Source organism: Mus caroli, unplaced genomic scaffold, assembly GCF_978045245.1.
Source record: "Mus caroli unplaced genomic scaffold, Mus_caroli_1 scaffold_9, whole genome shotgun sequence".
Lineage (NCBI taxonomy): Eukaryota > Metazoa > Chordata > Mammalia > Rodentia > Muridae > Mus > Mus caroli.
The window spans coordinates 25,354,084-26,507,516 of NW_028227264.1; the positions used below are offsets into that span (position 1 = coordinate 25,354,084).

A 1,153,433-nucleotide genomic window follows, 5' to 3' on the forward strand; every position below is an offset into this window, starting at 1 on the left:
TTTCTTTCGTCAGAGACTTGAAGTTCTTATCATACTGATCTTTCACTTCCTTAGTTAGAGTCACGCCAAGGTATTTTATATTGTTTGTGACTATTAAGAAGGGTATTGTTTCCCTAATTTCTCTATTAGCTTGCTTATCCTTTGTGTAGAGAAAGGCCATTGAATTCTTTGAGTTAATTTTACATGTACATACTTCATTGAACCTGTTTATCTGGTTTAGGAGTTCTCTGGTGGAATTTTTAGGGTCACTTATATATACTATCATATCATCTGCAAAAAGTGGTATTTTGACTTCTTCCTTTCCAATTTGTATCCCCTTGATCTCCTTTTGTTGTCGAATTGCTCTGGCTAGGACTTCAGGTAAAATGTTGAATAGGTAGGGAGAAAGTGGGCAGCCTTGTCTAGTCCCTGATTTTAGTGGGATTGCCTCTACCTTCTCACCATTTACTTTGATGTTGGCTAGTGGTTTGCTGTAGTTTGCTTTTATCATGTTTAGGTATGGGCCTTGAATTCCTGATTTTTCCAAGACTTTTATCATGAATGGGTGTTGGATTTTCTCAAATGCTTTCTCACCATTTAAGGAGATGATCATGTGGTTTTTGTCTTTGAGTTTGTTTATATACTGGATTACTTTGATGAATTTCCGTATATTAAACCATCCCTGCATCCCTGGAATGAAACCTACTTAGTGAGGATGGATGATTGTTTGGATGTGTTCTTGGATTCCATTAGTAAGAATTTTATTGAGGATTTTTGCATCTACATTCATAAGGAAAATTGGTCTGAAGTTCTCTATCTTTGTTGGGTCTTTCTGTGGTTTAGGTATCAGAGTAATTGTGGCTTTATAGAATGAGTTGGGTAGAGTACATTCTACTTCTATTTTGTGCAATAGTTTGTGAAGAACTGGAATTATTTCTTCTTTGAAGGTCTGATAGAACTCTGCACTAAACCCATCTGGTCCTGGGCTTTTTTTGGTTGGGTGACTACTAATGACTGCTTCTATTTCTTTAGGGGATATAGGACTGTTAAGATCATTAACCTCATCCTGATTTAACTTTCGTACCTGATATCTGTCTAGAAATTTGTCCGTTTCATCCAGGTTCTCCAGTTTTGTTGAGTATAGCCTTTTGTAGAAGGTTCTGATGGCGTATTGTGTTTCTTCAGGATCTGTTGTTATTTCACCCTTTTCACTTCTGATTTTGTTAAATAGGATGCTGTCCCTTTGCCCTCTAGTGAGTCTGGCTAAGGGTTTATCTATCTTATTGATTTTCTCAAAGAACCAGCTCCTCGTTTGATTGATACTTTCAATAGTTCTTCCTGTTTCCATTTGTTTGATTTTGCCCCTGAGTTTATTTCCTGCCATCTACTCCTCTTGGGTGAATTTGCTTCCTTTTTTTCTAGAGCTTTTAGATTTGTTGTCAAGCTGCTAGTGTGTGCTCTCTCTAGTTTCTTTTTGGAAGCACTCAGAGCTATGAGTATTCCTCTTAGAAATGCTTTCACTGTGTCCCATAAGTTTGGGTATGTTGTGGCTTCATTTTCATTAAACTCTAAAAAGTCTTTAATTTCTTTCTTTATTCCTTCCTTTACCAAGGTATCATTGAGAAGAACATTGTTCAGTTTCCACGTGAATGTTGGCTTTCTATTATTTATGTTGTTATTGAAGATCAGCCTTACTCCATGGTGATCTGATAGGATGCATGGGATAATTTCAATATTTTTGTATCTGTTGAGGCCTGTTTTGTGACCAATTATATGGTCAATTTTGGAGAAGGTACCATGAGGTGCTGAGAAGAAGGTATATCCTTTTATTTTAGGATAAAATGTTCTGTAGATATCTGTTAGATCCATTTGTTTCATAACTTCTGTTAGTTTCACTGTGTCCCTGTTTAGTTTCTGTTTCCATGATCTGTCCATTGATGAAAGTGGTGTGTTGAAGCCTCCCACTATTATTGTGTAATGTGTGCTTTGAACTTTACTAACTTTTTTTATGAATGTGGCTGCCCCTGTATTTAGAGCATAGATATTCAGAATTGAGAGACCTCTTAGAAGATTTTACGTTTGATGAGTATGAAGTGCCCCTCCTCATATTTTTGATGACTTTGGGTTGGAAGTCGATTTTATTAGATATTAGAATGGCTACTCCAGCTTGTTTCTTCAGACCATTTGCTTGGAAAATTGTTTTCTAGCCTTTCATTCTGAGGCAGTTTCTGTCCTTTTCCCTGAGATGGGTTTCCTATAAGCAGCAGAATGTTGGGTCCTGATTGTGTAGCCAGTCTGTTAGTCTATGTCTTTTTATTGGGGAATTGAGTCCATTGATGCTGGCGAGGATGTGTACAAAGAGGAACACTCCTCCATTGTTGGTGGGATTGCAAGCTTATACAACCACTCTGGAAATCAGTCTGGCAGTTGTTCAGAAAACTGGACATAATACTACCGGAGGATCCCGCAATACCTCTCCTGGGCATATATCCAGAAGATGTTCCAACCAGTAAGAAGGAGTACTACACAGCTATTAAAAGAATGAATTTATGAAATTCCTAGGCAAATGAATGGACCTGGAGGGCATCATCTTGAGTGAGTTAACTCAGTCACAAAAGAACTCACATTATATATACTTACTGATAAGTGGATATTAGCCCAGAAACTTAGAATACCCAACATATATGATACAATTTGCAAAATACATGAAGCTTGGGAAGAAGGAAGACCAAGATGTGGATACTTTGCCCCTTCTTGGAATTGGGAGCAAGGCACCCATGGAAGGAGCTACAGAGACAGAGGTTGGAGTTGAGACGATAGGATGGACCATCTAGAGACTGCCATATCCGGGGATCCCTCCCATAATCTGCTTCCAAACGCTGACACCATTGCATACCCCAGCAAGATTTTGCTGAAAGGACCCAGATATGGCTGTCTCTTGTGAGACTATGCCAGGGCCTAGCAAACACAGAAGTGGATGCTCACAGTCAGCTATTGGATGGATCACAGGGCCCCCAATGGAGGAGCTAGGGAAAGTACTCAAGGAGCTGAAGGGATCTGAAATCCTATAGGTGAAACAACAATAAGAACTAACCAATACCCACCCCCCCCCCATTGGAGCTCGTGTCTCTAGCTGCATATGCATCAGAAGATGGCCTAGTCGGCCATCAGTGGAAAGAGACTCCCATTGGTCGTGCAAACTTTATATGCCTCAGTACAGGGGAATGCCAGGGCCAAGAAGTGGGAGTTGGTGGGTAGGGGAGTGGGTGAGGGAGTGTGTGGGGGGACTTTTGGGATAGCATTGGAAATGTAATTGAAATAAATACCCAATTAAAAATATGGAAAAAAGAGAGATTAAGGAAAAGTAATTGTTGCTTCCTATTATTTTTGCTGTTAGAGTTGGCATTCTGTTCTTGTGGCTGTCTTCTTTTTGGTTTGTTGCAGGATTACCTTCTTGCTTTTTCTAGGACATGGTTTCCATCCCTGTATTGGTTTTTTTCTGTTATTATCCTTTGAAGGGCTGGATTCATGAAAAGATAATGTGTGAATTTGTTTTTGTCGTGGAATACTTTGGTTTCTCCATCTATGGTAATTGAATGTTTGGCTGGGTATAGTAGCCTGGGCTGGCATTTGTGTTCTCTTAGTGTCTGTATAACATCTGTCCAGGATCTTCTGGCTTTCATAGTCTCTGGTGAAAAATCTGGTGTAATTCTGATAGGCTTGCCTTTATATGTTACTTGACCTTTCTCCCTTACTGCTTTTAATATTCTATCTTTATTTAGTGCATTTGTTGTTCTGATTATTATGTGTCGGGAGGAATTTCTTTTCTGGTCTAGTCTATTTGGATTTCTGTAGGCTTCTTGTATGTTCATGGGCATCTCTTTCTTTAGGTTTGGGAAGTTTTCTCCTATAATTTTGTTGAAGATATTTGCTGGCCCTTTAAGTTGAAAATCTTCATTCTCATCTACTCCTATTATCCTTAGGTTTGGTCTTTTCATTGTGTCCTGGACTTCCTGGATGTTTTGAGTTAGGATATTTTTGCCTTTTGCATTTTCTTTGATTGTGGTGTCAATGTTCTTTATGGAATCTTCTACACCTGAGATTCTCTCTTCCATCTCTTGTATTCTGTTCCTGATGCTTGCATCTATGGTTCCAGATTTCTTTCCTAGGGTTTCTGTCTTCAGCTTTGCCTCAGTTTGGGTTTTCTTTATTATGTCCACTTCCCTTTTTAGATCTAGTATGGTTTTGTTCATTTCCATCACCTGTTTGTATGTGTTTTCATCTTTTTTTTTAAGGACTTGTAACTCTTAGCAGTGTTCTCCTGTATTTCTTTAAGTGAGTTATTAAAGTCCTTCTTGATGTCCTCTACCATCATCATGAGATATGCCTTTAAATCCGTGTCTAGCTTTTGGTGTGTTGGGGTACCCAGGACTGGCTGAGGTGGGAGTGCTGGGTTCTGATGATGGTGAATGGTCTTGGTTTCTGTTAGTAAGATTCTTACGTCTGCCTTTTGCCCTCTGGTAATCTCTGGAGTCAGTTATTATAGTTGTCTCTAGTTAGAGCTTGTTCCTTTTGTGATTCTGTTAGCCTCTGACAGCAGACCTGGGAGACTAGCTCTCTCCTGATTTTCAGTGGTTAGAGAACTCTCTGCAGGCAAGCTCTCCTCTTGCAGAGAAGGTACACAGATATCTGTTGTTCGGACTTGCCTCCTGGCAGAAGATGAAGGCCAGAAACAAGGCCTGTCCCAGAAGCTGTTGGCTTCTGTTGTCCACACTCTCGCCTGTGCAGACTAGTCTTGGCAGGATCCAGGAAGGAAGATGGCTCCCACAGATGCTCCAGCAAAGCCCTCCCGGGCGGGGTGGACACCTCTCATCTGGCAGTGAAGGTGCCCGGATGTCTGGAGCCTGAAATGGGGCCTGCCTTAGAAGCTCTGTGGCTTCCGCCTGTCCCAGAAGTTGTTAGCTTCTGTAGTCCACACTCTCACCTGTGCAGACTAGTCTTGGCAGGATCCATGAACAAAGATGGCTCCCACAGATGCTCAGGCCTATTTATTACATTTGATTCCACATATGTCTCCAAGAAAATCTGGGGGGTTGGGGACTGGCAATGCAGTTTGTGATATTGAAAGGAAAATCATTGGTTTTACTTGTTCGACAAGACTCTCTGCAGCAATTATATTTTCATCAAATTTCCCTTCACAGCAGAACATTCTATTTGCCATCTATGTAATGTTTTCACACTTATATCAAAGGTATCTTACTATGGGGAGTGAAAATCAAAATCTAAGTTCTACAAGAACATGTTTAAACTTTCAATGGTGAATCAAGCTCCTCTTGTGCATATCAAACGGAGAGATGTACAGGTGGTCCTTGAAAGGATCCTAAATAAAGCATGTTATGCTAAGAAATGTCTAATGATGGGGGAAAAAAACAAGAACACTGTTATATATAAGTAAATCATTTTTTTCAAAACCTTCGTTTACTGTGAACTAAAACAATTGGTTAAACTGCTTATTAGCTTCTTAGAAATTATCATTCGTTGTTCTTTCCACTAAACTAAATAGTTTGTCAACCTTAAAATGTTTTAAATATGTGAATGAAGCTACAGGGATGCAGATCACACAAACAAATATAACCCCAAAGCCAAATTTTCCCTACACTTGTTAGGCAGCATCCTGATTGTAATATGCACTGGAAATCTTGCTTGCCTCTCAAAACTTCTTCTCTGAAAACTTTCCATGTATCCAAAAGGAGAAGAAAAAAAAAAAGAAAAGAAAAGAAAAGAAAAGAAAAGAAAAGAAAAGAAAAGAAAAGAAAAAGAAAAAGAAAAAGAAAAAGAGAGCCAGAGGACAGTGACCTGCCATGCAGAGAGCGCCATCTTGGCTCCGGGACTCCGCCGAACTTAGTCTGTACAGGTCAGAGTGAGGACCACAGAGGCAGACGGCTTCTGGGACAGGCGGGAGACACAGAGCCGCTGAGGCAGCACCCTTTTGGGGCTGCAGACATCCGGCACCCTCCCAGCTGGAGGACAGTGACCTGCCCTGCAGGGAGCGCCATCCACCGAACTTAGTCTGTACAGGTCAGAGTGAGGACCACAGAGGCAGACAGCTTCTGGGACAGGCGGGAGACACAGAGCCGCTGAGGCAGCACCCTTTTGGGGCCACAGACATCCGGCACCCTCCTAGCTGGAAGACAGTGGTCTGCCCTGCACAGGAGCCCTCTGCCTCAGGAGCAGGGAGCACATCTTGGATCCAGGACTCTACTGAACTTAGGAACTTAGTCTGCACAGCTGAGAGTGTGCACCACAGAAGCCTACAGCTTCTGTGACCTGCCAAAGCAACACAGCATCTGGGAAAGGTCCTGTTTTCAGCCTTCTTCTTTGGCCAGGAGGAGGTCCAAACGCCAGATATCTGTACACCTTCCCTTTAAGAGGAAAGCTTGTCAGCAGGGAGTGCTCTAACCACTGAAACTCAGAGGAGAGAGCCTGTCTCCCAGGTCTGCTGACAGAGGATACTCAGAATCACCAGAAGAACAACCTCTGAACAGAGACAACTATAACAACTCCAGAGATTACCAGATGGCGAGAGGTAAAGGTAAGAATCTTAATAACAGAAACCAAGACCACTCACCATCATCAGGACCCAGCACTCCCACTTCGCCCAGTCCAGGGCACCCCAACACACCTGAAAAACTAGACCTGGATTTAAAAGCATATTTCATGATGATGGTAGAGGACATCAAGAAGGACTTTAAAGAACTACAGGAGAACATGGCTAAAGAGTTACAAGTCCTTAAAGAAAAACAGGAAAACACAACCAAACTGGTAGAAGTCCTTAAAGAGAAACAGGAAAACACATCCAATCAGATGATGGAAATGAACAAAACCATACTAGACCTAAAAAGGGAAGTAGACACAATAAAGAAAACCCAAAATGAGGCAACACTGGAGATAGAAACCCTAGGAAAGAAATCTGGAACCATAGATGCAAGCATCAGCAACAGAATACAAGAGATGGAAGAGAGAATCTCAGGTGCAGAAGATTCCATAGAGAACATCGGCACAACAATCAAGGAAAATGGAAAATGCAAAAAGATCCTAACTCAAAACATCCAAGAAATACAGGACACAATGAGAAGACCAAACCTACGGATAATAGGAGTGGATGAAAATGAAGATTTTCAACTCAAAGGACCAGCAAACATCTTCAACAAAATTATAGAAGAAAACTTCCCAAATCTAAAGAAAGAGATGCCCATGAACATACAAGAAGCCTACAGAACTCCAAATAGGCTGGACCAGAAAAGAAATACCTCCCGACACATAATAATCAGAACAACAAATGCACTAAATAAAGATAGAATACTAAAAGCAGTAAGAGAAAAAGGCCAAGTAACATATAAAGGCAAGCCTATCAGAATTACACCAGATTTTTCACCAGAGACTATGAAAGCCAGAAGATCCTGGACAGATGTTATACAAACATTAAAAGAACACAAATTCCAGCCCAGGCTACTATACCCAGCCAAACTCTCAATTAACATAGATGGAGAAACCAAAGTATTCCACGACAAAACCAAATTCACACATTATCTCTCCACGAATCCAGCCCTTCAAAGGATAATAACAGAAAAAAACCAATACAAGGACAGGAACCACGCCCTAGAAACAACAAGAAGGTAATCCCTCAACAAACCGAAAAGAAGACAGCCACAAGAACAGAATGCCAACTTTAACAACAAAAATAACAGGAAACAACAATTACTTTTCCTTAATATCTCTTAACATCAATGGACTCAACTCCCCGATAAAAAGACATAGACTAACAAACTGGCTACACAATCAAGACCCAACATTTTGCTGCTTACAAGAAACTCATCTCAGAGAAAAAGATAGACACTACCTCAGAATGAAAGGCTGGAAAACAATTTTCCAAGCAAATGGTCTGAAGAAACAAGCTGGAGTAGCCATTCTAATATCAGATAAGATTGACTTCCAACCCAAAGTCATCAAAAAAGACAGGGAGGGGCACTTCATACTCATCAAAGGTAAACTCCTCCAAGAGGAACTATCAATCCTGAATATCTATGCTCCAAATACAAAGGCAGCCTCATTCATTAAAGAAACTTTAGTAAATCTCAAAGCACACATTGCACCTCATACAATAATAGTGGGAGACTTCAACACACCACTTTCACCAATGGACAGATCATGGAAACAGAAACTAAACAGGGACACAGTGAAACTAACAGAAGTTATGGATCAAATGGATCTGGCAGATATCTACAGAACATTTTACCCTAAAATAAAAGGATACACCTTCTTCTCAGCACCTCACGGTACCTTCTCCAAAATTGACCACGTAATTGGGCACAAAACAGGACTCAACAGATACAAAAACATTGAAATTGTCCCATGCATCCTATCAGATCACCATGGACTAAGGCTGATCATCTATAACAAAATAAATAATAGAAAGCCAACATTCACGTGGAAACTGAACAACACTCTTCTCAATGATACCTTGGTCAAGGAAGGAATAAAGAAAGAAATCAAGGACTTTTTAGAGTTCAATGAAAATGAAGCCACAACATACCCAAACTTATGGGACGCAATGAAAGCATTTCTAAGAGGGAAACTCATAGCTCTGAGTGCCTCCAAAAAGAAACTAGAAAGAGCACACATTAGCAGCTTGACAACACACCTAAAAGCACTAGAACAAAAGGAAGCAAATTCACCCAAGAGGAGTAGATGGCAGGAAATAATCAAACTCAGGGGCGAAATCAATCAAGTGAAAACAAGAAGAACTATTCAAAGAATCAACCAATCAAGGAGCTGGTTCTTTGAGAAAATCAACAAGATAGATAAACCCTTAGCCAGACTAACTAGAGGGCACAGGGAAAGTATTCTAATTAACAAAATCAGAAATGAAAAAGGAGACATAACAACAGATCCTGAAGACATCCAAAACACCATCAGATCCTTCTACCAAAGGCTATACTCAACAAAACTGGAGAACCTGGATGAAATGGAGAAGTTCCTAGACAGATACCAGGTACCAAAGTTGAACCAATATCAGGTTAATGATCTAAACAACCCTATATCCCCCAAAGAAATAGAAGCAGTCATTAATAGTCTCCCAACCAAAAAAAGCCCAGGACCAGATGGGTTTAGTGCAGAGTTCTATCAGACCTTCAAAGAAGATCTAATCCCAGTTCTTCACAAACTATTCCACAAAATAGAAACAGAAGGTACTCTACCCAACTCATTCTATGAAGCCACAATTACTCTGATACCTAAACCACAAAAAGACCCAACAAAGGTAGAAAACTTCAGACCAATATCCCTTATGAATATTGATGCAAAAATCCTCAATAAAGTTCTTGCTAACCGAATCCAAGAACACATCAAAACAATCATCCATCCTGACCAAGTAGGTTTCATCCCAGGGATGCAGGGATGGTTCAATATATGGAAATCCATCAACGTAATCCAGTATATAAACAAACTCAAAGACAAAAACCACATGGTCATCTCGTTAGATGCGGAAAAAGCATTTGACAAGATCCAACACCCATTCATGATAAAAGTCTTGGAAAGATCAGGAATTCAAGGCCCATACCTAAACATGATAAAAGCAATCTACAGCAAACCAGTAGCCAACATCAAAGTAAATGGTCAGAAGCTTGAAGCAATCCCTCTAAAATCAGGGACTAGACAAGGCTGTCCACTTTCTCCATACCTATTCAACATTGTACTTGAAGTCCTAGCCAGAGCAATTCGACAACAAAAGGAGATCAAAGGGATACAAATTGGAAAAGATGAAGTCAAAATATCACTCTTTGCAGATGATATGATAGTATATATAAGGGACCCTAAAAATTCCACCAGAGAACTCCTAAGCCTGATAAACAGCTTCGGTGAAGTAGCTGGATATAAAATTAACTCAAACAAATCAATGGCCTTTCTCTACACAAAGAATAAACAGGCTGAGAAAGAAATTAGGGAAACAACACCCTTCTCAATAGTCACAAATAATATAAAATATCTTGGCGTGACTCTAACTAAGGAAGTGAAAGATCTGTATAATAAAAACTTCAAGTCTCTGAAGAAAGAAATTCTAGAAGATCTCAGAAGATGGAAAGATCTTCCATGCTCATGGATTGACAGGATCAACATTGTAAAAATGGCTATCTTGCCAAAAGCAATCTACAGATTCAATGCAATCCCCATCAAAATTCCAACTCAATTCTTCAACTAATTAGAAAGTGCAATCTGCAAATTCATCTGGAATAACAAAAAACCTAGGATAGCAAAAACTCTTCTCAAGGATAAAAGAACCTCTGGTGGAATCACCATGCCGGACCTAAAGCTCTACTACAGAAAAATTCTTGAATAGAACAGCAATGGCTTGTGCTGTAAGATCGAGAATTGACAAATGGGACCTCATGAAACTACAAAGCTTCTGCAAGGCTAAAGACACCATCAATAAGACAAAAAAACCACCAACAGATTGGGAAAGGATCTTCACCTATCCTAAATCAGACAAGGGACTAATATCCAATATATATAAAGAACTCAAGAAGGTGGACTCCAGAAAGTCAAATAACCCCATTAAAAAATGGGGCTCAGAACTGAACAAAGAATTCTCACCTGAGGAATACCGAATGGCAGAGAAGCACCTGAAAAAATGTTCAACATCCTTAATCATCAGGGAAATGCAAATCAAAACAACCCTGAGATTCCACCTCACACCAGTCAGAATGGCTAAGATCAAAAATTCAGGTGACAGCAGATGCTGGCGAGGATGTGGAGAAAGAGGAACACTTCTCCATTGTTGGTGGGATTGCAAGCTTGTACAACCACTCTGGAAATCAGTCTGGCGGTTCCTCAGAAAATTGGACATAGTACTACCGGAGGATCCAGCAATACCTCTTCTGGGCATATATCCAGAAGATGTCCCAACCGGTAAGAAGGACACATGCTCCACTATGTTCATAGCAGCCCTATTTATAATAGCCAGAAGCTGGAAAGAACCCAGATGTCCCTCAACAGAGGAATGGATACAGAAATTATGGTACATTTACACAATGGAGTACTACTCAGCTATTAAAAAGAATGAATTTATGAAATTCCTAGCCAAATGGATGGACCTGGAGGGCATCATCTTGAGTGAGGTAACACAATCACAAAGGAACTCACACAATATGTATTCACTGATAAGTGGATATTAGCCCAAAACTTAGGATACCCAAGATATAAGATACAATTTGCTAAACGCATGAAACTCAAGAAGAATGAAGACCAAAATGTGGACACTGTGCCCCTTCTTAGAATTGGGAACAAAACACCCAGGGAAGGAATTACAGAGACAAAGTTCGGAGCTGTGATGAAAGGATGGACCATCTAGAGACTACCGTATCCAGGGATCCATCCCATAATCAGCTTCTAAACGCTGACACCATTGCATACACTAGCAAGATTTTGCTGAAAGGACCCAAAGATAGCTGTCTCTTGTGAGACTATACAGGGGCCTAGCAAACACAGGAGTGGATGTTCACAGTCAGCTATTGGATGTATCACAGGGCTCCCAATGGAGAAGCTAGAGAAAGTACCCAAGGAGCTAAAGGGATCTGCAACCCTATAGTTGGAACAACATGATGAACTAACCAGTACCCCGGAGCTCTTGTCTCTAGCTGCATATGTATCGAAAGATGGCCTAGTCGGCCATCACTGGAAAGAGAGGCCCATTGGACTTGCAAACTTTACATGCCCCTATATAGGGGAATGCCAGGGCCAAAAGAATGGGAATGGGAGGGTAGGGAAGTGGGGGGCGGTATGGGGGACTTTTGGGATAGCATTGGAAATGTAATTGAGGAAAATATGTAATAAAAAAAAAACAGTGAAAAAAAAAAAAGAAAAAGAAAAAGGCAGAAACTACAAGCTCCAGAATACAAACTGTATCTTGCTTCTTTTGTCAGTCTAGCACCTTGATTAAAGTGCATCTCTACGTAGGTGAACCCTTGAGACAGTCTGAGACATGGAGCTCAGAAGGCTCAGTAAAGTATATCCAGTTGTCTCCTTTAATTCTCATTAAGTAGAAAAATATCTGTTGTGTAAAAATAGTCATTCACAATACATACTCCCATTTAGGACCTCACAAGAATATCTGACTGGTCTATTGATAAGCACATCAATTATTGTGATGACTGTTCCATTTCTTTCATCTTTTTTCTCCTAGTTTCTTTCTTATCTTTTGCAAACTTCTCTTTCTTGCATAGCCATTGTTTTCTGGTTATTTATTCCCTCAGTATTATATCCCTGACATTTGAGTTTTGAAACTCATTTATGGATTGTACTCTCATGTTTGTTCAGCTCTCCAGGACACAGAACACATTCACCACTGCTCTTATTTCAGGAGAGGGGACATCTTAGCTTTCTTTATAGCTCTCACAAATGGAGAGACATTCATGGAAATCTTGGTATGAATCAATTCTTAGCATTTCTACCTAATTCTTAGTTTACTATTTCAGCAAGTAAGCATGGTAAGATCTAAACTTTTGAAGTTTACAAGGAAGACACTGTGATTTTCCCTATAAATGCTGTAGATCCTTTAATCTTCTTAGTACACTGTTGTGTGATTTCCTGCTATGATGGCTATTTTTGCCCTTCAACTTGATTACATATGAAATTAACTAAAACCCAAGTGCCCGGGTACACCTGAGAGGGACTTTTCTTAATTAAATCATTTGAAGTGGGAAGATCAATCTTTAATCTAGATCTTCAGTGGAAAGATCCACCTTAAATCTGTACCACACTGTCTGCTGACAGTTTCTAGAAAGGACATGAAAGAGGGACGTTTTGCTCATTGCCTGTTGTCCCTCACACTCTGGCAAGTTCATTCTTTCACTGGTATTAGAGCCTTCTTCAGGATTCCAGCATTTACTGAAGATCGGTTGAGATATACAGCCTAGAAGACCAATTAGCCACAGGAATCTTGGGACTTTCAATTGTAGGCAGCCATTATTGGACTACCTGGACCACAGCCTGTAAGCCACTATAATAATTCCCTCATTATATAGATATGTATAATATATATGTGTATATAGATGACATATTATGAGTATGTATATATAATCCATCTCTCTATATATTCACATATACACATACACGTGAATATATTTTTTTCATTCTATCAATCAGTGCTGTTCATAAGAGTACCCTGACTAATACACCTGGGGAAATGTAAAGAAACTCCTATGCACACAGACCAACAGAGAAAAAAACAGGTTCCATCCAAATTCATCTGGAGAATCAACAAGTTTACAGAAGAGAATAAGCAACTCAAAGCAGATATATGGATGCAAAGCCCCATGCCCAATATGGGTGACCCATGGAAACATTCCCCATTGAAGAGTGCAACCCCTAATTAGTTATCTTTCTCCCATACCTTCAAGATATACATAGCTGGGACAGGAAAAAGTGGCATGGGATCTCAGGAGCCCCTGACCCTCCCAGTTCCTTAGACTAAGAATTGCCAACAGTCTCCACCTCTTTACCACAGTCTTAGCTGTTGGCTCTCTTATTCTGCTATTCCATAGCCAATCTGCCTTGGGTATCTCCTGTGCTTCATGGCAGTCATGGACATATCAGGTTTACATGAAATAGCTTCACTGCACACTGCCTCTAAGAAGTTTATATTCCAGGAAACAGAGCTGCACAGAGTTGCTATATGTGTTTGTGCAGTTAATTTACAAAATTTAGGTTTTAAAACCATCCATGGTCTTAACCACATAGAATGGCATCTATAATCATCACATCACAGGGGCCTTCAGTACTCTTTGCCCTAACCTTCCATAAAGGAAGAAGAAGAAGAAAGAAGAAGAAGAAGAAGGAGAAGAAGAAGAAGAAGAAGAAGAAGAAGAAGAAGAAGAAGAAGAAGAAGAAGAAGAAGAAGGAGGAGGAGGAGGAGGAGGAGGAGGAGGAGGAGGAGGAGGAGGAGGAGGAGGAGGAGGAGGAGGAGGAGAAGAAGGAGAAGGAGAAGGAGAAGGAGAAAAGGAGAAAAGAAGGAGAAAAGGAGAAAAGAAGGAGAAAAGGAGAAGAAGAAAGAAGAAGAAGAAGAAGAAGAAGAAGAAGAAGAAGAAGAAGAAGAAGAAGAAGAAGAAGAAGAAGAAGAAGAAGCATTCACACCTAGAGAATATGGGCTTTAAAAAGAATGGTGGCAACTTTTATTATTTGGGCTTGCAAGGCATGAATAGAAAGGAATGCTAGTCGTTTGAAAGTGATTTAAATTAACCTTGGACCTAAGGGCCTAAGACAAAAAAAAAAAAACTGTAGTCAAATTAAAATGCAAATAAATATAGCTGTTCCATGTTCCCCTTTGGCTACAACTGTGCATGCTAAAAATGTATAATGTTTCTGCATCCTTGAATATGGGGGTGGGGTGGAGTGGGGGCTGGAGGAACTATTAAATTAAACCTCTCTCCCTCATTACATTTTGAACTCGAAGAAGGAATCCAAAATATCGGATGTTAGCATTGTTGCTAACAGCACTAAATTAGAGGACTCATCTAAATCTATAACTTATGGACTTTCTGGTACATGCTCATACTCTAAATTTCAGAGGGCTTGAGAGTTTGGCAGACTGCCTTCTTCAGCCAGCTGGAAGCTGCTCTGGCCTGACTTGGTGTGACAAAAACACAGAAATCATGAGAGGTTTTCACATTCAAGAATGCAGAGCAGGTGGGGTTATTACATGCTCACTGCTCACCCTTAGTTAAATTAGCATTTCCCACAAGGAAAGATGGAGTCAAGAATGGAGAGGGAGACTTCCTGCAGTGTTCACTGAAACTGTTACAAAGCCTACCAGGTACAAATTTGTAAGAAAGAGTTTAACAAAAGCAAGGAAAATGCTTTTACTTGCCATCTCCTTGTAGTAAGTAACACAGCACTGCACATGATGCATGTCTATAAATATCTGAAACATCTGTATAATGATGACACAAAGACATGTATATGTGTGTGTGTATGTACATAGACATACCTTTCAAAATGCTTATGTTATTCTTAAAGACTACTACAGAGACTTATTTAAATCACAGCAAACTAATGACATTTAAACAGTGGATATAATGACTACTCCCAACCTCAGCCAACCCAGATTTTTAAAAGGATCATGATGTTTAAAATAATATGTGCCATGGAAGCATAAAGCATATAATTATAAAATAGATGAGAATACTTAAGTTTTTCAACTGTTTCTCTTGCATAGACACATTTTCATTTAGTTATTTTGTGAATAAAAATAGAAAAATCTTTATGGCAATAGTATCACATGATTTCAACTCCGGTGGCAAAATCCAGACAAATAAGGTCATATTTTAAAGATTTTGACAGGGCTGGAGAGATGACTCTGGGGTTAAAAGCACTCACTGCTCTTGCACAAGACCCAGGTTCAGTTCCCTGTGCCCACATTGGCTATCCAATAACGGCCTGTAACTCCAAATCTAGGGAAGTCAACATCCTCTTCTGACCTCCTCAGGCATAAGAACTACATGGACACTAGCAGACATTTACATACAAATAAATCAAATATTTTCTCTTAATTCAAAAATATTTTGACTGTGTATAGGGAGGATTCTTGCAGCAACTGATACCTGGAACTTCCAAACATACAAATCCTAGTAACAAATGCTTCCCATAAGCCCAACTGCCACTATCATAACAAAAAAAAAAGATTAAATCATTTTATATAACCTTTTTGACCAAATTATATGTTCTCCATTGACACAAATGATAATTACATTTTATATATTGATATTTATTTTAATTTGAATTTTCATGACAGGGTTTCTCTTGTTGTTCTGGCTGTCCTGAAAAATCACTCTGTAGACCTAGTTGGCCTTGGACTCACAGAGACCCATCTGCCTCTGCCTCCCAAGTACTGGGATTAAAGATGTGTACCACCGCACCCAGCTATTGAAATATATTTCCAACTAATGCTTAACAGCACACATGGTACATATTTAGGGAGTGCCACATGGCATTTCCATACATGCTCATACTGGGTAGCTCTTAAGTAATTTACACTAGTGCACAAATAAGTACTACAAACAAATACTTGTTCATAGTTATTTATCATACGCAAAAATTAGAAACACTACTAATGTCTATCAGCTGAAATCTGAATAGATAAATATAGTATATCCAAACATAGAAGGCTAAATCAAGCATGGTAATACATGCCTATAATCCTGGCATTTAGCCGACTGAGGCAGTAGGATAACTATGAATTTAAAAATCAGCTTGGGTTAAATACCAAAACCTGGTCTCAGACAGAGGCAGGGGTCGGGGGGCAGAGAGGGAGACTGAGATAAAGATGGAAGGAAAGAGGGAACAATCTAACTGCCCCATTAATAAAGGGAGCCAAATGTTAATACATCTAGAACTTGATAGTTCAAAAACATTATATATGTAAATAATTTGGACATAAGAGACTTTGAGCTACAAAGGTGTCAAACATCAATTTTAAGTGGTATTCTAACAAGAGATGAGTTTCTGGGCTGCCTCTCTGTACAATATAAACCTATCTCTCTATGGCCTTTCAGGTACAAGTACTCCAAAGATTGAAAGCAAGTGCAGTTGTTGGGCACTCAGCTTAGGGTCCTAGATGACACTAGGAGTTAACTTCCCTATTAACTGAGTCTCCACCACTGTATGTGAACCAATGTCCCCACTTAAATTCTAACTTTACAATTCATAGAATGATGCAGTTAAAAACTATAAAGGAATTGGAAGGACAGAGAGTGTTCTATGGATTCAATGTTCTCTTCACTTATGTCATTACATCACTCAACCAGATGGTATCACTAGCCAATGAACTCTCAAGCACTGTCAACTATATAGTAGCATAATCCCTCTTCCATTTTTGCATCTCTTCCCAATAAGAAGTCTTTTTTCAAGTCAGCCACTTCACTTTAAAGTACTGTCTTGGTTTCTTTCTGACTGGAAAGCATGAGGCACAGTGTATTAATTATTCAGTACAGAATGTCAATCTCAGTGGGTCCTCTTGACTCTCCCTCCTTTGCACTCCATCTGTCAGAGTAAGATGCAGCTTGTCTTTAAATACTTCACTTTCCCAATGTTCTTAAATTTTCTCTGAAGTCAAATATAGCCAAGGATGAAATATATAAAGTATCAGAACATCTCTGTGTAACAGCGGGCCATCTAAAATTTGTGTGGTGATTTGAATGAGAAACGACCCCAGGGGCTCATATACTTAAATGCTACTGGAGACACTTCTGCTATTTGAAAGGTTTTGAAGCTAGAGACTTGCTAGAGGAAGGGGAGCACTAAAGACAAGCCTTGAAGATTTTGAGTCCAGCCATACTTCCTGTTGGCTCTCTGCTTTCTGAAAGCAGGTGTAGTGTGGGCCTGCAGCCTCACTCCTGTCTTTCCTATAATGATGGGATGTAAACTCTTAAACTGTAAGCCATAAGGAACGCTTCATTTCTTAAACAGCACCTTGTAGTTTACTTTGTCACAGCAGTGAGAAAAGGGACTAATATGTCATAATTAAAAACAAAAACCTGTAACTGGGCTAAAATAGAACTTATTTAATACATTCTCATGTGTCCTGAAAAGAAGTTTAAAATTTACTGTGGAAAACTATTTTCAAATCTGCTACTGTTCAAATGTTTCCTAGGCCACATGTTCATATGAGGATCCTGGATAGGTGAATTTAAAGACTACATGTCCCACTCAGGAGACAGAGTTGAAAGAACTACTTGAACTCAAGTACAAGGCCAAGTTGGTCATGATGGTTAAGCTAAACTGTCACCTTGATGCAATCTAGTATCATCTCTGAGATGGGCCCATAGCATGACTGTGGAAAAGTATCTGAATTGGATTAATTGATGTGGGAACCCCTAGCCATTGTGAGTGCAATCATTCACTAGGAAAGAATCCTGGACTGTGTAAAAAGAAAAATGAAAGCTGAGTACAAGAAGTCATTACACTGCTTCCTGACTATGGATGTGATACGGCCAGCTGCTCTCCTTGGTAAATTGTATCCTTGGCCTGCAAGCCAAACTAACACTTTTTCTCTTTAGCTATGCTTATCAGAGTAAAACTATGACATTCGGCAATATTTAGCATCACAAGGCTACAAGTATATAAATGAACCAATTAATGAGTGAATGAGCACCTAGAGAAAGTAGATCAATGAGAATGCCATCTGAATAGAGCTGAGGCCATTGGCAGAGAGACACAACAAATATGGTGGCCTGATTAAAGATGGATTTGAGAAGCAAATGCCCCAAAGCTCTTGCTCCTTATTCTTTCAGCCTCCTCAAATGTCTCATTGAGATAAATACAACCGGGAACCCAAAGATAGGGGCACTCGAGTACAAACGCCATAAAGCCGTCATTGTGCAGCATATAGAAGGTTGGACAATGGTTTGGAAAGTCAAATGGTAAAAATTATTCAAAATGGCATGAGTTTCAAATAGTAGTTATATAAAAGAAGAGAAAAAATATTAACAAATGTAGTTCTGACTGAATCTGATAAAACAGAGAGAGACACAGATAGAGAGACAACCAAAAAGAAACAGAGGAAGGGCATGTTTATGTACACATACACAAATATTTACCAGTGGTGTTAACAAAAACCCAAAGACTAAAGCAAAGTATACTATATCCTATTTTCAAAACCTTGTCTCTCTTTAACAAAATTCTTTATTAAAGAATTGATAACTGATATTTCATGAAGATTGATCAGTGGTATACCAGGCACATAGTAACTAGTTTATCTGATTCGCAAACAGCACTGTTGCTAAACAACAGACCTTTCACCTCTGTGTCCCCATTTGCTGAGCTACATGTTTATGGAATAGATCTAAGTTTATGAATAATAAAATGAGTGAAAGCAAAGAGTGAGTTAACTTTGGGGTATACTAGTCAAAGTTTTTTGTTGCCCATATGTTTAGGGCTAACTACTGAATAACCTACTCCTCTGAAGAAGACTGGTTTATTCTGGCTCTGACTCTCTGGTTGTATCTTTCTTCCCCATCCCCACTGCCTGAACTCTATCGACTAATTGCCTACATATAGCATTGCATATAGGGATAGGACCCTGGAAATGTCCTCTTCCGTGTTGGCATCGCAACACATTATTGTGTATGCTTTGTTGATTCCATGTTTGCCATTTCCCTGTCATATATAGATGTTATCTTACTGTGGCCTTCATGGTTCCCTAGCCCTTACAGTCCTTCTGGCCCTTCTTTAGCAATGTTCTCTGAGCCTTGAGTGGAGGAGTTACATTGTAGATGAATCGACCGAGACTGACCTTACAGTCAGACATTCTCTACATTTCAATTAATTAGACTGTATACGTACGTATACGTGTGTGCATATATGTAACATTAATAAGTAAAGAAGAGGTCATGAGCTGAAGAAAAATGGAGGAGACATAGATTTGGAGAAAGAGAGATGAAAGGATGGAAATCATATAAATACAGTAATTATGTATGAAATTCTGAAAATAAAATAAAAATTATAGAAAAATAAAATGATAAAGGTTTCCTTAATAACATTTTCCACATCCCCAGTACCATTTTCCTCTACTGTCGAATGATTCCTGAATCAGGCCCTACAATTCCATGCTGCTCTGTGTTCTTTATTTTTTACTAGGTAATTCTTTGTTTTGGAAGATTCTGTGTGTGTTCTCTATCATCCTTCCAGATGTGAGGAGCACTTTCCCTAATGGGACAGCTAAAGAGGTCTTCAGACAGTATTACATGTCATATGGTCTGGAAGATTGCAAGATTGGGAATCATAGTTCTAGAAAATTATTCCTCTCTTTTTATCTATTAATTATAATGGGATATCAAAACGTTGCCATTGCAAAATTGTGTGGTTCTCAGAATTGCATGATTTTTGTGATGTTAACAGCTCATGTTCTATGTAGCACCTGTGTAGCAACTGTGTAGCACCTGTGTGTTACTTTCCACCCTGACTTTAACTATTTGACACTTTGCATCAGATATAAGTGTGAGAAGGCTACTGTGCTCTTCAATGTAGCTAGTGAAGGCTCTTTCATAGGCTATGGTGTTTGTTCAGTATTTGCTCTAATAGATGAAGAAGAGATCTGTGTCTTCATTCTCAGAACAGCCATTGTCTTGAGATGCTCTCTTTGCAGATACAGGTCTTTTTTTTTTAAGTTAGGTATTTATATTATTTACATTTCCAATGCTATCCCAAAAGTCCCCCACACCGTCCCACACTCACTCCCCCACCCACCCACTCCCACTTCTTGGCCCTGGCGTTACCCTCAGATACAGGTCTTCTAACATGGATGACTTCTTATGACTCTGAGCCCATAGCAATACTTGCACCCTTGCTGGGCTCTGAGAGATGCTGCAAAGTTGACAACCAGGTTTCATGGCAATATTTCACACTTTTCATAAGCATCATTTTAAAATTTCTAGTTAGCACACAAATGAAGCATGTAGAAATAACTTGAAGAGACCAGATAGGGCTTTTGTTAGTTAATATTTACCATAAAAATTCACCTTCAATAATGAAGTCTATTAAATTGTTTTAGCTTCAAAGTTCTCTCAGGCATTAATTAATTATGGCAAGACTCCTGTGCAGTAAATAATTAAGTATTATCATCACTCCATTTATTGATGGGAAAATCAAGATAATAGATTAAGAACTTTCTCCAATTTATTTAGGTCAGCCACAGTGTAAGGATCTGATGACTTTCAGCATCCCCTTCTTTCATTCTATATGCTAGCATAAGAGCCACTTTTATGCAATATAGTTTTACAAAGTTTGGTAACAGAAACCTCAAATAATTTCTAATATCAGAGCAATAAATAATAAACTCCTATTCCCAGCAAATATTAAATCAAACTTCAATCTTCTGTCTTCTGGCTCCTGAACTATAAAGCTTTAAGAAGTGGTGAGTGCTTTTTAGAATTACATTTCCACCCCCTCAGCATCGTTATTAGTAACTGCATGCACATTTGGGACAAAATATATATGTAATCTTTTCAAATTCTAGTTTTTAAAAAGTGAAGCTCAAAAACACAGTTGTTGATATTCTAGGATTTACAAACTCAGCACTTCCTTTGGGAATTAAATAACAAGAAATTGACTGTGTTGTCATCTTTTGTAATGTATTCAGAAGTGAGGTGTCAGGGAAGTTTTGCACTTTCTCTCAATGTTCTGGTTGCAGTTTTTCTGTTTCTAGTGAGTACTAGGCTGTAGTGATAGATTTGGGGGAAAAGGCCCTGTATTCCCTTACATCCACAGAGGGTATATTTGGTTTAGTGTGTGTATCATTGTCCCATGTATACTGGAAATGACAACTACAGCAGCACAAATTGGACCTGGGTCTTCTCGGAAGTAGAAACTTGTCTGGGCCTCTTTTTCTCAATGGTCACCTAAGGAACAACTGTGAAAATATACTTAAGGCTTACCTTCTGCTGACTAGTATATGCTTTTTTTTTACAAAGGATGTCACATGACAGCCCTGTCACTCTGTAAGGAAGCAAAGTCATCTCAGCCGAGTTTTACAAAGCCAGAAACTTGTAATGCAGGAACTTAAGGGAGAAAGCTCAGAGTTAGGCTGTCAATGTAACCATGGAGAGGAAGGAATGTGATAGGCAGCACATGGTTGCTATGGGAACAGGGGATGTTTTCAATGATGTGATGTCTTCCCTAGTGGGATTCTTCTGGAACTGACTCTATTGAGGTCATGGCTTCTGGTGGAAGGGAACTACTGTAACTATTCACAACAGTCACTTCCAAATGCCATCCAGAAAAGGCCCTTTTATTACATTCTTATTCTTCTACTTTTAGACATCTATGTATGGGTTGTCACTAGCAAGTTAGTCAGAAGGGGTAGTAAATGGAATTGGCAGTGGAACAAGAAAATATTCCTGGGACGTTACAGACAGAAACCAAACACTAACATTCTTCCTAAACTGACATTGGAAATGGTCATAGAGAAACCCTTGGATCAGGGAGTTGCACCTTCTAGAGGTGTGGCCTTGTTGGAATAGGTGTGACCTGGTTAGGATGGGTGTGTCACTGTGGGTGTGGGCATAAGATCCTCACCTTAGTTGCCTGGAAGTCATTCTTCCACTAGCAGCCTTTGGATGAAGACAGAACTCTCAGCTCCTTCTGAACCATGCCTGCCTGGATGCTGCCATGCAAATGCAAAATGCATTTAGTAAAACTTTCAGTGTCCTTATGGTCTATAGCAGTCTCAACAATGTTAAAAGTACAAAGTCTCTTCTGAGATTCACCCAATCACTTAACTGTAATCCTCAAAGAAAGACAGGAAATCAGCTGGGCAAATTCCAATCTCTGCATCTCCATGGCTGATGTCAAAGTGGTCTTCAGATCTTCACTCCTTTTTCATCTTTGTTGACTGCATCAAACTGCTTTCTCCTGGGCTGGTTCCACTTTCTGTTAGGAGCTTTCCTCACCATGTATCCCATGGCTCTGGCATCTTTAACATCTTTGAGTCTCCAAGGAAATTTCGATGTTACAGCTTCTTGTTTCAGTGTCTGGGATTCCACTTGATCTTTTGGGCTCCTCCTAAGGGCTGGCATCACTTCTCCAGCTCTGCCCTCTGTAGCTCTCTAACCTCAGGTAGATCCATTCCACTACGATTGCTGTTCTTGGTGATCATCTCATGGTACTGACATCTCCAATACACTGGGGAGTTCCACTCCAACTAGGCTTCACCAATAGCCTCTCATAGGCTCTCTTCATGGTGCCAAGCCTCAAATCCTTTGCATGACCCCTTCAGTCCTGGGTCATCAACTAAAACTGAGGCTACACCTTCACCAATGGCCTTCCATGGCCTCTCACAATGCCAAGCCTCAGCTGCTCTTCATAACCCCTTCACACTTTCAAAACCAGTACCACCTGGGTGACTCTTACACATTACCAAGTCCAGCTGCAGCACAAGGTACAACCTTGGCTATCTCTGGAACACAGCTTCTTTGTGCTCCCAGAAAACACTTCCCAGATTTCACCTCAGTGATGCTGGTCTCTTCATAATCACTGCTAATTTCTTAGCTCCATTTAACCAGGATCAATTGTCCCAGTAGTTCCTTCCATTCTTAACTCTAGAGCAAGAGACACATGGCTGAAGCTGCCAAGTTCTGCTGCTTGCAGGAATTAGAACATGACCAGCTTGTATCATTACGTTGTCACTGGCTTTCTGTTTTCCAAATCCTTCACTGCCTAAGCTTGGCTATCCTGGGTCTTGCTCTGTAGATTGGCCTTGAACACAGATCTAAATTTAGCTGAGTAAGATCTTGCACCAAGGTCCCACACCCTTAATCTGTTATCCTAGAACATAGGATTTTGCTCCATTTCACTTTCTGGTACCCCTTTAATACTCAAACCATATATTTTATATTTTTCCTTTCTAAGCTTGCTATGTGTGTTCAAACTTTTCTTCATAAGACTTGACCAGAAAACAACAGTCTTTGCTGGACTTCTTGGAAACTTTCTTTGTCAATGCAATTAGTCTGAGTCTCTTCACCTTAGCCTCGGGCAGACTTTTCAGTCAAGGGCAAAAAGTAGCCACATTCTTCACCAAAATACCACAAAAACAGGCTTTATGCCACATTCTGAAATTCTTCTCCTATGAAATCTCTTGGGCCAGGTCAACACAGTTCGAATCACTCCCAGCAACAAAGTCTTCCATATTCCTACTAGGATGAACCATTAAGCCACATTTAAAGCATTCCACTGCATTCCAAATCCAAAGTCCCAATTTCCACATTCTTTTAAATAAAAGCATGGTCAGGCCTATCACAGCAATACCCCAGTCGTTGGTATCAATTTCTGTCTTAGTTAGGGTTTTACTTCTGTGAACAGACACCATGACCAAGGCAAGGTACCCCTTTAATACTGCCTGCCCCAATTAAATGTTGTCTTTATAATAAGCCTTGCCTTGGTCATGGTGTCTGTTCACAGCAGTAAAACCCTAACTAAGACAGGGAGAAAAAACAAACTTACTGTCTTCCTCATGGACAGCTCTGACAAGTCACACAATGCAGTTAGTTTTATCCTGTAATTATCACCTGTCAGGCAGCTCAGAATTCCATCAGTGTTACACATTTCCCAGCCAACGTGACAGTGTGGATTCATATTAATTCTTCACATGTTTCCTCGGTTACATTCAATGGCTTATTAAATTCTAAGAACTACATATTACATATACAGCCTTGTATCATTCTTGAAGTTGTATCCTGTATGAAGCTATCATTTTCCATATAATTTATTATTTAGAAGATGGTATCCATTATTATTCATATGAATTCAATTGCCCTCTTAAAAATCAATTAAACTTTTATGACAGTAAACCCTTTTTATTTCACCTTCTGTAGAAGCATTACATGGCATATAACTACAAGGGCCAAAAATTATATCAGTTTACTTCGTCATGTGAATATTGAGTTTTAGAAAGTATTGTTGATTATTTAAAAAACAAAAAATTTAGAAAAATGTTTTCTTTTTTTTACTGTCTTTCATGTTTTTTATTTGTTTGTTTGTTTTAACAAGGCTCAATTACCTTAAACTGACCTAAAACTCCCTACCTAATCAGAGGTGACCATGAACTTCTGATCCTCCTGCATCTCCCTCCCAGTTCTGAGATTACAGGCATGACTACCAAGTCACTTTGCACTGCATGGTGTTAGACATTAAACCCAGGGCTGCATGAGCATTAGCTAGCACTAAAATTTCTTATAGTGAGAAACATACAAAGCAACCTAGTCCATCTTAATTCTGTTTCAATAATTTTGAGTAATTTGAAAGTGTCCATGAATCAGAGACAAGATCTTTTGTTGATTGAGGATGCCATTGCCATCATGAAGTTCTGCTGTTGATTGGGGACAAACGCGAAGCATCAGATCTCCAGGCAGTGTTTCTGCAGTGTTGTTTGCAAGAAACGTTGCTCTTCCTAGTGTACAATTTAGAAACTGGATCAGATGTGTGAAACAAGGCAGAACACACAGCAGCTTGAACAGAAAATAGTCCCATTTGCTTTTGCAGGCAACACTTGTGAAGGAAAGCAATGAGAATTTATGTTTTTGCTTTCTTAAAAAACTATCCCAGAATGCACTTCCTGTAGTCAAAATTAGCTTGATAGGGGGAAAGAATGAACATGCTCTTAAAGATTTGGCAGAAATTCCATATGATATTAACATTTATGCATGATTCAAAGGAAACCAGCCACATACTTATACTAACCACAAGCAATGGATCAAAACTGTTCTTTGGTCAAACAAAGGTCAATAGCTTATTTTTACAATGAACAAGAAAAAATGGACATATCCAGTAGAGTACTATCTTTGAGGTTTATTTTTAATACATTTTTATCATTTTTTAGTTATGTGTATGTATGTATGGTGAGTGAGTGATGTGTGTGTGTCTGTGTGTGTGTGTTTGTGTGCTCCATGGCTGAAGTTATAAGCAGTTGTTAACTACCTCATATGGCTGCAGAGAACCAAGCTCTGATCCTCTGCAAAAGCAGTATATGTTATAATCACTAGGCCATCTCTCCTGCCCTGTTTTTAATTTTAAATACTATTCTTTAAATGCTTTTTCCAGTCACTTGTTGTACTCTTTCTTAAGATGATGGTTTTTATTACCAATAACTTCCCTGTCAGTGTCAGGGTCTTGCAAGGCAATATCCATCACCCAGTCCCCCTCCCCTCTCTTCACATGCCTATTTTCATTTGTGCATGGACATTATACAGTGATCGAGACAATGTACCAATTAGATTCATTTTTTTGATTGCTTTGGTTTAGGTACAGGACATGGAAAGACTTCATTCCTTACCCACTGTTATTCCTAAGTTAAAAGCACATAATTAATCTCAAGTCACTGGATTATTGACCTGAGGTTATATTCTCTAAAGTCATATTTGATAATTCACTTTTTCTTCTAAGTCTAAGGTAGAGGGTGACAGACCTCATGATAAGTGTATTTAGTCACTACATACATGTGAGATACTCAGTAAAGTCTCTACCCTAACTTGTATCTGACATCATAATAAGCTGATCAGAATGTCAGTCTATCCCAGTAATATAGTTACTCTTCCTAATACAAACATACAGATTTTATATACCTATTACATTGTTTAATGAATCAAATATATTTCTTAGCAGACTAGTTTTGTAGATTAATCATTGTTTGAATTATATTTTCTTTACATGATCCAAGTAAACTAAATGTGATGATATTTAAAGTATGAACAGTAGAGAATTATATGCATATATATTTATATAAATATTTATATCACAAAGAAGAATCATAATCAGAAAAAATATGGGCATTCTTCAAGTAAGTTCTAAAAGTAACCCAGCTTAGACACCATCAAACATCCCTTCTCCTAGTCCATGTCTAATGTACTTTGTCTGAAATGTTTGACATGTATATCAGAACTTAAATGTTTCTTGGTTTTGGAGCACTGGCATATTCATAACAATATATGATAGGAATGGAACTCAAGTAAAAATACAAACATGATTCATGACACATACATTCACTACTACAGTTTGCATATGAAATGTTCCCCAAGATCTATGTGGTGGAATATTATCACTAAGAATCATCCTATTGGGAGTTTATAAAACCTTTAACACTTGAGGAGAGATCTTTGGGTTTCAGGACATGCTGTGGAAGAAATAGTTGAGTGACTAATGTGATGACTAAGGGGTAAAGGCCTTTTCCACCAAGCCTGGGTAAATCCTCAGGACCCACATAATGGAAGGGGAGAATTTACTACTATAAGTGGTCCCCCTACCATATGTTCTTCCAGCTGGGCTGCCTTATCTGTCCTCAGTGAGAGAGGAAGCACCTAGCCTTGTAGAGACTTGATGTGCCAGAGTGGGGGGATACTCATGAGGCCCCACCCACTAAGAAAAAGGAGATGGGGAAGGATTGTGGAAGGGGTGACTGGGAGGAGGCAGTGAACAGTGTTTTAAAGTGAATAAGTAAAAAAGTCGCCCCCTCAATCTTCACAGGAACACATGACACAGATGCAATTAATTAATTAATTAGAAATATCTCAACCATAACTTCTTCCTTTCTTCCTCACTATTTAGTTCCTGACCATAAGGTACATGATTTTGCAAAGATACTTGTTTATGCTGACATACCAACATGGACCCAAAGTAGTGGGTCCATAAATCTGAAATTTCTGAAGCTGCATGCCACAGTAAAACTTGTATGGTTTTAACTTGCCTGTCAAAGGTTTGTATTTTTGTGACTGAAAGATAGGTAATATATTGCTCAATCACATAGCCTAACAGCAATTTTGAACAATGCTGCTATTATTTTTGTACATAAAATGAGGTTTTATGGTTTCAAGACTTTTCATGTATAGAATCAGGTCAACAGTCACAAACCTTTGGGAGCTGGACCATTTCAGACTGAGCATAATTTGACAATGGATATTCAGCTGTACATACAGCACCCTTGCAGTAAGAATTACTAACTAGTCTGTTTAGACTACAGACACATGTTGTGTTGCTTTGTGAAGAGCTGCAATGCTGATATTTATAATGTTCATGAAGACAGTGATGAGGGTATCTACAGATTTGAGTTGAATATATATCAACATTGTTTAAAGATGTTACATTTATATGCAAAATTTTCATACCTTTGATTACAGTTCTTCCCTTGAAAGTTACCTTGAATTTGCTCAAAACTTCAACTTGATAAAAAGCACAAATGATCAATTAAGGAGAAATGGAACAATCAGAAGACAAGTTAATTCAGCCAAATTTTCCTTGTTGATTAATGCACTAATAAATGTCAATAACAAGTCTCTTTTCTATCCAGTGAATTTTTTAAGGTTGTTTTGTAGCATCATCCTTAAGGACTAGCTTTTGTTTAGCAGAAGGCACCATGCAAGCTTCCAAATAACAGGAGCAGCCAATAGTCCTTCCTAGCTATGATGCTTATGAATCACATCAATGACCAGCATAGCATGAAAACCGGAAGGTTGTAGTAGTGGTACATAAATCTTGGCAGTAACCAAAGATCTCTAATTGGAATCCAGACCTGCGAAACAAGAGGGAAATCATATCTGATGCTGAAAACGTAAACAACTACCTAAGGCTAGTAAAGTCATATATCGTATAGGAGAACCTATAACTGCCTTCTTACTAAAGCTACATAATCCCTAAATGCATTCTAAATATTTGTCTTTCTACCCACACATAAGTGTAGTCTTCACCCTTATTGAGGAAACCTCTTTTTTTCAATACCACCCCAGAAAACAGCAACTGATTAAAATACAGAGTTGTGGAGCCCATTCCCAAGAGATAAACGACCCCCATACCTCACACTCTGGAATCACTGTGGAAGAGTTGGTGGAAAGATTGTTAAAGCCAGAAGATAAGGGAGTAAGGGTGTTTTCTATGATATTGTGTCTCCTACTAATATCGGAAGCCATACCCATTAATTCTCAACAATAAGGCCATCTATATAAGAACTGAATAAACACAACAATAATAAACATGCTAATGTGAATAAGGGTTTATCACAGGAGTCTTCACCCTACATAAAAACACTGCAGACTCCTAAAAAATGCTGAGAATAGAAGAAATCGTCTTCCTCATGGATGAACACACCATTTGGTCATCCAATACAAAATGGTCAGCCCTGAAAACGTACATACAAGAAACATTATATAGACTAAGCAGGTTGTATTTACGTATCTAGGAATATATGTGTACATTTCTATACATATATATGAAACATTAATGAAATGCGGTCATGAATTTTAAAGACAACAAGGAAGGGCATAGGGGTATATGTGAAGGTTTGAAGAGAGGAAAAGGACAGAATAAATGACAAAGTATTATAATCTCAAAAATTAAACATGCTTACTAGGACATGTGCTACTTAGTATAGCTATATCCTTATTAGGACATGTGCTACTTAGTATAGCTATATCAAAATAAATAAAGTTTGATGGTCGTAATATACAATTTTTGACCTGCCTGAAGAGTTACAAAAGGTATGAAATAAATATCACATTGGGAAACTACAGAAAAAGTACTTAACAATTCTATGTTCCTAAAACTTGTATGTCACAGAGTATGCCTATCTGACACTAAAGAAGATGAAAAGATCAAGTTTCCTCCACTTTGTAAAAGAGTTTATAGGTTGAATGGCTTGAGAGTGACAGCCATAGGTAATTTTTCCATTGGTAATTGCTTTCAAGTGCCCGGGATGACTCTCCAGAAAGACTTAAATATATGTAATACCAAATCTCATACTTCTTAGCTGAAGCAAGCACCAGATCTACCGATTGTAGCCTTTAAAACTCTGCCAAGGAGCAAGTAGAATGTCTCACTGGGTAAGATCACATAATGTTCTTGCAGAGGACCTGAATTAGTTCCTAATACAATTCCACTTCAACAGCTCACATAACATGCAACTCCAGGACCCTCTTCTGATTCCTGCAGGTACCTGTATGCATGTGTACATATACATGCACAGATACACATTCACACACACACACACACACACACACACACACTTCAAAATAATGAAAAAAATCTTTCAAAAATTTACATGTAGAACAATAATGTGTGGACAATATAAATTAGGATAATATTCATTAAAAGAAACTAAAAGAGACAGATTACAATATAGCACACCCTATCCAAAAAGGAAAAAAGGAATTATCTCTTAATGTATGAACTAATAATTATAAGGACATCAGGATAGGTCATCATGGGATCTTTTTGTCATGTAACTTATGTATTATCAAATGGCAAGTCATCAATTTCCACTAGGAAAAAAGAAAGAGAAAACATTTCAGGCTAAAGAGCATGTGAAATCTACTCAGAGACTAAAGTACAAGGATTTTTCTCTTAGTGAAACACATCAGAACTTAAAAGAAGCTGATGTCACCAGCACACACCTCTACTTCTGGACCTAAATCATGATTCCTATCTGCAGTCCTGAGTATCCCTACCTCCCTTCCAATTTTCTCCTAAATAGATAAAACACATTTTCATCATCTAGCATTCTTTCAACGATTTTCAAAAGTCAGTAATGAGCCACTGTAAAATGCTTTTGTGAAATACTACAAAAACAAATTATATTTGCTGGGTTTGCCATAATTAATTTGGATAACAAATGATCTATTCTACAAAGGTATTCCTTGCTTCAGTACTTTTAACTCTTATCCTGTTACACTATTCAACTTCCATTTGTAGAATGCTTTTCATTTTCCCAGGCTCCCTCATTGATATTCATTTTCTCCATGAGATAAGATAAATATGGCTTTTTTCTGAAGATAAAGAAAATGAAGCACAAAAAAGATCACACAACTTAACCTAAGTACACAATACACCTCACGTTTCCCAGTTCATTAATAAGCAACTTAAAGATTCTGCTCTGACCCAACAAAGCCATCAACATTAACCACAGTATTTAATATGGATGATCATTACACATCCGTGAGACTTTTACATTAATGTTATTATCTAAGAAGCTCAAAAACTCTATTTGTGCACCATCATAACTCTTGGACAAAGCATAGTCTCTCATGACTTGGAGACACTCAATGGGTGTCTACTGCATGAATAGTAGAAGATTTTTATCAATTTAATGGTACATAATCTTTGATCCTTATAATTAGACTATAACTGTGCCTCAATATTTGTTCTGTAGCTAACTGTACCTCTTATTTCACTGGCACAACATTGCATTGAATTACTTCTAGATTTTTAACAATACATGATGGTCAAGAACCTAATACAGGAGCTTGGACACATAGCTGAATGGCAGTACACTTGCCCAGTATGCAAGAGGCCCAGGACCCAATCTGTTCTTTTAAGATTGATTGATTGATAGATTGATTGACTGATTGATTTAATGTATGAGTACACTGTTGCTGTTCACAAAAGACACACCAAAAGAGGCTATCAGATCCCATTACAGATAGTTGTAAGTTACCATGTGGTTGCTGGGAATTGAACTCAGGACCTCTGGAAGAGCAGTCAGTGCTCTTAGCCACTGAGCCATTTCTCCAACCCCCAGGACCCAATCTTTAGCATACACAAACAGCAACAAATACAAAAACATCAAAACTCAAACACATCATCTCACCTTTCAATACAAGTAGACGTCTCTAGTTCCCTCAAAATGAGAATCTTCTTAGGCCAGGATCATAGACAAAATAAATAGTGAGCACTCATGCTTGTGATTTCAACTCTGAAATTTTTGTCGATATATTAATTTTGCTATTACTCCTGCTCTCACATGTAGTCCCTTCTCTCTCCCTGATTTTCTCTCTCGCTCTTTCTCCTCTCTCTCTCCCTCTCTCTCTCTCTCTCTAGCCCTCCCTCTTCCTTCTCATCCTCTTCTCTTTCTTTCTCATCTTTCTAGCTCTCTCTTCTTCCCATTCCATCTAAACTTCCTTCCCTTTCCTTCCTTTTTCCTTCCCTCCTTTCTTCTGTGTCTTTTCTGTTTTTTAGTAATCTGTTTTCCTGACTATATATCTGAGCACCCTTGCAAGATCAATGTGTGCCCTGAGAGTTGCTGATTTGCCCCAGAATGGTTGAGTTTCTTTGAGAAACAACAGATGTTCCACTTAAGATGACTCAGGTCATCTTTGCTGCTTGTTTGATGATTGGTTGTACTTTAGCTTTGCTGCCATCTTAAGATACAACTACATAGTAAACTTATGCCCATGGGAACCCTGTAGTTTCTATGAACATCCCTATAGAGAGCTAAACATGATGAAGTAGAAAAGGAAAGAGAATTTCAGGAAATAATCTACCTACTTACTAATTCATCTGACCCTCCCTACATTATTAAAAATAAGTAGCCCTGTTTCTCCTGTAAATAGAAAAGGGGGAACTGACTTGAAAGATTGACTCCAAGTCCTTGCCATTCACTGACCACTAAAGATCTTCTTGCTCTATTGATATCTGGTATGGTTTTGAGGTCAGATAAGAAGGTTAAAGAAACAAGATTTGACTCAGTAAAAACTGGGTGATATTCCCTGTACTGGCTAGTTTTGTGTTAACTTGACACAGCTGGAGTTATCACAGAGAAAGAAGCTTCAGTTGAGGAAATGCCTCCATGAGGTCCAACTGTAAGGCATTTTCTCAATTAGTGATCAAGGGGGAAAGGCCCCTTGTGGGTGGGACCATCTCTGGGCTGGTAGTCTTGGGTTCTATAAGAGAGCAGGCTGAGCAAGCCAGGGGAAGCCAGCCAGTAAAGAACATCCCTCCATGTCCTCTGCATCAGCTCCTGCTTCCTGACCTGCTTGAGTTCCAGTCCTGACTTCCTTGGTGATGAACAAGCAGTATGGAAGTGTAAGCTGAATAAGCCCTTTCCTCCCCAAATGCTTCTTGGTAATGATGTTTGTGCAGGAATAGAAATCCTGACTAAGACATTCCAGTATGTTAGTTCCTTTTCTCTTTGAGGCAACAAAGTGTCTAAGAGCAACTTAAGTAAGAAAGAGTTTGTTTCTGTGGTGATTTTAAAGCCCACCAAGTTGACTATCAGATTAACCATTACAGCCTGGAGTTGGGCTCACTGGTTTCTAGGTTCACTGAAAGGTGGACATTGTATAACAGCTTTCTGTGTTTGCCTGTCATCAAGGCTTACACTTGAAAGTGAGAAATGTCAGAAGCAGAAGTCCTGACCTAATGTTCTACAGAAGTTATCCCTCAGGCAATGAGAAGGCTGAGCATTTCCAAATGATTCCACACACCTCAAAAGGGAGAAGTGACATTTTCAGTCTCTGCTTCTCAGTCAGAAATAATGTCTTCCCAATTTAAGGATCAAAAACAGTCACCATTCAGAGACATAAGAAAGGTCAGCAATACATGACGTAAAACTAAAGTCTGTAAAGAATCACTACTGGGAAAGGATAACACTATCCTCTCAGTCTTCAAACACACTAATTAAAATCATATCTTTTAAAAGAAGAGAGTGCTAAGTCAGATGCTCCACAAAATAACAGCCTAGTTTCACTGAAATTCAATTTCATACAGCCAAGAGGTTTTTAAATGTCACTCAAACCCCCACACAAATGACATCAATAGTGATGTAAAAAGAGACGTTTAAGATTCACATTCTAACTCCCAGGCTTCAGTAATGAGGGTTTGAACTCCTATGTCTATTTTAAAGAAAAGCTGGGGGTCCACCACTCCACTAAATTTTAGATAGAACCATATTTATTTTTATACCTAAAATATGGCCTTATGCCCTATGCAATTTAAGTTTCTGATTGCTTGCTTTAGATCTTTATGCACTTACGCTCAGAAGTCATAAAAATAAGAAAATTGCCATAATTGGGACTTTTTCCATCATTGTTTTATCTTGGTTGAAAATCTGCTGGTGTCAAACTCACTTCTTAGCTAAGGATGGCATTGAGCTTGTGATCCTCCAGCCTTTCTGTCAGTGCTGGGATTACAGGAGTGTACCAGCATGTTGTTGAGGGTGGTGCTGGACCAAAAGCCCAAGTCATCATACAAAAGAATTTTACTCCTTGAGCCACATCTTCAGCCCCCATATTTCTTTTCATAATTTCTCAGCTTACATAGCATCTTAGTCTAATGATGATGAATATTACTATTATCTATTGATACTAACAATCAGCCTCTTATATGAAAAACACACATCCTATCACTGAGCTACTCCTCCAACCTTCAGTTTTGTTTCAATGATGATTAAGACTTGCTTTTAGTTTCTGGTTTCTGTCTGCAAAAGTAAGACCATCACTTCTGCTCCAAGGGACCTTCCCTGAATCTTCAGGACACAGGAACTGAGGAGCAACATGGGACAGGATTCTTCCAGTTTCCATCTCTGCCCAGAGCTGATCCTGTGCCACAGCACTTCATACCCAAATACTGCCTGGAAAGAGCTGGTCTCCCAGGAGTGCTGGCACAACTGTGAGCATTAGTAACACTACCACTTCTGCTCAAATTCCTGTTCCAAGAGGGACCAGCCCAGAGTCATCAGGACAGAGAAACTAAGGAACAGCCAGGGACAGGATCCTTCAGGCTTCCATCTGTACCCCGGAACTGAACCTGTACCACAACTGTTCATACCCAAATTTGTCCTGAAAGGAACAGGTCTCCCAGGAGTACTGACACAGGCTTGCAGGAGGGACAAGCCACAGTCAGATTGACATAATCCCATGCATCCTATCAGATCACTATTGACTAAGGCTGATCTTCAATAGCAACAAAAACAACAGGAAGCTCACATACACATGGAAGCTGAACAACACCCTACTCAATGATAACTTCTTCAAGGAAGAAATAAAGAAAGAAATTAAAGACTTTTAGAATTTAATAAAAATGAAGCCACAGCATACCTAAACTTATGGGACACAATAAAAGAAAGCAGTGTTAAGAGGAAAACTCATAGCTCTGAGTGCCTCTGAGAGAGCATGCACCAGCAGCTTAACAGCACATCTGAAAGTTCTAGAACAAAAAGAAGCAAATACACCCAAGAGGAGTAGAAGGTGAAAGATAATCAAACTCAGGGCTGAAATCAACCAAGTAGGAAAAAAAAAAAAAAGAACTATACAAAGAATCAACAACCAGGAGCTGGTTCTTTGAGAAAATCTTTTTCTTTCTTTCTCTCTTTCTTTCTCCCTTTCTTTCTCCCTTTCTTTCTCTCTTTCTTTCTCTCGTTCTTTCTTTCTTTCTCTCTTTCTTTCTCTCTTTCTTTCTTTCTCTCTTTCTTTCTTTTTTTTAAACTCCTTAAACTTTATTTATTTTTTTTTCAAATCCTGATTCTATTTCTTTTTTTTTAATTTTTAATATTTTTATTACATATTTTCCTCAATTACATTTCCAATGTTATCCCAAAAGTCCCCCATAGCGCCCCCCACTTCCCTACCCACCCATTCCCATTCTTTTGGCCCTGGCATTCCCCTATATTGGGGCATATAAAGTTTGCAAGTCCAATGGGCCTCTCTTTCCATTGATGGCCGACTAGACCATCTTTCAATACATATGCAGCTAGAGACAAGAGCTCCGGGGTTCTGGTTAGTACATCATGTTGTTCCAACAATAGGGTTGCAGATCCCTTTAGCTCCTTGGGTACTTTCTCTAGCTTCTCCATTGGGAGCCCTGTGATACATCCAATAGCTGACTGTGAACATCCACTCCTGTGTTTGCTAGGCCCCGGCATCGTCTCACAAGAGACAGCTATATTTGGGTCCTTTCAGCAAAATCTTGCTAGTGTATGCAATGGTGTCAGCGTTTAGAAGCTCTTTCTTTCTTTCTCTCTTTCTTTCTTTCTTTCCTTCCTCCCTTCCTTATTTACCTCTCTCTCTCTCTCTCTCTCTCTCTCTCTCTCTCTCTCTCTCTCTCTCTCTCTCTCTCTCTCACCAAATATAGTCTAACAGCGTCAAACTGAAAAATGAAACTTCAGTTGAGAACATGTCTCCATCAGATTGTCTAGTAGGCAAAAGATCATTGAGTGTTTTCTTGACTGATGATCTACAATTACAAGTGCCGTCCCTGAACAGCTGGAATAAGAAAACAGCCTGCACAAGATAGTAATTCTATGCATTCATGACCTCTTCTTCAGTGCCTGACTCCAAGTTCAAGTTTGATTTCCTCTCCTTACTACCATTCATAATGTACTGTAAGATATAAGATGAAATAATCTCTTTCCTCTCAAACAAAAAACAAAAAAACAAAAAACAAACAAAAAAAAACAAAGAAAAAAAAAGACTTGCTTTTACCTTTGGTGTGACAATTATGATCTGTAAATATGTCTAGCATGAAAACTAACACCACATTCCAATTTGCTGTGGTTCCTAGAGAACATAAAATATAGTGGCAATCCAGAGTAAAAGCTTCAAGTTTGGGCTCTGAGAACAGAAAATGAGATGGGTGGTACGTGAGGCAGGATGCTAAGGGAGATCTAAATATGCCACTTTGACGTAATAGTGTCAAAATAGTTCACTTTGACATAAGGATTATTTTGAGCTGAAATGAATTGGAAGCAGCAGGAAACATTCTCTAGCCCTCCCTTTTGCACCTTAACTCAAGGACATATGTTTCCCTTATGAAAAAAGCCCAAATCTTCTTTGCCAAGGTGTTCCCATTGCTTGTAGCAAGGAGTGGCTGTGGATCTTCCTTGTGTAACCAACAGGACTAACAGATCCTTGTCTACTGAATGATTGATGCTTTCCTACAAGCTACCACTCCTATGAGCTGGAATCCCCCTTTTCATTATTTAATTGTTGCTTTATCATTTATTGTCCATTTATCTAATTAGTGTGCCCATGTGTCTACATGCCTCTGGGTTTCATCTGTTTTCTGAGACAACCAATATACACATATGTATTTATATCAATAAGCCAATTATATATCCAAAGTGTGGAAGAATAAAGTGTTTTAGCTCCCATTCTTGTAAACTCTATCACAGAAGAATTTGTGGCCCAAACGGGTTTTCTTTCTTTTGATGCTATTCCAAGGGGGGTTGGGGGAATGAGGAAGAGGATAAACTTACACTGTCCTGCTCTGTCAGGATTAGTGCTTCTCACCCAGATCTGGAGCCTCTAATCAAAGTACCTTTTCCTGTACCAGTTCAATGTTTCTGTGCAAGGTGGTCTATAAATCATTATTAGTCATAGACTTTGAGACAAAGTAATAAAAATAAGGATCTAGAGAAACTATTCAACAGTTGAGTTCTATCTGTTCTCCCTAGGGATCAGCACCTAGATCCTAGCACAGACTTCAGGATGCTCACAGCTACCTGCCAATGCAACTCAGGAGGTCAGACACCCTTTTCTAACCTCCATGAACACATACACATGCACACAACTAAAAAAAAATATTTTAAGTAATAAAAATACTTAGAAACAAAATTGAGTAAGGAATATACAATGAAAATGAAGTAAATGATATCAAAATTAAGGAAATAAATCTAGTTTATGTATAAAATTGAAATTGTCAGTAGCTAAAATAGCCTATTACAACCATGTAGTTTTATAGATGTTTCATGACAACCTCAGAGAAAGCTTGACAGTAAATAAATGTCTTAGAGTTCTTTCTAGGAGGAAAAGGCTTATTTTAGTTCAGTTTCACACCATTGTCCATCATCAGGTCAGGGACTCAATCAAATAGGGCAGGAACTTGGAGGCAGGAAATGAATTGGAAGTTATTGAAGAGTGCTGCTTACTGGCTGTCTCTGCCTGCTTTCAGATAGATAGTGTCTAGAACCACTTGCCCAGGAGTGACAACACACATAGTAATCTGGGCCCTCCCGTATTAATTATCAATATTTTAAAAACGTGCCACAGCCTTGCCCATAGCTAATATGCTGGGGGCATTCTCTCAGTTGAGGTTCCCTCTTTCAAAAATGACTCTACTTTCCACTGAGTTGACACAAAACTACCCAGTATAGTACATAAGAAAAAAGAATCAAATATTTCATTACAGAAAAGTTAACAAAAGACAAATAAAAACAGTAAATCAAAAAAGAGGAATAAAACAAAAACACGTGAGACATACAGAAAACAAAATAAAAACTATAAGCTCATAATCATTAAAAAATTACTATAAATGTTCATGGATAAAAGTCAGAAGGTAAATATTTCATAAATGTTAAATAGATTTAAAAATTTACCATGACGGAAGCATTTAAACCCTACCACCAATGAATTTTACATTTCAGAACACAAGTACACTGAAGGTAGGGTGTAAGAAAAAGCATTCCTTGTACCAAAAAAGAGTATGGATTACTGTACTTCTATCCAACTAAACAGACTTTAACTCAAACAAAACAAAACAAAAAACTGCCATAAGATTCAAGAAAGATCATTAAGCATTTGTAAATCAGTTATTTCAAAAGGAATATATAAGCATAATTATATAAACCATCAACATTAAAGCATCCAAATACACAAATTATTGACATTTCAAAGCAGAGAAATAAATGGTAATCCAATAATTGTGATTTCAATTATGCCGGCTTATGCCAAAATGTAGTGTTCCCATAATTTTAGGCAAAGCCCCCTACTCCAAAAATCCCTATGGTGTTGATCCAGTTCTTGACCCAGTATGCCAGTTAAGTAAATGAGTCATTGCAAAGGGTAGAGAAATAAGACTTAGTGTAGCCATGTGAGAAAGATAACAGAGTCTGGTGATGCCAAGTTCTCCTGCAAAGTACAGACATGAGCTTTAGGTTTACATAAAGAGAGAACTGGGGGTAGGGGAGCAAGGGCTAAGAATAATTAAGCAGTCTTGGTGAAGCTGTGGTCTGGTGAATCACTAACTCTGATAATGTGGGAAGATCCATTTGTTCTGTCGGCAGGGCACATTCCCTAGGCAGGGGTCCTGAATTATTTATAGAAAAGAAAACAGCTGAAAGCTGGTGTGCACGCATTTACTTTTCAACTGTTTGTTTGTTCCCACGATATCTGATTCTACAAGGTAATTCAAAGATGTCCTTACTGCTTATGAGGACAGGCTGAGTCTATGAAATGAGTCTTCCTGCTTGGGGGTGATCTCATCTTTGGGCAATCTGTCATGAGGTTCCACTCTTTATAGAATCAAATGAGGCTACAGATTTAGGACAATGGCTGGAAATTCTGAAGTGCTCTTTTATAGAATGGGAGACTTACTATAAAGCAGACAGTAGGATGTCTGCATTACTTTTATCTGTGTGCTTTTGCTCTTGAAGGGAAGTAAGACAGATTAGATGTCACCAGCATCTCATGGGCACTCCTTGTGTGATTAACATACCTACATTCAGTTTAAGCAGGGTATTGGCCCAATATTTTAAGATGAAGATAATAGATGCAACTCAAATGTAGGGAGACCTGGGCTCTTTTTCCTGATTGTAGTTACCTTGTGGCTCCCAGTGAATAGGAGTCAGTGTGTCTTATTTTGTTTTCCTGCTTCTATGCCAAAATACTTTTACCGAGCAATTTAAGGGAGTTTATTCTGGTTCACAGTTTAGGTTACAGTTCATCATGGTAGGGAAATCACAGCATAAGAGAGAGCTTGAGTGGCCTGGACATATTTCATCTCTAGTCAGGAAGTAAGGCAAAGAAATGCATGCATACCAGCAATCATAAGTTTTCTCTTCTTTAAACAATTCAGGACCTCTGCCTAGGAAATGGCCCCTGCCCACAATACAAGTGGATTTCCCACATTTATATGAATTAGGATTTCTATTGTTGTGATAAAATAGGATGCCCAAAAGCAAACTGGGAAGAAAGGAGTTTGTTTCATTTTATATTTCCAAATCATAGTCCATCACTGAAGGAAGTTAGCTAAGGCAGGAGCTTAGGAGCAGGAATTGAAGCAGAAGACACAGTGGAATGCAGCTTAATGGCTTGTGCTCATGGATATTCAGCCTGTTTTCTTCTATAACACAGGACAGCATGCTCAGGAGCTGGACCCAGCTCCATCAATTGTTAATCAAGGCAATATGCGACAGATTTGCCTACAGGTCGATCTTATGGAAGTATTACCTTAATTAAGTTCTGTCTGCCCAAATATGTCTACATTAATATCAAGTTGATAGAAACCAAAGACCCATCTTTCAGGTAACTATAGATTCTACAGAGTCAACAATTAACACTAGCCATCAGACAATGTGTTTTTTAAAAGTTACATATAAGCTTTCAAGTACATATTACAACAGTTGTGACCTCATTGGGCATGTGCTTATCCACAGACTCAGCAAGTTGTGAACATTAACTATGTTCATCTTGAATATCAATCAATACTATGAATTTCAAAAAGATGAAACATAAATTCTTTCCACTTACTAATCTGTCTTCTGTCAGTTTGATTTGCAGGATGCTAGGTAATGAATCTAAAGGGGTAAAGGATATATTCTCCTCTCCTGTAATGCTTTTTTACTCAAGAACTGAAAAAGCCATTAAAATGGCACTGGCCTCCATAAAGATATTTCTCTGTGTTATACAGAAGTTAGACACTATTTCCAAGAGAGGATGGCCAACTGGTCAGTTCATCAGTCTGTGTCATCTTGTGTAATGTGTCCTGCCATCTCTTCCACAGGTCATCATTAGAATGGAGATAGGGGTCCGCAGGCTTGCCCATGCCAACAGCATAGGTGGAGCATTTTCATAGATCCCCTCATTATATAACCATATCCCAAAGCCAGGAAGAAAAGAGGGCATCTTCTTTTCCTTGTACCCCTAAATATCTGTCCCTGTAGCTAAAACTGTCCCTGAAGTTAGCTAAATGATGTCTGTCATATCTCACTTGCTAAATTCTGTCTCGAGCCCATGCCATGATGAATCACTTGGCAGGGCTATGGCATTGCCATAATTGGCTGGGACAAATCAGGCCTCCCCTGGAATTGGGGAAAAAGCCAAATTCTTCTGGGGCTCAGAAACCATGGGCAATAACAAAGGAAATAGATGCATGCATGCATGCTACCATGAGCACAGCCTATATTCATGGCTAAGCCAGCCCTTCGTGCCACTCATCCATTTCCCCTTTTCTCTCCAATTTTCATTAAAATCTACAAAAAAAATCCTGACTTATTTGTTTAATTTTACCGCCTAAGTTGTATCAACAGCTTAAAGAATTCCCTCTAGATCTTATTCCGGCATGTCTTACAAATAGGCGAACATTCAGTTCAGAAAAGGAGCACTTACAAGCACGTTAAGAAATGCAGTTGTTCATTTACTTTCCACTCCTTGAGATGAGTAGTATAATTCCCTCAACGATCCTGGAGGGCAGGAAGTGGCCACAAGACACCCATGATTCTAAGCTGTAGTTCTTCAGCCTTGAAGATTGCTGTATCTGTGGTGCATTATAAGCTCCTCAAGAGCAAGAATCACACTCTCTGCAGTGACACGTTGTGGGTGGTTAGTAAATATATATTAGATAAACCAAACTGGTGTCATTCCTTTTGGAACTCTCCTTCACACTCTTAACTTATAAAGACTGTCTTTTGGAAGTTCTTTAAACCTTCCATGTCTGTTTAGTCCTTTACCTGAAGAAATTAGAGTCATCCTCTGAAAGGGAGTCCTATTTGAAGTGAGACCGCAGCATCCTATTTCACAGTACCTCAAATTTAGGTTCCTGCTTGACATTCTATGTTTGGTGAATCTAGTAACAGCCTTCTTTCTTCTCGCATATCAGAGCTCAAAGGATTCCATGCTTCTCATGAGCTGTTTTTGCTACAATACTGGCTTGTGCCTTTTGACATCTACACTGGCATCCTTCCATTCTGCCTCCAGTTCACTTAGCATTCTACAGATTATGATGCTCCCGTGCATTGACTCATATAACTGATATTGCTGGAAATGGTTTGATATATGATTTCTATCTTCTAATATTCTTTTGAGAGTCTTTCCCCTGTCAGCTTGCCAAATATCCTGAAGCAGACTTAGATGTCTTCTATCTAAATCATTTTATCATTAAGATTTAATCATACCTTTGGTTGGCTTTTTAAGTAATGTTGTTGTTGCTGCTGTTATTATTGTTATTATTATTATTATTATTATTATTATTATTATTATTACCTGAGTCTCAAGGGTTACTCACAAGCCAGCAGACTTGTGCTGAAAGTGAACAGACTGGCTAAGCCATCTTGTCAGCCCCTTGGCTTTAAAATATATTTTTCACCCTCATTGATATCATCAAATTCTTAGAAGAAAAATTTTTGTGTCTTGCTTTTTAAAGACATCTTGTTCCCTGTTTGCAGCTTTTAAAATAGGTTTTGGTAAATATGTGTTAATTAAATTGTTAAATTGAATATAAATATACACCACACAGGGAAATTTTTACCAATTATTTGAGGACTGCTGTTGTTTGTGACTTTTATTTTCTTTTCGGTCCTCTCTGTGTCTTTCCAGCTTCCTTGACACAAACACTCTAGAGAAAAATGCGTTCTTTGGTTAAATCTAACATTAACAACACAGTTGACAGTTTCTTTAGGCTATGCACTCATGTGGAGTAGAGACTTTAAGTAGGGAGTGGGGAGAAGGGTAACAAAGAAGAGGGATGAAAAAGGATAAATAACACTAGGGATATTTGAAAAAAAAACATAGTTTAGGTTTTCTTAAAAATACAAACATGATACATATAATTTTATATTTTTTGCAAATGAAGTTATCCCACTTTGGGTGATAATGTTCCCTCCAAGAAACATAGACTTATTAGGTAATAAGTGTCAAAACTTTAAGGTAAGACCCTACCACTGAAGACACCACAAACTGAAAATATGACTTTGCAAAATCAAGCTGAAAACAACCTGAAAGCCTCTAGCTCTCATAATATCCAAAGCTGCTATACAAGATAACAAGGGAGAAAAGCAAGCAATATATCTAATCAGTTCTGATGCTAATGAACCACACAAGTGACTACCCTGCCAAGATATCCCCAATGGTGCAATAGCAGCTCTAATATCTTGGGAGTCACTAACTGAATCTAAGGCCTGATCAACAAGAGAGAGTTTGTCTCTGATATTGTAAACCTAACCAGTTGTGCGCGACTGGAGAGGCCAGGGTCCTACAGCTGGTGAGCCCATGGAGCCTATGGCTGGTAAGACCAGGGAGCCTATGGCTGGTGAGGCCAGGGATCCTGGTAGAGAATTGCTTATGCTTCTTTCCTGAATTATTGTCATTTCTAACTACATTTTCAATCCTTGTCTTTATATCCACTGACAAGGGTAGCTCTCATCCCTCTTTAGAGAGCCTTTTTCTGCATGACATGAACAAATCCACAAGTGGCCAAAATGACGAGAACAGAAAGATCATAGTATCTTCACCCCAATTGATTGAAACATCTACCACACAAACTTATACCTAAGGCTGAGAACACACCATGGAAGAGGGGACATAAAGATCATAAGAGCCAGAAAACCATGACATCTGCTATGAGATAATACCTCTATACATCAAAAACATGGTCACCTAAACAAGACAGCACCAGTTAACTCAAATTGGGGAAATTTCACAAGGCCTCTCCTTTAGATGAAAAGTTTCAGGCAATTAATGGCTGCTGAGAGAGGAAGAATCAGTTTTCTTCAGGAAACCTGATAGGTTATCCAATCCAAAATGGTCAGCCCTACACACATATACATATGAACAACACTAAATGAACTTAGCAGGTTGTATATATGTTCTTGTATGTGTGTGTGTGTGTGTATACATACATATATGTGTATATGCATATACATATGAACAACACTAAATGGACTTAACAGGTTGTATATATGTTCTTGTATATGTGTTATGTGTTTGTGTGTGTATGTGTGTGAGTGTGTGTATATATGTATACATACATATATGTGTATATGCATGTGTGTACATAAATACATATGTATATACTGTATAATAATAATCAAAGAAGAAACAGTCAATAATTTGAGAGTGGAGCCACAGGAGAAATTGAAGGGGGAAAGGGAAGGGGGAAGATGTTGTAAATACAATCCATGTGCATGAAATTTTAAAAAAATAAACCATTAAATTAACTAACTGGATAAGTTATTTTTAAATTCAGTAACAATTTTAAATTTAAAATGATGTACAACTACCACTTATAAATAAAGCAAAAAATATATTGTAAAAAAAAAAAAACAAATAGTTGGAAACCTCCAGAAACTAAAGATCTTTATTTTACAAATATAATATGAAGTCAGTCAAATGCTGCTCCCTGGCTGTCTAATACACTTCCAACTTTTCTCCATTTCTTTATTGAACTCCTCCTTCTGTTTTGTTTTTTTTTTTTTTTTTTGCTTATTTTTTAATCAGGCCATTATAGATCATTGCAATTAATGAAGAATAAAACTGTTTAGAAATCATTGTCAATATCAACATTCAAGTTACTTTACTTTTTGTTCCAGTGGAATACTAATGCAAAATAATACATTCTCTTCCAAACTTAAACAATCAAATTTCCTGCCTGTTGTTTTTGCAGTAAAAATTAAGAAGTGTCTATAGTACTTTGCAAGATTTTTTTTCCTCACAACTTGTATGCCACTGCACTGTGAGTGTCACACTCACCACAAGGTCCTCAACATCTTCTTTTCCATGGCCCTGCAACTGTCATACTCACTGCAAGGTCCTGAGCATCCTTTATGCCATTCTTCTGTGACTCTCACACTCACTGAGAGGTCCTGAGCATCCAAGCTCAGGAGTTACAGCTTTGCTTTCTCAGTCTTGTCTTTCAGGCTTCTAAAGGTCACACAGCTCCAAACACAAGCACTTGATCACTTCTTGCAGTGGATAGGGAACTTATGGCTTCTCTATCCAGACAGAGAACACACTTCAGTTTTTCCCAGGGATGGAGGGATGGTACAGCAGCGAAAAGCATGTGTGATGCTTTCTAAAGACCCAAGTTCATTTCCCAGCACCCATGCCCAGTGAATCAAAACCTCTTTTAACTTCATGTCCAAGGTCTCAGGCACCTCTGTCCCCTATTGTACTCAGGTGCACAGACTCATATACAGAAAAACTCATATGTGAGCAATTTTGAAACAATAAAAACAAATCATAATATCTACCAATTTTATATCTTTACAGTTCCAGATCTATTTTACATATGTAAAATTTATCAGTTTCAACTTTCAAAAACATTGGAATACTGCTTCATATAGATATTTTAACTAGAATCCAAAGCCTACTGGAATCTGGGCAAACTTCAATCAGACATAATTGGAGGTATTCCCAAATTTTTAAATGCATTTTCTTTATTAAATCAATTTCAATGCTTTAATTCATAAAGTGTTGTCCATTTCCTCTGTATGTGTCTCCACCTTTATTCAACTTTTATGATTTTACTTTCAGGTTTACCTTACTTTCTCACAAAAGACAGTATCAAAACTAATAGTATAAGTATTTTTATACATGTCACATTCTGAATAATTGTGTGTGTGTGTGTGTGTGTGTGTGTGTGTGTGTATACTTGAGTTCAAAATGATGCTCACTCTCATTCTAATTTAAGGAAAAACACTTCCCCAAAAATATTAGCTATGGAAGGACCAATGAAGATAAACCCTGATCATCAACATTAACAGAAAAGAGTAGTGTCCTCTCTCTGTTTTATTGGGTTTTAGACTCAAGATGATGAACAAGGAAGACAATTAAAGAGAAAGCAATAAGTGAGGATATGCATGGTGAAACATTACAGTAGATAGGCTTGAGGCTTAGCTGCTCTGTGCTGCTAGCCATTTTGCCATATTCTTGTTTCCCCAAGATAACTATAAACATAATTTTAAATCAATACTACACATAACTGCACAGAAGCAACATATCCAGCCATTAGGCCAAAACTACACTCAAATGTCTAAGTGCCAAACTACAACACTGGATTTCATTGCAACCTACTGGTCCCATCCTGAGGTAAACAGATAGACTGCCTTCAGACCTCCCTCCTCTACTCCAAACTCAATCTTCCAGTCTCATCCCCAGCTCTTTCATAGACTACTAACCATGGCTTTTTCTCCCTCTCTGCCCCCATTCTCAAGTGCATAAGCAAAGTGGGCTCTCTCATCCCCTCCCCTTCTGACCCATCTTCGTCCCTAAGTTCTGAATACCAAGAAACACATTATGACAAACCACAACAATAAACCTAGAAATCATACCTGGCAAGATCTCTGAAGCATCCCTTACCAGGCAACTCCAAGGCACCACCCTCTCTGAAGAAACAAAAGGAACAAGAGAAACCAAGGAAGAGAATGCCAATTTAAAAAATTGCAAGATCAGATATCAACACCTAGGTTACAAAAACCAGTTGTCAGGACATCTGTGCAAAAACATAATCAGTGATAGCTACGATTTTTGTCGCTGTGTCTCCACTAGAGCCCAGCAATCCTACTACAGTAGGCCCTGAGAAACGCAACACAGCTGAAGCTCGAGACTTCAAAATAATTTGTAGGAATAGTTTAGAAATATAGAATATTAAGAAATTTACAAAAACACAAACAAATTATATGAAGAAAACACTTCAAGATTTGTAAATGGAAATAGAATCAATTAAGAAAATACAAGCTGAAAGAAAACTGGAAATGAAAATTTAAAAACTCGAACAGGAACCTCAGAGGCAAGCCTAACCCACAGAGTGTAAAAGAAGAGAGAATCTCAGTCATTGAAGACTCAAATAAATTCCACAAAAATGAGAAACAATGCCAGGTTTTCTGCTCTCTCTATACCTATTTAATATAGTACTTGAAATCATAGTAAAAGCAATAAGACAAAAAAAAAAAAAGAAGACCAATGGGGATACCAATGGAGTATCTTTATTTCCAGATGATATGATAAAGTGACCATAAAAATTCCACCAGGAAGCTCCTACAGCTGAGAAACTCTTTCAGCAAAGTAGTGGGATACACCATTAATGCACAAAAATCAATAGCCTTCCTACATACAAATGATAAATGGACTGAAGCAGAATTAAGGGAAACAGCACCAAACAGCCTCAAACAGTATAAAATATCTTAGGGTAGTGCTAACCAAGCAAGTGAAAGACCTGTATGAAAAGAACTTCAAGACACTGAAGAAAACTCAAAGATGGCATCAGAAGATAGCATGCTCCCCCATGCACATGGATCAGGAGGATGAATAAGTAGAAATAATCATCCTACCAAAAGCTATCTTTAATTTCAATGCAAACACCATCAATTCTAAGAAAATTACCCTCAGATTTTGAAAGAACAAGGTTCAGCTTCATTTGGAAACACAGAGAGAGAGAGAGAGAAATCCAAGGTAGCTAAAACAATTTTTGAATAATAAAAGCACTGCTTGAGGTATCGCAATCTCCCACCTCAAATTGCAGAGCTGCAGAAATAAAACCAGCATGCCACTGACACAAAAAGAGACATGTTGACTGATAGACTAGAACTCAAGACCCAGTCAAAGTCCAAACACCTAGGAACATCTGATGTTTTATAAAGAAGCTAGAGTTACACATTGGAAAAAAGATATCTACAAAACCTATCTACACAAATGATTTACTTGCTTTTAAGATACCATTTCAATGGTGGTATAAAGCCTGTAGAATTACCTGGTTTGAGTTACTAGCCTACTCTATAAGATGAAACACACAGCTGATACTGTTTGGTTGGCCACGAATCTGAGAAGCCCTAAACAAGGTGTCCCCATGATATCCCTCCCCTCAGGGTTCAGGGAATTTTGGGGAAGAGGAAAGAGAGTAAGACCCTGAGAGGATCAAAACACCACTACTGATGCACATATGAACTGAGAGAAGTGCACAATGTCCTCATCCCTAACCCAGAAGCTGTGTCCAACTGATAGTTTTCTCTAAGAGATTCTATCTGAGGAAATAGACCACTCTTGGGTAGGCCTCAGGCCCAGCAGTAGATGGTCAACACAAAACAAACTCAGGGGTTCTTTGTTTCATAATTTTAAGTCAACGCATTGTGTATACGTGTATGTGCTTGTGCATGCATGTGTTTGATGGCTTCGTTTGGGGAGTTTTTATGGGATATGTGTGTATGTGAACATTTGTGTCTGTTATATATGTGTTCCTTGTGCTGTTTCTTTAGGGAGGTGGGGAGGAACTGGGAAGAGTAGAGGGAAGGGAATAATAAGAATATGTTGCAAAAATATTAAAAATTAAAAAAATAAAAAAGAATATATTGCATGAAAAAATTTATTTTCAATAAAAGAAAAATAATTTGGTGAAGACTTTTAAAATTATGCATGCCATCATGTTAAAAATTATAAGACTGGAGATAGAAGACAACAGATGCTAGAACTAGAGAGAAAGACAGAGAAAGAGAGAGAGAGAGAAGGACTTCTAAAGAAAGTGAAGTAACTCCATAATTTCATGGAGAGAAAGATGTTTTAAAATCTTAAATTGATTTATTTCATGTTCCACAACAATCCTCTCCAGAAGAAAGTAAAATCCCATCTCTATTTTGATTTGTTTCTGAAATTTTATCTCTACTATTATAAATAAGAAACATTTTAGCTTTTTAATACTCAGCATTCAATTTGTAGAGAATTCTTAGACTTGAATGAAGATAAAGCCAGTTTCAAAGGAATGGGTAACCATATTAGGAGTCTTCGGCACGAATATACTTGTCTCACTCAGAGTCTACAGCCGAAATAAACAAATTCAGAATATACAAAAACCCATTCATCACTTTGTTAAAAGCATTAAATAGTCCATGTGGGGAGGAAATCTAGAGAGAAAAACCCAAGAGCAATGTGTAACTCTGGAATATAAAATCAGTTTGGACAAATCATTAGAAAATATACTGTAGAAAACAATCCCTGTTGTTCCCCACAGACTGCTCTGGCATGACATAGAGGGAAATTTGCATTTCTGTCATCAAGAGAACTCTCTCCCCTTAGGATACCAGAATATGAATCAACTGCTCAAAAGGACATTAACCATTTCTTAACCTGCAGTACTCTGAAATGTCTGAGTTTTTCTATACATTTAGACTCTCCAAATAGAGGTATAGATGCAAAGATCGAATGAGACTTTCAAATATCTGGATGCCTAGTTGCTATCCCCTAAAATTACAAATCATTAATGAGTCAAACCCAGGTATCAACCTCTCTGACAGCTGTCAATCTCCAGTTCAGCTGTTGTGTTGGTCCTGTTTAGAGTTTCTGTGTGCATCTAGACTTTAGAGTAACATGCCTCTTTCAGAAGCCCATATATTTAACCCTAAATATTTGTTGTCAAGATTCTGGGGGAGATGCATTTGCTCTGGTTGTACTGCTTAGGATCTAACTGTCCTTTTCCTTTTAGAAAGAAATTTAATATTTTACAGAGCATGAGCATGAATTAGTCTTGTCAAACCAGAGAAAATAAATGAAGACTTATGCCTCCAACTACTACCTTCAGCCTATGGGTCTCATTTAAACACTAACCACCATGCATTTACTCTTTATCCTACAGTAGTGACATTTATTATTTGTGTCATGAGAAGTTCATTTATAAAATCTTTTTAAAATAAATATGATAACATTACTATTGGTTAAGTATAAACCTATGAGGTGGCCCAAATTTTTTTCTACTTTGAATATAATAGCACTAAGGCAGAGAGAGAGAGAGAGAGAGAGAGAGAGAGAGAGAGAGAGAGAGAGAGAGAAGAAAGAAAGAAAGAAAGGAAGGAAGGAAGGAAGGAAGGAAGGAAGGAAGGAAGGAAGGAAGGAAGGAAGGAAGAAAGAAAGAAAGAAAGAAAGAAAGAAAGAAAGAAAGAAAGAAAGAAAGAAAGAAAGAAAGAAAGAAAGAAAGAAAGAAAGAAGAAGGGGTGGTGAATAATTTCTCCAAGTCCCATGACTTGTGAGGAACCAAGCTAGGATTTGAATTTAGGTGAATTTGACATCCCAGTATGTCGTCTTGACTCCTATGGACTCTGAATTTTCATTCTCATTTTGATTCCACAGTAGCCCTAATCTCTCTCTCAAAGGAAAAAGAAAAAAAAAATAACAACAGTAACAGCTAAACAAAACTAGCCTACTCACAGTCTGCTCAAGCCCCTGTGGTCCAACAAATATCCACTGTTCAAGGCACAGAAAGTCACTTAGTTTCTCTCTAGGAAATTTATCCTTTCTGACAACCAAAGGCAGGATTGCCTCTCTGCTCCTCATGAGTCATACCTTGATTCTGCACCATGCACTCTTTCCTTGTGAGGGCTGGAGGTCATGCAGAGCAGCAATGTATTAGTATTTCCTCCCTTGAGTTCCTGTCTAAAGGCAACTCTCCCCTTCTGGCAACTGGCCTGCAGTGTGTACAAGATTCTTTCTAGCCAAGCCAGATCTTGTGGCTGGTCCTCCTGGGCCAGTTTTGTCCTATGTAGTTACTGCTGACTCATACTGTCTTCTCTCCAAGTGCCAGGCTGCCCATCAAATGTTGCTCAAGGATATACTCAGAAATGATTTCATCTAGGAAATATTTTCATTATTTCTAAGAGCACACAGTTGCCACTGGGCTACCACATTTTGCACTCACTAATCGCTCAATAAGAAAAGGAGAGAAGCAAAAAAGAATTTAATAGAGGTCAGAGAAAACAGGACAAGGAGAGGGAAAATAACAAAGTGGTTATTTGTTGAATACACTGATTCAAAGGATAAAATTTAAAGCAAATTTATACAGTTAAAACAGCAACTGGTAATTTTAATTTAATCTAAACTTTGACATTGTAAAGACAATGTGGCAATTAACCCTTCAATTATCTCTGTGGCCCAACAGATATAATAAAATATAAGCTGGGCTAATAGCTTCCCCTCCATAAAAACTTTTAACAACCTTGAACTCCACTTTGAAAGCCCAATCTTTTAAGTAATGATTTAATTTTTATCATTTCTAGAAATGTTACTCCAGGGGGAAAATGAGACCCAAAAAGAAAAATGTTAGCAATTAAACTAGAATCTTCTAGCTTAAGCTAGATGGTGCATTTTAAAGCTACATAGAAAAATATGAATCATCTTTATGACAATTGTTACAAGAATCATTAGTACTAGTCTTACATTAAGTAAGGAAATAAATTGCTTTGCTTAAAATTTAATCCAACTTTCCCTTTACATATGCACGGAAGTGAACAACATTTTACATGCCAGAAGAGCAACTAAAGACTCTATGTTGCTTGCAGCAAACAATTAGTATGCTTTATCATAAGAAAACAGCTAAACTTTGACAGTGTAATTAGACTAGATGTGGCATAGAGGATTGTCTGATTGTTTTGATTGACCTGGCCTGTCAAATCAAGTCAAAACCATCAAATATACTTGACATAGACAAATAATCCCACACACAAGAATACCATATTTTTTAATACAATGAGGTGTGAGTTTGATACTGTGTTGGCAAGACAATGGTACAAAATGAAGGCACCGGATCCACCAGTAATAATTATCTTCATACAAAAGTTTCCACTTTCTGGTAAGAATCACATGTTTCCTCCTGTGTGGATATTCTGAATGATCTCTGTAGCTGTACTTTTGGTTTCAAGTGAGTGAGTATATCAAGTATGCATCAAGCAAAAGTCAACTGGCAAGTAGCAGACTGACGGACATAGCTGCTCAATAACAAAATATTGTCTGACCAGACACTTATGACATCCAACAGAGATGACTAGAGAAGACTAATTGAGGGAGCATAGATATCATCTTGAAATGGAGCCTTACAACCTACAGCAGAAACAGACTTGAGAAGCCGAGATATAAGTGTGACACAGCTTGTGACTGAAGGACTCAGCCAGAGCAGAACAGTCCATCTGTGGATAAGCTTCGAGCTTCCCATTCTCACCACAAGCCTTTTATAACTTGGCTTAAGCAATAGTAACTTCTGTGGGAGATGCCTCACTGTCTCCCTGTTCTTCGCAACCTTTTCTGCTTGCTGTTTTTCCTCTCCCTGCCACGAAGTTAGTTAGGGAGACAAAATGTCATAGACCTTGCTTGCATGGTTAGAATAGCCTTCCCTTCTGTTTTCACAAGAAATACATCACCTACTCTTGTTTTCACCGTTTCCCCTTTAAACTTCTTTCTATCTGCATCTTATACAGACACACACACACACCTGCACACCTGCACACACATGCACATCACCAAACAAGGAACATTGGAGATAAATGTTTGAGACCAACATGCTTGGGTTTGAAAAGGTAGTTGGAGCCGGGCGTGGTGGCACACTCCTTTAATCCCAGCAGAGGCAGGCAGATTTCTGAGTTCGAGGCCAGCCTGGTCTACAAAGTGAGTTTCAGGACAGTCAGGGCTACACAGAGAAACCCTGTTTCAAAAAAACAAAAAAAGAAAGAAAGAAAAAGAAAAGGTAGTTGAGGTAGTTAGGTCAGGATTCCTACTCACCCTCTAAGACCTCTTTATCACTAAGTATAAGAAGCACATGGTAATTTACCAAAATAATGCACATTGCAGTGTGTGTGTGCATGTGTGTGCAGGTGTGTGTGTGTGTGTGTGTGTGTGTGTGTGTGTGTGTGTGTGTGAAAGATGCAGATAGAAAGACGTTTAAAGGGGAAACAGTAAAAACAAGAATAGGTAATGTATTTGTTGTGAAAGCAGAAGGGAAGGCTATTCTAACCATGCGAGCAAGGTCTATGACATTTTGTCTCCCTAATATCCTAATAAGTTTTAAAGTAATATTATTTTTCATTGTGCTCCACATTTATATACCTTTCTTTGGTTGCTTGGTTTTTTTTTTCTTCTGCATAAAATTGACTTTTGAACATTGTTCTAGCAACTTTCATCTTGTTATTTTTAAGGGCTAATAAGGCAAAGGAATCAATTTTTTTTGTCTTTTAGATACAATTTTGATCAAGGAAATATTAAGTTTTTTAAAGAGTTTCACACATAGGAACTGCAGCTAACTTACTTATACTCTTCTCTTTACCCTGAGACAAGACCTCTCTAAGTATCAAGGACGGCCTTATTCCCGTTATAATCAATGTTCACCTCAAACTCATGATGTGCCTGCCTTTGTCCCTCAAGTGCTGAGTCACAGGAATATGTCATCAATGTCAGTCCTTTCTTACATTTGAAACAGAAATTCAAATGAAAATCCATGAATTCCCATGAGTCTCTGTTTCAAATATTAGTTTGTTCTCTGTGCCTACATGGCAACATATCATGCCAATAACTCCTCTGTCAAGCTGAATTTGGGTTCTCAGGCCCCTACTCTACTTTCCCACTATCTTCTTGACTATCCTAACCACAGGGTCTTGAACTTTGAAGACATCTCTTGATTTACTGTGCTCTTTCATTCTTTCTGTTGGAGTGGTCTCTACTTCTAATCTCCGCCAGTATGCATATGATAAAGCATTTGAAATGAAAGAGAGAAGGGGGGAGAGAGAGATATGAGATGACTAGATCTTTTAGCCTTGGGAACCATGAGGCACGAGGCCATAGACACTGAGCTATTCTGACCCAGTAAGGGTGGGTTCTGCAGCCTACTAGATGCTGTGAAGATAATAAATGAAATCGTCATAGGCCCTCCCTTACTATTACTACCTGAAATGAATGACACAAGGCCACATCCTGGGCTATTCTTATGATACAGTAATTATAACAACTGACTAGCTGCAAACCCATTCTTCTTCCTTCTGACACTTCAGATGACCTGTAGAGAACAAAATTCTAAGTGAATAGAAGTTTGTCTCCCTGGATGATCATCCTCAGGTAAATCTGAATATACTCTTTCCGGGAGTGTTCAGGTAAAAATGGCTGAATATTTAGCTTCGATATTTGGGACTGAGAAGGACAAGTGAGAATGGTTGGAGCCTGCCAGCATGGGGACTGGTGCTCTCAACAAACTGACTTTCAGCCAGACCATAGTCCTGCTCAACTTGTACCAGAATCCATAGAACACAGCCCAACCCCCAATGGAGGAGCTAGAGAAAGCACCCAAGGAACTAAAGGGAACTGCAACCCTATAGGTGGAACAACAATATGAACTAACCAGTACCCCGTAGCTCTTGTCTCTAGCTGCATATGTATCAAAAGATGGCCTAGTCGGCCATCACTTGAAAGAGAGGCCCATTGGACTTGCAAACTTTATATGCCCCAGTACAGGGGAACGCCAGGGCCAAAAAGGGGGAGTGGGTGGGTAGGACAGTGGGGGGGTGGGTATGGGGGACTTGTGGTATAGCATTGGAAATGTAAATGAGATAAATACCTAATAAAAAAATGGAAAAAAAAAAAAAAGAACACAGCCCAAACTACAGATGGATCACACTGTCATGTGAGCGATGTGGAGGTGCAAGAACACTATGATAACTTCTTTGAGGAGGTATTCACAGAACTGCAGGAGAAGTATGGAGAGATTGAAGAGATGAATGTGTGTGACAACCTTGGGGACCACCACGTGGGCAATGTCTATGTTAAGTTCCGGCAGGAGAAGGATGCAGAGTGGGCTGTGGAGGAACTCAATAACCACTGGTTCAACAGGTAGGCTGTGCATGCTGAGCTGTCTCCTGTCACTGACTCCGAGAATCATGCTTCCGGCTGTATGAGATGAGGGAATGCACCTGAGGTGGCTTCTGCAATTTTATGCACCTACGACCCATATCCTGGAACTTGCGCTGGCAGCTCTATGGGTGAAGACTCAGGCACAGGTCACCTCCAAGGTCCCATACAGGTCACCGTCCCCAAGAAAAGAACCAATGTTGTTCCCCAGACTACACTGCTAGTCCCTTCTGAGGCTGGTTCTCTTGCTCTCCACCCAAGGGCATAGATGTTCCTGTCCAGCATCCCTTTTCAAAAGTGCCCTTCACTTTCCAGTCCCAACATCCGCAGGCTTCAGAGCTTTATAATATAATCTGTTCAACCCAGGAGCCTCCTCTTCCTCCTATCCTTCCTTCAATAAAGCTTAAGAATTTTTTCAACCAAAAAAAAAAAAAAAAAGAATATGCTCTAATATGCTCTTTCCACTCACACATAGTATATTGGATAGTCTTTATCACTGTAATAACAACTGAACAAATGGGCTTAAAGAAGGAAGCATTCATCTTGATAATTGTACTGGCTGGTTTTGTGTATCAAGTTGACACAGGCTGGAGTTATCACCGAGAAAGGAGCTTCAGTTGGGGAAATGTCTCCAAGAAATCCAGCTGTAAGGCATTTTTCTCAATTACTGTTCAAGGCGGAGGAGGGTGGTGCAATCCCTGAGCTGGTAGTCTTGGGCTCTATAAGAGAACAGGCTGAGTAAGCCAGGGAAAGCAAGCGAGTAAGTAACATCCTTCCATGGCCTCTGCATCAGCTCCTGCTTCCTGACCTGCTTGAGTTCCAGTCCTGACTTCCTTGGTGATGAACAGCAGTATGGAAGTGTAAGCTGAATAAACCCTTTCCTCCACAACTTACTTCTTGGTCATGATGTTTGTGCAGGAATAGAAACCCTGACTAAGATAGTAATGCTTCTTAGTTCATGGCTTACATGTTCTGTGGCTGCTGTTCTGCAGTGAAGCAAGAGTACACAGGAGAGGCTATTTACCTCGAAACAGCCAAGAAGCAAAGAGACCGAGACAAAGAGTTGGGAACAAGATCTCCTCTTCAAGAACATACCTCCAGTAGCCTTCTTTTCCTAAGGAAGGCTCACGTTTTATTAACCCATTTAGTTGTGAGCTTATGGGCTCATGATTGGTGATCTAAGTAACCTCCACACCTATCCCTTCTCAGCAATATCACAGACAGGAGGAATTGAACATTCAATACAGGATTTGGGGACACTCAGTGTAGCTCAGCCTGCTTCCTTGCTTTCACATTGATACACCCTTCTAGGGCCATGGACTTGACTAGAGTCCAACTTGACTTCATGGAAACCGAGAAAAACTGGTAGTTATTCGTGATCACTGGTGTGTGCATGACTCAGAGAACTGAGTGGGAAAGGGTCTCCTTCAGTGTAATGCTGTTCAACACGATGGAACCTGGGGGAAGCCTATGCACAGATTCTCCCTCCCTCCGAAGAAGTTGCCTTTATAAAACTGGTGCTGTCAAAAAGAGAGACCCACAAGGAGCACACAAGTTACAGGAACAGCCGAGCAGTCTGGGACAGGATCCTTCCTATCTCCATCTGCACCTCGGAGCTAAGGCTTCTGTAGTCAAATCCAGCCAGTAGAGAGCTGGTCTCCTGGGAGCACTCTCACGCCTAAGCACACAGGTGAAATCATCACGTTTGCTTCAATAACTCTTCAAAGAGGGATCCTACAGGAACGCACAGATCACAGAAAACACTGAGCAGCTGGGAACACGAGCTTTCTGGTCTCCATCTGCACTCCAGAGATAAGGCTATCCCAGCCGGACGGTGGTGGCGCACACATTTAATCCCAGCACTTGGGAGGCAGAGGCAGGCGGATTTCTGAGTTCAAGGCTTGTCTACAGAGTGAGTTCCAGGACAGCCAGGGCTACACAGAGAAACCCTTTCTTGAAAAACAAAAACAAAACAAAAAACAAAAACATAAAACAACAACAACAACAAAAAAGGCTATTCCACAGTGATCCATAGCCAAATACAACATGGAGAGTGCTGGTCTCCCTAGGACACACCTAGGATCTAAGGCTCACAGGCCCACAGGAGGGCAAGCTCCAGTCAAACACAGAAAAATCAACTAACACCAGACATAACCAGATGGCAAGAAGCAAGCTCAAGAACCTATGCAAAAGGCTACTTCACATCATCAGAACCCAGTTCTCCCACCACCTGAATACCTCAACACGCTGGAAAAGCAAGATTCAGATATAAAATCACATCGCATGATGATGATAGAGAACTTTAAGAAGAAAATGAATAACTCCCTTAAAGAAATACAGGAGAAAACAGGTTAACATCTAGAAGCCCTAAAAGAGGAAACACATAAATCCCTTAAAGAAATACAGGAAAACACACCAAACAGTTGAAGGAATTGAACAAAACCATCCAGGATCTAAAGAGAGACAACCCTGGAGAGAGAAAACCTGGGAAAGAGATCAGGAGTCATAGATGCAAGCATCACCAACAGAATACAAGAGGTAGAAGAGAGAATCTCTGGTGTAGAAGATAACAGAAAACATTGGTGCAGCAGTCAAAGAAAAGGCAAAAGGCAAAAAGCTCCTAACAAAAAACATCCAAGAAATCCAGGACACAATGAAAAGACCAAACCTATGGATAATAAGCATAGAAGAGAGTGAAGATTCCCAAATTAAAGAGCCAGTAAATATATATTATATATAATATATATACATATATATATAACTTCCCTAACCTAAAAAAAGAGATACCCATGAACATACAAGAACAAGAAACCTACAGAATTCCAAATAGATTAAACCAGAAAAGAAATGGTCCCAAGAAAAAAGTTGGGGCAACCTTTATAATATCAAATAAAATCAACTTTCTACCAAAATTTATCAAAAACATAAGAAATACATTTTATGTTCATCAAAGAAAAAAAATCTACCAAGATGAATGCTTAATTCTGAACATCTATGCTGTAAATCCAAGGGCACCAACATTCATAAAAGAAACTTTAGTGAAGTTCAAAGCACACATTGCACCTCACGCATAGTAGGAGACTTCAAAACCCCACTCTCAGCAATGAACAGATCATGGAAACAGAAACTAAACAGAGACTCAGTGAAACAAACAGAAGTTATGAATCAAATGGATTTAACAAATATCTACATAACATTTCATCCTAAAACAAAAGAATATACCTCTTCTCGACACCTCATGGTATATTCCTCAAAATTGACCATATAATCGGTCATAAAACAGGCCTAAGAAGATTGAAATAATCCTATGCCTCCTATCAGATCACCATGGGCTAAGGCTGGTCTTCAATAACAACAAAAACAACAGAAAGCCAACATACACATGGAAGCTGAACAATGCTCTACTCAATGATAACTTCATAAAGGAAGAAATAAAGAATTTAAAGACTTATTAGAATTTAGTGAATATGAAGGCATAATATACCCAAATTTATGGGATACAATGAAAGCAGTGCTAAGAGGAAAACTCATAGCTCTGAGTGCCTCCAAAAAGAAAATGGAGAGAACTTACACTAGCAGCTTGACAGCACACCTGAAAGCTCTATAACAAAATGGAGCAAATACACCCAAGAGGAGTAGATGGCAGGAAATACTCAAACTCAGGGTTCAACTCAAACAAGTAGAAACCAAAAGAACTAAAGAAAGAATCAACTAAACCAGGAGCTGGTAATTTGAGGAAATCAACAAGATAGATAAACCCTTATCCAGACTAACCAGAGGGCACAGAGACAGTATCCAAATTAAGCAAATCAAAAATAAAAAGGTAGGCATAACAAAAGAAACCGAGGAAATTCAAAAATCATCAGATGCTACTAAAAAGACTATATTCAGCAAAACTGCAAAATCTGGATGAAATGGACAATTTTCTAGACCAAATATCAAAGTTAAATCAGGATCAGATAAACCATATAAACAGTCCCATAACTCCTTAAAAAAAAAAAAATAGAAGCAGTCATTAAAGGTCTCTCAACCAAAAAAGCCCATGACCAGATTGGTTTAGTGCAGAGTTCTATCAGACCTTCAAAGAAGACCTAATACCAATATTCTCCAAAATATTCCACAAAATAGAAACAGAAAGAACACGAGTCAATTCCTTCTATGAAGCCACAATTATGCTTATACCTAAACAACACAAAGACCCTACAAAGAAAGAGAACTTAAGATCAAATTTCCTTATGAATATCAATGCAAAAATACTCTATGAAATTCTCGGAAACCAAATCCAAGAACACAGCAAAATGATCATTCACCATGAACAAGTTGACTTCATACCAGAAGTGCAGGGATGGTTTAATATATAGAAATCCACCAATGTAATCCATGCTGTCATTTTTCCACTGGATGGTTTTAGCTGCTTTGTCACAGATTAAGTGGCCATAAGTGTGTGGGTTCATTTCTGGACATTCAATTCTATTCCGTTGATCTACCTCCCTGTCACCATACCAATACCATGCAGTTTTCATCACAATTGCTCTGTAGTGCAGCATGAGGTCAGGGATGATAATTCTGCCAGAGGTTCTTTTATTCTTGAGAACAGTTTTTGCTATAGTAGGTTTTATGTTATTCCAGATGAATTTGAAAATTGTTCTTTCTAACTCTATGAAGAACTGAGTTGGAATTTTGATGGGGATTGCATTGAATCTGTAGATTGCTTTTGGAAAGATGGCCATTTTTACTATATTAATCCTGTCAATCCATGAGCATGGGAGACCTTTCCATCTTCTTCTGAGATCTTTGATTTCTTTCTTCAGAAACTTGAAGTTCTCCTCATATAGATCTTTCACTTGCTTAGTAAGAGTCACACCAAGGTATTTTTTCTCATTTGTGGTGGCTATTTTGAAAAGTATCATTCCCCTAGTTCCTTTCTGAGCCTATTTAACCTTTGAGTAGAGGAAGGCCACTGATTTGTTTGAGTTAATTTTATATCCGGCCACTTTGCTGAAGTTGATTATCAAGTTTAGGAGTTCTCTGATGGAATTTTTGGGGTCACTTAAGTATACTATCATATCATCTGCAAATAGTGATATTTTGACCTCTTCCTTTCCAATTTGTGTACCTTTGACCTCCTTTTGTTCTCTAATTGCTTTGGCTAGGACTTCAAGTACTATATTGAATAGGTAGGGAAAGAGTGGGCAGCCTTGTCTACTCCCTGATTTTCGTGGGATTGTTTCAAGTTTCTCTTCATTTAATTTGGTGTTGGCTACTGGTTTGCTGTACAATGTTTTTACTATGTTTAAGTATGGGGTTTGAATTCCTGATCTTCCCAAGACTTTTGTCATGAAGGGATGTTGGATTTTTTTAAACGCTTTCTCAGCATCAAATGAAATTATCATTTGTTTTTTTTTTGTCTTTGAGTTTGTTTATATAGTGGATCATGTTGATGGATTTCCATATATTGAACCATCCCTGTATCCCTGGGATAAGGCCTACTTGGTCGTGATGGATGATTAAAAAACATTGAATTTGTGAAATTCTTAGGCAAATGGATGGAACTAGAAAATATAATCCTGAGTGAGATAACCCAATCACAAAACACATGCAACTCACTGATAAGTGGATATTAGCCCAGAAGCTAGGAATACCCAAGATACAAATCACAGACCACATGAAGATCAAGAAGAAGTAAGACCAAAGTATGGATATTTCAGTCCTTCTTAGAAGGGGAAACAAAATACCCATGGGAGGAGATACAGGGACAAGTATGGAGCAGAGATTGAAGGAAAGGCCCCACCTGGGAAACTATCCCATATACAGTCTCCAAACGCAGACACTATTGTGTATGCCAACAAGTGCTTGCTGACAGGAGCCTAATATAGTGGTCTTCTGAGAGAATCTGCCAATGCCTGAAAAATACAGAGGTGGATGCTCTCAGCCAAACATTGGACTGAGCACAAGGTCCCCAATGGAGGAGCTAGAGAAAGGATCCAAGGAGCTGAAGGGGCTTGCAGCCACATAGGAGGAACAAGAATATGAACCAACTAGTATACCCAGAGTTTCCAGGGGCTAATTTACCACCAACCAAAGAGTACACATGGAGGGTCCCATGGCTCCAGCTGCATATATAGCCAACAGTGGCATTGTCTGGCATCAATGGGAGAAGGAGCCCTTGGTCCTGTGATGGCTCAATTCCCCAGTGTAGAGGAATGCCAGGGTGGTGAGGTAGGAGTGGGTGAGTGGTAAGGGGAGCATCCTCATAGAAGCAGAGGGAGGGAAGTTGGAAGGGGGAGTTCTGGATGAGAAAATGGAAAAGGGCATAACATTTGAAATGTAAATACAAATATCCAATAAAAAAAAACTGGTGCTTTCATCATCGGGTATCAAACTTCAGAATATTCAGCATTTGAATGCATTAGCCTTCAGGCAGTTTCTTAGACGAGGGTTACATGAGGATCCCTCTTATTCAGAAGCTTCTCGGTTCTTGGACTGAGCAGTTACTGGATTCCCTAGCTCCCAGTCTAAAGACAACTATTGGGTAATTATTCTCTGACCTCATAAGCCAATAAAACAACTGCCATCCAAACTAATATGTGTATGTGTATGCGTATGCGTATGTGTATATGTATTAATATCTATATTAAGTTCTGTATATTTGGCTCTTCTGGTAAACCTGGATTAATATGACCCAATATAAATATTTCCTCCTTCTAAAATCAAACAGAACTTAAAGGATGTGAGTCTTACTTCTTTCTCTTTTTTCCAAGCACACATTTATTTGTAATTATTATACCTTACAACAAGCTGTAACATAAATACTGCTTACAAGTACTGGGGTATTGTATTAGTTGGCTCGTTGTTGCTATGCTAGAACAGCATGACCAATAGTGAGACTTTAATGTAGCTTCTAGTTCTAGAAGGTGAGTCCATAACACTTGGCAAGGCATGGTAGCAAGTGGCCAGAGTGTGTAGCTGAGAGATCACCTCTTCAACAGTAAAGGTGATGGGCTGGAGAGATGGCTCAGCAGTTAAGAGAGCACTGATTGCTCTACCAGAGTTTCTGAGTTCAATTCCCAGCAACCACATGTTGGCCCACAGCCATCTGTATTAAGATCCCATGCCCTCTTCTGTTGCGTCTGAAGAACACAACAATGTACTCACATACATAAAGTAAATAAATAAATCTTTAAAAAAAAAAACAGTACAGGTAACACAGAGAGTGAAGAGAGGCTAAGCCAGTGTCCCAGTGCTAAACTTTTTATAGTAAAATCACACTTCCCAAAGGTTACATAACCTTTCCAAACAGCTCATTCCCCAGGGACCAAGTGTTCAAACATAAGCATATAGAGTGCAGTCCTTACTCAAACTATAACACGTCTACCAGTGACAACTTGCCATTTTTGTTTAACTCATTACCTCATGGATGTCAGATTGTGTTTAGTTGAGAATCCAGTTCATTGTATGGGTTTTGTTGAATGGATATGTTAAAGAATTCCATATCTCCATATAACATGACACCCTAAAGATATTCTTCAAATACATAGTGTGATTTTATTTTACCACATTTAGTTTACTTGTTGTGTGTTGGAGAGTGAGTATCACATCAGATCTCCTGATATATGAGGCTAGCTTAAGAGAGCTGTTTCTCTCCTTCTACCATGTGAGTCCCGGGGATTGAATTCAGGTCTGAATATTGGGAGATGGTCTTGTGCACTTAGTATTCAGATGCTGATTTCTATATCCAAACATATGTCTACTGTCTGGATGATGGTATGGTCAAGAATCTCTGGTCCCAATGTTATATAAAAGTTGTTTTCCGTTATCGCTGATTGGTCAATAAAGAACCGATTCAGCCTACGACTGGGCAGAGGAGCTAGGAAGGCTAGACTTCCAATCCCAGCCAGGGGGCCCAGATAGAGAGAGAAGTAAGAGAAGGACCACAAGGGAAAGAGGAGAGGTGGCATTGAGTCAGACGGTGCAGGAGGAGTCATGATGAGCAGGTCACCATGAGATTCACTTTGAGGACACACAAGCCAGGCAAGACTTAAAATGCAAGTAACACAGGACCTATGACTGGTAAGTAAATAAATTAGAGAGGTAGAATAAATGAATATCTGCCCAGCCATAGTGCTTAAAGCTTGTTCATGAACTTCATAGGTCTTTATGTCAATTATTTGGGAGCTAGAACAGGAATAGGTAAGGATATCTTTCTTAAATTACTGCTTTCATCATTGGACTTGGCAGCAGGTCCATTGACTAACTAAGCCATGTCACTGACCCAAAATATTTTAATTTTAAATGAAAAAACAATGACCAAGATGAGTTCTAGTTTAGGTATTTTTTATTTGCCTGCTCAAAACAAATCTCTAATCAAGGATTATATATTATGTATATTTTCAATACAGCTACAGAAATTAGAAATAAAACATGCCATCTTGAATGGTTTTTAAATAAATTATTTGGCAGGTGGAAAGAAATAGTATCAAGTTGGCAATGCTAATCATATTAATGTATTTTTCTTCATTTTTTACATGATCAATGTTGTAGCCAGTCCTTTTTAACCCTATGAGTTTGAATAAAAGGCAGGGCTGAGCTATACTAAAATTTCTTGCCTGCTTTCCTGTACTGTAATTTCAAAGAGAAATCCCACAGGTGGTCTCTTAAAACAAACCATAAAGAAAATATAAAGGGGGCATAAAATAAAAGAGATTTTTTTAAAAACATACGTCCCCTGCCATGAGTAATGAAAAATCGATGAAACTGAAATAAGCCTGAGAAAGATCCAAAATAAGCCATGTGGTGAGTGAAGCTGATTGAGGGGTTAGATGAAAAAAATACTACTAATGCAGATATTAAAGATATTTACTCCCATGTATCCAGACTGTAATACACTTTTCGTGCAAATAGTTAGCAAATATCTTCCCTAAACAGTTTGAGAAATTATCACTCTGGTGGAAAAGTCTCTAACTCACATATGCTGGATAAATATGGCGTTTTCCCATAAATTATCTTTGAATTAAAGGCACGTCATTAGCACTCAAAATCAATATCTGAAAGCAAATTTCATCTTTTTGCAATAATTACACACTCACTGGAAATCTACAGAGGCAGAATCCTAATCTCTACAAACTCTAGATAGAGCAGCTGAATTCATTTTCTCCACACCAGGGTCTAGACCAGTGTAACCCAAACATATTTTCACCCTTGGTTGCATACAGCCCTTATTTAGTAGGTAATTTTTTTAATTATTCATGATATGTCCCAGCAAACAATATTGGAAAGAGGAGAAATGTATATATACTTTGTGTGTGTGTCCTCTCTAGAGAAAACATTTCAGATTTATGACATGCACACCATTTAGAGGAGTCCTGTGTTATAATTCTAGATGGCTGCTTAGTTTTATCATTAAATTTATTTCAAAAATCTTCAAACATTTACCACTGATAAACTATATTGGCAAAGATATATGTGACTGATTAAAATTGATGCTTATAGCAGGTGGCCAAATTACACAAATCTGCTTTGCCATGAAGCTGCATTAAAAACACCACACATAAAACTAATAGGCCATTTTAAGAAAGCAGTTGAAGCCAACCCAATAGCTGCTGCTTTTTAAAAATTTGACCATTTTGCTGGACATCCCCTACCAATATGCTAATATCCATCTGGGACAGATGCCATTAAATAATCCTAAAATGCCAAATGGAATGATCCCCAAATATCTTTATTTGCTTCCTAAAAGCAGTAGGTTAAAATCACTCTTTTTTTTTTCCGGTCATCATGTGTATATGTATGTGTATGTGTATGTGTATGTGTATGTGTATGTGTATGTGTATGTGTATGTGTATATATGTGTCTGTGTCTTCATATGTGTGAATTAGGGTTGACTGGATGCCATGGCAGGCATGCAGGGGACAGAGGAGACCCTGGGGTAATGGGTCCTCTCCTCCAATGTAGTTTAAGACATAACCTCTTATGGGTTACCACTACCTATGCCAGCCTAGATTCTGAGAACTGTTCCAGCTTCCCATTTTTATCTTAAAAGCACTGGGATTGGAAATGGCCACATGCCCTGCTTTATGTGACTTCTGGGAGTCCAGGAGAAGGTCTTCGGGTCTATAAAGCAAGTGTGTTATCCTCTGAGCTATCTGCTCAGTCCCTGGAAACTCTATAGAGTTGTATTTTCCTCATCTCTATCATGTTTAATTCCATACCTTGTAAGGAAATTGAAAGACAAATGTCATGTTGACATCCAAGTCCTCTGCATGCTATGTATCTGGATCTGTGCCATGCACTTGTGTGAGACAGGGGACTACTTCCCCATATGCCACCTGCCCACTGCAGTCTCCAGAACCAACACTATTTATAAAGATTTTATCTATGGATTAACCAAATCTCATAGGCTGTCAGAACCAGATGATAACGGGTTTGCTTTGCCCATCTCATTTTTGATGATAATTCCTGAGAATGATAGCACAGTGGCAGGATTAAAGACCAAGACCTGCTATCTATAGCTGGACTGTAATATGCTAACATCAGCAGTACATATAAGTAGTACCAAGTTGTAATATTTGTCAGAGTTAATTACTAAAAATAAAATACATCAAAGCAAGCAAAATTGAGTAACTTGTATTTTAAAACTCTGATCTTATTTAAAGGAACAATTTATAAAACCTGGATTTATGGCACAAGTTTAGTGAACTAGTATTTTATAACATTTTCAAAATCTTGTGACTTGGAATATTTAAGACTATCATATTTACATAAATTGCTCTATATATGTGTGCATATGCTTACATATATACCACACGTACATATATGTATATCTCAAATATATATTTATATTAATATACTGTATATATGTAGCATGTTCATATGAGTATGTGTATATACAAATACACACACACATTCATGTGTGTGTGTGTGTGTGTGTGTGTGTATGTATGTATGTATATATACAGAGATGAAAATTGAGGGTTTTTTGTTTAGTACTTTTTTGTTTGGAAATTTTTGTTTGTTTGGAGTTTTATTTGTTTGGTCAGACAATATGGCTCAGTCTAGCCTAGAAATCACTATACAGATAAGTTTGACCTGGAACATCTAGTTCTCTGAGTACAAGGGTTGTGTGTGTGGGAGAGAGTGCATGTGTATGTGTGTGTGCTCATGCACAGTTTTATTTACTATTGAGGCCCCATACCCAGAGCATCACCCATACAAGGTGAGCATTTTTAACAACTAAGCCACACCCCAAACTCCTTGCACATGGGTTTGATTGCTTATTATTTGATATTGCCTTGAATTCACTGGTTTAACAGAAAGCCTTTAAACATCAGACAGAGAATGCTAAGCAACATTGAGGAAGATGGACTGATAATACTTCACACGATCCTGAGCCACCAAATTTATTTACACATGCAGAGATCTTGCTATTTCATTTTTGTATGAAACTCAGGCTACTGCCACTGTGAAATTTCACAAAAATATTGAGATACATGGTTTAGAAAGATTCTCTTTAGAGCAGTAAAATTATTTCTGATTCCCATCTAAGAATTTGAAACTTAGCTCTATCTACCAAAGGAATTTCTGTTCACATCTATAGGAAACAGCACACCTTGTCATTGACAAGATTAAAGCTCTGATCACTTGTCCTGGGTTCATTCCAATTTGTGCCTTTCTCTGTTTTCCCACTGTTAATGACTGCATTTGTCTCTGTTTCCCTGGGTGACTATCCATACTATGTTCATTTAACCATGAATACCATATTGTACATTCAGTGTGTATTTGCTGGCATGCACACACACACAGCTTTGTTCCAAGTTACATGAGCCAACACACAAGCTTGAAATGTGTATTTATGAGAAGACAGCAAGCTTGTAGTGGTAGAGACCTTCTCTTTAATCTTTTTAAATTGTCTCAACAGGTTTCGAAAACGATCCACAGAAAGAAGAAAAATAAGTGATGTAAGGAATTATAGGATGTGAATGTAATATGCTACATGTGATATGAAGGATTATAAGAAGCTAATACAATATGTTACATGTGTCCTTTAAATGGGTGTGCATGTTCAACCATGTTGCTACAATGTACAAATATTGTGAGCTTCATGCAGTATAATTTCTTTAACAATTTTTAAGGATTCATTTTATTGTATGTGTATGAGGGGTTAGCCTAAATGTATATATTTAGGCTGCCAGAGGTCAGAAGATATCGAATCTCCTAGAATTGTAGTTATAGATGGCTATGGACCACTGTGTGAGTACTAGGAACTGAACTTGGGTCCTCTATAGAGCAACAAGTGATCTTAACCATTAAGCCATCATTTCTCTAGCTCCTAATTTCTCTCTAAATCCAATTTAAATGGTAGTTCTGAAAATTGCTAAATGCCTTGATTCTCTCTATCAGCATTACTGGGATTATAGTTTCATATAAAGAACATAATATAATTTAAGTCATGTTCTCATTCTGACTTTCTTAATGCTATTAAGTACTTTTACAGTGCTGGATCTCACAGTTTAAACCTTCTAGAAGCCGTATTTTTCCTAATATTTGTGCACAATGAACAAAATTCATGTAGGTAGAATGTCTCTTACTATGTCCTATTAATCAGTCATTCAGTATTCTCTGTGATAAATTATTATAAGATCATTATAACTGATTCAGAATGTTATGCTTGGAAACCAAGAACAGCTGTTGTAGATGGCAGTATACAGAAATGCTCACTAGTCTTTTACAACAATCCCCCCTTTCCAGCCTATTCCACCCCAGCATGCCTGGCACACACAGTGGCAGTGCTCCCGACTCATCCCTTCACCTGCCTGCTTGTGTAAAATTCTGTTTCTTCAGAAAGAAAATGGAACATGCCTAAAAAGATCTGTATTCCTGAAGGTAGGAATCCAAAAGATTGAGTAGGGCTTAATATTGAAAAGAAGCCTTAAAATGAAACCATCTAAGGCAGGGGTTACCCAGCCTTCCTAACACTGTGGTAATTCCCCAACCATAATATTAGTTTCGTTGCTCCTTCTTAACTGTAATTCCACTACTGTTATTAATCATAATGTAAACTTTTTTGGAGACAGATTTGTCAAAGGGGGGTGCAACTCACAGATGGAGAACTGCTGACCTAAATGCCACTTTCTTGTTTCTTCCTTTTCTCACAAAGAGTAAACACAGTGGCTGTTATGGAACACACATGCATGGGGTCGGGAGAAAATACAGCTGCTTTCCTTTTACCTCCCATACCCTTGAGTCTTATAGGTACTCACATTATCAAGAGGATGCCCCCTTCCCAAGGCATCCATCCTCCATGGTGGAATAAGCTCTTTACACCAAAGCTATTTATCGCACCAAGCGTAAAGGTTAAATTTTAATATAAAACAATACAATGCCCACAATGTAGCATAGGCATGAGTAGATGTTACTGCAAGTCACAAAAAAGACGATGCTGTTAAAAGCCATCATACAGCATAACATTTAAAGAATGGAAATCCTCTCACATTTTAGTAGGGCATTCTGCTTTTCAAAAATCCTGCTGATAATTAATTTAGAGTTGTTAGTCAGCTTATCAGTTTTCCTTAGTAGGAAGGTGGGTAGTCAGTTAAGTGGACGACATGGAGAATGTAGTCATGTTGTGTTTAATAATCAGGGTGTTCGTTACACTGCTAAGTTCCTATTCAGATAATTTATTAAGTTTTTATTTGTGATGTGTACAGTCCTCTACTTTAAATTACAAAGACTTTATACAAAGTTTTCTATAAACAATGTTGTTGAGTTGTTTTATATAAACAAAATCTACTGCCAGCATGAGTCCCAGCACTTCTCTGAGAAACAAATGACTCTAACCCGCCTTGACTTGGCATTTCATCTGCAAGTATGTAGCCCCCTCTTGTTGAAACCTGAGAAGAAATGATGGGGCAACATGAAAATTAATAAGACTTTTGTCCCTCTCCTCCTACTACAAATAACTGTATTATCAAAGATACTTAATGTCTGCTGTGGTAAATGTGTTTGTCAGGAAACCATGAGGACAGTATCAAAATATCCCTGATAATGGGATGCTTGCTTCCATTATCAACCTCTTAAAGGGGCCACAAGAACAGTGAACAGTGCCTATGATCTTCTATACCACTTGTCTTGCTAGATACCAAAAGGAAGGCACACAAACACAATTTCTGCATCAATATTCCACTCAGGCAGTCTAGGAAGAGAAGTGGCATTTTGTTCTTGTCTCCTGCTAAGCTCTACCAAAAGGTATTAGTAGCAAACTCTCTTTAAAATATATTACCTTTGCTTTTTTTTTTCAGTAGTGTCTACCACAGATAAGTTACATTTTTAAATAAATCCAACGTCTTTTTTTTTAATCAAGGAATGGAATATTTATTACTTAACTGTAATCATGGAAGATATGACTCAAGGTCACGTGCCTGTATAGTTTCCTGGGTGTAGTTTAACTATGTCTTCCATCTACTTTCAGTGTTACCAGATGCTAAACTAAGCCAAAAATGGAATTCTGCATAGAGTCCTTAGCATTTAAAATGTATATGGTCCTAAGTTCTACTATTTATATGGAGGCAAAGGAAACATTGAATTACTGAAGATTGTTTTGATTAGAATAGAAAAGTATAAGGCATGAAGGCTTGTGGAAATTGAAGAGGGTATTGGATAGTCTATAAGCTCAACATTCAAGAGATAATAGATTGTGAGACTTTAGTTACATGAGTAAGAAATTGGTCTATTCCCTTGTCCTGGGGCAGCTTTTCTCCATCTTTTACTCTTGTCCAGAGAGTCACAAAGTAGCTCCTAACAGCTCTAGGACAAGCCATCAGCCTACAGCAAGCACCCTGGAAAAAGCCTTTCTTTCTCACAATCCAACTGTGGGACTGCCTCTGCAAAACAGGATATGTCAGTTATTGTTCCCCTCTAAGTAATGTCCTGTGTGTGCAGGAATTGAATAGTATTGCTGGCATTTAAATTCTAGATTGGTTGGTTGTCATTTCAGACTACAAGTCATAAAGTAGTGATCAGCAAATTTGCTTCAAGGAGACACAAGGAAAAGAATATTGTGCCAAAAACCAAAATATGCATCAGGCAGAAATAGTAGAAAACCAGCTGTAAATATATGAAAATAGATATTTTTAAGATACAATCTAAACTTTTCAATTAGAATAGAAAGAACATGTGAATATACCAGTTGTGAGTTGGGTAGTGCCAGCTATGCTGTTAAGTCCTGGGACAACAGTGAATAGTATTGCCACTTCAGCTGGTCCAGAATATTCTCCAACAAAAACAGGAAGCCTGATCTACTTCTGCACAAAGCCATCCTGGTCCCACTTTAACTTTTTGCCTTAACAAATAACTTCCCAACCCTTTCACACAAACCCCAAACTCCACATTCAACATTAATTCTATCTCTATATCATTCCTTCATTGGTTTATCAAGCCTTTATAGAAAGGCAAAGAGAGTTCCATGTGGACTGGAAAAGAAAATATATGGGCTGTGTATGAGTGCACACTAGACAAACTAAAGAAAAATCCATATACCATTTCAAAAGAATAAATTCATTTTTCTCCTCCCAGAGGTCTATTAGATAAAGTACTACCATGATGTGGTAATAACAGTGGCTGTTGGCACTGTATGGAAGTACTTGGCTAAGAGACTTGGGGAAATCAGTCTCTGATAATTCATCTAAAAATAGCCTAGCAATTAGATGCTTTCCACAGAGCTCTGAAAGGGAAGATGGTGGTCTCTCCTTTACAAAGGACCTCTGGAGACCAAAAGAGTAATTCTTTTAGGTCAGTCTGAGTGCTGTTGAGCAGCAGTCAGGGAAGGAGACACTTCCCCAGCCTATGATTCAGACAGTCAAACTGCTCAGTGATGGGATAATCTACAACCCAATTGTTAGATGAGACAGCTGGGGATGGGCTAAGTGAAAAGAGAAAAGACAAATTACAGGGTAAACTCTTAGATGGCTAGAAGATGGAGTCTTTTATCCAATTTACCTGTTGTCTGGCTATTTTACTAGTTGTTATGTGGTAGATTCTCTTTGGGGGGAAAAAGGATAACTTACAGTATGAACTATTGTGGAAATAAAATGCCCTGTAAAATTTGTGTGATAGTGTCTTTATTTCTTCAGGGATCCAAATAGCCTGAGCTTTTAGGCTTGCCCATGGTTTCCTCACGTTAGCCTTTCTCTCCAGAAGGCTTTCTTTCACCCAAGAGTTAGGTTTTCTTTTTTCTCTCCCAAGGGTTAGAGTTTTTATGTTTGTTTACTCTTTCTGCCAAACCTGGACTGATTTCCACATTTAGCATTTGAAGCTATAGATGGTGTATGGCTTTAGTCTTGACTGGCCTTCTGTTCTGGGATTTAGATTGCTACGAGTTTTGGGGTTCTCGTTGTGGGTCATTAGAAAACCACACTAGTTAACATATTTTTTTCTCTTTTCTTTTAAAAAGACTTGTCAAAACTGTCCTTTACTCATTTAGGCAATGTTTTAGTTCCATCTGCCTCAAAATGGATCACAGAACAGGTTTTAGTAAAATTACACTGCTATTAATTTTGCAACATAAAGTTCAGTATGCTTCTACATAATTCTTACAGTATGAAGAGTATATGTCGTATCAGCTGCCTTTAATCCCAACTTGATTTCCCAACTGTTCTATAATAACTCAGAAAAGAATGTGACGTCTAACTTATTCCATTATGAGCTTGAAGCATAATGTTCACTGCATAGTACCACATGTTTAATCAACACTCAATGTCTTGACACACAATAACATCTTAAACATTTGTTAATAAAATGAACACAAAATTATGTAGTCTGTGTACAGAATTAATATTCAACTACAGGTATATGTTATAAATACTGTGTAGAAGATTTGAGAATAGTGGCAAGATGCTTCATCTAGATTTTTTAAAGATAAGTAAAAAAGAAAATTCTGACCTTAGAAAAACTAAAAGTTTATATACAAAGCTGGCTTAAGTAAAACAATGAAAGTGATCCAAAGGAGAATAATTACAAATTGTCAAATTTTGGTACATATCTTATTAATAGGCTCAATTAGTCAGACCTTAGTCTGAGAAAATGAGGTCAGTTGTGAATTGAATGTAATAGAAATTATTTTAGAGAAATACTCAAGTGTTCATGTCTGTCTAATTAGGAAAAAACAGATGACCCAGAGGTTGGACTTGTTTAATCCTAGCAGCAGGTATATTCATAATATACAGATAGATGTGTAGTATTACTTTTAGGTTTGTCAAACATCATGGCACCTGATTGGACTAGAGAAATAGCTTAGTTCTTAATGAGCTTGCCATGCAGTCATGAGAACCAGACTTCAGTCTACAGAATTCATAAAAAAGGCAGATGTGATATTATAGCACACTCAGGTAATTCCCATACTGGGGAGATAGCAACAAGAAGATCCCTGGGACCTCTTAGCCAATGAGTTTATCCTAATTCATGATCTCCAATCCCAGTAAAAGCTCCTCTTTCATTAAACTAAGTGATAGCTATCTTGACGAACAGGTCCCAGAGCTGTCTTCTAGCCTCCACATGCACATTCACACACATGAACATGCCACTGCACATAAATGTATGCAAGCACACGGGAAAATGCAAGTCAAATATTATCACTAATTCTCATGTCCAGTCAACTAAGTGTTTTTATTGTAGAAAATATGTAATCCCAATCAAGGGTTTCTACTCCACCTGTGATAATTTAGTTCCCAAATAAAAGAAACACACATAGCACCTTTAAGTCATTTATTTATTTTTTATTTATTTATTTATTTATTTATTTATTTTCTGAGACAGGGTTTCTCTGTGTAGCCCTGGCTGTCCTGGAACTCACTTTGTAGACCAGCCTGGCCTCAAACTCAGAAATCTGCCTGCCTTTGCCTCCCAAGTGCTGGGATTAAAGGCATGTGCCATCACCACCCAGTGACCTTTATATTTATGATAAGCCCTTATTAGCATTAAGGCAGGGTAACTAGTTATATATCCTCTATGCTATTAAAATCTATTTTCCGTTAATAACCCAAATTATTACTTACCATGTTTCATCTGGGCTGCTCTTAACTCCAATTGGCCAGTCCTCAGAGCCATGCTTTCTTGACTCACACCTAGAGTGTCCTTTTCCTCTCTCCACCTTCTTCTCTCTCCTTGTAGTCCCTCTGACCCCAAGCCCAGGAACCTAAGACACTGACTATCTCTCTTCTGTCCAACTGTAGGTATCTTTATTCGCCAATAAGGGATAACTGGAGGGTGGGGGTTAAGATTATACAGCATCACTTGTGTGCTTGCAGACACTCTAGTGCCTGGGAGCAACCAGGCCTTGGGTACCAGTACTTATAATTACAATACATATCAAAAGATCAAACCTCAACATGTCTTTGGCTCAGGGGCCATGCTAGATTACAGGCACAGAATGAGCTGCAGTACCCAAGAGGGTAGAATTGAGTTGAAATACTGAAAATAAAATGTTATTTGAAAGGTAATATCCTCCTGGGCATATATCCAGAAGATGTTCCAACTGGTAAGAAAGACACATGCTCCACTATGTTCATAGCAGCCTTATTTGTAATAGCCAGAAGCTGGAAAGAACCCAGATGCCCCTCAACAGAGGAATGGATACAAAAAATGTGGTACATTTACACAATGGAGTACTACTCAGCTATTAAAAAGAATGAATTTATGAAATTCCTAGGCAAATGGTTGGACCTGGAGGGCATCATCCTGAGTGAGGTAACCTGATCACAAAAGAACTCAAATGATATGTTCTCACTAATAAGTGGATATTAGCCCAGAAACTTAGACTACCCAGGATATAAGATACAATTTGCAAAACACATGAAACTCAAGAAGAACGAAGACCAAAGTGTAGACACTTTGCCCCTTCTTAGAATTGGGAACAAAACACCCATGGAAGGAGTTACAGAGACAAAGTTTGGCGCTGAGACAAAAGGATGGACCATCGAGAGACTGCCATATCCAGGGATCCATCCCATAATCAGCCTCCAAACGCTGACACCATTGCATACACTAGCAAGATTTTGCTGAAAGGACCCAGATATAGCTGTCTCTTGTGAGACTATGCCCAGGCCTAGCAAACACAGAAGTGGATGCTCACAGTCAGCTATTGGATGTATCACAGGGCCCCCAATGGAGGAGCTAGAGAAAGTACCCAAGGAGCTAAAGGGAACTGCAACCCTATAGGTGGAACAACAATTTGAACTAACCAGTACCCCGGAGCTCTTGTCTCTAGCTGCATATGTATCAAAAGATGGCCTAGTCGGCCATCACTGGAAAGAGAGGCCCATTGGTCATGCAAACTTTATATGGCCCAGTATAGGGGAACACCAGGGCCAAAAAGTGGGAGTGGGTGGGTAGGAGAGTGGGGGGGGACGCTATGGGGGACTTTTGGGATAGCATTGGAAATGTAAATGAGGAAAATACCTAATAAAAAATATTTAAAAAAAAAAAAAAGAAAGGTAATATCCAAGGGAAAATTGAAAGCAATGTTCATTAGTACAAAACAACTAAACAAGTGGAGACAGTTAAGGGGGAGGGGGGTTCAGGATGAAGCTAGAAAACCAAAATGAAAACAACCACAACATTTCAGGGAGGAATTGGGTCTACATTCAAATAATGTCTGTAGCCTCAGATGAGAAAGAAATACCTATTTGGGGATGGCTATTCCATGCTTTCCAGAGTTTTATTTAATAAAATTAATAATCATATCATTTGCAGCCTTGAGAAATCTAGCTCTTCATACATTTGTTGTGTGTTTGCTAAGTATTTGGTCCCAGGGAATATTTTGATTTTCCTGTGATTCAGGTCCAGAACTGGTAAGAGTCAGGCCAAGTCTTGAGGAGAATGAAAAGTACTAAGGTATACAACAACTTCCAAGTCAACATCCTGCCAGACAACTATTATGGTTCAGATACTGGAAGTATTTTAGGAGATGATGTGACTGTTAGGAACTGGGGCCCAGGTTTAAAAGGGGGGGAGGGGTTGGAGGAGAAAACATTGATACAGGCATGCACGCCCAACCACAGAACCATCTTCCCCAAAGCCTTTCCCATGATGATAGACTGTGCCCCTTTCAACTGTGAGCCAGGATAAGTCCTCCTTCCCTTATGTGCAACTTATCAAATATTCTGCCATTGTGAAGAGAGAAGTAAAAAAGTAAAATATATTTTTCTCCAAACATGAGTTTCTGTGTTATCTTGGGTGAGTCATATTTCCTCTATAAGAATATGGACTCTGTCATTTTCAGGATCATTTTTTTATGGTAAAATACATGAACAAATAGAATTTTCACAGCATGTGTGTGTGTGTGTGTGTGTGTGTATGTATACACTATTGTGTGCATGGAGATCAGAGGACACCTTGTGGAATCTACATTTTCTTTGCATCATGTGAATGCTTGGAATTGAACTCAGGTCATCAGACTTGGCAGCAAGCACCCCCACCAACTAAGCCATCTTTGCTGGCCCTGAAGTCTTGATTAAAGAAAAATTGCCAGACTCGGAATACTTCATTGTATTTTCTTCCCATTGTTGCTAAGTATATTATCAAGGAACAGCCAACCATGACTAGTAAGCAAGTGCATTGTCAGTAGGGTATTGACTACAGAACTTCATCATCAGACAAACTATTCAACTGCTTCTTGTTGAATTGGCTCTGCCTGGTATGTAGTACTGGGTAACAGCATTCTAGCTTCCACTTTAGTAAGTCATAACAATCTGACTGGTGTTGGCATGATTGTTCACACCTTTAATCCCAACACTCAGGAGGCAGAGTCAGGTGGATCTCTGGTGTTCAAGACCAGCCTGGTTTATAAGGGCTACACAGAGAAACCCTGTCTCTAAAAACAAAACAAAGAAAACAAAAAGAAAGAGAAAAAGAAAGAAAGAGAGGGTAGGGACAAGAAAGATAAAAAGAAGAAAGAAATCTGAGTAGCCAGTAGCCAGATGAAGTTAGATGTAGAAGGTTAAATTGTGTTAATAATAGAAGTGGTTCACAGGTTCACCATTTTAAATAAAACATTCCACACAATACCTCCCTGTCTCACTTTAGACAAAGTCTTTGCAAAGTCTCTGTTGTCTTGAGGGAACAAAACTCAGGGCTTAACTTTTTGCAAAGTTCAACTTGTCAAAGTTTCACTTGTAGCCAGATGTTGTGGCACCAGCCTGAAATCTTAGCACTCAGGAGGAAAAGAGAGACAGGGACAAGACCCTGAATCAAAAAATAACAACTTACCTCATATCTGTGGAAATGGAAAGCTTAGTCACCAGTGGTCTTATTTCACTGATTAATAATGGAAGGGAATGTATTCCTGCCAGTGCTTGAGGATAGGAAAATGAAATCACTGTGTAAGGACACATTCGCTATTCAAAGAATTTGTATATGAAATCCTTCATGTCATTGCAGCTTATGGTTTACCTGGAGAAAGGCTGGAGTTTTTCAAATTACTCAACAGTTCAAAAAGTTCCACTATTAGAAAAAACAGTTAATCAATCAATTGGAATCCAGGAACCTGTCAGTCCAATTCAGCCCAATCTGTCCAAGAAAGAAAGAAATCAGTGTCATTTCCTGCATTTGAAAGAATTTTTTGATAGAAATACATAAACTAAAGTCAATATATGGCCTTTAAGGCAAGCATAGTGGGGCACACCTTTAATCAAAGCACTTCGAAGACAGAGGCAGGGGATTCTCTGTGAGTTGCAGGCAAGTTTTATCTACAAAGTGAGTTGCAGGCCAGCCAGGGCGACAAAGTGACACCCATTGAAATGAGTAAATATTAGTTAAGATTCTTAAACTTTTCAAACAAAATATGATAAATACAACTGAAAAAGTATTTCAAACAATTACATTTATAAAATTCTTGAATGCATGAGGGAGAAAGGAGCATGAAGGTAAGACATACTACCTATTATTCCAAAGTACACCTTTATTCTGCTGAGAAAATATCCCCTGTATTGAGGAAGATCATTCAAAGGTGACAGTATGAAGATGAACACTGTCCAAAGTTGCTAGTCACAATTTTTCATCAGTGACAAGACTTTCTTTTTTGATTTGTTTGTTTGTTTGTTTGTTTTGCCATTTTGCACAGATGAATTTATTTTTAAATTTTTCTTCAGCATTAAAGGGAAAGAAGACAGTTTTGGAGACTTTCTTACCTGGAGAGAGAGAGAGAGAGAGAGAGGGAAAGAGAGAGAGAGAGAGGGAAAGAGAGAGAGAGAAAGAGAGAGAGAGAGAGAGAGAGAGAGAGAGAGAGAGAGAGAGAGAGAGAGAGAGAGAGAGAGAGAATTGTATGTGACATTCTAGATCTTTTAAGTACAAACAGTTCTGTCTAGGCATCCGGCAGCTGTTGTACAAGACCAATGTTGCCACGGCAACTATTGATAAGTTATTTCTCTGTTGAAATGAGCCAATTCAAGCTGGATTAGATTATATTAAACAAAGGTTTATTGGGAAGCTGCTCTCAGGCTGGTGAGTTTACTGGCTCCAAGGATCAAGGCCAGGGAAGCTGCAATGGAAAAGTGGGGGGCAGGAAGGGGTGAAGAGAGAAAGAAAGAAAGAGCATGAACAGGAAGAGAAATAGAGAGAGAAGAAAGAGCAAGAAAGAGAGGAGAAACCAAAATCTCTGGATTATATAGACAAGAGAGAGCCTCTGGGGAAGGGTAGCCCAGCCTTTGGGCTAGAAAGTTCAGGCTTGGGCACAGGGTCTCCCAGGTACTGACTGAGGGATGCTGGGAGAACCTGGAGGCTAGGTCTGCTTTGGTGTGTAAAATATGCACCTAAGTCCCTTATCATGGGGTTTGAAACCAAACAACTATCAACTGTAAAGACTTTGATCTCATTAAAGATTCATCTAAGAAAACAACTCCTTAGGGCCTTGATCACTAGTTTTCTTTCTTTTTTTTTTTTTATTAGATGCTTTCTTCATTTACATTTCAAATGCTATCTACTTTCCTAGTTTTCTCTCCAAAAATCCCCTAAACTTCCACCTCCCCCTGCTCCCCAACCAACCCACTCCCACTTCCTGGCCCTGCTATTCCCCTATACTGGGGCATAGAAATCTTCAGATGAGACAGTCTCTTGTGAGGCCATGCCAGTGCCTGGCAAATATAGAAGTGGATGCCCACAATCATCTACTGGATGGAACACAGGGCATCCCAATGGGGGACCTAGAGAAAGTACCCAGGAGCTGAAGGGGTCTGCAACCCTATAGATGAAACAACAATATGAACTAACCAGTACCCCCAGAGCTCGTGTCTCTAGCTGCATATGTAGCAGAAGATGGTCTAGTCGGCCATCATTTGGAAGAGAGGCCCCTTGGTCTTGCAAACTTTATATGCCCCAATACAGGAGAACACCAGGGCCAAGAAGTGGGAGTGAGTGTGTAGGGAAGCAGAGTGGGGGGAGGGTATAGCGGACTTTTGGGATAGTATTTGAAATGGAAATGAAGAAAATATCTAATAAATTTTTTGAAAAAAAAAGAAAAAAAAAGAAATCTTCACATGACCAAGGGCCTGTCCTCCCATTGATGGCCTACTAGGCCATCCTCTGTTACATATGCAGCTAGAGACACGAGCTCTGGGGGTAATGGTTAGTTCATATTGTTGTTCCTCCTATAAGGCTACAGACTCCTTCAGCTCCTTGGGTACTTTCTCTAACTCCACCATTGGGGACCCTGTGTTCCATGCAATAGATGACTGTGAGCATCCACATCTGTATTTCCAGGCCCGGGCATAGCCTCACAGGAGACAGCTATATCAGGGTCATGTCAGCAAAATCTTGTTGGTATATGCAATAGTGTCTGGGTTTGGTGGTTGTTTATGGGATGGATCCCCGGGTGGGGCAGTCTCTGGATAGTACATCCTTCAGTCTCAGCTCTGAAATTTGTCTCTGTAACTCCTTCCATGGGTATTTTGCTCCCCCTTTTAAGAAGGAATGAATTATCCACACTTTGGTCTTCCTTCTTCTTGAGTTTTATGAGTTTTGCAAGTTGTATCTTGGGTATTCTAAGTATCTGAGCTAATATCCACTTATTATTAAGTGCATATCATGTGTGGTTTTTTTTTCTGATTTGGTTACCTCATTCGGGATGATATCCTCCAGATCCATCTATTTGCCTAAGAATTTCATAAATTCATTGTTTTTAATTGCTGAGTAGTACTCCATTGTGTAAAGGATACATTTTCTGTATCCTTTCCTCCGTTGAGGAACATCTGGGTTCTTTCCAGCTTCTGGCTATTATAAATAAAGCTGCTATGAACATTGTGCAGCATGTGTCCTTATTAAAAGTTGGAACATCTTCTGGGTATATGCCCAGGAGTGGTATTGCTGGATTTTCTAGTAGTACTATATTCAATTTTCTGAGGAACCATAAGACTGATTTCCAGAGTAGTTGTACCAGCTTGCAATCCCACCACCAATGAAGGAGTGTTTCTCTTTCTCCACATCCTTGCCAGCATCTTCTGTCACCTGAATTTTTGATCTTAGACATTCTGACTGGTGTGAGCTGGAATCTCAGGGTTGTTTTGATTTGCATTTCCCTGATGATTAAGGATGTTGAACATTTTTTCAGGTGCTTCTCAGCCAATTGGCATTCCTCAGTTGAGAATTCTTTGTTTAGATCTGTACCCTATTTTTAATAGGGTTATTTGATTTTCTGGAATCCAATTTCTTGAGTTCTTTATATATATTGGATTTTAGCCCTCAATCAGATTTAGGATTGGTATAGATCTTTTCCCAATCTGTTGGTGCCCTTTTTGTCTTATTGACATTGTGCTTTCCCTTACAGAAACTTCGCAATTTTATGAGGTCCCACTCATGGATTTTTCATCTTACAGCACAAGCCATTGCTGTTCTGTTCAGGAATTTTTCCCCTGTGCCCATATCTTTGAGGCTCTTCCACACTTTCTCCTCTATAAGTTTCAGTGTCTCTGGTTTTATGTGGAAGACCTCGATCTACTTAGACTTGAGTTCTGTACAGGGAGATAAGAATGGATCAATTTGCATTCTTCTACATGATAGCTACCAGATGAGCCAGCCCCATTTGTTGAAAATGCTGTCTTTTTTAGCTCCTTTGTCAAAGATCAAGTGACCATAGTTGTGTGTGTTCATTTCTAGGTCTTCAATTCTGTTGCATTGATCTACCTGCCTGTCACTGTACTACTACCACGTAGTTTTTAATCACAATTGCTCTGTAGTACAGCTTGAAGTCAGGGATGGTAATTCCACCAGAAGTTCTTTTATTGTTGAGAATAGTTTTTACTATGCTAGGTTTTTTGTTATTCCAAATGAATTTGCAAATTGTTCTTTCTAACTCTATGAAGAATTGAGATGGAATTTAATGGGGATTGCAATGAATCTGTAGATTGCTTTCGGCAAGATGGCCATTTTTACTATATTAATCCTGCCAATCCATGAGCATCAAAGATCTTTCCATCATCTGAGATCTTCAGTTTCTTTCTTCAAAGACTTGAAGTTCTTATCATACAGATCTTTCACTTCCTTAGAGTCACACCAAGGTATTTTATATTATTTGTGACTATTGTGAAGGGTGTTGTTTCCCTAGTTTCTTTCTCAGCCTGTTTATACTTTGTGTAGAGAAAGGCCACTGATTTGTTTGAGTTCATTTTATATCCAGCTACTGCACTGAAGTTGTTTATCAGGTTTAGGAGTTGTGTGGTGGTGACAAGACTTTTTTATATCTATAGCTTTGTTCAGTTTCCAAATATATTACATGAACATAGAATACAATATTGAGTTCTAAAAAATTACATGCTATTAGATTTGATGCAGAAAACAAAACAAAGAAGTCCTCAGCTACAGTTTTAGCTCAGTGCAATTATAGTCAGAAACTGTTCAAAATGAGACTGCAACACAAAGAAATCTTACTGTCACAAACTGTCCAAAATGAAGTTATACCATAAAGAAATCTTGCTATACTTGTTTCCTTGCTCTCTCGAGCTTCACAAGTTAGGCATGCACAGCTGTCATTTTACCATTGCGCCCTAGCCACACAATCCAATTGTCTCTTAGACAACCCAGTTACCATAAGCCACCTTTAAAATAATCCTATTTCTGCTAGCTGTCACAACTCCTAATGCCTTAGTATCCTTTCTGGCTAAAGGAACTGAAGAAAGAAAGTTCCATCATATTGGGGAAATCAGAGTACCATAACTTGAAGCAACAAGTCACAACACATGAATGAATGCGTACATAGTAATGCTCAACTAGCTTTCTCTACCCCTGTACAGTCCAAGATTCCTTCCTAGGGAATCGTACCATCCATGATGATGTATTGAATCAATGTATTGGATCGCCCCACCTCAACTGACATAATAAAAACAGTCCCCCATATACAGAAGCCCAGGTGATTACTGCAGTTAGTGAGATTGAGTATCTTTGCCTAGTGTTTTTCCAAGTCTTTCTGGCTTCCACATGTGGCTGCTGAGAGTGTAAAGCAAGACAATAAAAATCTGAATGTCTTTAAATGTGAGAGGCAGTGTTCATCATGCTATGTTAAAATTAGCTTGCAAAATTTCACTTGTGTCCACTTTAGGTGCTGTATCAGTTCATTGTGTATTTCTTCCTCACCCCTAGACATTGCTTTTCCTATCTTTTGATACATTTCCTTTTCAAGATTTACATTTTGTTTTACCTTCTTCTGTAGTGTCATATTTTCAAAACCTCATCTCTATTTACTCCGACTTGTTGTTCCTATTTGAACAGCCCAAGCTTCCAAAGACATTCTCACTATAATTTATACACGTTATTACTCAGACTTGACCCTACTTGTCCCAACTCCCCTTAAGTACAGTTTTTAAAAGAGACCACAAATAATATTCACATTGTAGTAGGTTCTCACCAGAACTTCCAAGTCTGGTGCTCGTGGTTTATGTTCCTGCAGCACTGTGTACACATAACTGGAAATCAATGGGAAGTTAATGGAAAACAAATACCACAAGGAGACTCGGGCACTGCACACAATATTCTTACAGAGCAATGGCTGAAAACAAGTTTAGAAGTTTGAAGATAAATGGATTGGTTGTTTTTATGATGCTTCCCTTTAGGGAATCTATAACTTGAATTTGGGTTCAATATGCTTGAACTTCTTCACACTTAAAAAAAATGCCTATTGGGAAAACATTGAGAGAAGCATCTTGATTGAGTCAATTCACCAGGGCATACTAGAAGGTTCATATATATTTTCATTCTCTGAGTTCTATGAAATGAGCTCTGAAAGGTCTGAGTACTTTCTAAAATCATGAATATAATGAGCAACTAAAATACAGATAGTTCTGCTTGTTCTAAGTTGATATGGACCCACACATACCTATAAACAGGAAAGCAGACTAGATCCAGCCTCTTCGGTACTCCCAATGACCAAATACTGCTCTTTAGAAATCCATGGGATGAGCTCCGATAAAAAGTGCAACCTGGCATGGTGATACAGGTTGTAATCTCAGCCACTGAGAGATGGAAACAGGGAAATTACAAATTCAAAGTCTGCCAGCCACTTAGTGAGGTGCTGTCTTAAACTAAAACCTTTTTTAAAGGTGGGCTGCAGCTCAGTAGTGGAGGACCATCTGCCTAGCACATATGAGAGAGACCCTATGTTCACTCTCTAGAACTACCAAGAAAATCAATTGTTAATGACAAATGAACTGTTTATAAGCATTTGCTGAGTATGTTTTATGTGCATAATAGTTTGATGTTTATATATTTTAATTATTCATTCAATGATTGGTGCCAAGGCTTCTCGAGTCAGAATTTAAGACCCACAGACAGATAGGTTTCTGCGCCTACTCCATCTATGTTACCATAAGTATATAAATATTTAGTCTTTAAAGCACAGTGCTTAAAATACTTAAGCACAGTGTTTATATAATGAAAGTAATCCAATGTTCCTCCTTGAATTAGGTATAGAAAACATCCCTACCATTCAACTATTACAAGTTAGCTATGGAGCCACAGTCACCCTGATACCTAAACTAAACAAAGACTCAACAAAGAAAGAGGACTTCAGACAGTTTTCCCTTAAGAATATTGAGGCAAAAATATTCAATAAAATACTTGCAAACTGAATTCAGGAACACATCAAAAATATCATTTCCAATGATCAAGTAGGCTTCATTCCAAGGATACAGGGATGATTCAATATATGAAAACCAAACAATATAATCCACCATATAAACAAACTGAAAAAAATTCACATGATCATTTCATTAGATGCTGAAAAATCCTTTGAGAAAATCCAAAACCTCTTTATGTTTTAAGTATTAGAGAAATCATGTATATGGGAAATATACCTAAACATAATCAAAACAATATAAAGCAAGCCAAAAGCCAACATCTACCTAAATGGAGAGAAACTTGAAGCAATTTCACTGAAATTAGGGACAAACAAGGCTGACATCTCTCTCCTTATCTATTCAATATACTACTTGTTTTTCTAGCTGGAGCAATTAGACACCTAACGGAGATCAAAAGGATATAAGTTGGAAAGGAAGATGTCAGGGTGTTGCTATTTGAGGATGATATGATTGTATACATAAGAGACCCCAAAAATTCTACCAGAGAATCCCTAGAACTGATAAACAGCTTCAGCAAAGGGACTGGATACCAAATTAACTCAAAGAAATCGGTAGTCCTCCTTTATACAAATGATAAATGTGCCAAGAAATTAGGGAAGTATCACCCCTTACAATAGCCATGAATAATATAAAATATGTGGTGTACCAAACCAAGCAAGTGAAAGATCTGTATGACAAGAACTTCAAGTCTCTGAAGAAAAAAACTGAGGAAGTTATCAAAAGGCAGAAAGATCTCCCTTGCTCATGGATTAACATAGTGAAAATGACCATCTTACCAAAAGAAATCTACAGATTCAACGCAATCCCAGTCAAACTTCAACTGCAGTTCTTCACGGATCTGGGAAGGACAACTCTCAACTTCTCAGGATAGCTAAAACAATCCTAACAATGAAAGAACTTGTGCAGATAATCACTGTCACTGACTTCAAGCTGTACTACAGAGAAACAGTAATAAAAATTCAGAAATAAACCCCTACCTCTATAGACACTTGATTTTTAACAAAAAAGCTAAAATCATACAATGAAAAGGGAGAATATCTTCAAGAAATGGTGCTGGTCTAACTGAATGTCTGCATGTAGAAGAATGCAAATATACCAATATTTATCACCCTGCACAAAATTCATGTCCAAATGGAACAAAGACATCTACATAAGACCAGACACACTTAATCTAACAAAACAGCAAGTTGGGAATAGCCTTGAACTCATAGGTACAGGAGACAACTTCCTGAACAGAATACCAATGGCTCAGGCATTAAGGTCAAGAAATGGGACCTCATGAAACTGAAAATCTTCTGTAAATCAACTAACACTATCATTATGACAAAATGATGAGGGAAAGTTCTTCACCAACCTTATATTTGGCAGAAGGCTAATAATCAAAACATATGAAGAATTTAAGAAATTAGACACTAACAATCCAAATACCCCAATTTGAAAAATGGGTACAGAGCTAAAGAGAGAATTCTCAACTGAGGAAACTCGAATGGCTGAGAAGCATCTAAAAAAAAAAAGTTCAACACCCTTAGTCATCAGGGAAATGCAAATCAAAACAACCCTGAGATCCTACCTCACACCAATCAGAATGGCTAAGATCAAAAATTCAGGTGACAGTAGATGCTGGCAAGGATGTGGAGAAAGAGGAACACTCCTTCATTGCTGGTGGGATTGTAAGCTGGTATAACCACTCTGGAAATCAGTCTTATGGTTCTTCAGAAAATTGAACATAGTACTACTACCTGAGGACCCAGCTATACCACTCCTGGGCATATTTATACCCAGAAGATGTTCCAACATGTAATAAGGACACATACTCCACTATGTTCATAGCAGCTTTATAATAGCCAGAAGCTGGAAAGATCCCAGGTGTCTCTCAGCAGAGGAATAGATACAGAATATGTGGTATGTTTACACAATGGAATATTACTCAGCTATTAAAAAACAATGGCTTCATGAAATTTGCAAGCAAAGGGGTAGAACTTGAAAATATCATCCTGAGTGGGGTAACTCAGTCACAAAAGAACACACATGGTATGACTCACTGATAAGTGGATATTAGCCATCTCAAATACAGTCACCAAATCCCGGACAGTATTGTGAATGCAGGAAAGTGCTTGCTGAAGTGTGCCTAATATGGCTCCTGAGAGGCTCTGCCAGAGCCTGACAAATAACAGAGGAGGATGCTCACCGCCAATCATTGAACTGAGCACTGGGTCCCTGATAGAGTAGAAGGGACTGAAAGGAGGCTGAGGGGGTTTGCAGCCCCACAAAGGCAGCAACAGTGTCATAAGGCCAGACCCCCCAGAGCTTCTGGGGACTGAACCACCAAACAAAGAGTACATATGGAGGGACTCACAACTCCGGCCACATAGGTATAGGGCAGCTGGGGCGCAGGGTCTGCTGACACTCCAGCTACCCACAACACCCACCACAGGATCCTAAGACTTCTGGTGAGTGGAGCACAGCTTCTGCTCCAATCCAATTGCGCGGGACCTGAGACTGCATTAGTTAGGGAAGCAGAAACCGGCCTGAGTAGGACCACAGGCCTCATCCGGCTGGATCAGCGCCAGGGTAGCTGGAGCACAGGGTTGCCTGACACCCGCCAGCTACCCACGACCCCCGCCGCAGGATTTTGGGACTGCTGGTGAGTGTAACACAGCTTCTGCTCCAATCCAATTGCGCGGGACCTGAGACTGCATTAGTTAGGGAAGCAGAAACCGGCCTGAGTAGGACCACAGGCCTCATCCGGCTGGATCAGCGCCAGGGTAGCGGGAGCACAGGGTTGCCTGACACCCGCCAGCTACCCACGACCCCCTCCGCAGGATTTTGGGACTGCTGGTGAGTGGAACACAGCTTCTGCTCCAGTCCAATCACATGGGACCTGAGACTGCTCTGGTTGGGGAGAGAGAAATCCGGCCTACATAGGGCCACAACCCTCTTCCGGTCAGAAAAGCACCGGGGCAGCTGGGGCGCAGGGTCCGCTGACACTCACCAGCTACCCACAACACCCACCACAGGATCTTAAGACTTCTGGAGAGTGGAACACAACTTCTGCTCCAATCCAATTGCACGCGGGACCAGAGACTGCATTAGTTAGGGAAGCAGAAAAACGGCCTGAGTAGGACCACAGGCCTCTTCCGGCTGGACCAGCACCGGGGTACCATCAGCTACCCACGACCCCCGCTGCAGGATATAGAGACTGCTGGTGAGTGGAACACAGCTTCTGCTCCAATCTTTAAACAGTGACAACGATAACAACTAACCCCAGAGATTACCAGATGGCGAAAGGTAAACGTAATAATCTTACTAACAGAAACCAAGACCACTCACCATCATCAGAACCCATCACCCCCACTTCGCCCGGTCCAGGGCACCCCAACACACCGGAAAAGCTAGACACGGATTTAAAAGCATATCTCCTGATGATGATAGAGGACTTCAAGAAGGACTTTAATAACACACTTAAAGAAATGCAGGAGAACACTGCTAAACAGGCAGAAGACAATAAAGAGGAAGCACAAAAATCCCTTAAAGAATTGCAGGAGAACACTGCTAAAGAGTTACAAATCCTTAAAGAAAAACACGATAACATAATCAAACAGGTAGAAGTCCTTACAGAAAAACAGGAAAACACATCCAAACAGATGATGGAAATGAACAAAACCATACTAGACCTAAAAAGGGAAGTAGACACAATAAAGAAAACCCAAAATGAGGCAACACTGGAGATAGAAACCCTAGGAAAGAAATCTGGAACCATAGATACGAGCATCAGCAACAGAATACAAGAGATGGAAGAGAGAATCTCAGGTGCAGAAGATTCCATAGAGAACATCGGCACAACAATCAAGGAAAATGTAAAATGCAAAAAGATCCTAACTCAAAACATCCAAGAAATACAGGACACAATGAGAAGACCAAAACTACGGATAATAGGAGTGGATGAGAATGAAGATTTTCAACTCAAAGGACCAGCAAACATCTTCAACAAAATTATAGAAGAAAACTTCCCAAATCTAAAGAAAGAGATGCCCATGAACATACAAGAAGCCTACAGAACTCCAAATAGACTGGACCAGAAAAGAAATACCTCCCGACACATAATAATCAGAGCAACAAATGCTCTAAATAAAGATAGAATACTAAAAGCAGTAAGAGAAAAAGGCCAAGTAACATATAAAGGCAAGCCTATCAGAATTACACCAGATTTTTCACCAGAGACTATGAAAGCCAGAAGATCCTGGACGGATGTTATACAGACACTAAAAGAACACAAATTCCAGCCCAGGCTACTATACCCAGCCAAACTCTCAATTAACATAGATGGAGAAACCAAAGTATTCCACGACAAAACCAAATTCACACATTATCTCTCCACGAATCCAGCCCTTCAAAGGATAATAACAGAAAAAAACCAATACAAGGACAGGAACCACGCCCTAGAAACAACAAGAAGGTAATCCTTCAACAAACCTAAAAGAAGACAGCCACAAGAACAAAATGCCAACTTTAACAACAAAAATAACAGGAAACAACAATTACTTTTCCTTAATATCTCTTAATATCAATGGACTCAACTCCCCGATAAAAAGACATAGACTAACAAACTGGCTACACAAACAAGACCCAACATTTTGCTGCTTACAGGAAACTCATCTCAGAGAAAAGGATAGACACTACCTCAGAATGAAAGGCTGGAAAACAATTTTCCAAGCAAATGGCATGAAGAAACAAGCTGGAGTAGCCATTCTAATATCTGATAAGATTGACTTCCAACCCAAAGTCATTAAAAAAGACAGGGAGGGACACTTCATACTCATCAAAGGTAAAATCCTCCAAGAGGAACTATCAATCCTGAATATCTATGCTCCAAATACAAAGGCAGCCACATTCATTAAAGAAACTTTAGTAAAGCTCAAAGCACACATTGCACCTCATACAATAATAGTGGGAGACTTCAACACACCACTTTCACCAATGGACAGATCATGGAAACAGAAACTAAACAGGGACACAGTGAAACTAACAGAAATTATGAATCAAATGGATCTGGCAGATATCTACAGAACATTCTATCCTAAAACAAAAGGATATACCTTCTTCTCAGCACCTCATGGTACCTTCTCCAAAATTGACCACATAATTGGTCACAAAGCAGGCCTCAACAGATATAAAAATATTGAAATTGTCCCATGCATCCTATCAGATCACCATGGACTAAGGCTGATCTTCAATAACAAAATAAATAATAGAAAGCCAACCTTCACGTGGAAACTGAACAACACTCTTCTCAATGATACCTTGGTCAAGGAAGGAATAAAGAAAGAAATTAAGGACTTTTTAGAGTTCAATGAAAATGAAGCCACAACATACCCAAACTTATGGGACGCAATGTGTCCCGCGCTGATTTTCCCGCCAGCAAGAAACAACGCGGCACACAAACAGGATCCTTCTGTAGCAAGCTTTAATGCGTCTTGAGAGGGAGAGCATCAGCTTCACAAGGCGGAGACCCCAAGCCCGAAAACCGCCTCCCTTATATAGGAGATTTCTCTCGCCTCGGACGTGGCGATTCTCTATAGGCCAAATTCTTGTCACCCGAGGTGACGTTGTCAGGCGGGCAACTGGCACCATGAACGGTTAATGCCAGCACATGCGCGGATCACTTGTTCATCTCCAGAGGCAGGCGATGTCGGTGCCATCTTATAATGGCGACGATGTGGGGTGGCGCCCCACATCTCCCCCTTTTCTATACAAAGGCAAGCCAGCCACCCATTCAAGGAGGGCGGAAGTAGAGGCCGAATCCCCAAAGATAATTTAAAAACAAAAGATATGTGCAGGGGTCTTGTCTAGGCTCTAGGTGGGACCCGACATACTCCTGACCGATCTCTCTGTCGTTTTTCTTGAGGAAGGGACACTAGGACAGGCAACCCTTTTCAAGACGGCATGCTTCCCAGAGAGAGCGGGGGTATCTCTCTGTGCGATGCTTAGCTCAACAACCCTCATGGGCTGCTCAAACCGGGCACTCATCCTCGTGCGACGCATAGAGATGCTGAGGGTGCAAGAGCTGCCTGGCCGGCGACCGGCTGCTAACATCTACTGCCGTTTTAGTGCCGCAAGCCAGACTTCCGCTGACCTTCCATGCTCTAAGGCCATGAGTGCCTGAGTTATCATAATTTTTTCTCTCTTGCTTTTACTATAAATTTTGCAAATTAGCCAAAGCATAAAGCCCAGTCCGAGGCAGAAAAAGGCTCCAAACATTCCCACCCCCACCCACTCTTTAAAATAAGAAAATGCTGAAGAAATCCAGGAGGCGAGGCCTTTGGTGAGGGACAGGTCTAGGCGGGTGGAGTTGACTTGTAATATCGCTGTTCGGAGTTCCCGCAGGGTCTGGTCAAATTCAACTGTCCAATTCTGTAACAAATGCTGGGATAAAACTTTAGAAAGATTAGCAGCCCGTGTGAAATTGTCATACTGTACAGAGGTCACACAAAGACCTGGCAATCTTCTTTCGCACCCTAATTGGGCAACTTGCCACAAAACATCTAATTGCTCTTGGACTAAATCTATGCGTTGATTCACTAGCAATAACCTGCCTTGAATCTGGGTATAAGCTAGATGTCCAGCCTCCATGGCCGTGGTCACCGTAGAGGACAATTTATTTATGGTGGCAGCCGACCGCACCGTGCCCGAAAGGGTCAGGGCCGAAGCAGTAACCGATGCTGTTACAGCGGTGGCTGCGATGATGCCCACAATTACGGCAGAAATTCCAAAATCTCTCCTTTCTCTGAATAATGCCATTGAACTTGGGGCCTCCACAGGAACAGGCACAAATCGGGGCAGGCGTGCTACCAGGGCCAAGGGGAACTCAGAAGCATTCCAGCACAGAACATAATAACATGGTTGCATCATACAATCAAGCTTATCGGAATTACTTGGCAAGGAAGCATTACTAACAATCTAAAGAAAAGGGGGCCATACGCATATTGGCATCCTGACCAAGGCAAAGGGGAATGCGAGTCCTCCTTTGCATGGCAGAACGGGGCCAACTTTGGTTGTCTGAGACCTTCAGAATAATTAGCCCAAATAATTCTGTAAAATTCCCGCCCCAATGTGTAGCATTTGTCCATCCATTAATAATATTTGACATAGATTGAGTATGTAACCCAATATAACTGGGCACCATCCCATTGATGCTAAAGCATAGGCTACCCAGAAGGTAGTGAGTTCTATTATCCACTACTCGTTCTATTTGAGAATCCCAGGGCAAAAACGGAAGGCCTAATTCTTTATCAGTAATAAACAAGCGAGGGAAAACTTGGGCGTTATACATCACCGGCATTGGAAGTGGGAAGGTTGACATGATTCCCCATCGAAACTCATGTGTCCTTATCGTTGGCGCTAGGGTTATCCACAGAAAGGTCAGGAGAATGATCATCTTCTTGGTTTATACTTCGTGTTAGCCGCTCCGGGATCCAAAAAGGATTTTGTTCACTCTGTGGAAAAACACAAACAGCTCCCCTGGATCTTATTAGGATAGGATCCGGGCCTTTCCATTGATTAGTCAACACATCCTTCCATTTTACCAATTCTTTTGGTCTCTTTGGTTCCGAGCAGTGGCGCTCTGCAGCGCTCCTTCCTGCATCGTCCAGGTTTAAGAAATTTAGAGTAAAGAGTGCCATGGATAGTGCCACTCTTGGGCCAGGGGGCAACTCTGTTATCGCTCCCCCTTTCTGTTTAAATAAATAGGATTTGAGCGTTCGATGAGCTCTTTCAATGATGCCTTGTCCTTGAGGGTTATAAGGAAGTCCAGTGATATGGGTCACCTGCATTTGTGCACAGAATTGTTTGAATTTATTTGAGGTATAAGCAGGTCCATTGTCTGTCTTAAGACATTTTGGTCTACCCCAGGCACTCCAGGCCTCGAGGCAATGTTGAATTACATGAGATGTCCTTTCTCCTGAAAGTGGAGTTGCAAATAACACACCAGAACAAGTGTCAATAGACACATGAACGTATTGTGTCTTACCAAAAGATGCAATATGAGTGACATCCATCTGCCAAACTTGTAGGGGGGAGAGTCCCCTCGGATTGACACCATAATGAGGTGTGGGCAGAAACTGACAACAGTTTTGGCACTGTGTGACTATCTCGCGGGCTTCTTTCCTTGTTAAAGAGAAGCGCCTGCGAAGTGTTTCAGAGGTAACATGAAACTTACTATGAAAATTTTTGGCGGCCTCTAGTGGTGAGGATAGTGCTGTGGCCACAAGTCGCGTAGCCTGATCTGCCAGCTCATTACCCTCTGTCATGGGGCCAGGGAGTCCAGAATGGGCTCTCATATGTACGATATAAAAGGGATGTTTTCTTTGTAATAGAAGGTTTCTAATCTGTTCAAAGGTTTGTGCTACCCTACTAGAAGGTTTTATTAGGCCCGCAGTTTCTAGCAGGCGAACTGCATTAACCACATACAAGGAATCAGAAATAATATTGAGCGGGCAATCAAATTGCTGTAAAACTTCTAATACTATCAAACACTCAACAATTTGAGGGGAAACCTCCGAATATTGTCTGATATGGGTAATGTTATTAACTACATAGGCCCCTTGCCCGGTTTTGGAGCCATCTGTATAAATTACAAGACCATTTTTAAGTGGGAAATGACTTGTTACTTTGGGAAAAACTAATGGATGGGTCAGGGCAAAGTGTAACAATGGGTGCTTTGGATAATGATTATCAAATTTTCCACTAAATGTGACACATAGAATGGACCAATCATTAGAAGCAGCAGCTAACACCTGTATTTGATTAGGGGTATAGGGAATGACAATGATATTAGGTTCAAGGCCGAAGTATTTGATTGTCATTTTTAATCCCTTTAATGCTAATTGTGCTACTGCGGCCGGATACCAATCGATAATCTTTGCAGGGGAGGCTTGTGGATGAACCCAGCATAGGGGCCCCTCTTGCCAAATGACAGCAGTTGGTAAGCCTCGAGTGTCCAAGATACATAACAAAACCGGCTTGGAATAATCTATTCTAACAAGCTGCGCTTGACTTATTGCTTTTTCTACTTTATTAAGTGCCTCCACTGCCAAAGGATTCAATTTTCTAGGAGAGGTGATATGAGAATCCCCTTCCAAGATATCAAACAGGGGTTTCAATTCTGTTGAAGGGATTTTTAAAAAAGGTCTAAGCCAATTGATATCTCCCAACAATTTTTGAAAGTCATTTAAAGTATGTAAATTATCCATCCTGATTTCTATTTTTTGTGGCTTAATAATGTTGGGCTGTATAAAAGAACCTAGAAACTGTCCAGAGTCTGCCAATTGCACCTTTTCAGTGGCTATCTGTAGCCCCCATTGCTCTAATGTTTTCTGTAACACAGGAAAAACCTGTTGCAGTACAGATGGATTCTTATGGCAAAGCAGGACGTCATCCATGTAATGGATAGACACTATTTGTGGAAATTGTCTCTTTATCGGGGCGAGTGCTTGGTCTACATACAGTTGGCAGATAGTAGGGCTATTGGCCATCCCTTGGGGCAAGACTCTCCATTGATACCTCTTATCTGGTTCTGTATGATTGATAGAGGGGACACTAAAGGCAAAGCGAGGTCTATCCGCAGGGTGTAACGGTATGGAAAAAAAGCAATCTCTGATGTCTATAATGAGGATGTTCCAGCCCTTAGGAAGGGCGGACAGCATAGGTAATCCTCTCTGTACAGGCCCTAACAGGGACATCTGTCCATTTATAGCTCTTAAATCATGTAACAGACGCCATTTGCCAGACTTTTTCTTTATTACAAATATGGGGGTGTTCCAGGGGGAAGTAGAGGGTTCAATATGGCCGAGTTTTAGTTGTTCTGCAATAATTTGTGTTACAACGCTCAATTTCTCGGAGGTTAGCGGCCACTGAGGAACCCACACAGGATCCTCCGTTTTCCATGGTATAGGTCGTACTGCCTCAGTGGCGCCTAGGAAAAACCCAGGCCTGCTCTGTCCTTATTGGCCTTGTGTGAGATTGGGCGCGGTTCGCCTTGTTCATGGCGTCCCAAACCCTGGCCTTCTTGATAACCCATTTTCTCCATCATTTCTCTAAGACGTAATGAATAATCATTGGTCAGAGTCAGTCCTAAATCTGTCATGACATCTCTCCCCCAGAGATTTACAGGTAGGGGTAGAACGTAGGGGGAAAAGCATCCTTTTAAACCCTCTGGTGACGTCCAGACCAGCCGGTTGGTACTAATGTCTGGACTGGATTGATACCCCAGGCCTTGTAAAGAATGAGAAGATTTTGTCACTGGCCAAGCTTTAGGCCACCAATGTGTGGAAATAATACTCTTATCAGCTCCGGTGTCAAGAATGCCCTCAAAATTTTTACCATTTATGTTAAGGATTAATTTCGGGCGCGAATCAAGTGACAATGTCAAATAGGCCGAATCCATTTCTGAAGATCCCATAAGTTTTTTATCTTGATTGGGTAATTCTCCCAGCAGCGGGAGGAGGAGGAGCTGAGCAATCCTGTCCCCTTTTTTAATAGAAAATACACCATGAGGGCTGGAGCATAGAATCTGCATATTTGGGATGTGTTGATTATCTGTTATGCCTGGATGGACTATTAGTCCGCATGCGGTAAGGGCACCACGGCCAATGATAAGTCCCACCGCGTTGTCCGGTATGGGAGGCCCTAAGGGCATGGCAGGGACAGGTTGAACCCCCATCTGAGGTGTTAATAAGATTGAGGTGGTGGCGCACAAGTCCATTCTTGTGCCTTGGCTTGATCTGCCTCCTCGCTCAGGGGACTGGTCCCAGCGAATTGGGTCCCGTATTTTTGAGGGCCCCGGGGCCGGGGGCCCGCAGGCCCGTTTTTTGGCTCCTGTCTAACAGGGATAGCAGGCGGGAGGAGGTTGCCTTTAATGTCTCTAGTTGATCTGCATTGACTGACTGGATGGTAACCCTTTCTACATCGGGAACATAGGGTAAGAGTTCTCTGGTTTTGCTTAGGTGCTCGGCAATCTTTTGCGAGATGCCCTGATTTCCCACAGTTGAAGCAGGTGCGACTGCTGCCCCCCGTAGGGGGAGGTCGCCTTTGTGCCTGTAAAATGGCTGCAGCGAGCCCAGAGTTACTCAACGGTCCACCAATCTCTCTACATATTCTAAGCCATTCTGACAATCCCTTGTTTTTCCTCGGCGCTATTGCACTTCTGCACTCCTGAGTGGCTTGTTCAAAGATTAATTGCTCTATAAAGGGTCCGGCACAATCAGGATCCCCGAAAATCTTTCCTGCTACCTCCATCATCCTGGCCACATAGTCTGAGAATGGTTCCTGAGGTCCCTGTATAATCTTGGTGAGCTGATTACTAGTTTCTCCTTTACGGTTGAGTGATTTCCATGCTCGTATAGCAGTACTGGATATTTGGGCATAAGCTCCCCAATGATAATTGACCTGATCTGCTGCATAAGGACCCTGTCCTGTAAGGAGTTCAAAGGTCCAGTCTCTTTGCTCTGGGGTCAGGGCTGCGGCATTATTCCTAGCCTGGGCCTGTGCCGCCTCATGCCATAGGGCCTTCCATTCCATGTATTGTCCCATGCTTGGTAGCACAGCTTTCGCCACTGTTTGCCAGTCACTGGGCGTCAGGGCGGTTAATGCCAGTCGATCTAACTGCATTAGAGTAAAACTGGCATTTGCTCCAAACTTTCTAACTGATTCTGCAAGCTCCTTTATTGGGTTATAATCAACAGGAGCATATACTCTCCCACCATCTTGCTCATAGACAGGGTAAGCGAGCCTGAGCTTGCGATGCACCTTTTCAGGTAACAATGAGAAAGCTTTAGGGCGTATCTCATAAGGTGGTGGGGCAGAGGGAACTGTCTGTACGGGATTCCTGGGTAAAGCATTAGGTTTTGTTGAAATGGCAGGTTTAGAGGTCCGTTTATTTAACGGCCTCTCATCAGGATAATACCTCTCTCTCTCATATCTGGTTGCTTCCTCATCAAGTTCTTCCTCTTCCTCTGTATCTAGTCTCCCACTCTCTGCTCCGGATGACTCTTCAGAGCTTTGAATATTGAGTGCTTCAAGCTCTTGGGTTGGGTACAACCCAGGCTTAGATATAGGTTGAAAAATCGGTACTCCCTCGGAGTCCGATTCCTCATGTGGGGAGGCAGGTATACTGCTTGTTCCCCTCTCTCCCGCCCTCTTAGGCTTCCTGGGAGGTCCTTTTTCACTTTTATTCTTTGGGATCCTCTTCCTAGTTTGTGCACGTGCACCCATCCTCTCACTACGCTCAGATTCTGACATGCCATCCTGAACGGTCTCCAAAGCTATTTGTCCCTTTTTTCTGACTTCCTCACATGTTTCATCCTCAAGGCAGTTTTTGATCATCTTCCAAACTGCTTTGGTGCCCATACGTAAGTCGGGGCACAAATCAAGATCCTTCCCCAATTTTTTCCATGAGGCCAAGGTCAAGGAGCCAGAAACGGCATACCAAGGGGCAACTCTATCTACCTCCTCAACAAAGTGCTTAAGAACCTTGTCCCCTAGCTTTAGGTCTCTTTTCTTAAGGAGATTTTCAAGTGATGTTTGGATTGACTGTGACGACCCCATAACGGGTCAAAAGTAACCGCAGCTTATCTACGTCCGCCTTAAGTCACTGTTAGAATCAAAAAGATGTCTTGGCGCGGCCCACGGCTTATCTACGTCCGACTTACGGCAACAGCGAGAAACCGAAAGTACGGCTCGCCTTTCTGCTCTTTCATTTACAAGAGACTAATTTGGCGCCGCGATGGAGTGCAACGGACTACAACTACAACTACAACTACAACTACAACGACAACTACAACGGACTGATGTGCTGTTGGAAACTTGTTAACACCACCGCCTATGTTCACAGATATAACTGGCCAGGAGGAAGAGTAGAAGAGCTAAAATAGCGATGATAATGGCCTCTGGAAATCTAAACCACAATCCGGACAAACCCAATACCTGGGAAAGAGTTAAAGAAAAGAGTTCATGTTCAGGCATACCTTTCCGATGCGTAGTCTAGCCACAGTTCTGAACCCTCCCCGTCGCCAAGGGGTCTCCGAAGGTGCTGATGATGGTCTGGTCACAATTCCCGGGTTTTTCGGCACCAAATGTCCCGCGCTGATTTTCCCGCCAGCAAGAAACAACGCGGCACACAAACAGGATCCTTCTGTAGCAAGCTTTAATGCGTCTTGAGAGGGAGAGCATCAGCTTCACAAGGCGGAGACCCCAAGCCCGAAAACCGCCTCCCTTATATAGGAGATTTCTCTCGCCTCGGACGTGGCGATTGTCTATAGGCCAAATTCTTGTCACCCGAGGTGACGTTGTCAGGCGGGCAACTGGCACCATGAACGGTTAATGCCAGCACATGCGCGGATCACTTGTTCATCTCCAGAGGCAGGCGATGTCGGTGCCATCTTATAATGGCGACGATGTGGGGTGGCGCCCCACATCAATGAAAGCATTTCTAAGAGGAAAACTCATAGCTCTGAGTGCCTCCAAAAGGAAACTAGAGAGAGCACACATTAGCAGCTTGACAACACACCTAAAAGCACTAGAACAAAAGGAAGCAAATTCACCCAAGAGGAGTAGACGGCAGGAAATAATCAAACTCAGGGGTGAAATCAACCAAGTGGAAACAAGAAAAACTATTCAAAGAATCAACCAATCAAGGAGCTGGTTCTTTGAGAAAATCAACAAGATAGATAAACCCTTAGCCAGACTCACTAGAGGGCACAGGGAAAGCATCCTAATTAACAAAATCAGAAATGAAAAAGGAGACAGAACAACAGATCCTGAAGACATCCAAAACACCATCAGATCCTTCTACCAAAGGCTATACTCAACAAAACTGGAGAACCTGGATGAAATGGAGAAGTTCCTAGACAGATACCAGGTACCAAAGTTGAATCAAGATCAGGTTAATGATCTAAACAGCCCTATATCCCCCAAAGAAATAGAAGCAGTCATTAATAGTCTCCCAACTAAAAAAAGCCCAGGACCAGATGGGTTTAGTGCAGAGTTCTATCAGACCTTCAAAGAAGATCTAATCCCAGTTCTTCACAAACTATTCCACAAAATAGAAACAGAAGGTACTCTACCCAACTCATTCTATGAAGCCACAATTGCTCTGATACCTAAACCACAAAAAGACCCAACAAAGATACAAAACTTCAGACCAATATCCCTTATGAATATTGATGCAAAAATCCTCAATAAAGTTCTTGCTAACCGAATCCAAGAACACATCAAAACAATCATCCATCCTGACCAAGTAGGTTTCATCCCAGGGATGCAAGGATGGTTCAATATACGGAAATCCATCAACGTAATCCAGTATATAAACAAACTCAAAGACAAAAACCACATGGTCATCTCCTTAGATGCGGAAAAAGCATTTGACAAGATCCAACACCCATTCATGATAAAAGTCTTGGAAAGATCAGGAATTCAAGGCCCATACCTAAACATGATAAAAGCAATCTACAGCAAACCAGTAGCCAACATCAAAGTAAATGGTGAGAAGCTTGAAGCAATCCCTCTAAAATCAGGGACTAGACAAGGCTGTCCACTTTCTCCATACCTATTCAACATTGTACTTGAAGTCCTAGCCAGAGCAATTCGACAACAAAAGGAGATCAAAGGGATACAAATTGGAAAAGATGAAGTCAAAATATCACTTTTTGCAGATGATATGATAGTATATATAAGTGACCCTAAAAATTCCACCAGAGAACTCCTAAGCCTGATAAACAGCTTCGGTGAAGTAGCTGGATATAAAATTAACTCAAACAAATCAATGGCCTTTCTCTACACAAAGAATAAACAGGCTGAGAAAGAAATTAGGGAAACAACACCCTTCTAAATAGTCACAAATAATATAAAATATCTTGGCGTGACTCTAACTAAGGAAGTGAAAGATCTGTATAATAAAAACTTCAAGTCTCTGAAGAAAGAAATTATAGAAGATCTCAGAAGATGGAAAGATCTCCCATGCTCATGGATTGGCAGGATCAACATTGTAAAAATGGCTATCTTGCCAAAAGCAATCTACAGATTCAATGCAATCCCCATCAAAATTCCAAATCAATTCTTCAACGAATTAGAAAGTGCAATCTGCAAATTCATCTGGAATAACAAAAAACCTAGGATAGCAAAAACTCTTCTCAAGGATAAAAGAACCTCTGGTGGAATCACCATGCCGGACCTAAAGCTCTACTACAGAGCAATTGTGATAAAAACTGCATGGTACTGGTATAGTGACAGACAAATAGACCAATGGAATAGAATTGAAGACCCAGAAATGAACCCACACACCTATAGTCACTTGATCTTCGACAAGGGAGCTAAAAACATCCAGTGGAAGAAAGACAGCATTTTCAACAAATGGTGCTGGCACAACTGGTTGTTAACATGTAGAAGAATGCGAATCGATCCATTCCTATCTCCTTGTACTAAGGTCAAGTCTAAGTGGATCAAGGAACTTCACATAAAACCAGAGACACTGAAACTTATAGAGGAGAAAGTGGGGAAAAGCCTTGAAGATATGGGCACAGGGGAAAAATTCCTGAATAGAACAGTAATGGCTTGTTCTGTAAGATCGAGAATTGACAAGTGGGACCTCATGAAACTACAAAGCTTCTGCAAGGCTAAAGACACCATCAATAAGACAAAAAAACCACCAACAGATTGGGAAAGGATCTTCACCTATCCTAAATCAGATAAGGGACTAATATCCAATATATATAAAGAACTCAAGAAGGTGGACTCCAGAAAGTCAAATAACCCCATTAAAAAATGGGGCTCAGAACTGAACAAAGAATTCTCACCTGAGGAATACCGAATGGCAGAGAAGCACCTGAAAAAATGTTCAACATCCTTAATCATCAGGGAAATGCAAATCAAAACAACCCTGAGATTCCACCTCACACCAGTCAGAATGGCTAAGATCAAAAATTCAGGTGACAGCAGATGCTGGCGAGGATGTGGAGAAAGAGGAACACTCCTCCATTGTTGGTGGGATTGCAAGCTTGTACAACCACTCTGGAAATCAGTCTGGCGGTTCCTCAGAAAATTGGACATAGTACTACCGGAGGATCCAGCAATACCTCTCCTGGGCATATATCCAGAAGATGTCCCAACCGGTAAAAAGGACACATGCTCCACTATGTTCATAGCAGCCCTATTTATAATAGCCAGAAGCTGGAAAGAACCCAGATGTCCCTCAACAGAGGAATGGATACAGAAATTATGGTACATTTACACAATGGAGTACTACTCAGCTATTAAAAAGAATGAATTTATGAAATTCCTAGCCAAATGGATGGACCTGGAGGGCATCATCTTGAGTGAAGTAACACAATCACAAAAGAACTCACACAATATGTATTCATTGATAAGTGGATATTAGCCCAAAACTTAGGATACCCAAGATATAAGATACAATTTGATAAACGCATGAAACTCAAGAAGAATGAAGACCAAAGTGTGGACACTGTGCACCTTCTTAGAATTGGGAACAAAACACCCAGGGAAGGAGTTACAGAGACAAAGTTCGTAGCTGTGATGAAAGGATGGACCATTTAGAGACTGCTGTATCCAGGGATCCGTCCCATAATCAGCTTCTAAACGCTGACACCATTGCATACACTAGCAAGATTTTGCTGAAAGGACCCAAATATAGCTGTCTCTTGTGAGACGATGCCGGGGCCTAGCAAACGCAGGAGTGGATGTTCACAGTCAGCTATTGGATGTATCACAGGGCTCCCAATGGAGAAGCTAGAGAAAGTACCCAAGGAGCTAAAGGGATCTGCAACCCTATTGTTGGAACAACATGATGTACTAACCAGAACCCTGGAGCTCTTGTCTCTAGCTGCATATGTATCGAAAGATGGCCTAGTCGGCCATCAATGGAAAGAGAGGCCCATTGGACTTGCAAACTTTATATGCCCCAATATAGGGGAATGCCAGGGCCAAAAGAATGGGAATGGGTGGGTAGGGAAGTGGGGGGCGCTATGGGGGACTTTTGGGATAGTATTGGAAATGTAATTGAGGAAAATATGTAATAAAAATATTAAAAAATAAAATAAAATAAAATAAAATAAAATTATGTCAAAAAAAACTCAAAAACATTTAACATTCATTTATTGTTTGTTTGCACAGACATGCTTGCATATGTGCATGCATCTGTACACAGCACATATGTTGAAGCTATAGGGTAATCTTCTGGGAGTATATTCCCTTCTTCTACTATGTGGGTCCCAGGAAATAAATCATGTTTTCAGGCTTGGTAACAAGTGTCATCATGGTCTGAGCCTTTGCATCAGCCTTAAATGACAGGTGCTACTTTCTTTTTAATGAAGGAATCCCTGTTGTCTCTGCTTCTACAGCCATGGATACATATCAAAGGTGCATCCAGTTCTTGATTCCTATGTACAGAACCCCTAAACAAGCTGCTTATTTTCGCTAAGCCTACCCCCTCCCTTTTCTGCAGAGATCCAGACCGCTTGGCAATCTACTGTTATTGTCTCTATTTTGGCATTAGAGGGCAATCCAAGCCTATGTTTATACACTGACAAAGCACTTTGGAAGAAACCGAAGAATACCCATAAAGGGTCCTATTTACTCAGAGGCATCACCCTATAAGCCGACTGGGGACAAATGTTTTGTCTAGGGACAGACCTGTGGTTAGGCCCTTCAGGATTCTATATAGCCAAGAACAAAGTCACCCTGCCTGGACAAACCATGTCTCTATGTTATCTCTGTGGTTATAGTACAAAGCTTCATGACACCCTGAATCTACAAGCATGTCATTGCAATCAGACCAAGATTTCACAGCTGTGTCTTTTACTTTAAGCTCAAGACCACTGCAGCTAGCCACAGGCAGTGATTATTAGAATTCATTCAGCTTTGTGTCTTTCCCTGGTACTGGAGCTATTCTACAAGGCCTATGGGCAAGCCTAGAGTTGGGGGGCCATGAAGATAACTCAAAAGTTAAGTTCTACAATTCTACAGCTAAGCTGCAAACCACTCTTGCACTTATTCCTATCAAGTGCATGGGTTCTCACAGAACATTATGATGCCCAAAAAGAAGGAATAAAGTCAGTCCCTTGGTCATAATGAAGACTCTGTCTAAGTCTTTTGGATGCAGGATCTTGCACAGCTCACAGTCCCAGTGAGAGGACAGGGGAAACTCAGGCTCATTCCAAGATTAGAAATTAGTCCAGCTCAAACTTGACTCATTCTAGAAGGTAGATGTGGCTCTGGCTAATGCTGGATCTGGCCTAGAGGCTCTGTTAGTACAGACCCCTTCTGTTCTGTCAAATGCTGCTGTTAATGTGAAAACCCTGGTGCTGGACTTTAGGATAAAGCCTTTTGCAAGCAGAAGCCTTGGCTACCCAGTGGGTGAAGTGCTGCTCCAAGCACTGCAACACAAGGCAGGGGAGAAACAGTGGTTGTAATTAGCATCTTCCTGGAGCAATTCCACCACTTTTTAGCCTGCCTGGCTATAAAACCAGTGGGGTTTAGTGGAAAACTTGGTTTCACTGGTTGGGCCTGATACAAGATTTTAAATCTATAACCTATATTTAAATCTCCATCTCTCTCACAAGAAGTTATCTCTCAGTGTTCTGGGATCCTTCAAGGTGGGGAGAGGTAATACCTGTCTTTCCTTCCTGCTTTCTATAATAGTCTTTCCATTTTGCTATATTAAAAAAAAAAAAAACAAGCAAAACACACACACACACACACAAAAAAAAAAAAAAAAAACACACACACACAAAAAAAGAACAAGCACTCTTGTCTCTGGCCTGGCTTTCTTGGCTCTGGCAAAGATAGTCTTTATAACTGTTCCCTTTGTTGTCTCTGTAGATAACATAAAGTCAGAGGGTTTTACTCAGGCAACATCTTGCTCTGCCTCTTCATGTTGAAATCAGGTACTAGTTTCATAATAAGAGAAAAGGATGAGAGATGACACAGCACCATAACACATCTGGAAATTTATTTTTTTAAATACAGCAAAAAATAATTTAATGTCTTTTTCAATTTTCTGAATTAAAGATGAATTCATGCATAGGAACTGAAGTAGAAAAAGAGCATTAAGTGGAAGCATTAATGGTTTTCCCTATGTAAGAATTTCTTCATAATCAAATATAACCAAAATAAGGCCAAATGAGAAAATACTAGCATATACATGATATTCAAAAAGTTTGAGATTATAAAAGAACTAGTGCAAATAAGATGGAGAATACTAGTAATATGTCCAGCAGTTCTTTTTTGGTTTGGTTTGGTTTGGTTTGGTTTTTGATTTGTTTTCTTTTTTCGAGACAGGGTTTCTCTGTGTAGCCCTGGCTGTCCTGGAACTCACTTTGTAGACCAGGCTGGCCTCGAACGCAGAAATCTGCCTGCCTCTGTCTCCTAAGTGATGGGATTAAAGGCATGTGCCACCACTGCCTGGCATGTCCAGCAATTCTTAAATCACAACAATTGAAGTCATATGTTTACAGTGAAATTCATCTCTGTAATTTAAAATGATTTTTAAACATCAAAATATACTTACCCAACTACTCCATGACAAGAGTGATTCATTTACCTGTCAGTATTTGTAAATAAAGAGTTTTGGATATTTCTATTGTAAATGCATTGGCGTTTTGCCTACATGTGCCTGTTGGATCCCCAGGAACTGGAGTTACAGATAGGTGTGAGCTGCCATGTGGATGCTGGAAATTGAACTTGGATCCTTTCGTGGAACAGCCAGTGCCCTAACCACTTTCAATTCACATTAGCAATTAGCAAAAATTATAATGTGGGTAGAAAAAGAAAGGTATGCAGTTATTACTAAAGGGAACATGCATTAGCATGTAGCAAAGGACAGGGATACGAAGAGAGGCAGGCCCCCAGGGAGTGTCTAGCCATGTCCAGGGGAGAAGAGTTCATTCAGCTTGCCAGACTTTTGCTGGCACGAGAGATTGGTGACAATAGGTGGTCCCCTAAGACTGAAAGATGTCACAACATGTCATTTCCATTCTGATGTCATCATTTTAGTTACAGTGTATTCCCTGGTCAGCGGCTGAAGTATCTTTGGAGAAGCAGGTATTTTTCTGGTCAGAGTATAAGAGGATAGAGTTGTACGAAGAAAGATACTGAAAAATCATGGATTTCTACTCCTCCAGGCTTTATCAAAATCATGATTAGTGAATCTCTGTGAGGAGAGTCTCTGGGCATGAAAATGAACAATCTGTAATGGCAGTCTCCATCAGATGGTCATACATGTGGAACATGCAGCAAATCAAAAGTCATGAAACCCGGAAAAGCACAGATAAGGAAGACAAGAGGTTAGAGGGATGGGAGACAGGAGGTTAGAGGGCTGGAAGACAGGAGGTTGGTGAGGATGGAAAGGATATCATCAAGCATGCATGGAAAGCAACCAGAATCCATCGTACACATAAGTGAGACCATCAGATAACTAACACACAACAATAACAAAGAGCAACCCAGGAGCACTGGAAGAGGGAGAGGAAGGGTTCTCTCAGGACCAAGTGCAGTTTTTCTCAACAGTCAGAGGAGAAAGCAAGACTTTGGGAAGAATGTGCATATGCATCCATAGAGTGGAAAAGACTAGCTGCCAGAATCCTTCACAACGAAGATTAAAAACAAGGGAGAGAACAACCAATCATTTTTCAGGTAACTTCAATATGTGCCAGAACAAATCTCAAAAACATTGATAGTAAGATGAATTTCACAAAGTTACTGTAGGGAGAGAAAAAGAACAGGGGAATCAGACTCATAATGAGTAGGAATATACATCAAAACTGGCTCCCAAATTACACAGGTTATAGAATGTGTAAAGAAAGGCAATAAATCAGTTAATACAGAGCGGAGCAAACAAGGAAAGATTTGAAACAGAGGCATTCATGATACAGAAAGACAAAGTAAACTAGAGATGGGCAACAGTGCAAGAGCCATAAAAGTCCAACACTGGGTACAGGAGAGATGGCTCAGCAGTTAAAAGCACGAACTGGTCTTCCAGAGGTCCTGAGTTCAAATCCCAGCAATCACATACAAATGGTGGCTCACAACCATCTGTAATGAGATTTGATGCCCTCTTCTGGTGCAACCGAAGACAGCTACAGTGTACTTACATATAATAATAAATCTTTAAAAAACAAAAAAAAAGAAAGGAAGGAAGGAAGGAAGGAAGGAAGGAAGGAAGGAAGGAAGGAAGAAAGAAAGAAAGAAAGAAAGAAAGAAAGAAAGAAAGAAAGAAAGAAAGAAAGAAAGAAAGAAAGAAAGAAAGAAAGAAAGTCCAACACTGTAACTGACAGGAAAGAAAAATCACACCCTTGGGGCTGGAGAGAAGGTTAAGACCACTGGCTGCTCTCCCAAAGGCCACAGGTTCAGTTCCCCTCCTTCACAGCTATCTATAACTCCTGTTCCATGGGAATCCAACACCCTCTTGTGGCCTTCATAAGCATTAGATGCATGTTATGCACATGCATACATGCAGACAAAACACTTATAGATATTAAATAAATAATTTTTAAATCTTTAAAAAAACTTACAACCCAAGTATGAAAGTTAAAATTAGAGAATTTCTAAAAAATAAAGCTTCGGAGAAATTCTGTGACTTTGATACACTACTTTCATTGCCTTGGTTACTGGTGTTACATGATATATAGCAGTAGAAGCTGAAAAGAAAAAAAGTCAATCATTGTCTTTCATCAAGATTGAATTGACTGTCCTCTGAAGAACTATGTTGCAGACTGGGAATCAGCAATCATAATAGACGCATTTGCGGAAGGTAAAGTTTTTATATCACCAAGATAACCAGATAGGCATTTCATATTCAATAAGTATATGAACTAGTGAAACATCACCAACCAGTATAAAAGTGACTTTGCTATCACTAAATACGTAGCAAAAATAATATTGTCTAAGTCTGATGAGGCAAAAGAGTGACAAGACTGTGAAGTGATGGGCTTCTGTACACAGACCCCTGATGGGACAAGGAAGTTTTATAACTATCATTTTGAAAACTCTTTTAGGCTTCTTTGTAAAAGGAATTGCACGCTAAGTGTTTAAAACTGTCATTCTAGTTCTAAACTGTACTTAGGACAGCTCATAACCCAAGAATGCCCAGCATGATGACGGGACAATGAGCTGTAGCATGTCTGTACCCTGGAATGTTCTATAAAAAAAAGTGCCCCTTCTGAAGATCATGTGTAAAGTATACATTTGTCAAAATACATCAAATTATAGAGTTAAAATGGACACATTTCCGAATAAAAATTAAACATCAATCAAATTTCAAATTTTTAAGAGTAGATAGTCCGTCTCCACAATTACAGGAATCTGGTTCATTGGTCACTTTTTCTTGCTCTGACAAACAACTGAGAAACCCAATTGAAGCAGGAAATGTTCTTTAGGGATTCCTGGTAGCCAAGGTCTCAGTCTGTGTTCCCAGGCTGTGTTTTACGGGGCCTCTCTGTTGAAGCAGGACACCATAGATATAGCAGACTGTGGAGCTGGTAGGGCAGAGCTTCTCATCTTCGTAGCCAAAAAGCAGAGAATGAGGAAGAGGAAGAGTCCAGAGACCTTCTTTCCATGGAGCATCTTAGATGATGATTCCTCCAATAAGGTCCCACGTCCTGAGCATTTCAGCAATTCTGAATTCATCAATACGTTAGACCACAGATGAACTTAGGACCCAGTCACCTCTCAACAGTGATGCCAGATGTGAACCAAGCCTTCAACATCACAACAAAACTTTGGGAAGATGTTTTATGTTCCAACAACAAATAAAACTGAGTTAGTCCTAGGAATGTGTGTTCAAGAAGAGGATTCAGAAGTCTCACACAGCTTTGGCATTTATTCTCCTTCTGAGTAACCAACGCAGAAAATAAGACTTTGGGTACAATTTGAACTGACATAAAAAATTAAGACTTTAAACACCAACTGTCTGTACTAGCAATTATATCTGATACTACACCTGAGAATTGTGAGGGGTTCATGATCAAGTCAATTCTGGCTTCAGATATGTCCAACAATCTGTATTAACTGTTTATAATTGATGTCTATAACATAAGTCCCCAGGTGCAACAGTCCTTAAGAAGACTAGAGAAAGAGATCTTCCTTGCAGCCAGAACAGCTGCTTCTATCTGTTTTTTGCAAAAGAGAGATCCACAATAAACAATGGATAATAGCTATTGTGTGCCTTCGGATTTTGAAAGAACCAGCATAAGGGATTGAAAATAAAAAGTAATGAGCAAATGTGAATGGATAAGAGTTTGAAATTGTGCTTCAGGTTACTGCTTACAAGACAGTGTCACCTGCAAAGCATTTTCATAGTCCTTCTGTTGATACTAAGGACCCTATAGTCACTCTACTGTGTCCAATGGGCTCACAAACAAAACAGTCAAGGCACCAGGTACAGATGCTATGCATTTACATAGCTCTCCCTTAAACAAGTCTGTTCTCGCTACCACAGTTGCTGGCTACCTAACATGCTGATTCAATTTGTTGGTGCCATTCCCCAAGGAATCTTAGAAACAAGTTGACTATTTCCATCATAGAAGATGAGCAATGGGCTTCACCAAAATAAACATAGATATTAAAGGCCTTCCCTGGGTGCTCTACTTTTATGTTAACTACTAACCATGGGCTAAAGGAACGTTTGATTTTCTCAGATGATAGCTACTCAACTTCACCTGCAGCCAAAAACCACACATACCATCCAGGAATGAGAGAAAGGCTCACTGCCATACAAATCATTTGCCTAATCATATACCACATTAGCGTGAATTAGCTTGCAGCAGACAGCTATAGAGTACCATATGAAAGTACTGTTTTGAAAGATTGCTGACCCAGCAGTCAGTATGACACTATCTTTCCCCCAGAGCCAGAAGCACATGGATCAAAACATATAGCGCTGAGAATGGAGGTAGTTCCTGCCCCTCTCTTACCTTTAAGAAGCCAATCACAAGATTCTGAATTCTTCTTTTCAATGTTTTAACTTTGTAGGCTTAGATATTTTGTTTTCTAAAACAAATAGAACTTATAGATTAAACTATACCACATAATGTTGAGTTTTTTATACCATCAAACCACAAGAATTTCCTGTACTAATTACAGGAATAGTGCTTATTAAAGCAAAGCAATAGCCAAAAGAAAAACAGAAAAAAAAAAAAAACCCTACCTGTACTGATTAGTGATCAAGGGGGAAAGGCCCCTTGTGGGTGGGACCATCCCTGGGCTGGTAGTCTTGGGTTCTATAAGAGAGTAGGCTGAGCAAGCCAAGGGAGGCAAGCCAGTAAAGAACATCCCTCCATGGCCTCTGCATCAGCTCCTGCTTTCTGACCAGCTTGAGTTCCAGTCCTGACTTCCTTTGGTGATAAACAGCAGTATGGAAGTGTAAGCCGAATAAACCCTTTCCTCCCCAACTTGCTTCTTGGTCATGATGTTTGTGCAGGAATAGAAACGCTGACTAAGACAAATTGGTACCAGCATAGTGGGGTATTCCTGTGACAACCTGACCATGTTTTGGGGAGGACTGTGGAAGGACTTTGGAACTTTGGGCTTGAAGATCCATTCATTGTTAAGAGCTCTGTCAGATGTTGTATAGGAGCTTGGAAGATAATGTTAAGAACAGTGCAGAAGATGGAGGCCTGGCTTGTGAAATTTCAGAGGGAAAATTAAAGACTTTTTCAGGGCCATTGCTGTTTTGATTGTGAAGATTCTGTAGTTCTGGTTAGCTGGGGCTGAAGAATCAGCTGTGATTAACAAGATACCAGAACTACTAAAGCAAAAACTTTGCATTACTGGGACTATTGATGCTGGTTAGCTGGAGCTAAGAAATTAGCAGTGATTAAGAAGAGACCAGCATTATTGAGGTGACATCTTCTGGGAAGTGTTTTCTGAAAGCACAAAGAGGCTGTGTTCCAGAGATAGGCAAGGTTGTACTCCTTCTGCAGTGGGACTTGGTAATGTGTAAGGGTCACCCAGGTGGTACTGGTTTTGAAGGCATGAAGGGGTCACACAGCAGTTCAGGCTCAGCACTGTGAGAGGCCATGGAAGGCCATTGGTGAAGGTGCAGCCCCAGTTGTAATTGAAGGCCCAGGACTGAAGGGGTCACGCAGTGTTTTGGAGATGCCAGTACCACGAGATGACCACCAAGAGCAGCAGCAGCAGTGGAGTACAGGCATCTGGAGCCCAGAGGACGACGTGTGTGCTACAAAGGGCATGGCTGGAGAAGTGACCCAAGCCCTTGGAGGAGCCCAGAAGATCGTGAGTTGGATCCCAGACATTGGACGGTTGGAGATTGATTTTTGCTTTGATTGTGACTGTGCCCTGATATTTTCCCTCTTGAAGGAAGAAACTGTTTTAGTGGAGCCCACAGTTAAGAGACTTTTAATTGTAAAAAGACTTTGGATTTTAAAAGAGATGGATATTTTAAAGAGATTGAAATTTTAAGAATATGTAAAGACTGTGGGACTTTTAAAGTTATTTAGATCTTGGGGATGAATAAGAATGTAAGGGTTGAGGCTTACTAGTGATGTGTTTGTGTGTCAAGTTGACAAGGGGTCAATTGTACTGGCTATTTTTGTGTCAACTTGACACAGCTGAGTTATCACAGAGAAAGGAGCTTCAGTTGAGGAAATGCCTCCATGAGATACAACTGTAAGGCATTTTCTCAATTAGTGATCAAGGGGGAAAGGCCCCTTGTGGGTGGGACCATCCCTGGGCTGGTAGTCTTGGGTTCTATAAGAGAGTAGGCTGAGCAAGCCAAGGGAGGCAAGCCAGTAAAGAACATCCCTCCATGGCCTCTGCATCAGCTCCTGCTTTCTGACCAGCTTGAGTTCCAGTCCTGACTTCCTTTGGTGATAAACAGCAGTATGGAAGTGTAAGCCGAATAAACCCTTTCCTCCCCAACTTGCTTCTTGGTCATGATGTTTGTGCAGGAATAGAAACCCTGACTAAGACACTACCTAAGAAAGGTAGGACTCAAAGAATTTTTAAAATATTCTCAGTATTCATGTGTCCAGTATCAGAGGCTAATAAAGGAATAGTTAACCTAATAAAGCCAAGGCTTTTATTCCTCCAGTCTTTAAAACTTAAGTTTTACAATTACCTCATCAGGAAAAAATCAAGACCGGACAAAGAGTGTTTACTAAAGAGGGAAGGAATAAGTAGTAAAAGGAAGAAACTAAAGATACTAATTATGGCATCTTACTGATTAGCAGAAATAAGGCCAATGAGTACGAAGTTCATTTCTTTTCCTATTTATGAAATACATATGTGTGTATACTTATGACATTTATGTGTATATATATACATATACGATATATATATACATATATATACATATATATATATATATATGCCATATTGTGTCGTTCCCTCCCTATCTTCTACATCATATAAAATATGTTATTAGTCAGGGCCTTATTCTTATGCTTCAGTCATAAGTTGTAGGATATCTGGCCTCTGCTTGTAATGTCCATACATATACGTATCATGCACATACATATCACATACAAAAACACATCACATGCACATCATACACATCACATAATATACGTCACACACACATTACACACATAAACATAGATATAATTAAACAAAAAGTCTAAAAGAATCTTTTCTAGGTCACCTGGCCACTGGCAAGTATGGGTAGGCTTTCCTGACAATCAATCCCAGAGAAAGCTATAATTATATTTACAATTTCAGTAGCAAAACTATTCCTATTGAAATTAACAACGTGGCTTCTGATTTCTTGACTAAAATCTACCTGTTCGGTAAAACCCCCAATTTTGGAAATGGTTAATTGTGATAGAAAAGTATCTTGAACCATATCAGCACCATTCTGGTACAGTCCTGGGACAGCCTCCATACTGTATAATTGAATTCCTCAAGTTCTATGTATATGGAGAACAAAAGAACTCTTACCTTAAGAATTAATTTAAGAGCCATAAATGGTGATGCATACCTTTAACCTCAGCATTCGAGAAGCAGAGGCAAGAGGATCTGTGAGTTTCAGGCTTGTCTATAAAGTGAGTTCCAGGACAGACAGGACTATAGAGACTATAGACAGAAGCACTGCCTTGAAAAGCAATATATGTATGTGTGTGTGTGTGTGTGTGTATATATATATATATATATATATATATATAATTTTTAATTTAAAACATTATTCTTCTCTACTTATACACTATCTTGGTGGAAAAGTATTCCATCACTTAAACAATGAGGGGTCTTTTTTTCCTGGTCTTTGCTGTTCTGCTGAGGGTAAACATCTAAACTCATCTTTCTCTTAGAGTTCACAATTAATCTCCAAAAATTTGTTATTGATTATCTCAGATTACTATGTTTAATCTACAAGATTCAATTTCTTCAGAACAGATTTGGTATATTTAATAAATTCTCATCATCTTAGAATATTAAAAAATTGGCATTTACTCCCTAATATTAGGTGACATTAAGCAATGATTAGGTTAGTGAGAAAACAAATTATCATTTCTCTAGTTAAGAAACACTTCATGCAAGTGACTAATTTAGCTTTTTATCCCAAAGCTAATCATAAAATGAATTCTCATTTATAGGTGATTCATATTCATACAACAATTAAGGAAAATATTTCTATGGGCAAGCCAATGAAAAGCTCATTTCTAAGTATTGAAAGTTTAAAATGAAAACTCTCTGTGTTTGTGAGTTTTATTTGTAGCTTTAAAAGACGACACTCACTTAATAGGAAATTCTCATGAGTGTCAAAAAGAAACGTTATGGTCGATTAATGCTCCTAAGAAGAGCATTTAAATATTTCATTGTTCCGGGGAGCCATCATTCAAACCACTGAATATTTATTCCCTTTGCATGTGTTAAAAACAAGACTAAATTGGAGCAGCTTTTCAATAAAGATCTATTTAGCCTATAAGATATAAATGAAGCATTTCAAACTAAAAATAACCTTGGCCTCTTGATACATTTTTAGCACGCTAGCAAATGACATTCTGATACAACAAGAGCTAGACAGCTATAGTGAACTCAGTGTGTCTTTTGGCAAAGAGTCAAACAATGTTGTGTTCTATCAAGCAACACTTCTGTCTGGTATATAACATGACACCTAAATCTATCCACTATATCATATTCAGCTTCCAGATAAGTTTCACTGTTGACATGTTCTTAGAATCAAGTGACAAAAAGAAAGTGTCCAGTAAAGTGTTTGGAACTGCAAGCACTTCAGAGGCACGGCAACCTAATCTATGTTCAATTGCAATTTTTGGTCAATTTTAAAAACGTAACCAGTGGTAACAAATTGTGGTAGGAGTTGATTCTAAGGCATAGAGAACAGACTTCCTCAAATGGTTCCTCCAACAGGTCACAGCCTTGAATGAAACAAACCAAATAGGTGGAAAAACCATCAGTGGGTCATAGCAAAACAACAATATCTGTGAGAGATGGAGTCGACGCAAAATAATATGCTTGAGAAAAATGGGGCAGCGGGGAGAAGTTTATAAGCAGTAAATTGTATTAAGGAAGTATGTTCTGATGGACAGAAATCAGAACACAAAGAACAAATGGGGCATATTTTATGCAATATTATGTAACCATGCCCAAGTTTCTGAAATAACAACTCTGAAGCTGAATTACTTTTGAACAAATAAATGCCCAGGCCAAAAATGTTGGCTCGATCCTACTAGCTTGTAACTCAGTCATCCCATTTATTCTATTCTAAGTCCTGTCATGTATCTAGTTACCTCTCCTTAGGTTCAAGAGACAGTCTCCATCAATGTTACATGGAATATCATCCCATGCTTGGTTCTATCTCAGGGTTCTCTCTCCCACCTCCTATTTACTGCCTAAACTAATTGGACAATCACCTTTTTTTTATTGGCAGGTGATGCCTCCACACAATACACAAAATATTCTCTATCTACAATATTATTTAGTTCATTGGAAAGATAGTGCTTATATGAGTAGCTTCTAAGCCTGAAGATTAGGCTCCATTAGGGAAATGCTTGACTAGCATGCACAAAGGCATGTGTTTGATTTGCCCCACAATACACACTGCACAGACAGATAATCCTAGGACTTTGAAGGCAGAGATAGGAGGATCCGAAGTTCAAGGTCAGCCTCTGATACAAGTGAGGTAAGAAGTCAGCCTGAGACACATGAAACCCTGTATAAAAATAATAATGATGGTGATACCAATCACCATTATTTTGAAACCTATGACAAACCAGGCACTCTGTCATCATAGGCATTCTATTTAATCATCTTAATTCTTTTATTTTAAACCAGTTATTTTTTTAATTAATTTATTTTTTACACTCCATATTCCATTCCCTGTATCCACCTACCCACCCTGCATCTGCTCCACATCCCATACCTCCTCCCCACCCACACTGTCTCCATGTGGATGCCCTTCCTTCTCACCCCACCTAACCTCTAAACTCCCTGGGGACTCCAGTCTCTTGAGGGTTAGGTGCATCATCTCTGAATGAGCACAGACCAGGAAGTCCTCTACTGTACGTGTGTTAGGGGGCCTTATATCAGCTAGTGTATGCTCTCTGTTTGGTGATCCAGGGTTTGAGAGATCTCGGGTGTCCAGATTGAGACTGCTAGTCCTACAGAATCACCCTTCTCAGTTTCTTTCAGCCTTCCTTAATTCAACAACAGGGGTCAGCTGCTTCTGTCTATTGGTTGGATGTAAATATCTGCATCTGACTCTTTCAGCTGCTTGTTGAGTCTTTCAGAGGGCAGTCATGCTAAGTCCCTTTTTGTGAGCACTCCATAGTCTCAGTAATAGTCTCAGGGCTTGGGACCTCCCCTTGAGCTGGATCCCACTTTGGGCCTGTTACTGGGCCTTCTTTTCCTCAGACTTCTCTCCATTTCCATACCTGTAATTCTTTCACACAGGAACAATTATGGGTCAAAGATGTGACTGTGGGATGGCAACCCCATCCCTCACTTGATGCCCTGTGTTCCTCCTGGAGGTAGGCTCTGTAACTTCCATCTCCCTACTGTTAGGTATTTCATCTAAGGTCCCTCTCTTTGAGTCCTGAGAGTCTTTTAACTCCCAGGTCTCTGGTGCATTCTGTAGGGTCCCCCCAACCTCCTATGTCCTGAAGTTGCCTGTTTCCATCTTTCTGCTGGCACTCAGGGCTTCAGTCCTTTTCCCTCACCCAATAACAGATCAGGTCTCCTCTCCTCCCCCCACTCCATCCCCCTGGCCCACTTTCCATCTCAAGTACCTCCCTCCTTCCCCACTTTTGATTGATTTCTTCTCTCTCCCAATTGTGATTGAGATGTCCTCACTTGGGCACTTTAGCTTGTTGAACTTGTTGAGTTTGGTGGACTGTATTTTGGGTATTCTGAATTTTTATTTATTTATTTTGGCTAATATCCACTTATTAGTGAGTATGTACCATGCATCTCCTTTTGAGTCTGAGTTACCTCACTCAGGATGATAATTTCTAGTTCCATTCATTGGCCTGCAAAACTCAGGATATCCTCATTCTTCTGTTGTGGGACATCTGGGTTGTTTCCAGTTTCTGGCTATCACAAGTAAGGCCGCTCTGAACATAGTGTAATACATGCCCCTTGTGGCATAGTGAGGCATCTTTTGGGAATATTCCCAAGAATGGTGTCTTAGTTAGGGTTTTACTGCTGTAAATAGAGACCATGACCAGGGCAAGTCTTATAAAAAACAACATTTAATTTGGGCTGGCTTACAGATTCAGAGATTCAGTCCATTAGCATCAAGTGGGGAACATGGCAGCATCCAGGCAGGTACGGCGCAGGAGGAGCTGAGAGTCCTCATAGTCTATAGCAGTCTCAGCAGTATTAGAAGTCCAGAGTTCAAGGTCTCTTCTGAGATTCATTCAATCACTTAACTGTAATCCCCAAGAAAAACAGGAAACCAGCTAGGCAAACTCCAAACTCTGGATCTCCATGGCTGATGTCAAAGCGGTCTTCAGATCTCCACTCCTTTTTCATCTTTGTTGACTGCAACAAACTGCTTTCTCCTGTGCTGGTTCCACTCCCTGTTAGCCAAAGCAATTTCAATGTTACAGCTTCTTGTTTCGGTGTCTAGGATTCCACTTGATCTTTTGGGATCCTCCTAAGGGCTGGCATCACTTCTCCAGTTCTGCCCTCTGTAGCACTCTAAGCTCAGGTTGATCCACTCCACTACGGCTGCTGTTCTTGGTGATCATCCCATGGTACTGACATCTCCAATACACTGGGGTGTTCCACTCCAACTAGGCTTCACCAATAGCTTCTCATAAGCTCTCTTCATGGTGCCAAGCCTCAAATCCTTTGCATGACCCCTTCAGTCCTGGGTCATCAACTACAGCTGAGGCTGTACCTTCTCCAGTGGCCTTCCATGACTTCTCACAATGCCAAGTCTCAGCTGTTCTTTATAACACCTTCATGCCTTCAAAACCAGTACCACCTGGGTGATTCTTACTCATTACCAAGTCCAGCTGCAGCATGAAGTACAACCTTGGCTATCTCTGGAACATAGCTTGTTTGTGCTCCCAGAAAACACTTCCCAGAAAATTTCACCTCAGTGATGCTGGTCTCTTCATAATCACTGCTAATTTCTTAGCTCCAGTTAACCAGGATCAATTGTCCCAGTAGTTCCTTCCATTCTTAACTCTAGAGCCAGAGCCACATGGTTGAAGCTGCCAAGTTCTGCTGCTTGCAGGAATTAGAACATGACCAGCTTGTACTATTATATTGTCACTGGCTTTCTGTTTTCCAAATCCTTCACTGCCTAAGCTTGGCTATCCTGGGTCTTGTTCTTTAGATTGACCTTAAACACAGAGATCAGCATGCCTGTCTCCTGGGATTAAAGGTGTGCACCACCATGCCTGGATCTAAATTTAGCTGGGTAGAATCTTGCCTCAGGGTCCCACTCCTGTAATCTGTTATCTCATAGAACAAAGGATTTTGTTCCATTTCACTTCCTGGTATGCATTTAATTCTTGAACCATACATTTTATATTTTTCCTTTCTAAGCTTGCTATGCTTGTTCAAACTTCTCTTTGTGCAACTTAACCAGAGAACAAAGTAACTGCTGGGCTTTTTTGAAACTTTCTTTGTGAATGCAATTAACGCAATTAATCCAAGTCTCTTCACCTTAGCCTCAGGCAGACTTTTCAGACAAGGTCAAAAAGTAGCCACATTCTTCACCAAAATACCACAAAAAACAGTCTTTATGCCACATTCTGAAATTCTTCTCCTGTGAAATCTCTTGGGCCAGGTCAACACAGTTCAAATTATTCCCAGCAACAAAGCCTTCCATATTCCTACTAGAACGACCCATTAAACCTCATTTAAAACATTCCACTGCTTTCCAAATCCAAAGTCCCAAAATCCACATTCTTTCAAATGAAACCATGGTCAGGCCTATCACAACAATACCCCACTCCTGGTACCAACTTCTGTCATCGTTAGGGTTTTACTGCTGTGAACGGACACCATGACCATGGCAAGTCTTATAAAAAAACATTTAATTTGGGCTGTCTTATAGATTCAGAGGTTCAGTCCATTACCATCAAGGTGGGAGCATGGCAGTATCCAGGCAGGTATGGTGCAGGAGGAGCTGAGAGTTCTACATCTTCCTCCAAAGTGATGGAGGAAGATTCACTTAGGGTGAGAGTATTAAACCCAAACCCACAGTGACACACCTACTCCAACCAGGTCACACCTATTCCAACAAGGCCACAACTCCAAATGATGCCACTCCCTGGTCCAAGAATATACAAACCATCACAAATGGTATAGCTGGGTCTTCAGGTAGATCTATTTTTAATTTTCTGAGGAACCTCCAGATTGATTTCCAGAGTGGTTGTACCAGTTTGCAATCCCATCATCAATGGAGGAGTGTTCGTCTTTCTGCACATCCTCTCCAACATGTGTTCTCATCTAAAGTTTTGATCTTAGCCATTCTAATGGGTGAAAGGTCAGGTTTCAGGGTTGTTTTGATTTACATTTCTCTGATCAATCAGGACTGTGAACATTTCTTTAGGTGCTTCTCAGCCATTTGAGATTCTTCAGTTGTGAATTCTCAGTTTAGTTCTATACCCCATTTTTTGATTGGGTTGTTTGGTTTTTTGGTGATTAAATTCTTAAGTTCTTTATATATTTTGGATTTTAGCCCTCTCTCAGATGTTGGGGTAGTGAAGATTATTTTTCCCAATCTGTAGGTTGCCAATTTGTCTTATTGACTATCTCCTTTGCCTTACAGAAGCTTTTCAGTTTCATGAGGTCCCATTTATTAATTCGTGATCTTAGAGAATGAGCCATTGGACTTCTGTTTAGGAAATTTCCCCCTATGCCAATGAGATCAAGGCTCTTTCCCACTTTCTCTTCTATTAGATTCAGTGTACCTGGTTTTATGTTGAGGTCCTTGATACTCTTGGACTTCAGTTTTGTGCAAAGTGACAAATATGAGTCTACATTCATTTTTCTACAGACAGACAGTGAGACCAGCACCATTACTGAAGATGCTTTCTTTGTTCCTTTGTATATTTTTGGCACCTTTGTCAAATATCAAGTGACCATAAGAGTGTGGTTTTATTTCTGGGTCTTCAATTCTATTCCATTGATTAACGTGTCCGTCTCTGTAGCAATACCATGCAGTTTTTATAATTATTGCTCTGTGGCAAAGTCAGGAATGGTGATTTCCCCCTAGCTGTTCATTTATTGTTAAGAATTGTTTTTACTATTGTGGGTTTTTTGCCTTTCAGGATGAATTTGAGAATTGCTCTTTCCATGTCTTTGAAGAATTGTGTTGAGAATTTGATGGGGGTTGCATTGAATCTATAAGTTGCCTTTGGTAGGATGGCCATTTTTACTGTTAATTCTGCCAATCCATGAGCATGGACGATCTCTACACTTTCTGAGATCATCTTCAATTTCTTTCTTGGGAGACTTAAAGTTATTGTCACACAGGTCTTTCATGTGTTTGGTTAAGGTTACCCCAAGATATTTTATATTATTTGTGGCTATTGTGAAGATAGTTGTTTCCCTAATTTCTTTCTTAGCCTTTTATCCTTTGTATAAAGGAAGGCTACTGATTGATTTGAGCTAATTATATATCCAGGTCACTCTGCTGAAGTTGTTTATCAGCTGGAGAAGTTCTCTGGTAGAATTTTTGGGGTTGCTTATGTATACTATCATATAGTCTGCAAATAATGATATCTTTATTTCTTCTTTACCAATTTGTATTCCCTTGATCTTTTTTGCTGTCTTATTGTCCTAACTAACACTTTGAGTTCTATATTAAATAGATATGGGGAGAGTGGGCATCCTTGTCTTGTCCCTGATTTCAGTGGGATTGCTTCAATTATGTCTCCATTTAACTTGATATTGGCTGTTGGTTTGCAGTAAATTGCTTTTATTATGTTTAGGCATGGGCCTTGAATTTCTGTTCTCTCCAATACTTTTATCATAAAGGTGTGTTGGATTTTGTTAAATGCTTTTTCTGCATCTAAGGAGATGATCATGATTTTTTTCTTTGAATTTTTTTATATAGTGGATTACATTAATGGAATTTTGTATATTAAAGCCTACGTGATCATGGTGAATGTTGGTTTTGATGTGTTCTTAGATTTGGTTTGCAAGAATATTAATGAGTATTTTAGCATTAATATTCATAAGCGAGATTGGTCTGAAGTTCTCTTTTTTGGTTGGGTTTTTGTGTGGTTTAGGTATCAGAGTAATTGTGGTTTCATAGAACGAGTTATGTAGTGTTATTTCTGTTTCTATTTTATGGAGTAGTTTGAGGAAAAGGGGTATCAGCTCTTCTTTGAAGGTCCGGTAGAATTCTGCAATAAACCCATCTGGCCATGGGCTTTTTATGGTTGGGAGGTATTTAATGACTTCTTGTATTTCCTTGTGTGGTATGGACCTGTTTAGATAGTTTACCAGCCCTTGATTTAACTTTGGTATGTGGCATCTGTCTAAAAAACCATCCATTTCATCTCGATTTTTAGTTTTGTTGAGTATAGACTTTTATAGTAGGATCTGATGATTTTTTTTAAATTTCCTCCTATGCTGTTGTTATGTCTCCCTTTTCATTTCTGATTTTATTAATTTGTATACTGCATCTTGGCCGTTTAGTTTGGCTAGGGGTTTATCTGTCTTGTAGATTCTCTCAAAGTAGCAGCTTTTGGTATTGCTGATTCTTTTTATTGTTTTCTTTGTTTCTATTTGGTTGGTTTCTCCCTGAGTTTGACTATCTCCTGCCTTCTACTCCTCTTGCGTGAGTTTGCTTCTTTTTGTTCTAGAGCTCTCAGGTGTGTTGTTAAGTTGTTAGTGTAAGATCTTTCCAGTTTCATTATCAGGGTACTTAGTGCTATGAACTTTCCTCTTAGCACTGCTTTCATTGTGCTCCATAGTTTGGATATGATGTGTCAACATTTTCATTAAATCCCAGGAAGTCTTTAATTTCTTTCCTTATTTCTTCCCTGACCAAGTTGTCATTGAATAGAGAACTGCTCAGTTTCTAACTGTATGTGGGCTTTGTGTAGTTTATGCTGGTATTGAAGACCAGCCTTAGGCCATGGTGGTGATCTGATAGGATGCATGGTATTATTTCAATCTTCTTGTATCTGTTGAGGGTTGTTTTGTGACCAATTGTATGGTTGATTTTGGAGAAGGTACCATGAGGTGTTGAGAAGAAGGTGTATCTTTTGTTTTAGGGTGAAATGTTCTGTAGATATCTGTTAAATCCCTTTGGTTCTTAACCTCTCTTAGTTTCACTGTGTCTCTGTTTAGTCTCTGATTCAATGACCTGTCCATTAGTGAGAGTGGGGTGTTGAAATCTCCCACTATTATTTTGTGGGGTTCAATGTGTGATCTGAGTTTTAGTAAAATTTCTTTTATGAATTTGGGTGCTCTTGCATTGGGAGCATAGATGTTCAGAACTGAGACTTTCTCCAAGTGGATTTTCCCCTTGATGAATATGAAGTGTCATATTTTCATCACGCTTGATAACTTTTGGTTGAAAGTCTATTTTATTGGACATTAGGATGGCAACTCCTGCTTGTTTCCTGCGACCATTTGCTTGGAAGACCCTTTTCCATCCTTTTACTCTGAGATAGTGCCTGTCTTTGCTATTAATATGTGTTTCTTGTTTGCAGTAAAATGTTAGATCTTGTTTGTGTATCCAACCTGTTAGCTTATGTCTTTTTATAGGTGAGCTGAGTCCATTAATATTGAAAGATATTAAAGAGAGATGACTGATGGTTCCTTATATGTTTGTTTTTGTATGTGGCTTTATGTGCTTGTGGTTCTCTCCTTTTGACTTTGTTGTGAGATGCTTATTATCTTGTTCTTTCTTTGGTGCAGGTATCTTCCTTGTGTTGGAGTTTCCCTTTTAGGATCCTCTGTAGGGTTGAGTTGGTAGATAGATAGTGTTTGAATTTGGTTTTGTTCTGGAATTTTTGGTTTCTCCATCTATGTTGATTGAGAATTTTGTTGGGTGTAGTAGCCTGGGCTGGCATTTGTGTTCTCTTAGAGTCTGCATGACCTCTGCTGGCTTTCATAGTCTCTGTTGAGAAATCTGGTGTAATTCTGATAGGTCTACTTCTGTATGTTACTTGGTCTTTTTCATTTGCAGCTTTTAATATTTTTTCTTTTCTCTGTGCATTTAGTGTTTTGATAATTATGTGACAAAAAGATTTTGTTTTCTAATCCTATTTATTTGGTGTTCTATAGGCTTCTTGTTCCTTTATGTCCATCTCTTTCTTTAGGTTGGGGAAGTATTCTTCTATGATTTTGTTGAAGACATTTTCAGGACTTTTGAGCTGGGAACCTTCATTCTCTATTCCGATTATTCTTAGATTTGGTCTTTTCATTGTGTCCTGAATTTCCTGGATGCTTTGGATTAGGAGTTTTATTATATTTGGAATTTTCTTTGACAGTTGTGTCAATCTTTTCTACCGTATCTTCTATACCTGAAATTCTCTCTTCTATCTCCTGTATTCTGTTGATAATACTTACATCTGTAATTCCTGACCTCTTTCCTAGGTTTTCCATTTCCAGGTTTGCTTCCATTTGTGTTTTCTTATTGTTTCTACTTCCACTTTTAGGTCTTGGATCACTCTATTCCATTCCTTTACCAGTTTGCCTGTGTTTTCCAGTATTTCTTTCAGTGAACTATTGATATCCTCCTTAAAGGACTCTATAATCTTCATGAGATAGGAATTTAGGACAGATTCCTGATTTTCAGGTATGTTGGAGTATTCAGGGCTTACTGTGGTGGGAGAAATAGGTTCTGTTGATGCCCATGTATTTGGCTTCTGTTACTTATGGTCTTGCACTTTCCTTTTGCCATCTGGATATCCCTTGTGTTTGTTGGTCTGGGTGACTGTATGGAGTCTGCCTCTTTTATTCCTGGGTTGCTTCAGGTCTCTTGGTAGACCTGCATCCCTGGCTGTATCCAACCACCTGTGGGGCCTTCCAAATGGGGCCTCTTCACAGGGGCAGAGAAACTGCTGATCTGTTGCCCTAGTTGCAGTAGATCTCCTAGGAGGCCTTCATCCAACTGCTCTGAGTACAGCTGGTCCTCTAGAATGGATTGGGATATGGAGTCTTCATGGGAGCAGACCAACTAGGAGTCTGCCCCAGCAGCAAGGACCCGGTAGAAGGGGTAGAAGGGACAGATGGACCACCTTACTTAATTTTTAAAACAGGGCTTTAACTTAGTCATTATTATCCTCATTTTACAAATGAGAAACTAAGGTTCTAAGTTAAATGAATAGTCAGAGATCACATGGCTAACAAGATGGGGTGTTAACATTTGTTTCCAAATCTAAGTCCACCCACTCTTCCTATTGAACATTTATGAACCTTGTATTGATAATGCATATGCCAAGACATGTGTACACAGATTCTTCATCCACATACTCCAGGGCATGCTGAAGACAGTGTGCAGCACTGTAAGAGTAAACACCTATGTGGACCTGTACTCAGCCATGCACCACTTCACCTTTAAAAGCCAAGAAGGCATAAATTCAAGAAGGAAATTGGAGGCATGTTTAAAAGAGAAATAGTCTCAAAATGGGTTTAGACGATATAAAATGTTTGAGTAACTTTTCTGGGATTTTCATAGTACTGAAATAGTCTTCCTAAACAAAATAGATGCTAAATACAGTTGTTATAAACTATAAGGAAAAATATTTTATAGGTATTCCTCAAAAGGGAACACTATCAATATTCAAGGAAATTGTAGATATCTCGGAGAAATTTAAAACTGTCTTGGTATTATTTAACATAAAATAGCCCTCTGTGGGTGTGCTGTAAATACAGGGTAAACACATAGAGCAATTGACCAAATATTCAAGAACCTATAGTTTGACTTTCCAGAGAAAGAGATGAAAATATACTTCTGTGTTCAACAAAGAAATCACAGGATACAGGTAGATATTGCTATTGACTTTTTTACCTCAAGTTTGAAAGTAAAGATAAAGGGTTCTGAGACTGATCATTCAATCAAATTATTTGGGCTCCTCTCCTTTTTCAAGATTTTTTTTTCTGTTCTCTATGTTTTAGTAAACGTAAGAGTAGATCAGACTATCTGATGAATTTCCCTGGTAGCTGAAGACAGGAAGCTTGGTGAATAATCACATCTGTGTCTATAGGTGATCTGAGAACACAAGACCTTTTTCTTACTAGTTGTGTAGACTGGTCTCCATGGCCTTGCTTGAACCGTATTGTCTGCTGCTACTAAATAAGAGAACTGAATTAAAGAGCATCTAAAAAATTCATCAGCTCTTCTGTGATTTTTGTATATCAAGCTGTTAACTGTGGCTGGGTCCATGGAGTGGACATTTATGGAAATGACCCCTTCTATATTTTATTTATTTTGTTTTAAGATGAACCCCCTATTACTTTTGAGAATATAAATTGCATTATCAATTTAATTCATTACCTTATGATAACGGTCATGACGGAATTTTATTAGCTTTGGTGCCTATTGTGTCAACTATCCTTCAAGCATTTTCTAGAAATAATCTCCCATGCACAAATCTTAAATACCTGGCATAGTAGCCTCCTGTTCTACTCTTTCAGAGAGGATTAGTTTCATTGCTCCTTTCAGTAAGTAAATACCCCATTATTTTCTATCTTTTCTTTCCTTTCTCCACTTTATTTTATAGACTCTAAGAAATGATTTGCCAGGGCCCCTCACACTATCTGACCAAACTCAGCTGAAAAGAAAACCTCTGCATTTCCCTTTTGATCATGTGAAGGGTATGTCAATCCCTTTCTTGTTCTAGCAAGAATAAGGCTCGCCCGCTGCTGCCAAGTCATTATCGAGTTTCTCTTGCTTTTGTGATAAGCGTTTGGGATTTCAACCAACTGTGGGAGGACTCCCTGAGACTGTTGCTGCAGCTGGATTCCCTGGATGATCTTCATCTGCCCCACATCTGAGTGCATCAAAGAAGCTAGGGCTTGACAACCAGACTATAATGTTGCCTTTGTGTAATGCACTGAGGTTGGCACCCACAGGGAACTGTGAGGAAAGATTGTTTGGGAGATGTCTCTTCTGGGTTTTGAAGTAGCATGATTAGTTATATATGTGTGTGTGTGTGTGTGTGTGTGTGTGTGTGTGTGTGTGTGTGTAAAACATATATGTGTGTATCTGGCATACATCAACAGTTTATATATAATAACTCATAATTTTGAAGAATAATTCAAAATTTAGGCAAATACTATAGAGATTCAACTGTAGTTTCCATGAAATAATGTAACCAAAAATCATCTTCTTGGGGCTAGAGCATGGTTCATCGGTTAAAGGCCCTTTATGCTCTTCCAGACAACCTGAACTCAGGTCCAAACACATATGTCTGTCACCCCATCTACAAGAGATCTAACATTCTCTTCTGACCTTGTGGGCACCCACACACATGCGGTTTCAGACAAACACACACACAAGCACACACATTTGTAAATGAAAATAAAATACATTTTTAAAGTTTAATCTCATCTGGGTGGTCAGATATGTTGATAAGAGGTTGGGACTCTGAGAAAGGAAGCTCATTTTAATTACCCAATACTATTCCATAAAAGCTGCTAAGATCACCCTTAGCAATTTTATCAATTCCAACAGCTACTACCCACCTTCCTTCTATACCTTATTTTACCTCTAACCAGCATACTACATAGAATTACAGCCATTCAGCTAGCTGAACAAGGACTTTTTCAATTCATGTGTTATGTTAGTCATCGTATTCATTTCTTAGGCTGTAATAACAAACTTCCACAAAACAGACAGCTTTAAATAACCAGACTTCATTCCCTTACAGTTCTCAAAGGCAGAAGACTAGAACAAAACGGCACAGACCTGCACTCTTTCCTTGGGCTCTGGCATTTTTTTTTTCATTTCTTTAACCTCTTAGGACACAAAGCATTTCACCCCCAATCTCTGTTCTCATCTCCATGTTGTCTCTTTCTCTATCTCATCCTCAACTTGTCTGTGAGCTGTCCCTCTGCCTCCGCCATGTAAGGACACATAATGATATTCACAATCTATCTAGGAAACACAGGTAAGTGCACCTGTTAATCTAAAATTCTTATGTCATATCTACAAAGTTTTTTTTTTTCAAATAAAAGAATAGGATACATTTTAGGCTTCAGACTTGCTGTCTTTGTGCTTATAATCGACCTATATCTGTTAGGAAAGTTGGGAATTTACATTTCTACCTTCAGATTCTTAGCAGAAACAACTTACTGTTGCCTTTTCTGAAGAGTTAGGGTCAAGCATCCCCATGTGCTTTCATCCCTATCACTACATGCTTCATTTAAGTTTACTTACTAATCTTGAATATTTACCAAGATACAGTGCTCTGTTCAGTTTTCCCTACTACAGAATGACCATCCTATAGATTTCATGTCCTTCTCAATTTCTACCTACTCTCTGAAAAGCTCTATGTGTTCATTTTCATTTTACCAGTAAATATACATATTACACAGACACAAATATTTGATTCTTAATGAAATATTTCTCAAGTCCATTTAAGTTTCCAAGGTCTCTGAGAGCAGCTCAGAATAATCCCATGGTTCCTCAATTTTAATTAGCTTTGGAGTCATATTGACATTTTTTTCTTTGTATTTTTTTTAGATATTTTATTTATTTACATTTCAAATGTTATCCCCTTCCCTAGTTTCTCCTCTGAAAATCCCCTATCCCCTCTCCCCTCCCAATTCTCCCCGATCCACATACTCCTGCTTCCTGGTACTGTCATTTCCCTATACTTGGACATAGAACCTTCACAGGACCAAGGACATAATTCTTGCTGCTCAGTGGTGGTGCATACCTTTAATACCGAAGTTGTGAGGCAGAGGCAGGTGGATTTCTGAGTTTGAGACCAGCCTGGTCTACAGAGTGAGTTCCAGGACAGCCAGGGCTATACAGAGAAACCCTGCCTCAAAAAACCAAATTATTATTATTATTATTATTATTATTATTATTTTCCATTAATTGAAAATACATTCCTTGCTCATACAATATTTCCTGTTGACAGTTTACTCTTCACCTCTACTCTTCTTATTTCTTCTCCAACTTCCTTCCTTTCTAGATCCACTCCCTTTCTTTCTCTCATTAGAAAAAAAAAAAAAAAAAAACAGGCTTCTAAATGATAGCAACCAAACATGACAAAATAAAATACAATACGGTACTTCAAAACTACCATATCAAAGTTAGAGATGGCAATCCAACATATGGATAAGAGCCTACAGAGCAAGCACAAGCATCAGAGACCCACTCATTCACAAACCCAGAAGCTGTATAAAAACACTAAGCTGGAAGCTCTACTATATATGCAGAGAACCTGGTGCAGAAACCCTGTGCTTACCATTTCAGTCTCTGTAAGTTCATATGGGCTTTGCTCAGTTGATTTAGGGAACCTTGTTCTCCTGGTGTGCTCCATTCCATCTGGCTCTATTAATTGTTCTGCCTCTTCTTCTTAGGAGTTACCTGAGTTCAGAGGAAAGAATGTAATAGAGGTCTCCAACATAGATTCTCTTTCTCCACTATCAGAGCAAGTGTCTCTGATGATAAGACACTGATATATGAGTATGGAAGAGCATTATTTAGAGTCACTTTATTGATAATTTTTTAGACTACTAGTATTTGGTTTCCCCTAGGTTCTGGGCTATCTAGTCTCTAGTTCTTATGTAACATAAGCAGTGTTGGGTACGGGTGCCTTCTCATGGAATGGACCTAATTCAAATCAGACTTGGGTTGGCTACTTCCACATGTTCTATGCCATCTTTGCTCTAGCATATTTTGCAGATGGGACAGATTGTATGTCAAAGGTTCTCTGGGTAGGTTAGTGGTTAGTAACATTTCTCTTTCAGTAGCCTACAGAGTACCTTCCTACACCAAAGAGACTAGAACATAGTGGGGAAGGCTACATGTAGGCACCAGTGTGACTTCTTCATGTTCACTGAGACTTGTGGGTAATGTCCTAAGCAAGGGGGCCCACTGTTAGTTGGCAGAGAGCAATAATTTGCCTTAAAAACAGTGAGTTGTTTGGAGATTTTTCATGAGACCTCCTGGGCCAACAACTCAGTTGAATACAACCCAATCCCATCACTAGAAGCCTTTCCTGGCAACAAGAGATAGCCAGTTGATGCCCCACATTCCCCATCATGTCAAGTCCTCATTAGGAGTACCTTCATACACTAAAAGAAGTTTCCACTGCCCTAAGTAAACATTCTTATACCCCACGTAACCTAAATTCCTTCAGATAGACAGCAGATATGTAAAAAGCTATAGTAAAATGGAAAATAGCTCATATCTGCTAGATCTCCTGAGCCCCAAATTTCCAGTACTTATTGGAACACCCAACATATAATAGAAAGTCATGAGAGAGCACCTTTAGTAACTCATGATGCCAGCAGAGTATCAGTGAGCAACTCCTGACACAATGGAGTAACTTAGCTCCAAACTGAGCATCTCTTTAGACTCAGGAGCTGGGTATTTGGGGGTACTGAAGATCTAAGGGGAGAAACAAGAACTTTAAGTCTAGAAAGAAATCTAATACGGACAGCTACAAACAGAGAAAATTCTTTTCTAATGGGCAGGACTCTCTACTGGCAATCTTTTTTTATTATTGTTGTTGTTTGTTGTTAATATTATTATTATCTATTTTATTGTATATGTTTTGCCTAAGTGTGCATCTGTGTTCCATGTGCACTTCTAGTGCCCATGGAGGCCAGAAAAAGGTATGGGATAACAGAAGAGTGTGATCTACCATATATTGTAGGGGTTTTTTTGTTTCACATTTTGTATATAGAAATGACAGAACAAATATGTATTATACAATTTTTATAGAGGTAGTCAAATGTTACTACAAGTTCATATACATAGGGACATGATTGGGAAAATTAGCACCCCTAAGAGACTTGGTATATAGTAAATAGTTATTGAATTATATGTAAATAACAGTATAGTTTGAGTCATATAGCAAGTACTTAGGTAATGTTAGTTAAGTCTTACAAACTTCCTATTTTAAAAAAATTATAAAAGCTAAAATTCTTATTGTCATATTCATTTAAATGTCAATTTGTCCAAATCATTTCTCTGGATAACTGTTGAACTTTGGGGGTGGGTCTCAAGTTCTGATCATACCCCAATGCCAAATATCTATTTCAATGTTCTCTGGTGACTTCAGGTAAGGTGGTAGCTGTATAGCAATTTCTCTAGACTGAACCTAACTATTTCATGAGGAACAACCCATCTCTAAACCTGACCCATAGGAACATATGAGGCAGATGACATTTTCTCAAATGTAGAGGTGAAATAGAAAGATGGATATTCAGAAATAAATATATATCCCACACATCAAAATTATTCTAGAGGCTTGGTATGCTCTACAGAATAACTCCATTTTATCTAAACCTTGCCCATTGAGAAGTTTCTAGGGTTGATAGATATTTCCCAAAGCACTCAGCACTTTGTGGCTAGGACCCCTGGCTTCTCCTCCCACATTTTGAAACAGGTTCAGTTTAATACATGGCTTAGTATTGTAGTTGCCTTGTACTTGACTATAAGGATGATTTATAAGGGTCTCTTACACATGTGTGCTGTGCATTCCAAAATAGCTGACCTTTGGTCAGTATTAAAATTGGTAAGAAATTAGCTCATTAAAAGGCAATATCATATCCCTATTCTACTGTCATTAAGATAAACTTGAAATAAAACATATTTCAAATCCAAGTTTATGTTCTTTCCAGGTCTATGTTGAATATTATAATTTATACTATTACAATTTGTAGCTGAGTGTATTTAGTGTAATTCTGTAATATTTCACCCTAATGTTGTTAACAGTGAAGATTTATTTATCCTACAAAAGAAACTGTTCCTTGAATTTGAAGTTTCATTGTGACTTTCTCTTGTTTTATCCCTAGGAGTACATGTGGCCAATATCCAAGTCTCAGCATGGCCATTACAGGTGAACACTGTGCAAAATCATTACCTATACACATTACATTGATTAGAACATTCATTTCAGTTTGAAGGTCATGGGTGGGGTTCTGGCCCCAAAGCACATAATTTTCTACAGCACAAGCTATTCAATTTGTGAATAACAAAAAGACCATAGATGAGTATTTGAGGTGTATTTATTAAGTAATGAGAAATATTAACCTGTGATCTTAACATAACATGGTCTAGGCAGTAAAAACACATCTTATTCATCATAAAATGTGCTTCAAACAGAGCATTTCAGAGACTGTTTTTTATTAAAGGATATAAATAAAATAAGGAAGGGAAGAAAATGGGAGAAGGATAAGAGAGAAAGATTAAAAACAAAGGAGAGAAAATGGAGGAAGAGAAGGAGAGAGGAACGGATGGAAGGAGGGAGGGAAGGATGACAGTTGTTGGGCTGATAAATTGTAATCCCAATCACTTTCCCTGGTCTGCTGTATAGAAAGGTTTCAGTTTTATTTTTCCAGATTCTTCTCTGTGCACCATTGATTTTGTTTGGGATTTTCTAAACTAGACCTTGATTAAACTTGCCATTTAAGCAGAAAGAACCAAATTCCCTTGTGTTAAATATTAACCTCACAGTAATTGCAGCTGCACATCTTTTCCAAAGAATCTATACTCAGACTTCCCAAGAGCTCTACATCTTAACTTCTCAGAAAGAAATTATAAATACCTTTATGATTTTTTGATAGCAACCAGTAAAACTCAGAAAATATTCTGCTGTTCACTTTGGGAAGGTCTTTCATGTGTGCACAAATAATAACTAGATTAAAGGTAAGCTATAATGAAATGTAAACTGCACGTAAAGAAAAGCCAAGAGTAAATCTGGAGTTTCTGGCCCCTCTCTCTGCTTCACACACACACACCACAAGAATATCTGAAGGGCTATAATGATGGCTCAGTGGTTAAGAGCACTGCCTGCCCTTCCAGAAGACTCAGGTTCAGTTCCCAGAACCCACATGACAGATCATTCCTATCTATACCTCCAGTTCCATGGCTTCTGACATCCTCACACAGACTACATGCAGACAAATCATCAAGGAACATAAAAAATAAATAAATAAATGCTTGAAATTTTCTTAGAATTAAAAACAATATCATTGATAATGGTAAGAAGCATATGACCTGAGACAGCAAATCTATGTTACAACTGTGTGACATTATTATATGTAACTTTAGAAAAAGAGATATATTTTTAAATAATACTGAAGTACACTCATTGTCAGCTCTTAAGAGTAAATGAAAATTTTAAGTTACCTATAATCTACTACCCTGAAATAAATATAAAAACAATGTGACCAAGTTCCTGTTTTCAACATGATTTTTTAAATTTTTTTTATTATATGTGACCCTTTATTTGTGCTTTATGGCTTTGGTCTTGTCAAAGTGTATATACATACACATATGCAATTTAATACTCTAGTTTTCCCCTTTTATTGAAAAATAGATTTTTTTTCTCGTACAATATATCCTGATTACATTTTCCTCTTCCTTTACTCTGCCCATTTCCTCCCCAGCTCCCGTCCCTACTTCCTTTCTGTCTCTCATTAGAAAAAGACAGGCTTCTAAGAGATAACAACAAAGCATAAGAAAATGAAATATAACCAGATAAAACAAGAAACCACTTCTTCAGTATTAATCAATTCAGTATAACTCAATTAATGGTACAACATTATTATTTGAAGATTAATTGCTAATTCCTTGGTATTTCACACCAAAGTTGGCCAAGGCACACCAACATAAGGAAAATAATCCCAAGAGAAAGCAAAAGAATCTGAGACTCACACATTCACCCACACTCAGGAGTCCAAAACAGAGCATTACAGTGAAAGCTGTAACATATATGTAGAAGACCTGCTACAGACATGTATGGGGCCTGTTCTGGCTGTTTCAGTCTCCGAGTTCATATGAACTTTGCTCAGTTGTCATAGAGGGCTTTGTTCCCCTGGACAAGTTCCTGAACAGAACACCATCAAGAATTGACAAATGGGACCTCATAAAATTGCAAAGCTTTTTCTGTAAGGCAAAGGACACTGTCAGTAGGACAAAACAGCAACTAACAGATTGAAAAAAGATCTTTACCAATCCTACATCCGATAGAGGGCTAATATCCAATATATACAAAGAACTCAAGAAGTTAGATTCCAGAAAACTGAATAATCCTATTTAAAAATGGGGAACAGAGCTAAACAGAGAATTCTCAACTGAAGAAACTTGAATGGCTGAGAAGCACCTAAAGAAAAGATCAGCATCCATAGTCATCAGGGAAATGCAAATCATAGCAACCCTGATATTCCACCTCACACCAATCACAATGGCTAAGATCAAAAACTCAGGTAACAACAGATGCTGGTGAGGATGTGGAAAAAGAGGAACACTTCTCCATTGCTGGTGGAGTTGCAAGCGGTACAAACCCTCTGGAAATCAGTCTTGTGGTTCCTCAGAAAATTGGACTACCTAAGAACCCAGCAATACCACTCCTGGGCACATACCCAGAAGATGCTCCACCATGTAATAAGGACACATGTTCCACTAAGTTCACGCCAGCCTTATTTATAATTGCCAGAAGCTGGAATCAACCCAGATGTCCCTCAACAGAGGAATGGATACAGAAAATGTGCTACATTTACACAATTGTGTACTACTCAATTATTAAAAACAATGACTACATGAAATTCACAGGCAAATGGATAGAACTTAAAAATATCATCCTGAGTGAGGTAACTCAGTCACAAAAGAACACACCGTATGTAGTCACTGATAAGTGGATAAGAAGAAAGTGATAAGAAGAAAGAACAAAATGTGGATGCTTCAGTGCTTCTTAGAAGGGTGAAAAATTACTCACAGGAGGAAATATGGAGACAAAGTGTGGAGTAGAGACTGAAGGAAAGGCCATCCAGAGACTGCCCCACCTGGGGACCCATCCCATATACAGCCACCAAACCCAGTCCCTATTGTGGATGCCAGGAAGTGTTTGCTGATGGAAGCCTGATATGGCTGTGTCTAGAGAGGCTTTGCCAGATCCTGACAAATCAGAGTCAGATGCTCACAGCCAACTATTGGACTAAGTGCAGGCATCCCAGATGGAGGATTTGGAGAAAGGACTAAAGGAGCTGAGGGGGGTTGCAGCCTCATGGAGGGAACAAGTGTCAACAGGCCTAACCCCCCCACCCCCCAGAGCTCTCAGAAACCACCAACCAAAGAATACACATGGAGGGACCCATGGCTTCGGCTGCATATGTGGCAGAGGATGTCCTTGTTGTAGCCCTTGGGCCTGAGTGTGTTCTATGCCCTCAGGGTAATGCTATGGTGGGAAGACAGGAGTAGGTGGGTAGATGGGGGAGCAACCTCCTAGAGGCTGGGGGAGGAGGGATGGGAGAGGGGTTTTCCCCAAGGGAGACCTGGAAAGGGGAAAACATTAGAAATGTAAATAAGGAAAATATCCAATAAAAAAAAGAAAAAAGAATGAACAAAAATATATTAAGCAAAAAGAAAGTTACGACATATATACAACTAGGGAGACTTAAAAACTTTTGATGGCAGAGTTTAATATCACATTTCCTTGAATCATGTCCTGAAGCAAATCTCAGTATCATATGTTATGTGTTCTTATGGATATAAGCAGTCATTTCAAAGGTGACCTGAGTCAGGTTCACAGTGTTAGATTATTGAAATATTTAGGTGAAAATTTAACTGGCTTTCTAACTAAGAAGAATATAAGTCAATTGGGAAGTAAGTAATGATGACCACGTCCAGCTCCAGGCACATTTTGTGTATCTAAGCTGACCTTTCTGATTCTGAGGAGACAAAGGCTCTCCTGTGTCTCTCAACAGAGATTAGCATTCTTCACCATTCTGAAACTCTTCTGGGGATGAAGCATCCCAACCAGCTCTGCTCAGTTTCTTAAAAGAATGGGAGCCTCATTTCTCAGTCTTGCCTCTATCTTTGGTTGCAAATAGGTCCGAGAAAGGTGAATATGTCTACTCACTCAACAGTACACTTATATAGAAAGTCTTATTTCTTCTAAAGCTTCATTTACTAATGGAAGAGATTTGGGTGATGAGAAACTTCAGCTCTATAAAATGCCTAATCGCTCTCTTTTTCAGATGTTGTTTTTCTAGAAAATACTACTCATGCCCATTACAGGAAGTAGAAAGCCTTGGAAGTATCTCATTGTTTTCTAAGCTCAAAATATTATTTCCATTGCCACTTTTCCCCAGACCTTTCTCTTCTCATCTTAGCATCGGCTTCCTGGCTGTTGTCGCTCTCAATATTGTCTGTGTCTATTTTGAGCTTTCTGTGGTTACTTTACTTTGAAGTGGAAGTTGACCTATTGTTTAGAATGATATTGTTGGGTAATAAAGGGAAGCCATATTTCATTTCTCTTTCCTGTCTCTGTTTAGATCAGATTCAAACTAAACTTCCATTGTTTACACAAACTTTTTTTTTTAACTTAAGGTCCTATATTTAAAAGCTAAGCTGGAGGGCTAGCACAATGACTCAGTCAATAAAGGGGCCTACCACTAAACCTGACAACCTGAGTTTGATTCCTGGGCCACCTGGGCTAGAAGAAGGAAACACCTCCCATAGGTTGTTCTTTGTCTTCAACACAAGCTAGGGAGATAGATAGATAGATGTTTGATAGACATAGATGTGTGTGTGTATATGTATGTCTGTGAGTCTGTATGCATGTACGTTCCCATACACGAAAAAAAATGTAATTTTTGAAGATGTTAAAACAGAAAACTGAATCAGAAAGAAAATCATTCTTGTGGGACTCTATAGATATATAATAGGTCAATCCAGAGCCCTCCTTCATAAGGGATGCTATAAAGTTTGGAGGAGTTATTTTATAGTTTTAAAGTTAAATTATCATCTAGGTTCATCCAAAGTTAATGTTCAAGTATACCTATAATCCATATATTACGGACCCAGAGGTATTAACACTATTCTAAAAAAATAATATTGTAAGTCTGTATGACATAAAATTTAAAAAGTGGAATATAAGTAATATCTGAAAGGATCTAAGTAGATAATTGGGGCCAATTTTATCATTTCAAATATTAGAGACCTACAAAATCAACAACTTACTTAAGTGACAAAATTGGATGCAGGAGGAGTTTAGGAGCCTCTTTCTTCCTTTCTTCCTCTTTTTTGAAGGGAGGGTTCATTTTCAATGACAAAAGATCTTGCAAAAGTTAAGAAAAATATGTGAAATGAAAGATTTTTTTATATCAATTTAATCAGTTTAGTATTGGCTTTGCATCTCAAAAAGAAATCTTACAAACTTATTCTCGAAGGTTTACTGGGACTGGGTTCTCCAATTCTGCATATCAATTGGTTGTTGTTTTCTGTCATCAAAGAATTCTACCAGCAAAGAAACCGATGCAAGCTGAGATATTAGCTGAGCAAAGAGGACACCAATGAGCACATGAACCTAGATGGAGAAAATCCCATAGTGCCTCAACCCTATACGAAGAATCCTGAGCAGCTGAGTAAAGCTGAGAGTGGAAAAGGAAGTCTTACCAAGGGAAGAGCAAGCAATTAGCTGTCCAGTGCCAAATGGTCATTTCTGACAACATATATACCAGAAGCACCATATACACTATACATACTACATCCACTATATACCCTATATACATATATGTTTATATATATATATGTATATATATATGTGTGTGTGTATATATATGTGTGTGTATATATATATACTATAAATACACATACACATGCAGTAACAATTGAAAATTAGTCCATTAGTTTGAAAGAGAGTGAGCAGGCCTACATGGGGGTATTTGGCAGTAGGAAAGGGAAAAAAAGACTGTTGCAATTTTTTAAAAAAGAAAGAAATCTTTTTAGCTTAACAACAAATCCTTAAAGTGCTACTTGACTGTAGCCACCTATGATTTTGTAAAGCTCAGATTAAATGACCCATGCAAGTCATCATCACGGTTGACCACTGGTCACGTTGAACTGTCTCCTACCTCAGAGTGATCCCCGACATTGTCACCTGAGATTCTTTAACACCTTTGCTCCTGCTTCTCTAGTTTCTGATCCCCACTTGTTTTATGATTCCTTTTCCCTCTACTCTGTGTAAAGAGAAGGTTTTCCCAAGGCTTCCACATTTGACCTCATCTAACTCCACTTAACAGAGAGTAACTGTTCTGTCTTTGCCATGCCCCATTCAATCAATCACCAAGTTCTATTGATCCAAAGTCTTCAGTATTTCTTACACCAATGCCATTTCTTCAGCTGCTGCCCCTACTCCAGCTCAAGCATTAATCACACCTACCTGCAGTATTCAATAGCCTCCTAACAGTTCTCTCTCTCTCTACCATGTGAAGCACAGCCCAGGCCCTCAGGTGTAGCAGCAGAAAGCTGTATCCAGTAGCCATCATAATGGCTGTGCCTTTATATATGGAAGGAATTCCTTTACTTCTCAACACGCCCTAATGAAGTCCTTGCTGTTTTTATCTACCTTCTCAATTTATAAACTTCTTGAGAATAAAAATCACATTTTCCTGATCTACACCCCCATTATCTTGCCTGCTGTTTTCATAAAGCTTTTCTAAATACTATTTAACAACTTTCAGTGCTTTAGTGAATTAGAAATAAAAACTGGTTTTGCAATGCATTTTTGTTTTGATATTTTTATGTTTGGTATTCTCAGCAGACCTTAGAATCTATCAGGTGACACTTCTGTCATATTCAGAAGATAGCTATGGATTCCTAAGCCAACATTAAACTTTATTCAACTGGGCTATGTAAGTCTAAGGTATCATGAAGAATGCCATTAAAGAAGACATAAAAAATCCCATGTAATTTGATTCTGAAAAAGTAGCTGGTTAATTGATTAGGCTGAATTTATCTGATGATTTTTTTTAATTGGTCTTAAAACTCAAGTTTATAAACCAGTAAGTAAAGCAGATAGATTGCTTCTTGTAGATAGTATATAAAGAAATTAGTGAACGTATTAAACAAATTTAACAAGTATGAATAAATTAAGCTACAAATTGTTCTAGGAAACCTACTAAGAAACTTGCTATCACTAGATAAGATGGTCTTTTATTATCTTTATTAATTGTGCTAAATATTATACAACTAACTAGGTGCACAGGTGTTTTTGAGCTTGTTCATATTGAGCATATACTTTAAAATACCTTAGACTGAGAAATTACGATAATGTTACATTTATAATCACTGTGAAAATATGCTTAGAATGTCAGATGGTCCGCCAACATCTCTTCCATGAAAGAATTAAACCGGGAGCTAGAGAAATGAAAGCACCCGTTGTTTAACGCTCTCCTGTCCTCTTTCAGAATTCGTGTTCATGCAGCCTGTAATCTGACCTCAAGGTGAGATAACTCCCTGTCGCCAACACAATCAAAGCAAAGAGTCACCTTCTAGTCTTGCCATGTTTCCTATCACTGGGTAACATCTGGACACTCAGGAACCCTGGTATCCTACAGGGTGTCAATCAGGGCAGAGAGGACAGTATCCTCCATCGGAGTCTCCATGTCAAGCCTTGTAAATCTCCATGGAATCCTGGGACTTGTTTGTCTAGGTATCTACTAGATTCAGTAGTCATTCATTCAATTCTTCTTTATTTTCAAGAAGTTCTTAATTTGTTCTTTCAAAAACTGGGCTTGTCATACTTGTTCTATGCAAGCATAGTGTCATATGCACAGGGTACAAAGGAAACGAGAAAAAAAGATTTGTTTCTCAAACACCTCAAGGCTCTCTGTGTATGACAGATCTGACAATTTAGCCACCTTTGAGATTTGTCAAAAGAATAACTGTCTTGTTCACAGGCATTGCTCAGATATGTCTAAATGTTTTTAATATTGATATACATGTTTTCATTATGAGTATATCTTCAATGTGTGCAATAATCATAGAGTGGTAAGACCAGAAGTTTGTTGTTGATGTTATAAATATGACAAAAGAAATATTTGGGCCATTAAATGGCCTTACAGTGGGCTGTTGGATCTAATTCAAATTCTAAAGCTATAATCAAACTGTACTAAAGATAGGGAGAAATAAACATTTAGTTTAGACTCCTTTTGTGAGAATTTGTGACCAGAGCTAGATAGAAAAGAAAAGGAAGAATTATTTTTAAAATTTCATGGTTTTCCCAAAGGATAGTAATAAAGTTGTCTGGTGGGAGGTAATTACCAGGCACAAAAGTGGCCCAGCGCACACTTGCACTACCACATTTCTATGCCACAATAAGATTCAGCCACATCAGCATGATATTTAAAGCATTAAACCAGTGTCCACTGTCAAAAACATGAAGCTGATCAGTTTTGCATATGAAGCAAATTCTGTATAAATATTAATTTGACAACTGTCAGCTCCACATACTCAGAGTTAGTGTTACATAAACTATCAACCCACGGGCAGGTTGGAGTGGGGGTGGATATACTCCGGGGAACCCATCTCACCCGCTCTGCCCCACAATATTTTTGAAGGAAGTGCTGAGAGAGACAAGGGCAAAGTACTGAGAGCTCCAGAATTTATAGTTCTTCTGAGCTCAGGATTATACTACTAAAGAGCAGAGGCATCCTCAGCCTGAAGAGTCCACTTTGCTAACACAAATCCAGGCATCAGGATTGACTTGCCAGTAAGGACAAAACCAAGTAATAGGTTTGAATTTAGAGCACAGATATTTTTTCCCCAACTACATAACTATGCTTAAGTCACTCTCGTCAAGTACCAGGGTTTTCCCAAACTTTTTGAAACTTTTGAAGCAACAATAAGACCCCAAGGGGGGGAGCAAGAAAGGCAAAAAACTGAACAGCACTCAGCCAAAAAGAACTGTGACGAGATACCTACTCACAAAGCATTCAGGGAGTCGAGCTATGCCTACCTCTGCCTGGCTGCTCTATTTGACTTGTGCCAGTTGAAGTCTCCCTGATAAAACACCTGCCTCGTGCATCCTGGGGTCCTTGATCTAGGCCCGCTGCAACTTCTCGGCCCTGGCAAGGGGCTAGGTCAATTCTTAGCTGAAACCCCATTCCCTCTGGCTAGTCACTGTTCTCTCAATGATTCATGCTGGTCCCACCCATGAGAGGCTGTCAAAGTCACAGACACAAGTAGCTACTTCTAGCTTTAAAAAAGCATAAACATGTACACAGCGAATACTTTCTGCACAACCTTAGCCTGAATGTGCAGCTCTACTTGATCCTTTCTTGGATCAGCTGGAAATCTTTGCAGCAGAAAGGCTTGAAATCCCTGGCTTCTTTCTACAGAGTCTTTCTGCCAAGGTCAACAATATCTTACTAGACTGGATCATTTGTTTTTCCCTACCAAGTCCTGATGAAGGTTTTCTACCTCAATACCATAAAACACTCAAGGAGACACCCTACAATAGTTAACTTATCTGTGTGCATCCTACTTAACAAGGTTATACTGAAATACTGTATTTTATTTGCCAAAGAACTGGGAGGCTGTGTTACTATCAATTGTGGCAGGATGGTAATAAAAACATGGCACCCTCCGCAAATAAAGCTTGCTAAGGCTCCTACTGAGTTAGGAGGCTCTACACTGTCCACGCCACTGTTACTTTCCTGTATGATTGGCTATTTGCAAAGCTGATTTACAATGTGAGCAAATCAGTAAATGGGAAGATATATAGCTGCAGAGATGCTTTGAGAATCGCCATGCAGGCACTATTCTCAAGTGCTGGGCACCATAAATTCTCAGAAGATAACATGTAGAGCACAGGAAGCAGTGGGCCATTTTCTTTATTTCCCTTCCTTTCTGCCACAATTCTAGAATCAAAATAGGGAAGGGTGAACAGGACCTACTAAGGACAGGTCTGTGACTAGCTGTGTCAGAACACACATGACCTTGGACAAAGCTCCTCACAGTCCCAGCTCCTTTCCATGGCTTACTGTGTTTCTGAAAGACAACATTGTATAATATTCTATAATTGTCATATATCAACAAAAAGAATATATACCCTTGTGAGATAAAATTGCATCACTTGGGATGTAATAAAGTATATATAAAATAATATCATAAATGAAGTATAGTTCTTGAAAATTTTTATGCTAATGCTAGATATACAATGGGCGAGTTTAATATTAGTTTCTGATATTGTGAGTTCTCCAAATATATGAGAATTCCAGTATAGCATGTAAATAAAACTATTCGCAATCTTTCTAATTTTCTTACAAACAACAAAAGAAAAATTAGTTGTCTTTGTTATTATTACTTTTAAGACAGAATTTCTCCTATAGCCAAGGCTAGCCTCAAAATCCTATTCCTCGTGACCCAGCCTCCTGAAGGCTGGGCTTACAAATTCCACTCCATACCAGATTTAAGAATGGAATGTATAAGTATCATTTTGTGTATGTGTATTGAGAGGGTTTTCAATACCAGTTGTTTGACAGGCATCGTGAGACATACAGAGAATCTGAGCAATCGGAAGGCCTTGCTAGTTCAAGGCTTTCCTGGGATACAGAACAAATTCAGGGGCAGTATGGCTTACAGATTAGAACTGTCTAAAAAGACAAAAAAAGAAAAGTGGGGATGGAACCAGTTAAAGTATCTAAGAGAGTAGAAACACATAGCATTTGAAATTCTTGAGCCAATTGATTCTCAGGTGGATGAACATGAAATGATCTTTTAAAAGATGTATAATTAAAATAATTCATACGTGCCTATGTGTGTATGTGTATGCATGCATACTTATTTGTGCTTAAGATGAAGTGAAGTGGCTTAGAGGCTAAAAAGCTTGCCTGAGTTCAGATCTTCAGGAACCCACATAGAAAGTTAGATACAGTAGCAAGCACCTCGTCTTGAATCCCAGCATTTCTATTATGCAACAGGAGGCAGAAATAGGGAAATTGCCTGAAAGCTCACAGCCCAGCTAGCCTGTAGCACATAGAAAGTGACAGAAGAGAGATCTTGCCTCACCATGGTGAGATACGAGAATCAACTCCAGCTTCTGAGAGTTGTTCTCTGACTTCTGTATGTGTACCCTGGAACATGCACCTCACACCCACATGCACACATCATGCACACACCTTCATACATATACATTTACACATATACCATACACACACATCATATATGTACACATATCATGCACACATATTCATACATACACATCTACACACATACCACACATATGCATATATAAATGCATGTATCATGCACACACATTCATACATACACATATGCATAAAACACATCATGCACACATATTCATACATATGCATTTATATGCATATCACACAGAGAGACATATCATATACATATACCCATACAAACACACATTCATACATATACATTTGCATACATACCACACATACATCATACATATACATACAACACGCACATACCTTCATACATACAGATTTACATGCATACCACACACAATTCATATATACACATTTACACACATACCATACACACACATCATACACCTACACATCATGCACAACCTTCATACACACACATTTACATGCATACCATATACACACCGAGACACATCATACATAGACATACATTGTACACACACCTTCATACATATACATTTACATGCACAACATACACATCATACGCATAGACACACACCTTCATACATACATATTTACATACATAACACACACATACACCCTCATGGTGACACAGACACCAATGCCAAAGATTGCAGAGCAGTAAGAGAAGAAGTACAACCAGGTGCAGTTATAAGTCACAGGAGGATTTCACTGAAGTCTGTGAATGTTGACACATGAAAAGTGTATCTGCAAATAAACCACACAAGAGAGTCCTACACTGTAATCAACATGTACTGAATGTCTGAAATAGTCAGGGAAATCCTAGGCAGGGGAGATGTGTTAGTTGAAAAGACAGACCAACTTCCTATCCTTCCCAACTTAAACCAGTAGGGAGTATACACATTCAGAAGCTGACTAAGAGGGCTAAAGAAGTGATTGCAGTGCATAACGTGTGCTGAGGGTCACAATGACGTAGGCTCTCTAGACAGAAAAGGGAGGCTTTAAGATGTAATACTAGGGACTGCAATCACTTGAGACTTCTAATTCAGGGGGTAGAAATTATACTGTCAAGAGAAAGTAGAGTGGGCTGGATCCAGAAGACTGGGCAGTGGACCTGGCGGCTTTTCAATTTAGGCAGCACTTGAGAGTTAGTTTCAACAACATGACTCAAACATGGTCCATTGCTATACATCCTCAAGCTTATGGTGTTATGAATTCCAAAAATTTAGCAGGTACAAGGCAGAGGAGAAAGATGTCTTGGCTGCTGATTCTAACCTGTACTCACGTCTTTTTGGCACAAGGTTCTGAAGTTAATATATACAATATAATTGCACCTATTCAAACAGAAACATGTTTTTCTCCTAATGGTAAGCTATATACCAATTTTTTACCTTAATAGCATACAGGGTGAAATAAGATTGAATGTTTTAAGATATAGAAAGACTTTTTTATGTAAGTGGCTTGATGTGACCTGTGAAAATGGTTTAGGACTTGCTTGACAAAGGAAACACTACAAAACCATGCAACTCAAAAGACTCAAATCTTGAGGATGGAGAAATGGCTCAACACCAGTTATTCTTCTAGAGGACTCAAATTCAAATTCCAGAAACCACATGACATCTTGCAACTGTCTGTGACTACAATTTCAGGGGACCCATGGCAACATATATTTTTCTATTTGTAATCTGATATATATATTGCATATATATATATATATATATATATATATATATATACATATATACAAAATACCCATACACATAAAATATCAATTAATCAATGAATTAATAAAAAAGAGACTCGAATTCTCATGTTCACTTTAAGAACATCAATGAGGTCTCTTGCTGCAGCAATGTGCATGGGAACATCTGGAGGACAAGCTCTGAACATAGACTCCACTAGTCCTTATGAAAATGGCAGAGAAGCTTGAGAAAAATAAGAAGCTTCAATAAAGCCAAGCTGAAGAAAACCAAGATTGTAGAAGAACACCTTCCAACCAAAGAGACTTTTGAACAGGAAAAGAGGAGTGAAACTTCCTGAAAGTCTAGAGGGATTTCCCCTCCCGTCATCTCCTAGACCCTCTAGAAATGTGAAAGAAGAACCTCCCGCAAAATGTGAGCCACAGGGGCACTGTGAACCTGAACACTCTACACCAATGCCCCTGCCCTGCAGGTCTTTCCCTGGGGCCTTGCACACATGCTAATTGGACTATCAGATTTCACTGGTTTACTCTTGGATATTATAGGAAATTATCTGTATGATTGATGGAAATAAAACACATGTCATAGCAAAAAAAAAAAAAAAACAATAACAACAACAACAAATCAATGAAACTGTTCAGCCCATCAAGGTCATATGCATAAGAAAAAAGCCACCAAATTCTGAAAGGGGTCACTTTCGAAAAGCAATATGGAGGAGAGAAGAAAAGGCAGAAAGGGTGTAAATACAGTGTCCCATGTATAAAAGTCTAAGACACTGTTATTCAAAGGAAGAAGCAATGTGTAGATACTGGTGGTTTTATTGTACTGCCTATAGATGCACCCAAGCCAAACAGTGGCACTGGACACAGGATTGGAGTTCCCAAAAGAGTGCCAAATGTTTTCTGCACATGCTTAAATGCTGACTTAGCATTATCATGTAGATTATCTAGTCACTGACAGGAGGTAAGCAAGCAGCCAGTGTAAACCACTCAATGTGTGGAGAGAGCATGGTCAATTAACCCATGCATGAGCTCCTCTGCCACCGAGATGAGCCCTAGTACAAGGAAAAGCCTGCTCTTTCGTCATAAAAGGAGGAGGCACAGACGACAAAGAAATTCCAGAATGAACAGAAGAAACACAACCTTATGGCATGAGACTAGACTCAGCATAAAATAAATGCAAATCAAAATTAAAAAACAAAAAGAAACTTCAAAACAACTGCATTCCTAGAATGTGTCTCCTAACACCTGCACATGTACAGTTTCTAAGGACGACATAAATTTACTCACATCTGAGTTAAGCAGCAGTCCAAAGGTTTTAGGGAAGTACTTTGCATTATATGCCCCAGTTCAGTTACTAAGTGGCTCTTGGTTCTAAAGTTACTGAATCTTTTCAAGTCTCAGTATCATCATCTATAAAACAGAGTTTACACTTCCTTCAGAGAGTCCAACTGTGAAGTAATAATACTCTCCTAATCTGTTTTCTGTTGTTCTAAGTGAACAACACTGAGAGTTAAAGAACATAGGAGCAAACTCTGGTGCGAGCCACTTTATTATTGTTAACATGGCAGAAGACATCCGGGGGCAAAGCTGAGCAAGCTTCCTAGGCCAGTTCTCTTTCCACGTGATCTCGTCGATTCCTATTTTCCAAAGCCCCACCTCTACACGTGAATAATATGTGCCTGTGGGATCAAATTGTTATCAGATGACTAGGAGAACCCTTCAGAGGTTGTGCTTGCCAAGTGGAACAGAACGTTCTTTCTTGATTCTCATCCTAAAGCAAATCAAGGAAGGAATGAAGGAACAGAAGATCTCTCTCTCTCTCTCTCTCTCTATCTATCTATCTATCTATCTATCTCTCTCTCTCTCTCTCTCTTCCTTCCTCCTTCCCTCCCTCCCCTCTCTCTGTCTGTGTCTGTTTCTGTCTCTGTCTCTCTCTCTGTGTTTCTCTGTCTCTGTCTCCTCTCTGTATCTCTTTGTCTCTCTCTCTCTCTCTCTCTCTCTCTCTCTCTCTCTCTCTCTCTCTCTCTCTCTCTCTCTTTCTCCTCAATCTTTTTTGCAGTAAGAATAATGGATGAAAACAAATGTACATTTTTGCCAAGTAGGAAGGGCTTTGAAGGTTAGATAGAGAATTCCTGCCTCTAGTTGAGTAACAGAGCACTTGTTTAATAAAAACTGGATTAAGTAGGATGAAGACAGGGACAATGCTGAGAAGCTGAAATGAGTCTATGAGTGAACCAAAGGTGAGGAGGGCTCACACACTTTGTACTCCTGCAAAAGTCATTTGGGATGCTATTTCCTTCTATCTTGGATGTGTTTGACTTTGGTTATGTGATATAAATGCACGGATAACATTTAAGATCCTTATACGTGGAAAAAACCATTGCGTTTTCTGAAAATATTTTCTTCTATTTTTATGTTGGCATGTTGTCATAGTTGAGTAGTTTATAAAGTGTAACTGAATTGAGCTGTAGTTATGAAGGCTGAGCAGGCTCATACAAAGGGACACATATCCTGAGATCCTACTTATTGCCTCGTCCCAGGAAAGAAGGCTGAAAGACAAAAGAACATCAGAGGAGGACACCTGAATTTTAATACTATACACTTACCATAAGGAACCTGCTTCTGTGGTTAGCAACCCTCTCCCTCACGAACATCACTAGCACTGGGCATGGTAACACAAACCTTTGATCCCATCACTGGGAAGCAGAGGGAGGAGAATCTCTGTGAGTTCAAGGCCAGCCTGGTCTACAGAGCGAGTTCCAAAATTGCAGAGGTACGCAGAGAAATCCTTTCTTTCTTTCTTTTTTTTTTTTTAATAGCACGACTTATTTTTTTTATTAGGTATTTTCCTCATTTACATTTCCAATGCTATCCCAAAAGTCCCCCATACCCTCCCCCCACCCCCCTACCCACCCACTCCCACTTTTTGGCCCTGGCGTTCCCTTGTACTGGGGCATATAAAGTTTGCAAGTCCAATGGGCCTCTCTTTCCAGGGATTGGCTGACTAGGCCATCTTTTGATACATATTCAGCTAGAGTCAAGAGCTCCAGGGTACTGGTTAGTTCATAATATTGTTCCACCTATAGGGTTGCAGATCCCTTTAGCTCCTTGGGTATTTTCTCTAGCTCCTCCATTGGGGGCCCTGTGATCCATTCAATAGCTGACTGTGAGCATCCACTTATGTGTTTGCTAGGCCCCGGTGTAGTCTCAGTAGAGACAGCTATATCAGGGTCCTATCCTTTCTTGAAAGAACAAAAGAGAGAGAGGATCCTCTGCCACAGGGCTCCATACCCAAATAGCACTGGGAGGGAATGGGCCTCCCAGGTGTGAGGACAGGCCTGTGAGTGCAGGTAGGACTACCACTGCTGCTCAGACCAATTGACCTAGAACCCTCAGGACACGGGAACTGAGTGGCTGCCTGAGACATGAGTCTTCTGGACTCCACCTGAACTCAGAGCTGATCCTGTGCCACAGAACTACATACACAAATACCACCAGGAGAGAGCTGGCCATCCAGGCATGCCTACACACTGCAAGCACAGGTAAGACAACTGCTTCTCTTCAAATTCCTGGGACAAAAGGGTCCCTCACAGAGCCATCAAGATACAGGAATCAAGGATCAGTTGGGAACAGGTTCCTTCTGGTCTCTCTCTGCACCCTAGAGCTGAACCCATATCACAGATCTTCATACCCAAATTCCTCCCAGAGAGAACTGGTCTCCCAGGAGTACTGACCCACAGGCTTGTAGGAGGGGCAAGCCAAAGTCAGAGACAGCAAGGCCAGCTAACACCAGAGATAACAAGATGGTGAAAGGCAAGCACAGGAACATAAGCAAAAAAAACAAAAAACAAAAACAAAAAAAACAAAGACTACTTGGAATCCTCAGAACCCAGTTCTCCCACCACAGTGAACCCTGGTTACCCCAACACACCAGAAAAGCAAGATTCTGTTTTAAAAATTACATCTCATGATGATGATAGAGGAATTTAAGAAGGATATAAATAACTCCTTTAAAGAAATACAAGAGAACAGAGGTAAATAGGTAGAAGACCTTAAAGAGGAAACACAAAAACACCTTAAAGAATTATAGGAAAACACAACCAAACAGGTGAAGGAATTGAACAAAATCATCCAGGATCTAAAAATGGAAATAGAATAAAGAAATCACAAAGGGAGAGAACAATGAAGACAGAAAACCTAAGAAAGAGACCAGGAGTCATAAATGCAAGCATCACCAACAGAACACAAGAGATAGAAGAGAGAATCTCAGGTACAGAAGATACCGTACAAACATTGACACAACACTCAAAGAAAATGCAAAATGCAAAAAGCTCCTAACACAAATCATCCAAGAAATCCACGACATAATGAGAAGACCAAACCTAAGGATAATAGGTATAGACAAGAGTGAAGATTCCCAATGTAAAGAGCCAGTAAATATTTTCAACAAAATTATAGGAGAAAACTTCCCTAACCTGAAGAAAGAGATGCCCTTGAACACATAAGAAGACTACAGAACTCCAAATAGAGTGGACCAGAAAAGAAATTCCTCCTGTCACATAATAATCAAAACACCAAACACACTAAACAAAGAAAGATTATTAAAAGCAGTAAGGGGAAAAGGTCAAGTAACATATAAAGGCAAACCTATCAGAATTACACCATGGTGCCCCAGGAAGTAACATCTTCAGGAATGAGCGAAGACCCCCTGTTACAGGGAGGATTCAGAACTGCATCACGGGGAAGGAGTGGTTAATGAAGTGTTCCCGCAACACAGACTGTTGAGAAGGATTCAACTGCGTGGATTCAGAACTCTTCAGCTGGGGAACAGTGGTACCAGTAAGTAAAAAGAAATTAATGTGAGTCTCTGAGAGGTATGCTTTCTTACGCAGTAGGTCCAGTAATTGTCACTTGCCTTGATAAGGGTAGCAACTTTTGCAGGAGCACCAGGGAAGCATATCAGAAACAGAGAGAAATGAAAAAGAAGGCATGCGCAGAAATATAAGTAAAATAAGAAATATAAGAAGAGAAAAATGAAAATAAGCCATTTCAGAGCTCTCCTAGGGACAGAAGGAAAACGGGAGACGTCCTGTTTCCTCTCTGGCTCCTATGGAGATATTCTTAGCTCTGGTTAGGATACCTGGGTCCCTTTGAGACACCAAGTTCTATTCCCTGCCTGTCTATTATCTGTTTTTGGTGCACCAAATTGTCCATATGTCTGTCAATTCGTGTTTGTTTTTGTTTTGTTGTTTTAGAGGCAAATATAAAGTTGCCAGGAAGCAGGCACAAAGTAATGATAAGGTTCCTGATTTTGGGACAAGTTAAGGTTCATGGTTTTGGAACAAGTTAAGGTTCACAGTTTTGGGACAAGTTGCACCAAGCACCCTGGGGAATTGAGGTTTGCAGAGGAACAGAGGGTTTTACCAAAAGGGGTTTTGCTAGTCTGGAAGTTAGTGAGAAATTGCATAGAAGATAGAGAAAGATGTGGCACAGAACTCCAGAGAGGTAATGAGGCGCTGAATCAGGTGAGAGAGGAGCACTCTCAATTGGTTTGGGAGAGAGGGTCTGTTTGTGTTTCCTCAGGATCATCGACAACAGCTTCAGGTCCCAGAGTGGCTGACCAGAGCAACTCAGGGCAGGTGGAGCTGTGAGGACATGGATGTTCCTGTGGCTGGGAATGCTCCGGCTAGTGAGAACTGAAGAGCTATGTTGGGGCTGTGTTCCTGAAACCCATGTCATTGACGCATTCAAGTGTTTCCTCAATTCTTTACATCTAATGCTTCACTACAATTGCCTTTTTTATATGCTGCTTCAGCTAAAGGGATTGTTGTTTTCAGATGATTCAAAATATTTCACAGATGAGTGATAGTGTTCAGCTGTATCTACTAAAGTTAATGCTACCTGGATTCGAGGGGTGTGGCCTGCCAGTATATCCAAGGGCATTGGCACTATACCCTCCCAACCTAGATGGGCCCCCCTTTCCTTTTTGTAGGAGTGTTCCTGATTCCCTTCCACCTTGGGCAGTGCCCCTTATATGTATGGTTGTTATGTGGGGTGAATTGTAGTTGCACTGATCTTTCCCCCCTAAGCATGGTGGCGGGAGGGACCTGGGATAATGCAAATTTTATTGGAATGGTTCTAATGTGTTTGAAATTTCTGTATTTCAATTTGCTGGAGGAAGGAATGTTTCTTTTCTGGCTATGCCTGTTTGTATGTGATCTCCTTTTGTGTTTATTGTTTAGAAGAATAATGTTAATTGTAGTAGTGATATTCGTTATATCATTTGGCTGTTGTGACTAGGATGCCTTGCTTTGTACCTTTGCCTTTTCAAGTTACTTTGTTTACAAACTGTCTATCCCTTGCTTCAGGGCTGATGAGCGGGGATGGGAGCCCTGGGATGTATGCTTGTAATAGTGTGTGTGTTGTGTGTTTGGCACATGTGTCCGGTGCAGTGTGTGCAGGCCCGGCATTTTCGCCATGGTAGCATAGGCTTTTGCTGCAGTGGAGGCGGGACAATCTCCTCAGATTCGGTTTGCCACTCTAAAAGAAGTTATGCTGCATTATGCCATGGGTTGCGAGGCTAAGCACTGCACAGAGGATAGCTTGCTGTTGACATCCTGTGGAAGGCATGTCTGATTGCATGAAGGTTCAGTGTCCTAGTTCCCTTCCCCCAGGAAAAACGACACAGGAGCTGGCCAAAACCTCTCTGGGTGATGAGCCCAAGGGATGGTTTTGTGTAAGGCCCCTATGCTTGCACACTGGGGATCAGACCTCTACCTTCACCCATGAGGCTTGCTTGCAGCAATTAAGATCTGGCCATAGATTAATCAACATCCTGGCCTTTTGATGCACCTGCCGCAAGCAAAACACAATCTCCCCAAGGGTGGCTTGGCATGACAGAGAAGTAGTCAGTGATAAGACTCCCTGGGCATGTCACCAACCTAAGACAGGGATCAAACCAATGCTGTTTGTCTCCCAAGGACGGGTAAGGGGCATGGCTGCGGGGGGCTATCTACAGACATTCTCTCTGCCAAAAAAGAAAAAATGGGGAGATGTGGGGAGCGGGAGTAGCGGCAGTCCCAAAGGTGCCAGGGACTGCAGCTAAGTCTTATGACTTGCACCTGACTTCCTCATACATCTAGCCACAAACATCGTGAGAGCCGCGCAGGTGTACCACATTACTGGCAAAGCCATTTTGGTGGAGATATGCCCCTGCTGCCCTGATTAGCTGAAGCTGCTTACCTGGTGAGGTGATGTGGCCTGCTGTGAGTGGATGGGAACTGATAGTATATAAGATTGAGAGGCCCAGGGCTCGGGGTCTTTCGCCTACACATTCAATGCTCTCCCAATAAACGTGTGCCGAAGGATCCTATTGTGGTGTCTTTCTTGCTGGCGAGTCGGGCGTCCCACAACACCAGACTTCTCACCAGAGACTATGAAAGCTATAAGATCCAGGGCAGATATCATACAGACCCTAAGAGAACACAAATGCCAACCCAGACTACAATACCCAGCAAAACTCTCAATTACCGTAGATGGAGAAACCAAGATATTCCATGACAAAACCAAATTTACACAATATCTTTCCACAAATCCATCCTTACAAAGGATAATAGACAGAAAATACCAACACAAGGAGGCAAACTACACCCTAGAAAAAGCAAAAAAGTGATCTTCTTTCAACAAACCTAAAAGAAGATAACTACACAGACATAAAAATAATATCAATAATAACAGGGAGCAACAACCACTATTCCTTAATATCTGTTAACATCAGTAGACTCAATTTTCCAATAAAAAGACATAGACTAACACACTGGATATGTAAACAGGACCCATCATTTTGCTGCATACAGGAAAATGTCAAAGACACTGTAAAGACAAACACTACCTCAGAGTAAGGGGCTGGAGAACAATTTTCCAATCAAATGGAATCAAGAAACAAGTGGGAGTAGCCATTCAAATATCTGATAAAATCTACTTTCAAGCAAAATTCATCACACTTCATATCCATCAAAGAAAAAAATGTACCAAGAACCCTCAATTCTGAACATCTATGCTCCAAATACAAGGGCACCCACATTCATAAAAGAAACTTTACTAAAGTTAAAGGCACTCATTGCACCTCACACAACAAATGTGGGGGACTTCACCCCACTCGCACTAATGGAAAGATCAGGGAAGCCACAAACAGAGACACAGTAAAACTAACAGAAGTTTTGGATCAAATGGATTTAAAAGATATCTATAGAACATTTCATCCTAAAATAAAAGAATATACTTCCTTCTCAGCACCTCATGGCACCTTCTCGAAAATTAATCATATAACCAGTCACAAATCAGACCTCAACAAATAGGAAAAGACTGAAATAATCCTATGCCTCCTATCAGATCACAACAGATTAAGGCTAGTCTTCAATAGCAACAAAAACAACAGAAAGCCCACATACACATAGAAGCTGAACAATGTTCTACTCAATGATAGTTTGGTCAAGGAAGAAATAAAGAAGGGAATTAAAGACTTTTTAGAATATAATAAAAATGAAGGCACAACATACACAAACTTATGGGACACAATAAAAGCAGTGCTAAGAGTAAATTCCCTTCACATAAAACCAGAGAAACTGAAACTTATAGAGGAGAAAGTGGGGAAAAGCCTTGAAGATATGGGAACAGGGAAAAGATTCCTAAATAGAACAGCAATGGCTTGTGCTGTAAGATCGAGAATTGACAAATGGAACCTCATGAAACTGCAAAGCTTCTGCAATGCAAAAGACACTGTCAATAAGACAAAAAGACCACCAACAGATTGGGAAAGGATCTTTACCTATCCTAAATCAGATAAGGGACTAATATCCAATATACATAAAGAACTCAAGAAGGTGGACTCCAGAAAATCAAATAACCCCATTAAAAAATGGGGCTCAGAACTGAACAAAGAATTCTCACCTGAGGAATACCAAATGGCAGGGAAGCACCTGAAAAAATGTTCAACATCCTTAATCATCAGGGAAATGCAAATCAAAACAACCCTGAGATTCCACCTCAAACCTGCCAGAATGGCTAAGATCAAAAATTCAGGTGACAGCAGATGCTGGCAAGGATGTGGAGAAAGAGGAACACTCCTCCATTGTTGGTGGGATTGCAAGCTTGTACAACCACTCTGGAAATCAGTCTGGCGGTTCCTTAGAAAATTGGACATAGTACTACCCGAGGATCCAGCAATACCTCTCCTGGGCATATATCCAGAAGATGTCCCAACCGGTAAGAAGGACACATGCTCCACTATGTTCATAGCAGCCTTATTTATACTAGCCAGAAGGTGGAAAGAACCCAGATGCCCCTCAACAGAGGAATGGATACAGAAAATGTGGTACATTTACACAATGGAGTACTACTCAGCTATTAAAAAGAATGAATTTGTGAAATTCATAGCCAAATGGATGGACCTGGAGGGCATCATCTTGAGTGAGGTAACACAATCACAAAGGAACTCACACAATATGTACTCACTGATAAGTGGATATTAGCCCAAAACTTAGGATACCCAAGATATAAGATACAGTTTGCTAAACACATGAAACTCAAAAAGAATGAAAACTGAAGTGTGGACACTATGCCCCTCCTTAGAATTGGGAACAGAACACCCATGGAAGGAGTTACAGAGACAAAGTTTGGAGCTGTGACGACAGGATGGACCATCTAGAGACTGCCATATCCAGAGATCCATCCCATGATCAGCATCCAAACGCTGACACCATTGCATTCACTAGCAAGATTTTGCTGAAAGGACCCAGATATAGTTGTCTCTTGTGAGACTATGCCGGGGCCTGGCAAACACAGAAGTGGATGCTCACAGTCAGCTAGTGAATGGATCACAGGGCCCCCAATGGAGGAGCTGGAGAAAGTACCCAAGGAGCTGAAGGGATCCGCAACCCTATGGGTGGAACAACATTATGAACTAACCAGTACCCCGGAGCTCTTGACTCTAGCTGCATATGTATCAAAAAATGGCCTAGTTGTCCATCACTGGAAAGAGAGGCCCATTGGACATGCAAACTTTATATGCCCCAGTACAGGGGAATGCCAGGGCCAAAAAAAAAAATGGGAATGGGTGGGTAGGGAAGTAGGGGGGAGGGTATGGGGGACTTTTGGGATAGCATTGGAAATGTAATTGAGGAAAAGATGTAATTAAAAAAAAAAAAGAGTAAATCCCATAGCCTTGAGTGCCTCCAAAAAGAAATTGGAAAGAGCAAACACTACCAGTTTAACAGCACACCTAGAAGTTCCAGAACAAAAAGAAGCAAATACACCCAATAGGAGTACATGGCAGGAAATAATCAAACTCAAGGCTGAAATCAACCAAAGAGAAACAGAAAGAACTATACAAAGTATTGACCTGGTTCTGGTTCCAGGAGCTGGTTCTTTGAGAAAATCAACACAATAGATAAACCCTTAGCCATACTAACCAGAGGGCACAGAGACAGTACCCAAATTAACAAAATAGAAATGAAAAGGGGGATTTAACAATGAAAATCATGGAAATCCAAAAAATTATCAGATCCTATTACAAAAGCCTATACTCAACAAAAATGGAAAATCTGGATGAAATAAACAATTTTCTAGACAGATACCAGGTACTAAATTTAAATCAGGATCAGAAAAACAATCTAAACAGTCCCATATCCCTTACAGAAATAGAAACAGTCATTAACAGTCTCCCAACCAAAAAAAGCCCAGGACCAGATGGGTTTAGTGCAGAGTTCTATCAGACCATCAAAGACCTAATACCAATTGTCCTCAAACTATTCCACAAAATAGAAAGAGGAGGAACTCTACCCAACTCATTCTATGAACCCATAATTTCTCTGATACGTATACCACACAAAGACCCAACAAAGAAAGAGAACTTCAGACCAATTTTCCTTATGAATATTGATGCAGCCTATGGCCATACCACCCTGAACGCACCTGATCTCATCTGATCTTGGAAGCTAAGCACGGTAGGGCCTGGTTAGTACTTTGATGAATGTCGATGCAAAAATACTCAATAAAATTCACACAAACCAAATCTAGGAATACATCAAGAAGATCATCCACCATGATCAAGTAGGCTTCATCCCAGGGATGCAGGAATGGTTTAATATATGGAAATCTATCAACGTAATCCACAATATAAACAAATTTAAGAAAACAAAACATATGATAATTTCATTAGATGCTGAGAGAGCATTTCACAAAATCCAACAGCTATTCATGATAAAGTCTTGGAAAATTCAGGAATTCAAGACTCATACCTAAACATGGTAAAAGCAATATACATCAAATCAGTAGCCAACATCAAACTAAATGGAGAGAAACTTGAAGCAATCCCACTAAAATCAGGGACTAAGACTGCCCACTCTCTCCCTATCTATTCAACACAGACTTGAAGTTCTAGCTAGGGCAGTTAGACAACAAAAGGAGGTAAAAAGGATACAAACTGGGAAGGAAGAAGTCAAATATCACTATTTGCAGATGATATAATAGTATACTTAAGTGATCCCAAAAATTTCACCAGAGAATTCCTAAACCTGATAATCAACTTCAGCAAAGTAGCTGGATATAAAATTAACTTAAATAAATCAGTGGCCTTCCTCTACTCAAAGGATAAACAGGCTGAGAAAGAAATTAGGAAAAGAGCATCCCTCACAATAGTCACAAACAATATAAAGTATCTTGGTGTGACTCTAAGCAAGTGAAAGATCTATATGACAAGAACTTCAAGTTTCTGATGAAAGAAATCAAAGATCTCAGACGATAGAAAGATCTCCCATGCTCTTGGATTGACATAGTAAAAATGGTCATCTTGCTGAAAGCAATCTACAGATTCAATGCAAATCCCATCAAAATTCCAAATCAATTCTTCATAGAGTTAGAAAGAGCAATTTCCTATTTCATCTGGAATAACAAAAAAAAATCTAGGACAGCAAAAACTATTATCAACAATAAAAGAATTTCTAGAAGAATAATCATCTCTGACCTCAATCTGTACTATAGAGCAATGGTGATAAAAACTGTATGGTATTGATACAGTGACAGGCAGGTAAATCAATGGAACAGAATTGAAGACCCAAAGATGAACCCATATACCTATGGTCACTTGATTTTTGACAAAAGCACTAAAACCATCCAGTGGAAGAAAGACAGCATTTTCAACAAATGGTGCTGGTTCAACTGGCAGTTAGCATGTAGAAGAAACAAATTGATCCATTCTTATCTCCTTGTACAGAGCTCAAGTCCAAGTAGATTAAGGACCTCCACATAAAATCAGAGACACTGAAACTAATAGAAAAGAAAGTGGGGAAGAGCCTCTAGGACATGAGCATAAGGGAAATTTTCCTGAACAGAACACCAAGAGCTTATGCTCTAAGATCAAGAATTGTCAAATGGGACCTCATAAATTGCAAAGCTTCCATAAGGCAAAGGACACAAAACGGCAACCAACAGATTGGGAAAAGATCTTTACCAATACTACATCCAATAGAGGGCCAATATTCAATATATACAAAGAACTCAAGAGGATAGACTGCAGAAAACCAAATAACCCTATTTAAAAATGGGATACAGAGCTAAACAAAGAATTCTCAACTGAGGAATAACAAATGGCTGAGAAGCACCTAAAAAAAAAAGTTCAACATCCTTAGTAATCAGGGAATTGCAAATCAAAACAACCCTGAGATTCCACCTCAAACCAGTCAGAATGGCTAAGATCAAAAACTCAGGTGACATCAGATACTGCCAAAGATGTGGAGAAAGAGGAACACTCCTCCATTGCTGTTGGGACTGCAAGCTGGTACAACCACCTCTGGAAATCTGTTTGCTGGACCTGGGTATATACCAGAAGATGCTCAAACATGCAATAAGGACAATGCTCCACTATGTTCATTGCAGCCTTATTTATAATAGCCAGTAACTGGAAAGAACCCAGATGTCCCTCAACAGAGGAATAGATACAGAAAATGTGGTACATCTTCACAGTGGAGTACTACTCACTATTAAAAACAATGAATTTATGAAATTCTTAGGCAAATGGAAGGAACTATAAAATATCATCCTGAGTGAGCTAACCCAATCACAAAAGAATAAACATGGTGTGCACTCACTGATAAGTGGATATTAGCCCAGAAGCTCAGAATACCCAAGATACAATTCACAGACCACATGAAGCTCAGGAAGAAGTAAGAGCAAAGTGTGGATACTTTGGTTCTTCTTTGAAGGGGGAACAAAATACCCATGGGAGAAGTTACAGAGACAAAGTGTGGGGCAGAGACTGAAGGAAAGGCCACCCAGAGACAGACCCATCTGGGGATTCATTCCATATACAGTCACCAAATCCAGACACTATTGTGCATGCCAACAAGTGCTTGCTGACAGGAGCTGTCTCCTGAGGGGCTTTACCAGTGCCTGATAAATACTGAGGTGGATGGACGCTCACAGCCATCCATTGGATGGAGCACAGGGTCACCAATGGAGGAAATAGAGAAAGAACCCAAGGAGCTGAAGGGGTTTGCAGCCCCAGAGGAGATACAACAAGATGAACCAACCAGTACCCCCAGAGCTCACAGGGACTAAACCACCAACCGAAAAGTACATTTGGAGGGACTCATGGTTCCAGCTGCATATATAGCAGAGGATAGCCTTGTTGGTTAATGGGAGGAGAGGCCCTTGGTCCTGTGAAGGCTCTAAGTTCCAGTGTTGGAGAATGCCAGGGCCAGTAAGCAGGATTGGGTGGGTTGGTGAACAGGGGGAGGGGGAGAGGATATGGGATTTTTGAAGAGGAAACCAGGAAAGGGGATAACATTTGAAATGTAAATAAAGAAAATATCGAGACTGCTCTAGTTGGGGAGAGAGAAATCCGGCCTACATAGGGCCACAAGCCTCATCCGGTCAGAAAAGCACCGGGGCAGCTGGGGCGCAGGGTCGGCTGACACTCGCCAGCTACCCACAACACCCGCCACAGGATCTTAAGACTTCTGGTGAGTGGAACACAGCTTCTGCTCCAATCCAATTGCGCGCGGGACCTGAGACTGCATTAGTTAGGGAAGCAGAAAACGGCCTGAGTAGGGCCACAGGCCTCATCTGGCCGGAATAGCGCCAGGATAGCTGGAGCACAGAGTTGCCTGACACCCGACAGCTACCCACGACCCCCACCGCAGGATTTTGGGACTGCTGGTGAGTGGAACACAGCTTCTGCTCCAGTCCAATCACATGGGACCTGAGACTGCTCTGGTTGGGGAGAGAGAAATCCGGCATACATAGGGCCACAAGCCTCATCCGGTCAGAAAAGCACCGGGGCAGCTGGGGCGCAGGGTCGGCTGACACTCGCCAGCTACCCACAACACCCGCCACAGGATCTTAAGACTTCTGGTGAGTGGAACACAGCTTCTGCTCCAATCCAATTGCGCACGGGACCTGAGACTGAATTAGTTAGGGAAGCAGAAACCGGCCTGAGTAGGGCCACAGGCCTCATCCGGCCAGATCAGCGCCGGGGTAGCTGGAGTGCAGGGTTGCCTGACACCCGCCAGCTACCCACGACCCCCGCCGCAGGATTTTGGGACTGCTGGTGAGTGGAACACAGCTTCTGCTCCAATCTTTAAACAGTGACAACGATAACAACTAACCCCAGAGACTACCAGATGGCGAAAGGTAAACGTAATAATCTTACTAACAGAAACCAAGACCACTCACCATCATCAGAACCCAGCACCCCCACTTGGCCCAGTCCAGGGCACTCCAACACACCGGAAAAGCTAGACACGGATCTAAAAGCATATCTCCTGATGATGGTAGAGGACTTCAAGAAGGACTTTAATAACACACTTAAAGAAATACAGGAGAACAATGCTAAACAGGCAGAAGACACTAAAGAGGAAGCACAAAAATCCCTTAAAGAATTGCAGGAGAACACTGCTAAAGAGTTACAAATCCTTAAAGAAAAACAGGATAACATAATCAAACAGGTAGAAGTCCTTACAGAAAAACAGGAAAACACATCCAAACAGATGATGGAAATGAACAAAACCATACTAGACCTAAAAAGGGAAGTAGACACAATAAAGAAAACCCAAAATGAGGCAACACTGGAGATAGAAACACTAGGAAAGAAATCTGGAACCATAGATACGAGCATCAGCAACAGAATACAAGAGATGGAAGAGAGAATCTCAGGTGCAGAAGATTCCATAGAGAACATCGGCACAACAATCAAGGAAAATGTAAAATGCAAAAAGATCCTAACTCAAAACATCCGAGAAATACAGGACACAATGAGAAGACCAAACCTACGGATAATAGGAGTGGATGAGAATGAAGATTTTCAACTCAAAGGACCAGCAAACATCTTCAACAAAATTATAGAAGAAAACTTCCCAAATCTAAAGAAAGAGATGCCCATGAACATACAAGAAGCCTACAGAACTCCAAATAGACTGGACCAGAAAAGAAATACCTCTCCACACATAATAATCAGAACAACAAATGCTCTAAATAAAGATAGAATACTAAAAGCAGTAAGAGAAAAAGGCCAAGTAACATATAAAGGCAAGCCTATCAGAATTACACCAGATTTTTCACCAGAGACTATGAAAGCCAGAAGATCCTGGACGGATGTTATACAGACACTAAAAGAACACAAATTCCAGCCCAGGCTACTATACCCAGCCAAACTCTCAATTAACATAGATGGAGAAACCAAAGTATTCCACGACAAAACCAAATTCACACATTATCTCTCCACGAATCCAGCCCTTCAAAGGATAATAACAGAAAAAAACCAATACAAGGACAGGAACCACGCCCTAGAAACAACAAGAAGGTAATCCCTCAACAAACCTAAAAGAAGACAGCCACAAGAACAAAATGCCAACTTTAACAACAAAAATAACAGGAAACAACAATTACTTTTCTTAATATCTCTTAATATCAATGGACTCAACTCCCCGATAAAAAGACATAGACTAACAAACTGGCTACACAAACAAGACCCAACATTTTGCTGCTTACAGGAAACTCATCTCAGAGAAAAGGATAGACACTACCTCAGAATGAAAGGATGGAAAACAATTTTCCAAGCAAATGGCATGAAGAAACAAGCTGGAGTAGCCATTCTAATATCTGATAAGATTGACTTCCAACCCAAAGTCATTAAAAAAGACAGGGAGGGACAATTCATACTCATCAAAGGTAAAATCCTCCAAGAGGAACTATCAATCCTGAATATCTATGCTCCAAATACAAAGGCAGCCACATTCATTAAAGAAACTTTAGTAAATCTCAAAGCACACATTGCACCTCATACAATAATAGTGGGAGACTTCAACACACCACTTTCACCAATGGACAGATCATGGAAACAGAAACTAAACAGGGACACAGAGAAACTAAGAGAAATTATGAATCAAATGGATCTGGCAGATATCTACAGAACATTCTATCCTAAAACAAAAGGATGTGCCTTCTTCTCAGCACCTCATGGTACCTTCTCCAAAATTGACCACATAATTGGTCACAAAACAGGCCTCAACAGATACAAAAATATTGAAATTGTCCCATGCATCCTATCAGATCACCATGGACTAAGGCTGATCTTCCATAACAAAATAAATAATAGAAAGCCAACCTTCACGTGGAAACTGAACAACACTCTTCTCAATGATACCTTGGTCAAGGAAGGAATAAAGAAAGAAATTAAGGACTTTTTAGAGTTCAATGAAAATGAAGCCACAACATACCCAAACTTATGGGACGCAATGAAAGCATTTCTAAGAGGAAAACTCATAGCTCTGAGTGCCTCCAAAAGGAAACTAGAGAGAGCACACATTAGCAGCTTGACAACACACCTAAAAGCACTAGAACAAAAGGAAGCAAATTCACCCAAGAGGAGTAGACGGCAGGAAATAATCAAACTCAGGGGTGAAATCAACCAAGTGGAAACAAGAAAAACTATTCAAAGAATCAACCAATCAAGGAGCTCGTTCTTTGAGAAAATCAACAAGATAGATAAACCCTTAGCCAGACTCACTAGAGGGCACAGGGAAAGCATCCTAATTAACAAAATCAGAAATGAAAAAGGAGACATAACAACAGATCCTGAAGACATCCAAAACACCATCAGATCCTTCTACCAAAGGCTATACTCAACAAAACTGGAGAACCTGGATGAAATGGAGAAGTTCCTAGACAGATACCAGGTACCAAAGTTGAATCAAGATCAGGTTAATGATCTAAACAGCCCTATATCCCCCAAAGAAATAGAAGCAGTCATTAATAGTCTCCCAACTAAAAAAAGCCCAGGACCAGATGGGTTTAGTGCAGAGTTCTATCAGACCTTCAAAGAAGATCTAATCCCAGTTCTTCACAAACTATTCCACAAAATAGAAACAGAAGGTACTCTACCCAACTCATTCTATGAAGCCACAATTACTCTGATACCTAAACCACAAAAAGACCCAACAAAGATAGAAAACTTCAGACCAATATCCCTTATGAATATTGATGGAAAAATCCTCAATAAAGTTCTTGCTAACCGAATCCAAGAACACATCAAAACAATCATCCATCCTGACCAAGTAGGTTTCATCCCAGGGATGCAGGGATGGTTCAATATATGGAAATCCATCAACGAAATCCAGTATATAAACAAACTCAAAGATAAAAACCACATGGTCATCTCGTTAGATGCGGAAAAAGCATTTGACAAGATCCAACACCCATTCATGATAAAAGTCTTGGAAAGATCAGGAATTCAAGGCCCATACCTAAACATGATAAAAGCAATCTACAGCAAACCAGTAGCCAACATCAAAGTAAATGGTGAGAAGCTTGAAGCAATCCCTCTAAAATCAGGGACTAGACAAGGATGTCCACTTTCTCCATACCTATTCAACATTGTACTTGAAGTCCTAGCCAGAGCAATTCGACAACAAAAGGAGATCAAAGGGATACAAATTGGAAAAGATGAAGTCAAAATATCACTTTTTGCAGATGATATGATAGTATATCTAAGTGACCCTAAAAATTCCACCAGAGAACTCCTAAGCCTGATAAACAGCTTCGGTGAAGTAGCTGGATATAAAATTAACTCAAACAAATCAATGGCCTTTCTCTACACAAAGAATAAACAGGCTGAGAAAGAAATTAGGGAAACAACACCCTTCTCAATAGTCACAAATAATATAAAATATCTTCGCGTGACTCTAACTAAGGAAGTGAAAGATCTGTATAATAAAAACTTCAAGTCTCGGGCTGGTGAGATGGCTCAGTGGGTAAGAGCACCCGACTGCTCTTCCGAAGGTCCAGAGTTCAAATCCCAGCAACCACATGGTGGCTCACAACCATCCGTAACGAGATCTGGCGCCCTCTTCTGGAGTGTCTGAAGACAGCTGCAGTGTGCTTACATATAATAAAAATAAATAAATCTTTAAAAAAAAAAAAAAAAAAAAAAAAAAAAAAAAAAAAAACTTCAAGTCTCTGAAGAAAGAAATTATAGAAGATCTCAGAAGATGGAAAGATCTCCCATGCTCATGGATTGGCAGGATCAACATTGTAAAAATGGCTATCTTGCCAAAAGCAATCTACAGATTCAATGCAATCCCCATCAAAATTCCAAATCAATTCTTCAACGAATTAGAAAGTGCAATCTGCAAATTCATCTGGAATAACAAAAAACCTAGGATAGCAAAAACTCTTCTCAAGGATAAAAGAACCTCTGGTGGAATCACCATGCCGGACCTAAAGCTCTACTACAGAGCAATTGTGATAAAAACTGCATGGTACTGGTATAGTGACAGACAAATAGACCAATGGAATAGAATTGAAGACCCAGAAATGAATCCACACACCTATGGTCACTTGATCTTCGACAAGGGAGCTAAAAACATCCAGTGGAAGAAAGACAGCATTTTCAACAAATGGTGCTGGCACAACTGGTTGTTAACATGTAGAAGAATGCGAATCGATCCATTCCTATCTCCTTGTACTAAGGTCAAGTCTAAGTGGATCAAGGAACTTCACATAAAACCAGAGACACTGAAACTTATAGAGGAGAAAGTGGGGAAAAGCCTTGAAGATATGGGCACAGGGGAAAAATTCCTGAATAGAACAGTAATGGCTTGTGCTGTAAGATCGAGAATTGACAAGTGGGACCTCATGAAACTACAAAGCTTCTGCAAGGCTAAAGACACCATCAATAAGACAAAAAAACCACCAACAGATTGGGAAAGGATCTTCACCTATCCTAAATCAGATAAGGGACTAATATCCAATATATATAAAGAACTCAAGAAGGTGGACTCCAGAAAGTCAAATAACCCCATTAAAAAATGGGGCTCAGAACTGAACAAAGAATTCTCACCTGAGGAATACCGAATGGCAGAGAAGCACCTGAAAAAATGTTCAACATCCTTAATCATCAGGGAAATGCAAATCAAAACAACCCTGAGATTCCACCTCACACCAGTCAGAATGGCTAAGATCAAAAATTCAGGTGACAGCAGATGCTGGCGAGGATGTGGAGAAAGAGGAACACTCCTCCATTGTTGGTGGGATTGCAAGCTTGTACAACCACTCTGGAAATCAGTCTGGCGGTTCCTCAGAAAATTGGACATAGTACTACCGGAGGATCCAGCAATACCTCTCCTGGGCATATATCCAGAAGATGTCCCAACTGGTAAAAAAGACACATGCTCCACTATGTTCATAGCAGCCCTATTTATAATAGCCAGAAGCTGGAAAGAAACCAGATGTCCCTCAACAGAGGAATGGATACAGAAATTATGGTACATTTACACAATGGAGTACTACTCAGCTATTAAAAAGAATGAATTTATGAAATTCCTAGCCAAATGGATGGACCTGGAGGGCATCATCTTGAGTGAAGTAACACAATCACAAAAGATCTCACACAATATGTATTCATTGATAAGTGGATATTAGCCCAAAACTTAGGATACCCAAGATATAAGATACAATTTGATAAACGCATGAAACTCAAGAAGAATGAAGACCAAAGTGTGGACATTGTGCACCTTCTTAGAATTGGGAACAAAACACCCAGGGAAGGAGTTACAGAGACAAAGTTCGTAGCTGTGATGAAAGGATGGACCATTTAGAGACTGCTGTATCCAGGGATCCGTCCCATAATCAGCTTCTAAACGCTGGCACCATTGCATACACTAATAAGATCTTGCTGAAAGGACCCAAATATAGCTGTCTCTTGTGAGACGATGCCGGGGCCTAGAAAACACAGGAGTGGATGTTCACAGTCAGCTATTGGATGTATCACAGGGCTCCCAATGGAGAAGCTAGAGAAAGTACCCAAGGAGCTAAAGGGATCTGCAACCCTATTGTTGGAACAACATGATGTACTAACCAGATCCCTGGAGCTCTTGTCTCTAGCTGCATATGTATCGAAAGATGGCCTAGTCGGCCATCACTGGAAAGAGAGGCCCATTGGACTTGCAAACTTTATATGCCCCAATATAGGGGAATGCCAGGGCCAAAAGAATGGGAATGGGTGGGTAGGGAAGCGGGGGGCGCTATGGGGGACTTTTGGGATAGTATTGGAAATGTAATTGAGGAAAATATGTAATAAAAATATTAAAAAAAAAAAAAGAAAAAAAAAAAAGAAATTATAGAAGATATCAGAAGATGGAAAGATCTCCCATGCTCATGGATTGGCAGGATCAACATTGTAAAAATGGCTATCTTGCCAAAAGCAATCTACAGATTCAATGCAATCCCCATCAAAATTCCAAATCAATTCTTCAACGAATTAGAAAGTACAATCTGCAAATTCATCTGGAATAACAAAAAACCTAGGATAGCAAAAACTCTTCTCAAGGATAAAAGAACCTCTGGTGGAATCACCATGCCGGACCTAAAGCTCTACTACAGAGCAATTGTGGTAAAAACTGCATGGTACTGGTATAGTGACAGACAAATAGACCAATGGAATAGAATTGAAGACCCAGAAATGAACCCACACACCTACGGTCACTTGATCTTCGACAAGGGAGCTAAAAACATCCAGTGGAAGAAAGACAGCATTTTCAACAAATGGTGCTGGCACAACTGGTTGTTAACATGTAGAAGAATGCGAATCGATCCATTCCTATCTCCTTGTACTAAGGTCAAGTCTAAGTGGATCAAGGAACTTCACATAAAACCAGAGACACTGAAACTTATAGAGGAGAAAGTGGGGAAAAGCCTTGAAGATATGGGCACAGGGGAAAAATTCCTGAATAGAACAGTAATGGCTTGTGCTGTAAGATCGAGAATTGACAAGTGGGACCTCATGAAACTACAAAGCTTCTGCAAGGCTAAAGACACCATCAATAAGACAAAAAAACCACCAACAGATTGGGAAAGGATCTTCACCTATCCTAAATCAGATAAGGGACTAATATCCAATATATATAAAGAACTCAAGAAGGTGGACTCCAGAAAGTCAAATAACCCCATTAAAAAATGGGGCTCAGAACTGAACAAAGAATTCTCACCTGAGGAATACCAAATGGAAGAGAAACACCTGAAAAAATGTTCAACATCCTTAATCATCAGGGAAATGCAAATCAAAACAACCCTAACATTCCACCTCACACCAGTCAGAATGGCTAAGATCAAAAATTCAGGTGACAGCAGATGCTGGAGAGGATGTGGAGAAAGAGGAACACTCCTCCATTGTTGGTGGGATTGCAAGCTTGTACAACCACTCTGGAAATCAGTCTGGCGGTTCCTCAGAAAATTGGACATAGTACTACCGGAGGATCCAGCAATACCTCTCCTGGGCATATATCCAGAAGATGTCCCAACCGGTAAAAAGACACATGCTCCACTATGTTCATAGCAGCCCTATTTATAATAGCCAGAAGCTGGAAAGAACCCAGATGTCCCTCAACAGAGGAATGGATACAGAAATTATGGTACATTTACACAATGGAGTACTACTCAGCTATTAAAAAGAATGAATTTATGAAATTCCTAGCCAAATGGATGGACCTGGAGGGCATCATCTTGAGTGAAATAACACAATCACAAAAGAACTCACACAATATGTATTCACTGATAAGTGGATATTAGCCCAAAACTTAGGATACCCAAGATATAAGATACAATTTGATAAACGCATGAAACTCAAGAAGAAGGAAGACCAAAGTGTGGACACTGTGCACCTTCTTAGAATTGGGAACAAAACACCCAGGGAAGGAGTTACAGAGACAAAGTTCGTAGCTGTGATGAAAGGATGGACCATTTAGAGACTGCCGTATCCAGGGATCCATCCCATAATCAGCTTCTAAACGCTGACACCATTGCATACACTAGCAAGATTTTGCTGAAAGGACCCAAATATAGCTGTCTCTTGTGAGATGATGCCGGGGCCTAGCAAACACAGGAGTGGATGTTCACAGTCAGCTATTGGATGTATCACAGGGCTCCCAATGGAGAAGCTAGAGAAAGTACCCAAGGAGCTAAAGGGATCTGCAACCCTATTGTTGGAACAACATGATGTACTAACCAGAACCCCGGAGCTCTTGTCTCTAGCTGCATATGTATGGAAAGATGGCCTAGTCAGCCATCAATGGAAAGAGAGGCCCATTGGACTCGCAAACTTTATATGCCCCAATATAGGGGAATGCCAGGGCCAAAAGAATGGGAATGGGTGGGTAGGGAAGTGGGGGGCGCTATGGGGGACTTTTGGGATAGCATTGGAAATGTAATTGAGGAAAATATGTAATAAAAATATTAAAAATCAAAAAAAAAAGAAAATATCTATTTAAAAAAAAATAACCAGAAGAGAAAGTACATCAATGAAGAGAATCCTTGTGAACTAAGTACATCTTCATCTTCTTCCTCTTAACACTGTGGCACTGAGAATTATCAAGTCAAGGATTGTATGGGACAAATTCATACCATAGCAACAGGTGACTCCAATACAACTCAAGCTTTACCAGGAATAGAGTTTCAACCATTCTATGCTAGTGTGTGGACACCCCATATACACTTATTTGAGAACAAGAATCTCATGGAGCCTTTGACAAATGACTGATTATTCCTTATGTTGTAGTCAGTTTGTTAATGAATGAGAATTAAATAATATAATCCTCTATAGCTCTTGCCATAAAGTCATTTGTGTTAGAAAATAATTGTAGATAGGTTTGAAGTGCCATACCAATTCTTACTGAGAAACAGAATGCCTGGTCTCTCTGTCAATATTTCTGTCTCTGAAACCCCATCATTATTTCTGCACCACAGAATCAGAATCTCACACATTGACACTCAGGCTACAGAGTCCTTTTGGAAGTCTAGAAAAACATTGACAAGGCACAAATTTTTCACTTTCTGTTCATATATAGGCTGTGACCTTTCAAACTACTCCTTCTAATAGAGAAGGCAAACCAAATGACACCCTTGCTTGAGTGTAATCCAGCTGGTTGCCTTTGAAAAGTACAACCCACAAACCCTCATTACTGTTCTCAGACCAGATGAGATCTCCATTCTGCCTTTTTTGACTTCAAGAAGAATGAAGTTTAGATGTGATGCATTACCTTGCAGCCCCAATATACCATGTAAGTGAACATTTTTTGTAAACTGATGCTCTCATTGAATGAAACTGTATATTACAGGAGTTATATTGCACTATAATTAATTCGTTTAAAATTGATAAGTACCAGTTTTTTCCTTCTAAAAAGCACAAGTAGCTAACTACTACATCCCACAAAAATACATAAGTATATTTATATATTGGCCTGTTCTACTATTTTTCTATTTGTACTCTGCTATCAATTATTTTTTACTATTATGGTCTTGATTTATTTTATTGCTCAGTTAGAATGCTTCCTTCTTTGCTTGCTTTTGAGGCCAAATCTCTTTTTGTAGTTCAGCTGCTCTGGAACTCACAGCTCTCTGGCCCAAGCCTGCCAAGTGTTTGGATTAGAGGCCTAGCCACCCTGTCCAGCAATTTTTTTATATCCCCCAAAAGTTTTACCACTATCCCCTCCCTACATCACAGTTTTTATTCTACTTCCTGCACCAGGAAAATCAAGTTCAAATGTAAAAACAATTAAAAGACCATTTTATCACCTACAGGCATAAATACATGTGGTTTCTGCATTATTTGCTACATAGAAATAAAATCTCATTGTGGACACTCTCCTTACTGTCTTCCAATTCATGCATTGTTACCTATAAAACTTTCCCAATTCTTTTACAAATTCATTTCACTGGGTGCAAGATACTGAATTAGATAGATTCTTTATCCCAGTCATTACAATGAATATGACTGCCTTCAAGTTTGCTAATCAAGTGTCCTTGTGGATAGATATTTGCATATTGATGTTTGAAGATCTACTTCCTCAATACCATATAGATATCCTTATAGTTTTAAATCTTAACAACTACGCCTAGTTTTTTAAAATCCAAAATAATATTAATATACCCAATAACAGTATTTGCAAATAGCACTTTCCCTTAGACCAAGAACTAAAAAAGACATTTTCATAATTTCCTTCAGTGTTATTTAGAGCAACATCTTATTAATACATTAAGTTATGATTTCTGGCTTAGCAAATTTGGTCATTTCATATAATTTTTGATTTTTAGGTTTTGGTCCTGTGTTTTTTGGAGATGTATACCCTCAAGAATTTGAAAGAGATGTCTAAAAATGTACCATTTAAGAAAGAAAAAAAAACACCACAGCCTTGTTTATGATAAATGGCTTGTTACTATGAGGTTTTTCCTAGTTTTCTAATGATGAGCATTACTATAAATCCCTAACACATATTTATTTTATTTTTATTTATATATTTGTTTATTTATTTATTTTAATTAGGTATTTTTTCATTTACATTTCGAATGCTACCCCAAAAGTCCCCCGAACCCTCCCTCTTCACTCCCCACTCCCCACCCCCCCAAAACACACACACTACTTGGCCCTGGCATTTCCCTGTACTGAGGCATATAAAGTTTGCAAGACCAATGGGCCTCTCTTTCCACTGATGGCCGACTAGGTCATCTTCTGATAAATATACAGCTAGAGACATGAGTTCCAGCGGATACTGGTTAGTTCATATTGTTGTTCCACCTATAGAGTTGCAGAACCCTTTAGCTCCTTGGGTACTTTCTCTAGCTCCTCCATTTGGGACCCTGTGGTACATCCAATAGCTGACTATGAGCATCCACTTCTGTGTTTGCTAGGCCCCGGCATAGCCTCACAAGAGGCAGCTATATCAGGGTCCTGTCAAAATATCTTGCTAGTGTGTGCAATGGTGTCAGCGTTAGGAGGCTGATTATGGGATGGATCCCCGGGTATGGCAGTCTCTAGATGGTCCATCCTTTTGTCTCAGCTCCAATCTTTGTCTCTGTAACTCTTTCCATGGGTGTTTTGTTCCCAATTCTAAGAAGGAGTAAAGTGTCCACACTTTGGTCATCGTTCTTCTTGAGTTTCATGTGTTTTGCAAATTGAATCTTGTATCTTGGGTATTCTAAGTTTCTGGGCTAATATCCACTTATCAATGAGTACATATCATATGAGTTCTTGTGTGATTGGGTGACCTCACTCAGGATGATACCCTCCAGGTCCATCCATTTGGCTATGAATGTCATAAATTCATTCTTTTTAATAGCTGAGTAGTACTCCATTGTGTAAATGTACCAACTTTTCTGTATCCATTCCTCTGTTGAGGGTCATCTGGGTTCTTTCCAGCTTCTGGCTATTACAAGTAAGGCTGCTATGAACATAGTTAGGCATGTGTCCTTCTTACAGGTTGGGACATCTTCTGGATATATGCCCAGGAGAGGTGTTGCGGGATCCTCCAGTAGTACTATGTCCAAATTTCTGAGGAACCACCAGACTGATTTCCAGAGTGGTTGTACAAGCTTGCAATTCCACTAACAATGAAGGAGGGTTCCTCTTTCTCCACATCCTCGCCAGCATCTGCTGTCACCTGAATTTTTTATCTTAGCCATTCTGGCAGGTTTGAGGTGGAATCTCAGGGTTGTTTTGATTTGCTTTTCCCTGATGATTAAGGATGCTGAACATTTTTTCAGGTGCTTCTCAGTCATTAGGTATTCCTCAGGTGAGAATTCTTTGTTTAGCTCTGAGCCCCATTTTTAATGGGGTTATTTGATTTTCTGCAGTCCACCTTCTTGAATTCTTTATATATATTATATATTAGTCCCCTATCTGATTTAGGATAGGTAAAGATCCTTTCCCAATGTGTTGGTGGCCTTTCTGTCATATTGACGGTGTCTTTTGCCTTACAGAAGCTTTGCAATTTTATGAGGTCCCATTTGTCAATTCTCGATCTTACAGTACAAGCCATTGTTGTTCTATTCAAGAATTTTTCCCCTGTGTCCATATTTTCTAGGCTTTTCCCCCACTTTCTCCTCTATAAGTTTCACTGTCTCTGATTTTATTTGAAGTTCCTTGATCCACTTAGATTTGACCTTAGTACAAGGAGATAGGAATGGATCAATTCGCATTCTTCTACATGATAACCCCCAGTTGTACCAGCACCATTTGTTGAAAATGCTGTCTTTTTTCCACTGGATGGTTTTAACTCCCTTGTCAAAGATCAAGTGACCATAGGTGTGTGGGTTCATTTCTGGGTCTTCAATTCTACTCCATTGGTCTATTTGTCTGTCACTATACCAGTACCATGCAGTTTTTATCACAATTGCTCTATAGTACAGCTTTAGGTCAGGTATGGTGATTCCACCAGAAGTTCTTTTATCCTTGAGAAGAGTTTTTGCTATCCCAGGGTGTTTGTTATTCCAGATGAATTTGCAGATTGCCCTTTCTAATTCGTTGAAGAATTGAGTTGGAATTTTGATGGGGGTTGCATTGAATCTGTAGATTGCTTTTGGCAAGATAGCCATTTTTACTATATTGATCCTGCCCATCCATGAGCATGGGAGATCTTTCCATCTTCTGAGATCTTCTTTAATTTCTTTCTTCAGAGACTTGAAGTTTTTATAATATAGATCTTTCAGTTCCTTTGTTAGAGTCACGCCAAGGTATTTTATATTATTTGTGACTATTGAGAAGGGTGTTGTTTCCCTAATTTCTCTCTGAGCCTGTTTATCCTTTGTGTAGAGAAAGGCCATTGACTTGTTTGAGTTAATTTTATATCCAGCTACTTCACCGAAGCTGTTTATCAGGTTTAGGAGTTCTCTGGTGGAATTTTAGGGTCATTTATATATGCTATCATATCATCTGCAAAAAGTGATATTTTGACCTCTTCCTTTCCACTTTGTATCCCCTTGATCTCCTTTTGTTGTCGAATTGCTCTGGCTAGGACTTTAAGTACAATGATGAATAGGTGAGAGAAAGTGGGCAGCCTTGTCTAGTCCCTGATTTTAGTGGGATTGCTTCCAGCTTCTCACCATTTACTTTGATGTTGGCTACTGGTTTGCTGTAGATTGCTTTTATCATGTTTAGGTATGGGTCTTGAATTCCTGATCTTTCCAAGATTTTTATCATGAATGGGTGTTGGATCTTGTCAAATACTTTTTCCGCATCTAAGGAGATGATCATGTGGTTTTTGTCTTTGAGTTTGCTTATATAATGGATTACGTTGATGGATTTCCATATATAAAACCATCCCTGCATCCCTGCAATGAAACCTACTTGGTCAGGATGGATGATTGTTTTGATGTGTTCTTGGATTCGGTTAGCGAGAATTTTATTGAATATTTTTGCATCTATATTCATAAGGTAAATTGGTCTGAAGTTCTCTATCTTTGTTGGATCTTTCTGTGGTTCAGGTATCAGAGTAATTGTGGCTTCATAGAATGAATTGGGTAGAATACCTTCTGCTTCTATTTTGTGGAATAGTTTGTGAAGAACTAGAATTAGATCTTTGAAGGTCTGATAGAACTCTGCACTAAACCCATCTGGTCCTGGGCTTTTTTTTTTTTTTGCTTGGGAGACTATTAATGATGGCTTCTATTCCTTTAGGGGATATAGGACTGTTTAGATCATTAACCTGATCCTGATTTAACTTTGATACCTGGTATCTGTCTAGAAAATTGTCCATTTCATCCGGGTTTTCCAGTTTTGTTGAGTATAGCCTTTTATAGAAGGATCTGATGGTGATTTGGATTTCTTCAGAATCTGTTGTTATGTTTCCCTTTTCATTCCTGATTTTATTAATTAGGATGCTGTCCCTGTGCCCTCTAGTGAGTCTGGCTAAGGGTTTATCTATCTTGTTGATTTTCTCAAAGAACCAACTCCTCATTTGGTTGATTCTTTGAATATTTCTTCTTGTTTCCACTTGGTTAATTTTGCCCTTGAGTTTGATTATTTCCTGCTCTCTACTCCTCTTGGGTGAATTTGCTTCCTTTTGTTCTAGAGCTTGTAGGTGTGTTGTCAAGCTGCTAGTGTATGCTCTCTCTAAGTTTCTTTTTGGAAGCACTCAGAGCTACGAGTTTTCCTCTTAGAAATGCTTTCATTGTGTCCCATAAGATTGGGTACATTGTGGCTTCATTTTCATTAAACTCTAAAATGTCTTTAATTTCTTTCTTTATTCCTTCCTTGACCAAGGTATCCTTTAGAAGAGTGTTGTTCAGTTTCCATGTGAATGTTAGCTTTCTATTATTTATGTTGTTATTGAAGATCAGCCTTAGTCCATGGTGATCTGATAGGATGCATGGGACAATTTCAATATTTTTGTATCTGTTGAGGTCTGTTTTGTGACCAATTATATGGTCAATTTTGGAGAATGTACGATGAGGTGCTGAGAAGAATGTATATCCTTTTGTTTTAGGATAAAATGTTCTGTAGATATCTGATGAATCCATTTGTTTCATAACTTCTGTTAGTTTCACTGTGTCGCTGTTTAGTTTTTGTTTCCATGATCTGTCCATGGATGAGAGTGGTGTGCTGAAGTCTCCCACTATTATTGTGTGAGGTGCAATGTGTGCTTTGAGCTTTACTAAAGTCTTTTTAATGATTGTGGCTGCCCTTGCATTTGGAGCATAGATATTCAGAATTGAGAGTTCCTCTTGGAAGATTTTTAACTTTGATGAGTATGACGCACCCCTCTTTGTCTTTTTTGATAACTTTGGGTTGGAAGTTGATTTTATTCGATATTAGAATGGCTAATCCAGCTTGTTTCTTCAGACCATTTGCTTGGAAAATTGTTTTCCAGCCTTTCATTCTAAGGTAGTTTCTGTCTTTTTCCCTGAGATAGGTTTCCTGTAATCAGCAAAATATTGGGTCCTGTTTGTGTAGCCAGTCTGTTAATCTATGTCTTTTTATTGAGGAATTGAATCCGTCAATATTAAGAGATATTAAGGAAAAGTAATTGTTGCTTTCTATTATTTTTGTGGTTAAAGTTGGCATTCTGTTCTTGTGGCTGTCTTCTTTAGGTTTGTTGAAGGATTACTTTCTTGCTTTTTCTACAACATGGTTTCTGTCCTTGTACTGTTTTGTTTTGTTTTGTTTTCTGTTATTATCATTTGAAGGGCTGGATTTGTGGAATGACAATGTGTGAATTTGGTTTTGTCATGGAATACTTTGGTTTCTCCATCTTTGGTAATTGAAAGTTTGGCTGGGTATAGTAGCCTGGGCTGGCATTTGTGTTCTCTTAGTGTCTGTATAACATCTGTCCAGGATCTTCTGGCTTTCATAGTCTCTGGTGAAAAGTCTGGTGTAATTCTGATAGGCCTGCCTTTATGTGTTACTTGAACTTTTTCCCTTACTGCTTTTAATATTCTATCCTTATTTAGTGCATTTGTTGTTCTTTTTATTATGTGTCGGGAGGAATTTCTTTTCTGGTCCAGTCTATTTGGAGTTCTGTAGGCTTCTTGTATGTTCATGGTCATCTCTTTCTTTAGGTTTGGGAAGTTTTCTTCTATAATTTTGTTGAAGATATTTGCTGGCCATTTAAGTTGAAAATCTTCATTCTCATCTACTCCTATTATCCGTACCTAATACATATTTTAGAAGGCATTTTTCACCCTCTATTGGCAGAAAATTGATTAGTTTGTTTAAATTTCTCTTATGTTGAATCTTATATTAAATTCTGTTGCCAGGCCTCCTGATAATAAATGATCATTTCTAAAATAAAAATGCTATCATAGCATATTAGTATACAACTCTTTGATAGATTATAAACTATTTTATCATCTAGTTTATAATTTTACATATGTTAAATAAAACTGGTGTACTTTCTCTATTTAATTATATAAAATGTTATACTTACAGTCTTGTGGGTATGCATACCATGTCACTCATACAACATTGTTTTATTCAAAACAACTTTTAAGTGTTTTTCTCTCTGGAACTATTTCAAACTAAAACCATATTATAAAATTTCCTAATAAATATAAATTCAAATATCTTTTAATTTAATATCTAATGAAAGTTTATTTGTATACTTAGTTCTGTATTTGGCACATAAAAATTTTACAGTAAGTATATTTCTTCATAAATAGTAATTCATTAGTATTTATTATTCTTCTTTATCCTAATTATAATAGATATCCTTAAAATTCAGCTTCTCTGATATTTAAATTACCACACTGGATTTCTTATGTGTTTACTTTTATCATAAATCCCTTGCTCTTCCCTTTGATGTTAAGTGGTTCTTGTGAAGGCCATACATAACATGTTTTCTTCCGCAGCCTAGTATCCTTTCTTATAAAGAGAGATTTCCTCAATTAACACTTTCCATGAAGGGGAATATAATTTCTTACTTCTTTCAGTATCTGTATCATATACTAAATTTGGTTTAAAACATGAATTTGTTTTTAATCATAAATGGTAAGTTTGAAAAAATTGAACATAAAATTTTAGCTGCTAATGAATGGCTGAATTTCAATTTTCAGGAAAATTGGACAAAAGCAGAGAACAACACTAGGTGAAGGCAGCTCTGTCAGATTGACAGAAGAGCGCCCCCCATCCCCCAGCTCCAAAAGCCAAGATGCTGGATGTCAGAAACCCTGAATAGCACCAACCACAGCACCTTTTCCTATGCATGTCTGTGTGTGTGTGTGTGTGTGTGTGTGTGTGTGTGTGTGTGTATGCACACACACACACATAAATTAGGTAGAGTGAGATGTAGAAATGTAAGCAATAATAACTAATAAAATAGAGTAACTATAACATATTTTAATATATTGCTTATGGGCAGGGGTATGTTCTGGGAAAATGTGTCATAGACAGTTTTCATTGTGTAAACACTATAGAGTACACTTAGACAAACCAAGGTGGTAAACTCTTTTACATACTTAGGATAATAGTATATAGGGCATACCCTGTTGTTCTGGGGCCATTATAAAAATAACATTAGCAGAAATAAAAGATGCAGTCTTAAGACATAGCATATGTGAGACTATCCATAGAAAAGCAGGACATACTATAGTGAATCATGTTATATGTAGAAAGAAAACTCACTACAATAGTGATAAAAGCACAGCATAGCAAATATATACTTTAGCATAATCAATTACTATCATTATTAGATGAATGTAACTTGATATATTTGTTTACCACAGCATCATCAATAAGAGAACCTTCATACACACGATTCATTGTTGAATAAAGCATTATTCTGTGGCACATGACTCTGCTAGAATAAAATAACCTTCGATGCCACTGAACTTTGAGGCTATTATTAAGTAACATAATAATTGCTTGCATACAGGTCAAATATCACCCTTTGGTGATGCCTCATAACTTTCATTGTCATTTAGTGGCTATAGCAAACAGCATATACACTATTGAATGCTAAAATCAGGGAAGACTTAGGTTCTAAGTGGAAGAGAACTGGGGAGAATTTCTTCATTCTGAGAATAATATATATTTTAAAATACATCAATTGTTAATTTCTGGACTTTTCCATGTGTGACAAAAAGTTTTATACCAACTTGACACAAGTTAAACTCATCTGAGAGGAGGAAACCAAAATTCATAAAATGCCACTACAAGATCTGACTGTGGCCAAACCTATAATAGGGCATTTTCTTAATTGGTGACTGATTTGCAAGGGCTCAACCCATTGTAAGTTATGTCATCCATGGGCTAGTGGTCCTGGGTTCATTACAAAACCAAACTGAACACACCATGAAGAGCAAGCCAGCATGTAGCAAGTCTCCATGTCTTCTGCATCAGCTCCCACCTCCAGATCCTCACCCTGCTTGAGTTCCAGTCCTCTTTCCCTCCCCAACTTGCTTATGCTCATGGTGTTTCATCACAGCACTAGCAATACCTAACTAAGACAGCAGGTAATGTGTTTGGATCTATAGACAAGGAAAACTACAAATAGTGAAAACATCAGCTATTGGATGGATCACAGGGACCCCAATGGAGGAGCTGAGACGAAAGGATGGACCATCTAGAGACTGCCATATCCGGGGATCCATCCCATAATCAGCTTCCAAACGCTAACACCATTGCATACACTAGCAAGATTTTGCTGAAAGGACCCAGATATAGCTGTCTCTTGTGAGACTATGACGGGGCCTGGCAAACACAGAAGTGGATGCTCACAGTCAGCTATTGGATGGACCACAGGGCCCCCAATGGAGGAGCTAGGGAAAGTACTCAAGGAGCTAAAGGGATCTGCAATCCTATAGGTGGAACAACAATAAGAACTAACCAATACCCCCCCTCCCCCGGAGCTCGTGCCTCTAGCTGCATATGAATCAGAAGATGGCCTAGTCGGCCATCAGTGGAAAGAGAGGCCCATTGGTCGTGCAAACTTTATATGCCTCAGTACAGGAGAATGACAGGGCCAAGATGTGGGAGTGGGTGGTTGGGGGAGTGGGTGGGGGACTTTTGGGATAGCATTGGAAATGTAAATGAAATAAATACCCAATTAAAAAAAAGAACATTGAAAAACAAAAGTGAAGCCGGGCGTGGTGGCGCACGCCTTTAATCCCAGCACTGGGAGGCAGAGGCGGGCGGATTTCTGAGTTTGAGGCCAGCCTGGTCTACAAAGTGAGTTCCAGGACAGCCTAAGCTACACAGAGAAACCTTGTCTCAAAAAAAAAAAAAAGTGAAGCCAGGGGAAATAAAAGTTTGAACAGATCTAGAGGAAATGTATGAGAGTAGTATACATACTAGCATTGGTATGATAGTAGTTACCACAGTGAATATATATGGCTGAAAATTCACATACTGAAACAAAATGGGAAGAAAATCAAAGCAAAAGTCATCAGGACAGAAAGTCACACAACAAAGGTGAATGAGAAAAGGAGGAAGAAATAAAGGAAGAACACAACAATAGAAAAAAATTACCTAAGGAGTAGACATGGATCTTTATTTAGCAATAATAATATTGACTGTCCCCAAATAAAAATGTTCTGATGGAAAATATGAAGAAATAACAGACAATATGCTTATTTATAAGAAATCACTTAAGGAACGACTTAGTGAAAATGGAAATATTAATAAAGTTTTACCACACAGATAAAAAGCAAAAGTGAACAAGAATACCTAGCTTCATATTAGTCACCAGAAATAGCCTTTATGTCAGAAACCTAAAATAATGATGAGCATATACCATATAATGATATGTAAATCTCCAACCCAAATATGCCCCAGCAATGTAAAAACAACTCAGTTAATATGAATACATGCTGTGTGACTAGAATGGGCAGATCTACCGCTACACTACCATCTTCCACCTCTATGAGACTACTTTGAACTTGCGGTTTCTCCAGGCCATGTGCTTCTGCTCTGCTTTTCTTCATTCTCCTCCTCTGAGTCCTCTCCCTCTTCCGTTTTCTCCTTCTTCTCTCAGGTTTACATGAAATCACCTGAGTGCTGTACTCATTCCTTGTTCGCAACCACTCACAGGAGAACAGAATTAACATCACCCCAGGGCTATCTACAACAATAATAAATGTCTCATTTCAATGGGAAGAAAGAATCATTGTAAATAGATGCACCCCAGTGCACTGCAGCAGTTGGTTTAATTCCAGTGCTAGTAGACTGGAAAGGAGATGTGGGTGGCATTCAGTGGTCATCCTGCAGTCATTAATGGATAAGTCATCCAGATTCAATCTCAGAGTCCATAAATACACATCATAATTAAACTATGTGGAGATCAAATGGACACAATAGACAGTTCAAAAATATTTCCTGCAATAGCCATGATACACTTTCTCTGATTTCCTCATGAAGCATTGCCCAGGATAGACTATGTGACAGACCACAAAGATTCAATAAATCAAAAAAAAAAAAAAAAATTAAGTATGTGTCTTCTCTAGTCACATTGAAATAAAACTATAAACCAACTTTGAAACTTACTTTAATCTGATCAATAAGGACTTTATACATGTATTAAAATGCATAATGTCCTATAAATATAGAAAATTAGGAATAAAGACATATTTTTAAAGATTCCAATTCTCTCTCTCTCTCTCTTTCTCTCTCTCTCTCTCTCTGTCTCCCTCCCTCTCTCCTCGTGTGTGTGTATGTGTGTGTGTTTGTGCATGTGCACACATGCCACAGTGCACATACAGAAGTCTGACAGCACAATTTTTGTCTTCCATTTTGTTGCTAACTATGTAGCCCAGGCTGCCACTTTTATGAGCTGAAGAGTCTGTCTCCCTGCCTCCCATCTCACATCAGACCACTGGCATTACAGAGACATGCTATCAAAACAGGTTTTATATGGATTCTGAGGTTTGAAGTCAGTTCGTCACCTTTGCTCAGCAAACACTTCACCCTATGAGCCACATTCCCACCATATAAGATTGCAGACTGTGATGACCCTTTGTCTCATAATTTTATTGCTGTGAAGAGACACAATGACCACAACAAGTCTAATAAAGAAAAACATTCAATTGGGGCTGCTTACAATTCATAGATTTAGTCCATTATCATTAAGTCATGAAGCATGGTGGTGTGGAGACAGATACAGTCCTGGAGAAAGAGTTGAGAGTTCTACATCTTGATCCACAGGCAGCAAGAAGTGAACTGAGACAACAACAAGACCACGCCTAACCCAGCAAGACCACATCTCATAATAGTGTCACTTCCTGTAAGCCTATGAAGCCCATTTTCTTTCAAACCACCACACCGTTTTTCCATCACTTCATTATAGCTTACCAGCTGAAATCTTTTAAATGCCTTTTATAAGGAAACTGAAGACTTTCAGAGGTTAAGGTATCCTCTTTATTGTAATAGTTATATTTATATGTATTTTATGTATTTTAATCATTTAACACTCATGACTATATGTATTTTAATCATTTAATACTCATGACTATTCTGCCATTTTTATAAGATACCTATCTTTTTAAAATGACATAGGCACAGTTTTCAGTGTTGTATTTATAATATCATTTTCACTTTAAATTCTACCCTTTATGCATTGTGATTTTGTCGAGGACAATTGTTCTTATAAGCAGGCATGCAGAGTTGTACTAGTGATTAAATTATACATCATCTTTTCCCTTTTCATTTTACTTCTGGTTAGGCTTTTATGATTTTATCATTTCATGTATGTTAATTGGTTTATTTTATATCTTTCCTATTTTAATGGTCATACTAGTGATGTCCTTTACAGGACATCCTTCCTCATCTCTCTAGTATTTAAAAATAATCTGTTGACTAAAACTGTAGCTCAGTTACCAAAGAGCTTCCTTACCATGCAGGGAGCTTTGGGTTCAGTCTCCAGTACCTTGTCAACTTGGTGGTGATCTTAAAGACTTGTGATTCTAGCCCTTACAAAATGGAGTCAGGAGACTCATATATTCAAGAGAATCTCTGATTAATTAGGAAATATGAGGCCAGTTTGGGCTACATAAGACTATGAGTAAAAAGCAAAATTAATTAAAAAAAAATCATATAATAATCCTAGCCAAGATGCTACAATTTTTCCATGACTCTTGCTTTCCCCTACTGGCAACTGAACACACACACACATGGACACATGGACACACGAACACACGGGGTGAGGTTGGGGGGCTCAGGATGGACCCCCTAAGGCAACCCCTCCTGCTACCTCATGCTGCTGTGTGACAAACATATCAAATGCCCTTTGCAATACGTATTTACACTTTCTGTTCTGTTCTACTAGAGTACACTGACTAGCACAATATAATCTCTTTTTTATGATAATTTATATCATTTCATCTTAAAATACACACATCTTGTAGGATATTCAAGAGTGACAGAGGATCGAGTGTCTTTCTATATTTGCTTTTGATGACTGAGAATTCCATTGACAGACTTTGTAATTTTCATTCTTTTTTAAAGCAAATGTTTATAAGAAGCTCTCTTTAAACATTTTATCAAGAAACTTTTATGTACAGCAATTTTGATGTCAATTTTTCTCCAACATCAAATATTTGTGAGTCTCCATTCAAGGCAAAGAGGATTTTCCTTGGCCCACAGATAGTACAAATGCTTTTGCTAAAACACCTACTCTTCTCAGAACACATACCTGAATATACGCAGCAAGCCTAAAGATGGCCATATTATCCTTACTTGATTTTTTTACAATATTGATTTTCCCCCCTTTGGAAGATTATGAAATGGGAAGTTACAAACATTCTAGATATCTTGTCTAAGGACAGCTTGGAGGATCTGTTGATTAATGACTCTGGTAATTAGCTTTGATTATCAGTGTAAGAAAACTTAGAATGACTTGAGATATGAGCCACTGAACATGTCATGATTACATTATTTGAGGAAAGGAGACCTGCGCACTCCAGGTGGGACCATTCCCTAGGCAACAGATCTTGGATCACATAAGAGTTGATAAAATGAGCTGAGCACATATATATAAAACTAAACAATGACAAAACACACACACACACACACAAAACTTTTCTCTGTTAAATTGCTTTTTTCAGGGTATTTTATCACAAGCTGGGAAGAGAAACTCATCCTATGACCTAGCCCAAGGCTCTGAGTCTCAAAGGCCCTCAGCTCAGCAAAGGGAAAGAAACAAACACCTCCTTTCACTCAGCCAGAAGCTGTCTTGGGAAAGGTAGACAATTGGAATTAAGTTAAGTTGTGAAATCTAGAGTACTCTATTTAGGTCACTGTCTTCCCCAAATGTCTGATGTTGAACCTGTTCGCCTTAACAAGAAAGTTCCCAACAAAGAAGTTCAAGTTAAATCCTACGTGCCTGTCTCACAAATATATACAGAGAACCAAAATTTTGAGATGGCTTAAAAGAAATGCAGCTCCAAGTATATAACACTAATATTGTCAGATCCAGAAGATACTTTGGACAAAGGGCTAACCTTGGTGCCTTTTAGCATACCAAAGATATGCTGGCTTCCAAGCTTCCCCAGTATCAAAACAACCTGTGGCTCTTCTCACTTCTTCTCACCCCCTACCATCCTACCCTAACTACCCTAACTACCCTAACCACCCTAACCATCTCCAGCTCCCGGACTTTCCTCCTCATTTCCTCAACGGCTACTATTTTAATCTCTCTCTCTCTCTCTCTCTCTCTCATACTCTCTTTGTCCTCTTTGTCTTCCTCTCCCACTCACCCTCTCTCTCCTCTCATGTTTGTCTACCCCTCATATCTACAATGAAAACCTTCCCCTCCAGGAGAAGCAGTTGGAGCAGTCATGCCATCGATTTATACAAATATAAAGTCATATTTGAATTTCCTGAGAGTCAGCTTACTGTTACTATAACGTTACTACAAACACCTGAGATAATAAACATACACAGCAAAGGTTTCTTCCACCTTGTGCTTTAGAGGTTTCAGTCCATACTCTCTTGGCTGCATTGTTTTTGAGTCCGTGATGAAGCTATACATTGGAGAAAATGTGTCAAAGCAGACCCACACTCATAACCAGATGTACTAAAAGAAAAAAGGGACTGGACTCCCATTAACATCTCAAAGGGCTAATCACCATTGATGATCTGAAAGTTCAAGGCAAGAATATGGCTAGTAAAGGCTCCACATCTTGCAAATAGAGCCACACTGAGGACTAAGTGTTAGTGTTCTGTCTAAATTCCACCCCACAGTTACCTGGCAATAGCCAGGTATGCTGATCCCCACAATTACCTGGTAATAGCCAGGTAGGCCAGGCTCACTATAAAAGGGGCTGCTTGCCCCTCCTCCCTCTCTCTTACTCCTGCTTCCTGCTTGCTTCTCTCTTGCCCTCTTGGTCTTTTCCCTTCCCCCTTTCTACCCCCCACCCCCACCCCACCCCCCCCCTGCCCACCTCTCTATGTGCTCATGACCAGCCTCTACTTCTCTACTCTCCCTCTCTCTGCCTTTCTCTGCCTCTACTACTCTCTTAACTCCCCTCCCCAAGCCCTGAATAAACTCTGTTCTATACTATACCATCCTGTGGCTGGTCCCTCAAGGAAAGGGAATGCTTTGGCATAGGCCCACTGAGGCATCTCCTTACCCCAAACATCACCACACCCCCTTAAAACACATTCTTATAGCTCTCACTCTTTTTATAATCACAACACTCAGTCTTAAGCATGTGTGCTTTTAGAGGACATTATAGATCCATCCCGTGGCATTAATAAATCCAGATGTCATTATAAACTCTCCTGGAAAGCTCTATCTGCAGAGACTGAAACTGCCATACTCTGGAGAGATTGTAATGGCGCAGGTCCAGAGGCTAAGTACCTTACCGTGGATTAGTTCTAACCCTTCAGAATAGCTATTCTTTGACCACCTCTTTGTCAGAACTAACATCTTGTGTCCAATGTAATGAAAACCTTTGGAATCTATTAATTTTTGCAGACGGCTGTCTTCCACCAACCCAAAAGCTAAGAATGCCATCAGATGGCATCTTGGACCCATACATAGTGAAGCTTTCCCAGATCTTGCTTACTGGGCTTTCTGATTCACCCCTCAATGTATTTTTAACATCCCTTGATTTACGACTTTTCTTGTGCTTTGAAACTATAAAATTTAACAAAACTGCTTCCACATTTGAGCATGTAATTTGAGGTAAGCTAAATTATATTCCCAGGACACAGTTACTCAAAATGGCTCTAGAATAAACTATCTCTTATTCCCTTTAAGATGAGAGCTATGTTTTTTGTTGTTGTTTGTTTTTACATCAACATATTCATGTAGCTAAGTAATTGTGACTCTTTTTAATTGGTATTAATTCTATAACCAAGACCCATACCTTGTTTGCTATTTCTCTAAACACTGTAAATAGATTTTAAAAGTCCTCTAACAAACCGTATTACCATTGATTTTTACAACAAATAAATGAAATGTCATGCTAAACTGTATTTTACAACGTTTAAATAATTGACAATTCAAATTAATGAGACTTTTAGTCTAAAAATAAAATATTTTAAAAGCTTCTCTATAACAATAATATTCTTATAACCTTGTGTTGGATTTTAGTAGCCAGTTCTTCTAAGATCTACTTCTACTAATTACTTACTAAAATAATCCTAAATAACAAGATCATTTTCTGCTGTCTAGAATTTTAAGAAACACTTATTATTAATAAATTAGGTTAAAAAAGTCCATTATTTACCTTAGAGCAAAGAAAGGGGCTTAGAAAGACCTAAAAGAGTTGTTCATTTTGATTGGAACAACAATTATCTTTTGCTTCCCTTCACAGTTTGTTCTGTCCTACCTTCCAAACCAGGGTTTGATCTTTTAGGGGAAAAAGAGAGAGAGAATTAATGAAATAATTTCTAAGAAACCACCTCTTTCTACCACCAATTCAAAGGCCAAATGACAACTGTATTTATTATGGGATAAACTTGTAATTTTTAACAATGAACCCAAATTTTAAAACATTCAGTTCATTTGATTTTCCCAGGAAGCTTTCCATAATGGAATTACCTTTCAGATTACACATGGTTATTATTCAGTTTTACTAAAATACTGCTGCTGTGTATGTTCATTTGTACAAACCACCATTGCACTTGGCACTGATAAAAATACAAATAATAAATTATAAACTTCAAAATCACATCTACATTTGAATGCTGGTCTAATATTGATCACTCTTTACTCCAAAAAGAAGGAACTCTTGGTTTATAATTACTAGATAAATATATAACATTTTGAACCTACCATACTTCCTAAAAATGAGAAAACCTTGGGCCAGTTACAAGATCCACTCACTTACAATTATAAACACTATTTTTTTTTCTGAACTCTCTCCTTTGGTAGATAGCAAGCAAAAAATTCAAGGGAGAGGGAGAGGACAGTGTGCACTGATATATTTTAAATGCTTTTAAAAACTATAAAGTCAGTTAATAAAATGGTCTGGCACTTGGGGAGATAACAATAGGGAAGTTGTTTAATATGCATCAGAATTCTATTCCACAAGGTGAGAATACTTGTGTAGGTAAACAATAATGTTGGCACATCATTATGAATTTATTTAATGCTACCATACTGGATACTTTAAACTAGTTCAGGGGGTGGAGTCTCAGTTACTAAATTGCTTGCCACACTAACATGAACCTGAGTTAGATCTTTAGCACCCATGTAAGAGCTGGGCAGAGCAGCCTTGCTATAATCCCAGAAGTGAAGCACTGGCAGAGATGGCAAGATTCATGGTACTTAGTGGGCAGCTAGTGTTGCAAGTCAGTAAATTTCAGTTTCAGTGAGAGATTCTGTCTCAAAATATAAGGAAGATATTCTGAATCATATTTCAGCCTACACCCAACTGTGCTAAGAACATTTGTGCACATACAGACAGATATATTGTCCTAGAGACCAAAACTAATTTGAGGACGAAAGGGCTTGTTCATCTCGCAGCTATAGTTAGGAAGGACAACACAAGAGCCTACAACTCGTAGAAAAGAACTAAACCAGAGACCTTGTGGAAGCACAGCTCATCTTGCTTTATTATATTACGCAAGACCACCAACAATGGTGGTGTCCCCCACAGTGGGCTAGGTGCCCCCCATATCAACCAATAACCAAAAACTGCCCACAGACTTGCCTATACACCACTCTGATGGTACTAATATCTCAGTTGAGGTTACCTCTTTCCAGGTTGGCTACAAGTTAACAAAAACTAGCCAGTACATGGTATACATGCATACAGACCCACACAAACACAAAAGGGTTACAATGGAAACATTTGTGTTGTGTTTATCACATCACAGTTTAAAAATTGGGGATGGGGAGGTCTGAGTCAAAATTAACTTGAGAAAATAACAGTATGGACTAAAAGTTAGAGCTTGTGGGACCTCAAGAGATGGTTCAGCAGTTAAGAGACCTGAGTTCTATTCCCAACACACCGATGGTGGAGCTGTAACTCCAGTTCCTGATGGTACAATGCTCTTTTCTGACCTCTCCCAGCATGCATATGGTTTACATATGTGCAGGCAAACACACACATACAGTAAATTAACTAAAAGTTTGTGAAAAAACTTTGGGGACTAGTACTAGTAATGCTAGGACAAACTAAACCACAACTTAGTGGAGGGGTAGCATGGCCATGCCCATTTTAGTCCAACAATATAACTTAAAATGAAGTTGTATTCAGGCTGCAATGAGAGCTATACATTAAGATTACAGCAGTTTTTATAATTATACAATTTTAGATGTTAGTAGTTTAGCATTACTTATGCCTCTCCTTTGCAATGGTCCTGTGCGTGAATGGCTGTTTGGGCAGAACTTTCTGAAGAAATAGATGAGAGATACAGGGTACATGTTTCCAATAGCTCTTCCATCTTCAACCAGTGGCTCCTAAGAGTTCCTTTAGAGGGTTCTGTAAACTGGCCACGGAAATTGAGAAACACCGTAGAGGATCAAAACTAGCGGGAACTTCCTATGGCTGTGCCAAACAACTTGGGCTGAGAAATCTTTTAAGTTCAGTGTCAGAAGGAAAAAGGGATATAGCACAGTCTGCACAAATGGAAAGGACTGATGGGAAATTTCACAGAAGCATTAATCCCTCTGCTGACTATAAATGATGTATTTTACAGATGGAAGGGCCATGGGAAAAAGCATTCAGTGAGGTAATAGCTCACCTAAAGACAGGAAATACATGAAAGACTAGGGAACAGTCTGAGGCATGCACGGAAGAGTGGCTGTTCACTGGAGCTAGAAAACAGATATGACAGTCCTGACACATAAGCTGAATAAGTGAGCCCTCTCATTTAGATACATCTTTAGGATTTTAAATGACATTTTAAATTGCTTCCCATTCAGTAGTGATCCAGAGAAACAAATCATATCACCGTGATTAAGAAGAAAGAATTCAAAATTATCTGAAGCGGGCAGGGAGCAATGAGGAGGAGGGTGTGAGGAGTCAGGTAGAAGGGTAGAACAGAGGTGGGGGAAGGAGGGATAATTCACTCTAAGAAGGTTTATGTTTGAAAAACACACATCATATACACCTATTAGTTTATGAGTTTCCCACATGTGTATATCCATATAGAAGAGTTTGATTAGAATTGTCTACGAGGGATTATGCTCACTCTAGAATCCACAGGTTGCCAAAGTAAAAGCCCTCTGCCAGGTGAGCAGGTATGGTATGCCTCTCCTGGAACTGTTGGTAGGAGGTATATTCAGGAGACTCATAAAACAATGCAGGTTAATGCCGTTGTGCTTAGTTGCCCAACAGAATTTGTTGGTAAGATTTTATTGCTAAAGACATCATGCAATTCAGTCACAGAACATGGAGAAATTAAACTGGTACCACATGGAAGCTTCCCCCTGCTGGCTAGGTTGTTAGTGCTGTACATGTTATACAGGCTGCTGGTGTGTCATCAACAGTCTTACCCCAGTTGTGAACCCTAAAAGCTATAGTAAGGACAGACCTGGCAAGATACCATCATAGGTGCAATAGTGGCACAATGTTATGAAATTACCTATGTGTTTTCTGACATGATTTAAGGTCCATTCCAAAGAAGGAAACACATCCCTGGTACTGTGTGGGAGTTCATAGGCTCCAGAAGTAAACCAGCTACAATTATCATGTTAAATGGACATAGTCCATATCCAATTGTCTTCTAAATTCATATCTTACTACCCACAGTTTAGTGCAGAGCTCATACTTCGTCAGAGACATTGACTTGTGAATTACATAGTGGTTAACATAGAAGCTCAGAACTTGTCAAAGTAGAGAAAATAAATGGCTGAAGATTACTCAGCTACAAATGGGACCTCTGTATCATTCATATTACCAAAGGCATGGAACCATATTGAAAGAGGGCATACAAGATTGGAAGAGTCAGATGTCAGGAGAATTGGAGCAAAACAGTGTCCTCTGGACGTGAGAAAACCAATGAACTCATGAATGCACAGCAGCTGTGCTTCCTTACACAAGATCAGCCCAGTCAACATTCTTGCATGGAGTGGGAAGGGTTGGGTAACCCCAAACCCTAACCAAAGAGCAATGGGCAAATAACAACTGTGGGAGAGGGAGAGTCAGTTTTCCTTAAGGGTGTGGTTCTTGGTAGGTTGACCATGCTCCAGTGGATGGCTCCATACTGAGGAGCATATGAATATCAGAAATTGGAGTTGACGGGTTAAACTTGAAAATAAATGAACAAACAAACAAGAAGAGAACATGAAGTTGAGGTGGCTGAGAAGGTATAGGCAATGTGTCAGAGTTATGGGCAAGAAATTGGGGTGCGCATGATCCAAATACATTGCAGAAGACTCTCAAAGAAATATGAAAATGTTTTAAAAAGTAAAAAAAAAAATGACAAAGATTCTAAATATATTCAAGATAAGAGGAATCGACCAATGAAAAAGAAAAGTACAAAATTGTTTCCAGAGTTCTTCCAACAGGGAAAGAATTGGAAGACTATAAAAAGAAATCTGTATAAAAAAAACAGGAAGAATTGATTACTAAGTTTGATTTAAATTTTTTTGGAGTTACAATAACCCACAATGTATACATCTCAAGACTTGCAAGTCTTAAGAATCTCCTACATAGATGTAAAATTTTCCTGAGTCAGTCTTACTATCAGTAAACCCCATCAATTATTCGCTGCTTTGCAAGAATTTTCACTCAGATGTCTTCCTACTAAGTCAGTAAAACACATTTTTATTCTGCAAATTGAAAGACAAGCAAAGAACCATCTCAAAAATCCCTATTCAGTTATCACATTAAACAAGTTCAATGTTTGTAAAACAGAGAAAAGACTTCCTCTCCTCTGTCCCATCACAAGGATGATCTTCTCATTGGCAAGATTAATATATCATGTTCACTCAACCTATACTTTTCTTTAGGATGCTAAAGTTTGGCCATTCCCTCCAATTAGCCCTATCTCTTGCTTTGACCCTGGTAAGAATGCTTACTTCTTTTCTTGTTGGCTATGTTTCTTCTAGACTTCCTTCAGAATTCCTTTCCCACTGTCCCTTCCAACCTCCTTCCTTGTGTATTCGCATAGCAACTTCCTCTGTCTCTACAGCCTTGGCTGTGAACATCATCAGGACCTCAGTTATGCCTGATTGGATTCAATGCTCAAAAGCTTTGACTGGAAACAGGAAGCCCAGAGGAATGGGGAACCAGTGTATACATAATCCATGTACAAGTAGGTAGTCAGTTCTCAATATTAATTAATTAACTTATTTATTTATTTACATTTGCCACATAAAAACGTAAAATACAGCTTCTAGATAGCTCTTCATTATTTAAAGAAAGGCTTTTAAAACTATATTGTGATAGTAAAGTTGTCTATGTCATGTTAAATTCTGCAATGGAAGAAAGCATACACAAACCATTCTTCAGTTTGAGCATTTTGGACTCTCTGACATTTGCAAATGAATTTTGCAGGATTTTCTCCAAACCTGAGTATGTCCTTATGTACAGACTAGAATTGCAAATGAGACGTCTCCATTTTGTCATCATGCAAGCACCTCAAGTTCAACATAGTCAACACTGCGACATAGGCATTCTGGAAAATCCGGTTTCTCCTCTCCCTGCAATCTGCTTCAGGACGTACTTGAAATCTTTCATGTCATTGCCCTCATTTTCATGTCTATGATAAAGTTCAAAGATAATAGTAGAGCTAAATTCAGAACTCTAAATGACTTAGATGCAATCAGGTCATCACAGTGTGGATTGCCAAGTTGTAGTAGTTGCTGTAAGATGATAATAGGCAGAGTCTACTCTTTCTATTACTTCATTAAGCAGTGTGGTAAGACTTTTACATAAATTAACATAAAGAATACACACAAGCAAAAAATAGTACTATTATTATTGCCAAGTTATAGAGGAAGAACAAGCACCAAAACAGACTATGAAGTAATCTAAGCAATGCATTGATGCAGATAGGATCCAATTAAGATATGACTAACTGCAGAGCCTTACAAAGTGTGCTCAGCATCCATCCAACCTAAGCCAAATTATGGATGTTGAGATTGATGTTGAAGATGTTTTGAGTAACTTTAACAAGAGTTCTGTCGTCAATAATTCATCTCTTCCAGAATGATTCTGTAGAAAACGTGACATTTAGACCCAGGCAGGTAGTTTACTCTGTGTTTATGGGGACTTGTGCAGTTTCAAGCCTCTTTTCCTTTGGAGGATTGCTGTTAGAGTTGGTGATTAGGTAAACAAAGAAAGGACTTCCCCTATCACCTAGCTCACTACAAGATATGAGTTTAGTCATAACCAGAGCGGCAGGAATCACCACTACTTTGTTAATTTGTACAGAATAGAGTAGTATGTATAGTTTGGGTGGAGGGGATAATAAGGAGATGTTAGCCAAACCATCAGCTAGAAAACATGAATAAAAAAAATTTAAGATCTACTGCTCAATACAGTGAGCCTACTCAGTAATATAGTATGTCATATTCCAAAATAACTAAGCAAAAGTATAAATGTTCTTACCATAAAAAGGAGTGACCAAATTAATAAATGAATTGATTAGCTTGCTTAATTATCATATTATATATACATAAACATGACATTGTACTTCAAAATATACACAGTTTTATTTGGGAATTGACTCCTTTAATTGTTGTGGGTAAAGAAGGTTGGGTCCTGGTTCCTGAAGTTCAGCATTCTAAGAATGATACAGGTTGAAGCCCATATACATAACTGTGGAGCTTCCCCTGACAACCACATTGGGAAAAGCTCTTTGGGGACTAAAATGAACACAGACCAAAACAAGCATGACAGGTGAAAATGGAAGGAGATTTCAGATGATATTATTTGATGCCACCTTTTTGGCCAAGCTGCACATAAGAAAAGCCTGCACTTTTCACTTGAGGCAGTACATGTGTGGTTTTCCCACTAATTCAAGCTAAAATTCTGTCCCTTGCAACTGAGAGGTGCCTCCTGGAAAACTAGCTGTCTGGCAGTATAAATCTTGCACACTGACAGTTTCTGTTGTACAACGAGTCAATCATAGATCACCACATATTGCTAATGGTCCATGTCTCTATTTGGAAACATTATAGGACATGTTGTTTGGAGTGAGTTTCACACCAGGTGACCACAGACTACCTGCTCCCAGATTGTTTGCTGTGTGAAACTATGTAGGTGGGAAATGGGAAGGGGCAGAACAGTGATAGTAGATGATCCTTGCTTCATAATGTGAGAATGATTTAAATTGTTCAACTTTTCTACTAAGTTCTACCAACATATCCAGCTTAATATCAATAACAAGAGTAACATCAATGAGTAATTCACAAAAGACCATTGACCTCTCTTACCAGAGAAAGGTGTACACACACACACACACACACACACACACACACACAAACACACACACACATGGCACAGGAATGGCCATGAAATTCAATCTCTCCCTCCCCTTGATGCATATTAGATTTATATTCCTAACAAGACTTAACGATTCATGTGATTTTTTTTTATGACTAATGGGGCTGTGAACATAAGTGATATTTTCACGCAGGAGCCAGAATATGAAATAGTAAATTCCAAATCCTCTAGAACTATTCTAAATAGGATTTCAGAGGAGGGCAATACAGACCACGGTATCCATCTCACTGAAAAAGGTAGGGGGCTCTGAGAAAAATATAATCCCAAGTTGTTCTGTGTTACTAAAGTTTGGGAGTTGATTGCTACAATGGACGCCATAGCTGGTCCTGGGTAAAATAAAATGTGGAAACTCTCAGTGGCCTACTCTTTACAGTGAGAATTCAAATTACATACTTACATACTTTTAACAGCAGGATAAATGGAGTAAAGCTTTCTAGAGAGTATTTTGGCAGAATGTCCTAGCACATTATTAAATTGTTTATTTTTCTCCTGGCAATAGATTCCAGACAAAAGCAATAAGGAAATAGAAGAAAGAAATGTCAGCATTGACAACCAAAGTTCTATTTTCTAAGAGATGTGGTAGCAAACTTGTTTAATACTATTAGGGTGCACTATAGATTAAGAGACCAAATTCAGGTCCTTAATTCCAATCCCCTTCTCATATTGGTTGCCATTATCTTTACAAAGCTTTAGTTTTAAAAATTGGACCCAGGAAAACTTGTTGAAGAGTTGGTGAAAGGATTGAAAGGGTCAAGAGCACCACAAGACCTACAAAATCAACTAACCAGGAGTCATGGAGGCTCACAGAGACAGAACCACCAACCAAAGATCATGCATGGGCTGGACCTAGGCCCCCTACAAACTTATAGCAGATATGAACTTGATTTTCATGTCCGTCCCCTAACAGTTGGTGTGAAGGCTGACTCTGACTCTGTTGCTTAACTTTGGATTCCCTTTCCTTAGCTGGGCTGCCCAGTCTGGCCTCAGTGGGAAAAGATATACTTAGTCCTGCTGTGATTTGATGTCCCAGAGCAGACTGGTATCCATGGGGGTTTTCCCCTTCTCTTTGGAGGTAATAATGGGGGAAGGGTTATGTGAGCATGAGACTGGGAAGGGAGAGATAAAGTGGATAAAAATAAAATGCTCCCATGGCTTTGGAATCTAGCTCAGTTGGTAGAGTGTTTGCCCAGTGTACACAAGGCTGCCAAATCAGCCAAGCTCATACTTGTAATCCCAACCCTGAAGAGGGGAAGGCAGGAAGACCAGTTCAAAGCCATCCTTGGCTCAATAATATTTTTCAAGACCAATCTGGGTATTTGGAATCTATTTCAATGTTTTTAAATTAACCTAAAGGAACTGGAGATATGGCTCAGTGGTTTAGAGTGCTTGTGCACTTCCAAAGTATCCAAATTCAGTTCCTAGCACCCATATTGAACAAATCAAATCTTCCTATATAACTCCTGCTCTAGAGGACTGCAGCAGCACTGGACACCATGAGCTTGTTATGCTGCCACCCTCCAACCGGAAAATGTTTCGACTCTATTGTTCATTGTGATAACCAGGAAGCTGCTGGCCCCCTGCTATGCTAGGGCAGGCTCCTTCTTAAATGTCAAAGAGCAGATATTAATACACCTTCTTTTCTGACAAATTGCAGAAAAGGAAAGGGAAGGGTTTCATTCATTGTATTAAATATCTTACATGCTCAAAATGAGGGAACTTTCCCTCTCCCAAAAACGGTGGGAATCAGGATTGGGGAGAAGTTTTGATGAGATCCTTGTGCAAGTTCCTTGCCACTAACATGTCAGTCCTGAAAGAAACACCACATAAAAACATGAGAAGGCTTGGCGTTTCTCCCCAGACTGTAGAATGGTTTCAGTTTTGTTTATTACAGGAATGTGTGTGGTTTCTCACTCATAAACACAAAGGTGTTTATAATGATTAAGGTGTGAATCTTTAATACCAGCTTTGGAAACAGCTTTTCTTTCTTCTCAAGTTCAGGGCTCTCACCATTTCCAAGATTCGCATAAACAATTTATTTTCTGCAGCAGAATTTTCCCCTAATTGATTAGAATAATAAATACAAGAAGCCAATCACTGGGAGAGAAGAAGGTGGGACTTCCAGGTCTGAGAGAGGAAGAGGGAAGGCAGAAGGAAGGAACTTCCTATTGGACTGTGGGATCAAGGAGTCATAATGTAGAAGGCCAGGGGCTGTTAGTTCAGGTGGTCATCTGCCACTGGAAGATTTCTAACATAGAATTGTTGATAAACAGAATGCTAGGTTCTGCAACCAGCAGTTGTGTTATCTGTTGCCTCTAACTAAGATTGTCTAATCTAAACTAAGATTGTCTGGTGTCTTCCTTCTCGCATAGATTCAACTGAGCTCCAGGGAAAGGTAACCACAGCCGAGCATGGGATTGCAACAGTGCACCCCAGCTAGCTGCAGAAATGTGAGAGTGCTGAGCAGATTTGGCAGCAGCCAGCCATGGGGTAGAGAGAGCAATCTCAATGTCCTTCCATGCCTTTTCTCCAGACCTAGTCCTTTGTGTTTTAAACATGAACCTTAGATTCCTGGGATGACCATGAGAGGGTAATTAGGGCCATGTGCTCAAAGTAATCCCCACCTAGATTAGACAATTCCACCAGAATGAATCCAAAGCTACAGCCTGAAGGTGGCATTTGTCAGCTCATGTTTTCACAGTTCCATTAGTCTGTGTCTTTCCTTGAAGCTCCGACTGTCTTTGTTTTGAGGCACGCTTTCTTAACTCGTGATTTGCTCTGTCAACTCTCCACTAGTAACAACTTTGCATCCTCTAAATCCATTCAGCAATCTTTCTTTGAAAGATTTATGTTGCCTTTCCTTTCTGAAGTCTTTTGAGATGGGCAGTAAGATTTAGTTTAGTTGTCTCACCTTTAAGGTGGTGGTTCCCTAACCACTGGCCCTTCTAGGTGATATTGGAGGGGACAGGTACTCTAAGACTCATTCTTCCCTGAGGCCTAGAATGAAGAGGCTCAATGCTACAACAGTGCCTAGACTGCCTGCATTTCCAAAGACCTCTCTTTTGAAATCAAAGGTTTAATACAAATGGGAATGGAATCCTTCAAAGGAAAAGAGCAGTCTTTGAATGCATGGCTTTGAGCCTTGGAGCAGAAGCACATCATATAATTTGCACATGTTGCCAAGAAGATGAGAGGTGTTCTAGATGAATATACCTGACATGCATTCCAGACACGTGACAGAATTAGCAATGATGCAAAGCTTTGGCATTTTGTGGTTTTCATTTGATTTTCCTGGATACGTTCATCATTTGTTTGTAAACCCCAGAACATTTAGACTTCAGGAATAATAAAAGAAACTCTATGGTTTACTAGAATAGTTCAAATTGATTTTTCTATTCAGGGGCAAAGATAAATTGTCTTGATTCATAAAATCGAGTCACAATTTTATTATGCTTATATCTATTTTCAAATATCATAAATGTTTTGTAATAAGTACAGTAATCAGTTTTTAAAAATCCCAAACCTGGGCCCTATCAAGCACAGAAATGATGGTGTCCCTGGGGAAGTCAGGGTTCTCTTTGGGTGTTAATGTCATTAGCAAAAGAATTTAGAAGAAACTTGGAGAGAAGCTGGAGGACAATTTTATTAGAGAAAAGTAACAGGGCAGGAAAGCTATAGGCTTGGACGGCTGCCAGAGGAAGAAGATGGGATGGTGAAAACAGAAAGCCGTTCCTCCTTGCATATCCATGGAAGAAATGCTGCTACTCTGCCTTCTTGTATTGCATTAGATGATAGATCTGAAAACCCACAAGTGTAAATTTTTCCATATGGATCAACCTATTACTTTTGAAAATTGAATAACCAATATAAATAGATATAGGGAGATTGATATATATTAATATATACTCTTTAGTTTACTGCAAGTTGATAGACTACACCAACCCCAGCAAAAGCAAAGGAGGGTCTCAAATGTGAACATGCAGTTGTTTCCTTTTTAGGTGGGCATTTTATGTAATTTCCATGATACCACCATATAGAAACCAGAACTGGAAACAGGTAATATTTTCTGTGTGCTTTACTAACAGTTCTCAGCAGTAATTACATGGCATCACCCTCTTAAATACACTGTAAACTGTATCATTACCCTGAGTCTGAAGAATGTTTCCCTGGCATAGATTTTAGAGCTTTTGTTTATTTATTTGGTCATATAAGAGATGCCAACTTTGTGGCTTCACCCTGTACAACTGGGAAACAGGATGTGGTTCATCGGTTCTACCAGTTGCAGTGAATCAGTGATAAAAACATATTTCCATGGTAACCCTTCCCATCCATTCAGTGGGAAGACTCCCATTATGCCCACAAGGATTAATGATGGAGCATTAACACTGATAATCATAATGAAGACAGCTGTCCAAGAGTGGAACAACTCAACCCTGACATTTGGGATGAAACAGGAAGGAGTCTAGTCTTGTGTTGAAGAAAACAATACTGAAGAACTGGGAGATGAAATCAAATGCTTCTGTCTGCTGCCAGAAGAATACTATGGAATCTAGTATGGGAAGGGTCTCAATTAGGACCAAGTGGACATGAGAAAAAGTGACTCAAAGAAGAACCAGGGGGACAGAGAGTGGACAATGCCCAGGTCAAAACTCTACTCTGTTGGTTTATCTTTTGATAGGAAGTTATAGGAAACCCTTTGAAAGGACTTTTTTCAACTGCAGCTTACCCTTGTTTATAGCTCTATCACTTAGGTCCTTTCTGAGGAAAATGTATCCTTTCACAATGTACTACCAGCAACATTCCATTCTGCTGTACAGAGATGGGGGCATTGTACAAACCAATAGTGTGAAACCTAAAGAGCCAAAGATATGACTCAGGTACCAGCCTTAGGAAAATTACAGACATTAAAGAAAGGCTACTACACCTTCCTGCAACAGGGTGCAGACACCCCCATACTCACAAGGGATCTTAGCAGTTACTGGATCTTGGTTATTTAGCTAGCTGTTAACATGGTAATCTTCTATATTAAATTTCAAGATTCCATGGAATAAAAACTTTGTCTTATTCACCTATGTCCTTGCCAGTTCACCACTAACACACACATACAATTACCCAGATAAACATATGCAAAATAAAGCTATCAATGCAAACACTGACTTGGTATCCCATTTAAATGCCACACCCCACATTACTACATGTCTACTCACTGAGCAGATCTATTCCAAGAAGTATTATGTGGAGCCATTAAGCATTGTATATAGTGTTTAGAAATCCATGGTCAAATTTTAATGGTAACACTATTTTGCTCTTTTAAAGGTTCAAGAAAGTAGACTTGACACAAATACAATAAAACTTGAGGGGCAGTAGGTGAAAAAATGTTTTAAAAAAAACCAAGAGACTTTCAAAACAGCTGGACTATTTATTCATACTGATTAAATGATGCCCAGTGAATACTGGTGACTTAGAGGTACCATGGCATCTCCTAATCCACTGAAAATTTATTGAACACCTACCTTAATAGCTATGTGCTCCAAACAGAGTACCATCCTTACTGCCTATGAAGGGTAACTTATTTAATCTCCTCAAAGAAAGAAAGACTGCTATTCAAATATACATTTTTCAGATAAATGCACCAAAGTAGAAGTCATTGAATAGCTCTCACAGATAGTGGGAGTGGAATTGTAAATTGAACCAAGGAGTCCAAGTTTAGATCACAAGTTCCTAAACACTGTGAAATAACAATGCTTGTCCTGCCTGGGAACTAGGGAGGTGACAATTTCCAAGGAGCATATATGTCCTGTTTTTCTAAGGTTGAGAGTATACAGGGGAGACATGCTGAAAACCACCTCACCTCACCAATGGCAAGTTCTGGGAGATCTAGGAAAGAACTCTAGTGACAGATAAACATAAACCATGAGGCTAGTCAAAATGAGGAAGAGAGAAAGGACGTGCTATTCTCCCACTCACCTTATTTCCTATTGGCCTTTAATGATGAAGTAGGAGGGGCTAATCAAGACACAGTCAAGTCCAGTAAGGAACTCTCCTAAGAAATTCCAGACATCTCAGACGTACCTCTGGTAGGTGTGTTCCAGGCACAGTGCTAGCATTGACTCTCAGAGAATGCCTACTAGATTGAACTCATCAACTAGATAGACTCTGGGAGGGATGGTTCTTCCAGTACACCAAATGTGTATCCATAAACTTTTTAGAGATCAGGGCAGGCAACAGGGTTTACTAGCTCTGGAGAAAGTGTGTGTTCAAGTCAGGAGAAACTGTAGGAAGCTGAGGCTATGCTAAGAATATCTCTTTAAACACCAGTCTAAACTTTAGCTGTTCATTACACACTTTCATCACTGATTAATCACAATGTTTAGTAGAGAGAGAGAAATTTCTATGCACACAGTTCTACAGTAAGTTTGGAGATCGGATGATATTACTACTATTGTGTAAGGACATTCAAATGTTTCTTCTGAATATAGCTGAATAAAGCTATAACAAATTTATCTGATCAATTCTATGGTTAGGCTTGATGAAGCATGACCATCTGTATAGAAATGTAAGTAAAAAATGGTATGATCTCATAGTAATAAATAAAATAAAAACCCAGTAAGGCCTCATCTACTGAGTGAATTCCAGAACAGCTGAGATTACATAGAGACACACAATCTCAAACAGACAAGCAAAGCAAAACCTAATCAGTACAATGAGGCAGGTTAGAAAATATCTTCTGGTCAATTTTTAGTCCAAAAGGTAAGGGAAAATTAGAGTTAATATTTTCAGAGTTTGTATCTGGTCTTAGACAAAAGGTGGTAGCGATTTTTATGATCCACTGCTGGGAAGGGAAATTCTAATTTATATGGCTTACCCCATTAAGAGGAAAAGGGGTGAGAAACAGGATAGGAGAAGGTGAGACAAAGGCTTTGCTTCTGTCCCTTCACTTTTGGGCATAGTTTTCTAAGCCCCAATGATGCTGTACCACTTCTAGTTATGACATCGCAGAGCTGGGCCTAGAACTCAGCCCTGTCATCCCAATGCCAGAACTTATATGGTAACTCTGGTTTATCTCCAAAATGCTGGCAGATGTTTGCATCTGAAGCAATACCAGTTCACAGGAAGAACTAATGACTCATTGAGTATGAATGCAGAGCTTGGCCTTAGACCTTTGAACAATCTTCTCGGGAGAAAGAGTGCCACTGAATGCCACTGTTTTGTCTGTGTCAAGGGTGAGAATCAAACCTTTAGAGAAACAATTGCAGGGGTTAGGGGTTGGGGGGGAGGTGATGCAAGATATTTTTTTTTTCTCACTCCCAAGGAGTGTTTTATGAATTTCAAGTATGGGCTGGTTAGCTTCTTTCACCCAATTTTAATTATGCCAGGATGTATTGAGTCAGGTCAAAGAGGATCTGGGATAAAGCTAAATCTTGGACAAACTACTTATCTTAATATCAGGGAAGTGGGTGAGCAGAAGAATTGCAGGGGTGGTGGAATGCCTGCCTGGCATGCACAAGGCAGTGGGGCCAATCCAGGAATAGCACAGATAAGCGCAGAGTGATGATAGCCTTTTAGTGGAAGAAACTAACAATCTGTCTGACCATCTTAAAAAAACTCCAACAGGGCTGAGAGAGGAGGACAGTGTCCAAGTGCAGAGCTGGCAGTCACTAGATTGGGGAGAGGGGGCGTTGGGGGGTTGGGAGGAGACAGACAGACAGAGACAGTGTCAGAAAGGAGAGAGTTTTAAAGGCCTGGCAGTTTCTGAAATGAGCAAGGGAGGGAAAGGAAAAAAAAATCTAACCAAAATGCAAGTCCTCAGAATCTGTCCAGACAGCCAAGAAAATGCAGAGAAAGAAGAAAGAACAAGGCAAGACATGTCTGACCAATAGCAGGATGGCTCCTGCTCAGCTTCCTGCCCTCAGCCCAGCTTTTTGCATTCCCTCCTACTTTAATGAAAGGGCTTGAGAGCTTGAGACCCAAAGTTAGCACCAGGTGTCAATCTGTGGTGGGTGGGTATGTGTGCCACTGTGAGAACAAGGAAGTGGTTGTAAAAGTGACTGGCAGTAGTTTCTTAGAACAGATCTCAAGGGGTCAAGTGTTGAAGATAACACAAGAAGAAGAAGAAGAAGAAGAAGAAGAAGAAGAAGAAGAAGAAGAAGAAGAAGAAGAAGAAGAAGAAGAAGAAGAAGAAGAAGAAGAAGAAGAGGAAGAAGAAGAGGAAGAAGAGTCGGACAAAAAAGAGACTCATAAGTGAACCATAATATATAAAACTTTCTAGAATATTCCTTCTACATTTTCCCATGTGTCTTGCTTCCCACATGCTCTCTCAACCACCAAAGATCAAAAGGTGGCATGTCTTGACATCTCAGACAGGACAAATTGTTCCCCATGTCACTGTGGAAAGAAATACACATTACACATGGTCTCAGTTGCACCTTTATATTTGACTACAATTACAGTGTGGCTTATCCATTAGTTTATCTTGCACCATCAGTAAGATTGCTAAATATTGGCAAGAGAGAGGTTAGCACTCTTTATAAAGCTTGGCAATGCTTAGATAAACATCTTTGCAATTCCAGGCATGAATCTCTTCAGCAGTACTATTCCTTCTTCCCTCTTTTTAGAAATATGTTTAACCTATGGTTTATTCAAATAATGGTCTTACCCCTTTGAAAATCCATATCTAAATGTGTTTCAAGGTACATGCTCAAATGCTCAGATGGTAACCATGTGGTCATGCAGTAGTTAAATACATTTTTTTTTAAAAATTTCCTAAAAAGAAGGATTTGTAGCCAGTGTAGTAACCTAGAAGGTATTTGGGGGAAATTATAGGGGAAAAAATTACTTCTCTGTATAAATCTCTGAGGACTAGTTGGTAACCTGGGCCTCGTGCTTCTGCCTGGCATACTGGGGATTTCATACACTGCCTGTTATCCTCTTGGGTCCTGTCACATCTTCACATTCCTGAGAGGTATGTGTGTATACGTGTCTCTGTGTCTGTGTGTGTCTATGTATATGTGTGCCTATGTATATATATGCTTTAGAGTGTATCTGTGTATGTGTGTGTCTGTATATGTGCATGTGTGTGTGTGTGTGTGTGTGTATGTGTGTGTTTGTGTGTGTGTGTGTGCATGTGTGTGTTTCATGGTATCTGCTTGATTTGGACTCCTTCTTCAGTTGCTTTTCTTTTCTTCCTCTACATACAAAATGTCTTCTTGTCTTTCCAGCATTTCAAAAGGCCTCCCCAGTGACTTGAATTTGAAGAAAGCTACAGGGCCGAGCTCCGTAGAAAGCTTAGGAAGGCAGGGAGTGTCCCTGAGCAGGGACTGCTCTCTGAATAAGGAAACCTAAAAATAAAAAGCTATCAGCAGCTGGGACGGAGTGCGCAGACAACTAGCACAGACGCCCAAAGGGAATCACACACATAAGTAACAACAGCCTTCCTAGAAAGGACTCCAGGGTTAAATGGGCACTGAGGTAGAAGCCTGGGCACGGCCAGCGTAATGGCAGGTAGTTGAGCACCCACAGATAGACGGGGGGCTGTGGAAGTTTGATTCATCTAAGAATTGAGACCCCAAGACTGCAAGGATGCATCAAGAAGCAAGTCAGCTAACCCTGCCTCACCCCCTTTTGCCTTTCGTCATTCTTGCTTGCTTACTGGCTTTGTTTTCCAACAATACAACATTTCATCAGTCCCAAATCTGAACTGCATCCCCATCTGCTTTCTTCTCTTATGCCACAGCTCCATACCATCCCAGCTCCCTGCTCTTCACTCCCTCCGGACTCTGACCTCTGCTTCAGAGTGCCCTGATCTCCAGAGGTTTTGCCCTTTCCCTCTAAACCCTGTCTGTCTATTAAACTTGCTAGCTTCTGCTTCCTTCTCCCTTGTCATTACGTATTTGCACTCACTGGACTAGATTCTAGATCTTAAATGGAGTATCTGTTTGCAAGCTGCTCAATGGATCTAAAGAAATAAAAAGGTTGTGGTTGCTAAGGAACACTCAGGCTCCGCCTCCCCAGCCAGAAAGCAGAATTGGGAGAAGCGTGGGGTCTAAATTAGCATATAAGAGACCCCAGACTGGACACCCCTCTGCGGCTAGGCTGACTCAACCACACACGTTCAGAAAAGCTGTATGCTGTGCTAATTTCCCTATAAGATTCTTCTTTGCAAGAGTTCTCTTTATAAATTGTCTGTTCGGCCACTATCCACAGGCCTCTGCCCTAGGGTCTTATTCAGAGACACAAGAATCTGAAAATCTTCGCAAGTGCCCGCAGACCCTGATACCAGGTTATTCTGCCTCCAATTTGGCAGCTCCACTGTCCTCTTCTTGTAGTGTTCCCTCCTCTTGGAGATTTCCTCTGCTTGTAGAGTCCCTCCACTTGGAAAAACACACGCTGCTTTCCGGACTGTTCATCAAACTGAGCAATCCACATCTTTTGTATCTTTTGTTCTGTGAGTTTTCATAATGCTTGCCTTTAAAAAAACAAAAAAAACCAAAAAAAACAAAAAAACAACAACAACAAAAAAAAAAAAACAGCAAGGCTCTGACCCACGACTAAAATTGACCTGTCCGCAGGGACATTTTCTCCTTTTAAAGCAAGCTTCCTGGAGAAGTTCTCGGACAAACACTTTGTATTTAATCTCCCTCTCTCTCATTTCCCCGGGTTATGTTAGCATGCATATTTAATTTGCAGGAACAAAAGAAAACCTCTCAAATAGGTGTTCCCCCTACGGACCTTTTCTCCTTTCTTGTGGCCTTTTACTAAAAATATATATATTTATTATAGCAAGGCATGGTGGCACACACCTGTAACCTCAGACCCTAGGAGGCAGAGGCAAGCAAATCTCTGTAAGGTCAAGGTTGGTGTAGTCTTACAAAGGAAGCTCTAGGCCAGCCAAGACAACACAGAAGGATCCTGTATATATGGTTAAATAAAATCTTTTTAATACGGGTTGAGAGAACCTATGTTTGGTTCCTAGCATTGACTTCAGGTGTCACAACCCATAACTCCAGCTACAAGGTATCTCCTGCCCTCTCTGGTCTTCAAGGACACTAGGACTCATCTGAATTACCCATATACATACACACAATAAAAAACAAACAAACAAAAAACTTCTAAATTTTTAAAATAAATAAAATCTTTTTAACTACCTACCTTCTTTATCTGCTTATTTACGTGCACATATTTAATAGCTTTCAGATGTAATTTCTTAAGTCATCAGTATTGTATATAGTAATTTGGAAAGACAAAGTCTGCAGAGTAAGAATTTGTGGACAGACCAGTGCTCACCACAATTCTGTTTACTGTGGGGCCTCTCTTTCAACATTCAGGCCACCTGAATCTCATCGTGTCACTAATTCTTTTTGGTAATGGACTGTGGGGGGAAGGTTCCCACATTTTTTTGTAATTTTTTTTAAGTTCTTAACTTTATATTATTATTTATTTATTGCTTTGCTTTGGTTTTGAGACAGGATTTCAAGTAGCCCAGGCTAGCCTAGAGATTGCTTTCAACTTATTTTTTTTTTAAAGATTTATTTATTTATTTTATGTAAGTTCACTGTAGCTGTCTTCAGACACTCCAGAAGAGGGCGCCAGATCTCGTTACGGATGGTTGTGAGCCACCATGTGGTTGCTGGGATTTGAACTCTGGACCTTTGGAAGAGCAGTCGGGTGCTCTTACCCACTGAGCCATCTCACCAGCCCCTCAACTTATTTTTTTAACTGTCATATAAAATATAATAAGATGAAACAAACCCATCACATTGAAGTTGGACAGAGCAAACCAACAGAAGAAAAAGAGTTCAAAAGAAGGCACAAGAATCAGAGACCCAATCATTCTCACACGAAGCGTCCCACAACAACACTAAAGTATATGTGCAGAAAATCCCTTGCTGACCCATGCAGACTTTGTGTTTGCTGCTTCAGTCTGTGGGAGCTCAAACAAGCTTTGCTTGGTTGATTTAGAGGACCTTGTCCATCTGGTAGCCTCCATCCCCTCTGGCTTAATATTCTTTCCATCTTCTCTTTCATGGGGTTCCCTCATCTCTGAGGAAAAGGGATTTGATGAAGATGTCTCCTTTAGAGCTGAGTGTTCTAGGATCCACCCCACGCCCCTGTGTCTCTGCACAGTGTTTGGCTGTGGGTCTCTGGACTTGCTCACATCTACTCAGGAGGAAGCTTCCCTGATAGCAGAATAAGGCGCTGATGTATGACTACAACAGAATATCATCAGGAGTCATGTTATCACAGTTTCGGTTTTACCCTAAGCCTCTGGAATATGTAGCCTCTGGATCTTGGTCATCCAAGCAGTGTTATATATGAGTTCCATTTTGTGGACTGGGCCTTAAATTAAATTAGGCATTGGTTAGCTACTCACACAGGCTTTGTGCCACCACTGACAATGGGGTCTTGCTGCCAGTTTGTGAAAAGCAACCCCAACTGCTTTAACAACAGCCTGAGTTGTTTGAGTATTTCTATGGGACCCATTTAGCCAACAACTCAACTGTTTGTAACAGGATGAAGCAGTAGAAGTAGTGGAAACTTCATTTGGTGACAAGAAATGGGCAGTTGTGACTGTCTCCCCCAGTATTTGGAGATTTCATTAGGATCACCTTCATATATTTTAGGAAGTTTCCACTATACTAAGTTTCCATGCAACTCATGAAAGGCACATCAATTCTAGCTCTCTCTCTCTCTCTCTCTCTCTCTCTCTCTCTCTCTCTCTGCATTCCCTCCCCCTCCCCTGATCCTACTGTTCCAGTCCTCCTCTGCTCCTAGTTCTTTCATAAAATCTAGTTATTTTCTCTTCTTAGGGAGATCCTTGTCCCCCTCCCCCTAGTCCCTTTCTCTATACCAAAACTCTCTGGGTCTACAGGTTGTAGCTTGATAATCATTCACTTAACAGATAATATCAGCTTATAAGGGAATACATACTGTATTTTCTTTCTGGGTCTGGGTTACTTCACTCGGGATGATTTTTTTTCCTAGTTGCCCCATGTAACTGCAAATTCCATGATGTCATTATTTTAACAGGTATGTAATACTCCATTCTGTAAACATATCACATTTTCTTTATCCACTGATGGACACCTGGGTTGTTTCCAGTTTGTGGCTATTGTGAGTAGAGCAGCAGTGAACATGGTTGGGCAAGCGTCTCTGTGGTTGGATGAAGTGCCTTCAGGTACATTCCCAGGAGTTAACACTCCTGGTATTTGGATTCTGGCAATTGGATCTTGAGGTAGATCAATTCCCATCTTTCTGAGGAATCACCACACTGATTTCCATAGCAACCATGGAAGGGTGTTCCCCTTATTCCACATCCTTATCCACATGAGCTGTCACTTATATTATTTATCTTTGCTATTCTGACACGTGTAAGGTGAAATCTCAAAGTAGCTCTGATTTGAATTTCCCTGACAGCTAAGGAGTTTAAGTGTTGGTTCCCAGCCATCTGAGTTTCCTCAATTGGAAATACTGTTTAGAGTTGTGTTGATCCTTTCCTGCCCTTAGGACAGGGTCAGCAGATTTGGGCCTCCAAGAGTGTCAGTAGCAGCCCTAGGCATTGTTTGTATAATAATGTACCTACTTTACATTTCTCCTTTAAGCAAGGTCCTCTTTGTTAACATGAAGAATTCCATGATAATTAGACTGCAATAGTCCCGGAATGTGGCTAATGACTCAGCAAAATGGTAAATGCTGGGACCCTCAGGACAGCCCTTAAGGCTGTGGGGGGAAAAAAGTCTAAAAACATGTGTTCAGAAAATATATAATTTCTCAAGGATTCAAAAATATAAGGATGCAATATGAATTGGACAAGGGGCTTCATGAATCTGAAGAAACAGAGGCAGCTGCATTAATTAGCCAGCTTATCAGAAAGATATGAAGGCAAGCAGATTCTTGAGTTCAAGGTCAGCCTGGGATACAGTGACCCCAGGCCCAGGTGTGGTAGAAATGGGTATTTCATGACAGAGTTCCACCCAGCTTCTAGTCTGTGCTTAACAGACAGGCAGATCTCTGAATTCTTTTGCAATGTTGAAAGAAAATGTGTGCTTGCTGTCTCCTAAAAATTAAGAGGTCATGGGATGCTACTTCATAGGATAACCAAAGGGAACCTGGAATGAATAAATGAACTGATATGTAAATAAAAATTGGGCTTTTGGTCTGCATGAGATGAGTTAGCAGAAAGCAATAGCAGCTCTTCTTTATAATTTTCCTCTACTGAGAGCTGAGCTGCCTGAAGATCTCTGGAGAGCAAAAAGAGCTCTTCAAGAACTTTTTTTTTTTTTTCCTAACAGGATTTCTGACTTGGTCAGAAGGCCCAAGAAGTTTTTATACCAGCTTTTCTGACTTTGGTCAGAAAACCATGAGCTATCCAGAGAGCTTTTAGAACTTTTACTAGAAGAGAAAGCATCTGAACCAGAGAGTTTTTGAAATAATAAGAAAAGGCTGTCTAGAGCACAGCAGAACACAGAGAGAACACTCTGGAAGTCCATTTCAGCAAGACCTAGACTTCTAGCTTGAACCCACAATTTGACTTCAAGTTGTCTGTTTTGCCACTCCCAGCACCCTTCTCTCAGGAATATAGACCTAGCTGAGGCTGGTCCTTGGCAGAGATGTACCCCACATTTAATTGGATTGTTTGGGTTTTTTTTTTTTTTTTCGATATCTAGTTTCTTGTGTTCCTTTTATAATTTGGATATTAGTCTTCCACCAGATGTAGAGTTGGTAAAAAAAAATCTATTCCCAGTCTGTAGCCTGACATTTTACCTGAATGACCGACATCCTTTGCTTTACAGAAGCTTTCCAGTTTTATGAGGTCCCATCTATTCATTGTTGATCTCAGGAAGTCTTCTCCTGTGCCAGTGAGTACAGAGCTATGGCTTTCAACTTCTGATTCATTTACCTTCACCTCTCAAGGTCTGGAATCACCAGCATGTGCCATCATACCCAGTTTATGTTAGATTTTCAAGTTTCCACAGAAGGGAAATTTCTGGGTGCCTGTGTTTCTAACGTATTGCTCTGCTGTTCTCGGGCTTGGCTGGGAGGCAGTCAGCATGTGGTTCTCCTTGGAAATTGTGAAGACAGGACTCTATCTATCCCTAGCATCAGGGACAACTGTTGAGCATTTCAATATCACTCTATCACTCTAGATTCGTTCATTGTTGATAGATTTGTAAAAAACAAATTTAATTTATTTGCATGTCATTATATTATGTGCCTGTATACATTTATGTTGTGTGTGTCAGTGTTGCGGAAAACTTTGACGAATCAGCTCTTGCCTCCCAATGTTTTCCCACCTCCTAGTCTGTCTTGGGTGTGCTGGCTAGCAACTGTATTTTGTTTGTTTTTGTTTCTTTTACTGTGGATTGCAAGGAGAGACCGAAGTCATCAGGCCTGTGTGGCAAGTATTTAAACACATTGAACAATCTTGCCAGCCCCATGAAAACAACTAGTAAACATCTAGAAGAGTTTCAGGATAGCAGATCTTCTTCCTAAGTCATTTGAAAAGCTCTCAAACTGAAGCCTTAACATCTGCACTTCAGTCTTTACCCTTGAAGCTGGCCTGGTCTACAGAATGAGTCCCAGGACAGCTATGGCTACAGAGTAACCCTATGGCACTCCAGTCTGTTCTGCAGAATTCAGCCCACAGATCCATAAGACTGCATTGGCATAGGGCTCATTTACATATCTACACTACTTAAGAATTCTACTAATGTTGCTCAGTTGTTCCAACAACATTTATATTTAAGGGGTCCTGATCAGAGCCACCACAGTAGGTCTCTTACTCTTCCTTAGTCTGGAAGCATTCTTCACCTCCTTTTGACTTGAATTACCTGACAGTTCTGTAGAGGTTAGACCTTTTTATTTATTTTTTTTAAGCTTTTCTTCTGGGTTTTTGTTGTTTCTACTGTTATGTCAGATTACAATAAGTTCGGGCTTTGTATTTCTTGGCAGGAGGAGCACAAACGTTACAGAATAACATTTTCATTATATTGTAATGGTTTTTCAATGCATAGATTACTTTGTCTACTCTTAAAGTTTTCTTGATCATTTCACTAAAACATGCGTCTTGTGCAGATAACATTTTATTTGATGCAGTCTGATAGTTCTCACCATTTGACAGGACTACTGAGATCATTGGAATTAATGTAATTATTTCTATGGTAACATTTAACTTAACTTCGTACTTTGTTTTTTCTTATGCTTTGCTTTTTTCTTCTTTGTTATTTTATTTTCTTTCTTTGGTTCTTTATATGGCTTCTTCCAAGGTTTATTTTATTTCTAACTGTGAGTGTATGTGTATATATATATTTGTGTCTATATATGCTCATGACTGCAGGTGCTACAAAGCCAAAAGTACTGGGTTCCTGAACTGATTGTGAGCCTCCTGTGCAGGCTCTGGGACACTAAGGCAGGTCCTCATCAAGAACAGGACACATTCTGCTGAGCTTCTCTCCAGCCCATTTTTTTAAATTCTGAATTAGATGACCACACTTTAGAATACCATCTCAACTATACTGAATCCTTAACTACACATTTAAAAAAATATTTTAGTAGTTTCTCTATAGTTCATAATATGCATCTTTATCTTGCCAGCATATGCTCCTATTAAATTGTTTCAATGATGTATTTCATAAAGAATACCCCCCTCTCTCTCTACTTTGTGCTCTTGTTGCTGTGTATATATATATGTTATATATGTTGCTCTTATATATGTTACAGATACAATAGCACACTGTTACTAATGAAATGAAAAAAAGGCATTTGAGGAAAGATGAAGGACTTCTAGAAATGGATGGTAGTTGTGGAGTGAGATAATGGAAGTGCATCTAACCCCTTCAAGTGTTAAAATGGTGAACTAGTAAATTTTAATGTAATGTATATTTTACCACAGAAGGTGTTTTTTTTCTATTTACTTCCAGATATCTAGTTAATATCATTATTCTTCATCTTTAGGAAGACTGTTCGTTTGACATTTCTTATTGTTAGATCTCCTGGCAGGGGCCGGAAGGATGGTTCAGGGGTTAGGAGCACATACTACTTTCACAGAGGATCAGACTTTGGTTGGCTCCTAGCACTCATGTCAGGCAGGCCACAACTCCCTTCAGCTCCAGGAAATTTGACAACGTCTGGACTCTACTTTACCTTCACATATATACTGTCATACACACATACACATGAATAAAAATAAAACACTTTTAAAAATTGCTGGCAAAAATCTTTTCCACTTTATCTAAAAAGTCTTTACTGTCCTAGTTAGATTTAATTGTCAATTTGACACAGCCTAGAGTCATCTGCAAGGAAAGCCTTAACTGAAGAATTGCCTTGATCAGATTGACCAGTACGAATGTCCCTCGGATACCCTTTTGACTGTGAATTGACACAGGAGGGTCTAGCCCACTGTTGGCAGCACCATTCCCTTTTCTGTATAAGGAAATCTAGCCAACTATGAGCCTGAGAAAGCTAGCAAGTCCTCTATGGTCTAGGCTTCAAGTTTCTTCCCTGGCTTCCCTTAAAGACAGACTCTAACCTGCAAGCTGAAATAACCCCTTTCTTCCTCTGAGTTGTTTTTATGTCAGATTGTTTTTAGCAAGCAATGGAATGAAACTAGAAAATCTACTTTGAAAAAGTTATCTCATGTAGAACAGACATATTTTTTAGCTTTTTTCTATAACGTTTGGACTTACATTGAGTTTTTTTGTTTGTTCCTTTAGTGTTTGTTTCTCTGTTTGTTTTAGAGTTTGTGATAATTATTTTGCACTTTTTTATTCTCTCTAGTTGATTATGAAAACTAGTCAGGTGTCATCCAATATAAACTATAAATTTAAATATTTTATAATTAGAATTAAATATTATTTGTGTAATCTTTGAAATACTATTTACGGTCAATCACTTAATTTCCAAATATTTCAGACTATTCTATACATTTCATTTATTTCTAACTTACGTGTATTTTGGTCAGGATATATTCTTTGCAACGCCACAATTTGTTTAGACATGTTTAGCTCATGACATCTCTGACATTCTGTGTGCACCTAAAAACTGCATAGCGTGCTACTTGTTTTACGCTGGGTCACCCACATTCTTGGTCTTCTTCTTTCATTGCTTCTCCTTCCACTTTGCCACATTTAGGCTTTAGTTCCTCAGCTGTCCTTTAAAATACACATCATTGCACTGTTTTTTTCAGTGCCTGTTGAAGGAATCACAATATGTGTATCATGAATTGCCATAGTTTCTTTAGAACCATTTTTATAGTACATTAAATAAAAGCTCTTTAAAAACAACCCCTCTTTTAATCTTTTAAAATTTTTGTCATATTTGTTATTTTTTAAGACTTATTTTATCTACTTTGTGTGTATGAATGCTTTTCCTGAATGTATATATGGGCACCATGTGTGTGCAATGCCTCAGGATGCTAGAGGATGGCAATGACTGCCTTGGAACTGGTTGTAAGCCACCATATGAGTGCTGGCACCAAAGCTGAGATCCTGATCAAAAGTAGCAGGTGCTGTTCAGTACTGAGTGCTCCTGCCATCCCACATTGGTTCCTTCGGTGTCTGTTCAACCATATTCATTTCTTCAACCATCTAGTATGTTTCTTTCAAAAGAAGAAATTATATCTTGCACTCTTTTTTTCCTGTTCAACATTGCTGATTCTTTTCCAGAATTGCTAGTTATTGTTGCCTTAATGTCATATTAGTTGGCCCCTGCCTCAGTCTTGAGCCTTCTTAGTTTTAGCCAGGTTAACTGCTGCCCTCTCTGAATGGCTGTGTATTTGCCCATCCTATGCCTCAACTCCTCCATGGATAGCACCTTTGCCCACTGACCACCGGGTATAACATACCACTGAATGCTCAGCTCAACTTCTGGACACTTTTACTTGCCTCTGTATCATCACTACCTTTCAGATGGTAAAATCGCTCTACTTACATAGGTTATGACCTTGCCCTCTCTATCACATTGCCTTCTTTACCCTAACCGTCAAATTCATTTGTTTGTTAATCTGCTTTTCATAAGCATTTTTAGATTACATCTCTTCCCTTCTTACTCCAGATTTCTACCATAATATCTGCACTGGAAGACACAAGATTAACTTAAACATGGCTATTGATCACATGGCAGAAGGAAGAAAGGAACATAAGAGTGTATATTAAGCAACAGTGCATAATTTTAAGAAGGCATCTATACTATTTTAATAGGAATAATATCTTAAACTGTGAACATTAACTTGGCATGAAAATGTTAAGACTGTATCACAGAGATAGAGTAAAATTGACTATCTTAGTTAATTAGTGTTTTTCTGCTGTGAACAGTCATGATCAAGACAACTCTTATAAGGACAACATTTTAACTGGGGCTGGCTTATAGGTTCAGAGATTCAGTCCATTATCATCAAGGCGGCAACATGACAGTGTCCAGGCAGACATGAGACACTGAAAATTCTACATCTTCATCAGAAGGCCCCTAGGAGAAGACTGTCTTCCAGGAATCTAGGAGGAGGGTTTTAAAGCCCACACCCATTGTGACACACTTACGCCAACAAAGCCACACCTCCAAATAGTGCCACTCCCTGGGCCAAGCACATTCCAACTACCATGTGGACAAAAGTTTTGACGTGAAATTTCTGAATATAAATTTACTCTGTAAACGTGCTTTACTAACTGTCTTAGAAAATACAGATTAGTGAGCAATATATTAGTGTGGGATTCTCAGACATTTTACCATGCAGAAGAAGCCAGAAAGAGAAAGGTCAAAGGGAAGATTACCATTTCTGGACAGATGAAATGCAATGAATGGGCTCAATCATGTCAGAAACTAGTCAAGAATTTTAATTTCTAAAAGAAAAATTTCAGTCCAAGGCAGAGATACAGGGGGAAATGTCGTTTTTAAAAAAACAGCATCTTAATGATGAACAATTTTAACCAATTAAAGTTTAGACTAATTGCTATGGTGATTTGTGGAGAAGAATGTGGCTAATGAGTTTTCTGACTGTCAACTACAATTTTTGAGTGCTTTTAATTTGCAATCTTTTTATTTAGTGGAGAAAGCCTTGGAGACTCATTTTAAAATGTATTGAAACTGTATTTTCATTTTTTTTCCAGCTGTATTTTGTGAAGGAATTCTACTTTACCATACAATATCCCACCAGATTTTTGGAAGTAAAATCTCCAAAAGTCTCCCTTAGGAGTGTCAAATCATATGCTCAGTCTGATTCTAAAAATAACTACGCAATGATATACAGGATAAGCATCCGGCCTTATGTACTAATCCTACAATTTGGAGGGAAATGGTTGACAGGTTGCTGGACCTGGAGATGCATTCAGATACCTCTGCCAAGAGAAATGACCCTGCCATTTTTTTCATCTAATTTTTATTCTTATCAATTTTTACTGAAAGAAACTTTGGGGAAACGCCTAAGGATTTTGAAATCACTACAGTCTGTCTGTTCCAGTTAGATAGAAAGTAATCCTTCTCTCTCCCACTTTCTCAGAAGCAAGTGGGGAAAAAATAAGAATGGCAATTTATCTGTTCCTTCTTGCTTTCCTAGCTGTTAATTGCAATAGATATAAAGATATAGAAGAGTGGTCTATACATTAAATCTACTTCTGTCTCAGCCTTTACCTGGAGATCAATAGATAGAAACCAGGCAAACTAAATACACACAAATAATTGGTGCTCAGCCTGATGCTGGCAGGCTGTGCTTTTCATGGGCTGGTATTGATGCTTACAGAGACAGCAGCAAATGACTACAAAGTCAAGTGAGCCAGTCACAGAAGCCCAACCACACACAGGAAAGAAGTAATGAGCTAGTTTTGTCTCATTTCCTCTTTGCATCCCTAACCTGTCTTTTTTATTTATTTATTTATTTATTTATTTATTTATTTATTTATAGCACTGAGGTAATATCTGATAATGGAAATTCACCAAAATGAAAACAGGAGAGCACAAAACAAAGGGGCATCAAGACCCGGATGACTTCCTGTGCCTGCATTTCAGATCCACGCAGCCAATTATTTCACACCTAGGAGACAAGAAAACTCCCAACTCTGACGTGTACCGTGGTTTCCCTCAGTTGTCAGGGCAGCAGACAGCATGACAGCAATCAGGAAGAATCTGTATGTGCAAAATTTTTGTGTTTGGTTAATGACTCACTAGTCTAACATTTGCTAAATGAACTGTTGTGGGAAAGTCTCTACCTTGCGACATTGCTCTCCCTACCCGGCATTGAACAACTCCAGCAAGAATCACCACTAGATCATTAGGTGATGTGCACTGGATTAATTAACAGCTTTGACTTTTTCAGTCTAACTCAGGGGCACCAATCCTTGAAATATGTTTTACTCCAGATAAGCACACATTCTCTAATGAGTTTAATATAATTAGATGAGCTCCAGAGGTCATTGAATTTAACACATTTTATGTAGATAATGATGCATATTATCTACAGATCTATTCTTATAAATCAGATAGTGTGTGTGTATATGTGTGTGTGTGTGTGTCCACTACAAATATTCATGTATTTTCCCTCAATCAGTATTTGAGGAGCATTTACAGTCTTTGAGAGAAATCAAACCCCTTTCTGTGATTGGTTATCACAGAAGTAGGACAGAAATGCCTCTGAGATTCTTCAACGTAGCAGCCCAGAGTACAGTGCACATTCAAGACATTTTTTAATATAAGCATTGATGAAATGTTTACAAACAAGGGCTTTGAAGGCCTTTTTTGAAGACAAATTTCTTTGTTTGACATGAGAAAAAGTAGCCCTTGAGAGAGGTGGCCTGCCCAGGGTCAAATCTTGAGATCCAAAGCACCAGACTAGAAAGACATTCATAATGAGTTGTGCTCATGGGCCCTGAGTCCCACTGAGGAGTCAGGATATTCTCCTTGTCTTAAATATTCTTGTTTTTCTCAGCTGTTTATGTTTATAGAAATGGCCTTTGAGCCTGGTGTGGTGGCGCACGCCTTTAATCCCAGCACTCGGGAGGCTGAGGCAGGTGGATTTCTGAGTTCGAGGCCAGCCTGGTCTACAAAGTGAGTTCCAGGACAGCTAGGGCGATACAGAGAAACCCTGTCTAGAAAAACCAAAAAAAAAAAAAAAAAAAAAGAAAGAAAGAAAAGGAAAGAAAAGAAGTGGCCTTTGGTGAAATATTTTCTCATGCATTCCCTGAAATATAACTTTTTATTTTCAAATTTTGAGATTCTTTTTTTGAGATTCATTTTGTACATTATGAAAGAATAACTTAAAATTGGGAGATTTACTTGAGAAATTTATATACTTTGTTAGTTTATAGATGATTTCAAAACTTAGTTGTCCTTCCAGATGCTCATGCATGAGAGATTTAGAAAACTATTCATACTATCAGAAGTTTGTATATGTTAATACACTTATTTCTAGGCTTTTTTTTTTTAAGTTTCATTTAAAAAATTGTTCGGTATTAACTAACAAATACAAGACTGAGAACATGGTAGGAGAAAAAGAATTTTTTAATGATATTCATATTTCTTCAGTTGTTTTTATGAACAGTTTTAAGAGAAAAGATCCAAAATGCATTATTTCTGAAAAATGTATCAAGACCATTAGCTTCATTTGGGGGACAGGAACATGCATACTCATGCATGAATGCATGTGCTTGTTATTCTGAGCACATGAGCAAAACTGCTTTACTTTGGAAAAACAGTATTGTGTTGGTTATGGAAGACGGATCACCTGCTGTGTCCTAGACACTAAGCAAATGACAATGAAAGTCAGTTAAGGGCGTTGCTTCTGACGTTATCATTGTTTCAAAGTATAAACTCTGTTGGCCTACCACACCCAAAGTCCCGCTAATGAGACCTAAGATTTAAAAGATCAAGCCATGGAAAGTCTACCCCAAAAGTTCCTCAATTAACAAATCTATTAACTGACACATTAATAATCCAATTTACTTGGCATTCTCTGTAGTAGACTTAGCTGGTAGTTAGAACCACAAGTCCACATGTACACATGATAGCCTGGAGTTCAACTACTAAGAGACATGCACAAGTGATTGTTTCAAAGTGAACAGCTGTGACTCTTTCCTTTTCCAGAACAGGTTCAACTGTCACTCAGAGACAGTAGCTGCTTTTCATGGGGTGCGGCTTTGCATGTAGCCTCGCACCTATAATGGTGCTTTTTATCACGATCACAAAGCATTTAATTGCACAGACCAATTTAGAAAACAGTTCAGGTCAAGACAGATCATAATCTAAGACAGATACCGCTGCTGGAAAAGCAGAGAGGCTGCACCACCAACAAAATAATAAGCAATGAATAATCACAGAGATAAAACTTCAGAGAGCCACTATGTTTTTATTTGGAATTAATGTGTTCTAGAAAAGTCACCTTTAGTAGCTAAGTGCTTTAAAGGGCCATTGGGGCTGTTACTTCTTTTCTACGCTTTCATTACTACAGAGGTCAGGACTCTTCACCACTGTGTCATAAAATAATAGATTTTGGGAAGAACATCAAGAAATAAACATCATTGTTTATTGCAAAAAAGTGGATGCAAAACATCATTTGCTCAAAAAGGATTGGATTTTTGGTTATGTTTTTCTTGGTTGTTTGGTTGGTTGGTTTTGCTTGTTTGAGACTGGATTTCTCTTTGGATCCTTGGCTGTCCTGCAATTCTCTCTGTAGACCATTCTGGCCTAGAACTGATAGAACTCTGCCTCCTGAGTTTTGGGATTAAAGGCATGAACCACGATTGCTTTGCTTATTATTTATTTTTTTGAAACAAGTCTCACTTTACAGACTTCCTTGGCCTTAAACTCATTGAGAAAACCAGGCTAGCCTGGAATTTATGATCTCCTGTCTCTATCTCTCAAGTGCTAGATTTCACCACCATGAACTGCTCAAATTTCTGTCTTTTGTTATACAAATTATTTACCTATGTTCTTCTTGTACACCTTATGGATCGGAAGACCATCTTGCATGCAGATCTGAAATAACATCCTAGCATATACTCAGTTTGGAAGTTGATCTGCCTACCAGGATTCTCGGCTTACAGGATCTTGCATCATGATATCACACTAATTTCTAAAGCTCGGGAATGTTATCTTTAAAAACAAGAAGGGAGTTATAAAACATAATTACTTTACTCAACTTTCTGGTTTTAGCAATGGAGCGTGTTTTCTAAGAATGGAAAAGAAAATGCCACTGAACATCGTATTCTGTGTAGGTCAGCAGGAAAAGGTACTGTCAGAGAGAGATGTGTCTCTTTAAAACCAAAAGAAATTCTAGTCCAAATGTTAATCCACTTTTTATCTTTTCAGTTGATGCTTCTTTCGCTGTGGTCCTCATCCCATATTAGAAAATCTGTACAGCCTCTGAAACTTCATTAACAAGAACAAATCCAGTATCCATTGATTTCTTCCTGAAAGGCACTCTAACCCATCAGATAACTTAGTTTCATTCCTGAGTATAATCTAGCCATGGAAAAACTCAATAGAACACAGACAAATGACTAGAAAACAAAATCTGTTGAGTTTTAGAATGTCTGAGGCACTAAATAGATCCAGGATGATGAAGGCTATATGCCCCCCTTGTAAAAAAGAAGCCAACTCTATTGAGGTTCAGTGAATAAGTCCTCTCAAGATAAAGACTGTCTTCAGAGTGCATCATTCTGTCCACCAGCATGTGCTCACAGCGTATGATCTTGAGCCTTGCCTGGGACTTCCTTTGCATTGGTGTGTGGTTGGGACAGACCTGGCCTTCAAGTGCTATGCACCACTTCCTAGGGTCCAAGTGCAAATGTTGACAGTGTGTGCAGAAAATGCCCACTATAACTTTCTCCTCCTGGTGGCTTATGGTCTCACAGACTGACCCCTTGCCAAGGTTAATTAAACCTGTGTCCTTGTTCAGCTCTATATAATAACTCTGTCTCCTTGATTATCTATATGTAATAACCCCGCCTTCTCACTCATCTGTATGTATTAACCCCACCTCCCTGCTCAGATACATGCATCCCACCTCCCTGTTCAGCTGTCTGTAATAATCCTGCCTCCCTATTCAGTTGTATGTAATAGCCCCGCCTCCCTTTTCAGCTATATATAATAGCCCCACCTCCCTTTTCAGCTATATGTAGCACCCCTGCCTTCTTTTATACCTGCACCTAATAAACATGTTGCTCTTCTGGGGTATAGCTGCTCCTTCATCAGAGAGCCCAAGTCACCCAATCCCAGCTTCTTTGGACATGTGTTTGTGTCTGTCCTCTTTTCATCCCTCCACCACCCAAGTCTGGCCATGTAGTACAAGGCACTAAACTATGAAGGCAACAAATAACAGCAATATTGATGACGATAAGGAAGAGACTCAGGTTTGACCTTTTGTATGTGGGATGTCAAGTTTCTCATGTGTTTGAGATGTTCTTTTGACACATATCAACAAAGTTGGTTCTGTGTAGAGAAGGACAATTTGGTCAATTTTTATGTATTTGTCTGTTACTGTCATACTTGATTAACAAAGAGTGATAGTACTAAAAATACTGAAAAAGCAAAAGAAATGTAAATTATTTTTGCAGTGCTTTTGAGTAGAGATTCATTTAGTTTATTATCTAAATTATACAATGTACATTTGAATAAAGTGGGTCAATATGAAAACTGATACAAACACATACACACAAATTGAGAGAGAGAGAGACAGAGAGAGAGAGACAGAGACAGAGACAGAGTCAGAGACAGAGGGGTATTTAACAATCTCCTATTGCCCAGGCTGACCTAGAATTAATGTAGCTAAATGTTCTACCGTTATTTGATTCTGTGGTGAAAATAGACTGACAAAAAGCAGCTTATGGAAGAAATAGTTTATTTTCACTTACAATTCCAGGGTATAGTCCAACAGAGTAGAGACGTCAAGGTTGCACAATCATAAAACATTTGGCACATCACAATGACAGTCAAGAACAGAGTAAAACAAATGTATGCTTGTTGCTTAAATGTGCTCAACTCCATTTCTCCACTCATACACAGATTGGGATCCAGCTTAGGGAGTAGTACCACCCAAAGTGGACTGGGTCCTACCACATCAATTAGCTTAATTAAGGCATTCTCCTACAGATATGCCCTCAGGAAACCAATGTACACAATTCCTCAGTGAGACTCTTTTCTCAGGTGATTCCATGTTGTGACAAGTTGACAAGAAACCAGTTATCACACCAAGTATGTCTGTGAACCTTTGAACCTCCAGCTTCTACCTCCAGAACCCCAGAATTACACTCTAGTGCAATTCTGTCCTCTACCATGCTCTTGATAAATATTTTAAAGCCTGTCTGCCGTAATGATAAATACCTCAAGTTCACTTAGGTGTTACTATTTAAAAAAAAAAAAATGTGATTGTAGAAGAGAATGTCCTGAAATAGGGCTATAAAAATTGTTAAGGTTCGTTCAAGTTATACTTTGTTCGCTTCATGGAAACCCAAAATTTCCTAAAATTACACAGATGTACAAAACAACACAATATTGGAATATAATACCCATGAAATGTCAAATAACATTAAAATATATATATATATATAACAAGCAAGGTGGTAGCATTAAGGGGTAAAAATACATAATTTGCATTGGACAAGACCTGAAGTTTATTTATGAGGGTATCATAGCTTTGTGAGTGGGGATGAATTGGTAGAAGAAAGTGTGAAGTCGACGTAAGAGCTGTATCACTTCATGTGGCTGTGTGAGATCCCTTGCTTGAACTGGTGATATATGAATTGAAGTTTTCTGGTATGCCCTACAATGCCCGGTTCAAATGTATCATGTTTTCATGCATTCACCTACCTTGTCTAGCCTATAAAATAGTGTGCACTTAAATGCAAATTTCCCTTATAACAATCTCATTCCTAGTACACCAGTGACTTTGGAACAGATTCAAACTTTAAAGGACAAATAATTACAGTAGACTAACATATAATGTTGGCCAATTCAAAATGCTATTGCTATGCACAAAACATGACAAGAAGGTCATTTATGTTGTGTTCAGTTGTCTGACAAAATATCATGTCAAATATTAATTAATTAATTAATGGATGTGAGAGTGGACATGATCATAAATCAATGATTATCAAACTTTAGAGTAATTGAAGCCAACTCAAAGCTGTTGAGGGTTGGTTTTTCTATAGAAAGAAAATAGCATTTACTATATTGGTTAGAAGGCAAAAGCTCTGTGATTTCTTAGGTGGTGTGATGTTGAATATTGATTGTTAGCTGGACAGCATCTACATTCATGAAACAAGTCTCTGGGCACACCTTTAAAGGACTATCTTGATTAGGTTAATTGAAAGTAGGAAGACCTGTTCTAAAGACAGACAGCATCATTCCCTCTGCATGATCCTGAACTGCATAAAAAGAAGAAAGCTAGCCAAGCAGGAACATTCATTTCCCTCGGCTCCTAGACTAGATGTCATGTGACCAGCTCTCGAAAGAGGCTGCTTTCGTGGCTTCCTCGCTGTGATACAATTTACCACACGTGGGGGCCAAAATAGACCCCTGATCCTTAAATTATTTAGCAGAATATTTCACTACGGTATCAGGAAAAGCAACAAGTGACTCGGGTTGGTTGCTTGGTGGGTTAGCGGTTTTGTTGATTGATTGGAGTGGGGGGAGGGGGGAGTTGGCTGGTTGGTGTTTTGGCTGTTTGTTTGGTGTGTGTTTTGATTGATTGGTTGGTAGGTAGGTTGGGAGAAGGAGTGTACTACAGCTAGGACCCAGGTGCTCATATTTGCTAGCACTTAGAGGAAGCTCTATGTTATACCACCTGAGCTAGTTGATTGGAAACGAGCAACCTCCATATTTGGTAGTGTGACATGAAATCTCAGAGCTGAGTGTGTCAGAGGGAACTAAGTCATCAGACAATGAAGCGGCAGGAGAAACATGGTATTTCGAGATGTATTCACCAAAACACTTTCTTAGAAGACTTCTACCTGTTGAAATTGTGGCCCAACTTACTCCTGTTGGCCAAGAACAGTAATAATCTCAAACCACTGAGTCTGAAAAGGAAAGGCACTTTCCCAGCCTCTGCAGAGACTGTTCCTGCTGTCTTTCAAACAGGGAAACTGCCACTGTTGGAATTGACATCCATCACAGACAATGTACATTCTGAGTTCTATATTTACAAGGAGTATGCTAATGGATAGGTAGCTAGAACTCTTGGTTTGTTTTGGTTTTCTGGTTGTTTTAACCTTGTTTTACCACCTGCCATGTAGTTTTCTAAAAGCCTGGCCTGGATGATAGGTTCACTTAAGAAAATTGTAGAATATACTGAAAAGCCAAATGTGTTATTTAACAGTTTGGTGATTTTTGTGGCTTTGCTCCTACCTCTGTTGCCTCCGTGTTTAAATTGCACATACTTGGGGGTTGTATGGAACATATGTTGAAAAAAAAAAAACTCCCTGAGAAATTCATTTACAATGTATTTATAGTAAATTCTTAAAATTCCATTTGCCTATAAGAATATAAATATTAAAGAACCCACTGGTGTCATACAACTTAACATACAGAGTTGATATGTTTCTAATTTTTTTATGCACTTAATTTATTTGTTTTGTATGTGTGCTCACACAGTCATGGACATATCATTGTACACAAAAGGATGTCAGACAGCAGTTTGGAGGGACAGTTCTTACCTCCCACCATCTAGGTCTTCGGGATTGAACTCAAATTTTCTGGCTTGGTGGCTCAGAGGCCTGTATCCTCCCAGCCATCCCTCCTGCTCTGGAGTTGATTGCTTCATGAATGTTGAATGGCTTCTGTTCTGCCCTTAGCAGCTGTCTGATCTTGGGCTGTGATTCCATACCAGACAAAAATGCAAAGAAGAATCGTCAAGTAGTGGACTGACTTGTTTGTTATTGCTGTTGTTGTAATAGCGGTGGTTTGGTTTTGATTTTAATTTTTTGAGAAAGGGGTTCTCTGTAGCCAACTGTCCTGGAACTCACTCCTTAGACCAGGCTGGCCTCAAACACAGTGATTCGTCTGCCTCTGCCTCCCAAGTGCTGAGAGTAAAGTTGTGCAATACCACACTTGCCCTGCACTCACTATTATGAATTACCAATTAAATAAAGGACGTGGGTAATGTTTTGGGGGTGTTTGGGTTCATGTGGGTATCAATATGTTTATTTGTTTAGTTTCATTCAAGACCTCCCTTTGTAGACCAGGCCGCCCTCAAACGCACAGAGACCTGCTTACCTTTGCTTTCCAAGTGCTGGGATCAAAAGTTAGGGCCAGCATGTGGGGCTTAGTTTTGTTTTGTTGAGATAGTATCTCACTATGTAACCCAAGCTGGTCTTAAACTCAAGACTGTGGTATTTCTACCTACCAAGTGCTGGCTTTTAAGTCTGTACCATTACATAAAGACTACTAATATATATTAAGTTATAAAATATTGAAGGAGCTTCAGAAGCTGTGGATATTCAAGTATAACTTCTGTTACTTATGCCTACGTAGAAGTCTGTACTCTACGTCTACCTATGAGCTCTGGAGATGACCGTCAGTTTATCTGGCTTAACATCAAGTACCTTTACCTGCCAGGCTATCTCTGAGTCCCTTATGCTGCTCACAGATAAGCACAACCCACATTGTTGCTCAGAGTCTGCTTTCCCAGCCCAAGACACAGCTAAGAGAAACTCTGGCCAGCAAATCCAGAGCACAGCAGTTGAAGCCTCAAGAGCACAAGGCATACCCTCTCTGTCAGCTTTTTTTGCTTGAACTACCTTACCTGAATTCTTGGCTAGAGGCTTTATTCTGCATACCATGCAGAGACCTGGCAGAGCTACCAAAGGAAGTGTGCCTGGTCTTAACCTATAGCATAGCACCGCATCCTCTCTTTATTGCAACAATAAACAACCAAAAGCTTCATGGGAAAAAAATTCAGCCAACATTACATGCCTGCTGCTTCCAGACTTGAGGAACTGAAACCAGGAGCCATTGACAGGAAAACAAAAGCACAATCTAAGCTGACTGGTGTCCTCTGTGAAAACAGGTTTTACTGGTACAGCTGCAATTCTTGTACTACAGAAGTACACCAGCTTCCTCCCCAGGCATGTCCCTGGGGAAACTAAAATGGCTTTCTACTGCTATCCTCTTCCAAGAGGACATGTGCCCCTGGTATACATTAGGATGGTTGGGGAAAAAAATTATTTTACCAAAATAAACTTTTTAAATTAAAATTCGTGATTATCTCTTTAATATACCCCAGTGGGTGATGTGTTAGCTTTGCTGTCTGTTAGTTTCCTATTACTATTCTAGGGACTGGGAAACTATTGGGAACTAGCTGCAGGGTAGGAAAAACATCGAAACTGGAGCAGCATTGCCTGAGCAATAGGGAAAGGGAAAAAGAGGAGCTATAGTGGAGGGATCCCATACCGGCTTGGCCTTTACGGCAGTGCCAAGGACTAGCCTAGGCTTGGGGAAGGGTTCTGAGAGAAAGGGTGTTTGAGAGCAGTGAAACAAACCAAATGACTGGAAGTCAATTCATGAGTCCAAGCTGACAGCCTATCTTCTGCTCAAGATGGTCGTCCAAATTTATTGCTTTCTCTCTCTCTCTCTCTCTCTCTCTCTCTCTCTCTCTCTCTCTCTCTCTCTCTCTCTCTCTCTCTCTTTCCTACTCCAGACAACTTTCTGTGTTCTGCTCTGCTACAGACAGGTTTCTCTTGCTATTCTAAATAGCTCTTCTCTTGCAAACTGAAAGCCCACTCTTTTATGTTACTTAACAAATCTTTATCTTAGGTGCCCTCTTGATTATCCCATGAATGAGCATCCCATGACCCTAGCTCCTTGATTCTTGGGAGACAACAAGAACATTTTGTTAAACATTGCAAAAGAGTTCAGAGATCTGCCTGCCTCTGTACAGCCGATAAGCTAGCTGGGTGGGACCCTGTTCTGAAGTTACCATTTCTTGCACCATTTCTAATCTTGGTCTATCTCAAGCCGACCCTGAACTCAGGAATCTGCCTGTCCTTGTAAATTTTAACAGAAAACTTAGTTTGGTGAGTGATTACAACTCCCTAAATCTCTTTATCTCCTTCCTTAATATCTTTCTGACAAGTTGACTCATAGCACAGCTGCCTCTATTCCTTTAGATCTGTGAGGCCCCTTATACAATTCCTATTTCATTCTTATATTTTACGGAGTTGAGAAATTATATATTTGCAAACTCATGTTTTTAGAGTTCTTTTGCACAGCCTTAAGGGCTATCCAGAAGGTCCCATGTTTGCCATTTTGCTAAAGACATAGCCACACCCTCAACTCCAGAACTCATTCTTTCTCTAATTATCATGGAGTCATTAACATTAACAGGGAGGACATTCCTCAAAGGAAGAATGTGAAAATATCTACATTATTATACAAACAAGTCTTATGCCCAACAGCACCCGTGGAGGCTCATGCCTAGTTGGCCCTGTTCCAGGGGTGAGAACCATGTCATTTTCCCCCTACCAAGGCCATGCCAAACTGGACAGAGGAGGAGAATATTGTGTCCTGTGTAGTCTAGGCCACATGGGAACTTCTGTAACTCTGGAAGAAAAAAATGAAACTCTCCAAGTTGTGCCCATTCAGGCTCTCAAAGCCCAAAACACCACCAAGAAGCCCATTCTGACACAATTACACGAGGGTCTTTTTTTATTCAAGCTTGGGCTTGGGCTCACTGCTGACCCTGACCAGCAGGATGGGAGGGTGAAGCCCCAAGTCCAGTTGTAAGCAAGCATTTATAGAGGCAAGCAAGCAAGCAAAGGAGTTTTCAGCTTGGCACACATCTGATTGGGGGGCTATTATTGCCCTTTAAAATGGTTGGCTGGTGCTGGAAGCCAAACCATAAACTTAACTTCTGCTTTCCTCCTGGTTGGTGGTTGTTAGGGAGTGACTTGGAAACTAGTGCTACGTCTACACCTTGTTGGAGAGTAACCTGGACACTAGTGCTAGATACAGGATTGTTGATTAACTCCTGTTCAACCTTAGGTCAGGTTCTCTAAAATGGAGCCAGAACCCAAGATGGAATTCGTCTGGTCTTTCAAAAGCAGATTAAAATGCAAGTAAGATCTGCTTTGAGAGGTGAGTGGTCCAAGCCTTTAATCCTAGCACTTACTCAGGAAGCAGAGACAGGTGAGTGGTAAGCCAGAGCTACATAGTAAGACCCTGTCTCAGAACAAAAACCAAAACACTATGTGCTTAGATGCTGCCAAAAAGTTTGCACAAATGTTTGGCTGTGTCGTAGAGTTTTATTGCTGTGGACACCAAGACCAAGGCAACTCTTATAAGGACAACATTTAATTGGGGGTAGCTTACAGGTCCATTATCATCAAGACAAGGCAGGGACATGGCAGCATCCAGGCAGGCAGAGCTGAAAGTTCTAAATCTTCATCAGAAGGCTAGTAGCGGAAGACTGGCTTCTAGGTAGGTAGGATGAGGGTCTTAAAGCCCCATGCCCACAGTGACACACCTATTCCAACAAGGCCACACCTCCAAACAGTGCCACTCCCTGGGCCAAGCATATTCAAACCACCACAGTGTGCTGTTCTTCTCTAGTCTTTACCTACTCTGCACAGCACTCATCTACACTTGCATGTGTGCATGCAGTGTTTACATTGTCCTTCCACCTCTCCTGCCACACACTGCCTAAGGATTTAACTTAAACAGTCTTAGCTCAGGCTGTCCTTGAGCTCTGGCAGTCACTTAGCATAGCTGTCCTTATTTAGAATACAGCTACCCTACCTTTCATCTCTTTCCCAAAGTAATCTCAAGGGGACAGATGCCTGTCTTGTTGATCTCAGCATTTCAAAGTCTAACTCGCCACTTCACATACATATTAAGAACTGAATTGGTTTATGAACAAAGAATTGAATGAGACAAACTACTTCTAACCAGACCATTGGTCTTTTGCCTTTCACTTTATTTGGGAGATTTCTTTTCCTCTGTAAATAACCTTGTATTCTATTTCCATTATTTATAAAATTATAGTAGCTCTGGGAATATAACAATGGTATGGACATTAAGTAAAACAATCCTGGGAGAATGGCTTGCTTTTTTCTACACCAGAAAGAAAGTTGTGAAGATATGTGAGTAAGCCCCTTCAGGTACTCACTGATACTTTCCCCTCCCGTGGGTATTGTTGAGTGGCAAGTACAGAGACCACACTTTAATTAGAAGGTACATTTAGACCTCTAAGATATTATTTGGATACTTCTTGCTTAGGACATTCAGGATATAAGACTTCCACAGTTTATTTTTATTTAAGTTTTTCTGAATGTTATGGTGTCTTCTTTCTGTCCACAGATAGCAATTGTTGAGGGACCCTAAGGGCTTTTTCTGGTCACACACCCTCCTTACAGCTTCCCCCTCCTGCCCGAAGTCAAGGTGAGGCCAAGTTCCATTCTCCACCCACAGGAACATTCTTGAGTAAAAATTTCTCAGAATGGACTGACAGTCACCTGACCTTCGGGGAAGTCCCAGGTAGAGTTCATGCTTGCTAGCCAATAGATTTAAATGTCAATATGCTTAGCCAATAAGTTTGAACTATAACCTTACTGATGTAACCTGTGCCCCTAAAAGGTATTAAATCTGCTTGTAATAGCCATTCAGGATCACCTTCTCCTCACTCTCCTCAAGGGACTGATTGAGGGTTGACCCTGATGCAATGGAAAATAAACCTCTTGCTTTTGCATCCATTTACATCTTAGTGTCTCACTGGGGGCATCTCAAAATAAGTACCACTGACCAGAGAGTTGTAAGGAGCAGGGTTGGGGAGGGGGATGTTTCACAACAATAGCCAGCATTTTCCTAACAAGTACCACTCACACCAGGCCCACAGTGTCTTTAAAGATAAACAGAGAATAGAGGAGGGGAGGGAGACTTGTTGGGAGAGAAACATTTGGCGTTGCTTTAAGAGAGAAATTAAAACAAATATGACAGGTGTTTGTTTTTTCTTATTGCACCAAGAATGGAATTTAACTCCATTTAAAAAATTTAATAATTGAAGAGAATAAAAACAACCCTGAAAATTTCTATTTTAAGAAGGATTTATACATAAACAGTCACCATAAACTTTTGGCAGATACTGGTGGTATTTCACCAGTAATCATATAAACAGAAATTAAAAGAGTTACAAAGAATGCAATCGTTGTTTTTTTTAAATGTGTCCAAATTATTATTTAGGAGTCAAGAGAAAACTAGGACAGATTCTTAACATTTTTATGCACAGAATTTTGGTTCTGTTTATTTTGGATTTGAGTTTTGCTTTGTTTTCATTATTCCTCTGTGGAACTAACAAACTATATTTTTCTTTGATAAGCTTTACTTCCTTCTCTGGTCACAGACCTGCAACAGTTCCTTAGTAAAACAAATACTGAAATGGCATGCAAGGTCAATATGTTCATTGGCAGCAGCACGACAACATGGCAGCATCTGCTGTGACATCCAGGGTAGCTGCAGATGGGGATGTGTGGTGCTGAACAGGTATTTTTGGACAGAACACTTCAATTAGCCCTGGAGAAGTTTTTTCAGACAGTTCAAGCTGTCTGCTTCCTGGTTCTGATACAACTGTTCTCCATATTAATACAACCAATACCCTTCCCTTCCCTTCCCTTCCCTTCCCTTCCCTTCCCTTCCCTTCCCTTCCCTTCCCTTCCCTTCCCTTCCCTTCCCTTCCCTTCCCTTCCCTTCCCTCCCCTCCCCTCCCCTCCCCTCCCTTTCCCCTCTCCTCCCCTCCCCTCCCCCTTCCCCTTCCCCTCCCTTTCCCCTCTCCTCCCCTCCCCTCCCTTTCCCCTCCCCTCCCTTTCCCCTCTCCTCCCCTCCCCTCCCCCTTCCCCTTCCCCTCCCTTTCCCCTCTCCTCCCCTCCCTTCCCTTTCCCCTCCCCTCCCTTTCCCCTCTCCTCCCTTCCCCTCCCCTCCCCTTCCCTTCCGTTCCCCTTCCCCTCCCCTCCCCTCCCTTTCCCCTCTCCTCCCTTCCCCCTTCCCCTTCCCCTCCCTTTCCCCTCTCCTCCCCTCCCCTCCCTTTCCCCTCCCCTCCCTTTCCCCTCTCCTCCCCTCCCCTCCCCCCTCTTCCCTCCCCTCCCCTTCCCTTCCCCTTCCCTCCCCTTCCCTTCCCCTTCCCCTCCCCTCCCCTCCCTTCCCCTTCCCCTCCCCTTTCCTTTCTCTTCCCTTCCCTTCCCTTCCCTTCCCTTCCCTTCCCTTCCCTTCCCTTCCCTCCCCTCCTGTCCCCTTTCCCTCCCCTCCCCTCCCCTTCCCCTCCCACCCCTTCCCCTCCCACCCCTTCCCCTCCCTTCCCCTCCCTTCTCTTTCTTTTTCTTTCTTTCTTTCTTTCTTTCTTTCTTTCTTTCTTTCTCTTTCTTTCTTTTTCTTTCTCTCGTTGCTTGAGACAGGGTTTCTCTGTAGAGCCCTGGCTGCTCTGGAACTCAAGCTAGAGACCAGGATGACCTCAAACTCACAAGAGATCTGCCTGCCTCTGCCTCCTGAGTGCTGGGATTAAAGGTGTGCACCACTGCCACCCAGCTTGGCAACTGTCAAATATGAAGGTCAAACCCAAGTGGTTTTATGAAAGAAGAAAAGGGAACAAAGGAAGGTGATGAGGAAAAGGAAAGAGAGAAATGCAGGCAAGTAAAGTAGGGTATATCCCAATTGTGAAGTTATACATTTATAATAGGATATAAACTTAGATTTTATTTCAGTGTGTGAAAGTGCATGCCTAACTCCACTGGAAGATATATAGAATTGCCAGGTGCTTAAGCTACATGAAATTAATGACATCCGATTAGTAACAGGGGGTGGCAATGTGAACGCATTCTGTACAGCCATGGGGAGATGAAAGGGTGGGGGTATGTGTTACTACTAACAAAAGCTGTTGTTAAAAAACATTCAGTCGGGGAAAGAATACCTCCCCCCATCCCTGGAAGTGATAAATGTTCACATTCCTGCCCCCAGAATGCATGAATGGTACAGAGCAAAGAAAAAGTAGATTCGAACAGATAGAAATGAGATGGTTAACCTGAAAATAGGATTGTTACCCTGAGTTGTCTGGGTGGGCTCTATACAATCCTGGGGTAATTAAAAGTAGAAGAAGTATCTGAAGAGAAACAGATGTGGAAGCAGAAGCCATATCAGAGACATAAACATGTGAGGCAGACAGATGGAGCAGGAGGCCATGAGATAAGAAATACTGGAAACCTCTAGAAGCTAGAAATGACAAGGTGGCCGGCTCATTTTCCATGCTTTAGGAGTGCGTCTTAGGGTTCCATTGCTGTGAAGAGACACCAAGGCCACAGCAACTCTTATAGTGGACAACATTTAATTGGGGCTGTCTTATAGGTTTTGAGCTCCAGCCCATTATCATCATGGAGGGAAGCACGGCTGTGTCCAGGCAAGCATGGTGCAGACAGAGCTAAGAATTCTACATCTTCATCTGAAGGCTGTTAGGAGAAGCCCAGCTCCCACATGGTTAGGAGGAGGGTCTCAAAGCACACCTCTACAGTGACACACTTACACCTCCTTAGAGTGCTACTCCCTGGGTCTAGCATATTCAAACCACCACAGAGGGGATGCTGTCTTGCCAATGTCATGGTTTTAACCCAGAGAATCCTACATCCAAAACTTGACCTAAGAACATGTAAGAGAACAACTGTTTGTTGCCTGAAGCAGGAAGGTTGTGGTAATTTACTACAATAAAAATAAGTTGTAGGGTAAGGATGACAAATGACAATTTCCATGGGAGTGGGAGTGGGAGGATGTGGCATGGGACCATCATAGATGAGCCAAACTTTTAACAGGTAGAGTCAAAGTCAAATAATTCCTTACATTTTGTCATGAAATGACACCGTGGCATGTGATATTTCTGGAAGCCTGAAAACTTGCCAGCGGGTATGCTAGGTTTCTAGCATTAGAACTTAAAATGTGGGCTGGAGAGATGACTCAGTGGGTAATAGAGCTTGCTGTGCAAACATGAAGACCTCAGTTTAATCCTTAGCATTTATATAAAAAGCTAGTGGCTATGCATGCCAGTAACCCTAGCACTTAGTGGTAAGGAGAGAAAGAGAGGCAGGCACAACTAGAAGATACTGCTCAAATGGAAAGAAAGTGGAACATAGATGTGTTTGGACCCAACAGAACAGTGATGGATGGAAAGATGAATGTAATTTTGAAAACTGTTTTTCAAGCCGAGCAATTGAGGTGCACACCTTTAATCCTAATACTTGGGAGACATAAGCTGGCAGATCTCTGGGTTCTACATCAGTTTGCTCAACAAACCAAGTTCCAGGACAGCCAGGGCTGCACAGAGAAACCCTGTCTCCAAAAAGCAGAAAGAAGAAAAGAAAGAAAACCTTTAACAATATGTGATAATGCTCCAATGGTCCTTTCCTCTATTGCAGTGGTTCTCAGCTTTCATAATGCTGTGACCCTTTAACACAGTTCCTTATGTGGTGACTCCCAACTGCAACATTGTTCGTTGCAACTTCATAACTATACTTTTGATGCTGTTATGAATTGTAAATATCTGTGTTTTCCCATGGTGTTAGGCAAAACCTGTGAAAGGGCCTTTTGACCCCAAAAGTGTCATGACCCACATACTGAGAACCACTGTTCTACTGGGTACAAAGACATCTATGCTCTATCCCATTTGACTGGTATCTTCTAGCTGTGTCTTTGTTCCTCTCAGAGCTTTTCGACTGGGGACACTGTGCTGCCACATGTTGTACCCTTTTGCCCATATCTTTCCATTTTTCTCTCCTACCTTTTTGCAGTTATCAGCACAGATTTCACTTTTCATATGCCAGAACGGTCCCAAACGCACTCCTTAACTTTCAAATCATCAACCCTCTTTTTAAAGTATTTGCACAATCAGAAAAGATCTTAATTTACTTTTTATGAAACAAGGCTTCAAATAGCCTGACTGGTCTTGAACTTTCCACATAGCTGAGTCTGGCCTTGGACTCTTAATCTTCCTGCCATCACAGCCACTACAGATGTGCATAACTACTCCCAGAAGAAAGGACTTAAGGCTGTATATACATTGTTATCTGATCTCTTCTTTTTTCCATGGTGTCTTTTGGGCTCTAGCATTCTAAGTTCTACATATTTGTCCCTTCTCCACAACTCCACAGTTCTGAAGGTCAGAACTCCTGTCTGCCCGTGGAGGCTTCTCTGACCAGTGCAGAGAACAGAACTAATTACAAACAAATAACTAGGAGGCAGTTTGTTTACTCCTCCATTAGAAAAAGCACACAATGTTGTTAATGTAGTGTTTCTTTGTATGAGGGAAGTTAAAATTGTTTGGGGTTCTTTTGACTTTTATTTTTTGAAACAAAGTCTCATTTCACCCAGTCTAGGCTCAAATTCACTCAATTATCAGATGCAAGGTCTGAAATTTCTGTGCCACTTGCCTGAGTGCTGGGATTACCAGTGTGTGTGTACTCCTGCCTTCTTATTTACTTTCTTTCAACCTATGAATTACGATGTTCGTCAAATTTGGAAAAAATTTTAAACATTGTTTCTTCCAGTATCTTTTTTTTTTTTTTCTGTCTATTTTGTGTACTAAGAAAACTCTAATTGTCACTATGGCATATGACAAACTATGGCACTTGACACTTTCCTGGAAATAACTGATATATGACTTGTGTGTGTGTGTGTGTGTGTGTGTGTGTGTGTGTGTGTGTTCATGCATGTGACCAGAGTAGAGGTTGAGTGTCTTTTTCAATTGCTTCCCGCCTTGTCTTTTGAGACATTGTCTCTCACTGAAGCTGTAGCTCACTGATCTGATTAGACCAGCTGTCCAACCAGCCCTAGGCATCTTCTTGACTATGCCTCCCCAGCACAGGGATTACAGGGGCATGACCCCTTGCCTAGCTTTTTACATAGGTGCAGAGAATCCAGACAAGTTCTTATGCTGTGTGGCTAGCCCTTCCCCTTCTGAGCTTCTCTCTAGAACTTGGTTTTGTTTCCATACTGGATCATTTCTGCTGCTGTGTCTATGGGTTCATTACTTTTTTTTTTTAATGTGATGCTTCTTTTATTGTTAATATCATTCCACGTATATTTTATCTCTGATATTGCATAGATAGATAGAAATTTTGTTTAATGCCATGTTCAATTGTCACATTTTTTTTAGTTTTTTTTCAGTCTGTCTACCCACTTTAGCCATAACAATGCTCATGTGTGTCTCTTCAGTAAAATCCTCCTGACATCATTTATGATATTTTTATCATACCGAATACCTGAAGAGTAACATTATAGAAAATTCATTTTAAAATCAGTTTCCTTATCTTCTTATAAAATATCCTTTCATCATCTTTTTGACCTAGTAGTTGCTCTACTAGAAGCTGATCTCAAGTTTGGTGTTATATTCTTTATTGCTATTATGGTCTGGGAATATTTTCATATGTATATGGTGTGAATTTGGGTACCTACTAGCTTTTCTGTCACACACACACACTCATTTCTGCATGGATTTTCCAATGCCTTCCCAAATGTGTGTTTTATATCCCTATAATAAAGGGGGATTTGGGGATATTTTGATTCATGTATTTGCTATAAATGGAGACTTATCATGAACTCCCTGATATTATCCATAGCAGGGTAAATGTTGACCTACACATATGACTTTCAAATATCAACCATTTATTTGGGTTCTGGTTGCCTAGTTTCTTTTCCTTTGGGATCTGTAATCTATGTGTACTGGCTGGGTTTGTGTGTCAACTTGACATAAGCTGGAGTTATTACAGAGAAAGGAGCCTCACTTGAGGGAATGCTCCCATGAGATCCAGCTGAAAGGCATCTTCTGAATTAGTTTTCAAGGGTGAGAGGGCCCATTGTGGGTGGTGCCATCCCTGGGCTGGTAGTCTTGGATTCTATAAGAGAGTAAGCTGAGCAAGCCAGGGAAAGCAAGCCAGTAAGCAGCATCCCTCCATGGCCTCTGCATCAGCTCCTGCTTCCTGACCTGCTTGAGTTCCAGTCCTGACTTCCTTGGTGATGAACAGCAGTATGGAAGTGTAAGCTGAATAAACCTTTTCCTCCCCAACTTGCTCCTTGTTCATGATATTTGTGCAGGAATAGAAACCCTGACTAAGACAGTATGGAAATGGTTGAAGTGGCTGTGCTCCCCAACCAAGATGCTGTATTGTTCTGAGAGATCATCTACACTAAGGTCAGATGCCGGACTCTGCCATTAGAATTGTTTATGTGAGTTCTTAAAACCATAAACCCAGTCCTACCATCTATCAACTAAGTAGGCATGTACACAGTGGAAGATAACTGCCAGTTGGATTTCTTGTTTCTTTTGTTCATTCGTCGTTGTCCTTGTCGTTGTTGTTGTTGTTGTTGTTGTTGTTGTTGTTGTTCTTCTTCTTCTTCTTCTTCTTCTTCTTCTTCTTCTTCTTCTTCTTCTTCTTCTTCTTCTTCTTCTTCTTCTTCTTCTTCTGTGGCCAGGTGATTCCAAGGGGTTTGGATTGAGATATAATTTTCCAGTTATACTGTGTTTCCTTTCAGACAATGAACAAATGCCCCTGTGATAATCCAATAAGACTGACAAAGAGATCTAGACAACAAACAAAAAACCAAACACAAACAAAAACCTCTATTCTCCCCCAAACACACACACAAACGCACACATACATAAACACTCACTCCCAAATAGCAAGTTAAATTCTCATTTTCTACCTTTAATAATCTTGGACAGAATTAGCATCAGTATAAGACTCTTTTTAGAAAGTAACTGTTAAGCCTGGGCTGCTAAGAGAACCAGTTCAAAATCCATGATACACTCTGAACAAAACCAACTGCTGGGTAGGGAGGCATCCGATATTCCCATTTCTTACAGCACAGTGGGTATTTTCACTGTGCAACAAGGTTGAGTACCACTGTCCTCGTAATTTGGCTAATGAGGGGTGGTGGCACAATTCCTGTGGTCAGATTAACCCACCTGTTTCTCTTAACTAAACAGAAGAAAAAAACTGATTTACTGTAGGAGTGAAGGTTCTGAGTGCAGATTGGCAGTTGGCACTGTTTGTCCCCAGGTAATGGAGGCCAGTGGGTCAGCAACAGGACAACCCAAGTCCAATCCAATATTACCAAGTACAACTGGGTGTTAGAATTTCCTTTCTGTTGCCGTGATAAAACGCCATGACCGAAAGCCACTTGGGAAAGAAGGGTTTACCTAATCTTCTAGGTTATAGTCCATCCTTCAGGGACTTCAAGGCCGGCACTCCAGCCTGGCAGGAACGTGAAGCACAAACCACGGAAGAATGCTGATTACTGACTGCTTGCTCCTTGCTTCTGCTCAGCCAGCTTTCTTGTGTAACATACAGACAGCTGCCCAAGAGTAGCACTGCCCTACAGAGGTGGAGCCACCTCCTCCATCAACTAGAAATCCAGAAAATCTTTTCACAGAAGTTCCTATAGTCCAGCCTGATAGAAATGGTTCTTTAACTGAAGTTCCTACTTCCAGGTGTGGCAAGGTGATAACCAAGATTAGCTGTTTCACTGGGTTTTATATTCTTTAGGAGACAATTAGCAAGGGCAGAATATTACCAAAGCTCAGTCAGGAACATGGTAAAAAGTTGACAGGAAGGAATATGCCACCTGATTATCCTGTACCAAATGCTCAGCATGAAAACACACAAACAACATTGTACATATTGAGCAAGTTGTATTTATGTACTTAAGAATATATATGTTGGGGCTGGAGAGATGGCTCAGTGGTTAAGAGCACTGACTGCTCTTCCAGAGGTCCTGAGTTCAAATCCCAGCAACCACATGGTGGCTCACAACCATCTGTAACGAGATCTGATGCCCTCTTCTGGTGTGTCTGAAGACAGCTACAGTGGCTGGAGCAAGCAGGGCCAGATTGAGAAAAAAAAAAAAAGCTCTAAAAAAGGGAATATGCATGCTTATACGTGTGTGTGTGTGTGTGTGTGTGTGTGTGTGTAATAATTAATGAAAAAGACACCATGAATTGGAAAGGGAGCAAGAAGGACTGTAGGGGAGGGTTTGGAGGAAGGAAAGGCAACTGGGAAATGATGTAACATATTACAATCTCACAAAATAAAATAAATAGGTTTTAAAAGAATAGACAGGGAACACACAGGTAACGCACAAATTAAAGAGTGTCTTAGTTACTTTCTACTACTATGATGATGTACCATGACAAAGATGACTTATAAAAGACATCATTTAACTGTGGGCTTGTTTATTGCTTGAGAGTATAAGTCCATGACCATCATGGCAGGAAGTTTGGCTGGAAGCATGGTGGGAAGCATGATGGCAGGCAAGTAGGTCTGGTGTTGCATCAGTAGTGAGAGCTGATCCACAAGCATGAGGCTGATGAAAAGAGCTACCTGGGAATGGCATGGACTTCTGAAGCCTCAAAGCCCACCCCCACCCTTGTGGCACACCTCCTCAACAAAGCCACACCTCCTCAACAAGGCCACACCTTCTAATCGTTCCCAAACAGCCCCATCAACTAGGGGCCAAGTTTTCAAATACATGAGCCTATAGGAACCATTCTCAATCAGAGCACCATAAAAAGGAAGTGAGGGAAAAGAGATTGCAGGAAGACATTTGGGGATCAGTAAACACCATTTAGTAAATTACTAAAGAAGACAATAGAGCCTCCCAATGGTGGCATACTCCTTTAATTCCAGCACTCAGGAGGCAGACATGGGTGTACCTCTGAGTTTGAGCCCAGCCTGGTCTACAGAGTGGGTTCCTGGACAGCTAAGTCTACACAGAGAAACCCTGTCTCAAGAGACAAAAAACAAGGTACTGGAGAGATGACTCACAGGTTAAGAGCACTGTCTGCTCTTCCAGAGGACCTGAGTTCAATCCCTAGCCATCACATGATGGCTCATAACCATTGATAACATAATCTGATGCCCTCTTCTGGTGTGCAGGTGTACATGCAGATAGAACACATATACATAATTTGAAAAACAAAAAGCAGCAACAACTAAACACCAAAGGGAAAAAACAATCTACAACAACAAAAAAGAAAGCCGTAGCAAAGTCGCATGAGAGGAATAATAAGCAGAGACCAGAAGAGAAACATTTACCTGAAATAACCTGGGCAAGCCTTTCTGAGGGTGGGTCCCTACAAAACCACACACCCAGCTGCATCTAATCTGAAAGCCTCTTTCCCTGTAGTCTAGCCTTTGGGATATCAGAAAATACTCTGCGAGCTTCCAAGGGAGGGGGCAGTCCTACCAAGCTGCAGCACCTATGGACCATCAAAGTGAGGACCACAAGATATATCAGACAAGGGGCTATAAGTGGCATTCTCCTGTTGGTGGCAACTGCTGTCTAATTGGACTTCAGGCCCATTCAACAGGAGGAAAGTGATGCAGTTCTTACATTTTAAATTTACACAGGGGTTCTGCCATGCTCTCCCAAATGTGTATAATAATACAATAATGGAGGAAATTGAAATATTTATTCATAGCTCATGTATTTGTTATAAATGGAGAATTGTCATGAACTCCCTGAAACTATCAATAGCAGGGTAAATGTTGACAAAATGGATAGTTTTCCAAGGATTAGAGAAGAGGAAAGAAATTACTAAAATATTAACATTTAATGATTCCAGGGACTAAGGTAATGGACAAAATATTGAAAATGGAAAACAATTTGGACAAAGAAGAACATTGCTTAGGGAATAGAAAAAGCAAACAGGAACACGGTGTGCTACTGCAATAATAATATAATGGTGATTTTATTTTCTTAATCTGCTGACAACAGTTTGAGAAATTTGGGAATGCCCCTGTCCTGCATTCTCCTCTCACACTCTTTGTGCCTCTTGTCACTTCATAGCAACAGATGAGCCAACTACCATCAGGAGTAACTGAGTGTAAACATTTCAACACATAAGGCTTTCTGGGGGAAAAAGGTACTATATTGTTTATTACTGGATATTATTACAAGCATACACACAGAGAGAGAGAGAGAGAGAGAATTCAGAATGTTTCATATGACATGTCATAAAAATGACTATTTTATAAACACAAATTAAATTAATTGTCACACTACTATTGGTGATATGTGAAGGACAAACTACACAGCAAGCCCACAGTTCTGAGATTAGTAAACATGTCGAATGCTAAAAACAGTGTGTGATCTCTAAGCATCTCCGCTCCTGTATAGCTCTGGCAAAATGACTTTCAACCTTCCAATTTCATGTTTGATTAATAAGCTGAAAAAAAATAATTGCCTGATTGTTTTCATTAAATTAGTACACAAAGATGAAGTTAGGGTTATAATCCTCTATTGTTTCAAAAACTATTCATATTAGAGGGGGGTCTAATATTGTGCCAATTTATATTTTTCCAGGGCACTGTGTGTTTCTGACTTTCTTCTAGTCACTGTGCAGTTTTGCTTTCCTCTTCTGGATGTACTCTGTCATTCTCTAATTACTTTGTGCTCTGTCTTGTTCTGCTTTCTTTCTCCATTCAAACCAATACAAGATTCTGTCTAGATCATAGATGCTTTGCTCTCTTGGTATGAGGGGATTCTAGTGTTTCCAAGCAATACTGCAAGCTGACACTAGACTGTAATAAGCCAAGTTAAAGAAAAAGTGCGGGGGACAGCCAAAAAAAATAGTCATTCAGTAATAACTTACTTACTGGTTCTGGGAATTCTGGCCATAACATTATTTGAAATTTCTACTTTGTGGTCTCTTATAGTTAATGATTCTCCTTGCTAAAAAATATATTTTATTGTATGTGTATAAGTGTTTTGTGTATTTATGCCTGTGCAACACATGCATGTATAGTCTCCTTGAAGATTGAAAAAGGGTATTGCATCTCTTGGAGCTGGAATTATAGGCAGTGGTGAGCTATCGAGAAGATTCTGGAATGGAAGCCAGGTCCTCTCCAAGAGCATCAAGTGCTCTGAAAATCTGAGTCATCTCTCCAGCCCCAGGGGAGAATAATTAAAGTGGACATCTTTTCCGTTAAGTAGTCGAGAAGGGGATAATACATTTTCTTTCCTTGTCTAGAGTTTCACTTCTTGAGAAACATCAAAATAAAAATCTATGACTGCAGTATTGTGCATTGGCTTTAGCCACTGGAGGGTGAGTAGGTGTCCTCTAGGATCCACTACAAGTTTGTCTTCTACCCCTTCAAAGTACTACAGCCCTGTACTGCCTGCTGAAGCCTGCGCTCTACGGAGCTTCTGGAATGTAACCTTCAACAAGATCTTGACTCAGACGAGTGCCACATAACCTGAGGACACTGTGCCAGCTCCCTAAGGTGGCAACTGTAAATACACCCAATAGCATGGTGAGACTCTAAAACACAGAGTAGGAGTATATCACAGTTTCAGAGGCTATGAATCAACATCACACGTTGGTAGGACCAGGATTTCAGTGTGGGCTCTATGGAAACGCTTTCCTTGGCATTTTCCTGTGTTCTGTTGATAAGTGGTAATACTTAGGACTCCCCAGCTTGTGGTAAAGTGACCCTACCTCTGCCTTCCTCTTGAAATAACTTCTTCCCGTGTGTCTGCCTATCTGTGTTTCTTTTTTGTTTGTTTGTTTTTTGTTTTTTTCAGGACAGGGTTTCTCTGTATAGCCCTGGCTGTCCTGGAACTCACTTTGTAGACCAGGCTGGCCTCGAACTCAGAAATCTGCCTGCCTCTGCCTCCCAAGTGCTGGGACTAAAGGTGTGCACCACCACACCCGGCATATCTGTGTTTCTGAATAACCATTTTCTCTTATAAGGAACCCTGCTGTTTTAGAGTCATTTAGAGGAACAGAACTATTAGTTTGAATATGTATTTGTAAGAAATATGAGTCTTTTCTATCAAGTACTTAGGACAAGGAGTCCAAGACTTTAATGCAAATATTTTAATATCCCCACCCAGTAAAACGTAGCATCTACTGCATTTCAGGAATTTGATGGCCTGGAGTATTGCCTGTTTTCCCATGGAGTAGTAACCCCTTTTTCCTTCCTCCTTCATTTTCTGTCCACTCTTTTTTTTTTTTGATTTTTAATATTTTTATTACATATTTTCCTCAATTACATTTCCAATGCTATCCCAAAAGTCCCCCATAGCGCCCCCCACTTCCCTACCCACCCATTCCCATTCTTTTGGCCCTGGCATTCCCCTATATTGGGGCATATAAAGTTTGCAAGTCCAATGGGCCTCTCTTTCCATTGATGGCCGACTAGGCCATCTTTCGATACATATGCAGCTAGAGACAAGAGCTCCGGGGTTCTGGTTAGTACATCATGTTGTTCCAACAATAGGGTTGCAGATCCCTTTAGCTCCTTGGGTACTTTCTCTAGCTTCTCCATTGGGAGCCCTGTGATACATCCAATAGCTGACTGTGAACATCCACTCCTGCGTTTGCTAGGCCCCGGCATCGTCTCACAAGAGACAGCTATATTTGGGTCCTTTCAGCAAAATCTTGCTAATGTATGCAATGGTGTCAGCGTTTAGAAGCTGATTATGGGATGGATCCCTGGATACGGCAGTCTCTAAATGGTCCATCCTTTCATCACAGCTACGAACTTTGTCTCTGTAACTCCTTCCCTGGGTGTTTTGTTCCCAATTCTAAGAAGGTGCACAGTGTCCACACTTTGGTCTTCATTCTTCTTGAGTTTCATGCGTTTAGCAAATTGTATCTTATATCTTGGGTATCCTAAGTTTTGGGCTAATATCCACTTATCAGTGAAAACATATTGTGTGAGTTCTTTTGTGATTGTGTTACTTCACTCAAGATGATGCCCTCCAGGTCCATCCATTTGGCTAGGAATTTCATAAATTCATTCTTTTTAATAGCTGAGTAGTACTCCATTGTGTAAATGTACCATAATTTCTGTATCCATTCCTCTGTTGAGGGACATCTGGTTTCTTTCCAGCTTCTGGCTATTATAAATAGGGCTGCTATGAACATAGTGGAGCATGTGTCCTTTTTACCGGTTGGGACATCTTCTGGATATATGCCCAGGAGAGGTATTGCTGGATCCTCCGGTAGTACTATGTCCAATTTTCTGAGGAACCGCCAGACTGATTTCCAGAGTGGTTGTACAAGCTTGCAATCCCACCAACAATGGAGGAGTGTTCCTCTTTCTCCACATCCTCGCCAGCATCTGCTGTCACCTGAATTTTTGATCTTAGCCATTCTGACTGGTGTGAGGTGGAATCTCAGGGTTGTTTTGATTTGCATTTCCCTGATGATTAAGGATGTTGAACATTTTTTCAGGTATTTCTCTGCCATTCGGTATTCCTCATGTGAGAATTCTTTGTTCAGTTCTGAGCCCCATTTTTTAATGGGGTTATTTGACTTTCTGGAGTCCACCTTCTTGAGTTCTTTATATATATTGGATATTAGTCCCTTATCTGATTTAGGATAGGTGAAGATCCTTTCCCAATCTGTTGGTGGTTTTTTTGTCTTATTGATGGTGTCTTTAGCCTTGCAGAAGCTTTGTAGTTTCATGAGGTCCCACTTGTCAATTCTCGATCTTACAGCACAAGCCATTACTGTTCTATTCAGGAATTTTTCCCCTGTGCCCATATCTTCAAGGCTTTTCCCCACTTTCTCCTCTATAAGTTTCAGTGTCTCTGGTTTTATGTGAAGTTCCTTGATCCACTTAGACTTGACCTTAGTACAAGGAGATAGGAATGGATCGATTCGCATTCTTCTACATGTTAACAACCAGTTGTGCCAGCACCATTTGTTGAAAATGCTGTCTTTCTTCCACTGGATGTTTTTAGCTCCCTTGTCAAAGATCAAGTGACCGTAGGTGTGTGGGTTCATTTCTGTGTCTTCAATTCTATTCCATTGGTCTATTTGTCTGTCACTATACCAGTACCATGCGGTTTTTATCACAATTGCTCTGTAGTAGAGCTTTAGGTCCGGCATGGTGATTCCACCAGAGGTTCTTTTATCCTTGAGAAGAGTTTTTGCTATCCTAGGTTTTTTGTTATTCCAGATGAATTTGCAGATTGCACTTTCTAATTCGTTGAAGAATTGATTTGGAATTTTGATGGGGATTGCATTGAATCTGTAGATTGCTTTTGGCAAGATAGCCATTTTTACAATGTTGATCCTGCCAATCCATGAGCATGGGAGATCTTTCCATCTTCTGAGATCTTCTAGAATTTCTTTCTTCAGAGACTTGAAGTTTTTATTATACAGATCTTTCACTTCCTTAGTTAGAGTCGCGCCAAGATATTTTATATTATTTGTGACTATTGAGAAGGGTGTTGTTTCCCTAATTTCTTTCTCAGCCTGTTTATTCTTTGTGTAGAGAAAGGCCATTGATTTGTTTGAGGTAATTTTATATCCAGCTACTTCACCGAAGCTGTTTATCAGGCTTAGGAGTTCTCTGGTGGAATTTTTAAGGTCACTTATATATACTATCATATCATCTGCAAAGAGTGATATTTTGACTTCATCTTTTCCAATTTGTATCCCTTTGATCTCCTTTTGTTGTCGAATTGCTCTGGCTAGGACTTCAAGTACAATGTTGAATAGGTATGGAGAAAGTGGACAGCCTTGTCTAGTCCCTGATTTTAGAGGGATTGCTTCAAGCTTCTCACCATTTACTTTGATGTTGGCTACTGGTTTGCTGTAGATTGCTTTTATCATGTTTAGGTATGGGCCTTGAATTCCTGATCTTTCCAAGACTTTTATCATGAATGGGTGTTGGATCTTGTCAAATGCTTTTTCCGCATCTAAGGAGATGACCATGTGGTTTTTGTCTTTGAGTTTGTTTATATACTGGATTACGTTGATGGATTTCCGTATATTGAACCATCCCTGCATCCCTCGGATGAAACCTACTTGGTCAGGATGGATGATTGTTTTGATGTGTTCTTGGATTCGGTTAACAAGAACTTTATTGAGGATTTTTGCATCAATATTCATAAGGGATATTGGTCTGAAGTTTTCTATCTTTGTTGGGTCTTTTTGTGGTTTAGGTATCAGAGTAATTGTGGCTTCATAGAATGAGTTGGGTAGAGTACCTTCCGTTTCTATTTTGTGGAATAGTTTGTGAAGAACTGGGATTAGAACTTCTTTGAAGGTCTGATAGAACTCTGCACTAAACCCATCTGGTCCTGGGCTTTTTTTAGTTGGGAGACTGTTAATGACTGCTTCTATTTCTTTGGGGGATATAGGGCTGTTTAGATCATTAACCTGATCTTGATTCAACTTTGGTACCTGGTATCTGTCTAGGAACTTCTCCATTTCATCCAGGTTCTCCAGTTTTGTTGAGTATAGCCTTTGGTAGAAGGATCTGATGGTGTTTTGGATGTCTTCAGGATCTGTTGTTATGTCTCCTTTTTCATTTCTGATTTTGTTAATTAGGATGCTTTCCCTGTGCCCTCTAGTGAGTCTGGCTAAGGGTTTATCTATCTTGTTGATTTTCTCAAAGAACCAGCTCCTTGATTGGTTGATTCTTTGAATAGTTTTTCTTGTTTCCACTTGGTTGATTTCATCCCTGAGTTTGATTATTTCCTGCCGTCTACTCCTCTTGGGTGAATTTGCTTCCTTTTGTTCTAGTGCTTTTAGGTGTGTTGTCAAGCTGCTAATGTGTGCTCTCTCTAGTTTCCTTTTGGAGGCACTCAGAGCTATGAGTTTTCCTCTTAGAAATGCTTTCATTGCGTCCCATAAGTTTGGGTATGTTGTGGCTTCATTTTCATTGAACTCTAAAAAGTCCTTAATTTCTTTCTTTATTCCTTCCTTGACCAAGGTATCATTGAGAAGAGTGTTGTTCAGTTTCCACGTGAAGGTTGGCTTTCTATTATTTATTTTGTTATTGAAGATCAGCCTTAGTCCATGGTGATCTGATAGGATGCATGGGACAATTTCAATATTTTTGTATCTGTTGAGGCCTGCTTTGTGACCAATTATGTGGTCAATTTTGGAGAAGGTACCATGAGGTGCTGAGAAGAAGGTATATCCTTTTGTTTTAGGATAGAATGTTCTGTAGATATCTGCCAGATCCATTTGATTCATAATTTCTGTTAGTTTCACTGTGTCCCTGTTTAGTTTCTGTTTCCATGATCTGTCCATTGGTGAAAGTGGTGTGTTGAAGTCTCCCACTATTATTGTATGAGGTGCAATGTGTGCTTTGAGATTTACTAAAGTTTCTTTAATGAATGTGGCTGCCTTTGTATTTGGAGCATAGATATTCAGGATTGATAGTTCCTCTTGGAGGATTTTACCTTTGATGAGTATGAAGTGTCCCTCCCTGTCTTTTTTAATGACTTTGGGTTGGAAGTCAATCTTATCAGATATTAGAATGGCTACTCCAGCTTGTTTCTTCATGCCATTTGCTTGGAAAATTGTTTTCCAGCCTTTCATTCTGAGGTAGTGTCTATCCTTTTCTCTGAGATGAGTTTCCTGTAAGCAGCAAAATGTTGGGTCTTGTTTGTGTAGCCAGTTTGTTAGTCTATGTCTTTTTATCGGGGAGTTGAGTCCATTGATATTAAGAGATATTAAGGAAAAGTAATTGTTGTTTCCTGTTATTATTGTTGTTAAAGTTGGCATTTTGTTCTTGTGGCTGTCTTCTTTTCGGTTTGTTGAGGGATTACCTTCTTGTTGTTTCTAGGGCGTGGTTCCTGTCCTTGTATTGGTTTTTTTCTGTTATTATCCTTTGAAGGGCTGGATTCGTGGAGAGATAATGTGTGAATTTGGTTTTGTCGTGGAATACTTTGGTTTCTCCATCTATGTTAATTGAGAGTTTGGCTGGGTATAGTAGCCTGGGCTGGAATTTGTGTTCTTTTAGTGTCTGTATAACATCCGTCCAGGATCTTCTGGCTTTCATAGTCTCTGGTGAAAAATCTGGTGTAATTCTGATAGGCTTGCCTTTATATGTTACTTGGCCTTTTTCTCTTACTGCTTTTAGTATTCTATCTTTATTTAGAGCATTTGCTGTTCTGATTATAATGTGTCGGGAGGTATTTCTTTTCTGGTCCAGTCTATTTGGAGTTCTGTAGGCTTCTTGTATGTTCATGGGCATCTCTTTCTTTAGATTTGGGAAGTTTTCTTCTATAATTTTGTTGAAGATGTTTGCTGGTCCTTTGAGTTGAAAATCTTCATTCTCATCCACTCCTATTATCCGTAGGTTTGGTCTTCTCATTGCGTCCTGTATTTCTTGGATGTTTTGAGTTAGGATCTTTTTGCATTTTACATTTTCCTTGATTGTTGTGCCGATGTTCTCTATGGAATCTTCTGCACCTGAGATTCTCTCTTCCATCTCTTGTATTCTGTTGCTGATGCTCGTATCTATGGTTCCAGATTTCTTTCCTAGGGTTTCTATCTCCAGTGTTGCCTCATTTTGGGTTTTCTTTATTGTGTCTACTTCCCTTTTTAGGTCTAGTATGGTTTTGTTCATTTCCATCATCTGTTTGGATGTGTTTTCCTGTTTTTCTGTAAGGACTTCTACCTGTTTGATTATGTTATCCTGTTTTTCTTTAAGGATTTGTAACTCTTTAGCTGTGTTCTCCTGCAATTCTTTAAGGGATTTTTGTGCTTCCTCTTTATTGTCTTCTGCCTGTTTAGCAGTGTTCTCCTGCATTTCTTTAAGTGTGTTATTAAAGTCCTTCTTGAAGTCCTCTATCATCATCAGGAGATATGCTTTTAAATCCGTGTCTAGCTTTTCCGGTGTGTTGGGGTGCCCTGGACTGGGCGAAGTGGGGGTGCTGGGTTCTGATGATGGTGAGTGGTCGTGGTTTCTGTTAGTAAGATTATTACGTTTACCTTTCGCCATCTGGTAATCTCTGGGGTTAGTTGTTATCGTTGTCACTGTTTAAAGATTGGAGCAGAAGCTGTGTTCCACTCACCAGCAGTCCCAAAATCCTGCGGCGGGGGTCGTGGGTAGCTGGCGGGTGTCAGGCAACCCTGCTCTCCCGCTACCCTGACGCTGATCCGGCCGGATGAGGCCTGTGGCCCTACTCAGGCCGGTTTCTGCTTCCCTAACTAATGCAGTATCAGGTCCCGCGCAATTGGATTGGAGCAGAAGCTGTGCTCCACTCACCAGAAGTCTTAAGATCCTGTGGCCGGTGTTGTGAGTAGCTGGCGAGTGTCAGTCGACCCTGCGCCCCAGCTGCCCTGGTGCTTTTCTGACCGGAAGAGGGTTGTGGCCCTATGTAGGCCGGATTTCTCTCTCCCCAACCAGAGCAGTCTCAGGTCCCGCGTGATTGGACTGGAGCAGAAGCTGTGTTCCACTCACCAGCAGTCCCAAAATCCTGCGGCGGGGGTCGTGGGTAGCTGGCGGGTGTCAGGCAACCCTGCGCTCCCGCTACCCCGGCGCTGATCCGGCCGGATGAGGCCTGTGGCCCTACTCAGGCCAGTTTCTGCTTCCCTAACTAATGCAGTCTCAGGTCCCGAGCACTTGGATTGGAGTAGAAGCTGTGCTCCACTCACCAGAAGTCTTAAGATCCTGTGGCGTGTGTTGTGGGTAGCTGGCGAGGGTCAGTCGACCCTGCGCCCCAGCTGCTCAGGTGCTTTTCTGACCGGAAGAGGGTTGTGGCCCTATGTAGGCCGGATTTCTCTCTCCCCAACCAGAGCAGTCTCAGGTCCCGCGTGATTGGACTGGAGCAGAAGCTGTGTTCCACTCACCAGCAGTCCCAAAATCCTGCGGCGGGGGTCGTGGGTAGCTGGCGGGTGTCAGGCAACCCTGCGCTCCCGCTACCCCGGCGCTGATCAGGCCGGATGAGCCTGTCCACTCTTTTTAGACTAGCCAATTGAATAAGACTGTGCTGTCTGCTTCCAGCCAACGGGGAAGACATTGTCACTCCCTTAGTTCAAGTGCATTTCCTGTCCTGTGCCCTCTCCAGACACTTCAGTTTGGGTGATGGTCTGTTTCTTTGTAAACCCAAACCTATTTCTAACAGCTGTGTGTTTATGTACTACAATTGCTTATGCAAGACAGTCAAAACATTAACATCAGCTGTCATACACTTGAGCGGTTGAAACCCCTGGTAGTTGTTCAGCCTACAGAGCTGAGGACACCTCTGCAGTCCTCATCTTGCTTTGTGGGCACCAGGGTTCCTGGAGACCTACTGATCCTCAGTCCATGAAGAAAGACTGAAAACATTGCTGCTGATGTCAGAGAGGGAATCAGCAGCAGCAACAATGGGTGTGTGCATGAACGTGTGCGTGTGTGTTAGCACCATGGCAAGAGGCAAGGTCACGTGAGTCAGAGATAAGGAATCTCCTTCTGCTAAGTCCTTTATCGTCTGAGCAGGTACCAGAAGGAGCTGCCCACAGGAAGCAAAGAGCTGGTCCAGGTGGCTCTAAATTGTGGCAAATTGACCTTAAAACCAACCATCATCACACCAGAATTATATCAGGGACCAGTCTAAGATGAACTGTCCTGCCTTTTTTGATGAGATTAAAACACACACACACACACACACACACACACACACACACACACACACACACTAGGTTGTTTTTCTTTTTTTTTTTCTCACTTGAAATCACATTTTGAATTACCTAACATGAAGTCACCCTGAAGATGATGTTCAGCTCAAAATATTTAATTTCTTTTCCTCACTTAGAACATTTTTATTAGTAGTAACTTGATTGTAATGGCCATTAATAAGAAAACTATGATAGAGGGTTTTCAGCTCTCATTTGTAAAATACAGATCAAAATATACAAATTCTCGTGATGAAGAAACTTAAAAGTGGTACTCATACAGCAATTTTGCTTTTACTTTTAACATATTTTTTTTAGAAACACAAAAACTCATATATGACTATCACTTAAAACGGAACATGTAACTCTGCTGAAATATCCAGAAGAAAGTTGAGTTATTGTCCTGGTATGGGTTTAAACTAGGCCTGCTTTGAAACAAACTACACAACTCAGTTTTCACTTGAATAGGGAACAGATGTAAGATTTGAATATTCAATAACCAGTAGGCAGAAAGAGTAAACTTTTTTTTTTTTTGGATTGTTTTGTCTCAGCTAATTATACTAATTAAAATTAGAACATTCACCATAAAAATTACCTGCAGCTGTATGGCCCTCACTACTAAGATGAGTGTACAAAGAAAATACTCCAACAGAGGGCATCAGGAATTGTTTGTGACTGACACACCCACACAATCCTGTCACTTCAGAAAGACTGCAGACAGAATAATTAATAAAGTTATTGTGTGCTTTTGAAAGAATAATACCGTGTTTGAAGACAGCGTATTAACCTTGTTGTAAAGTATTGATTATATCTGCCATAAAGGCAATGGAGGAACAAAGGCAAAGCGTTTTTAATTCTTCCTCTGTTTGCTCTTGCTTGTTTCATTCCATTTCAATTTACACCTATCTCAGAGAACACTGAAAGTGTGTCATCCCATGTCAAAGACACTTTAATTTTCCTACACACTTTGGCAACAATTTTGTTGCGGTAAATCTCCAACCCAAGTATGCCCCAGCAATGACAACACTACTAAGTTAATGTGAATACATGCTGTGCACCTAGATTAGGCAGATCTATCACTACACTACCATGTTTCCCATGTTATAAGACCCCTTAGAACTTATGATTTCTCCAAGCCATGTGCTTCTGCTCAGCTTTTCTTCTTCTTCCTCCTCCTCTGAGTCCTCTCCCTCTTCTATTTTCTCCTTCCATCTCTCCCCTCACCTTCTGCTCCATTTTCCCTTTTTCTGCCCAATCTTCAGCTCTCCTTTATTTTACAAATTAAGGTGGGAAGAAGGTTTACAGGAAATCACCTGAGTGCTCACTCATTCCTTGTTCTCAACCCCTTACAGGAGAAGGAATTAAAATCAAATATAATTAGCCCCAGGGCTATCCACAACATTTCTCCCTTTCTGTCCAATTAAAAGACTATTTGATCTCAGATATAATTGAACATAACTATTACTATTTTGTAATTTATAAAGTACAAGAAACCTAACAACCAGTCCATCATCTTTGTTAATTAAATAGAACCTCTGCCATCTATCCTTACTAAAAAGGCTATAGTTCTGTACCTGGCTATGTCTTGGCTTTAGATTGAATGCCATCTGAAAACCATCCTCTCAAATCTGTTCTTCTCAAAGTTAAAAGCCTGGATTGTCTAGGAGACTATGTAGTTTTTCAACCCCATCAGAAATCCAAGAACGACTGATATTAACTGAACAGCTGATATTAACTGAAAATATATAGGAAGCCTAACACAGCTTCCAAATCATAGCCAATTTACAGAGACCACTGGTCACTTGGACAGTCCCTTACTTCAACATGTTGGAGCATCAGTCTTCAGCCTACTGACCAGGGTCATCTGATAAGACTTAGAGAAACAGGAATATTAAGGACTAGCCTATTCTGTTTCTGCAGAATCAAGCTGTCCTGACCTGTAATTGTGTCCTTTTTTGGACAGTATCATATCTGTATAATACTGTATAACAGTATTATATCTTTAGATGAAATGAGGCAATTCCATCTTTAAAACAATTGATTTCTAGTTTCCTTTCCTTTTCCTTTTCTTTCCTCTTTCCTTTCCTCTCCTCTCCTTTCTTTTCCTTTCCTTTCCTCTTTCCTTTCCTTTCCTTTCCTTTCCTTTTTTATATTCTTTCTATACCTGCTTATAAGAGGCAGCTTATCAAACCAGGATTTAAACCCAGAATTCCTGTGGAGCCCACATTAGACAGAAGATGAGTCACCTGTAAGACTTATTAGAACAATATATCTTTATACCATCCTTAAAGCAATTAATTTAAACTTCCACTAATATCTATAGGAAGCAGAGAGTTTTTAATTGTTAAGCTCTCTGCCTAGAGCAGCCATTCTGTTATGCCATCCATCTGTTGTGCTCTCTACCAGGAGCCACAGACATTTATTTATACCATCTATCTGTTGTGTTCTCTACATGGAGCCACAGATGATTATCATTACTCTAGTCAGTGACTAATATTCCCTATCTAGTTCTGAACCTTTATCTCAGGTTAGTTGAATTCAAAATGGCCATGTTGGGTGCCATTTTGTTGTGGTAAATCTCTAACCCTAATAATTTGATGCTTTAAAGAACAGATGTGAAATCTAACTAAGAGAGTGATGGGTTAAAACATTCTATCTCAACTAGCTATGAGCTGAATTTGCTGTTTGATTTGTTTTTGTTGTTGTTGTTTGTTTTTTAATAGAAGGAGACAACATAGGTTAGAGTGAGGAAAAAGAGAGAAGAGACAGAAAGAGAGAGATAAGGGGGGGCAGAGAGTGAATAGAGAATGTTATTGTACCTTTTTGTTGCTACCTTTGAGTATTTCTATTGGTTGTCCCATGACTATGCCAAAATATTTCTAAAATTTCAAGTTTTAAGTGAGGAGGTTTTATGATAAACCTGTCCTCAGCAAAGATTATTGATGCCATGGCTGAAGAGATGACTCAGTCAATAAGAGTGTTTGCAGCTCTAGCAAAGAATGTGTGCGGGTTAAGTAATTAGCACCCATGGCAGCTCACAACCACCTGTAGCTCCAACTCCTTTCCCCTCTTCTGATCGTCATGGGTTCCTGTATGCATGGTGCACACACACACACACACACACACACACAAACACACTAGAATAAGTAAGTATTAAGAGATCACTGGGACCAATAACTACTAGTCAACAAGTTTCGAACATAACCTAGAGTGCCTCACATTTGAAATCAAGTTCTCTCAAAGATAACATAGTGTGAAATGAAGGAAAAACAGAAATTATTTGAAGTTTTTTATTGGAAACAAGAAACTTTCAATTGAGTCTGCTGCAAATAAAGTTACAATGTACTAGCTCATCCTTTACCACATTATTATAGCAAAATCAGGATGTATATAAAATAAATAATACTTATATATTGAATGTCTCTATATCCATTGCTATATAACAGGTTTACAGAGTGTGGCTCACTCTGTATTTTTGTGAAAAATAAATGGATTTCACATAGATAAAAAAAGAATGTATGAATTTTGAAACCTTTAAGATTTTTAATGAATAAAGTCATGATTGTATGATGTACTTCTGTTTTGCATTGCAGTTGACAGACATTTCATATACCATTTATTAATAATAAATGTATACTTATGAATCAGATAATAAAACCCCCTTCCTTTTCATGGGCATCATTTAAAATCATCTTTGGGAGGTGATCTTGGATGTGCTAACTCATCTTTGCTGAACCATTTCTTTTAAGAACAGAGAGCCTATAATTGAATTTCCATCATCCACTCTGTCTCTTTATTTTATTTTGTTTTCTCAATGTATCTGTAAAGACATGTGGCATCTCATCAGAAAAACAGCAGCTGGAGAAAGGCCTTCCTACTCGCTCTGTCAAGGGAACTGCACGTTTAGGTGGGGTTTTTAATAGATATCAGGATGCAATGGCATAACCTAGATTGCAGGCTTTTGTCCTGTTATTTGTGCCTTTTCTCTCTTAATGGAAATGAAAATGAGTATAGACAAAAAGTGATAAAGGTTTCATTGAGAGTACAATGTTAAAGTATCAGCTGACAAATTCATATAAGGTAGGCATTTCTACATCTGATGACACCCATTAAACTTAGTTCCTTTTCCCCACTTTGTGGGACTGTCTGTAAAAGCTGATGCATGATAATAAATCAGTGACATCCTACAAAGGCCAAGGAGGGCTTTGTTTGATTTGGTTTAGTTTTGTGTGCATGTGTCTTGTGCAAGCTTGTGTTTGTATACAATTGCATATGTGTGGGGGCAAACATGTGGGGAGCTATGTTGTGCATGCAGAGATCCAAAGTTGATGTGGGGTGAGGGGGTCCTCAGTGTCTCTTTACTTATTGAGACAGGGCCTGTCTCTCACTGAACCCAGAGCTTGCCAAGTCAGTTATTCCAATTAGCCAGCTTGCGCTGGGGATGCCCTGTCTCTGCCTCTCTTAAGTTCTGGGGAATCTGAACTCTGATCCTTGCATTTCCGTAGCTTTATCAAGTAACAGTTTTTAGATCTGTTACTGGCTATGTGCCTTTTTTCACATTTCCAGTATTAGTAAACTTTTTCTTTCCTAAATTCCCTATCACTTGGGGATAGGGGAAACCTAGACAAACATTCTTAGAATGTAACCCCGTAGATTCCCTCTGCTTCCTGTGGACAGTCCTTCAGTGTGCCATTCCACAAGTAGCAGGCTCAGAGTCAAACCATGTAAAGTCAGGGAGGGAACTGTAAAAAACACCATCTCTGGTAGGCTCGGTTGAATATACGGCAAATGGACATTATAAAGCTGTCAGCGTTGGCTGTGTTTGATTCATGCTTAATTAAAAATCATGGCAATAAAGAAATGAAGTAGGCCTCACCTGTCAAATTTGGCATTCATTTTAAAGTAACTTTTAAATTTTAAAATGACCTCATATTTCTTGTAGTAATTTGGGGAAACAGGTTTCATTTCAGCAGGCCAGACTGAGCTCTGCCGTTTATTTCCACTCCCTCTAGAAATGAAAGCACTGAAAAGTATTGCTAATAAAAAAAATAATAAACCTGCAAGGACAAAGAGTTAGAGAAAAGACAACAGCAGGTGAGAGATGTGAACAAAATTTTGGAAGATCAAAAGCAGATGGGAAAGTTAATCTAATCAGTAGTATTAAGGAGTAGCTAGCTGAGTCATATTTCAGGATCCTGGACCCGCTTCTCCTGCAGAAATGTTCCTTGAAATCCACTGACCTCACAGATTGCTTCCCCTGCTCTAGCAAGATACTGGTACAGACAGGGAATCTGAGACATTGGTTTGAAGTAAGAAATTGCTTAAATGAAACATTTGCTGAGCAGTGAGTATTAAGCCCATCCCCAACTAGACAACTCCTCTTATCCTGTCAATATCCCAAACATCAACAAGCCATGACTCCAACAAGACAAAACTAACAACTTACCCTGAGCAGACCGACTCACAATGCTAATTTTCCCAATCTGGCTTTAGTTTTTGACGTTTGTGGATTTCAAAACAGTTATCTTTGGCATTGGTAAATGGCTCAGTGGACAAAATGCTGGTTGTGCAAGCCAGAAAACCTGTTTGGAGCTCCAGAACCCATGTAATAAACCCAAGTGTGTCTCTGTGTGATTGTATTTTCAGACCTGCAAGTTTAAGACAAGAGGATCATGGGGTCTTCCAGGCCAAAAATCTAACCAGTGAATGAGCTCTAGACTCAAGGAGAGGACCTGTCCAAAAACATAAGGTGGATAATTAAAGAGAAAGCTCCTTAACTTTGACATTGGGTCTTTACATTCACATGTGTGTTGCTGCTCACACTTGTGCGTGTGTAGATACCCATATACATGATTATCGATACATACGTGCTGCCAAATACTCATTGCTTCAAATGGCATAAAAGATTATTTGCTCACAGTTGTTCATTTTCCTTTGATTACTAATGGCTGAGAAAAAGGGTTTTTGTGCCTTTGTAAGTCTGATATTTTATTCTTTGATGCTTTTTGGCCCTTAAGTGTGTTAGTCATCATTGTAAGGGACCTGCTAAAACTTCAGGCTTTTTTTTCTTTTTGCCTGTCTGTTGGTTTTAACTTATTTGATGCTATCAAAGCAAATAGAAAAGGCAGTGTGCACTCACAGTGAATTCTAACCAAAGAAATTACAGAAAAAAAAAAACAAATTAGAAGGATTATATGGCCTGATTTATACACAACAAAAAGGCATATAAAATCAACCAGTGCAATCACTGCTGAAAGACAGAAAAACATGTCAGGAAGGAATGCTGAGTTGAGTGTTTTTTAAAAGGGAGAAGGGGATTCCACTAATGAGCATACATTCTCTTCACCAATTGTGCTACAACAAATTGGTACCATCATAGTGGGGTATTCCTGTGACAACCTGACCATGTTTTAGGGAGGATTGTAGAAGGACTTTGGAACTTTGGGCTAGAAGAGCTATTGGGTATTAAGAGCACTGTGGGATGTTCTGTAGGAGCTTGGAAGATAATGTTGAGAACAGTGCAAATGATGGAGGCCTGGCTTGTGAAATTTCAGAGGGAAGATTAAAGACTCTTATCAGGGCTGATACTGTTTTGATTGTGAAGATTCTGTGGTTTTGGTTAGCTGGGGCTGAAGAAGCAAAACATTTGCATTATTGGGACTATTGATGCTGACTAACTGGAACTAAGAAATTAGTAGTAATTAAGAAGAGACCAGCACCATTGAGGTGAAATCTTCTGGGAAGTGTTTTCTGAGAGCACAAAGAAGCTGTGGTCCAGAGATAGTCAAGTTTGTATCTTGTGGTGTGGCTGGACTTGATAATGTGTAAGAGTCATCCAGGTGGTAATGGTTTTGAAGGCATGAAGGGGTCATGAAGAGCAGCTGAGGCTCAGCACTGTGAGAAGCCATGGAAGGCCATTGGTGAAGGTGTAGCCCCAGTTGCCCAGGACTGAAGGGGTCATGCAAAGGCGAAAGACCTTCATGGTCTTGGTACCAGGAAGAGAGCCTATGATAAGCTACTGGTGAAGCCTAGCTGCAGCAGAAGACAACAGAGTTTTGGAGATGCCAGTACCATGAGATGACTACCAAGAACAGCAGTAGCAGTGGGGTACAGAGAGCTGGAGCTTAGAAGACAAGATGTGTGCTACAAATGGTAGAGCTGGAAAAGTGACCCAAGCCCTTGGAAGATCATCCAGACATTGGATGGTTAGCGTTTGATTTAGATTTTGATTGTTACTGTGCCCTGATATTTTTCCCTCTGGAAGGAAGAAAGTATTCTAGTGGAGCCCACAGTTAGGAGACTTTGAATTGTAGAAAAGACTTTGAGTTTTAAAAGAGATTGTATATTTTAAAGGGATTGAAATTTTATTATGTAAGAATTTGCAAAGACTGTGGTACTTTAAAGTTATTTAAATCTTGGGGATGAATAAGAAAGTAAGGGTTGAGGCTTAATAGTGATATGTTTGTGTGTCAAGTTGACAAGGGGGTCAATTGTACCAGCTCGTTTTGTGTGTCAACTTGACCAAACTGGAGTTATCACAGAGAATGGAGCCTCCCTTGAGGAAATGCCTCCATGAAATCCAGCTGTAGGGTATTTTCTCAATTAGTTTTCAAGGGTGTGAGGGACCATTGTGGGTGGTGCCATCCTTGGGCTGGTAGTCCTGGGTTCTGTAAGAAAACAAGCTGAGCAAGCCAGGGAAAGCAAGCCAGTAAGCAACATTCCTCCATGGCTTCTGAATCCACTCCAAGTTCCTATCCTGTGTGAATTCCTGTCCTGACTTTCTTTGGTGATGAACAGCAATGTGGAAGTGTAAGCTGAACAAACCTTTTCCTCTCCACTTGCGTCTTGGTCATGATGTTTTGGTCAGGAATACAAACCCTGACTAAGACAACAAAGAAAGGAAAGAAGGATGGTGAGGGATGGAAAGGAAGGAAGAAAGTAAGGAAGGAAGGAGAGATGGAGAGGGAGGAAGGGAAGAAGAGAGGGAAAGAGAGGATAGAAATACAAAGAAAGAAAGAAAGAAAGAAAGAAAGAAAGAAAGAAAGAAAGAAAGAAAGAAAGAAAGAAAGAAAGAAAGAAAGAAAGAAAGGAAGAAAGGAAGAAAGAAAGGAGAGATGGAGAGGGAGGGAAGGAAAGAGGAAATAAGGGAAAGAGGGAGGATAGAAAGACAAAGGAAGGAAGGAAGGAAGGAAGGAAGGAAGGAAGGAAGGAAGGAAGGAAGGAAGGAAGGAAGGAAGGAAGGAAGGAAGGAAAATGGAACCTTTTCATTGTGTCTTCTAGTCCTGTCTTAGTTACTTTTCTACTGCTATGAAGATACACCATGCCCAAGGGAACTCATCAAGAAAAGCATTTGATTGGAGCGTAGAGTTTGAGATTGTCAACATACAATAATGGAAACCTGAGCACTCACATCTAATCCACAGGAAAGAAAGAAAGTGGCATCCCTCCTTCAACAAGGCAATCCCTCCTAATCCTTCCCAAATAGTTTCATTAAACATAGGATCCCATGGAGGGAGGCTGTTCTCACGCAAATATCATCTCAGTCAGCACAGTCCTTTAAAAAATGCCAGGCAATTTTAATCAAAGGATTTATTCTAGGAAATAAAGTATCTGTATTCCTCAAAACTGTCAGAACTCCCAGAAACAAAGTAAGTCTAAGACACTGTCAAAGGCAAAAGGCCTAAGAAAACCAATGGTACCCGTGATGTGAGATTCTGGGTCTTGGCCAGAGGTAGGCAAGAAAGCACAGAGTGAATATTTTAATTAGTGATTAATATGTCAGTATTACCTCATTCGACATAACTAGTAAAAAACAGCAGTATAAACAGAAGATGAAATGGGGCACATGGTATACTGGAATTCTTTAGTATTTTATCTTAATTTCTTTGTAAAATGAAAGGGTTCTACATAAAATAGTCTGCAAAAAAACTGAATAACTATTTTACAAAAAGAAAGTATATAATATCCATATTATATTAATATCCCATAAAGATTGTTAAGATCATTACTTATTAAATAACTACAAATTAAACCACAATTAGATGCCTGTGCACCTTTAATTTTTCAACATGAAAGACTGAGCTTACTAGGAGTTTATGTAGACACAGAATAATTGGGACTCTCCTGTGTTTCTGATAGAATTCCAATAACTACTCTGAAAAACAAAGTGTCCATCTTTTGAAAAGTCAATGTTTGCCTATCATATGGCCCATTGACCAGACTTCTAAGCCTGTCTTGAGAAAAATGAAAACCTATCCATATAAAAATATTTACAGTAACCTTATTCATAATACAGAGAACTGGAATATACTCCAGCTGACTCGTGAACAAGAGTATATATAAAGATGTGTCTTTTGGCTGGAGAGATGAGATAGTTCACTTCAGTTCAGTCCATATAAACTACACTGGGTGGCTCACAACTTTCTAAAACTCCAGCACCAGGGGATCTGGTCTTCTTAAGCACCTACATGTGTATGATGCTTATAAACTCACGCAGATAAACCCAAATGTACAAATCAATATTTTTAAATGCTGTTTTTTACATGCAATGTGATCTTCTCATCATTAAAAATAAATAAAATATTATTTGCTAATAGCATGAATGGACTTCAAAATAATTCTACTAGATGATTAAAGCCATTTAAAAACAAAGAAAATACTTTTATGCACATATGTGTATTACGTATTCATATCTATATAGATTTATCATAATTTTTCAAATTCTGAACTGTAAAGTTGTAGAGGTTTTTTTCCTCACTAAAAGAGATTGATGGGGGGGGGGTAGAGAGAAAAAGGGAATGATTGTCTCAGAGTGGGAAATGAGACAGAGAGAGAGACAGAGACAGAGACAGAGACAGAGACAGAGATAGAGAATGAGAGAGGGGGAAGGACAGAGCAAGACAACAGGAGTTGTAGAGTTTAGTGAAAGATGTTTTCATTCTTCTGACTTGAGTTGGAGATTTTACCAACTTACTTGCAAATTTCTTATTAAGTTCATAATGTATAGAAGGAATCTCTTGTGCACCATGTAAAAGCATTCACCTGTCAATGAAAAGTTCTTTGGCCAATGAGCTAAGGCAAGATTAGAAGAAGGTGGGACATCCAGTATGGGTGGGGAGGGAGGGAGGGAGAGAGGGAGGGAAAGAGGGAGAATTTTGTGAAATAGTCAAGTGTAAGAGATTCGCCCTGGGAACGCTGGTGGAAACAGATCTGTGAAAATGAAGGAGATATAACATGCAATGTGGCACTCTCAGACTAGAATAATGGGATGATTAAATTATGAGCTAGTCAGGAAATAGGCATTTACTAATAAATAAGAGGTCTCAGCATATTATTTCAGAGAACAAGGAGACCAGGTGGAAATGCAGGAGGTTACAGATTGTACCAACTACAGTAACATATGCCATTAACATTTCAAGTTTTCTAATTGATATTAATTGTTTCATTTGACCTAATGTTATTAAAAAAGCATTTTGACAATAAATGTCCATATAATTGTTTTGTTTAATAGAGGTATGGATGTAAAATTAACTTATATATGAAGTAAAATAGTGCTGTACTTCATACTTGATGTTTCACAGAAGGTCCAGAGTTAATACACGGTATTTAAACATAAGAACTCCATGGGTATAAAAATTCACTGTGTGTATTAGAATTGAAGAAAGTACTGAACAGTCATTTTTTTAAAAAGGAGGAAGAAAGGGGAAAAGGAAGGGAGAAAGGGAAGGAATGAAAGAAAAGAAAAGGAAGGAAGGAGGGGAGGAAAGGGAAGGGAAGGGAAAGAAAGAAGCAGGGGGTGGGAGAATGGTCAGGGATGAAGCCCCCTACCACAGGCCCAAACTTTTACTCTCCAGTATCAGTAGCTTGAACTTCAGAAATCTCTTGCAGAAAATACAAAGTCTTTTATTTTTATGATCAAAGAAAATAAATACAAATACTCAGGATATGTATGAGCTATGGTCCTAAATGGGAGTTAAATGGACCAGGACAGTAAACAATTACATGACTCACAGAGCAGCGTGGCAGACCAGTAAGGACCATCCATCAGAAACTTTGAGAATAGTTGATTACTATACAGATCATAGGCCTCTGCTGTCTGAGATGTGTTAGTAAAAGGAAACCTCTACATTGAAATAAATTCATCTCAAGTTCAGCATTTTCTTTCATGCTATGACAAAGATTGTCTGGTTGTTTTCCAATGCATACTTCTGAAGGTTTTCTTTTCTTCTCTAATGGAAATAACCTCTATTTTGCTGTTTAAAATGTCTTAGGGTTTCTATTGCTGTAATAAAAGCACCACGATCCAAAGAGGCTAACGGAGGAAAAGGTTTATTCAGCTTACAGCTCTACATCATCATCATTGTCTGTCTCTGGGGAAAGTCAAGGCAGGAACCTGGTGACAGGAGTGGAAACAGGCCATGGAAGTATGATGCTCACTAGCTTGCTCCCCATAGTTTGCTCAGCCTGGTTTCTTATACCTTCCTGAACCATCTGCCCAGGGTTGCCACTGCCCCGCACCCCCATAGCTGGGCTTTCCCAGACCAATCATTAATCAAGAAAATGCACTACAAGCATTCCTACAGGTAGATCTTACAAAAGCAATTTCTAAATTAAGAGTCTTGCTTCCTAAGTGACTCTAGCTTGTATCATGGTGACATAAAACTAAACAGAATACAATTCACAAGAGGTTATGAACAACCAGTCTCTAATCAATTCTTAAACTCAGCTGATCTTTTTATTATTTTTTTAATTAGGTCTTGCGCGCGTCCGACTCGACCAGCAAGAACGACACGGCACACAAGTAGGATCCTTCTGCAGCCAAGCTTTAATGCATCTTGAGAGGGAGAGCATAAGCTTACACACGGATGCGAAGACTCTGAGGAACCCAGCCCTGTGCCTTATATAGAATTTTTGTCCCGCCTCTGACGTGGCGCATCCTCACAGGGCCATTTCCAAACGGACAAGATAACGTACTTAACGGATGTATGTCCTCGCGGACAGGGACTATCCAGAGACATGTGCAGTAAGCCTTTTTACTTGTTCAAACACCCAGCTCATGTGCCATCTTGTAATGGCGAATGTGGGAGCGGCTTTCCACATCTCCTCCTTTTGTTTTAATTTTAAGGCCACCCAAGCAATCGAGAGTGAGGGTGGAGGTCAAATTCCCAGTGTGCAAGATAGGTCTTACACAGGGTCCTCCTCTTAGACTCTTCGCCCAGAGGAACCCTGGCCTGACCCTATGTCGTTTTTCCTGGGAGAAGGAAACTTGGACATATAACCTTCGTATAGATGACACGCCCTCCTGGAAGAGGTTTTAACAGCCGCTTTGCCCCTTCCACTGCAGTGCTTAGCCTCGCAACTCTCCTTGGGCTGCTGAAGCGCACTCACTCTGTCCCGTGCAATGAGACTAGCCTCGTGGGGTGCAAGAGCTGAGTGGCCAGCGACCTTTTACTATACATACTGGGTCCAAGTTCAGCTCCACACTTCTCTAGAAGGTCCCCATCCAAGCCTCATAAGATATGGTAATAGTATCTTTCTTTCTTTCCTGACAAATCTTGAAATTTTGAATGCCCTGTGAGTATTGGCCACGCTCAACCACCAGGACAATCCTATTCAATCCACCCTGCCTCCCACAATCCCTTTCTTCGTTTTTCCTGTCTTCATTCTGAGGTAATTCCAGGTTTCTGCAGCCTCAAGCAATTTCGCAATCAATGCTGGTTATTCTTAATATCCTCTCTCTCATAGGCAGCAATCCTATTTTAGCAACAAATAAAACAGCATCATTTAAAGGCGTTCATACATAGCCATTATCTCAAGCACTTGTACACGTTCCCACAGGAGAGACACCACCTTTTTAAACAGGCAAGATCCTATCATAAGTATCAAAAGAAGCATCACAACTGATCCCACGAGTGTGGAAATCAAAGTTGTCATCCAGGGGGACTGACTGAACCAGCCCTCAAACCATCCTTTATCGGCATCAAAGATTTTTTGTCTCTGTGCAAGGCGAGTTCTCAATTTTGCCATGCTGTATCGCACTAATCCGGTCTTATCAACCCAGAAACAGCATTCTTCTTTTAGGGTGGCACACTTCCAAAGAGGATAAACTCGTCTCTAAATTAGTAATTGATTTTTCAATTTCCTTTATATCCTCATGCATAGCTTGTTGCAAAATTTTGAGCTGATGAATATTATTAAGCGCTACCGCCCCTGTGCCTATACCAGCAGTGATGCCGCCTGTGGCCAGGCCTCCCAATAACACCGCTAAGGTAATAGAAGCGGGATCTCTCTTAAGACGTCGGGGGGCCGGCATTCTCATAGGCTTCCACAACATGACTTATGGGATGATAAATAATCCTAGGCCATAGGGTTACCATAACACAAAGAATACTGGTAAAATTTAAGGTAGCAAGGGAAACGCAGGGGGTAAGGCCAGCACTACAGGCCCAATAAGTCCCTTCTGGCGGGACAAGATAGCCAGAGGACTGGGAATGAGAAGATATATTTGTATAACTTCTACTTATAGAAAAAATGGCGACCGGATCATGACCGGTACGGTACAATCTCAGACCCCAACTTTTTGGGCCATCCCAGTTAGCTTTCTTTCCTGCCTCAGTAAAGGTAATCACCAATGGATTACATCGGCCCCCAGGGGTGGCTCCGATATGGCTAGTTTTTAAAGAATCATAGCAGGGGCCACAATCAACCCTCCTTCCATCCTTCGTGCATTTCCATTTTCCTCTCCCCCCATAAGTATAGCCAGGTGTATTTCCTCTCTTAACAGTAATGAAATCCCATGTAGATGAGGGATTCCAATAGGCATGCCCCGTGGTCTCACACCCCCATACTTTACTATAGCCCTCTGCTGGACCCCCACAATGAGGTGACACCTTATGACCAGGGCAAACATAGATGTCAAATTCTCTGGTAAATTCTCTTTGATTAATATATTGGCATCCATAATCTCCAGATGGATCATGATCAGAGGGATCCCATTCATTACCAACCAGATCACACAAATCTACATAAAGGGTTGGAAAAGCCTCTTTTAGGGCACCCTGCAAAACAGTCTTATTAGCAACAACTCCTGTTAACAAATTAGAACTAGTCCAAGTCACATTATAGATCTGATGTGGGTTACTCCCTGATCTTTGAGTTCCTCCCAGTGTCATCATTTCCAGAAGTAGGATCATCCATGTCCAGCTCCGTCGCAATGGGTTCTTCTACCGCCTGATGGATTGTTCTCGTAAGGCGGGCAGGGATCCAAAAAGGATTGGCTTCATCCTGTGGAAAGACACATACGGCTCCCCTGGATCTGATCAATATGGGATCCGGGCCCTTCCATTTGTTATTCAAAACATCTTTCCATTTAACCCTTTCTTTGGGCCTATCTGGCTCTGAGTAATGACGTTCAGCCGCAGTATGGCCATGAGCATCAAGATTTAAAAAATTGAGTGTAAAGAGTGCCATAGACACAGACACTCTTGGTACTCGGGGTAGAGCCTCCTCGACTCCCCCTTTCTGTTTTATTAGATAGGATTTGAGGGTGCGGTGCGCCCGCTCAACAATACCCTGTCCTTGAGGGTTGTATGGAAGTCCAGTCAAGTGGGTCACGTCCATCTGACGGCAGAACTGTTGGAATTTTTGAGATGTATAAGCTGGACCATTATCAGTCTTGAGGAGTTTGGGTTTCCCCCAAGCACTCCATGCCTCAAAGCAATGTTGAATCACATGTGAGGCCTTTTCTCCAGTTAGGGGAGAAGCAGACATGATACCCGAGCACGTGTCAATGGACACGTGGAGGTACTGAAGTTTGCCAAAGGAGGGGACATGGGTAACGTCCATCTGCCAGACCTGTAGGGGTCGAATGCCACGTGGGTTAATTCCTACGTGGGGTTCTGGCAGAAACTCACAACAGTTTTGACACTGAATGACAATGTCACGGGCCTCCTTTCTTGTCAAGGAGAAGCGACGACGCAGAGTTTCAGCCGTCACATGAAATTTGTTGTGAAACCTCCTGGCAGTTTCTATTGGAGACGATAAGGCTGCAGCCACCATTTTTGTAGCTTTGTCTGCCATATCATTTCCCTGAGCCATGGGCCCAGGCAGGCCCGAGTGGGCCCTGACATGAGTAATATAGACTGGAAATTTTCTGGCTAATAGGACTAGCTGTATTTGCTGAAAAATATGGGCAACCTTGCTAGATGACCTAATCACCCCAGCCACTTCTAAAAGATTTACAGCATTAACCACATAATGAGAGTCAGACACAATATTAAGGGCTCCTGAAAAGGTTTTTAAAACCTCCAGGACCACAAGACACTCCACTACTTGAGGAGAATTCTCACCAAACTGTTTAGAGGTGACCTTCCCATTGTGGACATAGGCACCTATGCCGGTTTTTGACCTATCAGTATATACCACAGCCCCATCTTCAAGTGGGGATTTAGATGTCACACGTGGAAACACAACAGGCTGATTCTGGGCAAACTGTAAGATGGGATGCTTGGGATAATGATTATCTATCTGTCCTTCAAAGGAGGTAACCAAGACTGCCCAGTCATCGGAGGTGGCTGCCAGAGTTTGAACTTGTACAGCGGTGTAAGGCACAATTAAGGTATCTGGGTTTTTTCCAAAGTGGGTAATAGCTGCTTTCAGGCCCCTAAGGGCAAGCTGTGCAACTGCATTAGGATACCATTCTATTATTTTAGCAGGGGAAGCATTTGGGTGGACCCACAGTAGAGGTCCACCCTGCCATAAAACTGCAGTCGGCAATTGGGTTGTCTTAAAAACACACAAATCAAAAGGTTGAGTATCATTAATGCGATGCAATTGGGCCTCCTGCAAAGCCCCCTCAACTGCTCGCAACGCCTGGTCAGCAGCTGGAGTAAGGGCTCTAGGGGAGGAAATATGAGAATCCCCTTCCAATATTTCAAATAAAGGTTTCAACTCCGCCGAGGGGATTTTCAAAAAGGGTCTAAGCCAATTAATATCTCCCAGCAACTTTTGAAAATAATTTAAAGTATGAAGATGGTCCCTCCGTATTTCTATTTTCTGGGGTGCAATCCTGTCTGGGGTAATTATCGACCCTAGAAACTGTCCTGTATCAGAAACCTGCACCTTTTCTGCAGCTATTTGCAAACCCCACCGTTGAAGAGTGTCCAACAAACAGGGGTATGCCCTTTTTAATAGGCTCAGGTCTTTGTGACACAAAAGAACATCATCCATATAATGTATTAAAATTAAAGAAGGAAATTGTTCCTTTATTGGGCTAAGAGCCCTTTGTACATAAAGCTGACACATGGTGGGACTATTGGACATGCCCTGGGGCAAAACTTTCCATTGATATCTTCTATCTGGTTCCATATGATTGAATGAGGGAACTGTGAAGGCAAAACGAGACCTATCCTCAGGGCATAATGGTATAAAAAAAAAGCAATCCTTAATATCTATAATAATTAAATTCCATTTTCGCAGCAGGGCAGATAACACCGGCAAACCACGTTGCACGGGGCCAAATAACTTCATTTGTGCATTAATGGCCCTTAAGTCATGAAGCAACCTCCATTTTCCAGATTTCTTTTTAATAACAAATATGGGAGTATTCCAATGAGAGACAGATGGCTCGATGTGTCCTAAATTTAACTGTTCTTTTATTAATTGTGTTACTGCCTCTAATTTTTCAGAGGATAAAGGCCACTGAGGAACCCACACCGGGTCCTCTGTTTTCCATGGTATAGGTTGTGCTATCTCAGCGGCCCCTAGGAAAAACCCAGTCCCTGTTTTTTATAATTTTCCTTTGGTGCAATAGGCGTTATTCGTCCCTGTCCTTGTGCACCCAGTCCCTCCCCATCTCTATAACCCATCTTGGTCATGATATGCTTTGCTCTATCTGAATAGTTGCCTTCTAAGGAAACTGTCTCATTAGACAAGACGAGACTCATGTGCTGCATGATATCCCTTCCCCAGAGGTTAACCGGGAGCGGGAGCACATAGGGTACAAATTTTCCCTGCTGACCTTCGGGGGATCTCCAGGTTAAAGCAACAGAACTTATAGTGGGACAGGATTGGTATCCCAGACCTTGTAACGAATGAGATGATTCTGTGGTGGGCCAAGTTTTGGGCCACCAATGTGTGGAAATTATACTTTTGTCTGCTCCGATATCTAGAATGCCCTCGAATTCTTTCCCATTTATCTTAAGGCGGAGCTTAGGTCTGCTATTTAACGATACCACTAAGTAGGCCGAATCACTTCCGGAGGAACCCATTTTCTTCACATCCTGTCCCACAGGCTCCTCTCTGGCGTTATCAGGGAGGAGCAATAGCTGGGCAATCCTGTCCCCTTTGTTAATAGAGAAGACTCCCCGAGGGCTGGAACATAGGACTTGAATCTCAGGAGAGTGTTGGCGATCCACCACTCCTGGGTGTACCACCAAGCCTTGTAAGGTGAGCGAACCTCGACCAAGAATAAGGCCCATGGTCCCCGGGGGCAAAGATAATACAGACTCCACCGGGACCGGTTGAATGTTCATTTGGGGCATTAGTAGGAAGTCAGTGGCGGCACGCAGGTCCACCCTTGAGGGTCTTCCTGGGCCTCCTCTCTGGTTGCTTCCTGGGTCCTGACAAATCGGTTCCCATATCTTTGGGGGCCCTGGGACCGGGGGCCCGGTTTCCCGTTTTTTGTTACACGAGGAAACTCTTTAGTATCATTAGCCTCCTGTGGTGCAAGTAGCCTGCCATTGATATCTCTGACAGACCGACATTGATCTGCCCTATGATAACCCTTACCGCACTTGGTGCATAGGGTAAGGACCCTCCTCTCACGAGGAGGGGCCCTACAGTCTCTTTTGAGATGGCCAGGCTTGCCACAATTATAACATGTTTTATGTCCCTTTTGTCTTGTTGCTTGCTTTTGTGACTGAAGAATTGCAGCCGCCAGGCCTGCATTAGTAAGGGGTCCCCCCAACTCACGACAAACTCTAAGCCAATCCTGTAAGCCTTTGCTCTTTCTAGGGGCTATAGCTGCTCGGCACTCCTGTGTGGCTTGTTCAAAAATTAACTGTTCTATTAAGGGGTTTGCGGCCTCAGAGTCCCCAAAAATTCTCTCAGCCGCTTCTGTCATTCTTGCCACAAAATTGGAGAAGGGCTCTTGGGGGCCCTGAATAATTTTTGATAATTGTTGATTGGCCTCACCCTTGTTTGATAGAGCTTTCCATGCCCTAATAGCAGAATGTGCAACTTGCGCATAAGCTCCCCATGCATAGTTGTTTTGATCAGCCGCATACAGGCCCTGCCCTGTTAACAGGTCGAAGGTCCAATCGCGTTGTTCTGGGGTGAGTGCTGCCGCATTAAACCTAGCTAGATTTTGGGCTGCCTCATGCCATAGGGCTTTCCATTCCATATACTGTCCCATGGTTGGTAAAACAGCTTTGGTAATCATCTGCCAATCTGAAGGAGTGAGCGGATTTATGGCCAATCTATCTAGTTGCATCAATGTAAAGCTCCCTGTCACCCCATATTTCCTTACCGACTCCGCAAGTTCCTTAATTTGATTATATTCTATGGGTGCATAAACCCTACCTCCTTCCCCATTATCGAAAACGGGGAAGGCTTGTGTCACTTTATGGCGGGTTTTTTCAGAAAGAAGTGAAGAAGATGCGGGTCGTGCCCCATAAGGGGGTGGGGCAGTAGGGGTAAGCTGCATGCGTTGTTGGAGTGGGGGCTGTTTTTTATTTTTATACCTTGGGATCCTTTCATCAGGGTGATACCTCTCTTCTTCATATCTAGCTGCAGCTTCCTCTAAGTCCTCTTCCTCAGAGGAGTCAAGTTCGTCGCTCGAACTTGAGCTAATTATCAGTTCTTGAAGTTCCCTTACTGGGTAGATACTCTCCCCTTTTTTCTTATCATTATTAGAAGGGTGATCCAACCTTATAGGTTGATCAGGCTTCTCTCCCCCTTTTTTACCTTTTCCGGGGGGTCCCTTTTCTCTTTTCTTGGATATCCCTTTTGTATGTGCTCGAGCACCCAACCTCTCACTCCGCTCGGTTTCTGACATGCTATCTTGGACTGATTCTAACGTGTGCTGGCCTTCCTGTCTTACTGGACCGCAGGTTTCATCCTCTAGACAGTTGTTAACCATCTTCCAAATGGCCTTGGTCCCAGGGTGAAGATCGTCCTCTAACAGTTTTCTATCTAGATCTTTTCCCAATTTTTTCCACGAGGCGCGGGAAAGTGATCCGGAGCAGGCGTACCATGGTGCCACACGGTCAACTTCCTTCACAAAATTTTTAAGTGTGCGGGGTGCAATCTTAATGTCCCTTTGTTTAAGAAGGTTATCAAGGGCTTGAACCACAGATTGGGACGAACCCATTGTAGATGGTGCCTGCGGTTTATCTACACCCGACTTACGTAGCACGGCAGATTTCTACCTCCTCGCGGCTTATCTACGTCCGTCTGACAGGAGATCTGACAGGAGATTTGACAGGAGATTTGACAGGAGATCAACGGCCGAAATGTCAACGGTCGCAGGGCCGCTTATCTACGTCGGACTTATCCGCAACCCTCAACAATACAACACCAGGAAGAAAAGGAAGAAGACTCCGATCACTAACACCGCCGCCTCGGGCAAACCCTCCCAAGGTGGAGACAGTTGAAGACCAAGATTAGAAAAAAATCCGACACACCTCTCCGGGCGGAGTCCACTGCAGTTCTGAATCCACCTCAACGCTGAGGGGTCTCCGGTGGTGCGAACGATGTCTCGAAGTCCCGGGTTTTCGGCACCACTTCTTGCGCGCGTCCGACTCGACCAGCAAGAACGACACGGCACACAAGTAGGATCCTTCTGCAGCCAAGCTTTAATGCATCTTGAGAGGGAGAGCATAAGCTTACACACGGATGCGAAGACTCTGAGGAACCCAGCCCTGTGCCTTATATAGAATTTTTGTCCCGCCTCTGACGTGGCGCATCCTCACAGGGCCATTTCCAAACGGACAAGATAACGTACTTAACGGATGTATGTCCTCGCGGACAGGGACTATCCAGAGACATGTGCAGTAAGCCTTTTTACTTGTTCAAACACCCAGCTCATGTGCCATCTTGTAATGGCGAATGTGGGAGCGGCTTTCCACAATTAGGTATTTATTTCATTTACATTTCCAATGCTATCCCAAAAGTCCCTCATACCCCCCCCCACTCCCCTACCCACCCACTCCCACTTTTTGGCCCTGGTGTTCCCCTGTACTGAGGCATAAAAAGTCTGCAAGACCAATGGGCCTCTCTTTCCAGTGATGGCCGACTAGGCCATATTCTGATACATATGCAGCTAGAGATGGGAGCTCCGGGGGCGGCGGGGGGGGGGGGGTGCTGGTTAGTTCATATTGTTGTTCCATCTATAGGGTTTCAGCTGACCTTTTAAAGTAATATAAATTTTCATGAGTTTTAAAATACTATAAAGAACAAAAAATACATTGTTGAGAGTACTGCTGAAGGAAATTCAAGGCTGTGATCTCCTTCCAGAAATCTAGGGAGAGGGAAGGTATAGCAAATTGAAGAACATGTGAGTTTAAAACAGAGGTGAGACTGAAACTGAAAAATGTCTGAGCCCTTAGGTATCAGGGGCATGGCTATAGCCTATGTTAGCAGGAAGCCATGAATCATAGGTACCTACATGTTGAGTCTCAACAGGGTGACCATTGGTAAATTCTATAAAACCTCTTGGTATTCAAGTTCTATTGCGTTTTAGATTTCAAACAAGGCTTTATCAGCCTGCGATCTCAATACCTTCAAAATCAGAGCAGACCATGTGGCTTGATGCTTGATGCTCTTCTGAAGAATCTTCACTGGGAAAATATTACATAGACACAACTCAGCACATTTCTGCCACTGTCAAAGAATTGGATGACATATGGCTGGTAGAAGGTCAGTTACTGTGTCTGAATGTTGTTGTTTTTGAATGGCCATGGAGTTTCTGGATTGCAGCACAACTGTGGAGTTGTAAAACCAATGTTTATGTTTTGCTCATTAGAGATTATAATTAAATAATAGCTGGTCAAATAAATGATCTGGCCATGCATCCTAATATTGGCTGTAATCTCAGGAATTAGTAGATAGAGACGGGTGGACGAGTATTTCAAGGCTACCCTTGGATACAGTGAGTTTGAGGCCAGCCTGGGCTCTAAAGACTCCCTACCCTGCAAATAAATGAATAGGTAAATAAAATAAACATGTTCTTGCTAAGTTTCTGCTCACATCAAAATATAACCTTTTTTTTTCAACATACATGTGTTTTGAATTAATTTTAACATGGCAGTATTATTTTTTAAACTCAATTAAGATTATGTTGCACTTATTTGGTAAGAAATTATATGTACAAGTACACACATATATATTCACCCACCTGAACTCAGAGATAAGAATAACTGTCTTAGTCGAGGTTCTTTGGCTGGGAAGAGACAACATGACCAAGGCAAACTTTACAGAACAAAGCATTTAACAGGGGCTTGCTTATAGTTTCAGAGATTTGGTACATTGTCACCATGTAACAAAGCATGGTGTCATGTAGCCAAAGAAGTGCTGGAGAAGTTACTACTTCTACATTTGGATCTACAGGCAACAGGAAGAGAGAGCCACTGGGCCTGGCTTGAGCTTCAGAAACCCCAAAGGCCATTCTCAGCGATCATGTTCTCCAACAAGATCATACCCCCTTACCTGTCAAGTAGCTCCCCTTCTAATGACTAAGCATTCAAATATATGAGCTATGGCGGCCATTCCTACCAACGTAGTAATACAAAGCAACAACACCAGCATCGTTACAGACATCACTCTCATTCCATGGTCTACAGAGTGAGTTCCAGGACTACAGAGAGAACCCTGGATTGGGGGGCGGGGGAGGGGGGAGGAAAGAAATGTACTCAAGTCCCCGACATGCAATGAATTTTCTATATTTAGATGGCAGCCTGCTGACATCAGACTTGGTCCTTTCTTCATCATGCCATAGATTGTTCTGTAGAGTTGACTAATTATTTTTCTGAATGGTTAGAGATATGTGGGATTCATTAATTCGACAATTCCAAGTTCAACATATACAAACATTTTCTTGGCATTTGTGACAATAAGCCTGGCCTATTCGATCAGAGCTGCCTGCAGATTTATCACCAAACCGACCCTGCCAATTGTTCAACTCTTCCCCTATCTGGAACTGAGGATTCTTCACACCCATCCTTTTGGTATTTCTTGATTAGTCTGGGGCCCTCTGAGCCAAAACTAAGTTAAAAATGTATGAAAAGCTCTGTCTTTGAAATGTTGTGTTCGTATAATCTATATTTCCCCTTCTCTGGCCAGAATGTTCCACCGACTCCAAGTCGCACCCAGATATCTGGAGACCTCTGATTAGTGGGAGCCATCCCTGTGAATATGTGTGTGTTTTATTTTGGGATGTGTGCTGTGGCTCTAGCTGCTGCTCTAAAGCTGTGGGTTGTTCTTTCCCTTTTGCCATAGGAGTTCTTTATAATTTCAGTAAGATTCTCTCTGCAGGAAATAATGTCCTCTAATGCAGATTTCCTGCAGCCATCCACAAATACTTCTCTGTGGGGTTTTATGTTTCAGCCACTTCAATGTACTCATATCACTTTAAAATTCATTTTTACTTGTGTTCTTATGATTTTCACCCTGACTAATAATTTTAGCCTTACACAGATTTTTTTTTTCATGTTCTCTCTAAATCTTAGAGTCCTGGAAGTCTGAAAGATAAAGCAAAAATGTTCCCTTTCCTTGAACCTTATTTCAATGTACAACAACTTTTCGTATGAATATTAAGTAAAAGTGAAATGCTTCCTCGTTGCTAATGTATTTATCTTGGCTTTTACAGTAAGACAGACTACTTCTTGTTAGCTGAGCCCTGGCCGCAGGTAAAGCAATGCTCCTGTTGGGTTACCACCTACAAATGCGTAATCTTCCTAGACCCTTGACTGGTTCTTTGGTTTAAGCTTTTTTTAATTCCAGTCCCAGTTTCAATAAACTTTACTAGCACATCAAGGAATGCAAGCATGACTAGAATCCATAAATTATGTTTGTGGCTTTAGAGTACCAAGTGTCACAGAGGTAATGGGATTTTTTTTTTCTTACATCTTCATTTTCTATTAAGAGAGGAAAATGGAAGAGAACACTCTAGCTCCAGAAAGACAGGGAAGACAGGGAAGTGGGGAAACAGAGTCTTTGCCACCTGAATGCTTTCTGAATAGAGTCGTGAGCAGGAAGCAATTATTCTTTCAGAAACTAAAAGAAATAACAATTCAAAATTTTATTGCAAAGTAAAATTTAAAGCTCAGATAACATTGAAGATTTGATAAGCTTAAAATGCATACAACATCACAATCCTTTTTATAAGAAAATGAATAAATTTACACATTCAAAATGAGTATTTAAAATAGTAAAAGGAACATTACATATATATATATGTATATATAAAATTTATTCTTTCACAATTTTGTGATACACACACACACACACACACACACACACATTGTCTTAGTTAGGGTTTTACTGCTGTGAACAGACATCATGACCAAGGCAAGTCTTATGAAAAACCAACATTTAATTGGGGCTACCTTACAGGTTCAGAGGTTCAGTCCATTATCATCAAGTTGGGAGCATGGCAGCATCCAGGCAGGCATGGCGCAGGAGGAGCTGAGAGTTCTATGTCTTCATCCAAAGGCTGCTAGTGGAAGACTGACTTCCAGGCAACTAGGGTGAGGATCTTATACCCACACCCACAGTGATACACCTCCTCCAACCAGGTCACACCTATCCGAACAAGGCTACATCTCCAAATGATGCCACTCCCTGGCCCAAGAATATACAAACCATCACACACACACACACACACACACACATACACACACACACACATTCTGAATGATATATATATATATGTTCTGGTTATATTTATTCCTGCCCCCTATTTTATGCCCCCTCCTGATTATTCTTCCCTCCCCCTACTAAGCCCTCAGAGCACCTACAAATTAAGTTTTAAAGTTGAAAAAGAATATGTCTAGCATGGTGGCACATAACTTTAATTCTTGGAAGGCAAAAGGAAATAGATCTTTGTGAGTCTGAGATCAACCTGGTCTACATAGTGGGCCTCTGACTCCAAAAAAGAAAGAAAGAAAGAAAGAAAGAAAGAAAGAAAGAAAGAAAGAAAGAAAGAAAGAAAGAAAGAAAGAAAGAAAGAAAGAAAGAAAAAAATAGTGTGTATCTGTGAATATATTGAAATGTGTGCATAGGTTCTGGCAGAGTACAGACTGGATGTAAGAGCTACAGTTACAGACAGTTATTATCTACCTGGTATTGATCCTAGGAATAGAACTCAAGTCCTCAGAAGAGTGTTCTCAACTGCTGACATATTTTTCAAAGCAGAAAAATAAACATAAAGTTAATACATTTTAATTAATTACTTAATTGTCCACCATGGTCAACAGTATTTTCTCAGGCTTTTTTTTTTTGTTGTCGTTGAGCAGTGGATTATTTATTTATATGAAGATTTCTGTAATATTCTCTTGTAGCTAGTATAGAAGTTGGTTTGTATTTTTAACATAATAGGTCAAGGGCTGGAGACATGGCTCGGTGGTTAAGAGCACTGACTGCTCTTCCAGAAGTCCTGAGTTCAATTCCCAGCAACCACACGGTAGCTCACAAGCATCTGTACTGGGATCTGAGGCTCTCTTCTGGTGTGTCAGAAGACAGCTACAGTGTACTCATATCAATAAAATAAATCTTTAAAAAAAATAGGTCAAAATACATTTTAAGTTAATTGGAATTTAGGAAACTCTAAACACAATTATTGGTATTTCTCTGTATTTTGGAACACATTAAACACATGTCTTGTTTATTCATTTGTTTCTCTACATAGATCTGGCTGTCCTGGAATTTGCTAGGGAGACCAGACTGTCCTTGAATGCACATAGATCCACCTGTGTCTTTCTCTGCCTCTCTGCCTCTTCTCTCTTTTCCTCTCTGCCTTTCTGCCCCTGCCCCACTCTCCCACTTTCTCTGACTCTCCCTCTCTCCCTCTCTCCCTCTCTCCCTCTCTCTCTCTCTCTCTCTCTCTCTCTCTCTCTCTCTCTCTCTCTCTCTCTCTTCTCTCTCCCCCTCTGTCTCTCTGTCTCTCTTTCTACCTCTGCCTTCTGATTAAGGCCTGTGCTATCATGCCCAGCAAAACACATGACTTTCATAGCACCCCTGTATTTGTACCTTATAGCCATGGAAGTTCTGTCCATTCTGTTCTACACGATTTTCATTGACCAAAGAAGAAATGTAGTGCATTCGTAATGGTACAAAATGCATTGTTATATTGTAGCCAGAAGATGATTTGTGGTTTTCAGTAGTCACCTTTCCCTTAATTCCCTTAATTGTACAGGTGTTTGGAAAAAATACGTGAGACCAGCATCTGCCTTACTTCAAATCTTTTCCCTTAGCACCTGTGTATGTCGGATGCCCATCACCAAATGGCAAGTTCATGTAGTGATGTAATCTCTAGTCTGTATGTCTACATCACGACATTTGGAAAGTCAACACTTCCCCAGGGTGTCCTGGGGAAGCCAGATCTATACTCAATACTGCCTTCTACTAACTAATGGTTCTTCTTTATACTACAGACATTTAGGGCTGGAAAATCTGTACTGAACTTGGGACACTTTGCTGTTTCCAGAATATTTGGCAGCAATCACTTTTTTTATCCAGAGGATACCAGCAGAAGAGAGTAAGGCAAAGTCTTTAGCAGGAGGAATATTTTTATTTGAAAAAAATTCAAGAAACTCTGTTCATATAAAGATATTCTTGTTTATTTGGTTGGATTTTGTTGTTGTTGTTTTGGTTTTGTTTGGGGTTTTTGGGTTTGTTTGGTTTTTTTTTTTTTTTTTTTTTTTGGTTTTCTATTTTTTTGTTTTTTAGACAAGTTTTCTCTGTGTTTCCCAGGCTGTTCTGGAACCCCCAACCAGAGTGGTCTCAAACCAATTGATTGTCCTGCCTCTGCCTCCCGAGTGCTGAGATTAGATGTGTGCCCTACTACCTACATGTATGCAAAGACATTCTTAAGAACCGTACAAGGTTTTATTGTTGTTATTTCAGGGGAGGGACAGAGCATGTGTGTTTTTCTTTTTTTACCACTATCTATTTATGAAGTCCAGGCTGCTTTCTAACTGGTAATTATCTTGCCTCCATCTCCCAGCAGCTACTGGGATTACAGGTATGAACTGCCACATCCTATCCCAGGCAAAAAGTTTGAAAGGATCCATACCTCCATTTTGGTTAACCTCCATTAACCTAATTTCATCATAAATCAGTCTTTGTTAGTTTTCAAGACAGTGAAGGAAACAGCTATCTGGGAGGGGTATGTTTTTATGTTCTGTGATTTAAAGGCTGTCTGAAATGAGACATAATGCTTCTTACAAAGAGTGTTTAACACTTCACATCTCATCAGTGGGGAGGTGAGAGGACAAGCTGCAGGATTGGTTCTCTCCTTCCACCATATGGATCTTGGAACTAATTCAGGTGGTTGAGGGTCCTGACAGGCATCTTTATTCAATGAGCCATCTTAAGGGCTCAGATGTCATTTTTCTAGCAAGCAGTGGTTGGTTACATTGTGTCGAATAGGAAACAGCTTAGCTCAGTGGACAATTCCTCAGGTTTCTCCCTCATTGTTGCTCCTCTCTCTCAGTAGGGTGTTATGGTTTAAGATCAATCTCTTTATTACTGGGAAAGCCCAGCTTTCCTCTTTAGGGCCTTAAGAATGTTAAATCCTTAACATTAATCACATCAAAGTTCCTGGTCTAGACTTCTCTCCTTCCCTGTAAGAAACAATTAAAAATAAGAGATAACTTAGCTCACATTTAAGTCACTTGCAATTAGGAAATGAAACTTTGGTTCTTTGAGTCAGTAAAATACTTCCAGAGACAATAAATTTGTTAGAGTCTGAAAATCCAAAGCAAACCAAACAGTCAGAAGAGTCCATGCAAAGCAAGATCTCAATTTGAAGTAGGAAGCAAAAATTGACCATTTAGGGACAGCAGCACAGATTCAGACGCTGAGTGGGTCCCAGAGCCAGAATGTTGTAGCTTTTAAGCTTGAAAACCACAAACATTATGTGTTATGGTTACATTTTCCACCAATCAGGATTTAGGGAGAGAGGACTTCCGTAGAAACATGTCTCTCTGGTACACTTACTCTATTCTCATTGGTTAGGGTATTCAAGTGTGTGTGTGTGTGTGTGTGTGTGTCGGGGTGGGAGAATGACTTGCCTGGCATTCATGTCTCAACTGGCTGACCAAAATGTCAGTGACCCTTGTACATGTCTCTTTCTGCCAAGCAGGATGTCAGTTACCCAGGGAAGTAGCTCTTGGGAACTTAAACTTTATTTGATCCCTATCCAAAATGGAAGTTTTGTTCAAAATGACTTCAGTTTAGTTTCTTCTTATGAAATGATACTACCAGGGAAAGGAAAGAAGGCATAAGCCACTGGTTGATGGTAGTCATCAACACTAAAGTACAGAAAGGTATTTTGGTGTTATATTTCTCAAAATGCAGGTACATGAAGCGGGAGAGACAGTTGTGCAGTTAAGAGTCCTTGTTGCTCTTCCAGGGGGTCTGGGTTCAGTTCCCACCAACCACGTGGTGGCCTACAACCATCTGTAATCCATCTTCAGTGAATCCACTCCCTCATTTGTCGTCCCTGGGCAATGAGCACGCTTGTGGAACAGAGACATACATGCAGGCAGAGCATATAAAAATGCATTAAAAATGAAATAATAAAAATATAAGTTAAAAATGTAAGGTACATAGAGACATATTCTAGTCTGATATGTAATGTACTCATATCAATTTTCTTGAAACTTGCTAAAAAGTGGTATGAGGACCATCTCTTCTGTAAAAGCCAAAGGTATACTACTTACACTGCACAATAAAGTAGTTAGGTCCTTAAAATCTTCCAATCCCTTTCTTCTTTATCAATATTAACTGTGAATTAATATTATTATAAAAGGGAAATTAATTTAGTTAAGAAAATTATCGCCCAGTGACATTGTCTTATAGATTTATATAACCCTCAGAAACCTGTTAAGAAGCTGACTGTTAGACACAGGCAATAGACTTATTTTGGTTCCCAGATAATACACATTCCCCTTAGCCTGCAATACTCAAGCCATGAGCATAAACCTGTATCAGTCAGAGGTCTGATTTTCCCATTACCCCTGTGGTTTTGGTCATAGACAGGTAAACTTCCAAGTTTTTCCTTAACCAATTTCATTCTTCAAGAAGAAAATGTCACTCAGATAAGTTAAGACATACTCTGCAAACAGCAGTAGTTAAAAAAAAATAAAGATTTGTTTATTTTTATTTTACCTATGTGAATGTTTTGCCTCCATGTATCTATATGCACAATGTCTGTGCAGTGTCCATGATGAACAAAGGGTATTTATTTTGTCAACTGGAGCTAGGGTTGCAGATCATTGTGAGGTGCCATGTCCTGGGAAAGAACAGCATGTACACACACACACACACACACACACACACACACACACACAGTACTTCCTTTTTAAAGTTCTTTTCTTTTCTTCTTTTTTTTTTTCACAGCTCCATATTCGAATCCTCTTGATTCTTTTTTAAAATTTTCTTAATGTTTTATTGATTCTTTATGAGTTTCACATCAAACATCCCAATCGCACTTTTCCCCTCATCTCCCTGTCCCTTTGCATCCACCCTCTGCCCTTGCATCCTCCCACTCAAAAGAAAATAAGAAAAAAAATTTAAAAATAAAAAATACCCAAAGCATAGAACATTTACTTGTCCTGTGTCACACTATGTCCTGCAGTACACTCCTTTGTCCACACGTGTTTATTTGCAAGTATTCATTACCATAACTCATTGACCTGGTTTGAGGTTTCTGGATTCTACTACACCAACACCATCAATACTGTATCAATACACTATCCTCAGCAGACTCCTCTTGGTTATGCTGGTGTTGCCCTGTGTCTTGGAGATCCTGTACCTTTGAATCTGTGAGACACGCCCTTTCTTATACTCTAGAAGTTCATAGATGTGATAGATTTTGGAATGGGCCAACTTTTGCTCCGAATCTAGGCCTGGGTGGTAGCAAAGCTGAGCAGCCTACCAGGTCTCCAGCACTCTCATCACCAGGGCAAGCACTCCAGGACTACCCCACTTAGCTCACCCAATGCCACAGTCAACGTGGGGAATGGCTACCTCTCCTGCTCTCATGACCTGGAGGCCAACTCTCCTGACTACCTCAGGTGGAAAGGGGGACTGGGGAGCATCTCCCTGACAGGATCAATTCTCCTGTCCTCATGCCCTTAAGGGCTCTACTGTGTTTGCCAGTTGAGGTGCAAGACCCACTCTCTGGAGGGCTGTAGCCTTTGAGGAGCAGGGCCAGCTCTCCCACTTGTCACAAATGGTGAGGGACAAGGCAGGGAAAGTCCTTTTCTTTAAGAAATAAGACTAAGAAACTCAGCATTCGATTGAGTTAATCTTTTTTTTTTCCCTGTAATGTGGAATTTCTCAAGTGTAACTAGCAATGAAGCCATTTTATCACTGAATTTTACTTGAAAAATATTTTTGCTGAACACTGGTACAGTGATAAGAGTATTTGGGGGCTCAGATCTTTACTGTCAAAATTGTTGTGATAAACTCCACTAATGTCTCCAAGATGCTGAAATCTCAATACTCAAATCAAACAAACTCTCAATGGCAAAAATTCAAATAATTTGCAGATTATCTTAGAGTCTTCCCATGACGCTTTCTCTGTTCTGGAATTTTCTCCCTAATGAGGAGTCTACCTCCTCTCCCTATCAGAACTGCCTGCTCCCTCTCTGGGCTTCCTGAAGTTTTTGTCTCAGTCTTCAGCCATGTTTTCTCTAGGCCCTGGTTTTCATTTTTCCCCCTTCTCTTATTCTGGTCAACTCCAAGTTCAATTAACAATTTATCTCATTTCTGGTCTTCTCTGAAGGTTTTACCCAATGCCCAGAGCAGTGTGGAGGGTTTTTGATAGAATTATTACATTAAAACTGCAATTGTGTTTTTGTACTCATATGCCTCTCTGGCATTTGAGTTAGCTGCTTCATTCTTTCTTTTGAACCATCTTAACATATTACAGTTCTGAGTAAATGGAGTAAATGGAGGTTGAATGAGCGATTTACCCTACCCACCTATGCTTGTGCTTAGAAAATAATGATAATATGAAATAATTTTAATCGAGAGATAAATGACTTAGAGACCATATCCTAACACAGAGATATAAGACTCTTGAAAGGTGCAATTTTAGAGGAGTGTTATTAAATTTATAATACATAGGTAATGGGCCATCTTGATACATAGATTGGTCTGTATTAGCCAGGACAGCCTAGACCAGACACGTCTGGGAAAGCAAAAGCAGAACACAGGGGTGGGATGGGGTTGAGAAGAGGTTGGAAAGCTGGAAGAGAGAGGGGGAAATGAGAAAACATGGCAGCAACACCCTGGCATCTGGATCCATACACCCATGAGTATTAGTAGTGCCTGCAGCAGTTATTCTAGATCGAAAATCAGTCACTAAATGGCTGGTCCATTATTTGAAGTTAAATACAGTATCTACTGTGGTTGACATCAGAATAAATTTCATCCTCCACATTTTAGTAGCAAGTCCTGAAAACAAAGATTCCCAAATTGTCCCCATTAACAGTGAGAGAAACAGATGGAAGAAAAGCAGATCGAAGATATTTGTCACCTACCCTTGCTAGCAAATGACAGAAATTAATTGCTCCTGCATCTGTGTTTTCACAGCAGGGTATGTGTGGCTCACTCATGCCTGTGGGCTTGCATTTAATCTTAATTCCTTGTCACATGCCAATCTCTTTCTCCCTTACTTTTACCCATATGTAGTGATATGCTCTGGGAGGTGGGAAATCACCCTTTCACTGTACCCTCAGTGCCCCCCACAACATTTTATATATAGGGGCAAGGAGAAAAGATGTGTGGATGAATTGCCACCATATTTTGTAGGCACTAGGAAGCATGACCCAGAGAAAAGGATGGAGCTGAAGGATGAGCTGAGTGAAGAAACTGAGGTTGGCAGTTAAGAGGAGGAAAGGAGAGACGAGGGTACTAGGCAAGCTGCAAGCCCTACTTGGGCTCACTTGGATTTTTCTGTGCAAGCTGCAGTCTTGAAAAGCCTACTGCTAAGATTTATACTGAAGTAGTTAGGGACAGCTTTTCCAGCTGTCCCACTGCTAAATCTATAATCTACTCCCATGGGCTTTGGTAACTGATCAGCTACTATGTTGCTGATCATAAGACAAAATGTACAATCACAAGACGGACAAAAGAGCTCTGTGCCCAGTGTCTCCACTTAACAGCTCGGAGTCAGTTTTCCTTTGAGAAATCACGGCTTTGAACCAGGGCCACATAATTGCTTTTTAATAAAGAGGTAGGTTGGGGTCATTTAGGGGTATTTCAAAAAGCCTCCTCTGTCTCTTCAAACGTGTGTGTGCACTCACTATGATTTGTAGATTCTGTAGCCAGTTTTCTTCTCCACAATCTCGGTGGGCACTTAGAGGTCTCTGTCAATCTCCTTAATTTCTTTCCCTTACAAAAACTCAAAGATAACTCTCAAAATATCAGTGTATTAGATTAAAACCTAAAAGGGTTTTAATTTGTAGATTTGTAGATTCTGTAGTCAGATTTCTTCTCTACAATTTTGGTGGGCACTTAGAGGACCCTGTCAATCCCCTTAATTTGTTTCCCTTATGAAAACTCAAAGGTAACGCTCAGAATATAGGTGGATTAGATTAAAACCTAAAAGGGAGAATAATTCTGTGACTTAATGATGAATAGCTTTATATTGCATTTTTTTAAAAAAATGTCTTTTTGATTTATTTATTTATTGTATGTAAGTTCACTGTAGCTGTCCTCAGATACTCCAGAAGAGGGCAACAGATTTCGTTACAGATGGTTGTGAGCCACCATGTGGTTGCTGGGACTTGAACTCAGGACCTTCGGAAGAGCAGTCGGCACTCTTAACCACTGAGCCATCTCGCCAGCCCTATATTGCATTTTAAATTAAAGTGTTCACAATGGAGAAGTAATTCTACCTTCATTTTACCGTGGCAATCTGAGAGACTGCCAGTTCTCACAGTCAGCGAATGAGCCATGTTTGTGGGTCCACTGTGAAACCTTGGTGTCCCATGATTTGGCTTTAAGATTCATTCAGCCCAGGCTACCCTCAAATTTACCATGTAAATATGGATGGCCTTGATCCTCCTGCCTCTACCTCCTCTGTACTGCAATTACAAGTGTGTGTTAACACTGCCCAGTTTATGTGGTGCTGTGAACTGAACTCAGAGCTTCATGGAAGCATTCTGTCACCTGAGCTACACTCCACTATCTAACTTTCCATTTGTCTTCAAAAAGATTTAAGAAAAGGATACAACCATTTGATTTGCTCTAGGAATCTATAAAGGTTATGTCCCTGTCCTACTAGGGTAGTTGTGCTAACTGGCCAAGGAGAGTTAGCTCTTGAGTTATGTCAAAAATGAATTAAAGTGAGAGGAAATTCAAGATAAAATTGTAAATAAGTCCTCCTAGATAGACTGGAAGTATAGTCTAAAACAATACAGACTTATAAGTTGAACCAATTATTATGAGAGCAAAATTAGACTTGAGTTTCCTAGCAGCCAAAGTAAAAAAGGAAACCCAGATGGTTACACAATTATTCACAAAATATAAATATCCACAGGTTTTTTTTTTAAAGTATAATCTATTCACCATACATCCTTTTTTCACACTGAGCCCAATTTTACTTTGAACAAACATAATTACAGTAAAACTAGTCTTGGTTTGGGAAGTGAAGTCCAATAAAAGTCGGCTTCTTTTCTGATAATTTCCATATATTATAATATTATACTGACAATTACTCCTCCATTACAATTATACCTACACTCAACGTCTTTATTTATTGTCCATCTCCCTCAACTAAAATGTGAAAACCAAGCAATAGTGTCTCTCTGCTTGCTGCCTCCCAGTTGTATAAGCAGTAGCCCCAGTAGTGGCCGGCTCCTATGAGGCTCACAGACACTGTATCTAAAACCGAATTTCATGGAATAAGCTGCAACAGGCTGGGACAAGCTGGAACAAGCTAGGACAAGCTAGTAGCAGAAAAATCTTAGTCAGACTCCCCCACCTACAGTCTGATCAGTAAGGATCTGTATTCCAGGACCTCTGACCTAGTCATGATTTGTTTATTGAAGAGAGCGGTGCACCTTTCCTTTCTAGCATCTAGGAGGAAGGAGAGAAAGCCCTAAAGCTGAGATCAAAGGTGACACAAATGTTTCTGCAAGCTCTTGGCATGCTTCCTCACTGTATCCAGGATGTTTTGATTTGGACTCACAGCTCCCCTGGTCCCAGTAGGAACACGGTACAGTGAGTCATGACAATGAACCTTCGGTGTCCCTGGGTGTTAATAACTGGTGTTCATTGCTATTTGTCATGCACAAAGAAAATAGCTCATCAAACAAAACCCAGACCGCATATACAAAGAAGTAGCAGTGTTAGAGCTGTAAACCAAACAATACATTGTGCAAAAAAAGAAAAGGTAGACATCAGCACCAGGTTGATGATGTATGCGCTTGCATGACCCCCTCCCTTGTGTGTCTATGACATACATCTGTACCATGTGGGCATGTGTGACTGTGTGTTTTACTCTGGACCTGGAGCTAACCAATTGGCCAGACTGACTGACTGACTGACTAAAGAGTGAGTTCCTGTTTCTGCCTCCCCAACACCAGATTATAGACATCCTCAATTACCACACCCAGCTTTACATGGGTACTGAGGAGGATTCGAACTCACATCCTGATGCTTGCTGAACTAGCTAGCACCTGACCAACTGAGCTAGCTGTTCAGCCCCAGCAACATATTTATCTACTTCTAAACCAATGAAATGGCTGTATGAATTCAGTTTTTTCTTACCTTGTTCTGTGACTATTACAAGCAATTTTTTTTTTTGAGACAAGAACTACCCTTATAAGTCTTGCTGGTTTGAGACTCCTTGGCTTAACTGATTATCGAGCCTTAGTCTCCCTAGTCCTGAGACTACAACTTCTTATTCAATTATTATTCAGTGTTAGGACTTAAACCATGGGCTTTACATATGGACAAGCACTTTACCACTAAGCCACATATGTCACAAACTTCAGCCTCTATCGTATCAGACTGGCCTGGAACTCACAGAGCTCCATCTCTTCTGCTTCCCAAATGCTGGGATTAAAGTCATGTGCCTAGCCAGCCTCTGTCTTTTAAGTTTTATTTTGAGACAGACAGCTAAGATTCCTGAACTGTCCTTGAACTCTGAGGCAAAAGCAGGCTACCTGTGGTCCCACTGCCTCTGCCCCGAATAGCTGAGATATATCTACAGCTACAGGGTTCCTCTGTGTAAGGAGAAAGCCTGATTCCTAAAGGAATGGACATCATCAATGACCAGCCAACCCCTAAGGACTGTGACTACAGGGAAGTAGGAGGAAGGTCAGTGAGCCTTATAGAACACTGTGAAGCACTGGTCTCAGCTCTCAGTAGTTTACAGTCCACATGGAACAACGTCAGAATAGTTATGGCAGGAAATATACCAAACATACATGATGATTAGTCTTCAAAACGACCTGTCCAAGGCTAGCTCTTAATTCAGGTCCTCTTCTGACTTAATGATACAGCTGTCTTAGAGTCTCTCTATTGCAGTGATAAAGGCCATGACCAAAAACACCTTGGAGAAGAAAGGGCTTATTTTGCTTAGAGGTCATAGAGGTCATTGTTATTGGGGGAAGTCAAGGCAGGAACACAAGGCAGAGAGTGCAGAAACCCATAGTGGGTTGAGTCTCCCCACATCAACCATTAATGAAGAAAATGCTGGACAGACTTGTCTACAAGCCAATATTTTCTTTCTTCTCCCTGCTCTCTTATTTTTATTGAGATAGGGTTCCTCTGTGGTAGTCCATATGCATGAACTTTGTCCTGGGTGGCCTGGACCATGCCTTGGACCTTGGAGATCTGCCTGCCTCTGCTTCCTGAGTTGTGAGAGGTAGCCAAAGGCATGTGCCACCACTGCTCAGCTGAAGGAATTTTCTTTTCCTTCCCCCCACTTTCCTTTCCATTTATTCATTCACTTGATTGTTGGTTGGTCGGTCGGTCGGTTAGTTTCTGAAGACAGGGTTTCTCCGTGTAGCACTGGCTGTCCTGGAACTCACTCTATAGACTATGCTGGCCTTGAACTCAGGGAGGTCTGGGATTAAAGGCATGAGCCACCACCCACAACTGCCCGATAGAGGAATTTTCTTAATTGAGAGTCACTCTTCCCAAATGACTCTAGATTTTGTCAATGTGATATAAATTCAACCAGTATAATGGCTACACACCACCATTATACACAGAAAATTACAACTGTAGTCAGTAAAATTGCACAAATACGTGGTCACAGTGTACCTTCATGTATTAATTCAATGACTAATTTGATAGCAGTTCTGAGGCTTGGCATCAGGGTCTGGTGCATGATGGAGCACTGAACTGCATCCCCACCTGTCCTACTGTATTCTTATGAGTCTAAGTTTGCAGGTTGAAAAAACATTATCTCTATAGATGTAGACCATAAAGAGAGAGCACAGATTTGTGCTTTAGCTCCATCACTTAAATATGTGTGAGCATAAGTTTTCTCACCTATGAAATGTCTTTACTACTCATAAAAATCAAATGAGGCAGTCCAAGTACATGAGCTTCCTCCTACTATTGTGGTAAGTAATTATAGATGTGGTGAATTAAAAATACACAAGTTTATTATCTTCTATGTCTGTTGGTCAGAAATCTGAAAAGGGTTTGCAAGGTAAAATGGGTAGGGCATGTCCTGGGGACATGAGAAAAGAGGGAGGAGGCCCTACCCTGGAATAAAGTTAGAGCTTTACACCAGCAGAGAAGAAAGAATTCCAACAACGACCAACTGCTTAAGGCTATTCCTCCTTTCCATGAAAAACCATGCAATTTTCTCGGAATCTCACCAGAAACCCAATTTAAGGGGAAAGGACATGTAGTAACTCCTTGCAAAATGAACTGGCTCCTGACTTTCCCTTATCAGATTAGAATCCCGTCTAAGCCATCTACAAAGTCTTCTCACTAATCTCAACCATCATAAAATGAGGCAGGGAGGGAAAAAAAGAGGAAGGTTTCTTACCAACCATGTAGAAGTAGCTTCGGAGGGGCCAAACTGTGTGTTGCTAATGATGAAGCAGCGAGTGCTCACTGTCCTTCAACGAGCTGCTGTCTACACTTGGGTACATCTTACTTCTCTCGACCCTTCTTTGAGAAGCAGAAACCCCACTTGGGTATGCCACTCTTCTGAGCACCTCTCTCCTAACTCTGAATTTATCCTGGCCTGGGTCAAGGTCCCTAAAAGATTGGGGAAAATCTTGCCTCCTGGGTATACCAGCCGGAAACTGTTCCCATCCCATCTACTGACAGACTTCCTGCAGTACAGTCAAGGAGATGACAACAGGGGTGTGTTTGATTTGTAGACTCCAAGAGAAGAGCCTCTCCTTTTCACTCTTTTAGCTTCTAGAAACTGCTCTCATTCTTTGTCCCAAAGCCTACTTCTTCGTTTCCTTCCTCTTCCTCTTCCTACTTTGTTTAAATCTACATTTATTTGCTTCTATGTATGTGCCTGTGCATATGTGTGGAAGTCAGGGACAACTTGTGGAGTCAATTCTCTTCCTATATTATGTGCAGTCTGGGGATCAAATTTAGGACTTCAGGCTCAGCAAATATTTCTATCCAAAAGTTATACAGCCTTACCCCAGCTCAAATGTGTGTGTGTGTGTGCATGCCTTCATGTTTGATGAGTATATATATATATATATATATATATATATATATACAGATATATATATATATATATATATATATACAGATAAATATATTGTCAGGTTGAAAAACCCTTGGGGACCTGATGCTGTTCACCAGCGTTCATTGTCCTCTTTCCATGGGTATCCATGGGTGTCCTAAAACTTCCTCTTGTTGATACAGAATTCTTCAACCTCAGCCAATGGATCACCCGTCCCATTGCTTCAAAGCCTTTGTTATCCTTTGAAGGAACAGTGTGGGCTATGAGTCCTTCAAGGTGGTTTCTGAGGCTGCCCCCATTTGTAGTGATGATGGCTTCCTGATTCAAAACAGGTTTCCCTGGGTCCTGAGGGTGTGGTTTATATGAAAATCATGAAATTCTCTCCTCTATTGAAACCATATTTGTAAATGAAATACTAGTAGGTGTGGATTCCATTTTCTTCTTTATGTGGTCAACTATAGAAGGTTCTGGCAGAGTATGTGTTGGTTCTTGCTTAACCCATACAGGATCATAGCAGGGAAGGCAGTCCCTGCTCTGTGCTGGGAGGCTCTGTCTGTGAGCCACACCCCAACACCAACCATGCTCAGTTCATAGGGGATGGTGTTTCTGCATTGTGCAGCCATAACAGTTTCCTAAGGGAGATCAAAGACAGGCTACAAAGTCCAGATCTTCATTCTTAATGCTACTGCCCAGCTGCCCAGTGTCATTCTGGAGACCACAATGCTAGAACATTCATAAGTGATTTTTCCTAGGGTAGCCAGACACCCTTGAATTTCTGTTTGTGATGACTTTAGTTGCTGTCCTCGTGTCTTCTCTAACTCTGCTTCTTACTCTTCCTAGGACTCCATGGGTTGCCCAGAAAATTCTTGCCATGGAACAGGCCTCCATAGCATCTACAGAGTTCCTGTGCCACATGAACTTCTACATGCATTAGGTCATAATTAGCACGGGTGTGTGTGGGTAGTGACTATTATTTTTAGCATTATCCCATATAAAGCTGTTGCCTGACAAAACTTTTCGAGAGGAGACACCACATACATGTCTACGGACCACAAAAGGGAGCTCATGACAAACCCACAAACCCATTGTACTGAGGTTACTTACAGGAATATGGGTGAGGGGTTAACTTACAGGAGCAGAAATGACTCAAAGACAATTGAATCACCAAAGCCCATCCCAGCATGGTGACAGCTCACAAGTGCTGGGAACCCTGGAGTGTGTCGCATAGCCTGCAGGCAGTTCAACAGCTTCAAGAGTGTCCTTTCCAGGTGTCTTAATTGCTCTGAGACTCTTCCTAGGCAACTGGTTTGGTCTGAGAGGCTTCTCTGCAGCTAAACCTTCTTACATCTGAGAAAGACTCTCAGCTTTTATTGTTTACCCTGGCAGGAAATGGCATAGTGAATATGGTCAGTTTCAGAGAACTACCTGCCTCTGCCTTTTGAGTGCTGGAATTAAAGATTTGCATCACAACACCAATGGCTATTTCTTAATGACTTCCTTGGGCTTACTAGGTTTTAGAGAACTATGATTCTTTAAATAAATGTTACTTAATGTTATAAAAATATACTATACACTTTATGCGTCTTCCAACAAAGCTTTTCGGGTAATTTTGAAATTCCTCAATAAAAGGAGAATACATCCCCAAGATTTATCCCCAACATATCACAATGGAAGACATACTTTGGTCATTTATCAAAAGTCAGTAACTTTTCCGGAAGCCTGTTCAAGCAAGAAATTCATGTTCCAAAAATGCAATTTGCCATAAGTATTATATGAAATTATTATGTTATACTATACCATGGTATATATTCCACAAGTATCACCTCCTTCAAGGGGTTATAGTTTGAATAAGAATGGTCCCCATATACTCATGTGTCTTAATGTTTGGCCCATAGGGAGTGGCACTATCAGAAGGTGTGGCCTTGCTGGAGGAAGTGTGTCACTGTGGAGGTGGGCTTTGAGGTCTTATATGCTCAAGCTATGCCCAGTGTGGTATATAGTCTCTCTCTGCTGCTTGCAGATCAAGAGGTAGAACGCTCAGTTCCTTCTCCTGCACCATGTCTGCCTGCAAGCTTACATGTTACCCTCCATGAAATAATGCACTGAACCTCTGAACTGTAGGCAAGCCCCGATTAAATGTTTTCCTTTGTAATAGTTGCTTAGCAGCAATAAAACCCCACTAAGACAAAGGACTTGTAAAACTTTGACACCCTTTCAAGTTTTTTTTCCCTTCCATTCATATGTCCACAGTGACTTTATGCTTTACATTCTTTCCTAAACAGCTTGAGGATGCTTTTATTCACATAATATCTGTGGAATTACATGTGCGTGCACACACCACCAAGACTTATTTATCTATATTCATTTATCTTCCTCTTCCCTCAAGCAGCTTGTTGTCTCTTATTTATTTATTTATTTAGTCTGTTAATCTCAAATGCAAACCACTAATTCTCCCGTATTTCCTATAGGGTAACGAGCACTGTGCTGTGCCCTTAATAAATGCTTGCAAATGACAAAATGAATTCTTTGCCTTGGTTAAAGAGGACTTCTGCATGGAAATGAGCCCCTGTGTTTGTATGTAGGCTCCAATGGTTCATTTTCCTGTCAGACTCCCTCGGTATGAAGGCGGTGGCATCATCAGCCGTGTTAAGGGAGGATTTTTGTGGAGAACATTTGGAGGATTGGAAAATCCTCCAGAGCTCTGGAAGCAGCACAGTTTGTGTTTAGACTTCTATTTCATTCTGTCTCAAGACCAGAATAGGCAGAGAGGAAAGATGTCCAGATCCACAGGGTTCCATATGTGAAGTCATCCCCTAACCTGCTTCAGAAGTAAGTGGGAGGAAGGAAGGAGACTAATCACTAGAGAATATCTCAGCTCTGTTCATTCTCATCAGCCTGCATCTTTGCAATGGATTCTCTTAACCCCACACACTGTATCACTGAATGTGTGATGTACTTAACTAGTTTGAATACTTTCTTTTTTAGTTTTTCTAAAATAAAGAACATCTTAGGATCACACATGCATTCAAACCAAAGGAATTCAGACAGCAATCAAGTGCATGCCAAAAGCTGGGTTGCTGTCAGCCTCTTTGTACTGAATTATTTTCACTGTGTGTGTGTGTGTGTGTGTGTATGTGCTTGTGTGTATGTGTCTGTTTGTGTGTAGGTACGTGAATAGGAGTGTGGTTGCCTGCAGAAGCCAGAGAGGACATCGAAATACCTGCAGCTGGAGTTACAGCCACCTCTGAGACACCTTCATGTGGGTGCTGAGAACTGAACCTGGGTCATCTTAACTCCTGAGACATCTCTTTAGCCCCTAGGCCTTTTCCTCCTCTTACAGTTAATCTAGAGAAACAAAGTACATTTTCAGTGGCAAGGAATGGAGAATATTCAGTAGTATAAAAGAAGAGAATAAGGCATGTTTGTAAATATCCAGCTTTATCAAACACGTAATAGGTTACTGTAAGGCCACAACCACCCCCCTCCCCATTCCTAGTTTAATCTTTCATAACATCACTGGACTGATTTCTGAAAAGGAGAGGCTGTCTCCTATGAGACTATGCCAGCTCTGGAATTACTGTCCCTTTCCCATTGCTCCACCTCAATCCAATTCACACTTTTATGATTTGCTTCCTTTTTGACCCAGGCTTGTTAATTATATCCAGCTGTAGGCAAATTGCTCTTCCAAATTGGCAACTCTGAGCTCTCAAGCTGCTTGCATTTTTTTCTTTCCCTTGATAAAACCTTTGGAGCATGCATTTTCTTGACTAGTGTTTCTGAAATAATCCCCAGTTATGGATATTTTAAAGAGTTCAAGGGACTTATAAAATAACTCTGGGTTTGAATGCAGTGTAGCTTTTTAGCTTGATCCAAACTACCCAGGAACATAGACAGATGAGGGTTTCCCCAGGGATGAGGCAAGCTACCTCTCCATCACATTCCTTTCTTTTCTAGACACTGTGATGTAGAGATTCAAGTCCCAACAGGTCAGACCACCATTCCCAATACCAGTGTGGGACAACAGCTCTCTAGGGGGAGCAAAATATTTTTATTTTTCCCTCAGGAGTTTCCTACTTGGTCCATGGACTTTCTAGTTCAGAAATTCACCATCTCTTTCTTCCACTGGGTTTCTATTAACCACACATAAGCTTTTTTGGGGGACGGGGTATTTCAAGACAAGGCTTCTCCATGTAACCTTGGCTGTCCTGGAATTTGTCTTGTAGGCCAGGCTGGCCTCAAACTCAGGGATCCACCTGCCTACTGAATGCTGGGGTGAAAGGCTATCAAGGACACACACACACACACAGAGGATTACAACAATTTTACTGTAAGGAAAACTTACTGTGGTTTTAGTTCTTTTTGTTGTTGTTGTTGTTGTTTTTCCATTTTCCAAAGGAAAAAAATCATAAGTTCATTTCCACCTCCTAGCCCAAGAGGCTCTACTTGAGAAATTGGACAGTGAGAATGAGAGAGCACATGGAATATGCTTTGTAAATAAATAGCTTAACTAACTAGTCCTTATAACAAGCTGACATTTTACTCTGTGGATTATAAATGTCTGTTGTGTATGTAGTCATGGTCTGTTCATGACAAGATAAAATTTTTGTGTGCTGGGACCAGATTTGCTCTATGAACAAGAGGAAGAAAATAAATAGATATAAGTATATGTTTATATATATTTATATATCACATATATATCATATATATATATGTGTGTGTGTAAGATATATATATATATATATATATATATATATATATATATATATATTCATTTGATTTTCTGGAATAGATTTAGTTGACCAGTTGATTGCAAGTTCATGACTGGCCTGGGTTAGAGCCATTATGTATTCCAGGTGGTACTTTCCAGATTTTGTTCCTCTGTAACCCTAGATGTCTTAGCTATTCTTGTGTCCCTGTGAGACATCACTGGACACAGCAACACCAAAGAAGAAAGGTTTATTTTTCTCTTGGTTTCAGACGCTTTTGTGTCCAATACAGTGGGGAAGTGTATAGTTCAAGGCAACTAGAATGTGTCCTGGAGATGCCTTGTGCAATAATTTATTAAGTCAGAGAAAGCAGGCAGGAAGCAAGAGTATGTTTATATAATTAATTCACCAAGGCCAAACTCTAGTGACTTACATCTGCCAGTCATACCCATCTCTTAAAGGCACTATAGCCTCCAAAATAGCACCACAGTGTGGGAACCTGTTGCTCAGAATGTGATATGGTTGGGGCAGTTTCAGATTCAAACCATAACGCTGGTTTTGAGAGATACCCAGCTCTGAATCCTGAATGGCCCCCAAGAACTTATTTATAGATGGCTTGGTCTCCAGCCCATGGGCGCACTGAGAGGAGACAGAATATTGAAGAGGTAGGAGGTGGTCAGGTTCTGGGAGGGGTCTGTGGTGTCTTGGCTTCTTTCTCTTAGCCATGGCATCCTGGCAACAAATGAGCGAGTGCGTGCTTCCCCACGTGCTGCCTCACTACTTCCTACTTCCGGCCTCTGCGCAGGGCCAAGCAATTGGAGACTAAAGCTTTGATCCAGCACAAACTGTTCAGAGTTTTAAAAAGTTGATGACTCCAGCTATTTTGTCCCCAATATGGCTAACACCGTACTCTGTGAGCGCTCTATGGTCCCAGACTTTGAGAAGCCTGTGCTCTCCCCTCTATCGAACACATGCACAACATACAATTCCACATAGAGAATCATGCTAAAAGGTTGTATAACGAAGAAACCAGTTTAGGTTTTCTTAATTCTTAGTTCTATAGACATACCAATCTCCAGTGGTTATTTTTTCAATGACTCTTATTAACATTTGACAGAGCTGGGATTCTACTGGAAGCATTTTGTCAAACGCAGGTCTAAGTTCATGATTGTAGCTAATAGGTGGTAAATCCACAAGCATAAAAGACATTTTATGGTTCAAAGGGCAACCCCAGACCAGCAATCCTAGAAAGATTGTTACAAGTGAGTTCCAAGTCAGAAACAAAACAAAACAAAATAACAGCAACAAAAAACCCAAATGAAGCTAGTGACCTTTCCATTTACTACAAACAACTATGTAGCAAAATAAATAAATAAATAAAATAAATTAGGACCACCACCACCAAAAACAAAAACATCCCAGGAATATAGGTACGTGCAGCTGTAAAACTTAACAAAGCTAAGTTAACTGGTAATTGAATTAATACTACTTCCCCACCCTGTGACATTGAATCTGGAATGCAGGGATTTGAACTTGCCAGAGGACTGTTCTGCCACTGAGCTATGCCAAGTTCATGTTTTCTTGTTGTTGATGTTGATTGTTTTAATTAGTCCTTTATGTCTTGTGTTGCATTGTTGTTTTGCCTACATTATGTCTGTGTGAAGGTGTCAAGTCACTTGGAGCTGGAATACAGATAGTTATGAGCTACCATGTAGGTACTAGGCATTGAATTTGAGTCTCTGAAGGAGCAGCCTGTGCTCTCAACTGCTGAGCCATCTCTCCAGCTCGCAGTTCTTTGCCTTTCTTTGTTTGTTCTTGACTGTAGAATTATGTCCTGTCACGGCTTTATTGTAATCCATTACGAAGAACATAGACTTTACCATATTACCCACTTTGAGTGTGTCATTTGTTGATACTAAATTTATCCACACAGCCTTACAGCCTTCACCACTAGCCTTCCCTTTCCAGGTTTTTTCTTCTTCTTTTTAAAAAAAAGATTTCACTTTTTAATCATGTATACGTGTGTGTTCGCTTGTGCGTGTACGTGTGGAGTGTGTGTCTGTATGTCCTGGTGTGGCACTGTGAATCATGGAACTGAAGTTAGAGGTGGCTAGCCCTCTGATATGGCCCCTCAGAACCAAATGCTGGAAGAGCAGAAAGGGCTCTTAACCATTAAACCCTTTCTATAACCCCCAGGCTTTTTCTCTCTAACCTGAAAGTTTATATTGTCTTCAGCTAGCCTTCCCCAAAGTTTGGTCATAAACACTCTTCCCTCTGCAGTTTCCTTTCTCCATAAAATTCCATTTTGTATACTATGAAAGACATCTACTAAGTAACACGCTTTATAAATGGAGTTGGCCTGTAAGTAGACATTTAATTATTTTCACTTTTTTTTTTTTTTGGTAAATATCTTAGTTCCTAAAACATTTTTTTTTTCATATTTGGTGTTAATGTTTGGACAGCAACTAGATAAAAGAATATGAACATTTCATTGTTTTCTTAAAATAAAAAAATGCTGAGGTAGGAGAGTGGCAGGTTCAAGGCCAGCTTACTACTAAAGTGATGCTAAGCCCCCTGGTCCATGTTTGTTATGAGCCCTAAGGATAAAGCTCCAAGTTGCTTGCCCAAAATGTTACTGCATTTCTTCTGGGTTTATTGACATGGCATCTCTATTAATTCCTTTTAAGGATTTCCTTCTCTCTCTTCCTTTTCCCTCCCTTATTTGTTTGGGTAAATTACTTTATCCCTAGTCTTGTTTCCTTGTATGTGTACCATGAGGTTCTTGCCTGAACTTGATTCCTAACTGTGGTAGTGTCCATTTAAGAAACCTGGTACACTTTAGGCACCCTCACAGCATTTTCGTACTGTTATTTCTCTACCATAGAGAAAATGAACCAAATTCTTTATCCCTTGACCCAGGGAATGACTATGACAAGAAGTGAGGTTCTATTCACTATCTGTAGGTCTCGGAAAAGCTTTGTTTGCATGCTTACTCAAACAAATTGCCAAGTGATGAACATTTTTCATGCAAGAATAGACAGACAAATTCATATATGGACAGACAAGTTTCCTTTGCCTTTACTCTGGCAAATTACTGCTATTTTTAGAAAGTTTTGCTAAGTCTTCAGAAAAGAAAATAATAGGTTTTTGGTTACCTGTGATCGAATAAAGCTCTTTAGTGTAAGAAATAAGGACCCTTGGTAGAGTGTGCTTAAAGTTATAGGTTAATGAGCTAAGGAACATCGACATTGTACCCAGAGGGAGATGCCTGAACTATGCTGAACTGAATTGACAAGTGTTGGGCTTGTAACAGGTACTAATGAGCAGTCATCAAGGGTGTAGCTTAAAGGACTTTCTATCCTCAGCAAATAAAAAAGAAACCCACTTCCTCCCTTCTTCATCTATATGTATAATATATGTGCATAGATGTGTGTGTGTGTGTGTGTGTGTGTGTGTGTGTGTGCGTGTAGTATACAGTCACTTGCATCTATTCCAAACCTCTTCATAACAGCATGTATTAATTACAGAAATATGTGGCTCGGTTAATGGTGAGAATGTTGTATTAAATTGAATTTCACTTCATTTTGATTTTAAAAGGCTAAAGACATTTTGAGTGACTGACAGGTGCCAATCAAGACTATTATTAGCAGTTGCATATATAGTATCAAAATTCAAAAAAAAAGTTAGGCTTATTCAGTTTTGGTCATACTTACATGTGTCATAATTTGAAGACATGAGTAAAAGTAAGCAACTATACAGCGTTGCTACAGAAGCAAGTGAAGGTGGCATTTGGAGAAATCACACCAAGCTGCTAAGGTAGCAAAACTGACTTCCTGGCTGTAACACTGCACACAGCATTGGGTTCCTTCGGAGCAACCATGCTGTGCTCATTGTTGGGATAAACTCCTTTTATTAAATGCTTATTTCTTATATAGCTACAAGACAGTAAAAAATCAAAACAAAACCAAGCCTTGCTCTACTCCACCAGGCTATGCGAAAGCTGAGCGGCTGGGAGCTTCCCAATGACAAATAAACCAGAAACGAGGCATGCCAGCTGTTCACACTGGAAACTTACCCAACATTTTATTTTGGTCCAAGTTTTATTTATTTCGTGAACAAACGAGAGTAAGTTTTCAATGGGGTAGGGAGCCTTATTCCTTATCCTATCAATAAGGAAGAGTGAAATTTCAGTGCAGGTCGGCGTTTTAAAGGTCACATCTACGCTCCCTTTTCTTCCTACCACCAGCCGCTCTGGTGGGACCGCCACCTTGGGGGCAGAACCCCAGGACACCTCTCCTTGGGCGCCTCCTCCGTCGTCCGCCCACAGTACTCCCACACTCCTGCCTCTCAGAGTTGAATCTCAGGGATCCGGCAGGGAGCTGCGCCACGTCCCCCTTTCCCGCTCGCCGCCGGAGAGCCGCGCGGCCACCGAGCCCAGGTGGCGAACAAAGGCGGCGCGGGGCGCAGGGCGCGGGGCGCGCGGCCCGGCTGGCGCGCGTCTCCCTAGCAGGAGGCGGCAGTGGCGGCGGCGCGCACCGGAGCCCGCATTCCTCCGAAGCTGCCGGAGCCCGCGGGGCGACGTCACCCCAGGCTCCGCCCCCGTCCCTCCCAGAGCAAACTAACTCTGGACTACCCTGAGCAGCCTCTGCCTAGCATGGAGAGCGGCGACCGCGGCTGGCGGGCGACGCTGGAGACGCTTTCGCCCGCGAGGTAGTTGGCCGACGTTGCGCAAGGACGAAAGTGCTGGCGGGTGGCCGCGGCGTCCCCGCTAGCCCCCCGACGAGGCCGGGCGGGCTGCTGGCTGGCGGATTCCGCCGCGATTACCCCGGAGGCTCTTTGCAAAGCTGCTTGAAACTTCTCCCAAACTCGCCATGGATGTGGCGGCCGCGGCGTTGCCTGCTTTTGTAGCTCTCTGGCTTCTGTACCCGTGGCCTCTCCTGGGGTCGGTCCATGGCCAGTTCTCAGCAGGTGAGAGGTTGGGGGTGGTCTGTGTCTGTGTCTGTCCACAGTCTTGGACTCAGGCAGGAAGGACTGACTGATTGCTGGTGCTGGGTTCGGGGATCCAGGGGGCGTCCGCTTAGGGTGGCGGGGTGGTAGTGGTGCAGGTTGGAGCTAGGTCTATCCTGGGAGTTTGTGTCAGGCGGGACGCAGGGCCAAGAGCTGTGCGCCCCCGGGCGCAGGTAACTTTTACGTTCTCGACCCATTGTTTCCGAGGCTGGTCCGGCGCGCAGACAGCCCAGGGTGTGCTGGATGGAGCGTGTGGCGACCTTGCTTTTCCTGGGTGTTCTGTTTGCCCAGGAGTCGGGAGCAGTCCACAGCATTAGTTAGGGAAGTGAGGAAGAAAAAGTACTTAGGGCTCCCGGGACCACGATTTTATGGCTCGCTGAGCTTGGCTAGTGGCTCTCTGTCGCCAGACTGTTCAAAATTTCCCCGGGAAGTCTTTGTGAGAATTGTGGAGACACATAGGGACCGACCTCGGTGTGTTCTGCCAGGTGCTTTTTGTCCCGGGCATAGCCTCCTCTGACTATTGTCCAGCTACTTCCCGGTGCCTCCTGGAGGCTCCTTCCTCCTCTGCTGAGGGTTCAGAGTTGCTCCTGGATAGATTACAGAGCACACAGCGTGGAGCACGTTGGATGTGTATATTGGCAGAGTCCGTACGACGTTTGCAAATGTAGCTCTAAGGGTAGATTCAGAGCTGTCCTGGGCAGCGAGTTCTGGGCTCCCATTCCCGGAAGGCTTACCCTGTTTATGAGGCGAAGCCACCACAAAGCTCAAATCTGGCTCCATACCACCCTGAGTCCGCCTGGGTGCCTGGGCTGGGAATGTTCGCTGCTCTCCTGGACAACCCGGGAGTTTGACGTGATGTGATATTCCAGGCTATCCCTTTGAGTTCTAAGTAAAACCGCTCAGATAAGTCCCAGGATTCTGGGTCTTTCGGACTGGTGGTTTCTGTTCCCGTCCAGTTTTGATATCCTGCCTGTAGGTCGCTGGCTTCTATGTATCTGCTGGCTCTGAAGTTTCACCAGGTGGACGCTGGGGAGCGGGCTCCCAGGTTTAAGCCTCTGCCTCCCACAGGGCTTTACAACTTTTCTGGTTAACCCACCCAGCCCAGCAAGGTTGGAGGGCGCATCCGCTGCTGCCTTGGTTCCCAGTGTTTGTGGAAACACAGAGTGGCCAGAGGGTGACGGGAAACGCGACAGCCGCGCTCCTGGCTGAACCAGCAGGATGGGAAGACAGAACTTACTTTGTACTTGATAGTTTCATTGTTGAGACTGCCCGATTTCCTGGAAATACACTCACCATGATGTTTTCCGGAGCAAATCCCCCCTTAGCTTTTCTTAACCCCTCCCCTTTAGGAGTTAGACCTCGGAATCTGGAGCTTGAGTGTATCCTCCTCGTAGGCAGAGACTATGAAATGGTAGCAGGCAAAGGAAAGACCATGTGTGGGGTGGTGTGCAGAAGGCACCAGCTCTATGCAATGAAGTCCGACGACTTAATTTAATTTTCTGGTTTCTGCGTTACCGAGTGTCTCTGCCATACAATGCTGTTAGTATTGGAACCATGCTTGATGTAACTCATTATATGCAGCAAGTTGGAGGGAGTATTGATTTCTACATGGTGCTTGTCGCTTCACAGAGAGCCTTGCTTGAGGAGGCATGTTATTTGTTAATTGAACTTTACCAGTTACATGATTAAACACATGTCTTTGGAACTGGAGACTAGTGATGTCTTAGCAGCTGATGGATGGATTTTCAACATGTGAGAAATTCTTCTCTTTTAAAATGTTATTTATCATTTAATCACTGTGTACCGAGAGTGCCTCATCACAGTGTGCAGATTTGTTTCTGGGAGTTTATGATGAATGCAGGCTCCACAGATCTGGCTCTCATCCTTATGTTTGCCCACAAATGAAGTCCTTTTATCTCTTGAGTTTAAAGTCGGATTGCGCACCTATCTGTTTTTCTCCAGAGATTGAAAGTTGGTTTTTTGTAGACATCTCTTTTCTTCTGGTTGTCATAAATCATTTGGTATTGTAATGTCATTAAACTCTATGGCATATTTGTTAAATAAAAGCATTGACTAGGGACAAGAGGTTGGAAGTGCTTTGTTTTTTTCCTTGCTTCCTCCTTCCCGCTATTCTATTTTAAATGAGGAACGTTTGGAGGCATTTAAATGAACATGCTTTAAAGATCTGAAGAGACATATTTCCTAAATTCTAAAATACTTCATCCTACTATATATGCATTTTATAACAGGATCACCAAGGGTGGCTCACCACTTTCCAGGAGTACTCTGTGGTTGTTAATGTAGGAAACATAACTATACATTTGGGAGGATAGTGTAGTTGGGAATGTGTGTATGTCATATATACATTGGATCTCTGTGTGTGTCTCAGTCACACATTTAACACTTTTAGAGTGCAACCTTCTCCTTTCTGTCTGCAGTTCAAGTGTAGAAGTGCTCCACAGTAAACATCTTTAAGGCCAGGACTTTATCTATACATTTTACCTTTTACTTGAGTCTCTGAAAATGACACTTTTATCTGTATTCTATCCAGGAAAACTGAAGTGTGGGAAACCAGTCTGCTACTCCAGTCTATTTACTAGGCTCTGTAGCTGTTAATGTTGGTATCACTGTGGAAGCAAGCTTATTGTAGAACTCAAACCCGACAAAACCAGTCTCACTTGGAAACTCAGCTTTCTCATCTATAAAATGGGGATAATAATACCTGTCCTGACCTTTCCACATAGTTTTTATGAAGATCAAGTGAAGTCATTTATGTGCACTGTCAACTGTAGAGCATGGTGCAGCAACCTGGGGTGTAATCATCATAAATTATGGTAGCCCAGTGCCAGAGTTTCAGCTTTTATGGCTTTTAAACTCTTAGAACTCTCTTCTCAGCAAGTATAGGCTGTTCAGCAAGGAGTGTGTGTGTGTGTGTGTGTGTGTGTGTGTGTGTGTGTGTGTGTGTGTGAGAGAGAGAGAGAGAGAGAGAGAGAGAGAGAGAGAGATCTTCCACTAGTCATACATTTTCACCATAATTGATTCTGACCATGAGTTTATGGCAGAAATCATCTTTGATCAATTTTTAGCTTAGATATGCACATCTTTCAAAAATTATACTTATGCAAGAGTCACTGTTAATACGTCTAGTATCCTAACTACAGGAAAAATACCTGTGAATCTTGTTATTTTAAAGAAATTTCCTGGTTCAGCATTTTCTCAGTGCAGAGAATTACATGTGCCTTTGGATGCAGTCTTATCAATGACCTAGAGAGGGACTATTGTGTCTGTATGAAGTAAGCCTGAGAAAGCTGCTTTGGAAGAGGTCCTGGCATATCATCCTTCTCATCCCTTAGGAACTTATAACTCATCTGACAGAACCACTTGCCTTGTGTCTGTCTTCTTGTCTCTAGTTCAAACTTAATTTTCTCTTATTATTATTGTCTACTGGGAGGAGACTCGGAGCCAGTCTGTGTTAAGGCTTGCCATTTCTTTTTCTAGCTTTGATTGACTGGTATCCTTCAGTGTCTCAATACATTAAAATTTCAAACTGTACTCCAGGTCTGCTTTTCTCTCCCACTGGTTCCCTTATATCTGAATTTCCTAGCTCGAGAGATGTCATTTTGTGTCTGGCCCGCCCAGACGGGAAGAGGCAGGTTTCGCTGCTGTTTGGTCATTGACATGTGTGTTACTGACAGCTCTTCTCTTTGTGTTCATGAATGTGAATCTCAAAAATAAATCAATAAATCAACCCCTCTGCTCCTCTGTCCCTCTTCCACACTCCTCCCACGCCTCGCTGGTAACAACTAAGCCCCACATGCATATTCAAAAATCAGAAGCTTTTGGTTTTCATCAAATATCTCTAGGAGCTGCTTTATATATGTTCTTAAATACTAGACATATGACCAGTCCGCTACCCAAATCTAAGACAGCTCCTTTGTTCAGCATTGATGTATTAGTATGTATTTTTTGGATCCTTAAATAGTATTTACATGCTATAGTTCCATGTAGAGAAAGTGTGTGGGCTCCCACTAATGTTTGTCCACTGCCTTTTACTGTTTCTGCCCGAGTGTGTTTCTGTGTGTTTCGACAGAGTAGGTCATGCTGAGTGTGAATCTGCACTGTTTCCATTTCCTAGACTTGTTCTTCATTGAGGGGAGGACAGAGAATTGCTGAAGGTTGAAAACAGGAAAAAGCAAAACTGTTTACAGTTAAAATGCAGTGTGTCTCTCTGTATGTGTGTGTGTGTTTGTGTGCTTGTGTGCCTATGTGTGTATGTGTGTTTATGTGTGTGTATGTGTGTATGTTTATGTGTGTGTGTTTGTATCTTTATGTGTGTGTATGTGTGTGTGTGTTTGTGTGCTTGTGTGCCTATGTGTGTATGTGTGTTTATGTGTGTGTATGTGTGTATGTGTGTATGTTTATGTGTGTGTGTTTGTATCTTTATGTGTGTGTATGTGTGTGTGTGTGTGTTTGTGTGCTTGTGTGTCTATGTGTGTATGTGTGTTTATGTGTGTGTATATGTGTATGTTTATGTGTGTGTGTTTGTATCTTTATGTGTGTGTATGTTATGTGTGTGTGCATACTTATATGAGATCATTTACTCAATTTTCAGAAGAGGGAAAAGATTCCTATTTTCTGAGTTGTTTATTAGAATCAGCCTTTGCCTTTGTCCAAACAGATTCATTTCCTATTCTGCGAATGTAAACATCTCCCTGTGTGCATCCCCCTCAGACTTTCCCTGTTGATCATGTGTGTCTCGTCTGTGTTCCTTTATCAAATGGTGTTTCTCTGCCTAAAAAGGTTGTAATTGCTTTTGAACATGATTTGGTTTTTCATCAGAATCTATGCTGTTTGTCATAGTTACTCAAGAATTATACAAAGCATATCAAGTCACCATATATCTTAAAATGGTATTTGATTACAAGGTAATGAATAATGCATCAATCAGACTACTTTTTAATTTCAACTGAAGCCCAAACGAGCCTGCATAGCCATTGAATAATTTTATTTTAATGGCACAGACTGTTTCTTGCATATATCTGTTTCTGATGCATGAAAGACTTCATAGTCTTTTTGGTAAGAGGAGGTAGAAAATTTGAGTGCCAGGTTGACTGATACTTTGAGATAAGTAGAATAATTTCTGTACAACTGTACTTTGGAAATCTTTTTGGAAGTTGCTACATTTGGGTGTTTATGGTATGAAGGCTATGGTAGAAACTTTGCCAACTTCGGACTCCACTTGGTACAAACATGACATGGAAATACCCGTGAAGTATCACAGCTACTCATAAGACACGTGCTACAGAGTCTGTTGTGAGAAGTGTGCCTGTCTATAGTCTTTAGTTCTTATGGGGACCTTTCGATTGTGGTTAATGCTTTGGTAAGTCTGCTACTGAAAACTCAGTTTCCCTAGTCTAAACCTCACCTTTTGTGATAGGCTTCAGGCAGGTGGTTGAGGTTCTGGGAAAACACTGAGGCAGAGGATGCAGGGACTGTATCGATCTTGCTGTGGAAGATTGCCATTTCCCCACTTAACACTGGAACAAAGAAAGCTTTTTTTTTTGCATTCTGCTGTCTTGATAATCCATGAAAATTATTAATGGCTTCTTTTTTTGTCATTTACAATTGTTTTAGGTGTAAAGTAAGTAGTCTTAAGTGAAATAATTCATGTTTCCACTTAAGGGACGGCAGAGCTCAGTGTATAAGAAAGTGGTGAGCTGGGTGATGCTGGCTGAATCCTCTACAGGCATCACTGAGTAGGGGTCCAGGAACAAAGCCAAGGGAAAGTCTTCTGGTTGAGTTATAGTTTGCAGTTATTTAGTTGGGAGAGCTGAAAGCTTTAAGTATGTATGTCTTAATGATAGTGTGAACTTAATTGCTAAAGACTCATGCTCGGAAGAAGCTTAGGAATCAGAAAGATGGCATCGACAGCGCCTACTTGTATTCCTGGAAAGACTACTGGACATGTTTCAGTATTTTTCCCCCTATTTTATAGATTGAGAAACTGATTTTGGTAGGAGGTGAAATATTTGTTTCATTTGTATATTACACTTATTAATAGCTATGCAATAGACTTCCTAGATTGGCCTCTGCATATTCAGCTATCCCAGTGCATCCTGCTCCTGAACCTATTGTCTAGGCGGATGCTCCAAACCTTGTCCAAGGTAGCTCCTGGCATGGCAATAGAAATTATTTTAGTTTTAGTTGGGCAGGGGGCTGTTCTAGCAGCTGCTGAAGTGGGAGTCAGGTCATACCTTTTTGGTGTGATTTGGCAGCCAAGGCCAAGAAGAAGGGAAGAAGCCTAATCAGGACCAAAATGTCATGACTGATTGTTTTTTGGTCCTTGTGTTCCTCTACTGAAAGGTATCCTAACATTTGGTTGGTTTGTGGGACAGCAGCTTTAGCATGGCTTAGGACCATGTGGTGATCTCTGGTCAGACCCAGTCCTACACACACTGAACTGGAATTAAATTTCCATCAGCTGATTTGCTTGACTATTTTAGTTTTTGGAAACACTGCATTAGAACACACAGAAGTGAGCTAAAAAAGATTGTCACGTGCGCTTTATTCCAGAATTGCCAGAGTTTTGTACAAGGGTTAAATTATGATATAAACTCAATTTCTCTGGGCTTATAACTCTTTCTTATAGAGTAAAAAAAGATTTATTATTTTATTTTATCCATGTGAGTGTTTTGTTTGCATGTATGTCTGTGTGACATGTGCTTGCTTGGTGCCTGTGGAAGTTAGACAAGAACATCAGATCTCCTGAAACTGGAGGTTTGGGCAGTTGTGAGCTGTTGTGTGGGTGCTAGGAATAGAACCCAGGTCCTCTGAGAAACAAGTGTTCTAAACTACTAAGCCATCTGTTTAGCCCAAAATTTATCATTATTATTTATATTTACTTGATAATAATCTAGCATTCTAGACATATCAAAGCAATTGTGATTATATAGATTTTCTTTTGTTCCGTTTAATGAACTCTCAGGCTTGAAAACAACTTTTTTTTTTTTCATTAGAAAACAAATACAGAGCTAAATAGTCTTACTTGTTGACGTTATTTAAAAGAATATTTATAGGTCCACACTGCCTAAGGGACCAGAAATGGTATGTGTAAACTATTTTTGCTTGATTTAATGCTGGTAGAGGAAATAGTATTCCCCCTGACTTTGGCACCAGTAACCTCTAGCTTTACTATTCTCCTTCTTCCATGATCTGTGTAATAAGGATTGCATTTGTAGGCCAGTCAGATTTCGTGAATGGGAGTTAGTAGGTAGACTATATTAAATTTCACAGGGGTTCTTTTTACTGTCTTTTCTGCTCATATTTAAGAACAGAGATTCTTGTCAGTTTTCTCAAGAGAAAAATTATGATGTAATAGACAGTGTACACTATTCATGTCAAAACACAATTTTCTTGCATTTTATAGCTTGGTTTAGCATTCTTCTAGAAAATGAATTTCCCCAGAAGACCTAATTGCCTTTTTATTAATGAGTCTGTGTGGTGTTCTTTTTTTTTTTTCCTCTCCATTTACTATTCTAAATGTGTCTACTTTTGCTAGCTGTTTCAACAGTGATGTCTCTGATTAAATCACAACTGCTATATTTGTTTTTGCTGTTCACTAGTGATTTGGAAAAATACTGGCATAATGACATGGTTATAGCACTGAGTGATGAAAGGCAAGAAGTGTAAATTAATGTTAACTCCTGATCATCTGTAACACTGTGATCTTAGAAGCTAGAGTTTGGGGACAGTGGGTATCAGTGCTTTTGATACTGTAAATCAAAATCTATTTAGCCTACAGTGTGTTAAATGTGAGAAACAGAGCTCTCGAGATTGATACATTCCATATCTATTTAATACTTGGAGTTCAAGGGGAGATTAAATTAGAGACAAACCATAGACGTGGAAAATCTTAAAGTTTTTCACACACAGTCCAGAACTTTGGAGTTTGAATGTTCTTATCAATAGTTTTTTCTAATTTTATTCTAAATTTACTAGGTCTACTGTTATTTTTGCCAGCCATTGTTAGGCTCATTTGTTTTCTTACCTATTGGAAAAGAAAGACTTTCCCAAAGCAATGACAACATTAGGATCTGCCATTTGCTGATGTTCTATGATCTAGGAAGACCTAGAGTCAATGTGTTAAGTAGTATTTTAAAATCTCCACAATAGTCTTTTTGTATCTGTTCTACACACAACACAGGCTTAGAGAAGAAAGCCACTTGTCACATTTGTTCCTATGAAAAACTGGCTGAGACAAGATTTATTTTCCAGTGACTGTACACACATGTAGTGATTAGACACTTTAGTTGCACATTATCGAAAATGCAGCAAACTGGAGAGGCAGCTACTGTGTCACTTGTAATGTAATTAAGTTAGATTTGAACAATCAATAGAAGGAATTGGAAAACCCTGTGTTTGTGTGTGTGTGTGTGTGTGTATGTATGTGAATGTGTGTGTATTTGTGGATCTCTCTCTCTCTCTCTCTCTCTCTCTCTGTGTCTGTCTTTCTGTCTGCTGTTTGTCGGTGTGTATGTGTCTGTTTGCTGTTTGTCTCTGTGTGTTTCTCTGTGTGTGTGTGTGTATTTGTGGATCTCTCTCTCTCTCTCTCTTTATCTGTGTGTGTGTGTGTGTGTGTGTGTGTGTGTGTGTGTGTGTGTATGTAGGAAGCAAGGAGTTAGTGGGGGCTGGGAATGACAGGTGAAGACTTTGGAATCAGATGCAACAACAGGTGACCGGGTGGGGGTGGGGGTGGGGGTGGGGTTTGCAGTGTCAGCCCTAGCTGCTAGGGTGGTGTTGTGTCCTGACAGGTTTCTGTGCATTGCAGAACAGATGTTTGCAGTTGGGTAAATTTTATTCTTTTATTCTCCTTTAAACTCTACTTTAAAGTAGAAAGTATTATTTTTATTGTTTTATTCTCTGTATTTAATAAATCCAACATTAAATTAATGATTTATACATCTAATGCATTTTTCCCAGCATGATCTATCCCGGAAAAACTTAAGCTCTAATTTAGTATTTAAATCTGGGTGTGGTGGTACATGCTTTTAATCCCAGCAGGGGCAGGTCAGTCTCTGTGAGACCCAGGCCAGTTTGATCTACATAGTGAGTTCTAGGCCAGTCAGGGCTATGTAGTGAGACCTTGGCTCACAAAAGGAACAGAGTCCAAACTGATTTAGTATTTGAGTCACATTTGCTACAACACATGTATCATTTTGTTTATTGGTAGTTTATATAGATAAAAGATCTTCTATAGTTATTTCTGTTTGTATCCAGAATTTTTAAAATAATTTAAAATATAAAACACTTTTAACCATTAGGCTTTGATTACTGTAATCCAAAGTGACAATAACATGTAGAAATGAAAGAAACCGTTAGGTAGTTGCTTGCTTTTCAGGTATCCTGTGAGGATTTACTTATGTCTACAGGCATCTGTATAATAGAATTAACAAACAACAAAAGTGTGAGTCAAGCTATGGTAAATGATTATAATTGGTACATCGAAATAAAAGCTGCCAACTCCTTAGCTTTGGAAACTAATATTGAAAACTGTGAAGTCTAGGTAAATCTGCTTGATTTTTGATACGCTCATTTCTGCTATCTAACTGCGATGCATAGCTGTAGAACATGGAAATTATGGAGAGATGCTATCAGAAACATTTAAGGTATTGGGTAATGAATAAAATGAGGAGAAGAAGCAGCATGCCTAGTCACTTGCATTCAAATACAGTGGGTCTCAGCTTGTGAGTTGAAACCCTGTGGGGGTTGCAATCAGATATGCACCTTACAATTCATAACAGTAGCAAAATTAAGAGTTATGAAGGAGCAACAAAATAATTTTCTGGTTGGGGGTCATCACAACATGAACTGTATTAAAGGGTGGCAACATTAGGAAGATTGAGAACTAATGTTCTAGTGAAAGAGTTACCCAGTATCTTAGTTTCACTTCTGATTGTGATAAAACAGGCTGACAAAACCTCCTAAAGTTAGATAGGATGCATTTGACTCATATAGTTAGACGTCATAGACTTGCATCACTGCGGAGGTCAAGTTGTCAGGAACTCACAGTAGAGAATGGGAATACATTCATAGTCATGGACAGAGAATTAATATATACATGCTAAGAGCTCAGCTCCCGTCCTCCACAATCATACAATCTAGGATCTTTTGTCTAGGGAATAGTGCCAACTACAGTGGTCAGGTTCTCCCTTCTAAGCTACTGTAATCAAGATAGTTCTATAGACAAACTTATAGACTAACCTGATCTAGGTTATGCCTCACTGAGATTCTTAAAACGTGTTTCTTTTGGTATTTATTTTTATTTGGGGACAGGGGGTTGCCTAAATGAATGCCTGTATACCATATGTTTGAAGGGCCTACAGAGGTCCCTTGGAACTGCATGGTTGTGAGCCACCATGTGGGTGTTGGGGATTGATATCAGTTCCTCTGGAAGAGTAGCCAGTGCTCTTACCTGCTCAACCATCTTTCACCGAGGTTCCTTTTAGGCGATTCTAGGTTGTGTTAGCTTGACAATTGAAACTAACCATCCTGTCTAAGAGCTTGGTGTTAGTGGCTTAAGCTTTGGGTCGACTGAGGACCATGACTGTGCCAGCTTAGGCAAAGATACTTACATCTCTCATAATGGATGTGTTGGCCTGGGCATCTGGCCCAGCTTATAGAAATAAAGACAGCAAACAAACTGAACATGTATTGTGTCTCCCTTCCACTGGGGCTAATTTTAATATTCCTTTGGCTGTTGGTTTAGAGAAGTCCTTCAATGATCACTCTTTCTCCTGTTTCTTTCTTCTTACTTTGCCTCTCTGTTTTTGTCAGCACGAGTTGTGTTAACTGGGTCTGAATTAATGAAGTTTGTCACATTTCCTGGAACCATTTGTCTAGGTCGAAGCCGATTGCTCATGTTTACGGCTTTACCTAAAGTCACATTTAGATGCTCTATGTCGGTATCAAGAACCAGTTTGGCAGATCCGGCTCCAAACTCAGGAATGTCACACATAGGTGACAACCGCATACCTTCCCAGAGTCCACTTCTCACACTTACCTGCAGGTTACGTCCCAGCCTTAATACAAGGCAGATCCTTCCTCACTTTAGACCCTTTTTTCCTTTGTCTTTCTCTCTTTCCACTCTTTGTCTCCAATAAACCTCTGTCACGTGGAACTGCTTTGGCCTGGTGTAGTCTGTCCAGACGGGAGCCACCACTCCAGCACCACTCAGGAATGAATACCTGTGGAGAAAAGTTTGCAGAGACCTCACTTATGGCAACAAAAGGCCTTGGATATTGGGCCCAGAGCCCTGGGCCTGTAGTAAGTGGGGAACTGTAACTTTCTGAGCCTCAGTCATAATTCCTTTCTATTTAATCCTTCATTTTTGTACAGTACTGTGACATATTACAATGAAGAGTGATTTTAATGTCTTCTCTCGTTATTTAGCCAGACATCTTTAAAGAAGAGATGAGCAATGTATGTGAAAATTCTCCTATAATTGTAAACTCACATAAAATGCAAATGCTGTTAGGGATGTAAACTTTGGTGATAAATAAATTGCTGTTGAAGGCATAGAGAGTGGGTCTGCTGGAGAATGAAAATGAGGGCCATAGATGCTTCATATATATTCATGTCTGAGTTATGCAGTGCCTATGTAAATACCAGGGAAACTGCTATGATAAATAAGTGTGTATATGGTTCTTGTAAACAATGGGAAATTCTGCTGTTATGTACCACCCAGTGTAGCTCCCCCCATTTCATTTTCACATACATATCAATGCTACCAAATACCCAGAAATACGTTTTCTAGCTATGCCAGTAAATACTGTGTAAGATAGTCCTATTGAACATGGGTAAGCATATGTTCTAATTACAGTAATCATGTGTGACATATTGCATGTGGAAGTATTTTTATTTTGGATAGTTATGAAGACTTAGAAAATACTCTTTCTGGGAATGAGGCTGCAGCTCCTTTAGTAGAGTACCTGCCTAGCATGCATACAAAGCCTCGAGTTTGATCCCAAACACCCCATAAAACTGGGTGTGATGGTCACTCTTGATGTCCCAGCACTGGGAGCGTGGCCACAGGGAGATCAGGAGTTTAAGGTCATTTTTTAACACAGCAAGCTCAAAGCCAGCCTGGAGTACATGAAACCCTGTATTCAAAACAAACCAAAACAAAACCCCCTTAAAAAAAAAAAACAGAAAGCAAAAATGCAAACAAAAAAAACAATCCAAAACTCAACCTTTTCCATCTAAGCTGGCTTTTCTAATGACACCTTTACTAATTCTCGTCCTTATATCTTGACCATTCGCTAGGTGTCAGTCAGTTCCAGGCTAGGTCACAAGTACGCTGGTAAGCAAGGCCTTGTCCTGGAGCTTGGGGAGCAGATGTTTGCCACAGGAGTGGACCTGTTTGTAGAGCTTCGTGCCTAATGATTCATAGTACTGCCTGCGGCAGTTTTGTAACTGACCATACATCCATGATTTGGCAAGTCTCTGGGTTCAGGTTGCCTTTCACAATTTGCTGACCCACTTCAGAACTTGCCTAGGATAATTCGAGTCTCCTGTCCTTGAGACTAACCCCTCCCTGTCAAAAGCAAAAGACTGCAGAAGGAGAATCAAGGTGGAAAAAAAAAAAGCCTTCATGATAGTAAAATTCCACCATGTGGAATTTCCCCAAAGTTGAGTAACCCGAAAAAGTCTAACAAAGTTCTTGGACAGGAGAGCACCTTTGTTTTCTAGAGACTGGCAGGGACGACTCTCCGGTGGGGGACAGGAACTGGTAAGAAAGGGTCTTTAGCATAGGCTTTCACCACAATGTACACAATGACACATTTACATCCCGAGCATTCATAGGCAGAGTTCCTGGGGTTTGGGCTGGGTTTATATCTGTTACCCATGGCTTTTGTAACCTGGACTCCCAGGGGCTGGAGAGGCTTTCTCTACTTCACCTTTCATTCCTGTCAGCTAGGAATTAAGGCAGGCTGAAGAAGACCTCTATCTACCCTCTAACTCCCCAGCTAGCCTCTGTAACCCAGAAACAGAGCATGTTTGGCTATCCATTGTGATGGTGCTTTTGGTATTCATATTCAGACACACGTTGTTTTAAAAGGGAAATAGATATCTTGGAATTTCTTTCTTCAGTGAGACCTGCGTGATCTGCTATTTTCGAACTTAGGAGAAAAGCAATTTAGTGATGTGTAAATGTTTTCTAAGCAAAACCCAAATTTCCAAATTGCATAGACATACACACAAAATATACAAGCATAGAAAACCAATCCTTTTTAACTATGTCATCAATACCTTGTGTCTATTTTTTTTTTCATTTTAAAAAATCTTTTTCCAATTTTTATTAGGTTTTTTTTTTCACTTACATTTCAAATGCTATCCTGAAAGTCCCCTATACCCTCCCCCAACCCTGCCCCCCTACTCACCCACTCCCACTTCTTGGCCCTGGTGTTCCCCTGTACTGGGGCATATAAAGACCAAGGGGCCTCTCTTCCCAGTGATGGCCGACTAGGCCTTCTGCTACATATACAGCTAGAGACACGAGCTCTGGGGGTACTGGTTAGTTCATATTGTTGTTCCACTTATAGGGTTGCAGAGACCCCTTCTGTTCTCTAGCTCCTCCATTGGGGGCCCTGTGCTCCATCCAATAGCTGATTGTGAGCATCCACTTCTGTGTTTGCCAGGCACTGGCATAGCCTCACAAGAGACAGCTATATCAGGGTCCCTTCAGTGTCCATTTCTTAATTAGGCAAACACACTAACACTGGCTTCTGTGCAGTGTGGATGATAATGTGGGGATACACAGGCACTGGGCTGCTCTACATACGTTTAAGGATGGGCTGTGACATTTTCTTGATCTTTCCATTAGTTTTCTCATTTGCATAATGGGGAAATCAGGGTATCTGTTACAGATATGTGTCTGAGGAACATTGAGTTTAAGTGCTTAAAGTTGTATCTGGCCCATTAATAACATCTATTCACTGTAACTGTTTCTCTTGTCCTCCGTACCGTTGGACGAACTTAACTCATGTTTGCTGAATAACTAACCCCTTGCTGTTCTTTTTCAAAACCTGAGGCTGCAGCTTTTTTTTTGTTTTTTTTTTTACACTTAAGTAAGCAGCAGAGCAGATGACCTGAACTAAACCCAACATCCAGGCCATGTGCTGCTAGAGTACAGAGAACACTGTCAGAACCATAACTCATAACTCAATGTTTATGAAAAAAGACGCATTTACACCAGTTCTGGAGGCTGAGAACCTTGCAAAATTAACAAACCATTGATTCAATGTTGTGTGTGTGCATCTTTGTGTGTGAGTCGATGCCTGTGGAGTTAAGAAGAGGGTGTTTGCATCGAGCTGGAGCTAGAGTTGTAAGTGGGTCCTGTTTGAAGGGCACAGGTGCTCTTAGATGCTGAGCCATGACCCCAGCTTCAGAATCCGGGTCTTAGGATGAGTGATTGGGAAAATTAACAAGCACATTTAAAAGACATACTTCAAAACAGAACAGCAAAAGTAATGAGTGATATGATGGGATTCCAGAGAAACATTCAATTTTAGGGTTCGTTCTAAGACCTTGGTAGGAGCATTTACAATTTCTTAAGCAGGCCAGACGCTGTGGGAAATTTGAGACCACAGTAAATGACTAAACTCTGGAAACCTAATCACAGCTATAATCTGATAAGTCAATATGGCAAATATGCTGTATTTGGGAATAGTGTAAGAAGTTGAAAATATTCTCTGCTGCCTCAAATCACTGTCTGTCCCAGTAAGACTCATGTCTTGTTTAGGATCATCATGCAGACTCAAAAATGAGGTGGCTGAAAATAAGCAAAAAGGGTGAAACTGGACCCATACGTTTCTGTGGACTTGCATTATAGAGGGAACAGGTATATGGCTGTTTCTTCCTTTTCACTCAGTATGTGTGTTAAACAAATGCACACTGCTGACTTTTAGAATCTGTATTTGCCTGTGGGTTCTCATATTTTGGATTTTATTTTTAAGGGTCGTGTACAGATTTATGCTTGGCACATGAATTAATGAGGTATTTTCAAATCTGTTTAAACTCCCTAACTTTTTTTAGGCCACTGTGTGCCGGATGAAGCTTTTTCCAGTGCCAGCACAGGGTGGTATGGCCTGATAAAATTCCCGACTATTGTTAGCTTCCGTGCAGAGGGAATACTCAGAGAACATCTGCATGGATTTAAGCTCTACTCAGGTTCAGGTTTCTGGCCAGCAGTCTTACCTTTTCTCAGTATCCGTTCCCACTGAGCCTGCTTGACTTTGCCTTTTTAGTGCTTGTGAAAATTTGTGTTTTTCCCTACCTACAAGTCTTGTTATTTTCTATACAGGGGAAGCCCTTTGCACCACAGCCTGGAATCTGACAGAAATCATGCTCGCTTTATTATGTATGTATGTATGTATGTATGTATGTATGTTTGTTTTTCCAGACAGTTTCATTGTGTAGCCCTGACTGTCCTGGCTCTGTGTGGACCAAGCTGGCTACACACTCACAGATCCACCTGCCTCTGCCTCCGGAATGCTAAGGGATTGAAGATGTGAGCCAGCCACCATGCTCAGCATGAAATCATGCTCTTATGGTATTTAACTGACCATATCGGGCTATTTTGTGTCTTGACTGATGGGTCTAATAATTATAGATATGGCCTGGAACTCACTCTGTAGACCAGGCTGGCCTCAAACTCAGAAATCCACCTGCCTCTGCCTCCCAAGTGCTGGGATTAAAGGTGCTCACCACCACTGCCCAGCTAAGGTGGTTCATTTTTATCTGTTAAGTTTTTCAAAGTTTATTTAGTTGTGTTTCTGGCATACTATTTGATCAGCTTCAGAGCTGAAATAAAAAGATCATTAAGGAAAATGGAACAAAGTAATAGCAACAACAACAAACCTTGTGGTACACCTAGTTCCCAGCATTTCCTGCTTGTTGTTTTGTTTTGTTTTGATTTTTTTTTAAGAAAATGGCTCCAATGTTACAAATTAGTATTGATTTAGAAAGCAAACTGCTCTGTACATCAGAGTCAGTGCTACCTGAAAGACTCTGAACCTGACAGTGTCTGAGATGGAAGAGGGACCTGTGGAATGGAAAGACCAATTATGAGGACGTTAACCTTCCTGGTAAGGCTCACAGGAGACATACAACCAGGAACAGTCATAGATGATTGGGAGCTTCCGGGGGGGGGGGGGGAGGAGCGTGACCTTTCCTCCCCTCTTATCAGGAATGCAGATACAGTCGAAGATCTGAGTGCTGTAGGACCCATTAGGTAGGGGTGGAAGTAGGAGACCCCTGCCTTAGCCCACTTACAGTTTGAATCACCCTCAGCAGGTTCTTCACAGTTCCGAGGCTAGATCAGGCACAGATGCTCTGTCCAGTCCCAGCACTCGTTCACAGTCATACCACAGACTCTCCCAGTTGCCATCACTCTGTAGAATCGTGTGTGAGTTTGGCGTGTCCCAGGTTGCTCTCTAAGAGGTTTAGAAAAGGGTGGGGTGGGGACAGCCTGATAAATCAGTATCTAGTTACCTTCTCTGCCACTTGAACCTTGAAAGCTAGGTTTCCTTTGAGGTGGAGACTCTTGTCAAGTCATGCTGCTGGGACTCATACCCATTCATAGGTTATTTTTCCACCAGTGAAATGAGCCACTGCCAGCTAGATTAGATCATACTCAATGCAGGTTTATTGGAAAGCTGCTCTCAGGCAAGTTCAGTAGACCCCAAGGATTGAGGCCAAGGGAGTCACCATGGGGAGAGGAAGGGGGGGAGAATGACTGAAAGGGTTCATGGAGAGAGAGAGAAAGAGAGAGAGAGAGAGAGAGAGAGAGAGAGAGAGAGAGAAGAGAGAAAAGAGAGAAAAGAGAAGGGGGGAGAGGGAGAGAGAGAGGTAGAGGGAGGGAGAGAGGGAGAGAGGGAGAGAGGGAGGGAGGGATTTATAGAGAGGAGCCTCAGCAGAAGGGCAAGCCAGCTTCTGGACTGGAAAGTTCAAGGTTGTGGGCAGGGTAAATCAGTTAGAGACTAAGGGATGCTGGGAGGAGCTGGAGGCCAGGTCTGCTTTGATACATAAAATATGCACCTCAGTCCCTAGTCCTGGGGTTGAAACCAAATGTTGACTTCAAACTTTTTTTTTTTTAAGTGAATCTATGACACACAGGTTATGTCTTTCCTGCACATTGTGACAATAGACTTGAACTTATGACTGCATGTCAAGCTTAATGTCCCCTTTAGCTGGTTAAAACAAGTGATACCACTCTAGGTTATTAACAGTTCCTTGTTTTGAACTCCTTGTTGGGGCAGGAGTCATTGGTTTATGCATTGTTATGATTGACTGTGAGCCCTGCTAGAGTTGGAGGGGCTTGGGAGCAAAGGGCCTCTCAGCTTAGCAAAATGGGCAAGGCTGGGCTGGTCTCATTCTTTTTCCATCGGTTTGGTTAATGCCAAATATTAACTACCTGGTTGTTTTATGTGAGGCAGTGCATACAGCAGAGAAGGAAAAAGATGAAAAAAGAAAACAAACAAACAACAAGAGGAATCAGCTTTTTGCACTGCGGGTTAATGTGGACTGCTGGAGGAGCTAGAGATAGGTTCCTATGGCAGAGTTCAGGCTTGCTGGTCCAAGCCTTTCTGAACATCTACCTTGGAATTTAGTCTTCTGCTTGACTCTTGTCACGTATAACTGCATTTTTTATGATGCTTTAAGTTTTCTCTCTTTAAGGGCTAGTGATTCAAAGCCAGCTACCTCCACATAAAAGGACAAGCTTCAAAGAAATGCATTTGAAATTATGTGACAATTTTGCACCAAGGGAGTTATGTGAATCTTCTTCAGTGAGCACCAGTTTTTGAAGACAGAAGATTACACAGGAGCAGAGAGTTTAAGAAAACAAACCTTTTTCCAAGTGTTTCTCAACCCGTGGGTCGTGATCCCATTGGGGGTCAAATGGCCTTTCACAGGGGTCTCCTAAGATATTTACGTTATGATTCATAAAAGTAGCAAAATTCCAGTTATGGAGTAGCAACAGAAATAGTTTTATGGTTGGGAGTCACCATGGCAGGAGGAACTGTATTAAACGGCCACAGCCTTAGGAAGGTTGAGGACAACTGGTTGACTTGGTGGTAAAGGCAGTGGCATCTATCCTGATGACTTGAGTCCCACCCAACTGTCACTTGTGGAGGGAGAGAATCAACTCCAGCAAGTTGTCCTTTGGCCTCCTTGTGTGACACGCACACACACACACACACACACACACACACACACACACACAGATACACACAGAATAAATAAATACAGAAATGTAAAAACAAATGAAAATCCTGAAATAATATCATAGCCTTAAAATTATTATACTAAAATATTTGTGTGACCCACAAAAGTATCCTATATTCTAGTTATTCAAAAATCTTTTAAAGAATGAACATGTTAATAAATATAAATAGGTTTACACCCAATTTTACTTTTTTAAAATATATAATATGTAAGTGTCCACAGCTATAACATCTGTAGTTCAAAATGAACCTCACAAAGCATAGATTCAGAGATTTAAAAAACTATATGTGTCTGGGTGTTTTGCCTGCGTGGGTGTGTGTGCACTACCAATATGCTTGGCTGTGCCAGAGGCCAGAAGAGGGCATTGCGTCTGGGACTGGAGTTGTACATGGTTGTGGCTACAGTGTAGGTACTGGCTATCAAATTATGGTTCTCTGTGAGAGCAGCCTGCTCTTAAATGCTCTGAAATAGCCCCACCTTTCTCAGCTCAAGGCTATATCTGAGTCTTTAATTTGATGGTTTTCTATTATTATTTTCCCCAAACTTTTTTTTTCATTCCTTTCTTCCATCTCCTTATGTAGCCCACACTATTTTAGAACTCACAATCTTCCTGCCTCAGTTCCCTGAGTACTGGGATTACAGACATACTATACCTTCCGTTTTTATTAGCTCAAGTAAGGTGATTACTTGAGTTTTACAGTTTATTAATGTCTACTGATACAACAGTAAAATGTTATTATAACACTCAGTCTTATGATTATTTCCTGTAAGAGGAGAATAGTACATGTCCTAATAGAATGAACACTATAGTAATTGAAAACACATGCTGCTCATGTATTGGTTGGGCTCTGTGTAACTCTTTTATATGTCAGCATTCATTAGAAAATATTTCCTATGCCAGTTGTTGTGGCTCACGCCTTTAATCTCAGCACTTGAGAGACAGAGGTAGAGATAGAGGCAGAGGCAGAGAGGCAGAGAGAGAGGCAGAGAGGCAGAGAGAGGCAGAGAGAGGCAGAGGCAGAGAGAGGCAGAGAGAGGCAGAGGCAGAGAGGCAGAGGCAGAGAGGCAGAGGCAGAGAGGCAGAGGCAGAGAGGCAGAGGCAGAGAGGCAGAGGCAGAGAGGCAGAGGCAGAGAGGCAGAGAGGCAGAGGCAGAGAGGCAGAGGCAGAGGCAGAGGCAGAGGCAGAGGCAGAGGCAGAGGCAGAGGCAGAGGCAGAGGCAGAGGCAGAGGCAGAGGCAGAGGCAGAGGCAGAGGCAGAGGCAGAGGCAGAGGCAGAGGCAGAGGCAGAGGCAGAGGCAGGTGAATCTCTGTGAGTTTATGACCAGCCTAGTCTACATAGTGAGTTCTAGGACAGCAGAACTGCATAGTAAGATTCTGTCTTGAAACTGCACCAACAACCACAAACAAGTAAACAAACAAACAAAAAAACCAATTTGACATGGCTGATATATGGTGGCTGTTTTTAAAGATTTTGTTTTCACTTTATAATGGTGTGAAATGGGTACAAATATAGTAGAAACTGAGCTTTGAGTTTTGATCTTTTACTGAGCTAGGGTGTGAAATACCTTCCTCCTACAATGGTGGGCACTTTTAGCTTGCAGCATGGAGCCTTGAGGGCATCACCATAAGGGCATATATTGCTAAGCTAAGATTCTTTGTAGCTTTGACATATCACAGGCATGTCTATATTATTTTCCAGTGACAATGGACCTTTTGGAGTATAATGTCATCACTAAGGTGAAGGCCATCTGTATATTAACTGATGTTTCCAAGTGATTAGGATTTGTTTTTTTTTTTGGGGGGGGGTGTAGATTGGGCTTTTCTATGTTTAATTTCTCTAGGTTTTATATAGTTATTTTTTCACGAGTATTTTGAAAAATCTCAATACTTTCTGTATGTATAATGTCCAGAACTTGGGAACAGCATTCTAGCTTGCATGATTTAATGTGATTTCTGATCTTCCTGCCTCTGCCCCTGGAGTGTGCTGATTTTACATGACCCCGAGGGTCAACCTCAGGCCCTCCCTAGATGCTACAGGCCTCATCCCAACTGAGCTGCAGTCCCAGTTATGGACTTCACAACTTTTAAACTTGATTTCATAGGAAAAATTTTGACATTTCAACTCAGTCTTTGAGGAAATGAAGTAGGAGAAGAGAAGTGACAAATATTACTCAAAATTAATGTAAGTGAGGCACACTGCATTGACCGGGACCTTTGATCCTCACACTTACTGTAAGAAGACAATGTCAATATAAAGTCTTAGAGATTTATTGTTAAAAATCACTTTCTTCTGTATAGCCTGAGATTAGTCCACCTTACATTCAATCTTTCATCTTTATCCTTAACACTGTAACAATTAATTGGTATCTAGAATGGTGGCACATACTTGCTGATGTGCCTCTGTTGGACAGATTGTTATTGGTCAGGCTGCTAAGCTACTCCCAGTGGCCACAGGCATTAAAGGGAACCCCCTCCTTCTCTGTTAATCTCATGATTACATTAACCAGGGTGACCCATTTTAGAGCAGATGATTTTGGCAGGCAACCTCTAATCTGTATGGCTTTGAATCCTCAACACTTGTTCTAGTCAGTAAGACCTAATACAGCCCTGTCATTTATTTCTCACTCTTTGGCTACTTATTTACGGAGGCCCCATGACCTGACAGTATCAGGTACAGCATCCAGATGTCACCTGAGTCTGAGTGTAGACCAGGCATCTAGGGCTACTGGACTGTGTATCATTGGGCTGGTGTTTTCTGTCTAGACTGTCATTCGGAGAGCAAATATTACAATATTACATCCCTTTTTAATGCTTTGGGTCTGCTAAGATTATATATATATATATATCTTTTTATGTTTCTTTGATTCTTTGAGTCTAGCACTAGTCTAGTGCTTTATGGGCCTCAGCTTGGTAATTTCAGATTCCCTGGAAATTACTTTTTGTTAATGTTGGACTCAGTTCAGTGGGGGAAAGTACTAGAAAAGAATATCCCCAAAATAGTAAAAATAGCCTAACTGTGCCCCTTCTAGAGGGCAAGCATTGCTGTGTGAAATTTTAATTGAGTGTAGATATCTGTCTTATGTCTGTATACTGGACAAGAGTGTGGAATGAAGAGTTAACCGTGGCTATCCTTAATGTGGGAGCACTGTGGCACTCCTCCACTCAACGCTTACTACAATCCCAGGAGGTGACTGGTCATAGACATCATAGTCTGTATGCTCCACTGTATTGTGACATATCAGTGGACCATAAAAAGCACAGGATTCTTGCTCAATTTAGCAATGAATTTTTGGGCTTAGGAATGCTTTAAATATCACAACTTTCTTAAATAAAACCAGCTAGTCAATTAGTGTTTGAAGACCCTAAGCTCAAGTCATCGCAGTAATAATTCCTCCCACATGTGTGTATCTATGAATTGAATGCTTAGGCGCAAGTCATGTGCTTTACGCAGAACATGCTTTTTGAGCTGGAAAAGGCTGATAGAAATGTAAGGTAATCTCATTGCAAAGACTTGCTGCTTGGTTTCGTCAAATATTAATTGACTATCAGCTTTAACTAGGGAAGGTGGCTTAAGGCTTTTGTAGTATTTCCAGGTCTAGAGATCTACAAATCAATGCTTTCTAGTAGTGGGGATAACTCCAGGAGAACATTTATATATCATTTTATTTCTTGTTTGTGACAGGATATAGGGGAAGTAATGGGAGCTTGTTTTTTCTTATATCCACCTTTTCTTTTGCTGACAAACTAACAGCAGCAGGCAGATGTCCCATGGGTAGACTGGATGGAGCTCACTAGTCACATTTGTCTTCAAACTACCATTGCTTTTTGACATAACGAAATATTTCAAAAATTAAAACAAAGAAAACCTACCTATTTCTATCTAGGCATGTAGTGAAACATTTTGATAGTATGTGCAATTTATATTTCCTCTTTGTCCTAACTCAAGGGTATGGCAATTATATTTGCATTTGGCATCACTTCATAATTCAGAATGCATCTTGAAGGCAGAGACTTCTGGCCATTGTCATCATACGGAGCCATTTCTTAGCATTTAGATGACAGGTTGCAGGGATGCCTGCCGTCTCCAGCATCCCCTTAGCCTGGTCTTGCTAAAAGTGCAGGAGGGTGTCGGGAGGGTGTCGGGATACAAATGAGGCAAAGGAAGGGCTCCTGGCCAAGTGTTGTTTATTGAACTGAGTAAATGTTTCTTCCGTGGATCAAGGGAGCTGGTTAGTGTAAATGGGCAATGAAAGCCAGCATACTTCCAAGACAGGAAGTTTCTCTTTGTGCATCTCTTTATATGCAGGTCCCCAAGCTCTTCAGGTTGGAAAGGCCACTTGTTTGAAGCTACAAATTGGTCACAGTTTGAAAGCCAGCAAGCTGGGACTGGAAGCACCGCTTAGCTTTGTCTTTTGAACTGTTGATGAGAGGAGTGTGTTAAACTGAAAGGACCATTACAGGTCCCTGAGATTTATTTAATTCCCTCAGTAATGAGCCATTTTTACGTTCTTTAAAACTGTGGTTAGAAACAGTTTATTGATCACAAATCATTCAGACTTGTTCATGAGAAGAATTCTGTAGGGGACATACATTAATCAACATGTTTCCTAACATAAAGCGTACGGCGAGGGTGAGGGCAGAATGTTTCGAAATATAAAGACCATGTTCATTTACATTTTTCCTGCAATTCAGATTTTTTAACGTGGTTCCCAGGCACCCCAGTCGTCTTCCTGCCGTGACTATGTGACTTTGAGGGATCTGTGTTAGCTGCCTACCATGGTAAGGAGGGAGAGTAAATAAAACTCCAACCTTTGAGGTTGCAGCTTTGATGGGAGGATGCTTAAACTCAGACCGAGATGAAGAGAACAGGGCTTGCACTGTATGGATGTATTAATATTAAGAGGAAAAAGGGAGGACTGATGGAATAAAATATGAGTGGCATAAAGTGACATCAGCCAGAAGAGGAAGGCAAGGCTTTTAAATGCATGACTCTCATGGATGTTTGCTTGATTGATATGTGACTTTGGGGTTTATTCATTTCAAACCAAGATGCAAGTTAATATTTCAGTCTTATTTAGGTAGGCTTCTTTTTCTTTTCTTTCATTATTATTATTATTATTACTATTTTAGCACCACACATAGCCAGTCATAATAAAATTAAATTTACTTAAAAAATGATGGTTCACTTTCATGTCATATATTCCCTAAACTCCCTGTCACGATCAAACTATTAAGCAGTATTTTGCCATGGCTTGTATATACATTAAAAACAAACAAAAAGAACAAAAGCCCCCCAAACTCTGAGGTTAAACCTTAACTGCCTGAGGAATAGAATCTGGTCATCTCTAATTTTGACAATGGACTTGTGGCAATATCATAAATGATTAACCAAATACCATTGTGTCTGTAGGAGGACTGTGGCTTAGAGCTACCTTGTCTTCAGTTTTTTTTCCCTTTGAGGTGTTATCTTTCTCAGTTGATAACTAACCTTGTGTTTGTCATGGTGGGAGTGGCAATCTTGATTACCCTTCCTCATTTATGGGAGACGCAGCTGCCACCCTCCTGACTTTCTTTGATCAAATGTTTATGTGACACATAGTCTTCAAAGTGAAGACCCAGCGCTCTAAGTGAGGCTGGACTTCAGATCCCAGCATCCACAGAGATGCCAGTGTGGAGCAGACATGGTGACCCTCTTGTAATTCCAGTCGCTTGGGAGGTTGAAAATTGGGATCCTTGAGTCAAACTGGTTATCTAGACTAGAAGAGCTTAAGGTTCAGTGAGAGGCCCTCCCTCAGTGGGTGAAATGGAACATGGTTGAGGAAGATAACCACTGTCTATCCAAAGCCTTTATATCCACTTATATACACATGTGTCAATACATGTGAACACACATGCATACAATGTACATGTGTACTCCCCTCCCCTGAGGAGTCATAGGAAGCTAGGAGAATATCTTTTTAGGAATCAATATCTTATAGTTATTGAGAACCAAACAATGGCTGAGAATTCTTGGTGTAAAGAATGCTTGGCATGAAGCTCTAAGCAAAAGTGCAGCCTAGTGTGTGAAGACAGAAGGAAGCCAAGCCGCACACAGTACTCTCTAAGTAATGCCGAGCTCAAACAGTGCTGAGACCTTGATGGTAGAAGGCTCTCTATCAGCATAAACTATGTGATTCTCAGTGACTATAGGACAAATATTGACCCCTAAAAGACAACTTTCCTAGCTCCCCATGTTTTCTTTGCATGTGGAAAGGAGGGCTAAGGATGGGCGTAGGTGTGTGCATGTATTTATATGTGTATTCACATATGTATATGCAATTATATGTGAAGGCTGTAAGTGGATAGTGGGTGTTTTCTTTGATAATGAGCAGCTTGGAGTTGGGGTGGTTGTACATGAGAAGGATGTAGTAATCTAATAGAAAACTGAGTATTCCTCTAGGTGAGGGAGAGTGGCAGCCAAGCAGGCAAGTGGGGATAAAAGGGCATGCCATTCAATAGTATATGCTAAGGAGGAAGGAAGAAAGGTGTCCCTGAGGACCTAATAGAATTTTGGAGTTCTGTTAGGGGTGGGGTGGCTGTAAGAGGACTTCAAAACAAATTTGCAGGTTATATTTTCCTGCTTTCTTACATCATCTATTTCAGGCAACATGGCTGAATTTTCTTGTCTGTCAAGATGATTTCCGTTTATCTTGTAGTCTTTAGTATGTTTATGAATGTTAAAAACACTGTCATTACACTTAGCCACTTCCGGTCCAAAGTGCTCTATTCCTGCCCTAATACCTACACAGATTCTCTGTCCTTGGAACAATACCTTCTGTGAGTGATAAATTGTGCTGCTTCAATGCCCTTCTCTGTCAACTTCTCTAAATGATATAGCTATAGATATGTTTCCATTGACACAACACTCAAACACACAGTGAACTGATGTGTAGCAAAGGATCAAAGAAGAAAGAAAAGATATATTTTCTTAACATGTTCTCTCCTTTGAAATGGGCACCTTCTCTATCATCTATCTATCTATCTATCTATCTATCTATCTATCTATCTATCTATCTATCTATCTATCTTCTTTTGGAGAATGGCAAAGATGCTTGCAAATTGGCTGTTTTGGAAAAGTTGGAAGAGGAGGAACTCCCTGGTTCCTGCTCTCCACATATTTGGAGAGCACTATGATGTTTTAATGTGGGTTCTAAACTGGGGCAAGACATACTTTAATTTCCTTTCATGCGCTTAAATCAAGTCTCAAGCTCTTTTGGACATGTTTACCGGAAAGGAAAAAAAGAAGAAGAAGAAGAAGAAGAAAGAAAACCATAGGCAGCTTTAAAATGCTTTTGGATTACACAGCTCTATGGTGCCACTTCGATTGAAGGCTTGTAATATTTTTTTTTCCCCTGAATCCTGTAAACATTTTTTTTTCTTCTTCTCATTTTGTAGTTTCTGTTGAAGCATTGTGTTTGGCTCTAACCTTTCGGCCCTGGGAAACAAAAGTGTTTTTTAACTTCTGTGCTCCTGCTGGGTCCTGCAGTTGCCAGGCAGGACTTCCAAAGTTGTTCCTTATTTACACACTGGGATTCCGACAGATGGGAAGGTTTCCCAAGTCTTATCTGAAGTGTAGTATATTACTTTTAAGGGATAAATTTTCAAGGGAACTCTTATTCTGAACTTACAAGATTCCAGCTTTTAAAAATCTTTTAAAATATAAAACCTAATCTAATTTAACCATATTCTTAAAAAATGGTTAGCATGTGTTTCAGTGATCATATAGAAACTGATATACCTCTCAGTGTCTAGTAGCTACTTTTTATTCATTCAACATTAAAACTCAAAAATAGTGAAGAGTACTCTGTGGGTGTTACTTGGGCTGTCGAACTGCTAGGAGCTAAGTCTTGGCTTTGAGAAATGCAGTGTGAAGAAGTATTGTACCTCCCTAAGGAAGGAAGTGTCGTGAGTAGATCTGGTAGGAACTGGCTCTGAGTGGAGTTTGGGGGAAATAGCAGTTGAAGCATTGATGGTAGGGTTATACCTTTGGATTTTAAAGTAAGACACAGAAGAAAAGTGCTGGATGTCAATTTATGCCCCTGTTAAAATAAAACATTTGCTCAGGAGGCAGAGGCAGGCAGAGCTTTGAGTTCAAGGCCAGCCTGGTATACAACATGAGTTCCAGGACACCCAGAATGACACAGAGAAACCCTGTCTGGAAAACTTATCACCACCAAACAAACAAAAATCACAACAACAACAACAACAACAACAACAAATCGAACTTTGTGACTTTTGAAGCTTTTCTTATAATTCTGTGAATTGGTTCCAGCCAAGTGCAGTGGGTGTGCATCTAAGCCGGGCTGGAGACCTTCAAATTCATTTGAAAGAATTTGGCTTCAAGTTTGGCTTTGTAGTAGATTTTTCAAAGTAGAATTTGCACTGGGGAAAAGTAAAGAAGGCAGATATTTGATTTTCCTTTAGAATGTGTTGCCTGGTACCTAGTATTCAGAACATTGTTGTTGCTTAACAATAAAACCACACATTCTATCTCATCTCATACAATGTTACCTAGTCTGCCTTTTTCTTTCTACAGCATCCTATCTCATTCCTACCCATATCTGTCTGTCCCATCCCACCTCTCCATCTCCTATCCCACTTCCTCCTATCGATATGTATATCTCACCCCGATCCTAGTCTACCCCATGGATCATCAGGGTTTATAATTTGGGGATCCACACTATACAATTTTCTGAACTGGAGACACATCTAATGGTGTGGTTTGTAACAGAAGTAACCCACTAGTCTCTTCCATTCTTCCAGAAAACCAGGCCAGGTACACCACAGAGAATGGAGGGAGTGTGTCCAAGTGTGAGAAGGGCCCTGTGAAGAGTCTGGAAGTGGGTGGGGCATTCTTATGAGTTTCCAAAGGTGTAAACCAAAGGAGAATAGAAAAATGAGTATATTTTCAGATCGAGTGACACAGTTTGAGAGTGGCTTATACTGAATAGAGTTAAGGGAAGAAATTAGCTCCAGAGCACGTATGTGAGGGTAACTATTGTTTCTGGGCCATGTCATTTCCTCTCTGAGGAGCACATTAGCAAGAAGAGGTAAGGATGAGTCACAAAACAACTCTGAGTGGCAAAGAAACACAAACTTAGCCACCACCAATGTTGGGATTTGGGTTTTCAGGTTGCTGGCTCAGTTAATCACCTTTCTAAAACAATCAACTTTAAAGGCTTGAGGGGTGTCAGAGCTGCTCCATGGTCAGCTGGCCCCACTGGTATGAGGTCTTTATGTCAAGGCAAAGCATGGTGGAAGAACAGGATGATGGGTAAAGGTGCACACTCATGCCTTTCACGAGGCACCGAGAGACTAGGAAGAGGAGTCCTGTGACAGGGCCTCCAAAGGGACACTTTAAACCACCTGCTTCCTCAGAGATGCCTTACCTCCAAAGAGCCAATGATCTCATGCGTAGTGTAGTTGAAAGACTGAAGCTCTTACGATCCCATTTTCTCTGAGTAGTACTAGCAGCTGAAGGTCAAGTCTCTAACATGTGGACCTTTGAGGGGGACTTTTTCACCATCACATCATAATACTGGCTACTTATGATAATGTTGACAATTTTTCTTTTAGTAAAAAGATGCTTAAGACTGGGCATGGCAATGCCTGCTTTTAATTCCAGCCCTGTTGGGGCAGAGGCAGTCAAATCTCTTCAGGTCGAAGCTATTCTGGTCTTTAGAGCAAGTTCCAGGATAGACTGGACTACACAGAGAAATACTGCCTTGTCCCCCATCCTACAGGATGCTTTAAGTATTTATAATATGATAGATTTAACACTGGTGTTAGGCTTAGGGTATTGTGGTAACACACCTAAGAGGCAAATTGTTCATGTGGAAGGAGACTGATAGAATTTGCTTACAAAGTAACTTCCACATGGAGAGCTAAAGGTATCTGGAGAATAGTCCTGCAACCAGGGCAGATTTTCTTGGCAGATGGAGCACCCTTCGAATCAATAGAATTTGTTCATATCTTTGGAGGTGGTGCCTGTGGGCGTGGCACTTTGGTGAGGGTAGATTATGACGATCACAGGTATTTTCTAAGGATTGGTGACTTTAATTTAGAGGTAATCTGGTGGCACTGAAAAGTTTTAAGTAGATGTTTAATAGGATTAGACTAAGACTACTAGAAAATTAAACAGTAGAGGCTCAGTTCTAGGCCAAGGTGCATTGCCACAAATTGCCTTGATATTCAGGATGAGTACTGAGTGGCCTGGGCTCTAGTTTGCTGCACTTGAGAGAACTGTTTTCTTTCTCTTGTCTTTGTTGGTACCCACCATTCCACTCCCCAACTATCATGCTTCTATTACAGACTCTCAGCCAGGATTGTGAAGGGTAATTGCAAAAAAAAAAAAAAAAAAAAAAAAAAACATGTGGAAAAGGTTATAGATTAATGTAAGCCCAATGTTTATTTTGGTGTTCTCATGAATACCAGAGACTGTCTCTTAATCTTCTGTTCTCTTCATGAACTCCAGCTTGGAATCTGACTGTTGGTAAAATAATTGGGGAATTATTGGTGTGGCCTCAACTGCATTCCAGCTGCCAAGTGTGGACACTGGGGAGCCAGGCTGCTTTGTGTTTGCTTCCTCATAAGCAGTCTTTCTGCATTCTTTATCTGCATATAATCCTGAGGTACAAAAGGCTTTTGTGTCCCACTGGGAATGTGAGAGAGATCAAACCTAAGTATTGGTATGATCCTGGCTGGGAACTATTAATATTTGTGTATTAGCCATCCAGATACTGAGTTGAGATAAATTGTATCTGCAAGAAGTATCCTACAGTTTTTTCCTGAGATATTATCATCCCAGTACAAGAAACCTTAAAGAAAGGCTCTGCTTATTTCCAGCCACTGGATAAAGTGATTTGTGGATACGTATTAGACATGTCAAATTTAATGATGTTCAGCCAAGTGGTTAGCCTTTAATAGCACTTCCCATGTGGTAGACACATTGTATATATATAAACACATTTCTTTATCATGATTATCATCATCATCATCATCATGATGTATGTGTATCATATACTTTTATGGACCTGTCTCCATAGGTTCATCCATTGAGGACCCAATCCTTAGCATATCTGTTTCTAGAGATATCACTATTGCTTAGGTGAGGATTTAAGGATTGAATCTGATGTGTTATAACTACTGCTTTATTACAAAAGAGCCCAGGAGTGGTTATGGATAGAGAGGTTTTTAAAAAGCAGATTGAAGGAAAGGGGTCTTTGTCTGAGAAGCAAGGTGATGCCTCCGGAGAAAACAGCCCCGATGACACCTTGCTCTTAGGACTTCCAGGCTCTAGAACTTCAAGAAAATTGAGAGAGAGAGAGAGAGAGAGAGAGAGAGAGAGAGAGAGAGAGAGAGAGAGAGAGAGAGAGAGAGAGAGAGAGAGAGAGAGAGAGAGAAGAAGAAGAAGAAGAAGAAGAAGAAGAAGAAGAAGAAGAAGAAGAAGAAGAAGAAGAAGAAGAGACCTCCTAATGAGTCCCAATTGACTGGTGTATATTTTATGGCATGGAGCAATGCAGAGATTAAAGATCTGGCTCCCCAGTTTGGGGAATGGCAGGACAAGAACAGAGAGGGAGGGTGCTGACTTCCTTTCTATCTGGTTTCCCCTGAAAACTGAGCTGCTGGATAGCTGGGCCTGCTTGATGTGTGGCCCTGCCCTGGCTTTCCCTTCTCCTCTGCTTCCCCTGCACTCTCCTTGGTCACTCACTCTGAGGTGTACCCTGTACAAGTGACCTGTCTGCAGAATCCCTTCCTCCTGTCACGCTTGGCAGTTTGCTCTGGCTCAAGCAATTTCATGGTTCTGAATGAGCAAGGTCAGCAAACACCACTAAAGTTTTTCTTGTCATAGATTAACTTTTCAAATAATAGCAAACTCACCTTCCTGTTTTTCCCCAGCAGTGGTTTCATTCCTGCTAAAGGCTGCTGCTGGTGTGTAGTCCAGACTGGCAACATTTCGAGAAATAAGTCCTATGTACAGTTGGGAGAAAGGAACCGGGAATCATGAAAACATAGTTATATGAATTAAAGGAACCCTGCTAGTATTTAAGATTATTCTAATAAATTAATTTCAAGCTTTCTTTTCTTTCTTTCTTTCTTTCTGAAAATATACGTGTCTTATTGGTTTTAAATGGTTTCTAAAATTTGATAATATTTTTTAGAACTTAATCTTCAGGAAACCAAAAGAAATACATAATTGTAGAAATACAATACAGGACTGGTTAGGGTAGGATTGTCCCTGAAGATGCAGATAGAGATGCACTATATAACTGTCTATGAGATTGTTCTGGGAAATAATTGGGCCTTTTCCTCATCTTATTAAAACATTTAGGAAAAATTTGTTATTGTGTAGGTTGTTTGGATAGGAAAACAAAATTTGTTACTTGTTCCAGATCTCTTTTCTTAAGACTCTTTTTTTTAAAAAATTTATTTGTTGTGTGTGTGTCCTGTGTGAGTGTGTGTGCGTACATGTGTGTTGTGTAGTGTGTACTGTGGTATGTAGGGTGTGTGGTGAGTTGAGGAGCTGTGCCACAGGATATTTGGAGAGGTCAAAGAAAGACTTTCTGAGGTCAGAGAATGACTTCTCCTTGGTTCCCTCCTTCCTTGTACAAGGAGCTGAACTACATCCAGGGCTCGTAGGACAAGCATCGTACTCCCTGAACTCTTATCCTTGACACTCACTTTGATGATGTAATGAGATGAAAATAATTTTTTAGGCTTTCTAATATCCATTTTGTACAGTTTACTGGGTAGAGACTTGAGCATGTGTGAAAAGAATAAAATTACCTTTTATTGATTGAGATATTTGACATTACATGTTTAAGAGTTACATGGTGAACATTTTAACTTTTGAAACTGTTGCCAATTGAAGAATTGTTTGAATTAGAGGAAGGAGACTCTGTATCTTGTTAAGTGAGAGCAGTTCCTGGCCCAGATACTAGCACATTCCCTATTGTAGTGAATTCCTTGTCCTTTACTCTTAACCTGAAACTCTTGCAAACAAACAAACCTGCCTTTGAAGTGGCCTAAGACTCCCCCCCCCCCCCCATCATGGAACCACTTTGGTATCTCTTCTGGCAGATAAATGCACAGGAACAAATATTCATCATCTTTAGCCATCAGGGAAATTCAAATTAAGTATACACTGAGATTCACTCTAAACACAAGTCAGGTTGAGTATTGTCAGCAAAATAAAACCCATCAAATGGGGATTTATGGAGTTTACAAGTGTCATGTGAACCTGCTGTATTACTTCTGAGTTTATAAACTGAAAGACTCAAATAAGGTACTCACTCTGGAGATGCTGGGTACACAGTCCTGTTTATTATGACAATTCAAGATAGTTGAGCTGTAGATTCAGCCCAGGTACCCATCAATGGATGAACAGATAAAGAGTAACGCACGCACAAAACCCCCAACCCCCAACCCCCACACACATCCACAGACACACACACATCCATAACCACTATAGTTTCACTCAGCCATAGAGAACAAATCGTGTGGCTTGCAGGAAAATGGAAGAGCTGCAGATCATTTCAGTGAAATGACAACATATCATGGTTTCTTTCCACAATTATGTAGAAATTAGGGGTGGGGGAGAGTTTGAACGTAAAGGGGGGCTGTTAGAGAAGCTGCAGAGGAGGAGGCAGAGAGGGTATCAGGAAGTTTGTAAGGGATGATAGGAATGCAGCAGATCACAAGCGTGCGTGCAAATACAACGAACCTCATCACTTTGGGTAAACTATGATAAGTCTATATTCCACTTTCAAAGTGAAACCTTTGTCTTTAAATTTCAGAGTTTTTAATGTTCAAAGGTCGATTTCTCTTTTTATTGCATTGAGATTGATAGTGGGTGGAATGTTTTCCAGACTCCTGCTCAGGAACTGAGAAAAGGACTTTCCTCAACTGTTATTTAATTCTTTTTTTTTTTTTTAAGGTTTATTTATTATTATAATTAAGTACATTGTAGCTGTTTTTAGATGCACCAGAAGAGGGCGTCAGATCTCATTACCGGTGGTTGTAAGTCACTATGTGGTTGCTGGGATTTGAACCCAGGACCTTTGGTAGAGTAGTCAGTGTTCTTACCCTCTGAGTCATCTCGCCAGCCCTATTTAATTCCTTTTAAGTGTCTTCTTTCTTCATGTTTTTTTACTGTGGAAGTAGAGGCATGTGAATTATGGTAAACATTATTTTACCATGCAGTAGATTCCTGCCTTCTCCCCTACCCCCATCAAGAGCTTTGTGTCTTCAAGTACTTTTTTATTTTTTTTAATGTGAGTAAACTTGTTTTCATTTTAAATTGGATGAGAGAGAATAACTCTTGGATTTTAAAATCATAACTGATTTTTTTCTCAGAATTTGCTTTTAGATTTTTAAAGAATTCAATGTCACTTAAATTTATTGAGAAACTTCAATTCCATTACATTAGGTATAATGATTTTTGTTTTGAGCCTCTTCCCATTCAATTTCCACTTTCCCAACTGCCAAATACCTGTTGGCAAAAGTTACTACAAATATGAGGGGTTTGCTCGGAACATCTGAATGAGTAATTTTAGCTGTAATTATCCTGCATATTCAACATGAAAGGTGAGGTGGAGCTTCTGTTTGGAAGATAATTCCCCACTTTTGTTTGTGTTATAAATGGCACATTCTGCCGGATGGCAGAGGGGGCAACTGTGCTTTCTAAATGCCTGATATTTATTCCCCATTGTGAGAGACAGCAGTGTCCAGTTGTTGCTTTTGGAAAACAACCCCTCATTGTATGTAGCCTTTGAAGAACATTCAGTCACAGAATCCTGCCTTCCCTCATGCTCAGCATATGCAGCCAAACCGCGGCAGGCAAGTCTGAATCTGACCCCGGGCTCTCTTAAGCTGTGACTAGGAACGCCAGCAACTCACAGGTGGTATAACTTGGAAGAAATGAAAGGCAAGGCCCCACTGAGGCGATCTTTCCTCCATGAGAAGACAGTGAGAAGAGAGTGACCGAGAGGGAAACCAGTCTGCTCTGCCATGCTATAATCCCTGGTTCTGTGTGTCCCAAGGCCTGGCTTCTTCTGTGCACAGCCTCTGCTTTCTTTACTCAGTATTTCATGACTCCTTATGCTTAGTTGGAGTTCAGTTCCATTACTCAAAAACAAAGGCATCGTGACCTAAAACGTAATATTTTCTTTCTGCGTTGATGTTCAACTTTTTTTTTCATAGATATAAATTTCTTTTAATAATTATAGTCACATCATGGACAAAATTTACTTTTTGGCTAATTTTTAAGCGAACAGAATCCACTAAGGAGTCTCCCCCACCCCACGAAGTTTTTCTTTCTGTCACAAAATATACATATAATAGAAGAGTTGATATCAGATCTTATCATTTGATTCATGTAAAATATTTAAATTTCCTTTTACCCCCTTGTAATGAGTTATTTTTTTTCTCCTGGCTCTAAGATCCCTGAATAAAAACTCTGATTCAAAATATATTTACAAATATCTAAGCCACACATGTAGGCTTGTTCTCTGACTAGCTAATAATTTAAACTAACTCATTTATACTAATCTCCATTCTGCCACATGGCTCGTTACCTCTGCCCAGAGACCATTCATCTATCCACCTCATAACTTCCCTGGTGACTCTTCCTGTGCCTCCTCTGTCGCAGAATTCTTGTTTCCTACCACATGTCCCTCCTTCTATTCTATCCTTTCTTATAGGCCATAGGTCTTTTTAATTGACAACTGATGTATCCGTACAACACACAGGATATTCTCTCTATGTCCCTTTTTCATTACCTAAAAGAACTTACAGCATTATTCTTAGTAGTTTTTAGTTAATTTACACAAGATGCTACTGTGAAGGATCTCACGTGGATTTCTGGAGTGCATGTAATCTGGCACTAATCCAGTCACTTTGTGAGTGGTCTCTGTTACCATGTTGTCTAATTACTCTTTGGTCAACGTGAAGACAGCAGTATACTTTCTGTGTTTGTTACAATGATGACAATGGTGTGTAGATGTTTTTAGGGTATAAAAATGATTTTTGATTTTTAAATACCTGCATTTGGTGTATTTGATACATTCATCCTCATTCTCCCCATTCCAGTCTCTCTAGACCCCTTCTTATTCCCAACAAGTCCCCTCTTACTTTCAGGTCTATTTTTCTTTTTCTTTTAAAGAGACCCACTGTTTAATTAGGATTAACTGCATGAGTATGGGTGTGAGACTAGGTACTGAATGATGGGCAATTTACCAGTGGCTAGCTCACCGAAGAGAAGTGAACTCTGTCCTTTCAGCAACTATTAACTCCCAGTAGCTCCTCCAGATGCTTGCCCCAGGAGCTTTAGCCTATCCATAGTAGAATGAATGATGGTAGGCACAATCTTGTGCAGATACCACAGCTGCTGTGGACTGGTGACTGCAACCACCATGTCATGTCCAAAAGACAGCATTTCACAGTACTCTCTCCCATCCTTCCGGGCACTTACATTCTTTCTATGATCCTAGAGCCTTCCTTTGGGAGGTGATGTGGCTATCCTACTCAGGGATATGTGTCTCTTCCACTAACTGCCTGCCGCTCATGGCTAGAGCCTCTTTTCTGACTAAGGCTGAGGACAGCAGCAGCCTATGGGTGTCTGTACAGATACTTAGAAAGTAGTTATAACAGCACTAGGTTCTTCCCTGGGGCCTGGGACCTGGGAACACTGCATATTGTAATTCATTCAAAGGCATTTTTTTGCACCAATGCATGTCCAGCTCCTGCTAATCTTTTCTTTAGTAGCTTGCTTCTGACAGAACCACCAGTCTTGCTTCTTGCTTTGTGCTTGTTTCCTTCTCTATGTCCTTTCCATGGTGGACCCTACCTCCAGTCTTACTGTTCTTTTAAGGGTTGCACCATAGTTCATCCACAGGGTCTTCCTTCTCTCCTCAGAGTCTCTCACCACAACAGTGACTGTCCTGCCAAGGCTTCTCAGCTTCTCTCTCTCTTTTTTTTCCTTTTGGTTTGTTCACATAGCAAAGAGCTTGAGTTTTCTATGTCTCTTCTCCATGGTCGGAACCTTGCCTCTGTAATAATAGTGATTATCAGTTAGCTAACGATTAGCTTTGTGTGTGTATACACCCTTCCTTCCTTTCCCTTTTTATTCTTTCTTTATTTTATAAAGGGTGTTGATATATATCCCTGGCTTGACCTAAATTCCAGTTCCTCTTGCCTCAGCTTTCTGAGTGCTGGAATTACAGGTGTCCACTATTGGGCCTGGCCATGCATGCATGCCTTTTTATGTGCTCTACAAAGCATTTTTATTAATAAGAGCATTTATAACTTTGTTAGTATTAGGTGCTAGGAAAGCCTCCCTTGTTTTCTCTTCTTCCCATCGTTGGTTGGGAATGGGTGATGGGAGACAGGAGGACGACTCGAAAGCATGATGGCAGCTTACTTGCTTCAAGTCTGCTGATGATTGTCCCTTGTGTTCTTACAAACAACTGGTCTAAATTCATGATATCATTACCTAGGTAGTTTTAAAAAAATGTGATTATCGCTTGATTGTAACAAAGCCATAGGTTAACATTTTTATAGACAACTAGGTATTTCTGATAATTTTTATAATCATGTAGTTGAACTGTAATTATATAGCTTGCATTTATTGGTGGGTTGCATCAAAATTTGATGTAATTTCCACTCATTATGTGTAGCTTATTCTTCTCACTGTGGGTTCAGAGACCCCTATCTAATGCTTCTGATCCGGTGAGCATCCTGTTTGGGACTGTCTGTTGTTAATGAGGAAATTTAATTTTTATGAGGTTTGCATGTATTTTAGAGCAAATTTAAATGACAATACTTTGAGTTGTAGATTTGATTATCTTTTCTGAAAAGACGGGAACTATTGCGTTTAAATTTAAGTTGGCTTGAATCACTCACGGTAATTAAATTTCTTTATTGCTTTGTTTTAAAAGAATTCATTTATTTATTTATCTATCTACTTTGTGTGTTTGTGTATTAGTGTGTACTCATGTGTAGGTGAATTAGAGTGCCCCTGGAGGCCAGAGGCTTGGGAGCCCCTGTAGCTGGAGTTGCAGAAGATTGTGAGCTACTCAGTATGGATGGGTGCAAGGAACTGAACTTAGGTCCTTTGCAAGAGCAGTGTAAGCTCTTACTGCTATCCCTCCAGCACCATAATTAATTTAGCTTACTAAACTTTAAAGATTTATTTGTTCTCTTTTATATGTATGGATGTTTTGCTTACATGCATCTGTGTGTGGCACGTATCTTCCTGCTGAATGCTTAGCCAGAAGAGACTGTCAGATCTGCTGAAACTGGAGTTATGGATGGCCGTGAGCCACTGTATGGGTATGAGAATAGAACCTGGGACCTTTGCAAGAGTAATAAGTGTTTTAACTACTGAGCTATAGCTCCAGCCTCTAAGAGTATTTGTAAGTACATGATGTGTTTCCTGGGGCCTCTTTTTGTTTTTCAGAAGCATTACTCAATATTTTCTTAGCAGTTTTTAAAGTAGAACATTAAAAAAATTATGTCACCTATTTGTGTTTTAAAAGTCTACTTTATGAAAGTTCAGTCAGGAAATGATTTTGTCCCTGGTTTGTTTCCGACCCCGGGAATCACATCCATGTGTAACTGTATTATCACTTGAAAAAGGGCCTGGCGACATTGAAGGGAGGATCACACATGCTTTCTGCCTAGTGTGTTGAGGCTGATGTTGGACACTGACTTTGGAAGCTTGGATGTACAAGTTACCAAAGTTAATGTTTGACTTTATTTGGGAGTGGAACACACCTCTGATCCCAGCCTCAGGAAGTAGAGGCAGGAGGATTACTACAAGTGTAATTACAGCCAGAAGTGCTTGTTTCACCCTTTCCCTGCCTGAAGTCCTGCCCAAAGAAATTCATGTGAAAACTTAGCTGGGATTTTTTTTTTTTTTTTTTTTTTTGCAATAACTTATAGAAAGTAATGCTACTCTGTCAGGATCTTGAAGACCTAACAGTGAAAGTCACTCACTAACTGTTTCCTACTCGTTGTGGGAAAACACAGGTTGGTTAAGGTATAGCTTGTCCATTAAGCCTTCTTGTGTCTGCACATAACTTAGGGTAAAAGGTGGTGAGTAAGCCTGTCAATCTTAAAGGAGAGGAACCCCCCCCCCCACCTCGTTTTGTTTGCTATCATGGCGGCTGTGGAAATCCAGGACTTATGTATTATGGTGAAGGACATTTTGGTTGGTAATTAGGACATGTTTCTGAGGCATCAAAGGATGTGCAACAGGACCACGGAGAGGAGAAAATAGACTGCAGAGGAAATGACTGACCCTGGAAATTATTAGGACATCCTCCGCAGGATGTCATTACCAAATCTCTGTTCCATTATTTGTATAAAGAGATACAAATCTATCCACACCGGAGCACAATGGTGAGCTGAGGGAACTGAGGGAATTGGCCTGTAGACATTTTGTATTACACTAGCTCGTTACTTTTAATTTGACTTTCAGTGTAATTATAGTCTAGTTCTAAACTAGTTGTGTGCAGGGTCTGCCTAATGATGGGGTGCACAGATTTTATTTGGGACTAGCTCTTCCTAACAAAGGGCAGCCATAATTGTTTGCAAGATGACAGTGATTGCAGAGCCTTATGGGTAATGATAACCTGGCCTCCTGGGACCCGTGTCAGCACCTTTAGTGCATTGACTGTCTGTTCCTGTGGGAGTCCCCCACCCACCCTGTTTCCTTGCTTATCTTCAGGAAGTTATTCCAGCTTTGAAGGAATCGGGCTCAGTGTCACTACAGCCAAACTGTGGATTCAGAGTATCAGGGAAAAATGCTCCCCAGTGAATAATTAGACTTTATTATTTTATTAGTTTTTTTTTTTTTAATGAGAAACACTGATTTTTCTTCTGTTGAACAAACTGCCTTGTAAAGTGGTGCACAGGATAAAACAAGTTAGTATGCAAACAAAATCAAAACCAAAACCAAAAACCAAACCCTGTTTTATAGGACGTGAAGAGCCAGGTTGTCATTTAATGCTTATTTTCATGAAAGTGTCTTTGTTTCTCCTTTTAAATACAGCGCTAGGAGCAAGCTGGAAATGAGTCAGTACAGTGAAAACGTTGGTAGGAAAGAAAATCGTGTAAGCTTTAGAATGTAAGAGCATAGCGCTTTGCTCATTTTGGGGATTGGTGGCAGCATTAGGCTCTTCAGATCCCTCATCTAGATACTTAATAGAAATTCACAGGAGCAGAATGTTATTTTTAATCCGGAGTCTTGTATCTAAGGAAGTTATCCTTTCTTGGCTCAGTACAGCAAAGAGGGAGGGGTTGGGTGTTGACGTGTCAAGGGTTTTATGAGTAAGATACCACTGGCTCTTCCTTGCTCTGACTTCATTTGTGACTGGGATAATGAGGACTGCTCATTGGCCCAGTGCCTTTTCTTGTAGGAGACAGATGCTATCTGAGCTCTCTTGTTAGGAGAATTCCCAGAATAAGCTACTCAGAGTAGAACAACCTGTGTCTTATTGATTGAACGGTAGAAGAGGAATTCCCTATTTCCTTGCACCCCACTTTCTGTTCCTGTGTATGCTCTGACAGCAAAGACATGGTCACTGATTGACCAGCTGAGGGGTCCATGGGTAGCTTTCAAAGAGGCACTCCTTTTTGTTTCTTACTGTGTTGCAACAGCCCAGCCTCTATGAATATATATATATATATACACACACACATACATAGCTAGTGGAACATATTGTTTCTGTTGAGCCTGTGTAGCCCTTGCTGTCCTGCAACTTACTCTGTAGACCATGCTGTCTTGTAACTGGGTTTAAAAGCATGTACCACCACTGCCAGCTTTCTATTTGTCTTTTGATACACATTTTATTTAAGCAGGCCTGTGCTTTATTTTATTTTATTAAGTTTTTTTTATTTCAATTATCTGACAAATAAGAATATCACACAAGTAGCTACTCCAACATTTGTCCCCTCCCAAATTCTACACATTCTGAAGCAATGGAGCTTCTCTTAAGGTTTTATACTTTCTGATTAGATTTATTTATTTATCCACCTGGAAGAAAGAAAACAATTACGATGAGTTGAAAGCAGGGGAGAGAAAGTAGTTTTATATTCTCTGCTGACTCATGTGTCTGTTTACGTCCACTCTGTCTGAAGCTCAAAGAGGATAAAGCCCTGCATGTTCTTTCTCTTTCAGAGCTTCACCTTTATGGGACATGCATATTAGAAGGAGTATGTAGGACAGCTTAGGAAGAAAGGAGACCAGGAGAGGGGTCATGTTAGGTGTGGAAAAAGAATAGAAATCAGACAAAAGCATACTTGTTGTGCTTCTTTTCTATTTCCTTTTTGTTTTTTTCTTTTTCTCCTTCCTTCCTTCCTTCCTTCCTTCCTTCCTTCCTTCCTTCCTTCCTTCCTTCCTTCCTTCCTTCCTTCCTCCCTCCCTCCCTCCCTCCCTCCCTCCCTCTTTCCCTCCCTCCCTCTCTCCCTCCCTTCCTTTCTTCCTTCCTTTTTTTTTTTTTTGGAGACAGGTTTTCTCTGTGTAGCCCTGGCTGTTCTGGAACTCTGTAGACCAGGCTGGCCTCGAACTCAGAGCCTGCCTCTGCCTCCCAAGTGCTGGGATTTAAGGCCTGGGCCACCACTGCCTGGCTTCTTTTTCCTTTTTCTTGTGTCAGGGTCTCACCTGTTAGTCAGGCCCAGATTGAACCTGAGCCCTAGGCAACCCTCTTACCTCACAGTGAAAGGATTTCTACTCTGACCCAACACCACCTACCCCTTCCTATCCTGCCAGCTACACTGGGCTTTCTTTCTAGTCCGTTTGACCTTAACTCTCTTCTCTTCCTTACACATCCCATGTCTTCCCAGTCTATCACCTCTGTTTCAGAACATTATGTCTAAAAACAAAAACCAGATGCTTCTAATGCAATATGCAAGATGCAAAAGCCCAGGTAGAGATGCTCTGTAACAGATTGTAACACATTGGAGTGTGTGTTGGGTGTCACAGCCTGGTACTCCCTGCCTTCAGAGGACTAGAGGTTGTTGTTCAACCTCAGCCCATGCCCAGGTCCCTTTAGAGCCCAGGAGCTAGTTTTCTTTAGCCACCTGGGGCAAGTACTTAAAACAGCCAACATGAATATCATTTCATATGACATTAACTCCATTCAGCTCATGCCTGGAAATCCATGGAAGCACAATTCATACATTGTTATTCATTCATTTTGCTTTGAGGCACTAAACTGGCTGAGAATATAAAAAAAAATTTCACATCAGCTAGCTAATCCATTTAGAAGCCCTATTGATGTAGTTAATAAGCCTTTATTGTGTGCTTAATTTTAAAGAGATTTTATGTTATATGTGTTGGAATGATAAAAGAACCATAATATCCAATTATGTTAAGTATGCCAATCATGTTGGAGAGTCTTAACCTGTATTCTCATGAAGATTCTTGGTAGAAGCTGGAAGGACTAGCTTTTAATAATTTAGCGCTAATACAAGTCGAAACAGATGGAGAAATGCTGGTCAGAGTGTCAGCAAGACAAGAAATGATTGTAGCATTGATAAGTCGAGGAGGAAGGATGCTGGGTGTTGATGGTGGCAGTGCATGCCCTTAGTCCAAGCACTCAGGAGGCAGAGGCAGGCAGGTGGAGTTCCAGGCCAGCTTGGTCTGCAGAGTGTCTTCCAGGAGAGCCAGGGCTACACAGAGAAACCCTGTCTCCAAAAACTAAAAAAGAAAAAAAAAAAAGAAAGAAAGAAAGAGAAGGGGTGGGGGGAGAGATGGGAACCGGGGGAGGGGAGGTATGGAAGAGATATTATAGAAGAGGTCAAATCCCCGAAATTCACTGTGGTTGATGCCATCCACACATATCCCGGGCAAACTATGGGTACTGACCCTTCCTGAGCAAGTCCATTTCCATTCATGCAATGCCAACCTTTCATCTCCTGATTAGAGTTTTGCTGGCTTCAAGTTTCTAGCATTACAAAGAAATTAAAATGCAGTGTCTGAGGTACAAAATTGCAAAATTTTAAAGATTTTTTTTTATCGTTTAAAATGGCATTTTGTGTGTGAGCATTAGTGTAGGTATCTACATAGGTCAGAGCAGGGCTTCAGGGTCACCTGGAGCAGAAGTCACTGCTGGGTTCAGGCTTCCTGATTCAGATGCTGGGAATCAAGTCCTCTGACGCTACAGGAATGGCGCATGTTTCTAACCACTGAGTTGTCTTTCTAGTCTCTAGAACGGTATTTTTCTCTTTTCTTTTCTTTCCTTTCCTTTTCTTTTCTTTTCTTTTCTTTTCTTTTCTTTTCTTTTCTTTTCTTTTCTTTTCTTCTTCTTTTCTTTTCTTTTCTTTTCTTTTCTTTTCTTAGCAAAGGCTTTTTTGTTGTTCTTCTAAATATTGACACAGCTAATTGGCTTAAACTTCAGTGGTTTCTCTGCTTTTAGATTTAGCAAAAGGACAAAAGTACAGAAAAATGTGCCTTTTAAAATTACTTAAGATGAGGGCTGGGGAGAGATGGCTCAGTGGCCATCTGTGGCCCACCTGTTCTTCTAGAGATCCTGAGTTCAGTTCCCAGCAACTTTGTGGTGACTCACAACCATCTATAATGAGATCTGATGCCCTCTTCTGGCATGCAGGTGTACATGCAGATAGAGCACTCAGGTGAAAATCAATCAATCAAAAATGTAAAAAATTACCACGAAAGGCACTATTTCTAGTATCTTTTTTCTTTCTTCCTCTTAAATTCTGGATAATTCTTGGATAATTCAAGCCCAATTGCCTCTATCTTACAACTTCATGTTGGGCCCTACATGTTAGGTCTGTTGCATTGTGTGATTTGTGTGTTTGTTGCTTTGGGTGTGGCCAAGAGAGGGCCTTAGGGAAGAGGGATAGTAGTGAGGAGTCCTAAGAACTGAATTCAGAGAACAGTGAAGCATTTTTGATGGCTTGGATTTTGTTTAGGCTCTGTACAGTGTGATACATCCAGACAGGGCTGGTAGGTATCAGGGGGACACCGAGAAGCCTGTGGATGACAGGACAGAGAACACTAGATATAGTGCAGCAATCGGAGGAGATAGAGGTGAGTGTGCGTCCAGATCAGAGAGATGAAGCTGAGGTGGAAACAGTAGTTCAGGGAAGGGTTGAGTGACGAGAAGGGAGAATGGTTAAATGGACTGGCTTGGAAGATTTGCTGGACTGCTGGCTGTGAGAAATTTGTAAACACCATCTTTTCCCCTGGGGGAGGGGAGAATGAGTTTAGGTTTCCACAAACTCAGCCTTAGTTGACATCAGAGATGCCTTTGTGGGCATGGCAAGAGCAAGAGAAAGAGGCAGGTGAGGCCTGGTGAGCCACAAGGCAAGCTGTTTTCAGAGAGGAAAGGGGGTGAGATCATCGAAGAAGGAATGGGAAGAGAGAAAAACACAATTAGTCTAAGGTTTGGTGTTGCAGAGGGAGCTGGGGAACCTCTCAAATAATTTAGACCCAACGGTGTGGAGATCAAAGATTTAGATAAAGAAATGAGCAGAGCCTTGGGAGAGCCAGACAACTCACTGTGTTTGGTGACTCACAAGAAGCTTTGGAGCAAGCTTCAGAATGTGGACATGGGAAGAAAGTGTTTTGTAGATGAAATAGAGATTAAGAGTAAAGTCCTTTTGCTATATATCCAAAAGACATAACGTGGCCATTCCCAGAGGAAAGAACATTACATAATATGCAAGGTGGTTTACCGTGTATTGGGAATTAAGGGGTTTAGCTTTGCCTTACTTGAACAATGGACGGTCAATCCTTTCTACCTTTCTTCTTTAATGCTGCCTGATCCTACTGCCCCTGGTGCCCAAATGAAGCACACAAGTGGACATCAAAACAAGTGAAACAAGCCTCCTCTTACCACAAATCCTTCCCTTCCCAGCCCATTCCTCCCAGGGCACAATCGTCACTGTGGTGGAAGAACAGTGGAATTTGAACACAGGCTGGCATGGAGCAAACTTAGAAATGTTTCACTCTGTTTACGTTGTAGAAAAGAATTGTGAAGACAGATTCCCTCCAGGCCCAGGAGTGAGCATGGCTAAGGTTACTGGTTTCTTTTTAAACTCCTTAAGTTTTAACATCGGAATCATTTCAGAAAGAAACCTTTTCCTAAAACAGCTAGTAGTTGTAGTAGCTTTGTTTAAGTACTTTATTGACACTGAAGAAGTAAGTTTCTTTCAGTAAACTGGACTATTGAATACACACACACACACACACACACACACACACACACACTGAGGCAATACCAGAAGTCTCTAGATCTTCTTGTTTGCTAAACTCTGAGGTGCTGTTTTTTTTTTTTTTTTTTTTTTTTTTAAGTCAACCAGAACAATAGCAGTCTATACCACACTAGTCTAGTCAATGTTTGCTGAAGCTTTACCACCCTCCACTCCTTGTGTAAATCCACCCCTCTGACTCCCCAGGGTTGTTTCTCTACATTCTCCAGGGCTGAAAGCAAGGGCAGGAAGGTGGCGGCAAAGGGGCAAAAGATGGCTAGCACAGAGGGCTCAGGTGAGCTTGGCATGAATGTCCAAATTAACTGTAGTGTGCAATTCTGTAAGGAATTGCTGCTGATATTGTAACGAAGCCATTTACAACCTAGATGTACCTTGACCCACAGTGAAGGCCCATCTTAATTTGCTTGAAGATTACAAAATCAAAGGTGTCTATTTTTTTTTTCCCCCAAGCTAGGCTATGGCATTCCTTGGATGTGGACAGTGAAAAGAAAAGAACTGTGAAACCGACCTGCTGAGTGGCCGGTGGGGCATATTAGCTTTCCCTTTGCTCACAAGCAAGCAGCCCATAGGACTTATGCATTGCTCTTATACTGTCCTTGTTCCAAACTTTTCACATGGCTCCATCCACATGCTTGCTTGGTGGCATTGTTGTGTTTTTCTTTGGTCAGGGGCACCTGTAGATCAGGGGGTTCCCAGCACATTTATATTGAGCGAGAAGTACCGAACAGTCAGCCCCCACAGTGGTTCGAGATGGCATATGCTGGAGGTCTATGTGTGCAGTCCCAGCACGGGGAGGAGAGATGTGGGTAGGAGGGAGGAAGCCAAGAGCCGTAAGTCAAGTCACGTTAGCTGTTTGCTTCTAATCATTGTTCTACTTAACTTGAACTGAATATAGATGTCAAAATAGTGTCTCTCGAGGTTTTGTAGATCCATCGCTTCCAATTAGGTAGGAATGCTGTGCCCCCTATTTAATCAGTTGTAAAAGGTATCTACACAGGTGAGAGACTGATTAAGTTGCCAACAGGGCAAAGTCACTTCTCTAGGTCCTTACCTATAGTGACAGCAGTGACAGAACGATGGCAGGATGAGCAGCTAATTTGTTCTCAAGTGTCTCGGGTTCAGCAGTGCCCTTCTCTCAGAAGAAGCACAGAAGAAGGTGGCTTTTGGTATGAAAATAACTTAATGGAAGAAAATTTGTATGTAGGTTGTACATCTGAATATTTTCTGTCAAAATATGTATCGCAAAGATCAGTTGGCTGTTATGTAACTCATTGCTCATCTTCTTGAAAGAGGGAGATAAGTGTCGTGTTTTCTTGGCTGCTTTTAAATAATATTAGCATTAAATAGTAGTTGTTCTTACAAGCTTAGTGTGTAGACTTTTATTTCTAGGTTATAGAAAATGAGATCACAGGTCTGTGCTGACTGTTGAATGTAACTGAAAATAAACCCTTTTTTGATACTGGGGATTAAACCTCTCTCATATGGGCAGTGTTCTCTTTTGAATTATATCCTATCCCTTAAAAAGTTTTTCTTTTCATTTAAATTAAGAACATTGTTAAAAATGACACACATGAACATTGTATTTACATCATTTACAATCCTAGCCTATCTCTTCCCCTCTAACTTCCATGTGCCCTACTTTCTTCCAAATCCAGAGTTTCTTCTTAATTATTGTTACATCTAGAGAGTCAGGCAGACAGATACATACTTTTATAACTTCAACTTTCTGAGTCCATTTAGTATTGTTCATATTTGTATTTGTTTAGGGTGAACTTCTTGGAAGTGAATAACCCAACAGTGGTCTTATAACTTATCCCTGGGAGAAGACTATTTCTGTATGTAGCCATTAACTGTCTGTAATTTCTCATCTGTGGGCTGGGCCTGTGGAATTTCACCCATCTAAGTTGACTTGTCAACTGGTGTCACCATGGTACAAGTCTCATTTACGTGACCTACTGTTGAGATTTCATGGGTTCAGCTTCCCTAGCACATATAGAGGACACTATCTCACTTCTTCCTGGTCCTTTGGCTCTTACAGTCTTTCTGTCCTGTCTTCTGTGATGTTACTCGAGCCTTAGAGGAAAGGAGTTGTGACGTAGGTGTACCAACTGTAGTTGGACACTCCATAGTTGCTTGTTTTCGAATTTTTACCAGTTGTAGATATCTACGGGTATAAAGGTAAGTCCCAGTGTGCAGTTGGTAATTATACTGGTTTAGGAAAGTAGTGGTAGAAGGCTTTCCTCTAGGGTTTATGACCTCACCAGACACAGGTAAGTTAGCCATGTTACTGTACTAGGCATGCATTTGTTCCTAATTTGTGGTGCTTAAGTCCAATTAGACAGCTCTTAGTTGTTTCCTAGATGTGAGCGCCACTACTTGGAAGTATCTTGCCTTGCTGATTGTGCTTGCCCAGATTGATTCTGAACTCACTCTGTAGTCCAGACAGGCTTTGAATGTAAAGTCCTCCCCTGTCATAGACTCCGGAGGAGCATGCACTATAGGCCTGTACCATTACCACTTTCTCTTTATTACAGTACATCTGCTGATTCCAAAGTATAGAACTATGTAGTCTTCTTTAAGCAAAGGTGTTAGTTTTCTGAAATAAAATTTGCTTACTTTATTTGCTATAAGCTAGTTAACTTTTTGTAAATTTCACTAAGGGCAGTTTCACACCAACTGGAGTAAATATCTTTATTCTTGACTTTTTTGGTTGCCCCAACTTCATACAATGTGAAAATCACATCTTACCATCTTATTATCTCTTTATTAAGTTCTTAGTAAACAAAAATCTATGCAGATATTCTCAGTTTATAATTGATGGCAACAATTTAATAATTAAAAAAAAACCTAAGGATTATTACTTTTCAATGATTAAATTTTTGTTCTTTAACAGACACATTCACATGCGTGCACACACACACACACACACAGACACACACACACACACACACACACACTCACACAGCTTTGGATTACTCTCTTCCCTTATTCTACCTCCCACTCCACATCAAGATGTCTTCCTCATGTTTATATTTATTCTGGTTTGTGATCAATGAGTTTAACTAGAGCTGTCTTAGTGACCATGGGTGTGGAGCTACCCCGTGGAGCCTGGTGGCCTCACCAGTTAGCAAACATTGAAGACAATGACTCCTTCTTTCCAGACCTCATCAGTAGTCAGTAGTTCATTAGAGAAAGATAAGGCCCCCATTCATGACTGGCTATTGTCAGTCTTGGTATGTCCAGTTTAGATATCCACAGATGTGTTTATGATTGTCACAGTTGTGCTATGGCCAGAAGATAGCAATTCACAGCTTTTCTACCTATCTTCAGTATCTTACATTCTTTCTATCTCTTCTCCCCTGGAAATCCTTGGGCCTTAGAAGTGGTAGAATAAATGTCCTCTTTCGGATTGAGTACTCAAAAATCCTATTGTCAGCACCTTGTGCAGCCCAAAGTCTTTGCATTCACTGCTAGTCATTGTGCAGATTCGCCTCTTTGATTAAGTGTACCATTTGTCTGTGGCTATTAGCATGAATATTTGTAGAGTAGTTGGATCCTATGTCTGTCTAGCTATGTGATTGTAATAGGTTCCCTCTATGGACAGCAACCTCCTCAGCCATTGATCTTTGACTGGATTTATAGTAACTGATCTGAATTCCCTTCTGCAGAGGGCATCTAATTTAATTAGAGCAATGTTGGTTGTCCCTGTAGTAGTTGGGCTATTCCTTCACCGAGCACATTTTGTGCAGCTGGGTGGTATTATAGTTTGTAGTATTCATGTCTGCTATCTTTTTTTCCCTGGAAAGTTGCATAGCATTTTCCCACTTTATGAAACATAGCGAGAAGAGAAAAAGCTTTCATTTCTGTTCTTGCTTGACTTCTTTGTATCTTGCAACTTTAAAGTACTCAATCAGCACTTGGGTGTTATCTTCTAGTGCTGGTTTGGAGGACTGGCCAGAGACTGTATTGTTTCGAGGCATTTCGGGCCTCTTTGAGCAAGTTCGTAGAGAAGTATACTGCACCCGTCACTGAGATTCTAGTAACCCATGGCTTCCAGAGCAGCATTATTAAGTTACACAGAAGGTCTTGTTCCTGACTCTGATTTTGTTAACTTATATTGAGCTTAGGAATTAGGAGGTTTCCATATGGATTTTTAATAAACCCATCAGTTTTGGTTACTCGCCTCCCCACCTTGATTTAAAAAACAAAAACAAACAACAATCAGTTTTGAAGGAACACATACTTATTGAGATTTAACACCCACTACACTTTAATATCATATATTTCCAAGCTCCCCAGTAATTAATTATAGGTCTAGTACATAAATATATGATACCTGAAAGCTGTGAAGACAGTTTGCTGAATCAATCCAAAGTGAAATGATGTTTTCTTAATCATAGATGAGACTAAGTTCTTTTTAAAAATTACCAAACCATAGTAAAGGTGAAATAAAACAAAAATCTACATATTTTATATACTCACTGGACTCATTCTGCATCTGTACAATCATTTTATGATTCTACCATTATTATTTGCAGATATTTCATGCATACATTCATGCCTAGCTGAGAGTTAACACTCCTTACATTTATTTTTGTACTCACTGATCTCAGACAAGGTGGGTCCTGATGCCCAGGATATTGTGAATGGATTTGTGACCATACTGAGTTGACTTTTGATGTTTTCTTAGATAACTAGCTGTCAAATGAAATCATATACATTCAGATAATGTAAGGGTGATCTACGTGTGTATACAGTCAAAATCAAATTATTGAAACATCCATCACCATCCAAAATTGGTACAGTGTGTGTGTTTTGAAGGTATGGTTTTAATATTAACTGGGTAGCTCTTGGCACAAAAGGAGGAGTTACTGGTGAGCCCAATGATTTTGTGTGTGTGTGCACGCGCGCACACGTGTGTTCAGATACAGCTACCAGGTACCTGAGTTAGAACTATCATACTAATGTCCTTTGTGAGACTTATACAGAATTAAAACAATATCTGAACTATCATTGAAGATTGGTCTTATCTAAGCAGCATTGTGTATTTATTCTAAAAAAGGACTTGGCTTCTCAAAGCTAGTGTTGGTTTTGCAAAATAGGTGGACTGTTGAGGGAAAGTATTCATATCAGTACTAAATACTGTATGCAGATACTCAACATGGAACGTTTTATTGGAACATGGCTGCAAGCCCTCTTTTATTAGCAAGCACCATCTGTTTCTTCTCTAGAATTAAAAATACTGTTTTCATCTGAAATGATGGCTCTCAGATACATAGTACAGTTCAGCCTTTCCGTTATGCTGCAGATGTATTTTAGAGTTTCTACCTCACAGGGATGCTTTGGAGTACCTTAATCTCAGACTGTTTAAATGTAGTTGTGCTATTTGCCCTTAAGCATACCTCTCCTGCCCCAAAGTTTCCCCGTTTAGCACTGGCTGTCCTGGAGCTCTCTTCTGTAGTCCAGGCTGACCCCAAACTCAGAGACCCACTTGCCTCTGCCTCCCCAGTGCTGGGGTTAAAGGCCTGCACCACTGTGCCCGACCTCTGGCATACTTCTTAACAATCCTTCCGGTCTACCTGCCCAAGATAAAAGCTTGAGATCTGGCTCTGAGTCTCTGATTCTTCCTTATGCTGCAGTTTTACACTGTCTCCCTCAAGCCTCATACTCGTGGTTCTTGTGTATTCTACTACTGCTGTCAGGAGCTTGAATATCATTCTGGGTCACATGGGTCCTCCTGTCGTCTGTCTTGGTTGTACCGATAAGCTTTTCTAGCCCATCTGTATTTCATTGCCTTTCTAAAATATTTTTTTGTCTAATGAAAAAAATCTCACCATGGGAATTTACTCTTAAACTTTTAAGGTTTCTCTGTGTTAAAGCTTTGAGTCATTAAGGTGTTTTTGATTTGTTTTAAAGATATGCTAGCAGCCCTTTATAATCATTTTAGCAATCAAGTGAAGTCGTGAAACTGCCTCCCTTTAAACAAAAGGGGAGAGATATGGGGTCTCAGCATGTGACTCTGGATGCCCAGTTGGTAAATACTGCACCAATTCTCAGCTCTCAATATGGATAGACTCTGGAATGCAGCGAGCAAAGACACTAGGTCCCATTTTAGATCATTACCTGTAACGTGGTGTACAATTCCAGCTTCTGTAAAGATGATTGCTTTAAATCTTAAAGTATGAAATTAACGCACCAAGGCACTGGCTTGTGACCTATGTAAGCATTGATGTTTCTTAAGCTCTTTGTTACACTGAGTGGCCGTTTTGGTTACAATAGTTTTAGATGTATTTGCAGCATTCATTCACGATTGTCCCCTTCCCAGGTCTTATACATTCTTTCCTTGACCTTAGCTTATTGACAGTTGGGGGCATGCATTTGCCTCAGAGAAAACTATAATGGCTCTCACCCTTGCTGTGGTGTTGCTTCCATTTTGCTTCTGCCTGAGGCATTGGTGAGTTTTCAGTTCTTGCAGAAAGTTCAAAAAAGTTAGGGGTGTTGATGGATAAAGCTGTTGAAAGCTTTTTGTCTTAAAGTATGATTTTATGATTTGAACAAAGAAATATACAAATATAAGTATGCACCACAGCCTCATTTGCTAAAAATATTTTGACATTGAAGCCATACTCTATAGTAAACCCTTATATATTTTCTGAGGTCACTCCTTTCCTTTTAAGGGCAAATGGATTACAATTATATATACATATGTATATACGTATACACACATATGTATATGTATATATAATTTTCAAATTTTTTTTCATTGAAAAATGCAGTCTTGGGGCTGGAGAGATGACTCAGTGGTTAAAAGTACTGACTGCCCTTCCAGAGATCCTGAGTTCAATTCCTGGTTACCACATGATGACTCACAATCATCTATAATGGAATCTGAAGCCATCTTCTGGTGTCTGAAGACAGTGACAGTGTACTCACATAAAACAAACAAATAAATATTAAAAAAAAAAAGAAAAATTTAGTCTTTTCCAGGCCACACTTCAGCCACTTATTTATTTATTTGAATGACTTAAGACATGTCTGTTTCTAACACCTCCTTGACAACCCTTACTATTGAGAACAGCCACTTCTCCTGGAAACATTTGGCTCTTCCGAAAACATTTCAAGTTGTTTTTTTTTTTTTTTTTTTTTTGAAAGTATTCTCATACCTCTTTGACTTAAGAGTCCAAATTATATAATTCAATATGGTTAAATATTATGTAGAAAAACCTGCCAGTTACATTAAACAGGACTACATTACTGTTGATTAAGGCTCCAGTCCTAAGCCAGTGATTATTAATTGATGATCTGTGGTCTTGTTAGGTTAAATGGACAGAATGGGGTGTGGACAAACTCAAATGTTAGAGCATTTAAGAAGTATTAGACTTTGTTTTTTGTTATTTGATCTCATTTTTCTCTTTCTGATTTGTACTGCAGACAACAGTGTTCATTCTAGAGTTAAAACCATAGGGATTTGCAATGGATCCCTTTTTGTGTTTTTAGATGATGTTAGTTTAGCAAGATAGGCTGGTGTAGTGATGAATGATATTCTGAGTACTAAAGTCTTGAGAACCCTTGTTGAGACCTTGTAGGGTCAGAAAAACCTTAGGATCTTTACATGTCAGGATTCTGAAACAGCACAGAGATAATTGAAAAATAGCAGCTGTAGAGGAACCATCAAATGGTGGAGCATCAGGTGGCCAGTCATCAATGATGCCATGTTGGATGCTATGATACTGAAAATGAGTTCAGAAAACCACCATGGACCACCATAATAATAAAGACTGACTTGGAGAAGTTCCATCGGGTGTAGAATTGAGTGTTGGAGATGTTTGATGGATGGCATAATATTTGCATAGTCTTGTGCAGTCTTTCTTTACAATAATTACAGGCATTTAAAATAGTGACCGCGAAATGGAAAAAGTAGGTTTGAGAATGAAATCTCTACAGAGGGGCAGACAAGACAGCATGTGCGCCTCACGTGTTACTCTGAGGCAGAGGAGATCTCTCCCAACTGTTTTGGGCTTCAGATGAGATTTTGTAGCCTTATGGCCAAGGATTCATTACTTGAATCTCATTCACTAAGAAACCTCAGATAAACCCCAAAAGTGGAGTAGTCTAAATCATACATGGCCTCTAGTTTTCAAACTATCAAGTTTAAGGAAGACTTAGAGAGATATGCTTACATAAAAGTGGAAAATCTTGTGGGGGGTCCCACTTCTAGACAAAGAACTACAGGCAGCTAAGGAATACTGAGAGCAAGAGAAACAGTCTTCCCCAGTATGATCTCCTGCCCCCCTCCAGTGGTTATCCAATATAGAGCGGTCAGTCCTGAGATCGCATATGTACAAGCAACACTGAGAAGACATTGTAGTTTGTATTTGTATATTTATGTATTTGTATAAATGTGTAACAAACACAGTTAAAGAAAAAGGCCATAAAATGAGAGGGTGGAAGGAGGGCTATGAGATGGGTTGGAGGGAGAAGAGAGAAAGGGGAAACCATGTAATTGTATTTTAGCCTAAGAAAAGGAAAGAAAAATAATAATAGAAAGGGAAAGACATAGAAAGGCTAAGAAACAGGATGTGTGAAGTGCCACTGATACACTGTTTGACTTTGGATTGAATCATGTAGAAGATGCACTTTGCAAGGACACGAATGAATCACTTGGATACGGACTATGAGTCATATGAGGTTGAAGCATGTGGGATCCCCCTACCCCCATGGGAACATATTGCTTTAGGTTTATAAGTTATATTTTTGTCTCAATAATAAGCTACCCTGCTGTAGTTTAAATTGTTGCTATGGATAACAAAGAAAAGAAGTAGGCTAGCTATGTACCAGTAACATCTCATTTTAAGTTGATTGACAAGCCATATTGCCCATATGTTATCAAACTTTGGATTACATAATCACGTTATATCATTGTTCAGTTCTCCATATTTAACATAATATTGTTTTATATGAGAACATTATTTAGAAATAGAAATCACTGAATTTCTGGAAGGCAAAAGACACATCCTGCATGATACAGAAACAAATTGTTTAGAAAATATAAATATGTAGAATAGATGTTGAGGAAATATTGGACCAGATGTGAAAAATTGGCCAACTTGTACAAAGGTTATAAAGTAGTCCTTTGATCTTGTTCTTGTACTTTTTATACAAGTTTGAAATTATTTCCAAATAAACAAATTAAAGGTGTTCCCCAAACTTAAAGACAAAACAGCCAAATCCAGCAAGTAAACGCTCTCGCCCCCACTCTGTGCTTGGCTGCCGTGTACCATCTGCGATAGGCTGAACCATGTGAATAAACAGAAGCTAGCTACAGGACCAGCTTGGAGGGCTGTGCAGATGAAAGGCAGAATTCATGAGGCAAAGACGACCCAGAAAGGAAATCAACAGTTAGGAGGAGACTCCGCAACATTGCCGAATTTCTTGTAGCTTCATCTGCTCTTGGGGGAAAGCAGTTTTAGGGGGCTTTTGCTTTATCTGTTCATGCTGTCCTGGGTCCTGTCTCTCTCTTTCTTTTCTGTACTTGTGTGTGTGTGTGTGTGTGTGTGTGTTTGTTTTTCTCATGTTCCTTTTCTTCCTGTCATAACCTTCCCTATGGATTCACTGCTGATACATTCCTATTATGTATTAACTCAAAATCTTTGCCAAGAAGCCTTAAGTGGTGTGACTGTGTGACAGTCACGTGAAACCCCACTTCAAACTGTAGGGTGACAGTGTCCAGCGCAAACGTCAATCACACCATGTGTCTGCTGCCTTCTGGCTTTGGTTATAAATAGGAAGGAGCGTGCTCCCCAGTGAGGCCATTTGCTTGGTTCATTTCACAGCCAGTCCACTTCCTCTTACTGACGGCTGTGCACTCATTGGTTGTCTTCTTCTTATGAAGTAGTTTTATGTACATTTATCAGATGCACCATCCACCTCCTCTCTGCTTTTATTAATTTGTGTTTGCTTTCCTTCTTAACCTCTACCTGATGCTGCAATCCAGTTCTCCCAGCAGCTGTGTGTGCACCTTGGTGGGCCGACTTCTGTCACCATTGCTTCAACAGGCTTGTCCTAACCCTTTCTGGTTTAATTTCAGACTCTTCTCTCTTTCATTTTATTTTCTTTCTATTTATTTTCTGCACAGTTTCTGCTCAAGATGCTTTAAGCTTTAAAATGCCCTGGGTTGTTGAGTTTCCTTGCAGGCACAGAAATACCTCATAGTGCTCCCACCAGAAAAGTTGTCTGTCTGCAGAACACCTTTATTGCTTGTCGTATTTATGATGAGAGGTTGGGAACACGTTGCATGTATGCATCTGTTCTCCGGCTGTTTCCTACCACTGACCTTGACAGTCATTCCTATCCATATTAAGTTCATTTAAGACTAAGGGAACATTGTTCCATAAAATTAACTTTTAAAAGCTATCTTTCAATATTTATTAAAGGGATTATCATACATTTTAAGAATGTTGTGAGCTTTTGTAGATTTAATTTAGCCCTTGATAAAATGTCTATTTAGAATTCTTTTTTCTTTTTTCTTTTTGATTCTAACACCTTTTCATTATTAAGAGATAATTGTTTATTATAGTTAAAAACAGTGAAAATAATTAGACTTTTTTTTAAAGTAGCAATGCCAGGACTTTTAAACTATTAAAAAAAAAACAAAAAAAAAGAAAAGAAAAGAAAAGGAGAGCTGTATTGTTCCATACTCTAGATAATGCCATATTGATCCAGTAAAGAGCTGCATGTTAGGAATTTAAAAATAAAATTCTATATTGATTTTTGCTTTGGAGTGCTTCTTCTGAGATATTAAAAATGTCTACTCCAAGTACTGGCTGCACAGTTCTCTTGCTTGAACTTGATCATTTTGGATGAGAGAAGGACCAGCGTAAGGCAGTTGTTAGAGACCGCAAGTGAAGGTCACCAGGCTATTATGAATCATTTTGTCAATTTACATCAGCTTTATTTAAACATGCCACTTTTGTGAAAATACCTTATTAGAGGTTAACAGGATGATGTCACAGGAAAGGTCAAATCCCACGCAAAGTTAACACTTCACATTCAAAATCAAATTCCACACAAAGTTAACACTTCACATTCAAAATCAAAAGACAGCAGGCACTTGAGAATGCAAGGAAACTTTCAAAAAGTCCAACAAACTCATCTGTCCGTCAGTCCATCTGTCCATCCACCTATCTATCTATCCATCTCATTGTAGCTTAGTTTTTACTCATAATCACAAACTTAACAATTGAACCCGGCTAGAATTGGTGGGGAATGAGGAAAATACAGAGTTGAGGCAGTGATAGTGTAAAATGGCCTAGTGCCTTGTGTGCAGTGGTCGGGCTTACAGAAACAGGTGATGGGAATCAGGTGTCCCCAGCTGGTCTTTCATTCTTGTGCTCAAGGCTGCTTGGTTTCCACAATGCCCAAGCTAGCTTCTACTTTCCACAGGACAGTATGCTTTCCCGCTCAATTTTGGCAGTTGAGGTGAAAATGTAAGCTTTTATATTTTAGTGTAGCCTTTGGCATAGGTCTCAGTGCTCCCGGATGAAGTACTCACTGGGTTTCTCATGGTCACCTTGCTACCTGTGCCATTGTGGCTTATGACACAGCACTACTATTGGAGAAGCCTGTGACCACAGGAGCTGGCGGATCCAAATCCTTTCCTTCTGGTGCTCAGAGCATGGCAGTGTCAGCTGCCTTTGGAACTTTGCAAATACCTGGGAGGAGAGGCTGCTGGGCTCAATGTCAACTGTCATGTCACGTTAGCGAACCGGGTTGATTGTGCTGGCAGCAGGCAGCTATAGGGGACAACGTGTCTGCAAATCTCTGCTCTGCGTTTTCTTAAAATAGGAAATTGATACTCAAGGAGAGGTCATGTGACTATTTTAGTAGCATTCAGACGAAACCTTTGCCTTTTTATATTATAAGTTATATAAGAAAATATAGTTCTCTATGATTCTTGGACATTGTAAATAAATATATATTTATCATATTATAAACTGACACAAGCAGGTTGGATTCCAGTGTTCACCAACATTTATTATCTTATTTCTCGAGGTCAGAGTTGGATGGATTTCTCTGAGCCCAGAAGGTTGTCTTAGGTCTTTTGCAGGTTTCAGGGAGTTGACCTTCACTTACTTAGCTACCTTCTAGAGTAGTTGTTTTCAACCCCTGTGTCATGACCCCTTTGGGTGTTGAACAACCCCTTCACAGGCGTCACCTAAGACGATCACAATACTTGGACATTTACATTATGATTCACAACAGTAGCAACATTACAGTTATGAAGTAGCAACAAAAACAATTTTTTTTTTCAAAAACAATTTTTATGGTGGGGGGACACACGACATGATTAAAGGGTCACAGCATTAGGAAGGTTGAGAACCAGTGTCCTAGAGGTCAACAAGCCTCCTTTGGCACATGGCCTTTCATCTTTACAGTCAGCAAAATCAAGATAAATTCTTCCTACAAAACCATCTCTCAATTGGATCCTTTTCTACTTCATTCTTTCACATTTAAGACATTTTCGACTGTACTGGGATTTCTTTACATAATCGAGGCTAATCAAAGAAGATTGGGAGGGTGGGGAGAGAGGGTCTTATTTTTACCTGTCAATTAATGTGTTCATGGTACACACATTAAGTAGACCTTGCAGAGTCTGGGAACACTTTTCTGTGGGTCTTTAGTAATCTGGATGCTTGTGGCAGAATACAAAAGTTGGATCAGAAGCAGTGAATGTTGATTTGTTCCATGGTTCTGACGCCGATTGCACATCATTGTTTTATCACTCTTGGGTCTTCTGTCGACATGTTTGTGTGTGAGCATCTCCTTAAAGCCCCTCTAGAAAGTCCATTTACTGAAGTAATGGAGGAATCTAAGAAATGATCAGGATTTGCTTTAATGGTTGTGAAGTGGATTTCCAGGGTCGGATATAAATTTCCTGGGAGAAAGTTGTAGGTTATTAGAAGTTGAGTGAATTGGGCCTGCTCACCTCATGCATGTTCTTGTTAGGCTGGGACGACTGCTCATCTCCTGGACAAGCTGGGAAACCCCGTTTACCCTCCTTCCCCCAACCCTACCTGCACAGAGAAAGCTCTCCTCCTCACTTGGAAAAAACTCCTCTGAGCTAACATGTCATCTTGCCCCATCTCTGGTTACCCATCCACCAGCTGCTGCCCAGGGCCTCAGTTTCTTTACCTTATACAAACATAATCCCAGCTCCTAGTTCACAAAGCAACACTCCCACACTCAAACTTTTATACTCCCCCTTGCTTTAGCCTAGATGTGTGACGTCACTGACCCCTACCTGTAAGATTGATGAGCCACCCTAGAGCTGCCTCCTAACAAACCTGCCTTTATCTGCTTTTAATCTGGTCTAATTTGGATTATATCTGTATTACTGAAGGAGAGAAAACACCTATCAGTCCATGCTTTATTAATTTGAATTGGATCTTCTCTTGGCCTACTTCTACTACTGGCTATGCTACATGGGCTTTTATTTCTTGGTAAGAGACTCAATGCATGCTTTCTGATCTGTTGAAATAAATGAAGGACAGTTACAGTGGTCAAGTCTATCTAATTTTTTCAGGATTCGATGTTGGCTTGATTTTCTTAATCTTTCTGGGGAACACTGTCACCTTGTTTTTCTATAAGTGTGAAAAGTACATTTTTGTTGCTATTTACCAAAGGTACTAGATTATTGGAATTTTTTTGCGAAAGAATATATCCTATGTTGCTGACATCAGTATGTTGAGACATTTTGGGGTGAAAAGGTTTTTAATGTGTATAATGTATTTTATGGGCTTGGGCACCTTTTAACTTTTCAAGGGAGAAGAGAAATCTGACTAAAGTGCCAACTAACAGTTAGGAGAAAGAAAATTGAAACAGGAAAGCACAGGCAGGGATACATGTCTGAAGGCGAGGGACCAATAAAGGATGCTTGACTGCTGCTCACAGAAGTCATAAGATGGTTGCTGCTCTTACTGGAATATCTTAGAACAATTTTCTGCTCATGAGACTATAAGTAAAGGAACTCAACTGAACTGTGAAATAAAAGCCGGGTGATGGTGGTACACACCTTTGATCCCAGAACTCAGGATGTAGAGGCAGGTTCAAGGAGAGCTTGGTCTACACAGTGAGTTCCAAGACAGCCAAGGCTACACAGAGAAACCCTGTCTTGAAAAAAAAATAAAACAAAATAAAAACAACAAACAGACAAGCAAAAAAGAAGAATAATATAAATGTGAACACCGAGAGACTAGTTAAAAGCATATTAGATTAGAAGAAGGCAAACAGGGATGGTATGACGGACATTTAAAATGGCAGAGGACCTCAGCAAATACCTGAGAGATGGGGCTGGAGAGTTGGCTTTGCTGGTAAAGTGCCTGTTGTGTAAGCATGAGGATCCGTGTTCAGATCCCCAGAACCCACTTAATAAACCAGGGCTTGGTGGTTCGTGCATTGCAGGGTTAGGAATGGGGCAGAAGAAGGGAGAATCCCTGCAGCTCATTGGCCAGCCAGCCTACACAGGCTTATAAGCCAGAGGTTTATTGGGAGACCTTCACTGGGAGACTTTGTCTTGTGCTAGTGAGGTGGTTCCACAGGTATGTGTGCCATAGGGCATACATGTGTTGGGGGAGGGGGAGGTTGAAAGAAAGTAAGATGTATAGAGAGTGTGAGCTCCTGTCTCGAAAAATAAGGATAAAGAACCATTGAGCAAAGACTCCAAACTTATCTCTGCCATTCATACAGGTGATCCCTCCCGTACCTACACTAACAAGTATGTAGACCATACCCCCACACCCCAATAACCTATAAATGTAATAGCCATTGAAGAGTATAGCAATAATTAGCTAGAAGCTGTAGATTTATGCCACACTACCATGCTGAAAGTTTAAGCGGACTGCTTGTGTGCTATGTGCATTTATGTGGTAAGCCTGCTAATATTTTGACTCACTGTGATGACTCAATCCTTTGTTTCAGGGGGAAAAACAATCCCTTGTCCTCTCTGAAGGCTCTTTGGTACGTGAGAACTCTAATGTCTACTGATTGCCACATAGTATACTAAATGCTGGATGTCGGGTACAGCTGAGTACAATGGAATTTGGTAATGACCTCATAGAGCTTTTAAGTCCAAGAGGACGGTACATTTTCAACAATTTCACAACGTCAGCACTGTGTGTTTCATGAGAGACAGGTTTATAGTGCTCCACAATTATGGAAAACTTTACTAGAGGTGGAGCTGTTATGTGAAGGATGCTAGGACATTTCTAAAAAGAAAGAGTGTGAAGGAGGTGGTCATGAAGACAAAGTGTTCTCCTGTGAAGGAACAAAATGTGCAAGTATTTGTGTCTGGAAAGTGCTTGGAGTCGTAGGTTCTAGAACAGGATAAAATGATTGACGTGCAGATGGCGAGTCAAGGGAGGCCAGTGTTTGGCAAAGACAGTAATCACTAATGGCTTGTAGCAAAGGGGTCATTGACAACTGATTTCTGATTCACCTTGGGAATGTGAGTGGGTCACAGTGGACATGGAAGGGAAAGACAAGGCCTCCTCATCATCCATGGGGCACATTGGTAACTTGCGAGGTGTTGGAGAAGACAGAGGGAAGGGTGGATTTGTTAAGAGATACAAGGGAAAGTCTCAATACTTTGTGAAGATTGTGTTTATGGATGGCCTTGGAAATACAGATTGAAAGTGCGAATGCAGATTTAGTACATAAATGAAGATATGTTCATGCCTTTAGGAAAGATGACTTTAGAGATCAACTAGGTGTCTGACTGCACAAGACTAAGGAACAAAGGACATATATGAATTTGAGGCTTTAGTGGGTGGAGTTAAGACTAATGAAAAAATCCTGACATCTAATGGCTAACAAGGCTATGAATCTATGAGGTAGTGGCCAGAGTAGAAAACCAGTCAGTATACATGAATCTTGAATGCGGAACCTGAAACATAGGGAGTGAGTACGAGGGTTCAGTTTGATGGAAACAGTGAGGGCAGAAAACACACCATGCAGTAATGGTGGACGGAAGACTTGTCAGTGACCTTAAAATGTCTCTTCCATGGTATTAGCCTGTGCATACTCTTGTGGTGATGCCCTACTTCTGAGCGTGGGTGCCTACTTAGGCTGACTAGACATGGTCACTTGTATGGAATTCTCATCTGTACTCACCATATTCAAGGTATATTTAATTTCATTGTAATTTTAAACATTCATTCTCAAAATCAAGATGAGTGTTAAATATCAAAATAGATTTTTACCATTGTTAATTTTACCATTTTACCATGTGTTACTCTCTGGGGGTAAGAGCTTGAATTTCTTTTTTTTTTTTGATTTTTAATATTTTTATTACATATTTTCCTCAATTACATTTCCAATGCTATCCCAAAAGTCCCCCATAGCGGCCCCCACTTCCCTACCCACCCATTCCCATTCTTTTGGCCCTGGCATTCCCCTATATTGGGGCATATAAAGTTTGCAAGTCCAATGGGCCTCTCTTTCCATTGATGGCCTACTAGGCCATCTTTCGATACATATGCAGCTAGAGACAAGAGCTCCGGGGTTCTGGTTAGTACATCATGTTGTTCCAACAATAGGGTTGCAGATCCCTTTAGCTCCTTGGGTACTTTCTCTAGCTTCTCCATTGGGAGCCCTGTGATACATCCAATAGCTGACTGTGAACATCCACTCCTGTGTTTGCTAGGCCCCGGCATCGTCACACAAGAGACAGCTATATTTGGGTCCTTTCAGCAAAATCTTGCTAGTGTATGCAATGGTGTCAGTGTTTAGAAGCTGATTATGGGACGGATCCCTGGATACAGCAGTCTCTAAATGGTCCATCCTTTCATCACAGCTACGAACTTTGTCTCTGTAACTCCTTCCCTGGGTGTTTTGTTCCCAATTCTAAGAAGGTGCACAGTGTCCACACTTTGGTCTTCATTCTTCTTGAGTTTCATGCGTTTATCAAATTGTATCTTATATCTTGGGAGCTTGAATTTCTTTTGTCCCTCTTACTTAAAACACAATAGTAAAAGTCACTATGTTTTTAGTGTTTTGTAAGAACTGATTCTCAAGTCTTGTTGTTATTAAGATACTTTGCATTTGAATAATACAGTCTTCAATTATATGTAACTTTTTGTATATATGAAGTGACTTTTCTTAAAACACTAAGTGTGTTGCTTTAAATGTCTTGGGCCTTTTCTATTCATCCATATGAATTGCCTATTCAATTTATTAGGAGAGACCACATTGTTCTTACTTGTAATATCTTAGGCTTTTCATTCAAAATTAAAATTATGTATTTTTAAAACATTAAAATTCTGGCTATTGCTATTACTAGGTATGGATTATGAGGACTATTTCTGGTCACCTTGACATTTCAAGGCTTGAAGCATGTCCTGGGACCACTGTTCCCATGAGGCTGCTAGGAGATCCCTTTCCGTTACTGAGAGAGGGTGTGCCAGTTGCAATTGCTATAGTTTCCTATTATGTTTAGTGTGGTGTGTTTCTCTTCGCTACTTCTGTCATTCTATCATCTCCCTCCTCTAAGTCTTAGGTTTTGTCTTTGCTGTGCATTTTCTGATACATGTGTTAATAGGTGAGATAGTGTATACATCCAGAGTGCTTGCCATCTTGGTAAAGTCCTCTTACTTGCAAGTGGGACCGTGGTAAAGTCTGGGCTGCAGACATATCTGGTGACACAATCTGGCATCACTTTCCTTAAAATAGCATTTAATACTTTTCTACCTTCAGTCTAAGAGTAATTCTCAGAACTCAGTACTGGGTCAGGCACCTAGTTGGAGGTAAATGGGCCTGACTTCTGAAGAGGCCAGCAATTATATGGGGTTTTGTCGGTTGGTTTGTTTTTGGAGAAAAGGTTTCTCTGAGGAGCTCTAGCTGTCCTGGAACTTACTCTGTAGACCTAGCTGGTCTCGAATCCAGAGATCTACCTGCCTCTGCCTCCCATAGATTATGATTAAAAGCCTGTGGCACTTTTAGGATGTGGTGCTTGCCACCTTCAAGTTCTTACTAACTTTGTCTTAGATTTGAGCTTTATGAATGAAGCCAAGGGGGACAGACGATCATGCACTTGACTCTTGGACCCTCAGTTTATGTTTGGTCTGTTAGCCAGTGCTTTTTTCTGTCTCACAAGGAGGAGTTTTGGTTGCTCATTCTCTTGTTGCTTTCCAACAACTAAAAAGTACTATGAGAGACCACACAGAAGAAAGGTAATTTTTTCCCCCTGGTTTTAAAATTAAAGGTCACTAATGAATAAATTTAGTTGTACTTAGAACTCTATGGAATTTCTGTGTTATGCACTAAGTTATGAATTTTCCTAAAATTTAAATAATGCATCCTTTATCCCTTCACTGAACTAATAGTAGCAAGTTAAAACATGACTTGGCAAAATTAATACTAAATTCACACTGCTGTATTTTCCCCTGACTTTGTTGGGTAAGTGATATTGCTCATTTGATAGGGTCTTTTTTAGAAATATTTTACTTAGTTAGGATTTAGCAGCTGGAACATCTGTGCTCTGCAGCGGCTGTTCTGGCATTTTCCACTCAGCCTGGAGCCTTTTCTCCATCATTAGTGCCCTCCTTGATCACACGTGTCTTTCACATTTTCCTTTACCCCTCAATCGGTGTAAGTTACCAAACTGCTTCGGTTGGAAATGATAAATTTTACATGATTGCTTTATTGAAGGTCATGTTTGCTTTGAACCGGGGCTTTTTAATATAAATGTGGAGGGTTGCACATGGTGAGATCTTTTCATTATAAAGAAAACAGGGATGGGGAAGAGAGAATATTAATGCCTTAAATGTTTCCATCTGTAACTTATGTGACTTCTGTGGTTCCTACTCCTTGTAGACTCACAATAAGGCTGTCTTCCTCTCCTTTCTTTTCCTCTTTCCCCTCTCTCCTTTTCTTCAATCCCTTCCCTCTTTCCCACTCCCCTTCCTTCCTTCCTTCCTTCCTTCCTTCCTTCCTTCCTTCCTTCCTTCCACCCTTCCTTCCCCCATAGGTTGTTACTTGTGCTAGAGCCACTATGTAAGCCAGATGTGTATATAACATCTGTTACAATGTTTCTCCCCATCTTTGAAGGAAAACTAAAAGCTTCAAAAGTATTTTTTGTGATATAGCATTATAAAAATTATTAATTTATTGTGTTGATTTAGGACCATTATCAGTACAACAGATGTTAGAGATGTGCTTTGGTGACTTGACTCAAATTAATATTTTGCTTTTTTTAATGCCGTGGTTGCAGATCACACAGTTGGGTGTTTTGGGATATTAATGCAGTTTTCCTTTCTCACAGTCCTAAGTATTTTAAGGACCTTGTTTGCATTCTATGACATTATTTATCTAGTTTATGATCTAACACTTTTTTTCTCTTCTTGAAGTTAGACTGTCCCTGAGGCTTTATAGTTGACTTTTAAAGTGATTTCCCAGTCGAGGCAACTACTCAGTTATGTGAGGACATATAAAGCTTTTGTGTTTGTTGTAATCTGGCCCAGTTTTGCTAAAAATATTGTACACTAATGAATGTGTGCTTTTTTATCCCAGACATTGTTTAGTTTATCTATGAGTTTTTCATCAAATTTATAGGTAGGCTCATTTATTTAAAAGAAAAATTTCATTTTCACGAAGAAAGCCCAATTATTTTGTAGGCTAAGTTAAATCTGAATGAAAATACTCTGTTTAGTTTAAAAGTGAATATTTTGTAGCTATGTAAAAGGTACAGTATATAGTGAGCACTGGTTGCTTGCTATAAAGCTACTTATTGATGGAATATCAGTGATGTACAGTGGTTGGAAGATTGTATTCCATGGTAGTGCACTGGCTTTGTATGTGTAATGCCATGGGCATGATCTGTATTGATGGAAAACTATCTGTGATGTGGGAATGCATGCGAAGAAGAACTCTAGGGACCATGTATGTATGGAGCTTTGGCTACATTCAGCATTAAGACTCAATCTGTAGATAAACTGAGACCTTAGTACAGTAAAGAAATGGATTTGCGTTAGAGACAGCCAACATAGGTCAGCAAAGAACCAAGGCCAGGACTGATTATTAATGTGGAGGTGACCTCATGAGGGCTGCCAGGTGATCAGAACAGGGGAGCAGGGGTGGGTGTGAGGGGGAACAAACAGAGGGAGTGCTTTTGGAAGAGTAGATCCTGGGCTCTCACAGCCCTGGCTGAAACCTACCACTTCTAAAGCTTTACTCTGTCCATTTGCCTGTGTCACACAGGGCTCACCACTGCCTCGCACATATTCTTAGGGAGAACAGTATGCTTTGATCCTTTTGTAGACCTCCCTTGACACTAGAATGTCAATCAGCTAATTAGGTGTGCTGCATTGTGATAATTGCATAGACATGGGATGTAAGCATATTTAATGTGGAAATTAAAACTTGCCCGTTCTTTCTCCCTAACAGCTTTTTGGTTCCCCAGTCTTTTTACTTACTATGTAACTAACTCATTTCTCCTCCTTTCTAACCTGTCTCATGTTTTCATGATGACTCTTTCCTGTTACACGATTCTCTCCGGACTGGTGCTGTGTAAATGTGAGACCCTCACCAAAAGAGCCTTGTTAGGGTTATTAAAATGTGGCTAGTTCCAAATTCAGATCTGTAGTAAGTAGAGGTCAAATAGGAGGTAAGGGACAATGTCAACTCATTATCTTTTGTTATATTGTTTACATCTTACCTGTCAATATGTTATGATATGTTATATATGATACTGTTAACACTCTTATCTCGCCCACACCCCGGCAGGGTTTCTCTGTGTAGCCATGCCTGTCCTGGAACTCACTCTGTAGTCCAGGCTGCCTTGAACTCAGGGGTTTGCCTGTCTCTGCTTCTGAATGCTGGGATTAAAGATGTGTACCTTTAAAAGTGTGTACCACTACGCTCAGCTCAAGAGACTATTAAACTTAATATTCTGTGAACATACAGAGTTACTGCAATCACAGAATGAATTATATTTGGACTGAGGAGTGGAACTTTAGATTTTTTTTTTCTCTGCCAGGACACATTTCTGCTTGCTGGGTTATCACCTATAAAAACAAACAAACAAACAAACAAACAAACAAACAAACACAAAACAAAAAACCCCAACATTTTCATGGGAGACTTGGCTTTTGAACACTGAGAAATTCCTTAAACCTATATTTAACCATGAATGTTACATGGAATGTTATTCAGTATACCAAGCAAGTATGCACTGCTTCATGCTCCCATGTAGCTGATACTGAAAAATCTTCTGTTGAGTGGAAGACCCTAGGCATAACAGAGTATACGCTACTGTTTTCTTCATAGGCATAACAGAGTATACACTACTGTTTTCTTGACATCAACAGCTGCCTCTGGTTCTTCCAACCTTTCTGTCCCCTCTTTTTCAAATATCCCTGTGTCTCTTTCTTATTCTCTGCATCTTGACTACTTGAGGGGATCTCTATGTTAACTGCCCTCTCCTACAAAAGGCAATTCCCTCATGAGGGAGGAGAAATGAACTGTCCTGTGTTTCAGAACTTTTATAAGCAGTTGTACTATATTTTGTAAAAATTGGTACCCACACAGAGCAGCTACTTTAATGTAGTTTTTGCCTGAGGGAACTTGTTAGGGAAATGTATTTAAGGGTGATTTTTTTAGTGCCTTTTTATAGCTTTTGCTGATGTCTTTATACTACAATGATATTCCAACATCCATTGAATTGTGTTGTTGTTGTTATTTTTTTTTTCATTAAGACATCTGGATTTCATGTATACAAAATAACAAAAGTCAAAAATCATTTTATAAGGTGCTTACACATACTTATTTATAATACTTGTGTATAAATATGCATTTTATTCTAACAACTCTGGACAATGCAACAGTGTGTGTGCTGAAGAGAAACATTTTGATTAAATTGGGCCATTATCAGAAGTGAAAAAATTATTAGTGTGAGTGATTTTTAAACAGTTTCTTTCAAGCTGTCTTTTTTCCCCCCACATTTTCTTTTAAGAAGAGCTGGAAGATGCAACCTCTTTCATTAATATTGTTTCTGTATTCAGCATCAATATATTGGTTCTTCTATATCTGTCCTCTTTTGCAAGACAGCTTACTATTCTAACCTCCAAGCTAAATAAAACACATGTGCATAACTACGAACCTGTCTAAACTATAATCCTTTTGACCATTAGCAAGGGCAAGCAGGAAATGAGATTCAGCCTGTCCTTACCATCTCGGGCCAAAGTTCAGTGCACTCAGTTGGGAGAGTCTTGGTAAATTGCGATGAATCTTTTTTTCCTGGAGCCAGTGCTTCTTTGTGTAACCTTGGCTGCCCTGGGACTCACTCTGTAGACTAGGTTTGCTTTGAACTCAGAGATTTGCCTGCTTCTGCCTCCCAAGTACTGGAATCAAAGGCATGTGCCACCATTGCCCAGCAATTGCGTGGAATCTTATATCTTGAATTGTTTCTGTAATTTGATGCACAAGAAACACCCAAATGTACAACTGTTATTTTTTATAAACAGTTCATTTGAATGGAAAAAAAAACATTTTGATGGTCTATAGTCAGTATGGTTCTTTATTAATCAAAGACAATTATTTTCTTTAATATAATATTCTGAGAAATAAAAAAGAGGAAAGAAATATATTAAAAATTAGAGGGCTATATTGGTTTTCTGATTGATAGGTACCATTATTGATTTTTGTCTTAGGCACTTATTTCTTTGCTGTGACAAAATACCAAACTTAGTTGACTTTAGCTCCTGACTTTGTTGACGGCAATCCTAGTCTTTGTCTCTGTTTCAACCTTATGATGAGGTAGATGGAGTTGGAAGCATGTGAAAGAGTGCGCTGTCCATCCCATACTGAACAGGAAGTAAAATGGGGCCAAGACACCGCCCTCAGTGATCCTCTTCCTTCCAGATGCTCCTCTCCCCATATCTACCATTTACTTGTCAATAATGTCACCATATCATGACTCTATTAAAGGATTAGTTCTTCATTGGGTCAGCATTTCCAGAATCTAGATGTCTCAGGAGGTGACATCTCAGGTACACTCAGACTTGGGCTTCTCTAATCTCTCTGTCTGATCAGGTAGATAGTCAAGATTAGCAGTCGTATTTTATGAGAAGTGGAAATCCACTGGCTGGTGAAACTGTCAATGGTAGTGTTGGGCCTTGGGTCTGATCCCCAGAAGAAATACTGGCAAGGATAAAAGGCAACCCAGAAGTTTTTTTACTTGAAAGATGACAAGTAGACTTTCGGTCACGTCTGCAGCCTTACGTTCGCCTCAGTGCGGCAGTATCATGACTAAAGCAAGGGAGGGATTTTTTGCTCTTATTTCAAGGGATTTCAGCCTACCCTGGCTGGTGACATAGTGGAGCAGCTCTGTGCATGATGGAGAGTGTATATCATGGGTAAGCTGTTCACATATGACAGAGAGTAGAGCCACAGAATCAGCTATTAACTTCAAGGGCCTTAGTCACTACATACTACAGCTAGGTTCCATCTTTCTAAAGGCTCCGTAGCCTCCTAAAATGATGCCACTATAGCTGTGGAACAACCGGCTAAACATGGAGCCATGAAAGGCATTCTTTGTCCAAATGAAACCCCATCTAAGTAAATCAGGATTAGCCTTTGAGCCCTTGTATGTGTCCCAGTGACACCATTTATTGGAGTAGATTAGCAGGAACTAGGGTAGAAGGTCTTCAATGCTGTCATCTTAAAGTCAGCTTCTTCTTCTTCTTCTTCTTCTTCTTCTTCTTCTTCTTCTTCTTCTTCTTCTTCTTCTTCTTCTTCTTCTTCTTCTTCTTCTTCTTCTTTGTCTTCTTCGTCTTCCTCGTCTTCCTCGTCTTCTTCGTCTTCTTCTTCTTCTTCGTCTTCTTCGTCTTCTTCGTCTTCTTCGTCTTCTTCGTCTTCGTCTTCGTCTTCGTCTTCTTTCTTCTGGTATACTTGGTTAAGTTCTACTACCTTGCCCCAGCCTTTAAATAAATCAGCTGTATTAATTAGTGATAGTTTAACTATTGGGAGATGTTTTTATTTGTTGGCTATTAAAGCTCAAAAGGACTAGATTCACATCCCTGGTTTTTCATGTGAGAATATTGCCAAAGACAGCCACATGGTCATTTTCTCTCTGGGAATTTTAACACCCATCTTAAATGCTCCAGTTTTGAAACTATGAGAATGACTTTATGTGATTATGGTTTTTGCATAATTTCATGCATTTATGAATTCTTTGGTCCTTAAGAATGAATAGAGTTTAAAAATATACATTATTTTTATTTTGTATGTGTTTTATATATGTATTTATTTTATATATGTTATTTTCCTTACATGTATGTATGTAAACCATGTATATGCCTGCAGGAGGTCAGAACACTTACACATTCAGTATATGGCAGATAAATCTATACTAAGAAATCAACATGTTGTCTCAAGAAAGCATAGTCATCTGAATGCTGACCTGAAATAAAGAGGAACCACATTTAAATTGTTCAGTATAAGAACCTCTGCTATAGGTAGCATCTTACTTACGTGCTCTTACCATGCACATATATACAAAATGCTATCTGCCAAGTAAAAAGGTCCTTGATTGTGGTTATTAATACACAGTTTCGCACATGTGCCAAGTCATCACTTTGGCTGTCCATCATGTTCATTGGGGAAAAAAGCCAAAGTCAACGAGTGTTTAAAATGTGATTGCCACAAGGATGCTGTTATAGAAAACCAGTCTTCTCTCTTGGAGACTCCAGTAAGATCCTCCCAGCATCAGCGCTGATTCAGTAGCAGCACAACTTTTTTTAAAGTGACCTGTCAGCATGTATGAGCTTAGTGGCCAGAGGCCCGACTCCCAAATCTGATTTGAATTCTAACATTTCTGATTCTTTTGGAGGTGATATTTCTGACTCTTCCTTTCAGTATGTTGTTACATGAGGCCAAACATGGTAGTTGCTGCCCAGAGCTGTCAAGTGATTTAAGTGTGACAGGGTCCTTTTTCAGGAATGTTAGAGCAAGGGCACACACGTGACCTTTGACAAGTACATTCACACTTTGTTGTCTGAAGTAATAATCAATGGGAGAATGGATAGCTACAAGAACCTATTTTCTGGTCACCATTGTCCATGGCAGTAAAGGCCAAGAAACAGTTCTTCCCTGAAGATGCCTCTCAAAAAACCAATTCCCCAAGTACTAGGCCCGATTCAGTTTATCCAAGAATCATTAGTCTTGTAATGTGATTCCCTCCTTTATGAGGAAAAGGGAAAAGAGATGGAGTGAACTATCCTCATTGATACATCACCTCATTTCCTTCTTGATGTGCTTATTGTAATTAGTCCCTGAAAAAGAGAGGAAACAAAGAGTTTTTACCTGCAAAACTCAAGATCCAGCACCGAACTGCAGTGATGGAGACCACAAAGGCAGAGGCTAACAGGTCTCTGTGAGTTTGAAGTCACAGTGTTCTTCATAGAGATCCCCCAGCCAGCCAGGAGGATTGACATAAGACCCCATTACAATACTATATATATATAATACTATATATATATATAATACACTACTATAAGTGTATATATATATGCACTACTATATATATATACACACTATATATATATATAGTGTATACACACACACACACACACACATATACACACACACACACACCAAAGCAGACATATCCCCTACCTTCACAATCAATCCAAGGTGACAGAGCCCACTGGATCCTGAACACAGTGAGACCAGCCTTATAATGTTACATACCATGAGACATGGTCGGAAAAACAAAAACAAACAAAAAACCCAGAAGTGTTTTTCAGTCTCAACCATATTTGCCAGACATCAAATCTAATTGTCTCCCCTGAGCATTTGCTATAAAGTAAGAGCAGTCTTCTATCTGAAGGAACTGAATACTAAGTACTCTCCTTTGTGACGAAACCTGATACAGGCAAACACAAGCTCTGACTCTCTGGAGTCTATGTGCTATGCAAGATTAACTATGATAACTCAAACCACAGACACAGAGGTTGTACCATTTAATGCTGGGGCACCAGGCCTTTATAAATCTAGTACTAGCCAGAGTACTACAGCTCTCAGTTTTCAGTACTCTGCATTATTGGCTATTAATGGAGTGTTTGTCTTATCAGTCAGTTTTTTATATACACATTAAGTTAAAGTTTTACTTGCAACTGTCACACACAGAACAAGTGTTCTTAATTTTCCCTCTGTCCACATCCAAGGGAAGAACAGAGTTATTCATCTATGTGTAGTGTTGTATTTCCCCCTTTAAAAGTAAGCTTGTTTTTATTTTTCAAAGAACAAACATTATTTCCCAAAGACATTTCTATTTTTCTTCCTTAAAGACTTATGTTTAGTAACAAATCCCAGCCCACCCTTGTAATCCAAATCCTATTTGGTCCTGCAGTGAAGTCAAATATGGGATCCTGACATCAATTTGTTGCCATGGAAATAATAGAGATGTCAGTGTTTCTGCATTATGACTGTACATAGGAACAGATGGGCTGACAAGGGGGGAAATCTTTGCAAATATCTCCCTAATAATTAGCTAAAGTGTGAGGTACTGTTCTAAATTTACATTATTATAAAAATGTGAGTTAGATCCATCTAAACATCACAGAATACAAGCGATTTGAACAACATAATATCCTGGAGGAAAATATACGGGAAGATTCTCACCATATTCTTTTATTTCGTTGACTGTGTTCCTTTGCTTAGTGTATTACTCTGGGGACTGCACAAAAATGTATAGCCAAGTTAACAATAAGTCATATTTAACAAAACATACTTTATGTCACACAGAAAAGTAGCTGGCGATGTTGGATGGGTCAAGGTGAAGGCAGCCTTTGGGCTGCCCTGTGGGGAACTCTGCCATTATCTGGGCTAGCATACAGTTAATGACTTGCAATAAATTTTGGCTACAAAAAATGTTTTCCAGATCCTATGTTTGCCTCTTTCCTATGAGTCTGCCCCAGAAAAATGAAACATCTCATTTGGTAAAGACCATAATTATATCCAGGATCGTCCTAGTCTGTGACCATGTCTTGTAGACAACATTAAGTTGTGACGTTTTAATATTCAATGAGATCTTTTACACGAATTAGTTCACTTAGATTAAAATATGTCAGGAGAGTTTATAGATATGTAGATATGTGCATGAATGCACACAGATCCCCACATCATGAGGGCTAACGCTGACATTCGCTTGATTTTCATGACGTACTCTCATTGGAGCCTCTTACTCTACCTCCCACAGCGAGCCCTTTTTATCCAAACATGAAAACGTTGTTCTTCCCCATCGTGGGCTAATTACACCATCTGTTTAGCCACAGTGCTATTAATGTTAACTCCTTAGCACTCCTACAATGCACTGCCCTTAAACACCTCATACTGTCAAAAGTACAAGTCATAAAAAATGCAAGGAAATTAGTCTCCCAGTTTGCACTCAAAGCTCTCTTTATTGGATCTATATAATGGCCAGTGCAGAGGCTTGAGTCTTTGGGCATCTCTCCATCCATCTTAATCCTAACAGTGCAAATTTCAACATGAGCAATAACCAAGGTGAACAAGTCAGTCTCCCTGTACAAGAGGTAGCGGTTGGGAATTGGGCAGCTGCTTGAGAAAGAGGATAAAGTCTGGAAAAGGAGGACCAGAGAAGAGTCAGTCATGAGACCAGCCTTGCTTATGCCAGAAGTCTTAAACCAGCTAGTTTCTTTATTAGAAAATAAACTTAAAAAAAAAAAGATCCAAATCTCTTCACAGATCATAGGCATTTAATCAACATCGGTTCTGCTGATATTGAGTCAGTTTTTGTCACATTTGGTATTGGAAATCGAGGCAAAAGAGGATCTCAGTATAGCCTCTGAGAAGGAATAGTGGGTCTCACACCTGTGTTCAAGGTCAGAGTACCAGAGAGTTGCCACGAGGCTGAGAAGAAAATGAGTGTCCTCACTGGCAAGAATTTATAAAGAGACTCCATTTGAGCAAATATACCGGTTCTGGATTCACTTAATTTCTTCTTTTTCTGTGTAGCTTCATAACATTGCAATAAAAACTTGCTAATTTAGATGAGTTGTAGGAAACACCTGTCTGGATTAATTGAAAGTCTGAATCACAGAACAATCTTATAGAAATTAAGGTTTATTATTTTTCTGATACGTATAATTAGCCTATCCTTTAGGGGCTGGAAAAATTAAGTCTCTGAGTTACTCACTTAGAATTGTTTGTCTTATATCAGTACCCTCTTCATCTTGTTTATGCTATGAATTAGTTTTTAAATGGTTTAATATTTTCTACTCAGAGTCTCTTTGCAAATGTTTTTTTTTATGTATATAGTGCTACATTTAACCTTTGCAAAAGTCCTTGTTTTTCAGATCAGGCAATTTCATGTAGAAGGTAAATAACTAATTCATTTCCTTCCAGAAAAGTCGGGGTAGCCATCATTTTGCCTCAAACCCACATCTTTTGAATTATCACTGTAGATATTTGTCTGTTTAGCCAACTCTCTTTGAGATGTCACCTACATTTGGTTAACAGTGTCTGGTTAGGTTCCTGTAACAGAATACCATGGACTCAGTGGCTTTTGAATACTGCAAATGCATTTAATCACAGGCCTGGAGAATATAAGGTCCAAGCTCAAGGAGGCAGTATACCCTGCATCTGTAAGGAGAGAGCACAGATGACCATCTTCTTGCCTGTGTCTTCACATGGATGAAGGATGAGGGAGTTTTCCCAAGTCCCTTGTATGAGGGTGTTAGTCCCTTCACTAAGACTGCTTTCATGACTTACACATTTCCTGAATCTTCCATATCAAAATATCATTATACAAGGATTAGCTTTCAAGTTATGCTTTTTCTGGGGGCATCAACATTTAGGCTGTGGCACGAGTAGAAATCCTCCCTTTCCCCCCTTCCTTCCCCTTCCTTCCCTCTCCTTTTCTTCCTTCTTTTTTTTTTCATTCAGATATATATTTCTAAAATAGATGATGTATTTATTGTAGATCTTATTTGATTTTATTTTTTGAAGCTTTATTTTCTCTGTAGTGAAGGCTGCCTTTCAACCTGTAAGTAGTGTAGCCTGGCAATGACCAAGAGTTTCTGCCTCAGCATTGTGAATGGAGACTGGGAAATGGGACTACATACACTAAGGTACCAAGATAGATGCTGGGCCATAGGACTACCTACACTAATACTAAGATAAATGCTGGAGCATGCTCCTTAAGTTTTTGACACTCATTTAATATCATTCATTGAGTTGATATTGCAATTCTAATTTATGCTAATTGGATTAAAGCATTCCCAAGTTGAGATAAAGTATTGATCCTGTTCGCTTTATGAAAATATAGATAAAACATACTAACACAAAACAAATAATTCATTGTATTAGTTTTCCATGGTGTGATAAAACATGACAAAAAGCTAACTTATAGGGAAAAAAGTTTATTTTGCTTTATGGTTGCAGAGGGATAGAGGTAATAGATGACATGTGGCAGGAGAGGCTGCTGGCTTGCTCACATTTCCATCCACAAACAAGAGAGAGAAAAGAGAAAGTGGGAAGAGGAATGATCCAATAAATCCTAGAGGTAGCTCTACCAGGAACACAGTCCTGCAGGAAGGTTCCCCAATACCCTTCCCAATCAGGACCACTCACTGGGCCCAAGTGTTCAAATACATGAGCTCTACCAGGAACACAGTCCTGCAGGAAGGTTTCCCAATACCATTCCCAATCAGGACCACTCAATGGGCCCAAGTGTTCAAATACATGAGCTCTACCAGGAACACAGTCCTGCAGGAAGGTTTCCCAATACCATTCCCAATCAGGACCACTCAATGGGCCCAAGTGTTCAAATACATGAGCCTCAGAGAGACAGTTCTCAAACAACTCACCAAGCCCATGTCTCTCGTTCTCTCTTGCAACTTCCCTTTCCTATTCTTCTCCTTACCTTTTCCCTCTAAATCTCTGTTCCTCTTTCTCCCCTCTTCTCCAAGTACATATGCTCCTTTGCCAGTCTTCTTCCTCTTTTAGAAATCCCCTTGCACCATATCACCAGGAATGACTATCTCACATACAATTGTGCTAAGGTTGACCAGTTATTTCGGGTGGTGAACCTGATTGTTTTATGACAAGACCTATCAACTTTCCAGTAGATGACCACCATTTTATTGGTGATCATCCCTTTATTAGGAGTAACAAAAGAGATTTTTTTTTACTATGTTTTCTTCATATATTATCTAAAATTATTTTAAGTGGAGGAATGCTACCCTCCCTGACAGTGCTAATTTGATAATGTTGAAATAGAGATTATAAAGTCAAACTGGGGCAGGTTCTCCTTGTTCATCTCCCCTAGCATACACTGCATATTTCACAGTGTTTCCAGGTTGATTCCTAAATGCAGGTGGGCTAGAGGAGCACATGCCTAGAGCTTGGATGTACCACCATCCTGAGATTTTATTATTACTTACTGTAAAATAAATGTATAAGATAGATACTGTGAAACTTTACTTTATTCCAAGCATATGGCTTTCATTCAGAATAATTTCTGTAGCAGTGTTTAAGGACTTGCTTGTTTGTATTTACTTACTACCAGCTACAGCAATGAGCCCAAGAAGAAGTGCCCCTAGGACAATTTGCAAGTGATAATACAAGAACTAACATTTATCCAGGGGTTGTGCTTCATCCAAACCCTTACAGACCTTTGACACTCATTACACCCCATAAGTTAAAGGATATAATTCCTAATGTGACAGAGGATGAAAGTAAATTTACTTAAGTTTGTGGGGCTCCCCAAGGCTGAGGCTAGCAGCACAGGCTCTTGGGACACTGCGAACTTATATACAGGAAGGATCCCAGCTCTCTGCTCCACTCAGAGTGGGTACACTGCTCTTGTTTTTCTTGTGTGGATTTTTTTTTTCTACTTCTATTCTGATTTAAAGGAATGAGATGGCGTGTGTGTGTGTTTGTGTGTGTGTGTGTGTTTTGCAGGTACTGTGGGCAACAGTAGAGGGCATTAGATGCCCTGAAACTGGAGTTGCAGATTGGAAGAACAATAGTGCTCTTAATCCCTGAGCCTTCTCTCCAGCCCCTAAAGTGGCCATCCCAATCTTCAGTCTCTGCCATAAGAAAATGGACATTTGCATGGTTCTATTTAGGACCAGGATGCTGGCTTTTGAGTAGATCATTCTGAGTAGCATTTTCCGTTGCTGTGGTTGTCAGAATTCTGTTTTTTTTACACTCCTGGTATCATTTACTCATTGAGTTTGCATGTTAGTAGTCATAAGCTGTTTATATGTCTGAGGATACAGGCTCAAGGAAATGGCGTCCTCACTGTTATGCATGGAACTTTGACCCAGAGCTCAGCTTGTGGGCAGCTCTTTATTTTTAAGCTGAACAAACAGAGGAAACCTTATTAGGAATTAGCAACAATTTAACACTAGCCCTCTCATGAACACAATCTAAGGCCGATTCCAGCTTAAACTGGAGATTCCATATGGCAGTGAACAACGCGAATTTTTAGGGATGAGACCGACTTAATGCTGAGTGTCTGGATTTGTCACTTCTCTATCTTCTGTATTTCATGTTTCAGTCCCTCCCTAGGATACACAGGGCAGGAATCTATTGTCTAGTCACTAGTCGTGGTCAGTATATTTTTCAGTAGGTCTTGCTCGTTATTTGGAGATGAGCAGTGAGGAAGAGAGCTTGCTGTACATTTTATTCTTTTGTGGTTTTGCCTCATTATAATCATAGAATTTGAAGTTAAGAAAAATAAATCTGGATTCTTCTTTCTAATGATTTAAGTTTCCGCTCCATAGGGACATATTTAAAACTTATCAGAGATTTTAAAAATTTTAAGTTTATAAAGAAAATAAAGGGCATTCTTTGGTAATAAAGATAGCAATGAGCAACAAACTAACTCAGGGAAAAGATCGGAAAGTTGGGTATGGTCGCATGTACCACATATTTGATCTCAACACTTGAGAAGGAGTTGCAAGAGGATTTCTGTGAGTGCTAGGTCATCCAGGAATGGGTAGTGAGATGCTGTCTTAAACCAAAACTCAAAACCCAAACACCAAAACCCAAAACCCAAAACCCAAAAGCTGAAAGCCAAGCCCAGACTGAAATCACATCCAGTTGGAGATACCTTCTCTTTGAGACAAATCCTCATTGTGCAATCTAAGTTGGCTTCTGACTCTCCACCTGCCTCTTTCAGCACTCTGAGTTCTAGGATTACAGTTATATGTCAGCATGCCTGGAGTCTCAACGATGGAGCTGAAGTAAGAGGAAGGGAGACAGGTGGCCATGCTTCCTTAACGGGATGGCGATTTTATTCATAACTTTTTTAAAAGCAAGATTTATGTTTACTTACTTGGTATGTGTGTATGTGTGTGTGTGTATATGTGCGTGTATGCATATGTGTAAGTCAGGGGACAAACTACAGGTGTCATTTTTCTCTTTCAACCACATAGATTTTGGAGATCAAACTCTAGTTGTCAGGCTCAACACTAAGCACTTTTACCATCTCAGCATCTTGCTGATTCTGAGGTACCCAGTTATGTGTGCATTTTTAAGTCACCAGATATTCTCTCTTCACACAGCCCTGGAAGGACCTGTCCATCTTACTAAGCGCTAAGCTGTTTGTTATACCTTGACATCTTCATCTCTCACTATTAGACATCACCACAAGGTTTGCATTTGGTCATGTCTCCGTGTGTGGGTGAAAGCCTGAGATATTAATAAGAAATAAGCAGAAGTCAATGATGGTTCTTTGCTTGTGGTACTTGAGATCAAGCCCTTCAGTATGATAAACACATTCTCTACAACAGGAATACTGAAGGATGTATAAAATGTTTAAAACAACAGCAACAACAAAACAACAACAACAACAACAACACCCTCTTCTTCCCTGTTCTAAACTAACATCACTGAAAATAGTTCCTTAAAAACAACAAAAATTTCAAATCTCTAATACGTAGCTTATCAGAGATCAGTTTTCTCTTTTGTTTGATAACCTGTATTTGGTTCAAAATAATATATAGATATATATTCCCACAGAGATATGCAATCAGAAAGAATGTCTCTTAATAAACCTACTAAAACATTTTAGATGACTTTCTTTGACACTGTGCCAGAACCCCAGGGTCTAATCTCTTAAGAGTTTTAATAAAAAGTATAAAATTTCAACACTGAACCCCCTGTTTTGTTATACTGGTGTTTTTCACAATTTGGGTGGATCTTTTGTAGGGGTGTAATTTGTAACTTTATTCATTGGTCAGTAGGAAAATTCTGGTTCATCCTGCTTCCATGCTTCTAAAGTGTTTATACAGTTCATTATGAACCACATAACTTTGAAGAGACTTTAAGGATTAGAAAGTCACAAGCAATGAGTAGTGGATAAAAGTTTTCAAGATATTATTTTTTTTTTCCGTAAGCTCAACTTTTATCACCACCAACAAACACTAGTTGTTCTCCAGCTTGAGAGGTGAACTCATTTCATCAGAAAAAGATGGCTACGGCCCTTTGGGATGCAGTTTGTTATCAGTCATTCACTTGGGAGAACACTGTTTCATGAAAACAGTGGCTAGTTTAACAATTCTTTTCTTTGAGATCACCTTTCCAGCTGTGGTGATAGGAATGAGAAATAGCCCCCATACCTCAAGAATTTGGATGTCTGGTCTCTGCGTGGTGGCTCTGTTAGGGGAGATTATGAAAGGTTTCTGAGATATAGCCCTGCCTGAGGAAGTACCTTACAGGAGGTGGGCTTTGCAGGTTTACAGCGGTCCCCTACTTCCGGTCCCCTTTTTGGAGTTTGTGGTTGAAGGCCTATAAGTCATCTTCCTCTGGGACTGCCTGCTGCCTTTATAGACTATCCCTCTGCAACTGTAAGTCCAAATAAACATTTCTTTCTGTAGATTGCCCCGTTTCATCACAACAACCTAACAGGAACTAACGCACCATCCCATCTGCTAACACAAAAGATTAAGGTAGCATAATCAAGCCTCGTTAGTTTACAAAATGAATTTTACGATTTTGCCAAAGACATTCCAAAATGAAAGATGCGTTTTATTGACTCTGGTTGCACATCAGTGAGAAGTAGAGCTGATGACTATTTCATTTTGTGTCCATTTTGATTCCTGTTCCTGGTATCAGCAGTTTTGCCACCAAGACGTCACCAGCAACCAAAAGGATAACCTGTGTTGGAGTTCCTAAGTTAGTTTTGACTTCCCAGAGCTTGACTTCCCAGAGCTTCCAGCAGGGCTCTTGGGGGCACACTTTTCATTTTTTTTTCTTCAGAGAGTTAGTTACCAATAAGCAGAGAAAAATTTCCAGTATGTATTTCTAAAAGTCAAATTTTTCCCCTTGCATTCCAATAAATGGTTCTGTTAATTGGCTCATTAACAGCTTGGAAAAATTAAATTGCTATTACAGAGAAGAGGATAATTTGTTTTTAATTCTCAAGGAAATTAAGTACAATAACACTTCACAGTACATTTCTCAAGAGTGATCGCACTCTTCGATATTAGGATGTATCTATCCTCACAGGAAATGCGGCGGCTTCAGTTGGTGATGCACTTAGCCCTGTCAAAGCAGCAACCTGTTTTTTTTTTTTTGTTTTTTTTTTTTTTTGCTTATAGAGTTGTTGGTTTGACTTTTGCACCACCAGGATTGAGTTTCATACACTACATGTATGGACAAAAGCAACTGAAGTGCGAATAGATTTGACTCTTCCGTCACTAAATTCACAATGGGCCGACTATAAGAACAAGTATTGAATGTCCCATCCTTTGGTAATTAAAAACCGTAATTTTTTTTATTGAGAAGTTTTATATATAATAGTTATATAATAGTTAATTAAAAGGTGCACTTAACAGAAAGAAAACTTTATTCAGAAATCAGAGATCATATCTAATAAACCTTTCCAGTATTTCTGCTCCTCTACTCTTTCAGACATAAGTCTAAAGAGTTGTGGCCAATATATGCTGCACATTTAGAATGGCTCTGTATATTCCTGTCAAATACCACAGATGATTAAGCAGAAAGTCCAAATAAAGTAATCCACCGAGTGTAGACATTAACCATCTCTGTTTAAGTGATATGCATTTTTTAAGTTGATGCAAATGAATACAATATTTTGGGTATGGCAGTAAAGGGTACCATTTTTCATAGCTCTAGTGTAGAGTGAGATCTCTGCCATGCTCTACACTAGAGCTATGGAAAATGTTAAAGTCACTTGAATACAGACATTTGAACACATCTTATTTTTTATTAGATATTTTCTTCATTTACATTTCATATGCTATCCCAAAAGTCCCCCATACCCCCCCACCCCCACCCCTCCACTCCCACTTCTTGGCCCTGGCGTTTCCCTGTACTGGGACATATAAAGTTTGCAAGACCAAGCCCAGTGATGGCCAACTAGGCCATCTTCTGATACATATGCAGCTAGAGACAAGAGCTCCGGGGTACTGGTTAGTTCATATTGTTGTTCCAGCCTTCAGCTCCTTGGGTACTTTCTCTAGCTCCTCCATTGGGGGCCCTGTGTTCCATCCAATAGCTGACTGTCAGCATCCACTTCTGTATTTAAACACATCTTATAAAGCTGATTTCACAAAGGGCAGAAACCTACCATGATGTGATCCTTGCTACATGGAGAAGGTAAAGCAGCTTATTAGAAGACCCCTTTTAAATACTGTTCCTGACTGATGTTTTTCACACTTCATTAGTGATTAAACTTTGACTCAAAAATGCTAGGCATAATATCTTGCCCCTATCTCAAATTCCAACACAGAATCTTTGCATCTTGAGGGCAATAATCTAGCATGAGAATCCCAATAGTTATTTAGTAACTAATAAGAACCATATGCTGATGTGCTGAGGACTAAGTTTATGGAGAAGAGATGCTCTTCCCGGTATAACAGAAGACAATCTACATGGTAGAAAACGTGTTGACGTTTATAATAGGATCTGTCCTGAGGCCTTGGCCAGAAATCAACCCTATTGCATGCTCTTCTCTCTCTCCCTCTCTCTCCCTCTCCCTCTCCCTCTCCCTCTCCCTCTCTCTCTCTCCCTCTCTCTCTCTCTCTTTCTCTCTGTCTGTGTGTGTGTGTGTGTTTGTGTTTGTCTCTCTTTCTCTGTGGGTGTTAACGTGTGCATGCATGCATAAGAGAGAGACACACAGAGAGAGAGACAGAGAGAGAGAGAGACAGAGAGAGAGAGAGAGAGAGAGAGAGAGAGAACTCACGCACCTACTCAAAAAGCCCAGAGAAGTGTTTGTAGAGCAGCTGGCTCACTATAATTTTATGTACTCAAAAATGCCTGTTTACAACAACAGTCGCTGAAAACATTCCCAGAACTGCAGAGTCAAGGTTATGAAAAGTAGTAGTTCATGCTGAAATCTAGAAAGATAGATGAAGTTTCAATAGCAGTGTTTGTGTGGCATCCCTGACATGAATGCAGTGTTTAGAAGGTGAGATATACAATGGGGCATTTCAGTGGCTGGTGGTCCTTCAGGCTGGGTGTAGCAACATTACTTCTGTGCTTGCTGCAGTATCTAGAGAGATGTTTCCAAATCTGGAATCCTTTCTTTAATTTGTAGGAAGGTAATAGGTTTAATCCACAGATGCCCCTTGTTTTCATGATGTAGATGTTTTCTATCACAGAGGAGCCTCATGTTGAGTTTGCAGGCTGGAGAATGGCCAAGGTTTTTGACGGCCTTAAGCACACATAATGTGTTAATCCTGGTTCAAATCCTACTGCTAATTAGCTCTTGGGTCTCTGGGTAGGTTATGTAAGATTTCCCAACCTGACTTTCTTAATGCTATAACTTAGAGATAAAGATAGTAGCTGACTTCTGGGGTGTCTGTGAACATTTAATGATCTATGTAAAGTGCTTAGCCTGGTGCTGGTCATGTAGCAGGTATGCAATGCATATTAACTGTTATTTTCTCTTAAAGCAACTTAATAAATGCTATAGTTATTGTGCTTAAGAAGGGTGCATATTATACTGACAAATAGGAGACTATTCAAATAGGCATGCTATACAATAATACAGTTTGTTTATATATATATATATGTATTTGAGTGTGTATGTATGTATGTATGTATGCGCGCCCACACGTGCACCCCCCCCCCCCCACACATCCTGAGACAAGATGGGTGCATGTGGTGGTGCTCTTCTTTCAGGGGGACAGAGGCAGGCAGATCTTTTGAGTTCAAAGCGAGCCTTGTCTTCATAGCAAACTTGAGGCCAGCCAGGAATACACACTGAGACCCTGTCTCATACGCAAAACAAACAAGGGTGAGTGTTCCTTAGGTTTCTCTCCTGTCAGCTTTAGATATTCTAAAGAGTAAAAAGCCCCATAAGATTGCAGTTAATGGCAGAGGCTTTTGTTCAAAAGCTGTTTTGAGTGTTTTTTGTACTGTTTTCCTCAGCTTTATTTGCAAGCTGGAGCAGGTATTAAAGATGAAGTGTTCTGGTGGGAGCCAGAGCCCAGGGCGCTTGAAGCATTGCTAATTTCCAACCTTGTAATTTAGTTAAATTGAAACATAACTGCATTTAGATGAATGGGCTGCTAGTTTTCCTTCGCAAAGCAAACATGCCAACCTTTCATTATTTGTCTGTGCTTGGGCTTCTGTGCTGTTCAGGTCTGCTCGCTTACACCACTTGACAGGGAACGAGAGAGAGAGAGAGAGAGAGAGAGAGAGAGAGAGAGAGAGAGAGAGAGAGAGAGAGAGAGAGAGATGAAACAGTGAAGGATGCTTTCTGTAACGGACTGTGTCATTTCGTATTTTGAGGTGAGAAAGGGAGAGAGATTCCAGAGAGTGGTGGTGTTGGGGAGAATGCATCATTCTTGGCTCATGCTTTTACAAACCTGGGAACGAATGGGGGGGGGGCACAGTAGGTCCAATTACATATACAGTTTATCTTCATTTGGGATCCGTGACTTCTATTAAATTTAATTACTTCCCCTGTGGCTTCTATTAAATTTAATTAATTTCCCTAGCAGCTGGTGTGGCAGAGGTGCTGCTGCTAAATGAAGGTGATTGCTAATTGAGGGAGTTTTCCTGAAAGGTTTCGACTCTTTCTCCTGTTGATCTGCAAACCCCTCCACCAGCCTGACACCTCACTATGGACTGAGGGGTTGCTGGTACTGAGCACTTCATGGTTCTGTAGAGAACTCTGGACTGCTTTGGGGAAGGGTGCGATCCTCCAGTTACTGTGTGTGTTGGTGGAGAGGGCAGTGTATGAGCCAAGAAACCTGGTCCAGTCTTAACCTAGACAAGACGGGACCTGTTAGGCCTGCCTACTTGTGGAGGTGTTTGGCAGCTCAAGTAAGCTAATTACTGCTCCATTCCAAAGGCACAGAGAAGCAAGTGTGTATTACTAATTCAACAAAACAGCCACTGTTTCAGGGATTTCTTCACAATTAAAAGTGTTATTGGTAACATAGATGACTTTACTTGGCCTGTAGTATCACGAGGATAAGATAAATACATTATTTATACCTGAAGGTGAGAAAAGTCAAAGCCTTACTAAAAAACGTCAAAACATAATCATTATATATCCATTGTCATTACTCTGTATCTAAAAGTTGAGGCAATATTAGAACAAGTGTATGCGGATTTAATGTGTATGTATTAGACAGCTTTTATTCCTAGGTTTTCTATTTATTACAAGATAGGACTGTAATTTTTCAACATCAGTATATTACTAGAAACTATGTATGCATTGTATTATACATGTAAATCTACATGCCACACATAATGTATGCAATTATAGAAACATGTCTTAATATTATATATCAGTGCATAGTATATATTTATTAGTTAAGCTGGCAGTACAATGAGGTTTTTAATTTCTTTTTTAACATACAAAGAGATGGGACTTAAGGTTGTGTCTTTTCTCTTAATGATTGTATCTGTTTATTCAAACAGCAGCATGTGAATTATACCTCCCTGTGTTCGTGTACCATATGGTTTTTCTAGGAACATCTGTTGTTCTTTGGGAGAACAATAGATGCTCACATGGAATTTAAGCCCTTTAAAAAGTAGTTTCTTTTGTTCGTCACAATCTCATTTTCTGTTTCCTCCGTTTCTCATAGCCCTCTGCATACTGCAGAAAATTTAACCCTCACTCATATTAGAAGGTCACTTTTTTTCATGGATTGCTTAGTTTCATGCTAAGTTTGGTGCTTCTATGATCCTCTTCTCTTTTGCATGAACCTCTTTCCATGATGTTTTGTATAACCCTATAGAGATTAATGTAATGGATAAGCCCATTTGTTACTTTTAGTTTCTATCTCTACTCATCACCTGTTGAAAGGAAACCAGAGCTTCAATGAAGGAATGATTTAAATAAGAGGCCTCAGTGTAGAATCCGACTTGTTCATTAATACTGTTGGACAAGGGTAGATTAGGGAAAAACATACCTAGGAATGTTGTAGAAGTCAGGTCAGTGTGGTCTGGTGTCACCTGGAAAGTAGGAGGAGCTCAGGAACTCCACCAGAGAGCCTAGGTGGGGAATGGGTTCCCACTGAACTGGTGAGTGGATTGATTTATTTATGTTTCTAGAAATGGACTATGTAGGTTGGCAGACTGTAGTGGGATTTTAATCCAGCAGCATGACTACTATGGCTGGAATACAGGCATGCCCTTAGCACACACCTTTAATCTCAAACAGTGAAGATCAAATTGGTTTGTAGAAGGCAGCACTCACGTTTGAAATTGATGTATGAGTGGAAGATAAAGCGATGACTCAGAGAAAGATTTGACAGATAGGACATGCCAAATGTCTCAAGAAGGAGGAAAGGGAAGCTACTTGAGGAAGCAGAGAGAGAGGGAGGAGGCAGGAGATGTTTTAGCAGGAGATGTTTACAGAGACAGGTTGAAGAGAGAACAAGATAGACACAGGTGGAGAAAGAATGAGCAGAGAATGAGAAGGAGCCAGAAGATTAGCACATAATGCCAAAATTAATTTGAGACCAAGCAGAGCAATTCAGTCACAAACTGAGAGAGAATCCAGATTGAATCAGTCAGCTTGGAAAAGAATTTTGAGCCAGAACAGCTGAGTTGAACCAGTGAGTCAGAGTTCAGAAAGAGCTAGAATGGGTAAGCTAATTCAGCAGCAAGTATCAGAGGCTGAAACCATTCTAGGCCTAGATACGATTGTACAGAGGCTGGAAGCTTCCAGGACAAGGCCTATGTTAGTAGACTGGGGCAGTAAGCCCTTGATACAACAATTACATTAGGTGAATAAAAGTTACTTGTACAGTGGACTCGGTGTCAGTTGAGAACAGCACTTAGTATGGGGATAGGAAACTTGGTGAAGAGCATCTGACTGAAGACTCAGAGCCCTTTTCCCACCTTGTTTCCCAGCTGCTCTATAGCATTCACTCCTTCATGCATCCTTCTCTGATAGCCTTGACTCATGGGCTAACACAGAATCTAGCCAAGCAACCTTTCTTCCTTTGTGGTCAGTTCAAGCATTGTATTCTGTTGAGTCCATCTGCACATACTTTAAAACCTATCACTTCACTCACCCTCACCATGTTTTAGTTGATGCCATCTAGATAGCTATCATATTTCTCCTGTCTTAGTCAGGGTTTTACTGCTGTAAACAGACACCATGACCCAGGCAACTCTTATAAGGACAACATTTAATTGGGACTAGCTTACAGGTTCAGAGTTTCAGTCCATTATCATCAAGATAAGAATATGGCTGCATCCAGGCAGGCATGGCGCAGGAGGAGCTGAGAGTTCTACATCTTCATCTGAGGGCTGCTAGTGGAAGACTGACTCCCAGGCAGCTAGGATGAAGGTTTTAAAACCCACACCCACAGTGGCACACCTCCTCCAACAAGACCACACCTACTCATAGGAGGCTACAACTCCTAATAGTGCTACTTCCTGGGACAAGCATATACAAACCATCACATCTCCTTTGCTCTACTTAATATCTTAAATCTTTTCCCTAAAGAGCTTTTGTCTTTGGATTGCAAGCACAACCGTCTTATATTTCCTTCTCGTTCTCCTGTTCTTTTGTGCCTCCTTCTTTTGGTGTGTCCACCCTTTGCCAATCTACCCATTTTTTCCTACCCCTGTTCTCTTCCCTACTTGCCCTCTCAGATATCTTCATTCCTTCATTCTCTGGGTCCTGGGCACATAGGATGATATATGCTTTTATGTTCCAGTAAACTGTGGTGGTTATTAATGACTTAGACTCAGCTTATTTAAAGGCAGTGACCATGAAATCACTTTGAATTGCAAGGAAATCATCTCTTTTTAGAACGTTTTTTCTCTGCCACTTTCTTGGTACTTTTCTGTTGGTATAAAAAAATAAAAAATACCTGAGGGTATTTAAGAGGTTTTCTTGGCTGATGATAATGATTTATGTAAACGTTAAATAGCATAATATGACCTTGTGAGTGCCCCACACCCCAACACAATTTGACAGAGAAGTGCAAAAGGAAGGAGCCAGTTTAGAAAGGGCCACACTCCTGGCTTATTTCTGTGCTTGGATAGCACTTTTCCTAGAATTAATTTGATTCCAAAAGTTATATGAATTCTTCCTGATAGGGAAGAACTAAGTCCCTCTTAAGGACCTATATTTCATGACCAAGAACATACTAATATTGCAGTCTATGAACCTTCTGTAAGGCACACATTCAAGTCATCTTGTCCACTCTCTTCAAGGGATTGATCATTTTATTTGGTGTATTTTTGTTGTGTTTGTGAGGCTTAGTTTTCTTGCTATGCCATGATGCCATTACAACTTAGTGATGATGTTAACCTTGGTTGTCAACTTGATAGATCTGGCAAAGGGACTTGCTAGAACAGATTGGCTTGTGGCCATGTTTGTAGGCCATTTTGATGGGTGATTATCGGGACCAGTTAGCAGAAAGGTGGCTGCATGTGAACCTGGAAGCAAGCCAGTAAGCAACATTTCCTTATGGTTCTTGCCTCACACTTCTTGAGGTTAACCCTTTCCTCCCCAAGATGATTTCGGGCCCTCGGTGTTTATCACAAAAACAGAGAGTAAACTAGAACACTTGATTTTTTATTTTAAAGATTGCAGCAAATGACTGAAGACACGATGCTGTTCTAGTGTACAGCCACATTTAGTAGATATTACCAACAGTATCAGAATTCCATTTTTACAGTATAGCTTCCTTTTGCTACTCAGTCATCAAAGCTGCCAAGTATTATTTAACTGATGCTGTGTTAATATATTTTATAGACTATATTGCAGCTGGGGAGGTACAAGTCAATCAATCAGTGAACAAATTAAATCTTTCTCTTAATCCTTATACGCACCTCACTCTGCTCATGACACACTAGCCTGCCCTGTAGTATGTAGTTTTTTAAAAAACAATCCATGCCAAACCGGCTAAGCACTGGCATAAGTGGTGTCTATTTGTTTCTAGTCTGGTGCGTAGCCCAGCTGAGACAGAGACCGCATATTTCTTCCACAAATGCTGGCTCTGCCTCTCCAGAGCTCTGAGATCGCTCTCTTGGTCCCTATGGTCTGCTGCCAGCCTGTGCTTATCTCTCCTTTGACCAATCTTCCCGGTCTGGTCCGAATTCCCTTTAAGCTATGTTCTTTCTCTTCCGTCCACCCGAGTTGCCTTTAATGTAAAACACAAGACAATTTAGTTTAAAATCAACAGATGACACAACAGCTGGGCATGAGGTCTATCATCCTAAACTCATGAACTATTCTATGCTGGAAATCTTAACAGTTACCGTTCTACATCTTGCCTTCTCTCCTTCCCTGCCTCACTGTACAAAAAGGTCTGTTTCTTCCTCCCTTGTCCCCTCTTCCTCTCTCAGACCCGAAAGGCCTGTCTCCTTTTTTTTGCCCAGCGATTGGCTTTCCTCCACACTGCCCTACTGATTAATTTTTAATTTTTTTTTTTTAACAGTTTAGTTTGCAGATTTGAACTGACAGCATACTGTTCTTCTCTCATGGCTACATGGGAGAAAAAAAAAGAAACGAGGAAGTCGATTCCATGGTTGAGGGTGCAGATCTTACTTTAGTAACAATCAGTTGTGCCTTGAGCTCCATGGTGGCTGGTCGCTCCATTAGGAGGGGCTGACGTTGGCAGTGGTTATAGGTTTGAAGCCAGGGGTTTTGGTTCAGGGCTGTTTTTTGATCATACACATGAGGCATACTCAAGCGTGCACTCACCCTGTACATGTGTACTTGGAGTGCCATTTACTCGAAGTGGTTTTGTGAGTCAGCAGAAGTGGGATACTGAACCAATATATCCCTAGTTGAATTTGTTCCCACTAATATTGGAGGAAAAGAGAGACTGTAGATAGCGATGACTAAGGAAGGGCTACAAAGGCAATATACAGTATAAAAAGGAGATTTACAATGCCTAGAGTAATGAAGCAATCAACATAGTGTTTTTTGGCAGGAAAGTCAACTTACCTAATTTCGTTTTGGGTTCGAAGCTATCTTTTGTGTATCTACTTTTAGAAGTCTGCATCCATGCCAGCATATTGTGAGTAGTTTGGGGGACATTTCTGCCTACCATGTTTTGTCTTCCCACATCTTGCCTGATATTTATTCATGGATTTTGTACCTGAGGTCTGACTGTGTGGGCATGGGCTGATGTCAGTCTGTGATCTCTGAAGGTTTCAGATGTGGGACACACTGTATGTGGTCTCAGTGTTACTGAGGACTGTTGTCTCTTTGCAATAGCATTTCAAGATTCTCTCTTCTGATGCCTCTTTAGGGTCATGCATTCCTCTTCTTTTTTTTTTTTCCCTCTAGCTTTGTAATAGTCAATCAGCCTATGTTTCACATGGAACACTTCCCCCCTTCCCCACCCCCGGTTTATAGATATATACCTAAACTTTGTATTTATTGCTTCTTAAGTGAATCAGTCTGGCTCTCCCTACCCCCAACCCCTTTTAAATATAATACATTTGTTATTTTCAAGGAACAAAGAAATACAGGACTTTCTGTTTCTGTAAATTAACCCTTCCTTTAGGTTGTCTCATGGCGGGCACAAGGTAAGTGATGGAGGAATGGCCTTTGGTTGATCTTGAATTCCTCTCCTCCTGACTCAAAGACAAAGGCTGTTTGTCAGTTGGCATTACTCGGTAATGTTTGGATTTCTCATTCCTAAAAGATGTTTCAGAACACCTAGGCCAGGCTGACCTGCTTTTTTTCTGTTTACTTTTGTCTAGAGAGATGTTCTTCCCACATTGCCCAAAGTTTCCTTTCTAATTTCCTGTTGTCTGAGACATCACTACTTTAGGACTAAATTGGATGATTAAGCCTTTTTCAAAACAAAACAAAACAAAACAAAACAAAACTCAAATGCTTTTTCACAGGTTTAAGTGGCTGCCAAATATTCATACTTTTGTTAAGATTTGAATAAACTATTTACAGAAAAGGAAATATAAACTTTCAAAGACATGAAAAAATGCTTAATTATTCTTATAATAAAAAAGTACGTGTTGAAATGGCAGAGGAATGCCTTTTTCTTCCTTTTGATTGATTTGGCTGTTATCCAGAAATTTTGGGCTACTTTGCTAGTAAAGTTGTAGGAACCAGTTTAACATGCTGTCATTTGTGTAAGGTTCAGTGCATGCTGTGTAGAGCATTTTAACAATATCCATCTAATATAGACTACTCTATCCAAAAACAGCCCCCCCCCCCCCCCCCCGTCGTCGTACTGGCTAGTTTTGTGTTAACTTGACACAGCTGGAGTTATCACAGAGAAAGGAGCTTCAGTTGAGGAAATGCCTCCATGAGATACAACTGTAAGGCATTTTCTCAATTAGTGATCAAGGGGGAAAGGCCCCTTGTGGGTGGGACCATCCCTGGGCTGGTAGTCTTGGATTCTATAAGAAAGCAAGCTGAGCAAGCCAGCGAAGCAAGCCAGTAAGGAACATCCCTCCATGGCCTCTGCATCAGCTCCTGCTTCATGTTCTGCTTGAGTTCCGGTCCTGACTTCCTTTGGTGATGAACAGCAGTTTGGAAGTGTAAGCCGAATAAAACCTTTCCTCCTCAACTTGCTTCTTGGTCATGATGTTTGTGCAGGAATAGAAACCCTGACTAAGACACCCCCCAAGAATATATCTGAAATATCTACATACAAAATATTCATTTTAGCCTTATTTTGTAATAGCAAAAGATTAAACATTAAATAAACATTTTATCCACATAGACCTGCTTCAAGCAATTACAGTGCATTCGTACAATGCAATGTTGCACAGCTGGTAAAAACATTTAGAATGCTGAAGTAGTTGTACATTTACTCATATAGAAAGGTCAAGATATTTTATTAAAGATTTTGAGAACAGTTTATTTTAACAGGATACAATGGATAAAAGCTTTTAAACGGGAGATCAGAAAACACTTTTGTTTGTACATATACACATACACACCACACATACATATGCACACCTATATACATATACACACATACATATACACATACATATACACATACACACATACATATACACACATACATATATATACACACATACATATATACATATACACACATACATATACACATACACACATATACACACATACATATATACATACACACATACATATACACATACATATGCACACATACATATACACATACATATGCACACATACATATGCACATACACACATACATATACACACATACATGCATATATACACACACATATATATGTATACATATACACATGCACATATGCACACATACATATACACATACACACACACATACAGACATACATATACACATACACACACAAGTGCGCATACATACATACATACATACACACACAAGTGCACATACATACATACACACATACATATATATGCACATAATTACCACTATGTTGTTTTTCATTTTATTTGCAATTTTGAAAACGTTATCTCAAAGATTTGACTTCATCAAAGTGGTAACCTATGCCACTAGTTCTAGTACTTAGAAAGTGGAGGCAGAGGATCAAGGGATTGAAGGTCAATCTCAGGCTACATAGTGAATTGGAGGCTAGCCTGGGCTATAGGAGATCATGTCTCAACAAAAATCATAAAGACGAGTATTAAACTTACATATCATAAGGTAGTATGAGTAATTGCATTGTTATCTTAACAACCCTGTGAGATGTAGGTGGGTTTTGATTGGTAGAGAGAAAGAAGTAGGCAGGGCTGCAAGATGGCTTAGTGGTTAGAAGCACTTGCTGTGTAATCATAAGGTCTGGAGTTTGGATACTAACACCTGTACAACAACCATGTATCCTGTGTACATTGTAACCCCAACTCTGAGCTGGGAGGAGACCATCAATGGGGATTGCTGGCTTCCAGCCTAGTCCAGATTCAGGAAGAGACTCAAATAGCTGGAGACTGTTGGAGGAGGACACCTAACAGCCTCCACTTCTACCTTTGGAATGCGCACACTGGTACCCACACCTACAAACATGTTTACAACCCCTCCCCTGTAACACACACACACACATTGAGGTAGGGAAGAAAACTAAGTGGGAGGTGTTAAGCCTTTAGCTGAGGCAAAGTGCAGCAACAACTTCCCATGGCTTGCAGCCTTTGGTGATGAAAAAGCAATCAGGTTACCACCTGATTACAGGAAAACAGGTGACAGTGTTTGTTGTCTAGGGGTCTGGATCAGGTTTGTTTTCTCTGCCAATTAAAGAATTAAAAATCTCAAGCCTGGCAGTGGTGGTGCACGCCTTTAATCCCAGCACTTGGGAGGTAGAGGCAGGTGGATTTCTGAGTTCCTGGACAGCCTGGTCTACAGAGTGAGTTCCAGCACAACCAGGGCTACACAGAGACACCCTGTCTCAAAAAAATCGGAAAAATAAAAAAGAATTAAAAATCTCAAGCTTAACAGGTAGCATCAGAGAAATCATAACAAACAAGAGGAGACAGAATCAGCATGGAAGACGCTTTTATTGGAAGTGAGGCTGGACACGTGGTGGGGGGAGACAGAGAGAGAGAGAGAGAGAGAGAGAGAGAGAGAGAGAGAGAGAGAGAGAGAGAGAGACCAAGGCCCAGCTCTCCTTGAAGGCTTTTTTGTTGTTTGTTTTGCCTTTTGTTTTGTTTGGTTTTGTTTGGTTTTTTAAAGTTCCTGAGAACTGTCTTCCTGTCTTCCTTGCCTACTTTGGGGCTGGCTAGTTTGAAGAAAGACAGGATGGTTGATTAGCCCAAAACTATTGTGTAAACCTGTCCTGGTCCAGGCTTTGAAGTTAATGAGTCAGTCCATCTGCAAGGGACTTACTGGCAGCAGAAAAGTCTACAAGGCCTTTGCTATAAGCTGCCTGGCCTTTGTCTCAGGTTAGGGGGATGAGGAAATCGTCAGCCGGCTTGGAAGTTCACTGCCTTTATTACCTGGTCATCATGGTCATTCTTTCTGTCTGTCTGCCTGTTAGGAAGTCTTTCTAACCTCTAGTCCCTTAGTAGGATGCCAAAGGTTAATTTAAATCCCTTTGAAATGTAGTCTGCAATTCACTAATGTTGAGTGAAGCCAACAGATGGATTGGTGCACCCCAAACTCCTTTTGCTGGGTTTTGTGTGAGTTGGAATCAGTGATTTCGAATCAGAATCAAAACACAAGTAACAGTGAAGCATCTTACACACCGAGCATTTCAGTTGCGTACTTTGAGCACTTTGCTAATTCTGGAAGTTTGTCGCTGTTTTTAAAACCTCATTTCAGTTTTCAGCTAACTGGCTCTCAAACTGTTGGGAAATGTATTAGAGAAGGTGTGCAAGCATTTACAGGCCCTGGACCCTGTCACGGGAGAGCTCTACGCTTTGGCATGTGACCCAGAGTTCTCCCAAGTTTGAGTCACCCTCTCATATGGAGGGTGACTGCTTCAGATCACATCTATGTGAGTGGCTCTACATTTCATGCATCCATTCGCACCTCCATCATGCATGCGTGCATCCATCCATTTATACACTTATTTAAAATATGCAGATATTTGCTGCCATCCAGACACATCCAGTATTTGGCTCTCAAGATTCCGTGGGGAGCTATACAAAGTTACTGTTTTCACTACCTTACATGACACATCACCTATAGATACAGCTATCCCTGCTTTTTCTGTTTATGTAAGTGCCTCGTTTTCATTGTTGAGTGGAAGGGGAAGGGGAAAACGATCCACTTTTCAACATTAAAGTTTTCACCCTTTAAGCTTTTCCTGCCCTAACTATGCAATTCTCTGGGTAAAGTAGTTTGGTCATTTGTTAACATTTTGATTTAAGACATTTCTCCATGTTTTTAAAGATCAGTCCTTGGATTACTGCAAAGTACTTTGTGAGCACATAGAGGTGTGTGTCTGGTATTAGAAAAGAAGCATTGTGTCATGGAAAAATTAAGTGTGGAGTTCATGCTGGAATCCTGATTCATGGCTACTTAATAAGTACATGGTATTAATAATATGAAAATTTTTATTTCCTTTAGTTTCAGCAGCAAAGCCAAAGCTGCCTTCCACAGTTCATCCAGTTAGAATTATTTGCTATGGGCTTAGCACCCTGGGAGCTCTGTAAATGCTAATCATCATTTGGAGATTTATTGAGAATGAACTGGCTGGAAAGTCCTTATGTGGTGGAACTCGTCTTTGGCCACATGTTCAAGTTTCAGTCTTGAAGTCTGATCTCCTTTGTCTTTAAGTGTTAACAGTGTAACTGGCACCCAGGGCACCCAAGCTCTCTCTTTCTATGCTTTTGTAAGGTGACTCTGCATTGCATTTCAGGTGGATAACAGCTCTTTGATTTGATCCCTAAATCAAAGGAGGTGAGATGAAGCACGTGAAGAGAGCTAGAAGTAGTTAGTTGGACAGAAGTGGAGAGATGAATGCTTCCTGGCTTTCTCTGCTCCATTCCCTGCCTGTGGCAAGCAGCCAGCTGTTTCCTTAATTCAAACTTCTGTGTGCCCTGGCAGTGATAAAGCACATTCTTCTTAGAGAAATCTCTGCTGGCAATTGCATTTCAAAGAAGAAACTTAGAGTTGAAGAATCACCATGGCTTTAGAGTGTTACTATGTGCCTAAGAGTCCAGAAGGAACTGAGAAGTCTGAGAAGCCAGGGATGGGTGTCCGTTCAAAAGTGATCTGTCAAAGCCTCACTAGTGAGCACTATGGAAAGACCTGGGGACAGGGGTGGGGTGTGGTTGTCATTCACACAGGACTGCCCTTCAGAGATTGATGTAGGAGTTTGGTTTTAAGAAGTATCCTGAACAACACAATCTAGTAAAACCACTGATGTCTAAAGTAGCCCTACCTTCTGGTGAGGGTATAGGGCTATGCATTTTAATTTTTACTTACTTGTAGTTCTGACCAATTTGCTGCACTGTAGCCCTGGACACTGATTTTGTTCCTCTGCAGGGAATATCAGTCTGCTGTCCAATGTGCTTCTGGCAATTTGCCACTGGCAGGCATCCCCTGTCACCTCATCCCATTCTTTCGTGAAAGCAAGACCACCTTGAGTTTTACTCTTTTTCTCTTGTTCTGTCTTGATTATGCCTGAAGTTCTGGGTTATTAAATACATTCATTTGTGGTGACAAGACTTAACCACAGTAAGTCAATGAATTTTTTAAGAAATTTCTAACTAACCACAATACTGTGAAGCAGATGCCTCTTATCCATCTTGCATATATGAAATGTGTACTGAAGAACCCTCCCCTGTGTCATCCATGGTTGCAGCCAGCATTCTGCGTTCTTTGTGTTCGTGGTAGTTGCGACATTGCAGATCACTGATGAGTGGGATCTTGCGAGTGCCAGGAGGACAAACCCAAAAGCTGAGTGGGTTTCAACCTCCTTCCTTTTTCAGATCTGGAAAAGTTGTCTTTGCTTCCTATCAAGCTAAAATATAATCATGGAAGAATGCAGGTAAAGCTCCCAGCGCGTTATTTCATGTAGGGAACTCACTCTTGTCCTTAGCTGTTATTATTTAGCTGCCAGTGTGCCTTTTCATTAAGTGACAGAAATAATCTCATTTGACAAAATTGTGTCAGCACATACCTAAAGCATGCATTTTTTTTTTAAAAAGAGTTGTTTCCAAAAAGTAGCTTTTTATTCATTTTTTAAAGTGAAAGAAAACACTTAAGGTTCTGTTTAGAAACTTCTCAGTGTTTTTTGCCACACAAAAATCTCATTTTTTCTTTAATCTTCTGCAGGCTAGAGATATATGTAACAGATTCTTCACTCAGATCATCACGCTGTGTTACTTGTTAGTATCATCATTTTTTGTTTGCTTCTTTCCTAGTTTCAATATATAAAATTTAAACTATACCTTAACAAAATAGTATGAAAATTTGAATTTAAAGCCTATCAATACTTTGGAAACAATTCTGAGAAATTTAAGAGTTTTTTTAAAATTAATTTATTTATTTTATGTAAGTACACTGTAGTTGTCTTCAGACACACCAGAGGAGGTCATCTGATCCTATTACATATGGTTTTGAGCCACCATGTGGTTGCTGGGATTTGAACTCAGGACCTTTGGAAGAGCAGTCAGTGCTCTTAACCGCTGAGCCATCTCTCCAGCCCAATTTATGATTTTTTTATTGTAATATCTAAAAAACATTTTTAGAGCCAAACCACAATATGTTTAGATCCAAACAACAATATGTAAATACTCTTTTCAAATAATCAAAGAGGGTATTCGTGTGTTTTATATCATTTGCCATTTTCTTTGTGACTTTCCAAAACTTCTAAAAGACACAATCTTGGTGTGAGTGAGTGTGTGTGTGTGTGTGTGTGTGCGTGCCCGTGTGTATGTCTGGCTCTATGTGATCCTCTCCCAACTCCCTTATTGTAGCCAGTTTACTTGAAGTTTGGCCACTCAGTTGCCTCAAACTGTTTATCCCCAGTGTGGATTTATTTGAAAGCTTGGTTTTTATTAGAACATCTCTGATAACCAGAGAACACACAACTTGCTTTCATTGGCATTTTTGACCAGCAGTTTTTCTGAGAAGGTTGTTTAGCTTCACACCCAGGGTGTGTGTGTGTGTGTGTGTGTCTATGTTATAATCCCTCCCTGAGGGCTGAACTCCTTCACAAACAGTATGCTTGCTCTCTTAACCCTTGTTCATAAATTCCAAGACTCCTCCCTTTAGAGCAGCCTCTAATGGCTGGCTAATGCTTCTTTCAGGTTAACAGATAAGGATCTACTTGAAAAATTGGTGGATACCAAGAGTGGAGAAAGCTATCCTTTGCTTACTTCTCAGATGATTTTAGACTGACCTTTGCCCAGCTTCCTCCTGGATACTGTAACACGAACTCAGATATAAACTGCTGAGTTTGCTGAGATTAACTTGAAGTCATGATAAGCTTTTTTTCTGTAATCAATTAGAATAAAGGTTCACACTGTTATTAATAGGGGAGCAGTGTTCCTCAAGCCAAGCTACTTCTTCTTGAAACAATATCAGCAGCTCGTTTAATTGCACATATGTGTGACACACAGCGGTAGACACTGTAAGGATCCAGCTTACAAGCCAAGCTTTTAAACATTTCAAGTTGTCAAATTGCCGTAAAAAACTCCAGACCCAATGCAGAAGAATCACAAGCAGTTGTTTTCTTGATCTTTGTCATTAAGTAGAAGCTTGGGGAGTCTTCCCCAGGAGGCCTTAAACTCTTTCCTCATGGTGAAATCATTGTCTCTTCATGTTTATTTTGGAATAATCCCAGCATGAGTGAGGTTACTAAGTAGTCCTTTAACTCCCACTTAATATGTGTTTCTAAAGCACGTGGGATTCATTCACTGAGTTCTGTGAGTGCCAGGAATGTTTCCCAGGTGCAGGGACAGGTCTCATTCTGAGTCCTGCTGGGAGTCAATGGACTAAGATTCTAGGATGCCAAGAATTTTGCTCAAGGCCATCTAGCTTCAGGCTGTTTTCTCTGCTCTCTTCATTCAAAAACAATAACAAAAAGCTGAAAGGGAGGTTCAGGGATACTAGTTATGCACTAGTATCAGTTGTTTTGAAAAAACATAAAACTCAAAATTTTAGAGATTGTACGGAATTGTTTGTCCATGGCTGGATGGCCCAGGAGAAAAAGCAACAATCATAATATTGTTCTAAGAGACCAGGATGCTTATTCCATCCACCCACCTTGCCAGTGTGCAAATGGATTTTCTAAGAACAAAATAGTGTTTTTGCCTCAGTTTACCTAGACTTCTTTGTGAGCCAGTTTGTCATCTGCCTACAAAGATAATTTTACCCCTTTCGTTCTGGTCTGTCCCATTAAGTGTTGTCTTAGGGTTTTATTGTGAAGAGTCAACTTTGACCAAGGCAACTCTTATAAAGACAAGCATTCCATTGGGGCTGGTTTACAGTGTCATTATCATCATGGCAGGAAGCATGGCAGGGTGCAGGTAGACAATGGTGCTAGAGAAGAAGCTGAGAGTTCTACATCTTGATCTGTAGACATCAAATGGAGATTGTGTACCACACTAGGTGAAGCTTGAGCATAGAAGACCTCCAAGCCCACCTCCACAGTGACACACTTCTTTCAACAAGGCCATACTTGCTTCAACAAGTTCACAACTCCTAATATTGCCATTTCCTTTGGGCTAAGCGTGTTCAAAGACATGACTCTGTGAGAGACATTCCAATTTTGACCATCACAAGGGATTAGGAGAGTTGGTTGGTCACCAGGGTAATGTTCATTAGGACCAAGTATTAGCCTAAAGGGTCTCCAATTTGAAATGGGGACAAGTTTTATATCAGACAATTTCAAACAGAACCATCTTACTTTCTTCATATGGCCTGTGAGATTTGTTCCTGTGATCTTTCTGCTCTCATCCTCTTTTGTGGTATCTTTCCCAATGATATCAAAATTATAAATACCAAAAAATGTCATGGGAATTGAGTTTAAATAAAGAATAAAGGTTTAAAATCTTTAAAGTGACATTAAACCAGACTACAATAAACCATAGTTACAAAATCAGGATAAGAATATAACTGGATTAAAGAAAGAGGTGAACTATGTCAAATATTAAATAAAAGTCCAAAGTAAAAATATAACATAAAATTTGAATAAACTGTGTGTTCATGTACATGCTTATGAATTCAACATGCATGTGTAGTAGAAGCCACAATAGTTTATACTCACATACTTCATGACTCTTGTCCAGACAATCAGAGTTTTTGACACATTTAGAACCAGGTGTTAGTGGCACATCTTCAATAGTTTTATCTTGGGATCCAAACAGGAACAAGCACAGAGCAGAATTGATTATCTCAATGGTTTGTAGTATATCTAGGCAGCTGAGGATTTTGTATCAAACACGTTACATTGTCAAGTCCCATTGATACATAGGTGCAGGTGGACAGATAGCAGGTCTTCCATGTTTAGCCATTTGTCCTATAGAATGCACTCAATCATGTGATTGTACTTTCAAGTGTGCCAAAGTAAATGATTTATAAGAGGCTCAATTTATGCCAGATTTTTAATGAATAAAACAAAATCCTATTTAAAACATACTATGTTCATATAATCATAGATTATCATAATCTACCTATTTTGTGAGCTAAGAGATGTATTTAAAATTTTTTTTTTCTTTTTTGAGAATTTACTACCAAAGTCCTCTGAGATACTAGCTGTGAAAATGATGATCTATGAGACTTTATTTCAACTTAACAAACTGTATGTGTGCTTTTAAGGTGCTGTGTTTCAGTGAGTTTTATTTTTCTGCCCCTTTCCATCCTCCCTACCTTGTTTCCTTCTCACCCTTACTCTAGTAACAGCAAGAAATTATATAATATCTATTCCTATTTTTTAAAGGATTACTACCTTTTGTATGTAATGTTTGCTCTGCTAACTCTGCTACCATCTTAGGCTAATAATCTTAACCATCTTTATTTCTGCCTTGGTTATATAATTTGGAGCAGCTTTGATGTTAGGTAGTTGCAATTGAAGTCTGCTGTGTGGTGAACTATCATGTTTCTTGTTCATAGTAAGTGATGTTTAATAAGAGAGGCCCTTCTTTAAAAAAGAAAGACAGTTTAATTCAGTGGAAGGCAAAAATAGATGGTGTTTCATGAACATATCTTGAGTCTTTCCAGTTCCTCATGAGGTTTGCCCTACCTGAAATGGTATTTCTTCTCAATTGACTTACTGAACTGTTGACATATGAGAAATTCTGAAACATATATTGAAAAATGATTTCATTTAACCCCTCCAAGGTGACCACTAGTTTATCTGGACAGATTAGAGTCAGGTATATTATTTATCAGATATTTTTCTGCACGTTTACAGAAATATTTTTGTATGTTTTTTCAAAATATTCTGGAAATACTTAAAATGTTTTGTGCCTTAGAGTTTCCACATTTATATGAACTTGAAAGAAAACTCAAGAAGACAACCTGAACATCATGCAGACTTCAATTCTATAAAATTACTTTGTAAGTCACATGTTTACTTGATGTTTACTTAAACATTTGTTTGTGTTTGGGTAGTCTTTGGGGAGGGAGTAGAGAGTGTGTACCTCTTATTTTGGGGGGACAACAGGTCCATTGCACCATTGGAGGTGCATGGTGCTAGCCTATATCCTGGTATAAGCTTGGTTTCTGACTGAATTACTGTTCCTACTTTTCCTGACATAACCTTTCTTGTCTTTTTGTCATGTTAAACTTGAGCTTATGTTCCCAGTGCTTAGCAAAAAGTTCTCTCTTTGCAATCTTTTTGTTTGTTTGTTTTCTGTTTTTTACTCCCAAGCCAGCAGATTTTAGGGAGTGTTTATATATGTTCTATAAACATTTGTGGTAGGGAATATCATGTACCATGACTTATCCTTTCTAACATTCTTGCTGCAATTAAAGTTGTTTTAGTTAGGGTTTCCATTGCTATGAAGAGACTCTATGAACACAGCAACTCTTATAAAGGAAAACATTTATTTGGGGCTTAGTCTATTGCCATAATAGCAGAAAGTGTGGCAGCATGCAGGCAGACTTGGTGCTGGAAAGCTAGTTGGGGTTTCTACATCCGGAGCCAATGGCAGCACGAAGAGAGAGTAACACTGGGCCTAGCTGTAGCATCTGAGTCCTTAAAGCCCACTCTAGTGAGACACTTTCTTCAACAAGGCCACATATCCTAATAGTGCCACTCCATATGTGCCTGTGTGGGCCATTTTCGTTCAAACCACCACAATAGTTATAGAATGGATCACTTTTTGTCATCACTGTGTGCTAGTACTTAATGTAGTACTTTCTAAACATGTTAGATAGTGAATGTTTATTGACTCAAAGAAAATGAGGCAAGATCTAAAAGAGAAAAACTTGTGCAGAGAGTGGCTATAATATCGACATTTCTTGATATGTCTTAATCTATCCACTAGTTACTTTAAGGTGGATACTCAAAGGGTCTTTGAAATAATCTCAGATGAAGAGACAGTAAGCTGGCTAGTTTAATGTCAACCTGACATAGTCTAGAGACTTATTTGAGACATGGAATTAAGGGAATGCTTCTATAAGATTAGGCTGTGGGGCCTGATCCATCCATAAGATGGCAGACATGTAGTGATTCCTTAGTGATTGATGGAATATGACCCATCTGACTGTGGGTGATGCCACACTTGGACGTGTGGTCCTTGATGCTATAAGAAAAAAAGGCTGAACTACCAACAAGAAGGAGCAAATTTTGAAGCAGGACTTCTCCATGAGCTTCGAGTTCTCACCTGGTTTGAGTTCCTGCCTTGGCTTCCTTCAGTGGACAATGACTTGAGTTATATAAACTTCTTCTGTACGCTGCTTCTGGTCACTGTGTTTCATCACCACCATAGTAACCATGACTCATACATGGGGGTGAGTTGATGTAAGAAGCCAGCAGAGGGCTAACAGAGCCCTTCTTCCAATTGTTTTCTTGTGGAAGCTGTGGTCAGCTCCTTGCTGGAACAGGAGTTAACATGGCTTTCCTTTCCTTTGTTATAATTGCTAAACAAGTTGGTTAAGCCTGCCAGTTCATGTCTTACACTTGCTTCCCTTAGCTTGCCCATGTTAAGTAAACAAACACAATTTCAAGAGCTTCCTCCATTGTCATGATCCCTTCAATGAGTAAAATGTTTTATCTATGAAGTGAATTAAAAGGAAAAACAATGGTAATTTACAGTAAACTATGTTGCATTGATAGTTACAGAGACCCAGCTCATTATAGCTGCTGTGTGGATAGCTTCAGTATAGTTGAAATTTATTATTTCAAGTCTCTCAAGGTTATAATGAACTGATTATTAATGCACATCTCCCCGAGTAGAGCAGGTATGCTGCAGACTTCTAGAAGGACTTCTTGAGTGTTTAATTTTTTTAAACAGATTTCCTTTTAAAACTATAAGTTGCTGGTGCATCTTGTTACTATGACTAAGTAGGGGGTGCAGCAGCTTGCGAAGTATGTTACATAGATGCTGGGTAACTTTTCAGTCTTGGTTTTGCTATCATATGGAAAATGGTTACAATATTTTATTTCCTTATGATATATACCCACACTGTTAAAAGTTTAGGGTTTCACACCTGTTTTCTAAGTTATTGATATTGCTTTGATTATTAGGACAGGAAGAAGGAATGTGGAAGGTTTGTAAGGAAACCCATACATATTTGATATTGATGACTGTCTTAAATGCATTGCACACATCAAAAAGTGCATTTTTGCCTAGTTGACTGTAATTTTAAGTCTCTTGTGGGCTCCTGTTTGATATGTTAGCCTTGTTACTGGAGAGTTAGGACAAGGTCTATGTTAAGTGGACAGGACATATAAATACACACTTTGGAAAGGCGACTCCAATGGTGGATTTATGACTGTAGTACTCTGGTGATTTCTAATTGGAAGATGCTGTAGGGCCACCTTTCCCTAGCTTCTAATTTACATATGAAGAAATGTCTCTTGCTATTGGGCTGGAGTTAGGGGTTGATTTTGCTTAAAAAAATGTAGTCTGATTAGTGAGTAGAAATTATACAGCTGGATTGGAGAATGAAATGAATGTCAGTGTCATGCTAGGTAGTGGGTGAATTAATTAGCTTATTATATCTGGAAATCAAATCAAGTTGTGAAGTGTAAGAACTAATGTTAATTATAAAGTACAAAGATCCTCGCAAATAGCCATTTCATTCATAGCTGCTTAAAGATTGCTCCCAATTTCATGTTCTGTTCTAGCAATTTGCATTTACTGTTTGCTTGTCTGGAATGACATAACCACATAGCTTTGTACCGACATCGCTATTCCAGCCGTTCTACTTTTGTGTTGAGACATGAAGCCTTCTCTTTTACCTTCCAGATCTTTCTGCTGTTGCTTGTGAAATGTAGACTCCACAAATATTTCCCTGGCTGTGTTTATCTCAATATGCTTAGAACTGTATCTGTATTTAATAGACAATTACTGAGCAACCTAGATTGGAGCATACTTAAAATGACGGTAGGCATACAATTTTATTAGTACCAAAGATGAGCATCTTGTGATTGCTGTAATTATGTTCTCTGGTTCTAGCAGACAATGCTTATGATGAGATAAACTTGTTTTGCAGTTTTGAGTGGCTAATACTTCAGCTGAAGAGCAGAAATGCCCGCTCTGGGCAAATGAACTCACTGAGTTCTTAGGAAGATTTGTCAGCCCACAATGTCTGTGGGTTCCTCCATGCTTTCTAATTTCAGTGTCTATGGAGAGGACAGTACCCAAGATTTTATATTACATTGTCTTCTTGTCAGCTGACACTGTTGGTGCTGACTGTGGAGAGGCTGGGTGAAGAGAAGAATTCTGAAGGCACTGATTCTGGTTGTCACCTAGGAGTTGACAAAGGTTTCTCTTTGAAGAGCAAAAATTAATTAAGAGATTCATTAAGTCTACTTAATGAATTTATAAATGTATTAATTAAGTCATAAGGATTTGATAACCATATTCCTAATTTCATTGTCTTCCCCTTAGAGGATGTACTCACTTCCCTAGGATGGCACTCAGACAATGCTGCTCTTCAATAGCTTGACATGTTTCCAGCCTCTGGGTAATGGCAGCTAGTGTGGTCCCTGGTAATTCTCCAGATGTTGCCATATTTATTTATGAAGATTAAGTGTAAGAATGTATGGTAAGTATGCAAATGCAAGAGTGTAGGACAAGCTGCCACATGTGTTAGGATTATTGCTATGGTGATTATTATTTTATTTTTGGTAGTGTTGGGTGTTATTCCCAGGGCCCGATTCCTGAGCATTTGCTCTGATACAGAGCTCCAGCCCCTCTTGCTATTATTATCAACGCCATCAGTGCTAGTCAGCAGGCTTAGCACATGCCAGTTCAGTATTACTATGGGTTAAAAAGCATGAAAGGGAAGTACATTAACGTAAGGTTGTAGTCTTTCAAGTTTTTGCTCTGTCACATTTTGAAAGAACATGTGCCACCTTGCTTGCAATGTCTATCAGGTGGCGGATTCATTGGCAGAAAGGTTGGAATTAATGAATGCCCAAGAAGGTCAAGCTCTGGCATCTTGGTTGTATTTCAGTTTATTCGACAAGAAAAATGTCTTCCTCTACGGTTCTTCTTACAGTCAGAACAGCATGCATTTAATTTCAGGCAAAAGGAAGAAAACTGCATTACTGTGTAAAACTATCTTCTTTCAGAGCAAACACATTTCTTTCCTTCCTACTTCCTCTCACACTGCCGCTTCCTCCTACAGAAGTAGTTTCCACTACAGGACGACGTTAGAGGCATGATGGGCACTGGGGATATTAGCACCTTTAGTTCATCTTTCTCTATGCATTTGAAGAAGCTAGATGTGAGATTAGCATCTCTTGGCGTTAGAAGACCTTAGTAGGGTTAGACTTCATTAGAATTTTTCTCGTAAGTCATTAAATTCCACTGTTGGGTGCCAAGAAGAAGAAAAGGGTGGATAAGACTGAGACACTTCATTCAAAGGGATTGCCAAGGTCCAGTGAAATGCTCTGGACATCACTTTAATAGAAATTAGGACACTAGTATGAGAAGGAACTCCAAGCCATTACTCTCTGGAGATGTGACATCTAGCTAGTGACCCCCAACAGGAGCTTTCTTTACATTAATGTTTTTGCTTTATTCTCTTATACAACACTTCCTGACCCACAGCTTGCACTCCTCCCCATTCCCTCCTACCTCCCCACTCTCCCAGATTTCCTCTCCCCTACCTGCCTCCTACCCCTCTCTCTTCATGAAAAAGACCTCCTGGATATATTAGCTGAACATGTTACAACAAGATGTAAGTTCAGGCACAAATTTCACATTCAGGCTGGGTAAGGCAACCCAGTAGGAGGGACCCAAGAGCAGGGAAGAGCCAGAGACACTCCGACCCCCATTGTCCTGAGTTCCACAAAAACACCAAGCTTAACGTGAGCCAGTATTTGAAATTTTAGCCTTGAACCAAAGTAGAATTGCTAAATACTACCATATATAAGACATGGTCAATGGGGTATGGTGTGTCTTTGGAAAAAATATACCAGAACTAAGGACTAAGTCATAGTTTATTTCCCTTAAGACTGTAAGTCCCAAAAGATAATATGTGCAGAAATTTTTTATTTTGTAGTGAAATTAGTTTTAGAGATAATCCATATTGTATTTGCTTCTGGGAGATGCAAGTATTTTCTAAGTATTAGAAACTTTAGGATTCTGAGAATTCTTGTATAAAAATGCACATAATGATAGCTTCACTAGCTGTTTTATTACAAAATCTTTTTCAGTAAAATACAAAAGCTGCTATGAATCAGTTTTTGAGCCTTGTGTTGGAAATGTTTTATAAAGGTAGATTGGAACAAGGTTGCAGATCATTTGAAGCAGAGTGAGGAATCCATCCTATGTACGTTTTCTATTGTGTAGCATGACCTGGCTCTGTTGTTCACCAGGGCTAATCCACGGCCACTGTACAATGAGATGGATTGATGCCTGAGAAGAAGCTGTGAGGCTGTGAGGCAGCAGCTGATTGTGTGGTGGTAACCCGAGGGAAGGGTTAAAGGAAAAGAATCACACGGAGGCTGAACTGTTGCAGTAAATTTCTCCAACCCAAATATGCCCTGGCAATGAAAACACAACTCAGTTAATAAGAATACATGCTGTGCGACTAGATTGGGCAGATCTACCGCTACACTACCATCTTCTCCATCTATGAGACCCCTTAGAACTTGCGGTTTCTCCAGGCCATGTGCTTCTGCTCCACTTTTCTTCTTCTTCTTCTTCCTCCTCTTCCTCTGTGTCCTCTCCCTCTTCCATTATTCTCTTTCTCTTCTTCCCACCTTCCTCCCCACCTTCCCTCTTATCTGCCCAATCTTCAGCTCTCCTTTATTTTACAAATGAAAGTGGGAAGCAGGTTTACACCTGAGTGCTGACTCATTCCTTGTTCGAAGCCACTCACAGGAGAACCAAATTATTAAATATAAGTAGCCCCAGGGCTACCCACAACACTGAACCAGCAGGTCTTTCATATTGGATTGTGGATGTATATGGCTAATAAAAAGTTTTTTACACTGCCCTCCCCCCCAACAGTTGAAATGAGCAACGATCTTCACATTAAGCCACGGTTTGAATGCCACTGTGTTTCAATCCTAGCAGTACACACTATATAACATCAGATTTGGTGAATACTCTTGCTGTCAGGGCTATTCTTGAGGCAAAGCCACCTAAGTAGTTGGAGAGTAACTTGGGATCTCTGATGGTATGATTGTCTCTATTGCTTTTCTGCAAGAAGGTCCTTTAGGCATAAGGACTAATGGAGATGCTGAGTTGATTCAAATACAAAGGGACTAAGTTTAGGAGCAGAATCCCCTCGGGACTCTTTCCTTTTGAAACCCATCACTGATAGGAAAGTACTGGTTGGAAGTTCCTTTGGTCTCTTTCAGTTTCTTATACATGAGCCCAATTTATCCTAAGACTGAACAGCTTGACTCAATGTTAAGCAGTACTCGGAAATGTGGACCTTACCCCTCAATCCTGTAGATGTTTAACTTGAGATGTGCAGGCTTGTCTCCTGTCTCTAAGTGACTTTTCAGTGGCTGCCATTCTTCCTCTGCTTCTTTACCCTCTAGCTGCATAAGAGAACATTCTTTACCCTCTAGCTGCATAAGAGAACATTCTGCAGCACGTTTTATTTGCTGTGGCTTTCTTAAGAGTGACTTAACCTGTCTCTCTCCCTACCCGTCTCTTCTAAAATTAAGATTCACAGGACTGAAATACATTTCTCATTATATGGTCTATATTTCTGATGTAAAGACAAGGAACTGGGGCTGGGGAGATGGCTCCGTGGTTAAAGCATTTGAGTCTTGCAGAGGTTTAGTTCTCAGCACCCACACGGAAACTCACAACTGTCTGTAGCTCCAGTTCCAGGGTATCCTGGAATGCTTCTTCTACTTCTGTTGTCTCTGACATGTGGAGTACATATATAGAGGTGCATGTGCACACAAACACACTCATACATGCCCAGATTAAAGGAGTAAATATTTTTTTTAAAATCCCTGTGTTTATTAAATGAAAATGTAAAAAATTTTGATCTAAGAAATTATTATGAAAAGATAGATTTATTCCACTTGCCTCTGTCTGTCTGTCTGTCTGTCTGTCTGTCTGTCTGTCTTCCTTCCTGCCTACCTGTTCCCCCCTCTGTTCCTGTGTGTGTGTGTGTTATATGCATGTGCCAGATGAGGACTTCAAATTTTCTGCTTTACCATTGTCCACTTTATTCCCAGGGCTTGGGTGGTGGTGCTCGGCACACCCCTGAGAGTCTCTTCCACTCCCCACAGCTCTGGGGTTAGAGGTACATGCTCTGTGCGCTTTTACACAGGTGTAGAAGATGCTAACTTAGGTTCTCATTCTTACAGAGCATGTCATTTTACTGACTCCCCAGCCCTCAGTATACAGCTGGGAAATGTAATCTGGCTCTTATAGAGTCTGTTAGAGTTCCAGGACCAAGTAATTAATCTGGCTCTTATAGAGTCTGATAGAGTCCCAGGACCAAGTAATTAATTAGTAAAACACAATGGGGAGCATGGGGGGGTGTTTCTGACCTGTAGGACAATTGCAGCTGGGGTGTACACCCTGGTGCTTCATGTCACTTCATCTTGCTTCTTCATTTGTCATTTGTTGGAAACAAGTAGATGTTTCTTTTCCCTCTCTTTTTAAAAAGCCACATTTATTTCATTTTATTTTATGTGCATGAGTATTTTGCCTGCCTGCATGCCTGGTGTCCGACAAGGTCAGAAAAGTGTACTGAAGCCCCTGGAACTGGAGTTACAGATGGTTTTGATCTGTTATATGATTGCTGGGAATTGGGACCTGGGTCCTTTGCAAGAGCAAGTGCTCTTAATTGCTGAGCCATTTCTCCAGCCCCAGCTATTTTCTTTTAGGATGATTATAAGGAAGCAGAAACTAATTTCCACCTAGCCATCCTCACGCACAAACACATAAGAAATACATTAGCTCTATAATTTCAATAGCTGGTTACCACGTTGAAATAGAAAAATTAGTCCAACATCCCAATTAAGCATTACCTTTTAGTAGCACATGTAAAGTTTATACCACCAAAAAAGCATGGTAGGCAAGGGGAGAGTCGCTCGGCCCCTGGGACTCACAATTGGTGAGTCACTGTATAACACTTAGCTTTGTGTTTTCATATTGTAATAGGCTGAGTTTCGTGAATCATGAATTATTAGTTTACAAGAATAAGATTATCTATTTGATGACACAGGACTCCCCACACCCCAGGCGTCATTCCTCCACTACTGCTCCAACCTTTGGCCACTAGTTTTCCAAACGTCCTAACATGTAGATTATATTTTGTAAGCTTTGTTCCACATGGTGCTATTTTATACACCCCCAAACTTATTACTTTATATATTTAAGACAATATGTTTCATAGTTTTCTTTACTAGTTAGTGATCTAAGAGTCTAGTAAATCATTATTTATTTTAAAAATGATACTGGGTGAGTAAACCTGTCAAATGTGCATCGACTTTTGAAAAAAAAATCAATGAATTCTTTATCAGATTTAGTATAACCAAATAGCAAAAGTTAATTAAAATTGGACTTCACAAGAGGCAGGCAAGCCATCAGGGTAGTTTACCATGGCATGAAAATTCTCTCACAGGTGTGAGAGAATATGATCATTTTGCCCAGAGTTAAATATAATAGAGCAACTATCTAATTTATGTCATTATTTGCTAGTATTTTCTGGTTAAGAAGCAAGCCACAGGAGGCACAGTCTCCACTTATTCTCTGCACTGCACTGTTCCCAGGGTTTGTGGTCCTGCATTTCTGTTGGCTAAGTATTTTATGGAGTAGCCTTTGTATTGTCCTTTCCTTGTGTTCTTCCTGACTCAGAAAAGCAGATGGGAAGTGGGTTTCCTGCTGTCATGCTGAGTTTCAACTGCAAGGACCTAGCTGTGTTCTGTTATTTTTATCCTCACTTAGATGTTCCCTGGGTGCCCCAAGCTCTCTGAGGGCAACAGAGTCCCACTCAACTGGTACATATATCACTTGTCTAAGGGATGGGCTGTGTTTATCTCCGTGACTTAGTAATTAAAGATTCATGGTTTACAAAGAGGAGATAAATTAGTGACTGTTCATTGCTACATGCTAATTAAGCTTTAGCACTGTACCCTGGCTGATGGATTCCATGCATAACTAAACCAACACCTCCAGTTTCCACCACAGGAAATGCGCAAGGAAGCTCCTTCTCGGTTTTGGTTGGTATTTTTTTTTTTCTTTTTTAATTATTTTTATTTTTCGAGGAAACACTTTGTAAAAAAGAACAGATACTCTTTTTACCATTTTTTTTCAAAGTTTAAGGATTTAATTTCAGATTTTTCTGTGGCTGTAGGTGGAGTGGACCGCATCAGGACCATTCTGTTTCTGCTTTTCTTCTGTACATGTCTCTTAGTCTTAATTTAGTCTAATAGATCCACTGAAAAGTCCGAATCCTAATGTTTCAGAAAATGCCTCTCCCTCACTCATTTCTCCCAAGGTTTTCTGAGCACTGTATAGTAGGATTGTACACCTACTGGCCTTGCTGCTACCTGGGACCCCTGGATGCTTATTGGTCAACAGTTGCATATTTCTCCATAAAGAGGCTTTCTGCAGAGAAGGAAGACAGAGCTCTTTTGTGATTGACAGAGGATAGTCGAAGTATGCCATTGTTTGGTAATCATGGGAAAGTGCTTTGCAAAACTGAGGTGGGAGAAAAACCACGCAGTGTTTCTGTTCTGGAACAGGCTTAAAAATCAGGGATGGGTAAAGTGAATGTTGTGGGTAAGGAGGTCATTTCACTAAATAGTCAGAGACACCCTGTTCAAGATTTAAAACTTTGTAGAAATCTGATTTGTTCAAATCTGTTCTACCTCACTATATTGACTTAGGGGTATTCTAATTGAAGAGATGGCTATAACAGACATGGCTTGTCTCATGTGTTATAGGATACAAACAATTTTTTAATGAGGACTATATTCAATCCTTGTTTTCCCAAAGGAACATTTTTCTTTTAAACATTTGAAATTTTGGGCAGAGAGCTTTTGAATAAACTGTGTATTCAAAAATAACACCGAGTAGGCTTTTTATGTCTATAGCTTCACAATAAATAAGTCTAGACTTGGTGAAGATATACTTTATTTTTTTTTTGTCAAGATATAGGACCCATTAGACTAGAGCACATTATAGAATGCTAGCATTTATCTCTTCATTGAAAAATCTGAACTGAAAAGCAGGCAAGTTTCCTTGTACTGAGTCCTTTCCCCCTGTTCTTTCCATCTCTGGGCCCAGGGAGGAAGCACAAGGCTTATTCCTGTAGACAGTGAAGTGTGAGAGGGGATCACACAAGCAAGAGATGCTTAGACTGTGTCTAGGGGCTTAAAGGACTGTTTATTTTAGCTCACAGCTTGAGGGAGCAGTCAGTCACAGCAGGAAACTGCTGGTCTGAGTGGATGGGGCAGGTGTGGAGGAGCTTGGATGGATCAGAAAATAGGCATAGGATATAAATCTTAAAGTGCGGCCACACCCTGAAATTTGCTTTCTCCAGAAAGATTCCACTTTCAAAATCTCCACAGTGTCTGACCTACTGCTTGCTACCCAATGGGGACCAAGTATTAAAACTCTTGAGTCTGTAGTGGGGGCATATTAGATATGAACTATGACGTCATGTAAATGAGATTCCCTGAGGACTCTTGTTGGTTCTTCAGGAAGAAAAGAGTTCCCTCTTAAAGTTCAATGCAATATTATTAAGAGTGGGAAATGCAAAGAGGGCCAATTGAATGGCCAGTTACTTTTATGATCAAATACAAATATTCTTATAATTAGGCCAATTATGATAGAAGGTCAGATTTATTGTCTAATTATTATTAAGTGTTTCTTCATGAAGTCAGGTAACTTGTAATAGTGATAGGCTCAGAAATAAACCCTAATGATCTACTAGCAAATTAGTTTTCTTGTATTGAAGTGATGATTGCCTGTTAATATTATTAAATGTGCCCCTTGCTTTCCATTAGAGCATTATTGTGTTTTGAATTTTATTACCTTGATTTTTTTTCTATGTGTAAATACTGGACAAACTTCTCTTTGGAGCTTTTGATATTAATAGACTCTCTTTGAATAAGGATGTAGCAAGAACTGCGTAACCCACAAGGAGTTTTGTAATTATATTTGACTTTCTCATTCACCTCTGTATGACCTTTATAATGGTTCACTATATTTCTTGCACATTTTTAACTCCCAATCAGTGTAACCTCTGATGTGTGTAGCAGATATCTTTAATCTTGACACATTTGGTAGTGTAAACATTTGCTTAAGAAGAAAAATGGAGTTATTTTCTATTTTATATTGGAGTACTATATAAAGAGGTAAATGTGAATTTTAAATAAAATTTCCACTTTGTTCTAGACATCAGCAAGCATACATCTGTAGTGTAAGATTGAATTTCTTATGTATACATGCACATATTTGTTGTTTTACATTGTGTACATATAAATACTTATTTTTGTAAGTATGTCTTAGTTGATACCTACAGAATGATGTGAATATTTTTGTTTGACTTTAAAATAAACCCTCTTTCCTCCTTCAGAAGGCATAGCATCTTTATTTTGGAATAAAAGACGTCAGGCAAGGAATTTGAGATTTCTAAATAAGCTCATTCTCCCATGAATCTAAAGAGCAAATGTCCTAAAATATTTTATTCTAACATTTGAATCTCATGTACATGGCTGCATGCATGTTCATGCATGTTTTTATATATTCATACACTCTCTTCTAGTATTAATTCTGAAGTAAAGACAGCATATTGAATATGTAATGAATATATAAGCTGCTTTAGGTGAAAAATATATCCTTACAGGTCTATAGTTTTGCTGTGTTTTTCTCAGTCTCTTGTAATGATGAGACATGCCTGCTGTTTGTACAGTAGATCTAGTTTTAAACCTTCATTAGTTTGGCCCTTCAACCTCAGCTCTTATCCGGACGACTGTTGTAATTATTAATTAGACATTTTTTTTTGTCCTAGTATATATAGTCTTCTAAAAATCACCCTTTGCTTCTTCCTAGTGAGTTTCAGAAACTCAGATCTAACCAGGGGTCCTAAGCCACATGTTCAGACATGCTCAGAAACACTCAGCCTGGCGCGGTGCATGAGAGTTGAGTATTACCCATTGTGTTTTTCTTGTTCTGTTGTTCTCTAGTTTTTCTGTTAATACTTGATCCCTCTCCTACTTAGTACTGTCCTCAAAGTTTAGCTATCTTAACTTTTTTTGTCTGGTGGCCTTCATTCTTCCTTTAAAGTATTACATTTTCACTGAAATCTTTTTGAATACTTATTTAAGTATAATACCTATCAGTCATGCATCCTGTTGCTAAATGTGCACATGGTATATGCATAGTTCTCATATTGTAATTTTTTTAACCCATATTTTCCGAGCCTTGTTGATGACTAGCCACAATGAATATAGTACTAGAATTTAAATATCCTTTTAAACTGGGATATTTGCTGTTGACTCGATGCAGTAAATTTGGATGTCACTTGCAAAAATATTAGCAATCCCAAATATTTATTTAATTTTAGTGCTCATTGATATAAATAATCTGTCTTTAAAATATCATATCTGTACAAATTATTTATTCATCTTATACTAGAATGGATTTTAGACATACAGGCTTTTTACACAGTATGAGCATGTGCTGGATCGTGTAGGTTACTTTGACTGAATAAATGAACAAGGGAAGTCTTTTACTGGGCCCTCCCTGCTAAGGACTGTGGCTCCTGCTGCCCCACAGTCCATTTCTTCTCTCTCCTGCTTCCCATAGAGCTCCTCTACCACCTAGAGTAGTATTGCTTTCCCCTGTTCAGTGGTTCTCAACCTTCCTAATACTCAGACCCCAAAATAAGGTTTCTCATGTTATAACCTAACCATAAAATTATTTCATTGCTAGTTCCCAACTGTAATTTTTCTAGTTATCAGTCATAATGTGAAAACCTATGTTTTCCAGTGATCTTGGGTGATTCTTCTGAAGGTGAGGTGATTCCTCTTTCAGCCCCATAGAGGGTGTGACCCAAAGGTTGAGAACCACTGCCCTAGTCCGTGTTCTAGGAGAGGAAACTTGATAATTAGACATTATCAAGAGGCATGTCCACTAAGGGCTGTGTGAGAATGAGTTTAATCATGTCCTCTGGGTATTATTCCACACCATAAGTCTCCATGGCACTTTCCCACTATTATGTATGAACATAGTTCTTTTCTATTTATTGAAATAAAAGCTAACAGTTACTCATTAAAAGCAAAGGCTTTCTTTAATTGGGACAATCATCTTGTGGCCCTGGCCATGAAGTACAAGTTATTTATTTATTTTTTTTACAGGATTTTCAACAGAATGAGAATCGGCATAATTAAAGCCAAACTTCTTGTTCCTTTTAATTTTCAGAAACTTAATTTATCACTACAGAGTCAGGTTGTCATTTTTTTTTTAAAGATTTATTTATTTATTATATATAAGTACACTGTAGCTGTCTTCAGACACTCCAGAAGAGGGCGCCAGATCTCGTTGTGGATGGTTGTGAGCCACCATGTGGTTGCTGGGATTTGAACTCTGGACCTTCGGAAGAGCAGTCGGGTGCTCTTACCCACTGAGCCATCTCACCAGCCCTCAGGTTGTCATTTAAGGGGGCTCAGAAGGTGACACACTTAGAAGAGCCAACTCTTGCCATCTCTCTTTTCTATCAGATTCAAGTCCTGTGAGAAGAAAACATAAATGAGAAGAATGTCCCCATTTAAAGAAAACCCGGAACATATACACACACACTCACACAATACACATTCATGCACACACACACATAAACACATCCAAAAACTCAGACACACATTACACTCATTCACACACACACACACACACACACACACACACACACACACACACACACTCACACGCACACACACACACACAGACACACACATACAAAAGCCCTCACACACAAACACACAAATACTCCCACACACAACACTCATTCACCTACACACATTCATTCTCATTTGCCATCTTCACCCAAACAAAACCAACAAAATCCAAATCCAAAACAAGCAAAAATTATGTACATATACAAACCTAAACGACGACAAAAGAAGCAGTTATCAATTTCAAAATACTTGGTTGGATAAACTTTCCTAAATCATATGCCTAAATTTTATGTCTCTGCCATGTCCCCTGTGTTGCAGTAAGCAGGCTGGCCGCCATTCTATATAACCAGACACACATTTCAGCCACCTATGTGACCAACTATCCTGCATTTCAGTCTTTTGAGCAATGTTCAGGGATCTTGTTTGTAAGTGCTAAGTAAAGTTAATGTCTACCATATGATATTAAATGAAATTCTAACATCTTCTATGAGGTCCACAGTATGGAAATTTATTTTTGATAGTCAATTAGATAATATAAAGAACCAACTAAACATTTGTAAATATTGAATGAAAGACCCACCTGCAGTGTCAGACAGGTAATACTGGATTTAACCAAACCACTTAGGATATTGTCTTTCTTTTAACAAATTTAATCTTTCTGTGAAGTGTTTGCTTTCCCATTGCTGCATTTAGTAAAAGCTTAGAGGTGGTGTTATTACTTTAGTCCGGTGGACAGGGCAGTGAGAGAACTAATCTCCTTCAGTAGATGAGCTTTTTAATACTAAGCAGCAAAGCAATCCCACTTCTCACTGATTTCTATTCATCTTTAGAAAATAGTAGATGAATGACACATGATAACTTTTATCTTTTAAATTTCTTTTTTAGCTCTATGGAAATTCCATTTGTGCATACAAGTAAAAAGTTAGGAAAGTTAAATTGGATGTCAGAGGCAAGCCGGATCATAAGCACTGCAGGGCAAGAGGCTCTGGAGTGGAGTCTCCCATCAATCACTCACTGGCCCTGCAGTCAGTTGACCTTAAGAGGGTCCCTGGTGTGAGGGGGCTAAGGCACCTTTCCTAGCTGGAAATAGGGAGCTGGCTCAGGCAATCTCTTCACTTCATGTCTAGGTCTGAAACTGAATTATAAGAGGGGGAGCAAATGGGGACACTTTCTGTGAGTATTACACTTACCTAACATCACCGAGGGTCTGAGGAGCTCAAGAGAGAAGCGAATTCTGTGTGGTCTTTTTTTGTTACTAAAAACTAGTTTATTTATTTATTTATTTATTTATTTTTATTAGGTATTTTCCTTGTTTACATTTCCAATGCTATCCCAAAAGTCCCCCATACCCAACCCCCCAATCCCCTACCCGCCCAGTCCCACTTTTTGGCCCTGGCGTTCCCCTGTACTGGGGCATATAAAGTTTGCAAGTCCAATGGGCCTCTCTTTCCAGTGATGGCCGAGTAGGCCATCTTTTGATACAGATGCAGCTAGAGACAAGAGCTCCGGGGTACTGGTTAGTTCATATTGTTGTTCCACATATAGGGTTGCAGTTCCCTTTAGCTCCTTGGGTAATTTCTCTAGCTCCTCCATTGGGGGCCGTGTGATCCATCCAATAGCTGACTGTGAGCATCCACTTCTGTGTTTGCTAGGCCCTGGCATAGTCTCACAAGAGACAGCTATATCTGGGTCCTTACAGCAAAATCTTGCTAGTGTATGCAATGGTGTCAGAGTTTGGAAGCTGATTATGGGATGGATCCCTGGATATGGCAATCACTAGATGGTCCATCCTTTCGTCACAGCTCCAAATTTTGTCTCTGTAACTCCTTCCATGGGTGTTTTGTTCCCATTTCTAGGAAGGGGCAAAGTGTCCACACTTTGGTCTTCGTTCTTCTTGAGTTTCATGCGTTTAGCAAATTGTATCTTATATCTTGTGTATCCTAAGTTTCTGGGCTAATATCCACTTATAAGTGAGTACATATTGTGCGAGTTCCTTTGTGATTGGGTTACCTCACTCAGGATGATGCCCTGCAGGTCCATCCATTTGCCTAGGAATTTCATAAATTCATTCTTTTTAATAGCTGAGTAGTACTCCAGTGTGTAAATGTACCACATTTTCTGTATCCATTCCTCTGTTGAGGGGCATCTGAGTTCTTTCCAGCTTCTGGCTATTATAAATATGGCTGCTATGAACATAGTGTAGCATGTGTCCTTCTTACCGGTTGGGACATCTTCTGGATATATGCCCAGGAGAGGTATTGCGGGATCCTCGGGTAGTACTATGTCCAGTTTTCTGAGGAACCACCAGACTGATTTCCAGAGTGGTTGTACAAGCTTGCAATCCCACCAACAATGGAGGAGTGTTCCTCTTTCTCCACATCCTCGCCAGCATCTGCTGTCACCTGAATTTTTGATCTTAGCCATTCTGACTGGTGTGAGGTGGAATCTCAGGGTTGTTTTGATTTGCATTTCCCTGATGATTAAGGATGTTGAACATGTCTTCAGGTGCTTCTCTGCCATTCGGTATTCCTCAGGTGAGAATTCTTTGTTCAGCTCTGAGCCCCATTTTTAATCGGCTCAATGTATCTGCTCTCACTTTTCCCCAGCTAGGACTCACAAGGCATAGGAAGTTCAGGATTTACAGTTTCTGTTTTTATTTTAATGACTTATTAACCTTTATTAGTCTTTTTGTTTAAAGTCAGGATCACCAGGTCAGAATGCGGAGAGAAAATTGAAGTAGGCAGGCATCTAAGTAAGGAAAAGTTAAGAGAAATAGAACTTCTTTTTCTTTTTTTGTTTTGTTTCTTTTGTTTGTTTTTTTTTTAACTAACTCAAAGTGACTTTGCTAATCTGGGTTGTGGTCTTGGTTAGAATAGAGTGCGTGCATCTTGCCAAAGCCTGTTCTGCTTTTGTATGTACTGGATGTGTGATAAGAAGAGGGAGGAGTTTGGGGAGATCTGATTCTCACAAGTGCCATGACATTCCATAGGAAGAGTGGAGTGATTGCAAAGACACCCTGGAGAAATACCTCAGCCCTTACAGAGACCCTGGCCATTCTTAAGGTGAAGACAGTGGAAAGTTTTTAAGCAGATGCTGAGAGGCCATCTGTCCTGGGACTTTAGAGGACATTCCTCTGCAGGGTGGAGAATTATGCCCTGTGAATCTTGAGACCCTTTGCAGCTTTGCACTTGTTAAATTCCTTTAAGGAAATGAGCTGATGTGGAGCCCTGGGTTTCATTAGAGTGGACTTCATAGAGAAAGGGATATACAGATAGATTTTTTTTTTTTTGCTTTGTTTCTCTCAGCCCTCTGTGTAGATAGGTATTTGACAGTTACTATTGATGGTTTTTTATTTATTTATTTATTTATTTATTTGTATGTTTGCTTTGAACTCAGAAGTCATGCCTGAGTATCACTGTCTTGCCCTGCTTCAGGGATACGTGGGTGGTTTAAATATAGATGCATCCTAAAGAGGCACTTCTAGTAGAGTAAATAAATGCCTTTTACTGCAGAGGAAATATAGGGCTTGTAGATGCTCAAACAAACCGGGTTAAAAATATTCATTACACAAGGAGATACTAAATGAAAGAGACACATATCGTTGCTCTCCTGACAATTCCTTGCTTGGAAGTGACATCTCCCAAAGGCTTCCCAAATTCCTGGTGCAGGCATGGAGAGTAGACAGCTGAGTCTCAGCTGCTGAAAGCATTCCCAGCCTCCCTCCCCTTTGCCAAAGAAGAAAAGGGGAGGGGGAAGGGCAGGCAACCTATGCCAACCACTTACTTCAAGTTACTGGGTTTGAGAAGTGAGTGGGTTCCTAGGACAAGAGCAAGCCCTTCTCCACCCAGCAGGAGTATTTGGAGTATGAGATTCATCTGTCCAGAGAGAACTCTTGAAACTGGCCCCCTTTGTGTAAAAATTACATCTTTCTTCAGAGATCTTCTTTGAATTTGCTGGAAGGACAGTGGTGTCTACTGTTGAGTCTGCAGTTTTGCCTTGCTCCCTCCTGGCTTGCCAGTTGGCTTCCTCCTGCAGTTTGATCTTAATGCTTCCCTTTGAAGTGCTTATTTCCAGCCATTTGAGGAGTGTTTTGAAGTGGTGACTTGGCTTGGACTTGGACCCTGGCTTGGGGCCTTACTACCAGGTTGATCTTGAGTGAGTTGAGTTGTTATTAATCTTAGTTTCTTTTTTCCTTGTTCTTTTTTTTTTTTTAAAGATTTATTTATTATTTACTTTTATATGTAAATACACTGTAGCTGTCTTCAGACACACCAGGAGAGGACGTCAGATGTCATTACAGATGGTTGTGAGCCACCATGTGGTTGCTGGGATTTGAACTCAGGACCTTCGGAAGAGCAGTCAGTGCCCTTAACCACTGAGCCATCTCTCCAGCACCCGATCTTAGTTTCTTAACAAGTAAAATTGGAATCTAAGACAATACATCTTGTGCAGGTATACGTCAAAACACTTGCCTGCTTGTCTTGGCCAGAAAATCTCTAGTGTCCTTGAACCCTTGCAAAGTCACCTTGGCTTTTCACATAGGGTCCTTCCCTGGCCTGGAACAATAGACCCCCTTGTCATTCTTCCCTACTGTTGATAATACATGCATGTGTTTGGCTGATTTTACAGAACTTCTGGGGACTGGACACCCCTCCTAATGCTTGCACAACAAAGCAGGTTACTGATGGAGCTCTTCCCCCAAACTGAACCTACCTTGTCAGAATTAAAAATTAACTTCATTCCTTCATATAAAGTGTTTTGAACAGGGTCTGTCATGCAACAGCCACCTGGTAGTCAATCAGCTGTGTGTTATCCTGTGGATGCTGTCCCTCTTGGGGCTGTTGGCATCTATACTGCAGAAACATCTGCTTCAGTGACCTTTTCTGGAACCTTGCACCCCTCCACTATTGCTCTTTAAATGTCTCAAAAATGTCCTCTAATGGAGGTAGGTGACTCCCGTGTAATACCTACCACTCTTTTTGCAGGAGAGTAAATAAACTTAGAAGGTCCTAATGAGAATGAGCATCAAAGATGAATGGGTGAGCTAATTTGCAATCAACTAACTGCAGTTAAGAGGGAGAGCACTAATAAATAGCATATGTCATGTTCTGTCATTGCTCAGACTGCTTAGAAATTCTTATGGATTTGAGTAATTATACACAGAAAGGAGAAAATAGCGTCACTTAGCAATTATGAATTTGTATTTAGAAGCTCCAATAGCATCGACTGCAAAATTATTGTATTTATTTAGGTCATTAACGAAATGGTTGGCAAATGCATATTTCTAAGGAAGTGGTGGGTTTCCTAAATATCAGCTGTAAACAGCAAGGATATATGATATGGGGGAGGCTTAAAGGAAATTCAAGGCAAAATATTAGCACTTAATCTCTCTGCCTGGTGGGACTATATGTGCACTTTTAAATGAAAAGACCCCTGTTGTTTACTTAGTGCTTCCTATATATGCAAAAATACTTCACATCTTTTAAAAATAGCTGTTGGCTTTACACTTCATTTGTATTCTGACCAAATATTTTCATTAATCTCCTTTGAGATCCAGAGAGCAATTCTGTGCTTTGTTTGTGAATTCTAATGCATTTAAAGATTGTAATTATAAAACTACATTCCAAGTGGCACATATTGTAATTTGCTGTTGCTTATATTTGCTTGGAGCTGCAAATACATGGAGACCAGAGTTGACCAAAGACCTCAGTGAAAGTCTTCTCAATTTAGAGGACCAAACTTTAAAAATCTCTTTGTTTTGATGAATGCAATATTTTTCTTTATTTGGCTAATGTGCAAAGCGTTGGGTTTTATTATGACATTGTCATGTTTATGTCATATGTGGTATATGGATGTGTGTGTGTGGTATATGTGTGTATATGTGTGTGGTTGTGTATATGTGCATGTGTGGTATATGTGTGTGTGGTGTGTGTGTGTGTATGTTGTGTGTGTGTGGGGTGTCTGTGTGCTATATATGTATATGGTGTGGTAAATGTATATATATGTGCATATTGTATTTGCATATGTATATTGTATATATGTGTATGCGTTATGTGTGTACGGTAAATGTGTATGTGGTGTGTGTATGTGTGGTGTGTGTGTGTGTGTGTGTGTGTGTGGTGAATGTGTGTTGTATGTGTATGTGTGTGTGTATGTGTGGTAGTGGTGGTGGTGCGTGTGTGTGCGTGCCTGTGCATGTGGGGTCTTTGAACCTTCGCTTTGCTCTTATTTGCTCCCCTCCTTTGTGTTTCCTCATTCTGCTTCTCCACATGTGTGTCTTTTCTAATATTAGATAAAAGTTTATTTCCAGAAAATTGGAGTAAATTGCATCTTCAGTAAACTGATGTCTAAATAGAAGTCTTATTTTCTCCAGAAATAAAGGGATTGCATTTAGCGTCTTTAAAAACATTATGTGTATTTGTGGAGTACAGTGTAACAACTTGAATATAATCTGCAGTAATCCAATTAGTGAAAGCAGCATTCCCCCCTGCTTAAACACTGCGTGTCTGTGTGCCTGTGTTCATGTGTGCTTGGTGGTAATCCTGTAAACTCTTACAGAGCACACTGGTGCTCATCTCTCTCTCTCTCTCTCTCTCTCTCTCTCTCTCTCTCTGTTTTTTTTACTTTTCCCCTCTCCTTTCTTTTGACTACAAATGATCATTACTCTACATTCTACTTTCATAAAATCAACAGATTTAGCTCCTACATATGAATGAAAATATGTAGGTTTTCTTTTTCTCATTCCATTTTATGTACTGTCTTTCCATTATGTCCATTCCATTCCATGTTCCTGCAAATAATGAGATCTTAGTCTTTTTTTATGGCTAAATCAGAAAACATTGACTCATTGAATTCGGACTTCTCCAAGGAACATTGAAACTTGAAAAAAATGTGCAATGCCTGATAACCTGATTCCTTTGTAGCTCTCATCTGCCTTTCTTTGGAGGCTGTGGTTGTGGTTATAAATCCCTGACTGGAAAGCAAGTTTTGTCATGGAAGGCCCACCCTCAGCCAAGTGAATGATTGACAAGAAGTTATCTTGTCTTCCTGCAATTTTCTCCCCTTGTGATGATGATTCCCCCCTGTGTTTGACAGGACTGGCAAGTTTTATTCACTCTTTCACACAAGCCTCACCTACCTCTTGGAGTCCACAGAGTCAGATTTGGCATTATTCTTAGAGCCTCTACTGTAGAGCTGCATTTTTGTCACAGCAGCCATACTGGGGAATATGGCCACTTGAACAATCTTCAACATAACCATATTACAACCAGAATCTCCAGCAAAAATGCATCCTTTCATCTGTTTCATATGATGCTAAGGGAGCATTTGTGACAAAACAAAACAAAACAAAAAAAAACCCAAACCAACCAACCAACCATCCAACCACCACCACCAACAACAACAAAAAAAACCACAGTCAAGGAACTGAAGGAGTTTGCAGCCCCATAATGGGAGAAACAACAATATGAACTAACCAGTATCTCCAGAGCTCCCTGGGACTAAACCAGCAACCAAAGAAAACACATGGTGGAACTCATGGTTCCAGCTGCATATGTAGCAGAGGATGGCCTAGTCGGTGATCAATGGGAGGAGAGGCCCTTGGTCCTGTGAAGGTTCTATGCTCCAGTAAAGGGGGATGCCAGGGCTAGGAAGCAGGAGTGGGTGGGTGGTGAGCAGGGGGAGCAAGGAGGGGATGGGGTTTTTGGAGAGAAAACTAGGAAAGGGGATAACATTTGAAATGTAAATAAAAAAATATCTAATAAAAAAAAGACAAAAACAAAACAAAACAAAATAAAACAAAACAAAACAACACAGTCAATCCCTTTTGATTATTGAAGAGGAAGAAGGTGATTGGAAAACTACCATCAGTGGGTGATACTTATTGTTCGGGTACAGTTTCTTGTGGATCTGACTTATAGCAGTAACATATTTCCTTCTAGATGTGGTGGTCTCCCGTGGCTTGGCAGTGAAACCTATTGAATAATAACCACAATGCATCCATCAGGAGGCAGAGCTCTGAGTTCGAGGCCAGCCTGGTCTACACAATGAGTTCTAGGACAGCCAGTCCTACACAGAGATATCTTGTCTTGTAAAACAAACAAACAAACAAACAAACAAAGAATTGCAGTGCATCTTAGCTGCATTCTGTGTACCTGCAGGAAGTTCTTTAAGTTACATAACTTCATACAATTTGTGGTTATCATGAACCGACCTTTATTGCTTAGGTATTTAGAATGAATGTCTCAGAATTCCACTATCTGTTCTATCTGGGCCCTCTTACAGGAGTCTCCACCCCTTTTCTCCACCCCGTTTTAGGACTTTCAAGCTTTTAATCTTTAGTTCTACACAGCGTCTTTTCTGTTCTTTTATCTCTGGGTCTCTGTCACTAATGCTTGATAGTCCAGCAGACCTTCTTCAGATTAATTTTAAATACATTTACAGAAACTTAAACACATTTACTTGGAATATCAGCTTTTTTCTTGCCTGAGATCATGAATTTATTCTTTTGTGTACCATCTAGATTAGGGTCAACAACCCATGGTAATACCCAACTATCAGATAAAGTTAATCAGAATATTGAGAGCTGAGAGGAGGGGCTGGGGAGGGATTTGACACTCATTGGTATTTTCCAAAGGCCCCAATATGTTCAAGATGTGACTCCTTCAACTGAGTGTATTTTCTTTCAATCGAAACTATTTCTAGGAGCTTATGGTCTACTGATGTCATGTTATTAGTGAGTGTTATGAGTAAGAGATATGGATAGCCACAGTCATGACTGAAGTATTCCATGTAGACACATGTGCATGTGTGTAGATGAGGCAGCAGCAGAAATGCTATAGATAAATCTAACTCAGTTTCCCCTCCTTCAGTCTACACACTGACTCTGCCTACAGACAAATCCTCAAGTGACCAAAAGTAACCACAGAGTAGACGTGTTATGCTGTCAGATTTCAGAATACCTGGAAGCTGTACAAAAACCATCTCATTTTGATAGTTTTGATTTTGGCCCATGTGCAGTGCCGTTTTTCCTCATCCGGAGCAGTTTATCATCGATGTAAACCATTACCCCTCATAAGCCTTTTCTCTGTTTGTTTCTTAGTGTGTTAAACAGCTGCCTGGTAGGATTGGTGGGTAAAGAGGGATGCTCCTGTGTGGGTGATTCCTGGGATAATTTCTTCTTTCTGATTCTGCATGAGATTAAAGATCTCTAACTGTAAGTCTTGCCTTCATATTCTCCCACTAGTTGGCAAGTAATTACTGCTTCCCATGTGGTTTCTAACACCTGCCTTCTATTCACCTGTTGCTAATGTTCAGCATTTGTCTCTTCTATGACACATCTATTATGTTAAGATAACTCACCTTGTCTTAAGCCAACAGTCAGAGAAAATCTCCACAAGCTGGTTTGCTGTCATTGTGCTTCAAGTTCTTAGGTAGTCCTGTTGTCTTTGGGTGTTGTTGAAATTTGTATTGTAATTTAGGGACTTAGTGGTCCTAACCTTTATAAGGAGAATTCAGGACAGAATACATGCCAATATTTCCATAGAGTATATTTGTGGGGGTGAAACTGTTGGATTTCGTTACCCCAATCTCAGCCATTTCTTCTGCAAATGACATGTATATGCCACTTGCTCTTGTCACAAGGTTTCCTCAAATAAATACTCAATATATATTTATATTTTAATATATATTTAGTATATTAATACATAACTATATACAAATACATTAAACAATCTGAGTTCACAATTATGCCGTAATAATTAGGGCATAAATTAATGTCTTTTTCAAAAGTTTAATTATGTGTCCAGATGTCCTTGAAAGTAGTACACTGAAATACTATGTATTATTTTATTTGTTTTTATGATTTGAAATTTCTGAAATGTGTGCTCTGACTTGGGGTGCGAAATGAGGCATGAAAGCTAGCATTCAGCACAGGGATACTAGACTTCAAATGCCACCTCCACACTGTCTCTGCCTTTCATCTATTATTCAAATCTTATTTCCCAGCTTCTCCTCTTATACAGAAAATTAGAAAGAAAAAAAAGCAGAATTTTCCGTATCTAAATCCCACTCTGAAGAAAGATATTTTCTTTCTTTTCTTTTCTTTCTTTTTTTTTTCAGTAAACCTCACAATTTGATAAATTTTAGAACTGGTTGTAAGACTTTAGGATAATTGTCAGAGAGAAAAATTAATTAACTAGATGACGTTGTATCAGCCAGTTATCACATTTGGTGAGATGATATCTCAAGTCTGTCTGAATCTCTTGCTCCTGTTCGGAGAGGATCTGCTAGGTACTACTACTACTGCAGAAGAGAGTTAGCTTCTTCTATCAGCTATGCTTCATTTCACAGATACCTCTTCTGTACCAACAGTTTTCCGGCATTTTTCTAGCATGTGAAATGCTATTTATTATTGCGTTTTTTCATGAGTAGTTAAGATCAGATTTTTTTGTAAGTTTGTTGATACGTAACTAAGGTCATTTTAAAAACCCAAATATGCCTCCTTTCAAGGCAGAGTCAAGTTTTTTAGGTTTTAGGAATTCTACCAGGGAACAGCCAGTGGCGAGTCCTATCTCTGCTCCTCTCTGGAGTTTATCCTCTCTCATCCAAGTCTCAAATGAAGGGCATAATTGTAAACTCAGATTTTCTTTTCTCTTTTTCCAAATTATCAGTTATTTTGCATTACTAATTGCACACATGCTTAGAGGTATCATGGGAATGCCTGCCAGTGTTTCCTAACCCAAACCCTAACTTCAATCTGCAAGTATACTTAGCTTCTTCTTTTTTTGTTTAATTAGGTATTTTCCTCATTTACATTTCCAATGCTATCCCAAAAGTTCCCCATACCCTTCCCCCCACTCCCCTACCCACCCACTCCCACTTTTTGGCCCTGGCGTTCCCCTGTACTGGAGCATATAAAATTTGCATGTCCAATGGGCCTCTCTTTCCAGTGATGGCCAACTAGGCCATCTTTTGATACATATGCAGCTAGAGTCAAGAGCTCCGGGGTACTGGTTAGTTCATAATGTTGTTCCACCTATATGATTGCAGATCCCTTTAGCTCCTTGAGTACTTTCTCTAGCTCCTCCACTGGGGGCCCTGTGATCCATCCAATAGCTGACTGTGAGCATCCACTTCTGTGTTTGCTACGCCCCAGCATAGTCTCACAAGAGACAGCTCTATCTGGGTCCTTTCAGCAAAATCTTGCTAGTGTATGCAATGGTGTCAGCGTTTGGAAGCTGATTATGGGATGGATCCCTGGCTATGGCAGTCTCTAGGTGGTCCATCCTTTCATCACAGCTCCAAACTTTGTCTCTGTAACTCCTTCCATGGGTGTTTTGTTCCCAATTCTAAGAAGGGGCACAGTGTCCACACTTTGGTCTTCGTTCTTCTTGAGTTTCATGCGTTTAGCAAATTGTATCTTATATCTTGTGTATCCTAAGTTTCTGGGCTAGTATCCACTTATCAGTGAGTACATATTGTGTGAGATCCTTTGTGATTGTGTTACCTCACTCAGGATGATGGTACAGGATATTTAGAGAGTTCTCAAATACTGCATACAGAGTGACTAAGTACTTGGTGAAAGTAGAGAGTAGAAACTCAAGTTGAGTTGTTTTTGCATGGCATAGAAACCAGCAAGAGCCAAGAAGTGGGATTGGGTGGGTAGGGGAGGAGGGCAGGGGGGAGGGTATAGAGAACTTTCGGGATAGCATTTGAAATGTAAATAAAGAAAATATCTAATAATAAAAAAAAGAAAAAGAAAAAGAAACCTGCAAGAGGGTGACCCAGGCAGACCAGAATCTTGGTGTGGCTTAATTTACATGAACCTGATCATGGCTGTCCTACTTGACTCTCTCCTTTACAGTGGAATGGCCTCTCACATCCAGTGACATTTAAATGTTTGTCTGTCCCTCTGCTTTGCTGGTTGGGAGATTTTTATTTTATGGGTCAGTCCCACCAAATTTTAATCACATCCACTTTTCTGAAGGGTGACTACAAGAAGGAAGTTATTGTGACCCATACTTCTTCTGTGAGGTGCTTGTTTGCTCTGGGCCTGGCAGAAAACCAGACTCTCTTCCATGATGCATAGAGTGAGCTAATGGCTTTAATAGCATCAGCTAGCATATTGGCTGAAATGATAATGACGTGCAATTTTCTTGTTATAACTTCAGAAGACGGCAGAAGAAAACCATAACTAGTTAGAATCTGTTTTAAGGAACCTGGGTGGATGACTCGTTGAGTAAGAACAGTTGCTGCTCAATTAGGAAGACCCGAGTTCAGATCTCTAGCATCCATACAAAAAGCTGGCATGGCCCTGCATTCTCTTGTAATCCCAGCACTTGGTGAGCATGTTCTCTGGGGTTTGCTCAGTCTAGGCCAGTTTCAGGACAGACACTGTCTCAATAAAATGAATGACAGGGTAGGATGAAAGATGTTGTCCTGTGGCCTCTCTGTATGCTGGGGTATATGTATCTTCCCACACACATGTACATACACCACACACATGCACACACACATATGGATATACACATATGTCTATACATGCACTTTTGTATATACACATGCATATACATACATATATACACACATGTATATATGAATGTGTATATATATATATATATATACACATATATATATGTACACATATACCACACATACATCCATATGCACAAACCCACATACATACATATACCACACATACAAACAGACACAAAAAAACATAAAATACCTGCTTTAAGAAACTTGGAAAACACAGATATTGGGTTGTATATCTTTCCTGTAAATCAAGTTTAAGATATTTGATAGTAAAAGGGTTCCATTTTTATGAAAAATATGGAAAACAATGTTTTTGCTTTTGTTTGAGATGCATATTAATTACCTCAATTAGTTTCTGATCCTAGTATCATTATTTTTTAGAGTCTGAGGTTAACTGTTAATCTTAAGATATGAGTGAACATATTTTAGATAGTTCCTCCAGTCTGATCTAACAGGCTCTTACATCCCTTCTGGAGACCTGGGTCATGGAATTCTGCTTTCCATGGCTTCATCCTCTCACAGTGCCTCTTTGTCATGAAAAAAGATCCATCCTTCAGCCCTGAGTGGGGTCAGCAGCAACCGCAGAGATAAGCCAGAACGTATCCACTGTGGGTGAAGTGAAACCCACCAGGAATTCCCTGGGAGAAACAAAGATCGGCTTAAGTCTGAGCTTGGGTGGATTCAAGTTTTACCATAATGTAAATATGCCTTCAGTTGGGAATTTTATTTTTCACTACATTTATTCTCAATTACTTTGTTCAGTGGTTTCCTTAAGATAGTATATCTAACTCCAAGTGTAAAGGATGGGATTTTTGCTGAAATTGTTAAAAGGAAAAGAAACTGGGGCAGGAGAGATGGCTCCATGGTTCAGGGCTCCAGTTGCTCTTCCAGAGGATCCAGGTTCAATTCCTAACACTCACATTGCAGCTCACAAGTGTCTGTAATTCCAGTTCCGGGGGAATACACAGCCTCATACAGGCACGATAAACACCAATGCACCCAAAACAAAACAAAACAAAACAAAACACAAAACAAAACCAAACCAAACACCAACAAAAACAAACAAACAAACAAAACCCCAAAAGCCAAACAAAAACAAAAACATTTTTTATCCTGCAGTTCGTGTGACAGCAGATAATAGAATTACAACAAAATTTGCATCATTAAAACAAAGTTTTTCATTTAGTTTTTAGTTAGTTTGTTTGTTTTAACAATTTCCAAAATCTGTGTGATTCCACTGCTAGATAAAAAGTGACTGCTGAGAGAGAGGGCAAATTAGTCTCTCCCAGGGGTGAAGCCCTGATTGGTTATGTAACATCCAATGGTCACCCCTGAAGACACACACAGACACACACACAGACACACACACACACCGAAAGCAAACTCAGCAGCCTGCATATATGTATTTCTGTAAGAATAATAAGGAATAAGAGGCTGTCAATCTGAGAGTGGGAGGCATGGGGTGGGCTGGAGAGAGGAAAGGGAAGTGTGGAGAGGAAGTGGTATAATTATATCTTAATAAAAAATATTTTAAAAAGTTAAATAAAAACCCATAGCTTGTTGTGTACGTTATGGGAGAGGTCAAACATGAAGCTAACAGGGCAGTGCTAGCTTACCAATCTTTTACCTTAACCCACTCTACTTAAAATTACTAACCAGGTAGACTTTTAAACCTGTGAGATGTGTTACTTTTTTTTATTGCTGTGCCCACAATACTAGAGAATAAACAACCAAAGAAGTGAATGGTTCATTTGAACTTCATTGGAGGGGATATATTCTGTCATGGAAATGGGCAAGTTGAAGGAGGACATGGGGCAGCTGGTCCTAATATACCTATCACCAGAAACTAGGAAGTTGAATGCCAGTTCTCAGACTTTGTTCTCTTTTTATTCAGGCTCTGATCCCATTTCACAGAACGATGTGGCTGCACCTTAAAGTGGGTCTTCCCACCTCAGAGAGTCTAGAACCCTTCCCCCCCCCCCGACTTTCCCAGTAGTTTGTCTTCCAGATAATTCCCTATCTTGCATGTTGACAGCCAGTATTAAGCATCCCACCCAACAAGGATGCCCTCCTGTTTGTGGCATTGAAGAGGAGGAGAGGAGGGCATGACTTCAACATGTGTGAACTCAAAGTCATTGCTCCACAGGACATCAGGCACTACATGGCCAGGGTTATGGGTAGAGTGCGATTGGGCACTTACTGGCATGATCAGCTTGCATGGCCTGGATTCATAACCTGTGTTGGTTCTCTCTCTGTCTCTCTCCCTCTCTATCTCTCCCTGTCTCTGTCTCTATTTCTCTCCACCTTTCTTCCCTCCTTCCCTCTCTCCCTATCTCTCTCCCTTCCTTCCTTCTTTCCTTCCTTCCTTCCTTCCTTCCTTCCTTCCTTCCTTCCTTCCTTCCTTCCTTCTTTCCTTTCTTATTTTCCTTAAAGATTTATTAGTTTTTATTTTCTGTGTATGGCTGTATGTATGTATGTGTGTGTGTATATATGCATGTATGTATGCATGTATACCATGTGTATGCTTTGTGCCCACGGTAGTCAGAAGAAGACTTCAGATAGCTTACATCTGGGGTTACAGAAAGCTGTGAAGCAACACTTGGGTATGGGGAATTGAACCCAGGTCCAAGCCTGTGCTTTGACCTGCCTCAGCATGTCTTCTCCGCTTCTTCCTGTGTTACCATGAGTGAGTTTTATGTATGTACTTTTCTATTTCAAGGCACTTCTTATTAGTACATTCCTTTTATCTCAGTCCCACCCATTTAGTTATTTTGAGGAAGGAGCTCATAGAGGCTGACCCCATGCTCTCTACATAGCCAAATCTGATACTGACCTCTGATCCTCCTGCCTCCACTGTCAAATGCTGAGAGTAGAGATTGTAATGCTACAGTTTAATGAAACTCTTTTCATCTGTGAAGTGATTTCTAATGGTATGTAGTCATCCATTAGTTTCATTGTGAGGTTAGAAGTCACAGACCTCTAGAGTGACCAATATTTCAGTCGTATGCATGTCCACATGTACATGCAAGGTATCATGCCATAAAATCCCTTCTCTTGTTCTACTGGCCTTAAACCTTTAAGGTAGTGGGTGTTTTATTTCTCTCTTAACACCCTCAGTGTTGGACTTGTGACAAATTGTTTTAGATTCCATCTCTAATCGAACTTCCTGATTTTGCCCACCGCTACCTGTCTTGATTTATATGAAAATTAGCTTTTAGCCAGATTAGATTCTAATAGTAGACTTAAGACTATTTCAGATGAGACTGACTAAGCTGTGGGCCCAGGGGCCACATCCAGCCTGACGCCTGCTTTAGGAAACCTGTTCTCCCAGTGCAGTCTTGTAATCTGTTATGATTTTTCATGTTTGCCTGCTTTCTTGCTACAGTTACAAGAATTGTGTAGTTGGAACAGAAGGTAAAGGAAAACTGAAATGTTTCCAAACTGGCTTTGCATAGATAGGATTTTGTCACTCCTGATTCAAGGCGCACTTCCTGTTTGAGAACACATGTAGTCAATGTTCAGAGAAAACTGCTTGTACAAAAACCTCTCTGGAGTCTTTCTGGGCTAGTTAAGTTGAAAAATGTTTCTTTTTATTTAAGATTTAGGTGTTAAGTATCTGTGCAGGATGAAAACTATATAGCCCATGTATAAACTAAAAAAATATGGCCCAGGGATATAGAAAGGATGTACTTTGTAGAAAGATATTAGGCGTGGGCACCTTTACATGTGAGGGTTTTGACTAATCCTTACACCCTTGTTTGGTCGTTATTACTGAGTTGATATTACTGGAGAGTGATTTGAAGCTCAAAAAATGAAAATAGCAAAGCTGTGCATGTACTTAGCCGCACTCTATGTTGCATCTACAGACACGCTCTCTGCCATCACCTAAGTCTATGCCAGGCGCTTAAAATTCCTGCGTTCTTATTAGGTGAAGTATAGTGCATTTGAGGGTTACTGATCTGAAGAGAAGAAGAGGTGTGTAATTGAGCCTCTTGCTCCACTCTGGTTAATTTGGTCTTATTGAAGGACGGCTATGCAGTGAAAGTATAGAATTTGCTTTGAATCCTAGACAATTTAAATAAGAAGTCTTACAGCTACCTAATATTGGATTCTACATATTAAACATGTATTTTCAGTTAGAGGTGGAACTCTAGGAAGGAAGAATTTGATAATCAGTGGGTGTGTTTGAAATGCATTCTTTCCTCATCAATAGCAGTTACTTCTACCTACCCATAAATGATAGCTCTTAATTCAGAGGAAACAGGCTAGGATTTCCTTTCTTTTGCAAGGTACTAGGCTGAGATAATATTTTCACACACTAATTAGTTGCAAGCAGCACAAAGAGGATTCTTCTGGGTCTGGATTGATTATCTTTTTAAAAGGCTCCTTTATAAATTTTCTAAGTTTTTATCCACTCAGGTCCTCAGTGGCAATAAGTTAAAATGGCACAGGATTCATCCATCCTCTTGTAAAGGCATAAATTCTTTGTGTGTACTTGAATGTTCCTCATGTGCGTGTATTTTAATTTTTGGATGCGTATCGAGGAACAGGTGTTGCTTGTCTTTCGAGCTGACATAGACAAACACTACCTAGGCATTGATCATGTCTGTCAATTCTCATTTTTTACGTTCAATATTCCCAGAAGTATAGAGTTAACAAGAAACAGAAATCTATTTAGACATCCCAGCATTTTTCAGAGGAACGTTTTCTGAAAGCCATTTCTTTACTTTTCCCAATAAGATCTTGTTCTAGGAATAAAGATCGGCTCTGATCACATGGAACATTAGTTAAGAGTAAAACTCTTTTTTATTTTTTATTTATTTTTAATCCTTCAGAATTATTTTGGTGAGGCACACTGGCCGACTCCCACAGGCATTTGACTTCATACCAGTGAATTTCCATTGTAATTACTTTTTTAGATTTAAATTTTTTATTTTAATTATGTGTTTTTGTGTGAATACATTCAAATGAGCATAGCTGTCCCTGGAAGCCTAAGGCACTGGGTCCCTTGGGAGCTGGAGCAGGCATCTGGGAACCCCCTGGCCTTGCTGGATTCTTGCTTGTTATAGCACTGAGCCATCTCTCCAGCCCCTTAGATTTGTGATTTCACATTAGAATAATTAAAGGGCATCTATTCAAAGCTTGTTTAATTTAATACGGTGTGTAGTCTAAATTTGTATACTGTATTGATTTCTCTTTTGAAACTGAAGGAAGAAACAGGATTTGATGTGGATTGCCACCTAAGTGAACAAATCTCTATATTATTGACTAGTTCACAACTGGTGAAGGTTGAGTCTACATTTCTCTAAGAATCATCATACAATTATATTAAGAATATCTACTGTATTTTCCAACATATATTCCATGACCTTGCATATGCTCTTTTAGAGGAATACAGTTTTCTCCTATGCTTAAATCTAACAAAGTTGTCCAGGCTTACAGCTAAGAGGAACTTGTTCATGGAAGCAGTAAGGAGCATGAGTGATAATTCTGTTTGTCTCCCGCATTTATTCTTGGTCAGTAAATGATACACAGATGAGGGTCCTGGAAGGAACAAAAATGAAGATCCTGCTATGATGACTTTCAAAGCCTACCCTTCACAGATTGCTCAGAGCAAGCTGCCCAGACCTTAATGACTTTACTTTTTTACTTATTTTCCTGGCTCAAACTTAAAATTAAACAGATCCTGGGTATTATTAAAAAGCTTAGCTTCAGGGCAGAGAAAGTATCTCAGTTAGTATAGTATTTAGTATGTAGTCTAGGGTTCTATCCTCAAGGCCACAGACACTGGGTGTAATGACAGTCATGTAATTGCTGAACTGAGCAAGTAGAGGCAAGAAGATTCAGAGGTCAAGGTCATGCTCAGTTATGTTGTGAGCTTATGAGCATATGAACTTATGGCCAGCCTGGGCTACAACAGGACCCTGTTTCAAAACACCAGCAAAGTGAACCAATAAAACAACAACAAAAGCAAAAAACATGAACAAAAATTTCACAGTTTGTCTTTAGAGAGGATTTGTGTTTTGAAAAAGTGCCTTTGCATCTATCATCTGTCTGTCTGTCTGTCTACCTGTCTTTCTTCCTTCCTACCTTCCTTCTTCCTTTCTTTCCTTCTTTTCTTCTTTCCATCTTTCATTCCTTCCTTCCTTTCTTCCTTCCTTCCTTCCTTCCTTCCTTCCTTCCTTCCTTCCTTCCTTCCTTCCTTCCTTCCTTCTTTCCATGTATATGAGTATGTATGTATATGCATGTATGTATCTATCAAACTATCAATAATCTGTTTATCTATGTATCTATCATCTTTCTACCATCTATCTCTATCAATTAATCATTTATCTATTTATATGTCTATTAATCATCTATCATCTCTATCTCTTTATTTACCATGTTTATCTATTTATATATCTATCAATCATCTAACATCTACCTATCTATCTATCTATCTATCTATCTATCTATCTATCTATCTATCTATCATCTGTTTATTTATCTCTATATATCTATCAATCATCTTTTATCTATCATCTATCTTATCTATCCATCTATTATCATATATCTATCATCTATCAAGAAATTAATTGGTATCATCCGTCTATCTGTCTGTCTCTCTGCATATTTGTTGACAGAGAAGGAGAGAGAGAATAGGAATTTGGGGAGCTGATTTTGTTGTTTCATGTGGATTTCTGAATTGAACTCAGGTTGTCAGTCTTAGTAGCAAGTATCCTCACATTTTAAGCTATCTCACTGGCCTCAAAAGAGTTTTAGCATAAATAAATTTTTTCACAAATTTCCAGAAAGTATCACTACAAAGTAGGAATTCCCTGGCACAGGTCTTACAGGTTAATGAATTTTTCAGCACGTATTTTCATATAAATTAGTGCATATGGACTTAGTTACCTGGCAAAAGGAATATATTATACCTAATTGTTGATATCATGGTAGATTTCATATAAAGAGATTGTTAATAAAAGACTGTCAAGGAACCTCAAGATAAATTTGGCTCTGGATCTCTAATTCTCTACATCTCTACAATCCTAGAACTTTAATGAGTCCACAATTCTTTAGGGGTCACTGGCAGAGAACTCTAGAGAGCTGTACTTAGGCAATTCCATTTTAATTTTGAGACAGAACCTTACTATATAGCCTTGACTGGGCTTGAACTCACTACATAGATCAAACTAGCCTTGAATTCACAGAGATCCACCTGCCTCTGCCTCCTAAGTGCTAGGATTAAAGGTGTGTGCCACCGCATGCCTAGGGATGTTTCTCTCTACAATACTGTATTTCAGTAATGTGCATTTCGAAGATCATATACCATAGAAGCCTATGCTTGTAAAATCACTAATAGGAATATGGTATGGTAGAATTTTTTCCAGATCTATGGTAGGGTTAGGACTAGGAGTGAACCCTGATGGTAGAGTCCTTCTCTCATGTAAGACCTAGTGAGGCCACCTTGTTCTCTGTCCTCCCCCCCCCCCCCCCCAAAAAAAAATCCAATTGAACAGGATGAGAGGTGTGCTATGTGCTATGTGTTGTAAGCTGGAAGCATGTTGCTGCCTCAGTTTATCTTATTCCCTTTGTACTCCACATGGCTGCTAGATGTATAATTTTTCTCAGTGTACCTCCGGTTTTAATACAACTGTAGATTGAACTGTCTGGTTTCCTTCTAAGGCACCAGAGACCTTCCGTGTTAAGTTATTTCTACCTAACTCCTCCATACATTTCATAGCTGGTATTCATGCACATTTTTGGACTCTGACAATGCCATGTTTCTTTTTGCGTATGTTACTTTTCTCTTCTTTTCCTGTTTGCGATCTCAGTTTTGATGCACTGTTTTTCTTCGCTTCTAAGTACAAAGAAGCAGGGCTCAGGAAAAGACTTCAGCAGGTATTTCAGTTGGAATGGAAGAGGAGGTCATTCGAAAAGAATAGTGCATTCTCCTAGAAGTGGGGGTGGACATCTTGAAAGACATCCTGTATTTATTTTTGCTTGGTGCATCTTTTCTTCTTTAGGTGTACCTTGGTGAGTGTAGTCTGGTTTTATGTTTCTTTTAGAATTTTGATCATCTTTTTGTCACTTTTATCACATGGATTTTTCTGTTTCATTCATCAGCTTAGAGTTTTTGCTATTTATTATTATTATTACTACTGCTACTGCTACTATAATCTATTTCTTGTCCTCTACACTTTGTTGTCACTTCACTAATACTTTTGACCTAGAAATCTCCTTTACAAAAATGATTCTAAGAATGTGCTGAAGCAGGTTTATAAATGTGCTTTCCATGTGTTAAATAGGTTTGTGGTACCTCTAGGATTAGAACTTACTGTAAAGTAGAAATTGAATATTCGTCTTCAAGGGATTTTCTTATTATGCAACTCAAGCTGATGAGTTAAAGATTTCAAAATCCTTCTGACACATTCCTAGTATAGTGGTGACATGCACCATTGGCACACTTTGGATCGCTATTCCTTCTGTTACTCTTAATCAGCATTCTGGCATCTAAAATTAACCATATCTAGGAAGGGCAACAATTACAGCCATTTGTCTTCTAAATGAGTCAACATGATTTCTCCTGGTAGTTTAAGTTTGTATACAGAGGGCACCAAACCTGTGTAAAAGGTAATGGGGGCCCTGCAGGCATACATTGCAAACCTGTAGGTCTTTTTGGGTTTGTGATAACAAATTGTATTTGTGAAAAAAGCTTTTCCTTTGTGATAAAAAGATGCATTGCCTAGTACCCTCTTTTATAGGTGTTAAATGAATTAAATTAATTTAAAAGAAATGTTCATCATCTTTCATGAAATCCTATGCAACCAAGGTCATTTTGAGTGTATTTAAACCATGATAATACATGCTCCATCTGTTGGGCTTCGGGTTATAGTGAAGGATTTCTGTAGTCATAAGAGAGACTCAAGAGTGCCCACAGTGTGTTGTGCTTTTGAGAAAGGCTTTGGGTTTGTGGTTCTCTCTGTCTCTTATGGTGTTGTCTTTGATGCAGCTGCTGTCCATTGTTGCAGAAGACCGTCTTTCATTCATAACCAAAGTGATAAACTTTTGATGAGGAGAGGGAGAAGAATTTAATGGTCTGAAGTTTTCCACCTGTTCACTGTTATTGCTTGCCTTAGAATTCCCCAAGTTTCTCCACACAGATCTCCATGGAAACTAAGCAAATAAGCCACTTGAAAGGAGACAGGTTATTGGTTTTTCTCATTGAAGCCACTGCTAGGTTTTCATTAGTTGTAATCCATTTTCTTTTAAGATGAGACATACAGGCCACTTCTTATTTTCCCGATGTGAGTAAACTGACTAAGTTCACTATGCACCCTTTAGAGATGGGCTCTGAAGGAAAAACATTCATTTTCCTTCTGCTGTAGAGTCACATCTGAAAGCACAGACAAGGGTAAGGATGACTGATGTCAAAGGGGAAAGGCTACTTGTGCTGTTGAAAAATAAGGTCATTAAGCAAAGGAAGCCTGGGTGTCGTAACAGGCTAATCTGATTCATTTTGTGCTTCAGGTTCTCTCAGGTTAAAATTGTATTGAGTTTAAAAATAATCTAAATAATCCAGAGAAGCCTGTCCCAGGCCTCAAGTACTGTTTACACCCTTGGTAACCTGTGAATTATTCACTGTATGAAACATCAGAGACACTTTATTCTTGTTTTTTGCTTGTTTGTTTTTTGTTTTATCTGTATGCATGCGTGCATGCATATGTGTGTGTACCTGTGTGTATATGTGTATTATCAGAGACAGGGTTGCTCTCTGAGACTTGGCCATCCTGGAACTTGCTCTTTAGACCAGGCTGGCTTCAGAGTCACAGAGAGTCACATACCTCTGCCTCCCAAGTGCTGCAATTAAAGGCGTACATCACCACTGCCAAACTCATGGACATCTTTTAAATCAAGGGGTTGATAAGGCTAAAGCATGAACTTCACAGGTTCGAACTTGCATTGTAAGGAAAGTTTTCTCTCTTCCGATCCCTTTTCCAGTAACACTGGCAAAAGTGTTTAGATTGGAGATATATAAGCCAAAAGAAGCCTTCATAATATATTTTAAAAAATGATTCAAAACTTCAGAATTCCTTCTGGGGCTCTGACAAGTTGAGTATGTGAGGTTTTTATTTGTATTGAATTTCTAAAGGGAGTAGAGACCAACAGGGATGCCATTGACAATTAAGATCACAAGTGTCACCAGGTGCCATTTCCCCCAGCTCTTGCTGCTCAGTGCTCTTCTTTTATGGACAAAGGGCATGCAGACATCACCATGTTCCTCGCTTCTCTTTCTAGGTGGCTGTACTTTTGATGATGGGCCAGGGGCCTGTGACTACCACCAGGATTTGTACGATGACTTTGAGTGGGTCCATGTCAGTGCGCAGGAACCTCATTACCTGCCCCCCGAAATGCCTCAAGGTAAGTCACATTCTCCTAATTCAGTGTCTAGGGAATATTTCCGAATATAAAAACAAAAAACAAGATTTTTTCACTTTACATGTAACAATAGAAATTTGTTATATTAAGCTTATTAAGTGGTCTATTTGGTCACATGTAAAAAATCTTAAAATTTTCTTTACAATACTCTATACCGTCCTATATTCTTCAAAATTTCTTAATACAACTTTCAGTGCTTTGCAAAAAATATGTAAGTTTATAAACGTTAGTTTTTTTTTTTTGTCTCTTAATAAGAAGTCAAAATGATCAAGTAAAACTTATTTTGATCATTTAACCAAAATCATTTGACCATTGATTCATTTCTTATTTCATATCTTTGATCACCTCTCATAAGTGTGATCTAGTTAGACTCTAAGCAAGCACTAGTTGTTGGTAAGGAGATAAATGGTCTCATTCTCCCACAGACCATGATGAGCCAATTTTTCTACAAAGACAGACCTTGGAGACAAAATTATCAAGCAGAGATGCTTTCTGAGTAAATTTTTGGATACACACAGAGTTTCTTACTGATAAAGAACTTGTTGTAGGTATTGACTTTTGATTTTCTGAGGCAGTATATTTTCTGATTGCTTAAGACAGGTCATGGTTTGTTTTGTGTGTGTGTGTGTGTGTGTGTGTGTGTGTGACCTGTGTAAAGCACAACAAAATAGCATATCAATATATACTTTCCACTTAATATAATATGGGAGTAGTGTGTTTTTCAGTTCTCTATATTAGTTTGGAACTAACTCTAAGTTATGTGTTTAGTAATAATTTGAATAATTATAAGAATCAGAAACATAAACACCAAATTTGAACCATAGTACCTAGGAGAACAAGTGTTGCTTAGCAAGAAGGAAATGATTATACATAAAATTATGTATGTGTAAAAAGATAATACCCTTATGCTTTAAATCATATAGCTGATGTTAATGTTCTCCAAATAATTTCTTTTGAGGTATAATTTATTTTTTATTATAATTACATAAAGATAGCTAAATTTAAATTTAGCATGTCCTTCATAGTTGACCGTGAGTTTTAGACATTGCCATTGGAAGTGCAAATATCAATTAAGGTGACTGATTAAGAAACCTTGCTAGTTAACATGATTCATGAACACAAAAGGAAAAATCATTGCTGATGACTATGACAAGCTCTCAACGCAAATAAAATAAAACCCAAACGAAAGACATTCCGATGAGGGTGCAAATGAATTCAGTGAGTATGTTCTGTGGATTTTTTTTTTTTTTGGCATGGTTCTGTTCTAAGGTACACGCTGAGTTTAAGCCTTCTATTTACTGTGAATTGTAGCTTTCTCTGTCTGAGTAGGTAAATGGTAATTTTGAGGCTACACTAAAGCATAGTTTTCCTTCTGGAGGAATACACTGTGTGGGTGAGGTGGGGCTGGTGTTTACTTAACTCTCTTGGTTTCTTATGATTGACCCTGACACTATGGGCAGACTCACCTCATTTTGTGCATTGGTTTGTAATCTTCTTTCCAAGGTACATACAATATCATTCTGGCTCTTTCTGATTAAAGAAATCTCTGTACGTTTTTTACTTCAGTATTCTCAGTGGTATATTTAGACTTAATTTTTCATGTAATATTAAAAAGGTGGGCTGGAATGCACACATTTTGACTGTTTATCATCAGAGAATAATCAGAAAGATGTTGATTTATGGAAATGTTGCCATTACTAATTGCTATTGATGGTGTGTAATGAGAGCTGAAGAGAATGTTCAGATGACCTTGTTGGTTCACCTTTTACACAATTACTTAATCATCGGTTACAGTAAAGGATGTTATGCAGAGAAATTGAAAGTGTTTGATATTCATTCATATCCTCCAATTAATAACACATTAAATAATTAATCATGCAAAGAAGGGAAAAGGTCATGGACATGTTATTTTTATTTTTAATTTTTTTTGCAGAATGTAACTATGTTTAGTCTAAGGAAAAGTGAAAGAAGTACGCCCATGCATTCCTGTTTTATTAACCTGTTTTATATACATGTGATTGTAGATGTGGGTTCACATGCACATGTGTGTTTGTGCATGTCGCAGCAAGAGGACAAACTTGGGTTGCTCTTCTAAGGAATCTTCCATCTTGGTTTTTGAGACCGAATCTTAAGATAGCCTGGAGCTTGAAGAGTTGGTTTATTTAGCTGGCCAAAGTGGATTCTCTTGTCTCACCCTTTACATTTAGGATTATAAGCTTTCAAGCTTTGGCATGAGCACTAGAAAGAAGGTTCTCATACCTATATGATAAGTGCATTATTAATTGAATTTTCTCCTCTAGTCCTGTTCAGTTTTTTATAAGATATTTTCTCCAATTTTCCTGCTAATATTTTTTTTAAAGAACCTACTGAGCATTTTTCTGCCACTATATTGGCAAAAAGGACATAATTAGACTTACTAGATTTTCATGATCTTCCTGGGGACTTGGCTCAGCTGTTAAGAACACTTGTGCTTTTAGAAAGCAGAGGTTCATCCTTAGCACCCATAGCTCATAACTTCTTACCACTCCAGTTCTAGGATATCGGATGCCCTTTTCTGACCTCCATGGGCACCAAACATGCACATGCTACATACACATATATATATATGTACAACACTCACATACATAAAATAAATAAATGTATTTGTAAAATTTCAAATGTCCCATCTTTTCTTTGTTCATACAAATAGGTAGGCCTACTTACTTTATTTAATGAAAAAAAAATACATAAGTAGAAACAAAACCACGAAGCCATCCCATGCCTTCTGTCATAGGAAGTCTGTCTGTCTGAGGCAGACATGGTAGTGAACCTTTCAGTACTTGGACATTGTTAATTAGTGATGTCTTATTGGCCATTAGAGGGTTAAGAAAACCAGAAATTGTAAATATTCAATTCTAAACACTAAGGGAAGAATATGGAAAATAAGAAATAATGTCTTGTGACAAATATGTTACTATTAGTGACTGCTTGCCACAATTCAGAGCAGTTCTTAGCTTGTTAGATGACAGTAATGATGACAAGAAGGACCATTAAATGTTTAAAAATAGCTTTCAGAAGAACAAACACTTCATGAATGAGCCCTGTAGCAAAGTCATATGAAAATAGGAGAAGCTCTTCATTAATGGGATGCAAAGTAAAAGTATAATGAGTTCAGCTGCACCATAGTGACATCAGGTGTTGCTGAGAAGAATTGAGAACAAGAGGAAGCATCTCAGGCTACTGTAGACTCAACATCTGGATAGCCCCTTTGTGCAGCCTAATGGGCAGCCAATCCATTCTTGGATATAAGCCCAGAAAGCCATAGCCATGTATTCATTCAAAGAATGTACTAATGTATGTAGCATTAGTTCTTAGTAGTTCCAAGATGTAAGCAGCCTGAATCCCTGTCAGCCATACAGTGTACCAAAGCCTGGCAGTGTATTCATGTAGTGAGATAGATATGATTCCACATTGTGAAGGAACCAACTCATGCTGTAATCAGCAATATTGATGGATTTCAAAACCATCATCAGGGAGTGAAAACAGACACAAGAGTCTTTCATTTGATGTCCATACATTTCAAAAATAGGCACACCGATTACTGAGTTAGAAGTCTGTTAGTGTGCGTACTTGTGGGAGGGCATGGCAAGAAGGCATGAAAGAGATACCTGGATGGTGGATACCCAGTTATTAACCTGGGGAGCATTTGAGCTGCTTTTAGTCAAGAAACTACTGAGCGGTTGTGATGGTGAGTTGTTTGTTTTCTTGTCTGTAACTTGTAAGTTAGCAAAAAGTGACAAGGACATAAGGCTATTGAGGACACAGGCCTACTATTGAGAAGTTAGAATATTTATAGTGCTGTAGCTTAGCAAAAGAGATATGTTCCAGAAGACCTCAAATGGGATAGAATCTTTATTTTCTTCCTTCTTTGATCCCATAAGCCTTGACTCCATAAATCCATCTTTGAGCTTTGTTCAGGTTATATATTTATTTATATTTATTTCTATTTTTTGTCTAGTTATCCATTCACCAAACCCTCCCCCATTTGTACTGTATCTACACATGATCATCTGAAGAATGTAGAGCTTCCTGACTGGCATGACACACTTTATCTGATTGCATAGATTGATAGTCTTTCAGTCTACTTTCTACATATGTCCACTGAGGTTATTCTAACAGTTTCAATATTATTACATATTTTCCCACCTGACTCATAATGTCTTCGTGTACATATAGCATAGTTAAAATTTTCATTTTCTTAAGACACCATTTTATTTTCTTTAGACAAAAGAGGCAGCTTTTATAACACGAGGCTTGATAGTTTTTTGTGTAAGGGGCTAGAGAGATGCCTCAGTGAGTCAAAATGCTTGCTGTGAAGGTGTAAAGATCAAAGTCCAGCCGGGCGTGGTGGCGCACGCCTTTAATCCCAGCACTCGGGAGGCAGAGGCAGGCGGATTTCTGAGTTCGAGGCCAGCCTGGTCTACAAAGTGAGTTCCAGGACAGCCAGGGCTATACAGAGAAACCCTGTCTCGAAAAACCAAAAAAAAAAAAAAAAAGATCAAAGTCCCCAGTGCCTACATAACAAGCCTTGTATGGCTTTGTGTGCCTGTTAACTCCAGAACTGAGGATGGAGCCAGGTAGATCCTGGGAAGTTGCTGGCCTATCAGCCCAGTGGACACTGAGGGCTTCATGTTATTAATATAAAGTGGAGTATGATAGAAGATAACACTGGGCGTCTTCCTAGGGTTTCTGCTCAGGCTCACCCTACCCTTCAACACCTTGCATTAATTAAATAAAAGATTTTGTTCATAATTTGAAGAAAAAAAATCTCTCTTCTTATAGAAAACAATCAGGTAGGAAATTTTTGTTTCTTAAACATTGTAATGAGAGATTTTAGTGTAATCAGAAGATTGTAATTATTCAGTAAACTGTGCCCTTATAAGGGACATCATCAAATTCTGATTTGTTTAAATGTCAATTATTAGGAGAGAATTCCCACTTTCTCCACCTTGCTTGTCACATTAATGTCAGTTCTCCACACAGAAATCTGTTATATCCATGCTTAAGACAGGCCAGAGAGAATGAAGATGGCAGACAGAGCTAGACATTGTTCTTTGATCTCACACATTTTTTCTTCTGTGATCTTGATCCTCAAATATTCTTTTATGCTTATGACCGCATGAAACAAATTCATTTCTGCACTTGACTATCTGTTCTGTTCTAGATGTGAGGGCGAGGCGGGAGGCTGACATATCATTACATTTGTCTTCCACTGAAATTGTAACTGCTTCTTTTGAAGATGTGTTTCTCTGACATGATTAATTAAATTTTACTTTAGCGTCTCTGGAATACCTATTTGACAGTACTTAAAATTATGACTACATTAGATTCCATCTTCATCTTGCTTCTTTCGACTGCTAATAATATAAATCACTACATGGAGTTTTTGATTTAAATTGTACATACTGTATGTTATTAAAAAATAATAAAAGCTCTAATTTAGATTAACTGGAAGGTTGAAGGAGGAAACCATTTCTCTGCCTTGTAAAACTTAGTGAGGTGTGATTCAGTGGTTTATGGCCTGAATGTTTAGAGAGCAGATGAGATGGTATTAGAGAGAGTTTACACAACACTAAGAAATGAGCCTTTAAACTGGAGGCTGTTTTCGTAGATTTCTTGCATACTCTATTAGTCAGGTTGCTAAAATAATGCTCCCATCCTTTAAGTACTTATTTGCCGAGGTTCACTCTGCTTACATATTCCACTGTACTATGCTCATTGCTCACTGTGGTTGTTACTTCCTTCTGCTGGCGAGATGTAGTGAGAATAGAAAGTGTGATGTCTACAAGTTAATGCACATGACAGCATTCACAGGGAACTTAACTTCTGTACTCAATGTCATAACTCTAACTACAGTGGATCTGTCCTGGTGGCCACTCTGAGGAACACTTAGAGGCTGAAGGCTCTAAGGTAAAGTTTGAAACTGGTTTTGCTAGCTCAAACCCTTTTGTACTTGCATGTCTGAGCCAAAAGTTAACTCCAGTGAATGTGTGTGTGTGTGTGTGTGTGTGTGTGTGTGTGTGTGTGTGTGTGGTGTGGCGGGCATATACTTAGCTACGTAATGACATATGTTGAAGGTCAGGGGGGGAGGTCTAAGCACACCCTTCATGTTACTGCCTTGTTTAAAACAGGGTCTCTCTGTTGTTTTTCTGTTTGTCAGTCTAGTTGGAGCATGCACTTCTAGGGATGTGAATCTCTCCACCTCTGATCTTGGCAGAGAAGCCCTGGGATTATACTACATGGGCTTATGTAGGTCTAGAGATGCAAAGTGCACTCCCAAGGCTCTCAAGACAAGTGTTCCACCCTTGAGCCTTCACCCCTGTCTTATATGATATTTTTTAGTCCTCCTGAGAGCCCTATACAGTAAGTGATACTGAGATTGGTAGAGGGCATCACTTGCTCACAGATGACCAGTGCAGATCAGTAACTTGCCACAGTACCACCTTGTTTGTTTTTTATTATAAGCAAACTGACACCTTTCCTTGACTCCAGCGTAGATATTTAAGTTCACTGTATGCTGTTACTTATTTGATTTAATCTATAGTGGTTTTTCTTCTGACACCCTTTGGGGTGAGGCTCTGTCCTTTGTTTCATTTAACTTTATGTTATTTTTAGTTATTTGATGAACACTTGTCATGGGTCATCCTTTGGAAATATATCATCCACTGTGTCACGAGAACACATGTGTTAGAAGAAGAAACCCGAGGATTCTCTGAGGGAGGCTGAGTGAAGTCAGAGTTTGAAAATATTTGTTAAGGCTTTGTTTATAGTGGTGTATTTTAGGACAAGAATTACAGGCTTCTTTCAATGTGCTCTTCCCAACTGTGTCGTCATTATGTCTGCTGGTTCTTTTGCCATGAGCACAGAGAGTTTACCATACTGGAGCTGCTTATTAGAAACACCAAGAGTTGGAGACAGTGTGAGGTGAGGAAGTAAAAGGCTGGCGTGGAACACTTGAAGAGTCAGCCACCAAGGAACAGCTGCTTTTTAGTGTAAGGAGTACTATCCCTATGTACATCAGTGCAGCCTGAAGAATCTCTAGATTACAGAGTGAAGAAGTGGCATGGGGAGATAGGACTCTTTTCCTGCTATTTCAGGTATATGATGTATCTAAGTTAGATATGCTCCAATATATCTCATAAGGGAACAACAGTTTAGTATTAAAAAAGAGGGAGAGAAAAAGATTTATATTGGTGCCACTCCTAGAAAATGTCCTTTTCAAAGTCCATGCAGCTATCTTTAACATGGACCTCAAAATCAATATGTAGTCCAGAGAAACAAAATTACCTCTCCTGGGATGAGAGGGTGAGTTAAGCTGTGGTTATGACCTTATATTTTATCTTTCCGAAAATAAACTTGTATCTTGATGCTACTGTGTATCTGAAGTTGAACACTTATTAGCTTCCAAAAACAAGAGGGACCACATGGAAATAAAAAAGGCCCCAAGGGAACAAAAGACAAAGAATTAAAATAGTGATTTTTGTCAAACTATATTATATCAATGCTTTCATCATAGCATTGAAGTGATCTGTTATATATATCACTAAATAGCATGATACAAAATGTTCATATCCTCTATAGATTATATTCAGAATGCTCTACTGTTATGGAAGACTGTTGACCTTCAAACCTAATTTCATCTGAAAGAATGATTGTCTATTTTAAAAGGCTTTTTTCTAATGAACAAATTATTGGCTGAGGAACATTTCTCAACAAAATTTGTGTTTTGTGTGTTCAGAGCCCATGGCAACTTTGAGCAGTCTATACGATCATTAACTCCCCACTTAGCAATGTAAGACAACACTGGTGGCTCTTTTTCCAGGGCTCGGAAAAGCACATTTAACAAAACAGTTTCAGATAATTCAATAGTTGCTTATGGGTTTCTCGACTCCGCACCAAATTCTTATATTTTGGTTGTGAGCCTAGCCTTTAACAGCTGAGCCATCTCTCCAGCCTCACACCAAATTCTTTAATACTTGCTTCTTAAGTATGAAGCAGAGTTGGCAATTGTGTGTTTGTGTGCATGTGTGATATGTGTATGTGAACATCCTTGTGTGCATAAGTACATGCATGAGCATGTCTGTGCAGGCCAGAGGCCAATGTGTTTCTTGTTCCCTTACCATTTTAGTTTGTATATAGATTATCTTTCGTCTGTATGGGTATATCAATAATAAATATGATGGCCTATGGCTTAGGCAGAAAATAGGAGGTAGGACATCTGGGAGATAGGAAGGATTCTGGGAAAATGCCAGCCAAAAAAGTATAACAGGACAGGCACATGATACCTGAGCACAGGTAACTAGCCATTTGGCAGAATGTAGATTAAAATAAATGGATCATTTTAAATGCTGATCTGATCTAGGAAGAAGAAAGGCCTAGCTATATGGCCAAGGCATTTGGAATTATATTTTGAGTCTGAGTCTTACTTCTGGGAGCCTGGGGCTGGGAGCAAGAGCCAGACCTGACTTGCATTTTTTTTTTAAGTTTACTTATGTTTATTTTATGTAGATGAGTACTTAATGCATGTATGCTTATGCACTGCATGCATCCACGGTCCTCAGGGAGCCTGGAAGAGGGGAGCAGATCTTTTGTGCATGCTTGTGAGCTGTCATGTGGATGGTGGCAAGTGAACCTGGCTTCTCTGGAAGAATATCAAGTGCTTTAAATTGGCGAGCCATTTCTCCAGCCTTATCGTTTTTGTTTTTGAGAAAGTGTTTTTTTCTATACCTAGAGCTCACCAATTTGGTAAGCCTCACTGTCCACCAAGCCCTAGATATCCTTCTGTCTTTCTCCACTCCTCAACACAAGGGTGTTGATTATAAGCGCCATTAAAGGGTTTTTGTTTTGTTTTGTGTTTTGTGTTTTGTTGTTGTTTTTGTTTTGTGCGTTTGTTTTTTTTAAATCTTATGTTCCTTGGCTATTAAAATTGGATCCTTGTATTTTGTGGCAAGTACTCTATGAACTGAGTCATATTTCCAGGCCTCAGTGACAAATTGATATTCAAAAAGTCAATTTTATGTGTAGTTTTATTCATTCTATGCCAGTCTCTGTCCATCCACAAATTTACCATGTAGTCTAATTGGTCCAGTTTATATCTCATGTTTGAGTGTTTGCCAATCAGCATGGAGATGAGACTGAGTTCCTCCCTGCTGACCTTCCATCTGTATCTCTCTCCTGGCCAGGATGGAGCCCAGGCTGGGTGCCATGCCCTTTATCCTGATGCACATAGCCAGACGGATGTTATCCAGAGACTGGTGGGGAGGGCACTGAGTAGAAAAGGAGTGGGAGGTGTAATGGAGTTGTGGCAAGGCAAATATGGAATTACTATTTCAATACCCCTGTCGTTAAATAACCAACCAAAACTAGTTATACCTTTATTAACATTCTAAGAAAACAGATGGAAACTTCATACCTATCTCAAGTACTTAACGTATGTAATTTCTAAGTGTAAACATATTCTAGCTCTTCAATCAAGTCTTAACATTTGCCAGGAATCAGCCCGAATTACTTGAGCTGGGATTCTATGAGTTAGATAGGCACTATTCCTGGTTGCATAATGGCTGTATTGATTGATTGATTCCACGTATAAGTACTGGTTTTGTTCCTGAGGCAGGCTTATCATTCTAATTTTGGTCGGAATATAGTACTCTGTAAAATGCAAATACTTTAGTAGCACAATTGACTGTCTTGTTACATTTGTGACAGTAGGCAGACTCTTATGGCGGCACATGTTCTGTTAAACAGCTTATCACAGGAAATTTTTGAAAAACAAAACAAAACCGGAGTTGAAATATGAGTTTTTAAAAATTTTTTTGAAGGGTTATTTTAAAAAAGTCAATATTTCATTAAAGATTAATGACAAAACCAGCAGAGACCAGCTAAAGAAAATAGAATTAATCTTTACTGTATACAAAGCTCTGAGCTAGATCTCTCATATATATATATATGCGTGTGCGTGTGCGTGTGTGTGTGTGTGTGTGTGTGTGTGTGTGTGTGTGTGAGTGTGTGTGCGTGTGCGGGCACACACACACACACAGACATAGAGACACAGATAGACAGACACACCACACACACACACACACACACACACACACACACACACACACACACAGGTAATGTTCCAAAAAGATAATATACCTAGGTTCACTTGGTCAACTCCTGAACTTATGTTGAAGTTGTGGTTGGTTCTTGGGTTTAGGTACTCCAGTCTGTTCTATTAAGTCAGCTCTCTGGGAACAGTTAACACACGGAACTTGTCTAACATGAAGCTCTTCTTCCTGTGTCACTCTTAAAGGAGCACTTCTTGCTGACAATAGTTGTACTCTTTTTTTTTTTTTTAGCATTCTGGTTTATTCAGGTAAGCAGTAGACTCTCTGTGGCTGTCCAAAGTACCTGAAGTAGGACAATTTAAGAAAAGTTGTATAAGAAAACCTCTGGAGGAAAAGATATATAATTAGGCTCTGGACATTCAGCATTCCAATGTGTTAAGAGTTTTGTCTACTGAATTTGGCAGAGAAGCCTGGGGAGTGACTGCAGGGGTTTAGCCAGGTGACTAACACAGTAGCCTAAGGGTTCAAGAACCTGATGAGAGGAAGAGGCTGGAGAAGGGGCAGGGGAAGGAGAGGAAAAGGCTATCTATTAAGTCATTCAACTAGGATAAAAGCTTTTAAAGGAAGCCAATTACTTCACTTCAGAAATGGTTTTGTTGTTGTTTTTGTTTTGTTTTGTTTTGTTTTTAAGCTGGTCAAGTTTCATCTTTCTCTTATTTCTTTCACACTGAAAAGAAGAGACTTGATTGAAGAGTAAAGGTGCTCCATTTTCCTTGCATTCATGTCTTACTTTAAAAGAATTCTACTTGCTCTCAAACATTTGTTCCTGAAAGTCAGATGTTCTTGGTCCACGTGCTAACAGTAGTGAGTTTTGTGATTACCCTATCACTAGTTTTTGTGTGTGTTTGTTTTACTTTGTTTCAGTGTATATTAAGTGAGCATATAATTTATACTGTGTACTACTGCACCATTCTCTTATTTCTAATCATCCAAATGGGAAAAAAAAAAAAGTGAAATATGTTGTTTCTAACCCAAGGCATGTAGCTGGAATACAGTGTCCATGATTTAAAAAAAAAAAAAGATCTTGTCTTGGAAAGAAACATCCTTCATCTCAAAGGGATAGAAGACATGGTTTATGCTGCTGTGAGTATAAAGTGTCCCCTAATACAATGTTTCACCATGGAACACTATGGGTCTCGGATACTACAGAGGACACCTTAGGTTTTGGGTTGGTGGAAGCCATAGGTCTAATAAGATGAGGGAATTCCACAAGGTTTTTTTTGTGTATCAGTCACAGGATGTTAGGTCTGACGCAGAGGTGAGTGAGCACTTCAGGGGTCTTAAACTATTCAGAGATGAAGTGTAATTAGGCTCTAAGTCTGCTGCCTTCCAGTCTCTCCACACCACTGTGGTTCCTTTCAGGGGGCCAATCTTTGCAGACATACGCTCTTTCCAGTAATTTTCATTCAAAGCCCCATGTTAAAATATTTTCTGTAGTAAACAGTCACTACTTTTTTTTTCAGGATTACTTTCTATGAACGTTTGCTGACAGTTTAAGAAAGTGGTGTTGAGATTTTTTTTTTTCCTTTTTTTGTCACAGGACTACTGGAGTGTGACTACAGGGGGTGAGCCAGTTGCTTTAGCCAGTTTGAACAACATAGCTTGTTATTATGTAACACATACATCCTCTTTGTAATCACTCAGCATTTCAAAATATTGACAGTGTTTGGTTATTATTTCTTCTGTTTCTTGGTCCTTGTCCCTTCTTCATTGCTGGGGAATGATCACTGAATTTTGTGACATTTTTTCTTACAGGATGCTGTTAGCTGTCTTTGAGTGCTATTACTCATAACATTATGTGTAAAGTGAAGCTGGCCATGGCGGGGTACGCCTTCAGTCCCACCACTCAGGAGGCAGAAGTAGACAGATCTCTGAGTTCAAGGCTAACCTGGTCTACAGAGCAAGTTTCAGGATGACCAGGGCTACACAGTGAAGCCCTGTGTCAGATAGTGGGAGAGTTAAAGGACACAGCATTAATGCCTTTTGTTCAGTTGCTTATGGTTTAATAAATAATTATTGACTAAATAGCTCAGAACCTTAAAAAATGTAAGTGAGCTTTTGTTAGCTTCCCCCCTTCAATAGCATGTATCAGTTATCTTGCTATCTTGAGTCGTTTGAATATATTAACATATTGAGTGACAATATTATCAAAGAAAAACTTGAGTATTTTAGATCAGGGCTTTAATAGAGTGCAATATAACTGTAATGGAAGATCATACCATTACCCCCTGGCTTGTGTTTATGCATTTTCTGCAGACTACTTGATATCTGACTAGTTTTCTATGGCTAACAAAGTTACAGTTATATTAGCGACACCTTGCCATACAGCAAAGTAAATGATTCTGATTACTATAGCCAGAATTTTCTTTTCAAGGAAATGCATTACTAGTGAAACTGAGAACAAGATTCTTTTTAGCTGGATACCATTGACTTTTTAATCATTTACTTCATTTTAAAATCAGTGAAGTCAAGGTGGACTGTTGCAGTCACGTGCCACTATCTGATGCTGAAGGCTTCCTTTCTCTCTAGTCATGAAAGTACAGCTTTCTTGTGCACTCTTAGTGCACAGCCTGGAGAGTTCCTTACTAAACCAATAATAGTAGTCCAAGGATGCTTTGGATCTTTTAGCGTCATATCTCTGTGTGGGAGCTGGATACCTGAATGAGCATCATCAGGGTAGTCCAAGCAAGGAGAAACAAGTGCTGCTTTGAAATACTCACTCTCCGCTTGTATCAGCACAGATTTCTTATGTCTGGAATGATTGAGTGCTATAATTGAGTGAGGCTGCGCTCACTGCCCATTTTTGATGTTAACATTCCCAATCCCATATGCATCACAAAACTCATTTGATAGTAATAGAAAAGCCTTAACTTACTGAAATAAACCTACCAAATGTAAGAGGCAGTCCAGAGATCGTTGCTGATCTTAATTTTACTAAACAAATAGTGTATAAATAAGCTGAAAGAGAGACTAGCTTAACCAACATTTGAGTCCAGATTCTCTTGTTTGGGGTTTTTATGGAGACATTTAACCTTTTTGAGTGTCTACTTTGTCATAAGTAAATTAGAAATAATACAGTTCACATTTGCTCTCTTGTTTTGTTATACCCATAAGATTTAAATATTTGTGCAGCATCTGTCAGCATCTAAATGTGCTGTTGTTTTGTAATAAATCTTATTAAGCTTTTCCCCTTTGGCTCCAGGGTGACATGGAGGGTTAGTAATCTCGTTAATCTGTAAGAAGTTGATTTGAATTCCTCTCACTTATTCTAGCATAGAATAATGTCCTTGCCCATTATAGGTTTTCAGTGGACCATTAGGAATTATTTTATGTTCAGTTCAAACATTATCCTATCCATGTGATTTCGACCATGTACAGGCACTTCAGTCTGAGACTCCTAATGATACCTGGACATGATTTTTGAAAATGAGGTGGCAGCTTAGTTTGGGTCACTGAATCTCTTCATGAACAATGGATGTTTTTTTTCCCTTTATGGACTATAATCGTTCTACTTTGCTCATGTATTTGTCTGCTGTCTTTTACTCTCACCATTAAAGAGGATGTCTTTCTACATGGTCTCTCTTATAAATCTTTCATTTCATTCCCCTTACTTCTCAGACAACGAGCCACATTCAGAGTTTAAAGAATCCAGAGTATGTCTTGTCTTGTCTTGTCTTGTCTTTTCTTTTCTTTTCTTTTCTCTCCTCTCCTCTCCTCTCCTCTCCTCTCCTCTCCTCTCCTCTCCTCTCCTCTCCTCTCCTCTCCTCTCCTCTCCTCTCCTCTCCTCTCCTCTCCTCTCCTCTCCTCTCCTCTCCCTCCCCTCCCCTCCCCTCCCCTCCCCTCCCCTCCCCTCCCCTCCCCTCTCCTCTCCCCTCCCCTCCCCTCCCCTCCCCTCCCCTCCCCTCCCCTCCCCTCCCCTCCCCTCCCCTCCCCTCCCCTCCCCTCCTCTTTCTTTCTTTCTTTCTTTCTTTCTTTCTTTCTTTCTTTCTTTCATTGAAAAGCAAAGAGCGTTTATTCAGCTGAACTTCCTGCATGCAGGGGTCTCCCCATTTGAGAATGGAGACCTCTGGTGAGTCCACAGGCCCAGCCTTTTGTCAGTTAAGGGAATTCCAGGGAGGGGTTCGTGCCCTTTTGCCTGGATTAGTTAGCTCTATCTCATCGTGTAATATCCTAGGCAGTCCTGGAATTAGCACGATGGCAGACCCGGCTGGACTCAAACTCACAAAGATGTCTGCCTCTGCCTCCAGAGTCCTGGGATTAGAGTTATGTGCCACCACCACCCGGTCAAAAAAAAATGGCATTTTTATTTTGCCTTTTGTTTCTCAGAACATGTTTGTGAGGACTATAATGGCTATCATCATACTGTGTTAGTCTTACTTGGAGACCTGAGGGTAATAATGTACAGGTAAAAAAACAATTTTAGAAAGAGTATAGGCAAAGATCAGAACTTAACAAATTATTCTCTGGAAAACTTTCTCCAAATGTATTCAATGAATAACATATAAGACTGTTTGTCCCTTTATAGGAAAAGGTAGGAAACTAGGTAAATTACTACTTGCTATATTGCACGCTCACAAAGGATAATTGTTTTGTGGACGGATTCTGTGTTCTTTTGGGAAGATATTTTTCTCAGTATTTCTTCATTTTGTAGTTTCAGCAGAAAACCCTTAAAGCTCGATTTCTTCTTCTCTTAAAGCTAATGCACATGTGAAAATGAAAGGGATCATATAGCCCAGGAGAATCCCAAACAAGTCTAGCCACCAGGAGCCTACCATTAGTAACTAGATGTTATATTTTATATCCCAGGAAAATATCACATAAGTCTACAAAACCAGGAGTCTATCCCACTAGAATATGGACGTTGTACCTAAAGATCTAGCGTAAGAGAGGTCCAGGCAGACACAGTAAGAAGTCTCTGAAGTAGAGATTGCCTGGTACTGAAGACCAGTCAGGAGACTATTTGGTTGAAAGGAGACATTTCAGTAAGAGGTAATATCGTAGTAATAGTGGGCTGATTGTAATAGATGATTCTCAATAATACTTATTAAAGCCTACAACAGAGAGGCATGGTTGGACTTTTATCCTGACATGATCCTAGGTAAAGGATGTGGGAAACAAACACTGGGATGGAGAAGATGTGGAGCAGGAAGCCTGATTAGATTACTAGAATCCACATAGGGATGATTTGAACTAGAGAATACGATGTCATGAAAAAATAATTCTACATTAGGGTCAATTTTTTTTTCTTTCTTTCTTTTTTTTTTTTTTTTTTTTTTTTTGAGACAGGGTTTTTCTGTATAGCCCTGGCCATCCTGGAACTCACTTTGTAGACTAGGCTGGCCTCGAACTCAGAAAACTGCCTGTCTCTGCCTCCCAAGTGCTGGGATTAAAGGCGTGCGCCACCACCACCTGATCAATTTAGTTTAAATAAGGATTAGATGGTGTTTTGAAATGATTTAAGATTAAGATTGTATCCATGGATGGGTGGTAGTGGCACATCCCTTTAACTCCAGCATTCGGGAGGCAGATTTCTGAGTTGGAGTCCAGCCTGGTCTATAGGTCCAGTTTCAGGTCTATACAGAGAATATCTGTTCTAAAAAACAAACAAACAAGTAAACAAACAAAGATTATATTTATGGATGAGTACAATTTGTTTTATTTCACCCTACTGCTTGGAAGGCTTCAGTAATCATGAGCTGATATGGCAATGGGCGTGGTCAGGGACGATGTTTGGAGAACAGGGGTGAGCTTTTAGAGATGGTACGTTTTAAATCAAATCTGATATCAAAACTAACCTTAGCTGCAATATGGGACTCAAGGACTCCTATTAGCATGGGCTAACTGAGATCTGTTCTAAACAAAAGCAAGCCAACAATTCATTAGAATAATACATTACATGTCAGAAGCTATCAGTTGGCTTAAAATACTTTGCAGTGCAAGTACTTTGTTGAAATATTTTATTTGTATTAATTCTCTATTGTTGCACAGATAGGGCTTAAAATGATTTAGTACAGAAAAGCAAAGGAATGATTAAATCACGTAATTATCAGGGGAGGAAAAACCTAGAAAACAAAGCTAGTGCTTCTGAGGTTAGAGTTGCTGTCTGGTGGGGGTGGGGCATGTAGGACAACTGGTTGTTTACAACTCATAGACAAATCCAGGAATTTCCATTTATTCAGTTTCAGCTCCATGAGTTGTCTGATGATAATTGAGTTGCTCATATTGTTCTCTTGAAATGTTTTCAGGCAAATAAAATCTTCCAAGAATTCAATTATGCTGAAACAATAGCCACAAGACATGGCAAGGTTATTGCAGATGCAGCAGAGGGCAGACAGGGAAAACAGAGTCTGTGCTTTGCATGGGTGCTGTAGGTCGGAACCCAACACTTCAGATAACTTACAAAGGAGTCAGACTGCAGCTTAAGGGTAACGCTTTTGTTATAAGCCATGAAGGTGACCAATTTATCTTGTAAAGCAATGTAAGCTAACATTACTTTTAAATGAGGTAAGTTAACTTCCCAGTGATGAGGATGATGGCCTAAAACTCATTTAACAGTGGTGATTTGTGGCTGGGGCTTCTATATAGAAAAATTTGACCGTTTCTGTGATATATTTGAATATAAACCTGAAAAGTTTGATTGAGCAGAACATTTTCATTGATAACACCCTTTTAACTAGAAAACTGTAAACTCGATGTGTTTAATTATCTTCCTGTTAAAAATGCACTCCTTCATGAACACTGTTGCAATAAAAAATGCTTAAGTCCCCTAATGACTTGTAAAGGAAAAAAAATACCTCATTTCAGGAAATGAAAAAATAAAAAAAAAAAAAAAGCAAACCGAAAACAAAAAACTGGAGCAATAGCTTGGGGAGCCCCTAGCTGTGCTCCCTATTTTACTATTAATCCTGTAGCTATGAGCAAGTAATTTAACCTTCTGGAAGTGTTTCCTCGTTTGGATAGGGGATGGATCGCTCTCTGCAGCTACATCAATAACAGGGATGCCCTGGCGGATGCTGGTGTTTATTTAGTACATTAAGCGCTGTGGGTGGGAAGGCAGGCACTACAGTGTGAACACAAGCTGTTACCACCGAACCCAATTTCTAAGTGCTTATTTGAAAACATATTTATTTGGGGTCTGTTCTGTGGAGGGGACCAAGTAGCATGTCCTTGCTGGCTGATGCTAAGCCCCAAATGCAGCTTTCTTTTCTTCCTCACTCGCGTGCTCTGTTCACCAGAGACTTTGCTGAGAGGTATCACAGGAGATCAGCAAGTACCTGTGTGTGTTGTGTATAATAAAGGATGTGAACGCCTTCAGAATGGAGTGGTTTGCTCTTCCCCGAGGCTTTTGGCCTCTGAGGAGAGATTTCCTATTCCTTCCTTATCTATTTTCACTGGACTAAAGTGTTCTGTTCTTGACAAGATTTCACAGAATATTTGTCAGAATAACAGCAGCTCTGTCTTTGAGGCATCCATCAAAATAAAGATTTATTCTTAACATGTGCAAGGAGATCTTAGTGAAATTATTTCATTTAAACTTCTAAAGCTTTTAAAACAATTGACTAAAATTTCACAGCATAGCCATCATTTTCAGTAAATGTACACTGAGCTTCTGTAGTTTCCTTAAGATTCAATCTTCGAAACTTGCTTCATTGGCCATAGAATAAAACCTTTCAAACAACCTTCTATGGGCTGTGGTAGGCTTTTAAGGCTGAGGACCAGTTTAAATGTTAGTCCTCCCTTGGGATGTTTTATCCTCTGCAGTCAAGGGCTGCAACTTGGAATTTTCAATCAGAGTTGCATTTGAATGCCTGCCAGGGAATCCAGGCAACACTTTTCTCTGTGATTTTACCTAGGATGCTTTGATCCTTCCTTACATAGGAGCTCTTTATTCTCTTTTCTGAGCTCTTAGCAGCTAAATTGTTCTTTGGGGACAAACCTCCACTTTGAAATCATTGCAATTTCCCAAGCTGCTCCTGCTCCTAGCCCCCAAAGTGCATGGAAGAAATGATTCAGTAAACGTCTGGAAAAGGGTGAGGGGACAGTGAGGCGGGACATCAGTGTATGAATGCTCTCTCTCCCCAGAGAGCTTTTCCCCTTGGGAAAGTTCCTTCTCCATCTTGAAGGTGGGAAGCTTGGCCTATGAGGTAGGAGAGTTTAAGTAGTGTGCAAAGCCAAGGGCTGTTTAAAGGGAAGTGAATAAAGTGAGCTTTGCAGTTTAGCTCTTTGGTGCCTTTTTCTTCCTTTGGAAAAAGGACTGAGTAGTTTTATTCTTATATTCACAGAATAATGGAAAGCTTTTCTGGTACTTGAATTTTAAAGACCATTATTGTAGGCTATAATCTTACAGTACTTTGAAACGAGAGAATGCTATAGGACGCTAGCCCAATTTCTTCATCTTCCATAGGGGGGGAACTTAGTTCCAGAGAGGTAGCACCAGTGACTTGGTGATGATCACAGAGTGTCAAATGTTACAGGTCTGCTCATCATTTCTCTTTGGTTTTCAATGCCTAGGAGACTTGGAGTTTAAAAAGAATGCTGAAGCTTCCCTGAGAGAGAATTAAAATCACTCAAAGCAAGCACCAAGAAGTTGGAGGGGGCACAGGTGGAAGTGGGATCTGGGTCATTGCCAGCACCTGGCCACTCATTTGCCTTTTACTGAAACATTTTCCTTGTTTTTAAAACTAGAAAAATAGTACCTGGGAGATGGATGGCTCAGACAGCTAATGGCACTTGCTGCCAAGCCTAAGACCTGAGTTTGATCCCTGAACACACATGGTGGTAGGAGAGAACCAGTTCATAGAGGTTGTCTTTTGACCTTCACGTGTGTATGGGGGAGCAGATAGTAAGTAGTTCATGCCTCTTTTCCTTGCCGGAAATTGCCTGCCTTATACATGAACTATTTTCCTCTTTGGTCATAGCCTTGATCATTTCTCTTCACCCCAGTGTTCCATTCAATTTATTTCCTTAGCTCTGCTTTGCCTCACACTTCCTTCTTCCAGCAGCCACTGTCCCTGCCCATTCCCACTAGCCTTCTGGCTCCATGGCTGAACTGCAGGATCATTTTACCCCATAATTTCCTGCTTTCAACTTAGCGGTTTATAAAAGAAGCTCAGCAGAAGAAACACACTTATTCAGCTCACACTAGTTTTGACTAAAGGTGGGAAGGTAGTGGCTGCACATCAGACTCAAATCTCAAAAGTCGAATCCTGGAGTTGATTCTTTAATTGCCTTATAAAGTTGAAGCAACATCCCAACTCATTAAAGCAGGAAGAGTCTCATCTCAAAAGCTCTCAACTCTTGAGTTGAATATTACACCTTTTTTTTTCCTTAATGGCAGAAAAGAGTTTCCATTTCCATTTTATTATCTGCTAAGAGACAGGATTGTGATGTGGGGATCTGTATTAATGGGGCCCAAGTTAGGCGTTTGGTTGATATATTTAAGTAGTTACAAGGAGAGATGCTCTCTGTTGCTATATTTGTTGCTATCTTTTATTTTAATATGTGGCTTTTGACAGTTGTTAATTGAGAGCTCCAGCAAAGGACAGCGATGATCTAACTTTTCTTCTAGAAGAATTGGCATCTACCTGAGATCTCTTACATGTAAATCCCTTGGGCTAGTGTATTAGTGTTGTAAAGCATCCTGAGAGGTTTCAGGGTGATGCATGAGTACTAGCTATCAGAGAAGAAACACTGAATTTGGCCAACCTGGTAAAGAGAGGTTAGACCCATAACCTGTTTCAATGGGTGGTTTTACATAATCTTCAGTTCTAAAATCCTGTGATACTGATATTTTGTGATTAAGTGCTGTCAAAATGGTCAACATTAAAGTGCAAGAAGTTGATAATATGGGGAGTTTGGCTTGACCTAGTGACAGCATTATGGCCCCTAAAGTACAGGTCAGCAGAATTTTACCTCCTGTGTCTTTCCAACAAGTATTTACTGAAGCTCTCTAATAGGAGTTAGAGAAGTGAGCAAAACACTCTTCATCATTGTAGTTTCCTCCTTGAGGAAGGCACAACAAAGAGATCCAGGTCAATTCAGGGCAGGTTCTGTTTGGGATGAGTGTGTACTTCTTTCTATGAAGTATCTTCAAAACCTGGACCATCTTCGTTGATGTAAATTAAGATTTTGAGAGGTGGAACCCAAGGGAGCCAGATTCAGGTAACGGCCAATTCACGTTTGCTTTGTGGCATGCATGCTTGCTAAGTTGAACAGCATAAAACTGCCTCCATGTCTCTGTTCACTCTCTTTGGGCGCCTGAACTTACACTGGTTTTTCTCTGTGTCTAAGATGATTCTAGAACCTCCCTCAATATGTGGGATGATTTCTGTAAGGTTGCAGGCTTATGGGTGTAGAATTATGAGTCTCAGAGTGACCTGACTCTCATTTTTATGTCACCTTCTTTGGGCTCTTAATATATTCAGCCATTGGATATTTGTAAGAGAAACTTGTGCTTGTTAGAGGTATACCAGACACTTAACCTGCTTCTTGATATGCATAGATGCTTAGTGAAGAGAGGTATTTGTGAATGAACAGAGGTATATTAAGAATGATAAAAAAGTATATAAGGTAACTTTACTATACTTCAAATAATAGTTATGATGAATAATTTAGATCTTTTACCTAGAGTTTAAGAGTGTTAATTACATCATTTGCATTAGTTGTAACAGTCTTGAATGGTTACATCGTTTATGGCAGAGTGAACTGTAACTCTGGGAAGCACTCAAGAACTACTCACTTCTGAGCTTAGACAATGGACTTATTCCACTACTGAAGAATGTTCTGATAGCAAGGGCTTGTCCACTGGATGTATATTATAGAAAGGCTTGCCTGTTTGCCATCCACAAAACTCTTTCCACATGGCTGACATGAACTTAGACTAAATCTCTCTCCTCAGCCAGTATTTGTAAAATTATCCAGAGCCTAGTATAATACTACTCATGGTGATTAGAGACACGTGGGTAAATATCAGTATTGTGAATTCTTCCTAAGAGTTGTTAAAAATAGCCTAGTCAGGTTGGTTAGGCTGTATATGAATCTTATCAGGTGTTCTATGGTTTTGACTCAACTTAAGTGTTGCATAAGACTATTGGCCTGGAAAACACCCAGTTCTCACCTCGTCCTCACCAGAAGTACCAGTTCTGAAAGTAAACAACATGCCTGATAATGATAGTATATTATCCAACCAAATCAAGTGTCACCCAAAATACTATAAGCAGCTGAAGCCAGGCGCAACTTCCCTGGTTTGGGATGGTGCGAGCTGTTTGGTAACACTGAAGTATTTGTGGTAGGTAAAGGTACCTGGTCACTAGCTAAAGAAAAATCTCAGCTCCACAGTTAATCAGTTAAAGACATTGAAAGGCTTTTAACCTCATGAATGTTGATTTATCATTTGAATGGTATTTGCATTTTGCCAACAAATATATCTTTAGTTAAATATTTTCTTAAATTTCCTTTTATACTTATACCAGTGAAACAAAATCCAGGCACAGACATAATTTTAAGCATTTACACTTTAAACCCAGAAATGACTTTACCATTCATTTGTTTACTTAGTTGTGTGTGTGCTTGTGCCTGTAGGTCAGAGAGCAACTTGTATGCATTTGTTCTCTCCTTTAACACATAGATTTCCTGGGATCCAACTCAGGTCACCAGGTTTGGGCACAATATACAATGAGCCATCTCCCTAGTCAAGATATGACTAAATGTCTTTGATTGTTGATAACTGTGAATATATGTAGAATATTGTTAGGGAAAAGATACTTAAAGTTTTTGCTCTTGCCTTGCTCTCTTTTTGTTTTTGGATGGGAAAAATGGGAGACAGGGTCTAACAAGACATGGGTGTCTCTTACACTTCTAACTCACAGTTATTTTTGCCTGTCTATGCCTTCTATCCTGGGATTAAAGGCATGCGACACCACACACATCTGGTTGTGCCCACTTTGACTGCACTAGATTCCATAGAATGCTTCAAAGACATTAAGAGAGAAACTTGAATAATGCATTAGAATTTCTTTATTGTTTGCTAACTAGAGTTAATGTAGATAGGTGTTAAATATTGAACTATTTTCAAGTTTACCAGTGATAATACAAACATGATACTAAAGCTCTAAAATCACTTCAGGACTGGGAAAAGCTGTCGTTACTGATTTGAACATTTCAACTCAACAACTCCTGTTTCTAAAGCACAGCTTTAAATATATCAGAGCATAAAAAAAAGATACATAATATCAAAACATTTGTAAGTCTGATTCACCCCAGTGTCAAAGCTAATATGCAGAAAAGAAGCTAAGATGATCCATGAGCTATGCGGATGACCAGGCTGCACTTACATATATGCAGTGAGCAAATGGAATAATACATCATTGTTTATAGGCTTTAAAAGAGAATATCTCAGTGTTGACACTTGCATGAAATTTGTTTAGTTTGGGGAGAAGAAATCAATGACTGCTATTAACTTATAGATAAACCTCAGTGGTGCTGAGTTTCTTTGTAAATGCTAGTAATAACTTCACCCAGATGTGGGTGCATTCATGACAATACATTGAAACTTTGGATTTTACTGGAAAATCAATAATGTTTTTAATTATATGTTCTTATATGTTAAAAACCCAAACATTGATAAATGTCTGTAATTGTCTGTAACAGAGATAAGATTAAGTGTAGATAATTTGCTCCTTCTAATAGGACAAGATAAAAGATTCCATTGTTGAAAGGAAAGTGGAGGCAGTGTTTGGAATGCTTGGTGTGTCAGTGTCTGCGTTGAAGAAGTTGCACAGAGGTTCCAAAGTCTTGTTTCATTTCCAAGCAGGACAATCATTTCAACAGACTTGACCTATGTTGTTTAGTTTTAATTGTCAGTGAGATGCAATCTATTTTCACCTGAGAAGAGAACCTGAAAGAGCAACCATCTGTCTTAGACTGGCCTAGAAGCATGCCTTTGAGGAATTTTCTTCATTGAGCTGTGGTGGGAAGACGTACCTACCCTAAATGTGAGCAGTACTATTTCTTGATTTAGGTTCTGGACTGACATAAAGGAAAGGGAGACCTAGCTCAGCATGAATGCCTTCTTTGCTGTTTGCTCCTTAGTATGGATGTGCTCTGGCCAGTTTTCAAGTTACTTCTGTGACTTCACTACTATGATAGGCTGTAACCCCTTGTTGTAACATGAAAGATATATGGTCTTTCCCCTGAGTTGCTTTTGTCAGGGGATTTTATTATAGGAGCAGGAAAAGAAATAGGACTATTATTATGCTTGGACCATAATTCCCTTTGTTCTTGTCTTGGGGAAGTCAAGACACAGTTATTTTCATTTTTGAAATGTTGTTCTTTAAGAGTTGAGGGTACAACACGTTCTATTTCATAGTAACATTGGAAAATAGACACCTCCATCTGATTTGAATGAAAAATTTATCTGAATTTATTCCCTCAATTAAATTCAATGTTTTCATTATTGAAAAAGTATATGTATTCATATTAATACTCTCAGGTTTTCTCTTTCCTGTGTTGCTATTAGGATTTGCCTAATAATATTTGGGCAGGATTTGCCTCCAATTGTAATGTTATATTTTCTGCTATAGACCCTTAAATTTTTATTCAACAATTTTAATTGCCTTTCAGTAAAGTTGGAAATTCAGAAGTTCTCAATCTGTCTTTCAAAAATATGTAAACAGCGTGACTTTTATTACATTTTGACAAAATGTTATACATTTCCCTTTTTCTAAATACTTGGGTGTCTTCATTTCTTGAAGAGTTCAGAATTTCCTTTCTGAATTTATGAAGGAAGTCACAGGGAGGGTATGGGAAGACTTTCTTAGGATCATTTCTAGAATTAGTCTAGCATGTTCCATAAAGGAGGTAGAAGACACAGAAGAGTTTAAAGGTGGATAGTGAGCACCAGCTATATCCACAGATATAGAAACTTAGACTCTTTAGGTATGTGTTAGGAGGTGGTTATTAATTGACCTTGATGTTATATAATAGCAGCTGTCATCAGAGCTCAATGTTCTGTGATTATTTTGTGGCTCTGATTGATAAAATTTCAAGGAGACCAAGCTGAACAGAGTGTTGAAATTCTGTCTTCTCTGCTTAAGGAGGTGTGAACCTACAAACACACTTCTCTTTCCTGAAATACAGAGATTAAATGCAGTGTACAAACCAAGTCTGTTAGAGCTTACTACTGTGATCTTATAAATATTTTGGCACTCAATTGTTAGTATTATTATTTTCTTCCTGATTGTAAGGTTGAGCATGTCCTGGAAATAAGAGGAGTTTATATTCCTTAAATATTTTTAGATTTATGTTAAAGTTATGTTAGTTTTACAAAATAAATGTTTTCCAGGGTACTGACTGCCCTTCTCAAGAGATTGTAGTTGTAGAGAATTCTTTTGTATTTCCTTTGCAAGCATTTGGTAGAGTCTAACCCTAAACAACAGAGGCCTTAAATCATGGTTGTAGTTACAAGGAAGTAAGATGTGTTCGTTTTGGCATATGTGTTTGTTGACCAAGAAGTTCTCCAACCTTTTATCATGTGGGATGGTATAAATTGACCTATAACAATGAGTATTATCCATGAAAAGGAGAAGCCTCCCTTTAATTCTAACTGAAAAATGAACCCAGTACCCCATGGACCATTCACTGCAGAGCTGCTATGTGGCCTGTGGCAGATGGCGAGAAAACAACCACTTATCCGTGTATGACAGATTTAGCTGAAATGCAAACATGAAGGAAAAATAGCTTTCTCTTTTGGACTTCTATTAAATGTTGAAAATCTTACTCCTCAGGGAAAACTCAGGCACTCTGTCATTATATACAGATTACTTTCTATTCAAATATTAAAATATACTGTCTTTTAATTTTAATAACATGAAAACATTAGAAACTGCATGGAGAATATGTGTTTTTGCAAATTTAAAACAATGTTTCCAAGCAACTGAGATGCATAACATTTAAATACTATTACACATCTGGAAAGTGTGAAATAATACGATGTGGTTTTCCATGAGACACCTGTGGCAGTTTGAATATACTTGACCAAGTGAATGATACTATTAGGTGTGGCCTTGTTGGAGAAGATATATCCTTGTGGGAGGAAGTGTGTTACTGTGGGGGTAGCCTTTGAAACCCTCCTCCTAGCTGCCTGATGACAGTCTGTTCCTGGCTTCCTTTGGATGAAGATGAAGGACTCTTGGCTCCTCTGGTGTCATGTCTTCCTGGACACTGTTGTGCTTCTTGCCATGATGGTAATGGACTGAAATACTGAGCTTGTAAGCTAGCCCCAATTAAATGTTGTCCTTTATAAGAGTTACCTTGGTTATGGTGTCTGTTCGCAGCTATAAGACCCAAACTTAAGACAGCACCCAATGAAGGTTTTTGAGAAAACTAGCGTAATGTGTGAACAAACTGTAAAATGAATCACTACGTAGAAAAAAGACATGATGAAAACTCCCTAAAAAGCCAGGTGTTGGGCAGATGCATGAAATACCACTAAGACTGGGAAGTGTTGCAGGAAATATTAAAAAAGGAACTGGCACATTTCTGTACATGTGCCTCTGCCCCAGTGGCCTGGCCAGCCATGCACTGGCTGGCAAAGGTCTACTTGTTTTTATCTTTTGGACTCAGAGCTCCACAGTCTCTCCACAGAGCTCACTAGGCTCCCACTGTGAGGTCCTTACCATGTCAACCCCATGCTTCAAATCCCTTTGTGGTGCACATCTGGCAAACCATGCTTTATCACTGTACCTTTCTTTCTTGAATCCAGATGAGCCACTGCTTGAAGGAAAACACAACACAAACTTAGTCCAGAAACAATGGTAACTCAGTCTTTGGGCACAACAACTAAAACCTAATCTTGAAAGTCTTATTAAAAATTTGATTCCTCTGACAGTAAATCCTCGCGGATCCCAGGAATCTCTAGCAGCTTTATGCTGTCCCTGTTCCAATAGACCTTATTCTCTCCTGCTTCCTCTCTTCCTCCCTCCAATCTGGAAGTCTCACCTATTCGCCCAGTGATTGGCTCCTTTATTCATTAGGGGATTGGTTCACAAGAAGCCACCTAAGCACGTGACTCATTCCCCATTCCAGATAACGTCTCTGGGGAGAGCAGAATTAACATAAAATACAAGCAGCATAGAGCTATCCACAACAGGGAAGGGTTAGTTCAAAGCCTGCCTGGGCTACATAGTGAGTTCAGGGTCAGCATGGGCAGTATGGCAGCATCATTTCTCAGAAAATAACCATGACCAAGGCCAAGGCCAAGTCCAAGCTTATTCTGAAGCTCTCCAAGTTACTACTTTTTCCAATGATAGAAACCAGTTGTCTAAACATTTTCTTGAATTTGTCAAAGTTCAAAGTATTTCAGTGATGCCAAGGAGAAACAGTGTATAGGGACAGATAACCATGTGGTTATTTCTCAAAGTGTGACACTCAAGTCCCATGCAACAGTGACTTTAGTTAGAGTGTTTAGCTTGCAATGATGTATCATTCTAAAAATCAGAATATTTGCATTCGGAACCTGGAAACTTCCTTACCAGATAACCATGGGAACACTAGTGGCATTATCACTCCAGGGCTAGACCCTTTGGGCTCATCTTATAGACAATACTCTAGAGTGGTTTATATAGTTATCATGGCCAGGACAATATATATCTTCTCCAAGTAGCTACCATGGCAGATGTCATAAGTGTAAGTGCAAGTGTAACAAAATAGAAACTCTTATGCATGTGTGTGTCTGTCAATCTTCCTACTTTACTTTGTTGGTCTTCAAATGTGAAGTTTATTGTAATTTCAGAAACTCCTTTTTAACCGAGATATATTGCTTCCATTCAACTGCTGACTGAGGATGCTTGAAAATCAAAGCCAGCTTCTTATTTCATGTTCTTTTTTTGCCTACCCATGTGCTGAGGTAACACATTGGATATTTTTGTCACTCCAGTGAACAAGAGTTCTGTTTGCATGATTTATCAGGATAATTATCTGCTGTAAAGCAGCACTCCTGGAAAGACATCTCAATTCCAGGTAGTCCACCAATGACAGCACAGTACCCATGAGTTATTCCTCTGCCCATAGAGAAAGTTTTGGAAGACTAAACTTCCCAGGCTTTGAAGAATACCCCAACCTTTGCTGGAGTCTCCCCCTTCATCTTTTTCTTGAGTAAAGACTACTGTACACAGTTGGGTTGTCTTACACAGGTCATGAATGCAGCTAAATTCTTCTAGTGTCCTGGGTACCAGAACTGTCATAGTAAAGCGTGATTCGCATAGGTCAAGTGGAATTGAATCTCTGTATTATCTCAGTTCCTTGAAGTTTCACACAACTATTAGATCACTGTTGGTCTTGATGCATTTTAATGCATTCTAGCATTAGGGTGATAAAAATGTAAGTTTAGCTTTGATTTAGGTTTGTAGTTTTATGAAATAAGTTTTAATCAGTGCAGGTTCTTTAAACAAGCTTGACCTTAGTGACTTAGTTTTATCATTATTGTGGGAGTTTTCTTAGCATTGGGGGGTGGTGGTGGATGGAGAAATGATTCAAATACCAAAGAGCAATTCTTAAAAACCAACATTTCATCTATTTTTAAATGTAGGACTCTGGTAAATTTCTAGAAAAGGATGCTTTGATCAAAGTAATGTTTACAGTCAAGTAAGACAGATCTATACATAAATAACCATTAATTACCAACACAGTATGATCCCCAACAAGATAATTGTAGTATGGCACTAAAATAGAAACAGCTTATTCCTCATTTTGAGAAATAAATACAGTTGCTCTTGTGTATATGAATATTTATAATTATTTGGGTGATGTTGATCTCTTCTTCTGGCTACAGAGAACAGGTAGTGCATAAACAGACAGTCTGGAAACATTGTACTGGGAGTGGCCAGCTATACTGAGCCATAACTCTCCAGCTGGAGTTCCCTCTAGAGACCAGATTCCCACTGTTCCTGACTTGTATGTCCCCTGCTTATACCTCTTTGTAGCCCCTGGTTTTGTTGCCCACCAAGGCAAGTAAAAGCATCTGAGATCATGTTATACAACTTGTAAGCAGCAGTTAATAATCAGAGGTTCATGAACTCTTACTTCCCTTTTGCCCCTGCTCCTTAATACTGTGAGATCATGAGATTATTAAAATGTGAACTCTGATCCAAAGCTGATTAAATAGTTCTTAAGTTATGCCTACAGAATGGCCATGCTTGAGGCTCAGGTTTCCCAGTGTTGTAGCAGCTAACTTTGTAAATTAGGTAGTTGGAGATAGAACATCTTTGCTCCTTGGGCAAGGTTGGTCTCTGTGCTCTGCCTCATCTTCCCATATGGTCAGCTCCACAGGAGTTTTAAAAATTGTATCTAGATATCCTTTCCTTCTAATTTTAAGCCTTCCTGATAGCTAAACCTTAGTTTTGCCACAAAGGCCTTAAGTCCTGTGAAACACTAGAACACATAGTTCTACTTCTTCAAAGTTGAATGTTGCCTACAGTAGAGCTACAGGATCTGTGTGCTTTGTTAGAGGGATGGTATCAGAGTCCAGAGTCACAGCTTACAATTTCAACTCCTATTCTTGTTATCTGACTGACACAGGACAGGTAAAAATCCTTGATACACCTGCTCTATCTGACTAGTTCAGAGAGTGGTTGGTTGTTGAAAAACAAATCTAGTCAGCAATGGAAGCAATGGGGATCAAGAGTGCCCATGTAACAGTACAGAATGGGAAACTTTAATTGAGTGATTGGCCCAAGGAGAGTAACATAAGAAAGCTGAAGAGGGCCCCAAACTGTCAGCAGAAAACAAAGCAAAACACAAAACAACATTTATCTGAAGACCTTGATGAGAATTTTCACCCTTGCTCTCCCTTCTTTTCTTCTTCTCTTCTTCCCCTCCCCAGTCCTTCCTCTTCTCTGTCCTTCCTCTCCTCTCTTCTTCCTTGCCTTTCTCCATCTTTTCCTGCTCTCCTACATTCCTCCCTTCTATTGTTTCTTTCGGGTCTTGCTGGGTAGCTTCAGCTGGCAACTTGCAGTGTGACCCAGTTTGCTTTCAAATTCATGGTAATCTGCCTGCCTCAGTCTCTCTGGTCTATGCTGCCATGCTTGACTCGAGAACTCAAATAGTCATCTCTAGTGCTGTGTTTCCTGGTGTATGCTGGCATGTTGAAGAGGACTGGGGATCTGAACTTGGTCCTCATGCTTGTACTTGACCCCCAGAGCTATTTGCCCATCCTGGGCATACTGATTGTAATAATCTCAGACATAGATTCGTTGAAAGTGACTAAGAAAAAAAGCATATTCAGTTGTACTTTTCAATCATGTATTTCATGTAGAAAAATGTCCGTGTAGAGAAATTAGGAACTTTGATGAAATCTGTTACAAAACTTGCTTTCACCTTCCCTTTTCTGTTGCTAGAATTTTATAATATTTGTAATGCATGCATGCATGGACACGTGCATACATGTATATAAGGGTATAGAAAACAAAACAGAACACAGTCATTTTTTTTTCTCCTCCACACTCCTCCTGCTGTTACAGGGGACACTATCATCCTGAGACTGAAGTGGAGCCTGAAACCAGAGATGCTGTGAGACCCTCCATGGGAGCCCATGCACACTGCAACTAAGATCTTTCATTCAGACAATTATTGAGAGACTCATAACTGAGTGCCATTTATACTGTTGATACCCTAGGCATTGAGCCGATTCACATCCAGAGCAAGCATTTAGCACAAGATCATCTATCACATGATTTGACATCATACAACTTAATACTTTAGAACGGTGTATTTCTGGAACTTCCTTTATACTTGTCTACTCTTATTTGTTCACTGTTTATGTACATGTGCATACTCATATGCACATATGTATGTGTGTATACTCCTCAATGAAAGTCAAAGGACAGTTTCAGGGGCAGGTTCTCTCCTTCCACCATGTGAGTTCTAGGGACTGAACTCAGGTCATCAGGCTTGGGAGCAAGAAGCTGGGGGTATAGTAAGGCTCTAAGTCCCACAGATCTTGCCTAGCCTAGCCTTGGTTTTCTGCGTCTGTCCCCAGTCAGAGAAACCTAGAAGACAAGTGCTACCAACCCTCTCAGTGGCATGTGAGAGTAACTCACTACCAAAGAAATACAAAGGTTTTTGAGCCTCGAATGGTGACAGGATTCATGGAAACCAATATGATGTGTACATTTTATGGTAATTCAGCTAGAGTATGTATATTCTTATTTGAGAAATAATAAGGACCTCTTTAAATCTGTTGATCATCACCTTTACAGGCACAGAAAACCTCCTGGATAAAAATAAAAATAAAGAAATAAAGAAATAAGTGAAAATAAAAACTAATAGTGTGAAGATTGAAATCTTCAAATAGTAAACTTCGATTTCAACACTTTAAAATTGTCTCCAGTTTCGCCATTCTGAATAGAAGATTATTCTGGTATTTGATTAAAATGCCTGGGCAAGCAGCTATGACCTGTCCTCTTTCACTTCAGAGTTGTCATCTGTTACTAATTAGGTGTGATGGCTCTATGGGTCAAGGCTGTCATTGTGACTGACAAGATTTAGATTTCAGGCAACCACGTGGTGGCGGGAGGGAAATGACTCTTGATTCAAGTCCTACTTGTCCTCCCTTACACCATGGTGTGCATGTGTTTATTTCCCCCTCTCCCCTCTTCCTTTCTTCCACCCCTCCCATCCTACATCCCTGCCTCCCTTCCTCCCTCTCTTCTTCACTATCAATATAATTTAAAAAGAGGATACAAAGGAAATATCATCTTTGGAGTTTTATAAAAATAATTTAATTCTCCAGGGTAGGGATAAATTCATTCCAAACATGCTGTGATATGTCCAATTATTTAATATTTGTAAACTATCTGCCAATGGATGCCGACCAAGCCTAGGTAAGGGCTGACTGCTGGAAGCTGATGGGAGGGAATGGCAATGTGGCTTGGACTGGGCATGGGTGTTACCTGCTTCATCTATTGCTTGTGATCTAGTCAGCTGCAACTTCTCATGCCCCACAGAGGACAGGTCTAATAGCACTCTCCATTGCCATTCACAATAACAAGTAAGTATATGGACGTCATATTTTTAAGTACCATTAGCCATTCTTCCCATCAAGCATGTGGATTCTTTCTTTCTTTCATTTTTTTAGAGCATGTGCTGCTACCTTTTTTTTTTCTTTAAAGATTTATTTATTATCATATGTAAATACACTGTAGCTGTCTTTAGACACCAGAAGAGGGCGTCAGATCTCATTATGGATGGTTGTGAACTACCATGTGGTTGCTGGGACTTGAACTCAGGACCTTTGAAAGAACAGTCAGTGCTTTTACCCACTGGGCTATCTCACTAGCCCTGGATTTTTACTTTCAGTGGTAGAAGAGAATTGAATGAAGCCATAACAGAATGAATGTGGGAATTTTACATAAAAATTCAGTTTGTAAGGATGAATTTAATAAGAATATAATTTTCCATTGTGGAAACAGAAAATATAAGAACATCAGTATGCCAAAATAAATAACAATTATCCATTAGTACAAGTGCTTTCAATTTTTCTTTGACAGTTTTTAATTTTCCTTATTTTCTACTAGAAAAGATGATCCTTTTAAAACTATGTTAAGTATTATAAAACTATGTAGGTCATTCTAAACATGAAGGGTTAGAATATCAAAATCCCCCTGGGCAGTGATGACACATGCCTTTAATTTCAGCACTCAGGAGGCAGAGGCAGTCGGATCTCTGAGTTTGAAGGCAGTTTGGTCTACAAAGTGATATCCAGGCCAGCCAGGGCTATACAGAGAAACCCTGTGTTGAAAAACTGGGGAGCATCATGGAGATGAAAAAAGAAAAATCAAATCAAATCTCTCTCCCCTCTCACTCTCCTCTCCTCTCTCTCTCTCTCTCTCTCTCTCTCTCTCTCTCTCTCTCTCTCTCTCTCTCTCTCTTTCTCTCGTGTTGCCTTCTTCCTAAGGTTTGTAGATGTAGCCAGTGAACATAGCTAGCAGATTTTACATTCTGGGACCTGATTCTTTTGCCACCCTGCAGCAAACTCAGGCAATAGCTAATCCTAATATCAGTAGTATTTTCATATGGAAATTGCCCGGTGAAAAAGAACAAAATCGGAAAAAAAAAGTTTCTTCACCAAATAATGTGGAATTGTTTCTGGAGAATTTAGTTAGGTTTAGTTTCTTAGTATTTACAGTGGCTGGGATTTTAGACTAGGGATTTTTATGAAATTCTTTTCCTGGTTTAAACACACACACACACACACACACACACACCGTATTGTATCTTTAATTATTTTCTCCTTGAGAGATGGTTTTTCTTCTCTTTTTGGGCACTGTAGATATCTGATATAGGTGTTTTTGAGTAATTTCTGTTCCTGTAAGTAATCCCAGGAAACGTCAGAAAGGAATGGTAACTACATATTAGATAGCTTTAATAAAATACTATCCAGCTTTTGTCCAAAGTGGTGGTTTTCTTCTTTGTTCATCAGGGGATAAATCACCCATTTTTGTACCATCACTAGCAGTGTTTGGTATAATTTAAAATAAAAAATTTAATCAAGTACCCAAGGAGCTAAAGGGGTCTGCAACTCTATAGGTAGAACAACAATATGAACTAACCAGTACCCCCCCAGAGTTCATATCTCTAGCTGCATATGTAGCAGAAGATGGCCTAGTCGGTCATCATGGGGAAGAGAGGCCCCTTGGTCTTGCAAACTTTATATGCCCCAGTACAGGGGAATGCCGGGGCCAAGAAGTGGGAGTGGGTGGGTAGGGGAGTGAGGTGGAGGGTATGGGGGACTTTTGGGATAGGATTAGAAATGTAAATGAGGAAAATACCTAATAAAAAATGAAAGAAAGAAAGAAAGAAAAGAAAAGAAAAGAAAAGAAAAGAAAAGAAAAGAAAAGAAAAGAAAAGAAAAGAAAAGAAAAGAAAAAAAACTTAGCCAGTCTGGTATTTGCTTGCCTTTCTTTAATGGATAAAGATATCAAGTTTCTTTTCTTTATGTGTTTATCAACTATATATTGTCTTCACTAAAACATCTGTATCTTGGCCTATTTTTAAAAAAAGTTTTGGCATTAAAATACCAAGCTTTGAACTTCTAAATAATAAGTTTACCCAACAGTTCTGTATCTCAGTGTAATGAGTAATTATTTACAATTCAATTCATTCCCATTTATGTATTGTTAGGTTTTAAAGATTTATTATGTTTATGTGTGTGTGTCAATATGGGCATGTGTACTTGTGAGTTCAGTGCCCCAGGATGCCAAAACTATGTCCCCTGGAGCTGGAATTATATGTGGTTGTGAACTTCCTGATGTAGATGTGGGGAACCAAGCTCTGAAAACTTACTCTCTGAAAATGTACTCGCTGGCCACCTCTGATCCCCCCTCTAGTACTTTATTTATGCTTTTAGTGGCATAGATAGTTTTAGTGTTTTGGTGAAAAAAATCCAAAGAATACTAAATGATCCTTAATTTTTATCTTTCAGTCATTCCAAAAGTTTATTTGGCTCATTATAAAGATTTTAACTGCAGAAGCATTTTTTATATTGCTGCATTACCACTTAACAAAGTAAAATTTCACAGCCACCAGAATCATGATTTGTACTTTTTAGGGATGCTGTAGAAGCACCGTAATCCCTGAGAACTTGCTGTGTCTATACCTGTGAGTGTATCGCAGTTAAGTAGGGAGAGGCAGAAGAGAAGACAGTCTTTTCTTCAGAAGGAATTTCACAGAAAACAAACAAACAAACCTGGAAATGTAAGACCATGCACACTTTGGGTTGACCCTGTAGCAAGTAAGTAGCACAGTCAAGAGATTCTGAGAAGGTAGGAGAAGGGCCTTGATATGGAGATGTTTTAACTATGCTCACACATTGAGTCTGTATGCTCAGACTGGAGCAGGGATTGACCCATGACGTCTGAACTTCACAGTGGTTCCTTTGGCTGCAGAATGGACACTGAATTGAAGGGACACAGCATACACTCATTTATAGACAGCACACTCTCATTTATAGAAGCAGTTTGTATTCAAAGCAGTGCCAGTGTTTATGTATTTATTTTGTTGTTTGTGGTTGATGATTTCCTAACAAAAGAACTTAAGTTCAGGCTCAGTTCTTAAATGTTAAACTGTGTGAAGTTGAGCTAGATTGCATAAAATTAACAGGGATGGATCTGATTCCGATATTAGCATCAAACCAGACCCTGATATCATCTTTCTCACAAACTTTTCCAGTGTTCTTTGTGGTTGTGGTGTGTGTTTCCAGGAAGTCCTTTCCCATTTCCCTCATGGCCTTTGAAACCTTTTATTTGTACTGTGTAAACTTCATTGCCTGATTTCTTTTCCTTCCTCCCTCCCTCCCTCCCTCCCTCCCTCCCTCCCTCCCTCCCTCCCTCCCTCCCTCCCTTCCTTCCTTCCTTCCTTCCTTCCTTCCTTCCTTCCTTCCTTCCTTCCTTCCTTCCTCCCTCCCTCCCTCCCTCCCCCCCTTCCTTCCTTCCTTCCTTCCTTCCTTCCTTCCTTCCTTCCTTCCTGGAAGTATAGATCTTTCAGAGAACAAAAGGTTTGAACATTCTAGCCCTATGTGTTTTGGGAATTCAGGTTGGTAAATTCTAATTTGAAGATGGGAAATTTTAAACTCTGTGGTACCATTTTAGTAAGGATTAAGTGAGAAAAATGAACTAACAGGAACTTTCATTTAATCAATTTGACATGTGAAAATTATGTGAGAAGCTGATGATTTCTCTGTTGAGATATTTTCTTCTGTAATTTTGAAGTTTAAAAATATCTCGTGTCCTTTTCAGTTATCTGTTACACAACACTGCTCCAACTCTGTATGGAATACACTGATGACTTTTCCGTCAGACAGGTCTCCCTGGATTTGTTCCATTCAAATTCACAGTTCCTTTTCTGCATCTCAAACACACCAAGGGCGTTACATATATCAAGCAGGATGGCTGCCATTTTGCCTTTGTGGATTTCTTGAGTGTTATACGTATTTTATTGTATGTAAATATATATATCCTATCATGTCATCAACCTATTTTGATAGAGCGAAGCTTTCCTTTTATTACATCAAGTGCTGAGATTAGGTTCAACAACTAAAACTCAAGGAACACTGTGAGACTGTAGACTCCCCTCAGCAGATACTCCAGAAAGACACTATGATGTGGTGGCCATGAGTATTTCTTTCCTACTTCTGATAATCAGAACAAGACAGTTTCAGAAAGTGGATGCATACTAAGGCGTCCATACATTCCTTTTGTTGCTAAGATAAATAACATTTACTGCCCGAATTATATATCCTTAAATTTTAACTTAAAAATGTAGATATAATGAGTATTTTTTAAAAAAGTACCACTTTCCTTTGTAGTTAAAGAAAATTAAATGTTTCTATTTTGGGGACTAGAAATACATAATTCTAATGGGAATCAAATTGATTTACTTGCTTATCTCTGGACATCTGGCATAATGGGAAAGGTTATTTAAACACTTTGTCAGTGAGATGAGGTGTAAATGCCTGTGGTACACCCCTTGCACGATGATTGGGATAGTGTTCGAATTCTTACTCGAGTTATGTACTGAGGAGCTATTATTAGAGTTGGAAAACAGAATCAGAAGTCTCTATTGGTTCTTCGCCTGAAGCTGAGCTTCACACCATAACTTATTTGTGTCCCAGACACAAATGCCAGTGTTTCAATTAGCTACCCTTATTGATTCCTGACCTGTCTTTGGTGTAGTGCTAGACACTGTCTTTGGAGCAGTAGGGTTTTAGCATCAGTGAGATGCTCTGCTGAGGAGGTGATCACACAGGCAGAATCACTAAACAGCAGACAATGAGGATGGCTACTGTTGTGCTGTGTTTCCATCAGGTAAGCTCAGTTTTAAAGCTCTCCTCCATGTAATAGAAACACAGCTGCACTTTCCCATTTACTTGCACTCAGATACACCAATTCTCTCCAATATAATATCAAAAATAAGCATATATTCCACCCTGGAAAGTGTTAAAACATTGTATGCTTCAGGCAACAAGAACTGAGTTTAAGCTCTAGAAGCCATAGATAAATGCGGGACATGTCCATGTATATGATCTCCACTCTGGGGAGGTGGAGAGAGGCTGATCCCTGGACTGGCACACTACCACTCTTCCTGTAAGAAGCTGTGCTCTAGACCATTAAAAACTCCTGGCTCATAAACAAGATGAGTGAATCCCTAGATCATGAGATTTTCCTGTGGCTTGTGCATGCTCCTGCACACACACACACACACACACACACACACACACACACACACGTATATAGAACAAATGTTCGTTCACTTTGCAAACATAAAATGTCTTTGCTTGCCTTTAGAGGACCACTGATTTACTCATTCTTCCACACTCAGTTTGCCTTTGCTTTTCTATTCTTCAAGTAATGTTTCCCCCCCTTTTTTTTCTATTTGTAGAGCTTATAATAAACTCATAATAAACTCTTTCCCAACTTTCTTATGTCCTAGGGAGCATGACAGTGGTTGAACAATCCCTAAAATACCTGCTTTAGAAGACCCAGGTGATTGGCTGGAATGAATGAGGGAGTGGTGGATTAATCTGACTCTGGACTCAGACGGAATTGTTTCTCACCTCTTGTTTTCATCTTTCATTTATCATAGATCTGCAGCTCTTAGTCAATTTAGCCCAGGAATCCTGGAGTGAACAGTGGATGTAATTCTAGAGACTACGTGATGGTGGGTGGCTTCCTAGACAAGGTGCAGCAGTATTGATGGGCACAGAGAGAATGCCATAGGACACATGGTCACCCTGGCAGTTGGCATGGTTGGCTTGATTGTCCAGCTCATTCCTGTACCAGTGCTTAGACTTGCAGATGCTTCCAACCTTAAGATATATAATATTTATTTCAACTGCAATTGGGAAAAACAACAATTTTGCCCATGTGTACTTTGTCAAGTAAGTCAAAATGCAAATGTGGGATTGGAGAGATGACTCAGCAGTTAAGGATGCTCACTGTTCTTTCAAAGGATCTGGAATTATTTCCCTGTGTTCATATCTTGGTAAATCATAAATGCTTGTAGTTGTAGTTCCAGGACATCCAATTCCCTTTCCTGGCTTACTTGGGCACATGTAGACACATAAGTGTCTATACCCCCCCCCCATATATATATACACACACACACACATGGATACATATAAAATAATATACATCTTTTAACATTCACAAACAGTTTCATAATTCATTAAATATTTTCCAACAAAGCATTTACCAGGTGAATTCCTGTTTAAAATTCTTTATTCTTAGAATACTATTATTCTTAGAATATATTATGAATTTATATATAATATTATAATAATATGCAATTTACTAGAATAATAATGTTATTTTTATAGTGCTAACCCATATAGATTAGTATTCTATATTATTCTAAATATAGCAAATTCTATCATAGTTATTTTTGTAACCTTAATATTCCGAAAAACTTTGAATAGTTAATACAAATACCAAGTTCTAAAGTTATTAATTTATAAATACTTAAAATAGTTCAGTTAACTGAGAAACATTCTCATTTTGTTGAATTTGTGCCAGTGTAAAGTATATATCCTATCACAGCTTGAGGTAGAAGTAAAGGTTCCAGGAGAGAGCACACAGAACTAAGTAACCATACAGATAATTCATGTAAACTTATAATAACCCATTCTTCCTTTATATCAGAGTTTTCAGAGCCTTTATATCTTCCTTTATATCAGAGTTTTCAGAGCCTTTATATCTTCCTTTATATCAGAGTTTTCAGAGTTTTTTTGTACATACTGAGTTGAAAGGCTCATTACTAATAACTTTAGCAAACAAGTCAGAAAATAATTTTCATTGGTAGATTTGCATGTTTCCCACCATTTCCTTTAGGATTACACTAGGGAGTTTTACTGGCCCTTCCAAACAGTGAAGCACTGTGAGAATTTAGTGTTAGAGAAACTGGGAAATCCGGATGACATAGACCAGTGACCCTCACCCTTCTTAATGTTGTGATCCTTAATACTGTTCTTTGTGTTGTAATGATCCACAGTCATAAGATGATTTTCGTTGATGCTTCATAACTGTAATTTTGCTACTGTTATGCATCTTAATGGAAATATTGGATATGCAGGATACCGGATATGCTACTACTATGAATCGGTGATTCGATACCACAAGGGGTTGTAACCCACAGGTTGAAGAACCTCTGACATAGACTAAAATAACGTACCATTTTCCTATGAGTTAATAGTCAGGTATTCATCTGTGCAGAGTGCAAGTTAGTTGCTGAAGGCTGTAAGAAAGTTTTTTTTTTGTTGAAGACTGGTGTTCTCTTTAGGTCTGAAAACACTGACTCAGGACTTTTTTCTTAAACTACCTCATGCCCACAGGGAATTAGCTGAGTACGGGCTCTTGTACATTATGAGGCTTTCAAGGCAGCAGCAATAATGTTTTCACATTTACTGGATCTGTGAGGATGAGGGGACTCTGTAAAGAACTGCTGTTGTGTGAAGGAGTTTGGGAGAAATGGCCACCGCAAAGCAATCTGGGACACTCCCTCGGCTTTTGATGCCTGTGTGAAGAGCCCTGAGGCTTGTGGCTCTCTGTGTGGCCTGGTGACCTGCTAACTACCTACACAGTGTGATAAAGAACTGAGGGATAGTATTTGCTCAGACAAAATACTTGAGACAGAATCCTAGCCACCGAAGACATAGATGAAGGTTGTCCACACAAATCTATTTTCAGACAATTTAATTTCACAGTCTTCTTTGCTCAGCTCCTTGATACCATTCAGCCCCTGCCCCCCCCCCCCACCCTCCACTGCCCTTCCCCTATCCCACTCTACATGTGTCCCCACCTACTGCTTTCTTTGTCACTATGTGCCTCTCCACCATCTTTCTTCTGGTCTTATTTTGGAAGGGAATATTGCTGCCAAGTTTGATCTTTGGATTTCAGTTAAAATCTTCACCCTTGGCCAGCTAGAAAGATGGTCTACCTTGCCTAGTACTGCCAGTGCCATTTTTGCTTCTGAAAAGAAAGACTGAAGCCCTGTGGTGGTCTAGTTGTTGCCCCCATGAGACCTTTTTTTTTAATACCTATGGATATGTTTAGGCTCCAGACCAGAAGAAAAAAACAATTGTTCAGAGTGAATCTGTTAGTTACCATCTCGTTTATGCACTTACTCCCATTTTTAGGTATAGAAGAATATATTTGTACTTTTCTGTGTTCCTGAAAGCAATTTTAGGAAAAAAATTACTGCGAGGAGGATAATCATGATTGTGTTCCAATCCCAATTAGTTCCAATTTTGCCTCCTCAGATACATATGCCTGTTGTCCTGTCTTGAAAATTCTTTCATCCCCAGAACACATTGTCTTCAAATTGAATGCTCATCGGGTTTAATGTACAACATACTCAACAGGGAATTTTGGGTTTGTATTGGAGGAGATAAATCAGTAAATGGCTTCTTACATTTGGTGTGTGGATTCTCTGGGGACAGAAGGTGAACATACTTGCATTTCCCAAACTAGTTATGTGTGCCTGTGAGTTCAAGATTAAATGGTTTTTGTCTAGCTCTAGACAGAGTCTGCTATGAGGTCTCAGAAGGCACCCAAGTTGTTAGTAGTTTCCGGGTAACATCTTGGTAAAAAATGTCTACAAAATTTGAAGTTGTAAAATCTTTTCCTCTAAGTTTCGAGCTAAGAATAAATGCCATTTCCGCACGCTTTGTAGCATTGCTGACACTTGTGGTGGCAAAAATATAGTTTCTAATTAGTTTGTTATATTTTGTGTTCTATTAATTGCATTAGCTTAGTAGAAAGTAAATGTGTCTTCATTTTTTATTTATCATATGAATTTACAGTATTTAAAATTCCTTTAAAATTAAAGTTCTTTTATTTTCTTATCATCACTTGTGTGTGTGTGTGCGTATGTATGCATGAGTGTGTATGTGTGTGTTAAATGTTCATGTTCAAATTTCTGTCTCCCTGCCTCTGCCTGTGGAGGGCAGATGTTGATTTTATATGTTTTTGTCTATTATATTCTACTTTATAGGCAGAGTCTCTCACTGAACTCTGTCTCATTGTATTGACCTAGCTGGCCAGCAAGCAATCAGGACCTGCATGTCTTCCTCCCTCCCACCTAATCTCATTTCTGGTTTCTAAGGTAATACATCCTGGAGTCTAGCTTTCACCAGATGCTGATGATCCCAGCTCACGTCTTCATGCTTACACAGCAAATACTCTACTCACTGAGTAAAATTTTAAAACAAAACCTAACCCAAAACAATATTACAGTATGTCTGTCACTTCTGTCTCTATCTCCATCTCCCCGTCTCTCCCTCTATCTCGCTGTTTCTCTCTGTCTCTGTCTGCACGTGTATTTGTTTCCATATGCAGACAACAGATATATTACTGCCAATATCTTTCATCGGAGAAAGAGATTCATATACCAAACTCCCCATTGTCTTTGAGATGTCTCAACAGAGCACATGCCCCTTTCCAGATAGATAGATGATACATAGATAGATAGATAGATAGATAGATAGATAGATAGATAGATGATAGATAGGTAGATGATACATGATAGATAGATAGATAGATAGATAGATAGATAGATAGATAGATAGGTGATAGATGATAGATAGATGATAGATAGATGATAGATAGGTAGATAGTAGTGATTGTAGTAGTAGTTACTGCTGTTGGCATTTCTATTGTTTGGTAAATTTCTTGCCATCTGAGTTCTCATTACCCAGTGTCTTAGTTAGGTTTGTGTTGCTGTGATAAAGACCATGACCAAAGGCATCTCTAGGAACAAAGATTTATTTTAATTTTGAATTCCAGGTAATAGACCATCACTGAGGGAAGTCAAAATAGGAACTAGAAGGCAGGAATAGAAGCAAAGCTCTGGAAAAACACTGCCTACTAGCTTTCTCCCTATAGCTTTCTCAGCCTCATTTCTTTATACCACCCAGGACCACCTGCCTAGAGGTGGTAACAACCACAGTGGAATGCACCATCCCACATAAATTAAGAAAATGCTCTCCAGACTTCCTCTAGGTCGATCTTAGGAGGCCTTTTTTTTTTTTTTTTTTTTTTTTTGTCAATTAACATTACCTCTCCCTGCTTTGTCTCCCTGTTCATGTTGAAATGACAGAAGCTATTTAGCACATATGGTACGAATAAAAAACAAAATAACAACAACAACAACAATGCCCCCCCCCTTTTTTTTTTCACTACCTTATTGTTCTGGCTGGTTTTGTGTGTGAACTTGACACCAGCTGGAGTTATCATAGAACAAGGATCCTCTGTTATGGAAATGCTTCCATGAGATTCACCTGTAAGGCATATTCTCAATTAATGATCAAGGAGGGGGGGCCGAGCCCATTATGGGTGGTGCCATCCCTGGGCTGGTGGTCTTGGCTTCTATAAGAAAGCAGGCTGAGCAAGTCAGGCGAAGCAAGCCAATAAGCAGCACCCCTCCATGACTTTTGCATCAGCTCCTACCTCCAAGTCCCTTCCCTGTGTGAGTAAGTTCCTATCCTGACTTCCTTTGGTGATGAACAGCAACGTCAAGTGTAAGCTGAATAAACCCTGTCCTCCTCAACTTGCTTCTTGGTCATGATGTTTTGTGTAGGAATAGAAATCCTGACTAAGACACTTATGGTAAGAGTATGTAAGCTAATTCCCTGTCATTCACATCACTCATAAGAATTTTGACATGGAAGCCATGGGGTCCCAGGAATAGGCATGGTGATAATGATGTCTTCTGAAATACAGCATGACTGAGTGTTGGGCTTAACCTACACAGTGGAAGTGATGTTGCCTTTGGGCAACAGTGGCTTTTCCCTGGAGGGTTCCTATAATAAATTCTGGTCATCCTTTAGACTTTCTAATTTCCTTTAGTTGGAGATTCCTCTTTCTTCCTGAACTTGATATAATGAAATCTATTTACCCAGAAGAATATGCATTGACCTTTCCCCTAGACCTCGTCTCCCCTTGCTGCATATGACTCAGAGCATGAAAATAGTTAAGTATGTGGCTGGGTACAGGAACAAGAAAAAATGCTGTGCATTTTGGATACCCAGATTCCATTGAGAAGCTCCATGATTTTGGTCCTCCTGTGCTGGTCTCTGCTGTCTGTGTCTCTTCAGAGATCATCTACTCCCCTTGTGTCTTGCTTGTGGAAGATGCCTCCAGAAGAAAAAGTATCACAGCTCCATTTGCAATCATGCTGGAAATTCATTCTTACTAGATTTTCCATGCAATTTAAAAATATATAAATGATATTACTGTGTACTTTAAGTCTCTCATCTTCTTTGATAGACAATGACTTGTGATGCTCTGGAATGTTGCTGAAGTATTAGGGTTGGACTCAGTTGTGAGTAGTTTATTTAAACTTTGTAAACATCTCATGTTTTGTGTGTTTTTAAGAATTGTTTTAAAATTATTTTATTTTATGTATATGAATATTTTTCCTGCATATATGTATATGTACCATGTGCTTGCTTGATGCCTATGGAGGTCAGAAGAGGGCATCTGATTCCCTGGAACTGGAGTTATGTAAACTACCACTGTAGGTGCTGGGGACTCAATCAAGCTCCTCTGTAAGAGCAACAAAGGCTTTAAACTGCTGAGCCACCTCTTAATACAGCCCTGTGTATTTAAATTTTTTAAAATCAGTTTTTATTCTGTGTCTGTGCGTGCCCATGTGTATCCCTGTGCACTCTAGCACCACATTGTGTAGATGGAGATCAGAAGACATGTTGCTGAAGTTGGTTCTCTCCTTCCCTCATTTTGGCCACCAGGATTTAAGGCAGGTCATCATGCCTGGCAGCATGATGCCTTTACTGTCTGAGCCACCTCATTGGTCATTTGCTCTTTTGTGACACATACTTAACATATTCAGCACCATGCTCCTGCAAGTTCTGGTGGCTTATATATGAATTTTTAATTTAGTTTTTTAGTATTTTAAGTTGTTCCTTTAATTAACATGAGCCAGCCATGTTCATTTCTGCTAATGAAGTATCTTCTTCGTGTAGGTCACTGTGCAAAAGGACATAATGGGAGACATTAACCTTTAACCATGTCACCACTACGTTTGGAAAATTATACCTTGTATAGTAAAAGTTAGAGAATGTATAATTTTTTGTTACTGAAAAATATATGTAATTGGATATGTGAATTCATGGAGAACACAAGACTAGCACTCCTCAAGGTGCAGAAAGGACATACAGGATTTCCATAGAGTGTGACAAATGGAGGCTCTTAAGTCATGGTCACTGTAACTTGTGAGGTCTTTCTGGTGATATGTGGCAAAGAAACACCAGGACTGACTTCATTGGTCTTACATGTGTGTTAGTCATTCAGTAATTCTCTTCAGTTCACAGAATTCTGTGGCTGCTCTCTGATACATCTGTGTTACTCCTATGTGAATGAGCCCTGTCTGGCTGTGGGGTCTGCAGAGCTCAGCTACTGCCTGTCTGAAAGTTCTTAATCATTTTTATTTTTAGTTTGTTTTGTTTTGTTTTGTTTTTGGTACACAGTTTTGGGGGAGGTACCATGTACTAGAACTACTTCTAAGAAAATAATTAAAGACGTAGTTTCTCTGGTCAGAAATTTGATCCTATTCTTTGTGTTTGATATGTTTTTATTTAGTTCACGAATAATAATGGATCCTGGAAGCATGTATCTAAGTAGATTGAAAGATTCGAAAATCAAATTTTGGAAATGATCACTTACCTCTTCCTTCCACAGAAGAAAGGCTACTGTATTGAGGACAGCTAAGTGACCACATGGGCTTGATTACTGACCACAGAGCCAACAACTGCTTGTTTTGGCTGCAGCAACTTTCTATTTTAGCTTCGACAGTACACCCCAGAGGCAAACTTAAAAAAGTTCGTGTGGGAACTGAAAGGCCACAGTTTCTCATTGTTTGCTCTCACCCATTGAGCCCTAAGTCAGGGTGTATGAAATCACTTCACAGTGGTCAGCGCACAAATGGACAGAGACAGCTCTGGTGGGGGGGAGGGGCAGGGTCACCAGCATGCCACCTTTCTGATTCTGTTAAAAAGGAATGCTTATCCTTTAGCCATTGTTTGGTAGAGGAAGTGGAATAAACTGTCTCCTAATAATGGCTTAGCCTGTCCAGCTTTTCACCATTGAACAGGTTTGCTTATGTGAGTCCCACCACCCCCTTCTGATCTACAAAATAATAGATCCACAGCAGTAGTAGTGTGACCTGTCCCAGAGGACTGTAATCTGCTTCATTCCTGTGTTTCTCTAAGACAGTGGGAGTCACTAACTCTTCTGGTCTTGCCTTAAGTTAATAGAGGCTTACTGGAGTGTGGGCATCTTAGGTCTCATCCCTTAATCTTGTGTGTGTGATAGGTGTATGTGCCTGTATGGATGTGTATATGTGTGTGCCTACATGTGGAGGCCAGAAATTAACATTGGGTATCTTCGACAGTCACCATTTTATTTTTTGAGAGAAGGTCTTTTATTGAAACTGAAGGCTATAAATTTGGCACCAAGAATCACTATGTATCATCCCCATCCTCTACCCACTGCATGGGGGTTAGAGACATACAGGTCCACACTTGGCTTTTATGCGACTATCCTGAATCTGAACTCAGATCTCCATACTTGCCAGGCAAGCCCTTTACAGACTGGGCCCTCTCCTCAGCTCTCCTGAGGGGGATTATGTATTTATATCTCATAGGTGGCAAGCTTTTGAGGTAACACTGGTCTCTGTGGCATCTTTATTTATCAGGACCTTTGTTCTCTTTCTCCTGTTCACATGGGTTTTGGAGCTGCTGTTGTCAGAGGTTGACACAGCATGGCCTTATTGCCTTTGTCGTGCATTAAAATGGAAATGTGGCTTTGTTTTATCTTCTCAAATTTGGACTCTTTAGTTCTCCATTCTCAATCTCTCATTTCTTCTCATTCACTTATTTATTCATTCATTCATTCATTCATTCATTCATTTCATTTACCTGTCTTTGGCCTCCTTAGACAGGGCTGTTAATCTTAGCAAGTGAACAAAATCTTGGTTAGGCAAATTTTGCAAAATATTTTTATTTTAATGTTTCTACTTCCTTAAAATTCTTAATATGATACAGCCCGTCTATTCTCTTCTACATAATGAGAAATGATAGAGAGGCAGAGGTGAGAGAATGACTGGACCAGTTATGATCTGTCAGATCTATCATCTGTCTATCTGTCTGCCTCCCTGTCTGTCTGTCTGCCTCCCTGTCTGTCAGTCTATCTTTGGGTAGTAGTGGGGTGTTCAGTGCATGTGTATATATATATATATATATATATATATATATATGCATGTTTGCATGTGTGTATGTGCAAGGGTCTGCCCCTGTATACATGTGAAGATCAGAAGGTGACATCAGAAACTTTCATTGCTCTTTACCTTATTCCTTGAGGCAGTCTCTCATTGAACCCAGACTCTCTGGCATGGAAGGGCTAGCCTAGCATCCACTTTATTCTAGGAATCTACTATCCCTGCTTTCCAAGACTGGATTGACACACCACATCCAGCTTTTTTACCTGGCTTCTGGAGATGTAAATTCTTGTCCTCAAACTTGCTCAGCAAGTGCTGTACTCCTAAAGCTGGCTTTTGAATCCCAGTTCTTGAATTTTTAACATCTTCAGAAACAGGAATTTGGTCCCTTAGGAGAGTGGTGAAAAAACTACCCTATCTGACTCTTTTGAATTATGCTCCTTTGCAATTAACAATTTCCTGTCATTGAATAAAAAAAGGAAGAAATTTCTTTACTCAGTTACCTCTGCTCCTGTAACCTCATCCTTCTTGAATCTGAAAGCTCAGCTGGGAAACTGTTCAACAGGAGTTCTTCTAACTGATCCTTAGCGGCCTCTGACTTATGCAGAATAGTTGTCATCATTACAACGGTTACAACTGAATAACTCATAGCAGCTGTTCCTTTTGAATACTAATCAAGGCTTAGTTTCTCTCTTAGTACATTTGAACAGAGTTTTCGTGCCTTCGGATATAAAGTGTCTACTTAGTAGAAGATGTTGACTTTAGAGTGCATTTCTAGATGGAAAGTGAAGAAGCTGCAGGCTCTCTTTTCCTGGCCTTCAGCTCTGGCTTTCTTTATGAACAATGATGAGCTACATCACAGTGATAGACTGGAGTTGTTTCACACAGTTGCTTGCCAGAGACTGCATGATGCATAGCCCTCCTTTCCTTGTTCTTTTTCTTCTGGTTTCTGTGAAAAGACAAGTAGAGATTACCAAGCTCTCTGCAGGACAAAGACTCTCCTGCATTTTAGGTAATGCACTGTAATTATTCCCTCTCAAGTTGCTTTTTATGTTAGCAGCTCCTTCTTGAAACATTTCAGTACCACTTTACAGGAAAGATGGCAGATGGAGAAGCAAAGGCGAGTGGCAGGTCCACAGAGACGGGTGAAACCATAGAGCAGATTTTAAATTTCAGTGAATCCTTTAACATTGGTGTGTGTGTGTGTGTCTATGTGTGTGTGCTTGTGTGTTTCTGAAACAGTGTAGGGGAGGAGTATCCTAATTAAAAAAAAATAGAGATTCTTTACAGATTTCAGATTGGAAAATCGGACAGAAAAGGAGCAGTTTAGAAGAGAAGAAAGAGATGGCAGGGAGTGTTAACAGGATGGCATCACAGGACAGGGGTGTGGAGGGAAGGAGCATGAAAAGAAAGAGGTGGAAAGGAGGTGGTAGGATAGATGAGAAGCCAGAGTAGTGAGGGCAAGGACTGAGAAAGGCTGTGGTAAGTTATAGGGTCCCGACGTTTACAAGCATTCCAGTGTTAACACTGTCATGTCAGTTTTAACCTACGAAAATGTTTTTTTCACACATATCTAGTTGGAGTCTTCCTACTATATCATACAGCACGGAGGGAATCTGTGCAAAGAAAACATTTCACTATCTCATTCAGTCCTCCAAGGCAGACCGCATCAGTCAGCCCCCTTGCCATCCTCAGAGAAGCAAGAGGATTAAGGCAGGGACAGGGCAAACTATTTGTGTGGGGTGAAAAGCTGGGTGGTTGTGCACTGAGTGCAGAAATCTTAGGCCCTGGTAAGAAAGCAAAGTGGATAATGTGGTTACACCTCTAAGTCAGACAGTGCATGACATTACGCACTTTAGTGGTCACATTGCTTTGGTTTTCTGTGCCATGCAGAGGAACACAGAAATTTTAAGACCAAAGAAAGGTCCAAGTGCTTCTCTCTCAACCTGCCACCCGCCAAAATGTATACTAGCGAGATTAAGTTATAGAATAGCAAATGTAGATTAAATTATAGAATAGCGAATCTAGTGTTTAATTTTAACCTGTATCAGATAACTTCTATGGAAACTTGACCCCCGAGAAAGAAAAATCCCTCTAATCAAGTTTTGGAAATGTTTTTGGTTTGTGTCAATCCTCCTTCCCTCCATCCCTCTGTCCCTTCCTCCCTTCCTCCCTTTTGCCTTCCATGTCTTCCTGTCACCCTTCACCCTATTCTTTCTGCTTCTCTACTAGTATATGAAAATTTTCCTAGTCATGCTCTGAAATCAAGATGTTTTTAGTTTTCAACTATAAATGCAAAGCTCTTCTCAGGGCATTGAGAGAAATTTTATTCAGAAGAGCATCATTGAATCAGTTATGATTCCTCAAGGAGAGAGGGAGCCTAAATATTGGGAGCCTGAAGGTGTCAGATCTCAAGTTCTTCCAAGATGTAATTTCTGTTCTTTTGTGTTGGAGTTTGGAGTACAAGTGGCCTTTTCTTATATGTCTCATTCTGCCTTTAGAAATGATGGAGTGGGAAAGCTTTATTAGAAGAGAAATATTATCTTAAGGCATAATAGAATGTGCAAGCTTGAAAAAAAAATTACCAGTAGGCCATGTTCTTGCTACACAAAATGGAGGTTCTGTAAAAGTTAATTGTAACTTTTACAATTGGATCAATTCTTCAGATTGAGATACAGATCATTTTAAATTTTTCAAGTTTTTCTTTTTGCTGATTCTATAAGCAATTGTTATTGTTTCCCATATTTTTGCTTGTATTTGGTTATGTTCCTCAAGTTTTTAATAGTTATCCCCTTCCCTGCCTGCTAGGGGCTGAGATCTGGACAAAAGTAGTTTCTGCTTTATCTGGTGGAGGGTGGGAGGGAGGGAGAGAGGGAGGAAGGGAGGCAGAGAGGGAGAGAGGGAGGGATAGGCCAAACCAAGAAATATTTCTTAAACTTGATTAGAGGGATTTCTGCTTAATGAGAGTCTAGTTTTCATTGAATTTATCTGGTACAGGTTAAAATAAAAAACTGGAGTTACTATTGTTCTATAATTTAATCTCTCTAATCATATTTCCGATATGACTAATCAGAGAGGTCACAGTAGTGAGCAAATGCTTAATTTTGTTATATATAACAGTTTAGCTGCAGGCTGAATTCTCTAAACTTCATTCTGGACGTTTGGGCAGACAATGGAAGTGTAATCCCAACCTTTCTTAGAGGTTTTCAATGAAATAAATCAGTTATGTTCAGTAAGAGACATTGGCCGTGAAGGATGATGCCTGGTATGTTAAATGGACACATAGACTAGCATCTCATTAGATGCAGGCAGGCTGTACCCAAAGTTTGTAATGAAGAAATAAACTAGCCAAAGAAATGAATTTCAAGCAAAATAAAATCCAGTTTGGAAAGAGTGAGGCAAACAGCAGGTTGGGATTTTTCTTCAGAACAGAAGGAAACCTTTTGTATCTGGAGACTGCAAATGAACAAAGAGGCTCGAGAGAACAGTTGTGGATTGTGCAAATCCCAGCCATGAAAGAGTTTGGATGACACTTTTACTGTAATGTGAGGAGAAGGAAAAGTTCATTGTAACTTTTAAAAGTCTGGTGCCAGTCAAAAAATAGTGTAGGACCGCTAGTAGGGACATCAGGAACCCCATTACCATACCATTCTGGTTGGTTGTTATGCATAGCATCAGAGTCTGGAAAAGGTAGTGTACTGGCTAGTTTTGTGTCAACTTGACACAGCTGGAGTTATCACAGAGAAAGGGGCTTCAATTGAGGAAATGCCTCCATGAGATACAACTGTAAGGCATTTTCTCAATTAGTGATCAAGGGAGAAAGGCCCCTTGTGGGTGGGGCCATCTCTGGCCTGGCAGTCTTGGGTTCTATAAGATAGCAAGCTGAGCAAGCCAGGGAAAGCAAGCAAGTCAGTAAGGAACATCCCTCCATGGCTTCTGCATCAGCTCCTGCTTCTTGACCTGCTTGAGTTCCAGTCCTGACTTCCTTGGTGATGAACAGCAGCATGGAAGTGTAAGGTGAATAAACCCTTTCCTCCCCAACTTGCTTCTTGGTCATGATGTTTTGTGCAGGAATAGAAACCCTGACTAAGACAGGTAGTGAGCATGCAAATCAGGGTTGAGGAATGAACTTGAAGCAATTGGTGGTGAATTTCACGACAAAATCAGGGGAATGGGGAAAATCAATGCCATTAATGATCTGAGTTTTACTCCCTGAATTATTACATCTCCACTTAAATAAAAGAAGGTGATGGGGAAAGAGGCTTAATATAGAAGAAATGAAAAGTTGCAAAATATAAATAATATATTGGCTTTGCCTTCAACTCATAGGTGATAGATAGTAACAAATACATAAAGAGATTAATTTCAAACAAAGAATCATCCTAAGTTGACTGGCAGCCAAATATTGGCTTCTATTTTTACTCCAAACTCCAATACTCTGTTTAGTGTCTGTGTGTGCGCTTGGGCTTGTGTGTATGTGTGTACGTGTGTGTTATGCATTCATGCATGTCTAGGTACATCCACCTGTGCTTGTGTTTGGGGTCCAGATAACGATGTCTACTGTCCTGCTCTGTCATTCTTTACCTTAATTCTATCAAGACAGAGTTATACTGGTTGATCAGTGAGTTCTGGCTTTCCCACTGTGGCCAATTATATCTGAAGCCATACTTCGCTCTTTTTATATGGGTGCTGGGGACTCAAAATCAGGCCCCCACTTTCAAAAAACAAACACCTTTATGCATTTGTCTTAGGGTTTCTATTCCTGCACAAACATCATGACCAAGAAGCAAGTTGGGGAGGAAAGGGTTTATTTGGCTTACACTTCCATGCTGCTGTTCATCACCAAGGAAGTCAGGACTGAAACTCAAGCAGGTCAAGAAGCAGGAGCTGATGCAGAAGCCATGGAGGGATGTTCCTTACTGACTTGCTTGCTTTCCCTGGCTTGCTCAGCCTGCTCTCTTATAGAACCAAGACTACCAGCCCAGAGATAGTCCCACCCACAAGGGGCCTTTCTCCCTTGATCACTAATTGAGAAAATGCCTTACAATTGGATCTCATGGAGGCATTTCCTCAACTGAAGCTCCTTTCTCTGTGATAACTCCAGCTGTGTCAAGTTGACACAAAACTAGCCAGTACAGCATTGAATTAACTCTGCCCAGATATCTTGATGGTTGCTTTTTAAGCTTCCTAGGCATGAAACTATTATTATATGTTGTCTTTAGTGTCTTGCAAACCAGGTTTCTAGTATTTATTTTATTTATACAAGGAAATCTAACTGAATACCAAGAGGTGACTTTTCACTGCTTTGGTGCCTCGGTAGCTTTTCACATGATCCTAAGAATACACAAAAGTATGTGTCTTATTAGACATGAAGAGAATTTATTTTTCTCTACACTCCTCTCCTTAGGAACAATGTGAGTCTCTGATGGTTGGCTCCTAGAATGGAATACCCCCTTTGCGGAGGTTATCTGTTCTCTTGCATATGCATGTGTATTTGATTTTAAGTTTTCCAGGCCTGTTTGTGTCTGCATGTGCTCATCACTTGAAGTGATCGGTTGAAGAAAGCAGATACATGGAAGCCTCATCTAGCACATTGAGGATCTGAAAGGAACAAAAGAGAGATCACTCTGCATCTGTTGGGCTGGAATACCTGTCTTACCTTCATACATTGATTAGATTGGAAAGCATACTGTCTACAATCCCGATTTGTAGGCTCAGTCCTGATTTGTGATTCTGTCTTTGTGAGCCCCCAGGGGCCCAGGTTACTTGACTCTCTAGTTCTTCTTGTGTTGTTATTAACTCTTCTGGCTTGCTCAGTTCTATTCCACTCTCTTCCACAAGAGTTCCGGAGCTGCACATGGTGTTTCCTGGTGGGTCTCTGCATCTGTTTTTCACTTGTTGCTAGATGAAATCTCTCAGGAGTGAGTTATCCTAGGTTTCTGTCTGCATAGCAAAGAATCATTAATAGCGTCAGGAGTTGACTGCCTTCCATAGGATGCGTCCCAAGTTGGGCCAGTAATTGGTTGGCCATTCCCTCAGTCTTTTCTCTGTCTTTATCGTTGCACATCTTGTAGGCAGGACAAACTGCCTGAAGGTATTGACGTTTTATGGGTGGGTTGATGTCTTCCTCCCTCCACTGGAGGTCATGCCTGGCTACAAGAGGTGACTTTTTATAGTGCATATTTATCCATTTTGAATTACCACATTAGGGGCCATATATGTCTTTCAAAGTTTTGCTTATTGCCAAACTGCTCTCTAGAAAGTTGCATTTCTTAAAAACCATGCAAAGACTTAAGTTTAGGCACTTCCCCTTGACTGATGAATTGGAAAACCCTTTCCTCAAGCAATCGAGAAGTTATATTTAGGGAAGTATAAATGTGTGACTTGACATCATTAAACCTTTAGCTAAGCCTCCATCAAACACTACTTAACACTTACTTGAAATTTGAGGGAACAAGAATAACAGTAAATAAAGTTTGGTTTTTAACATCAAGAATGAGGGACTTACATGTGTATAATTTCCAGACATTAAATATAGAGGGCCAGTTGTTCTTGGACATTGTAGAAGTAATCTTTTGAAGTTCGTAAGAACCCAGTGCTGCCTACATTTAAGTTGATGGAGGGAAGTCTGTGTCCCAGCTGCAGCTCCACAGGCACCAGCTGTGTAAATTGCCACTGTATCAATTCTGTAGACAGGGCTTGAGGTTGTTCCTGCTTGTTTCTCCTTTGTAGAACTGTGCAGTATGTGCATTATTAATGCACATAACTCAGCCAAGGGAGCCATGGAGGGCTCTGTGTAAATAAGACTATTTATCCCAACCATTCCATAGAAGCGAATTATCAGCACTAATTTTTCTTATTATTTAACCTGTGTTGAGTGACAGTAAAATGCTGAAATAGTTAGGCTAAGCTTTTATTTCATGATTTTCGTCTTTCTAATGATCAAATTGGTAAGAACTAATGATGACTAGCGTTTGTTCATTCCATTTCTTTAATAAGAAAATGGTTGTAGCTTAAAATGCAAATGGTTGAAAATTGCTAAATGGTCTTAATGGTAAATATAATGCATTTTTAAAATGTGACACAAAGCATATTTTACTCCAAACTTTATTTTATGATAGTAGAAAATTACTATTAGGAAGCTAATAAGTCTTTTGAGCTCTACATTTTAAAATTGGTAGTCAGAAGCTAAACTTATGGAAATAAATATGCCATTTACTTATAAAATTATTCATCATTGGGTAAACAGGACACAGAAACAGGCCAGTAATGATGTATATAGCTTTTTTAGGGTCTCAGGCCTGGTCGTGGTCAACACCAGAAACTAGTCTAATTCAAATTGGCACACTGTAGAAACATTTTGATAACTTAGTTATTGATGTTAAGAATGTGAGAATAGCCATGAATAAAATCGTTGGTTTTTTTTTTTTTTTTTTTTTTGCAAATTAGGTTAGGAGCCAGGAAATCCTGTTTTATTTTGTTTTGTTTTTTGGTTTTGGTTTGGTTTGTTTTCATTTTGGAAGTTGTTTACCAAAAATACACCGATGATTCTTTTTATTCTATTAATGTTCTGTCTGTGAGAATCAAGCTAAAATGTAATCCCAGCACTTGAGAGAAGATGAAGACTGGGAGACACAAGTAAACAATAACAGGAATTACTATTAATATCGTATGTGTATTCTGTACTTGACTGTACTGAAGTACTAGAAAAAATTGTCATAAAACTTTGGGATCAAAAGGTCCCTTTAATGGCAACTGTCCAGATTGGAAATTTGATTTCTTATGTAGCTGAAGCCTTCCTCTCTGAAGTATTTTTGTCTTCTGTCTGTTTGAGCTCCAGGGTGTCAATTAATTGAGATACATAGACATAGTCACTGAGGTTTTTGGATATCGTGGTACAATTTATTATGTTTCAGAATAGAATATAGAAGAGTAGTTTTGCATTTCAGGAAGAGAGGGCCAAGTGCAGTGTAAGAAACCTTATATAAAAAAAAAATAGCTCTCTAATATGACTCCTAATGTCATGCTGTTTGACAAAATGATATCATTACATTTTTTGGAGGTTCACATATTTATTCAAATCTTCTTTGCCTGAGAATAACAGGGAGAATAACAGCATGTCTTTCTGGAGAGCTGCTTGCAATAGTATAGTAGACCAGTGCCAGCCTCAGTGAATAGTCACTGTATAAACTTTGCCCTTAGCAAAACCAAAAACAGTTTTGGCGTTCTGAAAGTAGGATTCTGTCTGTGTCATTTACCTCACAAGATCCATAATGAGTTAATGGTTACTCAGTCAACATGACCTCATGCTTGGTTTTGACCAGCTTTAGAGGAGCATGGTGGTCAGCGTTAACTGCGGGGGTCAGAAGTAATCTTACCAAGAAGACAGTTTTGAGTCAACCTTGCACCAGCTATGTACTAGAGTCAAATTAAGAATAGTTGGACATTAGGGGGTTGGGGAGATGGCTCAGTAGGTAAAGGATTGATACCAAATGTGGGATCTGAGTTTGATTCTTAGGTCTCACGTACTGGAAGAAGACTACCAATTCTCTCAAGTGTCTGCTGACTTCAATCATGTGCCCTGGCATACATGTGTCGACTTGTGTTCTCTCTCTCTCTCTCGCATGTATGTCACATGTATAAAATTAAAATATTTTAAAATATAGAATGAAAGGAAAATTGAAGAGTAGCTCTCATAACCACTTTACAAAGTATTCCTATTCCATGACTTGATGTTCTCAGGACTTAGTGAATGGCAACAATGCATATGCCTTAAATAAACAAAAATAATAGTATTTGAAGTTGGAAGTTATTCCACTTCCTGCGGTCTTCCATTTCTCTGCTTTCACATTTGTGTTAACAGAGAAAGCAAAAGAAGAAAGTACTTTCTGTGCATATCAAACCAATACATTGACTTGTTTCATTTTTCAAAAGCTTACTATTTTGTAGGACTGGGGAAATTTTAGAGAGAGTGTTGAACCTGAATCCAATTCCTGCTTGTCTACCATCTGACCCTAAGTTAGCAGTTATGTCCCATATTTCTATATTGTAAATCAGGGTTAATATCAAGTTGTAAAGATGAATCAACTTTTTTTGTCTAGTTTATGAAATGTTAGTAAGAAATGGATCTACATGATGTCTTGACTGATATTTTTCTATGGCCCTGCCCCAGAAGACATTTTAAAATTTAATATTTTCATAGAGTAATATCCTATAATACTCTATGAAATTTTATAGTTGTAATATTTTACAGTTGTATGATACTGCTGGCTTATCAATGTTCTTAGCTCTGTTATTGTAATGTCATTTCAGGTTCCTATATGGTTGTGGACTCCTCAAATCATGATCCTGGAGAAAAAGCCAGACTTCAGCTGCCTACCATGAAGGAGAATGACACCCACTGCATTGATTTCAGTTACCTGTTATATAGCCAGAAGGGGTTGAACCCTGGCACTTTGAATATCCTAGTTAGGGTGAATAAAGGACCTCTTGCTAATCCAATTTGGAATGTAACTGGATTCACTGGTCGTGATTGGCTTCGGGCTGAGCTAGCTGTGAGCACCTTTTGGCCCAATGAATACCAGGTAATCCACGGAGATTTTTCTGGTTTGTGCTGTCTTGTATTGGGTATCTTTGTATGTGGAAAATATAGATATAAATACTGGTCCTGCAGGAGTAGGATCCCTCCTTCTTGTTTCCCAACTTCTTCTTGAGGAGGAGTTTGAGTGCCTTGACACAGAACCTTCTAACTATAGAAAATATTTCCCTGCATAGAAGACAGTAGTTTGGCCCACAATTTGTTGTCTACTTTGCAAAGAATTACTTACTTCTTATTCTGATGTACATATTTCTATGTCTTTCTGCAGGAAGAAATAGTGTTTTGTTTTTTGTTTTTGTTTTCCCATTAGACTGCAATATTCTGACTGGATTGGCTTACTGATTTCTTGAAAATACCATTTTGGAAATAAACAGGAGATAGAATTTTGTGAAATATATGGTCTTTGATGGTGGCATTTGAGTTTTCTTTTCCTTAACTAAATGGAATATTTAAAACAAGCAAACAAACAAGTCAGGCTATCCATAGGAACCTTTGGGTGGTTTTCCTTGGAATGCTCAATCTGATAGTGATGGAAGGATATAATGAATTATGTTAATTGCCAGTTCAGGGTTCTTATGACAGAGTTTCTTGGTTTAAGAGAGAAGTCCCATGCACCAACTTGAACACATACTTCAGTCATGCAGACTGTCAGGTTTAGGACCTGCAAAACACAACCATTTCGTAGGAACTCAAAGCTTGTGTTTTACATGATAGACCTACCTCTTCATGGCTTACTATAGAACTTATGAGAGTACATTTATGTACAAGTATATTCCACAACACCCAATAGCACAATTATTTCATTCAAATTATTTCATAAAAATATTTCTTTATGGTTGTTACTCATTAAGTACAAAAAACATAAATAAATAAAATAAAGCATCCCCATACTTGCTTTTTCCTGTATTGATTATTCTAGTTGCATGGCCATAGTTTTACCTGGTGAAAGCTATGTCTCTCATTTTCAAGTTGTGTGTCTGCTGAAAACTCGGTGCATTTAATTAGGTACTAGTGGCTTCCATCATTCCTGTACAGAAAAATTGTTCCCGTTTATTCTGACAGGAAAACCATGTGTTTTGTTTTTTTGTTTCTTTTTTTATCTAAACCTAGAATAACAGGTGGTTTCAGTAGTGTTCTCAAATTTACATGATTTCCTTGATGGGTGTTTTAATTTTAGCCATTCAGGTAACTATTTGTACCTGTGCAGTTTTTGATAGGCAACTTAGCTGTTGATCATCTCTATTCCAAGAGACACCCATTTGCTTTAAGTACCAGTTATTAGAGACCAATTGTGAGATTCCTCCCGAGACATGTGGACTATGGGTTTCTCTTCCTTTGTAAGCAAAGGACCACCTCATTGTGATACAGAAGCACTTCCTAGACTTGCTTTTCTATTGATGATTTAAATAACTTGTTTGCTCAGATCAAACCTCCTCCAGCTGAGCTTGGTAGCTCCAGGAGGTTAGTCTAGTGTCCAGGAACCAGGTACATGAGGATTGCCCTCTAAATTCAAGGGTAGCCTGGGCTATAGTTTGAATCTTAATAAAGAAGGAAGGAAGGAAGGAAGGAAGGAAGGAAGGAAGGAAGGAAGGGAGGGAGGGAGGGAGGGAGGGAGGAAGGAAGGAAAGAAGGAAAGAAGGAAAGAAGGAAAGACAGAAGGAAGCAGAATATCCAAGCTTTCTCAAATAATTGCTTAAGATTTCAGAACTTTTTATTTTTGAAAAAAAATATTTTTAGAAAAAATGTTAAAATAAAAACCTTTTTCCTAGAGAAAAAAAAGTACTAGCATCATTGTCTAAATCATCAAATGATTTAGCTGAGACCATCAAATATGTCACTTAAAAAAATTAGACTTGTAAGGAGTTGTTCTCTTCAGGTTGGTGAAAGTGCACCACTGAAGTGATGCACTGGATTGCCTTGTTTGGTATTTCATTCTTTAATATTGTTTTAAACACAGTTTATATAGAAATATGCTAGTTCTGTGTTTCCTTACTCTTCATGGCTGGTCCATCTTGGGAAATACTAGCTACAAAAGAATGACAGATTGTGTTTGCATGGTAGCCACTTTAATCAGACAAGTGCCTTGAGTACACACTAACATTGTTAAATGGAAGAAGCAGGTGTATATTTTATATTTTGGCAATCATCATAGTAACCCAGAACTATATAAGAAGCTGGTGGGAGCTTCCAGTTTCCATCTGCACCCATAACTGATCCAGTGCCACAAAGCTCCATAGCCAAATAGCTCTGAGAGAGAGCTAGCCTCCCAGGAGTGTGGACAAACATGTGGACTGCTGCTCAGAGGGTCCCTCCTGGAACACTCAGGACACAAGAACCAAGGAGCGGCCTAGAAAAAGAGTCTTCTGGTTTCCTTCTGTGTCCATAGCTGATCCTGTGACACAACACTACCTACACAAATACTGCCATGAGAGAACTGGTCTCTCAGGAGTGCCGACACAGCTGGGAACACAGGTAAGACTACCACTTCTCTTCAAATTCCTGACCCAAGAAGGACCCTCCCAGAGCCATCAGGACACAGGAGCCAAGGAATAGCCAGGGACAGGATCCTTCTGGTTTCTGTCTGTACTCCAGAGCTGACCATGTATCACAGCTCTCCATACATAAATTCTTCCATGAGAAATCTGGTCTCCCAGAAGTACTGACACAGAGGCTTGTAGGAGGGACAAGCCACCATCAGAGACAGCAAGACCAGCTAATACCAGAGATAACCAGATGGTAAGAGGCAAGTGCAAGAACACAAGTAACAGAAACCAAGGCTACTTGGCATCATCAGAACCCAGTTCTCCCACCACAGCGAGCCCTACTTACCCCAACACACTAGAAAAGCAAGAATCTGATTTAAAATCACATCTCATGCTAATGATAGAGGACTTTAAGAAGGACACAAATAGCTTCCTTAAAGAAATACAAGGGAACACAGGTAAACAGGCAGAAGCTATTAAGAAGGAAACAGAAAAATCCCTTAAAGAATTACAGGAAAACAAAACCAAACAGGTGAAGGAGCTGAACAAAACCATGGAGGATCTAAATATGGAAATAGAAGCAATAAAGAAACCACAAAGGGAGCCAACCCTGGAGATAAAAAAAACCTAGGAAAGGGACCAGGAATCATAGTTGTAAGTATCACCAACAGAATACAAGAGATAGAAGAGAGAATCTCAGGTGGAGAAGATAACATAGAAAACATTGACACAACAGTCAAAGAAAATGCAAAATGCAAAATGCAAAAAGTTCCTATCCCAGTGTAGGGGAATGTCAGGGAGGGAGAACAGGAGTGGTTGGGTGTGGGAGCACCCTCATAGAGGCAGGATAGGGGGTTTCTGAAGGGGAGACCTGGAGAGGGGAAAACATTTGAAATGTAAATTAAAGAGAATATCTAATCCAAAAAAAGAAGAATGAGGAGGAGCAGGAGGAGGAGGAGGAGGAGAGGGAGGAGAAGGAGAAGGAGAAGGAGAAGGAGAAGGAGAAGGAGAAGGAGAAGGAGAAGGAGAAGGAGAAGGAGAAGGAGAAGGAGAAGGAGAAGGAGAAGGAGAAGAAGAAGAAGAAGAAGAAGAAGAAGAAGAAGAAGAAGAAGAAGAAGAAGAAGAAGAAGAAGAAGAAGAAGAAGAAGAAGAAGCTGGTGTGTGTCTCCCTTCAGAGACACACACCAATTGTTCTCTTCCTCCTAGTATACTAATAGAATGTCTCACATTTATATTTATTTTATCTGTCATGGTACGAAGATGCAGTGACATAATCTAGACTTGAATTCAGGGCTGTATATTCTTAAGTTGATTGCCGAATAAATAACAAACAGAAATGCTTGTGTCTAAAAGACAAAAAGTCTTTTAGGAATAGAATTACTGGTTGCATTAAAGCTAAAGCTCTGCAAAGTACAGAGGAATAATCTTCACCTTAGAAGCCAGGCTCTGCTTGTGTTCGTGATGGGAGTTCTGCTTTGGCATTAAACCCATTTGCTTTGAACAGCAAGGTTGTTACTAAATGAGGCGGATAGATAACGTACATAACCTGTAAAACTCTTAGTGGAGACTTAATCTGTTGCTTTCTATTAACGGGACACACATCATTAATCTCAAAAATGATGTGTGCTGAATATTACAGGGCTCTGGCCTGGAACTAAATTGCAACAATGTAGCAAGTGCACCCCTCCCCCCCATCCCCTGCCCTGGCCTTCAGGAGAGACAAGCACAGACCTGGTGCAATCTATTTTCTCTACCTTTTTTTTTTTTCTGGTGCTATGGAAAGGATGTAAGACTCTGGCTTTGCCTCCTTTTTAGAGTTACATTCACATGTGATGTGCTAATATTTTGGCAATAGAGTAAGTCCTATACTCCAAGTGATTACTATAGTCCAGAGAGCGGAGATTCTGCTGGTTTTGGATCAAAAAAGATGCTGAGTTAAGTCAAGTAAGCACATACATGAATAGATTGCCTGTAAAAGACTGCATATGGTGGGAGGGCAGCTTCTGTATCAGGAACCTGCTGCTAGCCATCCTTTAGAGGTCCAGGAGTGGTAAACATCTCCTCCACTTCTTCAGATCTTCACATTTTCTTAGTCTATTTGTCTATGCAGGTCCCACGTTGGATATATACTATAAAGTTACATAGTCCCAGTATAAAACTACATTGTGTGAACATTGCATAAAGTTACATATTGAAATTATAAAGGTTCATAATCCAAACTATGACTCATTGTTGTGAATAATAAGATGTATTTAGATGCTGTTTTTGTTTTGTTTGTGTGTGTGTGTGTGTGTGTCTGTGTGTGTTTGCTAACCACTGTAGGCTCCTCTCACACTGGAAGGACTTCTCATTTCATTTGCATTTCTCATTCCTTTTGTAGGTAAGGGTGGGCAAATGACAATTCTCTTGATTGTGAGTTAGGAGAGGGAAATAGGTTGTTACTAGGGCATTCCTCTGAAGAAGAAAATGATTGACTAGCCTTAACAAGGCAGCAAGAGTATAGAAAGGGCCTTACCAATATTCCCAGGCAAAGTAGTACAATATATAATAATAGCAATAAATATTGTTGAAATTGCTCATAGATGAGTATTCTGCTTCCTAAAATGACATGTACTGTGTCGTTTTTCTCAAGTTGCTCATATTTATGGTTTATGGATTGCACAGGAAGACATGTCAGAAGTGAACATATGTAGGTCTGTGATGGAACAAGTCACATTCCTAGTGTCCTAATATATAGAACATAAACACATAAATTTGTACAAAAATATAGGTTGCATGAGAGTGTCTCGATGATGAGTGGCTGATGAATGTGAGCTCATGTAAACAAACAAAGACGAATGAACAGGGGCTCTGCTTTTAACCACAAGGTAATTGTTTGCATATAGCCTGATCCTCTACTTAGCTAGATCTGCTTCTGTTCAGAACCTGAGGAGTTGTCATGACACCCTAGGCTACATAGGGAGCCACTAATTGTTTTGAGGATTCTTGCCATGAGATTAATTTAATTCCTCTTAAATAACTGATTGAAAAATAATGGCCATTAAGGAGAGTCAGGCCTTGTTCGATATATGACTCTCTCCTTCAGCATGAATTTGTCCCATGGGGACATGGAAGAGTAGTACATTCTTTGCTTGCTCAAATTTCTTGCACTTTTAGTCTGGTTAGCTGGATCTGAGACAACACACTTACATTTTGTCTTTATTAATTATTTAGCCTTCATTTGATTGAGACAGTCTTTACACAGCAATATAAAATAACATGGGTAAATGCAAAAACAAGAATTGTTTCCTTATCATCAGCTTAGTGATACTTTCTGATACTTCGCCTTCATTCAGTTCCATACTGTAGATGAAAAGTGTGTGCATCAACTTCAAATTAATTCTCCTTTCAACTGTTGTCTGTGCTAATATTTGATAGTTAACTCGTATGAGTCTGTGATTTTTAATTTCCAGTACAAAGCAATTGAATATCTGGTTTGTATGTTGTCATTTTCAAAGACTAATCTTTTTTCTTTTCATCTGCATGTAGTATATGAAGGAAGTACTGGGTTTTCAAAGAGAAAACAAAGTTAAATTTAATTATGCTTTTGTGCAGTGAATATTTCAGTGTCATTCCATAGACTAAATCAGAAAAATAAAAATATCCAATTTTCTATATTAGTGTAAATATTTTAAGTATTTCCTTCAAGAGTTTAGGAAGAAAATATAAGGAAAATAGACATAGGAGCTGGTATCTATTTTTCCTTCAGATAAAAATGACTATAATTACATAGCATGCTACAATGCCTAATATAAAAATGAACAGGAATTTTTAAGATTGTAAATATCTATTCATATAATTTAGTGGACAGTTTATAAATGAATAGATGTTTTCATTTTCAAAAGACATTCTTAGTATTATCATTATAAGGCAAGCCCAATAGTGTTAAAATATAATGATTTAGAGGTTGAAGTAGGAGGGTCATTATTTAAGAAAGCAGCCTCTGATATGTAAAGACTGTATCAGAATAGGCTAACCAAACAACCAGATAACCAGTTAACTCACCAATGAGCTAACCAACTGATCAATCAATCATACAAACTACCAGATAACAAGATCAATTATAATCCAACTATGCCCCCCCCCAAACAAATGAACAGCTCGCCAGCTAATTCACAAACTAATCCTTCAACCAACCAACTAACCAACAAAATAGCAGCTAACCAGCTAAATTACCCCTCAACTGGTCAGCTAACCAGTTAACTAACTTTCTAACCAACCAGCCAATCAACCAACTCACTCAACTAATTAGCCCTCATCTAGTCACATCCCTAAGCCCAGTAAACTGGCCAGGTAGAAACAGGCACAGTGATCAAAGGCTTTTCTTTTTTTCCAGGATATCATGGGTATGTTTTAGTTAGGTGAAGTTTTGCAACCCAAGAGCATAAGCTTTTAGAGTTTTTATTAAGAGACCTACCCACTCTTCTTAGAGTCTGTCAGCAAACTAAATTTGCTTTCATCTTCAGTCTTTAAAATAAGTGTTCACAACTCACAGCTCTGCTCAGGGGCTACGTCAACAATGGTAACCATTTCCTAATCATCTTAATATATCAGCTATGTATCTGTTACTTTTCCTGGATGGTAATTCTCAGACATCACAATATTTCCTTTTAATTAAATTTTTACTCTCCATGCTCCAACTGTTACTTGTATTTTTATTTATTTTTTATTTTATCTTATTTGATTACTTTTGAGATGGGATCTCTCTATGCAGCTCTGGTTCTCCTAGGACTCACTATGCAGACCAGGCTGGCCTTGAAGGACAAGTGTAGGTAACCACATTATGATTACATTTCAGTACTGGAACCAGAGTCAGGTTCTGGTCAGTTAATGGCCATACACTTTCTCTAAAAAAATATTTTTTATTGTCATTTGGTATTATCTCTTCTGAGGTACTGGATGGTTTGTATCGATTCTCTACTCAAGAGTTGAGTAGACGAGATAAGCTGAATATAACTGTACACCTTGATTAACTGAATTTTGTTTCCTTGTCATAAGCTTGCATTGGGATGCTATGACCTTCTTAATAGTCACCAGGGTTCAGAGAGAAAATAAACAAACAAAATGTATACAGAGAAGTCAGAATGAGCCCCCTGTGAGTGGGCAGCCACACAGATGTAGTTCAAGGGGATGGCTTCCAGATGATAGGACCAGAGGCTTTATGCTGATTCCTCTGGACATTGTTGGCGAGGGTTCCCAAATCCAGTTCTGGAGACACGTCTGTGGTGATTCTAAATTGGAGCTTGTCATCAGGACCCTGTGATGACAATGATGGTCTTTAAAGGTCCTCTTAAGGGCTGAGTTCAGCAGATGAAAGTGAGTCTACCTTATGTCAGCAGACGCTCTTCAGTCACACACTGCTATTAAAACTTGTACTTAGGAACTGCTTTTCTAGAAAGCACTGACTCTTCACTTAGGCCCACAGAGTAAATAAATCAGGATAAAGCTTGCCTTCTTTGCATTGGCTTTCTCTCTTCTTTACTTGGGTCAGCCTTTTATTTAACTCTGCTTGTAGGTACGTTCATTACTCCTGGGATGTTTCTAGTCATCCCTGTAGTATCTAAGCTGTTTCATATTCTTTGGAGTCTGAAGGCACCATGGCTTCCATTGTGACTCTCTGGACCTGAGTGTTGGAGTGAGACCCTTGAAGTCCTGATAGCTAACATTTTTGGGTACTGGTCTAGTTGTGGTGGTGTTGGGGCCAAGTATCTTCTGTTATCTTCAGCTAGGTAGTGATTTATTTTTTAGGAACACAACTGGACTCTATCAGATAAACTTCTTGTATTCCAAACTGGTTTATTTAAGAAGTCTTTCTTTTGTCACAGGAAGTGCTAAATTTTGTTCATTTAAGCTTATTTTTACTGCTGGGACCACCAGGAAGCCTCCCCTTACTACAAAAGATGAAGGCTGCCCAGATGATGCTCTTAGACTCCATCTGTCTGTTAAGTCCTTAATCTCCTACACCTGGGTGGCTTCTAATCTTTTATTTGTTTTATGTACCAGTGGCTCCAAGAGGGACAATTCTGTGTCGAATATGCCAACCAAGTTCCCTTGTGCCATAAAAGGGCATGCTGCTTCTCCAGCCAGCCCCAGAAATGGAAGGGGGTTCTGTTCCCAAATGGACCTGCTGGGTTTAATGCATCCCAGTTAGCAAGTGGCTTTCACTTGCTCTAAAGCCAGGAGTGCCCTGTTGGTTGGCAGCAGGAAGCTCCTTGTTCGTGTGGAGAGTTCCATTTTGCAGGGGCACTAGCCTCTGAGACTTGTCAGCATATGGCCTTTATGATACAGTAAAAGGTCTTTTCTGCTTTTCTCATAGCCATTTGTGGCTCAGTTTGGAACCTTTTGAGTTACTTAGCCATGGCCCTGAACTGTAAGGGACAGCAATTTTAAATGAGTTTGTTGTTTGAATCTGCCTTGGTGAAGGCTTTTTTGTTTTTGTTTTTTGTTTTGTTCTTTAAGATAGAAAACTAGCAAGCAGAGAGTAGATAGAGCCAAGCTAACTGCTGTTTCTCAGTCATCATTGTACTAACTTCATTTCAATGGGCTGTGGTGCCCAGAGGTTAGGCTCAGAATTGAATTTCAGCCTTGAGTCCCACTCAGGTTCTGGGGGAGCTCATGTTGCAGAAACAAGCCTCTTACTTCTGTCACGGAAGCCTTCTTAACAAATCCCTGCATACAATGAAATCGTGGCTATTTATCTGCTACCTTAGGGTTCCTGACAATCAGACTGGATGAGGGTAAAACCCACCTTCTCTGTTCTTCAAATCAAAGTGTGACAGATTCTTGGTGACATAACAAGGCAGAATTTCTGCCAGGCCAAGAGTTGCTAAAGCATTTCAGGGAAAACAACAGAAAAAGGTGACAAGCCAGTCATTCACTGGTTCATGCTTTTGAATATCTACCTAACTGTGTGTGATTGCATCACTTTGGTTTATGGGGCAGAGACTAGCTTTGTTTTATTTTTTATTTTGTTTGTTTGTTATTTTTTACATCTCATAACCACTATTAACTAGGGGTCAGGATGGTAAGAATTGGTGGGTCTTAACACCATTATTTGTGATTATATTGCTTAGAATTAGTGAACTGATCTCATTCTGAGCATGGCAAGTTTTGTATAATAATGGTAATTGCTAATGGAATTTGAATAGAAGAAATTAAAAAGATACATTTTTTTTTAATATGAGGGAAATTGTCTGGAAGTATAAATTAAGGTGACATTTGAACCTTAAAAAAGTAACCTAAGCAAACAAACCTCCTTTTAGTTGCTGACAGTGAGGAAAGCTTCTTCCTTGTTGGGGACACTGAGAGGTGTCTGTGACCTTTCAGGTAACAGATTTTGAAGGAGGTTCTCTACTCTTCTCCATAGCAACTGCCACCATGTTTCAATACCTAGTTGGATTTCAAGGCCTTGATTTGGTTAGTTTCTCAAGGCTCTGGTAGCTTCCACCCCCTTCTTTGCTTTCAATCCTGGTTTGGGAGGCCCATATGCACTGAACACCTGGACCCAAGGGGAATCTGGCCCCTCCGAGGAAAGAACTTGTCCTTGGACATAGGTCTGGGGACACTGGAATGTGGTAGATGTGATGCCTGTCTTATGAACTTTGATGAGATTCCATGGGCCATTCGAGCCCCGTGTTGATTGGTTTGTAGTGAAGGAAGGAGAAAGGTCTGTTTATAATAACAAACTCCTGTAGAAGAGATGGCCTAGCACTTCAGAACACTCTTTTCTGAGGACTTAGGTTTCATTTGAAGGACCCACATGGCAGGTAACAGTCTGTAACACTCCAAGGAATCTTCTGCCCTCTTCTGGCCTCTGCCTGCACTGCACACATGTGGAATGAAAAGCCACATAGGTAAAACAGCAACCTACTCTGTGTGTTGTGGGGCGTATGTTTAATGCATGTGAGTGTTGCATGTACATAAGTCCCTATCCATTCACATGGATGTGGAAGACAGAGTAGGACATCAAATATCTTCACTCTTGCTTTCTCCATTTTCCATGAAACAGTCTTTCATAGAACCATAATCTTGTCTTTAAGTACAAGCTCTTTGGCCTGTGATTCATTTACCTTTATAGGAATAGACCTGGCTCTCATTCTTCTTCCATTGGAAATTCAGCTGAGGCCTTCAGGATTTCAGTGTAAACATTTCTAACTGCTTATTGGTCTTTCTGCTCTGGAAAATCCAGCATTGTTTTGCAATTCATGCCAAGTCAGACAATTTTTTTTTTGTTTTTTTTGTTTTTATTTTATTGTTTTTTTTTTTTTATTTTTTAAAAGAAATTAAAAGGGAACCCTTGTCTCAAACTTCCCTGTTAGCTTCATTTCAAATATAAACTGCGTACATCCAAAGAGCTACGAGTACCCAAAGGAGAGCTTCTAAAAGGTAGTCCTAGAATCTAAAAAACACTTCCTATGGTTTCAAACTTACATTTAAATCTTTTTTGAGACTTTCACCAAGATTCTATCTTAGAAGGTAAGAATAGAGAAATTTAACACTCTTCCCAATTATTGAAACAACTAAGCACTTTTTGGTCTTTCTTAATAGGGGTAAGGTACTCCCCACCCCTCATTTATAGGGTTACAAACTTTAACCTGAAAGGTTTGCCTGATCTTACTCTCTAACCCCTGCTGTCAGAGACCGGTTGACCACATGGAATATGAGCATCACACACTTGACAGTGGATGAACGAACCAGGATTTGTCTTTTGTTCAACTGTCTTTTAGAAAACGTAGGTGCTTTGTGTATTTTACTATCAAACATTTATTCTCCTCTCTAGTTTAAATGGAAAGAGTGTATTCATTGTTACCATACACTGAAATTACCTATCCTATGTGACTTGTAAATCATGGGGAAATAAGTAAGTTCCAAAGTTTCTTTGATACAAGTCTGCTTTCTCTCTGTGATGTATCCAGGGTCGGTGACATGAGCTGTGTTCCCCACTTTAGCATCCTGCCTCTGTGTGGATTGGCCAGACTATGAAGACACACTTCATCTCTAGTAGTTTCTCAGTGAGGAGTAGAGACGCACCTAGGGCTGTACTCTCATTTCTATTGAGTACACCACAGACAAAGTATCAACACACCGCTGGGCAGTTTTCATGCTCAGAACTGCACAACTAATTAGTGTCTTCCAGGGCTGCCCCCTCCCACCTAACTATAGTGAAGCCTTTGTCTTCTCAAGATAGACTTCTCTGTGGTTCTCCTTGTCTCTAGACTTCCAAGTAATTATTTAATGAGTGTTGTAATGGAAATAATAAGCCCTTGGAAGTACAATCATAATGGAAATCTCATCCTCTTTAAATTCTAGGCAAAACAACTTATCATCTCTCAAAGAAAAATAGCTTAAGGAACTTGTCTTAGTGTTGATTCTTAGTGCTGTTCTTTTTATACTTTCTTTGGTGTTAGAAAATGTTGAATTTCTGGCTTCTGTCCCAGTCCCAGTGGGTAAAGTGCTTTTCCTATAAGGGTGAGGACCTGTGTTTTTTTTTTTCCCCAGTATCCATAAATCTATAACCTCAGGGTGAGGAACACCCTGGGCCCATCCTGACTATCTAATCTATTCAAAACGATAAACTTTAAGTTCACTGACACATTGTCACAACAAAAAAGGTAGAGAGTTCCAAAGGAATATATCCAATGTTAGCCTCTGGCCTCCAGATATACACACATAGGCAAGCACACCCACACATACATTAGTGCATGCCATTCACACTAGAGGGATTGTTAATATCTACTTGGAAAATATATGGTTTTAACACAGTACGGTGTGTTGATATGGTATCATACCAATCCTTAAGAACTGATTTCTGTACAAATAAAACACAGGGAAGAACACTGATGAGAAATGTAAGAGGGTTAATCTCCTAAAAGTGTTTATTCTCAGTCCTGTTCCTCAACTGTAGACATATCTTCATACACATAATTCCGCACTAAGGCCATCTTTTCTAGATAATAGAAACCTAATGTTCTGAAAGCAAACCTAAATAAGCCTCAGGAGAATGTCTAGGTGAGCTTAGAGGTAGCGTTCCGTGAACAGAAAGGGGAGGCTGGCTTCAGAAGATCTTGTGAGCAACGAGAGCCAATCTCAGCACTGGTGGGGCTCATTGATTTAGTACAGCCCTATCCTAGTTCTGGCCAGATACATGGAGGAGGTGCTAGAAGAGATTCGTGGCAGTGGAGGTGAGAAAAGTCAGTCAGTTCTTGTCAAAAACAGTTTGAAGACCGAACAGAAGGGAGCTGAAAATTATTGTCAAGTTAGCTTAAGGCTAAGGAGGCAGAATTTTCAACAATTTCCAAAGTGGCTGTTAACACACTTCTCTAATGTTGTACTCAGGATTTATGAGGAATGCCATTCTCAGCATTAATGTTACAAAATCATACTCTGCCATGCAACTCTGCCAACCAGAGGGACAGCTCTGCATCCTACAACATCGAGTATCAAACAGAGATTTCATTCTTTAGGTAAAAATAATCAGGCACACGCAACTCATTAGTATGGAAATTTATTCTCAACTTCACAATGTTTAAATGTTTTGTCTAACAAAGAATTACATGAGCATGAATTTATTACTTGTAATAAGTAAACTTGACTTTAAACCCATTTCATATCTTTGTATACCTGGGTTCATATAAAAATTTCCGGGGTAGAAGGGGGCCCTATGTGGAAAGTAAATTAGAGAGACCTAATTTATCAGTAGTTTCAGGAGTAAGAATGGCTATGTTGCAATAAAGCCTTATTTTTGAACACCCAAAGTCTATTTTATATATTTTAGGTGTTGTGAAATATTATTCATTTCTTCTTGTTTAACTCCAACCATCTATACATGTAGAAAACATTACTGTGTGGACCCCAGGATATGTAATAACAAGCCTCAGGCTGGCTTTGGCTGGTTAGAGGTGATTTAGCAATCTGTTGTATAATAGGGAATAACTTCAGGGCAAGACTGGCTTATTATTATCTCTTAAAGAAAGTATAAATAACAATCCTTCCACACCAGGACAGCATGCTCCCAAGCGTTAGAACGTTTGCCCAGGTTCTTAACCTACCTGGTGGTTTCCTAGAAAACACGTTCCTGCCTCACCGTCTTTCTCTAGCATCTTCCCGGTGACCATTCACAGACCATTCTGTTTGAAATAACAACCTGCCCCCTCCTCAGCTTTCAAGGTATATAGTCACACTTAGATATGACTAAACACACATATCTTTTCTTAAATTACAATTTTAACTTGTAGATAGAGGCTAATCTGTATTTGCTTGGGGCAGGGCTGTATTTTTTTTCCAGAGCTCTTATTACCATTGAGTATTAACTAAAACCACAATGGATAGTCTGTCTCCTGCAAGCCCAACTCCTGCCCATACATAACACTTGCTTCTTTACTCCATGGCACATCCTGAGTTCTCCACACTGTTGCATATTCTCAGTTCTCAAAACAGGGGCTTCTATCAGAAATTATTGGGAAATATTTGCTGGACAAAGAAATGAATATTATAAACTTTAAAAATAGAATGCACAAATACCCTCATTCTCGCATTGTAATCTTTTTTTTTTAAAAAAACAGAATATTGCAGACATGCCTCTATTTTGAAACATTACATTTATTTATGTCATTTGCTTTAGATGTCAAAACCAGACATTTTCTTTGTGTTGTGTTCAAATGCCAGTATGTCTGGTGCTAGGCACATAATCCAAAAGACTATCTTTCCTGGATTACTCCTATTGCTCTAAAGGCAAGAGAACTACTACATTGGAGTACTCATAAACTTCTAACTGTTTACCGAATACATGCCTGTGCATAAGAGCCCAGAAAAAAGATAAACATTTTCGAGTCTTCAGTTCTATTCCATTGATCTACCTACCTCTCTGTACCAATACCACACAGTTGGTTGGTTTTTTTGTTTGTTTGTTTTGGTTTTGGTTTTTGTTTTTTGTTTTTTTGTTTTTTTTTTTTTTTTTTTAATCACTATTGCTCTGTAATACAGCTAGAGGTCATGGATTCTGATTCCCCCAGAAGTTCTTTGATTGTTGAGAATAGTTTTTGCTATCCTGTTTTTGTTGTTGTTGTTATTCCAAATGAATTTGCAAATTGTTCTTTCTAACTCTGTGGAGATTTGTTGTAGATTGCTTTTGACAAAATGGCCATTTTTTTACTATATTAATCCTGCCAATCCATGAGCATAGGGGATCTTTCCATCTTCTGAGATCTTCTTGGTGGGATTGCAAGCTGGTCCAACCACTCTGGTCTGGCTGTTCCTCAGAAAATTGGACATAGTATTACCTGAGGACCCACTATTCCAATCCTGGTCATATACCCAAAAGATGCTCCAACATATAACAAGTACACAAATTTTACTATATTCATTGGAGCCTTATTTACAATAGCCAGAAGCTGGAAAGATTCCAGATGTCCTTCAACAGAGGAATGGATACAGAAAATGTGGTACATTTACACAATGGAGTACTACTCAGCTATTAAAAGCTTCATGAAATTCTTAGGCAAATGGATGGATCTGGAGAATATCATCCTAAGTGAGGTAACCCAATGACAAAAGAACACACATGGAATGCACTCCCTGATAAGTCAATATTAGCCCAAAAGTTTTGAATACTCAAGATACAATTCACAGACCACATGAAGCTCAAGAAGAAAGAATAGCAAAGTGTGGATGCTTTGGTCCTTCTTAGAAGAGGACAAATTACACATGGGAGGAGATACAGAGACAAAGTATGGAGCAAAGGCTGAAGGAAAGGTCATCCAGAGACTGCCCCACCTGGGGGTCCATCTCATATACAGTCACCAAACCCAGACACTATGTGGAACCCAAGAAGTGCTTGCTGGCAGAAGCCTGGTATAGCTGTCTTCTGAGAGGCTCTGCCAGAGCCTGACAAATACAGAGGAGGAGGCTCCCAGCCAACCATTGGACTGAGCACAGAGTCCTCAATGGAGAATTTAGAAAAAGGACTGAAGGAGATGAGGGGTGTTTGCAACCCCATAAGAATAACAAAAGTATCAACCAACCAAACTCCACAGAGCTCCCAGGGACTAAACCACTAACTAAAGAGTATATACATGGAGGGACCTGTGGCTATGGCCACATACATAGCAGAGGATGGCCTTGTTGGACATCAATGGGAGGAGAGGTCCTTGGTCCTGTGAAGGCTAGATGCCCCAGTGTAGGGGAATGCCAGGGTGGTGAGGAATGAGTGGGTGGGTGGGTGGGTGGGGGAGCACCTTCATAGAAGCAGGCAGATGGAATATAGAGTTTCCAGTGGGAAAACCAGGTGTCTTAGTCAGGGTTTCTATTCCTGCACAAACATCATGACCAAGAAGCAAGTTGGGGAGGAAAGGGTTTATTTGGCTTACACTTCCATGCTGCTGTTCATCACCAAAGGAAGTCAGGACTGGAACTCAGACAGGTCAGGGAGCAGGAGCTGATGCAGAGGCCATGGAGGGATGTTCTTTACTGGCTTGCCTCCTCTGGCTTGCTCAGCCTACTCTCTTATAGAACCCAAGACTACCAGCCCAGAGATGACACCACCCACAAGGGGCCTTTCTCCCTTGATCACTAATTGAGAAAATGCCTTACAGTTGGATCTCATGGAGGCACTTCCTCAACTGAAGCTCCTTTCTCTGTGATAACTCCAGCTGTGTCAAGTTGACACAAAAATAGCCAGTACAATTGACCCCTTGTCAACTTGACACACAAACACATCACTAGTAAGCCTCAACTCTTACATTCTTATTCATCCCCAAGATCTAAATAACTTTAAAAGTCCCACAGTCTTTACATATTCTTAAATTTTCAATCTCTTTAAAATATCCATCTCTTAAAATCCAAAGTCTCTTCACAATTAAAAGTCTCTTAACTGTGGGCTCCACTAAAACAGTGTCTTCCTTCAAGAGGGAAAATATCAGGGCACAGTCACAATCAAAAGCAAAAGTCAATCTCCAACCATCCAATGTCTGGGATCCAACTCACGATCTTCTGGGCTCCTCCAAGGGCTTGGGTCACTTCTCCAGCCATGCCCTTTGTAGCACACGCGTCATCCCCTAGGCTCCAGATACCTGTACTCCACTGCTGCTGCTGCTCTTGGTGGTCATCTCATGGTACTGGCATCTCCAAAACACTGCATGACCCCTTCAGTCCTGGGCCTTCAATTGCAACTGAGGCTGCACCTTCACCAATGGCCTTCCATGGCCTCTCACAGTGCCGAGCCTCAGCTGCTCTGCGTGACCCCTTCATGCCTTCAAAACCAGAACCACCTGGGTGACCCTTACACATTACCAAGTCCCACTGCAGAAGGAGTACAACCTTGCCTATCTCTGGAACACAGCCTCTTTGTGCTTTCAGAAAACTCTTCCCAGAAGATGTCACCTCAATGATGCTGGTCTCTTCTTAATCACCGCTGATTTCTTAGCTCCAGCTAACCAGCATCAATAGTCCCAGTAATGCAAAGTTTTTGCTTTAGTAGTTCTGGTATCTTGTTAATCACAGCTGATTCTTCAGCCCCAGCTAACCAGAACTACAAAATCTTCACAATAAAAACAGCAATGGCCCTGAAGAGAGTCTTTAATTTTCCCTCTGAAATTTCACAAACCAGGCCTCCTTCTTCTGCACTGTTCTCAGCATTATCTTCCAAGCTCCTACACAACATCTGACAGAGCTCTTAACAACGAATGGATCTTCAAGCCCAAAGTTCCAAAGTCCTTCCACAGTCCTCCCCAAAACATGGTCAGGTTGTCACAGGAATACCCCACTCTGCTGGTACCAATTTGTCTTAGTCAGGGTTTCTATTCCTGCACAAACATCATGACCAAGAAGCAAGTTGGGGAGGAAAGGGTTTATTTGGCTTACACTTCCATGCTGCTGTTCATCACCAAAGGAAGTCAGGACTGGAACTCAGACAGGTCAGGGAGCAGGAGCTGATGCAGAGGCCATGGAGGGATGTTCTTTACTGGCTTGCCTCCTCTGGCTTGCTCAGCCTACTCTCTTATAGAACCCAAGACTACCAGCCCAGAGATGACACCACCCACAAGGGGCCTTTCTCCCTTGATCACTAATTGAGAAAATGCCTTACAGTTGGATCTCATGGAGGCACTTCCTCAACTGAAGCTCCTTTCTCTGTGATAACTCCAGCTGTGTCAAGTTGACACAAAAATAGCCAGTACACCAGGCAAGTGGATAACATATGGAAGGTAAATAAAGATAATATCCCCCCAGCCCCCAAAAAGAAGGAGGTTGGGGAAAGATCAAGGAGAAAAGGGTAAGGTACTTTATATGGGAGAAATATTAATAATAGAATATTAGTGTGATATATTTATATAATCAACAAAAATGGTTTGTTTTTTATAATAAACAAAAAATTTTGAGATTGGTAATAAAAATAAGAAACTTAAAACAAACAAAAACAACCTCACTGGTTGTTATTGCAGAGGGTCTGCTTCATTTCCCAGCACCCACATGCTGGTTCATGGTATCTTGTATCCTATCCTGGCCTCTGCAGAACACTGGATATAGAATGCACAGAGATACATAAAGGCAAACCATACATAAACATATTCATAAATCAAGGTCCTTTCCTCCTACTTTTTGAGAAACCTTAGATAGGCAGATTACAACAAATACTTGGTAAATGTTTATTCATAACCCTTTCTTTAGTTGGAAAGGGTTCTTTTTATACAATGCAAATGATTAACTAGTCAGTTAGGTCTCCTAATAGGAAGGCAATTAATGGCTGTTAAAGATGCCCAAGAAAATGCATCTCTGGAATTGGCACTCTTCTCCTCTCTGTACTGCACTGAAATGTTGTTAATCAATTAATCAGCCCTGCAGAGGCTTTGATGGCTGCTATACTTCTTTCTTGGGAATAACTTCCATATGGTCCCTTATGAAATGGTTCCCAACTTTTGCACTATAACAGATTTACTCAGTGTGCACTGAATTGCCTGGAAGTTTTGTTTTTTAAAATGTTCTGGCCTCTAATCCCAGACATTCTGATTTCAACATATAGAGTAAAGACTAAGACTGTAGATGCAGCTGTCACTATATGGAAATGGACCAAGCAGAAGGTTTTAGGTTTTTCTTAGCTTTTATCTATCCATGTTGTTTGTCAATTATTCAGTTCTAGGGGAGGAGAAAGAGAAGGAAGAGGAGGAGGAGGAAGAGGAGGAGGAGGGAGAGGAGGAGGAGGAGAAGGTGGTGGTGGTGGTGGTAAACGGGTTATTTTTGAATGAACCTTAATAGTATCATGATTTTGGGTCTTAGAAATATATTCTGAGGTGTCTTTTCACATATGCCTAAGGATATTGTAGTATAGAACCAGACATGTGCTTTCTGACCACAGCTTACTTCAAATCTTACATCATTTCTTTGTACCTGGGTATCCTGGGACTTAGGTGCCTTTGTATGTACTTTTAACTGCCCTATGAAAATGGTGATTAGACATTCAAAACTCACTTTTCTTTTGTTTTTTTGTTTTGTTTTGTTTTGTTTTGTTTTGTTTTGCTTTGTTTTTCTCTTTTATACCATCTCTTTTTATTTCCAAGTCAAGTTTCTAACTTAGAAACAGTAAGTGAACCCAGTTGCTGTCGTGTTCATTTATAAAATGCTTTGCATTTGAAGAGATGTTGCTCAAAAAGTTTCATGACCGCACACAGGAGGTTCTTACATTGTGCACATCTGAAATATGTACTGATCATCCAGTTAACTTTTAAAAGGAAATCAATTATCAGTAATGGAAGGATTTTCACACAGAAGAGTGCAGTTACATGTGTAAGTATATTCCTCTTTATGGGGGCCATGATGCATTTTTTTATACTATACTATAATTGTGTATATACACAAAAACATGTTCTCTTTTTATTGCTACTGCAAAAGTATACTGTAGTTCACAAATATATGGGCTTAGTATAATAACTAAGGATCATATTCTTTCACTGTATTATTTCTTTTTAGCAGTTCAGTCTACTAATGTTTATAAAATAATCCATTTCTGTACCTATATTATTTAATGAAATATAATTTTGTTTAGTCTAAAGTAGTTAGAATGTATATTATCAAAATAGTATGTGAACTGTGTCTTAAGTTTTCCTAATAAGTAAACAAATAGCTGGTGTCTGTTTGCAACTCAGTTTATTTTTGAGTTGCAGAATATGGAGAAGTCAGGGTGGTATTCACTTAGAAGATTCATCTTTCCTAATTAGTGTTCTTGGTGCTACACACTCTGCAAGCAGAGAAAAGTAAGAATCAATTTCACCCAACTATGGACCCTGAAAGTTACAACAGATGCATGGGAAGATACATACATTAGTCAATTAGTGACATGCATGTTATCTGTGTAACCCACCAGCTCTGATCTGCTCTAAGTCCCATTTCATGAGATGGGATTTATAGTTGTCACTATTAAAGGAGCAAAGAACCTGAGACTAGGTGGCATATTGCTTGGGAGGGGGGCTGCACAACAATATTGTTAGTAAGTAGCTAATTCTTAAAATATTTTGGTCCTAGCATATATATATTTCACATTAATTGCAAATACTCTATGCCCAATGAACAAGATAAAATACAATAAGTTTTTTCTTTGCCTCCAATAGCATGATCAATTGATTTTGTACAAAGAAATTTGTAAATTGCAGGTGGACATTTTGCATTATTTACTAATTGCAGAGAAGCAAGAGGCTAGACTGTAAAATGCAGGAAGATCCCTCAGTACACCAGCTTACTAATTTAAATAATAAGAGAAGAACAGTCCTCTGGTAGCATTTCTGTTTCTGAATTCACTCCATTGAAAAATGTGAGTGAAGCAAGAGATTTCTCTCATGACTATACCAATAAACGTGGAGAGAAATCTGTTTTGAGATAAAGCGTCTAGGTAACCAACAATAGACACTTAGAAGTAAGGTTGTTACTACCAGTGTGACGTTAGGAATAAAGTGATGCCAAGTTCTCCACAGCCATAACAGAAGAGTGACGATTGTTCCTTTTTCAAATATATTTGGTCCTAAAATAAAAGTTAGTATTTTAAAGTTGTAAAATGCATTTAAGGAGTGTTCGTAGTATGATAAGATATCTATAAGAGTTTATGAAGATCTGTAAGACAAGACACTTATTAATATGGTGGGAAGGTTTCCTGTCTAAAACTCAGGTGTTGGTAAGGTGGTGAGAAAAGAAGAGATGAAGCCACAGATGCACCTCCTTCTGTACCTTAGAAAAGAAGCATATGTAGCAGAGGATAGCCTAGTCAGCCATCAATGGGAGGAGAGGCCCTTGGTCCTGTGAAGGGTCTATGTCCCAGTAAAGGAGAATGCCATGGCCAGGAAGCAGGAGTGGGTCGGTTGGGGAGCAGGGGGAGGGAGAAGGGGAGAGGGGATTTTTGGAGAGGAAACTAGGAAAGGGGATAACATTTGAAATGTAAATGAAGAAAATACCTAATTAATAATATCTATTTTAAAAAAAGCTAATCTCCCCCTCCCATTCCACTATAGAAAGGCTGGATTCATCATTTTTGAGACTGTAGATAGAGTATCATCTTATAAGCAGAATACAGCCTTTGACTAACACCCAAACATTCCAGTCCTGTGATCTTTAACTTCCTCAGGAATTGAGAGAAATAAATGTATCCCATGTAAGCAGCCCTAACTCTGTTACTTGGTCATAGCAGCATGAACAAATGAAAACAAGTTACTTATCCTGTACAAACAATTTTACATGGATTGTCATCTTTAATTTTCACATGGTTAATTAAAATTTTATTATTTCATAATGAGGAAACTGAAGTTTTAACTAGCCTGTTGCAAGGCTAGTGACCATTAGTTGTGTATTGAAATCCTCAGTATTTACTAAATAAGTATTTAGTCAATGTCCAAGAGGACTGTTTTATTTCTTTAAGGAAGATGTTGCAAATTATTTTGCAACATTGAAATTCTTTTCCATGTAGAGACACAAATATAAATTAATATAATTGTTATATTGCCATATTTTTCTGTTTTGTGTGTATGCAGACAAGGCAGTAAATATTTACATCAGAATTCAAAGTTAAAGCATGTCTTTATTGGAGGTGGCACAGAGGAGGAAGAACACACACAGCAAATGTGTTGTATCTTTAATGGAAGTTGCATTTTGAGTTTTGAAAGAAGGGAGAATTTCAGGGCCAGATAAAATAGCAGCTATAAATTCACACAGTTGTGAATGATGTCTGGGAAATTATGGTTCTTTGCATTTGGATCTTGGAGGTAAAATATAAAATAATATTTGAAATGGAAATGTTTTCCAAAGAAGAGGTGCCTTTGTATTTGTTCAATTTGTTAGAGTTGCTGGGGTTGCAACTGGAGTATCAGCAGCCCTAACAGGTTTGTTGTTATCTATGTCTTAAAAACACTCTAGGTCTGGGACATGCTTCTATGTTTAGTGACATGGTGCAGTCAAGCCTGATGACCTGTGGTGTTCTCTTCACCCCCCACGCCCCCAGGCCCACATTATAGAAGGAGTACATAACTTCTATGAAAATGTATTCACATGCATACATACCCACATACCCAAATTCAGCTCAAAAATTGAAAAACGAGCTGGACAAGATGACTTAGTGGTTAAGAACTCTTTGTTATTTTTACAGAGGACTGGGTACCCTTTTTCTAACCTCTGTGGGCACTAAGCATGCACATGTTATATAGAAATACATGCATGCTAAACATTTATACATATAAAATAAATAAATCTAAAAAATAAGCTATAATATTCTAATTACCTATGCTATCTTTTTGTATGTTTCTGTCTTAAAATGCATTTGTTCAGTTTTCAAAATAAACTTGGTGTGTATTTCAAATACATGGTACAAATTCCTTGAGAAATGTATTGATTACAACCATAAGCTACACAGAAACATCATTAGAACTTGCTGATACAAATTTGTTTTTTCTGTAATAGAAGTAATTTTTTTTCTTTTGTATGTGAGTCTTTGAGATATAATAATTTTTCTTTTGGATAGTTGACCCATCAACTCAGTAAATTCAAATAGACCTTTTTCTTTCTTCAACTTCTGATTGGTAGCCTGGGATATTTATCTAAATATATCTAAATGGATATATGCATATATATGTAAATCTTATATATATTTAATAAATAATAAATATATCTAAATAAGAATTTTCTACTTCTCTTTTTTCTTTCTATCAGCAGGATAGATATACTTTTGTTTCCTCTTTCCTTCATATTGAGATTTAAAAGCCACTGACTTTCTTGCTCAACCGTAAGTGGTAAGGGAATTGGTATTCTGTCAGAAAAATTCATCATGTATTTGTAATAAAACTGGTTAAAAACAAATGCCTTTGACTTCTTACTGTTAGTATGCATATATATATATGTATATATGTGTGTGTATGTGTGTCTGTGTGTGTAACTAGGCCAATTGCAAGAAAAAAAAGAGATGGCCAAGCCAGAAAAATAGATAATACTGTTAAAGCAACAAGCCATCCTAGAAAACATACATGTGCAGGGTGGATATAGGTCAAGGACTGCTGTATTTTGGCCATAGTTGGGCAACAGCATGGTATTTCAGGAGAGATTCTGAACTGTGACCAGAGCAACTTCAAAGAGATAAATGTGCCATAAGGTGCATAAGCTACCAGATGACCACAGATAGTGATCAGAAAAGAGAATAACTGTTGCAAGAAGGATTTTGTGCACCTGAGTTCTAACTATAACCAAGCCTTTAGAAATATTTTGACTTTGGATGTGTTCTATACTGTATTAGTTTCCTCTTGCAATGTAAGAAATCCCCACCAGTTGGTAGTTGAATGTTGCAGTGCAGGTGTGGGTCACTAGTCCACAGTCACAGTGTTGACAAGAGTGTGTCCCTTTTAGAAATATTAAGAATGAGTATATTTCCACACTTTTCAAGGAAATTTTTCAATTTGTTAGAATGTAAAGAAATTTACTATGCCATTGCACTACACAGCCCTATGCTGTAGCCAATCCTGGGGTTTGTTGAAGTCCTGTTTTAAACTGAGCCTACTAACAACCTGAGTTCCCCTTGTGCAACATCCTTTTGAAATCCTCAGGTCAGTCTGTTGCTCTTTCCTTTGGAACCATTATTCTGTCTGTTACACTGAACTTCTATTTTGATTTTTCTTATTTGTAAATTAAATTTCTTTGTAAAAATTAAAGCACAAAGAGAAAGTATGTTAAATACCTGGTTGAATGTCTGATATACTATAATAATTCAGTTAGTGATATCTATCATGACTTCTTATTTACTATATTGCTTGTCTTATTATTTTCCCTATTTCTTGCTTATTGTACCACATTTTTTAAATAAATATATTTTCTCCAGTGATTAGACATTTCAATATATTATTTGTACACTATCGAGAGTATAAGCATGGATTCATTATGCTAGAGATTTCGAGAGCTTAAATATTAGATTGTTCATGAGTAGCATATGTTAAGCACTCTGTGGGTCTCTGATATGGTTCCTGTTCCCCTAATTTCTACATCATTGCCTTCCAATCTTGAGCAGACCACCAGAGTACCTCAGCTTCTATTCCCACTGTCTCACTGAACAGGATAGGAAAGGACTCGACAGCTCATGTTTCTAGCATGATTGCAGTGGCTGTTGATATGATTGGTCAGGGGCCACACTGAATAACTGCTCTAGAAACATCTATGAAGAAAGTAGTGTAATTGTCTTTCTTCACGTGTGTAGTAAACATGTTTCTGTGAATTTGGCTGAGAGCTACTCAGAAACTGAAGATAGCAGAGTAGTTTTAGTAAAAATGCATGCATTTAAAAAAGAAAAAAAAAACAAACTTCTGAAACAGATCTGTCTTGCAAAGTAGTGTCATTTCAAAGAGAAGTATGCTTTAACAACAAGTAGCTATCTATCAGTGTGTCTTTCTAAACAGGAAAGAGTATCTGATAAAGACTAACATGGGGTTTTCTTTTTTTTTTTTTTTTTCCAAATTTTACCAGTATGTTGAGCAGGCTATTCTTCAATCATGAAAATCATAAAATGGAATTGCTCTATTTGAGGGTGCCTCTGCTTCACAAATCAAGTGTCTTTTAATAATACTGTCTTGCGGTTGCTAAACATAGTGCTATTATTTTGCAATGTGACATTTATGCATCATGAAGAGACTTCATTTTTATATAATGCGTGAAAAACAAAACATGGGATTAATAATGTTAGACACATCCTTGAAATTGCCCTTGAATTATAGCAGTATTAAACACCTAACAATTTCTGTCATGTTTAGCCTGAGATTGCTTTGATAAAGGGACCTTGTACAAGTTTCTAGAACTTACTTTGTCCACATGAAATATATTAATATGACAGAGGTTCACATTTTCTGAGCTCATCTCTTCAGTGGGAAGCTGAGGTTGTAAAGACGGGACAGAAGCTCAACTCTGTCTCATTTAAGTCTTCAGGTGTGTTATTTAAAATGCTTGTTCTCGCAGGTTTAATTGCTCTCTTAAAAACCATGAGCTTGAAAAATGTTTAGTGTCATTGTATTGATTGGACAATAATAGAATATCAAATGCATTGTTCCCATAATTGGATTTTTCAGCCATTTAAGCTATTTAAATTGGGCTTCTGTTTTAATACTTTTTTATTTAGACTGGACGTGGATTTTTTTTTTAAAGATTTTTTAAAATTTATTTTTATTATATGTAAGTACACTGTAGCTGTCTTCAGACATCCCAGAAGAGGGAGTCAGATCTCATAACGGATGGTTGTGAGCCACCATTTGGTTGCTGGGATTTGAACTTCGGACCTGTGGAAGAGCAGTCAGGTGCTCTTACCCACTGAGCCATCTCACCAGCCCTGGGCATGGATTTTGATGAATGTGATTTGTGATTCATTTCCTTCAAGAGAATGAATTGTGTTTGATGTAACTGGAGATTTCTGTACCCTGAAATAGACACTGCTCTTAGAAATTCAAGGTGAACAGGGATTTCCAGTTAGCTCACTTTATAATGGCTTACAAGTGTGTATAGATTTTCTAGAGGTCTTTAAAACGTAGTTCTAAAAGCCTTATTATTCAGAAGTACCTCAGTCAATCTCTACTAGAAGCTATAGAGTTTTCACTTAGTATGCATGTTTCTGATCACTCAAGTGCACATGACTCAAAACCCATGGAAGAGCAGGTTACAGCCATGATGATAAATGAGTGTTTGGAAAGGAAAAGGGAAGGATCATGAGATCTGGAATTCACGAGGTTGATAGGAAGTGCTGTGTACTGTTGAGAGGCAGTAAAAATGATGGGTGTGAGGATATGACAGCAGACGGGGAATTGGACATTTTCAATTTTAATTTACAAGCACTAAAATTACAGCTGACAATTTTTAAGCATGGTCAGCTTTTAAAAATAGGTTCATTAAGTATGTGTTCAATATTAACCAACTGTAATATTTGAGAGCAAGGGACGTTCAAGATTTTAAGAAGAAAGTGTATTTTCTTCCAGGGATTATTATTTAATATACTTTTGTTTGCACTTTTAGGTATTCGATTGGTTTGGTTTCATCATCTGTATGTAAGCGAATATTGGAACTTGCAAGTCAAAGTAGACTAGAAAACACAACAGAAACTTCATTCTGCTTGTAATGAATGCTGTGACTGATTGCTCCACCCTTCTCTAAATTAGGCTGTTCTTAAAGGATCTAAGCAGGATTTATTAAAACACACATAGAAACTTACTATCTGCAAAGTTTTCTCTATAAAATTAAACATGTATTGGATGGGGGAAATCTTAGACTAACTTTTATACAGTTATGTTCAGAACATGGTATAAACTTCAAAAAATTGTCAATGAACTACTTTTTAAAATTTTATTTAATGTGTTGATAGTCTGTGTGTGCTTTTTGTATGTGCTAAGTAGTCTCTCTTCAGTTACATTGATATTAAGGGGGAAAATGAAGAGGATCCAAAATGAAAACAGCCAGTGACTATCCAGTAACGTAGCAGTCAGCACATCTTTCCCAGTAATAATAGCCTCAGGCTCTGTCAGGTGCTTATGTGGTAGAGCCTTACAGATATACAGTGCAGCCCAGGCTCCTTGGTCCCAAAGAAAAGGGAATGTTTCTAACTTACTTTGTCTGTACTGTGAATATCATTATCATAAGACTTCATAGACTTTATAAAATGTACATCTCTTAAAACATGTTTTTTTTGCATTTGAGAGACCTTTTTAAAATTATATATTTTTATCCATTTATTTTTAAGATTATAACTTAATTACATTCCTCCATTCCCCTTTTCCATCTATCCATCTTTTCCACTCTTATTCAAATTATGCTTCCCTATCCTTTTTCCCAAGACTGAGTTTCTTTGTTGTAGTCATGGCTGCCTTGGAAATAGCTCTGTATACTAGGCTGGCCTTGAACTCAGAGAGATCTGCCAGTCTCTGCCTCACAAGTGTTGTGATTAAAGATATGCACCACTACCTCCAGATTCCCTTTTGCCACTGTTATTGAATGTATAGATATACATGTAAATACATATAAACTCTTAAATATGACCTGTTCATCCTTATAAAGGTACTTGGATATATGTTTTCAGGGTTGACCATTTGGCATTGGACAACCAACTGGTGTGTTCTTCCCTGGGGAAGGCCACCCCTCCTGTTTTCAGTCTGAAGACCTCACTTACCTGTGGGGTTAAGGACAAATAAATATCTATAAGTGTTTTAGGGATTATGCTGGTTTAGTAAACAAGTGGTCGCAAATTCTCCTCTGATGACTCTTGACTTCACTAGTGCTCTGTCGTTGGCTAGGTTTCTACTGGGCATCTTCCACAGTCTCCCTTGTTGAGTGCGTCATATATCCGATTAGAGAACTATTGGTTGGCATGAAGGTTTTAGTGCCAATCTTAAATACATTTTTCCTATAATGCCATGCAGATTTCTGTAAAGGTGTTTTGTCCTTCAAAACTGTGGGGAAATGTGATATAACCTTTAGAAATGTGGTTCACAAGGTGAAACATGTATTCCTTCTCTCAACACCTTCAAAGGAGTGGGGATTTGAAGCAAGGTAACAAGTGACCCTAAAGGTAGAAGGTAGAGGGTGTGCTTCTCTTTTCCTTCTATTATTTCTTTTGTCTTAAAACACAGGTGGCTCAGTATCTATAGTCTATTCATTTTTATATGTGTGGTTTGGGATGTGCATGCTAAACGTGAAGGGTGGGGAAGGCTCATTGCCAAGTGTAGGGGTGGGGAGGAGGAGGAAGAGGAGGAGAGCTCTTGAATTGTTAGGATTTCCTCTGCTGACATTGACTTAAATGGTGTTAAAGAATGAGAGAGGGTCATTTTCATTGGTTTGCTGAAGTCCAAATTAGGTAGAAGTTAGAATTTGTTTTGAAATAAATGTTACGAAGATATAAAAGGATGGATGGATTCAGATGGTAAAGAGCTGTAGGAGCCAGAAGGTATCAAGGCTGGAGAAAGGATGGGAGGGAGAGAGGGGTTAGAATACTGAATATCTACAGGAAAAAAACTGTATACACACAGACACACACACACACACACATTCACATGTAGCTGTGTGGAGTCAGGTGAATCTATTGGTAGACTGCTCTAGTTTAAGTGTTTAAAACTAACTATCGATTTTCTTAAGTATTATTGATCTGAGAGAGAGAGAGAGAGAGAGAGAGAGAGAGAGTGTGTTTTATGTTTTGCATGTTTTCCTTTATCTGAAAATCATAGCTGAGGAATATTCTTTGTGGACTACGACATAGAAGATTATTCCATTCACCAACTGATGTTTAGAATTTATGTTTGTCAAATAATTATGTCTGTTAAAAGGTACATGTATAGCTGGGCGGTGGTGGCGCACACCTTTAATCCCAGCACTTGGGAGGCAGAGGCAGGTGGATTTCTGAGTTTGAGGGCAGGCTGGTCTACAGAGTGAGTTCCAGGACAGCCAGGGCTACACAGAGAAACCCTGTCTCAAAAAAAAAAATGTATATGTATTACAAGACCCCTTTTAAAAATAAAAACCCTGTTAATGTTGAGACACTAGAAAGGGAGAACTAGCTTGTATGTGGTCTCCTAATTGTGAAGCTATAGTCTGAAGCTGAAGGGATTGTTTGCTTAGCTTTCCTGAATGAGTTTGGCTCCCTAGTCAGCATCACTCTGTTTGTTCACTGGCTCAGACTTCATTCAGGCCTTCTCCGGCATGTCTTTGTGTCACCTTGTCAAGTTTTAAGTTGATTGGGCACCCCTGGGGGAAATGGTGTGTGAAAGACATGAACACTCTTGAGTGCCAGCATAGATATGGTGTGAGGTGTGGGGCAAGAGAAGCCAATGGTAAGCCATGTCCTCGTAGAAATCTGCCTCCAGGAGGCTCAAGATGGTCGCTTAGGGGAAGCATGTCCTACTCTAACCCTTAGTGCCAGGGAGGCCTGCTGTTCTGCTCACAGGAAGGTAGTACCAGCAGTTTTTATATTTGTTGGATCGAATCTATTCAAAATCTCCCTATTTTGTTTGTCTAATCTTTCAGGAGCTGTCTCATTCACTCTGATCCCAACTACCGTGCTTCTGTTAAGTCTCTTCACTGTATTATTCCTTGTCCAGTCTTAATCTCACACGTTGCAGCATAATAAGCCTGGGGAATCTCTACACACAACTCTCTCTCTCTCTCTCTCTCTCTCTCTCTCTCTCTCTCTCTCTCTCTCTCTCTCTCTCTCTCTCCCTCCCTCCCTCCCCCTCTCTCTCCTTTTCTTTTTTTGTAAAAGCATTCATAGTTCTTCCTAAGTGTATCTGCTAATTAATCTTTACAGGACCCCCGTGAGGTAGACAGCTGAATAGGATATTCTGCACACAAAGCACTAGACCATGCTGCTTCTCTGTTATGATAGAGGATTATTGTTATGTTAAAATGTTTATACACCAAGTACATAAATTTGTAGAGATGGATGTAAGCCGATTCCTTGGGCAAAATATATAAACGTGGTTATAGCATAAAACTGCAAATGTAAAGCAAGTTTTATCAGCTTCTGGTATTTGAAGGATTGTCCCAGATCTGCACACTAAACCTCTGTATGATAGTCTCTTTCCATTCTCCAGCCTTTAGGTAGTGACAGGACACAGTAAGCTGGCGAAGCAGGACTGCAGCGAGCAGCTATCTGAGATCCTAGATAGCATTACTTTTAGACTACTGGAAGCTTCTCTGGTCTTTAGGAATACATATACACAAATCACTGGAGTAATAGCACTAGTAGTTTTTGATGATAACCTGATGATAGTGAATGGGAATTGGTTAGGTGTTGTATGCTTTGTATAGAGGTTGGTGTGGGTCTTCTAGAACATAGCTTTTTAACCCTCTATTGCAGCCCCATACTGGGCATATGACTAAATGTGAGAGTCTGGAAACGTTGGGGTCTGTATAGGTGGAGATGGGGATTTTTCATCTGTAGGAACAGGGACCTGGAGGATGGGCTGAGTCATACTAGTGAGGTACATCCTCACATAAGTTGCTTATGCATGGATCACGACAGTAGTGGCATAAGGAAACCAAGGATAGTGGACATGGGAAAATGAGGTTATTTTTCTCTTGCCTTCAAATGGCTTAGAATTTGAATCTTCAACTCTCTTAAACCTTTGCCTGTTGACACATGTGAGTGGGGAAACAGGGAAATTGCTTTCTCTATAAAATATACTTAAATATGGGTGATTTTAAAACTGAAAGATGAGTTTACTTTTGTTACCATTGGACCTACAGTTAAGTCAGCAATTCTTGCCTTCACTTTGTTTAGAGAAGTTCATAGCTGGGCTCCACTCAAAGCTTGCTCTGAACCCTGCTTTCCCACAGTCTGTCTGTCCTTTGACCCTAGATCAGGGTTCAGCACATTGCATCTTGTCTGTGGGGACAGCTCAGTGTCAAACTGTCTTTGTGTATTTGTGTAGAGAAGTAATTGCTGCTTTCTGCCCTCATGTGACCCCATGTCTCAGGTCTTAGGTTTCTTTGCCTCCTATAATCCCAGTGAAGGGTCAGAAGGAGTAATCACGGTCATGTAGACCCCCATCTGGAAGTTTATTTTGCTTAATTAATGATATACACTGAAAGCATTCTATATGCCTATAATATAAATGTATAAGAAAATTATCTTTTGTCTTCAACATTAAAACAATATATCTCCTAGAGATTTCTGAGTATATAACATTTTATATATAAATTTTAAATGTTTTATTGTCCTAAGGTTGTTTTTACCTTACTTTGTCTTTTTGTTTATAATTTTGAAAAACTTGAAAACATGCTCCTATAACTTCCAAACCTTGCATATTCTATTGAACCCTATTTTTGCTTAAATTTTGCATGGCTCTTTAAAAAAAAAAAATGTATGCTTGTGTGTAATGTGTGTGTGTGCCCACATATGAGGGGCCGGAAGATATCCAGTATCCCCCTCCTTCTTTTCTTCTCTCCCTACCTTCCTATTGTTTCTCCCTCTCTTCCTTCTTTCCCAGTGAGAGCTAATTTCAAAGCTTCCCTGCCTGATGACATTTTATAAACTGTTGTTAACTATTATGTACAAACATTCTGTTCCTGGGATGATGAGCTATGTCTGGGTGGGATGTGATGGCTGTTGATTATAAAGGGGTGAGCATCCATGAGGACACCCCCTCTTCTCACTGCACTCAAATGCACTAAAAATTGCTGATTAGGGTGGAGGAGATAAATAGCAGAAATGCCACTATTATTCTTGTCAAAATCAAAACAGTTTCAGTGGTCACCGAAAAACAGAGTTCTGTCTTTTCCTTGTATTTAACTCTGAAATAATTTTTTTCAGCCAACACTTTGAGAGAGAGAGAGAGAGAGAGAGAGAGAGAGAGAGAGAGAGAGAGAGAGACACAGAGAGACACAGAGAGACAGAGAGAGAGAGACAGAGAGACAGAGACAGAGAGAGAGAGATGTTTTGGGTTACCTTTATGTTGTATGTCCACTTGGCCTCTGACTGTATTGATCCCTCTTTGTGTGACTGTTGCTCTCAAAGGTTTAACTGATGATCATTCTCTAGTCTTCTGAGGAAAGCCATTCACTGGGGAGAGTGAATCCATTTTCTCTGGGTCTTAATTAAATGCATCTAATCCTGAAGTACCTGTTGCTTTTTTCATTTTCTCATCCATCGTGAATCAATAACTTTCTATTTTTCTTGATCTGGGGTCTGATTTATATTAATTTTTTGTCATTAATTAGAATCAACCTGAACCACATTTAGCAAGCAGATCAGGCTTTGGCACTGGGCGATTTTTTTTTTCAAGTATCTATTTTTCTTCCTCCTCTTCCTTCTCCTCCATTTTAAATTTGCCCTCAGTGGAAAGGGTGCTTTCCCTGGGAATTGGCCTCATTTCCAGCTCTGTTCAATCCTGTGTGCTGTGGTCACAGTGTGAGCTTCCTCTACGCTAAGTAAGAGCTTGGGATAATTAATGACTGAGTAGGAAAGCCAAACACTTAGGACTTTGTGGGCAGAAGAACACATCACACCAGTTCAGATCCTACCCCCATTCCTGACCACTTTGCTCAGATCCCCTCCCTTGACTCTGCTTAGTACTGATGACAATTCTCCAGTCATGTGACATGTGCATTTGTTCAAGTGTAACAAGAAATCAGGAGGCTTGTTTGAGAACTGAGGATTTATAATGTTCTTATTAAATTTTACTTTGTTAGATGCATCTCACTATGTTAGTTAGCCTATAGATTCTTATCCTATTTTTTTTTGAGCCATTTTCTGTAGATATTCTTTTTTTTTTTAAAGTAGTTATTTTAATTATTTACATTTCAAATGTCCCCTTTTCTGTTCTCCCCTCTGCAAAACCTCACCCCCCTCCTCTTTGCCTATAAGAGGGTGCTCCCCCCCACCACTCCTGCCTCACTCCTCTAGCATCCCCATTTGCTGGGGCAATTAAGCCACTCCCCTCCCATTGATGCCAGATAAGGTAGTCCTCTGCTACATATGTAATGGGAGCCATGGACCCACTCATGTATACTCTTTGGTTGGTGGTTTAATCCCTGGGAACTTGGAGGGATTCAGTTAGTTGATACTGTTGTTCTTCCTATGGGGTTGCCACCCCCTTCAGCTTCTTCAGTCCTTTCCCTTACTCTTTCATTGGGGTCCCCAGGGTCAAGACAATGGTTGGCTGTGATTATCTGCCTATGTCTTTGTCAAGTACTGGCAGAGTCTCTCTGAATACAGCTATACCAAGCTTATATTTGCAAGCACTTCTTGGCATCAGCAATAGTGTTTGTGTTTGGTGTCTGCACATGGGATGGATCCTTAGGTGGGGCAGTCTCTGGATGGCCTTTCCTTCAGCCATGTCCTTTAGCCAATTTTATGTTAAAGATTTTGAGATGAGTTGGTAGCCCCATCCCTCTTCTGGGGGCCATATCCTGGAGTTGGTCTCTTTAGGTTCTATCTCCCTGCTCTTGGGTATTTCTGCTAATGTTATCCCCATTGGGTCCTGGGAGCTTCTAACATCCCTGGCTCATGGGACTTTCTAGTGTTCCCCTACCCTCACTGTTACATATTTCTATTTATTCTCTTGGCTCTCTGGATTTCTCTCATGCCTCTTCCCATACCTGATGCTGCCACCCCTTTCCCCTCCCCTTCCCCTCTCTCATCCATGTCTCTCCTTCTCTCTGCCTCCTGTGATTAAAAACTGTGGTACAGAACTAAACAGAATTCTTAACTGAGGAATCTCTAGTGGCTGAGAAGCACCTAAAAAAATGTTCAACATCCTTGGTCATTAGGAAAATGCAAATCAAAACAACCCTGATATTCCCCCTTACACCAATCAGAATGACTAAGATAAAAAACTCAGACAACAGCAGATGCTGGCAAGGCTGTGGAGAAAGAGGAACACTCCTCCATTCCTGGTGGGAGTGCAAACTGGTACAATCACTCTGGAAATCAATCTGGAGCTTTGTCAGAAAATTAGATCTACCTGGAAACACAACTATACTTTTGTGCATATACCACAGGGACACGTGTCTACCATGTTCATTGCAGCCTTATGATAGCCAGAAACTGGAAACAACCAAGATGTTATCAATGGAAGAATGGATACAGAAAAAGTGGTACATTTACACAATGGAATACTACTCAGCTGTTAAAAATGATGACTTCAAGAATATTGTAGTCAAATGGATGGAACTAGAAAATACCATCCTGAGTGAGGTAGCCCAGACTTGAAAGGAAATACATGGTATGTACTCACTGATAAGTGGCTATGCCCATGATACAACTCACAGACCATATGAAGCTTAACAAGAAGGAAGGCCCAAGTTTGTATGCTTCAATCCTACTTAGAAGGGGGAACAAATAGACACTTATAGGGCCATTTGTGTTTGATAACCAATCACTAGCTACATTCTATGTCGAAGGTTGGATAATGTTGATAAATAGACTAAGAGACCAGGCCCTGAGCAGGTTGCAGTCACTTCATGGTATGTAATCTCTTAAAAAAAATATTTCCTGGTGTTAGGTCTGAAATGTCATCACTCTTTCATTATCTGACTCATGTTTCTGCTGCTTGACTGTAAAGGAACAGTAGGAGTCTTGACAGATGCCTTACTGAAGTATGGGCTAATTAACATGTATCCTGTTTCTTTTACCTGTTATTCTGATACTTTGGACTTTTCTTTAGAAAAAATTGGAAACTCTTTATTTAAATGATCAATGTAATTTCACTGGTGCCTTGGTTTGGAAATACAGGATATAAGGTGTTTTGTTAAAATTATTTTCCTTCTGATTTTAAAATGCTAGGATCTTTTTGCCCTTAATTTCTTATACATTGCTCATTTATATTGTTTTTTGTTTTGTTTTGGTTTTGTTTTGTTTTAGTGTTAGTAAATAGCCCACTATATATTTCTGTCATTCTTTTAAACAAACAAACGAACAAACTTGTAAGTTCCAGAGAAGAACCAGATACTTCCTTACACTTTATTCATATTTTAGGGTCTCATGCTTTCTCGAACTGGGAGACTGGAATTAATTTCATCCTAAGCCATTGGCTGAGTTCCATCCATAAATCACGGCAGAATGTTATTCTAACAACATAGAAATGGATGTGTGTCCTTTCCCCAACCTTTTCTTCTTTGGTCAGGAGTCAGTTATGAGCTAGGCTGCCCAAGCTTCACATGTGCTCCCAGACCTTTTATTGATCTTCTTTCAGAATCTGTCTCTATTATTACTATTTCAAGACTCAGTGTCAGCAGAATATTGTTTTGAGAGAGCGGGTCATATATTTCATTAGGATGACATATGGTTGTTCTCCGACCTCTCTCCTCTAAGTTAATTCTCAGTGTTTTGGCCATACTCTTTGATGCCTGATATCTATGACTCCTAAGAGAGGACACAAGACAACAGTTTTTTGTATGCCAGTTTCATAGTTTGTCAACACAATCAAAAAAAAAAAATGGAATAAGTTGACAACTGTTTCCACAGCTGTGTTATTTTCTCTGGAATTGATATTAAGACTCTTAATTTAAAAGACCCATCCAACAGTTTAGTTTGATTTATTCTTCAAGGATACTTTTAGAAGCTTATCTTTAGGTTAAATGTTCAGTGTGCACTTTATTGAATTATTTTCTCTACGAGTTTGAGCACAAAGCAAAAAGGTTAGAGAAATCTATTCAGGCTGTCATGACTGTGCCTGGCTATGTGTGACAGATGCTAAGTAGCAAAACCTTTACTGGTTTTTTGTGTTTTTTTGTTTGTTTGTTTGTTTGTTTGTTTGTTTTTTTAATACACACAGAGGAGGTTTAGAAGGAAACCTTTATGCCTGTGATCATACACTCTGCAAATGAGGAATCCCCATTTGGACAAAAAAAAAGAATTGTCCATTTTTAAAAAAGGTTTAAAAATATATACATAGTTTGCTAAAAGTTTAGATTTTTCAAAACATATAGATCTGGATTAAAACATCAGCTTGAATCTTTTTCAGGCAGCAGTCTTGAAGTTATAGGTGACTGATAGAAGTAATGGTCGGGTAAGGTCATTTGAAATTCTGCCAAACTTTCTCCCCTCATATTTCCCCATTTTCTTCCCAAATAAAACCAGATCTGTAGGGAAAAGATAAGTCTGTGTCCTGGTGGTATGGCCTCATTTTATCAGAGTCCATTGGGACCTGCGTGCTGCATTTATTGCTACAAACTTTAGAGTCTGTGCATGGATGTGAGTTTAAATGTTTATTGTAAAAATACTTGATATTTTTGGGCAGGGGTTAACCTATCCTTTCATCCATTTCTAGTCTTTTCTAGGATGGAGTCATAAACAATGTATAAAAGAATATACAACTTGAAAAAATGAATTTGCTTCTTTACAACGTCTGTTTTGTGATGAGAGACAATATTTTTACTATTTTAAAACATTTTGTTAAATTCATGTAGTAGGTTTAAATTTATATTTTTATTACTTATAGATAACAGAACACTCTATTTTGTACAAAAAGAGTACTGTTATTGGTTGACAGTATGTGTGTGTGTGTGTGTGTGTGTGTGTGTGTGTGTGTATGTGTGTGTGTGTGTATTTGTAACTAAAACCTATTGTCACATATTAATATGCTTTAGGTATTAATCACTAAATAATCAAATGTTTAATATATATATATATATATATATATATATATATATATATATATATATATATATCTCAAGTCCATTCCATTATCTCACTGAAATAAGTGCTACACATGGCTTATAATTATATTGCCACCATTTTAAAGGCTTGAGTAACTATTTTCTTCCAGTCCCCACAAAAGAAAGACAGTGTATCACATGCCCACAGAATAAGATACAAGATTTTGAAATCTTAACTCATTATTATTGTATTTCATTAAGTATAATTTTTTTTAATGAAATTTGAATACTGAACAGACCGGAGGAAGAATTTTGCCCAGTTTTCTCATCATATGGAAAGGATTGGAGTCCTGCAGGAATATTTCATTGGGTGATGTTGTATACTTCATTATTCTTGTATTAGGGGTCAGAGCCCCATCCTTGGCAGGAGTCCATGTGCCTTGGTATTTCACCATGTCCCTTATGGCAAATGTATTATAATTTCAGAACTCTCAAATGACTATTAGCCCTTCTGACATCGGGGCCATCTTTATCTCCTGATTAACTTGATATAGAGTTGAACATTCTGTATGTCACTGGCTGTGACTTAGTTAGTGAAGCTTTGGAACTTCCTCTCCAGAAAGGAGCCTGACTGTCTTCCTGATGAGTCAGACTGATAAGTCTGCTGTAATGGGTAAAATGGAGCAGTTTCATGATGGACATTATTAGTAAAACACAGAGTTTCATGTACATGGTTAGCATGTATATTAGCATACCTCAGTCATGTATGGTGACAGGAACATTCTGGGCCCATAGTGTACTAAATTAGAGTGTTCAAGGTGGTTTTATATCAGTAATGCTAGGCTGTGTTTATTTATATTGTCTTTGGGGCTTAAAATAAAAACAAAAACCTTTTTTTTTTTCTTGATAACCTAAACTGACACAGAAAAAAAATATTCGTTTCCATCAAGCCAAAACATTTCAGCCCATCTCTCTACACATTAAGTACATTGACATGTCTTTGTTAACTTATAGGAGGGTACTTTTGAATGACCTGTTTAGACAGATTAAAGATATTTTTGTGACTCTTTATGTGGCAATCCTTGGAACCACCTGGCATTTTTATTTCTGTGGGAATACCAGTTGATTGTTTCTGTAGGCCATCTGCCTGGGGGATGGTGACATTCTTTTATCTTTATTCAGGAGAATTGTAAATACCAGGACATACTTTAAGTGGACAATTTTAAAATGCTCACGCAAATGTTTTCCATCTGAGTATCATGAGTCACGGCAGTAATTATGCCAGGAGGACCTCAAGGAAACCGTCTGCGCTGCCTAGAAGGCTCTATCGAAGCCTGGGTTAAATACCATGATCATGACACTTAATAAAGCAACATAAAATAGCAAGCACACAGTGCGTTTCATATTGAGTTTTCTAAATAATCTTATATTTTTAGACCCAGGGTATATTTAGTAAAACTCTAGGTAATGGGTTTCATTTTTTGGCATTTTTGAGATTGAAAATATATTAATGAGATGGAAAGTAGAAATGTAGTTTATCAAGGACAACTTTTCAACAGATGACATCAAACCTGTGGTGTCAGAATGTGATTCCCTAAAAACTAATAAAAGAAGCAAAATAACTCTTTTGTGTTGTAATTTTTAAGAATCATGTTTATATGGGGGGAAGGGAACATCCAAATTGAAACTCGCTATACCAGCAGCCAGTTTTGAAAGTGTAAAATTTGTATAATCTAACCTCAGTCTCTGGATGTTGTTAGTCTATTATTTCTGCAATTTTCCCTCATACTCTTACCAATTTCCACAGAATATATTTTATCTGAGTAGAGACATAAAAGTAACATGTTGCTACTTTTGAATAAAGACTAGTGCCCCCCCCCCCCATCCCCGAACATCTGAGAAGCCTGTGAGTGTTCTTAAAGGAGACAATGCTGGACATTCTCCATCTAAAATAGGACTGTTAGCTATGGCACTTAGACAACGTGCATGTTTGTAGGATTCAGCTGTCAAGTGGCTGCAGGGAATGGACTGTACCATTGGTTTGAAAGGGTTTTTAATAGCTGAGGTTCATCACTTGGGGTACGTGGATCACTAGGTTTCTGTGCTTCAAAGGCTTTGTTTTTTGTAGAATGAGTTCTGGGACTTCTCAAAGATTAAGAACTACTGCTGTCCAAAGAGTTGAAACTTTCTTATATTCTATGCAGAAAAGGAATCCATTGTCTGTGGCTTTAATTTATATTTTAATGATTAGTTCATATATGGCCAAGTACACTACAATAAAAATTTAAAACTCCTTTGCCGTTGATATATTTATGTTGTTTTAAGAAAGAAAATTATTGCTGTATTTAACTTTACTGTTAATATAGCATCTTTATTTTGTTGGTAAACTCCATACACTTTCTGTTTTCTATTGTATGTGCGTTTACATGCACATATTTCTCTGCATAAGCACATGTTTACAAGTGCCCAAGTAGACCAGGAGATAGTATTGGATCTGTACAGTGGCAATTGTGAGCTGTCTGATGTGTGTGAACCAAGCTAAGGTCCTCTGGAAAAGCATCATGTGACAAGGAAGCTCCTTAAACTGTCTGTGCAGCTCAAGGACCTTTGGTTTTAATATTCATTTTAGGCGTATTCCATCCAACTTTTTCCAGATAATGGAAATAAATCAGTAAAATATGCTACGACCACAAAGTTTCAGCCAGTGGAATTTCATTTGTAGTCATAGAAGTGACAAAGATCCACAATCACAGTAGAGGTTGAGCCACGAGTCTTTCAAAGTTGAGACCATATCTTGCCAGCACTTCCTGAATTGTTGTAAACTTTGATGGAGGAGGGGCTACTGAGTTTAGTCTAGTGCTGCCCACAGGGATTTGCACCCGATTAGACCTTTCTCTTTTTGAGTAGTTAATAACTGCTTCTGCCAGAAAACCAGATCAAAGCTTAGCGGGGGAGATCAGTACATTGGTTTTATCAGCCATTTTCCAGCCACGGCTCTTCTAACACTGATAACAGGGTGGTGGTGAGAGAAATCATCTGCTTGCAACCTTCCTGTGGTGCAGTCCTCTTGATTTGTTTAAGAACCTGGGAGGAACATGTTCACAGCAGGGACACCTGGACAGTCCTCTCTCCATCCTGTCAGAGTGTAAAGCTCTTTCTGGTAATCACTGCTCTGACTCTGGCAACTGGGTGCCATGTTTTCTTTGCTCTGTACTTGGCAAGTCACCATGGCTCCTTCAGGACCTGGTCATCTGCCAGCCATCTCCCTGGCCTTGGATTGACTGCAGAAGAGTTTTGTGTTTCCTTCCCCTATTATCAAGGCAAAGCTCTGCTGCTTCTGTTCCCTCCCTCCATTGACTCCAGAACTCCTGAAGCCTTTTGTCTCTCCTTTTTACTCATTCAAGGCTGCTGTTAACAGGGAGAAAAAGTTTGTGACAATTGAAGTCACAATTATAGCACTTGCCTATAACAAGACCTTGGCATCCTAGCGCTGTCTCTCCTTTTATCCATCACATTAGCAGCTTTAAAACAAAAACTAAAACAACAACAACAACAAAACAGAGCAGAAGTCACAATCTTAGTCTCTTGATGCTTGACACATGTGGAGATTTCCCTATGACAAGAATCTATTCTGGCTAAATTTCTACAGAAAGACTCCACAGATCATATGTTTCAAAGCCTTTTGGGAGTAGGGAATGTATTAAAATCTTTGAGCAGCATTCTGAAGAAATGTGTCTTATGTAAAGTATCACCAGAAATATAGTCTTAGGGCCACCAATTCTGCATCTGCAATCTCACTAGAAGTCCTTGTCTAAATGGTGTTCCGATATGTTGTACATGGGGTTAGGAATACATGGATAATGCCAGGAATGGATATAGGAGAACTGAACCTTTAGCAAGCATTTGTTTACCTTGTAGTAATGGGCAGTGTGAATTAACAATTGCTATATGTGGGCTGGCGAAGGACAAAGTATAATCACATGTGAAACTGCTTGGCCTTTACACCGCTTGATCCAAGTCCATTTCTGATGTAAACAGAAGTGCGGATGCTTTTGAGGTCGGATCAAGCTAGAAACCTCACGTTTTAATTTGGAAAAAAAAAAAAATCGTGACCTTTCATTTAGAGATTTTATAAGATTTTCATAGTATAAAAATCCTAGGTGATATGTGACATATTTGTATGGCTTAAAATGTTAAATGTGTACATGATTATATATTGACATTTTGTCTTGTATTAATAATCCCTTGTTAACGTTGCTGTCACATATTGATACCTGAGTCTTTTATCGGAATTCTAGCATCAGTCCAGTGGGAAGACCTAATTCCTTTTATAGCTATTTGTTTCATAATGTGGTTCCAAGAAACTATCATGGGCCCCAAGCAAGGACCAGCTGTTGAGGGGCTCAGGATAATCGACTAGATGGTATAATCATCAGAAGGAAAGTTAATTTAATTGGTTTGAAGACTTTCTTGCAGCCACAGAGAATGCCGAATTGATTTTTGTTTTACTACATGGAAAATGTGCAACATGTTGTAGGAGAAGAGGCACATTTGTAGAATAAATTATCTTCTGTGTATTACATCAGTAAATTCAGGAGACTTAAAAAAAATACCTAAGAAATTTAAGAGGCATTTGTTGCATGTCAGGTTTACACTGTGGCTTGCACGGTTAGCACAGGAAAGGCACATAAACAGATTTTATGTAGTTGTGCTGGGCTATTTTATTTATAAACTGTCCCCTTGCCTGTGATACAATTTTATCTGGTCCTTTCTGACTAGAAACTTTGCAGTGAGGTGACTCAGCTGTAACCCTGTGCTGCCTCCCCTCATTCACATAAGAAAATCAATTAATGAAGGGTGGTGTCTTTGTAACTTACGCCATGTCTCTCCATCCCACTGTCAAGTGGATTCCTCCATAGATTTCTAGGCAATGGGACTCCCTGGCTCTAATCCTAATTACAGGGAATTATAAACTTTTTCTTTTTAACTCCAACGTTGGCATTAATCAAGTCCATTTGCAGATATTTAGCGCTCTGTGATCATGGCTCCCTTTTCCTTCATGTGCATTAGAGTTAGCTCTGAGGCCACGCACATTACTCTTATGCTCTGTCCTCTGGTTTTGCACGTTTATATAGATGTCTCTATGGAAGATCCTCCTGGAGCCAACTTTCTGTTTCTTAGTTTCTAGCTTCTTGCCTCAATTATCTCTATTTTAGCCTTGTATTACACTGCCCCATAGAAATGCCTGGCACATTATAGATGGATGTATTTAGTGAGTTTTTTCTTCAGTGAAGACAGGACCCATATGTTTTATAATTTAATCTTCCTTTTCATGCAGACTTCTACAATACCAGTCACAAAATTTTGTTCTCAAGTTAAGAGTTACTCCTCAGCTCCTTCTTGCTATTCCTTACCTATTCTTTTTTTTTTTTTTTTTGTTTTTTTTGTTTTTTCGAGACAGGGTTTCTCTTTATAGCTCTGGCTGTCCTGGAGCTCACTTTGTAGACCAGGCTGGCCTCGAACTCAGAAATCTGCCTGCCTCTGCCTCCCGAGTGCTGGGATTAAAGGCGTGCGCCACCACGCCCGGCTTCCTTACCTATTCTTGATTTATGCTTAGTATTGTTTTTTGTTTCACAGATATTTATCTGTACAAAACATTCTTTGTTTTATTACTTAAATGTTACAGACTTTTTAAAAAACGTATGTGCACTTGTGAGTGTTTATCCTGAAGTACTTGCTAATGATAATTGGTACTAAGTTTAGGTTGCTTAGCTCTTACCCTGCCAATGAGATTAATGAGCTTAATGGGCAAAGCATCTATACTTTTCAGGACACTTAGGAACCAATTCTCTCTCCTTTCTTATAAGGTTAGTAAACTTTGGAATTTCAGAACAATGTTTTAAGAGGACATTTTTCTGAATCTCTTTTATTTTACTGAAGGCAATAAAATTCCTGTTCTGTGGGTCTTTGCTAATAGTAATGAGATTTCACCAAGTGAGATAGGAGATTCTTATTATAAAGTTGTGTACTCGTCCCATTTGATTTTATTTGATACGGGCATTACTGATTGTGTACATGACATCACAGTGATAGGTTATTATGTGTTTTTTATCCAGTTTGTTCCTTTCAATCAGAGTGATGCTACAGAAAATGATGGGAGAAAATCATATACTGGGTGAATGGCCAAATGTCATTCTCATTAAGTGTTCTTATTCATATTGTATTCATGAAGCAAATGATAAAACTAATAAGTGTTCCCTCAGAAGAATTAATCCTATAGTTTCCAGTTCCTACGAAAGTAGGAGCATAAACTTAGACAGAATTTCTCAAAGGGATAAGCTAAGTGTTACTTGGCAGACTTGTTGATTCAGACTTTATCTCATGAAAACTAGTAAAGAATAATATGGTGAGTGTGAGTACTAAAACTGTTTTAGTGTTGATAACTGTATTTAAGGAGCACTAGGTGGTTCGGATATGGGACTGAATCAGACTTTAGGAATGGGATATTGTGCAGAAGTTTAACGGGAAGCCATTATGTTATAGAGATTGTGAAATAAATGAATTGTTAAAAATAACTTTACTGTTCAATGGGCCATAATGATTATCGCAGGATAATGACTTTCTATTGGCAATGTAAGTGGTAAATGTAATTGTGATGGTCTCTGTTGCCTCCTGCCTATAGACACTGTTCTCAAAGAGGTTGCCATCATAAGCATGTGTTCAAGTTTTAACTTCTTTTACATAAACCTCACTTAATGGCTCCTTCACTTTCTTTTCATTTATATATTTCTTCTCATGTAGAAAAGATGTTTTTCCTGCTCAATAATGTATGGCCCTTGGAATTTAGTGGCAAATGTGCTTTAATTTAAATCATCATCATCATCATCAATTTAACAGGCACCTCTGGTAATATGTTTTTCACTTTTAAAAAGTGTGTCATGAAGCAAAATGTGTTTCTGTGGGGAACAGGAATGATTATAAGATAATCACGTACCCGGAGGGTATAGAGATGGGAAAGGTACAAGCCAATGTATCTCTTCCTTTGACATAATGATTATTTCATAATAACTGAGTGCTTCCATTCCAGTCTTCCCTGCCAGCACCATCCAATTTCTCCATTCCATTCTACCAGACTGAGACAGGAATAATAGAATTTTTGTGCTAAAATATAATGCAGGTGATTCTATGATGGTTCAGTATATATTTTAGCTGAACCGTGAATTTCCTTATAAGAAGTAAGAATGGCCCATTAACAGATGGAGTTGAAATAATAGAAAAAATAAGTTCTTCCACCCTTTGCTGGGCTTTCCCTGAGTTGATTTGCCAGGATTCTTGTTTAAGAGAACTACAGTTTGTGATATGACAGCTGTGTGTGTGTGTGTGTGTGTGTGTGTGTGTGTGTGTGTGTGTGTGTGAGAGAGAGAGAGAGAGAGAGAGAGAGAGAGAGAGAGAGAGAGAGTGTGTCTTGGGGAAAATTTCTCCCTATGATGTCCTGGCTTGTGTTGAACTCATGATCTTATCACCTTTGACTCCTGAGTGCTCAATGCCCAACTTTTCAAGAGTATTTTTCACTGTTACTTTTAGAAGGTGTAGTTTACTTTATTAACCTTTCCAAGCAAGATGCATTCTGCATTATTAATACAAAGAGAAGCAACTGTTAAGTACAGAGTTATGTGGTTTGCAAAGAGCATAAGCTTGAGGACCAAGTCTAAATATAATGAAATCTCAGCTGAATCTCGCTCTGTGTATATTTACTTATTTTGTCCAGTCTCACATTTGTTTAGACGTGCTAGAGGCTCCGTCTCGCAGATACATGCATACTGAACTTTCATGAATCTTTCTTCCCTTGGACTTCCTATTTTGACTTTGGTTGGAGTATTTGGGGTGGATAAAGGAGGGGTAGATTAAGGTAGCTGCTAATGGCTTTATGGAAAAGACCCAGGCCTTGCTGTTCAGTTCTGGGATAATGTGATTGACTCCAGCTTTCTGACCTATGTCAGGGAGGACTGTTTCTTGTCAGGCAGCTGGAGGCCTCTGGTGAGTGCAGTGCATATGAGCCTCTCACTGAAGCCATGACCCTGTCAGTAGGAAATTACAGATTTATTGAGTCTCTTCAAACAGATCACATGAGTGCATGTCTTTCTCTAAGGAACACAGTTTAGGGTTCAAAAGGCTTGTGAGGTAAAGTCACTAGAGTCACACAAGGGAGGGTACAATGTGCCAGCCTTTGTGTGTGGAGGTTGAAGTGTCACCGCTGGAAATCCAGTTTACACTAGCAGCCAACCTTAAAGGTGCCTCTTTTAGCTAGGTATGTAAAATGGTTTCAGGTTATCATGTTTATTAACTGTATACCCAGCTGATTTTGAATCTCATACTTTCCATATCCAGCTGCCTCCCTTAGCTTCTCCTTTCACCTTGCTGATGGGCATGCAAAAAACCAAAGAATGAAGGTTTTCTTCTCACCCTGTACACACCCAGGAATACATTGATTTTTAAATTATACACCACCATACCCAGTTTGGGTGAAGTAATAAATAAATTAGGAACAGTGGAAGGAACATAAAGCAATCCATATTTTATTGATACTCCTGGTGATTTCCCTTCTTGGCCTATGGGTTGAAAAGTGAATTCCAGTTTTTGACTGATGAAAAAGTAGTAGTGTGTGCCTTTCCAGCAGATACGCAGCAGGTTTCATGGCACTTCTAGTAGTCCACCATTGATGCTGACTTCCTACTCTCCAGCTGTATATTATTGTGTATACATTTTGTTTCTGCTTATTTGTGGAATTTCAATATGAAAGTTCACATGTAGTTGACTATGATGTTATAAAATGAGAACATAATATTAAATATAAAATGTTTAATTATGCTGTTTTGCATATCATGTTTTTATTAATTCTTTGAGAATTTCATATATATATATATACAATCATATTCACTTCTTATTTCCTCCCTAGCTTCTCCCAGATCCATTTCTATACCTCTCAACCTTGTTCCTTATTTTCTTTTTAGAAATAAGCTACTGAGTCCAATTTGTGCTCTCTGTATAGTTTTGGTACAGGACCTCCACTGGGATATGGTCGGTCTAGCAAGAACCATATTGAGAAAGTTGGCTGACTGTCTTTCAAGCCATCAACTGTCAACAGCTACAGCCAGGGGTAGAGGCATATGACCCTCTTGCTCTTCTATGCTGGAAGACTGTCTGACTTGATCTTGCCTAGGTAGCCATAGCTGCTCTGATTTTACTCAGGAACACAGTGATCCTGTCATATCACAAGACATGCTATCCCTTCTATCCTCCTCATGTCCTGGCTGTTAAACTCCTTCCACTTCCTTTTCTAAAACAGACCGGAGCCTTGCAGGGTGGGATACAGACATCCTATTTGCTGAGCCCTTCAGAGATACTCACTCTCATCAAGAAAAAGTTCTCTGATAAGCCCTGAGAGGTGTAGTCATCTATAAATATAGATATACAGATTTAGTTGGTAGTTTGAATTATGTCCAATTAGCAAAATAATAGTAGTAACTTTACCCATCAGGTCCTTCGAATTTTCTAATGGTGAAGTAGATTAACCATACCAGGCGTACATTTTCTCCTCTGAAATAAACCTTAGTTGTAAGCAGAAAGTGTTTGGCTGCCCGTATAACATTGCTGCTACTATTGCATTCATGGGTATGCCTTACCACACAGGTCATTGTTTTAGCTCACAGGTTTCATAGTTGGGCAGCATTATTGATTTCTGTTTTCCCCTAAGCTGTCAACATAGCACCTTTTGTTACCATGAAAATTAGCCAGCAGCGATATGCAACTATTACTTTTTAAAAAGTGAGATGTAATTTTCACTTGTATTTTTCAGGAAAATTTTCTCAAATTTTTTCTCCTGTGATTTCTTTTGCATTTTATGGCTTACTTGCTCCCCTATGGAGCCCTATCAGTTGGACTTGCTTAGAAATGTTGTTTTGAGGAGATACATAAAACGTTCTGAGTTGATAGTCTACTTGTTTCTGATAGTGTAAGCCTATTGTGAATTTTTCCCATTCCCTCTTTTGTGTCTACTCCCTTGTACTAATAGATGTGTTGCTTTCTGTGTGGAAGATGCAGGGTTATAATTTCAGAAGAGATTTTAGCTATTATGGACAGCATTTCAGTTTATGAGAGGAGCACCGCATAGATTGAGACCCTTTATTTAGCAGATGCACAGGTGTCAGCAGCACAACTAAGATACAACATCTGTGCCTGCATAGGTAGCTTATCTGAGTAAATGAGAGTATGCAGTCTTAACCCTGAATGATGCGTGGCAATGGGATGCTTGGTTAATGCCTTCTGTGTAATGAGCTGTGTACACACATTACCTATAATAGTCTCTACAGTTTGGATGATGCTGTATTATTATTGCTCCGTTTCAAGACTTTGTCTTCTGCACCTTCAGCCATATTTTATATTTGATTTGTTTCTACAGTTTTGCCATCCTTTGTGCTAAGAAAAGGCATCTGCTGTATTAGTGCCTCAGGCTACTATGGCAAACTACCATGAGTAGGGTAACTGATAAACAACAGCGACTTATTTCTCACAGTTCTGGGAGGTGAAAAGTACCAGATCAGTGTCAACAAGCCAGTGCCTTCTAGATCTATTTTCTGACTCATGGGAGAACTGCCTCCCCATGTCTTCATAAGGCAGGCATGAGGCTTATCTGGAGCCTCATCTGCAAAGGCAGGAATCTTAGTCATGCCTCCTAACTACCTCCCGAAATCCCAGACCTCACCTTCTGACACATCCCTTCAACTTTTAAATTCTGAACAGACAAATACTCAGTCCACAGCCCATATGACCCTTTTTTACATGATTTTATGGCTTTCAAATGCCCTCTGAAGGATCCAGTGAGTATCGTATTACTTCAGAGATTATCAGGTCCCCCCCCCTTTTTTTTTTGCCTTTGAGCTCAAGGGAGCAGAACTGAAGGGTGCTACCAAGGATGAATCTGGGTGTAGCTGAGGCTGTTCAATCAGTATGGTGTCAAGCTATCAATGTGTTTAAATCCTAGAACTACCTCTTTTTTTGCCGTGTTTCCTTGGAAATATAAACATCTATATCTTTAATGCTTCCCTACTCTGAGTTGCACTGAGGTCCAACTGAATTAATGTTTTAAAGCAGTTATGACGAGTTTTGTGTGTGTGTGTGTGTGTGTGTGTGTGTGTATGAGAGAGAGAGAGAGAGAGAGAGAGAGAGAGAGAGAGAATCACAATTATTAATGTGTTAGTAAATGAGTGACAAAAATGTATGATGCTTACTTTAATAGTTAACTTTCCTGGATACTGAAAGTTGAGTCTGTGTTAGCAGAGTTTGCTGCTCTGCTCAACAGGTATATGCATATTAGCCACAACATTAATGGTAGTCAAATTGTTCCTAACTATGGAGGTTGTCCTAATACATTTGATGCTGAGACTAGTCTACTGCTGACCACTTGGCTGCAAGAGACTTTCAGCATGCTCACGCTTTGGCTTTTAGGTGAACGTGTCAATTTTTCTCAGCATTGGTTGTTCATTTTTAGCATCTGTAAGTTGTTACTATTAGTGAGTGTTTTACCTACGGTGTCTTTCCTTGAGAATCAAATGAACTAATGTACATTAAAGTACTTTGTAAACTCTCAATGCTTCTCTAAAGTGGCTGCAGTGTCACTGTTAATGACAGAGACATGTTCATTTAAGCACTTTATTATGGTACTTTGCATTGCATTTGCTTTAAATCTATGCTGGATTAATGCCCACATGAAAATAATAGGAACACACATGCTCACACACACGCGCGTGCGCGCACACACACACACACACACACACACACACACTTTGTTAGCAATGGCATCTCTTCTAAGTCATATATCCTTTGTGCATATTTGGGTGTCTTCTGGAGGTAGCAGGCTGTAGGCAGGACTGGCCTGCCATGAAATGGCCCATTTGTTGTCTAAAATTGCTTTAGAATATAAAATACTAACATTTTCCTCCTTTTGGATTTATGACCCCAGTTTCAAAATCATGAAAAGATGCAAACGCTCACCTTTGATTTTAAAATGGAAGAGTATTTCATGCTGTAAGATTCATTTCCTAAAGTAGATACTTCATTCAAATGTATAATATTGAAATGTAAGTCACAAAGGAGAAGGGAGACATGACCATAGCTTCTATGCTTACACTGATTTTCCAAAGTATTGGAGAGCCTGGCTGCTGCTGGGGAAGGGTTGTTGTTGTTTTGTTTTTTTTCCTTCTATTTCTCAAGTAAGTACTTTCCCTCCATAGCCTGTTAGTGGCTCTAATTTTTTAAAGGTACAGAACTGAATTCTTTCCTCATGATTGTTTTTCTGTTATTTGGATGATCAAATATATTTCAAAAGAGCTCACAGAAGGTGAAAAATGTAAGATTACAAAATGCAAATATTGATTATTATTTCCTATTTTAAATTAGGAATCTTAAACATATTTTCCAAAGAAAGAGATGCCCTGTTTTGAAGCAACATGGTTTTTATTTTCACATGAAAAGTATGGTTGGATTCTGTAATTTAATCGAGTTTCGCACACTGAATCTAGGGAGAAAACATGTTGGAACTGGATATAACATCAGGGTATCAACAATTCTGGGTTGGAGTATAAATTTGGTGCTGTTTAATTTGTCATCCATAAAATTGTGATGGCATCCAAACCTGGAAAGGAATATTTGACAGTTATAGCAAGCCATATAGCCTTATCCACACAGAGCATGCTTGGTCGATTCTGTCATTTGCACATGTGGACAAGCTTGTCTCGAGCTGAGTAACTCTCAGTATTGTATCCTGGACTTAGTCAACTGACTCTTGCTGTTAATGCCATGAAGTAATGGTGGGTCTAACTTGAAACTGTACTTAAAGTTTCAAGACCCTTTCTAATGAAAGGGTCTAACTGGAAACTGTATTTAAATTTAGACTTGTCTCTTCTGGAACGTATTTTATGTGAAAAAATTTCAATAACAAACCAGTTGCTTCTTTTTCCTGTTGATTTCATTATCTTTCATGTACTTACAAATGCTATTCCATGAGCCTGCTGACATTCGTATTCCAGAGGTTCTTGTGCTTCAGGATAGCCAATTACTATATTTATTTATTTGTTGATTCAACCTAAATTAAATCTTAGAAGCTAGACATAGTGCTGGATCAAGAGGGGGAAAACAAGAGACCGTTGCTAGCCATGATCAGGATAAAACACTATGTAGTGATGCCAGCTTGTAACTAGAGAGAAAGATGGAGAAGCTAGCAGAAAGTAAATCAGTTTGGTCAATTTGGTCAAAATAAAATTTTCAGGTTTTTAGATGATTTTGTATTTAAATAAACACTTTTGCAAATGGCTTTAATGATACCCAGTCCCCCCACCAATGTCCCTCAGTGTTTCAGATAGCATGCCTTGGTATCAGTTGTCTTTCAGTTTTATAAACATTGTCATGCATCCTGCCTTTCTATTGGCTATCTTCCCTTCTTCTCCATTCTCCCTTGCAAACCCACTGTATGCTACTGGTTAGACTAGATATTTTCCAGATAAGAGAATTTCTCCACTTCTGCTTCTATCTCTATGGCTATCCCCCCCCCCCCCGCCCCGTCTCCCCCTTCTCCCCTCTCTCCTTCCTCCTCTTCCCCTTCTTCCTTTACCTCCTCCTCCTCCTCTTACTCCTCCTTCTCCTGCTCCCCCTCTTCTTTGAATGACTGCAGTAGTCTTAATAAGGCTCTGTTTCTGCCTTCACTCACCTGTAAAACACTACTTTGCCTGTTTCTCAGAATAAGCTTCTTTAGCTCATAATTCAAATTATATCCCTCTTCTGACATATACCTGTACTGCAACATTGACAACATTATCTAAACTATTAAAAAAAAAAAACCCTTAACTCTGTGTGTGTGTGTGTGTGTGTCCTGTATACATGCAGTTGTGAGTGTGGAGGGCAAACCTGGCCATCCTCCCTTTCCACCTCATTTAAACAAGGTTCCTTGTGGTTTACCTCTTTGTATGCCAGGCTAACTAGCCTGGTTGTTTTCAGGGATTCTACTGTTTACCCCTCCATCTCACCATAGGGGCATGACAATTACAGATATATGTTATTCTGTCAGCTGTATATGGGTTCTGGGACTGTCTCTGTACATCCTTATGCTGGATCAGTACCTTTCACATTGGCTTACCAACACCAATCTGCAAAGAAACTTTGGAGGAAGCCATGTCATCAAATGTAATGTACAGAGGATATGCATATGCTCTGTAGGCCAAGAAAGATTTTCTAAACTATATCAATGACAAATTGATTCATGTTTATAAAAATTTAAATACAGTCGCCTATAAAATTTTTCTGTCGAGGTGACTATTGTAAGGTTCTGTGACCTTAAGACCTTCTTCAATGAAATAAAAGCCATCTTATTCGTTGCTTTTTCCTACATGCAGCATGGGGAATGAAAGGCATTGTATGAATGAGTCTCTTTCCTTTTGAACTTCGTAAGCTATATCTTCTAGTGCTAAAAAGTAATGTCACTAGGAAGTTTATAATCTTTTCCTGAGGATTATGACTTTCACATAAATGAATGAAAATTGAAAACGCACTGAATCATTCTTGGAAGATATATTTCCAATTTCTTTCTCTCTCTCTCTCTCTCTCTCTCTCTCTCTCTCTCTCTCTCTCTCTCTTCTCAAGGATTTATTTGAAAGGGCCTATTTTATTTGGATGGAAAGAAAGAGAATTCAAACTTTTATGAACACAGCCCGTGACCTTCTTTATTCAACTACTGCAAGTTTGTTTCACATAATGAAACCATTGCAGAAGTACAGCCAACCTGATAGTAAACTACAGATTTACCTGCCTTTCTCCCTAAGGATGGGCTTGGTCAGGAGTGTCCCTCTGAGCCTATATCTATGTGAACTCAGTAGTTGATGGAACAGTAACACGTAATGTTTCAGTTTCTCCAATGACTTTTCAGAGAGCTTTCCTCTCCATACAGGTTGTCCACAAGCTGTCCAGATCAGCCAGACTCTTATACCTTTGCGCTTCCACTGTGGTGTGTCTTTCCATGGTGGTCAGTGTTCTTGGCAGTGTCATTGCAATTGTAAAAGAAGTCTCACGCTGGGAACTCAGTCTATGAATGGGAGCCTCGAACTCTGAGCTGTCATGTCTATTTTTCTCAGTCTGCCAGATAGCAGCTATCTTTTTACTTGCTCCATCATGTGAGTTACCTGTTAGAATCCATGTGTCAGTCCAGACTTACACGGTCTTTACTCTCTAACACAGGCTTACCTATGGCTTTCCCAGCTTCCCCTTGGTCCCCCTCCATAGGCTATTCTGGCAGCAGACCTGACTCAAAATGTGTATTGGTTTTTCAGACTTGGAATACTCCCTCAAATCCTTCAGTGATTTCACAGGCTCATCATCAGATACAAACTTCTTTTTTTTTTTTTTTTAACATTTATTTATTTATTATATGTAAGTACACTGTAGCTGTCCTCAGACACTCCAGAAGAGGGAGTCAGATCTCGTTACAGATGGTTGTGAGCCACCATGTGGTTGCTGGGATTTGAACTCCTGACCTTCGGAAGAGCAGTCGGGTGCTCTTACCCACTGAGCCATCTCACCAGCCCCCCAGATACAAACTTCTGATTGTGATCTGATGCCAGGCCTATGGGCTGGTGGTAGTTGGCTCTGTTCCTCCTTCTGTCTTTGAATTTTATAGTGCTATCTGATCGTCCTTTCAGAACATTGTTGCTCTCTGCTGCTCTTGCCTGGGATGATCTCCTTCCTATATGCCCATCTCTGAGTTCCTGTGTTGCCTTTTTAGAGACCTGTACCATTACTCTGTTTCCTCATAGCTTCTACGGCTCCTTCTCCATGCAGGGCATTTTCTGTGATATATTCTCTGTAGTTGGATGTTTTTCGTAAAGCGTCTTATTTTCCCCTCATGTTGTTAGCCTCTTATACATTATTAGATACTGGGTATAAATAGTTGTCTTCTATGCAGGTATAAATGCTATGCTTAAATGTCAGGAGATAAACTCAGATTTTAATTCCATATTTATCTTTTTTACCTTTTACAGATGCCTTGGATTTTTGTTATCAGTTATCTCTGCTATAAGCATGGGCATTGTTAAAAGAAGCAAAGTACAGCTATTAGCTAATTAAACTTCATGATTAACCTTGTGCTTTCATTGAAATATTTTGACCTTTTCAGTGTAGTCAAATGGAGGGTGTAATTATTACCTTGTTTCCACTTAGTCCTGTTTATCAATCTTTATTAAAACATTTCAAACACTTTCATGAAACCAATTTCTATCTTTCAGAATAAAATAAAAAGTATAGTACTTTAAATATGCTATTAAAAATAAAACTGAACACTTTAGTATTAAGGAGAGGATTTTTATTTTAAACTACTCCTTGGCTCCATGTGAGTCCTCAGATTATATTGTTTAAATAATTCTTAATCCTAATTGATTTCTAGGGAAAACATATTCTATTCATTATTCTTTGCCACAAGGTCATTGATGAGCTCATGAGCAGCTAAATGTAAATCTGTTTCCAGGTCAGTCTCGCAGTTCTGAGAGCTGAGACTCTGAACGAGGCTAGTCCAGTCAGCTGTGTTGTTTTTGATGATCTGCACTATGGTGACTATTAAAGATGAACTTACAACTGCCCTACCGGTAAAAACTAAATTAAACTTTTTAAGCAAAGGGCACAGAAAGCTGTCATTTGATTACCCAGACTTTACCCTCTTTATCTTACAGGGAAAGTTTATATTTAAACCACAAATTAAATCTAAATAAATTCTCTGAAGAATATTTAGGTATTCATCTTAAGAATTTACCTTATTTTCCAATCTGGGACTTGGAAGTTATTTAAAACTGCTGGACTTAGTGGAGCACACCTTTAATCCCAGCACTCTGGAGCTACAGGCAGGTGGAGCTCTCTGGGTCTGAGGCCAGCTTGCTCTCTGTAGAGAGTTACTAGACAGCCCGAGCTATATAGAGAGACTCCACCTCCTCAAGGAAAAAAAAAAAAATCAAATAACAGGTAGGTCAACTGAGAAACCTAGTCTGGTAGATAGAACTATCTGTATGGTCCACAGTAAATAAATAAAGTAAAGCAGCCATATAATCTAGAAGTCCTTTGCTCATGGTCCACAATGGAAGGGTAGTATTTGTTTCCTGGTCGGCTGCCTAAAGCCCGTGTGCATGGGTAAGTATGCTTGTTGTTAATACACTTTTGATTTTGCTGATAGGCTTTCAATCCTGCAATCTTCCTGTTGCTACTACACTGATTGTTTTTGCTTGCAGATCAATCACATGCTCTCATTTGTAAACCTATCAAAGGCATTACTGTACTGTAAGGAGAAAGGGCAGACTCACAAGTGTCGCTGCAAGACAAGGCCCATCCTCTGAACACTGTCCTCTGTTTAGTTTATCATTTGCACTAACTGTTAAGACTTCCTATTGTCAGTCTTTCAGAAATGGGCCTGATTTGGTAGATAATGCCCCTCACCCCCTTTCTTGGCTTCAAGTTTTAACATTCTGATCTGGAATCATTTGCAATGAGTGCTTTCCAAGTGGAAAATCGTTAGTGACTCCCTCCCAGGTCCCATGCCATTGCTCACATTTTCATAGATGGGTGCCCTCTGGTGACTGTTCTGTACGTGCCTCCTGCCTGAAATATGTGGCTTCTGGTCACTGTGACTTACTGTACTTAGAAATCTTTTTCAGAAAGGACTGCTGCAAAGGACTGTCACTTCCTCGGAAGCTTTTTGTTTTTCACTAGGTGGACACATTTTCTGACTCCTTTGAACTCTGTTATCCTCTGACCTTGTTTAACACCAACCTCTATGTGTAAGATTTCTGAATATGTTTTTGTCTTCTGCCACACTGTGACCCTCTTGGGGACAGGAATCAAATGGTAGTTATTAAAATTTTAGAATTCATAAATGTTTGGGTGAGTTGATATATAGGCCATCCATGCCTGTATTTTTGTTGTAGCTGGTATCCAATGAAGAAACTGCAACTTCCCATTCAGCTTCTCCTCTGCTGATTGGAGCGCAGTCTAGATGGGTGGTGCATCGCCTGTGTGGGCATCACAGCATTTCTGAGCAGTTCCCAGTGTCCTCTTGCCTGTAGGGTAGAGGACTACATCTTGAGAGAATTTGGTCTGCTTTCTTGCATGATTCTCCACCTTCAACATCTATAAGATGCATTGTTACTTGCCCGTGTACAGTATCAATGCAAAGGTGCAGTAGGTTAAATATTTCCTGAAAACACTGAGAATTGCCTCTGATCTCCACAGGTAGTCTATCTCTTTGAGGTAACAGAAAGGAAGTAGGTATGTTTCTGCTCTTTGTATATGTCATTTAAAATATACAGGTAGTCGATGTGGTATTTCTCACTTTCCCTTACTTCTGTTTAAATCCTACCAGCAAAATTAAGGCTTTCTATCCTCTGGTCTTCCACGCACCGGATTTAATCTACAACCTTTGCTTCATATAGCTTTCAAAACTAATCGATGAACCAGTCTCAGTCTCATATTTTTGATAGATTCTTTTAAGTCTTTGTAGTTGTACCAGCAGAGGCAAGGTATGTTTTACCTTCACTATTATAATTTCTTAACCTTCTGCCACTCATATCTCTACTTTATTCGTTGCCATAGGCTAGTTGTACTTATCACAAAGAATGCTGGCTTCGTGGGCCATTCTGTTCTTGTTTGGATTGATCCCTTCATGAATCTAAATATTATAAATAGCAACATTTCCTTTGATTTTAAAACATTTATTTCTAAGATTAAAAGTCAGGATTTGTTCCACACAAAAACTATCAGCATACCTCTAAGAAATTAATTTAATCATAATCATAACTGTTTTACCTTCATGCTTTTTCCAAGATTCTATTTGTTTTTTTGAGAGAGAATCTTGCTATATAGTCCTGGCTGTCTTGGAACTTGCAATGTAGACCAGGTTGCCCTCAAACTGAATGAAACCTGCCTGCTTTTGCCTACTAGTGCTTAGATTAAGGGCATGTATCAGCAAGCTAGGCTTCCAAATTCTTAAATTCTTAATTCTGTATGTTGCTGATTTATGAGATATGAGCCTATCAGATATTTATTTCAATATTTTGCAAAGAAGGAAATGAGCCATGCATTTCTAGTTTATTCATCTTAAAAGACTTCCTTAATTAAAAGTCAATACAAAGTCCACAAGTGTGCTTTTGGGTTTACCCTTCATGTTTTTTAACGATAAAATCCTGGAAAGCTTTCCGTTACATTTCCTTTGTCAAATGGTGTAGAATGAATTGTTTACTGCTTCTTATGGTTTTGAACTTTGAATAGTCCTTTGGTTAACTTTAAACTCCAACATCATTAAATTATATTATATAATTGTGTTTAAATTGTTTAATAATTATAGTCAAGAATGCTACTTTCCTTGAGGATCGTATACTCACAATGAAATAGAAAGAGTTCATAATTTTTCTATCCTTAATTTCAACAACAATAGGTACTCTAGCTATTCTGTGAATTTTGTAAAAACCTATCCTTACCAAAATCATAAGTTAATTCTAGTGAAGTAAAACTGACAATACCATGGATATTATTTAATTCTTAAAGCCATATCTTTTTTTTTTTTTTTTTTACACTATCATATTCTTTACAGGTGTTCCCTCTCCCCCCACCCCCAGACAGAGTTTCAGTATACAGACCTCAGTCTTGGGTCATTCTCCTGCTTCTTTCTTGCCCAGTGTTGGTGTGCACCACCACACCAAACTCCTCCTAACTGGTTGTGATAAAACGATTGACTATTGGTATGCTTGACTCTCTGCTGTGATGGGATGAGTTTAGCTTGTGTGTTACCTTCAGTTACAGCCCATCACCTAGTTTACTTAAAGCTTACCTTTCCTCCTTGTACATGTAATTCTATGGATTCCACATGCAAATAGATGTTTACCTATGACAGCATATGTTGAACTTCTCTCTCTTTTTTTTTTCTTAACTGAATCATATGGTTCTACATTGAAGCCCATGAGACATGAGAATCACTTAAAATTAGCAGACAGCAGGCTTGCTGTGGTAGCATGGTAGCAAAATAAGCTTTTTTTTTTTTTTTTTTTTCAGATATAGTTGTGTGAGAATAGTGATATACTTCTGCTGTGTGTAAGATTGGACTGTTGGTGTTAAAATTTAAAAGGTTCTACTTGTAGATTGCAGGAAGACAAATGGTGCATCTTGGCAAGTGAGGGAAAATAGTACTGTAATTCAGTGTTATGGTGAAAGAAATAGAAACCTTAACCAGTCATCTTTTATTTTTAGCTCAGACAAGTACCTATAAAATATAGCCCAGATGGGGAAGCTATGATAGTAAAGATACAGAAATGACATTTTGCTGATGAATTTTCTCCTGCCCTTTACTTCCCATTTTTATTTTTATACAAAATCTTTTATGCTGAAAGTTGCTTGCTTATGTGTCCAAGGACAGAGCCTCTTTTTTTTTTTTTTTTTTTTTTTTGTGGTGTGTTCTGATCATGAATTATTTCAATATACATTTATTTATTTATTTATTTATTTATTTATTTATTTTGGTAAAAATTCATTTCATTCTCCTCTGCTGATTATCATTCTGGTTCTTTCTGTATTGTACTCCAATCTAAATAAATTAGGATATGCTTTGAATAGTGTATCATATTTCATGCTTACTTCTGAATGTATCTTGTTTTGTTGGAGTGGTTACTAGTTTCTGATTGTTTTGATTTAGTGAGACAGCCTTAATATATCACCTTTGGTGGTCTAAAACTCACTGTGTAGACAAGAATGGTGTAGGACTCACTATGTAGACAAGGATTGCCTGGAACTCACTATATGGACCAGACAACACTGGACTAAAATTTACTATGTAGACAAGGGTGGCCTGGAGGTTACTATGTAGACAATGCTTGCCTATAGCTCACTGTGTATACAAGGATTGCCTGAAATTCACTATATAGACAAGGCAACAGTGGACTAACATTTACTCTATAGACAAGACTGGCCTGATGCTCACTATATAAAAAAAAAAAACATTGGCCTATATTTCACTATGTAGACAATACTGGCCTGAAAGTCACTTGGTAGACAAGGATGACCTGAAATTCAATGTGTAGACACTGTTTGCCTGGAACTCATATCCTGCCTGTGTGTCCCAAGTGATGAAATTAAGCCCTGACTAGCTCTTTAGGTTTGTTTTCTGAGTGCATCTTTTGCAGGCTCCACCTGCCCATTTGCCTACTGAAGCTATAACAGCCTCTACATATATCAAAACATTGATACAGTTTGTTCAGTGGTCTCTAATCTCAGGCAGTGTCACCATGCTTATGCCTTGCATTGAAGTGAGAAAGGAACCCAGGAAGGATACATAGTGATTGCGGTGTGAGAAATGTACAGTGTGGTTGTGCGACCTGTAATGCACTGACAGGTGCTTTATTAGCTTCTCCAGTCTCAGAGTCTCCTGCACTACCTCTTCTGCTCTCATCATCCTTGTATTCTGGTTCTTCTTATGATATATCAGTTTCCTGAGGAGGTCATGATATGGAACCCTGATGCCTTGTAAACTGTATATGATTTCTCTGATAGCCTAAAATTCACTATATAGACAATACTATCCTCCCAGTGGCCACATGAAGTAGGCACTAGGATTTGAATGGAAGTCAGTTACTCAGCATGGAGGCTCTGGCATTTCAAGCTGCTGCACATTTATATTGCATACATCTTTGTGTATGTGCGTGTGTGTTTGTTTGTGTGTGTGTGTGTACGCGCGCACAGGCACATGCACTCATGTGTCTGTGTGTTTGCTAATAAGCATGATAGATATGTAAAATAATCTTTGATATATTCAGGGCCCAAATAGAAAAACCCTTGACAGAATGTAGTAGATACTGTTTCCTCAAAGGTATATTTGTGATAAGAAGACCGACTGTGCAGAGAACCCAAAGACTTGGATTTATTTCATGGATATCATTCATTTTCAGTTGAAGTTTTAAGAGCTGTTTTCAGTGGTGAAAATCTTGTACAGAACACTGTTTATCATATTGTGATTAAGAAATCATGTCTTTGTGATCTATATTAACTGGTAATCTATATTAACTTGAGCTGATACCTACTAAAATTTAAAAGTCCATTGGCATTTTTTTTGAAAGTGCAAAATTTGGGGAAGAACGAATTAACTTAAATAACTAATAAGTATCATCATGAATGCGAAACACTTGAGCATAAGCTGTAAAAGTGATTATTGTGGAATCACTTAGGTTTTTCTCAAGCCTTTGTTGACACTGTTAGTGACAGCCAATTCTCTGGCTCATCCGAAGCCCAGGAGTGCACTGAGCTTCCATGTTTATTACAGTGTGCAGTCTTTGGAGATGCTTTTCTTCAGGCCTTTCCTTTAAACAGTCTGACATATCAGAGATAAAATCTACTCAGCCTTTCCACCCCTCAGTAGTCATTATTGTTTCCTGGATTCTGCCTATAGCTTTGACTTTCATTGTTTTAATAAGTGTTGAATTGTTTATTGACAAAGTGAGGTGGTTCTGTGCATACATTTTTCAAATCACACAATAAATTCAGATCATTATTATATTATACCAGATAGATGGATCAAAAGATCAACGGGTGATCAGATGAGAGGACGCGCACTCAGTGCTGTGTGTAAAGACAAAAAAAAAAAAAAGTATATGACAGCACATACCCTGGTTATGACTGTGTGGAACATCCTAGATCCACCCAATAGAGTGTTTACTTTACTGTCTCTGAAGCCCTGATTATCCCCTTCAGACTGTTGTGGTAAATTTCTCCAACCTAAATATGCCCCTGCAATGAAAACACAACTCAATTAATATGAATACATGCTGTGCGACTAGACTGGGCAGATCTACCCTTATACTACCATTTTCTCCATCTATGAGACTCCTTAGAACTTGTGGTTTCTCCAGGCCCTGTGCTTCTGCTCAGCTTTTCTTCTTCTTCCTTTTCCTCTGCATCCTCTCCCTCTTCCACTTTCTCCTTCTCTTCCCTCCTTCCTCTCCACCTTCCCTTTTATCTGCCCAATCATCAGCTCTCCTATATTTTACAAATTAAGGTGGGAAGCAGGTTTACAGGAAATCACCTGAGTGCTGACTCATTCCTTGTTTGCAGCCACTCACAGGAGAACAGAATTATCAAATATATATAATTAGCCCCAGGTCTATCCACAACATCAGACAATTAAATATTGATGGGAAGTTTGATAGACTAGTCTTTCTAAGGAAAAGTGGATCATAAGTATACCTAAAGGAAAATCACCAGTTTTGAGTGTTTTATGCAGAGTCATGAAATGAGAAGGCTGCCCAAACATCAAAATGGGAAAAGCTGAGATGAAGAAGGAACGGGATGGCTAAGTGGTTAAGAGCACTTACTGCATTTGCGAAGTAGTTTTAGTTCCTCGTGATTATCATGGCTCACCCCTGAACCCCAATTCCAGGAGATCTGTCTGCTGGCCTCTGAAACCCCAAGGCCCACATATGTAGTCCAAACTCATAGTGCAGTCAAACGCTTATACATGTAGAACAAAAGGAAATCTTAAGAAGAATACATTTGGACTTGATTACATGCCATAAATGTTTTCTAGATTCAGTTGGCATTTAATTAGACTACGTTAATTACTCTCCCAAGCAGCTTACAGCCAAGGAATGGCACTGTATTTCCATTTCCATGTACTTAATATATGCTGTTGTCAATTCAGGGGCACATCTCCTTTAGATATTAAACAAGTGGCTAAACCAACAGACAGGAATTGTTAAAAATTCCTTGGTTTCAGAGAACCTCAAGTCCTTCTCGTGCTATTTTTACAAGTTGGATTCTTAGAAGGGAGCTATTACCAGAGCCAGCCAGCAAGCTGACCACACATGCCCTGACACCTTCCCCTCTTCTGTTACTTTCTGCTAATCTTTAGTTGAAAAGAAGTGGAAATTGATCCTGGGTCAGCAGTTGCTGCCATGGCAGATGATTGGCATCACCTTTTCTTCTGTGTTTGCTCATCTTTACATGTTCAGGATGCATGCTATTCATAGTAGAGGGCAAATAAGATTGCTCAGTGAGGAAAGGTCTTTGAACTAAGCTTGACACCACAAGCTCCATTCTTTTTGTTTTTTTTTCTTTTTCTTTTATTGAAAATAGTTTTCCCCTTATATAATATAGCCTCCTTCTCTCAGTTTCTTCCCATCTCCCCTCCCATCTGGATCCATCCTCTTTCTATCTCTAATTAGAAAAGAAATAGGCTTCTAAGAAATAATGATAAAATAACATGAAACAAAAGTAACACGTTAGAGTCAGAGAAAACAAACAAACAAACCAACAGAAGGAAGAGAGCTGGAGAGAAGGCACAAGAAACAGAGACGCAGTTTTCAAAAACCCAGGAATCCAATAGACGCTATACTGGAAGCCATATTATATCCACAAAAGGCCTATCAGATAAGACAGAAAAAAAGATAGAAGGAAAAAAATGTACAAATAACATAAGATTTTTAAAAAATAATGAGATAAAATTTAAGGGGAAAACAAAAGAAACAGCCTGACTTGGCAGTGTGAGACAAAGCTGCCATGGACCTCATTTTCTATTGGCTGTTTACTGCTGGGCGTGTTTGTATACCCAGTGTGGCTCCCTTAGAGGGACGTGATCTTATGAGTTTCTTCTAAACAAAAGGGATGGTCTGCAAATTTTACATACATGCATATACACATTTGCACATGCACCCCCCCCCACATAAACACACATATACACACAAACACACAAACACAAATGCATCCAAATGTACACACCACACTCATACACATATATACACGCGCACATGAACAAATGCATAAGCTCAGACACATACATACACAGGTGCACACATATGTACACACACATTCACACACACTCACATAAACAAGTAAATGAAAGTAATGATTTTTTTTTTAAAGAAAATATGCTTAAAAAGAGACTCAATTCTTGACTCTTTAGTTTCCAGTTAAGATACTCTACAGAAGATCCTTTGGGACCTATCAGCGGAAACGGATGCCTTACAGTGTTTTAAGTATTCGAGGGCAGGAATTATGTTCTCGTGATTCCTAAATTAGTGTGGTAAAATTATCTCTAACGGTCTCAAGGGAGCATTAGTTTATTATGTCAACAAAATTTTATGCTAGGTAAAATGAGCTAAATACCCAATACCTGCCTTTCCCTAGGATGCAAAAGAGTTAACTAGAGTGCACTGATATTAGGTAGTATCTTTCTGCTGCACATCGATACATGTTTTCATCCCTGACTAACAAGAGGATTCTAGTGGTTCTGCCATGATGCCATGATGCCATGATGCCAATGACAGAGTATGAACTGTCATTGCCCCAAGTGACCTTGTATTTCACTAAAGGAGCTAAACAACAACAACAACAACAACAAAATTTAGTTTTACAGGGACTGAAGAAGAGAGTTGGTAGATGTGGGTAATTGTTGCACAAGATAGGACCTGAGTTTTAATCTTTCCCTTCTGTACAGCCACACACGTGGCTATCGCTCGAGTGGTGTGTGTGCTGAGACAGGAGATTTGTTAGGGTTTTCTGAGAAACAGCTAGCTTTGGTTACATGGATTTTTAGAATAATCTTACGTTGGACATAACTTTCTACCTACAAATGCTGCTTCTTCTACTGTAGTCATCCCACTCAGATATCCCAGCATCCTCTTCTACGATAGTCATCATTCTTAGATATCCCAGCATCCTCTTCTACTGTAGTCATTACACTTAGATATCCCAGCATCCTCTAGGTAAACTTCAGTATACCAAGCCATCATTCTTGTCAATTCATTATCTCATATTAAAGTTTGATCATATTGTGATTTTCATATAATTTTAACATTTTAAATAATTCTTTGTTTATTTTTACTGGAGCCATTTTATGGGGGGTGTTTAACCAACAGAAATTATGCTAACAAGTTATACCACATGGTACATTTTGGCGGATAGTTCTTTATAGCTCTCAGCTTCAGTTTGCCCTGTAATCACACTAGCTACAATGTTTTCTACCATTTTCTTCTTATTCCCCTTTTCATTCTGACATTTGGTGAATTCTAAACTCCAAATATTGTTCCCTTTTAAAAAATGGGAAAATTAAGGTTCTCCTCTACTCATACATCCTAAAGTATCTCTTCAATTGAACTGTACATTCAACGTTACATCATTATCCATTCTCACTGTGATGTCCTCCAATATTTCCTATCAAGATGAATCATCTCCGTTAACATAGAATCATGCTTAGGGATTTCTGCTCTAAACAAAACAAAACAAAACAAAACACTCTCCTTTGATGTCATATGTTCTTAGACCCTTCATTTAATTCCTTTGTATTCTTTTAGAAGCTCAACACCTTTTCTCCTGTGGTCAAGTCCCAGAATGGTTTCAGTTCTGCTAGCTCCATTTCAGCCCTCTGGCCTCCGGGGCACAGAATGCTTTACAGCCCAGTTTGTCCAGTAGTTGAACAGTATTGATTCTGATAGCTTCCCTGCTTCTTTCAATCCTTGATCTCACCTTTCCTCCAAGGTAGAGTTGTCCTTTTACATCTTGTAGTTAATGCTACCTGTAACCTTGTCTTTTTCCACTCATCTACTTTGTTCCCAGAAATTCTGAGACTTAATAATTCATAAATAAATGCCGATCCAAAAACTTTGTTTGTTCCCCAGCTAGCACATAACTTAATTATCCATTTATTCTATTCTAAATCCTGCCACATGGCTGATGATTTTGTCCTCAGTTTGACTTTGTCCTCAGTTTCATGTGACCATTTTCTTCTGTGTCTGGAGTGAGTATCCTTCATTCCCGGCTCTCTTTCCATAAACCCCTCTCTCTGCTGGATGCCCCAGCTTCTAATCCCGCATTGGCCAATATGCTTTTATTGACAAATGAATGCTTTTATACAATGTATAAGACATAATCTCTACAACATCCCTACATATTTATATCTCTTTCAGGTTCTTGACCTTCTCTTCCTCTTTACCTCAATGCCATCGAGGTAGACAGTACAGGGTAGGTAGGAAGTCCCAAAAGCTCAGGCTTTGAGGGGCAATAATGCTCAAATTCATGTGAATAATTCCAGTATTGGGGAGCTGAAGCAGACTGATTTTACATTTGAGGCGATTCTGTGCTGTAGAGTTGAGTAGCCTACCTTGTAAGACTGTATCTCAAAACAAAAATGAATTACTATTGTTCATATAATGAAGCTTACATAAGGAAGAGAAGTCAGCAATACAAGAGTGATTTAAATTGTAAGATGGTAGAATTTGAAGATCAACATCCACGCTTAAATGATTGGACTTTGAAAGTCTTTTGGGTGATGAGAGATATGAGAAATATTGACTGTTGAAAACTTCTGTGGTAGGAGCTTTAGTCACATTTATATGGATTTCAAGTGACCAGTTTGTCATTATTTCAGTCTGCCCCTTTATAAATGAAGGCAATGGCTAATTACTGCTTTTTTTTTTTTTACACTAGCAGTTTCCTGTTTAAAAGTTCAAATCACAAAACCACAGATTTAAGATTGTGAGAGTAAAATGTCAGATTATTTTGTATTCTTTGGAAATTGACTGTGTGCTTCATGCTTTAAAGAGAGAAGTTTAGGAGGAAATTTGAATTCCAAGCATTTGTCTTTAATAGATACCCCACCCCCAATATAGCTGCAATGGCACTTTTTATATACGAGTCTCTGTAGGCCAGGATTTGTGCTGTTTCATATTCATTATCCCAGTTAATCCTTCACAAAGCTCTGAGGTAGATATTAATAGTTCCTGCTATAGGAGAAGAAACTGAAGTTTAAATTTTATATGAGCTAAAGCTATATAAGTTAATTTATTTAAGTTTTTTTATGATTCGAAGTGATAATTAAAGAACGTGAAGTCAATATATATCTGACTTGGGAGTTGGAGCATTTACGGCAAGGACATAGTGAAGGAAAATTACGAGTGAATGTTGTTCTCATTTCTCTAGTGCTCGCAGTATCTTACATGGCTTTTCATACATTGTTTCATCATTTCCCTTAGACCATTCAGTCTTCACAGGGATCTTGCTTTGTAAGTGGATCAGAGGTGTCCAGGTGAAGAAGCTATGCAGCCTCATATTCAGCTAATTGCTTGAGGCACACAGAACTCCAAACCAACCGCTAGATGCAAGCTTGCTAACACCAAGTTTGGCACTCATGATGTGAGATGTGTCCTCCTATCTATTAATTCTATTTGCAGGAAGATAAGATTGTCCTTCTTCTGTAGCGAACACCACTTTTCACTCTCCCACTTTAATTCAATTCATTTATTTAGTTAATAATCCAGGAATGTTGCTGGATTAGCAGAAATGTGATTAGAATCATCACCTTCAGTATTTCAGGTAATGGAGTGGAGGAGAAATAGCACAAAAGGCAGAAGCCATGCACCCCATTCTCACGGTGCCTCCAAGGACAGGTTCACACTGACATCTGGCATGGCTTCTATTGCTCTCCTCTTCCTGGAAGCCCCCATCAAGCACTTGACACCCAGCGTTAGCTCTGACCCGAAGATCAGCCTCAGCAAGCTACATAATTAAACTGTTGGGATTTGTTTCCCCTGACTGGACAGAAGAGCCTCACAAGGTGAGGACTGTGAAGTGATAATGCTTTAGTAGGGAAGGAACACGAGCTCAGAAATCTCTCGAAGCTTCTGTTAATGAGGCAAAGACGGTACTTAGTAGAGAAAATGAGGTTACTAGAAAGAAAACTTACCCTTTTCCCCTCTTTTATAAAGAGCCAATCATTTCGCCTTCTTTTGAATCCAGGCCTAAATTTATTGTCCTGAATAAACCTCATTTTAATTAAACAAATAAGTTTTTCTCAAGGGTGTAGTAATCTTGTTTAAAGTCACATTTAAGGGGAACGAGGGAAGTTAGAGTATTAAGAAGTAACACTAAGCTGTGTCGAGAAGTTGAAATCCTTGAGTTGGTTCCTACAACCGCAAACTGAAATAGCTACAATGATTAGCCGTTTGGGATCCTGTGCTTTATTTGTTAAAATATGTTTTAAGAAGCCAGAATTCTTATGTTTTCTTTGAATACGTACTTTCCTTGAAACATTATTCAAGCAAATGAAACTTATTCTCCCAGGATCTAATTTCACTGCCATTGCATATAGATACTATAATAATAGTCATGCTGACCATACACCACTATTTAAATTTGATCATAAAAGTGATATTATACACCTATAATATTCATGTTGTGTGTCTGGGGGCTTCTGATCTCTGTGACTTTCGGAAGAGTTGGGGACTAGGACAGCTTAAGGTCCTAGCATGGCCTTCCACGCTGACAGGCCAGCCCTGTGTCTCGGTGCCTCCATGAAACATTATTTAACTGTTTACATTCTGTTCTCTATTTCTTACCAAACTCACCCCTGTTCATGTCTCAAACCAATGGAGATGTGATGACACTCATACTAAATACATTTCCATTAAGGAAGAATCATATGCCTGTGAGGGCACCCTCTCCCCTTCACTCCCAATTCCCTGTTCATGAATTAACTGTCTCTCTCTCCTGAAACATTTTTTCCCCCTCATATAAAACCACATTGTCTTTCAGTGCCACTTCGTTCTAGTGAATTCTGTAAGTCACAAAGAACACAGTGGGAATAGAGAAGAATGACCAGGAGAGTTTGTGGCTGGAGTGGATGAAATAAAGAGGAACCACATATCCCTGACTATTTCCCCCCATTTTTATTGACTTTTAGCAGATGCAGGGATATGGCAAATGAATGGGGTTTCATGTTAAAAACTCTGTTATTCTGCCCCAGAATATCTCACCAGTGTGCTAATTGAAATGGCATTAGTTTTTAAACAATTTAAGTGTATTTAAACATTAGGTTTTTCAAAGGAAACTAAAGCCTAAATCCTATTTCAATGAAATCCCTTGGACCTGTTGGCTTCTTCCTGTCAGGAAGTTATCTGATGAACTTAATGGAAGTCCCCTCCAGGCTGCAGGGCCTGGTGCAGTATGGCTCTCTCCATGTCTTCCTGTTCTGAACTCATTTTAAAAATGAAGTAGTGGAAAAGTATATAGCTATCTTAATGTGGTTGTAGGAGTAGTCATTTTTTCATTGCTTGTTTTTGAGATTATTATATAATCCTATCCTTTCCAATTCCTCTTTTTTTGTGCTAAATCCTCCCATCTGACCTTCCTCTCTCTAAAAAGAGAAGGATGGCTCCTTTTATAATTGTTTCTATGTGGATATATGAATATGTGTATACATGTATTCCTAAATAAAACATACTTAGTCTCAATAAAGCTACTTGTATGAATGTTCAGGGCTACTTGGTATTGGATAACCAATTTTCATACTCTTCCTTGAATAAGAATATTTATCTTCTCTCAGCATTATTTAGTTACCTGTTGTTCTTTATATCAAGTTGCTATGCTGTGTTTGTATGACTGTATATACATACTTACCTACCTGTGCATCATGTATGTATGTATGTATTTATTTATCTGTCTACAATCTATGTGCCAATCACACAGAAGCAATCTTCCTCAGAGCCGTCCAGTTATACATAGCTAAGCACTCTCCCCTGCAGGTGTCACAGGGAAATCAGATTTGAAATAGTAAAATGTATTTGGTAGTGACCTTGTTCTTCAAGTTTGCGTATAGTCCTTTATTACTGCTCTGACTTGGTTCCCGGCCTTCAGCCGGTAGCCTTTAGTAAAAGCCATTGACTTCATCTGTGTTTCTCCACACCTCCTGAATCAGCATCTCCGTCTTGCCTGTTTCAATATAATTATTATCTTTTCCCTTTGGTTATCATTTAAATTCTATCATACCTGCTAGAAACTGCCTGTTTGCTCCTTTTGGATAGTCTCCCACCTAATAACCATTTTTTTTCCATTAGCCTTATTTTATATTACATTATTACTTTAAACATAAACTCCCATAGCATTTCCTAAAGTGCTTTTCAGAATAATTCACAAATAATCTATTTAATTCCATGAATAAAGGAGTCAAGTAGAACATTGAATTGCTGAATACTAAATCTGTTTCATTTTTTTCTTGGAAAATTGCTGTACCACACATTATTTTAAAAGAAATGACTGAACACAATTTTGTTAAATATAATGTGTGTGTGTGTATGTGTGTGTGTTTGTGTGTTTGTGTGTGTGGGTGTGTGGGTGGGTGTGGGTGTGTGTGTTGACTAGAGCAACAAAACTCTACAACAGAGCCTCTATAATTTTTTTTTCTGAAAAATGATAATTTGGGACTTTTGACAGGTTAGTGTCCTGAGCTAAGTGGCAAATTATCACAAAATCTTGCAATACTTGCTAGTACGTGCTTAAGCATATTGGAACTTTGTGAACACAGCAGTTTAGTTACTATGCAAACTCTACTATGGTTATATACAGATGGCTTAAGAAATTAAAGTCTAGATAAGGTATAGCTAAAAGTTTCTAGGAGAAAAAAAATCAGATTTTCTTTTAGGGCATTATAACTATCTTCTACTGTGGACATTCTTTAAAAGTGACTGTTGTAAATGTTTTCTATTTCTTCCTGACAGGTAATATTTGAAGCTGAAGTCTCAGGAGGGAGAAGTGGTTATATTGCCATTGATGACATCCAAGTCCTGAGTTATCCTTGCGGTAGGTTTTGATTAAGAGTTATATTTTTCTGTGTCCTTTTAACACATGTCCAGGACTGGCAGAGGCTGTTGATTGTTTATTGCCTGGCCATTGTTGGCCATTTAGTTGTTAATCCCAGCCTTCCTGGAATAGAACACCAAAATGTTTAGTAGAATTTTCAAATCAAGGACTTTTCAGACTTCCAACTACATGCATGATAGGATTCTTTCATTTCTTTTTGATTAGTGAAAACAAAAAATATACGTGCATACATAATTCCAGTCAGAAGTTTTAAGCTGTTGAGTTATCTTATAATTCTATAGGGGAAAAAATAAACAAAAAACAAGTAACAAATCTGAGTTCAATAACAGAGCAAGCAAACGCTGCCTTATATTTGATCTGCTAAGTTTATACTGGAAGAAATAAAATGAATTTACTCAACTCATTCTGAATTTAGGTCTGCATTTTTTTATTATTATTCCAAATGTCTGAGTTAATCAGTATTAAATAAATAATGTCGTTCTTCCGGTCAGAAAAGCACTGGGGCAGCTAGGGCACAGGGTCGGCTGACACTCGCCAGCTACCCACAACACCCGCCAGAGGATCTTAAGACTTCTGGTGAGTGGAACACAGCTTCTGCTCCAATCCAATTGCAAGCGGGACCAGAGACTGCATTAGTTAGGGAAGCAGAAAACCAGCCTGAGTAGGACCACAGGCCTCTTCCGGCTGGACCAGCACCGGGGTACCGCCAGCCACGACCCCCGCCACAGGATCTTGAGACTGCTGGTGAGTGGAACACAGTTTCTGCTCCAATCTTTAAACAGTGACAACTATAACAACTAACCCCAGAGATTACCAGATGGCGAAAGGTAAACATAATAATCTTACTAACAGAAACCAAGACCACTCACCATCATCAGAACCCAGCACCCCCACTTCGCCCAGTCCAGGGCACCCCAACACACCAGAAAAGCTAGACACGGATCTAAAAGCATATCTCATGATGATGGTAGAGGACATCAAGAAGGACTTTAATAACTCACTTAAAGAATTACAGGAGAACATGGCTAAAGAGTTACAAGTCCTTAAAGAAAAACAGGATAACACAATCAAACAGGTAGAAGTCCTTAAAGAAAAACAGGATAACACAAACAGGTAGAAGTCCTTAAAGAAAAACAGGAAAACACATCCAAACAGATGATGGAAATGAACAAAACCATACTAGACCTAAAAAGGGAAGTAGACACAATAAAGAAAACCCAAAATGAGGCAACACTGGAGATAGAAACCCTAGGAAAGAAATCTGGAACCATAGATACGAGCATCAGCAACAGAATACAAGAGATGGAAGAGAGAATCTCAGGTGCAGAAGATTCCATAGAGAACATCGGCACAACAATCAAGGAAAATGTAAAATGCAAAAAGATCCTAACTCAAAACATCCAAGAAATACAGGACACAATGAGAAGACCAAACCTACGGATAATAGGAGTGGATGAGAATGAAGATTTTCAACTCAAAGGACCAGCAAACATCTTCAACAAAATTATAGAAGAAAACTTCCCAAATCTAAAGAAAGAGATGCCCATGAACATACAAGAAGCCTACAGAACTCCAAATAGACTGGACCAGAAAAGAAATACCTCCCGACACATAATAATCAGAACAACAAATGCTCTAAATAAAGATAGAATACTAAAAGCAGTAAGAGAAAAAGGCCAAGTAACATATAAAGGCAAGCCTATCAGAATTACACCAGATTTTTCACCAGAGACTATGAAAGCCAGAAGATCCTGGACGGATGTTATACAGACACTAAAAGAACACAAATTCCAGCCCAGGCTACTATACCCAGCCAAACTCTCAATTAACATAGATGGAGAAACCAAAGTATTCCACGACAAAACCAAATTCACACATTATCTCTCCACGAATCCAGCCCTTCAAAGGATAATAACAGAAAAAAAACCAATACAAGGACAGGAACCACGCCCTAGAAACAACAAGAAGGTAATCCCTCAACAAACCGAAAAGAAGACAGCCACAAGAACAGAATGCCAACTTTAACAACAAAAATAACAGGAAACAACAATTACTTTTCCTTAATATCTCTTAATATCAATGGACTCAACTCCCCGATAAAAAGACATAGACTAACAAACTGGCTACACAAACAAGACCCAACATTTTGCTGCTTACAGGAAACTCATCTCAGAGAAAAAGATAGACACCACCTCAGAATGAAAGGCTGGAAATCAATTTTCCAAGCAAATGGTATGAAGAAACAAGCTGGAGTAGCCATTCTAATATCTGATAAGATTGACTTCCAACCCAAAGTCATTAAAAAAGACAGGGAGGGACACTTCATACTTATCAAAGGTAAAATCCTCCAAGAGGAACTATCAATCCTGAATATCTATGCTCCAAATACAAAGGCAGCCACATTCATTAAAGAAACTTTAGTAAATCTCAAAGCACACATTGCACCTCATACAATAATAGTGGGAGACTTCAACACACCACTTTCACCAATGGACAGATCATGGAAACAGAAACTAAACAGGGACACGGTGAAACTAACAGAAATTATGAATCAAATGGATCTGGCAGATATCTACAGAACATTTCATCCTAAAACAAAAGGATATACCTTCTTCTCAGCACCTCATGGCACCTTCTCCAAAATTGACCACATATTTGGTCACAAAACAGGCCTCAACAGATACAAAAATATTGAAATTGTGCCATGCATCCTATCAGATCACCATGGACTAAGGCTGATCTTCAATAACAAAATAAATAATAGAAAGCCAACCTTCACGTGGAAACTGAACAACACTCTTCTCAATGATACCTTGGTCAAGGAAGGAATAAAGAAAGAAATTAAGGACTTTTTAGAGTTCAATGAAAATGAAGCCACAACATACCCAAACTTATGGGACGCAATGAAAGCATTTCTAAGAGGAAAACTCATAGCTCTGAGTGCCTCCAAAAGGAAACTAGAGAGAGCACACATTAGCAGCTTGACAACACACCTAAAAGCACTAGAACAAAAGGAAGCAAATTCACCCAAGAGGAGTAGAAGGCAGGAAATAATCAAACTCAGGGGCGAAATCAACCAAGTGGAAACAAGAAAAACTATTCAAAGAATCAACCAATCAAGGAGCTGGTTCTTTGAGAAAATCAACAAGATAGATAAACCCTTAGCCAGACTCAGTAGAGGGCACTGGGAAAGCATCCTAATTAACAAAATCAGAAATGAAAAAGGAGACATAACAACAGATCCTGAAGACATCCAAAACACCATCAGATCCTTCTACCAAAGGCTATACTCAACAAAACTGGAGAACCTGGATGAAATGGAGAAGTTCCTAGACAGATACCAGGTACCAAAGTTGAATCAAGATCAGGTTAATGATCTAAACAGCCCTATATCCCCCAAAGAAATAGAAGCAGTCATTAATAGTCTCCCAACTAAAAAAAGCCCAGGACCAGATGGGTTTAATGCAGAGTTCTATCAGACCTTCAAAGAAGATCTAATCCCAGTTCTTCACAAACTATTCCACAAAATAGAAACAGAAGGTACTCTACCCAACTCATTCTATGAAGCCACAATTACTCTGATACCTAAACCACAAAAAGACCCAACAAAGATAGAAAACTTCAGACCAATATCCCTTATGAATATTGATGCAAAAATCCTCAATAAAGTTCTTGCTAACCGAATCCAAGAACACATCAAAACAATCATCCATCCTGACCAAGTAGGTTTCATCCCAGGGATGCAGGGATGGTTCAATATACGGAAATCCATCAACGTAATCCAGTATATAAACAAACTCAAAGACAAAAACCACATGGTCATCTCGTTAGATGCGGAAAAAGCATTTGACAAGATCCAACACCCATTCATGATAAAAGTCTTGGAAAGATCAGGAATTCAAGGCCCATACCTAAACATGATAAAAGCAATCTACAGCAAACCAGTAGCCAACATCAAAGTAAATGGTGAGAAGCTTGAAGCAATCCCTCTAAAATCAGGGACTAGACAAGGCTGTCCACTTTCTCCATACCTATTCGACATTGTACTTGAAGTCCTAGCCAGAGCAATTCGACAACAAAAGGAGATCAAAGCGATACAAATTGGAAAAGATGAAGTCAAAATATCACTCTTTGCAGATGATATGATAGTATATATAAGTGACCCTAAAAATTCCACCAGAGAACTCCTAAGCCTGATAAACAGCTTCGGTGAAGTAGCTGGATATAAAATTAACTCAAACAAATCAATGGCCTTTCTCTACACAAAGAATAAACAGGCTGAGAAAGAAATTAGGGAAACAACACCCTTCTCAATAGTCACAAATAATATAAAATATCTTGGCGTGACTCTAACTAAGGAAGTGAAAGATCTGTATGATAAAAACTTCAAGTCTCTGAAGAAAGAAATTATAGAAGATCTCAGAAGATGGAAAGATCTCCCATGCTCATGGATTGGCAGGATCAACATTGTAAAAATGGCTATCTTGCCAAAAGCAATCTACAGATTCAATGCAATCCCCATCAAAATTCCAAATCAATTCTTCAACGAATTAGAAAGTGCAATCTGCAAATTCATCTGGAATAACAAAAAACCTAGGATAGCAAAAACTCTCCTCAAGGATAAAAGAACCTCTGGTGGAATCACCATGCCGCACCTAAAGCTCTACTACAGAGCAATTGTGATAAAAACTGCATGGTACTGGTATAGTGACAGACAAATAGACCAATGGAATAGAATTGAAGACCCAGAAATGAATCCACACATTTTCAACAATGGTGCTGGCACAACTGGTTGTTAACATGTAGAAGAATGCGAATCGATCCATTCCTATCTCCTTGTACTAAGGTCAAGTCTAAGTGGATCAAGGAACTTCACATAAAACCAGAGACACTGAAACTTATAGAGGAGAAAGTGGGGAAAAGCCTTGAAGATATGGGCACAGGGGGAAAATTCCTGAATAGAACAGTAATGGCTTGTGCTGTGGGACCTCATGAAACTACAAAGCTTCTGCAAGGCTAAAGACACCATCAATAAGACAAAAAAACCACCAACAGATTGGGAAAGGATCTTCACTTATCCTAAATCAGATAAGGGACTAATATCCAATATATATAAAGAACTCAAGAAGGTGGACTCCAGAAAGTCAAATAACCCCATTAAAAAATGGGGCTCAGAACTGAACAAAGAATTCTCACCTGAGGAATACCGAATGGCAGAGAAACACCTGAAAAAATGTTCAACATCCTTAATCATCAGGGAAATGCAAATCAAAACAACCCTGAGATTCCACCTCACACCAGTCAGAATGGCTAAGATCAAAAATTCAGGTGACAGCAGATGCTGGCGAGGATGTGGAGAAAGAGGAACACTCCTCCATTGTTGGTGGGATTGCAAGCTTGTACAACCACTCTGGAAATCAGTCTGGCGGTTCCTCAGAATATTGGACATAGTACTACCGGAGGATCCAGCAATACCTCTCCTGGGCATATATCCAGAAGATGTCCCAACTGCTAAAAAGGACACATGCTCCAGTATGTTCATAGCAGCCTTATTTATAATAGCCAGAAGCTGGAAAGAACCCAGATGTCCCTCAACAGAGGAATGGATACAGAAATTATGGTACATTTACACAATGGAGTACTACTCAGCTATTAAAAAGAATGAATTTATGAAATTCCTAGCCAAATGGATGGACCTGGAGGGCATCATCTTGAGTGAAGTAACACAATCACAAAAGAACTCACACAATATGTATTCACTGATAAGTGGATATTAGCCCAAAACTTAGGATACCGAAGATATAAGATACAATTTGCTAAACACATGAAACTCAAGAAGAATGAAGACTAAAGTGTGGACACTGTGCACCTTCTTAGAATTGGGAACAAAACACCCAGGGAAGGAGTTACAGAGACAAAGTTCGTAGCTGTGATGAAAGGATGGACCATTTAGAGACTGCCGTATCCAGGGATCCATCCCAAAATCAGCTTCTAAATGCTGACACCATTGCATACACTAGCAAGATTTTGCTGAAAGGACTCAAATATAGCTGTCTCTTGTGAGACAATGCCGGGGCCTAGCAAACACAGGAGTGGATGTTCACAGTCAGCTATTGGATGTATCACAGGGCTCCCAATGGAGAAGCTAGAGAAAGTACCCAAGGAGCTAAAGGGATCTGCAACCCTATTGTTGGAACAACATGATGTACTAACCAGAACCCTGGAGCTCTTGTCTCTAGCTGCATATGTATCGAAAGATGGCCTAGTCAGCCATCAATGGAAAGAGAGGCCCATTGGACTTGCAAACTTTATATGCCCCAATATAGGGGAATGCCAGGGCCAAAAGAATGGGAATGGGTGGGTAGGGAAGTGGGGGGCGCTATGGGGGACTTTTGGGATAGCATTGGAAATGTAATTGAGGAAAATATGTAATAAAAATATTAAAAATCCAAAAAATAAATAAATAAATAAATAAATAAATAAATAAATAATGTCAAAATCAATCTGGGTTAATTGACTCCATCTTGTGAGGTCCTTGTTCAAGCACTCATTGTTTCTCAGACTTCATACTTAAAATTGTGCTTAATCACATCCCCCAAATGACTATCACTATCATTCAGTAGGGTCAGGCAGAATTTACAGACAGCAGTTTAGACTTCCTTCATGATATGATTTCCCAGCAGAAAAATGTGATAAGTCCTGTGTACGAGGGCTCTGTGTTCCATAGTCCTCCATGGTTAGCCATTCTAATGCACGGGGAAAAAAAGGATTTATGATGTCAGCATGATGGGGGCAAGCCTTGTACCTCAACTGAGTGGTTATATCATGTTAACAGCAAACACTTAGCCTGGCTCCTTTCTAGATAATTGTGTCTAGACTGGGGCCTGTGGATTCACCTTTCGGCTTAGTTTTGTGTGCTTCTGGAGAAAGTTGTGTGAGCCAAAGGTCAAATGATTCATCCTGTGTATTATATGCGCGGAAAGGTCACAACCTGATCCTGCTCCAAGTTCAACTTAGCTTAGTAAGCTTGTTTATTCCATAGTGTAACTGAACTTTATTTATCTCTGCCTTTCATGTCTACACCTTTTGTATCAGATGACGAAGAAAGGCTTTTGTGAATCAAGAAATTGATGATCATGAATTGGGCAGAACAGTCGCCATTCCAGGGTGATTGGTCTCTTGAAGATGTTTATCATTGTTCATATTCACCGAGGCTTAACTTGGCCTGTGTGTATTTTTCTTCAGTGGGAAACACTGACAGGACTTCAGATTTAGAAGGAAATTTGTACCAAGTACTGATTGGACAGTCAAATCACCCATGCGAAACTATGTGACTACAGACATCTCTTTTGTTGGTCTGATTGTTCTTTGGATAACTTTCCCATGGCTATAAGCAAACAGGAAGGAGATATTCCTTTTCTTTTAATAAACAAAAATGTCTCCTCTGATGTACAGCTGTTAAGGTTTGAAAAAACTGAAAGAACGGTCAGCTTGTGGGTATGTAGTTAAATGTCCCCATAGCTGTCAGAGTGTGAGATGTCTTTATATGCACCAACTGTGTTTCCCATTAGACTCCGATTGGAACTTGTTTCATCAAGCCTGCTTACTTTGACATAACTGTTATTACTATGCATTAACCTATGCTACGGCAGCTATTAGAATATGCGTACTAGCTCTGCAGAGTCACTCTGCATCGATCCATCTCGAAAAGGATGAGTTACTTTGTATGAGACATATTAAGAAGGAAAACTGTGAGTGTAAGGTAGGAAGCAGTGTGGTCCTGAGGAAAGGAACTTCAGGTTCTTTCTGAATATAAATCTGAGTCAAAGGTAGGCTTATTAAGAATGATATTCCTTTGTGACAATTAGCATGGTATATCTTCTGAACAAAACATGCATTTCCCACCCACCCCCTTTTTTTAAACAGATAAATCTCCTCATTTTCTCCGCCTTGGTGATGTGGAGGTCAATGCTGGGCAGAATGCTACATTTCAGTGCATTGCTACAGGGAGAGATGCTGTGCATAACAAGTTATGGCTGCAGGTAAGGCCCTGTTAGCTGCTGAGCTAAAGGCATCACTTGGTTTAAAAAACACTGCATTGTTTGTGGTTGTGACTGTTTCTCTCTCTTCTCCCATTTCTGTCCCATACACAAGGGCAGGCTATTTGTATGTGTTTGTTTGGATGACTGGAGATTTTAAACACACCCTTCCCTTTTAAATAATCCAACTAAAAATGCATGTAACTAATTGATACTGGCCTTGGGGTCTAGTAACACCCAGTGATTCCCTAGTATCAGGCTGGAACTCTAAAGGAAAATTCTCCAGATACTTTGGAAAAGCAGTAAAAATGAAAATTTTCTTTCTTTCTTTTCTTTTCTTTTTCTTTCTTTCTTTCTTTCTTTCTTTCTTTCTTTCTTTCTTTCTTTCTTTCTTTCTTTCTTTCTTTCTTTCTTTTTTTTTTTTTTTTTGAGACAGGGTTTCTCTGTGTAGCTTCGGTTGTCCTGGAACTCATTTTGTAGACCAGGCTGGTCTCAAACTCAGAAATCCGTCTGCCTCTGCCTCCCGAGTGCTGGAATTAAAGGCGTGCGCTACCACGCCCAGCGCAAAATTTTTTTTAATAAATATTTTGATGAGTGAACTTCTAAGAAGATAATATTTATGTGGGAACTGCCAGACATTTTTTAGGATAAGAAACTACCATGGAGAGAGAGAGAGAAAGAGAGAGAGAGAGAGAGAGAGAGAGAGAGAGAGAGAGAGAGAATGAGAATGGAAGAGAAACAATGTAAAGGTTTCTTTGCTTTTTGTTTGTTTTTTTTCTTTTCTTTTTTCTTTCTCCTTTTTAGAAGTTTGTGTATAAGAGTTGCTCGTAGATCTGACATTTGAGTATCTCCCTTGTATATGTTAAGTCCTTAATGCATCCTTATTTAATTGATTATAATTGACATAGACGTTGGAGAAATGTACATGCCACGAAGCTTCCAGGGCATCAGAGAAAAATCTGTAGAACTGAGAATTGTTTTGCCTTCATAGAAAGTGTTAAAGGTGTTGCTGTCACTGTTAGAAAGAGTGCTGGGAAGAGGGTCACTGTGCAAAGTGTGTGCCAAGTGCATTCCTAAGCCCAGAAGACTGGAGCTAGGAAAGTTGCCTGTTTAGCCGACTGTTTCAAGGCAGTTTTTAAACAATGTCTTTAGCATCTAGACTTCCATTTTTCTTCTCTGTGTGTGGAGTTTAAGTAGGTTGTGTGTAGATGCCATGAGAGGTGGACGTCGGGGAGTCTTCTTTCATTGCTCTCTACATTGTTTTGAGAGGAGATTTCCCACTGACCCTGGGAAAGCTTTCACAGTGCCTGGGAGCTGCAGGTTTTACCTGCCTTTCCCTCTTCAGCACTAGGCATGTGCTGCCACCGTCACCTGTCTGTTGGTTCTTATCCACCCCTGACCTGTTAGTAGCCTGTTTCTTTCTGCATCATAGTTACGAAAAGGCTTTAGTTTCTTTAGAATTTTAAATACCTGAGAATCCCAGGACATTTCTAAAAGACAAACCTTTAAAGGTCAAGTTAGCTTTTTGAACATGGACATCATGATTTATTTTTGCTGCACCCTTCAGAACAGTGAAGTTAGTGCTAGGGGTGCTTATTAGCTTCCCCGTATTTAGGGACGATGCTTCTAGTGCATCATCATTAAAAGCAAATATAGTATACTGTCTCCAATTATTGTTACAGGGATTGCAGGTGTCACCTGATTCCTCTTTCAGTCCAATGAGATATGACCAGAGATGTAAATCACATTACATTAGCCCACAAATCACTACTTTGGTAATTTATTTGGTTTGTAGTTATTATAATACTTTCTGTTTGGCCCAAATTTGAAAAGAAAAAAAAAAAGTATTTTTTTTCTCGTCATGTTAATTTTTCCTATCTATAGTTTTGGGGAATTAGAATATTTGACCCAAGAGCATATTGTATAAGCTACAGTCTATTTAATGCTGAACCCATTTTCTCATACTTTCAGTCTGTGAGTGGTTTAAAATTATTTCAGTCCTACTTTTTCATCATTTTTTATCTTTTTTTTTTTTTTTTTTTTTCCAATGGAAACGTTGGTTGATATTTGGTCTTAGCTGTGAGTCTAGTCAGCCCACTCTTCGGGAAGCAGAAATGGCTCCTCAGCCAGCCACTGGTTTTATGCTCCAGGATTTAATGTGACATTGAAATAAAAAGGGTCTGTATCCGCAGACACCAGCTGGCTTGTGGCAACAAAGCGCTTCTGGACCGCGCTGGTCTGAGTAGGCTGCCGAGAAAACACTGCTCATTTTTTCTCGTTTCCTTCTCTGTGGATTGGCTCATTTTTATTATGGTCTTTTGATATTCCTTCTGCCATTTTCTGAGCAGTGCTGGGAGAAAATGCTCTCAGAGAGTTTTACTCTGTTTACCTCTCCCCTCCTTGGAGTCTCGGTATTGGCTGCACAAGGTGATTTTGTGTTTGTTTCCAACTTTGACATGGTTGTCACATGGTCCCCAGCCTGCACGTTGCATGGTCTCCAGAACTGCACAAGTTTACCTTGCTACTTTCTCAATAATGCCACGTAAATTTCCTTAGTATTTTTTGTCAAAAATTCTTCTTTACACTCCAAAAAGATATTAAAATATACCATTTATTTAGTTTAGTGATGTTTTCATAAATAACATATTTAATTAAAAAACTTATATGTGTGTTTAGCCTTTGTCATTTTTTGAGACAGGTCTCAGCGTACTGCCCTGCCTTTCCTAAACCTCACTGTGTAAATCGGGCTGGCCTTGAGCTCACAGAAATTTGCCTTCCTGGGCTTCATTAGTGCAGGGATTAAAGGCCTACACAGGCTTATTTTGCCTTTTTGTATGCTGCGGATCACATGTATACTTGGTTCTGCAAGCCACCAGAAGAGGGATTCTCTGGGATTGGAGTCATCAGATAGATAAATGTCAGCTGTTATGTGTGTGCTGGAAATTGAACATAGTTTCTCCGGAAGAGCAATAAGTGTTCTTAACCACTGAGCCATCTGTTCAGTCCCTGGAATAAAACATTTTCGTAGCGGTGATAGATAGCAATTAACCACATCGGACTGACTGTTCCTTACATGTATATGAGTCAACCAAAAACTGATTATTACTTCAAGAACTATTCATCCTTTGCCCAAAGTCGTAAAACCACAGGTAAACAGGAAGAACTGTGGTCCTACCATGGATGCCTCTACTCAGTCATTGAAATGGGTGCCAAATTATTTTTATTTCCTATAGAGGACAACATGTGAGGGGTCGGGATCCTCAACTCTGACTTGCATTTCTACCCTTTTGGAACCTAGTTAATTGTGACAGGCTTAGATTTCATTGGCCCATCTGGGCCTGTATTTCCTTATCTAGAAAAGAAGATGTTTGGTGGAAACTAAAGTCCCTTCCACCTATCACATGTTAAATTAGGGCTCTAAATTATTAGTGTGGACCTGAAACATGACCTTAATGACCTCCTTTTACTTGATGAAATAATGTAGAAATTTTAGGCTATTAGTTTTAGATGAAAAGAAAGGATGTCTTAAATTAACTTTCATTGTAAGAACAAGTACTGAAAATGTCTGCCCAGAGTCCGAAGAAGGAATGTACTTGAATCCACTCAGTTAAAGGTTTCCCATTCTGTCACAGAGGAAGTGGAAGAGTAATAGGGCAGCTACCATGTAATAATAGTAATAGTATTAGTAATTAATAGCGCTCTACCATGGGGCAGGTGTAATAATAAGCGGTGGACATCCTCCTGGGTACTCCACACCATCACTTGGTAGTGTCTCAGTTAGCAGAATGGCTTGACATGGGCTAAAGTAACAAAAGCTACGGTGGCTAGGTGGACTGAGAGGTGATGGAGAACATAGGATGTTCAGAGATATTAAACGAACCCACAACACCTCGCAACCTCGCTCATGATGGATTTAGATAGTTAGGTAATTAAGGATTTTGAGGTTATTTGATGTCTGAAGATAATTCTACATTCTAGATATATTGAAAATTATAAAAAATATGCAGCTCAGACTTACGTCCTTGTCCACAGTGAATAAACCCACTGTCCATAATGCAGTGTAGGAACACTTTTGAAATGGCTGATAGTTAACAGAATAGAAGCAGAGTCAAATTATGAGCCTTTTTGGGAGATTTTTTTTTGTTGTTGTTGTTGTTTTTTTTTTTTTTTTTTTTTTGTTTTTGTTGTTTTACGAGACAGGGTTTCTCTGTATAGCCCTGGCTGTCCTGGAGCTCACTTTGTAGACCAGGCTGGCCTCAAACTCAGAAATCCGCCTGCCTCTGCCTCCCGAGTGCTGGGATTAAAGGTGTGCGCCACCACGCCCGGCTGGGAGAAATTTTTTAAAATACATGTTTTCATATGTATAAAATAAACTTTAAGATATTGTAAAGGAGACATAGGATAACGCCTGTCATCTTTTGTAAAGCACTTTCCTCTCCTTTCAGGAAGCCCAGTGAACTCACATGTACTCTAGGCTTAAATGCTAAACAGTTTTGGCAAATTATCGACATTAATTTTTTGTACATGTTTTTCTTTTTTTTTTAACATATAAAACTATTTTTTTATTACATCTTTTTCTCAATTACATTTCCAATGCTATCCCAAAATGTACATGTTTTTCATTCCCAGCACTATTTAAGCTTTTAGTTGTATTTCTAAGAAACTCTCAATTTTAGAAAATTAGTAGTTCACAATAAAAGGCTTATGATCAGGATAACAAGAATTAAGAATGCCAGTAGAATTTTACACATATACTGAAGTCATTTTTGAATATCTGCCCGTATTTGTGAGACAAATACAGGGAATGTTCATGTAGGAAACTAATATGAGGTTACATCTTTTATAAATTGATGTTGTTCATGTTTCTTTTTTGTGCTTTTCTTTACCCCAAGAAATATAAATATCAGTTAAAGTGATTGAGGAGAAAGTAGATAGGACGTGGGTTTATACAGCTCAGTTGGTAGAGTGGTTGGCTAAAGTGTAGGCTTGAGTCTCAATATTCAGTAAGCAAGACAATGATTAGCAAATTCAAGTCAATCTAGGTTACCATCTACATAGGTTTGAGGCTAGCCTAGCATATGTGTCACTTGATTCCAAATGGACAGAGAGAAAGCCACTGACCAACATGCTGCCGCTGCACCTTTTTACATATTGACTCAAGAGATATTAAGGCACTTCTTAATTAAGATATTAAAAATGTCTATAACATATTTATTCATAATAATTAATAACTTAAAATTTCTAAGTATCCTTAACAGTAGAATTTATCAACAGGTTGGTTGCTTTCAAGCAATAGGATACTGCTCTAGTGTTTAACAATAAAAACTTAACTGCTGGTGTGTGTAACAGTACACATACCAGGTATTGTACATGTATGGAATGCCACCACCATATATTTTAAATAGGGGAGAGAATAAAATTAATTCAGTACATATGATCACCTTTGCATTAACTTTTGAACACAGAAAATGAGGAGTTAAAATAATGGCCTTTAGGAAAAGGAAAGGCTGAAGGAAAGGCTATCTAGAGACTGCCCCACCTGGGCATCCCATATACAGTCACCCCATATACAGTCACCAAATGCAGACACTATTGTGGATGCCAGAAATTGCCTGCTGACAGGAGCCTGCTATAGGCTCTGTCAGAGCCTGACAAATACAGATGTGGATGCTCGCAGCCAAACATTAGACTGAGCACAGGGTCCCCAGTGGAGGAGTTAGAGAAAGGACTGAAGGAGCTGAAGGGGTTTGCAACCCCATATTAAGAGCAACAATATCAACCAATCAGACCCCCCAGAGATCCCAAGGACTAAACCACTAACCAAGGAGTACACATGGAGGGACCCATGACTCCAGCTGCATATGTAGCAGAGGATGGCACTTTGGTTTGACAAGCCGAGAGGCTTAAAAGCTACTCTTGAGGCAAGAGTTTCACAGAAACTCGCTCCTGGAGTCTGGCGTTCTCTCTAACCCATACATTAATTTTCCATTCCCAAGTTAGTCTAGTGTATGGATCCATGTGCTCTCTTTTTAGTATTATCCTACTCTAAGTGCCTTTTAAGATTGAATTCTGACATAGCTAAAGCCTTAGTGTTCCAACAGTCCTAGAATGTCCTTGAGCAAGACCACGGGCTTGAAATTCAGTAAGAATGTAAAAGCTAAGTCACTCCCTTACACAGGAATTTACCATCACTAAGGAAGAAGGAAGTTTCAGACCAAAGGAGAAACCAGAATAGATACTTAGAACTATAGCGAAGTTACACCCATACACCTGTATTTACAATGGCCTAAGGGGAAGGTGGACTATACAATAGACTAAAATAGGAACTATGGCAAGGGTGCAAAGCCCTTGACCCTGGCTTCTAAGATTAGTGAATCTTAGGTGGAGCCCTTGTTGATTCCAGTTGTTAACAATGATTTCTATCCCAGGTAGTTCCTGTTAGACCTTTTGTGTTTGCATTCCTCTGTTCTACGTATTGTTCTACCTCATTTGTAACTTGTGGGTATGTCACCCAACTTCCTTATTGTCTTCTGCATAAAAAGTCTGATGCTTGACTTGACAAAATACATTCAGATCCAACACAACCTCTCCTGTGTGCATCTGTCTGTCAAATTCATCCGACGCTTTGACCACCTGTGACTAGAGACCAGTTCCACGAAGACAAAGGGGCCCAGAGGGTCTGCTGCATGGGGTATCAATGGGAGGAGAGGCCCTTTGTCCTGTGAAGGCTAGATACCCCAGCGTAGGGGAATGCCAGGGCAAGGAGTCAGGAGTGGGTAGATTTGGGGGGAGGGGCAGGGAGAGGGGAATGGGATAGGGGATTTAAAGAGGAGAAACCAGGAAAGGAGATAACATTTGAAATGTAAATAAAGAAAATATCCAATAACAAAAGTAACACAAAAATTAAAAAAATAATGGCCTTTTCATGACTTTTTAAACATGTTTATTTTATGTATATGAGTATTTTGCCTGTATGTCGTTATATGTATACTGTGTTTATGTTTGGCATCCATGGCAGTCAGAAGAGGGCATTGGATCCCTTGGAATTGTAGTGACAGACAGTTGTGAGCCACATTCTTGGTGCTAGGAAGCAAATTCAGGTCCCAGTTGCCCTTAAGTGTTTAGCCATTTCTCCAGCCCCAAATCCTGGTCATGTATAGGAAATGTGAACTAGACTGGGACTGAGCAACTTTCTGGGGTGCCATGATCATGAAAGAACGTAGATGAAACTTTGGGTCAGTGGGTGTGCTCCTGTAATCCAAGAGTTAACACCTGCTCAATGCTACAGTATACATTTTAACTAAAGAAAGAAAAATGGGGAATACTGAACACACCACACTTTTCTAGTGTTCCACTTACTGACTGAACTCATCATCATATTGATGGCAATGCCCCAATCTTTGAAAATCTTGCCACCTAAAATGGTTCCGTTATGCTCCAAGGTAATTTGTAACCATTAATTTCACTAAAATATAAAAGAAGGTTGTCCTTGGTATTCTGAGGATACCTTATAATTTACGTATAGAGGAAGGTTGAAATGGGTCATCCTGTCATGAATAAATGGCAGTTCTTTCATGAAGGTCCAGTATAAGTGGACAGCTACATGGCAAATCAAATAGAGCCCATTGCTGGAACATCTGTCAGACCATATGCTTTGGCTTCAGGCTCTGTGTAAAACCGAAATGCTAATGACGCCATCCATCATCACAGAGCTTGGCAGGCAGGCATCATTGAACTGGGCATAGAAATTCATGAGTGGATTTATTGAATGGAGCGCAATACGTGTATTGGTTTGGTGGCACCATTTGTTTTGGTGAGTTCAAATGAGGCTGTGTAATATGTTACTGGTAATCTTATGCAGACTGTAGTCAGAGCCATGGCAATTGGGCCAATCTGTCAGTAATCTCTGCAGGCACTGGCCTGGTGCCTCTTCAGTGGGCCTGCCAAAACTAGAGAGTCAGCCACCGCTTTGCCCTTGGTGAGAGAGGCACATTGCTGCTAAAGTCGTGTGATACAGTGAGTTTCTCAGCCAAAGGAAATGTCATTCCTTATGGAGCAACAGATAATTTAGGCAATGGCTTGAGAGTAGTAATTGGAGAGTGAAATTAGTAAAATGAGATGCAAATTGCTTTGCAAAACAACTAGAGAGAGGCTGACCTCTTCAAGTCCCAGCTGTTGCCAGCTGTGAGTCAATAAAAGTGGTGGGTTTGAAACTTCTGGTCATGTAGTATTTAAAATGGTGGCTCAGTTGCCACAACTGCCTCCCTCTACTGCACATGAACATTTACATGTAAGTGAAAATATGAGACCTGAGCTTTAGAAAATTGAGGGGTCAATATGAAAAATCTTCATCTGAGCAACTGCACTCCTGCCCAGTCCAAATGCCTATTTGCCTTCAGCGGTTTCCCAAAGCATTGTTGAAGGCTCCTCTCCACCATCCTAGGAAGTAGTTGGAACTTATAGCATAATCCATTTCTAGGGATTTTACTGTTCACGATAGATACTATTTCATTTAGAGAAAATATCTTGAATTTTAGCATTAATTATAATGAGAAAAGAAAAGCTTTCTGAAGAAATTGATCAACATTACCATAGCATAGTTTATATTGCAAAATTCATCCAGAAATAACTTGAAGGGTACTTTTCAAAGCTAACCTGATTACATATGTTAATACCTGGTCAGTTCACATTCATTGTATAAGAAGTTGGAAAGAGAGAAATGCAATCAATATATTGAAAAGAGTCTGGAGGTCAGAGGTTTCAAACTTCTGACATTTATAGATAATTGATTTGTAAACTCTCATGTGCATCTGAAATACTAGAATAGCAAAGATAGCATGTTATTAAGACAGAGAGTAAATATGAAAAACTGATGTCAGAATGATTATAACGATGATATCTATGCTGATTCTATTTCCTAGCTATTATCAATAAAGCATCAATGAAGATGTATGTGCATGCATCTCTATAGAAGGATGGAGAATCCTTTGTGTACATGTCCAGGAGCGGCATGGCTGTATCATATGGTCATTTTTAGTGCCTACAGTAGATATGGTGGCTAACTGTTTTCTTTGCCAACATTCTCTTCAGTAGTTGTTATCATTTGTTTTCTTGGTGATACCTGTTTTGGAAGTTTATGGAAGATGCAGTGAGATATGTAAACTCTCAGCTTTTAGGGGTTAATACAAGCACCATATAATTTACTCTTTATATACCCCAAAATGCAGTAATCTGGTCTTAAGTTTTAAAGCTATGTGTTCAATCATATGAACTGATTTGAATTCTGAGTCCTATAATTGTGGGCTGCTGAGACCTGAACAAGCTGATGGAAAGCAGTGTCCAGAGCCTAGGGATCCAGGCATGTTCCAGGATGTTCATGCCGGAGAACATTCACAGCTAAGGCTGATTTTTTTTTTTTTTTTTTTTACCTAGGGTCTTTTAATCTCAAGAGATGATTGAGACAGGGACCTCAATCATTTCAGAGAGGAAAGTAAGCACCAAAGACTGGGGCATTTGGTGAGATCATTAGAGAAACCTTGGCTCAAGAGCTGGAATTCAGCACACACAAGATGCACAGAAGGGAAGATCTGTAGGCTGTTGCTATAGGGTTAGAAGACACAACACATCCGTTCAGTTGAGTGAAGTGGGGCAGCCATATAAGAAGGATCTCACTGAGAGATCACGGTGAGAAAAGGTGGTAAATAAGATGGATGATCACGTAAGGACATGAACAGAATTGGAAGTAGCAACAGCTGCTGTTGGCAGGACTGACATTAGGCAATAAACGACTCAGACTGGGCAGTGCAGTCAAATTGGAAAGTCTGCAGGAGGCACAGATTAAAGAAGATGAATGGTTTTGGATCCAGTGGGTAACAGTTAACAGATTTTGAGGAAATGTGAATGCTGTATAGTATAATCCTCTAAGCCTCAAGGTTTTACTTTTATACTTAGTCTGTTTCTGGCTTGAACTAACTGGTCATTAGAACCATTGATTATTTTCATTCTTTTTCCACCTTCATAACGGCCTTCATACAAATGATCTTAAATAAGAATAAGGGATGAGACATTTTAATGGATTTTGGCTTTTATACCACAGTAAGGTTTGGTAGGATAGTTACTTGAAGCCTTTGATGGTCTTCATGTTGTCTATGAGAATGAACTTTTTGGAAAACTCCAGGTGCCTCTCACCTTCTGGATGCTTCTGAATCACTGTTCTCAGAACAGGAGTAAGAATAGTTCTTTCTTTCATAGAGTCTTAACTTCTTGTTGCCTACTGTTGACCTAAGTTGATAGATGGAGTCTAGCCTGATATTTAATTCTAATTGTCTCTGTGGACTTTCTCATTAAACAATAATGATTCTTCTAGGCATCTCTGGCTTTACACCGAATTCTGTTCCACCCAAGAGGCTTTGTGCTACTACTAGTAGCTGCCACCTAATATAGCCAGTTGTTTCCCCTTGGATCATTTGATTTTTATAGTTCACACATTGTTTCCTGCCTTCATGGATATTTTAGCATCTTTAGATGTGTGTACGTGCTGTGAGCATTGGGAAGATTCATGATATGTAAATTTAGGGATATTACTCTTTTTGCATTTGATAATTTCATTATAAAGTTTAGTACCATAGATTTTTAAAAATAGTTATATAACCTAGGTGAAATGTCCAAAATTAACCAGGTATTATAACAGAGTAATGTGTGATATGTGTTTTACTTCCTTATCTTTTTCCAAGATTTCCTCTCATCAAAGTAATATATTTCATTGTGCTATTTTCAAACATCTTTGTTGATTCTACCAATCTGAAAGGCAGATCAATATGTAGATGTAATATTTATGAGATCACTTTATAGTACAATAAAATATACATAGTGAAAGCCATTCTAATTAAATATGACTCTGATTTGGGGGGTAGTGAGATAGATTGGTAGATAGATAGATAGATAGATAGATAGATAGATGATAGATAGATAGATAGATAGATAGATAGATAGAGAATGCTTGTATGTATACTTGTGCAAAAATCTAGAGCAGACTTCTATTACTGAGCTACATCTCCAGCCATCACTGTCATGACATTGAAATAAGTCACTGCTCACTGTAATGTGGAATTAGTGACTTAAAACAAATAAGCCCCTTAATCCTTAGGTCTTTCCTCCTTTTCTTTTCCTCATTGTTTACCTATTAAGTACTCCTTAGATCTCTTATAGTATAATTTCTTAGTCTTTGTTTTGCCAATTATTTGATTTCAGGTCAACATGGTTCCATTTTCTCTGTATTTTTCAGGAATTTGCAGGTGGTCTGGGGTCAAATCTGATCCTTTAATCATAGTGTAAGTGGTATCTGGTATGATAGCAAAGTCCAAATGGTCCCATCTCTCCTTCTCTTAGCGCTGTTAGTCCTTAAAGTCCTTAATAATTCTTGTCGAAAATCATGGTTTTACCAAACCCAGACACTGTGGCAGATGCCAACAAGAGCTTACTGACAGGAGCCTGATATAGCTGTCTTTTGAGAGGCTCTGCCAGTGTCTGGAAAATACAGAAGTGGATGCTCACAGTCATCCATTGGGTAGAGCACCGGTCCTCAATGAAGGAGGTAGAGAAAGTACCCAAGGAGCTGAAGGGGTCTTGCAGCCACATAGGAGGAACATCAATATGAACTAACCAGTACCCTCAGAGCTCCTTGGGACTAAACCACCAATCAAAGAAAACACATGGTGGAATTTGTGGCTCTAGTTATATATGTAATAGAGAATGGCCTAGTTAGTCATCAATGGGAGGAGAGGCCCTAGGTCCTGTGAAGGTTCTACGCTCCAATATAGGGGAATGCCAGGACCAGGAATGGAAGTGGGTGGGTTGGGGAGCAGGGGAAGGGAGAGGGAATAGAGGATTTTTGGAGGGGAAACTAGGAAAAGGAGTAACATTTAAAATATAAATAAAGAAAATATCTACTAAAAATTGAAAAACAGAATATTTTAAAGTATATCCTGCAAAAAGAAAGAAAGAAAATCATGTTTTTTAACCTCATTTTTCATTTTATTTCTTTTCTGTTTATTTTGTGATTTGCTCATTTTTAAAAGGCCCATCCAAAGTAGTATACTTCATTAATGTTATTTTTATACATAATATTTTTGAATTTCCCATCTTCTTCTTTGTTCCTTTGACCCTCTTTCTACCCTCCCATGCCTCTCTGCTTTCACTTAGCATGCATTTGAAAACACTCCAGCCGCATATCCTGCCATGGCTAATCTCCATTTCAATTTGATATGATCTGTAAGGACCCAGGAGATGCCCCTGAAATCTTTGCTTTATTTGTTAGTTCTCAGTATGGCAAGTTGATGCTTTGTTGTGCCCCAAAGAGTAGTGCTTCAGTTTCTTTCAGTGTTGTTATGAACACCTAACTTTAAAAATGCACTGTGATCTCAGAATTCACTGGATTCTATTTTTTAAGCATCAGCTATTAGTTTCTGGGCTCTATGACACCATCTTATCTCCTGAGTCCCCTAACCCTGACCTTAGTAGTCTTGTGAGTTTCCTTGCATCTGGTTTTAGGGAGCTGTTCTACAATTCCTGTCAATCAGGAATCAGTCTTTCTCCTATGGTGTCCCTTTTCATATTTTAATTGATAAAATGTATATCAAGGCAATAATCTAGGCATTGTGGGATTTCCCCTGCTAGACCTTTTCAATGAGAGATATACACACAGACACATGCATACACACACATATTTTAAAACCAAAAATGTTTCATAATTCATATTGACTTTTCAAATTCAAGTCTAAAGATTTTTCACTTAATGTTTTCTTTGCTGCATCTTTTTTACTACCCATGGTTTTTGTATCTTTTTTTGTGTGTTCACTTTGAGACAGGTTCCAGTGTAGCTCAGGTTTGCCTACAACTTTATTATTTCACTACATAGTTGAGAATGGCCTTGAGGTTTCTCAGTCTCAAGTCTCATTTTTTTGGTATATGGCTACAGTCAAACCTTCATAGCCTGGCTGCACACCTGCCACAGAGAAGGGATCATTGTGTTCTAGGAATCACTCAGTACCCATCTTAAGTGACCATGAGAGAGTCTGCACAGTCATCTGGGCTCTGTAGGGTAGAGCAGTAGTAGCTGTTGAAGGATCCAGACATTGGAAGACCCCCAATCACTCTGTGCCTGTCAGTGTGGAGAAAGGTTGCATTTCACCCTGAGAAAGGGACAGGCAGCATAGCAGATAAGACAAGAGCCTTTTGTCATGAATTAAACCCACACTGCTCTAGATAAACCTCTAGCTGAATGGCCATGGTAGTCCAGACCAAGCTTCTGTCCCCAAAACATGACATCATCAAGCTGGTGGATGAACTGGTTGGGCAGTGTCATCAAATGCCTCCTCCTAGATCAGACCTCTATGTTTGTTGGTTGTCTGTGTCCTGAACCTCCAGGAGAAAGCAAGTTCACAGTCATGTCATTGTTAGACTTCTCTGTTCCCTGGAGGTTTCAGAGGAAACCAAAGATTTTACATTTCCCCGGCTCTAACGGATGAAATGGAAGGGAGAGGATATCCTGACTAGATTGTTTTCTTAGACAGACATGCCATCTACCTCTATAATAAAAACTGTCACCATGGAACATCCAGGGTGGAGAGCCACAGCTTTCATTTGTACACCTCTTCATTACGTGCCACATGGCAACTGGGGTGCAGGATCTGAGTCTGTACAAACATATGGATTGTTCAGCATCAGAAGCGAGCACAGTCTGAAGGATGATGAAGTGAGAGGTAATGGTATTCAGTGTGAGCATGTCAATGATAACAAATGAAGCTTTCTGTTTGTGTACTGATGGTGGGAGGCTGTCTGTGAAGGTGCATGTGGACTCTACTGCCTTCCAACCTAAACATGTTATTAAAAATGTCCCTTTGGAAAATAAGAGAAAAGAGAATGACTTTAGACTCTGGATTCCCTTACCTCCACCTCGAACTGTAGTGCTACAGATGTGCACCACCATGCCTGACATTGCCTACTCTGGATATTCTAGGTTTTCAATGACACTAAGGGATTATAAACATTTCAAAAGTACTTGTTTTAATGGCCTATAGATTACTTAGTTTTAATATAGCTTCATTATAACTGTAGAGATATTTGATACATTGTACACTCAAGCTTAGCCATATTTTAGAAATTCCAAATGTAATAGTTCTTAAACATATATATATATGCATGTATATGAACATAGAATCGTTATTAACATATCATCCATAGGTATTATACTTGCAGCAATTTTACATATCTGTAAACTCACTTTCTTCTTAATTTTTCAAATAACTATCTTCATATGTGGTATAAAAAAGTCACAAAATTTGCTGACTAGTTTAGGTATATATTGTTCAGCAGTGTTAATTATGTTCATATTGTTCATCACTGTCCAATACTTTGTCAGCTATAAATGAGACAATATCAGAGTGTTCTGAACTAATCACCATTTTCCCTTTCCCCTCTTGTTTCCAGCTCCCCTATGAATAACCCTTTGATGGTTCATAAAAGTTGAATCAAACTGTTTTTCTTCTCATGAGTGGTTTATTTCATTTAACATACCCTCCTCTAGGCTCATACAAGTTGTAGATTTTAATAGAATTTACTTCATTTTTATTTTAATAATATTTCATTGTATACATACAACATATTTTATATATGCATTATTTATTATGCATATAAATATACAAATCAGTTATACTTTACTATAATACTTATGCACATTTATGGGGACTATTTTAATTAGGGTTACTATTTCTGTAACGAAACACAATGATCAAAAGCAATTTTGGGAGGAAAGGATTTATTTGGCTTATGCTTCCATATCTTTGATCATCTCAGAACAGGAACCTGGAGGTAAAGCTTATATAAAAACTGCTGCTTATTGGCCTTTTCCCTGTGGCTTGCTCTAGAGTTCTTTCTTATAGAACCCAGGACCACTTGATCAGGGATGGCTTCACATACAATGGGCTAGAACCTCCTTATCAATTACAAGTTAAGAAAATGGCCTAAACACACACACACACACACACACACACACACACACACACACACACACACACTCACACACATTCACACACACAAAAGACTAAAAGAAAGCTGGGCGTGGTGGCGCACGCCTTTAATTCTAGCACTCAGGAGGCAGAGGCAGGAGGATTTCTGAGTCTACAAAGTGAGTTCCAGGACAGCCAGGACTATACAGAGAAACCATGTCTCAAAAAAAACAAAAAACAAAACAAAAGAAAGAAAGAAAGAAAGAAAGAAAGAAAGAAAGAAAGAAAGAAAGAAAAAGAAAATGGCATACAGGTTTGCCTACAGCCTCTCCTCTGGAGGCATTTTCTCAATTGAGGCTCCATCCTCTCAAATGTCTCAAGTTTGTGCCAAGCTGACATGAAACTACATAGCACAGGAATTATGTGATTCTTTTTAAAGTACATATAACAGGAATGACCCTTCTAATTTTGTTTTTATTTTACTTTGTTTTATTTTTTAAAAGGTCTTATATAGCCTTGATTGGTCAGAAATCCTCTACATAGCCCAGGCTATTCTTAAACATGTATTCTTCATGCTTCTGCTTTTCCACGGTTAGGATTATAGGCATGCCCCACCCCATCTGCCTTAAAAGAGGAATTTCTATTTTCCCAAATATTCATCATTTCTTTATGGTAACAAGGCTGTTCTATATATCTGTCTTAATTAAGGTTATGTAGAGTTACAGAACTTATAGACTGTCTATATTAAGAGAATTTATTGGAATGACTTACAGTCTGTAGTTCAACTAACCCAACAATAGTCATCTGTGAACAGGAAGTCCAAGAATCTAGTAGTTGCTCAGTCCCACAAGGCTAGTTGTTTGAGTGGGTCTCCTGTAAAAGTAGGCTCCAATAGATGTGCTGGCAAGTAAGTGCACGAAGTTGAAGAAGAGTGAATCTACCATCCCCTCCTTTACAGTTTATGCTTACTGGCTTTGTATGAGACATCATGATATCAAGTGTATATTTTCTACTTTTTCATTTTCAAAGTTGACAAGTAGCTTTGAATATTTAGGCTGTTTTTTTTTTTAATTACTTCTTTAAAAAGTATACATTGAGTGTCATTAATCCCAAAGAGATGGTAATTTGCCAAAAGCACAGATTTAAAGTTGAGTCTCAATCATCAATCAGGATTTTATTTTCATTCCATGGCAAGCTCAAACTATATATTTGTAATAAGGATGCATATGGTATGGTTTTCAGCTTCTTGGGTGATGGCTATCACATAGGGTATACTAGGAAGCTTGGCAGCACCAGAAACAAGACCAGCTTCTTTGCCCATTAAGGACTGTTGTTCATTTTCTAATAAGCCATAGACTCTTTTGTGTGTGTGTGTGTGTGTGTGTGTGTATGTATGTAAGTATATATGTATGTATGCACAAATATATGTAACAATTTTACAGAAAACTGAGAACATAGAATCAATCATACATCCTTTAAAATATCCCAATATCATTTCTTTTCCTTGATTACATGACAAAAGTAAAAATTTGTGGGGCTACACAGGCGTCTTTCATATAGTTTAGCAACCAGAATAATTCATCACAGATATTGCTTGCTGATATTCTTTAGATTTATAGCATGGTGAACAACCTGTTTCTAAAGATTGGTTTCTGTTCACAGAGACGCAATGGAGAAGACATACCCGTAGCCCAGACTAAGAACATAAATCACAGAAGATTTGCTGCCTCTTTCAGATTGCAAGAAGTGACAAAAACTGACCAGGATTTGTACCGCTGCGTAACTCAGTCAGAACGAGGTTCTGGGGTTTCCAATTTTGCTCAACTCATTGTGAGAGGTAATACCTTTTACTCCATGAAACTGCATGCCTTTATTCAAACTATGGAAATGTATGGACACAGTGACTGGTTTTTAAGCTGCAGTATTCTTCATTGCAAGTCACTATTACATATCATTATCAAATTTCTAACAATGTCATGTGGACACTAGTCTTAAATTTTGTAAATTAGTTTTCCAACCAGTGTCTTATCAAATGATATCTTGCTTTACCATGGTTATTGAGGTGAAATGTACATTATTTTCTTCCATGTTTCCTTATAGTTGTATCTAGCTTTAGAGCTGTCCTCTGATATTAGTGGAATTTTTGTAGGCACTAATATAGGCCTTATTCCAAGAGATGTTTGACAATAAGGTCACAGTAAATACTCTATTTCAGGTAGACTTGTAAACATTATCAATACTAATCCTATCCCCTAAATGTTCACTAATTCTGGTCCTTTGTCAAATCTTAGGAAGTTAGAATGAGTTTTTTCTTATTTTTAGAATCTAAAGTTATTAGAAACCATGAGAGTTTACCATATTAGGTGTATCTGTTGTGAATGCAGAGAAAATATAGGCAAGGGCTAGGTATATATTACCTTTATTAAATGTTACAAGTCCTTATTTTATCTCAGTCAGTGATTTAGGTTGAAGGAATACAGTGTAGGGAGAATACAGGGATCCTTTCAGTATGGACTTCGACAGTGACTATCTTAGGAATCTTACATCAACATAGACAGCATTGTGGTATGTTTGGTGACAATTGCTCTTTCAATGAAAGTGGTTTTATAGTGCCTTTGAGAAGTTGACAACTAAGCTGAAATGAAGTGAGAGAAAGAATGAATTTTAATTTTATGAAACTATAGAGGTAAAGTACCTTCATTAAATTAGATAACAGACAGTCAACACTGACACATATGAAAATAATGAGAAGTTGTGTAACATTTGGCTAATCTAATGGAAACTGGTCTCTGCAATTGTAGCAGGGGAACCATTTGTGAAGGAGTTTTCTCTGAGTGAGAGAAATGCAGGATGAGAGAAAAGTTCTAAAGACTCATGTAGACAGGGGAAGACATTGGGTAAGAGATACATACAGGGAGCTGGAGAGATCACACGTCTAAGGAGCATACAGCTCTTTCAGAGGACAGGAGTTCAGTAAGCAGTACCCACACTAGGTAGTTTACAAACACCTATAATTTGAGCTCCAGGGGATCCAATCCCTTTTGTCTGACCTCCTTGGGCAACCACATTCATGCACAAATACCCTCCCACAGATACAAAATCACTCAAGAGAATAACAATATAAATAAATGCATATTTAGAGAAGAAAAGAAAAACTAGAAATAGTAAGAGGCAGAAATCACAGTATGACCAAGGGGCTGAAAAGAAACGAGATCTTTTCTTCTCCCATTGATTTATTTTATAGTGCTTGATACTGAATAATTATTGTCAGAAACACTAAAGATGTACTTGATTCTCATAGATTGTTATTTAATAATTATAGAGGGAAGGGAATCAAAATTCAGGTTAGTTGATAATAATCCCAGAACCATAATAATATAATACTATATGGAGTCAGAATACATGCCCACATTTCCTCTCTCTTCATGATGACTTCATTCTTTCCCATGTCAGGTTTTTCTGACATTCCCATTAGTTCATTAAAAATAAAACAAAAGTTGATCAGTGTAGGATGAATACAGCCTTATCATCAATGGAACATGACTAGTAACTCCACTGTCTCATATCACCTGTTCAAGTTCATAAACCTATAGACCCGGTTATTAAAGAGCAAGAAAATATGATACTATTTCACAACCTGGCTCCGAAAGATCATATGCTATCTGCTCCAGTTAATGAGTGCTTCCTCATCTGTGCCAACCCCATTTTAGACCCTCCCACGTGGGTCTAATTCATTGATCTGCATTGAGGTGAGGAACACCATTGCTGTCTCTTTCATATGAGTCTAACTCAGAAGGCACAGCTGTGCTTCGGTATTCTTTAGGTATTTCATATGCTCTGTTTATAGGGACATATGTCTGTTACTGGTGCACCTACTCTGCATCTTCGAGGTATCCTGTAACTAGCAAAATATTGGTGCACCTTCTCTGCATCTTCAGAGTTTGTCTGTAACTAGCAAAATATGTGCACACGGGCACATACACTTCTCTTTTTTTTGTTTTGTTTTGTTTTTTTTTAATTCTAATCCTAGGTTTTATTCAACACAGTCCTTTCATTCTACACAGGTACAAACAACCTAATCTAAAATGTTATAAAGTTATAAAACTTAAAACAAATTTTATAGTACTGACTATAAAAGGGACAATGGGCACTTAAGGACCGGCCCATACTGTATATACCTTAGTATAGGGCAGGTGATAGTTTTATTCTTGTCCTTTATTCAGATAGGCCATACCTGTTCATGGAAACTGTTGCCCATTTATTAAAAATTACTAGTTGGTTGTAATTACATTTTCTCTACTTATAGTATCCTTTTTTTTCCACTTCATTTGGTTTTTTGGCAGTGCTAGATATCAAACCTAGGGTGCACTCCTCATGATTTTCGTGCAGTTAAGGACTGAGTTGTACCACTGTTCCCTATTACTTAATGTTTTTGGTATTTATTCTTTAATTGGATATTTTCTTCATTTACATTTCAAATGTTATCCCCTTTCCTAGTTTCCTTTCCAAAAATCCCCTATACCCCCCCCTACCCCTGCGCCCCAACCTACCCACTCCCACTTCCTGGCTCTGGCATTTCCCCTATGTGAGGAGCTGGTGTGGCGGCAGTCCCAAAGACGCCAGGGACTGCAGCTAAGTCGTATGACTTGTACCTGACTTCCTCAATATAAACCACAAATATCTTGAGAGCTACACAGGTGTACCAGGATACCAGTAAATCCATTTTGATGGAGATATGCCCCCGCTGCCCTGATTAGCTGAAGCTGTGTGCCTGGTGAGGTGGCGTGGCCTGCTGTGCGTGGATGAGAACTGAGAGTATTTAAGAGTGAGAGGCCCAGATATAAACAAGAAGAAACAGGACTGAATAAACTGCTGTTAGAAGGACTGGTGGTCGTGTCGTTCTTGCTGGTCGAGAGCGGACGCGACACCCCTATACTCGGGCACAAAATCTTCACAAGACCAAGGGCCTCTCTCCTACTGATGGCCAACTAGGCCATCCTCTGCTACATATTTAGCTAGAGACACGAGCACTGGGGGTACTGGTTAGTTCATACTGTTGTTAGGGCTGAAGACCCCTTCAGTTCCTTGGGTACTTTCTCTAGCTCTTTCATTGGAGACCCTGTGTTCCATTCAATGGATGACTGTGAGCATCCACTTCTGTATTTGCTAGGCACTGGCATAGCCTCACAGGAGACAGCTATATCAGGGTCCTGTCAGCAAAATCTTGTTGGTATATGCAATAGAGTCTAGGTTTGGTGGTTATTTATGGGATGGATCCGCGGGTCAGGCAGTCTCTGGATGGTCCTTCCTTCAGTCTCATATCCGAACTTTGTCTCTGTAACTTCTTCCATGTGTATTTTGTTCCCTCTTTGAAGAAGGAACAAAGTATTCACACTTTGGTCTTCCTTCTTCTTGAGTTTCATGAGTTTTCCAAATTATATCTTGGGTATTCTAAGTTTCTGAGATAATATCCGCTTATCATTGAGTGCATATCAAATGAGTTCTTTTCTGATTGTGTTACCTCATGCAGGATGATACCCTCCAGATCCATCCATTTGCGTAAGAATATGTTGCTTACATGTATTTCTACCATTTTCCCCAAGGCCCAGTTTTCCTTAGTCCATAATATGTATGTTGTTTTCATATCATTTAAAAACAATTTGTGTATTCCACATAAAATTTATTTTTTCATAAAAAGAACTTTTACTTATTACCCAATTTGTTTGCTGCTTTAATCTGATATCAATGATATTGTATTATGAGTGTGTCATAGGGCTTTGTCTGTCTTAGCTAGCTAGACTTTTGCTAAAATTATCAGTATCCATTTTGATACTTTTGACAGTTTTATTTTCAACATATTTTCGGTTCTGTCTCTAATAATTATTAATCATATTCTTTTTAGTTAAGAACCAATATGGAGGAGTACATTTTCTTGTTTGTCCAGATAATCTCCAAATAAATATTGCAAACCAAAGCATCTCCCTCGGCATCAGTGGTTCTTATCAGTAACCAGAACCGTCCACCTGGATGTCAGTTGTCCTGGTACTAAAACAATGGGTAAAATTAGCAGGGATGACAGGTCCTATCTCTCACTGCCACGTTTAAAACTGATGTCCTGCTACATGGACACAAAAGATGGTAATTTTAAAGGAAATTTTGGGGGCAGTGATATGAGTAGTCTTTAATGAGAGTTGGCATAGTGTTGCCTGTTGTCAAACATGACCCATGGGTAAGACTCTATTAGTGCATTTTCTCTTAAACTGGAAGTGACAGGCCATGCTTACGGCCCTTTTTATTCCTTGTTTGTTATGAGTGAAATTTTTACTGCAAAATCCTCCTGCGGACGAGTATTGATCTCTGTGTTCCCAGAGCCGTGGGAATGTCAGAGCTGTACGGTGAATAGAATTTACTTTGTCATAACTCTAGCACTGCTTCTGGATCCTTTTGAATTACGATAACATCTTCCACTCCCAGAAGTCCATCCTTAGTGGGAAAGTGCCACACCCACTCCACTGGTGACTGCATGACCGGCCCAAAAGCCTACACACAGTTCTGAGGCAACGAGTTTCATGGAAACTCAGTCTCCTGGAACATCTTATACAATGAATGCTCCAAATCTGTCCCTGCTTTAGTCGGTGAATGGATCTCTGTGCTTTCCTTCAATATTGTTTTATTATAAGTGCATCTAAGGATTGATTTTGACATATAGCTAAGTTAGATTAGCCTCCACCATTATTCTGATATCCTAGGAATTCATTGAGCCAACCTTGGGCTTTAATTCTTGTAAGAAGTTACTCATTCAGATGAAAAGCCTTGAGTGTTGACAGACAGTGAAAGAAATCAGGCATTACAATATACTGGAATAGAGCTAGAAATCTCGGGGCTAGTCTACAAAGTATACTTAGAACAATAGTATCTGTCACTTCCATACACAGGAATTTGCAAAGGCCTAGGAAGAATGAAGGTTCTAAGAAGGAACTAGAGTAAATACTTAGAATAGTAGCTGAGTTACTACCATACACAGGAATTTACAATGGCCTAAGGGGAAGGTGGATTATACTGTAGACTAGAATTGTAATTATGGCATGGGCATGAAACCCTTGGCTTCTAAGAATAAGCTGACCTTAGGTGGGGCTGCTTTTGATCCTAATTGTTAACATTGATTTTTTTATCCCAGTTGGTTCCTGTTCGCTTTTATGTATGCATTCCTCTGTTTTGTGTAAAAGTCACTTATAAGTCTGATGCTTGCTTTGAGAAATTACATTCAGATCAACACTCCCTTGTGTTCGAATCTGCTTGTTACCCCTCCTACTTCTTCCCCACCTGAATGCCGGGACTCTGATTCTCCTGGGGGGTTAAGGGACCAACTGAGGCCAGTCCGTGGCTGGAAAGAGTCTTCTGCGCATCTGAGACTAAGAGGAGACATTTTTGTTCCGCAATGCTGCAAGTGTGAGGAGTACTGCCTGTGGGGAGGTGTTCAGCAGCCCGCAGCCAAAGTGTCATAGATGACTCCATGTGTTGGTTACTGTGCTCCTTCGCTGTCTCATCTGTCAACTTTTCTTTTCGACCGTCAAAATCACAGATTAGTTTCCACCTGTCCAACAAACACCGACCTCCCACTTAGTGAAAGTTCTTTCACATTGAGCATTTCAAATTTTTATGATATATGTCTACATTTTACTTTTTTGGGGTATAATTTTGGGAAACTCTCATGCAAACTGTTCTTGAACTCCTTCTTGGTTCCCCAGCTCCCAAACCCTAAGTGATGGGTTACAGACAGACATTCACTGTCACACTTGATGCATTTTAGCTTTAAAATTTTTTTAATCACAATTTTTGTTTGTTTGTTTATTAGTGGCAATGGTTTGGTTTTTAAATCTTGCAGTCTATGATTAGCTATTGTAACATGCCCTGGAAATGAAACATATTCAGTTAATACATTTATAGATCCTTAGTGCCTAAGTCAACTGTAGCTATGATTAGGGAGATTCTCAGTTTCATTTACCCAGATTCATTAAATATTTGCATCCTAGTTATTTATTGCTGATGTTTAAAATTGTGTGCTTGATAATGGTACTCAAAATGATACGACAACGTAAAGCACATGACACTTCTATCCTTAGGGCTCCAGAGCATAAGCAGTGGATTCAGAGGCTCTTATTCATTCCATTCAGAGAGACAGTAATTCAGGCGGCATTCTCAGGGAAAGTAATACATGACCTCCAAGCACATATGGAATTTGGAATATGGCAGTGTTGGTGAACAATCTGCCATACTAGCTGAGCAGCAGTGGAACCAGAGCTAATTGTATGTGTTGAGATTCTTTTTTTAACTATCATTTAGCACTAACACAGAGTTATGTGAATGTTAAGGCTATTTTTATTATAGTTATTTATTTTAGGAATGAGCATGGTCATTATGTAAACTCTCTAGCTTTGACAAGATTAACTACACAATGGTTTGATGCCCTGAGGTCAGCCAGACTGACTCTGGATGAGGCCAGAGAACAGTTGAGGAGTCCCTGCTCCCTGCATCCTGTAGATGGAGTGAAATGGCAAAGGTACTTCTTTGTGATTTTTCCAGACAGGGTTTCTCTGTGCATCTCTGGCTGTCCTAGAACTTGCTCTGTAGATCAGGCTGGCCTCAAACTCAGAAATCTACCTGGCTCTGCCTCCTAGTTGCTAGAATTAAAGGCTTGTGTCACCACTGTGGGGAAAGCCCTCCTCACAGTGCGTGAACTGGCCTTTGTCTTCTCAGGTAAACCAGTGGAACTGCTTGTAAGTTTTGGCTCAAAAAAGAAAAATGAATCTTGTTTTGTCCAATATTCTTTTCCTGGTTCTATCATCTCTCTGTGCATACTAGTTAAAAACAATCACTTCTGAATATTTCATTTTTTTTCTATTAACAGCAAAGGCATTTGGGTAGTGGAAATAATGACTTACTTGACTAATACTTTTGCTAGCTGCTGTTTGAAAGGCTATGGAGTGTCTAGCTCCAGACCATCAGCAGCCTGCTTAATGCCACACAGTATTGATTTTTAACCAGTTTTCATATCGTAGCTGTCAAACTTGTGAATTCATATAAGGATCTTTTTTCCTAACGGTCGGACTTGAAGATCTTTTTCTTTAATTCTATTGTAAAAACTAGTCAACTGGGCAGGAAGCCTAAAGATTTTCTTTGGAGGTTTCCATTTAAACATCTACATTGTATAAAATCTGAACTATAATGAAGCTTGTAGAACATACTGATACCCTACATATTAATTTTTCTTCTTTTCAATGACCTTAGAAAAGTAGGAAAGGCTATGCAGTCAGCAAAAATCAAGTGCTCTAAGTTTAGAGGAGTTTTAAAAGTTCCATTGTTAAGTTTTTTTGCTTTGCTACTGTACCCTTCATGATGATAAAGGAAACAGAGTCTCCTCTTATTCCTGGTACCTACTTCTGACTCAGGTGGTCCATTATCCAAGATGCCTGGCATGCACCTTAATTCCAAATGAGCAAAAGAGTATTATTACGTCAAATCCTGCAGTATTATATAATCAGAAAACAGAAATAGATTTGAATAGCTCCTATAACCAGTTGGAGGAATGCCTTTCCAAATTAAAAAATATTAAAAATTGTAATAGGATCTTTGTTTTTTTGAAAGGAAGGTAATTGGTTTTTAAATCCACTCTTGGTATTAATCAGAACTTATATAACCTAAACTCTTCACCCTCTTCTCTATACCATCGCTCCTGACAGCATTACTGGTTTCTCTTGATGGCTAATCTCCAAAACGGTAGAATGCAAAACATGTTTTGCCTGAATTGTCACCATCATTTTATTTACTTTCTCTAAGTTCATTTCAAAACTTAAAATGCAGCATGAATCCTCACCCAAAGGGCATCTGCAAGTTCTTTCTGAGGGTGATTCTCTTGTGTGACGCTAGAGACGATGTTTAGCTGGGGGCTGCTGGCCGGATCTCTTTAAAGTGAGTCTTTGGCGAGTTTGGTTTGTATCTATTTTGACTAAAACTTTGGTAAAATTTATAATTGTATGAGAAAAAATACTTTCCCCACTTAACAAAACAACACAGAAGCCCTGTAGCTGATAAACTGAAGTCAGTCAATGATGGCAGAGACATAATTCATAATTGAGGCATCCACACAGTGATGTCACTGCTGTGGGGTTGCTGTATTTCATTGGTTGTCCTTCCTGTGTCTCCTTTACATTCTCGAATAATTGTTCTCATGAAAATCAGTAATGTCAATTTTGCCTATTACTGCAGACCCATGGATCACCTTTTGTATTTAGTTTTGACTTAATATGAATTGTTTGTCAGTTGAAATGCTTGTATCTTCTTAAAAGTTAGGTAATGTACATATGACCTTTAATAAAGCCTAGAAACACAGAAAACAGAAACACATTGGTGACTGCTACAAACCTAAACAGGAGAGCCAAGCAAATCGTGTACTTGCATATTACCATAAATTCATCCATCCTAGCCTGTTTGGTTTTCATGATACTGTAGAAAGCCATTTCCTTTCTGAGTTAGTACAGATGGGTTTTTGCCTTTTCTAAGAAATGTTTAGTTGACCAACAATTGAAAACAAGCCTTCAGCCCACTAATGCAGACATTTACATTTCTGTTAGGTCTCAGTGTGACTTTGGTTTACTTTGGAGTTAGGAAGGGCAAGGGCTTCCTTCAGCAAGTAGATGATGACTTTATTGTAAACATCCAGTTTGGTTGTAAGGGACACATTCAGGTTTAAAGGCTTTGTGGGCTAATTGCAAACGAATTACACAGTACTTACAAGGTGAATTCAGTGAGTGCTGAATAAAAGTCTGTATTTCACTCATGTTATTAGAAAATTCTATACTGTGAAAGCTCATTTAGTTTGTTGTATAAAGAATTTATGCTTATCACTGACTAGCCTACAAATAAATGAGACTCAGACTATGATTATTTTGTTTAGCTTTTACAATTCCTGGTGGGTCACCCCTAATCTGCACTTGTAACTGGCTGCCGCCCCAGTGGTGTCCTCCAGACACTTGCTGTTTCTCCTGGCCATTTGCTCATGGTTCCTTTCCCCTAGGTAGCTTCCTCCCAGACTCTAGTTATTTCTCCATCTCCTCTGATCTCTCCTCCTCCCACTAAGTTACTCCAAACCCACCAACCTCTAATTCCTCTAGTAATTGGCTGTAGCCAATTTTATTTAACCAATAGTATTAAATCAAGGAACAAAGTTTGCACAACAAAAGCTTGTAAACATGACTGTAAGTAAACATGACTGTAAGTAAACTTGATGTAGACACTGTAGGCCTTGACCTTCTGGTATAGAACTTAGCATTACAATGAATAACAATAGATTAAACTCAACAGAGTTAAATGTAATTTTATAAATGAAACTATACTGATATAGTTAGTTAGGATACTTTTATCCATAACATTCTCTACATATACAAACACATATAAATAATGCTAAAGTTTGCATTCCTCAACATTTCAGATGAACTTCCTGTAGAGTCAAAAGCTGCCAATTGGATAGATGTTTTGGCAAATGCCTGTAATCCTATTACTTGTTAGATAGACTGAATCATCACATATTTTAAACCAGCCTGGTCTATTTAATGAGTCTCTAGCTAGGCAGAGTCACATAGAAATACCTTGTAAACTGGGGCGGTGGTGGCACATGCCTTTAATTTCAGCACTTGGGAGGCAGAGGCAGGCGGATTTCTGAGTTCAAGGCCAGGCTGGTCTACAAAGTGAGTTCCAGGACAGCCAGGGCTATACAGAGAAACCCTGTCTCAAAAAAAAAAAAAAAAAAAAAAAAGTAAAAGAAAAACAGGGGAAAATATTAAGTGAAATCTTTTTCCTGATTAATTATAAAACAAAACAAAACAAAAACCCACAACGTTCTACTTCATAGAAACCAGCCAAATTCTGTAAAGGGCATTACCATTCTGTCTGTTCTGCCGTATTTGACTGTTGCTGATAACAATACGTTGCGTTTGTTTTGTTTTTCTCTTTTGTTTTTGGTTTTTGTTAAGGTCTAGATGTAGTGAGATTTTCCTTCTTGGACTTTTCTCCCAAAGCATTTCTCTTTCCTCAAAGAATGTCATTCTCTTCAGCAGATCGTGTGAAAATATTTACTTATGGAAAGATAAAGAGTTTCTACCTGTCATAATTTTCCTGTGTTAAAACTCCCACTAGGCTTGACATTCTGCGTTTTGCGCTGGATTGCTGAGCAATAGTTACCATGACCAGGCTGGTTGATGCATGGTAATGATGAAAAGCGGGCTGTTTGGAATTCAATATGGATGGCAGAAATGTACCCTGTCAGGGAAGCCATATATTAAAGAGAATTTGAATTGGAAACCGAATCCCCACCTGCCACTGGGAACATTTTGATCATTTTGATTTATTAAACTTTTATAACAACATTCAGATGGCGCTGAATTAAAGGCTTCAGTCTGGAATAGTTTATTGTACATCATTCGCTATGTAACCGGCATCACTTTTGAAGGTTCTAGCAATCTGTGGAGAGAGACAGAATGAATGAATGAGGGTTTGTCTTATATTATTATACTTAGCCTGATGAATATTGCTTAAAGCTTGTCTATGATTCTCTTATTGATAAACTGGATTTGCAATTTCAGAATTTTAGGTTACTTCGAATTTTTTGATGTTTTTCAAGCATATTTGAAATAGTGAGGAATAATTTTCTTGTTGGAACAGCACATATGTTACACACAGGCATATTGGGCATCTGTGATTCTGTTTCTGGGTTTGGTGGATAAATATTCACATAGAAACACTAATGGTATGCGGGAGCCTGTCATAGGAAGGTGCATTCCCTTATCACTATTGAAATTCTGTGCATCAATCCTTTTGAAAATCGTCTTTCAGCATCAGCAGCCATGAGTAGTCTGTTCTGAACAGTGGCTCCCTGATAAAGAGAAATCAATTACTATTAGAGAGGCACTAGAGGTTAAAGGCATTACTGGTTCACACTTGGTTTTGCAGCCATAAGCGGATACTTAGCTGTGAATCAGGGATGATGCAGAAGATGGATGAGACAGAGTTCAAGGAGCAGTAATGTGAGGGTCCAGGACTATCATTTCAACCCGTCTCTGCGCTCATGATGGATGGTTTGGTGGCAAGAAGTAATAATACCAAATGATGAAAGATACATCTCAGCAACTTGAGCCCAGCAGACTGTACCTATTGGAATTCTGGGTCATAATGATTCCTGATTTGCACCCAAACAGGTTGGCTGCATTTAACAACACAGGTTTCTGACAGCTGTGAAGGAGGCAAGCTGCATGTCAAGCACTCCCGCTCACTGTAAATTTAATTACCTCATATTTTTGCATAGTCGATGTTGACAGGAACTTGTAAGCTATGCTAATATGGTAGGTAATTTGTTACCTGCAGAAATCACTTTTCCATGTGTCTTATGATCATTATCATGAAACATGATAAATGATCTAGTCCGTGAATGGATAATTGGACCCTATGTCTAAATTGTGGCTGGAATAGTCGCAGCAATTATAATTGAATTTATCTCATAAAAATGCATTGTGTAATCTGTCAGTGACCTTTCATCTTCTGCCTCTGGTGTTACATGAAGCTGGTCTTGTGGTGCTTACAGACACTTGCTCATAGATTGAAAAAAATACACTGTGTATTTGCAGGATATGTATCATGTTCATGCAGGAGTCCAAGCTCTTAATGTTGATGTTCCTATTTTTAGAGTGAGAACAGAGTATTTTGCTGTTTCAGGTGCCTTGCTGAGATGATTTTGGAACAGGGACGAATTCAACAAAGTTGTCTTGACTAATCCTTTTATTATGAGGAGCACCTAACTTTCCACTGAGAGGTGACATTGTACCCTAATGCCAGATGTGAGTTTACTGTGATTCCTAGAAAAGTAAAGAAAAAAGAAACATATACATATCAAATTATAATAGAATTGATTTTTAACACCACCTTGCCTTTATTCCATCTCTCCTATTTAATTTCTTTTAAATAGCAAATACTTGCTTTACCGCAAACATTAAACCTTCCTGGGGCTGGGTATGTGACTTATTGTGGAAACTGCTCTCCCTGCAAGCAAGAGGATCTGGTACCATATAAGACCTGAATATTGCTGCAGGTCATCTGCTTGGGAAACAGAAGGGGACCTCCATGGCTTGCTGGCAACCACTGTAGCCCAAGCTTCAGATTCAATAGAATGACGCTGTATTTAAAAATAAGGATGAAAGGCAACATGGAAGTCAGCCACTGTCCACTACTAGTATCAGCATACGTACCTGTGCACATACACAAACATATACTTATAAGATTCTCCCTTCAAACTCACTATTAATGTATTCATTGATTAGATTTAAGGCTTTTAAACAGTGATAACATATATTACCATATATGTATTTTATCTGTTTTATTAGCATTGTGGTCGATAATAAAACAGATAAAATACATAACCAGTAGGGCCACTCAGTGGGCCTATGTATAAGTAGGTTTGGGCCAGTTCATCTTCAAAATTGTCCTGTGTTATATTTTTTTTTTCACACTCTGTCCTTTTTGGTCCCTTTTCCTCCCTGTCCCGCCCCCAATCTGGCTTTTCTTCATAAATGTTCAAATCATTTGTAAACAACTTTTTTCTTCATTTATCTCCATCTAAGAGAAGCTGTTTAGGGTTGAATTATTAAATCGTAATAGGTTAAATGTTATCTGGAAATTTGGTTGTTTTTCTCTTGAAGTAACCTGTCTATCAGCAGGGCATGTTCCCAAGGTATCCTTTTTTTGTTTTGATTCTTTTTCTTTTTCAACTGCCTCCTCCTCCTCCTCCTCCTTCTCCTCCTCCTTCTCCTCCATTGTAGTATAGGCAGCATAGTTGCTAGTGGTTAGTAATCGATTATTTCAGTAATTGATAGATGTAACCGGAGCTAATAAACAATGTATTCTTCATTCTCATAAATTTAATAAAACAGAAGTGTTGAATGAAAGGTCCAATAAACAGAACTTACTAATAATTAATTTACAGTGTGCCATAAGAGATGTGTCCTGAGGGCCCCCAATGAATGAGCTAGGGAAAATATTCAAGGAGCTGAAGGAGTCTGCAACCCTATAGGACGAACAGCGATATGAACTAACCAGTACCCCCCAGAGCTTGTGTCTCTAGTTGCATATGTAGGAGAGGATGGCCTAGTAAGCCATCAATAGGATGAGAGGCCCCTTGGTCTTGCAAAGATTATATGCCCTAGTACAGGGAACGCCAGGGCCAGGCAGTGGGAGTGGGTGGGTTGGGGAGCAAGAGCAGGGTTGGGGAACAGGAGCAGGGTTGGGGAGGGTATAGGGTATAAATATATATCATATATGTATATGATGTGTCCTGTATGCTGTTTTTCTAGTTCAATTACAAAAGTTGAATTTTCTTTATCCTTAAGGAACCTGGATCTGATGAATAGACTTGATTCATATGCCCGAGGACCCAGCTCCAGGCTGTGACCCAGGTCTTGGTCAGCAGAGTTATCTTGTTATCTTTTTGACTTTCATCATAATTACATACAATTCTACAAGAATTACCTAAACTCACCTGTAGGTATTAAGAAAACATTTTTATGCAAGATTTAATAAACATGAATAAGCCTTCTTTCTTATACTTGGCTTCCCCCTACAATTTCATTATGCAGATTTTAATTTTATCACTTTATGAAATCTATACTTGGTTATTTGAGTATTGTCCTCAGTTTTGTATTGCCCTCCCAGGTAATGTTAAAACCAAGGTCTACAATTTTCATATCCTTTATTCTTTTTGTTTGTTTGTTTGTTTGTTTGTTTGTTTTTGTTGTTTTTGTTTTTTTGAGTCAGGTTTTCTCTGTAGCCCTGGCTGTCCTGGAATTCACTTTGTAGACCAGACTGGCCTCAAACTCAGAATTCCGCCTGCCTCTGCCTCCTGAGTGCTGGGGGAGAACACAGTGACTGGTACGCCGGCTCCCCAGATCCAGATGGAAACTCAAGCACCTACTCCTTTACTTATGCACACTTGTATGCACTCATGTACGTGTGTACTCCGTGGACACTTTTGTGTACTCATGTGCCCTGATAAAAACTTCACTTGGCCTCAATTCTAGAAAGCTGAAGCCTTATGGTCTCTGTTTCAGTGCACACATACAGTTTATGAAAATTATGAACCTAGGATTACTCCTTACGCTGGAATTCTTGTGTTTTAGAACTTGCCTGATGGTAAGGAAAAAATGAACTCATCCCCTCTCTGAAGTCATGGTCCTTAATAGAAAACAACATTCATCTGACTTATTCTTAATTTTATTAAAATTAATTTAATATTAATATTTAAAAAGCTCTCTCCTTGGTTTTGCTCAACAAGGTATGGCAAAATCCCAGACTGTATTGTTTGTCATTTCCTTTTAAAGATAATATAACAGACTCCCACTATCACTGTTATTTCCCTCGGCAGTCTCGATGTTACATTCTACGCACTGGTATACATTGAAACATTACAGATGTTGATGTTATGAATCTACCTGTTCTATAATGTGACACGTTTTCTGTGTGACACAAATTTGGAAGTCCCTAGGGGATGCTTTCCTTGAGAGCACTGGCACTTTGGCCCTGTCCTGAGAAGTCTTAGAGTGAATAGCTTAAAGTGATTTAGACTTCTGCAGATTAAAAACATCTGGCAACTTCAGCCTGCACATTCCTGGCACTTAGGCCATGATATCTTTCCCCATTAATTGTAAACGTGACATAGTTAGTCTTAGAGCTGCAAGAAGCATCCCAGATTTCAGTGGCAGGAGGGGAGGTGCCTGACCCTAGTCTCTCTTTTCACCTTTTGTCTACCTAGGCTATACTTGAGGTAAGATCCAGGTCACCGAAGCTTATAGAGCTGCCACAACCCTGGCTTCCTAACTGCAGAACTAAGTAAGAACGTGAGGGTTCCATCATTCTCCAGTGATGATGCTGTTGAATGCCTCTGTTTTGCTTTCTATCTGTTGTTTCTAATCGTGGAGTAAACACAAAAACTAGCATACTCCCTCCCACGCCAGTACGTTTTTGTGATTTGAACCTCTCCTAGCTGCAATCCTGAGAGCACCATTCATGGCTGCTGGTGTCTTTACCACCAACTTGACAAGTTCAGAGAAAACAAAATAAAGAGAATTAGCACTTTATTGTGGTTTTCATTTATATTGGAAAAACAAAAATAACTTTCCAGAGAGGGCTAGAACTTTCTAGACCCAGTTAGTGTCTTTGAACAAACTATCCAAGCTTTCTTGTAATCCTACATGACCGGTGTGTAAGCTTGCTGTCCTAAGATGTCCAATGTTAACCTTACCACTTCAACACAAAATACAGATGCAGGATTGTATGTTTTAAAAATAAAAATGACCTGGGACTTTAGATGAGGAAAGGGTGTCCTTCACTTATAGTGTGGAAATGTCATGACCTTTATCAATTATGAATGTCATTGTACTAAAATGCAAGAAGAAAGATTCCAAGGAAAGCCACTTTAGTCTCCTGTTCCTCCTTTGTATACAGTGTGCTTCCTTTCTCATCCTATATACATAGTAGGCTTCCTTCCTCATCCCATATAAATAGTAGGCTTTCTCCCTCATCCTATATAAACAGTATGCTTCCTTAGCTCTTTATTCATCCTATATTTATTAATGGAAGTTCTGTATATTTCTTTGGTGCCCATGAAATTATTAAGATATTTTTACTTGTTATAAAAAGTATTTTTTTTTTCTTCAGAAAATCTTCAGTTGGTGGAGATAAACTTTTAACATGATATGGAACCTGGAGTCTAAGAAAATATGACTAATGTGGATTAGTAGTTACTTCAAGCTCATAGTTTAAATTCCATGATATCTATCAAAGCAGACTTGGAATTTCGTCTTATCTGGAAATGGCTGACAGGAAGGAATAGCTCTAGAAAGCTTTCTTTAACTAGAAGTTTGTTTCCTCTTATGGGCCATAGAAGGTCCAATTATTAATGTTATTTCAGTTCTTTTAACATCAGCATCCCATTATGTTGCCGACTTCCAGGGGTGTTGGGGGAGGTTATGAAGGAACTGAAAATAAAAGGTCTTTGGCTGCCTGACTTGTCACATTAGTGTAAAATGTCCTTGATCCAATAGCTTTTCACATGACTAAACATCTTTAAAATGTCAACAAAAAAATGTTGCTTTATCCAGTGGTCTATAATTATTCCTGTATACCTACTGATTCCTTTTAATTATACAACCATGTCTAGTGCTTTTATTTTTGGTAGCATCTTGACTTTTGGGCTCTGAAGAAGTTCACAGAGTCATAGAATAAGATGACGGTCTTAGTTAGTTTTCCATTGTTAAAATGACCTACTGGAGGCTAAGTAGGAGAGAGGTTGGTTTAACTCACACTTTGGGAAGCTGAAAGACAAGCATGCATGCACTACAGTATGCAAAGAAACTGTGTTTATCATCGAGATAACATACTGAGAGTTTCATATGCAAATGGAAAGAGATAACATGACCTGATAGGAAAGTGTGTATGCTTGTGTATGTGTATGTATGTTTGTGAATCTGTATGTGTGCGTGTGTGTTTGTGTGTGTGTTTGTGTGTATTTCTGGTATTAAATGTGAATTAACTCAAGTGGGGATGTCACTTAGAGGACAGTGTCCTCTGTGACTAAAGAACTTTCTAGTAGATACCACCTCTAGTATGTCCTATAGCCTTGCTCACATAGCTATACCAAGTACCGAACCTCTGACATGTGAATCCCTAATAGACACACCACATCAACCAATGACTAAAACAGTTATTACATCGTGATCACACAGAGCTGTGATTTTGTGACACTGTTCAATGTCTTCATGCTCATATCTACACACTCTCCAGGTTAATATTGAACTTTTTTCTCCTACTTGGAGAAATTTTAAGTAGAAGTACATAGGAATCTTTCATCTCATCTCTGATCATTTTTACTGATACTTAACTAGCTATTATTAGCAATAGCTTACCTTGAATTAATAGCCCTATCAGCTATATTTTTATCTCACTAAAAATCATCTCCCGTGTTAAACCAGAAGAGATTTTTTTTTAAGTGGAATTCAGGGTTCTTGTCTTGTTATTTTATTGTCATAACATGTTACATTTGCTTTTGTTGGTTTATTCTTTCTGGTGACTTTATATTGAAAGTTTATGCAAAATTAAACCAACAATACAATTTATTCCACTACTTATTTTTTTAATGAATTGATTTATCTTTTTTTAAATATGAAAATGCTCTTAGGTTTTGACTGCTTCAGAGTTAGCAGTATTTTTGTTAAGTCTATTCTCTTAGTTTAAGGTCTTGTTCAGTTAGCGTCAATCGATCATTTGAATTATTTTTCACAAACACATCTAAGTCTATCATGTGTTGATTAGAAGGATATGGTTGTTCCCTCTTTCCCTAGAAAGACTCTGTCTTGTGCTCTCCTAAATTGTGTGAAAGTATAAGTCTAATTATGTGAGTCAGTTGGGACAAGTAAGTCTTTGAATTGTATATGCCTTTCTAGAACCCACTGTCATCAGTATGGCCTACTTCCATTGTTAATCTGAGTGATAACACTGGGGGTTGGGTTTGGGAGCCATCTGTGAAAGGCTCCCTTAGCATGAACACCTCATGCATCATGTTTAATTATTTTGGAGTGAACACAAATGATGTATTTATCATGAACATATATTTAATATGTTTTATTACAGTGATTCAATACCATAGAGTGCTTAGACACAGGAACAAAATGACAAACTGTGCTTTTTAAAAATAAAACCTTTCTTTCTTTCTTTCTTTCTTTCTTTCTTTCTTTCTTTCTTTCTTTCTTTCTTTCTTTCTTTCCTTCCTTCCTTCCTTCCTTCCTTCCTTCCTTCCTTCCTTCCTTCCTTCCTTCTTTCTCTTCTTTCTTTCTCTTATGTCTCCATGTAGAATATTCCTAAATCCCCACAATACTATTTTCTCTTACACATGTATCTCATGTGCATATAAAAGTAAATGTATTTATACATATAACACAGTAGAGAGATTACAATGTCATTGTAAAGACTAAAAGAGTTTAGTGGATCCAGCCATTGTGTTAATAGGTATCAGCATAAGATGAATGCCAGCAGTACTCTTTTGTCTTCATGGGGAACAGAGTGAAGGCCTGCACTGTATGACCCAGGGATACTGAGCAGGCTGCAGGGACATTTACTGCAATTGCTGCAGTTCACCTCATCCTCCACCATATATCTCATTCTTCCCTCATAAAGGTGACTGATGAGAGTGTGATCTGGGGACCTCTTTATGTCTCTAGACTTACAGGGAACTAAGCATTGGAGTTGATGGCTTTTCTACTTTTACTACTGAGTTGATTGTTATTCTTGGAACCACCTGGATGTTCTTTCCTTGAAATGCTGTGAACAGTGAGCTCTGACAAAGCTAAAATGAGGAATTAAACGAACATAAGATAACTCTTCTGTATTTATTCCTTCATGACTCATTTAAAAGCATCTATAATTTTATTATAATGTTTTGTTGACTGCCATGTGGGTTATAATATTGAGAAAATATCTAGTAAAATTGTTAAATTCCTATAATACTTCAAACTTTTGAGCCAGTTCATTGTGTGGATAGTAAACACAAATGCAAGTAATATAAGGTCAAAACGGTGTACTGAAACATATTTGTATCACAATGTAATAAACTTCATAGATCAAAAATTCCTCATTTCTACATATACCTTATGCGTAAACCTAACCTTGCTTTCAGTTTTTACTGACAGGTCTGAAGGACCACTCTGCTCTATGCTTTTCATATCAAGGAGGGAATGAAGTGATGACAGCACTGTTTTCAAACCATAGGGACTAAAACATCATAGTAATACATTGGATAGAAATTTCTGAATGCAAAATTGGCGGGTTCCTCACCAAAGTGATTCTTCCCATTTCAGTACTTCAGGCTGCAGGAAACAGCCATGGTGTGGAGGGGAAAGATCTGATTCTTCCAAGTATGAATATACATCACGCTGTGAATTGACGTGGAGAAATACTACTTAATATTGAGAGTGGAAATTTCATCTAATAATTTTTTCCTAAGCTGAACTGCATTATATCTCATATTAGTAAACGTTATACCATCACATCTCACATATATAATGATATAATATATTGCTATATTTATTGTATATACAAACACACTCTCTGGTGTTACTATAATTATGTTCTCTTGTTTCTGTCCTGATTTATAGTATATTAAGAATTATATCGTTGCATACATTAAGAATTATATCACAGGGCATTTTTCAATGGAAATGCTATTGAAAAAAACTTTCCAATGGGTCAGCTTTGACTTAAAAACAACAACAACAAAAAAGAATTGTTGTTAGGTATGTCGTGGCATTTTTATTTATTTATTTATTTTTTACAAGCAAGATAAATCATGGGTTGCCACTTGGTCGCTAAGCAATTGCTTAGAAAGTGTTCTTTTGCTCTGGCCAACTAACTCCTTTAATTAAATAGTAACATTTTGAAGGTGCTGTATATCAATGTCAGAGCAATTGGCCAGCTATATGGTTCGGAGTAGGAAGCAGTAAATCTTACTTTCTAAGGACTTAATTTCAGCCTCAGAAAATGAGTGTAATAAAATGGGCATCCCCATATCTTCATGTGGAGCCCTACACTGAAGGCCAGTGTGCGTACTCTTCAAAGAACTGGTAAAGTGTGCACAATAATTGCTTCTCTTGTGGTTACATTGGAAGTTTCTTCATCAGCGCTTGGCTAGCTGGCCATCCACCCATAACAACAGTTTGGAGTTTTTAGTTCACTGCAAGAAGTACTAGAAATTCAAGGAAGGCAATGCTTTGTAGACCAATCACCGCTCTTCACTGCATTAAGGAAATGAAAGAGAAAGCTAATCATGCTGGTTTCATTGAACCCCGTCACTGGTGTTGACTACTTGAAAATTTCCATCTCCTGATATGGGTTAGGTTTTCCTCTTGGGTGAAAACAGTTTCATTTGAAAATGAAAATTAATAACTTACTTTCTCTCTCCATTGCTCTCTTTTTTTTTCTCTTTCTCTCTGTGTATGCATGTGCACAAGAAAGCTTTTATAATAGCCCAGCCTTGCCTCAAACCCACTATTTAGATACAGTTAACTTTGAACTCCCTATCCTCTTGACTCAATGTCCCAAATTTGGAATATAATGCATACATTACCATACCTGGATTTATCTTATACTGGGTCTTTAATCCAGGGCTTTGTGTATGCTAGAAAGCACTCTAAGATAAATCCGTAGTCTCTGAACAGTGACTATCTTGGGTACAGTTATTGATGCTGTGAAGAAACGCCATGATTAAAAGCATACTGAGGAAAAAAGGGTTTACTTAACCCTTTCTTGTCACAGTTCTTCACCAAAGGAAGCCAGGACAGGATCCTGGAGAGCAGGAGGCTGTGAGGGCTACTGCTTACTGGCTTGCTTCCCATGACTTGCTCAGCCTGCTTTTTTATAAAACCCAGAACCAACAGACCAGGAATGGCACCATCCACAATGGGCTGAGCCTACTGTGGAGGTTTCTTCTCAACTGAGGTATCCCCCTCTTCAGTTGACTTTAGCTTGTCTCAAGTTGATATAAAATTAACCAGAATAGTAGCTTTTTCATACTTTTATTCTTCATTCTTAATGCAGTATTGTCAAAGAGGCCTAATATGCTCAAGTGATGTTTTAGAAAAGATCTAAACCACATTATAATAAAATTCTAGATATGAATGAAATTCTTTTGATTTTTTTTCTGTATACCTTTCCTTACTTGAGTACACTAAAAGTTTGCTTTCCAGAAAGCATCATCTATTCACTTGTCTGGGACTGTACATGTGAATACACACAAATGTTCATTTCTCTGTGGGGTTTTTTTTGGTTGTGGACTCGCCTGTGTGAATAAGTGGCTAGCCTTGCACTATTGAAATTGTAAGCCACTGCTCTCTTCATAAGTAGAGACATAAATGATGGTATTCAGGTCAGCACAAGCATTTCCTTTTGCAAGCATCATTACAATTATAAATCATGTTAGTGTGCTTCAGGACTCTCAGAAGGGATTGAGCACCTAACCTGAGTCCTAGGGTAGCCATACTCTACCCAGATCTCCAAATAAATATCTACTTTTCATGGAGAGCACAGTAGTTGCAAGTGTTCTCTTTGAGAGTCCTGTGGTCAGTGGTATAGGGGTTTGGCCTACTCAAGTGCTATGGTTCTTTGTGTATAAGTGGATGAGTTAGTTGAGTGATATAGTTTGAGAGTGTATATGTCACTTGAGCTGACAAAGTTTAAATGCGATTTTAATATAAATATTGCTTAACTTAAGATTAAGAGTTCACATAATGTAAACATTATAAGTTAATTTGTACGAAAGGAAATATATAAACTTTGCTGCCAACATTGCTCCTACTAGTAGCATGACAAGACAATGGACAAAGGGGTAAATAGAGAAGTATTTGATTGCCTATTGATTTTATTAGCCCAGGGAAGTCAAGTGTCAAAAACAGCATTAAATGAAACAGCATTGTGAATTAACTCAAGACTGGGGACTGGAGAGAAGGCTCAACAGATAACAGCGCAGCTCTTCCTCAAGAGGACCCAGATTCAATTCCCAGCTCCCACATGGCAGTTCAAAGCTGTCTGTAACTCCACATTTAGGGGATCCCAGCCCCCTCCCCCAGACACACATGCAGACAAAGTACCAATGAACATAAAGTAAAAATAAATAAATCATTAAAAATAAGAAATAACATGAGACACCATTATATATTTTGTCAATACACCTAGCCAAATGAGCCTCCAGTTTTTCCAGTACAGTGCTTACTTCATTCTTCATTCTCTCTACATCCAATCAATCTTATTCTATTGTCACATACATGATAATTAGTGCCCATAGAAAATTATTGTAATTAGGAATGACCTACCTCCCATTTGTTAGGGAGTGCAAAGGTTCTCTGTTTTATCAGTGTGACACTATTGTGTTGCTATCCCATTGAAATACAATTGCAAATTATTTAAGTCTATTGTAAGGAACTCAAAAATGAGCTCATAAATGTGGGACATAGCAGCCTTTTTCTTTCTCAGTTTCTCTGTGCCATGTCCCTCCAGAAGGCTACAGAGAGGTACCTTGAAGAAACAGAGCCTAGTGAATCTGTCATTCAACAAAAATCAGAACTTGATTAATAGTCCAGAAAGGAAGTAAATCAAATTGAAACAATTATTTTGTTTCACCAAATGTTAGGAAATAAGAAAAAAAAAAAGTCTCCATATAAACCATTTGACGGTGATTCTAGTAGTCCTTTAGAAGCATCTCCTCTGACTTCATTTTATTTGCAAGCAATTAAATAGTTAAATTATGTTGGTGTAGCTTAAATAACCTTTTGTAATTTCCACCACTCCCAACATAGCTATAAATTTTTCTCTCAGGTGAAGTAATGTCCATTCGCAACCTTCTTAGCCACCAGCAAGTAGCAGAGACGAACAATCTCCCAGGAGAGAGAAGCCACTTTACATGTTTAAAGCCAACTCAAAAATGTTTCCTAGACTCAGTATCTTCTAAAGGCATGGGACTTGCCAGTAGTAAAGCAGTTTTTGTATATGTGGTTATATTAAAGAATTGAAATGATCACAGAATGTGGCAGAGGGATAGGCTACATAGCACTGAGTCAAAATGCGTAAGGAATACATCACAACCTAGCAGAGATTGCAGGACCATATGCAGAACAGAGAAACAAGGAAGTGGGGCTTCGTGCCTGTTTCTCTCTTCTCTGCTCATACTAATTTCAGTTTTCTGATTTCAATCACTGGTAGAGGATGTGCTTTATTAAGTACATTGGGGTTGTGGTAGTTTTTCACAGCAGTCAGAAGACAACAACATATCATAGCACCAAATTCTATAGTGGGACTGCTAACCTAGGGCTTGTTCTAATAATATCTCTCTGACAAAGAGAGAAAGCAATGGGGAAACAGCTAGGATTGAAAGGGACTTAATTCATCTTGTTTAAAAGATGGATGTAGGAGTGTCGTTTGCCGTGACATTTACTTCGTTGCTGACATTTTCTGGCTTTCTGGCTTCTATTTCTGAGTTTGCATTGTATTGATTGACTGAATTTTGATAACTGGCATATATTTTTAAAGAACTATTATAATGGGAATAATTGAGCGAGAGAACATCCTTTCATAGTGGTCTGCTTGATTTCAAGACATTTAAACAATTTTTCAAAAAATTGAACACGTAAAGCAGGCTGAATATATAATTGGGATTCACTCATCATATTTGGATCCAGAATAACGAATGGAAGTCATTACTGGGAAGTTAATTGGGAATGTTGGCAAAGTTTACCCTGTATTTTGAGGGTTGCATGCTTCACTTGATACCTAGTGTACATTTGAGATTTATCTGCACCACACCTCTGGGTCTAGTAGCATATTAAGTTATGAAGAATATTAGCATTGCTCCAAAACAATTACTTGTTCATTTGCTAACTGATTAAAATTCATGAATAATTTATTGAAATGAATAGAGATTTTATAAATAAATCTCCTTGTTCTCTGGGGGGCCTCAAAACAAAATACATATGCTAATATAAGATCTCTTTTTACCGCCAACATCCAAACTTTAATATTGAGTGGTATATTAGTCTCCTTAATGTGAAATTCACTAATAACCATGCTGTTAAGCAATGCGTCTGCTGCTTAGTTGCTTTGCATTTTTTGGCAGTTCCAACCTTGAGCTATTGCTCTGCTTATTGAGAGCTCCAGTTTTGCCTGACCAGAGGAAGTGAAATAAAACTGATCGGGGCATTGCTGCCATTCTACAGGGCAGCATGTGCAATGTTTCAAGCCCATTCTTTCATTTATATGTGTCTTTACTTATGCATGTCATGGCATTCAATATTTAATATCAGATTAATTTTTGTTGTTCAGGCAAACATACAAACAAATCAGAATAGAGCAAAGGGCCTCATACGTAGAACCTGCTGGTCTATTTTAGAAATGTAATCTTTTAGTGACTCCTGTGGTAGCTTACTTGTGAAAAGACTGTGCAAAGTGCATTCACATTTCCCCTACCATTACTGGGATGGCGTTTGTCTTGTGAAAGTTGGCCTCCGGGCTCCAGAGTTTACTTTCTATATCACTGAATCAAACAGAAATGATAAAGGGCTGTGTTTGGCTGGAAAACTGGTTCATGCTGACATTTTACCCATTGTCCACGCCCTTCCTCCTTTTTCCATGTACTCTGTTGCAAATGGCAGCAACTAGCACACATACATATAAGGTCAGTTTTTACAGTATCTGTACATATAGTTCAAAGAATGTTTACAATATATAATTCACTTACCATATTTTTGTTTTGTTTTGTCTTTTCTCTTCATTTGCCATGCTGTGTATCATTTCAGGTCATTGGTGAGGCTTAAAATGTGTGAGGCCTGTTGCTTTGGGGTAAAGCCCCAATGAGCTCTGAATTTAGTGTTGTTTTCTACTGTAACTGAAATTAGTCACTGGACGAGTCATCTGGAAGGAAAACAAGCACTGCACATATGGAAACAGTACCCATTATCCAGAAAAATATTCTCAGAGACACTTGCATGTTCTAGGATGTTCTTTTAGATCCATGCCAGCTTAGCATGCAGAGGATCCATGCCCTTTCCATTTGTTTTGTAAGCTCTTGAGTTGGAAATTGCAATTCCTTGGTATGAAAAGTCTTCCTCTAGCCTACTTTATCTGAGGGGTGAATACTCTACAATGTTGGATTGATCCAAGTGTTTCCTTTGAAGATGAGCTTCATTGAATTCACTTGTGAAACAAACAGGCAACCATTTAGCTAGGACAGAACTTCCCTCATTAATGGTAAATACTTTTCCAAACTATTCAAAGAGGTTTCTATGGGTTAAAGTTTTAGAGCAGGTATTAGGACCTACTTTCTGTAGACATAGCACTAGATGTCTACAGTATGTATATCACATGGTAATTAGACTGCTTCTTTACACATGAGCATGATAAACCACAACTCACAATATTCTTTGGCAGCTAGTCTGAAAGCTTTCCTTAATGGGCCCATTCAAGAAGAGAATATAAATACTTATATTCATATTTATTTGCAATAGGGAAATGTTCATCATCTCTATTTATTACTTTTGTAAACTATTTATTTATATATATATATACATATATAAAATCCCCTATAAAAAGTTAAAAAATGAGTATAAATATGTCTCTTCCACATTATATATGTGTCCAACATGCAGAACCTTGTCAGTAATAGTTAGTAAACATGTCCTGTGATTTTAGTCTTACAAACACTGAAGTTGTATTTTCAAAAAAAAAAAAAATTGAGTCTGTTTCGAGATCCCAGTTAGATAGCCCTGTCTCTACTTTGTGGACTTTGTGGGTATTTGTTATTGGGAAGATTTTTAAGCTGGTAACATTTTAAAAATCATAAATAAAATTCAATGTTAGGCCATATCTGAAAATTAGTTTAAACTTGCCCAGGCTGATGAGACCCTCTTTATGGAGTTTTCTTTGTCTTCATTTTTTCATGTAACATATTACCACTAGTAATTCAAAAGATACTGTCTCTGCAGTCTTGACTTGCCTCCTTTTCAGTCCAGGCCAATATGGAATCCTGTGAGGTTATTTTAATAGTTTTCCTGTCTGTGATTTCCTATAACTTTTCAGCATTAATTCTTAAATCAATTTGGGGACAATTATCACCTGATTAAGATTAATACTTTCTTTTAAACCCTTTCAAGACCCTGAGAAGTATAATGATTAGTCCAGAAGTTGAAGGGGAAATATCACCCGATGACAGTCTACTAATGAGACCCCTAGGCCTTGTATTCCAGTGGACAGGCTTTGCACACAGAGCCCTGTGTGGAGTCCTCTAGAGACCGCTCAGTCTTTCACTGGTATTGCTGTTAAGGGAAAACCTGCCCTAATACATCATTCATCATTCCATAATTTCACATGTTGAAATAATATTTTCCAAGGTTTCTGTCAAACAAAATATCAAAATATCTTAACTTGAAATTAAATTGCAATGTTCCTTTGACATTTGAGCTTATTGCCTATTGCATGCTACTCTGGAGGCCAGTGATATCCAGTGATTGGGTATTTCTTCTGGGTGTACATTTCAATTTCCAATTCTGTGTAGTGGGGCATGGCCCCAGCTTTCCTTCTAGCTTTGTGGCACCTCCTCATTAGCTCATCTGCTGGAACTTTGAAGTTGCAAGAAGCAAAGCAAGAAAGAACAGAGGCCAAAACAAATAAGGACAAGAAACTATCAGAGCTCACCTCCTTCTGTGTTTGATGAGAGCTGCTCCTCTCCAGTGCTTTTGTTTATGTCCCTGTTTACTGCTGTGCATCTGCAACTTTCTCTCCTGGAAGTGCATGTTTTTTAGAAGAGAAAACTTTTGCTAAATTGACCAAAAGCCTTCATAAAACCAAAGGCTCTTTAAATTACAGTTGCTTCATCATTACTTTCTAGTTTATATTTTCTCCCCACTCCTTCCCCTCCCCTCCCCTCGCTTCCCTTCCTTTCTTCCCTTCCTTTTCTTCTTTTCTGTCTTTTGTTTTGGGCCAGTCTCACCATTTAGCCCAGCCTGGTTTAGAACTCACCTTGCTGACCTCATGTTTGCAGCACCCTTCCATCCAACCTTTGCACCCTATGTGTTGAGACTGAAAGCATATGCCAACCAATCCTGCCTCTGGTTATCTATTTAACATTTGCCATGCTCTCCTAAATTGTTCAGTAACCTTTGGTTACATATGAATATTGTATATAACATATTTCCTTATAGTATATAGTTACTATTTACTATATATCTCTATTTTAAGACTCTAAACTAATTAGAGTGTACATTTTTCTTTTCTAGAACCACCTAGACCCATTGCTCCTCCCCAGCTGCTTGGTGTCGGGCCTACTTACTTGCTGATCCAACTAAATGCCAACTCTATTATTGGCGATGGCCCCATCATCCTGAAAGAAGTAGAGTATCGAATGACATCAGGATCTTGGACAGAAACCCATGCAGTCAACGCGCCAACATATAAGTTGTGGCATTTAGACCCAGATACAGAATACGAGATCCGCGTCCTGCTTACCAGACCTGGTGAAGGGGGAACTGGGCTCCCAGGACCACCACTGATCACTAGAACGAAGTGTGCAGGTAAGGCTGGATACCAGACTGTCAAGGAATTTTATAATAGTAATCAATACACACACACACAAAACACACACACACAAAACACACACACAGGAGTTTTCTGGTTTTGCGCATAATATCTCTGGAAGCTATATATGTCTGTTATCTCTAAAGTATTTCCCTTCATGTTAAACCTTTTTACCACATGGAAATAATTTTATTTGCAGTAGAGAGTTCATATAATATAGATAAGAAAATTGATTCTAGGATTAGAGAGAAAGCTCTTTTTCGTACAGTGCCTGGCCCACAATCATGAAACCAGCTGAGATCCCGGCACCCACAGAAAAGCTGACTGTGTTCATGCAGATCTCTTCCTCCTCCCCTAGGATGCAAAGACAGGCCAATCCCCAGAGCTCACTGGCTCTAGGCAGTCTGTGAGTTCATGGTTTGGGGAGCCACTGCTTTAAAGAATTGAGTGGAAACACCAGAGAAGAATGCACTGTCAGCTTCCAGCCTTCACATGCGTACACACACAGTGAAAAACGGAAATAAGCAAAAAATGCCTGCACACAATAATATGAATCCTGTGCAAGAAACCCTGTTGAGGATTAGCTCAGCAGCTTGACACCTCCTAGAGAAGGCAGAAAGTTTCTTTCCTGTCATTGGTCTGTCTGTGCTTGGAAATGGGTGCTAAAAATATCAATACAGTTACAGGTACATAAGAAAATTACAGCATAATATGGTCTTTGCTATACCATATTGAAGAAATTAACAGTTATGCAAAGATAAAACATTTGATCACCTATTATTTGAGCACATATCTACTTTAATATTAATTCTCAAAATGACAAGTTTTAGTTCAAAGGGACATTTTTGTGTCCATGAAGCAGTAGGTGAAAATCCCATATGTGGCCTATAAAACAAACCTAGCATTTGGAGAAAGTTTGTTGACATTTGTGACATTAGGTACCTTTGTGCAGAAGAAAAAAAACATGGTTAGGGAAAGGAGATATGCTCTTTGTCCTACAACTATAACATTGCAAAAATAACCACCTTTTTCTTTTTTTTTTTTTTTAAATAATCTTTAAGTCAGAAAAAAAAATCATGCACATACACACACACACACACAACCTGAATACTTCTTGAATATCTGATATTTTTTATAATTTTATTGGACTAGTTACCAAGAATTCTGATGTAGCACATAGTAGTTGATACATATTTTTATTGCAGTTAAGTTTATATAAATGGTTCATAACTGTGTTGTGTATTTAAACTTATGGGACATTTAACTGTTGATTCACTGGTTCGGCAGCTGGCAAGTAGAGGGTCCCCTAATGTGTTGATTGGCATCCGAAGGTTGAGAGCTTGGAGAGCTGTTTCTCTAGTTCCCATTGTCCGAATGCTCAGCTTAACTTCTCAGTTTGGGTTTCCATACTCAGTGTATCAGTGAGCTCTTCTCCAGGGTTTCAGGAGGAATTGTTCTTAGGATACTGAAGCCCCTTTCTGCAGGGAAGGGGAGCTGAACGCTCTACCTAGTCAGAGAAGTCATCGCAGCAGGGAAAAGGTGAAGGCACTTAAAGTCTGTACTCCAAAATTCATATCCCATGCGCCACTCAGAACAATTGTGAGTCGGTTTACAAAAGAAAATACTACATCGTGTCCCACGGGAACTACTCGTTTAATTTGTAATCTTTTAAAATTACAACCTTGATAACAATGAGCTACTCCCCGGGGTCTCCCTCTTGACTTTCTTTTACATTTCTCCTTGTGTTGTTACTGTTTTCATTCTTGTCAGATAGACTGCTTAGAATGAACAGCAGCATGAGGAGTTCTATGTAGCTGCTTCGCCTCAAAGATGCCTGCGACTCATTCTTGCTGAGTGAGGAAGAAAGCAGAGTAAGAATATCTACTAGTCAGAGCCGCTTCTGACTTAGAAAAATCTTGATGACTAGGAATTCTATGGGCCTTTAAAGTTGATTCCTTATTAGAGTAACATTTAATTTGTGTACTCATCATGAATTTAAATGATATCATGTCCGATAAGTTGTCCTTTTACTTCCAAATATAGGAATTTCAGATCATCATTCACCCTTGATAAACCTTTACCAATGTTTATTATAGTTAGTATCTTCTCAAAGTTATTCTGACCTAGAATTTTAGGGAAAAAGCAGTTTAGACTAGATATTTTTTCTCTATGTGTTTATCAGATTTGAGAGAAGAGAAGGCTACTGATCAGAGCCAATATTAAGGTCAGTATTAAGTTCTTGTATTTGAGAAGGAGCGAAAGCTAGCTCATGTAGTAATTCCTAACCATTCTCTGTATAGGAAATTAGAATATAATTTAGAAAAATCATAAATCTAAGACTAAAATCAATATTAGTTTAAATCATGATGCATTTCACATACACCCACATCAAAATCCGTTTCCTTTTCTCTAAGTTGGAGCATTTCAGAGTATTACAAATAAACTGAGCTTAAACTCAACCTGCCATGAATAATGGGACTGGCGTAGAACTGAATTTTATATCTACAAAACTTCCTTTTTAAAGAGGAAAGACAGTATATTGAATTTTTATTATTTTCAAATAGATATTTTTATATACTATGTGTTAAATATGTTGTTACCCAAAACTTTAAAAGTATCAGTTCTTCCTAATGCATTACTCCCCACCTCCACCCACTCTCTTTTTCTCTTGTTCTCCATTTCTTTATGTCTCTCTGTGTATATATGATATCTCATTCACAAAATTATTTTGTAATTTCAAAGAATAATATCATTTTCTGCCACTTAGGTTTTCTCATTTATTTGCTATATTATACATCGTATATAACCAGGAAATTAATTACTATGTGCTGTTTCTCAAGCTCCTCGTTAATGCATTCTTAAACGTTTGATATTTTATGTCAGAAAGTAGTAAAAGTCATTTGGAAGACAGCTCCCAGTAAATAATTTTACAGCCAGGGAAAGGTTTTGCCATGTATATTGTTTATAGCTTTACATTTTTAAGGAAAATGTATGTCTGCATCTAAATACTGGTGAATACTACTTTAGAGTCAACATATAAAATTAGGCAGCATGTGATATATTCTCACCAGTCCTAGTCATTGAAGATGAATAAACACAAATTTTGGCTGCTGAAACCTGGAATGGGAACATGGCTAAGGTATTCCCTGAAACAGTACAGCTTAATGGTCCCAGCTTCCTTTGTTCTGGAAGAAAAGAAGATTTTTGCTGAACACTCAACTTACAGCAACAACAAAAATGGAGGAAATGTAATAATTTACCGTTTTCTGAAACTGCCCTGCCTAGTTAGTTTAACCTTTCTGGTTTTTATTTATTTTTTTAAACCTTCGGAGGCATTCAAATAATTTGGGAGATGCAGCCTTCAGCTTCAGGGTCTCTCAAGTTGGAGAGGTGATCATTATGGATGGTACGGCTGAAACCACCTATGCCCGGTTCATGATTCTCCATGAACCTGAGGCAAGTGTTTATTTCACTTAGTCTGCAGCCTGACGCATGTCACTGCTCATATAATGTTTCTTCAGGCATTTTATACATTTTAAAGGTGCCATAAATGTGCAGTTGCCTTCAGTGAGCAGTAATTCAGACACTCTATTGAGCAATCTGAAAATGTATGCTTGGATTTTGTGGTCGTTCAGTTTTCCGCTGGGTATACCATCTAGTCTATAAGCAGACCAAACACACTTTCTCCTTCTTATTAAATGGGAAGAAAATGTGCCATCCTCGGGAACGATCTACCTTGCATGCTTTCCCAGTTGCACATTGAACTTGTTTCTCTAAATTGCCTTCTTCTTCTGGATAAGCCATCTGGGAATGGCTTAATGATTAACTGACCTTTTTGCAGTATCTCTTTCATAGGCCAGGTCAACTGGTCAGAGTGCCCACAATATAATATATTTACACATTTGGGGATACTACGCTGTACTCTTATATTGAAGTTCAGTGCTCTTGGCAGTTTTCAACAGACAAGTAAATCTATGAAACAGTGTGTGTGTGTGTGGGGGGGGGGAGGCTTCTTTTAAGAGGATCATCTACTAAACATCCATTTATTCTGCCCTAAATCAAGAATAGAAAAAAGGGTATTTTCTTGTCTTCTAGATGGATATTTTCCAGATTTCCTCATTTGTGGAATTAAATTTTGACCCTTTAGCTATAGCTTCATCAGCATAGGAGCATTGATTTTTTTTTTTTTAACTCTGGTTCAAGATATTTATCTGTCTCAAAGACTAGTTACCACTGATACTCAGGCTAGAGCTTGGAACAAAATAAAATTGGTTTGTAAAAATTATTTGGTTTAATAGTGTTAAGACGGCTATTTCTTCAGTTAAAATCAAAGGCTTATATCACTGTGTTCTTTTCACTTTTTAAATAACATTTTAACTTATATATGAGTTTTTTGTATTGTAAAAAACAGTTAAATATACTGTTGTAGAGAAGAAAGTAGTGCAAAGGCTGCTGTGACTTTGTCAGTACATTTTTGTCATACATTTGATTCCAGGCCCAGTTCTACCATTGCCATCCTGAGATATACCTGTTATGACAACCCGGCAGAATCTCGCTCCCAACAATCTATATTATAACTATATACTAAAAAGAGCCTAAATTGTGTGCGAAGATACAAAATGCTGGGTTTGGGAGTGTTGCTCAGTGGTGCAGGCATATCTAACTTTTGAGTCACTGGGTTCATTCCCCAGCAATAAGAAATGACAGATTTAAAGGGAGTGAGGAAGGAAGGGAGAGAGGGAAGGAAGGAGGAAGGGAGGGAGGAGGGAGGGAGGAAGGGAAGAAGGACCTTTCAGAAATACCAGACAACTGCTCATTAGAAAAAACGTTTTCTTCAGACACTGGCAACTTTCCTATACTGCGATGATCTTAGTGGCAGTTGCTTTGCAAATGCCCGATTCCTTACCTGTGATACGATGCATGTCACAAGCCCCAGCCAGAGCCACCACAAGGACAGTTCACTTGCTCCCTTTACTTTCCTCAGTGGATCTGTCACACTGAAGAAGGTATTAAAATGGATGACATAATCTGCTCTGTAATTTCAGTCATCAGAATAATGCCATGTCTGTGACTCTAGAGTTCATAATTTCTAGGAATATATTCTGGATTTAAACATGGGCTGCCAGGTAACTGGCATGAAGGCTCTATTAATGGTCTGTCGTGAAAGCAGAAGACATGTGAAGTTTGCTGCTCACTTCCTTTGATGTAGTTGGGTTAGGAACCGAATGTACAGTTATTCACATGGCTCAGCCCAGCACACTCTTCCTACACTTGATCTTAGCCAAAAGGCCGAGAAGCAATAGCACACTATTCCTTAATCAGCATCAGTAAAAATGTAATTACCTTTACTAAGTAGAGATGGGTTGTTGTCAGCATAAAAGTTCCTCAGCTGCCTTGCATTGTTGATGAAAAGCATTTGGCAACCCGTGAAAATGGCACTGTATTTATTTATCGTCAGTGCTTACCACATGTTGAGTTGGTTAATGGTATCATTAAGTACTTTTTATTGGTGTCATTTGTTTTTATGCAAAACTCGCATATTATAATCAAGCCAACAGGTGGCAATGATCATCAATTTCACGATATGTCACAAGCATCCCCTCAAGTCCTAGGAGTTTTATTTAATATTGACAGCAAATAGAACTTTCTTCCTTCCTTCCTTCCTTCCTTCCTTCCTTCCTTCCTTCCTTCCTTCCTTCCTTCCTTCCTTCCTTCCTTCCTTCCTTTCTTTCTCTCTCTCTCTCTTTCTTTCTTCCTTTCTTTTCTTTTCTTTTTTCTTTTTTGCTTTTAAAAGAAATAGAAACCCAAAATGACACATTAGTGGTGTCTTAAATGATAATTACACAGACTTGTATGACAAACAAAATGGCCTACGTACAATTAAAAATATGTAATACCCACATGAAAATTTTTAAAAAAAGTGTTAATTATGGGAGCAAGTTCACGGGAGGTGGCTGGGAGATTCAAGCCTCTGATGTATCACAATTGTCCAGATTTGTTCCTGAAAATTTTGATTTTACTTCTGCCTTCAATTATCATTCTGTGTTCCATTCCGTATTGAATTATAACATGTGTCCTTTGATTTAAAATAACAAAAACAAATCATACTCAGGTTAAAAAAAACATTCAATCATTTATGCCCCATTCATTCTCAAATGTATTCTCTCCTTCTCTGAGTGTGCAAGCGTGACAAGGAGATAGTCCAATTTGGTATTTTTAAGTCCATTTATCCATATCTATTTAATTTGAGGGGTTTTGGTCACCCTGTACAGTTTTCTTCATGACAAAATAATTTTTATCATTTTATATGAATCAATTCAAATCAAAACATGACGATAAATCTAATCTACCATCAGCGTAAGGAGTTCTTTCTTGCCTCTGCTGTCTCTTGTTCTGATATACGGAATCACTGTTTCTAATGATTCTGTCTTTGCTTTTTATCCTGTGTATATGAAACCACAGGGAAAAAGCCCATAAAAAAACAAGAGATAATAATAAATGAATATTATTCTAGAGCTTTAAAAGCTACAAAATATTTTGTGAGCCCGATAGAAAATGAACTTCAAAAAGTAGAAACTCATGCTTTTCTTGTAGCCTCAAGCAAAATCTGTGCAAATTCATCTGTCACTGCATATGACATGGCCTAAAAATCACTGGGCGATGTCCAATTTAATTGTCTCAGCAGAATTTTCTCAATGAGACTGATTTTACAGAATAACTTCACTTCAGTTTACTGCTCAATATTGTTATTTTTATATTGCTGTTAATTTCCTCTTTAAGGCATATAATAAGGAATCAGAAAACACATTATTTTTATCTGCTACTTACCATGATCTATTTACTAGGTCCTTTGTAGATATATCTCCAACATTAAAAATATGATTTTATAATGCTTTGTACTATCATATGCAAACCTATATTTTATTGGAGACATACACACACACACACACACACACACACACACACACACACACAGAGAGAGAGAGAGAGAGAGAGAGAGAGAGAGAGAGAGAGAGAGAGATGTGGATTAGAAAACATTTGTAAAACTATGTTGCCAGGGAATGCATGATGACTCTCTGTTCCAAAGACATTCTCCTGTGCTTCATTTCCTTCTCCTGCTGCTAGCTAATTCTGCACTATGTGTATCTGCATGCCTCTGACTTCCACTCCGTCAGCCCCATTCAGCTTGTTTGGAGTCGTAACAGTTTGCCTCCAACTCTGTACCTTTCGGGGTTGCTTAATGAAAAATCCCACATCATGTAGATTACATAAAGTTCATACAGCAAAATTATCTTATGAAATATACATATAGAACAGTAAGATCTGGGAGGGAGATATGTCAGTTGGCAAAGTGCTTGGAGCACTTGAGTTCAATTTACCAAATCCATGTTTGGGTTATAATTTATTATAATTTTTAAAATTTATTTATTTATTTATTTATTTTTGTGGGTGTGTGTGCTTCCCTTGTGTGCAGGTGTAGGCTAAAGGATAACTTCTTGGGCAGGTCTTGGCATCATTTATCGCTCTTGCTATGGAACTTTGCCATCATGCTTGGCACTTATAAGTACCCACTTAGGACTCTTTCCAAGCTAAGAACATTTTACAAACCGTTCTTAGTACTGTCACATTTACATGAATGTTGTTCCACTATTGTTTGTGTTCATTTTTTTATGGCTATTACGTGGGAGTTTCTTTAATTGTATGAAATACATTCATTTTATCTTCTGATTATTTTCCCTGTCATCCCACTTTCTGTCTTTCTGCTGGCCAGTTCATCATCTCTCATCTCTATTTAAAATTCTACTCCATACATGGGTTGAGATTTATTTAGCCTTTCTTCTAGCACTGACAATTTGGACTAACTTGCTACTATGAATTTTAAAATAAAAATTGTGTGCTTATGTTTCCATGTCTTTAATGTTGTTGAAACCTGGTGTACAATTATCTATTTCCCCAAATATTTTAATGAAGCTTCTATGGATAAGTCTGTGCATTCTCTCATTCAGTTATAGTAACCGTGCCTTATAATTCTTTATCTCCAGCTTCCCTATGAATCACTATTCTGGTTCACTTGGGCTCGTTAGTCCATTCAATTGATGATTATTACAAAGCTAATAGATTAGCAAGGAAGAACGTCATTCACCTTGTGTTATCTTTGTGTATCTCCTGTATGTGTGGCAGACAGTACCTAAACAGCCTTCTTTTCTAAGATGATGTTTCTTCCTTGGAGGCCCTTAGATTAGATGGAATCATAGCCTATAACACAGATCAAGTACTTGCAATATGCTGAACAGAAACATTAAGCTCTTCAGTATAGATCAGGGTCTGAATCTCTGAAAGATGGGTAGAGATTTATGAAGAAAATGATCAAGAGAGTTCTGGATGTAATTGAAGGTGTGGTTTTCAGTAAACTCTATGTTTAAATCTGGCTCTCCTGCCTCCTGAGGGGTAACCCACTCAGTGTCAGTAAGGCCTATCGTTTAAGGATGCGTAATTGAAGTTGCTCCATCTAGCATTTGTGAGCTAACCAGCGGATGTTGTGTTAAGCTTAAGTGTTGCTTCTACATTTCTCAGGCACTGTGTCCCTGGTTGTGAAATGACTCTTAAAATGAAGTAGATATACATTCTAAGTGTACCAATTATTCTTCTCAAAGAGATATGGACTAAAGCCACCTTTGGTTTCCATGCAGTAATTGACTGCATGAAAACTCATTCTTGACAGCATCAACATCTGTTCTTCCTTCCTGTTGCTACTTGATACTTTACTCTTACCTTTTGAAATAAATACTCTAATAGTAGCAGCAGTATTCCAGAATGGAACAATGGCCAGCACGTTTTTGTTTGTTTGTTTGTTTGTTTTTTCATCACCACCATGGAGAAGAAAAAGGCATGTTTAAAACTTTTATGTGTTTCCTGCACACTGCTAGAGATTCTCAATGCAGAGTACCTTCTTAATGCAGTGTTGAAGACATGTGCACCAAGAAAATCTTACTATCTGAGAAGCGATGCCATTGAAGTCATTTTCCCTTACACTATGAAGAGCCTAAGCCCTAGGAGAATCTAAAAGCACTATGCAGCCAACAGACCCCTCTCTCTACTGTTGCTCTATCCATCTTGTTTGGGTTTGATACCCTGCATTTATCTTTGCATTCATTTATTAGTAGACTAATTACTTATTTAAGGGTCAGATTTTTTAATTATTTTATTGGATATTTTCTTTATTTACATTTCAAATGTTAAACCATTTCCTAGTCCCCCCTCCCCTGGGAACCCCTATCCCATCCCCTCTCCCCTGCAAATATTAGGGTGTTCCACCACCCATTCACTCCTGCCTCCACACCCTCATATTCTCCTATACTGAGGCATCGAGCCTTCACAGGACCAAGGGCTTCTCCTCACAATGATGCCTAACAAGGCTATCCTCTGCTACATAGGCAGCTAGAGCTATGTGTACTCCTTGGTTGGTGGTTTAGTCCTTGAGAGCTGGGGGTTGGATCTGGTTGGTTGATATTGCTGTTCTTCCTAAGGAGTTGCAAACCCCTTCAGCTCCTTCAGTCTTTTTTCTAACTCCAACATTGGGCACACTGTGCCATTGACTGGATGCAAGCATCTCCCTCTGTATTTGTCAAGCTCTCAGGAGACAGCTATATCAGGCTCCTGTCAGCATCCACTTCTTGGCATCCACAATAGTGTCTGGATTTGTTAACTTTATGTAGAATGGATACCCAGGTAGGGCAGTCTCTAAACGGCCTTTCCTTTAGTCTCTGCTTCACACTTTGTCTCTCTGTTTGTCACTATGAGTACTCTGTTCCTCCTCCTAAGAAGGACCAAGGCACCCACACTTTGATCTTCCTTCTTCTTGAGCTTCATGTAGTCTGTGAGTTATATCTTAGGTATTCCAAGTTTATGGGCTAATATCCACTTATCAGTGAGTGCATACCAAGTGCGTTCTTTTGTGATTGGGCTACCTCACTCAGGATGATATTTTCTAGTTCCATCCATTTGCCTAAGAATTTCATGGAGTCATTGTTTTTAATAGCTGAGTAGTACTCCATTGTGTAAATGCACCACATTTTCTGTATCCATTTCTCTGTTGAAGGACATCTGGGTTCTTTCCAGCTTCTGGCTGTTATATACAAGGCTGCTGTGAACATAGTGGACCATGTATCCTTGTTATATGTTGGAGAATCTTTTAGGTATATGCCCAGTAGTGATATACCTGGGCCCTCAGGTAATACTATGTCTAATTTTCTGAGGAATCTCCAGACTGATTTCCAGAGTGGTAGTACCAGCTTGCAATCCCACCAATGGAGGAGTGTTCCTCTTCCTCCTCTCCAGCATTTGCTATCACCTGAGTTTTCTGTCTTAGCCGTTCTGAGAATCAATTGCTTCAATTTTTTTATGGCTTGTTTTCTAGAAACAATTCTCTGGTTGCACTTTAGAGTGAGAGATTCCCAGGAACTCCAAAGGCTGCTACTTCAGTCTAAGCAAAACTTGATCAGTACTTGAGCTGAAGCAGTGGAGATAAGAATCCCAATGAGAAGATGGTGCTAGAAGAGATTTGATAGCTGCAATCAGTAGAATTTGTTGACACACTGGAAGTGAATTCTGGCTTAGAAAATTAAGGTGTAGTGACAGGATTTCACCATAGTAGAACCTTTGGGAAAATGTTATAAAGAAAACATTATCTGTTTTTGAGAAATGAGATAGTAGGTTGGCAATTATATTCCTGGAGCTATGGCTCAACAAACAGGGCAGAGAGTGGGACATACAGACTTGAGTGTTATTAATATTTTATTCCCTCTGTGCATGTTATTGTATACTATAATTTAGTTGAATTAGACATCGAATTGTCCTTTAACTCTACTTTTTACTAATATCTTATTTCATGGGTATTATGAATAGCAACTATTAATGGGTCATATAAAATGAGTATAATATGTTATAGATTAGGTTATATTTAAAATTTTAACTTGTTCAAGGTATTCTTATAAGACCCAGCAGTTTAATGAGCTATCATAGGTGCATCTTGAGTGCTCTCTCATGAGAAGTCAGAGCGTGATAACAGCAATAGTGTGCACTTCTGCTATAGTGAGCTTTCCCAGCCAATCATAGGGTGACTTGCAAGTAGCTGGTCTTCAGCTATTATCTTCCTTATTACATTGCTCTCTCATTTCCTACTGTCTCTTATGTTAAGATTATTGATGCCCTTTGGCCAAGCTTGCAGTATTGAGGAATCTCCTTGGGACATCACAAGAACATGCAAGCGGTGACTTATAGGCACCTACCCATGCTCCTTCTCATTTTGGGGGATGTTTGATACAACAGATAGTGTGGTACACAGTGCCTGATGCCTAAGTGGTAATAATCCTGCTTCCCCAATTCTAACAGTGAGCACTTTGATTATGTCTATACAGTCCGACTCTGTAAAACTTCAAATCAGAAGCCTCTTTAGAACAAAAGTAAATATTTAGACTTGCTAGGGATTTGGACAAGAGCAGAGTAAATAAGTATATATCTCTACTCAGGGGAAAGCAAGGATGTTTATATCTCCCTGACTTCACTGGAATGTTCTTATAAACTACGAAAAGTAGGTCAGCCACACTGAGTTATTTTGTTCTACAATCAGCAGAACAAATCTCTTAAGGAAATAACTCCTCAGCTGCTTGTTATTAAGCAAAGATGGGGTGCATGTCAGTGACTCATTCCTTAAACAGGCCTTGCTTATAATGTGAGATGTACAGGGTAAGAGCAGTTTGTTGCCATGATTAAAGGTGATTCATTTACAACGTTTTCATTATTTTGGAAATTACTCATAAGCCCCCTTTAAAGATGTGGTCAGTCATGTCATAATTTAATTAGCTACAGTCCTAGGGTAGAATCCCCAAATTGTAGGTCAGCCAGCTTCCTGTTTCTTTAACAGATTCCTGATATTTTCAGCATAAGAAGGAAAATTTGGTTTGCTTTATGTTTCAGAGGACTCAGTGTGTGATTGGCTGGCCTTGATATTATAGTCAGGAATGTGTGGCACAGCTGACCTTTTCCAGTGCCAAAAAAAGATGGGGGGGGTTGTAGCTCCCACAAAATCACCTTTGAAGGTATACATACCCCCAGCTACTTAAGTCACTTAAGTTGTGTTCTATCCCAGAATAAACTGCCAGGCTTTCTAAGATAAAGGTTTATTTGCAATCACACACCCATCCACTCCCCACTACACCATTTCCCCAGAGTACCACTTTGGAAACCAAGCCTTTGTCAGTGTGTTGTTTTGGGAATACTCCCGTGCTGACCTCTAGCAATCACTTCAAGTTGCTTGATCAGTGAGTTAATTTTCACTTAAGAACACATATTAGCATTAGCACTTTGGTGAAACTGGTTAGGTGAGAAACAAATCTGGAAGTCTGCCAAGCACTTGGAGACAAATTTGACAGGAGCCTGTATATGTGAACTTGTAACAGTGAAACTACAATAGGGCAGTGTTTCATCTCACTAATAAGACTAAAAATTGTTCTGATGGTCAAGGTGAGGGCACACTCCTTTAATCCCATCACTTGGGTAGGCAGAGACAGGTAGATCTCTGTGAGGTCAAGAACAGCCTATACAGTGAAAAGCCTGTCTTGAAAAACGAAACAATGACAACAAAAGAATTGTTCTGATATTCAGAGTAAGAAGTACTCTTTGTTTTTAAATATCTAAGGTGTACTGGCTATTTTTGTGTCAACTTGACACAGCTGGAGTTATCACAGAGAAAGGAGCTTCAGTTGAGGAAATGCCTCCATGAGATCCAACTGTAAGGCATTTTCTCAATTAGTGATCAAGGGGGAAAGGCCCCTTGTGGGTGGGACCATCCCTGGGCTGGTAGTCTTGGGTTCTATAAGAGAGCAGGCTGGGCAAGCCAGGGGAGGCAAGCCAGTAAAGAACATCCCTCCATGGCCTCTGCATCAGCTCCTGCTCCCTGACCTGTCTGAGTTCCAGTCCTGACTTCCTTTGGTGATGAACAGCAGCATGGAAGTGTAAGCCGAATAAACCCTTTCCTCCCCAACTTGCTTCTTGGTCATGATGTTTGTGCAGGAATAGAAACCCTGACTAAGACAAATTGGTACCAGCAGAGTGGGGTATTCCTGTGACAACCTGACCATGTTTTGGGGAGGACTGTGGAAGGACTTTGGAACTTTGGGCTTGAAGATCCATTCATTGTTAAGAGCTCTGTCAGATGTTGTGTAGGAGCTTGGAAGATAATGTTGAGAACAGTGCAGAAGATGGAGGTCTGGTTTGTGAAATTTCAGAGGGAAAATTAAAGACTCTTCAGGGCCATTGCTGTTTTTATTGTGAAGATTTTGTAGTTCTGGTTAGCTGGGGCTGAAGAATCAGCTGTGATTAACAAGATACCAGAACTACTAAAGCAAAAACTTTGCATTACTGGGACTATTGATGCTGGTTAGCTGGAGCTAAGAAATTAGCGGTGATTAAGAAGAGACCAGCATCGTTGAGGTGACATCTTCTGGGAAGTGTTTTCTGAAAGCACAAAGAGGCTGTGTTCCAGAGATAGGCAAGGTTGTACTCCTTCTGCAGTGGGACTTGGTAATGTGTAAGGGTCACCCAGGTGGTACTGGTTTTGAAGGCATGAAGGGGTCATGCAGAGGAGCTGAGGCTCGGCACTGTGAGAGGCCATGGAAGGCCATTGGTGAAGGTGCAGCCTCAGTTGCAATTGAAGGCCCAGGACTGAAGGGGTCATGCAGTGTTTTGGAGATGCCAGTACCACAAGATGACCACCAAGAGCAGCAGCAGCAGTGGAGTACAGGCATCTGGAGCCCAGAGGACGACGTGTGTGCTACAAAGGGCATGGCTGGAGAAGTGACCCAAGCCCTTGGAGGAGCCCAGAAGATCGTGAGTTGGATCCCAGACGTTGGACGGTTAGAGATTGATTTTTGCTTTGATTGTGACTGTGCCCTGATATTTTCCCCCTTGAAGGAAGAAACTGTTTTAGTGGAACCCACAGTTAAGAGACTTTTAATTGTAAAAAGACTTTGGATTTTAAAAGAGATGTATATTTTAAACAGATTGAAATTTTAAGAATATGTAAAGACTGTGGGATTTTTAAAGTTATTTAGATATGGGGATGAATAAGAATGTAAGAGTTGAGGCTTACTAGTGATGTGTTTGTGTGTCAAGTTGACAAGGGGTCAATTGTACTGGCTATTTTTGTGTCAACTTGACACAGCTGGAGTTATCACAGAGAAAGGAGCTTCAGTTGAGGAAATGCCTCCATGAGATCCAACTGTAAGGCATTTTCTCAATTAGTGATCAAGGGGGAAAGGCCCCTTGTGGGTGGGACCATCCCTGGGCTGGTAGTCTTGGGTTCTATAAGAGAGCAGGCTGGGCAAGCCAGGGGAGGCAAGCCAGTAAAGAACATCCCTCCATGGCCTCTGCATCAGCTCCTGCTCCCTGACCTGTCTGAGTTCCAGTCCTGACTTCCTTTGGTGATGAACAGCAGCATGGAAGTGTAAGCCGAATAAACCCTTTCCTCCCCAACTTGCTTCTTGGTCATGATGTTTGTGCAGGAATAGAAACCCTGACTAAGACAAAGGGGATTTGATTATAGTCCTGCAATGTGGAATGCATCAAAGTGTCTGAAAAACAGAAGTAAATGTTTTTTCCTGCCTGCAGTAGAATGAGAAAGCCAAGTGATTCTATGTGCATTACATTTTAAGTTTCATGGGACCAATAACACATTCATTATATTGTAATCTAGACCAAGTGATAATTCATGTTTTCACTTAAAAATGTATTTTCATCTTGGACAGGTGGCAAATAAATATTTGGGAGAGAGAAATGGTTTCTCAGTCTAACAAGGCATATCACAAGTACCTGCCTTGACATTCCAGAAAGAAAGCAAGTTAGATGTTTTTCATTAATTCCCACTGCTAAGGTGCTGGCACTTTCCCGGAAAGAACCTCATATTGTGGCCATAGTCATGCACTGTCATATTTTTGAACTAATATGAAAGTGCAATTCAATCTTTTTGACAGATACTGCCTCACTTCTGGCTGAGCAATTTTTTGTCACTAGGACTTCACTGATGTGTAAGTAGGTTGTGATACGCAGCCTAAAATGGCTCTAGATCAACTCGATTGAGCCAAGAAAAGTATCAGTTGAGATTTTCCCTTTTTTCCTCTAGTTTCTCTTTCTTCTGGATCCCACAGTCTGTCAGTCTGAGTTCAGATTTCTCCTTCTTCATGGTTTAGGAACTGTTCCTGTATGAACAAATAGCAAGACTACTGTTATCATTGAGAGTTAAATCAGAAATAGATCAAAATAAAGAATTTTGATAAATATGACATATAAACTTCTATAGTAGTTTTCTATTTTATTTTATGTTTTTATATTCATGAATATGAAAACTTAGTCTCATGTTAAAACTAATCTATTTCTATGACTCAACTACTTAGATACTTGTCCACTGTTTTTTATTGTAATTATCTCCTCAATTTTTCAAAATATAAACAGTTGTGAACATGCTTCAATGTGTTTTTTAAAAAATACCCATGGTATTTAAATGTCACTATAATGGTGGTGCCATATGCTATAGTCATTTTAATTTTTATCAGTGTTGTTTTTCAACTCCAACTCCAGAGTTTTACACTTATTAATGGTCTCATCTTCTAGATTGGAGTTTTGAATATCATAACATCAATTTCTAAGACATAGCCTTTCTTAGTCTGATTTTAACACCAAAAATCACCAAAAATCGAGTGTGCAATTGGTTTTTATTCATTCTGGTTTACTTGTTTATCAAGTCTTCCAAACTCAGACATATCATTTCCCAGTATTGTGTTTTCCTCCCAGGGAACTGTAACAGGACTTGGCCATTTCTGTGCTCCTTTAGAGTTCTTTCTTTGATGTTTCAGACACCCATTGGGATTCCTCTGAGGATACTTCAGTGTCTGAGATTATTCTGAACATGTGGAACCATTTAGATGTTTCCATACTTTCCTTCAATCACTTTACTATTTCCATGATCCATGCACATCTTCTCTACTGTGTGGCCCATGTTTTCATTCTGTGGCCTTCCCTCTACCCTTGATGGATGGTTTGTCAAATTCTTCGTTATCCTTTCCCATATCTACCCAATCTTTCATTTAATCACATTTTAAAGGACAGTAGTCAACTGATTAGAAAATCAGTTCATAGCCTGGCAATAGTGGTGCACGCCTTTAATCCCAGCACTTGGGAGGCAGAGGCAGGCGGATTTCTGAGTTTGAGGCCAGCCTGGTCTACAGAGTGAATTCCAGGACAGCCAGGAATACACAGAGAAGCCCTGTCTCGGAAAACCAAAAAAAAAAAAAAAAAAAAAAAAAAAGAAAAAAGAAAATCAGTTCATTACAGCTAAACATTAAAAAGTAGAAATTAACTTAAACTTATTTCTCTATTCCACAAAGCTTTAAGGATGAAGGTACTGACCCAGGGTTAATGGCAGAGGTATATTGTTTAATGCTTTTAGAATTGAGATCTAAACAGAATAAACCTTGATTAACCTGGACAGCCAATTGAATAGTAAATCCATTTTAAAAGTCTTGTGTAAAATATAAAGATAAACACAATCCAAAATAACATGGGCAATGATTTTCTGTTATAAAGAATGCATCTGAGAATGAATACACAGAGAAAGGAGGGAGGGGGAGAGAGAGAGGGACAGGGAGAGGGAGATGGAGAGAATTAGGATACATGGAAACTAAATTTAGAGAACCTTGCTTCTTTCAAGTTTATATTTCTATCAGAGAGCTGAGTTTATCATTTATGCTTCCTTCCAAATACCTTTATTCATGTATGATCTATGCACATGGGATTGGTCACTTTGATAGCCATTTCTGTAGTGTTTACTACAATAAAGAGAGTAAGGAGAGGTGGTCATGCGAAGTCCTTCTGAGGATCATATGGAGCAATGTGGTGTGTGTGTGTGTCTGTGTATGTGTGTGTAGCTGAGAGCTCATATCTGCTCTGAAAATTGCAGGTATAAAGGTAGACAGTACCTGCTGTGTGATTTTGAAGCTCAAAATCCATTCCCAATGGCACACTTCCTCCAGTCAGACCACATCTCCTAATCCATCCTAAATAGGTCCATGAACTGGGAACCATACCTTCAAATGTGTGAGCCTATGAGAGCCATTCTCATTTAATCACAGCATCAATCATGACAGGGAATACTAACTACATATGGAACTTCTGATGCAGCATTCTGTTTCATAAAATTTTAAACATTATTTATTTATCAGAGGGGACAAATGTGAATCACAAGGATCCAGACCAATGTTCTTGTGAGAATAGCAACACAAAGTCATTGCTCAGAGAAGCAAGCATATTCAGCCTGCTTCTATCTTCCTTTTATTTCACACAAGGCAACACCTCTCCATTTTCTATTTTGGTGATTTAAATGTAGCCTGGAAAATAGGGAGAGGGAGTAATTTATTAACGGCTATTCCCAGTCCAAAGACATTTGATACATACTGTTTATCTAATGGTAGCATGTGTGCTACATCAGTTGTCTGTGAGTATGAATGTACCGATGGTGAGCCCACCAGATACCAGTGTATGTGTGTCCTGGCCTTTGCTAGCACTATTTACAGAACAGAACACAAAGCCAGGTATGCTGGTTTAAATGAGATGCCCTCTTCCCCCATAGACTTGGGCCTCATTTAGTGAGGCTGTTTGGGAAAGATTAGGAGATGAACCTTGTTGGAAATAGTGTGTCACTGCTGCGGGTTTTGTGATTTCAAAAGACCATGCCAGCCCAGCCTTGATCATTCCTTCTGTCTGTTGCTTAAGAATCAAGATGTAAAGCTCTTGGCTATTGCTCCAGCATCACAGTTGCCTGTCACCATGTCCCTTCTGTGATGATCACTGTCTAACCCTCTGAAACTGCAAGCCACCAATTTTGTATGCCCCCTTTCTGTATAAGTTTTATTGATCATTTTTTCTTCTTCTCAGTAATATTAACTCTAAGATAGCCCAGCATGATTTTTTTGTTTGTTTTTGGGGGATGTAGGGGGAGAGATGTTGAGAGGTGTTAGAAGAAGATGAGAACAGTCAGAATTTAGTCTGTGTGTGAGGGGTGTGTCAAAAAAGCAAATTTAGCTAATCTAAAATTATTTTTTAGGCTGGAGAGATAGATTGTTCAGTGTTTAAAAGGCCTTATTAAGTAAGTGTAGTGACATGAACTCTGATCCTAGGATGCATATAAATGCTGGGTTCTGGACCTGCCTCATAAGAGAGAAAGTGAGACAGAAGAATTGAGGGAAGATCGCCAGGGCTGGGGCTACTAGCCTATCTAACATAGCCTAACAACAGACCCAATCCCAAATAAAGTGGGAAGCAGGGATGAATACCCAAGATTGTTCTCTGACCTTTAAATGCATGTAATGCATGGGCCTGTGTGTGTGTGTGTGTGTCCCTCTCATACACAAAAGAAAAGAAAGAAAAAGAAGGAAAGAAAGATATTTAGAAATATTTTCAAACGAAATAAAAAGATCTTTTTCACATAAACAATAGCATGGAAACATAGTTCGCTATATCTATAATTCTCATTTCACTAACGTGAAAACATTAAAGAGGAATAATAGTAAATTACTAGTAACAAGACTAAAGCAGTAATGTGCTGTATTTGAAGTCACAGAAAGCAAAGCTCTTGCCAATGCTGTTGTGTGTTGCTATTTAGTTGACTGTTTGGTTGCCATATCTGAGTTGGGTCCTCTGCAGATTTGTCAACATCTCTACTTTGCTGAACATTATTTTATGGCTCAGTTTTTACCATTTCTTCTATCTACAAGAAATTTATTAATCTACCTTTATCTAGGTGTCTTTTCTTTTTATATTAGTGAAATATATAAAGGGGTATTGATGCATTCTTAATATTCCCTTCAAAGGCTTGACAATGAATTCTCTCTAAACATAGTGGAGCCTATTGCTTTAGCCTCAGGCTGTTTTCCTGTGTTTAATAAGGCAGTCTTAGGAAATGTGTGACTTATGCCACATTCTGGGTTCTTTGCCAAGTACATATAAGGTAAATCCTAGAAAAGTGCTGCCTATTTCTCATTCCTACTGTGTTTTTCTTTGACATAGAAACTCATAAACACACCCAGTATGAGACATTCAGATAAATTTAAGAAAAATTACAAGGGAAAAAATGTAGGATTTATTTCCTGAAGAGAGAGAGAGAGAGAGAGAGAGAGAGAGAGAGATCACCATTAAGATTTAAATATTAAAGAATAGACAACAAATAATAAACTAGCTTGTAAAATGTGAATGTCTCCTAATTCAACATAATAGGCATACATCAGAACTGATGTCCTCCTTAGGTTGTATAATGGTATATTGGCACTTGCTGTTATTTAAATGTCATCTCAATTTCTTTTTTGTAGCATGGATCTTAACCTTGTAAGCTCTAACTTGTCTGGAAGTTAATGATCTGTTTTATGAGTTTAATAGTTCTTAGTGAAAGAATATTGGATTATGTTATGCAGTTTGAAATGTAACTTGATTTCTTCTTTATCATCATAAATATGACAGTCTTAGTTGTAATCAGGGACAATATATTTTTTTCTTCTTCTGTTGCTATACATAGAAAAAGTGCATAAGTTTCTCTTGATTTTTTTTTCATCTTGGCAATTCTATTTAATTTCTCATAAAGAATATTCTTTCTTAACATTTCCAGACTATTATATTAAAGCCAGCCCATTAAGAAACACTGTATGCTGCGAGGATCCTTAAGTGGTCTTGTCAGAATTTAGGAGAGTCTTACATGATTTTATGTTTTAATTTTCTAAGGGTTAAATTCGAATTGGAGCTAATGTAACTGTCAAGAGGGAAACTGAAGCAATTGGCTTGCACTAAACAAGTTGGAATGGCTGTTAATGTGAACGACTTTCAGGCAGTGAATGTCAGGGTGTAGTAGATTACTTTCTTTTCCTCGGGCACTTTAAGCCATATCCTGTAGTAGGACTGACATAATTTCTCTTCCTTTCTGGAAACTGGGAAGCAAAGTAATTGGAGTTTGGTAATTTTGGCCTATGGCTGATGAAGGTAAATCATAATGAGCTATGGAATACATAGTGGCGATTCACACAGGGCCAGTAGAATGTGAAGTTTCTGAAATATGTTAATCAAATGTTGTTGCTTTCTGATTTATATTGGAGAAAAGCAAGGCACTGTTAACTATGGATCTGACCTACGTTTGGGATAAGTTTCACATGCCAAGCGAATTGCGCCACAATGAAAGCCACCATGTTCTTTCTAAGTGGTACCATTTGCATGCCAGAGGCAGTTTCTTGTTTGACACAAACAAGTTGAGAACTTAAAATAATAAAGGTAAAAAAAAGATTCCTGATCATCTGGATTAGCCCTTTTCCTTAAGACACATAAATACATGGTTTCAAACACACACCTAAATTTTATAAATAAATTATTTGAAGTTTTGTTCAATTGCTCATGCTTTAATTTCATCATTCCATACCCTATAGATTTCTACATTTTCATCATCATCTTCATTGAAATCCATTTTCTAACTACACTGGATAAGATTTAAAGAAGGAATATTTCAGCCAATTAACAGAAATTTATTAACAAAAGATATATATCATATTTATCTACATCATATCAGTTATCTTTTATTACAATTCAATACCTAATGTGGAGACCATTAATCACTCTGGGTTAGATATTGGAGTGTCACCTAGATTAATTTGGTTTGTAAATGTAAGAAAGCAACTTCAGAAAACTCGACAGTGTGGACTAGTCAAAGGCTAATGTAGGGTTATCTGTCGTACCTTACATCCAAATTTCTGTATCCCAGTTATCTCTGTATAAAGTACCGCTCTTCTTTATGAGTTCCAGCTCTTTTCCTTGTATGACTAACTCCCAAGGGTTATTATGTTTTCCATTTGATACCCATGTTATCTCCAGTCATTGCAGATATAAGTTTTCCTCCATCTCCCTGCCACCATTGCCCCTTCCAGTCTGATTGTAATGAGGTCTTCTTGCCAGTCACTCCTGGTGACATTTTACAATTGCAATTGCACTATGCATTTTATCATATATAAACAAGAAACATATTGCTGCCTCCTATGAAAACTATTAACCACTCTGGGTATGAGATTCTTCCCTTTCAGACTTGATAGATATACCTGTATTTAACTTTCACTGCCTAAGTTTTGGGGTATTTTGGAGGTTTTTTTGTTTGTTTGAATGAAACAAACAGATTTAGCAAGGAAAAAGGACAAGGAATTATCAAGGGGGAGTGTCTCCAAGAGAAAAATAACCAAACATATATTTCTTTAACTTTTCTTATATGAATATTATTTTTCTAGGGTGTGGTAAATATTATAAACTTCCTAGTAATAATCATGTTCTAATTTTTTTAAGCTTCCAATTGCCCTGAGAAAATAATTTTGAAGAATTCTATAAATACCAGATTATGAGTGAAGTTTAATATTAGTGTAACAGTATATAGTTTATGCTATGGAAACAAATCTCAATATAGAAATGAGTATAATTCGGTCTATTTTTTTCTGATTTTAAGAACTTATACTAAATTTTGTTTCTCCATAGCCTTCCCATTCTCACTGTGAATTCATGTTCCTCTGTGAACTGATATCAGAAGCTATTACCATGGAGATGATTGACACCTCACATTTATCTTCATGGCTTTGCAGCATTTTCTTAATGAGGGAAAGTGTCAGGAAATTTATCGACGTTTTTGGCCCCAGTGGACTCTTCAGGATAATGTTCCTCTCTTTATGCTGGTTTTCCTTTCCTTCTAGAACGTAAGCAGTGGGAGTTAGCACTGTTGAAAGCAGAAAGCTTGACTTTTATTCTGGAATTTCTTTCAAAAAACCATTTTGGATTATGATGCTTTAAAAGGGTTTCAAATAATGGGCTTTCCACAACTGTTATTTTGTACATAAAGTTTAAAATCATTTGCAGCTAGTGCCAGAGGAACTGCCAGGACTGAATCTATCCCATTTTCTCATAGTTTGCAAAAATTCAGCAGTTGGGAACAAACCTACGTTGTGGAATATAATATTAGGAAAATCCCAAAACATGGCTAAACTACTGAGAGCTTTAATGCGATTACTTCTTGATGGAAACTTCCTGATCAAGGATTTTATCCACTACCTTCACTCATCAGCATGATAAATTGAATATTGAAGGATGCATGTGTGTATGTTCACGTGTGTGTTTGCGCGCTGTGTGTGTGCCTTTTTGTGAATTAAACTTTGTTAACTACTCAAAAATGCTCATATTCAAAAATATCTTGCTTCTATAATGATTTCTATTTTTTTATGTGAAGATGTTTTTGTTCTGTTTTGTGTTTCCAAACCTTTTCACAATGCAAAGGAGTTGTTTTTGATCTTTTAATTCACATGTTCAGATTCCAAAGACAAATATCTGCAGTAAGGCATAGACAGTACTGTCAGCTTCCAAGTCATTTTACATATATTAACCCTGGGATCTAAGGGAAACTTCAAAAATTATTCCCTGTGAGGAACACTATTACATTTTCAAATACATATTAAAAAGAACCAAGATGGGACTGGATAGATGGATCAGTAGTTAAAAACACTGGCTGCTCTTCCAGAAGTACTAGCTTCAGTTTCAGTTCCCAAAACTCATATTGCAGCTTACAACTGTCTGTAATTCTAGTCCTTGGTGACCCAAAGCCATTTTATGCCCTCAGTGGACTCAAAGCATGCAAGTGGGAGTCCACAAACATTCATGCAGACTCAACACCCATTTACATTAGAACTTTTTTAAGAACTAAAGTATATTAGAACTACAAATACACATATATGTACATGTTACTAAAGTGAAAATTTTTAAATAGGTAACAATTTTATCAAAGAAAATACAAAAATTTACACAGATGCCTCTTTGATATAGATTGGGAAGTGGGAAAAATGGAAGCGGATGTCTCCACTATAGTGTGCATTTGGAGTGACCACAAAGCTGTATTCAGTTAAAAGCACTGGTGCTCCTGTGATCTTTAGGTCAAGCCAGCAAGCTGTTGCACACTTGCATAAAGGCCTGCTATTTATTTTATTCTGTTGGCATATTGTGCATAATGTATTCAGACTTGTCCAGTAGCCTTGACCTAACTGCATTAAATGTGCTCCTTAAGCTGGGCATGCCATGTTACTTGCCTTGAATCCCAGCACTCAGAGACAGGCTAATCTTTATGAGTTGGAGGCTAACCTGATTTACAAAGTGAGTTCTAAGACAACTAGGGCTTTTACACAGAGAAACCCTATCTCCCCCCACCCCCCGCACCCCCACAAGCACCTCAATGTGCCTCGTCTGTTCCCTTTCCAGGGCAAATAGAGCCCCATTAGTATGAGCTATACACAGAGCCTATTGAACTACAAAGCTGTCATTTCATCCTGGCTGGATTAGAATGGTATTTTGAGATTATTCATGTTTAATGACTTTAAAAGAAATGTAAAAGCTGTTTGAGGAATCTTTTTGAGCAGTCACCTAGTAATTCAACTAAACATCTGCTCACCTGCAGTTGAAGCAATGACAGTCTTGTGGTTCATTTGGTTGACTCTCATGTTCTTCATCTATTTCATTAATACATGCTGATATGACATATCCACTCAAGCATCACCAAGTCATCACAGAATAACATTGCATTATTGCTAATAGATATTAACCACATTTTCTATCCTATTTCTGTCCATCTTTCATGTTTTCATGTTTAGTTGGTATGAACTACTCACCTGAACTGAAGGTTGCACCTTTATGACTGATAGATAAGAAAAACTGTTTAATTGATCAAGTGGCAAATACTGATGATAAATAACAAGAAGAAATCCATAAGTGGTTTTAAAGGAAAACCACAGGCTTGGAGAGCGGAGAGATGGTTAGAGATTGGCACAGTTGTTTTTCCAGAGGACCTGAGTGTGGTTCTGCCACTCTTGGTCTCTAGCTCTAGGGCAGTGGTTCTCAATCTGTGGGTGAGACCCCTTTAGAGGGTCAAACAACACTTTCACAGAAGTCACCTAAATCCGTTGGGAAACAGTAATATTTACATGACAATTCATGACAGTAGCAAAAGTACAGTTATGAAGTAGCAATGAAATAATTTTATGGTTCAAGTCAGCATAACATGAGGAACTGCATTAAAGGGTTGCAGCATTGGGAAGGTTGAGAACCACAGATCTAGTGGCTTCTATGCTTTCTTTTGGACTCATTGTGTACCCATACACACTTAGATGCCCACACACATGCTCACACTTAAATACTTAATCTTGGAGAAACAAATCAGAATGATTGGTAATTAGTTTTGTGAAGTGTATCATGTTGGGACAAACAGACAAGTTGGCTAATCAAAGAACTATTTTTCTGTTAAATCAGCTTTAGAAATGCTTCTTAAGTATATAACATCATATTAGTGATCTTGCATTTTTCAGTTTGTATTGTTATCAGCTTTCTAATGCTTTGTGGAAAATGATTGATATAGAATCCAGGCCAGAGAATGTAAAAGATCCAGAAATTTCTAGTAACACCATAAAACAAGTAAATCATTATAATTAAAGTCATACCACCCAAGCCTAGCAGGTAGCTTGAAGTAAAAATAGCTAACCAAAACTTGGGAGAAAATAAGATAAGAAAGCAAAATAGAACAAGAAAGAAAGTCACAATGTTCTCAACCCTTCCCCCAAAATTAGCCCAAAATCATAGTATTAAATATTTCTGTCACACTCTCTCTGGGTGGATGCTGAGAAATTCACAGATCCTGAAAACTTAGGAATGTGAATGCGCAGTCATGCCCTATACTGCCTCATGCGTACACTGTTCCTAGGTTTAACTAATGAGATAATGAGGAAAATTCTCCATAAAGAATTATCTCAGGTAGTGCTGAGAGAGAGGGGGGGCAGGGAGGGAGAGAGAGAGAGAGAGAGAGGATGGTATTGATGCTTTGCCTCTCTTTGAAATTAAAGTGATAGATTTTATAGATTTTAGCATCCCAGTATCCACAATAGACTTCCCAAAAATGAAAAAAAAATGTCTACAGTTTAATCTGATCAGACTTCTCTGTTTACCAGTTGACGGGAAACTTGGGACACATGATAATCACATACAAACAAGAAAACTATAGAATGAATAATCCAGGCTCAGTAATCAGTGAACTATAATGTGAAAGTAGAAAGAGAGAAAGAGGAGAGTTACATTGATTAAAAGTTTGTGAAGTTATTAACTGCCAAAGGATGTGTGGTTATTGTTTTGATCCTGATCTGTACAAAGCCAGTAATTACCAGTTACACACACGAGGATTCATTATGTTCTTCTATATGTCTATAGATTTACTATTTGTATAATAATCATAGCAATGAAACATAATTGTGCATCTAATTACATTTTTTAATGTGTATTATTAACCACTACCTAATTAGTAGAATCTTTAACAGCTGAAATTAGGTTATCATTTTCATTATTTTAAAAATTATCTCTAATTGTATTTTTATTTCCTCGAATAAAGTAATTCCTTACATGAAACACTGATATTTTTTCACATTTCCTGTTAATTTCAATTGTGTGTATTTATTACATGTTTGGAAAATGGGGTGTGAGGTAGTATAATTGATGCCTTTTTGGGGTGTTAAACACTTCTTTATTAACCAAGTCAATATTGTCATTAGAAAAAGTAGATATTTTTTTCCATTACAGGGGATTAAATAGACTCTTTGAAAGAAGGAAGTCTCCTCTAAAATAAAGTGGAGTACAGTCACTAAACTAACTCTCCTTATGCTCATTGAAGTCAACTAGGGCGATATCTTGAAATCACAGACATTAATAGGAGTAAATTTGATGTCTGTAGACTACAGCAGTATATTTTTAAAGATATCACTCTAGTTAATTGATTATTTTTCTAGCCTATTCCTCAAAACATTCCTCAAAATCTGAGAGTTTGATGATCTTCGTTTCCTGGAATGAAGAATAAACTTAGAAAGCTTAATTGCCTAAAGACATGGCCAAGATGTGACCTTGAGTCAGTTTTATTAAAGCTTTGCCAAGGACTCAATCCATATTTGAAAATTATTTGCTTGTGATTCTTCACTGTAAATATGATATCCAGCACAGAAAAGTTAAAAGAATTTTTGTAATGTGGTAGCATGCACCTTGTCAAAGCATGGGCTGCAGCAAATGTTTGATGTTTAAGGTGGGCCACACCAAAGTGCAGAGAGGTGATGTCACTGCCTCTGCAAAGGTCTCTGCAAAGGGAGGGAAGCACATTTTCTGAGAAGCAATGTGGTGGAAAGCAGGGTGTTTTCAGAGCCCAAGGAGTCTGCCCAGGAGATCCAGGCCAACGCCTGTCTTGGGTTTCTGCTCTACAAACATTTGAAGATTTGGGCACCCTCTATTTTTCAATATATATCGAAGCCAAAATAAGTAAAATCTGAGATGATTTTGTGTCATGTTAAAGCTTAAAGAAACATGAAATAATTGTCAACCTTTCCCCCTTTTAATTCAGCTTTTATTGATTTCTTTCCTCCCTCTCTCTTTCTTCTCACTTTCCCTCCCTCCCTCCCTCTCTCTCTCTTCCTTCCTTTCTTTCTTCATTCTTTCCTTCCTTCTTTCCTGTCTTCCTGCCTTCCAGTATTTATTTATACATTCATTCATTTACAGGATTCCCATTACAGTGATTGCAAAACTTACAGTTAGTTTTACTGAACATGTAGCAGTAGGTAGACCTGACAATGATAGTAACATATGTGCTAGGACAACATACACTTTCCTCCCATTCATCCACATTCTGTCTCTTTCACCACTCAGGTTATCGAGGATTTCTGTAATCCTTAGGAAACGGCAGTGTGATATTGACCTCTGATTCCCTATAGCACACATCTGCAAGTAGCAAACATGATATCAACTTAAAAGACATCTAATGGTGATGACTTCTGCCACCATTTATGTAGGTAGGGTTCTAGTGCCAGTTTCATCTGAGAAGTCATTAGGAAGCAGTGCTGTTGGTAATTCAAATGGGCTTCAGTGTCTCAGAGAATAATGTCATGTGCATGTTACCGAAAGCTCCCATTTACTGGGACTAGTTTACAGATATGCCTTATATTTTTACATTTTCTCAGTCACTCTATGATGTATGTGTTTAATCTCATTTAAAATAAATGAAGAGATACTTTAGAGAGATTAGGTGCCGTGTCACAGAGTGAATACTAGGTTGTAATTAAACTGTAGCCATGCTGTCTAATGTATGAGTGAGTGTGTGTGTGTGTGTGTGTGTGTGTGTGAGAGAGAGAGAGAGAGAGAGAGAGAGAGAGACTGCATTAGAGCAACAAAGAAAAACCATTCAAATCTTAAAACATTGTTAGTCAGGCACATCTACAACATCATTACACTACATTCCACCTTAAGTGAACCATTCTGCATTAGAATTATAATGGATGTTATTCTGTTAAATGTATTACCTGTGCTGTGCTGCAGGGATTTTGTTTGCTATCCAGTGACAGTCTGCACCACTGTATCAAAGCAGTGATTCAGTTTACAGTTGCTTTGGATTAAGAAGCCTAAGTCCTTCATGTAAAATGTGGTCAATGAATTTCCCTTGAAATCATGATAACAGGTAATTAAATTCTGTCATTTTTCCAAATTTTGACTTTATTCTCTTTGCTTGTTAGTTTTTGGAGAGACATTACAGAACCTTGGAGTAAACCGGGTCTCATTCCCCCCAGCTTTTATGAGCATGCAAATACATTTCCTGTACACTAGTGATTGCTCATACTAAGTGAATCAATCTATCTTGACGTGGAATTTTTGAGCAGAATTTTTTTTGATAACTCTGAAATGATATGAAAAATTTGCAAAGATATGAAGTGAAAGGCTAATGTATTCTTTTTGCCCAATCAGCCAGTTCTTAGTCTCTGCTCTGATTGGTGCATTGAGGAAATGCTAATATGCTTGTGTAACCTGCTAAGGAGCATCAAGTCAACCTCCGGAAAGGAATAATGAGATGCTAATGGTCAGCTTGAGGGACTGGAATTGGAAAGGATTGGAGAGGAGCATTTGTATCTTTTTCCAGCTGAAAGAGTATCTTCTCTCCTCATCTCAACACAATTACTGCTACCTGACAGAGATGCCTGCGGTGGAAATTCTCCTAGGGAAGATCTTTGTATCATTATTACTATCAACACCCATTAGTTCATAACAGATTCTGTAGTCTTTTTCTTAGTATATGCTAAATTACTTCTCCATGTATATTTATAGATTTGGAGTATCGACCACACAAAGGAGGGAATCCTTTTCATTTTCAGGCAAGTTCAGCCTTAAGGAAAATGTATTGCTGCCGTTCTGATAATGAACAGCCACACTCTACTATCCTCCCGATAATGAAACTACAGTTTGCTTCTTCTTCCTCAGTGGATTGTCCAGCAGAAGCTGACCATCTAGAGTCTTTCATTAGTGTCCCTCTTAAGATAGGGCATGGACAACTAACTTCACAAGCAGAGGCACAGCCCATCCCCCATCCGGGTGTATTGTGCTTATAACTCTGCTTCCAAGATTGCATTGTACTTTGGGTTAGTGTTTTATTGATTAAGTAAACTGTCCTATACAGATCCCAATACATTTCTGCTTCTTTCTCTCCAGAACATTCAAGATTATATGTAAATTGACATTTTAACTGTCTAGACACTAGGGCTAAACTTGTCCATTTTTCTGAGTTATGAAGTAGGGGGAACTGAGCAGGCAAGAAAACCTTTTGAAGTATGTGAGAAGACAGAGCAAACATGAACTTGACTTGAGGGTTTATTTTTTTTTTCCCTACTTTTTCCTTTTTCCCTTCTGTCATTCTTTGGGAGACTTGGGGTTTATCTTCTACTCCCAAGCTATATCTTCAGCTCCCATGTTCTTATTTAGGACACCACTCAGTTCTCTGCTTTATTTATATCTATTTTTGTACGCCTTATTCTTGAGCTGAGGTCACCACATTTACCCGTCAGAAGGAAATTTAAACGAATCTGGAAGATACTACATCAAATGATTTTTACTACTTATAGACAGTCTCTCCATGTGAAAGTTGGAAATTGGTGAGACACTTAGTGGGCACCTTGCCCTTTGAAGGATTCACACTCATTCCTGGTGATGTTTCTGTCAGTTCTGATGTCTCAAGACACGAATGAGTCAACAGTTTTCTTAAACTGTTTAAACTGATATGATATATTTGAATATTATATTCTGAACAGAAATTGATATTTAAATATTACAGAAGAGGCATGTATTTTCCACATTGGGATGTACCTCAAAACATTTCTAAAGCCACCAAGTAAAGCACAATTCCGGCAAGCAATGAAGAATTCAAAGAAGTGCATTAGGATTTTCATCTTAAAGTTGGATTTTTTCAATGCATAGTTTATATGGTATAAAATAGGTTCTTTTTATTTCAGTTTTGTGCATTTCACGGTCTACTACATAGTCAAATTGTAGAGTATTTCTGTCAGCCAATGAAGCTTACTCATGCTTGTCATGAAATTTCTGTATTGGTGGCTTCATTCTTTCCCAACATGCAGCACCATGCCATCACAGGGAATAAAACTTTCCCCAGATCTGCTGGAGAGTCCCTGGGACGCACAACCTAGACAAGGACCACTGATGTCTACCAGCCATCAGTGTGGCTTAGCCAGCCAGCCATTCAGCCAGCCCTTTCCTGTAAAAGGATAATGCGGTCATTCTATACAAAGGGGGAAGTGGGCATTTTCCAGGATGGAATGTGGCACATGGAGTTGAAAAAAAATAAACAAATAAAAGATCCATGGGTTTCAACTAAATAGGTAAACTTAACACATTTTCTTGAGAATTTCCGCTGTGCTTTGTATAAGATGCCTATTTTGTAATGGGATACACGTTGTTTCCACACCAGTATCTAGGAAACACAAATACTTAGAGAGAACTTACAAAATTAAGTGTAGTATTTTAAAAGATGAGCTCAATCTTTCCCTGTCACTTCTAGCATTTTGTTTTAGTTGCTGTTTGAGATAAGCTCCCTCTGTGTAGTCCTGAATGTCATGGAACTCTCTCCATGGACCAGGCTGGCATCAAACTCACAGAAATCTATCTGCCTCTGACTTCTAAGTGCTTGAGTTAAAGGGGTGCATCACTACACCCAAACTTTTAACTCTCCAAGATAGAATTCTTTCTTTCTTTAGGTTCAAGAATAAGGAATTTGATTGTTCAATTTATTTCCTGTAATTTCTGAATGTGTTTACATAGTTTTATTGTTTAATATAATTAAAGTAGATTGAGAGTCTTGTATAAGAAGGAACCTGTCTTTTTTTTTCAAGTATAGAATTGCATCACTGAGACATAACTCCCATACTCAAAGCCATGCATTAATAATACACATGTGTTGGGGATAAACACACACTACAAAAGCACACGTGTGCCATGCCTCTGTCCTTCACCTAGACAAGTTCCTGTACTCCTCGTTAAGTCTATTCCTTTTTGTATATGTGATTAAAACTTTTAAAGTAAGTTCTACCCTCTCAACAAATATTTAAAATGGTAATTGTACAAATTTACTACTGTCTTGAAAGTCAACATGTGTTCAGGTTTCATTCTTGACTTATGATATGAAGTTCCTCATATAAAAGCATGTTCTTTGTAATTTCACCCTAGTCATCAAAAAACATTATGGAAACACATGTCATTGTTTCACAGTTAGGAAGTTAACTTTATTTTGAAGAGCACAGTTGGATCTGGATACACAGCTCAGCAGGTGATGCAGAGGTTCTGGGTTCAGTTCAGAGCACCCACACTGCAGCTCCCAGGCATCTGTAACTAGTTCAGGGTTTCCAGTGTGCTCCTCTGGCCTCTGTGGGTAACAGCGTGTCCAGGGTGCATTTATAGATTTTCAGATGAACACTCATAATCATGAAATGAAAATGAATGAATCTTTGAAAAGTGTATCCTTGCTTTCACAATACTGTCTTCCTGAGAGACAGATGTTGCACCCTTAGCTTTTGTGCTCATGGCAGAAGAGCAGCATGCATTTGTTGTTGTGGCAGAAATAATGTTTCTGTGTTTATGAAACGTCTCCGAGGTGCCTTTTGCCATCTCTATCCTTCCGAAAAACCTCCTGATAATTACATGCTAGTTAGTCACAGTTATATTTTTTATGCAGTTAATATATTCATCCAGTGCCCTTAAATCATGTGAACTAATGTTCTAATAGGAACCTTGGGAACTGGATAGTAAAGAAATAAAGCCATTTCCTTTATAGTACTAAGATTAGGTGGAGAAAAAAAAACCTGTAAATAATAATTAGATAAAAAATGCCAAAGAAATTGTCAGCACTGTGATGAAGAATAATGCTGAGAGCCAGGTGCAGAGTGATGGACAAGGATTATCCTGGGAGAGAGTGGCACAGAGGGTGGATCTGAGGTGGAAGAGGTCAAGAGAGAGCCACCATGGGACACTCCAGGGGATGAGTGTACAGCAGAGCAAGTGGCTAAAACTGAGTATCACATGGGCAGGGATCACACTGCAGCTTGCTTCTCACCGTGTATCACCAGACCGTTCATTTATTACTGAAGTACAGGACCATAAGAGGGACCCTGGGAGAGAGAGGTCATAGTAATTTGATGATGTATTTGTGTGGTTTTAGGGGGAGAGTTTATAGTAATTTGATGAAGTGCTTGTGTGGTTTAAGTCTTGCAGATTTTACTTTCTTCTTCCATTACTAAATTACTTCTTTTCCTTGTATTTTATAAAAAATAAGTTTACCCTAGATGGCAGGAGGTAGGCAGGGTCTATGCTGTAGTTAGAGGAGATCCAGGCTGCAGACTCCTGTTAGAGAAAGGAGTTGTGGTGTGGCTTTTGAGAGACAAGACCCAGATTCAACCTGCTGCAGTAGAACAAAGGATTATGTTCTTCCTGTGATTCCACAAAGAACTAAGCGAACAAGTGAGAGTGGGAGGTACATGATGTGAGGAGAGAGATGTGAAGCTCTGTGGGCGGCGGGGGTGGGGGGGGTGTTAGTGGGTCGAGGTAGTAGTCAGGCTGATGGTGATGATGCTGCACTTCTTGAGTTTAAGTCAAGACTGGAAGGTTCATTTTGGAAGGCTCTCATCTCCTTGGCATTTGTTGTTATATTTGGTTACTTTTACATCATTTATTACTATCAAGCTGGAAAACAGGATTTAACAGGGATTTGAGGGTCCTTAAACAAAGTATCATTAGAGAAAAGTGTTGAAAGCTTACAAATGGATTTCGAGTGATGTGTTTGGGATGTGTTTCGGGCTTAGCCCAGTAAGTGGACATGAGGGTGCAATGCACAGTGGCCAGCATGAAAGTAAGTGACCTCAGAGACCCCTGAAATGAGAACAACAGAGGCCATACCCCTAGCGGAGCAAACAGGACCAGCTCAGGCGGCACTGGCATTTTTGACATGTAATTAGTGGTGATTCAGCAGGTTGCAAAGAGGTCACATCATTTTGCTAATGTTCTAAAGCATTAAGAGTCTCATTATACCATAGAGAATCACATTAGAGCTGGGGAATTTAGAGGATGGGCTACCTTAGGAAGAGACACTTACATGTACCGACAAGACACTTGTATACAAGGAAAAGTCTGTTTCTGTAATTTTTTACCTTCCTTCCTTCCTTCCTTCCTTCCTTCCTTCCTTCCTTCCTTCCTTCCTTCCTTCCTTCCCTCCTTCCCTCCTTCCTTCCTTCCTTCCTTCCTTCCTTCCTTCCTTCCTTCCTTCCTTCCTTCCTTCCTTCCTCCTTCCTTCCCTTCCTCCCTCCTTCCCTTCCTCCCTCCCTCTCTTCCTTCCTTCCTTCCTTCCTTCCTTCCTTCCTTCCTTCCTTCCTTCCTTCCTTACTTCCCTCCTCTCTTACCTCCTCCCTTCCTTCCTCTCTTCTTTCCTTCCTCCTTTCTTCCCTCTCTCCCTCTCTTCTCTCTCTCCCTCTCATTTTGTTGGAGGTGATAAACATACAACCTAAGACATTGTGCATGTTATGACAAACAACATTGAGCATGAGCACCAGCCCTCAATTACTTTTTCTTGACTTAGTTTTAGTTATTCCCGTGTAAAGGACCAACCATTATCCATTGAAAGGAAGCTCACAGCCAACCATTAGACTAAGCTTGGGGAGAGGGGGGCAGATGGAAGAGTCAGAGAAGGGACTGAAGATGCTGAGGGAATTTGCAGCCCCATGGAAGGAGCAACAGTGTCAACTGGCCAGACCCCCTGGAGGTCCTGGGAACTGGACCACCAACCAAAGAGTACACATGGAGTGACCTATGGTGCTGGCCACATATGTGGCAGAGGATGGCCTTGTTGGACATCAGTGGGAGGAGATGCCCTTAGGCCTGAGGGTGTTCAATGCCCTCAGTGTACGGGAATGCCAGGCCAGGAAGATAGGAGCAGGTAAGGGGGGCACCTTTATAGAGGCAGGCAGAGATGGTATGGGATAGAGGGGTTTTGAAGGGGAGACCTGGAAAGGGCAAAACAATTGAAATGTAAATAAAGAAAATATTAGTAAAGTAACATTTTTACTTTAATAATAAAGTAATAAAGTAAAAGATACAATTTTAATGAAATAAAAAAAATATAGTACCTTAAAAAAATAAGAAAAAAAGAAAAGAATTTTTTTTTTTGGTTTTCCTTTTGGTTCTTGTTTGTTTGTTTGTTTTTCGAGTCAGGGTTTCTCTGTAGCCCTGGCTGTCCTGAAACTCACTCTGAAGACCAGGCTAGCCTCCGAACTCAGAAATCCACCTGCCTCTGCCTCCCAAGTGCTGGGATTAAAGGCATGCACCACCACCACCCAGTTTAGACTCTTTTTTATTGAGAAATCAGGTTGATTTTGTATTTACTTATTCTAATTATCTTGTTCACTTTTCTATAAAAATAGTAGACCCTTAATTTTCTTCCTGAGTATTTTCACCTGGGAGCAATACATACTTACATTTGTAAGCCACGTCCATGATAGTAATACATGTGTAACCTTTGAGGTATTTATATTTTTATCTTATATTTATAATTTCTTGAGTGCTTCCAATGCTTGCCTTGCCTATGTGAAAGGTGGGATGGATTTATGTACCTGACATGATATGAATTTCTTTTAGTTGGTTAAGCATAACTTACCTTGGCAAGATCTTAAGTCCTATGGTAGACTTTGTACTCTTCCAGAAAGCTTATCGGCTTCTTTGCAGGCTTCTCAACCTGAATTTTAAAGTAAAGGTGAATATATTTGTGTTGCTTGCTAAGCTCATGTTCTAAACAACTACTGCTCTCTGCTTCTATGTGATAACTAGAAAACAGAACGTAGTAATTCCAGGGTCATTATTTCCCATCGAAACAGTGCTATGTGGGTCTTATAAATATGCACATACATATATGTATGTACCTATACATTTATATATTAATAGGCATATTGATTCAAATGCACACATTGACAAAGTATATTTTAAATGCACAAATGAATGTTACTGTGTAATCTTTGTTTGTCTTAAAGGAACAAAGATATGAGTGTTTTGGTTTGTTTGTTTTGTTTTGTTTTGTTTTTTTCGAGATAAGGTTTCTCTGTGTAGGTGTGGCTGTCCTGGAACTCACTCTGTAGACCAGGCTGGCCTCAAACTCAGAAACCCACCTGCCTCTGCCTCCCAAGTGCTGGAATTAAAGGTGTGCGCCACCCGTCCAGCTATGAGTAGTTTTATTGAATACCAAGAGATAAATGCTGTTTCCAGTTAAGAAGGGTTTATCTTGATTGGAATAAGACACTATTCCATCTTCTTTTCATAATGAACTTCCTTCCAAAACTGAACACAGGCCAGGGCACACAACTGTTTCAGTGTTTGCTTTTTGCCTTCTCTATAAAAATGAGTGATAAACAGATTATAAACATCTCGATGCATAAAAATGAAGTGTTAGAGAATAAGGCCAAAGTGAGATCATATTATTTCATTTTAAAAAATGAATAAATAGCAAATACTTTTGCTAACAAAGTGAATTAACCCATCAGTGGCCATTTGAAACCAGTTGTGTTGATGTGTAGTGAACTTGGTGTATGAGCAGCAAGACAGATTTGTCAGAATTCTGTCTTCAGAGCCATATTGCTTGATAATTCTTGTCCTATTGGAATAGCCATATTGCAAACATCCTCAGGATCTTGGTCCCTGAAATCTCTGGATATTTTTAGGGAGGGGATGTGGAAGAGTCACAGTAGGGTTTCGCTCTGTAGTGCAGGCTTGCCTTAAGCTTACAGAGTTTGTCTTGACCACAGGATCTTTGTTTACAGGTGTGAACAACCACTGTTTTATTTTGTTTTATTTTCCAGTGGCATATGCAAATGACTAAAACACCTAAATTCTTCTCACACATGTATTGCCTCTTGTTGTATTTTGCTGTGTTCCTTGTAACTCTTAAGGAAGTATTTGAAGATGTAAATATTTGTCCCATGGCAATTTATAATATTTATCTCTTTGTCATAGCATATAAAACATATTACTTCATCTGCAGAAACATGACAATATTTGTCAATATTATGAACTAAAATTTTGTTTCTTGAAGAAATAGCCACTATGTTAAAAAAAAAAAAAAAGCAGCTATTGTAAAAGTGCATAGTCAATGGTTGATGAAGCAAAATCAATTTTATGGTAACAACCAGGCTTTTGGGAAAATTTCAACAGTAGTTGAAATTAGCACTTGAACTGTACACTAGAGTGTACATTTATAATATGTTTGAGCAATAAAAAGTATTACTTCAGCCGGGCGTAGTGGCGTACGCCTTTAATCCCAGCACTCGGGAGGCAGAGGCAGGCGGATTTCTGAGTTCGAGGCCAGCCTGGTCTACAAAGTGAGTTCCAGGACAACCAGAGCTATACAGAGAAACCCTGTCTCGAAAAACAAACAAACAAAAAAAAGTATTACTTCGACATATTTTTTAAAGATTAAGTTTACAATTAAATTTTTAAAATGCACACATTTTTCTCCTCCTATCAATTTCAAAGCCTTCCTATAGAAATTATATCTCTTCCAATAGGACATTCATATGCTTTCACTTGTTTAACTATAATGTCTTATATTTAGGTTTATTATTCAAAGTAATATGGAAGATGGGCTGTCTTCAATGTAAATTGATATTCTTACATACACTACCAGTCTCTATATCAATATAATACAGCCAGGGAAATTTAATGAGTTTGTATACAATAGCAAAGTTAGTATCATTTTGATCATGGATCGAGCCATTGATTTCCTTTATTGATGAATAGGAATGACAATTTCAGAGTAGTACAAGCTGTTCACATTATTTGTTGTCATTGTGCTTTAGGTTTATTTTTAAATATCCTTCCTTCTTTCCTTCCTTCCTTCCTTCCTTCCTTCCTTCCTTCCTTCCTTTCTTCCTTCCTTCCTTCCCTCCTTCCTTCTACCCTGTCTCCCTCCTTTACTCCCTTCTTCCATCCCCCTCCCTCCATTTCTTTCTTTTTCCCTCCCTGCTCCCTCCTTGCCTCCCTTTCTTTCTTTCTGATATAAAATCTTACTTTATAGCTCAGATCTAGCCTAGAACTCACTATGTACCCCAGGCTAGCCTCAAACTTGTGGCAATCATCCTGTCTCAGACTCTTGAGTGCTGGGATTATAAGCTTGAGCTGCCATGATCAGCTTTCATTTGAATTTTTAGCAAGTCATTCTCAGTGTATCCAGGCTTAAAAAAAAAAAAAAATACTGGAGAAATTGCAGTGAAACCAGAAACCACAGTACACTACACTGATTGGTATATAATAGCAGTCAGGGTGGAGAGCTGGAATAGAGCCTACCCTGATCACACTTTATTTGGTAGCCTGCCTTTTATTTCAAACTGTACATTGATTTTCTGTTCCAGTATGATCATCAGAAACCCTTAGTAAAAAAACATGGGGATTTAGATATGGTATATCCATTAGGTAAAGAAAGGTGGGAAAAGGGAAATAGGAAAGATTCATTCTCTGTTTGGAATTTATAATTTAAAAGGACCCTGATCATTTAAAAGATCATCTTCAAAGTTCCATATTTCAAGATTCCTAACTCTGATCTTGATCACAGGTTTTTAGCAAAAATTTGTAGTCTATTTAAACTTTTGTTTCATAAAATTCCACTCATTATTATGCTAGTGATTCTACAGGACAGGAGATTTTCATCCTTTTATTTAATTTTCATATTTTGAGACAAAGTTTCATGTATCTCAGAATATGTTTGAACTTTCTATGTAGTTAGTTATAACTTCAAATATCTAAACGTGTAGCCTTTTTTTTTTCTTCACAGCCCTAGGGTTGTAGGCAAGAACCCCTCATCTGATTTATGTGACACTGGAAATGGGAGCCAAGGTTTCTTGCGTGCTAGGTGAATATTCCACCATCTAGTTCCAGGCTCTCCAGACATTCTCCTTTCTCATCCACTGATAAGATCACTCTACCATCTAGTTTCAGGTTCTCCAGCCTTTCTTCTTTTTCATCCACTTTTAAGATCACTCTAGATTGTTGGTCCATAGGACTCCACTGATGGTGGACTGAATTGTCTTAGTTAGGGTTTTACTGCTGTGAACAGATACCATGATCAAGGCAAGTCTTATATAGGCATCATTTAATTGGGGCTGGCTTACAGGTTCAGAGGTTCAGTCCATTATCATCAAGGCAAGAGCATGGTAGTAACCAGGCAGGCATGGCACAGGCAGAGCTGAGAGTTCTACATCTCCATCTGAAGGCTGCTAATGGAAGACTGACTCCCACACAGCTAGGGCAAAGGTATTAAAGCCTACACCCACAAGGTGACACCTACTCCAACAAGGCCACACTTCCCAATAGTCTCTGGGCCAAGCATATACAAACCATCTTTTCCATGTTAGCCTCTTACCCTTGCCATGGTTTCTATTATGTTTCTCTTAACTTGGGAGGAAATGGTTCATATCACTTACATTTTCATCATCTCCAAGGAAATTCAGGAAAGGAATTCAAGCAGGGCAGGGACCTGAATGGAGGAACTGATACAGAGGCCATGGATGAGTGTTGTTTACTGGTTTGATCCTCAGGACTTGTTTAGCCTGCCTGCTCTCCTTTCTTCCTTCCTTCCTTCCTTCCTTCCTTCCTTCCTTCCTTCCTTCCTTCCTTCCTTCCTTCCTTCCTTCCTCCTTTTTTTCCCTATTCTTTCTTTCTTAAACAACCTATAATGCCATCCAATAGTGTCCTACTCACAGTGAGTTGAACCCCGCACCTCCCTATCAATCATTAAGAAAATGCAGGGCAATCTTGCCTACAGCAAATCTTACTGAGGTATTTCCCTTCAACAGATATTTCTAGCTTATGTCAAGTTGACACTAAAAACTAGCGACCTTCCTATCTTTCTGAGATTTTTCTAGGAAAGAAATTTATACAATATCAGAAATGCATTTGGCCCACGCTGTTTTTAACATTGCTTAGTCCTGTATTTTGATTGCAGGAAGTCCAAATCTCTGTCCAGTGTTTGAGGTTCTCCATCAAGAAGCTGTTCTCTGCCTGCCTTTGCCCCCATTTTTATCTTATGAAAGTGTAAACTTCCACTAGACACATCCTCCCCTTTCTCTGACCTCATGCTATTTACCCTGAAATACGGTAGCTCACACTATTTACCCTTTCTCTGAAATGTGACTAGTGGCTAGAGCTGCATGTATTGCTTAATTGGCCAGGCCAACCCCCTCCAGCCCCATTTGATTGAAGTCTCTTTGGGAGACAGAAGCAGATCATTTCTTTTGTATTTCCCACATGATTTGAATGATCAAGAGTACTCTGTGCAGGAAAAGCACTCCCGTGATTACTCAGTGTGTCCATTAAGTTTCCCAAGCACAACACCCTGTGTTATCCTTCATTACTCTGTCAGTCTAATAACCAAATAAAAGCTCTGAAAGGCCTGGCCTTGCTTCTGCTTGAGAGACTGAATATTGGGTTTGCCCGAGTTCCAGGTGGTTGATCAAAAAACTATGCTTTAAATAGAAAAGTGAAATTGTTTAGCATGTCAAATGGGAATACAGAAGACCAGGGGTTATTAAAGTTAATTGGAGAAGGAGAGGTAAGACAATTCAGACCTGTTTTTGTGTTGCAATAATGTAAGTGAATGTGGTAAGAAAAAATAAAATACCAATATGTATCCAAAATGGGACTTACTTATTGAGTTTCAAATAGAGATAAATTCTGCATTCCCACATAGATTTGGGATAAAAGGGCAAAAATGCAGACCTACATCTCTTTATCTCTTTCCTAATTTTACTAATATCAAAGAGGGAGGGTGTTTCTTTATTACTTTATGTTCTTTTTTATACCTCATCATATGAAAATTTAACTGTTAATATGAATACAATGAACACAGATTATAGCAACTAGCCAAGAAGATATGCTTCCCCATATAAAATAAAGTTAGCAGTCACTATACAGCACTTGGAAATACATGGGGGTGCAGAGGGATAAGATGTCATCACACCATCAGGTGGAGTGTATAGCTGAAATCTACAGCATTGAAGATGTCCACATAGGATGTGTTATAGATTACATGTATGTGATAACAAGCAAAGCACAGGTGCTTCTTTTCATTTTAGAAGGAACAACATGGTACTTAGGCATACAACTCTTTATAGCAGCAGCAGGAATCTTAAGTAAGAGATAAAACATTGTGATAGCTTTACCAAACAGGCAATCGGGTGGATCATAGATCTGGTTCTATCGTCCGACAGCAAGTTCTCTAACCTGTCAAAAAGCAAGAATCTATCTATGAGAAGCTGGAGTAGGCAAGAGATCTCAGATGCTGTTTTTGTGGATGCAAATCCATCCAGAGTAGACCCTGCTACAGCCAACACTAACTGAAAAAGAAAATGATCATGTGGCTTTTGCAGAGACTATGAAGTTGCTGTGGCTTATACACAGATAGCTGAGCTTCCTCCATGCAAAGAAGTTATTCTAAGAAATGATCTCCCATAGTGGTGGGGAATGGTAAGTCTCAAGTCTACCAGGCTTACTGGCTCCTTGGGAATTCTTGAAGTAGTTGTCAAATCCTTATGCTCAAAGGTCATGTCCAGGCAGAACTTCCTCTACTGTTAAGCTTCTGAATCTTATTCATTCTTCCCTCCTCTCCCATTCCCTCCCTCTCCTCCCCTCCCTCAACCAAACACATAGGGCTTTATCCACATTACTGAATCTACTCATTAAATGTTCATTATATCTAAGAAAGAAGTTTGACAATATCTATTTTCTGCTGTTCCAAGGTCTTCTAGCCTATTCAAGCTTAAAATTTGAACCTAACCAGCACTTGAGCTATGAAAATTTCCTGAAATTCAACAAAAAAAAATTCACACTGAAGACTAAAGTATTGGAAATTATATTTTTAAAACTGTTTAGAAAAATCCTAATCACTGTTGGAACTTTAAAAGACAACTTTAGAAACTGGAGATACGGCTGCTCTTATAGAAGAGTTACACTAAGGCGTACTCCTGAACCTAGATACAGCCCTACAAGTAAGATATGGTTTACTCTGTCTTTTGTTGGGATCACCAGGGAATATTCACACTTGCCATTGCGATAGAATTATTATGAGACCCTTCAGAGCCAGCAAATAGAACTCATGTTTTTCCAAAGTATTGGAATTTTATGTTTTCTAATATCGATCTATGAAAGATATGTATACTATTATAGAAAATAAATGATAAGGAATTCTCATAAATATGAAAAATATTTAATATATTATTTTTTAAATACTTAAAAATTTCCAATATTAGTTATAAAAGGTTTTTAATTTTTTTTTTTTACTTTTTTTTTTTGCTCACTCGCTTGTAGCTTTTCTGCTTAATGGCACACCAAAATCCCGGCTTTCAGTTTTACTTAGTAAAATACATTTCCTCAAAATGTAAATCTTGTCTCTTTTATTCTGCAATGAAGTCTACAAATGATAGCTTAGTGATAATGTTGCTCATCAGTCATGAACACATAAACTCCAGTCTAATGTAATCACGCCAGAAGGATTCTAGGAAAAAAAGAAAAAAGAAAAAAAAAAAAAGAAATCGAATATGACAGCATTATTGTGAAAATTTTTGTCCATGCAAATGAAAAATACCAAGGTTTTCTACCCTCATAACCTCTATGTGCTACACAGAAAAGTGGGGAAATATTTGGTGTTTCCACTGTTTACTTTAAGCCAGTGAGAATTATAAAGCTAGAAGAATCCTTCACAAACTGCTGACTGATGGCATTTTGCAAATCACACTGTTCTTTTTGCCCTTCTAAAATGAGATTATTATTCAGTAAGAACCAAGGAGGTTAACCATGATTATTGTTCTGATTAAGAAGTGCTTTAGGCCTGACTGAAGCACCCTTAGGGTGTGTCTGTGAGAGACTGTCTCCAGCAAGATGAACTGAGGGCAAAGATTCACCCTGAATTTGGATGGCCCCATTCCAAAGGCTGTCACCCAGGCTTGAATAAGAAAGGAAACCAGCAACACTCCCTCCCCTCTGTTTGCTTCCTCTTCCTAAAAATGAACCTACAGCTTCCCTATGGAGTGCCTTTCTCACCATCATGAGTTGGGTACCTGATCTTTGAGCCAACATAGCCTGCTTCTTCTAAGGTACCTAGTCACAGAAACAAAAAGATCAGAAGACATATCTGAGACACAAACAAAGCATTTGTGCAAAGCATTGCCCTTTCAATTAACTGCAAGTGCCCCTAGATCAATGCAATTTTCAACAATTCTTCTGCTGTTGTCTGTAAAGCTATTTATTTTATGGTTATGTGCATTAAGTCTGCAAGTATATGTGCCCACGTGTCTGTCTGGTGCATCCTGGGAGCCCAGGCGAGGGTGTCCGAATCCTTGGAAGTGGAGCAAGAACTATTGTGAGCCACTGTGTTGGTACTGGAAGTGAAAAGTCAATGCTCTGCTGACCCATCTCTCCAAACATTGCTCCTCATTTTTTAAAAATTAATTTTCTCATGAATTAATTCTTTCCTGCGCTGCAAATTGAGTCACTTGCCTCTTTTATGCTAAACAAGCATTCTACAATTGACCTTCCCACTCCATTCCTAACCCTTAATGGGGACAATTTTTCTTTTTTGTTTTCCTTTTCTTTTGTTATTCTTTGGTTTGATATTTGAGACATGGTCTTTCTGTGTATCCAGGGTTGGCCTTAAGCTTTGAATCCTCTTCTCTCTGCCTCCTCAAGTGTTAGGATTGCTTGTGTGACCCATTGTACCTGTTTACTACATGTATAATTCCTTACTAGGGATGTATCTGTGCTATCTTATTGTGTAGTTGTGTGGTGTGAGTGGATTTCTTAGTTTCCATATCTTTTGAGTATCTTTCTATAGAGAAGTCCTTACTGGTATGGATGATCTGTCAACAAGTGTTCAAATAATACTGATAAAAAAATCAAGCCTATTTTTTTGTGTGAAAGATTTTTACTTATTTATTTTATGTATATGAGTACACCATTGCTTTCTTCAGACGCACCAGAAGAGGACATTAGGTCCCATTATAGATTGTTGTGAGCCACCATGTGGTTGCTGGGAATTGAACCCAGGACTTCTGCAAGAGCAGCCAGTGCCCTTAACCACTGAGCCCCTTTTTAAGCTTGTTTTTTAAAGTGTGTGTGCTGTCAAGGATGGACAGAAATTCACAAAAGATGGCCGAGCAGTTCTGCTATGATTTGGCTCTTTTATGAGCTACACAGGCACACAGAAAGCCCAGTTTTTATGTAGTAGTGATTTTTTTTTCAAGAATGAGAATAAACAGAATCTTTGACTTGGGATTTCAATGAAGTATGTAGTAAACTTAACAAATACTTCGATATTCTGCTCACATGGTTGTGGTATATTAGTGTGATTGCAATAATGACTACAGTAGAATTCAGCATAAACAATATTCTCCAGAGATGAAACATATGGGAACCAGGAGGAGTGACTATCACCCCTGACATGCCCTTGTCATGAGATCAGAGCCCGTAAGTGTTTCAAGTCATGATTCACTATCTTCTGCTGCATTTTATGTATGCATTTTATTTCAGTCCTTTAATTGTGGTAGAGTTCTTAGCTGTACAGTAGTTTGTAATCATTTGTCTGAAAAATTGATTTGTGCCTTGAACACATAATTTTTGGTTTATCAATGAGATTAATTTATTTAAATTGTTCATATACAAATTACTGAGTAGCGCAACATTTTCCTTCCACAACAGGAGAAAAGCTTGTGAACAGCCCCGCTGATGGATGGGCCAGTGCACATTTGCTTCTTGCTACAGAACATTTTCAGAGTCTGTTGCCTCTCATTTGACGTTAGTTAACATAGTGCTTGGAGAAGTAATCAGAGTCCCTTAGCAGGGTCATCGAGATTTTAAAGCTCAGCCCAGGGTTTGTTCGGCTTAAACAAACAAACAAACAACAAAACAAACAAACAAAATATTCACTCTACTTTACTTAAAAGAAGGCATTTTACTCTGCCAGGCATCCATATTTTATTTCTAGCTGAGTGGCACTGCAAGAATTTCAGCCAGACCCAAGTGAGAGATGAGTTTCTATTATGTTCTGAGATGCCCCCTGACTGGGGGCAGCACTGAACTAATTTTGCTGTTCAATAATAGTTAATTAACCTGTCATCCCTCATGGAGTAGACTAGAGAATTCTAGGTGATGGTCTCTCATGATGTGGCTGCCCTGGAGGGTTATTTTTGTCTTCTTCTTTGGCTCAGATCTCCCCCTGTTATCTAGGTTTGGCTACCAGAGAAGAGTTGTTTGAGCAGAGCACTGTTGAGATTTGGAAATCAGCTATAATGCAACTGCTCCTTCATCTTGCAGTGACTTTAGGAAAGCCTGGTTATGAGCCGACTGCTCAGAGCTCTGTTCTGTGCAATTGTGGTCCATTTTTTCCATGATGTTTCTTCATTGCTTCTTAGGGAATTGATTTTTCTTTACTGTGGATCACCTTTCCCTTGGTTCAGTCCACTTAAAATGAAGAGGGGATAAAAAGCTGGGGCAAGAGCACAAACCACCTGGGAAAGAGAAGAAAAAGTAGCGCAAGTCTCCCATGAGACTTATATGATGGAGAGAAATTGAGACCTAAAGCAAACACGGCTCACTCATGGAGTAGGACTCATGTGATTCTGTGAGCAAAAGCTGACCACCAGGCCACAGCTTTAAGACATGATTTTCTTATAAAGATTATAATTACAGAGTTGTTTGTTTCATAGCAACTCTGTCCACCAAATGTGATCTATTCCTGATTCTCAGATATCCATATTAAATGTGTAGTCTTGCCTTTCCCACACCAGTGCCATACTCTGTTAGTGGCAACGTACTTCATTGCCTGATCATGTAGTTCCTAGTTGATCATACATTTGGTAAGTGAATTGCTGTGGCAGTAGACATATTGAACTCATTTAACGTGATAATTTGAAGCAACAGCCTGGTCTTTTTCCTGTTATGATCAGACTGTATTGAATTCATGTATAGGTATGGAAATTGCATGACTTTAATAGACACTAAGAGAAAGCTATGATGAGACTTGCTTGGGAACAGCATAGGATGGGCATGGGCAATGTTCTGGATTTGGGGTGTGTAGCAGTTGATGAGCCAGGCTCAGAGGCAAGACATGTGGTTCTATTTTGGCTTTCACATTTGTCATGACAATAAAAGTCACGGCTTGTGTTCTCAGTTGTTAAAAAGGCAAGCTTGACTATAGTGTTTAAATTTTATTGCTGAGAATATAACCTTCAAAAATGTATAATGTTTGCATGGAAATAGATTTGATGTTACAGATACTATGAGATTTTGATCTTTTAAAAAGGAAACAAAAATTATAGTAAGAATAAAGTAGAACAAACAACACCCCAAAGGACATTCCTGAATTTGTAATCTTAGAAATTAGTTTCTGCAGTGTTGTGATTGGAAAATACACAGCCTGAGAAGGCATTCCATACACCATGTTCTTTTAGCTTCTTGTCATACACTTTCTGAAGAGCTATATATTCAGAGCTGGTAAGATCATTGTCTGAATAGGACATTATCTGATGACACTCACAAAGTCTTTAGACACAAAAGATAGAAGGGAATTGATAGAAAAGGGGAAAAAATAGAGCTTCATTGCTCTCCTTGGATGGTGTTCCCCCTCCCCTGGAAGACTAAGCAAGATTAATGTTCTTTACTGACATGATAACACCTCAGGCTCTTTAATGACTAAACAGTATATGAAGAGTGGGAATCAGGATGTGGCTAATAAAATGTATCACCTGATTTTTTTAATAGGATCAGTTTGATACTGTTCTGGAGGTAATGATATTCAACTTGTGAATGTTTTATATAAACCATTTATATACTTATATATTCATGTTGGTTTTCTTTGAAATGATAAATCATCTCATATTTGCATTCTCTTTTCCATCACAAGAATGTGCTGGCATTTCCTGTTCTCTTCAGCTCAATCCCGTGAGATTTGGCTGTATACTTTTTCTCTTTAATGTATAGGAGAAAGTCTTAGAAAGAAACACAAAAGTTTCAGCTTGCGTATTATGATTCCTTAATTCCTCATGATCAAAACTAGTCCCTAATCAAATTTTAAAAAGTAGCAGAGTTTCATATCATCAATAGATTCAGCTTCAGGACAGCCAGGTATTAGTTTTTGAATGAGCCAAGTTAGTAAGGAAAATTACCCACATATGTCAGGTCCTAACAGCTGTATTGAGATGGCAGACCATGAAAAGTGTCGAAGTGTCAACTGAGAAAACTCTATAGAGGTATTAATGTGGAGAGGGATAACATCAGGATATCAGCACAAACCCACTTAAGAAAAGAGAGGGAAAACGTAGGCAATGCAAATATGTGATTTTCAGAACAAGAAAGAAGACTGACTAAATCAAGATGGTCTGCCTCTGCAAACTGTGGGTCAGATCACAGTATGCTGAAATGACTGGATCTCATTGACTCCTTTTGCAGAATGCACATGGGACATCATTGCTAGGCAGCACTGTGGGAATACATGTCATATAATTTGTGTTCCTCACATAGCAGTCTTTCATTCTCTATCTATACTAGAGTCTCACACTGATAGGTGATAGCCTATTAACATACAAATTAGCTTGCCTTTCTATTTTATTTTATTTTATTGGTTAGTAAAATCTACCTTTTTTTAAAAATTAGATATTTTCTTTATTTACCTTTCAAATGTTATCCCCTTTCCTAGTTTTCCCTCTGAAAAATTCCTATCCACTCACCCGCCCCTGTTTCTCCCCAACCTACCCACCCCTGCTTACTGGCTCAGGGATTCCCCTATACTGGGGCATAGAACCTTCACAGGCCTCTCCTCCCATTGATGACCAACTAGGCCATCATCTGCTACATATGCAGATCGTGGTTTAGTCCCAGGGAGCTCTGAGGGTACCTGTTAGTCCATATTGTTGTCCTTCCTAGGGGGCTGCAAACCCCTTCAGTTCCTTGGGTACATTTTCTAGCTCCTTCACTGGGGACCCTGTGTTCCATCCAATGGATGACTGTGAGCATCCATTTCTGTATTTGTCAGGCACAGGCAGAGCCTCTCAGGAAACAGCTATATCAGGCTCCTGACAGCAGGCTCTTGTTGGCATCTGCAATAGCGTCTGGGTTTGGTGGTTCTTTATGGGATGGATCCCCAGGTAGGGCAGTCTCTGTATGATCATTCCTTCAGTCTCTGCTCCAAAACTTTGTCTCTGTAACTCCTTCCATGGGTATTTTGTTCCCCCTTCTAAGAAGGAGCGAAGTATCCACATTTTGGTCTTCCTTCTTCTTGAGTTTTATGTGTTTTGCAAATTGTATCTTGTGTATTCTGAGCTTCTGGGCTAATAGCCACTTATCAGTGAGTGCATATCATGTGTGTTCTTTTGTGATTGGTTTACCTCACTCGGGATGATATCCTCCAGATGCCTAGGAATTTCATAACTTCCAAACAGAAGAGCCGTGCCTAAAACAGCAGCGAGTATGTCTAAAATCTGGTGGAATGATGACTAGTCACTATATCAGTTGCATCACTACGCGGACTAATGGCTTCAGTCAGCACCCCTATAGTACTAGTGATTCTTTAATACTGACAGCCACGTTTTAGAAAGTTAAGTTCCTTTATGTGATTCCTGGATGTGTGAAGGAGTGGCTCTCTGATTCTGTTCTATTTGCTTTATCTGATTTTGTTTATCTTATTAAATTCTATTTTATTATTATCTCCTACAAGCCTGTTTGGTTTCTGACAACAGACAGATGTGCGTGGTCCAGATGGAAGGAGAAGAGAGGCACTGGGAGGAGTACAGGGAAGGGAAATTGTAATCAGGATGTATTATGCAAGAAAAAAATTCTCAATAAAAATATGACTTCCTTCCAGAAACAGAACAAATACATTAATCTATAGTTAATGTGAGTTTAGAAACATTATAAAGTAGTCAGAGTAAACAGAGTATTTTGATTTAAAAAAAGGTGTTTATTCTGGCTTCAGATAACAATTAATGTCTTTCTGCTTCAGAGTCCATTTGATTTCTGCTCTTTCTTTAGTTTTCACAGTGTCGGGAAAATTCTAGTTCAGATAGATAATACATTACTGAAAAAATACAATTAATAATTTTTTGCCATTCAATGATAATCTCTTATCAAGCTAAGAGTACAATATATGGAAAATGTTATTTTCATGCTCCCCTAAGAGTTTTAATATGATTTTCCAGTGCTAACTGACAGGTCCTGATCTGGCTGGAATAAACAGAAAAGCCTTGCTGAGTACCATTTTTAAAGTGGTGTATATATATATATCATCCAGTACAGTGTTTCAGTAGAGAACATAGCACACACACTATGTTAGAGATAGTTTTCTAATCATGCTTTCTTCAGCATCAAAACCAGTAAATTCGTCATTCATCTCCTTTTCTAATTTGCTCCATATAGGTTTTCAATTTGTATTCTAATGATCCTGTAACTTTAGTTAGTATGCACTTTAATATCTTCTATTTCATTGCTAACTTTACTAATTTTGGTAATAAGTTTCTCATTGTTACTTTGCATAAAGGTTTTGGATCTCTTTTGAAGAACCAGCTCTTTACCTCATTACTCCTTCATATCGGTCTCTTTGCATCCATTTCAGTCATTTATGGCCTGATTCATTTCTTTCTGCAGAGAGTTGCTTTGCTTGGTTCTCAGATAAACAACTTAATGATGCACCTCAAGCCCTTAGGAAAACAAGAACAACCATCTATCTTTAGTAGTGTACCTGTAGCATGTCTCATTTCTGACTGAACTCCGATTTTAACAAGACATCTTCAGAGGCACTGCTGTAATTGAGACTGCAGGTGGTATAAAGTGCAAATAGTTGGAAGTTACCTCACACTGAGAATGTGTTGGACATGGCAACCAGTAGTTGGGAAACCCTGTGGTTATTTGCACTGTAAACTTAGTGTGCTCATAATAGGTTTCACTGTGTAACTTTGATCAACTAAGTTAACCACTCCATCCTCAACAACCTAACCAAATACTAAGATAATTCTAGTTCCATTTCATAGTTGATAAAATGAAGATTAGAAGGGTTAACAGCTATTATGTTATTAACCAGTATTCCACAAATGGTGTGTGTAATGTGTTTAGTAGGTAGGCTTAAGTCATAACCCTTGGTGCTCCTAATTGTGATTTTTATTTGAAAATGGGATCTATTGGGTATAATTGAGATATAAATAACTTGAGATTAAGGTAGATTTTGAAGTCAATAATGGCCATATAAGCAAATGAAGATACAGAATGAAATAATCATGGAGGGAGAGACAAAGCTTGAAGCTGTGTTAATTCAAGTGATGGAATGTCAGAGTTGACCAGCAACCCTCAGAATATAGATCAGCAAAGGATAGTTTCTATGTTGCAGTCATAGAGAGACCTAACTCTGCCAATTTCTTGGTTTTAGATGTCTAGTGTCCAGTACTATGGGATTAAAGAGACAGTCCCTTAATTCTTATGATAAATAATCAATCAAACAAACAACAAAAGCAAAAGAAATAGTTTAAAGAAGTGCGAAGGAAGGCATTTGTATAAATAGATGCTATAATTGCCATGATGACTCTACTAGAACTTTCCTGAAAATAGTAATGAAATTCATAGTGTCACATACAAAATTTTAAAACAATACAACAATTGTGAATAGTTTGAATTTGAAACAATAAATGCCTTCTAAGTAAGGCCTGTTAATAGTGTAAAAGCTTAGATACACATCCAGCACAGTGTCTCTTTGTAGAAATTATACAATACTGATGAAATTAAAAACAAGTAGTTGTGTAAATGAGAACATCCATAATATCAGTTTTTAATTAATCAAAATTATTTAGGTGATGTCAATAAATTGATTCTAACAGTACTTTGATAAAGGTTTTAGAATAGCTAACATAGTACTAGAGGAAAAAACTAAGCTGGCTGGCTTCTACTCTCTAATTTGAAAATATCTAAAAAGCTCAAGAAGTCAAATAGTGAGGCGTGAGATAAAGTAGTGATGCATTAGAGAATGCGAAATAGGATCATACAAATTGAGTCAAGTGATTAGCATTGTTTTACAATGTTGTAGTTATATCCCATCGTCCAGCAATTTCATTATTTTCCAGCAAATTAGGATTAAAGCAACATTTATACCAGCTGTATATGTAATCACCTCAGACCCTAAGCAATTATGGTATCTTTCAATTACAGAATGAATAAATTCCGACCCACTACTCCCCACTTTATACACAAGGCACCTGAGCCCCAATCTCTAACATATACTTGTATTACACACAGAACAAAAACCTGTTCTGTGCAATGTTTCTTCATTAATTTATAGATTAATCATAATTAGCTTAACAACAATGACAATTGAACAGTTGTAGCTATATACTATAATAAAATTGCTGACATTTCTACTCTTAGATTTGGAAGACATTATTAATGTATTACTTGACCATGGCCACATGGATACCTACATGGATAGCTGATTGCATTGTAGACACCATGGAAATTCAGAGATTGACTTATGTCACAGGAAGAGCTGTATAGCTTGCAAATTTTTCATGTTATTCACAATGTAGTGAAATTTAAAGCTGTGCATACTTTATTTCATTTAGTACGTTCATGTCTTAGATGACTGAGGGTAACTGAAACCTGAACACACAAAACTGCATCTAAGGCACTTATGGTATGTGTGTGTTGAAGGTGGTGGTACTTTGTATGAATATAGTGTGGCAGTCAGTGATTGAGGGAATAAAAATCAGATAGACATAAGAAATTTCAGTCTGAAGAACATAGCATGAGATTACAGATATAAATTCTAACAGTAAAAAATCTTTTCAAGGCAAAACTACAAATACGCAAATACACTATGTTAGGATTGCACTTAGGGGCAGGGTGAGAACCAGTGGAGTGTGTCTATATAGAAAGGAGAAAATTTGCTATAAAGAACTAGCTTGCTAAATTTTGGTGTCTGGCTATATATATATATATATATATATATATATATATATATATATATATATTATCAGGCCTGATGACTGGCACTTGTGGACATCAGAGAAGTGACAAGAATTCACAGTTCCTAGACCCCTGAGCAGCCACTGTCCAATTGGCATCTAAGGAGTCCTTCCTACAGAAGGAGTCTGATAGCAATATGCTGGAGATTTCCTCTGTCCTCTAGACCCCATATTTTTAAACATCTGTTTTGTCAGACTAATTGTCTGAGATATAATAACACCAAGAAAGATGTTGTATTACTCCAGCCTCACCAGTTGGTGCCATAACATCAACTTCAAACACCCTTCCATGTTGACATATAAAATTAACAGTTCCAGTTGGAAGAGGTCAGTGGTTGATTTGGATTTGAGGACTAGATAGTATAAGAGACACAGTGGAGAGGTATTTTTTGGTGTTTCTTTTTTTTTTTTTTTTTTGACAATAAAACAATTGTAGTATGTTCTTATGGTGGTCACAGTAAGACTAATTATGGGGAAAATACCAGAGAAAACCTGATGCAGGGAAAGTCTAAAATGTGCCTTGTGAGAGTTCCCAAAAACTGTCTAGAAACTACATTCCAATAAAGTTTATATCCCAGAAGGAAGGGAAATGAAAAAGACATGAAGGCAAAGAAAGGTTACATTGGGTACATACCTCAGAATAAGGGATTTGGTAATGTATCATGATGCTCTTTACATTGTACAATATTCATAATAGGATACTACTTTGATATAAATCGGTACTGTGGGACGGTCTGAAATTTTTCTGTAAATCTGAATGCTTTTGTTATTTAGTCATTTATTATTTGTTTATATTGTAATGCTATTGCTTGGACATTCTGTGGAGTGGACCTTTTGAACTGTCTTAAGGAAGGCCAGTCCTAACTTGTCCAAAGGACACAGTCTATTCCTACACTATTCTAATGAAGCTCTGGGCAGCCTGTAACCTTCTGAAGAGGCTCAGCCTTCCTTTCCTTCCTAGTTTTGGTGACTTAAGCCTTTCCTTAATATTTTGTAAACTTTCCAATGCACCACTTGAACAAGCCTCTGTGTACACTCCTGCTTTCTGTGTTGCTCTGAGTTCTGCTTTCCACATGTTAAATGACAGGCACCATTGCAATCACGACACATGCAAACCTGTATGCTGCCTTTCTCTTATCCTTACTTTCTGATTGCCTCTGCAAAGAACATTATTCCAAGAAAGCCTCAGTTGAAGTTGCAGAGGTTGTGACCTATTGGGCAGCTATTTAAACTATTTCTACCAGGCCATAGGTATAAGATATTGAAGTGCTTCCATGGCGTTGCAAAGGAACCATTACCGAAAATACATCAGTTTATAGTGCAGATGGGCTCACAGGCAGCCTACTAAGCATTACAACTCTCCTAGTAATGGTTATGAGGATAATTCATATTATTCACATGCCATATTATTCACCGGTATAACTGTTTTTTATTTTTGTATTATGATTATCCTTTATTTGTAGTTGATGAAATCCCAGTACCAAGACTAAACAGACTTGCCTAAAATTTGGTAGCTGTTGAATTCCAAATCTATGCTAATTAATGTTTACAGAAAATCTCATCTCAGACATTCACAATCTATAGACATGGGAGGGGATGTTTACATGAAGTGTTTGTCAGCTTCTTGGTGTGAAGATCTGTCAGTCTTATCTCGGAGGATGTCCTGACACTGATCACTAAAGCTTCTTTAGTATTAGGATGCTGGGTAAAATCTCCACTATCTAACCATCTTCCCTTCTTTTCTTTCTTTGTTGATTTCCAATCCCTCTATACTTTCTTATCCAGGTTACACTCCCATAGGTATAACCCTCCAGCTACTCTACCCTACAGGCACACACATGCATTTATATTCAGTTGACTTTTGTCTTCCCCAAAGGCTTCAAAATTGAGCCTTAATAATGGAAAGATTGGCTAATCCACTCTGTGAAGAAGTGAAGCATTTCCAGGAGCCATTACAAATGGGGAAATGTGAAATAGATGTGTCTGATGAAGTAAGTGATTCAAATAGAACAATTAACAGATGGCAGAAGCAATTACATATTCACAGTTCTGGCCAAGAGCATTTGGTAGATATAATTACCTTACAGGTGTTAACCGCCCTGTATCCTAGAATGAGACATCTCTGAGCACTAAGAGACACAGTTAAATGACGGATGGTCACATATTAGCAAACCCTCCATTGGCTCTGGTTTTTTTTTTTTTTTAAGACATGAACCAGAAAGCTAAAATCAGTTCTTGGAGTCTAATGCTAAGTTCACAAAAAGTGAAACTTAAATGGGCAAGCAGGTGTGGTGTAATCTTCACATTGATTGCTTGGGTGGGAAAATACTGCACATTAAAAGACATTTTAAATTCACTCAGCAATTGCAAGGTACAAAGTCCAAACAGGCAATCATTTATGGAAAAGGTAGCAGCTGTTATGACTTATTCCTTTGAGGTTTCTTTTTAATTACCTAAGTTTCATATGCAAAGCAGTACTTTTAGACCACTTTCTTAAAAATGTTTTCTGAGTTTGTAGTTAAGTTTTTCATAGCCTTAAGAAGATCATAATAAAATATGATTATAAGAATTTGTTACTATTTTCACCTCCAGCTATTTTGACAAAAAGTTATTTGAAAAATTTAGATAGTCTAATATTTACACACTTTTACACATACACACATTAGGTCATTCAGACAGTTTTACTTTATTTTAATTTGAGGGTGAAAATTAGTGTTTGGTCCTTTTACATAACACTCAAATTAGGCTGAAACTTTCAGTGAAGAAATGTTAACTTCTACTCATTTAAAATAGGAAAGAAAGTCCCTCCCCCACTGTGATTGACCACCCTATCTGAATCTGAATTTGAGTTTTCCTTGGCCTTGTGCCGCCGCACATGTGTGTATACACATGCAAGGGTGCGCGCGCACATGCACGCACACACACACACACACACACACACACACACACACACACACCTTTGCTTTCTTAAGTTGTACTTTAAAATACTTGTGATTGTTTAGCCAAGTATTACTTCAACAGCTATTTTCTAAAGTTCTTACACAAGTGTGACAGTTTCTCAGATATTTTATTCTAGAAATAAGTTACAATCCTAACTACTTACAATTTATATATGCAGGCCTATATTCTGCCCCCTCTCTCTCCCCTCCACTTCTTTTCTCCCCACTCCTTTTTACTCCATCTTGGTAATGGAGCCTAAGTGTGCTGATCAGGGTGGCCTCATACTTTTGAGTTTGTGGGGTCCACCTCATGCAGCCCTTTAAATGCTGGGCCTCTGGGCCTAGGCTACCATTCATAGTTTTCTCTGCTCACTTTTAAAATTGCATTGGATTTTTTTCTTCTGTTAGTACTACGCAAGCAAGAGAGGGTGGATAGCTTTTTCCCTAAAATTGAGGAATAAAAACCTCCCTGGATTAGTTTACTGTTTAAAGATACAGTTTCGAGTACCCAGGTTTCAAAGGCATGTCTGTTATGTACTGATACACAGAGGCAGGATAAGGAAAGGGTAAATGTTCATGGTGTCATAGTATCTTCTTCACCTGTACAGAGAGACTTTTAGTAATTTAAATGTCACTTTCCTGAAATGTGCTATAATTTTCCTTTAACATTATATTTGCTATAATAATGATTGAGTGCATTTCATTGTGCTGAAATACACTGTAAAAATCTAAACTGATTTGTTCTGTTTCCTAATGTTTTTTGAGTAATCCTGATGCTTTCTCATGTTAAAAATGTGACATTATTCTCTCTTGGTAACTGTGAATAATAAAGAAATAAACTTCCCATAAGATCACATATTGCCCCCTATATAAAGTGCAGTCATTGATTCAAGGATTTATTCATCAGATTTCTAGATTGTGAGTGTAATTGTCCATTTCTATTAAGTACAACTTGGAATGAAGCTTGGTGTAGAGTGTTTGCTTTGTACGTCTGAGGTTCTGAATTTGACTCTGAACATAACATGTGAATGCATGCATGTGCATGCCCGTGCACACCTTCTCTCACTCTCATACACACAATCATGGAATAATTTTCAAAAGTCAACACTTGCCATGGGCATACACTATATATCTTTGATCCATTTTGTTTGTTTGTTTCTGTAAAAAAGACTGCTGTGTTCAAAATAAATAATATTAACTTGCAAGATGGTTGATATCCATGTCGTTTCTTGCTTTAGGTCGAATATAGCTCAATTTCTAGTCTGTAAACTGTGTTATAAATAAAAAGACAAATTTGTAATTCCATGCTTTATCTTTTAAATATAATATTATAGATTCACATACCTCTTGATAGTAAGAAAGAAATGTGAAATAAAAACCGTAGATCTGGAAGGGATTTTGTAAAAGAAGCAATTGTAGTCATCCTTGGAAAGTAAAATGAAGTGTAAATTGTAGTATGGGAACCAAATATAAAACTAAAGAGTACAGATAGCTTTGCTTAGGAACATTTCATAATACCAAGCATTTGTTTGCACATTTTTTCAACATAAATGTTGAAAGAACAGATTCTTTTTCACAGCATTGACACCTTGGAAGACGTATTATAGCTTAAGGAAAGAGTTGAATTGTACCTGTGTTGGTACAGATTAAGAGATAGTAACCTTAAATTTACTAATGATTTTACTAATGAATCCAAAGAGTCATTATTTGAAGAAGTTCCACTGATATCACAATATTTTTTCTACAGTGAAAAGAAATTAACAATATAACTGAAAGCCCTCATTTTTATCCATTGAAAAATTAAATTTCAAAACAGTTTAATCTAAACATTTGGCTATTGTATACTTTTATATTAATAACTCAAAGAAAATTGGTAGAGGTAATTTTATTTGCATTGTTTAGGCTTGTTTGTTTTGGTGTCTGTTCATTTGAGACTAGGACTTTCCATGTAATCCAGACAGGCCAGGATCTTGCTGGATATTTCAGATTTACCGTCTAACCACAATCCTCTTGCCTCTGCTTCCCAGGTACTTAATATACACACCCAATAACTTTTAAAGTTTTGTGTTCATTTGAGACTAATTTGGCATTCCTAATTGATTTTCTGAAATTCCTACCTTACATTTTTTTCAAACAAAATTATCCATAGTAGAAGAAAAAGTACGGAGATACACAGTCATGCCTAAAGCATCGAAATGATGTTAGAGCAGTGGCATCTTTCTTCACTTCTCACCCTACGTTCCTGCCTACCCTCACAGCTGAGACCAGTGCCAGAGTACTTAAGCAACACAGACCAGCCACATGAAAGATTATGGTCATACATGTGTCACCATCAGGTGTAATCACTCCCTAGATCTCTCAAATATTAGATCTGAGTAGAAGAAATGGAGTTACCCAAATCACACACAGAGCACAATGTCTAGTCCCAACATCCCTGGCTCTGCTTATGAATATGTACAACGTAAAATGCTTCAGATGGTGGGTTGGCCATTGATGCTGTGTGTGTAGAGTTTGCATATTTACTGTATCAAAATTACACAGTCGTTTTGAAATTATACAATGAGGTAACACAATGCAATTTCTTAATTACTGAAAACTAGATAAGAAAGTATATGAGAAATGACAAAATAAATTATATTCATAAGAAAAATCTGGAGAGCTACAGAATTTAAATACAGTTGATTTTAAGATGTTAATATTTGTAAATTCCCTATTGCTACTGCTGGTGCAACCTACTTTAGTATTTTGAAACTTTCAAGCTTACAAGTCTATACAACAATAAATGTCATGTGCCTTGCAGTGGGATTGCTAATCTGTTTGTTTTATTCAATTCCTATTGACTATTTTTTTATATTTATTAATCTTAATGTCGGGAAAGGATTCCCCAGCTATACTTTACAGACTTGTATTTCTTTCTGGAGTGCCTTCTGCCATGATAAATGTTATTCATCCTTAAATCTAGAATTCTGCTCATCATAAAGCTTTGCTAGAAAATAAACACTTAAAAAAAAACAGTGCTAGAATTTTAGAATTTAAAATTGAACTTCAATTTATAAATAATTTTCTTATAATTATCTCCTGATATATTGTTGTTCAATGTGTATCTGTACCATTATGTTTGAGTCAAATAAGCAGGGACTCAGAAACATTTATGCCATTAATAGTGTTCACCCAGCTAATCATAGGTATGATTGATATTAAACAGTCCAATCCTATTATTGTGCTCTTCAGCACATTTCACATTGCAGTTGGCAAGTTTACATTTAATAGTGTGGATTCCTTGGACAAACTTAGGAAGAATAGTAAGATCCACTTTGATTCAGGCCTTGCATTCATTCTTTGCTTAGACCCGATTGACTGGCCATCCACATGTCAGGTATTTTTCTTTGGTTGTGAAACATGCTATTTGTTACAAAGGGTATTTTAGAAAATTACTTGGGGTCCTTCCTGCCTCCATCTGCACCCAGAATGTGGGGCTGTTCCACAGTCCTCTGTGCACTGTTCCTGCCAATTCTCAACTGCGTAATAGTGAATGGTTGTGAAGCACCTAAAGAAATGTTCAACATCCTTAGTCATCAGGGAAATGCAAATCAAAACAACCCTGAGTTTCAACCTCACACCAGTCAAAATTGCTAAGATAAAAAACTCAGGTGACAGCAGATGCTGGAGAGGTTGTGGAGAAAGAGGAACACTCCTCCATTGCTGGTGGAATTGCAAGTTGGTACTACCACTCTGGAAATCAGTTTGGTGGTTTCTCAGAAAATTGTACATAGTACTACCTAAGGACCCAACAATACCACTCCTGGACATATACCCAGAAGATGCTCCAACATGTAATTAGGCCACATGCTCCACTATGTTTATAACAGCCTTATTTATAATAGCCAGAAGCTGGCAAGAACTCAGATATCCCTCAACAGAGAAATAAATAGAGAAAATGTGAGTCAGGCGTGGTGGCGCATGCCTTTAATCCCAGCATTCAGGAGGAGGCAAAGGCAGGTGGATTTCTGAGTTTGAGGCCAGCCTGCTCTACAGAGTGAGTTCCAGGACAGCCAAGGATATACAGAGAAACCCTGTCTGAAAGAAAGAAAAGAAAGAAAGAAAGAAAGAAAGAAAGAAAGGAAGGAAGGAAGGAAGGAAGGAAGGAAGGAAGGAAGGAAGGAAGAAAGAAAGAAAGAAAGAAAGAAAGAAAGAAAGAAAGAAAGAAAGAGGGAGGGAGGGAGGGAGGGAGGGAGGGAGGGAGGGAGGGAGGGAGGGAGGGAGGGAGGGAGGGAGGGAGGAAAGAAAGAAAGAAAGAAAGAAAGAAAGAAAGAAAGAAAGAAAGAAAGAAAGAAAGAAAGAAAGAAAGAAAGAAAGAAAAAGAGAGAGAAAATGTGGTACATTTACATAATGGAGTACTACTCAGCCATTAAAAACAATTAATTTATGAACTTAGGCAAATGGATAGATCTTGATGATATCATCCGGATCAAGGTAATCCAATCACGAAAGAACACACATGATATGCACTCAATGAAGCTCAGAATCCCAAAGATATAATTCTCAAACCACATGAAGCTCAAGAAGAAGGAAGACCAAAGTGTGAATACTTCGGTCCTTCTTAAAAGGGGGAACAAAGACAAAGTGTATAGCACAGACTGAGGGAATGACCGTCCAGAGACTGCCCCACTTAGGGATTCATCCAATATACAATCACCAAACCCAGACACTATTGTGGATACCAACAAGTGCTTGCTGACAGGAGCCTGATATAGCTGTCTCCTGAAAGGCTCTGCCAGTGCCTGCCAAATAAAAAAGTCGATGCTCACAGCCATCCATTGAACTGAGTACAGGATGCCCAGTGAAGGAGCTAGAGAATGGACCCAAGGAGCTGAAGGGGTTTTCAGACCCATAGGAGGAACAACAATATGAACCAACCAGTACCCAAGAGCTCTCCGGGTCTAAACCACCAACCAAAAAGTACACGTGGTGGGACTCATGACTCTGGCTGCATATGTAGCAGAGGATGGCCTAGTCAGACATCAATGGGAGGAGAGGCCCTTGGTCCTGTAGCAGAATGCCAGGACCAGGAAGCAGAGTGAGTGTGTTGGTGAGTAGGGAGAGAGGGGGGAGGTGGATAGGGGATTTTCAGAGGGAAAATCAGGAGAGGGGATAACATTTCCATTGTAAATAAAGAAAATATTTAATAAAAAAAGAAAAAAAAAGAATAGTACTTGGTTATTACTTGCAGATACAAGACTGTTGTTTAGGAATGTTCAGGTAGTTAGAGCAAACCTTCAGGAAAAAGTGCAGGGGTTGTTCTTGAGAAAGTATGAGTTTCTGGAGTTGGGGAATCTGCTCTAACTTCTTTGCCAGTGGCACACATTCCTTCAAACCTTAGCATGATCACTGGAGTTCAGTCCCCATAATGCACATTGATGTGCCATCCGCTTGTGATTCTAGTGCTGTCTTTGAAGCCCTGTGAGTTCCTGTGTGAAAAGCTAGCCTCTGAGGAGCCTCCCTCGTTTGACCTCTATCCTCTATACACAACCACACATGCACACACACACACACACACACACACACACACACACACGCATGTCCCCATTTACATGTGATATGTTATAAGTTAAACTTTGTATGCCAAATTCCCATCTTAGGAAAGATGTACCTTAAAGTGTGATTTATCCAATATAGGAACATATGGGTGTCAACTTTCAGACTCTTAATTCTAAGCTATGAAGTACATTTTATGCATATCATATTTCAGAATCTATTTTATTTTTATTCAACATCAACTATATCAACTTTCAAAAGTTGATATAAGATGTGTATTAGTGTTCCCATTTGTTTGAAAAAAGAGTATATAAAAATTTCCTGCTTTAGCGTGAGATTTGTCCTTACTGTTTTGATTCACTTTAAGTGATTATTATTAAAAGGAGGCAATTATCTTATAATTTCCGTTTTATAATCAATCTGTCCTAATAAGCTGATTTTCCTAGTGGCATCTGCCTCTCTCTATATTTCAGCATTCTGCCACTCACTGTTCCCTGGGTATATTTGTGCATGGAGACACAGGAGCTTGATTGAATGTGTGGCCATAGAACACGTTGCCTTGGTGGGTGATGAAGAACAGTACACTCTTCAGATTTCCCAGTGCCTAACCTGATTGTGGAGTATGGAGTGAAGTACAGATCAGTTAGACTGAAGTTGGTAGAGTGCTGAGTACCCAAAGCACATACTAGAATACTTAACATTGTTTCATTTTCAGGGGAGATAGCAGAAATTAGGTCTCTTACATCCATGCCTTGAATACACTATGTAGCCAAGGGTGAGTTTGAGGTTCTGGTCCTAATGCCTTTACCCTCCCAGTGACCTTACAGGTAAACGTCAACACACCTGTTTTCGGGAGTGCTGGGCATGCTAACCCACACTCTAAGCTATTCTACTAAGCCAGTTCCCATCCTTTGTCATTTCCTCGAGCATGTTAGGAAACAGAGTAGTGAATGATGGGATTGTATTTTAGCATTATTAGTCCATGGGATTTTATCTTTATCGTTTAAGATACATGCACAGAGAGATGATGAGCAAGGTGTAATATGTACTCAGCAACATTTAATGTGGACTCTGCCTCTAAATTGTCTGTTTGCTCCATGGATTGGGCTTTCTGCCCTGCCTGCGGACTTTCCACTGGTAAGCCTCATGAGCCACTTCTCTCTGACTCTGAGAAATCAGCTTCTCCTGTTTACCTTTCAAGGTGCAGTATGAGACCATTCTTTAAAGAAGACATTCTTAATGCCTCTCTATCAACATTCCCTTCCTATCTGTTATAACAATTCTTTTTCCCTTTGTAGTATTGATGGCACTTTGAATCAAACTGCATAGGGACACCACTGGGAAATATAAGTAATATATTTTGGTATTAAGTCTATCTAACATGCATGGTGATATGTGCTATAGGTGTGACTCTGTTGGAGATTGTGACTCTTCTTTCTTTGAAGGAAATTTTACATGTGTAGAAGGGCTTGCTTCTTAGGGTTTAAAAATAACCGTATCAAAATGGAATTGAGAATGTTTGCTAAAAATGTTTTAAGACTTTGACCCTACTTATGAACTTGTGTGTATTTCTGTGACAAGTTTTGTCTATTTCTGTGTAAATATTATACCAATTAAGAATATTTTCCTATGAAATTGTACATGCAACAATGCAGAGAGAACTTGAGATAGACAAGAAATAGGTAGGAATTTTATTTCGTTTCTCTTCATTATAACTGAAGTTCTGAGGAAGATTTCAGGAAGACATAGGATGACTAGGAGTCCAACTTCATGTAAATGTATTGGAGAATGCAGAGTGCATTTGGCACGCACTCTGGTTTTCATGAGTATGTAGAGGACTGTGAAATCACATATTGTGAAGGGAGACAGGGAGGATGAATTCAATGCCAGGCAAGACTTGAATTGACTTCAAGAAATCAAGCTACATTCAGGGAATTAATCTGTTCAGTTTCACCGAGGAAGAGAAAGAAGAAGAACGTGGCCTCTGAACTCTATGTGCTAAACTATATTTAGTCCCTATGTTAGTAAAGGCTTAGTAAATTATTCAGGAAGATTATGGCTCCTCTTCCCCTGGAGATATTATGTAAGTACACCAAAGCTCTTATCTGCTCTGTTTTGACAATGATCTTGCCCTGGCAGAGCAATTGCCATTTTAAATAACCCGTCAAGAACTCTTCCACTTAACTGACGCTGTACCATACATGCTTGTGCTGTTACTACTGTTGCTGCTGCTGCTGCTGCTGCTGTTGTTGTTGATACTATCATGTGCTTCTGGTGTGCTACAGGTTTTATAAGTTATATTTTTCCTTGAAAAGCCTAGGGAAATCATTGTGATTTGTTGTGGTATTCACTCTACAAGATAAAATTAAGTACTGAGAACTCACATTAACTAAATCAGGACTAGTTTTTTAATCTCTTAATAGTTTTCAATATGTGTTCTGCCAAGAAAGCAATATACATTTTTTTTTATGAAAATACACCCCATAGTATTGGATGCAATTATTTTTACATGTTCTCTTCATTCTTTTTAACAAAATCCTCTGCAGTTAATCCAATGTACTAGTACCAAAAACCAGAGGTTAACATCATTAAAATAAAATATACAGTAAAGACTGAGCAGATGGCTTGGTGGGTAAGGTGCTTAATGAACAAGCATGAAAATCAGATGTCATGTAAATTTCAGTACAGTGATATATATCTGTAATTGTAATGAAATGAGAATTAATATCTGGAAAATTCTTGGAAGTTTACATGCCAGCCAGCTTGCCATAAACAGTGCTGGACAACAAGAACTCCTGTCAAGGCTGGAGGCAGAGATGAAAACCTGACATTGTCCTCTGATCTTTACACACATACTGTGTCATGCCCTTCACCAAAAATATTTCAGAATATACACTAAGAATCATCTAAAGTATGAGTAGTAAGCTACAGTTCCATTTCTAAAAGTCTTATGTGCTGAGCAAATATTTCTCACAGCCAGATGTCTGATTCATCAAGATTTATTTCACCATTCATGTGCAGAGATAGTGAGAACAGAGCTAACATTAGAGGGATAAATTTATTAAAGCTGTAAAACTTTTACCAACACCTTCCCCCTCCGTCTTCACAGGTGAAATTGAGCATCCATTCAGTCGTAAGTCATTTATAGCCATCCTTCCTGTGTATGAGAAATCATACTGGATTCTGGGGATATATAAATGGAAATGAAGTTAGAAGTACTCATAGTCCACAAAGAGGAATGGGAATATAAACCGATAGTTTAAAAATATAAGATCTGTGATACATTATCAGAACATATTCGCTGTCTGAGTGAGGAGTTGTGGGTGCACAGGGCCCTTGATTTAAGTGGCATTAAAGGTTGGTAAGGAAAGTTAGCCAGGGGCACAAGTATGTGATAGAGCATCCTTCTTAATATTAGAAGAAATATCAAGGAATGTATCTTGGGGATGGAGACTCCATGTGGCCATGAGTGGCTGTATGTGGAAGAAAAGGAGAACAGTTTTGCAAAAAGATAATAATGTAAACTGAGCCTTCATCTCTGAGGAATTTATGTGCTTTGCTATGGAATTTTCCTGGGGATAGGTTCATCACCATTTTACTATTTAATAGTGGGATAAGGGATACTTTAATGGAACTTAGAAAACACAATCCCAGGCTGGAGGAATGGCCCAGCAAGCGCAGCTTTCTCTTCCAAGCCTGACGACCTGAATTCAATCTCTGGTACCTAAATGACAGAAAGAGAAAAACAACTTCCACACAATGTCCTCTGACCACCGCACATACCCACATAAATACCCAGAAACACACACAAAACAGATAGTGTCTTAATTTTTTAAAAATGAAATAGAACTATAAATACGTTCTGTCCTATGTACCATTGGGAACGTGACATCATAATAATTTTTGTGTAGCCTTAGGGGAACTCCTGACAGAAAGAAAAATTCTACTCTGGTCTTTCTCTTTTATCTTTCTAACCTATCAAGTAGCAACTCAGAATTATAGGCCGATGAAAATGATCTCGAGCAAGTCTTTGGTGGCTGGCAGTTCTGAGCATCTATATCTAATGTGAACCCAGAAATGAGATATTTCAGTGTAAAATTCTTTTTGTGAGCTGTCAGGATTGGCAACTATATCTTCCTCAGAGGCTAAAAGGTTAATTATTTTCATCTAAAGACCTTTCCTCTGTTTTGTTGTACTCAGGAATACATGATTTTTTTTCATGTTTTATTGAAACATTGGATATGTTTTCTGATCTTTTTCTCTTCTTTCTTTTTTTTTTCCTAAAAGATCTAAAAGGCCTTATGTTAACATGGCAGTTATTATTTAATTTCTGCAGTGATCACCTACTTTAAGAAATCATTCCAGTCCTCAAAATAAGCTGCAGTGGGTATTGTGGTCATGGCTTTAAGGATTTAGACTGGGTCATAAATCAAATATAATGCCAAAACAGTACAGTTGGATGAGACACTTGAAATTACTCCGCTGGTCTTTAAAGATTTGATCAGGAGTAAAAACATATGTTGATCTCATTCTTCTTTTAAAACCTGCATGAACCCGCCTGCTGTTCTCTTTCAGCATAGGAAAAGAATCATTTATTCACTACTTGCTCTTTTCTGAGTATGATGATCATATTCACGGTTTATATTATGTCCTTCAGCACTGACTTGAGATCAAATAGTATTATGCTTGACTCTTGGCTGTTCTCAGGTGAATAGAATGTCTGTATTGACATTCATGTTTTATTTAATGTTTTCAGTGTGCCAACACTACCTCTTGCACACATGGCTGTGTTCCTCATATGTTGAATAGACTGCATATAACCCGAATCAGTAGTCCAGGTTCTCGATATAAAAATGTAAGGTGCCTTTCACCCTCCCATCTATTCTTTATATCTTCAAGAGCAGAACTGACAAGCTTTGCTTCCACATTAGCCAATGGCGTATGATGTGGGCAGTGTTCATTGATTTAGGCATATTTCCAATAATGCCTTCTAGTTTTTAGTGCATGACAGGTGTCATTAATTTCTTTCCAGTGGCAATCCCAAACCACTCAGTGATAATATGGACATAATTTTGATTATAGGAAAATTAATTTGACATGTCTTGTTTTTATTCTTTCTTGTTTTGGTAACTAAAGTGATTAGTTTCATGATTAAAAACACCCCCCCTTTTTTTTGTAAGTCTTGCTTGGTTTGCTCTATGGGTCATTGAGGTTCCTGTAGATATGAAAAGGACTTAAGTTGGTGTATGGAAATAGTTCATTTTTGACTGTGCACTGATATCTAGAGATCACCAACACATTCAATCTAAGTTTAATACTTAAATTGACCTTCCTTCCTTCCTTTCTTCCTTCTTTATTTATTTTTCTATTCTTTGATTGCTACTTATCATGGACAAAAGACATTACATTTTAACACTGTATGATAATTCACAATATTAAGGTTATGTTCAGTATGACAAGGACCGTCCTATGCTTGTCACTGCAGGTTTTATGGACACATCTTTTGGAGACATTGACACACTTTTAATTATGACTCCTTATAGTAACAAAGCAGTAATAATTTTAAAAGTATATCTGATATAGGTAAACAGCATACAGCTTCAACATAAAGTAGACGAGACCACTGGAACAGCAGATGTTAGCTACTATGTATAGTGAGTAATGTTGAATATTAAGATTTATCTTCCTTCTTGGTCTCCTGGGACATGTAGGAAAGGGCACAAATGGGATCTTTACTTAGAAACTTGATATGACTGCATTTAAGCTCAGGTATTCTGAAGCTCAACACCACCATTGTAAAATAAATGTTTGTCTTGGCACAGAGTCATCATTGACACCTTCACATTTTGTGCTAAGCAACATTTTTATCTCATCCTGTGTGATAGGAAGTAAATATTTGTGGGACAGTTCCAGCGTTTTGGAGGTGGAACATGGGGGGGGGGGTTATGGGGATTTTATTGCATTTATTGACATTGGAATTGCATTCTTGTGAAACTGAACGTGATATTTTCTGGGTACCGTTCTTCTCCTGTGTAAAGTCAAGAGGGAAAGTATTTACCTTTTAGTGACTGTTTCAGCTTAGGAGCATTTGTAGGAGCTAGCTGCTCCTACTGTCTCCTCCTTACAGGTAGTTCGGATTACTAATTCACCTCATCAGCTTAACCTGACACGGAAGAAGCAGAAATATCAAGGGTAGAATTACTGTCAAAGCAAGTGATACCTAAGTGATATTGACACTTTGACACAAACAGTTGAGAAATAAGTGTGTGTGTGTGTGTGTGTGTGTGTGTGTGTGTGTGTGTGCCCGAGAGAAACAGAGAGAGAAAGAGAGAGACAGAGAGACAGAGAGAGACAGACAGAGACAGAGACAGACAGAGACAGAGACAGACAGAGAGACAGAGACGGAGACAGACAGAGACAGAGAGAGATTTTGCTAATTAGCTCTTTGCTTTGCTCTTGGCCTGGTGGCCTGGTGACATAATAAAGCAGAGGAGAAATCACTTTCAGACTCATGTGAAATTAAAAGAAAATTGCAAGGATGAATCTGTTGAATAAAAAGGAACTCGATGTGTAAAAGAGAAAAATCCAGGCCTCCTGGAGCCCATTGCAAGGCATTAGCCCATGGAGCATGCTGCTGTCTTGCTCAGTGGGAGGTGACATTGCAATTATGTTTCTCAGTATGAGTCCTGCCTGCCCAATGACATAGGGCCACAGTGATGGAATCAGGGTGTCCACTGCACATACTGAAATATCTTCATGCCTTCAAATTATTGTGATTTTAGACAAGTATTTTATTATATTTTTAAAAGAAGTATGATGTAATAGTATGCTTATACTTGAAAAGAAACGTGTATTATTAATGACTGTCATTTTTATAATTCTAATAAAATTGTCATTCTTTTATATATTTTAATAAAATAATTGGTCAATCTCTTATCTATAATAGAAGAGAGGGCCTTGCTATATCACCTTGGTTGGCCTGGAACTTATTCTGTAAATCTGGAACACCTTGAACACCCAGAGACGATCTGAATAAGACATGTCCCTGACATACCCTGCTATAGTTAATATTTTTAATTCAATATGAATTATGGTCGAAGAAATTGAATGAATACTGTTTATCTCTCTGCAATTTTATAAGGTATATCCAGAGGACTTATCAAGCTTTCTACCTTAAAATTTTTTTCAAAATAGTTTGAAAGTATATATTTCTTCCTTTGTTGATGAGTCATAGTTATCAATTATGTCTTTCCTTTAGGAAAATCATGCAAAAATATATCCTCAAGAAATAGAAAAGAAAACCTAAGGAGAAACCCAGCTCTTCTGCACTTCATTTTTATGATTTATTTGGGTCTCTTCAATTTGCAACAATTTGGTTTTTTCTTAAAACATAGAAAGTACATTGGTAACACATTAATAATCCTAGTTGTTAAAGTAAAATAAGGTTATTTATCCAAACACATTGCTAGCTGTCTGGATATATTTTAGCCTTTTTTCCATACAAATCTTCAATACATTTAGATCATTCAGAAAATTACAACTAAGTGGGCAATTTAGGGGTTTGGGGTTGTTTTATTTGTAGCCTGTGCTGGCCTTGAACCTCATGTGACCCTCCTTTCTCAGCATTCCTAGGGTTAAGGAGTACAGCTCTGAGCCACCATGCTTGCCACATAAGCTGGATATTTTTTAAATTAAATCCAGTTTCAAAGAACTCACATTACCCTTTGCTGTGTACTCATATTTTTGTGTGTTTGGTTTCCTTTTTATATTTGCAGAATGCATTCCACAATATTCCCGCAAAAGCATTAAAGAATATCAGAATAATATAAGTAACTGTGGTTTGATCTTGACATTCGGTGCCTGGAATGTCCTTGAGCTCCCATTCTTAAAAGACAAATAAACAACAAAAACTTTTATACAATTCTCCCCAAAGCTTTATATTCAAAACAAGAATTCTTGAAATAGTCACCATTAACATTTAATGACATATTGGAAGTTTCAGTGGTGGAGAGAAAGACGGTTTGCATTCATGTATGAAGATAAGTAGACATGCCCAGGGGATTTGGCATTGTAGAAAAGCTTTGTGATTAGAAGGAATTATCTATTCTTTTGTAAAGTTTTCTACTTGTTGGGTGGCTGTTAGACTTTTAGCAGTTTTTATTTCCACTTGGGTGTTTCTCCTAACATCCCTATGTGTCCATAGTTTTCTACATTTTTTTAAAGACCTTGGATGGTAAAAATAATCCAGAAAATTGTATCTTCAAAAAGAAAAAAAAACAGCAAATTGAGTATGAGAATATAATATATTTTTTTGTCTTCATGTTGTGTAAAAGATGATTAAATAGCATTGGGTGACACATCCTGGAAGATAGGACAAGAACAGAACAGTACACAAACCTTCCCAAGTCCTTTAAGGTATCCATGCTGACCAGATGCTGTGCCTCTCCTCCAGAAAGCATGACACAGCAAAGCCAATGACAGCATCTCATCACCGTGTGTGGCTCACTTTCTGAGCACTTTATGTGTAGCCAGTTATATTTGTTCTTATTGTGATTTCATGAATTTCATACTTGTTTTGAAGCCCATTTCCTGGCTTTGGCAATGTTGGATACTGATGTAAAGCAACTGCCAGTTATGTTATATGCAGACTGATTCCTAAGCTATCCTCTACCTCACTGTGTGTTTGGGCTGCACAGGCAAGAGGGCAAGTTTTTTGTTTTGTTTTAGTTTTTGTTTTTGTTTTTACCAGTGAAGGTCTTTGACAACCAGCATCACTACCCTAGTTATTTTAGGATATTTGTAATACGTACTAACACATAAAAGTGAGGACACTTGTACTGTGTCACGATCATAAGCAGGCTGGTAAAACCTACAAGCAACACCCAATGGGAGATGACCCCAGGAGTAAGAGAGCTTGATTGACAGTAAACTCCTGGTAAACAGTAATGATGCAGGCTCCAATTAGAGAACTAACTTTTAAGTCTCTGTGCCAAAGAAAAAGAAATTTAATGTGCATTTAATGGCACCATCTGTTCTGCAATGTGACCTAAAAACCAATTGTTTATAAATTAAGCTCAGTTTATGTAGAACATCTCATTTCTGAGGTAGATTATCAAGTAATCTACGATAGAAATTCTTCCCATATTCTGAATGTACCATCCACTGACTTCCAGCACTTTTTCTTTCTATCTTGAAAAAGTCTATTTTGATAAGTTTTATGTTCATATCCCTATGATTTCCTGATACTTCCTTTAAAGGGAAAATTGCTTCAGGTTGTTATATTGTCTGGTTTCTTGTTCTGGTGAATCTTATTTTCTCACTGAAAATGAAAATGAAAATACTTGAAGGTTAAAAACAAAAACAAAAACAAAAAAACAAAAAGGCTGTTCATAACATGTGCCATGAACTCAGTCTTCCTTCTTGAGGAAGTGTCTAAACTCTTTTCAAATGCCCATCTTAAGTGTTTCCTTCTTCTTTTCCTTTGTTTTCCACCTTTGTTTCTAGTGGGGGACAGGGGTGCCCAGCCAGTCCTTTCCTGCCAATCTGTGTCTCCCAGGAGCTTACCATCTTGTTGCTCACCTTGGAATCTTCATCCTGCTTCTCAGCCCCATATTAAGACTTCTCTAAGAAAATGGCCTCTCGGGTTTTTTCATCCCATAACTAAATTCAGATATAGTTTTTATAGGTCGTTTTTAATGTTAGTAAGAAAAACATCCAAACAGCAAACATTGGGATCTCATGTTTCAGGAACTTGCTGGTGGCCAAAAATCATGCATTCCTTCAGCCAAGTGTTTTCCAGCCCAAGGCATGGTGGTACAGGGGATACAAATGATGAACATAAATAAGGAAAAAGTATATGATTTTAGATGGTGAAAACTCCACAGGAGAAAAAAAAACATGAAGGTAAATGGATAATGGATTTTAAACAAGGTGGTCAAGAAAACCACCTTCATCAGAAAGGCATTTGAATGTAGTCCTCACAACTGAGTCAAGTGGATGGTAGAATACTTTCAAGGCAGAGAAGTACAAGATTGGATGCCCTGCTTTAAGCAAGAGAGGAGTCTGTTATGTTCACACAGTGTGAACAAAAGTCAGACCTGAGGAGAAAGGGCACTATCACTATGTGTAGGGTGGAAGGGATCCCGAAGACTCTTTTCCCCTGGCTTAGTAGGTAGTCACTGGAGGTTGTATACTCCATCGTGATATGATATTTCTGGTATATCCAACATCATATAAAGACCTTATCTAGATACAAGATATAATTAGTTTAACTGTTGAAAAAATACTTAGTTTTCAAGGAAAAAATTAAAAATGGTAATTGTACCGTATAGGTGGGAAAATAAACTTTTAGAGTCAGTTGAAAATATTAGCCTTGCCTAATATTTATTAATGTTTGTTCTGCATTTCCTCAGAATTTAAGATACTGGGCATAGATAATACAGCACTGTTACATTGGTTTTTGAGGTAACACTATTACAAAACAGCTTTGCTTACAGATTTAATAATCAGTTCATTATTTACAATCTTTAAGATAACCATAGTTACTTTAAAACAATGTTATCCTTCCAGTATTTCAAGAGACCATGAATCTTCAGTTTTAACACGGGCTCAGATCTGCCAGGTAGAAGTTAAAGAGTTCATTATTCTTCTCTCTGTCAATTTCCTAATTTACAAATGAGCTGAAGCAATTAATGCTTGCAGGTTGCCTGTATTAATTACAGTCTCAAGCAGATTTGTGAGCAATTTTGCAATTCTTTTTGTCACATTTTCTCTGTGTTTACTATCTCAGATTGATGCTTGTTGACACACTGATTCATGTTTTGGTGAGCTAGATAAGTTTTATTCATCTGGAGGAATGAGTATAAAGAGGTCAGATCCTATAAACAAGCGAACGTTTCTAGTGTGTGCAGGCCATATATCTAGTTTTAATTTAATCTTTGAAAATGTCAAGGGATTTCTGCAGCTAAGCTGTACAAATCGATAAAATTTATAATCAAGGCTGTCTAATCTCTAAACCTAATATAAAACCTCACAGCTATTGATTATTTGTGAAGGATCCGCAAGCTGTTAATCATGCATGAAAGCGCAGAATAAATGGTGGCTTCAGAAAAGGAAATGGACTACGAATCACCGGCTCCATAGCCCTTATCTTCTAGCACCCCGAAGCAAGCACGCAGCCAGGCATTTGTGTTTTATGAAATCAAGCTGTGTGCTAAAGTGCTTCGACGGCTGTGATCACCTTTGAAGTTTCTTGTCCACTCTAGCTTTTTTTTCTATAATAACTCAGAAGTCTCTTTTCCCCAGATATGGGATTGGTGCAGTCCAGTGTCTTTGATCAATTTCTAGAAGGAATGGAAGAATAGTGCATTGTATGCTAAGCCCACCATTATGCTGAAGGGATGTCACGTTTTTGTGGTTAATTTTGGCAGGAGGGAAGAGTTCCAGACAGTCTCTGCCCTTAGAATACTGCATCAGTTATAGCATAACACCCAGCCATTGTTATTGACTGATGCATTTGTGTAGTTTACCACTAAAGGAGTTTGGATAAGAATATGTGTGCCAATATATCATGTCTTGCAGGCCCAGTCTTTAAGTGTAAAGATATTTGGCCTCTAATGCAGATTGGCTTTTATAGACATTATGCTTTCAGATGTACAAATAGAATATTTTACAGAGTGCCAGTGTGGAGAAGGCTACTGGGAAGCTACTAAGTCAAAGTGTATGTTATGTCATTCTCAAGTGCTATTACTTCAACATTATTAGTCTTTACGAGAACAATGAAGAAATACACCTGCCCTCAAAGAGTCCCTGGAAAGAGAGAGAGAATGAATCTGTTTCTCAGTCATATGGTTTTGTTTCTGCTTGGTTTTCCTTTAAGCTAGGGAGGTTTATTAGAGTTTAATAAGGAAACTGCAGGTCAGGTACAGTGTATATCTCAACAGATATGAAACCGAGAGGAATGGAAAGGAGGATGGTGAAACAAAATGGAAAACAAACAAACATGCATACAGAAAAACCCAGCCAAGCAAAAATGCAATGAGATTTGAGTTAAGCCAGCAAAGATGTCAGCCACATGGAGACACACAGCCACTTTACAGGAGGTTCACTTACAGGAGGAATGAAGACAAGAGTGCTCAGGAAAGCATGCTTAATGCTTAGAACAGAGGTTAAAAAAAAAAAAAACCTATGTTCTTCTGAGTAATTCAAAAAATTAGGCAGACTTCATTGCTGGGACAGAATTAGTTCCTATGCCAGGAGCCAGAATTGTGAGGAGAAAGGTACCTTAACTAAGTAATAATTTTTCTGCCTATCTCCTTCCTAGCGGTAATTGTGCCTTCTTTTACCAAGAAGCAGAGGCAACTCAAATGTTTAAAATGTTTAAAAGAATATTTCATACCACAACAGTGTGTGACACATGTCTATCACTTAATAAATGTTTAGTACTATACAATTTATTAGTAATGAAATGAAATTCTTAAGTTATTGTGCTGTACTGGTAGATCTAATCACATAATCTAATTGATTTACTAAATGCAGTTAAGTAGATATAAATATTGTGCCACTTGCCAAGTATAAATCAGACATGTACTTTAGATATTGGTATTCTTGGTTGACTCAGAAATCTGCTGAAGAATGGCTGATTTGATCTTGTTGGCCTTTGCTGGTATAGTTATTGTGGTTCATCTCAGCCAACTCTTTCTAGAACTGTAGTGCTCAACCTTGCTAATGTTGTGACCCTTTAATACAGTTCCTTATGTTGTGACCTCCAACCATAATTTATTTCACTGCTACTTCATAACTGTAATTTTGCTACTCTTAGGAATGATTATGTAAATATCTATGCTTTTCAATGGTCTTAGGTCACCCATGTGAAAGGGTCATTTCACCCTCCCCAAGGAGCCACAACCCATATGTTCTAGGTGTGTGAGCAAGCAGGGGAGTAGGAGTTTGACGAGATACTCCACAAAGCCAGCTTAGTCACCCTTTTTCTCATTTTGGTAACTGAAGTAGGTCATAGGAGACCAGGCTAACACCAAAAGATGGAGAAATAGAGCCATTTCTGCTTAGGGGAAAACCTTATAGGTGACTGGAAATTTGGGAATCCAGTGAAGAGGAATTGGAGTCATCTTGTAGTTCTTACAAGGGAGAATATCTGTTATAAGCATTGTTCTCTTTACTTACTGAAGTAAACATATACATAAAAATAAAATTTTCCAGTGAATGCTATTGTCAAGTTGCTATGCTGAGTGTCCAAAATATTCTCGCCATTTTTTATCAGAGCATCCTATGAAAAAGCTAGTTTATCTCCTGTCAGTGATAACAAAGCATTCAAAATCCTCTTTTAAAATTGTTCAACAGCTGTTTATAGCTAATTTGTATCATCTCATATAAGTGGTTGTACTATGTATTAAAAAGTTCTGTTATAAAGTTTGTTTCTTAAGGGTTTCAAAACTCACTATTTTTCTTAAGTTTTTCCTAATGCTAAATATTTTATGGGAAAAATAAAGATTGTTTCTAAGCTAATAGTTGAAAAACTATTATTTTTTTTAAATCTTTCTTTTATAATTTTCTTCAAATATACACGGTTACCTATAGGAATTGCTTTAAAGTTTTATTTAATAACATGTGTGATAGACAACGTAAGATAGCTTAGTGTACATATCTTGAGTTCAGCTGCATGGTCTCACACACTGTAACATCAAAGATGTAAAAGAAACACAGCTCAGGGTTTCTATAGTTTCACTTAGCCACATTTTGTAATCTGGGTCTATTGGAAAGATTTGAAAGAAGATATATTTGTTGGAAGAGAAAGTCATTGTCTTTTTCTTTTTAATTCATGCCCTTCTTTAAAGAAAAAAAAGTCAAACTGTTCACTTAGTATTATTAGAAGGAGGACCCTAATATGTACAGTATCTGATAGGTTCCAGCAAGGCTCTGGAGACCAGTGAGAATGGCTTGTCTTGTAATGGGATGATATGCTGAGTATGGCTTTGATGGCACCTGGTAAATATGACTGGGACTCTGCAGGATGGCTGAGTGAGCCAAACACCCTCTGTCACTGTGTATCCCTTGAGTCTAAGCATGTCACTTCAACCACTCAGCCAGAAATCAAAAGAACTGACAGTAGCTTTGTGATTATTCCTGGTCCTGAGGCTCCCTCATGTTACAACACTAATCAAGTCATCCCCTCAACTTGCCATTAACGCAACTTGACCTGTGGGAGAAGAGATGAAATTATTTGGGCATGCCTAATGATGCTGTAACATTGAAAAGACAGGAAATATAAACCCTTGATCACGCTCAGTTCTTACCATGAGAATAAGAACAAAAACACAGAGATTTGCGTTAAGAATAGAAAGTGCCTTCTTACAATGTCACAATTTCTTTTCCCAAAGTACAGCTCTATTTTTTTCTTTTTTATTTATTTTTTAATTTACTTGTGTTCCAAAATTCCATCTTGCTCCTATTTTGATTCGCAGTGGCAAATATCTCCTCTGACAGAAAATTCACTTTCCTTGCATGTGTTTTTATAAATGGAATAGAAATTGTGTTTTGCAGTGAGCCTCTAAGATTTCAGATGAAAAGACAGCCAGGAGCAAGCAGCTCCTTCCACGCTTCAGTGTTCCTAGTCTGTGTACATCATTGACAAGATCTTCCTTTTTTTTTTTCTCCTCATGTGCTTTGGGATATCTTCTATTTTTCTCTGACTGACAGGTGGATAGAAAGTTTTATCATTAAAAACTGATTCTAGAGAAACAGGATTCCTGTCCTCTGATCTCTTATGGTTGCTAAAGCTCTGTTTTCATAACCTCTTCAGAATAACTGGAGATTATCACTACAAAGGGATATAAATATTGACCTGACTTGTCTCATATTTAGCAAGTACCAAAAAGAAAAAGGAAGGAAGGAAGGAAGGAAGGAAGGAAGGAAGGAAGGAAGGAAGGAAGGAAGGAAGGAAGGAAGGAAGGAAGGGAAATAGAAAAGAAGAAAAGAAAGAGAGAAGAAAGAGAAAGAAAGAAAGAAAGAAAGAAAGAAAGAAAGAAAGAAAGAAAGAAAGAAAGAAAGAAAGAAGAAAAGAAAGAGAGAAGGAGAATTATTTTATTGATACCTAGAGAGTATTCTTGCTATAGAACAGTGGCTCAATGTGTCAGCAGGTCCCCTCAGTGCATGTGGCCTTTGAACTTGACTTTCTGCTTTGATTTCTTTAAAGGTAAAGTAGATACAATGAAGAATGATATTTTTGCCCATGTGCTAATTATATAATACTGGCTGTGCACCTGATACAGTTTTTGCCACTCTATTATTATTTTAGATATAATATTGCCTTTCTTGCTTTAATTGCTAAGAAATAAATGGACAACAAATGCTAGAAAGGATAGAGAAGATTGTAAATTTTGCTAATCATTATTTAGCCAGCTAGGTGGAGCCTCTAATTCTGACATTTCTTCCTGCAAGCATTTGCACACACACACACATAGTATAGTGAGATACATAGCTATTATTTTCTTACAGCATTAATTGTAGAGATGTGGAACAAGACCATATTTGTTACAAAAATAGATTATCAAGTCTTCAAAGTATAGAAACAAACTGTGCAATTAACAAACCCCAAGGCCCAGTTAATAGAAGAAAACATCTTATGTGACTTTAGAAACAAAAGTAGACTTTCTCTTACTATTCTGACACCCCTTTGACTCTCCTCTAGTTGATGTGTTTTACACACACACACACACATACACACACACACACACACACACACACACACATACATGTACACTTTCTGGAAGCTGTTCTCTGAATCTAATGATAAATATCCTAACATTTTACAAAGACAAATAATATAGTTCCAGTTTGTTTTTTTTTTCCCACATGTGAAATGAATCTGAGTTTGTAGTATTTGGATGTACATATTTGGCTGTATTTGATTTGTCCATTTCAGTTTCGAATACACTGCAGATTCACCGAATGTCTTAAGACTTAGGAGTCATGGATGGAGTATGATTGAGTGCAATTTGTTTCACTAATTATGAACACAGGCAAGGATTTTAGACTGGGATGGTTCCTAGGAAGATCACACCAGGATGAGCAGAATACCACCACAGAATAAAGATCTGGTGTCTGATATGACCTCTGCTGTTTGTCTAGTGGGACTCTAGCAAAGTCTAATTGTTTAGAAAAGAATTTAGCATGGGTTGAAAATATATTCTGGATATTAGTGAACTTTCTTAAACTCTTTCTTGAATGAATATGTAGTTATAAATAGGTACTGCTCTCTCCCTTTCTAAGTCCGTGGCCCTTCTCATTTTCTCTAACACACTATTGTAATATCTCTGTTGTGTTTCTCTCTGTCCCTCACAGTCTTCCCTCATTTACCCTGAACCTTCTCTTTCCCCTTTATCCACTCCCTCTCTGTCTTTTACCTTCATCCTCTGTCTCTGAAGGGATGCACAAACTCCTATCCTTTATGAAGGTAGGCCAATGCCTCTGTTTAGATCTTTTGTTCAGAATGCCTCCCAGTTATTTAAAACACAAATTGCTTCAATTATTGCTTCTATGCTATACTTCCTAAAACATAAGTTAGTTCAATTATTGCTTGTTTGCCTTACTTCCTAAATTAGGACATGGCTAAATGCATCTTCACATTCCTCGTTTCTAGTACACTTCATGGCTAACAAAGCAATAAGTTCATGATATTGAATCACTATATCATTTTACCTCTTAATCACACTATCTTGATTTTTTTTCCTCCAAGAGCACCATATTTTCTAAGACATTCTGTCTGAGCACGATAGTTATATAATACCTATTTATGTACTTGAATCCAAATAGTCACCTAGTTTTTCGGTTGTTTCCTTCTATGTTGTATCTAGTCTGCCTGTCTCTGATGTCTCTTCTTATTCAGCCCAGAAAATATCCTTACATATTGCATTAATTATATTTCCCTACCCCAATGTCTCTACATATGACATAACCTCTAACTTTATCTCTCCAAGTTTGTTTCATTGACTCCACTGACTTTAGAAATTAGTCAAGAAATTTAATTCAAGTTCAGCTCAGAGTCCTAGCACAGGAACAAAATTTGCTCTGTGTTAGTCCAACCAGTCTTAACTACATTTTGTCCAGCTGGGTATTTGTAAAACAATCAAATGGGAATATGTAGTTTTCTTTTTTGCAATTATGTTCCGCATTTCTTTCCAGTTTATTTCCTTTGATTTTGTATTATTTATCTAAAATCTGAAGACTGTCTTCTGAGACCTAATGCACATGTCTCCTCTGTTTGACAAGCAGAATTTATCAGTCTCTCTTGGGTTCAGAGATACTGCCGTGTTCCACTTATGTCTCCTTAATCAAAATAACAATCTTTTTCTTGTTTTATCATCTTCAATAAATAAGAGGTAAGCTCCTCGGGCCTAACACTATGTTTTATTAGTTTTACTACCTTCTGTGCCATTTTGCATACCTTCATAAGAGTCCATTTTTGTTTCATATTAGATGAATAACTTGAAGGCCTTTTTATGTGGCCGTTTGCTGCATTAAGAGCTCCACATCATTGTCCTTAAGGAAACTAAGGTTCTGATAACACTTTGCTGAGCAACTCCTTCCACTTCTTGTCTCGCCTATATCTAAATGAACATGAGAAGGGGTTCCAAGCCAGCACGGACTATCTAGCAAGACAGAAACAAAAAATGTAGAATTATATTTAAGTCTCTATTTAACAAGTACAGGGTAACAGATTGGATTAATTCAATCTATGGGAACAAAAAAGTAATGAAAGCAACCTACTGACTTTGTTGAAAGACTCTTCATCAAAAATTATTTTCTTAATCAAATACTGACACAGAAATTCTGGTGGTGACATACATGTACATAGGACTAATTATGTATTTTTCCTTATTTGTATTAAGTTTCGTATGTAATTCACTATGAATGCCAAGCAAGCAACATTCAAATACACACACACCAAATTATCCAAGTGTAGCAGTGAACTTTTACTTAGTAAGGAATTGTCCTATTTTGGTTTTTGTCACTGTGATTGAAAGAAAAAACGTGGATAGGAAAGGGTTTATTATTTCTTACAATTAGACTCCATTATCAAAGTAATCCAGGGCAAAAGCTCTAGCAGAATCCTAGAGTCAGCACCCTAGGCAAGTCTATGGAGGTATAATGTTTGCCTCTTGCTCCCCACAACTGTCCAGTCTGCTTTAGTATACAACCCAGGACCACCTGCCCAGGGGCAGCACAGCCCTAGCAGGCTGGGCCCTCCTATATCAATAAACATTAAGAAAAATGGCTCATACCCTCACCCACATGCCAGTCTGATAAAAGTAATTCTTCAGTTGCAACTCCCTCTTCTCAGATCCTTCTACACTTGACAAAAGTTAACCAAGACAGTAGCTTCTCTGTCCTCTGCTAAGCCTGAGCTATGTGAGAACTTGGGGTACACATAAGGCACTTACCTCTTTCATGGGGTATAAGATATTAGATTGTGGAATTGCTGCCAGCTGCACGGAGGTGGAATGGAGATATGGAGAAAGATGACTTGGATCCAGACAAATGCATAGAAAGAGGAGATACAGGATTCAGAATGAGAGGATCTCTGTAAACAGAAAGCATCACTAAGCAGGAGATTTTTACCAATGGTGGTTTTCGTCATTGATGTCTAGGGCGTCACCCATTTAAATATTTTAGGTGTTTTCTTACTTCCTCATGCTGGATTCAAATAAATTCTTTATAGACAAAGTATGATTCAGGTTGACTATGGCCACTAAGAAAAGTCCTGTTGCTCTCTAGCCATAGTGAAAATTACAGTTTCCCTAGCAATGGATAGAGTTAATGTAGCTGTTATTGTTTAGTCAGCTGCTAGATTCCAGAGACAAAGACTGATGGAAATTGCCACTTCACCATAGGGATCATGCAGTGGGGAAAGTATTAGCATAGAGTTAAATGTGAGAACACCTGTATGATTACAAAGCCATGACCCTCCTCTCAGTCTCTCTGTGTGCTCTTAGGACAGTAAACAAGATCAAATCTGGTACAACAGGCAGACTAAGGTCAAGAGCAGCCTCTAACATTTGAAACCTAAGCATTAGATTCTACCAGGGTTTGATTTGTATGTGTACACAGGGAATATTTAGTTTTGCAATTTTAAACTATCTTCCACTTAGGATTGTTTCCCATCCCACACTAGAGCCATTGAACTGGATTCCCAATTCAGGCTTACCATCTGTGTTACATTCTAATTATTTTTATAAAGCTGAGATTTTTTAACATCAAATACCAAAATGTATAAAAACATCCAAAGTGGGCCCTTTGCATTTGTTTTGCTTTTATCCTTGCTGATTTCAGGTTGTTGTTGTCAGCACTGCTATCGGCCATCCTGAGTGGATTAAAGAAGGCACCAGGAAGACCTTGAGCTTGGCCTCAGCTTTTTTACTTTGGTCTACTCGATGTCTTAACATTTTGCTGTGTTCTGGTTTCTGTGCTGTGTATGGTTCACCGTGGCCCTGACTTCCATAGAGTAATTATTTTGATTAAGTTAGACAATTAAAGTCAGTCTTGCATGAGGAGCGGATGCCGCTGGGAGTCAGTGATGGATGGGCTCCAGTCTTCTAAGTGTTCAGTCATGCCAGCATTTTCCAGCTGAGTGAAAATCCCCCTCCTCATTTGGTTAGGACGACAGCAAATGGGTTGTTAGACCTGATTGTTTCCCATCCCACTTAGAAAGTAAGCCACAAAGAGATCAAGAAGGCAAGAAGATGGTGTTACTATCTACATGTGTTCTTGTAATTTTTCTACGTCTTTTATTTGTGTTGATGAACAGCATCATTACTGAAATAATTAGTGTTAATTAATAGCTGTGTCATTTTTGGTAAATGGTAGTTTAGTTTTACAATTAGACTAATTAGTACACACCATAGCTTAGTGACATGACAAATCACTGAGCAGAGCACATTGACTCTTGTCCCTTCTGATGTATGAGCTAATCTACTCACTTAATAATGATGAAGGAAAGTGACAGGGAGCTGTACAATGACAACCATCAGACATTGTTTCCACATTTCTGGGTCTCTATTTGCTGCTTAGTTCCCAAGTACAAGGAATTGTTGTTCTTTGATGTTTTCGTTCTTTTCTTACTCTTGTGTCATGGTTGTTGTCTCTAGAACTAACGTAGGAAATCTCTAAAACTTACCAAAATAAAACTATGAATAGGTATAACACTAAAACCTAAAGATTCTCTTGGCAAAACACTCAAAAGCAAAGATTCTCCTGATATTCACTGCATTTGCGTATGCTGTTTTCTGTTCAGTGTTACACACTTCCAAAAGCATTCACAGTCAAGTTGACATCTGTCTGCAACTTTGATTTATTTTGCAGAACCTATGCGGACACCAAAGACTTTAAAGATTGCTGAAATCCAGGCAAGGCGCATTGCAGTGGACTGGGAGTCCTTGGGCTACAACATCACTCGTTGCCACACTTTCAATGTCACTATCTGCTACCATTACTTCCGTGGCCACAATGAGAGCAGGGCAGACTGCTTGGACATGGACCCCAAAGCCCCTCAGCATGTTGTGAACCATCTGCCACCTTACACAAATGTCAGCCTCAAGATGATCCTAACCAACCCAGAGGGAAGGAAGGAGAGTGAAGAGACAATCATCCAAACTGATGAAGATGGTAAGCTCATGTTTATTATCTTCACGGGGGTGGGGTGGGGACAAAGGATGCTGTCATTTCTGTACACTTACCCTATGGTATCCATCACTGAACCAAACCCAGAAACACACCAAAATTTCTCAACCCAGTTTAACTCTAACAGAACACATGTTCTTTAGAAAAGAAACTGGATAGGAAATGACATGCAGCCATGCTGTGTTTTTAAACAGTGATGAGTAAAGCCTGAATAAAGCTCTTCTTACCAAAGGTTAAAAACAAAAAAGTTATTATCCATGTCACTGTATCAGTTATCTTTTGGCTAACTCACATTCTTACACATTGTGTGTGCATTTTGTAAACCATACTAGCTAAAATTATTTTCCTAATACTTGAAGATAAAATACTCCATCTGGTTGCAAGTGGGTATGTGTGTGGGGGGATGGGGGGTGAAACGCAAAAGCACAGGACATATTTTTAGTCAAATTTTTTAGTTATTTTCCTAAGAAAATAACAGGCCATCACTTTTATAGATCTTATTATAATCTCAGAAATTATGTTCACAAAAATTAGGTAATATTAATGTATATTTATATTAGTATTGTAATATGTCTTTTTTCCTAATGGTTTGGTAAATCATTAACATGGCTATAAATAGAGTTCCTTATTTTACTAACAAATATTTTAAGGTGATACTTTTTATGAAATTTCTTCTACAAATGAATCTATATTTGATGAAAGCTATTATATAAAGATCTGAAGCAAAGATTACCAGGAATCCACCTCTTCCATAGCCAGTAACTTCTCCCAGCTCTCTAGTCCTGTGCTTATGTGAAGAAGTCAAGTCTGGGGATTTCTTGCTTCCATTCTTTCTTACTTTCTCCTTGAACAGACTGATAGGAGTTTCAGAACAAAAGATCTATTTTATAGCCAGACACCACCCCCACCTCCCTTCATGTATTCAATGGGCCACTAAGTATCTTTTGGTACCTAGCAAGTAGGATCAAGGTGGCTGTCATAAAATAGGTCTGTAAGCTGTAGTTTCTAGAAACAGTCCTTTCAAGTTTTCTCCTCTGGAAACTGGAAGTGACTTTGGTCCATCCTGTTGCTTTGTCCTTAGAGAAGCAAGAGCTTTGGATATCAAACTGCAGCAACACAGTGTCTAAAGTCAGTCTCATGTCACAAAAACTTCAGAGTAAAAACTCTGAGACTTATGATGAATGCTTGAGTTAATCAAGGTGGCCATCTCAAGTATTACATTGTTTCATGTCTTGAAATCATTGTGGTCAAAATATTTAAATAATACCTCATCCTCATCTTGTCTGCCACCCCTACCCTCTGACACACTTAACACTTACCTGTGTGAAAAGGAAGAGGTGAGGTAATGAGTTCATAGGTCACTAATAGAACCAGATGTGTAAAAAGAGCTACAACTGTCCTGAGGAATCACACTGTACCTTCTGATGTGCTATGGAGATTTCAGGGTCTGTGTCACACTGGGCATTTTATAACCCATGGTTTTAGTATTAAGAGCATAGCCACATGTTTTATTGCATGGTGTTAACATTTAAAGCCAGGATGTCTTAATTGATAACATTTAGATTAAGCTACATGGGTTTTATACTGTCATTTGTTTTTATCCACTCACCCTTTAACAGTGCAATTTCTCTTGATTTTAGCCTTTGATACAGTTTACTATCTTAATTTTCTTTCCTGCAAACAAAAGAAGGCAGTCAGGTTTTTGTAATTTTCTTAATTACATTATTTTTTTTAACTGCACTTTGTTACACCGATGACTATGTTAATATGCAGGTAATGGATTGCTCTGGAATTTTGCCCTAACCCATACAAATACCCAACGATAATGTTCATGTTGTCTAGAATCAGTTTATAGATAAGAAATAACATGATTTCTCTGTTTAATTTCAGTCCTATTTTCAGGTTGACTTTTATTTTAACCTGTGTCTTGAGAACCCTTTGTAGACACTTCCGTTCTCCTAAACTCCAGTTTAGTTTGCTATATTCACGTCAGTTATGTGGAGGCGACCATTAGGGTTCCACAGTGGGACGACTGCATGATCCCTGTGATTGTATCTCATGCGGTGGGCTTTTTCCTTTTTCTTGTTTGCTTTTTACTGTTTAAGTAATGCTTAATGCCCGATATAGGAACTTGCATGATGTATTTGTGAGTAATTCATTCTCCATGACTGCTCATGTGAGTTTGAGTTTCTTCACAGGATAATGGATATATCTCAATGTTCAGTGGTAAGGAAGAGCAACCAAATCATACTTATTGTTGCAAAGATCAATAAATTATGATGATCTGATTAAGTCAGTCTTACTTAATTATTACTGCTCCAAATACAGAGGGAAAAAATTATCAACCATCTAATAAAAAGATATCATTATGTGAAAAAAATTCTGGGGACCTTCATAAATCAAGGTCCCAAAGCTGGATCCATTTCTTATTAGAACCTTAGGGTAAATTTTATACTTAATTTATTACACTTGCTTTTTTAATGCATGGGCAAAATTTTTTGTATAAGGTTCTGTTTTCATTTTTCATTTTAGCATTCATGAAAATCAATATTATGAAGTTAGCTCAGCAGAAAAGCCTGGTTTGGGGACATTTTTTAAGGCTACAAAGCTATTCTAAAATGTACATTCATTACATTTTAGAGGCAGCGATGCTTATTTAATATAATCTTTCTCTGCACCTATTTCATTTTTCTTTCCTTTTTTTTTTTTTTGAAGTTATATTTGAAGGACTTCCTCATGCTCAAAACAAAATGAGCTGAAACAGCTCACAGAGAAATCACTACTAGTACAGGAACAAAAGTCAGCACTCTGTCTCCGTTCAAAACTGCTGTGGTGGAAACATGAAGTGGCAATCCATGCACTGTAGCTAGGCATGAAGCGGCTCTATGAGCTTCATGCTGTATTTAGACAAACTGTAACTGGATTGAGACCTTGTCTGTGTGTGTGTAGACACCGTCCCTCCTCAGATGCAGAAAATACATAACTGTAGCTGGTCTGTATCCATACCTCATCCTCACCATATATGTATGTATAGTTTGGAGTACTTATTTGTCCAAGTCATGATCACTTGTACAGCATACCTTGGTCTTGCTATTCTCTCACATTTTACATCTTGAAAAGAAAACCTAGAAATACTTCAAATAGAATCATGGCAAAGTAGAACATGTGGGAGAAGGGATGACCATAGCAATGTTGTAGGGAAAGCAAATTTGTATGTCCATCCATCTTTCAATGCAAAATTATGCAAATAGTTTAAACCACCCCTAGATAAGAACAATTTGAAATATCTTCATTCTCTTTCATGTAACGTATAGGCCAAATTGTGTTCTGTAGACACAGGAATTTTAATAGCAGCTCTTCCCTTTTTGTTGTTTTGACTCATCCTATCCATATCTGCCAAGCACCCTGACAAATATGGGAAGAAGAGATGCATTCCCCTGATTGTGATCAAACAGATTCAGCAGATATACATTTATCTCCTTGCACAACAAACCAGTGTCCCTGTCAGCCTTGGTATTGCCAAAAATTGCACAGAATGTTTAAAAGGGTCTCTGCCGTTATGGGCAAAGTAGCCTATGCTGAAGGCATCAAACAGGGTAAGGGATGCTGATAGGGTTGTGAGCATGACCACAGTTCAGTGCTAGCATGCTTAACATGCTTTATGGTTCCAGTGGATTTCTTTCTTTTATGTGCCACCTCATGTTGCCGGCCCCAGAGGTCAAAACATCATTCATAGTCTCCTTGTAGAATGAAATAAATCTTAGTCTGGTGACAGATCATTCCGAATTTCTTGCTGCTGCTAGCCATGAAGAAATACATTTCCTTTGATCCAGTGATTTTTAATTTATTTCAATCCTCATGAAATTGCTCTGTACTTTGAAATGGCATTTCTAGATAATGTCATGTGTGAAGTTCACTGAAACATTGGATTTGAGGAAAATATTAATTAAAAACCATACTTGCCTAATACAAGGTTGATATTTTCAAAAGGGAATTTTTAGGCCAAGTTTGTGGGATGATATGTATTAAAGCATCACTGGAAGAAGAATCTGGATTGTGTGAATAAATACTAAGGTTTAAAAGCAAAATATATAAAAGGAAAACACACAATAGTCATTTTGTAGCTTGTCAACAATAACTGATACATCACTAATTAATAACTTGAGATTTTACAAATTATAAGGCTTTCACAAATAAAGAATGGGCAGTTTTATAATTCTTGCCTGACATGCATGAAGCTCTGAATGAAATCCCCAACACGGTAATGGCATCAAGCAGAGCACGGTATCACATCCCTGTAATCGCATCATTCTGGAGGAGAAGCAAACAATCATAGGTCCAGGTCATCTTCAGTTACGTCGAGCCCAAAGCCAATGCATGCATTAGACCATGCCAAAAATAAGCAGCAGCAACAACAAATAAAAATAAAACAAAGACTACAATAAAGTATCTGAAACAGCTCAGTGGTGGTGTACTGACTTTGTGTGGACAAGCCCTGAGCCCCATCTTCAGCTCTGACAAATGGCTAAAGCATACAAACTGAGAGATACTTGAATCTTAAACCAGCTTGCTCTTAATAAGCCTCTTTCTTAGCTGAGAAAAAAAAAGTAAGCTTCATTTAGAAGCATGAAGCAATTATAATTTAGCATATTCATCTTTAACATCTTTTTAAAAATTATAATAATCAATGTTATCTTTTTAATTATAGAAAATGTAATAAGTATACGTACAAAAGTCAGGATGGGTTTTAATGGGCATTTCAAGTCAGCGTTATGAGATTTGGCTTTTGAGTCTAAGGAGCACTCATTATGATTATAATTCATTATTTTATGAACTTTGTTGATGGAACCTCTTTAGGGGATTATCATAATCTTCAAAAAAATCTTTCAAGGAGATGCATCTCTGTTCTCAAAGCAAATTACAAATAACCTCGTGTTATTGGAGGTATACAACAGAGAAAACCAGAGTACAGGACTATGTAACCCTCCCAGGTGACTGAACATTCATTCGAATACAAATAACTTTACATTTATGTCGACATTTCTTGCTTGAGAAACTTGCAGCCTGACTTTCAGTGTGTGTCCGTTCTGGACTCAAATCTGAATACTGCTCATGTACTGATTTTTTTTAAAGATGTATTTTTTATTAGATATTTTCTTTATTTACATTTCAAATGTTATCCCCTTTACTAGTTTTCCCTCTGAAAGTCCCCTATCCCCTCCCACCTCCCTCTGCTCCCCAACCCTCACACTCCCATTTCTGATCCTGGCATTCCCTTACACCTGAGCATACATACAACCTTCACAGGACCAAGGGCCTTTCCTCCCATTGATGACCAACTAGGACATCCTCTGCTACATATATAGCTAGATCCACAAGTTCCACCATGTGTTTTCTTTGATTGGTGATGTAGTTCCAAGGAGCTCTGGGGGTACTTGTTAGTTCATATTGTTGTTCCTCCTATGAGGCTTCAATCCCCTTCAGCTCCCTGAGTATTTCTCTGGTTCCTTTGTTGGGGACCTTGTGTTCCTACTAAAGGATGACTGTGAGCATCCACTTCTGTATTTGTTGGGCCCTGACAGAGCCTCACTGGAGATAGCTATATCAGGCTCCTGTCAGCAGGCTCTTGTTGGCATCTGCCTAGTGACTGGGTTTGGTGGTTGATTGTGGGGTGCATCCCCAAGTAAGGCAGTCTCTGGATTGCCTTTTCCTTCAGGCTCTGCTCTGAACTTTGTCTCTGTAACTCCTTCCATGGATGTTTTGTTCTAAGAAGGAATGAAGTATCCACACTTTGGCACTTTGGTCTTCCTTCTTCTTGAGTTTCATGTGTTTTGCAAATTTTATCTTGGGTATTCTAAGTTTGTGGTTTAATATGCACTTATCAGTGAGTGAATATGTGTGTTCTTTTGTGATTGGGTTACCTCACTCAGGATGATACCCTCCAGATCCATCCATTTGCCTAAGAATTTCATAAATTCATTGTTTTTAATAGCTGGGTAGTACTCTATTGTGTAAATGTACCACATTTTCTGAATCTATTCTTTTGTTGGGATATCTGGGTTCTTTCCAGCTTCTGGCTATTATAAATAAGGCTGCTTTGTACATAGTGGAGCATGTGTCCTTATTACAAGTTGGAATATTTTCTGGATATATGCCCAGGAGAGGTATTGCTGGATCTTCTGGTAGTACTATGTCCAATTTTCTGAGGAACCACCAGACTGATTTCCAGAGTGGTTGCACAAGCTTGCAATCCCACCAACAATGGAGGAGTGTTCCTCTTTCTCCACATCCTTGCCAGCATCTGCTGTCACCTGAATTTTTGATCTTTGCTATTCTGACTGATTTGAGGTGGAATCTCAGGGTTGTTTTGATTTGCATTTCCCTGATGATTAAGGATGTTGAACATTTTTTCAGGTGCTTCTCAGCCATTTGGTATTCCTCAGTTGAGAATTCTGATATTATTATTATTATTATTTTGGTGTTTCGAGACAGGGTTTCTCTCTATATCCCTGGCTGTCCTGGAACTCACTCAGTAGACCAGGCTGGCCTTGAACTCAGAAAAAAAAAATATATATATATATATATATATATATATATATATTTATATATATATATGAGTGCACTGTAGCTCTCTTCAGAGACCCCAGAAGAGGGCATCAGATACCATTCCAGATTGTTGTGAGCCACCATATGGTTGCTGGGATTTGAACTCAGGACCTCTGGAAGAGCAGTCAGTGCTCTTAACTGCTGAGCCATCTCTCTAGCCCCCGATATTATTTTTAAAGACACACCTGATGCTGTCTCCTTTAAGTTGTGTTTATCTTGTTTATACGATGAGTATTCGACATTGTTTGTACATGTTCTTATCACCAATGCTTGTATTTCTAGTGCCCGGGCCTGTGCCAGTCAAATCCCTCCAAGGAACATCCTTTGAAAACAAGATCTTCCTGAACTGGAAAGAGCCACTGGAACCGAATGGAATTATCACTCAGTATGAGGTATGCAAAAGGGATGCTGGTTGGCAGTTAGTCACCAAGAAGAGGCAAATGGGAGAAGGTTAGGAGGGAATAATGGAACAGGGAAAAGTGAGGGTGAGAGGATCAAAATGTGTTTTAAAGTCAGGATCTCTCACTGAACTTGGAGCTCACTAGTCTAGTGAGACAAATTGTGCCACAAGTCCCAAGGATACAGGAACCACAGGTACAGGCTCCTGTGTTGTGCCCATTGTGTGGAGCTCAGGAAATATGAACTCCAGTCCTCAGTTTTGCATGGCAATCACTTTACATACTGTTAGGTCTCTGTAGCCTGGAAAGCCCATGCTAATAGGTTCTACTAGTGGGTTCCAAACACAAAGTGTTACAGTCACGATCTAAGGTTCTCAAAGCTTCTATAGCAACCCAGACAGAAAAACATAAACAATGAAACTTAAGAAGAGGTGAAGAGATATTGCACAGTAGTAGAACACTGTCCTAGCATGGATAAAGCTCTTAATTCAATGTCCAGTACAATGGTGGGGAAGCGGGGGGTGGGGGGGTATAGAACCAGTGTACAGAGAGGTTGTGAGTTCTTTCTCATAGCCACGGTTTACAGAGTTGAAACCCACTAAGTAAGAATAGAGAGACCCCTGAACCGTACATTGTATCAGAAAATAACTCACTCCTGAAAGTGGTTCTCTGATCTCAATATACACTGTGATGTGAGCACACACATACACATAAAATAAAGATGTAAATAGGTAAATAAGTAAATATTTAAAAATTTAAAAAACATCATTACCCCTCCTTTGTCCTACATAAATTATTTGATTTGAACATTAATAACTATACGGTATATGGAATTTCAAAATCTTGGAATATAGGCTGGTTTTCAAGTCTATGTATGTGCATAACCAGACTATGTCCTTGTCAAACCCAATTAATGGTTATAATGAATAATTACACGTAAAACTGCTAAGTCTGCATTCCTAAAATTAAGAAACCATTATCACACTGTGCTTAAGGAAAGGCCATTGAATGCCAGTTTTTCATAGTAAGTAATTAATAGTCCCCCAAAAGGAAAACAGATTAAAAACCTATTTCAGAATTTCATTGTACCTTTGAATATAAATCACCATATTTTCAAATATAAGACGCTGAGGAGAATGATGAATTTTTAAATGTTTTTATTAAAATAGAATTTCATACCTTTCCTCATCACTTTCAAATGGATATTTTTAATTGCACAGTTGTGAGGTTTTCTGCTGTATAGTCAGTGCTGATTATAGAGTAAACACTTCTGTTTCTAGTGCCTAAGAATGAATTTTAGGGATGAGAATGTTTTGACTGTTAATGTGTTTGAATGCTAGTTTTCTATATAATTTGTTTTGTTTTGTTGTTTTGAGACACCGTCTTACTAAGTTAATACAAATGGCCATAAAGTCACTCTGTTCTTGAACTTGTAGCCCTCTCCCAAGTAGTACAGATTACTAGCCTGTGTTGCTAAGTATTGCTAGAACTTCCTATGGTCCCCTTAGGCAAAAAGAAGAAGAATGTCATACTTTTTTGTTTTCATGCATGTTAAAGTATGTATAAGAAATTTTGTATGTAGTATGCATATTTAAGTATATCCATTTACTGGTAGATTTTTAAACATTTAAGTAGTTGACAAATTAGACAAACTGATTTATATTAGTAGTTGCATGATAAATGATAATTAATGACTCTGATAAATAATAGATAAAGATGTAGATTGGTAGATGATGTTCATATTATATACATAAAGAGAGATGATAGAAGATAGATGATAGTTTGATAGATAACAGATAGATTGATCCATAGATAGACGTTAGATAGATAGATAGATAGATAGATAGATAGATAGATAGATAGATAGATAGATAGTAAATGAGAGATGCCAGAAATAATAACATCAAAATTAAAGGAGAAGAAATAGGAAGAAATGACGGCTTGAAGCTCTTGCATACTATGGTATTTAGAAAGAGTTTACTATGCCTTCAGTTGCTATATAATGGGAAATATATTTTCCACAACAGGTGAGCTATAGCAGCATAAGATCATTTGACCCTGCTGTTCCAGTGGCTGGGCCCCCGCAGACTGTATCAAATTTATGGAATAGTACACACCATGTATTTATGCATCTTCACCCTGGAACCACCTATCAGTTTTTTATAAGAGCCAGCACTGTCAAAGGCTTTGGACCAGCAACAGCCATCAATGTGACCACAAATATCTCAGGTAAGCAAATAAGTGATGCAGAAGCTGGAAGGCTCATGCTCCTAGTTAGCTGTAACATATTTTAGACATTCAGTTATATACTGTGTTCTTGTGTAGCTCAGTAAGCCTTTACTCTCAATACCTGAAGTCACAGGCACTTTTTTAAGTCATTTGAGAACAAATCATTATTGGTTCTATGTTGTAATCCAAACAGTTTGCAAACAGTCACAAAAATGACGGTATTCTTAAAAAGTTATAATATTTCTTTCCTTAAAATCTCTCCAAGTTCATAATCTACGAGAGACCTTTTATTGTACCTTTGAGCATCATTTCCCTGCTGTAGCTGGATGGATATTATTTAATGAGCAGCAGATGACTTTTAACCTGGTATTAGCATATCTCATCCCATGTCTGTCCCAGTTTCCCTAACATTCTGATAATTGTAAACAAATGAATCTATCCTGTTCATGGAAAGTGTCTCACAAATGCATCCAATTTGTCAGAACAGGAGCATGAAAGAGATTCTTGAATTGATAAGTAAAAGTGACTAAAGTTTAATTTCTATTACATTCAGCTTTATCATTTCATTGGACTAGATTGTTTATACATTCTAGTTCTTCAGTAAGATCACCAGTTAAACCTTGTTATTTTTCCAGCTGCACATCTGCACTACCATGCCTCCTAAATGTATTCTAGTTAGTAAAATATTTTGTCATATTAAGATTACAAAAAAAAGTGTGCTATGTGTTACTAAATAGGGGGTTTTGAAAATTAAATCTAAGAACATTTTTATTTTGTGAATTCTCTTTATCTTTACACTAATTTTACAAAGTATATGATAGCAGCCCCTCCCAATTAACATTACATATTTTTGACATAGCCTTGAATCGTTTTAAGCTTTATTTGGAAATGTATTGAATAAAATAGAAATTTTAAAACTTTATGTCATGAATAAAAGTAATTCCAATATTTCATTTGCATATGATTTGATTCATATTAATATTCTAGTAAAACTGTTTTAAAATATCCATTGTATTAAGGAATTAAAACATACTAAACTGTCATTTTATTTCCTAAAGGATATCAACAATTCAAAATATTTATTAGGTCTCTTTATTACAAAATAAGATATAATGAATATCATGACAAATTTCCTACCTTATAGGGTTAGCAACTGTTGATTTTTCTATAGAAATTGCTGTAACATTTACATAAGCTTATAAAACAGAAAGCATTGAACAACTATATATTTCTGATTTATAAATACACACACACACAATTTTCAAGTCTTAGCTACCCTGTTCAGCATGATGTTGAACAGAAAATTTGTAATTATAGACCAAAGCACTAGTCTAGTTTTTTTTTTCTCCTGAATCATTTCAATCCAATTTTACTATTGCAACTCAAGAACAGAGAGAATTTTCTTGTACTTTAAAAATATAATTTGAGGACTGTGAACAGGCCTGTGAATGCAGCTAGGATTATCATTGTTGCTCAGAAGAACCCACCCAGAACCCTCAGGAACAGGAACCGAGGGGTAGCCTGAGACTGGAGCTTTCTGGTCTCCATCTGTGCCCAGAGCTGATACTGTGCCACAGAGCTATATGCACAAATACTGCCAAAAGAAAAGCTGACCTCCCAGGAGTGTCTGCACACCTGCAAGCACAGGTAAGACCACCACTGTGATGCCCCAAGAGAGACCATCACAGAGCCATGAGAACACATGGGCCAAGGATCAGCTGGGGAAAAGATCATTCTGGTCTCTATCTGTACCCCCGAGCTGACTCTGTTCCACAGCACCCCATACCCAAATTCCTCCCAGCAAAACTGGTCTCCCAAGAGTACTGACACACAGGCTTGCAGGAGGGACAAGCCAAAGTCAGAGACAGCAAGACCAGTTAACACCAGAGACAACCAGATGGCAAAAGGCAAGAGCAAGAAGAACTTAAGAAACAGAAACCAAGACTACTTGCCATCATCAGAACCCATTTTTCCCACCACAGCAAACCCTGGTTACCCCAACACATCAGAAAAGCAAAACTATGATTTAAAAATCACATCTCATGTTGATGATAGAGGAATTTAAGAAGGACATAAATGACTCCCTTAAAGAAATGCAAGAGAACACAGGTAAACAGGTAGAAGAACTTAAAGAGGAAACATAAAAATCCCTTAAAGAATTACAGGAAAACACAATCAAACAGGTGAAGGAACTGAAAAATGGTAATAGAAACAATAAAGAAATCACGAATGAAAACAACCCTGGAGATAGAAAACCTAAGAAAGAGTCTAGGAGACATAGATGCACGCATCATCAACAGAATACAAGAGATAGAAGTGAGAATCTCAGGTGCAAAAGATTCCATAGGATACAATAACACAGCAGTCGAAAAAAATGCGAAATGCAAAACACTCCTAACTCAAAACATCCAGGAAGTCCAGGACACATTGAGAAGTAGGTATAGAAGAGAGTGAAGATCCCAAGTTAGAGGACCAGTAAATATCTTCAACAAAATTATAGAAGAAAACTTCCCTAACCTAAAGAAAGAGATGCCCATGTCCATACAAGAAGCCTACAGAACTTCAAATAGAGTGGACCAGAAAAGAAATTCCTCCTGTCATATAATAATCAAAACACCAAACTCACTAAACAAAGAAAGAATATTAAAAGCAGAAAGGGAAAAAGGTCAAGTAACATAAAGGCCGACTTATCAGAATTACACCAGAATTCTCACCAGAGACTGAAAGCTAGAAGATCCTGGGCAGATCTAAAACAGATCCTAAGAGAACAGAAATGCCAACCCAGACTACTATACCCCCCAAAACTTTCAATTACCATAGATGGTGAAACCAAGAAGTTCCATGACAAATCCAAATTTTCACAATATCTTTTCACAAGTCCAGCCCTCCAAAGAATAAGGAAGGAGGGAAAACATACCCTTATAAAAAGCAAGAAAATAATCTTCTTTCAACAAACCCAAAAGAAGATAACCACACAAACAAAAAAATAACATCAATGATAACGGGGAGCAACAATCGCTATTCCTTAATATCTTTTAACATCAATGGACTCAATTCCCCAGTAAAAAGACAAAGACTAACAGACTGGATACATAAAAAGGACCCAACATTTTGCTGTATACAGTACACGCACCTCAGTGTCAAAGACAAACACTACCTCAAAGAAGAGGGATGGAAAACAATTTTCCAAGCAAATGGTTCAAGGAAACAAGCTAGAGTAGCCATTCTAATATCAGATAAAGTCTATTTTCAAACATAAGACATCATAAAGTGTAAGGAAGAACAGTTCATATTCATCAAAGGAAAAATCTACCTGGAAGAACTCTCAACTCTGAACATCTATGCTCCAAATGCAAGGGCACATACATGCATTAAAAAACAAAAAACAAACACATAAACAAAACAAACAAACAAACAAAAACTTTACTAAAGCTCAAAGCACACATTGTACCTCACACAATAATAGTAGGAGACTTGAACACCACTTTCATCAATGGACAGATCAGAGAAATAGAAACTAAAGAGAGACACAGTGAAACTAACAGAAGGTTTGGACCAAGTAGATTTAAAAGATATCTATAGAACATTTCATCCTAAAACAAAAGAATATACGTTTTTCTCAGCACCTCATGGTACCGTCTCCAAAACTGACCATATGATCGGTTACAAATTGGACCTCAACAGGTATAAGAAAATTGAAATAATCCCTTGCATTCTATCAGATCACTACGGATAAGACTGATCTTCAATAGCAAGAAAAAAAACAGAAATTCCACATACTCATGGAAGTTGAACAATGCTCTGCTCAATGATAATTTGGTCAAAAAGAAATTAAAAATTTAAGGACGTTTTAGAATTTAATGAAGGGCTGGTGAGATGGCTCAGTGGGTAAGAGCACCCGACTGCTCTTCCAAAGGTCCAGAGTTCAAATCCCAGCAACCACATGGTGGCTCACAACCATCCGCAACAAGATCTGGCGCCCTCTTCTGGAATGTCTGAAGACAGCTACAGTGTACTTCATATAATAAATAAATAAATCTTTGAAAAAAAAAAAAAAGGAACAAGGTCTGTACAACAAAAGCTTGCAAGTGTGAGTATTCACTTGTAGGCCTAGACCTTACAATACATAGAATTTAATGAAAATGAAGGCACAACATACTAAAACTTATGGGACGCAATGAAAGCAGTGCTAAGAGGAAAACTCATAGTTCTGAATGCCTTCCAAAAGAAAGTAGAGAGAGCGTATACTAGCAGTTTAACAGCACACCTTAAAGCTCTAAAACAGAAAGAAATAAGCACGCCCAAGAGGAGTAGACAGCAGGAAATAATCAAACTCAGGGATGAAATCAAGCAAGTAGAAACAAAAAGAACCATACAAAGAATCAACAAAACCACAAGCCGGTGGTTCTTTGAGAAAATCAACAAGAGAGATAAACCCTTGGCGAGATTAAGCAAAGGGAACAGAGACTGTACACAAATTAACAAAATCAGAAATGAAAAGGAAGATACAACAACAAAAACCGAGGAAATTCAAAAAAATCATCAAATACTACTACAAAATCTATACTCAATAAAACTGAAAAATCTGGATAAAATGGACAATTTTCTAGACAGATACCAGATACCAAATTTAAATCAGGATCAGATAAATCATCTAAACAGTCCCATATCCCCTAAACAAATAGAAACAGTCATCAATAGTCTCCCATCCAAAAAAAAAAAAAAAGGACCAGATGGGTTTTGTACAGAGTTCTATCAGACCTTCAAAGAAAACCTATTACCAATACTCCTCAAATTATTCCATAAAATAAAAACAGGAGGAACTCTACCCAACTCCTTCTATGAAGCCACAATTACTCTGATACCTAAACCACACAAAGGCCCAACGAAAAAAAGGAAAACTTCAGACCAATTTCCCTTATGAATAATGATGTAAAAATACTCCATAAAACTCTCGCAAACCAAGAACACATCAAAAAGATCATTCCTCATGATCAAGTAGGCCTCATCCCAGGGGTTGAGGCATGGGTTCAATATACAGAAAACGATCAACGTAATCCACTATAGAAACAAACTCAAAGCAAAAAATCATATGATCATTTCAATAGATTCTGAGAAAACATTTGACAAAATCTAATGCCACTTCCTGATAAAAGTCTTGGAAAATTCAGGAATTCAAGGCCCATACCTAAACATAGTAAAAGCAATACACAGCAAACCAGTAGTCAACATCAAAGTAAATGGTGAGAAGCTGGAAGCAATCCCACTAAAATCAGGGACTAGACAAGGCTGCCCACTCTCTCCCTACTTGTTCAATATTCTACTCAAAGTCCTACCTAGAGCAATTAGACAACAAAAGGAGGTCAAAGGGATACAAATTAGAAAGGAAGATGGCAAATATTACTATTTGCAGATAAAATGATAGTATACATAAGTGACCCCAAAAATTCCCCCAGAGAACTCCTGAACCTGATAAACAACTTCAGCAAAGTAGCTGAATACAAAACTAACTCAAACAGATCAGTGGCCTTCTTCTACTCAAAGGATAAAAAGGCTGAGAACGAAATTAGGGAAACAACACCCTTCAAATAGTTTCAAATAATATAAAATACCTTGGTGTGACTCTTACTAAGCAAGTGAAAGATCGATATGACAAGAACTTCGAGTCTCTGAAGAAAGAAATCGAAAAAGATCTGAGAAGATGAAAGAATCTTCCATGTTCATGGATTGGCAGGACTAATATGGTAAAAATGTCCATCTTGCCAAAAGCAATCTACAGATTCAATGCAATTGTCATCAAAATTCCAACTCAATTCTACAAAGAGATAGAATGAACAATTTGCAAATTCATCTGGATTAACAAAAAAAAACCTAGGATAGCAAAAACTATTCTCAACAATAAAAGAATTTCTGGTGGAATCTCTATCCCGGACCTCAAGCTATACTACAGAGCAATTGTGATAAAAATGGCCTGGTATTGGTACAGAGACAGGCAGGTAGATCAATGGAATAGAATTGAAGACCCAGAAATGAACCCAAATACATATATTCACTTGATCTTTGACAAAGGAGCCAAAACCATCCAGTGGAATAAGGACAGCATTTTCAACAAATGGTGCTGGCTCAACTGTCTGTCTGTTAGCATGTAGAAGAATGCAAATTGACCCATTCTTATCTCCTTGTACAAAGCTCAAATCCAAGTGGATCAAGGACCTCCACGTAAAACCAGATACACTGAAACTAAGAGAAAAGAAAGTGGGGAAGAGCCCTAACCACATGGGCACAGGGGAAATTTTCCTGAACAGAAGAACACCAATAGCTTGTGCTCTACAATCAAGAATTGACAAATGGGACCTCATAAAATTGCAAAGCTTCTGTATGGCAAACAACACTGTCAATAGGACAAAACGGCAACCAACAGATTGGGAAAAGATCTTTACCAATACTTCATCCGATAGAGGGCTAATATCCAATATATGCAAAGAATTCAAGAAGTTAGCATCCAGAGAACCAAATATCCCTATTAAAAATGGGTGCAGAGCTCAACAAAGAATTCTCAACTGCATAATAGTGAATGGTTGAGAAGCACCTAAATAAATGTTAAACATCCTTAGTCATCAGGGAAATGTAAATCAAAACAACCCTGAGTTTCAACCTCACACCAGTCATAACGGCTAAGATCAAAAACTCAGGTGACAGCAGGTGATGGTGCGGATGTGGAGAAAGTGGAACACTCCTCCATTGCTGGTGGGATTGCCAGCTGGTACAATCATTCTGGAAATCAGTCTGGCAGTTCCTTAGAAAATTGGACCTGAGAACCCAGCAATACCACTCCTGGGCATATATCCAGAAGATGCTCCAACATGTAATAAGGACACATGCTCCACTATGTTCATAGCAGCCTTATTTGTAATAGCCAGATGCTGGAAAGAACCCAGATGTCCCTCAACAGAGGAATGGATACAGAAAATGTGGTCCATTTACAGAATGGAATACTACTCAGCTATTAAAAACAATTAATTTATGAAATTCTTAGGCAAATTGATGGATCTGGAGGATATCATCCTGAGTGAGGTAACCCAATCACAAAAGAACACACATGTTATTCACTCACTGATAAGTGGATATTAGCCCAGAAGCTCAGAATACTGAAGACCCAATTCCCAGACCACAAGAAGGCCAAGAAGAAGGAAGACCAAACTGTGGATACTTCGGCCCTCCTTATAAGGGAGAACAAAATACCTCTGGGAGGAGTTACAGAGACAAAGTGTGGAGTAGAGATTGAAGGAAATGCCATTCAGAGACTGCCCCACCTGGGAATCCATCCCATATACAGTCACCCAACCCAGACACTATGATGGATGCCAACAAGTGCTTGAGGACAGGAGATTGATATAGCTGTCTCCTGAGGGGCTTTACCAGTGCCTGACAAATACAGATGTGGATGCTCTCAGTCAACCATTGGACTGTACACAGTGTCCCCAATGGAGGAACTAGAGAAAGGACCTAAGCAGCTGATGGGATTTGCAGCCCCATAGAACGAACAACAATATGAACGAACCAATACCCCCAGAGCTCCCAGGGTCTAAAGCACCAACCAAAGAGTACACACAGTGGGACTCATGGCTCCAGCTGCATATGTAGCAGAGGATGGCTTTGTCAGTCATCAAAGGGAGGAGAGGCCCTTGGTCCTGTGAAGGCTCTATGCCCCATAGAGAATTGCCAGGGACAGGAAGCAGGTGTGGATGGATTGGTGAGCAGTGGGGAGGAGGAAGAGGATAGGGTGTTTTCGGAGGGGAAACCAGGAAAGGGAATAACACTTGAAATGTAAATAAAGAAAATATCTAATAAAACAAATAAACAAACAAAAGAAAAATACAATTCCTGTTATTATGATTTGAACTTATTGTGAGGTGGTTGAAATTTTAAGATAATGCATAGCTCTCTACCCCTTTAGTCTAGTATTTGTTTTTCCCTCTGCATTTATAATATTAATTTAGGAAGATGCTGGAGTTTTGGCTCAGTGGTTAACAGCATTAGCTAGTCTTCCAGTGGATTCCCTGAACCCAGACAGTATCCCATAACCATTTGTAACTCTATTTTCTGCAGATCAGATACAGTCTCATGACTTCTACAGGTACAAGCATGCATGTGGTGCACATTCATTTGGGCAAAACACTCATACAAATACTTATTAATTTGTATAAAAGTGTACTACTCTTGCCAAATTAACTGTGTGTATCTTTTGAATATTTGAGTTTACTGAGTATATATTTTCTATTTATACTCTTCGGCTTCACAAAATGTTATCTTTTAATTCTGATTCCATGTCAGGACCTGTGTTATGTCTTCATGTCTATATCATAATGATACAACTTTGTATATGTTTTCTTTTAGCAAGCATTCAATGAATGGATGCTTTTTTTGTTTTAAAGTATCACTTGACTTTTCAAGCATAACTGATAATCTACCTGTTTTAATAGATCTCATTCCCTTAAACATCTTTCTACATGGTGCAAACTAACTGAAATTCCTTCCCATTCAAGGTTAGCAAACTCCCAGATCACAATTAAACACTATCCGATATTTTGAAAATGTGTGTTCAACTATTTGTGAATTAATGTACTAACTCTTGGCAACTGAAAACTATAATTTTCTTTCTAGTTCACCAGAGCTAACAATTATGTTTCCTTTGTGGTCACATGAAACTGGTCCAATGATGATATTGGACCTTTTTTTTTTGGCTTATTTAAAATGAATGGCTGTAACCACCAGGCTGCCCATAGCTCCCTGCAGGCGTGCACAGCCCAGGCCTTCATGTGTGACTCCACAGCTAGGGCTGAGTCTCCTCCTCCAGTCCCACCCCTTCCTTGCTGAGTTAAAGACCTTGAGAAGCTGAAATCAAAGTATCTACCCAAAGTTTTTTGAATATGAGTGCAAGTCCCCAGACAGCTTTTTAAAATCCAACAACGTCCTCTTTCTAGCTTCTTCTGCTAGGGTCAAGGTTCTGTGTCATGCCATAAAATAAGGTTCACTGCAGTTAATTAGGAATTAAATTGATTTCCCCTTAAGGGAAATCATTTATTCATAGCAACCTATAATATGTCGCTATGAGTCAATTGAACTTTCGCTTCGCCTCGTTGATCTCTTTTTCAGCTCCAAGCTTACCTGACTATGAAGGAGTTGATGCCTCTCTGAATGAAACTGCCACCACCATCACAGTACTATTGAGGCCTGCACAAGCCAAAGGTGCTCCTATCAGGTAAGGGGGTGGGAATGGTCAAAAGGAAAAGCTGCCAGTGGGAGAAGTTTCTTCCTATGGTTGTTTTCTTCCTATGGTATGGTTATTCACTTGAACAAAGATTACAAATAGACCTGTAGTTAAGAGGGGACTTCCAAGGGCGTTTCTGTCCCATCTAAGACTATTGCTGTCTGTATTCTGTTTCGTTTCACTTTCTCTACTAGGATCTGTACCTTGAAGGTATTTGTCAAATAATCTGAGGAAGTAATTCTTGTCCAACTCTGTATATCTCTTATGAGTAATTTCACATGAGAGACCAAAATCACGTGAGGATTTTGAAAGGAATGCAGAAGAATAAAAGCAGATCAAGCCCCCGTGGCCTTTCAGCTCTTAAATTATCAGAAATTTCATAATAAAGCTCAGCATACTGGTTCCTTTATCTTTTAATATTAAAGTCTCTCCTATTACCTACTACTGCTATTCACTCCAATAAAAAATCTGATCCATGTCAAAAAATATACTTGTCCATGTCATTTTTTAGAGGTTTATAAAATTATTTCAGCTTTTTATATTTTGAACAACTACAGATGAATCTTCAAAATTCTGATTGAAACCAGTAGCTATGTGGGCATTTTGTTAATCAATATTAATAAGAAAACCATATAGGTATAAAGGTAAGGCACATCCGACACCAGGATTGAGTTTTGTGCTGCTTATAAATCCTTTCGAAAGCAGATCAGTCTCTGTTCTGTATGTAAAACCAAGATCCTTGACGTACAGAAAGTGATGTCTTTTGTCATCAGAGTTGTACAGTATTTTTTCATGAATAAAAATTATGTTGATGAACATGAGTTACAAAGAAAACTTGCAATCCCCATCTAGCTAAAATTCAGTGCACCACCACATCACAGAACAAGAGAGAAAGGTCGCTAGTGTGCCTGTAACAGATGCTCTGGAACATCAACTACTTGAACATCTAAAGTCAGTATGCAGTGCTGTTCATGAATCGATCTCCAGATCATTTTGATTGCTGATATGAAGAGGAGTAGAAAATGTCTCATTCAGCTGGGTTTGGTGTCCTTCTCGGTTGACACGGATTCATTGCCATTCACATGTCCCTAGTAGGGACAAAACTTACATCATAGGCATTTAATCAGGTCCTGATGTTTAAGAGGATTCCAGGGAGCTGTATTTCTCTTTTAAAGTTTGCCTTGGTCTGGAGAGATGGCTCAGTGCAAAGAGCACTAACTGCCCTTTAGAAGAACCTGGTTCAACCCCTAGCATCCACATGTTGACTCACAAATATCTAAAACTCCTGTCACAGGAAATATGATATTTTCTCTGGCATCCCCGAGCACTGCATACACAGACACACATTCAAAAAAAAAAAAAAAAAAGTCAGCAAAGCAAAAATAAATAAACAAATAAATTTCAAAACTATTTGAAATCCCTAAAAATGTTAAGTGAAGCCTTCTTTTTCTTCAGGTATTATTATCACTATTATTGTCCAGCTGTGCTGTATAACTTATATGACCCTTTGTTCACTTAATCAAAGTTTTTCTGCAAATTTTGACCATTTATGAAGTGCCTGTCACCCATCTTAAGATTATAAATTAAAGATACACTGACCATAACACAATACCGTGTCTCTTCCCAGGTTTCTTAGGGTATCAGGGGTCATTCTATCATGTAGATCCTGAGCTAATTGACAGTGCTCAGGAATTCTGTGTATTTTCTATGGGTTTGATTGAACGACTTTCTTCTGTTCTGCTTGCCTTTATGTATGCATGATTTCTAATTACTGAGAATTCATATGGTCTAAACCAGCAACTATACAAAAATAATTCTTAATACTCATTTATCTTTCCCTGGCATGGAAATGTACCTCATTGTATTTGTTAGCAACACATGTAACCTTTCCTGGAATTGAGCCCACTGGCTAGGCACTCCAAATTATACAGTACAGATGAGTAGTTCTCAGAAAACAAGTTGAAGGACTGGAGACATCATTTGGTAGGTAAGACTGCCTGCTGTGCACACAAGAGGATGTAATTTTGAATAACTGGCCAATAAACCCTGTGCAAGCCAAGTAATACTATATTTGCCTATAGTACCGGAATTGGGTACTATAGCTCCTGGGCCAATCCCAGGAGCTCTTTGTCCAGCCAGCATGGCTGACATAGCATGCCTTGGGGTCAACGAGGGACCCTATCCAAAAATAAGGTGGAGAGTAATAAAGGAAAGAACTCAACATCCTCTTCTGGCCTCTACATGCACGAATACGGGTGTACACTTGCATATATGCCACACTCAAAAACATATACACAAACAGAAAAGTGACTTTGTAAAATAGGCTATTCGAATAAGAAATAAGTTAATATGAGCATTTGCCAAAGTTAGTAAGTGAACGTTCCTAAAAGGGAAGAAGAGTAAGAGAACCAACATGTTAATTCAGTCAAGGCCATCTTTATTTAGCAGCATTTGCCCGGAGCGCCTGCAGGTGGAGCCAGCAGGCAGAGCTACATACACTTAAGTAGACAGCACAGCAGTTTGGCATTTGCTGGGTTTGGACTTTCCCTCCCTTGCTTTTGGAATCCTTTAGTCCAGTAGTACCTTCTTCCCCACTGACAACTTCTCTCCTTCCAACCATGCATGCAAGACACTGGGGTCTGATTCTGAGGTAGTCCAGTGTCCTAATGGCTTTAAAGTCAGAGTCTCATGTGATGGGGTGATCAATTTTCCTAGCACTGAGTCTGTGGTCTGATTCTATAAATCATTTCTTGGATCCCATCATGTCATTTCGACTTTCCCGTAAAGTATTTACTTCCTGCTTAATTTCTTGAGGCTTGGTTACCCCCTCTGCTGTAAATGTTACTGCTGTTCTACGTTGTGTCTTCACAAAATATCAGATCTCTTGACCTCCAGCTAAACCTGAAAACATCCCACTCGTCCTCAGTCATTAATCCTGAATATTGGGTCTATCTTCCCTTCCTGTAATACTGTTAGTGTTTATTGGCTTACATTTCACAGTCCATTTGTCCCAAATCTACAACAAATGGACTTTCTTTTAAAGAGAATGTGGTGTAATTATGACTTCTCCAGCCATTCCCTCCACCTCAAAGGAAGTCTGAATTGGACCTAGAAGACTATACTCATAGGGAAGCACTCAAGACAGAAATACATTAACTTTATATTAACTCTGTAAAGAGGATGAGGAAGCCCTCGAATGTGTATGGCATGTAGATCACAGGAGTCCTTGTAGCTTCGAATGAATAGTCCATATTGGAAATAGTGAGAGCAAAAGAGATAAAAGACAGGGATTCAGGTTAATATTAATCCCAGTTTAAAGGATAGAGTCTGACTTGTAGGATGAAGGGCAAAACTGAGACAAAATTGCCCGCTGAAAGATGAGGAAAGAGTACAGGGAGTGAGGGCTTATTTAAGCTAATGCCGGGATTTTGAGTTTGGTGATTTGATAGCCCGATAACTCTTACATAGAGAGAAGGAAAAACATAAGAGAACGGCTTTTACGTATTAGGAGTGAATAAACAGAGAGTCTGGAATCCTTGGCCATCAGGAAAAACGAGTACCGGAACTCTTCCAACTTTCAGAATGCTGGCAATAGGATAGAACAAGCCCCGTCTCATTGGGGAAGGATCTGGGAAATCTGTTTTCATGTGACTCTGATACTTTAGAGATGAGTGTCTGTCTCCTGCAGCTTTAAGGATAGATTCTTAAAATATGAAATGATGTATGTACTGATGTTTACTTTGCTTTTTTCTTGCCCCAATACTTTATGCAGCGTAAACCTATAGCCACACTCACAGATTAACTTGGTAATTGTATTGTTGTTAAATCTCATGGCAGACAATTGTATGCAGCTTTGATTCTAGCTCCATACTGATAAGCATCTTATCAGGGAACTGTCCACAGTATAAGGCACATACTCTCTGAGCCACAGCGGAATTCACTTCTGCTCCTTGAAATGGAAGGGAAGTTGTCCTGTGTCCTGTGCCACAAAACTAAGAATTACTTTTAGCTGTGTTTAATTAAGTTTTATTGTGGAAGCCAATTTCACTTTTAATTTTTAAACACAAATTATATTTGGGTTTTAAAGGAAGATTCTAACACATATGTCGAGTTTTAATTTAATCAGTAATATTTTAAACTTCCAATGAAAATGAATAGGAAAGAGTGACAAATGAATAAACATATTAAAAGACTATGGAATATTTTGAATTATTAGCGTCTCAATCTCTTCTAATGTTTTAAACTTAACTATTGTTAAATTCTATTTGATAATTATAAACCTTAAGAAACAAAAGCATGCACAATATAGTATCAGTAATAATGTCAGGGATGGGTGCTCACCTTTGAGATGGATACCAAGTTGGGCTGGTCACTGGTTGGCCTTTCCTTGTGTCTTTGCTCCATTTTTGTTCCTATATTTTGTTTAGACAGGAGCAATCTGGGGTCAAAAGTTTTGTAGGTGGGTTGCAGAGCTGTTCTCTGAGAGGCTCTACCAACAGCCGACTGAGACAGATGCAGATACTCACAGCCAAGCATTAGACTGAGGCCAAGGACCCCTATGGAAGAGTTAGGGGAAGGACTGAAGGAACCGAAGGGGATGGCAACCCCATAGGAAGACCCAAAGTATCAACTAACCTGGACCTTTGGGAACTCCCAGAGACTGAGCCATCAACCAAAGAGCATCCCTGGACTTGTCTGAGGCCCAGCACCTATGAAGCAGAGGACTGCCTTGTCTAGCCTCAGTAGGAGAGGATATGCCTAATCCTGTAGAGAGTTGATGCCTCAGGGGTGGGCATTTTAATTTTAAAATTTTGTTTTTTGGTTTTTCAAGACAGGGTTTCTCTGTATAGTCCTGGCTGTCCTGGAACTCACTCTATAGACTAGGCTGGCCTCAAATTCAGAAATCTGCCTGTCTCTGCCTCCCAAGTGCTAGGATTAAAGGCGTGCGCCACTACTGCCCGGCGGCATTTTTAATTTTAAAAACTGGGATATGTGTTTGAGCCACACTCTCTCAAACTGAACAATAAGGGAAAATGTCTCCTTTCTCAGCAGTTGCTTAGAGTTCTATCTGAGCATCTATGGTATTTCTCATTGTAGTGATGTTTACTTGCTTCAATAGCACTTTGTACTGCATGCAGACACTTTTTAAGTTCACTGTGTTATAGTCAATACAATACAGGTAAGCCCCAGTCTTTCATGGTGTGCTTAAGAAAGGGAAAAATAGACACACAGGGGTCTTAGCCTCAGGGAACTGATGAAGGGTTAAGCTCCATTAATGACAGTAAAGTGCTATACAGACTTCAGCCAGTGTTGTTGCTTAGAAAGACACTTTGGAGTGTTCTAATATGTTGGCAGGAAAACCACAGACAGGTATAAACCCAACATTTATTTTATTCCAGAAAGGTATTTCCAGTGATGTCATAGAAGAGAAATAATGAAATCAACTTGAGGTTGGTTTAACTGTAAGGAGGGAAAAGATGTGTGAAGCTGAGTTACAGTGACAGAGAAATGCACTTATGAGTCGCTTTCTTTTACACACGAACCCAGTGAACTTCACAGGTTCAAAATGGAGGAGTCTTAAAGATGGTAGTATTTTGATTTCATATGAAATAAATATTATATGGTTATTATATTATATAATAGATGCTTAAATATATTAAATAAGTATATACTATATTAAACATATTTATGAATTATTGCATATTATCATATATTATACATATGAGGGCTACATACTTTTGAGGATTACAAAGCATTTCAACAAAGTAGGAGCCTGGCAATTTTAAAAACAGAAAAGCAAATAGAAAGTTGAGAGGGAGGAGTACTTTTTCACTTCAGAATCCTCTGTGCCTATGCAGAACTGCTCAATGCTTTGTTGTTGAGTAAAGTCAGTGAAGCAGTGAACAGAAGTAAATTCCTAGCAAGGATGCTCATTAAGCAAATCTTCATTACTCAAACCTGTTGAGAACTTTTGAAGGATTAGAGATGTTTTTATCTGAGACCAAAAAGTGAATATATTTGGGCATATTCTAAATAGTAACCTCACCAGAAAAAAAAAAAATTAAAAAGTGATTTGCTCATACTACAAATGCCTAGTTAAATGTCCATTATCCCATTTGAAACCACACTTGAATATAAAATTAAGTTTATGGAATAAACATTGCTGAGACTAAAAAATACCCAGGCCCAGAACTAAGTTTAATGCAGTGAAGATGCTTCTCTTGATGAGGCAGAGTGTGTGGGAAAGGGAGGTAAATGTTTCCCACCTTATTTCAGTCATTGCACAAAGAGTAATCTAGACAATATTCTTGGAGGCAAGCTTTCTGAAGAAAAAGTATGTATATACCTACCTTAGGTTTTCATAACAAAACCCAAGTGGCCTCAAAAACATACATTAAGTTTTCATTGCTCCAACGTCTAGGAAACCCAATCTGGTCAAAGCAGCCCTTGCTGAGATTCATCTAAGCCTGGTTGCTCTCCACGGACCTCCATCACCAAATATCACATCCTATGGTTGAAAAGATTTCACATGTGAACTATGGACAGGGTCCCAGACATTTGGTCATTACACAAGAAGGAAGAATATAAGGCACATGTAAAATTTAATAGGACCTCAAATCTCTCTGCCTGGGGTTTTCAGTAGTAGTAACAATGGTGTGCTTCATTTCGTAGGTAATCCTTATTAGTAAATAAAAGATTCATTAAAATGAAAGCCCATGTTAATGTGGGAAATTTACGTATTTTATACACCTCCTAGAGTCATCCCTTCTGTAAACTTTCTCTTTAAATGACATATGTGAAATCTTTAGCTTGGTCTCGCCTGTTGATTTTTATCTCAGTTGGAGCCAGGTTTAAGGTTCTAAGGTGCCGAATGAACTTAACGCTCTTCCCTTCTCTACCCCAGTAACAGTTTACTTTGCTCCACATAAGTCTGGAGAGGCCCAGGCTGGGTTGCATAGCTCCTGAATTTAACTGAAATGGAAAAACCATGAAAGTAGAATGTTAAATATGTCAAATTAATGGAATGAATTAAGAGTTAGCATACACTAGATTTTTTTTTGAGATGTATGAGATAATTAAGAAGTTGGGTTTTTTAGAGATTAGTTTCCATTATTTAGCTAAGATAGATAATCACCATTACTGTTTGTTGGAGTAGGTGCATAAGCTTAGATTTTTCTGGAGAGTGTAATACATCTATTAATTTTTGTGTAGCTATATACACAGGGCACAGAAGTGTATAACATATAATTATGGATAATAAATTCAAAATAAAATAAGGATTAGGTCTGCCTAGCATGGCTTATGGCAACTAAGTTCTTTTCCCCTTTGGGTCTTCAGGGTCTGTCTGCTTGCTACTTCCTGTATTGTCCACAGTAGACAAATGCTTGTCCCCTGGAGGAGGCAGAGATCAGGCATCTTGTCAGTAGCTTTGCTCCAAGCGTGGTGACCCAACTTGGCAGAGGTACAGTTTCTACAGTCTAAAATAACAGATGTCTGCCTTGGTCACAAGCTCAAATCTCAGTTTCTGCCACTGATATCATCTATGTCCTTTTTCAAAAGAAAAAGAAATAGGTAGCAGCCTTTTGACGTGTTAGCAGTACTTTAACAGGAAAACAAACAGAAACTTCAATATTAAAGAAGAAAGTAAAACTCTAAATTTAATATCATCTTTTCTTTGAGGCTGTGGAGTCTCTTGCTATAAGTATAATGGCTTATATTTAAATTGGAATTTTGCTTTAAACCCTGAATTTCTTTCAATCTCCTAGATGCACACTTGATTTTCTCTCTTGGTCTCTCTGGAAATTCCTTAACAAAAGCACTGTCTTGCATCTTCCACCCTACTACAGATCTATTGAATACTGGCTGTCATCCCTCTCTAGAAAGCCTGGATCACATTTTAGAACAGTGGTTTGAAGCCTTCCTAGTGCAGGGCCCTTCAATTCAGTTGTCATGTTGTGGTAACCACGCCCCCCAAACATGAAGTATTTCCATTGCTTCTTCATAACTGTACATTGCCTACTGTTATTAATCATAATAAAAATATCTGACATGCAGGATATCTGATATGTTACCCCTGTGGGAGTCACAAATCACTGTCCTAGATGAAGTATATTTGCTTAAAGTCTCAAGATTTTACATAGAGACCTTACCCACAACTTATTCACATTGAATTTAAAAGCCACAGTGAATTTCCTTCAGTTTTCAACAATTCTAAAATATATTAATTGTTTGTACATTCAAAGTATGGAAAATATATTAGTAGTAATGGCAAACTTTTAGACAATATTTACCTAGATTTTTCACTTGAGACATTTTCCACAAAGGAAGGATATTATTGACATATGAATTTGAGGACTTTACAAATAAATGATCACAGAAATCTTTATTTCAAATTTGTGGGGTTTCATTTACCTTACAACATAAAAGCTGTTGTGGAAAAGTTCTAATGTATTTAAGAAAAGGATTCCCAATTCAGGTTGGAGTTTTAATAAGGCCAAATGCCATCTGTCTCTCCAATTTGTAACATTTTATTATTAACAAGCCCTGAAGAAGGAGCCAGTCTATTTCTGTTGTGGGGACAGATTTGTGTCCATCTGTGCCCGCCCTGTCGCATGTCACTTGTGCTTCTGATCTGCATAGCTGTGAGGCAGTAGAGATGCAGGCGAGGTCAGGAGGTGGAGAAGCCTGTCAGCGCGCCTCGAGTGTCCAAGCCTGTGACAACTGCAGACCGCAGCTTCCAATGCCTCCTGGAGGCCATCATTCTGTTGGGCCTTGGAGCTGCGCCTTGCCTGATGTAATTTCACGAGAAAATGTTAACTTTTTCTATTTAAAAAAAAACAAAAAACTAAGACAAAGAACTTAATCTATGATATGACTCTGGTTAAAGCCAGGTCCTTATTAGAGAGGCTTAATTTTCAGTCTTTGAAAATGTGAACCATTTTAAGGTGATTTTTCTTACTTGTCTTGGTTCCTTGATAAGCTCTCGCTACTGAGGGCAGCAGAACTCGCGAGACACCATTTTATGGAAAAGGGGCTTAATGATGGTTACATGCACTGGGAAGCCGCCTGCCCACTCTGAAACCCCTGTTCCTTTCTCCAAACATCTTAATATGTTGGATACTAAGTGTGAACATTTCTTTCTTTCCCCCAAAGTGCTTATCAAATTGTTGTGGAGCAGCTACACCCACATCGAACGAAGCGTGAAGCAGGGGCCATGGAATGCTACCAGGTACCGGTTACATACCAGAACGCCCTGAGTGGGGGCGCACCCTATTACTTTGCTGCAGAACTTCCCCCTGGGAATCTTCCCGAGCCGGCTCCCTTCACCGTGGGTGACAACCGGACCTATAAAGGCTTTTGGAACCCTCCCCTGGCCCCCCGCAAAGGATACAACATCTATTTCCAAGCGATGAGCAGTGTGGAGAAGGTGAGATTCCTCTCAGATTGGATTTTTTTCCCCCTTGATCTTAAGTAAAGCTGTGGCTATATTTTATAAACACTCAGTGGCGTTTGTCAAAGAAAATTGAAAAAGAAAACAAAGGGAAAGAAAATGGTTGTGTAGTGCTTCTGTTGCCAGCTCTTGCAAGTTGACTGAAGGACTGAGGCTGAGAGCCAGCAGCATTTCACAGGACTCCTGTTTCCTAGTAACTGCTGCAGCTCGCGCTTTCTTCAGGAATGCCCACAGTGCAACTGTGAACAAAGTGATTTGAAAAGGTGGGTGTGCTGCCGCCAGGACTCCACCCTCAGTAAATTCCCTGCATTGTTCTGCCTCACTTGCTCAGTAGTGGCTGCTTCAAAAGATTAAATTTACTTCAGGATAAACAGAATGCGCGTTCCACACTGGGCTAATAAAGGCCTTATAAGCTTTTCAGGGGGTACAAGCCAAATAATAAATAACAAGTAACAATCCTCTGATTACAAAGTAATGGGACGCCTACTGTCCAGCTGACAGAACCTAAACAGAAGGCTGCCTGCTAAGGCTGGGTGCTGAGCCATTACTGAAGTTGGCTGGCCCTGTCCCTGGCTGCCCCTCCTTTTCCCATTTTGGACACAGTTGTTTTTGAACACTGGGGCTGATCCCAAATGAATATTGAAGAGGAGAGCTCAGCGGGGCACAAGTGAGAAACAACCTAGCCCTTTCCTCTCATGCTGGTTTCCCTTTGAAAGACTTTCTTTCCTAAGACTTATTTTGTTTTTATTTATTTATTTCTATTTTAGATAAGGCAGTAGGGTAAAAAGAATATGTTGAGAAGAGAAACTTGAACAATTTTCAAATCCAGATGAACACAGGCATTTTGCTGGGCTTGGAGCTATGTGGGAAATGGTTGCTTATGTATAACTGAGTCTGTCAGGTGACACCTGAGACACCTGTGACAACCAATTGTATGAGTCATATTAGCTCTTAGAATAGTTTAATTGGAAAACAACCAATGTGTATATCTACGAGGGCCATGAGAATGTGAGTATTGCTTTTATATGCAAGTTATAATTTTCTGCATCCCAGTGTGGCCAGTGTAGAGTTATGGCAAAGAAAAATGCCCAACACCCTTTAAATACATAGCCTACATGCAAAGGCTGTCCATAGTTAAGGAGGCTCCACTCTTCTCACTCTTCTTTACCATCCACACCACCTGCTATGACCAAAAATGCCTGGCCAGAAGCAGTTTAAGAGAGAAAGGGTTTGTTTGCATTATCAGTTGAGAGTTACTTCTCTGGAACAGGAGACAGGGCAGAAAGAGTAAGTAGGAAGTCATATCAGTCTTCATGCAGAAAGTAGAGAGCAAAGAGTCCTGGTGTTCTCCTTAACCTCTCTCTGTCTCTGCCTCTCTCTCTCTCTCTCTCTCTCTCTCTCTCTCTCTCTCTCTCTCTCTCTCTCTCTCACCTGGGATCCTCATCCTATCATTTTTGGAAGGTCTTTCTGCTTCAGTGAATTTATAGATAATGCCCAACAGACCTTCCCATAGGTTTGTTTCATGGTAATAATTTCCATCAAAATGACATTCAAGATTAACAACCCATCTTGTACACACACACACACACACACACACACACACACACACACCTATTTTAAAAGTAATTGACTAATTAGGTTGCTCCAAACAAAAACATGGTAAAAATTAGTAGCCCCACCTAAATACAAATAGCATACAGGTAGAAGAGGGTTTTAGATTTAAATTTTTGTCTTTAAAGAGGTGAGAATTTCCAAATTAACTCTTGTTAACCTGTCTGTTGTGTTGTAAGAGTGAAGATGAATGTATGTACGTACAGGGGATTTTCTCTAACACCACCATTTGACCAAAGTTTAGCAGCATTCTCAACCTGTAGGTCATGACAGTTTTGGGGGTCAAAAGACCCTTCCACAGGATATCATGTAAGACCAGTATAAAGCACAGATATTTACATTAAGATTCATAGCAATAGCAAAATCACAGTTATAAAATAGCAACAAAAATAATTTTATAATTTTACTGCAGTTGCACGACATGCGGACTGGTAGTAAAAGGTCACACGGATCGGCAACACACTTCCCATTGCCGACACAGAGCTTTAACGTGGATGAGCCTCATACCAGTAGAGTCTGGTAATGCCTACAGAGAGTCAACTGGGACTACTTTCAGGCAATCAGAGTATCTCAAGATCTACACAGGAGCTTGATAATCGCTGGTCCCAGTGAAGGAACAGAAGGACCTGTTCCTCCCCAGTTCTTTAGTTTACATACTTTCAAAGTAAATGCTTGAGAAGGAATTGTACGCATATTGCTTTATTACTTATCAACATATAAAAGCACTGAAGATAGATTTATAAAATGTTTCTTAAAGACAGCCTCTTTTTTCAGAAAAAACAACAACAAAAAAAAACCAATGTGAAACCTGGCTAACAGGAGAAGAAGGACAGGATGGAGAGAAGATTAGACAGATCCAGAATTACATAAAAGCAATTTATTACAGTCATGTGGAGAAAAGTCTGTTCATACCCCAAGGCAGAAGGAAGGGAGTGATGTGCTGAGCCCTGTCTGACTATGATATACCCAATCTCTTCATAAGTTATTATGTTTAGTGTCACCTAAGCAACAGCCTGGGTGGCAGTGGCAACAGAAATATATACTCCATTATAAGTCCTTTGTCCTTTGGGGTTTGGAACACATACCAGTAATGTTTGTAGGACACACTGGCAGTTTTGATCACAGTGGTATTATCAAACTGGTTACACTCACTGACTTTGTTTGATGTCTCTTCTTGCCCATTGAATATTCAAAGATAAACTCAGAGTTTTGAGGGTTGGATACCTATAATGCTATTTTTGTCTATCTGGGGAGACCAAGGGAAAACTCATAGAGGAGAACTGTTTATCAAGACACTGTCTGGAAGAGAGGAAAAAAGAAAGGAAGGAGAGAAGAAAGGAAAGGCTAGGGAAGGAAGGAAGAAAGAAAAAAAGAAAGCAAATGCAGAAGATAGACAATGGCTGAAGTAGGTGTCTAAGAGGGAGACCAGAGCCCAAGACTTACTTATAAAGCTGTGTATCTTTTTCTACCACATAACAATAATAAGTTTTGTTTCTTCTGCCTTGCATTTCTATTTTTTCTAGCTACCTTGGTAATAAAGGTAGGAGAAAAAAAAAAAAAAAAACCAACCTGTGTTGAAAAACATCTTTTTTCTGACAGCTAAATTCAAAGGAAAGCAAGAACAGATAAATTACATTTAAACTGCATGCCATGTCTTGATAATCTTTCTGACTACAATCATTTAGCTCTTCAGTCATGCCTAGATCCACAAGAGAGTGTGTAATGATCAGGTTTGTTCAAAGTCTGTAGCTATCAGGTGAAAATAAAATTAGAATTTGGTTCTGATTTATATTAGCTTTTCAGATACATATTTCTTTCTAATAGCTTAAGAGGCAGCAAAAAAATGCAGATTAAAGGCCACACAACTCTTCCCTGCCATACCTAAGCTTGTTTTATTACCAAGTGAAACAGATACAAAAATTACTAGAAACTTTCTTAATTTTTTTTTAATTTTTAAAATGCTGAGACTATTTATTGGAAAATAAATTTATCTTTATAATTCTACAGTCATAATTATTGTTTAAACTTCTGCTTATCTTCATAATAGTTATAACAGTTTATGAATAAACATTGTCTCTATATTAATTGCTTTCTTTTGGTTTTTCTCTGCCAGGAAACTAAAACCCAATGTGTACGAATTGCTACAAAAGGTAAGAGACTTACCTTTTTGTTTCCAGTTTGTTTTGGCTTGTTTGCTTGCTTGCTTGCTTGCTTGTTTTTGTTTTGTTTTGTTTTGTTTTGTTTTGTTTTGTTTTGTTTTGTTTTGAAGTCCATTCACTACTCCTTTCTGAAATCAGAGTTTTTGGTCATTGTTTGAAACCTATTACATGCAGTGTTTCTATTATAGGGTATTTGTACTGGGTCCAGATAAACCCCACACATTTTCTCTGACTCACTTGGGTGTCTTTAAGACAAAATGAAGTTCTACATCTACTAGTGCTTAAATTACAGGAACCTTGTTACAATAAGAAGATGGATTTTGAAACTTTAGAATGGCATATCTCTACACTTAGTGCCTGAGAGTGAATGGTACCCATCAGCCAATCAGGAAAACTTCGCCAGAGTAGTTCAAAATACCTACTTACTTCAAATTCTCTTACTTTGTGTGATAGACAGATCAAACATGTTTATATACGATGCGTCTCCACAGTCAGGCAAACACCTCAGTAGTATTTGGTTCTGACTTACAACGTACAAAGGTAATTCACCAATACAGCAGCACTGGTGTGGGAGGACAGTTCCAAGACTTCATCACTGGAAGGAAGACATTTTCATTTTTCTTTTCGGTTTAACTAATGCTGGGAAATTATGTCTGGAACTCTGGCAACCAGAACAATGCCTGCTGACGCCACCTGTTGTGACTTGATGTTACTTGTTGATGATAATAATAATAATAACAATAATATATATATCTTTGAATGAGTATTTGGCATTTAGCATGGCGAGAAGTCTTCTATAACTCTGTGTATTACCCTTTATTTAAAAATTGATTGGTCCAACAAGGGAGAGTCCACCACTTTGTTCTAGCAGCAGTGGAAGAGCTGTCTGCATGCCTGCTTGCGCCTACATAGAGGGTTGTTCCTCTGGGATCTCTGTTGCCATAGTTAGTTTCTGATACACATTTGTGAGTGAAGCTGATTCACTGGGGATAACAATGAATAGCCATATTCTGTTTATGTTGGCATCCTTTCTTTCATCCTATCTACCCATCAATCTGCTCAATTAGCATTTGTTTTTCTCTTGATTTGTGCAGGCAATAAAGAGTTTCCCTTTGACTCATGGGGCTAATAAAGAAACTTCACAGATGGGCAAAAAAACACTACTGATTTCATTCCCCTACTAAGATTCCTCATGATAGTTAAAAAAAATAATTAAGTAACTCTAGTGAAAAGAAAATTATATGCAGAAGCATCTAATGTGCAAACTTCATTTATTTTAAGACTTGACTTGTAAATCAGGAGTTAAGCCCAAAGCTTCTGGAGGTTAGACATGGAAGACAGTAAGTTATGTACCACCTTTGCTTTTCCAGATTTAAAGATGACCCTAAGAATGTAAAAGGTAGTCAGATCGGGCCATCAGTTCTTTAGATAGGAAAATTCTGTATTTCTCTAACAGGAAAAAAAAATAAAGAAAAAAGAACTGCAGTACTTGGAACATGACAAATTTTCTTCTCATTCTCTTGCTTTTGCGTGAACTGTCTTTCAGTCACTCTGTCCTCTTTTGGATGACAATAAATTCATGATGTCAAATGTTATGCAGTATCTATGTTCCAGGAAAGATTATAGATGGTGGGATTTGATCTTAGCATGTGACACAGAACATTAGCAAGCAGCCTGGAGGGTGGCTAAGAAATTTGGTCATTTCCCTTGTTCTCCTGAGGTTATCTTGCAGGTGACAGACTGGCATACTCTGCGTAAAGACTCTGGCCTTAGACTATCTCAGTTAGATCCTGATTTTGCCTCTCAGCTTTGGACAAGTGACCAAAGCTGCATTTACCAAATGCTAGTAATAAAGTACTTATCACTCTTTATTTTTTGAAGACTTTGGAAACATATTAAATACTCTGTCCTCATTTGGGGTTTCCTTTCCTGTTATCTATGATATATCTTGCTTCACTCTGCCCAGGACCTGAGTCACCCCTATGTCCACAGCATTTATGGTGAATACACTAAACACCTGTCATATAACTTACAAACCACCTTGGTACTAGATCACATGTTGCTGTGTTACTATGCTTCTATTCCTGAATGCCTAGTTTATTTAATAATGACTTCAAAGTACAAATGGATTTACTCTGGTAGCTATTATAGTGTATTTCTATAATTGTTGTACCTTATTATAATTCATAATATCTTATATATAATTTATATTATACTTTATCATAAGTATATACATGTAGAAGAAGTAGTATTTGCAAAATCTAATATTATCTGTGATTTTAGTCATCTATTGGGGCTCTTGAAACATAGCCGCTGCAGATGAAGAGGCTGTTACGCACACAATGCTTTTTGAACAAGCCCTAGAATATTGAAGCTATTACTTATGTTAAGCACTGTTTTTATACCTTAGTTATACAGTGCATCATTATCTTATCTAACAGACCTCTTTAGAAGCTCATGTAAGAGCCTCTGTGGTTTCCGTCACTGCTTTAAATCTAGAATATCACAGTGTCCCGGCCCTAGGTGAACAGGCTTTTAACCTTGCTTTTGAACCACATAAACCATTGTATGCAGTTATGGAAAAAACATGAATAGGAAAGTACAGGTAAATTGAAGATAGAATATCACACTTAGTAAAGTGGCACTGCCTTATTTCCTCAGTGCACACTAAAAAGTACCTTATCAATATGGTTGCCTTTTGTCTGAAAGTTTTCAGCATGAAAATAAAAAGTTTCAGACAAAGCATCTTGAAGACCTATTTGATGATCAAAATTTCATTAAGTGCACATCCTATCAAGGGGTACAAAGAAACTTTCCAGTAAAGGACTGACGAGTTAAACAAGTGTGCACTTTTTGTTAATGACTGTCTAAGCTATATCTATGTATGAGATGTGTGGGCTTTGCGTTTATGCATGTATACATAGGTTCATTAGTAGATTTCTTGATTTTTTTTTTAAAGAAAGGTAATAAAGTGATGAGAACTATATAAGTGTGTGTAGGAGCAATGCTGAGTCCATAGGCAAATCTTTGGCATGTGGAAGACTGCCCCTGATGCTCAGGGAAACAAAATCATTCCACTTCTCAAATAGTGTCAACAAAAGGACAAGCGAGCCGGGGTTGGCTGGGCTAACCAGAAAGTTAGAAAACACTCCATTGTAATCTATGTGACATCCCTATGGGGTCATCCTGTGTCCCACCTCTACATTCCTCAGACCCTACCCCTGTCTTCACCTCTACACCCCCAGCTACAAGTACTAAGAAGGTGGGTCCCTGCTTCCCAAATGCCCTTCATATCTAAGTCAAGTTTGCTGAGAAGAGCAGGAGTCTTTTCAAGTCCAGATGTATCTGTTTTAAGATATTCTAGTTTTCCATGTTGAATACAGTTAGACAATGTGTATTTGCTTGTTGTTTTTTTTAACTAAAATACTTAATCAAGATGAATTCTGTGACTCAATAGTCTCACCTATCACTATATTCCAGGAACAAGTGCAAGATGGAAGTCTTATTATGTACAACAAATATTTGTTCAATTGATAATTAAATTTAAATCTGAGGCATATAGTTCTGCTTTAATATTTAATCAAACTGGTTACAGCACTGCCTGCATTTCTGAAAAGTAGCCGAGCATTGGTATGTAACAAGTTGCATATGTAGCGGAAGTTGTTTTGTGTTTCTTGACATGTGCATTTATATGTCACATTCTAGTTCACGAAATAGCTCAAAAGCTGTGTGAGTCTGGTTAACAAGAGTTTGTAAACTGATACATATTAAGTTTAATGTACGTTTTCTTTGGATGAGCTTTGGCTAGAATAAATGATAGTACCTGATCTCTTCATTCAAATATCTATTTATATACATAAATAAGACAGTTTAGCAAAAATGCTTCAACTTGGTCACTGCGATTCTATAACTTTGTTGGTTCCCAGGATGAAGACAGTCGTCTAATGTCTTAACAAGAATTAAATGGTTTGGTGTATTTAAGCAGAAACTCTAAAGGAAATATCTTATTACTTTGATGTTCTATGTAGCCATTGTGGTAAAAGATTAAAATTCCATTAAACATTGTATGAATGAGTGTTCCTTAACAGCACAAAAATATGTTTTGCTGATGTGAACCTCTCTGACTTCATTTGTATGTATTAAAATATTATCTGCAGCAGAACATAAGAACTCTGAACATTAATTACAAAACTCAAACTAAAAAGTTAAAAAGGGATATTGCTGATTTTTCTTTTGTTAGAGTCAGTTCTCCCAATAACCTCTATATGCCAGGAATATTCTTCATTTAATGTTTTTTTTCTTAAATCACATAACAAGGGATGTATATGGTTCCTTCGTAAGTAGACTTTCATCCCCTCCGTCCCTCCCCAAAAATGTATTTCTCATAGAAGAGGAAAGGCCCTGAACTCTAAAGGGCTTCTTTGCTCTCTTCCTAGCACTACCCTAGCTGGAACTCAGATATATATTTCTATTACTATTAGAGAAAATGCTGTTTGCATGGTCTACTGCCTGATCAGATACAGGTAGGCACTTTGTGTCTAAGAGTCCTATTAATCAACACTTCATTCTAACTGCATATTCTTGCCATGAATGAGTAGAGATAACTCCAGCATCTTCACTCTTCTTTCTTATGCCATAAATGTATTTAAATAGCAAAATGAGAACGGGCATAGACTAATTGGTTGATAACTTTTTCAAATTGAACTTAAGTAATTAGAGACCACTCTAAAACTAAAGATTAGTGGATTCTGGCTTTTAACAATGGATGTAGTAAGATTCCTCAGTTCAGATAATGTGCTTGACTTGATTCATAGTATTGATAACCTCTTTTATAATGTTAATTACCATGTAATTACCATGTAATTAACATTATAAAAATAGTGTCAGAATCTTAACATAAATGTAGGAACACCTTTCTTATTCTTTATGAAACTAAGGGTTTCTCTATCAACAAACATAGAAATAGAATTCATTAGGATATAGTTGATATTTTGACTTGCTTTCAGTAAAGTTCCTGTTTTAATACTAAAAAATAAATTATTAAGTTTGGTTAATGTGTAATTAATATTTTGAAATATCAATAGTTTAGCTTGGTGTGGTAGTATGTAGCCAAAATGCCAATATTTTAGCAACAGAAATAGAAAGATTACCATAACTTAAGGGCCAGCCTGGCCTATTTAGTTTATATCAGGCCAACAAGGGGTACTGAGTAAGAGTCTCTCAAAACAAAAACAAAATCAATAAATTTACAGCAACAAGCAGAACAACAATTTATGAATATATAATGTATCCAGTAAAAACCGTAAGAGTATAGATAATAGATGATAAATAGATGATCATCATATATCATAGATATAAATAGGTTGATAGATGAAGATAATTCATCTGACCTGAAAACTAAAACACACAAAAAAAATCTTTTAATACTATTTAATGATGGTTTTTATTTTTAAAATGGTAAAATAACTAATCATTTTTCTTTTCTTTTTCTTCTCTCCTGACCCTTTTATATACCTCCAATTCATGTCCTTTTTTTTTAATATTTGTTACACACATGCACATACACATACACACACATGCACGCACGCACGCACGCATGTACTCAACAAACATTCTAATACATAAATACAACCTGCTCAGTCCTTGTAACATTACCTGTATTTATATGAGTGATCTCAGGGCTTTGGGTATTGGGTTGGGAGGCTCTTTCCTGAGGAAGGACATTTCTTCCAGTCTCAGCATCCCTTGTTTGTTGCGTAGGGTAGAGAACCTCTCCCACTTCCATGTTATCATGTCCATTAGTGTCATTGTTCAAGTCTTATTTCAGCAGCCTTGGTGAGACTTCATGGATGTAGTCTTTGTAACATTTCTAGGAGGTATAACCTTTTGTTTACAAAGCATGTTCTGCTGGCTCTTAGAAGCTTCAACCCTTTCTTCCAGAATGATACCTGTGCCATAGATATTGAATTACATTGTAGATGTATCAGCTGGGACTGAGCACTTTACTCTCTCTTGTTCTCTGAATTTCAGTTGGTTGTGGGATTGTTGGATTTGTTTTTGTTGTTTGTCTGTCTGTTTGTTTGTTTGTTTGTTCTGATAGTCTCTATCTTTGGGGATGCGATGGATAAAAATCATATGTACCTGGGCTAAAAAACAAATACTTATAGTCTAGGTAAAATTTTAACCAGTGGTCCCAAGAAATTGTTATTTTTTTTCTTTTTCAATGTTTGAAGAAATAAAAGAGAATCACAAATGTTGTATATAAAATCAAAAACCTAACAACTTAACACATGAAAAGTAACTGGAATGAATCTAGTTGGCACCGCATTCTCTTAGAGAGTGCTGAGTGGAGACTTTATGACCCATTAGAGAATTGTAGTAGAAGTTAGTCATAGGTGGTCTTTGTCTCCTCAGTATGCTTTAGCCACAGAACATTGGCTCACTTGGCTTTTTAAAACACTCTAGAAATTATTTCCTGAAAACTCCCTTTAGCACTGTCTAAGAGGTAATATCCATTTAGGCTTTTGCCTATAGACCAATGCCTTCTTACATGGCTACTTATTACTGACTGCTTTCCCATTGTGTGTGTGTGTGTGTGTATATATATATATATATATATATATATTCATTGTTACTTTGTATCAGTACCTGTCTATACAGCTTTGCCTGTTCTCTTACCTGAATACATAAATTGAGCTGTGCAAGAACCTATTTCAAACATGAGAAAACAAATCAATAGAAAAATTAAGCTAAGCAATAAAACTAGATGATGAAGGGTATTTGTGGGTTGTAGAGGTACAATATATAGACACAGAATTGATTTTAAACATTTAGGAAGAATATTTGATAGAGTTACTCTGGAAAGACCTGACCGTAGGCCTTTCCTGCTGAATTTTTCTTATCAGGATTTGATATGTACTCATAATAGCTGAAAACCTGAGAAATTGAAGAGCAGACAGGGTTGTGGAGCAAAAGGAATCTTCACAGGGGTGTGCGTGGATCCCTCACCTCATGGTTAAGATGAGCAGAAAGCTGGCTGGAGGAAAAGGAAAAATGAAGGTACCATACTCACCTTGCTAGGCTCATCTCATCTCAGGACTAAAGATCAGGTTACAAATACCTATCTTCAGTTCAAATCACCTTGCTCTGTAAAAGAGCTACTGGTTATTTTGAAATGCACTAAGCAGTGAGAGATATGCAAGTCACATCACTGTTGTCAACTATAGAGACCCTGAGTATGACTTGGTAGTGAACAGTTAGGATTAGATTGTCCTTAAGTTGAATGAGTCAGAGTTGGAGGGAGGAACAGTATGTGTGCACATGTGTAAGTGGATAGCTAGGGCTGAGGAGCTGACACAAATAAGGACTCGACCCTAACATGGAGAAAAAAGTGTCTACATGGAGGAAGGGGGGGAGGGTATCTTGATAGAGGAAGTGGGGAGGGTATTCTCAGAGCCCATTAGGATAGGGAACTAAGAGAAAGACATTATAAATTCTTGATAATGCCATATAAATGACTGGTTGGAGCCAGATACCAGTTCTCCACTCATTATGTAAAGTAAGTCATATTTACACTATACTAGCAAAACCAGTGCTTCTTCCTCCTTTTGTGGTGTGGGATTCCTGGAGTGCCATGGGTGTGTGGACTTGAAAGGGTGAATTTCATTTACCTTTTCTCGACTTCAATTTCATCACCTTCTTTTTCACTAAGGATAATTAAGTTTGTTAGTTTAAGAATTTTATTATTATTTGAGTGTCTGCATGTGTGCATGTATAAAGGGGCATGTATGGATATCAGAGGACAGTTTGGGGTTGGTTTTCTCCTTCCACCTTTACATGGGCTCTGGGAATGTAACTTGGGTTATCAACTTTGTTCACTACCTGGCTTTGACTACTGCGCTATCTTATGAGCCCAAATTTAATCTTGTCATTAGACATTGAAATTGATCCTTGCCGGGCGTGGTGGCGCATGCCTTTAATCCCAGCACTCGGGAGGCAGAGGCAGGCAGATTTCTGAGTTCGAGGCCAGCCTGGTCTACAAAGTGAGTTCCAGGACAGCCAGGGCTACACAGAGAAACCCTGTCTTGAAAAACCAAACAAACAAACAAACAAAAAAGGGATCCTTGAACTGATTGTAACTTGAGAAGCTGAGACAGACTGGGAAGTGTCTCTGGTATTCATAGCTTCCCTTTCTCCCCTCTCCACTGTCCCCTCTCCCTTCTGTTGTCACCTCCTCTGTGTACTTATGCTCCTCATTCCATAAAGACTCATCTGACATGTTGCCCAGCCTTGGTTGCTTAACACAGAGGAGGAGGTGACAGCAAAGACAGGGAGGAGAAAGAGGGAAGGGAAGAGAGGAGTATAGGTGGGTGAAATCATCTGTCAGTTTATTTCGTAACTTTAGTTCCCAGAGAAGGAATGATACTGTAAGCACACCTAACATCCAGATGCTGGTCTCTACATACCTTCCTTAGCTAATGAAAACAAACTGGTCTTCTCCGGGAAATGCACTTGCACACGGACTGTGTCCAGTGAAATTGGAGCTTTCTGTTCGGTGTCTTGTACACTGTGATGGGCGCTTTCTGTAGCCTCATGCCTAAGAGCCTCAGGCTTAGGTTTCTACAGAAAGGTGTGACTTTACAGCAACATTGGTTTGCTATTGCTTTTAAAATATAATACATAGCATTCTAATTCAGTGTACACACACAAGCATTTATCTGTTAGCATCTAAGAATCTTAGGGCTTGGGTTTTTTTTTTTTTTTTAAAGAATATAACTACAGCATTTCTCCACCCTCAAAAAAAGTTTCTGTAGCCTCTCCTTGCTCTTGGTCAAATCAATGGCTTTTTCTTTTTTATTAATTCTTATAGCATGTACAAATGTATAAGTATGTACTTGCATTTCCCTAAATACAGCCTACTCTGTCTGTATAATGTTGCTTGTATGTACCATTTTGGGACTGATCACTTAGTATTTAATAACCAATTATGGTTCCTGTTCCCTGGAAAAGACTTTCTCCCACTCTCAACATTAGCAGGTAAGAATCTTATGTCATGTAGACTTTTCAGGGGCTGAACTAAACTACCTTAGGTTACCACCATTTATATCTGCAAAAAGATATCAACGTAATCGTTAAAAAATCATACGGATTTTAGAATCTGAAGCTTACTTAGGGTATTTTTGTCTTCAACTGCACCTCTGATGCTAAACCATCCTTCGCTGTTTATACTGTGAGAAACTCTTTTCCAGGAAGAAACGGTTTTACTGGGCACCAGTTTTATTGTTAAAAGTGCTTTTAGAAATATCCTTAAGTCACATTGCACTAATAGGACACTCATTTCAATCGAATTTGTATTTTAATCTTTCGGTTGTATATAGAATATTATGTTATTTAAATTTTCCCATATCACCATTTATAGAGCTGTATATTCATCTACATATAATCATTCTTAAACTAAAGGAAACACATATTGATAAGAGTCACAATGTTGAATAATTCTCTACCAGAAGCTTGGAAAGGTGAGAAAGCCATTTTAGACATACATCACCAAATTAGGAGAAAAGACCAATATTTTAAGATTGTAAATAGAACATACAAACATTAAGATTATATTTGCTTTCTTGAATCTTTTCCAGTATTTTTATTTCCCAATTATGAGATAAAAAGAACTTCTCAAAAGACATTTTCTCTATAATCTTAATTTTGTCTAAACTGTTGTCACGTCTTCATTGTTGCCCTTTTCTGTGAGGATACTGGTGGAAGAAAATGGTATTTTAAGTGGCAAACATTCACAAATAACCAACACGAGAAGAAACGGAATCCCTTGTGAGACTTAACAGGTTTGATTTTTTAACGATTACGTTGATAAATTTTTGCAGATATAAATGGTGGTAACCTAAGGTAGTTTAGTTCAGCCCCTGAATATGTCTACAGAGGATGCTAGATCCCAAGACCAACATGGCAGCTCACAACTGTCTGTAACTTCAGCCCTATAGTATCCAGTGCCCTCTCCTGGTCTCCAAGAGCAGCAATCACACATGCAATACAACACACAGTGCATAGATATACATGCAGGCAAAATACCCATATACATAAAAATAATGTTTTTGTAAAAGAGAGAAGGAAAACTCCAGGCTGGAGTGTGGCTAGCTTTTGTCTTTGAGGTAGCTTAACTCTGAAGAAACCATCAACTTTTCTGAAGGCTTGTCCCCAAAGAGCTTAGTTGTCAGCTTTCAGCATGCCTGAGCACCTTCCTGGCTGCCTGAGCTGCTTGCTGGTATCACACTCTTTCCTCCTACAGAGAAGAAACACATATCCTTATCCTAGGCATTAACTGTGCTCTTATCTTCAGAAATTAATCTGATTTAAGGCTCCATTATTCATTAATTCAGAGGAAGAAAGCTACGGTAAAACACATTCATATGACTAATATTAATATTAGAGTTTAGACTATAGTCTGGGAAAACTGAAAGCATATTTAAGTGAAGTCGAGTCAGGAAAAATAATTTTAATAAAGTTACAGGTTTTGTCACAATTTACACAGGCAAACTGTTAGGCACCAGTGTTTTCCTTTGCTCTGCCAAAGTTCTTAACATTGTAACCTTTTTTATTTAAAATGGAGAGAAGGAGTCTTTAAAAAGTGAATAGCTAATAAATAGATTCTAGGTCCTCTATGAAAATGTGAAGAACCCTTTGTTGTGGAAAAACTGCATCAGTGTTCACAATGGACTCAAATGAGGAATGGTCACATAATTTATTATTAAGACAGTCTCACCACAGTGACTGAACTGGGTGGACTGTAATGTTTACATGGGTAGAGGGGTGACAGTCAGCTTATATTTAAATGTGAACCTGATATAAACATATATCTATCTTTTTTAAATAGATGAATGATTGAATGAATGAATGATGAATGGATATATTCTTTTTACTCTCTTACAAAATTATTCTGTATGCCCAGCGATGTATACATATCATCTTAATATGTTGGAGACTTGAACAACAGGGGTTGTTTCTTATGAAAAGCATCGGGAATTGATGAGTTCTGATTGTCGGCTTCACAGGCCAGCTGAACATTTAGTCTCTCAAGTGGCGGAAGGTCCACCAGCAAAGTTGTAACTGACATGTTCCTTGAGTTCTTCTTAGAGGTTCATTCACTCATTTGACAAAGTCATAAGAAGTAAATAGATGAGTCAGGTACCACTTTCATGTTAGAATAATTCCAGGCCACAGAATTGGCACGGGTTCCTTGAAGGAGCTCTTTTGGTGAGGAGAATTTGTTTAGTTTTTTCTTGTCTTGTTTGGTTATAATCTCCCAGGGGGCTAGACGTCCATAGGGTGCAGAAGGCACGACAGCCAGATGCTGAGAGAGAACACCTCAACCACACACAAGAAACAGGGAGCAAGGCTATATAGAAACCCTTAAGACCCACTCCAGTGATTACTCCTTCCACCAAGTACCATATCCTAAAAGTTCTTACCAACAAGAGACAAACTATTCAGATACATGACCAAGTGGAGGACATTTCTCACTCAAATCACAACAGGAGATAGAAAGCATATACCTGCAACTGAAATAATCTAAATAATTCTAAATTCATGACACATTCAATGAAGAAAATGGAATTGTCTGACACGATTTCAAGTAACTTCTCTAAGTGAAGCTAATTCTGATAGGATTTCAGATAAGCCCTGTCTGAAGTAATGTTTGAGCTAAGACATTGATGAGAAAAGTATATGAGCCTGTAGTACCAATTGCCTGAAAAGCTTACCAAAGAGAAGGAACAGTAAACAAGGGTCCTAATATAGAATCAAATGGGTTCCAAGGAGCAATAGAGCTTATCGGAGTTAGTAAGCCATGGCAGGGAGCATGTGTGCTGCTCTATGTGTAAAGGAGAAGCAGTGCATTATGGAATTATGATTTTCTCCTTGCTTTTAAGGATTACTCAGGATGATCCAGAGAATAGATGACAGTGTCAACTTGTGTTAAGGAGGTCCATGTTGCTAGGAAGGAAGTTGTTATTTTAAATGCCAGACATGTTAGTAGCTAGGACTACATCAATGGCAGTAGAACTGAGATGAATCTATAGGGATTGTTGAGAGATTAAATTTGCTCTATGAAGAACAGGAAAATTAAAGTAGGCAGAATTTTGATCTTTGCAATTAAATGAATGACTTTTCCATTTAATTTGGTTGTTTAATATTGTAGAGAAATTGTCTTTGATATTCATGAGGAATCTCCCTACTGTTTGCACAAGATGAAAATTGAAAATGAAGGATTTGAAAACCTAAGTATATAGCTCAATGGTGGCGTGTTCACTTAGTGTGCACAAGGTCCTGGGTCCCATCATATAGAGGGAGGGAGGGACTATGGGAAGAAGGCAGGGAGGCCACAGTGATCACAGTGGGAAAGTCAAGGTGACAGAAGCCTGCAGAGGCTGGTCCTATCATGTGCACGTTTAAGAACCAGAGAGTAATGCTTTGCTCACTTCATCTTCTCTATTTTTCTTTCACAAGCCAGAATCCTATAACCAGAGAGTAGCCTTGCCCACAATTTATCTCCCAGATTATTCAATATCCTGTCAAAACTGTAGGCAACACTGGCCTTCACAGCAAGAATAGGCTTGGGGTTGATATAGTAGAACGATCATTATTCATGAGAAAATAGGATTGTCTTTTCAAAGTTCAAAAGTTAATTAGGAATTAATATTCCAAAGACATACCTACATTATTTTTCAGAATATTATGGATTTTTAAGACCATTTAGCTGTGTGTGTGTGTGTGTGTGTGTGTGTGTGTGTGTGTGTGTGTGTGTGTGTGCAGGTTCACATTCACCACGGCACATGTGAAGAGACCAGAGGGCAACTTTGCTGCTACTTTTAGATTTTGGAGGCAAAGGCATCTCTTGTTTATAGTGCATACAAGTGTACAAAAGTTTTAGATCAGTTCTTCTAACTCTATCTCCCATCTTACAATTGTACTATTATCAAGAGAGATGTGTGCCATTACATCTGGCTTTGTTGAAATTGAACTCAGGCTGTCAGGTTTGCACACCAAATGCTTTTACCTCATGACCCTTGTCCTTGTGGCCCTGATTTATTGTTATAATAAACTATTCCCAAAATTGGAAATAATGCTTTCACATACAAATGTGTTTTATTCAAATATAATATCTTCACTTAAGTTTTAGTATAAAGTATATTAAATACATGTAGAAATTGTGAGGGGAGTTACTACAGCATCAATTGTAATCCATTATGGTGATAAGGAGTAAAAGATGTAATAGTTGAGAACATGGTGTTCATAAATTGCTTCAGGCACACTTATTCTCTCATTTCCAATCTACCACCTAAAAGCTATTTTGGCTGATGTGCTTTGCAGTAAAAAGTAAAAATAGTATTAGAAAGAATTAAGCTTTAACATAAAATAATAAAATATGACCATTCCATTTTATTATCTATTTACAACATGATTTAATGCTAATTTTAGAACTCCTGACATGTCAGTGCCCTCTTATTCTGATAAGAGGACCAGTGTTTACTTGTAGTTTTAGTTTCCTCTGCTAATGAGCATTATTGGTAGTGTGGGAACTGATATCAATTCTCTGGAGCTTTTTTACATGCCGCATTCATTCCATGCTGCAATTATTAGTTCCAATGTCCTGTATCTTCACTGTCGAACTTCGTGTTGACCAGAGTAGTATAATCACGGTGGCCCATGCTAGCACTCACATTTTCAAGTAATTAAAGAGCAATCTGAAGACTTGTATTACCATGAAATGCAAGGAGCAATTTATGTATTGGAGAGAATTTTAACATGGAAGTCTTCATTACAATATCAGTAGCCCACGTTTAAATTCAGTTTAGTTATAGGAAAGTTGTGTTAAGTGACTACTGAGACAGAAGTAACTTTACAACTGATGTAGACACTTATGACAGAGCAGAGATGGCAAAATTCGGGAAGGTAAGATTTCTCCTTCCATGATTTGAAGCTTTCAATCAAACCAGAATAGTTAACGTGAACTCATATTAGATCCCATAGATTAAGTTTATCATGATTGATATTCTAATCCCAATTTTATTCTAATCCCATTTACCATTAAAGGCATTATGGTAGGGAAATTACTTTGAATTTTTTCAGGTATGTTCAGTGTTATTATAAAGATCTTAATAAGTAGAAAGGAAGGGTCAAAGTCATAAAAGGGACTTGCTGACAGGAACAAAACATGGACTGATACCATGCTTTGAATCAGAAGGGAACTTAAGCCTGGGAATTCAGGTAGACTTTGGAGGCTCAAAAGGCCAGAAAATTGATTGTACCCCTTGGATCTCAGAAAGCCAAACCACACCAGCATCTGCATATTAGTCTTATATTGGGAATTCACCATGTCAGAAATAGGTAATGTTTATGTTCCTTTGGCCAAAAATTATAATTTGTTACTAAATTATGCCTAATTAATAAGGAATGGGTTTAGTTTATTTGTTTGTTTGGCTGATTGGTTGGTTTACTTTTCAGAACAGGGTCTCATTGTGTAGTCTTGACTGTCTTAGACTCACATGTCTCACTATTTAGATCATGTTGGCTTCAAACTTACAGAGATCCCCCTGCCTATGCCTCCCAAGTGCTGGGATTAAAGGTGAGTACCACTATGGCCATCAAAGGTAGAATCCTACTACAACGTCTCTGTGAATGTGGAAGTTACTTTGGAATTGAACAGTGAGCACTGCTTTTATGAATTTTGGGGTCAGAGAGGCAAAAGCCTAGATTGCCTTCAGCAAGCTGTCAGAATATTGGTGTCTCTGCAACAAGGATCAGAGTGAGATGAATAACTTGTTATTGGAAAATGAAGGGAAAGGGATGCTTGTTTCAGAATAGAAATCCAACTGAATTGTGTCATACAGTTATGTAGAAAGCAAAATTTATAAAGCTCGAACTTTATAAAAAGAGATATACTCTTGTCAAAAAACGAGCATACACACACAATCACAAACACAAAGAATTGTGTGTTAGTACACATGTGCACACACACATATGTATATATGTATGTGTATATATATGTACATAGAAAGGCATTTGTAGTATAAATTATTTAAAATTTTCTATTTTACTTTTAATTGTGTGTCTATGTGTGTCTGTGTGTCTGTCTTTGTGTGTGTGTCTGAATATGTGCCTGTCTATGTGTTTGCGTGTCTGTGCATGTGTCTGTCTGTATATCTGTGTGTGTCTGTGTGTGAGTGTGTGTCTATCAATATTTGTATGTGTCTGTGTGTGTGCATGTGTGTTTGTGTATGAGTAGAGGTCCTTGCCAAGTCCAGAAGGTGCTGTCAGATGCCTTGGAGCTGAACTTACTGACCACTTGATGTGAGTTCTGGTATGAGGTTAACCTCTCAGCCATCTTCACAACCCTTGAGGACTTAATTTTTGTTTTACATTCGTGACCGTTGACCTCTGTGTATGCTTGGTGCTCTCTGAAGGCAGACAAGAGCATTGGGTCCACTGGAACTATAGTTCCAAATGATTGTGATCTTCTATGTGTGTGCTGGGAACCAAACCTGGGTCCTCTGCAAGAGTAGCAAGTGCCCTAACCATCGGACTGTTCTTTCAAGCCTCTAAATTCCTGATCCTATTATTTACACAGTTACTGTAGAGATGCCTGAATTTAGTCCTTTGTTTACAAAAGCAAATGCTAAGTCAGAGAAAAGTTCGTGTTTTATTCACAGAAATTAAAAACAGCTTGTTAGGCTGAATCCCTGCTTTAAAGGGATTATATACTTCATATTGCAATATTATAGCAACTCTCTCTCTCCCTGCCATGCTTTCTATATTTATCTTATTGTAGGGAAAAGAAATTAAAATTCCATTCAGTCTCATCAAGACACATTTTCAGAGTATTACAGAGTACTGGTTTATGATTATCTCTCTATTATAGACAAACAAAATATTCTTTATCCTCTATCAGTTTAGTTTCTGAAATTATGGATTCTATTTGGATTTTAATGAAATGTGGATTACTTTGAACATTATCTCTGATTTACTAAATGACATTAGAGTAGAAAGTTAATTGAATCTTTTTTGAATGAGCAGTGACCACTATGAGTTAGTGATTGGAGCAAAAGATAGTAAATGATGTATTTTGAATTTTCCTTATGTGTTTAAAATTATATCAGAACAGAAAATGACTTGGGTATGCTCCGTTTTAGTTTTCTTCACACAAATGATGTGACCTCTTTTACATTTGCAAAACATATAAGGAAATTACAATTTATTTTTAAATATTTTTTGAGTTTCATAGTATGCTATAGGGAAGGGTGCCATATACTAGAACACATGTAATGTGTAGTATGCTTCAATTTTAAAGAAAGATAAAATATTTCCCCAATATCTGAGTAGTTGTAAGTTTGTCACCATATTCTGAATCCTTCAGTTGCCTGTTTCACATTTTAGAATCTTGTTTATAATTTTTACATTTCCTATTCTACATTTCAGAGCTCTTGAACTATTTCTACCTTTCTATAATCTGTGAAAAGTCTACGTTCATACTTCCCATTGTTCATGGAAATGTAGAAATGCTCATGATAAAATGATCCTCCTAGCATTTATACAGCCCTGGGAGTGGCAGAATGTAAGTGTAAGTCACAGCTTACAGTGTGAGTGCTCCTTACCCCTTGGGGAAAATACCAGTTACCCTTTTAGAAATACTTAGTCTGTAGATGTTTGCTATGCAGGAATGCCTCCACTGTTGTTGATTCAAAAACCAGTGTTTGATTTGCTGCGTGCAGCTGCTATTTACAACACCTGACTTTGCATCTGTGCCCTTAACACTCCAGCCTGCCTTTGCTTGAGGAAACCATCCAAGTCTTGTACATTTCCTATTGGCTGCTGTTTGCCACAAGAAACCCCACCTGGGCCACACTGGCAACCGTCCTCTGCATTCTGGACCCTGTAGAAGAAGCCACTGTGTGTCATGCAATTATTGCTCTTCTGACAAGTTCAGTCTCAGGGAGAGATGGTTTGAAATAGCTGTGGTTTTGTGTTACTCTATCCGTGCAGAAGAGATTGTAGGAAACAAGAAATGTAGTAGAAATGTAAAATGGGTAAAGATCATGTAAAACCTGCAGGATAAGACATCATCTCATTAATTTCTATTTTCAAGTAATATGGGTAGACCTCATTTTATTGGTATGCGATTTCTTTAGCACAGTTTCACATCATCATGGTGACAACAGCCACCCCTTGAGTTCTCCTTTGTTCCTCACTTAGTGCCCTACACACAATGGATTTCCCCACAATGATCTGGTCATTCATTCAGAAAGTATAGCTTATGTGCTGTCTGTCAGGTACTGGAGGTCCAGGAAGTACACTGTAGAAAAGAAGGCATGATGTCTGCATGAAGAGTTAGAGTCAGAACTAATTTCATCTGCATCTGTTACAAGTTCTGAGATCTGATCTTTCTCTGGGTCACTTCCCAATTCATTGCAGTAAATCTCGAAGAAATGTGTTATCAAATTCTCGTAACATATAACTAGTTAATCAACTCCCATCAGCCACAGATATTCTTATCCATTTTAAATCGAGACTGTTTGGGCTCTGGGTTTGTAAAAACAAGTCACTAATTTACTTTTATGTAATAGATAGAAAATAGTGTGGTTATACACACACACACACACACACACACACACACACACTTTGCATCCTTGGCTGAACTCCACAGGAAAAGAAATTCCTGGAATCAGTACTAAATAATCACATTATCACATTATATGTGTCTATTTTAAAATAGTTATACTATTTTAATCCTCTAAACTCCTCTAAAAAGAATTGCACAACTATACATTTGACTATTGTCATGATACCTTTCAAGATCTGGCTATTTTTCAAGTTGTTGTTGTTGTTGCTGTTGTTCTTGTATGTGCTAGATATGGATGTGTGTATATGGACACACATGATATGTTATGTGTGTACAAATAAGAGGACAGCTTTGTTTGGTCACTTCTTTTCTACTACCTTTGCTTGGGTCCTGAGGATCAAGTTCAGATTATCAGTTGGTATTACAAGTTGACACTCATATCAGAGGACCGGCTTGTTTATCTATCTCCATTCCAGAGAATAGCTGCTCATAATGAAGGGTGTCTGAAAGTGGCCAAAATGAATGTTTCTGAAGCTTTTAGAAGGATGAAAGAATAAGAGATAGCAGCTTCAGAATGTCCCATGATATGTAGATCCATTCAGTTATCATAAGAAGCAACCTAAATGACTTTGTGATTACATCTTTTCCTCTCCCAAAGAGAATCTTCTAGTGATAGAGAACTAAATCTGGAAATCAAATGAACAGTCCTGTTTAGAGAGACCAGGAAGAAAAATTTGATTAATGCCCAATAAAAGGAAGGAGTATGCAGAGCCAATACAGAAAAGAAGATGCACCTCACCGCACAATTATGATAATGAATTAGGGAAGACAGACAAATCAAGTTGTTAGCACCTTAACAGACCAGATTGACTGGCACTTCTTTTCTGGCCTCCTTGGTAATTCTTTAATCTATTTTTTTCCTCTTATTCATTCAGTTCTAAGTTTATTTCAGAATTCCCTTTTGTGTGGTATTTGTGATATTATTGAGTGTAGCTATCCTCAGGACAACAGACACAAATGTGATGTGTATTATCTCCTTCAGACACTCACATCCTTAGTACTGTCCCAAATTCTGTCAGTCTTGCCACTTTTTTGGGGTGAAGGTTATCATCTCATTTGTACATGGTTAGTAATTATGATTTAACTAGTATTGGGTTATTATTAGACCTATAAAAATTGCTTTCCTCTTTCTGTACTCCTCTGCTGTTAGTAACGACAAACCAATTTGGTCAGCTCTAAGACTAAGTATCTGTCTAAAGTCCTTATTCAGAGGCTGAGGAACAGCTAAATCAGTCAGTGCATGCCATGCAAAGATACGAATGAGGACCTAAACAACTCGCAGAGAAGTGTGGTGGCAGGCTCCAGTAATCCCAACACTGAGGAGGCAGAAGCAAGAGAAACCCTGAGGTTTCCTGACTTAGGCCAATGAGAAGTTCTGACCTTTCCCCCAAAAGAAAAGATGCACAGGGCCTGAGAACACACACAGTTGTGTATCATCTAGTCAATACACACACACAAACATATACACGCCATGCATATATCACACATACACCCACATATATAGAGATATAGAGAGATATAGAGATATAACCCTGGCAGAAAGCACAGAGGGATTCAAGTAATGTTTCGCTAAAGGGTCAGTTATTCTAAATAGTCTTAGTGGGCTGTGTGCCTTGAATCCCTTATGCAGTGGAAGATGACTCCTCAGTTTTCTTTGACATGCACAAACACTTTCAGCATGTCTGTGCTTGTTTTACTTCCTCGTGCTTGTGGGCTTCCTCCCCACCAACCACACTGCTACACAATTCCTGCGTTACCTTAGATACCGTCACATTGCAGTTTCCACTTTGATTTAAACATTTCACTTAGTTAATCTATGAGTATTTAGTAAGATCATCTACTTCATATAATCCAAGTCACATTTCAGTCATCAAACCCTGTACCCACACTTGGGATCACCTAATCTGTTTAATTGAAATTAAAAATGAAACAAAACTGCCATTTAAGAATTATGTGACTTCAGTGGTTTTCTACTTACTATATTTCACTAACTGAAGGAATGAGTGAATGAATGAATGAATGAATGAATGAATGAATACAACTTGTTTGTTAAATGTGCAGCTGTATCTCATCCGTGAAGATTTGATTGATTCTTTTACTAAAGGGAAGCTTCAGTAAGCACTTCCGTGACTGAAGTGCTGCTGATCAGAACTGGGTTATCAGTTTCAATGCAGAGCATTTCTCTTCAATCACTTCTGAGATCCCAAGGGGAAAGTCGCTCCTGTGCTGCTTGGACCTCTTCCCCTCTGATAAAGTGCATTTTCACACTAGGACCTCTGTAATCATGCGTATGGATTTTTCTGTGATATTTTTTATTGGAACAGCCCTTTAAATAACCTAACAATTTAATTCTAAAGATGATTCAGATGGGTGTTAATGAGGTGCAGCTTTTCCTAGAAAGTTAGTTGATGCTCGAGGAGGGAGTCCTTCGTGGAAGGGAATAGTTCTCTTTCTGAGAAGATGGGCATCATCTAAGGATTTCACACACTCCTGCACACTTACTGGATCTTGGTCAGACACCGTTTTGTGTTAGTTAGATGTTGACATTACAAATCTGACCTTCAACAATTGCTACCACTTCCCCTGATTTTATGCTACAGTATGGTCAGATATATTCAACAGTAGCCAGTATCCAACTGAAAGGCTACACCCCAAACTCCAAGTGAGACCCTCCTGTCCCCAAATCAGTAGGACTTGTCCACTTTGCTTCCTGGGGAGTTCGGGCAACTGGAAATGCCATAGAAACACTTGAGATAAGTTCTTTTCTTGGCTAGTCCTCTATCTTTTGCCTCCTCTACAGTGTCTTCACATCATCTTCACATAGCTGCTTTCTGCCCTAGAAGCTCCCATCACATAAACTGATTTTGGGGTGGACCTGTGTGTCCAAATTGAGTTTTGAAAAATACTTATCCTCGAAAGTTCCAATAAATGTTGCCCTCAGCCTTCATGGTCTGCACAAGGCTGGTGCTCCCTCAGTAACTAGATGTAAATGTATGCAAATGTTACTGTGGTGGGGGGTGCTCTGAGGCACCAAATTCTCAGCACAAAAAAAAAAAAAAAAAAAAAAAAAGATTTCCTACCCTGGAGGAGCAATCAGGGGAGACAGGGAGAGGCTGCAAAGACAGACAGCAAGTAGCAGCAGAAGCAGCATCATCAATAACATTATCAGTAAGCAGGCAGCAAGTGTATTTTGCAGGAGTAGATTTTTAAGTAGAAAAAGTCTTAGCTATGGTGAATTGGTAATCTCTGATTGGACATATTAGCCAAAGAGTGGATTTTGGTTTTTGGATCTTGGTGTTTAGTCTCAGCAATGAGTCAATAGGTGAATAAGGGAATGGGCCTTGGGGGATGGTTTTAGGAATGTCATCTAATGGTTTAGCCCAAAATCAGTTTAGCTTCTGGGACCAAAAGCAGTTATGTGAAGATGCTGGAAAGGAGAGGAGGCAAAAGATAAGAGGACTAGCCAGGAAAAGAACTTATCTCCAGTGTTTCCACGGCATTTCCAGTTGCCCCCACTCTCCCTCGTGGTTAAATAAACTGTATTTGGTATTTCCTTAACTTTTCTGTATCTTCTTAAAATGGAAAGACCATTGAGTCATTTATAAGTAACAAGACAAGTATTCAGTGAAACATCTCTGGGACTGTCCCTCAATCCCCTGGAAATATGGCTGATGAAGCTGTTGGTGTGGTAGCCCTTTTAAACCTGAGGGTGAGCACGTTTACTGCTCTGAATTTCATAAGCAGCTACATTTGTGGGAAACAGCCTTATCTTTCACTCAGAACAGAAGCCAGGAGGAGGAAAACCACAAGAGACTGAAAAACAGCACAGAGAAACTCAAACACAGGAGGGTGGGGTAGAGCAAAATGCAGCAGGCAGTGACTGGAAGGGAAGAGTAAATAGGAATGAGGAGTCTGCCCAGAGCAAAGAGAAAGAAGCTCTGGGAAGCTCAGGGTCTGCACTGTCTAGAAGCTACAAATTGGGAACAGACCTTGATTTGAGAACAGGAAAGAAGCCCTGCTGTGGGAGCTGTTTTTACCCTGGCCTGTGGAAGGCTACCACACTGCAGGTGGTAGCTTTTCCCACCTGGAAAATACTCAGTAAAGGTACATTAAAATAGGACGTCTGAGTTTCTGGAGGCTATGTTACTGGACACAGGACAGGGCATTGGACAGTTCTGATATTCTTCCTGTAGGAAAGGGAAATTGGAAGAAACGTGTCTTTGTCAAGTTCCATAGTTACAGATGGGAAGGAAGGCAAAATTGTGGGCAAGATCAAGCAGTATGGGTTAGACAAACATTTGGGATTGGGTAGTTTATTAGAAAATAGGGTCATAATTAATTCAGAAACCAGGAATTGGCATTTTCATTGCTCGCCATAGGCTCCCCACCCCAACAGCAACACTAGAATGTCATGCTGGCCATTCATTCTTACCATACTTCTGAGGTTTTATGTTCTTTCCATCTGACATCCATCTCCCTATGGACCCCTGGTCTTGACTCTACAGCATTTATATGCCACTTGGGTAGAATTTGTAGTTTTCACAGAGTAACAGTCAGAAAACATAAAGGTGTGTGTGTGTGCTCACGCGTGCACGCGTGCATGAGTACATGCACCAGGGTGGAAACCAATGATCTTGGATCTTCCAAGTCACTGAGGCCTTTGTAAATTACTTGTTCCTGTTGCATAAACTGTAAATACAGCTGAACGAGTAAAGTACTTGAATTCCAAACTGGAATTCCATTATATCTGTTTCAACTACCGCGTCCTCTCTATCATTTCAAATATTGAGTGTCAACAAGCACTTCTTATTTGATAGCTATGATGTTGCACACCTGTAATCCCAGTATTTGGGAGACTGAGGCAGACTGATCAAAAGGTCACTGTTGTACTGGCTTCCATAATAAGACTCTATCTCAATTTTTTTTTTCCGGCTAAACTGCCCTGATTCGGCAATATGCAGCAATTCTTCCAAACTTAATATTTTATTCTGGGTTGTCATTTTCCTATCATTGCATTTCATTTACTTCTTTGAATCTAATCGGTTTAATAACTATTTGTGGGGTAATAAAAACATATGTTATGAGTCTGCCACACAATGTTCAGATTCCCCTAATAACTTCCACGTGAAAGGTTAAGTATGAGACTGGCATATTTTTGAGAATTCTTTTTGTGGAAGCTCCCTTAGGTTAATAAAAGGCAAACCTGATGGGGCTTTGCTTTTCATGGAAAACCCCCAACTGCTACCTGATGAACTTCACTCATTCTGTGAAAGCCAAGTAGCCCTCTGCTTTCTGTGTGAGTCACACACAAGGCTTTGATGTGATAAAGGATCCAAGGAAGCAGTTTCAAAGTGACCAGAGAGAAGGGGGAGCTAAGAAACTTCTGATTACACAGTCACCTAATGGGAAAACCAGGTTTTAAGCATGTACTCCAGTTGATTTCCTTTATTCTGACCATTGGGAGTCATTTCTGGCTGAGCTAGAAACACCACCTTTTATGTTACACAGATACAGTGAGGTTTAGTCTTTCAAAATGTGTGTGTGTGTGTGTGTGTGTGTCTGTGTGTGTGTCTGTGTGTGTGTCTGTGTGTGTCTGTGTGTGTCTGTGTGTGTGTCTGTGTGGTTCCTTGATGGTCTATGTTAATCCTAAACTGCCAATTATTGCCTACTGTAAGTTGATTCTTGCATGACTCTTGTTGCCTTTGATCTTCTAACCTGTCTTGTAACTCTCTCTTTTTCTGTAAGTGCTAACTGCTAGAGGGGGAGAATCCCAGCAGAGATTTGTCTCCAGCCAGAGACTTGGGTTACCATTTTTCAGTCTTAGCAACACACTAGTATGGATGGGATGAGGAAGAAAGACCAACCCTCTAATATCAAGACACAGCAATTTCAGAGCTCCCTCAGAGATCAAGTGGAACCTAGGATCCTGCCTAGACTACGTCTTTCCTCAGCTGCTTATCCAGTTTATCACCCTTACCTCTCTCCCATGCACTGGAGAGCATGCCCTTTCTCAATTCTATTACCTGAACCCTTTCTTGTCCCAGGCTCTACTTCAGGGGAGCCTAACTTAAGACAGTAGATCCAATGGCATGGATTCTAACAGTTTTTCATCTGTGTTCTTCTATAAAATATTTAAAACATTTTTTATAACTTCAAGGATTATGAGTTGAAGTTATTTGCAATTAGTTTTTCCCCGGAATTTCCCCACTTTCTTGCATATTTTACTTCACCACAGGTTTTACTTTTAAGGACTACAGGCAATTTAATGCTTAATGTAATTTATGTTTTTCACTTTCCCAACCTCCATGCATGCTTTTCAGTGGGGCAATAATAAGGTTTTTTTTAAAAAAATAAAGCACACATTAAATCTGTTTTGGTTGGGATTCAAATGGTTTGGCATGAGAACTGTCAGTAAGGGAGCCAGCCACTTCAGTATGTAATAAATATGTGGGCTACCAGCCCTTGTGTCTTCACCCTTCACTGTGAAAGGAGATGGAGCAAGCCCAGAGGTGCTTCGGAAAGTTAATTGAAATAATATATTAGAAGATCTTGGCATTTATGAAGCTTTTAAATGAATATTCATTCAACAGAAGAGGCTATGGATGAAAATTTAAAAGGTCAGGTTTTTCAGGCACCCAGTTTTCTGAAGACTCTGAACTCTGAATGAGGGTGATATGTCATGTCATGTGATCATCACCTGTATGATTTACATCACTGTCCAGCATCCATATTCCTTCACTGATTTAGGTAATGGAATGTCCATCCAGACAATACATAGCTATCGGCAGTCTAGACAGATGTCCAGTAGTAGATTCTTCTTTTTTAAGGACTTAATATATACTTTGACCAGGATGGAATGGGTAAACACATCCTGGTCACCAAAGAGCTGTAAATGTTGCCCTGTGTTCCAGGAAAACTGTCTGTTAGCAGTAAAGCAGATGCTGGGTGTAAAAGCCATGGTTGGCCATGAGAGCAGTCAAGAATTGCAAACTCCCCTGAGCATTCTGATGTGAGGGATTGCAAGATGGGTTCATTATCCTTTTTGCTATGCTGAAATTATCTGAAATTATCAATAGATAATTATGTTTTGGAGTCTGCCTTCACAGGTAACATAGCAGATGAAACTGTTTATCTAAACCAGTGAAGGAAATGGGACACTGGTTAAAATTCTAGGTCAAGGACAGTGTCAAGTAATGTTGTGTTCTACTTAGCACAATGGGAAGTCAGACTATGAATAATGACCTTAGCTGCTGCACACAAGCAAAGAAACAGCAAGAGAAAGATCATTGTGTAAGAACCACTAATAAAAAGAACATACTTATGGTATTTCGTGTTCATGTAAAATTATGTGACCTTGTCGAGAATACATTGGGTCTCAGAAATTTCTTACTTCCTTTTGGTAATATGATAACTGTGGTGAGTAATAGTCACTTCCAGGTACTTTGATATATGGTCAGTGGTATTGACAGCAAACCCAAGGATTGAGGATGATCTACCTCATTTTAAAGATGAGACTTGAAAGCATGTAGTATACCTTGTCTAGACCATTCAGTTGTTTTTATTTTGCTTCAGGTTTTCCCCCCTTTCTGGACACATTTTTTTCCCATACTTTACATAGGGTAAGACTCTTACCCTTAGTGCAAGTGTAATTATTTTGGCAATTGTGAAAATAGCTATTATGACCAGACCATGTTATTTTATTGGCTGTGAAAGAAAGATCACTTGATGCACAAACCAACTGGTGAAAGTGAAGTCTAGAATTAGGTGCAAGAGTCTGACACATTCTACAGGAAGAATTGATATGAATGATATGAATGAGCTGATGAGAGGTTCTGCAAGCAATAAAAGCAGTTAGGAACAGTGTTATATAAATACGCCTGCCTTCGTCTGTCTGAAACAGAAGTTGGTGGTTTGAGGAGTGGTATGTATGTGTATGTTTATATATGTTCATGTGTGCCTCCTTCATGTGTGAAACCAGAGTTTGACATCAAGCATATTCCTCAATTACTCTCCACATTGATTGTGAATTTTGTGTGTGTTTGTGTATTTTAATTTTAAACTTATTCATTTATTTTATGAGTATCTGGGAGGTTTTATGTACACGTATACTTGCTGTGCGATGCTGTGCTTGTGTGGAGGTCAGAGCACAACTCTCAGGAGTCACTTCTCTCCCATATCAGTATGACCAGAGAGGAAGAAATCCACGTCGTAGCTCCATGTCCAGGGGTGTCTACAGCCACAAGCAGGGGTAGAGGCTGGAAATTTCTGCCTGCATAGAGTCTGGGGAAGAGATTATATCTGGCTTTGACCCCTTTTGCTGCTTTTGGATTTCTCAGTCCCTGAACTATAATCAGGACTTGATATTATTTCAGCCACCAGACTTGCAATAGCATCCTGTGGCTGCGAGAAACTGGTGTGCACAAAGAAAATTACTTTATGACTATTTCTCTTAGTGTTTAGTCAGCACCTTATACAGAGGGAATAAACCTAGACTCTTCTAATCTAAAAAACATTGATTTTCATCTTTATTTAAATGTGTTTACTTATTCTTTTTCCATAAGTTGGGACAATTTAGCAAAAGATTTATGTGTTGCCTTCTTTGAGGTTCAACTTAAATAACTTTGATATAACAAAAGTTAGAGAAAACCAATCTGTCTTAATCAGAACTTTGGAAATATGATTTCATACAAACTAATGAAGAAAAGAAAGCCTGGCCACTGGGGATGAGAGTGTCTTATGCAAATCTGTGTCATCAGCCAAGTACATACATGCTAAATGCAAAAGGATGTTTCAACGTTTGTTCAGAATCCAGAAATAGCTTGAAATAATCTCATTGGAAAAGACCAAAAAATGCTTTTGGCTTGCGTATTACATGGGTTATGTCAACTTGACCCAAGCTAGAGTCAACATCAGAGGGAGTACCTCAGATCCAGCTCTAGGCAAGCCTGTAGGGCATTTTCCTAATTAGTGATCCTGAGGAAGGACCCATCCATCCTTTTGTGAGGGTGGGGTAGCTCCTCTGGGTTGGTGGTTGCTATAAGAAAGCAGGCTGAGTAAGCCAGGAGGAACAAGCCAGTAAGCACAACTCCTTCATGGCCTCTGGCACCTGCCTCTAGCTTCCAAGCAAGTTTGAGTTCCTCTTAATGCTTTCCTCAATAGACTGTGACTCTGGATATGTATGCCAAATTCCAAAGCCTTTTCCATCCCATGTTGCTTTTGGTCATGGGTTTCATCATGGAAATAGAATCCGTGGCTGTCATGGCTCAGTATAATTTACTGCCTTTGTGTTGAAGATACACATTTATTACACTGTAAAATAAAGTAGACTGGTGTGACCTTGTGGTTGGCAATGCAAAATCTGCAGCTTCCAGTTTATCCCCTCTTATCTTTCTGTAGCCACTTCTAATGAATGCAAAACTATGCCATGAATGTTACACTCCAGTGAGAAATGCAGGATGCTATCAGAGACTGTGTAAAATTCAGTCTGGTTTTGCATGCCAAGAAAAATATTCTCATTAATTTTCATTCTTGATGCTAAATTTCCATTTATTGTTCGTGTAAACATGCTACCAACAGCCATCAATCTTTTCCCTCTTCTTGAAAATGTTCCGGTAAACAAGAGATTTCCTATGAGCCTGATTTGCAGATGCCATAGCAACCAACGTTCTGATACTGCAAACATCATCTGTTACACTGCCAGTGCTTGGGGTCATGCGCTTATAGTAGATTCAGTTACTAAATACATACTGAAGCAATAGGACAAGGCGTGTCCATCCGGATGTCTGCTGAGCTCATACAAAAAAATTGTGTGTAGTGTGCACATTCAGGCTATATACCCAAAGGATAATTTATGCTATGACTGAGAATACTTAAGTGGCTTTGAACTACAGGCGTAGGTTTAGAGAATAAAAGAAATACAAGTAAACACTAAGTATGAGTTTTCTGAATGTCCTAGAAATGTCCTCTACTTAAGTTAAAAATAATAAGAGATTAAAAATAGTCTTTATTTTTTAAAAACCTCTTAAAGGAAAAGTGATTGCATGTTTCTTTGTTTTGTCATATTTTTAAATACATTCTTGCAGAACTTTAATGGAACTCTACAACTAAAAATGAGATGTGGGAAGAATAGATTCAGTGTGGAAGAATGTGAAATGGAGGATCGGGGGTAGAAATGTCCATTCGAAACTGAGCTGAGCGACAGCAGAGAGAGTAAGAGGGACAGAGGCTATGGACTTAACTTTCAGAGAAGTTTGTTGTCAATGGGTTTCATTTCAGAAATGTATATACTCAAAAATCAGAAGTCAGTGCACATGTAGCAAGACTTTCTTTTATAAAATCGGAACTATCATGGGCTGTTCTCTGTTGCTTTAACTGAATAGTGCAGATCAAAAAACTTAACATGCTTGTTCTTTGTTGATTCATCTCATCGATCTAGAAGTCCATCATCAAAAAGTGGATTATGCTGACTGTCTTTTGCTAGTTGGTCCTCTGGGGTGTCCCAAGGTGTTCAGGGAATAGTGTAGTGAGACATCCTTGTTAGTTACTGGGGTCTCCCTTCCTATTATAAAGCCATGAATGTATTTATAGGGTCATATCCACATGGCCTCTTCTCAACCTAATGACCTCATAAAACTCCATCTAAAAATACATCTGATGCAGTTTTCACTACACTTGTATTACATCATAGTGAGCACTAATTTTCAACCAGACTCAGTGGGGATGCTCAGATATATCAGATAGAATGAGGTCCTATATTTTCATCTGAACAGCAGAGCTGTTTCCCACACTCAAGTGTAGGGCACAGAAATTCTCAGGTTAAGGACAGTGATCTTAAATAATAGTCCCATGCATGCCTTCCCATTCCTAACTAACCATTAATATGGTCCTGTTCACAAGTGGCTCCATTTACTTAGCTGTACAGAACAAAACGATCCGGTGTTATTACTGTGCTGTACCACCTCAGGTTCTCTGAAAATTCACTGGTAAATTTTAGTAAATTTTAAACTGTAGTTAACATTAGATAGACCAGTCAAATAATACATTTTCCACTTGATATTGAACTTACATATTTTTTGATAGTGACAGACTTGCTATAGAAAAACCATACCTTTTTTTTTTTTTTTTTTTTTTTTTAGTTTTAAAAAACTACATTTGATTTGGTACGTGGCAGTATAGTTTACACATCAAATAACACAATCATAGAATAATTTAATAATTTAGCATAGTTTTGAACAGAAGGAAAAGGGGGAAAGATTCAGGCTGCAGAACTTCTCCTCCCAACATAATTTTTAAGTCACTTTTTTTAAGTAGCAAATATATCTACTATCTAGTCCTGTCTGACTCCTGTTATGCTGGTAGGCAAGGAATTAAAAAAAAAAACCCAGCTTTCAAAATTCTGCATTTATATGTTTTTATTAGTTCTTTGAGAGTTTCATACATGTTTTAAATGTATTCACGTTTCTTCCTCCAACTCTACCAAGGTCTACCCACCTTCCCTATTCACCGAACTCTGTTCTCAAAAAAAAAAAACAAAAAACTTTTTTTTTTCTTAAAGGTATCCCTAAGAAATAAGATTCATAATAAGCATTTTAAAGATCAAGAACTGTTCCAGATTCACAAAAACTGATAGCAGGCCCCTTTTTTTCCCAGCAATGTCCCTTTTCCGTCATCAGACCAAAGGTTCAAACTGTAAATAAAGCTGTTTAAGGTCCTATTCTACCCAGACAGAAAAGTGTAGCAATTTATAACGTGAAAATAAATGTTAGGAGTGTGTATTTTGGGCCAGTTAATATATCCTATGATTTTCCCTGCTGTAGAAGCTTTTTCTTTTTTTTTTTTTTTTTAATTTAGACTTCTATGAAGTTCTCTTTACGGGTGCTCCTTCCTATTTCGAGCTCTGCCTTCCCATGGCTCCTCTGAGACTCTTGAGCACTCTGGTCAGAAGCCAGCAGATATCCCCTAAAACAAATGTGTCAGTTTTCCATCTCTCTTTCACATTGCAAAACGAAGCTCCCACATTCCAGTGAGATGTCTCCTGGCTTCCCATCTGTGGTCAAGTTTGAGGATGCTTTGAGAACAGACTGCAGTGAGACATAACTAGGGAGCTCAAACACCAGGGCAGTTTCCTCTTTCAATGAGGGTATGTTGTGGTTAGCACCCCTTCCTGACTTCCTTGTGGTTTAAGGATACTATCCTGGGTTATTTGCTGCTGGTTTAATAAAGGGCATGACCAAAACAACTCAGAGAAAAAAGGGTTTATTTCAGCTAACATGTCCCAATTACAGATCACCAGGGAAAAGTCAGAACTGGAGCTGAAGCAGAGATCATGGAGGAAAAACCACACTATCTTACTTATCACGGCCTGCTTAGTTCCTTTTCTGCTACCACCCAAGACCACTTGCTCACGGTGGCACCAGCATAGTAGTTTGAGCGCTCCAATAGCGATCATTAATTAAAACTAGAAAATATTCCAGACACTTGCCTACAGGTTGTTCCTATGAGGGCATGTTTTACAATTAAAGTTTCCTCTTTCCAGTTGATTCCTCGTGTCAAGCTGACAAACAAACAAACAAAAAACTAACCATTCCAAATTCCTTAAAGAAGTAAAAATATTTTTCCTATGCATATAATGCAATCTGAAGCTAAATAGGATATTACACCTGTCAGCATGTGGCAGATCTCACCAGATTGTAATCTGAGGCTCACATATTCTTCTCTTAGTATATAAGATGTCCATTGTTTTGCAAAGAAATCTTGGGTTCAGTTTACACCTCTGAAACATCAGCATTCCCAAGAGAACTCTCACTCATGATTCATTTTGCTCCTAGGAGTTGGACTGAATTCCTCCTGCTGGTGAGCATAGTGGTTAGAATGTTGTGAGTTCTTACCACTGTGACTGTAGTGTGGAAATCACAAGTGTAACAAAAGCTTTCAGGTTAGAGCAAGGAGATTGTCTGAGTCTCTCACTACACATTTGCTGGTATTTTCAGTAGACAGAAGACTAGCTTATCCATAAACATCACAGATTCACTATTACAGGAGAGAGACATGAAACAAAAGAAAAATAAATTGAAGGAACTTTTAAAAATGCATTCTATTCTTACAGAACTGAAGGAATTGTTATTTCTTGCAAAAGAGTGAAGGCTAGACCTCCCTGAATCTTAACTGCAGTTTCAAATAGAGTCAATTAGAACTAACTAATCTTAAACATTTTACAATATTTATAAAAACCTGCTTATGAATCTACTCTCATATTCTATTGGGTTTTCAGATAGTAGTCCCTGCTTCAACTCTTCTCTGCCTGTTCCTCCTTATTCCCACTGTTCCTTCCCACTCACTGAAGAACAGAAAACTTGTTCAGTATTTTTGAAGCAGGAATAAAAATGTGGGGAAAATGGGATTGAGTTATTTTTATTTTCATTAGTTAGAGTATTTGGTTTAGGAGTATACCTATGTAGCTAAGGTTAGAAAGGATCTAAATGTGAATCTACTGGGGATACGGCAAGTGAAGAGGTATGGCAGTTAGAATAAGAAATTCCCCTGTATATTCAACCCCTGGTTGATCCTCAGCTGGTAGTAATGTTTGGGGAGGTCTCAAGGTGGTATGGCCATGCTAGAAGATACAGAAAGGGGTCTTTGTAATTTGAAAGCCTCCTATCATTTGAGTACACTTTCTCTCATCCCACCCATCTCTCTGCTTCTGTCCAGCTGCTATGCCTGCTACTTGATAACATGCCTCCCTACTAGAATGGACTGTATCCTTCTGAAAGCATAAGCCCAAATAAACTCTTTCTACTATAAGTTGCCTTGATTGTGGTGTTTTACCATAGCAAGTAAAAAGTAACCAAAACAAGAGACTTTCTATAGAAAACATGTGCTGTCTAGTATCTAAGAATGTGCAAACAGATAACAGGATATGAGAACTGTGGACAACATCTTCTCATAGAGAAGAGGCCTGATGTGGTGGTTAGAATATGCTTGGCTCAGGGAGTAGCACTATTGGGAGGTATGGCCTTGTTGAGTAGGTGTGTCACTGAGGGCTGGAGGCCAGTTTTCTCCCAGCAGCAGGGATCAGACGAAGATGTAGAACTCTCTGCTACTCCTGTACCATGGATTCTGTCATGCTCCTGCCTTGATGATACTGGACTGAACCTCTGAACCTCTAAGCCAGTCCCAATTAAATGTTGTCCTTAGAACAGTTGCCTTGGTCATGGTATCTGTTCACAGCACTAAATCCCTGACTAAGACAACCAATGATGTCTAGGAGAAGCAGAATTATACTAAATCCAGTGGGTAAAGAGGAGCTGCCATATGCCATGTTGAACTTATCTGGGCAAGACAACCAGTCACTCTGGAGAGTCGTGGCCTATCAATCCAAGCATTAGGTGAAAGAAGTCTTCGAGCAGTTGGTTCAAGAGTGGGGAACTGAAAACAATTAGACTGAAGGTCTAAAATAACAAGAGAAAATAAAGTCAATTGTTTGAAGACCTATGACAAACATATATGAGCACAAAAGTAAGGAGCTAATAGTTCATGTGACTTAATTACAAAGACCCCAAAAAGCAACACTCCTACAGTGAAGACATAGAAAAACCCAATTCAGGCATAAAGAAGAAAGGGGTATGGCCCAGAGTACTAGGAAGCTAATGATCTTGCTTCTGGGAACTTGTTTATACAAACTGCTAAAGCTTTTGGAATTCTAGGCAAAAGGTTAACAGCCTATTTGCATTTATGCTATAAAGCTGTATGTTCCAATAGGTGGCAAATTAGACCAAACTGCAATATAAAAGTGTGGGATTTAGAGAGCATGTATTTCTGGAATCTGTGTTTCGCTGGAGAATAGCAATGCTGGTCTGTGCCATTAAAGAAGACAGATGTGGAAAACACTCCAGATTTTTTTTCAGTTGCAAATACATTTTTATTGGATATTTTCTTTATTTATATTTCAAATGTTATACCCTCTCCCAGTTCCCCCACCTCCTGGAAACCCCTGCTTCTGTGAAAGTGTTCCTCCACCCACCCACTCCTGCCTTCCCACCCTTGATTCCCCTACACTGGCGCATCTATCAAGCCTTCACAGGACCAAGGATCTCTCCTCCCATTGATGTCTGACAAAGCCATCCTCTGCTACGTATTTAGCTGGAGCCATGGGTACTCCTTGGTTGGTAGCTTAGCCCCTGAGAGTTATGGGGGTCTGGTTGATAGATATTATTGCTCTTTCTGAGGGGCTGCAAACCCCTTCAGCACCTTCAGTCTTTTCTCTAACTCCTCTATTGTCCCCCACACACAATGCCCACCCTCCTCGTAATCAGTCCAGTGGTGGGCTGTGAGCATTTGCTTCTGTATTTTTAAGGCTCTGGCAGGGCCTCTCAGGAGACAGCTATATTAGGCTCCTAATGAAAGGAAATAAAACTTGAGACCTGTGATTCATGTAATATATGTCAAATAGCCCAAAGAGTTGTTTTGAAAGACCCACAACGTGAGGACTCCCCCACGTTCTGACTCAGGAGAGGCGACACCCCAAATCACACAAGAAACGGTCTTGCTGCAACTGCAAGAGGATTTTTATTCAAGAGCGCTCTAGGGCCCATGGTCATACACCACGCAGGGGTAGAGGACCATGGCGCCCCGAGTAGCTGAGTAAGGGGGTATTTAAAGGAAGAAACCACAACTCAAGGAGGTGGGGAGGGCGTTGTTGGAAAATACCAAAAATACCAGTTAAGAGTCACAAGGAAGTATAAAGTCACAAGTGTCAGGTTATCTCTCAAGACAGTTTCTAAGAGCCCCTAAAAATCTAAGAGCCCCTAAAGATAGCACATTTGCATTGCAGGTTCCAGTAATGGTCAGGGTGCCTTTCTTTGAATGAACACTCTTTGAACCCAGGAAGTGGGTTTGTGGAGGAAGGAATGTCGCTATCTGTTTTATGACCAGCACCTGGAGCACTAAGCCACAAAGGCTACACTCCCAAGCCTGAGCCCAAAAGCCTCGAATTTTGCTATACTTCTTCAGTTTGTGAGCTTTGAAACCTGGGGCTGAGAACATAGCAGAACAGACCAGGACATGCCCGGGCAGGCCCATCGCCTCCCTATCTCCCACCCCTCTGACCTAAGTTAAATGTTAACAGGCTGCTGATGTTTAAATGGACCAATCATGTGAAACCACACCAATTCCTCCCCAAGCCCCACTCCTTTTCTATAAAAACCCCTAGCTTCCAAGCCTCATAGTCGAATCCACTGTCTCCTGTGTGAGATATGTTTGGACCCGGAGCTCCGCCATTAAAATACCTCGTGTTGTTACATCAAGGTGTTGTGTTCTATTCGTGATTCTTGGGTGCACGCCGAATCGGGAGTTGAGTGGGGGTTTCCCCACTAGGTTCTTTCACTGTCAGCATTAATTTCTTGGCATCCACAATAGTGTTCAGGTTTGGTGACTGTATATGAGATGAATCACCAGGTGGGACAGTCCCTGGATGGCTTTTCCTTTAGTCTCTGCTCTACAATTTGTCTCCATATTTGCTCCTGTGAGTATTTTGTTTTCCTTCTAAGAAGGACCGAAGCATCCATACTTTGGTCTTCCTTTTTCTTGAGCTTCATGTGGACTGTGAATTGTATCTTGGGTGTTCTGAGCTTCTGAGCTAATATCCACTTATCAATGAGTGCATAGCATGTGTATTCTTTTGTGATTGGGTTACCTCACTCAGGACAATAATTTATAGTTGCATCTATTTGCCTAAGAATTTCATGAATTCTTCTATTTTAATAGCTGAGTCATATTCCTTTGTGTAAATGTACCACATTTTCTGTATCCATTCCTCTGTAAAGGAACATCTGGGTTCTTTCCAGCTTCTGACTATTATAAATAAGGCTGCTATGAACATAGTGGAGCATGTGTACTTACTGTATGTTGGAGTATCTTCTGGGTATATTCCCAGGAGTGGTATTGCTGGGTCCTCAGTACTATGTCCAAATTTCTGAAGAACCGCCAGAGTGATTTCCAGAGTGGTTGTACCAGCTTGCAATCCCACCAGCAATGGAGGAGTGTTTCTCTTTCTCTACATCTTCGCCAGCATCTGCTGTCACCTGAATTTTTGATCTTAGCCATTCTGACTGGTGTGAGGTGGAATCTCAGGGTTGTTTTGATTTGCATTTCCCTGATGATTAAGGATGTTGAACATTTTGATATAAGTACATTTACCATATGATATATAAGAATATATATTGGATATAAGTATAGATGTGATATTTTAACAACTAGAAGTTGGTGATTGGGAAATTTTGGATGATCAGAACCATTTTAAAAAGTGAGTCCAGAACCAGCAAGGAACCTCACTCAGCTGGGTACCAATTCTGATGACCTGAGTTTAGTCCCTTTCCCAATTACTTACACACACACACACACACACACACACACAGAGAGAGAGAGAGAGAGAGAGAGAGAGAGAGAGAGAAAGAGAGAGAGAGGAATAAACGGGTGCCTATGATTTACCTATTCACTTGAGGCCAAATGACATTTTAAGATTAAAAACCAATCTCAAATTCTAAAACATATATTAATAATTTAGACTTTATACTAAATTATCTTGGAACAGCTGTGACTCAAAATAATTTTTTTAAGGCTGGTTCTTCCATCCCAGATCAGGGCAGTTTCTAATTTAGTAAATAAACACTTTTGAAAATTGCAGTGCAACCTCTATTAATGTGATTTAAACCCTGTTGTGTGTTCTCCTGAGATATGCCAGATTAATGAATTATCTAAGCCTTGGTGGAAAATGACCTGTTCAAAATGAAAATAAAATTCATAACTAAAAGGAGCCAAAATAGCAAGCACTCATAATCCTTTAGGTAACAAGTAAGAGCAGTAGAAACAGGTCAAAAGGTAGGTCCTGCTTATTATTTTAGTTCATATTTCACCCTTATCTTTGAAGATTGTTAAAGAGTTTCCTTGACTTCTATTTGTTTTCCTAATAATATTCAAATTAAATCTTTTTGTTGTTTTAATTTTCCTTCTTAGGCTTTGAATGGCATGTTTAGATGACTGGCCCAGTTCTGGTATTCTGAGTTTGTGCCAACAAAAATGTCAAGTGCATTTGCCTTTTAATTACATGCAGTGCCTACATTTTAATATTCCAGAGTTTTCCCTGAGGAAGAGACTTTTCTGATCCTGCCATTTGTGGGAGGGAAAAAAAAATACCAGTGACATTATCAGAGTTGTTTTTCCCTAGTGTCTCCTGCTACCCATGTTTATCACTTTACAAACGTTCACTTGAAAGTTATATTTAGTTGTTTGTAGAACTTCTTCACTGTAAATGTTCTGTGTGGATAGGATACAGCCCAGCATTTTACTTTCACTTCCCTTTCTTGTTTCCCAGTGATCATCAGCCACCCTGCTCCGAGAGGCATCACCTACTTCCATGTCTCAACACTAGGATGAGTGTTTAGAAGGTGTAGCCCCTTATTACTGACATATTTCTTGCCCCATGCTCTCTTTAGTTTAAATATAGCCTCGTTCATTAGCCCTCTAACAGTACAGAACTATAGTATATGGCATCCCCAAAGCTTGAAAGCAGAATTGTTATAGTCTCATTTGTTTTGTTACTTGAGGTAAGAAGATCATTTTTTTGTCAAGTAAGTAGCTCCAATGCTCTGAGCTTCCTTCAATGCCAAATGCACACATGCAACAAAGCAGAGACACTAAGAGGAGGCTCCATCATCTAACCCCATATCACCTTTTTCTGAACCATCTTCCCTCCTATGCAGCAATGACATGGTCACTGAGTGGCCTCTGCTGAATTATCTATTAGTGCCAGGGCCAAGAAGGTGGCACAGTCAGTAAAGTGTTCACCACACATACCTGAATTCAGGTGCCGGGCTTATATGTGAAAAGCTAAGTTCAGCAATGAGCTCATCATGCCATCTCTGGTATCTTAGTGTTCTGTTGCAGTGAAGAAACATCATGACCATGGCCACTCTGATACAGGAAAGTGAATAAATAACTGGGAGCTTGCTTGTAGTTTGGGAGGTTAGTCCACTATCATTATGGAGTGGAGCATGGTGGCATGCACGTTGCTAGAGAGTTTACATATAGGTCCAAGAGCAGCAGCAGCAGCAACAACAGGGGGGAGCGGGGGGCGGGGGGAAGAGAAACTGGGCCTGAGCTCACTCCTAGTAACAGAAACTCCTTTGGCAAGGACACACCTCCCAATCTTTCTAATCCTTTCAAAGAATTCTATTCCCAGGTGGCTAGGCTTTAGAATATAATAGCCTATGGGGATCATTGTTATTCAAATCCACCATTTCCATCCAGGTAAAGACAATAGGATACCTTGGGCTTGTTAGCCAGGACCCTAGCCAAAAGCAAGAGCTTCAAGTTCAGTGTGAGACCACATCTTGCAAAAATAAGACATAGAGTGAGTAAAAAATCCCATGTCAGGGACAAACACATACACTTATTTTGTACCAAAAGATACTGGTTTACTTGTACATATATGCAGTAAAATCTTATTCATGCATTATGGGAAAATTATGACATGGTGTTTGAGGTGAGAGAATAAGGATATATAAAGTCTTGGATAAACCAAAGAACTTGATTAAAATCCACAATCTGGGGGCTAGGAGTATGGCTCAGTAGTAGAATACTTGCCCACCATACACAAGTATCTGTGTTTGAACCCCAGCACTGCAAATCAAATAAATACAATCTGTGATCTCAGCTGCTCTTCTGGGTGTCCGGCAGATTATGTGCTGAGAGCATCTCTGTAGAATAGGCCCACTATGGGGAGAAAACCATTTTATGTACATTGCTGAGCTTATAGCATCTACAAGCATCCAGTATTCCCAAAAAAGAAAGAGGTAAGGAGATAGAAAAAGGAAGGAAAGAGTGGGGGAAGAAAGGGGGCCAAATGATGGTTTAGTATTCTCTGCAGGGAAAACCTAAAGCTGTGATGCCCTTGAAGCTTTGATCTTTGGGCTGGCAATGGGAGTGCATAGCTTGAGATTTTTACATAAAGCTTGCAGAGATGGCCTGAATCCATTGGTACCTCCTGGCTCCTGGTACAAGAAGGTGCAAATTCTGTTTTAAAAGAAAGCATGATCAATTTAGGCCTGCAGGAGTCCCACAGACTAACTAAAGCAATTATATCTCGATCAAAGGTCACCAGGCATTCTTGAAAGTAAATCACTGTGAGAGTTAGCAAAAGGAGAACCCAAATCCTCCCAGGACTGCAGTTATTGACTGTGGACTCAAAATATAAAATTGCTGCATGCAAAACACTTAGTGGAAAAAAGTATGAATCACAAATATTAACAAGATGTTGTCATCAGTAACTAAACAAAGAGCTATATTTTAACTGAACAGAATTTATAAGACAAAAATAATTGTCCAAATTTAAAAGTAACTGAATAGATGTGTCCATCCACTGTATTTTGCTGTGGCAGATACCCAAGAGAACAACATAGAGGGAGTGTTTATCTTGGCTCAGTACTTCAGAGGCTCGACCTCATGATTCCTTAGCTCTGTTGCTCTTGGAGCTGTATGCAAAGAGAAGGGAATGATGGACAGGGCATGTGGTGGGCAAAGTGATCACTCCTAATAGAAACAAACTGAGTGCAGCATACAAGACCAGTCCAGGAATGAGGTAAATCTTTCCAGGGACCTGTTCCCATCAACCTGGCCCCACCTCGCAGTCATGGTGTGGGAAGCCATTAATTAGGTGAGAGTCTTTATGTTTTAGGCAGACTATAGCCATCTGGATTTCAAACTTTCAACGAATGAGCCTTCTTGGTGGGAAAGGGGAATGGGGAAAAAAGTATAGTGATAGACCTAGAAACAGAGTTGTAAAAGAGAGATTGTTTTTATCTAAAGATGTCCAGAGTGAAATCTATGATGGTGAACATGCTCAAGAAAAGAAGAACTGTTTCACAAAAGCATGCTACCTATGCAGCTTCATGTTCAGGTTAAACCATCTAAACCATGTGATGCCAACAAACAAGTAGAAAATTCCTGCAATGACATGGTTAGATACAGAACAGATGCAGCTTCTAAGCCCACTACACCCATCCCAAAGCCTTGTACAGAAACAGTGTATTTAGTAACATGAGAGCAGTGGAGTGGCTCAGAGGCTCCCTCCTGTCCATCCTACTCAGGAAGTAGACCTGCATTAATCCAGGAGTAGATATGGCATGCACAGCTTAAAAAATTCTTTTTTTTTTTTTTTTTGGTTTTCGAGACAGGGTTTCTCTGTATAGCCCTGGCTGTCCTGGAACTCACTTTGTAGACCAGGCTGGCCTCGAACTCAGAAATCCGCCTGCCTCTGCCTCCCGAGTGCTGGGATTAAAGGCGTGCGCCACCACGCCCGGCGCTTAAAAAATTCTTAAGGAAAAAAAAAAATTAATGATTTCAGTCTGGGAAATGTTACTGAATGCAAAGTGCCACTGATAAAACATAGACTAACATATTTTACTTCATTCATATTAAAGCTATAACTCACTTTTATACCATGAATAAAGTAAGATGAAAAGCCATAGAGTTCAGGATACTTTACTCCAAAATGTGACATCCTGGGATTCAGGTACTTTAAGCTGGAGTGGGGTTTGGAATTGGAGAAGGTATTGTTTCGTTTTGAGAAATGACAGAAATGAACAGGTCTCTTTGGTCTTCTCCTTGCCTTCCCAGCAAAACAGGCTACAAGTCATAGGAAAGATTTCCCTGACCTTTACCTGAAGCAGCAAGGCATTTGACCTGCACTTGATAGACTTGGGGTGGGAGTGGGGTTGCCTCATAACTAAAGGAAATGATGTATGTATGTATGTATGTGCTGATGATATTTATATAAGTAAGTGAAAGCTATTCATTGAACATTTCTTAGAAGAAACATGTATAAATATTCAAATATCTCTGTCATTTTTATCAAGTGAATAGTAGAGCTTGTTTCAACAGCATGTTTACAAACTATGGAAAATCTGATGGTGCCATTATGGCATAATTTACACACTAATGACCTATAATGCCAGCAGGCAGTTCAATGAGTAGCAAGTCCCATCATGTAAAGTTGAGTTTTCATTCTTTGTTTCAATCATAGTAAACTGGATATGATACCTGATTGACAGATTACTAACCCCCAAAGTGGAGTGAGGGATGCTATATTGTTTGGTGATAGACAGATGGTTCTAAATGACTAGGGTAATGATAACATAAGGTATGTGTCAGTAAATGAGCTTCAAAAGGTTGACTGGAACCTAGTTTAGGAAAACCTTGTATGTTTGAAAAAGTTGGTGTAGTTATTTAATTAAATTCACATTTTAGAAATGGCACCCTGTTAGCAGAGTATAGGCTATGTCTGAGGAAGCCAACACATGAAGCAGGAGGCTTTATTTTAAAACAAACAAAGAAAAAAAAACAAAAACAAGATAATTGAGTCTTTAAGGCTGAAGTTGGAAGACAGGGCTCATGGCAGATTCATGAAACATCTTATACATAGACCCAGCTGTGTTTAAGATGTTGGACAGCATACCATGGTTCCATTTTACCCATTTATTACATGTCAGTAAATTGAAAGCTTAGTGAAAAATTCATATTTACAATCAAATGTTTGCTTTTAAAAGAATGAAGCAAAATAATACTTTCTATGTTTTTACCCTTGCATATACTCCTGAAATATGGCACTAATGTGTATGTGAAAAATTAATTCTATTATTTATTAGAATTTTTGCAACATTTTTATGCTATTGTCATTGAGCAAAAACAAATCTGAAAATCTCTGGCTTGCAGGAGCTACGTTAAACATCATGAAATTAATGGTAAAATATTTATAATAGTAATACATAGTTTTATTTTATAATTATTTTAGATCTTCATGAATTTCTGTTCCATTCATTTGAAAATCACAAGTTTTCAAGAAACTTTCTCTGTTAAATAAGAAAAATACGTTCCAACTCTGCACCAAAATGTATGACATGTGGCTATTTTCTTCCTTCACCGATAAAACTCTGTGGCTGACTGTTCCAAGAGTGGACAGATTTCACCATAAGATCATGAGAGGCGGTAAAGCAAGATGACATCAAAGGATCGTTGAGTTAAATAATAAATACTTCAAGATGCCCCTAAGGTGGAGAAGTCCACAGCAGCAGACTATTTAATTAATAACGTGTACTTTACAAAACCCATCATTATCTATTTATACGACAGACTGCTAACATTTTTTAAAACTACTTTTTAAGTGATGCCAGTTTGTTCATTCACAGGTTCTTTTACTATATTATGGACTCAAAAGGCTAAGCTGTAGGTCACATCCATCCCACCTGCTCATAGTTCTAGCATAAGAGTCTCCATTTATAAATCCTCTTCACAGCTTTATTCATTTGACATCTCATAAAGGTTCGTTTTATATATGGTGACTATTTTAGGAATTACTATGTCTAGTTGGCATGCCACCATTTTGGAAATGTGGTATCATATCCTTAGGACGACTGTAGGGAAATGTACCTTAGGCTCTTTACTGGTTTGAATCGTAAGTGTACCCCATAGTCTTGAACATTTGAATACTTGGTTTTGGTAGGTTTGAGAGATGTGATCTTGCTGGAGGAAGAATTTCTCTGGTAGAGAGCTTTGAGGGTTTAACTACTCTGCGCATTTCCAGTTCTCTGTCTCTTCTTCGTGCTTGCGGTTCAGGATGACGTGAGCCCTCAGGTTCTGATCCAGCCTCAGATCCACCTCCCGCTTTCTCTACCTGCCACCATTAACTCACACCCTCTAGAGCTAGAAACCTAACTAAATGTTTCCTATAAATTGTCCTGGCTGTGGTGTTTTATCATGATAGCAAAGTAATACAAGACTCCTTGCATTCCTCATAAATATCTAGTTATATGTATGCAACCTTTGAACTGACCCAAAGACGCACAGATCTACCTCTCCCCTTGTCATTATTTATGTAATGCAGAAGTCACTTTCTATGCTTTCTATTATTTACCGGAGTCAGCAAATCAATTCCATTATAGTATCACATTTTTAGCTACTGTAGCTCTACAATCTCTACAATCCATGATACACATGTGCTTAGTTCTCTTTGTCTGAATATCTTAGCTTTGTGGCCTTTATTCTGGATAACTTTTTTTTAGTCAAAGGACTTACTGATAACATGTCTCTCCAAATAAAATGGAAATAACTAAGAATAAAAACAATGTCAGATCCAATAACCAACCCCATGCTGTCTTGCCTGGGAATTTACGTGAAATTGGTTGGGTGGTAGTTTGGGGCATGGGAATGAATGGATTCATCTCAAGCTACATCTAGAAGAGTAAAATCCAACAAATCCTTGCGTTTTGAGGAAGGCATCTGATGCCCATACCATTTGTTGTATGTGTGAGCAGTGCCTGTCTTTCTGCATTTACTCAGTTAATATCTTTGCTTTGATGAAGGAGAGGCAGGATGCAGAGGAGAGGTAAGCAGCCACTTTGGGTATAAGAGATGATACTGGTCTGCATTAATGTAGCAGAGGGGAAGAAGAGGGGTAGAAAGCAGGGATTCAGAAAGGTATAGGACTATCTAATTGCACAAGAAATGGGATGAGTTCTTATGTCTATCCTAGGCATTTCCTCTTTGCCTGATTAGTCTTTTCATGATTATAAATAACTTAACCTTCAAATATTAATCAAAAGATAAAGAGAGGGAGAGAGACAGAGAAGGGAAAAGGATGTTGCTCCAGTCCTCAGCTTCAAGAAGACATTAGCAGTGTCTTGTGCTATAAGGAAAGAAATTGTAAGAATCCTGCTGTGAAAAAGTAATGTAATCTCTCATTTAAAAATGATGTGTTGAAGGAGATGCACACATGCAAGGAAGGTCAATAATCAGATTATTGCATGGTCAGGAGTTCAAGGAAATGTTGATCAGGAAAGCATTGATTTGAGAATTGTCAGAGTGGATGGTAACCCAAGTCATAGAAACTGTAAAATCACAAAGCCAGGAAGTGTGGAAATCCATATATCATGAGGCTGATGCCCTTGAGGGACCCAAAATGACAGCCAGTCCCCAAGAATGACCAAGATGAGGGGCACTTATTAAAGAATCCTGGAAAGAATAGGCCAAAGTCATGGCAGTGGGAAGGACACTGCCGCTGACCTCCCACTGAAAGGCAGTGTGGCCAGGAACGTGGCCAGGAAAGTCAAGGGCTTCTAACATTCAAATACAGAGAAAGGTGCCTGGTGAAGTCCAGCTACTTGTAAGATGCTACGTCTGTCAGCTTGGTCATGTCTTTGCATGCATCACAGCCAAGAAGAGGAAAAACAATATGATGTATCAGGGAGATGTGTAGAGACTGAATGTGGTACATCTAAAGATGCTGGAAGATCACCTAGAAGACTGCTTAGAGATGTTCTTTGGAACATCAGTGATGAAAGGAAAAATGGTTGTGTTTGATCCCAGATATTAGAACCGACCTTACTTCTATATAATTTTATATGACCTTCCTCTTTTTGCCCAGAATGGAATCAATTCTATTGTATTCACGGAAAGAAAGACATGGTATATAGAAGGGTTTTATTTCAGCTATTTTTTCCTCCCCCAAAATGCATCTAATAAATGTGCTCAGTAAAAGTAAAATTCTAACTTGTTTTTATTCTCTCATTGTGCAAAGAATTATGCCAGTCTAGTCTCCTAAAAACTGGGGGTTCTTTGAATGCTCTCTGGCAAGTAAAGTGTGAAAAGATGTAAGGCAAAGGAAAGCACTCTGAATAGGATACTCTCCATTGTCTTTGTGCAAACATAAATTATGTGAGACACAGGGGTGTAACCATGTTAACAGGTTCTGGCTGGCTGTCCTTGAAGAAAATAGGAGATGCTCACTTAAAACTACTATATATTTCCATTTATTAATCTTATAAAAATGGATTTTTATTTATATTCTTTGGTTTCACTGTGCAAAACCCTAGAAAAATAAATGTGACTGAAGTGTACAGAGGAAACCAGCTGTGCAGGCTGAGTTGGGAAGGTTGCAGTTAGATGCTAGCCTGTTCTACATGACGAGTTTGGGGCCAACCTGGAATTCATAGAAAGATGCTGTCTACACAGAAACACCTCCAAACTAATAAATTTCCAGATTTTCTTTTATGAAAGTACTGTTGGTTGATAATATTAGAAATAATAAGTGATTCTTCTATAGAAAGTTTACATTTCAGGGAAAATAGCTACCACATCATACAAATATGGAGAATCTCATTCAAGTTTGGTAATTATTTAACAGTCAATAATCTACACAAGAATTATAAGTACAACTTCCAAAGCATGTTTGCCCTTGATCGCTCTTTTTTTTTCTTTTTTTTTTGGGGGGGGGGGAATTATAAATAGGATCCATCTCTAAGAGGGCTCTAAAAGGATGATCACTTTAAACTGATCACATGGATACCGATAATATATGAATTGTCTGAGCACCCTGAACACTGAACCCATGGTCAAGCTTAACAGTTTCTCTATTCAAACACGGACTCTTAGATTGCACGTTCCACTGCTGGGAATGTGTTTACATTAACTTCTCAGAAAATTTTATTTCTGTTAAAACCTTTTTTAAAAAAAAAATTCGGGGGAACAACATGATGAACTAACCAGTACCCCGGAGCTCTTGTCTCTAGCTGCATATGTATCGAAAGATGGCCTAGTCGGCCATCACTGGAAAGAGAGGCCCATTGGACTCGCAAATTTTATATGCCCCAGTACAGGGGAATGCCAGGGCCAGGGGAATGGGAATGGGTGGATAGGGAAGTGGGGGCGGGGTATGGGGGACTTTTGGGACAGCATTGGAAATGTAATTGAGGAAAATACATAATAAAAAAAATTCTTAATCCTCTAAATTTGAAGCAGCCCATCATTTTGTGTGAGTTTCATTATGTAATCACTCAGGGTGGATGGAATTTAAAAATCTCTTTTTATATCTGACCTTCTATTCACAATATCGACCCTATCTGTCCATTTGTGCATTTCTATGGAAAGGCTGAGGAGTTCTGAAGGTTCTTACAAAATATAGCATATGTTACATGAGACAGCTTAATTAAATTATATGAATGAGATGGATCTGGCTGGGAAATGACCCAGTTGGGACCCTACTCTATGTACAAGCGTGAGGACCTGAGTTTGGGTGCCCAAGTCATCATTATCCAAACTACTAAAAACCTACATGATTTCTAACATGGTATGAATCTTAAGAGTGTAGTATGTTTCCATGCAATGGTACTGTGCCATGATAATCAAGGACAGAAAAGCAGTGCTGGGGTGCTGGGGTTGGGAGACAGCTCTGTTGGTAAAGTGCTTGCTGAACAGGCAGAAAAACTGGAGTTCAAATCATTAACATCCGTGTAAAAAGCTGGGTATGTCAGCACATAGCCCTAACCTAAGTGAAGAAGCTAAAATAGGTGGATCCCCAGCCCAAAACAAAGCTCAGAGAGAAACTCAGTTTTAAAAATAACGACATCACTTGAACAAGAAAGAACACTCCCATGTACACACATGCATGTCAACACACAAATACATACAGAGGGAGAGGTGGGAGGGAAAGACAGGGAGGGAGGGAGAGAGACAGAGACAGAGACAGAGAGCACATCTAACAAGAACTGATTGTCCAAAGCACTGGCAGTTAACTCCATTAGTCAGGTATGTCAGAGTACCAAGGGATTATCATCTCTATTCTGTGAAAGTCAAGTGTAGTGAAGCAACAGATCAGAGACTTTAGTGAGTCAACTCTAGAGATTGTCCCATAGATGAATATTTCTCTCAGGAGATTTCTATATCACTTTTAAAAATTCCTTTGTGAAAGTGTATCTATGTAAACCAATCACGTTTGATCATTACAAACAATAAACATTTTGGTTTTAGATTTTTGCATTCAACGTAGAAATACACTCCACCTGTTTTAGGCATTCATGCTTACACAATTAGTAGGCATATGTACACATTCATCAAACTGCTCAAGAAGAGGAAGAGATGCCAGCACAGCTACAGCAGGCTTGGATGAACTGCAAGTACTATTGTCACCAACTCCAAATTAAGGAAGTTCACTATAGCTGTAATGCCGAGAACAGCCATACTACTACTGCCCAACAAACTTCCTCCACTTACTAGGGAAAAAGCAAGCTGTGGAGTTATAGTCTCTGCTTAAGAGTAATAGTGACTAAGCCACTGGGACATTTTATTCTGTGCAATTAAAAAAAAATGGTTTGGTGAACTATTTAACAAATGGAACTAACACTTTTTCAGACACTAACTTTCTGTTTAGATTTAAAGTAAAATGAAATAATATTAGTGAGAGATAGGTTTACATCATCGCTATTACCATCATCACCACCACCACCATCATCTTCATCATCATCATTATCATCATCATCATCATCATGAGCATGATTTTAATTTGAAAAATTATGTTAACCTTGTGCCAGCAAACTTTAGGGTGGAAAAAAAAATAGAGCAGACATTAAGATACATAGAACATGGATGTTGGAGCAAAAGAAGCCAAATGAAGGAACTAACAGGTTGGCACAGCAACAGACGGATAACTTTCTAAAGAGAATAGACAGGTTTTCCTGGAGATATACAGGCTCAGTGTAGATCTTGACTGTAGCATGTTCGTTCAGTCAGGGTCTCTGAACTCTTTAAGTACATGGTACTGTGATTGGCAACTGAAAACAGTTTTCCAATACATTTAATCCATAGAACTCCCTGGCCTTTGTGGTGCATATTTTCAGCAGTGGGGGTCATAAACCTGGCAACTGAGAGGTGCTGTGTTAGAAGATAGAAGATGTATTAGATTCTGTGTCTGCCCTTGAGTGATTCATAATCTCTCCTTAATTCTCTAAGCCTCGGGGGTTTTGTGTCTGTAAAGTACAGATAATAATAGTTTCTTTGCCAGATTCAAGGTAAATGAGGTAAAAGGAAAATGTCTTCAGCAGCTTTCCAGGGCTTATGTATTGATTAAAGTTTTCTATTTTAATTGTGGACATGTGTGAGGGCTGAACATGATTTTGAGAATGAAAAAAAAAAAAGTAAGGGTCTGAAAGGATCAAGAAAAAAATAATCTTCTTAAAGTCACTTCCTATATTTATCAGCTAGTGAGGAAATGTAAAATAGTTCTGGGTATATTTCCTTATGTTTTTTTTTTCTTCTGCTTAAACTGTTTATTTTAACTTCTATGGTGGATTATAAACTAATTCTTACTAGCCTGAAGCTCCCAAGCCCTCTTATTCAGGTTCCTGAGTTCTGGAATTATAAGCAGCTACATGGGCCACCTCACCCAGTTAAGAGGTCATTTTTAAAAAATGAAGTGAAAAATGGTAACTTGTATCTGATTCCATCTCTTCCCAGTGTAGTAATTCTAAAAATCTTGTTCTGACTATTTAAGGCATTTGAAGAAAAATAGCCTACCATCCTCTTTAATAACAATTTTTTAGTCCTTATGTTAAAATGGAATAGCAAAATAAAACTGAAAATAAAGTTTGTTTTTTTTTTTTTTTTTTTACCTTAACTTGACCCTAAGACTCTCATGTCTTAGAACAGCTCGTTTCTGCATGTACATTTTCAGGTTATTGCTATTCAAGCTTGTTTTCCTTTGGCTATTTCTGCCTGGAGGCAATCTTCCTGTGCATGAAGAGGCTTCCAGTCACCTATTTCTCTGATTCCTTTAGCAGCAGCAACAGAAGAACCAGAAGTGATCCCAGACCCGGCAAAGCAGACAGACAGAGTGGTGAAAATCGCGGGCATCAGTGCTGGCATCCTAGTGTTCATCCTTCTCCTGCTGGTTGTCATAGTAATTGTGAAAAAGAGGTAGGTCTGATACTGTCCTGTACCCCACACTCAGATATTCTACTGATTTTCATGTTTTCCTTCCAAGTTGTTTGACAAGTTCTCATAAGAGTGCCTGCACCTCAGTTTCTTATTTGGGCTTTTTAAGTAAAGTCTTATTTACCTATTTGTAGTTTGTTCAAGGATATAAACATAGAGTTTGGTTAACATTTATTTAATGTAAAACTATACATTTCTTGAATTTCAGAGATACATGGGAAATTCAACTTATTTTAAGTGTTGTTATTATTAAGCATAATGAAATTGATAGCTATACAGTTATGGTGCTTGGGCCAAAGTCGGAATTATTTTCATTTTTAATTAATTTTTTTAAAATATGGGTTGCATGTGAGACATGCATTTACTTCTCTAATTGAGAATGTGGTTTAATGACATTGTATATTAAATATTCACTGACTAAATTGTTTTTTAAAAAAAGGAAGAGTAAATGCTTAAATTGAACTTTATCCTTTATACTATACCAGCCAATGTCGCCACCTCCTGGAGTTCATAAAGATATTATGACTTCCTGGAATTTAAACTTTTGTTTTCTGGGGATAAAAGTATACTCTTGCTCAAAAGCATTTTATACACATTTTTTTATACTTTGAGCTGCTTGACCATTATGTAAGTTGTCAGAATTTGTTAAGTCATTGTCTTTGAAACTAGTGTGGCACTTCAATCATTCCAATCATGAATTTTAGATAATGTATAATTTGGAAGCATTTTAGAAAAAAAGAAAACAATTTTTATATAGAGAGTGCATTCTAAGAGCTTCATATGTAGAGGTGGTTTTGCTTTTATAATTGTACTGATTGTGTAATAAATAATGTTGCTTATATTCCGTGAACTTCATAGTGTGCAATTATTATTGCTTTCTACTTAAAACATTAACATTATGGATAAGACTCATATGTTAATCACAATTCCGTGAGCATCTATTTTAATATATTGCCTCTTTACAATTGTCCCCGGAGATATATATGTTGGAGAAGACACATCTGCATTAGAAACATTAGGTATGCACCACAGTGTTTTGTGTTCAATTAGCTACATATGTGCTTTTCCCAAACAGTGCTTTCTCTTTGCTGTTGTCTACGACTTCTAGGATTGGTAACACGTCCTAGTCGAGCCAAGATTTAAGTATTTTAGAAACACTAGGTTTCCAATAAAGATCAGTAAAATCATGGAAAAGAACCTTCAGACTTTACTTCTCTGTTTAATTTAGGTTTCTACTTGGAGGGTGGAAAAGCCAAATGACTTAGAGAGCTAACTTAGCACTGCTTCATCCTTAAGTGGAATGTCACATCCGACTGGATGCATTAGAATGACTTCTGCCTGTGTCCTCCTCAAAGTGGAGTTAAACCTAGTAGCAGTTGTTCTTTATATGAAGACTTAGTTCTTTTTGATGTATTTGTACCAGGAATGACAACTGAAAGCTAAGGTCCTTCAGGTTGCTAAGCCAGTCACTAAAGCAAGGTTGGGGGAAGGGAGGTAACAGCCTCTGACAGCTCTCTAAAAGCGCACACCTTCACTGATGCTACTTCTGGTTTGCATTGTCAATGATCAGATCAACAAAGCAACCATTAAGTGTTTCACATTTACGTTTTTGTAATTGTTGTACTGGGTAGAAAGTCTCCTGAGCTCTCAGCTCCCTCAGCAGCAGCTATGTGACTGGGGAAAACCATTATCTTTTAGAATAGATGAGGTGTTTGCCACCTTCTGGACTAAATCTTGCCTGGATTACTTTAACTCCTTACTCACTGCAGCACATTTGTAAAGGCTTCAACCCATAGGTGGTCTCTCTCTCTCTCTCTCTCTCTCTCTCTCTCTCTCTCTCTCTCACACACACACACACACACACACACACACACACACACACCCTGTGTGAGTTAACCACGAGTAATTTATTATACCACAAAAGTATGTAGCAGTCCTGGATGTGACAGAGTTTAGCTTAAGGTTCTGTGTTATTCTGTAGTTTCATTTGAGTTCAGAAATTCATAATAACAATAATGGACATAGAAATCTTTACATTCTCACCACCTGCCTTTTCACAAGAAATTGTAAACTTGCTTTAGCCTATCCGTCACTGGGAATAATATATGTAGGGATATTTTCCTCATTGAAAATAGTTCTATGTGTTTTGGTTGCAAAGGAATAGCTTAGAATTCAACCAAATAAAACCTTACAACTGAGATTATAGAGAAAGTAAGTTCTTGGGATATGAAAGGGATATTGCACTTTTCAGAACGCAATGTCATTTTATTTTTCAGTTTAATCACTGTTGAATTATTTCCAAATATATGCCATTTTTCATTGATTGTGTACATTTTAAATGCACAGCATGAATACATTACAACTTTCTACATCAACTTGAGATCATGTTTCAATACAGTAAATGTTTGTGTATACCATGGTCACGTGCATCTACTGTGGGAATACCTTCATGTATATGTAGCATATGGTACCTGTATTCACATAAAGTGTATATATTGTGTACCATTAAGATATACCCAATGCATAAAAAAATATAGGTGTTACTTTGCACACATTAACATCATAATTTTATGTTTTGTATTTAAAATAAACTGCTATATTTAGTATACACATTCTATACACAGCTGCTCCATCTGTCATGACATTCAGATGGCAATGGATGATAGACCGCTTTAACTGCATGTTGAAAAACACACAATCCATTTAACTTTTCAGTTCTCTGGCAATATAAGAAATGTCAGCATGTTACTGTTTTCTTTTCCTAATTCTGTATTACAAATTTTATTTTTTGCTGCATTATCTGTCTGTTTAATCGCATGGCAAGAGAACGCTAACAACGCATGGGCAACGTACAATGCAGAGCCTAAGAAGCCAGATTTCATTTTGTTTCGTTTTCTTTTTAACGCACATTTTTCTGCTCTCTTGGATGCGACGGAGTCATGCTTCTCATTCACCATTGCTTCTCTTTCCCACTGTCTGTGATCTGCTTCCCAGGAGGAGCTACTATTCTTACTCCTACTACCTGTAAGTAGAAAATGGGTCATTACAACTTTACATGTGTCCAAAATGCAATATCCCTTTTCAAAAAGCCCACAGAAGCAGTGTGGTCAGTTTGGTAGGCTTTCAAAAATCATATTTTTCTGGACGCTAAAATTATAGAGTATTATCTCTTTTGATAATCTTTTTTAAAAGGGATATTGTGTTTCTGTATATTCAGCTACTTTTAATTTTTAACTACAATTTTTTCATGAGTAGCTTTATCTTACAGCTAAGAACATCATTTATTTACTTATGTCAAGTCTGTACCCTCTTAGCAATATATTTATACATCTGGTAACAAATGTGGCTTGAACTTCCTACTCTAGATGTTGTATATACACTATCTACTATTGTATTACATTTGTGAAAATAATCCCAGTGAGATATTTGTACAGCATTCAGACTGCGCTCAATGGATGCAAACCAGATCAGGCCTACATGTGTGTAAGATCACTTTACATATTTTCCCAGTTATTCAAAAGCATCATAATGTACAATTATCTTTGCTGGCCATTAAAACTGTTAATATGGTCTTAGAAAATAAACTGATAAAAGATAATGTAGTAAATAGGGCAGAGACATTGAAAGCCATTGAAAACGGGGAAAAATGAGTTTGTTTACTACAATTTAGAGACTTTATGAAACAAGCCAAAAAAAGAAAAACCTGTGAACTGACTAAGGAATCACAAAACCAACTTGGAGAACACTGGCCATTCAATTTCCTGAGTCATCTTCAGTTGACTTTGTTAGATTCCAGGATAGATAGTAGTTCAGTCCAAGGAAATAGCACTGTGCAAGGCTCAAAGATTGAAATTGTGTTTGAGGCATACAGCCTGCAGTGTCTGTATCACTAGGTAAGGTTTTAGTCAGCTTTACAGCAAAATTTTATGAGTCAATCACTTCAACACAGTGCTGCCAACGTTTTAAATATTACAAACATTTGGCTTCCTACAATCTGTTAAAACAAGCAGGTGTAAAATAACAGTGCTCTTAGCTTATTGTGATGAATCATAATACACTTGTTAAATCATGTTTGATGAAGCCAGTGGCAATTAACTGTACCATTTCGTACAATGATGGAGTTCTTTTCCTCTTTATGGCCCACCCATACATCCACCTGCAGAAGTTTATGCTGTTGGCTGCTTTGATAATGAAAGTCATTTACACATCTGTCAAACTCAAGTACTCTCAAAATGAATTGCCTAACTGTCCTGAACTGTGCATTATATATGCTCATTGCTCATAGGAAGACAAAGCATGAGACATACCAGAATCAATATGTATTTAGTTACAAGAATGTCAATAAGCCTACCATTAACTGTCAATGTATCTATCTGTATTAGAATGGAATTTCCTTTTTTGGGGGGGGGTGGAGCACAGTTAACATTGCTCTTCTTGACATCATAGCAGATTATACTGTTGCTGTGGTTGACACATAAAGCTACTGGTACTTTAAATCCTAACTAGATAAAAATGTGACGGGGATATAACTTTCAAAGGCTATTTAAGCACTCCTAGGGATACTAATCTCAATTTGATTTCTTTTATAGGGGTAGGAATAGAATGGAGCTCAAATGGAAACAAAAAAGCCACGATATTTGATCTTATTTTCATTAGCATTACGTTATAGTTACTTCTTTTCTAATTAAAACACTTACTTAGTACTGGTGTTAACTCATTGTGTTCACAATACCCGAATGAAAGCCTACATCACAGGGTCGTGGTGAGGATGGAAGTGTAAGGGACCATCTGGCTGCGCCTGTCTGACTTTACAGCTATTCACAAAGGTTATGGTCCAGCATAGTTTGCTTATTTTCTAAGTTGATGGATCTGAAAGGTCCTTGCTTGAACACTTGCCCACTTTAGTTCTTGAAAAAATTACTTTTTAAAAAACTTTACCCATTCATGAAATACATATAAAGTATTCATTCATAAGTCCTCTAAGTTTAAAGTTGTCATTTCCATTGGCTCTATTCTGCCCATTTTTAAATTTTTAACATTGTTTTGAATCCATATTTCAAATTATACTATTTCATTCAAATAAATTCCTCAAAAAAAAAAGGTTTAGAGAAAGATTGCAAGTTTTATTTGTTTGTTTTTGAGGCAAGGTCTTACCATGAATCCCAGTCAGGAAGGTCTTGAATGTTCCTGACTAAGTCAGCTACTTCTGAGTCCTAGGATTAGGATTGAACACCACCACATGGGGCTAAAACTTGTTTGTCAAGCATTTCACTGCTGCTTCAAGACAGTATATCTATGTTGTATTTGTGTTCTTTTCTAATGCTTAGCAAACAGTGGTGCCATTACTGTCGGTTTTCTAATGTAGCAAAAACACAGTATAAATAGCTGGGTACTATGTAATATTTGAAGCTACGGAATGAGGTCATTCTTCATTGCTTATTAGATAAGCAACCTTGGGCACGCTATTTAACTCCTCTAAGCCTCAATGAACTCATCTATAAGATGAGAATCCTTCAGCAGTATTCAGTGTATTGATCTGAGAATTAATTGATTTAACCAATGAAAAGGGCCAAGTATATAGCAGGCACACTTTATCTCTCCAACAAGTATTTATTGAGTGACTGCTTTGTGCTCTAAGTATTCTGGCTCTGATGTCTAGGTGGTGCAGGTGGTCTTTCCTTTTATTGAGATCATAGTGCGGAAATGACTGAAAAATACTGTCATGATGTGTGACAAGTGTTGTCTCCATAGATGAACATGTTACTACAAAAATCACCTGAATTAGATTGTGCTTGGATCAGCCATAGCAAGCATTCCCAGGGAAGTTTATTTGGAGTCACAGTGAATAGACACTAGGCAAGTATTAGAGACCAAAGCATGTCGCAAGCTTAAGGGGAAAAAAAAAATCTTTTGTGATGGTGAACGATCAGGAAGTTTGGAATGTGGATATCTGTTTTCTACATATGGTCTGGTGGTGTTTAGGGTCAAACATTGTCTTTAGAAAATGAAATTAATGGATAGTGCTAGCACTTCTATTTTTTATGTCCATTTACTTATAAGAGGGGTATCATTGCTCCCAATATCAAATAAATAAGTTGTTCAGGTTTTAGAAAAATTAAACTAGAGGCCAGAGAGATGGTGCATCAGTTAAAGAACACATTCTGTTCGTGCAGAGGACTTCATTTGAGCTCACAACACCCATGTCAGGCAGCTTACAACTGCACCCATAACTCCAGCTCTGTGGGTATCAGATGCCTCTGGCCTTCAGAGGCACTCATACACACACACACACACACACACACACACTCACATACATGCACACACACACCTTTAATGTAATAAAAATACCTGAAAATGGTAACAAAAAACTAGCATACCCATTCTGAAACATTGCTGTTATTTCTAAAAATTCAAATCATTTTCAACATTTGTGTCAAGTGTCAGGAGTCCTTAGGACAAGTTGCCCTCAAACTGTTCCTCATTTTCTCACAGTTTTCATCTCCCTGCATGGTATCTCATGTCTCTGTCTAGATCTTTATATTTCTACAGACTTTCCTCTTGACTTGGAAAGAACAGTTGGTAACACTTACTGTGTGCAACAAATGTCAATGAGTGATGGTATTAATGGTAATGACTGTGTAGTGATAGTTCTGGTGGTGCTGCTGGTGGTTGATAATATTCGTTTGTCCTTGTTTTTAATATTACTAATGGCTGCTACTCCTTCTATATGGCTGATAGGTATTCATCAGCAAAGCATGGTTTGTGCCTGGTTTATTCTGTTTGGGTTGAGATTTATTTTTTTGAGTGTCCTATATGTTGGTTATGTGCCCCTTTGTTCAACTACTACAATCCTCAGAGGAAAATAAACTAGAACAACTCTTGGGCTGTACAAAGCACTTTAAAAGGAAATCTTGTGGACACATACTCCATCTATTCAATGAGCCTTTGTAGGATTTGTGGTATGTTTGTATAGATAGTAATAGGGACCAGAAAATAATGTCCTACCATTGAGGTAAGAAATTCCATTCTTAACAACTGGGAAATATTTCTAAGGCAGCATTAACTGCTGTCATAAAGTGAATAATATAGTTTACACTGGACAGTTGTTTACTGTGCCTCTAAAAAGAAATTGCCTGGTGAGTGTGAGTTAACTCTTTTATATACCATTAGTAGATTTTTAGTTTCATGTTCATGAACAACACAGAGAAACAAAAATATCTGGGTTGTTGGAAGTGTTTGGTTGGTTTTGTTTGGTTGGTTTTGTTTTGATGTGGGAGGGAAAAGGGTCAGTGTGTCATTTGAAATGGTAACTCTAACTTCTACAACCCTAAATAATTCTGCTGCTACATTTACTAGACATTTCTGTAGTGGACAGCATGCATGAGAAGTCTAAAATACATATTAGGGTTGGACCATGTCAGTCCTCCAAGCCAATGATAAATGATAGCAAAGCTCTGCATAGCATTTTCCAATTTTCCCCAATATCTTTCTTACACAGCATATGATTCAGTTCCATCTCTTTGTAAGTGTTTGAGTCACATCTGGACAGGGTTGATTTTTAAAGGACTTTGGATTAGTTTTGATTAATACTGTGAATGTTCTGCTCCGTGTACCTGTTTTCTGTGTGTTTGTAGATTTTACTTCGGAACAGCAGAGGAGAGAAAGGCCCTTTTCCTTGTTTTAGTTGGCATCTCTGATAAAGCAAAGTTAAGTCATGTTGTTAGCAAGACTATCTAGAAGTTGATCAAAGGCAGTCTTCACTCAGGAGGAAGGCTGGACCTTAAATTTTTAAAGCTTTTATATAAATCATCTGTGAATTAACTTTTCTTTAGAAGTGTTTGTTTATACTCTTGTTAACGCTTTTTATGAAAACTATTTTATTTTTTAATAGTCTCATATATATACACAATGTACTCTGATTATTTCCATCATCCAGTACCCTCATTTTATCATACTCTCTTTCCCTCTGAACCTAGACATAAATAGAAGAAATAGTGAAACTCTTGGTTTGACAATGAGAATATCAAGAAGCTCACAAATAAGGTCATGCTACAACAACGAGCCCATGTAATGGTTTGCGTGTTATCCTAACTCCTGAAATTAGGAACAGTTCTTAGGTTTTCTAATCTATGTCTGTAACCTTGTCCTCAGGCTCACTAGAGCCACTTTATTGCTGGTGTCAGCTGCCCCTTAGGGCTCACACTCAGGTCTCCCTTTTGTATTTACTTTGGCAGCAAGCTTGCTAAGAAACGCAAAGATGCAATGGGGAACACACGTCAGGAGATGACCCACATGGTGAATGCTATGGACCGGAGTTATGCTGATCAGAGCACCCTGCATGCAGAAGACCCCCTTTCCCTCACCTTCATGGACCAACATAACTTCAGTCCAAGATGTAAGTTACACATTAAAAATTTCATTAATGCCTTTGAAGCTTAATTTCACACAATAACTTTTGAATAATGAAAGAAGAAGCCAGAGAAGCAGTTAGGGAGAGTAAAACACAACTGACGTTATTTTGGAATTTACCAAAAGACATGTGTTCAGTTTAACTTCAAACTAGGGATTTTGTTATGAAATCGTAAGAAACATTCAGAACATAGAGCCATACAGACAGCATGTGTCATTGAATTATGTTAAAATGTCATTTTCTATATAAAATTGGTGTGCATTATTTATATTTTTCTTTATAGAAGATAAGGGTTCATTTGAGATAAGAAAAAACAATAATTCTTTCTAGGCATTAATGACGTAGGTAATTGTTCCATTAAGGAAATCTAGTATTAGTTCTGAAGAACTCCAATACCAAAAAGTTAACCAGAGATAGGGAGGTAAGTTCATGGATAAAGAACTTACCAGACGGGCAGGAAAACTGGAGCTCAAAACAGCAGAACCCTCATAAAGGCCAGGTATGTGTGTAGCTGCCTGTAATCCTAACACTTGGTTGACATTCAGGAGTGGGTCCCCCGGGCAAGCTGACTAGCTAGAATTGCTGAAATTGGTGAGCTCCGGATTACTAAGAGAGCCCATGTCAATGCAATAATAGAAAAGAAATTGTGGAAGCCATATAATATCAACTTCTCTAGACATACACACACATATGTGCTCACACATGGCAATGTGCATGTACTCACACATACCATATACATAAGAAAGGTTTAACAACATGAAAGATTGGTCTTAAGTTCCTAAGTATGGAGTATGAATTCTAAAAGTGTAGTTGTGTTGACTGGCTTGAAAAGCTTGATGAAATAACATTTGCATTCATTTTCCCATTTCCCTATACATTGAATCTTCCAGAATTACTAATGTTGACCTATGAAGGCTTTGCTTTTAAAATATCTCTATTGAAGTCCCACTTAAGCACAGAGGATTTGAATAATTACATAATTTGAATATCCTATGAAAATTATTCCCTTTCAAAGTTTTGTGTTTATTTAAATTTAAGTTAATGTGCCTAATTAATTTCTTCAAATCTTCCAGTAGAATTGATGCTAGAGATGGACAAATCAAGTTTGTCATTAGCATTTCATATATAGGACATTTCTGTAACAGGTTTGATCCTAATTTGGTAAACATGCATGTAAGGGGACAAGAAGTAAATAAAAGAATTCATATTCTATGCTAACTATAATCATAGGAAATAGCAAGTTTATACAAAACTTTAGGTTTTAAGTCTATGTCATTTCACAAAGGGGATTTGGGGGGGGGGGAACTTTAGCTTGATGAAAAATTTCAGTAATTGTTGGCTGTCATTTTCTAGTGTATATCCATACTAAATAAAGTTAAAAATACTGTTAGTTATTTTGGAATTCAGTTTTAATCATGTTAAGGACTATGTAGCCTATTTCCCTTTTATTTCACTATTAAGACTGAACCACAGGGAACAACAAAAAAAGTTTAAATTCTATGACTGTTGAAAGTTTGCTGAAAATATGAGTGTATGATCTCTCCAAGTACTTGATTCAGTATTTAGTTGAGTACAGGGCTAAATGTATTTCTCTGCCATGGACCCTTCTGTTTGTTGCCCATAGCAGGACCTGACTATAAAGTATCAATTCTGAAGGTGTAATTATAAATACCCACTTATGAACATAAAGGAAGGATTAAACCAATTCCCCACAGTGAACGGGGAAAATTAATTAGAATGATTATATGGTCTTTATTTCTGTACGTACCTTATAATTGATAGATCTAAAATGCAAGGTTCCTTTTTCCCTAATTTTATCATCTTTATAATGTTACGATAAATTATCTGCCTTTTTAAATTGAACAGAGGTCTGAGCTATAACTATAGATGCAACTCTTTTGTCATTTTATAATAACCCTGCTAGAAAAAAGACTTTTACCCTTGCAAAGTACAGAAATCAAAGCAAACTGTATCATTGTATTTTTAAAGAAAAGACAAATCAACTATTACAAACTTATTGTAAAGGAATATTAATTGTAAAGAAAAGTAGAACTTAGAGCCAAACATTCCTTCATAAGCTCTGTTTTCCCCACAGTGCCCAATGATCCACTTGTGCCGACTGCCGTGTTAGGTGAGGCCTAAAATACTTATCACCAGTTTTTGTTTTATTTTATTGTTTCGCATGCATCACCACTCCTTGCATAGGTTGTATCTTGTCCACATAGCAACAATTTGCCTTTTGGTAAGTGTCTTGGCATAGTCCAAACATACAGCAACCTTGTTTCAATATAGATAGGCCTGGTAGATTTAGATGGAAAGCACCATTTAGAACAACATACCAGCTTCTACTTGTATTGGACTTGAAGCAGAATTTCCCCTAATGGATGGCTAATGTGAAATGAACCCTAATAGTCCATTGCCAAGAGCCAAGAATGTCTGAGCAACTGGCTGATGTGGAAAAGTCAGCTTTAGCTAAGAGATTTTCTAAGTCCCTCTAACTTTACAGCAACTAAATAGGAGAACCCTGTTCATTTGCTCTTACTTTGTCATTTTAGCCATGGGTAATACAGGGGAAGTTGCTAGAATTTTGATGCAAGCGGTTGGCATAGATGACACTACATTATATCACATCACATCACATCACATCACATCACATCACATCACATCACATCACATCACATCACACCACACCACACCACACCACATCACAATGAATAGTATCATGGTGCAAGAACTTAAAACTGAGTTTACCTTAATCATACCTAAGAAAAACGGATGTTGCTTGTAATGATTCTGGACCTTTTGGTTGCAAAACTGCATTAATTTTTAAACCTATATATTTCAGAACAAAACGTGCCTCACTTTAAGTTGCTTCTTATTTCCTGACAAATTATCCACCAATCATTTTGACCAGTGTGCATTGTATATCCACAGGTTGTTTATCAGTAACACTCTTGGGGTCCAACTTACCCCCAAACCCAAATTATCAATAAACATACCTTTAAAATTACCCAACATTATATTTGATATTTATGCTTAATATTTCTTGTGAACAAGGAAGCTTCACTTAGACATCTTTTTGCTATGTAGGTATTCAGTTTAAAAAAACATTACAAAATATTTGGGGATTTTGCATCTAATCAGTTAACGTAATGTATACTTCTGCACTAAAATAATAATTTTGAATTTGTAGAGCCTATAAAAATAATAAATCTAACTCTAACTGTACTCATCCTGAAATGTGCATATTCACAGTGAGATGAAGGTGGGCTGAGGCATTTTTCAGAACAGTTGACCTGACATGCCTGGTGACGACAGGGGAAGTTTCAAATGTTTCTACATAGGCACCTTCTGTTGAGAACTGTAGAGTGGTGTCAGTATCTCAAATTAATAAGTAGATTTTCTTTAAATTAAAATAAAAATTGGAGAAGAATGGTTGGGCTAAACATTAAAATCCATCATGGTAATTTTCCCACAGTCATGTAGAGTTAGGTTCCAATCTCAGCATGTATAAGAATGTATAGAATTACAGTGAGTTCAGAAAACCAACTTGCAGGTTCAGTCTTCCACCACTAAGAAGTGTCATGCTTTTCCCCCACAGAACTGTATGTAAAGAGAAAAGGAGATAGTGCGTATGAGCTTTACAAACTATTAAGGCTAAACAATTCTTACGATATCTCAAATGAAAAGAATTGGTCATGTTTAAGGAGAGGTCGAGATAGCATAGTAGTGACATAGTAGTACATTATTATCATGTAGCTTTCTTCATTTTGAAACTGAAGGGGATTGGTTTAAAAATCACTGGCTTTCTTTGAAAGCTGACTCTCATTAGTCCCATTAGACATCAGATTAATATGTTCCATTTCCCATCATTCTTAGAACCGTGATATTGATGGTTGTCTTTCATCCATTCACTTTGCATTTATACAGAGTTTTTTAAAAATAATTTCAAACATTGCTTCATATCTATATCTACCTGAAGATTCTGAAAGGCTTGGAAATTTTTTATATTGATTCATATTTTTATCTTTTGTGTTTTCACTGCTTCGTTGGGCTTAAGTCCCTATAACCGGTAAGTATATTACAAAGAACTCTAGAAACCTTTCAATCAAGACATAGCCAAAGTTATTATTCTTCAATGTATAATAAGGATAATGATGAGCACAGGCACTCTTGCTGACAGTTGCATTATTAGGTAGCTTAATGAGGTGGAAATGTATTGAGATTAATAATTCATATGTGATTATTCAAAAGACCTTACTGACTATTGTACCACTGTATTAAAGCTAGATTCCACACAGAGCCTTTGCTCTTTCATACCAGGATACAGTCATTTATACGATGTGCAGTGTGAGTCAAATCTGTGTTTCTGAGCTTCTTACAATTGTAAAGATTCTGCTGTTGCAGCAGATTCAAGATGAGCTCTATCTAGGCCTGCCTTGGCTACCTTACTCGTCAGCCTAGGTGCTTGCATTCTAGCTCCTGACATCCTGTGTTCCATTGATCTCTCCTCATCAGTTGTATATCCTGTGGTAGAGCCTAAACCAGTTGTTTCTGAATTTTACCTTACGGGGAGATGTTTATAGTCATTTGCCAGCCTATTGATTGTAATATTCTAGTGATGATAGGTCAGTTGACAGCAGTTTCATTGGAAGCAGAGGGAACTCTAATGAATCATTGTACTAGCAAATGTGTGGAGAGGGGTGGTTTAAACTGGAAGAAGAGGCAGTAATTCTCTTGAGTGGTTAGGTCCTAAGAGACCCCACCAAGGACTTTCTTTCTTTCTTTTTTGTTTGTTTGTTACCTTTTGATGTTCTTATTTGGCTTTCTTTGTTTGGTGGTTTTTGGTTTGTTTGGTTTTTTGTTTCTTTTTTTTTCCCTTTAGTGTGTGTTATTTTTAGACATGAATGCAAAAAGAAATTTAGTTTAATAAGAGAGGGTAAAGATAAATGCAATCAAGCTAAATTACAGAGACATACAAATCTGATTGTAGGGTCTTTTTTTTTTTTCCCCTCTCCAGGAAGAAAAAGTGTTTGTCATGGGGACAACAGTTCATTTTTTGCCATATCCTATTTGTAGAGTTGGCGATAGAGCAGGCAGATGTACCAGCACTTGAACTATGGTTCACTGTTAATTAAATATCATTCTCTGCAGTAAGCATTACCATTTCAAACGCAAGTTCCCCTGAAAGTGTACTTTCTTTTCTGTTAATGAGTGTGACAGTATTATGCTTTTCGCAGTAACATCCCTCCAATGTTTGTTGTTTTTTTTTTTAATGGTAAGTTTAAATGTGATTAAATATAAGCATGTTTCTCATTGTAATGCTTAGTTTTTGGACATTAAAATGCTGTTTATTCTTCATAGGCAAGACGTTCTTGGTTCTTTCTTCATCTTTATGATAGAAAGAGAATTAAAATTGTCTTTCCAGTTTGAACTAAAACCATGGGGATGGGGTCTATACTTAAATTTGGGTGGTGAAGGATTCTGTAGAATTTTAACTAAATCGCTCAGTCACTGAATATTTACTGAATTTCTGGTAATGAGTCTATAGCCAAAGAAGATAGATAGATAGATAGATAGATAGATAGATAGATAGATAGATAGATAGTTAAAACTGAGGGCAAGAAAAGTGGCATGCAGGGATTCTGGTTGGCTTAGAAACTTTAAGAAAAGCCTGGTAAAACAGTTCGAGGGAGGGGCTCAGGATTCAAGGGAGGTATCCTCATTTATCTCCAGTACCCCTGATTTCTCTGACTTTGCAGACAGAGAAGTCAAAATGTACTGGCAATTAAAACAATATCACAGTAACAAGAAACCAAGGGGAAACGCATGTGAAGCCTCCTGGCGGGCAGAGGGGTGGGGGTGAGATTCTATATTGGTATTTCTAATCCAGGGTGTGTTGTGTTGAGAAAGGAGGGGAAAGGAGGTGAGCTGAGCATCTCTGTGGTAATGGGGATGTTGTCTAAGCAGGGTCTCTGAGGGAGGTTGGACTATGAGTGTGAAAGAGTTTATCCAACTGGGTCAATGGTGAAAACTTTTTTTTTCCAGTTGTCAGCTTGGTCCTCTGGCTCCTGCCTATGCTGTTGTGACTCCAAATGCTAAAATCCAAGGCAACTCAGCTAAATGAATCCAGTGTCTTCCTGTCTCTCCCAGCATCTGCTATCTTGCTGATAGACATATGTTCTGACCTTTAACCCCTGAGCCAAAGTGAAAGGTTTTGTCTTTAAGAGGATTGCTGTCCCAGCCCCCACACCAACCCTCTCGGCTGGCTTTTCTTTTCCATCCTTCTACTACTTCAAGATTTAAATAAAGTCTTCACATCTTCTTTGCATGCTTATATATTAAACAAGATAACTTTATCTCTTTTTTAATGTTCTGGAATATGAAATCTGCCAGATGAGAACCACAGTGCCACAGCAGAGTCTAGTCGTCTCCTGGATGTTCCTCGATACCTCTGTGAAGGGACAGAGTCCCCTTATCAGACAGGACAGCTGCACCCAGCCATCAGGGTGGCCGACTTACTGCAGCACATTAACCTCATGAAGACATCAGACAGCTATGGGTTCAAAGAGGAATACGAGGTGAAAGCTTCAATACTGTATTGAATTTTACTTTTAACCTGATACTCAATGTGATGTAGCATTTTCTCCCCTTCAACATTACAAGAGTGGGATACTCTGCAATCTCTCTAGTCCAGCATTGGGAAGGCCGTCATATGTGTGTATTGGGAAGCAGGAAAATGAAGAAGAAGAGCCCTTCCTGGAAGTGTATTCAGCCCTTCCTGGAAGCCCTTCCTGGAAGCCCTTCCGGGAAGTGTATTCAGGGTTACATTCCTTGTAAGAGTCTTGGGAATGGATTCCAAAATATTTCAATGTTATCAAAAACACTGTACTAGATTTTCCCACAGTTTCCTATTCAAAAGTCAAGAAAAGGATCCCCAGAGCTCCTTTGTAGTGTGTTAGGGATGCTATGACCCATTGACTTAAATTTCAGGTGTTTCTCTGTCTCCTTGCTTGCAAACCCTCTAATGGTGATAATATGTCAGATGTGCTGCTTGCCACTCTCGCCTCAATTTTGTGAACTGTTCAGCTGCGGATGGCAAGGAAGAAAAGCTGAACACCACAAATTAAGTATACAGCATCCAAAGGGAGAAAAAATTAAATGTGGTAAATTTCCTTTCACAGTATATTTCTCTTTCCTACTCAGACCGAAATACCAAGGTTTATCTTACAAAGAAAATGACTTAAATCACATTCCAAGGAACAGCAAAACAACAATGTTCCTTTCTTTCACCTCTTTCTTGCTTTGACCTCTCAGTGTGCAACACTGAAGCTGGTTTATCCTCATACACTCAGCACAGTGGGTATGGGGACGCACTTAGAGTAGAGGGCACCCAGTATGTCTTATTCCAAAGAGCAACCAAACACATTCAACTCCATGGAAAGAACTTGAAGGTTCACATGCCATGCATGGGCCACTTGCATACCTTATTTGGGGTGAGAAAAATTATCTTAAAATTTTGAATGTCCGCTTTAGATATTTGAGAAGTGCCCAAAATAAGGGTGGGGAGTTAGAATATCCTGCCAGAGTGGTTTCTGCTTGCTCATTTCATGTATATTCCTGTGTACTCTACTTCAAAGAATGTTGGCTCTTTGAAGACCCTACTTCCTGTGTTGAGCAAAGTTTTAAGTTTAACTACAAAGAGAGAGAGAGAGAGAGAGAGAGAGAGAGAGAGAGAGAGAGATATCTTTTGCTGTATTTGAAATTGCTGCATGATTAAACCAACCAGTGAGCCCATCTGTCAATAAGTTCTTGGAGAACAAGAATCTTTATAAGCCCATTCCCTTTAGAAAAGACCCCATCTTCATGGCCTTCAAAGAGAAAAAAATAAATAAATAAATGACAGATCGCACATGACTAAAGAATTATGGGAACAAAGTGATTTTTTTCCTGATATAAAAGCTGATGGAACACATTTGGAAGATAGACATTAAAAGTAGCTTTTCTAACTTTTAATGTCTTATTATGTAGACAGTTGGAAACAAGAGTGATGGTCCTCCTGCTTGTAACTCACTAGAGTATTTTCAAGGTTCTGTTTTTCTCTAAAGTTCCTGCTGGGCTCTAAGCTGAGATCAGACCAACTCACGATGAACAATCTGAGGGCTGCAAAACAAATGTGCTCATGGCCGTAGACAGTCGTGCCCCCACCCCCACAAATGTGGCTTCCACTGTGTGAATTTTAAGAGCAGATAAAAACTGTTGTGAAACACAATTAAGCTAGGTTTGCTTACCAACTGTTTTCTTTTTTTCTTCTTCCCAGAGCTTCTTTGAAGGCCAGTCAGCCTCATGGGATGTGGCTAAAAAGGATCAAAACAGAGCAAAGAACCGATACGGAAACATTATCGCATGTAAGCATCTTGACCCTTGTAAATATTACATCTATAAACCTGAACAGTGAGTTACCACTTCCATGGTTTTGACTTTAGGTAATCCTAGGAATAACATAGCTGTCTGATAAGTGATCTACTGAATATTAAAAACAATGTTACTGCCCTCAGTAAATTCATTCTTATTCTTGCCTTTGAGAAACTTGCTGTTTTAAATTTTTGTTTAAATATCTGGAAGGCTATTAACAAATGTTGAAAAATATTGGGGTAATGCCAAAGTTTTTTTTTATTATGAATTAGTATAGCATCCTGTAGGTCATATTCAAGGTTGCTGAGGTATTTATTTCCCATGCCCTTATACCTGGAGGCAGGGACTGAACTCCAGATAGTAAAAGCCATTAATCACTCAGAAGTTCCATTCAGATGGTATCTGCATGAAGACTACATGCGAAATACCAAGTCATCACCTGACCAACCTTAGAAGTAGCAAGGAGAGTGGATGACCTAACTTGTAATTATCTGTGGTTTCCTTAAACCAGTCCAATCTCGATTGGAATAATTCTAAACTATCTATAATACATTAAAACATAATCTGTCTATCAAGGAGTGAAGAACAGGTTCAAAATTCACAGTCTAGTTAGTCTGTGGCTGTAAAATCCATGGCATATATGAAGAGCCATCCAGACATTGTGTTGCCACCTGCAAATTTCCCGATGTGCAAGACAAGCTGTCGAACCTGTGTTCAAAGCTGTCATTGCAAGAAGTAGCAAACTCCATGTAGTTCTTGCATATCCCAGATGACTGAATAAATAACAATGTAGAGCTTTGAAAGTGTGGATTATAAAGACTAAATTTGTCCCCACGTTTTTCCCACTCCCTGACTGTCTCAGAGCAGAGGAACTCAAATTGCTTGCATCTGATTTTTTGTTTTTTACTCTTTTTCCAATTTTTTATTAGGTATTTTCTTTATTTACATTTCAAATGCTATCCCGAAAGTCCCCTATACCCTCCCCCACCCTGCTCCCCTACCCACCCACTCCCACTTCTTGGCCCTGGCATTCCCCTGTACTGGGGCATATAAAGTTTGCAAGACCAAGGGGCCTGTCTTCCCAATGATGGCCGACTAGGCCATCTTCTGCTACATATGCAGCTAGAGACACGAGCTCTGGGGGTACTGGTTAGTTCATATTGTTGTTCCACCTATAGGGTTGCAGACCCCTTTAGCTCCCTGGGTACTTTCTCTAGCTCCTCCATTGGGGGCCCTGTGTTCCATCCACTATTGGATGCTCATAGTCAGCATCTGATTACTTAAACCTTTCAGATGATCACTCCAGAGTCATCCTGCAACCTGTGGAAGATGACCCTTCTTCAGATTACATTAATGCCAACTACATCGACGTAAGTGTCTTTACGGTGTCTTTCCATAGTGTGCCCACTTTATCAGCTCACGTCTATGAACTCAATGTTTGTTGTTACCTATGACTTAATTGCTACCTTTAAAGTAAAGAACAAACTGTACACTTTTCCTTGTTCTACATCCTAGTACTTACTGACACTGTTGTGCTTTCTTTCTCACCTGACTTTGGTTTGGGCTGTAGATTTGGCTGTACAGGGATGTAAGTACCACTATATGTCCATAACAGCACCCTCTGATGAATATTTATTATAAATACCCTTAATCGCAATTACTACTAATGCTTAGTCTAGTTGTTTCTGCATGTGTCACCTAATTAGTCTCATACTATATATTTATGTTTCATTTTTTTGTAATTATTTTATGTGCGTAAAGAACTATTTTACTTCCTCCCCTCTTCTTGTGTAGAAAACTGGGGTTGTTTTTGGCTTTGGCAATTTATTATTATGCATTTGAATTTTATTTGTTGATGATTTCTGTCTCTGGCTTTTCTTCTTCCCTTCCCTAAGCATATGTGAGAAGCTGGATGGTATGATGTGCATTAGTGGTTTTGAAATTTTAATTTTCAATATTCACTTTTTATGTTAAAAGATGAGAATGGGGCCAGGAATGTAGCTCAGTAAGTAAAATGCTTGCTGAGTATACAGGAAGCCCTGAGTTCCAATCCCAAATACTGCACAAACCGGCATGGTGGCGCGTGCCTGTAATCCCAGCCGTTGGGAGGTAGAGGCAGGTGAATCAGAAGTGGAAAGGCATCCTGAAGTACAGAGCGAATTTCAGGGCCAACCTGGCCTAAATAAAACCCTATCTCAAAAGCATAAATAAATACAATAAGTAGGGAGACTATTTTGTGGTGTGTGATATTGGCTTGTAAAGTTATAAAATTCTTCATGCAAAAAAAATTCTGTATCATGTTTTAAACATATATATATATATATCACACATATATATTGGATCATACCAATAAGGTCTGTTTTCATTACATATTGTCCCATTAAATTTTGGTTATACATATGAACGTGGCAATGATTTATGCAAGTGAAAGTGTAATTATCAAATAAAATTATTGCCAAAGAGGCAACATATTGTATTATATGTAAAGACAGCTCTTTGGCTCTATTATCTGTTTGAAATTTATACAAGAGGGTCTAGAGATGCATCAGCTGCATTTGCTAATCTTGCAAGTGACCCAGGGACAATTCCCAGCACCCACACTGAGTTTACAACGTCCATTACTCCAGTTGTAGGGTATCTTACGCCCTCTACAGAACTCCTTAGATACCAAACATTCATGTGGTGCACATACATATATTTAGACAAATATACCTTAAAAAAAACAATAAAAATAGTAATAATAAAAAGGCCCTGGAGGTGTTGAGAATGTCACTTTCTCTCTATGTGCCTCAGTTCCCTCATATGCACAGTGATACTAGTTTTAGCCTTATCATTTTGTTGGGGAAATGCACGTAGTTCCTCTACTACAATGACTCACATGTAGTTAGCACATGCCAGATTTCAATTATTATCAATTAAGAACCCACGTTCTGAGTGAGTCAAATGACAGCATGCATATTTTTAAGTTGAAAGTCTAATACAGCTTTGCAGCACATAATGTTAGTGTCCATAGAGTGATGCACCATGAACCCCTACCTGTTCTAATTTTGGAAAGTCGGAAACAATTCCTCAAAGCTTTGAACTTCGTGCCTTACAGTTATTTTAATAGTTATAACTAATTGATTTAATGTATTAGGAATAGCATATAAATGTATTGTGTAAGTTTTCATCAGAGTTTTATTTTCATAAAGTTTTAAGTTTTGCCAGACATGTCATGAAAAAAAACTAAACTAGTTGTTCTGTAGCACAAAAGACATGAACATCTCTCTTACAACTTTGTAATTGTTCTTAGCTCTTAGTTTAACCTAAGTCTTTTTTGGTTTTTTTTGTTTTGTTTTGGTTTTTTGCCATAACAGTTACATGCTGATGCCTTGCTATAATATTATTTTATGGTTTATTGGGCAGAACTTTATTCTAAATAAAATTTGTTTTACAACTCTGTTACGATTCCAGTATATTTTAGCTAAATACAGTGCAATTTTATCGTTTCCTTTTCTTGTTTGTATATTATACACAAAATGCTTCTCTGCAGGTTGTAGATATTTCATTTGAAATAGAAAACTAAAGTGCTTATTAAACTTTGAAATACAATTCCATGACACGTTCTGGATTATTATGACTTACCAAGAAGTCAAAATCAGCTGAGTGTGCGGGTGCAAACCTGTCATCACAATAGCTTGTAGTCAGTTGTAGATGGATCTCTTTGAGTTTGATGCCAGCCCGTTATGCTGATATGTAGCAAGTTCCAGGCCAGTCAGGCCTAGTAAGACCCTGAAGACTCTGTCCTCCCCCACCATCTCTTCCCCAAAAAAGGAGAGGTAATTTTTTGGTATTTACAGTAGAATGATGCACACTTATTACATCCCTGGTCAGAGACTACCTCCTGCCCGCATGTTCCACACGCACGGTCTGTGCTGAGCTGCCCATACCAAATACAGACAAATCTTAACAGATTTCACAGAATCCTACTTAACCCTTTCATGCCATCAATATTTTTTCAACTCACCTGTGGCATGTTGGCCATTGAGAGCAGACAACAAGCAGATCGATCTTTATCATGAAGAATTCATTGAAACAATATTAAATCTCTATGAACAATTTTGCACACTGAGAACCACTAGAATTTTTGTTCAAGAATAAGTGCAGTTTTGAAAACTTTTTCCCTATATATGTGTGTACTTAAGTCATGTGTGTGTAAATTTCATTTTATCAGCACACACAAAATAGTTCCTGCAGATTCCTGAACATGTTACAGAACTAAAATATTACCAAAAAGAATATGACTTAACTTCAGCAGGACTTTGATTTGAGCACACATGCATTCTCCAGCTCTAACATTGGCATGATCTGCTCCTTTTTACTTTCCTGTTTTCTGGTTCTAATATGTCTTTGTCCGTTTGTAATGCGGTGTGTTGTACTTTTGAATGATGCAATAAGAATTAATGTTTTTTAATAGAATTTTACCAAGAGTGAGTGATGTAAAACTTATATGAAGGCATAAACATGTTAGTGAAACTAAACTAAATCTCCAGGGTTATTCTTCAGCAAACAAAATTCAATTATACAAATTCTAATCAGAGCTTTTAAAATACTTAAGCCTTGTTGTCTGTTTACACTTCACATAACATAGGTTCGAGGAGTGGACCCTGTGTTCACTACTCAGTTCTGTTCTTTTTATTATAACCTAATCTTGAGAGGGGCTTTTCTTCCCCTTTTTTATGCCTTCATTTATTTATTTCTGATACCAATGTAAAATGATAAACAATTTGCTTTCCTACTTTAGGGCTACCAGAGACCAAGCCACTACATTGCAACTCAAGGTAAAATTTTGTCTTTCAAATGCTATATTTACACTTATTTATATTAAATATTATATTTGTACTTATTATCATCCAGTAGCTAATCACTTTTGTAGTCTTGTATTTTAAAAAAGTTAGCTCTTACTCATTTGTATAGTACCAACACTTGTTCAAAACCTAGGAAAACTTAATCTTGATTCTCTTTTAAATTAAAATCCTGTGATGATTTTGTGATTTGATCTTCGATGATCAGGTATCTCAGTCCATTAGACAGTAGTGTTGGGGAAAAGCAGCACTTTTGATGAACAAGAAGTGAGCACTCTTCCCACCTTGGGTAACTGTGATCTTGTAACGAATTTTGTCAGCCTGAAAAGCAGTAAGACCCAAGACCCATAGTGATGATGAGATATTGTACTGTCATCCAGCAATTTTTGACAAATTGTAACTGAAACAGAATGTAGTCAAGTCTATTTCTTATGGGAAAGAAAAGCAAAGAAGCTTGGTCCTACCATGCTGCACCGAGAAATGAAAGAATCCAAACAAACAAACAAATCTGTAGTTCTCAGAATGTCTCCTGGCCATCTACAGAATGTGCATGACTGCTTAAAGAGGAAAGGAAAACGGCATGCTACTCTTTTATTCAGCTTTTGCTTTGCTTTGCTTTGCTTTGAGTTTTTCCTCCTTTGATACTGAGGACAGACCCCAGGGCCATGAACTTGCTAGGCAAATGCTACTGGGGAGCTAAATCTATTTTCTGACATTTGCTCTTTTAACACAGGTCGTTTTATTGATATTTAGCCTTTTGTTTTAGTAATTGGATTTAATTGAATATGCTTTACTGTGAGAAATCTGTAAAACTGGGTTGACGCATATACCAGTAGTTCTACATGGGTGATAGAAGGCACATGCCTTTGCAGCTAGGTAATAATATAGAATAATAGTAATAATAATAATAATAATTAATAATAGTAATAATAGGATGTAAGGACATTACTTCATTTACTTTTAATCATACACTATTCATAAATGATGGACACTTGGTTAATTGGCAATGTCTTCACAGTGTCCTGAGAGTTCTGTTTTCCACATATACATACAAGTACAGTAGAATACCATAGTGACAGGGATAAACACCTCAGAAAGTATGATACCATTTTATGAGTTGCTACTTCTAGAAGACAAATTGAAAGAAAAATTGGTACTCGTCTATGATTTTTTGTGTAGCATATATTCCAATATAAACTGAAATGAAGTAGTTCTAGTTGTAGTGTAAAGAGAGTTTTATCTTTTTTAGCTTGTTTCATGAACACTACTTTTTATGTTTGCAAACTTTTTATTACCTATAAAATATCTATGATAACATAAGATGAAAAATTGTTTATAGGCCCAGTTCATGAAACTGTATATGATTTTTGGAGGATGGTGTGGCAAGAGCAGTCTGCCTGTATTGTGATGGTCACTAATTTAGTGGAAGTTGGCCGGGTAAGAGAAAACTTTATTTATTTATTTATCCATTTATTTATTCATTTATGTTTTTATTTATTTATTTATTTACATATATGAGTATTCTTGAGAATAATAATCAACTGTCTTGGAGAAGGTTTAATAATATTTCATAGACAGAACATTTTGATTGAATGCTCCTAAATGAACTTTCAATGACTGAAAAATATTTGATTTCTCATTGAATAATAAGATAATCTTTAATTTTAAAAAATAATTTCTGAGACCTTTATACACAAATGCTCCCCCCCTTCTCCAATTCTTTCCTTGAACCCAGCCACCAAATTCATCATCTCCTCTTTATTTATGATTGTTGCACATTTATACAACCCACAGAGTCCATCTGCTATTGCTTGTATATGCATATGTGTAGGGGAGGCTACTTGAGATTGGATCACTTATGAGGGAACTTCTGGAGGAAACTAAGATAAACTTGAATTTTATACTGAAATGTAACTGAACTATTAGACTTAACATTTTTTTTGAAAGTGCACAGTCTGTTTCTTGTGTAACATTTTCTCAGCTGTGTTTGAATTAAGGACTAAATTTTTCATTGGAATGAAGTTGTCTTGACTACCATGTATGTGTTCAAATTCATCTGTAGCTATGCATTCTTCTCATCACTAGGTGAAATGCTATAAATATTGGCCTGATGATACTGAGCTTTATGGTGACTTCAAAGTCACCTGTGTAGAAATGGAACCACTTGCTGAATACGTCGTTAGGACATTCACCTTGGAAAGGGTAAGCATTCAGACTTCTATTGAAAGTATGAATACTGAAGCTTTCAGAAAAATCACTGCAAGGTTTTGCTTTGATTACTATGAAATCTATGTACCTATCTATTTATTAATTTAAGAATTCATTTCTTTTTTTTTTGTTTGTTTTGAGACAGGGTCTCAAAGTGTAGTGTAATTCTGGCTATCCTTGAACTCACTCTGTAATTCTAGCTGGCCTCAAGCTCACAGAGATCCACCTGCCTCTGCCTCCCAAATGCTGGAATTAAAGGTGTGGGTCACTAAACCTAGCAATCTATAAATTCTTATTTAAGAGTTAAAGTTTGGGACATATACTAAAATCCCTGCCCTTGTTGGAGGAGTCTTCACCTGCAAGGATATTGATATTATTATATATAATCTATATAAACAGATTATATAGCGGCAGAGCATGGTGATAGAATACCCTTCAGAAACTAGAATAGAAGATATTACTGAAATGCAAGGGGAAATGTTTCACAAAACTAAAGGGCTAAAGGGAAGAACATATTTTAAATGGCATATGGACCACACCTTTAATTCCAGCACTTGGAAGTGAGGTGTAACGGTATGTAAGAGGAAGGTGCTCCTGAAAGAGCTGAGTCATGCTGGAGCCCTAAGGCTTACAGTTTCTCTTCTGAGATTCATGGCTCAGACTTCAGAGATAGGTAATTCAGGGGAAAGGAAAGATGCAGGATAAATGAATCACAGAACCAGACACTGAAGCCTGATGGCCAGCCCAGTGATTTTCCTTTGACTTAAGCTACTGGAGGCTTTGAAGTTCAGAATACACCATTTTGTTGCTTTGATTTGATTTCATTAATTGATTTTCTCTTGATATTCTCATTGCTAAAATGTATTCTAATTACTCCCACCTCTCTGAACTCTCTTCTTTTCCTATACTCATATAATTTTTGGTCATGTTGTGACCCACTGAGTTTAAGGAGATGAGCTAAAGAAACAAAAGAGGGTATACACTCTTAAGATATGGGCATAGGTCCAGAACCGTGGATACTACAGAAGTGATTAATGGATAGTAGAACACAAAAACGTGTAAACAAAAGCACACACAAATCTATGCATTTCTGTAACATCAATTTTTAATGTTAATATAAATGAAAATCACTAGAATCTGTGAAGACAGGCAACTATAAACTGTCTACTGAGAATGGTCAATGAATATGGATATAATGTTTTGTATTTTCAAATGAGCAAGAAGTATTACATAGAGTCCTCATTGATTGTGTATGATCATTTAAATATGGAATTTGTTAATGATCAGAGTTAAAATACTTTAAGCCTCTACAAATCAGTATAGAAGTTTAACCATGGGATTAAAAAAAAAAAGCTTAGGTATTTGGTACATTTATCTATTATGAGTCTATCCTTAAGAATGTATTTACAGGTAATATCTAATTTATATTGGTGAAAAATTTTAGATAACTGGAAATATGATGTGGCAGAGAAATAGTCAAACATTAGAAACCCAGAGAATTTTGTAGCTGAGAATTTCTTTTAAAGAATGGATGTGGCCATTCTTTTAGCCAGAGAAGACCATTAAAGTCTACAAAATGTATTTGAAAATAATAATTTTTAAAAAAAAGGCAAGTTATATATTAAGGTGGAACACCAACCAGAAAAAAATACCATTAAAGTCTGGTTGCTTGAAAAGATCAATAAAATATCTAAATAACTAAGGGAAACACACTGACAAATTTCCAAACATTGTTTAAAGAATATTATATTAGAAAGCATGGAAAGTTTGTAACTAGAATTACATTTGCTGTTAGAAAAGTTACTTTATTAAACCAATCTGAAGGTGGCAGAGAAGAATGTTTACAAAATCCTCAGGTAGCTGATGATCCAATAAAAATACCACAGCCTATAGCAGAGACGGGAGATTAAAGGGGGACTTCCAGACAGAGATAGTAACTGTGGGAAGAGTTGAGAGGTGAGTGATCAATTTCATTCAAAAATATGAAAGGTTTTAAGAAATACTGAATCTAGTCATGAAGTAAGAAAATACTATTATATTTTTCTAAGAGCATGAAGACATTTAAATTAAGGGAAGACATGGAGCATAGGAGTGAAGTTATGTGATTTCATTAATTGTTTCATGAATTTGATGTATTATACTTAAAGACATTTGTATGACGCTTTAGCAAAATTAAGGAGACTTCCTGAATGGAAAAATGACCTCCCAATAATGATGGAGTGCTTGGAGTGGAAAGGAGAATATTTATTATAATAAACTAGTATACAGGCTGTTGGCACAGTTATTAGTAAAGTAAGGTGATAGACATTTGCACTAGCATTCAATATTTTTGCAAATCTTAGCAAATTAGTAAAAGAAATGTTGTATAACAAATGTTATATTTTTCTTTTTATTTTATTTATGTACATGAATGTTTTGCTTTCATGTATCCCTGTGTACCATAGGCATGCTTAGTGTGCCTATGGAGGCCATAAAAAGCCATGGATGCCCTGGTACTGGAGTTACAGATGGTCAGGGTTGACATGTGGGTGTTGGAAACCACACCCAGGTTCTCTAGAAGTAAAGCCAGAGCTCTTTTTTTTTTTTCATTCCAGTAATTGGGAATTTTATAAAATCACTGAAATAGAAAATGTAAGGTATATACAAAGGACCCAGTGTAGACTGGTGCAGGCCTGGGTGTGCTGCCTCAGCTTTTTCGAATTCATATGAGTTTTCTTTGATCCTGTTGGCTTAGAGATCCTTGCTTCCTTGGTATCCTTTATCTCTTCCTATACTCTTTTTGCCTCTTTCTCAGTCAGTAGCCTGAGCCAGAGAAGAGGGATTTGATAGAAACATACCATTTAGGGTTGAGGGTTCCAAAGTCTCTCACTCCTTGTATAATGTCTGGCTATGGGTCTCTGCGTGCATTTCCATTGTATTTATTTTGTGTGTTTGGAGAAAGCATGGCATGGTATGAGTGTGAAGGTCAGAGGACAAGTTGCTGGGGGTTCTCTCCTTCCACCTATAAAGCCAGAGCTCTTAACTGCTGAACTGTTTCTTCACCCGCAGTTCTATAGCTGCTTTTAAAACCAAAATTATTTTAACAGAAGCTTTTCTACCAAGTTTTTTTTTAAAAACTAATATTTACTTAAATTACTAAATCAACACAAAATTCACATTTTCTTTTTTAACAGTCTATAGAAAATATATGAAAAGGGCTTCCATAATGACAGAACACTGGACACTGTCTTTGTCTGGATTTAGCAGGACATGTTTCTAAATAGAAAAAAAAACAGTAAAATACATCAAATGCCATACAATACGATATAAATGACCAAACACTTATGTCTCTGTGAATGGGTTACATGAGATTAATGTCGCACTAGCTAAGCCTAATTCTAAACAGAATGCCACTGGAGTCTTTCGACTGTTTTTCTTGTTATCTAAACTAAAGGCAGTGCTTTTGGAAGAAAGGCACATACCTGGTTATTAGTCTGAATTTTATTTATTAATTAATTACTCCTTGGGATTGAGCGCATGGCCTTGTCCACATTAGTGTTCTACTACTGAACTCCTTCCTAAGCTACAGAAGAAACTTTTTAAATCAAAGACTCCTGGGAGGATGTTTACTACCAGATGGGAAAATCAGCTTTTACAAGGCAGCCTTGCACATGTCACATGAGTAGAGAGAGTGCCAGCACCACCCATGAAACCACCCTGCCAAAGTAGTTGGTATAGAGGATGTGAAATATATCAAAAATGTGATTTTTCCCATTTTTGTGATTTCAGGATGACTTTTGAGATGGGAATGCTAAATACTGTGCTAGGAATTAATATTGAAAGGAATTACAACACACAGTCACTAGCTTCTGAGATTTTGATAACACTGGTTTCTGTAAGACAGACTCTGAAGATTAACTGCCGTTCTTAAATTGATTTATTTAGTTCCTGTTTTTGCTTTTTCTGATTGACCAAGTAAGATTAATATCTCCACCAGGAGCTCATAGTAAAGTTAGATTGATATAAATTTTTTTTGCTTGTTGGTACAAATACAGATCCTTCAGCATAAATTTTTCTGTGTTATATTTACAGTGCCAATGCTTCCTCAGCTCTAAGGGTTTGCTTATGAAACAAGAGAGGGCTTGTCGGCACCTTTACACGCTTCTCTTAGATTAACCTGATAGAAGAGAGAATGGCAGTGGACGGGTCACTTCCTTCATTGTGCTGTTACTCTAGATAATACTTTATGAGCCAAATTACTTCACAAAGCTGAGAAACATGATTTATCCAGAGACCAGTTTAGCTGCCTGTATATTTTCACAAACCAATCTAGTGTTGCACTGTGCTGGAAAATCCCTACATGCTAGGCTTCAAAACCATTTTCAACATGGATAAGCAGGGTTTGGAAATCTCTCCTTGAGAACTCAGTATACCAGCTCAGGGAAGCTTTCCCCTTTCTTTCTTATCCCTCCCCCAAGCCCCCAATAATTTCATGTGATATCACTCCTAGTAAGAAGCAAGCTATCAAAGACAAATACAAATTACCCAGAGCACCAAACAAAACTAACTTTCTTTCATGCCAGTTCCCTGACAATAAAGGTTAAGTTTGCAGTAGACTGTTAGACTAGTATCCTTAAAATAAAATCAGTAAATATTAATTTTTTCATAGCCACTCAAATCTAGTATCCATTGTGTACTTCGTGATTTTCTATGGATCGCTTCTAAAACACTCCTTTTTATCTTTATACAGAGGGGCTATAACGAAATCCGTGAAGTCAAACAGTTCCACTTCACTGGCTGGCCTGACCATGGCGTTCCATACCACGCAACAGGGCTCCTGTCATTTATCCGGAGAGTCAAGCTATCTAACCCTCCCAGTGCTGGGCCCATTGTCGTACACTGCAGGTGAGCAACGTTCCCAACTTTAAGCAAGCATCCAAACAGGACTTAAAGGTGCAAAAGCTAAATGTTGCTCCCGAGGTTTGTACTAGCCTGTACTACAGATGATGTAGAACAGAAATAAAAGTTGGCTGTGGGTAGCATATAAGCTAAAAATAGTCCATACATTCAACCTAGTGTATATTACCTGCAAATACAAGCATAGGAAATGCCTTTCAGCGGCAACATATGTGTTGGGAGGCTTTATCATTTTTGAAAATTCCATACTGTATAGATTGGTAAGTTGTTTGTTTTTTTTTTAATTCTCTCTTTTTGTTTGTTTGTTTGTTTGTTTGTTTGCCAATTCACTTAGTCTCCACTGGAATCCCAGCTTTTAAAGCTAAACTTGAGACATATGCCATTACTAAATGGCCTAAATTGCAAGAATTGGAGATATAAAACAGGTGCATAACTTTTTCTTTTTTAAAACATTATCCATTAGAGGACCTTAAAACCACATTGATATGAGTCTGCAAATATATGCCAAAACCTGAATAATTAATCCAGATTTCTTCTGATTAAAAACTTATATATATAAAAAAAGCAACCTGAGACACTAAAAGTGAGAGACAAGGATCATTTTGAAATAGGGTCAGAAAAACAAGTACAGCTTCTAAAAAGCTGCTGGGAAGGATGCACACCAGTCTCAGATCGTGCTCCTTTCAAGCTGCTGCATACATAGAACTTCAGCATCTTTCTTTCTTTTTGTAAAACCCAACCCATTCAGAATTTCAATGCCCTTTAATAATAATAATAATAATAATGATACAATGAAACAAATGGAAGAGAAACATCCCATAATGGTCAAACACTGGACACATCTTAAAGGGGGAAAAAAAAAAGTCATTTCAGTCCTCCAGAGATCTGCTGTACTCTCCTCAATTACTTACCTGTCACAGACACTGGGAACAATGATTGAGAAGAAAGTATAAGGGAAAGAAATAGCGATACAGAACATGTCTTTGGCTAACATTCTAAGAGAGAAGCAAGTGTAAGACAGGTGACTGTCCTTGAACAGCAAGGAAACAATGCCATTAGCCCAATTAATCATTTAAAAATGAGGTAACTACATGTTTAATGCAGAGACTTTTTGATTCCTCAGGCGTTTATGTTTTCTCAAGAATTGCTTGCTTGATGTATGCTCAGGAATTCTGTCCCCAGAAAGAGAAGTTCCTTATTCCTACCTACATGGTCATCTCTGCATGACTGGAAAAGAAACTGGCTAGACAGTGGATCCCGCACCACTCTCCCCTGCCTGACACCACCCCACAATTGTGGTGCCTACCTCATTGCCTGTGAAGCTGTAGAGACTTACAAAGGCTAAAATATTCAAAGCATGTTATAATTCTGCTATATAAATGGAACAAAAGAGTGGCTATCAGGCTAAAGAGGTGGCTCAGTAGTTAAGAGCACTGGCTGCTCCTGCAGAGGACTCCAGTTCAATGTTCAGAGCCCACATGGCAGCTTACAACTGTCTGCAACTCCAGTCTCAGGAGTCCAGTGCCCACTTCTGATATCCTAAAGCACCACACACATGAATGGTAAACATATATACATACAGCCCTAACATTCATGCAAGTGAAAACACTGAAGTAAGTATGTAGAATACAATTTTTTTCTTTATATCATCTTCCCATATCCTATATGTAAGTATCTATTAAAATGTATTTTTTAATTTTTATTAAACTAATAAAATTTATTTTAAAATTTACAACTCAGTATTGGCGTTTTTAAGTCATCAAAATAATTTATATAGTTAAATACCTCTTAAATATACATGATATCTTCTGAAGCTAAAAGTAATATGCACTCAACCAGTTTTTAAAATATATTTGGAACATTAAATTCGATAGAAGTAGAAAAATAATCTCTTGTGAAATCCTCTATGAAAGGAAATCGTGACAAGTTCCTGATTAGACCGAAACTATTCCATCTCCAAGGGAGAATATGCAGAATAAATTTGGCTTCATAGAATGAATTGTGTAGTGTTCATTGTTTCTATTTTGTGGAATAATTTGAGGAGTATTGATATTAGGTCTTCTTGGAAAGTCTGATAGAATTCTGCACTAAACCCATCTAGTCCTAGGCTTTTTTTGGTTGGGAGACTTTTAATGAGGGATTCTATTTTTTTAGGGTTTATGGGACTATTTAGGTGGTTTCTCTGATCCTGATTTAACTTAGGTTTAGAAAATTGACCATTTCATTCAGATTTTTCCAGTTTTGTTGAATATAGGTTTTTGTAGTAGAATCTGATGATTTTTTTTTAATTTCCTCAGTTTCGGTTGTTATACCTCCCTTTTCGTTTCTGATTTTGTTAATTTGGATACTGTCTCTTTTAGTGTGGCTAAGGGTTTGTCTATCTTGTTGATTTTCTCAAAGAACCAGCCCCTGGTTCTGTTGATTCTTTGTACAGTTCTTTTTGTTTCTACTTGGTTGATTTCAGCCCTGAATTCCATTATTTCCTGCCTTCTACTCCTCTTGGGTGTATTTGCTTCTTTTTGTTCTAGAGCTATCAGGTGTGCTGTTAAGCTGCTAGTGTATGCTCTCTCCAGTTTCTTTTTGGAGGCAGTCAGAGCTATGAGTTTTGCTTGTCTTTCATTGTGCTCCATAAGTTTGGGTATGTTGTGCCTTTATTTTCATTACATTCTAAAAAGTCTTTAATATCTTTATTTCTTCCTTGACCAAGTTATCGTTGAGTAGGACATTGTTCAGCTTCCATGTGTATGTAGACTTTCTGTTGTTTTGTTGTTATTGAACACCAGTCTTAGTCCATGTTGATCTGAGAGAATGCATAGGATTATTTCAACTTCTTGTATCTGTTGAGGCTTGTTTTGTGACTGATTATATGATCAGTTTTGGAGATCATACCATGAGGTTCTGTGAAGAAGGTATATTCTTCTGTTTTCAGATGAAATGCTCTATAGATATATTTTAAATTCATTTGATCCATAACTTCTGTTAGTTTCGCTGTGTCTCTCTTTAGTTTGTATTTCCATGGTCTGCCCATTGCTGAGAGTGAGGTGTTGAAGTCTGCCACCATTATTGTGTGAGGTACAATATGTGCTTTGAGCTTTAGTAGAGTTTCTTTATGAATGTGGGTGCCCTTGCATTTGGAGCATAGATGTTCAGAATTGAGTGCACTTCTTGGTAGAGTTTTCCTTTGAGTATGAAGTATCCTTCTTATTCTTTTTGATAACTTTTCGTTAAAAGTCGATTTTATCTGATATTAGAAGGTCTCCTCCAGCTTGTTTCAGACTGTTTGCTTGGAAAATTGTTTTCCAGTCCTTTACTCTGAGGTAGTGTCTGTCTTTGACACTGAGGTGCACTTCCTGTATGCAGCACATGTTGGGTCCTATTTACATATTCAGTCTGTTAGCCTTTTTTTTTTTTTTTTGAGGAATTGAGTCCATTGAAGTTAAGAGATATTAAGGAATAGTGACTGTTGCCTCCTGTTATTTTTGATGCTATTTTTATGTTTGTGTCACTATCTTCTTTTAGGTTTGTTGAAAGATTACTTTCTTGCTTTTTCTAGGATGTAGTTTTCCTTCTTGGGTTGTAATTTTCCATCTATTCTTTGTAGGGCTGGATTTGTGGAAAGATATTGTGTAAATTTGTTTTTACACAAAATAGTGTAATAGTTTGTGGAAATAGTGTAATAGTTTGACTTCTCCATCTATGCTGAGCTGTTTTTCTGGGTATAGTAATCTGGGCTGGCATTTGTGTTCCCTTAGGGTCTGTATAATATCTACCCAGCACCTTCTAATTTTCAGTCTCTGGTGAGAAGTTTGGTGTAATTCTGATAGGTCTGCCTTTATATGTTGTCTGCCTTGGTTTCTGTTGCTTATGTCCTTGCCCTTGCCTCTTGCCATCTGGTTATCTTTGGTGTTAGCTGGTCTTACTGTCTCTGAGTGTGGCTTGTTCCTCCTGTAAGGCTGTGTGTCAGTACTCCTAGATCAGTTCACTCCATTAGGAGTTTGGGTACAGGGTCAGCTCTAGGGTGCAAACGAAACCAGAAAGATCCTGTCCCCAGCTGTTCCTTGGTTTTGTTGTCCTGATGGCTCTGAGTGGGTCCCTCTTGGGCCAGGAATTTGAGCAGAAGTGTTGGCCTTACCTATGCTCACAGGTGTGTCTGCACTCCTGGGAGACTAGCTCTTTCCTGATGGTATTTGGGTATGGAACTCTGTGACACAGGATCAGCTCCGGGCACAGATGGAAAACGGAAGGCTGTAATATAATTTTTAAAGGCGTATCGCTATGACGTGAATGGTCATACATCCTCTGTACTTCACAGTGCACTCTGATAGAGAGCAAATATTCTCTCTCTCTCTCTCTTTTTTTTTTTTTCTTTCAGAAGAGCAGAGGGGGCTCTTCTTTTCTGGTAGCATGATTCTCTTAACCAACCTTCTGCTTTGGCTTTTCCTGTGAACTATGGCTCACCATATGGCCCATTGAAAGACTTTGGGATCAATGACATTGGTGGCTGCATGAGCCTTACTGAGCTGGGAAGGCTCCTCCTGCTGTTGGACAGCTAAAGACAGGCATGTGAAGGAAATTCAATATGGAGTTAGATTTTGTAGCTAGCTTGATCCCACCACTGTTTGAATCCCATGAGTGTGAAATTATAAAATATTATAAAATTATAACATTTAAATTCACAAGAAGCAAAGTCTATGTGATAGAGGTGTGAAACTTGAACAATATGCAGACATTATGTTCAATGTAGAAATGATTTGCAATGCTTGTTCCAATATAAGTACATGTGAAATCAGACACTGTGTGTGAAGTTGTTTGTTCATTAGTATGTTTTCCTGTGGCATATAGAATTATATGTTTGCATTTCATTAAGTCATTTTGATGATGTGTGGGTCAATATACAATAGAACCTCAACCTTGCAAAGACAGATGTGTTCTCATGCTTCTTTCAATTTCTCAGTGCTGGTGCTGGGCGCACAGGCTGTTACATTGTTATTGACATAATGCTGGACATGGCTGAAAGAGAGGGTGTGGTTGACATCTACAACTGTGTGAAAGCCTTACGATCTCGACGCATTAATATGGTACAGACAGAGGTAAACTGATTTGCCCTTAATCAAGTTTTTCTTGTTTTGGTTTGGTTTTACTGTTGTGTCTACCATATACCAAATGGGACATATTTTTAATATATAATCAACCTTAACCATTAAATCATATAGAAAAACTTTGGTATCTTAATTTAATAGTTCCATTTCAGTATATTCTCTGTCTTCTCTAAACTTTATTAAACTAATATGAAATTGTCTCTCTTTCCTTTTGATAGGAACAGTACATTTTTATTCATGATGCCATTTTAGAAGCCTGCTTATGTGGAGAAACTGCCATCCCTGTGTGTGAATTTAAAGCTGCATATTTTGATATGATTCGAATAGACTCTCAGACTAACTCCTCTCATCTCAAAGATGAATTTCAGGTGCAGACTGTTTCTAAGGTTTCTATGGAAGCCTTTCCAATTTGTTCTGGGCACTAATAACTCTTAGAAAAGATCTTTCAAGTTAAATGTGTAACCTTTGATTCTTCTGAAACTATAACATTTGTGTTTTTTATTACATACATTATGGATTCATTTTTTATTAATGCATTGATATCTGTTATATCCTGATGGGCAAAATGAGTTCATATTCTGAAAAGAATATAAGAAAAAGATACTATAGTATTCAAGTCTGGTTATGATTTGAGTGTTTATAATTTCTTTATTTCTCAAATAGAGTCTCAATATTTTGACCTTCATTGGCATGTTCCATGTATAAGCATCAAATAATAATAATATCAGGAATTTGTATTAAACATTGTTGTGCTCACTGCCTTTATACTTCCCTCAGTATGGAAGAAAATGAGTTCACAAGTAGCTCCAGGAAACTGCTATTTAGATTCTTGGTGTAGTGTTCTAACATGACAAAATGTGATTGTAAATGGTAGCTTCCCCTTTGAAGGTCATCATTACCATTGTGGATCACCATGAATTTTCTTTGACTGTGCAGTGAGTTTAATGTGTAGCTGTGTTGTTTTGCTATTCCTTCCTTTTGAGGAGAGACACGTGAATAAAAGGTGTCTGCCAACTGCCTAACTTCACAAGCTTCATTAGCTTAACTAAAGAGTCTATCAGCCTGTCACAGAGGCAACTGCCTTGGCCTTCAATTGCCAAATCCCTCACCTTCCACTTGGCTTCCCAAACACTTGGTGGATTTGTGTTATGCGATTAAATGGGTCACTATCTTCTAACCTATGTTCCCTTTCCTCTTTAGACTCTGAATTCGGTCACCCCTCGACTACAAGCTGAAGACTGCAGCATAGCCTGCCTGCCAAGGAACCATGACAAGAACCGTTTCATGGATATGCTCCCACCTGACAGATGTCTGCCTTTTTTAATTACAATTGATGGGGAGAGCAGTAACTACATCAATGCTGCTCTTATGGATGTAAGAGACTGACTCTTTGTTAGTGAAAAATGCCCTTAAAATCTACAGAACTCAACTGGACACTGGCTACTTTTTTTTTTAATTTGGAATTATAAAACAGACTAGAAAGGATAACTGAAAATTGTCAATGAAATACAAATGGGAAAGGATTTTAGGCTGTATCTCCAGAGATTCTTAACAACTATAGCATATATAGGTTTATTGTAGATTTGAGATTGATAGTTATAGTATCCATATAGAAAAAAAATCACGTTATATATCTCATCTTAATTGTTTTAAGATTTAATTTAATTTTATCTAAATTGATTTAAAAGAAATTGGCACCTTATTTTTTTTAACAGTAAGAACACATTTTAAAATCACAGAATGCCACATCCTAACCCAATTGTGGATTTTTTAATTTGGAAATAGTTACCTGGGATGCTCGTTGTTCCAGTAATTTAAAACTAACTAGTTTTATTATTAGCTGAGACTATTTAGAAATAACTAAGGAAGACATGAGCAATATCATATTAGCAAACCTACCATCAAGAAAGAATTATTTTGACTTGCCACTTTGCTAATACTTACAGGTTCTCCTGCGTGCATCCCATGTGACAGTTGTCCATAAACAGAACAACAGGGACGGGTTTACAATTCTCTCATCAACCATCTTGCATTGGTTATCTCGGGAAGAAGCTAGAAAGCTATTAGGAATCAGAATCCTTTAAGGCAATTTATTATTTTCATTCCTGTTTCATTTTCAACTATGAAACTCTAGCAAGGAAAATATAGGAGAGGAGTCTTTTTTTTTTCTCCTGACTATTATGAGGTTTTCTAAGTTGCTACCCCTTTTCTGTTTTTTTTTTTTTTTTTTTTTTTTTTTTTTTTTTTTTTAAAGACAGGGTCTCATGTATTCCAAAAGACTTGTAACATTCTGTGTAGTGTCTCTACCTCTCCAGTGCTTAGGATACTAGGCATGTACCACCATACCCAAGTACTTGTTGGGTTTTGGAAAATTAATGTCAATAAATGTGTAGCTTAGTAACAATGTGCAGCATCCTATGGTCTCCTGCAAAGACTACGCTTACGTGTTTTTTTTTTCTTTCTTTCTTTCTTTTGTGCTACAGAACCTAATAATCTGAAAGCAGGCTCTCACTGAAACTAATCCCAACCTTGATGAACCCTGAAACTTGCCAGTATAGCTTTAATTTGATATATTTATATTTTAGTATAGGTCATGACTGACAGATTGCCCAGGCCAGATAAACACTGCTTTAACAACTACAGAAAGTAGATACCACACTGAGAACATGTTGATGTTCTCACAGCATAAGAACTGTACAATTTTGAGGTACCTGTGGTTTTTCTTTTATTGAAGAAGAAATGAATGTTGTAACTTTATTTACACACACACTTGTAGAAATGAAATACATATGGATAAAGCAGAGATATTTTGCTGATTTTTCTTCCAGCCTTTCAGAAACTCATTACCTTTGGGAAATTGAAACTGTCATGGACGGTCTTCACCTCAGGAAGTCCATCCATCTCTCCCTCTGTGTGTGTCCTATGTTAACATTTGTCCGTGAAATAAAACTGGGAGGGATTCAAACACTTTGACAACATTAAACTCTGTCATTTACTAGTTCCATTACATTCTGGAACCAGTATGTCCTATGGCTTAGGTAATACTCCGGTTCCAGACCTATGTAATGTTGCTACCACTACTTGGTCCTACAATGGAGTACACTGAATCTGTTTGTACAACTGACTGTGAATTTTATTCATTTTTTTTGAGACTTTTATAAATAAGAACAATGAAAATATGATCATGTCTACATCCCTTTCCCCTTCCTGACTATGCATTTTATGTTCTTGTATTTCTCAAGTGTCCCATTTTTCCACAGAGCTATAGGCAGCCAGCAGCTTTCATCGTCACACAATACCCACTGCCAAACACTGTGAAAGACTTCTGGAGATTAGTATATGATTACGGATGTACCTCCATCGTGATGTTAAATGAAGTGGACTTGTCTCAGGTTGGTAGACATACATTGATATTGTGCTTTTGGATACAACCTAGCAGAATAATAATAAGATATCATTTCCTACTTTATAAGGACTCTAATTCCCTTCCCAGAGTTTAAAAAAAAAAAAAAAGAAAGAAAAACTCTCTTATCTTTCCTTTCCAAACACACCTAGGGCTGCCCACAGTACTGGCCAGAAGAAGGAATGCTGCGATATGGTCCTATCCAAGTGGAATGTATGTCTTGTTCAATGGACTGTGATGTGATCAATCGAATTTTTAGAATATGCAACCTAACGAGAGTAAGTCTCTCTCTCCTCTCTCTCTCTCTCTCTCTCTCTCTCTCTCTCTCTCTCTCTCTCTCTCTCTCTCCCTCCCTCCCTCTCTCTCTACCTCTCTCTACCTCTCTCTCTCTCTCTACCTCTACCTCTCTCTCTCTCTCTCCCTCTCTCTCTCCCTCTCTCTCTCTCTCTCTCTCTCTCTCTCTCTCTCTCTTTTACTAGTATGAGTAAGTCTTTTTTGGGGTCATTTTAACTAAGCTGATGCAGAGGAAGTAGGGATGTAATTATATCCAAACAACGGGAAAGGAAGAATTAATGAGCACCACACAACCCATACCAGAGCCACTGATCACCTTATGTCTTAGTTCCAGGACAGTATGTGTTCCAGACACAGGAAAGTTGAAATGCTGAAAGCTAGGTTTTCCTCTCAATGATTGCAATCACATGTCCCATTTGGAAATCTAGACTCAGGCAGATTCTCAGTTATCTCTGATAGTCTGGGCCTGGTCCCACAGCACATGTGGGCTTAGGACAAGGATGAAGGCTCACCTTGTAGTATTAACATCTAGTCCAGAAAAACATACTAATGAAAAGTAAGAATAATCAGGATGACAGCAGCAGGGCACAGGATACACCATGCCAGCATCATAGGACACTTCCCAGTCACTGTTTCAGGACCCGTGTGCAATGGGAGAAGCCAGCCACAACTCTCCTGCCCCCAGCACCCCATCGACATATTCTGCCTTCCATCTCACTAAACACTACAGCATCTGACTCTGTCCACTTCTGAAGGAGGAATCAATGTCGCTGACTTTTGCTTTTTGTCAGCAGTAGAGTGGCAATTCTATCTGTCCCACAGCAATTTTTTGACAAGTTACACTCATTGTACAATAGACTCTCTGAAAGTCTTTTTTAAAAACCAACTGCCAAAAAAAAATAAATCTACTAAAACTATTTAACTTATGTAACTAGATAGTAACCAGAACTAAAAGAAAATAACCTTCTCAAAACAGCACTTCTAAAAGAGACAATTTCCATGTTTTTAATGATATTGGTACTCTTTATGTCTATGATTTTAAGTATGTGGTTAGAACTGTCATATTTCTTATATTGAAAAAACTATCTGTATATCTTGCTAATTAGGCTATATGAACATAAGTAAGAATAGGATTAAACTCATAACCAATTCCATCGTTCATTTCAGTGGAGGAAAAAAAGAATGAATTCAGTCATAATATTCACGCATAGTTTAGATTGTAATTTAAATGGAATCTCATTATGTTTGCACATCTGTCTTAATATTCTTCTAGTAATATTATAACTAAGCAACTGTAGCTGCTCAACTCTAGAAGCAAAGCTTGTCTGTGAGTTGAGCTTTTTCTATGGAATATATTCATATTTGAAATCTGCACTGCTTCATTTTTTTTCCAGAATATATATATTGCTTTGGTTACGGCCCTGTATATATTGTGTTCTGGTGTTTATTAATCCAGTTTTCACTCTCTATTTCATTATTTAGTATCATTCACTGCATTGTGAGTTTAGTATATCAGTGCAGTATTAGAGAAGATGAGGTGCATAGCCTTTCCATGGGAGACTTAAGATCCAATACCTTGTGATCACTCACTCAATCTGATGTATGGTCTCCTCTGTATTTTCTCTTCAGGGTACTATGTCTGCCAGAAGCAGTGCTATTTTGAAAGTATCATGCAAAGTTCTTGCAACACACAGTTTAAGTCAAAAGGAGGAGGTTCCTTATGTCTAAAGAATGTATACCTTATCAAAGAAGGCTAGCAATGCATGAGTAACTTTACCAGTGTCTGTTTACTGACATGATGTACATGCGTTAGAGGAGAAGCACAGACTATAAATTGTTTAACTGGATGTTCAGACATAAGTGACCCGAAAAGATTTCTGTAAAATAAGGGTATTTAAGCAAAAAATTTGAAGAATTCGTAGGTATTATTTGAGTGTGAGATAGCTAGAGACAGAGAGCTTTCCAAGAACACTGAAGTTATGTGGCATCACAGGAAAGTCTACAGGCAAACTGTGGTCAAATTAGCTATTCTACTTGATAGTTAAAAGAACCCTATAGAAAGAAGTTCTCCAAACAAATGGGACATCCTCTTCAAAGTCCTCAAGGCAAATAGAAAAGAGGTAAATGAGCTTAAGGGAGATCAGTGTCTCCAACCTCAATGGCATGTTAGGGAGAAAACCGGTGTGATGGTGGAAATGAACCAGATCATGAAAGGAGTTTTACATCCTGGTAGACTAAAAGCATTAAGAAGTCATGAGGTCTAAGAATGACAAGATCACTTTCGAACTTCAGCAAAATCATGATGCTCACAGTAAGAATAGATGGAAGGTAGGGTGGACCAACCTACTTCACAAGCATGCCAAGATATTTGTCTTCAAGGTGACTTTAGAGCCCATCAAGTTGGCAATCAGTATAAGCCATCTCAGGCAAATAAAAAGAACAAGTTGTGGGTTCTTGCTCTCATACCTTGGAATGTTTCTGAAAAGGCACCAGAATTACTAGACTCAGTCCAGTACAAGTTCCCTCTGTATTATAAACAGTGCATGTCTTTTACCATTCGTTAAAGGTTCTCATCCTGATGTTCATAAAATGCTGTTTTTCTCTACAGCCACAGGAGGGCTATCTGATGGTACAACAGTTCCAGTACCTAGGCTGGGCTTCTCATCGAGAAGTGCCTGGCTCCAAACGCTCGTTTTTGAAATTGATACTCCAGGTGGAAAAATGGCAAGAGGAATGTGAAGAAGGGGAAGGCCGGACAATCATCCACTGCTTGTGAGTAGGGCAAGGCAGGGCAGGGCATCATGGCCTTGCAATGCAGGGAGCCTCAGAACTCATTTCCTGGCTAGCCTTTGCTTTGTGTGTGTTTAAAAGATGTTCCTCAAATCCTGGCAGACAGACCTGCCATAGCTCGTATTTCAAAATAGAACTCTAGTCTCAGGAATGAATATTTTACTACTAATTTTAGTTTTGTTTTCTGACTATTAAATCAAATAAGAGATGACTCAGTAGTTAAGAGCAGTGCCTACTTTCCTAGAGGATCTGAGTTTGATACCCAGGACCTAACTGGTGACTCACAACCCTCTCTTGACTCTAGTTCCAGGAGAGCTGATGCTCTCATCTGACCTCTGTGGGCAGTGCATGTGCTGGGTATACAGACAACATGGAGGAAAACACATCCACACAATAAAAATTATGCAGTTGTTTTATGCTTTAACTCTTTCAAGTTCCTGTCTGGACAACTTCTGTTTCAGGCAAATGGTTAGGATCTCAACATCTCTACATTACAACAAATTATGCCTGTCACATATTCCTGCTCAGAAGCTCCCGAGAGAACTTTATCCTCTAGTATCCTCCCCTCTTCCCTTCACACACAAATGTAGAGGAGAATCCAAAGAAATGGGAGAATTTTTAAAGATAAGTGTCCTTTCCCAGGAGAGTGTGATGGTGTGACACGTGATTCCCCTAAAGGTACTAAGCATATCGTTGCTTTCAGGAATGGCGGTGGACGCAGTGGCATGTTCTGTGCCATAGGCATTGTTGTGGAGATGGTGAAGCGGCAAAATGTGGTGGATGTTTTCCATGCAGTAAAGACCCTGAGGAACAGCAAGCCAAACATGGTGGAAGCCCCGGTGAGCCACAGAATCTTTCGAGGGTCTCAGTGACTACTTAGTCATATACCTACTTACTGGTGGGGCTTCACATACGTAGAGGAAATTAGTCAGATGTGCACATGAATCTTGCTGGGACGTTGTGACTAATAGGTAGGGTGTAGCTAGTCTGGCTTTGCCTGTATAAATGCATTCCTCATCACATAACCTGTTGGGTGAAGAAAATGTTCTCATTCAATTTGAGAAGTGAAATTTGTCCTCCTTATTATCAGTGAATTTGTGCTGTGCAGTAAATAGTTCTAGGAAAATAAATTTCACTAATGTGTAGTCTGTTTTTTGCTTGTTGAAGCATATTGAGTTAAGTCGCAGATATACTCATAGGTCACCTCAGAATCTTAGACACCTATTTTCTGTTTGTTCACTTACTTTGTTTTAATTGACTTATTTTGGTGTATGTGTGTGCATGTGTGGGTGTTGCTAGGTATGGAAGCCAGGATCTCAAGCATGCTAGGCCAGGCATTCTACCACTGACCTATATGAACAGACCTGACGCCCAGTGTTTTTGAAAGAGCAAATGAAGTTTATAGCAGCTATTATCCATATTCCTTCCCCATCTAATCCGAATGTAAATTGTCAGTCTGTCTTTGCTGTCAGCTGAAAAGCTTTTATCAGCCTTACAGTACAGTGCATATAATGTAACATAAGTTCTCCTATGCTCACAAAGCCTCTAAAATAAGGACCAACGGGATACGTGAGCAAGGCTTCATCTGAATGGAGCTGTGTACCAAGTAAGAAAGTTACTGCCTCTGTAACATGCTTGACTTGGGGGTTACACATAAGTACAAAGAGACTGGGGAAGGAAGAGCAGCTGCAGCAATCATAGAAAAGAAAGGGAGAAAAGCCAGGGCATCATTGTTACTTGCCCTACTTTATTAAGATGATGGGAGCAGCGGAGGTGTGGGGGTGTGGGAGGGAGAGAGGAGGAAGGGGGGAAAGAGGGAGAGGGAAAGAGAAGGAGGGGGAGGGAGGGAAAGAGAGAGGGGAGGGAGAGGGAAAGAGGGAGAGGGGTAGAGGGAGAGAGAGAGAGAGAGAGAGAGAGAGAGAGAGAGAGAGAGAGAGAGAGAGAGAGAGAGAGAGAGAGAGAGAAATTCAGTAAGCTCTTGGTGTGTTTTCACCACTTCCTGCTTGGGGTTGTTCACACAGGAAGTGCATTGTTTCCTGAGACAAACATCTAAAGACTTCGGTTTATGCTGTTTCACTCTGGCTAGTGGCAGCTAACTTCTCCCTTTCTCGAGTGCTCTTAGGAGACCTCAACTGGGACCAGATAATGTCACCTTCTCTGGGATGCAGGCAGTTGAGAGGGACAGAGAGTATTGATTTTAGAATTTTTACATACAGAATGGACAGTAGATAGTTATGACTCTCTGGTTTCAAGATGTATAACCTGTGAAATATACTCTGCCTGAAACATTTCAAGTCACATGCCTTCAGAAGTAACATCTGTCTCCAAATTTGCCTTTGATATACCACCTTTTCTTTGACTTCTAAGTTTACAGTTGAAAATTTGTTCTAGAACCTTCCCATGAGTTACTGTTTTCCTTTTTATGTCCCACAAATCTTGACAGAGTTGACAGAATGCACTGCTTAATCAACATCAATGATTAATAAAGTTTACTATGGTTTGGGCTGAGTTTGGTATGGAAATGTAGATTTAAACAAAATAGAGAGGCACTGACTGGCTGCAGGCATTTTTTTTTTTTTTTTTGACCTTTGGTGGGACTTCTCCCAGGAAGCTAATGTAGAGCATATTTACGTTGGTAGTCAGAGTGAAAAGCAATAATCACCTCTTAGAAACTTGTGTTGCCTGTGCCTGTTGTCAGAGATTCTGGATATTTTAATATTTACTTTATGTTCTGCACTAGTTCAGCCTGCCTAGATTTTACCTGCTTGGACTGGGCTGGGAACTGTCCAATTAATTATATAAGTCATCATTTATAACAGTCTCTGATCTTTTTAAACTTCTTGATAATGGATTTTAAGTGACTACACTCAAAAGAAGTGTTATTTTAACTCAAATGTTGCATTATCAACTGGATCAACAACATTATCAATCAAGTTGTCTTAATTAAGAAGAGGTGTCAGAAATCTATTTAGGCATAAGTAAGCTTGAAGGGTTATTTCTTTTTAATTCTTAAATATTCCTTTTAAATTGGTTGAAATGGTATTCTGATACCATTGTAAAAGGTAGCATACAGGGGGTGCTTCTCGGTCTCTCTCTACCTATCTGTCTCTCTGTCTCTCTCTTTCTCTCTCTCTTTCTCCCTCACTTTTATCTAAAGAGATCATTTGGAATATGGAGGAAAGCACAGGTACACCCCAGCAGCAATACAAAACAGAAAGATATTGAAATAATCTAACAGGTAATCCAGATAATCCATATGGTAGATTTTTGCGTGATATAAAAAGACTCAGGATGTGTAGCATACAACATGTAAAACAGAAAATCCTCCTGAGAACTCCGATTTTTTATTATTCTGAGATGATTACTATGTCAGCCGTGTACTCTTCCCCTCCCCCATGCCAAGACAGGGCTTCTCTGTGTAGCTCTGGCTGTTCTAGAACTCACTCTGTAGACCATGCTGGCCTTGAACTCAGAGACCCACCTTGTCTGGTTGCTGGGATTAAAGTGTGGTCCACCACAGCCTGGTTCTTTACCTTTTTGTAAGCTGGGAAACATTCTTAACTATTTTCATCCTATAGAAATCCTTGGCACTATATTAAATGATAGGAAATTTAGGGCAAAGATAAAACATCTTTTTACTGCTGCTCCTTTTTCTTAAAAGGGATCATTAGACTTGAGTATAAAATATATATAGCCAGATGTTCCTGTTATATGCAAAATAAGTAATTTTCGACTTTTAAATAATCTAAATTGGGTGTCAAGAACTCACACAGATGCTATTACTCACCATTAGCCTTTTGCTAACTCCTTTCATCCCTTCTGTTCTGACATGATACAGGAGCAGTATCGTTTTTGCTATGATGTGGCGTTAGAGTACCTGGAGTCCTCATAGTTCGCTGAGACTATTTGCAGAGCATCGAAGCAGAAATCCATTCGTCTGTTGAGCCAGCAGCTGTTGTACCTGTTACTGCACCAAGAGATTTTAATGTAAGGGGGTGGGAGGCTTTTACATTGGAGAGGCAAACGTATTTTTCTTATAAAGTTGTGTATCTTAATAAAAAGGACTTGATCAGTGTCTGTGACTGTATGAGAGCATCCACATTTCGTGCCACCTAATTTTATCTTTAATCAGAGGCAGATTCGGATGAGAAGTGGTCTGCGTCTGTCCAGTGACCACACAGCCTTTTCTCTCCTGCTTTCTGTAGAGCAGCTACCACACATTGCATGCACTTTGTAAGTGGCATTTCCCTCTCTTTTTAAAATAAAAGCTGTGGGACCTTAAGAATGGGGAAGGAAACAAGCTGTGCAAAGTCATGGCAAATTTCATTTTATATGTTCCAAGTGTACCAGATTCTATATAAATGTGTGTGTGTGTATATACATATATATATATGTATATACACATATATATACATATATGTGTGCATATATACACATATGTGTATGTATATACATATATATGTGTGTATATATATACATATATATGTGTATATATATACATATATATATATATGGCTTATTTTCTTTTAATGTGCAATGATGGCTGGATCATTTAAAGTTCCTTTTAGAAAATAACATAAGCCAAAGACTGAAGTGTACATATGTCTATATGGAAGAAGCACATTATATTTATTGGTTACTTACATTACTTTTTTGATGGATAAAATACTACCGCCACAAAATCATTTTTGTTGTTGTTGTTGTTTTAGGAGAGTTAGCTAAAAATCAATGGTAAACAATTTTTTGTAGATTATTTTTTGTATGTTTAGTGTAAGTAAAGGATAAACTTTTTATTCATAAACCAGGAAGCAATGTTTTCTGTAGTGGTTTCCTTGTGTACATGCCTGTGAATTAAATTTATGTAAAACATCTTGGCAATTGTCTTTGAATAGAGGACCAAATTAAAACATTTCACTGAAAATGTAGTTTTCCCCCAGTTTCATTAGGTAAATGATGGCTTGATGGTTGCATATGAGAAATCTGCACAGCAGAAGACATTGCAGGTAGCTTGCCCAATGTTGAATATTACCTTTAAGCATTGTTTAAACATTAAAAGAGTTAGTCTCTGTCTATGGCCTGACACTGTTCAGGATTACCAGATGACAACATTGCTGCTTGCAGGATCAAGTTTTAGCAGAGTATAAACTGCCACCGTAGCGCAGTGTTCTTTTTGATGTTTCCAAGCACAAGCTTTGGGTTTCTACAATAGACAGTGCAAATAGATGTGTGGTCTCATTCATGTGCCCCACATAGCTGTAGCGTCACATCCTCATCAGCTTGCAGTTTGTTATTAACTGAAGCATTATGGTGTCCTCTTCCTACATTGCCTGTCTATGACATGGTGCTTATAAAGATTTAATGAAAGTAAGAGTGAAATAAAGTTTTTATAATTGTAACATTTATTGATTGAACATCATTTTCTCTTCTAAATTTTCATGCCTTTATTCCCTAACAAATAACCTCTCTATGACTCAATATGAGAATGTCACAAAAATCCTACTGAAAGCATGATTGACATCCAGGCTGTAATATGTTATATTTTTGTTCCCTAAACTGTATAACATAGTCCAGGTCAGTGAAGGAAGAAATAGCTAAGGGTTTAGTGTCTATTATTAATCATTATCATTATTTTCTTGTCATAATTTGTATTAGTTGCATTCTGCCAAATATCTAAGAAAAAATGCTTTAACAGAGCAAGAATTTATTTTAGCTTTCACCATGAAGGTTTCAGTCCTCAGTCCCTTGGCCTCCTTGCTCTAGGACTGTGGCAAGGACTCTGATGAGCAGGTCAGGGTGGTACAGCAGTTCATCTCCAGATGGCTGGGAAACAGAGAGAGTTCTCTCCTAGCGCAATGCTATTTCTTCTCTTGGATGGAAAGTGGAAAGGCAAGCAGGAACATGTGAAAGAGAGAATATCCTAAGTCAGGGTAGCTAAGAAGAAACACCTTGACAAGTTCATGAAAGCCCCACATAGCCCAAACACTACTGCCTGTGCTCTGCCTCCTAATCCAAGTTTTGGTATATATATAAACAAATGTAGCAGAGACACCTGACTAAAACTTTAAAAATTCACAAACTCATGAAGGGTTTGTTTACCTGGCAATGATAGCTGTATTACCACTGCATGTGATTCTGATTTTCTTCACAAGAATTTGTTTCTCCTCATAGAGCTGCATCAAACTTGCAGCAAATTCAGCTATTCACAAAGTTCAGTAAACCTTATAGGCTCTAACATTCAATAAAATAACAAATGGAATACTCCTTTTCTACATCAATAAATAAAACATACCATGTTTGCTTTGTTTGAGTATTACAATAACCAGTTTATCAGAAGACAATATGAGAGGCTTAACTCAGACTGTATAGTTTTGAAAACCTCCCTTGGTGGACCCATGTGTGGTCATGTCCTTCCCAAGCATGTCCTTCTAGAGAGGTACCTTGTAGAGCTCTGGAATATAAGCCCTGGAATATAAGCCCTGGAATATTTTGAATTGGAAATGTCTCCAAAGTGTGTGTGTGTGTGTGTGTGTGTGTGTGTGTGTGTGTGTGTGTGTGATAGACTTGGTGTCATACTGATGGGCTTTGAGGAAATGAGTCACCATGAAGGTCTTAACCTCATTAATCCATTAACCTAGTAATAGATTCATAATCTGGTAACATCATTGAGAGCTGGTAGAAACTAAGAGTTGGGGATCTAAGAAGATGACACAGCCATTAAAGTACCTGCCATGCAAGCATGAAGACCTGGTTGGATCCTTGAAGCTCACTGGTCAGTTTTACTATCTGAATTGGTAAGCTCTAGGTTCTCTGAAAAACTGTCTCCAAAACTAAGGTGGGGAGAAATTGAGGAAGATATATTATGTTGACAGAGACAGAGAGACTAATAGTTCTTCAGTGGAAGACATGCATGACTGAGAGCATGCCCCAGGAAGGGCTTATCTTGTCCCTGTCCTCCGACTGTCACTTTGCTTGTGCTCTCTGGCAGCCATGAGGTAAGCAACTTTGCTCCATGGTACATGTCCTACCATGATATTCAGCCCCACCACACCTTAGTAAAACCTTAGGAACCAAAATAAACCTCTTTTTTCATTAAGTTACTTTAATCAGCCATGTTGTCATGCAACATGCATCTCCTAGGTAATCTTTACTATATCCCTCTAGCAGTTTCTCTTAAAATATCAAGTCATAAGGTTGAATCTGACAGCCTTTTTCCTGTATGTCCTTACTAGAAAGAGGTTGGAAACTGGTGGTACACAGACACAGTTAAGCTGCTCAGTACTGTTAGAAGCACATAAGCAATTGGGAATGTACACATTTTAACCAAGTACTTTGAAAATGTATTAGTGTTCTAGCCAGAGCTACCTATGCAACCCTTTTCTTGTACTTAGTCTGTGGACAAACAAAAGGACTTCAGATAAAGGCAGTGTACCCAATTGATCTCCAGTATTGAGAGGGAAACAAGAAGACCCTTGCCTGGACATAGACAGGCTACACTGGCTTCTCACCAATGTTGCTCATTAAACATTTGTCTGTTGAGACCCTCCCAGGTTCCAGACACAAGTTTTGAAATTTGGACCCCAATAACTGTTCCTTATCAAATATGTTTCACTCCCAGGAAATAGAATGACAGTTCCCAGAACCTTCAACTACCATGAATGATAAGATGCAGGAGAATGTACCTGGAAATTCAACTGGAAGTCAGACATGGTCTTGATACTTAGACTAACAATATTTAGGGCTTAACAGTTGCCCATTTGTATTTAATTTCAATGAGCTTTGACAGTGCTTCATTCTTAACAAAATAGTCAGTAATCTGTCACATACCCAAGTTAAGTGTAGTTAGCAGAATATACTCATAAAATATTACCAGAGACTTCATACAAACTTTACAGCCTTCCTAGGTTGTGGCAATGTTATAGGAAAGACTGATTTCATGTAGAATCTGTGTATGATTTATTTATTGCCATATTAGGTCAAGTGAAAAGATAGGTTATCATTATTCACTCTTGACTAATAATCTCTACTTATCTACTATTTCATAGGGTCTCCCTACAGCTTAAGGAGGACAGAGGAATAAATGGCATCTACATCTTTCTACAGCACTAGCCTAGTCAAATGTCTGCTGAGTTTCAGAATAGTATCTCCAGAGTCAAAAGGAAAAGTTCTTTCTTGGGATCTACTGTAAGATTATATATATATATATTCTAGAATATAAATTGTCCCAAGATCAATAGAAATGTGATAAATACAAAGATACATAACATTTTAGCCCTTCCATCCTCCACAGTGATTTGAAATGCTAACCTGGAAGATAGAAAATACCTAAGAGACCCTGCTGCATCAAATCCTAAAAGAAAGTAATGGATGGATTTCTAAACCACTGAAATAAACATAAGGTCTCTACAGAATATCTCAAAGCTCTGTCTTTAATGTTAAGATCTGTCCAGGGAGAGAAGCAGGGACACATCTTTATGACAGCTAACACCTTTCAGAACGCACTTGTCAATTACACAGGTAATATTCAGCCCCAAAACTTAATACAAAATGGTACTGCTGATATGCCAAGTTAGCTGTTTAGGTTTTATTAGTCTTGACTCTTCCCTGAGTATATAGAATTGAGACCAAGAAAGCTTCAAAAAAGGAATTGTACTTAGAGACATGTATTTAGTGTAGCCAGATGTGGGAATAAGAAATTCAAATTCGAATTGGATTCCTAAATAGAAATTAGATTGTTCAGGCAGGGAAAGGCCATGTGTTAAGCTTTGCTTGTGGAGGCATGGAGCCACACAGTCCAACTAGAAAAGTAGAGAAAGCATGAGAGCCATGTTCCCTTGACTTGCTGAAAAGAGCAATACACTCATAGTTACTGACTGGAAGATACTTCAGGGTAGAGACTAGAACCATATTTTGTTTTGGTTTTGGGGTTTTACATGACCACTCTGGACATATTGCAGCAGCTGATGTCACCTTTTGCTTTTTACTAGCAAAATTCATAAAAACAACAACAACACTACCCTGAATTTTCCACTCTATGCTGAGAACTGGATGCTACCCACTCTGAACCCCACCCCCACCCCCAGTTCTGCTATTAGAAGCACAGATGCAGGAGTCATGGTGATTGGCAACAGTCACTTGATGAGACAGAAGGAACAGTGTCAGGAAGAGGACAAGTGCCTCTTGGACTTAGAAATATGTCTACAACTGAAGGATACAGCAGGTGCCCCTCAAGCATGCACTGCATAGGAACACAGATCCATTCTGATGCATCTCATTGTTCGAGACAATGCCAAAGGAATAAAATCAAAACTTCCGTTTCTGAGATTTGTTAAAGTTAACAAGAAACATAGGTTTTTAAAAGCAAAATACAAAGCCTTCAGTGCGTACTGGATAACAAAAGTCTCTGAAGGCTGCATCTAGTGTGGGATGGTTTTAGGCTCATGGTCAGTAACCCACTGTAAACTAACACTGCACTGTTTTGTACTTTATACATTTGGATTCAAATAGGAGTTTAGTTGTCCCAAATGAAGCTATGCCTTGATTTTTTTTTTGTTCTATGCTCTCATTGGACTTATTTTTTAAAACACATTTATCTAGTGGAAACTAGGAAGAGATGGCATTAGCCGAAGCAGAAAGAAGAGGAAGGTATCTGAGAGGGAATATAGTCAAAGTACATGATGTATTTGTATGAAGATATCTTAATGACAGCTGTTCTTTACTCAGTGTATCCTGAAAAATAAAACATGGGGCTGGGCGGTGGTGGTTCTGTTGGGAAAGTGCTTGCCATTCAAGCATGTGGACCTCAGCTAGAATCTGAGTGTTCACATGATAGCTAGGGATGGTCATCGTGATGATGGAATTTTGGATCTTTCTGGCCAGCTGGCCTAGCAATATCAATGAGCTTCAAGTTCAGTAGAAAGACCCAACCTCAAAGAAGAAGATGGAATACTACTGAAGAAGACAGTGAGCATGACCTGCGACCTCCATATAAAAGCCTACATACATTCTCTTGGAAACAGTTCACTGTTTTTCTCTTTTAGATGAGTATGTAAAGTTTCATCCGTTGTGAAAATTACTCTTACTGAATTTAGATCTAGTCATTCCCCCCAACAAAAGAGAAATCTAGCTAGTAAAATCTTTCCCTTTAAGGCTTTTGTTATAAAGTCAGTCATATTACTAATAAACATGAAGCCACCCATGTAAATCAACAATCTGAGAACTCTGTAGCAGCCAGAGAAATTTGGGACATATAAGACAATATAGTTTCATCAGATGACAAGAAGCATATTTGAGATTTTGACTATTAAACTTGAATAAGTTTTCTGTCTCCTTCCAGCCAACAAAATTAATTATTTTTCTACATTTAATTTTATTCTGAAAGACAACCACATGTAGACAAGACTCGACCCTTAAAGATAGGAAAGGCTGGACATGGTGGCTCATGCCTATAATTCCAGTACTTAGGAAGCTGTGAAAGGACAGTTGCTGCAAATTTAAAGGCACCCTGAACTACATGGTGAGTTCTAGGCCAACCTAGGCTAAGGAAGATCCCCTTTCAAAATAAGGAAAAAGGTAAAGTATGTTGTCCCTGCTCACAGGTAAGATCAGGAAGGCATATTTTGTAAGGTAGCTCACCTTTCTCTTAGCTTCTCAAAATGATAACAAGAAAATAATCCTTCCAGAAATAACATTGTAGACTCAGAAAGAGCATGTGTCTCTTAGCCACAGGATGACCTGTGCTGCTTTAGTCACGAGGGTACTTGCCCACCCACAATGGGAACCTGCCCTACACTTACAGAAATCTAATTACCAGAAGCCCAGTCAGCAGACTCAGGTGGCTTTATTTACAGCTTCATGTTTTATTCTTGGCATGATAAAGTATTTGTTAATTACTTATTTCCCAATGTCAAGTTTTTTACTGCCTGGGATTAAATGTGGTCTGGAGAATGGAGGGGGGGGGGCTTGTTTTCACATAAAAAAATCAAATGATTCACTTTCTCAGTGTAATAATAGATGGTTAAAAGGACCCTGAAGAATGCAAAATCCAAAAGTCTCAAGGTTCAAATACTAAAATCTAGAGAACTCATATATCTGTGTCAAAAGAGTTATATGGTAGATAACTGGAGATTTGTGCTATGATCTCTGTCTCCTTTGTTGCCCCTTGACCTCCGCTTATCCTTGACTAGAGGTGTTTCTTTGCATAGAGAGAAAATCATAAAGTAGGGAGGTTTTCAAGCATTAGGGAAGAAAAGTAAACAACAGAATGAATGTAATTATGGGTCCATTACAGTATTCTTCTATCTTTGTTTATCAATCATATTTGATGATGTCAAATTACTGCATAACTGATATTAAGGAAGATTTTAGTTCTAAGTAGGAAAAAAGTTAAGATATATTGGTGGTAGAAGACTGTCATCCTCAAACACAAAAATTGGATAAACAGAGAAATCACTAAGAACGTCATATCAAGTATATGCACAAAAGCACTAAAATAATCAAGATGGAATTCCACAAGGTAAGGAAAGAAATACATAAAAATAGTAAGAAGAGGAAAAATAAGAGTGACAGATTGGGGGACTAACATTTCAATAATCACTTTAGACCATGAATAATTCCATTTTCTAGATTTTATAAAATTTTACAAATTTAAAAAATGCCAATAATAAATTTAAAAATTTTATGAATCAGATTAAATATCAGAAATACACACCCTTCTGGTTAGCGCCAGTACTGGGTCACCTTGGGCACGGAGTTGGCGGACACCCCCAAGGACCCCTTGAGGACTCACCACGCAATCTTAGGACCACCAGTGAGCGGAACACAACTTCTGTTCCAATCCAATTGCAAAGGACCTGAGACAGCATTAGGAAAGCAGGAAACCCAGCCTGACCAGGGTCACAAGTCCCTTCCGGTCGGCACCAGCACCTGGTCACCTGGGCGCAGAATCAGGAGACACCCCCAAGGTCCCTAGAGAACAGCTTCTGTGACAGGCCGAAGCAACACAGCTTCTGGGACAGGTCCTATTTCGGGCCTTTATCTTCTGCCAAGAGGGAGGAAGGAACACCAAATATCTGTGCACCTTCCCTGTAAGAGGAGAGCTTGCCTGAAACTCAGGAGAAAGATAGACTCCCATGTCTGCTGATAGAGGCTAACAGAATCACAAGAGGAGCAATCTCTAACCAGAGACAACTATAACAACTAACTCCAGAGATGACCAGATGACGAAAGGCAAACATAAGAATCTTACTAACATAAACCAAGACCACTCATCATCATCAGAACGCAGCACTCCCACCTTGCCCAGCCATGGGCACCCCAACACACCTGAAAAGCTATACCCGGATTTAAAAGCATATCTCATAATGATGGTAGAGGACATCAAGAAGGACTTTAATAACTCACTTAAAGAAATACAGGAGAGCTGGGCGTGGTGGCGCACGCCTTTAATCCCAGCACTCGGGAGGCAGAGGCAGGCAGATTTCCGAGTTCAAGGCCAGCCTGGTCTACAAAGTGAGTTCCAAGACAGCCAGGACTATACAGAGAAAACCTGTCTCGAAAAAAAAAAAAAAAAAAGAAAAAGAAATACAGGAGAACACTGCTAAAGAGTTACAAGTCCTTAAAGACAAACAGGAAAACACATCCAAACAGGTGATGGAAATGAACAAAACAATACTAGACCTAAAAAGGGAAGTAGACACAATAAAGAAAACCCAAAGTGAGGCGACGCTGGAGATAGAAACCCTAGGAAAGAAATCTAGAACCATAGATGCGAGCATCAGCAACAGAATACAAGAGATGGAAGAGAGAATCTCAGGTGCAGAAGATTCCATAGAGAACATCGGCACAACAATCAAAGAAAATGCAAAATGCAAAAAGATCCTAACTCAAAACCTCCAGGAAATCCAGGACACAATGAGAAGACCAAACCTACGGATAATAGAAATAGATGAGAATGAAGATTTTCAACTTAAAGGGCCAGCAAATATCTTCAACAAAATTATAGAAGAAAACTTCCATAACCTAAAGAAAGAGATGCCTATGAACATACAAGAAGCCTACATAACTCCATATAGACTGGACAAGAAAAAAAATTCCTCCCGACACATAATAATCAGAACAACAAATGCACTAAATAAAGATAGAATACTAAAAGCAGTAAGGGAAAAGGGTCAAGTAACATATAAAGGCAGGCCTATAAGAATTACACCAGACTTTTCACCAGAGATTATGAAAGCCAGAAGATCCTGAACAGATGTTGTGCAGACACTAAGAGAACACAAATGCCAGCCCAGGCTACTATACCCAGCCAAACTCTCAATTACCATAGATGGAGAAACCAAAGAATTCCACAACAAAACCAAATTCACACATTATCTTTATACGAATCTAGCCCATCCAAGGATAATAACAGAAAAAAAAAAAGCAATACAAGGATGGAAACCACGTCCTAGAAAAAGCAAGAAACAAACCTAAAAGAAGACAGACACAAGAACAGAATGCCAACTCTAACAACAAAATTAATAGGAAGCAACAATTACTTTTCCTTAATATCTCTTAATATCAATGGACTCAATACCCCAATAAAAAGACATAGACTAACAGAATGGCTACACAAACAGGACCCAACATTCTGCTGCTTACAGGAAACCCATCTCAGGGAAAATGACAGACACTACCTCAGAGTGAAAGGCTGGAAAACAATTTTCCAAGCAAATCGTCTGAAGAAACAAGCTGGAGTAGTCATTCTAATATTGAATAAAATCGACTTCCAACCCAAAATTATCAAAAAAGACAAGGACGGACACTTCATACTCATCAAAGGTAAAATTCTCCAAGAGGAACTCTCAATTCTGAATATCTATGCTTCAAATGCAAGGGCAGCCACATTCATTAAAGAAACTTTGGTAAAGCTCAAAGCACACATTGCACCTCACACAGTAATACTGGGAGACTTCAACACACCACTTTCATCAATGGACAGATCGTGGAAACAGAAACTAAACAGGGACACAGTGAAACTAACAGAAGTTATGAAACAAATGGACTTAACAGATATCTACAGAACATTTTATCCTAAAACAAAAGAATATGCCTTCTTCTCAGCACCTCATGGTACCTTCTCCAAAATTGACCATATAACTGGTCACAAAACAGGCCTCAACAAATACAAAAATATTGAAATTTTCCCATGCATCCTATCAGACCACAATGGACTAAGGCTGATCTTCAATAACAACATAAATAATAGAAAGCCAACATTCACGTGGAAAATGAACAACACTCTTCTCAATGATAGCTTGGTCAAGGAAGGAATAAAGAAAGAAATTAGAGACTTTTTAGAGTTTAATGAAAATGAAGCCACAACATACCCAAACTTATGGGACACAATGAAAGCATTTCTAAGAGTAAATCTCATAGCTCTGAGTGCCTCCAAAAAGAAATTAGAGAGAGCACACACAAGAAGCTTAACAACACACCTAAAAGCTCTAGAACATAAGGAAGCAAATTAGAGGAGTAGACAGCAGGAAAAAATCAAACTCAGGGGCAAAATCAACCAAGTGGAAACAAGAAGAACTATTCAACGAATCAACCAAAGAGGAGCTGGTTCTTTGAGAAAATCAACAAGATAGATAAACCCTTAGCCAGACTCACTAGACGGCACAGGGACAGCATCCTAATTAACAAAATCAGAAATGAAAAGGGAGACATAACAAGAGATCCTGAAGAAATCCAAAACACCATTAGATCCTTCTACATAAGGAGATACTCAACAAAACAGGAAAACCTGTATAAAATGGACAAATTTCTAGACAGATACCAGGTACTAAAGTTAAATCAGGATCAGGTTAATGATCTAAACAGTCCTATATCCCCTAAAGAAATAGAAGCAGTCATTAATAGTCTCCCAACCAAAAAAAGCCCAGGACCAGATGAGTTTAGTGCAGAGTTCTATCAGACCTTCAAAGAAGATCTAATTCTAGTTCTTCACAAACTATTCCACAAAATAGAAGCAGAATGTACTCTACCCAACTCATTCTATGAAGCCACAAGTAGTCTGATACCTAAACCACAGAAAGACCCAAGAAAGATAGAGAACTTCAGACCAATTTCCCTTATGAATATCAATGCAAACATACTCAATAAAATTCTCTCTACCCGAATCCAAGAACACATTAAAACAATCATCCATCCTGACAAAGCAGGTTTCATTCCAGGGATTCAGGGATGGTTTAATATACAGAAATCCATCAACGTAATCCACTATATAAACAAACTCAAAAATAAAATCCACATGATCATCTCCTTAGATGTGGAGAAAGCATTTGACAAAATCCAACACCCATTTATGATAAAAGTCTTGGAAAGATCAGGAATTCAAGGCCCATACCTAAACATGATAAAAGCAATCTACAGCAAACCAGTAGCCAACATCAAAGTAAATGGTGAGAAGCTGGAAGCAATCCCACTAAAATCAGGGACTACACAAGGCTGCCCACTTTCTCCATACCTGTTCAACATAGTACTTGAAGTCCTAGCCAAAGCAATTCAACAACAAAAGAAGATCAAGGGGATACAAATTGGAAAGGAAGAAGGCAAAATATCACTCTTTGCAGATGATATGATAGTATACATAAGTGACCCTAAAAATTCCACCAGAGAACTCCTAAACCTGATAAACAGCTTCAGTAAAGTAACTGGATATAAAATTAACTCAAACATGTCAATGACCTTTCTCTACACAAAGGATAAACAGGCTGAGAAAGAAATTAGGGAAACAACACCCTTTACAATAGTCAAAAATAATATAAAATACCTTAGCGTGGCTCTAACTAAGGAAGTGAAAGATCTGTATGATAATAACTTCAAATCTCTGAGGACAGAAATTAAAGATCTCAGAAGATTGAAAGATCTCCCATGCTCATGGATTGGCAGGATCAACATTGTAAAAATAGCTACCTTGCCAAAAGCAATCTACAGTTTCAATGCAATCCCCATCAAAATTCCAACTTAATTCTTCAATGAATTAGAAAGGGCAATCTGCAAATTCATCTGGAATAACAAAAAATCTAGGATAGCAAAAACTCTTCTCAATGATAAAAGAATCTCTGGGGGAATCACCATGCCTGACCTAAAGCTGTACTACAGAGCAATTGTGATAAAAACTGCATGGTATTGGTATAGCGACAGACAAGTAGACCAATGGAATAGAATTAAAGACCCAGAAATGAACCCACACACCTATGGTCACTTGATCTTTGACAAAGGAGCTAAAACCATCCAGTGGATAAAAAGACAGCATTTTCAACAAATGGTGCTGGCACAACTGGCATTTATCATGTAGAAGAATGTGAATTGATCCATTCCTATCTCCTTGTACTAAGGTCAAATCTAAGTGGATTAAAGAACTCCACATAAAACCAGAGACACTGAAACTTATAGAGGGGAAAGTAGGGAAAATCCTCGAAGATATGGGCAGAGGGGTAAAATTCCTGAATAGAACAACAATGGCTTGTACTGTAAGATCGAGAATAGACAAATGGGAACTCATAAAATTGCAAAGCTTCTGTAAGGCAAAAGACACAGTCAATAAGACAAAAAGGCCACCAACAGATTGGGAAAGGATCTTTACCTATCCTAAATCAGATAGGGGACGAATATCCAATATATACAAAGAGCTCGAGAAGCTGGACCCCAGAAAATCAAATAACCCCATTAAAAATGGGGCTCTGAACTAAACAAAGAATTCTCACCTGATGACTGAGAAGCACCTGAAAAAATGTTCAGCATCCTTAATCATCAGGGAAATGCAATCAGTGAAATGCAAATCAAAGCAACCCTGAGTTTCCACCTCACACCAGTCAGAATAGCTAAGATCAAAAACTCAGCTGAGAACAGATGCTGGTGAGGATATGGAGAAAGAGGAACACTCCTCCATTGTTGGTGGGAATGCAAGCTTGTACAACCACTGTGGAAATCAGTCTGGTGGTTCCTCAGAAAATTGGACATAGTACTATCGGAGGATCCTGCAATACCTCTCCTGGGCATATATCCATAAGATGTTCCAACCAGTAAGAAGGACACATGCTCCACTATGTTCATAGCAGCCTTATTTATAATAGCCAGAAGCTGGAAAGAAGCCAGATGCCCCTCAATAGAGGAATGGATACAGAAAATGTGGTACATTTACACAATGGAGTACTACTCAGCTATTAAAAAGAATGAATTTATGAAATTCCTAGGCATATGGATGGACCTGGAGGGCATCATCCTGAGTGAGGTAATCCAATCACAAAAGAACACACATGATATGTATTTATTGATAAGTAGATATTAGCCCAGAAACTTAGAAAACCCAAGATATAAGATGCAATCTGCAAAACACATGAAACTCAAGAAGAACGATGACTAAAATGTGGACACTTTGCCCCTTCTTAGAATTGGGAACAAAACACCCATGGAATGAGTTACAAAGTTTGGAGCTGAGACGAAAGGATGGACCATCTAGAGACTGCTATACCCGGGAATCCGTCCCATAAAAAAAAAAAAAAAAGAAATACACATCATTAATGAATTGAGGGAGTTGAAATCAGGAAAGACTCAAAAAGGTCTACCATACAAACATTCATTTTAAACAGTTACAAGTAGCTATACTAATAATATATAATGAGCACACTTCTAAGCAAATAGAATAACCACAGTCATAGATTATTCCATTATAACAAGTAAAGCTACTCCGAAGGAAGCCAGAACAAGGCTAAGTATGCACACACCAAGCCATGCAGCTTCAAAATGCATGAAGTCAATTCCAGTAGAATTGAAAGGACAAGACAAATTCATTACTGTGGTTGGAAACTGTGTCTTTTCTCTTAGACTCACAAAACTGCTAAGCAGAAAGCCAACTAAGATGGAGAAGAGTTGAGCAACCGATCTGATTACACAACTTAATTTATTCAAGCTTCTCTTGTATGGTTGCCAAGATTATATCTTGAGCTATAAAATAAAACACAACAAATTTAATAGTATTTGAAATAAACGTCTGGAACATTTAATTTGAACTGAAGACTAACTCTCAAACAAAAATTCAATGAAAGAAAGGCAATATAAAACCCTCCAAAGATATGTAAATTAAGCTAATTCTACTGTGTAATTCATTAAACAAGTAGAATTTTTCAAATAAAAATAAAAAAAAAACAACCAGAAAGTACCAGTATACATGTTAACACATGACATGTGGCAAAGAAGGGCAGATGGGTAACTCTAAATGCTAACATGTGACATCAAGTAAAGTCTCAATAAATTATTGAAGTTCTTATGTTAAGAAAATAGAAAAGGTGGGGTGGTAGTGGTGCATACATTTTAGTTCCAGCACTGGGGAGTCAGTGACAGGTGAATCTCTGTGAGTTCAAGACCAACCTGTTCTACAGAGCCAGTTCCAGGATGACCAGGGATGCACAGAGAAATCCTGTCTGGAAAGCAAAATAAAACAAAGCAAAACAAATAGCAAATGAGTTGAAATCAAAAGAAATCAAAACAGTGGAAGATGGAACTACCAATGGATATTTACCAAATATCAGTTGATAAAACACTTGCTGATGAATATGAAGACATGATTTGTATCACTATAAGCCACAGAGTCATAAAAAGACAGAGTCATGCTGAGATGGCAGGGACAAGAGCCTTCTTTGGTTTTGCTGGCCAGCCAATCAAGTCAAATTGGTGAGCTCCCTGGGTTCAGTGTAAAATATTTTATGAAAATATAAAGTGAATGCCTGGCAAATGGCTTAGTGGGTAAAAGCACCTATAGCCAACCTTGATGACTTTAGTTTGATCCCTAAATCCCACACAGTGGAAGAAAAGGACCAACTCCTTGGACACACATACAGAGTCTCTCTCTCTCTCTCTCTCTCTCTCTCTCTCTCTCTCTCTCTCTCTCGCTCTCGCCCTCGCTTTGTCCCTCTCTCTTTCTCTCAGATGATGATGATAATATTGAAGGTAGATATATGATAGATAGATAGATAGATAGATAGATAGATAGATAGATAGATAGATAGATAGATAGATCATAAGTAGATAAAGACATTCTATCTCGATCTCATTTTGCTTCTATTGTTACTTGAATTTCTAGCGTTTCAACAAAAAGAAAGGAAGAAAAAAGAAAGAGAGAGAGAGAGAGAGAGAAAGAAAGAAAGAAAGAAAGAAAGAAAGAAAGAAAGAAAGAAAGGAAGAAAGAAAGAAGAGAGAAAGAAAGAAAAAGAATTGACATATAGCTATGAAAAACAAAATAACTGGGCAGTGGCGGTGCACACCTTTAAACCCAGTACTCGGGAGGCAGAGGCAGGTAGATTTCTGAGTTCAAGGCCAGCCTGGTCTACAAAGTGAGTTCCAGGACAGCCAGGGCTATACAGAGAAACCCTGTCTCAAAAAACAAAACAAAACAAACAAACAAAAACCAAAACCAAAATAGAACATAACTATTTATAAACATGATTGTCTGTAAAGAAAAGCCCAAAGAATACATCTAATTAATTAATTAATTAGCTAATTAATTAATGGGTTGGTTTCCAAAAAAGTTAGAATTAGTAAAAACAAGTAAAACATCAGTAAAGTAAGTTCACAGTATATGAGATTGCCACAAAAATATTAATTATACTCCTATTAGCAGCATTACAAAACTGGAACATTCTATGTCATTTATAATTGCTCTAAAGAAATTAAATCCATGCACATACATAGACATATATAGGACACATATGCTAAAATTAGAAAACCCTGATAAATACATGTAAATAAGTGGAAAGATATATGTTTCATGAGTTGGAAGATTTGCATAGTCAAAGAACTCTCGGTTCTTTCCAAATGGATATAATGTAATTTTATGCAATTCCCATAAAAAGTCCAAGTAGAGACATGTTGGCATGGTCAAGGTTATGCTAAAATGTGTACAGAAACCCACAGGATTGTAAGAGCTAAAGCAGCCTTGACCAGATGTAGAACACTTGGAGGTATGCATCCAGGGTTAAGTATTATTGTATAAATATAGCAGTCAGGAGACTGTGAGATATGTTTTAGAAAAATAAACTAGAACTTCTTCCTGCTTTAGAACGATTCAGTGTCTGTGAGCTTGGCCCCCAGATACTAACCCCTAAAACAAATGGTAAACTGGAGATCACTAAAACTAAATTTAGTGTTAGAAAATAAGACAATACCTACAAACGTATGCATCTGACAAAAACACAAGTATTTACGTCTTATAAAGAACCCTAAACTCAAGAGTTGAAAAAAATGCAGGTAGGATATAAATCAATGACATTAAAAGAAACTGTAGAGAAGACTATACAAAAGAAAACACCAGAATGTGCTCACAATTTTTGACTGATTTGGGAAAATGGAAATTAAATAGCTAGAATAAAACTAGTAACAACATTACACACCAAATCCTAAGATACAGAAAACCTGCATGCTGTGGTCCAAACAGGAAATGTCCTGCCTGTGCTCATTCAAGTTTTGAATGATTCACCTACAGCTTGTATTGCTAGTTTGAAGGCTCTGGGACCTTCAGGACGTAGAGGCTAGCTGTTAGAAACAGGTAATTCAGTGAACTTCAGAAGAACTTCTAATCCCAATTTATCTCTCTGCTTTCCACTTGCTGGAAATAAGCAATGGCACATGATCTACAGCCTTGAAGTCTACCATGGCTTTCGACTATAGGAGACTGAGACCCTAAGAAACCATGTACACATATCACACACATACACAAACGTGCACGTGCACACACACACACACACACACAAAATGTTTTTGAAGTAGAAACAGAGTTGGCAAGATAGCTCAGGAAGTAAAATATAAATATCTTGCCAAACAAGCTTAGTGATCTGAGTTTGATTCCCCTAGAACTCACTGTGGAAAGAGTGAAAGAAATCCTAAAAGCTGTCCTCTAGCTGAGAAAGAGAGAGAGAGAGAGAGAGAGAGAGAGAGAGAGAGAGAGAGAGAGAGAGAGAGAGAGAGGTGGTTTGGATGTTCACTGAACTACCACTATTATACAAGTTGTAGCAAGAAACATTGACAGGGTGTACACATTTCCTGAGACAGCAGAAACAAACCAACAATGTGCTGTTCCACATAACAGAAATTTATCCTCTCAGAGCTCTAGTAACCAGAAGTCGAAAACCAAGGTAATAGTGGGCTGATTTCTTTCTGATTATGAATGTGTCACTTTAATCTCTGAATTCTGTTTCATAAGTTCCTCTCTCTCTCTCTCTCTCTCTCTCTCTCTCTCTCTCTCTCTCTCTCTCTCTCTGCATGTGTGTGTCTGTCTTTCTTTGTCAGTGTATGTGTGTCTGTCTTTATGTGTGTGTGTGTGTGGGGGGGGGTTCCCTCCTTTTTTTTTTTTTTTTTTTTTTTTGGTTTTTCGAGACAGGGTTTCTCTGTGTAGCCCTGGCTGTCCTGGAACTTACTTTGTAAACCAGGCTGTCCTGGAACTCAGAAATCCACCTGCCTCTGCCTCCTGAGTGCTGGGACTAAAGGCTTGTGCCACCACACCCGGCGGGTTTTCCCTTCTTGCAATGACCTTTCCCATTGATTTGGGGCTCATCTCTTATAATCCAATATGATCTCACTTCAAGATCCTACATTTGATCAAAAATGAAAAAAAGACCATCTTTTCAAATATAAATACATTCAGAGGTTCTAGATTGTCATATTTCCCCACCAGAAAATCCCTTGGATTCTAAACATGGTTGTTACTGGCTCCAGGGCCCTATTTATACTTGGTAATTAGGATTAATCAACTACCAAATACAAAAACCAACGTGGCTATACAACCACTTGCCAATAGTTTAAGTCCCGAGGAAGCTGTAAGGCCAGATGGCGAATTCAACTTCCAGTTCAATAAACCATTATTGTGCCCTCAGAGAAATAGGACTCTGAGATTAATAAAGCCGAAGTGTTGGGGATGAAAAGCATAGTGGTCGGATTGTTTTATTGACTGTGATATCAAGGCCTCATTTTCACTCCATGTTTTAATCGTAGTCAAGCAGGGACAGGAATCAGCAGAACAGTCATATAAAAGAACCACTTAGATCCCGGTAACTCTCATTCCTAAGGTATCCAGGATGTCCTGTGAATATGTACATGTATGTCCAAGTACAACTTCCTAACATGCTCCTACATACAACCTAGTAGATGATTCACCTATTTCCAATCTACAACTATAAAAATCTTTAACCACTCTGCTATGATGAATAAAATTGTGAGCTCTATAGAGGAAAAAATAGTTCACCCAACCAACATAACAAACAAACAAACAAAAACCCTGATCTTAGTCATTTACCCATGAGTCCATGATCTCTTTTCCAAATGGAAAAAGGTAACACTTACAGCATATTGTTTTCCATGTGACTCAGAGTAGTAACATCCAGAAAATAGAGATTATAGAGCAAAGTTGTAAATCAAAGTCTCACACTTGACCACAAATGTCCAAGGCAATGAAACCAAGCAGAGAAGGCAGAAAGATCAAGAAAACATATGTACTAAATATTCAAAATAAGTGAGCACTGTGAATATGTTTTTCAAAATGACTATTCTTGGGAAGGACCTGGTTGCTGAAGAGAATAAGAAACCTGTAGACTAAATATGGAAAGAAGCTTGATAGAATCATGGGTAGGAAGTGCCTAGTGAGCCTGGAGCATACTGCGAATGCTACAAAGTGAGGGCATCGTGAGTATGAAGGGGGAATTAAGAGTTTGGATGCATCAGACATTGTTGGGCTACATTCTCTGTGCCATCACTCTGTATATTCAGGTTTCATGTGTTGGTGTGAATTGAATGCGGTTGATGTCAACAACTGTTTACCGGACACCATTTAATCCAGGCCTAAAGTCCAAGCATCTTTTTCTCCCTGCATTTTCTCCTGTATGTCAAACAGTGTCCCTACTAAAAGAAAACATAAAATTATGCAAAACCGAAAGGGACCTGGGATCTTTCCAAATCTCTCCTTTGAGCACACTGAGTAGCTCACTTCCCTACGTACTTTGGCACTTCATTTATAGTATTGATGAATTCAAAGAGCTCCTTAGTAAGTAATTTGACTTAGGATCATGAGAAACAGAAAATAAAGCTGAGTTAAGGAAGCAAGGGCATACATCCAGTTCACTGACGGAATATGGACAAAGCATTCTCCCATCCAATCTAAACTCATAAATGATACAACATATAAGCATATTTCATAATCTCAGAGCCTACTATGAGAACCAAGAAGGGAACTCTCATACATAAAAAAAAAATCTTGACACATTTTTCAACTAGCCATAGCAGCTGGTTAACTTCAAGCAAAACTGCACAGCTACAGAGCTTCATCTTCAGGTCCTATGTATCCAGGCTCTGAGCTCCACCACATCTGACTCATTACATACAGGAGAAGAACACATAGCCAAGATTAAATATCAAACTCTTTCCGCAGAATGTAATGGAGTCTCACCACCTTGAAACATGTCAGTCTCCTGGTTAGAGCTTTTAGATTTATTTAGGTTTCTAAGACTGCCCTTACAAAATTGAAGAGATCTAAAACAACAGAAAAATATATCACCATTCTTTTTTTTTTAATTTTTAATATTTTTATTACATATTTTCCTCAATTACATTTCCAATGCTATCCCAAAAGTCCCCCATAGCGCCCCCCACTTCCCTACCCACCCATTCCCATTCTTTTGGCCCTGGCATTCCCCTATATTGGGGCATATAAAGTTTGCAAGTCCAATGGGCCTCTCTTTCCAATGATGGCCGACTAGGCCATCTTTCGTATATCACCATTCTGAAGGCTGAAAATCTGAGGTTTCAGTGTTGGCGGGCCCATGCTCCCTCTGAAGCCTTTAACAGAATCCTTCCTTGCTTCTTTTTAGTTTCTGGTTGTTTACCAACAATCATGGATATCCCATGCATAGAGCATCATCATTCCAAGTTTGAACTCTATATTTACTCAAGCTTCCTCAGCATCTTTTTATTATGAACTTGCCATAAGGAGTCAAAGAATTCACCTTGTAGTAGGACTTCATGATAACCTAATTGGATCTACAATGATCATATTTCCAAATAATTTCAAAGTCTGAAGTTTGGGTTTTAGCATACACTGTTAGAAACCACTATCAATGTTTAACACATAAGGTACCTATCAAGTATACTCACTCCAACTTTTCCTATATGAAGGTGGAATTCATTTATTTTCAGAAATACTCCATCCAGAGCAGTGATATATGCAGGACTATTGCTAGGATGTCTCTTTCTTGAGTATTTATGCATCCATAAAATATATTTTAACTGGTCATTGCATGTCATATAAATGTTATTCTGGCAGTATGTTGCTGCTTGTTGTTTTTAACTTATGTATCTGAGATCTATTTGCATTGGATATTTGCATTTTTAAAATTTCTGTATGGCATTGCAATATTATAGTTTACTGTATCATTTTTGAGGTGAATGAATGCAGTTTGGCCTCCCATACTATTCTTTGTCTTAGGTGCTACTCTCTGCCCCCTTTTTACTGCTCTGTCTATCATTAGATGACAACAGCGGTGATGACAATACTAGGGTTGCCTTGCTTTCTGAACCACAGTTAGATTAAGTCAATCAAGAGATCACCAGCAGAGACACTAAAACTTATAGAGGAGAAAGTGGGGAAAAGCTTCGAAGATATGGACACAGGGGAAAATTTCCTCAACAGAATAGCAATGGCTTGTGCTGTAAGATAGAGAATCAGCAAATGGGACCTCATAAAATTGCAAAGCTTCTGTAAGGCAAAAGATACTGTCAATAAGACAAAAAGACCACCAACAGATTAGGAAAGGATCTTTACCAATCCTAAATCCAATATCCAATATATACAATATAATATCCAATATATACAAAGAACTCAAGAAGCCAGACTCCAGAAAATCCAAAGCCCCATTAAAAATGGGGTACAGAGCTAAGCAAAGAATTCTCAATGGAGGAATACCGAATGGCTGAGAAGCACCTGAAAAAATGTTCAACACCCTTAATCATCAGGGAAATGCAAATCAAAACAGCCCTGAGATTCCACCTCACACCAGTCAGAATGGCTAAGATCAAAAACTCAGGTGACAGCAGATGCTGGTGAGGATGTGGGGAAAGAGAAACACTCCTCCATTGCTGGTGGGATTGCAAGCTGGTACAACCACTCTGGAAATCAGTTTGGCTGTTGGTCAGAAAATTGGACATAGTACTACCTGAGGATCCAGCAATGCCTCTCCTGGGCCAACTTGTAATAAGGTCACATGCTCCACTATGTTCATAGCAGCCTTATTTATAATAGCCAAAAGCTGGAAAGCACCCAGATGTCCCTCAACAGAGGAATGGATACAGAAAATATGGTACATTTACACAATGGAGTACTACTCAGCTATTAAAAACAATAAATTTATGAAATTCTAAGGCAAATGGATGGATCTGAAGGATATCATCCTGAGTGAGGTAACCCAATCACAAAAGAAGTCACATTATATGTGCTCACTGATAAGTGGATATTAGCCCTAAAACTCAGAATACTCAAGATACAATTTGCAAAACACATGAAACTCAAGAAGAAGGAAGACCAAAGTGTGGATACTTCATTACTCCTTAAAATAAGGAACAAAATATCCATGGAGAGTGTTAGAGACAAAGTTTCGAGCTGAGATGGAAGGAAGGACCATCCAGAGGCTGCCACACCTGGGGATCCATCCCATAAACAGCCACCAAACCCATACACTATTGCATATTCCAGCAAGATTTTTCTGACAGGACCCTGATATAGCTGTCTCTTGTGAGGCTATGCCAGTGCCTGGCAAATACAGAAATGGATGCTCATAGTCATCTATTGGATGGAACACAGGGCCCCCAATGGAGGAGCTAGAGAAAGTACCCAAGGAGCTGAAGGGGTCTGCAACCCTATAGGAGGAACAACAATATGAACTAACCAGTACCCCGGAGCTCTTGTCTCTAGCTGCATATGTAGCAGAAGATGGCCTAGTTGGCCATCATTAGAAGGAGAGGCCCTTGGTCTTGCAAAGGTTATATGCCCCAGTACAGGGGAATGCCAGGGCCAGGAAGAGGGAGTGGGTGGGTTGGGGAGCAGGGTAGGGGGGCGATATGGGGGACTTTTGGAATAGCATTTGAAATATAAATGAAGAAAATATCTAATAAAAAATAAAATGAGAGAGAGAGAGAGAGAGAGAGAGAGAGAGAGAGAGAGAGAGAGAGATCAGCCAGCATGCAAGAGGAAAAGTCAGTTCCACAGTTTTATGACAACCACAGCTTCTGTACCAGTGACCTGAAGGCAGATATTCACCCATTGTTCCAGCCTTCCATATTCCAGTAAAAGCACATTATCTTTTGATGCCTCAGATCTAGTAATGGTAATGACTTCGTTCAGGTTTTGTCAGTTTCTGAGTGCTTCACTTAGCCTTGTTTGTCCCCTAACTGTTCTGGTGCCACTGTAAATAGTCATAAGAGGCCCTAAAACACATCCATCAAGCTATGTTAGGGCAATAGGTCACTCATATGTTTGATGAACATATGACTCTTTTGCTAGGGGCAGGGGGCAGGTGAGCTCCTGGGAATCTCAGGCAAGCAAGCAATAACTAGTATCTTTACTAAAACATGACAGCATCCTGGCATGTGATGTAAACCCGCTGACCTAGCAAATGCTTTCTTTTTAGTTTTCATCAGTAACTATAACCTACAATGCCTCACCTTTGCCCCAGAGTTTCAGCAGTTACAGCCTTACTGTCTTTTATCCAAGTGATGTCTGATCTCTGTCATGTTAGGATCTAGAGTAGCGCAGTGGTCCTCAAAGTGTTGCCTGTGAGCCAGTGTCTGCTCAAAGCTTCACACTTGTCCCTCGTGAATCAGGAAGTCTATACCAGCATAAGAACTCAGCCACTAAGTCCATTGTTTCAGCAGGCCTTCCTTTTTTTTAAAAAAAAAAGTCATTTGTTTTATTACAGAACAACAATGCATCAATTTTCATGCTTGTGCATGAGCCTTATCTCCATAATGCAGACAGGGGCTCCCTAGTCTGCAGGGAACTTGAACATCTTATTGTCCAACAGAATATTGTGTTGAAGTCTCCCCATCCTATAGTGTCATCAGAAAGGAGCTAAGTAGGGGGTGCTCCAGATTACAAATACATGTCTGAGAGAGACCCATGTTAAAGGCTGTGATATGGAGTGTCAGCCTATGGCTTCTAAGTGGTAAACCATTGTTCTGTTTTGGGTAGCCAACAGCAAATGAGCCCTAGCACTTGGCTTATCTTATTGCAACTGAGAAGAAATGAATATATTTGGGTTATGTTCTAGTTTGCTTTTTATTGCTGTGACCATGACCAAAAGCAGCTGGGGAAGGAAAGAGATGATTTCATCTTTCAGCTTACAGGCTGTCATGAAGGGAAGCCAAAACAGGGAATCAAACAGGATAGGAACCTGAAGGCAGAAACTAAAGCAGACTTACTTAATTGAAGTAAGAAAATGATGCTTACTGACTTGTTTTCCATGGCTTCCTCTATCTGCTTTCTTAAGTAATCCAATACCACCTGCCTCGGCATGGTTCCACTCATTGCAAGCTGAGCTTACACATCAATCATTATTAAAGAATATCTTCTTCTTTCTTGTCTAATAGGTTAATATGATAGAGATATTTTCTCAACTGAGGTTCCACTTTCCCAGATGACTCTATCTCAGTCAAGCTAACAGAAAAATAGCTAGTACAGATGTGCTACTATGACCCATCGGCAATGTAAGTTTAAAGCTACTGTAGTAAGAGCAATTTGAAACAATAGAGGGTTCTGCAGGAGGCCCAAGCTTCTCTACAGCTAATTGGCCACTTAGGTCTATGTTCTAGGAGACAGAATGGCATTTAGAGAACTTTTTACCAAAGGAGATAAACCCTGTTGCCAGCCATGGAGACATCTCACTTCAGCTCCTTTGGAGGTCTCAATTGCCTTCTGCCAACTGCTCATTTCCAGTGGCAAAGAAGTTTCAGTTATTTGGTCGGGCACTTGTCGAGCAGACACTGCTGACAATAGGTTGGAACAGCAAGTGATTATGAGTATGAAATAGTCATCTCAATCTGAGTGTTATCTGACCCAAGACATTAAACATGTAGATGTGTGCTTCCCCATTAAACACAAATGGCCTTTGGAAGACTTTGCCAAGCAGCTGAAGAAATCAAAAATAAGTATCTAGCAGGCTAGCCCAGCACTCTCTCTCTCTCTCTCTCTCTCTCTCTCTCTCTCTCTCTCTCTCTCTCTCTCTCTCTCTCTCTCTCTCTCTCTCTCTCTCTCTCCTGCACCTGTTTTTCACAGCTTCTCCCTGAACTCACATCCACAACCTTGCTAAGATGTGGTTTTGTTGCTTAGAGACCTGATTATTGGCTGGCACACCAGCCTCTTTTCTACCCTCTGTGTTTCATGGGGCTTAGGACAAAGGTTGGCAAACAACTGCTTGTGAGCCACAGCCAGCCTGCCACCTGTTCTGTACTACTTTCAAGTCAAGAGTGGATTTTGCATTTTTAAATAGTTTCAAGAAAAAAAAAGTAAAAGTATATAACGTGTAAACATTATCTGAGATGCAAATGTGAGACTCTGTGGTTGCTTCACAAAGCTAATCTTAAAATATTGGCTAGTTAGCCTTTTATAAGAAACTATTTCTTAAACCCAACTTAGAAGCCCAGAAACCTTACAAGCATATTAGATCCTATTATTTGGAAGTGCTTGCCGGATATTGGGAGGATGGAAATGAGAAGACTTGTCTTCCTTCCCTTATGTGATGGAAGGTGATGAAAGCACACTGCCCAAGGTTTGCTGAACTAAGGGTAGGAGTTTTGTAGGCAATGGGTAGAGAGCCTCTTCCAAATGAGCAATGATGGGGAATGACTCCTGCAGTTACATTCTGGTAACTGTGTTCTCCCATTTTTCCACCCTCCCAATGGTTTGGGTAAGCCATATATTCCTATACTGAATGCATTCTTCCCTGACATCTGTAAGGTGGACATCTTTCTATAAAGTTCCTTTTCTCATTGTTATGACAAAAATGTTTGACCAAGACAAGGGAAGGAGGGTGTACTTTGGCTCTCACTTTCAGACTGTATTTTCACATATACTGTATTTTCATCAATTACATTTATTTTCCTAAAATATCATTTTTTTTCATTATAGCTGAATGAGATTCTAACATGTATGTACCACATTTTGCCTATCCATTCATCTCTTGGCAGACATCTAGGCTGGTCTTTTTTTCTTTTCTTTTTTTTAAATATTTTTATTAGGTATTTTCCTCATTTACATTTCCAATGCTATCCAAAAAGTCCCCCATACCCACCCCCCCAACTCCCCTACCCACCCACTCCCACTTTTTGGCCCTGGCATTCCCCTGTACTGGGGCATATAAAGTTTGCAAGTCCAATGGGCCTCTCTTTCCACTGATGGCTGACTAGGCCATCTTTTGATACATATGCAGCTAGAGTCACAGCTATTGTGAATAATGCAGTATGAACATTGATGTGCAAAGATGTCTGCGGCCACTCTATTTTTAGATATTTATGTATATTTTTAGAAACTTCCATACTGATTTTCATGAAGGATAGGTTTTTACATGAAGTATGACTGGATCACCTTGGAAAGCAATAATTCAATTAAAATAACAAGTCAATAATTAGCACCAAAACTGTGCTGTGAGAATCATGTCCCAAAAGAATTGTTACTTATTTTGGGGAAAATGGGGGATATTTCCTCGAGGACATAAAAGGTGATCTTAGGTCTGAAAGAGTGTAACAAAGTCCTAGGGCTTTGAGGGTAAGGAAAGTATTACAAGAAAGAAGTGCTGTGTGCAAGTTACTCTAATAGAAGAACACAAATACTGCTTGTTTTGAATATTTGACCTCATATTGACTCATGATGAGACCTGATTGACATGTTGGCAATATGTGGAGGTGGAACTTTTGAGAAGTCCTCTGACTGTGAAGGGCCAATTCATCCACCTTGAGCTTGCTTTTGTGTACCCCTGTCTTCTGCCATATGATGACACGTCACAAAGATCCTGTCCACAGATCTTGATACCTTGACCTTCTCATTCTCAGACTTTAGAAGTGCGAATACTTGATCTTTATAGATCACTTCATCTAAACTCTTGTGTTACAAAAACATAAAAAGGTCCAATACAGATCCTGCTATTGTATCAAGAAACATGCTAGTAAGACTGGAACTTAAGACAAGTCTGAAATAAAGTGTAGAAGTGTCATAAGGCCTTCTAGGCTGGGCTAGGAGTCATAGTTTTTCTCTCAGAAGCATGGTATTTATTTTTTTGTAGATTATAAAACTGTGTCACAGGTAACATAAAGCATTTGACTGATGAGTGGGCAAGCTGTGAGAGCAAAGGGGCATTATTACAAAGGACAAGATATGAGCGGCACCTCTCACTAGGCTGGGCACCTGGGTGGACACAAAGATGAAGAAAGGAACCTGTTAGTGCAGGCTTTCTCTCTGTCTCTTCCTGACAACCAGCGCGTGAGTAGTTTCTGCCCATGGTGATGCAGCCTGAGACTTTGAGTGAGGGTCAGTTTCACAGCAATGGACTAGTTTGGGTATGGTGAAAGGCACCTATAATCCTAGCATTTAGGAGGCTCAGGCAGGAGAATTGTAAGTTTTATCTCAGCTTGGATTCTTAAAAAAATAATTAATAAATAAATGAATAAATAAATAAATAAAATAAACAGCTAACTAAATAAACATAATGAAATGATTAATCTCTTCATGGCAGTGATGTCAGGCTATACCATGGTCATTGAGAGACACATTGTGAATTTCTTTTCTTAGTAATCCCTGGCTGGTTATGTTGTGAAGCAAACATAAAGCAAAAATAAAAAAGGTTTTTCTTTTGTTTTTGTAGCTGCAGGAGAAAAAATGAGCTGTGGATCAAGTAGATGATCTATAATTATTATTATATCAGGGTCTATGATTTTTTCCCAAGTAATGGAAGAGTGATGATTATAAATAGTGAAATACATTTCTAATATACATAATCCATAGATTTAGGAGATTTGGGGGTTCTACAATTGATGGGTTCATTCCTCAAAAAGTCCCCACTGGAAACTACCAGGTCTATTTGTTCTCAGTAAGTACTATGATGTGGACAGGCCAGACCTCACAGGCTTCAGAATATAATGTGTTCAGGAGAAGGTTCTCTTGTAATTATATCCTGGGTCTAACCCTCATCCAGACATTTTAATTCATCAACAGAAGAAATGAGAGTGGCTTCCAGGAGACTCTGTTTTTAATCACTTAATCTTACATTGATGAGCAGTTATCTTCCTTTTCTAACATTTCATTCCATCATTACATCAATCACTAGTGACCCTGTCACTCTTATAAGTATTTCTTTCCTCTATCTCTCAAAATTCAAAGACAGTATACCTCCCAGGGCACCAAAATTGCCAACCTATAATATCCCAGGTCAACAGTGGTAGCAGGGCTGCAACTGCATGCCAGTGTTCTATGTTGACTGATGGTGTCTCAGTGTCACATGGGCAACAGTGGGGCTGGGCTCAGTGTCACGTGTCTGAGGGAGCAGTAGCTTGGACTTCTCAAGTAAGTTCTTTAGAAGGTAAACTTGAAGACCGGCATAAGCATACAGCTTCTTGGGGAGTACTGATACAAGTGAGAGAAAAATTACGAAAGGAGACAGGACAAATTTAGACTATGGTGAGTTGCAGCAGGAACCTTGCCTCATCTGATAGAATTTTCTGGAACTGGGGTAGTCCTCAAGAATTAATTCAAGTTAGCAAGAAAATAAAGATATTTCTATTATAGCTATGAATACCAGTCATATCTAAGCATCCCTGAAAGTTTTATCTGAATCTTGACTTGAGGTGACATCCTTCAACCAATGGCAGCTCCCAGAGATAAACTGAACCTGAAGTCTCTGGCAGCCACACACCTAGCAGCTGACGAATTGATGCCATTGTCCTGAACAGTTAGCATTCATTTCAGCTGAAGGCCACTAAAATAATAACACTAAACACGTAAAGGAAAGATATACTGGCTTTACGAAGAGAAAAAATATGCAGAATAGACAGTCTTGTAATATTTGTATTACAAGAACTGCAGAGATAAAGGAGCAGAAACACTGGGCCTTTGGGGCCTATCCACCTTTAATGATTAATATTTCCCCTCCAGCTAAATTTTACTTTAAAGAAGTCCCCGGACACCATAGTGGGCTTGAAAAACCAGAAGAGACATACACTGAGAATTTTATAATAATGCTATAATCAACTTTGGACAGAGAAAAATATTCAAAATGTGCAACACTGCTATTAAGGGTTCTGGATTTTTAAGGAAACACAGGAGATCCACTCATATAATATCATGTTGCTGCCTTTGAAGAATTTTTATGAGTTTTGTTTGCCACTTGAGATAACTTCTTTGCATAAATATTAGAAGTATAGATTGAATCTGTTTTCCACCTAGAAGCAATTTTTAATGTCTTTTCTGTGCTTCAACTTTCACTTCTGTGTAATGGAAATTATACTTCACGTACATACATGGGTTGTGTGGTATTGGGCAATAAGTGACTGGCACACTCCAATCAATGATAGTGATTATTTCTTCACCAAATAGAAAATTTTGATACCTAATTGATAATCTGAGCAAGGTCAATCTCTCAGCAGATGGAGGTGAGTGGACCACAAGGAAAATGATGACCCGAGACTGAGTTTTCAGTGTCGACAGGGCTAACTTTTGCCAGGCTGAATAAAACTACGGTAGTACACAGGCACTGAGTGAGAAAATAATATTCTGATTCAGACTTTAAAATATAAGAATATATCTAGAGCTCATCAGAACTACTATATATTCCATTTTAGTGTTGAATTTTGTTTATATTAATCCTTGTGTTATTAGCACCAGTATTATTGTTATAATTAGCTGATAAAATAATCTGATCTAGGTAGGGGTGGGGAAGGAAAGTTTAATTGTTGTCCACTGTTGATTTAATATATTTTGTTTGATCTCATCCCTTAATGGTGTCTAGGATTGACAAGATCTATAGATTTACAATGACTGTCAATTAGAAGACATAATTAGAATGTCTTTATAAATTCCAACACAGAGCACTATTTAAACCTATGCCAGTCTCTACCCCGACTCTAAACAGCCAAGTCCCAGTGCTTCCTTCTTCTTTCCCTCCTATTCCTTTTTACTTGATATTAAAGATAAAACATATGTATTTGAAGTAGCATAGTGAAGGAAAAAAGGGATGGGGAACAAAGGTCTAAAGTGTGTGTATTTAGATTTTTACATCTTTGGTTTTACAATTTTATTTTCTCTTGAACACCATCGGAAGATAGGCTTTCACTGTGTGAGTTTCCTCAACTGATGGTGCCCTTTCTTAGAGCGTGCATCTGGCAGGTATAGCCCAGATATCCATCTTAATCCATATGGCATCTTAAATGGGAAGATGATGACCATGCTATAACAAACTGCTGGGAAGTAGTGGTGATACACACAAACACACACACACACGTCTTAGGCCCTGCTACCTGTCAATTTAACTGCAGAATAACCCACATGAGAGAGAGAGGCTGATGTTCAATGAACAGGTACAATCTCAAACCTCAGAGGACATCAGTTATATACTTAGTGCTCTCTCAATGCATGTTATTGTGGTACAGAGCTAGAGTCTGTGTGTTTGTGAAATTTGCAAGCACGGGAGAGAGATGATCCTTTCTAGAGTCCTCCTCTGGATTGCAGAACACTCCAGACTGAAGAGAAGGAGATCGGTGGGGAAAGATGGAGCTCTCACCACCAGTCTATCAGAAACCACCAAAATGGTCACTTTTGAGAAACCCCTTCCTAATTTCACCTTTTCTCAACAGATTTTGAACAAAGATAATTATTTGATAGTGTTGTGGGTTGCTTGGAGTTTCCAGCTAAAACCCCATAACAAAGTATGTGTACTGCCTCTTCTTTAGGCCACATGGATGCCTTTCATTTATAGTTTAAAATGTTGGTAACTTAGCCAACATTCTAAAGAATCAGAAAAGGTCAATTCATCTCCTGGGGACATTAGACAATTTACTCAATCTCTTTGTTCTTCTTGGTACCCACATGTAGGGTTGCTTAACTAAGAAAAAAAAAAACAAAAAACAAAAAACCATGAGCACACTTCAGAGTCACTTAACACAGCTCTTTATATGTAGCTACTATTATATAGCATGGTATATGTATTTAGGTATATAAAAATGTTGATGTATGTACATTTATTCATTTATTCAACAGATATTTGCAAATCACTTAAGTGTTTTAAACACTTGGGAGAGATCAATGAATAAAACAGCTTCCATAGCTTACATTTTAATGAGGGAGACAGGAAATAAAAGATCAAGTGCTATGGATAAGGTATAGGGACCTTCAGACCAGGACTTGGGCAAGTGCTGCTAAGTTAAAAGATGGAAGGACTGCTGAGGGACTGACATGGGAGCAACGATGCAAGAATTCTGCATGCTAAGAAAAACTGTGTTAATTAGATTTAGCTTTACAATCTCTGACTGTTTGATACTATTTTAATTCAAGCAGGTGATTTAAATCTTCTAGCCAATGCAGGAAAATCATCTTTATTATTACTGAGTGGAGTTGAGTAGTAGATATTTGTTGTAGGTGGTTGCTGCTTGCTTCAGACTTCTCTCATTGGCTTACTCTTCTTTCCCAAATTTTTATTATTTTATTTATTTACATTCCCATCATTGACTCCCTCTCAGTCCCCCCTCCCACAGTTCCTCATCCTATTCCCCCTCCCCATTGCCTTCAATAGTGGACTTCCCCACTCTCACACATACACACACACACACACACACACACACACACCACAGGCCTCCTCCTTCCCTGGGGCCTAAGTCTTTTGAGGATTAAGCATCTCTTTTCCCACAAAGTGTAACCAGACAGACCTCTGCTTTATTTGTGCCAGGGACCTCAGACTGGCCAGTGTATGTTCCTGGTTGGTGGCTGAGTCTCTGGGAGCTCCATGGGTTCTGGGAAAAGAGAGACTGCTGGTCTTCCTATGGAGTTGCTTTCCACTTCAGCTTCTTCAATCCTTCCCCTAATTTAACCATAGTAGTCCTGGAATTCAGTCCAATGGTTGGGTGTAAGTATCTGCATCTGTCACAGCAGCTGCTGGCAGGGCTTCTCAGGGGACAGCCATGACAGGCTCCCATCTCTAAGCATATCACACTATCAGTTGTAGTGTCAGGCCTTGATGCCTCAGCATGAGATAGATGCCAAATTGTGCTGGTCATTGAACCACCCTTCCTTTAGTCTCTTCTCCATTTTTGTCCTTACAGTAACCCCCATTGAGTTCTTAGAGAGACCTTATAACCAAATGCCCAACATTGGGGAGTGGGAATTTAAAGAGCCCACTGCCAATAGATAGACAGGGCTTCAAGCAGGGGGACAGGGCTAGTAATGCACAGTCAAAATTTTTTGACCTGGAACTGTTTCTGTTTAAAAGAACTGTAAGGACAAAAATGGAGAAGTAGAGGCTGTCCGTGGCCACGTGAACATTGTAAAATGTTTAATTTCTTGTATTTTCTTGAATGTAGTTATTTTCCTTGTATTGGAGATCTCATTCCATTATTCTGTAGGGCTAGATTAGTAGAAATAAGAATAAGAATACTTAGGTTTGATCTTTCCGTTGTGTCCTGAATTTCCTTGATATTTTGGGTTAGGAGCTTTTTACACTTTGTATTTTCTTTGACCGATATGTCAATATTTTCTATGTTATCTTCTATGCCTGAGATTCTCCCTTCCATCTCTTATATTCTGTTGGTGATGCTTACATCTGTAGCTCTTTAATAGCTTCTAACTATTTGCCTGTGATTTCCTGTATTTCTTTAAGGGAGTTCTTTATATCCTCCTTAAAAGCCTCTATCATCTTCATGAGATAGGATTTTAAGTCGGAATCTTGCTTTTCAGATATGTTGGGGTATCCAGGGCTTGCTGTGGTAGGAGAACTGGGTTCTCATAGTTCTGGATTGCATTGGGTTCTGTCTTTTCTTATACTGAGCTTGCCTCTGGCCATCTGATTATCTCTGGTGTTAACTGGCCTAGTTGTCTCTGACTAGAACTGGCCTCCTTTGGAAACAGGTAGTGCTATCTCTGGTTAGGGTATGCCTCTTATATCTCTAGTTATAGCAGGCCTCCTGTGTCCCTGGTTACTTGGACCACCTGGGAGGCAGGCAGGCTGTATCCCTAGTTACTTTGGGCTTCCTAGAAGGTAGACAGACCGACTCTAGTGTGTAGGAAGTTATTAGGCCCACTTATCTGGCCCAGGTGGAAAACCAGATCAGTAGGAAGGTGGAGCTCAGCAAGGCAGGTATGCCCATGTCAGCTGGGCTCTGTGTCTTTGGGTACTTTGGACCTGCTAGGAGGCAAGCAGGCTGTGGTGTGTGGGTGGGTATCTGGATGCTTATCTGGCCTGGGTAGGAAGTAGGCCTGAAGAAGTGTAGAGCTCCGGTGTTGAGGGTAGGGGAGGAGGGTCCCTTGTTAGCTGGGCCCTGTGGTTGTCCCAGCTGGTGTAGGTATTTGGGTGAGATTCTCATCTGTGTATGTTATTTCTGGGGACCTCCTGAGAGGCACAAAGGCTGAAGGTGTGGGCAGGTATCTGGCCACTGATCTGGCCCCAGTAGGAAGTAGGCCGGAAAAAAGGTCTTACTTTAAAAAAAATTATTTGTTTTCCAACTACTCCTGAATATGAGATCTGCCCTGGAGTAGTTGATATACCCAGTGTCAATCAACTGGAGAAAGCTGATTTTTCTCTCCCAGCATGAAGGGCTCTCTAGCAGTCCCAAGCATTGCAAACATGGATCTAACAGGTCTCACCTTCCTCCCTTCCCTCTCCATTGCTAAACCATTATATTACATTCTTAAAGCCAGGTACCAGGGTCTAGTTCTTTACTTGGCCAAGTTCTTATACCTGACTCATTCCTTAGGCCGATCACCATGGTCCAACTAACAAAACACCAAGGTACAGAAATCAAAATCCATCATTTGACAACACTGATTAACATGTCCAGTTAGGACTTAACAACTCATCTAAGCAGACTTCCACACTTCCCTTTAAAAACCACTGCCACAGAGACACCTGCCGCTCTTATTGCCTGATCCACAGGCAGCTCCCACCCTCTTGAAAGAAAGAAACACATTCAGCCAAATATTGTGACATGCACTTGCAATTCTTACAGTTGAGAAATAGAAGTAGAAGGCCAATCAATTAGGCACTTACAAGTCAAGTGAGTGTTTTCTCATCCAAGCACCTGCCATATTGGGGAAATTAACTGCACCCCTTACAAAAGATCATGCTAGCTGGGCTTCTTGCTGGTTTATACCCTCCTTTGCCCCCACTCCCATACAGAGTGGTACAGAGGGTCAAGATATTCTCATTGGAGTATCACAGCTCCATATGAGCCATTGTGGTCAAATCTGCCTTAATTGCATGTAGCCTAGGGGAGTGGGTAGACTAAAAATCTTTCTCTGTGGGGCTATCTCTACCTGGTGAGGCTTTTCAAGTGTAGCATGTAGTAGGAGGAACACCCACAGTCTTGTATGTAACCCTTCATCTCAGTTTGTTATTGAGACCCTAGGAAGAAACAGGACATACCTTTGCTGTCTAATATGAAAAACAGGTAGAGGTTCCTATGGTTAAAACCTATGAGCATACAGAAAATGACTTTCTTCTAAAATGCAGTTATTTCTTAAAACATAGTTGGCATATAGCATCCACTAACAATCCACTATACCTTGGTAAATATTCACAAGGGAAATTAATTTTACAACTAATAATGTGATCAAGAAATAAAATATTGAAAAAATCATAGAACCTTCTGGATAACCTCACATGGGTCATCTCTCTCTAAGAAAATGATAATCCTAACTTTAAGAGCATAGATTGCTTCTGTCCAGTTTTGAACATTGGATCCATAAGCTCAAACTGGAAGAATATTTTTGTGTCTGGCTTTTTTTGTCAGTCAGCATCACATTGTAGGTTTAAGCTGTGCCATTCCAGGTAGAGTCACTATATCCCTCCTTCTTACTGCATAGTATTTCATATTGAGCATCTGTGTGATCTCAGAGTTGAGGTAAACAGTTGTCTTGTACTCCGTCTTTGCCATACCAGCTGCAGTAGAATCTGTGTGAGAAGTTCCACAGACTGAAGTGACAACTTCAAAACAAGGAGGCCTCCTGGAACTGGTTGTGGAACTCTTGGCCAGAGCAAAATATTGAGCCGTAGTTCTCATGGCAATTTATCTGTTTTGTTTTCTCTTATTCCTTTTCTTATTTACATGTTCCTGGTAGCCTAGGCTAAGATCTTAAGCAAGAATAATGGGTAAGAAACCATCTCTTGAGATGGGGTCACTAACATGACCTTATCTCTGGGGAAACCAACATTTTACTTTATAAATCATTTACAAAATTATATAGTAGTATTATGATAGATTAAAATTTTTCTCAACAATAAAATTTCATATGGCTACACATGTCATCAGAGGGGGGCTTTGGTTTATGGAAAAGAAAGCCCTAAATAAAAGGAATTAAAATAGTTTAAATGTATGTGTTGAAGATTTATTTTAAAAAAATCAGGTATTAGATGTTAAATAATAATTGACCATAAAGATTTATTTACCTGCTCTTGTAACTATGCCACTAGCCTTGAATGACTGTCTCACTGAATATATCCTTTTAGAGTTGTTAAACTTGGATATTTCTATTAATCATGATGTTACCTGCTCTGTTTGTGATTCACTGAACGCATCTTCCATGAGTTATAATATTTGTTTTTTTAATACATAAAAACCCCTGCTTGAGAGCTGCAAAATACACTCAGATTCAAACTGTCTCTGTGTTTATTTCTGTTTGTCATTGCCAAATCCTTACCCACCTAGCTTCGAGGACCCTCATTCCAGACCCTCATACCTGACTGGCGTGGTCCATGGGAGTTCTTCTCTATTGAAGCAGTACTAGAAGTTCAGGATATGGTTCACTCTGCATGAGCAAGGCCTTGATTTTGATTATCACCACTACAAAAACCTTAAAACACAATATAAACAGCAGGCTGCTGTGCCCTAACATACACATCTTTTCAGAAGCCAGTGTATTCCATGAAGGGGACAATAACAGATAATGATTATTGTGGAGTGGAATGCATGCCTTTTCTGTCAGAGACACCAAATGCTGAGTTCACAGAGACTCCATTCCTCCAGACTTTCCTGAGCACTGTGGTAAGAGTGGTATGCTCACTAGTACTTGACATTGTCGTCTACTTTAGTCTTACCTTTGTATTGTAGAAAAGGAAAATGATGTGATTGAATCCACCTGCCAATTTTGAGTATTGCTGGCTTGGTTGTTTCATTTCTTCAACACCTTGGTATTTGAAAATCTTCATATAGATTCATCTCTTCTCACTTGTTCTCTTGTGCTTGAAAATATCTGGCTAATGCAATGGGAAAATTTTGCCTGTTTTCCTCCTTTTGTTATGGAGTGCCTGGAAAAACAAACAAAAAGCAAACAAACATCAACAACAACAAAACCCACCACCACCATCACCACCACCAACAACAACAAAAACTGAGAGGCATGAAAGTCAGAATGAAGTCTTTATTCAGTTCTGTCAGGATTGTTCCAGGAAAATTAGTGGGAAGCAGCCTGGATCTCCAGCAGGTTTGAGTTTTCCAGGCAAAACAAAACAAAGCAATACAACCCCCCCTCCCCGCAATTGTGATGTATATGGAAAGACAGCTCTGGACACCTGCAACAAGAATGTCTGATTACAGAAGCAGAGAGACAGCAGTTCAGTGTAGCCAGGCACTTCACCTTTAGCTCAGGGTCACATGATGCAGAGACCTTGTTTGCCTTAGGAATGTATAGCCTTTACTCAAGATAGATTTAGCACTTAAATGTTCTTGGGAATACTTTCATTGCATGGCATAGCTATAGTTCAGTAGTCCACCTCACTTTTCTGTGTCTTAGGCCCTTAGGTTCTGGGGCTTCAGTGGTGTTTTAAAGCCTCTAAAAGTGTTTTATTAATTTTTGCATTTGTGTGTATTTGTTTAATTTGTGGTGTTATGTTTGTTCTTAGTGGAAGACGTCATCCCGAGCTATGTTGTCACAAAGTATACCTAGCCATCTTATCGAGTGAGCTCTTAGTCATTTCTTCCTGGAAAAGCTTGTACATATCTCACTGAGAGAGAGACTATCAGCCAAACAGTGTGACATATAGTTGCGATTCTAGCAGTTGGTAGGTAGAGACAGAAGGATCAGAGTTCAAAGCCATCTATAAGCTAGGTCTAAATTCTAACTTGTGGAGGGTTCTTAGTAATTTATTTGCTTGAATTTTAAAACTTCTAGATATAATAATCTTCAGTGATTATATCTCCGCATTGGGAGAATCAGTAGTTAAACTATTCTACATAACAGAGTATCACAAATTCACACATGTAGCATTTGGTTTAGCCCATTTTCAGGGTTGCTGAAGGCAGCACTTCCACTGCACAGTAATCATCAATACCCCAAGTTTCTGTATGTTCCAACTGAGAAAGACAGGCAGATGTGTTGATATCATTGTGTATCTACAAATGTACCACTAAATATATTCCCCAAAGTGTTGAAAGAGTAGCATCCATTGTCATCTTATAAATTGTAATAACAGTGTTTGCATTGACAACTGATGGATATAAAGAAGAAAATGAACAGCTCTAAATATGTCCTAACTAGAAGGCTGGGGATTTAAATGATCACAGAAGACACAAAAAACAAATTACAAAATAGAGTGATCTATTGCCTTAGATCACAACACTCACAGAAATGAGTCTGCAAATACTAGCTACAGGACTCCTTGGGAGGAACAGAAAAGCAGAGAGAGAGAGGGTTAATCTGGTATTTAGGGGTTTTGTTTTGTTTTGTCTTGTTTTGTTTTGTTTTTCTAAAAAAAATTGTTTGAAGTTAAAACTAACAAGATCTACTCAAATGGTAAGAAATGCTATTTATCTCTCAGTATCTGTTTTTTAACTGAAATATTGCATACTGTTATTCTATTATCAAAATTGTAACTCCAGTCACATGTAGGAATCTGTGAGTAACTAAAACATGCTATACTTCAAAAGGAAATGAAAAATATTTATTTTTAGGTTCTAGAACTTATAAAAACTGGATATGGTATGAGAAAGGAGATGTGAGGGGCATGCCATTCACCCTTTATTGGAATGGAAACTATAAGCAGAATTGCTCCAGCAGCCTGTAGCTCATAAGTGTATTAAGAAAATATATTTCATCTTGCCTCCTAAGATTTTGTATGGAGATCTGTTATAGCCCAAGCTAACCTTGAACTCTATTATATTTATTGTAGCTACTCCTGAACTCTTTGCCCCTCTCTTTCTACCCTCCATATTTGGGATTACTGGCATAAACCACAATAGCTAGCTTGTTCTTCTCTCTCATCCTAATACTACCCATCCCATGTGCCCTTCATCTGAAAGATTCTCTGCTCTTTTGTGTCTTAGTTAGAGTTTTATTGTTATGAAAAGACATAACCACAGCAAATTTTATAAAGGAAACCATTTAATTGGGGCTGGCTTACAATTTCACATGCTTAGTCCATTATCACCATGGGGGCAAACATGGTGACATACAGGCAGACATGGTACTGGAGGAGCTGAGAGTTCTCTATCTTGATCTGCAGGTAGCAGAAGGAGACTGTATCATTATTTGTCATGACTTGAGTATATATGTCATCAAAGCTTGCCTCCATAGTGACATACTTCCTCTAACAAAGCCACAGATACTCCAGCAAGGTCACACCTTCTGATGGTGCTTATTTCCCATGGCCAAACACATTCCAGGGGTGTGAGTTTGTGCCCCCCATTAGGTGGCATCTGTAGCACTACCCAATTAAATACTCAAACTGATCCTGGGGGTGGCAACGGCACATTACTTGCAACCTGCCCCAATGTTCTGGGTTCCTGCATAGAAGACACACACAATGCCTCTATATTTTGATATGCCTTAAACAGTTCAATGACTGGGCTACTTCCTGACCTCCACATGGTTAATCCACCTCCCTCCGATATTCCCAAGTTACTTCTTACTAAAATCTATATTCTACCTTGCTGCCCTGCACTCAGTCAGGCAGCCCTCTTGAGACTGCTCTCCCCTGGCTCCTACATGGAGACTGGCTATGCTCTCTGTCCCTCACATTCTCAGGCATGTCAGATCTCCTATGCCTCCTCCTCCCTCTCTGTCTCTAGCCTGAAAATACTAAAATCCTGCCTCTGTTTGCTCTCCACCATCATTGGATGCTGGCAACATTATTTATCAATCAGAACCAATCTGGGTGCAGCGTCATGTAGTGTTTTCTTTCGGATAGGGAGATTTTTGAGCAAACACTTTAGGGGACCCAAATTAACATAATCTAAGCAGCATTAGGCCAAACACCACCACACTTGTTTTTTGTAAGGTGATGGCACTTTGAGCTCTGATAGGATGCAAAGGTCTGATATCCTTTGCCTTACTACATGTCTAAGACTTTTTGCATGGATAACACTGGCCAGGGCAGCCAGCCTTGTTACCTTTGGAATCTCAGATTACTATTGAGCCTGGTTCCCACTCTGAAGTAGAGAGTGATCTACACCTATCTTACTGTCAGTTTTCTGACTGCTCTAATATTCTGCTAAAGAGTTTCTCTGAGTTTCTGTCGGGGGAAGCCAGAGGATTGAGAATTGCCTTCTGCTCCCGAGAGCATATACACCATCAAGGAGAGGCATTTTTCTCATACTCTGGGTATGAAATCAAGGAAGTTTAAACTTAAAACTGTTTAGCTTCCAGATGACAGGTTTTTGTTCTATAATAAGTTACCACCACTGCCTAATACACTGTCCATCATTAAAAAATTAATAACACGTTGAAGTATAAGTCTAGAAGTGGAAGATATCTCATAAAAATGGGGTCCCTATCTCTACTAATTTTTGCTAACAACAACAACAACAACAACAACGAAGAAGTATCAAAAGTTGTGGAACCCAATTTGTAAGAGTAGGATTTTTGTTGTTGTTGTTGGTGGTGGTGTTTTGTTTTGTTTTGTTTTGTTTTGTTTTGTTTTGTTTTGTTTTGTTTTGTTTTGTTTTGCTTTGTTTTGCTTTGCTTTGTTTTGCTTTGCTTTGTTTTGTTTTAAAGTAGGCCTGAAGGTATAATACAGTACTTGCTTTGCCTAGAGTGTCTGAAGCTATGAGGTTTAGGCTCCAGCACTACACACACACACACACACACACACACACACACACACACACACACACACACCCCTTATGTATTATGGCTGAAATGATATTATAAATCTCCCAGATAAAAAAAGATACCCAGTTAAAGGTGACTTTCAGATAAAGAATATATAATTTTTATTTTTAAAATATTTTTACTTACTAAAATGTACACCAATAATAAAATGCTAATTCATGTTTAAATTAAATTTTATTATTTGTGAAGGATCAATGACAGAATAAAAAGGGAACAAAGTTTAGCATTAGCCACAGGTGAATTAAAATCTGACCGAAATAATGGCCTGTTTGTCTATATTTCCTAGACTTAATTGATGGTTTTAATATTTGTCATGACGATGCTTAAAGATCTTCTCTAAACTTCATGTGATGGAGAGTTGTTTTTACTCTAGCTCCATGAGAGAGGCTTGGACGACATAGTGAGACCCTGTCTCAAGAACAAACAACCACCCAGATGTTTTCTCCTTTTTGTTTATGGATGTCTTGTCTTTTACTATGTGTCCTTCAAGCATCTGTCTAGTTATTCTGCATATTATTATGTAACATTCTACCCACAACTTGCTGTGCATGTGTATGTACATGTACTGTGTGTGCACATGTGTATGTGTATACACATATATGCCACTGTGTGTGTGTGTTATGAGTATGATATACTTGGTCGTGTATTCTTTGTTAGGGTCATTGTCATTGTATGAGTCTAAAGATATTTACCCAAGGCTCATGTGTTGAAGGCTTTTTTTTTTTTTGCCCTGTGGTGGACTTTTGAGCAGAGATTTGATCGCAAGGGCTCTAATCCCACTGATGAATTCATAGCAGGATGGACCATAAGGAAGTAGGCTTGTTGGATGGACTGGTGTGTGTGTAACTTTGAAGGCTATATCTCGTCTCCAGAGCTTCCTCTCCCAGCCATCTATCTTTCTCTTGTTTCTGGCTAACCTTAGGTTAGCAGCTTCCCTCCACCATTTGCTCTGATGCTTCTACCCTTCCACAGGTCAAAGAGCATGGAACAAGTCAATTATGACCTGAAGTATGGGAAACCACATATCAAAAGAAACCTTTCTCCTTTAAGTCAAATTCCTTGGTGTCATATTTCATCGCATAAATGAAAACTGGCAAAACATTCATTTATATAGTAGAGATAGATGGCCTGTGGCTGAATATCAAGAATCTTCTTTACCTATGGGTCTGTCACCCGGGCTAGTTGGCTACCTCTCTTCCCATGGCTTTTGCAAGTGTCTACTTTGGGTTTCCTATGTGTTAAACTAAGAGTCCTTAAACTTCCTGTACTATGCTGGCTTCCGTCTCCAAGAACAACCATTTAAAGAAAAAAATAGAAATTCATATTTTTCTAAAACTTGGCTCAAGAAAAGATAATTCAGATTTTCCTAATAATTCAGAGAAAGTTCAGAACTCACCTGGATTCACAAGGACTAGACATAGACCATCAACTCTCAGTGTGAAGTGTGTTTATGCGTCAACTACTATGATTGTTATTTTCTGGTAATTATTGGCTAGAAACATAGTCCATAAAATTATAGAGGCCCAAAAATACAGATATAAGAAAAAAAATCAAAGATTAAAAGCTCAAAATAAAAATATCTCCTGTCAATATTATTATTAAAAGATCTAGGAAGATGTTTCATAGTATAAGTATTTTATGTTAAATGTAATAATAGATAAGGAAAATATTTATTTCCCAGTTGTAAAAGTAGACAGGGAGAGTCCTTCTTTTTTATACTGCTGAATGGTGCAGCTTCTCTCTATTGAAGTTATTATGCATAATGGCTCCCAGTGTTGATTTGGGTAATATTATTCTATTCTCTTTTTCTATTTAAGTATTTCTTTTCCTTTCAACAGAGTTTATATTTGAAAAGCTAAAAGATGTGGAATGATTTCTTTCCTAATCTTTTACCTGAGAGATTTCTGATCCTACAGTGGTTTTGTAAATGTATTTATTTTATGTGAACCTGATTCTGGTTCTTATCCTCCACGTATTGTCAGGACTTCACGTGTAAGCAGAACAAGTCTATGACATTGTCGTTCACCTGCATAGAATACTTTGCCTACTCCTGATATCTTCTTCTTCTTTACATTTGTCTCAAACTCTCACTTATTCCCATGTCTCAGAAACTGCTTTTGAAAAGCATGCAAATTGTTTAAAGTTTTCCATTGTTTCTTAGAGAGAAACAAAGGGAAGTATGGGCTAAGAACAGAGCATAATGACAGAGTGGGAAAAAAAAAACAACCACCAGGACTTACAATGTTAAAATCCACAAAATATGCAAAATGCCTTGAGGCAGTATAATATCACTGTCTCACAGAAGGCAGGAAATTACTAAGAGAAATTTAAATGATGTGCTGCAGAATGTCAAGTGCATTTGGAATGGAGCGCTGGATTTTTATAGGAATTGAATACACATTTCAGTCATTAAAATGAAATGCTCTGAAATTGTTGCAGATTGAACTTTACATAGGCCGAGGAAGAAATTACAATTAAGTGTATCATGCCAAGTTTTTAATTTATAAAATGAGGCATGGGATCTCTGAGGAGGAGATAAAGTGCAAAGTTTCTCTCTAGAACCCCTTTCATTTTTAGAGTATTCACAATTCTAGACCCTGAGTATCTCCCCATATCAGCTCCATTAAATCGCTGAGAGAATGGTGCAGCTGGAACCTTCAACTTTAGAGAGGAAGAGATATTGCTTCAAACAGATAGATGTTATTGTGCTTGAGTTTGAATATGAGCTCTCAGTTTCCTACACCTAGCATTCATGCTGTTTGCTGCCATGCATTTCCAACACAGAGGACACTTATCCCTCTGGAACCAAAGTTTTGTTTTGTTCACAGGGTGTTTCTTCATGAGCTTTCAGTAACAAAACTCTGGTCTTCCTGTTCCATCGCCGTGGCCCTAGTGTTCGGGTCACTTCAGGCTTTGCTTGGCATTTGTCTTCTGCTTTTCTGTCTGGCCTTGTTGTGTCTGTTTTGCTGGTTGCCCAGTCCTTCCTTCCTTCCTCCCTCCCTCCCTCCCTCCTTCCCTCCCTCCCTCCCTCCCTCCCTCCCTCCCTCCCTCCCTCCCTCTCTCTCTCTCTCTCTTTCTTTCTTTCTTTCTTTCTTTCTTTCTTTCTTTCTTTCTTTCTTTCTTTCTTTCTTCTTTCTTTTTTTCTCCTTTGTCTCTGATTCATGTAGAGATGAGCTTGGCTGAATTAACTGGACTCACAGGAAGGGCCAGCATTTATTGTTTTTCTGTTGCTGCCATGAACTGTCATGACCAAAGAAAACCATACTTATCGGGTTCATACATCTTGAAAGATGTGATAGCAGGGGCAAGGAGCAGAGCCCTCACACCTGCAGTTCAACTTCTCTGCTCTGTATGTAAGTTTGAAGGTTTGAGGGCTCCACTTATTGCCATCATGGTTTGCAGCCATGAGCTGAAGGTAGGAAAAGGCTTTTAACTTTCAAAGCCTACCCCAAGTGACACACTTCCTCCACCAAGGCCACACTTCTTCAACATCCCCAGACAGTGCTACCAACTGGTGACCAAGTGTTCAAATATCCAAGCTTATGGACGAGCTTATAGAAGATAGTTCTCATGAGAAAAGACAGACCTGGTACTGAAAGGTTGTATAAAACATCTAACGGTGACTTGGCCTTCTGGGACTCCTATGCAGGAACACATAAAATTAAAAACAAAAACAAACAAAAAACTCGTACCAACAAATAAAGGAGTCATCACTTCATTGCCCTGCGGATTGAAAAAGCATCAAAACCAACAAACAGGGATGAGTCTGTGAAGGCCACAGGTTAGTACAAGTAGCCTTGATTATTGTGACATGAAATTTTTATGTCCTTTAGTTGCTTCCATGCTAAATCTTAAAAACTTCTTTCCAGTTTCTCAGTCAGCTTTCTTTTCTACCCTTCAATTTCCTAAACACCCCACTACTACCCGTGAGTTTCTCTGGACTATAATATTTGTGTTCTTACATATTTTTCCACAGTGTAACACACAATAATTTTAGATTTTTCTTCAACTGTGCAAACTAAATGACTCTTTCCAATTCTCAGCAAGTGTGGTCCCTTTACAAAAGCAATGTTAGAATTTGAGTTCCTAGACAGTGGTGCTCCTGAAGGGACACTTTCCCTTTCTCTGCCATCCTAACCTCTTTGAGACCCTCTCATCACTGCTGAAGTCTGGCAGGGAGAAGGAGAAAATAGATTAAGAGGAATCTAACAGCACAGTGATTTGTACAGTGTAGTAAATTAAGAATGTGGTTGGTATAGCAACTCTGTAATATAGTCAGGACTCCTCTTTCTCCATAATTTCTTTTATTGCTGCATTTGTATTGTATTGTGTGTGTATTATATGTGAATGTGTGTATTCATCTGTGTGCATATGTGCATGCATGTGCACCTGTGTGGGCAGGTGAACATGAACATGTGTGGAACATGCATTTAGAGGCCTATGTTGATGTTTGGAGGTCTTCTTGCTCATTTTCCACTCTATTCACTGGGGCAGGGTCTCTCATTTCCTCCCCAGCTTGATGTCTCCACTCTTCTAGATGGCTCCTTGTTCCAGGAATACCCAGCCCTGCCTTCTGAGTGTTGCTGAAGTTAGAGATGACTACTATGCTTACTCAGCATTCAGGTGTGGTGGATCTGAGCTCCACTGCTGGTACTTGTGTGGCAAATACCTTCTCCTATCCCATCAATCTCCTTGCCTCTATTTTCTTGTGTTATTAAGAAAAAAATGTTTTAATTTTAAATGTAGCTTATGAAGTCATAGGTTTCTGTGGTTATTTGAATATGCCTGGCCCAGGGAGTGGCACTATTTGGAAGTGTGGCATTATTGGAGTAAGTGTGTCACTGTGGGTGTGGGCTTTAAGACCCTCATCCTAGCTGCCTGGAAGTCTGCCTCCTCATGAAAATGTACAACTCTCAGCTCCTCTTCCACCATGCCTGCCTGGATGCTGTCATACTCTTGCCTTGATGATAATGGACTGAAATTCTGAACCTAGAAGGCCCAAACAAATGTTGTGTTTATAAGAATTGCCTTGGTCATAGTGTCTGTTCATACCAGTAAAACCCTAACTAAGACAGTTTCCATACTGGATTATTATTATTATTGGTTGGTTTTTCTGCTCCTGCCACCCAACATCTCTGGTCTGCCTTTTGACTCCCATAATTCATTGTTCACTTTTGCTATATTGTTCTCCTACTCTTTACATTTATACCTTCCCTTTTTCAGTCTCTGGGGCTTCTGTCTAGTTTCCTGGCCTAAGCTTATATTTACTTCCACCAGGATGCAGATATTTAAAGGAAATGCTATAGAATTTCTTTTCTTTAATTATGTTAGAATAATTTTAGGTTCACATAAAAGATGCAAAGTTATTTTCTGCCAGTGAAATGAGTCAATTCAAACAGGACTAAAGTATATAAAAGCAGGTATATTTGCAAGCAGCTCTGGGACAGAGTCACTGGTCCTGAGGAAGGAGGCCCGAGAAGTCACCATGGGGAAGAAGACAGAGGGGACAGGGAAGAGAACAAAAGAAAACACTCATGGGGTTGGGGGAGAACATGAGCAAAATGTCTGCATTATATACAGAAGAGCTCCTGGGGGCTGAGGGAAGGGAAATTCAGGGCAGAGGGCAAGGTATTCCCTGTAACAGGTAGGAACTGAGGAATGCTGGGAGAACCTGGAGGCCAGGTCACATTGGTACATAAAATATGCACCACAGCTCCTGTCCTGGGTCTGAATCCCAGCAGATACTAGATAAGATACCTGTAGATCTCACACCTGGCTTTAAAGGCTGTTGAACTCTGCATGTCCACTAATCCTAACTAACCCTCAGGTAGTAAAACACTATTGTTAACAGGGCTTTGTGTTTGCTGCACATTCCCTAGGTATTTCCTAACACCTTTCTTTTCCAGGATGGTATGCTATGTTACTTTACCATCCTTGCTACTTATGACTCCATAGCTTCCTCTGAGCTGTAGCGATTTCTTATGTTTGCCTTGTTTTGTATGACCTTGATAATTTTGAAGCATACTGGTAAGTGATTTTTGTAGAGTTCTCAATTAATATAATGTGTCTTTCTCTTTTTGGAGCATGCGCGTGAGTGTGTGTGTGTGTGTGTGTGAGTTGTTATCTTCAAAAGGATAAGGAATCCAAATTTATTGCTAGGTGGCTTCCTCAGGGCTCCCAACAGGATTACAATCAGTAAGGTAGATCTCATGGATTCAGGAACTTGGCAAGTCTTTACTGTAAATAGTAGTTCACTACCTCCTTTGAGATTCCCAGAATGAGTCCCTCTGGAAGGACATAACATTCAGGGCTTTAACCTGGCTGCTGCTATTTTAATGTAAAATAGTTGAATGCATACCTTTATGCTAAAGTAATATTCTCTATGTAGCTAACTTCCCAGCAAGTGTCCATTGCTGGAGGTTCTTGATTCTCAGTTGGTGAGAGGCTTCAGCGGATATCTCCATTCCTTTCTCATAGCCATGTGCTTCTCTGACTTTCCACCCTGCATCTTTTGTCTGAAAAGTTCTTTCTGAAAACTCATAGTCATATTTGGGGTTTGCTCATTTTCTTTCTTTGGAAGTTTCTTGACCTGAAAGACTTTTTTCTTTTAAAGTTGATTTCATTTTGACAAGGTTTTAAAATTCCATTCAACTCTTGATTTTTTGTGGCTGTTTGTCTTCTCTAGGGTTATTATTGATGTGATGAAACATTAGAACAAAAACAACTCGAGGAGAAAAGAGTTTGTTTGACTTATCTATCCGAAATCACAGTCCTCTGAGGGAAGCCAAGGTAGGAATTCAAATCCAGCAGGAACCTGGGGTTAAGAGCTGTTGCAGAGGCCACAGAAAGGTAGTGCTTTACTGGCTTGCCTTCCATGGCTGGCTCAGCTTGCTTTTTTACAGAACTCAGGGCTACTGGGCCCTCTCACATTAATCGCCATAAAAAGAATTATAAATTCTATATAATGTGTAAATATATACAGCCTATATAAAAGACACACAATCCACGTACTTTATTTACAAGCTGTGAGCCTAGATCAGGTAGGTTTGGAGCTATTCTAACTTATATCCCAACCATATGCCCCCTATTACTCGCTGTTCTCTGGTCCATCTCCTCTCATGGCAGCTTCCTCTTCTTTTGGTCTCATCTCTTTTTTTCTCTTCTCTTTCTACCTGCAGCCCCCAGCCAGGTAACTGAAAATCTGCCTACTTATGTCTTCTGCCCAATTATAGGCCTTAGCCTTTTATTGACCTATTACTTGAGAAACAAGGTTACATAATGCGGATTTCTTCAGTTTAGGGGGTAACCAGATCTTCATGGTATGGCCAGTATTTAGCATTTGAATACACAGCAGTACCACACAGTGGTAACCAGACCAACTCCCTACAAATCACTGATTAAGAAAATGGCCTCTAGGCTTGCCTATAATCAAGGCCTATGGAGGCAGATTCTCAATTTGAGGCTCCCTCCTCTGAGATGACTCCAGCATGTATAAGGTTGACCTAAAACTAGCCAGACTATAAATCCTTTCATCTTAGCTTTTCTCTTTTTCCTCATTTTAGTGTGGGCAGCTGGAAGAAACAAAGTGGCTTTCTAGACATTTCCTGGAGCTCTCCTTAGGTAAGTCATGTTCATTAGTTACATATGTCACGTCCTATGTTCTCAGCTCACCTGCAGACTTTGCCTCTCTGATATCACATAAAGGGGTCTCTAGTTCTTAACCTTCCAGGGATATTTTCCTTTCTTTCCTTTCAGTTTCACTGCAGACCTTTGAGGTACCTTACCATTCTCCTTTATTTCTCTTCTTCAAGCCTTTGCTACTTTCCTTACCAGTCTCCATAAGTTCTTCCAGCATCCTGCTTGCCCACAGACCAGTGTCCTCTGGTGTTAATATTTAGTACAAAGGTCCAATTGTAGTGCCATATCCAATTTGAGGAATCCATTGCTTCCTACAAATGTGTGGATCAAAGTTGATGTTTGCTCTCTCTCCTGATTGCAGTGCCCATGTGACTGTGTTGGATTCAGGATGTTACTGTGTATTTCTGGCTCACGATCTTATACAGTCACAATCACACAAGGATTACAGTGGGAGCAGCCAAGGCCTGCACTTTGCTCTTTTGATATTGTCTTGGCACTTCTCTACTGTTCTCTCTTTCAGGTTACTGTGAGCTTCCTCACTACATGTTGGCCTCAGAGATGAACTTCCCAATGATCTATTCAGGGATCAAAGATGATCATTTAAAAAAGGAAGAAAGAAGACTGCTTGCCTATATCACTGGGCTTCACAATTTCACAAGCCTGGTATCTGCTACATTTGATAGGTTTTGAGATCATCATAAACCCACAAAAATTCAAGGTCAAGGTCATTGTGTTTTGCCTCTTGAAGGAGAAAGGAGAGAGCATAATGGTCAATTTGATTTTGCATACTTTTAATTAGCTCAGAAAGCTTGTGCCTTTGGCATGTAAAGATATGAAAGTGGCACAATTGGAAAGACAAGGCTAGGCCCTTCTGGGACGGGAGCCTTTGTGGCACCAAGGAATAAAAGCTACTACAGTGGTAAATATGTCTAACATAAGATTTGGCATTTTAAGTGTATATTTCAGCATCACAAAACCAAAATACAGAACGATTATAACTCTCAAACAGTATGTTTTGGGCAAAACCAAGTACTGGGAAGACTTGAACCATGATAAATGTTAAGAAAGAAACCAGTGTCCCCAAAGGGGACCAGTGCATAAAAAGAAGGGAGGTGTGGGGCTGGTAACCTATCAGCAGAGTTGGACAGCACTTGTTGCAGAGATCAGGGGTTGGGAAAAAAACCTGAGATGCAACCATGACAGCATTGTGAAGTACGGCCATCTCTGTGCATGAAAAACACAAGTGGGACTCATCACAGCCTATTTCCACAGTGACATGAGCAAGCACAGGTTCACACATTAGGAAGAGCAGAATGTTTAAAGCACTTGGCTCTTTCTTAGTATAAAGACTGATCACCCTGATGCACAGAGAGCAGTCTTATTCTGCAGAGAGAGAACAGCTCTAAAAGAGTTACAGGTAATGCAGTGATTCCATGGGAAAACATTGTTGTTATTGTTGTTGGTGGTGGTAGCGGTGGTGTTAATTCTACTTCTCCAGAACCCATCATAAAGGCTACTTAAAAACAAACATTCTACTCTTTCAAAACTGGGGAAAATTGACATTGAACTCACCTTTTGGTTTAATATGTTCTGATCAACTATGTTCTCTAGCATGTGGCTATATTACATTTCTGAGGCTGAGTAACTCAGACACTAGGACAGATAAGCTAAGTGAAAATCCTGGTTTCATTCTGGTGTTATTATAACTCTTTGCTGTCAGGAGAGCCAGGCTGTTTGACTTCCATTCTGTATGAAATTGTCAGTTGATAGGCAAAACTTCAAGAATAATTAAAGATATAGGATACGTATACTCCCTTGCGAAAAACAATCTTTTGCAAATACATTTAAGTGAATTCAGTACCCTTTTTTTTAATAGTGCTTATCAGGGTGTAAACATTTATTTTAAATTTTATAATGATGCCTCTTTAAAAATAAATTACAGTGTTAAAGTAACAGAGGTGGGTGTGGGTAAGAAAGGGAAAGAAAATCTCAGGATCACTCCCCAAGTGTCTCCTGCTGTCTCATGTACTCTTGAAATATGCCAACTAAATCCCCAAACACGTCCTGTTACCTGAGACTTCAGTAAAGTGTCTCAGGAAATGTTTAATTCATGCATATCTCTTATTCAGCATGCCAGGAAGAGAGAAATTTGTTTTTGATGGGGAGGGGTGGGGAGGGAGGTGGGGAGCTTGGTTTTGGTAAATGCTACAGGCTAGCTCAGCAGCTGCTGTAAGGCATTTGCATAAGTTAGGAAAGGGGAGGTTGACAGTTGCCCAGAAATATTGGCAGTTCTCTTTGGTAAATCAGACTTTGACACTCAGATTAGGACACTGATGAAATGTCACTGACTCCTCCACAAAAACATTGGATGTTTGTTTTTTGTGATATTAGTATCATTCTTTGAATAGCCTCAAAAATTAAGTGTTGTGTTTAGAGTTGGAGCCAGTGCAGCAGAACCGTTTTTGAAAAATGATGTGGAAATTGGAATTCCATTAATCCAACTCACCAAGAGATTTCCCTAGTATGAGGACACCATGAATATCATTTAGATACCTTACCTGCTTAAACTCTGCAACACTCAAGGAGAATCATGTGCCCCATATAATATCTTTCTCAAAAGATGATAAAACTGAGTCACAGATTATCCATTGATTGCTTGGAGTCTATCTAGTGGTGATAGGCAGAGCTGGGACTACATGACTTCAAGATCAATGTTTCCAGTTGTATTACTGTGTCTGGGCAGGTGCACAGAGGGCAGGAAAATGATACTAACATGGACTTTGTTTAATATTCTTCTATCTCATTTAATATTGATTCACTGAGTGTAATTTTTACCATTTAGTAGAATGTGGGAGGGGTTAGATTTGCATGACTGATTGTAGTTACTCTCAAGGCAGATAGTAAAATGGGATGGAAATTACTCAAAACCAGAGTCAAAGATTTGGATTTCATTTTACTTACTTTACAAAGGAGGTCAATGAACATGGACACGCTGTGATAACATGAAGAGAAGACAAGCAAATCAACTTTCAGAGGGCTTTCAATTGTGGCTGTTGTTTTCCCCTGATTCCCAGCTGTGTGATTGTTGTTGTTGTTGTTGTTGTTATTTTGGGACAGGGTCTTATTATGTTGCTCTAGATGCTCTGACAAGCAAATCAACTTTCAGAGGGCTTTCAATTGTGGCTGTTGTTTTCCCCTGATTCCCAGCTGTGTGATTGTTGTTGTTGTTGTTGTTATTTTGGGACAGGGTCTTATTATGTTGCTCTAGATGCTCTGAAAGTCACTAAGTAAATCATGCTAGCCTTGAACTTACAGATTCACATGCCTCTGCCTCTTCATTAGTGAGTATTCTATTGCTGTAAAGAGGAACCATGAGCATGGCAACTGTTACAAAAGAAAACATTTAATTGGGGCTGACTCAGTTCAGTTCAGAGGCATAGTCCACTATCATTATGGCAGAAAGCCTGTGCTTTGTAGATTAAGACAAAGCAAATCTACAATGGGGTAGGGGTATATCTAAGAAGGTAATTAAATAAGCATGCTAATGCTGGTTTGGATGCATATATAATATTAAAGGTTGGTCTCCTAGATGCAGTATCACTGTCAGGAGAAGTTGGGTACCTTTGGAGGTGGGTTCTAGGTTATTGTAACCATGGCTTCCAAAGTGATTATGAACCTCAGCCCCATCCTCTTTTTTCTCACTTCCTGACTGATTGGGTGGACAGTTTTCTCTGCCATACATTTCCCCACCATTGCTATGACACCCTATCAAAGAACCATGACAATGGGACTACCCAGTCTTCTCCTGAAACCTTAGGACAATGACCCTTCTTCTTCTAACTTAATTATAGCAGACATTTGTAGTGATGGAAGGTGATTAATGGCCATGGTCTCCAAAGAAGCCTTGCCATGCACAATCCCCCAAATCACAATGGACCCTGTAATAGGGAATTAGTTAGAGAGTGAATTTGTCAGTGTGGAGTCAGACATAAGCTGGATAGTGCTAATGTAAATAAAAAAGCGGTATTTCTTTGAAACCTATTATGATGTATTACAAGATTGGTGTCAATGTTTTACCACCAGACTTTTAGAAGAAGGGTATCAGAAGGAAAATATGAGAACCTAGATTCTATTTTATTTTAGTTTGTTTTTCAAAACCCGTGTTTCAATAGATATTTAATTCTTAATTTTCCCATACATCTTTGAATTCTAATGTTAAATTTCTAGCTAAGAGTCTATGGTTGGGACACCTTGTTTCAGGTAGGGTGCCTTTACAACTATCAGCTGGAAAGCGCTCAAGTGATATATAGTGTGGCCTAGAAGCACTCTTCTTCTGGTTATTCCAAGAGAAAGGGAATTATCACAAATTGGATTGAATAGATAGCTATAGTACTTTAACAGCAATTTTCCCAAAGAAGTGGGACAGGAAATGATTTATAACTACTGATTTAGGGCTTCGTGTGGAAGTACAAGGTGCAATGCCCATGTATTCAAGTTGTTAATGCCTGCTTCCTGTCTTGTACTGGCCAGTTCTGCAGACAGTATTCTTAGTTTGGCCATGGGCTGTTTGTGGCCAAAGGATTTTGACTGATGCAATGTTTGGCACCCAGATCACCTGCTACAGGGAATATTACCATCTACTCATAATATTACCAGAAGATCAACTCTATCTCTTCTCTTGGACCTGCTGACCACAGACTTGAGGCTTGCTTGTTCAGTAGCTTGTGAGCTTTGTGGTTATTTTTGAGGTTAAGCAATATATTAGTTTCTTCTGTGGGCTACATTCTTGGTTTCATTGCTTTTGTCCATTTCCATTGCCTAGACTTTGTATCAAAAGAAAATTGCTGAAATGTAGATTTCAGCATAAATGTTCCTGTGGAATACAATTAATTCTTTATTCTCATTTTGACAGTGGAATTAGCATATTCACAGACTTGAGTTTAGATATTCTAACCTGCTCACCAACTTAATGGTTTCTATCTTGTGCTGTGACTGAAGGCCATCTCAAACAATTGCCTGGTAATGTACCATTTGATGCTACTGGCTCAAACAATTAAAACTAAGTCTGGCTTAAGCAGAAAACATTTTTTTTAATTTTTTTATTACATATTTTCCTCAATTACATTTCCAATGCTATCCCAAAAGTCCCCCAAACCTTCCCCTCATACCACTACCCACCCACTCCCACATTTTGGCCCTGGCGTTCCCCTGTACTGGGGCATATAAAGTTTGCAAGTCCAATGGGCCTCTCTTTCCAGGGATGGCAGACTAAGCTGTCTTTTGATACATATGCAGCTAGAGTCAAGAGCTCCGGGGTACTGATTAGTTCATAATGTTGTTCCACCTATAGGGTTGCAGATCCCTTTAGTTCCTTGGGTATTTTCTCTAGCTCCTCCATTGGGAGCCCTGTGATCTATCCAATAGCTGACTGTGAGCATCCACTTCTGTGTTTGCTAGGCCCCGGTGTAGTCTCACTAGAGACTGCTATATCTGGGTCCTTTCAGCACAATCTTGCTAGTGTATGCAATTGTGTCAGCGTTTGGAGGCTGATTATGGGATGGATCCCTGGATATGGCAGTCTCTAGATGGCCCATCCTTTTGTCTCAGCTCCAAACTTTGTCTCTGTAACTCCTTCCATGGGTATTTTGTTCCCAATGCTAAAAAGGGGCAAAGTGTCCACACTTCGGTCCTGTTCTTCTTGAGTTTCATGTGTTTTGCAAATTGTAACTTTTATCTTGGGTATCCTAAGTTTCTGAGCTAATATCCACTTATCAGTGAGTACATATCATTTGAGTTCTTTTGTGATTGGGTTACCTCACTCAGGATAATGCCCTCCAGGCCCAACCATTTGCCTAGGAATTTCATAAATTCATTCTTTTTAATAGCTGAGTAGTACTCCATTGTGTAAATGTACCACATTTTCTGTATCCATTCCTCTGTTGAGGGGCATCTGGGATCTTTCCAGCTTCTGGCTATTATAAATAAGGCTACTATGAACATAGTGGAGCATGTTTCTTTCTTACTAGTTGGAATATCTTCTGGATATATGCCCAGGAGAGGTATTGTTGGATCCTCTGGTAGTACCATGTCCAATTTTCTGAGAAACTGCCAGAATGATTTCCAGAGTGATTTTACAAGCTTGAAATCCCACCAACAAGGGAGGAGTGTTCCTCTTTTTCCACATCCTCACCAGCATTTGCTGTCACCTGAATTTTTGATCTTAGTCATTCTGACTGGTGTGAGGTGGAATCTCAGAGTTGTTTTGATTTGCATTTTCCTGATGATTAAGGATACTGAACATTTTTTCAGTTGTTTCTCAGCCATTCGATATTCCTCATGTGAGAATTCTTTGTTTAGCTCTGAGCCCCATTTTTTAATGGGGTTATTTGATTTTTTGGAGTCCACCTTCTTCAGTTCTTTACATATATTTGATATTAGTCCTCTATCTGATTTAGGATAGGTAAAGATCCTTTCCCAATCTGTTGGTGGCCTTTTTGTCTTATTGATGGTGTCTTTTGCCTTACAGAAGCTTTGCAGTTTCATCAGGTCCCATTTGTCAATTCTCGATCTTACAGCACAAGCCATTGCTCTTCTATTCAGGAATTTTTCCCCTGTGCCCATATCTTCAAGGCTTTTCCCTACTTTCTCCTCTATAAGTTTCAGTGTCTCTGGTTTTTTTATGTGGAGTTCCTTGATCCACTTAAATTTGACCTTATACAAGGAGATAGGAATGGATCGATCCCCATTTTTCTACAGGATAGCCACCAGATGTGCCAGCACCATTTGTTGAAAATGCTGTCTTTTTTCCACTGGATGATTTAAGCTCCCTTGTCGAAGATCAAGTGACCATAGGTGTGTGGGTTCATTTCTGGGTCTTCAATTCTATTCTATTGGTCTACTTGTCTCTCACTACACTAGTAACATGCAGTTTTTATCACAATTGCTCTGTAGTAAATCCTTAGGTCAGGCATGGTGATTCCACCCGAGGTTCTTTTATCCTTGAGAAGGGTTTTTGCTATCCTATGTTTTTTGTTGTTCCAGATGAATTTGCAGATTGCCCTTTCTAATTCGTTGAAGAATTGAGTTGGAATTTTGATGGGGATTGCATTGTATCTGTAGATTTCTTTTGGTAAGATAGCCATGTTTACAATGTTGATCCTGCCAATCCATGAGCATGGGAGATCTTTCCATCTTCAGAGATCTTCTTTAATTTCTTTCTTCAGAGACTTGAAGCTCTTGTCATACAGATCTTTCACTTCCTTAGTTAGAGTCACGCCAAGGTATTTTATATTATTTGTGACTATTGAGAAGGGTGTTGTTTCCCTAATTTCTTTCTCAGCCTGTTTATCCTTTGGGGACAGAAAGGTCATTGACTTGCTTGAGTTAATTTTATATCCAGTTACTTCATTGAAGCTGTTTATCAGGCTTAGGAGTTCTCTGGTGGAATTTTTAGGGTCACTTATATATACTATCATATCATCTGCAAAAAGTGATATTTTGACTTCTTTTCCAATTTGTATCCCCTTGATCTCCTTTTGTTGTCTAATTGATCTGGCTAGGACTTCAAGTCAATGTTGAATAGGTAGGGAGAGAGTGGACAGCCTTGTCTAGTCCCTCATTTTAGTGGGATTTCTTCCAGCTTCTCACCATGTACTTTGATGTTGGCTACTGGTTTGCTGTAGATTGCTTTTATCATGATTAGGTATGGGCCTTGAATTCCTGATATTTCCAAGACTTTTATCATGAATGGATGTTGGTTTTTGTCAAAGGCTTTCTCAGCATCTAACGAGATGATCATGTGGTTTTGGTCTTTGAGTTTGTTTATATACTGGATTACGTTGATGGATTTCTGTATATTGAACCATCCCTGCATCGCTGGGATGAAACCTACTTTCATCAGGTCAGGATGGATGATTGTTTTGATGTGTTCTTGAATTCGGTTAGCAAGAACCTTATTGAGGATTTTTGCATCGATATTCATAAGGGAAATTGGTCTGAAGTTCTCTATCTTTGTTGGGTCTTTTTGTGGTTTAGGTATCAGAGTAATTGTGGCTTCATAGAATGAGTTGGGTAGAGTACCTTCTGTTTCTATTTTGTGGAATGGTTTGTGAAGAACTGGGATTAGATCTTCTTTGAAGGTCTGATAGAACTCTGCACTAAACCCATCTGGTCCTGGGCTTTTTTGGTTGGGAGACTATTAATGACTGCTTCTATTTCTTTAGGGGATATGGGACTGTTTAGATCATTAACCTGATCTTGATTTAACTTTGGTACCTGGTATCTGTCTAGAAACTTGTCCATTTCATCCAGGTTCTCCAGTTTTGTTGAGTATAGCCTTTTGTAGAAGGATCTGATAGTGTTTTGGATGTCTTCAGGATCTGTTGTTATGTCTCCCTTTTCATTTCTGATTTTGTTAATTAGAATATTTTTCCTGTGCCCTCTAGTGAGTCTGGCTAAGGGTTTATCTATCTTTTTGATTTTCTCAAAGAACCAGCTCCTCGATTGGTTGATTCTTTGAATAGTTCTTCCTGTTTCCACTTGGTTGATTTCACCCCTGAGTTTAATGCTTTCCTGCCGTCTACTCCTCTTGGGTGAATTTGCTTCCTTTTGTTCGAGATCTTTTAGGTTTGTTGTCAAGCTGCTAATCTGTGCTCTCTCTAGTTTCTTTTTGGAGGCACTCAGAGCTATGAGTTTTCCTCTTAGAAATGCTTTCATTGTGTCCCATAAGTTTGGGTATTTTGTGGCATCATTTTCATTAAACTCCAAAAAGTCCTTAATTTCTTTCTTTATTCCTTCCTTGACCAAGGTATCATTGAGAAGAATGTTGTTTAGTTTCCACGTGTGTGTTGGCTTTCTATTATTTATCTTGTTATTGAAGATCAGCCTTAGTCCATGGTGGTCTGATAGGATGCATGGGAAAATTTCAATATTTTTGTATATGTTGAGGCTTGTTTTGTGACCAATTATGTGGTCAATTTTGGAGAAGGTACCCTGAGGTGCTGAGAAGAAGGTATATCCTTTTGTTTTAGGATAAAATGTTCTGTAGATATCTGTTAAGTCCATTTGTTTCATAACTTCTGTTAGTTTCACTGTGTCCCTGTTTATTTTCTGTTTCCACGATCTGTCCATTGGTGAAAGTGGTGTGTTGAAGTCTCCCACTATTATTGTGTGAGGTTCAATATGTGCTTTGAGCTTTACTAAAGTTTCTTTAATGAATGTGGCTGTCCTTGCATTTGGAGCATTGATATTCAGAATTGAGTGTTCCTCTTGGAGGATTTTACCTTTGATGAGTATGAAGTGTCCCTCCTTGTCTTTTTTGATAACTTTAGGTTGGAAGTCGATTTATTCAATATTAGAATGGCTACTCCAGCTTGTTTCTTCAGACTATTTGCTTGGAAAATTGTTTTCTAGCCTTTCACTCTGAGGTAGTGTCTGTCTTTTTCCCTGAGATGGGTTTCCTGTAAGCAGCAGAATGTTGTGTCCTGTTTGTGTAGCCAGTCTTTTAGTCTGTGTCTTTTTATTGGGGAATTTAGTCCATTGATATTAAGATATATTAAGGAAAAGTAATTGTTGCTTCCTATTATTTTTGTTTTTAGAGTTGGCATTTTGTTTTTGTGGCTGTTTTCTTTTTGGTTTGTTGAGGGATAACTTTCTTGGTTTTTCTAGGGCATGGTTTCCGTCCTTGTATTTTTTTTTTTTTCTGTTATATCCTTTGAAGGGCTGGATTCATGGAAAGATAACATGTGAATTTGGTTTTGTCGTGAAAAGCTTTGATTTCTCCATCTATGGTAATTGAGAGTTTGGCTGGGTATAGTAGCCTGGGCTGGCATTTGTGTTCTCTTAGGGTCTGTATAACATTTGTCCAGGACCTTCTGGTTTTCATAGTCTCTGGTGAAAAGTCTGGTGCCATTCTGATAGGCTTGCCTTTATATGTTACTTGACCTTTTTCCCTTACTGCTTTTTATATTATCTCTTTATTTAGTGCAATTGTTGTTCTGATTATTATGTGTCGAGAGGAATTTCCTTTTTGGTCCAGTCTCTTTGGAGTTCTGTAGGCTTCTTGTATGTTCATGGGCATGTCTTTCTTTAGGTTTGGGAAGTTTTCTTCTATAATTTTGTTAAAGATATTTGCTGGCCCTTTAAGTTGAAAATGTTCATCGTCATCTACTCCTATTATCCGTAGGTTTCATCTTCTCATTGTGTCCTGTATTTCCTGGATGTTTTGAGTTAGGATCTTTTTGCATTTTGTATTTTCTTTGATTGTTGTGCCGATATTCTCTATGGAATCTTCTGCACCTGAGATTCTCTCTTCCATCTCTTGTATTCTTTTGCTGATTCTTGCATCTATAATTCCGGATTTATTTCCAAGGTTTTCTATCTCCAGCGTTGCCTCACTTTGGTTTTCTTTATAGTGTCTACTTCCATTTTTAGGTCTTGGATGGTTTTATTCAATTCTATCACCTGTTTCGTCTTTAAGGGAATTTTGTGCTTCCTCTTTAAGGTCTTCTACCTGTTTAGCAGTGTTCTCCTGTATTTCTTTAAGTGAGCTATTAAAGTCCTTCTTGATGTCCTCTACCATCATCATGAGATATGCTTTTAAATCCGGGTCTAGTTTTTCGGGTGTGTTGAGGTGCCCAGGACTGGATGGGATGGGAGTTTTCCGTTCTGATGATGGTGAGTGGTCTTGGTTTCTGTTAGTAAGATTCTTACGTTTGCCTTTCACCATCTGGTAACCTCTGGAGTTAGTTGTTGTAGTTGTATCTGGTTAAATGTTTTTCCTCCGGTGTTTATGTTAGCCTCTATCAGCAGACCTAGGAGACTAGCTCTCTCCTGAGTTTCAGTGCTCGGAGTACTCTCTGCAGTTAGGCTCTCCTCTTGCAGGGAAGGTGCCCAGATATCTGGTGTTTGAACCTGCTTCCTGGCAGAAGTTTTGATCCACTCACAGAGGTCTTAAGATCTCGTGGTGGGTGTTGTGTGTAGTTGGCAGATGTCAGCCGACTTTGCGCCCTAGATACCCCTGGTGCTGGCTGGACCGGAAGGGACTTGTGCCCCTGATCAGGCCGGGTTTTCTGCTTCCCTAACTAATGCAGTCTCAGGTCCTGCATGATTGGATTGGAGCACATGCTGTGTTCCACTCACCAGAGGTCTTAAGATCGTGTGGTGGGTGTTGTGGGTAGCTGGCAGGTGTCATTCGACTCTGCAACCTAGCTACCCCGGTGCTGGCCGGATTGGAAGGGACTTGTGCCCCTGATCGGGCTGGGTTTTCTGCTTCCCTAACTAATGCAGTCTCAGGTCCCACGCGATTGGATTGGAGCAGATGCTGTGTTCCACTCACCAGAGGTCCTAAGATCCTGTGGTGGGTGTTGTGGGTAGCTGGTGGGTTTCAGCCAACTCTGTGCCCTAGCTATCCTGGTGCTGGCCGGACCGGAAGGGACTTGTGCCCTGATCAGGCCCACCGAAAACATTTTATGTTATAGCCATTGAAGAGTTGACTCACTTTTGCTCAAATGTGGAAACATCAGTTTTAGTGTATAACTGCACAGCAAGAGCTAATTCACTATCTTGTCTGGGCATTCCAAGATACTAATTGAATGCATGCCACCTATTTCTTTGTCTCTCTTTTTCATTCTATGCGCATCATTTCCAAGAGAGTGGACATGGTACTAACCTTGGTCATGTGATTCCCTCTTGAGCCAGGTTTCTACTCTATGTTATCCATCTGAGTAGAAACTGTAATAGAAAGGCACCATTAATTATATTCTTCTTGCCATAGGCAATATCTTCCTGCCATGTGAATAAGAACTGGGGCACAGTAATAAAGACTGGGTAACATTATTATATATTATATTCAGTTCTAATAAATTACCTTTATTGACAACTATTATGGTGATGTTGCAGTAAGAATAACTGTCTATCCAGTCTTCATCACTGTGCCCTACCATATCTCACAATGTTTAAAGTTCTTATCCTCAGACATTTTTTCACTCATTATAAATTAGGTATTTTTGCACTTTAAATATTGGAAAGAAGTTTGTCCATATTTCTTCTATATGTTTTTCATCCTTGAGATGTTTCCTCTCTGGAAGATTTGCATAAGGTTCGGTACAGAGTCTCACTCTCCTACTTCCCCCATCCTCACAGGTCCAGTCGAGCACTTTACCTATCGTGGTCTAAATCTTGAAGGTCTGACTTGTGGTAGAGGCTGTGCATCCTTCTAAGACTTTAACTTGGCATTTCAGCTCTTTTGGCTGTTCATTCCAATTTCCTAGACTTTGGAGATAGTAGTTTCAAAGCTTGAATTTTAGTTTGTGGTCAATGGTATACTCTGTAGCCTACCTGTACAACGAGATAACAAAATGGTACTGTAATGTCATCTTCACTTTGCTTTTAGTTGTTTGTCCCTAAGGGGGGTTGTATTATATCCTTTAAATATCTCAACAAAGCCTTAAAAATGATAAGATATGGTCTTCCTGAAGCAGACTTCCTAATGATAGGCTAAGAAGACTCACAGTAAAAAGCTGTTAAAAGAAATTTGAAGAGATGGACGATTGCTACTGTTTCTTTATTAATAACCACTAGCTCCTTAGATACACCTTTAACACATAAAGATATGCCAATAAAGTATTATAGCTGAGATTTTGTCTATATTTATTATTTTCTTTCAACAAAATAGACTTTCAAAAAAGCCTATGCAGTTTCTCTATTATGAAAAGCAGAGAACATAGAAAATGCAGAACATAGCAGGGGCCAGTGTTTGGATGCTGTCTTAAGTAGGGTGTTACGGCTGTCAAGAGACATTGTTACCAAGGCAACTCTTACAAAGGAAAACATTTAATTGGGGTTGGCTTACAATTTCAGAGGTTCAGTCCATTATTATCATGATGAGAGGCATGGTGGGCTGCAGGCAGGGATGGTGTTGAAAGGGAAACTGAGGGGTCTATGTCCTGATCCACAGACAGCAAGGTGAGACTGTGTGCCACACTCGTTCATTATATGGCGCCTCAAAGCCCAACCCCACAGTGACATACTTCCTACAACAAGCCTACACCTACTCCAACAAGGCTACACTTTCTAATAGTGCCATGCCCTATGAGATAAGCTTTCAAACAAATGTGTCTATGATTGCCATCCCAATTCAAACCACCACAGGTGCATTTGGAAGCACTCTTCTTTTCTCTGTTAGCTGAAATCAGGGAGTTACCCCGGAAAATGACAAGAAAAAGAATCTATGTTTTCCTTAGGATCGTGACAAAGATATCTTTGGCTATCCATGCAATTCTTGGTCTCTACCATTTTTTCTGGGCTTCTATGAAGGGGTCTAAAAGCAATGAATTCTCTGGGTTAAATAGATGGAAGCAGGTAGCTCTTGATTGCCATTGATGATGCTGGTATGTAGAACACAGAGTTGACCTCAAATGTATAAGCTATAAAAGCTTACAGCATAGAAAAACATCAATCTTACTTTTATGGTAAGTATTTACTCCAAATGCAGATTAAACACTGCCTAGGGTTTAAAACTAGAATTTACAATCTTATTTCCTTTGAGAACTCTCCAAGATACAGATCTCTCAGCCTTGATCTGTGGCCTCTCTTGGTCATAATTTTCTCTTTCATCATGAGTGAAAAACACAGAGTAAAGCTGAACTCAGCCTGGCTCTGTTTCAGAAGATTCCACAAAATACAAGAAATATGTGATTATTATTTAGTTGCTTTAAAAAATATTTCTTAGTATAGTGTTATGAGAACATATGCCATTGAATTGGACACAGATCCTCCTCCATAAGGAGGGTATGTTCCAGAAATAGAGGAGAAAGTGTGCAAAATTCACATAATGAGATGTATTTGGATCATGGGACTTCTGAGAGGGAGTTTGGTAGCTTGGAGACTATGAAAGCCTCCATGGAAGAAAATGATTAATAATTCTTGGGTATTTTTTTTTTCATTTTTAAAAGACCTGGTCTCATTAGGTAGCCCTATCTACTAGAAGTTTCTACACAGAGCAGGCCAGCCTTCAGCTTACAGCAGTCCTCCTGCCTCCCAAGAGCTAGGATTATAGATACACACATTAGCAAAGAACATTGTCCTTTTTCCTAACAAAACCTTTGTATTTATTATTTTACAACTTCAAATATACATGTAATGTAGTTTGATCACATCCCTCTTCTTTGTTATTTTCCTTCTGCTGAATGCCTTTCTTATTCCCAATGAATCTGCTTCTTCTTTCCATAGTATGATAGTTTGTGAGTGTGCCTACTGTACTTAAGAAGGACTGTTTACATGAGGACCAGTTGGGAGTTATTTACATCAACAAAGGTAACTTACCTGTGGTGAGACCACCAGAGAATATAATTCTCCTTGCCCATTCAGTCATTAACTGCCAACGAAGGGATGGATCCTCATGAGCTTCTTACCCATCCCTGATAGAACTTCAGTGGGCCTAATGGTGGACAGGTTTTATGCGGGTTGCCATGACTACTCTGAGTTCATGGGTAGGAAAGGTGTATTATATCCAAATAACAGCACTTCTCAAAGCTCTTTCCCATCCTCTGCCTCTTACGTTTCCTTCTGCCCCCTCTGCCACATTGTTGATTGACCATTGGACAGGGTAATATCCATTTTGATGAATGAATCTAGGAGACATTCTACCCTCAGCAAATGACTCCTTCCCCTGGAGGATCATCCTCTCTTCTTCATACTTGGGTTTTATGTCCAGTGTCCAGTATGTCTTCCTTTACTTTTCCATGCAGCAATTTTGTGCAGGTCTGTACATGGTGTCACAGTCTCTGTCAGTTCATTCTTACACCAGCCCTGTTGTGTCTGGAAAATGCTATTTCTTTGGAATTGTCAAAACTTTTAGCTCTTATAGTCTTTCCATCTCTTTAGATACCTGACATATCCATATTCTTTTTAGGTCTCATTGCTAATGAGCATTTTAACATTTTTCATAGCAGAAAATAATTATTAACTTAGAATACATTTTTGTTTTTAACAGAGTGTCTTATGGGCCACAGATTGGCTTCAAGTTTGTAGTGTAGAAGATGCTGACCTTGAACTCCTGATCCTCCTTCCAGGTGCTGAGATTATAGGCACCATTTTCAAGTTAATTTGTAATTTAAAACTCATGCATCCTTTCTGTATTATAGAAAAGTTAATTAAGAATCTCACTGCTAAGGGATTCATAACTTGTAAATGGGATGATGCCTAAAGGTAGCTCAGGATGGAATTAACACTGTGACAAAAAACTATCCATGTGTTAGAAGTATGCGACCCTGTCCTAGGAATGGAGGGAAAGTTTTATATTAATGTAGGCAATGAATAAAAATTGAAGCAACAAAGACAAAAAGAAATCTAATAAGCATTGTTCTCTTATTTCTAACATAGATTATGGCAAAAGTTATTATGTACAGCTTAACATTTTCGAACATGAAATATATATTTGAACAAACAAGTAGTTGAATGGTGTGGGGTGGGAGCCAGGTCTCCCTCAATTGGGAAAGAACATGGTCTTTGTTAGGGGTTTATTGACCACAGTTAACTGATCTAAATGAAAACATTTAATTGGGGCTAGCTTAGAGTTTCACAGGTTTAGTCCATCATCATCATGGCAGTGTTTGTGTAGACATGATGCTAGAGAAGCCAAGAGTTCTACATCTTTGTGCATAGGCACAAAATGACAGTCTCACTGGGCATGGCTTGAGCATACATTAGACTCAAAGTCCCGAACTCCACGGTAACATACTTCTTAAGTGTACCACTTCCTAACCAACATGCAGGGGACAAAGACATTCAAATGACCACAAACATAAAATAAGCAAAATCAGAAATTTAGGATGAAATGAAATATTGTAGTAAAGCTAAAGTTATCAGAATTGAATTAAATTTAGATTATGATATTGATACATATGGGTTTATATGCATTGGAATATTTGTAGATATGTCTATGTGTAATGGTCAAAACTGAAGCAATCTGAGTTATAAAGATTAAACATAGTATTTAGTCTGCCACAAAATATTTTTAAAAATCCATGATTCTATGCTAATGTAAACACGGGATTGAATAATTGAGTAGTAGAGGAGATGACACAAATATCCCACTCTGGAACTCTCCAAATTATTTATGTACTGATGGCTGGTGATTACTTTCTCAGAGATGAAGTACAAAAGAGGTGGCTGTAAAAAAACCTGAAAATTAATACCTGACTGAGTGAATTAATCCACTTCACATTGCTGTTAAAAATGTTAGAGGGACCTGGAGCCATATCCTCGCTCAGTGGTTAAGAGAACTGGTTGCTCTTCAATAGATTCTTGGTTAAATACGAACACCCACATGATGATGGCTCACAACTGTCTGTAACTCCTGTTCCAGGGGTTTCTTCACCTCCAACAGGCAGTCACCCAGCACACAAGTGAATCACATATATACATGCAAAAAAACCACATATACACTTGAAATAAGTAAAATCTAAAAATAAAAGAGTTTGAGGGACATGGGAGAGGGCTCAATGTGTAAAGCACTTTACATTTAAGTATCAGAACTTGAGTTGAAATCCATAGAAGCCAAACATCAACCAGACATAGCAGTCAGTCTGAAATCCCACTGTTCCCATGGTGAAATTTAAGGTTAGGACCAGAGGATCCATGGAAACTCTTAGGCTCAGTGGCAAAAAGAGACTGACACCTGAAGTTGTTCATGACCGGACTGTGACATGTATTTTCTCTACTCCACAAAACACGTATGTTCTAAATAAAAGAGGATTATTACCTCATACATTCTAGAGAGTCAAGAGTATGTACTGGCTTCTCTTCAGCTTTGGTAAGGGTTTAATAATAGTTAGTATCATAATAGTTGGAACATGCACATCAGAAAATGCAGTATGAAGAAATGGGAAGCCAGACAGCTATGACAGCCCAAACTTGCTCTCTTTACAATCATTTTTTTTTTTTTTTGCAAAGATACCATAAAACCAGCTTCATCAAACTCCCTTGAGAGCAGCATGCCAAGATTTCCTTTGCAGTATCACGTTAGGAAGATCCCAGGACTTTCTTACTAGCACCCAGAAGAAAAAGCTCCTAGTTAGGGCACAGAACCTTTGAGGCCACACACAAATATTATCCATCCGAAAGCAGTCAGACCATTGACACTAATACCACTAACATGTAAGCCAGATTGATGACATGGCCACTTGCTCTAAGGAAGAGCAAAGCACTTCATCTGTAGGGCCTTCATTCCTACAACTGTCTTAGTTAGGGTTTTGTAGTTGTGAATAGATCCTATGACCTTGGTAACTCTTACAAAGAAAAACTCGTATTTGGGGTTGGCTTACAACTCCGAGGTTTAGTCCATTATCATCATGGAGAGAAGCATGGCAGCATGCAGGTAGACATGGTGCTGAAGAGGTAGGTAGAGTTTTACATCCAGATCATCTGGCATTGGGAAGAGAGAGACACACTTGGCATGGGTCTGAAACCTCAAAGCCTACCCCAGTGTTGCATTCCTTCCAATGATGCCAAAACCCCTAATAGTACACATGTCCGTAGGGGCCATTTTAATTCAAACCACCATAGGCTGTAAGCCCAGTCTAATATGAAGAAAATCCTTGGAAAGCATTGTACAAAATTCCAGATCTGTCTTTCTCAAACTGCCATCAATACAAAACCTGATAAAGAAAGCTGAGGACCCAGATGATCTAGGGAAGCACAATGATGCCCTTAATGAGGACTATGTAAAGAAGATCTCAGCAATTAAAAACAATCACTCACAGACAGAGAGAGAGAAGAATGAAAATCCTGGGAAAGAGGTACTATTTGTAATAATATTTAATCTGTAATATCATAGTGTTGAATGGCTTTTAATTTGTAATACTGTCTTCCTGTTGGGTTTCAGTTGTGACTCATGCACCATTTAAAATCTTTAGATTTTAAAAAGAAAGTAAGCATGGCTCTTCCAGCCAGAACAGCACCGGGGTAGCTAGGGCGTAGGGTCGGCTGACACTCGCCAGCTACCCACAACACCCGCCACAGGATCTTAAGACTTCTGGTGAGTGGAACACAGCTTCTGCTCCAATCCAATTGCGCGCGGGACCTGAGACTGCATTAGTAAGGGAAGCAGAAAACCGGCCTGAGTAGGGCCACAGGCCTCTTCCAGCCAGACCAGCACCGGGGTAGCTAGAGCACAGGGTCAGCTGACACGAGCCAGCTACCCATGACACCCGCCACAGGATTTTGAGACTTCGAGTGAGTGGAACACAGAGTCTGCTCCAATCTTTTTTTTTTTTTAATTTTTAATATTTTTATTACATATTTTCCTCAGTTACATTTCCAATGCTATCCCAAAAGTCCCTCATAGCGCCCCTCCACTTCCCTACCCACCCATTCCCATTCTTTTGGCCCTGGCATTCCCCTATATTGGGGCATATAAAGTTTGCAAGTCCAATGGGCCTCTCTTTCCAATGATGGCCGACTAGGCCATCTTTCGATACATATGCAGCTAGAGACAAGAGCTCCGTGGTTCTGGTTAGTACATCATGTTGTTCCGACAATAGGGTGGCAGATCCCTTTAGCTCCTTGGGTACTTTCTCTAGCTTCTGCATAGGGAGCCCTGTGATACATCCAATAGCTGACTGTGAACATCCACTCCTGTGTTTGCTAGGCCCCTGCATCGTCTCACAAGAGACAGCTATATTTGGGTCCTTTCAGCAAAATCTTGCTAGTGTATGCAATGGTGTCAGTGTTTAGAAGCTGCTTATGGGAAGGATCCCTGGATACCGCAGTCTCTAAATGGTCCATCCTTTCATCACAGCTACGAACTTTGTCTCTGTAACTCCTTCCCTGGGTGTTTTGTTCCCAATTCTAAGAAGGGGTACAGTGTCCACACTGTGGTCTTCATTCTTCTTGAGTTTCATGCATTTAGTAAATTGTATCTTATATCTTGGGTATCCTAAGTTTTGGGCTAATATCCACTTATCAGTGAATACATATTGTGTGAGTTCTTTTGTGATTGTGTTACTTCACTCAAGATGATGCCCTCCAGGTCCATCCATTTGGCTAGGAATTTCATAAATTCATTCTTTTTAATAGCTGAGTAGTACTCCATTGTATAAATGTACCATAATTTCTGTATCCATTCCTCTGTTGAGGGACATCTGGGTTCTTTCCAGCTTCTGGCTATTATAAATAGGGCTGCTATGAACATAGTGGAGCATGTGTCCTTTTTACCGTTTGGGACATCTTCTGGATATATGCCCAGGAGAGGTATTGCTGGATCCTCCGGTAGTACTATGTCCAATTTTCTGAGGAACCGCCAGATTGATTTCCAGAGTGGTTGTACAAGCTTGCAATCCCACCAACAATGGAGGAGTGTTCCTCTTTCTCCACATCCTCGCCAGCATCTGCTGTCACCTGAATTTTTGATCTTAGCCATTCTGACTGGTGTGAGGTGGAATCTCAGGGTTGTTTTGATTTGCATTTCCCTGATGATTAAGGATGTTGAACATTTTTTCAGGTGCTTCTCTGCCATTCGGTATTCCTCAGGTGAGAATTCTTTATTCAGTTCTGAGCCCCATTTTTTAATGGGGTTATTTGACTTTCTGGAGTCCACCTTCTTGAGTTCTTTATATATATTGGATATTAGTCCCTTATCTGATTTAGGATAGGTGAAGATCCTTTCCCAATCTGTTGGTGGTTTTTTTGTCTTATTGATGGTGTCTTTTGCCTTGCAGAAGCTTTGCAGTTTCATGAGGTCCCACTTGTCAATTCTCGATCTTACAGCACAAGGCATTGCTGTTCTATTCAAGAATTTTTTCCCTGTGCCCATATCTTCAAGGCTTTTCCCCACTTTCTCCTCTATAAGTTTCAGTGTCTCTGGTTTTATGTGAAGTACCTTGATCCACTTAGACTTGACCTTAGTACAAGGAGATAGGAATGGATCGAATCGCATTCTTCTACATGTTAACAACCAGTTGTGCCAGCACCATTTGTTGAAAATGCTGTCTTTCTTCCACTGGATGATTTTAGCTCCCTTGTCGAACATCAAGTGACGGTAGGTGTGTGAGTTCAGTTCTGGGTCTTCAATTCTATTCCATTGGTCTATTTGTCTGTCACTATACCAGTACCATGCAGTTTTTATCACAATTGCTCTGTAGTAGAGCTTGAGGTCCGGCATGGTGATTCCACCAGAGGTTCTTTTATCCTTGAGAAGAGTTTTTGCTATCCTAGGTTTTTTGTTATTCCAGATGAATTTGCAGATTGCACTTTCTAATTCGTTGAAGAATTGAGTTAGAATTTTGATGGGGATTGCATTGAATCTGTAGATTGCTTTTGGCAAGATAGCCATTTTTACAATGTTGATCCTGCCAATCCATGAGCATGGGAGATCTTTCCATCTTCTGAGATCTTCTAGAATTTCTTTCTTCAGAGACTTGAAGTTTTTCTTATACAGATCTTTCACTTCCTTAGTTAGAGTCACGCCAAGATATTTTATATTATTTGTGACTATTGAGAAGGGTGTTGTTTCCCTAATTTCTTTGTCGGCCTGTTTATTCTTTGTGTAGAGAAAGGCCATTGATTCGTTTGAGTTAATTTTATATCCAGCTACTTCACCGAAGCTGTTTATCAGGTTTAGGAGTTCTCTGGTGGAATTTTTAGGGTCACTTATATATACTATCAAATCATCTGCAAAAAGTGATATTTTGACTTCATCGTTTCCAATTTGTATCCCTTTGATCTCCTTTTGTTGTGGAATTGCTCTGGCTAGGACTTCAAGTACAATGTTGAATAGGTATGGGGAAAGTGGACAGCCTTGTCTAGTCCCTGATTTTAGAGGGATTGCTTCAAGCTTCTCACCATTTTACTTTGATGTTGGCTACTGGTTTGCTGTAGATTGCTTTTATCATGTTTAGGTATGTGCCTTGAATTCCTGATCGTTCCAAGACTTTTATCATGAACGGGTGTTGGATCTTGTCAAATGCTTTTTCCGCATCTAACGAGATGACCATGTGGTTTTTGTCTTTGAGTTTGTTTATATACTGGATTACGTTGATGGATTTCCGTATATTGAACCATCCCTGCATCCCTGGGATGAAACCTACTTGGTCAGGATGGATGATTGTTTTGATGTGTTCTTGGATTCGGTTAGCAAGAACTTTATTGAGGATTTTTGCATCAATATTCATAAGGGATATTGGTCTGAAGTTTTCTATTTTTGTTGGGTCTTTTTGTGGTTTAGGTATCAGAGTAATTGTGGCTTCATAGAATGAGTTGAGTAGAGTCCCTTCTGCTTCTATTTTGTGGAATAGTTTGTGAAGAACTGGGATTAGATCTTCTTTGAAGGTCTGATAGAACTCTGCACTAAACCCGTCTGGTCCTGAGCTTTTTTTAGTTGGGAGACTATCAATGACTGCTTCTATTTCTTTGGGGGGTATAGGGCTGTTTAGATCATTAACCTGATCTTGATTCAACTTTGGTACCTGGTATCTGTCTAGGAACTTCTCCATTTCATCCAGGTTCTCCAATTTTGTTGAGTATAGCCTTTGGTAGAAGGATCTGATGGTGTTTTGGATGTCTTCAGGATCTGTTGTTATGTCTCCTTTTTCATTTCTGATTTTGTTAATTAGGATGCTTTCCCTGTGCCCTCTAGTGAGTCTGGCTAAGGGTTTATCTATCTTGTTGATTTTCTCAAAGAACCAGCTCCTTGATTGGTTGATTCTTTGAATAGTTCTTCTTGTTTCTACTTGGTTGATTTCGCCCCTGAGTTTGATTATTTCCTGCCGTCTACTCCTCTTGGGTGAGTTTGCTTCCTTTTGTTCTAGTGCTTTTAGGAGTGTTGTCAAGTTGCTAATGTGTGCTCTCTCTAATTTCTTTTTGGAGGCACTCAGAGCTATGAGTTTTCCTCTTAGAAATGCTTTCATTGCGTCCCATAAGTTTGGGTATGTTGTGGCTTCATTTTCATTGAACTCTAAAAAGTCCTTAATTTCTTTCTTTATTCCTTCCTTGACCAAGGTATCATTGAGAAGAGTGTTGTTCAGTTTCCACGTGAAGGTTGGCTTTCTATTATTTATTTTGTTATTGAAGATCAGCCTTAGTCCATGGTGATCTGATAGCATGCATGGGACAATTTCAATATTTTTGTATCTGTTGAGGCCTGTTTTGTGACCAATTATGTGGTCAATTTTGGAGAAGGTACCATGAGGTGCTGAGAAGAAGGTATATCCTTTTGTTTTAGGTAGAATGTTCTGTAGATATCTGTCAGATCCATTTGATTCATAACTTCTGTTAGTTTCACTGTGTCCCTGTTTAGTTTCTGTTTCCATGATCTGTCCATTGGTGAAAGTGGTGTGTTGAAGTCTCCCACTATTATTGTATGAGGTGCAATGTGTGCTTTGAGATTTACTAAAGTTTCCTTAATGAATGTGGCTGCCTTTGTATTTGGAGCATAGATATTCAGGATTGATAGTTCCTCTTGGAGGATTTTACCTTTGATGAGTATGAAGTGTCCCTCCCTGTCTTTTTTAATGACTTTGGGTTGGAAGTCAATCTTATCAGATATTAGAATGGCTACTCCAGCTTGTTTCTTCATACCATTTGCCTCTCCGGTCAGAAAAGTGCCGGGGTAGCTAGGGCGCAGGGTCGGCTGACACTCGCCAGCTACCCACAACACCCACCACAGGATCTTAAGACTTCTGGTGAGTGGAACACAGCTTCTGCTCCAATCCAATTGCTCGGGACCTGAGACTGCTTTGGTTGGGGAAGCAGAAAAACGGCCTGAGTAGGACCACAGGCCACTTCCGGCCGGACCAGCACCAGGGTAGCAAGAGCGCAGGGTTGGCTGACACCCGCCAGCTACCCAGGACCGCCGCCACAAGATTTTGAGACTGCTGGTGAGTGGAACACAGCTTCTGCTCCAGTCCAATCACGTGGGACCTGAGACTGCTTTGGTTGGGGAGGCAGAAATCTGGCCTCAGTAGGGCCACAAGCCTCTCTGGTCAGAAAAGCGCTGGGGTAGCTAGAGCGCAGGGTCGGCTGACACCTGCCAGCTACCCACGACCCCCGCCACAGGATCTTAAGACTTCTGGTGAGTGGAACACAGCTTCTGCTCCAATCCAGTTGCACGCGGGACCTGAGACTGCATTAGTTAGGGAAGCAGAAAATTGGCCTGAGTAGGAACACAGGCCACTTCCGGCTGGACCAGCAATGGGGTAGCTAGAGCGCAGGGTCGGCTGACACCTGCCAGCTACCCAGGACCCCCGCCACAGGATTTTGAGACTGCTGGTGAGTGGAACACAGCTTCTGCTCCAATCTTTAAACAGTGACAACGACAACAACTAATCCCAGAGATTACCAGATGGCGAAAGGTAAACGTAATAATCTTACTAACAGAAACCAAGACCACTCACCGTCATCAGAACCCAGCACTCCCACTTTGCCCAGTCCAGGGCACCCCAACACACCGGAAAAGCTAGACACGGATCTAAAAGCATATCTCATGATGATGGTAGAGGACTTCAAGAAGGACTTTAATAACACACTTAAAGAAATACAGAGGAACACTGGTAAGCAGGTAGAAGACATTAAAGAGGAAGCACAAAAATCCCTTAAAGAATTGCAGGAGAACACTGCTAAAGATTTACAAATCCTTAAATAAAAACAGGATAACATAATCAAACGGGTAGAAGTCCTTACAGAAAAACAGGAAAACACATCCAAACAGATGATGGAATTGAACAAAACCATACTAGACCTAAAAAGGGAAGTAGACACAATAAAGAAAACCCAAAATGAGGCAACACTGGAGATAGAAACCCTAGGAAAGAAATCTGGAACCATAGATACGAGCATCAGCAACAGAATACAAGAGATGGAAGAGAGAATCTCAGGTGCAGAAGATTCCATAGAGAACATCAGCACAACAATCAAGGAAAATGTAAAATGCAAAAAGATCCTAACTCAAAACATCCAAGAAATACTGGACACAATGAGAAGACCAAACCTACGGATAATAGGAGTGGATGAGAATGAAGATTTTCAACTCAAAGGACCAGCAAACATCTTCAACAAAATTATAGAAGAAAACTTCCCAAATCTAAAGAAAGAGATGCCCAGGAACATACAAGAAGCCTACAGAACTCCAAATAGACTGGACCAGGAAAGAAATACCTCCCGACACATAATAATCAGAACAACAAATGCTCTAAATAAAGACAGAATACTAAAAGCAGTAAGAGAAAAAGGCCAAGTAACATATAAAGGCAAGCCTATCAGAATTACACCAGATTTCTCACCAGAGACTATGAAAGCCAGAAGATCCTGGACGGATGTTATACAGACACTAAAAGAACACAAACTCCAGCCCAGGCTACTATACCCAGCCAAACTCTCAATTAACATAGATGGAGAATGGGAATGGGTGGGTAGGGAAGTGGGGGGCGCTATGGGGCACTTTTGGGATAGCATTGGAAATGTAATTGAGGAAAATATGTAATAAAAAATATTAAAAATTAAAAGAAAAAAGAAAGTAAGCATGGTTTGTTGCACTGTTTGCCAATTACCCATAAAACTACAAAGTATTAAGTTAAAGTTATTTAAACATATTTAAGGGGTTGGGGATTTATCTCAGTGGTAGAGTGCTTGCCTAGGAAGCGCAAGGCCCTGGGTTCTGTCCTCAGCTCTGAAAAACAAACAAACAAACCTAGGTAACTGGCACACACACACACACACACACACACACACATATATATATATGTGTGTGTGTGTGTGTGTGTGTGTGTGTGTTTGTATGATGGCCACTTTATTATTTATTCTACTTTTGAGGACCCCAGTCCTCTTGCCTGAAGTAGTGGGTTAGGGATTCCCAGGAACTTTGCTTTCATCCAGATAGTTTTATTCTGGAAATAATGTTTTAAGAAATGAATATATATTAAAGTATTTTAGAATCAATGCCATTAGGAACATAAATGCTCATATAATGTGACTATTTACATTAGGAATATTCTTGACTGAATACACACTGGAAATGATAACTTCACGGTTACTAGGGTATATAATAAGGTCTAAAAAAATGAGCTCACACAACAATGGGGCTTTCAGAGTTTAATTGAAAAACATAGTCACCATGAAGGTAACTGAAGCCATGACTACAAATCTTTCTGGAAAATCATCATCTATAAAGGGGTTTTTCTTCATTTATTCCCAGCTATTTCATATATATCACAAAAGAAAAAGGGAAAGGAAATTGGATACAATAGAAAGCAATGAAATCTGAAGTCATTCTTTTTTCTATTAAATAGATCTGTAATTGCCATTGCCTCTACTCTTTCAATCCCTTTCTTTCAGATTTTTACTTGGAGGTACTTTCTCAACAGTTTTTTTGTTTGTTTTGTTTCATTTTGTTTTTTTGTGAGTCATTCTAGCACTAGACTTTCCTCTCTCAGGTCCACCTTCTCCATTTTGAGGTGATTTGTAGTCAAATGGTAAGTCGTATGCCTAACACATAAAAGAGACACAGACCAGACAAATAACAGTTTCTTCTCTCTATTGCTCATTCTCCAATGGGAAGGAGGGAGATGGAAAGGGATAGAGAGATGGGGAGGGAGACAGAGACAGAGTGATAGTATGTCTGTGTAGTTATAATTTTATACGTTTTTTATTTTATTTATTTTATAGACAAGGCTTTCTAGGTAGCCCAAGCTAATCTCAAACTTGTCTTCATCCTACTCTGCCTCTTCAGTGCTACAATGATAGGTGAGAATCATTCTTCTCGATTTGCATGTACTGAGAACCACTACTAAGTTTAAAATTCAACTGTCACTTGGTTTACTATCAGTCTGAAGCAGATTGATAAAATATTTATTGATTACAATTAACCAATTGTTTTTAATGCTTCAGGTTCCTTGGAACATTACATCAAAACTCCCATGGTATTAGGTTACAAAAAAAGAAAAAGAAAGAAAGAAAGAAAAAAAGAAAGAAAGAAAGAAAGAAAGAAAGAAAGAAAGAAAGAAAGAAAAGAGAAAGAGAAATTGTCTTTAATTAATAGATTCATGTGTACATCTTAAGGTTTGCTCAATAGGTCTAACATCTCAAAAAAAAAAAACCTGACTTGATTGAAATTAATAATTCAAATTAGTCAAGGCAGATATTTTTTCTTAATGTAACATTAAGTATTTTGTTCTTAAATATTTATTTTATCCTTCATACATAGTTTTATACTTAGGATTTAAATCTAAAAGGAAAGACCTGACTTTTAAAGAATTAGCAACCTGTTAGGCATTAACTTCTAGTAGAATATCACTGAAATACTCGGATCTAGATTTTAATAAGGTTTATGAAAGACTCAATCCTTCGAGGTTCTAAGATGGTATCCCAGGGACACACAAATGCCATTCTTGATTTTTCTTTCAGATATGAAAGGTATCAAATGTGTGAACAAGTCTAAGGAGATGATAAAATGGAAATGTCCCTTCTTCAGGCACACTTCAGCAAAACTTTAAGGATTAGAGCTGTATCATAGGACCTACACTATTGGGGAGAGGAATTTTAAATCTTCCCACATTAAAAAGGCTTTATATTGACCAATCTTAATGATTTTGTTTTTATAATGGAAGAGTTGAGTTCCACCAGGGAAATGTCATAACAGGTCTTCTGTGATATTGAGCGTTCACGTGGTTCATCTTCCTAGTTCATCTGGTCCATATTCCTAACCCTAATCTATTAACTTGCTCAGCCATCAGTTGTAAGAATCACACAAACTCACTCTGCAGAGAAAGGTTTCTCTCAAGGCCAACAGGCGTGTCCATGAAACTGCCAGCTTTTCTAATTAGTCCAAGAAAAACTGGCCTCAGAGGAATGCTTCCATCTTAAGTTCTTGAGTCATCCTTTCCTCTTTGTGTGTTTCCATGAAATAACCAGGTCATCTTTGTGCAGCTGACCTTAGCATGGTGAATGCTGTGCTACATCTGTTCTTAGCTAGCGGGTTGCAACCCCTCTGTGAGGTCAAATGACCCATTCATGGGGGTCAGTTAAGACCTTCTGGAAACACAAGATATTTACATTATGATTTATAACCATAACAAATGGTTTTAAAAATAACAAAAATACTTTTATGGTTGGGGGGTCACCACAACATGAGGGAGGAACTGTGTTAAAGGGTCACAGACTTAGGGAAGTTGAGAACCACTGCTCTACTAAAATGTAACCTCTTCAAAGGCCTCGCTCCTTTCTTCAGAGGTTTCTCAGCTACACGACAAAAAAGGTTTTAGAAGAAGGATTTAATTTTAATTCTGTATCATAAAAATCTATATTTACACTTAGATAAGTACATAGACAGATGGGGACAGAAGAACATGCTATTGAAAATATTGCTAATAAGGGGCCATTCGTGACATTGGGATCACTCATGTAGGGACAACTTTGCCTACCAAACCTTGATACCTTTTGTTTGGGTAAGATCTCACCGATTTTCCCTGGAAAGCTTTCCCATGCTAACTCAGGTAACTACAACTGTGGGACAAAATCTACTGTAATCCTGAGACCACATGGTATGCTGTAAGCAGAACAGAGGAACTGATCTGGGAAATGAACAAGTCTCTCTCCCTTGGGATCAGTGCTTTGCTGAGACAGAAAGGTATGGTCGGAGTGGAACTAGTCAGAACCTGTGTGGATCTCTCTTGGTGTAACCAGGAGAAGGCGGTTTCTCTCATCACACTGAGGACTGCCTTGAGCTGCCAGGGATTGTGACAACAGCATCATCTCTGAAAAACACAACTCATGAAGGAGAGGGTAGACTCTGCTCCCCTGGTGATGTCCAATTTCCTTTAACAGCTTCTCCCCATTGCAAGCAGTGTTCGTCACATTTCTGAGACTTGAGCTAATGAATGCTACACTTTTAAGTAAGCCCAAATCAGGAAGAATTCCTGTTTTCAAGGAAGTGACTAAGATTTTCTTCTTTAGAAATACAATGAGAAGAATGCTTCAGAAAATAAAAAAGTGGGATTCTAATAAAGATGATGTTATCTTACTTGTACTTTACTCAGAGACTATGACATCACAATTAGGTATTGTACACTGGCTTTTAGCTCTGTTTTTGAAGTGTGTTCTTTGTATAATAATTCATAATAAAATGTTTAGCCAGTTCTGCTAACATAGGAAAGCAGCTGCAAAGAATTTAGCACAGGAATATGCAACTATTTTTTGGCATGCTTTAAACTTCTTATCTTTCATTATTCCCTCCTTTCTTTTCATAACAGTGTATTTTAAGGACGGAAGACATTAAAAGTGCTGACATTGATCATTGCTCCATCATCATTTTGTTGGTGGAGATGTGAGTACGTGTGTGTTTGTGTGAGTGCACATGTGTGTGGAGGTCAGAAGTTAACCTTGATGTTGTTTCTCCAGTGCCATTGATCCTGAATTTTGAGACATGGTCTCTCACTGGTGCCTACGGCCCACAGATTAGGCTAGGCTTGCTGCCCAGTAAGACCTGGGGATCTCGGAGTCTCTGGCTTCCCATCATTGGCATTACAAGCCCATGTTCCACACTCTTCCTCCCCCCCCAGCTTGATTTTTATGTGGGCTGTGGAAGTGGAACACAGATCCTTCCCCCTTTATGATTGGCACACTGCTGATTTAACAATCTCCTCAGCTTTCAATCATCGTTTGATGGGCTTCTCTTTGTTCCTCAGAAGGACTACTGAAACATTGAATAGTAACTATATAGAAAGAAGGTATTGAGTCTAAGTACTGAGGAACAAGCCTAGTGGGTAAACAAGGTTTTACTGAACAAGACTCCCAAACCAGTTGGATAAATTGGAATACTGCTCCCTCCTTTTGGGCTAGCTAAGCAGTAAGCGTTTTGCTTAATGATACACATGCATATAAGTTGAATATCTAATTATGCATGCAGTGTTGTTAAATCACCAGGTCAAATTGATTTCAATGTATAGCACATCAGCTTTTGAACTGCATACAATGAGAGACCTTGGAACACTCAGCCCTAAATGGGATGTCTCCATTAAATCCCTTTCCTTTGTAACAGCCAGAGGGGATGGAGGACACCTAGAAAATGGCCCTCAAAATCAACATGAGCAAAGTTCATATGAACTCACAGAGTCTGAATTAGGATACACAGGGCCTGCATAGGTCTTCATCTGCCCTCTGAGTATGTATTATGTCTAGTATTTTTATGGGATTACAGAGTGTGCAAACTAGTGGGTCTCTAATGCTTGTTCTCTCTCTCTTTGGTTCTTTCTCTTCTGTTGGTTTATTTTCTCCAACTTAAATGTTTTTGTTTTACCTTAGTAGATTTTATTTTGTTATATTCTTTTAAAATAATGAATGAATGAATGAATGAATGAATGAATGAATGAATGAATGAATGAATACCTAGTCACTAGGATAAAGGTTAACAACTGAACTGTCACTTATTCCTGCTAGGAGAGGGAAAATCAGTTTTCTCCAATAGAAAGACACTCAGTATATCAACTGCTCCAGGATAGACATCATGTTCAGGAGTAGCTGACCAATATCTACATAGTTTGTGTGTGTGTGTGTGTGTGTGCACACGCGCGCTTTTGTTTGGTTACAGTTCGAATTCTCTGTTTGTTTTTTCTTTTCAGGTGTTGTTTTATTTCTTTAGTTTTTTGGAGGGAGTTGCTATATTAAGTTTTGTTTTTGTTTTTGTTTTTTACTTATTTCTAGAGAAAGAACTAGAAATTGGGTAGGTAGGTAGGTAGGTAGGTAGGTAGGTAGGTAGGTAAAGGATCTGGAGAAAAATGGGGGAAGGCAAGAATATGCTCAAAATATATTTAACTTTAAGATTGTTTTAAAACAACAAAACCACCCCTAGAGCACAGATGTTGGGTACTCTTGTACTTCTGGTTCAGCATCTTTCTACTGTGGATCCTATCTGCTATTACAACCATTCCTGAGTCTTATATATATTCTATATATGTGTGTGTGTGTGTGTGTGTGTATAAGAATATTATAATAATCTTAAATATTATAGTTTTCAACTCTAGCTTCTTATTAGATACTTTTTGTGTGGTAATTCTCATCTGAAATTCTTATCTTCTAGTTTGAAGATGTGCATCAAGGTTCTTTTATTATCTTTCATGTTTTATTACTTATATTATGAGTGCACGTTGGGGGGGGGATGTTTTGCCTGCACGTGTATGGCTATGCACTATATGCATGGATGGTACCCACAAAGGCAAAAAAAAAAAAAAACAAAGGAAGAAAGAAAGAAAGAAAGAAAAAATGGAAGGAAGGAAGAAAGAAAAGAAAAGAAAAGAAAAGAAAAGAAAAGAAAAGAAAAGAAAAGAAAAGAAAAGAAAAGAAAAGAAAAAGATATAGAACTCCCTTGGAACCGGAGTTACATGTAATTATGAGGTGCCACGTGGATGCTGAAATTCAACCTTGGTCATCCAGAAGAGCAGCCAGTACTCTAAACCTCTGAGCTACTTCTTTAGACCCTCTTAGTTTATTTTACTATATTTTTATCTGTGACAGGATTTTGTGGTTCCTGAGCTAATGTGATTCTCACTTTAGCCTACAAAGTGTCTGAAGCTGTAGATTTTAGACTTGTGCCCATCATGCCCAGCAAGGTTAAATTCAGAACTGTGTCTAGCAATTGAGTTACCTACCTCACAAGTTCATCTTTCCACTTCTCTGCCCCAATTCTGTGTGTACTGTTGTTTTATACTATGCTACCAGTACTATATTTTAAAATATTTTTGTTGAGTTCCAGATGTCATTTTAAAGATCTGCATGTATGCATATTTTTCCAAGTACTACCTCAGTGGGAACCATCACCTTTGTGTGTGTGTGTGTGTTCGGGTGGGGTGGGGATAGGGGCATGGGGGAGGGGAGCCTTCAGAGTCCCCAGCTGCCATTGCTGGTGTCTAGAGGTGTTCCTCCCTCTCTCAGGCAGTTTCAGCTCTGAAGCACTCTTGGATGTGCTGCTTGGCTTCCTCCTTACTCATACAGTCTCACGCTATCACACTTATTCAGCACTCTTACATCTTTGAGTGAGATGAATAGAATATTTCTGTGGGAGAACCTGAACGCTCCATTTGCTGCAAATTCAATTTGGTGTCTCTAGCAGCCAGATACTGCTAAAAACTTGAGATGGTTTCTCCTTCTCTGCCATCAGCCTTTCCTGAGTTCCTGAGCATCATTATTGGTTCCAAATACTAATGACAAATGTCTGAAAGTAGAAAGAATTACAGCACCAAGTTCTCATGGCATCCTACCTCCTAGGATCTTGGGCTTCTACCTGCACTACTCGGGCACCTCATCAGCTCCTTACAGTCACGTTTAAAGGAGTCTAAGTTGCCCAGAGGATTTGGTAGGAGAGTTGGTCAAGTCCCCAAGCACCTTTTTTTTCTGAATATTGGTTTGTTTGTGCTACTTGGACATACAGGACATTCTTTATATTGAGTTCTTTGTCATTTTTGTGAAAATTCCATTTCGATTTACAGAAGATATATAGATTTCAAATGTTTGTGTCCAATCTATTATTCTTTTCCTATAAGACTTCAAGTAATTCTTGAGAGCAATTCTTCTAAATCCTCATTCACACTCATAATCTTTGGACTTTGGCTTTTTAAAAATTAATTAATTTATTTATTATTAATTTTTTAACATTCCCTCTCACCATCCCTCCCTCACCACTTAACTTTGGATTTTTTTACATGGCAATTTAAGTTTAAAATTTATCTTCATTTCATTTTCTTTCATGGGATGTTTTGAAAGTATCTTTTCCTTCTGGTATTTAACAATCGTTAGTTAAATACATCTTTCTTCCTCACTGGCATGAAATTCTACCTTCTGCAAATTGGAAATTGTAATATACAGTCTGTTTACTTCTGAACCCTCATTGGTCTGACTTTGAGTAAGCCAACCATTCCTGTTAGCAACTGAACTTCAGTAATTCATTTTACTATGCTTCAGCTCAGAGATAGTAACAACTTGAGATAAGGTGGCAGCAATGGCAATACAGGACTAGGTCAGAGGCGTGGCCTTGAGGACTGTCACTCGTAGAGCTTGAGGGAGTTGGAGGCTGTAGAAAATGTCTGTTCACATACAACTTTAGGCCTTCTGGCTTTGCACTCTCAAAGATGGGAGAGTTATTAATTTTATGATTGAGGATATAGGAGAAAGAGATTCTGAGATACAAGAAGGATCTCTGTGTGAAAAGCAGAAGCAGGGACACACTGGATCTGTATAAATATCTGATGATATAGTGAATTCTTCTAGTGTTAGCTGCAAGGATAGAAATTTGAGTTATAAGTTAAAGACTTCAGATGAAATCCAGCACTGATTACATACCAAATAAACTTACTGCAGCACCAACTCTAAAAATGTATGATTTTTCAAGAGGCAGCCCTTTCCATATTCTAAAATCCTATGAAATATGCCAGGAGGCTATAAATAGTGTTTTCAGTCAAGTGAGAGGCCCAGACCTAGGCAAGAATGAGACAGAAGATACATTTATCAAGCTTGGGAGATTTAGGGGACAAAAATGTTTCAAGGGATTACATAAAAGTTACTAGTGAAAATCATGTGGAGAATTTCCCACATTAACCCTAGGTTTACCTAGAATGAAGGCTGGCAAATTGTTACAAGGGTTGAACATGACTCTGAAGAGCTTCAAGTATTTAGCATTGATATATGCTCTATCATGATCAGGCAATTTGTCCAGAATCCAGCCTGAGAATGAACAACTTCTCAGCACAGTTCATCTTTATCAACTTCAACCAATCTTCCTTTATTTACCTACAAAACATAGACAGTCTCACTTTAAATTGTGAGTGTAACCTCTAAGATGCTGTTTGAATTAAGTACAAAGAATAGGAAGCATAAAAAATTAAAACAAACAAACAAACAAACAAACAAACAAACAAACCCTAGCCCACCACAACAAAACTCTGATGTAAGGCAGATGTGGTGACTCATGCCTGTAATCCTAAGACAGAGGCATGGAGGACTGGCATGTGTTTGAGCCCAGCTTGATCTCCTAAGGAAATTAAAAAAATAAATAAATAAAAATCAAAGTTAACAGAAAGATTGGTTTGGATTATAAAAATTAGTTTCACAAGGTTTCTGTTATTTATTTATTTATTTTTGGCTTTGGGCATTTTTCAACTTATGTTTAGATCACAAGAGCAAATTTATAGACTTTGGGGCTTGTGCAGTTTATTTATTTTTGTTTTAAAATCTACATTTAAAAGGAGAGTTTCAAAGAGGAAGCAAACATTTAAATGTATGTCTTATAAGTAGTTCTTTTTCTTTCTTCCTTTCTTCCTTTCTTCCTTCGTTTCTCTCTCTCTTTCTTTCTTCCTTCCTTTCTTTCTTTCTTTCTTTGGTTTTGTTGCTTTATTTTTATTTTATTTAATTAATTAATTTACTTTTGCTTGTAAGGAGTGCTAGGCCCAGGAGTCTTTTTTCAAAGCACTGCTTTAAATCCTTTCCTTCCCAGTGCAGAGACCAGAAAGTTCCCATCAATTTACTCTATTAATTCCTGAGTCACTTTTCATGTAACTCCTCCTCCCTTCCTTTAAACTTCAGCAAAAATTTTAATGTGTAAAGATAAAAGGTGGTTTCTATATGTCCTCAGAGTATCAGATTTCTAAAACCAGCTGACAACAGCTTCTTTTGTAACCAAGTTTAATGTAAAAGTACAATGAGTATGCAAAGCTTGAACCCAGATGCAGAGAGGCAACAAACTGATATAGTGCCATATTTAAGGTAAGACACCGTGCCTGCATTCTGGCCATGTCCAATGCCACAGGCCACTCTGTTTCATCACAATTTTGCCACTGCTGTGGATGCACAAGAACCAGCAACTTGCCAACCTCATTACTTTGGGTAGTGTCAGTTCAGACAAACATACCCCACCCCCATTTGTTTCTACTTCAGTGTCAGAAGGAAATGCAGCCGCAGGGAGAACAAAAAGAGCTTTACCCACTGTCTCCTGCCTATTCTCAAGTTCTTCCGCTGCTTGAGCTGTTTGCCCTGGGCTTGGCTTTCCTGTGACCTCCCTGCACCAGGTAGAAACTGAAGACCAGCTACTGCAGACAAGTAGCTCCCCACCTTAGGGCTGTTCTACCCCGATTGGCTCCCCTTTCACATTCTGCCTGTGTGGGAAATTATGAGCAAAGACAGAACGGTAGACAATTGACATCTAGAAACCACAAGGTCTTGTAAAAGATCAGGTCTATATACCACCGAAGACACAACAATGGCTTTATCTCTGGAAGAATTTGTCTACTCCCTTGACCTGAGGACCCTCCCCAGGGTCCTAGAAATCCAGTCAGGCATCTACTTTGAAGGTAAGTTATTTTTGTAATTCTTTAATTTGATAGAATGTTCTTATAAAGTCTCTTGGAAATTTGTGGGAGAGGTTTTAATAAGAAATACGTGGAGGGCTGTATGTATAGTTCAGTGATTCGATACTTAGTTCAAACATATACACACCCAGCAAACAAAGTGCGAGTTGTCTGAAGGAAAGTTGAAAACACACACACACACACACACACACACACACACACACACACACACACACACACACACAGCAGCTGGTGAAGAAAGAAGAAACTAAGACTTTAAGAAAGGTGGGGAAGTGGACCTTTGTGAATTGCCATTTGCCATTTTTTTCTCTTGCTAAGCATTCGACAGGTCTGCACAAAGGATGTTCTGTCTCTGCCCTACTCTTTGAAATGAATTGCCATTGGGTAAAAAAGTTTAATGTTGCTGACAATTGTTTTTAGACTATTAAAAACAGCAAAAACAAAACAAAAACCCGAACACTACCAAACTTGTTTTGCGTTTTGTTTCACCCAAAATGATTGCACCTATCAAGGGCACAGTCTTACAATGAATGATGCCAAGTTCGGACTTCTAAACTTGCCTTGTGCTTGTGATCCTCTCTTCCTGTAGTGACCTTCTACAAACTCCTTAAATAGTGGGAACTTTTATTTAAAGGTAAAGAAATTAGTGCCTATTAACTGTAGAATATCTTTTAAGATTTGTGTTGAAAAGGTAAATTTCAATGAGGATTGTTGAATACTAAGCTGCTGAATTTTGGTGTAATTTACTGTAGTGTATAAAATCCCCTATTATGAATGATACTAACATTTTAAAGTTAGTTTGGCCTGGATGGTGGTGGTACAGCTCTTTGATCCCAGCACTCAGGAGGCAGAGGCAGGTGGATTTCTATGAGTTCAAGCCAGCCTGGTCAACAGAGCAAGTTCCAGGACAGCCAGTGCTACAGAAAGGAGCCCTGTCTCTAAACAAAACAAAACAAAACAAACCTTTAAAGTTTGGTTACATATAAGGTTCTCAAAATATTTCCTACTTGGATATCAATTTTTTGCTTACCAAAAGGGGAGAATTAAAGCCAATCAAAAAAAAAAAAAAACTGGGTCTAGTCAAATTACTAGGTAGAATGGTTGGCATGTGAGCTTTCCCACTCACAGGCTGTCCCATGGTTAGATTTCCAATTTTTGGACTTTTCACTGTAGTGGAACTGCACAAATCATCCAGTTCTTTTTTTCCATTTAAAGTACAATAGTCAATAAGTCATATGGAATATTAAACACTTGGTAACATAAAATGGGCATCTTGTCAAATGGTTTCACTCACTGTGACTAGTACGTGGTCTGCACACAATGAGGGTAGAGTAGATTGAGCTGTGATTGTGGGGTGTTAGATGTATCGTATATATTTGAGAGTTTGGATGTTTTCAGTTCCCAGTGGGCTTTCGAGATGTAACCCTATCACAAATTAGAGAATATTTATTCAGTCTTACCTTACCAAAACAAAACAGATTGACACATGCTACCTATATATTTACACACCCATAAGAGGTAATGGGTTGGCAGTACTTGCTCTCAGATTATTATGAGGTTTTATGTAAGTTTTTGTGAATTGATTGTTTAGGATTGTTTTATCTTGTCTTCCTCAGATCATGTAGGGACTTATGCTTTTAAGTCAGCTATCAGTTGCTTTTTGTCTTATGGTTTACGCTTTTAGGGCTTTATGGAAGACATCTTTCTAAACATCTAGGAAGAGTTTTGATAACAGCTTCACAGTTTCAAATTTTATATTTGGAATTTAGTTTATTTTCAGGATGCATTGCTATGCCATGGTGTATGGGGACCCGACTTTACATTTCTGTGCATCTTTAGCTGATTTTCCAGTATCATTTTGTTGCTTCCAAATCAGATGCAACATTTGTCTTTGAAATGCCTCTTCTGTTTTGTTAGTTGATTTTTAAAATTATTTTTGGCCAATCGTATACATTGTATAAATGGGCAGCTATGAAATTAGCATTAATATATGTTCAATGTACATCTCATTCCATGGATTTTTATTCCATGTTTCAAAGTTAACTTAGTTTTTTACAGGTTTTTTTAAAGTACATGTAGAAGAATATCAATTGATTCTTTAAGAAATCTAATGAAGAACTTTATTGGATAGTATTGATTTTATATATTAACTTGAAGAAATGTTGATCTCATATTTTATTATGGAAACCTATTCATATCATTGTCTTTATTCTTTATGACTTTACTACTATGCTACCACTTAGTTAAAATAAATTTCCACACCTTAAATACATCCAAGTAACCATCATTCAAGAAATAGAAAACTGTAAGTGTTCTATACGACTCATCTTATACACTTTTCAATTGTTATCTACTCCCTTCCCCAACATAACCAATACTCTTTAACTTCTGTTCCCTCATAAGCTTTATATAAATGGAAAATTATAGGATGTACTCTTTTAGTTGGCATACATGTAGTGAAAAGGTCATCTGTACTATTCTATACACTTTATGTATTTCTAGTATATAATTTTTCTTTTTTTCTTCTTTCCAATCCTAGTATTGGGGATTGAAACTAAGGCCTTTGTGCATGCTAGGCAGGTGCTCCACCATTAAGTAATAGTCCCAACACTCTTATCACTTCTCATTTTGATACAGGGTCTCACTTAGCTCCATAGGGTGGCTTTGGATTCACTCTGTAGCCCAGGCATGTCTTCAGTTTGCAATTCTCCTGCTTCAGCAAACAGGGAGTCCAGGTTTATAGATACAGACCACGAGTTCCACTTATGTACAGTAATATAACATTGGATCGATATACCAAACCTTACTTACCCACTCTACTGCTGATGCGCATCTGGAGTAAAGTCACTGCTAGTCTTTTATCATGAAATTCTTATTATTCATACATGTTCATAACAATAGAAGTAAAATTGTGATGTTGAATGGTATGGATATCGTGCTTGGTGGGTAGTGAAAGAGAAGTTCCCTTCATTCATTCTACATTTCCAGCATGAGTCTCTTTAGAACTCCTGCTAACGTGAAGACATTTCCTGTGATGTCGTCTTGATTTAAGTCTTTCCAGTAGGAACACTGTGGAGAGATCAGGTGTTAGTTCACATCTGCCTTTTGTCTACTGACATAGAGGACATTTTCATTTCTATTCTGCGATATTTGCAGATTCTCTTTAGGACATGCTTCCTAGGTATGGCTCATTTATATTAGGCTTTATACATTTTTATTAATGACTTGGTGACATGCCAATCTGATTTCTGTTCTGAGTATCTTCTTCCACTGTTTAGCTTAACCTTTCACTTTCTCAGGAGTACCTTTTGATCAGGTGGAGTTTTCAATTTTACTGTTAGTTACTCAGTTTACAATTACATTTCTATTATATTTTGCTAAGGACATTTTCATTTACTACGAATTGTGGAACAATTATACATTAGCTTCAAGAATTTAATTATTTACTATTTTCTTCATATGTATTCTCCGCATGGAAATGATTGTATTATATATGATTTGAAAGGAGGGCTAAGCTCTATATCATTTTTTAGAGAGCTAATTAGTACAGTGACATTGAGAGAGAGACAGAGACAGACAGCGAGAGGCAGACAGAGAGAGAGAGAGAGAGAGAGAGAGAGAGAGAGAGAGAGTGTTTCTATGTAGCCCTTGTTGTCCAGGTATTCACTATGTGCAAGCTGATTTTGAACTCATGGAAATCCCCTTTCCCTAGGCTCTTAAGTGGTAATATTGGGCCATACCACATCTGGCTGGAAAACTCTTGTGCATAATGTTGTACTGGGTCCCCTAGTAATAAATACTGTGCATCAGACCAGGGTCTTTTCCAGTGACTTGTCTGCTTCTCCAGGACTGATCTTTTCACAGTTTCCCTGTCTGGATGCACGTGGACCTGCAGCATTATAGAACATTCAACTTATATGCTATATAAGGATATGCTGCGGGACTGTGCTTCTCAAACTTGATTGCACATTGGAAACATCTGACATGTTTTTAAGATGATCCTCATCTGGATGTGTCTCTACAAGTAAAGATTTAATTATGTGAGAGGGAAGGTATCACCAGCAGGTCTTAGACATCTCCCTGTTGACTCTAATGTGCAGTCAAACTGAAAACAAATAATGTGGAATAAAGTTTCCAATGTGTTTTTATACTTCAAGTTGGGCTCTTCAAATTTTCAAATATATTTTAGTATTAATTGTCAACCTCCACACAAGTCCTCTCTGAATTCTGATCAGCAGTGACATTTTAGGGAGAATTAACATCGTGTAAATTAAATCTTCCAATCTATGAGCTGGGTATGCCTCTCAAGTCTTTTTTCTTTTTGGGCAGTACTGTTGGTGCTTTTATTGTTGATCTTTTCATTGTTTCCACATTTACTCTGAGTATTTTTTTCACATCATTATATTAATAAATGATATTTAAGCAACTGTGGGGGCCCATGCCTATAATTACAGCACTGGGGAAACTGAGGCTAAAGTTTGGAGGCCAGCCTGGGATAAATAGTTTCAGGCTAGCCTAAGATATGGAGTGGTGATCTATCTTAAAAAGAAAAAAAAAGAGCCAAACAAACAAACAAATAAAACAAGAAATTCTTCCATGTTTTTGTTTGTTGTGTTTGCTGAATTTTAAGATATTTAGGTTATTCTTGATATTTTAGACACATCAAATTTGGCCAGGTCTGATTTCTCCTTTCTGGGACTGTATTTTCTTCTCTCCGTTGGAACACTGGTTAGCATTTCTAGCTTGAAATTGAGCAGGGTTAGCAGTAAAGTTTAAGGTGTCACATTTATAGCCACAGAAAGCATCTGAAACACACCATTTCACCAATAAAGGTAATTTTTTCCAGCAGAGATTTCTAAAACACAATACTTTAAATTATGTTCCCAATTATTTAGTAAAAGCATCTGACCCAGGAAAATTGTTTATTTTTTATTAAAATCAAAAGTAAAATACAAACAGTGGGCTAAAGAGATGGCTTAGTGATTCAGGTAGCATAGTGTTCTTTAGAGAACCCAACGTTGGTTCCAATACCATGTCAAGTGGTTCATCACTGAAGCAAGTCCAGCTCCAGAGGGTCTGATCCCATCTCTGTGGGCAGCTGCCTTCACATGTACATACCTACCCATAGGCAAACATACATTTGTATAATTAAAGCTAATGAAATAAATCTTTGAAAAGAATCAAAATATAGAGCAATTTCTAGCTCAGGAAATGTTGGTAGAGAGTGATTGTGTATCTGTGATGGTTTGTATATCCTTGGACCAGGGAGTGGCACCATCTGAAGGTGTGGCCTTGTTGGAATAGGTGTGACCTGGTTGGAATGGGTGTGTCACTGTGGGTGTGGGTATAAGATCCTCACCCTAGTTGCCTGGAAGTCAGTCTTCCACTAGCAGCCTTTGGATAAAGACATAGAACTCTCAGCTCCTCCTGCGCCATGCCTGCCTGGATACTGCCATGCTCCCACCTTGATGATAATGGACTGAACCTCTGAACCTGTAAGCCAGCCCCAATTAAATGGTATTTTATTTTATAAGACTTGCCTTGGTCATAGTGTCTGTTCACAGCAGTAAAACCCTAACTAATACAGAAGTTGGTACCAGAAGTGGGGTATTGCTGTGATAGGCCTGACCATGCTTTTATTTGAAAGAATGTGGATTTTGGGACTTTGGATTTGGAAAGCAGTGGAATGCTTTAAATGGGGCTTAATGGGTCATCCTAGTAGGAATATGGAAGACTTTGTTGCTGGGAGTAATTTGAACTGTGTTGACCTGGCCCAAGAGATTTCAAAGGAGAAGAATTTCAGAATGTGGCATAAAGACTGGTTTTGTAGTATTTTGGTGAAGAATGTGGCTACTTTTTGCCCTTGTCTGAAAAGTTTGCCTGAGGCTAAGGTGAAGAGACTTGGATTAATTGCATTGACAAAAGAAGTTTCAAAAAAGCCCAGCAGAGACTTTGTTCTCTGGTTAAGTCTTATGAAGAAAAGTTTGAACAAGTATAGCAAGCTTAGAAAGGAAAAATATAAAATATATGGTTTGAGTATTAAAGGAGTACCAGGAAGTGAAATGGAGCAAAATCTTGTGTTCTAGGAGATAAAGATTAAGGGAGTAGGACCTTGGGGCAAGATCCTACCCAGCTAAATTAGATCCAGGCATGGTGGTACACACCTTTAATCCCATGAGACAAGCATGCTGATCTGTACATTCAAGGTCAATCTACAGAGCAAGAACCAGGATAGCCAAGCTTAGGCAGTGAAGGATTTAGAAAACATAAAGCTAGTGATAATGTAATAATACAAGGGGATCATGTTCTAGTTCCTGTAAGCAGCAGAACTCGGCAGCTTCAGCCATGTGCCTCTGGCTCTAGAGTTAAGAATGGAAGGAACTACTGGGAAAATTGATGCTGGTTAGATGGAGCTAAGGAATTAGCGGTGATTAAGAAGAGACCAGCATCGTTGAGGTGAAATCTTCTGGAAATTGTTTTCTGGGAGCACAAAGAAGCTGTGTTCCAGAGATACCCAAGGTTGTACCTCATGCTGCGGCTGGACTTGGTAATGTGTAAGAGTCACTCAGGTGGTACTGCTTGTGAAGCAATGAAGGGATCATGGAGAGAAGCTGAGGCTTAGCACTGTGAGAGGCCAGGGAAGCCCATTGGAGAAGGTGAAGCCTCAGCTGTAGTTGATGGCCCAGGATTGAAGGGGTCATGCAAAGGATTTGAGGCTTGGCACCCTGAAGAGAGCCTATGAGAGGCTATTGGTGAAGCCTAGTTGGAGTGGAACACCCCAGTGTATTGGAGATGTCAGTACCATGGGATGATCACCAAAAACAGAGGCCGTAATGGAGTGGATCAACCTGAGCATAGAGTGCTACAGAGGACAGAGATGGAGAAGTGATGCCAGTCCTTAGGAGGAGTCCAAAAGATCAAGTGGAATCCCAGACACTGAAAGAAGAAGCTGTAACATTGAAATTGCCTTGGAGACTCAAAGATGTTAAAGATGCCAGAGCCATGGGATACATGCTGAGGAAAGCTGCTAACAGGGAGTGGAACCAGCCCAGGAGGAAGCAGTTTGTTGCAGTCAAAAAAGATGAAAAAGGAGTGGAGATCTGAAGACCACTTTGACATCAGCCATGGAGATGCAGAGTTTGGAGTTTGCCCGGCTGGTTTCCTGCCTTGCTTTGGGGATTACAGTTAATTAAGTTGAATGAATCTCAGAAGAGACCTTGAACTTTGGACTTTTAACATTGTTGCAACTGCTATAGACTATGAGGACTTTGAAAGTTGCACTAAATGCATTTTGCATTATGCTATGTTTAAGTATGGCCCCCATAGACTCATGTTTTTGAACAAGTCTATGGGGACCAGGGAGTGGAATGTGATGGTTTGTATATCCTTGGACCAGGGAGTGGCACCATCTGAAGGTGTGGCCTTGTTGGAATAGGTGTGACCTGGTTGGAATGGGTGTGTCACTGTGGGTGTGGGTATAAGATCCTCACCCTAGTTGCCTGGAAGTCAGTCTTCCACTAGCAGCCTTTGGATAAAGACATAGAACTCTCAGCTCCTCCTGCGCCATGCCTGCCTGGATACTGCCATGCTCCCACCTTGATGATAATGGACTGAACCTCTGAACCTGTAAGCCAGCCCCAATTAAATGGTATTTTATTTTATAAGACTTGCCTTGGTCATAGTGTCTGTTCACAGCAGTAAAACCCTAACTAATACAGTATCCTAGGCTGGTTTCTAGAAAATCCTCACAAGCGCATGTGTACTATTGTTGCTATAGGAACCAGATAACATTGCTCTTTTATGACATAAAATACTGTCAGCATATTGAAAAACTCTCATATGAATTCTTGTAGTGTGTAGTTTTGTTTTGTTTTGTTTTAATATCATTGGCTCACCTAAGTAGAGACTGGTGTCCTCTGAAGTTATCAAGTTGCTCTTGCCCTTAGCCATTTTTCAGTTTCTTCTTACCTTCTTTGTACAGAGCAGAGATACAATGAGAGTAGGAATCCATATCTTAGCTTAGTCACAAAGAAAGTCATCTCAAATTCCTTCATTGACTTCTAAGTGCTGGAATTTATTTTTCACTTAAGAAATTCCTATCTTTTCCTTGTTTGGTAGGTATTTACATGTAAATAAGTTGGTTGTGAAGTTAATGGTATTTATCATTAAGTTAATAACATGGTTTTCTTTCTCAAATCTGTTTATTTGACTTACTTTTAACTATAACACACACACACACACACACACACACTCACACACACACACTTTATTCCAACTGGCTTTAAATATTCATCAGGGAACCACTTGAATAACTTGGGTGAGAGCTCATTATATATGTAAGGATATGTGTCAGGGATGTTGGCATGTCTCACTGCTTCCATAGGACAAGCATTAGGGTGAAGAACCTTTCCAAAGGGTACCATGATTATGTAGGACAGAGTTGCTCATTGAAAGTAGCACACTGAGGATGCACTCAAGAAACATCTCTTATTAAGAGCTGATATCAGTCAACAGCCTCCCCATGGCTATCGCTAACAGCTTCGGTAACCTGGTTCTTGGGCACCTTCCTTAGTGGCTAGGGTGCTCCAGGAACAAAGCTAGTAGTCAGAATTCCAGAACCCTGTATACAGGCCCACAAGATGGCCTCCATTGACTCAGTTCACCAGAGTCGATCTCAGCACCACTCTGTCCACTGTGCTAACAAGGCTGGCTGTATACTTTTCATAGTCAAGATTTTCATATTCAACCATAATTAAAGTAACCAGTAGACTTATTTATTTTAGATCAAGATAACTTTATCTTTCTCTAATTTCTAAGGTAATGAATCTTCTAAAAGAGGAGTTTTAACATCTTGCAAATTTGGTAGACCTTACCTGTAAGACTCCAATGTGAAATTATTTGGAAGGAAAACAGTTTGATTTCATTAATATTCTCTAGTTTTTGTTGTTGTTGTTTGCTTCATTGATTTCTGACCCAGTTTTCATGACTTTCTTGGGATCTCTCTGTCACTATGTATTCAACTATAGTCATTTAATAGCATTACTTCCATCTTGACAAACATATTTAATACTAAAATGTTTATCTGTATGCTTTTGCCATGTGTCTTTTTCAGACATGACCTTGCCCTGTAAGATACACTGTCTCTTTTTTCAGTTCCTTTTTGTTGATTGAGAAAGAGCCAGGTTGACCTCACACTGGATCCTCTTTGCCTTAGTCTCTAGGCTGTTCTGCCAGGATTGCAAGCTGGGATTACCACTTTAGCTTTCATTATTTCACAATTCTAATGATACTTTATTTACTTTTAAATTCAGTGTCTATTTGTTCATTATTCCTGTAGGACTTAATTTAGCTGTTCTTTTGCTTTTAATGGGTTTTATTCCATTTCATTGGAGAACAAGGTATTATGGCTTTTTCTTTTAATTGTCTGCTCTTCACTATACATTACGGTATGAAGCATATCCTACTTTAAGGCTACAAAGAAGCTAAAATTGAAAACAACAGACATGAGATGATATGAGGTTCTGTGGTACCAGACTGAATTCTTTTTACCTAAAAACAACCACAGTAGCAAGAACCATGCTAGAATATTCTAGCATACAACTTGTGACTCATGTTTGGAAGGTACTCTTGTCCTAATAATGTGAAACAAGGCTGTAGGCCATGAACTCCGGCCTCTGAGTCCTGGGTAAGTTCAACATGAACAATGATCCTGTCCCTCAGCCTGTTGAGTTTGCCCTGTCCTCAGTTGTGAAAATGAGGATTCACCTCACTCTAAAGGATGGGATAGAGATGAGGTGAACATATTCAGCCAGATGAGTAGCCCACAGAAATCCTCTTGTGAATCATAACTGCGATTACCACTACATAAATAGTGATCCGTGATATGAAAACCTTATCAACCATTTCTAAACAAAACAAAACAAAATAAAACAAAACAAAACCCAGATAATTTGAATCTTAATGATTCATACACAATACAGGTGGAACACAGGGGAAAAAAAGTAACAATTAAGACATTAATTTAAAAAATCCCTAAAAAGCCTCACAAAATATTAAACTAGGAACTTAAAAAAGTACCGTTCTAGGGTGCAGTAAAGAAGGCTCAGGGGGAAGAAGCCCAGGCTGTGCTGCTCTTATGCAGGACCCAGGTTGGATTCTCAATCACCTGGCAGCTCCACTCTCTGTACATTTAGTTAAAGGAGGTCCAACTTCCCCAGGCACAAGGTACATGCATGGTACATACACAGAAATGTATGCAGGACATCCATACAAATAAAAGAAAAATAAATACATCTTAAATAATTTAAATGAAAACAAAAAAATCTGTAAAACAACATCGATAACAAAGACCCAGATCATGATAAACAGCAAACAAAAGGATATATCCAGGGTAAATGCAGTAGACAGGATGTACACGTGCTGACATTCTAAGTCTTGTCAACATAAAGTAAATATAAAATACAAAAATTAACAAAAATGTAGAACAATTCATATACCAGATAAGTGATTTTTACATTTGCTTATTTATTATTTGTTGTGTGTTATGAATATGCACTACTAACAAAGTGGTTATTAAACAATAAGTCTTTGCTTACCTTTATAAAGGTGAAAGTTATAAAAATGATTCATAAAACTCCATGTAGGAAGCCAGTTTGTGGTATACTCCTGTAATTCCAAACTCAGGAGCCAAGAACAGGAAGCAGGAAGATATTAATTAAGTTGGAGACTAGCCTGGGCTGCATACCTTGTATCAAAAAACAAAAGCAAAATGAAAATCAGTTACATGTACGGATGCAGGAGCAGAACCAAGGGGAGCCACGTGATGGGTAAACTTCACTGGGATTCTATGTAGCCATTAGGTAATTCAATTAGCATGTAAAATATGCACAAATGCCAGATCCTCAGAAATTAACTTCAAAATAAAATTACAAAGAATAAAAAGTGGATATCTGCATGAGAAGGTTTGTTGGAACAAGTCTTTCAGACAAATACTAAGCTTACATCATCATAGAGTACCTTGTATAATTTTAAAAATCCATTATCAAGAATTATTGCCCAAGAGGCCAACATTACACTTAGGAACAAAATGCAAAGCTCCCTCCTTTTGGAAAAATTACACATTTAAATGCATGCTAATAGAGTCAGTGCATCAGAAGGAGAGTTATACTAGGGTGATCAGGATTCACCCCTTGATTTTCTTCCCACATACAAGCAAATCTTTACATCCCTACTTCCAAAATGGAGGCTGTAACCACTCATTTCCCTTAAACCTAAATCAAGGCCCCAAGGTTTCTCCCCTGGGTCCTGACAGCTTTGAGGAAACAAAATTTGAACAGGGGTCTGAATACACGGAGGAAATGTGCCCTGCAAATATCTGGGGAATTCACACTCTTGTTGAGGACAGAGCAAGTACAAACCTGCGAAGAGCTTGCTTCGTGTGGTTAAGAAGCTGGGGCAGGGATGAGAAGTGTGAGATTCAGACAAAGCCATTGAGGGGAGAGATTTAGAAGACAATTCTGGTCAAAGCATGGAAGACAATTGTGATTGACAACATAGCACAAGGTGGTGGGGCTGATGTAAGATGAGGTGGTCAGGAAAGACCTTTGGGGGAGCTCAGATGATGGGGAAATTGAGAGATCTGGAAAGAACAGATAGGGAAAAATCATTTGGACTTTAAAAGACTAAAAAAAATTTATTAGATATTTTCTTCATTTACAATTCAAATGCTATCCCAAAAGTCCCCTATACCCTCCCCCTGCCTTGCTCCCCTACCCACTCACTCCCACTTCTTGGGCCCTGGCATTCCCCTGTACTGGGGCATATAAAGTTTGCAAGACCAGGGGCCTCTCTTCCCAATTATGGCCGACTAGGCCATCTTCTGCTACATATGCAGCTAGAGACACGAGCTCTGGGGGTTCTGGTTAGTTCATATTGTTGTTCCACCTATAGGGTTGCAGACAGGAGGAAAAAATCCTTGTACTTGGAACGTATAGAAAGTAAAGTACAGAATTTAACACCAAAGATTGCATTGTAGGCGATGGGTAAGGGATCCATCCAAGACCCTTTTGCAAAGATTACTGTCTACCATCACAGAGGGCAGTGGGCCCTGGTTTAGGCTGAAAAAGGCAAGGACTTCTGACTGAGCCACCAACCAGACAGCATACACAGGCTGGTTCGAAGCCCAGACTCATAGATAGCAGAGGAGTGCCTGGTCTGGCCTCAGAGAGACTTGAGGACCCAGGGAAGGGGGAAGCCTGACCAGGGGTGGTGTGTGTGTGTTTGGGGGGGGCACCCTCTTAGAGGAAAGGGGAGGAAAAATGGGATGAGGAATGGTGGGAAGGAGGAATCGAAAGGGGGGCAACGGATGGAATGTTAAAAAAAAATGGCAAGGCAGTCCAAGGCATGTTTTTAACTGCAGGGCTTTAGGGAGTACGAAGCAAAGAAAGGACTGAAGGATGCATACGGGGCTTTGATGGAAGCTATTGAATGAAAAACTGAGTCTTGGACAGAGTAGTGGCTCAGGGATCTGAGGGAGAAGAGACAAATACATTCGTGTTTAATCTAAATAAAGGCTAATTTATCTAAGTATAAATCTCGGAAGCATTACTGAAAAGCCAATTTTGTGAGGTAACACAATCACAAAGGAACTCACACAATATGTACTCACTGATAAGTGGATATTAGCCCAAAACTTAGGATACTCAAGATATAAGATACAATTTGCTAAACGCATGAAACTCAAGAAGAATGAAGACCAAAGTGTGGACACTGTGCCCCTCCTTAGAATTAGGAACAAAACACCCATGGAAGGATTTACAGAGACAAAGTTTGGAGCTGTGACGATAGGATGGACCATCTAGAGACTTCCATATCCAGGGATCCACCCCATAATCATCTTCCAAACGCTGACACCATTGCATACACTAGCAAGATTTTGCTGAAAGGACCCAGATATAGCTGTCTCTTGTGAGACTATGCCGGGGCCTAGCAAACACAGAAGTGGATGCTCACAGTCAGCTATTGGATGGATCACAGGGCTTCCAATGGAGGAGCTAGAGAAAGTACCCAAGGAGCTAAAGGAATCTGCAACCCTATAGTTGGAACAACATTATGAACTAATCTGTACCCCGGAGCTCTTGACTCTAGCTGCTTATGTATCAAAAGATGGTCTAGTTGGTCATCACTGGAAAGAGAGGTCCATTGGACTTGCAAACTTTATATGCCCCAGTACAGGGGAACGCCAGGGCCAAAAAAATGGGAATGGGTGGGTAGGGAAGTGGGGGGGAGGGTATGGGGGACTTTTGGGATAGCATTGGAAATGTAATTGAGGAAAATACGTAATAAAAATATTAAAAATTTAAAAAAAAAAGAGAAAGCTTCATCATGACTAAAGTGATCTATCTATGATTCAACTTATCAGGGTTTATTTGACCAAAGATCTTATCTTTGAAAAAATGATGCATACTTCATACACATATTATTCTATTGATATTTATGTTCATTCTAGAGCATATGGTAAAAAATTATAAATGGGTAATGATAAAGTAATCATGATTAAAATTACTCAAACTTTTAATACAGATTATTCATCTATTTTTATTTTATAAAACTATGATTTTGTTATAAAATTAATTGTGGATATTCTTGTGAAAAGATAGAAACTAAAAATAATTGAAAATAAATATTTTCATTACTTAATATGCTCACTTAAATGTTCTGTAATGTGATTCTGATGATTGTATTTTAAAGAGATCTCAGAAAAGCCCAATATGCACATATGTAATAGATGCACAAAGCAGGTTTGTAATTTATTCTTGTGGACATAATATCACATGTGCAAAAATATTCATAATTCTAGTCTTAGTCACGTCAGAAGAGGAATAACGGTACCCAACCGAGAAGCTTGGATTAGGAGTGGTCATTTCTTTATGTGATCCGCAATCTCCAGTTCTCAAATTTCTATGTAGATGTCTTGCAGAGCGTTTGTTACTATGTAACAAGTGGTTAGAGGATAACCAATTCTAAAGTTATCGTTACCATATACACATGAACTATTTGGGGTTCAAACCCTGGATAATTTTAACATGTGAAGGAGGATAAGTTGATCCCTGTAATCAAATCATCTTCAGTTATGTGAAAGATAGTTTATCGTCAAGAGACAGATAAGAGAAAAATTTAAAGGTCTCAATTTATTTAACTTTTGAATATGTGGAAGGAATGTCTTTTCTTGCCCTCTTGGTATAATATGACTTAGTTACATGGGTGGCTATATGAGCTGTAGGGAGTGTCATTTAGGAATATATGCTTTAATAACCAGTGCAGAATTTGCCATCTTCTATCCTTGTAGATTGTCAAAATGGAACCCCCAACAGCCTTAGCTACTAAGTAACTAAAACAAACAGAGACCCTGTCCCCATCCACCTCTGCTGGGTGTGGAGCACAGTAAGTTGTATGTCTTATTGCTGAAATTTCTACTATCTTGATGCGCTTTAGAAAATGTAACCTTCAACATAACCTAAACTTTCTCACAAAAATCCCAGCTGTTTGATTTTAGCACATGAAGATTTAGGAGCCAGGAGTTGTGCTGAAAGCCTCCTTGCTCAGAGAGGCCAAGAAAGCACCCAGCTGATCTTCCTACTCCACCAGCATCCTAGAAGGAAAAAGTTCTTTCTTCTCCTTCATATTGTCTTAAATACCTCCTAGCTTAAGATCTTTCCTTTCTGTTTACTTATGTTCACTCTCTGTCCACTGGTTGCCAGCTCTGGTTTTTTTGTTTGTTTGTTTGTTTGGTCGGTTTTTTGTTTTTTTTGGTTTTTTTTTTTTTTTTTTTTTTTTTGGTTTTTTGAGACAGGGTTTCTTTGTGTAGCCCTGGCTGTCCTGGAACTCACTTTGTAGACCAGGCTGGCCTCAAACTCAGAAATCTGCCTGCCTCTGCCTCCGGAGTGCTGGAGGGAAGTCCTTATCAATTACAAGTAATTAGACATTAGCATATCTGAATCATGTATTCTCAGAGACCTTATTGGAGTAGTACTGTTCATATTGTTCATATTCTCCCTTTGTTTATGAGAAGTGAGATCTCCATGTAGCACTCAGGAAACATTTTTCTGTGGCTTCTTGACTCTTTTTTTTTTTTTTTAAATGCCATCATGCTGGTTTTCTTGTAGTTATTAAAATTTTGACAAAAACACTGTGCATTTCAACCCTTCTAATTTTTAAGACTTAGTTTTCATTTTAGAAAATTATCTGCTTGTGGTTGCCATTTTGGTAACTGTGGAGGCATAAAACTATTCATAGCACTACAAGAAAAATTATTGTTTCTATTTTTTGTATTTTTGTATTATTTTTATGTATTATCTAATTTTCACAAAAGGGTAGATGAACTTTTAAAATGACAAACGTTGATAATGACCCCTCACCCCTGTGCTCTATCCAGAGTCTTATCTCTTTGCACTATGTTCAATTATTGCCTTAGTTTAAATCATCAGAATTTTATTCTAGGATTTTTCAAATTTCCACCCTGTTTGCCTTCCTGATTGCATCCTTGGAAGCCTAAAGTCTGTCTTCCATCCTAATTCCCGAGTCATGTGTCTGATATGTGTATTAGAATATGTCACTTCTCTGTAAACATCTTCCCATGGAGTTCCATTTTTTTTCTCTCAAAATAGAAACTTCTGTCAGTAATCAAGCCCCACATTGTTTCTCTGCCCCATTAGTTAAGTTTCTGGTCTGCTGATCTTTCCCCCAGCTATGCCTGTGTCTTTCCCACTGATACACAAATGTGTAGGCTAGTCTCATTAAAGCTTTCCTAGAATTCTCTTCATTTTTCTGTGAAGCTTCTGTAACACACACCAGTTTGACTAAACCGCTTGTCCGTAAGGGTTCCTAAACACACACTTTCCCACATCCTTTGTCTTCTGCATTCTGTTCTTGAGTTTTTACCAAAACATTTCCTACATGCATCCAGGCTTTTAATTTGGGGTCGAGGGGAGGGACTTTTTCATTAGATTTTTCTTGCAGCTTTATTGGGGTATAATTTGCATTCTATAGGACCCATGTTGGGGTATACAAGTCAGTGGTTTCTTGCAAGGACTACACATTTAAGTGACCACACCAACAAGCTAACTTGAGTGGTTTTCCCAGAAATCCCCACCAGTATTTCCAGTCTGAGACAAGCAAGGGAGGCTATGTCTGAATATTTGTCTTCCATAGACAGGTCATGTATAAACCATGCATGCGCTCCTCTATTGCCCGAGGCGTCTTTCACTTCACTATCATGCTTTTGTCATTCGTCCACAACGTAAAAAGTATCAGTATTTTGTTTCCTTTTGTTCCTAACAGTATTTATTGTTTGGAATGAAATGTGTTTCCCTTATTTAAGAACCTCAGATTGTTTTACATTTGGCGATATTTTGGGTAATGTTCCACTAGTTATGCATGAAGAACTATTTTTACTTTATCTTCCCCAAAGCTTTATGCCATTTATTATATCTCCTTGTAGTTTTAATCTGAATTTCTTAATGAGGATAATGATGGTCCCTTCATGGTGTGCTGATTAGCAATGTATTTTTTCTTCTTCTTCAGTAAAATTTCCCTTCATATAATTTGTCAATCTTCTTACTGAATGTTTTTTGTTATTGAATTATATGATTTTTTACATATACTAATTTGCAAAAGTTTTCAAATATGAAAACATGTAGATATCATCTCTTTATGATCTACCTATTCATTTCTGTCTTCCCTTGAAGAAAAAGCTTTTAACTTTTAATAAAGTTCACCTTATAAAAAACTTTTTCTCTTTTATGGCTCATGCTGGAGATACTAAAAAGAATGAGCAAAATTTAGTTTAAAATGTGAAGAATTTTTCTCCAGACAATTTAGATAGCATAAGACATTTATTTTCAGTCTTGATAAAGGATAAAAATGTTGAGGAAACAACACACACATTTTCAGAAGTCAAAGCATAATTTGGTCTAACTAAATCCATTAATATAAAGTGCAATGTGTTTCTTACAGCAATTGTTAAATGTTAAGAAAATGGTTTTTTACTCTTGGGATTAAAAATAAGCTTACATAGCATGTTTTGAATATTATACCTATTATAATATTTGTTGTTTATGCAAAAATATGTTGAAATCATGGAAATTATTTCTTCAAATTGTGTCTCTTCATTTATTTCTTTATTTCTTCTCCTACAAAACACATGAAGTGCTTTTGGTCCTAAAGCATCCATATGCTGGAAAAAAAAGGAAACAGGTGCTTTTTAAAACAAGTTTTTTAGTGAAGTGTAAAAGTATGCTTTAGGATAAAATAATTCTCAGAGTCCTTGTGAGACATTGAGAGTCAGAGTGTACTCAAGAGCTGTGGTGACAGTGGTTCTGAATTTGCAGCCTGAAGATGACTAGGCAAGACTCAAACTTTTAGAAGGAATGACTGCTGTTTATTAGAAAGATATTCAAGTTTAACATTTCAAATGTGGTCTAGATAATAAGAGCACTTGATCATATTTAATGGCTTTTTAATTATACAAAAGATGTTGAGTATCTGTGTGGGCTCACTAAGGTCTTAATGATGGGGCACTGATCTTTTCCCCATAAGAAAGAGATACCAGACATCCCCGTGCTTTCTTTCTGTTCTTGTTTCTGTCTCTGTCTGTTTACATATATGCATTAGGGAACAAGCACATAAAAGTGGTGTGAGAAGGCAGCAGTAAGTAAGCTGGGAAGAATCTGAATTAGTCACTAATGTATTGTGGACGTCTAATTCAACAGCCATGAGGAAGCAAGTACCTGTTAACTTCAGTGCTTGTCATAGCTATTTCACTGTAGGAAAGCTAGCTTTTTTGATTACAAACTTTTTTGAAAACTACAAGAAAAAAAAGTCAAGAATGCCTGGAATGTTTAAGACAAACATCCATTCTGGTTGAGTTATACTGAGTGGATTTGAAAGAGATGAACATCTGGGTGCTAAGAGCAGCATTGAAACTGGAGTTTGTGGTCAGTTTTGAATCTGCGGGGTTTGAATCTTGAGGTCTTGGTAGGATGTCAGCCAGTAAAGATGTTAATAGTCTTTTTTTTAAACTAGCTGCACAGGTAGTTGATGGAGGATACAGTTCAATGAGTTGGAAGCCTTTCAACAGAGGATACAAAAAAACCCCAGGGAGCCAGAAATGTATTTCAGAAGCACAAGAAAGGTCAGCGATCACAGGCCTGGTGTGTTACACTCTGTATCATATGAGTTGCAAAGAACATCAACATGGGAGATGCTAGTAGGAGAAGGGATTATAAAACAAAAAGCAAATGGAAACCCAAACCAAACCAGACAAATAAAACCAAGCATCATAGGTGACAAGCAGCAGATAGTTCAGCACATTATGAATGGAAAGAAGCAATGTAAGACTGTGCACAGTGTGAGGGACACACACTTGGTTTTAGCAAGTGGCTTATTGCAAAGATATTATTTATTTAACAGTTGTTGATTTCCAGGTCCTTCACTTTTAGTGTCTATGACTATAGATTGCCTGACTTTCAAGCACATTATGCACCCCAGAATTTTAGCAGAACACATATGCATGGGAAAAAACTCTATCTTAGACTTTAAGTAAGAGCCCTTAATATAACTTTACAAATATAAGTTCACATAGAAAAATATGAAAAAATATAGAAATATATAGTGAAGTGTATATAGTGAAGTGAAGAAATATATAGGGAAGTATATTAAATAATACTTTTTATATGAATATAGTGAAGTATGTTAGTGAATACTTTACATATGATTTTCTACATACAACTTTAACACCAATTGTATGTAGGCACTCATATATAGATTCTTCTTTAATTTAGTTCATTCTTATATTTTTAGTTATTTAATCCCTGGAAATGATTTGTGAGATAATAATTATTATTGATATGATTGCCATTGTTCAAAGTCAATTATCTGCTAATATATATCCAGGGATTAAACTTAGAGTAAAGTTATTCTTGTTCTGCCCCCTAAAGAGTTTCAGTGAGGAATCTTTGCATGATTGGCATAACATGGAGTCAGCAGTGTCTTCAGGACATTTCATAACACACTAACAGCAGTTTGCCTGTTCAGGTTTGGTGGACAAGTAATGCATATGACATATAAGAAGAGGCTTTTTAATATGTTATTACTCATTTTGTTACAATATGAGGACTTCGAGGTGGGAGAGTTCACTCTAGAACTGGTTGAATAAGTAGATTGAATAATGACTTTTAGTAAATTATTTTATATATGGATAGACATTTTATGGATTTAATACGTGTATTAGAGTTAAGGTGGTAAAATTCTGACTATATTAGCACCCACATACATTTTACTTTATATATAACCAAATTTAATATTTTTCTACCTAAATTTAATCAACCAGGGCTATGGCAGTGAAATTAGAGAAAAATTGAAAATTATAGAATGATATTCCAGTTACATCTACTTACACTTCACAAATTATATAGATTTATGCCCAAAGTTTTTTTTTTCTTTTTACTATGCATTTCAACATTGATATTGGTTTATAGCAAATGAAAAGGAAGGAAATTATACAGCATTTAACGGCACATGGCCTTGTCAACTAAAAAAATCAAGCTCAAGAAGATCAGAAAACTCATATTTTTCTATATGATCTTATACTTGTAAAGACTTATTCAGGGCTCTTATTTAAATCTTAACATAGAGGTTTTTATCCATGTGTATGCGTTCTGATAAAATTCTGGGATATGTAATTGTGCTTGAGAGTCAGGCAATCTCTAGTCACAAGACACAAAAAAGAAAGGACTTAGAAATCAATAATTATTAAATAAATATTATTTTTTCCGTGGGACTGGTATATAGTTGATAACACATGACTATGAGATAGAATTTGCCCACTTTAAATGTTTAATTCAGTTTTAAAACATACTGGGATTTTATGTATATGACAATGTAGAAAGTTCTACTTTGTAATACATTTTTGAAAAACATAATTTTTTTTTATCTCAGTAATGTTTGATTTTTTTTCCTTTACAAACTTTGGAACAATTTTTGTTTTCCATTTGCTAATACTAGAGACTTTATACTTTTGTGCAATATGAAGCTATACTTTAATATGATTATAAATACATTTAAAATAAGAACAAAAGCACATGAAGCTTAAAAGTCGTGTGTGTGTGTGTGTGTGTGTGTGTGTGTGTGTGTGTGTGTGCTTGAGAAGAATACATTTCTTCCTAAAGTTTATCTTAAACAGGTCTTATAATTTAGGAAAAAGCTCTAAAGCAGGTGCATTACAAACAAGCAGAAAAGCTTGGGGAGAAATAATTTCAGGTTTTTTTCATTCCAGGAGCTATAAAAGAAAATTACTGCCAGTACTTTTAATGTTGTTTACTTACGTGGAGATGTGCCAAATGTAGATGTTATTTACATCTATGGTGGGGGTAGTCGCACTTGAAAATTTCTCACTTATATGTTGTTAAATATCAACCTTGAATGTGAAATAAAATGCAGCCAAATGGAGTGCTGACAACTGATTTCTCAAGCAGCCACATGTATGCACTTAAGTTATGTGCATCCTTCATCTTATGGGTATAAGGGAACAGTGAGGAACAAGATAAATACAATTTCATTTTTATTAGCTGCTGCATTTGCAAAAGCCATAAAATGCATGACTTCGTTAGCTCTGAGAACTGAGCAATGTTTTTTTGCTGGTACAAGTTCCTGGCCAATTATATGCCATTGAATAAAATTATGAAAGGACATATGAAGAGTCTTCTCTCAAAAACAGTAGCCATGCTCCTGAGTGTGTTGACACTGGCTGAATCTGTCTGGTCTGCTAAATCATGAGCAAGTCAGTGTGTGAGTGAGAAAGCATTCACATGCCCGAAGGTCAAAATTTCACATGTTAACCCAATCTAATTTGGTGTAGTTCCAAAACATATTTAAGTTTAAAAGCTGAGATTTTATTCAAAGCTATGTAATATAGTACAGCTTTCCCAAGATAATTATCACTATTTGACAATATCCTCTCTTCGGTAATTTTTAAAGAAAAATAATCAATTATAAATTTTCTTAGTTCAATTATCTCCTAACCCATGTAATTAGAATTTCTCATTCTTAGAAAAGATAGTTAGGAAGAATATTTTTCTTCAGGCTCAAAGTGTTGATTATAGTGACACAGCGTTTCAGTCATTTAGGAAGGAGCATCTGCCCAGGAATGATGTATAGGTTTTAATCACAGTGCGTAACAACAACAAAACACTGTTAACATCAGGAAATGTTTAAGGCATATTCAAATAGGCTTTTTTCCAAAAACTTTTGAAATGAAGTTGTATTAGTTTTGAAGTCATTACAAGACCATTTTTATTTTTAAAATGAATAACACGAGTGTCTAAACCTTTAATTTTCTTAAGAACACTTAAAGAACAATTTGTCTGTTATGTTTTCTTTTCTTTATTGTGAATGAGCCTTCCTTTAGAATAATAATGATCCTAAATCACTCAAAGTAACTTTCTGATTTTAAGAGACAACATGAGACTTATCCAGGTCAAGTAAGTTATGTTATCTTTCAATTTTTACCATTAGTGCCGATTGTGTGTGTGTGTGTGCCTGCATGCTGTGAATCTGTTCTCTCCTTCTATCTTAGTGTGGATTCAAGGAATAAAAGACAGGTTTACTGGAACTATATGGCAAGTGCCTTTACCGAATGAGCTACCACATTAGTTACTACATTTATTTTCTATTAACAAAGAGAATGATAAAACCCTTATTATATACACAACTGCTTTCAGAATGAGAGGGGTCTCACACTGCCATGTGCTATTAAAAAAACAAACAAACAAGAAGGAAACATCATGATCAGGCAAGAGTGGTGAAAATATCAAGGGATGCTTTATGATAATACATGATCAATGCTATATGATAATGTATAATCCAATTCCTTGATTGATACTGTTTCTGTCATTTATTAATTTGACCACCTGAATTTTCATATTATATACCTCATAGAACTTTTTTCTGTACAGAAATAATATTTTGAAAAGGAAAAAATTTTCTTTTAATACCTATTTAGCAAGTCAAAATTTTCCTTTTAGAATAATGTTTAGCAAGTTAAAATTTTAATATATGCTTTAAAGTTAAATGGGTGTTTTACTCCACTGAACATAGACGAATGGAATTTTTGCTATTTAGAACATTCCATTCATTCTAGGAAGAAGCTATTCACTGATAAGTTATAATTAAAAAGGATAAGTAAGATATATTTTGAAATACCAGATGAAAAAAATATATAATTTCAAACTTTACAGAGAACATAACTTTTTGTTCCAAAGTGCCAAGAATTGATTTGCTCTTTCACTGATATTGAAATCTTGGTAGATATTGATAACCCTCAGTCCTTGGAAGTAGATGGCTTACTGTTGGTCACTTATGTCATAAGTGTACTGGCCTAGTTCAATTCAGAAAGGACTTATATCAAACTTTACAAGTACAAAATAATTTATTTCTAATTTTTGCAATCAGAATAAGAACAGTTTTGTAGCCCTTGGGTCAGCTTGATGCTATGCACGTGTAGTCTTTGGAAGCTCTCTGACAGTACCATGCATGAGCAATTCTTAAGATCTCTGCAATTGTATTTACCCTGGATTTCAGTACTACTGTGGTTAGACAACAAAATTGCTTTGACTCAAAATTGCTTTGGAGAGACACGTACAGGGCATATGATGGTTAGTTTTAATAGTTAAAGACCTAAATTTGCCTGGGAGACAGGCTTGAGAGCTGGACTGTGAGGAATTCTCCTAACTGCACTGAGATGGGCAGGCCTAGCCACTCTGGGTGGTAGCATCCTCTAGCCAGGATCCTGGACTCCACAAGTGGAACAAGGAAACTGAACAGCAACATACATTCATTGCTGCTTTCTTCTCGATTGTGAGTGCAAGGTGGCCAGTTGCTTCAAGCTTCTGCCTTGATACTCTTGCCACAAGATACTGCATTTTTTTATCAGTAGGTATATATATATATATATATATATATATATATATATATATATATATATATATTAGGTATTTTCTTCATTTACATTTCCAATGCTATCCCAAAAGTCCTCCACTCTGCTACCCACCCACTCCCACTTCTTGGTCCTGGAGTTCCCCTGTACTGAGGCATATAAAGTTTGCACGACCAATGGGCCTGCCTATCTGTCCACTGATGGCTGACTAGGCCATCTTCTGCTACATATGCAGCTAGAGACACGAGCTATGGGGCTACTGGTTAGTTCATATTGTTGTTCCACCTATAGGGTTGCAGACCTCTTTAGCTCTTTGGGTACTTTCTCTAGCTCCTCTATTGGGGGCCCTGTGATCTATCCAATAGCTGAATGTGAGCATCTACTTCTGTGTTTGCTAGGCCCCGGCCTAACCTCACAAGAGACAGCAATATCTGGGTCCTTTCAGCAAAATCTTGCTAGTGTATGCAATGGTGTCAGTGTTTGGAAGCTGATTATGGGATGGATCCCCAGATATGGCAGTCTCTAGATGGTCCATCCTTTCATCTCAGCTCCAAACTTTGTCTTTGTAATTCCTTCCATAGGTGTTTTGTTCCCAATTCTAAGAAGGGGCAAAGTGTCCACATTTTGGTCTTCGTTCTTGAGTTTCATGTGTTTTGCATTGTTTCTTGTATCTTGGGTATTCTAAGTTTCTGGGCTAATATCCACTTATCAGTGAGTACATATCATGTGAGGTCTTTTGTGATTGGGTTACCTTACTCAGGATGCTGCCCTCCAGGTCCATCCATTTGCCTAGGAATTTTATAAATTCATTCTTTTTAATAGCTGAGTAGTACTCCATTGTGTAAATGTACCACATTTTCTGTATCCATTCCTCTGTTAAGGGACATCTGGGTTCTTTCCAGCTTTTGGCTATTATAGATAAGTCTGCTATGAACATAGGGAGCATGTGTCCTTCTTACCAGTTGGAACATCTTCTGGATATATGCACAGGAGAGGTATTGCTGGATCCTCCAGTAGTACTATGTCCAATTTTCTGAGGAACCGCCAGACTGATTTCCAGAGTGGTTGTACAAGCTTGCAATCTCACCAACAGTGGAGGAGTGTTCCTCTTTCTCCACATACTCGCCAGCATCTGCTGTCATCTGAGTTTTTGATCTTAGCCATTCTGACTGGTGTGAAGTGGAATCTTAGGGTTGATTTGATTTTCATTTCCCTGATGATTAAGGATGTTGAACATATTTACAGGTGCTTCTCAGCCATTCGGTATTCCTCAGGTGAGAATCCTTTGTTTAGCTGTGAGCCCCATTTTTAATGGGGTTATTTGATTTTCTGGAGTCCACCTTCTTGAGTTCTTTATATATATTGGATATTGAATAACAAAAACTTAGGATAGCAAAAACTGTTCTCAATGATAAAAGAACCTTTGGGAAAATCACCATGCCCGACCTAAAGCTGTACTACAGAGCAATTGTGTTTAACACTGCATGGTACTGGTATAGAGACAGACAAGTAGACCAATGGAATAGAATCGAAGACCCAGAAATGAAAACACACACCTATGGTCACTTGATCTTTGACAAGGGAGCTAAAACTATCCAGTAGAAAAAAGACAGGATTTTCAGCAAATGGTGCTGGCACAACTGTTGCTTATCATGTAGAAGAATGCGAATTGATCCATTCCTATCTCCTTGTACTAAGGTCAAATCTAAGAGGATCAAGGAACTCCACATAAAACCAGAGACAGTGAAACTTGTATAGGAGAAAGTGGGGAAAAGCCTCGAAAATACGGGCACAGGGGAAAAATTCCTGAATAGAACAGCAATGGCTTGTGCTGTAAGATCGAGAATCGACAAATGGGACCTCATAAAATTGCAAAGCTTCTGTAAGGCAAAAGACACTGTCAATAAGACAAAAAGGCCACCAACAGATTGGGAAAGGATCTTCACCTATCCTAAGTCAGATAGGAGACTGCATTTTTTGAGCTGAGTGCCAGAATATATACCTTTTTCTTTAAGTTGCTTTCGTCAGGGTATTTTGCTGCAACAATAGGAAAGCCAGAGCCAGTACTGATTCCCTAAACAATCTTTTTCCAGTTCTTTGCAGGAACTGGATTGCCTATGTTCTATCTGGAGTTTGTCAACACATTTTAAATACCATTCATTTGACCCTTGGAGCAGGCATCCATCCAGGAATCGTTACCCTAATGAACAAAATCTTTGTTAGTATAAGATAAATATAGCTGACATTTCTGGTAGCTTGGGAGCTAGGCTTCAGATTTTTCAAATTTAGCAGCCCTACCATGCATTTATGTTTCTAATTAGCACACTTCAAATGTTAAACAGTATTTCCCTCATCCTTTGCTCAGATATAAAACTTTTGAATCTATATATCTCATTGTCTATGCCAGAATATGTTAAGCAAATTACATGGTTATGATAAGCATAAACATTTATCTATACACGTCTTTCAGGAACTTCATTATTACTCTTAATGAAGAAAATTGAGGCCTTGGGTTAGTTACTCTTGTCTGTTTGATTTCACTTTCGCAGATTTAACTCATATTTAAATCTTTATGCTATTCCAGATTGATACATAGTATTACCATACCCCTTTACTTTTTTGTGATGTAAAACAGTGTTTACAAAATGAACTAATGTACAATTTACTAAGTCCTATGTCATATGGATGGAGAAGAGAGGGAACAGAGAGTCTCTCAGAGTAACAAATTAATTAACACTGCAGGTCATACTTAGGTATCTGAGGAGGAGCTTCAGCACTGCCAAACAAAGCAGAGAATCTGTCTAAAAAGTTTCCCAGGAAAAAGAAAGGAGCCACAGTAAGATGCAGCAGGCTTGGCTAATATAGGGCCTATGCTATGTGTCTGTAGTGAGGTTGCATCTTCTTGACGCAGGGAGGCAGAGGGATCCAGTTCATTATGAGATCAATGGGTGGCCCTCAGCTCTCCACAGGAACATCTGGAGGCCAGAGAGACATTAGCAGTGTGACTGTGTTTATGAGGACTTTGGGCACAGCACCTGAGTGGTCTTGAAATTTTAGGGTCTTAGTTCGGGGAGGGGCATTAGTTGATTGATCTGGGAGGAGGGTAAGAAAGTTGAGAGAGCTGAGTGTGGCCAAGTGGTGTTCTACTCCGTGTCTGAAAGGGTTGATGAATAAATTAATAAACTTATGGGATGTACACTTACATATTATATTTTTAGACTGTGTGAATATTGGAGGACAGCCCAAGACATTATATTAAAAAATAATCCCTCTTCTGATTCTAATGCATCCTGCCTGTAGAGCTAGATAGGATGATCTGCTGAAAGATGGCCATTTTTCTTTGAGGCATACATTGCAGATGTGTTTGTTGCCTCTTTCCCAATCCTTCCTTCCCAATGAATCTTAGAACCTTCTGTTTTGTTAGTATCCTAAAGTATCACCCTACACATTTCTTTGTATTTGGTTTTCTGCTTTTTGTCAATAGGTTCTTACATATGCCCGTATCACCCTGCAAAGCATCTCATTTGCTCCTGATGTCTCTTGCCACTCTGATAAGAGATGACTCTTCTAAAAGATTTCTCAGAAAAATAATACATCAAAATCAACTTTACAAATCTACTTCTGATGGGTTCTTTCCAACCTTAAGCATTTTAGTTAGAAAATCATTCGTGAATGTCAGTGGATATCAGACAATCCTAGGTGGGAGGGTGGCATATGTATTTTGGGAGTCACATATTCCAGTGCATTCATAGGTGAAGGCTAGATATTTGTGTCAGGGTATCTTCTATCATTCTCCACTTTACTTTCATTGGGGGTGATGTGTTTTGTAAAACCAAGAATGTGTTTTGTAGAGTGCAGTATGGTAGGGTGAAAGGGGGTACCTTAATAGACCCATGCTAAGACATCCTTCCCCACTGAGGTACCAGGCATACGACTGGTATAGAATAGAATAGCCTTTATTTTGTGGCATGGGAAGCAGAGTTGAGAAGGGAGGGCCAAAAGAATGGGAATGGGTGGGTAGGGAAGTGGGTGGGGGATATGGGGGACGTTTGGGATAGCATTGGAAATGTAATTGAGGAAAATACGTAATAAAAAAAAAGAGAGAAGGGAGTAGAGGCAGAGAAAAAGAGAAGGAGTGGAATGGGGAGAGGGAAGAGGAGTGGAAGGAGGAGGGAGAGGGAGAAAGGTGTCAGAGAGAGTGAAGAGAGGCCAAACAGTCCTCTTTATAGTAAGCCTGGCCTATCTGAATATTGCAAGGATAACTGTTGGTCAGGACCTAGGAGAAATGCTAACAGGAGGAATTTTTAATAGGAATAGGACTGAGCAAATCACCTATCTCATATTGAGCGGGGTAGGTACATAACGTTGTTGGAAGAGTTGATTCACCTTACCTAAATGGTAGAATTGTGTAAGTCAGTTGTATATAAACTTTGTTCCTTTATAGTTACGATAACATGGTCTCATTTCATCCTCCCCTTCTGTGATGAGCTCTTCTTCACCTTTTTGTTGCAGTTTTCTATCTTTTATTTACTTCAGTGATTTTTTTTCTATTGTTTATTTTCAAATGATCTTAAGCTAGGGGTTTACTGCTCTGAGGCCTTGTATTTCTAAAATAAATCACCAGGGCTAAAGCCTCCTCTTTTAACTCAGTTGTGTTGCACAAGGTTGGACATGTGGTGTTTCCATTGGCATTGATTTCAGTACATTACATGGCTGTATGTTGTCTGTTTTTTAAGTGTAAAGGGAATTTCCTGTTACCTTTATGTAATTTGGTAATTTGGTTTAATTTGTCATCATAGACTATTCTGACACAATTCTTTTAAGTTTGACGTATCTTTTTAAATTGTAAGTTTATTTTATGGGCACTTTGTCTATCTGTATGCCTGCTCACCACTTGCATGTCCTGTGACTGTGAAGTCCAGAAAAGAATATCAGATCCCTTGAACTGGAGTCACAGACCCTGATCCTCTGGAAGAGCAACCAATGCTCTCAACTGATGAGCTTTCTCTTCACTAACCCCACACCCATGCCTTTTTTGTAAGACACAGTTTATTCCGCTGTGGTTTTGTGAGCAGTTGAACACTGCATTTTTCTGTCATTAGGCAGAGGGTTATTTTTGTGGACATTGGATTCTGTAGTTGACAGCGTTGCTGAGTACCTCTGTGATTCAACTGATAACCTGTCTAGCACTTTGATCGGTTGTTGAGAGGGGGTGATGTAGTTTCCAGGTGCAGCCGTGACTTCTGTTTTCTCCTCTCAGTTATCACGGGGAGTTTTTGGCCTCTGTGGTTTGGTAAGTACATTCCGAGCACCATAATATCTCCTTAGAAAAACGACTCACTTACCATCCTGTTCTTTTTATCTCTTTGTCTGTATTAGATATTTCTGTTGCAAATTTTACTTCAACATATATCAATTTCTGCTTTCTTTGATAAATGTTTGCTTGGCATATCTTTTCCAAGACATCTTTTTTTTTTTAATTTTTTGGTACTATTATATTTGGAGCAAGCCTCCTGGGACACCTTAGGGACAGATAACAGATGGGGACCCCTGGCACTTAACAAACACTACCCTAGAATCTTAAGAGTACAGTATTTTTAGTCTATGAAAGCCTGTACTTGTACTGTTTGGTACATAGATGCTTTCATTGCTGACAAAAATCCTGCTTTTTCACCAGACATCACCCCAGTGGAGGGAGAAGGAATAGTCGAATGCTTTATGGTGGGAATGAGAGTCCAAAATCTCATTGTGGTTTTCACACAGGGTTGGGGAAATTAGTAGTGCCTTAGTAAGATGGAAGTCCCAGTGCTGAACTTTACTCTTTCTGATACAATCTGAGCAAACCTCAGGAGTGAGACTGTGTGCAGGTCTTGAAAGAGAAGCCCAGCATATCTACTCCTCTTTGTTGATGTATGAAACACAGCCAGCTTTCTGTGACATTTGTCTGCAGTAGTATGGCCATTGTATGCATGTTGCTTCCTAATCTTTTAGCTAGAGCCAACAGACTTTTCATAAAGATTTTGTTTTGCTTAGAGGCAGGTATTGTTATGTTGCCAAGATCAGCCCCCCAACATTTTATTAATACATAACTAAGGGTGTACTTATACTCAAGGTTTTCTAACTCAGTATACTGAGGACTAAGATTGTATAAGCACATGAAACTTGAACATATTTCAACTGTACCCATTTGGCATTTCTAGATTATATAAGCATGTGAAGTTTGAACATATTTTAGTTGTACCCATTTGGCATTTCTAGGTTGTTAGCTTTTTTGGCATCAGCTCTGGAATATCTGAGGATAGTAAAATGTTATGTATGTCTATCTTTTCAGAAGCAGAAACATTTTTATAAGATTTTGTAGCAAATGTAAGATTTATATGTCTGGAACTCAATAGTCACATAAGTTTCTGCACTAACACCTGAAAAATGCTAAGAGAGGCTTCTCTGACCAAAGTGGAGAGCAGCAATAATGTATGTGTAAAAGCACAAATATTGAAAAAGAAATATGGCATCATGTGCCTTTAGCAAGTCAGCAGTCCTAGGTTACATCTAGGACCTATTAACTGCCTAGTCATGGGCTTTTGACTAGGTTGACAGGATGAGTCATGAATTCTTTCCAGTGAAGAGGGCATCAGAGCCAATCAATCAAAAAGTGATTGGTTACCCCATAATGGTCACAACACCATTATACCCATGAGTGTTTCATGCTTGGCAGGTGGTTACTTAGCTCATAAGATCCATATCTAGATCAAATTGACGACAACTTTTCTCACCCAGGAACTTTCCTAGGACCTTTGGGCCCTGTGAAAGCCAGCCAGTAAGGTGGAAGTATGAAGTTCAGGTCCAGCCTGATTTCTCTATGTCCTGGAACTGTGTGTGCCATTAGTGATAACGTCTCACCATCTAGTTCTTGTGTACAGTCAAGAACAATGGTAGTATTTCAGACTGTTTGGGAGACCTCTAGGAACTTCAGATCCTTGACCAACAATTCGCCTCTTGCCTTGGGATTTTTATTTGATAACTCATGGGTTCTGTGAACAGCATTATCCCTCTGTCTTTGTGCCACCATTGCACTAGCATACCTTGCAGGTAGGACACTGTTATAGACTGAAAAGTTTGTAGCAGAGTTGAGTTTATCATTTTCCTTTGGAGGAGAGCAAAGGAAAAAAAAATCCTCTACTAAGAATCTTCTAGTCCTTAGGGGGGTGAAGGCTCTAGGATGGCACCAGCTCAACTTGCTGTGTTCTCAATGAGTTGTGTAGGTACTGTCTTCAGCTGACAGTTTGTGGAGAGCAACCTTGGTAACAGCACAAGTTGTTTGGAGATTCCCATAACATTCCTTTGGACAGCAACTCAACTAGATAAAACCCATTTACCACACTGGAAGTTTCATTTGGTGACAAGAAATTTCCATTTGGGGCTTATTTGAGGATATCATTTAGATTGCCTTCATATATGCATATATTAGGAAGTGTCTACTAAATCAGGGTCCCATTCAAATGGCCCTCGATTTTAGCTGTTTTTCACCATGTTTTTCTCCCCTGTCCTCTTCCAGTTTGATTCCACTGTCCCTTGTTTATCCATAGAGCTTTTCTCCCCCTTTTTATAGTGCTCTCCATTTCTCTTCTAGTCTCTTATTCTATTCCTAACCTTTGTGCTTCTCTAAATTGTAGCATTTTCTCACTGATTTAACAATGTTCATCTTGCCTAAGAAAGTCACAGCCACAACAATAGTTTGATATTATGCTGGATTATTCACTTTCATCATTATATGAAACAAACTTAAGCATAATTAATAATATTTACTAAACCCCAAATAAGTGCTGAGTGAGTTCTATGCATTACAGTAATCATTTGACTCTCAAAACAAGTATTTCTTATAATACTATTTTTCTCATATAATGTAAAGAAAACCAAGACACTAACTGCATTTAACAGGTGAAAAATTCACCTGAGATCAGTAAAAACATAGGTATTGTCTTCACCCAACAGTTTGTGGAGAGAAACCTCTAGGCTGGCAACAAACAGCCCCAGTTCTTTGGGGATTCCCAAATGGAGATTCTATATTTGAACCTGGTTGAGAGTAGGCACCCTGCCAGTCCTTATTTCCTCTTTCCTTCCCTTCTTTTCTCTCTTCTTTCCTTCCTTTTTGTACAAGGGATTAAACCTTCATCCTTATACATAGTGAACACAATTCCTATGAAACCCACAACCCCATGAGAAGACATTCTTACCTATAAAATTATTCTACTTAAGTTCAAGACAGAATGGAAAAAGTCTCTTTTGGTTGGCCTCTGTGTCCCTGTTTCTCTGTTATTTTTCTCAGTGGGTATGGTCATCCATTCTAAAAGCTCATTCTGTACTCTTACACTTAGCAGTGGACTTCCTGTCTTTAGTATTTTAAATAAAATACACATCTGTCTTTCCATATGGCAATGCAAAATTTTATAGATGCAGCGTGGTTTAATTTACATAATGAAATACTTAAATACATTTCTGCATTTTTGGCTGCCCAACTGTCTTCTGCCCTCTAACTATACCACCCTTTCTCCAGCACTTTCAGATAAAGACAATATTACACACTTCTCTTGAAGGTTAATTGTAGCCACTTCATTCAATGTTGGACATTGAGTGGTAAAGGTGTTCAATGCATGAAGTGTCTCTGCATGCTGTTGAAATAACAGAAATATTTAATTTCCTCCTTGTTTATTTCTTCTAGCTTAAATGTAGATGTTGTAATGGGAACTTTGGGGTCATTTTAGAATCTGTAAGAGGGAGAAGAGACAAGACAGCAAATAAGAAACAGTTGGTCTTATAAAGATGCCACATAAACATATGCTACTTCTTCCCACTGATTTGTTACCTATGAGAGTGTAATAGATTTTCTTATTTGGGTACAGCAAGATTGTTTAGTTTGTAAAAACATGTGCCACTTGACTTGATTGATGTCGAGGATCGAAGGAAGGAACTAACTCCCACAAATTACACTCACATTGTCAACATGGAATATTTATGTCCAGTATACATACATACATATACACAGGACAAAATTAATAAACATACAATAAAAAGTTCGTGTTTAAGGAGCTGTTCTTTTGGATTTGTTTTATCAGTTGAATGAACAGTTGTAGAGTAGGTCTGATAATCAGTGCTTCTATCCATCATTTTCTCTCCCATAGGTATTAGGACAAAAAAATTGCTTGGCTAAACACTGCAATCAAATCACTTATTGGTTCATAGTTTTATCAAGAATGACAGTGTTTATTCAGCTATTTTTTTTCGTGGAAAAAGAAAGAAATTATCAGAAAGCAGTGATCATAGCTCACTTTCTAAACACAGAAAACTACTTTCTCCCCTTCTACCCCCACCCTTGAATACTAACAAACAAAACAAAGGTAAAAGAAAAAATTAGTTGCAGCTAAAATCTACCTGGTATCAATGTCTTCTAGTTTTGTTATTTTATTTTTAAAATATCACATTCTATGGTACTCAAACACACATATACAACCTCCTGAAAATAAGCCTCTCAAAGTACAGACAGCCAACTCTGTCCTATAGAAAAAAACAATCCCCAAACCAGGCTACAGGATCCCACTAATCCATGGGCTTGCCCCAAAATTGGGCCATAGAATCCCATCAATACAGGCTACCCTGGAAAGCTCCACCCACAAGAAACCCTACATAAAGCCTACATCAAACGTGCTCAGTTCTTTGATCTTCTTACCCAAGCAGAGGCAGCCATCCTCTGTGTCTTTCCCAATAAATATCTTATGTGATGTTTGTTGTTCAGCATAACTATGTGGTATATCTTAGCTCCCTATTGCCAGAATACCTTTCCTTTCAGAGACGTACCACTTGCACTGGGAAACCTTTCCCCTCAGAGATTTAACACTGACAGAGTCATTTAGTGTTGTGCCTGAGTACATATTTAGGAATGACCATTTAGGATGGGATAACCTACCAAGGAGCTATTTCCTAGAGAAGATTGATTCTCCCTCTCTCAGCAGTCACTGAGTCTCTGTAGGTCTTCATCTAGGTCTTGGGCATGTGAAACTTTCCATATCAATGATGTTATGCTCACCAGTGTATTAACTATACAGGTATTGTTTAAGCAACCACATTGTTGAGATTTAGTAAGTGCAGTTTCCCTGTTATGTATAGAAGACACTATAAGCAGGTATCCTTGTACTTCTCTGTTATATATAGAAGACACTATAAGCAGGTATCCTTGTACTTCTCTGTTATGTATAGAAGACACTATAAGCAGGTATCCTTGTACTCTGGCTCTTACAATCATTCTTCTTCTTCTTATATAATGTTTATGAGCATTAAGTACAAAGACTGTAACATAGGTGTACCACCTAAGGCTAGGCATAGCATAGTCACTTATGTTCTGTACTTTGAACAGGTATTGATATCTGTAATAGCTCTCATCTGCTACACGATGAAGGATGTTTGATGAAGATTGAGGTCTTAACTTATTGTGCATATAATGATAAGAATTTATAATATAGTTAGAAATTATATTAGCTTAGGAAAATAGCAATAGTAGATTCTCCACTAGAGTCTGACCTCTCCAGTCACAGGTAGTAAGGTAGATTTATAGCATGAATTTAAGCATTGTATTTAGCATTTATACACGAATTCCTTTCAGTTAAGTGGGTATTACATGCAACCAGAGAGCAAGTGGTTACCTCCAAGGTTAAGGTACCACTGTTGCACCACAGGGATTACCTTGCCAGGTCAGTTATTGTTGTGATTTATAGGTTTTACAACTATATGGACGTTTTAGTTATTGTTGTATTACTGTGAAGAAGTACCAATAACAAGGTACCTCTTAGAAAAGAAAGCCTTTAACTGGGACTTGCTTACAGATTTAGGGGTCTGTGTTGCCACACGAACCATACTTACACTAATCTCAGTTAAGCCAGAATAGTTTATTGAATGAACACCATAATACTGGAGGACTGCAAAAAAAAAAAAAAAAAAAAAAAATTAGGACTTGGAAACCTAAGGTACTAGTATGCTCTCAGAGTAGAATTTTTATAGGAAAAGTCAGGTTTAAAAGTTTAAAGGGGAAGGCCGGGTGTGGTGGTGCACGCCTTTAATCCCAGCACTGGGGAGGCAGAGGCAGGCGGATTTCTGAGTTCAAGGACAGCCTGGTCTACAAAGTGAGTTCCAGGAGAGCCCGGGCTATACAGAGAAACCCTGTCTCAAAACAACAACAACAACAACAACAACAACAACAACAACAACAACACAACAACAAAAAGAAAAGTTTAAAGGGGAAGGAGGGAAGCAATTGGCTTAGTAGGCAAAGTTATCAGCTAACCTTTAAGCAAATTGGTGCTGAGAAAGATAAGTGTGGTGGTGTATGGGTGGTGAACAGGATAATTTCAGAATATTGAGATAACAGAATATGACTATTATAATCAAACTTTTTGGCTTATTGGTAGCATTCTTCAGTGTCAGTCACAAAAAATACAGTGAGGTAATATGTAGGGACAGGAAGGGCTATCCAGTGGTCAGCTCTGACCCAACTCATTCTAAACATAACATTTCATGTTGACCTTTGATTTGATGGGTCCTACAGAAAGCTTTGTGGAATCTTTTAAGATTAGCAAACCTTATAAAATTCAGAACGTCAGAAACCTCATAGCATTCAGAACACACAGAACAAAACAGGATATATTGTCAGTATGTCCTTAAGCCAAGTCACTTCTCTGTGTCAGAGACTGGCAGCCATGTTACAGCAGCAATATAAAATAGCTGGCAGGCATGGAACAAAATTGCTACAACTATTCTGAGGATGTGTGTGTGTGTGTGTGTGTGTGTGTGTGTGTGTGTGTGTGACAGACCATACCTTCATGAGTTTTGTCCATGATCATTATGGAAGGAGGCAAACAGGTATGGTGCTAGAGCAGTAACTGAGAGACCTTTATATCCTGAGACTCAGGCAGAGAAGGAGACAGACAGAAACAGAGTGACTGAGAGACAGACACACAGAGAAAGTCTGGACTTAGTGTAAGCTGTTAAAAACTCGAAACCTGCTCCTTATGACACACTTCGTCCAACACAGCCACATCTAATTCTTCCCAAGCTATAATTGATTTGAATTTTTCTGATGTAGTGATGAGATGAGAGCTATACTCAAGGTGTACAGATACATGGCTTGGGCCAAGCCCAGAGCATTTCCTTCTCTGCTCTAACTATTCCAAGGCCTAGGCCTGGAAGCTTCTTGCCTATACACAGTCTAATCTTCCAAGCTGACTGATTCAATCTAGCCTCTCTCAGCTTCTGACTGAATCGCTCTGCCTAGCCTCATACTAACTTCGGGAATACATTTTAATCTTCTGGCTCCTTCTCATTCTCTTGCTCATTCTGTCTTTACCCGTGTCTATCTTGTTCTCTCTGTAACCTGTCTCTGTAAAACTGGCCCCGTTAAAACTGACAACCAACCTCCCTGTGCTCTTAAGTCACCTCTTTCCTGTGCTGTTCTCAGATGAGTTGGGCCTATCTTATCAGTGACTCAGTCTGTGAAATCTTTCCCTGATTTGTCACATTGTCTGCCCCTCCATTAGACAACATTTCAAACATTGGTGCTTCCCTCTAAAATGAAGCATATCTTTATTGTTTGGGATTAAAGGTGTCTACTAATGGCGTGTCTATATTCTAGCCAGATTATTCTGTAATTAAGGGCTTGTCTGCATTCCAGCCAGATCACACAGACCTTGGTCTTTGTATGTGACTCCTTGCCGGAACAGCCATGTTGCTGGATTAAAATTCCTCTAAACCAAGCATTTTTGACTCCCCGATGCCTAAGCACACAAATATAGTTTATAAGAGCCATTCTCACTCAAACTACCATGGTTAGATTACTGATTTTTCTTCTTAGGCAACTTGCGTACTATCTTCTGAAACCATCAGATACAGTCCTCAGGGAGTAGGTTTCCAGATCAGTCCTAGTTCACTTCCTTCATGTTCTGTGTTTAAATTATGTGATTTCTTAATTAATAGGATATTACCCTTAAGTTTTAGGAGGCAACTGCGGACAATGGCAAAATTTTATATTGTTTTTGAAGTCTCTTAGACTCCCCTGACCAACTAAATTGAAGTGATGGTTATTTTGCTTCCCACTGCAATTCTGTTAGACAGTCATGCTATGTAGTATAATTCCATTAAATATACATATACATGTGTGTTTATCCATTATATATAACAATTCTATAGATTCTTTAATAGGACCAAAGAGTCAGTTGGTGTTTCACTTTCTCTATATAAATTTCTTGCTTTTATTCTTGAATTACATTTTATGTGTGTGCGTGATTTTGCCTCCATGTATATCTGTGAATGACCTGTGCCCTGGTGCTCACGAAATCCAAAATAAAGGTGTCAGATCCTCTGAAACTGACGTTATAGACTTTTGTGAGTTACCAGGAATTGAAACCGAGTCTTCTGCAAGAGCAGCCATTACTCTTTATTGTTGTATCATCTCTCCAAAACCCCAATTCTTTGCCTTAAAGAACAATAAAAAAGTGCACAAACATATATTGTATGTATGTTTTAAGTATGATTATTTTTTTTGGATCTGGAAAAATTTTTTTATTTTTTTATTTTTCATTACATCTTTTCCTCAATTACATTTCCAATGCTATCCCAAAAGTCCCCCATACCCTCCCCCCTACTTCCCTACCCACCCATTCCCATTTTTTTGGCCCTGGCGTTCCCCTGTACTGGGGCATATAAAGTTTGCATGTCCAATGGGCCTCTCTTTCCAGTGATTATTAAATAATCCATTTTCCTATGGCTTTTAAAGTTTCCTTAGCATTATTTATCTTTTTTCCTTCTTCCTTCTCCTGCATCAAGAAACTTCCCCCTTCCTTATATTAATGTTTCCCTTTGTTTTCTACTTTGACTTTTTCCTTGTAAATTTGTGTGCTTCCATTTCCAGCTTTCAATGATGTTAAGGTTTTTGTTTGTTTTTTGTTTTTTTTTAAATAGATTCTTTGTTCTTGTTTCTTTCTATCTATCTATCTATCTATCTATCTATCTATCTATCTATCTATCTATCTAATCTATCATATTGGACTTTATATTCAGAATTAGAAGATATTAGCTCTTCCTTGATAGAAACTTTAATAAGAGTAAATACTGACAATTCCTCCATATTCTACCTATCTGCTCAATTTGGTATGAAGTTTTCCTTATTATTAAAAAAATTTGATAGAATATGGAGAAAGAAGGTTCTCTTACGAAAGGGCAATTTAACATTTAGTATATGATTTAAAATTTTGATGTATGTTTTTCAGCCAGGTGTTGCAGCCTAGCCCTTAATTCCAGCTACAGTTGAAGTTATAGCAAACAAACAAACAAAACAAAACAAAACAAAACAAACCACCAACAACAACAAAACAACACTGTAACTTCAAAGGTAACCTGAACAGAATAGTGAGACTCTGTCTCATAAAAATGCATTTTAAATTTCTAACAAATTTTAACATCAAGTTTAAAAAGAGTCTAAAACATCATTGCCTTTCTGGGAGTCTGTTGTGAATGACTAGTCCTTTTGAAAACCAAACCCAAACATTCCATAACTGGCATTAGATCGATAAAGCAATAGTTTTCATGAAGTTAAAAACATCATTCTAACATACACATAAAATGTGTGTCTGGAGAAGTTTAACTAAATGAGAGAGCGAGTGAGATGCTAAAGCCAGCTCAGCATTGAGGTTGTAGCAGGTGTTACTCTCAGCACTGAGCCACAACTTCCCAATTTATCAGGGAAAGATAAATTCTATGACTTTCTTCTTCATGGCCTAGGTTTTACTTCTCACATAAGAAACGACTTGTAATGCAAAAGCTTTGATCTCCAAACCATTGTTTTGTTTTTGTTTTTGTTTTTCCTGATGTGATACAAAGAACTGACTTTGAAAGTAAAAACTGGTACATTGTATTTGGTTTTCTTTCTCATTTTAATTGAGAAATTGTTTTCCAATGTTCCTTTTAGCCATGTAAGAAATCCCTTTATGTACATATTGCTAAGCCATACCATGTAGCAATCATACAGTTTTTATTCTTATGTTCACATATAAAGATTTTGGTAATTGTAAAAAATATTCCTTTTTCTTTCAAAAACTATGTTTTCACGATTATTATTTTCTAACATTCAAAAAATTTGAGTTTCACAACCAAAGAATGACAAGAACTTCTCTTAGCTTTCCCGAGTGTATAAGCCTCATGCATCAACAGTAGAATGTCTGTAAAGCAGTAAACCTTCCTAGTGCTGTGACCCTTTAATGCTGTTTCTCATGATGTGGTGAACCTCCAACCATAAAACTATTTTCATTGCTCCTATATAACTAATTTTGCTACTGTTGTGAGTCGTAATGTAACTGTTTGATATGCAGGATATCTGAAATACAACCACTGTGAAAAGGATCAATCCATCAACAGCAGGGTTATGACCCACAGGTTGAGAACCCCTGAAGTAGAGGAAGCATTTGATGAGATATTGAATTCCTAATTTACTAGGTGGTTTTCAGTTATTCTACTGTCTTTTACTATAGTAATTTTGCTGTCTGTTTATATATTAGTTACATTTTTTTCCCTTGCCACTCGTCCAAAGGCAGTTTTATGGAGGAAAGCTTTATTTTAGGGGAAAACGTGGGAAGGCAAGGCAACAGTGGTGACTTTGGGTGCCCAGTTAGCTTTCTAGCTATAAAAACAAATTCCCCTGGGACCAACCTCACTTGATACTGCTCCCTACATTCATGGAGAGTCTTCCCTTCTCAGGTATGAATTTCTGAAATGCCCTCAATAATACACCAAGAATTGTGTCTCCTAAACAATTCCAGATTCTCCAAGTTGACAATGAAAGTTAACCATCTCAGCTCAGCTTGCAAAGAAAACTATGGCTGACTTGAGATGGTCAGATATTCTTAACATGTCTTTTGAACTTCCTCTCTTGAAACTTAGTCACACATATTTCTGAAATGCAAAATGCCACCATATTTTACAACTCAAAGAGAGCCTTCATATTTATAAAAGACATGGTGCCATTCAGAGCCACCAAACTGAACAATCTCCAATGGGTTTGACAACTTTCCTTTTGAGACTAGACAATGGATGGTTGTCTTGTTTAAAGGTTTCAAAGTCTCTACACTGAAGAGTTAACATCATTGTTTTCTATATAATCCTAAGGGCTAAAAGATTTTATGTGTCTATCCTGTGGGACCATAAGTGATTCTTAATAAAATGAAAAATGTTTTAGCAGTGAAAATTACCAAGTCATCTTTTTTTTTTTTTTTGGTTTTTTTTTCGAGACAGGGTTTCTCTGTGTAGCCCTGGCTGTCCTGGCACTCACTTTGTAGACCAGGCTGGCCTCGAACTCAGAAATCCGCCTGCCTCTGCCTCCCGAGTGCTGGGATTAAAGGCGTGTGCCACCACGCCCGGCTGTTCATCTTTAATTAATACCTGTTTAAGTCTTTAAAACAAATGGAATTTTTCAGAACACATCCAGAGATAGTTCGAACTATCACTCATGAGAGCTGCTGTGTAGAGTCAGTCATGGTAGTCCATAACATGAGGTTGTGTCTGAGTTCCAGGCTCACACAAGAGATGTAAAGATTCAACAGATTTTTTAGGTTCAATTTCATTCTATAGGGAACTTTAGGCTATATAAATTTGTAATCATTATAAAGGTAGATTTTTTTTATGCCTTAGTGTAGACAGCTTCCCTCAAATAAATGAACTGTGGGTGACTATACTCCTTTGCTGTCTTTCTTCTGATAAAGAGTTTGCTAACAAATTAGCTCAAGGATTAAAATGTTTAGAAGTAAATAACATTCAAACGGGGTTAAAGGAAGCAGCTTAAGTGAGAGAACAAGAGTGTCTGGAGATAAATTATCCTTGTAAGCCAGCTTTAAATGATGGAGGGTCCCCAGGAACTTTATGTGGAAGATGATTATTAAGTCATTTCTGAGTCCATTGGAAATCCGTTTGAAACTGATAGAATATGCTACAGATGTTTGTCATCTTGCTCATAGAGAATGCTGGCCAAGACTAAGCTCTTCAGTTAAAACTCACAAAATTCATCTAGGGATTTAACATGCTCATGGCTACGTAGATACAGTAACTCATACCATCCCAGGTCCACTGTGCCCAAGCACTTGTCCAGTGCAACTCAGAAGAGAATAATGTAGGAATTAGAATCTTACTGTAACAGTTTGCAGTTAGAATTGTTAGTGTTAAATTGATTGGAGTGTGTGCCCAAGTGCTGGTACCATCAATACAGTAAAATAGTTAAGTTTAACAATACCAATAAACTCTCTGTGTATGAGACATTTTTGTTTACCCTTGAACCACTTGACGCTACCTCTGCATCTCTGTTTGGCTGTGGTCATATGTTTCAATGTAATACTCATTAAATGCTTCTGCATAGTGATGACTTTATTTGTTTTGTTATTCTAGTACACACTACACTGATATTTTGATAAGTTTAGGAGTAAAATGAATAATAAAATATTAAGGAAAAAACACAAAATACTAAATTCTATTATTTAGTACAATGAAACTGGCCTTCAAAATGCTGGTAAAAATTTTTTTTAAAACTTTACTCTTGATTTCTACACAATAATTCAAAGTGTAATAGGTAATTAAGTACTTTATTGATGATAACAACTTTAGGGAAATCTATAACATGGTAAAGCTTTACTTATATAAAGCTTTTTATAGTGTACCTGAGGCCCTGGATAATCAGCCCAGCCATTATATTCATATTCATTAAGTGGGAAGTAAAGAACAGCTTTACAACTTTAAGTACATAGTAGCTTTACTTAATGTCTCAGTTATAAAACATACCCAGGCTTTTAAAAGTAAAAACATTCATGTGATACCAAATCCTTACTAAAAAAACAATGAACCAACTCCTAAGAATTTTATTATTATTTTTCATGTCATCCTGTTGCTTGACATTTGGATATAATGTAGGGATATTTGATCAACAATAGTATGTGGAGATGAAAAACTATGTGTCTGTCCAATTATCATAGACTAGGAAAGGCTTTGGAGATGCATAGGAGAAATATTCATTTCATATGAGGATACCAGCCCCTTACCCCATCCTTTTGCTCTGGCAATCATTGACACCAAAATCTTAAAGATTACATCAGTAATAATGAGTATGTGCAGAACATTATAGTACAATATTAAAAACTATGTTAAACTAATAGACTTTGGCATTTAAGACACTGAATTATTTCTCCTCAAGAATAAAATCCTTATGATTGAATTTTTATCACTCAGAGTAGTTGTGAAGTACAGCTCTTCTCTCTCTCTCTCTTTTATTCAAAATAGACTTTTTCTCATCTAATATATCCCAACCACATTCTCCCCTTTCTTGTGCCATCCCAGCTCCTATCCCCAACTTCACTCTCCCCAAGATCCACTAGCCCTGTATAATTCCCTTCAGAAAAGAGCAGGTCTATAAGAGGCAATACTGAAACAGGACAAAGCAAGATACAAGACAAGGTAAAAGCCCTCTTATGGTTGCTAAATAATGCAGCCCACTAGGAGGAAAGGGTCCCAAGAACAGAATAAAGAGTCAGAGACACATATTTTAATTTCCTTTTTCCCCTCTCTCTCTCTCTCTCTCTCTCTCTCTCTCTCTCTCTCTCTCTCTCTCTCTCTCTCTCTCTCTCTCTCTCCCCTTTGTTTCAGTTCTTTCCAATCTATAAGGACTTTCATTGATTTTGTTTGTTCAGATTTTATTTTATTTGAAATACAGTATCAGTGTGTAGCCTTGGCTGGCCTGGAATTTGTTATGTTACCAGGGATCTTTCCTGCCCTTCAAAGGTACTGAGAAGTGACACAGCAAAGGATGAAGGCCAAAGGCTGATGATCTCTGGTCTTATAACTCTCTCTTACTGTTCTGGGGGCCAGAAGCTGATGGCCTCTGGAAATTTAACTTTCTCCTGCTATTCTGTGACCAAAAGCCACTGACTTCTGGCAATTAACTCCTGCTTATAAGATGCAGGGGATTAAGGAAAGAAGGTAATTACCTGAGTGTTGGGAATTGGATTTAATGCTTTGTCTTATTTTGGCTCCCCAAAAGCCATGCTTCCTTACTTGAGGGTCCCTGCCCCCAGCTGGCTTCAATTGATAAAGAACTGTCATACAGCCATTGGCTGGGCAATGATACATGACTCAGAGAGAGAAGGATCAGATTTAAGAGCTGCAGGAGAGAAACCATCCAGCAGTGTAGGTGGAAAGGGAATGCAGACCTATGGGGAGAGGCTCTCCAGAAGGTAATGGGGTAGCAGACATGAAATATAGTTTGGAAGGTGTTAAGCCAGGAATACTGGAGGGAAATGTATGCTAGTCAAGGGGAGAATTAGAAATGTTGAGCCATACACATTCCAAGCCATATAAAAATTAATCCTGCATGTGTGTGTCTTTCATTTGTGAATCCAGAGGGCTCTTGCAGGTGGCTGGCAGCGTGACCTGCCGGAAGCATAAAACAGTTTAACTAGTTCATCACTACACTTGGGATCTTTTTTCTCTAGATCAAGGGTCCCTTGATGGCCAGGCAAGAGGCTTGGAGTTCGTTAACTACAGAGAGAAAAGAAAAGAAAAGGAAAAAGAAAGAACAGAGGCACACATACTGGATAAAGTTGAAGAAAGCCACACCATCATTTTATTGCGGTTCTTAGTTTTTATAGTTTCTCAGGATAATTAGTTACATGGTTTTCTAAGCATTTTTACATGCCATAAGTTCATATAAGTTTAAAGCAATAATTCATGCCTTAAATAAAGTTTAAGGACTTATAACAGAATTGTTTACATGTCTTTCCATTAAGACTAGTATCTCACTAAACGTTATTTGTTACTATCCCCCATAAGTTCTTCATCAGTTTCAAGCAATAATTTTTACGTCACATGGTGGCCTAGTTTTTTCAGATGACAAATCATTTACATTACGTCTTATTAGTTTTGAAGTTTTGCATAGATAAGCTAGTCAATATTTTATTTTCTGTCCTTGTACCTAAAATAAATTGTCCATTACCAGTTTATGATCTTTAGTTACCAGATACTGATCTCACACCTAACCTAGAAGGAATGTTTTCTTTGCTTGTCAATTTGTTTCAAGTCTGCCTTCTTTCCCTAGTGAAATTAGCCCATGACACAGGAAGATTTACAAAGCTATATTTACAGCTTTTATTTTATAGGGGGCATGAAATTACCTGTATAAATTTAGGAATTCTATAAAATCATTATCAGAAATTATAAAATCATCCATTTATCTATACAACATTACTACATGAGAATACATCTTCATGTTGATCTGCCCAAGAGAGCAAGCTAAATGCCATGGAATGATTAGGCTGTGTAATAGTGGCATGAAAGGCATATCAGCTGAATAAAGCAGTCCTGGGATAAAGTTACTAAGGACCCTGCAACTCAGAACTCACCCATCATAGTCCATGCAAAATGATGGGCCATGTCCAGAAAATTCACTTGTATGCTTTAGCCTTTCCGAGATGTTTTTTTGACACTATATAGAACAGAGTGGCCTCTCCGCCTCCTGAGTGCTGAGAGTAAAGGTGTATACCACCACACCTCGCCCCAAATACAGATTCTCAAAGCCTCACCTACATACACTGCAATGTCTTTCATACTCTCATTTTTAGGCTTGACTTCTTAGATAAGATTTTAACTCCTAATTAATGAGAAGAAGCCCATCTTCTTCACACCCATAGAGATCTTCCTCAGATTCTTTTGAGAACAGCCATCGTTAATTTTATTACTTTTTTGACTGACACGTTGGGATGAGCAAAGCAGGAACCTGAAAGATCAGTTCTCATTAACAATCAGGGTCTTACCCTACTGCTAGTTAAGCGATAGGCTTGCTAATCCATGTGCCCAGTGATCCTAACATTGAGTTTGAACAGCATGTTCATCTAGTTTTAGGTATATTCTTTAGATGGTGGAGAAAAATTTGTCTTGGTCTTGTAGTAGATAGGGACATCTTTTTATGGAAGCCCTGGCATGCAAATGTCTACTCCAGTTATGGTTCCTTCCAGCTTCATTCCAGTGGTAAACTATATAGAAAGGCTGAGCAGCTCTCTCTGATGGTATCTTTAATGTTTTATCAACCACCATGTATATAATATAATAATTTCTAATATAATAATTTCTAATTTAAAGGCTTCCTTTATGGTCAGGCTATTTTCTGATGATAATATATACTATGCCTGAGCAGAGAATCAACAAGATATTTACAAGAAGCAAAGATATGATTGTTGGTATGGCTCTCTAGACATTCTCACATACTACCTTATATACCATAGGCAACTGCTAGCAACTATATTTTAAAAGTAAGACTTCCTAACTCATCTCCGTCTGTAACAAATCTTCATATGATTGCCACTGTAAAGTCCAGCATATAGAGTTGCCAAATATAAAGGAAAGTACCAACCATGCATGGTGGTACATACCTGTATTCCCAGTGATTCAAGAAGCAGAGGATGCATGTTCTAGACCAACCTAGGCAATTTTGTGAGACCTTGTATCAAAATAAAAAGTGAGAAAGGAGTTGGCAATGAAGCCCAGCTGTTGAATGATTACCTAATATGTATAAGGTATTACCTATAATACCTTATTATATATGGTATTATATATTACCTATAATACCATATTACATATGTATATGTATTACCTAATATGTATAAGGCCATACGCCCAACTCCTTGTACCTAATATAGAAAACTATAAATAGAAATCACATCGAAGAACCACCTGCCCAGTACATTCTTTCGAGTATTCAGAAGGCAGCCAGACAATCTGACATGTGCTTATCATTTTGACAGCAAATACACAGATAAAAAATACAACTCACACAGACTCTTGACTAGAACATGCTCATATAAAAAAGACATTGATGCATTTCCAATAACTTTTCCTTTATAGTAAAGATTAGTAATGAAAACATTCACTAGGGATATAGTAATGGGACAAAACTATCTATTAGCTGTGTGGGTAGAACAGTGGGAGAGTTTGTACATTTAATTAACATGATTCTGGTTTACTGGGAAATCATAATAAATCCCCAAATGTACATTATGTCAATAATAAAACAGTTATGAACCAAATCAAACTATGACGATAGTCCCTCAAGGTCTATCAGGTAATGTGTAAAAGTGGTACTAGAGCACAGGAGGAAATGAACATTTCTTTAGGTTGGATGTAAGGAAGCTTTGAGGATGAGTGTTAGTTGTATATTTAGGGTTGGTTGAACTTAGACAGGTCCATGAAGAGGTAAAGGAACGACAGACATGACATAGTTTGCAGCATAGTGTATTTGAGCACAGAGAAGAAAACCTCCAAACAATGGAACTTTCTTTTTCCTGACTGCCACACATTTTTTTTAACTTTGAGGAAAAAGGGAAGGAAAAAAAAAGTCTACTGAACCAATTGTTTCGGCTGTTCCTATGTGATCATAGCATTGCTTATATGGATTGTCAAGCAAGGAATGAGCTCATAAAAGGATATTAATGTGTCCTCTTTATTGAGCAAAGTAGAATTACAGAAAAGGTGATTTCAAAGGCACATGGCTCTTTCATTACAGCCTTCAGGGGCAATGTTTGATCACTGAAAACAGGCTGCTTTGTTCCAGTTTTCTCTGATGTTTGGCATTATCCTGAATACATATGCTCTGACTTGGAAAGTATCAGTCTGTAAAGATTTAATAGATTCGAGACTTGCATACTGAAAATACATGTATCCTGGTTAAAATTGAATAAAAACTACTTGAATATGTATGTCTATATATAAGCAAACATATTTCAGACACACATCTCAGTAAAAGTCTAAAAAGCAATCACACATACATGTTTATTCTGAGAATATGAAAGTTGCCTATTTTAAAAATTCATCATTGTATTAAAACTCAGGAAAACATATTTTAGGAGGTGTTATATTGGTAAGAGCAAAATATGAGAAACTTGCTTGTTTCAGGGATCTAAGTAGCTACATGCCCTTGTTACCTGTCACTGACACAATTTCTTAATTTTGATGACCCCTGAGCACAGGTGAGGATGCTGTGTGGCTGGTAGAGTGTTTGTCTCATAAGCCCAAAGCCCTTGGGTGAATCACTAATACCATGTAAGCTGGATGTGGTAGCACAAGATGTAATCCTGGCACCTGGGAAGCTAGAAGCAGAAAAATCATAAGTCTGTGGAATTCTTGGGATGCAACATGAGTTGAAGAGCAGCCTGGACTAAACAAAACATTTTCTAAGAAGAAAAAGAGAAAGAGGGAGGGAGAGAGGGAGAGAAGGAGGGAGGGAAGGGGGGGAGAGAGAGAGAGAGAGAGGGAGGGAAGGGAGAGAGAGAGAGAGAGAGAGAATAGTGAATACTGACTTTCCTATTTTGATAGAAACAAACAAAAAGGTAGTCACATGTTAAAGAAAAGTTTTCCATGTTAGCATTTGCATGATGTTCTTATCCTAATATTAATAAAAGAACTGAATAGCCTTTTATTATTAAGTAGAGAGATAGATGCTTAAAGAGAGACTAGAAGCTTTTCCTGCAGTGACTAAAACTCGTAATTTTGTTGTCATACAATTGCCTGGCTTCTTGCTCCTACAAATGGATATACAATTTTGCACAAATTTATCTCTTGAATTTTGCATCCCTTTGAACCTTTGAAAGAAGGTGACATTCCCAGTCAGTCAGTCGGCTATAAATCATATTGAAGAATAGACACTCATTGTACTGAAATTAAATTCAACACTTTCAGCTAAAAGGTGTTCAACTATATTATATCCTATTTCATATGATAAAGAAAAAATTTTCCTTAACACATGTTGCAATTCCTTTTGCTCCCCCTCTCCAACTCAGTGACATGAGGTTTTCTGTGGAAGGGTGGCACATTCTTCTCTGACTGCTTTTGCAGCGATCCCCAAACAGAGGCTATTTCAGTTGTTTACTTGCAGCCCAGACCAATGCTTTACAAACCTTAATGTGCTTATTAATCATCTGGGGATCTTGTTAAAAAGGCAGGCTCTGATTCAGCAAGTCTAGCTGAGATTCTAACAAGCTCCCAGGTGATATGGTGGACTAGGGTTTGGGTAGTTAATGTCTAGAGTACAAATGACCTCTTATTAAATTGGTATTTGTTCCCAGGCCCTGATAACTGGAAATGGAGATTCCTTAACTTTAAAGTTACTTCACATCAATGTTTTGTTCAGTGTAAAGTTAATTAAAAAAAATTGTATAATTTTGACTCTCTCCATTTATCCCTTCTTAAAAACAAAAGCAAAGCACTCCCCTCTCTAACTTTCCAGGTTAGGCCTAATAAACTTCTGAAAGTTTCCAGAAGTTTCTTTTTGCATCTTTGTGCCCTCCCAATGCTGTTCCCTTTGTCTATCCTTGTATCACGTGACTCATCCTTTGAAGCCCACATTGGCCGTAGTCTCCTTCTGAATTCCTTCAATTCCTTCTCCTTATCTTTTTCCTTTGGAAATAAATGCCTCTGAGACTTCACAACACCCTGCATTTCATATATATACTATGCCTTCTTCCTCTTCTTTTGAAATGGTCTGTGTACCTATTCACTCTTTGCAGGACCAGGCTTCTGTGGATCAGGAATCATATATATATGTATATTCCTGATATATATATATATATATATATATATATATATATATATATATATATATATATATTCCTGATACATACTTCCAATCATAAGGCGTAACATACTTGGTTTACTGACTGAGTGAAAAGGGTGTACTGTAATCATACAAAAATATAATGTAATATATTTGTCCCAGTGGACCTTAAACTTGAGTTGAAAATAATAAGAACTAAACTCATAAAAAGTTAAATACAATCTGGGTGGTGGTGGCGCATTTAATGCCAGCACTCAGGAGGCAGAGACAGGCGGATTTCTGAGTTCGAGGCCAGCCTGGTCTACAAAGTGAGTTCCAGGACAGCCAGGGCTACACAGAGAAATCCTATATTGAAAAACCCAAACCAAACCAAACCAAACCAAACCAAAAAAACAAAAAAACAAACAAACAAAAAAAAAGTTAAATACAGGATGATATAATAGTGGTATAAAATGTTAGTATGTGATTTATCATAGCAAATATGTGTTCTGAGGTGACTGACAAAATATTGCCATGTTTTTAAAAATTATTTATCTTATACTTCAGTTTATTCCATGAAGTACTTGAAACTTGTAACTCCATGTAGTAAGGTTAACTAAGGTATCAAAACATAAGTAGTTAAGAGAAAGGTATGGGAAATCTAAAGGGGGCTGTGGCTCAGATACAAAAAGCTCAAGCACCAGACAAACTAATCTTCAAGCTGATGTTCTCGGCACAGGATGGTACTGTTTACAGGTTCGACTTCTGCTCGGGAGGTTCAAGTCCACCTAGGCTGTTAGCAGCTCCCCTGTCCTCTAGCTTCTTGTTTTTTTTTTTAATAATATTTTTATTACATATTTTCCTCAATTACATTTCCAATGCTATCCCAAAAGTCCCCCATAGCGCCCCCCACTTCCCTACCCACCCATTCCCATTCTTTTGGCCCTGGCATTCCCCTATATTGGGGCATATAAAGTTTGCAAGTCCAATGGGCCTCTCTTTCCATTGATGGCTGACTAGGCCATCTTTCGATACATATGCAGCTAGAGACAAGAGCTCCGGGGTTCTGGTTAGTACATCATGTTGTTCCAACAATAGGGTTGCAGATCCCTTTAGCTCCTTGGGTACTTTCTCTAGCTTCTCCATTGGGAGCCCTGTGATACATCCAATAGCTGACTGTGAACATCCACTCCTGTGTTTGCTAGGCCCCGGCATTGTCTCACAAGAGACAGCTATATTTGGGCCCTTTCAGCAAAATCTTGCTAGTGTATGCAATGGTGTCAGCGTTTAGAAGCTGATTATGGGATGGATCCCTGGATACGGCAGTCTCTAAATGGTCCATCCTTTCATCACAGCTACGAATTTTGTCTCTGTAACTCCTTCCCTGGGTGTTTTGTTCCCAATTCTAAGAAGGTGCACAGTGTCCACACTTTGGTCTTCATTCTTCTTGAGTTTCATGCGTTTAGCAAATTGTATCTTATGTCTTGGGTATCCTAAGTTTTGGGCTAATATCCACTTATCAGTGAATACATATTGTGTGAGTTCTTTTGTGATTGTGTTACTTCACTCAAGATGATGCCCTCCAGGTCCATCCATTTGGCTAGGAATTTCATAAATTCATTCTTTTTAATAGCTGAGTAGTACTCCATTGTGTAAATGTACCATAATTTCTGTATCCATTCCTCTGTTGAGGGACATCTGGGTTCTTTCCAGCTTCTGGCTATTATAAATAGGGCTGCTATGAACATAGTGGAGCATGTGTCCTTTTTACCGGTTGGGAAATCTTCTGGATATATGCCCAGGAGAGGTATTGCTGGATCCTCCGGTAGTACTATGTCCAATTTTCTGAGGAACCGCCAGACTGATTTCCAGAGTGGTTGTACAAGCTTGCAATCCCACCAACAATGGAGGAGTGTTCCTCTTTCTCCACATCCTCGCCAGCATCTGCTGTCACCTGAATTTTTGATCTTAGCCATTCTGACTGGTGTGAGGTGGAATCTCAGGGTTGTTTTGATTTGCATTTCCCTGATGATTAAGGATGTTGAACATTTTTTCAGGTGCTTCTCTGCCATTCGGTATTCCTCAGGTGAGAATTCTTTGTTCAGTTCTGAGCCCCATTTTTTAATGGGGTTATTTGACTTTCTGGAGTCCACCTTCTTGAGTTCTTTATATATATTGGATATTAGTCCCTTATCTGATTTAGGATAGGTGAAGATCCTTTCCCAATCTGTTGGTGGTTTTTTTTGTCTTATTGATGGTGTCTTTAGCCTTGCAGAAGCTTTGTAGTTTCATGAGGTCCCACTTGTCAATTCTTGATCTTACAGCACAAGCCATTACTGTTCTATTCAGGAATTTTTCCCCTGTGCCCATATCTTCAAGGCTTTTCCCCACTTTCTCCTCTATAAGTTTCAGTGTCTCTGGTTTTATGTGAAGTTCCTTGATCCACTTAGACTTGACCTTAGTACAAGGAGATAGGAATGGATCGATTCACATTCTTCTACATGTTAACAACCAGTTGTGCCAGCACCATTTGTTGAAAATGCTGTCTTTCTTCCACTGGATGTTTTTAGCTCCCTTGTCGAAGATCAAGTGACCATAGGTGTGTGGGTTCATTTCTGGGTCTTCAATTCTATTCCATTGGTCTATTTGTCTGTCACTATACCAGTACCATGCAGTTTTTATCACAATTGCTCTGTAGTAGAGCTTTAGGTCCGGCATGGTGATTCCACCAGAGGTTCTTTTATCCTTGAGAAGAGTTTTTGCTATCCTAGGTTTTTTGTTATTCCAGATGAATTTGCAGATTGCACTTTCTAATTCGTTGAAGAATTGATTTGGAATTTTGATGGGGATTGCATTGAATCTGTAGATTGCTTTTGGCAAGATAGCCATTTTTACAATGTTGATCCTGCCAATCCATGAGCATGGGAGATCTTTCCATCTTCTGAGATCTTCTAGAATTTCTTTCTTCAGAGACTTGAAGTTTTTCTTATACAGATCTTTCACTTCCTTAGTTAGAGTCACGCCAAGATATTTTATATTATTTGTGACTATTGAGAAGGGTGTTGTTTCCCTAATTTCTTTCTCAGCCTGTTTATTCTTTGTGTAGAGAAAGGCCATTGATTTGTTTGAGTTAATTTTATATCCAGCTACTTCACCGAAGCTGTTTATCAGGCTTAGGAGTTCTCTGGTGGAATTTTTAGGGTCACTTATATATACTATCATATCATCTGCAAAAAGTGATATTTTGACTTCATCTTTTCCAATTTGTATCCCTTTGATCTCCTTTTGTTGTCGAATTGCTCTGGCTAGGACTTCAAGTACAATGTTGAATAGGTATGGAGAAAGTGGACAGCCTTGTCTAGTCCCTGATTTTAGAGGGATTGCTTCAAGCTTCTCACCATTTACTTTGATGTTGGCTACTGGTTTGCTGTAGATTGCTTTTATCATGTTTAGGTATGGGCCTTGAATTCCTGATCTTTCCAAGACTTTTATCATGAATGGGTGTTGGATCTTGTCAAATGCTTTTTCCGCATCTAAGGAGATGACCATGTGGTTTTTGTCTTTGAGTTTGTTTATATACTGGATTACGTTGATGGATTTCCGTATATTGAACCATCCCTGCATCCCTGGGATGAAACCTACTTGGTCAGGATGGATGATTGTTTTGATGTGTTCTTGGATTCGGTTAGCAAGAACTTTATTGAGGATTTTTGCATCAATATTCATAAGGGATATTGGTCTGAAGTTTTCTATCTTTGTTGGGTCTTTTTGTGGTTTAGGTATCAGAGTAATTGTGGCTTCATAGAATGAGTTGGGTAGAGTACCTTCTGTTTCTATTTTGTGGAATAGTTTGTGAAGAACTGGGATTAGATCTTCTTTGAAGGTCTGATAGAACTCTGCACTAAACCCATCTGGTCCTGGGCTTTTTTTAGTTGGGAGACTATTAATGACTGCTTCTATTTCTTTGGGGGATATAGGGCTGTTTAGATCATTAACCTGATCTTGATTCAGCTTTGGTACCTGGTATCTGTCTAGGAACTTGTCCATTTCATCCAGGTTCTCCAGTTTTGTTGAGTATAGCCTTTGGTAGAAGGATCTGATGGTGTTTTGGATGTCTTCAGGATCTGTTGTTATGTCTCCTTTTTCATTTCTGATTTTGTTAATTAGGATGCTTTCCCTGTGCCCTCTAGTGAGTCTGGCTAAGGGTTTATCTATCTTGTTGATTTTCTCAAAGAACCAGCTCCTTGATTGGTTGATTCTTTGAATAGTTTTTCTTGTTTCCACTTGGTTGATTTCACCCCTGAGTTTGATTATTTCCTGCCGTCTACTCCTCTTGGGTGAATTTGCTTCCTTTTGTTCTAGTGCTTTTAGGTGTGTTGTCAAGCTGCTAATGTGTGCTCTCTCTAGTTTCCTTTTGGAGGCACTCAGAGCTATGAGTTTTCCTCTTAAAAATGCTTTCATTGCGTCCCATAAGTTTGGGTATGTTGTGGCTTCATTTTCATTGAACTCTAAAAAGTCCTTAATTTCTTTCTTTATTCCTTCCTTGACCAAGGTATCATTGAGAAGAGTGTTGTTCAGTTTCCACGTGAAGGTTGGCTTTCTATTATTTATTTTGTTATTGAAGATCAGCCTTAGTCCATGGTGATCTGATAGGATGCATGGGACAATTTCAATATTTTTATATCTGTTGAGGCCTGTTTTGTGACCAATTATGTGGTCAATTTTGGAGAAGGTACCATGAGGTGCTGAGAAGAAGGTATATCCTTTTGTTTTAGGATAGAATGTTCTGTAGATATCTGCCAGATCCATTTGATTCATAATTTCTGTTAGTTTCACTGTGTCCCTGTTTAGTTTCTGTTTCCATGATCTGTCCATTGGTGAAAGTGGTGTGTTGAAGTCTCCCACTATTATTGTATGAGGTGCAATGTGTGCTTTGAGCTTTACTAAAGTTTCTTTAATGAATGTGGCTGCCTTTGTATTTGGAGCATAGATATTCAGGATTGATAGTTCCTCTTGGAGGATTTTACCTTTGATGAGTATGAAGTGTCCCTCCCTGTCTTTTTTAATGACTTTGGGTTGGAAGTCAATCTTATCAGATATTAGAATGGCTACTCCAGCTTGTTTCTTCATGCCATTTGCTTGGAAAATTGTTTTCCAGCCTTTCATTCTGAGGTAGTGTCTATCCTTTTCTCTGAGATGAGTTTCCTGTAAGCAGCAAAATGTTGAGTCTTGTTTGTGTAGCCAGTTTGTTAGTCTATGTCTTTTTATCGGGGAGTTGTGTCCATTGATATTAAGAGATATTAAGGAAAAGTAATTGTTGTTTCCTGTTATTTTTGATGTTAAAGTTGGCATTTTGTTCTTGTGGCTGTCTTCTTTTAGGTGTGTTGAGGGATTACCTTCTTGTTGTTTCTAGGGCGTGGTTCCTGTCCTTGTATTGTTTTTTTTCTGTTATTATCCTTTGAAGGGCTGGATTCGTGGAGAGATAATGTGTGAATTTGGTTTTGTCGTGGAATACTTTGGTTTCTCCATCTATGTTAATTGAGAGTTTGGCTGGGTATAGTAGCCTGGGCTGGAATTTGTGTTCTTTTAGTGTCTGTATAACATCCGTCCAGGATCTTCTGGCTTTCATAGTCTCTGGTGAAAAATCTGGTGTAATTCTGATAGGCTTGCCTTTATATGTTACTTGGCCTTTTTCTCTTACTGCTTTTAGTATTCTATCTTTATTTAGAGCATCTGTTGTTCTGATTATTATGTGTCGGGAGGTATTTCTTTTCTGGTCCAGTCTATTTGGAGTTCTGTAGGCTTCTTGTATGTTCATGGGCATCTCTTTCTTTAGATTTGGGAAGTTTTCTTCTATAATTTTGTTGAAGATGTTTGCTGGTCCTTTGAGTTGAAAATCTTCATTCTCATCCACTCCTATTATCCGTAGGTTTGGTCTTCTCATTGTATCCTGTATTTCTTGGATGTTTTGAGTTAGGATCTTTTTGCATTTTACATTTTCCTTGATTGTTGTGCCGATGTTCTCTATGGAATCTTCTGCACCTGAGATTCTCTCTTCCATCTCTTGTATTCTGTTGCTGATGCTCGTATCTATGGTTCCAGATTTCTTTCCTAGGGTTTCTATCTCCAGTGTTGCCTCATTTTGGGTTTTCTTTATTGTGTCTACTTCCCTTTTTAGGTCTAGTATGGTTTTGTTCATTTCCATCATCTGTTTGGATGTGTTTTCCTGTTTTTCTTTAAGGACTTCTACCTGTTTGATTGTGTTATCCTGTTTTTTTTTAAGGACTTGTAACTCTTTAGCCATGTTCTCCTGTAATTCTTTAAGTGAGTTATTAAAGTCCTTCTTGATGTCCTCTACCATCATCATGAGATATGCTTTTAGATCCGTGTCTAGCTTTTCCGGTGTGTTGGGGTGCCCTGGACTGGGCGAAGTGGGGGTGCTGGGTTCTGATGATGGTGAGTGGTCTTGGTTTCTGTTAGTAAGATTATTATGTTTACCTTTCGCCATCTGGTAATCTCTGGGGTTAGTTGTTATCGTTGTCACTGTTTAAAGATTGGAGCAGAAGCTGTGTTCCACTCACCAGCAGTCTCAAAATCCTGAGGCGGGGGTCGTGGGAAGCTGGCGGTACCCCGGTGCTGGTCCAGCCGGAAGAGGCCTGTGGTCCTACTCAGGCCGGTTTTCTGCTTCCCTAACTAATGCAGTCTCTGGTCCCGCGTGCAATTGGATTGGAGCAGAAGCTGTGTTCCACTCACCAGAAGTCTTAAGATCCTGTGGTGGGTGTTGTGGGTAGCTGGAGAGTGTCAGCCGACTCTGCGCCCTAGCTACCCTGGTGCTTATCTGACTGGAAGAGGGTTGTGGTCCTATGTAGGCCGGATTTCTCTCTCCCCAACCAGAGCAGTCTCAGGTCCCGCGTGATTGGACTGGAGCAGAAGCTGTGTTCCACTCACCAGCAGTCTCAAAATCCTGTGGCGGGGGTCGTGGGTAGCTGGCGGGTGTCAGGCGACCCTGAGCTCTAGCTTCCCCGGTGCTGATCCGGCCGGATGAGGCCTGTGGCCCTACTCAGGCCGGTTTCTGCTTCCCTAACTAATGCAGTCTCAGGTCCCGCGCGCAATTGGATTGGAGCAGAAGCTGTGTTCCACTCACCAGAAGTCTTAAGATCCTGTGGAGGGTGTTGTGGGTAGCTGGTGAGTGTCAGCAGACCCTGCACCCTAGCTGCCCCGGTCCTTTTCTGACCGGAAGAGCCTCTAGCTTCTTGTTAATATTAGGATAAGAACATCATACAAATGCTAACACAGAAAATTGCTTTTTAATGTGTGACTACCATTTTGTTTGTAACCACGAAAGTAACTACTCGCCATAGTCTCTCTGTTTTTGTCTCTTTCTGTCTCTGTTGCTCTCTGTCTGATGGACAGTTGTTTCTTTGGTTACCTAGTGGTGGCCACGCCTCTGTGTAAATGTCCCTATGCATATCAAGTCCCTTCAGATATCTTTGATTGTGATACATGTTGAGACACAGACATGATCAGAACATTTTGAAATAGGTGAAAATTCCAACTTTAGAAACATTTACAAAAACCATGAATGCTGTGAAAGGGTTATAATATCTTAGCAGACTAAACACTAAAGAAGAAAGGAAAAAAGAGAGTTTATTTTTCAAAAGAGAACAACTCAAAAAAGCAGACAAAACTAGCATTTTGTCCTTATAACCTTACATTTAGTATGGTCAAGAAGCTTTGAGCCACCACGGAGGAAGGGACAAATTGCTATCCTATTTGATTGCCTGCAGTTGTGTAATGTTCTTTACACCAGTTGTGAGTTACCCTTCATTTGTGACACAATTATATTTCAGGAAATATGCCGCGAGATCTGTTTAGACTAGTGCCGACTCTCCAGAACTATAGCCACTCATCTGTCTGGAGCTCAGATCTGATTGTTCCCCTGCCTGTTCTCCTTGTAGTAGGAGACACAGGAAGAACATAAATGAACAAAAGCCTTAACATTAGCATCTGGGATGAAAGGTTTGTCAAGGAGGCTGAAATCCTGAACCGAAGTGATTCTTTTCTGTTTTGCTGGGTTGGTCTGCCACCTATTGCCATAAAGGTATTGAGTATCGTCTCCAGCTTGTCAAGAAGCAACAGATAAAAATGGGCAAGAAAACTTAAAATCATGTTGATGACAAGAAGCAAATCTGAAAAATAAATAGGAAGCTGTTGGTATGAAGTCCTGGTATACACATTACTCAGACTTTGGGTCTTGGATTCCATTATAGCCTTGTTTGCAGTACATATTCAAACAAGGCTATAATTGCTGCTGACTTATACGGGCTAATTCTTTGACCTGGTAAAATGTACCAAATATTCTGGCTGGGGAGGGGTGTGTTTCCTGGTGCATGGTACATTTTTGATAGTCAGGTTAAATTTCTGTTTAGCTAAGGAAGAAACTGAGTAAGAACAGTTTAGAGGCAATGCACATCTGTTTTGTTCTTCACTGTTGAACCTTTTTTTTTTTTTTTAAAGTTTATTTTCTTTCTTCTCAGGGTCTGTTTATGAGATGTTTGGCAATGAATGCTGTTTGTCAACAGGAGAAGTGATTAAAATCACCGGTCTCAAAATTAAGAAGATGATGGCTGAAATCTGTGAGGGCGCTATTGGAGGTTCTGAGTCTCTGAAGCCTTTTGAGCTGCCCATGAATTTTCCAGGTATAGTCGATTGCATCTACTTCACAGAAAACAGAAATGATAGCTTTCCATATGAATATAATAGTGGTCATTTCTCTGTTGTTTTAAAAAACAAAAATCCTAGCTGTTTGATTTTAGCACATGAAGATTTAAGAGCCAGGAGTTGTGGTGAAAGCCTCCTTGCTCAGAGAGGCCAAGAAAGCACCCAGCTGATCTTCCTACTCCACCAGCATCCTAGAAGGAAAAAGTTCTTTCTTCTCCTTCATATTGTCTTAAATACCTCCCAGCTTAAGATCCCTACTTTCTGTTTACTTATATTCACTCTCTGTCCACTGGTCGAGACAGGGTTTCTCTGCATAGCCCTGGCTGTCCTGGAACTCACTTTGTAGATCAGGCTGGCCTCGAACTCAGAAATCCTCCTGCCTCTGCCTCCTGAGTGCTGGTATTAAAGGCGTGTGCCACCACGCCTGGCCAGCTCTGACTCTTAACCTAGACTTTATTTAGCTCTTGGATTAAAGGAATGTACAAGGGCTGAGCCACACTACAAAGTTTTACCAGTTCACAATCTGATCAAATGTGATCAAATATCCTGCAATGTTGCATACTGGCCCGTGGCCAATATCAACTGGGTAAACCTGGGAGGCAGGCTGGGGCTGAAAAAGATGTAGACTGCGAGAGATTAATGGAGACCAAGAGATCGTGCTTATAAGGGGGAAGGCCTATCCCCCACCCCACCCCCCACCCCAACCATGCCAGGCTTCTTGATGTATTGTTGCCAAGTTGTTAGCACTAGTCTGCCAGCTCCACATTTGGTGCCTGGAGCCATTTCGTCAGCTCTGGTCGCCAGGCTGGCCCCTCATTCAGGAAATTCTCAGGAAAACAGGTTTAGCCTCTCAGCAGGTAGCAGAAGAGCAGGGCAGTTGTCACTTCAAAAAGAAGCCCAACAAGTCGGAAAGCTGCAGCTTACCTCAGTGGCGGCATGGTCTATACCAGCCCCACACTGCAACATTTCTCTTGTTGTTGTTGTTGTTGTTGTTGTTGTTGTTGCTGCTGCTGCTGCTGCTGCTATTGTTTCTCACCAAGTAATCCAGACTGACATTGAACTCAAGAGTGTCCTGCCTGGGCTGCTGAGTGCTAGAATTACAAGTTTGCAATGGTGCTAACTTCGCAAACTAGGCTGTGTGTTGTGTGGGTTGAAGAAGGTAAGATTCCTATAGGTCAATCAATTCCATATCTACAAAGGACAAACTGTTATGCATTTTCTTTCTTCTTTTACTAGGAACTAGTCATTTTAGTTAACAAATAACTATTTAGTGTTTCTTTAAAGTTACTTTATTTTTAATTGTTACATAGCAACATAAACACATTAATGAAGTAATGTAATATTTTCATAGTGCATCTATACATAATATTTAAATAGAGATAAATATCCATGTCTTATCATTTATTTAGTTTTTTTCTTATGGTGAAAATTGTAAGAACCTATCAGCTTTTTCGAAATGTACAATTTATAATCGTTAACAGTAGTTACTTTACTGTGCAATAACACCCAGAACTGCTGTTTTCCAGAAGTGCGTTTTGCCATGTGTATCTCTAGATGGTTGAATGAGAGTCAGGAAATCTGTTGAATGTGTATGATTCCAGTACTTTGAGATAGGAATATCATGACTTCAAGGCCAAGCTGGACTATATAACAGGACCCTGCCCATATATCCCTCTCCAATAAAATGATAAAAATAAATCAAACTACATTTTCATGAAGTATATAGAATCATATAGCGTTACATAAACATATCCATTCTACTATTTAAATAGTCACTTGCCTTTCTTGCTGTGCACATGATCTCACTGATGTGGTTGCTCCTTTTTTTCTAGGTAAGGATACCAAGGTTTCCAACACCTACAGGTTCCAACCTGTAGGAACTGGTTGCCCTACATCCTACTCATATATATTTTTCTAATGTTCCTGTTGTGCTGAGTTTGCAGAAACCCCAGGAATCCACCAGAAATTGTGATACTGATGTAATAAACAAAGAGAGTTTTTATTATACAAGTGTGGACCCAGATCACAGTCCTTTTTACTCCATAGGTTAGGAGAGTGACACTTGAGTCTAGGGATTATATATATATATATATATATATATATATATATATATATATATATCACATGACTGGGTAGAGGAAAAGGAGTGCCGTCCTTCAAACCTGATAACATTTGTTTAGAGAGAAGCAATATCCAGCAGCTGGAGAAGGACCTTTTTGAGCTAGGAAGAACTAACTCATTCCATTATAGGAGGCCAGCATGTTGTTACAAAGTGGTCAAAGCTGTCTGGGAACACTTAATTGTCTCTTTCTCATAGCTCAAGAGTGGGCTTTATCAATCAAGGATAGTAACTCTTGCATCTTTAGAGCCATCTACACCGGAAAAAAGCTATTGGTTAGAATTATTACAAAAAAGGGAGTGTAATGTTAAGTGCCAGACACAGAGGCCAGGTTGGGCTCCCCTTTGTCTGCCCTGTTCAAAAGCCATAGGTGGGTTAGGGAAAGGCGATACTGGTCATTCTGGCTCAGTATAGGGACAAGAGAGTGCAGGATTTAATTCGCAGAAGTGAGGGCAGGTTACCTGTGTCTCTTTACTCCTCCCTCTGCTAGTAACTTTAGAGGCCAATCTTGGTCTTTCCGAAATCTGGGTTGTCTGTGCTAATTTGTTAATACTGTAACCTCATTATCATCAGTTGAATAGTTCCCAGCCTCTGCTTCATATATTGACAAAGCTTATTGATAATGTATTGATAATGTATGGCCCAAAATTGAGGAGTCGTAAAATGATGATTAGAGGTCCCACAAGAGTGAAGATGAGAGTTGCTAACCAGGGGAGGAATTGAAGAGCGAGTGGTACCAACTCTTGGAACTTTCCTGTTCCCTTTGGCACCTATCTATACTCTCTCTGACTTTGGCTAATGATTTTCGAATAACTTCAGAATGGTTGACATAGAAACAACAGTCCTCACACAAAGTGGCTCATAGCCCTCTTAGTAGCAGAAACACTGAGTCTAATCCCTATCCATTTTCTAGTACTGCCTTTGCCAAAAAGTCCATGTTATGCTACAAGTGTGAGATGGATTTTTCTAGGTGTTGGATACGTTTATCTATGTCTGACTCTAAGTTATTGTAATTCTTTTTCTGTAAAGTCAGTGTAGCTATCACAGTGCCTGCTCTGGTTAGTCCTGTCCCTAGGATTACAGCTAAGGTTAAGGAGATGGGTTCCCTTTTCTGTCTCATGAGGTCTCTTTCAACATGTCCTACCAGAGTTCTCAGCACTGTCTTTTCTGAATAGTGGGCTATACAGCGTACTAACTGGACTAGAATATAGAACTCTTTGAAGGTAGAGGTTAAGGACCTCTCCATGCACACATGGGGTCAGTCCCATTGAACAAGACCACCATGTTTGTTCTGGGGGAATAGTCTATTTGGAATGAATGGTGGGATTGGTTTAATTGCAGAGGTGCTGTTGTAACAGAGGGACCTTCCCCAGGGAGGTACCTTGCCCTGATATGGTCTACAAGGTTAAAGCTGGACCTTCTTGTGACCATCTATATGTAGTATCTCTTTTAGACACATTATATCTAGCTATTAATGTAATGTTTTCATAAAAGGGGGTCTAGCCTTATAACATTACCAACAAGAGGTGGTAAGTTCTGGTTGGGAGACAGTTAAATTTGGAAGTTCTTTAACATTATTGACTGGAGGGGGTCTACTGGTTCTATGTGTTTCAGGAAAAGTTCTGGAACTGAAGATCCCTGCAATTGGGTGACTAGGAATAAAGTAGTCACTAGTCAGAGGGATGGTATTAACACAGGTTTGGGGGTTGTCAAAGCCTGATTTGGTCTTTCAGCTATTGGCAGAGGATTTGCAATTGGCCTCATCAAGAGTCTAACATAAAAACAATCTTGGGTTGCTGCCTATGACAATGTGAAGCTGGTGGCCACATGATAAGGTCTTCTTTGACACCTCCACTCACGGTACCCTGTGACTGGTGTTTCGTGTCCCCAAGCAACACAGTAGAACTGTTCAGGACCCCACCCGTGGCAGCTCTTTCCCCACCCCACGACATATATAAAAAGTCTCAACTACACTTGGGGTATGAATCTCGTAAAGTCTGTTAAGTGTCAGGCCATGAGTTATCAGCCAGCCAGCACAAATCAAAGGCCAAATATGGAAGCCAGGGTGTCCCAAGTAGCCTCTGCATACAGGCTAGTTGGAAATGATATAGCCAGTCTCAGGATAGGTCAACAGGCTTATGTGGGTTAGGAGCTGTAGTACATATAGTTAACAAAAACAGTAGGCTCAAGACCAGGTTAGTTTTAACTTGAAAGGATTGGTGCTCTTTTGAACTTTCCATTTCGGCAACTGTGGAATCTGGCATTCTTCCTCCAGGAAGGGGGAATCAAAGGTCCTTTCCATCTGGGCTCCAGCATGTCCAGGGAAATCTCTGAATGTAGACCCAGTCTCTTGGCTGAAACTTGTGTGGTTCCGGATTTGGGCCTGCTTCATAAAGGGCATACAATTTGGATCAAACATACTTGTGAGTCCACTTGATTGCTCTGGTCTTAGTTATTAATTTATCATCTTTTAATTTTGTAATAGTTGTCAACTGAAGGTTAGGTACAATGGGGGTTGGGACACCATATTTAATCTCAAGGGGTTAATCCCATTCAATAAGGAGAGTTCCTCACCTGATACAGGACGAAGGGAAGGAGCGTTGCATCTCCCAGTCTCCACCAGTCTCCATGATCAATTTAATTAAGGTCTCTTTTAATGTTTTGTGTATCTTTTTTATCTGTCTTGAATTTTGGGGTCAGTATGTACAATGTGATTTTCAGTCTGCTCCATTCAATCTTGTTACATCTTGGCTTACCTTGGACACAAATGTTGGTCCATTGTCTGACCCTATCATATAGGGAATCTACACCTGGGTGAGATAACCTCTAGCAGCTTCTTAGCTACTACCTTTGTAGTAGTCTCAGTCTTTATTGGAAATGTTTCTGTCCTTCTAGGGCTACCTTGTATAGTCTATATTCAGTCTCAGAGGCCAAGTCAAGTGTCAACACCTGGATCAGATCACTGTTCTGACCTATTAACTGGACTTTCCCAGGTTTAAAATGTATGTGGGCCCTCATTTTAGCTAGGAGATCTCTCCCCAGTAGGGGGTAGGGGCACTCAGGGATGACTATGAGTGAATGGGTTACCATCCCATTCTCAAGTCCACTGTTCTTCGGGTAGTACATGAATATTATTTGGTGCCTGTGTTCCCTTAGACCCAGGACTTCTTAGTAGAGAATGGCCCTTCAGCCTTTACAAGCACTGAAGGTTAAGCTCCAATATCCACCAGGAATTCCAGAGGCTTTCCCTGCACTCTAAGGGTTACCCTGGCTTGGGGAAGGGGTCTGTTCTCCGACTCTCTCAATCTTTTGTTTTTTCTTGGTGACTATAGTCTTATTCTTTGGCTTTCTCTTTGGGTATTCTCTAGTCCAGTATCCTTCTTACTTACAACAGGTGCAATGGTTCTTAGCTAAGATTGGTTGACAACCTTTTCTAGGCTTTTTCCCCTCAGCAATATTTTGAAGTTGGCACTTCCTTTCTCTCTAATTTGGATTACTATTGGCAAGAAGGACTTTGGCTAGATCTCTGTTTATTAGCTTCTCTGTCTTAATCTTCTTTTCATCAATAGTCTCCCTACTATACCTTCTCCACAACCTCCACTAAATCTCTCAATGATTTCTCTCTCTTAGTCTTTCTAACTTCTGAAACTTCCTTCTGATGGCTGGGTGCTGACTGATTTATAAATGCCAGCGCTACTGTGTTAGAATTCTCAGTCTCCTCAGGGTTTAGGTGTGTATAATGGCAGAACGTGTCCATAAGCTGCTTGAGAAACTCTGTTGGGCCTTTATCATCCTTTAGTCTGACATCATAAACCTTAGCCAAATTTGGGTTGATGAGTGGCTGACCTGAGACCTGCCATTAGAGGTTGGTGATAGACTCGGAAATGCTCCCACCCTTCACCGGTATTGTAGCCCCAAGCGGTCTCCTGAGGGGAAATCTTTTGTCTATGTCAACAGGGTTCTGGGGTGGAGTGCCCTTAGGACTTGGAACATTCTTTGGACCTCCAATATGATGCGTTTCTTTTCCTCAGTTGTAAAGAGGATCTGTAAGAGCTGCTGACAATCATTTTCAAGTGATGGGTAAAAAGGATATTGTCTAAGAGACCAATGAGCTCTCTAGCATAGTCAGAGAGTCTGGCATTCTCTCTCCTCCAATTATAAAAATAAGCAGTACTGAAGGACCAATAATGGTGGGGTTGATTCTCCTGTTGGTCAGCTGATTCTGTTGCCCTTAGGCGTAAGACAGTGGAATCTGCCCAGCTCTATAGCCTAAGGAGGCATTGAGTGCCTGCTTCCCTCTCCCTGTGCAGCCCCCCCCCGCCCCTCCCCCCCCCCCCCCCGCCTATTCTTGAAGTTGATACTATTGAGGCTGGTGGCACCTCCTCTGAGGGTAGGGGGAGCATGGGCAGGGATGGAGCTGGTACAGCCAAAGCTGGTGCCTGTGGGAAGCTTGCGCAGCTGAAACTTGTGTGTAAGGAGATGGGAAGAGAACATCTTCCGATGCAGTGGCCTATAAAATGAGGTGAAGAGGCACAGGAGGTTTGAGGACTTCCTGTTTACATTCTACCATCACCAGGGCCGACATGATGAAGAAGCGTTAGCTGGAGGGAAGAGGAAGGATTTAACGCACAGTGGTCGATCATTAACCAAACCCTTCCAAACCACTATGTAGGGAACTTGATCTGGGTGTCCCCATGCTTTTTGGAGCACTCTGTCATCTACTACTAACACCATAGGGATGTGAAAGGTCCCCTCTGGCGGCCATTCAACTAGAAAGGCTGGCCACTCTGAGCTGGTATATGTGTGTGCATTTTCCCTTTCTTCATATCCACTGAGAGATTGTGAACTCTAGTTTTCATTTCCTTAAAATGAGCTTAAAATGTTGAGGGTGTGAGAATCAGTCTGTCCCATATCAAAGTATAGTACAACATGAAACAAAACATTTCAAGGGACGCAACAGACAGACCCACACGCACGAAGTAGCCACTTAGTGACTGGAAATAAAAATATATCCAAACACTAGGACTCACAAACTCTGGCCTCAGAAAGTGAAAGTGAGGCAAGGAGGAAAGCAGCCCTTCCTCGTCACAAATTCCCCCCACCCCCACTCGCCCCACAGGTACCGGACAAGCCCTCAGGAAGTCCAGGGATGTCTCCCTGGTCCCTGCATTGGTGGCTCTCCAGTGAGTATGCTCTAGCCACCCTCTGCTGCTTTTCCAAACACCTCGAGGCTTTTCCAGAACAGAACAGACACATCCAGTACAGAAATACTGACACTCACCACTCACCAGCCGGCACTAGACTCTCCCAATTGCAGGCTCTGGAGATCTGCTGAGGAATCCCAGAAGAGTCCCAGAATGTTATGCCCAGTTCATGGGAACCCCAGAAGACCGCCAGAAATTGCGATACTGATGTACTAAACAAAGAGAGTTTTTATTATATGAGTGTGGGTGCGATCACAGACCTTCCAGCTGCACAGGTTAGAAAAGCGATGCTCAAGTTCAGGGGTTTGAGATATAAATATAGGAAGATGCATACGCTGGGGTGCTCAAGGCCTGGCATTACATGATTGAGTAGGGGGAAAGGTGTGCGGTCCTTCAAATTGATAACATTTGTTTAGACAGAGAGGCGGAATTCCGCAGCTGGAGAAGGACCTCTTTGACCTGGGAAGAAGTAACTCATCCCATTATAGGAGGCCAGCGTGTTGTTACAAAGCAGTCACAGCCGTCTGGGAACACTTAATTGTCTCTTTCCCATAGCTCAGGAGTGGGCTTTATCACATCAAGGATACTAACTCTTGCCTCCTTCAAAGGCAAGAGCCATCTACACCAGGAAAGTGCTATTGGTTAGAATTATCAGAAAAGGGGAGTGCGGTGTACAGTGCTAGGCAGGAGGCCACATTCCAGCTCCCCTTTGTCTGCCCTCTTCAAAGGCTGCAAGAAGGTTGCGGAAAGGAAGTGCTGGCCATTCTGGTTCAGGGAGGGGCGATGCAAAGAGACAGGGGCAGGTTACCTGGGTCTCCTCATTCCGACAGTGTGGGTACCACAGCATGTGTATCATTGGATGGCCATTAGATTTACTTGTCTTGTGCTCTAGACTATGAGCTGTCAAACTTGCTTTAAACAGCTAGATAGTAAATTTTCAGGCTTTGTGTCCAGATTGTTGCCATAACTACTCTACAGCAATCTTTTATTATGAAGGTCACTGCAGGTAACAAACCCATCAACCAATGGCCGTGGTTGTAGCTCAAAACACTCTTATTTTTAAAAAGGAGTGGCTAGCAGGATTTGGCCAGTCAAGTTATTTGTTGATATGTGCTCTGCACTACTAATTTCCAGTCTTCATAGTTCTATCACCATACACATTGAGGATAAATTAAAAAAAAACAAAAACAAAAAAACCTGTCAATTGGATGAATAAGAGAGTAGCAAATGAAAAACCACAAACACATTACAATATAATATGCTCTACAGTATGATTAACGTATGCCTGGGCTATGTGAGAAGCTGCATAGGATCAGTAGGTCATGTTACAGAGCATGAATTTTGTAGTTCTACAAGCAATTTCACCATGTTTTTATTGAATTACCTTGACATGTTATTTTTTTCCCACCGTATGTAAAGTTAAATCCTGATATTCCTACTTGTCTCCTGGTGCCTTTGTGGGGGATCATATCAAAACATAATTAAAGTGCTTGCTATGGCATCTGGACTATAGCAACATTCATAAAAATAGTGATAACTTATATTACTGTCATTAAGATTCTTATTGATATCATTGGGGAAGTAGAAAATGCTTTTCAGAGAATGTTATAATTGACCTGATGTTTGGAGAGTAAAAATAAACTGGTTATATTAATGAGAAGATTCTTGCAAGTGCTCCAATTCTCTGTCCCTTTGAACCGAAAGCTTACCCAATTTTTTATATCCTTCCTGGTCTTTCAAAATGATGGCTGGTTTTCAAGCTTGGCTGCACAGTGACCTCATCTAGGGAGATTAGAAAGTTGTGATGCAGGAGGTATCATGATTTGTTTGGGCAAAGTCTGGTCATGAAGATTCTTCAAAGCTCCCAAGGTAGGACTAACATCAACCTGAGGTTGGGAACCATGGCTTTATAGAAAACTTTCCTAAGTAGCAAAGTTAGATGTAATTGTTCTCCTCATATGTATGTGAATGTGAATGTGAATGCATATGTGAACATGTGTATATATAATACATATACACATATGTACATATATACACATGTATATATATTTATGAATGTGGTGTGTGTGTGTGTGTGTGTGTGTGTGTGTGTGTGTGTGTGCAGCGTTTCACTATATAGCCCATTCTGGCTTGGAACTTCCTTTGTAGAACAGTCCTCAAACACACAAAAGAGTGCCCGCTCCTGCTTCCAAAATGTTGCGAGTAGAGGCATGTGCTTTCACCCCAACTTAAGTATTTTTATGCCTTTATTATTTTACTTATTGCTTTTTACATGTATTTGGAGTTAGTTTTGTGTTTGTTGGACTAGCGTGATCTAATAGATAACAAGGTGGCTAAGAGCAAAAGCAAAATCATTTATCATTGTAATTCTCAGTAGAGAATAAACATTCACTAAGTTTAAATGTTCAGAATTTTCAGACAGAGGAATCGTTTCTTATTGGATTAGTGAAAACACTTGGGTAGTGGCTGAAGTCTAAGGTCATCACTATTTGGAACTTCCTTTGGGCTGGGTTTAGCATGATTTTTTTTCATTAATTGAGTAAAAAGTTTAAAGATGTTTACAAGTGAGCCTTATTGTAAGGGTCAGAATTAAAACAGAGGTGATTAAGGATGATTAGAGAATGCTCTCTGCCAAAAAAGACTCCAAGATCCTATATAAATGTTTTTTCTTCATTATCACTAGGGGAAAGAGCAGAATCAAGGTCCTTTATCACAGATCTTACCAGTAACATATGCTTTTTCCACATTAAAACTTTTCATTTAAATTCCAATTATATTTTAAAAGTTAAAAGCCCTATGGTACTTTTAACACATGTTTTTATTGGTATATATTTATTATGCATAGTGATAGGCTTCATTCCCGTGACTCTGTCATGTACTTTGGATACATTCACTGTCCTTTCTTTTCTAACCTCTCCTATATTCCCATTCATTCCCATTTCATGTCGACTCTTGCTTCTTTATTAAAATATGACTGCACATATATGTACACCCTATGTCATTTTACATATATGTGTGAAGACCTAGGATCCACAAATAAATGAGAAATGGAAACAATGACATCACCGTCATCTTTAGCTGTGCCTATTTTTTTCTGCAAATGTTATAATGCAATTCTTTATGGTTAAATATAGCACCATTGTGCAAGCACAGCACAAGTTCTTTATCAGTCCTTCTGTAGATGGCTACTTAGGATGATTCCATAACTTGACTTCTGTGGACAGTGCAGCAATAAACATACAGATGACAGCCTCTCTACAGTCTGTTCATTTATAGGCTCTGGGCTTGTAGCTCGAGTTGATGTATTTGGGTCATATGCTCATCCTCCTCTTAGTTTATTGAGGAACTTTCATATTTATTTCTATGGGGCTGTAATCATTGATATTTCCATGCCAGAACTTGCTGTGGTTTATCTTCTTAATGATAATCATTCTGGTGGGGATAAGGTTGAATCTTAATGCTGTATGACTTTGTAATTTTTGGATGCCCAAGGATTTTGAACACATTTTCTGAAAACTGTTAGTTACATTGGTCCATTTATTGAGTGAGTTGTTCAGATATTTTGAGTTCTTCATGTAGTCTAGATTCTAATCTTCTGTGTGGCTATCAAAGATTTTCTTCTAAAGTTGTCTGTTTACCAAGTTGTTCTCCTCGTTGCTGTTTAGAAACTTATAAATTCTATCACATTTCTTAAAGCTTCAAAATTCTTTTTTTTTTTTTTGACAGAACCAAACCAGGGGAATAAAAGATACCTATAATGAAAAATTTTAAACACGGAATAAATGCATGAAAAAGACACTAAACAGTGTAGAGATGGCTCAGGGGTTACAATCACTCTCTCTCTCTGCTCTTCCAGAGGTCCTGTGTTCCCCAGCAACCACATGGTATCTCACAATCATCTATAATGATATCTGGTGCCCTCTTCTGGCCTGCAGGCATATGTGCAGCCAGAACTCTATACATAACAAATATATATATTTTTTCTTTTTAAAGACACTAAACAACAGGAAGACACCCGCAAAGTATTTAAAACATCTTGTTTTATTTGCTTAACTCTTCAAGTTTCCTCTTATGGTTGATTTCTAATTCAATTCAATTATCAGAGGGCATACTTTCTGAAATTCAAATTTAAAAATATACTGATACTTGTTTTTATACTCTGTGTAGAAGAATATATATTCTACCATTATAGAAGTCCATTAAAGATCCTTGTTCATTTATAGAGTTATTTACACCACCTAGGTGATCTTTTCTACTTGATCTTTCACAACAGTGCATCCATCCATTATTAAAATCATGTATGTGTGTGTTAAATAAAAGTAAATAGGAGTTATCTAGGGAAAAGAAAGAATAAACAGGAAAGCTTATGGGCATGAAAAGAGAGGTCAGTGGGATAGGGTCAGGGGGTAGAATATGCTCATCAAAGAATATATGACGTCAAATAATATATATCTTTTTAAAAAGAAATTTCTCCTCCTCCTCCTCCTCCTCCTTCTTTCTTCTTTTTCTCTTCTTCCTCCCCCTCTTCCCTCTCCTCCTCTTCATCCTCCTCCTTCTTTTCTTCTTCTTTTCCTTCACCTCCTCCTCATTCTTCCTGTATTATTTGGATTCCTAAAATTGTGTATTTTTTAATGTACTTTGAGAGTCTGGGGATATGTGTATCTATATTTATAATTGCTAGTGGTTTTGAGTGGAGAGTCTCTTTTAACTTCATGTTACCTTTTATAGTAGTAACATTTTAAAATGTAAATTTGGTCCCAATTTATTTTTAAACATTGTCTTGATTTGTAGCCAAGCTTACTGTTTTCACAATATTCTTGCTATAGCCTACTGAGAGCTGAGATTACAAGTGTGCACCAACATGCCTTGCTATATTGTTTCTGATTTAAAATAGTTTCTTCAATGTTTTTGCTTTCTTATTTTTAACAACTAACTGTACAGGCCATCATCTACATTTTTACTCTCTACCTACTTATGTCTTTAAATTTAAAGTCTCTTTTGATACACAGAGTATATGCTTTGATATTTTTCTTCTATCATATTAAGTGTGGTTTAATCATTATCTGCTTTTAGTTAATATCATAACTGATAGTAAAGAATTTAGTGCTATTATTTTGCCACTTGTTTTTCATGTTTCTTACTTTTCATTGCTGTCTACGTTTTCCATAATGAGTATTTTTTAGCATTCCACTTTAGTTCCTTTGCATTTTAATAGATTTTTACATTTACATAGAGAAGTTTTGGGTTCATTAAAAAAAAAAAAACCTAAGTAGAGGTCACTTTAGTGAGATTTAGTATCCAAAACACCGAAATCAACCAACCAAACATACCAAAAAAAAAAGTGAATTCTCCCCACTCTGATTATTGGACTGCATAGTAAAGATAGTAACAGTCTGTTTATTTTTAAAAAGTACCAGATCGTACTGCAAAATGTCATTTTGTACTACTATGAACAATGAATGAACATCCCTGTTCCATGTCCTCTCCAGGAATTTTCTCTATCAGGGTCTGCATTTGGCCATTTTATACATTCAAGTGTATGATATTAAAGTCATATTTTAAAGCTGTAATTCCCAGGTAGAATATGAACTTTCTTTGATGAGATAGTTGAAGATTTTTTTGCCCATTAAAAGCTATGCTATGGGTTTTCTTACATTATGCACTCTGTATGCGAGTGATGTCCAGTTTCGATAACATTTTGCTTTGGTTAATAGTTTTTCTTAAATCTGTGGTTTGCCTTTTCATTCTCATCTTCATGGAAGTTTTTTAAGTCTAATTTATCTTTTGTTTTTTTTCTAGATTGTGCTTTACAACTGTATCTAATGTTCATCTTCAAATCTAGTGCCACTTATGACTTCTTAAGTAGTTACCTGGTATTTGGGGGATTTCCTGCTCTGTATTTTGAGTTAATATTTAAAAGGTTGTATGTTCTATATTCACTTCTCGCATACAGTGGTCAAGCACCTTTTTGTTGCAAAGTATACCTCTACTGGATCAGGTTTCTTTTGTTTTCTTTAGTGGGTTATACCTCTATGGAAACATTACTGCACTGTACATTGTATCACATTGTTCAGTCTTTTAATCCTTTCACTATCAGCACCTTTTCTATACTGTTGTTTACTTTGTAATAAGTCTTGATGTCAGGTAACTCTTTTAAAGTTGTCATTCTTCTTCCAAATGTTACCTATTCTGTGATTCTTTGCCTCTTCATATCAACTGTAAGTTATCATTAATATTCATAAGATAACTTCCCAGCATTTTGACTGGAGTTATGATTAATTTACAGATCTAGGTGGGAAGACTTGAGTTTTTATTACAGTAGTGAAACTTTCTAGCCATAAATGTAGAATATTACTCTATTAGTTTAGACAGTTTTGCTTTTCTCAGAATTCTATATTCTTCTTCATAGAGAAGTAATATGTATATTGATATAGTTAAAACCATTGCATTTAGAGATATCTAATTTATTTTTCACTACCTATTAATTTATTTATTGGGGGAAGTGTATATGGGGCAAGATGTTCATGTAAGGGTCAGAGGACAACTTGTGAGAGTCAGTTCTTTTTTATATGGATCCTGAGGATCAAACACAGGTCATCTGGTTTGGTGATAAGCTTCCTAAACCATTTTGCCAGCTCATCATTTTAAGTATACTAATGGCATTTTAAAATTTTCAATTACTGCTTGACTATTGCTTACAAAAATATGTATTTAAAAATAACCATTTTTTTCTTGCTGGAATTGCCCCCTTGGCTTCAGGGATGGTTTTATCCAACACTAACTAGGATTTGCTGTTGTTGTTGTTGTTGTTGTTGTTGATTCCTTAAGATGTTTTACATGAACAAATGTGCTCTCTGTGAACAAAGAAACCTTTGTTTGAGCCTACTACCATTGGTGACTAGTGCAATTTTGAAAATAAGACGAAAGAAGTTGTGTGTTCCTTTACTACCATCTAATTAGCAAGCTCTCCATTGTGTTGGCAAGTCCCCTTGTGTTCTAACTTGCTGAGGTTTGTGCTATCATTTTTCTTGTACTCCGTGAATATAATATCAAATGCTTTTTCTGCATCTATTAGTGTGTTCTATTAGTGTGATCATAAGATTTTATTTCTTTAGCTTGTATATATGATATATCATATTAATTAATTTTTAAATGTCAGATTATTCTTACATTGGTACATAAAAAACACAGTGATCATGCAGTATAATTTTTTTCTACCAGCATAAGATTTAATTTGTTATTTTGAGGGATTCTTACACTTAAAGTAATGACTGCATCGAGAACTATATTGCTACATCTTATTACATTGGCATTACAATAATGTTGGGATTATCCTAGATTAAATCAGAAAGTATCACCCTATTTTTATCTTTAGGGAATATTAACAGTGTATTTCATAATTTTTTTCTTAAATGTTTATAAGAACTTTTTGGTGAACCCCATCTGGGCCTGGCATTTTGTGGTCAGGAAGTCATTAATTATTAATCCAATATAAATATAGGTCTATTGAGAGGTCCTGTTCCTTTTTTGATGAGGTGATTATTTCAAGCAGGCTAGAAAGATGGTGAGAATGTGTTCATTCATATGGTGTGTTTACTAACACTTGCAGTGACACAGGATCTGCAGAGATCTCGGTCTATTTTGATTTGAGGTATTTCTGTCTACTTTCTCTCTTTGTTTTCATTACTACAGCCAAATATTATCCTATTTTTTTGATCTTTTAAAGGTGCTAAAAGAGAGTTTTTTGTGTTACACATTGATACATGTACACATACACATGTGCAAACACATGCAAGGACATGCCCATGTACATACACATACATACACATGTCCACTCATGTACTCACATGCACATATACTCATACATGCATGCATACATGCACACACACATGCAAATGAATGACCAGACATGTTCATGGACACACACATATATACATGCATACACTCATGCACACACATGCACATTGATACACACACACATATGGAATAAATTCTAGCACTTTCTTTGTGAGGCAGTTCTCTAATGACAGCAGAGTTCCTTGATTTTTATCAGGGGGAGTGCTTTAATTTCTTTCATATTTGAAGGACAATTTCCCTACTTGTGGACTGAGGTCAATGGGCTGCTTCCCTTAAATACTTCATGAACTTCACTTCACTGTCTAGTTTCCTAGTTCTAGTAGATTCAATGCTTAGTTTGTCCTACCATAGATGTTTCATCCCCCAGAATTCTTTGGTAAATTTTCTATAGTATGCTGAGATGCAGTTTTTGCCTTTTGTCCTGCTCAGTGTCCTCTGGCTTCCCCAAATCTCTTTACTGAATCTGCTTTTATGTCTAGCATTAATTTGGAAAGACGTTCCTTATTATTTCTTCATGTTTCTCTGCAATATCTTCTCTTGACATTGCTATAATGAATAGTTTGCATCTTCTGATTTTTATGGTCCTTGGATATTCTGGGACTTTTAAAGATGCATTACTGTATTTCTTGATTGTTTTTCTAAAAGATTTTGAGATCGTTGCCCCCCCCCCCCGTTTGTTCTAAGAGTGATTCAAATATGTGAGCCTGACCATAGAGCTTATTTTGTTTCATCAAAATGTGTACTTTTGTTGTGTATTATAATTTTCTTCTTGCTCATCAGCCATGAGTGACAGCTGCTGAGGCATATAGTGTGACAGGCACTATATATGCCTATAATGAAGAGATGACAAGCTGTAGGATAAGGATATATCTTCTGTAGTTCTCATTCTCAAGTTGAGCCTCTGCCTCTGAACTATGACTTTCATGAAAATCTGTCCTGCCCTTAGGTGGGACAGGATGGGGACGGTGGGCTGCTTTTGTGCGATGGTTATCTTCCTCCTCTAAAGTAGAAGGCTAGAACAGCCGGTGTTCTAGCTGGCATTATCATCCGTGCCTTGGGCTAGGTAAGCTTTGATAAAATTCCATTCGTTTCTGAGTTGGTAAATTAGTTTTTCTTGTGGGCATTTTGGATTTCCTTGGAGAGGAATTTCATCTCCTTGTCTCTTGGGTTGTCCCACTCCAGCTTCATCTCTCACACAGAATTTCATTGGCATTTATATCTGCAGATACACAGCCATCATTTTCCGCCTAGGCTTCTTTCCTAAATCACAGATGTGTACTTAATGTCAGACTAGACTTTTCAGCTCACACGTCATAGACATTTAAAGAATCCAGACTTAGAAATAATATACACTTTTACACTATTTTTTAGTGTTTGTCCTGCAGATTACAAGGAGCATTTTTATTTTTAACAATATAGTTTGGACTAATTAATTTGAGTGTCTTTCAGAGATTCACTTCCAAAAAAAAAGTCTCACTTTGAAGGTTTTTGTGAGTTTTTCTTGATCTGTGATTTTTCTATGCCCCTGTTTATACTCTCATAATTTCCATCTTCCTGTGCACATTTGTGTCTGATAGATCTTGGGGTTACGTTCACTTTCTGTCTTCTTCATACTCTGGGCAGTCACAGTTAACTCCAAATATGACTAGTTATCTTCTTTTGTAAGATAGCATTCTCATGCCTTTATCTCTATAAACCAAATTTCCTTGAATCTAAAGTAACTTGCACAAATTATTTCTCTGTAAAGTTTGGTGTCTAGGCTTTGTCAGGCACCATCTCTCATGGATTCTTCATCTTCTTGCCTCTCTCCTTCCCACTCCCTCTCTCCTCATTCCCCTCCCCCATTCCCATGTATGCTCCATGCTCTCTGTCTCTGTCTGTCTGTCTGTCTCTCTAGTCTGATTCATTCTTTTTCTTAAAAACTGAATATATTTTAATATATTTTTGTTTATTTCTTGTATGTGAACATGCCTGGCTCACATACATGCTACAGTGATCATGTAGAGTTTAGAGGATAACTTTTGGTACTTGGTTATCTTCCTCTACTGCACGGATCCAGAAATCTATCTTAAGTTACCAGGATCAGCAACAGGTACCTTTATCGCTGTTAATCTCACGTGGCCCTGAAATCTGAATGTTTCTAAGAGCTGAATGTAGACACACTAAAAAACCTGCCCTTCCTCTCCTTGAGGCTTCTTACTGCTAACTGGTTACCAATTTTCCTTACTAAAGTCCACTTTCTTTGTTATGTGTGGCTACTAAATATTTTTTTTTTTTAGAAAAAAAGTTGTTTTTTCAGACAACTCTTAATCTTTTTTTTCTTCAGTTGAAATCTATAAGTCTTAAGCTTTTGTTAAGTGATTTCTATCTTTATTTGGGTTATGTCATTGAATCTATTAGAATCCATTAAATGCATTAGAAACTGTGGCCAAGGAAGCCTAGACATTGAACTTTATTGTTAGTTATTTTAACATGGAATCCTGTACATGGGCATAATTGTTCATGATGAGTATGTGGCCTTCTAAACCCTCTGCAGTTTTGTTGAGGCATCTCAGTGTCCTTGGACATCTTATGGACCCTGGTTATTTTAAACTTCTCATGCCATACCCTTGGTCGTCACTGTCATTGCAGGCAGCTGAGGACAGCAAGGACTACCTACTGTGTCTTTGACAAATGCTTTTAGTAGAAGAGTTTTTTTAAATTTATTTTATTTTTTTGCCATGGAATGAACAAAAAATTAGTATAATAAAGATGACTCTCTAGTGTGGCTTAGCGAGGTACTAGACAGTAAATAATTGCAGTTTTCTGGAATTGTGTTTGAAGAGCCTTCAGCCATCTTCTTTCCACAGTATGATGTTTTTAGGCTGCTGGTTTCCAAAACTCCCATGAAACTTTGGATGGAGACAATGGAGGGTGGGGACTTGATTACTCTGCTTGTGAGATTCAGTCACATACATGAATTCTTCAGTTTCTCCAACTTCTTGGTTAATTTCTAAGCCCTCCTTAGAAATTGCTAAGAAGCAGTTTGCTGTTCTTATGCAGGAAGTAACTTCTAGCAACTCCTGCTTTATCCTGCTTTATCATTTTAGATGAGTTCCATCACCCTGTATTGAAGTATTTAAATACAGATACTCATTTCTGGTGGTGAGACCTGGAGAGATGATCCCACAACGTTTCATTTGCAAGTAAATAAAACCCACTGACAAAAGATACAGACCTTTGCAACAAACGCATGCGTCTAAAAGCTCCGGCTTGAACAAACAAGCATCAAGGCAGGAAAGGTCGGTGGGGATTTGAGAGAGATGTTTTGGGGAACAGGTACAAATCTTCTTTGCTAAAAGGTAGACAGGAGAATGAATTTTCAACACACACCCATTTATATACTATAATATAAGGCTTCCATATGTTTCCATTTTGTCACCTCCCAAATGCTCAACTACATTAAAAGATAAAAAGTGAATATTATATTTCTCTGTGGGAATAAACCAACTGCCCAAGAAGAATAGTTTGTTCTTTTCAAAGCTCTCTTGGCTGAGCTAGAAAACTTAGCAGTTGCTGCCAAACACAACAAAAATATATCCTGATGCTTGGTCGCTGATTGCATTATCTGCATAGATTGCTAAATCACATCATACTTGGTTTACAAACAGAACCCAAATTCCTAGATTACTTTCTTGAAAGATTTATTCCTCCTTTGTGGTATGAGAAAGTGTGAATAACAATCATCTCCTGGTTAGCCATGAGAAATACCCTGTAAGAAACTGCTTCCCTACATCTTTATGATGAGCAATGATGTTTTTCCCAAATGACAATTGTACACTGTATCTCTGATACTCTGGTTTCCCTTGAAATCTTATAAATCTTTTACCTTTTCCATTGTGTCTCTTAACCATATGCTCATAGGCTATCTGGATCCACCCATAAAACTGCTGCTAGAATTGCAAGACTAGATTGAAGAAATTTTTCTTCTTGTATTTTTATATCCTAGTCTATGAATTGTATTACTGCGCAGTAATCCTATTTCAGGAGTCAGGGAGCCTGGAGAAGATGTAAAAGCAAAGCTCAGGGGTGGGTTAGCCCCTGTTACTCCACACCCTGCGCTCTCCTACCACATTGCATGAAGGCACCATTTTGAATACATGTGTGTATGTATAAGTTATATCCATTCACATTTGCCACTTGTGTTAATGAGAGGCAGAGTAAAGTCCAAAGTCATTTAGTTAGTGGTTTTTACTTAAATGTGCGCTAGCTCTGGCTAGTAGAAATGAGCTACATAATAAATTAAACATTTCTAGTAGGTCCATTAAAGTATTATGTAGTACTGCATTTAAAAATCACCTCCAGCTGGGGAGTGGTGGTGTATGCATTTAATCCCAACACTTGGGAGGCAGAGGCAGGTGGATTTCTGAGTTTGAGGCCAGCCTGGTCTACAGAGTGAATTCCAGGATGGCCAGAGCTATGCAGAGAAACCCTGTCTCAAAAAACAAACAAACAAACAAACAAACAAACAAACAAATAAACTCACCTCCAAATTCAGCAACTTCAGACAAAAATCATCTTACATGCTTTCTTGAGCATATGAAAAAGTTTTAAAAATTATTAGCCAACTATTTATTAAAACTAGCTCAATAAAGTGCTTCTAAATAAAATTGGTTTTGATAAAATGATAAAAATGATCAAATAAATATGTGATTTTTGCCTGGGTTTTGGAATGCCGAATTCATTAACATGTGTTTAAGTGAATTTATTTGGAGACTGATATATTTAATTCATGGAATAACTGTAATCGTACATTCAGTGGGCCTGTGTTATGGGGTATTCACCAGAAAAGACTGCTCATACATGGGTTTAAGCCAATAGAAAGTCTTTTTTAGCCAGATAGAAACTACAGATCATGCTAATATAGCCATGGGGCTTTCTCAAGGTGAGCTTTTAAGCACAAAAAAACCCCATATTCTTGGTTGACACTTCAGGAAGCAAGAATCGTTAGCCAGGAGCAGAACTAAAGAAAAAAAGCAAAGTTACTAAAAAGCATGTTAAGTATGTTCTGAAATGCTCCCAGAATTATATGGACTTTGATGGAGTAGGCTTTATTTTAGTTTTGGCAGGTGATGCTGCATACTTACTGAGTTTTACAGACTGAACGGGAATTCATCACAAAGTCAGTTGTCCTAAGGTCTGGGGGGGGGGTCTACTAAGGTTTGGGGTCCTGTAACAGATAGATGTTTTTGTTTTATTTTGTCAATTTGACACACAGTCAATCCCCTGAGAGGAGGTGAGAAAATACCTCTATAGCATTAACTGATAAGCAAAAGTGTGGGTGCTTTCTTGGTTAATGATTGGTGTGGGAGGGCCCTGCTAACTGGGAGGGCAGTGCTACCTGTGGGCAGGTGGGTCTGTACAATATCAAAAGCAGGCTTAGGAGGCCATGCAAAGCAAGCCAGTGCTCCTTCAGGACCTCTGCTTCGGTTCCTGCCTTGAGTTCCTGCTCTGACCTCCCTGACTGATGGACTGGGACCCGAGAGTTGTAAGCTGAAATAAACCCTTCCTTTCCTAAGTTGCTTTTGGTCCTGGTGCTTCTCACAGAAGCAGTCAGCCGAAGCTAAGCAGAGATTGCTTATGTTTCATCCTCCCACTGAAGTGTGCATCTCTTCCACAGCTTATAATCATGGGCACTTCTTCATTTGTGTGAAGTATGAGTTCTTAAAAATCTGATAAACATTATGCAAAAGTGTATTTAAAATATACTTTTCTGGTAAGTAGTATCTTGATCTGTTTTTTAAAGAAAGCTTGTTAAAAGAAGCATGACGTTTGTGCCTGCCTGGCTGTGAGGACGAAGGGGAGTTCAGAGTGGCTCTGTACAGAACTCTGTCTCACAGAACTTGCTTCCAAAGCAGGAACTAGTTTTCCACATTTTCTGGGTCAGATTCTCATAAGCCATGCCATTCCCACTGTGCTCACTTATGCAAACTAAGTTCAGCTGTGACTATTAGACAAAATATTTTCCTGACAAAAAAGGGATCCCTGTACAAACTATGGGAGAAAATACAAATTAGCATGCAGAAGAAAGCCAGCCTTTTGTGGTAATATACTGTTTTAATTTTGGGGTCACCTGTCTTGCACATTTAAAACATAGATTCTTTTTCTAAATTTCTAGCAATCACATATATCACCTGAAAGACAAATAGATTTTAAATTCTAGGTTAAAACAGTATTTTGCTTTCCACCTATATGTTCATTGTTTTTAGCATTAGACCAGTGTTTTATCAAAAAACCAACTGTTTGAAAATGGGCAACTCTCCAGCTGCTGCTGTTCTCTATTTGTGCCTCCTTCTAAGCTCTATTTTATTACTTCATGTTCATCTTTTCCTGTACGTGTACTTCTCCCAGTGATATGGTTTTTAGAGCAACATCATGGAAAGGCCATCATGAGAGCATCTAGGTTGTCCTTGAAAACTATGAACACTGGTGTTCAGGTCTTTCACTCTTAACAGAACAGTAAGATTGTATGTTACTTATACTCAACGTTGTTTCAAGGATTTAGAGGCTGTTTATAACATCCTTCATAATAATATCTAGCTGTAAAATTAGGACAAATCCTGCCTTCTATCTTGCTGCTACTGCTTCTTTCTTTTTTTCTTTCTTTCTTTCTTTCTTTCTTTCTTTCTTTCTTTCTTTCTTTCTTTCTTTCTTTCTTTCTTTCTTTCATTTCTTTCCTTTCCTTTCCTTTTCCTTTCCTTTTTCCTTTCCCCTTTTTCCTTTCCTTTTCCCTTTTTCCTTTCCCTTTTCCCTTTTTCCTTTCCCTTTTCCTTTTTCCTTTCCTTTTTCCTTTCCTTTTTCCCTTTTCCTTTCCTTTTCCCTTTTTCCTTTCCTTTTCCCTTTTTCCTTTCCTTTTCCCTTTTTCCTTTCCCCTTTCCGTTTTCCCCTTTCCTTTCCCCTTTCCATTTTCCCCTTTCCTTTCCTTTCCTTTCCTTTCCTTTCCTTTCCTTTCCTTTCCTTTCCTTTCCTTTCCTTTCCTTTCCTTTCCTTTCCTTTCCCTTCTTCTTTTTCCTTTTCTTCTTCTTCTTCTTCTTCTTCTTCTTCTTCTTCTTCTTCTTCTTCTTCTTCTTCTTCTTCTTCTTCTTCTTCTTCTTCTTCTTCTTCGAGACAGTGTTTCTCTGTGTAGCTTTGGCTGTCCTGACACTCACTCTGTAGACCAGGCTGGCCTCAATCTTGCTTCTTTTAATAAGAATCTTTGGAACACAAGCTGGTTTTCACATCCTCCTTGACTCCACAAACCAATATGCATAGTGCCAGCCAGGATCAACAGTCTCACCAGAGTGATACAAGTGTTGCAGTCAAAGAACCGGTCATTATCAAAGGTCATAGCTCCTATTTAATTACTCTTGGTGTCATATATTCTATGGGTTTTGAAACATGTATAATAACACATACTTGCCATTATGGTGTCATAAGAAATAGTTTCGCTGCCTTGAGAGTCCTCTGCCACACTTTGTAGCCTCTCTGCTGCCATACCTTTACCGACTCTGTAGTCTTGTCTTTTCTAAACATCACATGACTGGAATTATGTGGTAATACAGCCTTTTCAGATTTTCTTCGCTCATTCCCTCAATAAGGTTTCCCATAGTTTTTCATGGATTAACGAGTCATTTCTTTCTGTCTTTTTTTTTATATATAGCACCTGATATTTCCTTTCTGTATGTGAACTGTCCAGTCTCCCATTGGAAAAACCTCCTAATTTCTCCAAGTTTTAGCAATTATAAGGAAGTATAGCTATAGACATTGATGAATGTGTTTTTATGCCCTGAAGTTTAAAGTGTATCAATTTCTCCTAATTTTATATGCATTATAAATATGTTGTAGAAAATTAGAAAATGTGAGAAAATGAAGGAAAATTAATAAACATACCCTGTAATTTTTGGTGCTAGGGCTATTTTGCATCATCCATATGTGATATATCTTCATGTTATTTTCTAGGTACAGTGAATATCCACCCACAGGTAGTCACATGAATTAACCCAACAGACTAAAGTTCATTTCTGTGTACTTGCCTGTGTCAGTAAATATTCTTCAACATACTATTTTTATTTTTCTTTATTTCTCACGTGCATACCCCATAGTTATTAAATCTATTTTGATAATGGTCAGTGATGTAATTTCTATTATAATTAATCTTTTAAATAAATACTTTATTTTTACTTCTGATTATTAACACCTTCATTGTCTAGAAATTGTTGGATCAAAAATAAAAGTGTTTTTAAAGATTTTTGTTTGTTTTAAGTCAGGGTCTTATTAGGTAGTTCAGGCTAGTTTTGAACTTTTGGTCTTCTGGCATCAACCTTCTTCATACTGAATCTTTCTCTCTCTTTCTGTGTGTGTGTGTGTGTGTGTGTGTGTGTGTGTTTTGTGATCGTGAGGATCAAACCTAGTCCTTGGATCCTAGTTTACTACCCAGACCTTAATACATTTTTTTTTTTTTACTATATATGTCTAGATCAAATTTTGTAGTGTCTCTGCCATTTTTACATTACTACTAAGGAATTGTGAGGGACCAACCAAGCTTCCTTTTTTGAAGACAGAAATTAAACTGTCTATCTTCTTCTTGTATTTGTGAATTAATAGCTTCATCAGAACAGGACTTAATATAACAAATTGTACCTGTAATATAGCAAATTGAGTGCAATTTAATGATTGTTCGTATTCTTATATCATAAAATAAAACTTAAAAATACTTTAAAATAGAGCACTCTAATTAAAATTACAATTTAACCAGAACCTCAGAGAGTAGTGATGTCTGAGACAGAGGGCAGAGTTAACTGCTATCAGAGCACTGCAGGCGGGTGTGGACCACCAGGTGAATGATTCATCAGATGTGCCATTAGGGCATCAGTCTTGAATCTTATTTAGTATTGGTTTAGAAATGGTTGTAAGTAAATATGCCCGGGATTGATGAATCAGAAAACCTCCAGCATTAAGATGATGACTATGATTTGCAGATAATAATAACATACACAAAAATCTAGTAGAATCAAATGAACAAAAAGTTGAGAATTTTCTTAATTAAGCAAGTTTTGTAAGATGCTAAGTTGCAAAAAGTATAAATCAATAGCATATATAAACATATGTTTATAAATATAAAGTTATAAACTAACTTCTAACTGTTTAGTATATATTTGGATTGCATATTGAATGTTTACCTGACTTGATCATGTATGTATATGTGATATGAATGGAGGAATATAATTGTATAAGGAAATAAAAGGAGCTTGAGAGAGGGATGGGGTGAACAAAGGCAGGCCAAGAGGTTAGGGGGTGATACAATAGGTGGTAATAGGAAAAAAAGTAAGTACATTTTCAAAGAACCACAAAATAAACCGAAAAATTCCTAAAAAAATAAAAAGCTATATTGAATATTTTAATAAAAATTGAATATTGTAAATATATTGATTCTGAATTATTTTGGTTTTTTTTGTTGTTTTTTTTGTTTTGTTTTGTTTTTAAGGTTTATTTATTTTATGTATGTGAGTACACTTTTGCCATCTTCAGACACACCAGAAGTGGGCATCAGATCCTATTACAGATGGTTGTGAGCCACCATGTGGTTTCTGGGAATTGAACTCAGGAAGGACAGTCAGTGCTCTTAGCTTCTGCGACATCTCTCCAACCCCTAAACCTCATGGGATTTTCTAAATGAAGTTCACTGAGGAGGGAAGACCCAGGCTAATTGTCAGACTGATAAAAAAGAGCAGCAAGCTGAGCACCAGTGTTCACTATTTCTCTGCTCCCTGGCCTCAGGTGTCATGTGACCTGCGGGTGTCACGTGACCAGCTGCCTCCTGCTGCTGCCACCATGCCTTTCTTTCTTTTTTTTTTTTCTTTCTATTCTAACTTTTTTTTTAATTATTTAATCCTCAGTTACATTTCCAATGCTATCCCAAAGTCCCCCATAGCACCCCCCACTTCCCTACCCACCCATTCCCATTCTTTTGGCCCTGGCATTCCCCTATATTGGGGCATATAAAGTTTGCAAGTCCAATGGGCCTCTCTTTCCAGTGATGGCTGACTAGGCCATCTTTCGATACATATGCAGCTAGAGACAAGAGCTCCGGGGTTCTGGTTAGTACGTCATGTTGTTCCAACAATACGGTTGCAGATCCCTTTAGCTCTTTGGGTACTTTCTCTAGCTTCTCCATTGGGAGCCCTGTGATACATCCAATAGCTGACTGTGAACATCCACTCCTGTGTTTGCTAGGCCCCGGCATCATCTCACGAGAGACAGCTATATTTGGGTCCTTTCAGCAAAATCTTGCTAGTGTATGCAATGGTGTCAGCGTTTAGAAGCTGATTATGGGACGGATCCCTGGATACGGCAGTCTCTAAATGGTCCATCCTTTCATCACAGCTACGAACTTTGTCTCTGTAACTCCTTCCCTGGGTGTTTTGTTCCCAATACTAAGAAGGGGCACAGTGTCCACATTTTGGTCTTCATTCTTCTTGAGTTTCATGCGTTTAGCAAATTGTATATTATATCTTGGGTATCCTAAGTTTTGGGCTAATATCCACTTATCAGTGAATACATACTGTGTGAGTTCTTTTGTGATTGTGTTACTTCACTCAAGATGATGCCCTCCAGGTCCATCCATTTGGCTAGGAATTTCATAAATTCATTCTTTTTTTTTTTTTTTTTTTTGGTTTTTTTTTTTTTTCGAGACAGGGTTTCTCTGTGTAGCCCTGGCTGTCCTGGCACTCACTTTGTAGACCAGGCTGGCCTTGAACTCAGAAATCCGCCTGCCTCTGCCTCCCGAGTGCTGGGATTAAAGGCGTGCGCCACCACTCCCGGCTCAAATTCATTCTTTTTAATAGCTGAGTAGTACTCCATTGTGTAAATGTACCATAATTTCTGTATCCATTCCTCTGTTGAGGGACATCTGGGTTCTTTCCAGCTTCTGGCTATTATAAATAGGGCTGCTATGAACATAGTGGAGCATGTGTCCTTTTTACCGGTTGGGACATCTTCTGGATATATGCCCAGGAGAGGTATTGCTGGATACTCCGGTAGTACTATGTCCAATTTTCTGAGGAACCGCCAGACTGATTTCCAGAGTGGTTGTACAAGCTTGCAATCCCACCAACAATGGAGGAGTGTTCCTATTTCTCCACATCCTCGCCAGCATCTGCTGTCACCTGAATTTTTGATCTTAGCCATTCTGACTGGTGTGAGGTGGAATCTCAGGGTTGTTTTGATTTGCATTTCCCTGTTGATTAAGGATGTTGAACATTTTTTCAGGTGCTTCTCTGCCATTCGGTATTCCTCAGGTGAGAATTCTTTGTTCAGTTCTGAGCCCCATTTTTTAATGGGGTTATTTGACTTTCTGGAGTCCACCTTCTTGAGTTCTTTATATATATTGGATATTAGTCCCTTATCTGATTTAGGATAGGTGAAGATCCTTTCCCAATCTGTTGGTGGTTTTTTTTGTCTTATTGATGGTGTCTTTAGCCTTGCAGAAGCTTTGCAGTTTCATGAGGTCCCTCTTGTCAATTCTCGATCTTACAGCACAAGCCATTACTGTTCTATTCAAGAATTTTTCCCCTGTGCCCATATCTTCAAGGCATTTCCCCACTTTTTCCTCTATAAGTTTCATTGTCTCAGGTTTTATGTGAAGTTCCTTGATCCACTTAGACTTGACTTTAGTACAAGGAGATAGGAATGGATCGATTCGCATTCTTCTACATGTTAACAACCAGTTGTGCCAGCACCATTTGTTGAAAATGCTGTCTTTCTTCCACTGGATGTTTTTAGCTCCCTTGTCAAAGATCAAGTGACCGTAGGTGTGTGGGTTCATTTCTGGGTCTTCAATTCTATTCCATTGGTCTATTTGTCTGTCACTGTACTGGCTATTTTTGTGTCAACTTGACACAGCTGGAGTTATCACAGAGAAAGGAGCTTCAGTTGAGGAAATGCCTCCATGAGATCCAACTGTAAGGCATTTTCTCAATTAGTGATCAAGGGGGAAAGGCCCCTTGTGGGTGGGACCATCAGTGGGCTGGTAGTCTTGGGTTCTATAAGAGAGTAGGCTGAGTAAGCCAGGGGAGGCAAGCCAGTTAAAGAACATCCCTCCATGGCCTCTGTATTAGCTCCTGCTCCCTGACCTGTCTGAGTTCCAGTCCTGACTTCCTTTGGTGATGAACAGCAGCATGGAAGTGTAAGCTGAATAAACCCTTTACTCCCCAACTTGCTTCTTGGTCATGATGTTTGTGCAGGAATAGAAACCCTGACTAAGACAATGACTATACCAGTACCATGCAGTTTTTATCACAATTGCTCTGTAGTAAAGCTTTAGGTCCGGCATGGTGATTCCACCAGAGGTTCTTTTATCCTTGAGAAGAGTTTTTGCTATCCTAGGTGTTTTATTATTCCAGATGAATTTGCAGATTGCACTTTCTAATTCGTTGAAGAATTGAGTTGGAATTTTGATGGGGATTGCATTGAATCTGTAGATTGCTTTTGGCAAGATAGCCATTTTTACAATGTTGATCCTGCCAATCCATGAGCATGGGAGATCTTTCCATCTTCTGAGATCTTCTAGAATTTCTTTCTTCAGAGACTTGAAGTTTTTCTTATACAGATCTTTCACTTCCTTAGTTAGAGTCACGCCAAGATATTTTATAATATTTGTGACTATTGAGAAGGGTGTTGTTTCCCTAATTTCTTTCTCAGCCTGTTTATTCTTTGTGTAGAGAAAGGCCATTGATTTGTTTGAGTTAATTTTATATCCAGCTACTTCACCGAAGCTGTTTATCAGGCTTAGGAGTTCTCTGGTGGAATTTTTAGGGTCACTTATATATACTATCATATCATCTGCAAAAAGTGATATTTTGACTTCATCTTTTCCAATTTGTATCCCTTTGATCTCCTTTTGTTGTCGAATTGCTCTGGCTAGGACTTCAAGTACAATGTTGAATAGGTATGGAGAAAGTGGACAGCCTTGTCTAGTCCCTGATTTTAGAGGGATTGCTTCAAGCTTCTCACCATTTACTTTGATGTTGGCTACTGGTTTGCTGTAGATTGCTTTTATCATGTTTAGGTATGGGCCTTGAATTCCTGATCTTTCCAAGACTTTTATCATGAATGGGTGTTGGATCTTGTCAAATGCTTTTTCCGCATCTAACGAGATGACCATGTGGTTTTTGTCTTTGAGTTTGTTTATATACTGGATTACGTTGATGGATTTCCGTATATTGAACCATCCCTGCATCCCTGGGATGAAACCTACTTGGTCAGGATGGATGATTGTTTTGATGTGTTCTTGGATTCTGTTAGCAAGAACTTTATTGAGGATTTTTGCATCAATATTCATAAGGGATATTGGTCTGAAGTTTTCTATCTTTGTTGGGTCTTTTTGTGGTTTAGGTATCAGAGTAATTGTGGCTTCATAGAATGAGTTGGGTAGAGTACCTTCTGTTTCTATTTTGTGGAATAGTTTGTGAAGAACTGGGATTAGATCTTCTTTGAAGGTCTGATAGAACTCTGCACTAAACCCATCTGGTCCTGGGCTTTTTTTAGTTGGGAGACTATTAATGACTGCTTCTATTTCTTTGGGGGATATAGGGCTGTTTAGATCATTAACCTGATCTTGATTCAACTTTGGTACCTGGTATCTGTCTAGGAACTTCTCCATTTCATCCAGGTTCTCCAGTTTTGTTGAGTATAGCCTTTGGTAGAAGGATCTGATGGTGTTTTGGATGTCTTCAGGATCTGTTGTTATGTCTCCTTTTTCATTTCTGATTTTGTTAATTAGGATGCTTTCCCTGTGCCCTCTAGTGAGTCTGGCTAAGGGTTTATCTATCTTGTTGATTTTCTCAAAGAACCAGCTCCTTGATTGGTTGATTCTTTGAATAGTTCTTCTTGTTTCCACTTGGTTGATTTCGCCCCTGAGTTTGATTATTTCCTGCCGTCTACTCCTCTTGGGTGAATTTGCTTCCTTTTGTTCTAGTGCTTTTAGGTATGTTGTCAAGCTGCTAATGTGTGCTCTCTCTAGTTTCCTTTTGGAGGCACTCAGAGCTATGAGTTTTCCTCTTAGAAATGCTTTCATTGCGTCCCATAAGTTTGGGTATGTTGTGGCTTCATTTTCATTGAACTCTAAAAAGTCCTTAATTTCTTTCTTTATTCCTTCCTTGACCAAGGTATCATTGAGAAGAGTGTTGTTCAGTTTCCACGTGAAGGTTGGCTTTCTATTATTTATTTTGTTATTGAAGATCAGCCTTAGTCCATGGTGATCTGATAGGATGCATGGGACAATTTCAATATTTTTGTATCTGTTGAGGCCTGTTTTGTGACCAATTATGTGGTCAATTTTGGAGAAGGTACCATGAGGTGCTGAAAAGAAGGTATATCCTTTTGTTTTAGGATAGAATGTTCTGTAGATATCTGCCAGATCCATTTGATTCATAACTTCTGTTAGTTTCACTGTGTCCCTGTTTAGTTTCTGTTTCCATGATCTGTCCATTGGTGAAAGTGGTGTGTTGAAGTCTCCCACTATTATTGTATGAGGTGCAATGTGTGCTTTGAGATTTACTAAAGTTTCTTTAATGAATGTGGCTGCCTTTGTATTTGGAGCATAGATATTCAGGATTGATAGTTCCTCCCGGAGGATTTTACCTTTGATGAGTATGAAGTGTCCCTCCCTGTCTTTTTTAATGACTTTGGGTTGGAAGTCAATCTTATCAGCTATTAGAATGGCTACTCCAGCTTGTTTCTTCATACCATTTGCTTGGAAAATTGTTTTCCAGCCTTTCATTCTGAGGTAGTGTCTATCTTTTTCTCTGAGATGAGTTTCCTGTAAGCAGCAAAATGTTGGGTCTTGTTTGTGTAGCCAGTTTGTTAGTCTATGTCTTTTTATCGGGGAGTTGAGTCCATTGATATTAAGAGATATTAAGGAAAAGTAATTGTTGTTTCCTGTTATTATTGTTGTTAAAGTTGGCATTCTGTTCTTGTGGCTGTCTTCTTTTAGGTTTGTTGAGGGATTACCTTCTTGTTGTTTTTAGGGCGTGGTTCCTGTCCTTGTATTGGTTTTTTTTCTGTTATTATCCTTTGAAGGGCTGGATTCGTGGAGAGATAATGTGTGAATTTTGTTTTGTCGTGGAATACTTTGGTTTCTCCATCTATGTTAATTGAGAGTTTGGCTGGGTATAGTAGCCTGGGCTGGAGTTTGTGTTCTTTTAGTGTCTGTATAACATCTGTCCAGGATCTTCTGGCTTTCATAGTCTCTGGTGAGAAATCTGGTGTAATTCTGATAGGCTTGCCTTTATATGTTACTTGGCCTTTTTCTCTTACTGCTTTTAGTATTCTATCTTTATTTAGAGCATTTGTTGTTCTGATTATTATGTGTCAGGAGGTATTTCTTTTCTGGTCCAGTCTATTTGGAGTTCTGTAGGCTTCTTGTATGTTCATGGGCATCTCTTTCTTTAGATTTGGGAAGTTTTCTTCTATAATTTTGTTGAAGATGTTTGCTGGTCCTTTGAGTTGAAAATCTTCATTCTCATCCACTCCTATTATCCGTAGGTTTGGTCTTCTCATTGTGTCCTGTATTTCTTGGATGTTTTGAGTTAGGATCTTTTTGCATTTTACATTTTCCTTGATTGTTGTGCCGATGTTCTCTATGGAATCTTCTGCACCTGAGATTCTCTCTTCCATCTCTTGTATTCTGTTGCTGATGCTCGTATCTATGGTTCCAGATTTCTTTCCTAGGGTTTCTATCTCCAGTGTTGCCTCATTTTGGGTTTTCTTTATTGTGTCTACTTCCCTTTTTAGGTCTAGTATGGTTTTGTTCATTTCCATCATCTGTTTGGATGTGTTTTCCTGTTTTTCTGTAAGGACTTCTACCTGTTTGATTATGGTATCCTGTTTTTCTTTAAGGATTTGTAACTCTTTAGCAGTGTTCTCCTGCAATTCTTTAAGGGATTTTTGTGCTTCCTCTTTACTGTCTTCTACCTGTTTACCAGTGTTCCTTTGTATTTCTTTAAGTGTGTTATTAAAGTCCTTCTTGAAGTCCTCTACCATCATCATGAGATATGCTTTTAGATCCGTGTCTAGCTTTTCTGGTGTGTTGGGGTGCCCTGGACTGGGCGAAGTGGGAGTGCTGGGTTCTGATGATGGTGAGTGGTCTTGGTTTCTGTTAGTAAGATTATTACGTTTACCTTTCGCCATCTGGTAATCTCTGGGGTTAGTTGTTGTCGTTGTCACTGTTTAAAGATTGGAGCAGAAGCTGTGTTCCACTCACCAGCAGTCTCAAAATCCTGTGGCGGGGGTCGTGGGTAGCTGGCGGGTGTCAGCCGACCCTGCGCTCTAGCTACCTCGGTGCTGGTCAGGCCTACTCAGGCCGGTTTTCTGCTTCCCTAACTAATGCAGTCTCAGGTCCTGCGCACAATTGGATTGGAGCAGAAGCTGTATTCCACTCACCAGAAGTCTTAAGATCCTGTGGCGGGTGTTGTGGGTAGCTGGCGAGTGTCAGCCGACCCTGCGCCCTAGCTACTGGAGCTTTTCTGACCGGAGAGGCTTGTGGCCCTACTCAGGCCAGATTTCTGCCTCCCCAACCAAAGCAGTCTCAGGTCCCGCGTGATTGGACTGGAGCAGAAGCTGTGTTCCACTCACCAGCAGTCTCAAAATCCTGTGGCGGGGGTCGTGGGTAGCTGGCGGGTGTCAGCAGACCCTGTGCTCTAGCTACCCTGGTGCTGGTCCGGCCGGAAGAGCTGAATTATTTTGTTTTGCTCAATGGTAAACATAAATTATGTATTATAGTAGAAATCATGGTAATCTTTGTCCTTGAGAAAATACCTGTAAAGTTCATTTTGAGAAATAACAGAACCACCACAGCCTGAGACATCCCAGGAAATACACAGCAACAGAGCAGCTGATCACCAGCTTGTCCATTCCTCTGAAGACACCACAGCTTGAAGGCATCCCAGGAGTTCCTCTGTACACATGGCAACTGGGCTACCTACAGCACAGTCTGAAGACCTCCTGGGGGTACAGCTCAATGGAGTTCTGTCGCACAGAGGGAAACAAACCAGAGTCTATAGGCCCTCCCAGACAACAGATTCACACTGGACAGCAGCTTGACTGCTCCTCTCAAGACATGACAGTCTGAAGGCCTCCCAGGAGATCTGCTGCAGCCAAAGCAACAGATCAGTAGCTTCTCTACTTGTCTGAAGACCCCACAGTCGGAAGGCCTCACAGGAGGTCTGCTACACTCAGGGCCACAGGACTACCAGGATACCTGAAGCAACCCATGGACAAAAGAGGCATACTCCAGAGTCACCCAGACCAGCAAATACCAGGGATAACCAGATGTCAAGAGGCAAGTGCAGCACCATAAGCAACAGCAGCCAGTAGATGTGGGCATCATCAGAACCCAGTTCTCTCACCACAGCAAGCCCCGAATACACCAACACACCTGGAAAAGCAGGAAGCCAAACTAAAATCTTATCTCATGAACATAATAGAGTCCTTTAAGGAGAATATAAATAACTCATTGAAAGAAATACAATAAAACACAGGTAAACAGGTAAAAGCCCTTAAAGAGGAAACAAATACCCAAGATATAAGATACAATTTGTAAAACACATGAAACTCAAGAAGAAGGAAGACCAAAGTGTGGACACTTTGCCCCTTCTTAGAATTGGGAACAAAACACCCATGGAAGGAGTTATAGAGACAAAGTTTGGAGCTGAGACAAAAGGATGGACCAGCTAGAGACTGTCATACCCGGGGATCTATTCCACAATCAGCCTCCAAACGCTGACATACACTAGCAAGATTTTGCTGAAAGGACCCTGATATAGCTGTCTTTTGTGAGGCTATTCTTGGGCCTAGCAAACACAGAAGTGGATGCTCACAGTCAGCTATTGGATGGAACACAGGGCCCCCAATGGAGGAGCTAGAGAAAGTACCCAAGGAGCTAAAGGGATGTGCAACCCTATAGGTGGAACAACAATATGAACTAACCAGTACCCTCTGGAGCTCGTGTCTCTAGCTGCATATGTATCAGAAGATGGTCTAGTCGGCCATCAGTAGAAAGAGAGGCCCATTGGTCTTGCAAACTTTATATGCCTCAGTACAGGGGAATGCCAGGGCCAAGAAGTGGGGGGTGGGAGGAGGAAAGTGGGGGAAGGACATGGGGGACTTTTGGGATAGCATTGGAAATGTAAATGAAGAAAATACGTAATTTTAAAAAAAAGGAAAAAAATAAATAAATGCAGAAAAATACACAATCAAACAGGTGAAGGAATTGAATAAAGGGCTCTAAGAACTAAATATGTCATTAGAAACAATAAAGAAAACACAAATGGAGGCAAACCTGGAAATGGAAAACCTAGGAAAGAGGTCAGGAATTCTGTTGATGATGTAAGTATCATCAACAAAATACAAGAGATAGAAGAAAGAATCTCAGGCGTAGAAGATATTGTAGAAGAGATTGTCACAATTGTCAAAGAAAATTCAAAATGTAAAAAACTCCTAACCCAAAATATCCAGTAAATTCAGAACACAATGAAAAGACAATTAAGACAATTAAGACAATGAAAAGACAATTAAGATTCTTAGACAATCTAAGAATAATTGGAATAGAGGAGATTGAAGATTCCCAGCTCAAAGGACCTGAAAATACCTTCAACAAAATTGTAAAAGAAAGCTTCCCCAACCTAAAGAAAGAGATGACCATAAATGTACAAGAAGCCTATAGAACACCAAATAAATGGGACCAGAGAAGAAAATCTTCTTGTCACATAACAATCAAAACACTCAATGCACAGAACAAAGAGGTAATGTTAAAAGCTGCAAGGGAAAAGGGTCAAATAACTTATAAAGCAGACCAATCAGAATTATACCAGACTTCTTAACAGAGACACTAAAAGCCAGAAGAGCGTGGGCAGAGGTCATTAAGACTCTAAGAGAACAAAAATGCCAGCCCAGGTTACTATAACCAGCAAAACTCTCAACCAGCATAGATGGAGAAATCAAAATATTCCAAGCCCAAATCAAATTCAAACAGTATCTATGTACTAATTCAGCCATACAGAGGATTCTACAAGGAAAATTCCAACACAAGGATGGTACCTACGCAAAGAAAAGACAAGATATTAAGCATCTCACAACAAAACCAAAAGGAGAGAACCACATGCTCATAGAGCCACATACAAAAACAGGAACTAACAGCCACATACATAACAGGAACTAACAGTCATCTGTCTTTAATATTTCTCAATATTAGTGGACTCAACTCACCTATAAAAAGACATAAGCTAACAGAATGAATACACAAACAGGATTCAGCATTTTGCTGCATACAGGAAACATAAACATAGACACTATCTTACTGTAAAAGAATGGAAAAAGGTCTTCCAAGCAAATGGTCCCAATAAATAACCTGGGGTTGCCATTCTAATATTCAATAAAATAGACTTTCAACCAAAAGTTATCAAGCATGATGTAGAAGGATACTTCATGTTCATCAAAGGGAAAATCCACCAAGAGAAAGTCTCAATTCTGAACATCTATGCCAAAAATGCAAGAGCATCCACATTTATAAAAGAAACTGTACTAAAGCTCAAAACACAATAAGTCCCACACAATAATAGTTGGAGACATCAACACTCCACTCTCACTAGTGGACAGGTCCTTGAAACAAAAAGTAAACAGAGACACAGTGAAACTAATAGAAGTTATCAACCAAATGGATTTCATAGATATCTACAGGACATTTCACCCTAAAAACAAAGAGTACACCTTCTCAGCACCTCATGGTACCTTTTCCAAAATCAACAATATAATTGGTCACAAAGCAACCCTCAACTGATATAAGAAGACTGAAAAAATTCCATGCATCCTATAGGATCACCACCATGGCCTAAGGCTGGTCTTCAACAACAGCAAAACAACTGAAAGCCCACATATATGTAGAAACTGAACAACTCTCTACTTAGTGATAACTTGGTCAGGGAAGAAATAAAGAAAGAAATTAAAAGACTTTGTGGAATTTAATAAAAATATTGACAAACCCAAACTTATGGGACACAATGAAAGCAATGCTAAGAGGAAAATTTATAGCAACTAAGTTCCCTGGTAAAGAAACTGGAATGACACTAGTAACTTCACAGCACACCTGAGAGCTCTAGAACCAAAAGAAGCAAACTCACCCAAGAGGAGTAGAAGGCAGGAAACAGTCAAACTCAGGGCTGAAATCAACCAAATAGAAACAAAGAGAACAATACAAAAAATCAACAAAATCAAAAACTGGTTCTTTGCAAGAATCAACAAGATAGATACCCCACCCCCAGCAAACTAGCTAAAGGTTCCAAAGGCAGTATCTAAATTAACAAAATCAGAAATGAAAAGGGACACATAACAACAAAAATGGAAGAGATTCAAAAAATCATCAGTTCCTACTATAAAAGCCTATACTCAACAAAACTGGAAAATATAGATGAAATGGATGGTTTTCTAGACAGATACTACATACCACAGTTAAACCAAGAGCAGGTAAACCATCTCAATGGGTCCATATCCCATAAAGAAGTAGAAAAAGGCATTAAAACCTCCCAACCAAAAAGCCCAGGGCCAGATGGCTTTAGTGAGAATTCTATCAGATTTTCAAAGAAAACCTGTCTTAGTCAGGGTTTCTATTCCTGCACAAACATCATGACGAAGAAACAAGTTGGGGAGGAAAGGGTTTATTCAGCTTACATTTCCACACTGCTGTTATCACCAAAGAAAGTCAGGACTGGAACTCAAACAGGTCAGAAAGCAGAAGCTGATGCAGAGGCCATGGAGAGATGTTACTTACTGGCTTGCTTCCCCTGTCTTGCTTAGCCTGCTCTCTTATAGAACCAAGACTACCAGCCCAGAGATGGTCCCATCCACAAGGGGCCTTTCCCCCTTGATCACTAATTGAGAAAATGCCTTACAGTTGTATCTCATGGAGGCATTTCCCCAACTGAATCTCCTTTTTCTGTGATAACTCCAGCTGTGTCAAGTTGACACTAAACTAGCCAGTATAAACCTAATACCAATATTCTTCAAACTATAGCATAAAATAGAAACAAAAGGAACACTACCTAATTCATTCTATGAAGCCACAATTACTTTGATACCTAAACCACACAAAGACCCAACAAAAAAAGAGAACTTCAGACCGATCTCACTTATGAATATTGATACAAAAATATTCAATAAAATTCTTGCAAACAAAATCCAAGAACACATCAACACCATCATTCTCCACAATCAAATAGGCTTCATTCCAGGTATGCAAGGTTGGTTCAATATATGAAAATCCATTAACTTAATCTACTATATAAATAAACTCAAAGAAAAAAGTCACATGATCATCTCCTTAGATGCAGAAAAAGCATTTCACAAAATACAACACACCTTAATGTTAAAAGTATTGGACAGATCAGGAATTCAATTCTACCTAAACATAATAAAAGCAATTTACTGCAAACCAACAGCCAATATCGAATTAAGTGGAGAGATACTTGAAGCAATCCCACTAAAATCAGGGTCAAGACAAGAATATTTACTCTTCCCATATCTATTCAATATATTACTTGAAGTGCTAGCTAGAACAATTTAGATAGACAAAAGAGATCAAGGGGATACAAATTAGCAAAGAAGAAATAAAGGTATCACTATTTACTGATAATATGATAGTATACATAAAAGACCCCCAAAATTCTACCAGACAACTTCTCCAGCTGATAAACCCCTTCAGCAAAATGCCCAGATATAAAATTAGCTCAAGTAAATCAGTGGCCTTCCTTTATACAAGTGATAAACAGGCTGAGAAAGAAATTAGGGACAAAACTCCCTTACAATAGCCACATATAATATAAAATATCTTGGGGTAACTCTAACCAAATGAGTGAAAGATTTGTATGACAGTAATTTCAAGTTTCTCAAGAAAGAATTGGAAGAAGATCTCAGAAAATGGAGAGATCTTCCTTGCTCATGGATTGGCACAACTAACACAATAAAAATAGCCAAACTACCAAAGGCAATCTATAGATTCAATGCAGTGCCTATTAAAATCACAACACAATTCTACAAAGACATGGAAAGAGCAATTCTCAAATTTATCTGGAAAGGCAAAAAACCCTGAATAGTGAAAACAATTTTTTATTAGAAATTTTCTTTATTTACATTTTAAATGTTATCCTCTTTCCTCTTCTCTCCTCTGAAAATCCCCTATCCTGTCCCCACTCCGCCTGCTCCCCAACCCACACACTCCCATTCCTGGCTCTGACATTCTCCTATACTCGGGCATAGAACCTAGTGAGAACAATTCTTAACAATAAGAACATGGCTGGGGGAAACCACCATCCGTGACCTCAACCTATACTGCAGAACAATATTGATAAAAACTTCATGGTATTGGTACAGAGACAGACATGTTGATCAGTGGAATAGAATTGAAGACCCAGAAATGATCCAACACACCTATGGTCACTTGATCTTTGACAAAGAAGCCAAAAATATATAATGGATAAAAGAAAGCATCTTCAATAAATGGTGCTCATCTAACTGGCTGTCTGTATGTAGAAAAATGAAAATAGACCCATATTTGTCACTTTGCCCAAAGCTCAAGTGCAAGTTCATGGAGGACCTCAAAAAACAAACAAACAAACAAACAAACAAAAAACAAAAACAAAAAACCCACCAGATACACTGAATCTAATAGAAGAGAAAGTGGGAATGAACTTTGAACTCATTGGCACAGGGGGCAATTTCCTAAACAGAACTCCAATGGCAAACACACATAAGATCAAGAATTGATAAATGAGACCCCATGAACTGGTAAGCTTCTAGAAGGCAAAGGACATAGTCAATAGGACAAATTGGCAACCTATAGATTGGGAAAAGTCTTCAGTAACCCCACATCTGATACAGGGCTAATAATATTCAAAATATATAAAGAACTCAAGAAGCTAAGCACCAAAACAAACCAAACAACCCAATCAAAAAAGGATATAGAACTAAACAGAATTCACAACAAAGGAGTCTTAAATGTCTGAGAAGCACCTAAAGAAATGTTCAAAGTCACTAGTGATCAGGGAAATGCAAATCAAAATGACCCTTAGATTCCACCCTACACCAATCAGTATTGCTAAGTTTAAAATCCCAGGTGACAGCACATGTTGGAAAGGATGTGGAAAAAGAGGAACACTTTTCCAATGCTGGTGGGGTTACAAACTGGTACAACTACTCTGGAAATTAATCTTGAGGCTCCTCAGGAAAATGACAATAGATCTACCTGAAAACCCAGTTATACCACTCTTGGGAATATACCCAAAAGATGCCCCAGAGGGGCATGTGTTCCACTATGTTCAGAGTGACTTTGTGATAGCCAGAAGCTGGAAACAACCCAGATATCCCACAACAGAATACAGAAAATGTGGTTCATTTACACTATGGAATACTACTCAGCTATTAAGAATGAGGACATCCTGAGTTTTGCAGGCAAATGGAACTAAAAAATATCGTCCTGAGTGAGATAACTCAGACTTAAAAGGAGATGCATGGTATGTATTCACTAATAAGTACATAATAACTAAAAATTATAGAATACCCAAGATACAGTCCACAGAATTCAAAAAGTTCAACAAGCTGAAGGGCCCAAGTGAGGACACCTCAATTCTACTTGGAAGGCAGAAGAAAGCAATCACAAGTGGGGGAGGCAGGGAGGGACTGTGGGAAAGTGTATGGGGTAGAGATAGAGGGGATTATGATCTGGTATTATGTGGGGGAAAAGGACTGAAGCCCTGAGGGCCAGCAGAAAGAATGGAAACAGGCAACCTCAGGAGGTAGGAGGTTTGGGGGACCCTCCAGAATGTACAAGAGACCTAGGAGGTGAGAGACTCTCAGGATTCAAAGGGAGGGACCTTAGATGAAATACTCTACAATGGGGAGAGGGAACTTGTAGAGCCTACCTCCAGCAGAAAACAGGGCATCAAGTGAGGGAATGGGGTTGCCATCACAGTCAAAACTCTGACTCATAATTGTTTCTGTCTCAAAGAACTGCAGGGATGGATATGCAGAAGAGCCTGAGAAAAAGGAAGTCTAGTGACAGGCCCAAAGTGGGACCTAGCTGAAGGGGGGAGGTTCTGACACTATTGTTGAATCTATGGAGCTCTCACAAAGGGACCTACCATGACTGTCCTCCCAAAGACCCAAGAAACAGCTGAAAGAGTCAGATGAAGATATCTGCACCCAACCAGTGGATAGAATCTGATTACCCCTGTGGTTAAATTATGGGAAAGCTAGAAGAAGCTGAGGAGGTGGGAGGCTCTGAAGGAGGAAACACAGTCTCAGTTAACCTGGACCTCTTAGATCTCTCAGATAGTGGACCACCAACCAGGCAGCATATACCAGCTGACATGAGACTCCCAAAACATATACAGCAGAGGACTGTTGCGTCTGGCTTAGTCAGAGAAGATGCACCTAGCCCTTAAGATTCTGGAGGCCCCAGGGAGTTTATGGGTCTGGTGGCATGGGGTGTGGGATGTGGGTACATCATGGAGATAGTGGGGTGGGAAGGAGGTATGGGATGTGGTCAGTCAGAAGGTGGACCAGGAGGGGAATAAAATCTGGAGTGTAAAATTTAAAAAAATTAAATAAAAAAATTTTTAAAGGAAAATAAAAGATAAAAAAAGGAAAATAAAAGATAAAAAATATTTAAATATTTTTCAAAATATAATGCTGGGGAATTATTTTTCTATCTATATACCAAAAACAGTTATAAACTGTACTATATATTATGGAAACAGAACATTGCTTTGGTGGTAGAGAATTAATATGTTTATTATAGTGAGTCTTTTTATTTACAAACAAAGTGTATCTCCATTAATAATTACAAACAATTCAGAAAAAGTTTGTCGAGTTGAATCATTAACTCTCCATTACACAGCAAGAAAAAAAAAGAAAGAAATGAAAATAACATTTAGGTAAGACTAAGTCTATTTTAAATAGTTTCCAGGTTACAAATTATAATACTGATTATAACTAAAATATAAAACAAAATGAAACCAATAAAGCTTTCCTTAATGGGACAGATCTGTAGTCTCACCTTTACTAGTATCTGAGGTGGAGATCACCAGAGTCAAGGTCTTCCTGGGCTTCAGAGAGAGCTCAAGTCTTGCCTGACATCTTAGCTAGACACTTTCACAAAATAGAAAATGGGAAAATGAGGCTGAGAGTGTGAATTAAATTAGTGGTAAAGCAGTTGGTTTGGGTCTGTGCAGCTCTAGGTTCAGTTTCTACAGACACACAAACACACTATTAACAATGAAATTAACTGAGGAATGAACAGAAATAATTCAAATGGTTTTTACTCACATGGAATCTAGTTTGTACTCACTGGTGTAAGTTAACACTCTGACATTAAATCCATCAATAGATTGAGGAATATAATAGATTGCCTAGCCCTTCTGAGATTATTTGATAAATTTCAAATTGTACTTGTCAGTCAACTACCAAATGCTCACTTTGCATATGTGCAGAGTTTGTGATTTAGGTCTGAGTTGTACTTGTCTATGCCTTGGTCCAGCCTTTCTAGAGTGGTAATTTACAGAAGGGCCTTCTGTACATAGCAGAGTAAATTCTAAACCAATACTAGCTTTAGAATTTTTATTAGAACAAGATAACACAATCAACCAAAATCCCAGATGCATATATTGTAAGCAACGACAAATGTTACATTGTCTTATTCAGCCATTAAAAGTTTTATGTGTGAAAAATTCTTAAAGCATTAGGTTTAATCATGGTTTGAGAGGCAACCTATACAAGTGATTTACATAGTCGTGTTTCAGTGTTTTGAAAAATCTTTCTGTCTATGCAGAAAGATTCAAAGTGTACGTCAAAAAATGAAGAGCCTCAGATCTTCATTTCTAGTGAAGATATGAGTGATTTTATTTGGAATTAACTAAAGTTTTATAGCTAATATATCTGCATAGTGAATACTAAAGACATTTGCTTCCTCCCTACAAGTTGGGAAAAAAAGAAAAAAGAAAAGGTCTGAGTGAACTGTGGTTAAGTTCCTGATCTCACCAGTTTCATCATCCCCTGGGTTGGGGACATTTCATTGGAACTCACTGTCCACCTTGACACATGTCACAGCAGGCATGCAACAGTTACCTGATCTTACCATGATTACCTGCTAAAAAATACACAGGCACCTGTCATGAAATTCTGGTTTCACTTAGTTTCATTCACTTAGTTTCAAATTTCGTCCTTAATTTTGACTTTTTGAAATAACTGGTCCTTTATTCTTAGGTTTGATGATGTAGTTTTGGTATTTTCTGTCATCTTTGTTTGTAAGTGGTTTTTTTTTTCAAGATAAAATTTTCTCCATGTAGCCCTGGCTGTCGTGGAAGGGAACACACTCTGAGAGCAGAGATCCCCCTGCCTCTGCCTATGCATTGCTGTGATTAATGCCATGCACCACTACTGCCAGGCCGTAAGGGAAATATTTCCTAGGCATTTGACGAGGGCCACTAAACTGTCAAAAGCCTTACTACTTATGACTCATAGGCAGAAAGCATAGAAAAAGCCTGAGTTGTTTACCTTCCTTGTGTAAAGCCCTTTCCTGTTGATTTATTTATTTATTTATTTATATGTTTATTTATTATTTCTAAAGTTGAAATTAGCTTCCAGGAAACACTAAAATTGTACCTTCAAACATTAAAAACATGTAAAACAGTGTAAACTGGCTACACATTTATAAAGAACACACACACACACATATACTTGTAATATGTGAAGGTAGCTGCTGCAATACTATAAAAAGCTGTACATAAACGTAAACGTTTAGTCTAAGACGCTGACAGTTGACTGTAAAATGTCACTTTTCCTCATTTATGATCTGATGCAGAAATATTAACAATACAAGTAGAAACTTGCATCCATCTGATGTCAGGATTTAAAATACATATCCTGCACTGGTCACTTGTATACAGAAAGCTCACTTCATCCAAAGGGAACAAAAATAACTACACAGGATGAAGGGTGGGAGGCAAGAAAACAGGGCTAGCATATTTCAGTGAGCAATGCTCACAGGCTCAGAAGACCTTCAACAATCAACAGTCCCAGGGTAAGGAGTGGAAAACAGGGAGGGATAAATTGAACATTTAACTGGAGGCAGGGTTAGTGGATTAGTGTGAAGAGTTAGTGAATTGGGAAGCCATATGTCCAGAGGAAGCCTGGCTATGATCTGGGCTAAATTGTTTCTTAGGTGACCTGAAGAGAATATTCAGAGGCCAGTAAATGTGTTTCCAGATAAGCCACATGGGGCAGCACAGGTTGCAGAAGCTTGAAAGTATCTACTCTGGTGGGAATTTTGAATCCATGTTGTATGGACCCGAAGGACTATGGTGGGGGCAGTAGGTTCCTTTTTCGGGGTGGGGGGGGGTGAATTTAGGAGGGGTAAAGACATCGGTTTTATGTTGCAAATCAAATGATTTAAATCATAATCTGCAAAGTCTATTTCAAACTTATGCTTACCTCAGAAAATTATATCTCTCTACATTTGAGTTGAAAGTAAACTGATTTTAATTGTTTTTGCATAACTGTGGGTAACAGATTTAAAGAGATAAAGGAAAAGCCACTGAGTACATGGCAAGAATCAGCAAACACATCAAATAAAGCAATGTGCTCCCCAGAAACACCATGGCATATGCTGACAGTTACAAAAGAATGGCTGCTGTTTTCATCCTTCACACCAGAATAATTTTTTCAGTACTTACCTCCCATGTGTAGAGAGGGAAACATATGGGGCTTTACATAATCATAAGCACAAACAGGTGGCTACTTAGGTACATTTAATTTGCAGGCAACATCAATACTGAACAACACAACCAGCCCCACATGGCTCCCAAAATTCTTGCCATGAACATTCCATTAGCAAATTAAGATCATTAAAACAGAGGGAGGAGCGCTCCAACCTCCACCCCCCAATGGCTTCAACTACTTTTCAGAATAAAATATGTTTTCAAAAACACCTTGACATTTTGTGGCATCTTTTGTTCAGGGCAACTTGGGTGACTGTGTATAATGTATACCTTGTGAATAGCTGCAAGTAGCACATGTGCATTTAAATGTGCATACATCTTTATGCTCTCTACCATTCCTATTTATGACAGAAAATTATGGTAGGTAAATTTTCCAGCCCTTTATCAAAGCATGGGCTCAGATCCCTGTAAGCAACTTGGAAATACTTCTCCAAAGGTGGGCCACATAAACATGTCACCCGAGGTTTGCTTCTATTTTCAAACACTGTGGTAAAGTCTGGAAATTATTATTACTGGGAAAATTTGCTCACTCTATGCTAGGGGCTGAGTGGCAGCTTCTGTTATTTTGTCTATTGGACCCAGCCTGGAAAATTTAGTGTGCTTTAGTGGGCACTGAACTTCTAGTGATATTACAAGATCTGACCTTACAATCAGCCTTCAATGGCTTTGAACCACAGAGTGAAAAAAATACAAGAGAAAGAGTAACCACTGTTTCTTTGTTAACAATGCTACCTGTTTTAGTTTAAGTATCATAATAACCTTATAACGTAGGTGATATCATCTCCCTTACTTTTTAGAAGAGGACAATGTATCACCAAGGGTTTCCATTCTCACACATACTGAAGAAAGGGCTGGGCTAGACCTGAACCCCAGTTTTCAGAACTAGCCATCCCTACCTGAAACCCCTAGCTCTAATTGTCCATGAACTTAGATTCTAGTGCCCAAAGTCCATCAATCTATGGTATTTTGAAGACCCTCCAACAAAACTTAGAGTGATATTCTGAGGCATGGATGTTCTATGGAAATTCTGTCCAGTCCTGAAGTCTCCATGTGTCTTTCCATGACATAAAAGATAAGCCCGTGTGGATTGAGAAGACTTCAGGAGTTATGTTCTCACAAAGTGTTTCTGAATTCAGGTTTGTTACTCACTCCTATCTTACCACTAGGAAAGAGAATGTTAACATAGACAAGTCTATATGCCACACTTATTACAACAGACCCTTAGTTATGGGTGTCAGCTTATATTATCTGAACTGACATTATGAATTGTACTGGTGGCTAAACATCCCACACTTATTGTACAATGTCCTTCCAAAGAATTTAAATGCCTCTAAGAAAGAGACATTTTTTTGGTGGTGTCCATTTACCGCATGCAACAGTTGAACCAAAGAAATGAAAATGAATTGGGAAGGGTTTTTTTTTATCTAATCTATTCTCTACTTCTGGGTAAAAGAACTATAAAAAACTTTATATTGTCACTGCAGACCATCTTATGTCATGTAAATATGCATGGACATAGGCTTTCTACAGTCGGGCTTAATCTTACTGACCTAGTCAACTGAACTTCTATGTAACACACTTGGACTTGCTCCTCCTTCCTTATTGGGTTATTCTTGAGACTTTCTGCAGCTGGTCTAGTCAAGAGGATGGGAATCAATCATGAAGAGTTTTCTATGAAAATTGTAAGACTCCATCATAGGATCATGGTGTTCCACTTTTGTTCTGAATTAGGAAGATTAACATGTTTCAGTCACTATGTGCTCCCGTATTTACGTAAGGACCTTAAGCATTTGGTTTTATAAGATAATCCATGTACACAGTTATAACCTGAGCTTGACCATAGATTCATATGCTAGAAGTTCTACAAAAACACCATATTTGTGGAGTCTTTGTAAAAGTTTTCTCGAAAAACCAAAAAAAAAAAAAAGTTTTCATAGGGATACACAGATCTACTACAAAATGTCTTAGAGATGCAACAGATTGATAGAAAAACAACAAGATATGTGTAAAGTGAGAGGTCTGAGAGACTAATACTGAATAATATGGATGTTTAGGAATTTGATTGTAAATCAAACCATCTTTACAGATTATCTACAGGAACCTCTGTTTTACTGATTGTGAGACAAGACTCACAGAAATCTAAAACTGGACAGTTTAACTGCAAGCCAGCTCTTTCACATGTATCATTCCTTTAAAAAATTTAAATATACTTCTAACACACATACACACTTTGGTGGTAAAAAGCCACAGCTAGTGGCATCTCTTTCGCAGAGGCACTTGAATTCTTTAGAAGAACAATCTACAACAGACTTGAGACACTTACCCAACACTTTAATTCATAATAGCAGCTCACATATATTCACACACACACACACACACACACACACACACACACATATATATATATATATATATATATATGAAGATATATATATATATATAAGAATTCTTTTAGAAAAATTTTACCTGCTTCTATTTGTATATATTGGATTTACTTGTATGTCAGGGATAAGTGTTTCTTCATATTAACAGTATATAAAATCAATATTTGTATTTCAGAGTATTAAGGAAATTTCAGCCACTTTTTTCATTATTCTACCTTATAATGTGGCTAAAGAAAAACTTACGTGTGAGTAGAAATGTCAGCTCTGCCTTTCTGCTTGGCTTTGTTCCTATGGGTTGGTGTTGGTATTATTTTCAGCACATGGTTCTTGTAGGGCATATGTAAAGGTATTCAGCTATTTAATGAGGATTGCTGTATTTGGAACCTATAATCATATATTTAAAATATCTGCTTAAATATGGCTAGTGACCTAGAGCACACTGAATGTACATGAACTTGGTTGGTCAATACTGGTGCTTCACCCTGCTCTATATATCACTACAGTTGAGGCAGAATACTACCTGGTACTAGGGGAGCCAGACAATGCTTTAAGAATTTTCTTCTCCTGATTTGAAAATTATCTTTCACAGCTCTATGTCTTCCTACACCCCAAAGGGAAGTTAGATACCAACATGGAAACAACTCTTGTCAACTTACAAAAGGCTTGGCAGCTTAAGATTCATAATAATAATGAAAAGTTGAAATGCATATCTGTGATTAAGTCATTGTACTTCTGAAAGCCAAAAACATTACTAAGTGTCTATGAGTTGATGATAAGAGAAGATTTATTTAAAAATTCACAAAGTTATTTACAAAACATTCATGTCTTATCAATGTAAACAGTCTTACATTGCTATTTTGAAAATGAAATTGTATCATGTGTGCAAATTGCTGACCATGATGAGCTGTTAACAAGTTAACATCTCTAATATTGCAGATATGAGATGATGAAGAAAAGTAGCAAAATTTTATTTCAAAATTATTTATTTTAGAGATGGAGGGAATAAATTTAGTTGAAGCTAGGAAAGAAGCTTGATGATTAGATTAAAATAAAAAAGAATATGAATGTTTTCATGTGGTATATCCAGTGTCATGCTATGATCTATTATGAGGAAATACAACTTTTAAATTCATTTTATATTTGTTGAAACTTGATTTACAGAGAAGAGAAAATGGTAGAAAACTGTCTGATGAGAATAAATTCTGGACAGAGAACTAACTGAGTGTTCTTCTCTCCCTGGGTTTGGGTGAGGCTGGTCTGTGCAAACGGAATGTTGCCCGAGAGAGCTGCACACACGCCTAAGACTCAGAATAAACACATTGTTCTTGTGAACAATATCTTTGTAAGTCACATGTGTAACAGGGAGACAGATTGGCTTGGTGGCTCAATGCAGAGTCACAGCTCTGATTAGAGATTTTGGGGCTATGATTAGGCTGTGAAAATTGAAAAAATTTTCCTTGTTTCCCAGTAACATTTTTTATTTACTGCTCCCACAAGATAATTGTGAAGATAAATGTCATATATGAAAAAAATGCTCAGACTTGTATATCTCTTTTTAAAAAGTTTCACTTGTTAGTGTTTTGAAAATCATTAAGAGCTGGTTAAAGGCTGACAAGGTGACTCAGTGTGTACTGGCAATTGTTGCCAAGTCTGATCACATGGCTTTGATCCATAGTACACACATCATAGAAGAAAAGAACTGACCGGCTCAAGTGCCCCCAGTCATACATGTCATGGCATTGGTCTTCTCATACATATAAGTACATATAAATATAATAGAAAATTGTAAGTTATAACTCTATCAAGTGTAAAAGATTTGAAAGAATAAATTCACCTATTAACTAGCTTCAACACTTATTTCATTTTCTTATGTTATTTTTTCAAGTTGCATGTTTGTTTCTTACAATAAAACTCTTAATTTATGAATAACAGTAACAGCCAAGAAGATGGCTCAGCAGGGAATTTTGCTAGTCATCAGACATGATAACCTGAGCCTCTGGGGTCCACACGGCAAAAAGTTAAACACCTTTCTACTGTGAGTTACCTGCTGACTTCCATATGGCATGTGTGTCACACACACATGAACATACCACAAGTAAATATATATGAAGAATAAATCACACACATTATTAGGAAAAAGCATGTCCATAAAAGGCCTCTAATTATGACTATATCACAATCATTCCCTAAACAGATTGAAAAGATTGTATTTATAATTATACACATACACACACGCACACACACACACATCATATGCTTATACCTGCACAAAAATCAGTCTAATCACTCTGGGCGTTGGTGATGCATGCCTTTAATCCCAGCACTCAGGAGGCAGAAGCAGGCGGATTTCTGAGTTCGAGTCCAGGCTGGTCTACAGAGTGAGTTCCAGGACAGCCAGGGCTGCACAGAGAAACCCTTTCTCGAAAAAAAACCAAAAAAAGGAAAAAGAAAAAAAATCAGTCCAATCAATAAACTAAGCTAAGTTCCATAAAGCTTTGTGAGGAGCACTGATATACTAGGATATAGTATGTGTGTTTTCTTCCAAGATTTCTATAAGAGAAGAAAAATGGGAGATTGTACATGTCAAATTCTCCTTTGGAGAGTCATAGGGTTTCAAATGTAGCTAAGAATTCTGACATTAATTAGAACAATGAAATTGTTCATTATGGCAAAGTTTCCACAACATGAAATACATTTTAAAGCAAATGGTTCAACTATATTTAGTACATTCACCCTCTAGTTGCAGCTGTACAGCTTTTCAATCAAAATCTGATCAAATCCATTTAGTTCTGGGAAATGCATTCCATTCTTTAATTCAGTGTGTCTCCAGGAGAATACATTCATGGAAAATTAATCAAGTCTTCTCTTTTTAAAAATTAGAAAAATGTTGGGAATATAAATTCTGTCTCAAAAATTACATTGATAGTCAAGACAGCACACATTGTCATCAGATTTCCTATTTCTAAGGATAGGATATTGAGTTTTTCAAGACGCTTCCTCTTGTTTCCATTTCTGTTCCTGTTCAGATGATTTAATACTTTACAAGTATATTCTGACATTTTTCCTGGAGAAATTTAAGATTCAAATAAGCATCTTAGGCTGAGGATATAGCACAGTCAATAAACTGGTTTTGTAGCAACCAGGCCCTGAGTTCTATCCCAAGACAGTTGGGGATGACAGTGTGCACCTTTAATCCCAGTTCCTGGGAAGTGGAGACAGAGAAATCCTTCGTACTCACTGGATAGCCAGTCTCGCCCAATTAGTGAGCTCTAGGCCACAAGAAGACATTATTACAAAGGGCAAGGCTCTTAAAGATGACACAGAGATAGTCCTCTGGCCTCCCACACACGTACATGCACACTCGCGTCTGTACACTTATGTCTACACACATGCATAAAATAAGTACTTAATATTTAAAAGTTATACTATGCTTATGATGTGGAGTTATCATTTTGATTTTCGTATGAGAACTTTCATTATAATAATGCACACAATTCTGTTCTTAGGTCTCTTTAAGGTCATGGCTGTTAAAACTCCATACCTGTCAATTGAAGAAATCACAAGAACCGTTAATATTGGACCCAGCAGACTAGGTCATCCTTGCTTTTATCACCTGAAGGATATAAAACTAGAGAATCTCATTATTAAGCAGGGTGAGCCAATCCGGTTCAACTCAGTTGAAGAGATTAATGGAGAAACGCTGGTGAATTGTGGTGTGGTAAGGAATCATCAGAGCCACTCATTTACTTTGCCATTGTCACAAGAAGGAGAATTTTATGAGTGTGAGGATGAACATATCTATACCCTAAAAGAAATTGTTGAATGGAAGATTCCCAAGAACAGAACACGGACAGTGAAACTTACAGATTTCTCAAATAAGTGGGACTCAACCAATCCATTCCCAGAAGACTTTTATGGTGCACTGATTCTCAAACCTGTTTATGAAATCCAAGGTGTGCTGAAATGTAAGTATCCACTGAGGATGGTATCCTGTGTGAGGATGCATTGTGGGATTTGGGCTAGAGAAGCTTTTAGAACCTGAAGAATGGAACTCTGTCCCTATCATTCATTAGGTCTCTTAGACGTAGGTTCTCCATCGATACATCCAACCACAGATAGCACTGTCTTAAAGAGAAAATTATGAAGTGAGTATGCAGATATACTATAAACCATTTAATGTTCTATCCAAGCATAAGCTGCTAAACTATCAGATACAGGTAGCCTAAAATGCTTGCTATTTTTATTACTAGCTATTAAGAGTTTATTTTTAGAACAAGAATCCGAAATCAGTTTTTTTTTTGTTTTTTTTTTTTTTTTTTTTTTTTACAAAATCCCTTATTCTTACTTCATGACAACTTTTGTTTCAAACTCTTACCAATTTATGACTGGTCACAGTTTCTTTTAACACAGATTCCTTGACTTAACAAAAATGATATGTTAAAGTAATTTTCATATTGGTGTATTTCAAAATGCAATCTTCATTGTTATTTTCTTATGTTTTAAAATATCTACAAAGACCATTATTACCATTATTATTCTAAATATTTCAAACTTAGGGAAATCAGAAGAGTATTAAATTCTGACCCTGGTTCAAGCCCAACATGATAGCATACCTAATAACCCTAGCTTCTCTCAATGTTGAGGCAGGAGTATGGCAGTTCAGGCCTGCTCAAGTGACACAGATAGTTCAAGGCTAGTGTGGTCAACTTAGCAAGACTCAAAACAAAAAATAAAAAGGAGTAGAGAATACAACTGAGGAGCAGGCAGTTACTTAACACAAGTGAGCACCAATGTTCAGTAACTTTCTAAATGAAAGCTCTGGATACGCTGTGCTTGCCCTCTTGGAGTTGTATTCAAAGTAAATTAAGACAGTACTAAATAATTTAAGATCATCCAGCAGAAACAAAATATATTGTCAAAGCTACTTCCTCAAATATCTCAAAATTGATTTTTCTCTGTCCTCATTGCCATTACATACTTACAAAAAGAAAGCATATGGCATTTGGTAAGTTTTAGAATTGTGTGTTGAATTCTATCATGCTAAAAAGTTTAATTAAAATTTGATCAATTCATTTTGAAATAAAGGTATAGAAAGAGTTTGCATGGTTTGATTTTATAAAATATTGACACTGCAGCAAATTTTAGAACTTACAGTAGTGCTCAGCTAGCTGCCTCAAAGCAGGCAACTGAAATGGATGATTGAGTTTTTCTGATTGTTTATGAATAATAGATTGGATTTTATTATTTTCAAATCATCTGATTTTTCTAAAATTATCATCTTCTACCTGTCATAGGCTTACAAATGAGAACAAACCCAGAGACTAAATGTGTGGAGAGAGACATTAGAACTTTTAATTAATTTGGATTAGGAATCAAATGTTGATGGATGAATCTGATGTAGTCAAACCATGCAAAACTAGACAAAATTAGGCAACTTGTGGCAGAGTGAGTAAGACAGTGAGTGGAAATTCATTACAGCTCTATAAAAAAAGAGCAGCGAAAAACATGAAGATACACAGGGCACATATGTGTTTGTTGGGGAAGGGAGGTGACCATTCACAGAAAGTCATAAAGACTACCCAAAGAGATAAACTTGAAATTTGTTCTAATCAAAACAGACTGCTAAGCTGGAAGATGTAGAACATGTGAGCATAGTGATTCTAGTGGAAAAATCAGCTGGATGTTGCAGTTCTTTTCAATGGACATAGCAATGGGAAAGACAGAAAACAGAGATGTACTTCGTATGTGCAAGATCTAGAAATCTAGTGGGAGCCAACTTGGTCAACCTTAATCTCAGCCTTTGATTTTATCTACTGGTTGGATGAATATGCATTCATTAAATATAAACAGCAGAAGAGCGGGGTTTATTAGAATTGTTCCTGTAGATTTAAATAGAGTTTTCTGCCACTTAACCAAGAACCAACCTTTGGTTAAACATCCTTCATGAAATGTTTAAGCATAGTTTCTAGTATGTATTAAAATAAAAATGTCATGTTCATTATTCTGGGGAATTTTTCTTTAGGAAATTTTAAATATTACTTATCTGTATTGGTCTGATATGAGCTTGCATGTATACAGACTGTTTCATGAAAACAAAGTAGGAGAACCCATCATAAGTGACACATTTTAAAAACTTTGGGTTACAGATATTTTCCTCTAAGTATGCAAAGATGCTTTAACTCTGTTTTGGTCTTCTGCATTATTTTTTTTAGAAGGAGGTTAGATGCTCTTTGAATTTAAGAGACATTGCACAGTTGCTTTTACTGTGCCTGGGTATCAGGCAGAGTCTAAACACTTTAGGCTTCAGTGCTTTCCCCACCAAAGTGACAGGAAAAAGAACTGGTCTGGAAAAGATAGGATATTTTACAGTAACCTTAGTGGAAGATGAAAAATTATCTAAATAGCTATGAAATATTGATTTCCTGAAAATAAAAACATGACAAGTTATAAAAAGAGGGAATATGAACATTTTACTCTTGTCGCTGTTTTTTAATATGTTATTAATGTGACAATTTGTAACCCAGAAAAAGGAAAATCAGTAGAAATAAATTACATCACTTTGCATGTGAGTCATGACCCCTTTTGGGTGTCAAACAACCCTTTTACAGGAGTCACCTAAAACCATCAGGAAATACAAATGTTTACATTACAAGTCATAACAGTAGCAAAACTCCATTTATGAAGTAGCAATGACTTATAGCAAAACTATAAATAATTTTATAGTTTGGGTCACCACAGCATGAGGAGCAGTATTAAAGGGTCACAGCATTAGGAATGTGGAGAGCCATCATGTTAAAGGGAAACACATGTTTCTGGATTCTGGTCAAAATTCCTTTATAGGCTTAATACCTTCCTGGCTTTCAGGCATACTAAGACATTGGTCAAAGAGTTACCACATTTTCAGGAGAGGTATCTATTTAAATCCTGTAACTACTGGTCTCATAAAGTAGTTTCAAAATGTGTTTTTGCTTATTAAAAAATATAAAATTCATGTGATGAGGTACGTGGAAGCTTCAGTATTGACAAAATGAAAAATTGAAAATAGAGATCTTGTATATCTTACGTCTTGATGCATGGATTAATAATTCGATCCTTCTTAACTGAAAAATTCCATCATCACATAGATCCTTTTATCTTTTGGAGGAAAGCTTAATGCTGCCCAAAGCTTGGTGGTTGGTTCAGTCTTCATGAAGATATATAAAAATATGAACTTGTGTCATAAGCTCAAACCACTAAGAAAAAAGAAGACTGAGCAAAATAGTTTTGAATATCATATATAAGATCATAAATAAGTAGGAGAAAATACTCTCATTTGTAGTTTCCTAATGCCTTGGATTTGACCATGCTGTTTCCCTGAAGCATTCCCCTTGTATCTGTCTTTGAATTTAAAGAAGATATTTCCAACTTTTATAAAAACAAAGAAAGCTAAATAACACCCGAGAAAGATATGACAAGGTTACATAAAAGCTGTATAGCTTTGACTGTTCTCTAATTTCCCCTACATTCTCCTACTCTAAGGTAGCTCTTGTTAGTATTTTCTCCCTTGCTTTCTGGTATTTGCCTTCCTGCTTCCAAATGATAGGAACATGGGTGGATTTTCAAGTCATGGACCATTTTAGATAGAAACAATTGCCACTATATTTGAGAAAAGGAAGAAAACGAAGGAAAAGAAAATAACCCATCTATGCATTTTTCCCATAGTGAAGCTATCAGTGGATTTCTCTGAGATATAATTTCCCTCTGTGGCCATTCCATCTGGAGTTCTCATCCTTGCAGTCCAAACTTAATCTGTTGCTATAGAGACCTATTATATAGTGGCATCCATTACAACCCACCCTGGTGGTGCCTTCTTCTGCCTTGCTCTTGTGTGAAGTAGCTATTTCCATAATCAATAAGGAATCTCTTCTTTCTTTATTTTTCTCTAGTTCTGACAAGACCCATCCTCTTCATGCTTTCTAAGTCAAGAATCTGCAGGTTTGAAAACTCTATCCCCTACATCCACACACGAAATAGACAGTTTAGCCACTATGAAATTCTAGGTGGATAATGTGATTTGTTAACATCTCTGCTCCTCTTTGGCCATTACTGCTCCTCTTTGGCCATTACTGCTCCTCTTTGGTCACTACCGTTGAGCGACTGTGGCATCCTATGGTCTTGACTGTGGCTGTGGTAGGTTTGAACTTTCAAAGTGATGACAACTTTGCATTTGGTAACTTGGGTGTTTCTTTTCTGAAAAGACTTTTTGTGTTAATGCCTTCTCAGTAATACTTTGTAGTCTGCCTGTCTTTAACTTTCAGCTGCATATCAAAACCTCAACCCCTAACTTACACTTTCCCCCTTTTGCCTCCCTGACTTAGTGTACCTTCATGGAAAGTTCCTTCATACAGTCCTATCATCATGTTGAATTTTAAAGTTCAGCTTTCATATTTTTACCTTCCAAAAATTATGTCATATATAGTTTTAAATGTTAGTCACCCCAATTTAGCTTTAATGATGCAGTATTCAAATCCAGAGAAATTTTTATATTTTCTATAGTTCTAATGCATTGATATCTTTCATTTGGTTTCTTGTTTTGTTTTGTCTTCCTTCATGTTTTGTTCTATCATTTTAGTTAAGTGGTTTTCTTGAGTTCCTGCTGACTATTTGCCATGTGTCCTTATTTACCTGTGAGATGCTTTAAACAAAGCTTCAGTTCTGTAGACTCTCTGTGTTGATGAGTTCTAGTCTTCTCCATGTAGCAGCATTACTGCTCCACTTATATTATCTTTCCTCTGGAATTTACATAGTTTCACGAAGATTTTATCCTGCTGTTTTCTGTGGTTATGTAGTTATTGAATCCAAATGATGAGTAGCTGAAGGACTCACCATGATCCCTATGGCTTTAGATAATGTGATGGTTTGTATATGCTTGGCCTAGGGACTGGCATTATTGGAGTAGGTGTGGCCTTGTTAGAGTAGGTGTAGCCTTGTTGGAGTAGGTGTGTCACTGTGTGCATGGGATTTAATACCCTCCTCCTAGTTGTCTGGAAGCCAGTCTTCTCTGCAGATGAAGATGTAGAACTCTCAGCTCCTCCTGCACCATGCCCATCTGAATGCTGGCATATTCTTGGCTTGATGATAATATACTGAACCTCTGAACCTGTAAGCCAGCCCCAGTTAAATGTCCTTATAAGAGATGGCTTGGTCATGGTGTCTGTTCACAGAAGTACAGCCCTAACTAAGATAGATAATATTGTTTTCAGACTTACACTTCCTTCTTGTGGTCCAGGATTATGAGGTCCTGTTTCCTATATAGACAGGTTGTAGTAGGGCTACCCATCATCCCTAAAGACCTGAGTTTAATATTCAGACATTTGAATAAATTCCTTTATTTTCAAATTTTTATTAGATATTTTCTTCATTTGCATTTCAAATGCTATCCCAAAAGTCCCCTGTACCCTCCCCCCCTGCCCTACTCCCCTACCCACCCACTCCCACTTCTTGGCCCTGGCATTCCTCTGTACTGGGGCATATAAAGTTTGTAAGACCAAGGGGCCTCTCTTTCCAATGATGACTGACTAGGCCATCTTCTACTACTTATGCAGCTAGAGACATGAGCTCTGCGGGTACTGGTTAGTTCATATTGTTGTTCCACTTATAGCGTTGCAGACCCCTTCAGCTCCTTGGTTACTTTCTCTAACTCCTCCATTGGGGGCCTTGTGTTTGATCCTATAGATGACTGTGAGCATCCATTTCTGTATTTGCCAGGCACTGGCATAGCCTCACATGAGACAGCTATATCAGTGTCCTTTCAGCAAAATCTTGCTGCCATATGCAATAGTGTCTGCATTTGGTGGCTGATTATGGGATGGATCCCCAGGTGGGGTAGTCTCTGGATGGTCCACCCTTTTGTCTAAGCTCCAAACTTTGTCTTTGTAACTCCTTCCATCGGTATTTTGTTCCTTATTCTAAGGAGGAATGAAGTATCCACATGTTGGTCTTCCTTCTTCTTGATTTTCTTGTGTTTTGCAAATTGTATCTTGGGTATTCTAAGTTTCTGGGCTAATAGAGGAACACTCCTCCATTGCTGGTGGGATTGCAAGCTTGTACAACCACTCTGGAAATCAGTCTGGTGGTTCCTCAGAAAATTGGACATAGTACTACCAGAAGATCCAGCAATACCTCTCCTGGACATACACCCAGAAGATGTTCCAACTGGTAATAAGGACACATGCTCCACTATGTTCATAGCAGCCTTATTTATAATAACCAGAAGCTGGTAAGAACCCAGATGTCCCTCAGCAGAGAAATGGATACAAAATATGTGGTACATTTACACAATGGAGTACTACTCAGCTATTAAAAATAATGAATTTATGAAATTCTTGGGCAAATGGATGTATCTGAAGGATATCATCCTGAGTGAGGTAACCCAATCACAAAAGAACTCACTTGATATGCACTAACTGATAAGTGAATAAATTATTTTTAAAACCCCTTCCTTTATTTTCACATTTAAATGGCTTAGATATCTCCAATTCTTAAGCATTTTGGGAATTCTGTGGGACAGGAAAGGCTTACTTTTATCCATGTCTCTTTGCTCAGGCACATGCTCATTCCTTGTCCTGGTCAACCCAAACAGTTCACTTCCTTACAGCTGATCTCTGTCTCCTTCACAATTTACTTTGCTGATGTCAGATTTGCTGACTCTAACTCTGTTTTGTTTTGTTTGTGTTGGTTTTCTCTCTTTCTGTGTTACTATTTTATCCTTGCAGTAAGTTTGAAGTATAAGAGGATTACAAAGACTTATTTTATGCATAATCCTTTCTTGCTCACTTAACTTAGTCCTTGGCCAGAATTTTGGCTAGACCTACTGTAAATTCTGAAAATACTACATGATATTATTGTAAACATTACTAAACACTTGTGCATACTTGAAATAAAGTTGAAAAAAATTTACAAAATAATTAGCAAGAAAATTCAAGCAAAAGTGATAGAACTGGAAGGCAAACTTTAATTTAAGAGTCTGGAACAATGTATAACTGCCAGTGAGTAAGTAATCATTGCCATTCCTATTAAATACCAATATAGTATAAATATAATTGGGGAGAAATCAGAGCTTTAAATTATAACAACTTGGTTCATGTAGAAACTCTATATCCACTCCATGATCTCAATAAGAACATCCAAGTAAAATTTTAGTGTAATCTACAAGTGAAAATTATGTATCCAAGGAAACAGGTATTAAGCAATACCAACCAAGATTATATATATATATATAATTTTTTTTCTCTCTTGAAAGATATTTTTTAGTGGGGACCACAAAACTTAGGCTGAAATAAAAGTGTCTCTCTGGTGAGCCATACAAGAAGATACAACCCTCTCAATAACATTTATTCTACACAGCAGGGACTTTGTAAGAAAGAACAAGAGGAGATTGGGGGGGGGGAGAAAGTAGAGAAAAGGAGGGGGAGGGAGAGAAAAAAAAGAGGGAGAGGTAAAAGTGAAAGAACTCAGGAGTACAAGTCTTGATTTGTTAGAGAAAATGGAATCAAATTGTTTTTCATAACAACCCCCTCTGGATAACCTGATAACATACCCAGCTAGAATAATTCATATTTACCCAGAAGGAAAATTTGGAAAGTCTAAACTACAGTTGTCAAGTACATATTGCTTCTGCCTCAGTCTAGTTTCAAACTAGAAAATTTGCAACAAATACCTCCAGGAGAGCCTCTCATGCTGAGTTACTGCAGTCTTACCTGTCTGTCATTTTGAAGTCAAAGACAACACTGCAGCAAGTGACATTTTCTAACTCAGCTAACACTCTCTAGATTGTTTTTATCACAGGAGAAGATTCACTTTTCCAATTGTAGGATAATAAATACTCCTTAAAAGAACTCATATTGCATGTGCACAATGCACATATGCACAAACACAGGCATGCATGTGCACATACACACATGCACACAGACATTCACATACATGCACATACATGTACCCACATGCACACATACGTATATTCTTAAACAACTATAACTATACTTTACAAAATATTATTGGGTATACTCAAAATGATTTTTAATTTTTTTGAAATGTGAAATTTTTTCCCTTGTACTATGGGAATCTTAAATAAAAGCAGTTGACACTGTTTTCTGAGAAAAATGAAAGTGCAGTAGAGATCTGGGGACAATCTTTTGATATAACAATACTCACCATAGGAATAGTTATATCTATGCCACTTTTCAAATTTAGGAGATCAAGTTTTCTTTATTTGCTTACCTTAGAGAGCCTCCCACTAAGAACAGAACGTTTTAATTCTGAGCAAGAAACATCGTGACATCTTTTCAAGTTATTTGAACATGGTATTCATAGGTAGAGATTTTTGGGATGTGTTCTCCTTAGTGTTGCCCATTTCATGCATTTTGGAAGGCATGCTGCTGTTACTTCTAATGTTTCTTCTGTTCTCCCTCTCTTCTTCTGAGTGTTTTCATGAAAAGTGTGTTGCATCTTCTGTAACACCGTTCTTGGCTACTCTGTTTCATTCTTTTCAACAAAGTTTGTTTTATTTGCTTATCTTCCAACTTCTCAGTTCTTTTCCTTGGCAGTATCTAGTCTATTTTGTAATCCATCAAGTCATTCTTTGTTCCTCTTCCAGTTACTTTTCCCCTAGAATTTCTCTCTCTTACATTGTCCATCCTTTTCTCTTCGGTCTATTTGCATATTGACTAGTCACTAAATATTTGGTATGATGTTTCCAAAAACTCTTCCATATTTAATTTGGTTTGTTTCTTGCTTGCTATTTGGTTTGCTGATAATCAGAGTCTTGTGTAACCCATGCAGGCTTGAGAATAACCATGAATTTCTGCTTCCATGTCTCAAGTATTGGGATTACAAGTATGCATTCAACTTGAATTTGGTTTTGACACAAGCATTTTTCCATTAGATTTGTCTTTTGTCTTTTACAACACATCTTATAGTTATTCACATAGGAATCCAGAAAGGGTGGTTGCAGTGAAAGAAACAAAGTCAAATAGTTAACAGTATGAGGTTTCTATGTTTCCATGGCTAGGGAGAAGGTGGTTTGCTTGTTTTGTTTTTTGTTACTTTTCATGCTATAGCTGTGTCCAAGGCTAGAATTTCCTATAGTGCTTTCATTCTTTAGGGACTCCTTTGTAGAATCTTAGATATCAGTCTTTTATTCAGAACTCTGTTATCATATACGAGTAGTCAAAACTTTTGTGGGTGGTATATTGCATTATCTTATAATTTGGGCTTAGTCATTCAGTGAGTCTGTGTATCTGTGATATGGCTTTTGTAAGTGTTTCTCAGCCTCTTCCCCCTCTCCTACAGAGGTGACAAACTGCCTATCCTGAGCTGGACTTGGGTATTTCCCATCCCCTGTGCGGAAATAGAAGAGTTAATTGGGTATTTCTTTTTCCCCCCCCCCGTGTAGAACCTAAAGTAGCATTTGTTTGAGTTGGATAATTCCTGTCTTCCCATTGTTTAGGCTTTGGTAAAACACCACATGTTTGTTAGGCTCTTATCAAATAATTGTCCCTACATTTGTTCTTTAAAGCGATCAGAGGCTCTGGAAGCTGCTCTTTTCTTCACTTTGCAAAATGCACAATGGTTTTTTTTTTCTAGTCTTCATGTAGATAACCTGCTGTGGTTTCTGGAGAGAAGGCCCAGGAAAGAGTAGGAGGCTCTGTAAAGTACAGACTCCTGTTCACTTTTAGATTCCAGGAACTAATCAATACCCCTAAAGGTTCTTACCCGTGTCCAGGCACCAATCGAGGTTCTTCTTGCAGTGAACTAATGCTCTGCATCACCTTCATTCTGGTTGGAGCTAAAGCACATCACCATGCTACCTTCCTGTGTGTTTAGACATATACAAAATGGTTTTGTTCAGTGTTTTTTCTTTTCCACTGAAGAATAAAAACTTGAGCTTAAAAGAGTTCACTTTGGCAATATTAGACTCTTATATCCCTATTATTTTATATAAATGTGACAAATACTCATTCTATAGAGCAGGCCATTGAATGAGAGTAATTTTAACTTGAAGAGATTTGTCTCAAATGAAGTCTGCATATTTAGACAGTATAAGTATTTTTACCTAATTAAATTTTAAATGGAAGTATTACTTAATGACAACTTTTAGTGTTTACTCAAAGGGCATTGGAATGACAGCTGCTTTTCTCTCATTTGATTGATGGAGACATCATTCTAGACTGGAATATATTGATGAGCAATTGATGGGCAAAGCATCAAAGATTTCTTATCTTGGTAAATATGTTTGAATTTAAGGAAAAATATAGAAATTTTACATTATGAATGTGTTGATATGTTCCAACTTGAGCAAAGAAATAATAGAAAATAGTCATAAAGAACATACATGTTCTGTGAAATTACTGAAAACAAAGGAAGGCACAGAAAGTGCAAAAACTGACAAGGACACGGGGCATTGAGGGTTAAGTTTTTAAGCAGAATATTTAGAATGGATTGTATTGAGGAGGCAATATCTGAGCATACTTCAAGAGCAAGTGGGGTAGGCCATGAAAATATGAAAATAACTAGTTACAGGACCAGCAGACAAAAGAAATAGGGCATACAAAAAAAAGGATTGACAACAGAACTGAGAGATAGAGATAGAGATGATAGATAGATAGAGAGTGTGTGTGTGTGTGTGTGTGTGTGAGAGAGAGAGAGAGAGAGAGAGAGAGAGAGAGAGAGAGAGAAAGAGAGAGAGAGCAATGGGTTAGAGCAAGTTGAGTTATCAGACCAGATCAAAGTAGTACCAAGGACCAGATAAGGACTTGAATGTATTTGATATTGTAGTTTTATGAAGAGATGGTAGGTATAATTGATGTAGCACTCAGAAAGAGTCTTCGGCTACTCTTTTGATGTTTGAAGTTCTGGAGACTCACTAGGAAGACTTGCAACAAACCTAGTAAGAAACAATGTGGCATAGACAAGCATTTTATTGACTGGGATGCAGAACCTCAAGTAGTAGAAAAAAAGAGGAAATCTGAAGATGTCTCTGGTGTTGGTGGAATGAAGAAAGATTAAGGAGATGGAGAAAGCATCAGATACCATTCTCTTTGTGGGGTAGGGCAGACTTTACCTCAAGAATGTTAATCTTGAGTTACCTGCTATGTGTATAAAAATAGAGGTATTAAATAGATATATAGAATCCAGGAGCATCATTTTGCTAGAGCTGTAACAGATAGATGCTATTTAAAGGCATGAATATGCAATGTGAAGGTTATAGATAGAGAACTGTAAGTGAAGGATAGAGAATGGCAGCCAAGACACTTGAAAAGACATGTGCGTGTGAGCAGCAGGTGGTATGGAAAGAAAAGAAACAGGAAAAAAAAAGGAACACAAAATAGAGAAAAATAGATCAAAGTGGAAGGAATCAAATGTACTTTGTCAAATGCTGTTGGTATGTTATGTAAAAAAGAGACAGACTAGCATTACTTCAGAAGAGTTAAAAAGTCAAAGTGCCAACTCACAGCAAGTTTTTATTATACTCACAGATTAGGGTGTCTTGCAGCCCTCATTGGAGAAGCTTCTTTTGGCAGGAGATAGAGACTAACACAGAGACCATTGACTGGTCAGGGTGTAAAGAATAGAGTACTCAGCTCTAAGTGTGTCGTTTGTGTCATACCCATTCCTTCCGGGAAGGGATCATGCTGAAGGGGGTGCAGAAAGATTGTAAGACCTGGAAGTAGTAGATGGCTACACTACTGTGTTCTGTAAACATTTGGCAGCTATAATATGAAGTCATAGAGATTTTGACACCATGTATATGACCCGTGCAAACTCAAGCCAGCCCAAATCATGACACAGAGAGGAATGAGGGTCAGGGAGTCCCACTCCTGGCTGAGAAGCTATTAGTAGTTGACAGCTGCTGGGAAAGAGAAATTCAGTTTTCTTTAAGAGTTTTGGCTTCTCATAGCTGTAATATAATCTATTGGGTGGCCATATATATCTAAGAATTACTAACAGGATTTGAAGGGTTTTAAACAAATGGGGGATGTGTGAACATGTTCAAAATATGAACATTTTGAATGAATAAAAATATTTAAAAGAAATAAAAATACTTAAAATATATTTAAATATTAAAAATATTTAAATATTTTAAATATTAAAAATATTTAAATATTTAAATATTTTAAATATTAAAAATATTTAAAAGAAATAAAAAAGTAAGTCAGGAAATTTGAATACAGGGGTTAGGCATCTTGGCCCAAGTTTTCTTCAGAGGCCATGAAATTCTCCAAAAATAATAAAGTTATTTTTTGCCAACTGCACACACTATTGAGCAATGAAGGTAGAGATATAGCTACATTATGGCTCTGCTATTCTGATGGGATTATTTAGAGATACTCCCAAACCCCCAATGACATCTAGTATACCAACTCAAATTGTTATTGTATTTAAAGAATGCATGAAACTAGGATGGCCATCTAGATCTTGTTCTAGAACTCTAAAACTGACCCCTTTTATTCAGTTAACAAGATTTTACTTTCTAAAATTTCCTGGGGTTTAAGAAGCCTCATGACACATATTCTTAATTAAAGGAAGAAGCTTTATACAATGAACTTAAAAATAAGAGAATTTGGGGAGTATTTTTTCTTGAAGCTCCTCTTTCTGTTATTTCTTATTTTAAATGAGCTTACAGATTTATAGAACTCCATTGTAGAAGCCACCATTTATTTTATTTTATTTTATTTTATTTTCATTTTATTCAAAATAAAATAATTTTTTCATGCTATGTCATTAGAAACTCTGTCATAGGGAATATATGTGATATGATACAAATTATATATGGTATATTGTCAGATGCTGAATAAATGAATATTAATATTTAAAAACAATAACATAATATTTTAGAAGAAAATATTTTCTAAACTTTTGTGGTTTTAATTACCAAGAACATGGGAGAGTGTCAGGTGTGGTGTCACATGCCTATAACCTCAGTAAGTGGGAGGAAGTGGCACAAGGGTTGCCATATGGTAAGGCTATTCTGGGATACACAGGAAACTCCAGGTCATCAGCCACGGCTACAGAGTTAGGCCCTTCTCAAACCATCACCAATAAGAAATCCCATAGCTCAACCCAACTGCTGCTGACCCCAAAACAACAGCTAAGCAACTAACCAGTCAACCAAACAAGAACGTTTACCTACAGTGACTAGAGATAATGGGAAACAATATGGATTTATGAAAAATGGTTACAAAGCTTGTGTTAGAAAGACATACAAAAATATATGCTATTATAAATCATCTTAATTAAAGAAGATTTGTAATAATATTTTGAGATTACTACTCAGAGCAAAAGTGTATGAACATAATGTTTTAAGTGGCTCTGAAGTCTCAAGACTTCCTAGAGCACAGATTTGCTTGCCCTCAGAGACATTGTTGTGTGGTGTGCACTAACCATTTTACAGTGCGTACCTTTTCCCTGTGAGCTATCCTGTAACACTATTTCTACTTGGGCAAAATATAGCACTGGTGGAAAAAAACTTAAACTTTGACATTTAAAAATTGTCTGTTTCTATGCCATACTTAAAATATCTTACATTGTGTGTGTGTGTGGGGTGGGGTGGGTGGTGGCATGTTGTTTTGTCCTCTAGTATAAGATTTGTGTGAAGGTTATGTTAGATACTTTAAACATGAGTTTCTTTATGAATTGCAAAGCTTGCTTAAATAATAATTTTACATATAATTCCTGGATCTCAGAAATGTGACTTAAAAATCAAATGATAAGACTTTTACACTTAACTATTTATATGCACACTTATATGGATGTATGATACATGTCATAAAATATATGCATACATTTAAGAATAAGCAGCATTTAAGTCAGGAGAGTGTTTACCGTTTGTAGTAGTAAGAGAGAAGTGATTTTTGCTGAGTTTTACATGAATATAGACGTTGGGTAACCTTTATTTCTTGAGTTGAGTATGTTGGTATATATACATCATTTTCTTTTCATCATAAAGTTTCAAAACTGAAAAGTCTGACATAAGGAAAATTATATTATGATTATTTGAATTCTTTTCTCCCTCCTAAATGAAATTTATCTATGATATTGGAAGATTATCTCTACCCAGACACCATCTCATGAGAGCTCTTTAAACAAAATGTCAGTTGTCTTCTCTTTCATTTTCAGTTCAAAAGGACATAGTCCGGATTCTCCCAAGTTTAGACGTTGAAGTCAAAGATATTACTGATTCTTATGATGCTAACTGGTTTCTTCAGTTGCTGTCTACAGACGATCTTTTTGAAATGACCAGCAAAGAGTTTCCTGTAGTAGCTGAAGTTGTTGAAATATCTCAAGGGAACCAACTGCCCCAAAGTATTTTGCAGCGTGAGAAAACCATTGTCATCCACAAAAAGTACCAGGCTTCGAGGATCTTAGCTTCAGAAATTCGCAGCAATTTCCCTAAAAGACACTTCTTGATCCCTATTAGCTACAAAGGCAAGTTCAAAAGAAGACCACGGGAGTTCCCCACGGCCTATGACCTGCAGATAGCTAGGAGCAAGAGAGAAACTCTCCACGTGGTGGCCACCAAAGCTTTCCATACACTTCACAAGGAGCTGTCCCCTGTGTCTGTTGGAGACCAGTTTCTAGTGCATCATTCAGAGACCACCGAAGTTGTCTTTGAGGGAACAAGAAAAGTAAACGTTCTGACCTGTGAAAAAATCCTCAGTAAGACCCGTGAAGAAGCACAGCTTCCTCTGTATATGGAAGGAGGTTTTGTAGAGGTGATCCATGATAAGAAACAGTATCAGATTTCTGAGCTCTGTACACAGTTTTGCTGGCCCTTCAATGTGAAGGTGGCTGTGAGAGATCTCTCCATTAAAGATGACATTTTGGCAGCTACCCCAGGACTTCAGTTAGAGGAGGACATCACAGATTCTTACTTACTTATCAGTGACTTTGCAAATCTTGAGGAATGTTGGGAAATCCCCATGAGCCGCTTGAACATGACTGTTCGACTAGTTAATAGTAGCAGCTTGCCTGCAGAGGCAGGGCGACTTCAAGTTAGGAGTTTTGTAGAAGAGATTACAGAAGAACAGTATTACATGATGAGGAGGTATGAAAGTTCTCTATCACATCCCCCACCTCGCCCTCCCAAACATCCCTCAGCTGAGGAAATGAAGCTAACCTTGCTCAGCTTAGCAGAAGAGAGAACAATAAATCTGCCCAAGTCTCTCAAGGTAAGACAACAATTTTACAGATATTCTTCTTCTTGAGATATTAAGTTTTGGGTTGTTTCTAAATGTGCCCTTTTTCCTTCTGTTTTTCATACAAATTTGAACCAAATCTGTCTAATGCATGCTACATGAACAAATATCAACAGAGCAGAAGCTGCCCTGTTGCACCATTTGGTGCTCCACCAGGATATATGGCATGAAATCTATGTAGAGTTAGAAATAGAAGGGATACCATTTTGATATGACCACAGAAATTGACATTCAAATGGGGTTTTGGTGATTAAATATATTTAATAATATGCCTCTAAAGAAAATCCCTTTTATTCTGGAAATATGGCTCATTTTTCTTAGGTAGAATTATCTTAATACTTCACCCAGAAAATGAGCATAACAATAAACTCCCAGCTTCATAGAATTGGGGGAGCTTACCAAAGCATAGAGCAGATCTAAATCACACTATTAGGAGTGATAGTGGGCCATATGAGGGAAAATATTCAAGGGCCCCATTATTGTTTAGGTTTTCATTTATGGGATCCAAAAGTTGCTGACTTGCTATCCGTGGGAAGTCAGACTCTCAATTGATGGAATGACTCCACCTTGTATACAGTCCTCTAGGCATTTCTGTGAGGCATGTCTGTGATTACTACAGACATAGTTTGGGTGACTGTCCATTTTGATTGACAAGCTTACATAGGCTTTGGTCATTGTGAATGTCCCTGTCCAGCATGCATCTGATTTTAATTATATACAAGCATAAGAAGATGAATCGGGTATTGCTAACAGATTATTAGGTGCATTGTTCAGAGGTGTGTGTGTGTGTGTGTGTGTGTGTGTGTGTGTGTGTGTGTGTGTGTGTATAGTATATGTGAGTTAAAGGTCTCAGGCTGCCAAACACCTAATGTGTGTGGATGGTGGTGTAGAATTCCAAATGACTCAACCATTCCCTATTCTTGCCTACTTCAAAGTGAGAAATGGATGCTTTCCTACATCCATTCTACATTTTATTGAAGGGTAGAATACTATCACCCACCCAAAGATATATAACTTCCCAGAACCTACAGGGATAAAACATGGCACGGCAAAAGAACATTTCACCTATGTTTAAAATCCAGGACCTTGAAATGAGATTATCCTGAGGTATCCAGATAGGTATAATACAATCCCTGAAGGCTTTATAAAACTTTTCCATGGAGGCCAGCATTACATGGAGAAATGATTAAAGAGTGCTAAAGAGACTATGCTCCTGTTTCCAAACAGAGAGGAGGGGACAAGGTGGTTGATGGTACTCCTCCAAAGCTATAAAGCACAGTCTTCCATAGGAGGGCCAGAAAGAATCAACCTAGCTGATAATACATCAATTTGACTTTATCAGTTCTCAGTTGGACTTCTGACCTCCTCTTGGAGGTCAGCAAGTTATGTTATTTTTATGTTATTTAAAACTCTAAGTTTATAGTATAATATTAGATCAAGAATAAAAAGATAAATGTGGCCAGGCAATGGTGGTGCACTCCTTTAATCCCAGCACTTGGGAGGCAGAGGCAGGCAGATTTCTGAGTTCGAGGCCAGCCTTGTCTACAGAGTGAGTTCCAGGACAACCAGGGCTACACAGAGAAACCCTGTCTCAAAAAACAACAAACAAACAAAAGATAAATGTGACCTGTTAGAACAATTTTAAAAGTAGAAGTTTCTTGTTTATCCTGAATAGCTTCTAAATAAATGAGACACAGACTATAAGATCTATTTGATAAGATTTATTTGATAAGCTTAATGGCAGGATATCTGAGTAGTTATTGATCTAGTCTAATCCTCAAAGTTAATCAGTCTATTTCCCAGCCCAAATCCCTAAGATACTTTCATATTAGTATTCATCTGGCTCTCTCTGCTCCAGATCTATTCCCATGGTGTCTTCACTACCCTCTCCTCATTGTGAATCCTCCCCTCCTCCTCTCTTGCCCTTCCCTGGCTGGCAGAAGTCCAGCCCTTTTCTCTATTTTACTCAGTATTGGCTAATCAGCTTTCACTTACAAATAAGAGAATACATTTGAAGCAATGTTTACACAAACTTGAAGTGGGATTTTCTTAGAATAAGCATTACAACAACCAGATTTGGGGGCAGAGAAATCAGCATTTGAATAACACAAGGATTATCTCTGCATGTAGGCATAAAACTATCATGCCTATAGTGACCCAAACTGGAGTAGGGATTTATAGAAAGATTAAATATCTAAGTCTCTGTATGTAGGCTAGGATATACTTTTTGGAAAGTTATTTGTTTGTTTGTTACACAGTTATGCTGTATGACCCAGACTAGCCTCAAGCTCATGTTCTTTTTGCCTTAACCTCCAGAGTAGATAATAGATTTGTATCTTTGGATACCAACGATACAAATAACCCACCTTTTCCTCCTCTCCCCTTCCTTTCCCCCTTACTATGTCTGTCCATGCCCCTTTCCTTCTTTCCTTCCCTCCTTTCCTTCTTTCTTCCTTTCTCCTTTTTACCCTGTCATTGTTAGGCTAGGTTGTTATGTTGACATATCTGGAAAGACAGACTCTTAGTTGACAGAATGACTTCATTTAAGTGGCTTGTGAACATGTTTGTGGGGCATTTCCTTAACTGATATTTGACACAGGCAGGCCAGCCTACTGTGCCCAGTACTATTTTTTTTTAGGGAGGTGCTATGTAAGAAAGGTAGCTCAACAGTTGAGGGGGATTAAGTATGTAAACAGCATTCCATCTCTCCTTTAGTACTGCCTTGGGCTTATATGCCTTGATTTCTCTTGATGATGATGGCCCCTAAGCTCAAGCCAATTAACACTCTCCCCCCAGTTCCAGAGTAACAGAGCAACAAGCTATAAAACCTTCTCTCCTTATTTTCCCTTTCCTTTCTACCCTTTAAAGTGAGTTTTATCAGCTCATGTGACCATGGAGAATCTGAGGAAACAGTTAAGGGAACTGGGATCTTGACGATAACTATAGTTGCATTCATTTTTTTCTATATTGGTTTTACTAACTCCAGCTAGTTTTTTTTTAACATGTCACAGGACTTCAGAGAATTCTTACATCATAAATTTAAATTTCAATACTAGAAAAGAATGGTCTAACATTATTTAGACTGAATTCAGAAAGAAAAAATACGTAGGTTGCACTACATACCTCTGTCCTGACTTTGTTTGCTGGTTGCTTCAACCATAGACAAAGTTGATGAATGAATGATTTACTCTTAAACCCATACACTACATAACTTACAATGAACAAAAACATCTTCTTAGAATTCTAGAGGCTGGGACGTGTAGGCTCAAGTTGCTAGTAGGTTTACTCTCCACTTCCAAAATGGAGTCTTGTGACTGCATACTCCAGGAAAGAGGAACACTACTTCTTCCTATACTAGAAATTCAGAAGAGAGGAAATTCATTCCTCAAGTCTCTTAAAAAGAAAGTTACTAAGTATACTTTTGCATGGTCAGATCTATGGCCTAAGCCATTTCAATCCATTCCATCTCCAAATACTGTTGCATTGGTGTGAAACTGCAAACATAAGCTTCACAAGAGTCAAAAACATTCAAACAGTAATAGTTAAGAAGAATATCATGTCTGGACACTGTAAAAACTAAAGGCAAAAAAAAAAAAATAGGTGATGTAAAATAACAGATGTCTACTACTACCCCAAAATAAAAGATTTAAAAATTCTACCCCCCCCAAATTAAAAGTAGATTAAAAAGTTTAAAAGCTCAGAATACCTAAGATACAATTCACAGATCATGTGAAGCTCAAGAAGAAGGAAGACCAAAGTGTGGGTACTTCAGGCCTTCTTAGAAGGGAGAACAAAATACTCATGGGAGGAAATACGGAGACAAAGTGTGGAGCAGAGACTGAAGGAAAGGCCACCCAGAGACTGGTCCACCTGGGACTCCATCCCATATACACACACCAAACCCAGACACTATTTTAGATGCCAAGAAGTGCTTGCTGACAGGAGACTGAAAGGCTCTTTCATAGCCTGGCAAATATAAAGGTGCAGCCAACAATTGGACTGAGCATAAGGTCTCCAATGGAGGAGTTAAAGAAAGGACTGAAGGAGGTGAAAGGGGTTTGTAACCCATAGGAAGAACAAGAATATCAACCAACCACACCCTCCAGTGCTCCCAGGAATTAAACTACCAACCCAAGAGTACACATGGAGGAACCCATGGCTCCAGTCACATATGTAGAAGAGGATGGTCTTCGTTGGACATCAATGGGAGGAGAGGCCCTTGGTCCTGGGAAGGGTCCATGCTCCAGTGTAGAGGAATGCTAGGGAGGGGGTGGGTGGGTAGGGGAGCACTCTCATAGAAGCAGAGGGAGGGAGTATGGGATGGGGGTTTCTGGAGGGGAAACCAGGAAAGGAGATAAGATTTGAAATGTATATAAATAAAATATCCAATAAAAAGTAAAAAACAAATTAAAATGTATGTTTATAGTCAAAAAAATTTGAAAATACTTTCTAAAGGTAGAAAATGACTTATGTGTTTTATTAGGAGAAATATACATAACAATTTTTTATCTCATGTACTAAAAGGACTAAATTAACATATGCTGATTTCCAGATCTACATAGTAACGTTTTCCTGACCAGGTTCCTTGTGGGTTTGTGGTATTGAGATCTGAGTCTGATTCTGAACAATGATGTCCTGGAGTTTGTGAAGAGTTGTCAAGATGTTATGAAATTCTAGAACTATTATTATTTGAGGAAGCTGAATTGAGTGACAGCTTAAATTTGAAAGACTTGACACTAGGTGATTTTAGTTATAGTATATATTTAAAGAACTCTTCAATGTTTGGAGGGATGATATGCATCTGTCATCATAGCACCTGGGAGGTAGAGACAGAAGGGTTTGAAGATCTAGGCCAACCTAGGCTGTACAGGGAAACTCTCAAAATCAAAACAAGCAAAGCAAAGCAAGAGGCATGTTACTGTTGTGTGGTAAGGAGAACAGACCCAATTTTTCTAATATCTCCAACTCTGGTTGTAGTAGAAGTATGGGGATATTTGATGGAATGGTGTTGTAACACACTACAAATGACATAAAGTGCTAGATGAGAAAACAGATGGTGGGTGGTGTCACTAGATTCCTGCTTTGATAAGTCAGCAGATCATTGGGAAGAATTCACAATTGCTTGCTATTGTTCCATCAATTCTTACATGTCTAAAAGAAAAGCCCTGTTCTTTTCTCTAAAATTGCTTTAAAATATCACTGACACTGCCATTTTTTTGTGTTCAGATCTATGAGCCTTCTAGTTTTTAATATTCCTTACCCAACATGGAGATGAGAATTTGCTTAGTAGGTCATTTATGGAACACAACAGAAGATCTGTCAATTTCTACATAATGTACCCAGAAAACCAGTATTTTCTTATTATTCCTAATATCACCCTTCTGTATATTTCCTATGATAACTGTATTCAAGCTTTTCTTGTTCTTTTTGAAATAATTAGACTTAAGGGTTTTGTTTGTTTTTTAATGTTTTACATTAGGGAACATCAATTTAAAACAAGCCTCTAAGTCTTGGGATTTTACATGGGCTATTGCTTCAAATTTGGAGAACAATTTGTGAGGGTTACTTAGAATTCAATATTCAGACTCATTTAACTCATTAAAATGCCTGTTTATTTTCATAGAAAAGAGTACTAAATGCTCCATTATATGGGTTCACTTTCACTTTCCTAATGGGCCATTAACTTTACTAGATCATTTCTTGCATTGTTAAATAATAGGGCAGATGTATGGACAGTTTAAGAGTAATACTCTAAAATGTATTAAGTATTGCCCAAATCTATCTGTGGCAGGTGCCCACGGTCAGCTAAGAACACTATGAATTCATCTAAGATGTTTGAAAATTAGTAATCTATGGGGACAGGTCATAAGAACTAGATGCAGTTGAGTTCTTTTCCATGGTGGGATTACCGACTGTTTTCTTGGGCTAACAGTATCTCAGCAATAACAAGAGCTATGACTAGAAACCTGAAGACGACGAAGCATAAAATGGGGCACGAGATCCAAAGAAAGGAGAAATGCACCAAGGCTTACCACTTCCTTGATATAACATTAATAGATGGATGATAATATACAGAATCTAAACATAGGTGGGAAGTTGGAGGGATTGTTGATGACATAATGTGAAAATAAAATCTTTACATTCCATGCAACTGGAGTTTTAATTAGACAGAAACAATGTTATAAAGTGGCCGAATAAACAAATCCATGCCTCTAATGTGTCCTGAAGAGGAATGATGTAGGGTAGATTCCTGCTCAGAGGTTACGCTTTCTGTGTCAGAACTCATTTCAGATAGCTTGGAAGAACATAGACTCCATGGGGTTTCAACGGTCACGGATATTTATGACTATAGCTTTTGAGTACCACACAGGAGAAATGTAACTTCTATATCCTGAGGAAAGGGCCTATAACCAGAGAGAAAAATAAACCTTTGGTTGAAAGATGAGATATTTCACATCTTCAGAGACTATAGCTGGGCCCAGAAACCTTGCATTTCATGAACTCTGTTTGGCCATTAAATGCCCCTGTGTCTACTTGTCCCTAGAATTTCTAGACTTCTGTGGACAAAAACACGCAGAGGAGACATTAAGGCAAAGAGCAAGGGAGGCAGTCATAGCAAAGTTCTGTGCAACAAGCAAAACAGAACAGTTGCAGCAGAGTGATAGCTGGCGCTGCAGGAGGCAGAAGAGCTGGGGTTTTGCATTGTGCAGCACGAGCTGTACGCATGCGCAGCCAGTGACACATTTCTTATGCATATTAAATAACCTTTAGTAGAATTATTATTTATATAAATTAATTCATGAACTCACTAGAAGTTGCATCATATATCATAGTTATTATTAAAATCTGTTTCAGGGGCTAGAGAGATGGTCACTAGTTAAAGGTGCTTGGTACTTTTGTAGAGGAATGAAGTTTTGTTTCCAGCATCCACACTGGGTAGCTCACAACCACCTTTAACACCAGCTCTAGGGGCTCCCAGGTCTTCTTTTAGGAATCTGCTTGGTACCTGTACATATACACACATACATGCACATAGACACATGCAATCAATATGTAAATAAATAAGAAAATGAAATTTTAAACAATCTGCTTAAATGTGCATTAAGATCACCTGGGACGCAAACATCTCTGTTAGAGAATTATGAGGCTAACATGACATCAGGTTATCTGCAGTGAGTTTGTGATTCCACTTACAGGATATTTTAAAGGTCAAGAAAGTCCCCAGAATGAGAAGAGACTTTGTGCTGCCACAGAATTCATAAGTATGGGGGCATGCTATATGCAGAACTATGCTTTTCTGGCCCAATGCTGAGAAGAACTCTCAGGGTACCTTGACTGCTCTCAGATGCAGGAACTGGGTACTGGTGCATGGTATAATAGTTACTGCACAGTCTAAACAAAACAAAACAACAAAACAACAACAACAAACAAACAATCACCCCCCCCCCCAAAAAAAAACCTTCTTAATACTATATCTGCCTTATCTATTTAGCTTTGGAAATGTCAGCACACTCTATTAACCAGTCTAAAGCAGGTATCTTAAAATGGTCTTTTGCTGTTTCTTCTTTGCTTTTATAAATTATTACAGCCTGTTGATCATACCCCCTTCATGTCTTTTGAACACTGCTGGGATTTTACACTTCCTCAGCATAGGACCCTATTATTTCTGGTTTGTGTTTATTATTATTATTATTATTATTATTATTATTTAATCTTTTTATTTTTACAATCTAGTTGTTATCTTCCTCCCGGTCCACCTTCTGACAGTTCCTCATTCCATTCTTCCTCCCCTGTCTCCAAGAGGATGTTCCTCCCCTATACCAAAGTTACAACAAGAGCACAAGAGCAAGTAAACTATCTAAACAGGCTCATATACCCTAAGGAATTAGAAGATATCATTTAAAACCTCCCAACCAAAAAAAAAAAAAAAAAGCCCAGGGCTTTAGTGCAGAATTCTACCAGACCTTCCAAGAAGACCTGATACCAACACTCCTACTACTCCATAAAGTGGAAACCAAAGGAACACTACCCAGTTCATTCTATGAAGCCACATTTATTCTGATACATAAACCACACGAGGACACAGCAAAAAAGAGAACTTCGGACTAACTTCACTTACGAATAGTGATGCAAAAATATTCAATAAAATTCTTGCAAACTGAATCCAAGAACACATAAAACCAACATTCACCACAATCAAGTAAGCTTCATCCCAGGGATGCAAGGTTGGTTCAATATACAAAAAGCCACTAACATAATCCACTATATAAACAAACTAAAAGGAAAAAATCACATGACCATCTCCTTAGATGGTGAAAAAGCTTTTGACAAAATACAACACTCCTTCAAGTTAAAAGTCTTGGAGAAATCAGGATTTCAAGGCCCATACCTAAACATAATAGAAGCAATATACACCAAACCAACAGCCAATATCAAATTAAATGGAGAGATACTTGAAGCAATCCCACTAAAATCAGGGATAAGACAAGGCTGCCCACTCTCTCAGTATCTATTCAATATAGTACTGGAAGTTCTGGCTAGAACAACAAGACAACAAAAGAGATCAAGGGGATATAAACTGGTGTGTGTTTTTTGAGTGCAACTTGTACCAATTCTCTTTGTTTCTTTTTATGTTATAGTCAAACTAATCATCTAGTCATCCATCTTACTGATTTCTTTATCAGTTTAAGAGAACACACCTTCCATTGTTCTATTGTGCCTTGCAGCATTCAGTATTGTCAAAACAGTCCTGTGTTCCTGACTTGAATATCTTGTACCTTGTTTCCCATTTAAGTATTTGGTAGTTTATTATACTGAAAAATATTCAGTTCTAAGAACTTTGTTCTTTTCGGAATCCCTAATATATTTCCAGTGGAAATACCTATCTCAACTAAATTCTGTGTTTGTTAAACATTTATTGTGGCCATATTAAAATTTTGAAAATTGTTGTCTTTTCAATGTTTTTCTTGATAGTACTAGTACCTTCAGTTGATGTACAAGGAAATTGAGGTATATAGGACAACATATATTTACATATGCAACTAAATGTAAATACTAAATGTATACTATAATATGTTCAAGGAGGACAAGTAAAAGTTTGTATTAGAACCAGTATAAGAAATAGGCACATGTCATGAAAGAGGATGTATGTTGTCCTTTTAGTTTAAATTCTGACATGATTTTTTTTTCTGGTGGTGGATAAGTGCGTACAAATATATTTGATACTGAAAGTGTAAAGCGTGAAGCTCCACAGGCTCAGAATGCCTGTTTTGTATGGAAGTGAACTGTGTATACATGCTTTGGATCTAGCTGGCTTTAATATTTTTATTTCCAACTTTAAAAATAAAGTTTTAATATATTTTTTAAAAGTACCATTGCTTAAAGTGAGATATCATTAAGCAATTAAGCTAGAATCATCTGTTTTATTTTATGATGCAAGTATTTTACTACATAGTCTAGGGTGGCCTTGGACCCCTCCATCTTCCTGCTACTATCTCCCAAGAGCTGGGATTTAAAAGCATGCAGGGGTGTGCCTGGCTGATGACTGGGCATCTCACATTCTGGAGCACTCCTCTACCCCTGCACAGTTGAGCTTGGTGCTCCCCAGATCACACAAATTACTATTAGAGCTTACATACTATCAGATGTTAAAATGTTCTTTCACTTCGCTGTCTTCTCAACTAACTTCTGTGCTTTAGAAGCTGGGAATATAAATTTATTTCTTTAAAACTTATCCACATATCACTTGTCAATAGACTTTATCAATTCTGTTTACTACTACTTTTCAAAAGTGTTTTATTTTATAAACAAGCACATGTATTGACTCTTGCTTCTGTGGGTAAACTCTTTTAGAATCATATAAGTGTATATATTTATATATGCAATAGACATATTCAGTGTATATATTGTGTATGTGTGTCTATGTTTTATCCATTATTAAATTCCCTTGTCATTTACTATGGGATTATTTACAATACATCAATACTCTTTATAAACTGATGCTTTGAATTTTCTCATGATTTGTTACATTATATTTTAAGTAAAAATCAATTCCCTTATTTTATAGGGGTTATTTTATTCATTCATCTTTGGCCATGTTATGGTTTCATCTCAGGATCTTACACATGCTAGGAAAGCACCCTAAAACGAAACAACTTCCATAGACTGACCTTCCTTTTGTGGGAGGCAGAATTCAAGGGCAAACACTCTTGCCTATTCTGAGGGCATTCCTAGACTGCTATGTCTCTGTCTCTCTTTCTCTAGTCCCTACTCTCCTTCCCCTTTTGCTCTCTCTCTCCTTTCCTGCCTATGCTGGGAAATCAAACTCAAGAACAGACATATGAAGAGCAAGCACTCTACCATTCAGCCCAGCACCCGTATTTTAAACTAATGATTTATCATTATGTGTTTATATGTAAGCATTCCTGTGTATATCTTTTGTGTGATGCCATGTCTTATTTGTTGGATAATAAAAACACAAGTTAAAATCAGGAGAAAATTTATCAAATTAATATTTTGTTTTATCACTTTTATATTTCCACTATTCATGTATATATGGACTCAGGGATTCCATATCAGCTGTTCCTGCAATAAAGTGATCTTTGGACACATGAGTGTATATACAGGTATGTACACCAGTATCATACTGAAAGTCCCAAACCTAAGAAAAATACAAGTTCATGTAGCCCCACTTTTAAAACTGAGTTGCTGGGCTATTGACCTAAGCAAGACTTAAAATATACAGTCAATTCTAGCGCTACACCATGTTTCCCATCTTGGCATAGAACCAAATGTCTTTAAGTAGTAGGGATATTCTTCTCATCTAAGACCTAGTAAGAGAATGGTGAAGAAGTTAGCAGAGTGAGAGAGAAGATCATTTTGCAGGGTTCACTGACTACAGTTTGAATGTTTTTTATGCTGGGAATTATGTGTAAAGGAGGTTGGCTCTTCGCCTTCAGTCCTCTGATACCAAATTATGCTAACTTCATATGATCTATTTGGTGCCTTCACACTGGATTATGGGATTTTGAGGATAATAGGAACTTGTATTTTGCCCATCTGAAGAGGCTGTGTCAGGAGTTTTCCCCCTGCCTGTCAAGAATTAAACTGAGAGAAAATGACCCTTCTAGCACTGTCACAGGATGGGGTAGGTTCCCTGGAGTGAAGATGTGAACTTGAGAGAAAAGAGAGACCTTTTTTAGCAGTTTCATTTTCAGGGGCAGATGAGCTGAGGGTGGCAGCCAGAAGTGTTGGACTAAATCAGGAGGCTTCACTTCTAAAGTACAGTTGCCAAATAATGTGGAGAAATTTCCCATGAATGAAAGAGCATTGTTGAATCCTTCTGTGGATATATACAACATACAATGATGGCCTGAGGTTATGCGCTCTTTGTCCTTATTTTTTCGTTTATTAAGCTCTTGAGAAGTCAAAAGGAAGATCTAGTTAATAAAGAAATACTACCAAGAAACTGAGCATCCTTACATTTTTGCTGTAGACTAGATGGCACAAGGAAGGATTCTGAACTTTATTGTACTAAAGTGAGGTGGAGTTAAGTATCTGTTATATGATAAATGTCGCTGGTAGTGTGGATACACATGTCTGTATGTACTTATGAGAATGCCAAGGAGGGTGTGAGGTGTTCCCCTCTATCATGCACTACACTAGTGTTTTGAGGCGGAATATCTCACGAACCAGAGCTTGCTGTTTTAGTTGTCTGTCTGGCTAGATCTGCCTGGCTCTGAGCCCCAATACTGGAGTTACAGTCTTGTTAGGAAATGTTCATTTATTTACATGGACACTTTGATGTCAGATTCAGGTCTTCATTCTTTCAAAGCAATGGCATATTGAGCAATCTCTCTAACCTAACAAGTGTCAGTTAAAAGAAAAAATCCCTATTGTTTACTAATAAATCCCTAAAGAGATCTTTTAAGGTTATAATATCAGTAATTTAAAGTGTTACACAAAAGCAACAATCACGTTGTTTGTGGATAAACTTTATGTGTTTTCTCAGTGTGTCCCTTCGGAACATGTGTATTTATGTTGCTGAAGAGCCACATACCTTGTATATACCTGTGTACTCATTCATGTGTGTTTGAAGGCACAATGCCACAATTCCCATTCATATTTCTGCATTTCAAGGGTTTTAAAACAGCTGATCAAGAAGATCAGCCCTTAGTTTAAAATAATTTTTGGCAGCCTAATGCTTTGCTCTGTAATTCCCAAAAATCTATGTGGAAACTTAATTTTTTCCTTGTTAGTATTCTTTGATGCCTTACTCTTTATTTTTCTTGTTTAATTTTCAGTCCACTTAGGATCTTTCAGTATAGAAATGACAGCTACAACAGGTTTTCCTGATCCTAAACTTCAAAAGCTATGAATGAGTTTGTTCTCACACTTCTAAAGGAACTACGGAGAGTGCGCTCATGAATAAACATAAGTGCTTGCAAGTCTGGTGACAGCTATGGACAGGAGATGAGTGATTTGCACCCCAATGGCCAATGTCTGACTTTAAATCCTCTCCTGTTTCTGTGAATCTAACAAAAATCAAAACTATTATACTCAGGGTTACTCCACATTTTTTTTTTGATTCAACTTACCTACTTTATACTATATCAGTATAAGAGACTTACAATGTAACAGTTCTATTGTGTCATATATCTACATATACATGTGTGTGTGTGTCTGTGAGAACATGTGCGTGTGTGTGCACTCATGCTATCTTTAGCACTCTTTTTTTTTTTTCCAGTACAATGTAGACTCCAGGTTACCTCGTTCTGCTTAAGGAACATTTTTAAAGGACCTCATTAATTTAAAACAAAACAAATACCCTGTGATAATTTGATTAAAATGGAACTAACCATTTGGACAAGTTGAACTTTGAAAATAGATTTTGCCATCTTATTAAATGGTTTGACAATTATTCGGCTGAATCTTCTCATTGAAGAAATAGAAACTTTCTAATAAGTTCAGGAATATTTTTGACACTTCTTCCAATTTAGAATGGAGGGGATATGAGCTGAAATGAAATAGGAGAAGACTGTGGTGTGTGGGTCTGTCATAGTGGCTTAACATTATGAGATGTGAAGTGAACCGTGGGTTGAATGGAGGAATACTGTGAACCAACTTGCTTCTTATAGGTCTCACTCTCATTTGTGCTGTGACTAGACCATGGTAGTAAAGATTAAGAGTAGAAAGAGAAATGTCAAGCTTGGGGACACTGTGGCATGGGATGTTGCCAGGGGCATGGAGGGTGGTGGTGGTAAAGGGGGTAAATGCCACCCAATCCCATGTCTATTTGAGTAATAAGACAAAAATGCCTCTCCCTGGCTGTATTTCCTCTCCTACTTATAAAGAATACTTTTAAAGAATATTCATTCTATAACTTGACTGCTGACCTTTAAAATTTAGCATATTCCCACCTGAGTTCTTTTATTAACAGAACTGTCTTTTCTTATCCTTTAAGTAAACTCAAGTCTTTGTAGAAAATTTTGAGCATTTCATTTGATTTTTTTTCTGAACAAAACACATTTTGTTAATTAGGTATTTTTGTCATTTACATTTCCAGTGCTATCCTAAAAGTCCCCCATACCTTCCCCCACCCATTCTTCTACCCATCCACTCCCACTTCTTGGCCCTGGCATTCCCCTATATTGAGGCATATAAAGTTTGCACGACCAATGGGCCTCTCTTTCCACTGATGGCCTACTAGGCCATCTTCTGATATATATGCAGCTAGAGACATGAGCTATGTGGGGTACTGGTTAGTTCATATTGCTGTTGCACCTATTGGGTTACAGATCCCTTTAGCTCCTTGGGTACTTTCTCTAGTTCCTCCATTGGGGGCCCTATAATCCATCCAATAACTAACTGTGAGCATCCACTTCTGTGTTTGCTAGGCCCCGGCCTAGTCTCACAAGAGACAGCTATATCAGGGTCCTTTCAGCAAAATCTTGCTAGTGTATGCAATGGTGTCAGCGTTTGGAAGCTGATTATGGGATGGATCCCTGGATATGGCAGTCTCTAGATGGTCCACCCTTTCGTCTCAGCTCCAAACTTTGTCTCTGCAAATCTTTCCATGGGTGTTTTGTTCCCAATTCTAAGAAGGTGTCCACACTTTGGTCTTCCTTGTTCTTTAGTTTCATGAGTTTCACAAATTATATCTTATATCTTGGGTATTCTAAATATCTGGGCTAATATCCACTTATCAGTGAGTACATATCATGTGAGTTCTTTTGTGATTGGGTTACCTCACTCAGTATGATGCCCTCCAGGTCCATCCATTTGCCTAGGAATTTCATAAATTCACTCTTCTTAATAGCTGAGTAGTACTCCATTGTGTAAATGTACCACATTTTCTGTATCCATTACTCTGTTGAGGGGCATCTGGGTTCTTTCCAGCTTCTGGCTATTATAAAAAAGGCTGCTGTGAACATAGGGAGCATGTGTCCTTCTTACTGGTTAGAACATCTTCTGGATGCCCAGGAGAGGTATTGCCGGATCCTCCGGTAGTACTATGTCCAATTTTCTGAGGAACTGCCAGACTGATTTCCAGAGTGGATGTACAAGCTTGCAATCCCACCAACAATGGAAGAGTGTTCCTCTTTCTCCACATCCTCTCCAGCATCTGCTGTCACGTGATCTTAGCCATTCTGACTGGTGTGAGGTGGAATCTCAGGGTTGTTTTGATTTGCATTTCCCTGATGATTAATGATGTGGAACATTTTTTCAGTTGCTTCTCAGCCATTTCATATTCCTCAGGTGAGAATTCTTTCTTTAGCTCTGCAACCCATTTTTAATGGGGTTATTTGATTTTTTTGGAGTCCACCTTCTTAAGTTCTTTATATATATTGGATATTAGTCCCCTATCTGATTTAGGATAGCTAAAGATCCTTTCCCAATCTGTTGGTGGCCTTTTTGTCTTATTGACAGTGTCTTTTGCCTTACAGAAGCTTTGCAATTTTATGAGGTCCCATTTGTTGATTCTTGATCTTACAGCACAAGCCATTGCTGTTCTATTCAGGAATTTTTCCCCTCTGCCCATATCTTCGAGGCTTTTCCCCACTTTCTCCTCGATAAGTTTCACTGTTTTATGTGGAGTTCCTTAATTTACTTAGATTTGACCATAGTACAAGGAGATAGCAATGGATCAATTCACATTCTTCTACATGATAACCGCCAGTTGTGCCAGCACCATTTGTTGAAAATGCTGTCTTTTCTCCACTGGATGGTTTTAGCTCCCTTGTCAAAGAACAAGTGACCATAGGTGTATGGGTTCATTTCTGGGTCTTCAATTCTATTCCATTGGTCTACTTGTCTGTCACTGTACCAGTACCATGCAGTTTTTATCACAATTGCTCTGTAGTACAGCTTTAGGTCAGGCATGGTGATTCCACCAGAGGTTCTTTTATCCTTGAGAAGTGTTGTTGCTATTCTAGGTTTTTTGTTATTCCAGATGAACTTGCAGATTGCACTTTCTAATTCATTGAAGAATTGAGTTGGAATTTTGATGGGGATTGCATTGAATCTGTAGATTGCTTTTGGCAAGATAGCCATTTTTACTATATTGATCCTGCCAATCCATGAGCATGGGAGATCTTTCCATCTTCAGAGATCTTCTTAATTTCTTTATTCAGAGACTGGAAGTTCTTATCATACAGATCTTTCACTTCCTTAGTTAGAGTCACGCCAAGGTAGTTTATAATATTTGTGACTATTGAGAAGGGTGTTGTTTCTCTTATTTCTTTCTCGGCTTGTTTATCCTTTATGTAGAGAAAGGCCATTGACTTGTTTGAGTTAATTTTATATCCAGTTACTTCATTGAAGCTGTTTATCAGGGTTAGGAGTTCTCTGGTGGAATTTTTAGGGTCAATTATATATACTATCATATCATCTACAAAAAGTGATGTTTTGCCTTCTTCCTTTCCAATTTGTATCCCCTTGATCTCCTTTTGTTGTTGAATTGCTCTGGCTAGGACTTCAAGTGCAATGTTGAATAGGTAGGGAGAAAATGGGCAGCCTTGTCTAGCCCCTGATTTTAGTGGGAATGCTTTTAGCTTCTCGCCATTTACTTTGATGTTGGCTACTGGTTTGCTGTAGATTCCTTTTATCATGTTTAGGTATGGACCTTGAATTACTGATCTTTCCAAGACTTTTATCATGAATGGGTGGTGGATTTTGTCAAATGCTTTCTCCACATCTACAGAGATGATCATATGGTTTTTGTCTTTGAGTTTGTTTATATAGTGGATTACATTGATGGATTTCTGTATATTAAAACATCCCTGCATCCCTGGACTGAAACCTACTTGGTCAGCATGGATGATTGTTTTGATATGTTCTTGGATTTGGTTAGCAAGAATTTTATTGAGGATGTTTGCATCAATATTCATCAGGGAAATTGGTCTGAAGTTCTCTATCTTTGTGGGGTCTTTTTGTGGTTTAGGTATCAGAGTAATTGTGGCTTCATAGAATAAATAGGGTAGAGTACCTTCTGCTTCCATTTTGTGGAATAGTTTGTGAAGAACTGGAATTAGATCTTCTTTGAAGGTCTGATAGAACTCTGAACTAAACCCATCTTGTTCTGGGCTTTTTTTGGTTGGGAGACTATTAATGATTACTTCTATTCTTTAGGGGATATAGGACTGTTTAGATCATTAACCTGATCCTGATTTAATTTTAGTACCTGGAATAGGTCTAGAAATTTGTCCATTTCATCCAGGTTTTCCAGTTTTGTTGAGTATAGCCTTTTGTAGATGGATCTGATGGTGTTTTGGATTTCTTCAGGATCTGTTGTTATGTCTCCCTTTTCATTCCTGATTTTGTTAATTATGATGCTGTCCCTGTGCCCTCTAGTGAGTCTGGCTAAGGGTTTATCTATTTTGTTGATTTTCTCAAAGAACCAGCTCCTCGTTTGGTTGATTCTTTGAATACTTCTTCTTGTTTCCACTTGGTTGATTTCACCCCTGAGTTTGATTATTTCCTGCCTTCTACTCCTCTTGGGTGAATTTGCTTCCTTTTGTTCTAGAGCTTTTAGGTGTGTTTTCAAGCTGCTAATGTGTGCTCTCTCTAGTTTCTTTTTGGAGGCACTCAGAGCTATGAGTTTTCACCTTAGAAATGCTTTCATTGTGTCCCATAAGTTTGGGTATGCTGTGGCTTCATTTTCATTAAACTCTAAAATGTCTTTAATTTCTTTCTTTATTCCTTCCTTGACCAAGGTATCATTGAAAAGAGTGTTGTTCAGTTTCCACTTGAATGTTGGCTTTCTATTATTTATGTTGAAGGATTACTTTCTTGCTTTTTCTTGGGCATGGTTTCTGTCCTTGTATTGGTTTTGTTCTGTTATTATCCTTTGAAAGGCTGGATTTTTGGAAAGATAATGTGTGAATTTTGGTTTCTCTGACTATGGTAATTGAAAGTTTGGCTGGGTAGAGTACCCTGGGCTGGCATTTGTGTTCTATTAGTGTCTTTATAACAACTGTCCAGGATCTTCTGGCTTTCATAGTCTCTGGTGAAAAGTCTGGTGTAATTCTGATAGGCCTGCCTTTATATGTTACTTGACATTTTTCCCTTACTGCTTTTAATATTCTATCTTTAGTGCATTTGCTGTTCTGATTATTATGTGTCAGGAGGAATTTCTTTTCTGGTATAGTCTATTTGGAGTTCTGTGGGCTTCTTGTAGGCTTCATGGGCATCTCTTTCTTTAGATTTGGGAAGTTTTCTTCCATACTTTTGTTGAAGATATTTGCTGGCCCTTTAAGTTGAAAATCTTCATTCTCATCTACTCCTATTATCGGTAGGTTTGGTCTTCTTATTGTGTCCTGGATTTCCTGGATGTTTTGAGTTAGGATCTTTTTGTATTTTGTATTTTCTTTGATTGTTGTGCCAATGTTCTCTATGGAATCTTCTGCACCTGAGATTCTCTCTTCCATCTCTTGTATTCTGTTGCTGATGCTCGCATCTATGGTTCCAGATTTCTTTCCTAGGGTTTCTATCTTCAGCGTTGCCTCACTTTGGGTTTTCTTTATTGTGTCTACTTCCCTTTTTAGGTCTTGGATTGTTTTATTCAATTCCATCACCTGTTTGGTCGTGTTTTCCTGCAATTGTTTAAGGGATTTTTGTGTTTCCTCTTTAAGGTCTTCTACCTGTTTAGATGTGTTCTCCTGTATTTCTTTAAGTGAGTTATTAAAGTCCTTCTTGGTGTCCTCTACCATCATTATGAGATATGCTTTTAAATCCCGGTCTAGCTTTTTGGGTGTGTTGGGGTGCCCAGGACTGTGTGAGGTGGGAGTGTTGTGTTCTGATGATGGTGAGTGGTCTTGGTTTCTGTTAGTAAGATTCTTACATTTGCCTTTTGCCATCTGGTAATCTCTGGAGTTAGTTGTTATAGTTGTCTCTGTTTAGAGATTGTTCTTCTGGTGATTCTGTTAGCCTCTATCAGCAGACCTGGGAGACTAGCTCTCTCCTCGGAGTTTCAGTGGTCAGAGCACACTCTGCAGGCAAGCTCTCTTCTTACAGGGAAGGTGCAGAGATATCTGGTGTTCGGACCTCCCTCCTGGCAGAAGATGAAGGCCTGAAACAGGACCTGTCCCAGAAGCTGTTAGCTTCTGTAGTCCACACTCTCACCTGCACAGACTAGTCTCAGAGGGATCCGGGAACCTAGATGGCTCCCCCAGGTGCTCCAGCAAAGCCCTCCAGGGCAAGGCAGACACCTCTCCTCTGGCAGGGAAGGTGTCTGGATGTCTGGAGCCCAAAATGGGGTCTTTTTCAGAAGCTGTCCTCTAGGGACCTTGGGGGTTTCCAGGGACTCTGTGCCCAGGTGATGAAGTGCTGGTGCCGACCAGAAGGAACTTGTGACCTTGGTCAGTCTGGGTTTCCTGCTTCTCTAATGCTGTCTCAGGTCCCATGCAATTGGATTGGAACAGAAGTTGTGTTCCACTCACAGGAGGTCCTAAAACCGCCTGGAGAGTCCTCTAGGGGACCTTGGGGGTGTCAACCGACTCCGCACCCAAGGTGCCCCAGTGCTGGTGCTGACAGGACGGGCTTGATTTTATGTAACTATGGTTTAAAACAATAAAATTAAGAGAATGTGGTTTTTGCCCTGAATTTGTTACTCATTATCATTGTGATCCGGGATAATCATACTATCTTTGCCCATAGATTTATGTCCCAGTGAATGACCAGAACCTTTCCTTTAGCTAAAACATGCACACTGTATATAAGCTGTATATTAAAGAGATGTAATTAAAATTTTTTATTTGAGTACCTTAAAATATCAACAGGATAGGACACATTGTTGTTGCTGAAAACTACAGTGAAGAAACAAGAAGGGTCTCTGCGGTGGTTTCAATGTACTTGGTCCAGGAAGGGGGACTCTTAGGAGGTGTGGCCTTGTTGAAGTCAGTGTGACCTTGTTGAAGGAAGTGTGCCACTTTAGAGATGGGCAATGAGACCCTCATTCTAGCTGTCTGGAAGCCAGTCTTCTCTTAGCCACCTTCATATGAAGATGTGGAACCCTCAATTCCTCCTGCACCATGCCATGTTCCTGCTTTGATGGTAATGGATTGAACCTCTGAACATGTAAACCAGCCCCAATTAAATGTTATCCTTATTAAAAGTTGCCTTGGTCATGAATTCTGTTCATAGCAGTAAAACTCTAAATAAGACAGTTCCCAAACTGCCTTCTTGTATATTGGGTGACAGTGGTCTTTCTGGTAGCATTGTAATATAAATTTCTCTGTCTTTGGTACTCAAAGTGTGACATTGTGTTGCTTGATTTAATGGGGCATGATTTCCTATACAGTGGGAGTTGGCTTCTGTTTTCATCTTCCTCTACCTACTCTGAGAGAACTTGTTCAGGAACTTTCTCTCCCTTCCTGTCTTCCTGTCTCATTTCTTTATCTCAGAAGCCCAATTGGCATATTGACATTATTTTCTTAACTCTACATGCCACTCTACATGCAGCTATCCATTTGACATGAACATCTATCTCCTTATGAGGCACTCTGGTTGATTCTTCCTAAGCTTCCTCTCTTAGGCTAACAATTTGGTACCCTTGTTCACTCAACAGGGAGCCATTCCTGATGTGCAGCCATTTCCTCTTGCCTCCCGAGTCACACAATTCATCAATACTTTGATTCTATGTGGTGGTAAAGATCCCTCCTTTCTGAAACAAACTAAATTTGCTTGTAAATAAACATAACAATATTGTTTTCTCCACGTGAAGGGTGTTACATTTATGACTGTATTTGTCATAGTTAGTTGAGAATTTAGATAGCAAGAGGCTGAACAATGAAAGGTAGGAATGGCTTGTTCTTGCAAATGGAAAGAAATCTAGCCTCATTTAGCTAAAAGGACAAGGCCTTTCTAATCACACAGCTGACATCGTGACCAGGCCAGGGGGAAAATGTACCTGCTCTTTTATAATTGTCTCTCCACTCACAGAAGTGGATTTCTCATTGTCTGCGCAGCTACGGGAAATATTGTTAACAAAAGCGCATGTCAGTCTGACTGAAGCTGTTCTATAAAGCTCGGCTGGACCACTCTGTGGAACTGTTATTTCCTATTCTGAAAACTAAATCTCGAATCACCGTTAAAAAGTAATCAGTCTTTGACAGAGTGGTCTTGAGGAGAGGAACAGTAATTGAGAGCTGATTGGTGTCACAGGCTTTTCAGGGAACAATTTCAAAGTGGAACAGTGGAAGAGAAGCAAACACACCCCAAATGGACCTTTCCTGGATTTTTTTTTTTTTTAGGACATCAGGCTACACTGATAAATATATTGAATTTTTGAAAAATGTGTCTTTCCTGAACAATACAGATAAAATACTATGTTTTTAGACTTCACTTATTTGACCCACTGTGACAAATCTTATGAGACAGTTTACAGGTTTTATGGTCATCTTTTGTAGCTGAGGGATCCTACCTAAACCTTCAAGATCCACTGTCAGTGGTAGGGCTGGCTTAGCTTTCCTGTCTCTGGCCTGCAGAACTATGATACAGGTTGGAAAGGTGTTATATGAGCATCATTTTCAATGCACTCTCTCTAATGTTCTTTGCATAGATGTTGTGCTTGCTTCTACCATTGGTAACAATATTATCTTCCTCTTTGTATAACTAGAAAGAAAGAAATTCTAAGAAATAGTACATTTATGTACTTACTATATGTGTGTATTCTAAAATATGTATGTTGTTCACTTACACACACACAGGTACTCACACAACTCAAAGGGAATTAATATGGCTTCACAGAATATATAACTTTATGAGTTTAATTTACAAATTTCATGATTCAAAATGAAATTATTTTGTTTAGAAAAACTACAGTGGGCTTAGAAACAATCACATGTTTAGATACAAGTATTTTTTTCATGCACTATAAATTGTGAGACATTGTTAGAAAGAAGGCGTTTTATACTTCCTAGCAGATTTATAGCTGTGCACGCTATGTCAACCACAACTCTGCCACGAGTGGATGCAGAGGCTTCTCTAGTTGCTCTGTTTTTCTCTGAGCATAGTGAGAAGTCTGGATAGTCCTCACTTCACTGAAGAGAATTTGAAGAGCAGAACTTGAATCAAGTAATCAAGGGAATTACAGTTTCATTGGAATTTTCCAGCAATGTATTATTTTTGTGATAATTTATTTGGCAGTATTATTACCTGTGTACTTGTCTATGTTCTGAACACATGTAGAACTATTCTCAAGAGGTGCTTAGTGTTTGTCTAGTATAGAATAGAAGAAGGAACTTTCATAATGTAAAAAAATATCTCACCGAAAACATTTTATCGACAAAATTCACATGATTTTGGTGGAAAGCTAAACATTCCCCAGGCATCCTTCTCTTCTGCACACTAACCATACTTGGTTGCTTGAAATACAAAGAGACAGCAAAGCAAACCAAAAAGAAGGACAACAGCCACTGCTGCTGTATAGATAGGCCACGGAGAGGACTCTGATTTTCTTTTTCTTTCTAAGACTAATTTTTGAAGCCTTTAAAAGCTTTGGAGCAGATAACTGATATGGGTTCTGTTGGAAGAATTGCCCTGATTCTAAGAAATCTCAAAACCATTAACATTAGCAATGTCCAGGGCCATGGGGTTTTTGTCCCTACAGCCTTTTCTGTTGTTATCTTTTGATTCTGAAACTTACTTGATAATATTTAGACTCCTTTAAAGCAAATACATTTTATTTCTCTAATATTTCATTACTTTGGGAAGAGATAGAAATTAATAAGGATTAAATAAAATAGCTTTGACTAAGCAGAACTTATAAATTCTAAACATGTATTGTCTGATCACACTAAAAAGAGAATCTCCACTGTGATCATTAAATTTTTATATCTTTTAAAGAAAATATTCAGGGCTAAATTTTTTAACGGGATTTATTTTCAAGTAGAGTGCTACTATCTGAAAATCTATTTTAGTGCCTTGTATTTACCAGTAAATTCTTATTCTTAAAGGTCTGGGTAGTTAAGAATAAGGCAATGATTATGACTCCCATAGGAATTGGAATTTATATTGGGCATCTAACTTCCTGATACTCAATAATAAAAAACTTCTGAATAAGAGTTAGAGAGATAATTCAGTGGTATAAGGAGCTTTCTGCTCTTCCTGAGGATCTAAATTCAGGATCCAGCAGGAGATTTACAACTACCTGCAACTCCAGCTCCAGGAGATTCATTGCCTCTTTCTCACTTCTTCAGTTGCAGTTGCAGGTCCAGGTGCAGGTCCAGGTGCAGGTCCAGGTGCAGGTCCAGGTGCAGGTCCAGGTGCAGGTCCAGGTGCAGGTCCAGGTGCAGGTCAAGGTGCAGTTCCAGGTGTAAATGCAGTTGTAGTTGTAGTTAAAAGTGCAGGTGCAGATGCAAGTGCATCACACACACACACAATAAAAATTATATAAAAAAGAAAGGAAGACTACAAAGTAAATCAGAAAATGCCACTAGATATTTAACCTCAACCCCTGAATATGATTCTTAGGAAATGTATCACTCTTTCACCTACATCACACTGTCTGACTTCTTGAAGAAAGGCGACCAGTAAACAAGGTCAAAGGGCGATTGAGTAGCAAACATATGCTGTATGACAGAAATAGTACAACACCTCAGCTTCCATGAAGAGTGGTTTCAGGGTTCCCTGCACATACCAAAATCTGTACATGCTCAGCCCTCTATTCACAATAGTGTAGAATTTATTTAGAAGTCATACACATCCACCTATGTACTTTAAAACACCTCTAGGCTGCTTATATTACTGAAAACAATGCAAATATTATATGAAAAGTTACAATGCTGTATTGCTATGGGAATAATGAAATTAGAATACCCTATATATTAAGTAAAATCTTTTATTAAAAAGTTCACTCTGGTCAGTTAAATCCATGGACAGACCTCTGGAGGTAGAGGATTTACTGCCCCAGAGAGATTTATGGAATCATGGTCCTTGCAGATTTTGCTCACATTTCAAGAGTAAAGGACTGTTTCTTAACCAGAGAGGAGGATTGGCCAATGGACCCCCCACCCCCGAATTCTGAAGATTAACATTTGTGGAGTCTAGGGTATATCCTCTGTTCAGGTTAGGCTAACACTAAGTGTCTTACTTAGGCTACAATGCTGAACACTAATTATTTGCCTTTTCTATTCTGGATATTCTGTTTTTATCAGGATATAAGCTATCTTATTATCCTTATCTGTCATATCTATCTATGTATCCATCCTTCTATCATCTATGTATCTATCTATCATTTCAATCAATTAATAAACTATTTAACTGTGAGTCATCTATTGCCTACCTACCCATAAGTTAACATTCTATTATTTCCCCTTTATAAATGCTTGCTAGAGTGTTATAATTTAGTTTCTAGAGTTTTGGGAAAGATGATTTTGATCCATTTGAGTCTCCCCCCCCCTCCCCTTCCCTCTCTACCTCTCCCTTTCTCTCTTTATGAAGAATCACAATTTTTATTTAGTCATGGCAATTATTAATTTTAGGTAAAATATAGTCTCTATTCCCCTCAATTTTCTGATACAAGGATAAAAGTATGTTTTAGAGTTGCTGTGAGAATTAAGCAATTTCATTTAGGAAAAGTGCTTAGAATAACATGAGGAATATAATAAATACCTAACGGTCATGAGACCAGGCAAACTTATTTTTATGTTCAAATAGACAATGGCTGACAGTGCACTGAAAATCTTCTACACAGCAAACAAAGCCACCAAGTGAAAGGGCAGCCTATAGAATGGAAGAAACTATTTACAAACTCTACACCTGAAAGGCACTGTTCTCCATTTCCAACAGAAAGGAACTCTTAACCAGTCAGTAGCAGCAGCAATTAAAATGAAGATTAGACTGTGTGAAGGCAAGATTTGGAGACAAAAAAGGAACAGCAGGTATCCTATGATCTCATGTGTAATCAGAACCTTAAAACCATCTCTTAAAGGTTTGGTGGTGAAGTGGCTGTTCTTAGAGTCCAAGGACAATGAGAAGGATTAGGAAGGTTAGCAGTAGTTAACAAAGGTGCAGCTATGCAAAAACAAGTAATTCTGGTGCATTTTTGCACAATAAAGTACTTATGATGAAGCAATGAACTGTACATTGTTGGGGCTAAAAAGGAAGAAGAATTTTAGAAGGTTTTTCCATAGGGAAATGATAAATATTTGAAGTTAAAGGTGTGTAATCTAATTTAAATATATACAATATGTACATGTATCAATGTGACATATGTAACTTTGATGGTTTTATGTACTAGTTAAAGATAAAGACTAAAATGTATTAATATTCTTACATATTAATAAGCATATCCTTTATTTTTTTTAATAAATTTTGGTTTTATATTCATAAAGTTGTGTGCTGTGTTTTCTGATTGCTTCATAGAGCCTTCACAGCAGTTGATAATGTTGTTTATATTCCATTACACCAAATATTCCCTGAAGCTTCTTGAAGCAATGACAGATGGCCAAGCTTTTGAAGGAATGGTGATCCTATTTACTTCTCAAATATGTAGGCTGCAAAGCACACACTAAAGGATATTTCAGCCTGTTGTTACAAAAAATCCCCCAAAATATAACATTACACTTTCAATGTTGTGCACAGAAGTGCACTTTAAAGATGGACATCACAGGTTACAAATAAAAAATGTGAAGTGTCTAATGGGCTACTTACAGCTGTCAAAGTTGTTGATATTCTTGTGGAATATTTACATTTTATTGACAAAGCTGTTTAAGAGACCCCCACCCTCACCAAGGGCATTTGGGTATTAGAGGATAGGACTCCTTCAATGCCTTCAATACTACATCAAGCCTGTTGATGGAAGTATAGATTTCCATGAATGAGCTTAGTATATAATTACAAAAGACTGTTAAGAATATGTAGTAATACATTATTTATGAGAAACTGTCATCAATCCTCTCCTATAAAAATAACTGTGTATAACATTTATCTCATTAAAGGTATTTTTATGTTTATTCTATTCTGTTTTTGTTAGTGTTTTTAAGGCACTGATATTTGAATAAGTAAGAGAAGAGTGGCCAACCCTTCAGTTGATTATTTGTAACTTAGCAGAGACATTGTAATGACTTGGTGCCTGAATTCCTTTCATGTGATAAATATCAGACTAAGTCATGTCTGAAACTAGGCTAGTATGGGATTGCTTATCTGTAATCCTAGAACTCACCAATCTGAGGTTGGAGAATTTTGAGTTTGGTGATAACCTGTGCTAACTAGTAAGTTTGCAAGTTCAGAGCTATCACAGGGCCCCAGTTAAGTCTTGGCTCAAAAAGCAAATAAGAAATCAGGGGTAGGGAGGGCAAGGGAAAGAGAATCTGATGGGGAGAGAATGTGAGAGAGACCATTAAAAGTTTTCCTTTAGGTGTACAGATGTATAAATCATGAGAAATAATTTCTTCTTTGATAACCAAACTTTGATCTAATTGTTTGTAAAGTTTCACATGTAGTATAGATATTACAAAGATATAAATAGCTAAACCTATAATAGAGTGACTGACTTTCTAGTCTAATGGTTTAAAAGTCTCACCCCTACCTGGGTGAAGTAATAACAGTATCATATACTATCTGAAAAGACAGCAGAGCATTGGTGGAAGGCTAATCACTATATAAGTGCTGGCTCTGCCTCAGGGAGGGGTTTTCCTGTGTCATGACAATCTCTTTTTAAGGGCCATTTCATAGAGACATTTGCACAGTTAGCCAAAGATTTGTACTTCAAACTAACAGGAATGAGTTTCATATTCCTTGTTTAGTCTCTTTTAGGGCACAAAGAAATCCCTGAGGAGTGCCTGTGTTTAAATGTGTGTGTGTGTGGGGGGGGGCAATAAGCTATGCACAGACAGTCTGGCCTCCAGTTGAGCTGAAGTAGAACCCTGGTGGTGGTAATTCCCACCTACATGGGTCGGAAAGCGTTCCCTCATGTCTCCTGGACCCCTGGCTCCTGTTGAAGTTACCACCCCCACAGCCCCCTCAGGAGAAGCGTGTGGCTAGTAGTCACATAGATAATGTCCCAAGCTTCTGACCTTCAGGCTAGACTCCTCCCAGTTACCTAGCAACAGCAAGATAACACAGCCCACTATAAGAGGGGCTGCTTGGCCTCTCCTTGCTCTCTTAAGCTTTTACTTTCCTTATTCTCCTTCTTACTCTCCCCCTCTTACTCTAGAGCCTTTTTTCTTTCTCTGCTTTTTCCCCTTCTCTCCTCTTGGCCATGGTCTCTCTCTCTCTCTCTCCCTTTTCTCTTTCCCCCTGTCTTTCTACAATAAAGCTCTAAAACCATAGACTGTGTCTGTTTATCAAGGCCCACAGTGCTTGGATGATGGGCTAGGCTTTCTCCTAATGAGCCATGCCTAATCTCCTGTCAGAAGGCCTTCCTGTGCTCCAGCCAGGACTCTCACCTGCATGGGAACCTTCTCCCCCTGCCCTCTCTTCCCGAGTCTCTGGGGCTGAGAGTGTCGCCCTGGATCTCCTATTCTGTTCTCAGCTCCTCTGCCATATCCAGTGTGGGATGCTGGAGACTGAGAACCTGGTACTGGGGTGGGGGGGCTGCCCTTTGTCCACCCCCTGCCAAGTGGGGTCAGTGGCTTTATACAGCCAGATGCCCACCTGGGGCTTAGTGGAAAGTGTACTCAGGAACTCTGGCCCCACACAGGCTCTCTCCCTCCCCCCTCCCCTCTCCCCACATACCCACAGTCCCACATGTGTGTATATGTGTGTCTGTTATTGTGTGGGTACATGTGGGTTGTGTTTACTGGTGAGGGGGAAGAGAATGTAGTATGTTGATTGAAAGTCAGCACTACACATTCTGTCCTGGAGACAGAACATTAACTGAGTAGCAGGGTGTATTCTATATGAGAGCAAAATCATTGCTTCAAGAAGGAAAATGAGTTCTGGGGAGACACATTTCTAGTAAAGAATGTTATCTTCAGGGACATATTATTTTTTACCTTAATCTTATTTCGTGTGGCTGGGTGCTTTGCATGAGCATATTTGTATGATCCTGATACACTCAGAGGCTAGCAGAGGATGTCAAATGACACCCCCTCCTCCAGTCATCAGCAAGAGCAGGCAGTGCTCTTAACTGCTGAACCATCTCTAGTCTCCAGGAAATATTCTTTTATAACAATTCCTTATGAAATTCTTTCTTTTTGAGAAGGAAAGCTATACAGAGTAGTATCTTAAGGGCACTAAGTTCGAAAAGTGGCCAATTCTAAATGCCTGTCATCAATGGAGCAGCTAGAGGCCAGAGAGGTTGCAAGATTGGTCCTCCCTCAAACAGCTCCACATGATTTAGCTTCCATTTGAAAGGCTCACCCTTTTTATAGAAAGGTGAATTACAGGCATTTATTCAGACCATTACTATACTGCATTAGAAAACACCATTTTTCATATGAGTCCTTCAATGCAGGTGTTTTATTCCTCAAAGTATGGCATATATTTTTCTCTGATTTAAATTTTATTTGCTAAGTAAATGAGCAAAGCAAAATGAATGAAGAGGTGATTGATGATTGACTCCACGCAAGCAGAAGCCCCAAAGAGTATGCTAACCTCATTATCCCAATAGTGATGTGAACAAGCTGCCTATGTGTCTCCGTTCGGAGAGGCAATGCATGCTTTAAAAACCGTTCAAAACTGTTAAATCATCAAGAGATCTGAGGTAGGAATGATGCCACAGGGAATGTGTCTGAAGTAAACCTCTACTTAAAGGTGCAGTTTATCATTCTTTAATGCATAGAGAAAAATCAGTGTGAGAGAAGGGCTTTCAATTCCTTCTAAAAGATGATAAAGTTGCAAGGAAGAGCGATTGAGCACTTAGAGGAATTTGCCGAACCCTGAAAGTGCTCAGTGACTATCATTCTGACTATTGACTGATCACACAGAGGAGGGCTGGATTTTGACTTTCTGTAGAAATTTTTTTCTCGTACAGCCATGTCTGTTTCTCGGGGGAGAGGGGATTTTGTCAGTAGTCTATGTGTAACTCCTGCAGATGTATAACAGGAAGTGACTCCTAAGTTAGATAAATCTACTTCTGTGCAAGATAATAAAACTGACTCCATAAATAGAAAGTTCGGTTTAATTAAGTGAATAGGTATTATCTCTTCTCTTCTCTTCTCTTCTCTTCTCTTCTCTTCTCTTCTCTTCTCTTCTCTTCTCTTCTCTTCTCTTCTCTTCTCTTCTCTTCTCTTCTCTTCTCTTCTCTTCTCTCCTCTCCTCTCCTCTCCTCTCCTCTCCTCTCCTCTCCTCTCCTCTCCTCTCCTCTCCTCTCCTCTCCTCTCCTCTCCTAATCCCTCTTTCCCTCCCTCCCTTCCTTCCTTCCTTCCTATATCCACATGTTTATTTCAGTATTTCCTGTGGATCCCTTTTAACAATAGTTTTAGACCTAATTATCACACCATATACACACATGCATTGTTCTGAGTCAGGGGCATGAAATTGTCTCAAGGGAGACATGTACATTACTCTGTGTCAAGGGCATGGAGTGGTTATGAGGAGAAACAAGGAACAGAGTTTGAGGTCAAAACTATGTGTTCAGCCTAGCTTGTAAAAGTTGATTATATAGAGTATAGTAAGGTTTATTACATCACCATTCTTAGAGTAAGTTATATTTAAACAAACTGAGAACAGAGTATATAGTTTTAAATGATCTCAAAGCAGATGATTATCTTGGATACAAGGTTGGGTGAACACTCTATTTGTAAAGGCAAGCAAGGGGCATTCTGGGAAAATCATTCAAATAACACCTAAGTCATGAAATGGGCAATAATCTTTCGACAATATTAAAAGAACTAATTATGGATAATAATTAGACAGTCATGGATAATAATTGGGACAGTATGTGTCAATTTTATATCTTATTTATCTGAGAAGTTGAAAGGTTAACACATTGCTAATGGGCAGATTCTTACTAATACAAGCAGGGAACATCAGCTTAAGCAGCCACTGACATCATGATCTATAGCAGCCAACAAGGGCAAGGACTTTGCGACATCCTTTCAAAGAAATTTCATGAAGGTCTGGACAGGATGAAGCTTTTACTCCTTCTGACATCATGCCATATCCATGCTCCCTGGGGGATATTAGACTTATTGCTATTAGTTTTCTACATTTACACAGGTAGAGCCTTGTCTGAGACACCACATCTACTCAGGTCTAGCCATTGGACTTCAGGATGCAAAACCTAACTGATATTGGAATCTGTTCTCTACTCCTATGTGCAGTCTATCTTTGATGTTGGGAGGCAAGTATTTAATGTCTGACCCATATTGGAAAATGTTCATGATTAGGTGTCTAAGACAGTTTTAGGAGTTGACTAACTTGGTCATGATGTAAGTACCATGGCTGTTCTCCATAGGGTATTATTTCTTTATTCTCCCACCCCTTTCACTTCTTCCATTTGAAAGTAAAGATTTTTCCATCTGAATGGCTTTTAGGACTAAACTTTAATAAACACTTCAAAGTAGTCTGGTCGGATGAAATACTGTCATACTTCACTTTCTAAAACTAAGATGCAAAACTACACACAAAGAAAATGAAGCATTATGCTCTGGTGGCTTCCTTTTAATGAAAGAAATGGCTTATATATGACAAAGGGGATTACTGTCATACATGTCTTAAGGATTCTGGCTGCTCTAAGGGACTAGTAAATTTAAAAAAAAATGTTAAATGTGTGAGAAACATTCCAAGTTCAGCTGATAACTAGATTCCTTGGAAAGCATCTCTAATCCCATTGGATAGAAGTAAGTAAACAGTTACCAACTGGCCAAAGTCAATGAAAAAAAAAAAAAAAACAACAACAACAACCCAAATATATACTCTTTATAGACAATCAACTCCTTGGTTGATGGCAAGTCCCTGGGAGGTCTGGGGCATCTGGTTGGTTGATATTGTTGTTCTTCCTATGGAGTTGCAACGCCCCCCCCTCACCTTAGTTCTTTCAGTCCATTCTCTAGCTCCTCCATTGGAGACCCTGCACTCAGTCCAATGGTTGGCTGCGAGCATCCACCTCTGTATTTGTAAGGCTCTAGCAGGGCCTCTCAGGAGACAGTCATATCAGGCGCCTTTCAGTGTGCACTTCTTGGCATCCACAATAGTGTCTGGGTTTGGTAACTGTATATGGGATGAAGCCCCAGGTGGGACAGTCTCTGGGTGACCTTTCCTTCAGCCTCTGCTCTACACTTTCTTAGTAATAGTGAGCAGATCCGCATTGCTATGATCTTAGTTCCACCACGACCCATTTCTGGTGGACCCTGTGGTAGGAAACTAGTCATTCTTTTAGAGAAAGCTATAAAATCCCAGCTGCCATGGTCATTTCATATGTACCTTAAAGTGAAAATGCACTCTTTGATAAATCATCCCCTTCAGAAAACCCAAGTGATGTTTGCAATAGGACAAATACCCGCTCATCTTATTGAACAAACTAGTCTCAATTTATTAAGGGAGCATCATGCATACTGAAGGAGTCAGAGCTCATAGGGCAATGGTGATGAGCCCCCATCTCACTTGATACACACAGTTATTGCTTTCCAGTTTCTGTTCATATGTGTTCCTGTGTGTGTTCACCTGTGCTCATATGTGTGAGTGTGTTTGTGAGTACACTCTCGTGTGGAGACCAGTGCTTGACATTGGATGTCCTCTATCATCCCCCCCCCCACACACACACTATTCTTTGAGGAAGATCTGTTGGTGATCCTGAACTCACTAATCCTTGGCTAGACTGGTTGGTCAACAAGCTCTGGGGACCTAGCTCTCTTCACTGTCCTGAGTGCCCTGTATTTTTAAATGGATGAGAAGGACCCAAATACAATTTAGGTCCTTTACTGACAAAGACATCTCCCCAGCCCCTACAGTATTTGGTCATGGTCCAAAAGATTGATCAAATTAGCATACTAATTTTCAAATAGCAACATTGTTTCAACTTTAAGTGTAACTATTTGAATAAAAATTTAGTATTTCTTAGCTTATTCTTTCATGTGACAATTTTTTGTTTCTTTTGAGATTTTTGAGAACTAAAAGTTTGAGTTGAAAATATGCTTTATTGTTCATGTCTCAGGTATTATTATGAAGAATGTTTCATAGATCAAAGGTGCTATAATTTCAGTTGAACCAACCCTTTTACAGGTAGGCATTACAAAGTATAAAGTAACTGAAAATAAAAGGAGGAAGAGGGCAAATAAGCTAATTGCAGAGATAAAACAATAACTGAAATTATTTGGTATTAACAAAAGGCAAGAAATAAGGTACAAAACAAACAGAAAAATGGGTAAATTCACAGTTATAGCTGGAATTTGGAACATGCCTGTAATTGGTGGAATTAAAAAAAAGAAGAGTGTGATGGTTTGAATAAAAATGCCCCCATGATGACTTGAATAAAAATGCCCCCATAGGTTCTCTCTCTCTCTCTCTCTCTCTGTCTCTCTCTCCCTCTGCCTGTAGATTATTATGTAATCCCCAGCTACTGCTCCAGCATTATGAATGTTCCCATGCTCTTATCATAACATTCAAGTAAACCTTAAACTGAAGTAAACCCCCAATTAAATGCCTACTTTGTAAGAGCTGTCTTAGAAATGGTGTCTCTTCACAGCAAAAGAGCTGTTATACACACACACACAGAGAGAGAGACAAAGAGACAGAGAGAGAGAGAGAGACAGAGAGAGAGACAGAGAGAGAGAAAGAGAGACAGAGAGAGACACACAGAGAGAGAGAGAGAGAGAGAGAGACAGAGGAAAGAAATAGCTTATTTAGAAAAAAATTAAAAGGTTTCATTGATTTTACTGGAACCCCCATTCAAAACCATGCTTTCTTTGTGATTCTTTGAATATTCATTGAGAATTCTAACTTATATCTACATTAATTATCTATTTTTTAATGAAAATTATTCCAATAGATGGAAAGAAACATGTTCATTATTCCACATTTCCTGTGAGTTGGGAGTCAGCAAGCTTGGGTGAATGGTGAGACTAAGGGTCTTACGATACTACAGTAAGGGTTACAGCTAAGATTCCCCTCATCTGAATCTGTGTTTCTAAGGTCATAGTGTGCCAAGCCAGGACATTGGGGCTGTAACTCATGGCCACATCCACAGGCCTCTCCACAGAACTGACAACCTATTAGCAACTGGCAAGGAGATGAAGTCTATAACCCAATTTCAGCAAACCTCTCAAGTCTGCTTAATGCCTCTATTAGACTCTAGTTCCTGATATCAACCTGCTGTCAAAGTCAGGAGAATGAGTATATGTAACAATGATGGCTGGGGTTATCATGTACTAGGCTAAAACATTTAAGACTGTTTACAGATATAGACAATAAATGGATAAACCACAGATGGTAACTTCTTTTAATACAATGGGACTAACTAGAAATCAATAATTTATTGATTCAAAAACATTTTGAAAATTGCCTGACTATTTGGCTCACAAGGCCAAATTCTAAACAATTCATGTATAAAAGACTGAAATTATAAAGGAAATCAAAAAATAATTTGAATTTTTAAAAAACAAAAATCATTATAATTTTATAGTGTAGCTAGTATGATGTTTTATATACATTGATAATTTTAATTTCTCTTGACAAGTCTGTCTTCTGCCTTAAAAGTGCTGAAGATGAGAAAAGAGTAAATAAAAGGAAGTAATCAATAATGAGAGCAGCTGAAATTAAAACAGAATATAAAACAAAATTGCAGCCAAGTTTTGAAAAAAACAAAAGAATACAAAGAAAAAACCCTTAAAAGGCTAAATTAATAGAAAAAGATGCAGGATTGTGAACCAAAAGAATTCAGTGTTGTTAACTGTAATTTGTCTCCCATCTTTATATATTTATTATGATTCAGTAAAAATTATGATGATATATTTATTATGATTCAGTTGATTTTCTGATACTAGTAATTGACAAATTCATATTAAACGCAAATGGTAATATTAAGAAAACCTTAAATAGTAAAAGCAATTCTGTAAACGGAAGCAATGTATAGACAAAATATCATTATCAATAAATAGATAGTGATCAAACAGTGTGGCACGGGCATAAGAAGTGGAGTAAGGAAGTGTCAGGAGACACTGAAACAAGTCCACTTGTACATGCCAACAGGCTTTCAACAGAATCTCCATGGGATTCAATGGGCAAGTGCATCCTTTTTCTTAAATGACAGTTGTTTGGGGCTGTAGAAACAGTTCAGGATGCTTACTGCCTTTACGGAGGCCCCAAAGTTTGTTCCCAGCACCTACACTGGGCAACTCATGAGCACCTGAAAGTTCAGTTCCAGGGAATGCCTTCTGCTGACCTCCAGGCACTGGACATGTAGCAACCACCCCCCTTCTCCCCTCCCCCCAACACGCAAATAAAAATAAATTAAAAATAAAAAGATAGTCATTTGTTTATAAATAAGATTCTATGGGAACCAGCTCATCCATAAATTGAAAAATACCAGTTTACCTGGACTTGATCTAAATGAAGAGATTACGATCTCAGGCATGATCTGGATAGAGATGGGGTATTGAGAGTTTAGGGAGATTGGTGAGCATATTTTCAATGTGGGAGGAACAGGGATCATCTCTGGCTAAAGGATAACCTGTGGTTTCTAGTCTCCAAAAACTGGACCCCATCGCTGCCTGATTTCTCGGCTCTGTATAGTTGTCTTCTACTGTGATTTGGGAGTGAAATGTTCCCCCTAGGCACATATAGATCAACACTTGGCTCCCAGATTCTGGTGCCATTAAGGACAGTTGTAGACCTTGTTGGAGAAAGAGGGGTTCTAAGGGAGAGCTTTGAGGTTTTATAGGTGGGTCCTACTTCCTGTGGTCCACTCTCTGCTTTCTAACAGTGTATACAATGTAACCAGTCAGTCTCCTGCTCCTGCCAGGGCACTTTCCCTGCTATTATGAAATGTATCCCCATGAACTCTAAACGAGAATAAACTATCCCTTCCTTTTATTGTCTCTTGCCATTTTGTCATACAATGAGAAAAAAAATGACTAATGCATTTTTTTTAAATTGGGTTTGCACTTTTCACGTGATTTTTCAGCCAACCGACCTAGGGTGAAAGCATCTTTCCTCAGGTACTCCTAATAAGCCATAAAAGTTGGGTAGTTTCTCCTTTGTTCTTCACTTTCCCCATCTGCCATGTAAAAAAGTGAGCTATTTGAGGGTTAACTGTCAGAGTACCCTATCAGTGCTTAGCTTTTTTTCCACCACATTGTCAGGCAGAGAATGAAACAGCATGGATGAAATGTCCAAGTAAGGTTTCCAGGAACTGGGCGTGGTTCCTTCAAAGTTGTCCAAAAACTGTGTTCACAGCCGCTGGATCTTGGGAAGATTTGTTACACTGCAACAGATAACTGAGCTATTTAAGTCACCGACTGTGTAAGAACACAGAATGATATAGATTTTAAATGAATAAATGTGATAATTATGTCTCACTCTAAACTTTGGTCCACCTTAAATATTTTTGTATATCAAATAATAATATGGCAACTAGATTTAAAGTCACACAGAGTCATTGCTGTATTAATTATGCTTTAGGTTTCCTAGCTTCTCTAATAATGTGGTTTTTCATAAAGTGATACTTTAAGCCATTTATAGATCTTGGCAGGCAAAGAGATACCAGATGTCATGCCTGTGATGAAAATACCCATAATCTGCCTGTTGTCATAAGAGGATATTTAAAAAAAATCTTAAAGCGGAAGTTTAGAATTGTAGAAGCTTATCAGGCATAGAAATACAGATATTTTTAAACAAATATTTTTTAAAGATCTCTGAATAGTTTTACCAGTGCTCAGATTTTAATGGCAAAAATTAGATGATGAGGCTCAACATACTCTAAAAACATAAATCCTTCTTTGGGAAGAGACAAGGTTTGAATTTGGCAGTATTGGTTTATCAGGAATATGTCTGGTGATCAGAAACCTAAGACATGCCTCTAAAAGCTGTGTCAGCCAGTCTCAGTACCAGTCTTGATGCCATCATATTGGCTTCGGTGTGTGAAACTGTTATGAAAAACCTACATTCTTTGTCTTATTCCCCAAGGAAGTATAGTCCAGGCTCAAGTTCTTATTCTCTTACTTCAAAATTTTCAAATTATCCCTAGCTTTTTAGTTATATTTTAGCCATTTGAATCATGCAAAAAAGTTAATCAGGGGCTTTAAATACTTAGTTGGTGTTAACATATCTTTATATACAAACTGGCATTAAATTATGGAACTTACCCAGCTCTATTACACTGATTTAACTTAATTTCATTTTTTCTAAGTATAGCTTGGCTTGTGAAGCCAGGGAGGGTCTAACAGGCTTAGAGTGTGTGTACAGTATTTCTAGAATGAACGGTGCACCCCCAGCTCTTAACCCCCAGCACCCACCAAATAAATGAAAGGATCAGATCTCTACTATTCAGGAGACCTTCTTACAGTTTCAGAATTCCTTGAGAGTGGGAACATTTTAATGATTTGGACTTGAGAGATAGAATGGCTGTTTGCAAGGAAGAGCCATGTGAATGAAAGTCTGTCAGCAAGCAAGCATGCTGGGTACAGAGAAGAGAAGCTTCAAAATGACATCCCAAGTACACGTGAGTGAATCTGGCTGTACACAAACCAAGTGCTAGAGCCAAGGATTTCCAGAGGCTGACATCAAGACATCATTTAAAGCAGTAAAACAAAAAAAAAAAAAAAAAAAAAAAAAAAGGATGTGCCCTGAGCTGTAAGAACATTTCCTCAAAGAGCCTCAGTACACAGATGAAAATCATCTTTGTGAAATGGGCCCATGAGCCTATTTATTTCCCCCTTGTACGGTGGGAAGAAAACTTCAAGCAATAGAAAACTTCCAGAAGTGTGAATAATCACTATGTGAAACACTGCTTAATCTAATGGAAATTCAAACTATGCAAAAATTAAAATGAGAAATTTGAATTCACTGGATACACAGTGAAAATAAAGGTGAGGCTAAGCCCCAAGAGAGTAAGGACAAATATTCTCGAACACCCTAAAGGTGTGCATTTGGGCCTGGCCATCCTACTGAACAATTATTTGTATTATGTATATGCACATTCATAAAAGATCATTTTTTGATAACTTCAAACTCTGAACATGCACAACCAATCCAGATGTCTATTGATGGATGAAAAATTAGATAAATCAAAGGACGGTTCCAAATATTTAAATACTAGTGCAGGTGAGGGGTCTATTTTAAAATAGTAAATATTAAAATAAGATAACTTATTAAGTGAAAAAAGCAAATTGTAAAGCAAAATATACGTTGTTTTTCCATTTGTTAAGAAAAATTGGCCAAAATTATACATTTCAGTTTGATCATATACATCTGTACATGATATCACATGAATGCGTGTGCGTATACACACGCATACACACACACACATACACACTGAGTTATTTGCAGTAACCCTGTGGAAGGAGGAGAGAGAATAGAGGAAAAGGCTGTGAATACATGAATTATTATTATTTATTTATTTATTTATTTATTTATTTATTATATGTAAGTACACTGTAGCAGTCATCAGACACTCCAGAAGACGGCATCAGATTTCATTACAGATGGTTGTGAGCCACCATGTGGTTGCTGGGATTTGAACTCAGGACCTTTGGAAGAGCAGTCAGCACTCTTAACCACTGAGCCATCTCACCAGCCCGAATTCTTTTAATTGCAAAAAATCAAAAACAAAAACAAAAAAAGAATGGAAAAAAATCCATAGTGTGACTTTAAAGAAGTTTGTTTTTGTCTCAGGTGATGCTTAAGAATATTGGAAACAATTAGTTTCAGAGCTTCAGCATCTAATGTGAGGCTAGTGACTGCTATGAAATTTAAAGGTATTTTCTAATGTTCTTCATTTAATGAAGCAGAGAAAAACCTTCTTGTAGCTGTGCAATAAGCATGACCGCAGTAGGGGGCAATGTCTGAGTAGATGACCTGTAGGTTGGTGATGACCTGTAGGCTGGTGATGACCTGTAGGCTGGTGAGTACGTTGGGCACCGCTATGCCTCTCCTTCACTTGTGCAGCTTGATATTCTCTATGAAGTTTGTCAGGGAATACAAAGAACGCATTAAAGTATAGCATTTCAGACATAGCCAAACAAAGGACAGACCCTTGTTTTGGCATTAATTTTTGTTTACTCATAATAAATACGACTATGAGAGTTTAAAACAACCTCCTTCTCTGTTTAATGTACAGAAAGCAAAGGGCCACTAGCTCAAACCATTTGGCCAATTCTGTGGGATTCTTAAAATTACATGTTCTATTTACATATAGTTTACATGTTTTGTTCCTTACCAAAATCTTCATTTGATGTATTACCCTAAGAAATAAAATAGCTACCAGAAGTAGTATTATAATTTTTATTTTCTGGTTGAGGTAGAACTCAACCAGAAGTTAGAAAGCAACTTGGCCACAGACCTTTGCAAAGCAAATCTGAATTCACATTATTTGCTGATGGTGCGTCTGAAACCCAGAACATTTACAACATTTCAAAAAGAGCACAGCCTTATTCTATTTCAAATTGAACATTCCTCAGAGTTGATCATCTGTTAAGCAAAAATGCTGGGTGATACTCCCTGGGAGCTAAGGCTCAGGCTGCCAAAATGGTAAACCAATAGGAAGAAAACTTTAGCATTCTTTATCAGGTAATTTCAGGCACAATGAGTAGCTGGAACTTCTGTTTGAAAACACTTTAATATTTTTGGACCTGTTAGGTTCCTGATCTGAATAATCACACAAATATATAAGAAATTCAGCTAATTGTGTCTTTTTTTTTAATTAACTTGAATTTTAAATTCTAATTAATACTCTTTGATGGCTTCATTCTCATTCTGCCTTTGTTTTTTCATAAAAGAAAATCTCCTAGTTTTTCAGGAAGAAAATACATATTGGAAAAGGAGGCATTGATTAGTATCTCAAGCCTATTGTTTTCTTTGCAAAATATGATTCTCTTTATGTAAGCCAAAAGGCCCTTTAGACTACCAGACTGATGATGAAGCAAAAATATTTGTACTTTGAAGTCAGGGGAAACAGCTTGCTAGGTTGACAGAGGAAAGGGGGAGGGAGGTGTACCTGGAGTCTCTAACAAATCAGGAAACACACAGGACATTTAAGTAAATTAGGTGGGATGGGAGATGAAGCCCTAGAATACAAATAATGTTAGTTAACATTTGTTTCACTTTGAAAATACACTTCTTCCATTGAATGAAAAAAAAAAAAAAGAAAAGCGTAATCGGTGTGGATGGTAACATCATTAAATAACTACTCCGTGGGGCAGAATGACATGTGACTTTGTTTGTCTCTATGCGTTGTTTGCTAGACACAGGTTCTAAGAATGGGAAATATATTCATGAACATTTGGGAAAACTCTTTTTGGCAGTTTGGATAGGTTTGGCCCACATAGTTTCATGTGTTTGACTATTTGGCCCACAGGAAGTGACACTAATAGGAGATGTGGCTTTGCTGGAGGGAATGTGTCATTGTGGAGCTCCAGCTCTGCCCAGTGTATGGAATCAGTCTCCTGTGGATCAAGATGTTGAACTCTCAGCTCCTCTAGCACCAAGACTGCCTACACAATGCCATTCTTTCCACAATGCTGATAAGGCACTAACCCACTGAAATGGTAAACCTGCCCCAGCTATGTTCCTTTATAAAATACCTTGTTTAATGGTATCGTTTCACAGCAATAAAAACCCTAAATAAAACTGTCTTAAATTATCTTAGTTATGTTGTGATTGCAGTGACAAAAAAGCTTTGGCCAAGACAACTCATAGAAGAAACCATTTAATTGGATTGATAGCTTCAGAGTGTTAAAAGCCATGATGGCGGAACAAAGCCATGGTAGCAGCATGTACAAATGCTACATGTACAAATGCAGCATGTACAAATACATGGTAGTAGTCTGTACAAATGCAGAGAGGCTGAAGACCACTTACAGTTTTTTCATTTACCTTACTGGATTTTTGAGGAAAAGAACTGTTATAAGTTATAACAATATTTTAGACTTTAAAAGTTTGTCTTAGTCAGGGTTTCTATTCCTGCATAAACATCATGACCAAGAAACAAGTTGGGGAGGGAAGGGTTTATTCAGCTTACACTTCCATGTTGCTGTGTATCACCAAAGGAACTCAAGCAGGTCAGGAAGCAGGAGGTGATGCAGAGGCCATGGAGGCATGTTATTACTGGCTTGCTTCCCTTGGCTTGCTCAGCTTGCTTTCTTATAGAACTCAAGACTACCAGCTGGGTTCCACCTACAAGTGGCCCCCTGCCCTTGTTCACTAATCCAGAAAATGCCCACAGCTGAATCTCATGGAGGCACTTCCCCAACTGAAGCTTCTTTCTCTGTGATAACTCCAGCCTGTGTCAAGTTGACTCACAAAACCAGCCAGTAGAGAGGTCTTGAATGCCTCAGTAGGTGTCCTGTTAGTATATAAGAGCATCCTGCACCTGAATTAGATTTATGGGTTCTTGGAGTTGACACAAAGCTTTGCAATTCACAGTAAAAGACATTGCTGTGGTGGCCTTTACAAATGCAGACATGAGATAAGAATGAAATGAATTTTAAAGGCTTGCTATAGTTGGAGGTGGTTCTAATTTAATATTAAATGTTCAAGAAAATACATATGCTAAAAAAGCTAGTAGCAAGTTGGAGGACCATTGGGAAGACACTGGGAGACAAACGCATTACTAATGAGCAGTAGCGTCTTGGGTGCCACCAGCATTTGGTACCTCTATGTAGGGACTACCTTAGATGAATGGCATTACCAAGTGTGTATTTTAGGGAGTATTTGCAACAGATAGTGGACAGCAGCTAATGTCTGGGGATGTATAACCTACTCACACTATCTTTAGGTGTTGGCTACTTGGGAGGCAGTTAAGAAGTGTACCTTTTCAGTCCAATCATATCAGGCATGAGACTGCTAAATACATACCTTCATAACCACTTTTCCATATCAGTGTTTTTTACTCCAAATTAAGGGAAGCTAGGAAGTTTGCATCCTCCAATAAAATGGAAAGGAAAGAAGAAGTTAAGTATTGGTTAGTGTCTATGGCAAAATATATAGGAATTGGATTTGATCCTGATTTATTTATTTATTTATTTTTTAATGTTTAGATCACAAACATATCCCTTTTATCATTATTAAGGTTTTCACCAATGCTTTTTACTAATGGAACATGTTATCTTATTTAATTCAGCTAGTGGCATGGCTTGAGTCACACACACTCCTTTCTTTTGACATTGAAGAGAGCCCCCTCTGTATATGGCTACACAGTCATCATTGGTACAAATACTGAGCTGGAACTGTTCCCACATCTTCTTCCTAGGATTCAACTCCTTGTCAGATTAGGCAGGGATAGTACTAGAGATAGTCCTTCTCCAGGAATTAAGAGAAGCCAAATCCCCCCCCCCCTTTTTTTTTTTTTTGGAAAACCCAAACAATACTCTTGGCTGAGACAGTATTCCTGTATTTTGGTGAAATCATCTGGCAATTCTATGTTCTAGAGGGTACCTCATTGCATCATCAACCATTCGTTGGGATAGTTTTTAAGTATGTGTTTCTCCTACATACTAAGAATCGGCATCAGGTTGTTCTTTGGCAGGCATTTGAAGAACCACAGGGAAACATCTATTGACTTAGAGTCACTAGTTGCTACAAATTATTCCTGGATTTTTGTTTGTTTGTTTGCTTGCTTGCCTGTTTGTTTTTTGTGATGGTTTGTATATCCTTGGACCAGGGAGTTGCACCTTCTGGAGGTGTGGCCTTGTTGGAATAGGTGTGACCTGGTTAGGATGGGTGTGTCACTGTGGGTGTGGGCATAAGATCCTCACCCTAGTTGCCTGGAAGTCAGTCTTCCACTAGCAGCCTTTGGATGAGGACATAGAACTCTCAGCTCTGCCTGCACCATGCCTGCCTGGATACTGCCATGCTCCTACCTTGATGATAATGGACTGAACCTCTGAACCTGTAAGCCAGCCCCAATTAAATGTTGTTTTTATAAGACTTGCCTTGGTCATGGTGTCTGTTCACAGCAGTAAAACCCTGACTAAGACAGAAGTTTGTACTGGGAGTGGGGTATTGCTGTGATAGGCTTGACTATGCTTTTATTTGAAAGAATGTGGATTTTTGGACTTTGGATTTGGAACTCAGTAGAATGCTTTAAATGGGGCTTAATGGTTCATCCTAGTAGGAATATGGAAGACTTTGTTGTTGGGAGTAATTTGAACTGTGTTGACTTGGCCCAAGAGATTTCAAAGGAGAAGAATTTCAGAATGTGGCACAAAGACTGTTTTTGTGGTATTTTGGTGAAGAATGTGGCTACTTTTTGCCCTTATCTGAAAAGTCTGCCTGAGGCTAAGGTGAAGAGACTTGGATTAATTGCATTAATTGCATTGACAAAGGAAGTTTCAAAAAAGCCCAGCAGAGACTTTGTTCTCTGGTTAAGTCTTATGAAGAGAAGTTTGAACAAGCATAGCAAGCTTAGAAGGAAAAATATAAAATATATGGTTCCAGTATTAAAGGAGTACCAGGAAGTGAAATGGAGCAAAATCTTGTGTTCTAGGAAATAACAGATTAAGGGAGTGGGACCTTGGGGCAAGACCCTACCCAGCTGAATTTAGAACCAGACATGGTGGTACACACCTTTAATCCCATGAGACAGGCATGCTGATCTCTGCATTCAAGGTCAATCTACAGAGCAAGAACCAGGATAGCCAAGCTTAGGCAGTGAAGGATTTAGAAAACATAAAACTAGTGATAATGTAATAGTACAAGGGGATCATGTTCTAGTTCCTCTAAGCAGCAGAACTCGGCAGCTTCAGCCATGTGGCTCTGGCTCTAGAGTTAAGAATGGAAGGAACTACTGGGAAAATTGATGCTGGTTAGCTGGAGCTAAGGAATTAGCAGTGATTAAGAAGAGACCAGCATCACTGCGGTGAAATCTTCTGGAAAGTGTTTTCTGGGAGCACAAAGAAGCTGTGTTCCAGAGATAGCCAAGGTTGTACCTCATGCTGCAGCTGGACTTGGTAATGTATAAGAGTCACTCAGGTGGTACTGCTTGTGAAGGAATGAAGGGATCATGGAGAGAAGCTGAGGCTTAGCACTGTGAGAGGCCAGGGAAGGCCATTGGAGAAGGTGAAGCCTCAGCTGTAGTTGATGGCCCAGGACTGAACAGGTCATGCAAAGGATTTGAGGCTTGGCACCCTGAAGAGAGCCTATGAGAGGCTACTGGTGAAGCCTAGTTGGAGTGGAACACCCCAGTGTATTGGAGATGTCAGTACCATGGGATGATCACCAAGAACAGCAGCTGTAGTGGAATGGATCAACCTGAGCTTAGAGTGCTACAGAGGGCGGAGCTGGAAAAGTGATGCCAGCCCTTAGGAGTAGTCCAAAAGATCAAGTGGAATCCCAGACACTGAAACAAGAAGCTGTAACATTGAAATTGCCTTGGAGACTCAAAGATGTTGAAGATGCCAGAGCCATGGGATACATGCTGAGGAAAGCTGCTAACAGGGAGTGGAACCAGCCCAGGAGAAAGCTGTTTGTTGCAGTCAACAAAGATGAAAAAGGAGTGGAGATCTGAAGACTGCTTTGACATCAGCCATGGAGATGCAGAATTTGGAGTTTGCCTAGCTGGTTTCCTGTCTTGCTTTGGGGATTACAGTTAATTAAGTTGAATGAATCTCAGAAGAGACTTTGAATTTTGGACTTTTAACATTGTTGCGACTGCTATAGTCTATGAGGACTTTGAAAGTTGGAGTAAATGCATTTTGCATTATGCTATGTTTAAGTATGGCCCCCATAGACTCATGTTTTTGAACAAGTCTATGGGGACCAGGGAGTGGAATGTGATGGTTTGTATATCCTTGGATCAGGGAGTTGCACCATCTGGAGGTGTGGCCTTGTTGGAATAGGTGTGACCTGGTTAGGATGGGTGTGTCACTGTGGGTGTGGGCATAAGATCCTCACCCTAGTTGCCTGGAAGTCAGTCTTCCACCAGCAGCCTTTGGATGAAGACAGAACTCTCAGCTCCTCCTGCGCCATGCCTGCCTGGATACTGCCATGCTCCCACCTTGATGGTAATGGACTGAACCTCTGAACCTGTAAGCCAGTCCCAATTAAATGTTGTTTTTATAAGACTTGCCTTGGTCATGGTGTCTATTCACAGCAGTAAAACCCTGACTAAGACATTTTTCTTCTTCCTCTTACCCATTTCTTCTTTCTGCAAGAATATTTATTTTTATCTTATGAGTATGGGTGTTTTGTCTGCATGAATGTATACACATATTGTGTCTATGACTAAGAGTCCAGAAGAGGGTGTCAGATTCCTGGAACTGCAATTTCAGATGTTTTTGAGTTGCTGGCACTCTCTACAATGTTTTCCCTTGCCTTCTTTACAATGTTCTTCTCCTTCTTCTTTAATGTTCCCTTCTGTACCAGGAGAGGGCATTGCTACTGCTGTGGGCTGCATCATCCTTTCCCGGACTTGAACGTTAGATTACCAATGGAAATGGTCCCTGTTTCATTCGATTTTATATTTCTGCCTAAGTTAGCTCTTGTTTTAGTCCTCCAGTCTCTTCCTCTGGTTTAGCATTTTTTCTTTTGAAGCTTCTTACTTCTCTCAAAGTTGTCCTCAAAATTGCTTTTTCCATCAGAAGAACAAATTGCTACTGTAAGTCAACCCCAATTAAATGTTGTTCTTTATAAGAGTTGTCTTGGTCATGGTGTCTCTTCACAGCCACAAAACTCTAAAACATCATCATTGTTATCATTTGTGCCAAGCAAACAAACACAAAACAAAACACATCAGAAAAAACAGATCAGTGTTAGAGAAGTCCCAGCCACACTTAGGCTATCCTGAAATTTCATGTGTAGACCAGGCTGGCCTTGTGGGCTATCATTGCCCAACTCCTTGTTTTTCTAAATTATTGAAGCCTTCCTTATTTCTGTCTAATTAAACCAGTTTCTTGGGGGTGTATAGGAATTTGTGTAACTGTGTCCCTTTTCAGAACTTTCTAGTAGTAATATGTGAGCAGCAACTGAGAATTTATGTTCTTTTAAAAGTTTTAAAGCTTCTCTGCATATTATAAACACTTCCCAGTTTAGAAAAGTCATGTGTCAAGCCTTCAGTGGTCACTTGTGACCAACGGTTACACATAAGACAGAACAGATCTCTGGGAACAAAGAATTAACTAAGAGCAAAGAAAGGAGGTTCTTTTTGAAGACCTAATTCCAAACATTTGCAAGCAGAACTTGCTGGTTCTCATTTGTCCTGCGTGAGGCAGATGGTAGGAAACCTAGGACAAGTACTTGTTGTTGTTTGAAATTGCTTTTAACAATAATTTAATTTATTATGCAAAAACCCAGTGTTGCCCAGGAGCTGGTGTCTGAAGGAAACACCACATCTTTTTGGGGTATTAAAGTATAACTTTTTAAAAGGAGGATGTTAGTAAGTTAACTCAGTCAAAGATAGAAACAACAGATCTCTTATCTTTTTAATGAAATTTACATGAAAGAATTTGGTAAACTGGAGAAAGTACTGTATAATTCGTATTAAAAATTAGAAATATTTAATGTGGTACAACATTTCATTGATGACCACACTTCCCTTGATGCTCTTCAGTGCCACCCCTCCATCCCTTCCTAGGAAGACTTCCCTTTGAAAGAAGAAAAATTCTTTCTTTCTCAAACCATTTTATATCTATGCAAAAATATATGCTTTTATTAGAATAGCATAGAAAATGTTACTGGAAAATTCTGTTATAGAATGAAAGAATTCTCTTTTGACTTGAAATATACATATTTTGTTTCCCCACTTTTCTTTTTTAAAGATAATTCTTTTTTATCATGATGCTAGGCTTTCATTACTTTTGTCACAGAATAATGACAAACTGACAGAAATGTTCTAATGGGAAAATGTCTGTGAAAACTTGTGACATATTACAGGCTTATCTCCCCCCACCAAATAATTTAAGATTAATTGTGGTAGTCTTTTTTATCAGGATATAAATACTTGGATTGCAGAACAGTACATTTCAAAGTTCAATGTGATATTATTGTTCCTTCGTAAAACCTAAGTGAAAAGATGCTCACATGTATGTTGCTATAGAAATAAATTTGACTAGCATATTAAAGTGCTATGCAAAACCCTATCATTCTACTTTTTCCACCTTTAGCTAAATAAAGCAACTGTCATTTTAGTAAATAATTAATTAACAAAAGTCATGAGACCATGTGGTTGATTGACAGCAGATTTGAAAGGAAAACATCACAACTTCCTCTAAAAGTGCTAAAAATTTTTTTCTGAACTGTTTTGTACACTGATCTTTCTGGCCTCTTTATTTTTATTATCATCTTGTCAAACTTGGCCATTAGAGGCTCTGACAGACAGCCATCTTGAGTAACGTTGAAGTTGGTCATGGGGACACTGTGCTGACGATGCTTTTGTGCTGATGCATGCTAACTTATCTGTCAACTTGATGCAACCTAGGATCACCTAGGAAGTCTTACTCAAGACAGATCAGGTTGGAGAGTGGGCATGTCTGAGGGAGATGTTTGGATTATGAATTGATGTAGAAAGATTAAGGTCATTGTAAGTAGCAGCCTCTACAAAGGAGGTCTTGGACAGCATATAAGAGAAAGCTGAAAAAAAACAAAAAAAAAACAAAAAAACAAAAAACAAAAAAAGCAAGCAAGAAGCCACATTACCTTCTTTTTCTGCCCTTTTCTTCCCACAGTAATAGTTTGTAACCTGAAAACTGTGAGCCAAGGTGAGCCCTTTCTCCCTTAAAGTGCATTTTGTTAAAATATTTCCCCTAACAACAAAAGTTAAACCGAGAAGCCACCAGCTTTCCTTGTGCCTCTCCTTTCCTTTCCTTCCCTTTCTTTTCCTCGGGGATCTTTTGGTGGCTGATTATACACCACAAATCCTTTCCTGTACTTAGGTTACTGTTGACCAACTATTACTCGATTATAATGTGGGGAGAGAATATCAGTGTTTTCCAATGTCATCTTATGGGACACAGTTTTGTATCACAAGAAAGCTATAGTTAAGCTGGTACTGAGATTTAAAACATCTGGAACTATGCCAGATGTTTTTTCCAACATACTATGGAACTTCAGAAAACACTATGGATGATATTGTGAAATGCTACATACTTTATTGGAAATGTCACAACTCTTGCGCTTTGCTTTGACCTGTTATTCCTCTGGAGCAACCCAAGGTATGCTTAGGCCAAGAAACCAAGCTAATCAGCCCTGTATTCAAAAAATTAAGAAGTTTAGAATTATAGTGATTATTGTTATTATTTTGAATGTGTTGGAGGACACACTTGTGTCATTCCGTGGTTTTGGAGTCAGAGGACAACTTTCAGGAGTTGGGTCTTTCCTGTCACTGTGGGTTTTAGGACAGAAGACAGGTCATCAGGCTTACAAAACAACTGTTTTTACCCACTGTATTAGTCAGGTTTTCTAGAGTCACAGAACTCATGGGTAGTCTCTATAGAGTAAAAGAATTTGTTGATGACTTACAGTCTGCAGTCCAATTCCCAACAATGCTCAACAGCAGCTGTGAATGGAAGTCCAAGGATCTAGCAGTTGTTCAGTCCCACACAGTAAGCAGATAAAGAAGAGAGAAAGGGAGACTTCCTTCTTCCAATGTCCTTATGTGGTCTCCAACAGAAGGTGTAGCCCAGATTAAAGGTGTGTGCCACCATACCTTTAATCCCAGTTGACCTTGAACTCAGAGATCTCCCTATCTTAATCTTCTGGAATTCATAGCCACTATGCCTCAAGATCTCCATACCAAGATCAAGGTCAGAAACTTCTATCTCCCAGCCTCCAGATTAGGATCACTGGTGAGCCCTCCAATTTTGGATTGTAGTTCATTCCAGATATAGTCAAGTTGACAACCAGGAATAGCCCCTACGCCCACTGAGCCTCCTCACTGGCTTAATAAAAATCTTTAATGAATAGAATTGGAGACTTTTATAGATAGTGCCTATCACTATCACTTCAAGCTTTTGCCATCTACCAAATGATATACCAGCTTGATGTTGGTTTGTGAGCTTTTTAATATATCATTGCACAGACTTGGCTAGTATTTTGTTGAGAACATCTGAATCTACGCCCGGGAAAGGAAACCACCTTGTAGTTTTCTTTTATTGTAGTATTTTCACTGGGCTATGGTATCAGGAAACTCTGGCTTTGTAAAATACGTTTATAATTGTTCCTTCCTTTTGAATATTTTGGAAGAGTCTGAGGAATGTTCAGCATTATTCTTTAAATATCTGATAGAATTTACCAGTGAAAGTCCTGGACTTTTCTTCCCTGAGAAGTGTTTAAAGTTTGATGAGGATTAATCACTGGCCAGCTCAGCCTTCCTGTTTTCTCATGATAGGTTGAATGTTTCTAATACTGCACCAATTCCTTCAGCTTTTTCCAGTTGTTGGTGAATACTTTTCAAGGCATTTCATCATGATGCTTTGTGTTTCTGAGTTATCTATTGTGATGTCCTTTCTTTTATTTATCATATTATTTGGGTCCTCCTTTCTTTTTTAAATCTAGCTGAAATTTGTTAGTTTTGTCTTTATAAACAGCTTACAGTTTAATCGATTTGTCCTGTTGCTTCTCTCATCTTGATTTCAGTTGTTTCTATTCTAACCAGGTTTCTCTTTCCTAACTTTGTGTTCAGTTGATTTTACCGGTTTCTTGGGGTGTAAAGGAAGGAAGGGTGTATGGGTGACGTGTCTTTCTTTCTTCGTCATCTTTTTTTGTGTGTGACTGGCCTTGTTATGCTGCTCAGATAGCTCTGAAACTAATTGTGTAGATTCTTCCAGTCATAGTTCTTCTGCCTTGACTTCTAAGTGCTGGGCTAACAGGCATTGGCTACTACATCTCCTGTGTTTTCTCTTCCTTCCTTCCTTCCTTCCTTCCTTCCTTCCTTCCTTCCTTCCTTCCTTCCTTCCTTCCTTCCTTCCCTCCCTCCCTCCTTCCCTCCTTTCTCTCTCTCTCTCTCTCTCTCTTTCTTTCTTTCTTTCTTTCTTTCTTTCTTTCTTTCTTTCTTTCTTTCTTTCTTTCTTAAACTCTTTATTGATTCTTTGTGAATCTCACATCATGCACCCAATTCCACACAGAAAACATCTTGTGGAAACTGTAGCTTTGGACCTGCAGGACCAGCTCTTTCACATGCTCCAGCAGGTCATAGAAAAGGTAATGTAGGAGTGGGCCAACTCAAAGCCCTGAATCTGGGCCACGATGGTTAGCTGAGTTAGTCATACCTTCGACTCTGCCAGGCCAGCACTACCAGGGCAAGTTCTCTAGCACTGCCCTGGCTGGCTCACCCAAATGCCGATACCTGCAAAGGGCAGAGATGCCTCTCCTGCTCTCATACCCTTGGGGGCTGGCCCAACTGCACCTACCTACTCCAACAAAGCCAGCCTACTTGTCCCCACAGTCACCATCAGGGAAGACATTTATGGGTATAAAATTCCATCTTAAAACTAACTTTGTGTCAATCCATAAATTGTGATGAGCTTAATTTTAATCTTTTTAGGAGTGGTGTGTGTGCGTGTGTGTGTGTGTGTGTGTGTGTGTGTGTGTGTGATGTCCAAGATTTTATCTGCTGTTAGGCAAGTTCTGTACCTCTGAGCTTCTTCTATAACCTTCAAACTTCTTAGATGTTTTACAGGAGTTTGGTGGCCTACTATAATCTATTCTGGAGAACATTTGCTTGAGATGAATATGCATTATGAAGTCTTATAAGATACTGTAACATTCATGTCTGTTAAGTCCACCTGGGTTATATAATTTCCAAATTGAATCTATGTGTGGATGAACAATCCATGCTGAATATGCCTTCTGTTACTGATTGTATTAATCTGCTAAGTTTAACATTTATTTTATATATATGAGGGCTACTGTGTGTGTGTGTGTGTTTGTGTGTGTGCACAATTATTATAACTATTTGATGAACAATGCAATGACCTTGTTTCCCTCCTGTAACAAATTTAAAGTTATTTTTAAAAATATAAACACTACCATCTACGCTCTCTTTAGTTAGTCTATATAAACTTTTTTAAAAAAATCATATCTAAACTTTCAGCATATATTTTTCTTGGAAATTGAAGCCAACTGTCTTTGTTCTTTTCTCCCTGTCTTTCCTTGTGACTAGATAATTTTCATAGTGATATGCTTTGATTCATTTTTTTCTCTACCTTCTATAGGCATGTTCTTTGTGTTTACCAAGCCTTACATAAAATATTCATAATTGTAATGGAGTATTTTAAACTGACAGCAAGTAAGTTGAATCACATAAAATGACACAAGAATTCTACACTTCTGCTGCTTCCAAGAAGCACATCTTGTCGATGATTTACAACTTTTCATGATACTCATTCACAAATTATTGTACCTCTGCTTTTTAAAAAATCTTTTGTCACTTAGCCTTTGGATGACAATTAAAAATGTTTGTACACCTTCTTGCTGGTAGGAGAGTATTCCTTCTTTGTATTTGGAGTTTTTAATTAGATTTTTTTCAATTTAATTTTCTATCTTATAAGGTAGGTATAAAAATGATGAATTCTCTCTGCTTTTGCTTGTCTAGAAAATTGTTTTCTTTATTTATATTTTTGAGACAAAGCATTTTCTGGGGGAAATACTCATAGTGGGCAGGTTTTTTGTTCTCATTTGTTTGTTTGCTTGTTTGTGCACTTCTAATATACCACCCCACAGTCTTCTAACATGGAAGGTTTTGGATAATTACTCTACTAATTTTTTTCAGGAAGGCTCTTTTATATATGGTGAGCTATTTTCCTTTTGCAAGCAGCTTCTTTATTGTATTTTAACTTACTTATAAAGTGTAATGAACAACAAAATATGTTTGGGTAATTATCCAGTCAACCTTAGAATGAATAGCATTTCCCTGTTTTTGTTTTTGTTTTTGTTTTCAGTTAGAAGACCCACAGAAGACTGTGTTTTATGCATTGGTTAAAGAATGCAGAGACATATATTTATTTATTATTTATTAATTTCTGTATGCAGATGGCTTGTCAGCACGTATGTCTGTATCTCATATGTGCCTTTGACGTCCATAGAGGGAGCTGGATCTCTCAAACTGGAACTACAGACAGTTGTGATGCACCTTGCAGGTGCTGGGCAATAAAGTTGAGTCCTCTGAAAGAGCAGCTGGTCCTGCTAATGGCTTGGCTTTCTCTCCAGACAATACATTTAATAGGAGCATAGTGATTATTTGATGGTATATTGACATCCTGGCTGAGACTTCATGATAAATGAATGAATAATGAAGTGTATGCCTATAGTTAATGAATTATCTTGTACTTTCTTTCTTGGATCAACTGTAGAATATATGTTTTCAAGTATATATAAAACTAAACAAAGTCAGTGCTTAAGGTGAGATGTAGAAGGATAAGCCAAGGCTTGATCTAAAATATGATGCCTGACTTAATGTAATTAATAGTTTGTTAATTCCTTGTTTTTCATACTTAAAGGAATTTTTAAATTTTTTATTTAATCTTTTTTCTTTTTTGTTCTACACTACAGATTTTATTCACTCCTGGTCCACCTTCCAGCTCTTCTACATACCATACCTCCTCCCTGCCTATCTCTATGAGACTGTCCCCACCCCCACCCTACCCCAACCCTACCCCTGCCCCACTAGACCTCTAAACACCCTGGGGCCTCTAGTCTCTTGAGGGTTAGGTGCATATTCTCTGACATACCCAGACCCAGCAGTCCTCTGCTATATATGTGTTGGGGACCTCATATCAGCTAGGTGGTAGTCCAGAGATCTCAGGGGGGGTGCAGATTAATTAAGATTGTTGGCCTTCCTACAGGGTTGTTTTCCCCTCAGTTTCTTCCAGTATTTCCCTAATTCAACAACAGGGGTCAGCAGCTTCTGTCCACTGCTTGGGTTCAATTATCTACATCTGACTCTTTCAGCTGTTTGTTGAGTCTTTCAAGGAGGCAGTCAAGATAGGTCCTTTTTTTGTGAGCACTCCATAGCCTAGGTAATAGTATCAGGCTTTGGAGCCTCCTCTGATGGATCCCACTTTGGGTCTGTCCCTGGACTTTATTTTCCTCAGACTCCTCCCCATTTCCATCCCTTCAGTTCTTTCAGACAGGAACAATGATAGGTCAGAGTTTTGACTGGGATGGCAACCCCATTCCTCACTTGATGCCCTGTCTTTCTGATGGAAGTGGGCTCTATAAGTTCCCTTTCCCCAATGTAGAGTATTTCATCTAAGGTCCCTCCCTGTGAGTATGAGAGTCTCTCACCTCCCCCAACCTCCTACCTCCGGAGCTTGCCTGTTCCCATTCTTTCTGCTGGCCTTCAGGGCTTCAGTCCTTTTCTCCCACCCAATACCAGACCATGTTCCCCTCTTCCCCTCCCCCTGTTTCCTTTTCTTCCCAGGCCCCTCCCTCCCTCTCACCTTGTGATTGCTCTCTTCAGGGAGAAGTGGGACTGAGGCTTCCTCACTTGGGCTCTTCAGCTTGTTGACCTATTTTAATTCTGTAGACTGTATCTTGGGTATTCTCTACTTTCTTTTTCCATTTCTCTCTCTCTCTCTCTCTCTCTCTCTCTCTCTCTCTCTCTCTCTCTCTCTCTCTCTCTCTCTTTCTCTCTTTCTTTCTTTTGGCTAATATCCACTTATTAGTGAGTACATATCATGCATGTTCTTTTGGGTCTAAATTATGCCACTCAGGATGATATTTCCTAGTTCCATCTATTTGCCTGCAAAAATCAGGGTGTTCTCATTCTTAATAGCTGAATAGTATTCCATTGTGTAAATGAATCACATTTTCTGTATTCATTCTTCTGTTGTGGGATATCTGGGTTGTTTCCATCTACTGCCGATTACAAACAAGCCTGCTATGAACATAATGGAACACATGCTCCTGTGGCATGGTGGGGCATCTTTTGGGTATATTCCTAAGAGTGGTATAGCTGGATCCTCTGGTAAAATTATTTCCAATTTTCTGAGAAACAGCCAGATTGATTTCCAGAGTGGTTGTGCCAGTTTGCAATCCCACCAGCAATGGAGGAGTGTTCCTCTTTCTCCACATCCTCTCCAACATGTGCTGTCACCTGAGGTTTTGATCTTAGCCACTCTGATTGGTGTAAGGTGGAATTTCAGGGTCGTTTTGATTTGCATTTCTCTGATAACTAAGGACTTTGAAATTTTCTTTCTTTCTTTCTTTCTTTCTTTCTTTCTTTCTTTCTTTCTTTCTTTCTTTCTTTCTTTCCTTCCTTCCTTCCTTCCTTCCTTCCTTCCTTCCTTCCTTCCTTCCTTCCTTCCTTCTCTCTCTCTCTCTCTCTCTCTTTCTTTCTTTCTTTTTTTTTTTGATGTAAAAACATGAGGTAGTTTAATGGTGGAGCTCAGGGTCGAAATGTATCTCACGCAGGAGACAGTGGTTTAGAAAATTTCTTTAGGTGCTTCTTAACCATTCGAAATTCCTCTGCTGTGAATTCTTGGTTTAGTCCCCCCCCCCTTTTGATTGGATTGTTTGGTTTTTCGGATGTGAAGTTAGTGAAGATTTTTCCCCCCAATCTGTAGGTTGCAGATTTGTCTTATTGACTTTGTTTTACAGAAACTTTCTAGTTTCATGAGGTCCCATTTATCAATTCTGTTTAGGAAATTTCTGCCTGTGCAAATGAGTTCAAGAATGAGTTCAAGGCTCATTCCCACTTTCTCTTCTATTAGATTCAGTGTATCTGGTGTGTATTGTTGAGGTCCTTGATCTGCTTGGACTTGTGTTTTGTTCAAGGTGACAAATATGGGTCTATTTTCATGTTTCTACACACAGGCAGCCGTAGACCAGCATCATTTATTGAAGATGCTTTGTTTCTTCCACTGTATGGTTTTGGCTTCTTAGTCAAAGACCAAGTGTCTGTAAATGTATGGTTTTATTTCTGGGCCCTCAATTCTATTCCATTGATTAACATGTCTGTCTCTGTACCAATATCATGCAGTTTTTATTATTAATATTGCTCTGTAGTATATATAGCTTGAGGTCAGGGATGGTGATCCCCCCCCCCCCCAGCCATTCTTTTATTGTTAAGAATTATTTTTGCTATTCTGGGTTTTTGCCTTTCCAAATAAATTTGAGAATTGTTCTTTCCATGTGTTTGAAGAATTGTGTTGGGATTTTGACAGGGAGTACATTGAATCTTTAGATTGCCTTTGGTAGGGTGGCCATTTTTACTATGTTAATTCTGCCAATCCATGAGCATGGAAGATCTCTCCATTTTCTCAGGTCTTCTTTGATTTCTTTTATGAGATACTTGAAGTTATTATCATACAGATCTTTCACTTGTTTGGTTAGAGTTACCCCAAAATATTTTATATTATTTGTGGCTATTGTGAAAGGAGTTGTTTCCCTAATTTCTTCCTCACTCTGTTTATCATCTGTCTAAAGGAAGGCTACTGATTTATTTGAGTTAATTTTATATCTGGCCACTATGCTGAAGTAGTTTATCATCTGTAGAAAGTTCTCTGGTAGAATTTTTGGGGTCACTTAAGTATACTATCATATCATCTGCAAATAGTGATACCTTTCTTTCTTCTTTGCCAGTTTGTAGGCTCTTGATCTCTTTCTGTTGTCTCATTGTTCTAGCTAGCACTTGGAGTACGATATTGAGTAGATATGGGGAGAGTAGGAATTTCTTTTAAAGGACACCAGCAATTTTCTTGCTCCTTTGAATATAGCTTGAATATACAAGCCTAGTCCAGTCAATTCACTAAGACCTGGAGGGTGTGGTAAGAATTACATAATATCAATAGTTATAATGAGACTATCATCATTTACTTGTCAGGACAATAGCAACTTCCAGGAATTCTCAGGGGGTAAGCCCTATATTCATTAAAGAAAATTGGAAAGATGGGCCAGTTTGGAAGTGTGCTAAGTTTGAACCCCTAGAATTCAGAAACAAAGCATGGTTGCATGTGCCTGTAACCCCAGGATTAGTGGTTGGAGAGAGTAGAGCATCACTCACTGCTCACCTATCCTTACCAAAAATCAAGCCCCCAGTTCAATGAGATACCCACTTTATTGCAGCGCAGTATGGCAGAAGGCAGTAGAGGAAGACAATCAACAGCCTGATCTCATGGCCTAGAGGGACTGCACAGCTCTGCGTACCCTCATAGCCCTGTGCACACAACCTGAACACATATGTGCAGACTGCTAACAGTTTAGCATATACTTTTATGATCATTAATATGCCAGAGGACATCCAGCATTATAGCTTTTGTTACTATTATGTTCTAGTAAAAACTCTGAATGTTTTTGCATCCAGTGATGCATGTTCCTGTAGTCAAATGTGCAAGTGAATTCTCATCTTCTTCTCAACTTTAACTTCTTATTCATTAGATCTGAGGGCAAGGCCTATTTTATGGTTTAAATGTCATCTTCAATATAGTGAAGTCGAAAGCTCTTTAAGCCTATATAGTTACTAATACTTTGTCAACGTTTCGTCAAATATGGCGACTTGATTGTCATCTTACCCCTAGTTCACACATTTTCTGAGATACCTCATCTTTTCTCAGAATTTTTTTCACTTATCTATAAGCCTACCACCTTTTTAGAGATACTGCTTTCCATGAAGGCATAAATTATAAATATGTTATCATTTTAAGGGATGATTACAAATAATTATGGTTTTGGATAGGGAGGAAAGAAAATAGGGAGCATGGACTCAGGGATTTCTATCTTGATTTCTTTCCTACTTAAGATAAAGAGGGTTGAAAAGAAAAAGGATGGATATAGAAATATTATAAAAATTAGACAAATACGGTAGATTGAATCTATTCTTAAAAGCATTTTATAGCCCTTATCTTACATTGGTATAGAAGTTTGTATATTGTTACAGGTGTAAGGTTATCATTGCCATAAATCTTTGTATATTGAGACAAAATTTAAGATTAAAATTAAAATTAAGATTATGTTTCAACCCTTCTATAGGCATTGTGCCTATGTAGCTCATTTAAAAGTACAAGTTTTAATCTTGGTTCTTTTAATAGCTGCTATTACAAACTGTTTAAGATAATTAGTAATGCAAGTAACTAACCAGTCAATCAAACTCATGGTCATATTAAATTCTAATCTGGATTATCACAGAAATATACATCCAGGCTTGAACAGATAATAGCATTCTTTGCTTGTTTGGATTTGCTATAAATAGGCAAATGGTCTTCAAAAGCATCAGAGACTCACCGAATATGGCATTTAAGGTTATTTCATTATTAAAAGAACATTTGACTTAGAGTCACTTCTGCTCCAGACAGTATCTCCATCCCACTTGAAAGAAGATGATGAGCTCCAATACCTCCAAGTAGAGTTGCTTTTATTATGGCAAGCTAGCCACTGGGCAAGAAATGCCCTAAGTTTATCTGCAGACAAAATACTGTCCAAAAAGGACAAACAGATGCCAGATAGTTGACTGCTAAGCTCTGCCAAGACAGTGTAAGTCAGTTCTTCATAATTCCTACCTCACTTAAGGTCTGTCAGACGTTTTGAGCCAAAAGGCTAAAGATAGATACTCCAAAGTTATAAGGAATATTGGGAACTGTCCTGGTGGTAAGCTATCTCTGTAATTTCTATGATTTTTGAAAGCTGTATCCCTGCACTTCCTTCATACTCAGATAATATTTATTCCTTCTGAGATCTGGTTGAAGACTGCATTTTATAGTCTCACAACTATACTTCAGTTGTCTAGGATTTACGAAGATACTCTTAGGATGGTAATACAAGTTAAAATAAGAAATAATTTAAATACAAAATTATAACTCACCAAGATAGGATAGATGATAAAATACTTTATCAATTGTCAAATATAATGGACCAAACATTAAAAATGTATATCATATATTATAATTTTCATAATCAGTATAACTGTGTTCAGTTTATATCTGATAGAAAAGGAGGGTTTTATTGGACTAAAAAGGGGACTCGTTGAGGTTTGATCTTTTGCTATGTATTGTAATGTTGAGTGTGGCCCCCAATACCTAGTTGCCCCAGAGAGGAGTCCACATGTAGACCCAAATGATGATATGTGACCTTGCTCCCAAGTTATTTCTGATTTGTAAATAAAGATATTAACAGCCAATAGCTGTGCAGGAGAGACATGTGCAGCATTTAGGTTCCCAGGCTCGGGGTGAGAGAAGAGCAATGAGTGGAAGAAGAAGGTAAACGGAGGAAGAAGTCACCATGGGATATGAATCTTAATATAATAGCCATGTGGGTTGGCTAAGTGTAGTTAAAAGCAACCCATATGAAACATGGAAAATTATGTAATGGGATTATTGGATGGGAAATAGATATAATAACATACATGATAGATATCTGCTCAGCTCTTATGCTGATTAAGGCTTATTATAAACATAAAGTTTGTGAATGTCTTTTATTTGGGAACTAAATATGCATGGGTTCAGATTTCAAAGGTGGGTTGGAAACCCCAGATTGGGATTAAAAATTTCTACACCACCTGTTTTTAGCGATGAAGGCATATGGCACACACAGCAAAGTCCCTTTGGGGAGAACTAAGACTGAGATGAAAATTCTTCCTGAATATCTTTGCTGTTGAAATCTTTCTTTCAAGATAAACTGCTCCTGAAACACAGTTCCTCATATCTGGCTTCATGATATGACTGTCTTTCTCTATCAGCTCTACAAAGTGCACATCAGTCTAAGTAGATGCAGAGTACAACTGCTTTGCTTAGTTGGGTTTACTAACTACATATTTTGTGGATCTTGTTAGATCTAAACAATGAATACCTGGGAAGGTACCAGCTTGTATGGTACAGGGGCTGGATAACCCAGTACTTTTTAAGTTCAATGAAGCAAACCTTTCTTCCCATGGTGAACTGTAGGGTTGGAGATCATGGCAGATTCAGGGCAGGATCAATTTTTACTAGAAGGAGATTTTTACTGAGGCAATAATTTTGGATTTGGATTTGTCATCAGTGTCCTATTCAATGGATGTTAACTAACCTGAATAAGACTTTACATTTATCAGTTCATACTCCTTCCTTTGAAGACAGACTTTCAGGTTTCAAGACATAGCCTAATAGGAGGAAAATATCTGGAACAGAACTGAGCTTAGATCCTTAAATCTGAATTCATGCATGTTTCTGTCTAGCTTTCTATTTGAGTGTTCTTTCGATGGGAAAGAACTGTGTGTGTGAACTTTCTGAAGATCAAGTTTTCACTCAATAAAGTATCAGCACATTACACAATCTTGTTATTAAAAGTTTACTTAGATATTCAGTTTCAGAGATGTGGTAGCTTTCTGCGAGTGCTGCCTCCAGAATGTGGCATTTTAGAGGTTATATAGGTATACTTGATTGTGTTTGGTTTTCCTTGAAGTTCATTAGTATTATAACTTTCTTTATTTTAACTCTTGGTGCAGCATTTGTTCAGTGGACATTTCAGAGCAGGGATTTGGCATCTCTGATAAAAAGAAATCTCTAAGAGGGACTGAAAGAAAAGTATAGAAACACACACTACAGAAAATACTAAGGTCACCATATCTTGGGTTCCTCTGATTTCCTTTAGTCTGAATATAAAGACCATGCAGTGTATCAGTGTGGATATGAGCATTAACCACTTTTGAGATTCATGTTACACAGTCCAATGTGAGGTTTTTTTTTTTTTTTTTTTTACATATTAATTGTTGCTAGACTGGTAACTGAACCTACGACCTTGTATATGGTAATCACTCTACCACTGAAGTATACTGCTAGCCCTTCCAATATAACTTACAAAAAACTTATTTATTTTTTTTGAGAATTTCTTATATGTATATAAGGCATTTTGATTATATCCATCTCTATACTCTCCTCTCCAATTTGTCCTACACCCCTTCTACTTCACTAATAAAATTTTAAATAGTAACTCTTTTATGAGTAATTTATATGCAAAAATGGATATTATAGCAAAATAATTTGAAGAGAAATAGAGCAATGTGAAATAAAGGTGCCCATGGCTCAATAGATAATTAATTTTGACAAATCTCTATTTTTCTGATCCATGCTCAATTTGATTCATAACTAATACTTTTAGGTTAATTTCATAGGTAAACTATCTCTTCCTATGCATATTATATGTCTTGGATGAACAACACATTTTCTATTATTTGTCATTTATTGCTGAATCTGTTACATTTGTCATTGATTGATAATAAATTTTAGAATAAAGCCATATCTGTTTGAAATATACTCTTATTACATGTCAAATTATATAATCAAAATATCTTTTAGCATATTTTTGATAAATGGGCTGAATAAATATGTCTTAGTCAGAGTTTCTATTCCTGCACAAAAATGATGACCAAGAAACAAGTTGGGGAGGAAAGGGTTCATTCAGCTTACACTTTCCACATTGCTGTTGATCACCAAAGGAAGTCAAGATTGGAACTCAAGCAGATCAGGAAGCATGAACTGATGCAGAGGCCATGGAGGAATGTTACTTACTGGCTTGCTTACCCTGCCTTTCTTTCTTTTTTTTTTTTTCATGTTTTTTTATTGGGTATTTATTTCATTTACATTTCCAATGCTATCCCAAAAGTCCTCCACATGTACCCCCACCCACTCCCCTACCCACCCACTCCCACTTCTTGGCCCTGGCATTCCCCTGTACTGAGGCATATAAAGTTTGCACAACCAATGGGCCTCTTTCCACTGATGGCCGACTAGGCCATCTTCTGATTCATATGCAGCTAGAGACATGAGCTCCCGGGGGGGGGGGGGATTGGTTAGTTCATATTGTTGTTCCACCTATAGGATTGCAGATCCCTTCAGCCCCTTGAGTACTTTCCCTAGCTCCTCCATTGGGGGCCCTGTGATCCATCCAATAGCTGACTGTGAGCATCCACTTCTGTGTTTGCCAGGCCCTGGCATAGTCTCACAAGAGACAGCCATATCTGGGTCCTTTTAGCAAAATCTTGCTAGTGTATGCAATGGTGTCAGCGTTTGGAAGCTGATTATGGGATGGATCCCCGGATATGACAGCCTCTAGATAGTCCATCTTTTCGTCTCAGCTCCAAACTTTATCTCTGTAACTCCTTCAATGGGTGTTTTGTTCCCAATTCTAAGAAAGGGCAAAGTGGCCACACTTTGGTCTTTGTTCTTCTTGAGTCTCATGCGTTTAGCAAATTGTATCTTATATCTTGGGTATTTTAAATTTCTGGGCTAATAACCACTTATCAGTGAGTACATATTGTGTGAGTTCTTTTGTGATTGGGTTACCTCACCCAGGATGATGCCCTCCAGGTCCATCCATTTGCCTAGGAATTTTATAAATTCATTCTTTTTAATAGCTGAGTAGTACTCCATTATGTAAATGTACCACATTTTCTGTATCCATCCCTCTGTTGAGGGGCATCTAGGTTCTTTCCAGCTTCTGGCTATTATAAATAAGGCTGCTATAAACATAGTGGAGCATATGTCCTTCTTACCAGTTGGAACATCTTCTGGATATATGCCCAGGAGAGGTATTATGGGATCCTCTGGTAGTACTATGTCCAATTTTCCGAGGAACCACCAGACTGATTTCCAGAGTGGTTGTACAAGCTTGCAATCCCACCAACAATGGAGGAGTGTTCTTTTTCCACATCCTCGCCAGCATCTGCTGTAACCTGAATTTTTGATCTTAGCCATTCTGACTGGTCTGAGGTGGCATCTCAGGGTTGTTTTGATTTGCATTTCCCTGATCATTAAGGATGTTGAACATTTTTTCAGGTGCTTCTCAGCCATTCGGTATTCCTCAGGTGAGAATTCTTTGTTTAGCTCTGAGCCCCATTTTTTTAATCGGGTTATTTGATTTTCTGGCAGCTAGTGCTCTTAACCACTGAGCCATGTTTCCAGCCTTCAACACTTTCTTATATCCCTTTCCTGGATCTACAATGACAGACAGTTGTGGATTGCCATGTGAGTTATGGAAACTGAGTCTGGGTCCTCTGCGAGACTAGAAAATACTCTTAGCTTCTGTACCACCATGTCAATCCCAAATTGACCTTTTTTTCAATTCCTCATATAAATAGAATCATAAAGTAATTATTCTCATTTTCCCATAATGGACATTTAAACTACAATGGTACCTTTCAGATTTCTTACTTATGCCACAAATTTTTAAAGATGAAAATTTTAAAGAGGAAAGGTGGAGTAATATTTAGTCATGTGTGTGTGTGTTTTGCTATTTTCTATCTATGAATAGTTTATGTCACTAATATTGAATACAGATATCCCTATGTCCATCTGTCCTCTCTCATACATTGAATTAAACACAGTTTGAAGTGACTGGGATAACTGGATATCAGAGGAGGTTGGGAAATCAATAAAATGATTGACAAGAAATGACAAATTTTGTTTCCACTGAAAATTTTCAAAGGATCAACCCTTTCAAACTTCCTGAGTGAAGGAGTAGATGATTCTGACAACCCAATAAAAAACACAGGCCTCCTGTGATTGGTTGGAAGGCAGTTTCCTAGGCAATCAATACACAGTGTGTATCATGAGCTACCCTGGGCTTTTCACAGTATATTTCATATTGGAATGTTGATTAAGCTCTAGAATTTAATAAAAGTTCTATATTTGGATTTCAATTATTTGTCTTCACGATTTATTTGGTTTTGGGCCAAAATAAAATATTAAGGAGTAACGAGTGTGCTATATTGTTGTAAGCAAAACCTAGTGAATTGCTTCTTTACCTGAGAAAACACCTCTAGGCCTCATACAGAAACGACTAGAACAATATTGAAAAGCATAGGAGTCGTTCCCACAACTAACACATTGTTTGCAATAGAACTGATTCTAAGTAAGATTTGCTTTTTTTTTTTTTTTTTTTTTTTTTTTTTTTTTTTTTTTTTGCATTGTGCACCTGCCTGAGAAATTTGGGGTAAAAATTATGAAAGGCATTTATTTAATCATCAACTTTTTCATCCTCATACATATGTCAGGCAGCCTGGGGCACAGTAAGATGACTGTAATTTTATTTGAATTCAGCATCTGACCATGATGCAGCTAAGCTACACTTGTTTTCCTTAGGAGATTCTATCTGAACAACCTTTTATTCTCCATCCTTTTTTTTTTTGAGGTATGAATAGGACATGTCAGACTATCCCATTTCACTCTTGCCTCTTCTAGAATCTCATTCTTTTGCTCCTCTTAAACACTGAGAGTATTTCTAGCCTGAGCATCTTTAGTTCCTTTCATTGACATCTATTCGTTTCCAAATGTCAAGCAGACATTTTCATTTTGGTTGGCTTTGGGTAGGAAAAAAAATGAGAGAGACTGCATTTCCCCAGGATCAGACTTCATCTTTCTGGTGTTTATAGCCCACATGATTAAGAACCAACCGATTGACTTGGAATTAAAGGGCACCAACACAAAATCTCCACCAAGCTGAGGGATTGCCATTTTATTCCAGAGATGACAATCACCCAATGGCATGTCTTGCTTTTCGTATTCCTCACAAACCACTTATTAGCATGATGACCTTCATGATGAGAGCAACTCACTTTCCTTTAGTGAGCCATGTTCCTCAGGCTGTACAGTAATAGTAACAAATAATGCATTCCTTTAAGTGTTTGGCTTTTTATTAAAATATTCCATAAGTTTTGATTTAACCAAGTCTAAGAAGAAATGTATTTGAATGTTTTAATTAAGTCATACATGATAGCTTCATATATTTGTAGGATCTGGTAGGGATGCTGCTGTGAGGACATAGCAGATCCAAGGCTTTGCCATATCCAGCTCCTCATCATTCTTTTCATTTTCACATAGCAAGTTTGAAAGAATATAAACTAAAATGTTGCAACTGTGGGGACCCACTCTGCAAATTCAAGCTCCTGCATAACTCTAATATGGTCCTCCTAATTGGTCTGCCTAACCCCTACCTTGTCACCACTCCCGTCTTCTGGTACCTGTCTCTCTGCCGTCTGATTCACTTACTCCACTAGGCATCATGCTTTTAAGGTTACCTACATTGCAGCATGTGTCAGAACGTCCTCCCCTTTAAAGGTTGGATATTTCACCACATGCAGATAGCATGATTTGTTTTTTTTTTTTTTTTCATTCATCCTCCAGTGTACACTTGGATCACTTTTAACATCTTGGCTATTATGAATAACGTCCCTATGTGAGCAGATCTACAAATGTCTACTCTAATCTCTGCCTTCATTTCTTTGTGTGTGTGTGTGCCTGAGTGTGTACATGTGTATGTGTGCTGTATGTATGTATTTCTCTGTGTGAGTATGTGTGTGTGATGTATGGATATTTTCCTATATGGGGTTATGTACACAGGTACTTGTAAGCACACATACATAGGTGTGCTTGTTGAGGTCAGAGGTCAATTTCAGTCTCTTAATCGATTGGTCTCTATCTTGTTTTTGGAACTGGGATTTCCCACTGAACCCAGAGCTCACTAATTCAGCTAGGTTGCTGGCCAGCATCAGGAATCCACATGCCTTTGCCTCACTATCACCGGGAAGGCCAACAGAATCAACTAACCTGTACCCCTGGGGATCTCAGAGTCTGAACCACTAACCAAAGAACACACACAGGCTGGATCTATGCCTCTCCACACATATGTAGCAGATATGCAGCTTGGTCTTCATGTGGATCCTGAACAACTGGAGTGAGGACTATCCCAAAAACTGTTGACTGACCGTGTGGGAATGTTCTTATAGCTGGGCTGCCTTTTCTGATTTCAGTAAGAGAGGATGTGCCTACCCTCAAAAAGACTTGATGTACCAGGGTGGTGGTGGTGGTGGGGGATATCCGGGGGCCCCACCCACTCAGAGGAGAAGGGGAAAGGGAATGGAAGAAAGGATTGTGTGAGGGGGGTGACTGGAAGGGGGCATTGAGTGGTACATAAAGTAAATAAAAACAAACAAACAAAAAGCAAAAAAAAAAAAAAAACACCACAAAACAACATAAAAAAAAAAAAAGAAACCCAAACAACAACAAAATCCCAATTCAGTGTGCCTTGCTTTTACATGCCTGCTAAGTGTCTGAGTTCAGGTTCTCATGTTTGTCCTGCAAGGACTGTATCAATGCAGTTCATTTTCCTGGCTCCTTCACCTCAATTTTGTGTCTTCATTCTGTAATGAAGTCAAGCACATTCTCTTTCTGGCAGATTTTTCCTTTTTCTTTGATTCTAATTCTATATTCAAGTAAAATTTGATGAGCAGCACCAAGCAATGCTGCCACATCAGATATTTTCAAGACCCAAAGAGATTCCAAAGGAATTAGAAATATTCTTTGACATTTAAATAAAGGTTAGACCTCATTTGAAGCCTAAAGAGGAGCAGGAAATGTACAAGGCAGTATAATATTAATGTTCAAGCAAATGAAGAGCTAGCCCTGTGCTGATCGCATGTGCTGTGTGGACTGTGTCTATAAACCACAGGCCCAAAAATAGTAAAGTAGGATTCTAGGTTTTCAGATATAAAACTGAATATTCTACCAAGCTGCAGTATTTCTAGGTTTTTATTTGGTCTCTCAAAGATCTTATCTATAAATTTAAGTACTTTTTGGAGTTAGGCAAGCAAACATATCCAATTTTCTTTGTATAGGATGAAAGGGAAAAGAAGAAATATTTTAGGCATGATTACAAAAGCAAAATTCTTAAAATTTTTTATAATCTTACAGTAATTATTAGAAATATGAGAAAAGCCTACACCATAGATTTCCCTCTAAATTATTTCCCTTTTTCCCTTAAAATTGTGGCAGTAGGGGGTTTATGGTTATATTGTGGAGTCCCAGTAACTCATAATGGTCTCTGGAGATAAAAGCGTTGTCCATCACAGATTGCTTCAGTAAATAGACCCTCTTCTCCCTCACAGCCATTGGGGACCACATAGAAGCTTTGTTTTAGCGGAGCAAAAGGAGACATGGTTTAGTTATTTATACTACTGTACCTCCCATAGCAAGTCATAACAAAAACTGATCTTATATTAGGCTAAAAACCAGCTCGATGAGAAGATTTGATTGGCCGTGCAGTGGGAGTTGATTAAATCTTATTTGCTGCATTTAAAAATAATTCTTGGACAATGACTATTAATGGCTTGAACTTTATGTACAATTAGATTTTAGCAGTGCTCCAATCAACGAGGGGCTTCTTCAGCAGCTTCTCACAACAAGCTACTCGCTGTCATTTATACAAGGTCACCAGCCAACAGCTTTAACCGAAACATCAGCTACAAATAGAGTATTTTTTTTTTATTCTGTCTGAGCTCTGCGTCATGGACTGAGAAAACGTATATGAGTTGCCAGCACCTCGTATTTTAGGTGTTTAAAGTTATTTTAAATGTCTTTGGTGATGAACTTTTTCTACATGTCCAGAAAAAATCTACACAGCAGCAGAAAACAAAACAAAACAAACCAAACAATTAAGTCCCTATTGCAGCTGCTCTAACTAATTTCCCACTCATTTCCCTGGAGGAATCAGAGAGATCCTCTCTTTCCCTTCCCCAGTGGCTCTCTACCAACCCTGTCTTTTCATGCCTTTAGGCATGAACTTGGAGAAAATTGATGTGGATGCTGGACAATCAGAGCATGCCTTGTGGAGAATGGCTGCTTGTCTGCTGTGTAGTAGCAATATATACCAGCTAAATGTGAGCCCTGAAAAGCATAATATGTAAAGATGCTCTGGCTTTTACCTATTAGTATAATAGAATCTTAGAGCTGGTGAAGATTGAAAAGCTGTCAGATGTATGATTCATACAAAGTCTTAGAGGTTATTTGATGGGCACAATGAAGTAGGCTGCCTAGGTTCTTTCTGTCTTCTAGGGTCACCTACTCCTTCAGTTTCCTCTCATTTTTATTCTTCTGCCTTCCGTGTGTGTGTGTGTGTGTGTGTGTGTGCACATTCACGCACATGAATGGATATGAACACATGACTAGAATGAGGAGATAACCTTGAGGAAGGCCAAGCATCTCCTTTGAGACAGGATCTCTGTTTCTTCTGGAGCTCTTCAATTAGTCTTTGTTGATTGGCCAGCGATCCCCAAGGGTCCTCCTCTGTCTGTGTCCACAACTCTGGTATTATACATACATCCCATCCTTAATTTACTCACTCTCTCTCTCTCTCTCTCTCTCTCTCTCTCTCTCTCTCTCTCTCTCTCTGTGTGTGTGTGTGTGTGTGTGTGTGTGTGTGTGTCTGTGTGTCTGTGTGTCTGTGTGTCTGTGTGTCCAGACATGTGTTGTAGCACCCATGACAGGTCAGAAGACAGTCACTGGGGGTCAGTTAGTTCTCTCCTTCCACCATGTGGATCCTGGGAATTAGATTCAGGACACCAGGTGTGGTAACAATTGTCTTTACCATTTTAGCATCTTGCCTTTTTTTGTGGGTTCTGGGGATCACCCTCAAGTCTTCGTGCTTGAAAGGCAATTTAGCTAATCTCCTGCACCCACTCTCATTTATTCTGAGCCCATGGAGACAGTTATAAAAACATGTCTTTTAAAGTTTTACTTATCATTTCTTTCTTCTTTCTCTCTATCTTCCAATGCTTTCTGTTCTTGTAAGTAAAGTCCATTCCCTACCCTTAGCCCTAGTTCCCAAACGATCCTCTCTTCATACAACAATCCTCTCCCAAAATATTCTTGTATATAGAAAAATGTGATTAAGCTTAGGGGAAGAGTTCTGCCCTGTATAACCAGGGGATCCAAACACTGTGTCCCCGAAAAAGGAAGCAGAGGAAGTGAAGACCTAGAACAGCAGCCTGAAGTGGACACGAGGGCAAAGGCAAGGGGCAGAATGATGCCACCACCATTTTCAACCTTCAGGCATTTCAGAGAAACATACTTCAAGCCATTGACTGTGTGATAGTTTGCAGCTGTAGCTCATGAAAACTAATGTAGTATGCCAGTGTTCCAGAACTTCTCTAAACACGTGAATAAACATGTGTTTGCCAGACATTTTGAAGTTTTGCCTAAACAGCCTAGCCAAAAAACCCTCGCATGAGTTACTTATTTGATTAATTAATTCATCATTCGTGTATTGAGGGCTCGATAGACATGGAAAGTGTAACCAGCAGAAAGATTGCCAGGATCACTGTGCACAGGAGGATGGACTTGCAAGCAGGCTGAGGCTTCCTGGTGGAATTCCAAAGCTCTGCATAGCAGGAGAGAGAACGAGGTAGGGTGTAGAATAATCTTTAAGATTGCTGGCAGTACTCTGGAATTTGCATGTGCAGTGGAACAGGGGTCCCAGAGGCACTATATAAAGGAGATCAATTGGCAACCCTAGTTTTATGTGGAAACCATTCCTCTTTGCTACGGAAGTAGGGTAGAATGTGCTATTGTCTGGCCTCTCGATGTTGCATTGCTTACCTGAATAATTTGATCCCAAATTCCCCATATAAAGTAGTTCTTTTTCTATGTATGATCATATCTATATAGCTACATTGCTTGGAAATTGGATCATAGTCCGGTTCTCTGTGGATGACTGTGAATTGAGTTCTGGGTAATGAGTATTTTTGTTACTTAAATTTATATTGAATTTCTATGCTTGCTTTATATTAGGTGTATTAAAAATAGTTTGCATTCTCCACATGAATAGCATACTGCATTGTTTTTTCATAGTGGTGAGGGACAAGAAGGAAAGGACAGCAGGGTCCTTTAGCTCTGCTCTTTTCTCTGCTAGACATGGATAGAAAAAGCCAGAAAAGAAAGGTAGCCCTCCGTACACTAGCCTGTCTTTCTCCCTTCTGGGGTGTTATTTTCCTGGGGTTCCCATCTCTTGCTGTGTTCAGTGCCCACCTCTGAGGTGCTGCCCATCTATTCCATGTGTAAAATGCAGAGAGCATCTTACGGTTATGTGAATTCCTGTACAGAGCATTCCATTAATACTGATCCCTGTCGGAAGCAGGCATTTTTTAGAATTCGCAAGTCAGGAAATGCATTCAAGCTCTCTCTTGCAGTGAAGGTAGCTGATGAACCCTCTATTGCTTGTAATTCCCGAATGCAAATGTCACTGATCACGATGTTAAGCCTTTAATTCTTAAATTAGTCTGTGATACATTTATGCCTATGTAGTTAGAGAGCAAAATTCTCAAATCCAGCACATTAGTCATTTGTCTCAGGGACATATGCATTTTTTAAATGGTAAAATTAAATGTATTTACATAGCTGTTTGCCAAGAAAATGAAAATGTTTTAAGTAAATATTCTTGGAGCTGAGATAAGAGGAGCTAGGACATGGGTGGCATTTGAATATTTCTTACTTGGCTGTGATTTTAGAAACACAAAACTCTGAAGCACTTATTGGTGCATTTACCAGCCTCCTGGAGTCCTCACAACCAAGGGAAGGTGCCAACTGCTCTCCTGGGAGACTCTAGTGTGAGTGACCTGAAGTTCATGAAAATAATATTAGTCCAGAAGGTGTTTGTACGACTGAAAAAAAATAAAAAATAAAAAACAAAACAACTCCCCACCCAAAAAATTAAAACCAACCAAAACCAAAACAAACAACAACAACCACTCCGACCCCGCCCACAAAACATCCTCCACCTTTGCCCAAGGAGGTCACTTTTTCAAATGAAAGACATTTAATCCCAGAGCCAGAGTCCTGGCAAATTTCCCACATTTAAATCCAATGCCCTGTCACTGCTTTGTGACACGTAAAAAGCCAGACACGATGGAGAAGACTGCCACCTGGTGGTCATATAAAGTTACTACTCAAGCCAGCTTCCTGGTTGGTTGTTTATAGCTAAATTTTAACATATATGTCGTTATTAACCTGCATTATTTGGCTAATTATGAAAGCAAATGGGTTTCTGTGTGGCATTCACATACATACACAATAACACACAATCTCTCTTCCCTACTGGATCCTGCTCCGTGTTCTTAGTACCCATAACTCGATGGTAATAACCTAATGTTTAAGGCAAGTGTAGAATTAATTAAAACTTGAATACCACAGAGGTCAAGTGAGCAATATTCTATTTTACTTACTTTCTAAGGCTAAGAAACACATAGAATTTATTTCTCTCGTGAAGCAACAGAATTTATTTCTCTCGTGAAGCAACTTGAGACAACATTGTTACTTTTTCCTAACTTCAAAGACGGCAATAACAACTTTTCCCACTCAAAGTAATCTCTTATACATAAGGAGGCTAAGATCTCTGAAGTTGTTTGTACTAGTTGATGGATATGTCCACACTTACTTCTGAACTTTGGAGAAGACAGAATCATTGTCAATCATGTAGGAGTATTGCTTAAAGCAGTGGTACTGGGATTTTGTCTGGTCCTGTGTGTGTGTGTGTGTGTGTGTGTGTGTGTCTGCTGTAACAGTGTCTGTGCTGGGATTTTGTCTGGTCCTGTGTGTGTGTGTCTGCTGTAACAGTGTTTGTGCTGGGATTTTGTCTGGTCCTGTGTGTGTGTGTGTGTGTCTGCTGTAGCACTGTCTATGCTGGGATTTTGTCTGGTCCTGTGTGTGTGTGTCTGCTGTAACAGTGTCTGTGCTGGGATTTTGTCTGGTCCTGTGTGTGTGTGTCTGCTGTAACAGTGTCTGTGCTGGGATTTTGTCTGGTCCTGTGTGTGTGTGTCTGCTGTAACAGTGTTTGTGCTGGGATTTTGTCTGGTCCTGTGTGTGTGTGTGTGTGTCTGCTGTAGCACTGTCTATGCTGGGATTTTGTCTGGTCCTGTGTGTGTGTGTCTGCTGTAACAGTGTCTGTGCTGGGATTTTGTCTGGTCCTGTGTGTGTGTGTCTGCTGTAACAGTGTCTGTGCTGGGATTTTGTCTGGTCCTGTGTGTGTGTGTCTGCTGTAACAGTGTTTGTGCTGGGATTTTGTCTGGTCCTGTGTGTGTGTGTGTGTGTGTCTGCTGTAGCACTGTCTATGCTGGGATTTTGTCTGGTCCTGTGTGTGTGTGTCTGCTGTAGCACTGTCTATGCTGGGATTTTGTCTGGTCCTGTGTGTGTGTGTCTGCTGTAACAGTGTCTGTGCTGGGATTTTGTCTGGTCCTGTGTGTGTGTGTCTGCTGTAACAGTGTCTGTGCTGGGATTTTGTCTGGTCCTGTGTGTGTGTGTGTGTCTGCTGTAGCACTGTCTATGCTGGGATTTTGTCTGGTCCTGTGTGTGTGTGTGTGTCTGCTGTAACACTGTCTATGCTGGGATTTTGTCTGGTCCTGTGTGTGTGTGTCTGCTGTAACAGTGTCTGTGCTGGGATTTTGTCTGGTCCTGTGTGTGTGTGTCTGCTGTAACACTGTCTATGCTGGGATTTTGTCTGGTCCTGTGTGTGTGTGTCTGCTGTAACACTGTCTGTGTTCTCCTATATGCATCAGCCCTGTGTCAGGGAGGCACTGTCTCCTTGATGTCATCATTCTCTGGCTCTTAACAACCTTTCTGCCTCCATTGTACATAAACCTTGAGGGGAAAGATTTGATGCAGACATCCCATGTAGGGTCAAGTGCTCTGAAGTCTCTTCCTTTCTGCACACTGTCCAACTGTGAATCTCCTCCATAATTTCTTTCTACAGTAAGAAGAATCTTCTGATAAGGGTTAGTACTTTATGGATATAGCTATATGTCATTAGTAGTCATTATATCGCTATGTTGCTTTAGCAGAATAATGATTTTCTTCCAGGCCTCTGACCTAACTAATCTCAGGGTTTTTGTGTGTTTTATCAGAGTTAGGTATGGGCTCCTTCTAATGAAGGAAGTCTTATATATATTTTTAAAAAGTGAATGGCCACCTTCAAAGTTTTTGGCCCAGAATTGTACCTGTCTTGAAGAAATGCAGAGACAAAAATGGAGCAGAGGCTGAAGAAAAGGCCATCAATGACTGCCCAATGTGGGATCCATCCCATGTGCAGGCACCATACTCTGACAAGATTCCTGATTTCTTGTTGTGCTTGCAGACAGGAGCCTAGCATGAATGTTCTCTGAGGGGACCAGGAGGTGAGGCAACATTTGGGAAGTAAATAAATAAAATTAAAAAAGTGTTTGGTTATGCCTGTGGGTGATATTATGCAACTATTGCAGTAGTATGTTTTGCACATCACAGTGTAACACCTGACTGAGACAGATACAAGTACTCACAGCCAAGTATTGAACAAAGGTCAGGGACCCGAATGGAGTAGTTAGGGGAAGGATTAAAGGAGGCGAAAGGGGATGGGAATCCCATAGGAAGACCAACAGTGTCAACTAACCTGGGCCTCTGGGAGCTCCCAGAGACTGAGCCACCAACCAAAGAGCACACAGGGGCTGGTTCAAGGCCCCTGGCACATATGTTGCAGAGGACTGCCTTATTTGGCCTCAGTGGGAGAGGATGGGTCTAATCCTGAAGAAATTTGATGCCCCAGGGAAGGGGTATGTGGGTGTTGGGGGAAGTACCCTTTCAGAGGCAAAGGAGAATAGGGGGAAGAACTCTCTGAGGGAGGACCAGGAGGTGGGGCAACATTTGGGAAGTAAATGAATAAATTATAAAAAGTGTTTGGTTATGCCTATGTGTGATATTTATGCGACTATTGCAGTAGTATGTCTCCCACATCACAGTGGAGCTTGGTGAAATTAATGATCACCTTTCTTCTCCAGTTACCCACGAAGTGTCCTTCAGCATCAGGAGCCCTAATCAGAGTGTTCCAGTGAGGAGTAGAGATAAACAATATTTTAATTAGTAATAATTACTGCTTTATAATTTAGTTCTTATTTTGTTCTATTGCCTTACCTATGTTGTTCTACTGCATCAAGAAAATGATGGTGATGAACATCGAAATATTTTTCTTTTAAACCTGTGATCATTTAGTTTTGCCTTAGTCATCATTTCCTAGTTTTCAAAAAGTAAGATAAGCCCTCTTGTGACAAAAAGGGCAAACAAAGGCTTATTCACCTCACACCACATTAGGAGGTAAAGGATATAGAAGCCATAAAATGGGGAAAAAAAAGAATAACATGGATATAGGTCTGCAAGTCATTGGTTTTTAGACCTATGCGTTGGTTTGTTGTACTTTTAATACATGACTTTAAATAGGTGTTATTTATTTATACAGTATAGAGAAATAGCATGCTCTTTTTTTTTTTTTTACTTTCTTGTTATTAAAATGAGAATTTCAAAGCCAGGCAGTGGTGGCACATGCCTTTAATCCCAGCACTCGGGAGACAGAGGCAGGCAGATTTCTGAGTTCAAGGCCAGCCTGGTCTATAGAGTGAGTTCCAGGACAGCCAGGGCTACACAGAGAAACCCTGTCTTGGAAAAACAAACAAACAAACAAACAAACAAGAAAAGAGAATTTCAGATTAGATATAAAAGGTGCTGGATCTAAACACTCTTCCCTCATTAACTCCTTTAATATGCACTCAGAAATACTTTTATATATGGTGAGTCTGGCTATCCTGAACAATCTCATCTATATTATTGTAAATTTACAACTTTTCCCAGGGAATCTACATCTATTTGACTGGTGTATATATGGGGAAAACAGCTTCCTCTATTCTTCTAGATTCCTTGTCCAGGGGACATACTGAATCGATAAAAAGCAAATAAATAGGAGAAAAGGCCATAGTTAGTTAACATACTTGTGCACTGGAATCCATGAAATATGATATCTTAACAACAATGAGACACATTAAGTTTATATCTGGAATACAGAAGGAAATTTGGTACTCAATAAAGAAGCAAGCAAACAGAGTCCTGTTATGTAGATAAAAAGTCCTTGGGATAATAAAAAAAGTCTCAGAGCAATGTTCATTCTTCTCAGAAGAATAAATGATAGTTTGTTCTGAAGTTGTGTGGACCTCATCTTTTCCCTTGTGTTCATGAGTTAATCTTTCCTGGGTGATGAGATTATCTGGAAGGAGTCTCAGGAAGACTGACATAAGATCTGCATATATACAATTAAGCGCTCAGAAACAGCCTCTGCATGCACTGTTCATTCAGAAGCCTAAGGTCAAAGTCACTGGCTCAGCATGTCAGTTATGGAAGCTACATTGGTCAACCCCCCCACTACTGAAATATTGATTTCTTCAACAAGGAATACAGCAGTTTAATGGCTTTTTTTGTAGCTGAAAATCTTTAGACAGCATTCATGCTAGATGACTTCTCTAGCACTCCTTGGAAGTATCTTTGACCTTTTATTAAATAAACAAACACTATTATTCCACATGTAAAAGCAAACCATGCAGAGTAGCCCGGGACTAGTATCTTCACCCATTGATGCATATGATTTGGAAGAACTAGCCTGACAATTGTCACTCAGCACTTAGAGATTGGTAAATTCCATGACAGATTATCTCTGTCTTCATTTCAGTCCAGAGTCACTGGATCACAGGGTCTACAAGGCTAGCTTGTTCTTTCAGAAGACTCTTAGGATCTGCAAATGTGAACTCTGAAAACACTGTGTCCCCCCCCCCTTTTTTTTTTTTTTACAAAGACTTGAAGTTCTAACTGTATCACACACAGCTGGAGAAGAACCCATTGGTTTGTTTTGAATTACCAACAGGGCATCTGAACATTACAAAATGAGATAGTGTTAATATTTTGAGAATTTAAAGGAGTTTGTGTGCTATCTGTATTTGATGGGTTTCCTCTAGTGAACAGTCAGTATTAAATATAAATACTCACTGTGTATTTATATTACCTACTTGCCACAGATTTCTTTTTCATTGACAGGCATTGCTCCATTCAGATCCAATATGCCAATATGAAGATTTTTTGTTGTTGTTGTTGTTGTTGTTGTAGGATAATTTGGAAACTGATGCTTGGTACCAGCATGTTAGTTTACTTGAGTTCAAAGTTAGGTCAGGTTCTCTAAGATGGAGTTTGAACTAAAAAATTTGGTCTCTCAGTATCACTTATCTAATTTCCAAGTAAACATTACATCTTCTTTTCCTTGTCTAATTGTTTTCCTTTTTTATTTTATTTTATTTTATTTTATTTTATTTTATTTTTTATTTCATTTACATTTCCAATGCTATCCTAAAAGCTCCCCACCCGCTCCCCCACCCATTTCCCCACCCACCCACTCCCACTTCTTGGCCCTGGCATTCCGCTGTACTGAGGCAGATAAAGTTTGCATGATCAATGGACCTCTCTTTCTGAAGATGGCCGACTAGGCCATCTTCTGATACATATGCAGCTGGAGACACGAGCTCCAGGGGGTACTTGGTAGTTCATAATGTTGTTCCACCTATAGGGTTGCAGATCCCTTTAGCTCCTTGGTTACTTTCTCTAGCTCCTCTATTGGGGGGGAGGGGGTCCTGTGATCCATCCAAGAGCTGACTGTGGGCATCCACTTCTGTGTTTGCTAGGCCCCGGCATAGTCTCACAAGATACAGCTACATCTCGATCCTTTCGAAGATTTTTTTAAAACTGGAATTTTCACAAACAATATTGACTGACATTTTCTCTCAAGGTATACACACTTTTGAACAAATGTCATAGTGTGTTATATGGGTCTAATGTGGTAGGACTGTAGCCACTTTGGTTATACAATTTTATCTTTCAAATGACGCTGGCTTACATCCAATCCTGCATGGCAAAGTCATTAAGATGTTCAGCTGAGCATTTTGTTTCAGCCACTGTCTCCTGGCCTTATTTCTTCCTAATCTTGAACACTCTAATTGTTTTGAGAAAAGATACATACTTGATTCGTTGTTCACAGCCAGTGCTGCTTAGCTTTGCACTTAACCACCTTCATGCTTTGCAATATAAGAATTTCTAGTCTTGTTACTTTTGCCCATGACTTGCTTACATAGTCTTTGATCTGTCACCTTTTCTTGGTCTTACAACAGAGCCTTACCTCTTGGAAATGGGATTTTATGAAACACATGCTAGCTTGAATTATAATTAAACTGCACTTTGCTTTGGTCAAATCTTCCCTTGCTACCTTTCCGTTCCTCCATTTTGGAATGGGAATGTTTATTCTGTGCTAGTGTGACAATTATATTTTGATTTTATGGGGCTCATAGGATTTAGTTCTAAGTCTCAGAAGAGACTAGACAATGTTGAAGCTATTAAAGGACATAGGGACTTAGGAAGTTGGATTGGCTGCATTTTGGATATGAGAAAGACACAATCATGGTTAGTTTTCATTGCATGTGAGGACATTTGAAATCACCTAAGATAAACACCTATGGATATGTTTAGAGAGAATTCTCCAAAATGGTTCATTTGGGGGAATTATTATTAATATTGACTGTGGGTGATGCTAGGGTAGAAGATGAACAAAAGCAAAAAGAAGACATGAACATGAACTATTTGTCTTTCTGCTTTCTAACTATAGATATAATGCTGACCCACCACCGTACTTTCCCTTCTGTGCCTTCCTACCACAATGGACGACATCTCTTCTTAAAGTGAGAGGGGAAAAAAAAAACAACAAACACCTCTCCTTTATAAGAAAAAGTCCAGCTATCTTGTTTACAACCTTGGTCTCTACCTTTTTCAAAAATTTCCATACTGTGGCTTCTTCTTTGCTTCAGAGAAATATTGAGTCAAGTCCTCTAAGAACACAGGCAAGTGTCATACAACCCTTGTGCTGATCACCAACATCCAACCTAGGATTTATGAAACATTTTTTGAAACCCAGTGGATGTTTCATTACTTTGTATTTAAGTCTTGATCTCATGTTTTAGGAGAAAAACATTCTTTATATATCAGTTTTACTTAAAATAGAAAAAAATTAAGAACACCTAAAAATTAAATAGATTTCGTGATGTGTCTTCATGTACTCAACCCTTAACTTCACCCACTCTCAGGCCAAAGCCAACTTTGTTCCAGCATATTCTTTATTATACCTGGGGTGTATAAGAAATAAGTCAAACACATTTCATTTAGTGTCATCAATAAATTCTTCTTTTAAGGGTAACTCTAAAAGGCAGGCATATTTAAAGCAAACAATTCAATAGCATAGGTGAAGCATTAGCAACATTACTTATCAAAATCATCAAGAATCTCGCTGGGCGTGGTGGCCTTTAATCCCAGCACTCAGGAGACAGAGGAAGGCGAATTTCTGAGTTCGAGGCCAGCCTGGTCTACAAAATGAGTTCCAGGACAGCCAGGACTATACAGAGAAATATCCTGTCTCAAAACACCAAAAAAAAAAAAAAAAAAAAAAAAAAAAAGAATCAGGTAAAGACACACATTTGCCTAGCTGACTCACAAAATGTTTTTTGTTGTTGTTGTTGTTTTTGTTCAAACCATGATCTAAATTATTCATATACTGCAACTGACTTGCATCAACTTATGTCCTGTCTTTTTATACTTTTGCTTTTGGAGAGTGGATCACATATACCACTGTGTACATGAAAAAGTTAAAGGGCAATTTGTGGGAGTTGATCCTCTCCATCATTTAAGTTCCTGGGGTCAGAGTCATGTTTCTGAGTTTGGTGATAAGATACATTTCCCGTTGAACTGCTGGAGGTCAGCTCTGGCTAGAGACTATGAACTGATATTGAGGCTGAACCATCTTGCTGGCCCCTAACTTTATGTCTTTTTGAATGCATACTTCCTTCTATTTTTTTCCTCAGTATGTTGAAAGCTAAAGGATATTTTCTGTAGAGGAGGACACAGCATGGGTTTTGTTGATTATATTCCTGTGGCTGCAGGTGAACATGGTTTGGAATGGCAGTCACATAGTGATTCGTGGTGAAATGAATGAAGTGGTGTTTTTTTTTAGGATCCTTTGTTATCCCACACTGAACTAGCATGTGTTCAAAGCCTGACCCGAGGGCAAGCATCTGCACAAAGTGTTCTCTTCCTTTTTCCCTGTACATTTGTCATTTAATTTCAAGGCTTGATAGTCAGACTGTTTACTTAGGAAGAATACTACCAGTGTTGTATGTTTCTGTGGAGGTTACAAATGCATGAATGCCTGCCTTCCTTCCTGTCTTCATCCCCCCCCCCGCCCCGCCATCTTCCCCATCTTCCTCGTATTTATCTTCCTACTCCCCCTTCCTCTTCCTCCTCCTCCTCCTTTATAGCCATTGATCATAGCTATATAACAGTAGAACAGTACTGTTTTCTAGGTCTTGGTTTTATTTCCACATATTCAGTGTCTTTCTAGCTAGGGCATATAACAACATACACTACTGATCTCAAGGGATTATATTTATTATAGATTCAATTAATCTAATGAAATAAAAATTATAATAAGGGTATTTTACATGAAATTAAACTAGATAAAATGAACAAGTATTTATTTTAAATCACCAAAATCAACCTGTAGATTTAAGATGATAGAAACATTGTTAAGAAGTGAAAGACAAGCTCCAGAAGAGAGTGTTTGAAAATAGCTAAGGAGTACCAAAATAACTTTTTTTCAGAGTATATATAGAATTTGTACTAATCAGTAAGAAAAACCACAGACAGCTTGATAGAGAAAGTGAACAAGATGCTCAAATCCTTACTATGCAAAAGGCTGTGCTATTTAGATTGGATTGTCTCCTTCAGTGTATTGAAACTATTTAGTAAGTGAGCACACATGTTTCCAGAGAAGAGTGACTCAGGAGAAAGCCCTCCCTTGAATGAGTGATGCATTAAATAGGGACCAAGACATACTAAAATATGAAAAAAATTAGAAAACCAGTGAGAACAAGAATTTTCTCTTGCTATATCTTGTCAGACACCATGTGAACTATTTCAGTCTGCAATACCCTTCATTTTACAAAAAAAAAAAAAAATGTAGCATCGAATGATGTGAGCAAATTAAACCTTGCCCTCCTTACGTTGGTGCTCAGGTATTTGTCACAGAGTCAAAAAGTCTAAGTAATGCTCTGTGTATTCAGAATAGTTACTTGTGGCAACCCACATAACACTGTTTAATTTCTACAGTCAGCTAGGAAATACAAACTAAAATCAGGAGGCGGTAACACCAGCACTTCAGAACCTATAGGAGTTTTCAATAGCCTGAGAGTTGCAAATCTCTGAAAGAGTATGGAGACACTGAACTTTCACAACTCATGAGTGAGGTACTCTAGGAAAATGTTGTGCCAGATTTACAAAACTGGCCATACATGACCAAGTGAGGACACACTATATTTATTACTTTGCTCATTGATATGAAAAGTCACACCAGAAAGCAACTTAAAAGATGAGGAGCTTCTTTTGGTTCTTTGTCTATAAGGATGAAATCCATTATGGAGAAAACATGACTAATTACCCATATCTTGGGACATCAGGAAACAGAAAAGGAGGGATGCTGGTGCTCAGCTCAGTCCCCACCTTTACCTCAGTCTGGACCACAAGCCATGCAATGATGCCACCCATATTCAGAGTGAGTTTTTCTTCCCCTAATCTTCTATGGAAAATTCCTCACAGACTTACCCAAACATGTGGCATTGCTATGTTGTTGATAATAGAAATTAACCGTCATTGATTCTTACAGAAATATGCACAAGTGTTCACCTAGCAGAAAAGCATAAAAGAAGAGAAACAGAAATGTTTAGAGAAGTATCATTTGTAAAAGGTAAAATTAGAAACAACCCAAACAGTCTTAAGTTTATATTTGGCATGTTCAGTCATGGAATATCCTATGTTGTAGATAAAAAGTAAGAACCCAACCAGAAAACAGAACATACAGTGTAATTCAAAGTGAATGGAGTTCAATAATGAAAATAAACTATGTTAGGACAATGGTTTGCTTTGGAGAGAAGGACTGAAATTGCACTGAAGCATGGGGGAGACACCAGGGCCTTAATATTCCATTTCCAGGTTGCAGATGTGGAGTAGTAGTTCCATAGGTGAATTTGATTTGTATTGGGTCATTGCGCCATGTTTCTCTTACTAACTCATTGAAAGTAAATAAAGTTATAAATTGTACTTATATGTGAAATAAAGCTTTTTTTTGTTTCAAAAACAGAAAATAGATATTTTTCTCACATTTCTGGTATTTCTTTATTAGTTACATTAGAAAGGAAAAAAGATGAATTTATTATGCTCATCAAAATCTCAGCCAAAATTTGAAATTATAAACAAGAATGAAAGGAAGCTTTCAAACACTCTTATGTGATAATGCACTTCACCACATTTTACTCTATTATTTGATGTTATTCTTTGACAAAATTCAGATTATTATAATTAATGATATGTATTTACGCAATAAGAATAGAAAGATAATTGTCTATAATTTTCCATTGTTTAAAATTCTTATTGTTAATCCAAGGCTTTGCTACATTTAAAATTTAGAAAAATAATGTTAACTCTTTTGAGTCTTTAAAAATTGGAGTTAAAATGTTATATATTACTAGGTACACTATTGATTACTAAAAATAGCTAAAATAATACAAAGAATCAATGTAGTGACATGCTAGGACCATTTGTTGTTGCTGTTGTCATTAATTTGTCTGTTTGAAAAATTAGCTATAAAGATGTTTACAAAATTTTGAAGATCTCACTATACAACATCTGTATCCATCCTAGAATGACATTGAGTACTTAATAAGCTCAAAATAAATGTAAGTTATTATTTGTTGGAAACATAACTCATCAAGAGAGGATATATATATATAATTTATAACCATTATATATAATATATAATATTATATATATAACCATTTTATATATAACCATTTATATATATATATATATATATATATATATATATATATTATTTCTAACCATTTGTAAAAGTTTCCAAATAATTAAAGTGTACTCTAAAGCCGCCAACTAAAATATCAAAGAGGTCTTTTATAAGCCTGTGTGATGTGTACAAACACTGGAGAAGATGTTGTCAGTGTAGCAGTGTAGCATCTGGATAGGCAATGAGCACATCACTCTGCAGACCCAGCAGAGCAGGAAAGAAGAGTCAGCAAACAGCAACAAAAGGGCAGCATTACTAAAGTCAGGACCAAGCCAGTGAGGGCTTAGAGGAGGAGGAGGGTCAGTGGGTGTCAAAACTGTAAGAAAAGTTGTTGATTTGGGATGTCAGGAGGAGAGAGGCATAGGAAAACCATAATCCAGGGAAGAGGCACTCACTTTAGAAAGTGGCCGGAGCACTTTGTGAGCCAGGAATTGGGGGACCTTTGTCTGAGAAAACAACAAAATGTCTTTCCACCCCAGAGTAAGCACCAAGGAAAGAAACAGAAAACAAATCCACTCATGTTAGCTGGGAGAAACTATGAGTTGACCTAGGGTCACTTACATGAAGGGGAATGGTGGGTTACTTGCAGGATATGGGCGTTTGATGAGCTCCTACATAACTGAATGCAAACGATCTATTTCTTCATCAAAAGTTACAGGTCAGTATATTGTCGGGGAGGGCAGAGGGCTCAGGAACCCTCTCTCCTTTAGTAACCATTATCAATCATAATCTGACAGAGCGGACTGGCCTTGAGACAGCTGCTGTGCCACCTCCCCTAGCCTCTCATCCCCCATGACAGAAAGAGATCAGGCTCAATCTTGGGCAGAAGTCCTTTGAGTATTACTGCTGAAGTTCAAGAGGCCAGAGGATAGATCTACACAACAGTACTTGATGTGCCAGTGTGGGTTGATACCCAGGGATGGGCCTCCCCTTTCTCAGAGGAGAAGGAGACAGGAGTGGGGAAAGGGGCATGTGAGGGAGGAACTGGAAGGAAATTTGGGGATGCAATCTGGATGTAAAGTGACTGGCTAAATAAATAAATGGAAAAAAATGTCCTACTGTATTTGCCTATCACCATAGGGGTAAAAAAGAGAGATAGGGAAGATGGAAAAATATGGTAATTGATTCCAGATCATCTCAACTTATTAAGTAATTAAGTAGGATTTTAACTCCAAGGATTTCTAGATTGCTATGATTATGTGTTTGATAAGAGGAATGGGTCTGACATCTCTTACCTTACAAGAAAATAAAACAGATCCAGAGATAAGTGAGGATAGAGTTGTTAACAGAGACTTACATCGGAGACAAGTTGTAAATTGTAAAACATTGGAGTTGGTGAGAGAAAACTGAGAGATTGGCAAATAATGGATGGAATAGAAGCTGAGGCTCTTGTAATCGCCACAAATCAGCCACTGGCATGCAGCTTCAGAGAGGCCTGGGAGGAGAAGTGAGATGGGGAGACAGTAGATAAGAATTGAGGATGGAAGGGAAGCGCAGTGTTAGCAGAAGTGTGCATGAACCATAGAGCAGCAGGCTGCCATAGAGCCAAGATTTCGAGAATGAGAAAATTCTAAATAATAAAGACTACATTCCATAGGTTTAAAACACACCACAACAGCAGAGACATAGAACCTAAAGAGGCCCCCTCCTGTCACCAGGCAGGATCCCCAGTGGAAGGATAAGGACACCAATCTACCCACAAAACTTTCGACCCCAAATTTGTCCTGTCTAAAAGAAATGCATGAATAGAGCAGAGAACAAAGGAATGGCCAACCAATAACTGGCCTGACTTGAAACCCATCCCATGGGCAAGCACCAATCCCTGACATTAGTGGTGGTACTCTGTTACACCTCTCAAGGCCAGTCCTAGCAAAACTGAATCTGTTTGTGGGATAGAGATGTTGCTCGGTTGGTAGGGTTCCTGCCTAGCCCACAGGCAGTCCCAGGTTGGTTCACAGCACTACATGAATCAGGCATTGTCCTGCACATGTATAATTTCAGCACCTGCAGGACAGAGTCAGAAGGATTTGGAGTTCAAGGTCATGTGACTACATATGTGACTGCATAGTGAACTCAATACCAGACTCAGATGTGTGAGACTCTGCCACAAAAATAAACAAGCAACAAAGAAAAGAGCTACTGTGTGCAAAAACCAACCTCAAGAGCAGAGTCTATGTGAAGTGGCAGACAGCAGCTTGCTGAGACCTCACCTTATGTTGGCCACTTAAGTCATTCACGAGCTTTTTAATTTTGGCAACATTTTAGTACAAGGATGCTGCTTAGCATTTCTAGAGTGTGAATGCTTGACTAGAGTTGGAATATATCATACTCATCAGAACTGTTCCTAGCTCAAACAACTAAGTGACATTGTTTTAAATGGTTGCTACTTTCTGTTCTCTGCTTTTTAGAGGTTCTTGTGAAAGGGTATATTTTAGTTCTCAGAAAGTTAAAATGTAATTTTTAAGAAACAAATTCAAAATAATTTCACTGGCTTCAGACCTATTATTGAGCACACCACAGCTCTCATCTGGCATCTGCTGCATGGTTGACTCTGCTGGACACTGTTTAAATTCAAAACTAATTTCACCCCAAACAAATTAAACCTAAATTCACATTGTTTTTATACCATTGTAGTTTCTGTTTCTTGATTTCTAAATAAGATGATTTGCCTGTTCTTAGCCACCAATTACACTCCCAGAACCCAAGAGTTATGATTTGTCCATTAAAACAGAAACTACGTGACCATAGCCATGCAAACCAATTACTTTAAGATTTGCAGAAAAGGAAAATAAGGAAGAAGGAAAAAGAATTGTCTGTGCACCAAGAGCAACTGCAGTGTTTATGACACTAACAGCTTAAGTAAGCTGAGTTGGCGTCTGCAAGAGAGATGCTTGCCACACTTGCAAGAAAGCAGAAAATGCTTTTGCAAGCTTTTCTAATACATGGTGACAAATATCACTGAAAGCTGTAGGGTTTCTCACTCATCTCTCTAAGGATAACAATTGTCTAAATTAGCTATCTATCCTGCTCTTTACAACAGAAATGGGGTTGGTTAAGTAGTGCTTCTAGTAGTTATGCCATCTTCAGCTAAACTCACAGATCTTTATAGAAGTAGGCAGAATGATTGAACTGTTCAGATTTATAATATGCTCTTGAAATGTGTCTTTGGAAATGGGTATTTAAAACAGCCTTAATGACAAGTTGAAAGGTTTTATCTATGAGAACATGGTAAGATGTTTATTATAGGAGGCATGATAAGATTTTCCAATCAAAGCGGCTGATGAGATGGCTTTGCTTGGATCTAGTTGCAGCCAGTCTTGGAGGACGGGGTGGCCTTTGAAGGGATGGGATGGAGGCTGTTATCTCTTATCAGGGCAACATAACCAAGAGGTACCCAAATCTTCATTTTCTAAAGATCAATGGTTTCTTCTTTGATCCAAGAGAAAGGATTGGAGACACAGAAACCCTTTTAAATGCCTGATTAAAGGAACAGTGCCAAGTAAATTGGGTCTGAGAAGAGTTCAGTGTCAACATATATGCATCCATGGCTGTTTATGAAGCTTCTGACCAGCAGGGTCAGAGCCCAGCTCGTGTACTCAAAGCTTGAGGAGCTCTGGGCCTGCAGGGTTCTAGATGCCAGCACAATGTCCCACCTGAGGAAGCTGTAAACAGAGGCTGGAGGAAAAGGTGGAAATTAGCTTCTGATGTCCGATGTCAGGAGTAAGACCTGTCACATGTGGCCTCAGTGGACTCCCCATAACAACATAAAGAAGAAAGGAATTGAAAGGTGCAAAATGACAGCTTCTTCTTCTTCTTTTTTTTTTTTTAAGTAAGGCAGCTCAAATGCACCTTTTCCCACGAGTATGAGAGAAAATATATTCTGTGCAGAGAAAGGGGTCAGTAATTCTATGTGTATAATTATATGAAACCTTAGAATATTGTCTGAAAGAGAGGATGATATGGATGGTCAGATTTAGATTAGTTTTCACAGTTTGTGTTCCTTCTTGTTTAAATCCCTTCCCCAGAAAAATCAAATTACATCAGAGTCTCATAATGTAGAATGAGAAACTTCTTGCTGTTTTCATCCATTTGGTAATCGATATTATTTATTGAGCTGACGCCTGATGACCAAGGAGAATACACAAATAAAGGTACAAGACCAAGGAGAAAAATTACTTTTGGCTTCCATATTCTTAATTGTTTTTCTTAATTTAATAATATCTCTGGTCATTAACTTATTTGTCGTCATTCAGACAGAAATTAAACAAGAAACCCTCACATAAGAGGGTGAAGAAGTTTACGTGGAGGCCTGCATCCACTTCTCTCAAATTTTGTGGCCATCAGGACATGAATGGCAGGTGTCTGTCTGTTACAGTTGGAGTCTCAGAACTAGTGTTCTCCTAAGAACCAGTGTTTCTCTGGAAGATGGTGTCACTTGAGCATAGCACAATAATAGGATCAAAGTTAGTAAAGAAATCCCCAAATATTACCAGACATTTCTTCAGAGTTACTGCTTAAGTTTACTTTCTAAATAGAAATAGTCGAGATGTTCCTACACAGTGACTGTTTATGAATGCTGAGAAGGTGGTTTCTTTAAGAACACATCTGTTTGGAGAGGATTGCTCTTTTATAAGGGTGTTATCTTCTGGCCCTTGAGGATATTGCATGAACATACAGCCTGCCTACATATAAATAATTAAAGGTAAGAATAAGTCTTTAAAATATAAAAAGGAACAGCATCAGAAGTCATATAATGGTCCTTTAGTATCACCAATTAGGATTCTTATGTCTAGAAATTCCACAGAACAACTTAATTTTGATTGTGCAACTATGGAGCTTAAAAAAAAAAAAAAAAAAAAAAAAAGCCTGATGCATGTCATTCCAAACGCCAATTCATCTATTCTTGTCACACATTTTCATTCTGTAAGTTTCCTCTGTACTCCATCTTCAATTTGAAGGTTCAGTATCTAAACAGTGACAAAGAGTGACCCCCCCATTTTTGTTTCATCTACCAGGCAATTATCTAATATCCTGGGTTCTGTTTTCACACTCAGTTATAGATTCTTGCTTTATCTAACATAACTGTCATTTTCACTTTAATTTCTATAGGTAGTTGACCAGTGTAATTTGAATCAGAGATATAAAGGATAGTATATAATCGTCTGTCTTTCAATGATGCAATAATTAGCATGCTTAAAAACTCAGAATTTTAAATAAATATTTGATAGACAAAATGAAGGACTGGGGTAGAGAAAAACTTTCTTCTAATGAGGAGACACTTAGGATGTTGAATGAGATGTTCTACATATGAATGCCACTCAGAATTTTGTCCATAGTAAGATGGGATGGGGAAATAGCAATCCAGAATTCATGGTAATTAGAGATTAGTAGGCAAATAATGGAAACGAGAAGAGATGTGTTCTACAGCTAGATGGTGGGCATATGAAAGCAGCAGCAAGTGAGAGCCAGGGATGATCAACCCAAGGATAACCTGAAGGCAATGACCATCATTTAAAGTAAATGAGTCTCCAGTGCCCCTGTAGCCAGTGTACGAAGGTAGAAGCTGTGTTCTGAAAGAAAGTTTAATATATAGTGAAATTTGTGAGCCACGAAGGAAGAGAGAAAGTCAGAGTAAAATGATTTGTTAATCATGAAAAAGGACAGAAGAGAGAGCCAAGGGTTAATAGAACGCAAGCAGGCAATGAAGAAATAACAGTGTGGGAACTTCATCGTGGCAGAAAATAAATAGTAATGTATGATGTAGGAACAAGACTTGTGGCACCAAAACAGTAGAGGTTGGGATTGGGCCAGTGATTCATGAACCACACAGACCCTTTGAGGGTCCATGCTGGAGACAGGACATGGATATGAATAAGGTAAAGAGTTGGAAAATCGCACACAGCTCATCCGGAGGAGACTGTGCTTAGGCTCTTTCAGCAGATGTACATTACTAATTTATGAAATTCTAATGTATTTCTAAAATAGATATCTAAGTCTACAAATGTTTGCATCAAGAAACTCATATAAAGGTATAATTGCTGGCACATCTGAATCAGGTGGCTATTTTCTCCCATAGTGGCTTTATGACAAAGTTCTCTAATAATACCTAAAATGTCTTCTTTAGTATTTGGATTATAGCATAGCATTTATAATTACCACAAACTGCAGATTTTGATCCATAGTTTTATTTATTTGTTTGTTTAAATCCTTGGAAGCACTAGTTTACTTGTTTTGTGGGTGTCTGAGAGAAGAAGGAGAGGAAATGCTCTGTGCCACAGAGTACATGTGGGGGTCTGAGCACGACTTACAGGGTTCAGGTCTCAGCTTAGGGTTTGTTTTTTTTTTTTATGGTTTGTGAATGAGTCAAATACCAACTAGTCAAATATGAGCTTGTGGGTGCCAGGGATCAAACTCAGGTCATCAAGTTCCTCAGGCAAATGCCTTTGTCCACTCAGTGACCCCTCAACTGTTTAATGTTATCAGTTGAATTTGGTATGAAAAAAAAATCCAGCTATTTTTGCCCATTCATCTAGTTTATTGCTCAGTATGGGGAATTTATTTTTTAATTTCTACCTTGACATTAATATATTTTCAAAAGCATGTAATTCAACAATCAAGAAGGTATGTACATGCTGAATATTGTTCTTTTCAAATATCGTATGATGACACTAGTAGGCTTGGCAATAGACATTATTATTACTGGTGTATATATTTTTGGCTTGTGAGCAAGTGGAATATATGCACTATGATGATAAGTAGTTAAATGTGCTATTCGTAATCAGAATGATCCTTTGATTTATCCCTGGCAATACCACTAAAAAGCTATCCGTTGATATTAGAAGGGGACTCGAGAATTATCTGTGCATGCTTGCCATATTATTTTATTCTCTCATTAGGTATTTTGAGATATTATATATGACAAGTCTGAGGCTGTCATATATTTGCTTTGTCACACAGCACTGTTTGGGATAGATGTTGGTTGAATGAAACAGTTATCACTGCACGGTATTACATGACTACCAGAAAAAAAAAAGCATGGCATGTAATTGAAATCACATTTAATGGGTTCACGAAGTTGTAGGGTTGAGCCAACATGAGTTGGTTTATACTGGTCTAAACTCGTGTACCCTAAGTATCCTGGACTCCTTTAGCTGTGTCTTACCTCAGCTTAGACAATTTGGTAACCCGCCTAAACTACAGCTCATGGTCTGCTTCCCTTATACAAGCTTGAACCTGTCTCATTGCTTAATGAAAATGCAGGCATGAACAAATAAACAATAGTGTTATTATCTCTTAAGCCTCCAGGTGTGTCAATATCCTGTTGGTTCAAAAGAAGCCATGTGGGCAAGCCAAAAGTTAAAACAGTAGGGCATTTTAAAATTGAACACAAAGGACTCTGATAAATAAAAGTGCAACAGATGTGTAGCCATCAGTGTGATCATTATTCTGTACTGACAGACAGAACCAATGACTAGCTAATTTTAACTAAAAATCTGCTAATATTTTATAGTTATAGTCAAATTAATAAGCTTCTATTCTGAATTTGATAAAGAAACAAAGGGCTGAAGTTTAATTTCCCCCTTAGGTATTTCTTAGATTTGGGATCATAACTGTTGTATCTTTTGAAGTATGCAATATGTCAGTATACTGTCAAACATTATAACATTTCCTATGTATGATAAGTTGCAGGGGCCCATTGATGCTGGGCCTTAATAATTCATCAGTATGATGTATTATTATTCTCAAATTGGCCAGAGAATGTTGTCAAATTTGCAAACTGTTGAATAAAATGTGTATAAATTTAGAGGCGATGTTAAGATTTCTTCTAAATAAAGCATAGAAACAACTGTGGCAAGATGGCTTAGTGGGTGAGAACACATGATATTCTCCTAGAAAGCCTGGGTTTTATTCTCAGCAGACACATGAAATTTCACAACTGTACCTCTAGTTCAAGGGGATCTAATGTCATTTTTTAGCCTCCTTAGGCAATATGCATGCAAGTGGTACACGTACATGCATACAGGCAAAACACCTGTAATATACATAAAATTTAAAAATAATAACAAGCTCACAAAAGAATAATACAGAATTGATACATAATTATGTGATATATGATAAAGTACTGGATTGTCTGACTATGCTGGGAACAACTGGGTAGGAATGTTCTACATGTAAAATATTTTATAAACTACACATGGAAAAAGTAATACATATAAATAGTTTTGGAAGATAACTGTCTCTTCTATAACAACTTTTTATTCTACTCAGCTGGCTACCTCAAAACTTGCACACTTAGATTATTAAAATATATTGAGAAACCTAGGATTTATAACCGATTTGGCATATAGAATATTTCAGACATACAGAAATGACTTGCTGTATAATAAATACCCTTGTCATAGTTGTAGAAGGCATTTATCTTGGACTGATAATTTATATGTGCCTTTCATTTCAGAGTCACCATGTAGACAGACCCAAGAAGCTTCCCTCAGATGAAAGTGGCCAGGATTCAAGAGCGCGAGTTGGTTTTCAGAATGATGTGGCTGACGTGGAGAGACAGAAGAGCAAGCATGGGCCACTGCAGCCGCAAGCACCGATGTGACATGTCAGTTAAACTATAAAATATTATTTTAACCATCTACCTGATAAGGCTACAACACATAGTTTCTTGCTTCCATGATACTTGGAATAGAGCATGTGTATAGAACTCAGAGGTTTGGAATCTTCCTTGGGTCTACCCACTTTAAAAAAAAGATATATCTTTTTTATTGGATATTTAATTTATTTACACTTCAAATATTATCCCTTTTCCCAATCCCCCCCAAAGCCACCCTATTCCATACCCCCCTCCTGCTTCTATGAGCGTGTGCACCTACCCACTCCCACGTCCCTGCCCTGGCATTCCCCTATACTGGGGTATCAAGACTTCACAGGAACAAGGGCCTCTTCTCCTTGGTTGATGGTTTAGAAAGATATTTTTGTGTGTGCGTGTGTGTGAGAGAGAATAGGTGCTTTGCCTGTATGTATATCTGTGTACCACATGCATGCAGTACCCTGAAAGGCCAGAAGGCAAATCTCCAGAGATTGAAGTTACAGAGGCTAATAATCACACCGGGGTGCTAAGAAGAGCACCTGGCTCCTTTGTGTGCATAACAATCAAATACTCTTTAATCACTGAGCTTTCTTTGGAGCCACCCACCTAATATTTTGAGGCAGGGTCTTTCACTAAACCTGGAGCTTGTGCATCAGTTCATTCAAGCTGGCTGCCTACCCAAAGATCCTTTTGTCTCTGCCTGCTCCAACTCTGGAGTTACTTATTCATGTCACTGTTCTTGTCTTTCTATAAGTCGCTAGAAATCTAAACCCAGGTCCTTCCTAACAGATACTTTTCTAACTCAGCCACCTCCCTAGACTAATCATAATTTTTTAAAAAAATTTTTTGCTAGATGAAAGAGTAAATCATGTCTAATGGTTTGAAAGAGGATACGGTAACTGAGTTTTAACCGGTTCTCAGACCTTTTCTTTATTCAGTGGATGATAGTTAGCATAGAAACCCACCATGGACTCAATTCCCCCAATAATAGTCTATGTCTTTTTATTGGGGGAATTGAGTCCATTGATGTTAAGAGATATTAAGGAAAAGTGATTGTTACTTCCTGTTATTTTGTTGTTAGAGGTGGAATTATGCTTGTGTCTTCTTTTGGGTTTGTTGAAAGTAGATTACATTCTTGCTTTTTCTAGGGTGTAGTTTGCCTCCTTGTGTTGGAGTTTTCCATCTATTATCTTTTGTAGGGCTGGATTTGTGGAAAGATATTGTGTAAATTTCATCTTGAAAAGGAATATCTTGATTTCTCCATCTAAGGTGATTGAGAGCTTTGTTGGGTATAGTAGCTTGGTCTTTCATTTGCGTTTTCTTCCCGTCTATATGACATCTGCTCAGGCTCTTCTGGCTTTTATAGTCTCTGGTGAGAAGTCTGGTGTAATTCTGATAGGTCTGCCTTTATATGTTACTTGACCTTTTCCCCTTACTTTTTTCTTTTAATATTCTTTGTTTATTTTGTGCATTTGGTGTTTTTGATTATTATGTGACAGGAGGAATTTCTTTTCTGGTCCAAACTATTTGGAGTTCTGTAGGCTTCTTGTATGTTCATAGGCATCTCTTTCTTTAGGTAAGGGAATTTTTCTTCTATAATTTTGTTGAAGATAATTTCTAGCTTTTTAAGCTGGGAATCTTTGGTCTTTTCTATACTTATTATCCTTATGTTTCATCTTCTCATTGTGTCCTGGATTTCCTGGATGTTTTGTGTTAGGAGATTTTTGCTTTTTGCATTTTCTTTAACTGTTGTGTCAATGTTTTCAATGGTATCTTCTGCACCTGAGGTTCTCTTTTCTATCTCTTGTATTCTGTTGGTGATGCTTGCATCTGTGTATCCTGATCTCTTTCCTAGGTTTTCTATCTTCAAGGTTGTCTCCCTTTGGGTTTTCTTTATTGTTTCTTTGCCCATTTTTAGATCATGAATGGTCTTGTTCAATTCCTTCTCTTGTTTGATTTTGTTTTCCTGAAATTCTTTAAGGGGTTTATTTGTTTCCTCTATAAGGGCTTCTACCTGTTTACTTGTGTTCTCCTGTATTTTTTTAAGGGAGTTTTTTTTTATGGCCTTCTTAAAGTCTTCTATCATAATCATAAGAAATGATTTTAGATCTGAATCCTGCTTTTCCTGTATGATGGTGTATTCGGGACTTGCTTTGGTGGAAGAACAAGGTTCTGATGATGCCAAATAACCTTGTTTTCTGTTGCTTATGTTCTTCGGCTTGCCTCTCACCATCTGGTTAGTGCTACATGACCTCGCTATATCTGACTAGATCCTGTTCCTCCTGTGATCCTGGTTTTGTCAGAATTCCTCAGAGTCTAGGTGTCTCTGTGATCCTGTGTTTCTGTGATCCTGTGAACCTGAGATCCTGTGTGTGTGTCAGAGCTCCTTGGAGTCAAGCTGCCACTGGGATCCTGAAATCCTGGTGTGACCAAGCTCCTGAGATCTTATGATCCTGAGTGTGTTACATCACCTAGGGTTGAGTTTCTTCTGGATGTTGTGGGATTGGGTGCAGAGCTAGTGTGCAAGGTCTTCTCAGGGCACTAGCTCAGACAGAATGCTGATCTTCTTAGAAGCTTCATCTCAAAAGCCCTGGTGTCTTATTACCAAACATACATGGATGAAACTTCTAAAGATGCAGTTTTCTTTACTGGGATGGCCACCAGGAGATTGACCATGACTATATGGGTAGCAAAAATTGGACTTTTTTCATTTGTCTTTTGTTTTTGTTTTGTTTTTTTCAATTTTTTACTAGCTATTTTCTTCATTTACCTTTCATTTACCTTTTACTATCCTGAAAGTCCCCCATACCCTCCTCCTGTCCTGCTCTCCTACCTACCCACTCCTACTTCTTGGCCCTGGCGTTCCCCTGTACTAGGGCATATAGAGTTTGCATGACCAAGGGGCCTCTCTTCCCAATGATGGCTGACTAGGCCATCTTCTGCTACATATGCAGCTATAGACACGAGCTCTGGGGGTACTGGTTAGTTCATATTGTTGTCCCACCTATAGGGTTGCAGACACCTTCAACTACTTCCTCTAGCTCCTCCATTGGGGGCCCTGTGTTCCATCCAATAGATGACTGTGAGCATCCACTTCTGTATTTGCAAGGCACTGGCCTAGCCTCACAAGAGACAGCTATATCAGGGTCCTTTCAGCAAAATCATGCCGGCATATGCCAAAATCTTTCTGGCCTAAACAATAGTGACTGGGTTTGGTGGTTGCATATGGGATGGATCCCCAAGTGGGACAGTCTCTGGATGGTCCATCCTTTCGTCTCAGATCCAAACTTTGTCTTTGTAACTCCTTCCATGGGTATTTCTTTCCCTAATCTAAGGAGGAATGAAGTATCCACAAGTTGGTCTTTCTTCTTAATTTTCTTGTGTTTTGCAAATTGTATCTTGGGTGTTCTATGTTTCTGGGCTAATATCCACTTATCAATGAGTGCATATCTAATAACTTCTTTTGTGATTGGGTTACCTCACTAATGATGATATCCTCCAGATACATCCAAGAATTTCATAAATCCATTGTTTTTAATAGCTGAGTATTACTCCATTGTGTAAGCGTATATATACCACATATTCTGTATCCATTCCTCTGTTGAGGGACATCTGGGTTCTTTCCAGCTTCTGGCTATTATATATAAGGCTGCTATGAACGTAGTAGAGCATGGTTCCTTATTACCAGTTGGAACATCTGGGCATATGCCCAGGAGAGGTATTACTGGATCTTCTGGTAGTACTGTGTCCAATTTTCTGAGGAACTGCCAGACTGATTTCCAGAGTGGTTGTACAAGCTTGCAATCCCACCAACAATGGAGGAGTGTTTCTCTTTCTCCACATCTTTGCCAGCATCTGCTGTCACCTGAATTATTGATCTTAGCCATTCTGACTGGTGTGAGGTGGAATCTCAGGGTTGTTTTGATTTGCATTTCCCTGTGGATTAAGGATGTTGAACATTTTTTTCAAGTGCTTCTCAGACCTTCAGTATTCCTCATTTGACAATTCTTTGTTTAGCTCTGTACCCATTTTTAAAGGGATTATTTGAATTTCTGTAGTCCAGCTTCTTGAGCTTTTTGTATATATTGGATATTAGTTCCCCATCTGATTTAGGATTGGTAAAAATCCTTTCCCAATCTGTTAGTGGCCTTTTTGTCTTATTGACAGTATCTTTTGCCTTAGAGAAGCTTTGCAATTTTATGAGATCCCATTTGTAGAATCTCGATCTTACAACACAAGCCATTGCTGTTCTGTTCAGGAATTTTTCCCCTGTGCCCATATCTTCGAGGCTTTTCCCCACTTCTTCCTCTATAAATTTCAGTGTCTCTGGTTTTATGTGGAGGTCTTTGATCCACTTAGACTTGAGCTTTGTACAAGGAGATCAAAATGGATCAATTCGCATTCTTCTACATGATAACCACCAGTTGTGCCAGCACCATTTGTTGAAAATGCTGTCCTTTTTTTCCACTGGATGGTTTTAGCTCCCCTTGTGAAATATCAAGTGACCATATGTGTGTGGGTTCATTTCTGGGTCTTCAATTCTATTCCATTGATCTACCTGTCTTTTGCTGTACCAGTACCATGCAGTTTTTATCACAATTGCTCTGTAATAAAGCTTGAGGTAAGGCATGGTGATTCCACCAGAGGTTCTTTTATTGTTCAGAATAGTTTTTGCTATTTTTTGCTATCCTAGGTTTTTTGTTATTCCAGATAAATTTGCAAATTGCCCTTTCTAACTCAGTGAAGAATTGAGTTGGAATTTTGTCTTTTGCTTTTACTTTCTTTATTCTTTTTCTCCTCCTTTATTTTAGGGTGTGGGGGAGTTCTCAATGGCAGCAACAGACCTGGGAAGACTAGGAAGTGAGTGTACTTGGGGTTCCTGATGTGAAATTCCTGAGTATTCAATTAAAATATTATTAAAAATTAATAAAATATTTAAAATATAAGCTAATCAAAAGCATACTTCATTTAAGATGGCTTGGTTTGTAGAGCTAGTGGTACGGCATTTTCTGACTCTGTTGAAGAAGAGCAAATGGCCTTGTGAAGGACTGACAGCTCTCAATTAAGCTACAAGACTAACTTCCATATGGCGGGAATCTGACATGCCTTGACAAGGGAAATCAGAACTTTTGTCTTTTTTTTGGCAATATTTTAGATACACCAAACCAGCTCAATTCCTATGGCACTTATCTTCAAAGCTTCACATTTAGTTTGCAGGAAAGTTGAAATTAATTATTCTTAAGCATATGGTTTGTTCCTTTCCCCCACCCCTCCTTATTTGATTTTGTAGTGAGTACATTTTATCCTCCAAGGACATATAAAAGTCAAAATACTAGATCTAAAGTCTCTGAAGTGTTTCTGCTCCAAATCGTGTCTGTACAGTCTGAGTTCTTTCAAGTAGTTAGCTTACTGGCTTCTGACACTTCTATAAAAATATCCCATAGAGCTTTTCTTATTACGTTTTCATTGACTCTCTCTGAGTGATAAAATGAAATTCTGTAAAGGGCTTTGAAAACCATGCATATTGCTATTCCTCCACATTTCAAATACTAATCAAGTGTGACTATAAAAGAAACAACCGGTGCAGTGAAAATTGCAGCAGTGGGTTGAGACTCAAGCCATTATTAATTCATTGGAAACTATTTTTTTCCTGTAAGATTATGGATCCTACAAAGTACCAGATAACACAATTCCTGAGATCAAAGTTTTTGTTTCAATCACAGGGAACTTGGGTATCTAATCTTCGCAGCATGTGCATTTCTGGGATAGTACATCAGCTGCTCCAGCTGTGCCCTGAGTGAAAAATGCAGCATATTTTATAGACATTCGAAGTACCTCTGCTTACACAGTGCCCATAAATGATGGGTTTAAGGACAAAAGGAGCCTCAGATTAAAACAACAGGTCTAGACTAGAGAGACATCCTAGCTTCCGTCAAGAGAGTAAAGTGAAATTTCCCTTCCTGGGCTAATTCAGCATGTATTTGCCTGAAAATTACAAACTAGTAGTGTGTGCAGAGTATTTTGATTTGCTTTCCCACCTTCAAGACAATCAGGTTGGAATCTGCAGTATGAGCTATCACTGTGTGACCGTTCCATCCATAAAAATGAGGAGGAAAGTAGAGGCCAAATAAAACTTTGGCAACTTTGATTTTATTCACACACACATATATATGGTATACATATCATCTATAATAAAATATATACCTTTATTTAAAAATAAACTGATGGATTGGACTGACACTTACCATTCTAGGTAGGGATTGCTTCTATGTAAGCACTACGCTTTCAGAGTGCAGGAGGAGCAAACAAGACCTTTTCTAAACTGCTTTTCCCACCCTTTACTTCTTTCATTGAGACAGGGCCTTGCTATGAGATCCAGGCTGACTTTAAACTTATGATCTTTTTGTCTTACCACTGCAAGTCCTAGAACTATAAATATGTACTATCACAGTGACTTTCCCCCCCAAATGCTTAGGTATTAGTTAAAATAATACCTCCTCCTCTTTGGTGAAAGTAGTTGTTGTTGAACTCAGACTAAAAATTCTAAACTATAAAGTCTTATTAGGACAAAAGTGCTAGTTTTTTTATCTTGTGTCTCTGGGTACCCAGTCTTGCTCATCAGATGCAAGAGATGGAACCTTACTGAAGAAAGATTACTGAGATAAATAGTCAGTGTAGAGAATTAGATTTTGTTAAGTGGCCAAACAGGAACTATGCAACATCAGTGGAATCGACTAGAGTCAGATTCAGAGAAACGAACTCTGGACAGTATTGTCAGGGCCAATTCCTTTCTCTAAGAAGCCAGCAAAAGAGCTTCACTGACCATTTAGGTGACCTTCTGTGGGCCCTTAATTTACTCTAATAGCTTGGTGATTCTCACGTCATCTTTTAGCAACATCCTCATTAACTCTGCATGTTTTGTCTATAAATAAGAGTCCAGTTCTCTGATTGCACCGTGTGTGTGGTATGAGGGTAAAGTTCAGACCTCTGCAGTCTTAGTGGTGTCTGTTAGATTTAAACCCTCCACTCACTCATAGTGTGCCATTGGCAATCTGTTAAACTTTTCCTATTTGTCAAATTGGGTCCATGTTTGGTACTAGTCCATAGGCTACTTTGAAGAGTTCATTGCATAAAGCAGGTGAAAGTTAATTTAACCTGTAACAAACTCCAACTTTTTTCAGTGCTGCAAGAAACTGCTGACTCTGAGTTCATTTCAAAGAACACTTTATTTCATGACAATACCTCTAAGAAGTCTTGATGTTGTGGGGTACTGAGGCTTAGTCTGCATTTTTCCCTCTGGGAATTCCGTCCTCTGGGGATTTTTATAGCTATGGACAGGGAGTTCCTGAGTCAAAGAAGCATGGCTATGATAGAATTAGCTGATGATCTGACCCTGGTGATTTTTACTGTTTAACCAGTTCTGGAAATGTTTGCATTAAGCAGGTTTTTTGTTTGTTTGTTTTAGTTTTATTTTTGTTTTTGTTTTCGGTTTGTTTGTTTACACATCAGCTCCCTAGATTGAATTGCACATGGCAAGCTGACTGGGAAGTGCTCTCAGGGAAAATACCAAAAGTGAAGAAACAGAAACAGGCATAGGCAGAGAGAGAAGAGAAGTCCCGATATAATCACCACAAAGACTTCAGGGGAAGCCTCATGGAATCCTGTGATGGGCATGGCTCTTTAAAGGTGCACTGAGTTGGAGCAGTCTTTAGCATCATGGATAGAGCTGTCCTGGCCAGGGACTGTGACTGTGGATTAGTAGGCTTCATTTGGCCCAGAGCAAAATCATTCGGGATAATAGGATTACTATTTACATGGGAAGGAGAATGTGTTAGTATGTGTGTTACTCATTCATTACTTGCTAGGATTGTTTCTCATGACTTGTCTAGATGCACAGGGATCTGTTTTTCTCTTTCTGACTTGTGTGCTCCACTGGAAGCTGAAATCTTTTCAGAATACATAAATGTTCTTTATTAAATATACCTTATACTTTCTTGATTCATAGTCCCTAATACAATTTCTTTCTTTTTAACTCCTCAGCAATGCTTCTTAAATTATCCTTAATCTTTAAATGAAACCTGCCATCACTCATCCTTCATAAACTCGTGAATCACTAAGAGAAACAGGAAGCAGAAATAAAACATGGTGTCTTACTTTCTAATCTCAGCCCTGCTCCAAACCTAAAGGTACAGCTTTTGCACAAGCTGTTTCATCTCTCTAAATTTTTTTTCATCCTAGAAGGCAATTTTCATGCCTGTCAGCTTTGAACAATTTCGATGCAATACCTGCTACTGATAGAACATTGAGGTGGTTGGCTCCCTAAAGTCCCACGTCTGAGTAATACTAATTTGAATTATTTTCTACATCTAAGTCTCACTTCTGTTGGTAGACTGAACAGCTGAAAAGAAAGATGCCCTATGGGAAAATTCTCCTCCAAGGCCAAAGTAGAACCCAGAGACTAAAGACTGGACAAGAAGGTATCTAACAAGATCTTCGTATGGACATCAGTTTGACTTAGTCTTGTAACCTAAGTCATGTTTCAGTTGTACGATGGGAAATAGAACATAGGTGGATTCCTACTAAGGAATATTAAGGACTTGGTACAGTAGGAGTTCTATATTTGAGACCTTGATTGACTACCTACTCATACCATGTCTGGAAGTGTTACTTCAGATATTACCATAATGCAACATATCTTTGTTCATATTCTTCTCAATATTAATGAAGATCCAGCTCTATGTTTCAGTGCTGCTAACACTGTTCTAAGCTCAGTAATAGCATTTAATCCTGTGTCTAGAAAACTTATTATTTAAAATGTTAGATAATTTAAAATTGGGACCAACATCTGGTTCCTAATATGACTGGATTATATGCTAAAAACAACTCTATTTTTACTTCTTTAAAACCTTGTATACGTCATCACAGGTATAGTGTGGCATTTCAAAACATGCATACATGTACTGATCAATAACTATCTTTTCCTATCTTATCCTTTTTTATGCTTCAAGCTCTTCATAGCATATTCTACATAAACCATCAAAACAAATTATGATTCCAGTTGATGTTTAATCTTAATGCAAAGTTATTGTCAGAATACAAAGTCACAAAATTGTTAACACCCCCATAGTTCTGAGAAACAATCTCTTGCTTTGAACATAATAAGATCATAAACTACAGTGTTGTGAGGTTGCTCTGCTTCATAGGTGGATGTTTGAATTCTGTTTGAATGTTTTAGGGTGTGCCGGAGGGACAAGCAGAGTCATTTCATCATCTGACAGCTTCTGAAATATCATTTGCCATTAGCACTTGCGTGAGCTACTGACAACCTCGCCCCTCTTCTCCCCTAGAGATTAATTTATTTTCTGCAGCATTGGTTCTTTGCAGAGAGCTCTGCTTGTCAGGCTTCACCAATGGGATTTCTCATCAGCAAACTGGTAATGATAAGAATAGCACTGTGTAGTCATGGAGAGCAAACAATGGTTTGCTAGGCAAAGCAACCCCTTTCTTCTCTTTTCACTTCATCCCTGTCTTAGTCCATGTCGGAAGGAGGCCATGAGCTACTAGCAAAATAGTGCTCAAAGTAATGGGATATTGTGGAAAGTGAGCAGCCTTTGCAACCAGATAGACCCAAGAGTGAACTTCACCTTAAAGAATGTCATGTTTTTGTGATTTTTGCCTCTAAGCTTTAAATTTGCGTACAAATGCCTACATCATAAGAATGTCCTTATGCACAAAGAAATCACTTATGTGAACATTGAAATGCATATGCCAGGCATCTAGTCTGTAAAACACAATTGGCCAACAATGGCCCTTGAGTGATATCTTTCCTAAGGACTGTTTCTGTATAGGTCAGGAACTAACAAATGTTTGTTTTTACTTCTAAGTGCTTAAAAAAAAAAGGAAATCAAGGAAGTATTTTCTGGTGTGGGGAAAATAATATGAAATTTAAATTTCAATTCCTGTAAGTAAAATTGTATTGTAGCAGTATTTATACAAAACACACACACACACACACCACACACACACACATACACACCACACACACACACATACACACACACACACACACACACACACACACACACACACACACGCTATATGGGCAAAGCTGAATGTCTGTGACAGATATTTACTATCTGGCACTTTAAAGAAAAGGTTTACTAGTGTGTGCTCTAGAAAATAACTCCTTGGTTTTTGATTATACCAATAATCCACTTCAAGATGCTTTACTTGTGATTCTGACTCAGGAGATGTCTAGGAAGCATATTGGATTGGGAGCAGTGATACAGAGAAGAAGCAAGAACAACCTTTCCTTATTCTCTCACACTCATTGCACCTACTGCATCAACAAATTCTATTTTCTCTATCTCTATGCTTTAGAACATGCTCGTTTCTCTTCCATAACCATTGCTACCATCTTAGTGCAAATATCTGCTGTCAACCACTCTTTCAGGACTTTTTTCTTCCTGTAACAGACTCTGATTGTATTGTCCAGGCTGTTGATCAATGTGGTAGGATATGCCTGCAATTATACTAGCGCACTAATCACCAGGGTTCTTGAATAGGCTAATTCATCTTCTACCACTGTTCCATGATGTCTACTCTCAATAAAACAGGCAATTGCAAGGTGCTAAACCCAATGTCAATCTCAGAAATCCTGCCTTGAAAACCCCACAAGGACATTCCTGTCTCCCACCACCTCTGTTTATGATCCATTGGATTCCTATTTCTCACACCCTTAAGAGAAATTCCAGTCATATTCTTTGTCCAGAAATGAGCCTGGCCCTTCCTGCAGACCAGCCTTGAGCTATTTTGGTGGTCTCTTCCACAACAACCTTACCAAAAATGACAACCTCTTAGCTGACATTGTCTCTTGCTTTCAGACTACCCAAGATAGCATATGCTTTCTTTATAAATTTTGGTTATTAGATACCTGCACCACAGGTGTGCACCATGATTACAGGGATTTTTTTTTAATTCTACTTTGCTCTAATTTTAGATGCTAGAAACTCCTTGGCATGTGCCGAATTCATAATGAAAATTTTCTTAGTTAAAAAAAAAATGACCTCCACATTGCTATTCTCTACTTTATAGACAATGTGTGGCATCTCTCAAACATCTTCTTTTTCTCTAGGTAAAACATGCCCCAAGAACACAAACATAAGCCTTAGCTCTGAAACATAATTGACTTTCAGTTCATCACTACAAATGAGAGAGATGCAGCAGCTGTTCCTGTGTGTCATTGGTACTTGGTCTTAGCCCACAGTTTAATCTCAAAATGTGCCAAAGAAAAGAAAGCTACTGATTGGAAGCATGAGTGAAAATCTAGTTAAAAATGTTCAGGAGAGATTCCACGGGAAGCTCAGAAAAGACTAGCCACGCAGAGACTCCTCCCTAAAGTAGCCCTCGCTTCTGGTTCCACTCTTCCGTCTCAGACTTAGCGGCATTAGCAGTTTGTCTCTCAGTTTCAGGTAAAGTGAAGTGTATCCAGGCTTGATTTAAATTAATGCTTTAGGAAATAATTGTTTTACAAGAAAATGTAAATATTTTGATTTCTACAAAACATGAGAAGATGTTGATTTTCCTCATGGTGATTACATGGTTTATAGATATAGTAACTACACACACACACACACACACACACACACACACACAAACACACACACACACACACACACACACACATATATATATATATATATATATATATACTTTTTAGTTGGAATGACAGGTTAATTTTGAAGATGTGTATTTCTTCTACTGTAGGTCACTTATTTCATTTATATTTTTAAAAAAGGAAAATGAAATAAAACCCCATTTTGTGTCTGTTCAAGTGAGGAATTATTTACTTTAATCACCCAGGAACTTCTGTATAAATCCAATTTCCTCTGTTAATTTCATCAGCTAAATAATTGGTGACGAAGATCTTCAATTCAATGTAAAATAGAAAAAAAAGAAAACACCCTGTATTACACTTGTGGTATTTCTAAAGGAATGTGTGCTAAGTGTCCCAAAGTAAAAGTTTTTCATATCAATTTTCACTCTAAATTCTAAGTAATTTTCAGGGAAAAAATGGTTCCCATATACTTTAAGATTTCTTGCAATTGAGAGTATGACAGGAACAGAGTTCTCTTCAATGTGAACTCAGCTCTATCTGCTAGACTGAGTGTGGGTGCTAAGGGGCAAGACAGAAGGAGATCAGGCTTCTGAAGTGACCTAGAAAGTCCCTTCTAAAATTAACCTGGCTTCCAGCCATTATTTCAGTTTGAGATAATATAATTATTCTAATATCCTCACCTCCCACTTCTCTGCTTTACAATGTACTATCTTAAATCAGTTTATTGACAGGGGAGAGCGAGACTAATAACTGTCAAAATGACAGACTGAACTTTCCCACCAATGGCTTGTAATCCTTTTATGTGAGGATAGGAAGGTAATAGCAGGTAATATTTCTACTGCACTTTATGTTTTACAAAGCACTTGAGATACATTATTTCATTTGATATTTCCTTAACTTGGTGCCTCAGCTATTATCATCAAAACTCATTCACTGACAAAGAAATGGGATACAAAGTTTAGTCAAGACACGCAGCCAGTGAGTTGTATACTTAAGCCTCAAGGCCTAGATCTCAGTCTCTATTCTTCCTATAGTACAATCATTTAATTTTCCATCCCCCCCTTCCCAATGAAGAAAAGAAACACTACAAGAGATAAATAATGTTGTTATCTGTTTTTGCAGATAAAGTCTCAAAGGTAGAAAGTGATAGGAATTGGAAATAAATCTGGGCATACCACCTAAAATCCTTATTTTAATATTCTATAATATCTGGTTGTATGAGAAGGACAGAAAAAGCTAAAGATCACCCTTGGGTGCTGTAGTTAATAAGACACAGAAGAAATGAAATCCAAGAGAACATGCATCCCTGGAACACTCTGCATTACCTCATATCCAATCCCCAGCCCAAGTAATCACTGAAGTGGGGAAGTTAACTTGAGATACTTGGCTTTCTTTCATTGGAACTGTGAAGTCTGTAGATATCAGAAAACTAGGTTTTGTCTTTATATTTCACTTGCATTATAAAATTGGAAAGAGATGACACAACAGTTTAGACTCTTTTTGGAGGGGGGGGTTCTTGATCTTACCTCATTTAGTTTTTTGTGAGAATCCTGTATAATTGGTATTATTGTATCTTGTTCTTTCTTATCTCTAAAGATGAGGAAATAATCCCATAAGATTAGGAAATGATAGAGAAGGACTTTAAGGTTGAAAAGAAGGAAAGGAGTGGAAGGAGAAGAGAAAAGAAAGGGGGAAGTATGAGGGAAAGAGGGAAGGAGAAAGGGAGGGAGGAAAGGAAGGCAGGAAGAGAGAGAGGCATGGAAGGCAGTAAGGAACAAAACAACAACAAACAAAAGCCAAAACCTCTGAAAGTTGTGTGTGCTGCACTAAAATGCTCAGGAATTATTCAAATTCAGTGTCTTTCCTTCTTGCTTATGCCTAGGATGTAGGTACTAAAAATCATAGTCTTTTGCTCCTGGGGCGCCATTATCCTGTGATGTCTCTTCTTCCTCCTCCATCCTATTTATGTCCTTCTGTCTTCCTTTCTTCCCTTCTTCCTCTCTGTGGGAGTTTGAATATGCTTGACCCACTAGAAGTGACATAATTAGGAGATGTGGCCTTATTGGAGGAGATATGGCCTTCTTAGAGGAAGTGTACCACTGTGGAAGTGGGGATTTGATGTCTTGTCTTAGTAAGGGTTTCTATTCCTGCACAAACATCATGACCAAGAAGTAAGTTGGGGAGAAAAGGGTTTATTCAGCTTACACTTTCCACATTGCTATTGATCACCAAAGGATGTCAGGACTGGAACTCAAGCAGGTCAGGAAGCAGGAGCTGATGCACAGGCCATGGAGGAATGTTACTTAGTGGCTTGCTTCCCCTGGCTTGCTCAGCCTGCTTTCTTATAGAACCCAATACTACCAGCCCAGAGATAGTACCACCCACAAGGGGCCCTCCCCCCTTGGTCACTAATTGAGAAAATGCTTTACAGCTGGATCTCATGGAGGCATTTTCTCAACTGAAGCTCCTTTCTCTTTGATAACTCCAGCCTGTGTCAAGTTGACACAAAACCAGCCAGTGCTGGTCTCACATATAAGCTCAAGCTGAGCCCAATGTTACAATCCTCTTCTGCTGCCTGCAGATCAAGAGATAGAATTCTCAGCCCCTTCAGCACCATGCCTGCCTAGATTTTGCCATGTTCCTGCCATGATGCTAATGGATTGAACTCCTGTAACTGTAAGCCAGATCCAAGTAAATAAGTCCTTTATAAGACTTATCTTGGTCATGATGTCACTTAACAGCAATGCAACCTTAATTAAGGCTCTCTCTGTCTCTGTCTCTCTGTGTCTCTGTCTCTGTCTCTGTCTCTGTCTCTGTCTCTCTCTCTCTCTCTCTCTCTCTCTCTCTCTCTCTCTCTCTCTAATGAAAGAAAGATGAAATTTCAAGACCTGTAAATCATATAAAGTACTCAGAAATTGGTGGTTGTTTGTGAGCCTAGAGGCTGCCTGGGGCTGAGAACAAAGAAAAACAAACCCAGGCATGCCCTGTAGTTAAAACATTCCTGGGAACAGCTTGACCATAAAGATAAAGAGGAATGTGAGGACATAACAGGGCTATCTGAACTGAGTCAACAACTCACAGAACTCCTGCACGTATTCTTTTGCTGCTGACACCTTGACCTGCATGTACATATAATTTTTCTGCTGATGTTTGAATAAGCCAATAGTGTGTTACTATTTTGAATTCCCCACCCCTAAACCCTTTACCCCATAAAAACCCCTAGCTTTCGAGCCTCAGGGTCAAATCCACTGTCTCCTGCGTGAGATATGTTTTGAGCTGGAGCTGTCATTAAACTACCTCGAGTGTTTACAGCAAGAAGGATTCTCATGTTTCTTTGGGTGCACTCTCTCTCCCAAGACTAGAGTGGGGGGTCCCCGAAAGGGGTTTCTTATACTCTCATCTCTTTGCTTTTCTTTGGAGTTTGATAGGTTGTTATGCCAACATGGATTTGTTTACATGTTAACAGAACCATTCTCTAGTATGGCTGTTTTTTGAAAACTGTAGCATTTGCCTCACTTAAATGTTTACAGGTCCCCCATTACTCCTCTGCAGTTCTTAGAACTGGGTTTGTGTCTGGCCTGCAGGTAGACTATATCTAGAATCCTTCTCTAGCTGTGTCTAGTTAGGTGAGCCATACCTATACTAAGGCTTCGGTTTTCCTACCTTACGTTCTCCTAAAATTGTTGTGTTATGATGCTGAATGGAAATGAATACAAAATCATGATTTTTCAACTGCAAGCACATTGTGAATCTAAAGCATTATTTTTCTGTCTCATAAATATGTACTTTGTTCCTGAATAATTTACAGGTTTTCCTTTTTAGTTCATCTTACTTTGCTCCCCATTATTTCTCAGAAGAATATGTGTGAGGGATAATATAAACAATATTTGCAAACAGCACATGCAGCCTCCTGATGGGTTCCTCTTACTTTTTTCTTCACTTATAGGACTCTTCAAAACTGAAAAACATAAAAAATAACAAGACGCGATGGAAGCCACTTGGGCAGTAAACATAAATGTTGCAATGGAGAAGAAAGTCTAGCCTTCCAGCTGAAAAACAACAATTCCCCAGTGGACTCTGGCAGAATCTGGACTGGCCACTGCAAAGACAAAAACAAGCTTAAATGTTTTATCACATAGAGCTCAAAGAGAGACACATGATATGGAATTTAAATTGTCTATTTGGTTTCCTAAAACCCACAAGTGTGGTTTTCTTGTTGTTTAAGACATATTTATTTAATATGCATTTTTATGTAGCTTACTTTTGCTATCAACAATTGGCAATTAGAAATAATTTTGTACTTCAATTATTCAGTAGGATCCTATCTTTAAAAGTCTAAACACTCACTGAATGTTCACCTTTATTTCCAAGCAGTTTTCTTCCTATTTTTCCAGGTTCATCATCATTTCTGCTAAAGTCAATAAGGAAAATGAATTACATCTGACAGTGACTTAAAATGGCCAAGTATCTTCTCTGATTCCTTGGGGACTGTGAAAATAAATTTGACTTCACATTTTCAATTTGTTTTATAATACAGTGTAAATAAATGTCAACTCCCAACAACTGGCACCATTATGAGTCACAGAACCTTCTCTAACCTCCTCCCTCTACTTCTAAAAGGGAGAGTTGCTGACCAAAGAATCACCCAGGTTTTGAAAAATTGCCTTGTACTTTATATACTATATTCTTGATCTTGCTTCTAATGAATGCTTACTAGGATTGTAGTAAACCATTTAGTTAACCATAATATTTGATGGGAAGAAAGGAACAATATAATTGTAATGAGCCTTATAAATATAGTTGACAGAAGCCAAAGAGATTATTAATGAATGCATAACAGAATAGTACTTATAGCTATATGCCTGTAAAAATTAAAGGCAAACATATTTTATAAGTTTTCTTATTATGTGTTAAATATACAGAAATAATATTACTTTTGTCTTTCATAACGTGAAGAGACTGAGAATTTTTCTAGTTAGGTTACATAGAGAATAGTGGGAAGCCTTAGGTTTTGTTGATAAGTCAGACTTTTACAAAACTTTACTCTGATCTCATAATTAATTTATGAGTTGGATAAAAGTATTTGATGATTTAGTACTGAAGAGTCTTTAAAGATAGCAACCTATGAGATAATTTTCATCATATAATCACAACTGGAGATCTTTTATATAATGTTTATATCCTGATTTCTTATCCTTTTCTCTTTAAATAATAACTAATCTTTATTTTAATGCTTTAAAAATTGCTCAATGACTTAACTGTTATCATATTACATGCCAATAATAAAATTTTAGGAGATGTATCATGTGTAATTAATAAAATATGAGGTGATTGTTTTTGAATTTTTTTAGTTTAGTTTACACACATTTGATCAGTAAATGAGAAAGTTGATGTCTCTGCATTTGGGTTTTTAGACACCATAGAGAATCATGACCCAACCACATAGCCTAAGAAAGCTATACTATGGATAATCTGGGACCAGTACAATTTTCACCTAAGAGTGAGCACTGAATTAGTTTGGTATATGAGCACAGTTGAATTTGGACTTTTTGTAAGCCCATGTCTTTGACTAGAAAATGAGAAAATGAATTCTCTTCCTTTAGTTGTGAATCATCAAAAACTTTCTACCATAAATCATGTCTACCATTTCTATCTTAATGAAATTCCCCTTGCATAACCTGCTTCTAGTTGTCTTGGAATCAAAAATACAATAAACTTTATGACCTGTCCAAGATCTTGAGAAGCTGGAACAAAAATTTCCATTGTTCATATATATGTATCTCTGGCCATGGTTAACTATGAAATGAGTTACTTTTAGCAAAAACATATTCTTTAACTAGAACTGAAACCAGTTTTCACCATTGAGGAAGATTTTTTTTTTTTTTTTTAAGCCAGGAAGAAAAAAAGTGTTCCTTACATTCCTACCCACTGTGGGTTTGCAATCTTGGGCCTAGTCATAGCAACAAAATGTCAATATGACCAGTTACTAAATCTACTAATTAAAAAGCTGACTTCCCTAATATTGAATCATTGAAGCAATTTGAAGGATGCTATCTTAGATAGGGTTACTACTACTCTAATGAAACACCATGGCAAACTGCAACTTGGGGGAGGAAAGGCCTTATTTCACTCACTGTTCCATATATCAGTTCACCATCAAAAGCAGTGAAGGCAGAAACCTGGAGGCAGGAGCTAGTGAAGAGACCATAGAGGCTGCTGCTTACTGGCTTACTCCTTATGGTTTGCTAAAGGATGGTCCCACCCACAATGAGACGGAACCTTCCTCATGAAGAGGGCAAAGTATCAGGATAGACTCTCTCTTGCTCTCTAAACTCCATTTTAAGTTGCTTGTCCTCAGAGTGACATGGCCTTCACCCTTGGCCTCTGGAAAAGTGACCACAAAGTATTATCAGCAGTTGAAAACAGACCTAACAGCTTTGGCTAGCTCATAATAACGAGATAGATTGGTCACAATAACAGGATGAGTTCAGAAACCCTGAGTCATTCCCAGGTCAAGAGTCTCTCCTTGTGGTTTGAACAGATGATTTGCACCAATCAGTTTAAAGGTCAAAATTCCTTTACTCATTTACCCAATCATGTAACGCCAAGGCTTGAAAGCTCCTGCTTGCAAATTTGCCTATATAAATCCTAAGCACCTAGACCTTTCTTAACCTGTTGCATCAGGAAGGTTTGTGTCCCGAGTCCAAATCTGAATAAAGACTTTCATGTGTTTACATTGGAGTTGTGGTCCCTGGTGTTCTCTTGGTGGGGGGAGGGTCTCGATCATAATACTCATCAGTTGCTAATTAAGAAAATACCTCAGAGCTGGATCTAGCATTTTCTCAATTGAGGTTCTCTCTTTTCAGATGACTTTAGCCTGCATCAAGTTGACATAAAAGTAGTCAAGAAGTAGGTGTGTGTGTGTGTGTGTGTGTGTGTGTGTGTGTGTGTGTGTGTATACCCATGTGTGAGAGTTAGTGTTCACTGCCAGTTTCTCAGGATCTGGAGTCATGTAGGAGGCAGTCTCTGGACATAACTGTACAGGATTGTATAGATCAGGCCAGCCGCTGTGCAAGCCTGTGAAGGATTATGTGGATTGAGTTGAAGATGAGAATGTGTACCCTAAAGGAGGGGAGCAACATTGCCTGAGCATGAATGCATGAAAACCAGGAAAAAGCTGAGTTCCACAACATGCAGCTTCTACTGCTCCCTGACTACAGATGCAAGGTGACCAAATGCCTCACTACTCCAATCTCCACCACACAACTTCCTTGACATGCAGGACTGAACCCTGGAAACAGTACACAGATAATCCCCCTTCCTTACACGGATTTTAAAAAGAGAACATTTTAATCATAGCTACAGGAACATATCTAACACAGAAAGGAAATATGAAGTTGCAAAAGGTAATTTATTTGAAATGGACTGGCTAAACTCTTACAACAAGACTATAATGTAAAAATATTTTTTAAGCCCAAAGTCAGCATTGAATATAACTTTCAGGTTTTACATAACAGCTTGGTCAAATTACTGCTAAATATGAAAGAATGTATAAATTTGTGGAAAGAATAAATTAGGATATAAATGAACCTTGATAATTAAGGATCCTAAAAATGGAACTTGAGCATATATTTTTTTAATTTATCATAAAAACATTTGCAGGATTTTACTATTTACTGCTTACACTTCTACTGTTTTAGTGATGATGATAATGAACTAAGCCCAATTGAATATTTTCCTTTTATAAGAGTTGTTGTGGTCTCTGCCCAGAAAGAGCTGGTCTCCCAGGAGTGCTGTCACACCTAAGATCACAGGTGAGACCACCATTGTTGCTCCAATACTTGGCCCAAGTGGGACTGGCCAGAAGCTTAAAGAACACAGGAACTGCAGAGAAGCCAGGCATGGAACAATGGGTGGTGGTGCCAGACAGAATCCTTCTGGTTTCCATCTATGCCACAGCTTTTCATACTCAAACCCTGCCCAGAGAGAGCTATTTTCTCAGGAGTTATGACACACCTAAGATCATACTTCACAGAAGGGAAAACCTATAGTCAGAGACAGCAAGACCAACTAACACCAGAGATAACTATATGGCACAAGGCAAGCTCAAGAACATAAGCAACAGAAACCAAGGCTACTTGGCATCATCAGAACCCAGTTCTCCCACCATAGCAAGTCCTAGATACCACAACATACCAGAAAAGCAAGGTTCTGATTTAAAATCACATCTCATGATGATGATAGAGAACTTTAAGAAGGACATAAATAACTCACTTAAAGAAATACAGGAAAACACAAACAGGTGAAGGAATTGAACAAAACCATTCAGGATATAAAAATGGAGAGAGAAACAATAAAGAAATAACAAGGGAAGACAACACTGGAGATAGAAAACCAAATAACCCCCATTAAAAATGGGGTAGAAGTGGATGCTCACAATCATCCACTGGACAGAGCACATGATCCCCAATAAAGGAGATAAAGTACCCAAGGAGCTGAAGGGGTTTGAAGCCCCATAGGAGGAACATTAATATGAACTAACCAGTACCACCACAGCTCCTTGGAACTAAACCACCAATCAAAGAAAGCACATGGTGGAACTTGTGGCTCTAGCTGTATATGTAGCAGAGGATGGCCTAGTTGGTCATCAATGGAAGGAGAGGTCCTGTGAAGGTACTATGCCCCAGTATAGGGGAATGCCAAGACCAGGAATAAGAGTGGGAGGGTTGGGAAGCAGGGGGAGGGGGAAGGGATAGGGGACTTTTTTGAGGGGAAACTAGGAAAGGGGATAAAATTTGAAATGTAAATAAAGAAAATATCTAATAAAATAAATTTTTAAAATGGGGTACAGAGCTAAACAAAGAATTCTCAACCATCGAATCTTGAATGACTGACAAGCACCTAAAGAAAAGTTCACACATGATATGCACTCACTGATAAGTGGATATTAGCCCAGAAACTCAGAGTTCCTAAGATATAATTTGCAACACACATGAAACTCAAGAAGAAGGAAAACCAAAGTGTGGATACTTCGTTCCTTCTTAGAATGGGGAACAAAATACCCATGGAAGGAGTTACAGAGACAAAGTTCAGAGCTGAGACGGAAGGAAGGACCATCCAGAGACTGCCCCACCCGGGGATCCATCCCATATACAACCACCAAACTCAGTCACTATTGTTTAGGCCAGAAAGATTTTGCTGAAAGGACCCTGATAATAGCTATCTCTTGTGAGGCTATGCCAGTGTCTGGCAAATACAGAACTGGATGCTCACAGTCATCTATTGGATGGAACACAGGGCCCCTAATGAAGGAGCTAAAGGGTCTGCAACCCTATAGGAGGAACAACAATATGAACGAACCAGTACCCCCTGCCACCCAGAGCTGTGTCTCTAGTTGCATATGTAGCAGAGGATGGCCTAGTCGGCCATCGATGGGAGGAGAGGCCCTAGTTCTTGTGAAGATCATATGACCCAGTACAGCAGAATGCCAGGGCCAGGAAGCAGGATTGGGTGGGTTGGGAAACAGGGCAGGGGGAGGATATAGGGTATTTTCGGGATAGCATTTGAAATGTAAATGAAGAAAATATCTAATTAAAAAAAAAAAAGGAAAAGTTCAACATCCTTAGTCATCAAGGAAATGCAAGTCAAAACGACCCTGAAATTCCACTCCACACCAGTCAGAATGGCTAAGATCAAAAACTTAGGTAACAGCAGATGCTGGTGAGGTTGTGGAGAAAGGAACACTCCTCCATTGTTGGTGGGATTGCAAGCTAGTACAATCACTATGGAAATTAGTCTTGCTGTTGCTCAGAAAATTGGACATTGTACTACCTGAGCACCAGCTATACTACTCTAGGGCATATACCCAAAATATGCTCCAACTTGTAATAAGGACACATGCTCTACTATGTTCATAGCAGCCTTATTTATAATAACCAGAAGGTGGAAAAAACCCAGATGTCCCTCAACAGAGGAATGGATACAGAAAATGTGATACACTTACACAATGGAGTACTCAGCTATTAAAAACAATTACTTCATGACATTCACAGTCAAATGGGTGGAACTAGAAAATATCCTGAGTGAAATAACCCAGTCACAAAACAACACACATGGTGTCGTGGCTGGTTTTATGTGTCAACTTGACACAGGCTGAGGTTATCACAGAGAAAGGAGCTTCAGTTTAGGATGTGCCTCCATGAGATCCAGCTGTGGGGTATTTTCTCAATTAGTGATCAAGGGGGAAAGGCCCCTTGTGGGTGGGACCATCTCTGGGCTGGTAGTCTTGGGTTCTATAAGAGAGCAGGCTTAGCAAGCCAGGGGAAGCAAGCCAGTAAAGAACATCCCTCCATGGCCTGTGCATCAGCTCCTGATTTCTGACCTGCTTGAGTTCCAGTCCTGCATCCTTTGGTGATCAACAGCAGTATGGAAATGTAAGCCGAATAAACTCTTTCCTCCCCAACTTGCTTCTTGGTCATGATGTTTGTGCAGGATAGAAACCCCGACTAAGACACATGGTAAGTACTCATTGATAAGTGGATATTAGGAAAAAAACTTGGAACACTCACAATACAACTCAAAGATCATATGAAGCTCAAGAAGTAGGAAAAACAAAGTGTGGATGCTTCAGTCTTTCTTAGAAGGGAGAACAAAATAGTCATGGGAGGTGGAGAGTGGGAGGAACTTGGGGGGAAGAGAGGAAGGGGGAAAAAGGGGCAGGACTAAGTGTGGCAGGATACAGGGGAGATAATCCAAAGGTCAGGAAATTGAACAAAGGTGTGTAGCAATTGGAGATGGGGAACTGGTGGTAGCCACAGAAAGTTCCAGATGCCAGGAAAGCAAGAGGCTCCCAGGACCCAACAGAGAGGACATTAGCTGAAATACCAAAGAAAGGGGAAACAGAACTGGTGGAGACCATATCCAGAAGTTAGGCAAGGCCCCCGGTTAAGGGATGGGACTAACCACTCATCTCCAAATGTTTAACACATAATTGCTCCTGTCTAAAGGAAATATAGGGACAAGGAGTGGAGTAGAGAATGAAGGAAAGTCCATCCAGAGACTGCCCCACCTAGGAATCCACTGCATATTCAACCACCAAAACCAGTTACTATTGCTGGTGCCTAGAAGTGCTTGCTGACAGGAGTCTGATGTGTATGTCTCCTGAGCGGCTCTGCCAGAGCCTGACCAATACAGATATGGATGCTTGCAGCCAGCCATTGAACTGAGCATGAGGACCCCAATGGAGGAGGTAGGGGAAGGACTGGAGGAGTTGAAAGGGTTTGCAACCCCATAGGAAAAACAACAATATGAACCAACCAGACCTACCCCCGCCCCCGAGCTCCCAGGGACTAAACCACCAATCAAAGAATACACATGAAAGGACCCATGGTTACAACTGCATATATAGTAGAGGATGCCCTTATCTGGCATCAATAGGAGGGGAGGCCCCTGGTCCTATGAAGGCTTTATGGCCCCAGTGTAGGGGAATACTAGGATGATGAGATGGGAGTGGGTGGGTGAGTGGGGGGAGCACCCTCATAAAAGGATGGGAGAAGGGAAAGGGGGTCTTCAACGGGGAAACCAGAAAGGGGGATAAAATTTGAAATGTAAATACATAAAATAACCAAATAAATAAATAATTTCCAGTGCCACTCAGTCATTTTGAGGCACCAGAAGATTCTATTTTTCTACATCTTTTCCTCTCCTCTGCCATATTCTTTCTGATTCTGTCCTGAGACAGAGGGAGCAGTAAATGCCCCAGTGTTCTGTATTTTTTTACCTTCTCTAAAGTTTTCTTCCTTATCATGTCATTGGTCTCCATGCTAGCTTATTTTCTCCATTTTCCTCCTCAAGGGAGCTGCAAGATTGACAGCTTTCCTGCTATTAATAATTAGGGTTTTTAATTCTTTCTTTTACTTTTTCTTATTTTATAAAAGATACTCATTTCTGGTTCATAATTATACATTATGTTTACATATTATTTATATATAATTATATAGAATTTATAACTATACATATAATTATTGTCATTAATTATACTCAATGTAAAATTACTTTTATATACAATATATAATTCTGTGTATAATTATACATATACTATATTATATAACTATAAATAAATATTATATATAATACACAAAATGAGTAATATGTTAATTAATAACATATTATACAACATAATAAATACATTAATTCATGTATAATTAGTATTGCCTATGTAGCTTAGATTAATATGAATTCTCTGAAATCTATATACATTAGCAGTACACTGACACCCCTCCCATCTACTCATCTCCCCCAACTCATGCATTCTTTATGTATGTATGCGTATACACACATTTATATAGGCACACACATATATAACTTACTGAGTCCATTTAGCTTTGCTTATATGTAAATGTGTCTATGGCTGATTACTTGCCATTGGACACCTTCATCTCAGAAGGATACTCATGCCTATCCTTCTCAGGTGCTGACCATATCTAGATCTGCATCTAAGTGCGAAACCACTGAAATTTTGTGAACCTTTACAGATAAGGCTCAAATGTGGGGAACAGAGCAAGCACTGCTTGAATTAAATTCCAAGTAAATCTTTGTGCACTTGTTGACATGAGAATGACCATATCAAGGACCCCAGACACTCAAATCCTTGAAGGAGTGGAAAGGAACTCTCCTCCAGAATATGGCTTAGAGAAAAGTGGCAAAGCCTTTCTCTTGACCATATGTGGATGATGATAGTGTGTGTAGAAAGTGTCCATCATAGCTTTCTCTAACTCTGTGATGCTTACCATGTGAAGAAACTGTTAGACATTAGCGAAACCAGTCCCATTCATTCAGCTGTATACCTTATTCTCTGCCTGCTTGTTTATCTGTATGTAATATCCTTGCATTCATGTTCATCTCTATGTGATAACCCCACCTCTCTGAGATCCTGGGATACTACAGTTTCTCTATCCGAGAGCCCAGGCCACCTGATCCTAACATTCACTTTGTGTTGTGTGTATCTGCCTTTTCTTCATTCTCTCTTTTCCCCAACTAAGCCAAGTCCTCAGGATCTGTATGAGTGCAAAATATTTGGTACTTATAGAAAATCATGGGAGGTGGGGCAGAAAGATTGCCAGAGCCAGAAGACTAAGAAATCTGCAGCCAATGGTGTATTCTGTAAATGAAAGTGAAGTTGAACATGTGACTCTGACCAGAGACTCAGTAAGCACAATGCTTGAATGAGATTAACATAATGATACTGGTGACATACAACATGGACAAGATTTTTGTTTAAACTCAAATTGAGCTTCTATTTGAGTCTGTTTATTATGGTTTTCAATGATGACCCAGAGAAAACCATGACCAACTCCAATTTCTCTAGTAGGGAGGAATATGATGGCTCTGCTGGGACATCCCAGGACGTCAGGAAGCAACTCTTTGCTGCTCTTTACATTTTTAACTGGTAAAGAAAACAAACTCCTGACAACACCCCTAGATGCAGCAACAGTGTACTTGGTCACAGGCAGTGTAAGGAAATACAGGTTAATACCACAGTAAGATATAGCATTACAAAACCAACAGGCAGGTAAAATTTAAAGGAAAAGAGGATAAGGATACATTTTAAAGAAAATATGGAGCAACCAGATCTCTCAAAGGTTCCTGATGGGATTTTAAATGGATCCATGTAGTATAGATGTACTACTTTAGATATAGATACACTAAAGCTAAATATAATCCTGTACCCTGACCCCAATTTAAACTCCTGAAATCTAAGTTTTAAAAGCTGGTGCCCTTGTAAACTATTTTTAGAAGCTTTATTTTTAAAAGCAGTGCTCTTGTAAGCTATGGAGTAATATTTTTGTGGAAGCTTTATTAAAACATCTCCAAACTAGAAATAGTCCATGACCAAGAACAGTGACGTAAGACAAGAAAACTGTGGTGCAATCACAGGATGGTTAGGATGCAGCAGTGGTGGGGAAACCACAGACACATGTAGAAACATGAATATTTCATACTCATAGGCATCAATGGTAGAAATCCGACAGAACAGTTACACTCACTGTATGACTGGTGCATGTGGATTTGGGGAGCAGGCAAAATGTGTCAAAGTGATAAAAGGGGGATGTTATTTGTACTTGTTCTGTTAATAAATGTGAGAGAGCACTCTAGAGCTCTCTGGTGGGCTGGCAATTCTACTTACTAGTTCTTGCTTCGGTTATATGGAAACAGGTCTAATTCATAAAGCTTCGATCTTTAGAATACTGCACATTATTGCAAGTACATGAAAAAGCAGGGACATGGTGAACAGAAATCTCAGAGTAGAATTCACCTGTGATAAAAGCTAAAGAGAGATTGGTTATGAAGACTATGGGATGAACAATGAGTTAACAGTGTTATATTTCTTATTTACCATGTGTGCAAGATGTTTTGTTATAGAATAAAAACAATGACAAAAGAATAACCTTGTTATTTGCCCTGATTAATGGAAGGGCAGATGGTCCACAGACCTGCAAAGTATGTATTAGGTCCTCTGTATGTACTTTATTTGATCATATTATAATGTTCTCTGGCATATTCTGTGGCTCTACTCTGGCTAAGACACATTTTCCACTAGGATGAGCTCATAAATATTTTCTTGTATTTATCCTACATGCAAATGAAAGATAAGAAGTACATTTTCTTCAGCATGTTCCTTAAAATGCCTGGAACAGTTGTGTTGAAAATAAATGCTTTCCACACCATATGTCAAAAAAGCTTATCTTCTTTGGTGTTCAACAGCAAAACCTAAAGTCGTCAGTCAGGACAATCAAAGTACTTGCCTACTTAATGCACATGATATTTCTATGCATTTAGAGGTAACCTTTACTCTTTTGCCTTTACACATTTTGGGAAAACACCAACCTTGGCTTGAGCTAATGCATGACAAGGTACACTCAGGGTTCTTTTTCTAACTTAGAGATCTGTAGTAAGGGAGCAGGAGGAGGTCCCTAAGCACACACCTGCTTGGTTATAGGACAGTATAAGCTCTCTTATATTACCCTCCCCTCAAGCATCCCCATGAACCTTACATTTTAATTATAAAACCTAAAAATAGGTTTGATTTAGAATGGTTTATGAAAAATGTTTCTTTTATGAAAAGTAGAAATTAGACCACATATGTTATTTTATATTTCTCTTGATCACATTTATTATTATAGCATATACTTAAGTAAGCTATTCAGTTTTTAAAAAGATATACAGTCTTCCTTTGATGATGACAGAAGATTGCTGTGAGGGCCCCTAAGAATGTCAATATTAATGATGTGCAAATCCTTTAAATAAAATGGTATTTGCACAAACTATGCATAGTCTCTGTTGTAATTTAAATAATTATTTATAAAACTAAATACAACATGAATGCTATGTAAACATTTAATATTTACTGTGGTTTCTTACTTAGTGAATAATGGCAACTATACATGTTCAGTATGCACATAATTGAAAAAGGTTTTGATTTGATTTTGATTGTATATGTGAATATATGTATATATTTGATTATATATATGTGTGTGTATATATGTAGTGATATATCAAATAAATCCTTTGTATTGGACTTTGAGTAAAATGTTTCAGAAAAGCCTTTGCTATGGCTGGGTTAATTAATAGAGGTTGAGAAATTGTTTTGAGAGTGTTTGAACTTTGAGTGAGCTAATTGAGGCTCATTCTTTTGTCCAAGAAGGCTGAACCCCTCTGCTACTTTGGAAAAATGAAGGCTTAGCATCTTACTGAGCTTCTTTCTCTATTGCAGTACCCACAACTAACATCAATAACACACACACATATGGATATATATGGATATATATATCTAATACATCCAATATATTGTATATACAGATATAGGTGTCATATATGTATGTATATGTGTATATGTGTATATATCCAAATTTTCAAGTGTGCAGTGCATTACTCTCAGCTTAACTCCCACGCTGTACCTTGGCTTGACCTCCAGAGCTTGTTCATTGTAATCTTGGAAATGTTAAACCTACAGATCAAAATTCCTCTGTCTTGCCTACTGTGCACCAATTTCCTTTCTTCTCTCTGCTTCTGAATTTGAAACACAAGATTAATTAATATAAACAGTGAATTAAACTGGATGTGGTGATATACACCTTGAATCCCAGTACCCGGGAAGCAGAAGAATTTCTGTAAGTTTGATGCCAGCCTGGTCTACATAGCAAGTTCTAGGCCAGCCAAGGTTACAAAGTTAGACCTTATCTATAAATAAGTAAATGAATGAATAAATAAATAAATAAAATAATGAAGGAAAAATTGGCAAATTTTGTAAACTTATAAATTAAAAACAAATTATATGAACATTCAATTACCACATATCACCTACTGCAAAGGCACAGAGTATTTTTTTAATTACCTACATGTGTGCTTGTGTGTATGTGTACATGTGACTGTCTGCAGGTGTTCTCAGAAGCCAGAAGAGGGATTCAGAGACCACGGAGCTAGAGGTACAAGTGGTTATGAGCCACCGGATATGGCTTCTGGACCCAAACTCAGGTCCTCTACAAGAACTTTTAACTCCTGAGCCATCTCTCTGGACTCACAAAGGCATAGATTCAAACTTCTACATTGTGCAAGTTGTAGAGAAATACTTCTTTGGTGTGTTTTCAGTAAATACATAAAATAACAAAACTTAGAGGAGTATTATTTGATATCAACTAAGTTTTGGTTGTCTTTTTTATTACAAAGTCACTTGAATGATTTACTCTAGGCAAAAATCAGAAATTATGCCAAGGAAAGAGATCCCAGATGAGTACTGTTTCAACTATACAAAGTTATAAACAATTCATGTATCTACCAGGAACTACCAGTGTTACAAATATGAAAGAGATTTAGAAATAGTTTGGGATAGTGTGTGTACATGAGAAATACATAAAGGTTTTTCAATGTTTATTTTCATAAAATAACATAAAACAAATGTGCAAAAGTGCCCTTCCTAGTCAGCCTGAAAGAAGAGTAGGGAATAAGACACATTAAGGAGTACTGAGGAGATAGCTCAGCAGTTAAAAGCATTCAAAACTCTTGAGTTCATTTCCCAGCAACCATATGGTGGCTTACACCCATATGTCATGGGATCCAATTCCCTTTTCTGGTGTATCAGAGACAGTGTATTTGCATATATAAAATAAGTAAATACATCTTTAAAACAAAGTACAGAGAATAGGATTGGGAAACGTGGGTTGCATTTGACCAGTGACTGCTACAGGCATATGGTGGAAATATGGCCCAGAAACTAATATGCACCACTAACATGATCAAACTTTTGAAAAAAAGTCATTGTTTTGGAGGACTGAAATTATAAAGGCATGTAGTTCAAATTTTGATGATCATCATGCAATATTGTTAAAGATTACTGCAGCGGTTTGGCCCCAAAGATTTATATGTGTTTGAAAGCTTGGCTATAGGAACTGTCACTGAATGAGGTGTAGCCAAGTTGGAGGCAGTGTGTCACTGTGTAGGCAGGCTTTGAAGTCTCCTATGATCAGGCTCCGAGCAGTGTGGAATCAAGTGTTCTTCTCGATGCCTGCAGAAGTCAGTCTCATGCTGTCTGCCTTTGGATCAAGATGTAGATTTCTCTGCTCCTTCTCCAGCACCAAATCTGCCTGCAAGATGCCATGCTTCCCACCATGATGATAATGGACTAAACCTCTAGAACTGTAAGCCAGATTTTTGTTTGTTTATTAATTTATTTGGTATAATATATTATAGCATAATATATTGTATATTATATATGATATGATATATAACTATATATTTAAATATTCCTTTATAAGAGTTGACTTGATGTAGTGGGCTTGGCCTAATGCTGCTTGTATTCTAATGTTAATTTGGGTCCCCCAAGACTGTTTGCACAATGGGGTGCATGTGGAAGGCACTGAAGGACCCTCTCCCCAGTTAATTCTAATTGGTAAAGATATCAGCAGCAGTAGTTGGGGAGAAGCCACATAGTGGGAGGTTAGGTTTCTAGACTTGGGACCACAAGGAAAGGGAGGAAGGAGAGAGCAGCCATGCCTTAGAAGAGTGTGCAGGAGAGGAGAAAGGTGCCACCATGGATTATCTGAGCCATGCATGACTATGTAGGCTGGCCAATTGCAACTATTAGCAGCCTAAATGAAACATAATAGGTAATATTAGGTTTATGGATAGAAAGTAGATTCTAACATCATCAAGGGTAGACAGTTGGTCAGCTATTGTGTGATGTGAAGCATATTAAAATAAAGGCTGTGTGAGTGTTTCATCTGAGAACATAAATGGTCCCAGGCAGGAAGGAACCCCATGCTGGGATTTATTAAAATATTCATACTATACCTTGGTCATGGTGTATCTTCATAGCAATAAAACCTAAACTTTGACAATTAATAATGAACATAACATCTTAGTTTCATAGCACGTTTTACCAAAACAGGAAAGAGTTGGAATTACCAAGTGTTTGGGAACGCTATCAAGAAATGAAATATGGTAGACTAGACTAGTAAATACGCCCATGTCTAGAGAGCTTTGTCTCTGTCACCAGACTCTCCTGTTCCATGGTGATAGATGATCCTAGCACCATGAAGAGTCATTACCCTTGATGTATTATTGCCCTGTGAAATCTCCCCAATCCATCTACTTCCCATTTCCTTCTTGTGTTTGTATGGATTATGCTTCTTAGCCACTGTGGTCTTTTATCTCAACTCAGGTGCACTAGCAGGTTTCAGAGTTCAAAGATTTTTCCTGAGACTCCTGCTTCATTTAGTAGACAGCTTTATTCTCACCCCTCTGCCACTATAGCATATATTACATAATTACATCCCATAATAATTTGGACTATCTGCTCAGATACAGTATTTCACTGACTTCCTGACAGTCTCACTGCTTGTATCATAACCTTGTGTCTTCAGTGACATGGTATAGGTGCACAATGTATTTGTTTTTTATCAAATACACTTCTGATGTAAAACTTTAATCCTTTTACTTTTCTACCTCTAATTTAAGTTTAAAGTTGAGATCTAGACACCCACACAGTAGCTCCCAATTATCTGTATCTCCATCTTCAGTGCTTCTGACACCTTCCTTAGATACATGAAAGAGATGACATACTGGCAGAAGAAACAGTTATATATAAAAAATAAAATTAATAAATACAAAGATAAATGATAACTGTTTGCCTGCCAGTATATCTGAACCACAGAAAAGAGAGTGTCAGAAGCTCTGAAACTGGAATTACAGATGGTTGTGAGCCACTCTGTAGGTGCTGGTATCTTGGTTAGGGTCTTCTGCAAGGTCAGCAAGTGCCCTAACTGTGGAGCCATCTCCCCACCTTTGGGAATTATGTTTATTTTGGGGAGTTTTGAAAAACCATGCAGTTCCAAATACTGCATATTTACCCTTTTCAGATTTAACACAGTTGAGTTACCTTTTATGCATGTCCATATATGTCTCTCCCAAGAGACTATAAGGTCCATGAAGGCAGCATTCCATCCATTGTGTTCTTTAGTCCCATGGATACCTGATACAATAACTGAATGGATGTGTGAAATGAAAGTCTTGTCAGCTATTGGATGGATCACAGGGCTCCCAATGGAGGGGCTAGAGAAAGTACCCAAGGAGCTAAAGGGATCTGCAACCCTATAGGTGGAACAACATTATGAACTAACCAGTACCCTCCGGAGCTCTTGACTCTAGCTGCATATGTATCAAAAGATGGCCTAGTCGGCCATCACTGGAAAGAGAGGCCTATTGGACACACAAACTTTATATGCCCCAGTACTGGGGAACGCCAGGGCCAAAAAAATGGGAATGGGTGGGTAGGGAAGTGGGGGGGAGGTTATGGGGGACTTTTGGGATAGCATTGGAAATGTAATTGAGGAAAATACGTAATAAAAAAAAGAAAGTCTTTGTTCATTGTTGGAAGGAAATCGTCTTTGACTTTTGAAGCATCTTTCCTAACAACATATGATACTTGGTCCAACTTTTAAAAGGATTTTAAAACAGGATAGTGCTGAAAGACATAGTGACATTTTTGTCTAGACTGTAAGTTTGGCATCTCTGTGTTGATACATTCTAAGCAATATGACTTTAATCATATTGGCTGATTAAGATAAAAGTTTGTTCATCACAGGACTGAGGGTCATTTAGCTCTTCAGCTGTTTTTTTTTAAATTACATATTTTCCTCAATTACATTTCCAATGCTATCCCAAAAGTCCCCCATACCCTCCCCCCCCCACTCTCCTACCCACCCACTCCCACTTTTTGGCCCTGGCGTTCCCCTGTACTGGGGCATATAAAGTTTGTGTGTCCAATGGGCCTCTCTTTCCAGTGATGGCCGACCAGGCCATCTTTTGATACATATGCAGCTAGAGTCAAGAGCTCCAGGGTACTGGTTAGTTCAGAATGTTGTTCCACCTATAGGGTTGCAGATCCCTCTTCAGCTGTTAAATGGAGGACAGAGACATGTCCTTGCAGAGTTGATGGGTGGTTGAAAGAAGACATAAATGTACAGGAACCTCCTCCCACACCACCATCGAAATGTGTGGAATGGTTATTTTTCTATCCCTGGCATTTTTTCTTCTCTGCTTTTGGATTATAATTCTGAATATCTTATTAGTACCAATGAGATTTATTAATACAATATAATTTAAAGAACTGCAATTATGTTAGTAAGAATGATTTATTTTGTGACAGAGTTTTAAAATATTTTCAACATTTGCTTATTTCCAGATTCCCTCATGAAAATATAAAAACCCAGGCTACAATTCAATTTTTGCCAACAGATAATTTTTACCAGTTACTATTTTGTAATATGTTAGACTTTCTGTCTCTGTTATGAGACCTGAATGAATAAGAGATAAGAGAGTTAATTTATCTCTCAGTTTCTGAAGCTCATAATGAGGAGGGTGGTGTGGAAAAGAAAAAAAAAGAAACAGATCATGTGATGATAGCAAAGATCAGGAGGGAGGGAGGCAAAGAGGAGGTGTGGGGAGAGAAGGAACAGGGGTAATTTCTCCATTTGCCCTCTGCCATAGGGGCCTAAGCTTGTGGTATGTTTCCCCTTAAATGTAAATTATTCCCTTGCAGATGTACCCTCAAAGACAAACTCAGAAGTGGTGTATACTCTGCATCTGCACTCTTTTCAGTACAACAAAGTTGGCAACCTAGACTAATCCTCATAGGTTGAGAATAAACTCTCAGATTATTCAAGGACTGAAACCTGTGGTGATCATAGCTCAATCCAAACAACTGGGGAGAAGTGGTCCAAAATTCAGACTAATCCTGTCAGTTAAAGATGCAGTGAGTTCTGCATAATAGGAGCTCTATAATTTCCATTTGACTTCTGAGTTGGTAAAGTCTCCTGTATATAAGGAAAACCATTGGCCTTCTCAAGGGCTCTTTTCAAATATTTAAAACTATTAGTCAGAGATAGCTGCAAATAAGTTTATGTGTTCTCTATTTGTATTTCATATACATTAAAACCAATGGCTGGTTTTGGTTTTCTGAAGATTTTGTTTGTTGGGGTTTTAAAAAAAATGTTATTTTACTTAATTCAGACTTTTGGCTTGTAACTTTTTAACAATGAAAACCCAGACAGGAGCTGGTCACAGAAGTGACCACTAGATGTAGCTAGTTATCCAGTTTCTAAATCTTGACTGTTGAAGCCCTCAAGTTTCCTTCTCCCTTTTCTGCACTAAAATGTCTCATATAAAGAGTAGAGAGGCAAGTCCTATGTGGTTGTAGCATTAAGAGGTCACACTAGACAAGAGTGGAGAGATCTGTTTACTGGCAGACAGTCCTCAAGATGTGAGGCCTTCTATAGGTGTAAATTGACTCTTAGAATTTCTTAATATAGTAAAATTATAAAAGGACATATAAGTCAAGTTTTAGTGAACTATATAATGAATGGGTAAATGAGGTCTTTTGCAGTCTAATTTTTTTCAGATTTTCAGGCCTCTGAAAGTATAAGACCTCTACAATAACAACTTTGTTAAAAAGTATTGTGTGAATCATAAAAAAAATCCTCCGAAGGATCCTTCTGTACAAGGAGCTGATCCTGTGCCACAGAGCATCATACCCAAATATTGTTGGGAGACAGGTGGTCTCCCAGGAGTGACAACGCACCTGTGGTCACAGGGAAGACCACCACTTCTCAAATTCCTGGCCCAAGAAGGACTTGCCCAGAGCCATCAGAACACAGAAACCAAAGAGCTGGGGATAGGATCCTTCTGGTTTCCATCTGCATCCTGGAACTGACCCCGTGCCACAGCGATCCATACCCAAATTCCTCCCAGAGAGAACTGGTCTCCCAGTAGTTCTGACACACAGGCTTGCAGGAGGAATAAGCCACAGTCAGAGACAGAAAATCCAGCTAACAACAGAGGCAAGAGGCAAGGGTGAGGACATAAGCAACAGAAACCAAGGTTACTTGGCATCATCAGAACCCAGTTCTCCCACCACAGCAAGTCCTGGATACCCCAACACACAAGAAAAGCAAGACTCTGATTTAAAATCACATCTCCTGATGATGATAGAGGTCTTTAGGAAGGACATAAATAACTCCCTTAAAGAAATACAGGAGATCACAAGTAACCAGATAGAAGCCCTTAAAGAGGAAACACAAAATTCCCTTAAAACTTATGGGAAACCACAACCAAATAGGCAAAGGAATTGAACAAAACCATCCAGGATCTAAAAATGGAAATAGAAACAATAAAGAAATCACAATGGGAGACAACTCTGGAGATAGAAAACCCAGGAAAGAGATCAGGAGTCATAGATACAAACATCACCAACAGATTGCAAGAGATAGAAGAGAGTCTCAGGTGCAGAAGATACCAGAGAAAACATTGACACAACAGCCAAAGAAAATGCAAAATGCCAAAAGATCCTAACTCAAAACATCCAGGAAACCCAGGACCCAATGAGAAGAGTATGAAGATTCCCAACTTAAAGGGCCAGTAAATGTCTTCAATAAAATTATGGAAGAAAACTTCTCTAGCCTAAAGAAAGAGATACCCATAAACATACAAGAAGCCTACAGAAATCCAAATAAATTGGACCAGAAAAGAAATTCCCATCAAATAATTTTCAAAACACCAAATGCAGCAAACAAGAAACAATATTATAAGCAGTAAGGAAAAATGTCAAGTAACATATAAAAGAAATTAAAGACTTTTTAGAATTTAATGAAAATGAAGGCACATCATACCAATATAGGATACAATGAAAGCAGTGCTAAGAGGAAAACTCATAGCTCTAAGGACCTCTAAAAAGAAACTGGAGAGAGCATACACTAGCAGCTTGACAGAACACCTGAAAGCTCTACAACAAAAAGAAGTAAATACACCCAAGAGGAGTAGACAGCAGGAAATAATCAAACTTAGGGCTTAAATCAACTAAGTAGAAACAAAAAGAATTATAAAAAGAATCAACAAAACCAGGAGCTGGTTCTTTGAGAAAATCAACATGATAGATAAACTAACCTTAGCCAAACTAACCAGAGGATAGAGAATGAGTATTCAAATTAACAAAATCAGAAATAAAAAGGGAGATATAACAACAGAAACAGAGGAAATTCAATCATCAGATCCTAGTACAAAAGCCTATATTCAACAAAGCTGGAAAACCTGAATGAAATGGATAATTTTCTAGCCAGATACCAAATAACAAAGTTAAATCAGGATTAGACAAACCATCTAAATTAATCCCTAAAGAATATGAACAGTCATTAAAAGTCTCACCACCCACTCACCATCCCCCCCTCCCCCAGACACAAAACAAACCAAAAAACAAAACAAAGCAAAACAAAACCCAGGACCAGATGGGTTTAGTTCAGAATTATATCAGACCTTCAAAGAAGACCTAATACCAATACTCTTCAAACTATTCCACAAAATAGAAACAGAAGGAACTCTACTCAATTCATTCTATGAATCCATAGTTATGCTGCATATTCTCACTAGAAGATGGAACAGGTTTTGAGTAATCAGGAACATGTCACAATTTCCTTTCATAGATGACTTCATAAGAGATTTTTTTTCTACTTCTATCATGTTTAATGTCCCAAGTATATTTTAAAAACTTGTTGAGTGCATGTTAATTTTATCTTTAGAAGATATCATGAATATTTAAAAGGAATTTAACTATTATAAATTATTTGATGACTTAGAATTGTCAATACTGAGTTGTATATTTTAAAATAAATTTTATTAGTTTAATGAAAGAAAAATAGAAAAAAAAAGTTGAAAATAACCATGACAGCACTTAGGTTTAGTTAATATGCTTGGGTTTCTATCAATTAACTATAGAAGTTTTAAAACAGTATTAGAATTGAAATCAAATTTTATATATTCAGTTTAGAAAGCATATAACAAGAGAAATTAGAAAACTTGTTTCATATTGAAAATGAACATACTATTAAAATATTGTTACACAAATCCCCAGTTCCAAGGTACCCTACACATATAGAAATTATGACTGTTTATATAGGAAGAACACTAAGCTGAAGATCATATTAATATTCACATGTGTGAAGAGGAAAAGCAAAATGGAAGTGGGTTAAAGTTATAAACTCTCCAAGTCCACTCACAGTGAGGTGTTCCTTTCCTGAATAGAACACCAATGGCTTATGCTCCAAGATCAACAATTGACAAATTAGACTTCATAAAATTGAAAAGATTCTGTAAGAGAAAGGACACTGTCAATAGCAACCCACAGATTGGGAAAAGATCTTTACCAACCCTACATTTAATAGAGGGCTAATATCCAATATATACAAGTAACTCAAGAAGTTTGACTACGGAAAACCAAATAACCCTATTAAAAATGGAGTACAGAGCTAAACAAAGAATTCTCAACTGAGGAAACTCAAAGGGTTCAGAAAAACCTAAAGAAATGTTTAAAGTCCGTAGTCATCAGGGAAATGCAAATCAAAATAACCCTCAGATTCCACCTTATACCAATCAGAATGGCTAAGATCTAAAACTCAGGTGACAGCACACGCTGGTGAGGCTGTAGGAAAAGAGGAACACTCCTCCATTGCTGGTGGAACTGCAAGATGGTAAAACCACTTTGGAAATTAATCTGGAGGTTGCTCAGAAAACTGGAAATAGATCTACCTGAAACCCCAGCTATACCACTACTGGGCATATAACCAAAAGATGCCCCAACTTATAACAAGGAAACATTTTCCACTATGTTTATAGCAGTCTTATTTATAATATCTAGAAGCTGGAAACAACCCAGATATCCCTCAACAGAAAAATGGATACAGAAAATGTGGTACATTTACACAATGGAGTACTACTCAGCTATTAAAAACAATGAATTCATAAAATTCTTAGACCAATGGATGGAACTAGAAAATATCCTGAATGAAGTAACTCAGACACAAAAGAACACACATGGTATGAACTTGCTAATAAGTGGATATTAGCCAAAAAGCTCAGAATACCCTAGATACAACCCACAAACCATATGGAGCTTAAGAAGAAGGGCGACCAAAATGTGGATGGTTCAATCCTACATAGAAGGGGGAGCAAAATAATGAAAGGAGGTAGAGGGACAGAAGGACCTGTGAGGGACAGAGAAAGGGGAGGGAAAAAAGATCAGTTGTTGGGACAGGAGAGAAGTACAAGGGTTCAGGAAGTTGAATAAAATTATGTAGCAGTGGAGGATGAGGAACTGGGGGTAGCCACTAGAAAGTTCCTGATACTAGGGAAAGAAGAGACTCCCAGGACCCAAAGGGGATGACTTTAACCAAATTATGTAACAAAGTGGAGATAGAACCTGTAGAGATCACCTCCAGTTAAGGTATGGAGATACCCACCCATCTCAAAAATTTTAACCCAGAAATATTCCTGCCAAAATGAATGACAGGGACAAAAAAAAAAAAAAAATGGAACAAAAAGACTGAAGAAAAGGCCATTTGGGGGACTGCCACACCTGGCAATCCAACCTGTCTACAGACACCAAACCCCAATAAGATTGCTGATACCAAGAAGCACCTGCTGACAGGAGACTGGTATGGTTGTTCCCTGAGAGGTTCTACCAGCTCCTGACCAATACAGATGCAGATACTTACACTGAACTGAGCCCAAAGACTCCTATGGAAGAATGTACTGGCGGATTTTTGTGTCAACTTGACACAGGCTGGAATTATCGCAGAGAAAGGAGCTTCAGTTGTGTGAGTGCCTCCATGAGATTCAGCTGTGGGGAATTTTCTCAATTAGTGATCAAGGGGGAGGGCCCCTTGTGGGTGGTACAATCTCTGGGCTGGTAGTCTTGGGTTCTATAAGAAAGTGAGCTGAGAAAAAGGGGAAGCAAGCTAGTAAGAAACATCCCTCCATGGCCTCTGCATCAGCTCCTGCTTCCTGACCTGCTTGAGTTCCAGTCCTGACTTCCTTCAGTGAACAACAGCAATGTGAAAGTGTAAGCTGAATAAACCCTTTCCTCCCCAACTTGCTTCTTGGACATGATGCTTGTGCAGAAATACAAACCCTGACTAAGACAAAGAGGTGGGGGAAGGACTAAAGGAGCTGAAGGGTATAGCAACCCTGTAGGAAGAAGAATATTAACTAACTGGGCCACCCAGAGCTCCCAGAGACTAAACCACCAACCAAAGAGTATACATTGAGAGGTCCATGGCTCCAGACACATATGTAGCAGAGGATGGCCTTACCTGACATCAATTGGAGGGGAAGCCCTTGGTCCTGTGGAAATTTGATGCCCCAGAATAGGGCGAATGCTAGAACGGTGAAGTAGAAGTAGGTGAGTGGGTTGAGGAGCACCATCATAGAGGCAAAGGGAGGTGGGAGAGGGAATGGGATGGGGGGTTGTGGAAAATAACCAGGAAGGGGGACATCATTTGAAATGTAAATTAGATCTTGGTTCCGGGACTCCACCGAACTTAGGAACTTAGTCTGCACAGGTGAGAGTGTGCACCACAGAGGCAGACAGCTTCTGGGACAGGGGGGAGCCACAGAGCCGCTGAGGCAGCACCCTTTTGGGCTGCAGACATCCGGCCACCCTCCCAGACGGAGGACAGTAGTCTGCCCAGCAAGGAGGCCCTCTGCCTCAGGAGCAGGGAGCACTATCTTGGATCAGGGACTCCGCCGAACTTAGGAACTTAGTCTGCACAGGTGATAGTGTGCACCACAGAAGCTGACCGCTTCTGTGACCTGCCAAAGCAACACAGCATCTGGGAAAGGTCCTGTTTTGGGCCTTCTTCTTCGGCCGGGAGGAGGTCCAAACACCAGATACCTGTGCACCTTCCCTGTAAGAGGAGAGCTTGCCAGCAGAGAGTGCTTTAACCACTAAAACTCAGAGGAGAGATCCTGTCTCCCAGGTCTGCTGATAGACGTTAATCAGAATCACCAGAAGAACAATCTCTAAACAGAGACAACTATAACAACTAACTCCAGAGATTACCAGATGGCGAAAGGTAAACGTAAGAATCTTACTAACAGAAACCAAGACCACTCACCATCATCAGAACCCAGCACTCCCACTTCGCCCAGTCCAGGGCACCCCAACACACCTGAAAAGCTAGACCTGGATTTAAAAGCCTATCTCATGATGATGGTAGAGGACATCAAGAAGGACTTTAATAACTCACTTAAAGAATTACAGGAGAACATTGCTAAAGAGTTACAAGTCCTTAAAGAAAAACAGGATAACACAATCAAACAGGTAGAAGTCCTTAAAGAAAAACAGGAAAAGACAACCAAACAGGTAGAAGTCCTTAAAGAAAAACAGGAAAACACATCCAAACAGGTGATGGAAATGAACAAAACCATACTAGACCTAAAAAGGGAAGTAGACACAATAAAGAAAACCCAAAATGAGGCAACACTGGAGATAGAAACCCTAGGAAAGAAATCTGGAACCATAGATGCGAGCATCAGCAACAGAATACAAGAGATGGAAGAGAGAATCTCAGGTGCAGAAGATTCCATAGAGAACATCGGCACAACAATCAAAGAAAATGTAAAATGCAAAAAGATCCTAACTTAAAACATCCAGGAAATCCAGGACACAATGAGAAGACCAAACCTACGGATAATAGGAGTGGATGAGAATGAAGATTTTCAACTCAAAGGACCAGCAAACATCTTCAACAAAATTATAGAAGAAAACTTCCCAAACCTAAAGAAAGAGATGCCCATGAACATACAAGAAGCCTACAGAACTCCAAATAGACTGGACCAGAAAATAAATACCTCTGGACACATAATAATCAGAACAACAAATGTACTAAATAAAGATAGAATACTAAAAGCAGTAAGAGAAAAAGGCCAAGTAACATATAAAGGCTAGCCTATCAGAATTACACCAGATTTTTCACCAGAGACTATGAAAGCTAGAAGATCCTGGACAGATGTTATAGAGACACTAAAAGAACACAAATTCCAGCCCAGGCTACTATACCCAGCCAAACTCTCAATTAACATAGATGGAGAAACCAAAGTATTCCACAACAAAACCAAATTCACACATTATCTCTCCAGGAATCCAGCTCTTCAAAGGATAATAACAGAAAAAAACCAATACAAGGACGGGAACCACACCCTAGAAAAAACAAGAAGGTAATCCCTCAACAAACCTAAAAGAAGACAGCCACAAGAACAGAATGCCAACTTTAACAACAAAAATAATAGGAAGCTGTTGCGGCCCGCCCACAGTCCGCAACGCGAACGTCAACTGAGAATGGCAGTTCGAGCTGAAAAGAGAGGAAGCTATACGGGGCGGGAGAAAGAATGGGGCCAAGACGATTCCATGTTCAAGGCCCACCTTTACTAATTCCAACATTCAGTTATAAAGGAAGGGGGAGGGAACCCAATTTCCCGCCAAGTAACTCGGGGTCCAGTAGCAGGACGAACACGTGTGTGCCTCCAAGCAGCAAAGCCGACAGGGTCCAGCAGTGGGCATGGCAGAATGAATGAGCAGGAAACTCCACCCTTGAGCAAGCAGGTTCAAGCAGGTGGGGGAAGGGAAACCACATCTCCTCCCATTAGTTAACAAAAAAAGAAAAAAAAAAGAAAAGGATGGCCTGAGGCAGAAAAATTATCTATGCTAAATAGTTCTGCCTGAGTTCTTAGGGCTAAAGAAAAAACCTGTTTTCGTGGGATTCCCTATCTTTTCTAATGGTAAACTGTATCTGGCTAAGACTGTCCTTATTATCCTAGTAAACCACTAACAGAATAGTGCTGAGCTGTAGGCTCTGACTTTATAATGCTAATTAGTGCTGAATAGGTAACTTCCTGGTTGCATTTTAAGTAGGGCGTTAGAACCCTGGCTAAGTTTGACTGAACAAATTTAGAATAACACTGAGTTGATATTCCTCTTCAATTTTGGATGACAGGCGGGGAAACCGGGAGAAGGGGTAAGACCAGCTCCTTAGTACAAGGCCAATTGGCTTTTTTATTTGGGTGGGAGGCAGTGAAGGGCTTGCCCTTTCGACAGTATGGTCTCCAACCTCTCTCCCCCCTATTAATTAAGTTTAAATAGGCAACGCTTAACTGAGGTGATCAAATTATTTTCTCATCCGTAGATGAGTGGGCCTTTAACCTTGGCTTGGGTGGACATTGACCGGATTCCTCCCGTGGGTGTTGTCAGGACCCACATCTGTTGCTCTTGGTATCTTTTGGGGAGGGGAGGGAGAGCCTTAGGTATTTTTGGTTTTTAGCTGGAATCAGATACCAACCTCCTTCAAACCAGGTGTGTCGCACAGGAAACTCAGAAACGGTCAAACTGGACCTTCCCCCGCAGTAATCTCCTGCGCCAAGCGGTAGCCATACTGTATTCGTATGATTACGAACCAGTACGCACAGGTCTGAGCCCTGCACAGTCTCTACAGGAGACTTGACAACCTCAGATTTAGCAAGGCCTAGACAAGAATTATGTCATTAGTAACACCACAAATTGTGGCTAAAATAGGAGCTGGAAGTCTTTCCTCCTCATCCCTGTTATTCCCTTAGCCTGAGGAACTAAGGACACCTTGCAGTAACAGCAAGGGTGAAAAGCCAGAGGCCAGCTAAGGGACTAAGCCCGTCTATTAAAATAAGAACTAATCTCTGTAAATATATGAAATTTCTACTTCCCTATCTCTCTTGGTAAATCTAAATTCTATCTCAGACTGAAAGCCACGTGCTAGAATGTCCTTGGAAGGGAGATAGCAGTAGCCACCTGTGCGCTCTTGGGGGAGGGGAAGGCAGCCTGCTGGTCCGGCCGGAGAATGTAGATTGACCTGCTTGAAAAAAGAAAGAGATCTAGATAATGAGAAAGTAGCAATGCAAATTTTCTTTTTGGAGAAATCCAGGTACTTATTCAGATGCAAATTGTAAAGCTAAAGCTAATCTCTGGCCTCCTGTAGGGGATTTGGCTCAGAGGAAAACAGCGTTTCTGGGAGCTTCCATTCCCAGCTGAATTCTAAGCACAAGAGGAATTTTAGTCTTTAGAATGATACTTACGAGAAGAGACAGGATCTGTGTTTACCTGACAAATTAATCTCTCTGGCAGCCACCGTGCTCCATCTTCATCTCGTGAAAAAACACAAACCGAGCCTCTTCCCCAGATTAGAACCGGATCCGGACCCTTCCATTTATTAGTCAGGGGGTCCTTCCATTTTACCAATGCATAAGAATTAGAAGTAACTTGATGCCAATGGCGGTCTGCTGCAGACTGACCTTTAATGTCAGTTTGCAAAAAGTTTAGGACAAATAAGGTGAAGGCAAGATGAGCCTTTGGTGACCTTGGGGGATATAGCTGCCCCTTTTTTGTTTTAAAAAACCAATTCTTTAAGGTTCTATGAGCACGTTCAACTATTCCTTATCCCATCGGGTTGTAAGGAATTCCAGTTTTATGTTTGATACCGAATTCTTTACAGAATGCAATAAAGTTTTTACTAGAATAAGATGGCCCGTTATCTGTCTTAATAAGTTTAGGCAACCCCATGGCATTAAAGGCTTGTAGGCAATGATCAATTACGTTTTTTGAAGCCGCCCCTGTATGCAGAGAAGCAAAGAGAAATCCTGAACAGGTATCAATGCAAACATGTATATATTTTAGTTTTCCAAATTCTGTATAATGGGTTATATCCATTTGTCAAATATGATTAGGCATAAGGCCTCTAGGATTGACTCCTAGATGTGGCACTGGAGATAATGTAATACATTTGGACATTGTTTTACAATCATTCTTGCTTGCTCTTTAGTGATCTTATGTCGGAGCCTTAGGGTATGGCTAGAGAGATGAAACCTTTCATGATCACATTGGGCCAGAACAACAGGATCCGGAACTAAAGCTTCTCCTATTAGAGCTCTGTCAATGCAGTCATTACCCTCGGCCAGAGGCTCAGGAAGACCAGAGTGAGACCGTATATGGCCAATATAAAACAGATTTTTCCGGGCAAGAATGATGTTTTGCAATTTTGAAAATAAGGATCTTGACAGCATATTGAAGTTAAACGTACCACAGGTTTCCAATAAGGGTACTGACTGAGCAACATATAAACTGTCAGTAAAGATATTAAAAGCCTCATGTACAGACTGAAAGACCTTTAGTACTGCTGTTAATTTGGCTAGCTGAGCTGAGAGACCAGGAGTTTCTACGATAACCTGTTGATTATTAATAAGATATCCAGCTCACCCTTTAGAGGAGCCATCAGTAAAAATCAATAGAGCATTATTTAAAGGCTGTAAAGAAGTCATCTTAGGAAATATCATATCATGTACATTTAAAAATTTTATCAATCTGTCTTGGGGGTAGTGACTGTCTATAGTTCCATTAAACCCTATTTGTGCAAGCAACCAATCTGTACTATGCTGTTTCAGCCAAGTGTCCTGACTTATGCTGTAAGGCTGAACAATGATATCTAGCTCTTTTCCGAAATAAGTCAATGCCTGCCTTCTTCCAGTGATAATCATCTGAGCCACTGCTTCATGATATGGCAAGATATTACGTTTGGGAGAAATCCTCGAATGTATCCACATTATAGGAAATTTTTGTCATAGCAGTCCCGTAGGCACATGAGTCGTATTAAAAATTAACAGGTGCAGCGGCAAGGAGTAATCTATATAGGTAACGAATTGCTCTTTAATAGACTTTTCCACTAGCTGTAAGGCCAGCAATCCTTCTGAGGTTAGGGATCTAGGGGAAGTGGGATCAGAACTCCCTTTAAGAATATTAAATAAAGGTTTTAACTCCCCTGTAGTAAGCTTTAAATAGGGGCGAAGCCAGTTAATATCACCTAACAATTTTTGAAAATTATTTAAGGTCCTTAAGTTATCTCTACGAATAACAATCTTCTGGGGAAAAACAGCTTGATTAGTGAGTCTAAAACCCAAATAATTATAAGGATCCTGAGTTTGTACCTTTTCAGAAGCAATTTGCAATCCCTTATCAGCTAGGGCTTTTTGTAAACCTTTATAACACAAAAGCAATTCTTGGGGGTCCTTTCCCGCCATCAAGACATCATCTGTGAATGAACGATGTAAATATTTGGCCATTGTTGTTTAACAGGCTGAATTGCTTTCGCCACAAACCTTTGACATAATGTGGGACTGTTAGCCATCCCCTGCGGGAGAACTGTCCATTGATATCTTTTCATGGGTTTCTTGAAATTTACAGAAGGAACACTAAAAGCAAATCTCTCACAATCCTTTGGATGCAAAGGGATGGTAAAGAAACAATCTTTCAAATCTATAACAATCATAATATCCCTTCAGAATGGCTACTGGGGAGGGGAGCCCCGGTTGTAAGGTTCCCATAAGTACCATGGTTTCATTAACCTTTCTTAAATCTTGTAATAGTCTCCATTTTCCAGATTTCTTCCTGATAATGAAAATGGGTGTATTCTAGGGAGAATGAGACTCCACCAAATGTCTTGCTTTTAACTGCTCCTGCACTAGCAAAGAAGCAGCCTCTATTTTCTCTTTAGGTAAAGACCACTGATCCACCCACACCGGAATATTATCACACCATTGATTTTTTTTTGGCGTGGGATGCAGGCAAGATAGTGGTCGCTATTGAAAATACTTTAAACCTCTCATGTTAGAGTGGGGTTTAAGATCCTCAAAGGTCTTAATTCCCTGTCCTTTCTTTACCAGTTCACGACCAGGCAGGAGTCCCTGTCTGAATGTCTGCTCAGTCACCATCTCCTTAGAACTGCACAGAATAACACCCATCTGTGACAACAGATCTCTTCCCCACAGGGTCACAGGCAAATTTGACATAACATACGGCTGAATCTTTCCTGATTTCCCTTCTTCATCTCTCCAGGTTAGCAATTTGGAACTACGTTTTGGGTTACTGGCGTACCCAATTCCTTGAAGGTGAGTCAAGGAAACAGTCAAGGGCCAGTTTGAGGGCCAGTCTTGCCCTCTTATAATCGTTACATTGGCCCCGGTATCTATTAATCCTTCAAAGCCTTTTCCATCAAGAGTCAATTTAAGGTTAGGTCTCTGATTAGTGATAGATTTCACCCAATTTACGCCAGAGGAGTCAAAATTATTTTGTCCTTCCTCATTTTTAAGGAATCTATACAGTGACTGGCATAAAGGGATCAAAGTAAGTTGAGCAATTTTCTGATTAGCGGGTATAGTTATAACACCACGAGGGCAAGCAGCTATGATTTTAAGTTCTCCCTCATAATCATTATTTATGACACATGGATAAATCTGCAGGCCTTCTACAATAGAACTGCTTCGTCTTAAGAGAAAGCCACAGGTTTCTACGGGCAGTGGTCCAAAGACTCCGGTAGGCAGAGTTTGGACTCCCACTTCTGGGGTTAATACTGCGTGGACAGTGGAACAGAGGTCCAGTCTTGCATTTCCTGGGTTTGACCTGACAAGCTCAAGAACTGATCTTGTTGGCTGGGCAGCAGATTTATAGCCCCATAAGCTGTCTTCTTTGAGTAACTCGGGGCCTGGGGCTGACCCCTTTCCTCGTTTCCCGGCACCGGGCGGCTCAAAACCCTTGGTTTATGCTTACAATCTTTTGCCCAGTGGTGGCCCTTCCCACACTGGGGACATATTCCTGGGGTACGGCCTGTTTGTCTACCCTTGCCGCCCTTGTTCTTAGGGAAATTACTTCTAAAATGATCCAAACTTCCACAATTAAAGCATGCATTCTTCCCTCGTTTCCTCGAGAACATTGCTTGCGCGTGGGTTCCCTGCGAGAACTTGCAGGAAGGCCCGATGTCTGCCCAAAGACGGACATATCCCGCCAAATCTGTCTGTTCCTTATGTGGTTGAATTGCAGCTCGGCAAATTGCGTTAGCATTCTCATAAGCCAGTTGTATAACGAAGGGACTACCCGTGTCTGGACTTCCAAGGATTCTACTAGCTGAAATCAATAGCCTGTCCACAAAGTCCTGATACGGTTCATCAGAACCCTGCCGAATGCTAGCTAAACTTCCACCAATATCTCCTTTAACTGGCAACCTTCCCCAAGCACGGCGTGCAGCTGTCACAATTTGCGCGTACACTGCAACGGGAAAATCAATCTGATTTGTCTGTCCCTCATATGGACCCTCTGCTAAAAGCATGTTGCTATCCCAGTCTGAGTTACCAGACTGAGCATTAGAAGCAGCAGTTTTCTTACTGGCGTCTCACCATTTAGAATCCCAAAGCAAAAAATCTCCTGACAGGGTAGCCTTGGAAAGAGTCTTCCAATCTGAGGGGATTAAGTGTGACTCCACAACTGTGTCCAGTAATGCTTGAGTGAATGGGGCTGAAGGACCATATTGCACAACAGCCGCCTTTAACTCTTTTATCAACTTGAAATCCAAGGTCTGGTAATGTCTGGCCCTAGTATCTTGCTGATCAACTACCTCGACCACAGGAAAGGCTAGCGTATTAGATGAATTCTGTCCTTTCCCACGAGCCTGACTCACAACTCTTTTTAGTGGCACCTGGTGAACTACAGAATAGTTACTCTTCTCTGTTTCTGAGATCTTTTCTAGTTCCCAAAGCTCATTAGTCAGCCTCTGAAGCTTAAACTCAAACTCTAACTCGCTTAGCCGTGTGTCCCTATGAGTAGCACCTCCCGAAGTGGGGACTATAGGTGAAGCGGGAGATTCACAAGAGGACCAATTCTCATTAAGGTAATGGGCAATTCCTCTATCTGAGTGATTTTTGTTAAAATTCAGTTCATCATCAGAGTTTCCACATTTATCAATTTTTGAGTTAAGAAGATCTTTTTCTGAGGAGGCCTTCTCTGATAGGCACTCCTCCTGAGATACCACAAGCTCCGCCTGAGGGCAATTTAGCCCTGGAGAAGTTGCATCTTTTATAGCATCATTTATGAGCGCCCAGAGGCCTAGGGTAAAATTATCTGTCTAAGCGATTTTCAAGGCCTCACCAACTTTCTCCCAGGTTCCACAATCTATCATTTCTTCTTCCTTGAACCATGGACAACAGCTATCTATCTTATCTAAAAAATTTCTTACTAATTGTACTTCAAGCCTTACTCCTCTGGCCTGAAACAACTCCTGAAAACTAAAAGCAACCGCCTGATCCATGACTTTAAACCCTTCCTTCTTCCACCTAAGCAGCTTTCTAAAAAGCTGCGGCACACCACCTGTGTCTGTATCTAGTTCCGATTAACATGCTGCTGACCAAAGCAGAACCAGTGTTGGGTTAGCACTGATTCAAACTTAATTCGTATCCTACCGCATCCTCAGCAACACTTTACAAAACTGAAATTTTAAGCTAGCGCTAGCATGTGTACCTGTCTGTTGCTATGATGCCCTATACGAAGATCCTTTCCTTTCTTGTGGAGCTCCACACAGCAGCCGTTTCTCTTAGCATCCCTCTGCCATTCTTCAGGTCCCAGTTCTGGCACCAAACTGTTGCAGCCCACCCACAGTCTGCAAAATGAATGGTTCAACTGAGAATGGCAGTTTGAGCTGAAAAGAGAGGAAGCTAGACATGGCAGGAGAAAGAATGGGGCCAAGATGATTCCATGTTAAAGGCCCACGTTTACTAATTCCAATATTCAGATATAAAGAAAGGGGGAGGGAACCCAATTTTCCGCCAAGTAACCCGGGGTCCAGTAGCAGGACGAACACGTGTGTGCCTCCAAGCAGCAAAGCCGACAGGGTCCAGCAGTGGGCGTGGCAGAACGGATGATCAGGAAACTCCATCCTTGAGCAAGCATGTTCAAGCAGGTGGGGGAAGTGAAACCACAGTAAGCAACAATTACTTTTCCTTAATATCTCTTAATATCAATGGACTTATTGAAAAAGACATAGACTAATAAACTGGCTACACAAACAAGACCCAACATTTTGCTGCTTACAGGAAACTCATCTCAGAGAAAAAGATAGACATTACCTCAGAATGAAAGGCTGGAAAACAATTTTCCAAGCAAATGGTATGAAGAAACAAGCTGGAGTAGCCATTCTAATAGCTGATAAGATTGACTTCCAACCCAAAGTCATCAAAAAAGACAGGGAGGAGCACTTCATACTCATCAAAGGTAAAATCCTCCAAGAGGAACTATCAATCCTGAATATCTATGCTCCAAATACAAAGGCAGCCACATTCATTAAAGAAACTTTAGTAAATCTCAAAGCACATATTGCACCTCATACAATAATAGTGGGAGACTTCAACACACCACTTTCACCAATGGACAGATCATGGAAAGAGAAACTAAACAGGGACACAGTGAAACTAACAGAAGTTATGAATCAAATGGATCTGGCAGGTATCTACAGAACATTCTATCCTAAAACAAAACGATATACCTTCTTCTCAGCACCTCATGGTACCTTCTCCAAAATTGACCACATAATTGGTCACAAAACAAGCCTCAACAGATACAAAAATATTGAAATTGTCACATGCATCCTATCAGATCACCAAGGACTAAGGCTGATCTTCAATAACAAAATAAATAATAGAAAGCCAACCTTCACGTGGAAACTGAACAACACTCTTCTCAATGATACCTTGGTCAAGGAATAAATAAAGAAAGAAATTAAGGACTTTTTAGAGTTCAATGAAAATGAAGCCACAACATACCCAAACTTATGGGATGCAATGAAAGTATTTCTAAGAGGAAAACTCATAGCTCTGAGTTCCTCCAAAAAGAAACTAGAGAGAGCACACTTTAGCAGCTTGACAACACACCTAAAAGCACTAGAACAAAAGGAAGCAAATTCACCCAAGAAGAGTAGACAGCAGGAAATAATCAAACTCAGGGGTGAAATCAACCAAGTGGAAACAAGAAGAACTATTCAAAGAATCAACCAATCAAGGAGCTGGTTCTTTGAGAAAATCAACAAGATAGATAAACCCTTAGCCAGACTCACTAGAGGGCACAGGGAAAGCATTCTAATTAACAAAATCAGAAATGAAAAAGGAGACATAACAACAGATCCTGAAGACATCCAAAACACCATCAGATCCTTAAACAAAAAGCTATACTCAACAAAACTTGAGAACCTGGATGAAATGGAGAAGTTTCTAGACAGATACTAGGTACCAAAGTTGAATCAAGATCAGGTTAATGATCTAAACAGCCCTATATCCCCCAAAGAAATAGAAGCAGTCATTAATAGTTTCCCAACCAAAAAAGCCCAGGACCAGATGGGTTTAGTGCAGAGTTCTATCAGACCTTCAAAGAAGATCTAATCCCAGTTCTTCACAAACTATTCCACAAAATAGAAACAGAAGGTACTGTACCCAACTCATTCTATGAAGCCACAATTACTCTGATAGCTAAACCACAAAAAGACCCAACAAAGATAGAAAACTTCAGACCAATATTCCTGATGAATATTGATGCAAAAATCCTCAATAAAGTTCTTGCTAACCGAATCCAAGAACACATCAAAACAATCATCCATCCTGACCAAGTAGGTTTCATCCCAGGGATGCAGGGATGGTTCAATATACGGAAATCCATCAACGTAATCCAGTATATAAACAAACTCAAAGACAAAAACCACATGATCATCTCGTTAGATGCTGAAAAAGCATTTGACAAGATCCAACACCCATTCATGATAAAAGTCTTGGAAAGATCAGGAATTCAAGGCCCATACCTAACCATGATAAAAACAATCTACAGTAAACCAGTTGCCAACATCAAAGTAAATGGTGAGAAGCTTGAAGCAATCCCCCTAAAATCAGGGACTAGACAAGGCTGTCCACTTTCTCCATACCTATTCAACATTGTACTTGAAGTCCTAGCCAGAGCAATTCGACAACAAAAGGAGATCAAAGGGATACAAACTGGAAAAGATGAAGTCAAAATATCACTTTTTGCAGATGATATGATAGTATATATAAGTGACCCTAAAAATTCCACCAGAGAACTCCTAAACCTGATAAACAGCTTCAGTGACGTAGCTGGATATAAAATTAACTCAAACAAATCAATGGCCTTTCTCTACACAAAGAATAAACAGGCTGAGAAAGAAATCAGGGAAACAACACCCTTCTCAATAGTCACAAATAATATAAAATATCTTGGCGTGACTCTAACTAAGGAAGTGAAAAATCTGTATAATAAAAACTTCAAGTCTCTGAAGAAAGAAATTATAGAAGATCTCAGAAGATGGAAAGATCTCCCATGCTCATGGACTGGCAGGATCAACATTTTAAAAATGGCTATCTTGCCAAAAGCAATCTACAGATTCAATGCAATCCCCATTAAAATTCCAACTCAATTCTTCAACGAATTAGAAAGTGCAATCTGCAAATTCATCTGGAATAACAAAAAACCTAGGATAGCAAAAACTCTTCTCAAGGATAAAAAAACCTCTGGTAAAATCACTATGCCATACCTAAAGCTTTACTACAGAGCAATTGTGATAAAAACTGCGTGGTACTGGTATAGTGACAGACAAGTAGACCAATGGAATAGAATTGAAGACCCAGAAATGAACCCACACACCTACGGTCACTTGATCTTCGACAAGGGAGCTAAAACCATCCAGAGGAAGAAAGACAGCATCTTCAACAAATGGTGCTGTCACAAGTGGTTGTTATCATGTAGAAGAATGCGAATCGATCCATTCCTATCTCCTTGTACTAAGGTCAAATCTAAGTGGATCAAGGAACTTCACATAAAACCAGAGACACTGAAACTTATAGAGGAGAAAGTGGGGAAAAGCCTTGAAGATATGGGCACAGGGGAAAATTTCTTGAATAGAACAGCAATGACTTGTGCTCTAAGATCGAGAATTGACAAGTGGGACCCCATGAAACTTCAAAGCTTCTGCAAGGCAAAAGACACCGTCAATAAGACAAAAAAAAACCACCAACAGATTGGGAAAGGATCTTTACCTATCCTAAATCAGGTAAGGGACTAATATCCAATTTATATAAAGAACTCAAGAAGGTGGACTCCAGAAAATCAAATAACCCCATTAAAAAATGGGGCTCAGAACTGAACAAAGAATTCTCACCTGAGGAATACCGAATGGCAGAGAAGCACCTGAAAAAATGTTCAACATCCTTAATCATCAGGGAAATGCAAATCAAAACAACCCTGAGATTCCACCTCACACCAGTCAGAATGGCTAAGATCAAAAATTCAAGGGCTGGTGAGATGGCTCAGTGGGTAAGAGCACCCGACTGCTCTTCCAAAGGTCCAGAGTTCAAATCCCAGCAACCACATGGTGGCTCACAACCATCCGTAATGAGATCTGGCGCCCTCTTCTGGAGTGTCTGAAGACAGCTACAGTGTACTTACATATAATAAATAAATAAATCTTAAAAAAAAAATTCAGGTGACAGCAGATGCTGGCAAGGATGTGGAGAAAAAGGAACACTCCTCCATTGTTGGTGGGATTGCAAGCTTGTACAACCTCTCTGGAAATCAGTCTGGCGGTTCCTCAGAAAATTGGACATAGTACTACCAGAGGATCCAACAATACCTCTCCTGGGCATATATCCAGAAGATGTCCCAACCGGTAAGAAGGACACATGCTCCACTATGTTCATAGCAGCCTTATTTATAATAGCCAGAAGCTGGAAAGAACCCAGATGCCCCTCAACAGAGGAACGGATACAGAAATTATGGTACACTTACACAATGGAGTACTACTCAGCTATTAAAAAGAATAAATTTATGAAATTCCTAGCCAAATGGATGGACCTGGAGGGCATCATCTTGAGTGAGGTAACACAATCACCAAGGAACTCACACAATATGTATTCACTGATAAGTGGATATTAGCCCAAAACTTAGGATACCCAAGATACAAGATACAATTTGCTAAACGCATGAAACTCAAGAAGAATGAAGACCAAAGTGTGGACATTATGCCCCTTTTTTGAATTGGGAACAAAATACCCATGGAAGGAGTTACACAGACAAAGTTTGGAGCTGTGATGAAAGGATGGACCATCTAGAGACTGCAATATCCAGGGATCAATCCCATAATCAGCTTCCAAACGCTGACGCCATTACATACACTAGCAAGATTTTGCTGAAAGGACCCAGATATAGCTGTCTCTTGTGAGACTATGCTGGGGCCTAGCAAACACAGAAGTGGATGCTCACAGTCAGCTATTGGATAGATCACAGGGCTCCCAATGGAGAAGCTAGAGAAAGTACCCAAGGAGTTAAAGGGATATGCAACCCTATAGGGGGAACAACATGATGAACTAACCAGTACCCCGGAGCTCTTGTCTCTAGCTACATATGTATCGAAAGATTTCCTAGTCGGCCATCACTGGAAAGAGAGGCCCATTGGACTTGCAAACTTTATATGCCCCAATACAGGGGAATGCCAGGGCCAAAAAAATGGGAATGGGTGGGTAGGGAAGTGGGGGGGTATTGGGGACTTTTGGGATAGCATTGGAAATGTAATTGAGGAAAATACGTAATAAAAAATATTAAAAATTTTAAAAAAAGAAATGTAAATTAATAAAATGATCAATAAAGTAAATAAATGAAAAGTCAGCTCTGCTTTAAACATTAGAAAAATTAATGGTGTGAAATATCCCAATTTTAACCCACCTTTTCACTATTCTGTTGTTTTTCTGTCTCTATGTAATCTGAACTAGTGAGACTCATTACCATCTATGGTATTTTGTAGAATGACAAGCTGCTCATCTACATTTTTAAGTGAGTTGCATGATCCTCATCATTATCATCATCTTCATCATCATCATTGTCACCACTATGCTTTTGACAAGATAGGACCAAGAAAAATACTAGTGGGAAACTTGATTTACACTATTATTAAATCCTAGAGTAAATCATAATAGCCACAGGGTGGTGCTATTCTACAAGCATAAAAACCAGGACAGTTCAGGTTTCAGAAGATACGTGTTTCCTGTGTTTAATTCTAGTTTACTTATATACATTATACATATATATATATATATATATATATATATATATATATAAATAATATGTGTGTGAATACAAATAACATATTTTCTATATGTATAATATATAATATAATATATAATATATATTAGATGAATAGGTAATTTTAAGGATATTTTGGTTATGTTTCTAGTTGTTCACTGAGCCCAATAGGACACCAGCTATCAAACTGTTAGATATGAACTACAGATGATGAAAGTTGGGAGAACTCAGAAAGTTGATGATAAACATCAGTGCTGAGTTTGGCAAGGAGACACATAAAACTGGTTATAGTTGGTGCTCTAAAGGTGGTGAGAAATGAGTAAATGAATAGTCTTTGTACATGTCCCAGACTGTGCATGGCATGAACTCAAATACCTCTGGAATAATGCATAAAACTGAGCAAACATCGAATTATAATGTACAGACCATAGATTGTACAGACCATAGAAAGGACTTCACAATGCAAACTGATAGACTTAGCTTGTTAAAACAAAATATTAACATTTCCTCAGGATTTAAGCCATTCCCCTCCCCCAGTCTTCTAATGGTAAAGAAGTTAGGATAAAATCAGTGCCCAAGCAGTTCTCACAAGCCAGATTTAGCTACTTGTTAACATAGCCAGTATGGCCACATTGAGAAAAAGACAGATTCAGTGATATCTGAATTTCATCTTCTAGGTGTTGACACAAGGTTTAGGTTTAAACTGAGAACAAGAGGCATCATAACTGAGCAGTTCTAGTCAAGGTGTGGTTTTACTGTGTACCTAATCATTGTGGTCTCAGTTCTTTTATTTTTTTAATAGATATTTTCTTTATTTACATTTCAAATGTTATCTCTTTTCTTAGTTGCCCCTTCGAAAATCCCCTATCCCCTTCCCCCTCCCCCTAATTTCCAGCCCACCCACTGTCTAGAAATTTGTCCTTTTCCTCCAGATTTTCCAGTTTTGTTGAGTATAGCCTTTTGTAGTAGGATCTGATGGTGTTTTAGATTTCCTCGGATTCTGTAGTTATGTCTCTCTTTTCATTTCTGATTTTGTTAATTGGGACACTGTCCCTGTGCCCTCTAGTTAGTCTGCCTAAGGGTTTATCTTCTTGTTGATTTTCTAAAAAATAAAAATAAAAACAAAAAAACAAACAAAAAAAAGGAAAAACAAAAACAAAAACAAACAGCTCCTGGTTTGCTTGATTCTTTGTATAGTTCTTTTCTTTCTTTCTTTCTTTCTTTATTTTTTTTTTCTACTTGGTTTATTTCAGCCCTGAGTTAGATTATTTCCTGCCTTCTACTCCTTTTGGGTGAATTTGCTTCCTTTTGTTCTAGAGCTTTTAGGAGTGCTGTCAAGCTGCTAGTGTGTGCTCTCTCTAGTTTCTTTTTGGTGACACTCAGAGCTATGAGTTTTCCTCTTAGGAATGCTTTCATAGTGTCCCATAAGTTTGGATATGTTGTGGCTCCATTTTCATTAAACTCTAAAAAGTTTTTAATTTATTTCTTTATTTTTTCCTTGACCAAGTTATTGAATAGAGTATTGTTCAGCTTCCATGTCAACGTTGGCTTTCTATTATTTATATTGTTATTGAAGAGCAGCCTTAGTCCATGGTGATCAGATAGGATGCATGGGATAATTTCAATATTTTTGTATCTGTTGATGCCTGTTTTGTGACCAATTATATGGTCAATTTTGGAGAAGGTACCATGAGATGCTGAAAAGAAGGTATATCCTTTTGTTTTAGGGTAAAATGTTCTTTAGATATCTGTTAAATCCATTTGTTTCATAACTTCTGTTAGTTTCATTTTGTCTTTGTTTAGTTTCTGTTTCCAGGATCTGTCCATTGATGAGACTGGGGTGTTAAAATCTCCCACAATTACTGTGTGCAGTGCAATGTGTGCTTTGAGTTTTACTAAAGTTTCTTTAATGAATGCAGATGCCCTTGCATTTGGAGCGAAGATATTCAGAATTGAGAGTTCCTCTTGGAAGAGTTTACCTTTGATGAGTATGAAGTGCCCCTCCTTGTCTTTTTTAATAATTTTGGGTTGGAAGTTGATTTTGATATTAGAATGGCTACTGCAGCTTGTTTCTTTGGACCTTTTGCATCTATTTCCACAGTAGATTGGAGTCTGTCCTTCCTATAATCCCAGTTGATTCAGGACTCCTTGGAGTCCAGATTTCTCAGTGGTCCTGTGATTCCGGGCTCCTGTGAACCTGAGATTCTGGATGTGTTAGAGTTCTTGGCAGTCAAGCTTCCTCTAAGACCCTGAGATCCTTGTGTGACCAAGCTCTTGTTATCCTGGGATCCTGGAGTCCCAAGATCCTAGGCATGTTACAGCACCTGAAAGTGGTGTCTCCTCTGAGGACCTTGGGGCTGTCTGGTATGTTCAAAACCAAAGTATACCAGTATGGATCCAAAGGAAACCAAGCCAATGGTCAGGCAGGGCTCCTGTGTCCTTGTTCCTGCTCTCATAAGCCCGTCACAATTGGTTTGGTACAGATGTTGTGTTCCACTTCCCAGGATCCTAAGATTGTGTGGAGAGTCCTCTGGGGACTGCAGAACCGTCCCCCTGAGTTCGCACCCAAGTTGACCAGGATCTGGCACTGACCGGAAGGGACTTGTGCCCCTGGTCAGATGGGTTTCCTGGTTCCCTGCTGCTGGCTCAGGCCTGGCGCGATTGGATTGGAACTGATGTGTTCCACTCACCAGTGGTCCTAAGATCGTGTGGAGAGTCCTCTAAGGACTGTGGGACTGTCCACTGAGTTCATGCCCAAGCAGTACAACTCACTTCTAAGCTAAATAAAGTCACAGGTATGATTTTGCGATGTAAGTGAAACCTAAATAGTCAAAGTTGCATGAGATCTGAATCACTCAACAGGGGTTATTATTATCTCGCTACTACAAATTATATGAACCGAGTAAAATTATAAAACTTTGAGAAGCTTAACATCTCATTAAACAATAAAATAGATATGTAAATAATTCCAGTGTATTTTTATCAATGTTATAACATTAACGTACTTACACATTTGCACAATTAAGAAAAGATATAGAAGTTCCAGAGTGTGAGGTTAGAATGAAGGAATCACAGGTGTTAAGTGTGTGATGTGCAAGTCACACACATGGTCTCAGTTCAAACTCAGGATCTCATGATGGAAAGAGAAAATAAACACCCAAAATTGTCCTTTAACCTCCATGCCTGTGAGGAGGCACATTTGCATTCCCAACTGTTGTAAGCCGACCCATGCCTACATGAACTGGGTATTTCTGGAAGGCAGGTTGGGGCTGAAAGAGACTTAGATTGTGAGAAAAGATAATGAAGCCAAGACAAATTTTTCTGATCATGGCCTGAGAGTTTACTAAGAGAGTGTGCTTATAAGAGGGAAGGCCCATCCCCCCCCCACCCACCCACACACACACACCCCACCGGTCCATTCTTGGTGCCTGGAGCCATTCTGTCAGCACTTGGTCTCCAGGCTGGTTGCTTATTCAGGAATCTCTCAGGAAGACAGGTTCAGCCTCTCAGCAGGTAGCAGAAGAGCAGGGCAGTTGTACTTCAAAAGAAGCCAGCCAAGTCAGAAAAATGCACTTCAGGTGGCCCCACCTCAGTGGCGACAAGGTCTGTGACAGCCTGCTTCAGGCTGAGGGAGGCTACAATTTCCCCCATGATTATATAGTAAAAATAGCCGGACTGAGACATAAAATGTATTTATGCTCCATAGTCCTGCCTGGGAGTTATGGTGGCTGGCGACCGTGCCTGTTTTAGGAAATCTCAGATTTTCCGGAGCCATTCTTAATTGTCAAGGAGCATACATGCAGCTTGTTTGTGTTTATTTTACACAAACATGGCTCTGTGGTGTATTATTAACAAACCATGGCCTCTTGGCATGTACCTCTGTCTTAGATTGATATGGCTCTGAAATCTGGTTGCCCGTCATTGACTGACCGGCCCTCATAGCACACCTTATTCCCAAATCAGACCAAAGCCACTGAAGGAAGATGGAATATTGTAACTTGTTTAAGATCCCACAGCTCTGATCTGGGACTGAGAACAAAGCAGAACAGCCCCCAGGCATGCCAGGGCAGGGCTGTTGTTAAGGCATTCCTAAGAACATCTTGGCCATAAAGATGAAACGGTATTCAAGGACAAATGGGACTATATTATCTAAGCTAACACCATCTGGCCGGAATCTCCCCTCAATCTGTAGACAGGCAGGGTCATCTTATCTAGTCCACACCATCTGGCCGGAACCTCCCCTCTGTCTATTGCCCCTTGGCGCCAGGAAAAAGTCATACATCAACTGGTTGCTATGTGAACAAAGATAAGCCCAAGCCCACCGGAACAAAGCTCTGATGCCCCTTTTGCTGATATGTAATCTTTCTGTTAATGAATCAACCCCATGCCTTTGTCAAAATTCTTTGTATTCCTAACCCTTTGCTTCCTTAAAAACCCCTAACTCCTGAGCCTTGGGGTCGATTCCCCTGCCTCCTGTGTGAGGAACGTATCAACCCAGAGCTCTGCAAATAAAGCCTCGTGCGTCTTGCAACAAGAGAGATTCTTGTGTTCGTGGGTGCTTCCCGTCCCTGGACTAGAGTGGGGTCCCTATATTTGGGGTCCTACACCACAATATCTACTGAATATGCTTCTTCATATTGATGAATTTCTGCCACCCTTGCTTGCTGGAGGTGAGGCTGCATACTTGCTGAAATCAGGCTGTAAGGAGGGACTGACTTGCTTGAAAAACAAATTCAAGATAGTTGAAAAGCAACAGGATAAAAGCTTCTTTGTGGAAGCCCAGGTACTTTATTCAGTTGCTAATTAGCAATGACCAAGGTCAGACTCTGACCTCCTGGTGTGGGGGAGCTGGCTTTGAGAATTAGCAGAAAAGCCAGAGATTCTCTGAAAGTGGAGGCTGTGCTCCAAATTAGCTTTTTCAGCTAAAAAGGATTTTTAGCCATCAAGGAGTTTAGAATCATACTTACTAGAAGATTCAGGATCTATGTCCACTTGACGAACCAGTCTTTCAGGCAGCCATTGTACTCTGTCTTCTTTTTGTGAAAAAACACAGACAGAACCTCTTCCCCAGATTAAAACGGGGTCTGGACCATTCCACTTATGAGTTAATGGGTCCCAGCATTTAACCATGGCATAAGAACTGGAAGTAACTGGATGTCAGTGGCGATCTGCTGCAGACTGAACATCAGTTTGCAAAAAAATTTAAAATGAACAAGACAAAAGCAAGATGTGCTTTTGGTGACTTTGGGGGGTATAGCTGCCCCTGTTTCATTTTTAAAAGCCAATTTTTCAGAGTGCAATGAGCATATTCAACAATTCCTTGTGCCATGGAGTAATAAGGAATTCCAGTTTTATGTTTGATACCAAATTCCTTACAAAATGAAGTAAAATTGTTGCTAATATAGGATGGCCTGTTATCTGTCTTAATGAGTTTAGGCAATCCCATAGCATTGTAAACAATTATCAGTTACATTTATAGAGGCCTCTCCCATATGGAGAGAAGCAAAAAGAAATCCTGAACAACTGTCAATACAAACATGTATGTATTTTAATTTTCCAAATTCCACATAATGAGTTACATCAATTTGCCAAATATGATTAGGCATAAGACTTCATGGATTAACTCCTAAAAGCGGCACTGGAGATAATGTAATACATTTAGAACATTGTTTTACAATCATTCTTGCCTGTTCTTTAGTGATCTTGTATCGGAGCCTTAAAGTATGGCTAGAGAGATGTGACCCGTCCAGCAGGTCCAGTTATTTGAGGGTCTCGACGGGACCTTCTCCTAATAAACAAATGGGGGGGGTAGAGAGAGATGAGGGTCTTGTGCGAATAATGACACAGAAACATTCTGGATTGCATCAAGACCCCAAATGTATTGAGAAAGGCCCAAGGCTTAAATGCACAAGCAAAAGGGGAAGTACAGATACTTATCAACGGGAGGGGTGGGGCAATACAAGCAAAAGGAGAAGTACTTATCAGTGGGAGGGGGTCAATAGAATTGCACATTCTTAGGCAGTTACACGGGGAAGCAGGAACTTGGTGGTATCAGGGTGGGTCAGGACATCAGCGATGACTTAGGGCTGGAACATCTCGTGGTTGTTCTCGGAATCGATGTGTCGGTGGCCGGCTTTTGACCCGCTTTTCTTCTTGGGGGGAGAGGCCCAATTTAGAGATCAGGACAATAGTGTTGTCTTAATAGTTCCCAACATCTCCCCCATTTTAATATTTTTATAAAGGCATATTGTATAATAAATTTGTAGCCATGTTTTTAATGACCACCTAAATGTTTGTCTGCTCACTGGGTGATTCTCTAAAACTACGAAGGACACAAGGACAAGTCATCTATGAGGCTTGAATTAATGGTCCCAGTCTGATGGGTATAACCTGGGCCAGCCAAGGGATTTAGGAACGAAGCAAGCTCCGTGGGTAGAGGTAGAGGTCTGATCCCCAGTGTGCAATGTTAGGGGCCAAGTACAGGATTGACTCTCAGGCCCACAGATTTTTACTCAGAGTAACCCTGACCTGCTCCTGTGCCATTTTTCCTGGGGGAAGGACCCTAGGGCACTCAACCTTCATGCAATCAGACATGCCTCTCAGAGACTGTCTAACAGCTTCCAGACTAATCTCTGTGCAGTACTTAGTCTTACTCTCACGAGCGACGGCTTCAAGTTCTAAATTTTTGATGTGTCTAGCCTGGGATGACTGTTTAGTTTCCAATGTGGCAAGAATGTACATTACCATGTCGGAAGCAGACTACGGCAATCTATAAATGATTTGTGGCATGAGACTGATAGCCGAATTTAGGGGGAGGGGAATGATCTTACTTAAACATTTTATGGAAATTGAGTCTCTCTCCCCAAGAGGAGGGTGATGAAGCGGCATCCACCTCTGACTCTTCTCTAGTAACCTGCTTGTTATCGCCAACGTCAAGCCGATGGTAATGAACTGAAACAAATGCGCCTGAAAGAGATGAATCAATTTGAGATTTAACAAATCGAGTCGTGGGACCTCATGAAACTGCAAAGCTTCTGCAAAGCAAAAGACACCATCAATAAGAAAAAAAAACCACCAACAGATTGGGAAAGGATCTTTACCTATCCTAAATCAGATAGGGGACTAATATCCAATATATATAAAGAACTCAAGAAGGTGGACTCCAGAAAATCAAATAACCCCATTAAAAAATGGGGCTCAGAACTGAACAAAGAATTCTCACCTGAGGAATACCGAAAGGCAGAGAAGCACCTGAAAAAATGTTCAACATCCTTAATCATCAGGGAAATGCAAATCAAAACAACCCTGAGATTTCACCTCACACCAGTCAGAATGGCTCTAAGATCAAAAATTCAGGTGACAGCAGATGCTGGCGAGGATGTGGAGAAAGAGGAACACTCCTCCATTGTTGGTGGGATTGCAAGCTTGTACAACCACTCTGGAAATCAGTCTGGTGGTTCCTCAGAAAATTGGACATAGTACTACTGGAGGATCCAGCAATACCTCTCCTGGGCATATATCCAGAAGATGTCCCAACCGGTAAGAAGGACACATGCTCCACTATGTTCATAGCAGCCTTATTTATAATAGCCAGAAGCTGGAAAGAACCCAGATGCCCCTCAACAGAGGAACGGATACAGAAATTATGGTACATTTACACAATGGAATACTACTCAGCTATTAAAAAGAATGAATTTATGAAATTCCTAGCCAAATGGATGGACCTGGAGGGCATCATCTTGAGTGAGATAACACAATCACAAAGGAACTCACACAATATGTACTCACTGATAAGTGGATATTAGCCCAAAACTTAGGATACCCAAGATATAAGATACAATTTGCTAAACGCATGAAACTCAGGAAGAATGAAGACCAAAGTGTGGACACTATGCCCCTTCTTAGAATTGGGAACAAAACACCCATGGAAGGAGTTACAGAGACAAAGTTTGGAGCTGTGATGAAAGGATGGACCATCTAGAGACTGCCATATCCAGGGATCCATCCCATAATCAGCTTCCAAATGCTGACACCATTGCATACACTAGCAAGATTTTGCTGAAAGGACCCAGATAGAGCTGTCTCTTGTGAGACTATGCCGGGGCCTAGCAAACACAGAAGTGGATGATCACAGTCAGCTATTGGATGGATCACAGGGCTCCCAATGGAGAAGCTAGAAAAAGTATCCAAGGAGCTAAAGGGATCTGCAGCCCTATAGTTGGAACAACATGATTAACTAACCAGTACCCCGGAGCTCTTGACTCTAGCTGCATATGTATTGAAAGATGGCCTAGTCGGCCATCACTGGAAAGAGAGGCCCATTGGACTTGCAAACTTCATATGCCCCAATACAGGTGAATGCCAGGTCCAAAAGAATGGGAATGGGTGGGTAGGGAATTGGGGGGGGGGGTATGGGGGACTTTTGGGATAGCATTGGAAATGTAATTGAGGAAAATACGTAATAAAAAATATTAAAAATTAAAAAAAAAGGATTTTTAGAAGTTCTGCTAGTTTATTGTCATGGTGACACAACTCACATGTATTCCTATTACATCTTTTTGTAAACCTTTTTTCCTCAAATGTAAACCATTGCATCCATTAAAAAAAAAAAAAAGAATATACAGTTGCAATCTTTGTAAAATAATAATTAAAATCTTTAATGTTTCCTTAAATGGACTGAACTTGTTCTATCTTAGTTGTAGATTCTTTGTAAATGTTTTGAATTTTGACCTGGAAATCACAATCTGAGTGTTCTAAGTGAAATTTATTTCACGTCTGATTTTATTAGCATTTAATCTTCATGTAATACTCAATACATCTATCTCATGGACATTGCTTCTGAACTATAGTTAATAAAATTTTATAACAAGGAAAAAAAAAAGAAAAGGATAAACATCACAAGGGACTCCCCCCCGCCTCCTTAAAATCGTCATTGTTGGGTATCACTTATGCACAATAAAATATATTTGACTAAAAAAAAAAAAAAACAAAAAAAAACAAATCGGGTCAATTTCTGAAATGCCCAAGGATCGAAGGAAATCAATAATAGGAGTCCCAATAGGGGCCCTAAAAGGGAGGGCAACAAGGTCGAAAGCCAGGGGGAGGTTGAAAACCAGTTTTAGTAGTCCACCTTTCCCCTAGGCCATTGTAAATACGTGTGTATGGGTGTAACTTAGCTATCTATAGTTCTAAGTATCTACTCTGGTTCCTCTTTAGGTCTTAAACTTCCTTCTTTCTAGTTGATGGTAAATTCCTGTGTAATGCAGTGACCTAGCTTTTATTCAAAGTGATAGTGTAATGCCAGAGGCAATTCTGAATGTCACTGAATAGGCAACGTTCTTCCTGAATTCCAAGCCCATGGTCAGCTCAAGTACTTTCTAGGATGCTATATCCTGTCCTATGCTAAAACTACTACTTCTAAGACATCTTTTGCCTCCAAATTTTTATCTATATAATATGTTGCTTTGACAAAGCTATGGAAATATTCCTATGCTTATCATTAACAAAATGGGCAGTATGTAGCTGCCGATCTAAAGCTATGGTAGATACCTTTTTAAAGTTTGTATTCTCAGATTATTAAACCAAGGATCATTTCCTAACTCTAATAGGCAGCAAAACATAAGCAGGTCTCTTACAAAAACATAACAGTAGATTTCTTATCTAAATTAGAATAAATACAATTAGTTAATTGACAAGAATTACAATGAATATAAAATGACTTGCCAAGATTGGCGATCTTAACTCTTAAAATTATCTAACAATAAGCATATAGGTACTGTACACAAACTTTCATAGCTATAAGGAACTGGCCTGAATGGCCAAAAACAGTGTCTCTGACGAAAGCATCTTGTACATTCTCTGTACCAGTCTTTTTGCCTCCCGAGTCAGCTTTTTTAGTTGTTTTTATTTTAAGTTGGCACCAGGTTGGTACTCCTTGCTGCAGCCCATGGTGGAGATACGAAGTTTCTTTATCTGTTTGTAAGTGGCTGCTCTCTGATTTCTCCTCTTTTGTGCATTCAACACAACTTTCTGGTCACCACTGTCAGGGCATTCACAGGTCATATTGGAAGCTAGCATGCTCTTGTAGAATTCTGTGGAAAAAACAGAAACATTCCCCCTTTTCCCCATATTAAGTATCTGAACAGGATCATGGCATGTGCCAATAAGTGGATCCTTTTTATCTGCCCTAGACACTATTATATCCAGTTTTTCCAAAAACAAAAATGTGATCCAAATAATGTGCACGGGCATATAATTTCTCTCTCCCTTCTTTGTTTTTAAAGAAGGTATAGTTTTTAAAGTTTTACAATACCTTGTCTTTGAGAATTATAAAATATCTCAGTAGTATGTGTAACATTAAATTGTTGACAAAACATCTCAAATCTTTGGCTGTAATAGCCAGTTTTTATTTGATTTAGAACACCAAGCAAGCAAAAAAAAAAAAAAAAAATCAACACAGGCAATGACTAACTATACTTTTAGTTGCTTTTCTTGTTAAAGTAGTTGTAATTAGAAAGACTAAAAAAGTATCAAGTCATATGTGCATATTTTATTTTTCTAAAATCAAAAATGAGTATCCATTTGCAATAATTGATTAAGTATAAGTCCTCGAGAATTAACACCAATGTGTGGAACAGGTAGAAACTGAGGACATTGAGAGCAAATCTTTACAATATGACATGCACATTTATTTATTTATTTATTTATTTATTTATTTATTTATTTATTTATTTTAAGTACCAAATTATTATTTTAAGCCATTACTATTTTGATGATGTAAAGAATGAGATTATATGGCCAATTATTTTTGTATAAGATCCATAATCTACCTGGGATATAAATCTAGCATATAGCATGGCATTGTCTTAAGAGGTCTTTTTCAGGCAATCTTCAACATTTTAAAACACCATCTACAGCACATAATTTAATTATCTGTGCTGAAGCAGGCAGAAACTCAAAAGAATAAACATGTGATCCAATTCACATATGCTTTTCTCCCATAGAAGGGTTGTTTTTAAATACAGTAAATGGGATGCATGCATGCATGAATTTATAGAAGATACAAAACCATATATAAGCAATTTTTAACTTATTTTTAGGATGAGAATCAATTTTATTTAAAATGATGGTATGTAATAGGTCAAATATCAATATTTTACAATAACCAATTGCTGTTTGGAACAAGGAATTCTTAATTAGCACCACAGCAGCTTTATAATAGGATGTTAAAACTTTAAGGTGAAGAAGAATGATTTTACATTAATGTTTTTTCTTGCCAAAGAATAGCTGTGGACACATTTAATAACAATAACTAGAATATGTAGCTAATATTTGATTACCACCAATTATAATCGATACCAATAGATTATAGAAGTTTCCTCTACTTTCTGTTAAAGCCTTTTTGGTTCTCACCAGTTAATTTGAATCTCACTTGATGGCACCTAACAAAGGCTTAGGTTCTCCTGTGGTGAGTTTAAGGTGAGGTCTTTAGCCA

General features: G+C 38.9%; 3 protein-coding genes and 1 pseudogene across 12 annotated transcripts; 3 read left to right on the forward strand and 1 right to left on the reverse strand.

The window, feature by feature from the left end:
• The first annotated feature begins 53,161 nt into the window (after positions 1–53,161).
• LOC110304001 (splicing factor U2AF 26 kDa subunit-like) lies at positions 53,162–54,041 on the forward strand (annotated as a pseudogene).
• A 202,739-nt stretch (positions 54,042–256,780) lies between these two features.
• Positions 256,781–302,300, reverse strand: LOC147002598 (endogenous retrovirus group K member 24 Gag polyprotein-like). Of its 2 annotated transcripts, none has more exons than XM_085842717.1 (3): positions 302,200–302,300; positions 296,927–297,110; positions 256,781–259,103 (listed from the first exon to the last, which is right to left on the reverse strand). In XM_085842717.1, the coding sequence occupies exon 3, from the start codon at positions 258,608–258,610 to the stop codon at positions 256,781–256,783; it is 1,830 nt and encodes a 609-aa protein (XP_085698843.1). In that variant the 5' UTR covers positions 258,611–259,103; positions 296,927–297,110; positions 302,200–302,300. The 2 variants fall into 2 exon arrangements, 1 of the variants encoding a protein (XP_085698843.1); XR_015048379.1 differs by lacking the exon at positions 256,781–259,103 and adding an exon at positions 260,088–260,222.
• Ptprk (protein tyrosine phosphatase receptor type K) lies at positions 285,499–800,440 on the forward strand. Of its 9 annotated transcripts, XM_085842716.1 has the most exons (34): positions 285,499–285,828; positions 420,568–420,690; positions 475,449–475,720; positions 543,425–543,506; positions 551,454–551,569; positions 568,234–568,408; positions 595,476–595,769; positions 675,146–675,448; positions 682,352–682,461; positions 684,495–684,696; positions 693,853–693,958; positions 703,121–703,394; positions 707,143–707,179; positions 754,529–754,667; positions 755,663–755,704; positions 757,680–757,709; positions 762,920–763,080; positions 765,191–765,226; positions 769,492–769,676; positions 771,416–771,503; positions 772,804–772,880; positions 773,081–773,098; positions 776,294–776,330; positions 777,694–777,791; positions 778,440–778,556; positions 783,292–783,446; positions 788,413–788,548; positions 788,776–788,925; positions 789,758–789,931; positions 791,818–791,949; positions 792,113–792,238; positions 794,863–795,026; positions 795,748–795,883; positions 798,883–800,440. In XM_085842716.1, exons 1-34 carry the CDS (start codon positions 285,732–285,734, stop codon positions 798,934–798,936), a joined length of 4,446 nt encoding a protein of 1,481 aa, XP_085698842.1. In that variant the 5' UTR covers positions 285,499–285,731; the 3' UTR covers positions 798,937–800,440. The 9 variants fall into 9 exon arrangements, with proteins under 9 accessions (XP_085698842.1, XP_085698841.1, XP_085698834.1 ...); XM_085842715.1 differs by lacking the exon at positions 765,191–765,226; XM_085842708.1 differs by lacking the exons at positions 755,663–755,704; positions 757,680–757,709.
• Positions 800,441–880,056: 79,616 nt separating this feature from the next.
• On the forward strand, positions 880,057–1,104,772 carry Themis (thymocyte selection associated). The gene is made up of 6 exons (XM_021174738.2): positions 880,057–880,373; positions 936,568–936,729; positions 985,661–986,119; positions 1,000,311–1,001,362; positions 1,088,838–1,088,987; positions 1,104,539–1,104,772. The coding sequence occupies exons 1-5, from the start codon at positions 880,283–880,285 to the stop codon at positions 1,088,982–1,088,984; spliced, it is 1,911 nt and encodes a 636-aa protein (XP_021030397.1). The 5' UTR covers positions 880,057–880,282; the 3' UTR covers positions 1,088,985–1,088,987; positions 1,104,539–1,104,772.
• Positions 1,104,773–1,153,433: the final 48,661 nt, after the last annotated feature.

What these genes read in the sequence shown, in the direction of transcription:
- Themis (XM_021174738.2), top strand. Translation starts at nt 880,283, where the DNA reads ATGGCTTTATCTCTGGAAGAATTTGTCTACTCCCTTGACCTGAGGACC. An exon ending in GTCAGGCATCTACTTTGAAG is followed by an intron (nt 880,374 to 936,567) that starts GTAAGTTATTTT and finishes CTTTCTTCTCAG; the next exon opens with GGTCTGTTTATGAGATGTTT. An exon ending in AATCCAAGGTGTGCTGAAAT is followed by an intron (nt 986,120 to 1,000,310) that starts GTAAGTATCCAC and finishes TTTCATTTTCAG; the next exon opens with TTCAAAAGGACATAGTCCGG.
- LOC147002598 (XM_085842717.1), bottom strand. Translation starts at nt 258,610, where the DNA reads ATGGGTTCGTCCCAATCTGTGGTTCAAGCCCTTGATAACCTTCTTAAA.
- Ptprk (XM_085842716.1), top strand. Translation starts at nt 285,732, where the DNA reads ATGGATGTGGCGGCCGCGGCGTTGCCTGCTTTTGTAGCTCTCTGGCTT. An exon ending in ATAGTAATTGTGAAAAAGAG is followed by an intron (nt 754,668 to 755,662) that starts GTAGGTCTGATA and finishes TTGTCCCCGGAG; the next exon opens with ATATATATGTTGGAGAAGAC. An exon ending in CCACTACATTGCAACTCAAG is followed by an intron (nt 776,331 to 777,693) that starts GTAAAATTTTGT and finishes AATTGTTTATAG; the next exon opens with GCCCAGTTCATGAAACTGTA.